At 46.8% G+C, this 1,153,433-nt stretch overlaps 1 protein-coding gene across 4 annotated transcripts; it reads left to right on the top strand.

Annotated features, from left to right (window-relative positions):
* The first annotated feature begins 382,845 nt into the window (after positions 1–382,845).
* On the top strand, positions 382,846–1,061,092 carry HJURP (Holliday junction recognition protein). Of its 4 annotated transcripts, XM_085606808.1 has the most exons (16): positions 382,846–382,967; positions 443,525–443,704; positions 460,262–460,437; positions 476,675–476,763; positions 511,573–511,639; positions 533,953–533,993; positions 615,536–615,598; positions 650,707–650,769; positions 675,610–675,664; positions 723,489–723,565; positions 729,064–729,118; positions 790,708–790,763; positions 871,295–871,399; positions 939,391–939,466; positions 1,028,876–1,030,422; positions 1,060,540–1,061,092. In XM_085606808.1, exons 5-15 carry the CDS (start codon positions 511,618–511,620, stop codon positions 1,030,378–1,030,380), a joined length of 2,118 nt encoding a protein of 705 aa, XP_085462934.1. In that variant the 5' UTR covers positions 382,846–382,967; positions 443,525–443,704; positions 460,262–460,437; positions 476,675–476,763; positions 511,573–511,617; the 3' UTR covers positions 1,030,381–1,030,422; positions 1,060,540–1,061,092. The 4 variants fall into 4 exon arrangements, with proteins under 4 accessions (XP_085462934.1, XP_085462930.1, XP_085462931.1 ...); XM_085606804.1 differs by lacking the exon at positions 476,675–476,763; XM_085606805.1 differs by lacking the exons at positions 443,525–443,704; positions 476,675–476,763 and having other exon boundaries at positions 382,873–382,967.
* The last annotated feature ends 92,341 nt before the right edge of the window (positions 1,061,093–1,153,433 follow it).

Here is a 1,153,433-nt window from a genome sequence, read left to right as displayed (position 1 = left end):
TCAGCCAGGGTTCGGGCGGGACCGCTGATTTCCTCACGATACCCGGTGGAACGGGGCACGAGGCAGGGCTGCTCGCTCTCCCCACTGCTTTTTGCGCTGGCGGTGGAGCCTCTTGCGTTGCATCTCCGGTCGGGAGCCCATTACGCGGGCCTGTGGACCCTGTCGGGCCCGCACTACGTCTCACTATACGCAGACGACCTGTTGCTCTTCCTAGAAGACCCGCTTGCTGCCCTACGTGGAGCTGCGACGGCGCTCACGGAGTTTGGGGAGGTCTCGGGCCTTCGAGTGAATTGGACTAAGACGTGTCTTTTCCCGATTCGCAGGGGCACCCCTACACCTGCCTTGAGTAGGGAGATTAGATGGGAACCCGACTGCTTCAAATATCTAGGGGTGTATGTCTACCACAAACCTTCTGGCCTCCTTGATGGGAACATTGCCCGGGGCATCCGGGCACTGCGAGGCAGTATGGGCTTTTGGGCCACGCTGCCGCTCTCGGTGGCAGGGCGGATCGCTCTGCTTAAAATGGTGGCGCTCCCCCGGCTGTTATATTATTTCCGGACACTACCGATCTGGATCCCACCGACCACGTTTCGACTATTACGGTCCATGATAGTCGGATTCCTTGGGGGCTCGGGCCGCCGGCGGGTGGCCCTCAAGACCCTGATGAGGCCGAAGGAGGAGGGTGGGCTTGCGGCGCCGGACTTCGAAAAATATTACTTAGCGGCGCAGCTCCAGACCTTCACCCAGGAGATCGCTCGGGAGTTCCGGGGCCCCGAGGACAGGAGGGGAACGGGTATGGCCAGGCATGTTCTCTCCTTCATAGTGATGAGGCAACGATTGGCCTTGCAGGACTTGTCCATGGAGGAGCGGACTGTTCGCCTGTGCTGGAACCGGGCTCACGCCCGGGCCCACCAGCGAACACCGTATGCACCCGAAATACCGCTGGGGATGCTAACGGCTTTGCCCCATGGGGGTGATTGGTCGCGGCTGGCGACCTGGGAGGACGCCGGCCTGCAGCTTATCGGTGATCTCTACGAGGACGGGACGCTCTTGCCATTCCAGGAGCTCATTGCTCGCTTCGGGATTCCCCGCGGCGACTTTTTGTTGCACTCGGCCCTTGTTCGAGCGATCCAGGCGCACTGGAGGTCCGGGCAGGCAGAACCCCTTTTATCCCCAGTGTGCCAATACGTGATGATGTCCGCGGGCACGGTAAGGGCGGTCACATGCCTTTACGGTAGACTGCTCCAAGAGGGGCTGGCTCCCCTCACCACCCTGAGAAACCGATGGGAGGAGGACATTGGCAAGGAGATCCCGGAGACGACCTGGGCTCAGCTGGTGCGGCGTGCCTGGAAGGGCACACGCCACGCCCGCTTTCAATTAGTCCACTATTATGTGCTCCATAGAGCATATTTGACCCCGGTGAAAATCAGGCGATATTTTGCGGCGGCCTCAGCGGAGTGCCCCAGGTGCCCGGCCCAGGAGGCGGACCTTCTCCACATGCTGTGGGCCTGCCTGGGATTGTCGGCCTATTGGGAGGAAGTGGGGAAGACCCTGGAGGAAACGACGGGGAGATCTCTTTCGTTGGATGCGGCGGTGGGTCTCCTGCATTGGTTCCCTCATACCCCCAAGAATAAAATATCTAGTAAATTCATCGATTTGGGGCTGCTCCTTGCTAAGCGGGAGGTGACCAGGAATTGGAAGGCACGGACCGGCCCGACAGGGAGCCGGTGGCACAGCGAATTTTTGAAGTGGGCGGCGGGGGAGAGTACGCTTAGATACCAGCTAGCTTGGAGGCAGCGTAACGAGAAGGCCGAGGAGACAGCGCTGGAGTGGGAGATGCTCGTGCAGGCCCTTAGGGAGTATTGCACCCCCGGCGATGCCGAACATGAGGTAGCGGCGCGCCCTGAGTCCCGGTAGACGGTTGCACTTCTTAGCTTTATTGCTTCCCCCATGGGTCCCCAAGAAGATCCGGTTGCGGTTGATGCCGCGCGCTGATGGCGGGGGGGGGGAGGGTTTTTCTAGGTTTGGGGGGTTTTAAGGGTGGGGGGGTGTTTTTGGAGTTATAGGGTTGTTTAGAAAAGCAGATGAAGGACAACGAATCCTCCGGGCCGACCTCGACAACCTCCTGAGCCCCCACGGACTTTCGCCGCGACCCCAGGGTTGTGGGCTGAACGGCTGTGTAAGCAACTTCCGGAGGGGTTCGGAGGGTTGGGTTTCAACGCTCCGGCTTGAGATGTAATGCTGGCCGATTATGTAAAGATTTACTAATTCCTGCAATAAAAATAATTTTAAAAAAAAATGAACAACAGAGGCTTTATCAAGAAAGATCTCAAAACAACACTGTGCCCACAATTTGTCCATGGATAGCTAGTCACAGCTGGAACTGAGCCTAATTGTGGCCCTTAAAAAGCTAAGCACGTATAATACAGTATTGTTTGAAAGTAATTGTAAAAAGATAAAAGTGGGTATAACCTGCCTAAAACTTGCTTTTTTAAGAATAGGAATAATAAAAGACTTTCTTGGTACCTCATAAAAACTACAGAGCATTAAAACATGCATCATATGATGTGGAGACTTCCCGTCGCAGCCACAAGGTGGGAGGTACTGCCCTTTGTGCACCCCAAGAGGGTGGGCCAAAAGGTAGTGAAAGAGGTCCAAACAAAATCTGGTCAATAGAAAACAGTTGTGGGTGCTTTTAGACCATAAAAGATAGGGTTCCATTTAAGGCACCGTTTTCAATAAGGAAGGTGCTCAGGCACTTGGCTTCCTCAGCTCTACTTCTTCTCTATCCCAAATGCGTTTCTAAAAAAGTTCTCTTTCACCCAGTGCAGGTCCCTACTGCAAACTTTCTCGAGGTTCTCAAATAGATCTAACCTTCCCAAGCTGGTTAGAATTTCTCTGATATACTTTAGCCAGCAAATGCGGTCGGAATAATCAAGAGAAAGACAGTCCCTTAAGATATCCTTACTTAGGGCAGTTCCCTTCTTGAGCCAGATTTTCAACCACAACAATAAGGGACGAAAAGCCAACGTGTCTGAGAGGAAGGCCATACCCAATTCTTTGTGGCCTAAAAAGGATGATGTACCCTGTGGTATGCAGAGTAACTGTCTCAAAAAAGTGTTTTGGACAACTTGCAATGCATCATGCTTAATGTAGCCCCAGATCTCACTACAATAAATAACCTTGGAAATACATTTAGCCTTATGAATTTGCAGAAGAGCCCCAATGGGTTTACTGCCCAGTTTAGAGGCAAAATTAAAAACAGCCGTAATTGCCCTTACAAAGTCCCCTTTCTTAGGACTAATCAGTGCCCCCAGTTCAAAGCAGCAATTAAAACTACTCCCAGGTAGGAGAAAAGGTCAGTCCTAGGGATTGTCACAACCTCTCCCAAAAATGTGTAGGGCTTAACTGGGCGGAGGCCCACCTGCATTATGTAAGATTTGCTTTTGTTGACGAGTAAGTCCAAGTCCTCCATAAAACGAACAAAGGAGTCCAGCAAAGATTGTAAACTCCTCACTGTCCTTGCCATAAGGACGGCGTCATCTGCACACAATAGGACGGGTAAGCTTTGCCTTCCCACCTGGTAACAATCAGGTTTTGATTTAAAGAGGGCCTGCTCCAGGTTCTTAATGTACAAGTTAAAAAGAAAAGGGGCCAGGATGCACCCTTGACGGACATCTCTCTGGATAGGGAACTCGCAAGTGACTTTAAGATCTTTAGAATATTGAACTACTGCTTTCGTGTCTCTGTTAAGATGCCTTAAAAACAAGACAATGTCTTTATCGATACCAATGGAAAGCATCCTCTGCCAGAGCTTAGATCTGTTAGTGGGTGAAACACCGACAATAAGTCCATGAAGGCTAGGTAGATAGTGCCAGAACAAGCAACGGTGTACTTATTTACAATCATAAAAAGATTTAAATTCTGGTCCATCGTAGAAAAACCAGGACAAAAACCATATTGGATGTCGACAAGAATCTTGTTATCATTTACCCAGGTCGAAAGCCTGTCTAATATCCCATCACCTTAACCACTGAATGTAAATGGGAGATGAACCTATAACAATGAGCACTGTCCCGATCACCCTTTTTGAAAACAGCGGCAATAGTGGACAGTGCCCAGGAATCCGGGCCGCCTGTCATGACTGCGGCGTTGATAAATGGAAGTGAGGGCATGATTCAAAGTATCCAATTTTGAGATGTAAAGATCTAGAGGAATCCCATCAGGTCCTGGGGCCTTGGTTTAGTCATCCAAGATATATCTGCTCTTACTTCCTGTGCAGTAAACATGATCTCAGATTGACCCTCAACAATATCATGGGCTTCCCTAGGACTAAGGTCCATCTGAAACATACCCTCAAAGTGGCACACCCACTCATCATCTGTGATGTGGGCGTCCAATGGGCTTGCACTGTCTTCTGCCAGGAACGGGCCATTAATAATGCTCGAAAACTTGGAGCTATTCTTTAGGGGGCTGGACTCTATCAAGTCTAACCAGGCCTCCTCTTTCACAGCCCACTGGCACTTTGCCAGGGTGGCTTTGTATTGTCTACGTTATTCCTTGACCGCCACGGGGTCCCTGGGTCTGATACTTAGAGCTTCCTTCAGTCTCCTAGAGGCACATGAACACTCAGAGTCAAACTATCTTGGGCCTATATGAGATAAACTCTTACCCGGGTCTGTAATAGGTTAGCTATGACTCCTGACATACTACGAAAAGCCTCCAGAATAGCTAGTGGTTTCGCTCCACTGTCTAAGAAAGTGGCAAACTCCTTGTGGCACTGAGTAAACAGGAACGCATAAAACTTATCAGGAATGATCTGAGCCCATTTTAGTCTCCTCCTCCCTTCCACAACTATCAAGGACCCCTTAACTCCGACTTGATCCGTTGAACAACCCAGGGCCAGCCAGTCAAAACACATACTGAGCTGTGGTCACTATACACACTCTCCTGAATGGTAAAGTCTCTGAAAGATGAAGTCGATAAAGGACTCGCACTTACTCCTGGTGAATGTGGGAGGGAAATTCTTTTCATCCGGTGGCAATTTATTCATAGCCGAGGTTAAGTCAGACTTGTTCATAATAGCATTAAATAGGCAGCCCTGGTAGGTATGTTCCATGTGCAGACCAAAATGGCGTGCACATCCCTCGTTTTTAATCCCCTCCAGTCTATGGTCCCCACACCGATGGGCCTTAGAATCTCCTGGTATGAGGACATTGGGGTAATTCTGCTTGTCCTGAATCCTGCTTCTCAAAAAAGAACCCAACCGTGAAATGTTACATACTTCAGGCAGGCAGGCAGGCAGGCAGTCAGGCTACTGCATTATAAAAAAATTAAAGCATTAACTTATTTGCTTCTCTCGAAAACAATTTGGCCGGTAGGGTATAGCAGTCTGGTGACAACATGACGGAGCTGCCTTGGACTGTTAAAAAAACAAAACTATCAAGCCCTCCTTAGCTCTTCCTGCGGTAGAAGGGGTGACTGGCACAAAGGTTTTATATCCTTCTCGGCAAAAACAATTTTCTGTAGCCCACATCTCCTGAAAGCAGATCACGCCAAACCTTTGTTTTTTAAAGTACTCATTCTGGATCATTAAACTTGCTTGCCAGGACAGCAATATTCCAGGAGATAAAATTGTACCCCTTCTGATCTAGTTGGACCGATCCCAAGAGCCCGGGAGGGAGCTGTGTTGAAAGAACATTAGGCTCGAAAGGAGCTACGCTCAGTCAATCACAGCACTCTAGTGAACTCAGAGGGGCAAACCTGTTGGATGTGATTAGTCCTGGGAATCCCTCCTGCTGACTCCCCTGACCCAAATCTAGAGGTTGCACCTGAATACCTCTAGATGGAAAAAAATGGGCGAATCTGTGGCCTGTAAAAGAAACCAAGGGGGGAGCCATGATAGCCGAGTTAAAACCTGCAGGATTAAAATAAGAAGCCATATTTAAAACTCTATCCACTTGGGGGCTGTTAAAGTTGTTGGTGACACAATCCTTGTGCCACTTCTTCCCTCTGCCCACCCAAGGTGTCCTGTGTAACATTATAATGTGGCTTTCTACCTAGAGTTCAACCAATGCACAACTTTGTTCTTTAATTGGACATAGTTTTCCTTTGAGCCCGGGGTAAGTCAAGGTACATTTCCTAAAATCACTACAAAGGGGGGTTGAATAAGGTGGCAGATGTAAAGTGCATGGGCTCTGGGTGAGGTTACTGGATGCCCCCGTACGGGTGTCGTCTCTCGCTCCACCCAACATCATGGGGGACCTGCTTGCAACCATTCCTGGGATAGGGGACTTACTTGCTACAGGGCCTGATATCCGGTTCAGCCTGGCCTGAGAAGAAGCACCATCTTTGGACCTTAGTGCCGATGATGGCTTCATGTTTGTGATTATTGACTGTTCCCATACTAACGGGCAAACCGGTTACATCTCTGGGTAGGAGAGCTGGGTTACACCCTCAGGTGTAGGCGTAGAAAAGGAGTAGGGGTAGAAAAGGACTGGGGTGCACCACACTTTGTGCCAAGATCCTGCACGCTATACATTGCACTAGCAAGTGGCGCGTCTGGGCCCTGAGAGGCAACGGGTAATGCTGACGGGTCATCTTGTGAGGGCGATGTCAATTTATTTAAGTCCCTTTCAATAGCTGATAGGCGATGAAGAATAGGATCTAATTTTCAGTCCAGCACAGCTAACAACAATGCTGTGAAGGGGTCAAACAAGGTCACGAGGTCCGGACAGGGGGCAGCTGTAGGATCAGGAGGGCTGGGGTGGAGGCCAGTACTCTTCCTACACTTGGCAAGGTTCCCAATCGAGGGGCGCTACCTCTTTTCTCTAACACCCGACTCCTTTCCAAGGCCCACAATGGGAGCTACTGGCCGATTGGCACCCCCCCCCCTCCAAATAGTGGAGTTCGTAGTGTGGACATATGACCCGCCCTTATTCTGGTCCATGATCACAAGGTCAGGGGTAGGAACTTGTTCGGGGGTAACAGGACATGAAAGCATTTTGGGATGGATGAAGCACAGCGGATCGAGGGACACAACTGGTTGCCAACTCGATTTCCTTGTCCAGGACACCAACAGCACACTGCAAGAAGACGTCCATGGTTGACACAGTGTTCAGCGGTTCCTTGGTAATGGGCCTGCATTTTTCCATTGTGACGAACCAAAAGATTTCCTAAGAGGTATAAACCCAAGTATATCCTACAGACATGACAAGTTTTTCAAGAGAAAATGTTCTAAGGCAGCAGTGCAGGGCAATAACACCACTTAAAGGTCGAAGATGCGTGCAGACAAGGAAGATAGTCAGTGGGAAACACGAGCATAGAAGCCACTGCTAACACTGTTCTTCACAACAGACAAAGGCACATGCTGCTACAAACAAGCCCAAAACCTAGGTTCCAAATGTTTTAAAGAGGAGGCAGGTTGCAGTTCACGGGTCAGTCATGAGGGTGAAAGTAGGTGTTCGACCACCTGCACGAGGGACGCTGGCCAGGTCCGGTATCATTCAGCTGCCGAGTCTGATGCACTTGGGAAGGCTCCTGGTGGGTGATGAGGTAGGCGCCACAAAGTAAAACCTGGCCCCAAGGGTCAGAGACGGGGGGGCAGCCCAGTCTCCTACGGTCTCTGCCGGGTGCGGGCACTGCCTGTGCATGCTCCGCAGGAGGCAGCAGAGAGGCAGGCAAAGCAACAACTTGCCTGTATGGGTGTCCCACGCCGCGTGAGACAGCAGGAACTTTTATGTGCGCAACGCTGGAAACTGTCCCTACCTCCTTAGGCCACAGCACTCCTAAGATATCGAGTACCCACCGAGCACCAGTTTACTAAAAAAAGAAGTGGGGGGAATAACCTAATTAATCAGTATGCAAGAGGCATCACGGCGCGTGACATTGTGGCACGTGACTTCACAGTGCGTGACATCACAGGAAGTGGCATCACAAGAAGTGACATCAGATCTTAAGCTCTCACATATATGTTTAGCAGGTCTACCATGAGTACATTTGAGCAGATTGATTTAGGCAGAAGATTGTATTGTATTGTATTGCAATTGCATTTATATAGCGCTTACTACCCCTGATGAGGTGTTTAAGCGCTTTTTCGGTGAGTAGCACGCTACTCCGGGACCCATAGATGATTAGGGCTGAATTAGTATAGTGAAACATGCAAGTAAATTTTAAGTGGTGAATAGGTTAGTCAGTTATTTGGATTCGGAAGGATAGCAGAAGGATAGAAGAGGGGAAGAAAAAAAAGGTTTGTATTTATATAGCGCTTGTTACCCCTGATGAGGCGTTGAAGCACGCTATTCCGGAAACCCGTAAAGGATTAGTGCTGAATTAGTATGGTGAAATATGAAAGTAATTCGAGTGGTGGGTATTAGTCAGTTGTTTAGAGTGAGAAGGGTAGCAGAGGGATAAAAGGGAAGAAAGGTTTGCATTCATGTAGCACCTGTTACCCCTGATGGGTGTTGAAGCGCTTTTCTGGCGAGTAGGATGCTATCCCAGAACCCATAAACGATTAGTGTTGAAAATTAGTATAGTGAAGTATGAAGTAATTTGAGTGGTGGATATGGTATTCAGTTATTTGGATAGAGAAGGGTAGGTTGCGGGATAGAAGAGGGAAAGAGGTTTGTATTTATATAGCGCTTGCTACCCCTTGATGGGGTTTTGAAGCGCTTTATTGGCGAGTAGCACGCTACTCTGGAACCCGTAAGGATTACTGTTGAATTAGTATGGCAATACATGAAAGTAATTTGAGTAGTGGATATGTTATTCAGTTATTTGGATAGAGAAGGGTTGGGGAAGGGTAGAAAAGGGAAAAGGTTTGCATTTATATAGCGCTGGTAACCCTGATGGGGCGTTGAAACGCTTCATTGGCAAGTAGCATGCTACTTTGGAACCCATAAAGGATTAGTGGTGAATTAGTATAGTGGAATATGGAAATTGAGAAGTGAATGTGTTAGTCTGTTATTTTGATTGAGAAGGATAGTGGAGGGACAGAAGAGTGAGATTTTTCTTAAATTTATTTTGAGGTCATAGCAGTAGGAGGAGGCTTTTGGATGAGTAAAAATGGGTTTTTGAGGGGAAGAGTCAGAGGGGAGAGTTTATAAAGGTTTGTTTTGGGGGATTGGTATAGTAAAAAGAGGTGTCAGATGATGCAAGGACGGTAGAGTAGGAGAGAGTCTAGAAAGGATTATGTTGGGATCATAGTAGTGGTACGTGGTTTGGGATAAATGAGAGTGTGGATGTAGAGGATATGTTGATAGATGTATAGGGTGAGAGATAGGGTAGTGCATTGGAAAGAGTAGTAGAAAAAAGTTTGAGTTGAGTCAGAAGGTTGGGCCAGTGGATATATTGAGAGAAGTATAGGCTTAGAAATAGGGTAGTGCATTTTAAATGCTAAATTAGAAGAAAGTGATAAATATATAGATCCATAAGTACATTAAAATTAGAAGAAAGTGATAAATATAAAGATCCATAAGTACATTGAAAGTATATAGATGCATAAAGGTAAGTATATATAGATTAAAGATACTGATAGAGGTACAGGATAAGAAATAGGGTAGTGCATTGGATATGCTTTTTCAGGAGAAAGGTAACAGACACACAGATCCAAGTACATGGAAGGTACATAGATGCACAATGGAAGTAAGTACATGTAGACCAAAGATGATTTGTATTTATTTATTTACAACAACATAATTATTCTACATGTTTATACAAAGCAATACACAAAGATAGGTGCATATCTATAGTGAAAATAAATGCTTATATATAGAGGAATATGCTGTAAATTTCTGTTTGTGTATGGTGCTCATGTGGGAAAGAGCCAATTCTTGAGTAGTTTTCTAAAGATAAGGTGGTTGTCGGTGGATCTTATGTTCGGGGGTAAAGAGTTCAATAGTTTGGCTGCTTGAACAGAGAAGGATGTGCCGCCCATGCTTTTTTTCTTGTATCTTGGGATTTTGAGGCGTGATGCCCCTTTAGAGCATAGGTTCCTTTGTTGAATGTGTTTGGTGATTTTATTCCTGATGAAGAGCGGTCCCATCCCATGTATTGCTTAGTGGGTGATACAAAGTAGCTTGAACGTGGCTCTTCTGGCAGCCGGTAACCAATGCAGGGCTTTCAAGGCAGGTGAGATGTGGTCTCGCGGTTTGATATGCAAGAGTAGTTTGGCAGCAAAGTTCTGAATCCATTGTAGGCTTTTCATGGTTTTTAAAGGTGATCCGTGGTATTGAGTTTGGACAGAACAAGGGAGATGGTAGCTTGGACCTTGTGTGGAAATCCCAAATGAGGGAAAATTAGTCGCAGCATTTTTATAGTGACAAAGCTTGATTTTGCTAGTTTGTCCACTTGGGCATTCATCGACAGCTTGGAGTCCATGGTTATTCCGAGGTTTCTTACTTCCTTCGATAATTTAGGTGGTGATCCCAGTTCATCAGGCCAGGCGGCAAGCGGGTCGGAATGTTTCCAATCACCACACATGAGTATTTCTGTTTTTGAAGCATTCAATTTGAGATGGCCCCAAGTCATCCACTGATCCACGGCTCTGAGACAACTGAAAATTGGGCATTTTTCAATGTCTTTGGGGCATTCCAGTTGAAGGAGTATTGCGTGTCATCTGCATAGTTATAGCACATGAGGTGAAATTGATTGATCAGTACCGGTAATGACTTCATGTAGATGTTGAAAAGCATGGGCGAGATGATAGAACCTTGAGGGACCCCTGCTTTTGTGGAGTATGGTTTGGACAAGAAAGGTGGGGTATGGATGACATTAGTTCTGTTTCAAAGGGAGGACGCGATCCAGTATAGAGCAGTTCCCTCTATGCCGGCTTCATAGAGTGTCATGGTCAACCGTGTCAAAGGCAGCCGACAGGTCCAAGAGGAGTAGCGCAGCAACCCCACTGCGGTCAACTGTATTCTTCAGGTCATCCCAGATAGCAAGGAGGGCAGATTCAGTGCCTCTTTCCGAACGGAATCCTGTTTGGAAGGCTGAGAGTATGTCATTCTCTTCAATGAATTGTGACATCTGGGCGAACGCTGCTCTTTCTATCAGTTTGCCCAGGAAAGGTCCAGTTGTAATGGGTCTGTAGCTGTCAGGGTTCAGCGGGTCCAAGTGGGTTTTCTTCAGTAAAGGGCGTATCTGTGATTTTTTTGTGTTCTTCTGAAAATATTCTGCTAGTTAAGGAATCGTTGATGGTTCTTCTTACAGAAGTGGCAGCAGAGGTTGTTAAAAGAATTGTCTTGAAAGTTTGTGGTGGGCAGCGGTTAGAAGGGCTGCCGGCAAGCCTGCTTGCTTTGACCAGTTCCATAAATTCATTGTGTGAGATGTGTTGGAAGGAACGGAGAGGCTGGGTTAGAGTATTCTTGGATTGTTGTTTTGTACAGGGGTTAGTGCTACTGCTTTGTTTCTGTTTTAAGTATGAGTCCAATGTGTCTGCTTTGTCTGTGTAATGATTTGCCAGTTTGTCTGTGAAATCTTGAGTAACAGGATGAGTTCCTTCTAGGCAATTTGGTTTGCGAAATTCATTGAGTATTTTATAGAATTCTTTATTTGGACATTTAGCATTTTGAATTCTGTCTGAATAGTACCTTTTCTCAGCTTTTTTGATAGCTGACTTGCATAATCTGTAAATTTTTTGTAGGTGAAGTTTGTCTTGTTTGGCATTTGTTTTGAGCAGGTGTCTAATAAAAATCATCTTGAGCTACTAAAGGCAAAGCAACTTGTGCATTTTTCCCAAACTGCCCCACCCAGCTTCGTTGACTTTAAGCCTAATTTCCATGGAGCCAGATACTATGTTTGATCCAAATACTTAAGAGTTCCCTAGTTAGAAACAATTATGATTTTTGCCAGATTTGTTGTCACCGTGCTTCAGGAACTTTCAATTATCAATGATCACCAAAATAATAATTAAAATTCAGCTCAAATAAAAAACAAATAGGAAAATCAATCTCAACATGGTATTGCATGATGTTCTCTAATGCAGTGTAATCTAGTAGCTTTAGGAAGCAATTCTGAAGAAGTCGCCCACATTTTATCAATTTACTGAGCTGTTTACCAACAATCCTAAGCTTCATATCTGAAGTGACACATTACAGAATTTAATGAGAATAAAGGGCCTAGCAGAGGTTATATTCTGGAATAGACCGTCTATGATTGTCTTTCCCGCCTTAAAGCAGTTTTAAAATTGTCTTAAAATCATGAAAATGTCTTAGTTTGTTGTAAGTATTCTAAGTACCTTTGAGCATAATAATTGTGACTCCCTGTCCTGATTTAGCCTTCTCTAAATTGTTTTTCATATGGGTAACAAAACAAAATGCCTTCCAGGTCTGACATTAATACCCATTCACATTGCAAATGCTTATCACTCAAACGATATGGGACTGTTCATCAACACAATAGTAAAACGATGTTGTGACCCTCATTTGATCTGAAAGCATTACATAGAGAAGTGGAATGCTATGTGTTATTAAACTTAGTGCACGTGTTAGGGAAAGATAATAGGCATTCTTTATTTTGATATTGTTCATAGGATCGTAGCTGAAAGCCTAAAATAGAAAAGTCTAATGCTTTTCGGTGTTATTCTAATAACAGTTAGTGCCCTTGCTATGAAAAGATAAATAAGCATTCTTTTTTTGCCGTGATTCATAGGAAAAAATTAATGCTTATTATCTTTGCATAGCAAGAGCACTAACTTATTAGAATAACACAAAATGACATTACACTTTTCTATTTTAGGCTTTCAGCTAACATTCTATGAAACAAAACAAAATAAATAATGCTTATTATCTTTACTTAGCAAATTCACTAACTGTAATAACTAATTAAGGCATGACTATTACAGAGACCGATATGAAAATCAGCATGCCTCGCCCTGCCTGCTCCACTCATAAATAAAGCTCAAGGGAAATCCAGCTTTTTAAACAACATTTGCTGAAAAAGCAACTGCAGTCCTAATAATGTACCTTGGAATCGCTCGAGGGAAGGCCCATCCTCCTCTCTGGAGTTCGATGGCAGGACTTTGCCAGGAGTCAGGCTGTGTCCTGGGCGTTGCTATCAGACATAGCCCACGTCCCACAGCCATTGCCTCAGGTCAAGACTCCGGTGCTCGGCTACTGCGAGGGAAGGCTTCTTCTTGAATCGCAGAGGCCCTAGAAAAACAGCAAGCCGAAGCAAGTTTGTTCCAACACGGAACAACGGTGTCTCCGAGCATGGTTCCGTGCAGCGTAGGACAGATGGCGCTGCTGGGCTAAAATAAATAACGAAGAGGCCTGGCAACAAAACTAAATGTTCTTCACAATGGAGAGAAAAACGCAAGGTGTTGAAATGTAAAAATAAAAACATCGAACTACGTTTTTCCTCAAAATAATGCTGCGAGCTAATCAAAGGGGGCCGACGAGCTACCAGTAGCTCGCGATCGACTGGTTGGAGACATATGGTTTTGAGCCAGGTATGTTGCAGCTTTCTAATTTGTTGTTTTATGTCTTTTATTTCTAAGTTTCTCCAATGCGCTTTTTTTCTTTTGTGCTGTTGTGTGGTTTTGAGTGGTATCAGGATGTCAAAAGCTTCCTGTAGCCACTCATATTGATTTTGAACCGAAGTTATTGTTTCCAGATTTGTACTTGATGTTAGTTGTGTTTCTAAGTGTTTCAAATTGAGTTTGTTCCATGGCTGATAGGTGGATGGATGTAAGCTAGTTTTAGGTGAGTCCCTTAGTGTTGTTTTATGTTGGAAAGCAAGCAAGTGGTGGTCTAACCATGTGACTGGAGTTATAGTTTGAAAGGTAACTAGTTCAGTATTAGCAAAAATGACATCTAGGATATGTCCAGCGATGTGTGTGGGTTTGTGGACAATCTGATGCAGGTTCAGTGCCTCTAGGCCAGTGAATATTGTTTTTGAATGGGTCATATTGGGTTTGTCAAACCAAATGTTGAGGTCACCCAGAACGAATAAGTTGGAGTGTATTGTTATCAGGTTTGAAACTGTGTCTAGAAGTGCGTCTGGGAATGTTGCCTTGCTAGATGGAGGTCTGTAAAGGAGCAGGAAGTTACAGGAGGAAGACGGTGTAGTATTGCATCTTGTGATTCACACTTTTGTAAGCTTCACATAAACCAAATGTTGCCTTTTGTCAGCGTAAAGATTCCTCTACACATTGTGCTTTAAAAGAAAAAATAGTGATATTTAAATGATTACAACGCCTCCTCAGGGGAAGTATGCGCTATATAAATACTATTTATTTTGAGCAAATACTGGGAAAGATCAACACATCTGACTTCTTACAGTGCATGCATATCTCCTAAACAGAGCCTGAACAAAGTGAAAGCTGCCTCTCCTAAGTATGTGTGACGTGCTACCAAGGTGTGAGCCTTTGTTTCCCCCTCTGCTGCATTTGCTTCTAGGTGTGAGGCTCCTGACTGCTGCCAGCCAGGAGGCTCAGACAAAAGGAGGCCTGATGACCCCTCAAATTTGGCCTTTGTTATGGGGCCAGCAGGAGTCAGAAAAAAGACAGCCCCATCTCTTCCTCGCCTGCACGTTGTTGCAGATCGAAAGCAAATAACGTGCAGGCGCTGCTGAAAGTGTCCCGTTGTTTGGAAATTACACCGGGACGAATTCAGCTTCTTTTTCAGTGGAGCCCAACTTCTTGGCAGGGTGGACGGCGTCCACCCTGTGAAAAAAGTGGGTGGACGCCATCCACCCGCGTGTACCCCCGAGTACCCTGAGTACCCAACGCTCCTCGACGGCAGCAGCGAGTCAAAACAACAAATTGCCAGTATGGGTGTCCACACAGTCAATCCACAGCACTGTTTCTGGGAGACTGTACCTGTCTGTGTGTGGTGCCTCCAATTCAATGATCCCCAGGGGGCACAAGTGGTAGGGGGCTCCGTCCCTGGCCTCAACCGCTGGGGAGATAAGCCCATCGCTCTGCTACCTCCAAGTACAGGGGACAGGCGGGGCAGGCCAGCACCCAGCAGTCATTTTCCCGCTGGTCCTCACTGTTCCCTATGTCTCAGGGCAAGGTCACAGAGGGCAGTCACACTGCTGCTTGTTCCTCAGCACCGCCTACACTTACTTACCTGATCACGCAATAGAACCTATGCCACACCCTGGCTTCAGGGAAACCAGGTCACGGTGATGCAGTCAAATTCCCCCTTCGGCACAAACCAACTACCTCATTCCAATTCACTCACATTCATTCATTCATTGGTGGGGCCCATAACACCAATATACTTACAATCGGTTGACCTGTTTTCTGAGGGAAAATACGTTTCACAACGCTGACATGAGAGGAATACCTTTACTTTACCCTAAACACATTGACATTAAACCTAAGATATCCCTCTCATACGGAGATTGATCATTTAGTTGAATTGGTAATTGATGATTAACTCGTCTACCTTTGCTCTATTACTTTTCTTTAATCTTTTTCTTCAAATAATCGACACAACACATTTGTCAATTAATCAATTATTCTTTATCTAAGTAATATAGAAAGAAAAGTTAAAAATCATCATCAGCATTTCAGAGCATCATATTTACCTATTCTGGCTAAAGTCGTCCTCTAAGTCAGTCAGTCAAAGAGAATTTATACGGCAAAGTTAGGCCGCAATTCAGTCTCTCATAGATTCAGGATAACAGCTGTCCAGCAGTGTCACCGTCCTCTCCGTCAGCATAACGTCAGGAAATCGAGATCGTCAAAGAAGAGCGGGCTCTTTCAGTTCAATTACCTACCTACTTTTATAATGAAAATAATGTCAAAAAGTATCAAGATCGGGGTTTAGAGAGTTCTTATTGGTCAACTTGACTTGCGGGGTACAGTTCTCATGGTGTCGGATAATGAAGTCATCCAACTTGCATATTCCGGCTTTTAAATCAAGCATTGTCCTTTCTTTTGGATGGGTTCCCGGGACGACCTTGGAGGGTACATGTTCTCCCGGGGTCAGGTCCAGGCCACTGTTGCTGGCGCTGACGCATGCGCACTTCACCCAGAACCTTGTGTTGTCAGGGCAGTCACGTTTAACGTCTCGTTCAGCCATCTTGTTTAGGCCGAAATGGTCAACTTAAGCAAAAGAAACACAAAAATGTAATTAAAACATAGAAATGGCTAATAAAATGTTATCCCCTTGCTAATACCCATATGTGTGTGTATTTATCTAGCAGAAGCAACACTCAGAGCGGTTTATACTCACTGAATAAAGCACAAATCACAAATACATCACTTAAAGCAACATATAACATATAATATTCTAATTTTCTACTATTAATATGCGTACACAAGTTAATTCACAATTAATATAGCCATACAAAGTGCAATTCCCACGTGTAATTCTCTTGTCAATATAGTTGGTGAGTTATCACTTCAAACAAATTAATAATATTACAATTAATTGATTATTCGGATTAATATAAACATGCAGAATGGGGGGGGTATACAAAATTTTGTACTACCCCCTCCAGCAGTCAATGAGTGTAAGTATATTGGTGTTATGGGCCCCACCAATGAATGAATGTGAGTGAATTGGAATGAGGTAGTTGGTTTGTGCCGAAGGGGGAATTTGACGTTCAGCGCTGCATCAGTTTTCTGGTAGCAAGACGATGGTTTTTATTGTTTTGGTTTGGTGAATATTGCTTGTAAATAGCTTGTTGATTATTGGTTATTGATATTGGTTTATGTACTAACACTCTATGTTGAGTCGTGTCGAGTTTTATGTTGTTTGCACGGCTTCTGGGATGTAGGAAGTCGGAAGTTTGTAACGGTTCCGTAGTAGAGCAGAGGTAAGCGCTGTTCTCGGGAAAGACGGAATTGTTGTTATCCTGTAGGTACACAGGAGAAACGTGTGACGATTGAAGTTGCACGACGCATTGTCTGGGTTCGATTCGGTGACATCGCCATGTGTTGCCATTAGAGACATTTTTCTGTGTGAGAGAAGTGTGTATGATAGCGAATGTTATCTGTGAAATTCTGGTCTTAGGTACCAGGGATCCAAATGGCATTCCGATAACGCTTATCACTGGAAAGGTAATAGGTATTCTCTGAGATTGCTAGAAGGACAAAGGAGAGGGAAGCGCTGCTTTGTTAACGTATGTCATAATTCTGTATTAGGACAGACTGTTCGCTGTTCTCGGGAAAGACCGGATTCTGTGTGAATGTACTACATTTTCTAGTGCGAAATAGCATTTGGGTTAATTGCGAAAATCTGGGTTTATTTCTCAGGAGCATTGGGTCTCCAACTATGTGTCTTAAATACTAGAGAAACAGTTAGCTAATGCTTGTTAGAAGGGTGAAGTAGAGGGATGTGCTACTTTATCAACGGAAGTAACGATTCTGTAGTAGGGCAGAGGTAAGTGCTGCTCTCGGGAAAGACGGAATTCTCGTGAGAAAGGTCTATTGCTATTCTTTGGTTAGCGAAGCGGACAATGGAGACGTTTTTATGTTCTTACTAACAGATTTGTAGAAATTGAAACAAAAACTTACTGAGCAGATTTGTAAAGGAGGGGTAGACAGGAGCAGGAGCTGCCGCAGCGGCTGCTGACGTCAGAACGACCGCGCTGGGATTGGACAGTCGGTCAGAACTGCAAAACGCTCCGGATTGGTGCGATAGTGTGCGCCGCGCTAGGAGTGGAGAAATACAGGGTGACGTAAAACGTTCCCTATTGGTGCGTTAGTGTGAGTCGCGCTGGGATATGAGAATTGTGACAGTGACGTAGACGTTCCGGATTGGTGCGTTAGTGTGAGTCGCGCTGCGATTGGACAGAATAGCGGTACAGTTGTAGGGAGAAACTAGTGAGACACAAAAAGAAAGGAAAATGTATTACGATACACCAGAGAAGGAGAAAAAGTCATGGTTTGGTAAAATTAAGAAGTGTTTTAAGAAGGACAAACCGATCAAAACTAGGGAAGGACAGTTACTTCCTCCACCGAAAACCCCTGCATCCTTAATGATTGCGAAATATGGATATCACACCTGTATTTGGTTGGACAACTGGGTTAAGTATACGAAGGAGGACGGAGTGTTAGCTTTTCCAGAACATGGTTCATTTAATTTGGCTGTTTTGAGAAATTTGAGAGAGAAAATGATGAATTTAGAACCGAGACCTAGACCGACTCAATTTGAGGCTTTGACGGAATGGGAAGACGAAATGCATGACCGAGAAAGACAGAGAAATGGTAGAGGATATAGGTACTTGTTTGGCAGATCGTACGGACATGAGACGCATGATGATCGAATGAGAAGGTGGCGGAATGCAAGTATGACTGAGGGCTTGTTTCCCGTAAGAAGTGCAGGAGAGAATGAAGGACGAAAGTGTGTAGAAAAGAGGCATAATGTGGAGACAAAAGGGTATGGAGGGAATGAGTCCGAGGATGATGTTCTTGATGATATGTTCTATAAGAATCCACCACCATACCGACCAGAACCAGAAATATTAACTCCAAGTGCCCCAATGAAAGAAACAGTACGAATTATAAAATCGGAACCAGAGTTCCAAGATTTGGAAAGAAACAATACTATTAGAGAGGTAGAAAAGAAGTCTGGAGGAAAATTGGATGATGAAAATTCAGCAGAATTAGCAAAAACAACCCTAGAATTAACAGGGAAAATAAGAGAATTGACTAAGAATCTGGAAGCGGTAACTGTACCAGTAACGATAGGTCCAGTAATGCCTATTTTTGACAAGCAAAAAGACAGAGAACATTGTTTGACAGTCCCTTATAAAAGTAATAAACCGGTTGAACAACCAAGAGTGAGTCAGAGTGAGAATCCATGGAGACAGACTATGAGTATGATTGAACCAAATTTTTCAAACAACGCGTTTGTAGGTCAGAACTGTGCAGAGAAACGTATGACAATGATAGAGACCATGTCAGAAACACAAAAAGATTTTGGACATGGTAATGTAGAGAAGCCAGTAGGACCATCTACCGAGGAGTTGAGTGAATGGTTGAGAAGCTTGCAAAAGAAAGACAAAGAATCTCAGTAAATAGATGTAGCAAAATTACGAATGGTATTGGAAGAATTAATAGTAGGTACTATCCCGACAGAGAAGTTAAAAACTTACCAAGATGAGGAATTGTTATTTCTGGGCAAAAGTGTAACATGGAGAGCGAAAAATCTTCATGAAAGATTAGAAGAAGTGGCAAATGAAATGGGTATTGATATTGAAAAGGTAAAAGCCTTACAGAAACCCTATCGAGTAGATTTCCCTGAAAAAGACATTGAAAACATGAATACCACAGGACGAATAGGTCAGATTAAGGATATAATTATTTTGTTGAGAAAATGAGGAGATGTGGACAAATGAAAAAGCAGATGGTATCGTAAGCGAGATGAAGTTTCAGACAAAACGTTTTCAGCCTATCCTATGAGAGAAAAAGAGAAGGTTGTGACAGAATACCCTATGAGAGAGATTCCAGGAGGAGGATATGTGCATGTCCCATGGCCTAGACAGGATATTTTGTCATTTACGAATGACTTCCCTCGACTGCGTGAAAAGCCCATCGAGTGGTATAGACAGATGGACAGATTTGTGAAATTATCCAAAGTATTTTGGATTGATTTGAATAGCTTGTTTGACATAATCGTACCAGCAGATCTATGGACAGAATGTAAAATAGTAATAGATTGGCCAACACAGGAATACCCAAGGGATCCTAAGAAAGGGGCTCCAGACTCTGAAGTAATGAAGAAATATGAGCAGGTTATGGCATTCTTGAAGAACCAAGTGCCCCCTAAAGAGACAGATTGGGTGAAAATTGACAGAACACATCAAGAAAGCAAAGAATCAGTACGTGCCTATTATGAGAGGTTAATTTTAGCCTTTAAACAATTCGGTGGAGATGAGAATTTGAGTGACAAGGATTTGAGTCATTTTGTATACAGGTTTGTATATGGTCTTCGTCCAGAGATTAGTGAAATGATAAAACAGCATACGGTAGATTGGCAAAACAAGAAAATAGACGAAGTATTGAGATATGCTAAATATTTCAGTGATGAAATTGAAGCAAAACAGCAAAAACTAAAAGAGAAGGCAATGTGGGCACACGTAAAAGTAGCAGAGAGACAGGAAGCACAATTAGTGGAACAAGCTGGGTCAAAACAAAGATTTAATCCTGGGAAAAATAAAGGGAATATTGAGGAAGCTAAAAAGAAATTTCCGTGTCATAATTGCGGTAGGATAGGGCATTGGAAATCCGAGTGTAAGAATCCACCAAGTACTAATGATGAAAATTCATCCTTGAATCCACAGGTGCAGAATGAGGTGAGTGGTCAACAGCAACGACAACAGCAGGGTGCAACACAACAGAATCAGGTGCCAAAACCACCTTTTCCACAGAACTAAAGTTGCCAGAAGTATAGTAAGGAGAATGGATTCTACAACGAAGAACAGGTAAATAAGCCGCAACGCGCTAGCGCTGCTTCGCAGTATTGGCTGCAACGCGATGAAAGCGATTCAGAAGAGGGTTATTGACGTTGCCGAAGGGAGGAAGAAGAGTGTGTACTTGGCGCAACTCTAGAAGTAGACCAGACAGGCCCATTTGTAGATGGGAAAGTTAATAATGAAAATATTACTTTCCTAGTTGATACTGGTGCTACTCGATCAACTGTTAGATCAGTTGATGTTAAGAATCTTCCTCTCTCGGATGAAACGATCCAAGTAGTTGGGGTCTCCAACAGACAGATTAAAACTTACCTTATAGAACCAGTGAAAGTCAGTATAGGGAAATTTTCTGAAATGCACAGATTCGTAGTGTGTGACACTAGTCCTGTGAACTTGTTAGGTAGGGATTTATTGTGCAAGATGAATTGCACTATATTTTGTACTCCAGATGGAATAGCCTTTGAAACACCTGATGATGATTGTTATATAAAATGACATGGGCAAATAAAGAAAAAGAGATAACAGGAACATATGCTGTATTCAATCCTGACGAACTACCAAAAGAATTGAAACAATAAGTAAAAGCAGAAGTTTGGGACTTCACAGGATTAGATGTAGGATTGATGAGGAATGTAGATCCAGTTAAGATAACCGTAAAAGAAGGAGTATGTTACCCAAATGTCCCACAATATAAATTGACCCCTGAAATAATCGAAGGAGTTACTCCTGTGATTGAGAAAATGATAAAACAAGGAATTTTGAGAGAAATAATGAGTAGCCCATGTAATTCACTGATAATGGAACTGAAAAAGCCTAGTGGGAAGTTCAGAATAGTGCAAGATCTGAGAAAGATAAACAAAACTGTTGTACCATGTTGTCCCATTGTACTGAATCCATCTGTGATTTTATATCAGATTCCTCATGACGCAGAACGGTACACAGTGATTGATTTGTACCATGCATTCTTTTCCATCGCATTGCACCATGACAGTCAGCAAATTTTTGCATTTCGTTTCGGCAAGCGTATTTTGGCGTGGTGCCGAATTCCACAGGGGTATACAGAAAGCCCCTCAATATTTAATCAGCTATTGAAAAAGTCTTTGGAGAGTCTAGAAATGCCTGAAAATTCAGTACTAGTCCAATATATTGATGACCTACTGGTGGCATCAAAAACTCGTGAAGCTTGTGAGGTAAACACAGTAGCCTTGCTGAATCATTTGGCAGATGGAGGATTAAAAGTGTCACCATCAAAATGAAAATTTTGTAAAAGAGAAGTCCAATATTTGGGACACAGCATTGAGAAAGGACACAGGAAAATAACCATAGATAGAATCAGGATCATAAAAAGAATGAGTCCACCAATGACCCAAAGAGAAGTGAGAATGTTTCTGGGAATGGTTGGATATTGTCGTCAATGGATAGGAAATTTCTCACTGATTGCAAAACCTTTGGTACGATTGACAAGAAGTGATGTGAGAGATCCAATTGATTTGAACAAAGAGGAGTTGACAGCGTTCAAGAAGTTGAGAGAAGGATTGTGTGAAGCGCCAGCGTTAGGTATGCCTGACTATGATAAGGAGTTCGAGTTGTATTGCAGTGAGAGAAATGGATGTGCACTCTCTGTTCTAGTACAGAAGCATGGAAAACTGAGGAAACCAATTGCATATTTTTCATCCATATTGGACCCAGTAGCTGTAACCCTACCTGGGTGTCTGAAAGCAGTAGCTGCTACATGTCGAAGTTTGGAACAGAGTGAAGGAATTGTGATGGGGTATCCTGTGAAAGTGTTTGTGCCTCATGATGTGGCGATTCTTTTAACAACGAGTCGTACTCAGTATATGACGCACAGCCGACTGACTAAGTATGAAAAGGTCATTTTGGGCGCAACATATGTGAGTCTTGTGAGATGCATGAATGTGAATCCTTCAACATTGTTGCCTGATGTAGAGCATGTGGAGGTAAGAGATGAAGCAGATCATGATTGTTTGGATGTACTTGATTTTTGTACAAAACCAAGGCCTGACATAAAAGATGATCCTTTACCAGAAAGTGATTATGTCATGTTTGTTGATGGATCTTGTTTGAGAACAGATGATGGAGTGCTAAGTGCAGCATATGCAGTATGTACAGTTGCAGCAGTGATGGAAGCATCCTATTTGAAAGGAGTAAGGTCGCCCAAGTAGCTGAACTTATCGCCCTGACCAGAGCATGTAAAATTGGGAAAAGTGTGAGAGTGACTGTGATAACTGGTAGCCAGTATGGCTACGGGGGGTCCATGATTTTGGCCAAATTTGGCTGCAAAGAGTTTTCCTGACCTTAAGTGGGACACCCATTAAGAATGCTGAAGTGGTTGGAAAGTTACTGGAGGCAATACAGCTGCCCAGGCAATTGGCTGTGGTAAAATGTGCTGCTCATAGTCGCAGTGGTGATTATATTGCTACTGGAAATAAGTTTGCCAATGACATGGCACAGTATTGTGCACGAAATCAGAATTCAATCAATCGGGCAAAGGAAAAAGAAACGATTTCTTGTTTCCCAATGTTTACTAACACTGTGGGAACATGGGATGAGGTAAGACAATTGCAGGAAGAAGCAGGAGAGGAAGAAGTAAAACAGTGGGTAAAAGCAGGATGTGCACCAAGAGAGAAAGATCATGTGTGGGTCTATCGAGATGGAAGACCAGTAATGCCTGATAGCATGATGTCTGCCATGGCACGGATGTATCGTGGACAGGGACATATAGGGAGAGACGCCATGATTAGGTCTTTTAAACAGACTTGGTATAATGCCAAGTTTAGGCTTGTGTCGGAAAGTATTTGTCAAAGATGTCTAATTTGTCAACAGTACAATCCAGGAAGAAAGACAGTGGTGAGTCTAGGAACAATAGGTTGAGAGGGAGGACCTTTTACCAGAATGCAAGTAGATTTCATTGAGATGCCTCCATGTAACAGATTGAGGTATGTTTTGGTGATGGCGTGTCTCTTCTCCAGGTGGGTAGAAGCGTTCCCAACAAGAAGAAATGATGGAATGACGGTGGCAAAATTATTGTTGAGGGAATTTATACCTAGGTTTGGATTCCCAGTAACAATTGAATCAGACAAAGGAGGGCATTTCCATAATGAGATCATAAAATTGATTTGTGAAACATTGAATGTACGAAAAAAACTGCATTGTGCCTACCGACCAGAGGCTTCTGGTATAGTAGAACAAATGAATGGTACTATCAAAAACAGAATAGGAAAAATGTGTTAAGCCACAGGTATGAAATGGCCCGATGTCTTGCCTCTGGTACTCATGACTATTAGATCAATACCAAACAGAACTACTGGTTTGAGTCCTCATGAAATCCTCATGGGACGCGCAATGAGGCATGTATTTATACCAGTCAACAAGCTGATGAAAATAACTGATGACATGGTATTGGAATACTGTAAAAGCCTGTCTGACGCAGTTCATTCTGTGTTTCATCAGGTTGGAGTGGATGCCACCACTCTTGAAAAGAAGCCAGCTCATGATCTAAGCCCAGGGGACTGGGTAAGGATTAAAGTACACAGAAGAAGAAACTGTTTGGTTCCCAGGTGGGGAAAACCAAGGCAAGTCATCTTGACTGCAACAACAGCTGTGAAGTGTGCTGGACTGAAGAACTGGATCCATGCAAGTCATACTTTGAGAATTCCAAATCCAGTGGATTGTAAAGAGAAAGAGCATTTTGATGAATCAGAATCCAGTACTGAGTCAGATGACGGAGAGCCAAAGGATAAGGAAGGAGAAAACTCTGAAAGTGGGGAGACAGAGCCAAGGTTAACTTTGGTCCCCAGAAGTAACTCCCTAAGGAAAAGATTGCAGATTTCTGAATCCAGTTCAGACTCAGAGACAGAACAAAGAGCCCATTCATCCAAGAAAGAACAAAGGAAGAACAAAGAAAAGGTCAGTGGAGAGACAATAAAAGAAATCTGTGAGAAGGAAGTACCAGATGAAAGATTGAGAGAAATTCCACCTGAAACAACACCTTTAGATGAACAGGTGCCAGATACAGAGAGAGAGGGAAAGATTATTGTGAAAGAACCCGAGGAGGTGTAGGGAATGCCAACATCCAGTTAGAAGCAGGGACAAGTAGTCAGCAGGAAGATTGCGTAATGGAGATTCAAGGAGGGACAGAAGTAGGGAAAACAAAAGAGGTGGAAAAAGAACTCGTTGAAGGTAAAATGCAAGTTGAAACAGAATCTGAAGAAAGCGAAGATGAAATACCAGAAGGCCGAGTTCTGAGAAAGAGAGCTTGGAGAACTGAAAAGAATGATAAAGGGAGTAAATTGAAAAGAGCGGCCAAAGACGAGGTGTGGCCAAACAAAATAAAGAGACTGAGATATCGGCTGACACGTGTAAATTCGCCAAGAGCTGAACAGGTGAATGAAGTAACGAGTCAGGAAAAATCGAAAGAAGAAGAACAGACAGTAGTCAAAAAAAGTAAAAGAACAAGAAAACCTAACCAGAAGTATAAATCACTGGAATGGACATATGTGGCCCTGCCTGAAGTGAAGGAAGAGGCGGATAGCCAAGGAAATCCAGAGGTGGTTGTACCGGAAGTGGTTGAGGAAGACGAAGAATCGGAAATCCTGAGAGTTATCTTGTCCGATATTGGAGAAGAAGCGGATGTTCAGGACAACCTGTATGTTGAAAACGAAGGGAAGGTGAAAGATGATGAGATGCCAAACTGAATGAGACCAGAAAAATAACTGATGGAAAACAATAAAATACTGAAAAAGACAAAAACTGGTAGTACCACGTAGGTGCTTAGAAGCCTAGGGTTAGAAACTAGTTGTGAAGTAGAAGAGGCTAAGTCAAAATACACGGCTCATTTTAGAAAGATGGCAAACATAGAAAGTAGTAAACGTAGATGTACCTTTCTTAAAAGATGGTGCAAAATGTGTTGTTGTACAGGATTATTAATGCTTCTTTGGAGTATTCTTGCTCTACTAATTTCATTTAAAGTTACTGTAGATACATTAGAAGGACATAGTGATAATATAACTAATATAGGGAAAGTTCAAAAGGTAGTTCCAACTAGAATAGATAAAAACTATTTACATAAAGACAGGTCAATAACAGATTTTTCTAACAATGTGTTTTCAAAGTTGTTGTATGAATATTTAAAAACAATGGACGTAAGGGATTGCTATGTTTGTATGCAATTACCTGCATCTGTATCTGAAGGAGTGACTTATCATCACCTTCCTGTAACATATGGAATAACATGTAGTGTAATAGCTAGTTTGTTTTATCAAACAGGTAAATTAGAGTATTATTTCCCAGATGTAGATACTATATTTTCACAAGTACCAGCAATTAACAAACTAAACAAAGTAAAATCTGCGAAAGTATTAGGTGAATTTTTCTTAGAGACAAATGAACTAACGTTAGAATATATATTCAGAAATAACTTGACTTGCAGTTTAAAGAAAGAGGAGAAGACATTTTTGGATATGGTTTAAGAAAGGAGATTGAAAATGCAAAGGAAGGTTTCAGAAGGGTAAGTGGAGAAAACGGTTTGGGATGTAGAAACGGAGAAACATTTAAGAGGAGAATCGAGTCCAACTATGGCTTTAGATTGGCCTCAGAAAGGGAAATTGTGTATAAGAAGGAATCAGACGGCGTATGACAATTATTTTCTAGGGAATAGTGAGTGCCATGATACATACCGGATCATGGGAGGATGGGGATTAAAAGGTGGAAGAGATCCAGTCTTTCCAGGACTGTATTTCATTTGTGGGAACAGGTCATATTATCGTTTGCCAGACCATTGGTATGGCACATGTTATGTTGGCCTGGTTTTTCCAAAGATTTTTCACATGGATAGAGGAGAAGATGGTGTACATAGTTTAGGTAGTTATTTAGCACGTAGTAAGAGAGAATCTTGGGCTGAAATTTTAGGTGACATTTTTGGAGCACTGATACCCGCAGTGGGAATATCTCTGAATGCGAACAAAATTAGAAAACTTTCAACAGTAGTGGATCGCTTGTCAACAAGCACCGCTGAAGGATTCTTATTGGTAAATACTGAAATGGTTGCCATGAGTGCTATGGTAATGCAAAATCGACTTGCCCTTGATATTTTATTGGCACAAAGAGGGTGGAGTCTGTGGAATGCTGAAAGTTCAACATTGTTGTACTTACATCCCTGATGAAAGTAAAGATTTGAAAATTTATATTAAGAATATTACAGAATTGCATGATGAAATTGTACCACTGGAAGTTGAAGGTGTTTGGGAGAAGATTGGTAAGAAAATAACAGCTATTAAAGACTTTGTAGTAAAACTAGGTAGTACATTTATAGGTAAGATATTATTTCCATTAACTTGTGTGATTTCCTTAGTACTAACAATCAGACTAGGTTGTATTTGTTGTAGAAAGAATAAAAATCATAAAAGAATAAAAAGAGAAAACTTAAGGAGAAGGGATAAGAAACAAGAAAGAGAATTTGAAGAAATAGAACTGAAAGAGTTAAAGAATAGCATGTATAAAACAGCAAAAAGAGAAGAAACAGGGGAAACTGAAATATGAATGAAACAAGAAATCAATTTAAAATTTCCATAAAAGGGTTACAATTTTTTTTATTAGTGTGGTGATATAATCGTATGATAACTTTATTTCAGTCAGAAGACCATAAAAGTGCAAATAGAATACATACATACATACCACATCAAATAAAATAATAAATATAGGTATATCACTTATTAAAAAAGAAGAATTAAACAATGAGTTATCAGACGTATTTCGGTAGTTTAGATTGGTTTAAAACTTATCCTACGCCGCCACATACCATAAAGGAAACGAGAGACAGCAAATATAATAGGCGGCGAGGTATCATATTTAAGAACTCTACATGCCTGCACACAATGTCTAAAACCCAGGTTTCTGCATTTTGGGATAAGCCAAGTTTTGCGTATATTGCTATAAGCTGGACAGAAAAATAAAACATGAATGACATCTTCTCTAATGTAATTACATAGCGGACAAGTTTCATTTTCAGTTTTTGCCCATTTCGAAGTAAATGACCTAATAGGTAGATAGCCATACCTTAATTGAGCATATAGTTTCCTCGCAAGAGGAGGTTCGACTACATCAAAGAATTCCTCCCACCCCATTTCACATTTGACTGAGAGGAACTCAATAGAGAGCCTACCATAGGATGTTGACCGTTGTAGTGCATTTAGATTTTGCTGCCTCACCAGATTTAACAACTGGGCCCTAGATATTCTCGGGCAACTCAACTCAGGGGTCCCCCTTAACTGAGGCAAGCCTATTTTGAAAGAAAGAGCCTTAATATGGGAAAGCCATGGAATATTTTTGTTTTTTATCTGTTCCCAGACCTCCCGAAATTCAGCTCTAAAGGATACCAGCTCAGGTACTGACCAGAGCCTCCTCCAATAGAGCAAGGGTCGCACAGCTGCCAATTTTTCAATAGACTCCAGACCCAAGTCCATTCGCAAGGGGATGAGGGGTGTACTTTTCGGTAGGCCCACCAAATTCCTCATAAAGGCCTGTTCCACCCTCAGAAGACTAAATACGTTCTTATGGCCCCATAGTTCGGCGCCATAGATGGATGCGGTCCGAGCTTGGAGGCCATAGATCTCAAGGGCGGGCGCAACCGGTTTGGAGATCGATGCTCTCTGAAGCTTGCCAATACCCCCTGCTATTTGTGAAAGTCTAAGGGCGGATCTGGTAATCTGATGGCCCCAGCCAAAATCCTCCGTCAAGGTGATCCCAAGATAGACGAAGGTTTTGACTCGTTCCAACGGAACACCATTCAGAAGAGGGTTCGGGCGCGTACGCCTCGGGGATTAAAGATCATAAACTTGGTTTTATCCAAATTGATCTCCAATCTCCTCGAGGCACAAAAGCACACGAAACCGTCCAGGGCGCGCTGGATGCCCGAAGATGTTCGGGATAGCACAGGGTGTCATCCGCGAACATTAATGCGGGCACCCGACCGGTCGTCAACCAGGGAGCATCATTATCCTTTACATCATTTAAGGTGTCGACAAGGCCATTGATAAATAAGCTAAAAAGGGTAGGGGTTAAAACGCACCCCTGCCGGACACCCCTGGAAACAGGGAAGCGGTCCGAGAGATCCCCGTGTCTCCCGCACCTGACCCGTGCATAATTTCCAACATGCAAACAGGTCAGGATATTGAGCAGGTATGGCGGAAGGCCCAGGTCAGCCAATACCTCCCACAATTTTTCCCTAGGGACTAGGTCAAAAGCAGCCCGCAGGTCCACAAAAACAAGGTAGAGGCTGCCACCCTCAGCCCCTGTGGTTTTCCAGAAAAGGACCTGGAGCCGGAAGATTTGGTCCAAGGTTGAGATACCGGATCTAAATCCAGCCTGGAGGGTAGACAATATTTCCCGTTCCTCCATCCAAGCTTGTATCCTGTCCAATATGATTCTACCCATTAGTTTTTGTGTTGTGTCTAACAGGCTAATGGGCCTGTAATTTGAGGGGGTAAGTGGGCATCCCTTCTTGTAAATGGGGACAATCTCAGCCCCCAGCCAGGTGTCCGGTGGATCAGACCCCATAAGAATCGCATTGAACAAGATAACAAGGTATGGCGCCCATATTTTTGGCTGGGATCGGAACAGGTCCCCCGGCAATTTGTCGAGGCCGGGAGCCTTGTTTGGGAGCAACCTAGCTATGGCAGATTCTACCTCCTTCAAGGTGATGCTCTCTAGGGAGTCAGAAGGGTACAAGCTCGGTCCCGACCCTCCACTCGAGGCCCCCGCCAGTCGATACTCATGACGGGGGTCTGGGGCAGGGGGCCAGGCAAGTGTCGCAGCTCCCTCCTGTTGGAGCCCTAGGGCGAGCTTAGGGCCTAGACGAAGTGTGTCATCATACTCCAAACATGCGTATAGTGCCCCGAAATGTGCTTCCCACACTGAGGGTGCAATGTTTGGGAAGATAGCTTGCCCGGCTCCCTTGGAGCCTGTACTAACAATGGCCCAAAATGTCTTTGCGTCCTTAATCAGGAGCGCACTTCTCAGCTCTTCCCACCTATTTTCCTCCCAGTCCCTCTTGGCTCCCTCGATTGCCTTTTTATAGAACAAACGGGATGACCTAATTTCTAAACTGTCCTTAAGTTTAATTGCAGTAAGGAGATCCTTCTTGGCATTCCTACAGGTAGCATTATACCATGGGTGTATCTTAACCCCACCTCGTCTAGACCTACTAAGTGGGCAAAGAACATCCCCGAACGCACTGGCCAACTGCCTATGAATTTTAACAGCATGGCATTTGAGGACAAGTCGGCCATCTCAGCTATCCATGGTATAGCAAGCTGGTATAATTCACCCAGCCTAGACGGGGAATCCTGAAAATGAGGCCATTTGACCCTACGTCGATTGTTCGAAACCATGAGGGGCATGATCATGCTGGTAGGACCAGCTTCAGGGTTAGTCAGCCCAAAGCTCCCTACTTCAATGTTAGGACAAGGGCGTTATGGTCACTATCATATCTCGGTTGCACTCTGAATTCCAAAAACCTATCCCAATGTCTTACTTCCATCATGATGTAATCAATGATGGAAGTTTGTTCTACCCTGTTAAATGTAGGAAGTCCCGGTCGGTCAGGGTCCAGTCTCCCATTACACGCCCGCAGAGACGTTGCAAGTGAGAGTGATTTTATTTGAAGGACCAACCGGGTCCATGTCTTGACAGGAGGGATCTTTGGTTCCGGGATACACCAGAGCAGGTCTTCATCATCCTGCTCATCCAAATCAGGGTTAACCAAGGGCTCAAATCGACAATTAAAGTCCCCACCAACAATTATTGTGACTGAGGGGTCAAGTGTCTGAATAAAGAGATCTAGTGCTTTGATCGTGTCTGACTCCTGCCCGCTCCTAACTGGCCTAGAGTAAATATTTATTATGGCTATTTTTGGTGAGTTCAGGGGTGTCAATAACACACATTGAACATCAGGGGAGTCAGTTGGTATTTGGGTAGCTTGAACGCTCAAGTGGGTGCCTATCCAAATTGATAGGCCACCAGATGGGCGACCTCTGCCACTAGTTACTGCCAAGATGTGAAAAGTTGCGTAACCTGGGCTAGCACTCTCCTCTAAAGCCCATGTTTCCTGAATCAGGCAGATATTGTGTGCTGCCATGAAGGTGCCCCAGTCAGGAATAAGTAATTTGTTTTTTAACCCCGCTACGTTCCACGAAAGAATTTTTATAGTTCCATCATCTACCTTACCAGTATCTTTTGGAATCCCTGTTGCCATAGTGGAAGAGCCATCGCAGGTAAGAGCCTCTGACTGAACTTTCCTTTCCGTTTTATCTATACTAGGAACTTCCCCCCCCCTACAATAGAGACTCCCCGCAGGTGCTTTGCATCCCCCAATTCACTCCTTCCCACCCAATTCAAGGAATTGAATAGTGTACCTTCTGCTGAGGTAAAGGTTTTGATATTTCCCTCCAATACAATTAAAGGGGTGGATGTTTCACTAGTGTTGTTCAGGACTAATTCCTTGTCGAGTGAGCGTCAATCTACCTGATTCAGTACACTAAACCTATTTCTATGCGCAAAGGATGACAAAGGGGGAGTATAAACATAAAAGTCCTCCCAGCTTGTTTGCCCCTGTTGCACTCTAGGTGGACGACCATTTTGGCCCTCATCATAATTAGCACTTTTTCAGTGGGCTGGTCTCAGATGGGGCATAGGATAAAAATAAGACAGGTGGAGGGGGAGGATTTGAGTATTTAATCTAGAGGGAGACATACCACAGATGTAATCAACGGCAGCGGTATCCCTAAAATTTATTACTACACAATTCCCTGTAATAGTTTTGGGTCCCTTCCCAATCCAGTCTATTCGTCTTACAAAGAGTATTTCCCCAGAAATATGAGAGAGGAGAGGTCTGTTAGCATTAAGCCACTGGATGCACTTATTTTTTAAGTCAGTATGACCTTCATTTTTTCCCTGGCTTAGAAGTGGTACCCCCGTTAAGACTAAAACATACGGCAAAGATTCTGGGGGAAGATTAATGGTTTGCAACTCCGGTGAGGTAGCTATAGAAGATGATGGATTTATATTTGTTGGGACCAAAACATCGGTAGACCCCCTTACCAATCTATATCTTTCGCATCCTGTTTTCTCATCACTGGGAGTGACTTTTGTTTTAGGAGAAACCGGGGCAGGGATCCCAATTACCTGGGGGCGATCAGCAACTGAATTTATACATAGAGGGGGGCTAGCAATTTCCAAAGCTGGCTCATTGTTAGTGGGGGCCAATCGTGTTCCTTGGCTCCTAGTAACACTATCAACTACTAAGGCAGTCCTAACTTGAGAAACCATACCGTCAGCCTCACTAGAGGCAGACTTCCCATGTGAGACCGTTAGGGGCGTTTTCCCCAGACCCATATTATTAAGAGTAGAGACTAATCTATCGATCCTAGATGCCAGGGATTTGATGTGTTTGCCAATAGTCTGATCCATGAGAGACTGAAAGTCAGCTACTAAGCTAGTAACCCACAGCGGAGCTCCCACATTTGCTGGGGAAGGGCTGGTAGTAGCTAGTACAGAATCGTACTTAGGCCCTATATTTTTATTTGGCTTTTTTACAGGTCTCCTTTTCTTGCCTCTAGGGCCCGGTTTATTTATTATGATGGTGTTTCGGGGAGATGGGGGTGAACATAGGGATGAATTGCTAGCTTTTGCATCTGTAGGGACCTGGGCACAGGGTAAATCAGCAAATGACGACGTAAGAAACTAGCTTACGTCAGGAGGGTTTGTTACAATTGCTGAATAGTCCCCTGCTTGCTCTATCAAGGGGGCAGCGGGAGTAATTGACAGCCTTCGCTCTGTGTTTTCAATTGCAGTTACCACTACCCCAATGGTTTTTTCAAGCATCTTATCGATAGCCGTTAGCGTAGGGAGGGGTAGTGTCGTGGCCACCTGTTGTCTCGTCACGGGGCGGGAAACTACGACCTTTTGGTTTTTACCTATTATATAGGATGGTTAAAAGAGATAGTCCATTCCTACAAAGCCCTTGCTGAGAAGCCCAGGGAATAATAATAATCAGTGATAACAGTACCTTTGGGTAAATGTCCAGGCTATCAAGGGTGTCCGATAGCAATGTTGGGGGGGTGACCCGTCCCGGCCTCTTCCGGCCCCAGACGGCCTGCCCTTCGCCCAAGCTTCGCCGGGCGCGACCCGCACGCGATCCCGCGACGCGGAGCCTGTCGGGAATTTGTAGCGCCTCCGGGCGCGGGAACAGCGGTGCGGGGAAGCAGAGCAGGCTGGGAGGTGTAGTCTCCCTCCACTCGGCGGCCGCTAAGTGATCAGCTGCGGCAGCGGGAGGGAGATCAATAATCGCAGCAGTACACAGGCAAGTTCCCCCAACGATGGTCAGCATGCACTTACTTCATAACACCAGGAGTAACCTGAATATGCGCAGTCAGAAGCCTGCAGATGCATTTTCTACTTTCCTGCTTTTCAGGCTGTTGCCGCACCATCACCCGCCAGCTGCCTTCGAGCAGTGCTGCCCCGCTGTCTTCGCCCCACTGGTCCTCAGCCTCTGCAATTTGGCACAACAGCACACAGAAAGCAAAACAGCGCTGCCCCACTGTCTTCGCCTTGCCGGTCCTCTGCCTCTGCAATTTGGCACAACAGCACACCAGAGGCCTGCAATACAGCGCTGCCCCGCTGTCTTCACCTTGCCGGTCCTCTGCGTCTGCAGTACTCCGTTCAGGTCTTAATAGAAAAACTCGTCCTGCTCCCTGTTCCGAGCTCCAGGCTCGAGGCTCCTCGTCGATGTTGCTGATACTCTTCACCTGCCGGTTCCTTCACCACGGCTACAGGTGCGTTTCTTGCTTTCGCACTGCTGCCGCACCGTCACCCATCAGAAGCCTTCGAGCAACGCTGTTCCGCTATCCTCGCCCGGCCGGTCCTCCGCCTCTGTAGCCAGCACAGCAGCCCGCCAACACCTCCCCACTGCTCCCCCGCACCCTGCAGCCCGCCAGCAGCACGCCACTCCGATCCTCAGCCTCCAGGAGAAAATAAAGCTAATCCTCAATCACTAACAATAGGCATTCTTGAATGTGGCTTTTTGATGACGTCAGCAGGGTTTTGTAGCGCGATATAATCACCAAAGGGGGGATTGCTGGAGCGGGTAGTACAACATTTTGTATACCCTCCCCATTCTGCATGTTTATATTAATCCGAATAATCAATTAATTGTAATATTATTAATTTGTTTGAAGTGATAACTCACCAACTATATTGACAAGAAAATTACACGTGGGAATTGCACTTTGCATGGCTATATTAATTGTGAATTAACTTGTGTACGCATATTGATAGTAGAAAATTAGAATATTATATGTTATATGTTGCTTTAAGTGATGTATTTGTGATTTGTGCTTTATTCAGTGAGTATAAACCGCTCTGAGTGTTGCTTCTGTTAGATAAATACACACACACATATGGGTATTAGCAAGGGGATAACATTTTATTAGCCATTTCTATGTTTTAATTACGTTTTTGTGTTTCTTTTGCTTAAGTTGACCATTTCGGCCTAAACAAGATGGCTGAACGAGACGTTAAACGTGACTGCCCTGACAACACGAGGTTCTGGGTGAAGTGGTGAAGTGCGCATGTGTCACCACCAGCAACAGTGGCCTGGACCTGACCCCGGGAGAACATGTACCCTCCAAGGTCGTTCCAGGAACCCATCCAAAAGAAAGGACAATGCTTGATTTAAAAGCCGGAATAAGCAAGTTGGATGACTTCATTATCCGACACCCTGAGAACTGTACCCCGCAAGTCAAAGTTGACCAATAAGAACTCTCTAAACCCCGATCTTGATACTTTTTGACATTATTTTCATTATAAAAGTAGGTAGGTAATTGAACTGAAAGAGCCCGCTCTTCTTTGACGAATTCGATTTCCTGACGTTATGCTGACGGAGAGGACGGTGACACTGCTGAACAGCTGTTATCCTGAATCTGAATTGCGGCCTAACTTTGCTGTATAAATTCTCTTTGACTGACTGACTTAGAGGACGACTTTAGCCAGAATAGGTAAATATGATGCTCTGAAATGCGGATGATGATTTTTAACTTTTCTTTCAATATTTCTTAGATAAAGAATAATTGATTTATTGACAAATGTGTTGTGTCGATTATTTGAAGAAAAAGATTAAAGAAAAGTAATAGAGCAAAGGTAGGCGAGTTAATCATCAATTACCAATTCAACTAAATGATCTATCTCCGTATGGGAGGGATATCTTAGGTTTAATGTCAATGTGTTTAGGGTAAAGTAAAGGTATTCCTCTCATGTCAGCGTTGTGAAACGTATTTTCCCTCAGAAAACGGGTCAACCGAGTGTAAGTATATTGGTGTTATGGGCCCCACCAATGAATGAATGTGAGTGAATTGGAATGAGGTAGTTGGTTTGTGCCAAAGGGGGAATTTGACGTTCTGCGCTGCATCAGTTTTCTGGTAGCAAGACAATGGTTTTTTAGGTCTGCCTGACCCAGCGCATGCGCTGGTCTGGCGAGACTTATTGAGAGGGCTCCAAAAAGTGCTACCAGGCCAGCCTAGATCTACAGTGCATGTGCGCGGGCACGCGCTTGACCGCGATTACTTTAACTTTCATGGCCGCTTTGATGTTTGATCGCGATCACTTTCACTTTCGCAGCCGCACGGCCGCTTGGCATAGCCAATAGGTCTCGCTTTTGGGACCTTTATAAGTATTTAGTTATGCAACTGTTGCATGGCTAAACACTTATAAGGTCCCAAAGGCGAGACCTATTGGCTATGCCAATGCTTGTATTGTTTTGGTTTGGTGACGATTGCTTGTAAATAGCTTATTGATTATTGGTTATTGATATTGGTTTATGTACTAACACTCTATGTTGAGTCGTGTCGAGTTTTATGTTGTTTGCACGGCTACTGGGATGTAGGAAGTACATGGCTCCTCACTCGCACCCCAGGTTCTTCAGGAACACAGTATAAACTGCATCGATGGCGGCCGCAGCAGCTACCTGCTGCCTTCCTAGAGGGCAGGGGCCAGACTGTCCACACCTCCCACAGCTCTCTCAGGTCCTCCCGCAGCCCTCCCTCTCAGATGAGCTCCGCTGCAGCCCCGGAGCCACCAACAGAGACGACAGACCTTTTTGACTTGCAGTTACACCACTGATTGCAACTTCCTGATTATTATTATTAAGAAAAACTCTTATTTTTATTAAAAATCACCATATGCACTTACCAGCATGCCAGCACTATGTTTGAACTATCTGCATGGTGCTACTGATTACACAAAACAATTCTAATTTGTAAATACCTTTCCTTTTTAGGTCTCGCGCAGCGAGAGACCTCTTGAGGGGGGTTTGAAAATGTACCTAGGAATCGCACACGCTTGTGCGTGTGCTTTTCCTTTTGTGCCCCGCTATTGGCCTGTGCGTGCAACTTTTTATTAAAGACAGCACGCAATTGGCCAAAGGCAGGCGCATTGCTCCACCCATGGCCTATTGGTGCCTATTACGCGCACCAAAGGCCATGTGGTTTCAATTATCGTACCCAGACACGGGCGCGATAATTGAAACCACATGATTCGCTGTGGCTGGCGCGCGCGCACCACTTGCGGGCATGTTTTTTACATTTTTTTTACAATAGTGATTGCTTTCGCGATCGCTTTCACTGCCGCTTGTTTAACTAGTTTCAGGCACTGCAACTCTTGCAACATTTCTGCAGAAAATAGTAGCCAATTAGGAATCAGACTTTGCACTCCTTGCGCTGGAAACCGCGGGTAACTTTTTGCTTCTTTGACTGGGGAGCGAGGAGGGTGCTGCGCACTAATCCAAGCGTGTGAAAGCTCTATGGATGCATTTGTGGCCGGGAGGGAGGAGGCTCGGAGGGGGTGGCACTGCTCCTCTCTCCTGCCACTTGTCCTAGGCTCCAGACTTAGCTTTATTTTGCAAAATCAAAAGAACACAAAAACTCAACGGGTCCTGCCTTGAGCACCTCCCATTCTGAAAGGTGATACCCCTCGGTGCCCGTGGTGAAGCTGCCCCTGTGAGGAGCCACTACCGGGACAGCCGTGCGCACCCCGAGCGGATGCACAGGGACGCATAAAACACAACGTTAAAAGTTGTTTAATGGATACAAGCGGGGTATGTCATACAAAGCAATGTTTACAAACTGTCCAATGTTTAAAAGGATAAATAGAAGCAATACTCTCGCCTCGAGACGGTGATCTGTCACTCTAATCAGCTACAATTGATACTTTAGAGGAGAACCATCGAAAAATAGCATGGTGTTCACAGGCAGAGGGTTCCCGGGGCTGTTGTATGCCCCACAAATGCCCTGGCAGAGATGGCTCGACTAGAAAGGGGCATGGCGCTGGGCTGATGGTAGCACTAGAAATGACAAGGAACTTCCAATATGCGAAAGAGTTAAACTACTTTTTGCCAAATATTAGTTTGGAACTCAGCAGCAGAGCACTTGTGTGTCGATATCAACAGGGAAGAAGAAATGGCGTGGGTTTACGGCAAGGAGGTGACCTGACACAGATATGCGCGCACACCGTATGGTGGCAGACACCCAACTACTACCCTGGGACTGACTGACTGCTATCAGTCACAGACTAACACTGTTTGTGCTGCAAGAGTCTCCCAGACGCTCAGGGAATCTTCCCGACAAGTAAGGTGTCTCCCCGGTGCTGATACTGACTCGATAATACCAAAATAAATCTATCGGCATCTAAAATCTTTCACAAAGTACAAGGACGTGGCCTAAAAAGCAATTAATAGATCGCGTAATCTATGTCTTGTCATATATGTGAAACCAAGTAGAAGGCTGACACGGTTCTACGCGATAAATTAGGGGATACTTTGTAGTATTCTGTGTCACAAAACTCGAGCCCAGCATGAAATACAATCACAATTAAAAAGAACGTCCAAAGAATTTTATATTTTACAATACATTGAAATATGTAAAAAACCACTAACTTTTATGTCATGTTATATTATATATCTTATAGAGCGCATAGCTGCCCCAGCTAAGGGGCGTCCTAGCACTAGCAACTGTTAAAAGAGACGACTATGAGAAAGAACACCGGGCCTATGATGTCGGGAAGAGATTAGTTTTATTTGGCTTTTACGAAACTCCTGTTCATGAAATTATATCTCCTCCAATGCGTTTTAAACACCCTGTTTAACACGCATTAATTATGATTTCAGATGTTCTTTAAAAAAAATCCCCATGCGGGGGCGTGGCTTGCACGCCGCTGCGAGATGGCGGTTTGTGCTTGAGCTCTGCGCTGGAGCAAGCGCCGACGGAGGTTTGCTGTCGCCTCGGATTGCCCCGGTCATTTGTGAAGGTGGCCTCATGGATATGAAGCTGCCAAGCATGTAATGAGAGACGTTTCCTGATCTTTGAGGCTGCCGGTGACCATATTTCGGGCGTTTTTAGGTGGCGCTCGGTGTTTTTGCGAGCGGCCGCCATTTTGTCTCTCTCAAGAGTGGGATGTTTTCTCTCCTCAGCACGACGCCGTCACTGCTACGGATTTGCCATGAATAAGGACTGACAAGAACTGGTGAAGTTGCTCACATTTCCTACATTTATACTGTTTTTTTATTATTTCCTCCTGCTGCTTTGCTGCCTGTTATGACCATATTGTTTGGTTTCCTACTGTCATATTTCTAGTCAGCGCACCGCCATCGCCCTCTTAGGAGGTCTCGTTGACTGATATTTCCATACTTCGTGGCTGTTTCTGGTTGTTGGAAGGTGCCGTTTTTGATTTCTGTTGGGCATGATATTTTTGTGAGGTGGTTCCTTTCTCTGCCCTGGAAGAAGCCATTATTATCGTTCTCTTGATGTGAGCGCGCTCTCTATTTTTGCTTGTTTCCTTTTTTTTTTTTGCTCCTGCTGAGGTGGTGTGCTCTATGGCTGCGAATATGGGCCCGTCACCAAATGCTAAGGACGCAAAAGACTCTAAAGCGTCTCTTAAAAGGTCCAAACAGTTATCCCCTACACCTGAATCTGCGCAAAAGGACCCTAGCGCCACTCTTGAGTCTATCCTGACGCGCCTTAATGAGGTCTATGAAATTGCGCAATCTACCAAGACTAACACAGATTTACTGCAAGTAGAGGTGCTAGCCATCAGGAATGACTTCAAGGCCCTTTCTCTTCGTGTTTCGGACACAGAAGCACGTATTAGTGGCGCAGAGGACTCCATGCAAAAGCAATCTAGATCTCTCTCACAGTTAGAGCGTTCAATGGCAGCTTTGCGGAAAGACCTTACTGAGCAAGAAGATCGTAACCGCAGGTCTAATCTGCGCATTTTTGGTCTTCCGGAGGATGTTGAGAAAGATGCATCTTCTATGATTGATTTCCTTTATCAATGGATTCCTTCCACACTGCAAATTTCTTTCCAAAGGGATTTTGAACTGGAACGTGCACACCGTGTTCCCACATTTCGTCCTAAGTCTGCTACGCAACCTAGAGCGATCATTTTCAAGCCACTGCGCCATCAACACACTGAGCAAATTCTGGCTCATATGCGGAAGGTTAGAGTTGTCTCTTGGAATGGCCATCGCATTTCAATTTCTCAAGACTTTGCCAGAGACACGGTCATTAGGAGAAAGGGCTTTCTTAATCTCCGGAAGCGTTTAGCCGAGATGAATATTCCCTTCTCTTTTGCTGGCCCTTCAAAATTCCGTATTACTTTCAAAGGGCGCTCCAGAATCTTTGATGAACCTGCTGATTTGGCCTCGTTTCTGGATAATCAGTTGGAATCGCAGATGGAACTTCAAATGGAGGCCTCGCTGGATCCTGGCTCCTCTGGCACCTGATATGACTATACATAATGCAATGAGTTTTTGTCTTTGCCAGGTCTATTAGGTTTACCATCTCTTAGATCTGCGTGGTGGTCCTAATGTCCAATGTTCTGGACGTGCTGTTGTTGTCTTATGTTTTTCATTCCTATCGTTATAATGTAGTGGCCTTTTATTGTCGTCAGTCCTACGGTATGATTCGTCCAATTTTTCGTGGTAGTATTTCTTGATGGTTCTTTTTCACTTATGTTCACTTGTCGTCCTTATTACTCTTCTCATCCCCAATGTGCATTTCTATATTGGTCCGGGTCCGTTTCTTCGCCCATTGTAGGGCTTCTTAATTCTCTTCAAATTTGTGTGTATGATTTGGTCTTCTTTTTTTCGTTTATGGTCTTTCTGTCTGATCTTCGTCTTCGGTTGTCACGTTTATCTGGAGTACGCCATTGTTTATTAGTGTTTTGGTATATTGTCTGGTTATGTATTTGAGTCATAGTATTCTTTTTAGATAAGTATTAATTGCTGTTATTAGAGATAATCTTTCTTTCTGTATAATGAGTGTCTATATATTTCTTATTGTTATATCATTGACTGTTTAAGAATTATTATTAATTGTCTTCTTCCACTAGATTGGAGGTATAGCGTTGTACTGTGTTGGTTGGGCTCATGCTTCTTTATTTTCATGCTCATATATCTACGACATTATCGCCTTTCTTAGTTACATTAGTTGTAACGGATTCTATGTTTCAGTGGTCAGTTATTTACAAGCTTATTTATAGAGTTTACATACTGATATATAATCTCGTTTATCTTAATTATTTGCCATAGAGCTTCATTGACTGTTATACTTATCTTTACTACATTCCGTTCTCTACTATGTTTCACTTTTCTCTTTTTTATCTTCTTTTCATAAAGTACCATATAATATTCTTTGTATTGTATTTCTTTTTCTTTTTTCTTTTCTGCTCTTGATGATGTCTACTCTGGCTTGGTTATAATTATAGTGTTGTTTTGATTCATTTTTCACTAGCTCATATTGAATTGTATTTTTAGTTTATTATTATGAAGTGCTGTTTATCTCCTTTAGATGGTTCCTCTTTTTAATTACACATAATCAGCTATGTATTGGTCTGGGGTTATATATGCTGATGAGTTTTATTCCTCCTGTTGGTTTCCTTGCTCTTTTTCCCATGCTCCCCCTGATATGAATTTGGTCTTTTTCAGACCTTCCTTTTGGGCTCTTATCTCTCCTGCTTTATCTATTTTCTTGCTTTCTTTTTCCTCTTCTTTTTCCTTTTCTTTTCGGATTTCCTCCTTGGATTCTCCTTGTTTCGTGTTGTTGTCTAGTGTCTGGAGGCGTGTCTTTTTGGAAGTTGTACTTCATATATTATATATGCCATATCCTTGTTTCCTGAGGCTAGCTCTATGTCTGGTTTGAATATACTCTCCCTTAATGTTAAAGGATTAAATCACCCAGTCAAGAGGTCAAAAATTTTAGACTACTGCAAATCCCTGTCTTCGGATATTGTCCTTTTTCAAGAGACAAAGGTCTCTGTCAAGGAGGCGTCGTTTCTAAAGAAAGAATGGGTTTCTGATGTTGCGTGTTCAGATGCGTGTGGTAAACGTAATGGGGTAATTACTTTAGTTTCTAAACGATCTGGATTATCTATTGTTTCCTCTGAACAGGATACAGAGGGTCGTTGGCTACTTTCTAAGATATCCGATGGTAAGGCTGTTCTCTTTGTTATGAACATTTATGCCCCTAACAAAGATGATCCGTCTTTTTGGAAAGTAATCTCCAAAAAGCTAAATAATACTCCTCACTCTGGCAATCTTGTTGTAGGGGGAGACTTTAATTTACCAATGGATCCTATTTTGGATAGGAATTCTGCCTTTACCTTTCGTCCCCCTCAAGCACATAAACAACTGATTAATATGTGCTCTCTGACACATCTCCAGGACGTGTGGCGTCTTCATAATCCCACTGGCAGTGATTTCTCCTTTTTTTCGTCTCCTCATTCGTCCTTTTCACGCATTGATTACCTTTTGGTTCACTCCTCGCTTGTTCAATCTGCCTCTTCCCCGCTTATCCATCCCATTTTAGTTTCAGACCATGCTGCGGTGACGTTCACGCTTATGTCTTTTGCCCCCAGAGCAAGGTCTCGATCTTGGAGACTAAATACAGAAATTTTACATGATGACTCCCTGATTCGAGAATTTTCTAATGAGATTGAGACGTTTTTCCTTGAGAATGTTGGATCAGTTAGTTCCCCTGTGGTTCTCTGGGATTCTTTCAAATGCACTTTCCGTGGTCAGGTTATTTGGTGTATGTCAAGGAGGAATGCTGCCATTAAGAAGGAACTCACGGATTTAGCAGATGAGATTAAACGTCAGGAATCTCTTTTTCGCAATTCTAAAGATAAGTCATATTTACAATCTATTAAAAACTTAAAATACACGTACAATACCATAGTTACTAAGAGAGCTCATATTGGCCTTCAGGCTCAAAAATCTAAGAAGTTGTTGTTAAAAAATCGTGCGGGTAAGATTCTTGCCGCTACATTTAAGTTCCAGGAATCTTCTTATAAATCCTCCCAAATCTCTTCTATTACTGACCATCTTGGTACGAAAAAATTCCAGACTGCAGAAATTCTTGAGGTCTTTCGCGACTTCTATAATAATTTATATACGCCCTCTACTCAGGCTTCTTTTGAACGTTGTCAGGAATTCTTGAAGACGGTTCCTTTGAAAGCTGTTTCGGAGGAAGATAATAATTCTTTGAATTGCCCGATTACCTCTGATGAGATCATTTCCGCGATTAAAGCTACTCGTTCTGGTAAGGCTCCGGGCCCTGATGGCTATCCTATTTTGTTTTATAAGACTTTTCTCTCCGTGCTTGTTCCGAAACTTCAACTGGTCTTTGATGCTTTTATTAAGGATGGCTCGGTGTCTGGTTCTGCTGCTGATGCTACTATTGTAGTAATCCCCAAAGAAGGGAAAGATCATTCAGACCCCAAAAATTTTCGCCCTATTTCCCTTCTTAACATGGAAGCTAAGATTTTTGCTAAAATTTTGGCTAAACGCTTAGAATCCTTTATCCCTCAATTGGTTCATCCTTCCCAGACAGGTTTTGTGAAGGGCCATCTTGAGCACGTGATAATATTCGTACTTTCTGTCACATTCTCGGAGCCGCCAAGCGATCTAATCTTCCAGCAGCGGCCTTGGCTCTTGACGCTGAAAAGGCCTTTGATAAGGTTTCGTGGCCTTTTTTACGAGCCGTTTTATGTGCGCACAACCTTGGTGATTCCTTTATCCGTATGGTTATGTCTCTGTATTCCAGGCCTCGAGCTAACATAAGAGTGAATGGAGCTACGTCATCCTTTTTTAACCTCCGCCAGGGTACGAGACAAGGTTGCCCTTTGTCCCCTCTTTTATTTTTGCTGTCCATTGATCCTCTTCTCAGAATGATTGATGTTCATCCAGACATTAGGGGTTTTTCTTTTGGATCTCATCAGATTAAAACAGCTGCTTATGCTGATGACGTTCTCATTTTTTCAGAAGATATTGCACACGCCATCCCTGCTATTTCTGATACAATTTCTATTTTCTCAACGGTTTCAGGGTATACCCTGAACAAGGATAAGACCGAGATGTTCCCATTAAATGCTTATTGTTTCTCCTCTCATATGGGTTCGGCTGGTTTTAAGTGGCAATCTAAGCAATTAAAATATTTGGGTATTTATTTTTGTTCCACTCTTTATGCCACTGTTACATATAATGAATCTCAAACTATTCTTAAGGTACGACATCTTCTAGAAAATTGGTCTCCGAAACATATTTCTTGGTGGGGCCGACTCCAAACTCTTAAAATGATGATAACACCTATTATTAATTTTGTTTCCTCTATGCTTCCAGTTCAGCTCTCTGATGCCTTCTTTCATGAACTTGATTTAATTACTTCCAAATTCTTATGGAATGACAAAAGGGCTAGAATTGCCTATAAATTCTTGAGAAAATCCTATGATATGGGAGGTTGTAACCTTCCTGATTGGGGGAAATATCAGTCTGCTTTTTTGGCCTCCCAGGGGGCGCTCTGGTTTTCCTCTCCCTCTATGCATGTTCCGGCTTGGTTGCTAATAGAACAGGAATTGGCCTCTCCTCTTCCGACTGCCTCTTTCTTAACCACAAATACCCTTTCTGTTCCATTTTCTAGATCTATTATTCTAGACACTATTGCTGCGGTTCGCAAGGTTGATAAGAGAGTGGCGATTCCATTACATAAAACTAGATGGTCATCTATTTGGCGGAATTCCAAAATTAAAATTACTATCGATCCAGACTTGGTGTCTTATTGGTCGGGGAAAGGTATCTCACTTGTTAAACATTTATATGATTCCAACAATGATCCTCTCCCTTTCTCTTCCCTGGCTCAACTTTTCTCTTTATCTAATATAGATTTCTATACCTTCCTTAAGATAAAAGTAGCACTTGCTAAAGTACATCTGCATCCTTCTTCCTCTACGATTACGCTTTTTCAGTTATGGGTTAGATCTGGTCATGTAGCATCTAGGATTTATAAATTTTTATCGTCCTCGACACTTCCCTCTCAAACTGTTACACAGCAAAAATGGCTTCATCATTTTGAACATGATGTTACCGATCATATCTCTTCAGACACTTGGCAGGATATTGGTAGGCTTTCTCTTCGTAATAAAATTGCCCCTTCTTTAATGCAGTCTAAGTTTTTCTCTATTAATCTTCTTCACTGGACTCCCACTCGTTTGTATTCGTTAAATCTTAAGGAAGATAATTTATGTTGGAGTTGTGGTCTTGCACCAGGCGATTTTCAGCATATGTTCTTTGATTGTTCTCTTCTCCAACCCTTTTGGGGTTTAATTCATAAACACCTCATGCTTATCTTTAATATTAAGTTTCAACTTTCATTTCCGTTAGTCCTTTTAGGCCCGCTGGCGGCCTCGGTCCCATTGCCTCTAGACTCCATGGAGGTACAACTGTTGGATCTTTTACTAACCGTTGCAGTCAAAGTAATTCTCATGGAGTTGAAATCTTTTTCTTCAGTCTCTTATCATACTTGGTGGGCATGGGTTTCTTTCCTACGTAGTGCTCATACTTCAGTTGAGCATGCTCATCTTTCTCCGTCTATATCTTCTGGTGTGTGGTTGGCGCTAGATACGTACATGCAATTGGCCTCAGAGGGGTTGGTGGATCAATATCCCTTTGATTTGTCTATTTAATGTTGTCTTGAGTGTTCGGTGAATCCTTTGGAAATCCCTCTCTTTTCTCTCCCTTTGTCTTGTCTCTCCTCTTCTCTATCCTGTCTCTTCTCTATCTTTGCTTTTTTCCTTTCTTTCCTCTTATCCCCAGTTTAATATCTAATGATGATACTTTTGATAATTACTTCTCCCGGTTTTTCATTGCTTCCTCCTCAATTGACCTATGTCTCTGATACTTTCAGAATAATTAATGTTTAGATATATTTTTATTGGTTATTATCAACCTAACATTTTATATATTTTAGCTGTTATCAATTGTATCATTCTTGCCTGTATATTATGTTTGTATCTAATCTTTTAAATATAAACTCTTTTGAAATAAAAAAAAAAAAAAAATCCCCATGCACCCGTTTGTGTCCTTGTCAGCGCGTAGTATTTGTCATTCTTGACTTCATGTGTGTTTGTGTGTGCATCTATGATTATCATGGCTATGTGCCTGTGTTTGTGTGTCCTTGTGGACCCGCAGTATTTGTCATTATTGACATCCCTTGTATTTGTGTGTGCGTCTATGACGATGGGTGACTATGACTGTGTTTGTGTGTTTCCTTGTCGGCGCTCAGTATTTGTTATTATTGACTAATTATTGATTAGTTATTGACTTCATGTGTATTTGTTTGCGCGCTTGTGACTATCGATGGCTGTGACAGGTTTTGTGCTCATCTGTGCCTGTGCCCTTCTGAGCGTGTACTTGTCATTATTGCGTGCATGTGTCTTTACGTGTTCCTGTTTGTCTGTTCCGTGCATCCTCCTGCGGTCATATTTTGCCGTAGGTCTCGCATTTACGCAAGTTTAAGCTATTAGCATTGTAAATGACAATGTCTTTTATTTATATTTTAAAATCCAAAACATAAATAAAAGGCATTGTCATTTACAATGCCAATAGCGCAACTTGCATAAATGCGAGACCTATTGCATTGCAAATGCTTGTTTCTTCGGTTCTCTCTTTGCTTTTCCAGCAGGCATCTATCTCAGGCACTGATATGTCCGAATGAAGATCTCGTTATCTCCATAGGGATCAAAACGCCGTCGATGTCAGCACCTTGAATCTACATTTCTTATATTTCATTGTGAATATGTACAATATGACTCATATTTATGGTATAAATGTTGATTGTCTCCTGACCATACATTATGTTGCCTGAGTTCTAGCCATTATCCCTTCCCCTTTGTGCATACGCACTGTCCCACTTTTTATGGTTTCCTTTTATCTTCTGATGTAAATAAACCACAATTCCTGATTGGGATGCCTAGAACATAGAATCATTGAAATGTTGTGTTTTTCAGTTTGGCATTTTGTAGGGCCTTCTGAGGTGGCGAGCTGATAGCTAGCTCAAGGAAAGATGAAACAAACAAGGCACTAAGGGCCATATGTAGGTTCCTAAATACCGGTCGGTAACGGCCGAAAATCGGTAAATTTCCCGTTACCGAACGGTATTTAGGCAATTGAGATGTAGGAGGCTGGATTTAAGGATTCGGTAATTTACCAAATCGTTATTTTAAGGAATCGGTAAAATACCAAATCGGTAAATTACCGAATCCTTAAATCCTATGTAGGGAGCACTCAAGCGAGTGCATTTTTGTTTTAAGGATTCGTTATTTAGCACCAACTACAGGTTGGTGGTAAATACCGAATACCTTTTAAAAAGCAATTGTGTGCTTTTCTAGAAATGCCATGTGGCAGACATACATGCCCTTAGGGCATGTATGTGCGCCACATGTGCACACATGCACAATTCAGGGTTGCGACAGGGTGTCAATGTGACGAATATGCTTCGGAATTTACCGAACTGGTAATAGTGAATGGCTTCCCATTCAATGACTAGGAAGGTATTCCTTATTACCGATTCGGTAAATACCGAATCGGTAATAACGAATATTACCGAATCGGTAAAATTTACCGATTTTTTACCTACATTCTATTTACCGATTTTTAAATACCGAATCGGTAAAATTCGGTATTTAGGAATCGGTAAATAGAAATTACCTACATATGACCCTAAGTGCACAGGACCTTAGTGTGCAAGAGGGCACCTTAAAAATAACGTTGCAAAGGTCCAAATGGCCTTGGGAAATTCATAGTTTTGCACCCCTTGGGCATCGAAACTTACTGCCCTGTTGCACTGGCCACAGCTTACCCCACAATACGCCCCATGATTGGGGGATACCTGCTAGTGCATGCGGACCTCTCCCCTCTCGCCAGATACCAGTTTGAGAAGGTGATGAAGTCATGTCTAGAACAGTCATGTAACACAGGCAAGCATTATTCTTTACATTCCTTCCGGATAGGGGCAGCCACCGCAGCCTACAAGGTGAGGCTCTCCTCCGATGACATCAGGCAGCTGGGCAGGTGGGACTCAAACTGATACAGGCACTATAATCGACCATGATGGGCAAGAAGGCACAAAGGGTAGGCCAGGGTAACGAAACAGCAAAGATGAAAATATGGAACAAATGTGCAAAATATGTATGTTTTGGTGGTTTAATTTGTGTGTTTTTCATTCAGCATTAAGGTTTGGTGATTATTCCAACCGGCAAGGCGCAATTTCCTGGTGTTGATGTTTATGCTGTGTTGCAAAAAATTAAACTGTGTGTGTAAAATGCACATTTCTTTATTTTTTATTATGGTTCAAGGTGGGGCTGATCGACCACTCATTTATCACTAGCGTGACGAGATGGGCATAGACCAAATCTGGAGGCACGGTTTCACCCTCACGCAAATGGCATGGCTGGGGTTCCTCAGCATGCATTGTTGCAGTTTGATCACAAAGTTGCAGCAAAGACTAGCAGGGGGCGGGTCCCCACCTCATATTTTGGTAATTCACCTTGGGGGCAATGACTTCACCTCCCTGGGGTGCTGCGCGCTAATCATGGCAATGAAGTCCACCATGGGTGAGATCCGCAAACACATGGGGCACTGTGAGTTATGGTGGTCCAAGATAATGCAGTGCAAGGTATTGCATGGAGCCAGGTCTGGGAAGGCCATTAAATATTCCTCCAGAAGGGTAAATAGTGCCATGCGCAAGTTCAGTGAGCAGAGAGGCTTTGGATTCATAAAGTATGGCCTAATCAATGCAAGCACCACTAGATACTTTGACACGGATGGGGTACACCTGTCAGAGGTTGGTATGGACTTGTTCCTCTTGGACCTACAAGTTGCACTGGTAAATTCAGTTGCAAGTAATTGGGGAGCCTGTCTTGGTGGGGAGGCCTGGATGTGACAGTGGCCACATCCAAGACGTATGGTGACTGACATGGCAATCTGGAGGCAGTATAGTACACAAGGGTCCCATCTCAGGGAGTACAGCAGGGGTGCGCTATGCCAAACCCCTAGGAGTTTTTACTGCAGGACATTAGGATATAAGCAACAGCTCCCATTAATCCCTTGGGCGACTGCAAGCCTGAGCTTGCCTGGTGGCACTCCGCCCATAAAAAGGTGTGAGTAATAATCTTGGACTGGTGGTCCACAGAACTTAAGGGAGAAAACTACCCAAATAAAGTTGTAGCACCGAATGAGTTGGCCCACGGTGCTGTTTGGCTTGTATGGCGGGGAGGCAGCTTAAATTACTCATCTCTGCCTGCCCTTTGATCCCTTATAAGTTAACGCACCACGTTGGTAAATTTCATTTATGAAATAATCCTGCAGTGAACTGTTTTCCACCAAACTGTGTGTTGTGCGATTTATTTAATTTCTTGCATGCTAAGTAGCCATTTAACATTGTTTGCAGGGAGGGTTGCCGATATCAGCACTATGTGGTTGCCCGCAGCTCACGCAGTGCACCCTCCTAAGAGGGCGGCCCCTTAGTGCTGAAATTCTGGCACACGCACCATCAGACTACTCTGTAGGACCCCCATGGGAGTCCCTCACTTCTGGAGCTCACCCTGCATCATGTCTAATGCATGGCAGGGTGGGGCCAGGTACTTATACCTGCCCCACAGAGTTGCCACCCTCTTTGTTTCCCCACTGGTCACGCTGTCACCCACCCTATCCCTTACCCTGCGTGCTGGCGGTAGAAGTGGCTTCATGTACTGAGCATATTTCTGGTTTATTTGTGTTGCAGGCGGAGCTACAGGTAGATCCGGAGGCAGTTTGGTACACAAGGATACCATCACAGGGAGCAAAGCAGGCATGTGCCATGCCAAACCCCTAGGAGTCTTAACGGCAGGACTTTGGGATGTAAGCGATGGCGCTCTGTTAGTCCCTCGGGCAGTTGCAAGCCTGTGCAACCGGGGATTGCCTGGTGCCGCTATGCCTCTAAAAAGGCATGAGTAATAATCCTGGACTGGTGATCCAGAAAACTCCCCAAATAAAATTGTAGCCAGTGGCGGCTCCTCCTCTAAGGGGGAGGAGCATCACCCCACTGCTCACTGCGGGATTCAAAACGGAAAAATAAAATGATAATAACTCAACGTTATTATTATTTTATTTAACCTTACTGGCTCAGTTAGTTGGGGTTGTGCGGGGCTGGCTGTTTAAAGCTGGAGGAGGAGAGGTAGGCACTTCCTAAGTGCGTATGACATTTAGGCCAGCCATCTCGGGCCGGCCAAACAGTCATGCACACTTTGCATGTTCTCCACCCAGGCTACATTACAGCCTGGGTGAAGAACATGCACAGCCTCCCAGCCCTTCTGAGCACTGAACCACGACGCTCAGACCAATCACAATGCTGCAGTAAGGCAGTGTTGTGCTTGGGCAGGGGAGTTTGGGCGGCTGTGTGCTTCCTGCTGCCTGGGAGAAGAGAAGAGGATGGAGGAGAGGCAGTGGCCAGTTGGCCACGTCAAGTTAAGTGTTTTATTTTTTAATTCTCTCCCCCCTCCTCTCCCCTCCACTCCCGTTCGGTAGCAGCTGTTACTGATTGTAGCACCAAATGATTTTGTCCACGGTGCCGTTTGGCTCATCAGGTGGCAAGGCAGCTTAGGTTGCTCATCGCTGCCAGCTCTTGCATCACCTGCAAATTAACACACCACGTTGGCATATTTCATTTATGAAATAAACCTGCTGCAAACTTATTTTCACCAAACTGTGTGCTGTGTGATTTATTTAATTCCATGTGTTCCTGATAGCCATTTACCATTGTTTGCAGGGAAGGGTTGCCGATATCTGCATTATGAGTATTTGCATTTTTGATGGGAATATCTGCACCCAGAATTGGTCTGTTGCGTCTGTGTACAAATCGGGTCCGATAAGTAGTGCCTACACATATCTACTACCCAAGATTAACCTGTGTTTATTGATTACGCTCTTCTGGAACAGCACTGATCATACGGGGTGATGCCTTGACATGTACTGTGTTTTTCTTTGCGCCTGAAGATTCTCGCTGGGATTTTGTAGCTGTGTGCATTGGGTGCTATTTATAGGCATATTGTGCAACTGCCGAGGCAAATAATGGTAATGTCAAGCAAATGATGGCTGGGCCTGGGAATTTGAAATTATATTTAGGAATATGATGACTGCAGTTAACCTATGAATGATTTTCCCTGGTCCAAGATGGCTGTACTTCTGACTTTCTGTGGTTTCACACTTGGCATAACATGACAGCAACCCACTCCAGTATATGATTGATAACCAAACTGCCTTTATATGTACTATAGTATCCCTTTTTCATTATCACTTGTTTGTTTTTTAACTACTTCTAGTAATTCCAATACTATCAGACTGGCCCAGCACTGAAGGCCTTCTGCCCTTTTTTCAAACAGGATTCAGACCTGGGGCATCGACGGTGGACAACATAATTGCCCTGTCATATCTAGCCCAACGAGCTGTGACTCATCAAAGCCTGCCACTCTTCGTCTGTTTTATTGACTACTCTGCAGCTTTCGACGGGGTAGACCATACCATCCTCTGGCAGAAGCTGGCAAACTGGAACATCAATCCATCTTTACTACAAGCGATCAGATCACTGTACTCACAAACTTGGGTAAGAATCAAACACTCGAGCGAATTTGCTACAGAGAAAATTGACACGGACCGCGGGCTAAAGCAAGGCTGTGTCCTGGCCCGATGCTTTTTAATCTATACACCGCAGACATGGGCCAAGCCTTGATTGGAGCCACGCTAGCCACACCCAGGATCGGGTGTACCAAGATCCAACTGATGCAATATGCTGACGACCTGGTGCTCCTAGATCACCCCAAAATTGGCTTACAAAAAGCACTCACGGCCCTTGTAACTTACAATGCCAAAAACAAGCTGGTTGCCAACCCAACAAAGTCTAAAATAGTGATTTTTGGGCACTACCCTAAAACAAAACTGGCAAAATGGAGGCTGGGTCAGATGACTTTGGACTGCATACATCATTACAACCACCTGGGGGTTTGGTTCAGTGAAACAGGCCGCCCAGGAGTCCATCTCCACAAAATGCAGACGAAAGGGAAAAGCATTATCTGCGCCCTCTGTAAACTATACGCTACCTTACATAGTCCTACAACAACGGCTATTCAAAGAGTTCTGAGGGCGAAATTAATATCGTCTCTTAATTATGCACAACAGGCATTCCCAGGGAAATTTGCGAAAGATCTAGAAAAAATCCACTGTACAGCTTATAAAAAACTATTTCATCTACCTGCTTGTACTAGGAACAATCTGATTCGGTTGGAATTCAACCTCAACCAACAAAAACTGGAAGAGATGGCCTCTCTGAGCAACTACTTCTACCTAACAACGGCGGCACCGGAGAACACAATGAAGGCCGCTATAAAAAGTATTTTCCTAGAATCCGGCAATCCTTGCTCAGCAGGTCTCGCCTCCGCCAAAGATCTCTTGCAACTTGCAATAGAGAACATGGGACCCCAGGATAGTCAAGTATGCTGATATGATATCAAAAGCACAATAAAAAAATAAGTACGTCTATGCTCTCGTGCCTTGGACATGGAATCCCTGTCAACAAGAGGATTCCATGAGTCCCCAAGCCTCCCCCATACAGAGAACAACCTCAATCTCCATCTCACGCAGACTGTGGGGAGACAATCCCTACACAGGATCTTAGCAGTTAGACTACATCCTCTCCTCTCAAAGAATTATACCCTATCGGGTCAGCAAGACCTGTGATTATGGAGTGCCGGCTTTGTACATATAAACGCGAGTCTTTGGTCCACATCTTACTTTGCTGCCCAGCTCTGCGCTTAGCCCGCAGAATCTACCTCAGGCTCATTTTGCTACAATTGGGCACTCGTACCGCAAAGGAGGCAGTCAATCGACTTTACACATTGGACACAGTGAAGCATATGGCTACGTTTGGCAAATTTGTACAATATACCTGCACAAAGTTGATGGACACTCCCCCCTAAGCAATTAGGCAGACACTCGTGCGGAGGCTGCCTATCATCTCTTATTACCTGACTAGTTTAATTGAAGCATGTAAAACTTTTACCAATTGCCGTGTACATAGATCTATCTCTTTTTAGACCTTGGATTTTAGACCTCTAGATTTTAATTCTACTGTTTTCTTTTAAATGTAGTGCTCTTCTTTTCTATTGTAATGGTTTTGAGTAACCACGCAAATAAAGTTCTTCATTCATTCATTCATTCATTTCAATACGGTCAAAGGTAAAGTGCCATAATTTCATAGTGATGTTCTGAGGTCAAAGGTCATTTGATGTCCCTGCTTGTGGTGTCACCTGAGGGTCAAGGGGCACGTGGTGTAACTTCTGCTACCTTTAGCATTTTGGTGAATCAAGATCCATGCTGCTTGGCAGGTTAGATGTGGTCCACCCTGTGAAACGAGTGGGTAGACAGCGTCTGCCCACATGTACCTTGGACTTGTGCCCTGGATTGGGGTCTGCACAGTGGGAACAAATGCAAGATAGACAAGCTGGAACAAGGAAAGTCATCGATTAAGAAGCAAACAAATGAGTAAGATAAGAAAGCCAACCAGTGGTAGGCACTGGGCAGGCTGTGAATCCCTTCTTGGTAAGCCCACAATAACCTCTACCTAAAAACAACCATAAGCAACATGAAGTACCATTCACTGTTCAGAAAAAACGTCCCTACAAGCAGAACGTTCACTTCCTACAAACCAATGTTCGACCCAGCAAATATTTCAGTGTAAAGTGGAGAGCCAAGTGCGTACAATCAACCCTTTGTGTAGAAGCAGCATAGCTAACTCACGCCAAATAGTTTCCTTTAGTTTGAGAAGCCGAGGGGCCTCCTGCCCATACAACAGGTCTGATACACTATGGTGATTGGTGAATATAATATTGAATGATTCGGATTTGGTGTTCAGTGGTCTCTTTTTGCTGTTTTTTATCGTGCAACGCTGCAAATTCTAACCTCGCGGATTGGCTTGTTACATGGCTGTATTTTTTCTTGCACAACATGAAATGTTGAGGCCCCATGGGTCCGACAGAAGTCCATGCATTCATATACTATTCTGACCTTACGGATATACACAATAAGGAAGAGTGGTCGCAGAAAGAATGTCCATTATCATAACACTGAGTCTGGAGGAGATAAACACCGACCAACAATAAGTGCCGGCTCTAGGGTGGTGCTACCGGTGCCACCGCACCGGGTGCTGGCTTGGGGGAGGGGGGGGGGCGTGTTTGAAAGTTTATTATTGTTTTAAAGCACCTGCTGCCGCGTTCGTTTCCTCCAGCAATTTCCAGGCAATAAAAATGTCAGGGTAAATCCTGAAGAGAGATCGGAATGTTGTTTAATCGGGGTTTTGACTCCCTATAAAGTAGCACAGAGAGTTAATGTGCCTGCTGCAGAAAGCAAGTACCGAGCACATTACAAAGTGCATAGAATGTAAATATGTCAATGGGTTACGCCTTTTAAAAGAGACATAATTTTGTTACTTGCAATTTATACGTTCAAATCCTAATATAGGATTTGAACGTATAAATTGCTAGTAACAAAATGATGTCTCTTTTAAAAACAGTAACCCATTGACATATTTACATTCTATGCACTTTGTAATTGTACTGAACTATTAACTTCTATCAAAGAACTGCATGCACACTGCAAAGTATAGATCTGAGCAAAGATTAATGTTGCAAAAAGGATTCATTTGGGCAGTAATCTATTCTCATCATTAAAGAGAACTATGATGTTCCGTTTTAGGTCTCGCCTGACCCAGCGCATGCGCTGGTCTGGCGAGACTTATTGAGAGGGCTCCAAAAAGTGCTACCAGGCTAGCCTAGAGCTACAGTCCATGTGCGCGGGCGCGCGTGCCGCGCTTTACCGCGATTACTTTCACTTTTGCGGCCGCTTTGATGTTTGATCGCATTGACACTGAATCCCACTTAAAACGTTGTTGCAAGAACAAACAAGCATTGGCATAGCCAATAGGTCTCGCTTTTGGGACCTTATAAGTATTTAGTTATGCAACTGTTGCATGGCTAAACACTTATAAGGTCCCAAAGGCGAGACCTATTGGCTATGCCAATGCTTGTTAAATTCTGAGTTGTGCTTCTCTAGACCAAGCACTATAAAACTATACTGCCTGCGAGTATTGATGATATTTGACTCCTACACCTTGTAGTCCTCTGACTTATGTAACATTTTCTATATGCTGAGTTAAACACATATGATTGTCTCTGTGTAATGTGTGTGTGTGAAGCAAAGTGCTCTGAAACCCTACACTGGTATGAGTGGCGCTATACATGCATCTGAGAGAGAGTGAATATGGAGACGTGGGCACCGTTAAATAGTGGTGGTGAGGGAATCTGTGGTGGAGGTGGTCTTTAGGGGGCGCCAACAAACATTGTCGCACCAGGCGGCACCAGCTCTAAAGCCGGCCCTGAGTGCCAGGGTGTAACATATCCTCCTGCAGGCCCTGCAGGCCCTAACACTGCAGAGGGCCTTTGAGCACTAGGCTAATATTGTGAATCCTGGGACACTAAGGGTTCCTCTTCACATGGGGGGGGGGGGGAATCTTGCATTACGTGTATGCTACCATGTCGCTAAACTATATGGGCGCCGCCACTGACACGTGGGTGAATACACGGATACCACTGATAGTTACAGAAAACTGCAGCTTTGTCTGCTACTGTAAAGAAAGTTATAAGCAGGCTAATTGGAGTTGCAATAAAAGTTATAGCCACACCCCTCTCACGGGACCACAAACACAACTTCGCTGCACAGTTTAATGCAAACATATTAAACGGATTTTATCACTTGAAAATTCGCCAGTAATACCAATACTCACCAGTAAAACGCCTCAGTTGCCCAGGAGCAGTTAACAGGTATGGGTCCCACCCGCTTCACCCTGCACTGTTACTCGGTAAGCACGTGCAATATCACGCCCACATAGATCAGTCAATTAAAAAGAAATTGTAAGAGCGCAAAACACTTTTGTGCGCAAAAAATATATACATAAAAGAACAGTGGGTGTTGGGTGGGTAACAATGGAGAGTAGGAGTGGGCGTAGGGGCACTGGGTATACGAGAGAGATAGCAACACGAGGTCTGGGGGTGAAAGTACACGGGACTAGACAGGATCCTCGGAGGAGAGGGCAAGCAGAGAGCGGGATGGGTGTGGGGAAAGACACAAGAGCTGTAAAACGCAAGCACTCTGATGAAGAGCTATATTAGAAAGAAAAAGGTGGTTCCCTAAAAGAGACCAGTGGAAAAACACAAGTAAAGAGGCTATACCCCACCGAGGGACAAATACAAGATGGACAAGGAAAGCAAATGAAAATTGCAATAAAGCTAATCTACGGTAAGCACTAGGCAAGCTCATGGGGTCAGATGCACGACAGTTTTTTGCGGCCGCAAACAGGAAATCTGTCCATTTGTGCCTGCAAAAAAAGGGGTTGGTATGTACAATCGCTATTTTGTGAGTCGGTGACTCGCACAATAGTATTTGCGAGTTGCTATTAGGAAGGGGCCGGCCAAGGGTGTCCCTTCATAATAGTGAGTCAGAATGGTATGTACCATTGTTTTGCAATTGCATTTGCAGTCGCAAAACACTGGGAGTTTATCACCTACTTCAACTAGGTGGTAAGCCACCCGCAACGGGAAGGGGTTCACAGGTAATTTCTTCCCCTTTGTGAATGGATGCAAAAATATTTTTTAAGAGCTGGCAGTGGTCCGTGGGACCACTGCCTACTCTTGAAAATGAAACAGAAACGTTTTGTTTTTCTTTTGTAAATGCATCCCGGTTTTTTCTTTAATGGGCTGCATTAAAAAAAAAAACCTGCTTAATTGAAAAAGCAGTCACAGACATGGTGGTCTGCTGACCCCAGCAAGCTACCATCCCTGCGAGTGCTGGCCATTCCCAAGGGGTCGCAAATTGCGACCTGCCTCGTGAATATTAATGAGGCAGGTCATTTGCACATTAGGAATCCCAAACTGTCTCAGACACTGTTGTACATTCCATTTTGCGAGTCGCAAATTGTGAGTCGCAAAACGTCTTAATTTGAGACTCGCAAAATGGAAGGGTCGTACATCTGGCCCTAAGTCTCTCTAGGCTCTTGGTAAGCCCACAATAAGTCGTTTGTAACCAGACAGCTTACGCTGTCTGATATGCTTGTCCTAATAACAATGAATAATGAATAAATGCAAAATGGAGACTCACACACATGTTGAGAATGTTTCAACCAAGTATTCATTGTTAAGTATGCAACATTACTAAAGTCATAAGTTATACTGCCATAGCTTTTGAGATTTGCATGTGTATGTGGTAGAGAGAGAGATACAGTGTGTGTATATTTGCGATCCATGTGTTTTCTGTTGGCATAATGTTTTCTAAGGCGGGTAAAAATCTCAATTTCAATGAGAAGTGTATGTTGCTATTTGTATTTCTAGGCTTATTTTTGTTGCAATTTAATAAGAGCTTTATATGAGCACCATTTATATTACTATCAGATTCAGTTTTTTAGGCCTGGCGTCAGCCAAGACCTTTTTCATTCTACTAAACAAATATTTATAATATACTTACTTAAAGTCACTTTCAGCGGCCTCTCTTCATCCATGGTCTGTTGTTGTGTCTTTCCCATTTTTCTTCTGCTCACTACAGCATACAGCATGGGGCAATGGGTCAGCCTACTTAAGCTTCTGGTCAACATCACTTTGAGTGACTGCATCTTGCTCTTTCAGAAGGTGGCCATCCGCTGGCAGGGTAGTTCCATCTATTGCCTGTGTTGCCTGATAAGATAGCACACATTTGAAATAAGCAAGGGCACATTCCAGCCAAATCAGTTCCTGTCTCCTTCCAATGCTGTTGTAAATGGACTGCTGCTATCTTAGGGCATGCCACCATGTGTTCCTGAACTTCGTTTCCCCAATGGTCTTTAATAAACATTATCCTGGAAGGCAAGCACACTTTATTGTGTTTAATTTGCAGCACACTTGTAACAGTTTGATTTGAACATAGCTGAGGTATAAGTTTGGGTTTTATTATACAATGTTTTATACTTCAAACCCCCTTTCTTTCTTTCTTTTTTCTTTCATTCTTCTTTCCCTTTTGCCTTTTTCCTTTTGTCTTTCCTTTTTTTTCCTTCCTTCATTCCTTTTTTATGCTTTGATTCTTTGTTGATTTCACTTTCTTTTTTCCTTCTTTAGTTCTCTTTTGCATTCCTTCCTTCTTTTTTCTTTTTACCTGCTTTCCTTTTTTCTTTCTTTCCTTTTGCATTTGTATTTCTTGCCTTCTCTTCCTTTTCCTTCTTTCTTTTTTTTGTCTTCAGTCTTTCTGACTTTCTTTTTAGCTTCTTTCTTTAGTTTTTTAGCCATTTGATTCTTTTCTCTCATGGTTTCTTTTTGGCTTCTTTCCTTTGTTCTTTCTTTTTTGCCTTCCACCCTAATTTCTTTCATTCTGCCTTTTTTTTGCCTTCTGTCTTTTATTTTGTCCTTCTTCATTTATTTGTTCTTCTTCTTCTTTTGCTTTCTTTCCAGTTTTATTTCCGTCTTCCTTTCTCTTTTGCCTTCTTTCTTTCTTTCCTTATTTCTTCTTTTTGCCTTCATTCTTCCTTTCTTCGATTCTGTACTTCGCTTTTTGCATTCTTTCTTTTTTCTTTCTTTTTTGCACCTTCTCTCTCTCCTTTCTTCTTTCATCTTTCCTTATTTCTTTTTTGTCTTCTTACTTTCCTTCTTTCTTTTCTTCTTTCGTGTTTTTGCCTTCATTCCTTCTTTGCTCTTTTATTCCTTTTTGCCTTCCTTCTTTCCCCTTTACCCCCTCTACCTCCCCTTCCTCCCTTTTTGCCTCCTACCTTCCTTTGTTACCCTTCTTCCTTCTTTTTCTGCCTTTCTGTCTTTTTTCTGTCTACCTTCCTCCTATTTTTTCTTTTTTTCCTTCCTTCCTACTTGCAGGCAATGCAAGACCGATGGCTTTTTAAGTCTGTGTTAGCCAAGACTTTTGATTTTATTAAAAGTATGTATAACATAGTTACTTATAGGGGTGTTCAATCAGACTACATTAATTAGCCTGTCATTCATATTTTTTTCCACCCACTACGCCGGCATGCATCAAGGGGCAATGCTAGCCCACTTCAGCCATTGACTGACTTTACTGTGAGTCAAAGCATGCTGCCCTTTCACAAGGAGCACATACACACACAAGGTAGTTCCTTTCAATGCAGAGTGTACCAGGGTAATGTGTACTTTAAAAAAACAAAAACATATTTTATTGGTTTTGCTGTTGCACAAAGGACACAGCCCGTACGGCTGATCATACAATTAACAATGTAAAAGAAGAATACAAAGAAAGTCAAAACTGTCTGCAAACATGATTCCCCTTAAAACCTTGTTCCCTAATCCATTAACGTTCCAAGACAGTACTAAGTATTTGCCTCGCTCAGGTGTCACCCCTCTGGATAATTTAAATCCTCATTCAACATAGTCTGATCTCGCCCAGTTTTCAAGGTACGCTCTGTGTCAATGTGCCCATCCATGTACTTCCGCTTGTGCTCCATGTGTCTACCTCTGTCCCAACTACCCCCTACCCTTCCCCTCCCCACTCTTCCACTCCTCCCACGTACTTCTCCCTATTCGTCAACATGACAACTGTGTCGCGAGTGGTTCAGAGAGGTCTGTCACCCACCCTTACCTTTAATCTACCCTACTTTCCCCCTTATTTCCTAGCAGCAGCACCTGTAGGAGGAGGAAGCAAATAGAAAACAAACCAACAAGCAAACAAACAAACAGAAACCTATCATTGTTAATACATAGATAGGTGGGCTTACAATTGAATTTTCCAGAAAGCATTTACCTTTTATGTTTTAAATTGTTTTAGGTCTATAGGGGCAGCTTCAGCTGTCTTTCAGATCGTATCAAAACACTACATAATTATGCAGGGAGAGAGAGAAGAAATACGCCTCTTCCTTCCTACAACCAATGCTTGCTTTTAAGTGTCATTCACATTTTTAATTAGCACATTCGACTGCATTTAGGGTCAATATTGACATATGGAGCTCTTACTTTTTAAGGATACAAGACCATTGCCTTCACAGACCAGTAGTATGAACAGTCATAGGCAGCCACAGCCCGTGCAGGTAAGAGTGACGGGACGGTGCGGCCGGGTTGGAGGGGATTTTGACAGATGATGATGATGAAGGAAAATCAAATAATTAATTTTCCCTCGTCATCGTCCGTTGAAATCCCCCCCAACCTGGCCCCACCACTCTTACCTGTACGGGCCACGGCTGTGCATAGGGAGTGTAAAGAAATACCTCTTTTTGCAGGATCACCCACAAAGTTTTCAACTGTGATAGAGCACTGAAATCTGTTAACCAGACCTCAGTGCCACTGCTCTGACCCTTAAAAGTATAGGTTCTATTGGCGTATCCACAATTTGTGTAATTATAATTAGTTATAAGTCCCTAGTATATGGTACCAGGGGTACCCAGGGCCTGTTAAAGTGCCCCACCAGGGCTGCAGCACTTATTGTGCCACCCTGGATGAGACAATGTGAAAACATGTCTCCCAGCCTGCATCTCAACTAATGGCAAAGCCCAGACCTCCCTCTTTAATGTACATAAGTCACCCCAACAGAAGGTCTATTGAGTCCTAAGGCAGGTTGCTGTATAGTTAAAAGTGGGGCATGTAATTTGTTTAATGTTCTAACAGTAAAAACTTCAAATTGTAATGTTTACTGTGGAAAAGCTAGTTACCCATTTGTGAGTACAGGGATACACACTGACAACTCAGCTCTGCTAACTTTTGAATGGCACTACTACATTTTGTACTTTAGGGTATCAAAATAATCATTATATTGAATCCTACTTGATGCCCAAGTTGAATTTAATGTAACTTATAATGAAATGCAACTTTTAGAAAGTTGCAACTCTTTTGCCAAGTTTTCCAGTGGCCATTCGCAGATGCTAGCCACCAGACAGTCTTCTGCCCTCCTGGAGAGAAGTATGAACAGTGGCGGCTCGTCCACCAAGGCGGAGCAGCATCGCCCCACTGCTTTTAAGCAGTGTCACTAAAGGAAAAATAAAATGATATTAACTCTAAGTTATGATCATTTTATTTTTTCCTTGTTGCAGCAGCTTTGGGGGCGGGACGGGGTGGGCCTGCTCTGCTGACAGACCGGGAGAGGGGAGGAGTTGTTTACACTCCATAAAGTGCACATGAATGTTTGGCCGTCCCATGTTCTCCATGCAGGCTGCATTACAGCCTGCTTGGAAAACATGCCCAGCCTCCCATTCTCTGGATGAGTGCTGATCCATGGCGCTCGGACCATTCACAATGCTGCATTGCGTTGTAATTGGCAATCAGTTGTGATTGGCTATCAGGAGGTTGGGAGCCAGGTGCATTCTGCTTCCTGCCCTGGAAGCAGAGAAGAGGACCAAGAGGAGACGGTGGGCGGCAGCGGCAGACAGGTACGTGTTTTGTTTAAATTTAATTCCCTCCTCTCCCCTCCCTCGCGACCTCCCCCACCACCTTCAAATACCAGCTGCCACTGAGTATAAACAACTCCCAGGAGTAGGAACAATGGAGGCCTGCCTTCGGGAGAGGTATCTCCTCTCCCTAGCAGGAAGACACACAGGGTGTGAGCCCAAAAGACGAGCTTTAACCGTTCTTTTCTGTGGGCTTGTAGCCACACCTCTAGGTGGGGCTACAAAGCTCCACACACCAAGAGAAGGGTCTGTCATCTTGGGAGTGGGAGGAATAGTGCACTCTGAGATTGCTAGATGCCACACATTGCAGGACATCGTCATCACACAGGAAAGGTCCTAGGAGCCCATTGCCTAGCAAGCGCTGCTTCCACCAAGGACACTTTCTGGGCATAAATAGGGCCACCCTGGCACCAGGACTACTGAGAGACCTGAAGAAGGACTGCCCTACTTTTCCCTGGACCTGGCAAGAGAGGCTGCACCAACTTCTGGACTGCACATGCTGATTCTTGGGCTAACAAAAAGAGGACTGTGCCTGTGGTGCCTGGCTCATGGAAATGTCACTCCCGAGCACCAGACAGAAGAGGTTAACTCCAAGAGGCAGTAGGCTAAGTAAGCCGATAAATCTCATCCTGATAGTCAGTAGCCACAATTGCCTGATCACCACTGCTTGCCAATATGCAGCCGGGGAGACCAAGTCCCAAGCTCAAAAGTTGCACCCAAGTCTGCAGTACCTGAACGATTCATCAGAGTGCTGTTTGATCACCCAAGATGAACACTAGCCTTCACCAACTGGAACCACTGGTTTCGCTGTAACCAGAGCCCAGTAGTCTTGTGGTAAATGGACTTTTGCTGGACAAGAGAGGAATTTGATGGACATCAATCCCAGTGGCCAAAGTCATGCTACCTGGCCCAAGGATTGAGGAGTAGCCCAGGAAGTCCCCTGTCAACCGCATAGCATCATCAGCTTCTTCAGCATCCTGTATTCCTTGCTTCAGGACCACTTGGTCCAAGTTTATGGGGGTTCACCCAATGAGCATGAAACTGGACTTGAGACTGCTTTGGTGACATGGTAACTGTCCAACAACTCCTTACTAGACCCCTTGACCTTCCTCCTGCTGGAGTTGGTCCCCCAAAGCTGGCCGTAATAGCCAAACACAACTTCATAAAAGTTTTACAAAGTTTCAAAACTTTCTGCTTACCAATGTTTGTTGGAATTTTGTGTCTAGACCAGGATTTATGATGTACTTAAAAATATATATCCACTGAACCCCTTGGCCAAATTTGTTCATTAAGATATATTTTAATAAATAAGTGTTGGTTTTCTTTCATGTTGCATGACATTTTATTATTTCATTGTTTTGATGCTTCTAAATGCTTTGTTTAAGACTGCTCAAAGTCACAGCTACCCAGGGTTGAGCTAAGGTTTAACAAAGGAGCCAAATTAGATCCACGTCAGGATCATCAGTGTATTACACAGTGAGATGCACAACCACACCATATGATACATACACCACATTCCTCACAGAAAGGAGCAGACTTTTTTCTCCATGAGACAAGCAGCCATACCCCATTCACAAAACGTAGTGGATGTGCAGAAGAGAACGGTTTCTGAGGCACAGTCCTGTGCAGTTCAACTCCTGACTTCAGTGAGGCTGCCAAAATGGAGAAGGTCCAGAGTGGAGATAAGAGGACCCCTGCAAATGACCAGCTGTGCCCGCGTATAGCCCTGAAACATTGCTTCACCAAGAAACAGTGCACATAGTCACTTACTGTGCGCTGAATGTGTGCATTGAGTAGGATGTAGCCTTCTTTGAATTCCATTGAGGTGCTGGTATTGCCAAAACCACAAAGAAAAAATAGAAAACATGGTTTGCAATGTAAAGGCCCCCATTTCGAGACCCCTGTTTCTTCTCGGGAGATACCAGGACTGGAATGTATGAATCCTGCTGGGACTCCCCATGAGACAATGGAGATTACAAGTTGATTGCCCTGAAATGGAAAATAGCAGGAGCATATAGGAACTTTGGGCCCAATTACACATGTTTTCTCCTATTACACAGAGGAACAGGCCCAAATCAGCAGCCATTTTCCACTGATCCAGCACGGACCCAATAATTTGAACAGGGACGATCATTTCAATTATTTCATTTACTTTGGCCCATACACATACACCCAAGTCCCTGTTGCGCTGGTGTCAAGTTTGTGAATTCAATACCACTTCATGCTCAGCAGTTCAATAATTTGACAGTTCTCAATTTTCTCAATAAAACCCTATCGTTCAAATTTCCATCTTCTTGGTTGATGGACCAATTAGTTGAAAAATTGAAGGCAACAGTTACTCAAATATAGACAAACTAAAATAACCACAGAAACTTTGTTAAACATTTTATCTAACTCAAATGCAATAATGAAAAAAATACCTCATGAGAGAAAATACACTCTAAACCCTCAGCAAATAATCAGTCTCAAGAAACATAGGTTGCATGGAGGGGATAGATGAAGAGACATCAGACATGCGCATTAATCAATTCTCAATTCGAAGGATAGATGAAGAGACAAAAGTACAAGGATAATAGCTTCAAGTTATCAAGGATACCAACCCAAGGAATAAGAACGAGGAAAACCACCACCCAGGCCTAGGTAGCGGCATGGGTCCCCAGACAGAGAGTCAGGGATCAAAGACTCTAAGATCAGGACAAAGATAGGACTGGAACATCTAGGCCTCTCTGCAACCCGATAATCAGAAGCGCACTCTCTCTCTCTCTTGCTCTCTGCCTAAGACAGCAGCCGCACCTGCCGCCCTCACTTCTCAGGCCCCACTCTTAAATCACCTATTCTTTATACCCTTACCATACATGTCCATCCCACTAAAGTTGCTAAAATCACCCATTCTAGCTATGGGATTGGCTAAAACGAGGGGTGGATGGTCACCCTATCATTAAGTCATACTTCTTTTAACTACACCATTGTTAAGATTTTGTTCCTACATATTCAGTATACGTCCTTGTTTTCTCATGAGGATAAAGTATCAAGTTGAGGACAAATGTTATACATTCAACATCTTGTGGGTTTTTCACACGAAGACACTTCACCGTGCCAAGCTCTTTCAGCTTGTTCAGCATTCCAGCCTCTCAATCACGTGGTTTGTACGTGCTGCAAGTTTCATTCATTTCAGTTCGGCTAACTTAACGCAAAATGGAGATTCGACCATTTACTAAAAGAACAGAAAGCAGACATTTATTAATAATGTGGTAATGATATATTTCACTGTTAACCACCCACCTTTTCTCTAGCCAATGTTAACAGTTAACCTATCATAGCAAAAGCAGGAAAACTGCATTAATTATTATGACAAAGCAACACATGTCATGCTTTTTACTACATATTCATGCAATGTGCCATGTGAAACATTCATAACATGTTCTACACACATTAATATTACACATTTGGTTATTTACGTATTGTTAGGATTAACTCCATGCATATTGCAAAGCAAATTCCCCATGTGTGGTGTGTAACTGCATGTTAATACGATATACTACTTAAAATTAGTGCGTTTTACGGGGGCACGCAATACAAGCGGGTTTCTTTTTGCGAATCCCCGCTCCATCAATTCCCCCCTCTGATGGCTTTTGAAGCCATCATAAATACTCACCATACCGAGTGCCACCTTTCATTTTATCTAGAGTTTAGTATCTTTCTCTCTTTTTATGGCACTCTCATTTAGTCTGTTCATCATATCACAATACTCTTCATTCATCTCTTTGAGTTCTATCTCATCTCTTTTTCTCTTTACTCCTTTTTTTTTTTCTTTTTATCTGATACAATTTTTCTTCCTTTCATGCACTTACAACATTTCTACGCTGTTATTATTACTAAAATTGTTATTGCCATTGAAAGTACTGACATCACTATCTTTCCCAAACGACTTTTCCAAAACGTTGAAAACCAATTTCTCACAGCTGTAATACTCTTACTAACTTTCTCCCAAACACCGTCAACCTCCAGTTGAGTTAAATCTTTATGCAACTTGGTAATATTTCTAATGTATCCTTTTGTCCCTTTACTTTTATCAGGGATATAGGTACATCAGTGTTGAATCTTTAACGTTCCACAGACTGTCATGGGCAAGTCTCTTTTGCAAAACCATTGATCTTATTGCCACCATTTCGGTGTCAATCATTAAAAATCCACCAGCAATACCAGTTGATAAACGATCAACCACTATAGACCGTTTTCGAATTTTATGTGAATTTAGGACTACCCAACTGAGGGTATTAGTGCAGAAAATAAATCACCTACTATTTCAGAAAAACTTGCTCTCTTTCTACGTGTTAATCCTTGCTTTATTTAATTGACATTATGATCTCTTTGGTCTATATGATAGACCTTTGGAAAGACAATCCCAAAGTAACAACTCCCATACCAGTGGGCAGGTAACCTGTAATAGGCTTTCCTACCACACACATAATATATCCCAGGGAAAACTGGATCAGTTCCACCCTTTAATCCTAAAACTCCAGTAATTTGGAAAGTATGCTCACATTCACTAGTGCCAATAAAATAATTGTTGTAGTTAGTCTTTGCTCTCAACAAACATAACTTTCCTTTCTGTGACCAGTCCAGTGACATTGCAGCATAAGTTTCACTCTTTTCATATTTTCCCTCTCTAAATGCTCAAGTTGGTTCTTGTGTTTTTGCTTAGCAGCTTTCTTCTGGAAACTTTCTCTTCTATGTTCTACCATGTCCAAAAACAGTCTTTCTTCATAATGCAATCCGCAAGTCAAATTATTATTATAAGCATATTCTAGGTCTAATGGTTTAGTAATATGGAAAAATTCACCCATATAACATGCATGTTTTCCACTTTCTACCTTGTTTAATTCTCTTATAATTGGGACTTTAGAAAATACTAAGTCTACATCTGTATATTGATACTCCAACTTACCTACCATGCAAAATAGATTACTTAAGACACTACATGAAACAGTATATGTTAAAGACAGATGATGGTAGGTTATACCTTCAGAGACAGAGGATGGTAATTTCATGCAGACATAGCAATCGCTCACATTCATTGTGTTAGTATACTCATACAACAGTTTAGTAAACACATTTAAAGAAAAGTCATTAGTTGATTCATCATGATGGAAAATACTTCCATCTAATTGTTCTTCATTAGTTTACATTATCTGTTTAGCAACATCTTTCATTCTTTCATTAGAGGCATCATTAGTGTTATTTCCGTTGTTATTCACATAAAAAATTGGTATGAAAACAATTAATAGAATCCACAAAACTGTTAGTAGAAAAACATTACATAAACAAAATTTGACACATCTACGTTTTAGTTTAGATTTTGGTTGTGCAGTTACTTTATTTCCTGCCATTTTAGTGCTCTACAAAAATGAAAAATTCTAACAATTACTCTATGTTAGGGCCTACGGAAAATATAAATGAACCCTTATCTACTAAAAAATATATATAAAGGTGGTGTAATCCTACACCCAATGACGTTCGTCTTCACCATCCGTGGCTATTTCCGAGTCCATAGATGACTTGATCTGACAACCTTTTCTCCACCTTAATTTGTAACAGTTCTTATTAAGGTGGTCTTAATTTGTTCTCATCTTCCTTTTCAGTATCACTACTCTTGTGTTCCTCACTTAGGCCTAAAGTTTCAATCTCCTCGAGGATCACCTAGGTCCACTCAGGGGCTTTGTGTTTTCTACAGGGAATTCTTGTTCTTTTCGTTCTTCTTCTTTTGTTTTCCACTAAATCTGCCTGTTCTGCCTGACTTGAAATCGTGTTGCTTTGTTCTGGTCTTCTTCTTAATCTTCTTCTTACTATTCTGTATTTCAATCTTCTTGCCCCACTTGGCCAACAGTCTCTCTTTCTAGGTTTCTTTGCCTGGACTATCTTATCACCTTCTGTGTTCTGTAGGCCATTTCTCTTATTCTGTCTTACTTCTATCTGTTTTTCTTGGCTTTCTTGGTTTTCAGTCTCTGTAGGTTCAGTGCTTGATTCTGTCTCACTAGCTATTTCTCCCTCTTCTAATTCTTTTGAGAGCTCATTTTCTTCTGGAATGGTCTTTGGAACCTCAGCTGGTTCTTATTATGTCTCATCAGCTGTTTCACCCTCTCCTGGTTCAATAGCAGCCTCACCTTGCTCTGACTCAACAGCAGTCTCTTCTGTCCCAGTATCTGGTGCCCATTCTACTTGACTTGTGCTTGCCTGTTCGTTGTCAAAATGTTCATCAGAATCTGTCACTCCAGACTCTTCAGCTTCACACACTTCAGCTACTGGTTGTAGATTTCTGTTTCTCAGTTGCTGCTCTTCGGGTCTTTCGATTGGACTTGGGAGTAGATGGGCATGACTTGCATGTATCCAATTCGTCAAACCAAAACACTTTACTGCTGTGGTCATCACCAATATGATCTGGGAAGGGCCGCTCCAACAGGGTTCTAGGCGCGTTTTCCTCACGTGCTTCTTCACTAGGACCCACTCTCCAGGATTCAGGTTGTGTGCTTGGTCCCATGAGTCGGTGTGGCATCTCCTCCAAACTGGTGAGACATAGAACGTACCAGGTCAGCCATTCCTCTACAATAGACCAGCACACGATCATCAGATAGGTTCATCAATTTATTTGCAGGTATGTATGCTTGTCTCATTGCTCTTCCCATCAGCACCTCGTGGGGACTTAATCCAGTCTTTTTGTCAGGTACACTTCTGAGACTCATCAATACCAGGGGCAAAGCATCAGGCCATTTTAGTGTTGTGGATGCACACACCTTCCCTAATCTGGAATTTATGGTGCCATTAATTCGTACCACAATACCAGATGCCTCTGGTCTGTAGGCACAATACAATTTCTGTTCAATTTGTAAAGCAGCACAGATCATTCAAATTATTTCATTATTAAAATGCAATCCTCTATCTGATTCCAAAGTGACCGGAAAACCAAATCTTGGGATAAATTCTCACAACAACAATTTTGCTACAGTAAGACTGTCATTCCTTCTCATTGGGTAGGCTTCCACCCAGCGAGAAAACAAACAAACAATGACCAAGACCTATTTCAGTCCATTACATGGTGGTAGTTCGATAAAATCAATTTGCAGTCGGGTGAAAGGTCCTCCTGCTCTTCCAATTAAACCCTAACTAACAACTGTCTTTCTTCCTGGATTTTGTTTCTGGCAGATAACACACCTTTGGCACAGACTTTCAGCGATCAGCCTAAACTTGGGATTGTACCAGGACTGCTTGAACATTCTTACCATAGCATCTCGTCCAATGTGCGCATGTCCATAGTACATCCTGGCCATGTGAGAAAGCAATGAATCTGGCAATACTGGTCTTTCATCATAGTAAACCCATATCTCTTCATCGTTTTTCCTGCAACCTGCTCTCTTCCATTCTTCTTTCTCTTTGTCACTAACTTCTTCCTGCATTTGTCTCACCTCATCCCAAGTCTCAAATGTGGTGGTGAACATAAGGTGGCATTCGGCATTTCCTCTTTCTATTGATCTATTTATTGCCAGGGTATTTTGAGTATAGTAGCGCGCTAATTGATCCGCGTATCTGTCACCCTTTGTTACATTATCATCTCCTGATTGATGTGCAGCACATTTTACAACTGCAATTTTTTGGGGTAACTGCAAAGCTTCCAATAATTCCCTTACAGTTTTCTCATTTCGAATCGCAGAGCCAGAGGAGGTCATATAATCCTCCTTGCATCCATAACTGACCGAAGTCATGTACAACTTCAAATCCGTACTGACTGTCAGTGAAAATCGTTACTTTTAGACCTTTTGCCAATTTACAAGCTCTGGTAAGAGCGACCAGCTCTGCAACTTGGGCAGAATGTATGCCTTTTAAACATGATGCTTCCAGGGCTCCAGTCAATGTACAGACAGCATAACCAGCTCACAATTCACCTTTTGCATTCCTCATACATGATCCATCTACAAACAATTCACAATCAGATTCGTCCAACGGTTCATCTGCAATGTCTGGGCGGGGCTTATTGCAAAGCTCCGTCACGTCCAAACAATCAAGTTCTGCTTCTTCTCTCACTTCTTCACATCTTGAATTTGGTAATAATGTGGCAAGGCGGCAGTATTGTCACGTGGGACTCGACCGGAGGGAGGGTCAGGGAGGAGGAGGGAGGGTCAGGGAGGAGGAGGGAGGTGGCGGGTGGCGGAAAACTGGGCTTGGATGTACCTGTATGACAATAGCAATCAATGTCAGAAATTGAATGATATGACAACACATTGTACCGCACAGATCTACCATGTAATGACGACAGGTGTACTTTTGTTCGTTGTTTTAATAAAAATTGTTTTAAAAAAAATAATGTGGCAAGGTTCACAGTAGTGCATCTTACCACTGTCACATTTTCAGCACCTAGGATCACCCTCTCGTATTTAGTCAGCCGACTATTTGTCATATGTTGAGTCCGAGTACCAGTTAAAAGTATCTCAACAGAGTGAGGCACGTAGACCTTCACTGGGTAACCCATCACAATTGATTCACTCTGTTCCAAACTTACACAAGTGGCAGCTACTGCTTTTAAGCAACCAAGTAATGCGGCGGCCACAGAGTCCAAAGTAGCGGAAAAATAAGCTACTGGACGTCTTGCCATTCCATGTTTCTGAGTTAAGACCGCAAGCGCACATCCATCTCTCTCACAACAGTACAATGCAAATTCTTTAGAATAATCTGGCATTCCCAAAGCAGGCGCTTGACAAAGACTGTTTCTCAATTGGTTAAAGACTTCATACTCTCTTCATCCAGTACAATCGGATCTTTCACATCTTTTCGTGTCAACCTTTGCAGAGGTTTTGCAATCAACGAGAAGCCACATATCCACTGTCCGCAATATCCAACCATTCCCAAAAACATCCTCACTTTCTTCTGATTTTGGGGTGGATACATTTTCTTTATTATACTGATTCTCTCTGGGGTCACTTTCCTTAGTCCCTTTTCAATCTTATGACCTAAGTAATGAACTTCTTGTCTACAGTACTGTAACTTTGATGGTGAAACCTTGTGTCCTCCTTCAGCTAAATGATTTAGTAAAGCAATGGAGTCTGTTACACATGCCTCTTGTGTTTTTGATGCCAACAGTAGGTCATCAATGTATTGGACCAAGACAGAGTTTCCAGGCAGTTTTAGAGTTTCCAAACATTTTTTAAAGATCTGATTAAAGATTGATGGACTTTCAGTATACCCTTGAGGAACTCTGCACCATGCCAAAACACGATTTCCGAACCAGAAAGCAAATAAATATTGGCTATTCAGATGCAAGGGGATGGAAAAGAATGCCTGACACAAATCATTAACTGTATACCATTCAGCATCACATGGGATCTGGTATAAAATTACAGCAGGGTTTGGTACTACCGGGCAACATGACACAACAATTGTATTTACCTTTCTCAAATCCTGTACTATTCTATATTTTCTGTTATGCTTTTTGATACCAATAATCAGCTAATTATATGGACTGCTCAATATTTCTTTTAAAATTCCTTCTTCAATCATCTGATCAATTATAGGCGTGACTCCAGCAATTACGTCTGGACTCATTTTATACTGTGGGGTATTGGGATATACTGCTCCCTCCTTCACTATCACCTGAATGGGGTTCACATTTCTCATTAATCCAATCTCTCTTCCTGTGAAATCCCATACATCTGTTCTCACTGTACTTTTTAACTCTTCTGGCAAATCTTCTTCTGTCAGTAGTGAATATAATTCACTCACCTCTGACTCTCGTTAGGCCATCATTATTTTGTATTCAACATCCTCACCCGGTGTCATTGCAACACCATCCAGTGTACAATAAATAGTGCAATTCATTTTGCACAACACATCTCTGCCCAAGAGATTTACCGGACTGGTATCACACACCACAAACCGACGCATGTATTTAAAATTTCCAACGTGAACTTCTATTGGGGTTGTGACAGGAGTTCTAATGTGTTTGCTTGCAACGCCTACAACTTGGATAGTTTCTTCTGAGAGGGATAGGTTTGGGATTTCCACTGCTCTCACAGTGGAATGGGAAGCACCAGTGTCCAATAAAAAGGTGATGTATTTTCCTTCTACCTTTCCATCAATAAATGGACCTGACTGATGTACCGCTAAAGCTGCACCAAGTACGCATTCTTACCCCCCTCTCAGGCACCGTCATTGTGTCGTATCCAACTCACTACAACACACCAAATACTGCGTAACTAAGGAATTCTTACCAAACTGCTTTTCTCCTTGAGATACAGAACTTGCACTGTACATCTGCATGTGAGCATTCATGTTGGGAGGTATAGGCGGTTGTGGCACCTGTAACTGGAGCGTAACTACCTGTTGCTGCCTAGTCACGCCATTCTGCACTTGTGGATTCAAATTTTGATTTTCCCCCGTTACTCTTTTGAACAGATCTACACTAGATCTTCCAATGTCCCAACTTTCCGCAAGCATGACAAGAATATTTCTTCTTAGCCTCTTCCTTACTCATTTTAAACTTCCCTCGAATTTCACTGTTTGCCTGTGAATCCTGACCCTGTTTTTGTGTAACATTATTAGTTTCCTATTGCTGTTCTGCCAATTTCACTTGTGCCCACATCATTTTCTCTTTTAACTTTTTAAGACAAGATTCAATAACGTCGCTACAATATTTGGCATATCTTAGAATCTCGTTGATTGATTTACTTTGCCAGCACAGCATATGCTGCTGTATCATGCCACTAACTTTGTGTCTTAATCCATATACAAATCGATAGCCAAAATGTACCATATCCTTATCTCAATATTCTCAAACCCACTATACTGTTTAAACACCTGTAACAGCCTCTCATAATAGGCGTGAACCGGCTCTTTAGGCTCTTGGGTTGTTCTGTCAATTTTAACCAAATCTGTTTCCTTTGGACTGATTTTTCTCTTCAAAAAGGTAATGACTTGAAGATACTTTTTCATCACCTCCTCTGATGGGGCACCTGCTTTTGCATCCCTAGGATATTCATCCTTTGGCCAATGAACAGTAATCTTACATTCTGACCACAAATCAGCAGGAACCACTATCTCAAAAAGGCCATCTAAATCCTTCAGCAATACCTTTGAAACTTTTAAAAATAAGTCCACTTGCTTATACCACTCAACCGGTTTCTCCCGTAATCTGGGAAAATCATTGGTAAATGACAATATATCTTGTCTAGTCCATGGTACATGGACATATCCTCCACCTGGAACTTCTCTCATGGGACAAACTCTTTCCACCTGCTCAGTTTCCTTTAATGGAAACATGATGTTCCCTTTCCACTGGCTTCTTCCTTCTTTTTCACTCATTTACTTCTCCATTTTTCTATCGTTCCCCATTTCTTCAAGATATTCATCAATTCTTTTATCTGCAGGCTCCTTCCTGACGTATTTAAACTCTTTAAATCTTTGTCAGTAAAAGCCATGCGGTAAGTCTTCTGTAACACCTTTGATTTTTCAATATCGACACCAAATTCACTAGCCACTTCTGACAATTTCTCATGGAAGTTTTTGCTCTCCAAGTAATACTCTTACACAAAAACAACAATTCTTTGTCATTATAAGTGCCCAATCTATCTTGACTTATCGTTCCAATAATCATTTCTTCTAAATCTACTTTTAATTGACTCACATTCACACTTTTAGGCTGTGCGTCTGTTTTAGTTAAGTCTTTTACCCAATTACTGAGCTCTTCTGGGGAGGGACCCGTCGAACTTTCAGCTATTGGAGTGATAATTTGACCTCATTTCCTCGGCTCTAATTGAGTACTTCTCCTTGGGGTTTCAGTCATTAGATCTCCAACCGGTAGATCCAACAAGGCATTATTCACTATGTTACTCCTCACACTACTTCTTGGGACAGCTAAGGTAGGTATTTTCTGTAAATTTTAATTCTCCCCAAATAGTTGGATCATAGGACCAATAGTCACGGGTACTGTTAGGGCTTCTGCATTCAAGTTCAATTGATTCAGTTTCTGTACTTGTTCCATTCTAGCCTTATTTAACAGACTTACTTCATTGTCTCTTATTTATTTAGCTAATTCAGTGACTTGAGGAGTTAATGGGGTTACGTTTACTGTTTGCGGAGCACTTTGGAGTCAACCTCCCTCAATTTTCTTTATAAAGTGGAGGTCTTTTTATCATGATTTCTTCTAATTAATCATCATCACTTTCATCCAAACCCTCTCTAGACGCTTCCCGATTTTTCAATTTTTCCTTACATTTACCTCCTGTTTGACTCTCTACTGTCAAAACTGGGCATAATCCTGCAGTTACTACAGCTTTTCTCCGTCTTTTCATTTGATCCTCTCGCCTCTCAAATGGGTAACCTGTGAAAAATATTCTATTCCTTCTACCTCCTCGATCCTTCTCCCTCTCAAATGCTTCTACTTCCCACTCTTCCAATGCTTCATATTGTGTGAGTCTAGGATTTGGCTCCAAGGAATTAATTTTGTCTCTCAAATTTTGTAGGATCCTTACGTTAAACGTACCAAACTCAGGAAAGGCTAAAGCTCCATCATCCTTTGTATATTTCATCCAGTTTTCTAACCATACCCACATATGATACCCTCGCTCCATCATCATATAGGATGCGGGCGTTTTGGGGGCGGATTAGGAATTCCCTCCCTTGTCACAATCGTCCTGTCCTTTTAAAAAGATTCTTTAGTTTCTTCCACAAACCCATCTTCAGACTATTCTATTAGCAACTTTCTACCCGATCGAAACACCAAAACCTGTCCGTATTTTCCTTTTCCCAGTCCTCAACTTTTATCCTATCCCAGAGCGTCTCACACCAACTAACCAATCTAAATAAACTACGTATTTTCAGTCTTGTCCAATGTCAGTGCGTCTCACACTAGTCACCCAATCAACACTCTGCTCACCCCCGCTGTCTGACCAATTCCAGCACGGCGCTTTGTGACATCAGTATCACTTCTGCTACTGACCCTCCCATTACAAAGGTTTACGGCAATCTTTTTCTGAATATTTCTTAATCAAAATTCTGTTAGTAACAACATAAAATGACAATGCTACTTCATCTGTTCCACTAAATAAAGAGATAGTCTCCACTCTTCAAAATATATTTTCATATTCTGCAAGCAATGGTAACAACCAGCGTTATCCTATTTCTCTGTAAAGCTCTGGATTAACCTATCTAATCCATACATACATACAAAGAGGGTTGTCCTGTTACTGATCTCAGATTCCCTTACCAGAGTTTCAAAAACGGTGACCCTTCACTATTACAAACTTTCTTCTTTCACACAGAAATTTACCTAAACATAATACCGACAGCCCTACCTAGTTTTTCAGTATTATCACAACAGACAAAGTACTACGGCAGTGTGATTTCTTCACCAACCTCTTCCAATTCCTTACCGAGATTCCTCAGGCACCTCTTGTACCTGTATTTCTGAACAACATAGAAACTAAAACACTAGCTCTTTAAGTTAAAACATATAGCGAATATTCAATAACCATTAACTAATTAATCAATAATTAAATCATAACTCTGCTACCAAGAAACTGATTCAGCGCGGACCCAATAATTTGGACAAGGACGATCATTTCAATTATTTCATTTACTTTGGCCCATACACATACACCCAAGTCCCTGTTGCGCTGGTGTCAAGTTTGCAAATTCAATACCACTTCATGCTCAGCAGTTTAATAATTTGACAGTTCTCAATTTTCTCAATAAAACCCTACCGTTCGAATTTCCATCTTCTTGGTCCATGGACCAATTAGTTGAAAAATTGAAAGCAACAGTTAAATTAGTACGTTTTACAGGGGTACTCAATACAAGAGAGTTTCTTTTTGCGAATCCCTGCTCCATCATCGCCATCCTGGACCAGGTGGTAAGTGGCTGGGGCACTTTGTCTTTTGCCTGTTAGAGAACAGAAGGGGACAGGGAGAGTGGAGGGTAGGGCCCTTTTTCTTCAGGAGAGGATGAAGGCAGGCAAGGGCCAGCCACAGCAGCTTTGTGCAGCTCCTGACACTCTGCATTTGCCTCTGGGTCTGGTGTCTCAGGGCCTGGAATAATTGAGTCGAGGTTTTTGGAGCCCGATAATTCCGGGCCAGGAGGTACCGGGAAATAATGAATGGCCCGAAAGGTATACTATATGCTGATATCACTCCAGGTCACTCGTAATGCTGGCCAAAGTAACTTAACTTTTCAATCATACATAAAATACTTGCTGCTACCAATTCTTCTGAAAATTCGTCCATTCACTGTTTTTCCTGGCTGTGAACACCCCATCATATTACCCTTGACACCACACATTGCCATTGCACCATCATCCATTAATGCATTAACCCATTAATCTAGCCATCCATCCATGCACTGAATCACTCACGCTTCCATCTATGCATGCGCATCCTACCATGCAATTATTCTCACCTTTCCTCAGATGCAATAACTGAAAAAGCGTTGTAACTTATAAAAAGCCAGACCCAGGTTGTGTCAGAGCGGGCTATTTTCTAGGGTTCATAATGCCTGTGTTTCTACATTTGTCTTTCATCCCTGCTCATCCAAGCTTTTACTGTTGTTTCCAAAAAGCACAATTTCCCCTACTTATCTCTCTTGCCAGATTTACATCCTGCCCTTTGTTTCTAAGCGTATTGTTCTTTTACTGAAAAACTAGTATTCCGGAATATAAATTTAGGTTTCATGTGGTTAGGAGAATTATTGAGTGATTCACTGGCAGAGAATAGATCACGTGACACTCCATTACTGTCGGGCACTCAGTACATCAGTAAGTAAAGAGAAATGTGCGTTTATCGCTCAGCAGTATTTGTTGATGTACGTATTAGATCGGCATGGGATGAATAAATATTGTTAGTATTTCGTCCGTCTGCATTTATTTATGTGGTTTATTTACATTTACAATGAAAAGTGTGGTGTTCAAAGGCTTAGCAAACTGAGCTAGACAGCACCTGTGTTGAAGCAAACAAATAACCTTAAGAGAAGAGAGCAGTGGAAAGGGGTATCCGACAGGGGCATGTGCAATACTGATATTTTTCCCAGATCGAGGATTAAACACCTGATTCTTGCTCCGAGCACTGGAAGCTTCCCTTCTTTCTTTGTATGATGTATTCACACATGTTTAATAATTAGTTATAAAACGTATTTCATTCGATGCTGTTTGACTGATCTTTAACCGTCAAAAGTGTTACATTGCTTTCTGCTCCAACCCCCTTCACACCTGTCCAGCTGTAATGATGGCCCTTGTTAGTTATTTGTGCCCAGATTTATGAAGATTGTGCGTCAAGTTAGCATAATTTGTTTGGTCCAGCCAGACGCACCAGAGGATACACACTGGACCCCGTCTTCACCACAAGCAACAGCATCAAATAGAAATCCACCACACCACTCTTATGGGCCAACCACTTTACAATAAACTTCCAAATCAACACACCTCAAGTCATCACCCCTACCAGGTTCAGCATTCCAAGCCACAGATGGGGCAAAATCACAGAAGCAGACTGGATCAGTGCCTTCAGCACGATCAACCTAGCCCTACAGACAACCTCAACAAGGACATCAACAACTTCAACAACTGGATGAAGAACTACGCTGACTTCTTCCCACCCAACAAACATAGTTCATCATACAAGCAGGCCAGCTGGTACACAGACATTTTTTAAGGCACCAAGCAACACTTTAAACAGCTAGAAAGGAAATTGAGAGACAGCCACAAAACCACCAACAGAACAACCTAAAAGGCTGCACTGAGAAACTAACACCTGCAAATAAGAGACACCAAGAAGAAAGCACTAGTGAACCGCATCGAAGTAAGCTCTAACAGCTACAAGCTGAGTTTCTAATCACCAACATCACTGCCTCCCAGCAACTCTGTGACAACCTATCAAACTTCTTCCACAGCAAAATCGCAAACATCTACAGCAACTTCCACAGCAACCCAACCTCAGAGAACTAGCTGGTAACCTACCCACGAACAACCAAAATGGCCACCTGACAGAATAGACAACTCTCACCAGAAACGACACACCAGCAATCATGCAGATCATCCACTTAGGGGCCCCATATACAACCTGTGATCATTACCAATCAGCATCGCCCTGACCCATATAATCAACACCTCCATTACGTCCGCCACTTTCCCAGATGAGTGGAAATTTGCAGAAAGCAAGGCTTTCCTCAAGTGGCCCACAGCCAACCTGAATCAACTGAGCAACTAACTTCTAGACAACACTGTCAGGATCACAGCACAGAAACATAACTCATTATGGCAACAGATGGCATTCCAAGCATCCTGGACTGAGGAGAAACAGAGGCCCTCATCCTGCTTGACCTCTCTGCGGTCTTTGACACTGTCTCCTATAACACTCTAATCAGAAGACTCCACGAGACTGGCATACTAGAATCCGCTCTCAAATAGATCTGTTCCTTCCTCGTGGGAAGTACCCAAAGGGTCAGGCTGCCACCCTTCACATCAGGGACCAAGAAAATGATATGTGGAGTCTCACAGGGATTGTTCCTTAGTCCCACCCTTTTCAACATATACATGACACCGCTCTCCAAGATCATCCGATCACAAGACATCACCGTCATCTCCTATGCCGATGACACCCAACTCATCCTCTATCTGAGGGACTAAATACCCATTGCGAGAACCAACTTCACCCAGTTGCGGCGGGTAAGTTTTGGATGGAGGTGGGTGGACGGCACACACACACATACACACGTACACATACACATAACACTCACAACCATGCATTCACACATGTGCGCACACACACACAAACACATTCATTTACAACACTCTTTCCCAAACATCCATACATGCATGCAAGCACCAAACAATTTAAAAACAAAACAAAACACACTTACCTTCAGCCCACTTCGGACTGCGTCAGCGGTTCTAGAAGGCTTGGGACTGCTGCCTTCCCTCATTGGCTGACCTAAGGTCAGCCAATGAGGGAAGGCAGCAGTCCCAACATCATCACTGAGTGGGATGGGGTCAGTGAGACTACTGACCCTACCCCACTCTGTGATGAAGTGTCACTGATTGACCCTCAACCCTGGGCGCTTCAGGGCTTAAAACTGAAGCGCCCAGGTGCGAGGTAATCAGTGACGCTACCCCTTGTCACTGAGGGGAGGGCCTCAGCAACCTTTGCTGAGCTGAGAACGTCACTGCCACTGGAGCTGTGACTTTCTCAGCCCAGCAAAGTTCAGTTCAAGCAGCCAGGAACCAGCACCAAATGCGCATGTCTGGCTCCTGTCTGCTTGAACTGAAAGTGAACAGTATCTGTCAGGTTGACCTTTGTTCAGCCTGACAGACACTGTTCCTATGGGGTAAAAGGTGGAGAGGCGTGGCCCCTCCGCCCAAGTGGACCGGCCGCTCCGGACTTCACCAACTGCATGACCATGGCTGCAGACTGGATGCAAACCAACTGCCTGCAGCACAACTCCTGCGGAAGGACTAGTCTTTGGCAACAAGATCTCCCCATTGGAATTCACCTGGTAGCTATCGGAGTTAGGAGCAACACCCACACCCATAGACCATTCAAGAAATCTAGGGATCATCCTAGATGGCAAACTCAACATTACGGCTCAAGTCAACAAAGTGTGCAACTCCTGCCTCCACATCCTAGGCATGTGGAGAAACATTTTCAAAGGGTTGACTCATAACACCAGAAGGCTAGCACTCATCACCATTAGGCTGGACTATGGCAACACTCTTTATGCCGGAATCTTCAAACAACTCCTACACAGTGTTCAGACCATCCAGAACACTGTTGCAAGACTCAGACTCGACCTTCCATGCCACACCCACATCACACTGCACCTCAGGAAGCTTCACTGGCTCCCCATTCACAAGTGCAGCCAATTCAAACTTCTCACCCACACATCCAAAACCCTGCACAACATAGGATCAGAATACTTTTACTAACCCACCAGACTTCTACACTTTGCCTCACAGTCACTTGCACACATTCCTCACATCCGCAAAAGCAAAACTGGAGGTTGCTCATTCTCCTACATCATAGCAAAGAAATGGAACAACTTCCCTCAAATTCTTAGAGCTTGTTCCTCACTTCTTGAGTTCCACAAGAAACTGAAGACCTGGCTCTTCACATAAGCATCTTGGGGACCGCAGCCCTTCACACCTGTCCAAGTACCTGTATACCCTCTCGGGTGATTAGTGAGCTATACAAATCAATATAACATAACATAATATAGCGTAACCTACAATAGAGACTTAAGGACACTTACTGACAGAAATCTTGCAGCTTGGTCCTGCTACTTCAGAGCACTTACTGAGTTTTTAACTAGGCCGACGAAAATCTAGGTGGCTATTTGATCTAATCCATGCTAAAGTCACTGTGTAGCTAGACATCATGGGCCCATTCCTAGAGATCTGGCCTTTTTTACTCAGTACCTGACTCTTAGGACCTTGGTGATTCAGGCTTCCACTAGCAAGTAAATCCCAACTTTCCTGATACGCTTTCGAATAGAGTGAAAGAGCATTGCCTCATTTGGCAAAAGAGTCTTTCCTCTACCTGTTTCGCCCTGAGGTACCTGAACGGTGTCTGCCTTCTGGGATGCTACACACAGATAGTCTTACCAGCCATCCCTAAAGAATTCTTGAATATCTTAGCACAATTCAAAACAGACAGGGTGCACTCAAATAACTCTTGAGGACAGGCCTGGACATAGCAGACTGTGTGCGCTGTGCCATGAGCATCAGTATTTTGATCAGGCACCATGCCAGGATGCACGCCACAGGATTTTCCGGTGATGTAGTGTCATCCCTTATGGATATGCTATTTCGCTGTTCAAGGCTGTGCGGTGACAAATACAGATTTTGTGCTGGGACGTTTAAGAGTTAGCTGTGCTATGGCACACTCTTTAGATGTGATTTCTCTGCACTCAATTCCATCAACAATTCTGAAAATTCAGAAAATACTCTCAAGGCATCCCCCTATAGCCCCCATAATCCTTACAACAGTCCATAAGTCCCTTTCATTGTTCAATAGGATGTGGTTGTGGCCGAGGCTGTGGGCACCACCAGAGAGAGCAGGTCTTCTTCCGCCTCCCCCACTGCAGCAGCCAAGCAGCTTTGCTTACCCCTCCTTGGTCAAGTATGGCTGGTTAGGGTCAGAATTAGTTTTTCCTCATCCAACTGGCATGCTATAACGTTAGACCAGTTTAAAAAAAAAAAAACAAGAGCAACCTATACCTCCATGCGAACTGGGTATTCCTTTATACCAGGGCTGGCTCTAGGGCGGTGTGACCGGTACCACGGCACCAGGCGGTGACTTCCGAGAGGGGTGCCGTGTCTTCAAATATATCATGAAAGTAAAAGCACCTGCTGCAGCTTCTTTGCCTCCAGCAATTTCCTGGCAATAATAAAACTGTCAAGATAACTCTTTTGATAAATGTACCTGTTGGAGAGAGATGGAGTTTTGTGTAGTAGACATTTTCACTCATCATAAGGTAGCGTAGAGGGTAATATGCCTGCCGCAAAGAACATGAACTATATAGATCACAGCAGTGCATATAATGTAAATAGTTCAGTGGGTTACTGCTTTTGTCACAGAGATCCTTTTGTCACTTGCATTTTATAAGTTAAAATCCTAATATAGAATTGCGACCTATTAATGGTCATCAAAAAGCTGCATGCAGACTGCAAGGTATAGTTTAGAACATTCTGTTTTCTTACACAGTCTTTCATTATCCTAATGTCAAAAAAAGGGTAATCAATTCTTATTTGTATAGACAAACCTCAACCATGGTGTTACATTTTAAATTCGGAGTTTGTACTTCTCCAAACCAAGCAGTATGAATGACATGTGACTCCTACACCTTATAGTCCTCTGCCTTATGTAACATTCCCTATACCCTGAGTCACACAGTGTATGATTCATTGTCTCTGTGTAAAGTGTGTGTGATGTAAAGTGCTCGGACATACATTGGCATGAGTGGTGCTATAAAACAAATGAACTGCATGTGAGACAGAGTAGTTATGGAGACTTGAGGAACACTGTTGAAGGGTGGTACAGAGAGAAGATTGGAGATTGGATAACATCAACTGAGCAGAATTGATTTACCTGCAGAAGTAGAGGATGTTACGTTTGCAGGTGGGTGCTCATCTATGAACTTTCCTTATTTTGGCCACTAAGCGAAGTTTGCGGCCGGATGCAGTGGCCCTCAAGTTGACCCTCTGCAAGATAAACAGAGAGTTGCTTTGTTTTTCTTTCCATTACTGGCCCAGCAATACTTTGCAGTGGCACTGCTAAATGTTATTTGTCACTCTTTTTCCTCTTTCTAAATTTACCTGATTCATCTTTTCAATCTCATTTATTGAAGTCACCAATTATGATGCATTTTCTAATGCTCTCACATACTTGCTTACCGCTATATCCTTCATTATGCTTCAATGGGACCTTAATTGGGTCCTTACATTTCTACTGTGCATGCTGTTCGAGCCCATGCACAGTTCTTCTTTGAGACTGCTGATCATCAAGACAGTATTTCTCATTGCAGTCACTTCTGTGCCACTTGTCAGTGAACTGCTGGTGTCAGAGCAACCTCAGTTCAACAACTTTTTGCCGGATAGATTGGAGTTTCAAGCTTAAACTTCTTATTTGCTGTAAGTGGTATCACCATTACAGGTGGGGCAGTTCATCACTCTCCCTGCTTTTTCGCCCCTCAGCAGCACCTTTAGCAGAAGGAGAAAAGGCTTCACCGACTGGAACCAAAAATACCTCGTTGCTTTTACAGAGGGCATACAAAAGATCACCGGATGGATGATCCTATTTTTATCAACTTGTCAAGTTCCACAAAAGGAAAGGCGGTCCAGAAGCAAATACTGGCCAGGTTATTACCCTGTGCAGAAAGGCATGCTATGCCTTGGCAAAAAATGAGCATCCTGCGAGCCTTCAAGCCTGTTCAACCAGAGTCAACGCCCCAACAATGGGGTTGAGGAGAGAGGTGCTCCGGCGTTGGACATCTGCCATGCTACCACATGAGCGCTGACACACACTTTCACCAGGCATTACAATTGTGACAATTAAGCCCACAGGAAGGGCCATTTGGCCCACTTGCTCCTGCAGGACTTCCTGGTGTAAGTCCTCAGACCCACCCTGTTTTGGGAGGTACTGCTTTGAAATCTAATCAAAACGTGAGACATGTGAGGTTAGAAGTATGCATCAGCAGATCTGCAGTAATGCTCTTTCTCGTGGATACCCTATGTTTCTGCAGATTCCTCACCACTCTCCCTCCTCCACTTTCTGTGGAGTTTACTTTTATGGTTCTAAAAAGGCTCCAAAATAGATGCCACACTATGTCATTCTTTCAGTGTGTCACAGGTGATCCATGATGCCTGAGAGCTGGGAAGAGGCCCAAGATAAACAAACGTGATCACGCTTTTGTCACGGGAAACAGTCGGAACACCGCGGTCTGAACCACGAGTGTTCTGACTATGCAAGCTCTTCCATGTATGCCTTAACCAGGCATATGTGTGGTTAAGGCAGTGTGCGGTCTAGCTTCTGGAAGATGGAAGCAGGAAGACGCTGTGGTGAGGTAAATGGGGCTGTTTTTTTAAGGGAAGGGAGAGGGTCAGGGTACGTTTTAGGGCAGTGGAAGGGGTTGGGGTAGTTTAAGGGACAGTGCAGGGGGCAGGGGAGGCAGGGAAGTGTAAGTTAGAGTGCAGGGTTTTAGGCCTTAGGGCAGTGGGAGGGGAATGGGTAGTTGGATTAGTGTTTAGGGCGGGTAGGGGATCGGAGTAGGTCTTAGGGCAGTGGAAGGGGTTGGGGTAGTTTAAAGGACAATGCAGGGGAGCGGGGGCGCGGTAGTGTAAGTTAGGTGCAAGGTTTTAGCCCTTAGGGCAGTGGGAGAGGAATGGGTAGTTGGGTTCGTTTTTTGGGCAGCGGGTCGGGGCAGATTTTAGGGCAGTGGAAAGGGTTGGGATAGTTTAAGGGACAGCACGGGGATGAGGTAGTGTAGGGTTTTAGGCCTTGGGACAGTGGGAGGGGACTGGGTAGTCAGGGTAGTTTTTAGGGCTGGGAGGGGGTCAGGTAGGTTTTAGGGTGGTGGAAGGGGTTGGGGTAGTTTAAGTGACAGTGCAGGGGTGGGGGGCGGGGTAGTGTAGGGTATTAGGTCCTAGGTCAGTGGGAGGGAAATGGGTAGTTGGGTTAGTTTTTAGGGCAGACGGGGGGTCTGGGTAGGTTTTAGGGCAGTGGAAGGGGTTGGGGTAGTTTAAGGGACAGGGCAGGGTAGTGTAGAGTTTTAGTCATTAGGGCAGTGGGAGGGAAATGGGTAGTTTGGTTAGTTTTTAGTGTTGTGGGTCGTGGTAGGTTTTAGGGCAGTGAAAGGGATTGGGGTAGTTAAAGGGACGAAGGAGGGAGGCGGGGTAGTGGTGACCTTAGACACACATACCCCTTTACCATTCAAGCCTATGAAATTTTGTGGTAAAGGCATGCGTGGTAAAGGAAGGCATGGTTAAGACCCATTCATTGTTAGGCTGAGTGGTAGAGGCACATGTGGTAAAACCATTCGTGCTTCGATCATACAACCTTTTGTCACAGTTCTATACGGCTCTGCGCTATCACTTCCAGAGGTGGAGCAAGGTTGCCACAGTGTCTGATGGAGCAACTTGCAAGCACATGGGAGCAATTGGTATAATAAAGTTCAGATCAAGTCTAGCGCCTGAGAAAATTCAATTGGTGAACAATTTGAGGTTAGATGGAATATCCATCAAAAAGAGGATTACTGAAAGTTAGTCACTTGTTCTTCTCTCCATCCACACTAGCATCTATGTGCCTAAGTGCCATCTCATTCCTTTCGCTTTACTACTCCCCAAGCGGTAATGTCACATAAAGATAGGAACACAACTCTGGTGCTCTTGCAAGACATTGGGAACCTATACAGTCCACATATCAGAAGATCAGAAAACATGGGAGAAAATGGTAAAAGGGGCAGAGGGGTAAAGGAGTGAGGAAGAGGAGTGGTAGGAGAAAGGAGGGGGTATAGAGAGGTATAGAGGTGGGGTTAGGGAGCAAAGGCAAAATAATGGAACAGGGGTACAGGGGAAGAGAGTGAAGCGAAGGTGGTTAAAGAGAGGAGAAGGGAAAGCAAGGAGAATAGAGGAGAGAAGAGTGGTATAAGAAGGGAAATGAGAGAGAAAAAAAGTGTTAACAGGTTAAGGATAGGAGAACATTAGTGGCGATAAAGAATATAGATATAAAAGAGGTTGGAGAAGAGTGTAGACAAGCCTGTTACATGAGAAAAGGGTAACCATGGGCAAAAGTGAGGAAAACCGAGGAAAAATGAAAACAAGAATTAGCAAGCCAATTGTTCTGTCTTGCTCCAGTGAAAGAACAGAGCAAAAACACTTGCTTTCTGTCCACAGTGCATGTGTGGGGAAAGTAATTTAATGTGGGATTATTCAGCACACTTTTGAGATGAAAAATGACCCCTCATGCATTACCTACAAGCAACCTATGGGAGGTGGGATGATACATCAAGCAGGCAATAGCACAAGGCGAGAGATAGGTATTATTCTGGGTGGAATCGGTGACACTATGCATTCATTCAGATGCACAATCAAACCAAATCTAGAAAGAGAGGAGACAAGAAAGAGGCAGTACAAAACTGTTGGGTGCAACACGGAAAATAGCAAGAGAAGGAGAGGAAAAAATTACAGATGGAAGAAACAAAAGCTGACTAAGTAATGGTATAACTGTTGGCAGAGCAGTGGTGACAGTGAGTTGTGTATGCAAAAGGAACATGGGAGAAAAATAAAAACGGTATTTAGCTTTGGTGTCAGTATGCCTTGCAATGCCATATCACATTAAAATACCAAGGGGTAGTTGCTCAGCTTGTGGCCATGCCCTCTCACAGCAGGGTAGTCTCCAGCCTGGAGCACCCACAACAGAGGCACAAAGAGGTGTTAACTATCTGCTCCTGGCGGCGTGGCCGAGCCGAGCTGCAAGATGGCCGCCGTGTAACGGGGCTCTGCCGGCCGAACGCCAAATCCGTCAGCCCATCCGTCTAATACCGACATCCTGTACCGACAAAGCTGAGGCGGAGGGTGCCCGGGCGTAGAGGCATCGATTCCTGCAATCCGGACCGAAATCGGTGGCGGCGATCCGGAGCCCTGTTCCCTTGGAGCCCAGGCGGCGGCTCTCCTGGCTCCCGGCCGAGACTCCCAGCTACGCGGGTCCCGTGTCGCGGGCCGGAACACGACGTGGCACGGCCGCGGCTACCGGAGGGAGGCGAATCCTGCTGTTCCTGGCGCCCCGGACGACCTGGGGGGCCCTAATCTTCGGCGATCACCCCACAACCTGCAGTCCACATGAGCGCCGGCTGGGCGGCCCGGGGAGCTGCCGATGCGGCGCCGATCCTGCTACCCTCGACGGAACCCCGGGTGGTGAAGTGCGCCTTCCTCCTGCCTACGCCGGGTGCACAATAACTGCAGGGATCTCAAGACTACGAAGTGAGTGCCTGCTGGGCGATCCCCCCAACTGCTGGTCGCTAGCTGTGTGCCCATTTGGAGGGTCGGCCCCAGCCGCGGACCCGCGCCTGGGGAGAGCGGCAGGCCTGCTGGGCCCGATTGTGCGTTGGAGTTTCCCGTTGGTGGTGCAGACGGCAGGCGGCCATGGGTGAGAACAGATTGGACATGGTAGACCCGTGAATGTGTCCGGGCCCCCCTTTTCCTCACCCCCTCCCGCTGCGCCTCTGCTGTGGTGACCCCTTCGCTGCGCCATGGGGAAAACGGACGCTAAGCAGAGGAAGCTCCAGTTTGGGAAGCACATGGCTCAGGACACTGAAACTGTCCCAGCTTCCCAGACGGTGGTCCCTGAAACACAGCTGGCGCCGACGCAAGGCGACGATGATGTCAAGAGCATGTTTCGGGAGCTGAAGGGCTGCCTAAAGGAGATTGACGGAAAGCTGGACTCCATGGCCCGGCGACTGGACGGAATATCGCACAAGGTGGATCAACATGAAGAGCGACTGGCGGCGGTAGAGGCGCGGGTTGCCGACTGCGAAGAGAGTACCGGCGATACCCGGGAGAAGCTGCTGCGCATGGACAAGGTCCTGGAGGTGATCAAGGGTCGCAACGAAGATTTGGAAGCCCGCTCTCGCAGAAATAATGTGAGAATTATTGGTATTGCGGAATCCACGAACATTGGCAATATGGAGCACTACGTCGAAGGGATGTTCCGTGACCTGTTTGGTGAGGCCCTGTCGGCCATGTTTCTGATTGAGAGGGCGCATGGCACTTTGGGGCCGCGGCCGGTGCCGGGGGCGCCGCCGCGCCCGATCCTTGCCAGGGTCCTAAACTATCGTGACAGAGACACGATCCTACGGCTGGCACGTGAACGAGGTGAGCTTACATTCCAAAATATGGCCATATCCCTATTCCCCGACTTCACCCAGGCTGTGCAGGCCGCCAGGCGTGAATTCCTACCGGCCAAGCGGATCTTCCAGAAAGTGGGGACAAAATATGCGATGTTATATCCTGCTAAGTTGCGTATCCACCACGGGGGGAAACCGATGGTTTTCACGGCGGCGACGGAAGCACTCAAATTTGCGAGGCAGGCGGAGCGGACGCTGAGAGACAACCGTGCTGGGCAGGGGACACCACCGCACGACCAGCTAAGTGACGTTGAATAACCAGGCCTACATTCAATGTACTAGTGAAACTGGAAAATATAGAGACGCCGGGCAGCTTGGTTGTACCGTATATCACTTGATGCTCTATTATGGGGACTCTGAACTTATAGCATGTTGTGGCTGCCGATGGGAACGGAGAGGCTCAGGGATCGGCGTTGGGTTTACCCCGCCGCAGGCAGATAGTCTATATGTTCGTGGGCGGTAATTTTCGGCCACCCTGTCGCCTTCTGGACAGGGGAGTTTGCCGGTGACCCACGCCCTCACAGGGATGATTCCCATAATTTCACTGATGCAATGCTGTTGTTGGGTTGGGTGGAGGGGGGGAAAAATGTCTCAACCTGATTGGGGGGTTGGAGTGGGTGGTAAGGGGATTTTGTTAATGTTGATTAGTTTTCTTACACTGCACGATTTGTATATACCACTACAGGATGATATGGCCCGGCCGCTGGCCGTTGACATGTTCTTATTATTGGTACACAATCCAGAGCGAGTGCTCTCCCTGCGGACCCAGAGCGCGCTACTACTGCTGACCCCATTGCTGCGTAGGATCCACCACCGCACACATACCTGACCGCGCTGCGCTGTTTCATGTGGAACATTCGTGGTCTGAATGACCATCGCAAGATTAGACTGACCCATACATATCTGACACGACACCAAGTTGACATCTGTTTCCTTCAGGAAACGCACTTGCCCCAAGTAGCCGGGGTGAGACTTCGACATGCTAGATGGGGCGAAATACACACTTCCGGCTACTCCAGTTACTCCCGGGGTGTGGCTATTTTAATACGGCGAGGCCTACCCTGGCAAACATATCGGGTGCATGCCGACACTGAGGGGCGCTACATAATATTACAGGGGAAACTTTTTCATATGCCGGTGACACTAGTTAACATCTATGGCCCAAACTCGGACGACCCTGATTTCTTCCGACATGTCTGGCACAAGACGCAGTCGCTGGGAGAGGGTGCATGCATGTGGGGCGGCGACTTCAATGCTGTGATCTCGCAGGACCTAGACAGAGAGGGAGCGGCTCGCGTACATCACCCACGTGGCCGACCTCCTCCGTGGCCTAATGACGGACTACCAGCTATTGGACTCGTGGCGAGTGCTGCACCCCGAGGTACGGGAGGGCACCTGCTTTACCCCGCATAGGGGAGCTTGGTCCAGGTTAGATTTTTGGCTTTTAACCCTACAGGTACACGCATGGGTTTCAGACGTCGCGCACAGGGCGCGCACCCTTTCTGACCACTCGCCGGTGGAACTGCTGCTACGTGTGCCACAGCCATATGTGACGCCCTTTGCGTGGCGCTTACCGGCGCAAGCCCTGACGCATCCGGTGTTTCGGGACGACATATACCAACGCGTGACGGAATATTTTGAGCAGAACACTGGCTCTGTTGCGTCGGAGGGCACCCTGTGGGACGCTTTCAAGGTGGTAATAAGGGGTCACTGCATCGCGGGTCAGGCCGCGGTGCTGAAGACCATCAGGGGAACACTGAAGCGGCTGGAGGACAGCCTACATACTCTGGAGGTGCAGTACTGTTCGGACCTCTCGGCGGCAACTCTGGCGGAAACGCGCACCAAACTCACCGAATACCAGGCTGAAGCAGATAGGGAGCTTAAGTTTCTGACTAAACAGGCTGTGGCCCGCAGATATGGCGAGGGGGACCGGCCGGGCAGGACGCTGGCTCTGCTGCTGCGCTCGCAGAGGCCATCCCCCTTCATCTCCTCAGTGGCGACACCGGAGGGTGGGCATGCGTATACTCCTCCAACAATTCTAGATACGTTTCGGACGTTTTATAAAGACCTGTACCGTGCCCGGGGTGCTCCGTCGCTGACGGAGCTGTCGGGATACTTTGATACGATCCAGCTCATCTGGTTCAATGCACACCAGAAGGGGTACTTTGATCGGCCCTTTGAGATAGATGACGTTAAAGAGGCGATAGGCGCATTGGCGGCCGGGAAAGCGCCGGGGCCGGATGGGTTACCGGCGCAATTCTACAAGGAATATGCGGACCTGCTGGCCCCCAAACTGCTGGCAGTATATGATGAGGCCGTTGAGGCGGGTGAGCTCCCAGAATCGATGAGGGAGGCGGTCATTATCGCCCTCTTAAAACCGGATAAAGACGCGCAACACTGCGATTCCTATAGGCCGCTGTCCTTAATTAATACGGATGCAAAGATCTTCGCGAAAATGCTAGCATTGCGACTGCAACCGGTACTGCCACTTATGATACGTCCAGACCAGTCGGGCTTTGTGCCGGGCCGCTCTACGTCTCACAATCTTCGAACCTTATTTGGGGTGCTACACTACTTAGCCCCGCATGTGAAGGCCGTGGCGGTGCTGCTGGACGCAACGAAAGCGTTCGATTCCCTGGAATGGGGATTCCTGTTCCCATTGCTGCAGCGAATGGGTATGAGTGAGGCGTTCATTGGCCACATTCGCCTGCTGTATACCAACATCACTGCCCGGGTACGGGTGAACGGACTCGTCTCTGCGCCCTTTGCCATCGGGAGAGGTACGAGACAGGGATGCCCCTTATCGCCCCTGCTATTTGCCATCGCCACAGAACCCTTGGCGGCTCGTATCCGACAGCACCACGCCAACCGGGGCATTAGTTTTTCATCGAGGGCACTGACCGTGTCTCTATACGCGGATGATATTACTTTATATGTAACTGACCCGCAGGAAAACCTTTCGCCCATGACCGGTGAATTGATGGAGTATGGCTTACTATCGGGTGTAACCATTAATTGGGAGAAATCGGTTATTCTACCTTTGACAGCCGGGACGACTCGCTTTTCCCCGAATTGCCCGCTGAAGTGGGCGGACGGACCGGTGAGATACTTGGGGGTTTGGATCAGCACCGATATGCAACAAATATGGTCAGAGAATTGTGGGCGGGCACTGGGCTGGGTCGAGGAGCGGGTGGGCCGCTGGAAGCATTTACCCCTTTCGCTGGCGGGCAGGATTGCAGTGGCCAAGATGGTCATCCTGCCGAAGTTCTTATACCTCTTCGGGAACATTCCGCTGCCCCTGACTGCTAGTTGCAATTGCGCTCGCAGATGGTGGAGCTGGCCTGGGGTGGTGGGCAGCCGAGAGTGGCGTGGGAGACCCTCACTCTCCCGCAGCGGCAGGGAGGCCTGGCGGCGCCGGATTTCTCACTCTATGCCTACTGCGCGCAGGCACAGTTTTTACACCACTGGGTCCACCCAACACCGTTCCAGCCCCATGTGGCGATAGAAACGGATAGAGCGGCGCCGTTGCCACTCGCCGTGGCCCTGTATGTGCCACACAAGAAGAGATGCACCGACATAGACCCGGTGCACGCACTTAGATGGGCCTGGGATGGGCTGCGGCGCAGGGCTGGTCTGGACCTCTTGCATGCCGGATCGATACCGCTGCGCAATAACCCGATGTGGGCCCCGCTGCACAATATGCGCACTGGCGAGCGGGCTGCGTCGCACGGCCTTCGCACGGTGGGTGATTTGTTCCCGGGTGGTTCCTTCATCACGCTGGAGCAGATGTGTGGCGAGGAGGCTCCGACGCTGTTGGACACACTACTCTACTACCAGTTGCGCCACACAGGTCAAAAACTGTTTCCTACGTTTCCGGCTCCTCCGCCAGATCTACCAGCCCTGGAGAACGTGCTAGCGGTGGAGCCAGGACGCAAGCTTATATCCAGATTGTACCAGCGTATGCAATATAGCCATCCAGTAGCGATCCCGGCGGCCCGTGAGCTGTGGTTTACGGAATTGGGTGCCGCCATTTCTGATGAACACTGGGATCTCTGCTGTAGACTCCTGGAGGTCCTATCCCCCAATTACCGACTTCGCCTCATACATTTTAAATATATTCATATGGTGTATCGTACCCCACACCGGCTCCACCGCATGGGCTTGAGAGAGTCCGATGCCTGCTGGCGGTGTCACGCGGCCGGGGCGACCTTCATACATATGGCGTGGAACTGTCCCCCGCTGGCGGCTTTCTGGGTCAAAGTGCTGAATATAGTGGGAACAATCACTGGTCTGCAGCTCCCATGCACCCCGCAAGTTACACTGCTAGGCATATTACATATGGTTAAACCCAAGCACCGGAGGTTGCCGGCGATGCTTCTCCTACTGGCCAAACGCCAAATTGCGATGCATTGGGGGGTGGCCACGGCGCCTAGTATTAGGGACTGGGTTCGAAGCGTAGTATATTGCCAGTCGCAGCTAGCGCTATATTGGGAGCTGATGCCGACGCGATCCAGGCCAAAGGATATCTGGGAGCCCTTTACCCACTGGTTAGCGCAGACCACGCTAGTAATTCCCATGTGCATGTCCTGATATTGCGGGAAGACAGATGTGGGTCGGATTGCATGTAGAGCACACTGGTTTACATAGATGGGTCATGGGACGGGGCGGCGGGGGGAGGTGGGTAGATTGTTGGGTCAAGTGCATGTTGCTCGAACACTTAGCGGGGGAGAGTATCTATGATATTACTAGCAGCGGATTGTTGAGCGGCTGTATCGTCCATAACATGTTATGTGTACTCAGCAGTGAGTTGTGTTGTTTTCTGTTGTTTAAAAATGCAAATAAAAAGATTTATAAAAAAAAAACTATCTGCTCCTGGCTGTGAACACCCACAAAGATAGTGATTATGAAAGAGAGAAAAGGCTGGCATCACCTAAGGGGTATTTCTCACTCTGAACACAAGACTCCAGCCCTCTTCACCCCCGCCATCTATAAAGTAGCAATGCCACAGGAAGGACCTAATCGAATTTCTATAGACAAATTTGTGCAAACTTCACAGTCTAAGTCTCAACCCTCCTGATGCACTTCCAGTGTCTGGGAAAACAACTTCACCCCCAACTTGTGCACATAGACATGCAAAATTGAACCCACAGGCCTTCATCCCTCTACTTCGCTTATACATATAATGGATATACTACAATAGTCACATATACAAGCATGCACAGCATACACTTTGATGGAATTAGGTGACAAATATGATTGCAGATGGGCAAGAGACTCTACACCAGTGCCAAATAACTCATTTTAGTGAATGGGTGAAAAAACCTCCTATTTACACAATAATGAGGGAATATCTTTAAAATAAGCCCTTCTCTTTTTCTGCGCCAACTACCCTTGTGCAGTGTACAGACTCCGTACTAATGTTGAGATACTCCAGACTTTGCTTAAAAGGGCTGCCCTAGGCTTGGGACAAAACGGGCTAGGGCTTTTAATGTTCAAATGAGGTATACACTTGCAGTCACATGTATGAACTGCCTTCCCCCGATATCACTACATATAATGTTTCTCGCTAGCTTACATTCTCCAATTGCTTGCCCACTCAGAAAGTCTTCCCCTACTATATTCATAAACCCTGCATGTAAATTTGACATTGAATTACCCTTGTTTGATCCCTCTACTTTTTTTCTTGAGAATGAGCCTCTTTTTACCTTCCATCCTCTGGATGCCTTCTGTTTCTGAGAAGAGTCTCCCCTTAGTCTCAGACCTGCCTCAATCTTCCTTATTGTAATTCTGCAATTGGCTGATACCTCATCTTATAAATCCCAACCTCATTTCATGAATTATAACCTCTCCTCTTTATAACCCTATCCCTGAAATCTAACATTACCTAATCTCTGTCATCCTATCTATCTCACCAACCATTCACCTGAAATCACTTAGGGGCACATGCATCAAGCCTTTTTCTGTTCGCAAACGGGCCTGTTTGCGAATGGAAAAAGGCCTTTTCAGATGCATGTACCTTTTTCCTTTCGCAATTTAGGTAATCACAATTTTTTGTGATTACCTAAATTGCGAATGCATTTAGGGAATCGCAATTTGCGAATTTCTATTTGCCAATGCATGTAGCCTTTTCTAAATGCGAACTGCGCATTTCTGAAACGCTAATTACGATCAACTTCAAGTTGATGGTAATTTGTGCATGATTTAAAAAATGCACAAAAATGCCATGTAGCGCACACATGCCCTAAGGGCATGTGTGCGCTTCACATATGCACACTTTCCTTTTTTGGGGGGGGGAGTGCTTCAGGGGGGCCTTAAGCCCCCAGGTACCCTTGGATTTGCATTCGCACATGACTAATCACAATAGCCAACAGTAACCACTAGATTAACCCCTAACCCTGGGTTCTGGAGTAGAGTGCTACTTGCCGCAAAGCGCTTCAACGACTCGTCAGGGGTAGTAAGCACTACATAAATCCAATTACAATTACTACTGCCTTTGTGGCTGTACTCTAGAGTTTTTACATCTCTCACCATAAAACGATTCTGGTTGCTCCCACAATGCTCTGCTCGAACGAATTTGCTCACGTGATCCCAACTGTGTCCAGTCCAAGCCTCCATTAAGCATTAGCGACTGCCTAGGGAGGAGTTTAACTATCAACAGTGCAGCACGTGCAGTGACACCGTGACTCAGTGGTCTGAGCGATCACTTGACCACAATAATAGCTCTTTTTTTTTTACTATTAAAGCGGGGTGGGGGAGGGAGAAGCCTATTTTCCTTGCTTGGTTTAGTACCCATGGCACCTTCACTATGCGCCGCCGATAAGGGGGTGGGTGGGAGATTTACGTATATTACTTTTTTAATGGCTTTTAATGTAAACATCCACCAGGCACGCCTGAGTTATTCGTGTCGTGGGGATCTCTGCAACTTCAAGATTTGATTTTCTCAGGGGAAGCCACAAATGAGCTGAAATCTAGGTTAAAAACAATAACAGTGTCTTTAGCTGCCTGTTTATTTTACCCATTGGAGTAGATTTAATGCGGGCTAGTGGGCTGCGCCACCCTCGGGGTATGCATCAGTGGTGATAAATATCCATTAGCGGTACAGTGCCCTCTTTCTAGAATCAGATGTCGTTGCTTCCAATCGCTCTAAATATTTTAGAAGGTGTGACAATGTGACAGACTCCAGCTCAGCGGTTGCTGGAGCAGCCACGCATGTCCTTGAACGCTCATAGGAATTAGCATGCTGCCTCGACACTGATAGAGTAGCCTTTATTTGAGCCCATTCGGTCTGCATTAAACCACGGTGGGGATGCTACTGCTCTGATGATAAGGACATTTGTTATAAATCACTGTGAACAGAGGAATTAGAATGCAACTGTGCGCAGATTGCAATCTACGTAAATGGAGCAGTGGAGAAGAGGGAACTTTTCTGTGCCTTTCTTTGGACATTGAAATAATAATGGCTACCTGCAAGATTGATCTGAAGGACTTTTATCTCTCTCAGTGTTTTTTGAAAACTTTATTTATGAGTTAGACTGAGCAATATGACTGCACTACAGTTAAGCTTTATGTAAGGAGGCCATCATGCACATCCAAACAGAGACGTTTTATGCAAAGGGGGATCTGGCCCAGGGCCCCAGCCTTCGGGGGGGGGGGGGGGGAGGGGGGCTGATAGAGCCAACTCTGTTCTGCAGAGCGTCTTGCCATGATGAGCTTTTATTATTATTTAAAAGATTGTTTTAAATATTGTTTTCCTTAATTTTATTTTTAATGTGGGTGTTACACTTGTCTTTTTCAGCGGGTTTACCCCCAGACTTTGTGCTTTTTGGCCTCCTGGTTTTTACCCTATTTTTTGTTGGTTTTAGAAGTCTGGGCATTTTACCACTGCTATTCAGTGCTAAAGTGCATATGCTCTCGGCATAAATTGTGTTTATGGATTGGTGTTCCATTAATTGGCTTATTTGATTTACCTTTAAGTCCCTAGTACAGTGCACTGTGTGTGCCCAGGGCCTGTAAATCAAATGCTGCTGGTGGACCTGCAGCACTCGTTGTGCCACCCACACAGGCAGCCCTTCAAAGGGTTCTCAGACCTGCCACTGCAGTGTCTGTGTGCAGTTGTGACTGCCATGTCGGCTTGGCAAGCGCACCTACTTGCCAGGCCCTAACCTTCCCTTTCCTTACATGTAAGACACCCCTTAGGTAGGCCTAAGGTGCCCCTGTGGCCAGGGTGCAGTGTATGTGAAAGGTAGGACATGTACTGCTGTGTGAGAGATGTCCTGGTAGTGAAATACAGTGTTTTTCGGTTTCTCACTATTGAAAGGCTATCTGTCTCAAAGGATAGAATGAGTAATAATTTGTAACATCTTACAAGTATAACTTCCCATTGGGACAAGATAGAAATATTGCGTTTAGTATGCCGGAACTCAGAATATAAAAATGCATCTTTTAGTAAAGATGATTTTTATATTGTGTGTATGAAAATACCACTTTTAGAATGTGGCTATTTTCTTGCTTAGCCATCCTGCGTGCCTCTTCTGGTTTGTGGATTGACTGTCTGGCTTTGGAGTGACAGTGGCTGGGATGCGCATTCTCTCAGACAGCAATGGGGAAGTTGATGTGTGTCCTGCCTTTCCTTAATGAGTCAGGGCTGAGCTGAATAGACCTGGGCTGCATTCAGAGTAGTGGGAGGAGTTTCACTAGCACCTGAATAGGCCCTGTCTGCCTTGGACAATGCTGTCCCCTCCTCCTGCCGGGAAGCTGGACCAGAGAGGACAGAACCGGTTTGGGCTGAGCACAGACACTCTCTGCCCAAAACAACAAAGAAAAACTGAGTATAAATATTGGGGCCCAGACCCCCTAACTTTAGATTACTACTGAACTAAGGAACCTGCCAAGAAGAAGAGCTGGAAAAGCTGTCAGGGGAAACTGCCACTTTGCTGTGTGATCTGCTGTGTTGGCCTGCTGCTTGCTGCTTCTGTCTTGGGCAGGTGAAAGGACTGGATTGTACTTTCAACATCCTGCTGTTCGAGTTTTCTCCAAGGGCTTGAAGTAGAGCTTACCTCCTGTTGGAAGTCTCAGGGAGATAAAAGACTTAGAGAACTCTTTTGGGACCAAGAAGACTGCCAAGAAAAAGAGCTGGAGAAGCTGTGAGGAGGAACTACCACTTCGCTGTGTGCTTTGTTGTGTTGGCCTGCAGTGGCTGCTTCTGTCTTGGGCAGTGAAAGGACTGTACTGAACATTTGGCAACTTCTTTGTGTGAATTTCTCCAAGGGCTTGAGGTAGAGCTTACCCCCTGTTCAAGAAGTCTCAGGAACAGCAAAGACTTCAAGTCCATCTGCTACCAGCACTGGGAACTGTGTGTTCTGTGATGCAACAGAAGAAAAAGAAACCCGACGCCGTCAACAACGCCGCTGCCAACTCCGTGTCCTAAAGGCACCGCAGAGGGCACCGCCGTACTCCGCACCACAATCCTGGTCTCACCGCCGATGCCATCCACCACAGAGACACTACTTGCACTGCGACTTGTGGGAACCTCCTTCCACACTACCTTGCTTCACGCTGCCGCCCGCTTCACGCTGCCGCCCTGGTATCACTGACAACGCTGCTCCACGTTGACATCAAAGTCGCTGCTTTCACCGTGGTTCGGGGGCAATGCTCATAAGTTACACAACACACTGCCTTCATCCTGCACCGCAGCCTTGGCCTACTGACACTGGCGTCATGACGCCATTGCTTGCACTGTGACCTACCAGCACTGGAGCAAGCATCGCATCACTTTGCATCGCAGCCCTGGTCTCACTGACGCCGCTGGACCGCTGTCACCGAGTCGCTGCCTGCACTGTGACCTGAGGGCACCACATGCCGCAAAGCTGCACCTGGCACCGCAGCACCGCTGCATGCAGACGCCTGCGCTCCCGACTTCAACCGTGAGGAGTTCGATCTGCAATGTGTGTGACTTCAAGGGCCCGACAACACCTACACTGACTTCCGGAACTGGCGCCTGTCAATGCAGGCTCTTCGGAGCTCAACGAAAGGTCGCCGACACCCTGCATTTCTAAAGGTACTGTTTTGCGGATCTTCCTGACACTGTGGCTGGCCCACGATGCCGCAGTCAGCCAGAACTGTTTGGATTTGTTGTCCACAACACCGTGATAGCCCTGGAGGAGGTATCGGCTTCAAGGAACTGTAATTTAAGTCTATTTTTGTTTATTGATATTGCGAAGAACTGTATGGTGGATTCTTATCATTTGTGGTATTGTTTGCACAGAAAAAATATTGGTTATTTTTCTCAAACTGGTGTGGTGTCCTTTTGTAGTGTTTTCACTGTATTAATGTTGGTTATGTGTAAATGCTTTACACACTGCCTCTGAGATAAGCCTGACTGCTCGTATCAAGCTACCAAGGGGGTAAGCAGGGGTTATTACAGTAGTGTATTCCCCTTATCCTGATTAGAATGAAGGGTGTCTATTTGGACAAAGGTACCAACCATTGCCAACTAGAGACCCCCATTTCTAACAGTGGGTGATGAATGGAAGTCTATAAGAAACATTTTGCAGAGAAAGTTGATGTTTTTCAACACTATCCAACATCCATAAACAAAGTTTATTTGAGATCAAAACCTCACATATGAAAAATGGGTGGGGTCACAAAGATTAGTTGTAATAATAATAGTGAGCGGCTGTTGTATAACAATATTGAAAACACATCCCACTATCCTTAAATATTAGATGTAAACATACTTAGAATTTGGACCACTGTACCTGTGTACTTTCAGTGCCCTGGCCGAAGAGGGCCTGAAAGAGCTGAAATTGCATAATAAATTCAAAGCTGTTCCGTATAGGGCCCCGTAAATCACTTTTGGCCCAGGGCCCCCCAAATCCCTAAGATTTCCCTGCATCCAAACTCACACTTGGAGGTCCCAGCACAATCCATTCATATCACATGTGAGAATTGACATTCATGAGCATAATTATTATTTTACACTTGGCATCTGGTTAAGCATGCAATCTTAGACCTAGTAGGATATGTACATTTAGTTGAGCATGGGCTATAGCTCGCATTTGTGTGCCTTATTGTATCTCTCCAACAGTAGAGCAAAGGTTCCAAGAAGCACCCCTAGTGCAGTTGAAGAGATACAATATTTATGGATCCCATCTGCCTTTAGGTCTGTTTCTGATAGATTGATGAAGCGGTGTCTTGTTGACTACACAAGTAGTGCCAAGAACGATATTTTCATACCCTTTCTATCTTGATTTATAGTTCATCGATGTGAGTAAATTAACAAAAGTTATTGCCGATGAAACATCACTATCAGTAGTGCAATATAGATGAATGCATAGAAACTAGGAAAGACAGGGACCTTCTTTAGAAACAAAAACTGTAATTTACCTGTGTTAAACGATTTACAAGAGCCTACTTCTACTGGGGCTAGTTTTCACTGTGACTTATCTGTGTGCTACCAATATGAACACAACTTTCGGGCATTTGACTCCTTCCCTTCCATCGGTCATCTTTGGCTGCTAATTTGCTCCAGCAAACAAAAAAGCTAGAATGCTGACTGTCCTCTTTGGGTATGATCAAGATTAAAGGTTATGGATGTGGTGAGTAGCACACATATAGTGACAGTTGCTGTGGATTATTTGCTTTGAGCATAATTGGAAGGAGACCAAGGAGCATATGTGCCCTATAAAGCAACCAGAAGCACTAACAGATGATCTGAAATGCCAAAGGGAAAGGACACACCAGGATTCAAGCACTAAGGGACAAGCTGGCAAATCAGTCAGTGTGTTTAACCTATCTGGCTACAGGGAACGGCTGGTTACTTACGGTACTCTTCATTAATCCAAGTGCAACACCTTCCTGTCACAGTCCTTACACAGTGAGTAATGGCTCCTTCCGCAAGAAGAATCACCAAGCTTTGGATATACATGTTTCTCATCCCCCCAACATGGCCTCCTATACATTTTCTGTCACATGGTATAAAAAAGCTCACATTCTGTCATCCCAAGTCACCTAAATCCCAAACTGCCCCCTACCAGATGGGAAACTTGGACTGTGACAGGGAAGAGTTGAACTCGGAGTAATGAATATTACCGGTGAGTAACCGGCCTTTACCTCCTCATCTCTCAACCCTGTCATAATCCTTATACAGTGAGCTGATGTCTAAGTAAATAAAACGGCTTCACAAAGAAAAGACCACGAACTGCAATACAAATACCTATTCCTATTTAAAGGCAACAAAATATGACAGTTTCATTAATGACGTTCTAGTGAACTCAGAACTAAGACACCAAAAGACACTGACCTACTTCCCCCTGCTTTAAAAAATGTTTGAGGAAACTCAAATCGCTGCATTACAATTTTCTTACTTAATAGCCCCTTTGAAGGCTGCCCAGAAGGCTGCTATATCCCAGATGGACCTACCCTGGACCACATCTGGAATGTTCTGACACCGTGATTGATAAGCAGAAATCAGAGCAAAATTCAGCCTTCTATTAAATGCAGCCTCTGAGGATTTCAGACCCTGGCCAGTAAAAGCAAAAGATAAAAACAAGTAATCCGATTTTCAGAAAGACGCAGTGGGGTCTAGATGAATTAAAAAGGCTCTTTTTACATACAAAATATGGAGAGGTCTTTGCTCCTCTGAACTTGGAGAAAGAAACAAAACAAGATGAGGTAAATCTTCAGAACACTGGAAAGGGATACAACTTTAGGAACAAACTGGAGGCTTGAACACAAAATCACCTACCAGGAAGATTCCGAGGATAATAAAACCTCTACATCTCCAACTCTTCTGGCCACGGATAAAGCCACTAAAAACAACACCTTTTAAGCCAGGAATTTTTGTTCTGCCTGATCTATAGGCTCAAAAGGCTGTTTCCCAAAACTTGTAAGACCAAAAGAAAACCCCAAGCTGGTAAGGGACAATGAAGGAAAGGTCTCTCAAGTAAAAAAATGCCTTAGGAGCCTTTCGACCAAAGGAGCCACGTTCTCAAACTCTGGATTCCTGAAAGCTCTCACTGCTGCCCATTGGGCTCCTACAGTAAAGACTGCCAAGCCCATGTCGAACCCCTCTTTAAGGAACTCCATCATCATCACTGGCTCTATCAACAATCCTGGCGACTGGCTTTTACTACACCTTTTGTCAAAGGATTTCCATTGTCGAGAATAGGACTTTAAGATTGATGGCCCCTGGATTGTTGCACTAACAAAGTTACTTCCAGAGAACAGCTCTTCGGTTTAATCTTTCAACAGCCATGCACATAACCAGAGTCACTGAAGAGCTGGGAAGGACAAAAAGGGTATTTCTGCAGGAATGTGGGGTACCAAGGGTGACCGTTCCAACCTAGGACCACCTTAAGAAGCCCCTTGTCCTCTTTCACGTTCTGTAATACCTTCTGGATTAAGGGAGTCAGGAGGAAGGCATATAGAAGTACCTTTGGCATATGAAATCCATTGTGTCGATTATCCACACTCTTTGATATGGTAAAAAAACATGCACAACTTGGGAAGGAATGCATTCTCTTCTGAAGCATACAGATCAATGCCAAACCTCTCCACCATATGATAGAATGTCTACTTCTTCACCAACAATGTTGACATTGAGTCTAAACTCTGATGAGATGATCCTCCACTGCATTTTCGCTTCCTGGAAGATAAATTGACATCAATAATGTCAAATTCTGCTCCACTAAAAGTCATATTTCCTATATTAGAAGATTCGGAGACTGACCTCTGCTCTTTCCCTAATTATTGATGTAACTCATGACAATCTTGTTGTCTGTTCTCACTTGAACTATTTGTTGGTCTGTCATTGGAGTGAAGCAGAGCAGGTCAAAATAAGGTGCCTTCAACTCCCTCCAATTGGAGAAGGCCCTCTTTTCCTTTGATGGCCATTGTCCCTAAACTCCAATCTGCTCCAGGGCAGCCCTCCAAACCACCAAGCTGGCATCTATATTAAATACTTTGGTTGGGCAAATTCAGAAAGGGAACCACATCTGCAAATTCCCCTCCTAAAGCCACCACTGCATCACAAGCGAAACACAAGCACCCATTGGAACAACCTGATCGTAATCCCATGACCTCAGATCTCAATGAGACAGAAGATGAGTGATAAGAAGATACACATATAATGAGGCCCAGGGATAAATCATCATTATGAATGCCATCAATTCCTGAACCCTCAATCACTGTCTGGGTGGAGATGATTGGTTTGATAACAGTTTTGCCAAGCCTAATCTTAGTGTCTGAGCTCTCATCTGAAGAAGGAACACCTTTTTCTCCTTGATATTGAATTGTCCTCCTATCAACTGTAGTGAAGTGTAGGTCATGTGAAGGTTCCATCTGTGCTTTCTCATGATTCTGGAGCAGACCATGTTGCTGTATCACTTTGCACACTTCCTTCACATGTCCTTTAGACTTAGAAAAAGAGGAAAAACAAATGAGCCAATCATCAAGGAATGGTGATAGCTGAATTCCTTTACCACGGATGAATCACACCATGGGAGCCATCACCTTAATAAAGACCCTAGGAGAGGAGGACAATCCAAAAGGAAGTACCTGAAATGGGTATTGATTCTGGCCCATGCAAAAATGCAGGTAGTTTGAGATGCTGGATGTACTGGCATGTAATATATTATGTTATGCAATGCTACGTTATGTTTTGCAGATTTGTAGAGTGTACTATCACCTGGGAGGGTGTCCTGGCGCTGAACAGATATGAATCTAGCCACACATAGGGTCTAGTGAAGCCAGGTCTTCAGATTCTTGTGGAATTCAAGAAGTGATGAACAGGCTCTTAGGTGTAGCAGCAGATCTTTCCACGCTTTAGGAGCAAGATCTAGCTTTGAGTGGGATTTGTGCAATAGGAGTCTGGATGAGCCACGGTGTCTGGAATGTTTGTGAAAACAAATGCGATGTTGAGCATGCTGGGCCAGTGTTATGTAGCACCTTGAAAGTGTGGGTGAGGAGTTTGAATTGTGCTCGTTTATGGATGGGGAGCCACTGGAGCTCCTGCAGGTGTGGTGTTACGTGAGTGCAGCGTGGAAGGTTGGGAGTGAGTCGGCCAAGTTCTGAATCGTTAGCAGCCTTCTGGTATATATTTTGTTGATCTTGGCATTGAGGGTGTTACCGTAGTCCAGCTTGCTTGCTACCAGGGTGTGTGTGACTGTTTTCTGGGTGCTGATTGGGAACCATTTGAAAATCTTCTTCAGCAACTTCAAATTATGGAAGCATGGGTGATGATGTGGGCGGCCATGTCGAATTTGATGCCGATGATGACCCTGAGATTCTTGGCATGAGTGTTGGGGGTGGGTGTCGTCCTAGCTCTGTTGGCCCCCAGGTGGAATCTCATGGTGATATTCCTGAAGATTACGATTTATGTCTAGTTGGTGTTCAGCTTAAGACAGCTGGTCTTCACCTAGTAGGTGATTTCAGTCATGCAGGCACTGAACTTGATCCAGAGACTGCATGCCTCGTCCGTGAGGGAGCGAAGGAGTTGACTGTCATCAGGATCTTTTCAGAACTCCATAGATGAGGTTGCAAGCACCCAAGGTGTACGGTACCAGGCTGAGTGACTGGGTCCTTCCAGTCAGGAAGGAGCAGATCCATCAGAGTGCGTGTCCTTGGATTCCAATGTCATGTAGGCGTTGGATGAGGATGGGGTGGGAGACTGTGTCAAATGGTGCAGAGTGGTCCAAGAGGATCAGGGTCACTGTGTCTCCTCTGTCCAGAGTCATGCAGATGTCATCCGTGGTGGCAATGACAGAAGTTTACATGCTGTGGTTGGGACCAAAAGTGGCATCAAGGAGTTGTTAGTTGTTGAGGTTTTCAGTGAGGTGTCTGTTAATGATTTTGTTTAAGATCTTGGCCAGTAATGATAGCACTGAGATCAGTCTGTAGTTGACAAACGTTGAAGGGTCCACAAAGGGTTTCTTCAGCAATGAGAGGACAGTTGTGTGTTTTTAAGTATCTGGGAAGGTAGCGAAAGAGGTGGAGGCATTCAGGATGGATGTGAGAATGGAGCTGATGCGTTGCAGTCAACTGGAATAGGCGTGGTGGGGGCAGGGGGCAGATGGGGCCCCTTAGTGGATAAACTGCATGGTGGCAGGTTCTTCTGGGATGAAGACTTGCCATGTGGTTAGGTTTGTGTAGCGGGTTGTAGAAACCAGAAGACTGAGTAGAGTCTTCAGACACCTTTATTGCCCAGTTAACAACTTTAAAGTAAAGGTTCTTCCTCTTCTCAGGGAATAGCACTCTTCTTCTCTGGTATTTTCTCCACCAGGGGTATCCAGGATATGCAGGTCAGGATGAAAGAAAAAGAAAAGAAACAAGTTTCACGCCACCAGCTATATCGTTTTCAATGTAGGGAAGGGAGTCGGGGAATGTTTACACCCTTCATGCAGGCCCTCAGGAGTGTGCTGCCGAAGAGACCGTCACCGAGAGATAAAGAAAACAGGCGGGCCTCAATCAAATGCTCTGACGAGCGTTTTAAGGATTCCCCCGTAGGAAAGACCAGGTCTTTTCTTCTACCCGCCTTAAGCTCCCTAGGAATCAGGCATGCACCTGTGTGAGCCATGCTCCTGGAACGTGGCTGGGCGGCTCGTGGGGACTTTAGCCTCCAGGCGTTGCTGTCTGCGGTTTGTGGCTGGAATTCATCTTCAGAGAACCATGCTCGGTGTTCTTCTCCCCTTGGGACTGCTTCACAGCATCTTCTGTTCTTGGTTCGCATTGTCCTTCACTCCGCTCCAACATGAGGATCCTCAGTTCTTCCGTGACGACACGCTTTTCCTCTACCGGCTCTGGTGATCCACACTTCCAGGGGGCGTGGCTTAGGTCCTCGTCAGCATCAGGCAGCCGGGTCTTAAGGGGCCCATAACAGTAAAACTCAGGCTCCTCCGCTGTATACAATACATCACCCGCGGGACCCGGGGGCTGGAAAGAAAGCAGAGGTGCGGGCCAATGAGGCAAAGTCACTTCTTCTTCCTTCTCATCAGGGTCAACAGGGCGCAGAGCCTGACACACCCCACCCCTACAGTCTTCTCGATCGGGCAGTAAGGGATATGAGAGAGGAAGTCAGCATTGGCGTTTTGGGCACCTTTCCTATGTCTAACCTCTAAAGCAAAGGGTTGGAGGGACAGGAACCACCGCAACACCCTGGGATTATAACTTTTGTTTCGACTCATCCATGTTAGCGGGGCATGATCTGTATAGAGGAGGAAGGGTTTTCCTTCTAGGTAATACCAGAGTTTCTCAACTGCCCACCTGATTGCTAAACACTCTTTTTCAATCAACGGGTATTTTTGTTCTCTTGGGAAGAGCTTTCAACTGATAAATAGTATAGGGAGTTCCAGGCCGGCTGTAGACTCTTGGGACAACACTGCCCCGATACCGACATCAGAGACATCGGTTTGCAATATGAAAGGCTTAGCAAAATTAGGAGAAGTCAGGATCGGGCTGCTAGGGATGGATTTTTTAAGGCGTTGGAACAATTCCAGGACTTGATCTGAAGGATTCATGAGGTTGGATTTTGGAACATCATTATTCAGTAGGTCAGTAAGAAGACCGGCTATCCTGAAAAAATCGGGAGATGAACCGCCTATAATAGCCTCAAAGACCTAGGAAAGCTCTCACCTCCTGTATGGTTTTGGGAAGAGGGGTATCTATGATTGCTTTTTTTTCTCTTCCTGGGGTTCGATAACTCTGTTGCCTAATAGATACTCCAGAAAGCGTACTTTTTGGAACCCCATTCTAGACTTCCTGGTGTTTACATGCAGGCCCGCCTTTTGTAGCTCTTGGAATATCTGGCGACAATGCTCGAGATGTGACTCCCAGGATGGACTGAATAAAACAATGTCATCCAGATAAGCCGAAGAGTAAGTTTGATGGTTACGAAGCACAGAACTCATCAATCTCTGAAATGTAGCAGGCGCACCATGTAAGCCGAAGGGAAGAACAGTGAATTCAAAAAGCCCGTCTTGGGTGGAAAATGCTGTCTTTTCTCGATCTCTTTTTTGGAAAGGGACCTGCCAATACCCCTTTGTTAGGTCAAGAGTGGATATATAAACAGCATCTCCTAACTTTTCAATAAGTTTGTCCATTCGCGGTAAGGGGTAGGCGTCGAACTTTGAGATGGGATTTACGGATCTGAAGTCGATGCAAAATCGGACTGATTCGTCCGTTTCAGTACAAGGACGATAGGTGAGGACCAGTTGCTTTGGGAAGGCGTTATACCACCCATCTGCAACATCTCACTGATTCCTAAGGCAATTGCTTTTCTTCGGGTGGCTGGTATTCTGAATGGTCTTTGTTTCACCACCTGCCCGGGAGGGATCTCGATCGAATGTTCTACCAGGGAGGTCTTCCCTGGAAGATCAGAAAACAACATAGAAAAGGGTTTGAGTGTTTTCAACAAACCTGAACGCTGTTCCTTAGTTAGGTCCTCGTTTAGTACCAGATGTTCTAAGGTACAGGGGTCCGTCAGGGCGAGTTGAGTTGTCTGGGGTAACAAACTCAACTATTTCTTCAGGAGGTTAAAGTGATAGTTCTGTTATTTCTTAGGGGTGACTTGGATTCTGTAAGTTGTTCTTCTTATCTTAGCTACCGCTTTATAAGGACCATTCCATTCAGAGCTAACTTTAGGAAGGTTGGCGGGCTGCAGTATGAGGACCCAATCATTAACCTGTAGGGTTCTCCATTTCTTCCTCCTATCATAAAAGGTTCGTTGCTTCTTTTGATTTCTCTCCAGATTGGAATGTGCTAATTCTCTTAGTTTCCCTATCCTAGCCTTGAGTTGTTTGGTGTAGTCGAGGAGCTCACTAGCATCATCCTCTCCTCTTTCCCAGACCTCTTTCGTCATTTCCAATAGGGTTCGGGGCTGTTAGCCATATAACAGCTTGCAAGAGGGACAGACTAGACTGCTTTGGACCTGTCCTCGGATGATGAATAGGGCGAGGGGAAGGAGCTGGTCTCAGTTCTTCACTTCTCCTGTGAGCATCTTTTTCAGGGTTAGTTTCAGAGTCCCGTTATATCTCTCGACTAACCCGTTGGGCTGGGGATGGTAGACAGAGGTTTTGATATGGGTTAAATCTAGCATTCTGCATTCTTGGGACATAAGATTAGAGACAAAGGGAGACCCCTGGTCTGTAAGGATCTGGCATGGGAAACCTACTCGGGAGAAATATTCAATCAACTTATCAGCTATGTTGGTTGTGTTTGTGGTTCGTAAAGGAAAGGCCATAGGGAATCGAGTTGAGTAGTCCACTAGCATTAGTACATACTGATATCCCTTTGCGGATTTGGGTAGAGGACCAATCGAGTCCATGCCAATCCATTCAAATGGTTTGCCTATGATCGGTAAAGACTGGAGTGGTACTGGGGGAGGTCTATAGGTTTTTTTTTCGCTGGCAAACAGGACATTCCTTGCAATGCTTCTTAATGTGTGCATATATGTCTGGCCAATAGAAGTGTCAAAGGATACTTTGCGTGGTCTTTAGAGCCCCTGAGTGCCCCGCTAGGAGATGTGAGTGGGCAAAGAACATTATCTGGTCCCGAAAGACCCGTGGTACAAGTAGCTGCGGGGATTCGTTCACTCCCCCCACCCTGTATAGGGGCCCGTTTGTCTCTAGGAATTGGGGATATACTGGGGGTGTTCGTGGATTCTGACTTCCTGGCCTCTTGCAAAGCATTTTGTAAGGACGGGTCGATGACCTGGGCCAACTTGAAATTCTTGTCTGTCAGCCAAGGCTCCTGAGTGATAAAGGCGCGAGGGATAACAGTGTCGGGTGGTTAGCGTGGGTCCCTTTTTTATATTACTCAGGACCAATGTAAAAAAACTGAGGTTGTCTGTACCTATTATGAGTTCTTCTGGAAGGTTCTGGAGAATACCTACAGTCACTACTATTCGTGGTCCATCTAGGGGTTGTATGGGTATCTGGGCCACTGGGCAGGTCTTAACGTCCCAATGTACACAACGGATCTGCACCTGTTTCCCAGGGAGTATCTGTGCAGCATCAACCAGATCTTTTTGTACCACAGAATGACGACACCCTGAATCCAGGAGGGCAGTTACCTGGGTTTGGTTAACAAGAACACTCACATATAAATAAGCGCCCATTTCTTCTGTGTAGAGCAGAGACCTGGGAACACAGCTGACGTCCTTCGGTTCATCGCTTGGCTTCTTATGGGGACAGTTATTCATTCGGATCCTCTGCACACGCTACGTTTACATGTCAAGTGACATCAAATAAAAACTGGTAGCATCAATAAAGAGTCCAAAGTTCTTGTGCTTCTCTTGTCTTTTCTTTTAATCCAAAGCACGCCCAGCCAACACGTGTTTCGTCGAGTAAGGGGAAAACCCCACGACTTCTTCAGGGCTGTTAGGCTGATCCAATCTACGTTAAGAGACCTCTCTGCTGGTTCTAATTCCGACCCCGCTGGTCAATCTGTCCCTCACGAAATCCACAACAATAATCCTGGTGTCCGGTAATGTGTCCCACCTTCAATGAGGATTTAGTGTATCCTCCTAAGTGTGGCGGTTGAATCACTGCCTGTACCCGTGATTCTGCACTAAGTAGATTTGGTCCATAATCTCTTCTTTTGTTTTTTCTGTTGGTTTCAGCCACTTATCCGCTGCCAGCTTTAGTTTAAAGAACAGCGTCTTGGGGTTGTCACTTGGGGACAGCTTTTCCTTCCTGAATTTAGCTCTGTAGGACTCCGCATCCATACCCAAGTGTTCAAGGATAATGTTTTTTATTTCCTTATAAGGGGTAGTACTTCCGGCGTTAGCAACTTGGTGGCCGCTTGGGCTTCCCCTGTCAGGAGGGGAGCCAAGAAAAACGGCCACTTTCCAACAGGCCATCTTGATGCTTTGGCTGCCCTTTCAAAGTAACGTTAAAGTTAGGTGTGATAAAGAAATCTGTTTTTGTTTATAAAAAAAACATAGAACTCACTGAATAAAACAAAGGTTAAAGTGACGTTATAGTTATGTAAATATGTCAGTGACAACAGTAACATTTAAAAAAAAACACAGAAATTCACCACTTATAGTGAGCAGAACTAACTATAACTTGCGCCCCAGTCATGCAGTGCTTATGATCTCACATATTACATCACTCATGACATGCTTACTGACGTATTCACGTTAACGTCGCGTTAACCTTTTGTTTTTTGGTTCATTTCTAAGGATTTTATTTGAGGTTTTTTTGTTAAACAAAAACAGATTTTTTTATTACACCTAACTGTAATGTTACTTTAACCTTTGTTTTTTTCAATGAATCATAATATATATGTTCTGTGTTTTTATTTGAGTCAAAATCGTGAGAAGCCATAGTAAAGTTGTAGGGGAGAAGATTAGATGTGATTGGATACAAGAGCAGACCAGTGCAACGAATTCAAGTGTTTCTCTGTCACTGTTATAATTGTTCAAAACCAGCTGTACTAGCCTTTCCATGTGGTGAAGATCTTACTACATTCATGTATTGTGGCCTTCGAGCTCAAGGCTACACAATAATGGGCATTTAAGTCCATCAAAAATCGTATTAGAAAGATGGCCCTGGCACATCAGATATCACCAGATCTTTCTGCTAAGTCTGTGCTATTTGCAAATATCTTGGAACTGGTTGAAGAAAGTCACACCTGCTTGGCTCATTTGGGGGTTAGAGAGACATTTCAAGGAGGGATGGAAGGGGAATGCCTTAGAATATTTTTTGTTGTCAAAGTTAAACACATGAATTGGAGAGGAGTATTTGAAAGGGATATGTGCACTTTTTGCATTTTGAGATCAAGAGTAATCATGGTTTGGAAATAGATGCCTTGGGGTGCGTTGTGTGGCAGGAAATATAAGTAAACTGACAATAATTTTCAGGCCTAGGAATCTAGAACACAGTTTAGAAGTCAGGAGTAACCCATCTGTGCATGGGGTTTACCATCTCTTAAGAACCTTTACATTTAAATGGGGTACATAGTTTGGTTGTCACCAGATTTAATTCAGTTAAAATTATATTCAAGTAAGACACATTTAGCTTGATATTCACTGGTACGATCCTTTGATATAGAACTTTTGTAAACTTCATAGGGTATCCACATTTTTCATGCAAAGTGTGTCTGATTTATCTTAAAGGCCATGACTTTTAATATAACTAGTGACTAGTTTCCTTGACCTTTTACCACATCTGTCGGTATTTGGTAATGATGGAAAGGATCAAGTATATTGATGAAATCAGAATCTCTTGATTAACTCAGATTTTAGAAGAAGGAGTTCCCACACATGACATCAGTCTGTGTTTCACTGCATTTGTAATCCATTATTTAATTTTAGTAAGTAGGTTTGTCATCTTTTGAGATTGTTTATGGTGGTTGTGGTTCACTGGATAACACCCCGCTTTCAGTGACTTTATAAGCCTCCTAGACACTGCTTCAAAAAGTTAGTGAATTTATTATTGTTAAAGAGTTCTTTGTTTAATTTCCATGCATGTTAAAAGAATTCTAGATTGCTAAGTAGTGAGAGGTTGAAACACCATCTGCAGGATTTAGAGGTGTCTTGCTTTAAATGAGGAGTGATTGAGTAGTAGCGGCTCGTGGAGGGAGTGCTGCGGGGGGGCAGGGGCAGGGTGGGGGGTCGTAAACTCTGACTCATGGCCGACCGAAGTAATGTAAATAAATAAATAAATAAAACGAATTTCATTGCGCGTGCTGAAACGCCAAGTGGCGATGCAGCGCGCACAATGAAATTCGTTTTATTTATTTATTTACATTACTCCGGTCAGCCGTGAGCCGGAGTTTACAACCCCCTACCCTGCCCCTCCCCCGGCCCACCCCACCGCCCCGCAGCACTCCCTCCACGAGCCGCTACTGTGATTGAGACACATAGGTGAGCAGGTAGTCTAAAGAATTACATTTCCATTTAGTTCAATGTGTTCAAATATATCTATGAGCATAAACGGATAATTTATTGAAATAAATATGTATGATAGCTTTGCTATAGAAGGAATGAGAGACTGATTGATAAATGCCCTTAAAAGCAATTGATGGCAATTAGAGAAGCCAATGAAAGAACCTTTTGTGTCTCATCATGCTTCGGGAGGGATTAGTGTTTTCCATTTTTGGAAAACAGCGTGTGAGAAATGTATTCAGCTCCTTTGGCACGTCAAAAGAAATTATTTTATTCTTGTGTATTATTTGGCACCTACTACAGTGGATGATTCCATGTCTGACATTAAGGAGCCGATTACGATGTTGGTCGAAGTTGCCTCCGTCGTGGTCTCGGGACCGACCGACCTCCGGTCTGCAGTTCTGATCGCCTGATTACGATGCGACCCAATACTGTTCGGTCGTATACTCCCATTTCTCTATGGGAGCTTGTGCTACGGCCGTAAAACTGTCCGTAATGTAGGCTCCCATAAAGAAATGGGGGGTTGTATAAAACCCTGTGGCAGGCACCCACTGGTGCCTGCCACACAGTGCAAGGATTTACAGGGGGCGCGCTAGGTACCCGCATGGCCACCAACTGTAGGTCGCGGAGGCAAGGGGGCCCTGCTAGGGGACCCAAAGTCGCTTCCCGACAGCCTTTCCATGTCCGAAAGACAGGCAAGGAAAAGCTGTCGGAAACCGACATTGTAATCCCGATGGCGGAAACGGCATCCATAGGGGATTGTGGCGTAGGTCCGACCGGCTAGTTTACACTTCAACCGCCGACATCGTAATTTGGCAGTCAGATCGCAAACTGACAGTGTGGGTTGGAAAGCCTCCGACCGCGGTCAGACAGCTTCTGACTAGCGGTCGGAGGCTTTCTGACCGACATTGTAATTGTAATTGGCCCCTAGGTGTCTTAAGCCTGTTTCCATGTCTGACTGCATGTTAAAAAATGTTTTTTACATGGAGTACTCCCTTTCACAAGACTATTGTTAATTTACTGCCTATACAGTTTTAATCTTTGATTTAGCCGCATCAGGTATCATCATTGGCTTGGTTGGGGTCCCAATCTATTTTCATCTGATTATTATATAAGAAATCTAGAATCATGGACAGGAAGCTTTGTTTATATATGCAAATGTCTTCCTTTTCTTGTGTCAGACTATTTGGTCTGATAGTGCTCATTCTTTTCCTATTTTTTATATGTTTCATTTTCTTCTGGGTCCTCTGAATCTGCTAGGGCTAGTAAATATGATATTTATTTTTTTGTATTAGGGGTGGCTCTTTCTAATCGTTTAATCATTATCACCCATCGACTTGCCAATGTTTGACAATATGTCTTCAATAGTATGCCTTGTCATGGTAATCGAGGCAAGGAAACCTTTTACGGTTGTTATCCCGACTAGGATAATGCCTATAATTGGGTTGTCTGGCTTAATAGGGGATAGGGACTCATTTTTAGACTCTTGGGTTAGTATTTAGAGTAGAAGCTAAGTCTTTTTGGCGGATAGTTTAATTGGGCCCAGTCATAACATGAAGTTCGGAGATCCCCTGGTGTAGCCTGAACAACAGTTTTGCCACATGTTAGAAATATATTGGTTGTACTGATCACAAATTGTATACGATGGGTGAATTGAGACTAGCTATACAAACAATGGACCCTTGATAAGGATGAATGCAGGCTGTAGTCACTAAGGTGCCTACACATACGATCACCGGTGGTATTCTAGCTGTTTTATTTTTTTACTCGGTGAAAGGAAAGCACTTATTTAGCCATGTGAAGCAGACATTGGTAAAGTATAAAACTAAGCATTTTGATTGGCTCTTAGCTAATCAATATCTGGCAAGAAACATCAGGGCTAGAAGCTGAGATTAGCCTCGTTACAGACACAGCCTAAATATAACAATGTCTCATTTGTCTAACACCTGTAAATATCACCGCGTCATAAACACATGACCCAACACCTACGAGCCCTCCTCTGGCTCCCTATTGAGAAGAGGTTCACGTTCAAACTCCTCACCCACGCCTACAAATCCCTCAACAACATTGGACCCAAATACCTCAATGAGAGAGTATCCTTCTACGTACCCAAGAGGAACCTCCGCTCTGCTGACCTCGCCCTGGCATAAGTCCCCCGCATCCGCAGAAACAGAACTGGCGGGAGAGATTTCTCCTACATCGCAGCTAAGACCTGGAACGAGTTCCCTGTGAACATCAGACGCTCCCTGACCCTGCACACGTTCAGGAAAGAACTCAAGACCTGGCTCTTCGACTAACACAGAGCCGTTCCTCCCCCCCAGCCCCTGATTGATTGAAAGTTCCAACACGTTTCTGGCATGCTTAATAATGTTGCAGAATGTGCAGTCAATCAGAGCTTTTCTTCTGGACTAAACATCTATAGAATCCTTCATTGTCGTATGCAGCAGTCTCAATATGTAATGATGACTGTTCTTGTCTGTGCAGGTTCAATTTCAAGAATTATGGAGAGGCCTTGAAACATTTCTTATCGTTTCATGTATGTACCATCTGCATTTAACCCCTTAAGTGCTGAGGCTTCCTTCCAGTGCTGAAACCTTTTCTTACATTTGGGGTAGTTCGCACTTAAGACTTTATAACTTTTTTCCACAAAAGATACCCATACCAAATTTGCATATTTCTTTCACACATTAGGATTTCTAAAAGTACCCAGGGTTTGTGGTTTCCATTGGAAGAGTGAAAAATAGCCAAAATATTGTAATATGTTTTTTTAATTGTCTCTGTTAGAGGGCATTGGCTGTGCTAAGGTCACCCTCTTCCATGCCACCAGAAACAAGCAGAGTTGTAAAAACCATATTGAAACAATTTTGAAAGTGGTGGTCAATATTTCCTATTTAGGTGTGGCTGTTTTTTCTTTTTATCCCATTCCCTTTCCCCTGCTTCTACTATTAGTCGTGTATATTACGATGTGTGTGGTTAGTTGTGGTGACAGGAGGAGTAGAAGAGTGCTTTGCTCCCATTGGATCCAGAGTACAAGGACTGCTTTCTGATGCCACCCAGCATTCCCATACTTCTCTTGAAAAAAGTAACCATAAATGTGTGAGTAGACCTATCGTATGTGACAGGAAAGGCCCCAAAATACAATGTGAAAACATTCTTGGGATGTCAAAAGCTGTGGTATTTGGGCCCTGGTTGGTACATTGGTATTATTTTTTGACATAATTCTCAAAAGGAACTACATTCACATTATTTTCAATGGGCGCCAGGGAATGAATAAGTAAGAAACAAAGGAATAGGGTTGAAGGCTGGCCCAACCTGGCATGGGGTTGCCCCATCAATACTTGGCAAAAACAATCTTTCTGCCCACATGGGAGTGATACCTGAAGCATTACCCCCAATCTGCTTACCTCGGGGAAGGGGGTAGGTGGCAGACAGTCCACAACACACCAGGGAAAGATATTCAGAAAAATGTAATGTGGTGGTGGGGGGCATTCCCTTCACTGCATTAGTTGTGCTCTCCATCCCTGGACCAAGAAAGTCTTCACTTTGCACATTAAACTAAGTTTCCTTATTAATATCAACGTGACTATAAGCCCGATAAATTACCATCTCAAACTCATTTGGAGTATCAAACACTGCCCACCCCCGCCCCTCAACCTGAAAATGGTGATACAGGCTACAGCGCTATCAAGATTGGACTATGAGAATGACAATCTTGCCTGGATCAACAAATACACATTGCCCCAATGAAAGCCCCAATTCCTGCTCCTGCTCATCTGGCCTCAGTATCAAACGTATTTGACCGCAGTACCCTGATCTTGTCTTCCTTAAACTGACTGTCTGTTAAAGGGAGATCCATGTTTAAATTTGCCTGTCTAGTACACAAACTCATTCACTATGGTCAACTGCATTACCTAGCCAAGAAACAGAAGCACTGTGGAGAACCACAACAGCTAAGAATCCCAAACACATTCCAACTTGAAATTCCAAGCTTCAGTGAATAAATGTACCTTGAACAAGTTCTTTTCTGGATAGAACTCAAATTCCCTGCAAATTCGAACTCTGTCCTCCCTACCAGTGTTTTAAAGAGAACTCGAAGTCTCTCTCGTCAATAAGTTTCCTATCTAACCACACCCCACCACAAGCAGACCAGTATGTGAGTAAATGTACACTAACAATATAGTTTCCCTTACATTAGACTGGAAACATGAATTCCAAATAACCCCTGCTAAGACAGCACAATATTGACCACATCCAGGGATCAAGGAAAAGGCTGAGGCTAAGGCTGTGCCTACTGCACTTCTGTAGGATGTAGCCATGATATTCTTGTGCATAGCTGGCTTAACTGCATGCATCCTATTACATATAATATTGCAATTTGTACATAGATCTTGGGACTAACCCTCTCTGAAACTATGGGCTTTTATAATGTACTTTATTGCCCTTTGTGAGAAGTTAGGTTGTTGGTTGACTGGGGTGTAATCCCTGGACAAGCAAGAGTCACAATCCCTTGCAGTGTGAATCACAAAACGTCAAAATAGGGCCAATCAAAGACAATTTAAAAAGAGGTCAACTCTGATTTTGAATTGTTTTTCTGGGATTTTTGTGTAACACAATTCACTGTATGGTACTGTACAAACCCTGCTGAATACCAATGTGAAAAATTGGGTTATTGGTTGACTAGGATGTGAGCCCTGATCAAGCTTGAATTTAAGAGCTTGAGAGCCACACCAAAGGTCCAGAACTTGAGACACACCATTTGGGGGGTCAGGAACTTACTGACAATGGGTTCAGAAGATGTTGGGTAGCCTTTTATGTTCCTGAGGCTCAGATCAGGATGCCAGCAAACTAACCCTTTGAGTCACTCTGAGGTCCTGGGTTCAAGATGGGTTGCAGGTCCAGTTCTTCCTCCCCCATCAAGATGGCAGCAGGTCAGCAAAGCAGGGCAGCAGTTCATTCAGGGCAGCAGTCCAGCAGAGTGGCAGTCCTTGTAGCAGCACAGAAGTCCTTCTTCCTGGCAGAGTATCTACAGGTTCAGACGTGTACTGAAGAGATGGGCTGAAGTACTTATTTTTGTACCCTGGTGCCCTTCTCCTGGAAGGTAGAAGAAGCTTCTGGAAGAGGTTCTTTGAAGTGCATAGAAGACTTTCCTGACTCCCCCTCCCTGGCTCCAAGCTGACTGCAGTGACAATACAGGGTTGTTCGTCCCTTTGTATGAAGGCAGGGCACCGATGACTCAGATATAAGTAGGGCTGGGCTCAGCTCCGTCCCCCCATCCCACCATCAGATGCCCTATTTAGGTACACTTAATCCCTCTGTTGTGTGACTGTCTGGGAGGAGTTCACAATGTCTGTCAGCTACACCCAGTCATGTGACCCAAGACATGCTATAGGCACCAAATGACAAGAAAATGTCTACTTTGTAAAAGTGGCATTTTTAAATTTGCAATTTAAAATCTGACTTCACCACAAGTTAGGTTTTTAAATTGTGATTCCACGGATACCAAACATAAACTGGCAATCTCTTCACATTTGCAAATTACACTTATAAAATGTAATAAGGCAACTCCAATGTTATCCTTTGGGATGAGATAGGCCTTGCAGTAGTATAAAACTAATAGAAGAGGTTTTCCCTACCAGGACATGTAAAATTTAAAAGCACATGTCCAACGGTTTAGATACATTGCACTCTGCCCTCTGGGCTGTTCTGGGCCTACCCTAGGCGTCACATATGTATTAAAAAGGAAGGTATCGGCCTGGTTAAAGATTTGTTTTGTCAGGTCAAAATGGCAGTTTAAACTTCACACACAGGCTCTGCAATGACAGGCCTGAGACATGTTTAAAGGGCTACGTAATTGGGTGGCACACTCAGTACTGCAGACCCACTAGTAGTATTTAATTTAAAGGCCCTGGATACAGGTGGTGCCAATTTAACTTGAGACTTAAAAGTAAATTAAATATACCAATTGGTTACAAACCAATGTAACCATGTTTTAGGGAGAAAGCGATAGTCAAAGTACAGCCCGGGCGCAGCATGCAGCCCTCCTGACTTTTTAATGCGGTCCCCTAATCAACAGAAACACTGGGCTACTGTTTACTCACCTCAGCATTAACATTAAAAAGATGTTCAATAAATGGGCAAGCATTTATTTAAAGTTTAACTGATAAAGCCTAAAAGTGTTTTTTATTAACATGCAGAGCCCTTTCACCTTCGTACAACAAATTCTATCAGTGCACAGAATTTTTTTTTTTTTAAAGTGATAGTTTGCAAACATACATTTAGAAACATTAATGCTTTCCCCCAGGACTGGCATCAATGCCAATAATGAACTAAGAGGCAATTCAGTTCTCATGTGCACCCATTGGGTGGCCTGGATTGCTTTTATACTTGAACAATATTATAGTTTATTAAATCAAATACGCGAGAAGGTTCTGTACAGCGCACATCTTGAAGGTATGTATTTTGAGGCCCTATTATAGTGAAGAAAAAGGAGGGATTGTGGAATAAAACAATTGTCTAGGATTACACAATTTGGTCAAGTGGAGAAGCTGGGATGGATCCTAGGTTTTCTGGTTTCTCATTGTGCAATTCAGCCACTAGCTGTACATGCTTCGTTTTCCATACACCCACCTTACATCCCTTCCACCAATCCTCACCCCGGCAGGCATCAATGAAGCTCTGGGTCACAGGACAAACCTTTTGGCCCTTGAGAAAATGTTTGGAAAGCCCATGTTGTAGGGTCTAGTACACGCCATATAAAAAAATGAAATAAATAAATAACACTATATTTTATGCTCCCTGAGGGGACCCTGGTGGGTAAAAGGGTGTGTATAACTAAAAAAAAGAAAATGGTGGGGGCCCCTCCAACCAATGGGCTTCTCTCACCATTCTGAGTTTCAAGACAAGCTTTCTGGCCCCTCTCCCAGATTTACCCACTATCTGTCCCTCCAGGGGGGACAGAAATCCCACTAGACTTAGGGGAAGGGCTTTCAATAAACAGAAGGAAATGGGTGGGTGGCCAGACCATCCCGAAATCCTAGCTGACCCGCACCCTTGACTCAAGACAGTCTTTCTTCCCTTCTGAGGCAGATTGGGGGTTTCATCTCAAGTCTACTCCCTCCAGGAAGGCAGAAATCCCGTTAGGCACAAGGAAATAATAAATAAAAATAAAAAGAATGAGGTGCAGGGTGGCCTTTCTTAATATAGGCCAACTCTCACCACCCCTAGCCCTAGACTGCCTTTCTGCTTCCCTCGAGTAGGCAGATTGGGGCAGGATTAGAAAGTAAGAATGAATGGGGTGGGGAAAGTCCAACCTGTCATCGGACCATCCCACCACACCCCTGGGTGCAAGACAATCTTTCTGGCCCCAGTGGGGCCATATTGAGCATTACTTCCTAAGCGGGCCACCCAGTGGGAGGAGGGGGGATCAGAATGCCCCCTAGACATTGGGGAAAGAAGTTTTAAAAAAGGAATAGTGTTGGAGCCTAAACTGTCCTGGTATCAGCCTGCCCCTGAATCCCTTCTTGTAAATAATCAGTCAGCCCCGTTGGAGCTCAGAGCTTGAATACTGCAGTGATCCTCCATGGCAAATTAGAGAAAATGTGGATTACTTTGGCTGTAGTTTTGACATAGACACTAGTGAATGGTATCCAGAAAAGGAAGAGTGAACCCCTCACCCAAATATTCTTAGCAGCAATCTTTCTATCCCCTGTTGGAGGCAGAATGGGGTGTACCCCTACTGGTCCAACACAAATGGCATATATATCCCTAAAGAAATCCAAATGTCATCTCATTTGATATGGGGGACCTTTTGGATTACTAGAGCTTGGTCCATGATTGGTCATCTCGACGTAAACTGTAATCCCTACATAGCACCATATTCCAATCCAGTTTTTTGCAAGTTCTCCTAGTGGAGTGTCCCGGCAACGATCTTAACACCTACTATTAATAATTCCTTTTATGGCAGGAGTTAAATCCCGTTGTCCTGACTCATGGGAACAACATGAACTTAGCGGCGCAGATCAACATAAAAAACTGGATCACATTGCAGATTTAGTTGTATACCGAGTTGTATACTCATGCGTACAATATACTGGAACTTTCCGATTCTGTCAATTATCACTCTTTACCTTGCCCTCTTGTTCAAATGGGTTCCATGTGTCCTGCTGTGGTATTAGCATCTGCACTTGACAGCATGTAATATATGCCATTTACTGTCTGCACCTGCAGGCAGTACACCACAACTATATCTTTTGTAACCAGACTAGAACCACGGCTTATGTAGGCTCCTTACCTAGCTATATACTCGTGCCTCAACAAGGGTGCATTGTAAGTAAGTTGACCGCACCTCATTGTGAAGGAGAGCACGCAGTGGTTCTCGCAATAATTTTTATACACTTTGCATTATTGGCAATAGAAACACTTAGGCATATTCTCTTCACTTGCAGTAACACAAACACAAAGGGAGGGTTGCCTTCTTTCATCTGAGATGTTTTTAATACACATATGAGTTAACTTGGTCTCCGGTGTTATCATGCTTGTTGCCACAAACATTTTAATCTAGATATGACATTAACTCCGCAACCTTTGTCAAACAGGTTGGAGTCGCATATGCACCTTAAACACTAATGCTAAGGACATCTGGGGCCCTGTGCCTGACTTCTGGAGGTGAGTGCTTCCTTTTTTAGACATCGTCTCACAGTGTCTTATGATCTATTAGGACCTGCGCAACACCGGTTGTGACTGGCCATTTTGTGGGTGTTAGCTGGGATTCTCTTGCCTTTTTAACACAAACTTACGTAATAATCTTTCTTGACAGACTGTGATTTCTCAAAAGTGGCTATTTGGCTAACTTGTCTTAAGCTGGTACCAATCCATAAACTGCTCGGTATGTTGTTTTTGTCCCCTTACAGGTATCACCGGTGAATCCACCATCTTGCTACCCTTGGGTCACTGGCTTTGTATCATATTCAATATACCAGTGTATTTGCCTTGCTATAAACAATTGATTCATAACTTTGAGACATCACTTTCACAGCAGTAGCTCACTTAAGACCCTGAAGAAAGCCAGACACTCTCTAGGTCATTGTCTGAAGCATGTCGGTCTAAGCTAAGTACAATTGGATCTAATGGCTCCTATCGTACCTTCTGTTTTTAATTCTAACACAAGGTTGCCAGAATAAAAGTATGTGGTAAACCTTAGCTAGTTTTAATCCAATTCACCACTCGCACTGCACCCCTCACTACACTTCGTTAGCTCACATTGGGTTTTAGTAATAACCCCTTTCTCACACATAAAACCTCCCTGAGCTCCTCCCTCGCAGTGAGTGGGTTGTAGCCCGCACCATGACTAGACTTCATGGTGGGAGGAGGATACCCAATGATGAAGCATGCCACCTCTGGTTGGTAAGGGAAACCTTCCTTTAAAGGGACGCCTTCTTTATAGTCAGCCTCTTTTGTCTTTTTCTCTCTCTTGATAGACTTGAGGGCTCATGTGTGTTTTGTTATATGGGAAGATGTGCCAATGAGGTGCAAAGAATCACATGCTAATCTTGAGTAAAAGTAGGCTAACAAAATGTTTCAAACGTGTTATGAATCGGTAACATGCCATCAAACATCTCTGGCTGGTTTCTCTGCTCTGCTCTGCTCCCTCTGCCCACAAAGTTACCAATGGAGTAATAACTACATATTTCACAATAGCAGAGCTACCTATACCTCTCTTCCACTTGTTACTCCTCACTGCAGAGTACAAAGCCAGTACAAGCAATCCTCATTCAGTTGATTCTACAATGGCAATAGCCTGTGGATGCCCTGCTTCCCAATAGAACACTTTTTGGCCTCCATTAGGACCATGACAGGGTGGCACTCATGAACATATTATACAGACACCAATACATTACTATTATTTGTTTTCTCTCTGCAACTCGTTCCTCTACTTCAGGGGGAGCTTGTCTCCACCCAGGTTATGCCTATTCCATCCTGCACTGGAATGGTCCTCTTTTCCCTGCCTTCCCCAGTCCAATACAGAAAGTAATGTCCATTTTTTAGCAGATATCCCCAAGGACCTTGTGTCTTTTTGGCATGGCAACTCATCCCTCCTTAGTGAAAAGTGACACTTCTGTGACATTACATCTCCGCCCCCTAGAAGAAAGATAAAGCAACACATGAGGAAAAACCTCTCAGTTTCTTTCGAGTCACCGGTTCTTAATAACTCAGTGTTTGTTGAGTCAGTTTAGCTGCTCTTGTTGCTGGGAGTGTTAACATGTTCATGTTCTTGTGTCGTTTGAGCTGATGTGACATGCTGGGTTGTGGTGTTGGTGGTTACATTGAACTATTAACTTCTGATGGGCTGCTCTTAGAATGGAGGTAATTCTTTGACTATGATTGGTATTTTGGTGGCCGTCTGTAGAGATGTTTTCCTAGCCTTGGTGTAACTATTGATTCAGTTAATTTAGACTGTGTTGAAATGATCTTAGAACCAGACTATGAGGTTTATTTTGATAGTCGTCAATAGAGATGTTTGCTTGGCCTTGGTGTAATTATTGATTCTGTTAATCCAGTGGACTGTGGTGGATGTATTTTGGATCTTACATGTCTTTGGATGGTTTCCTCTGTTAAGCTTCTCCTGTTTCTCTTGTTTGTGGATCAACTGGTGGTTCAGTTGATCTACTAGATTGTGGAGAAATGCTCTTCGAATCAGAAATGTTTTTGGGTGGTATCCTAGTCAATTCAATTCAATTCAATATCAACTTTATTCGGTAGTTTTGAAAAAACACCATAAAAGTTCAAATAGAATAAAAACACAGTTACAATTGTATAAAAAAAAAAAAAAAAAAAAAAAGGTTTAAAAAGATTATTAAAATGTGCATTTTTGGGCACCGCCAGCAATACATGGAAGTAAAAAGTGCATCGCAATTTCATTAGGGCAAATTTTTCCAACATGTGCAAAGGCGTACAGTTTTTCTGTTATCTCAGTCCCTTCGTTAATATGTATAAGCGATGTTGTTCGAGGTTATAAATTTGTGCGGTGGCGTATACAAAATTTAAGGTAAGATACAATCGCTTTCGCATAGTTTTCATTTTCCAGAAATTGTAGTGCCAAATACGCTGGGCGACATTGACGGAAACCCCAGAACTTCAAGATAGGGAGTATCCAACGCTTCCGGGGGTCGCTATAGAATTTGCAGAATAACATTGTGTGTATCGTTGATTGTGGCGATACCAAATCACAAGGGCACATAGAGGTGGTGGAAGTCCTGACATTTTGCTCAGGAAATAGAACTAGTAGATGGAACAAATCAAGTCTGAAGCGGGTAAGCAGCATTCTTTCAAACTGTGTTATTTTAAAATTTAGGTAAGGTTCAGCAGAAAACGCAGTCTGGACTAGCAGGGAATGTTGGACTGATGGCTTGTGGACCTCGGATAATAAACGTAGCTGACGTAAATGAGTTAAACACTCCCTTTTTAAGGTCTTTTTAGGGATTTCCTCTATCAGCGATGGATGGTCAAAGTATTTCCTATATCCAAGATCTGTCAATAACGCTTTGACGTACGACAGCCATTTGATTTTCTTAGCGTGGTCTAGCGTTAAAATATCTTGTATAATCGTCCTGGTCAAGTGGCATTGCTCGGTAACCCATATTCTGCGCCACAGCATTATTGGTTGTAGTTTTATGATGTCAGTGATGTAGTCAATGCCCAGCTCAGAGTGGCAGGCATAGGTGGAGCAGGTTTTGGGCACCGCCAGCAAATATCTAAGGAAAGAGTTCTCTATTGTTTGTATTGAGTCCACGTTTTTAAAACCCCAGATCCCCGCCCCATATGTTGCAGTGCTTACACATTTTGCGTTATATATTTGCACTAGTTCTTTAATTTGTCTCTGCCCCAATCTCTGCGAGAAGGTTTTTAGTGATGATGTCTCTCGGAGGAAAATCAATTTTCTTGTATTAATGGCTGGAGTCCATTTGAATTTTTCGTCAATGACAATCCCTAAATAGGGATAGGTTTTAGTCCTATCCAGGTGTTCGCCCTGCGCCATTAACTTCCTGTGTTTTACGTTTCTTTGCTCCCCTGAGTGCATTGTGTACGTTTTTTTTGCGTTTAGTTTCAGGTTTAAACTTGCCATAAAATCACAATATCTGTTCAGGGCCATTTGTAATTCGTTTGATGTTCTTGCTAGAATAACAGCATCGTCGGCATATAGAAGTGCTGGTATCTGCCGACGAACTGTTGCCGGGAGGTCCTTACTGCCTTGTAGCATGGCAACCTCTAGGCCATTCGTGTATAGGGTGAATAAGAAGGGGGCCAATATGCACCCCTGCCTGACCCCCTTTTCCACTCTGAAGAAGTTAGTGAGCTCGCCCTTTGTCCCAAATCTTACCCTGCCAGTGGTGCCTGTATATAGTTCGCGTAAGAAATCCACAATTGGCGTAGGAACGCCCATTTTCAAGATTGTATTCCACAGCATTGAGTGTGACACGCAATCAAATGCTGCGGAAAGGTCGACATAGGCCATGTGGAATGAGGACCCTTTGGCGTCCAGGTATTTGCTCGCCAGTAGGGACAGGTTTAGAGCCTGGTCAGTTGTTCCTAGTCCCTCCCGGAAGCCATATTGTAGATCGGAAATAATTTTGTGTTCTAAGGCCCACTCCTGGAGGCGGTCAAGTAATATTCGTCCTGCCATTTTGCCTAGGGAGTCCAGGAGGGAGATCGGCCTATAGCATGTTGGACTGTTTCGATCTCCTTTCTTGAAGATAGGTACCAAGATTGATGTTTTCCAAGATTCCAGGATACCTACTTCAGTGGTGGCGTTCAAGACGTTAGTTAGTAGCGGGGTCCAAAGATCTGGAAGGTGTTTAAAAACGTCAACCGGAACGCCGTCCGGGCCTGGTGCTTTGGCTGTTTTTGAAGATTTTAAAGCTTTTTGGACCTCTTCATGGGAGAAGTGAAGATTTAACGGATAGACAATTTGTGGTAGAGGTTCAGGCTGATCTGTGTCTTCGGTCGGGTCTATGGCAAAGACTTTAGTAAAATGGTTCACCCATTCGTGTTGGCTTATAGATACATCAATTGATGGAAGGTTGGATTTCTCTGTTAGGAGTGGGGAACGAACTATCTGCCAGAACAAAGCACTATCGTTAAGTTCCGAGCTTTGAATCAGTTTTGACCATAGTTCAGCTTTTACTTCCTTTTTCCTGTTTTTTAGGGCGGCTGTATACTCTTTTCTAAGTCTGATGATTTCGACTCTGTCCTTATGTTTACTGTTCAGAGCTTCCTTTAGGCGTGTAGATGCTTTAGTACATGCTGTATCAAACCACCCTTTCTTCAGTTGGGGCCTTTGTTTGTGCTTTTTAGTCAATTCTTTTTGTATGGTTGTTGTAATTGATAGAAAGCTTACTATAGTTTCACTAGGGCGGGTAGTGGAATCCAAGCAGTTAATAATATCCGTTTGTTTATTTGTGACAATTTTTTTTGTTGTGGCTTCTTTATCAATATTACCCCACTTCAATGTAAAGCCATTCAAAGAGCCTAGCTCTAGATCGCTTTGATTTAGAGCGGTCAGAATGTCATATGGCTTATTCTTTGTTCTTTCAGCGAGGACCATGGTAATGGGGAAATGGTCACTTAAGGGGTTGTTAAAAACCTTAAAATCTTCTACGATGGATCCTATGGGTGATGAGATCAGTATAAAATCAATTATACTTGTTAAACCTCTTCCGTTGAATGTGGGCTGAAATTGAACAGGTGGATTCTTTGTTTCGTTAGCAAAGTTTAGTTCTAGTTCAGCCATGAGTTCATTCATTTTTTCCCCCCCATTAGAGTGTGTAAAATGCGTGAGGTTTGTATCGGACTCATCACTAATACCACATTTATTATTGTCACTATTACTGCATAGATGTAAGTTGAAATCTCCGCCCCAGATTGTTATGCATGCCTTTTTGATGTGAATAGTTCGTTGCTTTTGTATTATTGCGGAGATCTCTGGGAGTAGCGTGTTCATAGCGGAGTTGGAGAGGTTGTTATAAAAGTTTATAATAAGGTAAAGTCTTTGTTTGGTGACCTTAACTGCTATGATCTGAAAATTTGTATCTAAACTTATGGGAATTATCTCATCCACGGAAAGGGTGTTTTTGATATAAATAACTAAGCCTCCGCTATTTCTGCCAGAAGTTGATTTCGTCGCAGGTGACCAAAAAGTTTTAAAGCCTAGTATATGTATAGGCCTTATGGCCCACGTCTCCTGAAGACAGATACAACCGCTCAAATTGATCTGGGTTAGGAAGGCGGGGTCGATTTTCTTTGCGGAGAGACCTGCGATATTCCAGTAGGTAAAATGAAACTGCAAAGTATCTAAGATAGAGTCAACTGGATTGCCTGCTTTAGCCCTCCGTTCGATGATTTCCTGATTAGTTTGGGTCGGTGTTGCAATTGTAATAACTTCATAATTGATTTTTGAGCACTCAGGTTTAATGAGAGGAAGAGGCAAATGCGTAGGAGTTATTGCAAAGGTGGGATATGAGTTAGATGATGAAGTTGGGTTCGTTTTGGATGATTGTGAGAATTCCCCAATATTGTAAGGGTTGAAAAGTCAATCGTTAAAATCTAAACCAGAAAAGGCATTAAATCTGTTATATATTGGGATGTTAAAGGAAGTAGCTAGCGGGGGAACTGGTTGTCTCCATCGATTATCTCCATTCTCTTGATGGGGAGTATCAGAGAGATAAGGATGGATAGATGGGGGTATGGACGTTTGGCTCTGATGCCACTGGACCGAGCCTGTTGGGTATAGAAACTTAGAGTTCTGGTGAGGGATGGAAGGGTAAGAGGTAATAGGATAAGGTCTTTCTAAAAAAGGATTGGTAGGGGCAGACGGGATGTTGGTGGTTGTATTTAGTAAATGCCTGTAAAAATAACCTAATGGGAGAAGGGTTGTGTTGAATTCCCAAGTAGAGGGTGGTGGTGCTTTGGCTAGTGTCTTTTCGGCCCACTGGGGGTTTCTGAAAGTAATAACTACACAATCCCCCTCGAATTTTTTACGTAAGGGGCCTATCCAACCTACTCTTTGCGTGTGGGAAATTTCCCCTACACATTCTATTGGGAAGTTACAATTCAGGCTTAACCAATGAAGTATCTTATTTTTCAAGGATGTTGTTGTTTCACTCTGTTCTTGCTTAAGTGTTGGAACGTTTACCAATACAAGGGCGTAGGCTCCGCATTCAGGTGGAAGGGTAATGCGTGCCGGTATCTGTCTAGATTTATAAGGTTGTTCGTATGGTATCTTTGGTTGCTGGGATTTTGCATTAAGCTGATTTAGTTGTGTAGGTTTCTGCGCTGGTTTCTGCGAAGCTTTCTGGGATGGTATAGAGGTGCTTACCGTTTGTAAGTTGGCTGTTTGAGTGTTTAAATTAGTGGTAAGTGATGTTATATTGGGCGTGGGAGGTTTGCTTTCGGCAATTATACTGCTACTGTGAGATTTTTGTTTCGGGAGGGTTATTAACGTCGATATGGGTTTCTTGACTGTGACTGTCTTAGAATGGGTGGAAGTCGTGGGAGCCAGAGGAGCTAAGGTGGTAATGGGTGGCATAAGGTGACTAGTGTTGCTGATTAATCTTGCCATCTGTTTTTCGATATTATTTAAGGTTCGCTCTATTGGTGTTAGTTGAGTTTTTATAAGGTCCTTAATTACATCTAGTACTTGTGAGTTAAGCTCAAGATAGTTCGAATTGGTAGCGCCATACCCCCTGTGATCGTCAGGCGGTACGGTTACAACAGAGGGGTCGTCCGCGTTTCCCGATGGTGAATAGCTTATGTTATTCCGGTTATTATTACGGGTCGTCTTTTTGGACCTCAGGCGCCTTGGTGTATTTTTTTGCTTGATCTTGTTCTTGACTACTAGTCTTGTACTATCTTCATTAGAAAAAGGACCCTCCCTTATCTCCTTATCAGTTGTTGTTGGAGGAGCTACTATTAGAAGTGAGGGCTGGGTTAAAAATTGTGGCCCGATCACAGTTGGTAGTTGACTTTGGGTGATTTGGGTGGGACTAATCATCAAAGTTGGTGTTTTTTCGAGATCATCCAAGGTATCTTCTTCAAGTGATAAGCGAGTGACAGATAGATCAACGCTTGTTGGTATGGTATGAAGTTCAGCACGGGTTTCGCGCAGTAATGGGACATTTATTTCCTGCTGGGTGGGTGTTTTAGCTAGGGCCAAAAGGCCCATTGAGGATCTACGTGCTGCTGCGAGGTCCTGGGAGACGCGTCTCTCTAAGAGGACTATCCCCTGATTGATCGCGTCATTAGCTTTACTGATGAATTGATCGATCGGCCCGATTATGGGACCCGCTCCTTGTGCTGTTTTATTCCTCATTGCCCTAGTTGTCATAGTGGCAGCTATAATTATGGTTATTATAATCTTACCGGGGCCACGCTGCAGGATGGATAAAGATGGATTTAGTGAGGATGACAATGGATTAGCCCAGACCAGACTTGCCCAGGCTTGAACAGGCCCGCCCTTGGCCCGGGCGTCGACCCGCGATGCGCGTTGGCAGCCTTGCTTAAGACTGTAAGTGGTGAAAGGGGGCAGGGCACTGGGAGGGGGCGCGGCCCGCGCGGGAAGAGAAAACAGCTGATGGTACTTACGCTGTGACTCGCAGTCCCGGGGCCGCGCCTCGCACCTCCTCTGCGGCCGCGCTGGTTGAACTCCTTCCTCCTTGGGCAGGTAAACAGATTTATTGGTAGGCTACTCCTGTAGCGAGTTGTGGGCAAAGTCCAGAACAAATACACAGACCTCTGTGCAACGACAGTCAAAGATTGCACGAATGACAATAGACTGGGAACTGTAACAGCAACAACTTACTTTTGGAACGTAATATCAAGGGGAGAGCCCAGCCCGGCCTGGTCGGCCACAGACGGCCCGCCCTTTGCCCGGGCTTAGCCCGCGCGCAGTCCCGCGACGCGGGAGACACGGCGATCTTTTGTGCGCCTCCTGGCGCGAAACCAGCAACGCGGCTCCCCTGGCGCTTTGAATGATGGGGAGTGTAGTCCCGTCCCCGCTCCGCGGCCGCAGATGGTGTTAGCGGCGGCGGGGGACGGAAACACTGCAGAAGAAGGCAGTTTGGCAGCGTGGAACGTTTGGATCCCAGGTAGGTCCGCAAGGTCTCAGGAGCAAGAAGAAACCCTAGTATCTAGGTATCCTAGTCATCATACACCAGTTATCCTTGTATGCTCGTCCATGCAAGACCGCTGCTTGGATGCTGGTGAACTACGCTCAGATCTGACTGCGTCATAACCTTCCGCACCTCTGATTAACAACTACTACTGACAGTTCCGATCAAAGAGAGTGACTATACTGACAGGATCCTCAACAGCATTATTTGAAGACACAGGCAGCAATATTGGAGACCATAGAAGGAGCAGAGGGGACAATCGGCCCTTTGATAAAAAGTGCATACATCCCTATATTCAATTTGTCTTCTGAACATATTAGTCTGGAAGATTATCTTCTATCAAAAGGTCTTTCATTTGTCCCTAGCCATAGAATGCTTTTCAACTTAGCAAAGATGTACATGTTTTCAGGAAGATCAGACTAAAGAAACTCAATACATCAAGATAAGGATACTCAAGAAGAGTTCTAAGTTTACACCTATGTTGAATACAGAAGTAGCAGTTTTTGACAGAACAGTACTTAAGGATTTGAAAACAAACCACTTCAACATTTCTTCCTTCTTCCTCCAGTTCCATTTAATTTGGCAGTAGGTGAAAACAATTCTATTAAGTATTACAGGAACATTTTAAAATTATGGCATCCCTGAGTATTATAAAAAAAGTGAATAAGGAAGAACTCACCAAACTAAAGATTAAAATTAATGATTTAACAACCGTGGCCTTGGAAAAAGTCTGGGTATGCAAAAAAGAGTTTGAGTTTCCTAATAAAACAAATCCAGTTACTGCTGCATTTTTGGGGCTCCTAAGACTCATAAAAATGAAAAGGACCCTCCCTGGCAACCCATCATTTCAACTAACAATGCAATGACAGAACCTTTCTCCAAATATTTAGAGTTTTGTATGTCCCTTGGTAAATACATGTAAATCATACATTAAGGACACAGGGGATATGTTTAAAAAGATTGTGAATCTACCTTTTTGTACGGTGCGTAAAATACTAGTGACTTTAGAAATTGAAGAGTTATATACGAATATACCACAGAAGGAAGCTCAGGAGATTATCAAGGAAGTATTGACAAAGACCCCTGGAGAGAGGCCTATGGAATTTGTCTTGGAATGCTTGGAGACTGTACTTTTAAATAATTCATTTGAGATACATGGATACTTATTTCAGCAGATTAAAGGGACGAGCATTGCGGCATCCTGTGCTCTCAACATAGCTAATATCTGTAAGGTAGTGTATAAGGAACAACCCGTCTTCAATGAGGTAGCTCCGTTCCATGAGAATGTTAAAAATTGGGTGCCTTTCACAGACAATATTTTTTTCACCTAGAGAGGCAAGGAGGAAGACGTAGGGGAATTTCTTTTATAGCTCAAATCAGGCATCAGAACCTGAAATTAACAGCACTTCCAAGTGAACGAGAAAGTAGAATTTTGTGCAATTTGGATTAAAGGTTCTAGTGGTCAACTGGAAGTAGATTTGTATAGAAAACCTACAATGAGGAATGGGCTCCTCCATTTTTCTAGTTTTCACCCGAATTGCCAACAAAACTGAGTATCATTTAGATAGTTCCTCAGCCTTGGAAGGAATTGTTCCAGAATGGAGGATTATTTAAGGAATAGGTAAGAATTAATTGGGAAACAGTACCTACAAATGGAGGATTATTTAAGGACTGGGGAACAATTAAAAGTGAAACTGTACCTAAGAAGGTAACCCAAATGTGTAATTAGTAATGCTTTCAAGAGAGCCAAATATTATGACTGTGAAGCCCTCTTTCGAAATAAAGAAAAAGTAAGGGATGAGAGACTGCTGTGTGTTACCAGCCACTTGAATATTAACAATAAGATAAGAAAAATGTATGACACAATTAGAAGATTTTAAATACCAATGAAGTAGATATCCCATTTGAGAAGCCTTTGTATGCGTTCAGGAGAAATGTCATCTTAAGGGACAAGTTAATGCATATTTGGATAAAGCAGAAAATGGGATCAGTACAAAGATATATTGTAGTAGGCACCCCAATGAAAGATAACCACCGATGTGGGACTTGCCATGCTTGTGGGGCGGCCATTATAATTAATAAATGAGAACACAATGGTTATAAGATCGCTTGAGGGAGATGACTAACTGTAAAACTCAGAATATTGTGCATCTCATTTTGTACCCCTGCGGTTTGGGGATATGGGTTGGAAACTGGCAGAGGACTTGGAATAAGATTTGGGAGCATACGTCAGCATTGCGAATAAAGAAGATGCAGCACCATTAGTAGAACACTGTTTAAAAAAAGGTCATCATGAGTCGAAATTGAAATGATTGATCCTCAAAAAGGTGAAATCTCACTTTAGCCAGTCAGAGACAATCAAATGTAAAGAAAGAGAAACATTTTGGATTTTTACTCTCAATACTAACAAATTAGGTCTCAATAAAGAGATTATCTGGACAGGAACCCTAATCCATTTAGCTAAATGGTGTTTGATGTAGTAAGTGTTAATCCTAATGATATGTGAAACTGTATTATTAGCTTTTATTATTTTCATTATTGGTGTTAAAGTATTACTGAGTTTTCATATGTGGCAAGACATTGAAGTATGATTAGAGATATAGGGAGGCTTCTTGTTATCCTTATTTCAGGATTTTTCTTGTCTATATGGAACTAATATAGGCTTTGCTGCATATGGATTTTTGGGGAGATTTGGTGTATTTTACGGGTTCTAGACTTAGGTTGTTTACCGATAAATGTATTATTATAGTGAAGGTTTCCGTGTTTAATCATTATATGATATGGATGTAAGTGTATGGCTCACAGGGAATATATGGGGAACTAGCAAGCAATATTTATGCAGAGGACCTAGAGATTCACTAGATCAAGATGTTGATGCCCTATAGTACAATTTCACATGACTTAAGAAAGAGTAACATCGTAATGTACACATACCACTTTTACTCTATAGTGAGCGAGGAAGAATATATACACATGTATTTGTTGGTTTATTGAATTATTTTATTACTATATTATCATGACATGGGTGTATGGCTCGTTGTCACAAAATAGAGGATGAATACTAGTGATATGTATCTAATAGAGCGAAAAAGGTACTAGATTAAGATGGCAGTGCTTTGCGGCCTGATAGTCATGTGACCAAGGAATAGATCAATCTGAAAGGCATACACTCCTGGTTCCCATTCAGTTGGTGTCTGGAACTATTTATACAAGTACTGGGGATTCCTCTATAATGATCCACTAAATCATCAGGATTACAGTTACTAATGAGGACTGCATAATGAAGGCATGTGGTGTACGTGCGTGATAGTTGCTGTAAGGCTGAAATTTGTTGGTAGAGGTATTCAGTATTGTAGAGTTGCGGTGACAGTTGGGGCATAGCAGAAAGTAATTAGTGCAATGTGACAGTATGAATGTTGACTAGTATGTCATCGCTCCTTGGGATCAGTAAAAGGTCTCCAGCAATGAGAGAGTTAAGGACGCTTATTTCACATTGTTTGTTTTTTGTCTCCTGCTTTCCTAATCGGTATGTCATTTATCTTTGTTTTGTATATGTAAAATGGATCCCTGATTGTTAGAGAACCTAAGAAGTGGAAAGAAAGAGATAATATGGTGTACTGAACTACAGCAGCCATGGATAGCAATATAGGTATATTTTTAATCCTTTTGCTTTATATGTTTAGTTTTAGGTTGTCTTATAAACAACTAAATACATTGCCTATTCCAGTTGTGGTATTTGTAAACAATGTGAGTAAAGTTGAAATGTGCCCTATGAATCTCTGGCGTAGTAAATAGCTTTCTTTGAAAAGACTGTTGAGATCATTTTTTACCCTCTTGAATGTGATTCTATTTTAAGGTTTCTTGTAGGTTTTCCTACTTGCAGAAGGATCTTGTATGTACAAGGCCTTATTTACCCCCATTGTAAAGGAGGGGTGTGAGCACCATTGGCAAAGTTTGAAGACTACGACCAGTTGACAATATATGTTATGCACAGGGACCATAGTGCTTGATAACCTGTAGGTTCTGCATGTTGGAATGGCATGTGTGGTAGATCTGGGCCACTATAATTTAAATGTGGAAAAGCACAAAGGAAATAACCTTTCTTGGGCAATCTTTGGCTGAATATAAAACATGCAGGTGTCTTTGGTGATAGTCTGCTTAGTCACATGATTTTGACTCATGGTAAGTAGTGCACTTATGCTTCGTAGATTTAACAAGCGCTTTCAATCTAGTCAATCATGCAAAACTATGGCAGACCCTGGTCAGGATGAGTACCCCTAGTGACATTATCATTTTTTTTATCACAAATATATAAAGTGCTACCTGCAAGAGTTCGATATGGGCGCAAAGGCGAGTGCACTCCCCGGTTCAGAGTAACACATGAGATTAGGCAAGGTTGTGTCCCCGCCCCACTTTTGTTTTCTTTTTATATCAACGGTGTTGACTAATGCCTACAAAAGCTGAATGCCATTGTTCCCAAAGTCAGCAGTCGCACCACCCCGGTCATGCTATAATACGGACGACGCAGTTGTGTTATCTAGAACTGCAAACGAACTCCTGTGCTTGATTACATGCAAGAAAAGGATTTAACACTTAACTTTAAAAAAAAAATCAAGATGATTTGTAGAAAGGGAAACCAAAAACCAGGATACACCATATCAAGGAGGTGCCCATAGCGGAAACACGTTCATTTTCATAACTGGGCCTAATATTCACGTTTAAGGGACATTGGGAAGCACATATTAAATCATGCAAATCAAATATTTTACAGTCAACAGAGGCCATTTTGGGATTTTAAAAAAAAAATGGGGAATAAGCCAATCAGGGAAATTCTGACTCTTTATAGGAGCAAGTGCTGCGTTATGAGGAACAATTAATCATGCTGCACTCCAGACCCAAGAAATATTTTTCTAAGAAGATTACTAGCAGTCCCCAACTCAACCCTTCATACATTGTACATAAAGAATTAGCAGCTCCCTATATTGATGACTACATTAGTGTAGCAGCTCTAGCTGTTGGGTATGGGATCTGGAGTAACGAGGGAACCATACTCACTCAGAAAATGATTATAGATTGCCTCGCCCTTGAGCATAGTAAAAAAAATCCCATAGTTGTCTTATATCAATAAACTCTTAAATGAGTGTGTTGAGAACGTCGACTTTAATGACCCCGTGCAAATCCTTTGTTATAGCAAAAAGGATTTGAAAACCGGGCTTATAGAAGCAAGAGAACTTCTAAAAGCAACTGACGCAATCTCAAAGCAGACGATCAAGGCATATGGTGAAGGGCCAATTGTTGTAGGCATACAGCAATATTCACTCCCGGTAATGAATTTAAAACATAGATTTTACTTTACAGGGCTGTCTGCTTAGTGGGGGAGAATGGCTGCGGAGAACTACGCCTCCGTGTAGCCACAAGTGACCTACTGCCCCACCCCCAGTAATGGCGGTCTGTATCTGGCTGGCGTTTCGTTGATCTCTGCTGGATGTGATCATTGCAGCTTGTGGGGAAAGAAGATCCCGGACATCATAGACGTCGACCTCCGAGTTAAATCCCCTTTCTTCCCAGAATCTGTGGCGGACGCCGCTGGAGGAGGCGAACGGCGGCATTCGTTTATCCGGCTGCTCTGGCGGCTTTGCTTGGCCGCTGGGTTCGGAGACTCGGAGAGTCGGAGTTGGGAGCCAGGCGGATGTATTCTCCAGGTGAGGCGGAGGCAGAGGCGAGCCACTGCTTCCTGGACAGCGAGGCAATTATTTCACGACCGCTTTTTTGACTCTGCGATAGAAGAGATCTTGCCTGCTTGTGTACTCCTGAGCCCGTAGGTCCTTTGACGGACATTTCTGTACAGATATTTCTGTACTGGAAGAGTGCGCTGGAGGAGAAGAGCGGATGCGGTGTCGATTTGAGGGAGGCTGAGTTGCAGGAGACCTTGTGTAGAGGGCAAAAGAGGGTACGGAGGATGGAAGGGGCGACACTGGGAGACTTTGGGTATTAAAAGGGGCTATTTGGAGCAGAAAGAAGATACGGGGGCAAAAGGGCTCGGAAGAGATACGAATAGAGTTGGAAAAAAAAAGAGGCCACAGGGGGGAAAAAAAAAAAGAAGTTAAGCAAGGGTAAACTCATGAAACATGCCAACGCAGTCGCCAAATCCGACTCTGCAGCCCGCCTTAAGGCCAAAACACGCTTAGCTCAGGCAAAAGAAGTTGCACGACTGACCAATAAGGAAAACAAGGAGAATACCACCAATTCTTATGGCCTTGATAGTACTCTCAAGAGCTCAGAGGAAGAGCTACCCTCCATCACTCCTCCGGAACGGGAGGAATTGGCGACAGACCAGGACAATTCTGTATTAGACGGCCTAAAGGAAAAATTAAATGGGACAAAGCAGTTTCCATTGTTCTTTTAAAAAGCTACCCTACAACCCCCCTCCCTAAGCCCAACTTCAAAAACATCTAAAGGCCCATTAGCGGAACCAGTGTCGCCTGTGGTGCTAATAAACTCAGCTTCTATAGACCCGGAGAGACTCCAATGTAATCTGGAATCCGATCATTTGGTAGTCCCGGAGCTAGATCAAGGTCAGGGTCAAAGTCATGAACCAGGGACCCTATCAGCACCATTAAGCTCAACAGAAACGACCGCTTCTACCACAAATCACTCTCAGTTACTAGAAATAATAGATAAAGGCAGTAAGACAGCTATAAAGATATCTGCAAACCCGACGGTATCTCAATCTAAACCTCAGCCACAATTTAAATCATTGCCGCAGAGTCTAATATTGCCAGAGGGCTTGCCGGCCCAGGAGGACACTATGCTTGGAAAAACATCTATTGATACAGTTGAAGCCCAGAATAACCCTAATCAAAGTACAGAAATATCGGGTGTTTATCAATTAGATATCAGAGACATGCTCAACCTAATACTGGATGAGGTTTGCGAGATGAAAAAGCTCAGAAATTGGAATTTGCTGCTCTGCACCTACGGCTAGGGAAAATTGAAGAAGTAATGACATGCTTCCCTATTAAACTTCAGGAGGCAGAAGCCAGAATTTCAGCATTGGAAGACCAAATGAATACGGTTATGGGGTAAGTGAAAGAGGCTGCAAAAAAAAGAACTATCTGGAGAACAAACTGGAAGACCTAGAGAACCATTCTCGGAGGTCAAACCTCAGTATAGTTGGAGTTCCCGAAGGCATTGAAGGTTCTCAAACTTTACATTGGGTTAACTCTTTCATCAAGCAGAAAGTTCTCCCGGAATTCAAAGGAGATCTTACAATCACTAGGGCACACCGTGACCCAGCTCATCCTTTCCTAAACTCCACAATACCGCGAACAATCTTGTTGAACCTTGCAGACTTTTGAATAAAGGAAAGAATCTTGACAAAGGCGATCGAGCAGAGGCAGTTCTTAGTAAATGAAACTACTAAATGTTGCATATTTTCAGATATGACTGCCGCTGTCACGCGCAGAAAAAAAGAATTTGTCAATCTTCTTTATTTATTTAAAGCCCATGGCGCCCAAGCTTCAATTGCCCAACAGTCAAAATTGAGAGTGTTAGTCAAGGGCAAGTTTTTCATGTTCTCAGATTTGGAAGAAGCTCAGGCGCTATTAAAAGAGATCTCGCATGGATCTTGAGTCTAAAGGAATGGCTTAAATATCAGGATCTGCTATATCTTAACAGAATTAAGGGTCTTCTCTGTTCATGGGTGCTAAAGCACACTCTTTAACAAGTTAATTTTTGATTATTTTGCTTTTTTTCTGGGATCAGTGGGGACAGTGGGGTCACCAGGGGTGTAATTCCATGACACCCAGAAAACTAGAAGGGGAGGGCGAAATGTGGCTAGTGTGGCTAGTGGGGGTTCTTCCACATTTCGATGGATGGGTAATTTTTTGGGGTGGAAAGGGAGGGAAGGGGAAAGGGTCTATTGCAGGAGAAAGAGCAGGAGCAGAAGGTACAGATAGCAAACAATTCAGAAATTCGTTATTGAGTGAACCTGGGGTTTACTCTAGAATTAGTAACTTTAATAGAAACCAGCAAATGCAAGATCCTATCAGTCAATGCCAACAGAATTTTAAATAAACGAAAGTATGGCGCTCTCATAAAATGGTTGGTATCTTTCAACCCCCAAGTTTTGTTTCTCCATGAGACACATTTAAAAACTAATTTCCCTAAATTATTTTTACCAGGGATTTTTTCTAATGCTTTTTTTGCATCTGCTGGTCTTGCCATGAAAGGAGTAGCCATCTATTTTTCTATAAAACTGCCCTGGGAATCTTTCCAAGTTCATAGGGATCCACAGGGGAGATGGATATGGGTGGCAACAAAATTAAATGGGAGGATTTTGAATTTTATAAATTACTATGGCCCTGTTTCGGATGACACCTCCAGTCTGGCCAAAATTAATGAGCCTATGAGGGGCGCCCCTGGACAGTTTATTGTAGGAGGTGATTTTAATTTTATACAGGACTTAACAAAGGACACTTCAAATAAAAATAAAAACCAATTAAAACTAAACACCAAAAAAATGGTGGAGGCCATCAAGCTAGAATATCAACTAATAGATCCTTGGCGAAATAGAAATCCTAATAAAAAAGATAAAACAATTTTTACCTGCTATTCGCATCGTTTTAAAACTGCATCTCGAATTGATTTTTTTAAAATATCTAGATCCCTTCAGATTTGTGATACAGATATCGGGTGTAATCCTTTCTCTGATCATGCATATATTGGGCTTGAACTCAGGCTTGGGGGTGGGAGCAGAGAACGGGCCAGGTGGCAGCTGGACCGTCTTCTCCTCCAAGATCAGGACTGGGTGAAAAGCTTTGGAGAATGGATCTCTGAAGTTTTTTAAGATTAATGAAAATACTTTTCTGTGTGGGGTGGGTTTAAGGCGTCAGCTCGTGGGCATATAATCGCCTACATGACTGCCCAGTTAAATGCTCGGAGGCTCAAAATATCTGAGTTACAAACTGTAGTTGAAAAAGAATATGCCCTTCAGCTCCAGCAACACCACAATCAACTAGAAGTAGCAAGATCAGCTCTGAGGGATTTATTTTATATTGGAAGAGATTCACAGTTCTAGAATGTATCAACAAAAATGTTATGAGGATAGTCAGTTAGTAGGCAAACTTCTGGCTAATTCAACAAGGAAAAAACAAGAAGCAGCTATAATATCTACGGTGCTGGACCCCCAGACTGGTCTTGAAGTTGTCAATGGCGATTTGATCCCACAGATCTTTTTATAACATTTCCAGCAACTTTACTCAACAGAATATTCGGTGGGGGAAGAGCTGATCCAGGATTACTTATCTAATGTGAATTTTCCCAAACTTTCAGAAAGCCGGATCAGTCAATTAGGATCTGATGTAGAATCCGTTGAGATATTGGCATCTATTAAAGCAACAGCTGGGGCAAAAGCATGTGGACAGGATGGTTTCCCCATCGAATTTTATAAAACTTTTTCAAAGGAATTAACTGCACCTTTGAAAAAACGATTTAATTATATTAAAAATGGTGGTTTGGTTCCTGCACTTTTTAAAGAGGCGATAATAGTGTCCTTTGTGAAAAAAGATAAAAATCCTGCGGCTGTTAATTCTTATAGGCCCATTAGTCTTTTAAACTAAAAGAAGAAAAAAAAAAAAGAAAAAAAAAAGGCTGAGAATGGGTACTCTTCACTTTTTAATAGCTTTCCCTATTATGGGCAAATGGAACCGAAATCTCCCAAATCGCATCAGTCAACTCTAAATTTTATCCTTTTTTGTAACTTTTGTAGAGACATTAGGAAGAGCATTATACAACCTTTTTTTCTTAATGGGAAATTGCATTCATATAAATCCGCTTTTGATTTTATCTGTAGCCTAGAAAATGAGAAAGTATGTAATGCAGTGATTGTATATACACAACTGGCAATTAAAAGAAGAAAGATGAATTCACACTCGAGATCTTAGTTTATGAAGGAATATAAGCTATGTATTGATTTGTGTCTCCTAGGAATGTTATACCCTTCTTCAACTTTTTGGAAAGGATCAAAACTTATTTTTACATTAATATTTGTATACCTAAATAGTAATTCTTACAGTCCACAGAATGAAATTACTATTGGAGACTTATGTGTAAACTATCTGATGTATTATGTATTTATGGTATTGAATAATTGATGTATTATGCTGACCTACTTTTATTAGTATTTTAAAGTTTATACCATGTTTTACGTGTTTTAACATATTAACAACTTGATGAATTATGTGGAGATCATTTTTTTAGAATGCTTTTATGGTTTCACTTTTTAACCAAATAAAGCTAAATTGAATTGAATTGAAGTAGAGCACTTAGGACAATCTGGTGTAATCATTGACCCTATTGGTTTTTAGTGAGATGAAGCCATTTTTTTATCATATTCTTACGAACTTATATATATATTTAAAAAAATCTGTTTGTAACAAACCCCATGAGAAGAGGGACATTACATGAGAGGTCCTGAAGAAGGAGGTTATGAGTCATCTATGCCACCGAAACGTTCATTGACCCTCAATTAAACCCCCTGATAAAGACACATCGATTGAAAACTAAAGAAGAGTCTACATATTGTGTTGTTAAGAAGATATCTGGGGGAGAAGGAGAAGTGTTTTGAGAGTGTGTGGTTGTGCATAGTTGGTATGGATGTGAGAATTGCTTGGGGTTTGTCTTGTTCCATTTTATTTTGTGCTGATAAAATGGTTCCGATGAAATATAGTGTTTTTATTGTTTTGATGAAAGAAGTAATGGTGGTGGCTATATAGATTAATGATGATTCTTATAATAAAAACATGAATGTTTCAGAACAATTGTAGTCAATGAAATAAATAAAAACATTTTTGTAGAAATTGCTGGGTTAGTAGTGATTTAAGATTCATTCATAGTAAGAATCAAATAAGCCAGAGGGAATTTTTTTTGTGATGTTTGATGTCGTATGACCCCGGTTCCCAAGCCTTTAAAGTGCACTGGGGTGAAACCTCCTTTGCGAAACAGCAGGAATCAACTGGCTGCTGGCATGCCTAGCTGAAAATGTGGTCCATGTTTTCCTTACAGTTAAACTGTTCACACTGTGCTTCTTTCAGATTTTTTGTAAGTATCAGTCTTTCTAGTAGACAATGTTGTGATTGGGCACTGCCTATCAAGTCTCACCAGATCAGTCAGAAGTTGCAGCTTTTGTTTGTCACATGATTCTATTGCTGCTTCAAGAAAATCATCCAGAGATTCCAACCACCTCTTCCCATGGGGTCCCAAACTCTGGCACTCAACCTCTATGACTGAGAGTGACATTTTGAGGGCGGCAGTCGAGTTTCATGAGACTATCTTCAGGCATGGTGGTCCTGTGTTAGGTACTCTGTTCATGATACAATTGGTTTGACCAGTGTTTAAACTTGCTGCTGAAATGTTGGTTCTTAGGGTGATAGAGGATGCAAACTGTAATATTTCCTTGGAGCTACTTATGTCTTTCTTTCTGTTGTGGCTATTTCGTTCCACATATTTACCAACTATTTCGCTTATGTTTCAATATTTCTCAATTTACAAACCTTGAGGGCATGAACAACTGAGTAAGATTGGTCAGATTACAGACCTTGTGATTGTCAGATTACTGCCCTTCTCAAAGTTAAGCATTTGAATCCAATAACTTTTGTTATTTATTTATTTGTTCTTTATTTATATTTGTATTTTAACTCCGTCTGCATCTATTTATTTACGTTTTTTTCTCTTGTAAACATACCATTTCTGTATTAGACTTATTTTAGTCATGGCTGATTCTCTGCTCAGAATACCGTGGTTATAAAAGTCTTTTGTTTGTATAGAAGCTCCTTTTCTTTTCAAGTCATTTCAGACCAGGACAGCATATCAATGGTTGTTCTTTTGTGGATAAATCTCTCAAGGCCCTAGTGAGATTGCACTGATACAACAGCACTTGCGGTATTTACTCTTGATCCAGTGTACTTTCTTATACCTCAGTGCTCTAGTGTAGTAATCTATCAGATAGCTCCACTGTTCATGTGGACCTTTGATTGCCAAGTGAAAATGTGTAAAAGGAGATCAGAAAAAAAAACAGCGAGGATGGTTTCCAAACCAAATTTAAAGTTACAAATCTCAATCAGTAAATCAGTTTCTCAAATATGCATGTATATAAATTTGATCATGCAATCTGAATTTGTATATCATGAAAAACAAGATGCAAAATATAACAAGATACAAAGCACAGAAAAAGGAATAGATTGGTTCCATAAAGGTACTTCCCTAAAATAAAGCATTGAACGTGGCAAGAGAAGGTGTCAGCATCTGTCGAACCAAGTTAAGGCTCAGAGGAAATAGGCACCGGTGTTCAAGCATGAAGATTAACACCACAAGTAGTGAAATCAGCAGAGTTCAGGAGAGGTCTTTCCTCAGTGACGTGAGGTCGGGATCTGCTGAACTATACTCAGAGACACACATGGTAGAAGGTTCTGGCAGGAAGCCTTGTCCCACTAACTCCCTCTAGTTGCACCAAAAGGGGTACACAGCGTCTCCTCGGAGCAAGTCAATTTCCACATTTCCAGCATGGAACAAAGAAGCATACAGCTGCATGGCCTTGAAAGTAGCAACGTTGTGATCTGCTTGGTACAGGAGGCTCTCTCCGATTCCCACACTCTGCATCCAATTACTGTTCCCTAATCTAACAGTACTCATTAAAAACTAAAGCTTAAGTAGACAGGACACTTGCAATTGAAAGAAACCAGGAGAGCAACTCAAGAAGAATGTTTTATTCTGAATACGAGGAAAAACAAAATACATCTGTTCAGGCTTAAAGCCTAGCCACAGTCAAGCTAACGTTAAGAAAAGAAAATAGCCGTCGAGTGAATACAGTTAGCATAAGCAATACAATCATAATTGGGGCTCCCAGTTTTATGGTATTTATTTTTGGGACATTTCCGTCTGTATTTATCCATATTTATTTTTTGCTAATTTTATCTGCATTTATCCATATTTATTTTGGTCTTTGTGAAAAATCCTAATATGAAATTAGTATAGTTCCACATTTATTTAACCGATAAATATGCACTCATGCTTGAATGCCAGCCAGGTTTCAGTGCTGTGAACACACGCTGAAGTTAAATCAATGCACTTATATGAAATCATGCCAATTTCAATATCAGCCTTGTGTATATCTACTGCTGTTAAAGCCTCTTCACTAAAATCCCTTTCTTTTTTAACCCCCTTTCCTATCAACCCACACAGCAATTGGCTTGGCAGTCATTGCATACAGAATTTAGAATTACCCAAAAAATAACCCAATTTCCATTTTTATCCACATTTAAAAATAAATACAGACACAAAAATAAAGGTTTTCTGTCCGTATTTATCTGTAAAAATCAGTAAAAACAGCAAACATGGAGTCCTAATTATCATTGAATTCTATGAAAGTGTCTTCTGCTACAACAAGATATAAACAGTTGCTAATAAATGTGCACACTGGTCAACATTTTAATACACAGATGAATACTTTGATGCTTAAATGTATGGAGCACTATATTACGCTGCTCCACTATCCTGTTCCATTTTAGACCTTTGTTCATTTGTATTTTTATATAGTGTATAATTATTTGAAAAAGAGGAAAACGGTATTCAATATATTTAGTCCCTTTTCCAAACATATTTTATCTTTGTAATTCATATATTTACTTTATAGCCAATCTTAAGGAAATCTGAGGGGCATAATAAACAAGCCCAATATAGCCACCATGTTTCTCAGGAATTCCACAAGACTTCTCCCCTTGTATGGGCTTCAGCCTGTTTCAACATGACAAATGTTCTGCCTCTGTTATTATTATCCCTGGGCAACACAGTTTGCACCTGAATTTATCCAAATTTTTGTAATGCGCAGTTAGTTTGCCTCGTTTTTCAGGTTACTGCTGGTTTGTTAATTACTCTGAACCTTGCAGTTGTGATTGTGCCTGATTTCTAAAAGGCCACCCATGTGTTATTAATGGGCCCACCTGACCTCAAAATGGGCACCTTGTCTCTCAATATCTCATCTGCCCTCCTTGAGATCTTTAATGCTTCTGCTTCAAATTTGTGAATGACCTGTGTCTCACTTACAAATGTTTTCACCTCAGTCCTGAAATAAGTAGAAGCCTTTGAAAGATGGAGGAGAGAGTTGAACAAGAGATCAGAGACTGTAAAGCTGATGCCGTGACCTTAATTGCTAGTGATTACCACTTAATTGCCAGTTGGAGTTCCCGTGTATGTGGTTGAGAGGCACATAGCAGTATTCAAAGCAAGCGTGCCAATGGTTTTTTTAAAGTGGCCCAAATGCTTACATAACGGCGTGAGTGAGTCACGCGTTGTTGGGCAATTGACATAGAAGAATGTTGGGATTCATTCTCATGGTTTTCCCTGTGTCATTTTGATGTAATAAAGATAGAAAGAAAGTCTATTTGTCAAATGTTATTCATGCAGATATTAATGTTAATTCATGTGGCATATTGCTAGATTGAACTGTCCATTGCGGGAAATCAGCCCGAATGTTTTTCTAATAACGAGAGTGTGTGCATCACGTGTATTAAGGTAACAAACATAGACAACTAGCGGTACATGTACTAGTAGTTTATCATTAGTTTCCAATAGTTTATCATGCATTGTTCTGACTACTAAATCTATAAATAATGCATTTATGTTAAAAGTTGTTCCTGCAATTATTGTATTGTGTCCAACTTTGTATTTTTTTAAAAAAAAAATGTTTCTGATGGCCATACACCGCAGTGGAATACACAGGTGATTGTTGTTTTTCCCAATAATTGTGGTTACCATAATCGTTTATCTTATTTCTTGTATTGTGTCTGACTTTGTATCTTAAAAAAGGTACCAATGTCCATACATCACGGTGGGATATACTCGTCTATGTGGGTTTTTCTGGTTAACTGTTGGTTCCCATAACGCTGTGAACTAGTATCTCTTTTTGGGGGTTGAGGAGACAAAAACCTTAATGGTAATTTTTAAATTAGTCTGGCTAATTGTGAAGTGTCATACCCAGCTTCATAAGTTTGGAGGCAGGCTTGTTTGTTAAAAACTTGTATATATAGTTCTCGGCCTGTTGTTTCTTACAGGGCATGGTTAGTGTGTCCAGTGTGTTGTGCCGCGTCGTCGTCAAGGGATTTTACCCATATGGTGGGTGGTCTGCCCAGGGCAACATGTTCCTCTTGAAAGTGCGCTAAATCTCTTTAAGAGGTGACCTTATCAGCCATTCATAATATCATTTTTGTGTATAAAGGATCCTAAATTGCCCTAAAGTTGTTGGTTTTACAGATAGATATTCAAAGAAAATCTGTTGGTACTTTCTCTTCTGTTCTTAGCTGTGCTTCATTACTTAGGTTGCAGTGTCACTGGATTTATCACAATTTCTCAAGTGTTCATTTGTACACTGCTAGCCAGGAAATATTGTCATTCGGACCTGTTTGGTAGGTCTTGGGCTGATATAGTCATCTTTGCTCTTTTTGGAAGAGCGTCCATTCAGCATCTTTTCAGATTTAATTCAAGGTTTCTAGGACAACACAATTGATTTAATTTTCTGTTTTCTGGATTTCAGTTTGGAAGTGGTGACTCATTTGTGTTGTTAGTCTCTCGCATCGGATGTTACTTCGGTGTACCCCAGTGCAGGTTTTAATCCTTCTACATGTCATTCCTATATGCTTCAGGTGGCATGGGCATGTGATGATATAAATGACATGCGTATTGTTGCAATAAGTGTGTTCTTTAGGACCCATTTGTAGTTTGTGTCAAAATCCAAGTTCTTGGTTATTTTAGTCAAATGGCACACTGAGCATGACCCGCATGGTTAATGGCCTTTTACTGGTTTTAGGCCCCTTGCTGTCTGTACTGTATTTCTCACTTTCTTCTCGGTGGTCGTGTGTGCACTACATATTCTCTTATGTTTTTGCTCCTTTAGTGGGCGAATCTAGGTTGGTTAGTGGGCAAATCTAGGTTTGGGCCAGCTCAAGTGATCTTGATGTCAGTATGCTTCAGTGTTTATGGGTGAGTTTTTTCATGTATTTTGAGGCCATGCAATGTGTCATCACACATGTTATGAAGCCACTTTCACGGTTTCTGTAGGTTGGTTCCAACAAGCTCTCTCTGTTCTGATTCTTGGCTTGTGTGTTACATTTATTAATAATGTGCTTCGAATTCTCTCGGTCTTCAGGTTTTTTAGCTAGATCTCAGACCTGGTCATTAAAATCCTGCTTGTTTCTGCAGCTGCAGTAAATTCTTCAAAACTGAGGATACCCTTCTGAAAGTGATATATTGATGATATTCTCATAATCTGGGATGGAGAAGAACATATGGCCGAAGAGTTTGCAAGTTGGATCAATACACAAGATACCTATCTCAAATTCCCGTGTACAACTCACAGTACACGACTGGATTTCTTGGATGTAACAATATTCTCCGATGGGACCCGGCTGAGCACCAAGACATATTACAAACCCACAGATCAGTACAGCTTGCTCACTTTTACCAGCTTTCACCCTCAACCTCTGACAGTAAATCTACCTTACAGTTAATCTTTGAGAATTTGCTGCAACTGCAGTAACAAGCAGGATTTTAATGACCAGGCCTGAGATCTAGCCAAAAACTTGAAGACCAAGAGTATCTGAAGCACATTATCAGTAAATGTTAAACAAGACAAGAATCAGAACAGAGAGCTTGTTGTTACCAACCTACAGAAATCCCAAAAGTGACGTCATAACATGCAAGACAGCATATTGCACGTCATAAAACCACATCAAAAAGCTAATTAATGGGGGGCGTGGTCTCGCCAGGAATGGAGTGAGACGTGCATTGCTTCGTCTCCGGGCCGCCGCCGCGACAATTTGCCTTCTTAAAGCGGCTCTGCGGCAGCGACGGAGCTCTGATCGACGCCCGTGTGGGGCTGAAGGCGAGGGGCACCCAGTGAGGGGCTCAGAGGTGCTGGCAGTACCAGAGGGCGCGGGACTCGGAGGTGGAGAAGGCCCGGAGATCACTGTCCTGCCCGCCATTTTGCCTGCCGCACACCAACAGCTTATGGCGCCCGATATCTGAGGTGGGGGAGAGGTCGGAGGCCCGGCGGGCCGGGCGAATTGCAGTGAGCGGCCCTGTTGTAGCCTCGGAACTACCTTGTGGTGCAGCGGACCCCATACCGCCTGGGATACAGGTCTCGGGGTCTCCGTGGGCGGAACCGCGGAGTGGCGGTCGCCATCTTCCAACGGACTGGCCTCCCTCCCCGACTGGCAGACGGCTGGTGGCGCGGATTGCAGAGGCGGCGGGCAGTGGCGCGACGGCCGGGCCCGCAGAGACAGCGCATGCAGGGGTGAGACGGGGGCAGGGGCCCGTGAGGAGAGCCGGGCCGTGGACTCCGGAGGGGAGCTGCTCACCCGGAATAGCCAACCGCTGCAGAGGAGGGCTGCCACTTTCTGAGGCGGGAGCGGAGGACGGGGTCGGCCCCTAGGAGAGTCCGGTGAGGTGACGGGCCCGTATCTCCGGGAGCCCCCTGCTGGACCACTGGTGATTCCTGGGACCCTTGAGGCCTCTGGAGCCTTGAACGAAGGTCGGCCGCCTGGCCAGCGCCGCCTCCAGGGATTGATGGTTCGAGGCAGGTCTGAGTGGAGCACCGGGGCCGGGCGCTGGGAACGTCCTCGGGGGCGTGGGTTGAGGCCCTGAGACTCGCTGGGAGCCTGCATCTGCCCCGAGCTGGCTGGGAGCCGTGTCCTGGAGCTCCCGCCTGTGCCCCTGTGATTGCTGGGGGCCCGCTGCGCTCTCGCTGGAGCCCTGGGTCGGCGCTGGGGACCCGAGGAGTGACCGGCGGTTGCTGGTCTGTCCGCGCTGGGCCTCGTGGCTGACTCGAAGGGGGCAGGAGCCCGTGGAAGACCGACGACGGAGCCCTGCAACGACGGCTAGCGCACAGTGAGTTGTTCCAGGGGGTGATTTGAAGACCCCCAGACTGTTGGCCGCCCTGCCGATACCGGGGTGTCCCGCGGGGGGACTCCGCGCCCACGGGGGAGGGGCCTGGACGGCCGGGGGAATCCCTTGACTAGACTTAAACGGGAGCCGGGACACTGGTGCAGACCTCGGGGCTGGGGGGCTGACCACACGCGGCACACTGCGGGGACCCCGCCGCCTAGGAAGTGTGTAGACGGGGCCTGTGGAGGGGCCCCTGGGAGCGAGAGGTTGCCGATCCGGTGTTTCTGGCCCACTTCGGCGCGCCCGGCGGTGTTTGCCTGGGGGCGGCCTGCCAGCCGGGGGACCTGGCCTGCTCGGTGCGGTCTGGCACAGGCCGGTGTACAGCATGACTTGCACGAAGCCTGGGAAGGAGCCCCCGGCGACCTCCAAGGATACCTCAGTCGCCGACTTATGGGGGAAGTCGGGCGCTGCCTCGTCAGGAGGGGGAACCCCTGCGGAACCGGTCACTCAATCCTTCATGGCAACATTCATGCAGGAACTCAAGACTGAGATTGGGTCCCTTCGCACGGAGGTCCAGGCCTGCGTCAAAGACCTTTGGAAGGAGGTAGGGGACCTGGGAGATCGCGTAGATGATATGGAAAAAACTCTGGACGCCCGCACGGAGGATCAGGAACACCTTTGGCAGCGATTGGCGACCCTGGAGGAACAGCATGTCGAGCTCCAGATCAAACAGGAGGATTTGGAAAATAGGGGGCGCCGAAACAACATTCGCATCAGGGGTGTTCCGATTGGGGCCGAAGGGGAGGATATAATGACATTTGTGGCGGACTTGCTTCAGGAGATTCGCGGGGATGACGATGCTTCGCCGCCAGCTCTGGACCGAGCGCATAGGGTATCAGGGCCGCCTGGGAGACCTGGACTCATCCCTGACATTCTGACGAGGGTCCACTTCTTTGTAGAGAAGGAAGCGATACTCAAAGCAGCCAGAGACAAGCCTGAAATCCGCTATAAAGGCGCGCCTGTTCAGCTGTTCCAGGACCTGGCCTCTACGACCCTCAGACGCCGCAGGGACTTTCGGCCCGTTACGGACAAGCTGCGAGAGCTCAATATACGCTACCAGTGGGGCCACCCCTTCGCCCTCATCTTCCAGTGGGAATCCAAGTGCCGAGTGCTCCGCTCCTACCGGGAGGCGGCCCAACTGCTTCAGATCCCGGACTCCCCTTCAGCCAGTCCGGCGTGGCGCAGTGCTGCTGATCGTGGGGCCCCTCGGGGACCGCAGTGGTCCACGGTGCGTCGATCCCGGCGCCCTTCCTCTCCGGCTGGCAGCAGATCATCAAGGGACAAGCAGGACATTATCAAGCACATCAAATCCTTGGAGGGCGGCTCGCCGCTGATGGGCTCACAGGTCTCGCCCCTCAAATGAGATTCCCTGGGGTGCTCAACTCCTGATTGGGCCTGCTCTCCGGCACGACACGATGTCCCTACAGGAGAGGCGGTGGCCCGGAGCGGGCTTTTGGTTCTGTGACCTATTGGCCGGGCGATGACAAACCCCCACGCCTATCCATGGGAGAGTGACATCTCTGGGACAGCTTGTGCCGAGAGGCCTGGCTACTCCTTAGACTGGATTAGGACATGTTGGCCAGGTTGGCCGGTTAAGACTGTATGTGGTTTTCTTTGGTTTCCCCCTTCCCTTCTTTCTCTCTTTGGCTGGATATGCTTATTAAACGGAATTTTCAATTCATATATGGATGTTTTCTTTGTTGCATTGTACTTACCTATATCAATTTTTGATTATATGAATTGTATGTGTGCACAGGACTGGTCTTTTGTTCAGCTTTAGGTCAATTTTATTTGGCCTTTACAATTTGAGGGGTTTAGGGGTCTCCCCTCCCTGTTTTGCACCATACAGATATTGTAACTTACTGTACCAACGTTTATCTGCAGAGCGCCACTACTTCCTAATATTTGAATACCCTGCTCTAAGAATGACGGGCGATGACAAACCCCCACGCCTATCCATGGGAGAGTGACATCTCTGGGACAGCTTGTGCCGAGAGGCCTGGCTACTCCTTAGACTGGATTAGGACATGTTGGCCAGGTTGGCCGGTTAAGACTGTATGTGGTTTTCTTTGGTTTCCCCCTTCCCTTCTTTCTCTCCTTCCTTGGTACCCCTATGGCAGGGGGGGTGAACGGGCGTATGGAGGTATGGGAGGGATATGGCATGCCAGGGGGATCTGGGACTATGACTACTGAGCCGTGCTGGAAGGTCCTCTCCCTTAATGTGAAGGGGCTCAACTCGCCCAATAAGCGTCGCCAAGTGTGGCGTTACCTCTTGCTCCAGAAACCTGACCTCATTTTCTTACAGGACACCCACCTCCTTAAGGCTGATGTGGCCCGTATGGCCCACCCTCGATACCCCCGACAGTTCTGGGCCTCGGCTACTACCAAGACGGCGGGGGTGGCCATCCTCTGCAGGGCGGGAATTAATCCGGGGGGTTCTAAGGTGCTACGGGACAACGAGGGTAGATTCTTGAAGGTTGAGGTCATGAGGGGACACCGCACACTCACCCTATGTAACCTTTATGCTCCCAACCAGGGCCAAGATTCTTTCCTACGCAGGCTGATCAGGGACCATTTACAGCAGGTTGACACTGATCTCATAGTTGGGGGGGACTTCAACTTGGTGTGGGATGCGGAGCTGGATTGCTGCGGGGGAACCTTTCATGGGGTGGGGGCCATGTCTGCGGCAGTGAAGAATTCCCTCAGTGCCCTCAATTTAGTGGATGTTTGGCGCTACCATTCCCCAGGCCTGCGAGACTACACGTACTATTCGCATGCGCATCGCTCCTACTCTCGTATAGACCTGCTGTTGGTCTCGCACTCCCTGCTTAAAGACACCATAACGGCAACGCACTCCAGCATCTCTATCTCTGACCACGCCCACGTGGAACTGAGTCTCCGCGAGCGCTGCACTGATCCCCCGCGTTCGAGTCGGTGGAGGTTTCCAGACCACGTACTCCGGGACCCGGTAGACAGGGAGGAAGTCCAGGCCGCTATCCTAGCTTACTTTGCGGATAACGACCTACCAGGGACTCCCCTTCCCCTCTTGTGGGATGCCTTTAAGGCCACCATAAGGGGCACTCTCACCGCTATTGCGGCCGCGAGAGCACGGGATTCTCGCCTGTACGAGCACAAGCTCGAGAGGGAGGTCAAACTGCTGGAGAAGATGGATCAAGAACGTCCGATGATGACACGCAAACGCCGCCTGGCTATCCTTCGAGGCCAGCTCCGAGCACACAGGACGAACAAGGCGGAGCGCGCCTTATTGGCGCTCAAGCAGCGTTACTATGCGGGCGGGGACAAGGTGGGAGCCGTGCTGGCACGACGCCTACGTACGCGGGCGGCCAAGGCTCACATCGCTAAGTTGCAACGGGTGGACGGCTCCTGGGCCACCACGGAGTCGGCCAAGCTCCAAATGTTCCACGACTTCTACGCGGCACTCTATACGGCTGACACCCCAGCGCCGGATTTGATAGCCTCTGCCATGGGGGACTGTGTCTGGGACTCGTTAAGTGAGCACCAGTCAGGCCTCCTCGAGGCTCCCATCACCTCGGAGGAAATGGCTGGCGCCTTGTGGGATCTCCCGCTGGGTAAAGCCCGGATGGGTTGCCGGTATCCTTCTACCGTGCCTACTGGCCGCAACTTCAACCGTATCTTCTTCGCCTTTTCAACTCGTTTGATGAGACGACGGGCCCGTCGACAGATATGGCAATGGCCGAAATCGCTCTTATCCCGAAACCCGGGAAAGATCATACTCTCTGCTCCTCCTATCGGCCTATTGCATTGTTAAACACCGACCTCAAGTTGTACACTAAACTGTTGGCTAAACGGCTCAGTGTCCACATGCCCAACCTCATCGAGCCGGACCAGGTGGGGTTCATCCAACACCGTCAGGGGGCCGACAATGTGCGCCGCATAGCGCACATCGTCGGGAAAGCCAAACACTGGGGGATACCGGCATGTTTGCTCTCGCTTGACGCGGAGAAAGCGTTCGACCGGGTGGACTGGCTGTTCCTCCGGGAGGTTCTACGGCGAGTGGGCTTGGGCCCGAAGATGGTGGCGCGCATTATGGCCCCCTATCTCTCGCCAGTGGCTAGGGTACGAGTGAACGGTCAGCTTACACAGGCCTTTCCCATCTGAAGGGGTACCCGGCAGGGTTGCCCCCTGTCCCACCTACTATTCGCCTTGGTGGTGGAACCCCTGGCCATCATGATACGCCGGTCCCCCGATATCCATGGTATCTCCCTTCGAGGGATGGAGCATAAGATCGCCCTCTTCGCAGACGACCTCCTTCTCACCCTATCGGATCCGCTGCATTCCCTGCCGGCGGTCCACTTGCTGCTTCAAGAGTTTGAACGGGCGTCCGGGCTCAAAATCAACCATGCGAAATCTTGGGCCCTCAATATCACGATCCCAGATGGGGATCTCTTGGCGCTCCGGTCCTGTGTTCCCTATCAATGGGCGACCCAGTCGGTGCGCTACCTAGGCCTGAATCTGACCCCGGACCTGGCCACTTGGACGCAGGCCAATTGGCAGGAGTATAAATGTTCGGTCCAGACGGACCTGCGTGCGTGGAAAGCCCTGCCGCTATCTTGGCTTGGTAGACTCAACACGGTGAAGATGTCCATCCTCCCAAAGATCTTGTACCTCTTCCAAACGCTACCGACGCCGATCCCAGAACACCAGATTCAAGGGCTCCAACGCGAGCTGGTAGCGTTTATATGGGGTGGGAAGAAACCGCGTTTCTCTAACACGATCTTGATGCTCCCCCGTGACAGGGGTGGCCTCGCGTGCCCGAACCTTCTTGAATACTATTGGGCATCGCATCTTCGTTACGTCTTGGAATGGGGGGCGTGGGAGAGTGAAAAGGTGTGGTTCCACATGGATCGGGCAGTCACCTGCCGCCCTTTGTGGGACCATGCCTGGCTACCGCGAGAGACGCGCCATCGCAGCGCTTATCTGGCTGTCCCCACTCGAACGGTCCTGGAGATATGGGACAAGGTGGCGGTTCGCAGGGGTCTCACCTCCTTCCCATCTCCGCACACCCCAATTGCGCGTAATCCGCGGTTCCCCCCTGCATGCCGTCCACCCTTCTTTGCCAATTGGACGGAGACTGGCTGTAGGACGATCGGTGACCTCTTCACAGGGGGGGGTTTTAAGTCTTTCGCGCAATGCCAGCACGAATTTGGGCTCTCGGAGAACGACAAGTTCCAGTACATCCAGCTTCGACACTGGATTCAGGGCTCCTCCCTGACGCAGGCGGCAACACGATCCTACACACCGTTCGAACAGCTAGCACGGACATTCGGCACATATAAGGGGCTGATCTCGCGTATCTACCAGGTATTGCAACACACACAGAGGCCGGCTCCCCATCTATACCAGTTGAGGTGGCAGACTGTTTCTGGCTCGGGGGCCACCCCCTCTCAATGGGCGAGGCTGTGGAGGGACATCCCTAAAATTCTACGCAGCATCCCTCAGCAGGAGTCAGCCTATAAGGTGATGACTCAATGGTATTACACCCCGGTTCGGCTTCAGAAGATGTTCCCTAAGACGTCTCCTCTCTGTTGGCGCTGTACGCAGGCGCCGGGAGATTTTATACACATCTGGTGGACCTGTCCCCTCCTAGCGATCTTTTGGAAAGAGATCCTCAGTCATATCAAACGGGTGTTGGGGTACCCCCTACCTGCGGATCCGCTGGTGGTTGTTCTGGGCCTCAGGCCAGTGGCTGCGAGAGCTATGACGGGGCGGGATCGGCATCTTAGCCTCCACATGTTGGGCGCCGCCAGGCAGACGGTGGCGCTATACTGGAAAAAGGCCGAGACGCCCTCCATAAACGTTTGGTTTACCCGCTTGTGGCAGGTGGTGGCAATGGAGCTGCTCACAGCCCATCTTCAATCCCGGGAGACTCCATATGGGAAACTCTGGAAGCCCCTGGTAGATCATCTAGGGCGGTTGGAGCATGCTCGGATGCAACCACCGAGGCTGCGGGCCTTGAGGTTTTTTGAGGACGTTGTCTGCCCTGCGGATCCAGGAGGTCTTTGGGGGTTGTCTGAGGACGGAATGGGAGGGCCGGATGCCACCCCTCACCCCAGGGAGAAGGGACCCCGAACCTGCACAACAGGGATCTTGCGGCCACCGCCGATTAGCCTAGTGGTAGCGTTACTGACTCTCTCACCTTCCGCCCTCCCTCGCCCCCCCCTCCGCCTAGTCAGTGCCCTCCCTACCCTCCCACTGTTGTCTCACTTTCCCCCTCAGTTAGTTGACCGCCTTATGGACACTCCTGACATCAGGGACTGCCCCCGGGGCCCCGTGCATCACCTTATTACTGCCACATCTGAAATGCCTGGGGGCTGGCTTTAAATAGACGTGACTTGCCCGATAGCGGTTAAGCCTCTCCGTACCTTTTAGGTCCCTAGTGTCTGATGCTGTGCATTCATGGACCAACACCCCGGTCTTTGCATACCGGCTGTGTGAGCATGGGTTGCTGGATGCGAGGCGGGAATGGTGGGGCACTCGCCCGGGGTTGGACAGCTTGGACAAAACCTTGCTTCAGAGGCCGGGGCCTCGGCGCATTTAATGTCATTATATATGAAACTTAGAAGCCAAGAGGGAGTTCCAGATTTCAACATTCTGCAGGGACCTACCCCCGCTGTAAGGGTTGTTACTGCTGTCGGGTTTTGACTGCGGGAGCGGGGGTCCCTCTACATGATGGAACTGCATGTGTGCTTGTGCTTGAGACATGGCATATATTCTGGATCTTCCGGGCCTTCGCCCTTGGTTGTTTGAAGATGGTTGCTGCCGGCCCTTGTGGTTGTAGGTGAACAAGCTGTGTATTGATGCTGGAGTGTTCCATTACATTTAATAAAACAAAAAGTTGTTTACAAAAAAAAAAGCTCATTAATAAACACTGGAGTATACTGACATCAGAATCCTTGAGCTGGACACACGTGTTGCTACACAGCAAGTTCAGCGCTAAGTTCTCCATCTTGACAAATAATGGGTACACGTTTGAAAGTATGAGCTATTTGATGTGCCACCTGCGACCTGAGCCTCTGATCATGGCTCATTGTTTTATTAGAAGATTATCAGTGACTCGCAAAATCATTACTCACAGCCATCCTAAACCTGCATGCCTCACCCATCACCACAGCCCTAGGCAAACATCTCAGAATAACACTCACAATAGCTTTCCTCACCGCTATTTATTTTAGTCACTCAGCATTAATCAAAACAAACACTTGCAGCACCATCAGCACATCCCAGAATCACTCACTCTCAGCACCACCAGTACCTACCCTCTTACTGCCAGACACAGCAGCAGCCGATGGTGAGGTTGAAAAGAGGTCCTTGGGTTTTTTAAAGTGGCAAGTGTGGCCGCCTTCTTAGGGGGGGATCTTCTGCTTGATAGATAGGAAGAAAGATAAAGGTGATTAAGAGAAGAATTAATTTACCGTGACTCGGTTAGTTCACAGAGAGTCGCAAATTTGGGATGGGAACCTATTCATTGGTTAAAGACATTAACATGGTAATGTTCGGTGAAATGGACAGATTGTTCAAAATATTCAGGTATCGTGTGGTGGGTGTTGTGCCTAAGTCGTTCATTGGAAAAACCTGGTGGAACAGGTAGTCGACAACGCATAGTGGACCTGTTGCACCGATGCAACAAAAAAAACACTGTGTTTGCTCCCACGTCTACAAATTGTAACGAGGATATTTTATTAACTAACAAGGTGGAGCATGGGCTATGAAGGGTTAAACAAAGGTTTTATATAATAGTCCATGAGGGAGATTGAGGACATCTTAAGTCTCTCTGAGTGAACTGATTCTGAAATCCTTAAGCTGCTGTTGTTATTTAGGGTAGAATGAGGGAATACAGCCAGACCTCTAATCTACAGTGAGTAAAAGTAAAGGGTAAGTATCTTGGCATCCAGGCGCGCAACGCCCATTGGTCTCAAAGGGCTTCAGCCCCCCCCCCCCCCCCCCTCGTCGTGTGGCAGCCCGGGATGAGACAGTTTCTTGGGCACACACACAGCCGCACCCGAGCACTACACAGGTCTTTAAAAGGCCTTTTGCTTGTTAATGAGGCTTTGATGGTTTTCACCCCTTCTTAGAGCCCCTGCAGCTCCACACTGCCTTTTGCTTGAAGAAACAGCCCCCCCCCCCCGAAATTTGTTCTTAGCCCCCCCCCCCCCCCCCCCCGTAATTTGACTCTAGTTGCGCCTCTGAATGGCATCAACATAACCTAACCAGTGATGTACGAACACTTCAGCAGGATAATTACAAGCCCCTACTTAGGGAGATGAGGAAATGGCGGTAAATTTGCATCTCTTGCTGAGGAATAAAAATGACCATTCTCCCGAAGCTACTCTATCTCTTCCCATTCCTGTAACTGGAGTACTCCAATAGGAGCTAAAGTAATGTAAGGGGAGGTGAAGCATCAAAGAACTTAAAAAAAATACCTGTAGCACAACGAAAATGGAGGTCCTCGTGCCCAGAAATGGTCAAGTGACCCCAATGTGAAAAATGAAGGAGTGGAGAGGAATATAGTCAAGATGTGACACCCTCCCGCAATAAGAAAATGAGACCCCGCTCTCGTTTGAAGAGTCTTCTTACTTCATTTGTGATGCCGCAGGGCCTGCTGCAGAGTCAGCAGCCTGCAGAGATGTTCCTGAGCAGAACACCAGCTGCCACTCAAACACATAGACACTTACCAGCAGCATGTGTATGTCCATGGCGCAGGTACTCCACAGAACTGCAGCTGTGCTCTCTCTGTTTCAAAGGGGAGGGCGAGGCTATATCTTGTAAAGACAGGGGCTGTAGCCATGAATGAAAAAATAAATAAAATGCCCCTTAACGTGTGTAAAAGGGTATTAAAAGTGGCCTCGCAGTTCTATGACCTTATAAAGAGGAACTCGACAATCCATACGGTCACAGGTGTGCTCGGTGACTTGCAATACCCTCACAAAGAACAGTCCGGGAACTTTAGCTGCATGTTATCATCAACAGGGGATTTCCTGAGGATTTGCAGGACGGGGCTCCACAGATATGGGGATCAGCGTGATGAGAGACAAGCTGACAATGCCCCAGAGACAAGCGCCTGAGAACCAACAGCATTTCAATTAGCCATTTTGACAACTACTTTGGAACAAAGCCATTCATCTTATGTCCAATTTAGTAGGGCTTGAGGGGATGGCTGGCAACCCAGTTTTCTTAGCTCTGGACTTAATGAGTCTGTAGTGACAGGGAGCGATTTGGAAGCGTTTGCATGGGATATATTAAAGCAGGGAATAACAAAAGGAGCTGGGGTCTTAAAGGGGCCGCCTCTTTAGTATGGACGCCGAGTCCTCTCTTCTGTTTGTTCTGACAAACTGCTCATTTAGAAGCATACTAAAAGGCTACGCACTTGCTGACACCTTAAATATTTACAGTTCGCCCCCCACTACATTGCACCTTCCATTACAGCAGCGTGCTGCAGTGTGTTCAATAGTTTGAGATGGATTTAGATGAAATGTGCAGACACATCTTGTAGCCATCCTGGCGACTTGAGGGTGAAAGTGCTGGTCAGACTCTCAGACGCTCCCCACACTGTGCTCGATGCATTCTTGCTAAATAATGGCTTAAAATACCCTTTGCTTTTCGTGAAGTATTCCATACATTGCTGTCCGGCAAGATCGGCGATCATTTTCTGGCCTCGGAAGTACAGGTGGCTGACTGGATTCTGACAGGATTTAGATCTGCTCCTCCCTGGAGATCACACACGTGTGTCGGTAGCCGGCGCTTAACTTACCAAGCTAGTTCGCAATCAGCGGTTGAGTCTCAAAAACGTGAGTGTTTTACATCGTTGTACTTCTACCTCTTAAGAGAGTTTTGGGAAATCACAGCGGTTTCCATGGTTACTTCTCGGAAGCTTTTCGCCAACAGTAGATCTGGATGATTTTCAATGTATGCCCCAACTAGGTGAATGTATTTTGTGTATGTACATTTCTTACTGTATGGGTGTGCGAACAGGTAGGTGAACAGTCCAACTGTATCTTGAAGTGTTTTGTGTTTTTTTCTCCAAGGGCAAAATGTAATATTAAGTTTTAAATATTACGTGTAGCTTCCCCATTTCCATCCTGTATACAGGTTTACTCCTGCTCTTGACAGGTGTAAATCTAGGACCACATCTACAGTGGAAATATGTCTCCAAGCGTTTGGGAATACCCACAACCCCTCAAGTTTATAGGCATTCATCTAACTTGCAGGCCATCCCTATGCTTAAACACAGAGGGACATATTTATGAAGATATCATGCAGCGCAGCAAGCCGCTATGCTGCGCTGCATGATAGGGAAAGGGCTGGAATGCACCGTACTTAACAATATACCTGTCATTTCCCAGCACTGACGCACAAAGTGCTGCCTAGTGCCAATGAAGGCACACTTGCACCAAGGTGCAAGGGTACCTGCGCTGTAAGCAAGTTTGTTCTTGTGCAAAAGGGACACATTCTAGCACAAAAATCAATCCTGTGCGGCATTTCCCTCTGTCTATGTGTGCTGTTGAGTGTGATCCAGCGGTAATTACCTGGTAATTTCCCTATTCAAAACCTCATTACCTATGGTTTACCGCTGTAAAGGGTGAAAATTATGGACCTTTTGATGACCGTGTTTCACCAAACAGGAGACTTTACATAAATATGAAAATTAAATGCAAACATTATTAGAGGCAATAATGAGAGTGGTGAGTTATTTGAAAGGGTTTTATTTTAAGTCAAAAGTTAAGGTTCTCTGACTCTTTATTCATTAGTCAAATATCAATCAGGTTACAGAATTGAAAAATAGGAAAAATAGCATTAATACAGAACATATTACAGTCTGCATATAAGCATCACATATAGGAAGGGAAATGTGGCGCAAATTGTCAGTCAAAACTCTTAAAGAGTTTCTAAGAAAAAGAGTAAGTCTTACAAGGTTAATCAATAATTAATAATGGCAAAAATATCCCATAAAGAGAAATAAATGCAGTTTAGCACCTAAAATCTAAATCTGTTCTGAGCCTTTCAGCTCTTTCCCTCTGCCTCTGCTTCGCTGTGCTAGTCTGTGTCTCTGTCTCAAGCTGCACCATAGCCCCCAGAGAATGCAGCCCTCCCTGTCTCTGTGTCCAGCACAGAAACTGGGCCTGGCCCTCAGAAAAAAATGGAAAAAAGAGGAGGCAAAAAGCACTCCTTCCATTTGTAAGCCATATTTCAAGTAAAAGTTCACGTGCCCCAGTCCTCATAGCGGGTCCAATCAGAACTTCAAGACACATCATCTCCCCATGGGCTGACTGGATACGTCATTAATCAGGCTTGTTCCTGTTCAAATTTCAGTCTTGTGATTTATGAAAAAAAATGTGTTCTCTCCATGTTTAAACAGGCTACACAAATATGCAACATAGTGAAGGTCGAAGGAAATGGAGGCAGGATTTTTTTTAACAGAGCCCTTTCATTGAAAGTTACTAGCAAAGAGGAGTACATTCCATTCTGAGTGTCCATGGGCAAAAAAAAAAACCTACAGAAAACTGAGTCCACTAAAGCAAACTAAAATCACGTGTTTTTCTACACTGTGAAACACAATTCAGCACATTTCTACTCTTGCAAAAATACATGATGCCATTGTGAAAATACAAATACATTTTCTAAATTAATGTGCATTCTATAATGAGATTACATATGGATTAATCACATATAAACATGGCTGTTCAACTAATTAAGCATGTTTTCACATGAAAACACCTCCAAACTGAAGCATTCTGATCAGGCCCTATGTTTTCATCTTGCTTGCGCCACAATCTGCGTGCCATGTTAGAACTCATGTCTGCAGCTTTTTGTCATATAATAATGCATACATTTTATAGGTGAAATCTAAGCTCCATCAAGTGCAAGAGGAAGTAATGAGGGAAAATAAAGATATTTCTCCTCGTTACGCCTCATCTGGGGAGTTGTAGCCTTTTTAACACACTTCCAGGTCTACCACTAATTATATATTTCGGAATGTACCAAAATGCATGGGTGGATGCGTCGAAACACTCCCACTCCACCAATGGAACACCTTCCTGGCGCAGAGCAACACAACATGATGGTTTGCGCTGCGTTGCGTTACTCTGAATTTATCACCCACTCAGGGCCATGCAATGTGGCCTTGTGTGGCTTGATAAAGCCTACTTAGGTGTGGCACAAGTGCGATGTAAAACCTACATAAATATGCCCCTTACTCCCCAATCCTTTGAGTTGGTTTGCTGACACTAAACATTGCATCACCTGTGGTTTGTTTTTGATTGGTTTCATGAAGCATTGGCCTGGCCCCTTGTCTTATTGAAATGTAGTATTTACAAGTCTTGCTCAGTAACCTGAAGTTAGAAATATATCACGTCTGTAGTGAAATGCAACATTATAAATATGTAACCATCAACATAGCAAATTTGCATCTGGAATTAGAATGCTCAGGGTGCTGACCTAAATCAAGGAAACACCATGAACCACACTGAACTAAATGCTGTTCCCCCAATTCTCTCTAGATTAATGTCTTTCATGCATGTATATCTAATGAGGAAGGGGAAAGGCTTATGTTTCTTTGTAGTGTCGGAAATGCCATTTTTACATATTTTCACTAATTCGACTTAGTTTTCTATGACAGCACAAGAGATGGTCTAGTTGATTGATTCCAGCTTTAGCTGACTTGGAGCCTAGCCTGGAGAGAAGCTATGTACAGGGGAATGCACATCAAAGACGGCATGATGGCAGATCTGAAGGATGAATGAGAGGAGGATGACAGTACTGCATCAGGCACAACAATCTAGGGACAATGGGACACTTGACGGAGCAAATCACGGAATGTATCATTGGAACCGACATCCAAATGGACTTGTACAACACTGAATCCTGACGGAGAAGAACTGTCAAACACCAATGTTGCGAATCCGATTTAAACCCATCCATTGCAGCATGAGAGATAGAGGAAGAAACCTATCACTGATTAACATATCATTACTATGCAACCAATGTGTCCACACAGGAATCCACTCGACAACTTAATCTGAGTTTGGGGGGCGCTAGAGGGCGCACAGCGGAATGGCTGCCCTGTGAGACAGCTCCGCCGGACGGACAAGACTAGCGGCGTAAAAGAGTATGTAAGGGGCTAGAAGATCGTTAAAACCTGCTGCACGGACTGTCGGACATGGGCGTCCACGCATGGATGCGGTGTAGAGCGAATTTCTAGGTGCTGTGAGAGCGGGGGCGAGCTGCGGAACTCCGGGCTCCGGACGCGACTCGCAGAGCACAAGATGGCGCCGTTCGGAGGCTCCGGGAGCCGAGGTGGAGAAGCACTGGCGAGATCGGAGGTCCGGTGTGCCCTAGAGCGTGGAAACATGTGTGCAGGCCGTGGACTCTGAGGGCGGAGGCTGCGCTGCGGTCTCTGGCTGCTGACAGGAGAAGCTGGCGTGCATCGGAGGTGAGGCGCGAAATGGCGGCGGAGAATACACTCGGATCCCGCTATGGCAGACAATGACGTGCGAGGAGGACAGACGGGAAACCCGGTGAGCACTACCTGGTATATGCGGGGGGTCCTGCCTGAGTGCGCCACATCACTGCGCTGTCGGGGACCGGAGGGCTGCCTGGAGAGACTGCGCCGGATGAGAGGACGACCCATACGCTGATAGATTCAGCGCCGAGGCGCCGAGGAGGGAGCTGATCCTTTGCGCGGCGCCTGTCGCGCTACCGCCTGAGAACCGGGACTGCGCTGAGGAGGTTGCTGTGCTGGGTGGCCGGCCCTGGAGCGCGTGTGGCGCTAGTGAACACTGACGCTTGATGTGGGCCCCCTGGGATCGTGGCTGTGCCTAACGAGAGCTGAGTGCCTGTCCTGGCCCACCCATACCGCCAGTGCGGACTGCTTCGGGACGTATAGTGACTGTGGGACACCGCCGGTGACTCCTTCGCTGGGGGTATCTGCCCCTCGTCGCTCACATCTCTGGTGGACGCTGTGTACAGACAGGACCATGGGGAAAACCGACAAGAATCAACCTAAACTCCAGTTCGAGTCCAAAAGGCAGACGAAGGGCGCCACGTCGCAAACGGAAACTGCCCTAGGCGTGGAAGAGGTGCTGCACACGGGTATGGAGGGGGTGTTGCAGGCTATCCAGCAGAGCCTGCAGGACATCAACGGCAAGCTGGACACCATTACAATCCGTGTGGATAACATGGCGGCGAAGCTGGATGGCCATGGGGAGCGACTGACGGAGGCGGAGACTCGCATTGGGGTAGTGGAGGATGCCACCCAGGCTGCGACCAAAAAATGTGCGGAAGTGGAACAGCTGCTGGAGGTACTAAGAAACAAGGCGGAGGATTTAGAAGCGCGGTCCCGGCGCAATAATGTACGGATCACGGGAGTTCCGGAGTCCACCAACATTGGGCGTATGGAAACATATGTGGAGGGGATGATCCGTGAGGTCATTGGTGCGGAGCACCTCTCCCCAATGTTCCTAATTGAACGAGCGCACCGATCACTGGCGCCCAGACCGAGGCCTGGGGCCCCTCCACGCCCCATAGTTGCACGGGTCCTAAATTACAGAGACCGAGATGTCATCTTGAGGCTGGCGAGAGAGAAACGGCAAATAACGCATCAGGGCAACGCGCTGGAGTTTTACCCGGACTTCACCGTCGCGGTCCAACTGGCAAGAAGGGAATTCAACCCTGTTAAGAAAAAGTTGCGCGATTTAGGGATCGATTATGCGATGCTATATCCAGCCCGGCTCCGAGTGACGCACGGGGGCCGAGCGACGATTTGCCATACACCTAAGGCGGCGCAGGACCTTGTCAAGCGCATTGGCATTCAGCGTAAGGAGCAACAACGAACGGAGCAGGATCCGGATGCGGACTAGAGGGCAGCAGATGTGCGGACTTCCGAGAGCGGCGAGGCGGGTGGCGTCCAGCTGCCGCGCCTTCAGCGTGTGATAAGATGGTGGAACTGCGCCAGATCCCTGGGCCTCGAGGGGAGTCCATTGTTGACTTACATTGCCTTTGGGACTCTTTTGAACTGCTGTGTGCTGTGAGTACAAGTGGGGCGAACTAGGTTGTCTTCACGAACATCCCACACACTTTATCTGGCCCTATTGCCTCAGGCTCAGGTGGAGGATTGATCAGGGGGCGCTGCACCACACACACAAGATTGAGGTTCTGGTGGGGGCTGATGACTGGCGTATGGCTCTACGGGCCTGTGAATATGGGACACGTTGGCCCTTATTTGGGAGGTCCTGGGTGGCTCACTGGTTGAGAACCGATATCATTTGTGGGGTCCTGGAACTGACTGTGGGGAAATTAGTGGGGTGCTGCTCACCACAGGGCGGTTTTTGTATTGTTCTGGAGAGACTGACCACATTCAGTTCCCTGACAAGTGTGCGCCATGTCCGACGATAGTCAGGTGCCTGTGTAACATGCTGCATTCTGGTCCCAACTCCTAATGTAATCCCGTCCACATCCATTTAGTTGGATGGAGATGTGTGCTCTGGGCGATCCCCCACAGCGGGTGATCCCCAATTTTAGTCATTCTATGTTGATTTATTGTAAGGGGGTATGTCTTTGGCATGGTTGGGGTGCTGAAGTGGGTGGGGGGAGGGGGAATGAAGTTGCAAAGTTGGTTTGTTGGTCACGGTGCATAAGACGCATCGCTGAAATCCGGAAAACTGCGCGAGGGAATCACGAGGTCTGTGGGTGCCCGGATCCCCCTACGTTTGCACTACCTACCTGTTGGTGTTGGACTGGCCTGCACAATGCTGTTGATAAATGGGGGGCGATAGGATAGAAGCTGGCTGCCTCAAATTGTTGACCTGGAATGTACGGGGCCTTAATAACCCCAAAAAAATAAGACAGACACTTGCGTACTTGGATAGACTGCACATCGACATCGCACTCCTACAGGAGACACACTGTGCGCCAACCCGTGGACTTGGCGTGGGGCGGCGGTGGGCTGAATCAGTACATCACTCTGTGTACTCCTCCTATGCTAGAGGGGTGCTCATATTGGTTAGGCGGGGACTGCAACTCAAGGTAGACACCACTGTGACAGATGACATGGGGCGCTTTGTTATTGTTACTGGGTTACTGCGTGGGCAGCGACTGGCAATTGTGAGCACATATGGGCCGAATGTCGACGACCCACAATTTTACAACTCTCTGTGGGGTAGGTTGCGGGATCTGCAGGCCGAACATGTGATATGGGGTGGAGACTTCAATGTAGCACTATCAGACGACCTGGATAGGTCGGGGGCGACGACTGAGCCTCATAGACGAGCACTACATGTCCTACAGGATCTGATGATGGACAGGGGACTTATTGATATCTGGAGGTGTAGGAATCCTGAGGGGAGGGAGGCCACACACGCATCCCCAGCACACAATAGTTGGGCCCGCATCGACTACTGGTTAGTGTCTAGTGACGTTGCCTTATGGACTAGGGAAGTTAAGCACTTACCGCGGACGCTGTCGGATCACAATCCGGTGCTCCTGTCCCTGGAATTTCCATGCTACACTCCTCCCCCTTTCAGCTGGAGGTTTAACGCGAAAGCCCTTTTAGATCCATTGTACGTAGACACGATTGGACAGGCGATAAAGGACTACTTTGACCACAATGCCCCCACTATGAAAGACCCCGGTATCCTGTGGGAGGCCTTTAAGGCGACGATACGCGGCGTCTGCATTAGCACAAATGCTGGTATCCTAAAAGACATACGTCAGCAGTTGACGATGAGAGAAAACAAAATGCGACTGCTAGAAGGGGAATTTGAGCGAACGGGCAATGCCAAACTTCTGGGTGACATCCGACTACTGTTGTCTGAGTACCAAAACTATGCAGAAGACGAACTTAAATACACGTCGAGGAGACAGGTAGCGCGAGCATATGGTGAGGGAGGTAGGTCGGGCAGGCACCTGGCAGCTAAAATATGTGAGGGCCGTGCACCGCAGACCATCCATGTGATACGCAATACCCGAGGGGAGCAAAAATTTGGCGCGCAAGAAATTCTGAGCGAGTTTGTGACTGCGTACGGTGCAACGTACGCCTCCAGACCGACGGCGGGGCCAGCTGCAATAACGGAATATCTAGAAGACGTGGCGAGAGCGTAGCTGTCGGACACGCATAGGGAATATCTGTCTCTGCCAATCACGGTGGAGGAGGTCACGGAAGTGATCAAAACACTGCCCAATGGCAAGGCGCCAGGCCCCGATGGGTTTACCTGCGAATTCTACAAAACTTTTGCGGATCAGCTGGCACCCCGTTTGGTGGAAATGTATGGAAATGCCCATGAACAACAGCGCCTGCCGCCGACTTTACGTGAGGCGATCTTGCTGGCACTGCTCAAGCCGCAGAAAGACCTAGAGCGGTGTGACTCATACAGGCCTTTGTCTCTCATAAATGTTGACAATAAAATACTGGCAAAATTGCTCGCTGCCCGGCTTAACCCTTTGATGCCTAAGCTAATATTGCCCGACCAATCAGGGTTCATCCCCTCGCGTTCCACCGCACACAATACGCGGACTCTCTTTGCGCTGTCGCACTACCTGACACCTACGACTAAAGCCGCGGCGGTCTTCCTGGACGCAGCCAAGGCTTTTGACTCGCTGGAATGGCCATATTTACATACTGTGCTACGGAGGATGGGCTTCCCGCCCATGTTTCTCCGGTGGATACAACTGCTGTATGACGCGCCGGTGGCGCTAGTCCGGGTGAATAAATACATTTCAGAGCCCATCGATATCCGCAGGGGCACCAGACAGGGATGCCCGTTGTCCCCATTGCTGTTTGCTCTAGCGTTGGAGCCGTTAGCATGCAAAATTAGACAGGGGCATCACTACTCGGCTCTGCAGTTTCCGCAACGACCTTTGCACATATCACTGTATGCGGACGATATGTTATTGTATGTGAGGGATCCAGGGGACAATCTGAATCCTCTGTTGCGGGAATATATTAAGTTCGCTCATCACTCGGGTGTAACTATAAACTGGGATAAATCTCTGATTATCCCCCTGACGGACGGCACGCAACCGAACCCCATGGAGTATCCCTTGGAGTGGCAAACCGAGCCGGTGAAGTATCTGGGTGTGTGGTATCACCGTGACCCAGAGATTGTCATCCGGACAAACTACGGGAGGGCTATAGATGCCCTGGAGGGGAAAGTGCGAAGGTGGATACAGCTGCCGTTGTCCCTGGCTGATCGCATTGCCATTGTCAAAATGGTGATCTTGCCTAAACTGCTCTATCTTTTCAACAACATACCCATCCAGCCTCCTAAGGAGGTTTTCCGTCGCATTACCACGCTGGTACTCCAGCTGGTTTGGGCGGGGAAAACAGCAAGAGTTGACTTGCAGACGTTGACATTACCCTACTCCCGGGGGGGGTTCGGAGTTCCCGATTTTCTGCTATACTACCTCTGTGCGCAGGCACAATATGCGCACTTCTGGTACCACAAGGTTCCATACCTCACACATGTGGCGATTGAAGAAGGGGACGCGCGGCCAATCCCACTAGATACGATTATCACGCACAATAGACCTCCCCTGCATAAGAATGACATCAACACGATCGATGCCACTAATAGAGCATGGCACCTGTTGGCTAGGAAGGCAAATAAGCTGCCACTATACGCCCCGGCGCTCCGGCTCCACTGGCACCCAGAGATCTCGGTAACCCAAGAAGAGGTGGGGTTGGGTTTGCTGAGACAAGTCGGTATGGATACCTTGGGAGACCTCTATGAGGACGGTACATTCAAAACGCTTGACAAGCTGACATACATCAGTAATCAGACACTACTGTTTCAATTTAACTACCACAGACTACAGAATGCTATTAAAACACTATTCCCGACGTACCCGGAAGAGCCCCCGGCACTGTCCGCCCTGCAGTGGATAATCACTACACCGAAGGCCAAAAGCCTGGTGTCCACGCTCTACGCCAAACTGCAAAGTGACATTGCCGCACACACACACAAGGCCATGGAGAGGTGGAACAGCTGCCTCGATGCTCCACTGACTGAAGAGGACTGGACGATTACTTGCACACTGACTGGTATGCTGACGCCTAATGGCAACCCACGCATACTCCACTTCAAATACCTACATCAGACCTATTACACACCCGCCAGATTGCACAGATATGGGTTACGCATGGATTCTAGGTGCGGGCGATGTAATCAAGAAGGGGCGGACTTTCTTCATATGGCATGGTCCTGTGGGGCGATAATGGAGTACTGGGTACAGGTGATGCAAGTGCTGGGAGAAATGGTGGGAGGGAAGTTGGGCTGCACGGCTCGTATATGTTTGCTGGGGCTGCTGCCTGGGGTAAAAGCTCAAAAGCGTAAATTCTGTATGATTTCCCTACTGATGGCAAAGCGGAGAATATCGCTCAGCTGGAATGGCAGGAGTGCGCCGAAAGTAAAAGACTGGCTCGCTGATTTAACGTACTGTAAGGACACACTAAAAACGTACGAAGAGGAACTGCCTACTGGGTCGAAACCTCGAGACTACTGGCAGCACCTGACCCAATACCTATTGCAGTCTCAGTTGACATGAAATGTGTTTTGTTAATGGAGTGCTATGTGGGGGGTGCGAAGGGCCTTCGATCATAAATGCATATCGGATGATGGATGTTGTTGCACGGTGACCGCAATGTTCTGGTTGTATTCTTTGTAAAAACTAATAAAAAAAACTTAATCTGAGTTTAGTAAGTTTTCATTATACATTTAGAAATAGGCTAATGTAAATCAATCTCACCATAATCATGTAGCAATACAGGAATATCAGGATAAGTCCAGATCTCCTGAAGAGACGTACTCTATATAGTACAAAGAAAATTACTAACTCTAAAGTGATGATGCAAACGATCAAGAAAAATAATTGTCCATTAAATGTCATCAGACTATGCTCCTTAAGAAGCATGAGCTACCTATCTTTTCCTACACTATCCTAAAGTGACAACCCTAAGCTAAGGAACTTCCAGTAATGGTAAGTCTAAGAAAGAAAGGAATAAAGGTGTCAGCCGTCAAAGTCTTCAGTTGAAGTACTCCAACAATGGGTCTAGTAGCATAAAGCTACTCAAGCAGAAGCATAGGACTGCTCTCTGTGAAAACCTAAGATGGAGTCTCCTCTCCCTCACTAAGTTCAACACATAATAGTAATTGCAGACAAGTAGATATTTCCACATGACTTCTTCTTCTGTAAGTTTCCTTAGCTCTGGCTGGATACTTTCCCAACCTTTCCCACATTCAAAAAGTTGTAACTTCTCTTGTCCTTGGGCCATTCCTCTCCACTCCGATGAGAACTCGCCTCCCTGCTCGTTATTGCGATTCACCTTGCCAAGTCCAGCTTCCCGCACCTGCTATCTAAAGAAAACAACCCCTACTATGCTAGTCTAACGAGGCTTCTTCTTGTCGATACCTGCATTTGGAAACAAAATTCAACAACGTGCATTCCACAATCAAGGTTAAACGTAAATTACATTTAGAATCTTAACGTGAGTTTGTATTGAACTGGTTTCTTCGCAAGGCCTAGTTTTGATAATTTAACATCTGCATGGGTTACAGAATACGTGCACCTTTGTACACATAAAATAAATGCAACTTTTGAATACATGAATTAATGCAAAAAGTTATAAAATCTCATTGAAATGCACCTGCACATGAATAATTCTGGTTACACGTATGAATGTTAAAAATAGTTTTGCACACATCCTGGTAATAATCTCACAATAAGACATTCCATGTTAATTTCTCCTATCACATTATTGTGTCAAATGTCACGTAAGTTCATTAATCACATTCTATGCACAAATATTTCATTGTGGAATACTTAAATATGCAAAGTTCCACTGCAATTAGTACCATTAATTACACTGAATATAATTGAGAGCTGACTACATATGGTTAGGCTAGGGTGGAATATCATAGAGAGGGCTTCGCAACTTTTTATGTCCCTGCTAGCTGGGCTGGAAGAGGACGGCCGTCAGGTGGGCTTGCAATCTGGGTAGCCGCCCACCTGGGCTGTACAGCAGAGATTATGTCTACGCACTCTCCAGACCTCCAGTGTATACTTCTCAAATGGCCAAATGCTTATAAATTGGCCATTGTGAATGTGTATTCTCGCCCAATTGGCTTGAATATGGAATCGCCCACCATAAACGAATTGTCAAATTTCATTAGCTCACTGCCTGGTAACTGTCGCCTTCTTGTGGCGGGAGACGTCAATTGCCAGTTTGAGCCGCTTTTAGGAATGAGAGAGGATGCCCTTATGGGCGAGGATGATTACTGGGGGATCCCACGATGTCAATCACCATGCCCAAAATTGTGGTCTCCTCTGGCGGTTCAGATTATGTCCTTTACATTAAATAATTCTCTTAGGGCCTGCAATGGGCGTACCCAGTCCGATAGCCCTTCAGTGTGTACCTTTAATAGGAAGGGGCAGGAATCGCGTATAGACTACATATTAGTAGAGATGAGCATGTGGTTTAAGGTTCTTGATTTTAGAGTGACTTCAAGGGCCGATAGTGACCACAATGCTCTTTGTCTGGATATGGTGTTCCCGGGCCCCAAGACAATTCCCATCTCAGGAATAGATAATTTGGGGGAAGGGATGTTAGTGTTATCTAATACCAGGCGAAGGGTAAAATGGGGTAAAATAGCAGACTCAGCAGAGAAATTAGCAAAAATGTATGATTTGGTCCACTCACGATTTATAGAGGTAGACAGCCTGATTAGCCAACCCAAGTCTATAGAATTTAATGAGAAACTAGGTTCTATTCATGCAAAATTAGTTACCGGGCTAGGAGACGTCTTCAACCCCTTGGTAGCCACAAGGAAGAATAGGTCTCCTGTATCAGCTTAGTATAACTCTGCATGTAGAAAAGCCAAGACCGAGTTGATCCGTGCAGTTAAATCTGACACTGAGAAAAACAAAATAAATTTTCTCAGACGACGTTATAAAGAAGTTATGGCACATGCAAAGAGAGAATGGGACTGGGATAGGTGGCATAATTTAACACGGGCTCTGGATTTAAGAGATGCACGCTGCTTTTGGTCTTTAATTAATACAGGGTCAGGGGAACCAAAAGTTGCAGTAGAATCAAACATTGATGCCTTAATTTGGGAGTCCCATTTTAAGGCTCTCTACAGCGAAGAACCCTGTGCACAAACTGCTATTGGTTCAATAGATTTAAACGCACAACATGACCCCTTGGAGTTTACTTTGGGTGAAGTGCACAAGGCGATAGGGAGACTTGCGATGGGTAAGGCTCCAGGTTTAGATAGACTTCCTGGGGACTTATTTAAACACAAACCCGAGATTTGGGCTCCTTACCTGCTCATACTTTTTGATGCAATTGTAAAGGGTATGGATGTTCCCTGTACCTGGCTGGGGGCGGAAATAGTCCCAATTTTCAAAAAGGGTTCTCCTCTGCTCCCAGCCAACTACAGGCCAATAAGCCTGATCGATGTCCCCCAAAAACTCTTTGCACGCCTTGTATTAGACCATCTCCTGGACTGGATGGAGGAACATAAGGTTCTAAGTCCTCTCCAAGCAGGGTTCAGAAGGAACACATCTACCATGGACCAGGTCTTTCGCCTTATTCTCCTTTATTGGAAACGGCAAAAATCGAGGGTGGCAGCCTCTACATGGTATTTGTGGACCTCAGGGCCGCATTTGATTTAGTACCAAGGAAGAAATTGTGGGGGGTTCTCCAGGAGTTGGGTGTTCCACCACAAATTCTGCATATATTGATAAGGCTCCATGACGGGAATTTTGCTCAGGTCAGATGCGGAAGGAACGGGGCATTGTCATCTAGGTTCCCAGTTGGCAGGGGGTGAGACAGGGTTGTGTCTTAGCACCAACCCTGTTCTGCCTCTATGTCAACGGTGTAATTTCGCATCTTGACAGTCTCCCCAACAATGATGCAGCAAGGTTGGCGGGCAGGAGGGTACCAGCAATTATGTTTGCTGATGACACCCTCCTGCTCTCCAAATCCCCTATGGGGATACAACGGATATTGGACGGGTTTGGGGACTTTTGCAGATCCAGGGGCCTTGAGATAAATGCCGATAAAACAAAGTATATGATATTCAACCCCTCGGCATCTACACGTTTAAACCCGACCCTGGGGTCTGTAAGGTTGGAAAGGGTCACTACGTTCCAGTATCTCGGGGTAACACTGCATGAAAACCTCTTTTGGGGCCCACAACAAGCAAAATCCCGTTTAAAGCTGTCTCAACTGGTGGGTGGCATTTTGAAGGCTTCAAATTCATCTACATTTAAGCCCGTAAGTCCAGCCATGAAGATTTACAAAACTCAAGCCAGGACTGCAGCACTCTATGGTGGAGAGCTGTGGGGACATTCTGCTAGTCTTGAAATCTCCAAATTGAAATCCAATTTTGTTAGACGGCTGCTGTCACTCCCACAAAGCACCCCACTTTTCCCTTTAAGATTAGATCTGGGACTCCTACCTATAGAAGATGAATTAGCACTGAAATCACTTAGGTTCTGGCACACTGCGGAATTGTCACACTATAGACAGGAGCTGAAGCAGGTATTGAGTCTCTGCAACGCAGATAAAATACCTTGGTTGGCTTTTGTCAAACGCGAATTTCAACGCTTGGGCTTGTTTGACATGTGGAGCGACCCGGAGAGGGGATGCCTCGAGCTATCGCGTAGGACCCTGGCAGGGCTCTACAAAGAGAAGAGCTTGAATTCGGCACTATGCGCCTCTAATATTGGCACCCTTACTGAATCATTCCTGGTTTCCAAAAGTTCTTATAAATTTGAGGATTTTATGGATATTGTTTTTCCAATTTTAGCAAGAAAGCTTTTCATTCAATGGAGATATGGTACTCTCCCTTTTAAAGTGTTTACAAGTAAATGGACAGCTTTAGCAGACAAGACCTGTCCAGGATGCAGTTGTAGTACGGAAGATGAAATGCATGTGCTCTTCTTCTGTCCCGCCTATAGCAAACATAGGAAGCACTGGCTGGTTCCGTTATGTAGAAATTTAGGTTTTAAAAACTGTTTACAATCGTTTAGAATTTTAAAGACTAGTACTTCAAATTCTATTGTGTTTGCAGTAAGCAAGTTCTTGACAGCCATGTGGACGAAAAGGTGTAAATTAATGCTCAGTGAATGCAAATCTGGAAAAATTTTGTGATCATTATTCTTCTAATTGTAAATATGGACACTATTTCCTTTAGTTCTAAATTTGCAACCCAATGGTTTTCAGGCGTGACTATATATTTACTTGTATGCAATGTTAACGGTTTTATTTCTGTATCTTTTATGGCCTATATGGCCGAAATAAAGAATTTTGGATTGGATTGGTTATAACGCACTCCTAAGTTATCTCAGATAATAAAACTACAAAATGAATCAGGAGTTAATCTGAGCGTCATTTTTCATTCGAAGTCTTCATTCATGATTGATAGCTAGTCTTTATCTGGATTTACTTTAAGGGGAGTTGTGCTTGTATACCTGGATAATGTGCATCCTACCTTCCGCTAGTGCATGGGTACTCACAAACTTTCTATTGGGGCCAAAAGTACAGTGTGCTTTGTGGCCGAGGGCTGCACCGGTCAGTGGGAGGGGTCAGTGGGGGGGGGGGGGCAGGGCTAGAGTACTACCATCACACACCCTGGTTCTACTACCCATAGGCACTATCAGTGTAGCTGACTGTTCTGATCATTTTTGCAGGCTCGCTATGGACGGCTTCAGACATCTTTCGCAGCTTTGCATACAATATTACATAGAGTGGGCTTTGGTTCAGCCCCCTGCTCATGATTGCAAGGCTTTTTGTCCATTTCATTCCATTACCAGATTCTGATTTTAATTATTTTCTCTCTATTCTTGTGCTGGTCCTACTCCTAGAGGAATTTGGCTTTACCCTGATTGAATGAATTTTTCCTTGAAATGCTGATATCAGCTAACAACTTTTCTTTTATTTATTTACCATTTGTGTTTACCACTCCAGGGAATTGCATGTTATGGTCTTATCCCTATATTTCTCTCTTTATTTAGCTTTGCCCTTTTCTAGCTCATGCTCTTTCCCTGTCTTCTTCTCCCCTACAGTAATCTTTTGTTGTTTCCTCCCTCTAGCACCAAGTACTGATGTCTCTCTTCCTTTCTCTCTCTCTCTCTCTCTCTCTTTCTCTCTCTCTCTCTCTGTCAGTCTCTCTCTCAGTCAGTCAGTCTCTCTCTCTGTCAGTCTCTCTCTGTCTCAGTCAGTCAGTCTCTCTCTCTCGCAGTCTCTCTCTCTGTCATTCAGTCTCTCTCTCTCTCAGTCTATCAGTCAGTCTCACTGTCAGTGTCTCTCTCTCCCTCAGTCAGTCTCCCTCTCTCTCTCTGTCTGCCAGTCAGTCAGCCTGTCTCTGTCTCTCAGTCAGTTTCTCTCAGTATCTCTCTCTCTCTCTCTCACTCTCTGTCAGTCTCTCTCAGTCAGTCTCTTTCTCTCTCTTAGTCTCTCTCTCTCTCTCTCTCTCTCTCTCTGTCAGTCCCTCTCAGTCAGTCTCTCTCTATCTCTCTCTGTCAGCCAGTCTCTCAGTCAGTCAGTCTCTCTCAGTCAGTATTGCTCTCTGTCAGTCTGCCTCTCTCTCAGTCAGTCCCTCTCAGTCGGTAAGTCTCTCTCTCTCTCTCTTAGTCAGTCTCTCTCTCTCCCAGTCAGTGTCTCTCTCTGTCAGTCAGTCTCTCTCTCTGAGTCAGTCAAGTCAGTCAGTCTCTCTCTGTCTGACAGTCAGTCTCTCTCTAAGTCTCTCTCTCCCATAGTCATTCAGTCTCTCTCTCTGTCAGTCAGTCTCTGTCAGTCAGTCTCTCTCTCTCTCTCTCAGTCAATCTCTCTCTCTCTCCCTGTCAGTCTCTCTCTCTTAGTCAGTCTCTCTCTCAGTCAGTCAGTCTGTCTCTGTCAGTCTCTCTCTTAGTCAGTCAGTCTCTCAGTCAGTCAGTCACTCAGTCAGTCACTCAATCTCTCTCTCCACTCTCTCTCTCTCTCTCTTCACTCTCTCTCTCGCTCTCTCAACTCTGTTTCCCAACTCTCTCTCTCTCTCTCTCAACTCTCTCTCCCCACTCTCTTCACTCTCTTCTGTCACTGGTGATATTGGGTTTACATTTCCTGCAAGGTCCACAGGCCACCAAGGAAGGCCTGCCGGGCTCTGGCGGCCTGCGGGCCGTACTAAAAGTACCACAGCGCTAGTGGATTAGCCCTAGTAAACAGCTCTTAAAAAGAATGATTTACCCTTGGTCACCATCCCTTGCTTGCACTTTCAATCACACTCTCACCTCCTATAGCAATTAATACTTCTTCAGTGGCAACATAGCACGTTTCCCCTGGACCTGGATAGATATACTGGCAACACGTTCAAATGCTAATAAACACATGGACATCTGCCCAGATTGTTTATTGAGTATAGGAGTTTTCCTTTGGTTTCTCCAGCGTTTGAGACAAATATTTCCAAGCCCCGCATTGTAGGGTTTTTTAGGCTTATTTTCAAAAGGAGTTGTGCTTTTATTATATTTTTGATCTAAATAATCTATGTCCGTGTTTGAAGTACCCTCTGATGAAAAAGCAGCAACCCCTCATTAGCACTTACGGTCAGGTTCTCACTTCAAATTCTCTCTGCTAATAACAATTGATTCTCCTTTGGTGGACACAGCTCCTTTCTCCTGGATCCTGATAGACACACTGACTTTATGTGCTCAGAGACTCTAAACAACAAGACCAGTAGGCACACAATCTGTTTGGTACCTCTGTGGTGGCAATGCTTGAAACCTAGTTTATTTGTCCTTTTGTCACTTATTTGTTCTCTGTGTATCTCTATTGCTCTTGGGACATAGAGAAGCACAGAGAGCACTGGAAGCTCAATATCCAACATCTTCCCTTAGAAGAAGGGTTCATTAACACAGATAAAAAGGTTGCACAATGATAATTATGCAAGAGTCTGCGGGGGCGTGAATGGGAAACTAACTAACCCAATCCCAATAGATAGAGGAGTGAGACAGGGATGTGTACTCTCTCCCACCCTATTCTCGCTCTATATCAATGACGTGGTAAACCACCTGCAAAAAACTGTAAATGACCCCCTAAGTTGAACGGAAACCTGGTACCGGCGCTGCTGTTCGCAGATGATACTATCCTAATCTCGCAGACTCCACAAGGCTTACAAAATTTGATGGATGATTTTAATAGATACTACCATGTAAAAGGCCTCGAAATAAACACTAGGAAAACTAAGTACATGGCCATAAATTCACACAAGGGTTTTAGAAATAAGTTTAAGTTGAACAACCGGAAAATAGAACACGCCCCTTATTTTACTTATTTGGGTATACTACTTGATTCTAAACTAGCATGGAAGCAGCAGATAAATCATTTAACATTACGGCTAGCCCAGGGGGCAGGGGCTGTCCTTAAGAAGTACAGCCTGTCCTCAAGCAAACCCGTGACACCAGCCCTGAGCTACATAAAGGTATGGTCCAGGCGGCAGCATTGTATGGATCAGAGCTATGGGGCATTGGTGACAATAAACAATTAACAACTGGGGAAAACAAGTTTGCGAGGAGGCTAATTGGGCTTCCTTCATCTACACCACTTATTCCAATGTTCCATGATCTAAACATGAGACACATAGGGCAAATTGCAACATTATGACCACTGCTTTATTGGATATGCCTGTGGATGACACCAGAACTAGAGGCATATAGAGAAGGTGCAAGAGAACTGTTGGCTATCAACATATGTCTCACCTTCCCTTGGTTAAGATTTGTAAAGAAATGGCTCATAGAGTGAGGCCTCAGTTCATACTGGACAGAGCCGCATAGCCTAACATCTAGTTACAAAGACATACTAAAGAGAACCTATTGGCTACATATTCTGAGTGCACTTCATTGCGACCCAAGATCAGGAAGGTTAACATGTCAATTCCTTATTATTAAACCAAACCTGAGTTTTGAAGAATTTCTTGATAATGTACAACTATACTTAGCAAGAAGTCTGTATCTAAAGTTAAGGTATAATACCTTACAGACTAAGAGCCATACACCAAATTAGGGGGGAAAGGGAGAATGTTCCTGCACATAATGCACTACACGCACTTTAGGATCCACGGAAAATACAGCACATATCCTATTCTTCTGCCCGGCATATGGCAGGGCAAGAAGGAAATGGATTCGACCATTGTGCAACTCACTGGGATTTAAGGAGCACCAAGAGGCATTGAGGGTGCTTACAATTAGCACTGCACCGCATGTAATATTTGCCCTATCCCGATATCTGTTTGTAGTGGGACTAATAAGGAGCAAAATGGGCCTAAAGCTGTGATGTTGTAACGATCAATGTACCCTTAATTGGGAAAGTACTTCAAATTGAGTGAAACAACCTGTAATATGAAGTTTTTAGTCAATTTTAAAAAGTGAAGTCATTGGGGTGGATGTTTTGGAATGTCTAGCGACCGGTTTACATTGTTTTATTCAATGATTGAGGATCATTTTACTGAGAATATTTAGATATACTGCTTGATGCATTTTAGATTGCATTGTGAATGTCCGTACTATTATGAAACTTTTAATGGCTTTGGCAGAAATAAAGTATTTAATAATAATAAAAGGGTTCATTCATTTCTTTGTGTGGTTAGCTGCATTTTTAATGCTCAAATCTACATTCTGCATAACTGTCTCCAGGCAAAGAGAGTCGGGTAATAATTGAACACATTTCTGGTCAGCAAGGAAATTGCCAAGTCCCTTCTCCTGAAAGATGCAACATCAAGACAACATTTTAATGAATGTCTTGTATAGTGATGCCATCCTTTCGCAACAGCCATGCTTTAATAGTCTACTTACTAACATTGCTGTTTTTTTGTGACTGGAGCTTTGAATTCAATTCACTATTAGGAATGGAATATATACTTGCTGTTTCAAGCTGCATTCCAAAGTCCAGCAAATGGAATACCCTGGTGACCGAATATATTGTACATGGTTTCCCCCACCTAGGAAGCACACATTTACACCCATCTATCAAGTAAACACCTACATGCTTTACCACCACTACTGACATCACCATTACCACTACCTAAACCATTATCACAAACATTAGCGCAATTATCGCTATCATCATTAACAGAAAACAAAACTACAACAATCACCGCTGCCAATACCCCCATTACATCCACCACTGCAACCACCTCTATCACCACTACTACCACCAGCACTATCACCACCATCACTAATATTATCGTCACAGTATTATCCCTACTATCCATCATCACTAATACTATTACTACCACTATCACCTCCAGTGTCCACTTCTACATCGCCATCACCACTACTACTACAACTACCATCCCCTCCACTACTAACATCACCACCACTGGGATGAATATAACGACTACCACTACCTCATCACCGCCACAATGACTACCAACCGTAGCACAACCACGAACTATTACCAGCACCACAACATTTTTGAGTATCTGTGTAGGCGACATTGCATGTGTTTGTGCTAGCAGTTGTAAAAAAAAAGTCATACCATTTGGCTTTGCCACTGCTTGTCATATTTCTGTGTCCAGTTTACCGTTACCCTGCTGCATGAAGTGCAGTTTGTTTCCACCCTGTTCCAATAATATATTGCCCCAAAAGTTAAATCATTGCATTTCCTGAAATTCCAAAGATTTAACAACAAATAATAAAGCAACTTCACCCCAAACCAACCTAAGCAAGGCAGTGACGAGGAAGACACATGACTCTGAGAAATGAAGCTGACAGGAAATTAACCCGAGCATTGTCTCCTCCTAAGTCTCCCTCTTCCCAGTCTTTCACCATGTGAGCATATACCCAAACTAAATAAAATTACTTTGGTCCGAAGAAAGGCATGCAAAGATAATTGAATGCAACACGCCCAGGCCTATTTCTTAGGATACAGCAAGAAATGATGTGACTCTAGATAACACCGCTTCTCTTAAAGATGAGAAGACTTCCTCCATTCGGAGTCTACAATGGGAAAGAAGGTTTTAGGAGAAGCTCGAGTTGCAGCTGCACAAATATCCCTCAGAAAAGCACCATTGAAGCAGTCCACGTCGCGGAAAAATGCCCTTTGTGGGTCTGTTTTGCACTGAGGCAGGTAGAGGAACACCTACTCTCACAAAGGTAAGGGTAGGTTGTGGTATTTACCCATCTACTGAATGAGGAGGTATATACTTATATCCTTTACCAAAGATCAACCATATCAAGCAGAGCATCCAATTGTCTGAAAGCAAAAGTAATATTTAGGTCAATATAAAAAACCACATGTATTTAAGTGTGTGCCACAAAATCTCTTACTCGAGGATGGAGAGAGAGATAAAAAAAGCAGAAAGAACCAAAGCTTGGGACAAATGAAAAGAGGGCACCACTTTAGGCACATGAGGTGCGCCCGGCTTCGGAATCCTCTTGTCCTTTAAAAAAATTCATGAAAGATTCATGGGATAGAAATCTCTCCCAACCTCCGCCTGGAGGGGATAGCCACTAAGAAAACAAGCATTTGCAATGCAATAGGTTTCGCATTCACGCGAGTTTGAGCTATTGGCATCGTAAATGACAATGCCTTTTATTTATGTTTTGGGTTTTGAAACATAAATAAAGGTATTGTCATTTACAATACTAATAGCTTAAACTCTTGCAAATGTGAGACCTATTGCATTGCAATAAAGGGACTTCTCGACCACTTGTTATATTGTAAATATCAGAGGAAGAAACTGGCCTGTGATGTCTTCAAAGTAGTGATAAATAGTGCAGTAGTGATAAATAGTGGTGGTGGTATTGGTGGTGGTAGTATTGGTATTGGTGGTGCTATTGGTATTGGAGGTTGTGGTATTGGTGGTGGTGGTGGTGTTGGTGGTATTGGTGGTGGTGGTATTGGTAGTAGTGGTATTGGTGGTGGTGTTATTGGTGGTGGTAGTGGTATTGGTGTTGGCATTGGTGGTGTTGATGGTGGTAGTGGTATTGGTGGTGGTATTGATGGTGGTGATATTGGTGGTGGTGGAAGTGGTGGTATTGATGGTGGTGGTATTGGTGGTGGTGGCATTAGTGGTATTGGTACTGGTGGTATTGTTGGTGATGTTGGTATTGGTGTTGGTGGTACTGGTTTTGGTGGTGGTGGTGGTGGTAGTGGTGTAATATTGGTATTGGTGGTGGTGGTATTGGTGGTCTTGGTGGTATTAGTGCTGGTGCTGGTGGTGGGGCATTAATGGTGGTGGTATTCATGGTATTAGTGGTGGTGGTATTGGTGATAGTATTTGGTGGTATTGGTGGTGGTATTGGTATTAGTGGTGGTATTGTTTGTATTGGTGGTGTGGTGGTATTGGTGGTGGTATTGGTACTGGTGGTATTGGTGGTGGTAGTACTGGTGATGGTATTGGTGGTGATGGTACTGGTGGTGGTGGTATTTGTAGTAGTGGTATTGGTGGTGGTGGTGGTATTGGTGGTGGTGGCAGTGGTATTGGTGGCAGCATTGGTGGTGTTGGTGGTGGTGATATTGGTGATGGTATTGGAGGTGGTGATACTTATAGTGGTGGTACTAATGATGGTGGTGGTATGGTGGTGGTGGTATTGGTGGTAGTGGTATTGGTGGTATTGGTGGTGGTGATGGTAGTGGTGGTAGTGGCGTTGGTGTTATTGGTGGTGTTGGTGGTGGTATTGGTGGTGGTAGCATTTGTGGTGATATTGGTGATGGTATTGATGGTATTAGTGTTGGTATTGGTGGTGGTTGTATTGGTGGTGGCAGTGGTATTGGTGGTGTTGGTCATGGTATTGGTGGTGGTATTGGTATTGGTGGTGGTGGTACTGGTATTGCTTGTGGTGGTAGTGGTGGTAATATTGGTATTGGTGGTGGTGGTATTGGTGGTCTTGGTGGTATTGGTGCTGGTATTGGTGGTGGGGTATTAGTGGTGGTGGTATTTGTGGTATTAGTGGTGGTGGTATTGGTGATAGTATTGGTGGTATTGATATTAGTGGTGGTATTGCTGATATTGGTGGTGTGGTGGTATTGGCGGTGGTATTGGTACTGGTGGTGGTGGTATTGGTGGTGGTGGTATTGGTGGTGGTATTGGTGATACTGTTGGTGATATTGGTGGTATTGGTGGTGGTATTAGTGGTGGTATTGGTGGTGTTGATAGTGGTATTGGTGGTGGCATATGTGGTGTTGGTGGTGGCATTGGTGATATTGGTGGTGCTGGTATTGGTGGCGGTGGTGGGATGTTGTGGTAGTAGAGTTAGTGGTATAGGTGGTGTTGGTATTGATGGTATTGGTGGTGTAGGTGGCATTGGTGGTGATATTGGTGGTGGTGGTATTAGTGGTGGTATTGGTGGTGGTGGTATTGGTGGTGGTATTTGTGGTGGTATTGGTGGTGGTGGTATTGGTTGTGGTGATATTGGTTATGGTGGTATTGGTGGTGGTGGTATTGGTGTGGGAGGTGGTGGTATTGGTGGTGGTATTGGTGGTGTTGGTGGTATTGGTTGTGGTGGTATTGCTGGTGGTATTTGATGTGGTGATATTGGTGATGGTGGTATTGGTATTGGTGGTGGTATTGGTGTGGGAGGTGGTGGTATTGGTGGTGGTATTGCTGGTGGTATTGGTTGTGGTATTGGTGGTGGTAGTGGTATTCATAGTGGTGTTGGTGGTATTGGTGGTGGTGTGGTATTAGTGGTAGTATTGATGGTGGTGGTATTGGTGGTGGTGGTGGTATTATTATTGGTGGTGGTGGTGGTATTGGTGGCGGTGGTATTGGTGGTGGTAGTACTGGTGGTGGTATTGGTGTTGGTATTGGTGGTGGTGGAATAGGTAGTATTGGTGGTGGTGGCAGTGGTATTGGTGGCAGCATTGGTGGTGTTGGTGGTATTGGAGGTGGTGGTACTGATGGTGGTGGTACTATTGGTGGTGGTGGTATTGGTGGTAGTGGTAGTGGTGGTATTGGTGGCGGTGATGGAAGTGGTGATAGTAGCGTTGGTGGTGGTGTTATTGGTGGTGGTTGTATTGGTGGTGTTGGTGGTGGTAGCATTTGTGCTGATATTGGTGATGGTATTGGTGGTGGTATTGGTGGTGGTGGTAGTGGTATTGGTGGTGTTGGTCATGGTATTGGTGGTGGTACTGGTGGTGGTGGTGGGATGTTGTGGTAGTAGAGGTAGTGGTATAGGTGGTGGTGGTGGCATTGATGGTGTTGGTGGTATTCGGTGGTGTTGGTGGCATTGGTGGTGATATTGGTGGTGGTGGTATTAGTGGTGGTATTGGTGGTGGTATTGGTGGTGGTGGTATTTGGGGTGGTATTAGTGGTGGTGGTATTAGTGGTGGTTTTGGTGGTGGTGATATTGGTATTGGCAGTGGTATTGGTGTGGTGGTGGTGGTGGTACTGAAGGTGGTATTGGTGGTGGTGGTGGTATTGGTGGTAGCATTTGTGGTGTTGATGATGGTGGTGGTATTGGTGGCGGTGGTGGTATTGATCGTGGTGGAAGTGGTGGTATTGATGGTGGTGGTATCGTTGGTGGTGGTATTGGTGGTAGTTGTATTGGTGGTTGTGGTAGGGGTGGTTGTGGTGGTATTGGTGGTGGTGGTGTTGGTGGTATAGGTGGTGGTGGTGTCGGTGGTATTGGTAGTGGTGTCGGTGGTATTTGTGGTGGTATTGTTGGTGGTGGTAATATTGGTGGTATTGGTGGTGGTGGTATTGATGGTATTGGTGCTGGTATTGGGTGTGGAATTGGTGGTGGTTGTATTGGTGGTGGTGGTGGTATTGACAGTGATGGTGGTATTGGTGGTGTTGTTATTGGTGGAGGTGGTATTGGTGGTGGTGGTGGTGTTGATGTTTATAAAACAGACTTTTGAAAACAACCCGTCAGGTGGCTATATAGTACAGATGACATGTAACACAGATGTGCTGTTGTCAGCTTTAGCCCTTTAGCACAGGATTATGTGCTACCTGAAATTCACATGACTTAATTCGCTAATCATTTCTGAATCCATTTTACTTGGTGGCTTGAAACAGACACGAGATAATGCCGGGTTAAAGTGACTGAAAACAGGCGCCTGTGTTACAGGGGCGGCCATGCTACTTAAAAAAACACCAGCAGTTTCAGCTGAAGCAGCGCACATCCGGCCTGCAGTAAGAGAAACTCAATAAAGTAAATAGTGCTTATAGACTAAGTAACTGGTCCAGTGTAACAACTGAAGTAAAAGGGCCAGTCGCCATGGGAGGGTACAAATGAAGACACGACCATACTAAGGATAGACTAATAAGCCTATTAACAAATCCAAAGACAGCATTTACGAAAGACAATTACACAAGCCAATGAAAAATATGGGACGAGAGTGGGCGCGGCTTCTCTCCCATACTCTACTACAGCAGCCTCTCAGAGCGAGCAGCGCATGCGAACTGCCGCTAGACTTGACCTACAAAAACTTGTAAGTCAGCAAATTCAAAGGGACTGACTCCGGTGATTTTCCTTAAAAAAATTAAAGCTCAGGGGAAGCTCCAATATGGAAACAGGGGCACAAACTACTGCTTTTCTCCAAGAAAAACCCTTAAAAAGCATTTATAGGATGGCAGATTGACACCACTGATGGCTCTAATAGCTGATCATTTGTTACGGATAGTAAGGGATAGCAAACCCAATTAAAAAACTATTGCTTATGAATTCCAGCGCCAAGTTTCCATTACATTCAGAAGTACATACGTTCCTTGAAATACACCAGGTATTAATGTTCCTCCAGTGTCTTTCATAGACATTTATTGTGCTTTCTCTTCTTGGTTTCTGAATGGAAACCACAATATTGGCAGAGCAGTTCAGTGCCATTAGCCTCTGCCTTTCAATTTCAAATTGGCTTTCACTGTCTCTCACTGATAGTGGGGGAAACCTCAAAGGAGAAGGGGAGTTTGGAAAGACCCGAGCAGGGAGCTCCATCAAACTGGAGAAGATGAGGTTAGGACGACTGACGAGACCACCCTGGGGCTATCAGGATCCCCTTTGTTTGCTCTAATATAATATTTCAAAGGACCCTGACAAGCATAACAAATGGCAGGAAGGCTTAAAGAACTTCCTCAGGCCAGACGATGCTCATGGCACCTAATGCTCATGCTGGAGATGGAAGAAAGGAGCGGAACACCGAAGCTGGTCCTGAACAGGCTGAATTCTCTGGAGAGAAAGAGACATCTCAGTCAAGGAGAGAAATACTAGACAGATTGTCTGCAAGCCCATTCTTGAATCACAGAAGATACACTGCTGACAAAGAGAGGAAATGTCCTGCTGCTTACTTTCCAGTTTCTCCACCAGCAGCGCTAACGATGAGACTCTAGAGCCTCCCAGGTGTTTGACATGTACCCTGGTCACTTGATTGGCTCTTCCCTCCCGTACTGCCAGATTCCATAAGTGAGGAGCAAACGCCATGAGGGCTTTCATCACTGCAGCTGGTTCCCTCTAGTAGAGGAAGCAATGGCCTCTTGCTTCAACCATACTCCATGATTTGAGAGATTACCTAGCATAGGTTCCCAGCCGCAGGTATCTGTAGTTAAAATAAGGAGAGGAGGAGAAGGATGACATAAGACATCCCTTTGAATAAGTTGTCTGGATTCAGCCACTACTGTAGATTCTGTTAATTGGTTTGATCCTCCGGGACCTGAACCTTGTAGTTTCTGGAGAAATGGGTCCCAGTGTGCCAGAAGATGGTTAATTAGCGAATACAAATGAAGATGGGCCCAAGGGACGAGATTAAGAGCTCTTGCCATACCCTTCTTAACAGTCAACCATATTCTCACCATCACCAATTGCTGCTTGGGAAAGGAATGCAGTCAGGCCATCAGTTTCTGCTGCCACAGAGGAGGAAGAAATACTGCCCCAAGATCTGTACAGAGTAGGATTTCTGTGAATTAAAGACTTTGGGTCAGCAGATATGAGACTTTTCTTTGTTCAGTAGAAATCCATGATCTTTTAGTGTTCTGTGTACTTGATTGACTGCCGCCGCAGTGTGGGAAAAGGAAGAGGCCCAAATGAACTAATCATCCAAGTATGGAAAAAGAAACCCAGAGCATGTAAATAACCAACCAGAGGTAGCAAGGTCTTTCCAAATATCCTTGTGGCTGAAGACACCAAAATGATGCTTGGGAGTGTGCATGAATACAAATCTGTAGATAGGTGTTCAATAAGTACAGGGAGGCAAGAAACATATCCAGAAGAATCAGAGGAACAACAGACGGAACAATCACCATGTTAAATCTTTGATAAGGGGCAAATGCAGTAACGTTTTCAGGTCTAGGACAGGACAAAAGCCCCTTGAAAAATTTAGGACCAAAAATTAGGAGGATAGCAGCCCTGACCTTCCTCTCCTTCTGGGACAGGCCTCATTGCAACTTTTGCAAGGAGATCCAGCACCCCTTTAGACAAAGCTTTGCGATAATGGGGATACCAATCCTATATCCCAGGGTAACAATCTGAAGAACCATGGAATCCTTAACTGTTGATTTCCAGACCTCTGAGATGTGAAAAAGTCTCCCTCCAACTTTCTCATGATAGTCTTGATTTCTGTGAGGAATGGGTGGTGGTGTTGACATCAGGCTGGATTGGAGGTTTGTCTGAAGAGCAGCTACCCCAGCTATGACCCCTGCCATGAAAGGACTGATTGGGTCCTACGGAAGCCGTAAAAGCTCAACCAAAGCCTTACCTGTGGAGGATAAATAGAGGCAAGAAGTCTACTGTCCTCTGCCGACTTCTTGGCTAGGCCCTCCAGTTGTGGCCCAACAGCTTGAGCCGTTAAAAGGAAGGTGCATCAGCAAGAATTTCTGAGAGTTGTCAAGTCTCAATTTTTTTGGTGTCTTTGAGGCAACGGTCGACCTAGAAGTAGCACCAGCAGCACACAGTCCTTCAGAGGAAACATCTGAAAGAAACTGACTTACTGTTCCATCACTGAAAGTCTGGAGGTACAATCTTCCCCTTGCTAAAAGTCTTCCGCCTGGGCCTCAAAGTTATGCGGTAGAGATTGACCAGTATAAGTGGTGCAAGACCCAATAATAAAAGTGAAGTTAGAAGTTGTGTATGGCCATTTGATTTCCCGTCTACCTTAATATCCGACACATCAGATGGAAACGTATCCTCAGAGATAATAGTGTCTCCTGATGACAAGCCGCCTTCCATGAAGTCCCCCTTGATCGAAAACATAAATTCGTCCCTAAAACCTTCCAGAATTTATCTCCTCACCAGGAACCAGGGAAATGAAGATTTCTCCGCATTTTCCCTCTACCTGCACAAAACGTTGCTAAACCTTCGTGAATAGGAAAAGAATGTCGATCTTTGTGTGTGTATTCCGCAAACAAAATCCTCATCATCACCCCTGCTGAAAATTTAAGGTAAAATAAATTGGATATAATGTGCTTAATTACTTTTGCAAGGTCTAAGACCTTTACATACCTGCCCATCTGATCCACTTCCTCATCAGAAACATCAGTGTCTGGAGCCTGAGTGGGGGGTATCTTTTGTTCTGCAGAAGGGCCCTCTCTTCCTTTAAAAGCTACCTCCACTGCTTTCTTAATCTCATGCTGAAGGAGTAGCACTGGCTGGAGGAGCATGATAAGAGGACTCTTTGTCAGAGGAGTCCTTCACTGTGTGCTTTCTTTTTTGTGCCTGCTTTCTCTCCATAGTATTCCCAGGAATAGCAGCTAAAAAAGCAACTGTGAGGCAGTACTAAGAGTAAAATGCTCAACTTCCCACTTCACATGGTTGGCAAGCAACCCATCCAATCAGCCATCTTGCACTAACCTTTGCTATCTTAGAGTCAGGCGGAGTGGAATTGAGACACCAGGATTCAAACTCTTAATCTTCAGAGTGAGAGTTCAAGGCCCTAACTATTAGGTCATGAGTGACCTTAATCTTTTGCTCCAATATTTAAGGAAGGCTTAACTTCAGGCATGCTGTAAATCACCCCACATGAAGGAGGCCTGTTAGAAATGGGGTGTCTGGTTGGCTAGGGTATTCACAGTGCGGAGGGAGCAAGGCATGCTGTCCTTGGAAAAAAGGGATGACTACAGAGCCCTTGCAGACCTAAACACACAGGGCTCTGCGGAGGTAAAGCACACAGGAGACCTGTGAGGCCAAACACACAGAGTGGTCTTTAGGCAAGAGTACCTGGAAACTTTGATGTCCCTGAGTTTCCCACAACAGGAGGCCACCACACACAGGCCCTTGGAGAGCCTTCTTCAAGTAGGTTCACAGCAAAGTTTCAGTCTTTGTCCTTTCCTTGGCAGAAACAGCAACTGCAGGCCAACCCCACACAGCACATAGCAAAGGGGCAGTACTTCTACTCACAGCTCTTCAGCTCTTCTCCTTTGCAAAGGTTCCTCTTGAGTCCAGAAGTAATCTAAATTTCTGGGGTTTAATGTCTACTACTTATGCCCCGTTTTGTCTTTGTTCTCTTTGTGTATGGTCTCTGAGCCCAGTTCAAACCAGTTCTGTCCTCACTGGTGCAGTATGACCACAGGGGTGGAGACAGCATTGTGCAAGGGAGACAGGCCCTATTCTGTGAAAATAAATCTCCTCCCACTACACTAAATGCAGCCAAGGTCTGTTCAGCTGAGCTCAGAGTCATCCAGGAAGGGCCAGGCACACCTCAACCCCCCAGTGGCTGTCTACAGTAAATGCACATCCCAAGCCCCTGTCACTCCAAAACTAGGCATTCAATACACAAACAGGCAGAGGCACACTTAATGGTTAGACAAGAAAATGCTTACTTTCTAAAAGTGGCATTTTCAAACACACAATTTAAAAACCATATTTACGAATTCTGAGTTCACAGAGCCTAAACTTTATTTCTCTATCTTGTCGCAATGGAAAGTTATACTCACGTTATTTCCTTTGCGACTCTCACTGTTGGTTAATTTGTACATTTAGTGGTATATATGGGGTCGGTCCCTATCGTTCACAAACTATCTTAAACGGACCATTTTTTAATCAGGTCATTCAACTTGGTATCGGATCTTCTTTCACTTTCAATTATTTTGTTTTTCACCCATTACGGTTAGTTTCTTTGTGGCTAACAGACCATATCAGGACCGCTTATCACCATTTTGTTTTCTATTACAAAACCTTCAACTATTGGGTTTTCAGTTTATTTGCCTAATATTCACATTATTTACGGGGTTGTGATACTCACACCTATCTTTGCATTCTTTAGGACTCCTCCTGACGAAGGGTTTCCCACCCGAAATGCATCGGGGATTCTTTTGGTTTCCTTAAATACAACTTTTGGAATTGTTTAAACAACAATATTGTTTGAATACCCATGACGATAATGGATATTTGAGTATAATAAAACTTCAAGATTACCTTTGTGGAACTTTTTGATTAACTGCGATTCGTCGCAACAATTCAGCTGTGCTATAAGAGGGACACCACTCACCTTTGAGTGGTGCAACCAGTGTCTAGTATAGAAGTGCCACTTCTAGACGCTGGCATAACTGTGAAGTGACTGTCTGGCGTGTGATTGGCTGGTGTGCCTGGCTCCAGGAGTCAGGATGGGTCTGCCCCAATGGTGAGTGGAGAGATCTGCATGTTGATGAGTGGGAGGAGTACACCTGGGACCTGAATAGGGCTGGGCTTTCCCCACACAATGCTGTCTCCGCCCCCTGTGGTGCAACTGATGACCCTGGTCTGTTCTGTGAATAGGGAGAGGGGCTGAGCAAAACAAAGTGCCCAGGAACCAGTTGCATCTGGTTCGCCCCTTCCCTGCACCTAGAAACAAAGGAAACCTGTGTATAAAAAGGGGCTGTGACCCCAAGTAAAATGTTCTCTCTTGCTCCTAATTTGAGGGGGGGCCTGCTGCTGCTGCTGGGTGCCAGGAGGACCGCCACTGGGGACTGCCTCCCTGCCTGGAGGGCCCTGTGAGCTGGTCCCTGGGCCCAGCCCTTGCCCCCCTGCCTTCCTAAAGACTTTCCCTGAACTTTGCCTTGCATTGGGAGAAGCTCTCCACGTGTCCATCCTATGGACTTGGTACTTAGAGCCTGGGGAGCGACATACAATTATTGCCTGTTGAGCGCTCTATTTGGTGGCCCAAAAGGAGATGCGCTCCTGGTTTCCCACTGCCGCACGAAGCTGCAATCGTTTTTGGTAAGGGAATCCCCGGCGTAGGGATTCACCCGCTTTGGCTGCCTCGATCGCGGGTGCCCACCTCGCATTGCGGCATTGAGGAGGATTATATCTGCGGGAGCCTACCCCGCGTTATTGCTGCCATACAGATTCGCTTATCCTAAAGCGGGTGCCCACCCCGCATCACGGTGCTCATTGGCGGGTGCCCACCCCGCATTTGTTTTATCTAAAAACGGGAGCCTACCCCGTATTTCTTGCCACGGCAAACTCACCGCCGCAGCCCCCAAGCCGCCTGACTGGGTGCGGGGCCTCGCAACGGAAGCAGGAAGCCGTCCGGGAGCCTCGCGGGCTCCATTCCCGCCCCCTGCACTCCTGGGTCCGGGAGGAGAACTGCACGAGAGGAAGAGGCCGGTGTCTCCCCCCGGGGCTCCCGAGAGGGAGGAGAGCCCCTTTGTGCAGCGGAGGAGCAGAGAAGGGCTAAAGTGCAGGCGGAGCCCCAGTGTTCGAGGAGAGCACCGCGGAAGGAGTCCCGGTGAGTGGAACGCGCTTGAGAAGGGGTTGGGGGGGGTGTTGGGACACAGTCCCGGGGCCCGTCCTCCTCCTAACAGTACCTACTTCTTTGGGGGCACAGCTGGTGAGCGGACTCGCAGGAGGGCGAGCCGCTCCACCGTTGGGGAGTGATTTTTGTTCACAGAGCCCCCGAGTGGAGCCCCCACCGACCTGTGCCAGCGTTCTTGGGTGCATATTGGTTCTAGAGCCCAGACAGGCTCCAACGAAGGGGGCAGTATTATTCAAGAGCCATGACAGGCTCCAACGAAGTGGGCAGTATTATTCAAGAGCCCTGAAAGGCTACAACGTTTGGGGGCATAGTCATTCCCCGAGCCTAGGTGGCCCCATACGCGCTGCCTATTTGATTTAAAGGCACAGTGGTGCCCAGGCTCATTTTCCCAGCTGCCCAGCACTTAGTGGGCAGCTGCAACGTTTATGTTGTGCCCTGTTGTTTCTGGCGTGCGCAGTCCAGCCCTGACTCTGTGGACAAAGGGCATTTGAGCCCCTGAAAGGCCAAGTTGGCCTGGGGACAGTTTTCTTGTGTTGTGCCCTCTCCTAGGGTACATGATTATTTTTACATATGTACTTTTGTGCCTGTGCATTGCCTGCATGCTTATGTTCTATTACTAACTTTGACCAGTAGTTACTGGTTGTGCGCTACATTTCAGATTGGTTCTACCTTTAATGTGCATTGCCTTGATGCTATTTTTATTTCTAACTGTGCCTATGCGTAGGAGAGGGTTTTTTCCTAGTATAGGTTATGCTAGTGTGTTCATGGTTCCCTGCGTGATATATGCCTAAGGTGTTTAGGATTGCGTAGGGTGTACTTAACTTTTACCAGTGGTTACTGGTTGTACGCTACATTTATTATTTGTTCTACATTTCTACATTTACAATTTGGTGATTTGTGATGATTCTGACAAGTGGTCCATGTGGCCCTGTCTTGTGTAAATAGTTCCCTGTAAATTCCGCCCAGTGCCAGTTGGCAAAGTGTAAATTGTGTGAATATTATCTAATGTGTTTTGGTATAATACAAAGGCTATTTTTATATATAACCTTGTGTGGAGTTTCCTTTGTGGTGGGCCTAGGGTGTTGTTGCTGTGTGTTCGCGCAAACGCTTTACACATTGCTTCCGGGATAAGCCTGACTGCTCGTGCCAAGCTACCAAGGGGGTGAGCAGGGGTTATCATTGGCGTGTAACTCCCCAGCCCTGACTAGAGTGGTGGTTTCTGCCTGGCTTTGGCGCAAGCCCTAGCCAACCAGAAATCCCATTTCTAACATTGGTGATCAGCGGTGGGATTAGGACTTGCGTTTGCGCAGTACCACAGCGACGACTGGCTGGTTTACAAAATTCCAATTTGTAGGGATACGCAATTTGACCTACCTCATTATTATGTATGAAGTAGGTTGTGAATTGTGGGGGGGGGGTTTTAGACGCAAGCTGAGATGGCTCTGCATTGCTGACCCGAGATCCAGAAAACATTACCGTGACCCCGGCCCCCAATGCCCAGTGGACGACTGGGCAGAGTGGCAGCAGCGGCTGCACCTAAAGATGCGCCCTGATTCACTCCAAAAGTAGCCACCTGTGACCCTACGGAGCCCACAAGGGAATGCGACCTACTGGCATAAGGGTCACGCTGGTGGTATGTGTCCCTGTAGCTCGCGCGTCAGCCCAGCCTTGGAGTCGACTAGGGCCCACCCCGGAGCTACCCACCAAGACTGACGCTGCCTGGAGGTGAGGTATCGGCCGGGGGCTGTTCCGCGGAGAGTGGTTGCTGCCGGACCACATTGCTTTTTTGCCTTGGGCGCTGATCTGGGGACGGCGTGTGACACGCCCCCTGGCCTTCCCTTGTTTGGCCTGGAAGTCATAGCCGATACTAGACAGGACCTTGGGAGCAGGGTTGATGCGGTGGTGGTGGAAATGAATCTGTTTCGCGAAGATCAGAGAAAACTTGCTAGCAGAGTTGGTGACATAGAGGCTGTTGTGACAGAACTGTGGCCCAAATTATCTGAACTGCCTGCAAGAGTGAAATCGCTTACTGCCAAGGTGCAGGAATTAGAACACAGAGCATGGGACTCGGAAGGGCGCTCCTGACAAAACAACATCCATATTGTTGGGTTTCCAGAGGGAGCTGAAGGGGCGGACTCAGTACTGTTCATCGAGTCTTGACTGAGCGGAGTGGTTCCACCTGGGGTGCTATCCCCACATTTCCTACTTGAGCGCATTCCTCATGTTCCGGCTAAGCGCCCACCAGCAGGTGCCCCCCCCTTGCCAGGTTCTGGTGCGTGTGCTGAACTATCGAGACAAAGATGCCCTATTACAGTCGATCCGCACAGCCACCCCACACCAATACGAGAATGATTGTATCTACATTTTTCCGGATTACACCTTGGTTGTACAGCGGCAGAGGGCCTCCTTTCTGGGTGTGAAACGCAAGCTCCAACAGGTGGGCCTTAGATATTCCTTACTGTTCCCGGCCAGGCTAAAAGTGACAGCTAATGATAACAGCTACTTCTTCACCAAGCCTTATGATGCGTGGGACTGGGTGTAGCAGCACAGATTTGAAGCAAATGACTCGCTGGCATCGGCAACAGCCGCCCGTGAACAGAGAATGCGACACAAGAGAAGGCAGTGTGAGAGAGACTGCCAGCTGCAGTGAAAGACTGCCACCCCCAAACAAGCCCAGATGTGAGAGGAGCAGTCCCAGGCGCTGTCCACGGCCTCACAGCTACTGGCAGAACCTCTTTCCTCACAGACACAATCCACAGAGGATACCCCTTCAGATGTGGACCCGGGGCCCTCCCATCATAGTACTGCATCGATGTCCCGCCCGGATATCACCTCTCAGACTGCTGACCACATTATTTGATCATTCATGATTCACAGTACTTTGTCTGTACTCGAGGTGAGAGGCATCCATCCGGTACTCCCTTCTGGTTACCACAATGGTTTGTATGTTGCCACTTAGTGGAGGGGCTCCTCATTGATAAGCCTGTATTATTGTGTAGTGTATATGCACCAAATACAGCTCAATAGACTTTTCTGGCACGTTTGTCCCTTGCCCACACTAGGTGGGCCCATATCCCTTGGGTTGTGGGTGGCGAATTCAACTGTGTCCAAGACCCGAGTCTTGATCGTTCATACCCCCACTACCGTCCTCCTCGCTGGTGACGGAGGCAGCATGCCGCACACAATGGGCTGCCCACTGGTCGCTTCAGGACAGCTGGTGGACCCTCTATCTGGGGGCCTGTGAGTACTCCTACTACTCCATAGTACACGACCAACATGTTGGACTGGATTACATTTATTGTCACAACACATTGCAAGAGCAGGTGCTAGATGCTGAATACATGGGGAAGACCTTCTCATACCATAACCCTCTGCAAGTACATATTAGATGGGGGCACCTCATTCCTCATCCCCACCTGCAGGTTGCTGCCAACATTATTAAAGGACCAGGTGTTCCATGAGGAAACAAGGGAATACATCCCCAATAATTTTGCAGATAATTGGGACGCAGCCACCACCAGAACGGTTGAATGGGAGGCGCTGGAAGCAGTGCTGAGGGGTCCCTGCATAGGGGCATTAGTGGGGGCGAGAGCTTCTCTACATGGGGATTTTTTGCAAACTGAGGCTCTATTAGGATCGCAGGAGACCCTTCAGTGGAGAAAAATCCTGTGTTTTCTCCTCTGAGAGCCCCCCTCAGGAGGTCATGGCAGGGGATCAGGTGGTAAGACAGGAGCCTCAGGCCTTCCGATAACTGGGGATCCATATTCACCACACTATGAAAGATCTCATTGAGGGGAACTTTTCCAGGGCTATCGCCTCCCTGAGCCCATAGATGGCCTTCTGGAGCACTCTCCCGGCTCACAGTTCAAGGACGAATATCGCTCTCTAAAATCATAATGCTCCCTCCGTCTTTTGTATTTCTTTAATAATTTGCCAGTGGCCATGCCTTGTACCACCTTCACGGAGCTACATGCCATGCTGGGATGGTTCATTTGGAATAAGGGCAGGAGACGGGTGGCTCTTCGTATACTACAGCTGCCAGTGGAAAGGGGTGGCCTAGGTAAGCCAAATTTTGAACTCATTACTATTTGGCAGCACAGCTGCAATGGCTTGCACAATGGATGGCTGAGTGGCAGTTGGATGAAGTGGGTGTGCTGCCAACACACAGAGCACAAGAAACAGCAGGATCGATGATGCTCCCTGGAGTGTGGCTCCCCGTGGGACAAACGGTTTGGTGAGAGTGGTTTATCAGTCCTACAGGGAAAGCCTAAAGCTTAAGCCGGATATGATCCCATACTCTACGGCCATCAGACTGGGCTTAATGTCGCAGTTCCACACAAGCATTGATTGGGAAAGGTTAGCGGCCTGGAGAGATGTAGGGTTGTCCTAGGTGGAGGACCTGTTTAGAGACGGGGTGTTGATACCCTTTGGTCAGCTGCAGGAAGAATATGAATTACAGGTGGGTCATTTTCTGGCCCATGGAGCATTGTTAGCGGAGAGTCATGGACACCGAACAGGAACAACACCCACTGACCCACCCCTCTTCATGTCATGAGGCCTGGTCGGAAACTTGTAACCTTGTTCGTCAAGGCTTTGGCTCACAGGACAACAGACCCTTTATTACCCATCTGCCATCTCTGGGAAACAGACATAGGTCGAGTCCTAATGCCCAAGGAATGGGTAAAAAACGTACACTACCACGCAGAGTATCTTGTAACGCCAATGTCCAATACATTCAATTTAACATAGTGCACAGGGGATACCTCACTCCGGCCCCCTACATAGATTATTTGGGTCCTCCTCTCTTTGTCCAAGGTGCCACGCACCTAACTTGGATCTGATACATATGTTTTGATTGTGCCCGGAGGCTGTGACTCTGTGGCCTAGAATCACAGATATACTTATCACACTGACTGGTTATGAGGACCTCCACACCCTGGAGGGGGCACTGCTGAGGACATTTAGGTGGCAGAAGGCGCAAAAAGTGACCAACCAGTTCATAGAGTTGGCGATGCTCAATGCTCGCACTGGTGTGCAGCAACACTCAAATGGGGGTTGGCCGAAGCAGTTGCTCTGCATAGAGAGTAAGCCAGGGGCTTCTGTAGGGTTCCAATTGTTGACCTGTGGGAAAACATGCTACAAGACTTACAGGACACGCAGGGTGCCCCCCCTGGATGAGTGATAATGATTGGCGCTTAGGACCCACTGACAACCGTTTAGGAACCCACCTGAGAAGCCGCTGCTTTGGTCTGGCAACGCTACTGCTCTGTTACGATTGATGGTTTGGGAGCATATCATCTCCATTTCTCAAACAGGAAAGGGGGGGAGCACTGGAATTACGCATGGAAGTATGTTGATTGCTGGCTGGGTCCTTCACACAGGATGCCACTGCACTCACCCATGTCTGGACTGTAAGGCATAAAGTATGCTGACTTTACTAATACTACGATGTCTTTGTGATCTGCTATTTTGTGTGGTTTGTATTGACATTGAGTTCTATTGTATTGAACCATGTACTCCTGTCATGGAAAGCTATACATTGTAATGGGCGGCTTGTACGAACGTCCCTCTAGATTGGATGTGTATGCTATTTATATTATGACCAAAACTCAATAAAAATTGGTTTAAAAAAAAGTTGAATATCTAAACCAAGAGGACACAGTTCCTATGGGCGGGTGCAAAAAGTCACCAAGCCCTAAAAAAGAATAAAAGTAAAGCAGAGTGTGAAAATTTCCTAGATTGGAAACCCACTCATGAAACTGGAAGACCACTCTTTGTCCTCTATTGCCCTCACACACCCCGAAGGGTGTCATGCTTCATCATCGGGCGGTTGCTCCTCGTAGGGCCGGCGCTGCAATTCCCTACGGGCCCCACGAAGGGTCTCTTTGTCGGAGATCTTTTGAGGACCGCCGGATGGTGCATGTGGGTGTGTGGGGAGTGGGTTGTTGATGGAGGGTAAATGAAGTGCGTGCTAGTTGGTGTGAAAAATATGTAAAAAAGGGTCATCATGCAGCAAATTTTATTAGATGTACCCTTAGCTATTTTGTGTGGTTTGTATTGACATTGAGTTCTATTGTATTGAACCATGTACTCCTGTCATGGAAAGCTATACATTGTAATGGGCGGCTTGTACGAACGTCCCTCTAGATTGGATGTGTATGCTATTTATATTATGACCAAAACTCAATAAAAATTGGTTTAAAAAAAAGTTGGTCATAAATTGTGACCCACTATGAATCGCTGCCATCAGAGGGATGATGGCCTGCTTAGATCAACAGACCATCATGTCTATGATTGCTTTTAAAAAAAGTAATAATTTTTTAACGCTGCCTTTTTGCCTTAAAGGAAAACTGGATAAGTTTAAAAACAAAAAGTAAAAAAAAACATTTTTGGGGGGGAGTAAGCAGTGGTCCCAGAGACTACTGCTACTCCTAAAAAAGGCGTTTTACAACTTTTACAAATGGGAAGCTTATGAGTGAATGAATGAATAAAATGAGTGGGTTGTCACATCCTTTGAGGTGTTGATAACCTATATATGATTTGTGACCACGATTGCAGTTGCAAACCATTGATACATACCATAAGAAATCACAAATTGGAAGGGATGCCCTAAACACACCCCTTTCAATTTGCAATTCAGTATGTAGTCTCAAAACTATTTTGCAATTCAGTAACGAGTTACAGAATCGCAGCTTGGGTTTTGAACATACCCAAAAGTTATTTTCCGGTCGCAAAGGCTCATATTTTGTGAATCAAAGCCTTTGCGACCACAAAAGAGCTTTGAAGATAAGGCTAATAGTTTGATCTTGGTAAAAACTGGAAAAAGGAATGTATAGCAAATTTTAAGAACAGTACTTGATCCCTTCTTTTGATGCTTCAATGATGGGGTATCAAGAGAGACTGGCTCCCATTGGTATTGGTGGCTAGTTCGTCTGGCAGAAGAGAAGTTAAATGTAAAACATTAGGCTCATTTAGAGTCAGTGACCTGTATAGGTACCAGGAACTGGTTTCACAGGTTTGATTTGTTTAGGCTTAGATTAGGCCTGTTTCACCATAGCCCTGAGGAAGAGTTGTTATTAGGAGTTATAGGTTAATCTCCCAATTCTGATAACTATACACATCATGTGAAAACAATATCCCATACTGAGGCAAAGTAATTAGGCACATGCCTGATCAGGATGGTGGTATATACAATGAAAGTTGATATCGAGGGCAGATGGTAGAGGGATCCCACGTGGCAAAATAGAGGACAAAGGAGTTACAGGTCGACCTGGTAATAGCAATCAGATATGGATGTCCTATAATTTTAAAAGTCTTTTTTTTTTTTAAAAGAGTACGTGTTGCTGTACTGCAGGAAACACCTCACTGGTTCAGAAAGAGAAAAGCTGAAGACAGATGGAGGTGTCAAGTTTATTATATGGCATATTTCACATTTACCAGTAAGTGCTGATTTGGAATAAGCAAGGTGAATCCTCTGTGCTTCATAATAGAATTAAGAGATGAATAAGCTAGATTTGTGCTGCTATTGGAAGGTAGACAATTACTTATGCTCTCTCTTTGTGACACAAAAAATGCACGTTGCGTTTTTGATTAAATATCAACAAATATTGCTTCAGTGGCACACCTACCCATGAATGTAACAGATGGCTTTAAATATATTGTGAATGAGTCCTTAGACCAGTCCACCATTGCTGAATTCTGCTGTCGCTGGTAATTGGCTAGAAGGATGGACCTTTACAGAAATCTGGAGATTAATCCAACAATTTGGAACAAATTATATTACTCATATCTCTAAGACCCGCATACGAGGCGGGATATGTCTTTGTGCTCATCTAGGTTGCAAAGTAATGTCTCACAAAGAAAGTACCTCAGTAAAGCAATTTTGGATCATAACTCTTTTTTGATGTCCTCTTAATTTGGGGAAGACGGCGAGCATGTATTACGGGGTGGCGGGGGTGCAGACAGCAGATCTGCATGATACAGCATTTAGAGGAACTTTGAGAAAATCGATCACTGCTTACTTCAGTACAATGCAGGGTTATTGGCTGATAGGCATGTGGAATGGGAAGCATTTAAAACTGAACACATCTTATGGAGTTAGTATGGTTCTTCACATTTGATGTCGTCACCAGAGTGTTAAGGAATATGCTCACGTATTACATAGGCTTAAGGCATTTGATTAAAGAGAAGACATTACCAAACACCATGTGGAACAGGATAAGACCAGTCGACTTTTGGCAAGATTGTCTAAAACTGATGTACCTCAGTTTAGTTGCCAGGCTGAGATTGACAGATAGAATGTGGCTAACCTCAGAGACAGAAATCAACACAGTCTGCTAATTATTATACTCTGCTGTACACTGAACCACACATATTGAATTATTAATTCTTATTTGATTATTTCAGGACAGCTGACCTCGAAATATTATACACAGATAAAAAGTAATCACTTGAAACACTACAGATACTACAAGAGCTAAAAGAAAACATGAAGTAGTAAGCATGGAGCAGGACTCTAGGAACTGATGGTTTTCTGATAGAATTGTATACCACTCACATGGATATTTAACCCCAAGGCAACATAATATGTTCATGAAAGATATAACCAGGGTACTTTTACCTCACACCACAAGGGAGGCCATCATTGTAGTTTTGGCCAATCTTCACCCTAAGCCAACAGATGCAAGGTCATATTGACTGTTAGCACGGCTTACGTGAGCTCTTAGGTAAACTCCTGGCCAATATGATTGATGATGGTCCTACCTACCATCGTTCATTCTGACCAAAATGGCTTTGTACTTGGCGGGAGTACTTCTCCTAATATCCACAGATTCATTCATGATCTAAATAAAAACCCGCAGAGATGCTTGGCTCTGCAGAGCCTCCATTGATATTCTGAAGGCCTTCGATACACTTGGTTGATATTTTTTGTTTCAAGTATTTCTCTGTGTGGGACTCAGAGAAGATCTTCCTACAGTAATTTGTCTTTTGCATAATTCTCACATGGCAAGGGTTAAAATAGGTGGGATTACTTCCGACTCCTGACTCGGGGGAGGGGTACTCATCAGGGGTGCTGCCTATTATCATTGCAATTTGCATTAGCTATGGAGCCAAAAGCAAATTACATGAAGTATGAAGTGATCTCTGAGGAATGCAGCTTGTCAGAGAGAGAAATCCACATATTTCTTCATACACATGTGATATACTGCTTGAATTACAAGATGTGGGAACCAGTTTGGTCCCTTGGACATAAGTGTGGATGTAAATTAGATGTTGGCTGTGTTTTTGTTTTTTTGGTCTAGTGGTTAATCAGAACAAATCTGTTGTCTTCCCTCTCCATGTACCAGAATCGGTGCCACATCTGCAGATGGATGGGCTGGCGTTCAATTGGACGGTCGTACCTTACAATATTTTACATTTCAAGGGCATCACTCTGATGAGGATGCCATTGAGGGAAATATTGGCAAGGCATTGAGTGGGCTGCATACATCCATTTTGTTATGGAAGCATTTACCATTCTCGGTAATGGGCAGAATGTCTGTAAATAAAATGATGACCCCTCTCAGACGGTTGTACATTTTTGTAAACATACCCATTCTTCAGGATTCTGTGTTGATCATTCGGACATGGGATAATGGCATATAGGGTTAGCCTTAACATATTGCAACACTAGTTAACTGAAGGAGGACCCAGGATGATGAATATATTATTATGTATTTTTCAGATTTCTATAGCTCACGGCCACCGAAGGTATAGATGCGCTTTACAAATTAACAATAAATGTGGCACGGGGTCTTGACATGGCTATAGAAACATTACCTGGCCACTCAGCCACAGTGGACAGTGCTAAAGTTTGCAGACAGGGACACCATTTAAGCTGGTTGTACAAGTTAAACCCTTATAGCGGAATCTGTCCCCAAGGCTTTATTTGGAGCTTGGAAAATTAAAATTTGATTAAGCAAAAGTATTGACATTTGGCAACTACTGTTGGAACAGATGCCTCCCTAAAGCTAACATATCTGGGCCATATTCACCCTAATTAGCATAGTAGTCTTTACCACGCTTTGTAGAATGAGGGAGCACTTAGAGTATCTATACTGGCTGATGGTGACTGTACAGAGTGTAGGGAGGTTACTTAGTGACCAATGTCCAGCTGCAGGGTTTTGCAGATATGAGTTAAGACCGAAACATACCTTCAGCCCAGTTTCTAACACATACTTTAGTAATGCGAGCAGTGCCGTTCATGCATGAGTGTCAAGTCGCTGACCCCTTTAGCCACCCAGTTCTCGAAGCACAGTGAACACTGGCCATGTTAAGGCTGTCAGAGCCCTGAAGCCGGTAGGCCTGAGACACTTAAAAAGGCAGATCTCAGGAAGGGCTTAACTGAAGGGATCTGGATGTAGTGCTATCACATAAATCCTGGGGTACCACAAGAGTTAAGTTACTCCGGATTAATTGTATGCACCGCGCATATGTAACAACCCGACAGCTACTCCCGGTGTACCCGAGTGTGGCGGTCACAAAGGCTTTTTTCACACGGTATGGGGTTTCCCAGCTCTTAACTTGTATTAGATAAGAGTGGCCAAGAGGTTGTTCTCATAAGCACGCTTGGTCTCATGGCGCAGCCAACAACTGATAGATCTACGTGCAGGTTAAGGGTCATATATCTGGCATTGTAGCTAGCAGTGCACTGACATTCTTCCAAGGCCCCCAGCGTCACAACCTGAGAGAATAATATGGGGGGGCAGCCGAAATGGACATGTCAACAGCAACGCACAGGCAGGGTCGAGGCACCGGGTCCCTTTTGGCATGGGAAAACATTTATTAGGAACGAGCTCGAAAATGAGATGACATGCCCCTCTAAACAGTGTACGCTCTTCTGCAAGAAGAGGGCACCCCTTGATCTCAGCAGAATAGTTCGTCATAGAAGGGACGGCGCACCACGCACAGCCTAGATTCTCGCGCTCGAAATAACTCCCTCTTCAATGTGCACCAGGAGCAGACCATCCCAGGGTGCATAAATGTGACCGCTGTTCGATTACTGCCATGCTCGCTACATTCTATAAGAAACGTCCAGGATAGGTATGGTATTTATGTAATGATGCTCTCAATGTGTGGACGCGAAGATGTTCAGATTCACTAAATGGTTTTGTTACTTTATACTCAATATCAGAACGCTACTAAGTGCGTGCAACAGCAACAAACCTGGTACAACTCGCATTATTATATGTTGTTAATTGCGTGCTTGCCACCATCTCACACTCTGAAAAAATACAATAAAGGAATAAAAAAAAGACAACATTCTCCAAATCGCGGTGGATACAAATCAGCTAACTTACAGACACCGTGAAATTCATAAATGTAGCTTTTAGGAATGTAAGTTGATCAAAGTCATGGGGCCAAATTAGCAAAACACTGATTTGTACAAATATTGCTAGATTGTCATCGTATAATTAAACATTGCATTTCATAAACATAGCATTCATCCCCAATAAAATATATCACGCTGAAACAAACGTGACAAGACATGCACTGAACCTAGCTGAAAAATATTAGAAAGTTTCATTCAGTTGAATAATTGTGATCATTTCCTTAAAGGGGCATCCACTGCAGAGAAAAAAACGTATCTCTTAGCCCTGTACTGCATCTTTAACAACCACAAACATTAAGCATTCTAGAATGTTTCTGGTGATCTGAGCTGGGGCTCCAAGATGAACTGTGACATCATTTACTGCATGGCCCCTTTAAATCAGATGCAGTGTGAAGGATATGGTAGCTATGTTTAAGCTGGCAACAAAAGTTGCAAGCCTACAAATTTATGCCACAATTAATTCTGTAAATGCCGAATAGGCATACAGAAGTCAATAACAGCTGCTCAAAACCTATTAAATGGAAACGTAAAAAATCTACGTGTGACACAGTGAAAGAGGCGCATGAAGATTAGACTTGTTTAAGTAAATAAGGCTGTAATAAATCCTTGAAGACAAATTTAAAGTGGATTAAGCTAAAACATGGGTTTGACCATATATCTCTAGACTATCAGCAGTCCAACCTCCACTGGGCATCTATAACTCCATGTATATCCCTATCGCGGGTAGCTCTTGTTGCGGCGAACAGATTCACTTTGGAGACCAACCTGAAGCTTTCTGCCACAATCATCATAAACTGAGGAAAGAAGAGAGAATCTTCAGGTTGATGCTGAAAGTACATTAGCAGTTTTCCTCAAGCCCTTTGCATTATTTAAACCAAAGGAATAAAAGGAAGGAATATGCCCTCTGGAAACAGGTAGCCACATCAAGACACCTGTGGTGCCTAACCTGATATTAATAGGATCTTGTCTACTGCACCTCTAGTATTCACTGTTTCTGCCAGCTGTTTTCCCCTGTTCATGTGTGTTGAGCCTATGATTGGGTTTGTTCGGTATCTATTTCTGCTTATTGGCTATCAGCACCGAAGGTGGAAATGTTCAGAGTGTTTTATAGTGCTGATGCATTGCAATTATAGCGAAACAAAATGGACAAGTTTTTGGTGATTTTGAGCAAACGTTTTTCGCTGTCACCTTATGGGAAAATTGAAAGGAGAGTGCACAACTGTTGTAGAAAAACCCCTCACCCACCTACCTAGTAGGTGGCATGCTTCATCATTGGGGGCCAACTGGATTGCCTAGTACAATCCAGCTGTGCTACGACGCCTGAATTACAGCGGAGCAGGATTTTTGAAGTTGAACAGCAAGTGATGTGCTATGTGAGGTGTAGTTATAGGTTAAAAATGTCTCTGAGGAATGCCCTTTGAAAAAAGTTTTATTAGAAGGGTCCCAGGACAAGTGTTAAAAAATTATACGGGATCTCTAGTTAGGAATCTTATTTTCCTTAGTATCCCTTGTAAATAAGGTCTACTAGTTTCAGCCTACTTGTTGGTTCCGGAGGCTTTCATCAGGACCGAAAAAATGGTGACTGGCCGTAAAAACATGATATAGTCCAGGAGAAGTGTAAATATCAGCACACACCCTAAAGTGTGCCGTGAGTGTAGTGGCGATTTACTCACAGTATCTCCGTATGAGAGTACCTGTAAATAAAAGGTTAGTTAGTAAGAATACATACAACAGTTGTTAACATGCATCTGAATTGAATGCATGCATCTCTGTGCTTGTAGCCGGTGGTCTAATGCCAGTAGCATGGTGGGCATGCACGAACACTAGAAAGAACTTGCGTGGCTACAATGTGCCCCAATAGTGTAGATATACAGGGGGAATCCATGAGTGGGTAGACAAGAGGTGAGGCAATAGCATAATATATTAGGGCACACAGTGCTCATAATCTCTATTGTCTATCCGTGGTGTGTGTGTGTTTGCATTACACACACTATATTGTGTTGTGACAAAAGATAACTCTTGTGATGGCTAGTAACGTATAGTATATTGGCGACATACGCGTGCATATCATTCGACATTGATTAAGTTGTGGCGCGTTGTTTCTTGCTTGGAAATTAGCGTGAAGATTAACACACAGAAAACAACATAAAAGACAAACAACATAGAGGCTGATAAAGCGATCTCACTTGGTATCGAGGTGGTTATGCCTCTGGTATCCGATCGACGTAAAAACTCCCCCTCTTGACCCTAATGGAAAGGTAATGGCGATATATGGATCGGAAGGTTGAGCAGTTTGAGGCTGCGAGGGATTAATTGCAGTGTATTTATCAGCGTCACCAACTATGTGTGGAGCTCGACTGAGCCTCTGTGAAGGGCAAAGGTAACCAGTAGGTCAGCGTGCTTCAGGTGAAGCTTAGTACTCACGTTTGTCAGGGAAAGTAAGGTCCGGAGTACCTAGTACGTCGATCGGGTCCGCTTGGTCAGCCCCGTACTAATGGTAGGAGGGGGCTAAGAAGAAAGCGGAAGAAAAGGCGGGATGTCACGTGGGCGACCCTAAGAGACTAGAGCGTAGTGACTGCAATGGTTGAAAGGTGCAATGGTTGAAAGCTGCGCATGCGTATGCGCAGGGTAAATGAAAGGGAAACATGGTCATGTTGATATTGACTGTGAATAAAAGTATGTTCTGTAATCCCGCTGCGGTGCAGCGGAAAATGTTGCAAAGTATCTCGGGAAGGATGGAGTCATATGTGTGCCATCCTGTGTGTTCCGGGGAGTTGAGAAGAGTAAATAAAGTGGGTACCTTCCTGTTAGCAGTGTGCTCTAATGTCTTAATAAAGTTTTAGAGGATGGCAGAATTGCCGATGATATTGAGTGGTGTGATAGCGTGAAGAGTTAGGACATAAATCAGGAAGGGGAAGTGAACTAAAATCCTGAAATGTAAATTGCGAAGTGTAGTAAGTTAAAATACTGTAATATGTATTTTACTTATGGGCATATCTTAGGAAATAGAAACTCTGCACAGGTGATCTCGGCACAGTAGTCTGAGTGCAGAGGGGCATAGAAGGGAGAGGTCACAGGTGCGAGGCCCTGTGAGTAGGAATTGAGGTACCAATGGCACGGTATCAGACAAACCAGTGTGGTTAGGAGTGAGCATATGTCTAGGATGGTGATTACACTGCGCATATACTCCAGAATATTACGGAACGTGCAGTTGAGACCGTGATTGCTTCTGTAACATAAATTGATTTTCATGAGCGGTGTATGTTATTCCAGGGTACGTTGTCGTTTAGCCCTGAGATGTGGGTTGAGAGTCTGTATACCCAGCGTTGTTCTTTTTCGAACAAACGTTCTTGGATGTTAGTCTGATTAGACTCAAGTTGTTCAATTATGACCCAGGACATGTCGTTGGTGGTATGTCCCTTAGCTAGATAATGTTCTGTGAGTTTTGTCGTGCTGCGTTTGCAACGGATGTTGCTGCGATGTTCGCAGATTCTGATTTTGACTTTTCTGCTGGTCATCCCGACGTACTGTAGTTTGCAAGGGCATGTAATGAGATAGATTACATTTGCCGAATTGCAGTTAGTATGTTTCATGATGGTCCAGGTTTATCCTTGTTCGAGATGTAAGGTTTTTGTTGTTTGAGTAAGATGGCAGATGCTGCAGTTGCCACATGGGTAGTGGCCTGTCACTTCTGGTAGTCCCCATGCATTACGTACTGTGTTGGGGACGTGTGGGACCTTTTTTGGTCTGGTGGACACAAGACTGTCTTTAACGTTGTGAGACCTTTTGTAGGAGAATAAGGGTTTGTCCCATTGCAGTTTACCTGAAGTTACCATTTTCCAATTGCTTTGAATGAGTTTGGCTACTTTGTTTGAGATGGAATTGAAGGTAGTTACGCATGTGAGCGGTATGGATGTCGACGTCTCAACTTTGGGTTCCAAGAGACTATCTCGGTTTTGGTTCCTTGCTCTTTTTTGCGCTCTTTGAATGATTTTGTTAGGGTATCCACGGTTTTGCAGTTTGGTTGTCAATTCTTCTGATTGTCTTTTGAACTCTTTTATTTCACTGCAATTTCGACGCAGTCTAAGGTGCTGGCCAAACGGTAAATTGTCCCTCAGTGGCCTTGGGTGAAAGCTCTGGAAATGTAAAAGGGAATTTTTGGCCGTTGGTTTGAAATGGGTTTTTGTCGAAAGTACCCCGTTTCGTGCTTCAATCTCCAGGTCCAGGAAAGTGATGTTAGTACTGCTTGTTGTGTGAGTGAAACGTAAGTTAGGATCAAGTGTGTTTATCCAGTTTAAAAATTCGCTGAGTCTTTGGCTGTCACTTGTCCATATCAGGAATACATCATCGATGTACCTCTTGTAGAAACTGATGTCCTGGGTATACGGTGATTGATGGTTAAAGATGTGTAGATCTTCAAAATTAGACACATACAGACCCGCTACACTGGGAGCAAAAGTGCTCCCCATAGATGTACCGTACTGTTGGAGAAAGAGGGTACCTTCATATTCAAAGAAGTTGTCTTTAAGAGCTATTTCAGCACATTCCATTACAAAGGATTTAGGAGTATTATAATCCCAAGTAGTTTTGTCGAGGGAGGTACGAATGACCTCAAGGGTGTCGTCTTGAGGTAGGCTGGTATAAAGGCTTTCTATGTCCAGGCTTACAAGGATAGATGTAGTAGGGTTGAACTCGAGATTATTGATTTGGTTCAATAAGTCTTTGGTATCTCTTAGGTAGGCAGGTGTTGATTGAACCAATGGTTGCAAATAGCATTGCAATTATAAACACAGCTCTTGGTGTACACAGTCCAAGGAGTCCAAAAAGGCGATCCACATTCAGCTATACTGTCCCCCGGTACTGAGTTTGTGACAGTGCAGAAGAAACAAAGCAGATAAGTACCCCTGCAGTGTGGTTTACTCATCAGACTGTGTCCCCATACAAGCGTTGCTAATATGCGTTTTTTCAGCTGATGGCAGGACACCAATCACTCTACACGCACATATTAGAACGCAACTATGCCTAAAATAGCCCAAAGCGGCCACTCCCCTTTCCTTCACTGGGACAAGTCAATGTATGTTTTAAGCAGTAATACATTTAAGGAGAAATGGTCACAGGCGAGCCAGGAACCAATAATGCCCATTGTAGTAGAACCATATGTAGTATTACTAGTATCCAATCGTGTGTCTCTCTTTCATTAGGGCAAATGGTCAGGCAATGAATTTACTGTGTTGTGAAGCACTTTAAGCATCACCAGACGATATCACATTAGTTATTTATTTATTATGGCGTCCTGTGTGATTCCTTAATATGCTTTCCTCATGACTGCTGGTTTGCTGCCCCCTGAGCCAATAATAATTTTTTTTTATTTGCAAAAATAAACTTGTTGGTCATTTTACATTTGCACTTATAGATTTTACAGTGTTGCATCCATACACTATCATACAAAAATATCACTTCAAGTGTAATAGTACTCAAGCTGGTATCAGTACAGTATCAACCTCAGCTTTGCCGATATCGCAACCTCTTTGGGGGAGGAAAGTGCCTCTCTCCATTCCTCATCATCAATCTCCAGACCATCAGTCTCCCATTTTCTCCTGAGTGCAAGTAATGGGTCAGGGGTGTGATCTATGAGTTTTTTATATGTTAGGGAGATAGCCCTCTCCGGTAAGTGACCATCAAGCAGTATGTCCCTTATATGGGAGATCCGTATCAAATCCCTATCACAAAATCCTTTGGTGCGACCCAGTGAACCAAGCCTTTCGGAAACCCAAAGCGGGGTTGCCAATGTGAGTTTGTCGGCCCATCCCAGTTTCCGGCACACAATATGCCAAAGTTGGACAGAGTGCTTTATAGGCCCTGTGAGGTGGTACTTGTTAGGTTTTGAGTAAAGCGCTGCCTCAAAGGTCCCCCCGGGGAGGAGCCACCTGTCCATCTCATACCCGGATCATCCCCACTCCTATATGTGCCCTGATTGATAGCTGAGAGGTGTGCTGCCCAGTAGTATTTACGGATGTCCGGAAGCGCTATACTCCGTCGTACCACCCTAGTGTAAGTTTTTGGAGCGATATGCGTGGCGCACCACTCCACAAAAGGTCTCTTTGAGTGGCCTCAATATCCGCAAAATACTTATGTGGGACTAAATCAGGGTAGTTGTGGAGTGCGTACAAAAACCACGGCAGCGCCATCATCTTAAATAGAGCTGCCCGACCCAGCAGTGACAGAGGGAGCTTCTTCCAAATAGCAGTGTCCCTCTGGAACCCTTGCAGAGGTGGCAAGAGGTTCCTTTCGTAGCGCGTCGTCACATCCCTGGAGATTAAAATTCCAAGGTGCTTGAACCCTTCCGTGGCTATCTGGATCGGGCAGTCACGTGAGATGGACGGAGGGGAGCCATGTAAAACGTAAAGTAATTATTTTCCCTAGTTGATGCTGTAACCTGAGTTTTTCCCCAAACTGGTAAAGAAATCTAGGGCCACTCTGAGGGATTAAGAGGGGGAGGCGAGGTACAATAGGATGTCGTCCGCATATAGCGAGATCCGGTCCTCCCATCCATCCGTCCATTTGAGCCCTCGTAATGAGAGGCCCTGTCTTATCCAGGCCGCAAGAGGCTCCAAGCAGAGGGCGAAGAGCAAGGGTGAGAGGGGGAAGCCCTGTCGCGTCCCCCTCTCCAGTGTGAAAATCTCAGAGATCTTGTTGGTCACCACCACCTGGGCTAATGGCTCAGTGTAGAGGAGGCGCACCCACCCGATGAAATTAGGACCAAAGCCCAACCTTTTAAGGACCGCCATCATATAAGGCCATTCAAGTGTGTCAAATGCCATTGCGGCATCTAACGATACTACAACCGCATCTTCCTGAATCATGTGGCAGCGACTCATCACTCCGTGGAGCCGTCGCAGATTGGGCGCTGTGTTACGGTGCGGCATGAATCCCGATTGGTCTGGAAGGATCACTTTGGTGATTATTGGCTTAATCCTATTTGCAAGGAGCTTCGCCAGTATCTTGGGCTCCGCATTTAATAATGATTTTGGCCTGTATGAAGTGCACAGGTCTCTAGGTTTCCCTTCTTTAGGGATAGCCACCAGAGTGGCAACACGTTTGTCCCTCGGTAGCCTCCCCAAAGCTTTACTGTCTTCAAACATATTTTTGAGGTGCAGGCCCAAGCAATCAGGTTTGAGCTTGTACAACTCAGCTGCTTTCAACTGCATTTGATGCTGAGCCTCTAGTGTCCCGTCCACCTGTGCTACCCCTTCCAGGGCGAGAAGATCATGTTCGATGGTAAGCATTTGTGCCTCCCTTTCTTTACGCTGGCCGGCAATTTTGGAGAGGGCCTCACCCCTCAGTACAGTCTTAAATGCTTCCCAGAGGATAGCAGGGGATTCCACTGTCCCAACATTATCTCTGAAATATTGGTCTATCGAGCGAGTGATCTCCCTCTTAATCCCGGGATTGCGTAAGAACCAAGGGTTTATGGGCGCAACACAACCTACTTTTTGTTCCCCAATGGTTAAGTGTGTCCATAAAGGGGAGTGGTCAGATATACCCCATGCCAGGTGTTTAATCTCTTGAACTGTAGTGTCATGCTGCAAAGGATTAAGGATATAGTCTATCCTGGAAAATGTGTGGTAGGGTCCAGAGAAGAATGTGTACTGCTGTAGATTTGGGTGGCGCATACGCCAGAGGTCAACTAGTCCGAATGCCTCCAAAAGATTGGAGAGCCACATGTGCCCCGTCGCAATGTTCCGTGGCGGGTGTCTATCCAGTTCTCCCGATACCACTGCGTTGAAGTCTCCTTCAATTAGACGCTGCCTCTCGGGGAGGGAGAGGAGAAGTTTACTCAGATCCTGTTATTACTGATTTTGGAGACCTGGTGGGATATACACCGTCACTAGATTAAGTGTGCTTCCTTCCCACTTCCCCGTGAGCACCGCGTAGCGGCCCAGCGGGTCCGTCTCTGAGTGTTCAATAACCAGTGGAAAGTTACGGCACACCAAAATGCCCACCCCGCGGGATCCCGAGGTGAAGCCGGCATGTGTAGCCAGTTTAAAACCTCATCTGTTAAGTGCTTGGCACGTGTTATCAATGAGGTGCATTTCTTGCAAGAGGATGATATCTGGGAGGTGCCATTTAAGAAATTGAAGTACTATACTTCTCTTAAGCTTTTCTCCCAACCCATTAACGTTCCACCTAAGGATCTTCAGACTTTTATCCCACCTTGTAGCCATCTCCAAAAGCTATTCCAGTACATTATCCATAGTGCCTGCAACACCGCATCGTCCCACAAAGACGTTCCCTGCATGACCAACTGAGTCCCCGCCGCCCTTTCGAACATCACAAACCACCCATAAATAACAATAGAACTGTCGCCCCCCGCCCTGCTACCCTGCCACATAGGTTTACAACTACCCACATCCCCAACTAGCAGAGCGCCTTTCGCCCCGAACAAAGGAAGGAGAGAAAAATCCCCCCCTTCCCCCTTAAGAACTGTTAGGTGGGGAGTGCGCAAGCACCAACTCCGGCCGCTGAGCGCCGTTCCCCATGTCTGTAGTAACTGTTCAAGCATATGCATGCCCAGTACGAACAGGCTCCAATGTCCCCTGCAGTGCTTACCCGATCCTCTACCGAATGCATCGCTCAATGTCCCATGGCCCGCCGAGCATTCTGCCCCTTTAATGCAAGTACTTAAAGTCAGACGATGTCTCTGGCCCTTCCCATGTAGATTCACCCCCTTACGGGCATGGAGAAAGCAGCCCCCACACTGTTGGTACCATCCCGGGCAAGCCCTCCCCCTAATATCGTAGAAAAGATTATACATTACAGTTCACTTTGCAGCCATCTGGGAGCGTGTGTCGTGTGCCAACCGGGTCTTCTTCGTCCGCCACCAGCACCCAGTCCACACTCCGGCTAGCCAGAAAGGGAGAATAAACGTGCTCTTCTTGGGCCCCCTTCCTCTAAGAGGGCCTTATCAGCTAGATCTTTATGCCGTCAGTAGTGATCTCTTCTGGGTGAGCTCCAGTACCCTCACCACGTCGCAGGCCGCCACACACTCTTTGCCCCCTCCGTACCTGGATCTCCAACGTATGGGCAGTGGAGACCAACCCCCGGCGATGTCGCACTACGGCTTGTTTATGAAGGGGCTTATTTTCCCGCTTTGAGAATGGCCCGTAAGGTCCTTGGCCGCCGGGGCACAGCTAAGGGTGAACGTGGAAGCGGGTTCAGGATGTACTGCAGCATGGCCCACAATCAGTCACCACCACGGCCCTCACGCCACTGCGGCCCTCCGTCCTCACGGGGGCGTGCAGCAAGCCGACAATGCTCCCCACCACCACCTTCAGGGTTCTGCCTCACCGCCCAATCTTTGTGCTGTAATGTCTTGGGGCCGGTTGAGGGCACTGAGGACAGGTCTATCTCCGGTAGTCAGGCACCCCCCCTGGTCGTAGGTTCAGACTGCCCCGCAGGTCTTGTGTTCAGGCTGCCTCACAGGTTGAAAAGATGCGTGCCACCGATCGGCTCCCAGGCTCACCAGGCCGCCGCTTCAATTGTATGCACACCGCATGTACGGCGGCGTCTCCACACCTCCGAACGCCAACCCCGGCATCCGGTTCACACAGGGGCCGCGGCTCGCCACGCAGTCCCTTTCTGCCACTAGGGTTAGTGCGGTGGGGGCGCCGAGCTCCGGCCGCGTCCCCGACGGCAAGCACCACTACAGACCCCAGCGCCGGGGCATTGCGTGCGCAATAAATGGGAGTGCCCGCTGCCCGCCTCTCAGCTGCTTCCGGGCGTCTCTTCCCGCACCAGGCACACCTCGGCAACGGAGGTGTCTCCGAACAGCCAGGTCACAGAATCCGGTACCGCTGACTTTTTACAAGGATCTGCCCACCTCTTCGTCGTGCAGCATTTAGGAGTATTGCCGGATTTCAGGGGAATTAGGGCTTTGCTCCTAAGCGGCCATCTTTGCTAGCGCTAAGCCACGCCCCCCCAATAATAATTTTTATTAAATTGATACCGTCATTTACAGTTTAAAAAGATTTAGCTTAAGGTTTATCTTAAGCAAATCTCTCTCAATGTTTGTACATAATTCTTTAGAGTTTGCCTTACATATATATTTAGTCACTAAAAATGCTACATTAAAAAAGTGAGTTATGGTTCTAAAACACACAAAAACCACTGAAATTCCTCAACAATGGTTATCAATGTTCACAACCACATGCCATACCTCGTGCATCCAACCCATGGCCATTAGCCGAACCCCTGCTGTGCACAGCCTTTGGCTGTGTGCAGTAAGGATTTTGCACAAGGCCTGGCCTGCAGCAAATTCTTGCCCTACCCCTGACATCAGTTAACCCTTGCTGCAAACTGCCTTATGCCAGGCCCTGTGCCCTCCCAACTGCCATCAGCCTACCCTTGTGCGACATGGCCTTCAGGCATGTACAGAAGGGGTTGGTTGGAGGGCTTCTCTTGCAGCAAGGCCCTCTGCCCAACCTTCTGCCATCAGCCAACACTTCCTGGGCACAGCCTTTGTCCGCGAACAGTGTGGATTCGACACAGGGCCTGAGCTCCAGCCCTACCGCCTGCTGTCAGTTAACCCTCGCTGCACATGCTGTGGGGATTTTGCACAGGGCCTGGCCTACAGGCAAGCCCTGCGACCTATTACCTGCTGTCAGCCTACCGCTGTAGTGCATGGCCTTCAGATGTGCACAGCAAGAACTGGGTGGGGGTCATGTCCCCTACTGTAGAAAAGTGGGTTATTAATTGGGGTGGATGTGAGTCCACCGCAAGGCATAACTCCATAACTTGTCAGGGTGAAAGGCATGTTGAATAATTTAAACCTGGGCCCAAGTCCAAGGATATTGTGTAACATTCAAAGCTGTAACAAAATGGTTAAAAAGTCAAAACACAACACAAGAAAGTTCCACATCCAATGTATAAACATAAAGAAAAATGTAATATCCAAAATGACACCAAAAGGACAAAAATCCAACAGAGAGAACAAGATAAATTAACTGTTGAAACTTTAAGGCAAAATCAGTAAGAAAAGTTAAAGCACCAAACAGAATTACCGGTTCTCGGTTGAACAGGATTAAGGTCCGATTTCAGGCCGACCACAATGGAGCTTGGGTAAGATACATCAAGTGGGTCATCCTGGTCAAACATTTTATTTTCTGACTGAGTCTCTGAAATGGAATTCAAAATCCTCCAATGGGGAAACTTTACAGGCTATATCCACCGAAGTCCTCTTGAAGCTGGATAGCCATTGGACGAGGTCTCGCTGAAGCCATTCATTTTGGATAAAAATCTCAATTCAATTTTTGCAGCCGTCCAATCCTCACATCAGGCAGGTACTTTTCAGACAAAGAAGTGCAGTGGTACTAAAAGGTTACTGAGTTACACAGGCAGTGAACAAGATCACTACTGAGGTGGGCATCCGAGGGGCAGATACCAGAAAATGGGCCATATTAAGTCTGAACCACTGATGCCTCAGTACCTAGTACAGGTATGGTTCCAATCAATCAAGCACAACTGTGCTTTCATGTAGGCCAGCCAGTTAATATTTTGAGCTTTTGTTAAATTTAGACAGTCAGTCATTGCCATTTGACTGAGTGCAGCTTTAGGTCTGGACCAAACCGAGAGCCACAATAAAGTTGTGGCTTTCTTTATGAGGTCTCCTAGATGGTGTAGACTCAGTTCCTCATGACATATTAGGGTTGGGGGGGCAGAGCTTGCTCAAACCGATGATGGCTGCTTATTCTGAAAGCTCCGACGAGCCATCTACCAATCGTTCATTGTTCCGAAAACAGTGCCGACCATTTGTCCCGATTTGCATCGCCGTCTGCCCCGGAGCGAGTCGTCGAGAGCGTGATGTGCTGCTTTGGACCCTCCCGGACCATTAGCAAGCATTGAAGCAGGCTTTTAAAGCAGCGCATTCGCCCTGGGCCGTGATCCCCGAGCTGAAGTAGCAGGCAGACGGCGGACCTGAGGGCAGTGTCCGCGTCGTTACAGGGGACGACGCTGCTAATACCAGTGGTGCAGGCGGCGGCCGCGAGGCACACTATCACTGGGAAAGCGGGGGAGCTGCGGTGTGCTGCGGGCCACTGCAGAGATTACTGGAACTTACCGATATCATCGACGCAGTGCTGGAGGGAGCGGCGGGAGTCTTTGCCTGACTGTGCAGGCCCAACGGAGTGGACTGGGGAGTGGGGCCTGCCTACTTTGCACACCAAGGGGATCACACCGGAGAACACGCTGCTGCATTGTCTTGAAGCTTGGACTGCTTTAGCTCCATAGGAGGCGGTGCTGGGAAGCTGTGACTACTTGTTTGCCCAGTGGTTGCGCTGATTGACGGTGGACACTCTACTGCGGTGTCCATCCAGCGCTTCCCGGATTGTGCAGTATGAGTGGGGGCTGGCAGGCGCGGAGGAGAGACCTTGGAGTACACTGACTCCCAGCGCATGCCCGGAGGCCTAATCGGAAGGCGCAAATCCCCTGTGGTCGCAGCTGCTCAGTCGAGATGGGAAGGGTGGACAAAATGCAGCCTAAACTCACCTTCGACCAACGGAAATCTAAAGTGAGGGAGAACACCACAGAGGGAGGCAAAAATGTGCAGGAACAGGCACAAGAGGTGGCGGACGGAGATATTCGCAGCATGCTTGCAGTCATGGAGAAAAGCTTGCAGAACAGCCTATCTATCCTGGTAACTAAACTAGACTCTCTCTCATACCGTATGGACAGAATGACTGAACGAATGGATAAGCAGGTAGAGAGGCTGGATATGGCCGAACTCAGGGTCACGGAGGTGGAAGAAGCCCAGACTGAAATGGACTTAGAGCATAAACCAATGGGATAGGTGCTGCAAGTCCTGCAAGACAAGGCTGAGGACCTTGAAGCGAGGTTCCGACGAAATAACTTGAGAATCACGGGTCTTCCAGAGTCGACTCAGATCGGAAATATGGAATTTTTATTCAAAAATCTTTTGGTGTCTCTGTTGGGGAGCGAAATGTTCTCTCCCATGTTCGTGATAGAGAGGGCGCATCACTCGCTGGGCCCGTGCCCCGTCCCTGGTGCCCCCCCGAAGCCGATAATTGCTAAGCTGTTGAACTACAGGGACAGAGATGCAGCGTTGAGGGTGGCTTGGGAGAAACATTCTCTGCAATATGAGGGCTCCGCTATCTCCTTATACCCAGATTTCACAATTCGAGTGCAGGAGGCACGGAGACAGTTTACACCACTTAAGCGTCAGCTACGGGACCAAAACCTGGACTACGACATGCTGTACCTTGCAAGATTCTATGTCAATCGACAGGGCAAGTTGCACGTTTTTACGGACCCTAAAACGCTGCAGAAGACTCTGAAGGAGTGGTCCAAAGAAAAGCAGCGTAGCCCTGAGCAGGACTCCCCAGACAGTGCCACTGGAGGCGGGCTGGACGACCAGGACTAAAGATTGAACTGCATGATTTACAGATGAGAGGGATGCTTGCGGAGGTGATCGGGAGTGCTGGGAAGATATGTTTGGGGATTTCATAGTAGCGGTTGATTAGAGTTTGTTAAGGACACCTAGGGATTAATGCATAAATAATTGTACAAGGATACCGTACGCAGCGCAGTCTGTCCGTAGTGCAGGTTGTAATATGTTCTTGCCAGGAAAGGCTTAGAGAAGCAGGGGTGCGGGAGTATTATATTCTGACGCACTGAATCTGTTAGATGGAGAACGGAGGGGGAAAGTAGTCCAGTTATGTTCTACTGACCTACTGGGCGAGCAACATCCGCACACGCGTGTGCCATACACTTTGATTTTTCCTTAGTGTTTTTTTGTTGGGTTGATGAATATTTGGATGGCAAATGGGGTATGTTTTGAGGTATTCCGCCATGGCAAAGTTGGGGTATGCTTGGCGTGGGTGGGGGGAGGGGGATATTGAGACTGAAGATGTATGTTGATTTTCAAACTGTATTCATTATATCTGATAGACAAAAACAGCCTATTTGCATATGCTGCAGTAGTCACTACATATGCACTCCACACCCTCATAACAATATCCAGCAAACCCAGTAATCTTATTATTATTATTATTATTTCGAACTTATACAGCGCACTATCACCTTGCAGGCATCCTGGCGCTAAGCATCAAAACTGTTTAATGTGAGCAGAAACAACAGAGCAAACAACATTATTTTAGGAGCTCGGAAATAGCCAGGTCCTTAATCTCCTCCTAAACGGGAGGAGGTCACTCACCATTCTTAACTCCAACGGAAGCGCGTTCCAAACTCTGGCAGCTATCACACTGAAGGCTATACCTCCAGATCTAGATTTCTTAAATCTAGGTACTGTAACCAGTCTGGCAGATTCAGAGCGCAAACATCTCCCTGGAATGTACCAAACAAATTTCCTCTGCAAAGCGACAGGGCCAATCTCGTGCAAGGCCTTGAACACCAGGCAGAGAGATTTGAACTGGATTCTCTGTCTAATAGGGAGCCAATGCAACTCCGACAAGGCCCGGGACGATGATGCATAACTCGGCCAGCCTAGCACCAGCTTGGCTGCTGTAGACTGGATGCGTTGCAATCTGTCTAATAGATAGTTCGAAGAACCCAGTAGCAGCGCATTACAGTAGTCCAGTCTACTTAATATAGTGCCCTGAACTACTAGAACTCGAGCCTGAGAAGGCATTAACGGCAGAATTTTTCACAGAGTACGAATCATAGCGAAACAACTTCCTACCAATTGGTTGACCTGAGCTTCCAGCGTTAACTTGTTGTTAAATATAACGCCCAGATTCCGCACCTTCTCCACTGGACGTAGGGTCTTAGGGAGATCCAAGGGCCAGAAATTCTCCGGCAGCAACTGAGGGGCCTTCCCTGCAGAGAAATAAAGAACCTCAGTTTTTCCAGCGTTAAATTGTAGGGAGTTTAATTTCAACCAATGAGACATCGCCCTCAGACAATCATGAAACGCTTCTAGTGAGGTCGCGTCATCACCCTTCATGGAGAGAATTAGTTGCGTGTCATCAGCATAATTTACAGTCATAATATTATATGCCCTAATGATGGCCATCAAAGGAAGCATATAAATATTAAAAAGGATCGGGCTAATTGCAGAGCCCTGGGGGACACCATGCGTAATCTTAGAGAAGGAGGATTGATAAGGAGGCAGGGCCACTGCTTGACTCCTCCCAGCGAGAAAAGATTGAAACCAGCAGAGGGCACACCCGGTCACCCCAACCTCTTCCAGCCTCCTCAACAAAATCGCATGGTTGACCGTATCGAATGCGGCAGACAGGTCAAGCAGAACAAGAGCTACTGACCGGCCCCTGTCTGCCTGCATTCGAAGCTCATCCAATACGGTCACCAATGCCGTCTCCGTGCCATGCGCTGGTCGAAACCCAAATTGTACCTCCTCCAAGATATTATTCTTCTGAAGATGTTGTGAGAGGTGATTACCCACCACTCTTTCTACAATTTTAGCCGGAAACGGCAAAAGAGAGATGGGTCTGTAGTTACTAGGGCTCGCTGGGTCCAGTGTGGACTTCTTCAGCAGGGGCATCACAAGTGCCTGCTTCCACTGCGAGGGGACCACACCACTGGAAAGAGACTGATTACAAATCAGCCTAAGTATGGAAAAGAGCTCCACTTCAAATTCCTTCCAAACTCTCGGTGGCAGAGGGTCCAGCGGTGAGCCTGACATAACCCCTAAAGTGACCTTACCAAAGTCTTCTAATGAGAGGCTCGGAAATTCGGTTAAAAACTTCCCACAAGGCAGGCTCTCAGGGTGGGAAGGTGTAGTTACACCCCCTACCCATGGTCCACTTTCAGCACTAGAATGTACCGGACTCACTACCACCTGGCAGCAAGGGATTTCCCCCAAATCCGCAATAATCGTATTAATTTTGTCATAAAAATAGCTTGCCAGGCTATCGCATAACTCTTGCGAGGGGGGAATCTGATTCTTGCCACACTCGGGGCTGGTCAGGGAGTTTAAAATTTTAAAAATGCACCTCGGTCGATTCTTAGCCTTTAATATAGTGCTAGAATAGTAGTTAGCTTTAGTCAAATTTATTTCTGTCTTATAGCACCCAATCAACCGTTTCCAACTAATTTTTTCCTTATCATTATAGCTCCTCCTCCACTTCCTCTCCGCCTGCTTACACTCAAGTTTCAATTTTTTTAGATTGTCGTTGAACCAAGGTGCGGACGCTCTTCCTACCTTCTTATGCACTTTAAATGGAGCAGTTGAGTCTAGGACGGAAGAAATCTGTCCACAAAAGGAGGCATAATTCTCCTCCACTTGCCTGCCTCGTAAAAAGCAGTCTTTCAAATCAAAGACCGGGACTTGACCGTTGTTTCTTAGAAGGGTCTTCCAGTCTCTACTAACATAATTAGTAGCAGAACTCCCTGCTTGGGCATTATCACAAGGCATAGTAACCAAACAATTTACCAAGAAGTGATCTGTCCAAACCATTGGCAGAATACTCACAACATTAAGAACTTGGTCCCCAGAAAAAATAAGATCAAGTATATGACCGTCCTTGTGAGTAGCCTCATTCACCCGCTGGTGAAGGCCCAAACCTATACATGACTGAAGGACATTGTTGTAACCGGAGTCCAAAGACCCATTCATCCACAAATTAAAGTCACCTAGCAGCACTACCCTGGCGTGGGTAGCGGGCAAGTTGGTAATGGCCTCCAACAATAACTGCTGCTGCCGCAAACATAATGCTGCTGCCGCAAACATAATCTGGTAGCACGCAGTAGGCTCAGAGCCCTTACTTGGAACGTGCGAGGTATAAACGACTATAGGAAGCTTAGAAAAGTACTGGCGTACTTATCAAGGCACAATATCGTTGTTGCCTTATTACAGGAGACACACCTCCCCCTTAACAGCAGTATGCTACGCAGCAGGGGTCTGCAGGATAACTCTCACGCTGCGGGTGTTACTTCACATGCATGCGGCGTGCTCACTTGGGTAAACCCCAAGTCCAGCCTTAAACTCGACCCACTAGATGCAGACCATGAGGGGCGCTAAGCGATCTCCAGATGCAGAGGGAAAGGCATGGACTTACTCATAGTCAACATATATGGCCCGAACTATGACAATCCCACGTTTTATACAACAGTGCTAGACAGGGTGTGCGGATGTGGGGAGGGACAACAACACTAGGGGAGGTGACTTCAATTTAGTAATGAATCCACGACATGGTAGGTCTGGCTGCCCAGAGAGGCGCACCATGGCGGCAGCACGCACTATAGCGGATGCAGTGATACAATTAGACTTGAGAGACGTTTAGCGTCAGCGATACCCGGATAAGGGAGGGTACACACACTATTCGGCATTTCATGACTTACATACCCGTATAGATTACTGGCTACCTGCTAGGCCCCTACAAGAAAGGATTTGTGTTTGTGAGGTACATCCGCGTACGCTATCGGATCATTCTCTGATACTCCTAGTACTAGATACCCCACAGAAATGTATCTCCCCTTTTACATGCCGATTCCTGCCCTACTCTTTGATAGATAACGTGTTCAAGGCTGCACTGGCGGAAGCAATAGAAACGTTCTTTGCCTGCAATATAGGGTCAGTAGACCACTTCCACGTGGTCTGGGAGACATTTGAAGTATATATCCAAGGTATAACTATAACTAAGCACTCCTGGATCCTCAGAACATTGCGTAAGAGACTTGCAAATTTGGAGAGTTCGCTTGCCAACCTGGAAGGTTGGCTCTTGGCAGGAGCTGATGACAACATTACACAAGAGTTTCAAACACAGATAGGAGAATATCATGAAATAAAGCACATGGGTAAATACGCTACAGCCCGCCAAACGGAGAGGGAGAGTGACCGGGCGCAGTTTTGGCCGGCCTGCTAAAGCAGCAGAGAGAAAAAACGATAGTTGCGGAGATTAAAACAGTTGAGGGAGACAGACTGACTGATGAAGCGGCCATAGCCGATAGGTTTCGACAGTATTATTCAATGCTCTATTCCTCACGTAGTGGTGGCTATGAGGTGGAAATTTTAGATTATGTTATGCATATTAAGCCTCCTTGACTTACGAACGCGCATCGCGAATATCTTATGTGACCTCTAGAAGTAGAGGAAATAACCACGGCACTGGCGGGCATGAAATCGGGTGGTGCGCCAGGAGTGGATGGACTCACAGTTAATTTTTATAAAGAGTTCAAGGATCTCCTAGTGCCGCATGACGAAATGTGCGAAGTAGGTGACATGCCTCCCTCGATGAGAGAGGCGATTATCGTGGCTATGCTGAAGCCGGACAAACCTCCGGATGAGTGCGCATCCTATCGCCCACTTTCGTTGATCAACGTGGACACGAAGATTTTTGCGAAAATTTTGGCGATCTAACTAGCCCCACTAGTTCCGCTGCTGGTGGCACCAGAGCAAGCGGGCTTCGTGCCAAGTAGAAATCTAACATTCAACCTGAGAACGGTGTTCGAAGCGATACAACACACCAGGCCCGAAGTGCGGGCGGTGGCCGTTTTCCTAGACATGGAAAAAGCTTTCGACTCTGTCGAATGGCCATTTATGAGGCAGGTCTTGATGCAGATGGGGCTGGGGTGTGTCTTCCTTCAGATGATGGGATTTTATATAACTCGCCCTCGGCTAGGGTTAAAATTGGTATCCTGGTAACGGACACTATCCACGTATCTAGAGGCACGAGGAAGGGTTGCCCCCTCTCACAGATACTCTATGCATTGGTGATGGAACCTTTGGCTTGCGCACTACGTGAATACCACAGATATATGGGTATACGATTCCCGGGCTACGAGTTGATTGTCTCAACCTACGCCGCTGACACACTACTTTATGTGCGTGACCCTGATCGCAATCTGTCACTTGTATTGAGGGAGGTAATGAAGTTTGGAGCGGTGTCTGGCCTCAGAGTTAACTGGCCAAAATCAATTATATTTCCTCTTACACCAGCTACTGTTCCATTCGAGCCTGACTACCCGCTAAAGTGGTCGACAGCACCGGTGTGGTACTTAGGAATCAAGATCCATACGGACTCTCAGGTGGTGCTTAGGGAAAACTACGGAGTTGCGATTAGTAGATTAGAAGACGAGATTGACAAATGGATCCGTCTACCACTTTCGCTGCTTGACAGAGTATCAATTATGAAAATGGTAATATTGCCCTGTTTTTTGTTTCTCTTCACGAACATCCCACTGCTTCTCACTGGCTCTTTTTTTCGCACTTTTACTGCACTGATGACTAAGTTGGCTTGGGTGGGCAAGCAGGCACGGGTCAGATGGAACGTTCTTACATTACCCTACAGTATGGGAGGTCTGGGCGCCCCTGACCTAGATCTATATTATAGGGCACCTCAAAGGGCACATGCTAACCACTGGATGCATGGTCCCCAGGACACGCCACATATACAAAGAGAGAAGGTGGTAGCGTCCCCTCTCCCGTTGCCAGCTCTGGTGTTTACGGCTGCGGACTGCAGAACTGGGATCCTTGACCCTGTAAATGCAACCAAGCATGCCTGGCAACATCTGCTGAAGCTGCAGGCAGGCGCTATATTTTATTCCCCACTTACACCCTGGAGTGGTGCCAATGGCTACCCCCATGCAGGGAAAAGGGAGTGACCCGAGCTCTGAACTCCATTGGAGTGCAGACGATAGGGGATTTGTTTGAAGGGAACACAGCAAAGAAATGGGATGAGATTGCAGTTGCGGCTCCGGAGGTAACCCTCCTCACTAGATTTCAGTTTCACAGAACACAGCAGGCACTGCTAAATATCCTGGGTAGTGGCTTGTCGGAACCGCTGGATCTGGCTCCCCTCTCTTATGTAATAAAAACTGACTCACCGACACGGATAGTGTCTAATATGTACAAGTTGCCCATGAGATACAGGGAAAATTATTACACTAAAGCCCGCCTGGCTTGGCAGAGGGACCTGGGCAGGGAAATTGATGGAAGTTTGTGGAAATATTGCTGCAACAGCACGAAATTCATATCTTTAAATGGCAGGGACAGATTGATCCACTTTCAGTTTTTAAACAGGTTTACTATACCCCAGAGAGACTATGTAGGTATGGACTGAGAGAGGATGCAGACTTTGAGCGCTGTAGTGCTCAACAGGCAGATTTTTTCCACTTAGCCTGCCGTTGCCCAGGGATATCTAGTTTTTGGGACCTAGTTTTTAAGGAACTGGGACAAGTGACAGATCTGACACTTACACCAGAACCTGCGCTGGCCCTGCTGGGATACTCTAAATTGATACCAAAAGGAGTCAGAAGATTAGTGGACATGGGTTTGCTGCTTGCTAGGCGCAGAGTAGCGATCGGTTGGTCACGTGGCCCGATCCCTTCGCTAGCGCAGTGGTCGAGAGATATGGTGTATTGCAGCACACAAACTGAGAACTACAGTGAGCTCCTCCCACCACATAGCAGACTGAAGAACTTTTGGGCACTGTACATAGCAACCAGGGAAAGCGATACTGGGCAAACTGACGCAGTTGAACAAGCGATGGAGGTGAACAGCCCCAAAGAATAGACTCACGTGGTTTGACTTGGTCATTTTGGCTCGCACCAGAGGACGCGTATTGACACTGAGGTGGAAGAGCTTGCTAAGCTGTATCAGGACCTATCTGCAGTTGCATACAGGACTGGGATGTTGCGGCATGTGCGCGGGGAGGTGTACACTGAGTACAATGACATATGCTATAAACTGCCTGACGTGCTGTAGTAATGTAAAATGTGCTGTATGATTTTCATATGCTATTGCAATTGTTATACGGAAGGAATCGCAGTCTCTGTGTTATTTTGAAAAAGTAAATAAAGTATTAAAAAAAACATATTAGGGTTGGGACAGTTCTTTCTAATGAAAGCAATCTGCACATAAAATTGTTTTTGCTAACTTGCAGCTGCGTGGAATTGCTATACCCCCAGATACCTGCACCATAGGAGGCAATTGAAATATAGCTTCCAGTGGTGTGAACCCCAATGTGGAGCCAAACTTGAACAGAGATTAAATAGTCTGTTCAAGTTGCACAATTCTCACCCTCAAAAGATGTTTCCATACACTCATTTTGTCAAAAGGGATCCCTATGTATGTGACGGTAGGGACACCCTGTAGTTTGGTGCCACCGACATGAATGGAGATGATCTTACTTAAAGGTCGACCACACACCATAGAGAAGGATTTTGTTTAATTTGGTTGACAGACTCAGGTCGTTTATAAATGTAACAAGTCCATCCAGCAACCTCTAGAGGCCCAGCCCTGTTCTTGACATAAGCACGAAATCATCAGCGTACATCAGGACTGGTAGCCTCTTGGTTCCTAACCTAAGTGGGTCAGCCTCTACACCCAGCAAATATGTGTCAAGGCCATTTATATGGAAACTGAAAAGGGAGGGAGCCAGAACAAATCATTGTCTGACACCCCTCCTGACCTTGATTGGCGGAGTACATTCTCCGTTGGGGTCAGATCTAACACAGCCCACAATGTCCTCAATCAGTTGGGAGAGTAAGTGGATGATCTTGGGATCGACTCCCTTTGCTAGCAGCATTCCCCATAACCTGCGTAGAATGACATAATGGAAAGCTGCACTAAGGTCCATGAACGCTAGGTAGAGACACCCCCCTTTAACAAACACATATTTACTTATTAGCAGTTTGAGTTTCAGGCACTGATCTATTGCCCCCAGGCCCTGCCTGAAACCATACTGAGTTGCCGTTAAAATGCTCTTCTCAGTAGCCCAATTCTCCAGCCGGTCTAACAATATGCTACTCAATACTTTAGCCTTGGAATCAACGAGGGATATTGGGCGATAGCATCGGGAGCCACCTCAATCCTCTTTCCTAAATAAAGGTGTAATAATTGTGTTGGACCAGGATTTTGAAGGGCTGAACAAAACATTAACAAGTATTAATGTCCAAAGGTCAAGGTTGCTCTTGAAGAGGTCAATAGGGACCCCATCAGGTCCTGGAGCTTAATTGCTCAGGCATCTCTCCCCTGCTGATGTTATATCATTGAGTGTGATTAGTAACTGGTCATGTTCTCCAGAAATATCTATCATATCCAATATGCTGCTATCCAGGTTTGACAAAGTATGTGAGTCATAAACATAGGTAAAGTGATTAGTCCAAATATGTTGTTGTATGTTCACATCTATACTGGTTCCAGAACTGTTCTCAAAGAATGGTGTGTTCACTGTTTGCCAAAAGTGGAACACATCATTTAAGGCACACACTTTGATTAGCTGCTCCCAAGCCTTCCTTCTGATCATAACTTTCTTTGCCTTAATCATATCTTTATAATGTTTCCTACAAGCCTTAATTTCTTCTCAGGCACTTGGTCACCTTTTAGAGGCCCTAAAAAGGCTACTGTGCTCTTGTGAATAGGATCTGTCAAACCACTTCTTGAGCTTTAACCTACTCCCCCATAACTGTGGTAACTTCATCAGCTCAGTTCCTCCTTTACATATCCTAGCATAAGCCCCCAATGCGTCTCATGGGTCAGGTTGCTAACTCAATCACACCTTAATGGACTCCCTCCATTTATTCCCCAGCTAAGGAGGACAAAAGTTCCCCAGCATCAACATTCCACCATTTGCATCACAAACCTCCATTCCAAGTGTGCCCAACTGGGGGAACCACAAGGTTATGAACTGGGGTCGGCAGCCCTAGAGACAACAGCCCTAGAGACAAATTCAATACTAACAGGTTTTGATCATTCATATAGCTTTGCACAATGGAGAACCTGGAGACCTTCCTTTCCCATACCTTTGATAGTGCAATGTAATCAATCAGACTCCCGTTGCCTCTCCCCGTGAACATTACCTACTTAGTGTCCTCATGCCCAGCCAAGCCCATACTAAAAATGGGATTATGAGCCACGGTCAGCTGATTTGGTATGTCACCACGATGACTGTGATCTAAGTGTGAATGATTGGATGATTCATTATCCCCTGTACCACACACAGGATCATTTGAGACGGGGAGCAATCTAGAATTAAAATCACCTCCCCATACTATGACATAATCTTCTTTTAGACCTTCTAGTAACTTGGTAAGTGCATGATTAGGGACTCTACAATTAAAACATTTTTATTGTCAAAGTTATTGTGATAAAAATGTATGAGCACCACAAGCGGCAACTCAGCAAATGATGCACATATTATCTTGAAATAAGCAGAATTCAAAAATGTCTTTGATATCTTGGCCGTTGTGGTTACATTGATTAAAGTTAACAGTCCATCACTGTGATAATCAGATGTTGATGGAATAGCAGGGGTGGTAACTGGAAAAACCATTCACATGTAGGTTGCTAAAGTACTATATCTCTTTAAGACGCACAATCTGATGGCCAGCAATCATATTTACACAATTAATATTGTTCAGTTTATTAGAGATACCGGCAATGTTCCCAAAAAGGAGATTCAGATTGGGAGTGGCAGATGGATTGCTTACGCCACTGTTGGGTGCCGTTCCTGGATCCATGAATTGAACAGGAGGTTCAAATTCGGTAGTTGATGGGTCAGTAGTGAGTAATATTATGTCACTAACATTGCATTCTGCTACTAATATTTTTCTTTACACTGTATTTTTCCTTAGCTACTGAATACCCTTAAAGGACTACTCACGTGGTGAGGAATCTGTGGGAAAATTATGAGGTGTATTCACAAACTGTATTGTGTAATATGTGTAGTAGTTTCTACAGTAGGAATACTAATGAACTGCAAAATGATATTCACAATATACATGTAGTCTTTGCCTCCTAAGCTTCTCCTTTATTTTCTGTGCAGAGATCTATACCCTGACTGTGGCGATCTCCACGCACATAGGCCTAATGTTTTAGTAGTAAATGTGGGAGGGACAGAGAGGAGTGGCTGGAACAAGTGGAATACTTGCTACCAAAGTGGAGGGTTTAAGGGTGGAGTAAGGAGGGGTTTAGTGAAGGTTAGGGAGGGGGTTGGAAAGGGGGGTCCACCCATCTAAAAAAGTGTAAACCCAGAGCTATTCACAAAGTGCCCTTCTATAAGTACTGCAGCCAAATATTATCCAAAACTATTGTAAATGTACTTCAGCTCAGAGCTGGAGTAAGGGCAGCGCCCTGTATGACCAACCACTGGTACTGCAGCACCCTCCCATTGAAAATAATGGCAGTGGAGACTTACAATAAAATACCATGGAAGTAATGATAAAATAAATTACATTATTTAGGATATTTAAAATCATAACTAAATGTTATCTGATGTAAAAAAATAAAATAATACATAATTATTTTATTTAACAATATTGAATTAACATTTAAATTTAAAAAAATGATGGCAACTTTAGCATTTATTACAAATGGTTACATTAATTATATTTAATTCTATACAGCACTTTTAAAAGGTTAATACATAATTAACCAATATATTTGGTTTTCATTTATGTGTTTTTTTTTTCAATTTAAACTTCAGGAAAATAATTTCAACTTAAGTTAATATATTCAAAATATTACATTTTATATTTTAAAATGAGTTTATTAATGTGACACATTTTACAAAGCAATCTTTAATTTTAATAGATATATACAATCCATTGAAGGCATTTGACAGCGTGGACAGAAAAAACATTTGGAAACTACTCCTTCACCACAGTGTGCCAGGTAAACTTGTAAGAATCATCAGGGACTCTTATGAGGGAATGACCTGCAAGATAGTACATAGAGGACAACTCACTGTAGCATTCCAAGTAAGGACTAGAGTCCACTAGAGTTGTTTGCTCTCGCCATTCCTCTTCCTGCTGGCCACTCTTGCAGATGATACATTGGAGAAGGTTGAGTTTCTTCACCTACCTGGGCAGGCACAGACGCTTACTTCAAGACAAGAATCAGCAAAGCAAGGGCTCACTTCAACCAGTTAAAATGGATCTGGAGCTCCAAGGACTTAAGGCTGCAAACCAAGATCCGACTTTTTAACACCAACATAAAGTTGGTCCTTTTGTAGGGAGCCGAAACTTAAGGGCAACAGTGACCACCACCAACAAGGTCCAGATCTTTATCAACAACTGTTTGAGAAAAATCCTCCAAATCTGCTGGCCAAACACCATCAGCAACAACGCCCTATGGCAGAAGACTTCCCAACTCCCTGGCCATGAAGATCTCATGAAAAGACGCTGGGGCTCGATAGGTCATATCCTCGACAAACATCACCAGGCAAGTCCTAACCTGGAACCCTCTAGAGAACAGGAAAACAGGAAAGCCAAGAAACATCTGATTGCAAGGAGATGGACTACATCTGGAGGCAGATTGAAAGAAAAACCCAAGACAGAGATGACCGGAAGGGCCTAGTTGAGAGGCCAGGAGAGGTATTAGGCATAAGTAAGTAAGTATACAATCCATTGACTTTAATATTTAATGTAAAAATATTTTTTCTATTTTTTCCCCAAGTTTATTAAACTTTATAATTCTCTCAGTATTTAACCATAAGGAGATCTTCTCCCTGGTTGCAGAGGTCTCTGCCAAGTATGCAGAACATCAAATGCAATCATAAAGTCACTACTAGTAGTAACTTTACGGTTATATATTTGATGTTTTTACTGACTCCACCACATATTTCCGTGGGTGGGGGCATGTAAGTTTAACACTTTTGCGTAACTGTAGATTCATAATTGGCGAATAGCCGAAAGTAGTAAAGTTACTCAGAAGTGTCAAAAGTTAATTTACTTGTAGCAAATCTATACATATAGGCTCACCTTATTGAATCGATCTCTGTGTATCCACCAAAAACATCATTATCAAAAGCATGTATGCTTTTCCTATGATCTATGCAACTTCCTGCTGATTACTCAGCTTAATAATGAGCTAAAAACAGGTACTCCTCTGGGAGTTGTAACTGAGTAGTAAATGATTATTGTTTGGGGAGGGGACTTTAATGTTAATCTATGTAAGCATGCTGGGGTGGGCATCTGTGGAATGGAGGTGGAAGAGGATGTATTCCCGATTCCCGATTCACTTTGAGCATACTTATAAGGGTGAATTGTTTAATGAAATCTTGTTTTTATATGATCTTGGGTTCGCCAATTGTTTGTGTACCCCAAATGTGGAGTTTAATTACACTTTTATTGGTAGGGGACTTCGATCGACAATTGACTATATAATTGCTCCTAATCGTCACGCTAATATTATTGCAGAGTATAAAATACATTCTAATGCACTGAGTGATCACCTGCCCCTGAGTATCAACATTTGTTTGCCTATTGACGTTGAATTACATCCAAATAATCAATTGGTATGGACAAAAGACATCTCCCTTGGTAGCTTAAATGGTTACACCTTGCGTTGGTCTAGCCACAACCCTGCTCAGCTAAATAAGCAAATTATAACAAAGGCCTATGATTTAATTTTAACATGTTTGGGGGAAACTACCTCCTATGAAAATATTCTGCGGGCTTTTTCTGAAATCACCGGGGTCATCCAAAACCAATTAACAGTGGAAACAAGTGGTACACGATGTAGTAAAAATGGATGCTTTGACACGCACTGTTCTAAAACGTATACCCGGCTCAAAGAGGCTTTACATAGGTCTGTGAAAGATCAGGCAGAAATCCGAGACTGCAGAAGGAAGTATAATTTGGCTAGAAAATCAAGAAAAAAGGAGCTAAAAGACCTAGCCTGGGATGCCCTTCATGAAGCATCTTTGAGCAAAGACAGCTCATCATTCTGGAGGGCAGTTAATGCTCCTTTCTTTACCAAGACTGATGTTGCGACATTAGCGGGACGAGAAATCTTGGATAGATTTTTTCTCACACGTGTATAAATCACAGGCTAGTGCAGATAGTATTATCGGCACTGCGAATAGTCAGGGAGGAGACCCTCTAATTTTTATGCCAATTGAACTCCATTTCAACCACGAAGAGGTCATTGGGGCAATTAACGCAAATAAGGGCAGCAAGGATCCCGGCCCTGAAGGGGTCCCGATTGATCTTTTTAAATTAACACCTTCTTTATGGTCCCCATTAATAACAAGGGTCCTCCAAGCTTGTTGCCAGAATGGCTTCATTAAAACTTGGTCCGAATCCATAATAGTAACAATTTTTAAAAAAGGGGCAGGGAAAACCCGGCATGTTATCGCTCAATACCTTTACTCGACTCCCTGATGAAGGTAGTGGGAAGAATAGTCTTAGCCACACTGCAGACCTGGGCAGAGGAGAACAACATTTGAAGTGACGTCCAATATGGTTTTAGAGAAGGCCTTGGCACAAATGAGCAGGTTTTAAATCTAACCATTTTAACAGGAAAATATACCCAAGCAAAGGCAGGGAAGTTTTATGTCGCATTTGTAGACCTTACAGCTGCTTTTGACTGTGTTATACACAGCAAATTATGGGAAATTTTGGCGGACCTGAAGGTCGACCAGGTCTTGATCCAGTTTCTGAGGCAATTATATTCTAGGGCCACCGCCAAGGTCCATTATGGCACCAAAGGGGAGTGTACTGCGCCGTTTAAAGTAGAGAGGGGAGTGAGACAAGGCTGTGTCTTGGCACCGTTCCTGTTCACTTTATATACAAACTCTTTGGAACAGGAACTGGCAGGTTAGGCTAGAGACCCGCCATGTGTGAACAAACGTCCGATTGTCTCCCTTCTCTACGCAGACGACGCAGTACTCATGGCCCGCACACAGCTCGGTCTACAGAAGGCCCTTGCTTCGTATTCCAGTTTTATGGACGACCTAGGACTTAAATTAAATGCCCAAAAAACTTTTATTATGTCCTGTGGACGGGGGAGAAAAAAATGTAGCAGTCTACCTTTAGGAGACAGTAGGGTTGCTTCCACTAACATCTTCACGTACCTTGGTGTCGTGTTCGAGCAGTCAGGATCATGGAGGCCAGCAGTGAAGGCAAGCACCCTTCTTTTTATGAAGTCGACTGCGGCCCTGGTAAATCTTTCAAGGAAAATGGGCAAAAGACCTCCGGGGATCCTTTTAAAGATTTACCAAGCTAAGTGCGTGAGTATAGGAGAATTCGGGGTGGGAGTATGGGGCTTTTATGATGTAACTTCTATCCTACGAGTGGAAAATGCTTTTTTAAGGTATATATTAGCGGTACCTGTGAGTTCCCCAGTTTTTAACTGGCATAGTGAGTTGGGGTTCTCTTACATTACAGACGAGATTAAAACACAACCGGTGCTTTTATGGCACAGAGTCTGGACCTCCAGTTTTACTGGCTTAAACAGGGAAATTATCAAGGATTCAATGCATTTGGACCATGCAAGTAAGATCACCTGGTTGAAATATGTTAAGAAGTTTGTTTTTGATCTGGGTCATCAAGAATATTATATTTCTCCAGAGTCAATGAATTCTATATCAAGGAAGGATCTCAAAGCAATTTGCATGTCCCACCTCGAGTCGGTAAGGATGACTGCCGAGATGAACAAATGTATGGTAGTCCAACATCAATTGACCTTGATTACTTATGATATTCAACCATATCTTTTATGTTGTGCTGGGGGTTATGACAGATACCTTTTAACGCGTTTTAGGTTTGGCATTTTTCACCATCTGATCAGTTACCCAAGGATTAATGACTGATCTAGTAACCTCAGCCCATGCCCTTGTGACAAGATTTCTTCTCAAACTACTATCCATGCGATTTTATTCTGTAAACACTACAGTAAGGAAAGATCTAGATGGATTATGCCCTTAATGAAGGAGGGGGGATAGAGACAATGTCGTCCTGCCTTTCTATATTTGCAGTTGCTGGACAGCGTGTATTGTATTGGTGTCATGACTGTTTTTTTTAAAAACATCATGAAAGCAAGGAAAAGGATAAGTAGCTAAAATATATATGTAAATGAATTTGCCCGCATTACTATCTGTTCTTAAATGTTTTAATATGCTCAGCTTTTGCATTGTTTTCTTTTTTATCAAATGAATTGTGGAATTATTGTGTACATTTGTATTTTATCTGCCTGCTTTTATGATTTTTAATGACCAAAATCGAATAAAGCCTATTTTGATTTGATTTGAGTAGTACAGGTTAACTGACAAAATCTTGCAACACAGCTCAGAAAAAAGTACCCTCCACCAGATGCCTGAGATGTGAGGCAGGCATGCTTTGCAATAGTATGTAAGCACAAGGACATAACGGCCTTGTGATGTCAGCAAAATGGAGATTTCTGAAAAGGGAAGTAAAAGAGATCATGGCCCTGGTGGAATAAGCAAGAGACCCCTCCAGAGGACCTTTCTTGGCTGTGTCATAGCTGATTATGCTACAAAATAAGACCCAAAGCAAAACAGTATGCATGGTCATCACCTTGCCATTTTCATTAGCTCCAGCAAAGCTCACTTGACCTGGTAGAAAAGTATTAAGGGTGGAAGCACCAAAAGGGGCAGAAGTTCTCCAACCTTCCGAGTGAAGGTAATTCCTACCTACAAAACCATTTTTAGATTGAGAAGTCAAACTGGGAACTGAACATTGGCTCAAACGTACATGACAAAAAGCAAGTCAAAACAAGGTTCAAACCTCTCTGATGAATGATAAGTGGAGAGGGAAGGAACAAGTAAAGCAAACCTTGCAGAAAATGCATCACTTGTCATGGTAATTTGATCAGGGAGGTCGGACAGGAAGATGCAAATGCAGACAGAGCTGCCAGGTAGCCTTTAACTGTACCTACCAGCAGACCATACTATGCAAGAGACAAGCAAATCACAAGGCTTAGGTCAGGAGAGATCTAAAAAGATCAATGTCTTCAGACTCACATAACGACACACACTTTTTGACAGTTTGTGTAGATACATTTCGTGGCAGGCTTCATGGCTGCCAAGACTTCATTGTTGACATCATGAGGAAGACAAATTAATTTTAGCTGGCGCCACTCAATATCCATGTGGGCAGCAATAGCATCTGGAGACTGGGTTGGAGGAGCTCACCATCCTGCTGCAGGTTTGTTCTGTGGGGCAGGAGAGGGAGTGGTTAAACACTCTGCATCAACAGATAGGCATACCAGATGCTCCTCGTTAAGTTTGGAGCAATTATAATCAGCTGCACTTGATCCTCATGTGCTGTCTGCAGACCTTCGGGCAGAGGCATAAATATATACAGCCAGCCCTAAGCTGAAGGTGAATGCATCCTCTATGAACCATCTGGCAAGAAATATATGGCACACAATCGAAGAAACTACCTAATCTACTCATGGTGAAGAGATCCACAAAGTAAAACAAAAGCACAATGCAAGGAAGATTGCCTCCATATCCCCAGGGTGTACATCCAACACGTGATTATCCCGCAGGAGAAAAATGAGGACATCTGCACTCACACTGAAAGAGCCAGCACGAAGGGTCACAACTGTAAAGAAACACTTTTAATGTGCCAATATCCACAGATTAATTGTGTTACAACACATGGTTCATGACCCCACATGAGCCATATTTGTTGATATAATGAATGGTAGTGGTGTTGGCGGACAGAATCTGGATGTTGGCCCCAGAGATGGAAGGGAGAAAGTCATTCACACCAAAATGGACTTTCAAGCTCAACCAGTTTCATGTTCAGGCCCTGCTCTGACACAGACCAAAGACCACATGCTGCCATGTCAGCCAGAAGGCCACCACACCAGCGAGTGGGCATCAGTGACCTTGGTAGCTTAAAAGCCAGTGGAGGGCTGAATGGGTAATCCTTCAGATGGTTGGAAAGGTCATCAACCACTGCAGATCTGGAGGCATGGACTGGCGGATTTTCACCTGAGCAGAGAGAATTCCTTACTATTGCAGTCACTGCTTCCTCACATGCAACTTGAGGCCTCCTCAGATACCATAGGTAGTGCGAGACTTGCAGGACCGTGATATTAGCTTGAATCAGATACAGGGGGAACCATTGCCTGAATGTCAGTGGGTGATGAAAGGCCTTCATGAGGTTTGTTTCGAGCACCACCCGATAAAGGTAATCCTGTGTGTAAGAGTGAGGTGAGATTTATGGCCATTGAGGATAAAGCCCAGGTCGTGTAGAAGAGTCATAGCATGCTAGAGATGTTCCCGGCCCAGCACCAAGACTCCACCGTTACCAGTCAGTCTGAATACAGAAATACATTGACTCCTGATTGCCGCAGTGAAGCTGCCACCACCTCTAACAACTCATAAAGATTCATGGGGAAGTTACCAATCCAAAGGAAAGAACGGCAGAATGGTAGTACTGGAATCCCACTGTGAACCTGATATAGTGCATGTGGGCTGGAAGAATAAGAAATAGGTGCCCTGGAGGTCCAGGGAGACCAACTAATGCCAGATGAAGAGATCCAGAAGGCAAAAATCCAGAATATGATCCAGTCCTTATTGGGGACCAAGAACAAAAGCCAATAAAAATCTTGTATCTCTGTCTTCCTTAGACAACACCCCTATGGTCCCCTTGTCCACTAAGACAAGGACTTCCGCCTCTAGGATAGAGGTATGAGCAGGTGAGCAGTGTATGAATGAAGGGGGGTGGCATAGAGGGGAGGACAGGAAACGAAGAGCATAGCTTCAGTGGATGAGCTGGATGACCCAGTTGTCCGCTGTGATTTGCTAACAATGGGTATGCTCAGACGTGAGTCCCTTGCTCACTTTGCCACTGGATTCAAGCAAGCCTGGCTGAAGACGGCTGAAATGCCAGAAACCGGTCCTAGGAAGCTTGTTTCCGGTCCAGGGAAGACATGGCTTGGCAGTTCGGGCTGGACTGTTCCCATGAGGCACAGGGTCAGACTGATTTGCATATGGCCATGTCTGAACTGGGGTGGCAGAGTGGGCTAAAGAACGGTGATGGATTAAACCCAGATCAGTTGACTGGGGGTGAGTGCTTGCAATGTTCAACACTCCGTCCATCATTTCCTTTGGTTTTTGCTTTGTTCGCCATAAGTTGGCAGGGTATGCTCAGACGTGAGTCCCTTGCTCACTTTGCCACTGGATTCAAGCAAGCCTGGCTGAAGACGGCTGAAATGCCAGAAACCGGTCCTAAGAAGCTTGTTTCCGGTCCAGGGAAGACATGGCTTGGCAGTTCGGGCTGGACTGTTCCCATGAGGCACAGGGTCAGACTGATTTGCATATGGCCATGTCTGAACTGGGGTGGCAGAGTGGGCTAAAGAACGGTGATGGATTAAACCCAGATCAGTTGACTGGGGGTGAGTGCTTGCAATGTTCAACACTCCGTCCATCATTTCCTTTGGTTTTTGCTTTGCTAACAATGGGTGGCAAAATCGGAGACCCTCCATCCCACCTGAAGGTGATGTCATGGGGGACGAGTGAGAGGGGTTGGAAAGTCGCAGAGCTTGCAAAGGATTGTCAGGACTGAATCTGCTGCTGGCAACACACTTTACATTCACTTTACCTCATAAGGTGCAATATAATTGCTGTGGCATTTGGATGGACTGAGATGGCTGCCATTTTCAAGGCTTCACAGTCCTAGAATAACTACAAAATTATGATATTGGGGGAGCGTAGCCTAGGCAGAAATAGAGTAGGATGTGCTTTTCCTGCTCCCTGCTTACTTGTGGGCCTTCCAGCATCATCGACAGCACCGGAGCCGCCAACGATTCTAGTGGCAGACGACAGAGCATAGAGAAATCCCTCCTGCAACTGTGAGGGGGGCCATCGGGCAATAAGCACATCCACAAGCCAAACCTAGGGGAAAAGGCCGCTTTATTGGACAGGTAAGCAGTTTACATTTAATACAGATATGTAAATAAGGCCTCACTAATACATATTCATATTCTATCACCCCCCCTCCCATAAACAATTCCCCACAACAACTGCCCCGACATTGTTCTAACTAATCCTCCTCCCTAGCCCATATCTCTGTCACCTGCCTACCTCTTGCCTCATTCCTCACTCCCCTATTTCCCTCTGTCCGAAGCTAGTCTGAATGCCCCCAACCCTTCCTGCCTGTCTTGATCTCTTCCAATTCTGCCACCTGTCCAAGCGACCTTATGAACCTAAATCAATGATTTGCACAGAAATAACTACCAGTTAAATGAATCCTCTAAGGGTAAGTCGGCGGGGCCACAAGAATTGGCACCTACCTTACTCACAGGCACCGGCCAACTGCACACTAGAAAATTCGCACTCGACGCTGCTCGCGCCGGTAGCCAGTCAATCAGGACCGCCTACCTGTCCTGGACTGTGCAACCGGCCGAAGCTTCCCGGGGGTGGACATTATATGAATGCACCCCCAGGAGCCCGCATCGGGCAATAAGCACATCCACAGGCCAAACATGGAGTAAAAGGACGCTTTATTGGACAGGTAAGCTGTTTACATTTAATACAGATATGTAAATAGGGCCTCACTAATACATATTCTTATTCTATCACCACCGCCCATAAACAATTCCACACAACAACTGCCCCGACATTGTTCTAACTAATCCTCCTCCCCAGCCCCTATCTCCGTCACCTGCCTACCTCTTGCCTCATTCCTCGCTCCCCTATTTCCCTCTGTCCGAAGCTAGTCTGAATGCCCCCAACCATTCCTGCCTGTCTTGATCTCTTCCAATTCTGCCACCAGGAAAAACCCTGACATAGGTGTTTTTCCTGACCCCCTTTCCGGTTGAAATCTAAACTTTATCCAAAATGTTTTAATTTAGAAAAAACCACTGTCGCTAAACAGGTAAAGAACTTGTTTATTAAATTGGATAAACAAGCCATGTCAAAACATTCTTCTGAATAATGCAGCAAGCATTTCAAAAAGAATTTAATCAAAGCATTGGCTAACGGGTGTAGGAGGGGGGAATGAGTTTTGGCAAAAAAGGGGGGTTGGGAGAGGCTGAGAAAATGGATATATGAAAAATAAGAAGGAAGAAGGCTAGAAAGCTGTCGCCTAACAGCTTTGTAACACCAAGCTTTTAAAACAAGGATTTTTGCAATCACCTCTTTTATATTCAAAATGTAAATCTCATTACCTATGAAAGAAAGGTGCACCCCATCGTGACGAAAAAATTGATAATCCTCTTTCGTAATGTGTGCCACCAATAAATGCCATTAATAGAACAAAAACGGTGTAGATCCCTGTCCACTTCTCCTTGTCTTTATACCGCAGTGAATCTCTCTGCGCCCCTCCAAACTCTTCTCGGCATCAGTGCTGTCATGATAACTTTCGTGTTTGCCCATAACTTCGCTAGCAATTCCAAATCAACCTTTATTTCTATGAGCAAACCCAGCCCCGATAGTTGCACAAGATCATTTTCCCCCAAGTGAATCAATATAACTTCCGGGCGATTCTTTTTTGACAGTTTACTCACCAAAGGCATCAGCTGACTCCATTTCATGCCACTTTTCCCCAACCAAAAAACAGAAACTTAATCCGAACGTAAACCCAAATTTTACTCAAAATGTCTCTTTTCAGCTTGCTTCGCAGCCCACTTAACAAAAGAATGTCCAACTATCCAAACTGCTTTTTGCGGAAGTGAGGAACCCACTGTCACACCTGAAAAGAAATAACAATTAATATGCTTGGAAAATACTTATGCATCTAATTCTCTAATGTATCTTAAGCAACAGTCTGAAGTCCAACGCCCCAATTTTTTCACATCGTTGATAGAGAATCCCGACCTGGCAGCTTCTGATGCTGCTCTGATTCTAAATGAATGGGTACCAAAATTCAGAGGATTTCTACTTAAGTTTTTTAGAATTTTTCTCAAAACTGCCAGCATTTGGGGAGCCGAGAGAGGAGAGTCATCGTGATGCCTAAAAATAAATTGGAAAGCGGCACCTCCTACCTCTACGAATTCCAACCAAGCTTTTATAGGGCATAGGGGACCTCCTAATCTTTGCAAAATTACTTTTGAACCCTTACCAACTTGATCTGTTTTGGAACTTTCAGGAAAGATACCTACTGAATTTTTAAACAGAAAAACATTATTAACTTTAAGATCTTCCTTTTTTGCTTAAACTAGCAATTCAGATTGATTAGAATGCTCCAAAAAATAATCAGATCATGCATAACTTGAATAAACAGCATTCAAATTCAGAAAAACAAACACATTGCAAACTGCCACGGGATTAATCACCTCTGCAATGGTATATGGACCTATATACCGTGGTTTAAACTTGCGAACGCCTTTAATGGGCACGTGGCGTGTTGATAGCCAGACTTTATCCCCTACATTATAAGTGGGGCTTGGGCGGCGATGCGCATCTGCATTCCTCTTATATGCCAATTTGGCCATTTCAAGATTTAATGCTACAGTCTTTTGTACCTCTTTCAATTGTGTAATAAATTCTTTCACTGCAGGGGCCGGTGCAGAAGTGGAAGTATGTGACATGAGAAATCGAGGATGGAACCCATAGGATACAGAAAATGGAGAATAGCCTGTGGAGGACTGTCTACTATTGTTAATAGCAAATTCGGCTGCCCATAAGTACCTGTCCCAATCTACTGGATTCTCTAACAACTGACATCTTAAAAATTGTTCTAGACACTGGTTCATTCTCTCTGTCTGTCCGTCTGTGTGAGGGTGGTGTCCTGAAGAAAACCGCATGTCTATGTGCAAAAGTTTACCCACCCCTTTCCAAAAATTAGACACAAACTGAGGTTCCCCTATCAGAAACCAGAACTGAGGGCAATCCATGTAACCTAATTACATGCTGCACGAACAACCCTGCTAATTCTTGTGAAGTGGGAAGGGATTTCAAAGGCGTGAAGTGGGTTAATTTTGTTAACATGTCAACCACTACCCATATCACTGTATGTCCCTTTGTAGTTTTAGGAAGCTCCGCTATAAAATCCATTGATATAGTATGCCAGGGACTAGGAGGAATAGGCATGGGGATTAAAAAACCGGCTGGAGCTTGTTGAGAACTTTTGCCTTGTGCGCACACACAACATTGTTGGACATAGGACTTAACATCTGCTCCTAAAGAGGGCCACCAAAAATAACGACGTACAAGGTCTGTCGTTTTTTCACATCCCGGATGACCTGCCATAACATGGGTATGACACCATTTCAATGCCTGTTTCTGCAATTCAAGGGTAGCGACTACAAGTTTGTTTTGGATATACAAAAGTCCATCAATTTGACTCCCTTGATATTTCTCGATCCACCTTTTAACTTCTTCTGTTTCTTGCCCCTCTCTCACATTCTGTAGAAAATCTTCTTCTGCGATTAATCCCCCTAGAATGCGGTCTGTGGCTATAATAGGTGGTGGCTCTATTTTTTGCTCCCTCTCCTCATGACCCAATCGTGATAAAGCGTCTGCTTTCCCATGCTTCCTACCAGGCTGATACTGAATCACAAAGTCGTATTCACTAAAAAAAGAGGCCCATCGTAGTTGTCTAGTGGATAGTGCTCTTGCAGACTTCAAAAACAGCAGATTACGATGATCAGTGAGAACAGTTACCTTGTGCAAGGAACCCAACAAATACTGCCTCCACTCCTCAAAGGCCCGTTTCATAGATAGAAGTTCTCGGTCCCCTACGGAGTAATTTTGTTCAGTAGAATTAAGTTTGTGTGAAAAAAAGGCAACTGGATGCAGGTACCCGGTGGAAGAATCCCTCCGAGACAGAATACCCCCAATGGCTGTCTGAGATGCGTCAGTTTCAACTATGAAAGGACGGGTAGGATCTGGGTGTTTTAGGACGGGAGCCTGAGTGAAAGCTTGTTTCAAAATTTCAAACGCCTTTTCCGCTGCAGGAGACCACAAAAACTCTACATTCTTCTTTAACAGTCTAGTAATATCCACATTAAACAACACTGTTCTGTTTGCTAGACTCTTCCCCCAAACTGCCAATGCCACTATCAATGGAACAAATTCCAAAAAGGCAATGCTTTTCTTCTCTTCTACCCAATTAGATGGCCATTGTTCCGCACACCATTTCCCATCCCAAAAAAGACCAAATCCATTTGCACCAGAAGCATCAGAAAATAATTGCATCTGCCAAACAAAATCATCATCTATTGACCAAATTGGGACACCATTAAAAGCTCAGAGGAACATCAGCCAGACTTCAGAATCGGCTCTCATACCTGCAGATATCCTTATCCTGTGATGGGGCAACTTGACACCAGACATGGAAAAACCAAGCCTTCTACAAAAAGTTCTACCTGCCCTCACAACACGACAAGCAAAATTCAGATGACCCAGTAAGCATTGAACTTCAGATAACGCCAACTTGTAAGATCCTCTTGCATGTTCTAACATGTTTGTCATTTCAATTACCTTCTTGCTCGGAAGCCTGGCCTCCATTTTTTCTGTATCTATTTCTATACAGAGATATGTCAGGCAACATTTTGGACCTTCAGTTTTTCCTTCTGCCAATGGCACTCCCGGTTCATCGACTACCAATTCAAAATCTCTTAAGGCTTTTTCACACTGTTGAGGACCAGCCGCTCCCATGAATAAAAAGTTGTCTAAATAATGCGTCACATCCATATGACCTGTTCTAAATGAAAAACACCACTGTAAAAAGGTGCTAAACATCTCAAACAATTTGCAGGAAATTGCGCACCCCATCAGAAGTGCTTTATCGACGAAAAATTGTCCCTCAAAATGCATTCATAGTAATGAAAAATCTGAAGGGTGTACTAGCAATAGCCTAAAAGCCGATTTAATATCAAATTTTGCCAGCTCGGTATTGGCACCCATGTTCTTTATCATGCTGAAGGCTGTATCAATGGAAGCTAACTTGACTATGGTATCTTCTTTAGCAATTAAATCATTAACAGAGAGACTATGAGGCAGTGATAAATGCTGTATCATTCTAAATTCCCCTTCAGTTTTCTTAGGAATTACACTGAGGGAAGAAACAATGAGTTCTTGTAATGGCCATGATTCAAACAGGCCTGTCATCCTCCCTTCTCTGACTTCTGTCATTAATTTCTTTCTTACCAACTGCGGGTATTCATTTACAGACTTAAAATTTCTGGCAAATCTGCGGCATCTAGGCCCTTGATAACCTAGCCTAAAACCTTCTTTGAACCCTCATTCTAATATTGTTGCCTCACTTGTCTCATGGTAAAATGTTAACCAAAAGCACAAGACCTACACGTTAATTGGTGTAAAAGCCCTTGTTCCCAGGTTGAAATGCATACCCTCTCCCTCTGTTCTGGTTAAAACCTCCCCCGCTGGACTGATCTCCGAAGCATTGCAATATTGAATGTTTTCCACCACACCTGGAGCATTCATGTTTATATTTGCATATTTGCACGGGTTCTTCTGGCAGAAGCCCCTGTTAAAATTCCAGCAGGCACCTGACACAAATGATTGAGGTTTGTTCCAGTACCCCCCCCCCCAGGTGGAACTGCCTTGAAAAGGCTGATGAGCAATGGCCAGACCACTTGCAGTATGCATAGAAGGTGGAGGCCTCTGTGGGTACATCCACTAAGCCCAGAGTTCGTTGTCTACCTTCCCCATGGTTTATCTGGTATTAGTACTAATCAGGCTTGCAGCTCCTCATTGTAATGGAGCCAAGCATAACCTCCGAACTCCGTATTAGCTTTTCTTATTGTGTCTAAATATTTAAATATCGCCACTGATCTGTCGGGGAACGTTTCGCAATACACACTAGCGAAAATAAGGAAAGCGGATGTCCATGAATCAATATTAGTAGGTACCCTTGGTCTCTTGGCTAATTCCCAAGCTTCTTCTCTTGAACCTTGTTTTGACTGAATTTCTCTATGGAGTCATTTGAAAACATCTACAAATTCCCCTTTCCAAATTTTTTATTTGGTAGCCTTGTTTAAATGAGAACCTAAAGGCATTGATAACCCCATATAAGGTAAATGTCTTAAACTCAATGAATTTATTTTCTCATTTTCATTTTTGTTAACCTCTTCTGTGATTTCTTCAACGTTAACCTTACCCTCATTAGACTCACCTTCTTTAACCGGCTGATCTGTTAACTTTGAAAAATGCTCATTTTTAGTTTTTTCTTCGGTCCCCACATTTTTGTCAACACACAACTTTATATTAAACCACCTTTTAAAAACCTCACATGTGGGGGCGTGTCTACGCGCGGCAGCGTAATGGCCAGGTACTGAAGGAGCTCTTCTCTCCCTAGCCTTAAAACCCCATCATCCGACACATTTATCTGCTCCCTGAAGTGAGGAAGGGTTGCCTAAGACACTCGTGATCCCCCCGCTCCGTTCCCTGGGCTCCATTGAGCGTGAACGGGCGGTGAAGAGCTGGCGGTGATCTAAGGCCTGCCTGCGGTGCAGACACCGGGCCACGGTAACTCCTCGAGCCGACGAGCGCGCGCCTGAAGGTGGGAGCGCTGCAACGCAACATCGCGGCTTGCGGCCCTGTCTGCGAGTCACGTGAGACGCTGCTCCTTGGTGTTGCATCGGGGGTTGACCTTGCTGCTGGGAGCCATTGACCTCGGGGGCTGCGCATCGGTGTGCTCCTGCTGTGAAGCAAGCACATCCCGCTTCCCCCAGCAGACCGAGTGTATCCTCTTGGAACTGGAGGGCAAAGGCGACTGCACCTATTGGCTTGGGGATGTCTGCCGCCATAGTGGCCTGCTGAGGAGTGTTTGGCGCCCTGAGGAACCCGTACTTGGCCATTGGTGGTGGTGGTCCTGAGTGGGGTAAATTGGAAGACGGTTGGCTCGCCTAACCCCCTGGAAGGATAGCCAGAGAGTGACTTGGTGGGGGCCTGGGGCAATTCGACGGAGGACAACGACGTTGAGACCCCCTGTGGTGGCGGTGATGGCGAGTGGAAGGGGGCCAAAAGTGACACAACAAAGTAAACTTGACAAATACACCTGCCCCAAGGACCCGGTGCTGGAGCACGCAGTTCGGACCAACCACGCCGGCGGACCGGGGGGAGAGACTCCTGAACTGTCGCTCAAGGACGTAATGGAGGCGATTGCGGGGGTGCGCTCCTACATGGAACAACGAACAGATGCCATTACGGTAGAGGTGACGCTGATTAGGGCGGATCTTGCAAAAACCCATGAGAAGGTCAAAAAGCTGGAGATTACCACCAAGAGTCTGGTGGACGATGTCACGCAGCTCCAGACCGAAGTTCAAGCTCTCCACACCTTCAAAAAGTACGCCGAAGACAAGCTGGATGATTATGAGGGGCGCTCCAGAAGGAATAACGTATGGTGTTCCTGAAAAATCAGAAGGCGACGCACCGGACCTCTTTGTCGAAGATCTGATACTCAATCATCTCAAACCGAGGGGCCTCTCGAAGTTCTTCGTGGTAGAGAGGGTGCACCGAGTCCCGGGGGGGGTGCCCGGAGCCAGGGGCCCCCCACATCCTATGCTAGCAAGACTGATCAACTTTAGAGATCAAGATGCAATACTGCAGAACGCCAGGAACTCTCCGCCTCTTAGGTACGAAAACTCAAATGTGACTTTCTTCCCGGACTTCACGCAGGCAGTACAGAGGCAGCAAAGGTCGTTCATGGCCGTCAAGAAGACCTTGAGAGAAAAGGGGGTTAAATATGCTATGCTTTTTCCGGCGAAACTACGAATAGAGTCAAACGGAAAATCTTGGTTCTTCGATCGCCCGGAGGCGGTGGCGGACTGGCTAGAAGGATGGAGGGACGCCAGGGAGCACAACTCCCGTTGAACTGGTAGGACCTAGCTCTAGGACACCCCCGCGCCGCACGGCCACCAGCTGCTGCGTGTGCTCTCCCTCCCTGCCTGACTGCCTCGCTACCGGCGCGTGACCACGCCCCCGGCCCCCGAGCGGCGTGGTCCCTGCTCTCCTATCCTGCCCCTGCTGGTTGCCTTGTCTTTCTGCTTTTGTTTAAGTGAATTGCCTGTTTTTCTTCCCTGTACTGTATTTTTCCTTCCTGTTCGCCGCTGTTCACCCTCCCTCCCCGCTCCCGCCACTGCCGCGAAACCCCGCCCCTTTTGCCTTCTGCTTTTGTTTATGTGAATTGACTGTTTTTTTCCCTGTATTGTATTTTCCCTCCCTCCCCGCTTCCCGCCACCGCCGCGAAACCCCGCCCCTTTTGCCTTCTGTACCCTCCCCGCTCCCGCCTCCCAGCTGCTCCGCCCCCCCGCGCCGCTGTTCACCCTCCCTCCCCGCTCCCACCACCGCCGCGAAACCCCGCCCCTTTTGCCTTCTGCTTTTGTTTATGTGAATTGACTGTTTTTTTCCCTGTATTGTATTTTCCCTCCCTCCCCGCTTCCCGCCACCGCCGCGAAACCCCACCCCTTTTGACTTCTGTACCCTCCCCGCTCCCGCCTCCCAGCTGCTCCGCCCCCCCGCGCACTTGGCCATATATGGCGACCGTGCGACGCAGGTGAGTGTGACCTAGCTCTAGGACACCCCCGCGCCGCACGGCCACCAGCTGCTGCGTGTGCTCTCCCTCCCTGCCTGACTGCCTCGCTACCGGCGCGTGACCACGCCCCCGGCCCCCGAGCGGCGTGGTCCCTGCTCTCCTATCCTGCCCCTGCTGGTTGCCTTGTCTTTCTGCTTTTGTTTAAGTGAATTGCCTGTTTTTCTTCCCTGTACTGTATTTTTCCTTCCTGTTCGCCGCTGTTCACCCTCCCTCCCCGCTCCCGCCACTGCCGCGAAACCCCGCCCCTTTTGCCTTCTGCTTTTGTTTATGTGAATTGACTGTTTTTTTCCCAGTATTGTATTTTCCCTCCCTCCCCGCTTCCCGCCACCGCCGCGAAACCCCGCCCCTTTTGCCTTCTGTACCCTCCCCGCTCCCGCCTCCCAGCTGCTCCGCCCCCGCGCACTTCGCCATATATGGCGACCGTGCGAACGCGCAGCGTGCACGCGCAGCGGGCGCGCCGATTGAGCGCCGAAGGTGCGCCAAAGGTAAGCCCGTCTGCGCCCGTCCGTGCCTGGCCCGCGCCCAGCGCCCGAACCCCTGGCCCCCGTAGACCCCAGCCCACCCGCCAGACGTACGACGCCGCCACCCTCAACGCACTCAACACCGGCCGAACCCCGGGATGCCACCAAGCCACCCCGAGACACACCCACGGACCCTTCAGCTGCCACGCCTGCAAGTTCACCTGCATCCGGACCTGCCTCGCACCAGCACCCGCCAACTCGAACACCAGCAGCACCCTCCTCAAGTGCATCCTGCTTAACACCCGCTCCGTCCACAGACACGCCATCGAACTCTGGAACCTCCTCGACACCACAGCTCCAGACGTTGCCTTCCTCACGGAGACCTGGATGAACGCCTCTTCAGCTCCAGACATCGCCATCGCCATCCCAGACGGCTACAAGATCACCCGGAGGGATCGCACCGCCAACCAGATGGGAGGAGGCATCGCCATCATCCACAGGAACACCATCCGTCTCACGACCAGCACCGACAACACCCTGACCACCGCCGAACACCTGCATTTCCAGATCCACACCGACCCGAAGACCACCCTCAGAGGCACCCTGATCTACCGACCTCCGGGACCACGCACCCAATTCAGCGAGGACATCGCCGACTTCGTCAGCCCGCATGCCCTCCCCTCCACTGACTACATCCTCCTGGGGGACCTCAACTTCCACCTGGAGAACAACAACGACCGCAACACCAGCACCCTGCTCGACAACCTCGCCAATCTTGGACTCAAGCAGCTGGTGTCCACCCCCACCCACCTCGCCGGACACACACTCGACGCAGTCTTCTCATCCAGCACAGACATCGACTTCAGCCACGCCACAGAGCTTCAATGGACGGACCACAGCTGCGTCCACTTCACCTTCAAAAGAACGACGACCCACCACCACCAGCAACAGGCTGCCCGCAGAAGCTGGAACAAGATCACAGCCGACCAGCTAGCCACCTCCCTGAGCCAGCACCCTCCTGCCAGCTCAGCGAACCCCAGCCAGGCCGCCGACAACCTCACGAAGTGGATCAGCATCTGCGCGGACGAGCTCGCCCCGCTGAGGACCCCGCCCAGCAGACCCGGCAGCAAAAAAGCCCCATGGTTCACCGACGAACTCAAGAGCTCCAAGAAGAACTGCCGAGCCCTCGAGAAAGTCTGGAGAAGGGAACCAACACCGGACAACAGGACCACCTTCAAGCTTGCCACCCGGAAGCACCATCAGATGATCCGCGCCGCCAAGAAAACTGCATTCAAGGACCGGCTGGACAACAACGCACACAACTGCAAGGAACTCTTCAACATCGTGAAAGAGCTTTCCAACCTTAGCGCAGGAAGCAACGACATCACCCCATCGCAAGACCTCTGCCACTCCCTCGCCTCATACTTCCACGACAAGATCGCGGACATACACAACAGCTTCAACAACCAACCAACGCACACCACGACCGAACAACCACCCCCCACCACCACCCTCCACGCCTGGACTCCGATCAGCACCGAAGACACCATCCGCCCGATGAACTCCATCCACTCCGGATCGCCGACCGACCCCTGCCCTCACCACATCTTCAACAAGGCCGACGCTGTCATCGCACCCCACCTGCGAGACATCATCAACACATCCTTCGACACCGCCACCTTCCCTGAGAGCTGGAAGCACGCCGAACTCAGCGCTCTACTCAAGAAACCCACAGCGGACCCCACCGAACTCAAGAATTACCGCCCCATCTCGCTCCTCCCGTTTCCAGCCAAAGTCATCGAGAAGATCGTCAACAAGCAGCTGGCCGCCTTCCTTGAGACGAATGGATCCCTCGACCCCTCACAGTCTGGCTTCCGAGCCAACCACAGCACCGAGACCGCCCTCATCGCCGCCACCGATGACATCCGAGCCCTGATGGACAACGGAGAAACAGCGGCCCTCATCCTCCTAGACCTCTCCGCGGCATTCGACAGTCTGCCACCGCACCCTAGTACAGCGCCTCAGCAACGTCGGAATCCAGGAGAAGGCTCTAGAATGGATCATCTCCTTCCTCGACGGAAGAACACAGAGAGTCCGCCTACCACCGTACAAGTCAGAGGCCTCCGAAGTCATCTGCGGCGTCCCGCAAGGATCCTCGCTGAGCCCCACCCTCTTCAACGTCTACATGAGCCCCCTCGCGGCCATCGCACGCCAACGCAACCTCAGCATAATCTCCTACGCCGACGACACCCAGCTGATCCTCTCCCTGACCAACGACCTCGCCGCCGCCAGAGCCAACCTGCACGAAGGGATGAAAGAGGTAGCAGAGTGGATGACGACCAGCCGCCTGAAACTGAACTCAGACAAGACGGAGGTCCTCATCCTGGGCTCTTCACCCTCCGCCTGGGACGACTCCTGGTGGCCTCCCGCCCTGGGCACCGCACCCAAACCGACAGACCACGCACGCAACCTAGGCTTCATCCTAGACTCCTCCCTCTCCATGACCAGGCAAGTCAACAACGTCTCCTCGGCGTGCTTCAACATCCTACGCATGCTACGGAAGATCTTCTGGTGGATCCCCACCGAGACCAGGAAGACCGTCACCCAGGCCCTCGTCACTAGTCGACTGGACTACGGCAACGCCCTCTACGCCGGTACCACCGCCAAGCTCCAGAAGAGACTCCAGCGGATCCAGAACGCCTCAGCCAGACTCATCCTCGACATCCCACGAACCAGCCACATCTCCGGACATCTGAGAGACCTACACTGGCTCCCCGTCAACAAAAGAATCACCTTCCGCCTCCTCACCCACGCACACAAAACCCTACACGACCAAGGCCCGAGCTACCTCAACAACCGAATCAACTTCTATGCTCCCAATCGCCACCTCCGATCAGCCAACCACGCCCTCGCCGCCGTCCCCCGCATACGAAGAGCGACTACAGGAGGAAGGTCCTTCTCCTACCTGGCCGCCAAGACCTGGAACTCCCTCCCGACCAACCTGCGCCTGACCCAAGACCACCTCTCCTTCAGGAAGAAGCTGAAGACCTGGCTGTTCGAGCAGTAGCGGCACCCCCCTCCCCCCAGCGCCTTGAGACCCTACGGGTATGTAGTGCGCTCTATAAATGTCTTTGATTGATTGATTGATTGACACTTGAAATATCGTTTTGTGTCGGACTGGAGGTTTATTGAATAATTTTCGAGGCTAATGTAGACTTTGTCTTCCATGTGCGGGACCCGGTGGGGGGTACCTCACTGTTGATTTGTGCCAGCAGCCGCCGAAGGCTCAATGCCCGAGACTGTTGGATTCTGGCGGCCTCCCACTTCGGGGTCAGTAAAGCGACATATTTCTGTTCTCCTATTTTGGGGAAGGGGTTGGATGGGGAGGGTGGGCCTTTCGCCCCCACTTTTAATTTAATCAGGGGTACAGGGTAGTTGGGAGGGGGGCATTGGCGATTGTCTACAATGGTGACACGACTGATAGGGGCAGGTAAGCAGGCCCGTATTAAACTGCACACACTTACACTACCATACTCACGTGGTGGTTTTACAGTCCCGGACTTTTTGCTTTACTTTTTGTGTGCCCAAGTGCAATTTGCACACTATTGGTATCATACTGTCCCGTATATCACACATGTAGCCATTGAAGAAGGTGACGCGCTCCCTATACCATTATCAGCTATTATTAGTCATCGTAGGCCCCCTCTCCATAATCGTGATATAAACACTATAGACACATAGAATGGGGAAATTAGCACGCAAACTCCCGCTATATGCTCCGGCACTACCACTGTCACACCACCCAGAATTGTCGGTTACTCAAGAAAAGGTGGGCCTGAACTTGCTGAAACAGGTACCTTTACCATAATGGTGTTTTTAGGGCACCGAGCGACCTTACATACATCAGTAATCAAACGCTGTTGTTTCGCATCACGTATTATAGACTGTAAAACATGATCAAAAAACTATATCCCTCTTACCCTGCAGAGCCGTCACAGCTGTCAGCATTACAGTGGATGCTTACTACACCTAGCAATGTACACATGGTATCTAAACTATACGTCAAACTGCAGGAGGACATAGCTGACACAACGGCTAATGCGTTGGGGAAGTGGAATGAGGTTCTAGATGATCCACTTACGGAGGAGGAATGGTCCACGACATGCGCTCTAACTGGCATGCTCATGCCAAACGGAAATTTGCGTATGGTGCATTATAAATACCTACACCAAACGTACTATACACCAGCCAGGTTATGTGCATATGGCCTACGAACAGATGCGAAGTGTAAACGCTGTAAGGCGGATGAGGCTGACTTTATACATCTTGCATGGTATTGCGCAACAGTGAATGAGTACTGGATAAACGTTATGAAGACGTTGGGGAAAATTGTGAACACAAATTTTGAATGTACCATTCGCACCTGCCTGTTGGGCCTTGTTCAAGGGGTACGCGCTACTAAGCGCAAATTCTGTGTAATTGCTTTGTTACTAGCAAAGCGTAGAATTTCGTTGTGCTGGGATAGTAAAGAGACTCCAAAGCTTAAACAGTGGCTTCAGGATCTGACGCACTGTAGAGATGCCCTACAAACATACACGGAGGAGCTGCCCACTGGAGCCAAACCAAGAGACTATTGGTCATACTTGTTTGACTTTTTACAAACGCACCAAATTGATTAGTTGTGCATCGTAGTATATTTGTCGTGTATGTTAATTACTGGTAACATGGAGGTTATGCAATCACTGGATGATGGATGTTGTTGTACTACAGTCTGAGGGTTTATTTCCTCTGTTTGCATATTGTTTAACTTTGAAATGCCAATTAAAAAAAATTATAAAATAAAATAAAAAAAACTCTTCAGATAAATTAGAGCCACAAGAATTGGTGCCTACCTTACTCACAGGCACCGGCTAACTGCGCACTAGAAAATTCGCGCTTGACGCTGCTCACACCGGTAGCCAGACAATCAGGACCACCTACCTGTCCTGGACTGTGCTCTACCCGAAGCTGCCCGGCGGTGGGATTCTATGAATGCCACCCCCAGGAGCCCACATTTGACTTCCCAGCCCGGGCCTTAATGCAGCAGAGGCCTAGTACAGCTGACAGTTGACTCAACCGCCTTCTTACATAGCCCACATCAATCTCTGCAGTAACGGTGGTGAGCCCGGCCCGCATACCTTGGGCGTAATCTGTGCATTCCGTTTATCCAGGGACCTGTGAGACTAACGGCTGGGGAGCCCGACCTTAGCATCTCCTGAAACCTGAAATGGAGTGACAATGCTCCCCAAACTCAGCCGGGATGGCCCGCATCACCCTGACACTGACCCACATGGGCATTGGGGTGCCTCATGGAGGCGACCAAAGGTACTGATAGCGACCGTAGATGACACAGAGTGCCGGTAAGCATCACATGCGGTCGGTGTGGGTTTCCGCTTTTGGGCTCCTGCACAGGAGCATAGGGCGCTGGGCGCCCTGAACTGCTCGTGCGGCACCAGTCGGGGGTGGTCAATCTCAACTGTTCCTCTGCTGTCGGGTGCGGGATGTTGGTGGTGAAGAGTTCCCCCTAGGAGACTGCCCTGCCCGCTCGCTGTGGGGGGGGGGAGCTTATAGTTTCTTTGCCAGAGCAGACCGCAGTGGCGCTGGCTGATGCCTGGCCCAGCTCCTGCACCTTGCAGCTGGGCTCAGGCCCCATCGACTATCCTTGCACATACCTGAACTGATCTTGCTAGCAGAGAGCCATATAGGGGACTGATCGCTGTGCGTTGCTTATTCCGGCTTCAACTTTATCAGCGCTGGTGGGCTGATCTCACCCTACACATTGGGAGCTTTACTAGCAGTGAGTGCGACTTACCTGGAGTGAGCGGGAGCATCCTGAATGACTATCAGGTGAAGTGACAAGGCACAAAGGGGCCCTGGCTTCTGACTCCTGCAGGGAACATCTGGGCGATCATAGCCCCCTCTCTAGACACTACCAGGGCTTATGCCATGGGGCAGGTGCTGTGACATTGCTTCTTTGTCTACGTTGATACTGGTATATGAGTCAGCGGGCTCTTCCGCTGCTGCATCACGAGCTGTCTGACCACATTCTTTTTCCTTAACTCTCCACAGGCCTTGCACTCCCTACTTGGCTTCCCTACGTCTAACACTGACGAAGGAAGATCTGGACTCTGCTCCATTATGGCCATTACTTGGCCCCCTACACAGTAAGGGAGTTGGCTACTGCTGGCCTCTGCTTGGTGAGTGAACTACAGTGTGGTGCGGCCCCCACCATCCTGGTCATGTTCGAGGTCGAGCTTGGTGCTCCTGCTTCTGCAATCTAGCCCAGTGGGAGTGGGACATCTGGACTCTGTTGGGCATCTAACCCTATTGAGTGGCCTCCTTCCACTGATCACTTTTCTCAACCGGATATCGGGGTTGGATTAGGATTAATAATCGGCCGGCCCGGGCACGCTTAAAAAAAAGTGACCCACATTTGCATATTGCCTTTCGCAAACACTGCTTCGGCAAAATTTTATTTAAAAAAAGGGGGGGGGGGGGAAATGCACTGATTAGTTTACACTGCTGAAATACACCTGAAAACAAGTGAGGCCACTTCAGCTCAGGCCCCCTGCCCCCTGCCCCCGCTCAATATGCACACATTATTTGGCCGGCCCAGCAAGTGAAAGGGAGTGACACCTCTGCCCTTTGATAAAAGGGAGGTAATGGACACCCATCTGCCTCCAGAAAGTCCACTCAGGCACCCACTGGCTCACTGGTGCCATCGATCAACGCAGAAACTACCCAAATTGGCCCCCAGACTGCTAAAAAAAGCAGCCCACAGCTGGAACTGGACACTGGCCCCTCGGGCATTGCCCGAGTGCCCACGTTACCAAACCGACTCTGCCGCCTATTGCGCCGTTCCCTGACATACAGTTCATGCTGGGCTGCACTGGCAGTTACACCTCCCGACATTGAACTGCCCATATGACCAGTGGACTGTACAGTGAGGAGATACTTGACAAGCCTGCTATCCTTGTATTGGGCCAGGCATGCTCAGCCACCATGCCACGCCCCATATCTGCAAAAGATAAGCCAATGGCATCAATATGGAATAAAGCCTTCTCTAGAGACTCAGAAACACTGCCTCCCTCCCAGGCACCAGAGATGGAGCCCTCAACTCCGGTCCCCATCACACAGGCCTATATGGATCGCTTTCCATAAGAAATTTGCTCTGACATTGAATTGCTCAAGGCTGAATTAAAATCTTATCTGCATGACAGCAGGAGATATGTCTCTTACATAGGGGGATGAGTGGATGATCTTGAACGCACAGTAGATGCCAGATTTGAGGACCAAGAGATGTTGTGGCGACGTGCGGCAGCTCTGGAAGAACAGCAAACCAAATTACATCCAAACAGGAGAATTTGGAAAATAAGAGTTGCTGCAGCAGCATCCATATAAGAGGAGTGCCTAGGGGTGCAGAGGGCAGCAATATTACGACCTTTATGACAGACTTACTCCAGATGATCCAAGGGGATGATGAGGCTTCGTCACCAGCTCTTGATAGAGCCCACCAAGTGGCCTCTGGCCAAGATGCCCAAATGCGGTGTCAGACACACTCACAAGAGTGCATTAGTTTACGGAGAAAGAAGCTGTTCTAAGGGCATCTAGGACAAGGATAATTTGCTATTCCAGGGGCATGCTATTCAGCTTTACCAAGATCTCTCCCCCATTACTCTGCGAAAGTGACAAGACATTAAGCCTGTCACCGAAAAGCTGCAAGAGCTGAGAATATGTTACCAATGGGGCCATCCCTTTGCTCTTTTGTTCACCTAAGAGGGCAAGCGCCACTCATTACGCTCCCTGACTGAGGCGAAGAATCTGCTGAGACCCACCGTCAACCCTCAGGATCGAGAAACCTTTCCCTCTCTGGAACCCTATAGAGAGTATCCCCAGCCCATCTGGACCAAGGGCAAAGCGCACTGCCCTGACAGGCATCAGACAGCGGCATCTACACAGGAAACTAAACAAGACATAATTCACCACCTCTGTAATAAAGGAAAAGACACCTCTCCGGCTCCCTTCACTGTGGGCTCCCTATGAATGGAGGAAACATACCTCATTCTAGTGTATAAGCCTGCACACAATGACATAGTCCCACCTACCATTCCTTCAGTTGATGGCAGTGTTTGCGCGGGGGGACTCGGGGAGCCTCCCTGCCTAACTACCTCTGGCAGGACTGGAGCACATTGGTGCCAGTCTCCGAAGGAAGTGGAAGTCACTGTTGGACTCAGTTGGCCCATTGTTTTTGGTTGCCTTAACTTGTTTTATTTTTTAAGGTCATTCCAAATCAGTGGCTAGTTTAGCCGATCCTCACCAACAACATTCCCTAACCAAGGAGATATGGGTGAGACATCTGTATCTCCCACATCTCCTTTGGTAGCCCTTTATGACTCTCAGTGCTGTGGGACCAACTTAGCATCTCCTCTGTTCGAAACCCCCTGGATGTGGGGTGGGCTATGGCTGACACTAAATGGAGATCTCTGGATGTGGTGGCCTTAATTCCCCAAACAAACATAGGCAAGTATGGCAATATATAGTGCAACGCAATCCTGATGTCGTCTTTCTACAGGAGACTTATCTGCTGGGGGCGGACAGGCACCGCATGGCCCCTGAAATACCCGATGCGCTCTTGGGCATACACTGACACTAAGACGCTTGGTGGGTATTCTCTGCAAAGCAGGTTTTAGCTCATCTGTTGCTAAGGTAATACGAGACAGAGAAGGTCTGTTCCATCACTTAAGGGGACAGTGGGAGCTTACACTAAGATGCCTACATCTATTGCGTTCTCCGACCAATTGAATGGGTTGGAAGGCTATATAATTGTCTGTGGAGACTTTAAGCTGGTGTGGGACCCAACCCTAGACCAAAGCGTGACTACCTTTCAAAGCACTGGGGCCATATCCCCTCACCTTAAGCGGGACATTGAGGACTTAAGACTGACAGATGTGTGGTGCTACAAGCATCCTGAAGTATGGGACTTCTCATTTTATTCCCACATCATACTCCTGCATAGACTATGTCCTGGTCACCCAATCCCTCCTACACCACCTTGACACAGTTTATATATCTGACATCTCCATCTCTGATCACACCCACATAGAGATGTCCTAGGCTGGCAACACAACGACTCCCAGAAGTCCACCATCCTGACTTCTACCCAAGCACCTCCCCCGAGACCTGGTTGATGTAGCCGAGATCTGTAAAGGGATCACCGACTATTTCACACTTAAGGCTCGGCCAGAAACTCCCCTCCACACGGATATTGTCCGGGGTATATTCACTTCAATTGCCATAGCACTGGTAAGAGAAGCTAGAGCAGTGGACTACAATTTGACAGCAGAAATTAAAGTGTTAGAGCAGAAGGACAAAGCAACACCCACTCGCCAAACTAAAAGGCAGTTAGCCATAGTATACAGCCAGCTACGGGCACATAGACCAAGCAAGGCTGAACACACACTCCAGGCGTTGCAACAATGCTACTATGAAGGAGGTAGCAAAGTGGGCATGCTTTTATCCTGCAGGCTTTGCCAAGCATAGTCCAAAGCACACATTGTGAAGCTATGGATGGGAGATACAGGATGGGCAATTGCCATGATAGACAAACTCAAGGCATTCTATGATTTCTATCAAACATTATATGCCCAGGAAGCCTATTCTCCCAAGCTGATTAAGACATACTTAGATACTTGCAAGTGGGAACCCCTACACTCCCAGCATGTGGACCACCTCGATGAACAGATCACTATTGAGCAGCTATGCCTTGCGGTCTGGGACCTGCAACTGGGCAAAACACTGGGGCATGTAGGCCTCCCGGTCAGCTTTTATCTGCGCTTTTTGCTTCAACTGCAGGAACACCTGCTGCAGTTATTCAACTCTTTTACGCAAGATACTGGCCTTACGTCTACTATGACAGCGGTGGAAATCTTTCTTATACCCCAACCTGGTAAAGACCCGGCCTATTGTTCATCTTATCGCCCCATAGCTCTTCTCAATACAGATGCCAAGCTTTTCACCAAAAAAGTGGGTACTGGACTTGATTGGTACCTCCCAGACCTTATTGACCCAGATCAGATGGGCTTTATCCGACACAGGCAGGGAGCAGATAACAACCGCCGCATAGCACATTTGGTTGAAAAGTCACACTGTTATGAAATCCCAGCATGCCTTCTATTGGTTGATGCAGAGAAGGCCTTTTATAGGATGAACAGGTATTTCCTCTGGGCGGTGCAAAATAGGGCTTTTCCCAAATATGATTTCCGAGATAATGGCTTCATATGTAGCATCCACAGCCACTGTTCGCGTCAATGGGCAAACCACAGGACCAGCAACCATCCTTCGGGGCATGCTTTGGATTACTGCATCATGATAGACTGTGTTGGAGGCAGCTAAGAAATCCACGAGATTTAGGCCTCTTCCTGGGCGGAAACATTTTTGGAAGTAAGAAAGTTTAGAGTTATCTTCAATGAGTTGTGACATCTGGGCTAATGCTGCTCTTTTTATAAGTTTGCCCAGGGATGGTCTGTTTGCAACAGGTCTGTAAGTGTTGGGGGTCTTGAGGGTCCAGGATTATTTTCTTTAACAATGGCCATATTGGGGGAGCTCAAGAGCGCGTCTGGCTCTTGCGACCTGCTAACGAATCACATACGAAGGAGGAATGGGAATGACCAATCCCTTCTTATACTAGCTCACCACTTGCCTTTTGATAATCCATGACTGGTTAAATGGGGGGTGGTCAGACTCAGCTTATCAGCTAGAGTTGGGGTGCTTGGGGTTTGCTCAGACCCAAGCGATGCTTAACGGAACTCAAATCCCTCAGGCCCTGCCAGTGGTCACCCGTACAGCTCTCCTGGCATGGTGATCTGCATTGCGGCACATTCAAGGGGACAATAGGCTCACACATTACAAACGCCTTTATGGCATGGCACTCGGTTGCGGGAGGCTGGGAGCCTGACGGGTTTTCAAACATGGGATCTATTAGGCATCACCTGCCTGGGCGATATGTGGAAGGGAGACCACTTGTCCTCCTTTCAGGAACTACAACAGGCTTATTCTTTACACTCCACACAGTTCTTCAGATACCTCCAACTACGTCATGCCCTAGCCACTCACATTCCTAACAAGGAGACATTCCCGGAGTTCAGTCCACTCGAGGCTAAGGTTCTTATGGAAGATCTGGGAAAGGGAAGGATATCCCAAATATATTAATCCCTGATAAACAATACTCCATCCACTCTAGACCCTCTTAAAACCAGGTGGAAACAATGGGTAGGCCCCCTGGAAGGTGAAGACTGGTGAGATGCTCCTATAGCTCCCAGTACACTCACTATATTGGCCAGACTCCGCCTCATCCAGACATATTATCTTCACTGTGCATATCTTACACCGACGGGGCTACACAAGGCGGGGTTTCTCCCAACCCCACAATGTCCACGTTGCAGGTGCGTACCAGCCAACTTCTTCCATATGGTCTGGTCCTGCACAGTCACATCCAAATACTGGACATCCCTTGTATCTGAACTGAGTGGCATTTTGGGGTGGGAAGTCCCCTGTAATCCTCTGGCTCTTCTCCTGAGGGTAATGGAGGGAATGGTTGGCTCCTGAGCCGACAAGTTGTTCCTGGGAACAGCCATATTGATTGCTAAAAGGGACATTTCAATGGCCTGGAAGGAGTCAAAATCTCCTCCTATTTTAAAATAGCGCAAGGGAGTGGCCTGGTGCTATCCAAGAGAAATCGGTCTACGAAGCAAAAGGTTGCCCGAACAAACATGAAAGACTACGGGGCAAATTGATGGGCTCACTGGAATGATTGTCCATGGTGCAACGGGCAAGCTCCTTTTCATTTATACCATCTAGGGAGGGGGAAATTACTTGTTATTGTAACAAAATGCCTTACATGTCACAGTGGTACAACTGTTACTTTGTTTATCTTGTTATGTAAAAGGCCAATACAATTGGATATAAAAAAAAACCAATGGCCATATTTCTGCCTTTTAAAGTCTTCTTGAGAATCTTTAGTATTTAAGGAGTTGTATGGCAGTGTTCTGACTGGGAAGGTGGTTGAAGTTGTTAAAAGAATGTTTTGAAGATTTGTAGTGGACAAGGTTTAGAGGGACAGCCAGCTAGCCTGCTTGCCTTGAAAAGATCCAGAAATTCAGTTAGTGATAGTTCTTTGAAGGAGTATAAAGGCTGGGTTAACGTACCCCGCAGAGGGGTTTATTTGAAATGGGTTAGTGCTGTTGGTTTTCTTGAGAGTTAAATAAGAATCCAACATGTTGTGTAATGATTTGGAGTTTGTCACAAAAATCTTAAGAAATGGGATAGGTTCCTTCCGTACTTTTCCAAAGTTCAGTATTTTATCAAATTCTTTAATTGGCACATTTTGTTTTGGGGAATCCACTTGAATAGTAGTTTTTGTGGATTTTTTGATTGTTGACGTGTACATTCCCCATATGTCTGTGTAGGCGTATTTTGCCTTGAAGGTTATTTGCCATGAGCCAAGTGTATTGAAGGTTAGCAATTTGTAGTTTTATCTTTTTTAATTTTGCTTTCATCTAAGGGTGTTGTTTTTATTTTGTCATGTTTAGTTGTTTAAGTGGGATGAAGATATCAAAATCTTATAGGAGCCATGTGTTGAGTTTTTGAACTGACTTTATTGTATCCCGGTCTGTGTTCAAGCTAAGTTGGGCTTGCAGTTCCTTCAAAATCAGTTTGTTGCAAGGTTGATATGTAGTTACAGGTAAGGTGAGGTTAGCTTGGGTGAGTTGTAGGCTCTTTTTTCTGTCCGCAGTCACCTCAGGCTCTTAACTGAAAACTTCTAATGTTTTGCCCTCTATAGGCTGGTGATAACAAAGAATTTTAGAACTTTCTTCGAGTTCCACCCGTACGCTGCTGGGTATCAAAGGCAAAAGCAAGAGTGGTGCAATCATCAGACAATTGGATTACTATCACACAGTAACTCTGTATGTTTTCTTCTAAAGATCTCCCAATGGCTATTCAGCTCTATCAAGTTCGCAGAGGTTGGCCAAACTTATATCTCTTGCTAGTCATGTCAATAGAGTACATTTTTAAGAGATATATTACAGAATCAAGCCACTCAGTACAAGTAAATGAGTCCCCCTATATCCACTTCCAACATATTTCTCTCCATGCCAGCAATGCCAAATAGGATACCAGCTTGTCCCTATCATTGCTCAACTTCTCAGGACCCTCCATGCCCCCAAAGATGACTATAAAGAGGCTTACCTTAATGTCCATTCACAAAATGTTTGCCATAATCTTACCCACACCTTCCAAATGCTGCTGAATCCTGGGCATGCCATAATCATATGAATATTGTTCATCGTTTCTAATCCACAGTTCGTACATTCAAGTGTAACCCCTTTCCCCAATTTCAAGATCCTGTAGGGCGTCCAGTACCCTCTGTGAAAGGAAACGAGATAATTTCTCTTTAAACAAGCAGATTTAACAGTGCTTAATGTGCACATCGATACTTGCCATAACCTTTTCATCTGTATTCTCTGCAAGTTTTCTCCCAAAAGCTCCTCTGGTAGTGCAAAGTCACCGTCTGTAATATACAAAAGCGTCCAATAACATGTAGAAGCTTCCTTCTTTCTTGGAATCTCCTTCAGCAAGAGTTCTTCCAGTTGATTGGTGTTCCCAACTTAAACCTGGAAATATTCCATTCAACAGCCTTATATAGTATGTCCTCACAGGAGAAACTTACCCTCCTGTATAAGTTGGCCCAATCTTTGTATACCTGCCACCTTAATAGGGAATGCCAACTTATCCTTGACAAACTCTGGGGGGCCTGGGGATTCCCAAATAGGAGCAAACTTACTGTAGTATTCAAGCTTTGTGGTCCTTCTTATGTGAGCTCATACCAAGACCATCGACTGCAATACTTTCAGCCTTACGTTCTTATATATTTTTGAGTCTCCAAACTTATACAAGAAATGAGTATCACCTACTCTAATATCCTTTAACACCGCCTGAAACCGGATACCAATTTCCAAGCTGTCTGGATCATTAAGTAGCATTCTGCATTTTTTTAACTGGAATGCCCAGGCATAATACTAGATTTTGGGTAGTGTTAAACCCCCCTTATCTCAATTCCTAGGTAGCTTCTTCCAGAAGATCCTTGCACCCTTCAAAGCCCAAATAAAACTATTGACTCGCCGTTATAGTCTGCCTAACCATTCGTTCTTATAATGCAGGGGAATTGTATTAAAAGGGAAAGTAAACTTAGGCAAAATGGCCATTTTGACCAAATTATTTCTACCAAAAATGGTGACCGGGAGGTGAGTCCAGCTCTTCAGAAATTTACTTGTCTCTGCAAGAAACTTTGTGAAATTTGTTTCAGGTATCTTTTCAGGATCCGGTGTGATCTTTAAGCCATGATACTTAATCCCATTCCTGATTAACTTGTTCTCCCCTCAGAAGGTTCCAGACTATAAAATTCGTTTTTGAGGAATTTACTAAATAACCCGCCACCTTTCCGAAATCTGATGTCAACAGGTCAATAGCTGAAAGACCAGTGTTTAAGTTAGTGATGGAGATCATAAGATTGCATACAAGACTTATTTCCCCCAGCCAAGAAAAAGGACAGGCGGAGGTCTCCTTCCTAAATTTACACGCCAGGGGATCGATGTATAAGTTGAACAATAGTGGAGAAAGCGGGCATCCTTGCCCCTTGACATTTTAAAAGGTGAAGTCAGCCTTCAATGTATGTATGTATGTAGCGAATTTATAAAGGGTAGGAAGAGCGAGAGTCATACAGGCACGAGCTACCACAGCTTAGACTTTGAATAATTCCATCTTCAGGAGGTTCCTGAAGCGAACGAGGCTGGGCATTTGCGTAAGTCCTCCAGCAAGGTGTTCCAGTATTTTGGAGCCAGATAGGCCACAGTTTTGCCTCCTGATGGGATTTTCCTAAAGCGAGGGACCACTAGCAGCCCCTTGCCTTACGATCTAAGGCGATGATTCGGGCAGTAAACTTTGAACTTGTCTGCCAGATAGCTTGGACTCGCACCACAAAGAGCTTTATGGGCTAGACAACAAAGCTTAAATTTTATTCTCTGGCGGATAGGGAGCCAGTGGATTAGTTTTAACAATGGCCCTGGGGAGGTGCGAGGTGGTTTCTTGAGGGCCAGGCGTGCAGCCACATTCTGGACTATCTGCAATCTGCTATCTGATTGGTTCATGGCTGCCAATAAAGCATTGCAGTAATCCAGGTGACCAATGATCAAAGCCTGAATTAAGGTTCTGCGTACAGAAAGGGGCAGCCATAGGAACACTCTATGCAGAAACCTCAACGTATGGTAGCAGGTCCCTACAGTGGCGAAGATTTGGTCGTTCATAGATAACTGTGCATCCAGCCAGAGCCCTAGATTTTTTGACACAGAGGTTGGAGAGGGAGCAGGGCCCAGCACTGTTGGCCACCACTCTGGGGACCCAGGGGTTTGTGCAGTGCCAAACAGCAAGATTTCTGTTTTTGTCGCATTTAGCTGTAAGAAATGTTTCTTCATCCATTCTGACATGGCTAACATGCCCTTACCAAAGCGCTGATCAACTGACTGTGTCTTTATCAAATGACAGGAGTAGTTGCGTATCGTCCGCATAGGAGAACAGCAAAAAGCCGTATTCCCGGATGACTTTAGCAAGGGGGGGCCACATAGATGTTAAACAGAGTCGGGCTCAAACAGGAACACTGTGGCACCCCCTTAGGGAGCTTCAAGGTTTGGGATCAAAAAGGGCCCAGGTTGATGGTCTGAGAGCGTTGGTCTAAGAAGCTTACAAACCAGTCAAGAGCTTGTCCCTGCAGACCGGCCTCTCTCAGTCGCAATAACAGTTTCTGATGAGAGACCGTGTCAAAGGCTGCTGTCAGATCCAACAAGACCAACAGCACTGCTTTATTATCATCCAAGGCTAATTTGATATCTACAAGTATTCTAGCGGAGGGATCTTGATTGATGAGTTGGACAGCTCTACAGAATTTTTCTTCCAGATTATAATGTTTTAACATTGTCCTCAAATATATCCAGTTGACCCTAGGAAAGGCTTTAATTACATCCAGCCTCAAAACAGCCAATGGGATCTTAAGGGTGGCGGCAAGGTCAAATTAGCCATTAGGACTGTAAGTTAGCTCATGTAGAAAGCTTCCCCTTAAAAAACCTTTCTGATCCTCATGTTGTTACATGAGGATCAGAAAGGTTTTTTAAGTGGAAGATCTCTACATGAGCAAACTTACGGTCTTAATGGATCAATTGACCTTGCCACCACCCTTAAGATCCCAATGGCCTCACCTAGGGGACGTGCCTTAACCACGTCGGCCGAACTACGTGGTTGGCGTGAGGTGAGGATCCAGGACATGGGAGACTTGCACCGGGAGGGTACCCTAATACCATATGCAACACTAGTTGACGAAGACAGGTTGCACCCAGGCCTATTCCTGCTGCACCGCTTGCTCTTGGCTGCCCTTGCTACTAAATGGGGAGGCATGACCAGCGAGCCCCCAACACATCTCACAATCCAGTTCTTGCATATGATGGGGTAAGGTGGGCATTTCATTTGGTGGTTTGCCACTTCTTTTAGACAGCACACCGCAATCACACTGACAACTGACACCACTGCAACTTCACTGGGAGCGAGACCTCAAGTGAACGTGCACAGAAAACGTGGAAGTGGTGATGAACTACAGCACAGAGGGAGTGGGACCCTTATGTGCAGGAACATGCGAGTCAGGTAAGGGGGCCCTCCAAGGACACAGATGGTGAATGCAACCAACCCAAGAACAGGGTTAAGAGGGTGCTATGACTGCAGGCCACTCACTCGGACTCAGGAAAACTTGAATTATCCTCAAAGGAGGAGAGTGTGCATCCAGCAGCTGCTGAAGTTGTTGCCATGGAACAAGAAGAAAGGGCTGGGCAACAGCCTACACTGACAGACCCACATGATCCAGAACAATTAGAATCATGAACTTGCGCCATTATACCAGCTATGTGAGATCTCCATGCGAATTGAGCACCCCGACACCCCAATCGGAGTTCAACTCAGAGTTGGGCCCTACATAGGTCTTATTAGATCCTTTTGTATGTTTTATGCTGTAAGTGGTTAAGTGATTTGCACTACATAGTATTGGGGGTGGGTGTTTTACGAGAATGTGCTTACGTGCTGTGGGAAGGTCGTGGGGGGTAGGGAGGGATGTTTGTTAGGTGAAGCGGGGTTAATTGTTTTCTTTACAGGGTTGGTCGCACAGGTACCAAGAGGGCTGTTATGCTTGAGACAGCAAGAGAGCCTCATGAGTTTGTCATTTACAGTTGTGATACTGAGCAAGTCCACAACATAACCACATCGATCGCTATAGAGGCCACAGCCTTTACAGCTCTGTCTTGGAATGTCAATGGATTAAGAGATAAGATAAAATGGGCACTGATCACACAATCCATTAAACAACTACACCTGGATATAGTGATGCTTCAGGAGACACATTTACAAGGCACTCAGTGTATATTTCTTGGGAGGGCGGCATTTGTTGTACTAGCTCACACGGCCTACACATCCGGGTCTTGGGGAGTAGTAATATTAATTAAAAAGTCCCCCCTTTTGAAACAACCCGCACATGCACAGATCCTTTGGGACGTTATGTGGGAGTCATGGGAAGATGGAACGGCATAAAGTTATCCTAATATGTGTATACGCTCCCCCTCGACTGCAATCACATGCATTTGCCAAAGTAACAGATATACCTTTGGAGACCCCTACATCTCTTCATGTGATAGGGGGTGACTTCAATGATGTAATGCACACGTCCTTGGATTTTTCCGAGACCCACAGGGCATCGACAAACACCCCATTCCCCCGCCCCGCCCCCGCTGGAAGGTTCTGCGAACACATTCGGTCTGACCGACGTGTGGCGATACTAGCACCCACATGATAGGCAGTACTTCTATTTCTCCGGGGCACATAAAGTCTACTCCAGAGTAAACTATATCTTTGTACCTATGGGCGAACTAGACGAGATAGGCAGGACTGACTATCTAGCAGGGGACTGTCGGATCTCTCTCCACTTCTGGTAAGCTTGGGAACTCTGGTCCGGGGCCCAAACATACAGTGGCAGCTTAATGTTTGGGACCTACAAAAAGGTGGTATCCTGCAAGGTCTTCGGGCAGATACTGAAATCTTCTTCACTGAAAATAAGAATACAGTCTTTTCTGGGGCAACATTATGGGAGGCAAATAAAACGGTGCTGTGTGACGGGGCCCAAAACCATATGGCCTGGGAAATGAAAAAGGGAGTAGGGGGCGTGGCCAGCAGCAGCGGAAGATGGCTCCTCAGTGAGAGAGCTACGCTAGCCACCAGCGTACAAGCCCAATACATTAGCCATTATCCATTGTTTCGATAGCCACCGGAGTCAGGAGGCTGCCGGAATGAGAGGTGGCTATCCTGCAACCTCCAACGGCCACTGAAATCACTGCAGGGCCAAAGGAAATGAGAGATATGTAAGAGTGGCCGGCAGGAGCAAGATGGTGCCGCCCGCATACTGAAGGGAGCGAAGAAACATCGTTGGAAGATCCGATCCATGGAGGAGCCCTGCGGGCGCACTGGGGCTGCGTGACCCAGTTTACAACGCAGAGCGCTCACTGCGGCAACGCTGCTGATTGCCTGAGCCCACAGTAAATGGCTTGATCTGCACCACACCCTGGATCCAGCTGTGGGAGCCTGTCAGGGCCCAAGCCGGTGTTGAGACAGACACCAGGGGCACAAATGCCACAAAGGAAATGGGGGTAGGAGGCCAATCGGCCAGATTGTGGGAGCACAGACTGGGGGCTGGCATTGCGATTTCCTCTCTCCTCCTCTGCGGGCATATAAGGAAAGCCGCCATTGAGTTGGCAGGGCAGGGGCTCGGTCCATCAGTGTCTCGGACCTAGTGATTGGCCTGCATACTGGACTCTAAACACCTGACATACTAAGAACCCCTGCAAGACGGCCTATGTGAGCCACTGGGCCACACGGTGAGGCTCCGGTAGGGGGAGGCTGGGTGAACTCCCCCTTTTTTGGAGTGATTGAGACTGAGAGCCACTTCCAGACTCCGAGGTGACAGCTGTGGAGCGCCTGAGATCCAGGGCTGCGCCTACAGGGATGAGAGACATTGTGCAGACACCCCAGATATTGGCGTGAACACTGCATACCGGAGCCTGCGATGCAATAGAGCATAGAACCTGAACCCGCTGGTGAGACCCTATAAGATCTGGCTATGGGACGCAACAAGGTGGTGGGGCCTGGGCAGGCCAACCACATAAATAAATACACTGTGGCGGTGGGCCAAGAGGGAGGCGCGACGGCAGGTGAAACACCGTCTGGGCAGGATGATCAATCCCCAGATCCCTCCCTGAAAGACATCATGAGGGTGATCACAGAGGGTTACCCCACAAGATTTGCTGGGGAGGCACTGAATTACTCCGTATATTGTGGAGTCATAATAAGGCTGTTGGTGCAAAGGGAATTGTATGTTGGTACGTTCCGGGCAAGTGTCGGATGTTGATTGCACTGTATTTGAGTGATTTTCATGCAAATAAACACATTTAAAAAAAAAAAAATGAGGGTGATCACAGACCTGTCACCAAGCAGGTAAACCTGCTCTGGGTTGACCTCCAGAAAATTTCTGAGAAGGTATCCACGATGGAGGCAGGTATTGGGGGGCCTACAGTCTAAAACCAAATGCCTAGAGGAGCATGTTTCAGCACTTACTAAGAACCAAACCGAAATCTTTGCCAGACTTGAAGACCAGGAGGATATGGAAGGACCATTGACGGACCTTTCTTGGAAGACCTGATCCTCAACAAATTGAAGCCCAAGCGCCTATCCAAATTTTTCCTTGTAGTACTCTCGCACCGGGCACTGGGAGGCAGGCCCAGCCACGGGCGCCCCACCGCCGCACGATCTTCGCCTGGATTTTGAACTTTAGTGACAGAGACGCTATCCTGAGGGTGATCCTGCAGGTGGTGCGCCAGCAAGGGGATCTGCATCATGAAAATGCAGTTATCCATTTCGTCCTGGATTTTAACCTCCATGTCCAGCGCCAGAAGCGGACATTCGATGCAGTCAAGAGCGCCCTCAGAGAGCACAATGTGGAATACATGATGCTATTCCTGGCAAAGCGCAAAATAATCGACGACGGAAAGGCGTATTTCTTTGATTCGCCGGCGGAGGCGAGCGATTGGCTGGAGGGCTGGCGAACTGTGAAACGGAAAGGGGGCAAAAGTCGATCATTGCCCAAGTGTGGTCATACCGCAGAAGGGAGAGAGATGGAGCAGGCGCCACAAAGCCCTGATCAGTGACAATGTACAGATAAGTGACTAAAAGGGATGCTCTCCTCAGTAGTGTAACTCAAGAGTACTCATCTGGGGATATAATAAGAAGGGAGGTGGAACTCTATGCCCGAGGGCCCGGGGACATGGACTAATGTGATACGGGGAGCCCTGGCGGGCTGTGAATATCCTTATTCCTTACGGGGATCAGTGGAGGCTACGGGCAGATAATGTGGCTATTGTAATAGATTTGTAGGGTTTGTAAGTTCACAACAGCAGCATTATTCCTCTTCATGCAGGGGGCTGGCCTATCGCCCCTTTATGTTAGTAAATGCACAGTTGAGGCGACCGGCACTCTGCGTGTTTGGGAGGTTTGTCACTCACCTAGCAGGGTTGCTGGGCGGGGGAGTTGGGTATAATGTTTAGATTTATGTTGTGTGTTTCTATGTGTGCTCAAGACCATGGTAGCTAGACAGTGCAGCAGGATGTCGTAAAATTATCGCGAGGGAGGAGGGGGGACCAGAAGTTATGGGAGACCTAGCTACTATACAGGTGTGGATCTGGAACGTCAATGGGTTGGGAACAAGATTAAGCGCACACTGGACCTTCAAAATATTTAGCGGCACTCCCCTGAAGTCGTACTAATACAGGAATCCACTCTGAAGGGGAGTAAATGTAGGGCTCTGGATTGTTTTGTGTATAAATTAGTGGCCCACTCTGGGTATGCAACCAGGGCGTGGGGAGTGGTATCCTGCTCCGTAACCCGCTGCTCCTGGTAGTGTCTCGCACCTGGGTAGATGAGACGGGGTGCTGCGCAGCAATTGCGGGTAAATGGGAGGGTCGATTGATTGTTCTCTGTTCCATCTACATACCCCCGGGGCTCCACAACATTATTTTCCAGAGGGTCAGCTTGTTCCTGGTAGCACTGCCTTTGAGCACGCTCTTAGTTGGGGAGCCATAAACACTGTGGTGAATCCGGAATTGGACCGGTCTGACACCAGGGTGGGCCAGAAGGAAGAGAGCACGACCTGCCAAGCTTCTTGGAAGCCCTCAGCCTGGTGGATCTATGGCGGCTGTATAACCCATCTTCGCAGCAATACACATCACATTCTACTCTGCGCGACATGGGTCCTTCTCTAGGCTGACCACCTCTTCCCAAGAAACAGCAGGGTGGGAGAGTTATTCAACCCAAGGCATGTGGCAAGGGGAATCTCAGACCTCTCCCCAGTGGGGGTTTCCCTATGGGGCCCGCTCCTGGATAGGGCAGCTTTCCAGAGGATGGACCCCTGGCACCTGCGAGAATCCGGCACTAATGGATAAAATTCCTGAGAGTTCAGAGCTGTATTTTCGGGAAAACGAGGGGACAGTGGACTCACACATAACTTTATGGGAGGCCTACAAGACGGTGCTGAGGGGACAAACACAGGCTTTAATTGGTGCCAAAAAAAGGAAGAGACTATAGAACTGAGATCGTTAGAGCAGGAGATAGTTCAGATGGAGGTAGAGGCGTCATACGACAGCACGGGGGACCTACAGACTGGCACTACGGCAGCAGGACTTACGAGCAATGGCTGAAAATGAAGCGAGAGCATATGCCTTGGCAACTCAGCATCGCCTATACAATGTCGGTGATAAAGCGTCCAGACTCCTAGCGTGGCTGGAAAAGCGCGGCAGAGAACGCTTGTGGGTGACTGAGGTGCGGGACAAAAAGGGGGTACTGAAAACAACAAGTACATAGCGGAAACATTTGTGGCGCATCTGTAGGAGGTTTATGCACCTGTGTGCACTAGGACCGAGGGCGACTGTGAGGAATTACTTAGAGACTTTTCCTTACCCACGCTAACCGAGGAAGCGAGTGAGACCCTTAAGGCTGACCACACGGAAGAGGAATTAAGGGGGGCCCTGGGACTTTCCTTTCAGAGAAGGCGGCAGGTCCGAATGGACTCCCTGTCGAGATCTACAAATGTCAGGCATCCATAATAATACAACCGCTACGAGACATGTTGCTCGAGGCGCGAGAAAGGGGACAGCTGTCGCCAGACCAGCGGGCGGCCACAGTGGTGGTGATACCCAAAGAAGGGAAGCCACCGGACCAGTGTGCCTCCTATCTCCCGATTTCCTTGATCAACACAGAGGCGAAAGTGTTAGCTAAGGCTCTAGCGAACAAGCTGGTGCCGGTCATCGCAGAAATTATACATGTGGATCAATCGGGCTTCATGCCAGGTAGAAGTACGTGCCATAATCTCCGAAGGTTGTATGGAGTGCTCCATATGACACTGGATCCCGCGTGTCAGCAGACGGCATTGATGGCGCTGGACGGGTCAATGGCATTTGATAGTATAAAGTGGCCCTACTTGTTCATGGAACTACGTAGGTTGGGCTTTGGCCCTAACTTTTGTAGTTGGGTGTGGCTTCTATACAGGAGTGCAAGTTAATGGAACACTGTCCAGACCCTTCCGGCGGCGGCGAGGCACTAGACAGGGCTGCCCTTTGTCCCTCCTGTTGCTCGCCCTTGCTCTGGAGCCTCTGGCGCACTGGATTCAGAGAGACCCAATGATTTGGGGTATAGAGGCGCCTGGGGGTGGGAGGAGCAAATTTCGCTTTATACAGATGACATCCTCCTGTACCTAGCAAGACCGTATCACTCCATGGCTAGAGTCCTCCACATTTTTGAGTTGTTCAGGAATTATTCAGGGTATACGATTAATTGGACTAAATCTGTGGTCTTTCCGTTATCTGGCCCTCCGCCGAGAATACCGACACGATGCTCGGCCCCTGTGGTGGATGAGGGATTTAAGTACCTTGGTATACATATCGTGCGAGATCACGGGACGTTCCTGAAGAAGAATCTTGAGCCCCAGATAGACCGGCTGAGCGTTGACGTACACCATTGGCGTACGCTTCCATTGTCTTTAATGGGCAGAACGGCCCTTTTTAAGATGATGGCCCTGCCGCGCCTTTTATACGTCCTCCAAAAATACCCCCTGTCCAGTTCCACCGTCCGTTTTTAAGAAGATAGCACAGGAAGTTAGAACACTTCTGTGGCAGGGTGGCTCTCCCAGAATAGCGCTCCATAAACTACAAAAGGGAGTGTATGATGGAGGCCTAGCAGTCCCTGGTGTTAGACTTTATTATTGGGACTCACAGCTGATTGTCGTAAATGACTTGGTGTATGCAGATGTACACGAGCCGGCCTATTGAGTAGATAGAGCCAGTATGCTCAGTGGAAACTGCGAACCACTTTTGTACGCCCGGAAGGTTTGCCCGGAATGGCCGGCACACACTGGTACTGTGGTGGGGTGCTGGAAAGTAGCAAATAGATTTCTGGGCTGGGCAGAGAAATTGACTAGTCGGACTCCATTGTGGTTCGGGGACACATTGAAAGAAGTAGCGGCCCTCACAGCCTTTAGAGGGTGGAAACTGATTGGAATCGAGTACTTGGGCGATGTGTGGAGGGGAGAGGCTACTATGGCCTTCTAGGATTTACGAAAGGAATATAAACTCAATCAGTCACAGAGATATCACTACCTATGACTGATGCACGCCCTGCGGCGACACATTCAACAGAGTACCCCCATCCCAGATCACTCCCCACTGGAAGATTGGAAGATAGACTATTACTAGACCCCATCCTTGGGAAAGCGACATCCACAAAATATCATAAATTAATAAACAATGTACCAGACACCCCTGGTTACCCTCCGCACATCATGGACTGAGGACCTTGGGAGCATAGATGATGAAGATTGGCTAGAGACCATACAAAGCCAAAGAGAAATTGCAATCCGGACAAGATTTAAACTGGTGCAACTCAAGATCCTTCACCATACCTACTACCCACGCACACTTATATAAGTGGAGTAAAGCACACACAACGCTTTACGTTAGGGGTTGCCAACGAGAGGGGACTTTCTTTTATATCATATGGGAATGCCAGGAGATTTTTCGACTCTGGCAGAGGGTCACAGGGGTAATGTCTAGGGTATCGGGAGTGACGGTCCCAATGGACACTAAATGGTTCCTCCTGACGACTGGCCTAGGCATGTGAGAGTATGGCTTGCCTTAGCAGCGGGGATTGCTAAAAGGAACATTGCGAGGAGGTGGGGTGCATCTTCACCACCATCGCTGAGGGAGTGGAAGATAGATCTGGACTAGTGCTAATGAGTAGAGGATACAGTGTACAAAAATAAGGGTTGTGTTAAAAAGTGGGAGAAAATATGGCAATCATGTCACCAATATAGAGGAATGGCGGGGGAGGAGTAGGACGCATAGGCCATGTTACGATAAAAGGGCAGAGAGAGACTGTCGTATGGGGTATTCCGCCTTTAGCCCTTGGATGTTGTTAGTGGTCAACCTGTGTCTTCAAAGATACTGCAGGCATATGACTCCCTGCCTATCCCTCATGTAACAGTGGCGATGTCAGAGCTGTACCAAGTAAGACTGTATGTGACTAATGTAAAGCATGGTCTTTTTGTTTGAGCAATGTTAATAAAAAGATGTAAAAAAAAAAAAGGGAGTTGAAAATCTAGAACAGCTAGAACAACAGATACTCCATATGGAAATTCCCCGACCACCCGGCAATCTGATGCCCTGAGACTAAATATAGAGACCTTGCACAAGACAATGCCAGAAAACAGAGGCTAGCAACGCTACACAGACTCTATGAGGTCTAAGACAAAGTTGGAAAACTCTTGCCTGGCTGAGCAAGAAAGAGACGGAGGCTAGGTGGGTACGGAGTATTGTAGACGACCTGGGAGTAACACACACTACGGATGAACGAATAATGACAGCTTTCGCTGATTATTACAAGGCATTCTATGGAGCGCACCCACTCAGTAGCTCCTCAGCCATAGACGACTACCTAACGGACATTCAGGCCCCTGTACTGGGTGAGGATGAAATAAGGGGACTAGAGGAGGTCCGGACAACAGAAATGAAGGAGGCTGTTGCCAAATATCGCGAGGGCAAGACACTAGGCACAAATGATATATCAGCTGAACTCTTTAAGCGGTGTACGGACTTACTGAGCCCTCACTTATTATGCCTCTATCAAGACGCATATAAAGACAGCATCCTCCCACTAGATCACTGGACTGCCATGATAACGATTATACACAAGGACACAAACCCAAAGTTGGGTGCAACTTATTCCGCCCCATCTCCTTATTTAATATAGAGGTAAAATTATTAGTGACAATCCTGGCAACACATCTCCTGAGAACACTCACATCCCTTATTCACTATGACCAGTCCAGGCTCATGCCTGGTCGTGCTACCTGGTGGAACCTCCATAGAATACACAACTGGTTGATGGAGGTCAAAGACCGAGAAGCCCCACATGTCTTCCTGTCATTGGATGCAGAAAAGGCATTTAATGCGGTACACCAGCCACTCCTTGACTGCACATTAGCCAAATTTGAGTTTGGGCCAAACTTTCGGAGGTGGTTGGCACTATTATATAATGCACTAGTAGCAGCTGTACGGGTGAATGGTAAACTCTCCCAGAGCTTCCCCACTGGCCGTGGGACTCCACAGGTGTGCCCCCTATCCCCACTCCTGTTCATGTTAAGATTGGAATCTCTAGCATCCGCGATTCAACAACATCCCAGGGTGCTGAGTTCTAGAATTTCTCCCAATTATAGTGTGGAGGAGAAGATCTCTCTTTACGTGGACAAGAGGGAGATGTTGGAACCCCGCACTTATCTACTTTATCTATACAGGGGTAAGGGAACACATGAACACTCCCTGCAACACAGGTCACTCTAGATGTATGGGAAACAGCGACTAGAACCCTGGGATGGGCCCACAGAGTCTCTAGGGCAATGCATTGTGGAAAGGTGAGGTGGCTCATAGAACTGGGTAGGCTACGAGGCATTAGGACCTGGAATCTAATGGATATCTCCACCGTTGGGGACATTGTCAGTAAGGGTGAACTTAAATCTTTATCCACCTTTTGCACTGAGTATAAGCTTCATAGGTCCCAATTCATTAGATATGCTTAACTGCGCCATGCATGGTTAGCAGAAGGAATAGTTGGGGCAGACCTACCAGCATACGCGTCGCTCGAAGGGAGATTGCTGCAAGAAGAGTTCATGAACAAAGCAGTGTCCCTTAAATATAAGACACTAAATAACAACATGCCTGATAAACTTGGTAAACTCTGGGAGAAGTTGGCCAGTGAGGTGGGTGCCATGGAAGGTATAGACTGGGAGGCGGCCCTAATACACCCTAGAGAGGTGGCGATCAAAGCCCGTTTGCGCTGCATCCAATATAAGATTCTCCACAGATTATATTATGATAGAGCTAGACTGCACAAGATGGGATGAGCTGAAACTCCGAACTGTCTTGTCTGCAGGGCCCCCATACACTGTGGGACTGCCCCGTCATACAGACGTACTGGAACGCAATCATTTTGGTACTGAGTGAGGTATTGGGGGTACCCATCCCCGCAGAACCAAAGTTCGTTTTTCTGGGCATTTTCAGAGCGATATTGACATTGCCTGACTCACAACTACTTTTTAGCGCCTTAGGCCTAGTGGTGGCAAAGCGTGATGTAGCCAGACACTGGGGCGCACCAGAAGCTCAAATACTCCAGGATTCGAAAAGGGAGATAGATTTAAATATGGCAGCTGAAAGAGTCACATAAATGTTGTTGCCCAGGAAAATTGCATAAGTTGTGGGGTTGTTGGTTGAATCGCTATGACCTGGACCTCATGGAAGGTGCTCAGCAAATCCCCAATCGCAGGGAAAATGTCCAGTAGCATGTCCCTGAAAACCAATGGTAGATGGGCTGAATGCAAAACATAGAGAATGTGTCATTATTGGTATGCTGGTGGGAAACGTACTGTATTATTCAATTGTTTTTCTGTCTGCATGAAATAATTGAGGCTGCTGTAACTAAGTTTCTCATACTTGCCCTATATGCAACTGTTGTTATAGGTATGATGCATATCAAAAATAAATACAAACATTTATCCCCCCAAAAATTGTCCTGCTGACTCCTAAATCTTCCTGGTGAGCTATCATAATCAGGGTCTTCCTCTGCTTTTCTGGGGGTACAACCAACTCGTGGCACATAACCATCCGATTTACAATAGAACAATCTTTAGAAACCTGTGAGTATACCTTCAAATTACCAGATAAAGTTTCTAATTTCCAGCCGCCCACCAATGCTAAATGTTTTGACCTGAGACAGTTCCTCGTGCAAAAACAACAGTTGATGGACAGAATGCAGAACAATGTCATACATTCACCCCAGTACAGAGATCTGGGCCTAAATCCATCGTTTTTTGCTCACCATGCCGTTCCAGTTTGAACCCAGCCATATGCAAATCAGTCTTGACCCTATGCCTCATGGGAACAGTCCAGCCCGAACTGCCAAGCCAGGTCCTCCCTGGACTGGAAACAAGCATCCTAGGACTGGTTTCGGGGTTTCACCCCTCTTCAGCCAGGATAGCTTGATTCCAGTGGCATGGAGAGCAAGGGACCCACGTCTGGGCATACCCTTCCCACTCGGGGTGACAAATTCAAAAACAACAGTTGATGGACAGAATGCAGAACAATGTCATACATTCACCCCAGTACAGAGATCTGGGCCTAAATCCATCGTTTTTTGCTCACCATGCCGTTCCAGTTTGAACCCAGCCTTATGCAAATCAGTCTTGACCCTATGCCTCATGGGAACAGTCCAGCCCGAACTGCCAAGTCAAGTCCTCCCTGGACTGGAAACAAGCATCCTAGGACTGGTTTCGGGGTTTCACCCCTCTTCAGCCAGGATAGCTTGATTCCAGTGGCATGGAGAGCAAGGGACCCACGTCTGGGCATACCCTTCCCACTCGGGGTGACAAATGCAAAAACAACAGTCGATGGACAGAATGCAGAACAATGTCATACATTCACCCCAGTAAAGAGATCTGGGCCTAAATCCATCGTTTTTTTGCTCACCATGCCGTTCCAGTTTGAACCCAGCCATATGCAAATCAGTCTTGACCCTGTGCCTCATGGGAACAGTCCAGCCGGAACTGCCAAGCCAGGTCCTCCCTGGACTGGAAACAAGCATCCTAGGACCGGCTTTGGGGTTTCACCCCTCTTCAGCCAGGTTAGCTTGATTCCAGTGGCATGGAGAGCAAGGGACCCACGTCTGGACATACCCTTCCCACTCGGGGTGACAAATGCAAAAACAACAGTTGATGGACAGAATGCAGAACAATGTCATACATTCACCCCAGTACAGAGATCTGTGCCTAAATCCATGAGGCACGGGGTCAAGACTGATTTGCATATGACCATGTCTGAACTGGGGTGGCGTGATGAGCAAAATAACGATGGATTAAACCCAGATCTGTGACTGGGGGTGAATGTTTTGCCAATGTGCAACATTCCGTCCATCATCTTGTGTGTTTTGCTGTTCGCCCTATGTGGGAAGGGTATGCCCAGACGTGGATCCCATGCTCACTACGCCACTGGAGTCAAGCTATCCTGGCTGAAGAGGGGTGAAACCCCGAATCCGGTCCTAGGATGCTTGATTCCGGTCCAGGGAAGACATGGCTTGGCATTTCGGGCTGGACTGTTCCCATGAGGCACAGGGTCAAGACTGATTTGCAGATGATCATGTCTGAACTGGGGTGGCGTGGTGAGCAAAATAACGATGAATTAAACCCAGATCTGTGACTAGGGGTGAATGTTTTGCCAATGTGCAACATTCCGTCCATCATCTTGTGTTTTGCTGTTCGCCCTACGTGGGAAGGGTATGCCCAGACGTGTGTCCCGTGCTCACTACGCCACTGGAGTCAAGCTATCCTGGCTGAAGAGGGGTGAAACCCCGAAACCGGTCCTAGGATGCTTGATTCCGGTTCAGGGAAGATATGGTTTGGCATTTCGGGCTGGACTGTTCCCATGAGGCACAGGGTCAAGACTGATTTGCATATGACCATGTCTGAACTGGGGTGGCGTGGTGAGCAAATTAACGATGGATTAAACCCAGATCTGTGACTGGGGGTGGATGTTTTGCCAATGTGCAACATTCCGTCCATCATCTTGTGTGTTTTGCTGAGACAGTTCCTCGTCATCCAAAGAAGCTTTGCCCCAGTCTGCCTCTGTGATCTGTAGACCACATGCATCCACAGTATCTATCACAGTCGCTACACACTACGTGTCAGTGACCAGCTCATCATTCTTCTCATGATCATGCAAAGCCATGCATGACAAGTAATCTGCACAATCATTTTTTTCCTCCAGGCAAATGTTTTACATCAAATTCTGGTTTGGAAATCAAACATACTAGTCTTGCAGATGATTCACATGGTTTACTGCTTTGGAGTAAATGAACAAATGGCTTGTGATCAGTTATATTCTTAAACTTTGAACCCCAAATATGCGATCTGAACTTTTGCACAACCCGTGTGCACGCTACTGCTTCGCATCCAATTGCGCTACTGTGTGTTTCAGCCTGCCTTAACATTCAGGAAGCGAATAGAAAGTCTGTTCCTTACCGCAATATTTTGTGTCAAAACTGCTCAGATTCCTGAAGAGCTGGTATCTACTGCGAGGGTATACTTACACCCTGCACAAAAAGCACTCAATGCTGGAGCTTCCTCTATCTTGTTCTTGATGTTAGTAAATGTTGCATCCAGTACATTAGACCAACCTAAATGTAGCTCCTTTCTGGAGTAAGGCTCTTAAATGTTCTACAGTTTGGTCAAAATCATGCACAACTCGGGCACAATATTCTGTCAACCCAATTCTTGGGTGCCAGATTTGCATTTATCGCACCCCACAGTCATACCAGTTTCGAACAAGGTCGATAAAACCATTCATAAAACAGTATTATGCTTCTCCACATTCTCTGCAAACACTAAAACATCGTCTTGTTACACCTGTACTCCTTGCCAATCCCCAAAAATATTTTCCATCAGCCTTTGAAAAATGTTCACCGCTGATGTGAGTCCAAATTGTAATCTTAGATATTTGTAAACACCAAACGGTGTTACAAATGCTGTTAGTTGTTGTGACTCTTTCTCTAGGAGCACATGGTGGCAATGAGAGCGTAGGTCAATGATCGAAAACACATTTGCTCCCCCTAAATTAGCCAACAAGTCATGTATTTTAGACATTGGATGACTATCAACAATGATGTTCCAATTAACGCAAATCTGCCCAAAGTCTGACCTCGCCTGATTTTTTGCGTGCTATGACTACAGGGGAAACCCACTGGGATGACTCGCAAGGTGTGATATGCCTTCCTTGCATAATTTTGTTTAACACTTGTTTGAGTTTGTCTTTATGAATTAACAGTATAGGTCGAACATTTTGAACAACTGGTTGGGCATGTGGCTTCAAGCGAATCTGGTGTTCAAAACCTTTTATTGAACCTACTTTATCAGAGAACACCACAGAAAATTGTTCCAATATGTCGCCCAGAATTGTCTTCCTGCGCCATGGTTCAACGAAATTCAAAAAAATTAGAAATCTAAAAGTAAATCATTAGAATGGATATGGAGGAGAGACTACGTGCCGGAATCCAGAAATGCTTATAAAAAGGCAAAAAAATATACCACAATCTCTGTAATTCTGCTTGGCCCAGTTTTGTCTCAAAAACCATCTCCGAAGCTGCAAACTGTTCAAAAACACTTTTTGGCTTAGTTAAGGAGCTTGCCGGCTCAGAGACCCTAGCAAACCCTCTGCCTTTAAACAAACGCCAGTGCGAGGATCTTGCCCTCTTTTTCACTCACAAAATTGAGAAAATGTATCTGGATATCGTAAATTTGCATATGAGCAGTCCCCTTCCTTCACAATCCAGAATCACTCCCCAGACAACACCCTCTCCCCACATGACAGTTTCAACCTGCACTGAATCCTACATTGGGTCTGTTATCCCTATCTTCCACTTAGACTCCTGGCCTCTTCTTAATATAGACTCCCTTAAAATCATTAAAGATAATGTAAAATCCGGTTCTCCTAAGGATCCTCTACCAATTTCTATACCCACACAGCTTGACCCTCTCCATTTGTGTGTCATCCTGAATGTCTTTAACACTTCCTTACTTGAATCTACAATCCCTTCACACTGGAAACACGCCATGGTGACCCCTCTCCTAAAAAAGCCCACCGCGGACCCTGACGTACTCTCTAATTACCGACCTATTTCCCTTTTGCCAGCCTTCTCCAAAATTCTTGAGAGACACATCCACTCCCATCTCTCCCAGTTCGTTGAAACCAACAAAATCCTCCACCCATCTCAATCTGGTTTCAGAGCTGGATTCTCCACAGAAACAACATTGTTGGGGGTTGTGGAGAGGCTGCGCCATCATCTGGATGTTGGAGATACTGTTGCGCTCATACTGTTAGACCTAAGTGCGGCGTTTGACACAGTTTCCCATCCTATATTAATCAATACACTGAGGTCTCTGGGCATTCGTGGCTCAGCCTTGGATTGTCTCGTCTCTTTTTTAGATAACCGCACTTTCCAAATTTTCTCTGCCACTGCTAGTTCTGACATTCACTCATCACCCTATGTGGTACCCCAGGGCTCCATCCTTAGCCCGCTGCTTTTTAACTTATACGCCAGGCCTCTAGCTGATATAGCCGAAGAGGCTGGCCTGACCCTCTTTAATTACGCAGATGACTCCCAGATAATTTTTTCTCTCTCTAACACTGATCCCTGCTCAACATCTCTCCTTCAGCTAGGTCTTTGAAAAATTGCAACATGGATGAATCACAACCACCTTAAACTTAATGGTGAAAAATACGAGGCCCTGATCCTTGGTAAGAAGAAAGATCTTTGGGGCCCGCTACATTGGCCTGACGAGATGGGTGCTCTCCCTCGGCCTTCCAGCCATGTCCGTAACTTGGGCGTAACCATTGATGACTCATTGACCATGCACCATCAAGCAGTCAAGGTTACTGCCATTTGTTTCACCATCCTGAAATGGCTTAGGAAGATCATCTGGATGCTGCCAGATGCTACCCAGAAAACAGTGGTTCAAGCCCTTATCACCTCACGGCTTGACTATGGAAACGTCCTATATCTTGGCTCCAACAAGACGGTGACCCGTAGACTGCAGCTGGTACAGAACTCTGCAGCAAGACTACTCTGCAGGGTTCCCAGAGCCACTTCCATTTCCAGCCACCTCCGTGACCTGCATTGGCTCAGGGTGGAGAACCGTATCAAGTTCAAAGCCCTGAGCTATATGTTCAAAATCAAAACAGGCACGGCACCACAGTATCTGCAGTCTCTTGTTTGCCCTTATGCTCCCACTCGCCATCTCCGGTCTGCAACTCACGTAAACTTTACGGTACCCAGGTTCAAACTTTCCGGGATGGGTGGAAGATCTTTTGCCTATCTCGGCCCTTCCCTCTGGAACTCTCTTTCCCTTACTAGTCGCAAAGAAACTATTTACACCCGTTTCCGCAGATCCTTGAAGACCTGGTTATTTAACCAATAATATCAACCCACTGCCGCTCTGTTTTCTCACCCAGTCCGTCCTGGCGCCGGGAAACCCTTTTTGGGTAGCTGTTGCGCCTTATAAATTCAATAAATAAATAAATACCATCCAACCCACATTCCCAAATATGTCACAGGTAACTCCCCTTATACTACTAGTTCTCTGCTCCTGGCTTGAGGTAGAGACCCATCTAAGATAAATCTCTTCAACAAATGATGTCCTCGCCATTGATGGCCACATATACTTTTATGGAAGTATTTCTTTCCAAACACTCATTTTTCGATACAAAGTAGCCTAGCATGTCAATGTCTTTCACCCCCAAATGCCTTTGGATTAACATCCGTAGGCATATGGGGGAAATCGTTGCCCCAATTTTTGTAAAAGGTTGTGCCCCTCAAAATAGTAATGAGGGCCTGATTCCTCCATGACATGTAAGTTCACATGACTAATTATTGCAGTGCACAATGGGCCTTTTACATTTCCTGATAATGAAAAAGAGTCACACTCGATTGATAAGACAATATCACTCAATCCTTTCACACACTCTTCTTCAGCGATATCCTCCTTATTGATTTTTACCACACTTCTCCCACTTTTGCATACAGATTGAAAGTGCCTTACTTTCTTGCAGGATAAACAACGCTTGCCAATGGCAGGGCAGTTTGGGTTACTACTGACATGCATCTTAGACCCACACCTATAAAATGCATAACTTTTTCCCCCCAGATTTGTTGTGTTTGGTGTGAGTGTTCACAAGGTAGACAAAATCATCGAAAACATTAGAATCACTACATCCAACTGCATTAACATTACACTCTGTCCACATAAAGGTGAACAGATAAGGGATGCTTGGGTTAAGCATAGAGGCCAGTGATAGATGATGTGAGGAATGTTTCACATTTGCCGGGGAGGTGCTGTTATTGTGTTCTCCAAGAGAATGTGATTGTCTAATAATTTGTAATTGCGATGGGATACGCATCATGTACTGTAAAACCTGTGTCGCATGGCTATCCTGCATGCCAATTCGGAATGATGGCGAATTGAAGCCTGTATTATGTTCAATAAAAAGATGTTTTAAAAAAAGAACATTAACCTCTGTATGCAATACTTTGGATGACATCACAGATTGTTCAATCCCTTTTGCTAAATGTACAACTTCTAACAATGAGGGATTCCTGGAATTCAAAAGTCTTCCTTGTATCTTTCTGGAATGGCAATTGAAAATAAATTGGTCACAGATATATGTAACCACATTGGCACCAAATTTGCATATTGCAGATAATATTCTTAACTCTGAGATATACTCCTCAATGCCTTCTTCAAAATCTTGTTTGCACTTTAAAAAAAATTCTGACGCCCCAACATGATATTTGGCTCTTTAGAATAATGCTTACATAGTCTTTCAATTGCCTCAATTTACTCATCCAAATTGTTATCTCCTGAATTGCCTTCTGATGCTTGTACTGCTGGTAAATTATCTAAACCTTGTTGTGCTGTCTGACCAAGGCTCCCAAATAATATTGCCAATTTGCGTGGAGGTGGGTATTCTATGGCGTCAATGGCTACCATGTAATTCTTAACCATTGTTTCCATTTTATTTGGGGTTTATCTGATGTTGTAAAAACGGAGGGGGCTGAACTAACTGATGTAATGAAGTTATATTTCACTACAACGCCAATTCAAATGCCAAAACGAAGTTAAAGTAAATTAATAAAACCTGTATGCAATATCAGTTTAAATCCACCCGTGAACCAATTGTTTGGTGCTGCCCACAAAACTGGTTAATTGAACAGACTGCAAATTATAAATCTCAAATTGAACCAAAACATTCCCCAAAAGTTGCAGTATTCCACGTTGTTTTAGCCACTAAGTACTTGAAACCTCAAGAGGATGTTAGAAAATGCCCCAATTGTTGTCGAAATCTGTGTTGTTTTCGCTGCAAAGTACTTGAATCCTCAGAGTAACGGTTGAAAATGCCCCAATTGTTGTTGAAAGCCACATCGTTATACAAATTGCTGAATTAACAAGAAACAGGCCTAATAAAAATCCAAATATTGTTTCTATCCTTTTTTTTTGTTTAAATCTGTTTATTGTTTTTTCAGGTTATTGGCAAGGTTTACAGGTAACAATAAACAATACAGTTAAATTGTCATCACTGTTCTCAGGGACTGCATTGACCTGAGGTACAACAACTTATGTTCAACAAAAATATGCCATGTTGAGAGGTATAGACTACACATCAGTCTGCTAGGGTTTGCCAGAATGCATTACTTGTCACTTCCAGTATTTACACTGGCTTGTTTATTGCTCGAAATTCGGCTATCTTAGCTCTCCCACTGGCACAGAGAAATCTGCTGGATTTTTCAGGTCAGCTGCCGAATCTTAGTCGGTGAGCGAGACCACAGCATACCAGTGTCTCCGACCCTCGCAAATAGTGAGCCTTCAGGATGAAATTGTAGTCTTAAAAGAAGTGACCAGAACTGGACCGACTGCCAGGTGCATCAGAAGAATACTAATGATCTTCAACCGAGTGCCAGCAATCCTCCATTCCAGGTTGTACATCATCCACAGGACACATTACAACAATGGCCCTTGGTGAATGTTTAAAGGTAAACAAAGGCAGCCTGTTGGGCCCTAGGTCATACCAGGCCCTGCAAGGACTAAACAGGAGAGATGAGCTTGTCCTCTACATCCTTAGCCTCAACGGCAGGGCTGAGACTTCCTGGGGGAGGGCTGGGGAAGGCTGGTTGTGATGTTACATGATCCCTCTCAGCCTCTGAGGCTCGCCTGCAAGCCCAATGGTTGTCCAGCAAATGAGTGCACCTGGAGGCGGGGTGCTTTCAGCTTTCTAATCCACCACCTATGTCTGGGAGAGCAGGTAAGAAGAGGGGAATGGAGGAGGAGTAGGGAGGCTGTAAAATGGGTTTTTACACTAGTAAACTTTAGTTAACCGTTGGCAGAACTGCATATAATTAACAAACTTTTATAGTTAACAGAATCACAGTTTGATCCTAGTCAGAGAATTATACAGCTATTGAGATAATTAGCAGACTCGGGTAGTTAGGAGGGGCCTGTAAGAGAAGAGGCAAAGGAACAGAGAGAGCAGAGGGATACACAGACAAAACAGAGGATGTAAAGGGAGAAAGAAGAGAAAAGAAAGGGGAGCAGAGCCAGAAAATGGTGGGGGTGAGGGTTGGAGTGTGGGATCGCACAGGTGGTAAGTGAGGACGAAAGAGGGGTGCAGAGCAGAAGAAAAACAGAAAAAAGAGGCTGCAAAGAGGGAAAGCAGAGCAAAGAAAGGGCAGCAGAGCCTGACAATTGTAGGGCGAGGGCAGAAGTGCAGGATTACACAAGGGGTGAGTGGAGAAGAAAGAGGTTACACAGAGCAGAAGATAAAAAGACAAAGGAGAGGCTGCAAAGAGGAACAGCAGGTCACAGGAAGGGGAGCAGAGCTCAGTGAACCGTGAAAGGTGTGGCTGGGAGTGCAGAATCACACAGGGTGTGAGTGGAGAAGAAAAACGGGGGTGCAAAGTGAAAGATAAACAGACAAAAGAGAGGTTGCAAAGAGGGAAAGGAAGGGGCTTTTACTGGCTTTCAGTGAGCAAAAACTTTTTTTTGTGCAACACGAGAGCCTAAATAACCCATGAGCGTTACCAGAAATCACAAGCCAACATATATTAAGCTATTATATAATTTGTATATATTCAGACCTGGTTTGAGGCAAGATTAAGAGAAGGAGTGAAATACATTTTTACTTAAGAACACTTTCAAAGTGAATAAAGTATTCCAATGGTGGCCCTAGGTCTCTCTAGTGGATGGTTTGCAGAACGCTTGGATTGAAATGTTGTGTTCTTGTATGGGCCGTTGCACAGCAATTCCAGGTATCACCATTTTAAAAACGTATAGTTCTGTCATTTTCAAAAAATGAAAGAGACAAATTCTGCTCACTTTGCACTTCGACAAAAGTATTCCCTCAGATACCTTAGATGTCCTTGGAACTACACTTTGAGGCCTTCATTACACATTGAAACATTGGTGCTCTTTCCCTCTTCAGTAATGTGAGCGCATAGAAGCCCAATTAGGAACAAAACAGCTGTACTCTGACAGTTTCACTGTCAAAATTGCTTCATCAGTCTCATGTCCGTGAACATGGCTAATTTCTCCTTTCACCTCATAATGGAAATATATTAAAGAATAAAAAACGGTTGTCATTTCCATTACATGGCATGTACATAAGCCTACACTAAAATGAATTGCTGGAACTGTAACACGGGAACGTATTACAGATATACCATTAATAACGTCAAGGCATTTTGCAGGAAATCGGTAAAACTGCTCAATAAAACATTACCATTACAAATTACTAAACTCAAACCTTGCTAATGGATTAAATAATGCATTTCAGAGAATGTGCATTTGCTAAAATTTGCAAACATTTGAGCTACAGTAAAGATCATCATTTCTGATGCAGGTTGGTTGTTGAAGTTGATTAACATTGACAGATTGTGGCCTGTGCTTTTAAAATTGTGTGGAATCAAATTGTTTCAAAACAAACTGCTCTTCATGTTTTCGCAGAGCAATATTTTACACAGTTGGGTCCCTCGCAGAGACAGATCGCAGTTCGTGGAATGTAACGGTCACAGATCCACCTCTTTTACTCTTCCCTGTGGGGTACCACAAGGGTCAGCATTGAGTCCCACCCTTTTTAATCTACATGTTACCCCTTTAGCCTCTCTGATCATGGGCCTTGGGTTCTCTGTTGTGTCCTATGCTGACATCACCCAAATTCTAGTGTCAGAGACAGAAAACCCTGACAGCACGGCAGAATGTTTCCTCAACTGCATGTCACAGATTGGCTGTTAGATGTCCAAAAATTGTCTGAAGCTAAATTCAGATAAAACTGAAGTGCTGCTGTTTGGCAATCAGCCATCATTTTGGTCTCCTACCTGGTGGCCTCAAGAAATGGGTGCGCTCTCAACTTCTGTGCCTAAGGTGAAAAATCTGGGAGTCCAATTTGAGGAAAAACTCTTCTTTGTGGGACATGCCAATGCCATCACCTCATCATGTTTCTTTATTTTTGAATCACTTAGGAAAGATTTTCCTTTCATCCCTCAAGACCTACCTAAAGCAGTGATCACTGCTCTGGTCTTATCAAAAATTGACTATTGCAATAGGCTTTTTTTGGCTGCCCACAAGAAAGCTCTAGACAAGCTTCAAATGGTCAAAAATGCAGCGGCCAGATTGCTTTTAGGAATACCAAAATATTAATTGGTCTCCAAGGCTCTCCCCTCACTTCATTGGCTCCCGGTTAGAAAGCGGGTGACGTTCAAATCTTTATGCATAGCCTTTAAAGCCTTTCATCTTGTGGGTCCTGAATCGATCAAACTACTCTTTCAACAATACATCCCTTCTAGGACGTTAAGATCCTCCTCCCAGACTCATTTGGTTGTACCCAATTTCAGAAGAGCTACCTGGCGAGGAAAGAGCTTTGCAATAGCCACTGCCAAACTCTGGAACTCACTGCCTCTGGCAACAAAAAGCACAAAAAATCTGCTTACCTTTCGCAAGGCCCTTAAAACGTGGCTGTTTAACAACTAGCTCAGTACTATCACTTACTTGCGCCATAAACCCAGTTCTGATGTTTTCTTTACATTGGTCCACCCCCTAGAAGTCAGTGCCTAGACACCTACGGATAGTAGTGCGATTTAGAAATCCTAATTTAATTTAATTTCAAATCAGATATTACAAAAGTGCTGTGGGTGCTGCACGTAAAAGTGCACAGATGCCTCTGCTCAGAAACAGAGGTGCCAGCCGGGAAATTTATTTTCTTCTTGTCTCTTCTGCCATATTCGGCTATTGCTGTTATACAGGGTGACCACAGGAGGGGTCAGGGTCACAGGAGATGCAAATAGCTCCAACATAGGGCTCAATCCCTATTAAGCTCTCACTGTGATGTTTGTAGTCTACTTTAACTTTGTAAGTAGAGGCTGAAAATCCTAGCTTTCATACTGTTGCTGCTAAATGGCCAGGGTATGCTGAAGGAGTCACATACCACGGTCACTTCAAAGTTATGGGCCCGATTCAAAAAGGTAAATTTAACACTGTGTATAAGTTTACTATGTTTCTTGGTATTCCAAAACCTCAAGTTAATTTTAGTAATAGTAATTTTATGACTGTGGCGACTCCACAGTTGCTGCTGAGAACTCTGAACATAAAAAGACAGGACAGGCCTACTTTTCTATGCGCAGAGTCTCTGCCAGGAGTCACTTCACAGCAGTATTCGTCATCAGGATCCCTTAATATTTCCCTTCCAACGCTCGACCAAACAGCCTTTGCAGATGTGTGTGATGTCCTGTACTTAGCCATTCTGGAATGTAGGGATGGTTCCTAGGTAGGAGCATGGATCGTGGATTGGAAGTTGTTCTGAGCTTGAAGATGGGTGGGGTCTCTAAAGCTGTATCACTTAATTAAACCTCATTGACCCTCTCCACGGCGAACCTTGGCCATATGGCGAACTTTAATGACTGCCAAGGCTGAAAGGCTGAAAGGCCATGTGCAAAATCTGTGGAAGGATAGGTAATTTCTCCAAGACAGCCAAGAAACATAACAAAGTCAGAGAGGTTGCTCTGTATGAAGAGGACTTAGAGGAAATTAATATTCTTCACATTGAAGAGAATACTGGTGATGGTCCTCATGAGATGATATTGATTAATGATGCACCAGTGAGCATGCTCTTTGACTCTTGGGCCAAAATAACTCTATTCCAAAAAACATATTATGAATGTAATCTGTTAGGCAAAGTGACTCTTCTAAAACTGGACATTAGACGAAAAGGTTATGGTGCGGTGACTATTGATCTGCTGGGCTATTTCTGGGGCACAATTGACTTTAAAGGAAGAATTATTCCTGGATTTTTTTTTGCCTCAATGAAAGGATACTCGCCTATAAGTGGATTTCATCTGCAGGTTTTTCTGGACTCTAATGAAAGCCTGTCTGTTTGTCTAAAATAATTACCACCAGATTGAGTGGTTGGTGAAGGTAGTCAAGATTGGGTCAAAGGATTTCCAGAGGTTTTTGGAAGGAAAATTGGGTTGCCTCAAAAACTACATACACCAGATGAGGATGAAGCCTAATGTCACTCCAAAAGTAGCCAAAGTCAGAAATGTACCTTTATTAATAAGAGAGAGCATGAGAGTTGAATTAGACAAACTCTTGGACAATGGAATTATTCAAGAAGTTGAGGCCACAGAGTGGGTCTCTCCTGTTGTTATGGCTCTTAAAGCCAATGGGGAGGCCAGGCTCTGTATCAATTTCAAGGAACTCAACAAGGCAGTGGTTGTTGTTCATTATGCGCTGCCTAATATAAGTGAGATGTTGTGTTCCCTTGAGGGCGCAGAGCACTTCTCCTCCTTGGGTTTGACCTCGGCCTATCATCAGGTCAGGCTCCACTCGTCGTCCCAGGATCTCACATCCTTCATCACACCATTTGGCACCTTTAGATTCGTAAGAATGCCTTTCAGACTAATTTCTGCTTCCTCTGCATTTCAGAGGGCAATGGAGGGCATTCTTAGGAGTCTTCAGGGTGTCAAGGTGTATCAAGATGATGCACTCATCTTTGGTGTGGATCTTGAGGAGCACAGTAGGAGGGTGAGGTCGAGGAAATTACAAGTTGCGGGTCTCACTCTTAGGGCTTACAAGTGCAAGTTTGATGTTAAAGAAATAGAGTACCTAGGACACTTTGTGTCCGCTTTAGGCATCAAATCCACAGCTAACACAAGGAGATGATGGACGGAGCGCTGAAACGTTTCAGACACTCACCCCCAGTCACAGATCTGGGTTGAATCACTTATCCAAAGCTTCCTTAGTAAATACCATTTGTAATCTCTGCGCTCCCCTAAATAAAGAAGAATTGGTGAAGCTTTTGGGCATGGTTGAGTTCTACAACAAGTTTGTGCAAAACTTTGCAGTAAAAACCTGTTGTTTGATATCTCTTCTCAAAAAGGGAAGTGAATTTACATGGTCCCAAGGCTGTGAGAACGAGTTTGAGTGCATTAAGAATCACCTAAATGAAGCCCCGTGTTTAGGAAGTTTTAATCCCACAAAATGATCTTATCTCATGACTAATGCCAGCTCGAAAGGGTTGGGAGCAGTTCTTTTACAAAACGTGGTTGGCAAGGAGAAGACAATTCTTTTTATCTCTAGACCATTGAGACGGGCTGAATGTAATTATACAGTTGTAGAAGAAGAAGCTCAGAGTGTCTTCTGGGCTGTGCGCAAATTGAGGACATTTTTATGGGGCAAGAAGTTCAATATTCGTACTGGTCACAAACCTTTGATAGAGGTGTTTGCTAAGAAGGGTATTGATTTAGTCTCACATAGAAAACACCAAGTGGGCTGTGGCCCTACAAGAATTTGACTTTGACATTTCCTACTTACCTGGTTCTAGAAATATTTTAGCAAATTGTCTTTCAAGACTCGGTGGAGATGGGTGTGCAGTATCTGAAGAAAGTGAGTGGTTTTGTGGTGAAAAATTAGAGGAGGAAGTCAATGTATGTGTGATTAGTGAAGGGTTGATTTCCGAGAGTGAGTGGTGGGAATGTCTAATCGATGATCTAGTCGTGCATAAGGTTATGTCTTTGCCACATGTGGCTGGTGTGAGAAGAAGGACTGTGAGAAGGATCTTAAAGGCTATTGGCAAGTAAGGGAGGACATAGCTGTGGTAGACGGTCTTCTCATGCGATGCAGTAAGTTGGTTTCTCCACATAAACTGAGAGACAAGTTAATGATGAATGCTCACGCTAGACGAAGGAAAGCATTAGAGAAGTGTATTGGTGGCCTGCTATGGACATGCATGTAGAAATAGCTGTTCGTGAGTGTGCTGAGTGTGCTTGTTGTGATAGAAGTTTGAAAAGCAGAACACAGCCTATGGTCGTGAGGGAGCAGGCCACTGGTACGTGGTCTGACATTGTGGTTGATTTCTTGGGTCCTGTGAGGTTAAAGTCTCAGGATCGGTATGTGATTGTGTGCATTGATATGTTTTCCAGTTGGCCTGATATTAAGATGGTTAACACTGTTGAATCTGAAGTGGTGATTGAATTTTTGGAAGAGCTTTTTGGACGTGAGGGTTTCCCTTTATCGCTTTTGTCAGATAATGGCGTTCAGTTTACATCTAGAGTTGTGGAAGAATTTTTGGGTGCCAGAGAGATTAAGCATAAAAAGGCGGCTCCATTCCATCCACAAAGCAATGGTGTGGTGGAAAGGTTTGCAAGAGTGCTTAAAGAAACACTGCAACAAGCTGTGGTCTCTGGTGAGATTTGGGAGTTAGCCATGAGAAACAAGATTCGTGAGTTTAGGTTCAGATCGCATTCATCAACCAGTTATACTCCTAGTTGTTTATTTAGAGGGAGGATCGCTAACATGGAAGTGACTCCCTTGTGGGTGACGGCTAAGAGAAGTTTGGTGGATGATATGGTGGATAGTACGGAAGGGTGGAGAGAGAGAGAGAAGGAAATAATGGAAAGGAAAATATGGTATGATAAGAGGAAGGTTGTGAAGAGTACTATGGTGAATGTTGGAGATTGGGTTAAGATTAAGTCTCCAAGGAGAGACGGAGGCAAGTCCAAATGTGGTCATCCCTTTAGGGTTATTAAGGTTTTTAAAAATGGGGTGAAGATCAGTGACCATAGGATTTGGAATTTAAATAGGGTGGCGAAGTTTCAAGCTAGAACTGATCTTAATACTGACTCTAATTTGGAGGAACCTGCAGCACAGGAAAAAGGTCACCAGACCACCTTGTTTAAGAAGTATTCCCCATTGTTTGCAAGATTATGTTTGTTAATGCAAGCATTATACCTTTTCTGCATTTGCACTTGATTCCTAATGTACCTCCAGTTAAGTTTCCTTTTCTTCTTCTTTTGCTACAAGAAGAATGTGATATTCTCCTAGATTGCGTTTGTTAATACATGCATTGTATCCTTTGTATATTTGTGCCTAATGTATCTGTAGTTGAGTTTGCTTTATTTCTTCTTGGGTTATAAATGTGTAAAGGGGGAGAAGATGTGATATCCTGTACTTTGGCGTGCTGGAATGTGGGGGTGGTTGCTAGGCTGGAGCATGGATCGTGGATTGGCAATTGGTCTGAGCATGAAGATCGAAGGGGTCTTTAAAGATGTATCACTAAATTAAACCTTGTTTACCCTCTCCATGACGAATTACTGTCTTTCTTCGAGAGGCATACCTCTACAATGTGTTTTAGGTCTGACCTAGGCAGCGCTTGCACTGACTCTTTGAGACATGTTCTATTCAGAATATAGCAATGAAGCTCCGCCGACTTTCCTCCCATCTTGTTAATGGGCTCCTGTCATTGTCCTTTGTAAATGGTGGCTTTTCATTGGTCAACAGGCTTAGTAGTCCCTCCTTTGTACTGCCTTTTCTCTTCTTGTAGCCTTCCATGAGGATACCCCGTTACATGTGTTGTTCACTGTAGGATTTAATTACTGGCCTCTGAGCACTATTTTCTTAAATGCCTTTGTCCTGCCTGCTGTTGCAGACAGGACATGCTCTCCTGTAACCTTTGTTTTGTTTTATGCAACTTCAACAATGGTGGAATAACGTTCCTCGATGGGCGCCTCTTAAAGGTGAGTATTCTACTTTCCACTTACAAGCTTCACTCATCAGTACAAACCTCTGGGAATACGAGGAAAAATCAAAATAAACTTGCTAACATATTCCTGACCTACAGAGCTCTCTCCCTCTTTGCGCACCCCATGTCTGTCAGTGCCGATGTCTTCCCCACGTCCTGTTTCCCTCAGTTCATTGGCACGTACCTCTGTTTTCTACTAAAGCCTCACCCGCTCTTTCTCCCCGGGTAGTGCGGTGCCCACTTTTCTTTCTAAGTCCCCCAAACTGCTCTCTTGTTCTGTTCATTTCCGTCTAGTCTTAAATGAAGAACTCAGACCCACTTCCCCATCCCTAACTCTTGCTCAACTGCCAAACATGTCTGAATTTCCTTTCAAGTGGCTCCTGCTCGTCACCAATAAATAGATGATGTTCAATGCAAGTAAGATATTTATTAATTCAGATGCCACGTGAAATTGTCACCAGTACATCAAGTAGCTCCACACAGCCCAGTCCTTATCTTTCGAGCTGTCTGCCCCAGAATCCTCTCCCCAACAATCCACATTTCACTAACTATGCACGTTAACACTAACAGCTTCCTAATTACCACCCACCTGCGGACGTCCCTTCTGCTCCCCATTTCCTCTGATGGCGCTCTCTGGGGGATTCTAGCCATGCCTTTCCACTCACTCACACCTTCCGTCTGATCCTCCCATTGGGTCCGCTTTCCTTCCAGCCTGTTCTCAAGTCCAGTACAATACATTAACCCTATTTAGAGTCCCTCTTCCTTTCTAGCCCTCTCTGTAACCATGCTCCCTTCGAGACCCCATGTTTCCACTCTCTTCTTAGCCCCATCTAGCTCTCACACCCCATCCCTTTACAATCCCGCTTGTTTACCCTCGTCCCCTCTCCCAGCACCCTACCCATCTCATCCCTGGTTCTCAGCCTCTTCTCCCTATCTTGTTCACTCGATAACCTCCCCACTCCCTACCCTGTCTAGCCCCCGTTCCCGTCACCCCCCACTTCTACTCCTCTTTGGACCTTCTCCTTTCCAGCCCCACGTTCTCCCCTTTTACTACCCCCTCAGAATCCCCTCTACCAATATTACTCCCTATAGTCCCCTCCTTACTCCTGCCCTTTCCCCACCCCTATATATCTCCTGTTACCCATACCTTGGCCTCTTTCCAACCTCCATCTGGGTCCTCTTATTTCCAGCCCTTCTTCTGTCAGGGTCAATTTTCTAACCCCAGCCCAACCACGCCGATGCCCTCCAACCCCCTATCCCGGCCCATGTAATGGACTGACTGTTCTATATTTTACCGCAAACTGGAAATTCAATGGGCATCCATTCAGGGCAGTTTTGTCTCTTTTGGTGCTGCACCCTTATTAGTAGAGAAGCAGGGATTGGATAATGCCCTTAGTAGTCTGATGCAATTGAAAGTCAGAGTACAGAACCAACAAATAAATGCATAAATAAACATTAACTACAATATGTCATGCTATAATCATTGGTACGGTCAGTGGCACAATCGGATGTAAGCCATCACATTCTCCCTCAAAAATATTTGATCAAACGTCATTCTTTTATTGCACCACTTTGTAGGTTACATACTAATATATTGCACCGTTGATAATATAGGTTTAAACCTAACATGGTTGACCAAACACCAATAAACCATATAACATGTGCCTTGAATATGGCGTTCTTTTATGACCATGACGGAATGGGAAGAGGGTGCGTTTCTTTGTTCTCGTTCCTCGTGACAGGGCCATGCAGATTCTTTTTAACCAAAGGGGAAAATGGGGGGCCTGGGGGTAGCATTTAAAGAATGTCCACCCCCGGACTGCTTCGGGCCGATAGAATGGCCCAGAGCGAGCGCGTGCAGGCAAGGTACTCGCTTTAGAACGCCCTTAATCGTTAGTCAGTTGGGGGTCCCCTGAAGCAGGTAGGCAGCAGCGCTTTGCTATTTGTGCCGTTTATGGCGTTTTTGGACTTAGCGCTTTGATTTATTGTTGTTTAAATGATGGCCGAGTCCGCAGCTGACGTTAAGGAAGCCCTGAGAATGCTTTGCCAGGAAGGGAGGGAGGATTTATTGGCCTCAGGGGTGCTGGGTCAAGCCAGGGCTGGTTTGTCGAATAAAAGAAGGGCTTCTTCTGATGGGGCTTCTGCTGCTATTTTAGCTTGTTCTTTATCTGAAAGCTCCCCTGAGTCTGTTTCTTTTAAATTGCGCAGTGGTATTGGTAAGGTTTTAAAAGGAGATTCTTCTCTCACCTCATTTCAGCAGCCTGCTTCCTCAAGTTTGGGGAGAGGGAGGGGCAGGTCTCACACACGCTCAGTCAGAGGCAAATTTCTCAAGAAAGCAACCTCTCTTAAAGGGGACACTTGCAGCAGAGATGATGTGCTTTTGGTTGAAGGTGAGGTGATGGCGCCGCCTAGTGGGGATTTACATATGACTAATTTTGATGTTAATCAGAATACTGCTTGCCTAAGTACCACTGCTAAACGGGATATTCCTATATTTGGTAATGAATTTAATTTGTCAAAAAGTGTGTGTTCTTGGTCTGCTGAGAGGTCTCTCTCGTCTGTGATTTCTTGTGAGAGTGGTGAGTCGGCTTTAAGCTGTGTGGTTTTGTCCACTGGGGACTCATCCAGGGTTGGTGTTAAAATCTATTCTGGTTCAAAATCAGCTATGAGCAGTCAGGTTTTGCCTTCTAATCAGAGTAAAGAGGTTCTCCTTTCAGGCCATGAGGTTGGTAGTGTCAGGGATTTGTCAGATAAGGATAAAAGTGCGCCAAAAGGGCAGGTCAATGGGTGTAGGTTAGTGATGAGGGAAAAAGAGATACTATTTCATCAGAGCTGCCTTTGGGGTCTCCTATGTCTGCAAGTTCCAATGGCTTGCAGGCCAACGATGGGACAAGACTGCAAAAGGACATCAGGTGCAGTGATACACCACTGAACAGGTCTAAAGCGTCCTGTTCTCTTCCTCAGCAACAAATGGAAAATCCTGAGGCGATTTTCCCAGCACCTTTGGCTAACCACAAAATTGCATAGTTCAAAAAAGCGGTGAAATGGAGACATTTTGATGGTGGAATAGGGGATGGGGCTCAGCCAACCTGCAGTGGGGCCTTTCAGGGAGTTCATGATAATGGGGCTGATTAATTTTCTGAGCTGGAAGAGGGTGAAATTGGGGCTGGGGATGAGGATGTCATTACAAGTTTTTTCCAGTCCAGCAGGGGGGGGTTGACTAATAAGATGTCCAAAGCTCATATTTTACAGATGAAGGAATCAGAACGGAGTTGGAAGGACTTCAAGCGATTTACTGGCGGCAGTGAAAGTGTCGGCACAAAGAGGTTTTCAGTGCTGGACAAGCCCTTTCAGTCAGGTGAGATGCAATGTAGTCATCCTTGCCGTAATGCCAATGTCAGAAAACGCAAAGATGATGAGATTTTAGTTAAAGGTAAAAATACAGATGCTAAGGTTTGCTGTCATTGTGAAACACCTTCGGACTTACAACAACCGTTACCTCCTAGTACTGGTAAGGACATGGGCGAACTGCCGGTGTCTGACAAACTCGGTCAGAATGATGCAGCGTCTAAAGTACAAGAGGTTAAAGAAAAAGTATCAGGTTTAAAAAGGCTTCCTTACATGGGTCTATCTATGCCCCTCGGTTCTCATTTAAACAAGAATACCAAGGAAAAAATTTGGAGAGGTGAGTTTGTTGATGTCTTTAAGTTGCTACACAGGGAAACCAATCTAAAGAAGGTTCCAGGGAAGAAGCTTGGGAATTAGCTAAGAAACCTAGAGTTCCTACCAACATAGATTCTTGGATATCAGCAATTCTGATTTTTGCAAGTGTTTATTGCAAGAAATTTCCAGATCGATCGGTATCTATTTTGAAATACTTGGATACAATCAGAAAGGCTCAGTCCGAATTTGGAGGTTTTGCTTGGCTTCATTATGATAATGATTATGATAAGGAATTTAGGGTCCGCCTAGTCCTCGTTCCCGATAAACCCGGGGGGCTTGCTACTACTCACCGGCCTTTTCTTAACAGAACCACCCTGGGAGGGGTGGGTACTTGGGCCAAACCTTAATCACTCATTCCGGGAGCGTGCTGGAATTTTAACTGAGGGTACTTCCAAAAGAATCAATGTAAATACAGATATGAGTGTTCAAAATGCGGTGGTAAGCACGCTATTTTGCAATGTTTCAGCGACCAAGCCCAAGGATATTCTGTCGGTCAGGGTAGAGAGCAGGTTGCTCTATTCCAGCCTAACTACAAGGGCAGTTACCTCAATTGATATTCCCAAGCTATGATATTGGCTTCAGTTCTATCCTCTGCGGGACAAAGCTTTAAAATTGTAATGGGGCTTCAAAGAAGGATTCCGTCTGGGCTACCAAGGTCATAGATGCGGCAGGTTTGCTCTTAATTTGATATCTGCCAATCAATTCCCACACATTGGGCCTCATGTAGGAAGCCCAATACCGGTCGGTAACGGCCGATTTTCGGTAAATATACCGTTACCGACCGGTATTTGGGCTTTTGAGATGTATGGGGCTCATTTCATGATTCGGTATTTACCGAATCGGTAAAATTACCGATTCGGTAATTTTACCGATTCGGTAAATACCGAATCATGAAATGAGATGTAGGGGGAGTGTGTCGTGGGTGTGGGGATTCGTTATTTACCACCAACTAAAGGTTGGTGGTAAATGACGAATAGGTGAAAAAAATGCATTTTTGTGCACGTTTAAGTGTGCAATGTGCACACATGCAGGAATCAGGGGTGCAACAGGGTGTCAATGTGACACCCTGCCACCCTTGAATGTGCTCCCCCCATTACCGAATCGGTATTTACCGATTCGGTAATGAGGCATACCATCCCATTGAGAAATCAATGGGAAGGTATGCCTCATTACCGAATCGGTAAATACCGATTCGGTAATTACCGAATTTTTCCGAATTGGTAATATTTACCGACTTTTTACCTACATTGCATTTACCACTTCATAAATACCGATTCGATATGATTCGGTATTTATGAAGTGGTAAATGTAATTTACCTACATGAGGCCCATTATTTCTAAAAAGTTGCATCCAGAAATTGCTGAGGGTCTTCCCGACCTTATCATTTCTTCCATGGGTGTTGTTCCAAACAAGGCACATGGCGAATTTCGCATGATACAGCATTTGTCATGGCCACAAGGTTCGTCAGTGAATGATTTCATAGCTAAAGAAGATACTGTGGTACAGTTTGCTTCAAAAGATGTGGCTCTCGAACTGGTGAGGAAAGCCGGCTCACATGCGGAGTTGGCAAAATGTGATATTAAATCTGCTTTTAGATTACTCCCTGTATACCCACGTGATTTTGCTTTGCTTGGTATCCATTTTGAAGGGCAATATTTTGTTGATAAAGTGTTGCCTATGGGTTGTGCAGTTTCTTGTCAACTTTTTGAGGATTTTAGTTCATTCCTTCAATGGGATTTCTCTTTTAGATCAGGTCATGTTCAAGTGTCTCATTATCTGGATGACTTTCTGTTTGTTGGCATAACAAAGACTCAGCAGTGTAGCAGAGCGCTTCATTCTTTTCAGGCTATAACAAAGGAATTAGGTGTGCCTCTGGCTGTAGAGTAAACAGAGGGCCCTGCAACATGTTTAATTTTTCTGGGCATTGAAATTGACACAAACAAAATGGAGGCCAGATTGCCATTAGCAAAAGTAAAAGAGATTTTGGATTTGTTGGAACATGCTAGGTTATCTCAAAAACTCACCTTGTTCGAGATGCAACGATTATTGGGTCATTTGAATTTGGCTTGCAAAGTGGTGAAAGCTGGCAGTTCCTTTTGTCGACGGTTAGGTTTTGCTATGTCAGGTCACAGAGTTCGAGTGTCTCTTTCTTTCTTTGGGAGCTGACTTTGAAGTATGGATTATGTTTCAATGGAGTCACCGTTTGGTCTTTAGATGAAAGTTTTTTATGGTCAATTCAGATTTTCTCTGTTGCATCAGGGGCCAATGGCATTGGGCTCTTCTGGGATGGCAAGTGGTGTGCTGAAACCTGGCCAGAGATGTGGATTACAGAAAAGCGTAGTATAGCATTTTTTTAAATTCTTTCCTCTGATTGTAGTGTTGGCCGTTTGGGGCACATGGTTAGCAAACAAAACCGTTCTTTTTCATGTTGACAACAAAACTGTGGTTGACCTGGTCAATGGTCAAAAGGCCAAAGATAGACGTCTGCTAAAATTATTACAGAGATTCATGCTTGGTTGCCTGATGTTCAATGTAACATTTAGAGTTAAACATGTCCCAGGTTTGGATAAAAATATAGCAGATGCGTTATTTCGTTCCAAGTGGCAGAGATTCCGTGGCTTGGCACCCAGAGCAGACCCAATGAAAACTCAGATTCCTCAAGAGGTATGGAAGCTAGCAGATTAAGGATACAGCGATTAGTTGAAAACTCTCTTGCTGACAGTACACGTTTAGCTTACAGAAGAGCTTGGGCTGAATTCCTACATCTGGGCGCTGCTTGTCACAACAGTGATGAAGTAGGTTGCCTAAATCGTAACAATGATATTTTACGGGTCGTTTTGGACAATATTGATAGGAAAATATCAGCCACTACAATTGCTGGAAAACTGTTGGGCGTTTCTTTCTATGGTAAGTGTGTATTTGGGCGTATGATCCATCTTTAGGAGAACTGGGTAGGAGAATTTTACAAGGTTGGTCTAAAATAAAGAAGCGCTGTACTATATCTCTTTCCTTACTGGGCAACATAATAACAATTTAACAAAATATTTGCTATTTCCATTTTGAATTTTTGTTATTCAAACTTTGCATGTTATGGTTACTTTTTGGGGCCTTTAGGATCTCAGCGTTATTGGGTAAGTCAACCTATCAGGGGCTAAAAGCCTCTAATGTTTCAACTACAAAACTGTCTCTACATATTTTATTGGAATCCTCAAAAATGGATCAAAACGGTAAAGGGGCTACTGTGGAACTGCGGAAGCTCAGTGGCCCGCTTTGCCCAATTTCAGCTTGGTCACATTTTAGAGCAGCGGACGACTATTCACGAGAATTTGTCTTTCAGCACCAAGATGGTTCTGTTTTAACAGCTTCCCAAATGTTAGCAGTCTTACAGAAAGCTTTACGTATCTTAGGTCTCAACCCTATGGAATTAGGTACACATTCATTTAGAATAGGCGCGGCCTCAGAACCTGTTAGAGGGGGGTTTTCGCTGCAACAGCTGAAAAGTTTAGGCCGCTGGTCATCTAATTGTTGTTTAAAGTATGTTAGAGATTTAGACGAGTTATAGATCTGTTTTGGCCTTCCTAACATCTTTTTCTTTTTAGGTACCCTGTTGACCCAACCGGCATCCATGGCAAGCATCTGGATCGTCGGACACTCCTTTATTAAGTAGGCAGGCTGAACGAAACCAGTATGGACTTAACCTAGGCTTTAGTTTTGAGGACATCAAGATTGATTGGTGGGGGAAAAGTGTCATGTGTTGGGGTCAATTGTTGCCGTTGTTAAACAAGTTATTTTATTCTAAGCCATGCCCTAACATACTACTTATTGATTTGGGGGAAAACGACTTAGTGCAACTTTCGGTCTGGATCTACTTATTGAGATAAAAGCTGATTTAGAACGAATCTTTACATCTTGGCCTACCACAAAACTGATCTTATCTGCACTGGTACCAAGGAGGGTGTGGAGGGGTGCTGATAAGTTCTCTGCAGTTGACAGAGCCAAGAGAAAGGTCAATAGAGAACTTCATCATTTCTCCATTATTAATGGGATAAGTTGGCTAGCTCATGAGGATATAAGCAAGGATGATTTTCCATTTTTCAGGCCCGACTGGGTTCACCTTTAGTTTATAGCAAACGTATTGTATTTGGTGAATATCAAAGATTAGTTATCTGATATGTTGGGGTTGCAACCTTGGGGTTAAGGGCTGTATTGGCGACAGTCTCTTATTTTATGAATTCTCATTTGTTTTTCCTCTGTTGGAGGCGAGCGACATTGAGGTCAATGTATTTTCATGTTTCTGGCATGTTCATTAAATCTATTTAATTATGGAATTGGTTGAAATGCCGACTTTAATTTGGCTAAAATGGGGAAGTTTGCACTTTGGGGTGGGCAGGAAAAACACCTGTTCAGGGTTTTTTCCTGGTGGCATTTGGATGGGATTTAGGCAGGCAGGAAGGGTTGGGGCAGGCAAACTAGCTTAGGACTGAGGGAAAACATTACCGAGGAATGAGGCAGGGGGTAGGAAGGGGACAAACTTAGGGGTTGGGACCAGTTTCAATATGGGGGAAAATTCATGGGGGATCAATATGGCATCGGGGATCAATATGGGGGAAAATTCATGGGGATCAATATAGGGGAAATTGCATAGGGGATCAAGTAAGGGTGGCGGGGGGTTACATTTCAGTTGTGTTAATCGTGCTTGCATTATTGTAATTGAATTGATTGTTGCTAATAAAGCGACCTTTTACCCCCATTCGGTCTGTGGTGTAATTCATTGCCCGATGGGGGACCTGGGGGTGGTATTAAAAACATGTCCACCCCCAGGCTGCTTCGGGCCGATGGCATGGCCCAGAGCGAGCAAGTGCAGGCAAAGCACCTGCTTTAGAACAAGGCATTTTCAAACACTGCGTTCTAATCGTTAGTCAGTTGGGGGTCCCCTGAGGCAGGTAGGCAGCAGCGCTTTGCTTTTTGTGCCCCTCCCAGCATCCCTTTAGTTCACAAATGTAGGTTTCCCAGGAGCTAGGTTTGGATTTTTGCAGGTTTCAGTGAGGCTTAGTTTTTTCCGGTAGGCAGATTTGGATGGGATTTAGGCAGGCAGGAAGGGTTGGGGCAGGCAGAATAGCTTAGGACAGAGAGAAAACAGATTACAGAGGAATGAGGCAGGAGGTAGGAAGTGGGACAAACTAAGGGGTTGGGGACGAGTTTCAATATGGGGGAAAATTCATGGGGTATCAATATGGAATGGGGATCTATATGGTGGAAAATTCAGGGGGATCAATATGGGGAAAATTGCATGGGGGATCAATTAGGGGTGGCGGGGGGGTTACATTTCAGTTGTGTTAATCTTGCTTGCATTATTGTAATTGAATTGACTGTTGCTAATAAAGCGACCTTTTACCCCCATTCGGTCTGTGATGTAATTCATTGTCCGATGAACAAGTTACAAATGGGATGCAAATGGGAGATAGCAACTGTCAAGTCAACCTGACAGGTAATGAATAAATTGGCCATAACTTCAAAGGTGGTAGTTGTTTTTTGGAAGGCGTGTTTGGACGAGGTGGAGAGGAAATGAACCACCTGCAGCTTTGGCAGAGGCTTTCACCTTCACCCCTGTCTTTAGGCCTCAGACTCGGCTCACTGAAGTGTCTGTGATACACAGGGCGTTCTCTCTACTGCACTCCTCAGAGTCAGTGATTGCATTTGATAGCAGGTCAATGGTGGAAATGGCTTTGGTTTAATTTACTAGTGATTTTGAATACCAGGAATGATTTTAGACAGGTATCACAACCATGTGAGATACATTTGGATCTGTCTATGCAGCATGAAATAATACTGGGGAAATAACTAACGCTGTTAATGCATCTATTGCAGTGATTTCTGTTTAATCTACTGGTTACATATTTGAGAAATACCCCCCTAATCAGCGGACTTCTTTTTATGCCAGCCCCTTGGAGGCTAAATAACAAAAAAGTCTGCTCCCCTCTCCACCGCCATAAAAACCAAACCAGCTAAAACGTTTAAAGGCAGTGCAGGTTGGTGACTTTTCCAAATGATGGGGCGTTTAAGTTGGGGGCGAGTTTTTTGCAGCAAGCAAACAAAACAGACTGACATACAGACTGAAGATGCAGCCTAAATAATTTTACTTGTGCTTTGGAATTTGTGACCGTGCGTTAGAACTGCATAAGTACAAAGTGAACAGAAACATCTGAAATAGTCTACTTTTCGCAGGTTTTCTCTTACTTTCTGGTGCACAAATTGTCCAAAAGCTCTCTGCCTGTCAAAGGTTATGCATTACTACTTATAGGACCAGCCCAGTTAGTGATGTTCCAACACATCACCTCCGTTTTTGAGGAGTTAGCAAGATATCCTGAGAGTATACCAAATTCCTCCAAAAGTATTTCTACTCTGGGGATTACCTCACTGGGGTTATTAGTGTATATCATCAGGTCGTCCGCATAGAGGGCTACCTTGCTACTGTACAAATTAACACTAAAGGGGGTGATTGCCTCATCTAATCTAATGGCTTGAGCTAAAGGCTCTATATACAAGTCGAATAACAGGGGCGATATGGGGCAGCCCTGCCTTGTCCCCCTAGTTATTGCAAAGCTAGATGTTAACTGGCCATTTAGCAGAATTGTAGCAGTGGCACCCTGGTAGCAGTTGATCGGAGTCTGAATAAAGATTGAGCCAAAACCCATTGTACTCAAAAGTTCCCATAGAAAAATCCAACATACGCGGTCAAAGGCTTTAGCAGCATCAACTGCTGCAACGGCCAAGGGCTCCGCCTTTGCCATTGCTAAATCGATACTGCCAATTAACTGCAGAGTCAGGTCTTGGATAAATCTACCAGGGATAAAGCCCTTTTGGTCCCCATTTATCAAGTAGGGAACTACCTTGACCAATCTCCCTGCCAATATACTCATAAAGATCTTATAGTCGGCATTTAGCAGGGAGATTGGCCTATATGAATCAGCTTTACGGGGATCCTTCCCTGGTTTTAGAACAGGGACAATCGTGGCTTCCTTCCAGGAGTTCGGAACTCTACCTCCTTGACTATATATAGAATTAAATAATTCACACATCCCTGGGATTAACTCATTCTGAAGTATTTTATATACTTCACCCGGGAGGGCGTCAGTCCCTGCAGCTTTGTTGTTCTTAACCTTGCTTATATATAATTTTATTTCTGACTCTGTTATGTGAGCATCTAGAGAGAGTCGGCTGCTTTCAGTTAGAACAGGTAATTTTTTAAGCTGCAGCCACTTTTGAATATTCTCTGAGTTTGGTATAGCCTCCTCTCTATATAAATCAGAAAACAGGGAAACTAAACATAAGTAGGGAATTTAGATACTTCGGGATTACTATTGTAAATAATCTAGATGATATCCCGAAGATTAATCTGAAGAAAGTGTCTAAAGAGATTGAGCACTTATTTTTAAGATGGAAGAATTTACCCTTAACTATATATGGAAGGGTAAATTTGGTAAAAATTGTGATCTTGCCAAAATTAACCTATTTATTTAGTACCATCCCTCTTGGTTTTTCAAATAGAGATATCAGGAAAATCCAGGGTAAGATAGGCAGTTTTATCTGGTCCAATAAAACTACAAGGCTCTCATGGAAGAAGCTAAGGCGAAAACTTCTGAAGGGAGGCCTTGCCCTTCCGGACCTGCTATGGTATTCCCTTTCGTTTCAATTTAAAAACACCCGGGTGCTACTCACCTCCCCGGGGGATTCCAATTGGGGGTTGATTTTGAAGGAAATGGCTATTTTCGAAGGTGGAGGAGAGGGTTTCTTATATAAATTTGGAGCTCCAAGGTTTTTTAAAAAGGTCCGCTTGAAGGTATTAAAAACAGCCCTGAATGGGTGGTACAAAATCAGGGGAACATGGGGGATCTGTTATTATTCAGAGTTTGCTCCTATATGGGATTCCCCCGGCTTGCCTGCTTGTCTGGAGGACAGCCTTGCGAAGCCTATAAAAGACGCCGGTATTTTGTTCTGGACAGATCTCATTTCCTCAGAAGGAGTCCATCCATGGGAGGTGCTAAGGTCCCAGATAGGTAGCTCATTTTCAAAATTCAAATACCTCCAATTGGTTTCCTGGTTCGCCGCAGAGAGAGATCATATAGGTGGTAATTGGGAAATAGAGCTCCTTCTTCAAAATACAAATCTTATAAAAAAAGAGGCAGGTCTATGGTATAAAAGGCTTCTGGAAATCGATGTGGCTGAGCTACCCCCACAACAGACGGTTTGGAATATGTCAGCTCTGGATAATGCTGCTGTAGAGCTATATGAACCTTCGCTCCTAATACTATGTAAGTGTGTTAAACCAGCCTCATTAAAAAAGAACCATTTCTATGTTGTTAACAGATTATACTACACCCCCAAGAAAATAGCCAAGTTTGCTCCCCTCACACCCTCAAATTGCCCAAGATGTGAATTCTCCCCTGCTGATGATCTGCATATTTTTTTCGAATGTGGGAGACTAAGAGCTTTTTGGCAGAAAGTGGAATGCGCACTTAATACTATCTTCAAGGTTAAGATTGATTTGGACCTTCCTTTAGCAATTTTTGGCATTAATAATGACTTGATGAACTGGATGTCTGTAGCAGAAAAAGGCTTGATTATGTATCTAATTCTTATTGCCAGAAGGGAGATCTGTAAATTATGGAAGGATCCATCACCCCCCCTTTACGAGAAATGGTTGAGTTCTACATTTAGGGCGGCCCGATTAGATCTTGGACACTTGGATGGTACGGAACTTAGCATTTGGTCACCACTCGTAATTTGGGGTAGAGACTTGAGACTGATTTAGTACCCCCAGGTCCTATGATTACACCTAGCTTCACAAAGAAGTTGGCCTGGGTAGGCCTATAGCTATGGCAAAATGCAGAGGCCTGGGGGAGTTCAGATCCAAAGGACGGCTTACTGCTATTTATTGCAAGTGCTATATGGTGAGATGAGGACAAAAAAAAAAAAAAAGGTTATGCATTACTTTTAGTCAGAAATCCTGGCTCAAATCACAGAGATATTAGGCTACGGCTTACCAGACTCTCCGAAGTTCATGTTGCTGGGCCTGCGGGACCCAACCTTGAAATACCAAACTAAAGCTGACTAAGCCATTATATGGCTCCCCCTAGGAGCAGCTAAAACAGCGATAGCCGCCGCCTGGAAAAAGAAAGAATCCCCAGCCATAACACAATGGAATGCATGACTATGGTAGGCACTCACTATGGAGCGTATGAGTGACATATATAGAGACAAATTAAAAAAACTTTGAATATGCCTGGGGTCCACTGGTCAACTATCTATCCAGCGGTCTCCCATTAACCACCTGCCCCACGAGAGTTAGAGCACTACACCTGTTCCAGTTTTAATCAGAGCCACCAAGAACGTACGGAACCACTTCAAGATTAGATTAGTTGACCCGGATCCCCGAGACCCAGTTCATTCCAGGTTGTTAACTCTACCCTGCTATGATTTATTTTCTCCCTCCTTCCTCATTATAGCTCTGCTTCACATCCCCTTGTCCCCGATTCTCAAAAGAGAGGAATAATGCATCTACATTCCACTGAGAAAGGAACAGGAGAGAGGGGAGGGATAAGGAAGGAGGAATGGACTGCCGTTACAGATGATTTGTCTCTGTTGTTATTCTTTCCATTTGTTGTATCAACCAGTAATGAAGATTTGTAGGTAATACCTGAAGAGATAACTACATGAGATACGAATCGGATCACCTGACAGAATCTGTACACAGTAATAGATGGCTGATAGCGATATCCGAATGCAAAGATAAGATGTATGACCATGCTTGTTAATTGATGTTCTGTAAAACTCAATAAAAACAAGTTAGACAAAAAAAAGTTATGCATTCAAATTGTTTAGTTGTATATTTCTGTAGTCTTCAATATCTAATAGAATACAGCATTTCAAGTACCATAAATACCAGGAGCGTGTGAGCACTGGCAGGAAAAGTAACTTTCTTCTTGGAGGGGACATCTCCATCGCTTTAATCTGGCATAACTCGATGCCCAGTACTAACACTGTGGTGCACTCTATATGTACTTCAATAATTTATGAAGGTTTTATTTCTTAAAAATAATTTGGTGAACAAAAAGCACCATATAGAGTGTTGATCTGAATTAATTTTGGAAGGATATATTCAACCCCTTGTTATGTTGTGCTGACTTAAGTAAATTAATTATCTTTAATGCCCTCTCAAACTCCACATTTGCCACCTCACTATGTCAGGCACACCTTCTCAATGACGAGTTTCGTTTTCATTTAAGGTCTGTTAGTTAATGTTTCTCCGGTTTGGAGCCACTTAGTAGGTGCTTTGTTTGAAGATGCATTTTTTGGTTTCCAGTCACAGTGAGTCATTTGGCGTTTTAGTGCCTACCTGCAAAAAGTGTTTTTTAGATCTCAGCTAATCAGTGCTTGCGCTGTCTCTTTGAGACATGTTGTATTCTCAATAGTATAGCGTGCACTTTTTTCTTTAAATATTAACTCCACTGGAAACAAAAAAACTTTTGTACAACTCTCTACATATCTTTTCTAGTCAGCGACAGTCAGTCCTAGCAGTCTTTAAAAAGGGAATACTTTTGTTTTTGCTCCTCTGTTGCAGCTGTGTGAAAAATATAAATCACCTGCAAAGGCTGCCTGCGTACAGTGCATGCCTGCAGTTCAACTCTGTTGTCCATAAGTGGGCTCTCAGTAGCATTTACCTTGGCTGTGTGTACTTTTCCCAGGTACCCTGTGTTAACTTGGCCATAGCTTTTCTGTACAGTTGCTATAAAACCTTATAATACGGTATAGTGTGCACTTTTTTCTTTAAATAATCACTCCACTGCAAACAAAAAAACATAAATAAAAATCATTGCCATTTACAATGTCAATAGCTCCAACTCCAACAAAAGCAAGACATATTGCATTGGAAATGTTTGTTTTGGATTGCAATTCAATACCAGAGACTGACTGCTTAACACACAGTATCCTTGTTTTCCTTTGATGCTGCCAGGGTTATAGTCACAAGGGGCATTTTAGGGCTGGGTCAGCCCTCAATAATCTTTGGCCCCCCAACAACCAAGGCACTTGGCACAGTATAGAGGTGTGGGAGTTCAGAAGGTGAATGAACAATCAAAATGCCTTTAAAGTGTGTTTTATCTTGTTACATTTGCTGCATGCTCCAAGACAGGTTAAATGTCAGTCTGTCTTCTGACAAATTCCTGCTTATTCTTTTAACATGGAGATGTTGTTTACTTTTCTTCCTTTGTCTGCAAAGTGAGAGGATTAGGTAAAGCGAACAATATGACAATCTCTCTTTGGTATAGACAGGACCACTGGAATTATGTGGCAGGGGAGGCGTAGATTATGCAGCAATATTGGCTAAATTATGTGGCAAAACCCCACAAATTATGTGGCTTAACTCCACACATTTGTTAATAATATCACTTCATTCTTTTGCTGTTGTACACGTTAGCACTGTCTGGGCAAATGTTTCACTTCTTTAGTACCAATTCTATATTCTAATACAGCTGTAAGAAACTGAAAGGTGCAAAAAAACAATTGATGGACAGAATGCTGCACAATGTCAAAAATTCACCCCAGTACAGAGATCTGGGCTTAAATCCATCGTTTATTTGCTCCTCATGGCTTTCTGAACTGAAAGGTTACCAGTCAACATTTGCAAAGGAACTTCGACTGCGCTGCAGCATGTGTTGCAGCATTTTTTTAATTTTTTGATCTCTTTGAGCTAGAAACAATATGTATTTTTTGTTAGAATCTGCAGATTATGCCGAATGTGGTGGATTATGTATGCAAATGTGATAAATTCATAATAACATGGAAAATGCAGCTGCATCGCATAATTCCGTGTCCACAGAATCGCATAATTTGAGTGGCATTGCATACAGAAAGTGCGAAAAGAAATACTGTAGTATGCCAATTTGTTTCTAATTCACAAAAAAATTAAATATCTGTAAATGAACTTGTGGGAGGGCTGGGCGGATAAACAGACATGGAGGCTGAATACATCTCTTAATGGTGATGTGTTTAATGATGTTTTGTAATAAATATGAATTGATGGTCAGGATGGTTCAGTACAAATTCAATCTGAGGTGATGTTCTTCTCTTTTTCTTCAAGGTACTCCCTCTTACGAATGGCACCTCCCGGAGGCTCGGAGAAAGAGAGACAAACAGCGGTAAGTATAATGTAAGTATAATGTTTATCAACTTCAGGGGTCTTTAACCTACGCACCACCATACCACCTTCCAGAGTCCAGAGTAATTGTTTGGTGGATCGGTGGTTGTGGGAAGAGTGAAGGGGGTGAGGTAAGGGATAGGAGTGCTCAAATAAATATAAAAGTTTTTCTTTCACTTTAAAGAAAACTCAAAATAACAACAAAAATTAGGGACAGTAAATTCCCTAATTGCAGGTGGTCTCTAGGTTATTTTCACCTAGAGCTAACCTGATTTTTATAACCTATTTTCTTTTGCAAACCTGCATTCTCCCTAGAGTGCATTTTTTCTAAAAAAGGGTGCTGTGCCTCAATCTGGGAAAAGTGTGTCTTTTTTTTTAATCAGCCCATGCTCTCCGTCTTCCACCATGCCCCTACCTCTCTTCCACCACACTAGATTGCCCACCCATCCCGCACTGACTTACCCGCTCTGCTGCAACGCTCGCAAGTTGTGGCAGCTCTTCAGCGTCCTCCGGTGTGCTCCACCATTACTCGCACCACCTCTCAGGGGCTACCTCCAACTCTGTGCCTTTTTCCACCTTCTCCAACAGCACAGGACTCGTCCAATTAGCTTGTAGGGCTTCGGCACTGTCCTCCAGTTGCTACGGGCTCTCTGCGAGTTCCTCGTTCCTTCTTTCTTCTTCATCCTTCTTCACTTTCCAGCTCTCTCAACTTCCTGGTCTCCGTCCTTCTTCTCCTCCCTCACACCTTTGTGATTGGTTCCCTTCTCTCGGGTCTCCACCTCCCTGTTGCGACACAGGATAGGCTTGGTGTCGGCTATCCACACATTTATGCAGACCATGTGATCGAGACTCACCTCCGTGCCCCACTTCTTTTCCCTTTCCTCAGCCTAGTTGTCAGAGTACTACCTCTCTGTCCCGAACAGCTCATACTGGGTACCGATAATCCTGGGTTTCTATCCCTGTTTTTAGAAAAGGTGGCACAAACCAAGGAGCAGGCTTCCAAAGCTACACAAGCCTTACTCGCCCAAGAACCGTGGGAGACAGATCAGGATTTCAGGTGGGCTCAAACTAACGACCCCAATCTCACTGCTGCGTGGCAACAGGCCCGGAACACAGACGGTAACTCTCAAATAGTGTTTCCCTCTTTTAGACTAAACAACGGGCTATTATACCGCCATGCTGACAACAAAACAGAACCCCAGTTAGTGGTGCCAAAACAGTTTCCGGACCAGATTCTCTTCTTTGCACACTCTCACCTTCTGGCGGGACACCTGGGCCCCCAGAAGACATCCCAAAACATCTTGAGACACTTCTATTGGCCTGGTATACACAGCCAAATCAAAAAGTATTGTTAGGAGTGTCCCATCTGTCAAAAGAAAAACCCATACAAACCTCCTGGGATTCCCTTACATCCTCTACCGATAATAGGAAAACCCTTCGAGAGAGTAGGCATGGACCTTATCGGACCCTTGACTCCTTCTACTAGGGGTTATCAGTACGCCCTCGTACTTGTAGACTATTGTACCCGCTTCCCGGAAGCCTTCCCACTACGAGTCCCTACAACGGCTAACATAGCCGATAAATTGGTTGAATACTTCTCTCGAGTCGGTTTCCCCAAAACCATCCTCACGGATCAGGGTACCCCGTTTGTGTCTAAACTCATGTGGCAGGTCTGCCGGATGTTGGATATAGGACACATAAAAACCTCAGTGTACCATCCTCAGACAGACGGCCTGGTGGAGAGATACAACGGGACCCTGAAACAAACCCTAAAAAATATGTTAACCGCAGAGGGCCGGCAGTGGGACAGGTTGCTTCCCCTGGCGCTGTTTGTCATTAGGGGACAGGTTCAGAGCAGCATGGGGTGTTCCTCTTTTGAGATGTTGTATGGGAGACAACCCCGAACCTTGCTTGAAATGACAAAAGAAGCCTGGGAGAGACACCCTGACACCACCGCTGACCTTCTGGAATATACTCGACATCTGAGAACCCGGTTGGGGAAACTACGGGAGTTGACTCATTCTAACTTAGACAAAGCACGACAACAACAGAAGGCATACTATGACAAAGGAAAGAAAATGAGATCCCTGAAGATAGGAGAGTGGGCATTGGTGCTTTTACCGTCTTCACTGCCCACCCTAAAAAATGAGTGGAAAGGTCCGTACAAAGTGGTTGATACAATTGGGAACACCACTTACCGACTTCAGCTCACACCGCATCGCTGTCAGGTGTTCCACATTAACCTACTAAAAAAAGGTTAGGTCCAGCCCCGTTTCCTCCCACCTTGCCCTTCATGTACAAGCCAGTACCTGCACTCTTGAAACACTAGTCGTCAACGAAACACTATCCAAGAAACAGCAAACAGCCCTCCTGGATTTATTAGTAGAATCTGCCTCCCTCTTCTCTGACCTCCCCGGGAAGACGACACTGGTAGAACACCAGATCAACACACCTCCCGGTACCATCATAAAATTACGCCCTTACAGGATACCGGCAGCCAGACGTAAGGCGGTAGCCGATGAAGTCGCCAACATGTTGCAAATAGGGGTTATAAGCCCCTCTCAAAGTGACTGGTCCTCTCCTATACTCCTTGTCCCCAAACCCGACGGAAGTATCAGGTTTTGCATGGACTTTAGAGCCATCAACACCGTCTCGAAACTGGATGCGTATCCCTTGCCAAGGGTTGATGAACTAATTGAACGCTTAGGTGACGCCAAATACATCTCCACATTAGACCTGACAAAAGGTTATTGGCAGGTTCCCTTACGCAACTCAGACAAACCAAAGACAGCCTTTTCCACCCCAGACGGCCTGTTTGAGTTTAACGTGCTACCCTTTGGGTTACATGGCGCCCCTGCGACTTTTCACAGATTGATGAACAAGGTCCTAGCTCCACATCACGCTTATACCTCAGCATATCTCGATGATATTATCATCTTCAGTCCGACCTGGGAGAAGCACTTAGAACACTGTCAGGCAATACTTCAAGACCTTGGGAAAGCCGGTTTGCACATAAACGCAAAAAAATCCCGAATGGGGTTTTCCAAGGTGAAATACTTGGGATATGTCTTGGGAAACGGTTGTATCGAACCCCAGGAAGAAAAAGTTAAAGCCATTACTGAAGCACCCCTCCCAACCACAAAAAGAGAAGTCAGAGCATTTCTGGGACTTCTGGGATATTACCGTGGGTTTATTCTTCAATACGCTGAATTAGCTGCCACGCTCACCGACCTCTTAAAAAAGGGAACACCAACTAAACTTCTTCAGGTCCCGTCCCTGTCCGTTAGAAATGCCTTTCAGAAACTGAAAACTGCTATAACCCAAAGCCCCGTTCTCCGCTCTCCAGACTATACACAACCCTTTGTCCTACAAACTGACGCTTCTGACATAGGGATTGGGGCCGTGTTGTCTCAAATCGCTGAGGACGGTCCTGTTCATCAGCAGAAAACTGTTTCCCAGAGAACAACACTATCCTGCTCTGGAAAAAGAGTGTCTGGCAATAAAGTGGGCCGTCGATAAACTACGGTACTATCTTGAAGGGACTAGGTTTACTCTATATACCGATCACGCTCCCCTGGTCTGGATGAGTCGCCACAAGGGGAATAATCCTCGGGTCATGCGATGGTTTCTCGACCTACAACCTTTTTTCTTTGAAGTCCGGCACCGTAAGGGGACTCATAACGCCAATGCAGACTTTCTGTCATGTATCATCCCCAATCGGGAAGACTCTAGGGGGGAAACGTGTCGGATATCCCCACATTCATGCAGACCATGTGATCGAGACTCACCTCCGTGCCCCACTTCTTTTCCCTTTCCTCAGCCCCCGGAGGTATACAGGAAGGACGCTTCACAGATGGCAAGCAGTCTGTCCCTGCACTGGCCCTTTAAAGAAGACGAGGACGGTGAAAGGAACGCCCCCTTCAAAGACGCAGGCGGAGAAGCAACGCCTTATAACCCGGAAGCGGACGCAGAGGGATGGAACGTCGGGATCCAGGAAGCAGAGGAGTCGGGGCGGGAGACGAGCAAGGGACGGAGAAGCAACGCGAGAGAGACGATTCAGAGAGCTGCAAGGAGGACGCCGCGCCCCGCCACGGCCACGGAGGGTCGTGGCTCCAACAGGTGCGTTATCGTATTTCTGGGCTGAAACTCGGGGAAGGTTTACGTGCACGCCAGGGGAGGACAGACGCCCACGGGGACAATCTCACCTAGACAGGGTTCCTAACTCGTAGAGATCCCTTCTGTTTCGCTCACTATCCGGTGTTGGGATATACCCCTACCTCACTTGTGGGTGCTACTGTGTACTCTCCCTGCACTCCCTTTCCCTGATCACGAGAAGACCGAGAACACTGTGCCTCATTCCGGTTTCTCTCCTTCTTTCCCCTATGTGATGAGGCCTATCCTGAGAACGGTTTGAAGGACCTACGCCAGAAGGTGAAGTCAGGAAGAGATTCCCCGGACACCACCAGCCCGTAAAGGACCGCCAACAGAGACTTAGGAATACCTCGAGGATTGTGTTCATTAAAAATAAATATCTCCTATCTATCAGAAACACCGTCTAAGCTCAACCTTGTTACCACAATTCCTTACACTTGGGTTACTCTGGGATTGGTACTGTTAATTTTCCTTCTGTTTCTTTTGCTGGAGCAATCCAGGTTCCGGTTGCTGGAAAGCGGATTCAATCTCGCTACTCCAGTTAATTGCAGGGGATCAGGTCCATCTTCCTCACAGATTTGTACAAATATTTCAACATATACCAGCAGTTATGAAAGCACAAATGAAGCACGTTTTGCCATAATTCTGAAGTTAAGTGGAAACATAGATTTTAATGTGCTCAAAACAAATCTTGGTGATGCACAAGTGATAAATATTGTATTGCATTATATTGCATATTTGTATAGTGCTTACTACCCCAATGTGAGGCACTGAAGGGCTAACTTTCACATGGGCAGTCAACTACGCCATATCAAGTGGTGTGTGGTTGGAAGTGTGTTGTCTTTATTCTGTGACACAATGTGGATAGTGTTTAGATGTCGTGCATGATGACCACCCAGGTGCAGTTATCGTGTTATGAGATGCATCTTGTAGCAGTATGGTGAATGATGTTGTGTGAGAGACACAGATGCACAGTTTGCGTTTTTTCAGTAAGTTGGAAACTTTGAACAGTTCTGCGCGTCCCATTATGGTATTTCTTAGGATTCTAGTCTGCTTAGCTGGTTCATGCACTGGGCTGTCAAAACAGAAATGTTAGGGTAGATCTACTTACATTTTACCCAATGCAGCAAGGCAACTTGCTGCCCTGTGGTGTTTAAAAGGCAAAAAAGCTGAAATGCTCCATATTTAAAAAGTTATGACGCATTTTTGCTATCTCCTAGTGCTCGCACACTGTGTGCTGCCTGGCACCAATGTAGGCACCCTTGTGCCATAGTGGAAGGGTGTATGCTTTACAGGCAGGATTGTTTTTGTGCAGGAAGGGACAGCATCCTGCACAAAAACAATCCTGAGAGGCATATCCCCTTTTTTATGGGTCCTCCCCAATGCAGCACTCATAGAATAAGGAAGTAACAATGAGAAATAAAGATACTTCTTCTCGTTACACGTCACTGGGGAAGGGGTAACATTTTGACACATTCCTAGCTTTACCAGCTTCAGTAAATCTGGGAATGCACCAAAATTCATGAGTAAATATATGAGAACTCTCATGCTCCACCATGGAACACCTTCCCAACACAAGGTAATGCAAGGCAGCGATATGCATTGCCTTGTGTAACTTTCTATTTATTAAACTATGCAAAGCCACCCCAGGTGGCTTTGCATGGCTTATTAAATATCAAAAATGAATTTGCATCTGGGCGGTGCCACAAAAGTGTCGCAACCCCGACCCAAAACCTTAGCAAATCTGCCCCACTAATGTATTGTTCTGGGCCAGAGCTGGCATTGTTGGATGGAGAGAGAAGTGTAGAGATCTGCTGGGATGTGCATTGTTACTTCTTGATTATAACAGCCATTATGAGATGTAAAGAAGCAGCCATAGTTTATAGATATTTGGGACCTGCAGTCATGGACTAGATTAAAGTCCTCTGATTGAGCTGCAGAGTGTGACAGAGCTCTTCAGTTATTCCATGCTTGTTCATTTGGTGATGGCTGGTTTATTGACTGCACAGTACTGGTGATAGACAACCCTCTTAGCATATATGCCTTAATTGAATGTAAGTAGTGTAAGCTACAGTTGACTGCCCACCGTGGAGTGTTACGGTATTAGTATTAGTGTGGGCCAGAAATGTTATGTGTGAAGTTACATAACTATATAATACCCTAGCGAAGCATAGGTCAGCTTTCCTTCACGTACCTGTTTATCAAAATTAGTTTGCTGGCTGGGCTCTTTCCAATCTGTGGATTGTAAACTGAAGATTGAGCTTGAGGGTATGACTGACATTCCAGCTTTTGTTGCCAGGATGTGTGGTGGTGTAGTTGTCTCCGAAATAACCATGCATTCAACTGTCTTCTGACGTGTATAGTTTCCTCAATGCTTTAAATGCTGGCTCCTAGTGTGTTCCAGAACTTGGCGGCTTGTACTATGAAAGCAGTGCCACCTACGGATTTCTTATGATAAGATGGTCTGATAAGTGATGCAAGTCTGAAGCAAAGTGTCCTGATTTGTTATTATTACTTGAATTTAGCATGTAGGTATTGCGGTTCTGTTCCTTGGAGGCTCTGTGAACAATGCAAAGTGCCTTGAACATTGCCTTTCTTGCTATAGTTAGCCAGTGGAGTGATTGCAAGACTAGAGTTATATGTTCTCTTGGCTGAAGATAGAAAATAAATCTTGTAGCAGTATTTTGGGTGAGTTGCACTTTGCATATTTTGAATGAGGGTGCTCCAAGGTAGAGGCTGTTGACACAGTCAAGCTTAGACATTACGAGTGTGAGGATAGGTTGCAGCTTCTGTTGGTATCCAAAGTATGGGAGGGTGCAACATAGTGTTGTCATTGAGTAGAAGGCCCTCAGTTTTATGTTGTTAACGTGGTATCAAATATAGGGTTTGGACATCATCTACATAGTTGTAAAAGGTGAGCTTGAATGATTTAATCAGGTTTGGTAAGAAGGTTTAGTAGATGTTGAATGGTAGAGGGGATATTATGGGCACTTATGCAGTGCTAGTGTTGTGTATACAGAGGGAAACCGAAACTGACAGGGTACTACAGTGCCGCGTCGGACGCAACGTTGTGACGCTACACTACGAGGAGGAGCCGCAGCCGGAGCTGGAGCCGCAGTCGCCCGTAGCCCGTACCCGCAGATATCAGTAAACTGCGGAATCCCCCGAAAAACTTTCTGCGCGAGTCACAGAGGCTGAGCTGCTGCCATCGCCATCGCTATCGCCTTCGTTGCCGATGTTACTTCTGGCAGGCCACCCTATATCCCTGAGTGCCGGTTTCCAGAGCGTGGGGTCCGGGGGGCAGTGCGAAGTGTGGTGGGTGCAGTTGGTAGTGGTTGGCATCAGGTGCGGTGTGCATGGGCAAAGAGAACTTTTAATCATTAATTTAATCACCAATCAAGTTAAAAGCGAACTAAGTGAATTAAAGAAGAGAGCAGTCTCGTGAGAGCAGTCTGATGGTGTAGCAGAACTGCAGAGTGAAAGCAGAGCCAAGTCGGAGCCAGTTGGAGGTGGACTGAAGGATTGGACTGAGTGGCCTAAAGTGGAGCAGAGGTGGGTGGCACAGGGGGGCTGACGGGCTCGGAGACATAGGAGAAGCTGTAAAAGCCCTGTTGCCCCCCCCCCCTTGCGGCTTAGCCCAAGTTTTTGCCCTGTTGTTTTTGTTTTTAGCACTCTAAGCATTTTATGAATTTTTAAGTATTTTTTAAACATCTTAAGCCTTCCAAGCTATCTTAAGCCTTTCAAGCCGCCGAGACCTCAAACATCCAGGCTCAGGCCCAGGCCAGCCAATCGCTAAGCTGCCAAGTATTCAAGCCACCGTTAAGATACTGCCACAACCTTGCTAAGTTCTTAAAAAAATCTTCAACTGTAATTTTGTCCTGGTAAAGAGATTTAATGGAGGTCTGCAGGAGCCAGAGGGTACCTGATGTGTACAAATGTACTGTCCTCTAAGCATTGAAGATCATTGTAGATAGAGTGCTGACTACTGGAGACAAGTGTGGTCCCCCTTTCTGCGCTTTCCTGCGCCTCTCTGAAGCTCCAGAGAGCCCCAGAGCCCTGTACCGGCAGCCGTCAATACAATCTCGAGCTTGAGCTCGTGAGACTGTGAAACTGTGTACTGTATGTCAGAGAGTGGAAACTTGCCGCTTAGCACTCGGTGCTCAGTGTAGCGTAAGCGGCGCATCAGAGAATCGGCACATTAGCGCTTTGGAGCCATTGGAGCCATACCTCTCTGGCGGTGCTGGCCAACACGGCTAAGGAACTTGTAATATAATATAAGAACAAAGATATGTCCGCAAAACAATTATGCTCTGGCAGATTGGTGTACACAAGCGCTTGCAAAAAAAACTAGAGCTAATCCTCTAAGGAATAACTCACTGCAAATAAACTTTTTGAAGAATTTCAATACCATCCCCTCCTTCTTTCCAAAAAAAGAAACAAGTTTAAAATCAGTAGGGATGCCAGAGTCTTTTCGAAAAGAATTTGAAGATCATGTAAAGGCTAAGGTAATTCCTGAAAAACCATTACCAGTAGTACCTCCTATACTACCGTCTAATATCAGGGGATCATGGCCCATAGATCATCAACAGTCGGAATCAAAGATGGCTGACTCCTTGCTGGCAAATCTTACCATTCACTCTCTTGTAAATGGAGTCTTTGAACCCGAAGGAGTCTCTCAACCGGTCCAAAAAATGGGAGAACATATAATGGAAGACTTTACGTTACCTGACATTAATTTAGATCATGAATGAAAACAACAAGAGAGAGAGGGTTGAGTCACACTCTTAATCCCCCTCTATCGTAATTACAACAACAAAAGAGTGTGAAAAAAGAAGAAAAAAACAAAAAAGAAGAAAATAATCCCGTTGAAGGGAAAAAATATGTGTTAAAGTGCCACAGACAAATCAATCAGAAATGAATATAGAACCCTCACTCACCAACATAGTTGGTGACATGCTTCATTATAGGGTTCCACCAGGGGTGCCTACTGCACCTCTGGTGTGCTTCAACGCTTCCTTAAAGCGGAGCGCAAATATCAAACTGAAGGGATTCTAGTGTATGATAAGTGCAACAAATAATAGTGAAAAAATGGGAATTTAAAAAGGTCAAGATTCGCCCACAAGCAATTTTAATGGTGACGAAACTGGAACTAACTAAAAACAGTGAAGGATGGTTAATACTGACTTAAATTGGTCAGGTACATCCTATCTAGTGAATGCTGTGTTGGTCGACATGTTTCAGCTTATTGTCGTCATTTACAAAGCTTTCTTCAGGACCTTATGAAAAATGAACACAGCACCTTGGCGGTATAAGCTCACTAAGGCTTACCCTAACCTCAGGTGCAAAAGAACCGGGTACACTCACGGTTTCAGTAAGGGCCTTCGAGAACTTCACAAAGGCCTCAAGGTATCTGTAAAAGAACATATATGTATAATGCACGTATATATTAGTTTATAGATCGTCACTTCATGTAATAGCTTCATTACAGACTGAATGAAAGGTAATCGCCACAAATGAAACTTAACAATGAAGTCATTAAACTAGCATGCACACTGACAATGCTGCACAACTCCCAGTGTTTACTGAGAACTACGAAAGAAGAACCATCATTTTATGTTAATCTTTCAAATCCATCATGCGGAATAAGTAAATCTACTCAATTAAGCCGTTTATCCAGTGAACAGACATAAAAGATTACCACGATGTAAGTGTAATCACGCTAGAGCTTGACGAACAGTTGCAAGAGGGCTAGGAATCAACCCAGAGAGATTCTCTTGCAAAATTTCCCCAAACAAGTGACAGACATTCCTCTCACGTGTGTGACCACTTACAATGTTGCTTCAAATGCCATTTCAAAATCTATTAAAAAACATTGGCGGATACTTGAGAGTAGCAACATCAAATGGGATAAACCATTGTTCTCGTACAAAAAGGCTAAGAGTTTAAAAGACTCTTTGGTTCACACTAGACCTAGGAACATTAAGAGTTCTATTGAAACCTCTGTTCTCAATGCGTGGGGTTTACCACCAATTTCGGGACATTTTCTGTGTGGATCATTCAGTGTTTGCCACTTAACTTCAACCACTAAGACATTGGTTTTGGAAAATGGCAAAATTTGGACACAACGGGGTCATACTAATTGTAACACCACTGATGTGGTTTATTTGATCACTTGTCCGTGTGATCTGAACTATGTTGGGATGACCACACGGAAGGTCAAAGAGCGTATTGGAGAGCATCGGAGCAACATCCGATGTAAAAAAAGCACTACTAAACTGACTGAGCATTTTTTGCGTTTTAATCACACTGTGGATGATCTACACTGGACTATTATTGAGCAAGTTAAATCAGGGCTCAGTCTGCCTAATCTATTGTTCGAAAAAGAACAGCGCTGGATTTATCGCATGTCGACACATCTGGTGGGTCTGAACGAAAATATCCCGTGGGGAACAGTTATGAGACGTAGCAAATAATGTTGTTATACTATTCTGGCAGTTTCCCCTTTCTTTTGTAAAACCTCTAACGGAGCCTGATGGACATTTCTGAACTTTATATGCCAGGTCCTTTTTGAAATTAATGAGGGATATTAATAAATACCCTTTGTGGATTTATATACAACTCACAATGATTCCCTTCTTTATTCACTTTATCGATACACCTTTTAGCTTTAGTTTTACTTGAACTCAGCTATTGGTTATATCGTTATTTCCATTTGGCTTTATTGCGTGTCTATAAATGTATTTCGGTTTGTTACACTTTGCGAATTGTCTGCGCTTGTGTCAGGATATGAGTAAAGTTTTCTTTACACGGAGAGAGAGGTTGACATTCTAGTTCCTCTCTGATAGTAGCGGGTTGGTCCTTTCTCTCTGTTGACGTAAACGTCTTCAGCGCCGGTCACGTGATATGTGGAACGGCTTAGGGGTTGAATGAGACTTCCCGCCATTAAGTCTATTTGCTCTATTTAATCATGAATGCTCCATACTTTTGCTGACTCCGGGCTCGGTGGAAATTTTAGGTTGATTTACCTGGCAGTGGACTTGGATGACATGAGTACAGCTCGATATTTATTAATTTTTTTCATGGCGGTACGTTGTGGGTTATGTATTAGCGGGGATGGTAACTAAGTGTGATTTCCACGTTTTCTTTCCTTTCCCACTATAGTTGTTCTGTAGTCCCGCCACCCCCCTGTATGCCCAAGGAGCAGGTTCATTTTTCCGTACACGTAAGCCTTGTTTTTATTTACTTGTTCTTCTCCTATGTGGTAGCAGACGCCATTTTCTGTTGGTGTTGCTTTCTACATTTTTTTTTAAAAGTGCCAAGCTCTAGCGTGATTACACTTACATCGTGGTAATCTTTTATGTCTGTTCACTGGATAAACGGCTTAATTGAGTAGACTTACTTATTCCGCATGATGGATTTGAAAGATTAACATAAAATTATGGTTCTTCTTTCGTAGTTCTCAGTAAACACTGGGAGTTGTGTAGCATTGTCAGTGTGCATGCGAGTTTAATTACTTCATTTTTAAGTTTAATTTGTGCCTATTACCTTTCATTCAGTCTGTAATGAAGCTATTACATGAAGTAACGATCTATAAACTAATATATACGTGCATTATACATATATGTTCTTTTACAGATATCCCTTGAGGCCTTTGTGTAGTTCTCGAAGGCCCTTACTGAAACCGTGAGTGTACCCGGTTCTTTTGCACCTGAGGTTAGGGTAAGCCTTAGTGAGCTTATACCGCCAAGGTGCTGTGTTCATTTTTCATAAGGTCCTGAAGAAAGTTTTGTAAATGACGAAAATAAGCTGAAACATGTCGAACAACACAGCATTCACTAGATAGGATGTACCTGACCAATTTAAGTCAGTATTACCATCCTTCACTGTTTTTGGTTAGTTCCAGTTTCGTCACCATTAAAATTGCTTGTGGGCGAATCTTGACCTTTTTAAATTCCCATTTTTTCACTATTATTTGTTGCACTTATCATACACTAGAATCCCTTCAGTCTGATATTTGCGCTCCGCTTTAAGGAAGCGTTGAAGCACACCAGCGGTGCAGCAGGCACCCCTGGTGGAACCCTATGATGAAGCATGTCACCAACTATGTTGGTGAGTGAGGGTTCTATATTCATATCTGATTGATTTGTCTGTGGCACTTTAACACGTATATTTTCCCTTCAACTGGATTATTTTCTTCTTTTTTGGTTTTTTCTTCTTTTTTCACACTCTTTTGTTGTTGTAATTATTAATTTAGATCAGTCACATAAGATGTCTCACGCTTATAATCTAGAATCGTCCGGGAATCTTATTTCTACCACTTCACTTTCCTCTAAGGATCAGCCCGTGAAACTGCAACTGTTCAGTAGTACACCCAGCGGAACAAGTTTATTAGACTCTTGGGGTTCATTAACTCCTGAACTATCCCCGAACTTTCCTCCATTAATTATTAATCCAGAGTCAAAAATGTTGATAGCGGAATCGTTACTTTGCTTCAAAAGAGTGCTGGCTTCCATTCTAATCCTAATGGAGAAATCAGTAAGCAACTCTGACTCCATTTTGGACTCTGTCTTGGCCCTGACAAAGTATTTAGCCTCTGAACAAAAACTATTGTCAGGAAAAGCTTGCGTTCTCCCCCTTAGTAAGTCTTATCCAGGGAAGGGATCTACCACTCCCACTCTTACGAAGGAAGACTCCGACAAGTTATACTCTTCTCAAACAGACTCTCTTCCACATGTTAAAAGGCGGGACTTTGGCATCCAGGCTGGTATGCCTTTCTGTCATAGAAATAATAAAATCAAAATGAAAGAAAACGAAGATATACTTGATAAGTTACACTCCTCTACTTTACAGCAGCGCTTCGATTTCGAATCTTTAGCTACAGGGGTTGCCTCTACGTTCCGCCCACAAATTAGATCGGAAAATATAAACTCAAATACAATTTGAAATGTTTTCCCTATCTTCCTAAAAACTGGCGTAAATTCTTCAAAGCAGCCTATAGGGGATGGTCTTAAAGTAGGATGCTCTCCCAATCAGAAAAACCCTATCAATAACAAAAGTAACAACACCCGTAAGAAAAAGAGGAAGGAAAAAAGGGAAAAACGCCGAAGGATGAATAAAAAAAGGTCAAAACAGTTATGCTTTGACCTTAACCCTGTCCAGAATATATCACCAAAGCTGGATTTAAATGTTCTGAAGAAAGAAGATGGACAACCAGAGTATAATCTATCGGGTCCTTGTTCATCCTCTTTGAACTCAAGTGTACCTATTAAATCAACCAAAGATACAGTAACTTTAGACATAAGTGCTCCCCCTATTGTGCACAGTATTTTGAACCCTAATGCTTCTTTATTTGCTTCCTCGCTAGGTAATAATGTCATCTATAGTTCCAATAATAATATTTCTGAGGTATCCAGCTTAGGCAATAACTCCCAGCCTGTCCCTTATAGCTTAGATCTCTCGTTTATTTTTGATCATGAACCATATATGAATAGGACCTTTCTGTTGGGTTGCTTTGCTGACATTTTGGGCCTACAGATGATTGAAAGTAATGACATTGCTCTGGTTGAGGTTCGAAAATATAACAATCTTAGGGGTGCAAGAGTAACATTTGCTTCCAAAGCTATCTCCCACCTGATAATGGCACAGAGCGATAAACTACGTTGTTGTGGCATTGATGTTCTAGTACCAGAAGTGGAGCTATCATTAAAAAAAGCGGCCCAAAATAAGCTGCCTTACATCGAACAAGTATCCCCCGCAAGAGGTATACCTTTTTCGGACAAAGAGAGTACTTTGCAGGTTTTCCTCGGTAAAGTAGGTAGGAGGGTTTTGCTCCATACAGAGAAAAATTATCAGCACGTGCTTCCCGCAGAGGAGGAAGAAAAGAAGTGGAGTTGGGTTGCAGGCGTTCCTAATTCAAATAGACCTTTAGACCTAAAATGCGGGAACTCTTCCTAGCAAGGACATTAATGTGATATCTTGGAACACAGCCGACTTAAGCACTAATAACAACAAACTCTTATTCTTGAAAGAGCAGAAGGCTGATATAATTTGTCTACAAGAGACTTGGATCACAAAGAAGTGGACCACCGAAGATTATATTGTGCTGAGCCGCCCTGCGATCCCTGTGAATAGAGGTCACGCTAAAGGAGGCATTACTATTTTGTTAAGTACAAGCTTCAGTTGTACATATAAAGACTTTTTCATGCCTCTAACCTAATTCAGGCGATTAAGTTGGATCATAAGGACGGCCAGGGTCACTTGGACTCCTTGTTGATCATAAATGCATATTTACCTCCCGATGGATCTTACTCTTATTTATTAAAAGACCTATTCCTTTTTATCTCCTCTACCTTGGAAATTGAAGACTGCAGGTTCTTATTATTAGTTGGGGATTTGAACTCTAAAGTTTCATCTCATAGTATAAGGGTATTCTCTAACACCGAAAAAAACGAATCCCTAAATATCCCCATTGCCCAATTCTCGAATAACAGCAAGACAGACAAAAGAGGAGTTTTATTACCTGAAGGTTTGAGAAGTCTAGATCTTATAATTGCTAATGGGAGGCTAGAAAAAGATATTCCTTCAAATTATACTCACAAGGCGCCAACTGGGAGATCTATTATAGATTATTTAATTGTTTCTGCAGATTTTTTCCGTAAACTTACATATGGAAGTCCTAGGAAATGTTTCCAGTGACTCTATGCTGATTTGTTTTTAATTTGATTTTACTTGGCCTAAGGTAGGTCCCTGGAATTTCAAAGGTGACACAGTAGGTTCAATGTAACAAATGGTAGAATTCACTGGAACCCTCAAGCGACCGCTAAATTAAAAGTGCACTTATCGACACTAATACGAGATCAGCAGCACTTAATAACAGTGGAATGTGACTCCATTCAAACAGATTTACTCGAAGCCTTTTCCTATAATATAGGTCTTCTGGCTAAATCTTGCAAATCAACACATGCCCCTGTTAAGCAGAGATCATATTTTAACCCATTGCTTCCTATAAACAGGGCAATAAATAAATTAGTAAGGGCTCAGTTCCTGAATTTTTCGTGCGAGCAAAGTAATTTAATAAACGTACTAAAGAGGAAGAGACAGAGAAAAAACGCTCCCTAAGACAATTAAAGGAAGATGGAGCATGGATACAGCTAAAAGAGGCAGCCACTAAAAATAACTCCAAAAGGTATTGGGAAATAGTCGCCAACTGCTGTGGCACTAGAGTGAAATCTCTCTCTATACCCATAAAAGAAGAGGATTGGAAATTTCATTTGTTAGAACTGTATTCTGCGAATTTCAACTCTTCCAGATTAAGTATTGAGGCACCCGACCAGTCTAAAACTTCTGTATACAATTACGCACATTCAATCAATGAAGTGGTCGGAGCTATTAAAAAAATGAGATCCTCAGGTGCAATGGGCCCTGATGAAATTCCCAAGATGGTAATTAAAAAGGAGCCACTTCACCTGGTCCGCAGGGGAGTGCAGATCACGTTTCTGCAGGAGACTCACCTCACCAAGAAGGAGGGCATAGCCATACAGCGTAGATGGAGGGGCCAACTGTTTTACACCACGTACTCCGCCTTCGCTAGAGGGGTGTTAATTTGGATACGGGCGGGCACTCCTTTTCAGGTGACCAGACACGTAGTGGACCCGGAGGGGCGGTACGTAGCGGTGGAGGGCAAGCTCAGGGGCAAGCATATAGCTCTAGGAAGCATTTATGCGCCTAATGTGGACCAGGCGTCCTATCTTGCACGGCTCTCTGGTGTGTTGGCTGGCTACCTCGCAGGCCCAGTACTCTTAGGGGGAGACTTCAATTCCATAGCAGACGTCACGCTAGACAGATCTCATCCGCCGCTGCCCGCGTCCCTGGTACACCGGCTAGCGAAAACCAGATCGTAATGGCAGGACAAATGGGCTTTGACTGACGCTTGGCGCGCTCAGCACCCAGCGGAGCGGGACTACTCGTTCTACTCCAGCCTCCATGACCTCCATGTCCGACTGGACACCTTCCTGTGCTCTCCATTAGTCCTTTCAACGGTGGCTCAGTCGGAATATCTGGCGCGTACTATTTCCGACCATAATCCCCTGCTCCTAACGCTAGGCTGGATGAATGAAATCTCACGGATCCCGACGTGGCGACTGAGGCCGGACACATTAGATGACCCACCGTTCCGGGAGTCACTAAGTGAGATGATTGGGCACTACTTCGCAGAGAATGACAGCACCGCGACCTCTAGGGCCGTGGAATGGGATGCCTTTAAGATTGTAGTGAGGGGCCACTGCATAGGGAAATATGCGGGGATACGGAGGACCCTGCTGGACGACTTAGACAGAGCCGAACGCTCGCTGAGAGAGGCTGAGGTGGCGCGCCCCAACCGTCCTGAGCTTCAGGACAGGGTCTGCGAGGCGCGGGAGGCGGTAGCCGTGGAGGTGGAGCGTCTTCGCAGCTTCGACTATAGAACGTACCTGACTAAATCGCATGCCGAGGGGGTTAAAGCTGGGACACTACTGGCCTGGTTGGCAAACCCTACTAGAAACAGTCATCCTATCTTAGCCTTACGGGGCGGGGAGGGCCGTACAGGCACCACGCAACCGTACATTCTGGACGGCTTTAGGTCCTACTACGAGCAATTGTACAAAAGCGCGTTACTGGCGCAGGGAGAGGAAATAGAGGCATTCCTAGATGAGCTGCAACTACCACGGCTGGACCGGGAGCACGCAGATGTCCTAGGTGGCCAAATAGAACTAGTGGAAATTAAAGGAGCTGTGAAACGAATGGCTCGCAATAAAACCCCGGGCTTGGATGGCCTGCCCGTAGAGTTTTATGGGCGATACCTGGAGCAACTGGCTCCCAAGCTCCAAACTGTCTATAATGAAGCCAGGGACAGCGGACGACTCCCGCGCTCTATGCGTGAGGCCATAATGATTCCCTTACTAAAGCCCCGTAGAGAAAGCACTGACCCGGCGTCCTATCGTCCTCTGTCCATGCTAACGACAGATTACAAGATTCTAAGCACAATACTGGCGACCAGGTTGTTGCACCACATGCAAGAACTGATCCATAAGGATCAATCTGGGTTTATACCCACCCGTAACACCGCCCACAACATTCGCCGGTTGATTAGGCTAGTGAATGACCCACCGCCCGAGGCCCGGGCGCCCCTAGTATTGTCGGTTGACATTGAAAAGGCTTTCGATAGCCTGGAATGGGACTATCTGTACAAAGTGATGCAGAGATTCGGCCTGGGTGACAATTACATACACTGGACAAAGGTGCTGTATTCCTCGGCGAGGGCACGAGTGAAAGTGGGCACGCTGGTATCACAGCAGTATGAGGTGTGTCGCGGCACCAGGCAGGGTTGTGCATTGTCCCCCCTGCTGTTTGCACTTGCGGTGGAGCCTCTGGCGGCCATGGCTAGAATGGGCAACCACTACGGGGGTCTGGCTTTCAGAGGGAACCGCCACTTCATCTCGCTGTACGCGGACGACCTCCTCCTCTTTCTGGAGAACTCCGACAGCGCGGTAGAGGGCGCGGAAAGACTCCTGGAGCGCTTCGGCAGGGTATCTGGCCTCAGGGTTAATTGGAGTAAGACCTGTCTGTTCCCCTTGCGGCGAGAGGAGGAGCAGCCCCCCACCTACAAATTGATTAGATGGGAGCCTAGGTGTCTGGACTACCTGGGGGTGCATGTGTACCATGACGCCTCGTGCTTGTTAGAGGGCAACATAGGGCGTTGCATCCGTGCCCTACAAGGTAGCATGTCTTTCTGGGCCACCCTGCCACTGTCAGTAACGGGCCGCATCTCTTCTGAAGATGATTGCCTTGCCCCGATTGTTATATTACTTCAGGACGCTCCCAGTTTGGGTGCCTGGAACGATTTTTAAGCAACTCAAGTCGCTGATAACATCCTTCCTGTGGGGCTCGGGCAGACGCAGAATAGCATTATCGACGCTGACCCGCCCAAAAGACGAAGGGGGCCTGGCGGTCCTGAACTTCGAGCTCTATTATTTAGCAGCACAACTGCAGTCCTTCACGCAGGAGGTAGCGAGAGTATACCGTGGCCCGGAGCGGGAGAGGGACACTGGAACTCCCCGTCATGTGTTGGCTTACATCACCTTCCAACAGAGATTAGCACTCGGGGATCTGACCCAGGAGGAGCGCACGTTCCGCCTGTGCTGGAACAGTTCGCAGAGGCGAGCAGGAGTCAGGCACCCATATGCGCCCGAAATCCCTCTGGGCATGGTGACAGCACTTCCTCACGGGGGTGATTGGTCTAGGCTGCAGCTGTGGGAGGAGGCGGGTCTGCAGATGGTGGGCGACCTGTATGATGACGGCGTGCTGTCCCCGTTCCAGACTCTGCAAGATCGTTACGACCTCCCACGAGGGGATTACTTATTGCACGCGGCGGTAGTGAGGGCCATACAGGCGCATTGGGGGGAGGGTCTGGTTGAGCCCGCGACGACGCAGGCGTGCCAATACACAATGATGTCGGCTGGCACCTTCAAGGCTGTGACGTGTCTTTACTCACGGATGCTAAATGAAACCCTTCAGCCCCTGGCTGCGTTGAAAAACAAGTGGGAGCTGGACCTGCAGGTGGAAATCCCGGACACCACGTGGACGCAGCTGATGCGTAGAGCCAGAAAAAGCACGAGAAATGCGCGATTTCAATTGATTCATTTCTATGTGCTCCACAGAGCATACCTTACCCCTGACAAAATAAGGAAATACTTTGGGGCTGAGGAGGCTGCTTGCCCTAGATGTCACAGGATAGGAGCAGACCTAATCCACATGCTGAGGGCTTGCCCACACCTGCAGGAGTACTGGAGGGAGGTTGGCAGCACGTTGAATGAGGTAGCGGATAGGGACTTACAGTACGGCGCGGCCGTGAGTATACTCCACTGGTTCCCGCACACGCCCAAGAACAAAATATCCAGCAAATTTATAGACATGGGCTTAATACTGGCAAAGAGGGAGGTGACTAGGGGGTGGAAGTCGAAGGTGGGTCCAACACACCGGAGGTGGCTGAACGAATGCCTAAAATGGGCGGCTAGCGAGAGCACACTCAGGTACCAGCTAGCTCACCGCAAACCGGATGAGCGAGCTCAGGCAGCGGCAATGGAGTGGGAAATGTTAGTACAGGCCTTGCGAGACAGCCTAACCAGCGGGGAGGAAGACGTGGACTCTGATGATGCAGCCGCTGTAGTCATGATACCGGCTCCCCTGCCAATCACACACGCTTAGGGATTAATGGATCTTTCCTGCTAACCACCACACACATTAACTCTTCCTGACTAGGCGCTATGGGGGGGGCACGGGGGGGGAGGGCTGAGGGAGGGATTGTAAGCTCAGACCTAATGGAAGTAGAATGTGAGATTCATGGGTGTTTGGGGGAGAAGGAGGATAACATTAAAAGCGGGCAGCGGATCTCCCCACCAGACGATCGTACTGTAACGATGTACCATATGATTAAATGGTGCCGCCCGGCCTCCGGGATGTGGGCAGTACGGCTGTGTATACTGCACGGATCAATGGTTAAGGGGGGGCGGGAAACCTGCATTACTAACATTTGTCCTGAGTGTTCTACGATATATTTGGTCCTGCAATAAAATGGTTTGACAAAAAAAAAATAAAAAGGAGCCACTTTTGTGGGCTACCTATCTAGCTCCACTATTTAATCTTTGCTACTCTCAGGGGAAGACACCACCATCTTGGTCGGGAAGCATTTTAATTCCCCTGTACAAAAGGGCCCTAGAACACACCCAGGTAATTATCGGCAAATAGCTTTACAGGATGAGGGGGGGGGGGGGGAATATTTGCACGTAGTATTCTCGATCACCTTACAGAATGGGCGATAGAAAAGAAAGTCCTCCCCATTGAAGAAGCAGGTTTTAGGAAAAATCATTCCACTCTAGACAATATTTTTATGCTGAAATTAATTGAGGAGAAATACACAATTACTCGTAACTCAAATATATACATGGCTTTCATAGATTTTTCAACAGCCTTCGATAAGGTAGATCGACCGCTATTATGGAGAAAATTGCAAAGAATGGGTTTGCCATCCCCCTGCTATCATTAATTATTGCACTACATTCGCAAACTTGGTGCCAGATATTAATGGGTGGAAATCAAGGTTTTCCAGATGTAATCCCTACAGAAAATGGTTTGAAACAAGGTTGCTTCTTAGCACCGCTGCTATTTTCTCTTTATGTAGCAGATTTACCCGATTGTTTTGCTCAAACTGATGGAGATGCACCAAAGCACCTGTAAATATACATCTCACGCCAATGGATTGCGTATTTTTTACAGAGCTATGGACAGAAGATTTTTTTTTATATCTACTGATGGTCTTTAAGATCAAAATTCCTCCAACTCTGCTCTATGCGATCGAATCAATCCCTATTACGGACTGGAGTTTTTTGGATAGAACTGAAGGTCAGATACTACGTAAAATGTGTAATTTTAACACGTTAGTCCCAACGGCAGCAATTAGATTGGAATTCGGTTTGATAAGCTCCTATATCCAAGGTTTATCCAGGGTAATACACTGGGGGTATCAGCTAAAAAATAGCGAGCCAGATTCACTAAGAAGTTTCATGTGTCATGAAATCTTTGATGTTAAGGTAGATAATCACTTTTTTACAGTGATTTCTCATTGGCACTAAAAACTTTTGGTATACAAGAAGAATCAGTGTTCACACTCCCACCATTAGGATTTAAATCTCTCCTAAAAACCTTGAGTGGCAAACTTAGTTTTAATAGAGACATTACATTTTGCAATTCTAAAGAAAGATTAAAACTAATAACCAGGACAAACACACTGAGAATTGCTCAAAAATACTTATTTTGGAATTTGGAACATGGAATTCGACGTTTGCTTATTTTATGTCGCATGAATCTCCTACCTCTAAATTATTTAACAGCAAATGGGTCCCAGAATATGAATAATGGAAAAAGTGGCAAACTTAGTTATAATAGAGACATTACATTTTGCAATTCTAAAGAAAGATTACAACTAATAACCAGGACAAACACACTGAGAATTGCTCAAAAATACTTATTTTGGAATTTAGAACATGGAATTCGACATTTGCTTATTTTATGTCGCATGAATCTCCTACCTCTAAATTATTCAACAGCAAATTGGTCCCAGAATATGAATAATGGAAAAATGTGTAACTTGTGTAAGCTGAGCACTCAGACCCTGAACCATGTTTTGTTTGTTTGCCCAGCATTGGCATCGAGTTGTTATCGTTGGCTTTGGCCGATGTTTCTTCAAAATTGTGTTAAAAATGTAGTTTCAGCCCGAGATTATCTCTTTTGTCCAAAAAACAAAGCAGTGTACGCAAAACTTTTTAATTATTTTGAGGAGTTTATGTGTATATTTTAAATCAATCCCCTTGTTTGTTATCCTTTTGTGAAATATTAGTATTTTGTCTTTTATCAATTTGTATTTTGCACACTGATTGGTTGCTATTTACCGCTATTTTGCACAATAGGGATATGTTGCGTTCGTTTCCCACTATATTCTAGTTGTTAACTTCAAAACTTAACGGAAGAGGGATCCGGATGTATTTTGCACTTGAACTGGCTGCTACTGAAATGCTATTTGCACAGGTTTGGATATGCTTACTCATTCTTTTTTTCGCTGCTAATTGGAAATTGAATATTGTGGTTGAAGTTGAACTTTGGACTTTGTTCTGCATATGAACTGGTTGATACTTACTGCCCTTCGCACATTTTAGGAGATGCTCTGTTATTTCCTTTTTCTTGCTGCTAATTCTAAATTGATCTTCTAGTTGAAACTGCACTTTGGATTTTATTTTGTATACGATTGTAATGTTCAAAACCTTAAGTATTTTACGTACTGGGATAACTAACAATATTGACTGTTCCTACCTCTAGGAATTCCAGCCTAGCCTTACTCTGGACGTAGAGGCTCTCTACATAAACATTCCTGAACAAAGCACACTGGAGGTAGTGGACTCCATCCTACGAAGCGGGACATGGACTTCAGCCACTCCCATGTCCTTCATCATGGAATGTGCCCAGATTGCCCTGACTGAAAACCTTTTTCAATTCGAGAATAGTCTGTTTCATCAAACCCAGGGTACATCTATGGGTAGTACCTTTTCCCCAAGCCTGGCCTGCCTTTACATGTCAGAGTTTGAGGGCAAACATGTACTCACCAACACTAACCCATTCAAGGACAATGTACAATTGTGGCAACGCTACATAGACGACATCCGGCCTTTTGCATGTCTTTTATATGCTGATGATATAGTAGTAATGGACCTTACCCCTATAGGGTTGAATAGAAAGCTGGAGTCACTACAAAAATATACAGTGGGCCACGTTTTGAAAATAAATGTTTCTAAAAGTAAAATTTTAATTATGAAAAGTATTAAAAGTAAAAAATCTTGTAACTTTAAGTGGCAAATTGGTCATGAAAAGCTGGAGGTGGTAGACTCATACCTTTATTTAGGGAAATTTTTAACAGGCAGTTCAAAGAACAAACCTCATATTGAACATAGCACCTGTAAATATACATCTCACGCCAATGGTTTGCGTATTTTTTACAGAGCTATGGACAGAAGATTTTTTTTATATCTACTGATGGTCTTTAAGATAAAAATTCCTCCAACTCTGCTCTATGCGATCGAATCAATCCCTATTACAGCCTGGAGTTTTTTGGATAGAACTGAAGGTCAGATACTACGTAAAATATGTAATTTTAACACTTTAGTCCCAACGGCAGCAATTAGATTGGAATTCGGTTTGATAAGCTCCTATATCCAGGGTAATACACTGGGGGTATCAGCTAAAAAATAGCGAGCCAGATTCACTAAGAAGTTTCATATGTCATGAAATCTTTGATGTTAAGGTAGATAATCACTTTTTTACAGTGATTTCTCATTGGCACTAAAAACCTTTGGTATACAAGAAGAATCAGTGTTCACACTCCCACCATTAGGATTTAAATCTCTCCTAAAAACCTTGAGTGGCAAACTTAGTTTTAATAGAGACATTACATTTTGCAATTCTAAAGAAAGATTACAACTAATAACCAGGACAAACACACTGAGAATTGCTCAAAAATACTTATTTTGGAATTTAGAACATGGAATTCGACGTTTGCTTATTTTATGTCGCATGAATTTCCTACCTCTAAATTATTTAACAGCAAATTGGTCCCAGAATATGAATAATGGAAAAAGTGGCAAACTTAGTTTTAATAGAGACATTACATTTTGCAATTCTAAAGAAAGATTACAACTAATAACCAGGACAAACACACTGAGAATTGCTCAAAAATACTTATTTTGGAATTTGGAACATGGAATTCGACGTTTGCTTATTTTATGTCGCATGAATTTCCTACCTCTAAATTATTTAACAGCAAATTGGTCCCAGAATATGAATAATGGAAAAATTTGTATTCCTTTTCCCCAAGCCTGGCCTGCCTTTACATGTCAGAGTTTGAGGGCAAACATGTACTCACCAACACTAACCCATTCAAGGACAATGTACAATTGTGGCAACGCTACATAGACGACATCCTCGTGTTTTGGAAAGGCACAAGAGACAACATCTCAGCCTTCCTGACCTGGATTAACAGCCTCCACTCATACCTCAACTTTACAGCAAACAGCTCAGTTTCCGAAATTGCTTTCCTGGACCTACTCATTACACAACAACCAGACAAATTGGTAACCACTACTTATAAAAAACCAACAGACAGTCACTGTCCCCTACTGTTTCCATCCCAAAGCCCTTAGGGAAAACTTGCCCTACGGCCAATTTCTGCGTATCCGCAGAAATTGTAGGAGCATAGACGACTATAAGAGACAGTCATCCGAACTGAGCACAAATTTGGCACGGAGACATTATCCAGTTAACCAAATTAAACAAGCACAAAAAAGAGCCCAAAACACGAATAGACAGATTCTCCTGGATAGCCAAACCAAACAAAAGACTAATCTACTGACTTGCGTCATCACCTACACCCCAGAATCAAACATGATTAAGAGCATGATTAACAAACACTGGAAAATCCTACAAGTAGGGGAACAATCCTTTAACAAACCAAGGTTCGCATTTAAATGCACAGCAAACATGAAGGACCTACTGATCAACACAAGACCCAGGAAACACAACATACCACAGAACACACTCTGGGATCTACCACCCATCACGGGGCACTACCCTTGTGGGCAATGTGTCATATGCCCACTTACAAAAGCAAGCAAAACAATCGCACTAACAGACACATGGTTATGGAAACAATACAAACACACCAATTGCAATACCAGCAATTGTGTGTATTTGATCACATGTCCCTGCCAACGCCAGTATATTGGTATGAATACACGACCAGTGAAAACGAGAATTGGGGAACATAGGAGCAACATCAGGTGTAAAAAAAAACAACACCAAGATGTGTGCTCACTATGCAGAAGCACAACACACACCAAACGACCTGAGTTGGACCATTTTGGAAACATGTAAAAATATCACCAAAGAGGCACTCTTCAGGAAAGAACAACGCTGGGTGTTCAGACTGTCCTCCCACATCGTGAGACTCAACAAAGACATCCCATGGGCAGAACTAAATCGGTAAGATAACCTGACCTATATATGCCCCATCAGCGAAAGAGCCAATGTACCTTGGTACACCCCATGTGGCCGCTATGACCCGATTACGATCATTTATCAGCCCTAGTGATCACACACCCCCTTTTTCAACATCTGCTCAACACAATGTTCAATTAGGCCCCCACACTAGCTACAGTGACACACCGCTAAAGCACCCACCGTACTGGACTAGCCATCTCCTTTTTGAATACAGTTGCATACATTATTAAGGGCCACGCCTACTTCTGAGACAACAGCAGAACCCTCCTCTCCCCCCCTTTCCACTCACGATTACAGCACTGCCACATCCATTGACGGCACCCAATTTACACAATGGGGCCACTAACCCCCCGTCGCATCTTTATGCCACCCACCGTCCAATATATAGGTTTTTTGTTTTTTGTAAATTCTTTTTATTAAACCAATTCGACTGAGATACATCAAGTACATCTTAGCAGGCGACTTCATTCACGGTTTCCGGCAATAAATTCTCATTACAGTATATCGTACAAGCAATATTTCTCTGCGGCTAGGGAGTCACACAAGCCTCGTCCTCCGCTGGCTGGCTGGGTGGGGAACACACATCCCCTCTGTATTTGTTCCAGGCTCCCCACACCCTTTTCCACTTCACGGGACATCCCCTGGCAAAAAACACCAACTTTTCCCTAAACATGCACCAATCTAAATCCTCCTTCCATCTTTCCAGGAGGGGCGGCTGGACTGCACCCCACAATTGCGCAATGTTTCTCTTAGCTATCATGAACGCCAGTGTAGCCCACTGCTTAGTGCATGCGTTGAGGTCAGTCGGCTCCCAAACATTCAGCAAGCACCGTCGCGCCTCTGGCTGCATCTCCACCCCTAATACTGTATGCATGGTATAATGTATATCTCTCCAATACGCCTCTATCCGCTGACAGTTCCACAGTATGTGCATGAAGGTCCCAGTGTCCCCACATCCCCTCCTACACTCTCCACTCTCCGCCTGTCCCATGCGTACCAACCCGGGGCCCGTTGCATAAGTCCTATGCAATATTTTTAGCTGCACTAATCTAAGCCTGGCTGGGGCTGCCACCACCCGCGGGGAGGAGACCGCTTCCTGCCAGTCTTCATCGTCCAATTCCAGGCCTTCACTATTCCACTTGCTCTTAAGCAACTGTAGGGGGTCCTCCATATTATTGATTAACTTCCTATAAATTAGGGAGATAGAATATATAGGTTTTAATGTAGCAATACGTTTGCTAGCAGGAAGGTCCGCTGTGGACATCAATAGCACACTTATGATTGTTGAGCAGTCGTCACTACAATATACAGTCTCAACATGACCTTTACGGCAGACACAACTATATTCCACCCCGATAACACACTTCCTGTGCACATCTCTACCACCAAGATGGCCGCTCAGTTACAGCTCTAGCCTAGCAGACGTGATCATGCTCAAAAGACGCAGACCCGGAAGTCTCAGATACGGGGCTCAGAGCGAGGGTAGGAACACAGCTAGTTGCTGTTTGCCGCGCCGTGAGTATACTACGCCAGAATTCAATTTGGATACCACCGGTAAGCCTTGTCATTGACCGTGTGCTAAACCAGATTACAATTTTTCTTCTTTCCAGCGACAGAGCAACCACGTGCTCTGGTATTGTCCCCGTCAAGCTGTAGACTTCTTTACTAAGGGTGAGTAGCCCTACCGAACAATCCTGCAATTTGTCACAATCGACAGTGAGACAGCCACCCCGGCCGCTCAATTATATAACCCACCTGACTATACTGCTACCTTTTGTAATGTTAAATAACCAACCCGCATACCTTCCCAGCCTCACTCAAGATGACGCACAATACGTGTGCGGTTTATAGATTCGGCGGCACCCCCTTCGATAGCGAGTGTGTACGTGCGACTTACACTTTTGTCGTTCCCGTGGGTTGTGCTACAGCCTCTAAATACTACTGTCATTTGACTGTACCATTCCACGTGCAACCTGTTATGATCAATCATAACCAACACGTCGAGTCCATGGGATAGTGCCCTTGTTCTCACACGACATAATTGCGTTCACCTTTGCACGACGTAGCCTCACTGGTATAACCACAACCATCGTGAAAACTGTATTGCTCCACCGGCAGCCTAATTGGATATTTCTCCCGCATGTATTATCCAACACACCTTATTGGGCTAAACTACCGTACATTGGCTAAAGAGAGTTCCCCCTATCCCACATGAGAACCCGACCTAACCAAGTACGCACTTTGATGGGCACCACATAAACGTGTAACACGTCACTTAAGACAAGTACGGGTCACAAAGGACATGTACGGGCCACTTATGTCCACCACCAACCTTTTATCGCCTCTACGCTATATTCACCGAGCGCACGCACAGACGCAGCACCTCCCAGGGTGTTGCCAGGTCACAGTCATTACAGAGCCACACCGCCTGTATCATTCAGGTTTTTAATCTCCACTGTGTTGCTGTTTTTCCTCTTTCCCCCTTCCCTTTTTCCCCCCACAGGTCTAATGCCACTGCCCAGTATAAGTCTACTAGAGCAGCACTAGAATTGTTGTCTGGTTACCACTCTACCAACCAGGAGCCAGACATCTAGTAGTGCACGATACACTATTACTTAGGTCCTGATGAAGTGCCAATTGACTCGTTAGGAGCAACAGAGGCACGAAACATGTCGACCCTTTTCACAGAGATAGCCCTCTAGGAACATTACATCCACATAGGGCATCCATACACTTTTCACCAAGCTGGAACTACCTTGAACATTAAAATAGTTTTGATTAGGACTGTTCCATACTTATTTTAACTTCCACCTTCCTTGCACTACCCTTGCCCTCTTACCCGCACACACCTTACGGCTGCTTCACTAAAAGATCTCCGAAAAAGAGCCCAGTTTACGGTGAGCCCGTTGGGCATTACAGTGCGGGCCCGACGAGGAGCAAAGCCCAATGATAAAGCATGACATCCCTCGGGGTGTGTGAGGGCATCACGAAGCAAGACCTGTCTTCCCCGTCCCCCTTAGGAACTGTATACCTCTTGTAGCACTTGCCAAAGCAGGTCCCTGATAATTTTATGAAGGTTCGTGAAATGAGCTCTATGTTTTATTATTTTTAATATTATGTACGTATTTTATGTGGATCTCCTAGGAGTTCCAAATCTTTAATAAATATTGAATTGAATTAGTGTTGTGTGTGAGGAGCTGATATGAAAGGTGGTATCAACACTAGTTCACTGTCACAGCTGAGAGGCCAATAACTCAATGGGCATTAGCTGAACTTCATTCTCTTCTCACAGTTCACATATGGTATGTCAAACAAGAATTTGCTGTGTGAATAGATTGCACGCTGCAGAGGATATTGAGTGTAAACAGCCATCACAACTAAAATTTTACAACGAATACCTTTACCCCGCGTTTCAACACAACGCAACTATCAGTACTCCGCACTGCCATTACAATGCATGGCATTACGATGCATATGCATTTACCACGCATGCTTTTACAACGAATTTCGTTGTAAAGGCATGAATGGTAAAGGCATATGTATTTTACATGTAAGGATAAGGTAAGTAAAGGGTTTAGGGTTCTGAGGTGTAAGGGGTATATGTTTTGGGGTGCCAGGGTTAATTTTAAGGTTCAGGGTGGATTTTGTTTTGGGGTGCCCAGGGTAATTTTAGGGTTCAGGGTTTGTTTGGGTTTTGGGATGCCCAATGTAATTTTAGGTATCAGGGTGGTTTGGGGTTTTGGGGTGCAGGGGTATTTTTAGGGTTGAGGGTGGGTTTGGGTTTTGGGGTGCCCAGGGTAATTTTAGGGTTCAGGGTTTGTTTGGGTTTTGGGGTGCCCAGGGTAATTTTAGGGATCAGGGTGGGTTTGGAGTGTAGGGGTATTTTTAGGGTTCAGGGTGAGTTTGGGTTTTGGAGTGCTCAGGGTAATTTTAGGGTTCAGGGTTTGTTTGTGTTTTGGGGTGCAGGGGTATTTTTAGAGTTCAGGGTGGGTTTGGATTTTGGGGTTCCCAGGGTAATTGTATTGGGGACGCGCATCAGAGGCACCGGAGGTTTCACGCATCACCACAAGCCCACCGGCAGGCTGCACTTCAAGTCCTGTGGCCCCCACCCTGATTCTGCCACCTACCAGCAGTAGCGCAGCCGTGAGGGGAACGGCACTCACTCCACAATAACGACAGCCCCCAGAGACCCCTGCGAGGGTGACGCGCCGGTAAACAGCACCTGGAGGCATTTAAATCATCGGAGCGCCTCCCGCAGCGCGGGACGCGCATCAGAGGCACCGGAGGTTTCACGCATCACCACAAGCCCACCGGCAGGCTGCACTTCAAGTCCTGTGGCCCCCACCCTGATTCTGCCACCTACCAGCAGTAGCGCAGCCGTGAGGGGAACGGCACTCGCTCCACAATAACTACAGCCCCCAGAGACCCCTGCGAGGGTGACGCGCCGGTAAACAGCACCTGGAGGCATTTAAATCATCGGAGCGCCTCCCGCAGCGCGGGACGCGCATCAGAGGCACCGGAGGTTTCACGCATCACCACAAGCCCACCGGCAGGCTGCACTTCAAGTCCTGTGGCCCCCACCCTGATTCTGCCACCTACCAGCAGTAGCGCAGCCGTGAGGGGAACGGCACTCGCTCCACAATAACTACAGCCCCCAGAGACCCCTGCGAGGGTGACGCGCCGGTAAACAGCACCTGGAGGTATTTAAATCATCGGAGCGCCTCCCGCAGCGCGGGACGCGCATCAGAGGCACTGGAGGTTTCACGCATCACCACAAGCCCACCGGCAGGCTGCACTTCAAGTCCTGTGGCCCCCACCCTGATTCTGCCACCTACCAGCAGTAGCGCAGCCGTGAGGGGAACGGCACTCGCTCCACAATAACTACAGCCCCCAGAGACCCCTGCGAGGGTGACGCGCCGGTAAACAGCACCTGGAGGCATTTAAATCATCGGAGCGCCTCCCGCAGCGCGGGACGCGCATCAGAGGCACCGGAGGTTTCACGCATCACCACAAGCCCACCGGCAGGCTGCACTTCAAGTCCTGTGGCCCCCACCCTGATTCTGCAACCTACCAGCAGTAGCGCAGCCGTGAGGGGAACGGCACTCGCTCCACAATAACTACAGCCCCCAGAGACCCCTGCGAGGGTGACGCGCCGGTAAACAGCACCTGGAGGCATTTAAATCATCGGAGTGCCTCCCGCAGCGCGGGACGCGCGCGGGCGAAGCCCGGGCCAAGGGCAGGCCCGTCCTTGCCCGTCATAGCCCGGAGTAGGCTGGGCTGGGCCACGTTATTTGGCTGGAGTGTCTTACATGAGTGCCATTGAAGAGATCCAACAATAACTAAAGGTACTGTTTTCACCTGTGCTGGATTGTCAGCCCACATATTGATCATTTTTGTACCCTAAAATTCCGTTGTTTGAAACGTTTGCCCCCTGTGACCAAAATGAACAAAGCCAAGGGTACCTTGGGTAATAGGGTGGTGGGCACCCTGGATGCATTCTTATCAAGGGCTAACTCAGTACTGACTCAAGAGATTCTGGATACAGAACGCAGACTTTCTTTAGAACCCCTTAACTCTACGAACAGGCTATCAGCTACACCAGAACTCCTCTTATTATCAGATTTAGGTGCTACTGAGGGGTCCTCGCCTATTATATCGTTGTCTCATGAGGAGACGGATATACCTGAGGTTGAGGAAGCAGCAACCGTGGATAAAGGGATGATCACCAGGGGAAAACAGGGTAAAAATAAAACAGCCAAGGCACCAAACCCCAGAAAGAAGGGAAAAAGGGAATATAAGCCAGTGGGTGCACATGGAAATGAGGGCGGGGTAACAGGCAATGTAATTACTGACCTTTCCAACAATATCGGGGTGGGACAGGCAACTAAGAAAGTTATTGAGGGTAATCAGATACACGAGGGCTACTCTGAAACTCTAGAAAGGCTACTGCAAAAGCTTTTGGATCCGATCCTAATAAAGCTTATAAGTATAGAGGACAGACTAGCAACCATAGAGAGGAACAGTGGGGGGAAATCTGATAGCAGAGTAGATATTGCTCCAAATACCAGTGCAGAGGTATCTTTAAGTGGCAATTCTAAGGCTCACAAGATTGATTCGGTAGTGAGAAGTGAGGTTCCAACCAACATAGCCGTTCAACCTTCTTCATTGATTGAAGCTAGACCTATTCAGGGACCACAGGAATCTAACAAACACCATAGTACCACTGATAATTTTATGATCAGCCAGGAACGGACACCTCCCGATTATCATCTGCAGGGACCCCATTCGATTGATCTACCATGAGAGTCCGCACCTTATACTGTGATCCTAGGTAATGTCCCCCAGCTGAAGGAAGGGGTCACAGAAGACTTTGATCAACTTAAAAACAAACTGAATCAATGGTTTAGTAACAATATATATAGGGGGCAGGATGTTAATAGATTCATAATTATGGCCCGTAGAATTAAATGGATAGGCAAAAGGACTAAATCTTATGACGGTGATTGTATTGTTGTGAACTTCGGTAACCCACATACCGCTAAAAAAATCCTACAGGAATTTCAAATGGGCTATTCGGGTTCCGGCTCTAACAGAGAGATTTTGTCCCTCAGATACTTCTACCCTCAGGAACCGTGGTCACACAGACTTGATAATAATAGGAAAGATTCTACACAATTAAGGGATATCACAAGACAGAATTTTTTTGGCCAATCAAATAATCGACCTCCACATTTGAGGAACAGGGTTAACCCCCCTCTTCCTCAAGGAATAGAGATAAGGAATAGATTTCAGCCTCTATCAGACATTGAGGAGTGTGACTGACTAACTTCTCAGGCTCCAGGCAAAATAGATTCCCAAATTCCTATACAGGCACAAAGCAGAGAAAATGTAACTGATAATTTTTCGGCCCATAAAAAGAACATTCTATCCTGGAATATTGCTGGGCTGGCCAGAAAGGGTAACGATCCTCGCTGGATTGCGTTTGTTACCCAGTATAGGATCATTAACTTGCAGGAAACATGGGATGTGGATAATAATTACTATCTAGATGGTTATCAGGCCTTTTTTGTATCGGCCTCTCCTTCAGCCAGCGGCAGGCCCAAGGGAGGTCTCGTAACATATGTCTCATTAGACATTAAATGTGAGGTGCGCCTGATTACTCATCCTCATCCCGGAATCCTAGCAATTACTCTAAGGAAGGGACATGCAGAGTGGGGGATAATACATTTTTACAATTCCCCTTCTACAGTAGAAGAAGGAGGCAATATCAAGTCCCTGGCCACATTTATAAGAAAATACATGGCCAATATTCTACATAATCTGATTATCACAGGGGACTTTAATATCCACCCATGTGGGAATCCCTCTATCACTTGTCTAGCAAATTTAGGCTGCCCACTAATATCTGGTTTACACTTTGAGCATACAACACACGGTGATGAATTAAATGACTTGCTGTGCGAATTTGATATGGGGTCAGTTATGTCTCACATGAGCCCGTCCACACTGTATACCACTCCTACCTTTATAGGTAAAGGGACTGGTACTTTTATTGATTACATTTTAATTTCATCTGCCTTAACTCCCCATTTAGGGGATTTTACCATCTTAACTAATGAATTTAGCGACCATAATCCGTTGTCGGTTTACCTTGGTGGTATATTGTTTGATTCTATAGGCTCTAAATCAACCATAGGAGTATTAAGACCCACTGATGGGAAAAGGAGGTTAAAGTGGACCCAAATATTGCCCAGCATTTTTAACGAAAACGTAAAGATCCATTGCCTGGAAGAAATTGACACCTGTAAAACCGTAGGAACAACGGCAAGATCCATCCTTGATGCTTTTGGCAGCCTATCCACAAAAGTATCTGAACTACTGTTAACAAGCTCTGGTCAAAATGGTAATTATGGCCCCAAATGGTTTGATAAAAACTGTTCAAAAGCTGCTAGACTACTAAAAGAAGCACTTACAAAAAAACCCAGAGACCCTGTAGTGGTACGTAATTTGAGGAAGTCGTACAGGGATACCCTAGCTTTACGTAAATCGTCATTAAAAGAAGAGGCCTGGGAAGAATTAATAGATAGCAGCAAATTAAAAGACAGTACAAGATTTTGGAAGATTGTAAATGGTCCCTTATTTCAACAAGTGGGAGGTGATGGACTGGTGGCTCACATTGGAGAAAGTGACTGGATCAATCATTTCAAAACAATGTTTGACTGCTCGATTGATCTTAATGATAGTAGAGTGAGCTGTAGAGCCACGCCCGCCATTACATTCACTGAATCGGAGATTTTGGATGGAATAATGGGCCTGACCAGTAATAAAGCTCCGGGGCCTGATGGGATTCCCCCAGATCTATATAAATCAGATCCCCATTTTTGGGCAACTATCCTTTGCCCGGTATTTAATGCGGCAGCCACAGAAGGCTGTTTAAATAGCTGGGCATTATCCACTATAGTGCCGGTATTTAAAAAAGGGGATAGAAACGACACGAGTTGCTATAGACCAATATCACTTATAGACTCGGTCGTGAAGGTAATGGGGCGTGCCATTCTAACCAGGCTGAAGGATTGGGCGGTTGAAAACAAGATCTTAACAGACTGTCAGTACGGTTTCCACGCAGGACGCTCGACCACTACACAGTGTCTTAACCTGTACCTATTACTCAACAAATACACTGTGGTGAAAACTGGTTCGCTGCATCTCGCCTTCATGGACCTCTCATCAGCTTTTGATTGTGTCAATAGATCAAAGCTTTGGGTGGCCATGGAGGCGAGAGGGGTTGACGTGGGGCTGATCAACTTTTTACGGGATCTGCACTCTTCAACACGAGCAAATGTCAGGTACGGGAAGGATTTAAAAGTTACATCGGACTTTCCCATCAGGAAAGGCGTTAGGCAGGGTTGCATTATGGCTCCATTTTTATTTAACTTCTATATCAACGATCTTGAGAGGACCCTGGTAGAGACTGGTGCAGATTTTCCGCGTGCAGCGGGAAGGGGTATCCCTGTCCTGCTGTACACGGATGATGCTGTACTTTTGTCTAGATTTTAAGCAAACAGTGGTCCTCAATTTGGTTTAAGGAATGGGGGGGATGAATATAGTACAGAATCGAAACTATATTTTTAGGAATGTCCAGCCGGACATCCAATTTAATTCTTCAATGAAAAAAGATAACAATACTCAACAGTAAAACAGAGGTGGGACACAGTCCTGTATCCGTAGGGGGAAGAAAACAAATACAGAGCAAACAAACAATACAGGCAGGACAAGCAGAGCTTAATTACGAAATCCAATGTTTTAAGCTTTTCTTTCTACAAACAGTGCACTTTTTTTCATAATGGACTGATGTGCATGCTGTCTAGATTGGGGTCGACGACGTTTCGATCCTATTACAAGGATACAAGGATCATCATCAGGACGAGACAATGAACAAGCCTGGTGTTTAAAGGAATTGCCAGGAACAGACGGCGTGGTCATGTGCCAGAATAAAATAAACGTCTGGAGGTGCCAAAAGGTCTGGAAATATGCTGGCGTGTGCGGCTGGGACCGCGACAGCCGCTGTTAGAATATGGAGACGGGCAAAAGGGATTTCTAGCTCCGGTCCATGGTCAATGTAAACAGTTCCGGGGTAGGTAGGCAATCATGATAGAATTGCGGGTAAAACGGATCCGTGAAATTACACGTGATCGCGCGGCGTCCTCAGTTGCAATGAACGAGTCGTTTTCTTCCCCCTACGGATACAGGACTGTGTCCCACCTCTGTTTTACTGTTGAGTATTGTTATCTTTTTTCATTGAAGAATTAAATTGGATGTCCGGCTGGACATTCCTAAAAATATAGTTTCGATTCTGTACTATATTCATCCCCCCCATTCCTTAAACCAAATTGAGGACCACTGTTTGCTTAAAATCATCAATTACCCAAGGTCCTCAACTACCTATTGGGTTCCCTTGTTCTGTAAAAATATGTACTTTTGTCTAGAACTGAAATTGGGCTCCAGACCCTACTAAACTCCTTCCATGGGTTTATGACCAAGCTAGACCTGAAAATAAACAGTACAAAGTCTTATATCATGAGCTTGGGCAAACGACCAGGGAGGACCTTTATTTTCAAAACAGGGGGAGATTTAATACCCAATACTAGGGTCTTCTCTTATTTGGGAGTATTATTCGATGGCAAATTAAAGTGGGATGCCGTCATACACAAAAAAAGGGGGGAGATGGTGCGGGCAAATGCAGCAATCTTTAATTTTGCCTCTAAAATAGGGAAGAAACCAACAGGGGCCATGCTTAATGTATATAGAGCAAAAAGCGTTGCCATAGCTACCTATGGTAGCGAGTTATGGGGACGTGCTGAGATAAACCCCATACAGGTCGAGGAAAACAAGTTCTTAAAAAGACTCTTATGTGTTCCATCAAGTACTTCTAACTTGGTGGTCCACGAAGAACTTGGTGTACCTTATATAGCTGACCAGTTAGCAATGAGCCCCATGACCTTTTGGCTTCAATGTTGGCTTAACCAAGACATACCCTTGACCCATGAAATACTTAGGGATTGTCTGGCTCTGGAGAACAAGGCACGGATCCCGTGGTTTTCTTATATCAAACAGGGATTCGAATCAATAGGAAGGGGTTCCTTGTTCTCCAAGCCTGAAGAGATCCACAAAAAAGATATTCAAATGGTTAAATCCCTCTTTTTGAATTATAGGACACAGGGAAGGGAAGAGATTGAGCTTACTAAACCCAGTGTCCGATCACATATAGCCCTAATAACCACCTATACTGCTGAACCCTACCTACTGACTACTCTCACAACCCATGAAAAATTTATATTAACTAGATTTAGATGTAACACATTTCATCTCCTACTGGCTAGACCTAAAATGAGTCACCGGGGACAGATGTCACCGGTATGTGGGTGTGATGGGCAGTCTCCACAAAACTTAACACATTTTATGTTTTTTTGCAACTTCTACTCTGTCCCAAGGAAAACTTACCTGACACCAATGTTGAAGAAAATGAAGTTTACCCAGGTTAAACCTGCTTTAATGTTCTTACAATTATTGCATATGGACTGTATATATTTTATTGTCCGTTTTTTAAAATCTACTATGAAATCAAGAGCGGATATGGATTGCTAAACTGTCAATGGTACTTTACTTCTTTTTAACTGGTCTGTGATTTTTAATTTTGTATGTATGTGACTTTTTATGAATTTATATACTAAATTCGAAATAAAGTATCTCTTGACTTGACTTGACTTGTATGTGCCATCCGTGCAGAGATAGAAAAGGGCAAAGTCTTTTGCCATTTCTACAGTAAAGTCTTTAAGCATAGGACTAGCAAAGTGCTGTTCATGCCGAGCTGTAAAATGAGACTACCCAGACTACCCAGAGTTCTCTGCTTCTTTTTTGCATAATTTATGTGTCACTCTATGCCTGAAAGGGTACTGTTTTGACTTGTACTGGGTTATCCCTTGTATCTGGACAAAGCTATACCTCTCTGAAGAGTTCTAAGTAGAGCGAAACATGTGTCAGGGGTTGCTTTTACTCATTTCAGGTGGGCTTGGTTGGTATTTTACCAATTCAAAGCTGTAATACTGTGCCTGGAGTGATATTTGGCTTTTGTCGTTTTACAGCTCGGCATGAACAGCACTTTGCTAGTCCTATGCTTAAAGACTTTGCTGTAGAAACGGCAAAATACTTTGTCCTTTTCTATCTCAGTATGGATGGCACTGAGTTAATCCTATGCTTAAAGACTTTGATAGAAAAGCAGACATTTGAGGTGAGCAGATCAACAGTGTCGCTGGTGTTTCATAAAGCCCTGAAGAAGTTCTCGTGGCAGTTTGCCATAAGGAACGAAAACGCGTTGGCTGCTTCTTCTTTTTAAAAAAAAATCATGCATAAATTGAATTGACAATAAAGGACTAAAAGAAACTATAAAGAGACGTAAATGCTTTCTGTTCATGTGCACAGCTCTTTGTAAAAAAAAATTAAATGCCCATATGTAGACATAATCCACTGTATAACCATCGAACCAGATGGCTCCCAAGGCCCATTGTGTGTAGGGCTTGCAAAAGTTGGAAAGTCGGGGGTTCCCTCTGGTCCACCAACCAGTGTCAGTGTATGTAATGGGTGATTGCAGAGTGAGTTAAGAACAGTGTGCTCGGGACAGCATTAGTTTGTGTAAATTCATCATGAGACATTAAATTACCGTCCAGGAATAAATCACCCACTGTTTCACCTCCGGCCTCCACTCAATTCCGCAACCTAGTGGTCGATAGTACTCCCCTCTAGGTTGGTAAGCCACACAGCAGGACATTTGGGACATATGGTGTGGGCGTTTTGGTATATTTCAGCGCCAGTTTCCAGTAATGGAGTGCTATATGGAGAAGGAAGAGGCGGTCTTCTACCCCTCCTGCGCCAGGGCATAGTAGCGTCTGTAGTGGACCAAGTTTTAACCGCTCAGGAGAATAACCTATTTCAAATAAGTTATGGCGAGCCAGCCAGTATGCCAACCATTGCAATTGCCCAGCAATGCAGTAAGCCTTAAAATCTGGTGCTCCAATGTCCCCTTCGGTGCTTGCGAATTGCACTTTGGCAAGGGCCAGTCTATGTCGGCCCGGTACCCAGAGCAATGAAGTTAGCAGTGTGTCGAGTGCTTTGTAGATCCATGCTGGAAGGGCTACAGGGAGTGTCAGAAATTGATATAAAAGTCTGGGAAGCACGACCATTTTAGAAACAGCCAGCCGACCAGCTGTCGTCAGTGGCAAGGTGTTCCAAAATGCCACTTGAGATTTTAAGTAATTTAGGGTTCGAACCATATTTCCATTTATGGTGTCCGAGGTGGTCCTGTAAATATGGATGCCCAAATATTTAAAAGTAATTGGTTCTACCCTGAACTGTAGAGGACCAAACCAGAGAGTGGGTGAAAGGTAAGTGACATAAAATGAGTACGCCACTGATTTCGAAGCGTTGAGATAAAGTCCAGTTATTTCCCCAAACTGCGTGAACAACGAGGCTATAGGTATCATGTCCACATGCATGTCTTTAAAGTACAATGAAATATCGTCGGCATAGAGCGACACAGAGTGGTTTACTGAGTCAACTGGGATGCCATATGTTATCATAGCGTGGCATAACTGTTGTTCTAGGAGCTCTAAGGCTAACACGAACAGTAAGGACAAAAGGGGACAGCCTTAACGCGTGCCATGAAAAATATGATATGCGGGAGAAATGTTGGTTCCATTCTTTGCTCGTGCCGTAGGTCTAGAGTTAAGTAACTCCACCCATCTACAAAATTCTGGAGGAATCTCAAATTTGGCTAACGCAGCCAGCATGTATGGCCAACTCAGGGAGTTAAATGCTTGAATATCTAACGAAAGCCAGCCCGCCCGGGGAAAATAGACTTGGGCTGTATGTAAAAGGGCATAAAAATGGCAGATATTTAAAGATGTGCTACTCTTTGGTATGAAACCACATTGGTCTGTGTGAATGAATTTAGGGAATGGGGGAGTAGCCTCGATGCCAGGACTTTACTAAGAATTTTATATTCTGTATTAAGAATCGAGAGGAGCCTGTAGGATGCGAGGTATGTTGGGGGCTTATCGGGTTTCAATAAAGAAGTCACTATCACCTCCCTGGTCGTGGGGGGTTAGGGCTTCCGATGTTAGCGCAGTAGTGTTGTGTTCAGCGGTAATAGTTTGTGGACCAAAGGTACCGCAAAGGTAGAATAAAACTTGACAGGAAGCCCATCTGAGCCTGGAGTTTTGTTACGAGCGAGTCCCTTTATTGCGCCACGGATCTCGGGGCGGACAGCAGAGCTGCCAAATCTTCCATATTTGCATCAGTAACAGTGGGGAGCTTTATGGACCGTAGAAATGTAGAGGTAGCTTCTGATGTGTCGAGGGAGGGAGCGGCATAGAGATTTGCGTAATAGTCATGAAATGTCCTATTAATTTCCACCTGGGTGGTGACCAATATATGGTGACTCTCATGGACCGCCAGAACAGTTGTGGGGAAGGGTTGTGGTCTAATCAGTCGGGCTAAGAATGTGCTGGACCTATCTGCTTCTGCGTGAGTGCGAACTGTATACGAATTCGAATCAATTACTTGCAGTTGTTCTAATAGCTCTGCATATTTTATCCTAGCTTCTTGAAGTTCTGCCACTCCCCCCCCATCCACCTGGGCTGCCACCTCCAGCGTCTGCAGTGCCACCTCCGGCTCCCTAATGCCATGGGCTACTTCCCGCCAGGCCCCCACCAGTGTCCATCATAGAGACCCCCCGGATTGTCACCTTGAAGGCTTCCTACTCTACAGATCTAGTTGTGGCCATGTGCTCATTATCTGCGAAGTATGTAGAGATGGTGTTCGCTAACGCATTCCTAAACACTAGGTTTTCTAGCTGCAAGGGTTGGAGGACCCATGTTGGAATTGGCGTGGGGGTCCGGCCCCAGTTAAGCAACAGCTCCACTGGAGTATGGTCCGAGATAGTTTTCCCTAGATAGGTGCTTTGTGTAACAAACGGGAACAGGTTTGGTGTGCAAATGAAATGGTCAAGGTGGGTGTGCAGTGTGTCATGAACTTGCCTTCCCGCGATCGCGCTCGCTGCAGACGGCCGAGACGCGAGACGCGGAACGACACAGACTACAAATCCCGATAGGCAACGCGAACACGTTGCGCATCGGACGGCGGCGGCGGACCGGAAGCAGGAAATAAAAGCCCTGCAGTCCGGACCGCGGTGCCGATTATTCGACATCTCCCGCGGGGAAGCTGGATGCTTGCCTTGCAGTTAACTTTGGCGGTAAGAGTGTCAAAGGACACACCCTACGACCGCATCCCTTGAGTGTCTTTGACACACTTGTAGAACGACTTCTGTGACTCCCCTGTTGGAGGTGAGAGATTCACCGTGCAGGGGAGCGACCGCGCACTTAGTGGCGCTTGGGTTGCCAGATTGACCCCGTTGGAGAAACCGGTCCCGGTTTCATGCGGGGTGAATACGCGCCCGCGAATGGTATGATTTGCAACGTTGGATGGATGAATGAGTGTGACGATAACCCTCTGGGCATCCCCAAGTTGCGCACATCGTGTTTGTTTGTCCCATGACATTGTCGCAACCAGTTTATACAAAAGTATATCGTGCCTGATAAAGGAACCTTGAATGGATGAATGAGTGTAACCCTACTCCTCTAAGTCTCCTAAGCAGAGTATACTACGTTATTTGTTTCATGACTTTGTTCAAAGCAGTATACCAGAAATCTCTCTCTTTCGGAAAAGGAAGGGAGAAAGTCACCTACCGAGTACCAGCCCCTTCTCCATCTCAGAACTATTCAGGCCTGCATTTTCTTAGCGCTGCAGTGGTAGCATTACAATTCTTTTGTTGCTTTCCTTTCAGGTGTACGTGTGTGCTTCTCTTTTATAGTCCAAGAGACGTACGCCTAAGCCTCAGAGAGCCAGATACGCAAAGCAGCAGCCCCCGCATCTCCTCCTTAACGAGTTGCATCACTCTTATTTCTTTACAGGTAAGAAAGGGTGGATTGAGAGGGGGTGAAGAACAGAGTAAGGGAGAAAGGGGGAATAGAATTGCTTATTGTGTTGCTTGTCTCTCGCCCACAGGTCTCCCTCCCCGCAGTCCCCACCCTTTCCTTCCCCCGCTCAATTGCCCCAAAAGTCTGTGTATATCCATAGCCAGACTTGGGTCGATTCAGAGGTGGGCCCCCATAGAGCATCGGCACAGCCCTGAGGATTCGGACCCGGCAGGCCTGACACAGTGAGTGAGGGTGGGATAAAAGGAGTATACCGACATGTTGCGATCTCCATACCTCCGGCAGGCCCCAATCGTCAGCCCATCTAGTCAAGCTGGTAGCCTGCGCTATAGCAGCTACGTTCAATAAGGGAGGGTGAGAGTGGTCCAAGTGCATGTCGAATGCCGCATTAAAGTCCCCCCCTAACACCCATGGATATTGCGTCCAGACTGCTAGGGCTTGTGACAAGCGGGAGAGAAAGGCATCTTGGTCAGTATTAGGTGAATAAACAGACCCCAACACCACTTGTGTGCCATCTAGCATACCTTGCAACAGTACATACCTACCCTGGTCGTCTATCCTACTCTCAGTTAGAGAAAAAGGAACCAGATCGCCGCCTCCCTCGAGAAGGCGGAGTAAGCAGTAACATACAGCTGGCCCCTCCATCGTCTCTACACTTTAGTAATCTCAGAGGCAAGTAAGTGTGTCTCCTGTAAGTATACTATTTGGGCCTGACGATTATGTAATTGAGCCGCAATCCTATGCCTCTTGTGGATCAAACTCTTCCCCGTATATTCCAGGAGATGATAGTGTATGATTTAGCTACTGACATGGGACAAAGGGTACAGGTGCAACTTCTCACGTCTGCCCTACAACACCATCCGAGTCACTGTGCTCTGAGTCCTTACGGTCCTTTCCTCCGTCTTAATGGAGGATGCTGCAACTTCTGTTACAATGCTTCAGGTCGCGCAGTGCTCATGGTGTCAGGAAAATTCCTGTCCAGCCACTCCCACGCACTTTCCGGTGTGTCAAAAAAGAAGGAGTGTTGGTTGTGGATAAACTTCAGTTTGGCCGGGAATAAGGGGCAAACGTGAGGCCCGCAGGACGGACCCAGGCCTTGACCTCGATAAACGAGAAACGCTTGCGTTGGACTGCTAAGGTGTAATCCAGAAAGATGGAGATTTTTGCATTGTCAAATTGTATGGGGCCGTTGTCTTGGGCTGCTTGCAACACATGATCTCAGTCTCTATAATTCAGAATCCTGGCCAGTATCGGTTGTGGGTTTGCGCCAGGTATAGGTTTTCGCGGGGGCCCAATGGGCCCGCTCCACCGTGAAGAGCGCCGATAGACCTGTGGGGGCGACACTGGTTTTGAGCCATTCCTCGATAAATGTCGTGGGGTGTGGACCCTCTGATCCCTCAGGAAGCCCAACTATTCTACGGTTGTTGCATCGGGCACTTCTTTCCACGTCATCAACACAAGCCTGTAAGGATTCGATTTGTTGGCGCGTGTGCTGGATTTGCAAATCATGTTCTTTCACCTGCGGTACCGTTGCTGTCAGTAACTGCTCAGATGTTTTAACTTTTTCCCCAAGTTTTCTGTGATCGTCTTTAAGCAGGTTAAGCTCTGCTCAGATGGTGCCCAGCTACTGTGCGATTGCAGATCTAGAGTCCGAATTTCCTGCAAAATCATGTCCAGTTTATCAGCGGGAGAGGGATTTGCGGGCCCATCCTAGACCAACCGAAAGCGCACCTCCGAGGGTGCCGAACGAGATCCGGCCCTGCTGGTCCTGCCACTGCCTTTCTCTTTCCTCGCCCATTTTCGCTGGCACTGGAGGATTTTGGTTAGCCTCTTTTCTGTGGTCTCCGCATGAGCCTGTACATCCACGGAAGCGGCACCGGGCAGGCGATGAGCCGCAGGGGAGGCCGTTAGTTGACAATGTAGTGCTGTGTGGGATCCTTAAGTAGCAACTATGTGCAGCCTTTAGGCCGGTTCATGGCAACCAGAGACTTGCGGGGCAGACACTTACAGCCGGGTGGGAAGGGGGGAAAGGTCTTCAATACTTCTTGGGGGTGCCCCCACTCCTGTCCCTGTCCGGCCAGGAGATTGTATTCCAGCCGTTAAGATGCAAGGACCCGCACCCTCGGCGCAGTCTGGCCACGACAATCGCTAACAGTTAATGAAAAGCAGAGGGGGTTCAGGCCACACTCCTAGGCATCACGGGCCCTCCAGCGTGCAGTGCTGGCCCAATACCCCCAACCAGTCAAGACAGGCTGTCATCTGGGGGCCTTGCATGCTGAAACACGTCGCATTAACTAGCCCCGGTCCGGTGAGAGGTTCCAAAGGCTCACTCTGGTGCAGGGCAGCCCAGGGCCCCGGGTCTTCAACAGTGCGAGGGGGGGAGCCTCAGGCCTCGCCAGCACCCCACCTCTGGATCGGTCCAATGCCACCATCCACGGCCAGGAGGGGGAGGGGAGTCCAAAATATCCTTGGGGGGCTGTCCATAAAAAGATTTGTTAAGAATGGTTGCCCACCAATTACATTTTTGCCTAGGTGTTCTGTCCCTTACCAACAAATTTCACCCAAATTTTCATTTTGTTCCACCAGCAAAATTAAAAGAAAAACTGATCCAAGTAGCACGTGAAGGGCATCCAGGCCTATCAGGCACAAAGAAACTGTTGAGAAATTACAATTGGTGGCCGGGCATTGATGGTTAACAGTATGTCAACAAATGACCTGAATGCTTTTTATCTGACAAATGCTGGAAAACTAACATGGTGAAAACTGGAGTAAATCTGTTACTTGTTCGACCATTTAGGACCTTGCAGCAAGAGCAAGATATGAAGTTTGTAATCGTACTAATCAGCTATTACTCTAAATGGGTCTGTTATGATTTTGTGCCCATGTCCACAACTGATATTGTGAATTGTTAGAGAAAATATTTATGGTTGAGGGAATTCCACAGATACCATTGTCCGACAATGGGCCTCATTTCACTTCAAGGAAAATGTTGCCTTTTTAAGTAGACATGGCATAAACATGAGAGGACACCTTTTTATTCAATTCAATTAATGCATGCAGAGACTTAAAAGTTACAGATTTTGTTGAACAGTACAAAATTCGAGCATCATACCAGATGAGGCAAGCGCGCAAATATAAAACTAGTTTCACAGATCCTTTAAGGTACAATGCTAACTAGGTCAGTGCGAAATTGAATTGTACCATTAAATATTCCAACAACTTCAACTGTATAATGCAAAGACCGTAAGATTCTATTTATAATATGCAGTAAATTTTGCCCAAAGGGAACCCTGTGCAAAATACATGCACAGACCTAACAGTGAGAGATTTCATTGTATAGTACCAAATTCATAGCAGTATACAAAATGACGAAAGTGCAAGTGCGCAATTATAATACCAATTTCACAGATCCTTTAAAAGGTTCTACTTAAAATATGAAATGAATTTTCCCCAAGGGATCCCTGTGCAAAATACATGTAGAGGTCTAACAGTTACAGATTTCATTGTACAGTTCAGAATTCATAGCAGCATACAAGATGTCAAAAGTGCAGGTGTGCAAGTATACAACTAATTTCACAAATCCTTTAAAATACCATCCTAACTAGATCAGTGCAAAACAAATTATACCATTAAATACTCTAACAACTTCAACCGTATAAAATAAAGACCCTACAATTCTACTTATAATATGCAATTAATATGCAATTAATTTTGCCCATAAGGGGCCATGTTTAACATACCACAGCTAAACACATATCATTTAGTCCTTCTCTAAAATATATTTAAGAATTGTTTTTAAAAAACTAAAACATTTTAAACACATTAATTCGGAGGGGGAGGTCAAGAGACAGTTTCGGGCCTCCTCGGCTGTAGCGATGTTATATTTTAGATACAGTGGTCTCAAAAAATGGAAAAGGGGACAGACAAATAAAACATGATTTAGGTCCTGCACCCAGTTTCCACATAGGTGACAAAGTCTGTCCTGCCTGGCTAATCCCCCCCACGCGCCTGTTATAATTCGTAAGCGTAGCAAGTTCAACCTTGGCAACAGGATAGTTCTACACACTCCATGGGTAAGGTTTCATACAACATACGGTTGAGGTTGTTTATAAATACTAACCCCCACTATGATATCATTACTGGAATGCCCTGAACACAATACAGTATCTCTTTTACAGCCGACTTAGTAAATAGTTTTTTTGATTAGAGTTTTCAAAACTTGTTTTGGTCGAGAACCTACACCACTATGCCAATTTCAAATAAGTCTGCAGCTTTCACATAATTCCTGAAGACAACGCTTTTCCCCTTGAGGCAGGCAAATATTTCCTGTCTTAATGCTGTTCGTAAAGGGTTCTCAACACTATTAAGTAGGGCATTACTCCATCTTAAGCATGCAGCCATGGTGAACACATAAGTCGAGAGAAGCAAAATTTGAGCTGGATCGCCACTATAGAGGCTGCATGGTTCAACTTACAAATTTGGCACAAAATGCGCACTTCCACCTTCTCAAAATAATCCCACTGCTGTTCAGCCACTGATTCACAAGCCTAACCCAGTACTGGAAGGATTTTAATTTTATACCCTAATAAAAACATGTGCGACGTGTCTTTGCCTGCAACATTTATAAAGTCACCCAATTGCGCAGGTCTGGGATATTGCCTTACTTCTGCACTGGTCAATATGATCACTGCTGGAACATTTACTTGTAAAAAATTCTTCCTAGATACAAATGCAACTTTACTACATCAAGTTTATCTTTCCCCAGAAACCAATGCATATTTTTCCTAACACTGCATCCCCGATGTTTAAAAAACATAATTTTGCTTTTTGAGGTATTTATTTTTGAATTATGATCATCCGAGTAGTGAGCTAATTCATTAAGAAGCCTTTGTAATCCTATCGAAGTTAAGTCCAACTAGATAGCATCATCCGCGTAAAGCGGACATCTCAATTTCATTGATCCTAATTTCGGGGAATCCCTTTTACAGAGCCCCACCCTGCTTTGCAAATCATTGATATAATGAGAGAAAAGAAGAGGAGCTAATAAGTACCCCTGTGTCAACCCATTATGAGTCTCTAATTTACTCGACAGGCCCTGGTTACCACCCATCAAGACCTGGGTCCAAGTTGAGGAATGCAATGCAATTATCAATCTGAGCAAGTGCATGGAGATCCCCGTTGCGGCCAATTTCCTCCACAGTGTCCCCCGGTCAACCCGGTTGAAAGCTGTGGAGAAATCTATAAAGGCAGTGTATAGGGCCATTCCCTTGCCCATTGGATATTTCGCGATCAAGGTTTGCAGGGCAGTAGTATTACCTAATGTGCCACTCTGCTTATGGAACCTGCTTGCTCTGCAGGGACGAGGTCATTTGCAAAAGCCCAACCATGGAGATGGAGGAGTATGCTCTTAGCAAACAGTTTTCCGGTCGCACCCAGCAGTGCAATCTGCCTAAAGCTGGCAGGGGACGTTCTGGGACCCTTTTGTTATAATGGAACCACAATACTTCCTCTCCAAGAGGACAGAATAGTCCCACATGCATAGCAGTAAGAGAATATAGGACAAGGGAATTGAGCCCATGCAGAGCTATCCTGTTTGATTATAGCTATTGGGAGGTCGTCTAGGCCCATCGCACCTGAGTACCTTGCCCTTTTAACAAAGCACTCTATTTGCTTACAGGAAGGGGGGGGCGTATTCATTCCCCACAGGAGACTCCATGGTTACCTCTAAATTGGTCCTGGTCGTAGGATTTAGTGCATATAACTGTGAGATATAGTGGGTCCACTCTGCATCTGATATTAAGATGGCTTTTGCATTAATTCTACTATCACAATATTTGGGTATAAAAGCCCAATATTTACGCGAGTCACCGGACTGTGCAACCTCCCTTAGTTTAATCCAATTGATTTCCCTTTGTTTGGTCAAAGAAGACTGCCTAAATTATTCCCTTAGTAGGGCATTTATCTCCCGGTTTAACTTTTTTGCCTCCCCCTATATAACCACAGGTTGATTAATGCCACCAACCCGCTATTTCCTTTCACATGATCTAAATAAGGCCAGATTCTTCTCAAACCAGGTGATGGGATTTTCCTGTATAGGACCAGAGTTCGCATTTTCAATAAGCTGCCCTAAACATGTAAAGTTTTTATTGGACCAAAAAGTGCGCTCATTTGTTCTATTATACATAATGCTATCGTCTCTGGGATTCCAGGGCTCCAGTGACTTGAATTCCAGGTTAACATCCACTGATAAAATACTGTGGTCACTCAAGTTTGTTCTCAATACCTTGAATTGTGTATATGCACCTCAGATTACCCGCTCTATATCTTTTCTTATTACCAGTGTCAGGTGCTCAATTTCGAATAGTAGCTGCAAAAGGAAACTTCTATTAATTGGGCCCAATTCCCTATCAAACAGTGAAGCAAAAGTCAGGGTATTAGATACTTGTCCTGACCTATGTCCTAGTTTTAGGACACCCCTGCGCCGCACGGCCACCAGCTGCTGCGTGTGCCCCCCCTTCCTTTGTGCCTCGCTGCCCGACTGCCGGCTCGTGACCACGCCCCCTCCTTCGAGCGGCGTGGTCCGTGATCAGCGCTCCTCTCCCTGTGCCCCTGGTTCTCTGTGCAGACTTGTATTTGTGCTTATTTGTGCTTATTGTTGTTTTTCCGCCGTATTGCCTGTAGAATTGTATTTGTGTTCACTGTTGTTTTTTCCGCCGTATTGACTGTCTTTTTCCCGCCTGTTGCCGCCCTCCGTCTTCCCTCCCCGCTCCCCGCCACCACCGCTGACCCCGCCCCTTTTTTCCTTCTGTTCCCTCCCCGCTCCCGCCTCCCAGCTGCTCCGCCCACCCGCGCACTTGGCCATATATGGCGACCGTGCGACGCAGGTGAGTGTGACCTAGTTTTAGGACACCCCCGCGCCGCACGGCCACCAGCTGCTGCGTGTGCCCCCCCTTCCTTTGTGCCTCGCTGCCCGACTGCCGGCTCGTGACCATGCCCCCTCCTTCGAGCGGCATGGTCCGTGATCAGCGCTCCTCTCCCTGTGCCCCTGGTTCTCTGTGCAGACTTGTATTTGTGCTTATTTGTGCTTATTGTTGTTTTTCCGCCGTATTGCCTGTAGAATTGTATTTGTGTTCATTGTTGTTTTTCCCGCCGTATTGACTGTCTTTTTCCCGCCTGTTGCCGCCCTCCGTCTTCCCTCCCCGCTCCCCGCTTCCCGCCACCACCGCTGACCCCGCCCCTTTTTTCCTTCTGTTCCCTCCCCGCTCCCGCCTCCCAGCTGCTCCGCCCACCCACGCACTTCGCCATATATGGCGACCGTGCGAACGCGCAGCGGTCACGCGCAGCGGGCGCGCCGATTGTGCGCCGAAGGCGCGCCAAAGGCAAGCCCGTCTACGCCCGTCCGCGCCTGGACCACGCCCAGTGCCAGGACCCCTGTCCCACGAGGACCCCGGCCAACCCGCCTGACGTACACCGCCGCCACCCTCAGCGCACTCAACACCGGTCGACTCCCAGGATGCTACCAAGCCACCCCACGACGCACCCACGGACCCTTCAGCTGCCATGCCTGCAAGTTCACCTGCATCCAGACCTGCCTCGCCAAGCCGAACACCAGCAGCAACCACCTCAAGTGCATCCTGCTCAACACCCGCTCCGTCCACAGACACGCTATCGAACTCTGGAACCTCCTAGACGCCACAGCCCCTGACGTTGCCTTCATCACGGAGACCTGGATGAACGCCTCCTCAGCGCCCGACATCGCCATCGCCATCCCAGAAGGCTACAAGATCACCCGGAGGGACCGCAACGCCAACCAGGTGGGAGGAGGCATCGCCATCATCCACAAGAACACCATCCGCATCACGACCAGCACCGACAACACCCCACCCTCCGCCGAACACCTGCATTTCCAGATTCACACCGACCCGAAGACCACCCTCAGAGGCACCCTGATCTACCGAGCTCCGGGACCACGCACTCAATTCAGCGAGGACATCGCCGACTTCGTCAGCCCGCACGCCCTCCCCTCCGCTGACTACATCCTCCTGGGGGACTTCAACTTCCACCTGGAGAACAACAACGACTGCAACACCAGCACCCTGCTCGACAACCTCGCCAACCTTGGACTCAAACAGCTGGTGTCCACCCCCACCCACCTCGCCGGACACACACTCGACGCCATCTTCTCATCCAGCAAAGACATCGCCTTCAGCCACGCCACAGAACTCCACTGGACGGACCACAGATGCATCCACTTCACCTTCAGAAGAACGACGATCCACCACCACCAGCAACAGGTTGCCCGAAGAAGCTGGAACAAGATCACAGCCGACCAGCTCGCCGCTTCCCTGAGCCAGCACCCTCCGGCCAGCTCAGCGAACCCTAGCCAGGCCGCCGACAACCTCACGAAGTGGATCAGCAAATGCGCAGACGAACTCGCCCCTCTGAGGACCCCGCCCAGCAGACCCGGCAATAAGAGAGCCCCATGGTTCACCGACGAACTCAAGAGCTCCAAGAAGAACTGCCGAGCCCTCGAGAAAGCCTGGAGAAAGGAACCCACGCCGGACAACAGGACCACCCTCAAGCTCGCCACCCGGAAACACCACCAATTGATCCGCACCGCCAAGAAAACTGCATTCAAGAACCGACTGGACAACAACGCACACAACTGCAAGGAACTCTTCAACATCGTGAAAGAGCTCTCCAACCCCAACGCCGGAAACAACGACATCACCCCATCGCAAGACCTCTGCAACTCCCTCGCCTCCTACTTCCACAACAAGATCGCGGACATACACAACAGCTTCAGCACTCAACCGACGCACGCCACGACCGCAGCAACGCCACCCACCACCACCCTCCGCGCCTGGACCCCGGTCAACACCGAAGACACCGTCCACATGATGAACTCCGTCCACTCCGGATCTCCGACCGACCCCTGCCCTCACCACGTCTTCAACAAAGCCGACGCTGTCATCGCACCCCACCTGCGGGACATCATCAACACCTCATTCGACACCGCCACCTTCCCCGAGAGCTGGAAGCACGCCGAACTCAGCGCTCTACTCAAGAAACCTACAGCAGACCCCACCGAACTCAAGAATTACCGCCCCATCTCTCTACTCCCGTTTCCAGCCAAAGTCATCGAAAAGACCGTCAACAAACAGCTGGCTGCCTTCAAAGTTTGAGATACCCTAAGAAAGTCTCCAGAAACGCACGTTTTAAAAACATCCAATATTACATCCTACACAGGGCCTATCTCACACCTGCACGCCTCCAGCGATTCTACCCTGACACTCAGTTCCTATGCCCCAGATGTCACGAACAAAATGCAGATTTCCGGCATATGTTTTGGAGCTGCTCTGTCATTCAAATCTTCTGGCACCACATTCACACCGCTTTGAGTACCCTCACTGGGCTAACTTGCATGAACACTTGGGAGGCCAGTGCCATAGGCATCTTTCGCGTAAGTAAGCAGCACAAGGTGCAGACTCGCTTCCTCTCCTTAGCGGTGCTCTTGGCCAAACGCAGCATAGCCATGCATTGGCGTTCCCCCACCGGTCCTCCGGTGGCGGCGTGGGTGGGAGCTACGTACAAATGGGCGGCGGCGGAGGAGGAGACATTACGGGAGGAGGAGGTGAAAGGGACCCGCAAGCACCCTATATCAATGGAATGGGCCATGTTATTATACCAGTTTAGGCAGCTCTCCCCGGGGGCGGACCCACCAGACGACGCATCTACACAACTAATCCAGAGTACACAGTCACAGGCCCTACCCACCTGAATCAGTAGACTCCCAACCGCGCGAGGTCTTGACACACCCTAGCTCCAGGCACACTATTACGATTCTCGGTCGTACCGACTAGGATGGGCAAACATGAGTATCAGAGGTACCTCACCATCACGACGCTACATTCCCTCACTAATGTAATTGGATATATTCTTCCATATCCATTCCCTAGTTTATGCCTATGTTAAACCCCAGTTCCTTTGCCATATATGAAACCCGAGATCGTAGGATGTGAACGTCACGATAACTGTATGCATTGTTTATGTTTCCAGGTGACGAATCATCAATCAATACAGTTGTTAAGTATCCTTACAGGATGTATGATCGGACACGACCACTTGAAGAATATGAATGATGTACAATGTATGAAATGTGAAAATGGCAATAAAAATAAGTTTAAAAAAAAAAAAAAACAGCTGGCCGCCTTCCTCGAGACGAACGGATCCCTCGACCCATCGCAGTCCGGATTCCGTGCCAACCACAGCACCGAGACCGCCCTCATCGCCGCCACTGACGACATCCGAGCCCTGATGGACAACGGAGAAACAGCGGCCCTCATCCTCCTAGACCTCTCCGCGGCTTTCGACACGGTCTGCCACCGTACCCTAGTGCAGCGCCTCAGCAACGTCGGAATCCAGGAGAAGGCACTGGAATGGATCGTCTCCTTCCTCGACGGAAGAACACAAAGAGTCCGCCTACCACCGTACAAGTCAGAGGCCACCGAAGTCATCTGCGGCGTCCCTCAAGGATCCTCGCTGAGCCCTACTCTCTTCAACGTCTACATGAGCCCCCTCGCGGCCATCGCACGCCAACACAACCTCAACATAATCTCCTACGCCGACGACACCCAGCTGATCCTCTCCCTGACCAACGACCCCGCCGCCGCCAGAGCCAACCTGCACGAAGGGATGAGAGAGGTAGCCGAGTGGATGACGACGAGCCGCCTGAAACTGAACTCAGATAAGACGGAGGTCCTCATCCTGGGCTCCTCGCCCTCCGCCTGGGACGACTCCTGGTGGCCCCCCGCCCTGGGCACCGCACCCAAACCGACGGACCACGCACGCAACCTGGGTTTCATCCTGGACTCCTCCCTCTCCATGACCAGGCAAGTCAACGCCGTCTCCTCGTCGTGCTTCAACATCCTGCGCATGCTTCGGAAGATCTTCTGGTGGATCCCCACAGAGACCAGGAAGACCGTCACCCAGGCCCTCGTCACCAGCCGACTGGACTACGGCAACGCACTCTACGCCGGAACCACCGCCAAGATCCAGAAGAGACTCCAGCGCATCCAGAACGCCTCAGCCAGACTCATCCTCGACATCCCACGACACAGCCACATCTCCGGACACCTAAGAGACCTGCACTGGCTCCCGGTCAACAAGAGAATCACCTTCCGCCTCCTTACCCACGCACACAAAGCTCTCCACGATCAAGGCCCGAGCTACCTCAACAACCGCATCAACTTCTACGCTCCCGAACGCCACCTCCGATCTGCCAGCCACGCCCTCGCCGCCGTCCCACGCATCCGCAGAGCCACTACAGGAGGAAGGTCCTTCTCCTACCTGGCCGCCAAGACCTGGAACTCCCTCCCGGCCGACCTGCGCCTGACCCAAGACCACCTCTCCTTCAGGAAGAAGCTCAAGACCTGGCTGTTCGAGCAGTAGCGGCACCCCCCCCCCCCCCCCCCCCCCAGCGCCTTGAGACCCTACGGGTAGGTAGTGCGCTCTATAAATGTCTTTGATTGATTGATTGATTGTCCTACACATTCCTTATTACTCTGCCTTAGTTCAGCCCCCGACTCAAGCATTTGCCCTATATGAGAAGTAAAGTCAAGTAAAGTCAGGCCCTCCTTTGAAAAACCTCCCTTGATTAGGATCTATCCATACAGGGAGGGTATCCCTACCAGAAAGGTTTGGGGGAAAATTATCCACAACCTGCCCTACCTTTAACGCAACATCATTTGCCTTTATAACTATACTCTCTGGATCCAGGTCTATCCTTGTTTTATAGAGCTCTGAAACCAGGTCTATCCTTGTATTACGATTCTCCCATTTGGAGCACAACCCCCCCCCCATTATATCCAGTTATCCCCCTTCCTCTTGCCCTAATTCCCCCCATGAAGATTCATCGATTATGATAGGGGGAGGGAGAGGATTTACCTCCGAACACCCTAAATTCTGACCGACATGAGACTCAGCGGACTTCAGCTCATTCCTATTTTGGGGCAAAGAGGAAATGTCAGGTTCCTCTAATACCGTTGGAAATCTCAATTTTTTGGGCTTATGTTTTGTTATACACTGAGTTCTGTTCTTCTTCGCCTTCTGTATTTTTAACCCATCACTTTCTATCTGGGGGCACTCTCCACAGGGGGAGCCACATCTATTTCAATCCTTGGCTGTTTAACAAAGTGAGTGTCAATTGGTGAATCTATATCACAAGGCATACTAGTGTTCCCTTTTTTTAAAAATAGAATAAACCAGCAGTGGGTTCTTAAGTGCTGATGCGTCTACATTTTTACCCTAAAACAGCATGCAGTTGATCCCCGTCACTTGATTTTCAGAGGTAATACGAGAAATATAACATAGGGCTATCTCTGGGCAGTACAATGTTAGAGGTCCCCAGATCTTTCCAGGCATTCACCTGGATTCCCATTTCGTCACCCCTATATTTGTCTGACTTGCCAGAGATTTCACATAATTTCCCATTTCTGCCCCAGAATTGAGCTGCTGCACCCCTATTAAAAATGGAGATAATACATCCAGCACATGATCAGAGTTAGTGGTAGATTTCTCAAGCAAAGTTAAAATTGACAACAATATCCTCTTTAATGCATAAGGTATGTCAAAAGTAGCCCTCCCATCCCCCATTTCCGTTGACACCCTCATTTGATAACTGCCAAATATCTTGTACCCCTTTATTTGGGGACACCTTGAATTTCGATAGTCCCAATGAGCGCAAAAGTAAAACACTAAAAGGAGTGCTACTGTACAAAGCTAGCAAAAGTGGGCAACTAACAGGATAATCCGATGCCAGTCTCAAAGCTGATTCCTGGGCACCCAGCAATTTTAATTTAGCCTCCATTCCTTGATTTTCTTCAATGTGAATGGCAATATCTGGCAGTGTGTAGTCCTTTAAATCCCCAGGATCAAAACTGAAATCATCAATCTGAGACAGCCGGGATCATGGGCTCCAGAGTGACTGCAAGTTCAGACAACAACTTAGCACCAACGTCATTTGTTTCAGATTTAACCTTAACATCCTCCATATTCATGTCCATTTTCCATTTCTTCGGCCGCTATAATTAAAGCACATTCATCAGGGAGCTGCGTTGAGAGAGTTGGTTGCCCTAAGTTCTTGAGGTGACGCAGAGCTGCCAGCTGGGAGAGAACAGTACATATGCCCACATCATCCACATTAACTGCACTTGGAGCCATTCCTGGTTCCTTATTTTTTAGCACTTTGCCCCTCAGTCCCTTCGAGAACATAGACAACACAGATGGGTGGGATTTCAAATAGGAGAAGTGAGCTCGGGCCTCTTCCACCTGATGGTCTTTTGTAATTATGGTGGGCTGGAATATTTGAGGGTAAGTTCAACTAAACCTGGGACAGACCCTGGCGACCCTGCTATAGACCCTGAGGAAGCTATTAAGCGACCAGAATGTAGGCACCTAGAAGGCATATCTTCAGAAAATGTATGGATTCGCCAAGAGTAGAAACATTATTACTAATCCACCGATATCGCCGATCGATATCACTGGTGCTCTCCCCCCTTCACTCTATGATGCTTTCTGTCCCAGGGAGCAACCCCCTCCAAGAGGTACAAGCCGCACCAACCTAATGCTGGCCACTTCCGCACCACCAGGGAGATGGGTTACCTCAAGGTGCAGCTGTTTGCACTCAGAGCCACAAAAACCACTACTCCGGGCTTATAGAAGTCACTCCTCTAGTCCTTGGCTATCTCCAACATCAACAGTTTTTTTTAGCAGGGAGCAGAAAGAGGAGGGATTAAATATGATGGACAAGAATGATGCTCTCATTCAACTCTTTTGGTCCCTCAGGGCCCCGAGGAACCTTGTCGCCCGCAGAGCGTCAAACACGGTCCTCACACAGAGCAAATGAAGGAATCCTCCACTCTCAGGCAGCTAAGTCTCCTTTGCCCATTCCTGCTGGTGCTCTTTCAAATTCACTTAAGGTTTTGTGGCAATGTGCATTTAAAAACTAAGAGGAGCCAAGGGTGGAGCGAGGGAAGAGCGTGGGCAGAGTGTTGAAGAAAAAAAAATAAAAACAGCAAAACTGCCGGCTTGTCGCTCCTCCCCCCTCTGTATCCTTTTACCTCACCGCCTGCCTCACCAACACCTGCAACAATAATAACGGTGTGGTGTGGTGCGGCAGTGCGGGCAGCGATGCAGTTCAATTACCGGCCCAGCCCGCTCCTCCAACGACCTCTTCGGCCACGTTAGGCGGACACTCAATGTCACGGCTCCATGGTTCGCCTAGTCACTTCCGCTTCCTGTGCTTCCTCTTTATTTTCCAGCAGCCACAGGTCTAGTGGAATGCTCTAACAATTTTTTTAAAGAAGGCATACAGATTGCTTTAGCTTCTAAGATTGATGTCAGGAAAGAGTTCAGAGAAAAAGTGTGGAGATATCTAAATACTCCTCACTCTGTTACTTGTCTTTTTCTGTTAAAAGGTAGAGATGCCAGAACTTGTCTAACACCACAGTGGGAAAATGAAAAGTTAAGTGAAAATGGCATTGATAAAAGGTTGCAAGGAAATGCCAGTGTGGATGAGTGTGTAAAAGAACAGTTTGCATGTAAGTACAAACCTACTACTATGAAACCTAATGAATTCCATGGAGAGTGGTGGAGCACGTTTTTTGTAAATAAAATCTACTCAAAGAAAATCCACCCATAAGCGGGGTTTGAAATAAATTACTAATGTGTGTGAAAAACAAAATACTAAACTTAAAATTTTTAGAAGAAACGACAGAAGAATGTGCAAAATGTGCACGTATTTGTTAGCAGAAATAGTGAACTCAGTATAAAGAAAAATGATTAATAATTAATGAGAAAGAAATAATGATTATCCTGTCTGTCTAACTGAAAATGTTTTTATGTTTCCTGAACTGCAGGATTAAACAACTGCAAACACGAAAAATTGCTTATTTCTTTGTGAAAGTTATGTAGGCCTTAGGAGTTATTATTCTCTCTTTTTCCTAAAATAATTTAGGCCTCAGCAAATGTTTGTAAGGGCGTGTGCTACCTGTGCTCCTGTGCTTTCTGCCCTTGAAGAAAAAGTAACTAATACTTCCTTAGAATGTGGAAAACTGTAGAGTTCTTTCCTGTCTAGGCGAGGGTTGTAGGAAGCTTAGAAAGATACTGTTGCAAAACTCTGTATATTTGAAACTGTAGTTTTTCCTCTTCCTCCATAGGAAGTTGTATAACTTTTAGACAAAAGATGTTTATGGAAATTTGTGAAGTCACTGTCATGAGATTCCCCCCCCCCCCCCCGTAGTTCTTGACAAATAGAAAGGCTTGTAGAGGGATAGAAGAGAAATGTTTTAGTTGAAACAAAGTAACAACATTACTATAAAATGAACTGTGAGAAAATGTTCGTCGGCTCGTTCACAAACCTGGTGACCTGCCCTGCGTTCGTGGTATGCTGCATGCCGTGCTGATTTCATTACAAGACCGGAGGCTGACATTATGCATTATCTTTTAATGCAACTTCAAGTACAGCCACTTTAAAGTTACATCATAAGTAAAACTTCTAGAACAAACAAGTGTATCCAGGCAACGGCAGCACAGAGATCAGCCTCTTTTAAATGCGGCTTCAAGACAGATAAGTTGTGCTGTTCATTGCTCTATGTCTTTGTCTTACCTTTTGATTCATTGTTATTGCAGTTTGGCTCTTGTGTATTTCACACTTTGATGTTGTATATTCATTGCCTTGTCTAATGATGCTCTGCCGTTTGACACGTCGATTCTGGCCTTTTGTTTAATTTCTTGTCGTCTTTCCCTTGTGTCACCCCCCACAGCAGTGATGCCTCCCAGACTTGGATCAGTGTTTCTGCTCCTGATTGTGCCCCCAACCCGATCGATTTACGGGTCGTTTTCCCACCCTCATGCCTGGGAACACCTCGGCGCGCTCTGTGTCTAGCGCGGCGCCTTGCCCTTGCCCCGACTTACCATCATCTGCGCTCCTGTGCACTCCTTTGCTTCAGGATCGGCGCTTCGTCCTCCTCGCGTATCGAGGCTCCGGCGCTTCTCTCGCCGACGCCCACACGTTTACAACCATTTGGCCACGTTGTTTTTTTGCCACAGGCATGCTCTTGCCCCTCGGTGCGGCCGATTCTGGCCGCGCAGTTGCCCTTCACCTTAGTTACCGGAATATTGTACAAATAAAAAAAAAAATTTAAAAAGGGAGAAGAACCAGGAAGTAAAGGTTCAGGGCTCTCATTAGAGGAGAGTCCCTTAAGAACCACACTATCAACGCTCCTTTAAGCTCGTCTCTCCCTGTTTCCTTGACAACAACAGTCAACTGCTGTTGTACCTTGTGGATCGACCTGCTCCACGCCCTTTCTCGATATTTTTGGCCACTTTTATGTGAGATTCCTTTACCAAATTAGCTACATCATCCTATAATATATCTTAACACCTGCTAATACTAATTATATATTCTTATTTAAAAAAAAAATTTAAAAAAGAGAGCTTAAATGTCTGATGCGGACTCTGACGATTCGCAAATCCAGGTCCCACCTTCCCTCTCAAATGAGGAAAATATTAAAAAATTATTCATAAGCAGCTACACTCCTGCATGAGAGAAACCATCAACAAAATAGTTGCTGGGAAGAGATCGCACTCAGATCCTACGATCTACCCCTCTCATCATTCCCTAGACTAACCCGAAGGTAAGAGAACTAAAAAATGTAACTACATAGAAAAAATAAGCACTATGGAAGGTCCAAGCACCTCAAATTTATTGGAAGTCTACGCGCCTCAACTATTGAAGGAGGACTAAGCACCTCAAATAATACGGAAGGCCTACGCGCCCCAATTAAATCGGGAGGCCTACGTGCCCCAAATAAACTAATTGTCAACAATGACATACCTTATTTGGACGTCCCAAGCGGCTCAAATCCTTTATGTGCTTCCAATTCTCTCTTACCTGATGACCTAGATTCTAAGGAATCTTTAGACGAATATATTTTGGACCTTGATCAAGTCGATGATGACATCAACTTTGACCTCTCCGATGGCGAAAATCCCTCTAAGGATACTATTTTTGATCCTCTCGGTGGAGAAATGTTTTCCCCTGAAAACTTCCAACACCCTAGGAGCAATCAATGGTGGCCTCAAAAACATGTCTCTGAATTTATCAAAAGGTGGATCAAAAACCCCCTAGAAACCGAGACTAGAAACATTCTGAGAGCAGAATGCCCTCGCCCCATGATTGAAAATAAGCTCTGTTTAACTCCGAAACCTAGACCCAGAACTCATTAAGTTTTTGTTTAAACTGGGCAGGGATCCTCGAAAAGGCATGGAACGCTCTCCTAAAACATGCCAAGACCGCATGCTTGATATGCTGGGACCACTATGTCGCCTAATCGACCTAATTGAGGAATGTTACACTAATGCCTCTCAACCTAACATCGAACTCCTTCGAGGATGGAGCCAAAGAACTCTGGTCCTCCTCGGTAATGCCAACGCAGCTCTGAACACCGAAAGAAGGAAGGTAGTTCTATCTAAAATCGACCCAAAATTATGTGACATGGCAGATAAAGAATCCTCTTCTAACTCTAACCCCAACGGTCTCCTCTTTGGCGAAGATTTGATTAAAAGCCTCGGAAAATATGTTTCCACCTTTACTGCCCTGGACAGAGCTCAATCAAATATCAGAAGAGTCTTTAATCCTAGTGCTTTTGCTAGGGCCGGGAGAAGGGGTCGTTCTTCCGGCCGCTACTTCCAAAGGCCCTTCTTCAGACAGAGAGGCTTCAACCGACAATCCCAATCAAGCAACTCATTTTTCCCTCAACGAGGCCGACCTTCACGCTTCAGAGGCTTTAAGAACAGAGGAGCCAACCCTTCTAACAACTCAAGTAAGTACACTTCCTCCTCCCCCTTCCTCTTCTATACAGAGAGTAGGAGGTCGACTAAAACACTTCCTTCATGTTTGGAAACAAATCACTCACGATCCTTGGGTCCTCGAAACCGTTCAGGGTTTCAAAATAGACTTCTCCCATTTTCTGATTCAGTTCTCAACCCCACAGGTTTTAAACTTACCTCAGGAACAACATTCCATAGTCACAGAGGAGGTAAATTCTATGTAAACCAAAGGCGCGATCATACAAGTCCCCTGGGAACAAAATAAATTTCTGAGCAAAATTTTCCTTGTGCAAAAAAAGGACAAAGGGTGGAGACCCGTAATAAATCTAAGAGAATTAAACCAATATCTCACTTACAATCACTTCAAGATGGAAGGCGTTCACCTCCTCAAAGACATGCTCCTAGAAAAGGATTGGCTAGTGAAACTAGATCTAAAAGACGCATACTTCACCATTCCTATGGCCAAAGAATCCCAATCCTTCCTTCAATTCGTATGGAACAATCAACTTTATCAATTCCAGGCCTTACCCTTCGGCCTATCCTCTGCCCCTTGGTGTTTCACCAAAGTAATGAAGGCAATTACTACGACCCTTCGAGAAAGGGGCGTCCGTCTCATAATATATCCAGACGACATTCTTATCATGTCCCAAGACCATTCTCAAATCCTGAAAGATCTGAATTCAACTATGAATCTGATAGAGAGCTCAGGTTTTATTATAATCAGAGAAAAGTCCATCCTGTTTCCCTCAAGATCCCTAGAATTCCTAGGCTTCACGGTCGACACATTAAAATCAATGCTATTACTTCTCCGAAAGAAGATTACCAAAATCAAGAAGGAAATCCGTCACATACTAAAATCAGATCTCATAACCTTAAGGGAACTAGCCAGACTTTTGGGCCTCCTTTCCTCTTCGATTCAAGCTGTCTTTCCCGGCCCTCTATTCTATTGAGCCCTTCAAAGAATCAAGGGGAAAGCCCTCTGCTCCGGGCTTTGGTACGGAGACACGGTCCAGCTAGACACGAAGGCCAGGGAGGAACTGTCCTGGTGGCTAGAGAATCTAGATGTTTGGAACGGAAAGACCATCTTCAGTTCCTAACCAGATTTGGTTCTGGAATCGGATGCGAGCCTTCATGGCTGGGGTGCCTGCTTTCAGAATCAGAACACAGGGGGTTTATGGTCTTATTCGGAGAGGTTACACCACATAAACTTTCTGGAGCTAACCGCGGGCCTTTATGCCCTAATGAGCTTCAAACACTCTCTTCAAGGGAGATCAGTCCTACTCAAGATGGACAACATGTCAGCCGTCGCCTATATCAATCGCCTAGGCGGCACCAAGTCCCCAGACCTCTCCAACCTTGCCAAGAAACTTTGGCTATTCTGCCTGGAACACCAAATTTCTCTAAGAGCAGAATACCTTCCCGGTCTAAAAAATGTTTATGCGGACTGGAACTCAAGGTTCCTGGTAGATCACACCGATTGGAGGTTAGACACCAACATTTTCAACAATCTTGCTTATTTCCTGGGTCCCATAGAAGTAGATCTATTTGCCAGCAGACTCACTTCAAAACTTCCCAAATACTTCAGCTGGATGCCCGACCCGGGCGCTCTGGCAGTGGACGCCTTTCTCCAAGATTGGAAAAAGATTTGAGGATATGCCTTTCCACCCTTTGCAATGATTCAACGGGTCCTTCAGAAGCTGAGATCAGAACAGTCCTCAATAGTCCTAGTAACTCCCTTTTGGCCGTCCCAAGCGTGGTTCCCGACAACCTTGGAACTATATTACGAAATACCCTTTCTACTTCCAGCTTCACCAGGCCTCCTAAAAGGCACAAACGACTCGGATCACCCACTTCTTATGAACGGGACTTTGAACCTTCTTGCTTGGAAAGTGTCAGGCGATCCAACGAAATCTCTGGCCTTTCGTCACAAGCTTCTTCTCTCCTCCAAGAATCATGGGCCCCCGGCACACACTATAGATACAACGGCATCTGGAAGAGATGGGTTGGTTGGTGCCTGGAAAGGAATCTGGATTCCGTGGAGGCTCCTATCGTCCACATAGCGAATTTCCTTGTGGAACAGTTTGAAAGGGGTCTTTCATATAGCTCAATTAATTGTTATAGATCCGCCATTTCCGCGGGTCATTCACTTCTTAATGGTAGATCTATCGGTAAAAATCCAATCATCTGCAGGATTATGAAGAGTATCAGACTTAAAAGACCTCCAAAACCTAAATATGATTCCCTTTGGGACGTTAAATTACTTCTCGACCTTTTTTCTAAATGGCCCGATAATAACTTGTTGGATAATAAGTCTCTTTCCATCAAATTAGCTTCACTCCTTTGCCTAATATCCTGCCGTAGAGTTTCAGACGTTAAAGCATTAGAGATTTCCAACAGGTACTATGACGCCTTCGGCGTTACCTTCGAAATAATCAAGAGAACTAAAACTATGTCTGATATGATTTTTTACCCTAGGTTTGATGCTTGTAAAAAACTGTGTGTAGTGGAGTGCATGAAGGAATATGACTCCAGGATGGACCCACTTCGCTCGACTGGTGTTAACCAACTCCTTATATCCTTTGTTAGACCCTTCAAACCTGTTTCTTCTACTACTATAGCCAGATGGGTTAAACTATCAATGCAATTGGCTGGCATTGACCTCCATAGATTCCAAGCTCACTCTTTAAGAGGGGCTATGGCCAGTCAATCTTTTTGGAAAGGAGGTAAGTTAAACGACATCCTCAAAGCAGCAGACTGGTCAAACTCATATACCTTTGCTAAACACTACTGCAAACCAGTTGAACACATGTCTGATGTAGTTCATCTTGACTACCAACATGCATAATGGCAGCCTCCGGTCTTGTAATGAAATTGCGATTCTCCTATTACCATGACCAGAGAATCTGGATTTCATTAAAGACACGGAGGCTGACATTATCCCAACCCTCCCTCCCGGGAGTGGATTTTAACATCTGTTTATTTGTCACATGTAATGCTTTGTTTTATTATATTATTACACATTTTGTTCAACAGTTTTGCACTTTTATTACCTAATGTGGATTATATTATCTTTAACCACTGTTTTTTTCTTACCCCTTCATAGGGTGATAAGTACATTTCCTAACTGTTTTTCGCTTTTCAGACAATTCGTCTTGATCCAACTCCTCTTCGTTATCCTGGTAACAGCAGCGGACATCTTTTTCTGTATGATGCCAGCTTCTGGACTTCGCTGCCTCTGACAAACTTCTTATCTTCCTGTGTTCAATGCATTTAAAAGAGGCTGATCTCTGTGCTGCCGTTGCCTGGATACACTTGTTTGTTCTAGAAGTTTTACTTATGATGTAACTTTAAAGTGGCTGTACTTGAAGTTGCATTAAAAGATAATGCATAATGTCAGCCTCCGTGTCTTTAATGAAATCCAGATTCTCTGGTCATGGTAATAGGAGAATCGCAATTCCTGAATACTTTGACTGGTGTATTCAACTGAAATCCCGAGAAAAACTTTCCTGGAGACTTTGCACATAATGGTGGTGCTGCCCATGCTGTATCCTAACGACTTTGTGGTTAGCTTTCCCCATCTAGGTGGGAGAACTGTTTTTGAATGCTTTTTTTCCGTCTCCCTCTTCCTCCTCCATACCTGATTTGTTTTACGAGTTTGAATCATTTATCTTGTAATGTTTGTGGTGATTTAATCTGTAACTGCGAACTAAAAATAATGATTTACAGTTTGTACTTGTGATCGACCATTCATATTTCTTAAAATAACAAAGAGAAAACAATAGAAAGAATAGTATCAGTCTTTATTTAAGGTGTTATGATTTATTCTGATAAATATATGATGAATATTGTTATATAGCTGTTTCTTCATTACAGGTCCTCATGAGGGAATAGCTCTCCAATTTTCATTACTTAGTCCCTTTCAGCTCTAGCAAAGATGTTGGAGGACCTTTGATATTGTTACAAGGAATGATAATGACTTATGGGCCCGTCATTAGAGTTTCCACTAGTATTGCAATGGTTGGTGTGGGACATATGGTAATAAAGGACCCCCACCGCTTTTGCTGCATCCGTTTTTGGTAGCAGAGGATGGTTAGTTTAGACTAAAATATGAGGTGATGAAAAAGGAGATTTTTGGACTGGACAAAATGTATGGTTTAAAGTTATATGTTGAGTTACTACCTTTATGTCACATTGAGGTTTGTTGAATCTTAACGGAAAGAAGTTAGCGAGTCCACCGTAGGCCCAAGACACCCGGGATAAGCCTAAGGGCTGTCTTAGTGTGGCATACACTAAGCTTTATGTGCGTTGTCTGCTGTTGATACGGTACTAGGCAGTCGTCGAACTGAAAGTTACTGCACAGGGAACGATGTTGAATGAAGTAGTGGAGGTTTGTTTGGATCACTTCAGAAGCGCAACTGGGGAAGTCCCAAGAATTTTCCACTTAGAAGAGTGCATAATCGCGCTGGTCGAAATTGTGCTGGACTGTAGTTTTTCTTAGAATACATGAAAATACTTTTGAATTTCTTTTAGTGGAGCAGACAAGCTCTGTTTATGTAGTTTGTTTTGTTTGTTAAAGACGCTGACGTTGATTTTGTAAAGGGAGGGTCAGCAGGAGTGAAACTGACGTAACAGTGAGCCGCGCTGGTATTGGTCAGTTAATGAGAAAAATGTCACTGAGGTACCGCGCTGCTATAGGTTACTTAGTGTGAGTCGCGCTGAGATTGGACAGCGTAAATAATTTTGATTGGAAGTTGAGAACATAATACGGAAGAGAAATTACATGATTTACCTAGACTAGAATTTATATACTGATATTTACTTATAGTTAGTAAAGAATCATGAAGATAATAAAATTGTTCAAAACTTTATTTAGTTAAGATCAGCCAATACCACTCAGAGAAGGAATACCGATGGCTCCTGACGGAACGCCTGCAGCATTCATGGCGTTAGAAAGGGGTTATCATACTTGTACATGATTAGAAAATTGGATGAAGTATACCGAAAATGATGGTAATTTTGCTTTTCCATAGAATGGCACCTTTAATACAATTTTTTTTACACTTTTGGGAGACAAATGGATAATTTGAGTCTAAATCCAAGACCTATGCAGTACGAAGCACTGAAAGACTGGGATTACGAAGCATACAAGAGAGAAAGCAATAGATGCCAGAATAGGTTTAAGAATACAGTGAGTAGATATTCTGAAGCAAAATGGGATGCTCGTAAGAAAATGTGGAGAAGAGATGTTGTTGAAGGTACAAAATGTTCCCAGTTAGAGAAGTGAAAGCAAGTGAAGGGGGAAAATCCAAAGAGAAAAAGAAAAATACAGAATCACAAGAGAAAAGTGTAGACTTAATGGACAATACAGACGAGCTTGATGAAGATTTCCTGAATGAATTAATATTGAATAGCCCTCCACCATATCAGGAAGAGCAGATTAATACAAACACAAATGTTTTGAGTATTTCACCAAGCGCTCTTTTAATTCACATTGAAGAGCAGCCAATGAATAGAATGAATAATGAGGTGAGACAAGTTCAAAATGTGAATAGAGAAGAGTTAGTTGTTAGAATGGAAAAGATGAAAAATCTGGATGTTTTGTCAGTACCAGTGACAATTGGTCCAATAGTTTCATTACACAATGATGGACAAGGGATTTCTCGAGTGCATGCTTTAACAGCTCCAGAGAGGCGTAATGAACTTCCTTATATGATTCATAGAGAAACAGAAATAATGACAGAAGCAATGGAAATAGTAGTACGAATGTGAGTATAGTCACGGAACAAGAGGGACAATTGGTTGATTTTTCAAGGAAAAATGCAACACCAAAACTAGTGGTATATCTTGATCCCAAGAGAATAATTCAAGCTGAGAGGAGAATAAATACACAAACACCTAGTAGAGTGAGAAGTGAGTCAGGTGAAGATGCACAAAGATCATTAGGTCTATCGCTGGAAGAATTCAATAAATGGATTAGAGAAATAGCTCCTGGATGTAGTAGTCAAAGCAAAGTTGATTACATAGATGTGAGTAGACTAAAGGGAGATTTGGAGGAAATAATTGCAGGTAGGATTAGCCCAAAAAGGTTGAGCAAATATAAGGAAGATTAATTATTATTTTTGTGTAAGACTATTACACAAAAAGCGAGGAGTTTACATGAGACTTTTGCGGAAGTTGCACAGATGTGTGGTGTAGATATTGAAAAGTCTAAAACATTACAAAAGACCTATAGATTGGATTTTACTGACAAAGATTTGGAAAATCTGAATGTTTCAGGGAGATGATTGCAAACTAAAGAGTTGATTACTACTTTGAGACGTTGGGGAGAATTGGACAGATGGAAAGGAAGATGGGCTAAAAAGAAGGAAGATGAAAATAATAAAGCAAATGTTGCTTTACCATTGTATCCTTTGAGAGTTGCAGAGAAGGAGGCAGAATCAGTTGAAGTTGTAATGGCATATCCGATGAGAGAAGTACCAGGAGGCGGTCTTGTTCATGTACCATGGTCAAGACAAGATATACTGTCATTTACGAATGATTTCCCAAAATTGAGAGAAAAGCCTGTTGAATGGTATAGACAGGTAGAAAGATTTGTGAAAATGTCAAAAGTTCTGTGGGTTGATTTGGATGGTCTTTTTGATATTGTGGCTCCAGAAGACTTATGGGCTGAGTGTAAAATTGCTGTGGATCGGCCGGAAAAAGAGTATCCAAGAGATCCTAAAATTGGAGCTCCTTCTGAAGAAGTTATGAAAAAATATAATCAGGTAGGTCATTACATATCTGAAAGGGAGAACATTTCTCCAAAAGAAACAGATTGGGTGAAAATTTACAGAACGACTCAGGAATAGAAATAATCAGTGCGTGCATAATATGAGAGACTTCTACAGGTATTTAAACAATTCGGTGATATAGAAAACATCACAGCAAAGGACATGGGACATTTTGTATATAGATTTTTGTATGGATTGAGAGCAGAAATAAGTGCTATGATTCAGCAACATTTAATATGTTGGCAGAGTAAGACAATTGATTAAATACTTCGTTATGCAAAATTTTGTGGAGATGACATGGAAATGAGACATAAAAAGTTGAAAGAGAAATTGATGTTAGCACAAATGAAGGCAGCAAAGAAAGAAGGATATTTAGACACAGATTTAACAGATGACTATCAGAGTAATGGTCATACTACTACTGGTATGAAAGGTGTAGTTTCAAATAGCTATACAGTGGCGCAAATGATTCCAATGGGTCAAGGAAAAGGTAGGGGTAATTTCAGAGACAAAGAAGATTTGAAAAAGAAATTTCCTGGTCATGGTTGCGGTAAATTTGGACATTGGCGATGCAAGTGTAGGATGTTGTTGAATAATGGAGAAGTGGGAACGTGATTCAAATCAAATTCAGATGCAAAATCAGGGTTATCAGGTCAAAATGAATCAGATGCAAAATAAAAATCAACAAGTACAGGTGACAAATAATAAGGGACAGGGTTTACAAATACCGCAAGCTCCAATGCCAAATGAAAATGTGAATGGTCAAATGCAAAGACAAAATGTGAATACTTGTTTCTGTACTAATGGTCAAGCAGGTTCAAATGTGCAAGTGGTTTCACAATATATACTACAAACGGAAGAGAATGATTCGGATTTGTCACAATGACGGTGCTTGAGGGGGAGGAAGAGTGCGTTCTTGGCGCATCTCTAGAGTTTCCACTAGTATTGCAGTGGTTGGTGTGGCACATATGGTAATAAAGGACCCCCACCGCTTTTGCTGCATCCGTTTTTGGTAGCAGAGGATGGTTAGTTTAGACTAAAATATGAGGTGATGAAAAAGGAGATTTTTGGACTGGACAAAATGTATGGTTTAAAGTTATATGTTGAGTTACTACCTTTATGTCACGTTGAGGTTTGTTGAATCTTAACGGAAAGAAGTTAGCGAGTCCACAGTAGGCCCAAGACACCCGGGATAAGCCTAAGGGCTGTCTTAGTGTGGCATACACTAAGCTTTATGTGCGTTGTCTGCTGTTGATACGGTACTAGGCAGTCGTCGAACTGAAAGTTACTGCACAGGGAACGATGTTGAATGAAGTAGTGGAGGTTTGTTTGGATCACTTCAGAAGCGCAACTGGGGAAGTCCCAAGAATTTTCCACTTAGAAGAGTGCATAATCGCGCTGGTCGAAATTGTGCTGGACTGTAGTTTTTCTTAGAATACATGAAAATACTTTTGAATTTCTTTTAGTGGAGCAGACAAGCTCTGTTTATGTAGTTTGTTTTGTTTGTTAAAGACGCTGACGTTGATTTTGTAAAGGGAGGGTCAGCAGGAGTGAAACTGACGTAACAGTGAGCCGCGCTGGTATTGGTCAGTTAATGAGAAAAATGTCACTGAGGTACCGCGCTGCTATAGGTTACTTAGTGTGAGTCGCGCTGAGATTGGACAGCGTAAATAATTTTGATTGGAAGTTGAGAACATAATACGGAAGAGAAATTACATGATTTACCTAGACTAGAATTTATATACTGATATTTACTTATAGTTAGTAAAGAATCATGAAGATAATAAAATTGTTGAAAACTTTATTTAGTAAAGATCAGCCAATACCACTCAGAGAAGGAATACCGATGGCTCCTGACGGAACGCCTGCAGCATTCATGGTGTTAGAAAGGGGTTATCATACTTGTACATGATTAGAAAATTGGATGAAGTATACCGAAAATGATGGTAATTGTGCTTTTCCATAGAATGGCACCTTTAATACAATTTTTTTTACACTTTTGGGAGACGAATGGATAATTTGAGTCTAAATCCAAGACCTATGCAGTACGAAGCTCTGAAAGACTGGGATTACGAAGCATACAAGAGAGAAAGCGATAGATGCCAGAATAGGTTTAAGAATACAGTGAGTAGATATTCTGAAGCAAAATGGGATGCTCATAAGAAAATGTGGAGAAGAGATGTTGTTGAAGGTACAAAATGTTCCCAGTTAGAGAAGTCAAAGCAAGTGAAGGGGGAAAATCCAAAGAGAAAAAGAAAAATACAGAATCACAAGAGAAAAGTGTAGACTTAATGGACAATACAGACGAGCTTGATGAAGATTTCCTGAATGAATTAATATTGAATAGCCCTCCACCATATCAGGAAGAGCAGATTAATACAAACACAAATGTTTTGAGTGTTTCACCAAGAGCTCCTTTAATTCAAATTGAAGAGCAGCCAATGAATAGAATGAATAATGAGGTGAGACAAGTTCAAAATGTGAATAGAGAAGAGTTAGTTGTTAGAATGGAAAAGATTAAAAATCTGGATGTTTTGTCAGTACCAGTGACAATTGGTCCAATAGTTTCATTACACAATGATGGACAAGGGATTTCTCGAGTGCATGCTTTAACAGCTCCAGAGAGGCGTAATGAACTTCCTTATATGATTCATAGAGAAACAGAAATAATGACAGAAGCAATGGAAATAGTAGTACGAATGTGAGTATAGTCACAGAACAAGAGGGACAATTGGTTGATTTTTCAAGGAAAAATGCAACACCAAAATTAGTGGTATATCTTGATCCCAAGAGAATAATTCAAGCTGAGAGGAGAATAAATACACAAACACCTAGTAGAGTGAGAAGTGAGTCAGGTGAAGATGCACAAAGATCATTAGGTCTATCGCTGGATTGAAGAATTCAATAAATGGATTAGAGAAATAGCTCCTGGATGTAGTAGTCAAAGCAAAGTTGATTACATAGATGTGAGTAGACTAAAGGGAGATTTGGAGGAAATAATTGCAGGTACGATTAGCCCAAAAAGGTTGAGCAAATATAAGGAAGATTAATTATTATTTTTGTGTAAATCTATTACACAAAAAGCGAGGAGTTTACATGAGACTTTTGCGGAAGTTGCACAGATGTGTGGTGTAGATATTGAAAAGTCTAAAACATTACAAAAGACCTATAGATTGGATTTTACTGACAAAGATTTGGAAAATCTGAATGTTTCAGGGAGATGATTGCAAATTAAAGAGTTGATTACTACTTTGAGACGTTGGGGAGAATTGGACAGATGGAAAGGAAGATGGGCTAAAAAGAAGGAAGATGAAAATAATAAAGCAAATGTTGCTTTACCATTGTATCCTTTGAGAGTTGCAGAGAAGGAGGCAGAATCAGTTGAAGTTGTAATGGCATATCCGATGAGAGAAGTACCAGGAGGCGGTCTTGTTCATGTACCGTGGTCAAGACAAGATATACTGTCATTTACAAATGATTTCCCAAAATTGAGAGAAAAGCCTGTTGAATGGTATAGACAGGTAGAAAGATTTGTGAAAATGTCAAAAGTTCTGTGGGTTGATTTGGATGGTCTTTTTGATATTGTGGCTCCAGAAGACTTATGGGCTGAGTGTAAAATTGCTGTGGATCGGCCGGAAAAAGAGTATCCAAGAGATCCTAAAATTGGAGCTCCTTCTGAAGAAGTTATGAAAAAATATAATCAGGTAGGTCATTACATATCTGAAAGGGAGAACATTTCTCCAAAAGAAACAGATTGGGTGAAAATTTACAGTACGACTCAGGAATAGAAATAATCAGTGCGTGCATAATATGAGAGACTTCTACAGGTATTTAAACAATTCAGTGATATAGAAAACATCACAGCAAAGGACATGGGACATTTTGTATATAGATTTTTGTATGGATTGAGAGCAGAAATAAGTGCTATGATTCAGCAACATTTAATATGTTGGCAGAGTAAGACAATTGATTAAATACTTCGTTATGTGAAATTTTGTGGAGATGACATGGAAATGAGACATAAAAAGTTGAAAGAGAAATTGATGTTAGCACAAATGAAGGCAGCAAAGAAAGAAGGATATTTAGGCACAGATTTAACAGATGACTATCAGAGTAATGGTCATACTACTACTGGTATGAAAGGTGTAGTTTCAAATAGCTATACAGTGGCGCAAATGATTCCAATGGGTCAAGGAAAAGATAGGGGTAATTTCAGAGACAAAGAAGATTTGAAAAAGAAATTTCCTGGTCATGGTTGTGGTAAATTTGGACATTGGCGATGCAAGTGTAGGATGTTGTTGAATAATGGAGAAGTGGGAACGTGATTCAAATCAAATTCAGATGCAGAATCAGGGTTATCAGGTCAAAATGAATCAGATGCAAAATAAAAATCAACAAGTACAGGTGACAAATAATAAGGGACAGGGTTTACAAATACCGCAAGCTCCAATGCCAAATGAAAATGTGAATGGTCAAATGCAAAGACAAAATGTGAATACTTGTTTCTGTACTAATGATCAAGCAGGTTCAAATGTGCAAGTGGTTTCACAATATATACTACAAACGGAAGAGAATGATTCGGATTCGTCACAATGACGGTGCTTGAGGGGGGAGGAAGAGTGCGTTCTTGGCGCATCTCTAGAGGTAGATCAGTCAGGTCCATACGTGGAGGGCGAGGTTGATGGTAATTCTATTACTTTCCTCGTAGATACTGGTACTACCCGTTCCACTGTGAGAACTGTGGAAATCCCAAAACTACCCCTCTTGGGAGAAAATATCCAAGTTGTAGGACTGTCGAATAAACTAATTAAAACACCAATAACTAAACCAATGAAAGTTCAAATTGGAAATTTGGAATAATTGTACAAATTTTTTGTGTGTGGCTCCAGTCCGGTTATTTTGTTAGGACGGGACTTGTGTAAAATGAACTGTTCCATCTATTGTAACCCAGATGGAATAGAATTTCACACAAAGGATGAAGACATCATATTCAAGTTGTCGAGGCAGGGAACAGAAGTGAATGAATTGTATCCATTGCTTACAGCGAATGATTTGCCAGTTGAATTGAGAACTACGGTGTTGACGGATGTGTGGGATTTTTCAGGGAAAGACATTGGATTGATGAAAGGAGTTGCTCCAATTCAGATTACAGTAAAACTGAATGTAGAATTTCCAAGAACACCACAGTATAAAATGAGTCCTAAAACAATTGCAGGAGTAACACCTGTAATAGAAATGTTTTTTTAAGTCTTTTTATTAACTTTTGCTCAATTGACTATACATATCAATAGTTACAGTATTTGTACACGATTGACGTCTCAACATTACCACATTTGACTCCCAGGCGATACAAGGACACTGGTCATATTCGTTTCAGAAGACCCAACCCATGGCAGTTCATACATACAATCAGCAATTAAATCATTTCAGTAAACAAGGCCCCACCTTCTCTTAACCATGCCTCTCTGGTTGCCAGTCCTCCACTCCCAGCCCCACTCTATACTTATGCCACGTGACCATATTTTCTCCTACTTTTTGATGCACCCCCTGCTTTTATATACTGTTTCTTCAGCCCGTTGGCACCAATCAAGGTCACATTTCCATTCTCCCAAGGAAGGTGGTGAGGGCGCACCCCACCTGTAATAGAAATGTTGATTGAGCAGGGAATTTTGAGAGAAATCCTAGGAAGCCCATGTAATTCACCTATAATGTGAATTCGCAAGCCGAATGGAAAATATAGGATTGCACAGGACCTGAGAAATGTAAACCAGATGGTTATACCTTGTTGTCCAATTGTACCAAATCCAGCAGTGATCCTATATCAAATCCCATGTGACACAGAATGGTTTACAGTGATCGATTTGTGTCAAGCATTTTTCTCGATACCTTTGCATATGGATAGTCAATATTTATTTGCAATCCTGTTCGGAAACCGTGTTTTGGCATGGTGCCGAGTTCCTCCAGGGTATACAGAGAGCCCCTCAATTTTCAATCAGATATTGAACATTTTTTGGAAATCATTGGTAATGCCTAAAGACTCAGTTCTAGTCCAGTATATTGATGACCTGTTGGTGGCATCGAAAACAAAGGAAGGCTGTGTGACAGATACAATTGCTCTACTGAAGCAATTGGCAGTGGGTGGGTATAAAGTGTCACCGGCAAAATTACAGTTTTGTAAAAAAAGAGGTCCTTTATCTCTGTCACATCTATTGAAAAGGAAATTTGGAACATTTTTCAGGATCGGATCAATGCTATTATGCAAATGAATCCGCTAAAAACTCAGAAAGAAGTTCGAATGTTTTTGGGAATGGTTGGATATTGTAAACAATGGATTATGAAATTTTCACTGATCGCCAAGCCGTTACAGAGATTGACACACAAAGATGTGAGAGATCCAATACATCGTGATGAAGAGTGTAGGAGAACATTCCTAGAGTTGCGAGACAGTTTTTGTTGAGCACCAGCATTAGGGATGCCAGACTTTGAAAAGCAATTTGCGGTATTTTTCAATGAACGTCAAGGTTGTGCCTTTTCAGTTCTAACGCAAACACATGGAACAGCATGAAGGCCAGTGACATATTTTTCTGCCCAGTCGCTGCAGCATTGGCAGGATGTCTGAAAGCAGTTGCTGCTACATGTGTGAGTCTTGAACAGAGTGAGTCAATTGTAATGGGACACCCTCTGAGAGTGTATGTGCCACATGCAGTTGAGATTTTGTAAACGTGAACTCGCACACAGCACCTTACAAGCAGTCGCTTAACATAAGAGCAAATAATATTGGGTGCGGGAAATGTGACAGTGGCAAGATGTACGAATTTGAATCCAGCTACTTTACCAACTCCAGATTGTGAAGAAGTTCTGGATGAAGCTGACCATGATTGTTTGGATGTGACTGAGTTGTGTACGAAGCCAAGACCTGATATTAAAGATACCCAGCTGCCTGTATCTGATGTTATGCTGTTTGTAGATGGGTCATATTTGAGCGATTCAGAAGCATGTTTACGATCTGCACATGCAATTTGCACAGTGGCAAATGTAATTGAAGCATCATGGTTGAAAGAAGTGAGTTCTGCACAAGTGGCAAAGTGAAAAGCTCTCACAAAAGCATGTACCATTTCAAGACAAATGAAGGTGACAATTTTCACTGATAGTCAACACGGCTTTGGGGTCTTATATGACTTTGGGCAGTTGTGGTCTCAGCGTGGATACTTAACCTCTTCGGGTTCACCAATCCGAAACAGAAAGCGTGTAAAGGATCTACTGATGGCACTACAATTATCAGAACAAATTAGGGTTGTGAAGAGCTCTGCGAATAGATCTGATTGTCAGTATATCACACTGGGTAACTGCTATGTGGATGAAATTGCAAGATTTTGTGCTCTAAATTCATATTCAATTAATGTGGAACAACAAGAGAATGAACAAATTGAAGAAACAGAATGCAGGTTAATGTTCACATCTATTGAAACTTGCGATGAAGTGAGGGATCTTCAGGAAGAAGCAAGTGATTCAGAGAAAGAAGGGTGGATCAGATCAGGTTAAACACGCAGGTCAGATGATAATGTGTGGGTGTATACAGATGGGAGACCAGTGATGCCAGACAGTCTGCTCTTGCAGATGGCAAGAGTTTATCACGGTTCAACACACATAGGTAGAGATGCCATGATTAGATAATTCCATCATGTGTGGTTTAACCCTAAGTTCAGGGTTATAACAGAAAGTCTCTGTCAAAGATGCATCGTCTGTCAGCAACAAAATGCAGAGAGAAAAACAGTAGTCAGTATGGGATGAATTGGGAAAGCAGCAGGTCCATTTACCCACATGCAGATTGATTTTATTGAGATGCCTCCGTGTCAAGCATTAAAATATGTTCTTGTTTGTCTGTTTTCTCGTTCGGTTAAGGCATATCCAACAAGACGTAATGACTGTCCAACAGTTACTAAATTGATACTTAAAGAGATTATTCCTAGATTCGATTTTCCAGTCTCTTTAGAATCGGATAGAGGAACACATTTTAATAATGAAATAATTCGGATGAATTGTACAGCATTACAAATTGAACAAAAACAGCACTGTGCCTATCGACCTGAGGCTTAATGTGTTATAGAGCAGATGAATGGCACAATAAAATCTAGATTGGCAAAAGTATGCGAGTCCACAACACTGAAATAGCCTGATGCATTGCCATTGGTGTTAATGAGCTTGAGAAGTATTCAAGACAGAAGAACTGGGCTATCCCCACATGAGATAGTGATTGGCAGGGCTGTGAGACAGCCGCCAGTCCCAGAAAATCAACTAATGAACTTTACTGATGATTTAGTACTGGATTATTGCAAAGGATTGGCTGGAGTGGTATGTTCTGTCTCACCAGGTTGAAGAAGTTGCAACAACAAGACAGCAAGAAGAGGGACATGATCTGTGTCCTGGCGAGTGGGTTCTAGTGAAAAAACATGTGAGGAAGTCTTGTTTAGAACCTCGTTGGCATGGTCCCTATTAAATAATAGTGGTGACAACAACAGCTATTAAGTGTGGTGGTTGCCAAACTGGATTCATGCAAGTCACACCAGAAGAGTCCCAGGTCCACTTGAAAGTGAAGAACTTGCTGAAGAAGACGTGAACAAAGAGATGTTCAAGAGCGAGTTGAAAATCAAGTAGAGTGGGCACAAGTTACTGGGACTAATGAGTATAGCAGTGTCATTGTCAATGCCGAGAATAGAGTAATCCCTACAGTCAATAAAGAAAAAAGAAAGAGGGAATCATCAGAAGAAAATATAATGACAGATGTTGAAAATGAAAATGGAAAAAGAGCAAATACAGAAGATAAATGGCCCAAAGGAGTAAAGAAGTTGAAATACACTGTTAATGCAAACATTCCAGACAGTGTTTGAAGTGTTGGGTCAGTCTGAACAAAGTGAACAAAAGAAGTAGAGAATCCAGTACGAAGAACAAAAAGAATAAAGGTGCCAAATAAGAAGCATACAGCCCCAGAGTGGACATATGTGGTTGCTTCACCAACTGTCATGGTGTCAACTAACGACTGGGAAAAAGAATTTCTAAAATTCTGTGCGAAAAGGAACGATTCGTTTGAGCCAGCATAAACGAACTGCTGTGTTGAAAAGGGTGCTCAAAAAGAGAGAGGAGATTTATGAAAATAAATGAATCCTGGAAAATTCAAAAAGTATTTTGAAGCAGAAGAAAGAAAGCCAGAAGTGGAGAAGAGCTCAAGGCTCAGAGATTAGGTCTAATAAGTGTGAAGTGCACAACTTGAAACTAATTTAGCAAAATTTAGTTTATTAATTTTTGATAATATTTTTGATTACATTTTTGATTTTTAGATTTTTCAAAATGACTGAACCCGAGACTGGTAAGCGGAATCAAAGAATGTTTAGGCGAAGATGTCTTAATGTTTATCTTGCATGTGTTACATTAACAATGTTAATATGGTTGGTATTAACATTCGTAGTACCACATTTTATGTTTATTAATGTTGTTAATATTACTAAGAATAATGAGCAGCTTATTAGGGAGGATATTAACACCAATATTTGCTGTTATTGCTGGCATACTAATGATAATTTTGCTTTATAAGTGCTGAAAATGTAAGCCTCAAGTGGAGAAACGTAGGGAAAGGAAAAGAGAGGAAATTGAAATTGAAAATCGAAGGGGTATGTACTATGATGCCTGGAAAGATGTAGAAGGTGTTGGATTGAAACATATGCAGAGACTACTGCATTCTGAAAATGTATCAGATAGTAATCTGATATGGGTTGTTATGATGGTTTGGGATAACATCAGATGGGGGCCTGATGGAGCACTATTTTTGTAAATAAAATCTACTCGAAGAAAATACACCCATATGTGCGCTTTAAAATAAATTGCTGATGTGTGTGAAAAACAAAATACTAAGCTTAAAATTATTAGAAGATACGATAGAAGAATGTGCAAAATGTGCATGTATTTGTTAGCAGAAATATTATAAATAGTGAACTCAGTATAAAAAAAATAATTAATAATTAATGAGAAAGAAATAGTAATTATCCTGTCTGTCTAATTGAAAATGTTTTTATGCTTTCTGAACTGCAGGATTAAACAACTGCAAACACGAGAAAGAGCTTATTTCTTTGTTAAAGTTATGTAGGCCTTAGGAATTATTATCCTCTCTTTTTGCTAAAATAATGTAGGCCTCAGAAAATGTTTGTATGGGGATGTGCTACCGTGCTCCTGTGCTTTCTGCCCTTGAAGAAAAAGTAATTAATACTTCCTTAGAATGTAGAAAACTGTATAGTTCTTTCCTGTCTAGGCGAGGGTTGTAGGAGCCTTAGAAAGATACATTTGCAAAACTCTGTATAATTGAAACTGTAGTTTTTCCTCTTCCTCCCTAGGAAGTTGTATAACTTTTAGACAAAAGATGTTTAGAGAAATTTGTAAAGTCACCGTCATGAGATTTACCTCCCCGTATGTTACTGACCAATAGAAAGGCTTGGTGAGGAATAGAAGAGAAACTTTTTACTTGTGAGCGCGTCCTGGCCTTTTACCATTGCGGACAGTACTGATGGCTGCAGCACCGTCCGCAATGGTAAAACAGCATTTCCCTGCACCACGTGGCAGGCACCACGCGGTGCCTGCCACTTGGTGCAGGGAACTGCAGGGTGTATGGTACCCCCCAGTGCACCCCACCCCCCACTGAGGGCACCTGCAACGGGCCCCCAAAGCCAATACCCGCCATCCTTTCCCGCCATGGAAAGGCCTCTACCACACCCACCATATTAGTGGCCTAGCTCCGCCCGGCAGGCAATAGTAACGATTGCCACCGGCAGAAAAGTGGCGGACGGACTTTGCGTCCGTTGCGATACCCACCTAATATGGTGGTGGGTAATTCTCATTACGATGGCGGAACAATCGCCACCGCCGGCCCGGCGCTCATTCCGCCACAGTAATGAGCCCCTTAGTGCCTTTTAGCTATATCAAAGATCCATTGGAGGACCTTTGATATTGTTACAAGGAATGACAATGACTTATGGGCCTGTTATTAGAGTATTATAAAGGTTGGTTTTGGACATATGGTAATAAAGGACCTCCACTGCTTCCACTGCATCAAGAGGAAATCAGGCAAATAAATGTTGGCGACTGGGTTTTAGTGAAGAAACCTAGGAAAGTTTGCAACGGAGAGAAACATTTTTCTGAATCTGTGCCAGTTGTGAGGGTTACTTGCACTACAGTTTAGTTAGTAGAATTCAGTATTAAACCTTTTCCAAAGGAGTTGATTGAGAACAAAATCATACATGCCAACAGACCCGATTCAGACGGGAGACTCCCGGTTTTTGGCAGCCAGAAATGGCTTTATTTTAGCTGTCTCCAGCCTGAAATCGCCCCTGCTTCCATAGAAGTAAATGGGGAAAACACATTCTCCTGTTTTTTTCCAAATTCTCCCACTTTTGTGGTCTAAAATGTTGGCCTGTATGCAAAATGGGAGTACACAATAGGAAAGTAACTGATTATATTGCTTGGGATTTGAACTCTGATGGCAAAAAAAATTATACTAATACTGATTTGCTGCAAACACAATTTCCTAATGAAATGTCATGCTATATCAGTGATAAAACTCAGATGTGGAAACAAAATGTTCTACTTCTTCGGACTTTGAACCCAGTGTAAAGGTGTCTAACTAATGAAATGACATGTATAATGATTGTGGTGCTAATGTATCTACTTTAGAACCTATCTTCAAGTGTAACACTGTTTTGCCTGGTACGTTCAAAGATTAAGGGCCCTATGTATCAAAAAAGAGTTTTGCGATTCTCAAATTGCGATTTTTTGCGAATCGCAATTAGGGAATCGCAAGATGCAATGTATGTAGGATTTGCTACAAATGTTGCGAATCCTACATATACTGTATTTGTGAATCGCAAATTGAGATTCACAAATAAGGAATACCTTCCCATTCATTCCTATGGGCTAGGAGGCCCATAGGAATGAATGGGAAGACATTTTCAATATGCGATTACCAATTAGAGAATCGCAAATTGAGAATGCAATTTCAAGGTTGCCAAAAGGACACCCTGTTGCACCCCTGAAATATGCATGTGTGCACATTTTGGCACACATACATGCCCTAAGGGCACTTTAAAAAAATCTAAACGTGCTTTTTGAAAGAAAATCGCAAATTACCACAAACTTGAAGTTGGTGGTAATTTGCAATTCCTTAAGGCCAAATAGCAAATTTCTGGTGCTTCCAGAATTGCATTTAAGGAATCAATTCCTTAAATGCATTCGCAAAATAGAGAATCGTAAATTTTGCAATTCTCTATTTTGCGATGGCCTTTTGGGATGATACATCCCAAAAGGCTTTTTCCAATTCGCAAACGGGCCGATTCGGAGAATGGGACCCGGGGGGACCTTGGCGCGAGCCGGGTGTCCCCCTGGGACGATTCGTGCGATGGTACAGACCACGCAGCGAGATACGTAGTTAGGTAGGGGGCGGGGCTTATGAAAGTTCGCACATTAGGAAGGCGGTTGGGCGGGAAACTAGTGGCTGAGGAAACGAGGCGGTTGTTTTTTGTGACGTTTTGCCTCATTTGAGTTATTTAGTCTGTTTTTCACTGGAAAAGTTTGTCATGGCTGACATCCCAGCTGTCCAGAATGCGCTCCGTGTTCTGTATGAGGCAGGCCGTGCGGACTTACTGGCTTCCGGTGTTCCCGCCTTAATGTCATCAGCTGTGAGGCGCCCGAATAGAGTGGCGGCGAAGGGTGTGAGCAACGCTGTGGCGGCTTGTCTTCCTGTCAAGGGGCGTGTCCAGGAGATTGCCACCAGCGGTGAACTCGCTCCTTTTTCGAATAAGGAACAACGCAGCAGGTCTGCTCGTCGGAGCGCCCATTCCCGGCTCCTGACAGCGCGCTGCGCCTCTGCACCATCAGTCACGGTGAGAAAGTCGGGGGCGGTCTCAGTGAGTCGTGTGGGACGAGCTCGTCGTCGCGTCAGCGCCAGGGGTGGCGCTGTTTCAAGAAGCCTGCCTACATCATCACTCAGAGGTATAGGTGGGAAGGGGAGGGGAATGTCTAGTGAGGGTGCCGATATTATATTTATTGAGTCCCCTTCTCCTGCAAAACGGTCTTCTTTGATGGACACAGAGTACTGCTTGAACAGACCCGGTAACATTTCTGGGTATAATATTGACATTGCTCCCCCTGTTTTACCATTTGGACGCTCTGCAGCTTTGGTGGACTATCCGAGCGATAGTGGGGGGGAAGAGGAAGTTTTACAAGAAAGGTCTTCTTTTTCTATCCCTGCTGAGGCTTATGGGGAGCGCCTAGTGAAGGGAGCTTATTTTGGTAAGCGGTTATCAGTTTCTGGGGTGTCCCCTTTACCTAGAGGCCCACCTGGGGCTAAAGGTGGTTTCGCTCATACATCAACAGTTGGCTTGGGGCAGGTTACTCCTTCTTGTTTCCCTTTGGGTGAGGATGTTTCAGAGGCCATGGCTGTAGTTGAACAGAGGTCATTAGAAGACGCTGGGCCTTTGCAAGAAGATACTGTTATTAACCCTTCAGACATTGTCTCCATTTTCCCGGCATCTCGCCCCCCTCCTTGTCACCCGCAGGTGGATTTTGATTCTCCGTTTGGTCCTCAACGTGGTCAATGGGTTTTGGTTGAGAATGCTGTTCCTGACTCGTCGGAGGTGGATGGTTCTAATCATGTCTCTGGTCATGGTAAGTTATCGCATTCTGGCACTAGCGGCGAGGAGGCGGTAAGCTATACAGGCCAGCAGGCAGCTCAAGTTTTTCCTTGTAAAGCATTTCAGAAGCAGGTTTCAGCTTTTGGTAACGGGTCATCTTCATTAAGCGGATCAGGTGCGGATCTTGGTCTAGCGGCCGGGCTCTCTAATCGGAGGCCTGTGACCAATTGGGAGTTTTACGATGGTGGGGCGGGTGATGGCGAAATGCCAAGTACAAGCAAGGATGTATTGGAATTTTCAGAGGTGCATGGTATTCCAGGTCTTGGTTATGAGGATGGTACTGAAGATGGGATTCAAGAAAAGGATCTTGAGGGTAATGGTTTTTGTTCCGAACATGTTCCTTTGTGCCTCCAAAGGGTGCGGGGGCAATCAATTCTTCTAGTGTCTTACAGAAGTCAAGTGCGGATTTCACGTCGGATCAAGAGCGGCGTCGCGATTATCGGCGTCGTGATGATCCTCAGGAATTCCAGAAGCGTGCTGCACAACTAACGTCAGGTAAGCCTCAGTGGTGGGCTGCTTGGCCACAACCTTTGGTAGGCAAACTTACGCCGGGCTCGGTGGGGGTGGACGAGTCAAATGCGTCTAATGTGTTGGGTGTTGGTTTTGGTGGGCATACAAGGGACAAGGTTTTTCGAACCGCTATTTCTGGTAATGCGGATAGATCCAGCAAATTGTCTTTTTTGGGTAGTGGGGTTGCTGAGGTTGGTCCGACTGGTTCAGGACAGGTGAAGGTTACTGCTAAGACTCAGCAGAAGCTTCCTTATATGGGTCTTGCCATGCCATTAGGTATACATCTGTCAGTTACCACCAAGAACAAGATTTGGCTGCATGAATTTGTCGACGTTTTTAAACTCCTTCATAGGGACATCCAAGCCAGAGAAGGGTCCAAGGAAGAGGAATGGGAGCTTTCTAGTCGGCCCAGGGTCCCAAAGTCTATAGAAAATTGGACTGCGGCCTTTTTGATATATGCTAGCGTGTATTGAGAGAGGTATCCGGACAGGGCTATTTCATTGTTTAAATATATGGACACCATTCGTAAGGCACACTTGCAATTTGGGGGCTATGCATGGCTTAATTACGATGAAGAATTTAGAGCTAGGATCAGTATGTTTAAAGATAAACCGTGGGGTGAGGTAGATCAAGAGCTTTGGTTGCAGTGGATGTCCTCTGCTCAACCGCTTGCGTCGATGCATACTGCAAGTGGTCTGCCGATTATATATCGGCACCTTCTGCCTCGCCCCGCTCCAGTTGGGGCGGGGGTTGCAGGTAGGGGACACTTGCCGACGCCAGGTGCCTGCTGGAATTTTAATCGGGGCTCATGCATCAGGCAATTCTGTAGGTTTAAGCACGAGTTCTCTCAATGTGGCGGTAGACATGCCATCACCCACTGCTTCGCTAAATAGCCACAAGGGGGTTCAGGGAGTTTTCCAAGGGGTGGCGGGGGATTCCCTCAACTTATGTCAAAGGGCTCATACCCCAATTAATTATTAAACATAAGGATCCATCTCTTTAGGGAACAAATGGAAATTCAAAAAACCTGGGTTCAAAGAAAAGGGGATAAATGAGTGTAGGTGTCCCACAATGGTTGGACACACACAAAGTTGTTTAAATACCCCTCACACACCAAGAATGACCCATGGTGTCATGCTTCAACATAGGGGTCTTCCCGCCCCGCTGCAGGACGGGGCGTGCTACGACCTAGGAATGCGTGGGAGCACTGATGATAAAGTGCTATGTGTAGTGCAATGGGAGGGTCTGGGGTAAATGTGAATGTGAGATTAAAAAGGACCTGGCCCCTTAGGACAAAAGAACTTTAATAAGTCAAAGGGGGCTGGTACTAGTAAAAAGGTGATGCGGAGACTTCCTACTCAATGTGCAGTTTACTCCTAGTATGTTGTCAACATGTTTCGATGCAAAGCATCTTCATCAGGACAGAGCTGAGATCCCTCCTATGTGAAAAAGGATGTACTTATGAAAATACTATAAACATAAGTGAGAAAATGCAATTAATCATGCGAAAATGTACAGTACCTAATGGTCTGCGTATATGTTCTGTAGGGGAAAAAAATAAATTAAAAAAGAACTCGTTTAGTTGCCCAGGAAATATAATCATTATACCTGCAAACACAAGGAATGTGCCACAAACGTGACAAAAACGTGATAGTTTTAGCCATAACTCTTAATTGTTGCAGAAGAAAGTGCGGTGACCTGCAAGAAAATAGAGACATACAAGACACTACAGACAGAAAACAGAAAACACACACTCTATAAAATGCGTGGAGTATACTCTGAGATAGACCCAGTGGTGTATTGAATACATACTTAAGTGTACGTGAGGTATTGCCTCATGAACCTTAGGACGGATATGAAAAAAACAATAAGGAGCCTCAATGCTGGAAAAAAGAATGGAAAAGAAGAAAAGGCTGTTATCTACTGAATACTCTTTGAGAAATGCCATGTTCGGTATCCTCAAGCGGCTAAGCCGTACTCACGTATCCTTAAACAGCCAATCGCTTAATGTGCATCCATCCCGAGGTTCCATCGATATGTGGAGAAACGCCTAAAGTGCCCAATTTAAGTAAAGCCAGCCATTGTTGAATTACGGGAAAAATCGCTGCACCTGGTGTACTACAAAAACTTCCGGTTCAGGGATAGACGGAAGACTAGACCTGATCGAGTCAAAGGATTTTGTCAACCGGAAGTGAGGACCCGATGTGAGTCTTCGGAATAGTATTTCCTGTGTAAACAACATAGGCATATCCACTCCTTTTTGCAAAGTTACAAATTAGAGGTTTAAACACTAGAAGCATCCCTCGCGTACCACCATCGTAAGAGGGTACGGTGACTGTAATCATTATATACGGGTGGTGAATGCGGGCAATCTTGATAGTGAAAGAAAATAAATGTTTTAAACACTAGAGGCATCTCTCGCATACCACAATAGTAAGAAGGTACGTTAGCTGCAATTGCTATGGGCGGAAGGTGAATGTGGGCAATAATGACAATGAGAGAGAGATCCCAGTGTTGGGGACTAAAAAGTAGGTAGTAATATTAAAAGCCCACAGTGTCCTATACTGGTGTAAAGGTAGAAGAGATCAGGTCCTTTCTGTTGGAGGTTCTTGGCAAGGATAAGATTGAGCTTCTGCAAGTCCAACGGCTCTTGGGCTACCTGAATTTTGCTTGTCATGTTGTTAGGGCCGGTAGGACTTTTTGCAGGAGGTTGGGTTTTGCGATGTCTAGAGCTTACCTTTCCCACCACAGAATTCGTCTTACAAAAGCCATCAAGGAAGATCTTCTGGTGTGGCTAACCTTTTTGTCAGATTTCAATTGCGTTTCTTTATATTTTCTTGGAGACAATACTATTTAGCAGATACAGATTTTTTCGGATGCCTCTGGGGCACATGGTTTTGGACTTTTTTGGGAGGGTCGTTGGTGTGCAGAGACATGGCCACGCCATTGGTTATCACAAGGGCGCAGTATTGCTTTCCTTGAGTTGTTTCCACTAATTGTGGCTATGATGGTTTGGGGTGTGGAATTCAGTAACTGGTGTGTAATATTCCACATTGATATCATGGCTGTGGTTCAGCTCATAAATAATCAGAAGGCCAAAGATCTGCGGGTTTTGAGGCTTTTGCGTTTTTTCATGTTACACAGTCTAAAATGCAATATTGTTTTTCGAGCAAGGCACATTCCAGGTGTCAATAACTCAATTGCAGACGCCTTGTCTCGTTCTAATTGGCAGAAATTCCGCAACTTGGCGCCTGGTGCGGACACCTACAAAACTCCAATCCCGCAAGACATCTGGGTGCTGGGGGAATGAGGATCATCGATTTGGTCAAGAAATCTATAGCCCCTGCTACTAGACGCAGTTATCAACAGGCTTGGTCTGAATTTTTAACTTTTACGAGATTACACTGTTTTGAACGCCCTTTAGTGGATTCCAATTTCTGTATGTTACAGTTTGTTCTATATTTAATCAATAAAGGTTTATCACACACAACCATTTCTGGCAAATTGGCTGGGATTTCTTTTTATGGGCAGTTATGGTGGGGTCAAGATATAGTTGGGGATGTTTTGTTGCGTCGGATGCTAAAAGGTTTGAGCAGGGAGCGAATAAAGTCCGGGCCCTTACGAGAACCTATTACTTTTGGGCTTTTACAGCAGTTACTAGTTCAATTGCCTTTTTGTTGTTATGACCTTTCGCGTTTTCGTCTATGCATGATTTGGTTGTTTTTTGGTGCCTTTCGAGTTTCAGAATTATTGGGGTTGCGAGGTCAAATGGGGATTCGGTTCAGTGAAATTGATTTTCAACGAGGGGTATCAATCAGGTTATTTTTGAAGAAGTCTAAAACTGATCAATTGGGCAAAGGTGTTTGGATTAAGTTGAGTGGTAGTGGTGTTCAAGGATGTTGTCCTATTGGGGAATGGGATTCATTTGTAGGTTCCCCTGATTTCATACATGGGCCCATATTTTTGCATCAAGATGGGACAAAAATTACTGATGCTCATTTATTGGTTGTTTTACGCAAATCCTTGAAGAGGATTGGGAAGGACCCCTTACTTTTTGGGACTCACTCATTTAGGATCGGGGCAGCTACGGAAGCGGCTAAATTGGGCTGGGACTGGGAGGACATTAAGAAGATTGGTAGGTGGAAGTCTGCATGTTGTTCTCGTTATGTCAGACTGTGATAACATATACGTTTGCTATGATGCAGGCTAATTTTTGCTTTTTCTGCCTAGGTCGTGCCATCAATTCTTTCTCCTCAAAAATGCGTACTTGGATCATAGGTCATTCCTTCGTCAAGTGGTCTGCTGTCTTTGCAGAACGGCAGATCTACGGCAGGTCGCTCGGACTTCCTAGCAAGGGCCACGAAGTTCTATGGAAGGGTAAAGGTGGGATGAGGTGGAGCAAGTTGTTTTCTACGCTATCTGAATTATCAGCTGAAAGAGGTTTTCCAGACTTGTTAATAATACATTTAGGTGAGAATGATCTTGTATCTTTATCTGGGCTATCGCTCTTGAAGCAAATGCAATTGGATCTAGCAGTCATCAAGAATAACTGGGTGGGTACGTCTCTGGTGTGGTCCGAATTTATTTATAGACAACAGTGGAGGGGGGCTCGCAATCATTCGGCCATGGAAAAAGCTCGCAAAAAACTAAACCGTGCGATGAAAATGTTTTGCAATGCAATGGGTATTCAGGTTTTGTCTCATGATAACATTACCAGTGTCGAACATCATCTTTTTCAGGAGGATGGGGTTCATTTATCCCAGATAGGCCAAGCCTATTATATGATGGAATTAAGGGATTTGCTGGCGGGTTTTTGGAATGAGTATCTTTGGTGTGACCAACGTTTGAAGTAGAATATGTTTATTTTGAGCAATTTTCTTTTGGTGGGGCCAGGAAAACTTTGGGTTTTCCTGGGTGGCGTTTTTTTGAGGGTTCGGATAGTCTGGAGCGGGCTTATCCTTCCCGCTGGGGCGGGGGGGAGGGTGGAAGAAAAGCTGGACAGGTAAATCAAAATGGTCAAAAAGGAAATGATGCCATTGGGCAGTACATGGGGTATTTTTTGGTAAATTTTGGTGGGGGTATTTTTGGACTTGTTTGTGGCAAAAATGTTGGGAAGCATTTTGATATTATGTATATTGTCTCAATAAGTGTGTTCTTGGTTACCTGTCCTAATAAAGTGACCTTTTTTGCTAAGTCAAAATTGTGTGGTCTGTCTTATTGCGCGATGGGACCCGGGGGGACCTTGGCGCGAGCCGGGTGTCCCCCTGGGACGATTCGCGCGATGGTACAGACCACGCAGCGAGATACGTAGTTAGGGAGGGGGGCGGGGCTTATGAAAATTCGCACGTTAGGAAGGCGGTTGGGCGGGAAACTAGTGGCTGAGGAAACGAGGCGGTTGTTTTCTGTGACCCTCCCTCCCATCCCCTTTTTTCTGCTAATGTATATAAAAATAATTTAAAAAAATATATATAATAATTTGATTTTAAGTCATGATAGGACAGGTGACAGTTTGTTTCATTTCATGTGTGTGTTTTTAGGCGGTTTTTTGAGGGTTCGGATAGTCTGGAGCGGGCTTATCCTTCCCTCTGGGGCGGGTGGAAGAAAAGCTGGACAGGTAAACCAAAATGGTCAAAAAGGAAATGATGCCATTGGGCAGTACATGGGGTATTTTATGGTAAATTTTGGTGGGGGTATTTTTGGACTTGTTTGTGGCAAAAATGTTGGGAAGCATTTTGATATTATGTATATTGTCTCAATAAGTGTGTTGTTGGTTACCTGTCCTAATAAAGTGACCTTTTTTGCTAAGTCAAAATTGTGTGGTCTGTCTTATTGCGCGATCTGCCCGTTGGCAAACGGCAAAAAGACTTGATACATATGGCCCTAAATTCTGTATTAACTTTCTTCATTTTATTATCATTTGTATTTAAAAAATAAAAAAAAGGCAGAAGTTGTATTGTGATGCATTCACGATGGTTTGTTTTCTTTTGAAACTCGTGTCATTGCATTCTTTTCTTTCGGATCCGAATGAGCGAAGCATTCCCTTGTGGATTCCTGACTGGGCAGCAGCACTTCAGACCTTCACTACCTGGGCTTTCGGACGGTTGCTGTAAATTATTCTTCAATAAATTAATCGTTTGAATACGCTACGACTCCTGGCGTTTCATCGACTGTCCCAGTTTCAAAGACACCCAGCATGTGACAGATTGTCCCTGCCTACTCCTCTCACCTCCGCTCCACACCCCCTGAAAAACTTTACTCAGCCCAAACTGGGAAAGTAACGCTAGCACATAATACATTCTGACTTCAACCAATCAGCATTCCGATTGTGTCTGCTGCGCACTAGGATTGGCTGAAGTCGTTGTCAAATGCTCCAATCGCAGGTCACCTTACAGAAACGTATCGCCTTCTTCCAAACGTTCATCGGACTAATCGTTACCCGGAAGTTCTAAAATAACGACAAAACTATAGCTTGACAAGGGACAACAAATAGGAGGCGGTGTTAGACTGGGTTTTAGTCACCTATTCGAGAAAAAAGACACGACTTCAAAGCACTCGTGTGCGTGATTTCGTTTTCTACCTCATGCCCGATCTAATGTGCGCGGTTTAATGCTTTGTATGTCTCTCTAGAGGGAAGCAGCCCTCTAAACGGGTGTGTGGCTGTAACACCAATGCCAATCACTGTCAGCTACGCGCTCGTGGCTCTGCCCTCTTTGTAGACCAGACATATTTGCCAACTAAAAAACCCTCTACATATGGTGGTAGCTCTGCCCACCTTTTTCTGCCATTGTGTAACGTTGGAGCTCCTTGTAATCACAAAGGGCGGGATTCACGGGTTCTGGCGAGAGGGGTGTGGCCGTGCGCGCTCATTGGGTGCTTCTGCTCTGCCTCCCTCCTCCAGTTTCTCACTGGCTGTCCGAAAAGTTTTGAACAGCGGGCTGCAGCACTGAAGGTGAATTATATTTTAAGTGAGCAAGTGTGTGCGCAATAGGTATGAAGCGTGTGTTGCGAGTAATTTCTTTGTCCACCTAAGGACATTGATGCTGGGATTGCGTGAGACATCCCGAGGTCCTCTTCCCTGGGCTGAGCAGATGAATTACTGTTGATCTCATCTGCAGTTTTTCCCCGAATTTTTCATTCTCTGCTTTACTTTACGGGTATCAGATCCCTGCTCGTAAGAGTCAGTCAGTCGTAATACTTTTATTTGGTTTCATTAAAAATCATAAAAGGGTATACAAACCACCATAGTACATTGTAAATTAGGTTAGGAATTTTTGACAATACAAGAAATACGTATGTGACGCAATCAGGTACTTGAACAGTCGTCGATAGTTACATTTAAAAATTATCAGATTATACAATAAAATATTATAAAAATGTACAAACAATCAAAATAAGAGATAGCGGTGCTATTTGAGAATTAGGCAGGCCGTTCAGTTCTGGATTGCTACAGTTTGTTTGTATGTTTTTTGGTCCAGTTCTTTTGCCGCCGTTTTCCAGAAAGTTATAGCTCTACAAGATAGTTGAAGTTACAAGCCTCCGAGACATTGCATGACTGCCCCTCTACATGTCCTTATTTGTGCCTTCCTCAGTAGCTCACGGAGCAGTGATTTTCTGATTTCTAGTAGTGAGGGGCAAATGCATAGAAGGTGTAGCAGTGATTCTTCTCCTTGTCCGCAGAGGTGGCATTCTTTAGTCGGCCAGCTACATTTCCATTTCGGATTTAAGTCTTTCGTAGGGAAAGAGCCCAGCCGCAGCAGTGTCAGGTAGTGCTTTTTGTGCTGTGAAAAGTGTTCGGATAAGTACGCTTGGGGCTTCAGCGACTAATACGACTGTATCACTCCCCATGCGTGACTTTTCCTGGCGAAGGTAGTTTTGTCCTTTAGCAACGACACCTGTTTAATTGCGTTATTCGCTGCAGTTTTAAGTCCGGAGTATGTGGTGATTGTGTGCCATACCTCCTCAAGCTGTAAGGCCAGGAGGGATTCTTTTAGGATGGTAAAAATTTAATTCTGTAGCCTGGCTTGTTTTTCTATCTCTTCCCAACAGAAGTGGGCCAGAGTGTTGTCTTCAGCTTCCCTCATTTGCCAGTAATATTTGGCCATTGCCCCTTGTCTAGTAGGTATCTGATTTTTGTGTCCGTATTCTAGTCGAATTTGAGCCTGAGAGATGTGTTGGGGAATTAAAAAATTTGCTAACATTCGTGACAAGAATTTTCAATTCTATTAAGGACAAGGAGGCGAGGATTATGCTTTCTCATTTCTTTACTAGAAATGCTCAGCAGCCAATAAAAACACAGTATATGAAAAAACTACAATACCCATAAACACCAGGGTATGACGTATAACCATAGAGTCCACAGTATATAAGGTATTATGGCAAGTACAACATCCTCTTTCTTTGGTGAGGAGAGCAGTTCAAATAGAAGGAAACAGATGAAGAGTCACGATGACCAACAGGAGGGACCACCATCAGAAGCCGCAGGAGTCCGTAAGGCAAAACGCACAGCACTGGAAGGCGACAGGACTCTGGTAGCCAAAAGCCATCGGATGCAGATGAAACCAAAAGATGCAGTAAGATTGTCACTTCGGGTCAGAACCTGAAACGAGACAGACTGCCGTAAAATACATCCAATATAATAAAATGTAACAAGGGGGGGAAAAAATATCAGAGAGCAATACAACAGCAGAAGACATATAGTACATATGCAAACATCCGTATAAATGCAAATTAATACTTCAGAAGAAACATAATGGGAGGGATAATCCTCGCCTCCTTGTCCTTAATAGAATTGAAAATTCTTGTCACGAATGTTAGCAAATTTTTTAATTCTATGTCAGGACAGGAGGCTCCGATTATGCTTGTTCAAAGCTTATCCACCACTACTGAGGCAACATGATCAATAGGTTTATAATAAAAAGCCTTAAACATGGAATCAGAAGACCAATCTGCGGCCTTCATAATGTCAGACAAAGTCACACCCAAGGAAAAAGCTTTAGAAGCCATAGCTCCTCGTGCTGAATGAGCACCAAAAATAGACACATCAATGCCGGCTTCCGACATAAGCCAGCGCACCCAACGAGCTAAAGTAGCTGGGGTAACAGGACGAAAGGGTTTCTGCAAAGCAATCGACAGTTGACCCTGTAAATCAGAACGTAAAGAAGCAGTACATACCTCATAATCCTTGACACATTGGACCACACAAAGGTTGGGACGGAGAGGAAAAGAAGGATAGGATATCAATGAAGTATTCGTCTTGGTACGACGAGAAATTCGAAAAGTGACACCCTCAGGAGTAAAACAACGACCAGCCAAATCTAAGGCCCGAACGTCAGAGACCCGTCTGCAAGAGACAAGGCATAGCAACATGGTCAGTTTGGCTGACAACTGCGGGAAAGCAAGGAGTTGGAAGGCCAGGCGTCCAAAAACTTCAAGACAATGGAGACATCCCATAAAGAAGTGTATTTAGGACAAGGGGGAGTCGTCAGGCGAATACCCTTGAGCAATTTAGTAATCAAAGGGTGTTCACCAGCAGGTTTACCTTCAAGAGGAGTATGGCCTGCCGAAATGGCAGAACGGAAGTTGTTAACAGTCCGATAAGCTAAGCCTGAAGAGGCAAGAGAAGCTAAAAAATTAATAATTAGAGAGACATCCGCTGTAGCGGGATCAGCTTCCCGTTGAACACACCAATCACACCATTGTTTCCAAGAACCTGCGTAGCGTTTGTGAGTGTTGGGTGCCCAAGATTCACTGATAAATTTGCAAGCGTCGCTTGAAAGGCCTGGGACCGACCAACGGTCCCCGAAAGTCGCCAAGCCAGAAGACGGAGAGAGCCTGACTGGATTAGGGGATGCGGATTCCCGAGAGGGTCCAGCAACAGATTCCACTTCTGGGGAAGAAGGATCGGCACCGCACAACACATTTCCAGAAGAACTGAGAACCAAGCCTGAGCCCTCCACAGAGGAGCAATCAGAATCAGCTCTGACTGAAATCGCTTTGTGTGAGCCAGGACTCTCGGAATCATCATGAACGGAGGAAAAGCATAGCATAGAAGGGCAGGCCAGGTCTGGAGAAATGCGTCCGTGGCCAGAGCCTCCGGATCCGGTCTCCAACTGAAGAATCTGGGAAGTTGCGCGTTGAGGCGAGAGGCAAAGAGATCGATGTGACTCTGCCCCCAAAACCGACTGAGGGAACGAAAGATGCGAGGATGAAGTCTCCAGTCGCTGAAATCCCGAAGGTGACGTGAATGCCAATCCGCAATCAGATTGTTGCGGCCTGGAAGATATTCTGCAATAACAGTGATCTTCCTTTGCAGACAAAAATGCCAAAAATCTTTGGCGATCTCCGCTAAAAGCTTGGACCTCGTGCCGCCCAACTTGTTGACATAACGAACCGCGGACACATTGTTCATGCGGAGAAGAATGCAACAATTGGCCTGAAGAGGCGTGAAGCAACGAATCGCAAAGGATCCCGCCAGGAGTTCCAGACAATTGATGTGAAGAGACAACTCCTGCGGGGACCAACGACCCCCCGTTGAAATAGGACCGCACCGGGCTCCCCAGCCCCACCGGCTGGCATCTGACTCGATCACTATCTCCGGAGAAGAACCGAACAGGGCTTGTCCATTCCAGGCCTCCATGTGGTCCAGCCACCACTGCATCTCGCATCTCGCCTCGTCTGACAGAGGAATCTGATCTGAATAGCGAAGACCCTGCTGAAGATGACGGATCTTCAACCGTTGTAATGCCCTGTAATGCAGAGGACCTGGAAAAATCGCCTGAATTGAGGACGCTAATAGACCGACTACACGAGCTATAGATCTCAATGACACAATCCGTTTGGAGATAATCGATACCAACTCCCGTTTGATATAACAAATCTTCTGAGAGGGTAACAGAAGTTGACAGGTCAGAGAATTGACCTGGAAACCTAGAAACTCCATCACCTGAGAAGGAAGGAGGACAGATTTCTGCGGGTTCACAAGAAACCCTAAGGATTGGAGAAGATCGATCGTCCAATCGAGATGCAGGATCAATTTGTGAGGACAATCCGCCATGATCAGAATGTCGTCCAGATAGACAATCATGCGGAAACCCCGAGCGCGTAAGTGTTCCACCACTGGCTTCAGAAGTTTCGTGAAGCACCACGGAGCCGACGAGAGGCCGAACGGAAGGACCTGGTATTCGAACCATTTCCCTTGCCACTGGAACTGAAGAAACCGCCGATGTGGCTTGAAGATTGGGACTGACAAATAGGCGTCTTTGAGATCGAGACGAACCATCCAATCTCCCGCTCGGAGAAGATCTCGCAAAAGATGGTTCCCCTCCATCTTGAAATGTCGGTAAACCACTCCGCCGTTGAACTCCTTTAGATTGAGGACCAGGCGGGAACCGCCCCCTCGTTTCGGAACTAGAAACACCGAACTCACAAACCCTCTGGGATGGCGGGTAGTTTGAAGAATAGCCCCTTTCGCAAGAAGGGAGGCGATCTCCGATGAGATGATCTCCCGATCCTGAAGAGAAAAGATCAACGGGGTAGGAAGGAGAGATTGAGGCATGGGCTGATAAAATTCTATTTTGTAGCCCTGAACAGTTTCGAGAATCCAAGCATCGCTGGAGATTAGTTGCCAATTGTGGAGAAAAAACTGGAGCCTTCCCCCCAAAACCACATCGGAAAAAGGAATCAGTCTCACCTGAAGTATTGGAGTCGTGATGACCTCCTTGATGTCCTCCGAAGCGACCCTTCCGGAACTATCCCCTTCCCTTGCGGGAGGGATAGAAGTTTGAACGGGTGGTGAAGCCGGAATCCTGTCCACTGTCACTGTGGGACTGAAATCCTCGTTGAGAATTTTGCTGGGAGCCGCGGCCGAACGAACGTCCCCTAAGACGCCCGGCCTTTGCAAAAACCGGCCAAAACGCCCGCCGCAGCGAGGCCTGGGCTTTGTCAAGGCCACTGAAAGTGGCCACAAAACTGGAAAGTTCTTTGAGGAATGGTTGACCAAATAAGAGCCCCTGAGCCAAGGGACCGGCCTCAGAAGAAGAGAGCTCCGCTAGCCTGGGGTCCAGGCGGAGAAGGATGGAGCGGCGTCTTTCGCATGAAAGCGCACAATTGGCATTACCCAATTGACATATGGCTCTCTGAGCCCATTGAATGAGTTCATCCGGGTTAACAAGGGCCGATGATTCTTTAGCCAGAACACCCAAATCCAACATTTTTGTGAGTGGGCCCAGTAAATCTAATAATTTATCCTGGCAGGAGCGCCAAGATCGATCCAAACCTTTTTTGGGGTCTCTTGCGTACTTCTTCAGGTAGGTGACCATGGTAGGGTCAACCTCCGGAGTGTCGGCTAAATGATCTGCCAGATCAGGACGGGGACATTGAGATCTCATGCGGGCTCGGGCATCCTGAGGAAAAGGTTGGCGAATGTGGGATTGGACATAATCCGCCACCGCTGGTGAAGGTAGCCAAGAAGTGGAATGGGGATGCATAATCTCTGAAGGTTCAAATGTAAGAATGGGAGGAGTGGAAGGAGCGTCAACAAAATGCTCTTTGCGAGCCCTTTTCCAAGGAGGTGGTTCAAATTCAGGCGAGGAGGAATGTGCATCATCAGCATCAGGATCATGGGAGGATGAAAAAGAGGTCCCAGCCGACCCTTTAATAGAGGCCGTGTCCGAAGACAGTGTCTTAGCCAACCGCTGAAAATCAGACTTATGAGGATTGACAGGGGACTTTGACGCACGGGACGGTAACCAACCCTGCTGCTGTGCATAAAGAGACAAATGTCGCTTCAAAGGATTAATTGCGCGCACAAGCGCCTTATTCACGGAGTGCTGCACCCCTTGATCTAGAGCTTCCACCAAGTCATGCTCCAAAGAGCCAGAAGGATCCTCCTCATAATAATAACCATCCTCTTCATAATATTCTTCCATGCTGACACAAAGTGTAACAGTATTCAGTGCCCACAATAAACAATTAAATCAATAGTGGCCAAAGGCACAATGCAGGGGGGAGTGAAAAAACCCCACAGCAAGCCAAAGTGTAGATAAATCTGAACACTTAAGTAAACAAAATTCAAATGTGGAGGGAGGGCTTGCTGTAAACAAAAAACTAGCACTCTAGGCAATGCCTATGCACAATTATACAGCCCAAACGTTGTAAAATAGCAAAATGGGCGTAAAAAGGGGGAAATACTGAGGCAGTGGGCTCTCGGCGCGTAGCGACCGCTCTGACAGGCGAGAAACACCTGTTGCAATCAACAAATATGGCCGCCGCACATGCGCGGTAACGGCCGCCCAGTATTTCGAAAGACTGAGCACTCGCAGCACAAGCGCGAGTCTCCGAGCCCCTGTCTCCTTCTCCACAAACCGAGACGCGGGCGCAAGGCGCCCGGCAACTGGAGGTGAACCACACGCTCCCCACATATTAAAGGACACGCGCGGCGAGCGAAGCGAAAAACAACAGCGCGTGCAGAAAAAACTGCGTAACCATGGCAATAGAACAACAATGCGCGTTACAATACATGAAACCTTGTCAGCGAAGAGCTATAGTATCAAACCTGTACACAATTCACAATAAATGCATTTGAAAAAGAAAATAAGCACTTAACTGGCTGCGGAGCAGCAAAGAAAGAGGATGTTGTACTTGCCATAATACCTTATATACTGTGGACTCTATGGTTATACGTCATACCCTGGTGTTTATGGGTATTGTAGTTTTTTCATATACTGTGTTTTTATTGGCTGCTGAGCATTTCTAGTAAAGAAATGAGAAAGCATAATCGGAGCCTCCTGTCCTGACATAGAATTGAAAACAGTCCCTTGAAAAGACTGGATTGTGCTAGGTTTAGGACAGTGTCATCTTTTGTTTTCAGGATTTCCGACCCGTAGTATATCGAGGGGAGGAATTTAGCAGCGATTACTTTAAGGAGGTGTCCTGTTGAGCAACCTGTTAGCTTCTTCTGAACAGTTTTAAAAGCGAAGAGGAGTTGTTTCGCTTACGTTTTTCCTTGATCCAGTTGTGAGTTAAAATTGAGATAATGATCAAGATGAAACCCCAGGTATATATACGAGTCCACCTGGGATATTGGTTTCGCATCTAACTTGCAGGTAAATTTAAATTTTTTCCTGTTTTTATGATGTTTTGAAAAGCATAGCACCTTTGTTTTTTGATGATTGATTGAAATTTGGCTGAAGTGATGTAGGCACCTAGTTGAGATATTGATCGCTGTAGACCTTTAGGTGTTTGGGCTAGGAGGACTATGTCATCCGCGTATTGGAGACTAGGTATCAATGTTTTGCCCAATTTTGGGGGGTCAGTTTGTGTGAGTTGGAGGCACTTCTCAAGGTCTGCAGTATAGATGTTAAATAAGCAGGGAGCCAGAACGCACCCCTGTTTTAGTCCATTGGATGTTTGAATCTTTTTGGTTATTGTGTGCCCGTCACCTTTCTTAATTTGGAAGCACGTGTGAGAGTACAAGTAGATTATGGCCTCCAATAATTTGGTGGGTGCCCCCCAACTTTGCATTTTGGCACATAACTTTGCCCTCGGAACGTTGTCGAATGCTGCTTTAAGGTCGATAAAGCATGCATACAAGGTGCAGGATTTTGTATAAGCTTGATTGGCTAGAAGATTTACAGTGGAGATGTTTGCAAGTGTGCCCTTTCCTGTCCGAAATCCCGTTTGTGTGTTTGGCATCAAGTTTGTTCGATCAACCCAATCCTCTAGGTCTAGCAACAAATTTGATGCATATATCTTTGCCTCAACATCGATTAGTGCTATCATTCTGTAGTTGGGAGGGTCAGAGCGAGGGCCTGATTTGTATATGGGGTTTATAATGCTTCCTCGCCATGAGTCTGGAATTGAGCCAGTTGCAAGAGCATGTGTAAAGAGCGGGGTGAGAATACCGCTCCAAAACGATGGATCCTGCCGAAATAGGGCGTTTGGCAGACCGTTGGGTCCCGGTGCTCCCTCAGATCTTAGATTTTTTATGGTCTTGTGGACCTGATCTTGCGAGAACTGTCTGAAAGTACCTGTGAGCGTGGCTTGGGTGGATCTGCAGCTGTTCCTGCTTGGAGGTCCCCATTTTCAGGTTGCATCCCATGGATTGTGGGACCTGAGGTGGAGGTTACATTATATGTTTGATCGATATGGGCTCTCCAGGTGTCCTCCATTATATCCGAGTTGAAATGTTGGTTCTGGCCATTTGACAGCTGGTTAATTATACCCCAAAAGAGTCTGGAGTCTCCTTTCTTACTGGCATGGAGGAGTTTCGCCCACATGAGTTCTCTGTGATTGCGCTTGGCCACCTTGATCATTTTGAAGTCCTTTCTAGTTTTTGCTATTAAGGATAAGGCTTCTTGTGTGGATTCTGGACTACAGGTTCTTAGATGTCTTAAATATGTATTCAGTTGTTTTTCTGTTTCCTTAGGCTGTTTGTGAACCATGCTGCCCCAAATGAGCCTCCTACTTTGTTCGCATTGCCCTGTCTTGGGAATTCTTTGTCTAGTTTGAGAGCGAAGGATTCCCAGGCCTCTATACCCGATGATTCATGCTCGAAACTCTCCAAGAGAGTGGTGCATATACCCAATATATCACCAATAGTTTCCTTTTGCCAGGTGAGGCGCTTTAAGTTAAAAAATTGATATTGTGAAGACATCACCTTATTCTTTCCGTATTTATGAATAGTTTGAAAGTTAGTGGTAAGTGATCAATTTTTGCTCTGTCTTGTATTTGAAAATTCGAGATGTATGGTAGAATATCGTAATCCGTAAATGTGTAATCGATGAGTGAGCCTGTTTTTTGTGTGACCCTTGTACAGGCTGGAGTATTGTTGATCAGACCTCTTGTGCTCAGCTCGCACATTGAGAGTTCTTCCAAAAGTCCAGCGCATCTATTGCCGTGTAAATCCTGTCGTTTGATGGTTTGTGGGCGGCCTATTATGCTTTTTTCCCTTCCATGTACTAGGTTCATATTGAAGTCTCCCGACAATATGATATTAGCAAGCGGGTGAGCAAGTTTGAGAGTAGCTAGTGTGGCACGTAATTTCTCAACTCTTGACCTCTTTTGTTTGGATGCGGCGTGGATATAAACGTTCAATATTAAGCTGTAGGAGGGCGACATAACTATTTTGATGCATAACATCCAGGTAGAGTCAAGATCTAGGACGGCAACGTGCCATGGGATGTTGGTTGAAACAAAGGTGGAGAGTCCTCCTTTTGCTCTTCCGTGTTTGGAGGCTCTTTTAGCCGGATTTAGATGTTCTTTGAATCCTACTATTGGTGTGAAATTTGTCTGCCATGTTTCTTGGAGGAGAAGTAGATCGTATTGATTGATGAATTCCATAAAATCAGGGTCTTCAAGTTTTGCACTTAGGCCGTTCACATTCCAGGAGCAGAGATCACAGCCATGGTTCAAATGTGAGGTTTTGGAAGATTTTGTTCATGCCATGGCATTGCTGTTCCCGGCTATATTCATCTTCCTTGTGCCTGAAGACCTGACTACTTCTGGATGGGGAAAGGTGATGGTAATCTTTCTTGCAGTTTGGGCTATACCCTTCGTTGGGCTGTGATGTTCTGGGTCTTTGGCTCCTCTTAGCAAGCCCTCTGTCTGGTTGGGTGGTTGAAGTGGGCTTGGATAGCAATTGAGAGCAGGCTTTTTTTACCTCGATGTCCCATTTGGCGAGTGAGTCCCGTTGCTGCCAAATCTGCTCGATAATGGAGCTGTCAAGGAACGTGACTGTGGTGATCTCTTGACCGATTGGGTTGAAATTTGGTCTGAACTCTATGCTTTCTAAGTTACTGGTGTTAATGTGACTCAAAGGTGGAAGGGCTTTAAATACTTTCAATAGTGCGCTTCTGTTGAGGATGTCATGAGGTCAGCTTGAAACATAATGGGGAATAAAATCCAATTTCTGATCGCGATAGGGGAGGATTGGCCCTCTTTCATTGACCAAGCTCATATTGGATTGCAGATCAGCCATGATTTGCTCTGAGTCTGTTAGAGACAGGATCTGATGATTACTTGTGCGATTTTGTGATAAAATGTCATTACCCGTGATCGGGGATTGCTACACTACTTCCCTGACGGGGAGTGTTTGCTGTTTCTGAGTTAGACCTGTCTTCTCTTTCTGCTAGAACTGATGACCTCCGTCAAGCTGTTTGTTATAGTTTCTTTCGTGTTTTTATTTACATTGAGCTTCTTAGTTTGTGTCGCCTGAGTTATGAGATGCTGTTTTCCCTTCCGCTCAACCGGCTTGAATATTGGGTATACCTTTGTGGGGGGGGGTGCGGGGGGGGTTCCGTTGTGTGTGAATTTTGGGTGCTTCGGGCAATAAATGATTCGGTCGGTGGAGTCAGGTGGACCTCAGTAATTGCGACTTCCCCTAAGATTGAAGTAGTGGTGTCTTCACTTTGAGACCTATCTGGCACAATCGTGGTGCAGATTACCTTTGTTGACTGCCTGAGTTGTTTACGGTTTCTAGCCTTCCTCAGACGTTTTCTCTCCCGCTTGGATAATGGGGTTATTGCTTTTGATTGATTTTGAAGGCTGATTGCTGTTGACCTTGGGTGAAATGGCAGGACGCACGTGGGTCCCGGTCCGTTTGGTTGTTGAGATGTATCTATACTTGCTTGGGTTTGTGCTGTGGTGGATTCTGTTGCTCTATCATTATGGGCCCTCAGAGTGCTGAGGCACTCCTGGACCTCTTCCCTCTTTGATTCTTTTGCTTTCTTGAGTGATGGTACGATCTTCATTGGCGCGCTTCTGACGACCCCCAATATTTCCGTCATTAGGGTTGGAACTGTTGCCAATTGGTTTATTATCTGGGTGCAATGGCATGCTTGGTATGTTGTTTCATGATCTCGCTGGGCCCTCATGATCAGCTCGTTGAGATTTTGCAACTTTTGTTCGACCCCCCCCTGGACATAGTTTTCTAAAATGTTTAGAAGGTCAACTTGAGTGTCCAACTTATCAGCTTGGTAGTTCATCGCTTTACCGATGGTGTACAAGGTGTTTAGTAGGTGCTGCCAGATGGGGGTTGACTGTGTGATCCTTCTAAGGGTGAACTGACACGTTCTTAATAAAATAGCCAATCTAGGGATGGAAAGTCCGGAGTGCCCAAGATCTTGTTGGGCTGAACCTTATTTTGTGACAGTGACGGCATCGGAGATATTTCCGGGTTGTTGAACGTGAATGAGTTATCATCGTGTTGGCTGAGGTTAGGCATTTTCTGCCCAGATAGATGTACATTTTGCAGTGAAATGATTCGAAAACTGGATTTATCTTGTTTGTTGCAGTTGTTGAAAGTTATTTTTGTCAAACCAGAGTCATCTAAAGATTGGAATGCCGACAGTTCATCTGTGTTTGTATTTCCAAGGGAATTTGCTGTGTTTGTACTTTTCTGAGGAATTGGGAATGCCTCCTGGTTACCAGATACATTTTGTTGTTGTTGCTGTAATTGTGTTTTTAAGGTGGACGGGTGTCCGTATATTTGTGCCTCAACTACTTGCAGGTTACTGCGCTGGTCGCAGTGCAAAGGGTTTTGAGGTACGGTTTTTGATGTCTGTAGATCAAGAACTTCTTTCTTTGTAGTAAATTGAGGGTCTGGACGCATGACCACGGTACGTCCTTTTCCTTCTCACCCCTATTGGGGCTGCTTACGTCGGGAGATTTGTATCGGCTCCCTTCTGGGGGTCGATGATGTTCTTACTAGAATTCATAAACTTAGGAAAGTTGAAGAAATGCGGGTCATTACTGTTAATGCGGCCCCTGCTTTGCTCAGTAGATTTGATGGCTTCTTTTAGGAAGTCAGTAATGAGTGCCCATTTGCTGCTGTTTGGACATGAATGATGCCTTAAGGGGTGCTGATGGAGTGACTATCTTGGTGCCTGCTTTTGTAGCCCGTGGGGCGGACTCTGACCATTTTGCTGGTAGCTGCCTTGTCGCTTTCTGCTCCTGTGGTGACCGTTGTTGCTGTAGCTGTTGTTTTGGCTGTAGCTGTGGGTGCGGCCCCCACTTTGGACCGCAGTTCTCTGTTTGCGGACCTTGACCCTACATGGTTCGCCCCTCTGGTGTGATTCCTGTTGTGGTTTCTGGTACTCCTGGCAAGCCACAAGTGTGCTCCGTGATTGGTGCCGGGGAACCCACCTTTTCCGTCGAGTGGAGTGGCGTTTTCTTTCCCTCTTTTTCTCCTCCTCTTGTCCTTCCTGACCTCATTCTGGGATGTTGCCCTGCCACAGGACCTCTGAGGGGGGTTTTATTATTTTTCTTTAGGATGGGATGGGGATGAGCTGTTGGCTGTATACTATTACCACTATTAACAGTTAATCTGTATTCAGGCGTGAAAGCTCGGTGGAGAACGGCAGGACTGCCCAAAACTGGGGTTGCTAGGAGTCGAGAGATTGAGAGCAGGGCACCCCTGGGCACTTCACTCCACTGCCTGCCACTAGGGGGCCACGCTCCCACTCTCTTGCTAACCGGCTTGCCTGCTTACTGTCACCACGTCTCGACGCTTTTCTCTCCTGTTGGCATTGTCCGCTTTTCCCTCCTGTTGGCATTGTAATAATATAATGTTGTCTCGTGAAAAAAGCACTCCGCCTCTCTGGCTCCAGCTCCAACTCACCGTGTATCGATGTGTGTCGACTGCCGTGATCCTGGTGAACTGTCCTGCATGAGTCACAAGTCTGACCCACGCAGAAAGACACTACTAGGCTCCAACTCCGGCTCAATCCACAAAGCCGTTCAGCCGCTCTCCCCCGCAACCTGGTCAGCGGCTGTCCTGGTGCACTGCAAGGGGACCTGCCTGTCCGCACCTGGCCCGACTTGCAGGCGACTCCCGCGATTTGCGGGTGATTTGCGGACCCCTGCTCAAAAAGCAGGAGTGCAGGACCGTGAGCCGAAGGCCGAAAACCGGGGGGGCCGGATGGCAGGACCGGGAAGCAGCGGTTCGGCTTCCTCGCTTTCCTCACTGAACGTACTGCAAAATCTGGAGTGGATCATGTACACCATCAGTAGAGTCAGCCTGCTCGTAAGAAAGGACTCAGTGCTGCGTTCACAATGTTTTTGTTTACAACGAATTAAAAGTGCATAATTTTAATTGGAGCAACTCAAGCGAACAAAAACCTAACCTTCCTCAGTGCATTGAGCTGTTCAGCTATACCAAACCCAACATTCCAGAATGCCTTAGCTTGTTAAATATACCAAAGGAGAGAAGCATTTAGTCCTTGGTGACAGGGGCCTAGTCGGGTAACCTTTGCTTTAGTTTATTTTATTTTTTGCAATTTTATATAGGTCGGCCATGGTCAGAAGGCATCAGGGTGCTGCTTTACAACAGTAGGAGGATACATGGGTTACAGCGAGTTCCAGTTAGTCAGTAAACTCGTACATTTACATCAGTAAATGCGTGTAGGAGTTTACCACATTAAAGAAACAAGTGCAGCAGTTGGTCAAACCTCGTATAGAGTTTAAGCAGCAATTTAGATGGTAGGGTCACAAAACAAAGGTGAGTCAGACCCTGGTGGAGAGAGTACTTAAGTATGGCCGAGGGTGATTATCCAAGGTGTCTGCAAATAGGAGTTGTTTGAGTTTTTTCTGAAGATGACTATGCAGGTGGTTAGGCGGAGGCAGAGCGTTCCAGATTCCATTGGCACTACCAGAGAATGACTGTCTCATATATCGTTCTCGGCTGAAGGTGGGTTCCAGGAGCAGGGATTGGGCATTTCTGGACCCCGTATTTGCTCCAGAGGTTTTCAGTTTCTTGCTTAGATAGGAGGATAAAAAAGAATATAGCGCCCTGTGGGTAATGCAGGTAATTTAGAATTAGTCCCATGCTTCAAGGTGAAGCCATTGGAGGGTTAGCATGGCAGAGGAAAAGTGGTCAAATTTCATAAGACCCAAAATGAAATGCGCTGCTGCATGTAGTGTTCTTCTAAGTGGGCCTAGGTGAACTTTGGGAATGCTTGCAAGAAGGGAAATTCCATAATGTCTGGCGAGAATGCACCACTGTTTTGAAGTCCTGTCCCGGGATCAGTTGTCTGCTGATGCCCCATAGCTGTCCAAGTTGATGTCGAGTACTGATGCCCATGGCTTCGATGTGGCTGTGAAGAATGAAATGCTTGTCAAGCGTGATACCAAGTGATCTGGCACTCTGGCCAGTGGTGGGGCTGTCATTCAGGGTAGGAAATTAAGCCATCCAGTCTTGTACTGGAGTTTTTGCTTTCTGAGGCAAAATCAATCAAAATTCTGTTTTCGTTTGGTTGAGTTTTAAATGGGGATTGAATATCCAGTTTTGAATCTTTAAGAGTGTGTTTGAAAGCAGGGCAATGTCTTCTGGGGATGAGATTTTCATGTATATTGGTGTAGAGGTGGTAGAGAATCCTGGAGTTTCTGAGATTCACACACAGTGGCTCTCGATAGAGTTTGAAGAAGGTTGGGGAGATGATCGTGCCTTGATGTATGCTGACTGGTTTCGAGAATGAGTTACTTATTTCACAATTTGGGAATGGTTGGTTAGGTATGAGGACACTGTGCCTCCACATCCCATTTTCTAGATTGCGAAGGAGATCCAGATGGTTTAGAGTGTCGAATGCAGCGGATAAATCCAGGAGGCAGGAGTTAATGGAGTCGGGGATTCTAAGGGAGTCATCAACTATAGAGAGGATTGTAGTATCTGTAGTGTGGCCCTGATGGAAACCTGATTGTAGAGTGTCTAGGAGGTTGTTAGTTCAAAAGTGTGAAGTGAGTTGGGATGCTACGTTGCTTTTGATGACTTTGCCTAAAAATGGAAGTGTGGAGACTGGGCGGTAGTAGTTTATGTTCTCTGGATCAAGAGTTTTTCAAAAGAGGAGAGACCTGACACACTTTTGGTCAGTCTGGAAATAGGCCCTGTTTGAGATAGGCGTTGACACGGTGGTCTATATGGGGAGTAGGTGTGTGAAAAGAGATTTGATAATTGAAACTGGAATAGCGTCCTGAAGGTGGTTCGAAGAGTTTTTTTGGTTTTTTTTAGATTGTTAGCTGCAGGTCCCCTTTGGAAATTGAGAAGAAAGAGGACCATGATCGCAGCACCTTGCATGGTAGAATCTCAACCATTTTCTAGGGAGGCTCTGGTGGGTAGCAACCTTTGGATGTCTCGGAGTATTAATCAAAATCTTTTTAGCACAATCATGGGCGCTGTTTAGTCTCTCACTGACAATGTATGATAGATATCACTGACCAGGAATAGAGACCAGATCGTTAGAATGACTAGAGAAGGGGGGTGGACCACGCTACTTGGTGACAAGACCTGGCTCCAGAATTCTGGATCCGGGAGGCCCATAACATTGCATGCGAAGTGGGCAAAATTAACGAATCGTTGCGGAATGTTAACTGGTTCAGACACTGACAATTCTGTAATGTCTAAGAAATGAAAAATACACAGTGTCTAATTTATAGACAGAGCAGACGTAAAGGGCACATCTGTAGACCATACCATGTCCTGCCCCATACCTGTCATTTTTTCAAGACCAAAAATGAGGGCGATGATATTGTAGTGCTGTAAACATTACCAATGATGTGGGAATCGAGGACCAGGAGCACAGATCTCCCATCTCGTCACCTATGCGGTTCCTCCCCTCTATATTTTCAACTGCAGTCCTGTCTCTTTACTTCACTATCTTCACTCTTTCTAATTCTGCCAAGCTGTCCTGTGTCAGCCACAGCTCGCCTTTCACAGAGCCAGCTTTTCTCTCCCTCCCCATCTTCAGCTGTCACTTCTGTCTGGGCTTCCTCATTTACTATACCACTCTCCTTTACAGAGCATACGCATGCCTGCACCTCCCTGTTGCCTAAGCACCCCAACGAGTTGGTCATTGAAAGTCACGACACACAATGCAATGGCAACCAGGATAATCAAGTCTGTGGTTGGAAAGGGTAAATAAGTGTATGTACATTTCCTAATGCTGGTGACTTGGTAGCACTAAGTCCCCATTAGGTACAGCTCAGGTTGTGCCCAGTGGTTGCCTGATTGTACCCAGTGCTCAGTAGGCATAGGCTTGCCCAGAAAATACAGTAGGAAGGAGTAACCTGGCTACACAACATGTCTGAAGTGTGTTGTTAAGTTTCCTTCTTTTATAAGCATGGACGGAATCCAAAGTTTGCATTTATGAAGTTTATTTCATAAATCCTGAGAGCGGCTTTCCCGTCCAAGTGACCATTACAGAAGAAAACATTCTTATTCCCATTTAACACTCTGGTTAGTAATGTCGTGTGCAGGACATTACTTACAACATATCCTCCTCTCATAACATAATTAACAGCAAACCAATTATAAAAGAAATAAAACAGTGGAGTGGTGCACTAAAAATGAACAAAAGTTAGCTTTATAATTTCAGTAGAGCAGGTCAGTTTTTTAAAAGAATAAGAACTATTTGCAATCACACGTATGTGATATAATATTGAACATCCTGTAAAGAAGTGTTCTACAATAATTTAACTACTAACACGTTTTAAACATACTCCTTAAATCTCGTAGTTTTTTTCACCATTCCTTTTATTCTCACATCTGTATGCTGATTTTTGCATTCATCAACATCCCCACATTTTCTGTGGACGTGCGATCCCAAGCTACACTTCTACACTTGTTCCATGCAATGTAGCCTTCAACCTTCACATAATTGTGACCTACTATAATTACTCTCAGTAGTTTGGAAACATTGGTATCACCCTTCCAAACATACCTAGGTTGCTCTACATGAACAAATTGTCCGATCTCTACCTTAGTTCATTTAACTCTCATACTTTCATCATAATGCTTTGTGTTTTCATTGTTTCTCTCTTATTCTACCCCCAATAATCTCCCTATTTATCTTGCAAAATAAATAACATCCCGTCCTTGTCCACGCAGTTTTTATTTTCCTAACCCTCACCATTTTAAACAGGATGTGTCCTCTTGCATCATGTACTTTTGTCCTGTATGACCCCACCAATTCTCTTATCAATTCTATAACCGATTTTCTGTTGGAAACTACCATACTAATCGAATCTTTCAGCATTCTGTTGATCTCCTCAACAAAACCACTAACTCTGTTTATAAACAGCAGTCACTGTATAAAATATTATGATCTAACTATTCACACAATCCGTTGAGAGAAGTTGTGAGCAGTTATCAGAAACAAATTCATCTGGATATCCTTCGCTCATGAACCTTTAAAAAAAAATCTTACGTTTGTTTCTGCAGACTCCTCATTCATACATTCTATTTCAAACTATTTGTATTAGTAATCAACATTAACCACTAACCTACTTATTCTGAATACTCAGCGTGTCCATTGGTCCCTAAATATCTAAAGCAATTTTAGCCCTTGGCCTCATGGTAAAATCCACTTCTTGCAAAGGTTGAGCTCTTATCTTATATACTTTATAATTATTTGCGCACATTTCACGGTCCTTCCCCAATTTCTCTACCTCCTTGTCCTTACATGCATACCAAAACACATCTTGGTTTCTGTGTTTTCCTCGAATGCAGCCCAGATGTCCTTGATGTGCCATTATAAATAACTTACTCAAACTTGGCAGAGGAAATAATCCATCTCCTCTCCTTATTCCCCAAACCTCTTCACTTAACTCCTCTCTGATGGCATAGTATTTTTTTTTGTTTAAACATTTTTTTATTATTTTTGTACCAACAACCAATACAATTCCCTCAGGTGCCCCAGCACCCCACCAGAGAGTGTTACATACAACAGTGCGACTATTTATGCATAGGAAAAGTAACTCTTCCCGCTTGGGCTCCCTCCCGCAACCCATGTCAGTGTGCCCCCGTCTTCCTGCCCTCCCCCTGATGCGGCCCCCCCTCCTACTATGACTCGTGTAGAGGTGCTCAGACCCACCCATGTCAGCTTGGGCTTTCCCCCAGGGTTAGCCGTGTCGAGCGTGTCCACCCACCATCATGGCCCCCTTCCTACTCCCCACTGATCGCTTCCTCCTGTCCGTCAGGTATGCTCCCTTCTCCTCTATTGTCCGACCCCAGCCCCTGAAGATCAACCACCATTTCACAAAAGCCGTCCTCCACCTCAGAAAGCTAGGCCCCGCCCTCGACTTCCAATGCATGGTGAGCTCCCTCTTAGCCATAATCAACCCTAGGTCATAGAACTTGCTAGTAACCTTCGTTCGGCGGGTGTGGGGGAACCAAAGCAACAGGCAGGTCCCCATCTCCGAAGTAATTGTGCGATCTATCACGTGATTCAGGCAGTCGATGACGTCGTCCCAGTAACCACCCAGCGCGCGCAGGACCAAAACATATGCCGGAAGTCTGCCCCCTCTTCCCCACAGCGCGGGCACTGAGCATGCGTACCCCCAAAATATTGCAATATCTTAACTGGCGTCAGGTAAGCACTGTGCAGTGTGAAAAACTGAACTAGCTGAAACCGGGCGTTGCGCGTTCCCTTCCAAGCCCGCCGCACCAGCGTTGGCCATGTCGACTCGGGGATGGGCTTCCCAAGGTCCCCTTCCCATTTATCCTTCAACGTGTCTAAGGGCGGCAAGCGCTCCATCGACAGCCTCCGATAGAGGCAGGTAATAGCCTTGGACGTCCCCGTGGCCATAACCACGTATTGGCAACCCACGGTGACCGGCGGCTCCGAAAGCCCCACATTCCAATGCTTCTGGAGGCCCGCTACAAGGGCCGTGTGAAGTAAATAGTCTCCCCGTGGGAGCCCATAAGAGTCCTGCAGGTCTTGGAAGGGCAAAAGCACCCCCTCCCTAAATAAGTCGCCCACCATTTGTATGCCGAGATCCTCCCAGGCGGCTAGTCCCGACCAATCGCCCCCATGCGGGAGCGCCGTGCACATTCCCAGGGGAATCTCCGGGGCATAAGGGTGGACTATGGCGGCCCTCTTCTGGCACCGGTTCCAGCACAGCCGGAGGGTGCGTTCCTCCAGAGTGAGCTGGGCGAGGTCCATCCGCTGTTGGAGGACTATAAAAGCAAGCACATGGCGAGGGATCAACCTGCCCTGCGGGCCCTCTGGGCCTCTATATTCCCTTGCCACCGCCTGTGTGAGCCATTGTAGCTGTGCTGCCAGGTAATACCATTCGAAGTCCGGGGCCGCCAGGCTCCCCTCCGCTCTCGGCCGCCGTAATGTGGTCAAAGCCACCCGCCGCCTACCCAAACCCCAGATGAAGCCCGTGGACAGCGCACGAAGCCGCTCAAAAAACGATGCCGGTATCCATATAGGCAATGTACGAAAAAAGTACAGGAGGCGCGGCAGCGCCACCATCTTAAGCAGCGCTACTCGCCCAGCGCTTGACAGTGGGAGCGTGCTCCAGAAGCCCATGCTGCCACTCAAGCCCCGGATTGCTCTGCCAATGTTCCCTTCCAGCAAATCCGGCTGGGTGTGATAGATATTAACCCCCAAATAACACAGACAGCGGTCCTCCCAACGTATCACTCCCAGCGCCTGGGGGGCCTGTCCATTACGCAACAACGGGAACAAGCATGTCTTGCCCCAATTTACTTTGAGCCCCGACAGGCGACCAAAGATATCCAGCAAGGCGGTCGCTCCGTGTAGTGCGCCATCCGCATCTGCCAAGAACATCAGCAGATCATCCGCATAAAGGGATATATAGTGGGCCTCCCCCCGTAGCCATAACCCAGCATAGGAGCGCCCCAGTCGGGCATGAGCTGCCAATGGCTCAATGACCAAGGTGAACAGCAATGGGGACAGCGAACAGCCCTGCCTCGTCCCTCGTCGCACCTGGTAGGGCGCTGGGATGGTAACCCCCGTCTTCACGCGGGCTGTGGCATCCTTATATAGCAAGGTGGTCCAGCGTACAAAGCCGTCCCCTAGGCCAAATGCCTGCAACACTCTAAATAAATATGGCCACTCTACGCTGTCAAAGGCCTTTTCGATGTCGACCGAAAGCGTTAGGGCCTCTGGGTATTCTTCTCGATCCACCTCCATTACCCGTAGTAGACGTCGAACGGAGGTTGCCGTGTTATGTCGGGGAATAAAGCCCGCTTGATCTGGGTGTATCAGGGCAGTCATGTGGGTCAACAGGCGCGAGGCTAATATTTTACTCAGGACTTTGTAGTCCACCGTCAACATGGAGAGCGGGCGATATGCCGCCCGGGTACTAGCATCTCCTCCGGCTTTCAGCAAGGGCACTACAATCGCCTCTCGGGCGTAGGTGGGCAGGCGCCCCACTCTCCAGGCTTCACTGTAAAGGGCCTACAGCTGCGGGGCCAGCAACTCCATATACGCCGCATAAAACTCGACGGGCAGCCCGTCCGTACCCTGGGTCTTTCTACGCGCCATTTGCTTAATCGCGGCGCGGATCTCGCCCAATGATATCGCGGCCCCCAAATCTTTCCCCAGCTCCGGGTCCAATCTGGGTAGCCGAGCCGCCAATAAAAAGTCGTCCAATTCTCCGGGTACAACCTGCATCGTGCTATCATACAACCCCTCATAGTAACTGAAGAATTGCCTATTAATTTCTGTCTGGAAGTAGACCGGGGTCCCCCCCCGCCACGGCCAGGGAAAGGATTGGGGTGCCTCGAGTTGTTGGAGATGCCAGCCAGGCCAGGAGAGATCCTACCTTATCGCGCTCCGCATGCGCCCGGGTAAGATAGTCTCTATGATCAAAGCAGCGAAGCCTCTCAACTCGCACTGCCACTCCCTCACGTGCCGTAACAACCGCAGCGAACATGTCCTCCCCTGCCTGATGCGCGCGTTCAGCCGTACGCAGTCGGGCCTCCGCTCCCTCTATGTCCTTTAGCAACGTCTTCCGAACCCCAGCGGTGGACGATATGCATGCCCCCCTAACGACCGCCTTGAACGCATCCCATTCCAATGCCCGACTCGACGCTGTTTCCGTGTTAACCGCAAAATACTGCTCTATACAATCGCTGACCTCAGCCCGGAAGACCTGATCCTCCAGTAGCAAGGGGTTTAGACGCCAAGTTGGAATCGCCTGCCGCTGCCTTGTCCATTGTAGCGCCACCAAGCATGGGTTATGGTCTGAAATACTTCTCGCCAGGTACTCACTATGCCGCATCAACGCCTGGGCATCCTGCGAACACAATATGCTATCTAACCTGACATGTAGCTCATGGGGGGCCGAATAGAAAGAATAATCCCTGTCTGTTGGATGGTGGGTCCGCCAAGTGTCAACCAACCCCCAGGTGTCCTGCCAGGCCCGTCTACTGTTAGCCACCCTACGGACAACTGACTGAGCAAGGGGCGGGTGGGACCTATCCAAACCAACGTCAGTCACCGAATTAAAGTCCCCTCCCAACACAACCGTTCCCGTCAAATACGACGCTAGCTTCCCCGATAGTCTGGAAAAGAAGGCGGTCTGTTCTATGTTAGGTGCATATACACTGCATAACGCCACGGCCCTCCCGTCCAGGCGCCCCTGCACTGCTACAAACCGTCCCTCCGATCCACCAGCGTCGTCAATGGTTGGAAAGGGACCCCCGCTCTCACCCAAATCAAGGCCCCCCGGGCAAACTTCGAGAAGGTAGTATAAAACAATTGGCCCCTCCAGCGCCGATGCAATGCCTTCCCTTCCGCTTGATCTAAGTGGGTTTCTTGCAGGAAGGCCACCTGTATCCCCCTCCGCACCAAGTATGCATGGACTTTATATCTCTTCGCCATAGAGGTGAGCCCCCTCACATTCCAAGTTATGAATTTCAATTCAGGTGGGGACCCCATCTAGTAATCGGACCAAAATCCGCCCTTTCCTGACCCTCCTAGGCACACTGACATCACCCACAAACCTTGCATCTACCCAACTCCCCGTACTCCCCCCCCCCCCCTCCCCCAGAACAGGTGCTAAACCGCAGTTACCCATCCAAATACCACCACAATTAACCAAACACTCTGGTAGCCACCAGGGTCTCACAACGTCCGTGAGGTTGAGGTGGCGGCTCTGTGCCTGACGGGCTTGTCTACAGTCCCCCTTTGTGCATCCATGCCCAGTCTCTATGAATCATTCCCCGGTGTCCCTTGCCCCTCAGGCCGCCTGCCCCAGCGTCCAGATCCCCTCAACATACGACACCCGCATTCCTCTGCTATCGGCTTCCAGCACCCCGTTGAACACCGGCCGAAGCCCCCCTCCCCAGACGTCGCCCACCTAGTTCGTGTCCTCCTTACGGTACACAGGCAGAGCCCGGAAGTGTCAAGCGTCCAACATTTCATCCGCCGTCCCTGGAGTAACATCAGGCAGCGACTCTGCATCCCTCTCAGCGCCATCAGAGGGGGAAGTCTCAGATCCCTTCTGGGACCCCGAGTCCTCGGCGAGCTTGGAAACGGCTGCGCCGGAAATGACAGATACTGCCCGCAACGCTGCCTGTCGCTCCAGCGCCGTCTGGGATGACACCGGGGATCTGATCCCCACAGTCCGCTTCCTAGTGCGCCGGCTGTGGCGGGACCCCGCCGAGGTCCCCGACGTCTCCCCCCCCCGTCCGCGTGGGTCGCAGCTCCAGTGCAGTATGCTTCCAACCAACTCCAGGCTGCCTCGGGTTCATTGAAAAAGGATGTTTTGCCGTCCAGCACGACTCGGAGACGGGCCGGGAACAGCAACGAGTACTGCAGGCCCTCGTCTCGCAATGATTTTTTCACCGCTTGAAATGAGGAGCGCCTGCGTTGGACTTCCATGGAATAGTCAGGATAGATAGAGACTGAAACATTCTCAACCTGGTAGGGGCCCATTGTTCTAGCCTTCTGGAGGATAACATCGCGGTCCTTGTAATGTAGAAGGCGTGCCACCACCGGCCGGGGGGGCCGACCCAGGTCCGGCGGGCGAGCCGGGAGCCTATGCGCCCGCTCCAAGGTGTAAAACTGCGTGAGCCTCTCCGGCGCCACCACCTCTCGCAGCCAGGCCTCCAGATAGGCCAGCATGTCCCCCCCCTTCAATCTTCTCGGGCAGTATCACCACTCGGATGTTGTTGCGGCGGTTACGCCCTTCTGCGTCCTCAGCCCTCTTCTCCAGGAGCTGTACTCTCCACAAGAGGTCCGCTGTCAGAGCCTCCGAAGCTTTCTGTGCCGGAGTCACCAGTTCCAGGGTGTCCTCCGCCTGCTTAACCCTGTCTGTCAGATTCCGATGGTCCGCCCGGAGCAGTCCCAAATCTGTGGACACCGGCGCAATGTCGGTCTGCAACGCTGCTCTTGTGTCCGAAATGGCCTGCAGGATTTGATCCAGCTGGCGTTGTTGGAGGCCAGTTGCAGGCTCGCCGCGGGTCCCTCCGTCCCGGCCACCGGTAGGGTCGTCTACGGGGTCCGCCGGGGTCACCCCCAGCTTGGGTCGCGGTTTGCCCATATTTCCAGGCGAAGATACACCCCAGGTGGTCGCAACTCAACTGTCCCTCAGGGCACCCCCTCGGGGGATCCGCTGCTGTGGGACACCAAGGCTCGCCTCACCGCGAACAGGGCCCGACACGCCCTCCGCCACTGGTCCGTGACGGCGCCGGCGCTCCGCCGCCCTCTCACTCCCCGGGGTCCCCAGTCAAGGAGAACCCACGCCTCCTGGCGATGTGAACCCACGGGGCCCAGATGGTGTGGGCGCAAGCAGCCCCGCCTCAGGTAGCCGCCTCCGCGCCGCCGTTGCTGTCGCTGCCCTCCAGACGTCCGTAGGGAGCCGCCGCTCCCCGGCGGGTGGTCCGTCCCAGAGATCCCAGAAGGTGCAGGCCAGTGGGCCGGGTTCCGGCAGAGCCCACGTCCCTCGCGGCCCCGGGCAGGGCGGTCCGTCCCCCCGTCGGCCACAGTCCGGTATTCAGGGGGTCGCAGCCTTCTCAACGCCCCTAGGGCCTCCGCCCGCAGTACCTGTGGCCACACTCTTCCTCCTGGCCAGCAGCGCCTTCCAACCACCCTCCACGCCTCCGGGCGCACAACGGCAGGCTCCGCCCACGACCGGCAGTCCGTGGGGGCACTGTGGCACAGGTCCGCCTGGTTCCCACGGGGGTCCGCGATGTTCCGGCTTCGTTAGCGGGGGGACCGCCGCTTCCAGTTTTCCCTCGCCGGACAGGTCTCTCTTCCGGGCGGCTACTGAGTCACTGCAGGCCGCGGCTGCACTGCGCCACGCAGGCCCCGCAAGATGGCCGGCGCCGACTCAAGCTCGCCCCAGCCCTCGGCCTCGATGCGGGCCCCCTCTGCTCCACGCCGCCCCGCCGCGCCTCCTCTGGGGTCTGTACTGGGCAAGGCTGCCCTCCGGGGTTCCCTGGGACACCGGGGCTTCGTTCAGTCAGGATTTTAGCTGGGCTGGATTCGGAGCTCTTCGCTCACGCGTCCATGCCCGTCGGCTTCCAAGCCACGCCCCCCTCTCTGATGGCATTGTAACTTGCCACCTTATCATTAGATGCATTAAAATTTTAAGTCAACCTTCCCTGACATAGTGCGAAAGACATTTCAGTTCTTCGTCCTCCTCAGCGTCTTTGTTCCAATCTTCTTCCAAAATGGTTTCCTTATTTAAGATACCTACAACAACTACCCAACCTACATTTACATCTCGCATTTTAATGCTATACTTTTACTTATTAACTTTTTATTCCTGTATAGGCCATCAGCAAATTAATTTCTCTCTCCTTCCAAAAACTCTCTACAACAAAATTATATTTCTCCATACAAGATAACCATTGAGTAATTCTTGGTGATCCCAAAACAGTGACATAAGTGGTTAGTACATGTATCAGTGGCTTATGATCAGATCAGACCTTTTACGCTTTCCTCATAAAATGCTAAAATGTCCTAAGATGTCCTAATAGTCCTAAAATGCTTCGCCACCAAGAATACCACTAAAGTTTAATTTTCAGTAATATTCCATCTCTGTCTCATTGAAAGCACACAAACCCTACACCATCACTAGTTCTTCATTGTCGTGCATCTGTCTTAGAGTTGCACCTAGTCCGATAGCACTAGCATTGGTCGTTATGATGGTATTACATTTTGTATCATACGTTTTCAGTGGTGGTACATATTTTATAGCTTCTATACCTTTTTGTAATTGATTTTGACATTCTACAGTGCAATCAAATTCACGGTTTAAAAAAATAAATAAAAAATACCTCATGGATGTAGCTTTTTCAGAAAATGTATTGTCCGAACACCTGTCAGAGGGCTATGTGGCAAGCAGGAGCTACTTGGTCCACAGAGGGGGTGAAGAATTAATTCTCCTGATGTCCTGGGGACAGACTTACTATGGGTCCTGAGCAACTGGGCTAAGTACCCTTTCAGCACTTGTCTCTCAGCAGTAGCTTGGGTCAAGCAGTCCAAGGCTTCTCGGAGGGGTGGAGTTTGATGCAGGGGGAAACACAGGGTCAGAACTCAAAATACGTTTAGTGGCAGCAATAAATGATTGCCCAGTCAAATACTTGCTTTTATGAAAAAATTAGTATTTATAATGAACAGAAAGTAAAATACGGCATATATAAACAATACACACAGTCTCTCTGAGGCAGGTCCCTGAGACCCATTTCCCTCTCACCACTGGTAGCGGTTATTCCCCATTCACTAGACACATTCAGTTTAAGCACCGTTAGTAGTCTGAGTCTCAGGAGTCCCATTCCGACTCTTCCAAAAAGTCAAGTGTTCCAACACCCGAAGTGGTGTGTGGCAGAACAAGTTTCCCTGGTTACTTACGGTTCTGTGATCAGTCTTACCCGGCTCCTGCATGGCTTGCCCTACTGGAGTCCCCATGAGGGTTTCTCTCTTGGAAGTCAAGGAGGACTGCTGTTGATGATGAGTAGCCATTACGGCTTGGCAGGGGCAGCATCTGGGCGTCCACAGCACCTTCTCCGGTGAGACAGTAATTTCTCTGAAACTCCTTGCAGGAATGGGGGGGGGGGGAGGGGGGGGGGTGGTCTCTTGCGTGCAGATTCTCAGTCACCACACCATCCTCTCCTCTTGAGGACGGCTGAACCTGGCAATGTCGCTTGTTCTTCACGGTGGTCCTCTCTGGCATACAGGTTTATCGACCTTACTTTGCAAGTGAGTAACGGCTTGATCGGTACAGCAATAATTCCCACTTCACGGGCCTTCAGTGGCATACGGGTTTGCTGACTTTACTCTGCATGTGGACGACAGCCTAGTTTGGCACAGCACTAATCTTCACGATGGTTCGCTCTATCCTACAGAGTTGCCAACTTCACTTTGCACACGGGCAGCAACCCTATCAGTGCAACCGTGGCTAACTTCATTAACCGTGGCATAAAAGGTTGCTTTTTTCATACCTAATTTCCACACCTTTTGCTGTTAATGCTTGCTATTGCGCTATTTCCAGAGCTTCTATTAAAGTAGGGTTTACCTATACATTGTAAAAAGCTAGCTTCTTTTCTATCTCCTGCTAAACACTTTCCACCTGAAGCTAACATGTATACCTCAAATGCATTCACCAATTATTCCTAAGTTGTTTCTGGATCACATGTGCAGGGTAAAAAAATTGCTGGTGGTGAGATGTGTCATAGTGATCGTTTAAAATGTTAAACACTACTGTACAATAAAGAGCTTTGTTATTAAGTATCTGAAGAGTACTGGCTTCAAAATAAGGTTGTCATCATTCTCTTGTCAAATGATATCTTGAACGAGTTAACAATTTATGTGCTACCCAGTAGTTTCTTTTATATAAGCCTGATGTTAGCACACGTTGCCGAAATAATGCTGGAATTATTGCAGATGTGTAAATGCTTGAGGCAACAACCAGTGGCCAAACATCTGGAAAATGACATGCAGATTCTGCAGCTAAAACAGTGGGTTAAAGGACCCACACACACTGCCAGGCTCACTCTAAATCTTCTATTTTCTAATATAGAATCCAGTCATATTTTAGAGGTCAGGCCCCTTTCCTGGACAGATCACTCGTTAATCTTCTTTACCCTCAGCCTACCGGCAAAACTCACCAACCCCGCTACCTCGTCAGCGGCGGTAAAGAGAGCTTGGAGGCTTGTCACTCCTGACTCATTTCAACACTACTTCTCCCTAAGTGATCTAAATGCCTTAAGGACACTCCCTGTGCAAATGGGAGCAGAACGCCTTCAAACCGAGATCTCCAACATACTGGACCAATGTGCCCCCAGATTAAGAAACCAACCCAACAGGCGGATACCATCTGAGAAATTATACCTGCCTGAACTCAGGATACTAAAAAGAAAGTGTAAAGCGCTAGAACATAAGTGGAGACTGTCTAAACACGACAAGGATAGACTGTCATACAAAGCAGAGATGAGAATTTACAACAATGCCATTAAAAAACGCTAAGGACCTATTTTGCGAAGCACATAATGATAAGTCACTCACCCAAAGAGCTCTACAAAATAGTAAAAGAATTATGCAAACCAGCAAGCATGTCCCAAACCTTGCTCCCCTCAGTAGAATGCTGTGAGAAAATCAGCAACTTCTTCACGGACAAAATCTGTGAGATTTACTCTTCATTTAGAAATCAACCCCCCTCGACTGAGACCGAATGGGAAACCTTGGATTCTCACCCTGCGGCTCAATCTCACCTCGGCAGTTTTACCCCCCTCACAGAGGAACAGGTCGTAAAAGCAATGGTCGAAGTTAAATCTGGGTCCCCACTTGACCGATGCCATCACTTCATATTTTCCCGGATCATATCACCATCATGCCGTCACGTGACTCGTTTATTCAACAAATCCCTGAACACTGCTGTATTCCCAGAGATCTGGGAAAAGGCCATTGTAGTCCCACTACTAAAAAAAGCAGGCACAGACGTCCACAATCCTGCAAACTACCAACCAATTTCCCAGCTCCCATACCTATTTAAAGTAATGGAGAAGTTGGTTAACAAACAACTGTCCAACTATCTTGAAACCAACTAACTCCTGGACCCTTCTCAAACTGGCTTCAGAGCCACCAACAGTACTGAGGCCACCATACCGGCAGTCCTAGATAATTTGATATCCCTAACCGATCAGGGGAAAGCCGACGCCCTGGTCCTATTGGATTTGTCGGCGGCTTTTGACACGGTCTCCCATGGCCTATCAATGAGCATCCTGCATGAAAAGGGTATACAATCGAAAGCCCTTCAGTGGTTCATTTCCTTTTTAAGCAACAGAACACAAACAGTACAAAAGGGCCCTTTCGCCTCCAACCCAAAAACTATGACGTCCCGCATGGAGCCTCCTTGAGCCGCACCCTCTTTAATGCCTGGCTAAAATCAGCAAGAAATGGGGATTCAGTATCTGCTCCCATGCGATAGACACACAACTGCTGATAGCCCTTGAAGAAAGGCACGAGGACACCAGGATTAAACTGAATAACTGTCTCCCAGGAAAGTCGGCTTGGATGTCAGACCATTGTCTGAAATTTAACGCTGATAAGTGGAAGATCCTACTCTTTGGAGGAGGCCACCTAATCTGGTATACAACTTTGGGGCCCCAATAATTCTGGTCTGCACCTGCACCTAAACAGGCCACAAAAAACCTGGGCATTCTTATCGACCATGCACTAATCATGCAGGACCATGTCCATGCACTGTGCGGGAAAAGTTTCGCTACATTTAAACTCCTAAAAAGGCTCTTCTTATGGATCCCCCTGGAATGTAGGAAAACCATCACGCAGGCCTTGCTCATAAGCAAACTGGATTACAGGAATGCCCTCTTTGTGGACATGGCAGACTACCTCTTCTCTCGTCTGCAGGTAATCCAGAATTGCCAAGTTGGTGTGCAACAAAAGCAAGTATAGCTCGGCATCTGAATGCATGAGGGAGCTCTATTGGCTGCCTGTATGCCAAAGGGCTAGATTCAAGCTCCTGGGCCATGCACACAAAGCCGTACACCATCACAGTCCCAGAATTCTACAAGATAAAATCCAATTCTATGCCCCTACACGGAATCTAAGGTCATGCAGCCAGGCACGGGTAAAAACCGAACGCATTAAGAAAGCCAGGGCAAGGGGCCAGTCTTTCTCCCATTTGGTAGCAACTCATTAGAATGAACTTCCTCTAGATCTTCGACGTACCGATGACTACATGTCATTTAGAAAGAAGCTGAAAACCAATCTGTTCCCCAGGGTTTAGTTACTGACACAGAAGCTTCTTAACCCCTTCAGCGCTGCGCGGATTCCCCCGCGGTGCTGAAGGGTTCGAGCGCGGGCGGGGCCATGACGGAACGGTTCCGTCATGAGCACAGCTCAACCGATGCTCATGACGGAACCGTTCCGTCATGAGCATGGAAGGGGTTAACATCACTTCACCCTCACTCTGGTTCTCGCTCATCTAGCGTCGTGATATCCACTTCGGATGAATGCTGCGCTCATAGATAAATAAGTTATCTAAATGCTACTTTATACGTTGCGCGTTTGTAAATGCATGATTCATGCAGTGTCTACTGTTTGATGCAACGTGTTGAAAGTTGGCAGTTGAGTGGTTGGGCCTTTTGATGTTGATGCCATGCAACACGTAGATCACAACCAAAGCAGAGTGAATTTTCACCAAAATGCAAATATTTTAATTTGTGGTCGAAGTTCTCTATAGAAACTCTTGACTTGCAAATTTGTAGCTCTTACTGTGAGCATATAAACAAAGCCGTTCTTGTCTATGCGGTAAATACTGGTTTTGTTCACATTTTTCCAAGAAGTAGCGCTGGTTACTTTTATTAGCATTGGGTCGTACTGTGTAGATGACTGCTAGATTCAATTTGATTTGTTGTGTGTGATATAAAGCACAAGCTGGATGGTTTTATCTGTCCACACTAAGTGCAATCAAGCATGTGCAATGCAATCGGACTCACATTTGTGAAACTTTGAGCTATTGGCGTTGTAAATAGCTAGCGTGTTATAACACTTTATAAAAGACACACAATTGATGGACGGAATGCAGAAAAAAATCAAAACATTCTCCCCCAGTCAAGAGATCTGGGTTAAATCCATCATTCCTTTGCTCACCATGCCACCCCAGTTTAGACCTGGCCATATGCAAATCAGTCTTTACCGTGTGCCTCATGGAAACAGTCCAGCCTGAACGGCCAAGCCAGGTCCTCCCTGGATCGGAAACAAGCATCCGAGGACCGGTTTCAGGGCTTCACCCCTCTTCAGCCAGGATAGCTTGATTCCAGTGGCACAGTGAGCCCAGGACCCACTTTTGCATATGGCTGGGTCCAAACTGGAATGGCATGGTGAGCAAAAAAGCGATGGATTAAGGCCCAGATCTCTGTACTGGGGTGAATGTATGACATTGTTCTGCATTCTGTCCATCAACAGTTCTTTTTGCATTTGTTACCCCAGGTGGGAGGGGTATGCTCAGACGTGAGTCCCATGCTTTCCATGCCACTGGAATCAAGCTATCCTGGCTGAAGAGGGGTGAAACCCCGAAACCGGTCCTAGGATGCTTGTTTCCAGTCCAGGGAGGACCTGGCCTGGCAGTTCGGGCTGGACTGTTCTCATAGGGCACAGGGTCAAGACTGATTTGCATATGGCTGGGTCCAAACTGGAATGGCATGATGAGCAAAAAAAGATGGATTTAGGCCCAGATCTCTGTACTGGGGTGAATGTATGACATTGTTTTACATTCTGTCCATAAACAGTTCTTTTTGCATAACACTTTATAAAAGCGTGATTCTAAATGACTCAAAATTGCCTCTCCCTTTTTTTGCACATTATAAGTGTTATGAAGCTGAAACTGATGCTGTCCGGGCTGTTACAGAGATAGAGGAAAGAAGGCACGAGGGAGATAGCTCGAAAATACATGCACCCTTATGGAGTGGTTAAAAAAGAGAAGTGTAATTTCCAAAAAGTGAGCAAATCAAGGCCACAAGTAAAGAGGCTATGCGTCATAGGAGCGACAAACCCATAAGAGGAAGGGAAACCCACAGAAGGCAACAAAAAAAAAACGCAAGTTAATGAGAGTGACAATAAAGCTGAACAATGGCAAGCAATGGATGGCCTCTAAGCCCACTGTAAATTCACAATAGGTCTTTCACAAGCAGACAGCTTGCACTTTCATATATTCAAGACCTAAAAACGAATACAAAAGCTGTAGCAGTGTTGTGCCTGAGAGTACTTTGTCCTCGACGATTTTATATGAGTGGACACCTGAGCTTTCGGTGTTTTTATTTATAACAGTTCGTTAGGGTGGGAAGCCTGCCATCAGCACACTGTAAGACTTCCCCTGAATATTGTTTTCCACGGCTGTGTGTTGAGTTACTAAAGTGAAGCGACACTGTACGCCTAGGCACAGATACAGGGTGAGAACTAGGGCAGTGTATTGGGAAGAGTAGTAGAATGAGGTTTGAGAAGAGTCAGAGTGGATGTAGGGGATATATTGCCAGAGGTATAGGGTAAGGTATAGGGTAGTGCATTGGAGTTGCTGAATTAGAAGCAAAGTAACAAATATAAAGATACAGAAGTACATGGAAGGCATACATGTATAAGGAAGGTAATGTATGTAGGTTTAAGTTTTATTTAAGAAACTCAGACTTTCAAGTGTTGCTGTACTTTAAGTTAATTTATTTGTTTTTATAAATTCTTTTTGAAGAAAAATTAATGAGTGAAGCAATGCTAGAGAGCTATGATAAAAGATTTACTTATTTATGCTGTCACCTATATAAATGTTAAACATAAAATAATATAACTGTAAGTTAAGCAGAACTAACAAATATCTACATATTTAAACACAATTATGCACATTTATACAAAGCAATACACATATCTAGGTACACATCTATAGTCCAAATAAATGCTTATATACAGAGGGATATGCTGTATATTTATGTTCGAGTATGGTGGTTATGTGGGGAAAAGCCAACTCTTCAATTTGCTTCTGAAGATAATGCATCTGTGGATGTTTGGGGGCAAAGAGTTCCATAGTCTGGCTTGCTTGAACAGAGACGAATGTGCCATCTATAGGTTTTTTCTTGTATGGTGTGAATTTGAGACGAGGTGCCAATCTAGTGCGAAGTTTCCTTTGTTGAATGTATTTTGTGATTTTATTCCTGGGTAAGAGCGGTCCTGTTCCATGTATCGCTTTGTGGGTGATACAAAGCAGTTTGAGAGTGGATCTTCTGGCAACCGGTGACCAATGCAGGGCTTTCAAGGCAGGGGAGATGTGGGCTTGTGGCTTTATGTGTAAGAGTAGTCTTGCAGCAGAGTTCTGAATCTGTTGTAGTATTTTCATAGTTGTTAAGGTGATCTGTGGTAGAGTCTATTGACATAATCAAGTTTAGACAGAACAAGAGAGATAGTAGCCTGGACCTTGTGTGGAAATCCCAGTGGGGTAAAATGCATCACAGTTTGTTTTTATAAATTTAACAAAGCTTGATCTTGCTAGTTTGTCCACTTGGGCATTCATTGATAGCTTGGAGTTCATGTTAATTCTGAGGTTTCTTACTTCCTTTGATACTTTAGGTGGTGTTCCCAGATTATCAGGCGAGTATTTCTGTTTTGGAAGCATTCAGTTTGAGATGGATTCATGTCATCCATTGATCCACAGCTCTGAGACAACTGAACATTTGTGGGATTCCAATGTCTTTGGGTTCTTTGGCTTCCAGTGTAAGGAGTATTTGTGTGTCATCTGCATAGTTATAGCATGTGTGGTGAAATTGATTGATCAGTGCTGGTAATGACTTTGTGTAATTGTTTGAAAGCATGGGCGAGATGATAGAGCCTTGAGGGACCATTGCTTTTGTGAAGTACAGTTTGGACGAGAAAGGGGGTTATGGATGTCATTAGTTCCATTGTGAAGGTAGGATGTGATCCAGTTGAGGGCAGTCCCCTCTATGCCGACTTTCTAGATTCTTTGGATTTGAGGGTCATGGTCAACCGTGTAAGACAGCTGAGAGGTCCAAGAGAAGAAGTGCAGCAACCTGGTTCCGGTCAACTGTGTTTTTAAGGTCACCTCAGATGGCAACAAGGGAAGATTCTGTGCCTCTTTGTGGTGATGTGCTTGTCACTGCTTTCCACATTCCAGGTCTTCTCTCTTGGAATGCAGTGTGAATGGGCTGCTAGAAGGAAAATTCTATTCCTGTCAGTTGCTAAAACTGCAGACTGTGGCCAGTAAACCTTTACGCTTAAGGTTGACACAGCCTGTGTTGTCTTTGTGTCAATGAGCTACAAACTTGGTGACGATTTGGCCACAGTGTAGAAGCTACACATGTTTGTGCCTGGAAGGTCTCCGTCCCTGACAGCCTCATCGAAGTGCTCAAGACGAAAGTTGGGGAATATGTATTTTTACGGAGGATCCTACATTCAGGAAGTGGATGAGCTTAGGTGAGAGTGCCAGTGCTGACTTTTACAGTTTGTGGTTTCGCCATGGGAAGGTGTTTGCCGATGTTTGGAGCGTGCACCTGAAAGACTGTGAGTTGCGGGTCCCGCGGGCCTATCAAAATGGTCAGGCGATCACATCTGTGCTGTAATTATTGCAGCGCATAGCTTGTGCACTCACCATTTCGTCACCCGCTGACAGATCCTCTGTGTTGTTGTTCCGAGTCTGCGCGCTGATCTGTGAGCGCAACTACGTCCTAAGGAGCACCTACACCACGTCGGCGGCCATATCTGTTTGAGGACAGGCCGACCTACGTATTCCATTCGTGAAGGGAAAAGCGTCATCATCACGATGTTTTAACTACAATTTGGCTCTGCAGATTTATTACGACTGTGATGGGCACACGTACACTGGGCATTCCTTTGAAATTGTGTTCTGCGATGTTGTCACAGCCTTCTGGCACGGTGGATCTTTCCGACTGTGATACACACACAAACACTGTGCGTTCCTGTTGACCTCGTCAATCAGCAACTGTGACAGGCACAAGTGTATGCTGTGCATATTCGTTGTGTTATCCCAAGTTTAATGACACACACACACACGTATAAGGGTGCATCTGTGCAGTTTAAACCGTGATTTCAAACTGTAAGTACATTTCTACAGATTGGAGCACAAGTTTCTGTGATGCAGTATTCAGCAACTGTGATGTGCACACATGCGTATTAAATTTTGGCATGTCTTACCCTAAATGTCTGTGATACGCACACACAGCAGAAAGTATGAGAGGATTTAACATTTTCAACCACAATTTTGTCCTGAAGTGTGTTAAGTATCACTGGTATACCTTTGTTTTTTTTTTTGTTTTTTTTTGTTTTTTGGTGTCTAACCATGCTCCTCCTCCTTTTCTCAAATTACCAGGTGATCCACAAATCTCATGGAGAGACTGGTACAGGGCATTTACAAAGTACCTGGGAGCTATAGGGAGAAATAGATATTGCCCAGAATGTAAAAGATTTTTGTTAGAGCATAATTTGGGATTCGAGGGGCAATCCATTTATGAGAATCTTGCATCTTCCACCTTTCGAGTTAGTAGACGATGAAGAAGATGTAGACGAATATCAGTTGGCTGTAAAAAAAAAAAGAAAAGAAAAAAAAATTGAGTAGCAATTTAATGTACAGCCTAGTTTAATTATAAATGGACACAAGATTTTTACTAGAGAGCAACAACAGGATGAGTCGATTGACAGCTATGTGGCAATTTTATGCATGCTTACTGCAGAATGTGAGTTTGAAAATTTTACGTTATGACTTATTTTTGACCAGAGAGTCGTGTGCTGTTGGGGTAAAAAAGTACAGGAGAAATTACAGATTTTTAAAAATCCCACTCTTATCTAAACTATTGACATCGTGAAAAGCATAGTTATCTCGTAAATCTTGTAAAGAATTGAGGCGGGAAGAGCAAAGTGGGGTGTCAGTTGTGACTGAAAATTGGAGCACCAAACAAAAAAAAGCAGAGTAAGAGTTTAAAAAAACAAAAAAAATAGAATAAGGACGTTTTTTTAAATCAGAAAAACATTTGCTTCAAATTTGGCTATCTCAATCATGGTCCCAAAGGTCAATCTTGGCCAGCAAAAAATGTTGAGTGCAGAACATACGGTTAAGTTGGCCATTTTGCCAAGGTTTGTCAATCATCTAAGGATAAAGTCAACGCTGTACCGGATAGGGAGTTGAGTGGCAGATCTGAGGACAAACAGGTTGTGGAAAAGGATTTATTGTTAGTCGTTCAAGAGGGTGAATCCAATTGTGTTGATCCATACGAAGATATTGTTGTTGATGGTAAAGTGTTGAGATTATTAATTGATTCAGATGCAAGAATGACGATGATGACTGAGTTCCATGAGGTATTGGGTGACAGAAAATGACTTCCACCGACAGGAATCCAGTGACGTATGATGGGAGGAAAAAATCAGCTGTCTGGATATTTTGAATGTCGCAGGAATTTTTAAAACTAGAACTATTTTTGGGAAAGTCTGTTTCGAGAAAATGGTTAAACATTCTTGGGTGGTTTCATCAGTGCTTGTTCGGCATGACACTAAGGCCTGGGAGGAAAGTTTAAGTCTCTTTGGTCAAGACGGCTGAGTCAACTGAATAAGTTTCTGGTGATTTAGTTCCCAAAGACAAGTGGACTGGTTTATACAAGTCAGTTTTCAGCAATAGGTTGGGGAGGATTGAATGTTTTAGTCCCGAGAGCAAGGTGCAAAGTGGGGTCACACCTGTCAAGCATAAACGAAGGAACATGCCATTCAGTGTTTGTGATGAGTTAGCAGAAATACTCAAAAAAAAGTGTGAAGATGGTGTCATTGAACCCATCGAATCATCTCTTTGGTTGTCCCCTTTGGTGATAGCAAGGAAGAAAAATCGTCAGCTAAGAGTTTGCATAGACCTTAGTAGTTTGAATCAGGTGATTTTGATAGATTCCTATCCCCTTCCCCTCATAAATGACATCATCAGTTTGTTTGCGGACGCTAAGGTATTTACCAAGATCGACTTAGTGTCCGATTGCCATCAGATTGAACTTGATGACTCCTCTCAACATCTTACGGCCTTTGTTTTGCTGGTCGGTACATTCCAGTTTAGAAGGATGCCTTTTGGATTGGCATCAGCCGCTTCATTTTTTTCAAATGAGTGTTGGAGAATGTACCAAAGGGGTTCAAAGGAGTGGTAACTTTCCAGGACGATATACTGGTGGCTGGTGAAGACTGTTAGTCATTACAGACGTATGCATGAAGGGTTAAAAAAATCAACAACAAAAAGGCAATTTTAGGGGGGAAAAAGTAAGTTTGCAAGGAGAATATTGAATATTAGGGCGATGTTAAATCTGAAAAGGGGTAGAACCTAGGCCTGGGTTCGTCGATGCAATTACAAAAGCCCCTATACCAAAGAATAAGGAACATATGGTAGCTTTCTTAGGTTTATGCAAGATTTACGCAAAATTCATCAAAAACTTTGCTGCTAAAACAGTTCATTTGACGGAACGTTAAAAAAAAGAACAAAACATTTGATTGAAGTGACGTGTGCCAGGTTGAATTTCAAGAAATCAAAGATGACCTTATATCCGCTGTTTTTTTGGCACCATTTGATCAGTCCAGCGAATGTATCATCACCGTGGATGTTAGCAACAATGGGTCGGGTGCCACCATTGCTCAGGAGAACGGAAGTACTGAAATTACTGTGGGCTTTGCATCCAGGTCTTTGAAAGAAAACGAGAAGGTATTTTCAGTCAGAGAAGGAGTTGTTGGCCTGTTGCGGGGTAATGGAACACTTCATATGTTTCATTTGGGACAGGAGGTTTACTCTCAAGACTGACCACAGTCAGTATTCTTTGGGGAACGGTTATGAAAGATCACACCCCAAGGTTGGCCAGGCTGAGTTCAAAACTTTTGCAATACAATTTCAATGTAGAGTACATCCCGGGGGAAAAACACGAGAGCAGACTATTTAACACATTCAGTCAGTCAGTCAGTCAAAATTACTTTATTCGGTTCATAGCAAAAACCATAAAAGTACATTGAACATAAAACAGTACAACCATTTAAAAAAACATTAGACATAAAATTACAATAAATATTTACTCCGACAATAAAAAGATATACACTATAACCATGTGATCTTTTTCCTCAATCTCATTGAAATTACTAAAAAAGTGGCAATATTAAATACTTCCCAAGGAGAACCCAACATCTGAAGATGCATGAGAGCTGGTTTCGCCTGTCTAAAGCCTTTGTTTTTTAAAAGAGGAATGATGTATTTTTTGCGGATTAAAGACAGGTGTTCACAGAAAAAGATAAAGTGCATAGTGTCTTTTATTGAGAATCTGTCGCACGAACAGATCCCCAAATCCTTCTCCTTAGTCCAACCAGGGGAGTCAGTCAATAAGAGATGGAATTTGTTCAATCTGAACTTAATTAATAAAAAACGATGGTCCATCTTATTGACAATACCCAAGTAAGGCTCTAAACTGTTAGATGTAGTGATCAGCTGATGTGCCTTTACAGTGGGTTTGAGTAATTCTCTTTCCTCCCTTGTTAACATAGCCCTCTGTTTATGTGTGTCTTTAGCCCATTTTAGATCCCCCCTTACTATAGTGCTTGGATTCTCAAATAACTCAGGTCGGCCCAAATACCTTGCTAGAGTTTTAATTTGATTCAACCACGGTATAGTTTTGCCATACTCTAAGGATAGGCAATCTTTTAAAATTGCATGGTTCAATTCTAGTTCAGGATTTAGCCAGATCGAGAGCCATTTCAAAAGTGGGGCAATGGCTATACGGTCAGTTAAGTAGTCAATCCCACACTCTTGATGCACTATATAGCTTGATGTAGAACATGGGAGGGATAATAGTGATTTTAGGAATCTATTTTCTACAACTTGTAGATCAGAAATATTTTTAAAACCCCACAGGTCTGCCCCGTATAATGCAATGGAGGTGCATTTTGCTACGTAGACCTTCAACATGGCTTGCATGGGCTTCACCCCCAATTTGCGTCCAAATTCAAGGACAGCAAGTGTGGCCCTAGCAAATGCATTGCGTTTGGCAGCCAATTGTGGGGCCCAAGTAGACTTGTCATCAAAAATGACACCTAAATAAGGGAATCTTGAGACCCGAGATAGAACATGACCTTCACAAGACATGGTTTTAACTCTCTTTGGGATAGAGCCCACAAACATCACATGGGATTTGGAGTAGTTCACTCCAAGATCAAGTGCAATCATAAATTTAGCAAAAGAATCTAAAAGCTTTTGGAGCCCTACAGCCGTACGTGCTAAGAGAGCGGCATCATCAGCATACAATAATGCTGGAATCTCAAATTTGCCTGCCCTAGGAATATCCTTGCATGACTTAATTAGTGTGGGGCCCAATTCATTAATATATAAAGTAAAAAGCAGGGGGGCTAAAATGCATCCTTGCCTAACGCCGTTAGTGATTCCAATTTTATCCGTGGAATTGCCCTGCCGGTCATATCTGACCGTGGCGGTGAGGTCTCTATGCAGGTTTGCTAAAAAATAAACGATGTTAGCATCTATTCCACAGTTTAATAGTAACCCCCACAATTTTGAACGATTCACTCGGTCAAACGCCCAAGACAAGTCCATAAAGGCCAAATACAAGGCCCCTTTTTTAGCAATGGTATACTTGCCTATTAAAAGTTGGAGGTTCAGGCTCTGGTCTATGGTCCCGCGGCCTTTTCGAAACCCATATTGTAGACACGAGAGAGTGGCTGTGTCTTCTAACCAATCAGTTAGTCTGCCCAGGACCACACGCCCCAGAACCTTAACAGCTGAATCAATAAGGGAGATCGGTCGATAGCAACTGGGATCCCCCCTGTTCCCTTTTTTAAAAATGGGTATGATTACTGATTTGGACCAGGTGTCAGGAATCCCAGCAACACATACCCGGTTAAAAACATTGGTTAATACTATGGACCATGTCTCAGGATCAGATTTAAAGAGGTCCGCTGGTACGCCATCAGGGCCAGGGGCCTTATTACTTGTCATCTTGCTGATGGCCTCGACCACCTCTTGCTTAGAGACTAATAAAGTATAAGGGTTCGCAGTGGTGGGAGATATACTCAATTCACCGCTAGATCCCATTTCATAGACTGTTTTAAAATGTGAGTGCCACGATTGTTTCCCGATGCCGCAGTCTAGTTGATAGTTTCCTAAACCCGAAAAAAAGGGTTTATTGACCACAGACCAAAACTTTGCACTATTTCTAATTACGTCCACGCTGGAAAGTTCTTCCCAGGCTTCCTCCCTAATCACCTTTTTCCTGGCATCCAGAGTTTTCTTGTATTCTTTTCTCAGCTCCGCAACCAAAGTCCTATTCACTGGCTTAGATTTCAGGGCGGCCATTAGCTTTCTGTTGGCGGATGAACAGCTTTTGTCAAACCAACCTGGCTCTGCCTTATCTGTGTGTTTCCCGGGACGACTCAAGTCGGCAAGGATCTGACTACAGATGGCTGAGTAAGCCAGAAGGACCTCATTATCCCCTGCTTCGGGGTCCAGGCAGGTTTTTAACTCAGAGCCAACCTTACTATTCAAGTTGTTATAGAAGTCGCCAGGGATTACTTTGCACCATCTGATTCTGCGGGCCTGATCTAATGGGCAAATATCGGATTTATCCACTCTTGTTGGAGGTTTAGCCAGTTTTTCGAAAATGTTACCGAGTATTAGGTTCACAGGGTTATGATCACTTAAATGGGACCAAGTCGTCTCATATTTTTTTAATATTAGCCCCCAAAATAGAACTAACAAAGATGTAATCAATAACCGAGTCTTTCCCAGTTCCTTTAAAAGTGGGAATAATTTCTCCCTCCATAGACGGGAGGAACAGACCGTGGTCTGCCAAGATGGATTCAAGGAGAAGTCCCGCCGCCGAGTGTTCAAAGTGTACAGCACTTGAATCAATCGGTCCCAGAGGATCCGAGGAGAGACAAAGATGTGGACAGCCATGGATGTTAAAATCACCCATCACTATAATAAGGCAATTCTTACTGTTGAGATTATTGGTCTCCATGCGGTCAGCTAAAAAACTATTTAATGCGGCAAGATGGTCGGTCGTGGCAACTCTATCATAAGAGTTATAAAAATTCATAACCAAAAAATCAGGTCCCTCATTCATCTGGATAAAAATAGCCATAAAATTTGGCGAGCCTGTTTCTATTTGAGAGGATGAGCCAGGTATAGATGCTGAAATTAACATTGCCAGCCCTCCCTTCGCCCTCCCTGAGCTAGATGGAGTGGCGGATACAAAAAAACTCTCGTACCCATCCATGTGCAGCGTGTCCTCAGTGTCCCATGTCTCTTGTAGACCAATAATGTAACCTGATCTAATTAGATCTCTCCAGGTGGGATCATCTACTTTACTTCTAAGACCGGCTACATTCCAAGAAATCAATTTAAAAGAAGAACCCAAAGGCTCCTGAATTAAACCTAATGAAATGGAACCGCAAATTGAGGGATTCACAATTGGAAAGACAGGGACTTGTATATCAGGGGAGGTGACTTGATCGCTGGTCTTTAGTCACTCAATGTCATCCAAATTGGAGAAGACCTCAAATCTGTTGGAGACAGGGACAGCAAAATTATTATTGGAGCTAAATCTAGTACTGAGTCCAAATGGTTGAGAGGAAAATGATGAGCCAAAGTGAGATGGAGGATAAAAGAAGCCCAAGGGGAGAATATTCACATAATCTTTATGGATTCTCACAGACATTCACCACTTAATGTTGCTGAGTGTTCTGAGAACGGGATGAAGATGATGAAGTGTTTAATTGCGACAACAGATGTGTTTCAAGACAGTGCCTTCACAGAAGATGAATGGAATAATGAGACCATGAAAGATGATGTACTTGAGAGTGTGAAGAGATTTGTTATGGGGGGATGGCCTAAAGAAAAAGCGTTGCCGGTATGGTTACAAGTCTATTTCAAGGTGGCTGATGAGCTATCTATAGAGGAAAAAGGGATGTTGGTGCATGGTGACAAATTCATACCTCCCACTGGTTTAAGAGATAGAATTATTCTGTGTGGGTATGAAGGACATTTTGGTCAGAAAATCACCAAGAGAAAGATTAGAGACACTTATTGGTGTCCGGGAATGGATGATGAAATCAGTGTTAGTGTATGCACATGTATTATATTTGCTACCAGCGATTAAAGGCTTGAAAACTGAAGCTGTTCTACTCCAGCCCATCAATCTTCCAGAGGGAATATGGTCTAAACTTGCAATAGACTTTATTCGTCCTTTCAGTAGCCTGCCACGCAAGTTTAGATTTGCCATTGTGGTTGTAGATTATTATAGCAAGTGGTAGGAAGTTAACTTCATGGAGGAACCCAATACTTTAGGTGTCATCAAGTTTTTGAAGAACTTGTTCTAGAAGGAGGGTTGTTCGCAGAAAATTATTTCTGACAGCAGGGTGCAATTTGTGTCCAGAGAGATGAAGGAATTCTTGGAAAACAATGCTATAAAATACAAATCATTAGCTTTGTATCACCCCATGACTTTCGACACAGTCTCTCACCGCACCCTAATACGCAGACTCCACGACACAGGGATCCAAGACAAGGCACTCGACTGGATCCGCTCCTTCCTCTCCGGCAGAACGTAGCGGATCAGTCACCCCCCTTTCCTCTCGGACCCTACACTTACCACCTGCGGAGTCCCCCAGGTGTCCTCCCTCAGCCCTACGCTCTTCAGCGTCTACATGGCTCCGCTCGCCCCCATCGTCAGAACCTACGGACTCAACCTTGTGTCATACGCTGACGACACCCAACTCATCCTCTCCCTATCCAACGAACCAGACACCGCCAGATACAACTTTCGAGAAGGCATGGAAGCCGTCGCCAAATGGATGAAAAACAGCTGCTACAACTAAACACCAACAAAACGGAAGTACTCATCATGGGCCCAAATCCCGGCGCCTGGAACGACACCTGGTGGCCCCCCGCCCTCAGATGCCCGCCCACCCCCACGGACAACGCACACAACTTGGGAATCATCCTGGACTCAGAGCTCAAAATGGACCGCCAGATCAACTCCGTCTCGTCCTCCTGCTTCCACACCCTCCGCCTCCTACGTAAGACCTTCAAATGGATCCCCCTCGAACACAGAAGGACCGTCCCTCACGCCCTGGTCACCAGCAGGCTTGACTACGGCAACGTACTCTATGCCGGAATAAACAAAAACCTCACCCACAAGCTACAGAACATCCAAAACGCCGCCGCAAGACTGGTCCTCAACCTGCCAAAACACTGCCACATCTTCCAGCACCTGCGCACACTCCACTGGCTCCCCATTGAAGCTAGAGTCACATTCAAGTTGCTCACCCATGCTCACAAGGCCCTCCACGACACCGGACCAGCATACCTGAACAGCTGACTCAAATTCCACGCACCCCAAAGGACCCTATGATCAGCCCAGCTCTCCTACGCTGTGATTCCCCGCACCAGAAAGACCAGATCAGGCCGCCGCTCCTTCCTCGCGGCCAGAGCCTGGAACGCCCTCCCTCTCCACCTCAGACAGACATCTCTCCCCATCTTCACAAGAAACCTCAAAACCTGGCTCTTTGACAGACCCCCTCCTTGATGGACTGGAACATGTGAAACCCCCCTCCCCCAGCGCCTTGAGACCCTCACAGGTGAGTAGTCGCGATTAAAAAACACCTGATTGATTGATTGACTTGTGGAAAAAATGAACCACACTCTTTTGGAGTGCATTCAGTGGGCTGTTCAAAACAGGGTTGAGTTGTGTGTTGCTGTAGAGAGTATGCTTTGGCCCCATCAGTCCAGTCCAAATGCTGTAACTGGATTATCTCCTTTTGAAATCATGAGGGGGGCGTGTGCCTGCATCAAGGTTATGTCCTGCATGGTTGATGGAGTGTCAACTGAAGTCTGATTGGATGGTTACCGTAGACCAGATTATAAGGCCTAGAGTTGAAACTTTTCAAGTTAAAATGAAAGCAGAGTATGAGACCAGACGCAGAGTCAAAGGAAGTAGACATGACATCAAAGTTGGTGATTGGGTGCGTGTGAAAGATCCCACTCATGTTGCCAAAGGAAAATCTAAATTTAGACTACCTGTCGGAGTGTAGGTTGCGGCCAAAAATGCTGTCCGCACAGAAGGACGTGAATAGTGGAACAAAAGTTGGGTGGTGAAAGTGAGAAAGGATAACTTTTTCTGTGAAAAAGGGGGTGGTGTAGCCTTGCATAGATCTATTGACGGGTGCTAATTTTCTGACAAGTCTGACAAGTTTGTTGATGGAGATTTAAGCCTTAAACCCAGTGTGGGTGATACAGTCACTGAGGTTACTTATCCAGTCACGGATTGCCACTAAGCCTGTTATATACCGTGGTTAGTTATTCTGTTGTGCGAAAAGTATTACATTTTAACGTAAAGAGTCAGTTCTACATGGTATGTTTTACTTATTTATTAGCTCTCTGGGAATTCTTTTGAGTCATGTAATTTGTATGAAGTTCAAGTTTCTATATTTTGTTGTTTGTAAAGAGGGGAGATATTGTGGTGATGTGCTTGTCACTGCATTCCACATTCCAGGTCTTCTCTCCTGGAATGTAGTGTGAAGGGGCTGCTTGAAGGAAAATTCTATTCCTGTCAGTTGTTGCGGAAACTGCAGAGACTGTGGCCAATAAACCTTTACGCTTAAGGTTGACACATCGTGTGTTGCCTCTTTGTGTCAGTGACACTACACTCTTCCTGGACGGAATCCTGTTTCGAAGTCTAAAAGTACAGAATTGTCTTCAAATGAATTGTGACATCTGGGCGAATGCTGCTCTTTCTATCCGTTTGCACAGGAAAGGTCCATTTGTAATCTGTCTTTAGTTGTCAGGGTTCAGAAGGTCTAGGTTTGTTTTCTTTATTAATGTGCGTATGTGTGTTATTCTGGTAGTTAAGCAATTGTTGATGATTCTTCTTACTAGTGTGGCAGCAGAGGTAGTTAGAAGAATTTTCTTGGAGGTTTGTGGGGGACACTGGTCAGAAGGGCTGCCGGCAGGCCTGCTTGCTTTGACCAGGTCCATAAATTAATTGTGTGAAATTTGTTGGAAGGAATGGAGAGGCGGGGTTAGTGTACTCTCGGATTGTTGTTTTGGAAAAGGGCCGATGCTGGTGGTTTTTCTGTTTTAAATAGGAGTCCAACGCATCCGCTTTGGTCATGTAATGATTTGTCAGTTTGTCTGTGAAATCTTGAGTAATGGGATGAGCTTCTTCTAGGCGATTTGGTATACGAAATTCCGCAAGAATGTTATATAATTCTCTATTTGCACATTTAGCATTTTGTCTGAATAGTATCTTTTTTTGTGCTTTTTTGTTGGCTGACTTGTATAATCTGTTAAGTTTCTGTAGGTGAAGTTTGCCTTGATTGGTGTTTGTTTAGAGCCAGGTACATTGTAGCTTTCTATTTTGCTGTTTTATCTCTTTTAGCTCTGTATTTCTTCATGGTGCATGTTTTCCTGTGTTCTGTTTTGTCGTTCTTAGTGGTATTAGGATATCAAAAGCTTCCTGTAGCCACTTGTATAGTTTTGGAACCGAATTTATTGTGTCTAGATCTGTAATAGATGTTAGCTGTGTTTCTAAGTGTTCAAAATCGAGTTTGTTCCACAGTTTATAGGTGGATGCACAAACGTGGTTTTAGGTGTGTTGCTTTGTGGTGTTTTATGTTGGAAAGCAAGCGATGTGTGTTTGTGGATGATCTGATGTAGGTTTAGTGCATCTAGGCTAGTGATGATTGTTTTTGAATGGTGCATTTTGGGTTTGTCAAACCAAATGTTTAGGTCACTGTTAGAAATGGGGGTCTCTAGTTGGCAAGGGTTTGCACCTTTGTCCAAATAGGGACCCTTCTTCCTAGTCAGGATAAGGGAGTTGCACTCCTAAAACAACCCCTGCTCACCCCCTTGGTAGCTTGGCACGAGCAGTCAGGCTTATCTTAGAGGCAGAGTGTAAAGCATTTGCACATAACCAACAGTAATGCAGTGTAAGTACTACAAAAGGACACCACACCAGTTTAGAAAAATATCCAATATTTTTATATACAGTACTTAGAAATCTTCAGTTATCAAAATATGCTTGAAAAACAGTTCCTTGATGTCAATAGCACCATCGTGAACAAACAAATCCAAACAGTTCTGGCTGACCGCGACGTCGCGTGCCAGCTACGGTGTCGGAAGCCCCATGGACAGTACCTTTTAGAAATGCAGAGCGTCAGCGACCTCTCGTTGAGCTTCCGAAAGCATGGCGTCCGCAGGCGTCGGTGCAGGAGGTCGGTGCAGGAGTCTTCGGGGCCCTCGAATTCACACGCGTTGCAGATCGAACTCCTCTCTGTTGAAGTCAGGAGCGCTGGCGTCGGCAGGCGTTAGGTGCTGCGGTGCAGCAGTGCGGCATGCGGTGCCCTCAGGTCGCGGTGTGAGCAGCGGCTCGGTGGCGTCGTCAGATGACGTCGTTGGTGAGACCAGGGTTGTGGTGCGAAGTGAATGCAGTGCTCCTCGCGGTGCTGGCAGGTCACAGTGCAAGCAGCGCCGTTTTTGTTGCTGAAGTGTTGTCGTCGGCTGACGAACTGGAGTCGATGACGCTGGCGTCGGTAGGTCATGGCTGCGGTGTGGTATGAGAGCGGTGCATTGTGTAACTTTACGAGCATTGCCCTTGAACCATGGTACAAGCAGCGGCATTGATTTCGTCCTGGAGCGGCATCAGGGATACAAAGGCGTCGTCGTAAAGTGAGGCGGTGCGGAGTGTGGTGCCCACAGGTCGTGATGCGAGCTGCAGCTCGGTGGCGGCGTCATCAGGCATCGTTGGTGAGACCAGGGTCGCGTTGCGGCGGTGCCTTCAGGACACGGAGTCGGCAGTGGCGTCGTAGATGTTGTCTGGTTGCTTTTCTTCTGTTGCAGCACAAAACACACATTTGAGAGTGCTGCTGGAAGAAGAGCTTTAAGTTTTTGCTGTTCCTGAGACTTCTTGAACAGGGGCAAGATCTACCTCAAGCCCTTGGAGAAACTCAGAAAAGTAGATTGCAGAAAGTTCAGTCCAGTCCTTTCACTGCCCAAGACAGAAGCAGCCACTGCAGGCCAACACAGCAACATGGTAGTTCCTCCTCACAGCTTCCCCAGCTCTTCTTCTTGGCAGTCTTCTTGGTCCAAAAGAGTTCTGACCTTCAGGAGTTTGGGCTCCACTTTTTATAGCCCAAAATCCTTTGTTCTCTCAGGCAGAGAGTGTCTGTGCCCAGCCAGAACCAGTTCTGCCCTCCCTAATGTGGATTCCTGCCATGATGTGGAGACGGCATTGTCAGAGGCAGACCCGGCCCATTCAGGTGCAAGGAAATCTCCTACCCCTACTCTAAATGCAGCTCCGGTCTATTCAGCCCTTTCCTGACCCACCTAGACTATCCAGAGCCACTCCTGCTCCCCAGCGCCTGTCATCCAAAACCCAGACAGTCAATCCACAAACCCAGCAGAAGCCTGCTGGATGGCTGAGCAGGAAAATACCTACTTTCTAAAAGTGGTATTTTCAAACACAGAATGTAAAAATCACCTTCACTAAAGATGCATCTTTAGAATCTGAGTTCAGGCATACTAAACTTTATTTTCCTACCTAGTTCCCAGGGCCAGTTATGTTTATAAGATGTTATAAACAAACTTCCCATTCTGTCCTATAGGGAACAGGTAGTCTTGCAATAGTGAAAAACGAAATTGGCAGTATTTCACTATCAGGACATGCCACACACACCAGGGCATGTCCTACCTTTCACATACACTACACCCTGCCCACATGGGTACTTTGGGCCTACCTTAGGGGTGACTGACATGTAAGAAAAGGGAAGGTTAGGGCTTGGCAAGTGGGTGCACTTGCCAAGTCGACATGGCAGTACCAGACTTCACACAGGCTCTGCAATGGCAGACCAGAGTCACATTTATGGGCTGTTTGTGTGGGTGGCACAATCCAGTACTGCAGCCCACCAACAGCATTTGATTTACAGGCCCTGGCACACGTAGTGCACTTTACTAGGGACTGACACATAAATCAAATAGGCCAATCATGGGAACACCAATCCATAACACATTTTACCACAGGTGCACCTGCACTTTACCACTGATCAGCAGTGAGAAAAGTGCACAGAAACACTACGCCAGCAAAAACAGAGTCAAAACCGGGAGGTCAGAAAGCAAAAACTTAGGGGAAAGAAGCCAAAAGATGCCAAGTCTAGGAGTCACCCAGAATACATAGGTTGGAGTGTAGTGTTATAAGGTTTGAGGCTGTGTCTAGAAGTGTGTCTGGAAATGTTGCAGTGCTAGGTACAGGTCTTTAAATAGCAGGAAATTACAGGAGGAAGATGGTGTAGGGTTGCATCCGGTGAAGAGGGCCTCACAACCTTGTATGGAGACGTTAGTTTTAGTGCTATTTAATGTTTGCTTGAACACAATAGCTAGGCCACCTCCTGTTTTGCCTATACAATTTTGTGTGATAGTTTCATAGTCTAGAGGAACGGCTTCATGCAAGACTGGAGCCATATCATCTTCCAACCATGATTCAGCTATGAAGAGTAAGTCAGGTTGTTTGTCCGTGAGAAGGTCATAGATGTGATACTTGTTTTTTTTTTTTTTTTTTTTTTTGAAACCGTTTATTGCAGTTTATAGAAGTTACAGGTATGGGCCTACAACCACCCGGCCGGCCGCTAGAGCATCAAAAGCATATTACATACATACAGCAAAAAATTTTCTCAGCGGTGCACAGTAGGAAAACAGGAGTGATCAATGGTGCAGGTCTCCAAGCTCCATGCCCACAGTACGGTTCCATTTTCTTAATACAAAACAACATAAACAAACCACAACCGCAAGGCAACCCTCGATCCAAAGTGACAACACGTGCTCCATAAGTGGGGGATCCACACCAGCAGCAAAATTCTGAAGAGGGGGACGGGAGTAGATCAGGGACTGGGGGACCGCGCGCCCGCGGCCAAGGGAGGGGCGCCATCTAGGGAGACGGAGCCGGCGAGGCCGCCGGTAGCAGCGGCGGCTCACAAATACCCCCGCGGTAGGCGTTCCAGGGGCCCCAAAGTTTCATCCACGCCCCAGGCTTACCCCTCGCCACATACACCACCTTTTCACGAAACATACACCAATCCATATGCTCTTTCCAGGCCGACACCGCAGGGGGCCTCTGGGATCCCCACAATTGGGCAATATCACGCTTGGCTATCATGTATCCCAGAGTCACCCACCGCGCCTGCGGGACCGAGTAGTCATTTGGTTCCCAGACATTCAGCAAGCATCTCCTCGCTTCAGGCAGCAGCGTGACACGCGTAACCATTCGTAGAACCTCATGCACACCACGCCAGAATCGCTCCACCTTCGGGCACTCCCACAGTATATGCATGAAAGTCGCCAACGCACCACAGCCACGCTTGGCCCCGTCACGTAGACCCGGTGAAGGATCTTGAGCTGGACGAAACGAAGGCGAGCCGGGATGGCCACCTCTTTCGGAGAGGCCACCGCGGAAATCCAATCCTCGTCGTCCAGCTCCAGCCCGTCGGCAACCCAAGCCTCGCGGAGACTAGTCAGCAGACACGATCTATCGTTAATCAATTTTTTGTATATGAGGGAGATCGTGCTGTCCGGGACATGGCCATCTAGCACTCTGTCCTCCAGGGGGGAAGACTCCGGAATGGATGCAACATCCGGGAAGACGGAGCCCAGCGCATGGCGGACCTGTAGGTACCGAAAGTACTCACTGCCCTGCAGCTGAAACTCCGCCTGCAGCGTCTCAAAAGTTTTGAATCCCCCCCTCGTCCAGAGATCTCCCACCGTGCTGATTCCGATCGTGTCCCACTTCTCGAAGCCCTTCGACGTCCACAGGGAGCCCAGCCTCTCAGATGCATACAGCGGAGACGCTCGGGTCAAACGGTCCTTCCACCCCATAGCTGCATTAGCCGCGTGCCAGACACGCACCATGACACGCGTCGGCCCCGTCAAACGGGAGTCGGGCGCGCCAGAGTAGAGCGCTCGATTATAATCGCCACCGGGCAGAAGCGTCCTGTCCATCTCGAATGCCGGGTTCAAGGCGGGCCCGTAAAGGCCATGATTAATTGCAGCTAGTTGGGAGGCCCAGTAATACCGTTTGATGTCCGGGAGGGCGACCCCTCCGTCGTACCACGGGAGCGTCAATTTAGCCAGAGCAATACGCGGCCTCCCGTCCCAGAACAGGCGCCGCTGGAGGCCCTCCACCTCGCGAAAGTAGCGTGCCGGGACCAAGTCCATGGTATTCTGGAGGGCGTAGAGGAAGCGCGGCAGGGACATCATTTTAAATAAGGCCGCTCGGCCGAGCGGCGAGAGCGGCAGACGCCGCCAGCGCACCACGTCCTCCCTCAGACGCTGGAGGGGGGGCAGCAAGTTCCGCTCATAGCGGGCCTCCGGGTCAAGAGTGATATATATACCCAGGTACCGGAAACCCTGGGAGGCAATCTGGATCGGACAGTCCCGTGGCAGGACCGGGGCCTCCCCGGAGAGCACATAGACACAGGATTTCGCCCAGTTGATGACCAGGCCTGAGTTGCGACCGAAGGAGCGCAAAACATCAACCAGGACGATCAGTGACTTGCGCGGGGAGGCGAGATACAAAAGGATATCGTCAGCATAGAGAGACACGCGGTCCTCATGCTCGGGGGTCCAGCGGAGACCACGGATAGAAGGGTGCCACCGCAGCCACTCCGCCAGGGGCTCCATGGCCAGGGCGAACAGGAGAGGCGACAGGGGACAACCCTGTCGCGTGCCCCGCCCCAGCGCGAATGGGGCAGATACTCGCCCATTCACCACCACCTGCGCCAACGGGCCCGAATATAGCAATTTGACCCAGCTGACGAAACCCGGGCCGAACCCAAACTTCGCCAGCATCGCCCAAATATATGGCCATTCGAGCGTATCAAACGCCATGGTGGCGTCCAAGGACGCCAAGATGGCTGGCTCCCGCACAAATGGGACACGCGCGAGCACCCCGTGCAAGCGCCGCAGATTAAGCGCCGTGTTGCGGTGTGGTATAAAGCCCGATTGGTCTTGGTGGACCAAATCGCCCACCACGCCAACCAACCGGTTGGCCAACACCTTGGCGAGGATTTTGGGCTCCGCGTTCAAGAGCGAAATCGGCCTATAGGATGTGACCCGTTCACGGGGCTTCCCCTCCTTGTGGATCACCACAATTGTAGCCAGACGCTGGTCCGGCGGGAGGGAGCCCGGCGAGTGGGCCGCAAGGAACATCGCGCGCAGGTGGGGCGCCAACACATCCGGGCGCAACTTGTATAGCTCAATGGGAATACCATTGGGGCCCATGGCCTTGCCGGATGCGACCGAGCGAATAGCCGAGGCGATTTCGTCCGAGGTGGGAGGGGCGTCCAGCGAATCCCTGTCCTCCACCGTAAGGGAGGGCAGTGCGATGTCCCGAAGCAAGGCATGGGAATCTTCCTCCGAGCAGGGAGAAACCGGGGAGTAGACTTCGCGGAAATAATCCGCGAAGCAGGAGACAATGGCTTCCGGCTCAGTGACGCACACACCATCCACGCTCTCAATCAAAGGCACCACGCGGCTCGCTCTCTCCCTCTTGTCCAACCACGCAATCAATTTGCCAGCCTTGTCACCCACATCATACAATCGCCCCTGCTGCTCTCTACTGAGGCCCCTGGCCGCCTCCGTGACGAGGGCCCGATAGGCCGCCTGCTTTAAATGCAAAACATGCAACTTGGCGTCTGTTACCCCGCTCCCCAGGTCACCCTCCAGTTCTGCAATCTCGGCCTCAACCCGGGTCACCTCCTCCCGCTCGCGCCGCCGGGCATTGGAAATAAAGGAGAGGGCCTCCCCTCTAAGAACCACCTTGAAAGCCTCCCACAGGGAGATGGCAGACGGGACCGACCCCACATTCTCATCGAAATAGCGCTGTAAGGATTTGATCAAGTCGGCACGAATGGTGGGGTCGCGCAAATACCATGCATTGATCGGGGCCACTCTGCCATCCCCCCTCGGGAAGACATCGAAATGCAACAACAATGGGGAGTGGTCTGAGATACCCCGTGCCAAATGGCGCACCTCCCCCACCCTCCCTGCATGGGCCGCCGGGACAAGGATGTAATCAAGCCGCGAGAGGCTACCATGGGCCCCCGAGTGGAAGGTGTACTGTTGCAATACGGGATGCTTTAAGCGCCAGCAATCCACCAGGCCCAGCGTGTCTAAAAGGCCGGGCAGCCACGCCTGTGCCCGGGGGAGGTCCCTAGGGGGATGGCGATCCATAGACCCAGAGGCAACCGCGTTAAAGTCCCCTCCAACCACCAACAGGCCACCCGGAAGGTCCAGAAGGAGGCGCCCCAGGTCCGCAAATGTAGTGGCTTGTAACCCAGGCGGGACGTACACTGATATAAAGATAAACACTCTACCCTCCATTCGTCCCACCAGAACAGTGTAACGTCCCCTCTCATCATGGCGCACCTCGTCAATCTCCAACGGGAGCGAGTTCTTGACCATAATACCCACCCCCCGCGAGCCCGAAGTGAAGCCGGAGTGGGCCGCCAAACGATATCCCCGCCGATTCATTGCATGAAAGGTGTTACCTATAAGGTGTGTCTCCTGCAGGAAGACAACATCTGGTGAAATACGTTTTAAATACTGCAGGACCACACCACGTTTAATCCTATCCCCCAGGCCGTTAACATTCCATGACAACACAATCAAATCCCTACCCCCCATGATACGTCAAAACAATCGGTCGCCCCCCACCGAGCATCTTAAAAACAACAAAACAGTTGCGGGTTTGCCTTGCGGTGTTAACAAACAACACACCCCCCCCACCCCCCGGTCCCAACAGAACTCCCCCCTCCCTGCACCCCTGCATGGATACTTGTTTTTTTAGAGAATGTACTTTGGTGATAGTGCGACTTTGTTTTGAAGAAGAGTGAGCAGTATTTTGTGGGCTTGTAGCAGGTGTGTTCTCAGTGATGGTATTAGCTGTATGAGGATGGCAATAGTGTAGATGTTCTGTATCGTGTTCTTTGTCCAGCAGGCTAAGAAGGCATTTTGATGGGTCAGGCATGTGTAGGTGGTGGAAATGGTGGTTGAGGGTGATTTAGTGAGCTGTGTTGTTTTTGTAGAGTAGCCTTGTTGTGCACTAGACCTGGAGATGCAAAGTTGTGAAGAGTGGCATGTTGCTTATTCTGTTTGCGTCTGTTTAGGGTGGAAGGTGTATGAGTTTGGGGGGGGTGAAGTATGTGGGCCATGTTGTAAGGTTCTAAATTGTCCAATGGATGAGAGGCAGTTAAGAGAGTTTCTGTTTTGCGGTATATTTCATAGGTGTGGGGGGAAAAGAGAAAGCTTGGCATTGGAGTAGGTTTATGGTGTGTATTATTTGTATAGTTAGGTGAGAGCGGGTGTATGTTTCCAGTTTGTGACGGAAAGTTTTATGAGGTGTTGTGTGTGAGAGATTTTGTTGTGGTGTGTGTGTGTGTGTTATGTTTTGTTTTAGGGGAGTAGAGAACAAAAGATAAGAGGAAAGAGTAAAAAATAAAGTATGCAATTAAAAGCAAATTATAATCAGTAGTCTGTACAACATACAAAAGAACCAGAGCAAAATTAAACACTTATGTCCACAGCCTAACAGAAGAGAAGGGCTATTCATCGCAACCTCTGTAAGACATTCTCCAATCTCTCAATTTTCTAAATGACTGTACGAGACCCCTTAAAACAAAATTAAAAATGAATGAGGCAGACAGGTAGAGACGTTTGGAAGTGCAGAGATTTCATAAAAACAATTTGACAAACTGTCAATGGTTAAAGTTTGTGAAAGCTCTATATAGGAGAAACACACATTTTAAAGTGAGAGAAAATACAATTTTAAAAAGCTAAACACAACCCTACCCCCCCCCCCCCACACCCGAGCAATGTCTGGATTGCATGCTAGAGCTCAAGTTCCAGTTGTTTTAAGTTTAATTTACAGTGACGTTTACAATTCAGAGAGAATACTGTAAAATCTAAATATCAGGAAAACTTAGCTCGAAAAGCCTTCTCGGAGACCTGATCACATTGGCTGTACGCTGGCTTTGGCACCACCATCCGAGACTGAAACTGCAGATTTCTCTACACATTTTCAACTGCTTTTCCAGAACCCGAAAGAGCGCGCAATTACAGATGCAGGCCTCAAAAAATCTACTCACCCACTCGTTATGCTGAGTCCGATTTTATCAAGTCAAGCTATTTTTAGCACCTATTGCGAGTGAATTTAAGCTGGAAGGACCAGGTGTTTTGTTTATTCATAAAGGGAAGGAGCAACAAAGATGTCTTTAAATCTTTTTTTTGTCTTGACACATTTGCTGTCTGTTCAAGGACAGAGGTCAAATGTCAGTTTGTCTTTTTACTAATTGCTGCTTATCCTATCCTGGAAATGGTGATAGTTTAAAAAAAAAAAAAAGATTTGAAAAACATTCCTGCCCCTGCAGTGATGACAATGCGGTTAATAAACGAAGAGGCAAGCCAGCATTCATGTGTATCCTATATGTGGCTAGATTTGTATTATATATAGAACAAAGGGCTAGTCTATTAAATCAACTAGAAATAAACAGCAAAAGGCGCACCACTTCCACAAATGTAAGTAATATCAAATTAGTCCATGTACATAATATGTTTTCTTTTTCAAAAGTTCTTCTTTATTGTTCATTTGTTAAAGTGACATTTAAGAACAGCCAAAGCAGCCGACGCGTTTCGTCCAACTTGGGACTTCTTCAGGGCTGCAAAATGTATATATAAAACAATATATAAATACCACAAATAACCACATCTAATATATACAAACCCAGTAAACATAATTTGTGACATAAGACAAGTTCAAAAGCGTGTTACAAAAAGAAAAAACGTTACTTTTAACAATACACAGAAGACATAAACAAGCTAAAAACAGGATTGTCAATGAATTAACAGTTGTTATAAATTCATATTCGTCATTTTTCAGATAAGAACAACCTATCAACAAATTAACATGATTCTGGTTAAGTAACAGTTTAAGAGCGTATATTTATAGAGTGCAGTTGGTTTCTTAACCCTAGTCTCATTCCTCAGCCAAATTTGCATTGACCGTTTTTGATTTGGTCAAATAAAAAAAAAAGTTATGAGTTTGTAAACATCATCGTGTTGTCACCTTAACTGACGCAATAAAGTTTTAAAAGGAAGGCAACAAGAGAAAGAAGAGACCCAAGGGTGTACCCACCGTAAAAAACAGTAAATCGGTGTATGTTTGTTTTCTGGAAATTTCTAGAGCATCAGTCAACGTCACTAGAGGAAGTCAAAGTGAGAGGGCATTAAGCAGAGGAATTTCCTAATGACTTTAAATATCAAATTAACGTTAATACGTCATTTGTTGTGATAACCTTAGTCCTGACCGGAAGAAGTTAACAAGGAAATAAGCGTAAAAGAAGCGTAAAAAATGGTTTCATAGTACGCATTAGTAAGCGTATTTGGCCTAAGCAGGTATTCCATATATATCCCCCACAAAACGTTTTTATAAAAAAGAAGAGAGAGGAAGAGCTTCCCCTGGGGGTATGTGTACTTACATTCATGAGATAGAGAATATGTCGATTAGGGTACAGGTATATGTCAGACAAATGGCAATCACTGGTCCCGTCTTTTTAATATAGCACCGAGACAAAAGGTTATCCAATGATAAGGATAAAAGTCAAAGTCTTTAACATGCCTAAAAATAAAGACACAACAGTCTAATAATCCAAAATGAATCAAAGTATGTTAAGTTATTTAGACACACTCACTCATTCGTTATGTGTTGGTAAACTCATATTATAAACTAAAAAGAATAGCCTAATAAGTCAAAAGAGATATCTGGTCAACATAGTTACAACCAAACTAACAGTATAAAATGGAATGGTCCCATTATCACCATCCCTAATGTTTAAAATTTGAGGTTATGTATGCAAGTGAGTCCTAGTGCTAACATAGAGATTCTAGGTGATGTCGCTTTGACATCCAGACATATTACTCAAATACCACAAGCCCTTAAGTATTAGCTCAATAAAGGTATAAATTTGTTAAAGTAGAAAAGAAAAGTTAGGTCAGCTCAATTCCAGGGAATAAGACACAAACAAAGTTCTTTCAGAACCTACCCGATTCCGCATGTTCAAAATCCGGGACGGGACCCAATCCGTCAGCGGTCTGTAACAAACAAGAATTGCGCTCGCGTGTTTAAATAGTGTTTGACCCAGGGGTTGTGAACTCAAAACACCTGAGTCGCATGCCTCGCTGCCGGGAATTGACATCATAACATAGTCGGTAAGAAACTGAGGTAAACTCGGTTGCCATGTTGGAAGGGTAAAACGTATGCATTAGTCTTAGGCGAGATCAAGCACACGATTGAATATTTCATTACTAATATACACCAGAGATCAGCGATCGAAGAATAGTGAATGCACTATATATCTAGACAGGTGACAGCCCATTAGTGGTATTTTGGCACAGACATGTCACAACTCTATAATGTGTCAGAAGGCAAGCGACCCCGCGGCCATGTTGGAAAAGGCATAATTGAAAGTATCGGCTTTATGGGTAGACAAATTTGCGAACTGTTATCATAAATCCGACAACAGAATAAAATTTAAATTTGAATCAATAACATGTAATTAGAGCTTTTTCATGGAACGGGCCTCGTATGTCGGCGAAAGTCGAGACTGGCGGCCATGTTGAGAAAGTAAAGAACGCCGTAATAGCGCAAAAGAACTGATCATATGTCTCAAAGAAGGGGAAAAGATGTACATAGGCATAAAATGCCCAACGGATTTAGATGGGAAGCATATTGAGTTTTCTTCATGGCACGGGCATCCTATAACGGCGGAAATAAAAAACATGGCGGCCATATTAGAAAAGTAAAGTTCACCGTATTAGCTCAAAAGAACTAATCATATGTCTCAGATAAGGAAGAAGATGTACATACGGGACGCATTCCAAAGTGTCAACTCATAAATACAGTGTCGTGAGGGGTCGCATTGGAGTATATGCATGTAACAAATCGTGTGAAAGAGCAGATGTTATACATTTGGTTATGGGGATCAAGGAGGGTTATAGCTATCATTAGTGTTAAGTTACTTTGTTGCCGATCACCCATCAGAATTCAACGAGTCCAGTGACATTGCCTGTCGCACCAAGAAGAGACAACATGATTACTGTTATGGACATTAACAGGAGATTAATAAACAATAGCTGTATAACTATCATTAGTGATAAGTTACTTTGTCGCCGATCACCCGTCAGAATTCAACGAGTCCAGTGACATAGCTTGACGTACCAAGAAGAGACAACATGAATACTGTTATGAACATTAGCAAGAGATTGATAAACAATAGCTGTAGTGAATAACAGGTTGCTCTGTTACAAATTCATACCCAGGGACCAAAGGATCCAACAAAGTTGTAAATAAATGACAAAACATTAGCATTACCAAAGTAGCACTCAAGGATAGTGAAGTTAGTAAGCAGTAATGGTGAATGGATACAGGAGGCGTAGCAAATATCAAATTGCTCCGCTACAAGTTCATACACAAGGACCCAAGGATCCAACAAAATTGTACATAATAACAAAACATTAGCATTACCAAGGTAGCAGTCAAAGATAATGAGGTTAATAAGCAGTGATGGTGAGTGGATACAGAGGATTCATATGATGACATACAATAAACCTGGATCAGTCTTTCATAAAGTATATTCTAGAGAAAGTAATGCATTTCGGATTCAGTGTTATGTCCCATTTCCACACATCGAAGCCTACATATCCAGCCTGCCTCATTTCGTCTTAATTCCAGCTCTCTATTTCCACCTCTAGGGGATGGTGGTATATGGTCTATCCCGAAGAACCACAATTCATTGGGCTTGTGCCCTTTGTCCTGAATATGTGTGGTAAGGGGATACTTAGAGTCACCCTTCACTGCCGCTCTCAGGTGTTCCTGTATCCTGACTTTAAGTTCCCTTTTGGTACTGCCTACATAGATGATGTCACACGGACAGCCCAATATGTATGTTACAAAATTGGATTTGCACGTAATGGTGTGTTTGATCTTGTGTGTTTTGTCAGTATTGTATTGGAACGTTCGTGTCCTATTTCTTCCCATTTTACACACATTGCATTTCATGCATGTGAAGAAACCCCCTTGACCCCCTGTCAGCCAATTGGGGGTTTTGGGGGACGTTACAAAACTAGGACATAATAGATTCCTCAAATTGTGGCCTCGTCTGTAGGTGACCCTGGGTGTCCTAGGAATTTCATCCTTTAAGCCTGGTATTTCACAGAGTAATCTCCAGTGTTTTCTAAGGATATTATAAATCCTACCACTGTCTCTATTGTAGGTGGTAACAAGGGCAGTGGTGGATTGCTTCTTGTATCCTATTCGTGGTGTATTTTTCTCCAGGGTGCTTTCTCTCTTCACCTTTAGGGCCCTCTTTTCAATCTTATTCATAAGGGGCACAGGGTAACCTCTATTAATGAATCTCTTCTTGGTTTCTGTCACATTTTGGATAAATCCCTCCTGGGTGCTACAAATCCTCCTCATTCTTATCATTTCCCCAAAGGGGATGTTGTTAACAACATGTCGGGGATGAGCACTGTCATAGCGTAATACACTATTACAGGCGGTGCTCTTGCGGTGAACTGTACTCTGTACTGAGTTATTATGTACAAAAAACTGGATATCCAGGAAGTCAATCCTCTCCTTACTCCAGTTCATCGTAAATTTTATGTTGTACGGATTGTCATTGAGAAAATGGAAATAACTCATCAGTTCAGGGACAGGTCCATTCCAGATGATGATGACATCATCAATGTACCTGCCCCAGAAAAGTACATATTCCATCCATGTGGAGGCATGTCGGCCCCAGGCGTGCACCCGCTCAAACCAGCCCATAAAAAGGCCGGCATAAGCGGGCGCAAACCTGGAACCCATAGCCGTACCCTGTATTTGTTGGAACCATTCGTTGTCGTGGAGAAAGTAGTTTTTGGACAGGATGATGTCCGTCATCTCCATTAGCATCTCATTATGGGACAGATGGACAGCCGACCTTTGTCCCAAAAAGAATTCCATGGCCCTGAAGCCAAATTCCTTTTTGATACTGGTATAGAGGCTGGACACGTCAAGGGTGGTGAACACTAAGGCATCTGTCCATTCCAAACCCTCAAGTTTAGATAAAATGTCCTTACTGTCCCTCACATAAGCAGGTAGGTTTTGTACCAATGGCTGCAGAAAGTTATCCACATATTCCGATAATCTCTCTGTGGGGGAATTAATACCGGAAATGTTTGGTCGACCAGGTGGGAAGGGGGCTCCCTTATGAACTTTGGGCAGAATGTAAATGCACGGGAAGGTGGGTTCCCCGACAGCAAGGTATTCATATTCCTTGCCGTCAAGTAGCCCAATCTCCCGCCATTCAACTAATTTACCATTGATGTATTTACATAATGATTTCATGGGGTTATGAGTCAGCTTCGTATAGCAGGTTGTATCAGCTAATTGCCTTTCAATCTCCCCCATGTAGTCCATTGTATTCATAACCACCACGTTTCCTCCTTTGTCTGCTTCGCGGATAACTAGTGCAGAATTGGATCTTAACTCCCTTAATGCGCGATTTTCGGCTATGGTGAGATTGTGTATCGTGTCATGGTTTCTAATGTGCGTAGCCTGTAGCCTATAAAGATCCTGGCTGACCTTTTCCCAAAAGGTATCAATATTCGGGTGTGTGCCTGTTGGTATGAACTTGGATCTTTCCTTTAAGCCACTATTTATATTCAGATCCTCATCAATGTCCAGTTCCATACGTAAGGAGTTTGTGTCCATTTCGGTTTCAAACTGTATGGACAACATGGATTTGAGAGCGTTAAATTCTGCAACCGTTTGTTGTGAACCCACATGGTCGTGTTGGTTGTTAGTACACATAGGCCAGACTCTTGAGAAATGGTCTTTCAATTTTATTTGCCGCACAAATTTAAACAAGTCAACAAAAATATCAACATCATTGCCTGACTGAGTTGGACAGAAACCTAAACCCTTACTAAGAACAGATATTTCACAGTCTGATAGATCTTTCTGGGATAAGTTCACAATCCTTAGTTCCTCCATTGTAATTTCCTCATTAGAGTCTAGTTCCTGTTCCCTCCCCTCCTGGATCTTGTTGATCTTTCTGAGGTCACATTTGTTGTATTTTTGTTTTTCTCGCTGTTTCTGCCATCGCCTACCGCCCCTTCTTGTCCTTGGTCCTTTGGTGCCATCCTCCCCCCTACTCTCACCTTCTCCATTTCTAATAAAAAAGACGAGGGTTGGGCGGTATTGGTCTGTATGGGTGTTACATCTTCCGGGGGTATTGAACTGACTGAGGGGGAGATTGAGGACACACTACCCGCAAGTGATGAACCCAATGTGTCCTCACGTTGTCTCTTTCCCTCTCCTACAGCCTTGATGTTATCATATTTGCGGGCAAAAGTATACACCCTACCATCCCTGTAGTCCTTATCATCTCTGCGTATTTTCTTCACTTTTTTATCCTTGAGATAGATTTGATAATCTTCAAGGATTTTGTTGAGAATCTCGTAATTTTTTCTAATCGCCTCTTTAGGTTCCAGTGTGGCTATATCCGCCTCTAAGTCACTAATCTCCTGTTGTAACTTCTTCCCTTTTCCTTCAGCATTTTTAATGAGTATCCGCATCATCACAAATGATGCGTCATGTAAGTTCTTCTCCCAGTCCTTGAGATCATCAATCTCCAGGTTTTCGAAGGTGGGAAAAATGAGGATTCTCAGTCCTCTAGGAATCTTATCATTTTCCATATATTTTTCAAGGGTTGTTCCGTCCCACCATCGAGCCATTTCAGCTTTTTTTAGTCTCTCCAACTTTTGAAACTTACTTTTAAGACCCTCAGAGCTGGGGGTTGCTGTAACCAAACCTCCCGTCTTTGAGCCAGTTGTAAACAGATCCTGAGCTAACTCATGTCTTCTATCCTTAAATTGGGCCATCTTGGTCCAGGGAGTAAATTGGAATCAGATGTGTTCCAATTTATACGTTTTATATTAATACCAAATATTTCACCAGATACTGGGGCAAAATGAGAAATTAACAGCTGTTTATTTCTCATTTTGCCCCAGTATCTGGGGAAGTATTGTGTCAGCGGGTACTACTCAAGAGCGCACACACAGGGTGAATTTGAATTATCACCAACTAATTTAATGGGTTAATTGATAATCCGGTGCTGTCCTAGAGGGATACCGCTGGCTTTGCTCCTTCTTGCTTCTAATAAATCAACTAAAAGTGTTTTTTGTACAGCAGACATGTAATCCAAATTTGTAAAAAGTGAATATATCACCCCTTAAGCTTTCAAGGCGCTGCGGGCCATCGGGGAGATTAAGTGAGCTGTTGCCCAGAGTCACATGGTGCTGAGCTGGTGCCGGGGATTGAAGCATGATGCCCTGCGCTCTGGAGTCAGCCGCTCTGGCCGCTGCGCCACATGCTGAACTAGTTGATGTGAAGATGCTTTCATATGTGATAAAGGCAGCTCGGTGAATTAAAATATTTGCCCAGGATCATATAATTTGAAACCAGTTCATGGGTCCAGTTCATTATAATTAAGTTGAGTAGATTATTTAAGTCACAGGACCTGCAGGTCTAGTCACAGTTGTATGATTTTTCGAGGCCTCCCATGGCATGCGGGACACAAGATTGTAAAGTCGTGCTGAATAGTTTAAATGTGTTTTCTGCTTTTACAGAAGCTTACGAAAATCTTGAATGTTCCAGCGACAAGAAGTGGCGAGTGCAGATGTCTCAGAGGAAAGTAAAGCTGTGTGGATGCCTTCGTGTTTAGTGGAGTAATCCGGAAGCAGGATTGGCATTTTAAATGTGATTTCGCTTCACAAAGAGAACATGAGAGTTTGGAGAGCAATAGCCAGGTGAGAGCGTTGTCTGCTGACCGCTCCTGTTGCTTTGGTTTCACACAGTAACAAAAAATATACCTTGGAAAATGTAAGCGCAGCGTCCGTGAAGCAGGCGCTGTGCTGATACACAAGCCCCCAGTTAGTCCCCGACCCCCAAAAAATAATTTAGAAATGAAGGTAAATTAAACAAGCATTGGCATAGCCAATAGGTCTTGCCTTTGGGACCTTATAAGTGTTTAGCTAGAGCTATTGGTTTTGCCAATGTTTGTAATGGTAGCGGGGCATATTAATTTGAAATTAGTATAATATATATAGAAGCGTTGTTATCAGCGATAGAGAACGCAAGTTTGAAGTAAGATGTAAGTATAGGGGGTTAGAAATAAACATGTGAGAGAGAGAGAGATTGAGTTAGTATGAGGGGAGAGTAATTCAATATAAAGAATTATACCCAGAGGAAGCATAAAGAGTTATAGTTTAATAGTAGTAAGAGAGAGAGAATTAATTTGAAATTGTGTATATGTATGTACTTGAGCGAGAGATAGAGGAAGTGAGAGAGAGAATGACAGAATCAGAGGGGGGAATTAATAGTGTGTGTGATGATAATAGCGACTTTAAGGTGAAAGCAGGGGGAGAATAGTGTGCAAACAGAGCTCAACAGGAAAAGGATGGGGGTGAGATGTGGCTTAAGGGCTACAGCTGCAGCTTTTGGAACCAGGGAACCGGGTTGGAGTCCTGGCGTCGGTTCAACACACTGTGATTATGGGCAAGTCACTTAATCTTGTGCCTAAAACAAAATGAATGTGACGTTGGGTAATGCAAGTGTTGCTCTTGTAAAGTGCTCCAATAGCTTCCAGTCAAGTTCAGGCTATATAGACAACTGCGAAACAAATGTGTAGGAGAGGGGTGTACTGTACATATATGGAGTGAGTGGTTTTGCGCAGGGCTCAGAAGATTAGCTGTAGTAGTATGCAGAGCACTACCAATACATCGCAGAGGGGGCTCCTCTCAGGGACCCCTTATTCAATCTATGGCCTAAGGATAACGGTGAGAGATGGCAGTCTGGGGGGCCCTTATGGCACTGTTTTGTGTTAGCCACTGGTATTATGTAGATTGAGCAGGAAGCTGACGAGTGTGGTGTACAGTGAGGGAGTGGCGTGTGCAGTGGCAGAATGAACTGGTGTATAGAGAAAATGGGCTTGAGAGCGGTGTGCAGGGAGATGAGGTGTAGTTTACATGCCGCAGGATAAAGTGGTACAGCGCGTACATGGACCTGGAATAGAAGTGGTGCGGAGGATGGGCCAGGCGGGAGAGATGTGTACGAGTCAGATACTGACCATACGAATATGTATACTGGCAGCACAAGGGGTACCATGCACAGACCTTACAAATACATGCAGCGAGGGCATACAGCCTTGACAAGAGACGTGCCTCCTACACACCATAGAAAGTTTCTTCTCTTGTACGATAGATGCCTCCCTGACACTAAGATAGACGTCTCTAACTGACGTGTGGAACAGTGCTGTACAGTGTAGGAACGTCTGAGGATAAGTGTGGCTGTGGAGCCGCGGGAGTGCTCACAGGAATGATGTAGACACAACAGAGCAGAAAGTGTGTGAATAGACCTATGGCAGTGACCTTGGTGTGACGCAGGGCAATGCTAAGTCTGAGAGAGCCGGGAGGTGGAAATGTTATGAAGGTAAAAAGAACAAGCATTGGCATAGCCAATAGGTCTCGCTTTTGAGACCTTATAAGTATTTAGTTATGCACCACAATATCCTTGGTGCAACAACATCAACTGTTGCATGGCTAAGCACTTATAAGGTCCCAAAGGCGAGACCTGTTGGCTGTGCCAATGCTTGTTACCCTTGGGGTGGAAAAAAAAATCTTAACTCTGCAATAGTACAACCCGCCACTGCCTTTGATGTAACTTCAAAGAGACTCGTTTTTCAGTTTTACAAAGCGCAAACTTGGAGCGCTTTACATGAGCACCAGTTACATCACAGAAGGAAATATTCATTTTTTTTTTTAAATCACAGTACCTCAGGCTCAAACCTGTTGTCTCAGCTCGAAGGTCGGCTGCTCTAGCCTTACGCCACAACCTCACCTACAAGAACGGAAGCATTTTCAATATTATATACAACAGAGTGATAGTTGTTGCTCATTTATCTTATGAAATTTACAACCAATTGACAAAGCCAATAGTCCTGGCTTGTTGGTGTAACGTTACTTGTTGTGTTTTATATCTGGAGGAATGGACAGAAGCTGCAAAATACCAGTCGGGCGGCACACTATGCTAAACACAGATTATTAGCTTCAGTGTTTTAAGCCACATCCTTAATTACAGCGGCCACGCCCCTATGAGAGAACCCCCCCGTTTTTCCATCCTACTTAAAGCCCTGTGAAAGATATGCATAAATGCATGACATAGTTATGCAAATATGCACCTAGAAGTCTAATTTACATACCTTCCAGTCTAGGAGCCGTAATTCAGTGTTCATGTGACGTGGCGAGGTTTGTGCTGTCAATGCCGTCATGGATATTGTGAATCTCTGTGTGTTTGCATGTCTACTGGCACTCACGAGACAACCACGTCACTGTAACCCCCAGCTGGCATGCGTGGAGCAATCAGAGACTACCAGAAGAAGGAAGTGACATGTCTTGCACTGGGGACATTGGCACACACATGCATGATATGTTTAATCCGTCTTGGTGAATATATTGCACTATGTGCAGTCCAATGCACGGGCACTCTTTCAACATTGTGCCCAACATTACTCTGCTGTGCCACACGTGGGTGCCCTGCACCAGGTGCAGCACGGTTAGGTACTGCCAGAGCACTTGGAGCAGCAGTCCATACTGGCCACCCTACGACATGCCACCAATGATGCCATAGCATGAATGACCAGCTGCGCAGAAAGTACCTTGACAGGAGCAGACATGGTGCCGGAGCGGCAGTCGTACTAGTGAGCTCTCTGATGATGCCCCTGGTCACACGGTGAGAGTAAAGCCGTTGCCATCTCATGAGAAGGAGGGTTTACTCTGTAGAACGCAGACCCAGTCCCCAACTCCTTCACGCAGCAAAACAACCACAACGTGTGGAAAACATATACAGTCCGTTACCCGCCACTTCAAGGCTGCGATTCTGCTAGAGACATTGGAGAGGATGTGGCATAATGGCCAGAGCTGCCGAGTTTATAACTGGGGAACCAGGTTAGAGTCTCGGTGTTCTCTCAACAACTTGAGATTCTGGACGAATCACTTGATCTCCCGGTGCCTACCAAACACAAATGCGTCCTTATGTAATGTAACTGGTGCGCGTGTAAAGCGCTCCAATACCTTCGGGTCGAGTTTGCGCTCTTTAAAACTGAAAAGAAAAAAATGATGTGCAGGGCAACAGCTCACCGGTGCAGCAGAGACCGCGCTGCCCCAAACCTCTCGCACAGCCTGTCCATTATGCACCCACACCTAGATATTCTCCCCATTAAGCGTACAGCTGGGTCCCTCAACCATGGTTTCCCCCCCAGGGGCCGGAGCGCTAAAATCAAGAACGGAGAGAGGAAGAACCAAAGTTATCTAAATGCTGGGTGGGGTTTCCATATGGAGTGGGGGGATGGGGGTAGTATACACACTGTACCTACTGTGTTGTCTTATCCCACAGTCACTGGTCAATGTTTGAAATGTGGTGGCCTGGGATAAGCTTCTTCCTATGTGGTAGGAGCAAATGACGACACAGATCCGCTCCAGAGAAGTAAAACATGTTGGTCTAAGGTCCCTCGATGAGATCTGTCTCGTCAGTTTAGCGGCTAAAAACCACAAAGCTGCTATATAAGTATGAAGTGAGTGTATACATTAAGAAACTTTAAAGAGCACACGAATCCTTTTCAAGCCAGTGTTTGCGAATTATGTTAATTTAACGCATGTAGTAGTAGCTAACAGAGAGTATGGACTCGCTTAATCTTCACATTCAAAGTGCTAATGCTTAACAAGCATTGGCCGCGCAACAAGCAAGCCGTGCGGCCGCGACCGGAAGTTGTGTGTGTCCGCGCGCGCGCAAAACGGAAATTAAAAAAAGCACGCGAGTGGTGTGCGGGAAAGTGATCGCGTAAGCCAGATGGCGCCTGTGCGTGTCACCGTGCGCGGAACTGCAAGCTTTAGGCCATGGTAGGATTTCTAAAGCCCACTTAATAAATGTCTCGCCAGACCACCGCATGCGCTGGCTAAGGCGAGACCTAAAAAGGAGCCATGGCATAGAGTTACTTTCTTTAAAAAAACCCCAGTTAACGGCATCAGCGACGTTGGCACTGAAAGCAGAGAACGCGTCCGTATTGAAAAAGTATGACAATTCTAATAGGTTACTTACTGTGCCCCATGAGAAAGCAGGACTGGGTCAGAGTCGCTTGCATGCTAGGTGATCGTGGCTCGACCACCACTGAAATGTTCACGCTCCAAGTCCTCGACAGCACGGGCACGCTCCCGTTAACCTGAGCCGCGGCAGCAGGGTCCCTGCAACTCCTGCTATTCGGGCACTTAGAGCAGTTCAAAGGAAACAAGAGACGGGAGCGGGAGCGAGTGAGCGCGGCAGCGTGGTGAACGTGCTATTTAGAACAAGCTGGAGCTCTGAACCGGAAGCGGGTGCAGTAAACGCTTAGGATGCAAACGAAAGAGCGTTACCAGTCCAGTGGCCATGTTAGATCAGAAAGAACTCGTGGTAGTTTGCGAGTGGTGTGCCCACGCACGCCACAGCGAGACATCTGTTTTCTATTATCGCGCGCACGTTTGGGCACGATAATTGCAAACAGATGTCACAAGTGCGGGTAACCGCAAGCAATAGGCCGTGGGCTGAGCAAAGGCGGACATGCACCCGCTTTTGCCCAATTGCGTGCTGTCTTTCTTATAAAGACGCACGCAAAGGCCAATAGCCTGTGAACAAAAAACACGCACGAGCGTGTGGTCAGCATTTTGAAGCCCCCTTACTAAAAGTCTCGCCAGTCTCGCGCTTGCTCAGGCGAGACCTAAAAAACCTGTAAGACCACTTGTAGCAGGGGCAATCTGCTGGGAAGGTCCGAAACACAAGAAGGCGGGACTAACTAAGCATGCTAACCAATCCAAAGCAGGCATGTATGAAGGACACAAACAAGGGAAAGTGACAAAGTGGTGAGAGACCGCGGGTGAGAATGAGTTTGCGGGAAGTTGAGAATGTGTGTGAGGGAGAGGAGAAAGCATGAGAGAAATGAAGGAAACTGCAATGAATATTAAGATATAGTTAACCAAAGACTGAGAGAAAAGAGGAGAGAGTGTGTGAGAAGAGGACAGAGGTGTGTATGGGAGAGAAAAAAGTTAAGGGGGAGAGAATTGGAGCCAGAGAGAACTATTGTTTAGCGAGTCTGTGAAAGAGAAGTGAGAGAGAACAGAAAGGGAAATGGAACAGAACAGACGTGTGCTAACAAATACAGGGAGAATGTGGGGTGTCTGTGCCTTCCTTCTCATTGTATTATCCGCCTGGCATATCTGGAGATCGGGAGCAGGCAGACTTGTGGCAACAAATGGTGCCACAGGTGAGCTGCTGGTGCGCCCCTGTACATTCTCATTTTCATTGCTTGCACCAATGATATGACTAGTTGGGATACAAGCTTTGTGCCGGTGACGAGCTTATCGCCAGTACCGCTTTTACAATGGAATCAGACTAACATTTGAGTGGGGGTGGTTGATGTTCAAGCGCTAACTCCATTAGTTCAGCGGGATGCAGAGGGCTAATTTTTGACTGAGTAGAAGGGCTTGTGACCATCGTACATTTAAGTGGAGGATGCTGATATGTCCCATGATTGAGCAGGTGGTTATCCATTAAGCAAATTGCTGTTGTCTTGCAAGAGAGTTGGATGGAAGAACTGCCCTTGAATTGAGTTATGATTCTTATACAACGCAGTTCGGGATGTTAACGACGTTAGTGTTTAGTAGAGAGCTGCTTTAATTTCAAAGTAGGGTTTTCTATATTTGAGTTTGGATGGGAGGATTTAGATGCATATGCAATAGGAATTAATAGCATTTGCCTTACAAGTGAGTAGGAGTGGGTCAAAAGATGCAAGCTTATTGACAAGTAAAGTTGTTTCTCTGAACAGAATTCAGGTCAGGCGTAATAAATAGAATCACACCCCAACAACTTATTTTCAGTGTTGTTGAGGGGCAAGCCTTCTGTGATGGCCCAGTCATAGTAACTTCTAAACCTTGAATATCTCAGAGTGCCTCCCTTACTGGCAACGTGGCACCAATGGAATCTCCCATAGTTGTCAAGTAGTCCCATATTATATCTAACATGTTGCGGCTGTAGTTTCAGTTTTACCGTTAGGCCCATACGCTAGGATTAAATGAAAGTAAGTTTGGCCGAGGCAGCGGGAGGTAACTGTACGGGAGACAGTTGTCCTGGGGTGAAGGATTGTGCACTCACATTTGCGTGTGAACGCAGCGGACCCAGTGGAGTGACCCTCGAGAGCGGAGGTGCCTGGTCGTCAGGTGCTGGGCCGGCGGCCAGGAAAGGCAACGCGGCGCACCCAGGAGGTGGGGATTACGGATGACCAGGGCGGCGGTGCGCTGCTTGTTCGGCCGATTCCGAGGCCACAGTGTCACCTGGAGGAGATCCGGGACTTAGCAGGCGACCTGTTGACTCACGGGAGGCTCCCCACTGCAAACACGTAAAATGGAGGCAGTGCGATGAAACGTAGGCGGGACCAGATGCAAGGTTGGTGGAGTGAGGCATCTGAACATGAAACCGTACCTGGGAAACGAGCCACGCCAAGAGAGGAGAGCGGAGGCCACAGAGTGCTGTGACGACGACGGCTCACTGAGAAGTGTGGTAAGGAGCTTGGGAGTCGTATAGGCACCAAATGAGAACAGTAAAACCCCGGGAATCATTCTCATAGAAGGCCTGATTAGAGTAGCTCGTGCCAAGGGCCGGGCACGTCCGTGGCTTTTTAAGGTTACACATCTGGCTAAAGGAGTCAAGTTGCCAGCCGGGAGGACCTGTGTGAAGGTAAAAAGTTCTAATTACCTTTCCTTTAGTTGCGTATTCACAAGACATTCCCCACCATTGTGAAACGGAAAGCCATGCCTGTTACCAAAACCACAGACGCTACCTTAGACGGTTTCCTCCAAAAAGCATTAGGGGCTGTTAATAAGGAAATAGAACTAGCAGAACCAAGACTCTATTAGCCCCACCTCTGGATCTCCCAGTCCAACCAGTACCTGCTATAGGGGATATTAATCCAGTCATTGCTGTAACTGACTCTACACAGGGGCCCCAACCGCCACTTTCACCCACCATTATAATCTTGAGTCAGGGTGATCCAGGCGTCACACATGAACTCAAGGATCCTACCACGCAACCATCCTTGGAAGAAACTGGGCCCCAGAGTGCAACAGGAGGGAAGAGGAAGCGCACAGAACTGGTAGGGACCGACCATCGACTGAAGGGACAATCTCTAAGGGTCAAGAGAACCAAAGAAATCCACTCTTCAGGAAATGCTGGCAGGGTCCGCAATGGGGGTGGAAATATTATTGCTCAGATTGATATGGACACATTGACTGACAATGTCAGTAAAGTAGTGCGATATGCTCTGGAATCCATCTTATCTCGTTTGATTTGTATAGAGGCGCACCTTGACAGTCTTCTGCAGGCTCCAGGTAGAATAGTGGCGCCAAAAAAACAAAATGGTATGATCACTCCACCTATCTGTACAGGCCAAGGGGCAGAGGATGCCCCTCGCGGCGCCGCCAGGGGTGGGGCGGCCACCATAAGTGGGGCATCCACTTTAAATAACCAGGCAATAACCCACAAGCTTCCCCTTACCTCCACCAATTCTGTTACAAACTTGATGGCTCAGCCAGTACGGGCATGTGGATCAGTTGGAATTTCCAATCGGTATAACTGTAGGCAGGGGCAAGGGGTTACAAATCAACGTGTTTCGGCACCCATAGTGGGGGAAGTCAGCCCAAAAAAACACAAATACAAATGACGTTGTGAATGGCTCTCCAACCAGGCGGGGGGCTAATAGCATTCTAAATTTACCCCCGGAGTGTACACACTATTCACTGATATTGACAGGGATTCCTTATCTCCCACACGGCCAACAAGAAAGTTGTCAGAGCCTTATTAATAAGTCAGCTTATTGATGCTGTAGGAAATTTCCGTTGCAGACAAATTGGTCCGAACATATTATCATTACAAGTTGAGTTGGTTGGGTAAAATAGCCTAACACACAGAAGGGGACTGCGTTGTCCTCAATTTTAATAACTCTAGGTGTGTGCATCTTGCATTGGAATATCTCAGAGACTTACCCACTGAACAGATAACGACTTGTCCATTAGGCTTCTTTTATCCCTCCCACCAGGTGGCACTTAAGAGACAACAGCCTTTATGGCCTGCACAGAACAGTCGCCTCCCACACCAGTCTCCTTTATTTAATCACTCTAACCGCTTTGAGGCTCTCTCTGGCTTGACGGGTATAGACTGACTACCAGAGCAATCTGGCAGTTCAGTAAAGCTGAGAAGTGTAAGATCCCAACATGACGACCCCGGGAGAGTCTTAAAGGCAGTTGACGGTGACATTGGAAATAGGCATTTTATAAAATCAATGGGCTCATCTGTCCAAAACATTACTAGCACTGGCAACCACCTAATTGAACCGGAGACCTGTATCCGCCCACCCCCTTCATTCCCTGTTTACAACTCTGGGGGGGGGCCTGACCAGGCAACTAGCCCTGCTAGGCACGTCACAAATTGCACCAGGAACCTATAACATCTCCATTCAAAATGATATCCTGGAATGTCGCAGGTATCCGTCTGAAATTATCAAGCGAGGTATGGCTAGAGTATATTAGGGATTTTTATATCATTTGTGTTCAGCAGACGTGGCATCAGACTGACATTGTGTTGGATGGTTATTGTTCTTTTAATATCCATGCAACTCCATCACCGACAGGGAGGGCAAAAGGAGGGCTATTGACATTGATATCAGTTAAATATGGGTCCATAAAAGCTCGGGTTGTGAACACATCACCATGGTACCAACTTACCTTGATCTCCAATCTGATTCAGGTACAGTTATTACTAGTAAACTGGTATTACAACATTTTTGACCCAAATAGCTCTTATGTTATCGTAGCGCTACAGGCGGATATCAACAAGTTAGCGGGGAAGTGGCAGCCCTTGTGCATTCTTTGGGTGGGGGACTTTAATTGTACTATCTGCTCGTATAGTACCAAACGAGTATGGGGGTTGGTGGACACACAGGGTCAACCCCAGTCACATTCTATTCACACACCACAGGGTGAGGCCCTAAACACCATTATTCTTGAAAACGATCTGTGACTGACCAATAATTTGGTCAGTTGCACCTCATTACAGTGCCCCACTTTTGTCGGTGGAGGCAGGGATCGTTTCATTGATTTTATTTCATATCAAGAAAGTTTGCCCCTCTCGTTGGTCATTTTAAGGTGGAACCGAACACTGCTAGGGACCATCATCACCTCATTGTTTCCCTTAATATAACAGCCCAGGTTGGAAAAGGAGATGGTCGCCCCATTCACTACAACCCCAATAAAATGGTAAGATTAAAATGGGATAAAATAAATCCTATCCAGCTTGAGGAGAATACCATTAAGGCAAACTTAAATCCCATTATGAGATGCCTCCAACATGATTCTTCCCCTGATGAGGTTGTCCAGGATCTTGAATCGATCTGTGTGGATGTGGCAAAAAGTCTTACAAGAACAGTACAGAGTAGGGAAGTTCAGGAGATAAGGTGATTTGACGCTGAGTGTTCCCGAGCCCAAAAGAATCTTAAAAAGGCCCTCCATGCGAACCCACAGGACAAGTTTCATATTAAAAGCGCCAGACAGGCTTACAAAAACACCATTAGCCTAAGGAATGAGGAATTGAGGAAGTTAGCCTGGGAAAATCTGGAGCGGGCCAGTGCTCTCAGAGATGCCAAAAGCTTTTGGGAGCTCATTAATCGCCCGCTATTCTCGGAGGAGGTTAGGCATGCCAATTCTTGATTTTTGGGGGAAGCCTGTAAATCCCACTTCTCGGCCATATTTAATCCCAATTCTATTTTATGCCAGGAGAAAGGAGGGGATTTCCCATCAGATTTAAACTTAGCCTCCCAATTTAGCGCCTCCTTAACAGTGGTTGAGGAAGCCCTAGCAAAGGGTATTTGCCTCAAAGCCTGAGGCTCTGATGGGGTCCCACTAGATTTGTTTAAAAGCAATCCCAGCCTTTGGCACCTCTCCTGACTAATGTTTTCAAAGCAGTGGTGATTGGCCCCATCCCAACAACCTGGAAGGAGGCCATCGTAGTCCCAGTGTTTAAAAAGGGCAATAGGAATGACCCCGCCTGTTACAGGCCAATTTCCCTTATTGACCCAACTGTAAAAGTTCTGTGGAGGGTCATTCTAGCTCGTCTTGAGACCTGGGCGAGCAATACTGGGATCATGTCAAAAATGCGGTATGGCTTTAGGAGGGGGATGGGTACTGTGAGAAAGTGCCATCTTTCTTGCATGGTATGCCCCTACTTTTTGCTGAATTGCTGAATGTACTTTGACTGAGTGTGCCCTGGACTCCTGCCAATCAGGTGCCCAGGGCCTATGTTCCTTCCATAAAAACCTAAAACCCAAATTGGCAAACCCTGGCCACATGTCAGCCCCTGGTAAATGGTACCCTAGGTACCCAGGGCCTTGTGACCAGGGAAGGCCTCTAAGGGCTGCAGCACTTATTGTGCCACCCTTAGAGGCCCTGTACCCTAACACAAACACACTGCCCTTGCAGGCTGAGTGTCTGGGTACAAGACAAAACAGAGTCGACATGGCACACATCCCTGTGTGCCATGCCCACAACCTACACTGCCCTGGCATACATCAGCCACCCCTCTAGCTGGGTGCCCTATGCCAGTGGTGTGGGCACAGGAGCATGAGCCCTGTGCCCCTACAGTACCCAGGTCCATTCCTGGGCCCTGTAAGTGCAGTGCTGCCATTTAAGAGTATATGTTGCTGGGAGCTCGTCAAACATGAACTCCACAGCACCATGATGGCAACACTGAAGTCTGAGAAGTTTAGTATCAAACTTCTCAGCACATTAAACCTGCACTGATGCCAGTGTGGGATTTAATGTACAATGCACTACAGAGGGCATCTTAGAGATGCCCCCTGAAACCTAACCTACAATCCACGTCTTGTCTGAGAGGCTGCCTAGTCTGCCACACAGCAGACATGTTGCTGGACCCCTGGGTGGAGAGCCCCCGCTCTCCTGGGCCTGCAACAATGCACATCCTAGGCGAGGTGCTAGGTCTCCTCCCCCAGGATAGGCAGAGGGAAGCTTCAAAGGCATGCCGCCTTTGTGAGCTTCTCCAGGCCACTTGCTGTACTCAGCAACTGGCCCCCACCGGTTCTAACCCCCACTCTGGCGGGAAGACTGGCTGGAAACTCCAAGTAAGAACAGGGGATGTGTCAGCCCTGCCAACCCCACCCCTCAGATGGGGGAGGCGAGGTGAAGCACATCTCCGGGCCCTCGCCATCTTGAAGATGGGGAGCCCTACCCAATCAGGACTAGGGCACTGCCCCCCTCCCACAGGAGAGTGGCAGGATAGGGGGTGTACCCACCCCAGGACAGGGACCTAGTGGTCCCTGCCCTTTACCTACCTGTAACGCCCCTAAAGTTGGTATTTAGGGGCACCCTGAACCTTCCCTCCTGAGATTCCAGATTCTGAAACAGCAAAGAAGATCAAGAAGAAAGAAGACCTGCCGTGCAGCTGCTAAGAGGAGGAAGACACCAACTGCTTTGGCCCCAGCCCTACCGGCCTGTTTACCCTCGAACCTGCTCCTGCTAAATCCCAGCACCTCCTGTGGCCAGCAACCTCACAAACCCCGGATGACCTGGCTACCTTGGGACTCTGAGCATCTGGGACTCCCACGAGCAGTGGCTCTGCTCAAAGCAAGTACCTAACCCCTGGCACCAGCCAGGAACCGCGAACCCTGCACACTCTGCACCCGCCAAGCCTGACCTGGGCTGGAGTGGACAAAGACCAGAGGACGTCCCCCCGGCGACTGTGACCCCGAATCCGGCACCCAAAGACCCACCTCGGCGCTCCTGATGCCGCCTGCAGCCTCAGAACCAGGGACCCCCCCAACCGCAATCAACAGAGGGTAAGATTTCCCAACACCAAAAGGCGCCCTGCGGCCCCCTGTGCCCGACTCCTGGGTACCTGTCGATCCTCCAACTACCCAACTTACCTCTCGAAGTGGTGGGCACACCTGAAGAATCCTCGCCCCCGAGCTTGCAGCCTTTGTTCGTCCTTGAGCTTTCCCATTGCAATCCATTGAGCGCCCAAAGGCTCAAAAGCACCCTGCACCCAGCCACCGAGTTGCCCTGGCAGTGCAACTTCTACTCCTACTTACTTCTATATTTGCCCTGAGCAAGTGACCAGGAGCCCAGCTCCCACAGCTGTGTGGCCTGCTAGTCAGCAGCCACCAACCAAGGCCCCCCTGCCTCCCATAGGATAACATTAGGCCTAACTCTCTCTGCACCCGGCTGCCCCTGTGCCGCTGAGGGTGTAACAACTGTACTTACCTGACCCTGGGAGACCCCTGAGTCTGTGCCCAGAACCTTAACTCTGCCAGTCGAGTACTTACCCAAAAGCCGATAACTCACTTTTCTTCCATAGGGTAACATTGACTGGCTTCTTCTGAAATTTCTTCTAAGTGTGGAGTTTCTAAACTTAAAAATATTCACCCAAAATCAACCGAGTAACGAAAACGGAAATACTCACCTGCTATTAGGAGAGATCCCAGTGCTGGATCTTGGTGCCCAGCACTGACCCTGAAAAGTACTCCCAACCGTACTTACTACTAACTCAATTGTCTCCCATAGGAAACCATTGACTTTTTCTGTGAAATTTCTTCTAAGTGTCGATTTTTTCCATACTACAAATATTCTTTAAAAATCATACCAACTGTGAAATCGTAATCATCGATAACTTTATTTCAGTTGCAGTGGACCATCAAAGTGCAGAATAAAATACACACAAACACTATATTACAGAGAATAAATAACATGCACCAAATCAAAAACAATCACAATCCTATATATATGCACCTACATTACAGGTTAAAAACCGTCACATATTAAAATCAGATTAAACCGTAGAAAATAGTTATCGGAAGTATATATTAAATTTCCTATCAATATGTAAATCAACAATTTATTTCATTAAAAAAAATTCCTACGTTTAAGCCACATCCCGTTTAAAAAGTGGGAGAGGGCAAAAACGATAGGAGGTTGCGTATCATATTTTAATACCCACAGGGCCTTATGACATTCTCTAAAGCCAAGGATCCTACAGATAGGTTTCACCCAGCGATTGCGTACAGTCTGGTATTTGGGACAAAAAAAAAAGGACATGGATCTCATTTTCGAGATGGTATTTACACGCTGGGCACTCAGTATTTTTATTTAAGTCCCATTTACAAGTAAATGACATGAGCGGCAGACTGCCCATCCTAAATTGCATGTACAATTTCCTTGCCGAAGCTGGGTTTATCAGGTCAAGGAAATCCTATAATTACTTACCTGTTTTAGATAGATGTCACAGTACTGATCCTAGGAGCCCAGAACTGGATTACAAAAGTAACAAGAACATACTTTACCTGTAACTCAAATTTTCTTCCATAGGAAACCATTGACTGTTTTTCTGTGAAATGTCTTCTAAGCGTCGATTTTGCAAACTTATAAATATTCCTTAAAAATCGCCTGTATAACTTAAAGGCAGTTTCTCAACTGCTTACGGGTGGTACACTAGTGCTGGATCCAGGATCCAACACTGACCTAGAAAAGGTAACCATAACCCCACTTACCTGCTAAGTGAATTTCCTTCCATAGGATAACATTGGTAATTTGATCAGAAAAAGTTTCGAAGTGTCAACTTTTAAAATAGCAAAATATTGCTTAAAAATCACAACAGTAACTAAAGTATTTACTCACTTGTTTCCAAAAACTGTCCCAGGGCTGGATCTAGGATCCAGTCCTAGAGTTAGAAAAGTAATCCTGAAAGTAATCAATTACATATAACTTAAAATTCCCATTGAGCTCAATGTATTATTGTGTTTGAAACTGTGTTGCCTATTGCAACAAACTGTAACTATTGCATTCCAAGTCAATTGTCCTTTGCGAAGTATTTAACTAAAGCATCTCATTCTGAGAAAGTATATTTTGATACCTCTTGTTGGTTCTAAAATAAAACAACCATATATTTTTATATACTAACCATTGGCCTAGAGTTCAGTTCTTGAGTGTGTGAGACCATTTGCTGACTGAATGTGTACAACAAATGCTTTACACTGTCCTCTGATACTGCCTTACTGCTCGACCAAGCTACCACTTTAGAGAATAAGGTTATAACTAACTTTAGCCTCTGCCAAACCTCTGGGGACTGTGGACCCTATACACACTGTACTTATTTGGGAACAGTATATATAGAGCCACTTTCCTACAGGTACCACAGAACAGTGCCTCAATTTGTCCCTGATTATGGGCAAGTACATGAAGGCCAGGAGGGGCTCTATCCACCTGGCCATCATGGACTTGTCCAGCGCTTTTGACACTGTCAATCAGGAGAAATTGTGGGGACGAATGGAGAAAATGGGTATTGAAGAAGCGCTTATCTCCCTTTTGCATAGGCTTCACGCTTCCACCACTGTAGCAATACAATATGGCCCTCGTGGGGAGATGACTAGGCCTATTGTTTGTACAGAAGGGGTTCATTTTAGCTCCGTTTCTTTTTTTTATTGTATACCAATAGCATAGTCATTTTTAATAGAGAAGAAACTTGATTTTCCCAGAATAGGAGGCAACCCTGTCCCCCTGTTGTCTTGCGCGAACTATACTGTATTAATTGCCTTGACAGCCAACAGTCTCCAAAAATCATTGGATGCCTTCACAGATTTTATGTTAGCATTGAAACTAAAAGTGAACTTTTATCAAATCATATATCATGGTATGCGGTCCCAGACCAGCAAAAACAAGAACATTTGTAGTAAGGGGCAAGACCGTTGATAAGCTGTCTAATTTTACATATTTGGGAAACCTTTTTAATAACAAAATGAATTGGGATTCTCTCATTATATCAAGGGTACAACACACTAGTCGGGTTGTGGAGGGTTTATTCCGCTTTGCCTGTAAGTTAGGCCATAAGCCGGTGAAAAGATGATCACTCTGTATAAGCGCTAAATGCTTATCTGTCGCATCTTACGGAGCAGGAGTGTGAGGTCATCATAAAAGCAGCCGATTACAAGATGTGGAAAATAATTTTATCAAAAGGCTATTGATGACCCCAAAGAGTGCCCCCACACATTTTTGTCATTCCGATGTGGGGTTGGATTACCTAGAGGATCGAATTTATACTGCCCCTTTATTCCTTTGGGACTTAACTTTTTCAAGGGAAGTTATCAAGGACTGTACTAATCTTGATAGCACCGTGGCGATCCCATAGCTGCGATTTGTCAGAGATAAATTTCATGAGATTAGTTTGGGGCACTACTTTGATGATCCCGCCAGCATTCATATGAATGCGAAAACCATGATAAAAGAGGCTCATAAGTCTGACGTGAATAAGCGTCGGCAACAATTGGTGGGGCTAGGTCACCCAAGTTTGCTCATTACTCAACAGCAATTTTATGTATCTTTTTCTACGAACCTACAGATACGAATTTTTTATGACTAGATTTTGCCTATGCACTTTGCACTTTCTAGCGGCATTTCCCACACAGTCAGGTTGGGCTAATAAACTCATCTCCTGCCCATGTGACAATTTGGCAGCTCAGAGCACCCAGCACTTTATCCTGTTTTGCCCTCTTTATAAAGAACTGGGTGTACAATTTTTTGCCCCACTTTTGTGGGGACTTAGTCCTTGTACCTGCATAGATGGTTTTAACTTTTTGCACTCTTTGCCTACTGTTTCTATTTGCACTGCTGTTTCCAGTTATATTAAAACTGCACTGTCAATGAGAAAACGATACGAGTCACAATAGATAAACAGGCAATTTTGTTTTTTATATTTCTAATATAAGTGTCTTGTAGTAATGAAATTTGACGATTGTCATTACAGCTTGTTTTTCTGGGCATTGGGCATGTGGATTATAACTTTCTGAAAATGGCAAAGTGCATAAATTATATGAAATGGGGGGTTTTAGCGATACTTATTGCACAATCTTGGTATGGAAAAATCTTTTTAAAGTATTATGTACATTCGTTAAGCTTTTATGGTTCTTGGAACCGAATAAAGTAATCTTTGTTTGATTTAAGTTTGGATATGTTTTAGAATGTAGCTTGGCTACATAAAGAATAAAGCTTTGCTTTATTGAGTTTCTCTATGTATGCACTAAGGAAGCACACTCATAGTCTTTGTGGTTTGGAAGTGCATGAATTAGAAATTTGTTTAAAAGTGTTGCCCTAATGCTATATTTGCTCAAATTGTGTGGTACCATGTTGGAATTACATTGGTCTTATTTTTGTCCCTCTTTGTACCTTAAACAGGTCTCAAAATCTGGCAACACTAATAGTTGGCTAAATTCACCGAACATCTCTGTAAGAAGAAAGGTGGTCACCTAAAGTAGCCCGTAGTCATGGAAGACGAGTGGACATTGGAATCGATAACCCCGCAAAAGAATATGGCACGGTTCACAATGAAGATGCTGAATATTTTTAAGAAGGTAAAATTTGGCATTGTTTGGTTGACAAGTGCTACTGGTCATATGGTCAGTTTTTGTCCAGGAGTATTCTTTTCAGAGCCTAGGCTGAGTGTAAGAGAGGTAGAATCATTGTGGCATTTTTCTTAGTGGTAGGCAAGCCAGAAAATGTATAGCCAAGCAGAACCAAAGACAAGCCAGCGTTCTGGTTTGACCCTAAAGAGTCAAAGCACCAGCCAAGCCATCAAAAGATTTGGCTTGTAAATTATACAGCAAATGTCATGTAAAAATATGTACAAAATACTCTTTTAAAAATAGTTTAGTCCTTGAATGATTTTGTTTCGCTTCAGTTCCTTGGATTATATTACTGCATTACCATCTCATCCGACTTCCTCGTTCCAGTCATTGAGGTGAAGCCTTCATCAAGAGACGGGCAGATTACATATCCTGCTTTTTCTCCCTCCCCTGTTTAGGCTATAGCATCATGCCTGCCCTGATCTTTTCCTGTCTCCTGCAGGGAGGTGTTGCTTTGCTCCTTCAAAAGCACTAAAGGACAATAATAGAATGTAACACGGTTCCATTTTAAAGTGATATTAAAGAAATGACCTGTATAGTCTCACCTTATTGGAAATATTGAGACGAGCCCTTTTGTGATTGCTCTACCCCAGTGTGGAAATGAGCCTTTTTAGGGGCCCACCGGTGCAGGGTTTCACCCTTATCTGTCCACTAGTTCTTAAACCAACAAAGAAGAGATTGTCACGGAAGCTGGAATATCAAATAACAAGTTTATTAATCTCTCATGAGTGGGACTACGTCAATACAATACCCTCAGGCCACTGTAGGAGGTAGTCCATAGAATACAGAAACCAAGGGTCTTTTATACCCTATTTACCGCTGAGTAAGCTTGGAGACTCAAATAGGAGGTGCAGGCATATACAGGAATAGTTATTGACTAACATGGGCATACAGAAATTGATTGGTCAACAAATTGGGAGGGGAGATGTACTGCTTACTTCAGTTGGAATAGCCTGACAGTTGCAGTCTAAGACAGGTGCATTCTAGCAGCTACAGGCCTTTCTGAGCATGCACAGTGCTCTGGCTTAGTCCTAAAGGAGTTAACTATAGTTGAAGACTCAAGCAGAATAGAAAAGCAGGCAACAGTAAAGACGGAAGAAGCACATGGCTAACACATGGCTACCGAAAATGGATGCCACAAACAAAATGGCTTCAGCTTATGCTAACGGTAATTTCTGCGATTTCAACAGATGGCCCTTTTAGCATTAGCTGAAGACATCCGCTATGAATTAATAGGAGCGTGGAAGTTATCCTGCACATCCATCCTCATAAATTTATTAATATCCTGATCCATTGCTATCCATTGCTAGGTGGGCATTTACATTCTAAACTTTTCGTTAAGCGAGTATATGTAAGGTATAGGTAGGAGCACAAAGGGAACAGAGCATTGGGCCATAATGAACTCACAGATAGCAGGAGAAAATAATGGCTATTAACACAAACAGAACTGTCAATATTTTCCAGCCCCCAAGCAGAAAGTAAATCCCAAAACCAGCCAGTCCAATTCCAAGTTTCAGGGCTCCAATGTATGTCAGTGACTATCTTATTCAGTTTTAAAATAGCCAATAACACATGTCTGATGCAATGTCTAAATAAAAACATATTGTTGATAGACCTTCCGGTGTTCTTCTTTATGAGGGCTAGAGTACCAATGATATGTTCGGAGGGGGGGGGGGGGGGGGGGGGAGTAGTATTTATCAAAGTGTGCACAAAATATTTTTCTTGCAGAAAAAACAGTATTCCAAATGCAAATATTAAAGCAAATACACATATTGTCACAAAAACAGTCTGTGTTGGGGGACCAGGAGGACCAAACGGGGCCATGGAAATTAGGACTAGGAGCCGCAACGGGCTGCTCCTCCTCAAAAATGGGACGACCAAAGGGTTACATTGCTAACGAAACAAGTACTTGGGGAATTGAAGCCGCTGTACAACCAGCCAGAGGGGAGTATTTTCCCTGTGTCTGTCTGAGCCTCACAGGGAGGCTCTTATCGCTCATCCAGTGTTCACTTCTTCCAAGGTGGAGCTGCACAACTTTCAACCCAGAAAAACAATTACGGCCCAGCCTTAAGGAAAAAGACTTCCTTTCAGGATAGGGCAATCACCCTCCAGGGCAAATACACTCAACGATCCTGTCCAGTGTCTCAGGCAGTGCACCAGTATTCTTCACTCTAATTTACCAGGCACCAAAGACACAGCTACCAAACAAAAAATGGTTCAAAGCCGGAGGGTTCTAGGGACATTTTAAAGACCACACAGGATTTAATCCCCACCAATTAATCACTAAACAGTACGAAATCCTTGGTCTATTACAAAAATCAGAGAGTGTGGCGAGCCACTACTTAGTAATTTATGAGCAAAATCACTACAGAACCAATAACTATACACCACAGAACTAACTGCGGGCACTTCCCTTTTCAGGACGAAATCCCTCACTCACCAGAGGTGACATGCTTCATCATATGGTATTCTCCTCTCAGAGGAAAAACCTAGTTCCTCTGAGGGCTACAACCCCCTCTCTGAGAGGGAGGCGCTCAGGGATGTTTTGAATGGCTGATAGGATAGTCTAAATCCACATATGCAGAGAAAACTGTGAATGAGGGCGCAGCGCAAAGAAACAAAGGATAGTGAAGTTAAAACTAGCTAAGGAGTGTAAAAATTATATTATTTATTCAGATACACCCCCTGCCAGGATTAAAAAACAGTGCACCAGCGGTATGGATGTAAACCGCAACGGTGAGGTGGAAAATAATGGTCAACATGTTTTAGCCATAAACTTGTATGCAGGCGAGGCTTTCATCAGGACCTATGATGCTGCTGCGTGATAAGTGTAAGTGATGCAACAAAAAAGGATACAAAGTGTCACTCCGGAAAATCCACGTCCAACACAGCGACCAAGTCAAAGGATGCAGGAATGGGAATGTTAACGTTGCGGGGAGACGCGAGGTGAGGCAACCGCACGTGACAGCCTGGCAAATGAATTCCCCGGTTTGAAGAAATCCTACAAATTAAAAAAAGGATACAAATTTAATTATTTTTTTAAAAAAATCCTGCTAATTATGCAAATCCACATCAGGGCGGAATATTAGCTCTCGAGATCCACGAAGAGGCAGCAGGATGTGAAGGTACAGCTACAGAAACTGACAATCTCCACAGTGCGGTAATAGTACTCGAAACAGCGAAAATGCACAGGTGACTCCTCCACTCGTCGCCAGATGTAAAGATTAATTAAATGGTAATGAAATACAGAGAGGAAGAAAGTATCTTCAAATAGTTTTATTCTCCAATAGCATCATCCGCTGGAGTGCGTCCTCCTTCGCCAAAGATCCGACTGCATCCCCCGTAGCAGACTCTATCTGATCTCAACGAATGGGACAACTACCACGGACATACAAATCAAGTATCAATATGTTTATATGAACAGTTACATAAGCATATGCATGAACTTCTGGAATGTGAGTCCGGAATACTGACTGTGAGAACACAAAACTAAGAACACTACAGAGACGAAGAAAGGCACTAAACGTTGGTCTAGGCCCGGGGCTGCCACGGCAGTGAGTGTGCCCTACTGGATCGGAGGGAGTGGGTAGGGCCATGAGGTCCATCTGCCTCAAAATGTATTACAGCGGCCAGCACTGGCACTACACGACCAGACCGGCAACGGAGTGGCGCGGGCCAAGTGGGCCCCTTCTCTTGGTTCCTCCTTGCTCCTGCACCACGCTTACTTGGATCGTCTGGCTCTCAGCCCAGAATCGGGCCGTTCCCCATGCAACTAGGCCTGAGGGGGGGGGGGGAGGAGGGAGGAGGAGTGTGGTGCCCAGGTGGACTGCCCGAGCTTGGAGCACACGCGGTTGAGACCAGCCAATATGCCGTGTGGGGTTTGAGCCTAAGGAGATAGACTTCCATATAATGCACTGCACTCTTTTCAGTCTGCCTCCGCAAAGTGGTAGGCTCGGATTGATCCGTTACCATACATACATGCTTCATGGGATCAGATTGCCCCGAGTTCCCTAGACGGAGGTCACACTAGACGACCACAACAAAGAGGCGCCACACCTGAGTCTGAGGGCGCTGTACTGACACAGGCCCTGGACATCGTCTGATGTCTTCTCACGGAGTTCGCGCTAGTGATGTAGCTGTTGCGTGGGGGACCCGCCTTCCTGGATTTTCCCCTGCACCTTCTCCAATCCACCTGTTGCTTCTGCCTGTACAATTAGGTAGTTTGGCTGCACTTGTTTGACCCCCCTCCTCCCACCACACCACCAGCGATCGGACGCGTGAGCGACACACGCTATGATGAAGGACAAACAGCCACAAGCTTCCTTGCACAGTAAAATGGAAAAAATTCACTAAACCTACCACCGTGGCGAGACTCACCCCCCCCCCCCCCCCCCTCCCCTCCATCGGAGATATTTCCCATCCTCCAAGCCATCCATGAACTCCGCTCCTCTGTCAAAGGGGAAGATTGGGGAACTCCATACCAACCTCGCCCTCATCCACACGAACTCCATAACACTGTTGAAAGGATCTCCCCTACTGAAACTAGAATCTCCGAGGCGGGGGACGGGACACCTTGAAGACCTGCTGAGCGGAAGGGAAGACCTTTTGGAATACTGTGGCCCTACTAGTGGCGAGAGCAGAAGTTGCTTAGGGCTGCTCAAGGAGGAACAATGGCAGGGTTGTGGGGGTCCCCCAGGGGCCCAGCGCGCATGCCTTTATCACCGCCTGGTTCTGGTCCTGAATGCTGCCAGACTCCCTCTCATTGTGCTTTATAGTGGAGTGAGCTCATCGATCCCTGAATGAGCAACCCCGTCTCTGGGCTCCCTTGAGACCCATTATTACTCGCATACCGAACTACGCTGATCGTGATGCCATACTGCAAACCTCCCGCACACAGGGCTCCCTACACGGTGAGCCTGCTCGTGTTATAATTTTCCCCAACTATATCCTGAAGGGCCAACAACAACATTGTTCCTTTCAGGGTGTCCCAAAACGTAAATTTTTCCTGCCTGACTCAAATTTCTAATTGAGGGTAAATCCCTGTTCTTTGACACACCTGAGGCGGCTTAGGAGTGGGCAGAGGAGAGGCCCCTACTGCAGAACAGGGTGCTTCAGATCATGGGTCTGCCTTGGTGGGGGCATGATCACGGAAGAGGGGCGCCCACGTAGGATAGGGCCGCTAGAGAGAAGGGACTACTGGTCCTGCGACCATGGAGCTGGATTGGAGGGATAGTCCTCGCTGTCTCCTGACCCTGAGCGTGTCACCCCCCCCCCCCCATTGCTTCCGGTCCAGACCCATCCTGACTTTTGGGATTATTTTGCCTACACCCTTGATTATAAAGGACCTATTGGCTGCGCAGTACTCATGTGTATGATTGTTACATTCACAGTGATTCCTTCTATGTTATTTTTCTGCGGGGATGGCGCCACTAAGTCACCTGTGGGCTTTTGGATCCTGCTCATCACTTCAAGGGTAGGGTTTTAGTTTGGGGAATGTTGGGCAGACATTCTGGGGGAGTATAGAGTCCTGTACGCCAGGTTGACGACTCTGGGACCACTAAAGGCACTTCCAGTTCTAGAATTATAGGGTGGGGGGGGGGGTAGGGGTTTATGTTCCAAACTTTAGACTGTATTGTTCTTTTTATTGTTTGTTTCACCCATGTAACACGTCACATACGTCTTCTGACAATGCTTGCTGGCCCCGCCCCTCATACCCATTGCTCCATGGCCCTGATGACCGCTAAACCCGTCACCGGGGTGGGAACGGGATCTCTGAAACGCCTCACGTGGAACGTTAATGTCTTACTTGACAAGATTGGGGGTGGGGGGTCATCCTGAAGGCTGCTGGCCGGGCAGGCCTTGATAACCTACTTCTCTGGGAAACTCACCTGGTTAGCAACAAATGTCTCTTGGGTTTCACAATGGTGTTTCATTTGGGATTCCATTGGGGGTCTCGGTGAGTAGCAATACTCTTGAAATCGCACATAAAATTTCAACACATTCAGACCTAGCATGACCCTATGGGAAGATATGTAACCATCACTGGCCTTCCTCATGGGAAACCTTTCTCCTGTACCAATGTTTATTCCTCCTACGCCCCCTTTGACCAAGGCATTCACACATGTCCTGAACAGTGTTAGCTTAGAATTCCTGGCACGTCCCTGGATTTTGGGGGGTGACATGAACTATATGGTCTCCACACCAATAAACCGCTCCTCTAGGAGTTCGGGTCGTACAACACAGATACCAGCCCTGGCCCTCTTCAAAGACATTATGGGTTTTGCTAGAAGCTTGCCACTATCGCCATCTTGTGGAGAGGGGGATATACCTTCTTTTCCAGTGTACACAAAACCTTTTCTAGACAGGATTACTTCCTCCTGACCTGGACCCAGGGTCACACACTATGTGCGGCCAACATTCGTGCGAGAGGATTGTCTGATCACTCGCCAGTTGAACTGCTGATAGCCACTGAAGAAGGGGCGCTTGTTTACCTGGACACTAGCAGATGCTGACTCCAAAACGGCTCTCCACAGGGCCACCTGGGAATACTTACACCTTAATATAGACTCTGTGGCCTTCCCGGTAACTCTCTAGGATGCAGTGAATGTCACTTTGTACAGCTTTCTCAATCGCTACCGCACAAGGCACTGCAATTGTGTAGGCGCTCGGTGGCAGAGATGGAGGCACAGCTCCTCTGGCTTAAGGCTCAATACTTGGCCACTTCAGATCGGGCAATCCTTAGAAACTCGCTTCACATGGGATCGGTCTTACTCCTGCTGCCCTTTGGTGTAAGCGTTTGTGAGAGACCTCCAGACCCATTCCCTCTCCGATGAGGATAGATGAGCCTTCAACCTCTATACCACAGTGGACAAGCTTAGAGGGCACTCCAGATGCTCCACCCGGGCAAATCCCCATGCCTGGATGGATTCTCTGCTGAGTTCTACAGAGCCACTTGGGCGTTTACTTGTTCTCATCTGCTGGGGGTATTTTGAGAGGCACTGGGGGCAAGTCTCTACCTTTAAACCTTAGTATGGTGGACATTGTGGTTATACTGAAACCCTGTCAGCCTCTGGACATCTGCGACACATACCTGCCAATTTCCCTTTTGAACATAAAGGTCAAGGTGTGGGCCAAGACTTTGGCCAACCGTTTGCTTGGGTGATCAGCACACTAGTCCATGCAGACCAATCTGGCCTCATGCCAGGGAGGGCTATGCAACATAATATCAGAAGGGTGTGTAATGCAGTTGCTTTGTCCAGACGCTGCCATGCAGATGACACAGTAATGCAGGTAGACTTCACAAGGCTTTTGAGGCGGTCGGGTGGATGTTTATATTCTCCCCTTGGCAACGAAGATGAATTTCGGACCCCCCAATTTATGAGCTCCATGAAGCTCCTCCTTATGGAACTCTTCGCCCAGTTGAGGATGGGTGGAGCAGGGTGCCCCTTCTCGCTGCCACTATTTGCCCTGGCTGTCTGGACCAGAATGGATGCACAACTGCAGGGGTTTGAGTGGGGCCTCGGATAGAATAGGCCTGTACGAAGATGATGTGCTTATTTTCCTGATGAATCGCCCGCACTCGGAACTGTGTGCGCTCCAAAAACTGAAAATCTTTGAAGATTTTGCAGGACGTCAAATACACCCTGGAAAATTCCCAGTGTACATGGTGTGAGAGGGACTATTGGACTTGACTTGGGCCTCCAAACTCGTGGATCTCCATCAGGGATTCAGGTATTTGGAAGTTTATATTACCACTGGTGAGGCCTGAGCATGGTAGCTGAACATGCAACCCCAAATGGACAGGCTGACCGATTTTAAATTTTGGGAGATACTCCCTCTTTACCTTTTGGGTAAGTCATCTATTTTTAAAATGGTGACGCTACTGTGTTTAATATACCAGCTTCAGAACATCTTTCCCATTCCAACATCTCTATTCTCGCACATAGATTACCTACTATCAGGCTTCCTGTGGAACCATGGCCAGCCTCAGATCGTCCTCTCCAAGTGTTGCAAATTGTCCTATGGCAATGGCATTGCCACTCAAGATGTACGTTCTTATTATAGGATGGCCCAGCTGACTGTCCTGAATGACTGGTCGGAGGAGAGGGGTTTAGGGACCCGGCCTAGGCGGCGGAGCGCTGGGGGCGCAGACGCTCCTCCATTTACCATATGGTGGTGAGATCCCCCAGGGGCTTCCGCCCGACTACGGGAGTGGTCCTTGCGCCCTGGAGGGATGCTGAGGCGACCATAGGATGGAAGGGACGGATCACCCGAGCGACCCCCCCCCCCCCTCTTGGGGCTGGCCCGGCCTTGCACCAGGTAGTTGGACTACAGAGGTTTCTGCGCTGGGACTGTCATGTGGTCACATTAGGCCCAAGTAGGAACACCACCATTTTACATGTTTACGTTTAAACTGGACATCTTTTCTTGAAGGTTGACACTTGGTACACTTTTTGCGTGCCTGCTTGTATGTATAATTTTCTGTGAAATAACTTTGCTCAAATTTACACATCTTCGTAGGCACATTATCAGAGCTCTGAGCATTGTGTACGAAAGCTAAAGTTCACTGCGCAGAATGATGTTGTTTGTTATTGTTAGGGCTGCAACATCTTTGTCAGGGTAGAACCAATAATAGCAGCCTGACTGGAACTTCGACATGGCAACATGTGTGATGTTGTAATATACATGACATGACCCTGTTGTTTAGTTAGAGGAGCACTTCGCCGATACCGTTGAGGTCGCCCCATGCCAGATTTAACTTGCCCAGCTGAATTCTGTTTACCTCCTGAGAAGGATGGTGCCCACTCTATACCAAGACGGGCTCCCAGACGAAGCATACCACATATGAAACATACCCACACATAATTGGGGAGTTAGATCACCCTACAGGGATTCTGGCAGATTCACCTACCTTATGCACACTTGCATACGGAGCGCTAGGCAGGAGCACAAATATAATTGTACTTCTGTATAAGCATATTTTCTTTGTAACAGCACAATGGTTGAATTCTTCATCTCCTTAACCATTCTCGTGATGCTGATTACTCGGTTTTGTTTCCTTCTATTGATTATTGCAGCACATGTATTTAACACAAGAATCGTATTGCATCAAATACTGAAATGCCAATTCGAGTATTTCTTGTGTCTCCCTTTGGACATGCATGAGTTTACTAAATGAAAGGGCTCTAGATCTGTTAACACAATTTCCTTGGGGAGTCAGGGTTGTCATGTTCTGAGGTTACACATTCCACCTTTTAGCTTACCCAGTTAAGGGTACAGATGGAGCACTGTGAGTTAGCAGAACTAAGGGCAACATATCCTGATGGTGTGCGTAGAATCAGTCTTGCACAGTTTTGACATTTATGCTGTCCAACAAAGGCACAGGTTTACCCAGAAAGTATGAACTGTATGACAGGACCATATTGGCATCTCCCGACTGGGAGATGTGCTCAAGGGGACTTCATTAAATGATCTTGTCGACCTGCAAGAAGAGTTTCACCTCCACAAGGGTCAGTTTTATAAAGATCTCCAGCTCCGCCATGCTTTCATGCCATACCTCCGTCTGGAGGACATTCCAAAGTTTATCCATCTGGAGAGTAGAACATTACTGACACATATTCCAGACCACAAGATCTTGTCCAAATACCGGTCCCTAATGAATAACGCCCGGACAACTTTGGGACCCTTAGAGAGACATGAACCCATGACTTGTGCCCCATGGAGGATGGAGACTGGAGGGAGGCACTGGCCTCTCTTAGAGAGGTGTCCATCGCTACCCAGTACCGCCTCATTCAGCTGTGGTACCTGCATGGAGTTAACTATACAAGGGAGATGCTCTGGAAGAGGGGGCTGATTGCATCCGCGACATGCTTGCGCTGCCGGATGGACCGGGGAGACTTCTTGCTCACTGTCTGGAGCTGCCCTGTCTGGACGCCCTTTTAAGTGGAAGTTTTTGACTGCTTAAAGGGAGTATTGGAACAGGCATTGCCACAAACCCAAAGATGCGCCTTGCTTCATATTTCCGATGAGACAGATGGAAACAGGTATCTGCGGGCCCTCCTGTGCCTTGGCATGATAATAGCCAATGCAGGCTGTAAAGATACCACTGCTGCTTCCCTTGGGAACATGGAGAGGGGGATTGTATCACTGCCTAGGTCTGGAACTCCCTATTTAAACAGACAAGGTGCTAAAATACAATTGTGTCCTAAGCCATTTCCTATCCTGCACTTCATTGTGACCGTACACCTGTCACTGAGCTGTACTTGTGCCCAGGTATTTTCTTGTAAACCTTTAATTAGTCAAAGATGATTACGCTCTGTTTCATGCTTTAAAAGCTCCTCCTGTCAATTTTGTCAACTGCAGTGCTGTAATGCACAAAACAGCAGTATATACACATGTTTATTTTCTAGCAGTCTGGATGTTAGATGTGTCAGTGCCATGATGATACAGTTACTACGCATTCTAGGCCTAAACCCAATGTGGCTTCAGCGCATAATATTATTTGCAGTAATTAATCAATCAATCAATCAATCATAGCATTTGTAAAGCGCACTACATACCCGTGAGGGTCTCAAGGTGCTGGGGAGAGGGGGGGTGGGGGGGGGAACTCTACTGTTCGAAGAGCCTGGTCTTGAGGAGTCTCCTGAAGGTTAGGAGGTCTTCGGTCTGCCGTAGGCGGATGGGGAGGGTGTTCCACGTCTTGGCGGCGAGTTGGGAGAATGGTCTGCCGCCAGTGGTCACTCTTCGGATGCGGGGGACGGTGGCGAGGACGCGGCGCGGAGCGGAGCTGGCAGGTGGGGGTGTAGAGGCTGAGTCGGCTGTTGAGGTATGCTGGTCCGGTATCGTGGAGTGCCTTGTGTGCGTGGTTGAGGAGTTTGAAGGTAATCCTCTTGTTGATGGGGAGCCAGTGCAGGTCTCTCAGGTGGGGTGTAATGTGGCTGCGGCGGGGGATGTCGAGGATCAGGCGTGCAGAGGCGTTCTGGATGCGTTGGAGCCGTTTCCGGAGTTTGGCCGGGGCTCCTGCGTAGAGTGCGTTGCCGTAGCAGTCTACTGCTGACGAGGGCCTGGGTGACCATCCTTCTAGTTTCGGTGGGGATCCACTTGAAGATTCTGCGAAGCATGCAGAGGATGTTGAAGCAGGAGGAGGAGATGGCGTTGACCTGCTTCGTCATGGAGAGGGTGGAGTCGAGGATGACCCCTAGGGTTTCGTGCGTGGTCGGTGGGTGTAGGGGGTGCTCCTAGTGCCGTCGGCCACCAGGAGTCGTCGAGGGGGTGGAACCGAGGATGAGGACCTCCGTCTTGTCCGAGTTCAGCTTCAGTCGGCTGTTCCTCATCCAGTCGGCGACTGCCTTAATTCCTTCGTGGAGGTTGGTTTTGGCGGTGTGGGGGTCCTTGGTGAGGGAGAGCATCAACTGGGTGTCGTCGGTGTAGGAGATGATGTTGAGGTCGTGCCGTCGGGCGATGTGGGCGAGCGGTGCCATGTAGACGTTAAACAGTGTTGGGCTGAGGGATGAGACTTGGGGCATGCCGCAGATGATCTCGGTGGCTTCGGAGTGGAAGGGGGGGAGGCGGACGATCTGAGTTCTACCGGAGAGGAAGGAGGTGGTCCAGTCCAGGGCCTTCTCTTGGATTCCAGCGTCGTGCTCTTAGTGTGCGGTGGCAGACTGTGTCGAAAGCGGCTGACAGGTCGAGGAGGATGAGGGCCGCGGTTTCTCCGTTGTCGAGCAAGGTCCTGATTTAGTCGGTGGCGGCGATGAGGGCAGTTTCGGTGCTGTGGTTGCTGCGGAACCCGGACTGGGACGGGTCCAGGATGTCTTCTTCGAGGAAGCTGGACAGTTCTTTGTTGGCGGCCTTATCGATGACCTTCACCGAGAACGGGAGCAGGGCGATGGGTAGGAAGTCCTTGGGGTCCGCCTTGGGTTTCTTGAGTAAGGCTTTGATCTCTGCGTGCTTCCAGCTTTCTGGGAAGGTCGCTGTCTCGAAGGAGATGTTGATAGTTTTCCGGAGGTAGGGTGCGATGGTGCTGCTGGCTTTGTTGAAGATGTGGTGTGGGCAGGGGTCTTCCGGGGATCCGGAGTGGACGGTGTTCATGATCTTGATGGTGTCATCGTCGTTGATGTTGGTCCAGGTGAGCAGGCGGTTGGTGCGGGTGGTGGTGGGAGTGGGGGTTTCGGCGGTTGCCTGGGTGGTGACTGCGTCGAAGCTGTCGTGGATGTCTGCGATCTTGCGGTAGAAGAAGGTGGCCAGCGAGTCGCATAGGTCTTGTGACGGTGGGATGTCGTTGGTGTTGGAGCTGGGGTTGGAGAGTTCCTTCACGATGCTGAAGAGCTCTTTGCTGTTGTGTGCGTTGTTGTCTAGGCGGTCTCTGAAGGCGGTCGTTTTGGCGAATCTGATGAGGTGGTGGTGTCGGCGGGGTGGTGATCCTGTGGGCTTTGTAGCTTTCCGGTGTTCTTTCGCGGGTCCAGTTTTTTTCTAGTTTTCGGCAGGTTCGCTTGGAGGCCAGGAGGTCTTCGGTGAACCAGCAGGCTCTCTTGCTGGTGTGGGAGTTGGGGGGCTTCTTGAGCGGGGCGAGGGTGTTGGCGCAGTCGTCGATCCATTGTCTGAGGCTGCCGCATCGGGGTCGGTCGGTTCTGCGGGTGGGCTCTGGGCAAGGGCGGCGGTTAGCTGGTCCTCGGTGATATTGCTCCAGCTGCGGCGGGGCATCTGCTGGGTGTGGTGGCATGTGGTGGGTTTCCGGAAGGTGAAGTGGATGCATTGGTGGTCGGTCCAGTGGAGTTCGGTGGTGTGGTCGAAGAAGACGTGGGAGCTAGCTGAGAAGATGGGGTCAAGCGTGTGGCCGGCGGAGTGGGTGGGTGTTGTGACGAGTTGTCTGAGTCCGAGTTTGTCGATCAGGGTGGAGGAGATGTTGGAGTCATCATACTAGTAAAAAATCTTACCTTTTTCATCTAGGAGGGCAATTAGATAACAATTTGCTTCATCGGATATGTCACATTGTTAGGTTAAAGACTGCCAGGCAGCACAGCTGTCTGGTTGCAAAAACGTAATGGGACATGTCGATAGCTGACCTGGAAAGCATCTCCGCCCATTGCTTTCTGTTGGCTTTTTGTGTTCTCACTCTAGTTTTCTTGCTTTCTTTTCAATGGTTTTATCCTGTCAATCGAGTCTTTGTCCCGCGTGTGGAGCATAGCCTGTTTACCATCTCTGTGATTTGCTTCTTTTATCCTGAAGTGTCTGCTTTATGGGAACTTTTTTTCTCTTTTGAAAAGAACTCTACGAGAGTGCATGTGTTCACCCCATTCTCTGGGTTTTCCCACTTCTCCCAGCACATTTATATTCATATAGTTATAAAAATTGAATTTGCCACAACTTTGGCCTTTGAGACGTTCTCGCGTTCACTTTCACTTTTATACAGCTTCAACCTCCAGGCTGTTCTGCGGTGAGCTTTAACTCCATATTACCCCCCTCCCCCCCACCCTCCATTGGGTGTTTGTTTGCTTCCCTCAGGCAGGCAGCCGCGGCACCCACGCTTTACTTTTAACATTAAAAGTAAAGCGCGGGTGCCGCGATTATACCAAAAGTAGAGAAATAGATGTTTTTTCTATTTCTTTACTTTTGGTATAATCGCGGCACCCGCGCTTTACTTTTAATGTTAAAAGTAAAGCGCGGGTGCAGTGATTATACCCAAAGTTAAGGAAAAACAAGCATTGGGCGCACGCGCGGTGGGAGTTGTGTGCACGCACGGCCAATGCTTTCCAAAAAAACAAGAAAGTCATCGTGATCACGATCGCTGTGAAAGCGAAAGTCATCGCGATGACGCTCTAAAGGCGTTCCTGAGTGCTGCTGGCTGGCCTAGCGCATGGCGGCTGCGCGCTTGCACGCAAGCGCTAGGCCAGCCAGCAGCACTGAAAAAAATCACATACAAAATGTCTCTCCGAGCCAGCGCATGCGCTGGGCTCAGCGAGACCTAAAAATGCGTCTTTTTGTAGGCGTGCATACCTACACAATGACAGCCATCCATGTACGCCTTTAACCCTGTTTATTAGCCATGCTGCATGCACATCATCAGGAATTCTATGCAGTGTGACTTAAACCACTGACAGTCAAAATGTCGCAAAGCCGAGACTTCCTAACTTTGTTAATACTTGTTTAAATATTAGCACAAGCATGCTCTTACACCAAGTTTTGACATTATTCTTGTATCATTTAAAGGCTGGGAGTAATGCTTCTGCTCCAAAATAAATATGAATCTTCAGCACTGCAGCTGGAATCCCGTTTGATCCTTGAAGCCTTCATTTCCTTGGTTGACTTTTTGACTATTCCAGTGAGATATTCTGTTGACCTTGGGGTTAGCTGATTTTGTTTGAGTTCTCCAGACCAATATAATTAAATAGATGTAAATAACATTTTTCGTCACGGATTGTCAGTGTTAGGCTGGAGTAACCATCACCTGCAGCCAGCAAGGACCAAAATCTTCTTAAATCCTTTCTTTTCAGTGTGTACAGTAAGATGCATAATTTGCTCTCCATATAAAATTTTGCCAGTTGTATAACTTTATGATATTATTTATTTAATTCCAACTGATGCTTAATGTTTTTTGCTGCACTAATGAATTGCCTCAGCCTTTGCATAACTTGTGTATACGTTATTTTAACCACATGATTAAACCATAGTTTCAACATTAGATAATTCTACTCTCGCCTAGTTGCTAATACATTCTAAACGTATTCTCCCCATATATATTACCCACTGAAATATAATTTAACGCCCATCTATAAAATGGGTCTAGTATTGACGGATGCTACTTGTTCTTCGTGATTTTAGCACCATTTAGCTAGTGCCTCCACTTTGTTGAGCTCACTGAGCATGACTTTCACGTTTTAGAGACTCTCTGATAACAAGTAATCACAGATCTTCCTCTTCTTATTCCAATAATGTATTCCCATGTTCTCCCTCTTCTCCTTCCTTCCCTTTACCCTCTTTCTTCTTTCAGACTTTAACAGGCATCTGTGTCAGGCACCAATTGTCTTGTCCTGAAGATGATCCCAGTATTGTGTTAAAGGGATTGAAACGTTGTTGACTTCTCGCACTCTGACACAACCTTATTCCCCTCATTACCATGTGCTAGGGTGTTGCAGTGCATTTTCGTTGGCCTAACTGATGAATTGTTTGTGGCCACACTACTCCTAATACCCGAGTGCTCTTTTAATGTTGTACATGTTCCACTTGTATGTTGTTCTTTTAATTTCTTACATTAAAATATAATGTCCAGTTTGACAGATATAGTCATCACTGTATCTCTATATGACATTTTTCTACAACTTGTTACTTTGTTAGGCACCGTTGTTCCTGTAAAATACTTTGCACTAAAGGTCCCTGACTATAAAAATTGTGTTCCCTTGTTTTTATAAAATACGTTTAGCGCAATCGCCAGATTGCAAGGGTTCTAAACCTATCACCAACTCATCTGGAGAATTTTTTTCCTTTTCTTTCTCTTTTTCTGACCCCCTGAACTCCCCTTCTTCCCCTCCTCCTCACACACTATCATGTCCAATCATGCTCCTCTGTATTCAGATCACTATATTAAAAAGATTCTAGAGGGACCCTCTCTGTTCTCTGATACTGCAGAATCATCACAGCCAGCGTGCATATCATTAGTTGAACAACTAGAAAGATATCAAAAGAAAGTGGTCAGACAACAATTAATGATTATTTTGCTCACAGAATACCTCAGGGCAGACATTATCCCAGTAGATCTCCAGTTTAGGAATATCCCTAGTGTCTTTACTGATAACAAAAATATTTAAATAATTTCAGCTACATTGGTTTTACCTGCTCCAGGCACTGGATGGTGCTTGGGATGGATACAGCTGTGGAGCAGGTCCAGAAACTAACTGAAGAAATTAATGATTTGGAAAAACAAATTAAAGACACAAGTTCCATTACGGACTGTAAGAAACTCCTTGATGAAGTCAAGTTTGCTTAATCATTGCAATTTCACACAGTCCATATTGCTAGCAATCCTCTAAGTAACATGGTTCATTGGTGTTAAATTGTAGAGGATTGTTCACCTTAAATCGCTTCTCGTGCTTGCTATTCCTGCAGTTCATAGCGCTTGAACACCACCACCATTTCACTTCTTATACAGATGGGTATTTGATACTCTAATGCCCCTTATTTATCCCCGCAGCGCTTGTTCCATTGCCTGGAGCGCCACTTTCCATACCTGGACCGTGGATCAATTCCTTGACTGGAACCACCTATGACCTTGCCCTAGGGGTATGTACTTTAACCACTGTCCTAAATTGCATGCATGTTTTTCCCCAGCGCCTTTCACTTATCCCCATAGTGCTGGCATTATTCTTTTGAGCACCACTTGTGAGAAAGTGCCATATTTTTGCTGAATTGCTGAATGTACTTTGACTGAGTGTGCCCTGGACTCCTGCCAATCAGGTGCCCAGGGCCTATGTTCCTTCCCTAAATACCTAAAACCCAAATTGGCAAACCCTGGCCACATGTCAGCCCCTGGTAAATGGTACCCTAGGTACCCAGGGCCTTGTGACCAGGGAAGGCCTCTAAAGGCTGCAGCACTCATTGTGCCACCCTTAGAGGCCCTGTACCCTAACACACACACACTGCCCTTGCAGGCTGAGTGTCTGGGTACAGGACAACACAAAGAGTCGACATGGCACACATCCCTGTGTGCCATGCCCACCACCTACACTGCCCTGGCATACATCAGCCACCCTCTAGCTGGGTGACCTATGCCAGTGGTGTGGGCACAGGAGCAGGAGCCCTGTGCCCCTACAGTACCCAGGTCCATTCCTGGGCACTGTAAGTGCTGTGCTGCCATTTAAGAGTACATGGTGCTGAGAGCTCGTCAAACACGAACTCCACAGCACCATAATGGCAACACTGAGGACTGAGAAGTTTGGTATCAAACTTCTCAGCACATTAAACCCGCACTGATGCCAGTGTGGGATTTAATGTACCAAGCACCCCAGAGGGCATCTTAGAGATGCACCCTGAAACCTAACCTACAATCCACGTCTGGTCTCAGAGGCTGCCTAGGCTGCCACACATGTTGCTGGACCCCTGGGCAGGAAGCCCCTGCTCTCCTGGGCCTGCAATAATGCACATCCTGGGCGAGGTGCTAGATCTCCTCCCCCAGGATGGGCAGGGGGAAGCTTCAAAGGCGCGCCGCCTCTGTGAGTTTCCCCAGGCCACTGCAACCCCCCACTCTGGCGGGAAGCTTGGCCGGAAACCCCAAATAAGGACCGGGGATGTGCCAGCCTGCCAACCCCACCCCTCAGGTGGGGAAGGCGAGGTGAAGCACATCTCCGGGCTCTCGCCATCTTGAAGATGGGGAGCCCTGCCCAATCAGGACTAGGGTACTGCCCCCATCTCACAGGAGAGAGTCAGGATAGAGGGTGTACCCACCCCAGGACAGGGACCCATTGGTCCCTGCCCTTCACCTACCTGTAACGCCCCTAAATCTAGTATTTAGGGGCATCCTGAACCTTCCTTCCCCAGATTCCAGATTAAGAAATACAAAGAAGAGCAAGAAGAAAGAAGACCTGCCCTGCAGCTGTTAAGAAGAGGAAGACACCAACTGCTTTGGCCCCATCCCTACCAGCTTGTCGACCCTCGAACCTGCTCCTGCTCCAACCCGGCATCTCTTGTGGCCAGCAACCTCACAAACCCCGGAGGACCTGGCTACCTTTTGGCGCTAAGCCCCTGGGACTCCCATGAGAAGAGGCTCTACTCAAAATCTGCTTCTAATCCCTGGCATAAGCCCGGAACCGCGAACCCTTCACACTCTGCACCCGCCAAGCCTGGCATGTGCCAGAGTGAACAGAGCCCACGAGGACGACCCCACGGCGACTGTGACCCCGAGTCCGGCACCCAAGGACTTCCCTCGACGCTCCTGACGACGCCTGCAGCCTTAGAACCAGGTGCCCCCCCCAACCGCGATCAGCAGAGGGTAAGATTTCCCGACAATAAAAGGCACCCCTGCACCCGGCGTCCCGCGGCCCCTTGTGCCCAACTCCGGGGTACCTACCTATCCTCCAACTACCCAACTGACCTCTCGAAGTGGTGGTGGCACCTGAAGAATCTTCGTCTCCGAGCTTGCAGTCTTTTTCTAAACCGGAGCTTTCCCATTGAAATCAATTGAGCGCCCGAGGGCTCAAAAGCACCCTGCACCCAGCCGCCCGAGTGGCCCTGGCAGTGTAACCTCTACACCTATCTACTTCCCCATTTGCCCTGAGCAAGTGACCAGGACCCCAGCTCCCACAGCCGCGTGGCCGGCTAGTCAGCAGCCACCAACCAAGGCACCCCTGCCTCCCATAGGATAACATTGGGCCTAACTCTCTCTGCACCTGGCTGCCCCTGTGCCGCTGAGGGTATAACAACTGTACCTACCTGACCCTGGGAGACCCCCTGAGTCTATGCCCAGAACCTTAACTCTGCCAGTCGAGTACTTACCTTAAAGCCGATAACTTAATTTTCTCCATAGGGTAACATTGACTGGTTTTTCCTGAAATTTCTTCGAAGTGTGGACTTTTCAAAACATAAAATATTCACCAAAAATCAGCCGAGTAACGAAAACGAAAACACTCACCTGCTATTAGGTGAGCTCCCAGTGCTGGATCTTGGTACCCAGCACTGACTCTGAAAAATATTCACAACCGCACTTACCAGTAACCCAATTTTCTTCCATAGGAAACCATTGACTGTTTTTCTGTGAAATTTCTCCTAAGTGTCGATTTCTGCAAACTTTAAATATTCTTTAAAAATCGTATAAATTGTGAAAAAGTAATTACTTACCTGTTTTGGATAAAGGTCCCAGTACTGAGTCTAGGCACCCAGTACTGGATTACAAAAGTAACGAGAACATACTATACCTGCAACTTGAATTTTCTTCCATAGGGAATCATTGACTGGTTTCTATGAAATATTTTCTAAGTGTCTACTTTTAAGATAGCAAAATATTGTCTAAAAATCATAACAGTAATTAAGTCGACTTTTATCAACTGTTTCTAAGTACTGTCCCAGGACTGAATCTATGATCCAGTCCTGGAATCACAAAAGTAATCCTAAAAGTAATCTATTACAAATAACTTGAAAGTTCAGTTGAACTCAATGCATTATTGTGTTTAAAATTGTGTTGCCTATTGCAACCACTTGTAACTTTCTACAAAAGCCAATTGCATATTGAAAAAGTATTTATATAAAGCATCTCATTCTGAGAAAGTATATTTTAATACCTATTGTTGGTTCTAAAATAAAACAAGGATATATTTTTTATATATAAACCATTGGCCTAGAGTTCAGTTATTGAGTGTGTGAGACCATTTGCTGACTGAGTGTGTACAACAAATGCTTTACACTGTCCTCTGATACGGCCTTACTGCTCGACCAAGCTACCACTTTAAAGAGTAAGGTTATATCTAACTTTAGCCTCTGGCAAACCTCTGGGGACTGTGGACTCTGTACACCCTGTACCTATTTGAGAACAGTATATACAGAGCCACTTTCTCACACCGCTCTTGCCCGTAACGCTGATCAATCCCTTCACTGCAACCGCCTCCCAAGACTGCATCCAGGACACTCCTCCCATCGCTTATGAGACGTGGTCTTCGCCGCCCGCAATGTGGCACTTTTTCCTTGACCGCTACTGCCTCATAGAGGCCCTTGGTATGTAAACTAACTGCTCTTACCAACACACAGCACTGTCTGACCACTACATCTTGCTTGGTCCTACGGGAGCGCCACAATCACGGTGTTGCCACTAATTGTTAGTCACACGATCTGATAATTATGACTCACCACTTCAACTGCCCCTTATCAATGAGTTATAGTGTGAAGTGAGCTATTTTGGCAGTATACGAGAGGAGGAGACGCTGTAGTTGTTCACAAATCTTGGATTCATGTTCAAGAATTGGGACTTGTTTGATATTTCTGGTTAACTGCTTAGCTTTTTTAATAACATCAGGGAGGGGTCTGACTGGGGTATTGATATTGGAAAGAATTGGATGGTGGTCTGACCAGTCAATATGTGAGATGGAGCTTATGGAGATCAGGTAATTGTTTAGTCATAATTGCATCTAGGGTGGAGCCTTTGATGTGTATTTGTTCATTGCAGAGTTGATTTAGGTTGTTAATTTCCAGGAGGTTTGTGATTAGTCAGACTGAGGTGTCTTCTCCATTGTTACAATGAATGTTGAAATCCCCCAGGAACACATTCTTCATGTCAGTTAAGGTGAACTGAGTAATTAGGTCCGATAACTCTTCTGAAAGTAGGGCTCGTTCACCAGGAGGATGGCAGATGGTTTGGAATTTGATAGGATTGGAGGTATTCAAAGGTCGAGTATTCTGCCTTACTTAAAGTGGAGAGTTGTATTCCTATTTTGTTAATTATGGCTAGATCTCCACCAGATCTTTTAGGTCTGGCCTGTGTAATGATAGTGTACCCGGGTGGGGTCAGCAGGTCAAGTAGTGGCGTGTTTATTTAGCCAGGATTCCGTGAGGAAAGGGATATCTATTTCTTCCCTGAGAATAGATTCAGCGATATCAGTAGCGTGCTTTGCTGCTGAGCTACAATTGAGGAGCATGCAAGAGAGGGGGCAGGGCTTTTCCTTAGAGGAAGGAAGAGTTTGAACAGTGGTGAATTGAGCTGGCAGTCTAAGCTCATTGATTGTTATGGGGGATTCTAACTTTGCTCACAATTACTGGAATTGTAGAGGGGGGTTGGGGAGATGTAGTCTGGAGCTTAGAAAGGTAGGCTTCACCGAGCAGCGGCTTTAAGACCAGAAAGGGTGCGTAGAGCACGATGGGGTCTGTAGGCCAGGCGACATAAAGGAGTGAAGGGCCAGGGGATATGTGTAGAGGCTGTGGTAGGAGAGCTAGTGTGTGGGGGTAATTTAAAACTCTCGGGGCGTGATAGCTGGATAGCTTAGCCTGTTTTGAGATGTCAAGTCTTAGGTGAGCTATGTCATTCGCCAGGGAATCAAGTTTCTGTTCCATTTGGGACAAGATCTGTGTGAATGTGTTATTGTCACTTCCAGCAATGCCCGAGGGACGATGCGAGTCAAGTCCTAGGTAGCGAGGAGCAGAGCGTGCTTTGATATGGGTGAGCTCCTTATCATTGGGACTAGGCTTGTGGATATCCCTGGTGGGTTGAATAGGGACAGCAATGGTAGGGAGGGGTCCGTCGGCTGAGAGTGCAGGTGCAGCAGGTCTTGATGAGGTCCGAGAAACTAAGTTTGTGGTGCCCAACGTTGCGATTAGACGGTATGAGAGATCTCCCTGAAGTGTGGGAGGTGTAAAAATGACAGTGTTGATTAAATAAGGAGAGGTGAGGGTCGGTCGCTTGTATAAGAATGTTCCCTGTTTTGAAAATGGATATATCAATTTCACCTCTAAAAGAAGAAGAGGGGGTCAACGTCCGTTTTGTTCCGTAGGGTATCTTGACGGTCTTGGTCACTTGCAGGTGGAGAAGGAAGATGTTTTTCCATTTTGCCGGGCGTTTGGAATAGAAGATGAAATTAGTTTTCCTGGTGTCATTGGACAAATCGTGGTAGGTATCAGCAATTAGAGTTTCCGGGTTTTGTTTCAGTAGTTTGTGTTTGAGATTCTTTTTTCGCATTCTTTGAGACATTAATAGGATAATAGATAGTCCATGAGTTGGACCATATCTGACCAGTGTTGCCGAGAGGTTTATGAGTAAGCATTGTAATAAACATATTTGTGGCTGGTTTCCAGTTGCCTGTGCAATATACAGGAGTGCATCCGAGGTTAGAGACCGGTGAGGTGAAAGAGTAACAAAGAGTGGAGAGCAATTTGAAATGGTAATAGGACAATTGAGCAAAGACAGTATGATTCAGTCTAAAAGAGTAACAAAGAATGGAGAGCAATTTGAAATGGTAATAGGACAATTGAGCAAAGACAGTATGATTCAGTCGCAAGTAAAATGCTGTAGTATTCACATTAGAACCATAAACAAACAGGAAGTGTAGTTCCAATCTCCTCACCAGCATAACTAGGTAGCTTTCAGTTCTTATTCTAGCCACATGATGGAGCTCTAAGCTTAAACTTGAGCCCGCGCCCCTGACTAGGGTGTGGGAAACAACGAAGTGAGTGGTGGCAGAGAGAATGCTGAACTAGATCAAGAATGCACGGACAGGTATTGTGCTAGGTCGTGCTAGGCCCTCGCGCCTCCTCTCTGCTGATCTCAATTTTTTTTCTTCTGACAGGCGTGTGGTTTCCTCAAAAGGCATCTCCTCAGTCCGATCAGCTGAGGAGCTGCCAGACCTCACCCAGTATACCTCAGTCAGCTGTCAGAGACCTCGTTTCCCTCAGTCTGGTACTCTTTTTCCAGTTGGTTAACACAAAAATAGTCTATCTAAAGTAACACAAAGTTTGCGAATTAGGAGTATGACGACTGAGGCAAATCAGTGTGGGTTCAAAACTGACGTGTAGTCAAGCAAAAAAATCAAAGTGTAACAACAGATGGAATGCCTTTAACGTGGTCTGTAATCTTTTAGCACCAGTTTACCATTGTTGTCTGCTTCGTAATCTGTTACCAAGGGTAAGGATCCACATTAGCCGCATTAGTTAATTTGAAACATTCGGTGTATCTAATTCCTACCATCCAGCCAAACTCAGGTTCCGCTAGTGTACCCTTTTGACAAGCTGATGAAAGATTGAGTGCTGAGTAATGGTTTTTCAGTCTGTAATTAGATGACAAAGATTCACAGCAAACGTAAAGAGAAAATAACTTGTAGAGTAGGAACATGAGGTCATTCAATGTAAGTAGCTTAATGTTTGCCTATATTAGAAATAGGTGAAAGAGGATGAAAGAGCTTCAAGCCCTATTTTTTCTCAGAATTGATTTGGTTTTTTTAAAACCAAAAATATAATACAAAAGGTCTCAGCTAGAGCGTGCGGTGAGGTCAGCCCTCTTCCCCTTTGAAAATAAATAATTTGCACATTGCTATATTTTGCACAAAGAGCTGCTTTTATTCCTGCTGGTTTTTAAATAGTGAATACAAGACTTTTTAAAAACGTGAGCACACTGTGGATTTTTGCACATTGCTATATTTTGCACAAAGAGCTGCTTTTATTCCTGCCGGTTTTTAAATTGTGAATACAAGACTTTTAAATACGTGAGCACACTGTGGATTTGTATTTTTTATCTGTCTGCCTACCGGGCACTACGTGAGTTTGTTGGTGGGTCGCGGTCCCCGGTCCGTCACGGCAAACAAGTGCCGATTGAGCGCGACTCCTCCCACTCTCGCCTCTCAGTTCCGGTCACGAGGTACTTTAGGGAGATGAACTGCCGGCCGCGCTACAGTCTCAGCTAGAGCGCGCGGTGAGGTCAGCCCTCTTCCCCATTGAAAATAAATATTTTGCACATTGCTATATTTTGCACAAAGAGCTGTTTTTATTCCTGCTGGTTTTTAAATAGTGAATGCAAGACTTTTTAAAAACGGGAGCACACTGTGGATTTTTGCACATTGCTATATTTTGCACAAAGAGCTGCTTTTAATCCTGCCGGTTTTTAAATTGTGAATACAAGACTTTAAAAAATGTGAGCACACTGTGGATTTGTATTTTTTATCTGTCTGCTTACCGGGCACTACGTGAGTTTGTTGGTGGGTCGCGGTCCCCGGTCCGTCACGGCAAACAAGTGCCGATTGAACGGAGGGACTCAGCGCGACTCCACCCACTCTCGCCTCTCCGTTCCGGTCACGAGGTACTTTAGGGAGATGAACTGCCGGCCGCGCAGCGGACGCGAGCAGCGGGCGCGCCGTCGGCGCGCCAAAGGCAAGCCCGTCTGCGCCCAGACCGCGACCGTCGCCGGCCATACTGCCGCTCATAGGCACGCTCCACCCCGGTGCTTGTCACGCGAGGAGCTGCTAACTTTACGCGGCCCTCTCTGTGCCAGCCCACAGCGGCTTGACTTAACGGTTATCCCGGCTCCTCTGAGCTGCAGCACATGTGGCTATATACCAATGTGTGGCCGTGGCCCGCCGAGGGGAATTAAGACCAACATTAATGCTTGCCTCATCAACTGTAGATCCCTGGTTAAACATGCCTCGGAGATCTGGACTCTTTTAAGTGACGAGTCTTGGGATGCCATGTTTCTCACAGAAACATGGCTTAACCTGGACTCGGTGACTTCCATCGCACTAGCAATACCATCTGGCTTCAAAATGTGCCACGCTAACCGAGAGGGGGTAAAAGGGGGGGTGGAGTGGCCATTATCTTGAGAGATACATGGGATCTGGTGTCCTCTGTCCCATCGCTTGGGCAAGGCATTGAGGGTCTATACTTTTGTATTCACTTCAATCCCTCTTTTTCCCTTGCTGGCCTGCTCATTTACAGACCCCCAGACTGCACTACAATGGCGCTTCAAAATTTATGCTGCCTCATTGCTCAAACATCTGTAAAGTACACTAACTTTATGGTTTTAGGCGATTTCAACTTACATGTGGAGGATGTAGGCTGTTCACAAGCCGATCAACTGGTATCTTCCCTAGCAGGGGCTAACCTTATTCAACTGGTGTCTGCCCCGACGCACTTAGCAGGTCACACTTTAGATCTTGTGTTTACCACCCTTGCTGATGTTGCTATAGCGCCCCCTTCCCCTCTAACTTGGTCAGATCATTATTTGATTCCTCTCGGTTTTACCCTGCCTGCTCATAGACAAAGTGAGGGCCCTCGCTTCATTCATAAGAGAAGCTTGAAAAATCTGAACGAAGCTGGTTTATACGCTGCCATACAGGCTACTTCACCCAGCCTGTCCTCTGACCCTAATGCTGATGCAATCTCCGTGCACAAATGGATCGCAACGGCGATGGACTCTGCCGCTCCGGTCAAAGTAGTAAAATCTGCAAGACTATCCCCCACTGCCCCCTGGTTCTCCTACACCCTCAAAGAGTCCAAGAGCAAATGCAAGAGACTCGAACGCTTGTGGAGAGTGAACTACGATGACCTAGCCAAGACATCGTATAAAAAGGCCCTAAAATATTTTCATAGGGACATCAAAGCTGCTAGGAGAGACTACTTTGTTAACCGCATCATGAATGCTGACCACTCCTGCAGCGAGGTGTTTAAAGTAGTTAAATCATTCTTTAATCCCACGGCAGTAGAGTCCAATATTACACCTACTCATGCCTTATGCGACAAAATCGCACATCACTTTGATAGCAAAATTCTAAAGGTCTATGACTCCTTCGGCCCATCAGTGCCGACTAAAGAAACAGACTCACCCCCATCCAAGTCAATGGCTCCGACATTTAACAATTTCACGCCTATATCTCCTAAGGAAGCGCTAGCGGCCATTCAGAATTGCCCCTCCGGTGCCCCCGATGACCCTTGCCCGCCCAGATTGTGGAATCTATTATCCACCCCCCTAGTGGACACGCTACTCCAGTTATGGAACTCTTCGCTGTCTACTGGCATCTTCTCCGATGCATGGAAACACGCAACACTTCTACCTTTAAAAAAGAAGCCAAATGGAGATCCGGATGATCTTAACAACCTTAGACCCATTTCCCTACTCCCTGCCCCTGGCAAAATGCTCGAGAAACTAGTGCAGCGACAAATGACTACCTTCATCGAGCACAGTGGAGTTTTACATGATACACAATCGGGCTTTAGGGCGGGTTTCAGCACGGAGACCGCACTCCTTGAGGTAGCGGAGTCGATAAGATGGTCACTTGATTCAGGAGCTTCATCTCTATTGGTGCTCCTGGATCTGTCGGCGGCCTTCGACACCGTGGATCACTCCATACTGGTCAAGAGACTACACGGCGCAGGATTTGGAGGAAAGGCTCTGGCATGGTTGTCTTCTTTCTTGAGCGGTCGCACGCAGAGGGTCGCCCTTAAGCCATTTGAGTCCTTCCCACTTCCGCTATGGTGTGGAGTCCCGCAGGCCTCCGCCCTGAGTCCACTATTATTCAACCTCTATCTGGCACCGCTCTTCTCTCTGATTAACAACTGGGGGGTGAAAGCGATTTCTTACGCCGACGACACCCAGCTGTTCTTCTTATTTAAAGAGCAGTCCACCGAGGCTTTCAAGAATTTCAAAGGATGCCTGCGTGACATAGCTATATGGATGAATGCCAACAAACTAAAGCTTAACGCAGGTAAAACCGAAGTCATGTTCTTCGGTTTGGGCCATCCCCCCGACGCGGATCTCTGGTGGCCAGAGGAAATGGGACCATCACCCTCCCCCGCTAGTTACATTTGCAATTTAGGCGTAAGATGGGAGGCTGATCTTTCTCTCCTAGCCCAAATTCAGCAGGTCTCCGCAACCTGTTTCAGAAAATTGAAAAACTTAAGGAAAATTCTGCACCTCCTCCCGGAAGATTGCCGGAAAATAGTAGTCCACGCCACATCCAGGCTGGACTACGCAAATGGCCTTTACCTAGGCCTCCCCAAATATGCCATCCACCGCCTCCAGCTGGTTCAAAATGCGGCTGCGAGACTGGTTCGTCGGATCCCTTTCCGACACCATGTCTCTCCGCACCTCTGGCTGCTGCATTGGCTGCCGGTCGAGAAAATAATTATTTTTAAGGCAATGACCCTGGCCTATAGGGCCTTGAACGGTAATTGCCCACGCTACCTAAAGGACAGATTATGCCCCTAAAAGCAGAATCGGGCATTACGCTCCAACGCCCATAATCTACTACAGTCCTTCCGTTTCAGTAAGTCACGTTTGGGTGGTAGAACCTTCACAGTCACAACTGCGACACTGTGGAACCATCTGCCTAGCCATTTACGGCTGGCAATTTCAGAATCCTGTTTTCGTAAAGCCCTGAAAACATGGCTTTTCGGCTTAGTTTAAGGGTAGAGGAGGCCGGTCTTTTTCACCTGTATGTCAATCTAGCTTCATGCACTGCTATAGCGCCGGGACAGCCCTGTTTGGGGTAGCTGTCACGCTCTACAAGCTTCAGTATTATTATTATTAAAAGGCATATACTGAAAAATGAATTAGGTACAACAAATAAAAATCTACTAAGACACGAAAACAAATTACCAAACTATGCAACGCTAGAGAGCCCGAAGCAAGATGGCTGCACATTAGTGCTGCTCTGCTGGTCGGGGCCTAAATCCGACAACTATCCCGCACTTATCGCCTCCATCCAGCAGAAAAAAAACCACAATATTGAATCCCCTGCATGCAAGGAGTACGGCTCTGTGAGTAGAGCTGCCATTGGTGAGCTTTGAGGCCGTATTTTGTTCACAGCAGGACAGCCACAACATCGCGGCTCCTGCGGACCGTTACCTCATTGTGGCAGCCGCCGGCGAGAGGGCGATGCCGGACACCTGCAGTGCTTACTGAGCGGCGCTCTAAGTACGGACAACTGCGGCAGAACCGCAGGCTTGCTGAGAATATAGCTGGCTGATGAGAAGGTGAGCGGTCCGCAATACTGCGCGTTCGATTGTGCGGAGCCCTGTGAGTGGAGTGCGGACAGCAACATGCTTGATGTCGTGAAATGTGGCAGAGGTGCCGCTAACTGCACTGCCCCCCTGCAGACTTGGGGGGCCTCACTGTTCCGATATTTACAGACCGTGCTGGCGAGGCATTCCCCTACACCCCTGCAAGACTAATTTTGAGGCCCAGACTACTTGGGAGAGCGTGAAGGTGTCCCGCCTGCGGTGGCAGCGCAGCTGCCTGTTTCGCATACTCGTCTTTGGCTGCACCGGCAGGTACTTTGAGAGCACTCATATTGATTGCTATGGTATATCTGAATTGGGAAGCTTGATGTGACGCGATGAAGAGTTGGCAGGTCCGCTGACATCTATCGGGACTGCTGAATTTTCTGCAGCCGCCATTTTGAGCTTCTGCCATCCCATTAACTGGCCTCTGCTGACGTTATCACCGTGCACAAACTGTGCTAGGGAGGCAGGGCAGACTAAGGTACCCTCTACTACTTAACTACAGTGCAAGCATATATCACTGCACAAGACCGACCGTAATATCTAGAAGGCAGAACATACTGAACCAGACGTCATTACCCCCAGAGCCTGAAGACAAGTGCACGCGTCTGGTGGTGGATTGCATAGCTGGTGCGACTCGGGTGGCGTGGGGCTGCAGCGACGGCCTTCTCTCGGACAGGGCTCATGAATGCGTTTATGGCCACCATTGCGTGCACCTACCGGTGCGTTGGCTACGGACAACTAATATACTGGCAGATGGTGGTTAAACTGTGAAGGGCTGCCGCATGGGTACATTGGAGGCACCGACACTGTTTGGGTTATGATTTGACCGCCTTAAAGTGAAATGAGCAAAAGACACACAATTGATGGACGGAATGCAGAACAAATTAAAACATTCACCCCCAGTCAAGAGATCTGGGTTAAATCCATCATTCCTTTGCTCACCATGCCACCCCAGTTTAGACCTGGCCATATGCAAATCAGTCTTGACCCAGATCAGATGACTGGGGGTGAGTGCTCTCAATGTTCAACACTCCGTCCATCATCCCCTTTGGTTTTGCTTTCTTCGCCCTAAGTTGGCATGGTATGCCCAGACGTGGGTCCCTTGCTCACTTTGGCACTTGATTCAAGCTAGCCTGGCTGATGACGTCTGATAAGCCAGAAACTGGTCCCAGGATACTTGTTTCCAGTCCAGGGAAGACATGGCTTGGCAGTTCGGGCTGGACTTTTCCCATGAGGCACGGGGTCAGACTGATTTGCATATGGCCATGTCTGAACTGGGGTGGCGGAGTGAGATAAAGAATGATGATGGATTAAACCCAGATCAGTTGACTGGGGGCGAGTGCTTGCAATGTTCAACACTCCGTCCATCATCCCCATTGGTTTTGCATTTAAAGTGAAATGAAGCGCACGTATCTGACGTAACACGACCAGTAATGCTATCTAGGCACCACGCTCCACATCTGTGGTGCACGAGTACCGGTACTGCACTCGCCTGAGGGCCGTCCAGAGTAGTGCGTTGAAACACAGATGCAGACTTTGATGTGTGGCTGCTGGACGGAGATGAGCGGCTGAAACGAGACATGAGAGACGTGAGCCACAGGTGGTTGCTGGTGACGCTGTGGACCTGTAACAGTCGCCAGCGTAACTCAGGCGCATGACAGTGTGCCCATTCCATTTTTAGTGGCGTCCTCAGCAGCTCCCAGTATACCACTGCACTGCGAAGCGGCAAGCCGTTCAACAAAAGGGCTCTGCTAGCAGGCCCCTGACATCCACCAACAGTGTACATTAAAGATCAGCGAACTGACTGGGAGGTGTCTAACGCTGGGCACTCAACATAAAGTGTTCAGACCTCTATGGCTCCTATTTGCAAGTCTGTTGGGCTCTGGCCGTGAGAGAATGGGTAAAGCAGATAAGCAGCAGCAGTCCAAGCTCTCGTTTGAGTACAAACGATTAACTAAGTCTCAAATGCAGGTTTCGTCAGACACCCAGATGGAACTGGAAGCAGGTGACAGTAGAAATCTGGAACACATGATGCTTGCTATTCAGCAAAGCCTGCAATCAATGGACAGTAAAATAGATACCCTAAACCTTCGAATGGACAATATGGCGGCAAAGCTTGATAAACATGGCTCACGCATAACTGAAGCAGAACACTGCATCTCCACTGCGGAGGACCAGGTTGGGGTCATTAATGAATCTTGTGCTCAAATGGAGAAGGTCTTGGCAGTGATACAGGCAAAAAATGAGGATCTTGAAGCCAGGTCCTGGTGTAATAATTTCTGTATCACAGGAGTGCCTGAATCAACCAACACAGCCAAAATGGAGCTCTATGTTGAGGACATGTTGAAAGAAATACTGGGTGCGGAGCATTTTTCAGCCGCCTTGCTGGTTGTGGAAAGGGCGCATAGATCCCTGGCACCTAAACCAGTGCCAGGTGCTCCGCTGCACCCTATAATTGCCAGACTGCTGAACTATCGTGATAGAGACACTGCGCTCCTCCTGGCTAGGGAAAAAGGAATCACAACCTATCGGGGGTAGAAGTCGCACTGTTTCCTGACTTCGCGACGGCGGTACAACAAGCGAGAAGTGAATTTCATCCAGTGGAAAAAAAAGCTGCAAACACTGAAAATGCAATATGCCATGATGTACCTGGCGCGGCTCCGGATACAGCACAAGGGAGGCAAAGCCAAGCTTTTTACATCACCAAAAGACGCTATGCAGTTTGTGCGACAGGTGGAACGACAAGAGTCCTCGAGAGCAGCGGGCGAAGATGCAGACAATGAAGACTAAGCACTCACCTTGCGCAGCGCGTTGAAGCTGTTAACCGTGGTAAAACTTGGCGGTGGTTGCAAAGATGGGTATTTTTTTACATTCCTTACTGTTTATATGCTTGGCGCCTGAAATTCTGGTGCACGATCTAAGTTGCAGTATACGGAGCATGTAGTATGGGTATTGCACTGTTGTGTTGTCACACTGCATATAAATGTTGGTACTATGATGATGTCTTGGCGTGTGGGGAGGTGCCACGACTGCATGTCAAGCATGACGCAGACATTGAAGACTGATCACATGCACAGCATGGAGCAGGATATCTGAACGCAATGGAAAATATGGGGGCTGATGCATATATGATTTTAGATAGCGGACATTGCTGTTTCTGATCTATGAAGATAATGCTCTTGCTCCACTAAGAATGTTATCGTCATCAGTGCGGTGATAGTTACACTGTACATGTGATAATGAGGTTTGTGTTTTTGCTCTGTGAACTTTGGTATTGCATCTGAGTTCTAACAATGTAAGGGGTCTTTGAGGTCATTTGCGCTCCGGCACCTTCAGATACTGCTGGATGGGGTGGGATTAATATGTATGCCCCGACCCCCACCCCCCCCCCCCCCCCCCCGCAGTAAACTCCGGTATTGCATCTGGGTTCTAACAATGTATGGGGACTTTGAGGTAAATTTGCGCTCCGGCACCTTCAGATACTGCTGGATGGGGGGATTAATATGTATGCCCGACACCCCCCCCCCCCCCTCCCCCCTAGTTGCATCGAGGGGACCCCCCAAGAGGGTACACCCCACATTGGTTAAAGGTTATGGTTGGACACCACGCAAGGTGTTGTTGCTTTCAGCGAGGCAAGCGGTTGCATGCGTATGTTCTTTTAGTTTGTTTGGGAATCCTTAGCATATTTGGGATGCTAAAGTGGGAGGGGGGTTGGTTGGGGTATGTTCTAGGTGTAACAGCATGAAGCATAGGATGCAGTTGGTGATAATGCTACATACAAAGTTAAATGGTACAGATCAGCAACCTGAAACCCGAAATGGAGACAGCAATGACAGGTACTAAAGGTGACATAATAACCTGGGTGACATGGAATGTCAGAGGTCTCAATAGTCCAAAGAAAACTCGGCAAGTGTTGTCCTATTTAGGTCGGCATAATGTTCACGTGGCACTGTTCAAGGAGACTCAGCTCAATAAGCATACAGCGGCAGCAGTGGCAACTAGATGGGCTGGGGTGCGGTTAGAATCCTCTTATGCAAGAGGTGTTATGATATTAATAAAAAGAACTACCCTTTGAACTTTCACATGTAGACAAAGCTGAACAAGGATGCTATATCTTGGTGCAGGGTAAACTATGTGGTTCGCTGATGACTATTGTAAACATCTATGGTTCTAATACGGAGGACCCTGTTTTTTATGAGACGCTATGGGGTAAGGTACATAAATTGCCTCCGGCAGCAAATATTTGTGGGGGTGATTTTAACATTGTATTAGTACCTGAAGTTGCAGAATTCACAGTTAAAAAAAAAAGCTGCACTGTCTGTCAGGGATGGTATGAGAGATTTGAATCTGCTAGATATCTGGAGATTGAGGCACCCTGGGTTTGCAGAACGGTACATGCCATTCTAATGCACATCAATTGTGGTCGCGCCTTGATTTTTGGCTAGCCACGAGTGATGTGAATACCTGGACCACTAACGTCAAACATTTGCATAGAACTTTGTCGGACCACTCCCCAGTTTTACTCAATATGACTATACCCACATACACACACCTCCACAATTTCAATGGCGATTACAATCCTCCTCGTTACTTGACCGGGTACTCCGTGAAGGAGTAAGAGAGACCATAACAGACTATTTTGTCAATAACGTAGGGTCAGTACAGAGTATGGGAACGCTATGGGCAGCGTTTAAGGTAACAAATCGCGGAGTATGAATAGGATTACAAGCAGGAGTGCTCAAATCGTTACGTGGGACCATGAAGCGGCTTGAGCAGGAATTGGGGCGACTTGAAAGGGAATATGAAACCACACCTGACAGGGCAATGCTGGCTAGCATTAGAACAAAGGTCACTGAGTATAATGAGACAGCTGATCAAGAGGTGCTTCATATGTCGTGTAAATGGACTGCCAGATACTATGGGGAAGGCCTGGGAAAGCATTAGCCAATGGAATTGCTGAGCCAAAACCCAAATTGTAAAAGCGATTGCAGAAGATAACACAATTCATTATGACACGCCGGGGATACTCAGCTCATTTGTGCAATACTACCAAACTATGCGCATGCAGGCAAACAGCAGCAGAAGATGAAATTGCACAGTACCTAGAAGATATAGCGTTAGTATGGTTATCACTCGGTGTGAGAAAGTGGCTCTGTATATACTGTTCCCTAATAGGTACAGTGTGTACAGAGTCCACAGTCCCCAGAGGTTTGGTAGAGGCTAAAGTTAGATATAATCTTACTCTCTAAAGTGGTAGCTTGGTCGAGCAGTAAGGCAGTATCAGAGGACAGTGTAAAGCATTTGTTGCACACACTCAGTCAGCAAATGGTCTCACACACTCAATAACTGAACTCTAGGCCAATGGTTTATATATAAAAAAATATATGCTTGCTTTATTTTAGAACCAACAATAAGTATTAAAATATACTTTCTCAGAATGAGATGCTTTATATAAATACTTTTGCAATATGCAATTGGCTTTTGTAGAAAGTTACAAGTGGTTGCAATAGGCAACACAATTTTAAACACAATAATGCATTAAGTTCAATGGAAGTTTCAAGTTATTTGCAATAGATTACTTTTCGGATTACTTTTGGAATTCCAGGACTGGATCCTAGATTCAGTCCTGGGTCAGTACTTAGAAACAAGTGATAAAAGTCGACTTAGTTACTGTTATGATTTTTAGACAATATTTTGCTATTTTAAAAGTTGACAGAAAATATTTCATTGAAAACAGTCAATGATTCCCTATAGAAGAAAATTCAAGTTGCAGGTATAGTATGTTCTCCTTACTTTTGTAATCCAGTACTGGATGCCTAGACTCAGTACTGGGACCTTTATCCAAAACAGGCAAGTAATTACGTTTTCACAATTTATACGATTTTTAAAGAATATTTAGAGTTTGCAGAAATTGACACTTAGAAGAAATTTCACAGAAAAGCAGTCAATGGTTTCCTATGGAAGAAAATTGGGTTACTGGTAAGTACGGTTGTGAATCTTTTTCAGGGTCAGTGCTGGGAACCAAGATCCAGCACTGGGAGCTCACCTAATAGCAGGTGAGTATTTTCGTTTTCGTTACTCTGCTGATTTTTGGTGAATATTTTAAGTTTTGAAAAGTCCACACTTGGAAGACATTTCAGGAAAAACCAGTCAATGTTACCCTATGGAGAAAATTGAGTTATCGGCTTTAAGGTAAGTACTCGACTGGCAAAGTTAAGGTTCTGGGCATAGACTCAGGGGTCTCCCAGGGTCAGGTAGGTGCAGTTGTTTCACTCTCAGCGGCACAGGGGCAACCGGGTGCAGAGAGAGTTAGGCCCAATGTTATCCTATGGGAGGCAGGGGGGCCTTGGTTGGTGGCTGCTGACTAGCAGGCCACGCGGCTGTGGGAGCTGGGCTCCCGGTCACTTGCTCAGGGCAAATGGGGAAGTAGCTAGGTGTAGAGGTTACACTGCCAGGGCCACTCGGTCAGGTGGGTGCAGGGTGCTTTTGAGCCTTCGGGCGCTCAATTGATTTCAATGGGAAAGCTCCGGTTTAGAAAAAGACTGCAAGCTCGGGGACGAAGATTCTTCAGGTGTCACCACCACTTCGAGAGGTAAGTTGGGTAGTTGGAGGATAGGTAGGTACCCCAGGGTTGGGCACAGGGGGCCGCAGGACGCCGGGTGCAGGTGTGCCTTTTGGTGTCTGGAAATCTTACCCTCTGTTGATCTCAGTTTGGGGGCACCTGGTTCTGAGGCTGCAGGCTTCTTCAGGAGTGTCGCGGGAAGTCCTTGGGTGCCAGACTCGGAGTCACAGTCGCCGTGGGGTCGTCCTTGTGGTCTTTGTTCACTCCGGCACAGGCCAGGCTTGGCGGGTGCGGGGTGTGCTGGGTTCGCGGTTCCAGGCTGCTGCCAGGGATTAGAAGTAGATTTTGAGTAGAGCCTCTACTCATGGGAGTCCCAGGGGTTTAGAGTTAAAAGGTAGCCGGGTCCTCCGAGGTTTGTGAGGTTGCTGGCCACAAGAGATGCCGGGTTGGAGCAGGTTCGAGGGTCGACAGGCCGGTAGGGCTGGGGCCAAAGCAGTTGGTGTCTTCCTCTTCTTAGCAGCTGCAGGGCAGGTCTTCTTTTTTCTAGCTCTTTTTCAGGTTTCGGAATCTGGAATCTGGGGAATGAAGGTTCAGGGTGAGGGGGGGGGGCGCTAGAGAGCCCGAGCAAGATGGCCGCCTTTTAGCGCAGCTCTGCTGGCCGAGCTTCTAATCCGCCTAATATCCTTGGTCTTACCTGCCATCCATGAACTCCTTGCTTGGATTTGCCCTCCTCATCGCTCCTGCATCCTGGTGGTCCCATCTGGTGTCTGTCGCTGGCCTGCTGCTGCTGATTTGGCTCCGTCTCGCATCCCGGCCTGGTGATTGATGGCGGCGCCTCGTGTCATGAGGTAGTCCGCTGCCGGGGCTGTTGCTGTTCTCTACGGAGTGCTGGCTGCTGCCGCCTGCCGCTCGCGGTGCCCCGAGGTGTTGTGGGACTGCACCTGACCTGCGCTGGTGCCGACGGACCTGGAGAGAGGCACGCTCGGAGCGAGGGCGGTCCGGCGGTGCAGTGAGTGCCGTACGCCCGCTTCCTGTTGGGCTGTGGGTCCCGTGCTCTCCTGGGACTGTGACTCCGGCGGCGGTGGAGCTTGAGGGCGGCGCCCTGCTGAGGCGAGGAGCAGAGAGCGGCTTCAGAGTGTTGCGGATGGTGGAACCTGCCTGAGGACGCTGCATCGGTCAGGGCTGTGCAGGTGAGGCAGATCCGCGACGCCTGCTTTGCTGCGGCTAGGGACCGGCTTGGTGGCGCTGCGCGGCCGCGTGGTGCCCTGGGCGGTCTGCGGCGTGGCTTGCCGGTCCTGAGTGCCGCATGCACGCGGCTGGGCTCTGCGTAGCCTGGTGCCTGGCTGCCGCCTACCCCCGGTGTCCTTGGGGTGGCGGGCTCCCGGAGCTCCTTGTGTGGGACCCCCTGCCTCGGCGCTGGCATCATACGGCGGAGACTGTGGGGCCTGCTGTCACTTCATGGTCGTCGGGGTTGGTGGCAGAGGGACCAGTGGTGGCCTGCCTGTTCTCCTGGGGCCTCCGATGTTGAAACCCCTACTTTGGCGCCAAGTCATCAGTCTGTTGTCGTGAGGCCTGCTGCAGATACCTCCTTGGACGGGCTGGGGGCGGAAGGACCAGTGGTGGCTTGCTTCCTCTCGTGAGTGCTACGGGACCCCCCTCGCCTGCGCTCTTTCATGTACGTTGGGGACTGTGTTTGGCCCTGGCAGCTCTGAGTTCCCTTGCTTGGCTCCTGACGGGGTACTTACGTGGCTGACCCTCTGGACTTTTGGGGGACACTCTAACTTGCGCATTTCTTCCTTGCACGTGAGGGGATTAGAGTGTTCCGCCATGGGGCGTGCAGACAAGCAGCAAAGTAAGCTCTCCTTCACCGCCAAACCGCCCCCGAAACCCCCATCGCCTGCTGCCTCCGATGCTGAAAGGGGGACTGGGGCCAGGTTAGAGGGCATGTTGATCGCCATGCAGCAGAGCCTACATACTATCGACGCTAAAATTGACAATTTAAATTTGCGAATGGATACTATGGCTTCCAGGCTAGATAAGCACGGCGAGCAGCTGACCGAAGCTGAACAGCGCATTTCTAAGGCTGAGGAAAAAGTGGAGGCAGTCAGTACCTCCTGTGCAAGCATGGCAAAGATTATGGAGGTTATTAGGGCCAAAAATGAGGATATTGAGGCCCGGTCTAGACGGAACAATCTGCGCATTAACGGAATTGCAGAATCAACCAATACAGGGCCTATGGAACTATTCGTTGAGTCCCTACTTACCTCGCTATTTGGGGTGGAACACTTTTCGAAAGTTCTTATTGTAGAACGAGCCCACCGCTCCTTAGCTGCTCGGCCTAACCCTGGGGCGCCTCCCCGTCCCATTATAGCTCGCTTGTTGAATTACCGTGACAGGGACACTGCGTTGCGCCTAGCCCGGGAGAAAGGCAGCTTGAGTTATCAGGGAATGAAGGTGGAGTTATTTCCTGACTTTACGGTTGCGGTGCAGCAGGCGCGTAGAGAGTACCAAGCTGTGAAGAAAAAATTGCAACTGCTTAATATTTCATATGCCATGCTGTACCCGGCGCGCTTACGCATTCATCACGATGGGAAGTTCCGCATCTTCCCTACCCCTAAGGAGGCGCTTCAATTTCTCCGGCAGCTGGAGCGCCGCTCACCGCGGCGAGCGCCGCCACATGGGACAGTGGGAGACTCTGACTCTGATGGTTGACTGGTGATGACTGGTCTCTTCGTATGTATTGCTGTTCATTTCTGCCTTGCCCTTCGGCGAGCTGGATGTCCCCATGCGTCAGCCCTCGCTGTCTCAACTATCCTCCGGCATCATTGATGATGTTTTTTTGCTATCTATTTACGCTTGCCTGATTGCTTTGCTATGTGTTGCCTTTGAGGAATGCACTATATTGTTGGTGTTACTGCTGGATGCGAGGGGAGGGTCGCTATTGTCCTGGTACCGGGGGTGGTCATTTGGCGACCTTTGTGGCCAGATGCGGGTGGCTCCTCTCTTTTTGTCTCGGCCCACCCTGTACATCTCAGGGTGTTAGAGGCCTCTGGTGCTTCCCCAAATGGGAATTCCCAGCCGAGTTGTATTTTCAGTTTTGGCTTATAGCCTGGTTGCATTATTTCCTCACTGGAGATCCTTTATATGTGATTTGCCTACTATGTGACGTGTTTGTGAATGGTTTCTTTTATGCTGTTTACTGGGATGTCACAGCAGGTTTTTTCTGCTGGAGTGGGTGGGGGGGGGATGTTGGGGGTTGCAATGTTTTGAATGGTACACTGACGGTGCATGGTGGGTGTGGTGTGATATGGTTGGGAGCTGATTGTCCATATTATGCTGATATTATGCCTTCTCACACCGCGACATAGCTGCCTCTGCTGACGGGGAGATATCGTGGCTCAGTTGGAATGTACGGGGACTTGATAACCCACGTAAGGTTCGCCAGGTGCTCTCCTATCTTGACCGTCACAATGTTCGCATCGCTCTCCTGCAAGAGACGCATCTTACTAAGCAGGCGGTCTCGACTGTTGCCGCTAGGTGGGCGGGGGTTCGGCTTGCGGCTTGCTATTTCTCCTACGCTCGAGGGGTTATGGTCTTGGTTAAAAAAGGCACCCCCTTTGTTCCGCTTGTTATTGACGAAGATGAGGGTGGGCGATACATCATAGTGCAGGGTACACTCTATAATCGGTCCTTAGTTATAGTTAATGTATATGGGCCCAACGTTGACGACCCTTCCTTTTATGATGACCTGTGGGGGAAACTCTATAAGTTGCCCCCTTGTACTATTATTTGTGATGCGATTTTAATGTGACCCTGACATGGACAGAGTCTCCACTGTGGACAGACCTCTCAAGCGGAAGGCTGCTGCTATGCGAGATGGTATGACGCTGCTGGAGCTGGTAGATGTTTGGCGTCTATGGCACCCTGATGGTCGGGATGGTACCTGTCACTCCTATGCTCGCTCCGTTTGGTCCCGTATAGATATGTGGCTGTTGACCCGGGATGCCAATGATTGGGTGACGCGGGTTGATCACTTGCCTCAGACGCTCTCGGACCAATCCCCGGTACACCTTCGTCTGGCTTTGCCGACCTACGTCCCCCCTCCCTTCCAGTGGCGGCTCCAACCATCCGCCTTGTTAGATACGGTATTTTGTGAGGGTGTTCAGGAGGCCATTGCCGATTACTTTGCGAGAAACACTGGATCGGTGGGGGACGCTCTGGGAAGCCTTTAAGGTGACTATACGTGGGGTCTGCATTGGCCTTCAGGCAGGAGTGCTTCGGTCGCTCAGGGGTACAATGTCTGCGTTGGAACGTGAGTTGACAGGATTGGAGCGGCAGTATGAGAATGAGTCTGACCCCTCTGTTCTTGCGCACATTAGGACTAAAGTGGCAGAATATAACGCTGTGGCAGACCAGGAGATCCGTCATTTATCCCGCAGGTGTACGGCCAGGTATTACGGTGAGGGCGGCAGACCGGGCAGAGCACTGGCGGCCCGTATCATGGACCCTCAAATTCGTACGTATACGATTTACTCGATCGCTGTCGCTGATGGCACCTACTATGACACCCCTAATATTCTGGAGGCCTTTGCTGATTTCTATCAGGGCCTGTACGCTCACCGCCCGGCAGCCAATGAGGCTGAGTTACAGCAGTATTTGGATGATATAGCCTTGGTATGGATCTCTCATAGACAGCAGGAATTTCTGATGCACCCTCTCACCCTTGATGAAATACGGGATGCCATAGGCGCTCTCCCCACTGGTAAATCTGTTGGTGCTGATGGTCTGCCAGCGGAGTTTTATAAAACCTATATCGACATTTTAGCTCCTTGCTTGCTCCAGGTATATGAAGAAGCCTATGAGGCTTAATGCCTGCCCCCTACGCTGCGTGAAGCGCTGATGATTGCCCTTCTTAAACCGGGCAACCCGTCGGACCGGTGCGAATCCTATCAGCCGCTATCTTTAATTAACACCGACGTAAAAATTTTAGCTAAGGTCCTGGCTACCAGATTGCAGCTGCTTCTGCCGGTTATGGTCCTGCCAGACCAGTCTGGTTTCGTGCCTTCCCGTTCAACCTCCCACAATCTTAGAACTCTTTTTGCTGTTATGCATGTCCTTAAGCCCACGTTACCTGCGGTGGCGGTGCTCCTCGACGCCGCAAAGGCCTTTGATTCCATCTCATGGTCTTACATGATCTCGATCTTGCACTGTATGGGGGTGCCCTTCGTGTTCACTAATTGGATCAAGCTGTTATACACCTGCCCGTCAGCCAGAGTGAGGGTTAATGGGCACGTCTCTCGGCCAATCTCCATTCACCGGGGTACGCGCCAGGGCTGCCCGCTCTCGCCGCTGTTGTTCACGCTCATGCTTGAACCTCTGGCTTGTATCCTACGGCAGCGTCACTCCCGGGCGGCGCTGCGGTTTCTCCAGCGCCCTCTGGCTGATTTTCTGGGCTTGGTATAAACTGGTCCAAGTCCTTGATTTTGCCCCTTACAGACAGTACATCTCCGCTTGATTTAGACTTTCCCCTGGTTTGGTGTTCCGATGCAGTGAAATATTTGGGGGTGTGGGTACACCGCGACCCCCAGGAGGTGATACGCGCCAACTATGGAGTCGCTGTCGCGCGCCTTGAGGAGCAGGTGGCCCAATGGATAAAGCTACCCCTCTCTTTTGCAGACCGATTAGCTTTAATAAAAATGGTAATACTCCCCCGATTTTTATATCTATTTTTGAATATACCGACACCTTTGTCACGTCCCTTCTTCGCTTCCCTTCGCTCACTTTTAACCACATTGGCGTTGGGGGGGGGGGGGGGGAAATCTCGCCTCAAATGGGAAACACTTACGCTTCCGTATGCACTGGGGGGCTTTGCGGCACCTGATTTTCTGCTGTACTATTTGTGTGCGCAGGCCCACTTTGCATATCATTGGCAGCATGACTCTGCATATATTCCCCATGTGGCGGTGGAGGCTGGGGCGGTGCATCCTATACCGCTTAAGGCCATGCTTGTTAACACTCATACGGTATTTGAAAGGGGGGAGTTTAACACAGTGCAGACCACGGTTGGGGCATGGCGGGAGTTGGGTAGGCGTGCGCAGAAGCTGCCGCTTTACGCTCCTGACATGCCTCTGCTTCACCATTCTTCTCTCTCGGTCACTAATGAGGTGGGCGCCTTGCGAATACTCAGCGGCATGAATTTGGTGGCCATGAAAGACGTGTACCCGGGTGGCCGATTTGTTGCGGCTGCCTCATTGGCTGGTGATGGCCCTTTAACCGCCATGCAGCTCTTCATATACACTAGGCTGCGGTTGGCCATGCGCGAATTGTATCCGCAATTTCCCGCTGAGCCGCCTGCACTGGAAGCACTGCAACTCCTATACACTACCCCCTCTCGGGTGAAATTGGTCACTAGACTGTATCGTATCTCACAGAGAGAGGCCCCTCCTGTGGTTCAGCCGGCGCGGCTGCGGTGGAACGCTGTTTTGTCCCGCGAATTGACGGATGATGAGTGGGAGGGCTGTTGTAGCCTCACTGGGCGGCTGACATCGAACGGAAATTTGCGCCTGGTGCACTAAAAAATACATAAATCAGATATACTATACGCCTGCCCAGTTACATCGTTATGGTTTGCGTGACTCCGCTGCCTGTAAACGGTGCGGTGCCCCAGATGCTGATTTTTATCATTTGGCATGGGTTTGCCCCAAGGTACACTCATATTGGGAGGCTGTTATACAGATTATACATGACATGGTTGGGCTTCCCCTGGACTGCACCCCGCAGTTTTGTCTCCTTGGTCTTGTTGCTGACGTTAAAGTCTCCTGTAGAAGATTTGTGGCTATTGCGTTGTTGGTGGCTAAGCGGAGGATCTCCATGTGTTGGGAGAGTAGAGTGGGCCCCACCACCAGGCTGTGGCTGCAGGATTTGACCTATTGCCGTGATCAATTGTGCTGCTATGCTGAGGAGCTGCCAATAACATCCCGACCCCGTGATATTTGGTCGCCTCTCACGACCTATTTAATGTCTGTGCCCAGTGTCTAGCGTTTTTACTCTTTTGGACAATGCTATGGACATATCCCTGCATTAGTATGTGTGCCCCGTCTTCCTGTCCTGGCTGCTTGTTCTTTTATGTTTATGCAGACTCCTCAACTGATTCCAATGAACTTTGTACTATTATACCATGTATTGATACCTCACCTGCACTGTCTGATGTACCTCCAAGTATTGTTTTGCTGTTGTATAATGCTTTATAAAACTCAATAAACAAACCAAAAAAAAAAAGGTTCAGGGTGCCCCTAAATACTAGATTTAGGGGCGTTACATGTAGGTGAAGGGCAGGGACCAATGGGTCCCTGTCCAGGGGTGGGTACACCCCCTATTCTGCCTCTCTCCTGTGGGAGGGGGGCAGTAGCCTATTCCTGATTGGGTAGGGCCTCCCATCTTCAAGATGGCGAGTGCCCGGAGATGTGCTTCACCTCGCCTCCCCCACCTGAGGGGTGGGGTTGGCAGGCTGGCACATCCTCTGTCCTTATTTGGGGTTTCCGGCCAGGCTTCCCGCCAGAGTGGGGGTTGCCAGTGGCCTGGGGAAGCTCACAGAGGTAGCATGCCTTTGAAGCTTCCCCCTGCCCATCCTGGGGGAGGAGATTTTGCACCTCGCCCAGGATGTGCATTGTTGCAGGCCCAGGAGAGCAGGGGCTCTCCTACCCAGGGGTCCAGCAACATGTCTGCTGTGTGGCAGACTAGGCAGCCTCCCAGATCAGACGTGGATTGTAGGTTAGGTTTCAGGGGGCATCTCTAAGATGCCCTCTAGGGTGCTTGGTACATTAAATCCCACACTGGCATCAGTGCGGGTTTAATGTGCTGAGAAGTTTGATACCAAACTTCTCAGTCTTCAGTGTTGCCATTATGGTGCTGTGGAGTTCGTGTTTGACGAGCTCTCAGCACCATGTACTCTTAAATGGCAGCACTGCACTTACAGTGCCCAGGAATGGACCTGGGTACTGTAGGGGCACAGGGCTCATGCTCCTGTGACCACACCACTGGCATAGGGCACCCAGCTAGAGGGGTGGCTGATATATGTCAGAGCAGTGTAGGTGGTGGGCATAGCACACAGGGATGTGTGCTATGTCGACTCTTCGTTTTGTCTTGTAACCAGACACTCAGCCTGCAAGAGCAGTTTGTGTGTGTTAGGGTACAGGGCTCGAAGGGTGGCACAATGAGTGCTGCAGCCCTTAGAGGTCTTCCCTGATCACAAGGCCATGGGTACCTAGGGTACCATTTACCAGGGGCTGACATGTGGCCAGGGTTTGCCAAATTGGGTTTTGGCAGTTAGGCAGTTTTTAGGGAAGGAACACGGGTCCTGGGCACCGGATTGGCAGGAGCCCAGGGCACAACAAGGAAAAGTGCATCAGCTATCAGGCAAAAAAGGGGGGCGTTACTGCAACAGAAACCCACTTTCTTACATTCGGGCAGCAGGATTTTTTAATGCATCAAATTACGATAGATGAAATGCAGGATGCCATCTCAGCGTTGCCCAATGGGAAAGCTAGGGGCACGGACGGCTTACCATCAGAATTTTATAAAGAATATACTGACTTGCTGGTACCCTATCTCCATGAGATGTACTTAGAGGCGTATGAGGAACAACGCCTTCCAGACACGCTTCGGGAAGCGTGGATCATAGCACTGTTGAAGCCTGGAAAGGCGCCGGATAGCTGCGAATCATACAGGCCTCTTTCGCCTATAAAGACGGATGTAAAGATTTTGGCAAAGATGCTGGTCACCAGACTGCGTTTGTTGCTCCCTACAATAGTGCTCCCTGACCAATCGGGATTTGTCCCTACTCGATCCACGTCCCACAATCTACGTACGCTATTTGCAGTACTACATATTTTAGAGCCAACATTGCCTGTGGTGGCGGTCTTGCTAGACGCCGCTAAGGCGTTTGATTCTATCTCCTGGAAATATATGTTTGCTGTCCTACATTGCATGAGAGTGCCCTACCTATACACAAATTGGGTCAAACTATTATACACTGATCCTGTAGCGAGAGTGCGTATTAATGGGCAGACGTCTGATGCTTTCCAGATACGGCGTGGCACACGGTAAAGCTGCCCATTATCGCCATTATTATTTGCAGTAGTACTGGAACAGTTAGCATGCATATTACGGCAGAGATATGTGCAGACGGCGTTGCGCTTTTACCAGCAGCCCCTTGCAGTATCCATGTACGCAGATGATATGGTCCTATATGTACGTGACCCCTCAGTATATCTGGAGCAACTGATCAGGGAATATATCCGATTTGAGTGGCACTCAGGGCTCGGAATTAACTGGAATAAGTCAGTTGTAATTCCATTGTCTGAGAGTACACTGCACATAGAACTTGGGTATCCATTAGAACTGGAGCACAGACCCGGTAAAGTACCTGGGAATCTGGATCCATAAGTATCCACAGGTGGTTATACAAACCAATTATGGAAGGGCAATCACACAACTAGAAGAGCAAGTGTACCGATGGATAACATTACCATTATTGTTTGCAGACAGAATAGCGCTAATCAAGATGATTGTACTCCCAAAGTTTTTATATTTATTCATGATTATCCCCATTAGGTTAACACAGCATTTCTTCACTACGCTTCACACTTCCCTAATTACGCTCGCATGTGGGGTAAAAACCAGAGAGTGAAGTGGGAGGTGTTAATACTTCCATACGAAATGGGTGGGTTCACAGCTCCAGATTTACAATTTTTCTATCTCTGTGCTCAGGCACATTACGCCTACTATTGGCAGCAGGCTCCAGCCTTCATCCCACATGTAGCTGTGGAAGCTGGCGCTGTTCATCCAATACCGCTTAAAGCCCCGATTGGAAACACTAGCACTATATTTGAAAAGAGAGAAATAGATACGGTGCAATGCGCGGCCAACACATGGAAGGAGTTTGGGAAGAGAGCGCAAAGGCTCCCTTTATACGTTACAGCTATGCCACTTTTGCACCATACAGGACTCTCTGTAACAAGTGAGGCTGGCGCGCTTAAGGTCCTACATGAAGCAGGAATACACACAATGGTGGATATATTTCATGAAGGGAAATTTATCAGTCTCGCAGTTTGTAAAGGGTGGGGGGCCTCTGCAATGCTGCTGTTCATATACAGCAGATTACGCGCAGCATTACGTGCCCCATACCCATGCTTTCCTGAGGAGCCGCCCACCTTAGGTGCACTGCAGCTAATATACACTGCCCAAACAAGGTCCAAACTAATCACTCATTCATATAGTGTTTCACAAATAGATGCAGTAACCGTTGGGGTGGGTCCACTGGAGAAATGGAATTCTGTTCTATCTGAGCCACTGACTGATGATGAATGGAGAACGTGTTGCAAATTGACAGGGCAGCTGACTGCAAATGGGAACCTTAGAATCATTCATTTTAATTATTTGCATCAAATGTATTATACACCTGCACAGCTTCATAAATATGGTTTAAGAGATTCTGCATGCTGTATACGATGTGGTGCGCAAAACGCAGATTTCCAACATTTGGCATGGGCCTGTCCAAAGATTTATGAATCTGAAAGAAACACGTAGTGATAGATTCCTTACCTTAGAATTACCCCCGGCATCAGACTGGATCCGGAAAGTTTTCGTCAGCAGTACCCCTGCGCGTCAATAGGCGTTGTCGTGCGGCTCCGCGTGTGTTGTTGGCGTCATCGGCGCCGAGATGACGTCGCTGGAGCTACTTAGACGCACCCACGCGAGCTGACGTCAGTTCTTTCTTTTTCCGTGGCAGCAAGCGCAGATCTGGGAAGAGCAAGTACCCCCAGTCACTTTTTGACTGAGTGGTTTCGAGGTCTTTTGTCTCAATTTCTTCAAGTCGATCGATTCCTGGTGTCGTAGGGATGCCCGGCTTTAAGAACTGTGGGGACTGTAACTGCATGATGTCGGTGACGGACCCACACCGCGTGTGTCTCTACTGCCTGGGGTGCGACCACGACTCCAAGTTGTGCCCAGACTGCCGGGACATGGCACCGATGACTTTGCGGGAGCGGTCCTGAAAGTTGCTGGAAGTCCGGCAGTCGGCTCCGCGCCGCACAAGGTCCCGGTCCCGTGGGAGGTCGAGGGACCGGTCGTGGAGCCGTCACCATCGTTTCTCTGGATCTAAGTCTTTGCACTCTGGGTCAGGTAAGTCGAAGCATTCCATAAAGAAGTCGAAGAAGCGTCGTCGCTCCTCGACTTCCCCTCACCCGCCACGGCCGAGGGTGCGGGTGGTGCCACCCCCGCGGCTCCGGTGGAGCCTGCGACGTGGCCGCCGGCCTACCCACCTTTTCTGGGTCCGTCGGCGACACCTCCCGCGATGCAAGAGTTTCTTGCTGCCTTGGCCCGACTCTTTGGGCCGTCTGGCCCCGCCGGTGCGCCTCCGGGCCCGACTGGGGGTCCTGTCCTTCCATCGCCGGTGGCTCTGGCCCCAGCGTCGCTGGTGGCTCCGGCGCCGCAGGTCCCTCCGGGACCAGACCCCGGTCGACACCGGTTGACCTTGTAACACCTCCACCAACGTCGACCCCACCGGCACCACCTCCGACGTCACCCATTCCCCGTGACGACGTCTTCCCCAGTTTCAGCCCTGATATTGTGCCGGATTGGCGCCGTGCGGCACCGATCCCGACTGGGCCATTTTTCCCCTATGTCCGTCCTTATTTTCAGCCTGTTTCACAGACTTCAGAGGAAGGGGAGGACTGGGAGGGGTCTTAGGACCCTCTCACACAGCAGTGTGAGTACGATCCGGACAAGCAGTGGATTTGGGGGATGCCAGTGGTCTGACACTTTACCTGACCTTGGCATGCTGTCTCCTCCTACCGTGGCTACAGAGGAGGGAGCCAGTTACGCGGTAGTAGTATGTAGGGCAGCCGAGGCCCTCCACCTCGAACTCCCTACGGTGGCCGTCAGGACTAACCTCCTAATAGAAGTGCTTCAGCCGGCGGCAACTTGTTCGGAGCCCTTGCTGCCTTTTCATGACGCACTTTCTGATGTCCTTTTGGGCACTTGGTTCAGGCCCAACACAGGGGCTCCTGTGGACATGAACGTGGCCCGCCGCCATTGCCCGGCTCCAGGCGACCCCCTCTTTCTGTCCCAACACCCCACTCCCAAGAGCTTGGTTGTCCAAGCCTCTGCTTCCCAGAGCGCGTTCTCTTCCGCACCTCCGGATAGGGATTCCAAGAAGCTGGAACAGCTTGGCAGGAATCTGTTTTCATCTGCCAGCTTAGGGCTGCGGTCGGTGAACACCGCATGCCACTTGGGCCGCTATTCCCACTCTATGTGGGATACGGTTGCGCAGGTGCTGCGCAACTGTCCGGAGGAGTCACAGACAGTACTCTCCCAAGCTATAACAGCTGGTAGAGACGCAGCAAAGTTCACCATTCATTGTGGGCTTGATTCTTCCGACTTGCTGGGCAGGGGGATTTCCACGACGGTGGCGCTTCCGTGCCACGCCTGGCTGAGAACAACTGGCTTCTCAGGGGATGTCCAGAACACCTTGATGGACATGCCCTTAGATGGCATTCGCCGTTTTGGCAATAAGGCGGATATTGTGCGTTGGAGCGGTTGAAGGACTCATAGGCTACGGCCAAGTCCTTGGGCCTTTCGGCCACTCGCCCTCCTCCGCCTTCCGCTTTTCGCTCCTTTCGTGGCCACGGAAGGGGTGCCCCAACACGTTCGTTCCACAGCCACAGGCCTGCTCAGCAACATTCTCAGCGCGGCCGCGGATGTGGGAACCGTCAAGGCAGTTCGGGGGGCCAGCGGGCAGGTCAGTCCACCTCCACCCCCGCAGCATCCACTGCAAAGCCTTCCTAGTCCCACCTTTCAGGCCCATCAAACACCAGTGGGTGGCAGAATTCGCCATCATCTTCCCCACTGGCGCAACATCACATCAGACAAGTGGATGCTGTAAATTGTCCGATGGGGCTACTCCCTCCACTTCGAGACTCCCCCTCCAGCCATGCCACCTCAATACCACCGCATGTCGGGGGACCATCTTGAGCAGGAAGTCACAGCCCTCTTGGCCAAGAGGGCCATTGAGCGCGTTCCTGGGCCAGAAGTAGGTTGTGGTTGGTATTTCTACTACTTTCTGGTCCCCAAGAAGGACAAGGGTCTGCGTCCTATGTTAGACCTTCGGAATGTCAATTGCTTCCTCCGGAAGGAGAAGTTCAAGATGCTCACACTTGCTCAGCCCTAGACCCGCAAGATTGGATGGTAGCGTTGGACTTGCAGGACGCTCACTTTCATATTCCCGTCCTGGTGGCCCACCGGCGTTACCTGCGGTTCACGGTATGCCACGAGCAGTTTCCGTTCACCGTGCTCCCTTTTGGCCTTACCAGCGCCCCTCGGGTGTTCCCAAAAGTGATGGCGGTGGTCGCAGCTCATCTGTGCAGATCAGGGGTCCCAGTCTTCCCCTATCTCAACGATTGGTTGTTAAAGGCGGGCTCGCCCCAGGCAGTCGTCTCCCACCTCCAGACTATGGCCGACCTCTTGCATTTGCTGGGGTTTTCCATCAACGTGCCGAAGTCGCACCCGATTCCCTCTCAGAAGCTCCTCTTCATCGGAGCGGTTCTGGATTCGGCGCAGTTTCGGATCTATCCTCCCGAGCAGCGAGTCCGGGATATCCAGGCTATGATTCCGATCTTTCAGCCTTTATCACAGGTTTCGTTCAGGATGACCCTCTGGCTACTGAGCCTGATGGCCTCCTGCATCCTGTTGGTGGATCATGCCAGATGGCATATGCGGGGCACAGCATCAGGGCAACCTGTCCGATCACGTCCAGATCTCGGAGGGCACTGCACAACAATTGCAGTGGTGGCTCACGAATCGCGATTGGGTCAATGGCAGATCCCTCTCCCTTCCCCAACCAGAACATACAGTGGTGACGGACACGACCCTTCTGGGATGGTGCTGCCAGATGGGAGAGGCAGAGATCAGAGGACTCTGGTCTCCGTCGGAGTCCCGGCTCCATATCATCCTTCTGGAGCTTCGGGCGATCTGACTTGCACTGAAAGCATTCCTTCCCTCTGTCAAGGGGAGAGTAGTGCAGGTGTTCACGGACAACACCACCGCCATGTGGTACTGCAACAAGCAGGGCGGGGTGGGGTCGTGGACCCTATGTCAGGAGGCTCTGCGTCTCTGGACATGGCTGGAACATCAGGGCATTTTCCTGGTGGTTCAACACCTGGCAGGTTCTCTGAACGCCAGGGCGGACGAACTCAGCCGCCGGTGCATGATAGATCACGAACGGCGTCAGCACTTGGACGTGACGCAAGGTCTCTTTCAGCAGTGGGGAGAGCCTTGGTTAGATCTATTCGCCACTGAAGAGAACACGCAATGTCATCAGTTCTGTGCGCTGGAATTTTCAAGGCGGCACTCGTTAGATGACGCTTTTCGTCACAAGTGGAGTTGCGGTCTACTATACGCCTTTCCGCCTATACCACTTCTACCCACAGTGCTGAAGATCATCAAACGCGACCTGGCCCAAGTCAATCTTGTGGCTCCGGACTGGGCTCGAAGAGTATGGTATCCCGAGCTACTCAGCATGGCTATCGATCCCCCGATTCGACTGCCTCTTTGGGAGGAGCAACAGGGGACGGTCTTCCACCCGAACCTGTCCAGCCTCCACCTCCTTGCGTGGAGATTGAGCGGCGGCAGTTGACGTCTTTTGACCTGCCTCCCGAAGTTTGTGATGTAATCTTGGCAGCCAGGCGTCCCTCCACTAATACGGTATAAGCCTGCAGGTGGAATAAGTTTGTGGCATGGTGCACAGCAAAGGCTGTGGATCCCCTTTCTGCCCCTCTTTCAGAGGTCCTTCTATTCCTTCTTTCTTTGGCCCAGCAGGGCTCTGCTCTGGGCACTATCAAGGGCTATCTCTCGGCCATTTCAGCCTTTTTACGGCTTCCAGATCAGCCTTCCCTTTTCAAGTCCCCTGTTCTAAATAGATTCTTAAATGGCATTACTCATCTTTTCCCTCCTGTTCCTTTCATAATGCCTCAGTGGGACTTGAACCTGGTTCTGACATATCTGATGTGTGCTCCCATTGAGCCACTTCACAACTGTCCTTTTCATCTTCTCACTTTAAAGACAGCTTTCCTGGTGGCCATCTCCTCTGCCAGAAGAGTGAGTGAGCTCCAGGCTCTTTCTTCTAAACCTCAGTTCCTCTCTGTCCATCCGGACAAAGTGGTTCTAATGACTCGTCCATCTTTTCTGCCAAAGGTTGTCACTGCCTTTCACATCGGGCAGACCATCACTTTGCCCACCTTCTTTCCGCCTCCGCATCCCTTAGAAGAGGAAGAGAGGGTCCACCGCCTGGACCCAAAGCATGCGCTCTCATTCTACCTAAACCACACACAACAGTTCCGGGTGGATGACCAGCTCTTTGTTGGCTACGTGGGCGCCAAGAAAGGTCGGGCCGTGCACAAGCGGACCATCTCTCGGTAAGTCATTCTGTGCATAAAAGGCTTGTTAATCTTTTTCTAAAAGAGAGCCTTCGTGGGGCTGCGCGCCCATTCTACCAGGGCGACGGCAGCCACTACTGCTTTGGAACGGGGAGTTCCCTTGCATGACATCTGTCAGGCAGCTACGTGGGCCTTGCTGCACACGTTTACCAAGCACTACTGCCTGGACAGCCAAGTCCGGAGAGACGGCTTCTTTGGCCGTTCTGTTCTCCAGGACTTTCTGGTGTGATCTTGGTTTGCAGACCCACCACAGGGGTTGGTATTGCTGGGGTATCTATTCTAAGGTAAGGAATCTATCACTACGTGTTTCTTTTAGATGCACAATTTACTTACCTTCGGTAACGATATATATGTTAAAAGCATTAGTAGTGATAGATTCCTTACCGCCCCACCCATCCTCCCTGTTCTGCGAACTGATTTCTAGGGTTAAGGTCATCCCTTTCAGGGCCCTAGTTTCATGGCACTAGTGGTCAGCTTCTTGCATGGCTCTGCTTTCCTGGCGTGGAAAGTTGTGTACAGAACTGACATCAGCGCGCGTTGGCGCGTCTAAGTAGCTCCAGCGACGTCATCTCGGCACCGACGACGCACGCGGAGCCGCACAATGAAGCCTACCGACGCACAGGGGTACTGCTGACGAAAACTTTCCGGATCCAGTCTGATGCCTGGGGGTAATTCTAAGGTAAGGAATCTATCACTATTAATGTTTCTGACAGAGGTATCGTTACCGAAGGTAAGTAACTTATGCGTTCTGGTACAGATCACACACACATTGACAAAAATGGTGGGGGAGCTGATAGATTGTGACATTCCCTAATAAACATACTTGCAGAGTACAAAGTTCAAAGTCATTAATTGGAAATTGGTGGCTATAGCTTTATTATTGGCGAAACGAAGAATCTCCATTCATTGGGGTGGCAGACCTGCACCAAAGCATAAGCATTGGATGAAAGATATGGTATATTGTCGGTATTAGCTCACCTGCTGTGCTGAAGAATTACCAAGTGTGTCTAGGCCACGTGAGATATGGGGTTTGTTAACTTCCTATTTGATGACTATGGTTGAGGACTAATGCCATTCCATGTACTGCTCGAGATCTGTTATTGCAATCCAAATCCTGAATGTACTTGAATTTTACCACCAGGTTTTTATTGGAATGTATCAAATCATCAATCTGTGCTCTGTAACTATGTGTAAATGCTGATGAACTTTATGGTTGTTTTATTATGAAAATTCAATAAATAAAATCAAAACTAAAAACTATGCAACGATTAGATGTACATGATCTATAAGGTGACAAAACATGCATAACACAAATCTTACTAGGAAACAGTCTGTGCCGAAGAATACATTTGACAAGTATAATACTTCCGGTTACATGGGAATATTCTATTAAAGACAGTATAAGGCCATATGTTGATTTGGCTAAGGGAGGGGAATTGTGTTCAGAATTTTGAAGCATCGAAGAGTGATACAAAAAAACACTTTCTACATTTATACTGGTGTATTGTGCTATACAAATGAACACAATTAAGATCTATGCTTTATGTTTAATAAGTTTATTTTATCTTTTATCAACAGTATGATAAACCATTTGAGAATTCTGTATTGGTGAATGTAGAGACTATGGCGTATGACACACCAAATGGTAAGGCATGTGCACTTGTGTATGCATATATCATTTTTATTTTTAACTGTCTTACATAGTCATGGATTTCATGTTATCAGTTTTTGCTAAAAGTGACCTGTGTTGAATTGTTAAGTCTATTTTTGTGTATTTGTTTTAAATAAATGTCCATCTCTTTCCTCTCCTACTACTAGGTGGATGTTACCTTAATTGGGAACTCAAGGAAAGACTAGTGATTTAAATGTAACTTCCTTGTGGCACCCCCTTCTATGCATGATATGTCTCCGTAATTGTTGGTTGGCTGTTTATAGTTAACAGTTTTTAGGTCTTGCCTGCCAGACAGCGCAAGCTTTTGGTGATGTATTTTTAGTCTTATTAGGTATAGCCTATCAGACAGCTATGCCATTGGCAGAAAGAACTATTGTCTGTTTACAGTGTGCGTAGATCTCACGCATGGTTTACCATTGACTGGCTTTATTGTCACTCTCATTTACTTGCTTTTTATTCGAAAATTTTTGTGGGCTTTCCTTCCTCTTCGATTTGTCTCTCCCATGGAGCATTGAGAAATGACTTGTGTGCTTCCACACTTTGCTGCTGTTTCATTGGGTTAAGCACTCAATGAAAGCGCATTTGTTTCCACCAATCTCCCTTATGTATATCTCTCCCCTAGCCTCACCTATGCTGCTTTCTGTCGCTCGTGTGCTTCTCCCGTGCTGTCTAAATGTTGTACTCACCCTTGATTACTTCTCTGTTGTGTCGTTTTTTGCTTGTGTGCTTCTCTCCGCCTGCTCCATGCAGCTCTCACTTTCACCATCCCTTCCCTACATGTTACTTCCCTCCACACTCTCCCTACGTGTTGCTCCCCACCACCTGCTCCGCCAGTGTTCTTTCCTCCATCCATTCCGTACGTGCTGTCTCCACCCCCCACTCCCCCCCCCCCCCTGTAAGAAAGTGGCTCTGTATATACTGCACCAAAGTAAGGTTCAGTGTGTGAATAGAGTCCACAGTCCCCAGAGGTATGGCAGAGGCTAAAGTTAGATATAACCCTACTCTCTAAAGTGGTAGCTTGGTCGAGCAGTAAGGCAGTATCAGAAGACAGTGTTAAGCATTTGTTGTACACACTCAGTCAGCAAATAGTTTCACACACTCAAGAACTGAACTCTAGGCCACTTGTTTTGTATATAAAAATATATAGTTGTTTTATTTTAGAACCACAAGTGAGTATCAAAATACTTTCTCAGAATGAAATGCTGTAGTTGTATACTTTCAATAAGCAATATACTTTTAAATGCAATAGTTACAGTTGTTGCAATAGGCAACACAATTCAAACGCAATTATAACATTGAGCTCAATGGGGATTTTTAAGTAAAGGCAATTTCAATTACTTTGCGTGTGATTTTCTTACTCAGGGTTGGATCCTGGATTCAACCCTGGTGCATTTCCTGTAAACAGTTGAAAGAAATCGTTTTTGTTACACAGGCGATTTTTAAGGAATATTTGTATGTTTCTAAAATCGACAGATGAATTTCTGGCAAAAACCAGGCAATGTTATCCTATGGAGGAAAATCAAGTTATCGGTAAGTACTGTTGTAATTACTTTTCAGGGTCAGTGCTGGGCACCAAGTTCCAGCACTGGGATCTCTCCTGATAACAGGTGAGTAATTTCGTTTTCGTTGTTCGGCTGATTTTTAGTGAATATTTTAAAGTTTCAAAACTCGAACTTCCAAGTGAAACCGTCAATGTTACCCTATGGAGAAAATGTAGGTTATCGGCTTTCCGGTAGGTACTCGACTGGCAGAGTTAAGGTGATGGGCATAGACTCAGGGGTCTTCCAGGGTCAGGTAGGTACAGTTGGTACACCCTCAGCGGCACAGGGGCACTCGGGTGCAGAGGGAGTTAGGCCCAATGTTAGCCTATGGCGGGCAGGGGGCCCTTGGTTGGTGGCTGCTAGCAGGCAGGCCACGCGGCTGTGGGAGCTGGGCTCCTGGTCACTCACACGGGGCAAGTGGGGAAGTTAGATAGGATAGAGGTTGCCCTTCAAGGGTCACTCGGGCAGCTGGGTGCTTTTGAGCCGTCGGGCGCTCAATGTATTTCAATGGAGAAGCTGCAAGATGAACAAAGGCTGCAAGGTCGGGACGGAGATTCTTCAGGTGCGACCACCACTTCGAGAGGTAAGTTGGGAAGCTGTAGGTTAGGTAGGCACCCAGGAGCTGGGCACGGGGGGCAGCAGGGCGCCGGGTACAGGTGTATCTTTTCGCGTCGGAAAATCTTACCCTCTGCTGGTCACGGTTGGAGGGGTCCCTGGTTCTGAGGCTGCAGGCGTCGTCAGGAGCGTCGAGGAGGGTCCTTGGGTGCTGGATTCTTGGTCACAGTCGCCGGGGGGACATGCTCGTGGTCTTTGTTCACTCAGGCACAGGCCGGGCTCGGCGGGTGCAGAGTGTGCTGGATTCACGGTTCCTGGCTTGGCACCAGGGGTTGTTGCTTGTTTGAGCAGAACCACTGCTCGTGGGAGTCCCAGTCTTGGTAGATGAGCAAGGCAGTCAGGCCCTCGGGATTTTCGAGGTGCTGACCACTGGAGATGCCGGGTTTTAGCAGGAGCAGGTTTGAGGGTCGACAGGCCTGTAGGGCTGGGGCCAAGTCAGTTGGTGTCGTCCTCTTGTTAGCAGCTGCAAGGCAGGTCTTCTTTCTTCTTGTTCTTCTTTCTTGTTTCGGATTCGGGATCTGAGGAAGGAAGGTTCAGGGTGCCCCTAAATACTACATTTAGGGGCGTTACAGGTAGGTAGAGGTCAGGGACCAATGGGTCCCTTCCCTGGGGTGGGTACACCCCCTAGCCTGCCACTCTCCAATGAGAGGTGGGCATGAGCCTAGTACTGATTGGGCAGGGCTTCCCATCTTCAAGATGGCGAGAGCCCGGAGTTGTGCTTCACCTCGCCTCCCCCACCTGAGGGGTGGGGTTGGCAGAGGCTGGCACACCCCCTTTCCTCACTTTGGTTTTCCTGCCGATCTTCCCGCCAGAGTGGGGGGTCAGAACCGGTGGGGGCCAGTTGCTGAGTACAGCAAGTGGCCTGGAGAAGCTCACAAAGGCGGCATGCCTTTTAAGCTTCCCCTGCCCATCCTGGGGGAGGAGACCTAGCACCTCGCCCAGGACGTGCATTGTTGCAGACCCACGAGAGCGGATGGCTCTCTACCCAGGGGTCCAGCAACATGTCTGCTGGGTGGCAGCCTAGGCAGCCTCTCATCTCTAAGATGCCCTCTGTCGTGCATTTTACGTTAAATCCCACACTGGCATCAGTGTGGGTTTAATGTGCTGAGAAGTTTGATATCAAACTTCTCAGTCTTCAGTGCAGCCATCATGGCGCTCTGGAGTTCGTGATGACGATCTCCCAGCACCATATACTCTTAATGGCAGCATTGCACTTACAGTGCCCAGGAATGGACCTAGGTACTTTAGGGGTACAGGGCTCATGCACCTGTACCCACACCACTGGCATAGAGCACCCAGCTAGAGGGATGACTGAGGTATGCCAGGTCAGTGTGTTTTGTGGGCATGGCACACAGGAACGTGTGCCATGTCGACTCGCTGTTTTAGTCTGCGCCAAGAAACTCAGCCTGCAAAGCCAGTGTGTGTGTGTCAGGGTACAGGGCCTCTAAGGGTGGCACAATAAGTGCTGCAGCCCTTAGGGGCCTTCTCTGGTCACAGGGCCCTGGGTACCTAGGGTACCATTTAACAGGGGCTGACATGTGACCAGAGATGCCGATTGGGTTTAGGCTTCAATGCAGTTTTAGGGAAGGAACACAGGCCCTGGGTACCTGATTGGCAGGAGCCCAGGGCACACTCAGTCAAAGTACATCAGCAATGCAGCAAAAAGTGGGGGGCATACCATGCAAGAAAGATGGCACTTTCTCACACCCCCCACCTGGCATTCTTTGTGATGCATCCCCATGTTTCCTTTGTATTGTTCCCCCACCTGCGCTCTCTGTGATGCTCCACCCATACCTGTGCTTTAATAGGAAAAAAACCTCTTTTGCAATGCTTACTTATTTTAATTACTGATCCAATTTGGTAATTCAAAAACAACATTTGTGCCATTTAGAAGTGTATGCGTATGTGGTGCACGCGCCTACAAAATGATGCAGCCACCGTGTCATAGCTCCTTTTTTTTTTCTTTTCTTATTCATGCTGCAGTGCATTGGGGATGCTGTGCTGCATGGTTTAAAACCATAGGCGAAGCCAATAGCTCACGGAGATACGACCAATTGGCATTGCCAGTGCTTGTTTTAGTTAGTGCATAATGGCTGGATTTAACCATCTTAACCAAAGACTTACTACGACCACATAGTTTGTTTTTCATTTGTGCTTGAGGGTATATTTTTGCTTCAGCCTTTGGTTCACCACAGATTTTCTTCACCTCCTTTTAAACTTCAGATATTAGCATTCAAGTAATCTAGCTGTTGCAGAGCTTACATCTCAATATGTAACCTGTCTACACCTCTTAGGCAGTGTCTTGAGTGTATGTGACCATCGTAACCAGTCTACACTTGTTACAAATGCACCTCTGCCCATGGGAGAAAAATGTTGGCTCCCAAGCAAAATTAGAAGATCATCTTTGCTTCAGGCAGCCCATTTTTCTACAACCTTTACGACAAATGACTAGATTGCCATTTTGGCCAGTGAATGAGATACACCAAAAGCAGTTGTGAGAAAACTTCAACTCCTGGATCACCAATTGCGCAGACAGTATTGTTCCCATCAAGAGCAACAGGCCAGAGAAAAACTTCCAAAAAGGCCAGCTTGTACACCCAAGAACTCAGAACAGCGAAACAAGACAGCAAACAGCTGGAGCCGCGATTGTGCACCAGCAAGGACATCTTAGACAGGGAAGCCTTCAAGACTTCACTCAACCTCTGCCACCGCCTGTTAAGATCAACAAAGAAGACAGCCCTTGCTGCCCGCATTGAAACCAGTGCCAACAATACCAAGGAACATTTCAAAATAGTTAAGGAATTCTCCAACCCGACTGCCAACGAAAACATCATCACACCCTCACAGGATCTGTGCAACATCCTCGCCCACTTCGTCCACGACAAGATTGCAACCATATACAGAAAGTTCGAGGCATGTGGGCTGCTGAATTCATATCTGTGCATAGATCGCCGCCTAGTGTTGGGTCCGGATGTTTGCACGTTGTTGTCCTGGAAGAGTCTTCGAAATATCCTGGGATAGGTGACTCCTCCCCTGGACTACAGTGCGCATGGGCATCCTCTCCATCCTCAGATTGTTTTTTTCCGCCATTGGGTTCGGATGTGCTTATCTTGACTCAAGTTAGGAAAAACTTTTTCCAGGCCAAAAGGCCTTTAGTTCGCGTCGGTACTGTTCCCGATCGGTATCGATAGTATCTTGTTAGTTTACTAACTTCCAGAACCAACTTTTTCGCATTTTACACGACCATCGGCCCGTCATCGACGATGGAATCGAGGACACCATTCAAGCGGTGTCCTGTATGCAATGCGAAATATCCCCATATCGACGTCCATCCGGTGTGCAACAAATGCCTTTCACCGGATCACGACGAATCTACATGTATGGCCTGTGCCCGATTCCGATCCAAGAAGACTCTCCGGAATCGACGAGCAGCGAGACTCGAAGCGCAGCAAGCGGCACCGGCCCCGGCCAACATCTTCAGCGCCGAAGACGAAGATGTCGAAGACGTGGAGAACCTACCCTCCAGCCCCGCTTCCGAACACGACTCCGGATCGGAAGACGTCGAAGAACGACTCTTTTCCAGAGATGAAGCCGACACCGAGGTAGGAGACTACAATGAGGCCTTAGGGGCCGAAGAGAGTAGCTCCGGTGACGAGCAAGGCCTACCCGTACAGACTGAGGATATCCCAGTGCGCCAGTCTATGGCTCCGGTCGAGGGATCGCCTTCGGGCCTTACCCAAGACCTATCCCGCAGTTCTTCGGCCCCGCCCTCTGGCCCGGCCTCGGACATTCAGCGGCAGCCATTACTACCCAAAACGGCTGGTTTCCCTTCACCGAAACCGAAAGCTGTATTGGTTCACCAGAAACCGAAACTGAAAGTGAAGCTGGTCGGATCGAGGCCCACCACACCTTCGACGCCAGCAAAACCCGTCGGCACCGACCGCACCAAACGAGACTTCGGTGCCAAGCTTGCAGCAGCCGACGTCGGCGCCGACACACGGAAAAAGACCTTCGGTGCCACCAAACCTACTCGGCTCCCGGCACCGACACAATCGGCTCCGACCCCAAAGGTCAAACTGCCTGCTGCGTCTCACACCGCTTCGCCAGCACCACCAAAGGCGCACTCATCAGCGACGTCGACAGCCATTACCGCCCCTCGGCTCGATGACTCACCGGCGCCGAAGAAGTCCACGCCCGCCTCTGCGGAACCGGTCGGCGCAAAGGACTCGATGGCGCTCCAGGTGCGGCCCGTTACTGCGCAAGGCACCAAACACAAAGCAGTCCTCCAGGACACGTCAGGCTCCGAGCCGATAAAAGCTCCAACAGCCTCTTCGGCACCGGCCAACATCACTTTTGGCCTGCCGCCATCCACGGCCCCAAAACTGTTCCAAATCAGAACACGAGTCACCCACACTACGTTCACGCCTGCCGAACGCTCTCCTGCGGAGACGTCTCCATCACACATCATCGACGCCGACACCGGCAGGATGATGCTCCACAAGAGGAGAATAACTTCCGAGCCAGCTTTGGACTCCTACCGGATCCCGCTTAAGAAAAAGCTGCCAGTGACTTCGGAACCAGTTCTTTACGAACCTCTCCATTCCTCTTACCAAGATCCACAGTCCTTCTCTCCCACACACTCCGACACAGACGTTTTGGAGGACTACATGGGTGACCACGTCCCCTACCCCGGAGAGATGGACCCTGAAGGCCAACAGGACCCTGACCAAGCTTGGGATGACCCTGTAGACTCGGGTGCACCTATGGATACACAGGACCCGCAACTCTATGGAGCAAAAACATCTCCCACAGAGGACACTGCCGCATTCAACGCCCTAATTGAACGGGCTGCGGCCAATCATGGTGTGCAACTCCACTCTGACACCGTCGAGGATGACTTTCTCATGGATACTTTTGCATCCTCAGAAAGGAATATAAAAACTCTACCCATGTTGAAGGGTGTCCTCAAACCAGCAAAGGACATCTTCAAAGAACCCACCAGGGCAAGAGTAATAAACCCCAGGATCGACAAGAAATACAGGTCGGCGCCTGGGGACCCTACCTACATTAGAGGCCAGTTACCTCTGGATTCCATTGTAGTTGCGAATGCTCGCAAACGGGCACACTCGCAAACAACAGGTGATGCTCCTCCCCCGGACAAAGAGTCCAAGGTGCTAGAGACCTCCGGTAAACGGGTTGCGGCCCAGGCAGCTAACATTTGGCGCATTGCCAATACTCAAGCGCTCCTCGCTCGCTACGATCGAGCACACTACGACACATTAGAACAATTACTCCAACATCTCCCTGACCAATTCAAAGAAGGTGCAGAGATCCTCATCAGGGAGGGACAACTCCTCACAAACGCATCCATTAAGTGTGCACTGGATGCCGCGGACACAGCTGCCAGAGCCATAAACACTAGCGTCCTGTTGCGACGCCACGCCTGGTTGCGAATCTCCGGATTCAAACCGGAGGTACAAAATAACATCCTCAACCAGCCTGTCAACCCCGATTACTTATTCGGGCCGGAGGTTGACACCACCCTAGAGAAAATAAAAAAGGACACAGACACTGCAAAGTCCATGGGGGCTCTCCAAACGCAGTCCTTTCGGAGCTGCTCCTTTCGTCGCCCCGGAAATAGAGGAGCAGGTAGAGGACAGGGGTCACAGCAAACCTACAACAAGGGCAACACACAAAGCACCTACGATAAAAACACCCGGGGTGGATATCGTGGCTCCAGCACAAAGGGCAGAGGACGCGGGTACGGCAACACCAGGTCCTCCCCCAAAAACAAACAGTGACGCCCTCTCCCTTCCTCCCGACCACATAACACCTGTCGGGGGAAGGCTACAAAAGTTCCTGTCCACGTGGAACTCCATCACCACGGACAGGTGGGTCAAAGATATTGTCAAATACGGTTGCTGCCTAGAATTAACCTCAACTCCACCCACAATACCTCCAAAACACCGTCCTATGTCCTCAGAGCACTCAACGCTCTTACAGCAGGAGGTGCTAAGTATGCTACTAAAAGGCGCAATAGAGGTCGTACCCGTCCACGAGCAAGGTACGGGGGTGTACTCCCTGTACTTTTTAATACCAAAAAAGGACGGGTCGCTCAGACCTTTATTAGACCTGAGACCCCTGAACCGCTACATTCTCTCAGAGCATTTTCACATGCTCACTTTACAGCAAGTCCTCCCGCTGCTCAAGCAGGGAGACTTCCTGGCCACGCTGGACCTCAAAGATGCGTATTTCCACATACCCATTCACCCCTCACACAAAAAATACCTCAGGTTCACTGTTCAGGGGCAGCACTACCAATTCAAAGTCCTTCCCTTCGGCGTGACAACAGCACCCAGGGTTTTCACAAAGTGCCTAGCTACTGTGGCGGCACATCTACGGAGGCAGCACATACACGTCTACCCTTACCTGGACGACTGGCTCGTTCAAGCAAAGTCAGCCCAGCAATGTGCCAGCCACATGTCCCGCACCATTCACCTCCTTCACAGTCTGGGGTTCTCACTAAATTACCCAAAATCCCATCTCCAGCCCGCACACGTACAACAGTACCTAGGTGCGACTATAGACACTCTGGCGGCCACAGCTCAGCCAAATTTAGTGAGAATCAACAGCATTCAAATGCTGATTTCCAAGTTCAAACCACAACACTCCCTTCCCGCGCGAGTGTTCATGCAGTTGATAGGCATGATGGCCTCCTGCATTTTCATAGTCCCACACGCGAGACTACATATGCGCCCGCTTCAGGAGTGCTTAGCACGTCAGTGGAATCAGGCTCAAGGACAGTTGAAAGACCTAGTGTTGGTGAGCGGTCGGGCATACAACTCTCTGCATTGGTGGAATCCACAAAACCTTTGCAAGGGCCGACCGTTCCAAGAGCCTGTTCCACAAATAATACTGACAGCGGACGCGTCTCTCCAGGGATGGGGAGCTCATGTACTCAACTACACAGTGCAGGGACTATGGACAACACAACAAAAGAAGATGCACATCAACCTTCTGGAATTGATGGCAATCTTCCTGGCAATGAAAGCATTCAAAGTACACTTGTGCAACAAAGTCGTGTTGATCCGGACGGACAACATGACCGCCATATACTACATACAGAAGCAGGGAGGAACACACTCTCCACAGTTGTCTCATCGGGCTCAGAGCATGTGGAAGTGGGCCATTCAGAGGAACATGTTCCTCATGGCAGAACACCTCCCCGGCAAGGACAACCAGATGGCGGATCTGCTCAGCAGACACAGCCACCAGATGCACGAGTGGGAGTTACACCCATCAGTACTCCAACCGTACTTCCAGCAATGGGGTCATCCAGAGATAGACCTATTCGCCACAAGCGAAAACGCAAAATGCCAAAGCTTTGCCGCCAGGTTCCCACATCCGCAGTCGCAGGGCAATGCGATATGGATGAACTGGTCCGGCAGATTTGCGTACGCTTTTCCCCCAGCACCACTGATACCGCTGGTGGCACGCAAACTCAGACAACACTCACTGACACTCGTCCTGGTTGCTCCAACGTGGGCACGCCAGCCATGGTACACCACCTTTCTCGAACTTTCCGTGGTGCCGCATCAAAGGCTGCGGATCAAACCCGCGCATTTGACGCAGAACCATGGAGAGATTCAGCACCCAGATCCGCAACAGCTGAACCTGGCAGTCTGGCTCCTGAAGTCCTAGAGTTTGGCTACCTAAACCTGCCACCTGACTGTATGGACATCATTAAGGAGGCCAGGAGACCCACTACCAGAGCTTGCTATGCAGCCAAATGGAAAAGGTTCGTCATTTATTGCAATAATAATGACATTAACCCGCTAGACGCATCCATCCAAAACATAATTTGTTACCTCTTACACCTATACCGATGCAATCTGGCGTACACCTCTATACGTGTCCATTTGACCGCAATATCAGCCTATCTGCAGACCAGGCAGCACCTCTCTCTATTCAGAGTGCCTGCCATCAAAGCATTCTTGGAAGGACTCAAACGAGTCATTCCACCAAGCCACCCAATGTGGAACCTCAACTTGGTCCTCACACGCCTGATGGGGCCACCCTTTGAACCTCTACACTCATGCGAGATTCAATTCCTTACCTGGAAAGTAGCTTTCCTAGTAGCGATCACTTCTTTAAGAAGAGTTAGTGAACTCCAGGCACTAACCGTTCAAGAGCCATTTATACAGGTCCACGCCAAGAGGGTCGTACTACGTACCAACCCCAAATTCATGCCCAAAGTGATATCGCAGTTCCACATGAATCAAACTATTGAACTGCCTGTTTTCTTTCAAAACCCACAGACTGTCGCAGAAAGAGCACTCCATACACTAGATGTAAAGAGGGCCCTCATGTACTATATCGACAGGACTAAAGTCTTTAGGAAAACAAAACAGCTTTTCGTTGCCTTTGCCCCACACCACAAAGGTAACGCTATCTCCAAAGCAGGTATAGCCAGATGGATCGTTAAATGTATTCAAATTTGCTATCAAAAGGCTAAACGCACATTAACGATTCCCCCACGAGCCCACTCAACACGTAAGTTAGGGGCCTCCATGGCTTTCCTAGGAAACATACCTTTGCATGATATATGTAGAGCAGCCACCTGGTCCACTACACATACATTTACCAAACACTATTGTGTAGATGTGCAATCAAAACAGCAGGCAGCTGTAGGACAGGCTGTTCTCAAAACTCTTTTTCAGACCGCTGCAGCTGGCACTGGTAGCCGCCGCTAATAGAGGGCACTGCTATGTATTCTATGCACAGATATGAATTCAGCAGCCCACATGCCTCGAACTGATTATGCTACTTACCAGTATGCATCTGTTCTTGGCATGTAGGGCTGCTGACATTCATATCGCCCTCCCTCCTCCCCGGCGCCTGTAGCAGCTGCAGCTCTCAGAATTACTGTAAGCATGGTCATCACTTTCTGTATCTACTCCATCACTGCCACAATGGCGAAAAACAATCTGAGGATGGAGAGGATGCCCATGCGCACTATAGTCCAGGGGAGGAGTCACCTATCCCAGGATACTTCGAAGACTCTTCCAGGACAACAACGTGCAAACATCCGGACCCAACACTAGGCGGCGATCTATGCACAGATATGAATGTCAGCAGCCCTACATGCCAAGAACAGATGCATACTGGTAAGTAGCATAATCATTTCCAACCCCACCGCACACCTACAGACTTCCTCAACAGATATGCCACCACCGTAACCGATACAAACCTCTCGCTGACCATCTGGACCATCCTCTCCACCTCAGACGCCAACTTCACCATTAAATCAATCCACTCGGTAGCTCCCACAGACCCATGCCCGCACCACATCTTCAACCTCGGAAACCAAAGGATTGGCCAGGAACACACCACCCCACTCAACACCTCAATCATCACCCCAGCATTTCCCGATGTCTGGAGACACGCCAAAGTCAGACCACTACTCAAAAACCCCTCAGCCGACCCCTGCGAACTCAAAAACTACCAGTAAATCTCCCTGCTCACATTCCCAGAGAAGGTACTGGAAAAGATCATCAACAATCAACTCATGACACACCTGGAGCAGAACCAGCTACTCGACGCCTCCAAATCCGTCTTTCGCAGCAGTCACACACAAGGAGATGATGGACGGAGCTCTGAAACTTTTCAGACACTCACCCCCAGGCACAGATCTGAATTCATCATCGTTCTTTAGCTCACTTCACCACCCCAGTTCAGACCCAGCCATATGCACATCAGTCCTGACCCTTTTCCTCATGGGAACAGTCCAGACCGAACTGCCAAGCCAGGTCTTCCCTGGACCGTAAACAAGCATCCTGGGACCAGTTTCGGGGTAACACCCCTCATCAGCCAGGCTAACTTGATTCCAGTGGCAAAGTGAGCAAGGGACCCGCGTCTGTGCATACCCTGCCAAACTCGGGTGGCATGGTGAGCAAAAGAACGATGAATTTAACCCAGATCTCTTGACTGCGGGTGAATGTTTGATTAGCTCTGCATTCTGTCCATCATCTGTGTGTCATTTGCTTTCTCGCCCTAAGTGCGCCGGGGATGCCCAGACATAGGTCCTAGGCTCACTGTGCCACTGGAATCAAGCTAGCCTGGCTGATGAGGGGTGGTGCCCTGAAACCAGTCCCAGGATGCTCGTTTCCAGTCCACGGGGGACCTGGCTTGGCAGTTCGGCTGGACTGTTCCTATGAGGCACAGGTTCAAGACTGATTTGCATATGGCTGGGTCTAAACTGGGGTGGCATGTTGAGCAAAAGAGCAATGAATTTAACCCAGCTCTCTTGACTGGGGGTGAATGTTTGATTAGCTCTGCATCTGTGTCTTTTGCTTCCGAAGCACTCACAGTACCGAAACCGACATGAATGCGACCACCAGCGACATCCGAACCCTCCTTGACTGGGGAGAAACAGCAGCTTCAATACTTCTTGACCTCTCGGCAGCCTTCGATACTGTATGCCACCACACGCTGATCGAAAGATTCCACCACATCTTCATCCAAGGGGACGTGCTCAGATGGATCATTTACTTCCTCACCGGAAGAACCCAGAGGTTCCACCTCCCACCTTTCACCTCTGAACCCCAGGAGATCACCTGTAGTGTACTCCAGAGCTCACCCCTCAGCCCCTTGCTCTTCAACGCGTATATGACCTCGCTGGCCAACTTTGTAGATCCCACGGTCTCAACATAATTTCCTCCGCAGACAACATCTAACTCATCTTCTCTCTCACCGACGACCCCAACACCACCAGAACCAACTTCTACAGATGCATGACAAACCTTTGCAGACTGGATGAAGAGCTGCTTGCAGCTGAACACAGACAAGACGAAAGTACTGATTTTTGGCAACAGCAGCAAAACAAGGAATGACTCCTGGTGGCCATCAGACCTAAGACCCGCACCAGCTCCCTCCAACCACGCTAGAAACCACGGAATTCTCATTGACAAGTTCACTATGAAATCACAGATCAACGCAGTCTCCTCCGCCTGCTTCGTCACTCTGCACATGGTACGTAAAAATCGCAGCACACCTTCAGACTATAAAGAGCGCCGCAGCCAGACTCCTCCTCGGCCTTCCCCGATGAACCCACATCACACCACTCCTCAGGCAACTCCACTGGCTCCCCTTACAGAAGAGATGCCAATTGATGCTGCTGATCCATCCACATAAAGTTCTACACAACCAAGGACCTGCCTACATTAACCACCGCCTGAACTTCCACCAACTGTCAAAGATTTTGCTCTGCCTCCCTTTTACTTGCCCATACTCTCCTCATATACTGAATCAGAAGTAGAGGACGCTCCTTCTCCCACATCGCAGCCTGGAACAGCCTCCCCATGCACCTCTGGACCTTCAACTCACTGCCGGAATTCTAAATGGCCCTCAAGACCTAGCTGTTCGTGTAAGCCTTCGGGACTTGCAAGCGCCTGGATACCCTACAGGGTGATTAGTCGCGCTTTATAAATCCTGATTAATTTATCGACTGAGAAGTCAGTCCTTCAATTTGGAAATATTGTGGGAATAGCTTTCTTAGGAATTGCACATTTCATTTTCCATACAGTGAGAGCATTCAGCCTTAGCAGATTTCACTTTTTCACCATCAGAGCCTCTTTGTGTATAGTGAAGGGTTGTCAGCATCTTTGATCCTCTGGATTATCAATTCTACTTACCATAAATAAAACAGACGGGTGATGCACCTGGCGAGGGAAATGGGGTTGGGGTATGGAACAGCGGGAAAGGAGATCTGCAAAAAGAGGGAGTATGATTAGTAACCCTTTTAAAAGGTAAAAGTTTTCTTATGTCTACTAGATCCAAAGGTGCATTTGTCATCACTTGGTATGGAAATGATTTCTGTTCTCCTTGATGAAGAGCTTCTCTACCAAGGATAACTAAGGGTAAGGAGTTGTTTCTATCTGCAAATTCAAATTTCCATGCAAACTTTTGCTGGCTATATTTAGATGCATTTTATATTCAGTTACATTTAGAACAGAAATATAACATACCACAACTTAGAATCTTTCACTCAAAAACCCCAAGGTTGTTTTTCTGGAATCTTTCCAAAGGTTCGATACTAAAAACAGCAAATCATGAACTTTTAGCCTCCAGCTGAGTATTACTTTATCTCTCAAGTCTTTGGACACAGAAGATCAACATCTCTTATTTCAATGAACATCTCTTTTCTTTTACTTAGAGAAACATATCTAATTAATTAGGTAACCCGTTTTGGTGGATGCACCCAGGCAGCAGGTGCTTGTAGTGTGTGCAAACATTTGTATTTATGTATGTTCAGAGACATTAGTTGGAACAAAAGGTCTGGTGCAGTTTGTCTCCTGGTCCAGTGCCTTTGCTTAATTTGGTATCTGTATTCTTTTATTCACAGTTCATCTGATAGACTTATAGCCACAGATTACTTACCTCCTACTTATTATCCCGAGGTGTCAGACTGGATCGTGAACTTTTTCGGACAGTACCTCTATGCACCTGTATGTGGTTTAGTTCGGCTCCATGCTGGAAGTGCCTATATTGATGCCACTTCGGCACGCTGGTGGCAGTTCTTTCACGCCAGATAGTGCAGATCTGTGAAGAGATACCTCACAGTCACTTTTTGACTGACATTTTGTCGACCTTTTTTTTTTTTAAATTCCTTTTCTCCTAGTGTGACAGGATGTCCCCCAAGAAACCCACTGGTTTCAAACCATGCGGTGTCCGTCACAGGCAGATGTCTCTGACAGACCTCCACATGGTCTGTCTATGGTGCCTCTAGAAAGACTGACCCGAAGGCCTGCGATTATTGGTGCGGCCTGCACCCCAAAGCACTGAGGGAGCGCTCTCTCAAGCTCCTCACCACCCTACTTCAGATGACCCCGCAATGATCAAGATCCCAGTCGTGTGGAAGGTCCCGGAACTGCTCACGGAGCCACACCCGCCAGTTTCCAGGTCAAAGTGGCCGTCTGGCAAGTCAGATAAAAGTAAGAAATCTAAGAAGGCAGAGGTTTTTGACTTCTCGTTGGACGAGAAGATGGAGCGTCTTCATTCCAGGCCCCGTGCCTCTGTGGAGCCCCAACCAGCTATGCGCTTTCCTGATTTTGAGTGGCCTGACCCTTCTGAAACATCTTTGGGCCCCATGGGTTCGGCAGGAACCCCTAACAGATTCCTACAGGCAGGTGCGCCCTCGGCACCAGCCGGGCCCCTTGGATCTGGTACTGAATCTGGAGTGGTGCTATTCCCGAGACCAAGACTTTCTCCGGCGTCTGCTGCAGTGCCAACACTCCCAGGACCGTTGAAGCCCATCGACGACGCCATCCCCATTGTACTCCACTCGGACACGCACCAATACTGGCATTGCATAAAACCCTCTGGGTCGGAGTCTGGGCCTTTTGTTTTTGACAGGCCTCGTACAGGGGAGGTATTGGAGAATTATGGTGACCCTGATGAATGTCGCCACTAAATTGATACCGAGGACACCTTGTAGGAGAAGCTGGTGGACTCCAGTGGGTTAGACTCTTCACCTTATATTCGCCTGGCCTCTTTCCTAGCGTGGCTACGAAGGAGCCTCTTTCGCTATGGTGGTGCCTAGTGCGGCTGAGGGTTTGGACCTTTACTTGCCCTCAGTGGCAGTCAAGACTAACGTCTTGACAGAGATTTTTCAGCCAGAAACTACCCCCTCAGAACCCTTGATCTTCTTTAATGAAGCCCTCGCTGACGTCCTTCTCGGGGCCGGGTCCAAGCCATGCACAGGAGCTCCTGTGGAAAGACGATTGCCTGCTGCCACCGCCCCGCTCCAGGGAACCCCAGTTTCCTCACCTAGCATTCCACTCTGAAACGCTTGGTTGTCCAAGCCCCCAATTTCCGAATCAACCCTGGCGTGACCCCTTCCACTCCACTGGATAGGAAATCCAAGAGGCTGGGTACCTTTGAAAAGAAAATGTACTCTTCCTCCAGCCTAGCACGGCAGTCGGTTAACACCTATTGCCTCTTGGGCCATTACTCATACTCATCAGTTGCGCAAGTGCTGCCTACGGTCTCGAGGAGACCCAAGCCATACTCTTTCAGGCAATTGCTGACATGAGAGACACAGCAAAGTTCGCCATTCGTTGTGGTCTGGACACGACTGGCTCGTAGGGCAGAGTGATTTGTCGGTGGCTCTTCAGTGCCACTCCTGGCTGTTGACTATTGGTTTTTCTGGGTATGTCCAAGCATCACTTATAGACATGCTCTTTGATGGCTCTCCGATCTGCGGACAGAGGGCTGACTCCGAGCTAGAGCCAGGGCTAATGCCAGGTCATTGGGCCTCTCTATGGCCCCTCGTCACCCCCAGTTATGGGCCTCTCCTCTGCTAAGGCAGAGGAGCATCACCCCACTGCCTTTCAGCGCTGTAGTAAAGGAAAAATAAAATGATAACGTGAGGCCATTATCATTTTATTTTCAGTGCTGAGGCAGCTTTGTGTGGCTGGGCAGTGCAGAAGGGAGGAGTGATGGTTCTCTCTAAGTGTTCATGACTGTTTGGCAGGTCATCTTGGGCCGGCCAAACAGTTATTCGCACTTTGCATGTTCTTCACCCAGGCTGCATTACCGCCTGCGTGGGGAACATGCCCAGACCCCCAGTTCCTGTCTGATTGTGTTTGGCTTAGGGGAGCCTGGGTGCTTCCTGCTTCCCGTTTGCACAGATGCCAGGAAGAGGAGGAGGAGAGGCGGCAGCCGGCTGGCAGATAAGTTATCTCTCCCCCCTTCCTGCCCCTCTACAGCTTTCCAGAAGCAGCCGCCACTGCCTCCAGTCCACCTTTCGTGGCCCCGGAAGTGGTTTCCAATTGCGTCAATTCCCTCCCAGTCACCACAGCCTGCAAACTTCAATGCCTTTTTCTGGCCGAAGACGTAGTTCCCACAGACCATGTGGCAGAGGTCGCCAGAGGTCTTGTCAGTCCACCACTCCCCCGGCAGCCACAGATTCCAAACCTTTTTAGTTTGCCCTCCTACCAGCTCCGGCATCCGGGGAGCGTGGGGAACACCACCACCTGCTCCACTGGAGGTCAATAACATCATACTGTTGGGTTCTACAAATTGTACTAATGGACTACTCCATCTCCTTTGTAGCTACCCCTACACCCATTACGACCTGGGGACCACTTTTCCTTACTCTGCCAGGAAGTGTCGGCTCTCTTGTCCAAGGGATGGTGCTGGCATCAGAAGAAGGTTGTGGTTGCTATTCCCGATACTTTCTAGTGTCCAAGGACATAAGACTTAGTCCTATTCCCGACCTGCACCTTCTCAATCTCTTCCTCAAACAGGAGAAATTCAAAATGCTCACGCTTCCTTCAGTTCTGTCTGCCCTGCATCTGGGGGACTGAATGGTGGCATTGGACTTGCAGAATGCTTACTTTTAAATCCCCGTCCACAGATGTTACCTGCGGCTCACAGTCGGCCCGTAGCACTTTCAATTCACCATTGGCCTCACCAGCATCCCTCGGGTGTTAACCAATGTGATAGCTGTGGTTGGGGTACACCTGTTGAGGTCTCGGGTTACAGTCTTCCCCTACCTCGACGACTGCTTGTTGAAGAGGTGGGTTCTACAAAGGCAGTCACGTCGCACCTCCAGACTAACGCGAATCTCCTGCAGTCACCTGTGGTTCACGATCAACGTGCAGAAGTCACTCCTGACTTCCTCTCAGAGGCTTCCATTCATCGGAGCTGTTTTGGTCACAGTGCAGTTTCAGGCTTATCCTCCCAAACAGTGTAGTCAGGTTATGATACTGATGTTTCAGTCTCTATCCTGAGTTTCGGTTAAACAGATTCTGAGGCTATTGGGCCTCTTAGCATCCTGCATTCTGCTAGTGAAGCATGCCTGCTGGCATATTCGAGCTATGCAGTGGGACTTAAAGTTCTAATGGGTGAAGCATCAGGGCAGTCTTTCCGACAGGGTCCAGATTTTGGAGGGAACTACAACAGATTTGCAGTGGTGGTTGACAACCACTCCCCCATCCGCAGCCAGAACGGACTATAGCCACAGATGAGTTACTCCTGGGGCAGTGTGACCATCTGACGGAGTCCAGGCTCCACATAAACTTGTTGAAGGCCTTTCTACCCTCCAAGGTAAGGCTAGTGCAGCTGTTCATTGACAACACCACAGACACATAAAACTGCAAAGGGCAGGGTGGAGTCATCGACTCTGTCAGGAGGCTCTACGTTTCTGGACATGGCTGGAACACTAGTGCATCTCAGCCGTCTATGCCTAGAGGATAACGAATGGTGTCTCCATCTGGAGGTGCTGCTCACTCTCTTTCAAGAATGTAGAGAGCCTTGGTTAGATCTGTTCGCTACCACTGAGAACATGCCATATCAGCAGTTCTGTGTGTTAGAGTTTCCAAGGCGACTCTCGCTCAGAGGAGCTTTTCGTCTTGAGTGGCTCACCGGCTCCTGTATGCCTTTCCACCATCTCCTGCCCAGAGTTCTCAAGAAGATCAGGAACGACCTGGCCGAGATTATTCTTGTGATTCCGGATTGGGCACAGAGAGTCTGGTACCCCGAGCTGGTGAGCATGAGCATCGGGGGAAGGTTCTGCACCCGCACTGGAACCTGCACACCCTCTGCTTTCATGCGTAGATGTTGAGTGGCGACAGCTAAGAACCTTCAACCTTCCTCCCGAAGTCTGTAATGTTTTTCTGGCAGCCAGGTGCCCCTCCACCAAGACAGTAAATCTCTAATGCTGGGACTCATTTGTGGCATAGTGTGTTCCCAGAAGCATTGGTCGCCTCTCTGCTCCTCTTTCTCAGGTCTTATTATTTATTCTCTTTTTGACCCAGCAGGGCTTTACTCTGGTTACAGTTAAGGGCTATTTTTCAGCCATCTCTGCGTTTTTTTGGTTGCCGGACTGACCTTCCTGATTTAAGTCCCCTGTTGTGACATCATTTCTCAAAGGTTTGCAACACATGTTTTTCCCCAGGCCATTCATCATGCCCCAGTGAGATTTGAACCTGGTCCTCACTGTCCTGGTGTGTGCACCTTTTGAGCAGTTGCACAACTGCCCTCTTCCATTATTGACCATCAAGACCACTTTTCTCGTGCCCAGTACATCGGCCTGAAGGGACCGCAAGTTGCAGGCACTCCCACTTCATCCTCCATATACTACTTTCTACCCTGGAAAACTGGTACTCTGGCCACTTGCCTCCTTCTTTCCTTTTCACATAGGCCAGACTATCCCCCTAAATTTTTTCCCTGTCTCGTCCATCTAAGGAAGAGGAAAGACTCCACCCAAAAAAAGCATTGTCATTTTAGCTTGACCTCACAAAATACTTCAGTGTATATGACCAACTCTTCGTAGTGTATGTTGAGTCCAAGTAAGGTAAGGCTGTGCAGAAACAAACCATCTCACGATGGATAGTGCTCAACATAAAAAACTGCTACGCATTGGCCAAGAAGCAACCACCTGAGGGTTTTGTGCTCATTTTACCAGGGCCAAAGGTGCAACCACTGCTTTAGCCTCTGGAGTTCTGGTCCTGGACATCTGCCAGGCTGCTACATGGGCTTCCTTGTGCACGTTTACTAAGCACCACTGCCTGGTCAGCCAGGTCCGTATAGATGGGCATTTTGCTCGTTGAGTTCTGCAGAATTTTCTGGTCTAAATTGAGTTTGCAGACCCACCTCTTGGGGGGGTATTGCTTGGGTATCTAATCTAAGGTAAGGAATCTGTAGCTAGAAGTCTCTGTCAGATGAATAAGTTACTTGCTTCGGTAACGCCTTATCTGGTCGAGACTCTAGCCACAGATTCCTTACCTACTCTTCCATCTTCCCTGTTCTACGACCTGAATAAAGGGTGGGGGTTGCCCCTTGAAAATTGTCCTATTAATTCACACCAATGGTCCATATTTATTGTGGCTCAGAGCTCCTGGCGTGGAAAGTTGTGAAATGAATTGACGTCACAGCGCTGAAGTGGCGCCTGCACGGGTAATGTTCGAAAATTTTTCGGATCCAGTCTGATGCTTGGGAATAATGTTAAGTTAAGCGCCACTTCATCCTACATTGTATATAAAGAGCTGGATATGCCATTCAGAAAAGACTAGATCGATCAGAGCTCTTTTATCTGCTGGTACAATATATGGAGTACTGCAGGCTTGAAATTTACAAAAGATGTCATACTTCATTGCTTAAATCTTGATCAGCATCACAAGATTTCCTGGCAAAGCTATGTGAACAGATTGCTTACTCAGTCAATTCAATTTATTGTCTTTATTCGATCTCCCAAAGGCAGATCATCAAAGATACACGCAATAAAAAATCATACTCTATGAAACACATGTGTTAAAAACATCCACAGTTAAAAAGAAAAGATCCTTTATTAGTTACATTTGATAAAGTGACAGTGCATAAAATCTGACTGCAAAAGCATCTAATCAAATATAGCAGTATGATGAATGACTGAGGAATGCGAGGAACAATACTCAATTTACGATGCGGAGCCTACAGTACTTAATAAAGAGATAAAGGATCTTTCTTTCTATCAAAACAGCATGCTTCTTCTTTTAGCTCTTAAGTGTGGCCTAATAGTGAGAATTCCCTGGATGTGGCCACCAGTGAAGGACCTCAAACACGTTACATGAAGGAGGGTGGAACAGGGATTTGCCTGACAACCACTAGAGCGCCGAATTCGAGGGGATTGTGTAGTTGCCTCTGAATGTCACATTCCTTTGCATGTATAGACTTAGAAATAAACAACATATTTTTCTTATAAATGCAAGTATATAACTGGACATTGTTTTATTGTTTGTGAATTTGAGTTATGAGTCGTATTCATTCACCTATATCTACACTCTTCTGCGCTGCCCCCTCCCCCTACTTGCGAGCCTTGACTGCTCGACCACAGCTGACAGTGAGGTTCAAGTGCAGAAAGGGTAATTGGCCCAGTTGAGCAGGATGCATAGTATGTCGGACCAAGGACATCTGAAGTAAAAGGGCTCAAACCACGGTTGGGCCCGGTAGCTCCTGCGTGCCCCGTGGCCCTCTGAAAAGGATTCTATCAGCACGTCTGAACCATTAGCTTGTATAATGAATGGTTCTTCAGGATTGGCAGGGTCAAGCACTTGGTTGCGGTAAAGGCATTTTTCATGTAGGTGAAAGCCTCTGGATTCTGCGCCCTATAAAAGGATTAAATGATTATTCGGAAATAGTTGGCAGACTCTAAGAAGCATTTATGTCTTGCACACTCTTAGGCAGCAACCAAGGCAGCATCACTGACATTTTCCACAGATGTTACTGATTTGCAAGATGGCAACGTAGGCCACCTGACAAGCATTCTACATGAACTGTGTACTTAGTATTGTACTAGAGGTGAAACACAGTTTGCCTAAGAAGTTTTGAGATACCTTTATGCCATGCCTCCGTAGCTGCCCAAGGCTTCTATTTTCCTCCTTTTGTATGTCACACTAGAAAATCCACCCATATCTTGGTAATTGAAGAGAGGGGATCTTGGAGTAAGATAGTTACCTTTGTGCTGACATTGTTCCTCCTAAGCTGTAGTCTCTCTGCTTCATCTATTATTTCATTTACCCCGCTTACCTTGTTTATAGGTAGCACTCCATTAGGCTACTTTACAGAAAAGAGGACTGGCATGGGTGCGTTCCTGAGCAAAGAAAAGGAGCAGCAATGCATATATAGTTTGAAGAAAGCATGGTACTCTTGATTTAAATCACTTTAAAATGGAGTTTACAGGTGGCTCCCCATGTGCCAGGGCACCCCAGCATAAGGATATGTGCCTCGCTATGGCCAAGAGAAATTGAATTGCCATAAAGAGAATATTTTCCTTTAAACCCACATAATGTGTTTTTTAATATGTGTGTATCTGACAACACAGATTTGCTGATGCAACTGTAGTGGAGGAAGTGTATGTATAGATTTGCGACAAAAATAAAAGGTAAATAAAGGATCTTTGTTATAATTTTTTTAGATGTTCAACTTTATTTTTTGTGTAAATTGATTGTGAATATAAGATTTTTAAAGTTCTTGATTATGATTTAAGTTTATGCAAAGAGATTGACCCTTTACTAGCACTGTTCCATGTATGTGTAGTGACTAATGTGTTAACATTTTAAACATTCCAATCTGATTTCTAATTTTCAGGACCGAAACCATGGAGAGGGGAGATAACTTACCCAGTGCTGGTCTGTAATACTCTTGCTTCTTTACGTTAAAGTTTAAGTTTCATGGGTCTCTATTGCATGAATTCCCTGTTATATATAGTTTTTGTTTATAATTAATTCCCATTCCATTAGATTTACAGATTCAATGTCGATTTCACCTGCGCCAAACCCTATACTATCTCAGTGTCCAGCAGTTTGCACAGATTACCTTCCACTCCCACATCATTATGTAAATAAATTGATTGTCTTGTATTCAGGAGGATAGGCAATACTAAACAGGCCTGATGAACGATCGAACTCCTCCCCTTCTCAAAGTCTTCATATTGACCATTTATGGTCTGCAACAAGCATTCCATCGCTAAGATGCTGCAAGTACATTATCAATTGCCCATCTGTTAGACAGGGTTGTTCTGTGTGCTTCCACTGAGTTTCCAAAGCTAATTTTGCTGCTCCCAAGCAGTTACACATTGAATGCTTGTCTGTCTGATTCTCTGTTAAAAGAGAATGAGCCCTAGAGACACCAAGCCTCTAGCTGATGAGACAGGGCAACCAGTGATCTCTTTCATTGCCACCAGAATTCTAGCACAGTTCGTCCTGATATTTGACATAACACCAAATGTGTAAAAAATTCCCTAAGATTCCAAAGCCCTGCCAGGATTAAGTAGTAGTGGAAGGGTATAGTTTATGGAGTTTTGCCTGGTGGAGGTACTTATTCAGAACCATTTTCTCTGAAACCTGGGGGATTATTTTACAAGGCTGTTTCAAAAGTTCTCACATTCAACCTGCTCAATGGGTCTACCAATTATTTTCTCCCATCTATCAATGTAGGCCCTATAGGGGTTTATGGTTGCATCTCTCAGTGTTGATTAGGTGTTGGAAATTACATTCTTTGAGCATATGTGCAAAACTATACACCTTTCCAAAGAAGTGTGATCTCTTAAACTTCAGGATGCATTACCTATTAGCAAAGTTGGTTGTAATGGTATATTTCACCTTAATCTAGCATAAATGCCTGCTTATAGGATTCAATTTACTCATTTAGTCCCAGGCCATAAGAGCCACTTTTTGTGCGAGTGTTCAATTTCACATTGGCCAGTCTATTTCATTTCTGCTTTCTTAGGTGAGCCCCATAGGTAATCTCCTAATGTGGCTAGTACCAGGTAAGGCCAGAACTAGTCAGTGGTTCCGAGAGCCCATTCACCCAAGACCCTTACTTGAACTACTTTATAGTATACAAAGGAGTCAGGATGGGTTACGCCACCCTTCTCTCCTATTAGGATGAGTATTTTATATATACGCCCATGGACAACCACCCTACCGATTGAATTTAAAGAGCGTAGTTTTCAGTTCAAATAAGTTGCATTCTACTGAGGCAGGAAGAACATAAAAAATATTGAAAAAGGAGGAAGAATATTAATGTTAATGATATGTCCGAACTATAAAAAGTGCAACAATACCGATTTACTAAGATCATTGCTAGTGTCTGCAAGTAGTCTTGGATAGTGAGAAATATAGAGCTGTTCCACTGAAAGGGTCAGCAAGGGCCTTCTCCTCAGGGCTTGTATGAAGATCTTGCGGGTTTACCGCCCAGCACCACCAACTGCACTGACTATAATCGCGCAAAGATTTGGGGTAGCTAGGCGCGGGAAAGGGACTTTGAGAATGGAAGCATGACTTTAGTTTACTTTAACCTCCCAGAACCCTGGACCTCATCAATCAAAATGACAATGACGGCACCTGTGAAAGAAAGGTGCATGGGTTCTTATGCTTTAGTTCCGAAAGTGCCTGGATCCTCATGGGTTACAAGTAGCGCTGTATAAATCTACTGATTGTTTGAAAGATATCTTCCGTGCTTTGAGGAATGACTGATAAAACAAGAGTTACACAGTTTGTAAAACATTGCCAGCGTCCACTACGATTCAACCCTCCTTAATACTATGTTTAGCCTTAATAGAAACGTTTATGCCTACCACAATAAACAACTTGGAGTTCTTCTTGTATCTTACCTTTAAATAAATAGTGGTGCCTTGTTCTGTTCATAAGAAAGTCTGTGGAATCGGTAAAGATTTCCTATGTATTTATCAGTTATTTTATCCTGAAACTAGACTCTTCGATTCCACTTTTCCATGTAAATACTACTCCTGTCTTTTGTAGTTAACTGTCACCTGTTAATTTAATTTGTAAGCCTTTAGGTTTAAAGTGCATAGTGTTTGTACTACAACATCACTTTTATCATGTGTTCTTATGTGTCTTTAGAGAAACCTTCTCTAAAGAATACTGTTTAAGACCATGAGTATTGGGAGCAGTTTCTCAAGGATGTAAACAAAGGATTGCCCACATGACACTTAGCAGTGGAGACCCGCTCAATCTCACTGCTTTGATTCAGAAAAGGTGTTGGACTTTCCAAGAGCCTTGACAATCTTTTCTCCTAATTCAGCAGGATAAAGTCCTCTGGACATGGCCAAGTCAAGAAAACACCTCGACCCGGGAAGTCTATCTCAGAATAAGGAACACATGTCATTAGATAGGGATGTGCCCCACCCTGGAGAGCCCCGCACTAAGCATTGTGGAATTTGTAGTTCCCATCTGAAATTTTACCCTTGAACAATGTTGCCCAAAATGGGGGTTTCTGTTTGGCTAGGGTATGCACCTAAGCCAGGCAGACCCCACCACTGTAGTTAGGGCAAGTCAGTTACACACCAAAGATAACCAGTACTCACCCTCTGGTAGCTTGGCACAGAGCAGGCAGGCTTTTAATTAGAGGCAATGCGTAAATCGTTTGTGCAACACTCTCACACAGCAACCCAATGAATACACCACAAAAAAGGCTCCACACAGGATTATGGAAAAATAGATGCTATATTGTACATTAACCAAAACAATGTATATCTTACTATTAGTGCAAGTAATGCAAACTTGTTTAGAGACAAACACATGAATCACAATATATAGCCATAGGGCAGAGAAGCACCTCTGCTCCTACTAGGCTGGTTATGGTAATACTGAAACAATTGCCTTTATGAACAAAATGTAGGGCGCCTATGTGTCTATTAAACATTATACAGTAATCTGGTGCCTCCTTGAACCGTTCAGTACCTAACAGCGGCTCTACGCTGATCTGGGGGTACTCTTCCGAGGTTTCACCCCACCATGCAGGATGGAACCAAGGCTCTCCAGGTCCAAGCCCACCCAGATTACAATTCCTCTTTCTCAAAAACGGAGCCGCCTGCAATGGAGCGTGTTATTACCTCAATCAGCGTAGGACTCCCCCAGGAGGAGTCCTGAGCACGGAACGAGGGTTCTGCGCGGCCCTCCCCTTCAGGACCAGGGAATTGAGGGCCACTCTGCCGCACACTAGTGCACGGGGAGGCAAAGGGGATCACAAAGGTCCAACTCTAGCAAGGACTCCCTGTACCTTACTCTGGGCCAGTGCAGTGTCCACACAGTTCTTTCTCCCGGTCTGGACCAGCAGCCTGTAATGAAGCAATGGAGTCAGGAAGTATATAAAAATACTTGTTTATTTAAGTGCCATAAAAGGACCCACTGGTGCAAGAGCTAAAGCGTCCAGCTAAGGCAAACTCCAACCGCTTCTGCTGGCATTCAAACTAAAGCTCTTGCATCAGCGAATTCCAAATTCTATATTCAGGTTCCATATGATATGCACAATACTGAAGTTACATGGCAAACTCTAAATTCCATAATAAACAAGAAAGAAAGACACAATTACCACATGTATCCTTTAACAAACAAAAATGTAATCCTCAAACTTCTTTGGTACCTTGGTACTTCTCTTTTGCAACACACAATTATCCTCAACAGAGGAGTCGGCACTCTCTTCCACAGTATACTCCAACTGACGTGGATCCGGAATAGTGATACCTCCATCCCCAGTAAAATGTTGAGGAGAAGCACCCCCAGAACAATACTCCTCAAACCACACATCACCATCCACCGCCTTTTTAAAAAAAACATTATTGCCCCGGTTTGAGAACTACAATAGAACTTTTGTTCCACCAACCCTTGTCCTTCAACAAAACAGCAGAATCAGTCACCCTTTCTACTTTGAAGGGAACAGTGAACTTAGATGAACCCTTACGTGTCAATGTGGGTTTGAGAATTCGTACCCAGTTACCAATTTCCACACTCTTACTTTTGGTTTTGTGACAGATGTCAGGATTAGACTTACCACAAATACAAGAATTTGTTATATTCCTTCTAGCTTTGGCAATAGAAGATTCAAAAGTGTTCCCCTCAACATTCTTCTTGAAAAAAGGCATCAACAAAGACTTGACCTGTCTACCTCTCATCAAAAAATATGGAGATACTCCTGTGCATGCATTAGGGATTACGTGATAACTCCAAACCTTTTCTTTTAAGAAATCAAAAACATCAAGATTGCACTCCAATGCAGTATGGATCCCTTCTTTTATAAACCTGTTGGCCCTTTCAACTTGACCATTGGAACGGGGGCAATACAACTGTGTCCTCACAGAACGCACACCAAATTTACTCAATTTATTTTGCGTCTTACTAGAAATGAATTGCACCCCCTTGCCTGACATAAGAGTAACAGGTACACCCTCAATTCTAAAAATATGTTCCAAAAATAATATAACCTCATCAATGACAGGATGTTCCACAAAGGTTTAATACAACCACTTGGAAGACAACAATCAAAAACCTCTTCTCCCTGCCCAAACATTCATACGGACCTGAAAAATCAATAGAAACTTTCTCCCAAGGTCCCATAGGAGCATCCTGAACAGACAAAGGTTCAGTAGAAACTTTCCAATGTATGTCAGATTTAACACATACAGAACAGTTATCCACAAACCGCTCAACACAAGCATCCGTACCTGGCCACCAGTAGTGAACTTTGAGCAATTCTTTTGTTCCAGACACTCCAGGGTGCCCAGAATGAGCTAACTGTATACGTTTATTTCTGACACCCGTTGGTGGCACAAATAAATCATGCCTCAATAAGATGTCATTTTCTATGCTGAGCTCATTGGCAACCTGTGCAAACTTCGAAGAGGAGTTTCTAAATTCTTGCAAGACGGCCAAACATTAGCTACAAAGTGCTTAACTTTGGACAAAATGGTATCAACAGCTACAAAGTAATTCCATTCTTTTTCAGAAATGGCAGAATTACACAAATTAATGGCATCTACCATAGCTACGACACATTCATGCTGGTCAATGACCTCACCCTCACATTCTTCAACCGGCGGTAGTCTAGATAAACAATCCGCAGTGAAATTTTTCCCACCAGGAATATGTTGAATCTCAAAATTAAACTCCTGCAATCTGGCAATGAGTCTTATGAGCCTGGGCGAAGCATTACCACTCTTAACACCATCCATCATGTAAACAAGCGGCTTGTGATCAGTAACTTAGACGAAAGGTCGCCCCCACAATAATTCTTTAAGTTTTTTTACTGCCCATACACAGGCCAAAGCCTGTTTTTCAATGCTACTATAATGTTTCTCTGCACCTCGAATGCCCCTGGAAATGAAAGAAATAACTCTCTCCTTGTAATCCACTATCTGTGTAAACACAGCACCTAGTCCGACAGCACTGGCATCAACAGTAACATAAGATTTGCCCTGAGGGTCAAATGTATTGAGACCAGGAGCTTTAGCTATACGTTTTTTGACATTATTGAAGGCTTCATCATGAATAGCAGTCCAAGTAAATGGAGACCCTTTTTTTTTTAAAGTTGTCTAAAAGGCTCTACAACAAGGGCATAGCCCTTAACAAACCTGGCATAATATTCGCCTAAACCTAGAAAAGAACGCAATTAATCTTTATCCTGAGGTTTACCAGCTTTCTCCAAGGTGTTAATGAGATCTTCCTTGGGAAATATGCCATTAGGAGTGATCCTATATCCCAAATAATCAATCTCATCAACTAGAAATTTGCATTTGTCCTTACTCACAGTCATCCCCTTACTTTCTAAAATCTTTAACACATTATCAAGAATGATGTTGTGTTGATCAGAAGTCTCAGCAAAAATTAAAATGTCATCCTGAAATGACTGCACACCACTCAAACGCTGAAATAAACTCTCAATTAATTTCTGAAATAAGCTGGCCGCTAAGGCCAGCCCGAACGGCATTCTTAAAAATCTGTAAAGACCAAATGGAGTAATAAGTGCAGTTAGATCTTTTGAAGGCTCGTCATGAACCACTTGGTGGTAAGCCGACTTCAGATCAATTACTGAAAAAAATGTTGCACCATTCACAGCTGCTAACAGTTCCTGAATTCTGGACAAGGGGTAAGTATCTACCACAATGTTTTTGTTCAAAGACCTAAGGTCCACACACAATCTCAAATCTTGATTGTTCTTTAGAGCAATAACTATAGCAGAAACCCACTCAGAACTATCGGCGGATTCAATGATGTCCTCAGAACATAAAGCATCCAAATGAGATTTTAACTTTTGGCGTATACCTAGAGGAACCATGCGTACCTTGTGTTGTATAGGCACAGCCCCCTTTTTAAGTTTGATTTTGTGTGTGTAACCTTTTTACTTGTGCAACTTCTTCCCAAAAAACAGTTTGGTGCATATTTAGGATGGCATCCACAGAAGACTTATCAACTGAGACACTCTTGACTACAATGTCCCTTAATTGGATGGGACGATCTGAGCCGGGGCATAAAATAACATCCAGCTTTCCCAAATCATACCATCCTACTATGTTTTTGCCAAAAATTGCAACATAAATCTTGGTAAACACTTTGGGTCCTTCAAATTCTAGAGTATCTTCAAAGAAACCCAGCATACTAATATCAAAATTACCAAACGCCTTAGGATTAACATCTGTTTCCCTAAGTTTGACATCCACCCAATTATCCTTGAAGAAAGTATCAGACAAAATGGTAATGGGCGAGCCTGAATCTGCCATGGCTTCAAAAGCCACATTGCCAATGAGAAAAATACCTAAAGGCGCCTTAAAAGGAACAGCACGATTGTTCACAGAGTTATCAAACGAATCATCATAAACAGTAAGAAGTAAATTCTGCAAATCATGCTCCACATTAGAAATATTATTCACATTAGTGTTAGAAATTTTCTTTGGGGCTCTGCACACCGTCAAAAAGTGGCCAAATTTGCCACACTTGACGCATTTTTTTTTTAAAGCAGGGCAGTCAGGAAAATTTGCCAAATGCATCTTAGAGCCACATCTTTAACAACTAGGCTTACTATCCCTAGCTGTTTTGACATTACTCCTTCTGGATGATTGTATAGCACAAACAGGAGAAGCAGCGCTTTTACTTTCTTCAGCTGTGATGGCTTTGGCAGATTGAATGGACCTTTCAATCCCTTTAGCTAAATCCAAAACTTCAGCCAACGTAGGATTGCGGCAGGCGAGAAGACTTTCTTTTACTTTTTTTGACTCACAATTAAAAACAAACTGATCTCTAATGCAGAAATCAACATTTGCCCCAAACTCACAATTCGCAGCCAATACTCTAAGTGCAGCAACATACTCTTCGATAGAGGGATCTTCCCTCAGCCCTACACTGTTCAACATCTACATGGCCCCGCTCGCACACGTCGCCCGACAGCACGACCACAACATAATCTCCTACGCCGACGACACTCAACTGATCCTCTCCCTCACCAAGGACCCCATCACCGCCAAATCCAACCTCCATGAAGGAATGAAGGCCGTCGCTGACTGGATGAAGATCAGCCGACTGAAGTTGAACACGGACAAGACGGAGGTCCTCATCCTTGGCTCCAACCCTTCAGCCTGGGACGACTCCTGGTGGCCGACGGCACTGGGGGCAGCCCCGACACCCACCGACCACGCACGCAACCTGGGAATCATCCTCGACTCAACGCTCTCCATGACCAAGCAAGTCAACGCCGTCTCCTCCTCCTGCTTCAACACCCTCCTCATGCTCCGCAAGATCTACAGGTGGATCCCGACAGATACAAGAAGAACAGTCACCCAGGCCCTCGTCAGCAGCAGACTCGACTACGGAATCGCCCTCTACGCGGGAGCCCTGACCAAGCTCATCAAACGACTGCAACGCATCCAACACGCACCTGCACGACTGATCCTCGACGTACCTCGCGACAGCCACATCACCCCCACCTGAGAAACCTGCACTGGCTCCCCGTCAACCAGAGGATATCCTTCAAGCTCCTCATCCACGCACACAAGGCACTCCACAAGACTGGCCCAGCCTACCTCAACAGACGACTTTCCTTCTACATTCCCAACCGCCAGCTCCGCTCCGCCGACCTCGCACTCGTCACCGTCCCTTGCATCCGAAGAACAACCACCGGCGGGAGATCCTTCTCCCACCTCGCCGCCAAGACCTGGAACACCCTCCCACTGAGCCTACGACAGACCCAAGACCTGCCGAACTTCAGGAGGCTACTCAAGACCTGGCTGTTTGACCAGTAGCGCCCCCTCCCAGCGCCTTGAGACCCTCGCGTGTCTGTAGTGCGCTCTACAAATGATTGATTGATTGATCTCATCAGCAAGTTGCTTCCTTTTGTGAAAAGAATGTCTTTCAATCAACACATTAGGTTCATCCTCAAATTGTTTCTCTAACCTTGCTACTGCTTCCTTATAAACATTCCATCCATCTCCTTCACTGCTGGGTGGTGCTATAGGTACAAGATTCTTGAAAATTTCTATTGCTGCTGTGCCAAGAAAACTAATTAAGATGGCTTTCTTCCTGTCAGGTGAAAATTTTGTGCTGTCAATAGCTACTATGTAGTTCTCAAATGTTTCAAACCATTTTTTCCATCGCAATTTTGGTTTCCCTGGAATTTGCAAGAAAATAGTAGGCTGATTGCAAATTTGAGAAGCAGCCATGTTAAAATGAAAAACAAAATAAATCAAATAAAAGTACAGATACAGCAAGTAAATTACTAAAAGCGTAATAATATACAATGCACAATACAGTATGAAAGAAGACGCTTTCGAATAAACTAAAAAAAGCAGTATCAGAAATAAGTGTGCATATCACTGTAGAAAAAATATTTGAAGTAAATTTCAAATATGCACGTGGAGAAATAATAGAGTACACTGAATATGCGGATGTACTTCTTAAAAAGTGTGCATATCACCGTTGTAGAGAAATAGATGTAATTCACAATAAAAGTGTGCACATCACTGTGATGCACAAGAATAAAAGTAAACAAAAAAAATAAATACCAATGCAAACGAAGTCTTGAACAACAGTGTGCGAATCACTGAATCCACAAATGAAAGTAAAAACCCCCTGAAGACTGAAGCGATGCACACAGAACTGCAGTACGCCTTGCGATGAAGTAAACAGTTTGTGTGTGAAAATATAGACGAAAGTAGAAGCAATATGGCTGCCACGTAGAATCAAAACATCCACCCAAGATGGCCGTCACTGACGTAGATTGCATTGAAGATGCGTGCAGAAAGTAGCGTAGAAAATCCTGGCAACAGCTGTCGTCAGGCAAGCGGAGACATCACAAGAAGCCAGGAATGCTCGTGTGCAGAGCTCTCGGCGCATGCAAATTCCTCAGCGCGTGCAGGCTCACGAGCGAACAACTGCCACAAGCAAACGGTAAGTATAAATAAAAGTACAGTACCTTGAATTTTGGCATGAAAATGAATAATAAGAGTTGCTGAAGTAATCCAAAATCACAAAGGTGGCCTTGAATAATTTCTCCACACGAGGATTGTCGAAAGGCAGATGAAAGCGAAATGAATCCCCCGAAGAAAAATAAAAATTAAGCAAAAGCACAGTGGGTCAGCACTAAAAACAACTCGCCGCCATTGTAATGAAGCGATGGAGTCAGGAAGTATATAAAAATGCTTGTTTATTTAAGTGCCATAAAAGGACCCACTGGTGCAAGAGCTAAAGCATCTAGCTAAGGCAAACTCCAACCGCTTCTGCTGGCATTCAAACTAAAGCTCTTGCATTAGTGAATTCCAAATTAAATATTCAGGTTCCATATGACATGCACAATACTGAAGTTACATAGCAAACTCTTAATTATATAATAAACAAGAAAGAAAGACACAATTACCACACAGCCTCTCCTGTACCGAGCAAAGCGATCCCACACCGTCGACGGGGGTCAGAATCCAGGCAACTCCTTTTAAGGAGTAGTGGGCGCAGCTGCATCCTGTTGGGTTCTGCAGGCAGAGCAGAGGCAGCGCTGACGTTATCTGGGCCTCCCCATTGCCTAGGCAACGCATCTTTTCTTCTCAAGGCGGCTCAGCGTGCACAGCTTGTACAGCACGAGCCATAAAGGGGACACACCAGTCTCGGGTGCCATACTTCACTCTTCAGAGTGCTTGGGACCTTGGTTACCCAATAGCGCTCCACATGCGCTGTCTGGGCAATAAGCATCGCTCACCACACTCTGGTTTGTGGACTGTAAAGTGAGGAGCATTTGGTCGCAGCTCCTTAATTAGCACTCTGCTGCTCGACTCACAAGAGTCCCGTGGCAGAGCGGCTTAAATGTAATCTTTATGGCTCTGAGATTGGAAGAACAGGGGGCAAGCCAACAAGCCCTTGGAGAACACTTGGGAGCACAAAGGGAAGTGGCAGGAAGCAGACCATCTCATAAAGTCAGGTTGCAGAGTGGCAGTCCTGTTATATGGCCGTTAAAGTCATTGTCAATATTGCTAAGTTAGCATGAGCTCTGCTGCTTTTGCGCACGTTACTACATGACGTTATTTTGCAAGATTCTGTTTCTGCCTTTCACATGAGAACTGTCTGCATTATCTGCCTGTTCCTGGAGTTTAGTCTGAACACGATGTGCAAGGTTGATAAACAATGCCCCTTGTTATTCTGTTCTGGTCAGCCCCTAGCACCTAGACAAAACATGCTAACACAGCTGCGTTGCTGGAAACTCGTGCTTTGATATTATGGGGATGCATGTTGCTCTAAAAAGACACTTCGAGAGGGACCTTTCCAGGGAGAACAGCTATGCTGTGCCTATGATGTAGAAATACAATCTAGGCACTAAAGTATGGGGTCTGCTTACGAAGCCCAGAGATCTTCCTTTATATAATAAAACTTCTTCTTACCTAGGGGAGGGTGGGTAGGCCTTATATTCCTTTTTCCACTGTCTGTATAAGATGACATTCCCCTTTATAATCTATGGAATTGTCACAATGCTAACTGTTTTAGATTAATGCATTATGCTGCTGGTAGTGGCTCTTATGCTGCATTATAGAGAACAATAGTTAAAATAAACATTTTGAACTATAACAGTGACTCTGACAATTCATATTGTGGACAAGTAGGAGTGATTGAGCGAAAGGGTGTCTTGCTACCGCGATTCCTGAGAGAGTCGGGAGTATTGCGTTCTGGGTTGCCTAATCATTTGTAGCTTCATGATTATGCAGGAGAACGAATGAGGCACTATAGCTAGTCGGTTTTGGGATTTCGGGTACTAAGGTGACAGGAAGGTTCAGCCCCTATACACAGAGGTCCTGTTTTCCTGCTTTTAGTTCTGTGTAGGTGCAGAATCCCCGCTACATTCCTTCTTGCATCCCTGCAGTCAGTAGGCCAACACAGCAAAGCAGTTAGTCCAATTGACCGTTTCTCCTGACAGCACAGAAGTCCTCCTGGAAATATGCCGATTGTAGAGCCATCAGCGTCTGGTTATAAGTCCCAGCAAGTGTCTAAAAACATGGGGACGAAGCCCCGGTACTTATACTCAAAAATGTCTTTGAAGGGGTGACTTCAAAGTAACCCTCAGAAGTGTGCAACAATCCCTTTTAGCCCAGCCCTGGCTCCAGGCGATCAGTAGGGGGTAAATTAGCCCTTTATGTGAGGGTAGGACACAACATATACAATTGTTAAGTGTGAACCACCTTCCCCTCTCCCAGCCCAGAAAGGCTATCAGTATGCAGATGTATCCCCCGTCACACCTAGCCCATCCTGTTTTGTGGCTGTCAGGAAAGTATGCACAATGTGTAGCTGTCACTCAGCCCATACTTGTATTTGAGACAAGCTGCAAAACACAAAAAAGTCTTGAGCACAGAGAGATGCCCACTTTCCAAAATTGCAACAAGAACAGTTGATGGACAGAATGCTGCACGATGTCAAACATTCTCCCCAGTACAGAGATCTGGACATAAATCCATTGTTATTTTGCTCCCCATGCCAGTTCAGACACCACCAATATGCAAATCAGTCCCGACCCTGTTCCTCTTGGGAGCAGTCCAGCCTGTACTGCCAGGTCAGGTCCTCCCTGGACTGGGAACAAGCATCCTGTGACCGGTTTCGGGGCATCACCCCTCATCAGCCGGACTAGCTTGACTCCAGTGGCATGGAGAGCACGGGATCCACATCTAAAATAGTAATCTGAAATCCAACTACACTAGTAAGTAGGATTTATCACGACTGTTCTAAACATACCAAACATGGCAAAGCCACTTCATTCTGATCATGAATTATCACCTAAAAGTATATAAGGGATTTCCCAATGCTAGCCTTTGAGATGAGTAGTCCTCACAGCAGTGAAAAACGAAATAAGCTGTTTGTCACTACCAGGACATGCCACACATGAAGGCACATGTCCTACCTTTTACTTACATAGGGCTATCTAGGGCCTACCTTAGGGGTGACCTGTGTGTAATGAAAGGAGAGTTTAAGGCTTGGCAAGTAATTTTAAATGCTAAGTCAAAGGGCAGTAAACTGCGCCTACAGGCCCTGCGGTGGCAGGACCGAGACAAGTTTGAAAGGCTACTTCTGTGAGTAGCATTTAATTTACAGGCCCTGGGTATATGAGACACCGCTTTACAAGGGACTAACAAGTAAATAAAATTTGCCAAACAGGTGTAAACCAATCATACCATGTTTAGAGGGGAGAGCACATGCACTTTAACAGTGATTATCAGTGGTAAAGCGCCCAGAGCCCTAAAGCCAACAAAAAGGTTCAGGAAACAGTCAAAGGAAGGTAAGAAGTTTAGACAAATATTTTCTGCAAACGCTGGGAGTGTTTTATAAAGCCTGCATTAAAAAAAACACTGTTCTGCAGTGTTTGCATTTGTTTATAATGTCCGAATCAGAATAGCCATTATCTGTTATTATTTCACTGGCAATCTCTCAGGGTATTATTCCAACCCATCGTTCTTTTGCTCACCAAGCCACCTCAGTTTGGACCCAGCCACGCGCAAATCAGTCTTGAGCCTACTACAATAGGAACAGTCCAGCCTGAACTACCAGGCCAGGTCCTCCCTGAATCGGAACACAAGAAGCCCAAGACCGGTTTCACCCTGATTAGGCACTTGTCATTCAGGTGTACCTCCAATGGCACAATGAGCCCAGGACCCATGTCTTGGGCATACCCTTGCCACTTAGGCAGTACATCAAACACAAAAAAGGTGATGGGAAGTTGCTTGCAATAAGTGTTCCCACTGGCAATCGCTCAGTGTAGCATTCCAACCCATCATTCTTTAGCCCACCATGCCACCTCAGTTTGTAGTGAGCCAAATGTAAATCAGTCTTGACCCTGCTCTAGTAGGAACAGTCAAGCCTGAGCTGCCGGGCCAGGTCGAACCTGAACACAAGCAACCCAAGAACGATTTCTACCTGATTGTGGCTAGCTTGGTAACCGTGAGCATGTGACCCATGATGATTTGCAGATTGGCACACAAGTTGACTGTTGGACAAATGAACAATAGGTTGGAATGTTTAACCCAAGTGATTGCCAGTGGTTAGACTTAAATATTTCTCTCATCCTGAGCTGACATATGGAATCTAGACCATCCACGCCCCTACCTATGCAAATTTCCAGCTACTTGTGTGAGTTTCGGATTATCCTATTGTGTGCAAGCAGCTGTTTGAACCCTGTTTGCCATTTATTGACCACCTCAATAAGAGGGCCGAGTAGATAAGCTAAAACGTTAAAAGGAAACTATTGGCGCTATGATAAAGTATAATAGTTGAGGCAGTGACTTACTTATATGTACCCCATGTTCCATTTCTCTTTATAATTGCAGGAAAATGAAAAAGAATTAATTACAGGAAACAGTATAGAGGCTAGATAGCTTACCTAGCCATCAAATTGGAATTGTTGCCAGGTGTGGGAAGAGCCGCTCATTCAGCCTCTCTACTTGCAATGCCCAGAGACGCGGCTATTGAAAAGCATAGGAAACAAGATGAGTATGGTAGAGGGAGGACTTCGGAGTTCGAAGGCTACCCATCTGTCCTCTCTGACATGGTCAAAGGCAACACTTTTTTTTGCCCCCAGCTTTATTTATCTTTTACATCAGTACAGCATGAATCACATCATGCTGTAGTTTTCGCATGAAATACTATACATGTTTCGATGGGTAGTGACTCCACATTTCTGCATACATTAATCTGTGATGGTAATCAGACCTTGCACCTTAAGACCCAAACCCAGACTAAGTTGGTTTGTTTATTTTGCTACATATTTTCCATTATATTCAAAACACTACTACTTCTGTGATATCGATACTGCATAGATCATTTAGATAGTGCATCCCACACATTACATCATCTCAAGGCAACACTTTTTTAGGCTCATCAGACATAGCTGACTGATGAGAGGAAGTGAAGACGGGCTTGATCCAAGGCTGCAGGGTCCCCTGGCGCTTGTGATCTTGAAGGGGACTGGACCATTGTCCATCGTCTCCATTTTCCGGCACCATGCAAAAAAATTTGAAGATGCTGATCACTCCGATCCGCACCTGGGACTTACAAGCATCAATGAGCAGGTAATGCGGTACTGTGTCTACACAAACTAAGGGACTGTGCCTTGAAAGTGAGCAGAGGTAAACTGCTGCTGCTAATGCTAACCGTTGGCAGCACATTCTTGTTGGGCCAAAAGACAGAATGACTTATGGGACAATATTTGGGGTAATTACTAGTGGTATGCACCTGTGCCTAATGATTACCTTTGCCTGAGCCACATAACAGAATGAAGAAGTGAGGAAGGAGACACCAGAAGAGATATCTGCATTTTGTTAGATGTTGTAAGGGTTATACAGTGCTGTAACTGAATCACCTCTGGAATGGTAGAATTCATTAATGCTGTGTGATTAAAGTACTGTCTTTTACTTAAAGACTAGCACTGGGTCACATAATATTTGAGTGTGTCTGTTTTGGTGGATTTTTGATTCTGAACTCTTTGGCCCCACAATACCTCCCTGGGAAGCCTGTGACGTTTTGCCCTTGCTACCCTGAGTGTCAAATTCAAAAAAGGTTGTACTTGTCCTGGCTTGCAGACCCACAGTAGGATGAACCCTAGGACCCCAGAGCCAAAGCACCTCATCCACCATTGTTGGGACCCAGCATCCCCGGTCTTTCCTGTTGTCCCCTGAACCAGGTTGGACGTCTTTCCTCAGAAGCTGCTGTCAGTGCTGTTGTTGCCATGGTAGGTCATCATCCAATAAGTGAGGGTTGGCATTAATTTTAAGTTTACTATTTGATGTAGAGGGCTGATGTTTGAGTCTGGTAAGTTATTAAGTAGATGAGCAAATGAGCTGTTTATGACGGTGCTTTGTTTTCTAGGGCTGCAAGTTGTCAGTTGCCAGACTTCCAGATATTTATATATTTTTAGCTTGTTCACTGTCAGTGCCATCTAATTGCCAGCAGCTATTTTTATGGATGTTTCTGCCAAATATTACAATATTGGTTTTATCTTTATTTAGCTTTAGGTTGTTGTTGTTGTTGTCATAGTAATTGCTCAATGCATTCGAGCATGCTGAAGGCCAACAGAAGTTGGCTCCAGTATTACTTTATGGTCAGCATATTGTAGGATTTTCACCTTTTATCCTGCTAGTTTTGAAGGTAATCAATCGGTTGAGGTGGTCAGCATTTTATCTATATCTGCTCTATATATGTTAAAGAGGAGGGGGCTAAAATGCATCCATGCTTTTGTTCCTTGTTAGTATATGTAGGTAATCCACCCTTTCTGCATGGTCACCGTGGATCTTTCAACTCTTGATGGACCCAATATTTTTGCTCTAGTTAGATTTCTGTGCACTTTAACCTTACTAATCAGTGGTAAAGAGCATGTGCTCCTGCTTCGAATATATTCTAATTGGCATATTCCTAATCGATATATTTAACTTGCCTGTAGATCCCTAGTATATGTTGCAAAGTTTGCGTAGTGCCAGTAAATTAAATACCACAAGTGCACTGCAGCTCCTATTGTGCCATCCACTTCAGTGGCAGTGCAAACATGACTTCATGTCTACTCTGTGTAGCCTGACTAGCAGTGTAAACACTGCAGCTCAACCTGTCAAAATAAACCTTTTTTTACTGGTCAAAACCTTAAATTTTTAATATGAATTAGTTACAATTTAGTGTGGTTGGTATTTAAAAGTAGTACAAGTAGAAATGTAAAGTTGACATGCACCCAAAACGTTTTTTTCACTGTGGCAGGCGTGGCTGTTGTATGTAGAAAGCCAGAGTACAGATAAAAAAAATCCTAATACTGTATCTCGGGAATTGTTATTCAAATCCAATTCAATGGTGAAGTCGGATTTTTGTAACTAATATTAAGGAAAAGTAACTTTTGCACAGTGACTTTTTCCCTGCCTGAGCTCCTGGAAGTTAATTTGCATTAGCTTCCAGGAGCAGCCCTCCAGCTCTGATGAGGTGTGAAAACCGCTCCAAGAGCCGAGAACAAAGACCTGGGTGTGGGGAGGTGGTGTTGTTCCCTTGACATTATGATCAGTGAGTTTAGGTCCAGGAACTGGATTAACTTCGAAGAGTCCTTCCCAGTCCCAGGCAAATGTTAGTTTACATCTGGCAGGGCCCTACCTTTGCGCACTCAGCCAGATAATCTCCAATCACAGTGGGCCTCTTTTTGACAGTACTGTGTCCGCTTTGCTTCCTCTTCTGCATTGTTATACCAGGAGGCGGTACTTGCTGTTCAGTCATGTGAAGGGCGGTGGCGAACATTGTTGCATGCGTGGTGTCAGAGTTGAGCGGCCTATCGAGCAGTGCCAGCATTGGTGACAGTCCCGGGGATCATTCTGGCAGCTCCGCTCTGCTGCTATAAATCCCGGCTAAACTCGGCACATCTAAAGAACAACCAGAACAGTCTGGTGTCACGTGATGGATGTCAAGGTGCCGAAAAACTTTATTCTGACTCCTGATGTGCTTCAGCTCGTCCCGCCCACCCTTCCCACCTCGCTGCTGAGAGCAAAGGCCCAGGAGAAGAAGAAAGGACAGGACCCGAGGGTGTTTTACTGGCAGTCGTTGAGTGGTGGGTTTGTCGGAGGGTGAAGTAGGATGAGGCTCTGCTGTTTTGGTTGAGCTCTGAGCCCGCTAAAGCTGCTAGGTCGATATGCGGCTTGCGGTCGGGTCCCTAGTTTGGGAATATAAAGTCACAGGAGCCATCAAGAAAAACTCAAATAGTAAGAATAGTTGTATCCAGTTGCACTCAAAGAACTAACCGCTAACTCCTGAAGTGTGTTGATCTTAAGGCAATCTGGGAGGTCAACCGTGCCTGTGCCCTTTCTATCTTAACCCACCAGGTCCATTCAGCTGTACGTAGGGAGCTGGTGAGAAGGCGGCGGTAGACTGCTCATCAAGGAGCATCAAAATCCAGGTCTAAAATTTTACATTTTACCAAAACAAACCAAGCCGTAAAAGACTAAAATACAAGGCCCAAAGGTACGGCAAACTGAGAAGAGCACTTCTTGTCTCTCCCATAAAGATGAGATCGAGAAAGTCACAGTAACCACCAGTCTACAAACCTGGAAGCTGAGGGACACTAACCAAGAGAGTAAATCAACTAAATCCCTTGACGGAAGTTTGGCCACTGAGTCCCCTCCCAGTCTCAATAGTGACCTACTTTGGGAAAATAAAGTACAATCAACATTTTTCATTTCTACAGGATCCCACGGCTGCAATTTATGCAACACTTTAGGAAACGTCAGGGTTACCATGCCCTTTAATTCCTCAAATATCGGAGAAAGGAATTTAAATTCACTCATTTTGCTTACCAGAGGAATTGGCTTTAATGACGGTACCCCAAGTAAGTTTACTACAACAGTCAATGCATACACCAGCCAGTATCTTGGGAAAGACTCCCACTCTAGTGTTAGATTCTAAACTAAAAGCCTTTCAGGCAGTAACACAAGTCCATGCCTCGAACAGACTGCAATCTACCCCTTGCGTAACCACCGTTGATTCCTCAATTCAAGAAATTGGAAGTTACGCTAGCCATGTATTGTTGATGAAAAAGTTGGGCTGCATGGTTTATGGTCTCGTTCAATTTCATTCTCAAATAATATGGACCACATGCAGGCTCTGGACGTTAGAACACTAAGTCTAGATGACAATTATAGCCAGAGTCCCCCATGCACAGGCACAATAAATAAACCCGGAGTAAAGCAAGAAAAAACGGTATACAAAGAAAGATGCCAAAATACAACTCACTATCTTTTAAAAATATTAACGCAGCAATATTTGTGATTAACATATAGCCCTAAGTCCTGGCCAAAAGAGGCTATTGAAAGCTCATTTAAATTCAAGAATATCCACTCATGCATTTCAAGGTTGCCCTGGAGGCATGGAAAGTGCTACCTCAAATGGATGGCCTAATATCCAGACTCCCCACATCATTTCATCGACAATGGGGAGCGGGGTTCCAACAACCACAGGGGAACAAACACACAGCGCCCCATGCTGAGGGGAATGAACCTCTGTTAAGAACGCTATTGGAATTTTAAACTTCGAGTCAGATAAACTAGACGTGCTGATTGATCTTGAGAACCTGATGGACTCACATACTTCTGGCATTAACTTAAATTGGAAACTCTAACAGCCCTAATCTCAAGGATACAACCACATTTTCGCCATCGCCAACAAATGTACATACGGTCCAATAATAGATAAATTGTCCACCATTCCCAAAGTTTTAGCCAGTATTTTGACAGCAGAAAGAACAGCTTTAAGAAGTGAGCCAGTTATGGCCAGTCAAACCCAAACTAGGTTTAAAAGTGGGGAAGGGCTATAGGTAGAACCTGAACCTCCTGAAGGCCTACGCAATTAGTTAATATACATGAATAATGGTGAACTAAAGAAATCCCAGTCCCAAATTCCAAACCCGATGCAATACCACACAGTGATTAAGAACGTTTTCCCATCCCCTAAACCAACCAAAAGGCAGCGAAAACGAGCAAGGAAGGCGAGCTATAAAAACCATCAGCTGAAGGAAGAGGCGCCTAAAAGAATACCCCATATGCACGATAAATAAAACAGAATGTGCAGGCAGTGTCCCTATCAACGCATCTGTCTGTCAATTGGATGCCATATCAAATTCAGACACTGCTTCACAATATACCCTTGACATAACGCCTCGTTAACTGAAATCTCTAAAAGCCAAGTAAATATGAAGCAAGAAAATCAATTATCACAAGATAATAACCAAAAAATAAATGAATGCAATCTAAGGATCTAAAAACACACATCACCAATACCGGCAAAATGGACAACTGGCTAAGGGAGAGAAATGTAGGGGTAAACTAAATGGAGGACATATAAATCAGGGCAATAAACCAGAAAAGGCTACAATTCTCCATAAACTTGACAACATACCTAATCTGGACGCAGTGCCAAGTAACTTCCATTCAACTGGTTGACTCTGCATAGCTGTCCTCCAAATAAGTGGCAAAGCGAACCCTTTGCCTCTAGACACTGCAAACCCACGTACTGTGAAGCCATATGGAATGTCCACTGAAACCAATGGGTACGATCGAACGATCTTGTTAAAAGCCGCAGTACAGTCAGTGGACAAACTAAACATCTTAAAAGATTGCCACCTTATCGGAAGCACAACAGGTCCGGTAAGTCAAAGTGGGTGGCCAAAAAATTATTCGCTACCAGATCAGTAAAAACATTATCTCGAAATACTATAAAATCCTCTTGTTCTCTGAAAAATTCCTTCTATGAGGAGAGTAGGGACAATAAACTTGTATTCAAGCCAGAGTACATTACCCAAGGGCAACAGGATATCCCCGATAGAGTAAATATTAAAAGTCTGCTTGGAGAGACTCCAGGGTTGAAAGACATGTTTTCTGGCACATGATAATTCTTCATGCCCAGAACTCACTTTAACAACTTCGAGATCCCCAGAAATAGCATCATTGCTCCTAACCTCTTTTAATGTATTTGAAAGCTGGGGTATAACACTTAAAAGTTATCGGCCCTCTGGGTACCCGTTTCCTTTGCAACCCCTGTTCATTCAGTACTGCGAGGTGCAAGCAACGATTCCATCGGCGAAACAGAGGGATTAAGGCAGAAGAACTTGCCTAGCAAGCCAATGGGACCGGATCCCCGCAGTTCTAAACGCCTCATAGTACGCATGAACTCGTCACTCGAATGTACTAGGACCAGATCGTATGGGCCTGCATTTTCTATCTTGGAACATAGCGGGGGGCTAAAACACTGTTCCAAGATGGCTCTTTCCTGCAGAACTGTGCACATTTTGATATATTTGCGCTTCAAGAAATGTGGTCAGTAGAAGGTTTAACTCAACAATAAATCACGGCCTCAAAATCTAAACACTATGGAAGACAGAAAAGGGGCCTAGCTGTCTACTTATCCCTTAATCTAAACATCACTTTGAAGCATTACCCCATGTAGACCCTGGCCTCCAAATAATCAAACTTAGTGATTGGGTCCAAGCCAGGAGACCTCTGGTTCTTTTATTTAACATTTATGTTCACCCAAATTCAGCCAAGAAAAAAGTGCTTCTAGAATAAATAGCATCTACTTTAATTAGCTACAAGCAAGGAAACCCAGCTTGGGACACAATACTTATTGGGAATTTTAACTCGAATCTAATCCATACCTCAGAACGACGACATGCTCAATGTTGATAACACATATTGGAATGTTTCGACTTTAGCAAATTCAACAGCCAAACATCGAGACCTCAAAGGGGAAACATTTGTCATGATCCTGTAATTTCTTGGAATGAGGATCCTGAGTGGAAGATTTGTAGAGGACACTCCTTCAAATTACACCTACTATGGTCCTAACTCTCGATCAGCCATTGATTATATTATTGTCTCTGCTGTTGATTCCACTGGTTTAGCACTTCTCAATAAAATACAAAACGGATAGTGATCATTCATGCCATTTCCTATCGTTAGATCTAATACCACATACATGCGCACCGGCCTCCGTAGAAACTGGTGCGACAAATACAACTAATTTAAAGGGATTGCGATGGTCCAGTGAATCTATAGTAGGCCTTGCATCTCGGGGTAAAGACTTAATGATTCACAGCATCAACACCAGGTAACATCAAACAGAAGCTTTGTTAAGCTTCGCTGCTGCCTTATTGACGCAAGTCTCTTCAGTGATACCAGGCCCACCAGTCTGGCGAAGAAAAGAAACGCAGAGTAACCCTGGGACATTTTGGGAAACCACAAATAGCCTCATCACACAAGGAAAAAATTATGAATAATTCATACATCCTAGAGCAATCATGGGTGGGCCACCTTGGAAATAAATTTGTGATTAAATCAACGTCCTTCCGGAGCTGAACATTCTGAGAGCGCAATCAACTGGGAAAGATGCTAGTAACTAAAATTGCATCTCTAACCAATGATGACAAATCCACCACTCTGGTTCCGGCAGGTAAACTGACAGTGGAACTGCAGCCTGTGGAGACACCTAACTTATACAACAACAAAAAAGTCCTGCTTACTGGCTGCCGTGAAGGTGCGCCAGGGCCAAATGGCTTACCACAGGCCTTGTTTTAAAAAGACGTTGAATTTTGGTCAGTAATATTGGCTATGCTATTTAAGGAAGTTCATCTTAGTGGCTTTGTCCCTGAGAGCTGGTGAGGCTCCATCATAAACCCAGTATTTAAAGGAGGTGATGGGGCAAACCCAGCCAATTATAGCCTTATAGCCCTCTTAGGTTCAGAAGCTAAACACTACGCGTCCTTGCTATTAGCTGACTTAACAGACTGGTCAAATCTAAACAGTGTGATTCCACTGAACCAGACCGGTTTTAGGAAAGACGTAGGCACAACTACAAATATTTTAGCAACTGCCTTTATGATCGACCAGTGTAAGCAGGCAGGAAAAAGTTACACCTCTGCTTCATAGAATTTGAAGCAAACGTTGAGTGTTTAAACAGGGCTTTATTATGTAACAGGCTTAAGAACGGCTTTATCTCACTCATCTATCATATGCAGATGACATTGTGCTTTTCGTCTCAACTAAAGTGGGCCTACAAAGATCAGTTAACGTCCTGGCATTGTACGTTAGAACTAACCATCTGAAGGTGAAGGTGAACGTTAGAGAAACCATGCCCGTCTGCACTCTACCGAAGTAAGGCTGCCTCGATAGTTTTAAATAATATTCATCTGAAGGCAGTAAACAATTATAAATACTTGGGTTTGAAGCCAGATTCCAGAGGAAACTGCTAGCATAAACAATATGTAATGAAAAAGGGGATTGCACTAATCCATGCCTTTACCATTCTTACCAGGCATTCATCTCTGTCATGCTACTTCCAGCTATCTCATATGCTAGTGTGGCCATGAGAGGGCCAGATACAGCAGTATTGTATAAAATGCAGATTAACCTTTTCAGGCGAGCATTTAACCTACCTCAGTGTTCATCGCCAGCACAAATCCGGCCTGAGTTTGGGCTTATTAAGCAAAATCTGGCCAGAAAATTAACAATAAATGCTGATAAAAGATCAGTCGAGATCAAGATACTACACTGAATGGCGCTTTATGGTCAACTCTTCAAAGAGATCAGCGGTTGGATTATTCTAAATATTCAAACGTCTCCACTAAACAATTGAGTTTCACTTAACTATGGGCCTCGAGTTCTCCGTACGACGCCTTTAAAAGGGTGACTAACATGGCTGTGTAGCTTCAGTCTGGTCTAGAAGACAATATCAAATTCAGCTCCTGATCACACACATGGATGAGAATTCAATATTATGACACACTGACACAAGCACCCTATCAGGTATTCCCTTTCATGCACATATAGAGCACAGACCTTTTTTAAATTTATTTTTATTTCAACACTGCACAGTTATCACAGGACATATTCATCATATTATTTTTACAGTCTGCCCACAGGGGCTGTTCATTAAGTTACATCACAGCAGTCTATCTGAGCATCTGTGTTCTCCGCTTCATGGTTTTATCAATGGGCGCATGTGGGCAATGTGGTACTCAAACGTCTTTCACGCCCAGGAGAAATATGTGCAGCCATATTTAGTTGCAACTAAAAAAAATATTAACGTAAAAAAGAACTTGAATACCTTGGCAACGACTAGTGACAGAAATAACGATACATATCTTCTAGAGCAGGCTATCAAATCGCCATCCTTATTAATCCGGTTAAAACAGAGGGACAACCTTTACTACCAGTTCTATGTGTGGAAGCCAGAACTGTTTTCAGTTGCCTTGTTCGGTGTAAAGCACAGACTTATGATCATGCGTTTGGGTGATATACTAGCACCATCAAATCAACCAACTTGGAAATTTCGGTTCCACTTCATGTAGACTCTGCAAAGGAAAAGATTAGGGCTTCATTCATTTGATCTGCAAATGTCCTAAACTGCGTAAGCTTAGCTCACTATTACCAAAGAGAAACTTCAACGATAGAGGCATCAGTAGGTGTAGGGAATCAATATTAGCATGCCTCAATCCAGGGGACCCACTGTTATATTGTAAACTTGCTAGATTTCTGACAATGGCCCCAGTTGAAAAACCCTGGTCCAGTCCTGTATTAACATAACAACTGGTAACGAGCGAAGGGATAGACTCCACAAGAATTAACTGCCCAGGGTTGAACTTTGCCGACTGATCTCTAGTTTACCATGGCTAGTTCATTGAAACAATACTAATTTGCACTAGTTTGGTTGTAAAAATTACATTGTCATTGAACCCCATCTAGGGTTGAATTTGCAGGTTGAACGCAAGTTTTCATTGGTTTGCATACTTGCACAAATACAGCACTATTTAAGCTGCTTATAAGATATGTTGTATTAGTACAAATGTAATTCTTAGGGTAGAATGAATGATTGCACTTTCATTTAAGCACGTTCTTATTTGATGGTGTTATAAATTGTGATACTTTATCGTTTTAACTGTGAAATTGTTATGGTTATAACTTGAACTTGGCATTACAGTGTCAAATCCTGCTTGCCTGTTAAAGCCTGCTTGACAGGTCTGCTGGGTTTACATATAACAGTTGGGAGGGACTTGAAAGGTAGAGAACAGGATGCCTAGACAATTCTTGTGTATATACTGTCTGGTTTCTGAAGCACCCAGCTTTGTCATACCACACTTCTGCTTCTGGGCTAATTGGAGGTATAGTGGCTGTCTCAAATTGGATTTTAGTGTTACATGAGGGAGAACACGAGGATTACTGTAGTACACTTCCTACACACACCTTCATCGTTCAGTACCCAAGGTTAGTGTGGCCAAAGACTTTCATCATCATGAAAAATCCCAAAGTGGATAGAGTTGGCATCAGGTACTTTTATCCCATTGGTTTGGATATGAGTCGTTTCCACCCACTACCTTGTGCCAGGCCTAAATGTGGCATCTCTAGGCATCCACGTCGGAACACTTCTGGATATAAGGAAGAACAGAGGACTTCACCTGCTGTCTGACCTTAGAAGAGCCCTGAAAGAGTGAACCTGCTCCCTCTTGTACCCAGAACGAAGAAGTGGACTCCAAGAGTCATAAAGCTGGCATGTTCAAGCCACAGGAATGCAGCAAACTACAAGAGCTTTTTCTTCATCTGCTAAACTGAGCAGTGGCAACTGGACATGGACTGTACCAGGCTGTTGGCCTCTGTTGATACCCTGTGAGTCTTTAGGTGCATCACATTAGGCCATGGAAAGGCTTTATAAGTGTACTCCTGCAGTAGATTTGTATTTGAAAGACTAAGTCAGAAGGTAACATCATTGACTAGGACAAACCTAATTGGTGTATCTGACATATTTTGTCATGTTTTGTCAAGTGACTTTTCCAGTTTTGGTTTTATGGAGCTAGTTCCCCTTACATTCCATGAGCAAATGGAAATGGGATCATTGGTGTTATCGTGTGGTTTGTCAGGGCTGATGATTTAGGGTGGTTGAGATCAAGGCCTCTTTGAATTGGTTTTACAAATGTTCCTATGTTTGAGTACTTTCTTTGGATTTGGTATCGCTCAGTATCGCATAACTGTATTTTCTAGGTGATATGCTTGCCATAACAGAGCTCGACAAATCCACTCGCCCGCTCGCATTTGCGAGGGAGAATTGATGAGGACGAGCTATTTTTAGGACCTACTTGCCCTTTCTGGTGAGTAGCAAGACAAACTAACTTTTGTCCTCTGTCTTTGAAAACGGAGCAAAAGGGACAAGATAACAAGATTTAAAGGCATTTTTATTGCTCACAAAGGGAATGAGCAATAAAGATGCCTTTAAATCTTGTTCTCTTGTCACTTTTGCTTCGTTTTCAGAGACGGAGGTCAAGTAGGTTGCAGTGAGGTCGAGGGGATTTTCCAAGGGACTAGACCTGCAGGACTAGTACAATTTTTCAGATTTTTCGAGCCCTGCATAAGTGTGGTTTAAGTAGTATTGTTCTAATTCGCCATAAGTCAAACTGCTTTATGCTTTCTTCTAAAAGCCTCCAAATTGTGCTATATGTGAATATCACTTCTGTGGTTTCATTTTGCCTACCAGTTAGTATTTTAGACAATGTTGGAATTGGAAAGTCGTGACCGGTAGGGTGATGTAACCATGGATTTTCCAGTCTGTGGATGGTGTTATGTTATGTAAAGAGTATTTATAGAGCGCACGTACACATACGGTTTCATGGCGCTAAGGTCCAGGGAGTACTGCCACTAATGGTTGTCTTAGCCACGGTAAGAGGTAATTGGTCTAATTTTTCAAGTGCGACATGGCATATTTTGCATCTCGACGTGCCATTACTATCAGTCTTTCCGTCTGGTCATATGCAGAGAACAAATTTGTATTATTTAACGCCACAGCACGTGACCAGAACATAATGTTTGCAAGGTCCAGCTGATCATTACAATGGACCGTCGTCGTGATTGTCCGCGCTGTAAAATAGATATATCATGCTGTATTATGTCAATTGCAGAAGATACTTGTTAGACCTGTCAGCCCTTTGGGTGGTCCCTCCTCATCATTATTTATTTTGTCCCACTTTTGCCTCAAACCCTGTTTGAATTTTTCCTTTTTGGGAACCACCAGACTTTTTCGTGTTGCTACAGATTCAGGGAGCCATTTTAGCTACCCCTGAAACTTCTGTCTGAGGGCCTGAAGCACAAAATGGTGGCCTCCCATGACATCACCAGCATCCACTGGAACCTACCAGCACCTTCCAGAACATTCCAGGAGCTTCCAGAACCCTGTGACCGTTGGAGGCGGTTTAGAATGTTGGGAGGATAAGAGAGGCAGCTGGCAGTTGGAGCTGGCAGTTGGCACCTGACTGGTGAAGAGAGAGGAGCACAACAGTGAAGGAGGAAGGAGTGAAGCAGCAGGGGTGGAAACTTGTGCCTGGAGTGGGGTCCATAAACCCACCCTTGATACTTGTCCCTACTGATGGATCCCAGCCTATAGCCCTGTGTGGGAAGAAGACAGAAGAACACCATCCTAAGGACCTGGACAGCAGGAACAGGCCTTAGAACCAAGAAAGCAGCAAGATTCTGACCTGAGAACTGGTTTCCCTGGAGCCTGGCGTCGAGTAGCCGAAGACCTGGAGCCCGAGGTGGAGAAGCGGCGCTGACTGAGGTAGCAGACGTCGTACCCGGAGCCGCCTGAGGTCGTAAGAGGGCGCCGGCGGAGGTCGAGAGGAATACCAAGGGTCGAGAAGGAGGTGAACCGAGGTCGAGTGAGCGGCGTCATCGGAAGGGTGAAGTCCGCCCTCCGGAGTCGTCGGAGACCGAGGTAGAGGAGCACCGGAGGTCGGGAGTGAGGATCGCACTCCGGAGTCGCCCGGAACCTGAGAGGAGGAGCACCGGAGGTCGGGGGTGAGGATCGCACCCCGGAGTCGCCGGAAGTCGACAGCGAGGCCAGGCCGGCCGACGTCATCGGAGCCGAGAGCGCCATCGGACCGGAGCCGCCCGAAGTCGACATCGTGAAGAGACTGCCCGACGCCATCGAATCGGAGGTCGAGATCGAACCGAGGCCACCGACATCGGACCGGAACCGCCTACCGGCGTCGACAAAGAACTGACACTGTGCCGAGGCCGCCGAGACCGAACCGGAACCGCCTCACGGCGTCGACACGACTCCAGCGGCGTCGGAACATCAGAAAAGGGCAGTAAGTGGAGTAGAGGGCGCCTAAGGCCCTGTGGAGACCTGAGAGACTACTCTAAGGGGCTAGGGAGGTGCTGAAACCCACCTGACTGTGCCTGGGGTGAACTGGGACTAACCTAGAGAGGTTGTGTGGAGAGGAAAGCCAGGGCATTGGAATTCCCCCCTTTGATCTACCTCAGTTTAGGCCTCAGCCTTTGCCTCAGCCAGGGAGTAGAACCCCCCCAAGCCTTCCACACCCTACAAGCTGTGCCTGGGCCAAATCAGCCCTTAAGTATTGAAGTGTCATCTGATTCATGAGTGTCACTGTATACTTCTAATTATTTATTGGGGAAACTGTATTTATTAAGTTCTTATCTATTTAATGCTGCACTGTATTTATAGGTCCACAGGACTTGTTGGTGTACAGTATTTATTGGTACAGTATTTATTGGTACAGTATTTATTACCTCAAAGTATTTAACTGTCTGTATATATTGCACTTGTATTTATGCCCTGTTATTTATGATCACCCCTATTTATTTCAGCAAACAGCAAATATTTATTTGACCTGCTCTATTTAAGAATTTGTATATTGTGATTGTTATTTATTTTCCCAATCAGCAACTGAGAGAAAAAGATAAAGAGAACATATTTTCATAATTTTTACGGTGTAGAGTCGTTTTTGGAACGGATGCACGCATGGTTATTGTATGGGTATATTGTATGCTTAGCACTGCGCCTGTTTCCTGACCACTCGAGCCAAGCTACCCCATTGTGTCGGGAAGGCCCTCCACCACCCTGCGGAGTGGGAGTGGGGCTGTTTCCAACATAAATTGGTGTTCAGTGGTGGGATAGAGCTGTGCCTACATATACTCAACAATAACTGTGGGTAGTCCATAGGCCTACACCGGGAGTTTTCTCACAGCGGCCTTCCAAATTGTGGGTTTTTGTTTTTTCCAAATTTACTCTGGTGGTGGGAGGAGGTATTACTAAAGGTACCCCCCTGCATTGTTACTGCACAAAACCTGTCCTCTAACCTGAGTGGGCAAGATGGAGTTTGTTCTTGAAAATCTAGACACGTACACTGTGGCCCAACTCAGGGAGTTTTGCCAGCGAGAGGGGGTGTACTGTCCCCCAGGAGCAAAGAAGGGTGCACTTCAAACCAGCTTAAGGGCTTGGGGGGAGGCACGCAGGGAAAGCAAGGCTGAGGAAGAAGACAGGGATGGAGAGCCTGACCCCGAGGGGGCTGAGATGTACCAACCTGAGGTGGGGAACCTGTCCGCAGGGCCCAGGACACTTTCTAGGGGGGGCAGCCGTGCCTCTAGCGGGGGCTTGTCTGAAGTGGAGTTAGCAGACCGGAGGGAGAAAAGACAGCTCACATGGGACTTAGCAAAGCTGGAGAAGGAAAAGGAGGAGCAGAGGGTGGCCCATGAATTGCGCCTGAAAGAAATAGATCTTCAGATTTTGCGAATCGGGGCACAACCTGTTCCCAATGGTGGCAGCCAAAACCAAGAGTCCACCAGGGAATCCAAACCTTACCTGCCAAAGGACATTGTAGCGAGCTATGGGGCAGGTGACGACATCGCCAAGTGGCTAGCAGCCTATGAGGTCTCATTGAGGGCCCATGGGGTTCCAGCGAAGTATTGGGGAGGGGGACTGTATAAATACATGCCTCCAGCTGGTAGGGATGCTTTATTGGCCCTCGAAGAGGATGAGCAAACCCACTACCCCACCATGAAACTGGCGCTCATCAGGAAGTTTGGACTTACTCCGGAAAAGTACAGACAGAAGTTCAGGGGTAGTCACAAACTGGGCACACAGAATTGGGTGGACTTCCTGGACTATGCAAAGAAGGCACTGGAAGGTTGGATTCAGGGCAGTGAAGTAAGGAACTACGAGGAGCTGTTTGACCTAGTGTTGAAGGAACACCTACTCGAGAAATGTTTCCCTGAACTGCGGCAACACCTGGTGGATAGCAAGCTGACCAGTCCCCGGAAGCTTGCTGAGGAGGCGGACATTTGGGCTAGTACCCGGGTGTCCACAAGGGGGACTGGAGGGGATACTCAAAAGGCCGGACAGGGCGCCCCCCAGAAGAAAGAAGGAGGGGAAAAGAAAAAGGAGTTCTCCAAAGGCCCCCAAAATAACTTCCAAGGGAAGGGAACAGGATTCACCTCTAAGGCTAACCCACCCAGAAACCCTAATCCTGGCCAGAGTCAGCAGCCAAGGGTTGTCCATTGCTATGAGTGCGGTGGCGTTGGACACTATAAAGGAGATCCGAAGTGTCAGAAACGATCACCCCCTCCCACTGGAGGAAAGCCCCCCGGAGTAGCTAGTGTAGTGCTCGGGGAGGAGATGCCCTTAACTAAGGGAAGGGAGTGGGCGGGTGTCACTTTAGTGTCCCTGGGAGAACGGGAGATGGTTCCTAAGATCCAGGTGCCCGCAAATACTGCAAAGTATGGGCAGTGGATCACCATCAATGGCCAAAGAGGGGAGGCTCTGAGAGACACAGGAGCCAGTATGACTATGGTACGTAGCCAACTGGTGTCTCCAGAGCAAGTCATTCCCGATGTACTCCACCCAGCCGCGATGGCTGACGGCAGAACCGGCCACTATCCCGTGGCTGAGGTTCCCTTTGAATGGGGGGGGGTTGCAGGTTCACTTCGAGTTGCCGTAAGCCCTGCCGTGCCAGTCGATTGTCTGCTGGGCAATGACATGGAGCACAACGCTTGGAAGGAGGTGGAATACCGGACTCACACCGAGATGCTGGGTACACCTGACTGGGCCTGTGTTAGCACAAGGTCCGTGACTACCCGAAGAGGGAGTTCATTTCGGCTGGAGCCTGGAACAAAGGCCCAGCCGGCTGCCAGTCAAGGGAAGAACCGAGGACAGGAGGAGCCTGCCTCGGCGTCTCCACCCCGTAGGACGGATAGGCCACCGGAGGTGGTGGACCAGGAGTCTGCGGAGGGGGACGTTACCAACCTGGAGGACCTACCCATCCCGGCAGAGTGGCACGTGGAGGGAGGCCCGTCCAGGGAGGAATTCTGCCAGGGCCAGAGGGAGTGCCCTACCCTTGAGGGGCTGAGGCGACAGGCCGAAGCCCAGGCAGCAGGGAACGTTGAAGGGAACTACAGTGTTTACTGGGAGGATGGCCTCCTCTACAGTGAACCCAAGGCACCCCTACATGGATCGTCACGAGCCTTGGTAGTCCCTCAACGTTATCGAGCCTTCCTTTTAGAGTTGGCTCACGAGATCCCCTTGGCAGGACACCTGGGGCAAGACAAGACCTTCGCCCGTCTTGTCCCACACTTTTATTGGCCTCAGATGAAAGTGTCGTCCGATACCTACTGCCGGACATGTGTGTCTTGCCAAGCCAGTGGGAAAACAGGGGTGAAGCTGAAAGCTCCCCTGGAACCACTTCCTGTCGTTAGCACCCCCTTTGAAAGGGTGGGCATCGACATTGTGGGTCCATTAGATCCACCAACTACAGCTGGTCACAGGTTTATCCTGGTTCTGGTGGATCATGCCACACGGTACCCAGAGGCAATACCTCTGAGGACCATAACAGCACCTGTTGTGGCTAGGGCCCTGATGGGAATCTTTACCCGAGTGGGTTTTCCCAAGGAAGTTGTGTCCGACAGGGGGACCAACTTCATGTCAGCGTATATGCGGGCAATGTGGAAGGAGTGTGGAGTGACATACCGGTTCACAACTCCTTACCACCCCCAGACCAATGGTATGGTGGAGAGGTTTAACAAAACCTTGAAGGGCATGATCAGAAGTCTGCCTGAAAGCCTGCGGAGGAAATGGGACGTCCTCCTACCCTGTTTACTTTTTTCTTACAGGGAAGTGCCACAGAAGGGAGTGGGCTTCAGCCCCTTCGAGCTTCTGTATGGGCACCCTGTACGTGGACCTCTTAACCTGGTGAGAGACGGATGGGAAAGAACTCCCAGAAAGCTCCCCCAGGATGTGGTGAGCTACATGCTGGCCTTCCGGAGCCAAATGGCTAAGTTGTGGAAGCAAGCTTCTGACAACCTGGAAGCCAGCCAAGCAGTGATGAAGGCGTGGTATGACCACAACGCTCACCCGGTGGAGTTGGAGCCTGGCCAGAAGGTGTGGGTGATCGAACCCGGAGAGCTTAGTGCCCTCCAGGATCGCTGGTCAGGACCCTTTGAGGTGTTGGAGAAGAAGGGTAAGGCTACCTACTTGGTGGACCTGAAGACCCCTCGTCAGCCCCTGCGGGTGCTGCATGCCAACCGCCTCAAACCCCACCACGAGAGGCCCGAAGTCATCTTGATGATGGTGACTGACGGAGGAGAGGACGTGGAAAGCGAGCCTCTCCCTGATCTGTTTGCGTCTCAAGAAAAGGATGGGTCGGTGGAGGGAGTGATTCTCTCCCCATCTCTAACTCCTGAACAGCAGGAGGACTGTCGCCAGGTCCTGGGGCAGTACTCTTCGTTGTTCTCCCTTGTCCCGGGTAGGACTCACCTGTGCGTCCATGACGTGGACACAGGGGACAGCCCACCTGTGAAGTCCAAGATCTACCGGATGTCAGACAAGGTGAAGGCCAGCATTCATAGTGAAGTCACTAAGATGCTGGAGCTAGGAGTGATTGAACCTTCTAGCAGCCCCTGGTCTAGTCCGGTGGTGTTAGTACCGAAAGCTGCACCACCGGGTGCCCAACCAGAACTGAGGTTCTGTGTGGACTACCGGGGACTGAATTCAGTGACAAAAACTGATGCTCATCCGATCCCTAGGGCGGATGAATTGATTGACCGGCTGGGAGCTGCCCAATATCTAAGTACCTTTGACCTTACTTCAGGGTACTGGCAGATCTCGTTGACTGATGGAGCAAGGGAAAGGTCAGCCTTCTCCACGCCCAATGGCCACTACCAGTTCTGTGTGATGCCCTTTGGGCTCAAGAACGCACCTGCCACGTTTCAGCGCCTGGTAAACCAGATCCTCACCGGAATGGAGAGTTTCTCTGCTGCTTATCTGGATGACATAGCCGTCTTCAGTAACAGCTGGGAGGATCACTTGCGTCACCTGCAAGCTGTTCTCCAGGCCCTGAGACAAGCTGGATTGACGATCAAGGCCAGCAAGTGCCAGATCGGGCAGGGGTCGGTAGTGTACCTTGGACACTTGGTGGGTAGGGGAACGGTGCAACCCCTCCAGGCGAAGATCGAGGCCATCATGGCCTGGGAACCCCCCAAGACACAGACTGAGGTCCGAGCATTTTTGGGCCTCACGGGATACTATCGCCGCTTCGTGAAGGGGTACGGTACCATCGTAGCCCCTCTCACGGAGCTCACGTCCAAGAAACAACCTCGACGGGTAGTCTGGACGGAGGCTTGTCAGCAAGCCTTTGAGAAATTGAAGAAAGCCATGTGCGAGGCCCCGGTCTTAAGGGCCCCAGACTTTTCCAAGGAGTTCATTGTCCAGACAGATGCATCAGAACATGGCATTGGGGCAGTGTTATCGCAACTCAACGAAGAGGGTCTGGATCAACCCGTGGTCTTCCTATCCCGGAGACTACTTCCCAGGGAACAGAAGTGGAGTGCAATAGAGCGTGAAGCCTTTGCAGTGGTATGGGCTCTGAAGAAGTTGCGGCCATACCTGTTTGGAACGCACTTCCTAGTTCAGACCGACCACAGACCCCTTCGTTGGCTGATGCAAATGAAGGGGGAGAACCCCAAGTTGTTGAGGTGGTCTATTTCCCTACAGGGGATGGACTTTCAGGTGGAACATCGGCCTGGAGTGGACCACGCCAATGCAGACGGTCTCTCAAGGTATTTCCGCCTTAGTGATGAGAACTCCCAAGGGGTTGGGTAGCTCTCCCCACTTTCAGCTGGGGGGGACGCGTGTTAGACCTGTCAGCCCTTTGGGTGGTCCCTCCTCATCATTATTTATTTTGTCCCACTTTTGCCTCAAACCCTGTTTGAATTTTTCCTTTTTGGGAACCACCAGACTTTTTCGTGTTGCTACAGATTCAGGGAGCCATTTTAGCTACCCCTGAAACTTCTGTCTGAGGGCCTGAAGCACAAAATGGTGGCCTCCCATGACATCACCAGCATCCACTGGAACCTACCAGCACCTTCCAGAACATTCCAGGAGCTTCCAGAACCCTGTGACCGTTGGAGGCGGTTTAGAATGTTGGGAGGATAAGAGAGGCAGCTGGCAGTTGGAGCTGGCAGTTGGCACCTGACTGGTGAAGAGAGAGGAGCACAACAGTGAAGGAGGAAGGAGTGAAGCAGCAGGGGTGGAAACTTGTGCCTGGAGTGGGGTCCATAAACCCACCCTTGATACTTGTCCCTACTGATGGATCCCAGCCTATAGCCCTGTGTGGGAAGAAGACAGAAGAACACCATCCTAAGGACCTGGACAGCAGGAACAGGCCTTAGAACCAAGAAAGCAGCAAGATTCTGACCTGAGAACTGGTTTCCCTGGAGCCTGGCGTCGAGTAGCCGAAGACCTGGAGCCCGAGGTGGAGAAGCGGCGCTGACTGAGGTAGCAGACGTCGTACCCGGAGCCGCCTGAGGTCGTAAGAGGGCGCCGGCGGAGGTCGAGAGGAATACCAAGGGTCGAGAAGGAGGTGAACCGAGGTCGAGTGAGCGGCGTCATCGGAAGGGTGAAGTCCGCCCTCCGGAGTCGTCGGAGACCGAGGTAGAGGAGCACCGGAGGTCGGGAGTGAGGATCGCACTCCGGAGTCGCCCGGAACCTGAGAGGAGGAGCACCGGAGGTCGGGGGTGAGGATCGCACCCCGGAGTCGCCGGAAGTCGACAGCGAGGCCAGGCCGGCCGACGTCATCGGAGCCGAGAGCGCCATCGGACCGGAGCCGCCCGAAGTCGACATCGTGAAGAGACTGCCCGACGCCATCGAATCGGAGGTCGAGATCGAACCGAGGCCACCGACATCGGACCGGAACCGCCTACCGGCGTCGACAAAGAACTGACACTGTGCCGAGGCCGCCGAGACCGAACCGGAACCGCCTCACGGCGTCGACACGACTCCAGCGGCGTCGGAACATCAGAAAAGGGCAGTAAGTGGAGTAGAGGGCGCCTAAGGCCCTGTGGAGACCTGAGAGACTACTCTAAGGGGCTAGGGAGGTGCTGAAACCCACCTGACTGTGCCTGGGGTGAACTGGGACTAACCTAGAGAGGTTGTGTGGAGAGGAAAGCCAGGGCATTGGAATTCCCCCCTTTGATCTACCTCAGTTTAGGCCTCAGCCTTTGCCTCAGCCAGGGAGTAGAACCCCCCCAAGCCTTCCACACCCTACAAGCTGTGCCTGGGCCAAATCAGCCCTTAAGTATTGAAGTGTCATCTGATTCATGAGTGTCACTGTATACTTCTAATTATTTATTGGGGAAACTGTATTTATTAAGTTCTTATCTATTTAATGCTGCACTGTATTTATAGGTCCACAGGACTTGTTGGTGTACAGTATTTATTGGTACAGTATTTATTGGTACAGTATTTATTACCTCAAAGTATTTAACTGTCTGTATATATTGCACTTGTATTTATGCCCTGTTATTTATGATCACCCCTATTTATTTCAGCAAACAGCAAATATTTATTTGACCTGCTCTATTTAAGAATTTGTATATTGTGATTGTTATTTATTTTCCCAATCAGCAACTGAGAGAAAAAGATAAAGAGAACATATTTTCATAATTTTTACGGTGTAGAGTCGTTTTTGGAACGGATGCACGCATGGTTATTGTATGGGTATATTGTATGCTTAGCACTGCGCCTGTTTCCTGACCACTCGAGCCAAGCTACCCCATTGTGTCGGGAAGGCCCTCCACCACCCTGCGGAGTGGGAGTGGGGCTGTTTCCAACAATACTATATTGCCCAGTGAATAAATTCTGGATGATAATGTGATCATAACGTTGTCAGCCAAAGCCTTTTCTAAGTTAACCCTTTCGATCTTGCGCAGTCTCTCAGCAGCTTCCTGTTGGGATTCTTTGAATAAGGCACCAGTTCCCTGAACCTGCCAATCTTTTGTCCCCCAGACAGATTTTGTTTCTATAGAGTCTTTCCAAAAGTTGAAAACCCTGTACAGACTGTTGGTAAATAAAGAAAGCAGAGTATATCAGCTTGGTGTTTGTTAGCATATTTTGCTTTGCAGTTGTAGGTGCAAGCCTATAATAGTAAGAGGATGGGTCTGATGTGTCAAAACCAGAAAAATACACTTTTGGGCAAATGTTTTTGAACTACCTTTTGGCGGTTTTGGACAATGTTCTCATTGAGTGTAATTGTAAACAGCGTGTATAATACTTGCTTTGTGTAAAAAATGGTGACCATAATGTTGATAACAGAATATGTCGCCAAAGTTAGATGTACCATCATATAATTTGTTACTAGAAAAGGCAGCTGATTGCTCTGTAAGCAAATTGTGCACAATTTCAATGTTCCAATCATCAGAGAAAGTACTAGAGGTGACAATATAATTTAAAGAAATTTAAAACAAATATGGAATTTTCAAAAGTTCAGTAGGACCATACATATCATATGATACCCTATCCCATACTATTCCTTCCGGAACTGGAAATGCTTTGATGTTCACCGGGGACAGGTCGCTTAGTTCATGGTTTCGATGAAGCATGCAGTTTAAGAACCAAGTTCACAAGTTGTACTGCAGTGCGTTTTGGGAGATTATGTCCATTTAGAAGCAGGAAAAAGACAGTTATCAAACCAATCCAGAGGACCATGTAAAAGAAATCCAATTGTAATCCAGAGATGTATCCATGGAATAAGAAAGTATGTATTTTTCAGCCAAAGATAGAGGGCATACACTTGTAGCTTGAAAGGGAGAGGCGATGGTGACAGCTCAGGTTCACTGGAATCCGATGAGAAGTCGTCATAATGTACGAAGTAGCCAGACGCCGTCCGGTCTATTTTTGGCAGCTCAGCAGGTTTTGTAGAACTGGGAGATGACTCAGTCTGTGATATATTCACATAGTTGTCGTGAATTTTTCTTATTGAGATTTCTGTACTCGTTGACTGTACAGTTGTAGTTGTTTCAACAGGAAGAAGGAATACTGCATTGTTGTTTATAGCTGCTCTTTGGAGAGGGGAATCTTCTGTAGTTATTAAAGCTTCCATCTGAACTTCCTGAACTGTAGCGAGAGGAGTGCGATGGCTACCCTGGAGCGCACAAGGCCTACTGTTGAGAATTGGCCACATAGTGTGGTTTGATCAGATCAATGGAGACAAACCTTTTGTCTCTGCGACCGGCAAGGGGCGGAAGAAATACAGTTCTAGTACTGAGGTACTGCTGATTTTCATTCTCATGGTAATATAACAAAGAACTTGGCAAAAGAAGCTGAAATATGAAAAAGACATCTTTATTAAACTCAATTGAGTGAGACTACGTCACACAGAAGCCTTAGCAACTGAACGAGGCAGTCTGCAGAACAAAAACCAATCTTCTCTTTTATACAGAATATTACGCTTTGGGCAACACCGCCCCTGTTTTACAAGTGGTCATTCACATGTTTTCGCTTCAAAGAGGGAACAGAGTTATGATGACAATCCCACATTTCAGCTCGTTCAGCCCACTATCATTTAACCCAGCAAGGCTCAGAACCCTCATCAGATATCAGCAGACCCCAATAACACGGGCACCTCCTGCTCGTAAAACAAGCCATAAAGTAGGAAACAGAGTCAGGTGTGAAATAGCTTAGTCAGAGATCGTGTGGGAACAAGGACTTTATGATGTGTGAGCCCTGATGCTAATAACATTAGGCCGCGGGTAATAGGAACTAGCCGGACAGGATTGACCTCGGGCAGCGGAGTCAGTTTGCACAGGTCACAGAGAAGTCACAGAAGGTGTACGTGTCCTTTAGGCCTAGGCATGGCCTCAGAGCGCAGCCTATGTGAGGGCAACCACAAAATGGCTACTATTGTAAAATGGAACCCACGGATACAATATGTAGTATCGTATACACGGTGAATTCATCAGTGAAACATGACGAAAACACTCGTACATACCGCTTTTGTCATTTGCTGTTCGTTGACACCAAAATAGGCATGGTGGGGCCATGCCTCCAATGTGGTTCCGAATTTTACAGTACCACAGACCCTCCTTTTGCCCTTACATAGGCAATAACTATACTCATACTAATCTGATTCCAGGTTTACATTCATCAGATCATCAAGATGTTGCTGATGGAGCAAAATCCTAGTACTTGGTAACTCTCTCTGGACAGGTCTCCTTGAACATGAAGAAGCACAAAAGGCCACATATGGCAGGACAAAATAAGAAATACCTCTATCTGTAGTAGGTGGCATAAGATCACACACCCAACAATTAGTGGTGTTCACTACTAACTGGTGTTGATGCAGGAGCTGTACAAAAGAATTGCTTACGAATTCTGATCTTTCAACCTGCTCATGTTCAGGAAAAGGGTGGAAAGAGTGCAAAGAAACAGTAGTAGGAAAAGACATAGGTTGGGGAAGCGGGTGCAGAAGTCAATTGAATAGAGAAAAACAATCCCACCCATAAATGACTACGTCATGTTTAAAAAGACACTAGAAAACACGTTATTAAGAACATATAGACAACGGGAGAAAGTAGTGACCACTATTACAAATGAAATACTAATTTTTCACAACCCTAAGCAAAAAGCAAATCCCAAAATTATCTAGTAACATTTTTAGGGCTCCTATGCATTTCAGTAATTCTCGTATGTTCAGGTGAAACAGTGGTGACCCTCATCAATGCTCTAAGGTGAAAAGGGGGTACTCTTTCCACAGAAAATGGACTTTATTCTGCTTTTACTAAACAGAATAGTACTTTAAAACAATGCCAGCAAAACAATCAGTCTCCTAACACCTAGTCTATACAATCACACGGAAACCTCTTGTGCAACCAACTATGCCCAGAGTCCGTTCAAAAAGCCTCTCTGGCAGGCTTCTATTGTCCATCAAATCTCTTTTGTTGTTTTCTTTCGCATGGGCCTCTTCATTCAAGCCTTTCATGAGAAAAGTACTGCTTAGTTGGAGTGCCCTCCTGGCAAACACCCACAGCTCACTCGAAAGTCTCACTGTCTCAAGGCAGTGCACCAGTGTCTCTCCTCTGCGGCAGACACTACAAGTAATATGCTCTTCATTGGTCATGGGCACAGATCATCTTGTGCAGACCCGGGACCATTCTCAGGCTCCAACACTCATCATTTGGTGTCAGAGGACGCTCAAGCTGCTCTTTCATGGGCACCAGAATGTAGTGCCTTTTGTCAATCTTGGATCCGCCGGTGCAGTGCACTTCCATTGGAGCAAAGGAAAAAGAGGGGGGTGTGTGGCCAAAAACTCAGGCCAAGGGGCTCAAGGGACTGCACACTGTCAGAGGTTACCAGCACATGACAGGCGCTCTTTTGCACTGAAATTCTGGTTCTGTGGCAAAACCAGCTCCTCCTTCTTTTCTGATGTTGAACGCCTTCTGAGGAAGCAAGTGTGATGCATTAAACAGTTCATTGTTTAACAAGGGGACTGCAAACAGGTGGCCTGCGGTCTTCCAAAGGAGTGGCCACACGCCATGGGACAATTTTGGTCTAGAACACACTGTCATTCTCAAAAAGCAATACAAATATAAAGGCAGTAGGCAAAACAGTGTCTCTAATCTTTTCAATTGGGTTTCCGTGTGAGAGCCTCCATCATCTAAGGGTAGATAACTACTCGAGAATTCTATCTAAATGGATGTCTTCACATATGGTGGCATTGTCTAATGGGGCAAACACATTTTTTTTTTCAATGATTACATCTAGGTGTTCCTAAATTCCTTATCTAGAACATCTCAATAGAGAAATCACATGGTACAGATTATCATGGGCATGTAGAAAACTTTCACATCAGGTGCACTATGCAATACACAGGCTAATAGTCAAATATGCAAACAAAAAGACAAGAACTAGAGGGTCCTGATATTTGCATGATTAGAACACATCTGATCCCACCAAAAATTAAAGCAGCAGGAACAAAAGGGTAAAAACCACATTAAAAAATAGACATTGAAAATTCGTCATGTTCAAACGGGTAAACGTAAGATATCTCCTATTGTTATGGAAAACTTGTCTTACTATAATATTGAGTAAGTTAACCAGTCTATCGCTACCCTGACAGTCAGGCTGGAAAACTTTGAAGCAGGCCTAAGGAAAATTCTTGAAAACCAGTCTGGTCATACAAAAGGGAATTATACATAATATGGGGGTCCCTGGTACATCACTGCAGTCTGGAAGTGTGTATCTGAACAATACACCTACAATAATAAATGGGCTGACTGGTGAAAGGAATACGGAAAAGGGAATTGGAACTAGGACACAACTAAAATCCCCAATAACTAAGCATGATGCGACATCGGACAGGGGAGAAGCAACAAAAGAAAAAAAATCTATAGAAAGAACAAGAATTTACTTGGGTGATAGTCAGGCATGTGACACAACACCAAGAGTACGGGTGATACACAAAAGGCCAAAGTTACACAAATTTTAACTCTACCGCTGGCGACTACACCATATACGGTGATCCTAGGTAATATTCCAGTTCCTTCTTCAGGGAAAAATGAAAACCTAGTTTTCTTTTAAGGAACAAAAGCCATATGCTACTTAGGAAACAGAACATCATTAACTAATGTAATATAGAAATTAGGCCACCTTGAGTCACAGATCTATAATTTCATCCTTAGGTCCAATCAAGGATACATAAATGTAAGGCTGCCTGTTCCTTTAAGGGAAGGGGCAGTAACGTGACTAACTGCAGGTGACACACTTTGATCCTGTATATCTCTTTTATTTTCCTTCAATACCATTATAGCCAAATAGACATGCACTGGTGAAGTGTTGTCTCTCATGTTCACAGCATGAAATATCATTATCTGTGGAATTTAGTAACCAGAACAAGTTCAACCAACTGTTGCGTAGCGATGGGCATCGCCATTTCCATCCCCTCACAACACAGGTAACCTTGTAATAGTATCAAAAGCAGCAACAAAGAGAACAAAAACATGCATAAAAATAAAAAATAAATAATAAAAACGCACAAAACGTCAAGCCATCAGATATACTTGCTGTATATCAAGCACAAAAAGCATAGACAAAACAATAGCATATGTAAATAAGCGGTGACACACAACACCATGTCATGTACTTTTATGCACTGTAAACCTGCAGCCCAAAACCCAATATTTGGGCCTGTTTAATTTGTCCGGTTTAAAATCCTTACCCTCCTTTTGACAGTGGATCACCAGGCAATGGAAATCTGCTGTCAAATATAACTTTACTATCTCTCTTCTAACATACAGGACCAGCAAGAACAATTCATGATAGGACCAAATACACAAAAATACATTTCCATTAATTAACTGTTATCCTCTTGTCAGTTACCTCGCAACATCAAGCCACCGTAGTTTTACCTTTCTCAAAGTAAAAATTGTTACACTGACACTTCATATTAATTTGGCACCTACAATTTCCACTGTGAAAAATAAGTCTTAATTGGCAATTCGTTCACACTTAGGCATGTAGCCTTCAAAATTTTAGAAAAGGGCTGCATCTTATTTTCTGTCTAAGACTTAATGCAACACTTTGTTTCCTGTCAAATAAAAGCAACTAGCAGGCATCATTCTATTTTTTTTAGAGCGAGACACAAATGTATCAGTTCTGCAAAGCATTTAACATAATGTGTGGACTTTCAAAGAAACCCTTTTTCTATATTTTCCCTTTGGAATTAAGTTCTTTAGTTTTATTGATGTTCTTATGGAGAAACCAGAAACCCCATCTTTAGAGGCCCGTGTAGCAAGGTCATTCTGCAGTCCACAGAGACCAGGCCCTAATTTAAAAGGTCATAAATGTCAACGTGGCAGCCTACTTACGGAAAACTAAAGATAGCATCTCTGCAGCGTAACTTGAGCCAGCCTCTGCAGCTCTCCTAGCCCCCAGCTTCTGCCACTCTGAATTTGTCAAAGCCAGAAGGCCTTTCTAATTCCTCCTAACTTGCAATAATTTACTCTATTTTGAAAAATAATTTCTCCTTTTTAGGCGCTAAAAAAAAATGATCTCTATTCCCAGATTATTAAACTACATTTACTGTGAATAATTCACAAAACTTAATAACACACATACCAGTTTTTAGAATAAATGCTTGTTGCAATCCTATGCAATGGTACACATTTTACCAACCTTAAATTAATGAGCTTCTCAGTAGGCCCAGCTGAAGTTAGAACCTCAACCCTGATATTAAAACAAGCCGTTGTACTGGCACATTGACTCATTGAATCATAAGAAGGCACAACCTGTAAATATATATCAAACCTAAATGTATGCATTTACTGAAGCCTGAGACACTGTAAAAAGTACTCTGAATGAAAGAACATGCAGTTTAAACAGTGTTTTACCCAAATTCGACTTTGATATTTTAGGCATTAAAAAACGAATATCCTACAATTTTCTTGCATAATATGCATTACCAGAATGTCTATTACATAACCTATGAGTCAGGCATTGGAAATAATAACTTATACTTTATAAAAATGAGCTTGTTTGCGCCTGCGCCAAGGGAAAATTGTACACACGAGTGCTTGTCATTTTAGTGATGCAACACAACTCAAATCAAATTTTAATGCTAGGAGGTCATAGTATGAGTATTAAGCTTTATAAATATTAAAAAACGATTTTGAAAAGCACTTATTTTTTTTTAAAATAATTTTTCCATGTTAAATAATTTTCTTTAAAAAAAAACAACCACTTATTCGTTTTTGTGATAATTCCACATATAAAATGCAAGCTGCATCCCTTGCCTATCATTTTGGACACATTAACTCACAAGCCTAAGCCCAACTTGAAACGCGTCACATTTTTGCGCCACTTTCATTTAAAAGGACCATTATGCAAAATTCCAACCGTGTTTAACTGGGAAAGTGCTGGCTGAATGAACATTCCTATCAAATATACTGCAGCTGAAAAGTTTGCCTGTGAACATCTAATACAATGGATCTAAGAAAAACGCTGTAAATTTATTTACTTTTGCAAAAATAGATAATTTCGTTTTTGGAGCCTTATTTATATCTATTGAATGTGTTTTCTAATTTTATCCTTTAAGCATTTAACGGCAGTTTGGTATATGTGCACAATTGCTCATTCTATAAACTAAAGAGCAACATATAGCTATTTTAGCACATCACACGGTTCATTTCTGGATTTTTTCTAAGGTTCTACTTGATATTAATTAACCAACATTTTACTTAACAGACTGAAAACATCAGAAGACCCACAAACACATATTGAGCTCATTTTAGACATAAACAGAAAGGACACAATACAGCGCGCTTTAGCCATTTTTCATAAATAGCGCCGTCTTACAGAAGTTGCACTAATGAGAAAACCACATAGACATTTAAACACACAGTTGACTTACAAATCAATACGCAGGACAGAAAGAAAGAACAGCTCACAGACTATACTTGAACCAAACCATTTGCAAATACTAGTTGTAAGTCATAGTTACAAGAAACGCTTCTCAATAGTGTTCCAAAAGATTGCATAAACAGCCCAACAGACTGATGTATCTCCAAGAAGTAGTGAATGCGCTCAATTCACTAGCTTTGGCTAGCAGAACACCAAACAAAATCGTTCTGCATATCTTCATTCATAAAACTGCGCAGAGCAAAGTATCCTTGTTTTGTATTATGTCATATTTTAATTCCCCGGGGATACAAAATCACCAAGGAAGAAATATGTTTTTTTTTAAATCTAACCTATTTAGATATTTCCCACACTATGGTACCTTCCAAAAAAGCAACACATTTTTCCATGTGAGCTTACAAACAGGTATGCCAAAAATACTGCGGAAAATGCAAGTATTATAATCAAAATGGTGCTTAAGGTATTTTTCGTACGTGCACCGTTCAACTAAACCAAATGGAGAAATATCTCCTCATTACCTGCCTACACAAATTGCAATTCGCATATCCAAACCTATACAAACCAAAAGTTGGCCAACACAAATTTCAAAGTTCCAAAGCTACATTTCCAAATTTGCTAAGATCAGGCATCTTGTAGCTCACTAATCTAGCTTCAAACTTCAAGGGGTTATCTCTACCAATACACTCGCAAATATACGAGACCCTTGGCTATGGTAATTGCAATGACCAAATCAGAAACCAAGAAACCAACCCCTCAGCTTTGGTAGTTGCGATAACCAAATCAAAGACCCAAAGAACCAAAGGACTGGGAGCGACCCACTTATACTTAACTCTTACTTTTACTTATCCAAATTCTAACTGTCAAGTTCTACACGACCTAACGGTCTTTTATAATACGCATGCCAAAAAGGGTTCTCAGTCAGGAGTGACATCAAGTGGAGGATCAAAATCAGGAAGATCAGAAATATACTGGGCTGCAGAATCAAAGAATCTCCAAAATCCCTGCGCACAGAGACCTTCTTGGTAGAATCCTGTTCTGCCCTCCTCAGAAGATTTCAGTCTCCTGACAAGATCACTCCCGCACCGCAGAAAGTCACTTCGCTGATGAGCCACTCTGTTGGGCGCCATTTGAGGTACTGCTGATTTTCATTCTCATGGTAATATAACAAAGAACTTGGCAAAAGAAGCTGAAATATGAAAAAGACATCTTTATTAAACTCAATTGAGTGAGACTACGTCACACAGAAGCCTTAGCAACTGAACGAGGCAGTCTGCAGAACAAAAAACAGTCTTCTCTTTTATACAGAATATTACGCTTTGGGCAACACCGCCCCTGTTTTACAAGTGGTCATTCACATGTTTTCGCTTCAAAGAGGGAACAGAGTTATGATGACAATCCCACATTTCAGCTCGTACAGCCCACTATCATTTAACCCAGCAAGGCTCAGAACCCTCATCAGATATCAGCAGACCCCAATAACACGGGCACCTCCTGCTCGTAAAACAAGCCATAAAGTAGGAAACAGAGTCAGGTGTGAAATAGCTTAGTCAGAGATCGTGTGGGAACAAGGACTTTATGATGTGTGAGCCCTGATGCTAATCACATTAGGCCGCGGGTAATAGGAACTGGCCGGACAGGATTGACCCCGGGCAGCGGAGTCAGTTTGCACAGGTCACAGAGCAGTCACAGAAGGTGTACGTGTCCTTTAGGCCTAGGCATGGCCTCAGAGCGCAGCCTATGTGAGGGCAACCACAAAATGGCTACTATTGAAAAATGGAACCCACGGATACAATATGTAGTATCGTATACACGGTGAATTCATCAGTGAAACATGACGAAAACACTCGTACATACCGCATCTGAAAGAAACACGTTAGTTAGATTCCTCACCTTAGAATATCCCCAGGCGTCAGACTGGATCCGGAAGATTTTTCGTCAGCAATACCCCTTGCGCGTCGCTAGGCGTCGTCTGCGGCTCCGCGTCCGTCGTCGGCGTCGTGCGCCGGAATGACGTCGTCGGAGTACTTAGACACCGCCCTCGCGCGCTGACGTCAGTTCTTCTTTTTTCCGTGCCAGTAAGCGCAGATCCGGGAGAGCTACCCCTTTAGTCAATTTTTGACAAACTTTTTGGATCCTTTTTGATCTTGTCTCGACTCCGGTAGGATGCCTGGTTTTAAAGCCTGTGCTGACTGTAGCCGCTTGATGTCGGTTACGGACCATCACCGCCGATGCCTTTACTGTTTGGGCCTCGACCACGACGCGGAGTCGTGCTCGGACTGCAAGGCCCTGACCTCGAAGGCTAGACGGGAGCGGTCCCGTAAGCTTCTCGAGATTCGCCACTCGGCTCCGCGCGCCTCTCGATCCCGGTCCAGGAGGAGGTCCAAGGATCGGTCGCGTCACCATCGGTCGTCGGGATCCAAGTCTTCGGGTAAGTCGAAGCATTCCAAGAAGTCCAAGAGGCGACACCGATCTTCGGACTCCCCTCGCCGGTCGCGCGACTCGGCTGAGGGTCAGGGTGGTTCCACCCCCGCGGCTCCGGCAGAGCCGCAGGCGCCGCGCAAGTCCCCATACCCTCCGGTCCCTGGGACTGACGCGACGCCGGCGGAAGTCAGTGCCTTCCTCTCGGCCATGAGGAGTCTGGCTCCGCCGTCGACGCCCGCTGGCGCGCCTTCGGGCCCCGCGGACCCGACTGGGCTGCCTTGCCTGCCGGTGGCTCCGGCCCCGGCGCCGTTGACGGCTCCGGCCTCGACGCCGCAAGCGCCCGAGGGACCCGTTCCCGAGTCCCCGCCGACGCCGGTCGACCTCGTAACGCCTCCTCTGCCGGCGTCGACACCGGTACCACCCCCGACGCCGACGTCGACTCCACTCGACGTCGAGCCCCAGTTCAGCCCCACTCCGGGCCCGGCGCCGGTACGGCGTCGATGGAAGCCGCGTTCGGCGCCGCTGGAGACACATTATGTCTATCGCCCGGCTCCGTTCCTTCCTCCTGTATACCAGGAATCGGATGATGGGGACAACTGGGAGGGATCCGAGGATCCTATGGCCCTTCAGGCTCAAATGTCACAGGACTGGGCAGATGAACTGGGGGAGGCCAGTGGCCTGGATACCTCTCCAGACACTGGATTCGTCTCTCCTCCGACTGTGGCTTCGGAGGAGGGCGCTGCTTTCTCTGTGGTGCTGCGCAAGGCGGCCGCAGCCCTTGGGCTCGAGCTGCCTGCCGTGGCTGTGAGGACTAACGTCCTTACTGAGGTGCTTCAGTCTGCAGCAAGCTCCACTGAGCCTCTGCTGCAATTCAATGAGGCCCTCATTGACGTTCTGCAGGTCACCTGGTCCAAGCCCTCCACAGTTCCTCCTGTGGACAGGAACGTCGCCAGGCGCCACCGCCCTGCTCCGGGCGACCCCAGTTTTCTGTCCCAACACCCTACCCCTGAGAGCCTGGTTATCCAGGCCTCTACCTCCCAATCCTCCTTCCCGACCGCCCCGCCGGACCGGGATTCCAATAGACTGGAACAGTTTGGCAAGAAGCTGTTCTCCTCCCTTAGTTTGGGCCTGCGGTCTTTGAACACCGCCTGTCTCTTGGACCGTTATTCCCACTCTGTGGGATGCGGTGGAGGACGTGCTGCCCCTGTGTCCGGAGGAGGTCCGGACACGACTTACCCAGGCTCTGGCCGATGGGAGGGATGCAGCGCGACATGTTATCCGATGTGGGCTTGACACTACGGACTCGCTGGGTAGGGCCATTTCTACCACAGTGGCGCTTCGACGTCACGCCTGGCTGCGGTCCACGTCATTTTCGGACGATGTCCAATGCACTCTCATGGACATGCCCTTTGATGGCACTCGCCTCTTTGGCGAGAAAGCGGACAGTGCGCTGAATCGCTTTAAGGACTCCCGGGCTACGGCCAAGTCCTTGGGCCTCTCGGCCCCGCGGTCGCAAACTTCCGCCTTTCGCCCCTTTCGTGGCCAAGGAAGGGGTGCCTCCTCACGTGCGCCTAGCCACCAGCCGCAGAACCAACCTGCGCGCGGTCGCGGACGTGGTTTCCGCCGAGGCGGTTCTGGAGGACAACGAGGTCAGCCCACATCCACCCCGGCAGCATCCGCCTCAAAGCCTTCCTAGTCCGAGCTTTCAGGCCCATTCCACGCCAGTGGGCGGCAGAGTTCGCCATCACCTGCTCCACTGGCGGTCCATCACATCGGACAGGTGGGTGCTGCAAATCGTCCGAAGGGGCTACTCCCTCCCCTTCGAGACGACCCCTCCAGCCATGCCACCGCAGCACCACCGTATCTCGGGGGATCATTTGAATCTTCTCCACGAGGAAGTTTCGGCCCTCTTGGCCAAGGGGGCCGTCGAGCGCGTTCCGAGCCCAGAAGTAGGTCGTGGTTGTTATTCCCACTACTTTCTGGTTCCCAAGAAGGGCAAAGGGGGCCTACACCCTATCTTGGACCTCCGGAACGTCAATGCCTTCCTCCGGAAGGAAAGGTTCAAGATGTTAACTTTGGCTCAGGTTCTAGCTGCCCTAGACCCCGGAGACTGGATGGTAGCATTGGACTTGCAGGACGCATATTTCCACATCCCCGTCCTGCCGGCCCACCGGCGTTACCTGCGGTTCACGGTGGGCCAAGAGCACTTTCAGTTTACCGTGCTCCCCTTCGGCCTCACCAGTGCCCCTCGGGTGTTCACGAAAGTGATGGCGGTGGTCGCAGCTCATCTGCGCAGATCAGGGGTTCCAGTCTTCCCCTATCTCGACGACTGGTTGTTGAAGGCGGGCTCGCCCCAGACAGTCGTCTCCCACCTCCAGACTACGGCGGATCTCCTGCATTTGCTGGGATTTTCCATCAACGTGCCGAAGTCACACCTGAGTCCCTCTCAGAAGCTCCTCTTCATCGGAGCGGTTCTCGATTCGGCGCAGTTCCGGGTCCATCCACCGGAACAGCGGGTCCGGGATATACAGGCCCTGATTCCCATCTTTCGGCCTCTATCCTGGGTTTCGGTCAGGCTAGTGTTGCGGCTTCTGGGGCTGATGGCCTCCTGCATCCTACTAGTGCATCACGCCAGGCGGCGCATGCGGGCTCTGCAGTGGGACCTGAAGTTTCAGTGGGCCCAGCATCACGGCAACCTGTCCGACCATGTCTTGATCTCGGAGGGCACTGCACAGCAGTTGCAGTGGTGGCTCACGGACCGCGATTGGGTCAAGGGCAATAGCCTCTCCCTTCCCCAACCGGAGCATGTCGTAGTGACGGATGCGTCCCTCCTGGGATGGGGTGGCCATATGGGAGAGGCGGAGATCAGAGGCCTCTGGTCTCCGGCGGAGTCTCGTCTCCACATCAACCTGTTGGAGTTGAGAGCGATCCGACTTGCACTGAAAGCCTTCCTTCCTTCTGTCAGGGGAAGTGTCGTGCAGGTGTTCACGGACAACACCACCGCCATGTGGTATTGCAACAAACAGGGCGGGGTGGGGTCGTGGACCCTTTGTCAGGAGGCTCTGCGCCTCTGGACATGGCTGGAACACCAGGGCGTCACCCTAGTGGTTCAACATCTGGCGGGCTCTCTGAACGCCAGAGCAGACGAACTCAGCCGCCGGTGCATGATGGATCACGAATGGCGTCTGAACTCCGAAGTGGCGCAAGGTCTCCTTCAGCAGTGGGGAGAGCCTTGGTTAGATCTATTCGCCACCGAAGAGAACGCGCAATGTCAGCAGTTCTGCTCGTTGGAATTTCCAAGGCGGCACTCGCTCGGCGACGCTTTTCGTCACAAGTGGAGTTGCGGTCTGTTGTACGCCTTTCCGCCTATACCACTTCTGCCCAGAGTGCTGAAGAAGATCAGGCACGACCGGGCCCAAGTCATCTTGGTGCTCCGGATTGGGCACGAAGGTACTGGTATCCCGAGCTACTCAGTATGTTGACCGATCCTCCGATACGTCTGCCCCTTCGGGAGGATCTTCTGTCGCAGCAGCAGGGGACGGTCCTCCACCCGAACCTGTCCAGCCTCCACCTCCATGCGTGGAGATTGAGCGGCGGCAGTTGATGCCATTTGACTTGCCTCCTGAAGTCTGTGATATCATTCTGGCAGCCAGGCGTCCCTCCAAAAAGACGGTATACGCCTGCCGGTGGAACAAATTTGTGGCATGGTGCACAGCAAAGGCTGTGGATCCCCTTTCCGCCCCTCTTTCTGAGGTTCTACTGTTTCTTCTTTCCTTGGCCCGGCAGGGCTCTGCCCTGGGCACCCTGAAAGGTTATCTTGCTGCCATCTCTGCCTTCTTGCGGCTTCCTGATCAACCTCCTCTTTTCAAGTCCCCTGTAGTTACACGCTTTCTAAAGGGCATTACTCACACGTTCCCTCCTGTCCCTTTTGTAATGCCTCAGTGGGACTTGAATCTTGTTCTCACATTTCTAATGTGCGCTCCCTTTGAGCCTCTTCATAATTGTCCTCTTCGTCTGCTGACGCTTAAGACTGCTTTTCTGGTAGCCATCACCTCGGCTAGACGGGTGAGTGAGCTCCAGGCTTTATCTTCAAAGCCTCCTTTTCTCTCTGTTTATCCGGACAAGGTTGTCCTTCGGCCTCGTCCCTCCTTTCTACCGAAAGTGGTGACTCCATTTCATCTTGGGCAGTCTGTCACCTTGCCCACCTTCTTTCCGCCTCCGCTTCCTTCCAAAGAGGAAGAGAGGCTCCACCGTCTGGACCCAAAACGTGCGCTCTCCTTTTATTTGGACCGCACAAAGCAGTTCCGGGTGGACGACCAACTTTTCGTTGGATACGTGGGTGCTAAGAAGGGGAAAGCTGTGCACAAACGGACCATCTCTCGGTGGGTCGTTTTGTGCATCAAAATTTGTTACTCCTTGGCAAAAAAGGACCCTCCTGTTGGGCTGCGCGCCCACTCCACTCGGGCCACAGCGGCTACTACTGCTTTGGGACGGGGTGTCCCTTTGCAGGACATCTGTCAGGCGGCGACGTGGGCTTCGCTACACACGTTTTCCAGGCATTATTGCCTTGACAGCCAAGTCCGGAGGGATGGCTTCTTTGGCCGTTCTGTCCTCCAGGACTTTCTGGTGTGATCTTGGTTCGCAGACCCACCACCGGGGATGGTATTGCTTGGGTATCTATTCTAAGGTGAGGAATCTAACTAACGTGTTTCTTTCAGATGAACAAGTTACTTACCTTCGGTAACGATGTATCTGTAAGAAACATTAGTTAGTTAGATTCCTCACCGACCTACCCATCCTCCCCATTCTGCGAACTGACATCTAGGGTTAAGGTTATCCTTTTCAGGCCCCTAGATTTTCTTTTTGGCACCAGTGTCGGTCTTTGCATGGCTCTGCGTTCCTGGCGCGGAAAGCTATGTACAAGAACTGACGTCAGCGCGCGAGGGCGGCGTCAAAGTACTCTGACGACGTCATTCCGACGCCGGACGCGGAGCCGCAGACGACGCCTAGCGACGCGCAAGGGGTATTGCTGACGAAAAATCTTCGGGATCCAGTCTGACGCCTGGGGATATTCTAAGGTGAGGAATCTAACTAACTAATGTTTCTTACAGATACATCGTTACCGAAGGTAAGTAACTTGTTCTTTTGTCATTTGCGGTTCGTTGACACCAAAATAGGCATGGTGGGGCCATGCCTCCAATGTGGTTCCGAATTTTACAGTACCACAGTACCTTTGACAGCCAGGACAGGTACAGGCGCTCTGTAAGATGACCCAAATTCTTTCTTGTCTACAATTTTTTCTCTGACCAGGTCCCTAATCTTCGGCATCCAAACAGTTCTTTCCGGCACGACCTTCACTTCTCCATGGTGGTGCGATTTACTTGGATGTTGCTTTGAGTACCCCGGAATTCTTGAGTTTCTGTAAAAGAGCCAACTGTTCATTGATGTCAAATGGTGTTTCTTCCGCCACTGCCCTTACATTTTCTAGGTCTGGTACCCACATTCTCACACCAAACAGAAGTTCATAAGGAGTACAACCTCCCCACTCCCCCCAGGAATTTTCTTGGCATGTTATTGAGTGCCTTCTGGACCCCATATAGGGGATTTACCAAACTGCTTTTAAGGATTTTTTAAAGGCACGGTTTTTCCTCTCAACTACCGAATTTCCCTCAGGATGATAGGGAGAGGAGTACCGCAAGGCCACACTGAAACTTCTCATGGATTCTATGTAAGCCCGAGAGCTAAACGCCAGGCTCTGGTCAGAATGTAATCTGCCAATTGTGTATGTCCCAATGAAGACTCACAAATCCTTTATAACAGTTTGAGTGTCAGCCGAGCGCATTGGCCAAACCCACAAGAATCTGGAGCATGAATCCACTGCCACCAAGATGTACTTGTAAGCCCCATCTGAGTGTAAGGGGGTCGCAGTGATCCAAATAAACAACCGCCGAAGGCTTGTCTAAGATTAATAGAGATGTCTGTGGTGGACGTGCTATGGTTGAGCTTGTCATCTGCTGGCAGATGTCACATTTTAGGGCAACATCCTGGCCACCAATAGCGATGCTTCAGTCACGAGACTATAGCAGTAACCCCTGTGTGTGCTGAACGCAGACCCTCATGTGCAGTTAGTATTAGTCCTAATCTGCGATCAGTGTTTGGTATTGCTATATCCCTCACTCCTGGAATCTGAGCATACGAAATGTTTTGTGCATCTAACTTGTAGGAATACTTGAGTGGAAATCCTTTCTGCAGGTGGGTGTTGTTGCGAGCAGCATTGACGTCCATCAGATAAATATCGTCTACATAGGACAATGCCTCCTCATCAAAATTTTTAAGTAACTCTGTTACTCTGGCTGAGAACAGTCCAGGGCAGTTCTTATACTCTTGAGGTAAACGGCAAAATTGACTCTAGCGTTGAAAATGCGGTCAAAAATCTGCTTCCATGCACTATATTCTGGCAGAAAAATCCATTTGAGATATCTAGTGTTCTGTATTTTTTCCACACAACATTATTCATTAGTGCGGCACTATGTGCACTTTGTACTGCAAATGTGCGTGTGTAAGTGTTCTAATGTCTGTAGTCTAAGACTAGATGGTATGACTTGTCCGGTTCCATTACGGGGAAACAAGGGATTATTCATGGACGAGATGCACTTTTCTATTACAACCTGGTATTCAAGATGATATAGAATTTCCCTAACTTGATTTTTGGCTTTATGATTTATTGGGTACTGTCTCTGGGTTTGAGATGGTGATTATAATGGGATTGTGTGATGACGAGAATCATCTTCCCACCCAACATTATTGCAGCAAAGTGCCGGAGATAGCGCTAAGTCCCACTCCTTGGCGTATAAATGTTTAATGGATTCTGGAACGAGGTCAGAGTAAGTAGATAAAATTACTGCTTTTCCTGCTGGGCACTCCATTGCAAATTCAGGTGGACGATCCTTTCCAGCCAAAAGAATATCGTAACCATAGGTTAGGTTCTCCCAAAAGAGAGCCTTGATGTTCCTGGGAATCTCTCCCCTCCATTTGGAGCATTATTTCGTATAAACGATGTGGGACACTTACTCTTGTATCATGTGTTTCCACTGTGATATGTTCATTTAGTGCTACTGCCACCAGATAATCCATTTAGGTTCTGGCAAGCTATTGTGACTTCTGCCGCACTGTCCAGCATCGTCACTGCCCATTCCCCGTTCAGAAGTGGAGTCCTCAGTAGTCTGGGCATGTCTTATTTTAATTCCTGCTACTTTCTTCTTTTTGAATTGAGGTTTTAGAGTCTTTGGTTTATCCTCTATAAGGATGTAGTCTGAAGTGTGATGTGTTTCCCTTTTCGGCTTTATGCGCTCTTATCTGTGCTCTGACCGCCCACCTCTCTATGAACGCATATTGTATGAATCTTGAAAGGAACAAGAGGAACGTATATCAGTATCCTGATACCCATCAGGCTTTCTAATATTATCATGGTTTCTCAAATTTTATTTTTTCTCAGTGGTTCCCTGTTAAGGAGACCCACCCAGTGATTGTGTCTTGTTTTGCTTATTTTATTGTTTATAGTCCCATTTCTACTTGGAAGAATCGGGTGCTTGCTTAGAGTTATCCTTTTTTAGAATTACCCTTAATCTGTGGTTCACAAGGTCTGGATCCCAAATTATCCCTGCCTAGCCTAGCATAGGAAAATTTTAGGCAATTCTGGCTCCTCCGTATTTTGTAGCATGAAAGTCCCTGCTATGGAATAAGCATTCTCGCTTAGCTTTATCTTGGTAGTCAATAAGCTCGTAATTAGTCATCGTGGGGACCATCCAAGCGTGATTCCATGTGTTTAATTTCAATCTCCAGTTTTTTTTGGGCCCCCCGAATGTCCTCCAATAGGTCCCCACCTTTAGCAAAATAAATGCCGCAGATAGTAACTTTAAATGCTTCCCATACGGTAGCCAAAAGCGTGACTTTCCATATTACACTGAAAACTCCTTTATCTACTGTCGCAGTTCTTCTCTGAAGGGAGTGTCCGTTAGAGGAGTAGTGGGGGAGTCTCCAGAGCAAGGAAGGTGAGGAAATGCTCATTGGAACCAACTGCAATAGAACTGGGGAATGGTCCCAATAGGTACGGTTTTCGTGTGTTGCCTGCACCAACCATGTACCGAGACCTCTGGATATGATCCAGTATTCGTCTGGACCAGTTGGAGTGCATGGACGAATAGAACGTGCCCTCCATCTTCGAAGGATACAGGGCTCTCCAGGCGTCCAAAAGCTGGTGTTCATTCATAAGATCTCTACTGTGGCGCTGGGCATTGGTGTAATGATATGCCTGGGGATGGGACCTGTTGAGTCTTGGATCAAGGGTGGTGTTAAAATCGCCTCCCCAAACTATGAGTGGAGCCTATATTAACGACCAGGCCCCACCATTTGTCAAAGAAGTCTGCATCATCTGTATTGGGTCTGTAATAATTTACCAGAGTAATTGATTGTGAGGCTAGCCTGCCGCACATAAGGCAGTATCAACCTAGTAAATCCTGCATGGAACCTACTGTAACATAGGGAGTTTTTTTTGCAGAAAATGATTGTGGTCTCCATAGCATATATATAATAGTAAGAAAAGCATCTGTGAGCAGCCCATCAGGTCGCAAATGTAGCATGGGTAGTGGGGCTCATGTGCGTTTCTTATAGCATGGCAATGTGAATATTGTGCCTGTCTAGATAGGCAAGAATGTGCCTTCACTTACGAGGGTTCCCCAGGCCACTCACATTTCATGTCAGCAAATTATACCCTGGCCGAATTGGGCACTCCGGCATGCTTTTTATCATCAGGTGTATAAGTAGGAACCAAGCCAAGAGTCTCCGTGGGCAATGTTCTGTGCTGTGCATCATAACTATTAAACCCAAACCAATCCCATCCCCTTCCCACAACGGCAGCCCAAACTCCGAAACCAAGAGTAGATATTTAACACAATGACTCATGGTATGAGTATAACAATAGTGTAGGTAGAAGAAACAGTAGTAGAGACGGCGCATAAAGCCGAAAAGGGAAACACATCACACTTCAGACTACATGCTTATAGAGGATAAACCAAAGACTCTAAAACCTCAATTCAAAAAGAAGAAAGTAGCAGGAATTAAAATTCGCCGGCGTGTGGGCGGAGGCGGCAGCGCGGCTCAGCAGGGGCCGACGCGCTACCGCCAGGATCGGCTTCGGGAGCAGCGTGCCCTCCGCTTACTCTCGAGGCCGTGTTTTGGTGCAGCGTTCTCCTTGGCCCAGCGAAAGAAGGGGCAGTGAAGTGGTGGAATCCCTGATGACCCCGATGAGCAAAGGGGGTCGGGTCCTGGTTGGTACAGGAGAGGGCCCTAAGTCTAACAAGCCTCTCTCTATAGAGAGGGACGAAGTCTCCAAAACTGTTGTTTTCTCTATAAATAGATACAATCTAAGAAACAGAGATATTTGGGGAAAGGGCGAAATATCAACAGGGGCCCACATCTTTAAAAAAAAACTCCTCCACTGGCTCCACAGAAGGCTGTAAACAGTAGAACCTCTTGCAGTTCCTCCCAGGTCTCCTTAATCTCCTCTCTAAAAAGTAAGACTCCTTTAGATAAACCTTGATTAAGAGTAGGAGGCCAGCAATTTAAACAAAAGACTGATAGCGTTAAAATTACGCCTTCGCTCCGCTCCTTCTTTAAGGTTAAATCCCAAGGGGTTTTGGTTGTCCCTACTCTCTCAATTACGCCTCTAAATTCTGAAACTAAGGGGTCCTCTAAGGATATGGAGGATAATTTTACCTCTAAAGGTATCTTGCATTTAGAAAACAGATTTAGTCCCCTAGCAGTTGAGGGCAGTATGGGGCTAAATCAGAATGCTACAGGCCCTATGACAGACGAGAGCCAGTCTTGGGCCGAGGTGCACCCCCCTCTGGGCAAACTGATACGTAAAGGCTTCTGTCCACTTTGCTAACTGAGGTCAGGGAAAAATTTGCTGTCTCTGAGTCCAATCAACAGAAAATACATGGGACGTGCGAAGCGTTAGAAGATAAGATAAATAATTTGGTGAAAAGAGTTGGGTCAATAGAGTTTCTGTGGAAGACCTCTCAAAAAGGTTAACATCAATAAAGAGGAGATACAGAAACTGAAAAATTATAACAAAAATCTATGCGACAAATTAGAAGCCCTTGAAAATAGCGCTAGAAGAAATAACATTAGGATCCTGAATATTCCGGAGGGCCTGGGGGGGGGTGGAGACATTACGGGCTTTACCATCAACCTTTTAAAATAATTTAATACGGACGTGGATGAGCGCAGTCTAGAGGACGATATTCAAAGAGTACACTGTGACCCCTTTCTAAGAAGAACTGGTATTCAAGCTACATTTGGAGAATGTGTAGATGACCCCCTTGGTAGATGGGTAATATCCAAGGTTAGGGTTTGGGGTGTTTGGCTGACCTTTGTGGGATATTAACCCTAATTTAGATTACCCTGCCTCTCTTCGCGCCTTACTTCTCCAGCTATTATACATAAATGAACCTATTATACTGGGAGGGGATTTCAGCGTAGTTATAGACACACTCCAAGATACACCATCAAGGAGAGCAGTTGCTATGACACCTAATATGAGAAAGGCTTTGAAACAGTTAATAGCTGATGTGGGCCTCACTGATATCTGGAAGTTTATGGGAGGTAAGGAGAGGGACGGCAGGGGGAAATTTCACTTTTCATAACAAAAAACACGGCGATCGATCTAGAATAGATTTTTTCTTTGTAGACTCAACTATTTGTAAAAATACCATCAGAGTCACTCATGTGCCAGAACACCTATCTGATCACTTTGCAGTCACTTTTGAGATTAACCTTAGAAATAGGCCTGGTTCAAGAAAACACTAAATCGTACACTACTGTTAGACCCTCAGGCTGTAGAAAAATTGAAAGTCGCTACAAAGAAGATTTTTCTTTCCAATTTAAATTCAGCTCCTCTGAATATTGTATGGGACACCTATAAGGCTTTTTAAGAGGTATTTTAATTAGTTTGAGTGCTGCACAAAGTAGGAAGATTAGGGGTGACATTCATAATCTAGAAGCCTCAATAAATACTCTTCAAGAAGCCTTAGAACTGGCCCCCAATAGCTTTAGTATAGTACAACAGGAGCAGGAATTGCAACAGTCTAGAGCTAAGTTAGCCAATTATTTAGAAGCTATAGTTAGGAGAAAATGGGAAGCTAATAGGCTGTTGCACCATGAGTATGGAGAGGGATGCAGCAAACTGCTTGCATGGAAGATCAAGGCTGACCAGACAAGGAATTTGATCACGAATCACAGATGCCAAAATTCTGGCAAAATAATTTCAGGCGATGCTGAAATCGAAAATACTTTGTAATTTTTTTCAAGATCTCTATATCTTCAGGATGTAGAACTTCCTTTTCTTCAGGGTGTTGCAAGAGATGGTTTGAACACTCCTATCAATGCAGAAAATATTAAAAATTTATTAACAAGGATAAAAACACAATTGATACAGAAAACATGAAGTGAGCTGAACGTGAAATCAGAAGATTTCCTTACCTCTGGCATGAAATAAAAAGTGACTTAGTGGTAAGAATAAACAATCAATTAGTCACAATAACAAGGACATCTCATGCTCCGCATAAATTAATAATACATATAGGAGTCAAGATGTGTGTGTCGATGACGTTTCGATCCCCAACAAAGGTTATAGGATCATCATAAGGACTGAACGATCAAGAGATGCCTGAGAGGTTGCCTAAATAAGGCAGGGGTGTGGGGAAGGAGGAGAAGGAGGCAGGGGAAGAGGGAGACAAATGGGGTGGGAGGAGAGAAGGGGGGAGAAGGAAGAGGAGAAAGGGGGGAAAAACAACAAGAATTTGAGTCAGGAAGCTAGCGACTGAATACTACGCTGCGCTCGCAACAATGTGATTCGCATTATGCGATTAATAATGGCGCAGTAAAGGCAGATGGCAAGGCGGCTAAGAGGAGAGCGAGATTGAAACAAGGTTGTGAGCCCTGGACGACTAGTGAGTGAGTGAGTGTATATGATCCCGAGCACAGCTTACTCTGCGCTCTCGACGTGGAGTCGCTATATACCAACATCCCATAGGAGGAGGGCATCAATGTTATTAGTACTGTTCTCAACTCAAGACCCTGTCCCCACGTCTTTTATTGTACATTTATTGAAAATCTGCCTTTCACGTAACTTCTTCCTCTTTGATGTCACGTTCTACCAACAAGTGAAAGGTACGTCCATAGGAGCAAGTTTTTGCGCCCAACTTTGTCATTCTGTACATGGACTGGCTTGAACCTCACAGGATTCTGATTCCCTTTAATCCTTTTGCCTCAAACGTTTTTGACATGGAAAAGGTACATAGATGACATTTTCATGATTTGGGAAGGTAACAATGAGTCTCTTTTTCAATTTCTTGGCTGGCTTAATGCCCATTGTAATGGCCTCAAATTCACCTTGACACATAGCAGAAAGAGGAAGTAGCCTTTCTTGATCTCATGATTATAGCGGACAATGATAGATTGTACACCACCCTTTATCGTAAGCCCACTGAAAGAAACACCTTGTTAGCCTACAATAGCCATCATCCTAGGGCCTTGCGAGATTCTTTACCCTACTTGCAATTCTTGCGGATCAGACACAACTGTTTTCTCAAAACGGACTACTTCAGGGAAGCCAAAAATCTCTCTAAAAACTCACCAGCAGAGGTTATCCCAGAAAACTAGTCATGAACTCACTGAAACGTGCGTAGTATTGTCCCCGTGAAGCAATGCTGTGCCCCAAAAGAAGATAATATTGTATGTGTAACCACATTCTCCCCCATCTCTAACACAGTCAAGAAATGTATTTTAAAACATTGGCAGGTACTCAATGCTGGGGACTTAAAAATTTGAACGACCCTTGTTTGCCTTAAAAAAAAGTAAGAACATAAGAGATCCTTTGGTTAGGGCAGCGCTGAATACCAAGAAAACCACACAGACATTGACTGAGATGTTGGGTCTTCCCCCCACAAAGGGCCACTACAGGTGTGGGAGATGCAATGTGTGTCACCTGACAACTGACACTAAGAAATTTTTCTATACCAATATTGATGTACATTAACCAATTTTTCCAATTGCAACACTCAGAATGTAATATATGCAAATACCTGCTCATGTAATCTTATATATATTGGACAAACCACCCCAAAAATCTGAATCCGGATATGGCAACATCGCAGCCGATTGAGCTGCCACACACCCAATGCGCCACTAGTTGAACACTTCACCGCTCAAGGCCACAATAAGGATGATCTACGTTGGCTAGTAATCAATGTCATCCAACAACCTCCGCGTAATGCTGACATAAGTTGTATTCTCAACAAGGAGGAACTGAAGTGGATTTTCCGTACTGATAGCCTCCACACTGGACTAAATCGCATGGAGGACTGGACCAACTTACTATAAACAGAACTATGATTGATACACATAGGTTCTATGCGACCAGAGCACCATGCCCTCGGACTGTGACCTTTTCTGTGTCTGCCCTGGTTCGAACAGGCTTCCCTCCTAATGTAATTCGCACAGTGGGTGCCTGAACATTCTCTGTACCTACCCCTTGATGCAATGGGGTGTATCTCTCATTGCCTGATATACTATGTAATTCGTTTTGGTACACATGATCATGTTCCATGGAAAGCCCAAATTGTCCTCCGCATCCTATAGCAACTGTTGAGACTTAAAACTAATTTTTCAAATGCACACTGCTAGCTATGCCATTTGCAACGTCAATGTACAGTAATTAGATACACTATTACTTTTGTCCAATTTGTTCCACTTATTTGCACATTGATGTAAATGCCATCTGCAACGTTATGTATTGTAAAACTATGTATTTCTGTCTATTCTTTGTCTTTAGTAACTGGCTTGCTGAATCCACACTTCATTGCACAAATCCTATTCGACAACTCATTCCACCCTGTCCTTCTGCACAACCCTCACCCAAGATGGCGCCCGCAGCCAGCCGGCCACTCACCAGCACTAATTCTTTCACCCACACACATGCACGATTCTCCACCCCACCATACCCACCTCCACCGCCACGTTAGTTCGGTGGCTGTTCCCCAGAGTGCGGTCTTCCGGATCCTTTGTCCCCTGACACCTGTGCCTGGAGAGCTCGTTGTGGGTGAGCACGCCTCCCCTTGCTGATTACCGCAATTGACGGTACTTTATTCATTCCCTTCATTCTATTGATCCCTTTTTCCCAGTCCTTTCCAGACCCCCGCTGCTTCCATTCCTGATACTCCCCGGTTGTATCCAGGAGAATATTGCGCATTGCAGCAGGTGCACCACGACCACTCTGATGTTGCCCCATCCGTACCTCCGTTAATTCATGTGAGGCTCTTTCATTCAGCGGGTGAGTACCCCCCCTATTTCCTTGGCCCTTGAGTCTGCCCACCTCCTACTTCCATCACTTACCTTCCTCCCTCTCTTACAGCCAGTTCACCATATTACTCCGGTTCCACTGCGGATCGTGTGGTTCCGTGACCATGCTCTCCCGCCGGAATTCTCAGGTAAGCATTCCCCTGCCCCTACCCCTCATGCCACTTCCGTGCTCCCAGCAGGTTATTCACCCTTCTGCATTATTACAGGCTTTTCCTGCATCCCAGCCACGGTCACACCAGTTTACTTGGACGGGTCCGTGCATGTCGGTCCGGGACCACTCTTGCTTCACAGCTATCCCGCATCATCTTCTCTCCCCCTCTGCACTGGGACTTCCTTCTCAGTAGCTACTCTTACTATTCACCGTAAGCAATCCCTTCTTATTGCGTATTTCTAAGCGTCACCGCCTCTTTGTAGATCCAGTTCAAACTCACTAGTCGTCCAGGGCTCACGCTCAATCGCGCTCTCCTCTTAGCCGCCTTGCCATCTGCCTTTACTGTGCAATTATTAATCGCATGATGCGAATCACCTTGTTGCGAGCGCAGCGTAGTATTCAATCGCTCGCTTCCTGACTCAAAGTCTTGTTGTTTTTTCCCCGCTTCTCCCTCTTCTCCCCCTCGTCTCTCTTCCCACCCCATTCGTCTCCCTCTTCACATGCCTCCTCCTCCTTCCCCACGCCCCTGCCTTATTTAGGCAACCTCTCAGGCATTTCTTGATCGTTCAGTCCTGATGATGATCCCATAACCTTTGTTGGGGATCGAAACGTCGTCGACACCCACATCTTGACTCCTGTATGTATTATTAATTTATGCGGAGCATAAGATGTCCTTGTTATTGTGACTAATTGATTGTTTATTCTTACCACTAAGTCACTTTTTTTTTCATGCCTCAGATAAGGAAATCTGCTGATTTCCAGCTACCCCGTCACGTTCAGCTCACTTCATGTTTTCTGTTATCAATTGTGTTCTTATCCTTGTTAATACATTTGTAATATTTTCTGCATTGAACACATCTAGACCCAATCCTGACTTCAACATTGTGGCTACACTTTCGTATTAATTTCTGAAAGGGACCACTGTCTCTGATAACTTAAAAGATGAGTTAGCACCTGTTTTGCTACAGCTTTTCAACTCTGCCTTTATACGTAACCAGGACCTTCCGCCTTCTTGGGATGTAGCTACAATAACTATACTTCTTAAACCCAACAAGAACCAGAGGGCTTGTGAATCTTATAGAACCATATCCCTCCTCAATAGCGACTATAAAATATACTCCCAGATATTAACTAAACGGCTATATAAGGTAGCGGGATCTTTGATTCATATTGATCAGGAAGGTTTTATTTAAGGAAGACAATACCATGAGCTGATTCATGAGCAAGTAGGGGCAATCGACCTGGCTAGGGAATATGGGAGTCCCCTAACGATAATGACCTTCGACGCCGCAAAGGCCTTTGATAGCGGTCAGTTGGCCTTTTCTGTATAAAGTGATCCATCGTTTAAATCTGGGAGAAGTCTTTTTTAGCAACAGTTAAGGCCCTATACGAAAACCCCTCAGCTAGGGTTTTGGTAAAGGGTAATCTCACTAAGGCAACTAATATTGGTAGAGGGACTAGACAGCGATGCCCCCTGTCTCTGCTCCCTTTTAATCTCTACTTTGAACCATTAGCGAGTAAACTTAGGGCATGTCGGAATATCTACCCCTTTGTATGTAACAGCTGGGAAAAGAAAATCGGGCTTTATGCAGATGACCTGATGATTTTTACAGGAGATCTGCCAAAGTCGCTCTCGGCAATACAGAAGATTCTTGAGGACTTCGGTAAGGTATCAGGCTATTAACCAACAAAAAAGCGGAGCTGATGCTGTGGAACACACACTATGTGAGAGATCTAGTCAGACAAAAGATAAGATATTTGGGTATCCAAGTAGTGCATAATCTGTAGAAGTTAGCACAAACACATTATGACAATTTAGCTACCAGCAGTAGAAAACAATTAACCTGGGAAGCTCTCCCACTGTCCTTCTTAGGTAGATCCAACCTTTTGAAAATGTCTATCCTCCCCAAGTTTACTTTCTTTTTTAAGTCCATTCCCTTAGACTTTAAAAGGGAGTGGTTTAAAAAAGTACAAGGGGATCTTGTTAGTTTTATCTGGGGAAACAAAAGGTCCAGAATCTCCTGGAAGAGGCTCCGAGAGAAAAAAGAAGCTGGTGGCATTGCTAGTCCGGACCTTTACCAATACTATCGGGCCTTCCATTTGAAAATCTTTCGCCAGCTCCTGATAGGTAGGGCTTGCCTGTCTCCATTTTTTAGAGCCCTTACTGCAGACCCCCTCGACCAAACAGAGTTTGTTTTCTTTAAATTTGGCCACCCTAAGTTTTTCAAAAAAGTTAGGCTAAAGATCTTGTTTGGGTATCTGTAAAATCTGATATCAAGTAAGAACTTCTTTACAAATTCCTTACTCCAGCGAATTAGCTCCAATTTGGGATTTGACCGGGTACCCCAACCTGCCTCCACGACTCATTGGCAATTCCTCTGCGGGAATGTGGCATACATAAGTGGGGACAACTTTTGGAGGACAATCAACTAATCTCGTGGAATGGTTTATCGGAATTCTCTGAGGGTTTGGTATCTAAAATTAAATATTACCAACGAGCAAGCTGGGCAAGTACTTTGGGAAAAGACCAAAAGGGGAACCAACATTGGGAGTCTAGGATATGCTCACGGCCTCTATTTTGGAAAGAAGTCGCAGAATGGTACTGGATGTTGATCCAGGCCACAGAAGAGGCACAGGATCTGCGGACAGAGATCTGGAGGAGGTAACTGCCAGATCAAAATCTTGAGCTGTTATGGCAAGGATCTGTGTCTCATTTATGGTCATTCGTGAAGCCTGCACCTCTTAAGAAGAACCATCTCTTTACTGTCCATAAGGCTTACTGGACTCCTCTGAAACTTTCCAAGATGGGAAGCCGAGGGTTGAAGACATGCCCCAAATGTGAAGAGGCCAACGCAAATGATATCTATATGTTCTGGCGGTGCCCTTCAATCCAGAGCTTCTGACAGAAAGTGGGTAGCACTCTTTCGGGAATCCTGAGTCACGAAGTTAAGGTGAGCCTGGCTTTGGTAATTTTCGGCATAGTGCCCCGAGAGGAGGGTAAGGGGGCCCTTCTCAAAACTCATAATGCACTTATCTTTATACTGATTCTCTGGCACGTAGGGTTGTCCCCCCACAGAGGCAGAATGGTTAAGATCAATCCAAAGAATATCGATCCTTGATCAGGCCACCTCCCAAGCTATGAGAAAAAGTTCTGGGACCTTTGGGATAGTTGGATCAAACTTGAGGTCCTTGACTGAATCCCCTGAACTTTTTTTTCTATTTTTTAAATACAGGTTGCATGGATGGTGGAGCTTTGCCTTCCCTTTTCCTTGAATTGGTCACCTTCTTGCACCTGTAGAAAGGAGTTAGCTTCCTTATCGACTGTGGTACTCTTAGCCCGGGATGTTTTTGACACACCTCCTGTGCAGAGAGTCTGGGCACTGTACGTCAAGGTGGATTAGACTAGCTGACATCCCAAAAAAACAAAATTTACAAATGAGGACTAAAAAAAAATACGTGCGCGCTGCTCCCTTGCCTGGGGTAGGGCAGTGTCTCGGTCATGATAATTTAAAAGCCGAGCAGCGATGGGTCTTGGCGTGGATCACGGAGGTGGTTAGGCCATCAGCGAGCGGTGAGCTCTCTTCACCACCATCTGTGGAGAGAAGGTCGCAGCTCCGAAAGTGGTAGTGAGCACTCGCTCCACTTAATCCTCCATTCGCCCAGTATTGGCTGATTCTATAATTCTAAGAATTCTTGTATTATTTCTGCGCGACCATGCCTTCATATCTTCATTTTATGCAGCTATAACTTTCAGTGTGCGTTCCATGTTAAGTAATTACTCCTCTAGGCGCTTGTCGGGATTTTCCAGTTTTTGGGCAATAAAGTCCATGTGTGTGCACATGGAATCCATTTTGGATTCTATAGTTGTGAGGCTGTGCTTCATCATAATGAGGAGCGATTTCATGTCACTGTCACTGGATTGCCGGTCTGTGCTTGATCCCTCAGCCAAGGTTTGGTCAGTGTCACTGTTGTGGGTCGAGGTAGGTTTGCGGGGCTCAAAGGACAGTTTGATTGTTTACCCTCTGATCTGCTCATTTTTTAAGAATGAGTATCTGATTACTCTTGGTTCAGCAGGCCAGGATCAGCGTGTCTAGTGGAGCCATTTTCTTTAGGTCTGCAATTGGCAGCTTGGGAGATCACCAGTCGGCGACCAGCAGGTCCCGCCTCGCCCTCCCAGACCTCCTGGAGGGGGCATGAGCAGACCCAAGCACTTCAGGTGACTCCTACGTAGGTAATGGGCTTGAGGAGTATTATGCACCAGATATCTTAGTGGTAGAGTCGAGCAGATTCCACCACAGGCAAGTAAAGGGGACATGCCTTTATGGGCCTCAGGTACACAGTCCCGTTATTTAAGGGGCATTAGATCCGGGCAACCCAGTGCTTCACCTTCCAGGGTTCCCGTGACCGACACTTTTCAGGCAGCTTTAATGCCGCATCGATAAACAAGCTCATACTTTGAAACTGAAGTTTGCTGCAAGAGGATATCCACACAGACTCATTCGTGAATCCTTTAAACGGGCTCGTTTTTTTATAGAGATTCACTTTTAAAAAGAAAGACTCCTTCTACATCTAACTCCCTGGTCTGTGTTACAAAACATTCTACCCTAAACGAGAAAGTTAGACAAATCGTCAACTCCAGTTGGCATATTCTCAACAGTGATCCTGAGGAACAACATAAACTTCCCAGGCCGATGTTTGCGCATTGTCGCAACAAAAACATAAAAGACATCGTCACTAGATCTAGATTTTCAGAAGGAACTACTTTTGTTCAAAAAACCATTGATGGACAACTTCCTATTAAGGGTAACTTCAAATGCTCCAACTGTAAGTCTTGTGACAATGTGATCGGGGGCAATACCCTCACCCACAATGGCTATCACATTGTAACTAAAACAAAGTCCAATTGCAAAACTAGAAATGTTGTGTACCTTCTGTTGTGCCCCTGTGGATTAGGCTATGTTGGTGAGACGTCACGTGCTTTTAATGTACGTCACACGGAACATCGCTCAGCCATTAACACAGGTAAAACCAATGCGCCTTTAGTCAATCATTTCTCACAGCATAAACATACAGCTAATAAGATTCGCTGGTTCATTCTGGAAAAAATTGAGGTTGCACCAGGTGATAGGAGCGACTCTATACGCAAGAGGAGTGAAGTGTTCTGGATTTTTGTCTTGGACACATGGAAACGGGGTCTAAACAGTAGAATTCCGTGGGAGAATTCGATTCGATATGATTAAAATGATCTGACACCAGTGTTCTGGTTTTTCTTATTTTACTTTGTCATTTATCTAACCACACAGCCACATCTTGACTGAAATGCATGGGTTATTATACTTATTTCTGACTATTTATGTTAAATCTGAGTTCTATAACTTTTAATGCACGGTTGAGAGGCCCTACATATATTGTCCTCAGTTTGTATCATTGATATTGCTGGTATGCTTACCATCAGTTTTAAATTTCTATGTAACACTGCACAATTGGAGGTGTTACTTTGTAAAAGTATCTAAATACTTTGTGCAGTGTTTACAGATTTATTCATCAGCTCTATCCATGTTTGATTATCTTCCTCTATATATTTATAAGGATTTTGATCTCACGATCTACATTTTTGATTAGCTTCCACTGTCCTCCTACACGGTGGATTGGTCTGTCTCTAGTTTCTATTACGTTGGCCCGCCCCCCGCGCATTACGTGCCGGAAGTTCAAGGAAGTCTTCAGACGGCTTCACACACATATAAGCCATCGTGTTTGTCTGCCGACCCTACCACACAGGAGATGCCATTTGATTTACGGGCCGTTATCTTGACTCTTATCAGGTTAGTGAACCTTCCTCTTTGTTACCGCTTTGTAAGTTTGAGCGTTTAACCATTCGGTTCTCGCACCCGTATTTGATGTAGTAACGATGAGCAAGACATTTAATTTTCACCATTGATACATCCTCCATAATTTTAAATTTCATTTTAGAGGTTAACGTATCAGACAATACGGTACAACCTAAGCTATGCTGTGGCTTCGCTCCCATGTTTATAGTAGTGCCTCACTTGACATACATCGATGGCTTCACCTTTAACCTCTGGGGCTCAGATTACGCTAGATAGCTATATTTTTGGTCTTACGTTTTATTATCTTTCATACCTAGCCTAGGTAACTGTCTGTCCAACTTAGTACTCATACTCTCGTTACGTTACACATCGTGTATAACTAACGAGATGCCCCGCAACATTTAAATCGAGTTTGCTTTTTCTTTGCTTTAGAAAGTTTATCTTTATCTACGGCTTCATCTTTATCGTGATCAGCCGCTTCTTGCAGAGTTTTGGTTTTTCGGAAACCTTAAAGGTAACATTACATTATAGTTATGTTAAGCTTTTCTGCATAGCTAATAAGATGTTTTTCTACCTTTAAACAGATCTCCCTTTTCATTCCCCTTTTTTTGGAAAGTTTATCCCAAGTATAATTATGGCTTTATCGTGATTAGCCATCTTTGAAGCTTTAGATCTTTCTGAAACTTTAAAGGTAACATTTCAGTTTGGCATTTTAGCGCATTTTTTTCTGCCTTAGATTTTGTCATTATACCAATAGCCTAATTAGTAATTTAAAAAAATTCTTTTCACAGAATTTACTTTTTTTCTATTGGATATTACTACCACTGTGGAGTCTCTGTTTTTGATAATTTTTCTTCATTGAAAACCTGTCATCCTCATTCCTGTTCAAGTCTGTTGATATATCCTTCAGAAGTAAGTGCATTCAGGCCACATAGCATTATGGCGTATTTTTTTTATTAAATACTGGTGATGCTGAGGGTCAGACATCAATTTTTCATTTTTCTATTGCACTTTATTTCAGGTAATTGAGTTACCTTTGGACCATTAATTATTTGTGGTCCCTAACACAGACATATCTTAGGTAAGCTGGCACTATTTTCAGCTGCCTCATTCTACTACAATTTCCAGTTGATATTGTTTCAAATCACTTCATTCTGTAATTATTTTTGGCTTTTCAATTCACTCTGCACTTCCTTTACCATTTCTCTTTCACTTGTTCTCTTTTTTTCTCTTTTTCTCATCACTGGAACTTTATATTTATAAAATTTTTAAATCACGTATCTATTTCATCGGTAATTTCTTGGGTTTTATCTCTATACTTTATTTCTCAATTTGGTTTTATTTTGGCTTTACTATAGTTAACTTTTATTGTTTTTCAAGAAAGTTCTGCTGCATGCCATCCTCATACAGAAACACTTGTTGTCATTAATGTTAGTTGCATACATACCTTTTGCAACTTGTATGTATGGTTCATTTCGACTCAGTGTACTTTAGTTTACTGCATGGATGTTATATATTTTGTTTTGCTATGTTTGTTCAGGTTACTGTGGCCATCCTGAAGAAGCCGTTGTTTTGCGCCGAAACACGCGTAGAAACATTATGAACTTGTCTTATGACACATTATCATGAACTTGTCTTAAGATTATCTTTCATACCTAGCCTCGGTAACTGTCTGTCCAACTTAGTATTCATACTCTCATTACGTTACACATCGTGTATAACTAACGAGATGCCCCGCAACTTTTAAATCGAGTTTGCTTTTTCTTTGCTTTAGAAAGTTTATCTTTATCTTCGGCTTCATCTTTATCGTGATCAGCCGCTTCTTGCAGAGTTTTGGTTTTTCGGAAACCTTAAAGGTAACATTACATTATAGTTATGTTAAGCTTTTCTGCATAGCTATTAAGATGTTTTTCTACCTTTAAACAGATCTCCCTTTTCATTCCCCTTTTTTTAGAAAGTTTATCCCAAGTATAATTATGGCTTTATCGTGATTAGCCATCTTTGAAGCTTTAGATCTTTCTGAAACTTTAAAGGTAACATTTTAGTTTGGCATTTTAGCGCATTTTTTTCTGCCTTAGATTTTGTCATTATACCAATAGCCTAATTAGTAATTTCAAAAAAATTCTTTTCACAGAATTTACTTTTTTTCTATTGGATATTACTACCACTGTGAAGTCTCCGTTTTTGATAATTTTTCTTCATTGAAAATCTGTCATCCTCATTCCTGTTGATATATCCTTCAGAAGTAAGTGCATTCAGGCCACATAGCATTATGGCATATTTTTTATTAAATACTGGTGATGCTGAGGGTCAGACATCAAATTTTCATTTTTCTATTGCACTTTATTTCAGGTAATTGAGTTACCTTTGGACCATTAATTATTTGTGGTCCCTAACACAGACATATCTTAGGTAAGCTGGCACTATTTTCAGCTGCCTCATTCTACCTCAATTTCCAGTTGATATTGTTTCAAATCACTTCATTCTGTAATTATTTTTGGCTTTTCAATTCACTCTGCACTTCCTTTACCATTTCTCTTTCACTTGTTCTCTTTCTTTCTCTTTTTCTCATCACTGGAACTTTATATTTATAAAATTTATAAATCACGTATCTATTTCATCGGTAATTTCTTGGGTTTTATCTCTATACTTTTTTATTTCCCAATTTGGTTTTCTTTTGGCTTTACTATAGCTTTTATTGTTTTTCAAGAAAGTTCTGCTGCATGCCATCCTCATACAGAAACACTTGTTGTCATTAATGTTAGTTGCATACATACCTTTTGCAACTTGTATGTATGGTTCATTTCGACTCAATGTACTTTAGTTTACTGCATGGATGTTATATGTTTTGTTTTTCTATGTTTGTTCAGGTTACTGTGGCCATCCTGAAGAAGCCATTGTTTTGCGCCGAAACGCGCGTAGAAACATTATTATGAACTTGTCTTATGACACATTTTTATGAACTTGCCTTAAGATTTAGCCACTCTGAATTCCAACTAGCAACAATTAATTCTTTGTTATCTGTCTTTCTGTTATATGTTTGATATTTATGTATTATACTTTTTGCTTTGTATATAATATATATTTGTGATTATGGTATCACATGTATCATGATTTATCATTCGAAACTTTTCTATCTTTTTATTATGAATTTATATAAAAAATAAAATGTATATTTTAGTCTAAGAACTTCTCGTACACTGAGTATTTTCATATGTTATTAATGTGTTGTTAGGTATTGCTATACCCATTAATTGGCTAGGTTTTTTCTTCGCCTTCAGCTTTAATGCCGCAGCCAGGTGCCAAGGTACAATAAGGAGGGTACAAAAGATAGAGCAGGGATGTACCTGTCAACCAAAGTAAAGAATAGTCGGCTCACTTGCCACTATCAACCCGTATATTGATTGGTCTAGGATGAGCTTCCAAGCTGAAAACTGCACCAGCGCCCCTTCCTCCCAAGTGCTCCTCCACCTATGCCCGACCTCAACATGCTACCACCGGCCCTGACAACAGCTGTATGGCTTCCACAGGGTTGGGAGGGGACAGAGGGGGCACGGAGAATGAGTACACCGGATGCATCCTTGGCGTATTTTACTGTGGGTTTCTTTGGAGTGTCTGACTGCAGACTGTGTCAATTCTCTTGCATTGGGTACCCGTCACACTCACTGGCCATGGCAGCCCACAAAGTGCCGGAGGGCCGAGGCCAAGGGTCCAATGCTCCCAGCACACACTGTATGGTAGAGGGGTGTTGTGAGGTGGTCCTGGCAGGACTCTCAAGTCTGGTCTGGCTGCAATGACCTGTGGCTGTGGGCCTGGACCACGGATTAAACAGCAAACCTGGGTAAGGTGATTGAGTGGGATGATGTGTGGAGGGACGTTCAGTGTGCTCTCAGTGCATCGTATTTCTGTATTAGAATGTTTCAAATGGTACCTAACATCACAATGGTAAAAAAAGTTTTATCCAGGTCTAAAGTTCTAAAAACTCTGGACAGAGAACACTTACTGGCACAAGTATGCACTGTTTCGACACATGTTGGTTGGTTAATGGTGATTAATGGCCACATCCTAGAAGGAACAATAAGTGACAGAGATGGCTTGTTATTAACTCCCCGTTTTTAAAACAAGCAGATAGTCCCTGCATCAAGATTGCTATCACAGAGGCTGAATATTTTTGTAATCTCTATCCAAATCAGGAGGCGAGTGCTACTGCACTTCCCCAATGGTTTCTATGAGCAATTCTGTAACAACGACACTTCCAACTGATCAGATCTATCCTAACTTCACTCTAGATGAGGTTATTTTGGCCTTAAAGATGAGTAAAGGAGGCAAAGCACCAGGTCTAGATGGTATTCCAATTGACTTGTTTAAATCTAATATTGACCTCTTGGGCCCCTTCTAACACTTCTTTTTAGAGCCTGCCGGAGAGTAGGAGTTTTAAGTACTTGGTCAGAATCCCTCATAGTTCCTATATACAAGAAGGGCGACCGTAACATCCCAGTGCTATATAGACCTATTTCCCTGTTGGGTTTCCTAGTTAAGGTGGCTGGTCGTATTCTTTTAGGAAGAATGCAGCACGGGGCTGATTCTAATAACATAATCTCGGATTTGCAGTATGGATTTCGCCCAGGTGTAGTGACAGTTGAGCAGGCTATTAACCTGAACTTATTAATAGGGAAATATGTGCATATCAAAAGAAGCAGCCTGTTTTTAGCATTTGTTGATTTATCTTCTGCTTTTGATTTCGTTGTGCATGATAAACTATGGTCAATAATGCTCACCATGGGCGTAGATATTGCAATTGTGAACCTCCTTAGACATTTGTACGCGTCAAGTAGGGCTAGCGTACGTTACGGTCTAAACAGTGAATGTACCCAGCCATTTAGCATTGAGAGAGGAGTCCGATATGGGGGCGTACTCGCTCCTTTTTTGTTTAATTTATACATTAACAGCTTAGGTAGCACCCTAGCTAGCAAATGTGCTGAGCTTCCCCAAGATGGTCCCCGACCCATCCCAGCCCTCCTCTATGCATACGACGCTGTACTTATGGCCCACACCCCCCCTGGGCTTACAGCGACTACGTGTTGAATTTGCTCAGCTTATGCAGTATTACGATTTGAAAATAATATAAAGAAAACTTTTGTAATGAAACTTGGGAAAAGACCCACAAACTGCCGTGACATCTTTATCGAGAGTTCCAAAATTATGTCCACAACAACATTTTCCTGTCTAGGTATTCTGTTTGATCAAGAGGGGAACTGGAGAAGTGCAGTAAAGTCTAGAAGGATTCATTTTGGTAACAGCATTGCGGCCTTGCTTAACTTTTCTAGGAAGTTGAGTATTAAACATCCAAGAGAAATGATGGCCCTGTACAAGGCTAAATGCAGGCAGATTGCCGTGTATGGGTCAGAGTTGTGGGACTATGCTAATGTTGATTCACTGCAGTTAGCAGAAAATGCCTATTTAAGGAACCTCCTTGCCCTCCCGAAAAGCTTCTCCACCTTTGTTTTTCATTCTGAATTGGGCGTTCCCTATTTAGCAGATTTGATCAAGATTAAGCCTGTTCTGTTCTGGCATAAGATCTGGACATCTGAATACACAGAGCTTTTTCGTTCCATTGTAAAGGATTGCCTGAGATCCGTATCAGCTTTGAAAATTCCTTGGCTTAAATTTGTCCGTGACCTTCTGGTTGATATCGGCCATCTTGAATATTTAGATCATCCAGAGTTTTTGATTAGTATTTATAGAAAATCTCTAAAACTGAAATGTAACTCATTACTTGAGGAAATAAGGTTATCCTCCCAGATTATTAAACCTTCTGTTCTGAAGAACCAACTGATCGTGACGACACCTGGTATGCAACCTAGCAAACGTATACAATCCACACCATAGATTGGCTTTGATACGTTTCCGGTTGGATATCTTTCACCACTTAACCAGTTTTCCTACCACTAACAACTGGCTGCATTATCCAGCAAAATGTCCCTGTGATAAAGTATCCATGCAGAGCACCATGCAGATCCTTTACTTTTTGTAAGTTCTGTTCAGATCTGAGGAATTGTTTTATCAAGCCCCTGTTAAAACTGCTTGGTTTCGAGCAATGTCTACCAGCTTTTATCTATTTGCAATTTCTCCCAAATCTGTATTTATGTGCTGTACTGTCTCGGTTCTTATGGGCTGTCATTAGGCAGAGGAAGCTGCTGTGGATATTTTATCTATTAACAAAATGGGGTGACCCTGTGTCCCTAGGAACCTGGGTATTTGATATATAAAGAACAATGGTTCCCTTGGGTAGAAACAATGCGTATTGCGGTTAGCCGTAGTTACTTCAGCATAACATATGATACATTTCTGAAAGCCAGAACATTTCTTAAGCAAATGGGATAAGGAACAAGAACACAGAAAAAGGGGTTTTCATTAATTTATGTATCAGAATTGATAGCATTCGTTATGCGAACCAAATTACATACAACAAAAATACATTGCAGAATTTTTGCACTTCAAAATTCATACAGTGATACACAATGGTGAGATAGTAGTGCTCAGTGGTGATATAGATACACAGTGCAGTGAGGTGGTAGTGGGGGGATGTGGTTTGTTTTGGAGGGCCAAATTCAAGAAGCAGTGACAAGTACGTTAAACAAATTATATAGTTGATAGCGACTATGTCCTGAAATCTGTGCCAAAATTGATCGTCGACGTTTCAACCCTATGGGCGCTTGGTGGAGTGTCACAAGCGGGTCTTCATCAGGACTGTGGAGGAGGAGAGGCCGCCCTAGGATTTCAAGGGCGGTCAAGGCAATTGATTGAAGGGGTTGGTTTATTCTAGCAACAGGTCAACTGTGATATGAATTGCACAGAAGATCAAATCTTCTGTGCAATTCATATCACAGTTGACCTGTTGCTAGAATGGTAACTCATGCATGCCCAAAGGGAGACACAAGAAATACTCTAATTGGCATTTCAATATTTATTGAAAAATAAGATTCTTGGTTAAAATACATGTGCTGCAATAATCAATAGAAGGAAACGAAACAAAGTAATCCGTATCACAAAAATTGTAAGGAAAAATAACTATTTTACAGTTGTGCTGTTACATTGATGAAATGCTTACATAAAAGTACAATTATATTGGTGCTCCTACCTGGCACTCTGTATCGTAGTGGGTCTAGGGTAGGTGAATCTGCCAGAATCCCTGCAGGGTGATCTAATGCCCCAGTTAGCTGGGGTATGTTTCGTCTGGGAGCCTGTTTTGGTATAGAGCTGGGCACCATCCTTCTCAGGATGTAAATTGGTTTTAGTTGGGCTGGAATTCTGACATGGGGCGACTTCGACAAGGTCAGTGAAATGCTCCTCTAACTCACAAAGGAGTGATGTTGTGTACATAATAAACTTCACCCATGTTGCCATGCCGAAGTTGCAGTTATTATTGATTCTATGGTGACGGAGCTGTCGCCGTAATAATAATATTAAACATTAACATTTTGTGCAGTGAACTTTTGCTTTCATAGATAATGTACAAGGCTCTGATTATATGCCTACAAACACATGTAAATGTAAGCAAAAGTCATTTCAGAGAATATTATCCATACAGGCACACAAGCAGATGTGTGTCAAATGTGAACGCACAAGAAAGATGTCAACTTTAAAACGTAAACTTGTAAAATTGTGGTGTATTCACCCATTCCTAATATGACCACATAAAACCCCCCTCCTTGGACGTAAGGCGATTAAAAAGCTTCCTGAAACTGATACTAAAAATATAGATTTAATATGAAACCTAAAATCATAAAAGCATTGTGCTTCTTTAACAAAAAAAGCATACAGAAAGCCAAATTGTATTTAAAAACGCAATAGAAAAAAGGTTAGTAAAAATACTTATTTTTTTGGGAGTTTTATATAGCGCGAACTACATCCGAAGGTATCGGAGCGTTTTACATGAGCACCCGTTGCGTTACAGACTGACACATTCTTTTTTTTTTTTTTTTAAGGGGAGATTAAGTGATTTACCCAGAATCATAGGATGTTGAGCGTCCCTGCTGCGACTCGAACCCGGTTCTACAGCTCCAAAGTCGATCGCTCTTGCAGTTAGGCCACATTCTCTCCCCTTCATTCTAAAAGCAATTTAGCCAATAAAAGAATAGCAGAATTAAAAAATCTCCACTGCTCGAAACTACCAGATTGTTTAAATGTCCCAAAGAGTAGAGAAAATATTGCTGTTCCCATCTTCCACAGACGATATTCCGGTGGCACCTCACTCGCCAGCTCCAGAGAACAAACTTGTTAAATTTCAACCCCCTCATCAGTCGCTGAAGGAGTGACGGTCAGTAGTGCTCTGCAGAGAATGAGCCGGGATCCAAGTCACCCAGAGCTGAAGCATCCCAGGAAGGCTCATAATATGCATTTTGAATCAACGGCACTCGCACAAGGCATCTGTACACGTGAGTCTTTAGGGTACCCACCATCAGTGCAATGTCCGTAGATTGGACTGGATGCATCCCCAAGCATATATCCAGGGAACATTTGAAAGTGCACAGCTGACAGCGGAATACGGGCTGCAGCTAGGGCGACAGGACAAGGACCAGTTGTCATTTAGTTCTTGAAGCAAGGGTGCGCCAAAGGACTGCATCATTCTCGCACGACACAGTAGCACATGTGGTAGTGCCATCCCCATTTGGTCATGTGGCAGAACATCCATTGCGGAGCAAATAGAATAAAATCAGTGTCCCAACAGATAGGATTAAGACAAGCGGTAAACCTCCAAACATGCTTCCCAGCACAAAGTGTATAAATGATGGATTAGCTTTTAAGAACATCTGGAAGGTACTAACCAACCCGGAGCTAGTTTTTTTTTTGTTTTAAAGTGCGCTATCCCCCTACAGTTGGAAATATCTGCTAGACATCTAGCCGCAGATTCCTTTCCCTTAAATTTCCCAGGCGTCAGCCTTGATCCGAAAGATTTTTCTTCAAGCAATGCTCCTGCATGCCGGTAGGTGGCATTGGTCAGATCCATGAGATGTTATCCGCGCCAGAAACGATGTGTGTCTCACCTATAGGGTCACCACTTCGGCACGCCTATGTAAGTTTTCTTTCCACGACAATCAAGAGCTGATCCATGAAGAGATCTACCCTTTGTTACTTTTTGACAAGAGTTTGTGACTTTTTGTCGACCTCATTTTGGTGTGTAGGAATGTCCTCTAGTAAGACTTTGGGGTTCAATATGTATGGCGCCTTTCATCGTGCCATGTCGGTGACGGATCTCCATTTGGTCTACCTGTGGTGTCTGGAGCGCCACCACAACTCCAAGTCGTTTCCGACTGCTGGGCCATGGCATCGAAGGGTTTGAAGAAATGGTCCCTGAAGCTGCTCGAGGCCCATCAGTCAACACCATACCCGGCTTCTTGGAGGTCAAGGTCCCGGCACCGCTGCAATAGCCCAAAGTCATCTTCGTCCCACTCAAGATCGTTGGGGCATCCAGGTAAGAGGCACAAAAAGCACAAGAAGCTGAAGCGTACTTCGACTTCTCCCTGTCTGTCGGCTGACGCTACAATGGAACCTCGGTATTGTAGGCCTCGTTCTGCGTAACCTGCAACTGGGCCGATTTCGCTCCTCCCCGCTTTTCCAGGAGCCTGAGTGACCCCTCCCCCCCCTTCTCAAATCAAAAATTCTATGAGGCCATGCTCCTCATTTTTGAGTGGCCTGACCACTCCGTCGCACACCTTTGGCATTGCGGGATCGGGGGACATCCGGTTCCACGACGGCGGCTCTAGCGCCGGTGACCCCCCTCTCCCTCCCCAATTCATCCAGAGATGGATCCAGACCACTGTGACTTTCCTCGACGCAAGTCCCAATGCCGATGTTCCCAGCACCACTGGGGCTAGCCCTATTCTGATTCCTGGCGACATGGGGCAGGAACCATGTCGACTGCCGCTGATTCCACCGCCAATAGGACCAATAGGTCCAACGTCATTTCCTGGGCCTTATTCTGAAGGGCTAGGATTGGGAAAAGAATTGGGGGAGGGAAGGGTCAATAGACCCTTTAGAAGATCAGCCATATGAGGTGATGGACTGGTATGAGGAATTCGGTGAAGCCAGCGGACTGGAAACTTCTCAAGATACTGGCATGGCCCACCACTCCTCCACCGTGGCTATGGTGAAAGGAGCTTCTTAGGCAATGATGGTGCGTATTGTGGCTGAAGCAAAAGACACACACTTGATGAACGGAATGCAGAACAAATCAGAACATTCACCCCCAGTCAAGAGATCTGGGTTAAATCCATCATTCTTTTGCTCACCATGTCACCTCAGATTGGACCTGGCCATATGCAAATCAGTCTTGACCCTGTGTCTCATGGCAACAGCCCAGCCCGAACTACCAGGCCAGATCGTCCCTGGACCGGAAACAAGCATCCTAGGACTGACTTCTTGGTTTCACCCCTCATCAGGCAAGATAGCTTGAATCCAGTGGCACAGGGCGCCTGGGACCCATGTCTGGGCATACCCGGCGCACTTAGGGCGAGGAAGCATATGACACATAATTGATGGATGGATTACAGAACATATCAAAACATTTGCCCCAGTCAAGAGATCTTAGTTAAATTCATCATTCTTTTGCTCACCTTGCCACCCCATTTAGGACCTGGCCATTTGCATATCAGCCCTGAGCTTATGGCAACAGTCCAGCCTGAACTGCCAAGCCAGGTCCTCCCTGCAGCTGAGACAAGCATCCTAGGACCGGTTTTGGGGTTTCAGTTACCCTCCGTGGCGGTCAAGACTAACATCTTGACGGAGGTGCTACAGCCGGGAGCAGCTTCTTTGGAATCCCTGCTGCCTTTTAATGAAGCCCTCACGGATGTCCTGCTGGGAACTTGGTCCAAACCTAGCACAGGGGCTCCTGTGAATAGGATGATTGCCCATTGCCTTGCCCCGGGGCAACCCAACCTTCCTCACTACCCATCTCAAGTCGTAGCAGATGGGAGAGATGCAGCAAAGTTCACCATACGTTGTGGCTTAGACGCAACTGACTCGCTAGGCAGAGCGATTTCAACGACTGTAACCGTTAGACACTTGACCCTGTTCACAGGTAGGTCGCTCCCCCAAGCCGCACAGCACCACCTGTGTGCCCGTGTCCCTTTACTCTCTGCCACCGCCGCTGCCGTAAGTTCGAGGCTCCTCTGCCTCAGTTGTGTTTTCACTGCTAAATTGTTGTTGTACCGTTTTTGCTAAATTGTTGTTGTACTGTTTTTGCCCTCTGTGCCCCTTTTTTCCTCTGTGCCCCTTTTTGCCTTTGCCTTTTGTGCCCCTTTGCCTTTTGCCTCTTGTGCCCTTTTGCCTTCTGTGCCCCTGCTTTTCACCCGTTTTCCCTCCGCTGCGTCCCCTGCGGCCCCGCCCCCCTGCTCACCCATTCGTCCCGCTCCTGCCTCCCAGCTGCTCCTCCCTCCCAACACCCCTTATTAGGGCGGCCTCGCGCAGCGGGTGCGCCGCTGGCAAGCCCGTCTGCGCCCGTCCACACCTGGACCGTGCCCAGCGCCAGACCACCTGGTCCCCGCGACCGCCACGATGACCGATGCCACTACGACGCCAGCACCCTCCACGCACTCAACTCCGGACGATCACACACCTGCTTCCTGGCCGCCCGAAGCGCACTCAAGGACCCTTCTCCTGCCGGAGCTGCAGCTACACCAGCCTGCAAGCCGCCAAACAACCCACCGAGTCAGAACGCAACCACCTCAGATGCATACTACTTAACACCTGCTCCGTACGCAAACACGCTGCCGAACTCTGGGACCTGCTCGACACATCCTCCCCGGAAATCGCCTTCCTAACAGAGACCTGGTTGAACGCCTCCTCTGCCCCCGACATCACCATAGCCATCCCGGACGGCTACAAGGTCACCCGCAGAGACCGTACCAACGGAGCTGGAGGAGGAATCGCCATCATTCACAAGAACACCCTCAGGATCTCGACCAGCACCGACGGTACCCTCAGCACCGCCGAACACCTGCACTTCCAGATCCACATCAACGCGAACACCACCCTCAGAGGAACACTCGTCTACAGACCCCCCCGGACCCCGGCCTCAGTTTAGCGACTCCGTCGGCGACCTCATAAGCACGCACACCCTCGCCTCCACAGACTACATCCTCCTCGGAGACCTCAACTTCCATCTCGAGAACAACAACGACCGCAACTCCTCCACCCTGATCGCCAACCTCGGACTCAGACAGCTAGTCACGACACCCACCCACTCCGCCGGACACACGCTGGACCCCATCTTCTCCGCAAGCTACCACATCACCGTCAGCCACACCACCGAACTCCACTGGACCGACCACCGCTGCATCCACTTCACCTTCCAGAAACCCACCAGGCACCACCACACTCACCAGATCCCCGCCGCAGCTGGAGCAAAGTCACCGCTCACCAGCTAATCACCACCCTCGCCCGCCAACGGACCCCACCAACACCTCCACTGCCGCCCGCAACCTCAGACAATGTATCTACGACTGCGCCAACACGCTCGCCCCGATCAAGAAACCCTCCAACAGACGCTCCGACAGAAAGGCCAACTGGTTCACCGCCGAACTCCAGGTCTCCAAGCAGACCTGCCGAAAGCTCGAAAACAAGTGGTGCCGCGACCAGACCCCAGACAACTATGCAGCCCATAAGAGCGCCATCTGCAGACACCATCACCTCATCCGAACCGCCAAAAGGACCTCCTTCAAGGACCGCCTTTACCACAACGCACACGACCGCAAAGAGCTCTTCAACATCGTGAAGGAACTCTCCAACCCCAGCTCAAACACCAACAGCATTCGCCATCACAAGACCTGTGTAACTCTCTAACCATCTTCTTCCATTGAAAGATCACCGACATCCACGACGGCTTCGACAACCAGACCCCCAGACAGCCACCAACACCTCAGAATCACCAGCCACCATCCGCACCAACACACTGCTCACATGGACCCACGTGAACGACGACAACACCATCAAAACCATGAACACCATCCACTCCGGCTCTCCTTCAGACCCATGCCCGCACCACATCTTCAACAAGGCCAGCTCCACCATCGCACCCCATCTCCGCAAGATCATAAACATCTCCTTCGAGACTGCAACCTTCCCGGAGAGCTGGAAGCAAGCAGAGATCAACGCCCTGCTAAAAAAAAACAAGGCGGACGCGAGATACCTCAAGAACTTCCGGCCCATCTCCCTGCTCCCGTTCCCGGCAAAGGTCATCGAGAAGATCATCTACAAGCAATTAACCCACTACCTTGAGGACAACAAAATCCTGGACCCATCCCAGTCATGATTCCGCAAAAACCACAGCACCGAAACTGCCCTCATCGCTGCCACCGACGACATCAGAGCCATCCTGGATAGCGGAGAAACCGCAGCCCTCATCCTCCTGGACCTCTCAGCCGCCTTCAACACCGTCTGCCACCACACCCTACGCACACGTCTCCACGACGCGACAAGGCCCTGGAATGTACCACCTCCTTCCTCTCCGGCAGAACCCAGAGCGTCCGCCTCCCGCCATTCCGATCCCAAGCCTCCCAGATCATCTGCGGCGTACCCCAAGGATCATCCCTCAGCCCGACCCTCTTCAATGTCTATATGGCACCGCTCGCCAACCTCGTCCGCTCACACGACCTCAACATCATCTCCTACGCCGACTACACCCAGCTGATCCTCTCCCTCACCAAGGACCCCTCCACCGCCGGAACCAACCTCCACTAAGGAATGAAAACCATTGCTGAATGGATGAAAAACAGCCGCCTGAAACTGAACTCGGACAAGACGGAGGTCCTCATCCTCTGCTCCACACCCTCCGCCTGGGATGGCTCCTGGTGGCTGACAACACTAGGAACTGCACCAACACCCACCGACCACGCACTCAACCTGGGTTTCATCCTCGACGCATCGCTCTCCAGGTCAACGCCGTCTCATCCTCCTGCTTCAACACCCTCCGCATGCTCTGCAAGATCTACAGATGGATTCCCACCGAGAAGAGAAGGACGGTCACCCAGGCCCTTGTCAGCAGCAGACTGGACTACGGCAACGCCCTCTACGCAGGGGCATCGACCAAACTCCTAAAACGACTACAACGGATACAGAACGCCTCTGCTTGCCTCATCCTCGACACACCCCGCAACAGCCACATCACACCCCACCTGAGAGACCTGCACTGGCTCCCCATCAACAAGAGGATCACCTTCAAGCTCCTCACCCACTCTCACAAGGCACTCCACAACACCGGACCAACATACCTCAACAGACGTCTCACCTTCTGCACCCTAAACCGCCAGCTTCGCTCTGCCAACCTCGCCCTCGCCGCCATCCCCCGCATCCGAAGAACAACCACCGGGGGCAGATTGTTCTCCCACCTCGCCGCCAAGACCCGGAACACCCTCCTCATCCACCTGCGACAGACTCAGGACCGAGTGGCCTTCAGGAAACTTCTCAAGACCTGTTTTTGAGCAATGACAGCACCTACCCCCCCCTAGCGCCTTGAGACCCTCACAGGTATGTAGTGCGCTCTATAAATGTATTGATTGATTGATTAGACACCACGCCAAGTTAACATCTGGCATTTCAGGGGATGTCCAGGCTTCGCTCATGGACATGCTCTTTGATGGCGCCCGTCTCTTCACAGATTAGCGCAGCTTCAGCCTCCAAAGCTTCCTAGTCTGGCCCTTCCAGAACACTGCTGTTCGGTTGGTGGCAGGATCCGCCATCACCTCCACCACTGGCAACACATTACTTCTGACAGGTGGGTCTTCAGATGAGCTACTGAGCTACTCCCTCCTCTTCAAGACCATTCCCCCTCCACACCTCCATCCTTCGACTGGCTGACAGAGGATCATCTAATGTTGCTCCATGGCGAAGTCGTGGCTTTCTTCTAAATATAGTGCTAGGCGTAGTAGTAGAACCCAAAAGTTGACTCCGCACTCTCCCGGCTATCACCCTGTCATGCCTTTTGCGCATGTTAACAAAAAAATATTTTTGGTGTGTGCTGAGGAGATGTTGGATAAAAGAGCCAGGTTGTGATAAAAAGCTGGGATGCCCAGACTTTCAAAGCCCTTTTTGACAGATTTGAGCAGAGGAATGTCTAAGCAATTGTCTAGATTCATGCAATCTAACAGCACTGTTCTACATAATTGGGCTTCTGGATTTTTCCAAATACACTGCCACAATATGACGGGTTGTAATTTGATGTTCTCCTCCAAATAGTTTAGACCTAATTCCTCGTGGCAAATGATGTTGGAGTGGAGTGTGGGGTAGCCAGAAGTCTTTATAAACATACAATCTGGAGGGCTTTACAGTTTACGTGTTCCCAGATACCTGCCCCAAATGTTGCAACTGATAAACATTTACTTTTAAAGATTAATAGCAGCTCACTCGTGGGTTTATGTACCAGCCTTTCTGCAAATCTAAAAACAGCATCAATTGCCCTTTGAAATTATACAACTCTAACATTCAATAAAAACCTCCAGTTAAAATCAGTAGCAATAGGGACGCCCAGGTAAGTGAAGTGGGATTTTTTTCCCACTTCTTCTCCACCAAGCCAAAAACTTTCTGGTCTTTGACATTTTTGGGCTACATTTCATTATAAACAACCTGGTTCGGTTAGTTTTAAGTCCTAGGTTGTCCAAATTGTTAAAAGTATCTAACAAAGATTGGAGACCATTAGCTGTTCGAGGCATTAGGACAGCATTATCTGCCTAAGTTAAGTATGTATCTTCCAAGACTTAGAGCTTTGCAGCTTTTTGACAGTGATTTATAGAGACTGAGATTTTATGTAATGAAGAGCAGGTTCTGAGGGTAGATTGCTTTGAAGTTTACCTGTTTTCCTTGTTTTGACAGTGGAAGCGAGTTCACCATGACAGTTCTTACAGTTGGATTTTTTTTCCTGTTTCTTTTTTATGTTTACTGTGCTTAAGAAAAGCAGATACAAGTTTAATATTTTGTCAGTTTGTTAATAAGTTGTAATGTTCCTTTTTTTTTTAGCTTAAATGTTGTACTGACACAATCCACAGATTTAAATATATTAATGTTTTGTTTTTTCTTTCAAGGATGCAGATGCAGGAAGTGGCCAATCAGATAGGTCAAATGCCTCGCCTCAGTCTGGCGCTATGGTAAGAGCCCATTTCCTCTACCTAGAAAGTCTAACCGTACCAGGGCTCTGAAAGTATTCCTTTTGTAATGTCAGAGCTCTGCAGCAAAATCCATTTACTTACCATTTGATTTCCACCAAACGTGGCCACAAGAAGATAATCTCCTTTTGGTAATCTGATGGAATTGAGAGTTGGACTTGAGTGATATATTTTACAGTACAAAGCCAGTCCCTTCACTGGGCTCCTCAGACGCTCCTCCTCATTGGAGCCATTCTGGACACAGTATGGTTTTTTTCTTTTCTCCCAGAAAGAAGAATCCAGGACATTCAGGCTATGATCCCTATTTTTCAGCCTCCAAACTGGATTTAAGTCAGGCCAACTCTGAAGCTGCTGGGACTGATGACCTCCTGCACACTGATGGTTGTACATGCCAGTTGGCATATGCAGGCTCTGTAGTGGGGTCTGAAGACTCAGTGGCCCGAAAAAGATGGAACCTCTCAGCCCACGTCCAGATTTCAGAGGAGCCTGCAAAAAGCTTGCAATGGTGCTTGTTGGACAGCAATTGCCTGAGTGGCAGACCCCTGTCCCTACCACACACAGAGCTGACAGTGGTGACCAATGTGAGTCTTGGCTCCATTTCAACCTTCTTGAACCGAGGGCCATCTGCTTTGTGTTTGTAGTTTTCCTTCAATCCATCAAAGTAAGGCTGGTACAGGTGCTTATGGACACCACCACTGGCATGTGGTATAGCAAAAAGCATGGACCCTGTGACAGAAGGAACTACACCTCTGAAATTGGCTGGACTATCAAGAAATTTCAGCCTTTGACGCCTAACTATCACGAGTAGCAATTGCACCCTTAGATGTCGGAAGTCCTCTTCAGTGATTGGGGAGATTCTTGGCTCAATCTGTTCGCCACCACCCACAATGCGCAATGTGAACAGTTTTACAAGTTGGAGTTTCCAAGTCATCTCTCACAAGAAGATGTCTTATGCCTACAGTAGAATTTGGCATTCTTGTATGCCCTTCTTCTGATATCTCGCTTGCCCGAATTTTGAAAAAGATCAGGACTGACCAGGCCCAGGTAATTCTAGTGGCCCCAGACTGCATGAAGAGTATGTTATCCAGACCTCTTAGTTATGAACATCTGTCCTGAGATTAGGCTTCCATTCTGGAACCATATGGTATTGCAGCAATAGGGCAGGGTTATGCACCTGGTCTTTCACAATCTTCACTTTCATGGTTGGAGATAGAGTATCGACACCTGAACACCTTGGACATTGGTCTGGAGGCGGTGGATGTCATCTTGGCAGCCAAAAATCCGTCGACAAAGACAATATACACCTGTCTTTAGGACAGGTTTCTGGCTTAGTTTTGCACACAGCAGATTGACCCCCGTCAGACAGTTATCTGACGTTTTGTTGCTTGTTTTGTGTCTTTCTGGCTTTTTGCGGTTGCTGGATTAGCTATCCTTATCTAAATGACCTGTTGTGATGCATTTTTTTGAAAGGCCTACAACATGTATTTTCTCTTTGCTTTTTCCCTTTTCCACTGGGACCTTAACTTGTCACATTTTTGATGTGTACTCCTATTGAGCTGCTTCGCAGCTGTCCTTTGCAGCTTCTTACCATCAAGATGGTATTTCTTGTTGCCATAACATCAGTGTTGCTTTTATGTGACCTTTAAGCTCTCTGTGACAACCCGCCGTACTCTACCTTCTCGTGTTTTACGGGTCAAACTTTCCCAGTAAAACTGTACGTTTGTTGGACAATATAAATGTCAAAACTATGCAAGACTGAGTCAGGCTGTGTTGGCCTGAGTCCTGGCTAGCACACCATCTGTACCCCTAACCTAGCAACGTAACAGGTGGTATGTGCCACTTCAGAACATGACAACCCTGACTCCCCAAGGAAATTGTGGAAACAGATTTAGAACCCTTTCATTTGGTAACTCATGCATGCCCAAAGGTAGACACAAGAAATACTCAAATTGGCATTTCAATATTTATTGAAAAATAAGATTCTTAGGTAAAATACATGTGCTGCAATAATCAATAGAAGGAAACTAAACAAAGTAATCTTTATCACAAGAATTGTAAGGAAAAATAACAATTTTACTCTTGTGCTGTTACATAGATGAAATGCTTAATTAAAAGTACAATTATATTGGTGCTCCTCTGTATCGTAGTGGGCCTAGGGTAGGTGAATCTGCCAGAATCCCTGCAGGGTGATCTAATGCCCCAGTTAGCTGGGGTATGTTTCGTCTGGGAGCCTGTTTTGGTGTTGAGCTGGGCACCATCCTTCTCAGGATGTAAATTGGTTTTAGTTGGGCTGGAATTCTGACATGGGGCGTCTTCGACAAGGTCAGTGAAAAGCTCCTCTAAATCAACAAAGGAGTGATGTCGTGTGCATAATAAACTTCACCCTTGTTGCCATGCCGAAGTTGCAGTCATTATTGATTCTATGGTGACGGAGGTGTCGCCGTAATAATAATATCAAACATTAACATTTTGTGCAGTGAACTTTTGCTTTCATAGAGAATGTACAAGACTCTGATTATATGCCTACAAACACATGTAAATGTAAGCAAAAGTCATTTCAGAGAATATTATACATACAGGCACACAAGCAGATGTGTGTCAAATGTGAACGCACAAGAAAGATGTCAACTTTAAAACGTAAACATGTAAAATGGTGATGTATTCACCCGGGCCTAATATGACCACATAAAACCCCCTCCTTGGACGTAAGGTGACTAAAAAGCTTCCTGAAACTGATACTAAAAACATAGATTTAATATGAAACCTAAAATCATAAAAGCATTGTGCTTCTTTTACAATAAAAGCATACAGCAAGCCAAATTGTATTTAAAAACCCATTAGTAAAAAGGTAAATCAAAATACATATTTTTGGGGGGGAATTTTATATAGCACAAACTAGAACTGAAGGTATCAGAGCGTTTTACATGAGCACCCGTTGCGTTACAGACTGACACATTCTTTGTTTTGTTAGGCACGGGGAGATTAAGTGATTTACCCAGAATCACAGGATGTTGAGCGTCCCTGCTGCAACTCGAACTCGGTTCCACAGCTCCAAAGTCGATCGCTCTAGCCGTTAGGCCACATCCTCTCCCCTTCATTCTAAAAGCAATTTAGCTAATAAAAACATAGCGGAATTAAAAGATCTGCACTGCTTGAAACTACCAGATTGTTTAAATGTGCCAAACAGTAGAGAAAACATTGCTGTTCCCATCTTCCACAGACGATATTCCGGTGGCACCTCACTCGCCAGCTCCAGAGAACAAACATGTTAAATTCCAACCCCCTCATCAGTCGCTGAAGGTGTGACGGTCAGTAGTGCTCTGCAGAGAATGAGTCGGGATCCAAGTCACCCAGAACTGAAGCATCCCAGGAAGGCCCATAATATGCGTTTTGAATCAACGGCACTCGCACAGGGCATCTGTACACGTGAGTCTTTAGGGTACCCACCATCAGTGTAATGTCCATAGATTGGTCTGGTTGCATCCCCAAGCATATATCCAGGGAACATTGGAAAGTGCACAGCTGACAGCGGAATACGGGCTGCAGATAGGGCGAAAGGACAAGGACCAGTTATCATTTAGTTCTTGAAGCAAGGGTGCCCCAAAGGACTGCATCATTTTCGCACGACACAGTAGCACATGTGGTAGTGCCATCCCCATTTGGTCATGTGGCAGAACATCCATTGCGGAGCAAATAGAATAAAATCAGTGTCCCAACAGATAGTAATAAGACAAGCGGTAAACCTGCAAACATGCTTCCCAGCACAAAGTGTATAAAAGATGGATTAGCTTTTAAGAACATCTGGAAGGTACTAACCAACCCGGAGCCATTTTTGTTTTTTTTTAAAGTGCGCTATCCCCCCACATTTGGAAATATCTGATAGACATCTAGCCACAGATTCCTTACCCTTAAATTTCTCAGGCGTCAGCCTTGATCCGAAAGATTTTTCTTCAAGCAATGCCCCTGCATGCCAGTAGGTGGCGTTGGTCAGATCCATGTGATGTTGTCCGAGCCGGAAGTGACGTGTGTGTCACCTATAGGGTCACCCCCTCGGCACGCCTATGTAAGTTTTCTTTTCACGACAGTCAAGAGCTGATCCATGAAGAGAGTTGTCACTTTTTGACAAGATTTTTTGACTTTTTGTCGACCCCATTTTGGTGTGTAGGAATGTCCTCTAGCAAGACTTTGGGGTTCAATCTGTGTGGTGCCTGTCATCGCACCATGTCGGTGACAGATCTCCATTTGGTCTACCTGTGGTGTCTAGAGCGTGACCACAACTCCAAGTCGTTTCCGACTGCTGGGCCATGGCACCGAAGGGTTTGAGGAAGCGGTCCCTGAAGCTGCTCGAGGCCCTCAACACCATACCCGGCTTCTTGAAGGACACGGTCCCGGCACTGCTCAAATAGCCCAAAGTCCTCTTCGTCCCACTTGAGATCGTAGGGACATCCAGGTAAGAGGCACAAGAAGCTGAAGCGTGCTTCGTCTTCTCCCTGTCCGTCGGCTGACGCGACAATGGAACGTTGGTGTTGAAGGCCTTGTTCTGCGGAACCTGCAACTGGGCCCATTTTGTGCCTCTCTGCTTTTCAGGGAGCCTGAGTGACCCCTCCCCCCTTCTCAAATCAAAAATTCTATGAGGCCATGCTCCTCATATTTGAGTGGCCTGACCCCTCCGTCGCGCACCTCTGGGCACTGCGAGATCGGAGGGGGTGGGGCATCCGTTCCATGACAGCGGCTCTAGTGCCGATAACCCCCCCGGTCCCTCCCCCATGCAAACAGAGATGGATCCAGACCGGTGCCGGTGTTACCATTGTGACCTTCCACGACGCAGGTCCCAATGCCGATGTTCCCGGCGCCCCTGGGACTAGCCCTATTCTGATTCCTGACAACATGGGGTAAGTACCATGTCGACCGCCGCTGATTCCGCCCCCAACAGGACCAATAGGTCCTACCTCATTTCCTGGGCCTTATTCTGGAGGGGTAGGATTTGGGAGAAGAATTGAGGGGGGGGGGTCGCTTGACCCTTTAGAAGATCAGCCATATGAGGTGATGGACTGGTATGAGGAATTCGGTAAAGCCAGCGGACTGGAAACCTCTCAAGATACTGGCATGCCCCTCTCCACCGTAGCTACGGAGTAAGGAGCTTCTTAGGCAATGATGGTGCGTATTGTGGCTGAGGCAAAAGACACACACTTGATGGACGGAATGCAGAACAAATCAAAACATTCGCCCCAGTCAATATATCTTAGTTAAATACATCATTCTTTTGCTCACCATGCCACCCCAGTTTGGACCTGGCCATATGCATATCAGCCCTGACCTGCTGCCTCATGGCAACAGTCCAGTCTGAACTGCCAAGCCAGGTCCTCCCTGGACCTGAAACAAGCATCCTAGGACCAATTTTGTGGTTCCAGTTACCCTCTGTGGTGGTCGGGACTAACATCTTGACGGAGGTGCTACAGCCTGGAGCTTCTTCTTCGGAATCCCTGCTGCCTTTTAATGAAGCCCTCACGGATGTCCTTCTGGTAACTTGGTCCAAACCTAGAACAGGGGCTCCTGTGAACAGGATGATTGCCCACTGACTTGCCCCGGGGCAACCCAAATGTCCTCACTACCCACCCCAACGATCTTGGCCATCCTCTCTCAAGCCGTAGCAGATGGGAGAGATGCAGCAAAGTTCACCATACGATGTGGCTTAGACGCAACTGACTCACTGGGCAGAGCGATTTCAATGACTGTAACTGTTAGACACCACACCAAGTTGAGAACATCTGGCATTTCAGGGGATGTCCAGGCTTCGCTCATGGACATTCCCTTTGATGGCACCTGTCTCTTCACAGATTAGCGCAGCTTCAGCCTCTAAACCTTCGTAGTCTGGCCCTTCCAGAACACGGCTGTTCGGTTGGTGGCAGGATCCCCCATCACCTCCACCTCTGGCAACACATTACTTCTGACAAGTGGGTCTCCAGATGAGCTAAAGAGCTACTCCCTCCCCTTCAAGACAATTCCCCCCTAGATGCCTCCATCCTACGACCGGCTGACAGAGGATCATCTAACTTTGCTCCATGAAGAAGTCTTGGCTCTCTTGTAAATAAAGTGCTAGGCGTAGTAGTAGAGCCCAAAAGTTGGCTACGCACTCTCCCGGCTATCACCCTGTCGTGCCTTTTGCGCATGTTGACAAAAAAGTATTTTTTGTGTGTGCTGAGGAGATGTTGGATAAAAGAGCCAGGTTGTGATAAAAAGCTGGGTTGCCCAGAATTTCAAAGTCCTTTTTGATAGATTTGAGCAAAGGAATGTATAAGCAATTGTCTAGATTCATGCAATCTAACAGCACTGTTCTACATAACTGGGTTTCTGGATTTTTCCAAATACGCTGCCACAATAAGAGGGTTGTAATTTGATGTTCTCCTCCAAATAGTTTAGACCTACCTCCTCGTGGCAAAATGATGTTGGAGTGGAGTGTGAAGTCTTTATAAACATACAATCTGGAGGGCTTTACAGTTTACGTGTCCCCAGATACCTGCCCCAAATGTTGCAACTGATAAACATTTACTTTTAAAGATTAATAGCAGCTCACTCGTGGGTTTATGTACCAGCCTTTCTGCAAATCTAAAAACAGCATCAATTGCCCTTTGAAATTGTAAAACTCTAACATTCATAAAAACCTCCAGTTAAAATCAGTATCAATAGGGACGCCCAGGTAAGTGAAATAGGATTTTTTTCCAACTTCTCCACCATGCAAAATCTTTCTGGTCTTTGACATTTTTGGGCTACATTTCATTATAAAAAACCTGGTTCGGTTAGTTTTAAGTCCTAGGTTGTCAATAAAATTGTTAAAAGCATCTAAGAAAGATTGGAGACCATTAGCTGTTCGAGCCATTAGGACAGCATTATCTGCCTAAAGCAGGACAGGGATTTCTCCTGAGTTGATTTTGGGGATATCTTTTCAGGCCTTTACTAAGTGGTCACCAAGTGCAGTGATGTAAATTAAGAAAAGGAATGGGGCCAGGACACAATTCAGCCTAACCCCTGTTGCTGACTGAAAACTTTCTGTGAGATCCACGTTCGTAGTTTAACGCACTCTAGCTGTGGGATGTGCATGAAGCCTATGCAGCAAAGAGATTATTGCCCTATCTGTACCTAAATCTGACATTATTGACCATAATCTGGAGCAAACCACTGTGTCAAAAGCGCGTTAGGTTCATAAAGTCAAGATGGGCACGTCCTTTTTCAGCGTTTGTGTATTTTTGGACTATGAGGGACAGATTTAGAGTCTGCTCTACTGTTCCTAGGCCTGGAGTGAAATTGGTTGGTAGCAGTGTGGCTGGCTTTTATCTCCCTTTTTAAAAATAGGAATAATGGTGGCCTCTTCCCAGGTTTTAACCAGAGGCCTCATGGTTGACTATCTTAGGACATTAGTTATTAGGGGTGCCTAAAACTGAGGTAAGGATTTAAAATTATCTGAGGGAATTTTATTGGGTCCTGGGGTTTTCTCAGAGGGACAATTTTCAATTGCTAAAGTAACATCAGAGATCTCAATCGATCTACTTAGTTCCCTGTTTGAAATTGGATCAATAAGTCATCAAAGTCAACATAATGGCCGGAGGCTGTTTGTACAAGTGTGGGAGGTTTGTGAAACTGTGTAGGCCTGGTAGCTGACTCCAATGGTGCTATGTTATAAACACCATCATTGTCTGCTTGTAGAGCTGTAATCTGTGTAGTTGTATTTGACGATGTACCTAGAAGTTGTGATACCTCAGAGTTAGCTGTCCCCAGCGGGGGTGAAGAAGCTTCATTGATGGTCAAACCTTGTAACGGGACTTCCTGTAAGGTAGTGAGAGGAGGCAGGTAACTACCCAGGAGCTCTCAAGGCCTTCTATGTAGAACGGCCACATGATGTGGTTTGATAAGATAATAAACACAAATTGCTTGTATTTGCTGCCGTTAAGAGGCGGTAAAAGCACAGTTCCTGTACCTTCAATAGCCAGGATTGGCACAGGCGCTGTGTAAGATAGCCTGAATTCTTGTTGATTATTTTCTCCCGCACTAGATCCCCGATCTTTGTAATCCAGCCAGAAGTTGCCAGTGCTTCCTTTTTTCAAAAAAAATCTTTTATTTAGAGATTTTTTCCCAACAAAGACAATCCTATCATCTTGAGATCCACAATTCTACACAATACGTCATTACACTGCATACTGTAACCCTGAGTACATACATGGTAGATCATAGAAAAGAAGAACGAAATATAGCGAGTACAACATCACTGCATTGTGGTGGGCTCTGGGTCAGTTTGCGAGCTCACTGACGTCTGCTCTAACAAGTACAACTTGAATGGCTGCCAAATATCTAGAGGGCGGGAGGCAGGGGGTTGTAGCTGGGCGTATAGTTCAGTGTTAGTGTTACAGTAGGTCATGCTATGCAACCAGCCCTTCACAGTGGGGGTGGGGGTGCCTGTTACCCCAGAACTTGGCTACTTCTCTTTTCACCAGCAGTAGGGCAAGGGCGCAAAAGCTCCTACGTGATTTGGGGAGATCTCCAACATATCCCAACAGGGCCATGAGGGGGAAGGGGGGGGGGGGGGGGGGGGCGGTCCAGTATTGAAGATATAGCCTCAAAATCTTTACCCCAGAACAGGGCCACCTTAGTGCAGGACCAAGCCATGTGTGCAAAATCTGCCATGGGGGTCTTGCAGAGCGGGCAAGCATGGGGCCTGGCGGAGTCCATGCGGTGGACCATACATGGCGTAACGTATGCTCTCCGGAGGAATTTAAAATGTAACAGTTTATGCCTGTAATTAAAAGAAATCTTACGGGTTTGTTCGCAACAAAAAAGCTATTGAGCATTCAATAGGGGTGGGCCCAGGTCGCGCTCCCAGGTCTGCCTCAATTTTAGATCCCTAGGGGGAAGGAGTGTGATAGCTGCTTCATACATTTTAGACATCAAGTGTTCACCACTGACGTCCTTAAGGAGAAGGGACAATGGGGGAAAGTCAGGCGGCTCTATAGGGTAAGTCGGGACAGTGGCCCTTAGTGCACTCAATAACCGACGTACAATAAAATGGTCTAGAAAGGTGGCATCAGAGAAGCGGGCGTCCTCACAGCGTGAGAAAATATGATTGTTCGAGAAGAGATCTCCAAAGGTCTCCAAGTTGAATTTCGATTGTGTGCACTGCACTACGGCCTTCTTGGTGATGGGAATCCTCAGGTTCCTGGCCAAAGGAAAGGATGAAGGAGTAGAGCAGTGCCAGCCAGGTGGCGCGGGCCAGTTATTTCCATGCCCAGCTGGTTGTGGAGAGAGTCTGCAAATCATGTGGGTCACGTGGGACTCCCACAGGTAATAGCGCGGAAATAGGGGAGGGGATGGCAAGGTCAGCTCCTGGAATTCGTGTATCAGCGTGAAACCAGTGGCGCAAAAAACTACACTGTGCAATCCGATAATACGGAAATCAGGTACCCCAAATTCCCCGCGTTCAAAGGGCAAAGTGAAAGCGTCCCAGCAGACTCTGGGCTGGCCACCCCCCCCCCCCTCCCCCCCATACCAGGCGCAGAAGTTGAGAGCGGAAAGTCGCAAAGAAGCTCCGGTACAATGGGATAGGAATATTTTGAAACAAATATAGAAACTGCGGGAGCACGACCATTTTGATGAGGGCCATTCTCCCGGCCATGGAGAGGGGAAGCTTTAACCATCGGTCGATGCTATCATAGAGTTTCGCCAAGGCCGGCCTGTAATTTAATCGAGCAATTTGTGATTGGTCTCTGTGAACGTGTATGCCAAGGTACTTGACAGGGTCGTAACACCACTTAAGTGGGAATTCCGAGGTGCGGTTGCAGCGGGCGTCAGTCAGGGAAAATACCTCTGACTTACCCCAGTTGATTTGCAGCCCTGACAAGGCGCCAAATCGGATGAATTCGCGAAGGATCGGATCTAAATTGTCATCCGGTTGACGAACATAAAGAATGACGTAATCTGCATAAAGGGTAAGCAATAGGGGGCCTGTGTTATATTGAAATCCCCTATGTCGGTGTTTCTCCAAAAGATGTCGGACAAGGGGGTCCATTGCAAGAATGAAGAGACGGGGGGGAAGGAGACAGCCCTGCCGGGTCCCTCTGGACAACTTGAAGGGGGGAGAAAGATCACCGTTCAAACGAATTCTGGCGGTTGAACCGGTGCATAATAACAATATCACAGATATGAACCTTGGAGGAATGCCGTGCCACCCCAGATTATCTCTAAGGAAGGGCCACTCCAGCGAATCAAAGGCTTTCTTTGCGTCCAATAGGACTGCCGTAGCCGGAAGGAAAGGGTTGATACGGCGGAGAGTGGCAAACAAAGTGCGCAAGTTCAGCTCGCTAGACCGACGGGGAATAAAACCCGACTGTGCTGGCGATATCATCATATCGACAATCAGGGAAAGCCTGTTGGCTAGCATTTTGGCTAGAATTTTGTAATCAAAATTCAGCAGCGAGAAGGGCCTGTAAGATTCATACAGCTGTGGGTCTGTGGAGGAGCGCGACAACCGCTTCCTGCAGCGTGGGGGAAGCTCACTGCACTCAATAGTCTCCTGAAACAGATCGATGAGATGCGGGGCATGTTTTTTTTTTAATTCTTTATAGAAACAGCCAGGGATCCCGTCAAGGCCAGGCGCTTTTGAGCTGTCCATGTCTTCAATGGCTTGAAGCACTCCATCAACCGCTCAGCGAGAAAATCTCTGTGCGGCCCGTTTAGTCACACCAGGGCAAACTCATCAAGATAAGCAAACACCTTATCAGTGATACCAGTACAGTCAGTGATCAGTTCGCCCTGAGAACCGGACAGAGCGGTGATGTATGAGGGTATGCGGTTGAGGTGAATCAGCCTGGCTAGTGTGCGCCCAAGGCGCTCTTCCTCCTCGTACCGTTGGGCTATGGCGTACTTCGCAAAAAAGTGAACCTCCCTATCAGCCGCTTCCTAAAATTCGGTCAACAGCGTTGCCATACGTCTAATGTCGGGCACGGAGCGCAAAGTTTCCAGGACCGCGTCCAGGGCTGCCAACTGGGTCTCAATCCCTGCCAAAGTGCGGCGAATGTCCCTTAAAATACCAGCGCTCTTGGAAATACATATCCCCCTAATGTAGGCTTTGAAAGCCTCCCATAGCATGCCTTAGAGTCCACAGTGTTCATATTCAACTCGAAATACTCTTCGACCGCAGTGTGCTACTCTGCTTCAAAAACGGCGTCTCGCAGGGCCATTCTGGGAAATCGCCACTGCCCCATCCTGTCCCCGGCCCCAGGGATCTGCAGCCCCAGCGCCACTGGGGAATTGTCCGATAATGTACGTGGATGGTGGGAGACGGAGCGCAACCAAGTGGCCACACCAGGAGTGAATAACCAATAGTCTAAGTGCATCCAGGTGTTGTGCAGGGCAGAGTAGTGCGTGTAAGCAGGTTTTACTGAGTGCAAGTGACGCCACGCATCAGAGAGGCGATAGGCACAAGTCAGTGTCGAGAGAGTTCTTCTGGCCCTAGGTTTGGAGTCGGGGAAGTGGGAAGTGGCAGTGCTGCCCAGCTGGAGAGTTGGCAGAATATTTAGATCCCCCCCCCCCCGGCGTCTCGCAGGGCCATTCTGGGAAATCGCCACTGCCCCATCCTGTCCCCGGCCCCAGGGATCTGCAGCCCCAGCGCCACTGGGGAATTGTCCGATAATGTACGTGGATGGTGGGAGACGGAGCGCAACCAAGTGGCCACACCAGGAGTGAATAACCAATAGTCTAAGTGCATCCAGGTGTTGTGCAGGGCAGAGTAGTGCGTGTAAGCAGGTTTTACTGAGTGCAAGTGACGCCACGCATCAGAGAGGCGATAGGCACAAGTCAGTGTCGAGAGAGTTCTTCTGGCCCTAGGTTTGGAGTCGGGGAAGTGGGAAGTGGCAGTGCTGCCCAGCTGGAGAGTTGGCAGAATATTTAGATCCCCCCCCCCCCCCCCCCCCCCCCCCCCCCCCAAGGATTATGTGGTCAACCCCCATAGTGTCAATCCGTGAATGGAACTAAGCAAAACAATCTGGACTGTCAACATTGGGTGCATACACGTTAACCAGGAGTAAAGTGTGCCAGAGGAGCCATCCCTTAACCATAATTGTAGGAGAGTAGGATCTGCACTTATGTTGCCCCCACTTTTTTCTGATGTATACACTGGTTTCTGGCTGGGTCCCTGCTAATCAGGGTCCAAGTCTCTCTGTTCTCTCTAAACGACTTGGTGTGCATATTAGATGCACTAGTGATTGGATACTGTGGTACCTTATGAGCCCCTAGTATATGGTACCTTAGGTACCTAGGGCATAGGTACTTCACAGGCCTACGAGGGGCTGCAGCATGTATTATGCCACCCCTGGGAAGCCTTCTCAATCTGACACCACAGGCCTGCTACTGCAGCCTGTGTGAGGTAGTGTTAGCACTCCTCACAGAGATATAGGTTTCTATATCTCACCATACACACACATATAAGCCTATCAGCCACCCCTATGGCAGGCCCTATCAATCCTGAGGGCTGGGTGCGTGGTTTACAATATGAGAGGGTACCTCTGCCTGAGCAGGGCCCCTCTGCAGCTACCAGAGTCTATTCTCTATGGCTGTTTGTGAATACGGTTAAACCATATACTCTTAAGTGCATTAAAATGCTAACTTTGGAATGACTGCATCACAAAATGGATGGCACCAGCACAGACACTGGGCTGCCCTCTTGCTGCTTACTGAAACTCGCAGTGGAGGAGGCCCAACAAAAGGCATCCTGTCACAGGGAGGTGTCACCACCTTCCAGACAGGATTTAGTGTATTGGGGCTGGGTGGGTGCACTCCTAGAGTGCTTTGAAGTCCCGCACTGGGTTAGCAGTAGGCTCCTCTGTGCATATGCCAGCTCAAACCGGTTCAGGGGCTACCTGTCCCTGCTCTGGCGTGAAACTGGACAAAGGGAAGTGGGTGTAACCACCCCCTCCCCTGGCCCTCCTAGAGGAGTGGTCATAGAGCTAGTCCCTCCCCTATCTTCACTATAAGATAGCAAGCTTTGCCATTGCAAATCAGATAACCCTGGACGACACTCTACAAAGAAGAATCCTGGCTCTTCGACGTGCCACTAACTTAGTAAGACAGAAGAATCTCCCTTGGAGTCAAGGAGTGACTCCCCTGCTTGGCAGGCACCAAAAACCTTAATCAACGGTTGCAAACTTTCCCGCTCCCGCCGGAGTTCGAAGTCCCTGCTGCCCCGGAAGTGGATTTCCTGACTTCTCGATGGCCATTGTGAGTCCCCAGCAGAGCTGTGGCGAGTGGACCCCACGAGTGACGAGGAACAGCAATACCCGGGGACCGTGCACTATTGTCGAGTGTAACCCCTTCACGACGTTCAACGTGCATTGGACCATTTGTGGGCCAAGCCTCCAGTAGGCCTTGCAGCGAAAATCAGCGGCCTACCCCGTCCCGAGTGACCGTGGGCTCCTGTGAAGCATTTCCTGAAGAGGCGTCTTCGCGATCCCTTGCCCGTTGGCTTGTGGGTCTCCCGAAGACTTTTCTATCGACTAAAAGGGCTCCCCTGGTTGCTCCAGGCCTGCCCTCACTTACCCTCGCTGGGTGAGTCCCTCAGACCGTGCTGGTCTGCACCATCGACTTTCTTCAGTCTACACGAGACTTGCAGTTGCCAAGGCTTGTTGGCTCCAATCCGGTTGCCGACACCGCCACACACTGCACGCGTCTCCCGTGGGCCTGTTACTTACCTGCTAATACTGCAGTAGTGAAGCCCCAGCGAGGCCCTAGGCCTTGTCATTTTGCAAGTCGACATTCTTATACCATTTTTTTAGTATATGGTCTGGTACGCCCCTAGGGCTCCAGCCATATTTGTGCTTAATTTATTGTGAAACGTTGACATTTGAATGTGTATCTGGCTTCTAATCTCATAAAGAGATTAGTAGAGTGTGTCTAGAGATAAATACATATATATTTGATATATATACCTGTATGGTGTCCTTTCATTTGGTAATTCAAGAGATTATAAGGTAAAACAAGCTGCTTTACATTCCTCTGAGACTTAGTCTGAAGGTTGCTCTCCACAGCTACCACTAGGATAGCTTTCTTTAAAAGGTTGTCTTAAACCTATCTACCATAAGAGTCGAATTGGACTGGTGCAAGGTGGCCACTATAACTAGTGACCAGCATATGCCAGGCCAACTTCTCACAATAATGTACCTGCCATCCTGGTTAGAATAAATCGCCACAGTTCTAAATGGTATCAGCTTGTGCACCAGGATCGAGACCCCCTTGAATAAGTACTGTACCCAGCAAAAATTCTGTTGGGGTCCCAATTAGGGACAAAGGTTGGAGAGGAGTGCGGGGGGGAGGTGCATCTCCTAGAGGAAAGCTACATCAGCCTGATGGCGCTGCAAGTAATGAAGCACCTGCTTGCGTTTGATGGTGCCATTAAGCCCCTGGACGTTCTCAGATACCAGTGTGTTGTACTCAGTATGGCGTGTGCAACCTAACATCAATAAGAGTCTGGGCAAAGCTAAATAGTGGATCATAAGACAATCTAGCAAGTTTAACTAAGTGGTCAAATAAGAAAAAGGGAATCAATACCCCACAACAAGTACATCCCCACCCATCCCCGTACACATTACGTAGGGGAAACCCCAAATCCCAAATGTAAACATGACAACCAATACAATATTCAAACCATCCATTACGAAACAGGTGCACCAAGCACAGGGGGGGAGGCAACGCTCCAAACAATCCCCGAATATACCAAAAAGTCTATTAAGTAAATCGTAAAGGCACATATCCAGTGGCTCCAGAAATATCTGTAAGAGAAGCACAACAGAAAGAAAAACAGAAAGTAAGGACTGATCGTATCCACACATTGAAACAGCGAGGCACTAGCCATGTGCAGAGAACAGCTCAGAACTGGCGCCATAATCAGGAATGCTGTTAGAACGATCCGGCGTGGGTGATCTATTTGGCTGTGAATTATTCGACCGGAGCCTGAGAAGCTCCTTCACCTCGGCCAGGGAATCAAAGATCCTGGATCTCCCATCAAAGTCCACCTTCAAGCGCGCTGGGTAGAGAATTTCATACCAGAGACCGGCTTTACGAAGAGCAACATTGACCGCCCCAAACTTGCGACATGCCTCCTAAACCATTGCAGTAAAGTCCGGATACAAGGAGACAGACGAGCCCTGCCAGTCCAGAGACCCCCGCTCTCAGACAAGGTGCAGTGCGGTGTCCCTGTCCCTGAAGTTGAGGAGACGTACGATGATCATACGAGCAGGGCACCCCGGAGCTGGGCGGGGTCCAAGGGTGCGGTGTGCCCTTTCAACAACAAAGGTGGGGTGAAAGAGTCCTGACCAAACAGATCACTTAACAAGCCCTCAACACACGCATCCAACCGCCCAGTGTTCGCGGACTCGAATGCCCACGATTCGTATATTGTTGCGTCTCCCCCTGGCCTCTAAGTCCTCTTTCTTCATGGCCATGGTCTTGAGCATCCGCTCGAGGCGCTTAGTTGTTTGAGCAGAGCCATCTTCAAGGTCAGAAACTCTACCCTCCACTATGTCCAATCACGCGTCATGCTTGTCAGGCCTAGCCCCCATCGTATCCAGTCTCCTATCCAGGGCATCAAACCTAGTGTCAAGGGCCTTAAAGCCGGCCCGTAGTTCAGCCATCACTGCCTCATTACTATGCACTGTTGGTTGGGGAAACCCTTCAGATGCACCCCCATCCACCATATTGGGGCCAGGGGGGACAGCGCTATTTGCTGCCTTCTCAAAAGGTAGCTTCCTTTGTTTAGAGTCCGCTTTTCCCATGACAGTGTGAGAAGGAAGAGAAAACTGCATGGTGGGACTTGAGATAGCAGGAGAAGGGGTGGCGAAGAGCAGCATGACACAGTGGGTTGAAGCTGGGTTAATAATTCCTGTGTTGTACAATATACAGGGTCCACCTGCGCAGGGGTGCTACCCAAAGAAAGGAGGAATACATACTAGAGTCCATGCCGAGGCCCAGCGTTCAATGTGTGGCTAAACAGAGCGTAATGTGGCTTTGCAGTGGCCCACTGCACAGGTATAAAGGATCCGCAGGCACCCCACCACAGCGAGGGAGGAACCAGGGAGCCGAACAGCAGGCAGACGGGCTGAGCAGTATGATGGGTGCGAGAAGGAGACCCCCTACCACGATCCGGCTGGGTTTGCCGGTCCTCAGACCCACCCTTGGCCACTGGCACCACGGGGCCTCGGGGGGTATCGGGCCAGCCTCTGCGTATCAGGAGAATCGCTCTCACCGCTCCAGGCTCCCATGGCCACCCTAGGGCATGCTGTGCGTATGTCCGATGTGACGTATAGGGGCCAGGCGGGGTCAGAAAGCCTCACGCCAATGGGATTGTAGCTCTGTTGGGCCGATGGGGAAATCGAGGCCCGGCTCCGTCGATCACACTAGGCCTCCCCAGGCAGCTCGTCACCCAAGTCGGTTCCCGGTCATCAGGGAACGAGCGAAAAGGTTCGGCGGCGACTGGAGATGTCACGGAGGTCAAGGTTTCTTATGTTGCACCGATTCTGTTTCTGGAGCTGCCTGGAGGGCCCGCTCTTCCGCCCCCCCCCCCCCCCCCCCCTCCCCTGAAGTAGCCAGTGCTTCCTTCACTTCACCAGTGGCAGAATGTTTCTGTTAGACGTTGCTCTCAGCATCTCCTCAAGTCATTAAGGTCCTGTAAAACATCCAAATGTTCACTGATATCAAAAGGCATTTCCGCTGCCAATGTCTGGAACCCACATCTTAACCACGAACAGGAGTTTATAGGGAGTTCAACCACCCAAGCATGTTCTAGGCAGATTGTTTTGGGCTCTCTGGATCCCATGCGGGTGGTGAACCCAACTGCGACCTGAACCTAGACTCTAGCTGTTAAAGCTGCTTTAAGTCAAGTTTTTTTCCTCTCCACTGCCTCATTTCCCTTGGAATTAAGCGGGTCCGTGGCCTCTGCTGGCGGTGGTGGGTGCCATGAGACCAGCTCTAAAAGTCAGCAAACGTTTGAGCTAAGTCCTGCAGATCTTCTAGCAGATGTCCCGATGAGTCCCTGATCACCGGTACCACCCTGTCGAAGATGCTGTAGGAAGGTAGGATGTGACTGCATGGTTACCCCCACTTTTTGCCTGGTGTTTTGCTGGTTTTTGACTAGTTTGACTGGGATCCTGCTAATCGGGACCCCAGTCTATCTGCTTTCTCCCTAAAATTGCTATGCATGTACTTTGGTACAGTCCAGATTGGTTACTGGGGTGCCCTTATAAGTCCCTAGTATATGGTACACATATACCCAGGGCATAGGTACCCCAGAGTCCTCCCATGGGCTGAAGCATGTATTATGCCACCCATGAGAGGCCATGCAAAATGGAACTACAGGCCTGCTACTACAACCTGTGTAGGATGGTGCTTGCACCACTTACATTAGATATAGGTTCACTAGATCTATAGGTCACTACACTTAAAATGTATAAGTCACCCCTATAGCAGGCCTTATCAATCCTGAAGGGAGGGTGCTGGGTTTTTAGTGAGAGGGTGCTCTTGCATGAGCAGAGCCCCTCTGCAGCCTTCGGAGACCATTCTCCCAGGTTGTCTGTGACTCAGCCGGACATATAGGTAGGGGTGCATTTTAACCTCTCGAAAACGGCTGCATAGAAACATATCGTGTTTGGTATCAAACTCCTTGGAATCATACCTCCACACCGGTATGATTCCACCCTTCAGAAGCGAGCTTCATGGGGTCACTGGTTTATCTAGTGCCAGCCTTCTCGACCCCATTGCTTGGTGAGTCTCGTGGACCTTGCTGGTCCACACCGTAACCTGCTTAACCTTCCTGCGTGGGTTGCTTTTGCCAAGTCTTGTTGGTGATCCAGCCGGACACTACCCCTCAGCACTCGACATCCTTTGTGGGACAGCTCTCATCTGGCTCCTGGTTGTCCTCGACGTCTCATGGTCCTCGTGGCTGCTGAGTCAAGCATCCCTTCTTCGCACCTGAGGCACCCGACATTGGTGGGCATTCGTCTACTGAGCCCCTGGTCACTCTGAAGTGACCCAGACTCTGTCCCCTCTGCTTTCAGGTTCATTCCTTCCAGAATCCAGGCTTTGATTCCTCCGGACCGTCTTCACCTTCACAGCAGCAGTACTACTTCACAGCCCTCCATTAAGAATAACGGCAGTTTCCGACACCACTCCAGACCTATGCACCCGGCTCCTCTGGGATAGGTAACTCGAGTACTACTGTATCCACGGGTGGGGTGGCACTCCAACCTCATAAGTTCCAAAGGGTTTTGCTCAAAGTCCTCCTAGAAGGGTCCTTAAACTTTAAAACTGTAACCGCGACTTTCCCATATAATTGTACAGAGCCCGCGGCGTTGTTGGCACACTGTACCCGTACTCCGTGGGGTCCCTGTCTACTCACCTTGGGTGGTTCCTTGGTGTCCCAGCGATTCTACGTGTTCTAGACTGTGTCTTGACTCAAGTAGTGATTGTTATACCACTATTTTAGTATATGGTTTGGTCTCCCCCTGGAGCCCACTGTATATTGTGCTACTTACAACTGTTCTATTGATCTCGTATTGTGTGCTTTGTGTTCTATCCTCGTGTAGAGGATAGTAGAGAGTGTTATAGTAATAAATACATATTTTTATATAACTACTGTGTGGTTCCACTTCATTTAGTCATTCAGGAGGTGATATTCTGGTAAAACAAGATGCTTTACATTCCTTCAAGATTAAGCCTGAAGAATGCTCTCCACAGCTACCACTAGGATAGCTTTTTAAAAGTTATCTTTGACCGCATACATTATAAGGGTCGTTTGGATTGGTGCAAGGTGCCCACTTTAATTAGTGGACAGCATATACTCGGCCAACTTCTCACAGATGCCGTGGGTTGCCAACCCGATTTGTCTTCCCCCGATTTGTCTCCGGATTCATACACCCTCTGCATGGAGGCCATCCAGCACTGCTTTGCCTCGTCAAGGAAGGTCTGTATCAGTTCGGTGCAGGCCACAGCTAGGAGACGGTGGACTTTGTCAATAGCACAGCGACGCAGGTCAGTCTCCAAGCACAGTATTTGGCCCTCCATGTCATTCAACTGCGCCAGGTGAAGGGCCTCGTCGCGACTCACATATCCCTTGAGGTAGCCCTTCAGGGAAGCCTTGCAGGATGCCCACAACGTCTGGAGTTCTTCTTCCACACAGGTGGTGCACTTCTCATCCTTCAACTGCCAGGCACTGAATCTCCCAGCAGGTAAGTGTATCTGGCCATATCCCCCAGGTCAATAACAAGGGAGCGTGTTTGGAGATGTCATGTGGGAGAGTATGTATAGATTGGACAGAAAGGAGTTCAGCTGTCGGTAACCTCAGGAGGTTGATGCCCGGTGGCATGGGCCGCCAAGTGATGAGTATAGGGGCGTAGAGCGGGATGTGAGGAGCGCCAAACATCACAAAGACCAACAGAGTCAGTCCAGGGCGAAAGACAGATGGACTGGGTGCGCCCAACCGGGTATGGGGCCATGGAAACATCAATCTCGGGGTTGGGAGTATCATTAAAGTCCCCACCGAGCTCAGTGGACCCATGAGGGAGGGTCAGAATAAAGGAGCGTAGTAACTGAAGGGAGGGCTGCTGCAATGGCGGGAGAGATTTAACTTGAGACAAAATTGTAGTGTTTGGCCTCCAGGCGGCCTTCAACTACCAGGTAGCTGCCCTGCTGGTCTGTATGCTGACCAGTCACAGCTATGGGAAAGGACTTATGTAGCAATATGGATCCCACTCTTGAGCCGCATGTGAATCCAGAATGAAAAACCCTGTCATATTCAAATTGGCCTGAAAATGTGCAGCGCGAAACCCAGTTAGTACGTCTCCTGCAATAGAACAACCACTGGCCTGTGCGGCTTAATTTACTGTAGCACTGCAGATTGTTAAAATCTGGGCCAGCAAGCCGTTCATGTTCCAAGGGAGAACTATTAATTTAGTGGGGGTCATGGCCAACCATGCTGGATGCAAGAGGGTTCTGCCAGGTGTAGGAAAGTGGGTTTCTGTTGCAGTAACTCCCCCACTTTTTGCCAGACTACTGATGCACTTTAATTGGTGTGCCCTGGGTCCCTGCCAGTCAGGTTCCCAGGGCCTGTGTTCTTTCCCCCAAATTTACCCAATTGGCATCCCTGGCCACAGGTCAGTCTCTGGTAAATGGTACCACAGGTAACAGGGCACTGTGACCAGAGAAGGCCTCTAAGGGCTGCAGCACTTATTGTGCCATCCTTAAAGGCCCTGTACCACTACGCTCGCACACTGCCTTTGCAGGCTGCATGTTTTGGTGCAAAACAAAGTGAAGAGTCGATATGGCCCACATCTCTGTGTGCCATGCCTACAACCCACTGCCCTGGCATAGATCAGTCACCCCTCCAGCTGGGTGCACTATACCACTGGTGAGGGTACAGGTGCATGAGCCCTGTACCCCTACAGTGTCTAAGGACATTCATAGACATTGTAAGTGCAGTGCTGCCATTAAGAGTATATGGTGCTGGGAGTTGGCATTACGAACTCCACAGCACTATAATGGCTACACTGAAAACTGAGAAGTTTGGTATCAAACTTCTCAGCACATTAAACCCACACTGATGCCAGTGTGGGATTTATTGTAAAATGCATGACAGAGGGCGTCTTAGAGATGCCCCCTGAAACTCAACCAACTTCTAGTGTCCCGACTGAGTGGCTGCTTAGGCTGCCACCAACAGACATAATTCCGGACCCCTGGGTCGAGAGCCTGCTGCTCTCGTTGGCCTGAAACAATGCACATCCTGGGACGAGGTGCCAAGCCCCCTCCCCCAGGATGGGCAGGGTTCACGAAGGGGAAGCTTCAAAGGCACGCTGCCTTTGTGAACCTCCCCAGACCACTTGCTGCTTTCAGCAACTGGCCCCCACTGGTTCTACCCCCACTTTGGGCGGGAGAACCGGCAGAAAAAACAAGTGAGTGAAGGAGTTGTGCCCACCTCTGCTAACTCCACCCCTCATGTGGGGGAGGCGAGGTGAAGCACAACTCTGAGTCACCGCCATCTTGAGGATGGGGGGACCCAGCCAACCAGGGACAGGCTCATGCCCCCCTCCCACTGGAGGGTGGCACAATAGGGGGTGTACCCACCCCAGGGAAGGGCCCCAGGTCCCTGCCCTTTACCTACATGTAACACTCCTAAATCTAGTATTTAGGGGGCACCCTGAAACTTGCTTCCTCAGATCCAGAAACGACAAGAAGGAAGATAAGAAGAAGACCGAAAAGCCGCTCAAAGCTAACAAGAGGACGACGCCCAGTGACTTGGCCCCAGCCCTACAGGCCTGTCTCCCCTCGAACCTGCTCCTGCAAAATCCCGGTGTGTCCTGCAGCCAGCAACCTCAAAAACCCCGGACGACCTGCCTGCCTTCACTTCCAAAGACTGCTTCTCCTGTGAACACCGGATTTGTTCAACTGCAACCTCTGGCTCCGGCCGGATACCTCGAATCCAGCCCACTCTGCACCCACCGAACCCGGCCCGAGCTTGAGTGGAAAAACACCACGAAGAGGTCCCCCCCGGCGATTGTGACCCAAGATCCGGAGATCCCAGACCAGCCTCCATACCCCAGCCGACGCCTGCAGCCTCAATCCAGAGGATCCCCTCTACTGCGACCAAGAGCGGGTAAGACTTTCCGACGCCAAAAGGCACCTCTGCACTCTACGCCCCACGGCCTTATGTGCCTCAACCAACGGTGCCTAACCAGCCCAAGACATCCCAACTCACCCCTCGAAGTGGTGGTCGCACTCAGAAGATCTTCGTCTGCAAGTCTGCAGTGTTTTTCAACCGGAGTCTCCCCATAGCAAACAACAGGGCGCCAGGCGCCAAAACAGCACTCTGAGCCCGGCCGCCCCAGTGCCGCTGAGGTTGCATCTTTTGTGCTGACCTGCAACCCCCAACTGCCCTGAACTAAACCCTAGGAGCTTTGTTCCCACAGCTGTGAGGCCTGCTTGCTAGCAGCCACCAACCGGAGACCCCCAATCCTCCATAGGATAACACTGGGCCTCAACACTCTGCACCCGGCCGCCCTAATGCCGCTGAGGGTGTACCTAGAGTGCATCACTGACCCTGAGGGACCCCTGAGTCTAACCCCAGAACCTTAACTCCCACAGTCGATAACTTACCTTTGAACCGATAACCTGTTTTTTCTCCATAGGATAACATTGACAATTTTTCTCCCAAAAAGTTTCTGAGTGGAGTTTTGAAACCTGAAAATATTCTTTACAAATCCCACGAGTAGCCAAAACATATTTACTTACCTGTTTGCAGGAAATGTCCCAGTGCTGAATCTAGGTATCCAGCACTGAGTTAGAAAAGTAACGTAAAAAGTAACTTACCTGTAATTTACTGAAAAAGCCTATTCATGTCAATGTACTGTATTTGCGAAGTATTGCAACCTACTGCATCCCCTGTAAATCAAACAAAGTACAATTCCTATTGCATTTTCAAACTGTTCTACATTCAGCAACTTATTACTGTAAAGTATTTAATGCTTACCTGTGCCAGGCTTGCTTGGTTCTAAAATAAAACAAAAGTATATTTTTTATACAAAAACCATTGTCCTAGAGTTCCGTTTTTGAGTGTGTGAATTCATTTGCTGACTGAGTGTGTGCATCAAATGCTTAACACTGTCCTCTGATACTGCCTTACTGCTCGACCAAGCTACCACTTTAGAGAGTAAGGTTCTATCTAACTTTAACCTTTGCCTACCTCTGGGGTCACCTGGACTCTATAAACACTATACCTCACTTTGGTGTAGTATATAAAGAGCCAGTTTCCTACACCAGGACCCAGGAGGTGCTTTGACCATCAAATGACGCACATTAGAGAACCACAAAGAAGCACTAACAATATTGTTCGCCGCTAACAACCTGGAAAGAAAAAGCATAATTAGAACATCAAATCAGGCCCAATAGGCCAACAAATTCCCCTCCCTCCCAAGCCCTCTCCTCCCCCTCCCTCCACACTTTACCCCGGAAAGCATCTGTCGCCCTTGAACAACTACCCGTTAACTAGGTATATCGGGAGGGAACACCTAGGGCATATTGACGCCTCGCTGGGAACCTCCATAATAAGAAAGCCATTATAGAGACAACAATCACCATTTTACATTGAGGAAAAGGCCTGTGAAGCAAGTGGGCATCTGACAGATTAGTGTCGTTAAGTTAAGAATCAGGACAGTTCAGAGCACATGGATACATACAATCAGGATGAACGCAAGTCTGATCAAATTACTGGACTGCAGTGGAGATCAGAGTCCCGTCGTGGAGCCGCTGGATCAGTGGACTGCAAAGTCAGATGTCCATCTGTCCTCATCCACCCTGAGGGCAAGACCCAAGGCGGGGCCTGACCGGTGGTGTTGGGTATGTCTGTGGGGACGTGAAGACGAGGCTGATCGAGCTGTTTGTGCCTCCTCTAGGACCGGGTGCGCTGTCTGCGGGGCTTGGACAGAGACTATGAGTCAGAAGCTGCAGCAGGCTCCCGGTGGCTTGAAGAGGAAACATCTGACCCTGCAGTATGGCATCCTCTGTGAGCCACTGCCATGCCGACTCCGGCGTGTAAAAAAATTGATTTATTAAGATGGATAATACAGAGTTGAGCTGGAAAGAGCAGTTGATACGCCTTCGCTGTTGTACCTCATGTGTATAGTCAGGGAAAAGGAGGACCTTGGCCTCTTTGCATCGGAGACCAGACTGCCTTTGGGCTTTCCCGAGGATTGCATCCATGTCCATGTGGTTCAGCATACGACCTATTATCGGCAGGGGTAAGGCACCAGGAGGCGGTCTAGGAGTTAACACCTGATGTTGCGCTGAGAGTGATTTTCTGCATCTTCAGCGCGTCTATGGAGTTCCGACGTGCGGTCGGAGATCTTGGTGTAACCGGGCCACATCAATCCTCACCTCTGCAACCTTTTCCTCCACCGTGGTCTGCAATGTCTGGGTGGCCTGTAGAATGGCAGACATGTCCCTTGAAGAAGGAACGGATTTGTTTCGGTCTGTATGGCGCGGACGGCCATTAATTCATCTGCATCTGTGTGGAGGTACAGCGGGCGGGTTTATTCTTGCCCATGTCCACGAGTCGGTGGGATGGGAGGGATACACAGTAATCTCTGATCAGGTTTCCACCACGGCTAGAATTCTTGGGCTCCACTTCAGAAGGGCCACAGCCAGCCGTGGACCGTGTACTGCTCGGAAAGACGGGGGCAGAGGTCTACACCAGAGGGTCCCAGGATCCAGAGTCGCGAGCCTTCGAACAATCCACAGGCAGTCTCAGCTAGGTCCAGCACACCCCCTCACACATCGCACTCTCCTCAATGGAGCGAGGCGTGAGCCCACAGATGAGTTGGGTGGTCTGCGGTATGGAGACAGGTGAGCTGGTATCCCTCCAGGAAAGCACGGGCTCCTGCCATCCACCAGTGTAGTCTTCACTCTGGCGGCACCGCACCAGGCAGCAAATCACTGTCCATCGGGGCTCCTGTCCCAGTCCAAAGGAGGACGTGCCACTGGGTACAGCGCAGGATCACTGCTGCCCCACGACCCAGCAGACACGATGGCCTCGGGTTGACAGGAATGCAGGGCCGTGGCTTCGCTCTGGCCTTCATTTCCCGTCCCGCCTTAGCCGCCAAAGAGTGGAGAGCCTGCCTGTGGACCCACAGTCCCTGGTTAAGGATGCGGCTGGACGAGAAGGTGCACCAACAGATTAATACTGTTCCCAGGATGTGGGTAGGGGAGCCGGATACCTCACCACAGGTGCCCAGTCCAGCCCGGCAGTGCGGGCCACACCAGTGACAGCCTAATGGGGCCACCCTCTCTGTCAGTTACTCACTTGCCGCCATTTAGATCCCAGGGGGCAGTCGTGGCAAAGGAGCAAGTGCAGGGCCCCCTATTCAGGTACTCCAAGGCAGTTCCAGTGGTCGTAGATCGTCTCAGTCCAGGATCACATTTCTGGTGTCGGGATGGCTATGTCTCCTGCTTGGGACCGCCAACACGCTGATTCGAGGCCCTGGGCAGGCAAGTAGGCCGAAGAGACAGGACCTACCTGCCAGGTCCATCCCGTCTTCCCCGCAACTGTGCCAAGCGGAGGTTTTCCAGCAGTATTCAGTGCCTCCAGTGCTGAAAGTAAAGTGAGGGGGGAGGGGAGGCCCTCTGTGGAAGGAGAGTCCTGCATTGGTCACCACCATCTACCGGCTTCACCCCAGTGGAGGGGACTGAGTGCAACCTCACCACTGCCACAGTTTTCTCCGCAGTCGGCTGTCGCCTGGCAACTAGGGAGTTACTCCGCTGACCATGCCGAGGCACCCAGTGCGGGCGAGGCATGCCAGGCACCCGCTGTCCTCGTCGCCTCACCCCAAGCCTGAAGCTCCCACCAAGCGACACGCGGGTCAGGAAGCATGGACATCTTAAGGATATTGGGGGTCCTGGGCCAAACGAATTTTGGAAAACCACGTTGGGAACTGCTTTGAATTTATGATCCTATTTCAGCTCTTTCATGACCTCTTTGGCCCGGTCACTGCCAGTGGAGAGGCACACTGGTCCATATTCTAAATGTGTTTCATCTAATATTTAGGGATAGTGGGGTGTCTTTTCAATATTATAACAGCAGCAGTTCACTAATATTACTGCAAATAATCTCTGTAACATAGGAATATGTGAGGTCCTGCTTTGATCTGAAAGAAAAAAACATAAACACAGCATTTCTCTGCAAAATGTCTGTTTCAAATACCGTTTTCCTTTCTTTTATTTAGAATATGGGTGATGTGTGAGAGTCCGTTGCAAACTGTGCAAGAATTATTCATTGTCATCTGGGCAAGACTCTGCAGAACCGAGCTGGCTCTATCAGGGGGGCTCCCTGAGAGGCTTGGGCCCTGGGCCAGAGCCCACTTTGCCCATGCCTTAAAACGTCTCTGTCAGAAAGGGCCACACATTGGTGAGAAATGCTTGCTGCAAAGGTAGGATGCGGGGGGAGAGCTGATGCGGGCTGGATTGCGATCGTCTGCCAGGATTTTTGCTGGAAAATCGGGGATTAGAGCGGAACAGCCTCAAGAAGCGCCTACCATGTTGGGCGTGTTGGCTAGGGATTAAACCGCAATCCTGTCGTAATCTGGATGCCAATGGGACTTCGATGACAGCGGCTCGCTCCCTTTCATCCTCGGTGGGTCCTGGCATCTCTCAGACATCTCCGGCACCACATCCTAGTGCTTCTCCCTGCTGCAACAACATTTTCAGTTGCGGCACTAATAAGGACCCTGGGTACTGCTGTTCCACAGAAGCTCAAAAGTGACTACTGGAACAAAAGCACCCTCTTTAATTTCCAGACTTGCAAATTCCAAATGTCAAATATTTATAAAAGTTTAACCTTTTAAAGCACACTCAGAAACGTGTTTAAATGGTCGTAATTCCCCAAAATACTGAACAGATTTACACCAGTCCAACAGAAGAACACTTTACTCATAATTTTCTGCTGAAATTAGAAGTTTGCTCTAAATCTGTTCAGTGATTCAGGCAGTAGGTATGAACTAATTTTCCTACAGAATCCAAAATGGGGAAAATTTTCTATTTTGAGCCCACCCAGAACTTGCCACTCAGACAACCAAAATGATCCTGCAATGAGTGTGATGGTTCGCGCATATACAGAGTCCTGGGCTGTTGCACTACTCTAGTGAATCTGATGGACTACTGAGGATTCCAATAGTTGTGCGGGCCAGTTGGTAATTTGGCTCCCACTACGGTTATGGAAGGGAAGAAGGCCTTACCACTTGAACAATGTAACATCAGATGGCGAGATGCCACTGATCCATCTTTATGAACGTGGACATTGCCTGAGTTGATTTTCAACAGGATGCAACGGAGTCTGAGAGTTGGATACAAAGGAAAAGTGTATTTTATGTCTGTCCTTGAAATGTTTGTAGCAAAGGGAACTGGCACAATTTTTACTGAGATGGCTTCCAGTGACTGCAGATGTTCCTAACATTGATGAAATTGCAATTAAAGCGTGTCCCCACTTTTCAAAGATTAACTTAGTTTGTCTGAGTGCTCTCACAGTAGAATTCAGCAGATCACTTGCAGATTGCCTGACACAATTGACGGTAAAGCCATTGCAGACTAAGATATGCAGAACACTGAGCATGTGGTCACTACCTCTATTACGATGTAGAAGACCCAAAACAATCTCCTTTTTTTACAAATTTGAATAGCTTGTGAGAGGTGATAAAGGGGGGCAATGTGCATCTTGCAGGGATGCAGTGCAAGGATACCCCCGGGTGTAATAAGCTGCACTATACCAATCCTGATTGATTGATTGCCATGCAGTGCTGATGAAGGATTCTAACTGCACCATTGGTTATGAGGGCAATCGAACAGAAGAAGAAATCAAGCACCCTCAGATACACCACGAGATGTTAGTCAACATGTTGTCATTCTCCCTCGTCGAAATGGCTAGGGTGGGAGACCCGTCCACTACTGCAAAAGCATCACAGTTCTGCTGAATGGATTGACATTAGTAACATTGTTGAAATTAAAACATTTTAAGCTGATTGTGCTTGAGTTAAGAGAGACCAGGTTTTGTTTGTTCTTTCAGGCTGGGCTACAGGGTTGCTGAAGGACAGAGAAGGGACAGTGCTGTCTTGGGTGCAGAACAGGAACTTGTTCGATGCTCCTGGAAAACAGCAGTAAACCCCCATTCAACACAAATAAAGAAGCATGCCAGGTGGAACCTCACTACGCTGTCCAAAGGGAAACATATGGTGACAGAGGATGGAGTTAGAGAAAAGATTGAACAGTACATCAGGGCCACATTTGCTGCTTGATCTAGACATGCCCTTGGTGCTAATGTATCGAACATCATTAAAACTACCCAAAAAATATCTTAGAAGAGAATGGATTTCCATAAGCTGGGGTTGGTGGGGAGAGGTTGGAAATGTGACTCAGGAGGTGCAGACGTTTTGTGTGCAACCAATACTGAGATAATTTCATGATATTTATCCTCTGCCTGTAGCGGTTCTCCTTAGAACCCAAAAGCTCAGTATTTTGAAAACTATGTTGACCTTTGGAGGAGTTGGGAAGAAGATGGGGATTATTAGAAGGGGTGATTACGCTTTTGCTCTGGAATGATTTGTGTGTACATGTGAGAAAGGTAGCAAAGGCAGGACATTGTTAGCCAACTTTCCCTGAATGTGACCGGTCGTAACTCACCCGCAAAACGGCAAAAGAGATTCTTAGAAAAACTGTTTAGGAGCAGAGCCCTTACCGTTCAGAACTGTGAGCCTTTAATATCACGATAAAGGCCGAGCTAGGATTACTAGGAAGGCACAATGTACTCATAGGAATGAAGGCAGCTAGGAGGGACCTGAATGGAAGGTACATTTTTAGCATAGGTGACTATTCAGGACGGATCCACGACACTATTTGAGATCTATTTCCCAAACTTGAACATAGAACTTTAGGTAGAGTTGGTGGCAAAGGGTGATCCCGATTAAGGGCCTGATTACAATCTTGGCTGACAAGGTTACTCTGTCACAATCGTGACTAATATCCCATCCGCCAAATTACAATTCCATTATATCATATAGAACTTGTAATACAGTGGATGGAATATCGGTCACATTTGTGACAGAGTATCCCATCTGCCAAGATCTTAATCAGGGCCCTTGGAGTGTGAACCAGCCTTGGCTCTTCGTAAAAATACACACGTTTGTCTTTGGTCTTCTGAACTCCTAAAGATTGAATAATTCCTTGGAAAATTACTTTTTTCTTGCTTGTTCATTTAATGTATACATCAATTCTTTCCTGAGTACTCATTTACCAGGAAGATTACAGAATACAGGCATCTCTAACATCTTCATTTATGACATTGGAGGCCAAGGTTAGGTAGGAGAAACAAGTTGCTAGAAGGACAGCTGACAATGGAGAAATAGAGCCACAGAGAAAAAGAAACAGTTGTGACGCAGACAAGTGACAACGGTTAGGTGGTAGGTAAATGTTCTTCTTTGCTATAATGCTGAGATATTACTACTCCAACAAAATACAGAAAGGGAAACAAAATGGGTAAGCTGTTATCTGTCCACCTGAGAATTTGGAAATCTAAAGTTTGTATATCACAGTTGAGATCCCCGATGGAGTCAGGATGTCAGAAGTGAACACGGCAAACACCATGTCTTTAAAACATACTACAGAGGCTATACTGTAGAGCAATTGAGACTATGGAGAGGTATAGGATTACATGAGGAAGCTGATCAGCCCAGTTCATTGCCTTATCTAATGGCAGAGCTCAACAGACCTATAAAGATATAGAAAGTGAAAGTAGTGAGCAGGCTGTTGATGCTGAAAAAAAATGCTTGGCCCCGAAGGCTGTGTCGCAGGATTTTATGAAGATCACCTGGCCACTTACTTAATAATATTCAAACTTATTTTAGGTGTGGTATTATTATTTTGCAGTTTAAACTAAAGGAAACACCAGGTGTGCACCCACAAAAACAAATGCATTTGGAAAAGAGAACTCCCCCTCCCCCAAATGTCCTACAGCTGTATACTTCTAAAAGTAAAGAAGAAAAAGGGACAATACCAGAATTTAACAGGCAAGTATTAAATTGACACCCTTTGCGTCAGCTGGCACTGGGTTATTGATGCAGCAGTGTATTTTTCAACTTCTTCCACCAACGAGCCCAAGTAATAGTACTTGAGCTAACCGCCCCACACCTTATAAAGTTTTCGATGGTAACCCCTACTAGCGTACGTGACCTTTTCTGCCACCATGTAAATTTCCATGTCCTGTCTCTATTCAGGTACTGTCAGGGTTTCCATGACCAAGCTATATCTCTCTTTACCACTACCAAGCCTAGGCGTCAAAACAGTAATTAGCCCTATGGAAGTTCTACATCATTGGGTATCGTCAAAAGAATGAACTTTGATTTCCAGTGGATTTGACTGTTCCAGAATATTATGAAGTTCTCTAGTAATTGCCAACCAATACTCGTGGATTAATGGGCACCCCCAGAGTGTGTGACGGAAATACCCAGTCTCAACTTTGCACCACATACAAGCCAGGGCATTGCCCTTCCCACGCTATGTGGTCTCCATCTGTCATAATACACTCAGTGTAGAATCTTAAATTTAATCTGTTGTAGCCTTGACTTTATTGCCACTTCCATAATATTATAACTCTTACTCAAGCCATATGGGATCAAAGAGTACACGCAAAAGACTAACATTACATTTATGAATAAACCAGATGAAAACTCGACTGAGCGCAAGCTTTGTAGACCTATTGCATTTATTAACACGAATGACGGGCTGTTTACCAGAGTATAGACTGGAGGAGGTGATGCCATTGTTTATAGATGCTGACCAATGGGTATTTATAACCAGAAGACACTCGTATAGTTATATGCGCAAGTGTTTAAACTCAACGAAGAAGTTAACTAAAAACAAACAAGCATTGAAAATGCAATAGGTCTCGCCTTTGATTAAGTTAAAGCCATTTGCTTTGCCAATGGTATTGTATATCAAAGCAAATAGCTTTAATTAATGAAAGGCGAGACCTATTGCATTTTTAATGCTTGTTTAATATTATATACAAGCCATAGTTGCAGCTTATTTATCTTCTGCAACTAACAAACATTGACTAAGCCAATAGTCCTGACTTGTTGTTGGTATGATGGTACTTGTTGTATCATATATCTGGATGCAATGACAAAAACAGCTTAGGTGTTTTAAGCCACGCCCTTAATTACATTGGCCACGCCCCTTTGAGAAACCTCCCAATGTTTTCATCCCACTTAAAGCCCTGTGTGTAAGTACAGTGGCCACGTGTGCTGCAAACTGCAGTGGCTTCCTGACGGGGCCCCAGCACTTAATCTTCTTTCTTTTTTTCTTTCTTTCTTTCTTTCAAATTAAGCACTCTGCAGTGCATGCCAAGGCTAAAAGTTCCTTCATCTTCTGTAAGTTGCTTCTGCGGCAGCCATCACAGGTGGCTGAACAGAGGCCGTTATTATGTTCCACTGAATAAAAATGAATAAAGCTGCAACTATAGCTGTCTTCTGAACATGCCTTCAGGGCCTAAACAAATATAAAGCACAAAGAAATCCAGACAAAGTCGATAGACTGAATCACCTTTATTCCTCAACTGTAATTAGCTTGAATGAAAACAAAAAACGAGACTGCTCGGGTTTCAAGTACCCGCACAAAATTGCTGCTATTTACTCGTTTTACTGCGCTTTCATCCCCAGGGCCATGGTGTGAGTGCCAAACTGAAAACCGATCTGAAATACGGATTTCTGCCCCCGCTGGCTACACATTAACAACAACACTGAAAATGAAAGATGCTCGGGAAAACATGTCATAATAATTGCCCTTGAAAACATGTTATAATAATTGGACTTAAGAACGTTCGTAATGATTTATGAATCGCACAAAACGACAGCAAAAGCACCCCTAAAACCAAAAGGCGGTGAAGCCCACACGTCGCAGGCCACATTAGATTGCGCGCCGAGAGGTGAACATCATGGCCGAGGGTCCACTCGCAGCAGCTAGATTTCCTCACACAACCAACCACTCAACTGAAGGCATCAACTTTTCGAAAACAAGGATTTGCTATTCTTGTAAAATGTTGTAGCTGCCATCAAATGCAGGCTGCCGCCATCAAATGCAGGCTGCTGCCAAACTATCAACACGCGCGATTTAAAAAACATAAAAGTGGCAGAAAGTACAGGCGTCAGTCTGTGAAATAGCTATAAGGGGCTGCTTGTAACATCTCTATGTCCTCGTGTATCATGTGGGCAAACAAAATAACAAAAAACTTAAATAAGCAGCTGTGTCTCTGAGAGAGACAGAGGGAAGGGTCTGCTCGGGGAGAGAGGCGGAGGGAAGGGGAAACAAATAGTGCTTCCCCAGTAATTAAACCCCATAGTCTAACGCCACCAGTAAAAGATCAAATCCCGGTGGGCGGGGCCAAAAGGGGACAGGGCGGCAACAAGGAGGGACTAAGAAGCCTCCTTTACAATAAGAAGCCTGCGTTTAGCCTAAGCTATGACGCGAGCCAATGGGAAGAGGGGGCGGGGCTTCAAGTCCTCTTCCTCGACCGAATTGATTTCAAGAAGCTCTCGGATGCCGAGAGCAGCGCGCGCTGCTTTCGCCAGCCGAGACCTAAAAACGGATTACAGCCATATGCTCAGCACTCAATGCAGAGAATGCTTTTGGAGGTGAGCGGAAACATTTTGTCCTATTGACTGTCAATGGCAGTGATAAATTGGACACTGGGTAACTATCATGTGCCAGACACAACATTGAGAGTTATTGATGATAAGCTGCAGAGGATCCAGGAGAGAAATTCAAGTAGGGATGCCCCCCCCTCCCAATCTTCCTCACCATGGTTATTGAACTGTAAGTGGCCGTACTCCAGGTATTACCTTCAGCAGTGATACTCATAAAATATTCGTTTTGTGGATGATATTTTATTGATGTTGACATCTCTTAAGGCTTAGTTTCCAGCTTTGCCACATGTGTTAGAGGAATTTGAAGATGAATCATGCGTTTGCAATAACCTAGAGAAGTTTGAAATATTGACAATATTCTTGGACCCTGCTAGGGTGCCACATCTAAAAGCCCATACCTCTTTGCAGATGTCTGAGCATCTGCAAAGATCCTAGGTCTCTTTTTCAACGGCCAGGTGCGATAATATACCTGGTACAGTAGTAGTAGTATGCATCAAACTGTCCTAGACTCAAACATAGCATCCTAGCAGGGCTGGGTAAAAAGATGAGCTAGTTCATCTCCTGGCTCATGCACATCAGTGTTTTAAAGGTTATTGCTCTCTCTAATGTGCCTTGTTGCTCTCTCCGTGTCTATTCCAAAGCAAGTGCTTGCTGATCTTCAGAAACAGTTAATTAAATGTATTTGTGGCGAGCAGGGTACAGTTTCTCCAAATCTTTTCATGTCCTTCAATAGCAAAGGCTGCTTGGCAGCACATGATGTAGTTAAGCGTCATGAGGCAGGCAGTTTGTTTCAATGAGAAAATTGGAAAGGAAATGTCTACAGAGGAACATGGCAATAATGGGCAGTACATAATGTGATGTAGTGGCTGAATGGAGAGGTGAGACCCTGGAACATGTATTTAAGCCAAGGGACCCTGACAACACCAGAAGAATTGGGATCAGGTCTTGCGAAAACTGGGCCTTGCGATCTTCCCTCATGCAAGAGTCCGTTTTCACCAGTGGGTGGGAAGAGGTATTGAGGGCATGGTGACTGCTAGATTCACAAATATGAAGAAGATTGGTGAATGCTGACAGACTTGATCCACAATGGATAGATTCAGTCAAGGAATACAAACAATTCTTTCAAGTTCCAGACCAGGAGAAGTTTTTATTTTTCAATTGAGACACTGAGCTCTATTTTCCCCTACGAGGAAACAGCAACTAGACCACCAGGGCGAGTCAGAAATGTATATTTAGTAACACTGTCAGTAGGCATTATATTCCATATCTATACAATTCTGCCAACCAGAGGACCACTGCTGTAATAGGTATTTCAAAGAGCATGCACTACGGATCTGGGTAAGGCCATGGAGTGGGGTGATGCTTGGAGGGATGTTCACTGTGCTCTCAGTGCATCTTATTCCAAGATTCCAGTTTTAGAATGTTTCAAATGTACCAAGCACCCCAATGGTTAAAGAAGTTTTACCCAGATCTAAAGTTCTAAAAACTCTGGACAGAGGACACTTACTGACATAAGTATGCACTGTTTCAACACGTTGTGGGCAGTAGGAAGTTTAATTGCCACATCGCGGAAGAAACAATCGGTGACAGATTCTGGTGTACAGTAGGAGCTTGAGAAATTAATTCATGATTTACTGCAACCAGAGGAAGTTTTATTTACAGAAGCTGGCTACCATTGAACCCATATTTGTCCATGCTTGGGCACTTAAGCACGTATCTGCCAAGGCTTGAAGCACTGCAGCTTTTTGACAATGATATTTAGCAGCTGAGATTTTATATAATGAAGACCAGGAATTAGAGTATTCTGAGGATAGACCGCTTTACAATTCACCTTTCCCTTGTTTCCGCAGTAGAAGCGAGTGGAAGTGGTTTTGTGGGTAGGGAAAGTCTTGGCTGGTGTTCACAAGACAGTTCTTACACTTGGCTGTTTTTCTCTGTTTCTTCTTTACGTGAAGGGTGCATAAGAAACTCAGATTTCCCTCGAAGGAATAGGATGCGCAGACCTTTTCACTAACCCCTCTAAAATATCTATGCAGGATAAGACACTGGTTAAGGACAGGTTCTCTAAGCACGTCACAACACTCAGGGAAGACAGGGAGCTGACTAAGCCGTCAGTAATAGGACATCTAACTAAAACATCCATGGGCATTGAACCTTATCTGTCCTACTTCCATAATGCCCATGATAGATTAATAATGACACAGTTTAGGTTAAATCTTTTGCACCACGTACTAGCTGACCCGGCAGGATATACACCGTCCACAGAGATGAAGGGTCCATGTGGCTGCGACCAACGGTCTCCACAGATGCCCTTCGCTTTATTTTACTATGTCCTTTTTATTTAAAGCCAGGGAGCCTTTTTTTAAAGAGAATTTTAAAGAAAGCCAGATTTAAACACGCAAGAGCGGCCTTGTTATTTTTAAAATTGTCCTCAGATGCTTTGACTGTATTGCACTGTAAACGTTTTAAGGGTAGCAGTCAGGCTTAGAGCAACTAGGGGAAATGGGGAGAATATAGGCTGACCGGGAAGTCACCCCATGCTCATGGACTCACAAAGGAATTGGTTGAAGGGAAGGGCACCCACTTTTTGATATATCGAATGTGTATTATGGAGAATTTTACATTAATTGGTTTTTAAATCTGATGCATTTTATCTGTACTTTTATGGTATTTTTTTATACCAAATAAAGTTATTTGATTGATTGAACTCAGATACACATTTGTTTGTCATGGTTTTTTATCCAGTTGTTATAGTTTTCTTTTTTAGCTAACATGTTATACTGTCATAATCCACAGATCTAAATATATTAATGTTGTGTTGTTCCCTTCAAGGATGCAGCTGCATGCACTGGCCAAGCAGATATGTCAATCGCTGCGCCTCAGACTGGAGCCATGGTAAGAACCCAGTACTCCTAGCTAAAAAATCTAGCTGTGCCAGTGCTCCAAAAGTATCCCTTGTGTAATGTCACACCTTGCATACTTGCAGATGTTAAAATTGAGGTGAAATCAATTTACTGAACATTTGATTTCCACCAAACGTGGCCACAAGAAGATAATATTTTTATTAATTGTGAGGGATTTTGGCAGATTGATTTATTTTACAGTTCAAAGCCACTTCCTTCACTGGAGTCTGCTTGGCAGATGTTATATAAATTAGTTTAAATCTAGCCACTTACTTGTCCTGCATCCGATTCTGTGATCATTTGACTGTTTGCAGGGATTCCAGTCTTCCAATCATATAGGTTTGAGTGAAATATTTCTTAAAAGGCCTATTTGATCCCTTGACATGTTTCTCATTAGCTTCGTTTCTATGGGCCTGCATGAAAAAAGAGGGAGATGTTAACAATCAATGGGTTTGCAGCTTGAAAATTGTTTGAAGCTTTTTGAGGTCTGACAGTGCAATAACGTATTTTATATTATGAAAAGCCTTGATTGTTTTTAATTTTTTAACTATAGATGAAATTAATTATATTATTGCCTAAAAGGAAAATGAATATTGTAAATAGGCTTTATTTTATCTCATAATTGTATCTTGTACTTTTATGATCATTTTGCATTTGATCGAATAAAGTTTTAGGAGTGAGTGAAAGTGTTTGATCCCAGCAGCTCTGCTTCACCCGTGTGGAAAAACCCAGAAGGAACAGTGTAACAACCTTCCTAACATTTTGGCTCTTGTTCTCCCTTCAAATCTGTTTACAGCTTTTGCAAATATCACATAATTCAAGTTCAAGTTGCACAACTTTTTATCACTTTTACAAACTATAAGCTATAACCCTGAGTGGAGCTTAGCAAATCCTTGAAGGTTTCCACTGTTGGATTTCTATAAAGGACTTGGGCCCGGTCGTGCCTGATCTTCTTCAGCACTCTGGGCAGAAGTGGTATAGGCGGAAAGGCGTACAACAGACCGCAACTCCACTCGCGACGAAAAGCGTCGCCGAGCGAGTGCCGCCTTGGAAATTTCAACGCGCAGAACTGCTGACATTGCGCGTTCTCGTCGGTGGCGAATAGATCTAACCAAGGCTCTCCCCCTTGCTGAAAGAGACCTTGCGCCACTTCGGAGTTCAGACGCCATTCGTGATCCATGCACCGGCGGCTGAGTTCGTCTGCTCTGGCGTTCAGAGAGCCCGCCAGATGTTGAACCACTAGGGTGACGCCCTGGTGTTCCAGCCACGTCCAGAGGTGCAGAGCCTCCTGACAAAGGGTCCACGACCCCACCCCGCCCTGTTTGTTGCAATACCACATGGCGGTGGTGTTGTCCGTGAACACCTGCACGACACTTCCCCTGACAGAGGGAAGGAAGGCTTTCAGTGCAAGTCGGATCGCTCTCAGCTCCAACAAGTTGATGTGGAGACGAGACTCCGCCGGAGACCAGAGGCCTCTGATCTCCGCCTCTCCCATATGGCCACCCCATCCCAGGAGAAATGCGTCCGTCACTACGACATGCTCCGGTAGGGGTAGGGAGAGGCTCTTGCCCGTGACCCAATCGCGGTCCGTGAGCCACCACTGCAACTGCTGTGCAGTGCCCTCCGAGATCAAGACGTGGTCGGACAGGTTGCCGTGATGCTGGGCCCACTGAAACTTCAGGTCCCACTGCAGAGCCCGCATGCGCCGCCTGGCGTGATGCACTAGTAGGATGCAGGAGGCCATCAGCCCCAGAAGCCGCAACACTAGCCTGACCGAAACCCAGGATAGAGGCTGAAAGATGGGAATTAGGGCCTGTATATCCCGGACTCGCTGTTCCGGTGGATAAACCCGGAACTGCGCCAAATCGAGAACCGCTCCGATGAAGAGGAGCTTCTGAGAGGGGCTCAGGTGTGACTTCGGCACGTTGATGGAAACCCCCAGCAAATGCAGGAGATTCGCCGTAGTCTGGAGGTGGGAGATGACTGCCCGGGGCGAGCCCGGCTTCAACAACCAGTCGTCGAGATAGGGGAAGACTGGAACCCCTGATCTGCGCAGATGAGCTGTCACCACCGCCATCACTTTCGTGAACACCCGAGGGGCACTGGTGAGGCCGAAGGGGAGCACGGTGAACTGAAAGTGCTCCTGACCCACCGTGAACCGCAGGTAACGCCGGTGGGCCGGCAGGACGGGGATGTGGAAATATGCGTCCTGCAAGTCCAACGCTACCATCCAGTCTCCAGGGTCGAGGGCAGCTAGAACCTGAGCCAAAGTTAACATTTTGAACCGTTCCTTCCGGAGGAAGGCATTGACGTTCCTGAGGTCCAAGATAGGGCGTAGGCCCCCCTTGCCCTTCTTGGGAACCAGAAAGTAGTGGGAATAACAACCACGACCTACTTCTGGGCTCGGAACGCGCTCGACGGCCTCGTTGACCAAGAGGGCCGAAACTTCCTCTTGCAGGAGATTCAAATGATCCTCCGAGATACGGTGGTGCTGCGGTGGCATGGCTGGAGGGGTCGTCTCGAAGGGGAGGGAGTAGCCCCGAAGGGGAGGGAGTAGCCCCTTCGGACGATTTGCAGCACCCACCTGTCCGAAGTGATGGTACGCCAGTGGAGCAGGTGATGGCGAACCCGGCCTCCCACTGGCGAGGAATGGGCCTGAAAGCTCGGACTAGGAAGGCTTTGAGGCGGATGCTGCCGGGGTGGATGTGGACTGACCGCGTCGTCCTCCATTACCGCCTCGGCGGAAACCACGTCCGCGTGTAGGCTGGTTCTGCGGCCGGTGGCTAGGCGGACGTGAGGAGGAGGAGCCCCTTCCTTGGCCACGAAAGGAGCGAAAAGCGGAAGTTCGTGGCCGCGGGGCCGAGAGGCCCAAGGACTTGGCCGTAGCCCGGGAGTCCTTAAAGCGAGCCAGCGCACTGTCCGCTTTCTCACCAAAAAGGCGAGTGCCATCGAAAGGCATGTCCATGAGAGTGCTCTGGACATCCCCGGAAAATGACGTGGACCGCAGCCAGGCGTGATGTCTAAGCGCCACCGTGGTAGAAATCACCCTACCCAGCGAGTCCGTAGTGTCAAGTCCACATCGGATTGCATGACGTGCCACATCTCTCCCATCGGCCAAAGCTTGGGTGAGTCGTGTCTGGGCCTCCTCCGGACACGGGTAGCACGTCCTCCACCGTATCCCACAGAGAGTGGGAAAAACGGTCCAAGAGACAGGCGGTGTTTAAAGACCGCAAGCCCAAACTGAGCGAGGAGAACAGGTTCTTACCGAACTGTTCCAGTCTCTTGGAATCCCGGTCCGGAGGAGCGGTCGGGAAGGAGGATTGGGAGGTAGAGGCCTGGATAACCAGACTCTCGGGGGTGGGGTGTTGGGACAGAAAACTGGGGTCGCCCGGAGCAGGGCGGTGGCGCCTGGCAACGTTCCTATCCACAGGAGGGACTGTGGAGGGCTTGGACCAGGTGCCCTGCAGAACGTCAATGAGGGCCTCATTGAATTGCAGCAGAGGCTCAGTGGAGCTTGCTGCAGACTGAAGCACCTCGGTGAGGATGTTCGTCCTCACAGCCACGGCAGGCAGCTCGAGCCCAAGGGCTTCCGCCGCCTTGTGCAGCACCACAGAAAAAGCTGCACCCTCCTCCGAAGCCACAGTCGGAGGAGAGATGAATCCAGTGTCCGGTGAGGTATCCAGACCACTGGCCTCCCCCAGTTCATCTGCCCAGTCCTGAGAAAGTTGAACTTGGAGGGTCATAGGGTCATCAGACCCCTCCCAGTCGCCCCCGTCATCCGATTCCTGGTAAACAGGAGGAATGATCGGAGCCGGACGATAGACAAATCGTGTCCCTAGCGGCGCCGGATGTGGCGTCGATGGACGCCGCACCGGCGCCGGGTCCGGACCGGGGCTAAACCGGGGAACGACGTCAACCGGAGTCGGCGTCGGAGGTGGCCCCGGTGTCGACGCCGGCGGAGGAGGCGTGACGAGGTCGACCGGCGTCGACGGGGGCCCAGGCCTGGGCCCCTCGGGGTCCTGCGGCGTCGGGGCCGGAGCCTCCGACGGCGCCAGGGCCGGAGCCGCCGGCGCGCAAGGACGCCCAGTCGAGTCCGCGGGGCCCGAAGGCGCGCCAGCGGGCGTCGACGGCGGAGCCAGGCCCCTCATGGCCGAGAGGAAGGCACTGATCTCCGCCGGCGTCGCGTCAGTCCCAGGGACCGGCGGGTATGGGGACTTGCGCGGCGCCTGCGGCTCCGATGGAGCCGCGGGGCCTCGGCCGAGTCGCGCGACCGGCGAGGGGAGTCCGAAGAGCGATGTTGCCTCTTGGGCTTCTTGGATCGCTTGGACCTACCCGAAGAGCCAGACGATCGATGGTGTCGACTGCGGCTCCGCGACCGATCCTTGGACCTCCTCCTGGACCGGGATCGAGAGGAGCGCGGAGCCGAGTGGCGGATCTCGAGAAGCTTGCGGGACCGCTCCCGCCTAGCTTTCGAGGTCAGGGCCCTGCAGTCGGAACACGACTCCGCGTCGTGGTCGAGGCCCAAACAGTAGAGGCACCGGCGGTGGTGATCGGTCACCGACATCAGTCGATGACAATCGTCGCAAGCCTTGAAACCAGGCATCCTACCGGCACCAGATGTCGAGACAGTGACAAAAGAGTCAAAAATATTTTAGTCAAAAAAGACTAAAAAGGGGTAGCTCTCCCGATCGGCGCTTACGACGCCAACGACGGACGCGGAGCCGCAGACGACGCCTAGCGACGCGCAAGGGGTATTGCTGACGAAAAATCTTCCGGATCCAGTCTGACGCCTGGGGATATTCTAAGGTGAGGAATCTAACTAACGTGTTTCTTTCAGATGCAGTAAGTAAAGTGTAATGCTAACAACAATTAAACATATAGAAAGCATACGCAAATTATAGTAGCTGTTCCCACATAAATAATTAACTGCCAAATAAAGCGTTACTGTATTAATAATAAAAACGGGCTAGTCATTACGGGCAAATTTCTAGCATAAGGCAAACGTTTCCGCCTTTGAAGTTTGCAGAAAGCTGGTTCTAGTCACAGCGCTACACGTAAGCTCAAAATCAGTGTTTACCAAATCGTACCGCACAAGTGACATTTTGCTGCTACTGTTAGTACCGAACATCTAACTAAACTAAAATTACATCTACAAAAAGCCATAACTATTGCCTTTATAAACGTTTATGAGCACACATATATGTGGTAAAAATAAATGCATTGGCCTAAAAGTAAATTAATAGTTACAGTGCTTTGTGTATATGCTAAATGTCGCTGGGCAAAAGACTAAAACAAAATACCAAACTAAAAAAATGTGTAGTGTACCTCAAGTTAATTTACAAATTATTTCCTAGGCGTAGAAAAGCCTAAAGTGTTCCGTCTGAAAACGTGGTTTTGGGGGGCCAAAAGCAGACCGAAAGTCTGCGATAGTGTGATGTTTTTGAGTGAAAATCGACACTTTAGAAAGGAAACAAGGGCAGGCTAATGAAGCGCTAACAAGCAGAGAATGACAGATTAAAATCTACTCCTAGGCAGCATCTGTGGGATGCAAAACAAGCACAGCAAGCTGGTAAAGTTTTGTTCACACCAAAGCACGCCGGAAACAATCTTAAATAAAAACATGTAATATTCAGCTCACAAATGCTAATAATCACCAAACCGCTTTAGCAAAAATGTGTTAATACATTTTTTACAAACGTACTGAGTAAAGATTTTAACTATAAAAAAAACAATATCTATTTGTCACAAATTAAGCTGTAGAATATAATTCAATGCATAAAATCCCCACCTCCCCCAGCACTAACAGCTTGTGGTGTAGTAAGCTGTTAAATATACATAGCGAGCCTTATTGCCACCTATTTTGTTAACAGAAGCCTTGTGTGCACCCAAAAAAACACTAAGGTTTAAACATGTGTAAGGCACATGTAATAAATAAACGGCATAGATTAAAAAAAAATGCTAAAATTTAATGTTCACCATAGTGTACCGTCTGTGTAGCATTTTGCTACTCCTATTAGTGCATACAAACAGTTTAAAGTCATAGCCTAGCTTAAAAAAAAAACGAAACGGTTTGTTTTGTGGAATGTAACTAGTGGGTATGTAAAACAGTGCAATACTTTAGGGCTACGTTAGCGCTATGTACAATCGATAAAATACCATTTTAAATTTAAAAACAAAATGCTGCAAAGGTAATATATATTTATTTATTGACAGTGAAAAATACGAGCCTGATTGGCACCAGTTGCAGCACCTGCTTGGACCCGGTCCACTTCAAACCCTAAGTAAAGTGTAGTACTAATAATATTTCTTCATATACAAAACATAAGCAACTAAAAGAAATGCGCTCAAAACACCAATAACACAAAAAAAATGTATAGCATACTGTGCTGACAAACTAGCATGTTTCTACTCCTGTCACCGCAGCCATATACATAACAAAAATAAAAATAGACCTACAAGCAGCCATGCTATACAAATTGTGAAAACGCTTTAGTTCTTTATGGCATATATGTAGCATAAGACTAATGTTCCCGGCTTTAGAGTTTGTGGGAAGCAGGCTTAAGTCTGAGCGCTGGCTCACCATTCAGAAATTGTGTATGAAGGTATAATCACTGTGGCAACAGAAATAAACATAAACGTTGTTTTTCGAAATATATTACTAAAAATTTAAACATGTGTCAGGCATACGCAAAAAAAAAAAAAGGAAAACAAACAAGACAAGCCCGGCGGAGCGTGGCGGGGGAGCGGACCCTTTGAAGTGCGATGCCAAACGGATTGCATGGCGGCACGATGCGCGTGATTGTGCGTGTGCTCGCCATGCAATCTGCTTTTGGGAACACTTTGAAATGCCCCCTTACAATAGTCTCGCTTTGTGATCGCTTACGCGATAGCAAGGCGAGACCTAAACAGGGAGGCCCCAGCTATTTGTAAATTACTCCGCCCTCCCCAGCCCTTCACTGCCTCAGGGCAGTGGCCTGGCAGGAGAGCGGATAAAGCAAAAAACACAGCTGCTGGGCCATCCATGGGAGTGGGGGGGGAGGCTAAGGTGAAGATGGTGCGAGTTCCCAACATCACCTGGCCCCCACAGCGAGACCCATTCTTCCTCGCCCACTATGCCCTGAATGAGAAGGGCTGTGGGCGAGCTCTTAATGCAAACACTGTTTCTGGGCTGCGTGGGCCCCAGGGGGGGCGAGGTGAAAATGACTCAAAGGCCTGAGCAACACCTGGTCCCAAGGGAGGCTGATTCTGGCACACAATCACCCCTCCCCAGCCCACCATCAGCGTGATTGCTTGGTAGGGCAGGGGGTCAAGGAGAGGCCACAGCTGATCAGCGCTGAACGGCCACCCAGAGAGGCTGCTTTCCTCTCCCTGTCCAGTGCTCTCTGTGGACTGGGAAAGGGGGGGAAAACGGCCCACAGAGGGTACTGAGACACCGGCCCATGCCCGAGTGCCCGCAGTGCCAATACGCCCCTGGGTGAAGGCGATTGCAGGCTGCAGTCAGCACCCCTTCTGCTGAATCTGGGGATGAGCGCTGTTGAATTGGAGATCCCGCTCTGATGTGGGGACGACTGTGGTCCCCGGTGGCGTGCAGAGAGAAGCGCGCGGAGTCCGAGGAGGCGGCTGGTGCCCTGGTGGTCGCACCCCCCATCCGGAGGGGGCTGGGGCTGCTGGACAGTGCACCGAGGGCAGCTGCCCCAGATACCCTGAGGCCCTGTTATTTGCGCCCCAAGAGGCAGTGGAAGTTTGCTGCACCCGGGCGTGGACCAGAGCACCTGGTGGCGTTGTGCCGGCCAGAGCGTTAACTGAGGTGCCGGTAGAGGTGAGACCTGGCCGCAGAGGTGGAGGGGGCAGCTGGAGCTGTTACCTGTCACTCTCTTTCCACACATAGCCTCCCCCGTGCAGACAGTGTACGACTGGAGCAGCTGAGCCACAGATCAGAGAGCGGTGGATGTCCGGAAGCCCCGGGTGGAGTGATTGAGCTCCTTCTGTGTTCTCGTTGGACGTGGCGGGTGCGGCCTGCCGTAAGCGGACAGCTGACAGGCGTCCCCAGTGGCGTGGGACTGGTTCGGCAGAGGACATGCACCTGGAGCACCTAGAGGCAGGATCCATGTGACTGGGAACAGGCTGTAGTTATTATAGTGGGGGGATGTGTGGGGGTGTTTTTCTCTCTGGCCCCTGCTTGGACCTAGGCTTGGAGGGGCGAAGTGAGGACGGCAGATCCACAATAGCTGGCTCCCTGAGTTGAGTCAGCTTGACATGAGTTATAATCTGTGGGGCTTTTGAATACTGACAGCCACTGTAGGAGACCGGGAGGCCTAAGCATAGTGACGCCCATGTGGCCTGGGTGGGCTGTTCACTCTATGGGGGTGGCACGTGAATGCAGAAGACCCTGTACAGCAATGCTGGTAGTGTGACAGCCATGCCATGGCGGGGGGCCACCCGCGAACTTAGTGTGCGAAGAGCGAGACACAAGGGGCCACCTGTAAACAGCGGTGCACTGATGATGATAGGCAGCAACCAGACTTGAAGAGGCACTGCCGGACCCAATGTGGCAGCGGGGAGTCCCTGGCGAGTCGTGCCCCAGTCGGTACTGCTCCTCCACCCCCCGGACAGGTGTATGAAGCCACAGAAAGTAGATTGAATACGACACAAGAAGTGCCTCTCTGACTGAGGCAATCATTGTGGAGGAGAAGGGGGCTGAAGGTGCCCAGGAAGGGGCCCGAACTGGGATCAGACTGGCCCGGCACAGGCTGCACAGCCCAGGGCACATGCACCAAGGGGCATCCTTGGTGCCTACAGGATGGACAAGGACAAAGCAGTGTGCTCCGCTGGGGCCAACACGTTCACACAGTATGCATTGCCATGCCACACTCTGAAGCACATAACAAGGCAGACAGGAGCTGGGGACAATGGAGAAGATGGTGCAAGGGAATAATCAACCCGTTCGGAACTCCTGGCAGCCATACAGGGGTCTTGGAGGGCCCAAATCCCAAATTGAGACAGTGTCCATCGATGCAAACCTGCTGAGAGCGGGCTTGTGTAAAGTAGCAGACAAAGTGTCCACAGCCGAGGGAGACATTGTAGACGCCAGTGAGAGGTGGCAACTCAAAATGCAGGTGGTCCCGATGGCCATGAGGGCCCTCAAAAGACGGACCGAAGATGCGGAAGGATACGTGAGGTGCTGTAATATACGACTCCTGGGTCTCTCCGAGCGTGTGGAGGAAGGCTTGGCAGAGCAATTCCTGGAACAGTGGATATGCACTCATCTACGTCCACTAGGACTGTCAGAACTCTTTGTAGTGGAAAGTGGCACCCACCGCCCCCTCCCCCAGGCCCAGCTCGGGCCATCATAGCCAAAATATTAAATTATCGTGACAGAGACTGTATCCTTTGGGCTGCAAGGGAGAAGCAGAGCATTAGCTACGAAAACAGCAAAATCACAGTATACCTGGACTACACCTAACCGGTTCAGGAACAGCGGAAAATCTTTCTGGCATTTAAACTGAAGCTGCAGGACTTGCAACTGCAGTATATGCTACTGTATCCCGTCAAACTGAAGGTACTGGCGCAGGGCAGGACCCATTTCTTCGAGACACCGAAGGATGTATGGCAATGGTTGGAGATTCGAGGGGAGGCCCAGGAAAGGGATGCAATGTAATGAACACTGACTTGGAACCAGGAGGAGACTCCACTGGTGGAATGAAGAGTCACTGTGGGAGAAGATGGCACCATACATCTTGGGACTGTGGACCTGGGTGACCCCGCTTCACCAGACACGACGTCAGGGCTGGAAACCGAAGACCTGACGGAAACTCTGAGCCTGACTATTGCTGTCCTGGAAACCATGCTGGATGCAGCCCTTGATACGGCTTTCATCTGAAGGGGGACATTCATGAAGAATCCGGTCTGCTGGTTGGTTTTGTGTTACTGTGGAGCGACTGTAGTGGAAGTGTGGTCTGGACTTCGAATGCAGTCGCAGTGGGGACATGGGAGGACGGAGTGCGGACTGAATGGGAATGAAGTGGCACTTGTTGAAGTGGCTGGGGAAGTGACCGTGAATGTTGAACTCAGACCATAATATAAAACCGACTGGCAATGCACTACTATTTCCAATCGCTGGTTATGTAGACAGGTGGGCTTGGCCGGGAGGCTTGTTAGAATGGGAAATTCAATAGCCCCAGTTGGGCTGTAGGGGAAGCTGCACACATCCTGGCACGGGCATTCCTTAAGCAGCATCGTATATCGGTGACCTGCTTACAAAAAAAAAACTCACTTAGATGACGCAGTGAAGTACTGGGTTATTTAGGAACCCAGCGGTGCCAGGGGTAGCACCCTATGACTTCGAGTTCTTCCTGTCTTGGACCACAGAAACACAGAGTCTTGCGGTGGCGTCAAAGATCGTTTTATTATTGACTGCAGCCAGTAACAGCAATCCTAGAAGTACACACGGGTATGTTCTCAGGAGACTGCACAACCTTACAAAACCAGTCTTCTCCTTATATACAAAATATCATGATTCAGGCACACATTCCTCGTTTTACGATATGGTCATTCATATGTATTCATTACAAACGAAAAGGCAGAGTCATGATGACCCTCCCACATTTCAGTTCAGCCAGCCCACAATTATTTACCCAGCGAGGCTCAGATCCCTCATCAGATATCAGCAGGCCCCAATAAACACGGGCACGTCCTGCTCGTAAAACAAGCCATAAAGCAGGAAGGGTCAGGTGTGAAAGAGATTAGCCGGAGGCTTGTGTGGGATGAAAAGGCTTTATGGTGTGTCAAACCCTGATGCTAATCACAGGTGGCCGTAGGAAGGTGAGCTCGTGAGACCGGACTGACCTCGGGCAGTGGAGCCGAATCGCACAGGTCACAGAGAAGTCAAATAGAAGGCACATGTGTTCAGAAGGCCTGTGCATGTCCTTATTGTGCAGCCTATGTGAGGGCAACCATAAGATGGCTACCGTTCTAAAATGGAACCCACGAAGTCAATGTATAATATCGTATACAAAGTGAATTTATCGATGAAACGTTATGCAAAACACTTGTACATACTGCATTGGCCATTCGCGGTTCGCTGATACCGAGATAGGCAGGGTAGGGCCATGCCTCCTACGCGGTCGCAAAATTTAAAGTACCACAGACCCTCCTTTTGCCCTTACATAGGCAATAACTATACTCATTTTAATCCGAGTCCAGGTCTATATTCATAAGGTCATGGAGATGTTGCTGTAGCATCATCCTATTGCTTAGCTCGTCCCTCGATACAGGTTTCCTTATACACGATGTAGCACAGAGGCCACATATCGCAGGAGCGCACTGTATACACAGACAGAACAGGAAAAGAATGGCTAAGATCATTCCAATGATCATCAGAATTTTCCATCCCCAGGCAGATATCAGTTCCCAGAACCACCCCATCAATGACCAATCTCCTTTATCCACATGTATAGATTCGGATATTTTATGCAGTTTGGAGATGGCTTGATAAACTGTTGGAGCGTTATCTGGTATGAAAATGCAACAGCTAGATTGGATGACCTTACATACCCCACCACGGTCTGCAAGTATGACGTCTAGAACCATCCGGTTCTGCAAAGTCATGAGGCGATCCGCTTGGAGCTCAGCTGTCAAATTACCAAGGGCACCAGCCGTTACATTAACAGTGGATTCAACCACACGAGTCAGTTGTCTCAGGTTCCTACTATTGACCATCGGTCCCCAAAACGGCAGGAAACCCAGAAAGAAGTCTCCCGCTTCCTGACCGGCAGTATCCTCCTGACTAACAACGCCTCTCACAACTCTGGTCTTGTGATAATCAGAGGCAGCAGTAAATGTTGGCGGTAGCAAATTTGCAATATAACATGTGCCCGAGAAATCAGGGGGCAACCATGTATATGCTCGGTCATTGCAGACAAAATATGTACCCTTGGCAGCCAAAAACGCATGGGAAAATTTTGATGGAAAAGTGTACGTTTCAGTACAGTCACTTTTCCCCAGTTGAGCCCTTGGATTCTGACCATGACCTTGTAAACAGAACCGACCTATGTGGGGTACGACCCAAATTGGGGATGACATTTTTCGCTGCCTTTCACCCAGACTAATGCTATACTCCGTCGCGTTCCAACCTACATAAGCTCGTAATTCATCCTTGGGAATAGATGAGTATGCGTCGATATCTCTGCTCATATCAGCGACTCCTTTCATTAAGGCCTTATTGTTTGTGCTAGGTCTGATGGAACGCGGTTGTCACGGGGAGTAGGCATCTAATGCAAAAAGAAACATAGTCTGGAATGCCCATGACGATCCATTATAGCTAAACGGCAGCACTAGATACGGGATACCCTTGTTAATGGTATGTGGCATCAAACCACACACCCAGCAATTTGTTGTATTCATAACTAGTTGGTGCTGGTGTAGGAGTTGAATAAATGAATTGTTTACAAACTCAGAACGTCTAGCTTGTTCGTGTTCAGGCAGAGGGTGGAAAGAGTGCAAGGAGACAGTAGGAGGAGGTATAGGCTGTACAGTGGGTGCAAATGGCACTTGAGAGGAGAAGAATACATAACCTACAGTAAACACCATCATACTAAATAGTATAAACAGACATAATAATACAAAACGTTAGCTCTTCATTATATTACATATTTTTGTCGTAAAGTTAATTTCCTCAGCGGGTCTCTCCATCTTGAAAAGCTCCATCCTCTAATCGTGTCGCTCGCGGCGGGTGAGCATCTTCTGCTAAGGAGTACGCCTGTCAGTCCAGGGAACGCCCCAGACCAACCAGAACCGTTGACCTAACGTCTTCGGCCTGTACCCCGAAGTCTTGGCACCGCGACTCTGCAGCTAAACCCGGATGGTGGTTCGAAAAATAAAATCAAAAAGTCCTTCAGATGGGAGAGCTGTAATATCAAAAAATAGTAAGGGAAGGGAATTTTTATTTGTCCCTAGGCCTTGACCTCAAGTTATAGCGAATTCGGCCAGGTACTGTCTGGTCTTGAAACAAGAGTTCAGGCTCTGTGGTGTCTATTCGAATTGACGGTGGCACAGCTTCCTGCAAAATATCGTCGCTTTCTCGTTCTGAAGTCGTTCCCTTTACACATGCATCACTAAATGGCACAAAACGGGGGCAGTGTCAGTTTCAGAATCAGCGATACCCTCCTAGACCCACCGGTCATATGGTAGAGGAAAAGGGATCCGTTTGCAGTGGGCGCCGTGTATCCAATTCTTTTTCCCTCTCACTCGAACCGCTGATCTTGTCGATAGAAGCACGAGGTGAGGGCCGATCCAACGGGGCTCATCATTGTTTTTTCGTTGAAAATCTTTAATAAGCACCCACGAGCCAGGGTCGATAGGGTGTCCTGGAGCTTCAGAGGCCTGGGGCAGAGTATCGTGCACCTGTTGGTGTAAAACACGCAATTTAGCCGTCAATTCATACAGATAGTCAAGCAGTATTGGATGTTCGATTTCACTGAATTTTGTCGGTCTTGGCACACCCCATATGTTGGCTGGCCGGCCAAAAATGATCTCATAGGGACTAAGTCCCACTCGTGAATGCACAGTCATTCTTGTTGATAGGAGTGCTAAAGGCAGAGCGTCAGGCCATTTAAGACCGGAGCTCGCCTGGATTTTGGCCAATTTAAGTTTCAGAGTGCCATTGTAGCACTCTACTAGCCCAGCTGATTGGGGGTGATTTGCAGCGTGGAACTTCTGTTTAATGCCTAGTCCCTCACATACTTCTTTCATCACTCGACCCACAAATTCACTCCCATTATCACTCCAGACCATTCTCGGCATTCCAAACCTAGTGAAAAATTCTTTGACAAGGGCTTTAGCTGTGGACAAGGCAGTATTGTCTTTTAAAGGGTATGCTTCTATCCACTTTGAGAAGGCACAGACAACAACGAGTACATATTTTAAATTGTTGCACCTTTCCATGTGGATGAAATCTAGCTGCAAAACCTCGAACGGATACGTTGGAGGTGCAAAATGACCAGCTGGAGTTGGGGTTCCCCTACCAGGATTGTATTTCAGACACACCATGCAATTCTTGACCACATTCTCTGCACATTTGGGAATTCCAGCATTTTGCCATACTGGGGCCAACAACTTGCAAATCCCTTTTACACTAATATGGGCCATTCCATGAGCCATTGTCACCACTGCAAGCACATATGCATCGGGTAACAACCAACGCTGATGTTCTGACAAATCAACCCAACAACCTTTTTCATCCAATTTACCCGTACTTTCTCTCCATTTGCTCAATTCTTTCTGTGGCTTCAGCTTGAAGGGACTTCACGCTCTCTATCGTGTCTTCACACATTCCAACATCACCAACCCATCTTGCAGGGCCTGCAACATACATTCGATTATTGACGTTCTTCGCTGTTTCTTTCGCAACTTCATCAGCAAATGCATTACCACGACCAACATCATCGGTAACTCTCTTGTGCGCACTGCATTTTACAATCGCAACTTGTAGCGGCAAGGCCAGTGACTCAAGGAGATCATTCACCAACTGACCATTCTGAATTTTGGTTCCATGCGAAGTCAGGAATCCACGTTCTTTCCATAAGCGCCCAAAACTATGGGCCACGCCAAAAGCATACTGACTATCGGTGTATATGTTCACCTTCATACCTTTCGACAACACACATGCTCTCGTAAGTGCAATTAGCTCTGCTGCTTGAGCCGAGTTATGTGGTATACGTGCGGTCTCAACAACCGTGTGCAAAGTCGTGACAGCATATGCAGCAGTTGTATCACCATTCGGAAGCTTGAAGCATGAACCATCCACCCATAAGGTACCATCACACTCAGTCAAGGCAGTATCTTTAAGATCCACTCTCCCTTTCGTTTCCTCTTCTGTTCTAAACAAACAATCATGCTGTTCAATCTCGTCTGTGTCTGCTGCAATCGGCAATAAAGTAGCTGGATTCAATGTGTTGCATCTTTTTATGTGTACATGACTCGCTAATAGTGTCAACTCATAACCTGACAATCGAGCACTAGATAAGTACTGTGTCTTGGTCCTGTTCAACAACGTGTCCACTGCGTGCGGAACCATCACAATTAACGTGTTATTCATTACTAACCCAGCAGACTGTCGAATAGAGACAGCTGCTGCCGCTGTGGCTCTCAAACAACTTGGCAATGCTTTGGCTACCAGATCCAAAGTCGCTGAAAAATACGCGCATGGGCGCTGTTTGTCTCCAAAAGACTGTGTCAACACTGACAATGCACAACCTTCTTTCTCGTGAACATACAATGTAAAAGGCGTGCTGTAGTCGGGAGTGCCCAACACAGGAGCTGAACATAATGCCTCACGCAATTCAGAAAAACTTTTCTGACACTCTTCAGACCATGGGACGAGATTCGGTGTATCTTTACATGTCAATGCTATTAAAGGTTTTGCCAGCAAAGAAAAACTCGGGATCCACTGCCTACAGTAGGAAGTAATACCCAAGAAAGCACGCACTTCTCTCTGTTCTTGGCACGCTCAATTTTGCAATGGCCTGAATTCTTTCTGGGGTCAGTTTCCTTCCCTCCTTCGAAAAGAGATGACCTAAGTAGGTCACTTCTTGTCGACAATATTGCAGTTTTGAGAGAGACACTTTGTGATGGAAGGCAGACAAATGACGCAACAATGACACCGTAGCTTCTTTACAAACCTCCTCAGTATCCGCGGCGATTAGTAAATCGTCAACATACTGGATAAGGGTGGCACCACTAGGTAAAACAATTGCATCAAGCTGTGCTTTTAAAGCCTGGCTGTATATTGATGGGCTTTCACAGTAGCCCTGAGGAGCGCGTTTAAAACGGAAGCTACGACCTCCTAAACTGAAGCCAAAAATGTCCCTGCTTTCCTCTGCAATTGGGATGCTAAAGAAAGCATTCTTTAAATCAATCACTGAGAACCAAGCAGCGGATGCTGGAATCATACTTAACAAAGCAGTTATATCAGGGACAACTGGAAACTGTGGCACAACAATCTTATTTACCTCTCTAAATCGATCACAAATCTGTAAACAGGTGGCTGTGAGGGGTCAGTACGTTTTAAAACAGGCAAAACAGGGCTATTGCAAACGTTACCTCTTGTCTCTTCAATTACATCCTTTTCAATCAGATCATGGATAATCGCTAGCAACGCTTTTTCGCCCTCATTAGAGATCTTGTACTGGGGAATGCGTGGCAATTTAACATTGGCTTTCAAAGTTACCACGTATGGCGGTATTTCCAAAAGGCCCACATCATTAAGACCAGAAGCCCAAAGAGCATCTGGAAGAGATGACAATTCAGCTGGCAGTTCATTCCTTGACAAATACATTGGAGAAATCACTTTCTTACCTAATGTAAGTTGTACTCCTGAGGGAGAACAATATAGCGTTGCATGCAATCTTTTTAGCAAGTCTAATCCTAGCAGATTTTCACCACATCCTGTCGTTAGGATGAGGGGTGCTTTTAGCTCACAAGGTCCAACAGAAAGGGGCATAGGACTAGAGATCGGGTTCCTAACCGGGGCGCCAGAAAAACCTACTGAAACATTCGTGTCGCCAGACAAAGGTGCGCCAGGGAGTTTTGAATGCATAATTGAACTTTTTGCAGCACCAGTATCCAACAGAAAAGGTTTGGTCACACCCGCTGTAGTCACCTTGACATACGGTCCACTCTGATCCACTGGCACTGAAACAACTCCCTCTCTTTGTCTACGGCTATTCTAGTAATCATTACTTTCTACATTTTCATCCTCTGTATAATAGTCATTGTTATAGTACTGAGCTGTCCTACCAGTTGCATTTGCTTGCTGATCAAAACTTTTAATCGTATTTTGAGATGGAAGAGGACGCGCGTTCTGGGGACCACTCCCGCGTCACCTACCCCTAGGAGCTTGTCGACCACCTCTACCTCTGGTGCTAAAAGCGCCATTAGCGCGCTGTAACAGAATAGGACAACTATACTTGAAATGACCCTCTTCCTTGCAATATGAACATTGATTAGGGCCTACAGGAACGCGCGGTTGAGAATACTCGTACCTTTGCACGTTTCTCTGAAACTGTGGCGGTTGCTGATAATTACTCTGGCCACCACGTGGCGGGTAAGCTTGCTGTAACAGAACCTTCGTTTTTAATTCTTTCGTTTTCTTGTCTGCTTTATCTTTCTCATCCTTATCTCTATTTTCATAATACTGTGCAGTAGCCAGTATTTGCGCTGATGAGGAAACAGCCCAAGAACTCTCTGAATCTTTTAACTTCTTACACAACTCGGGAAGCAAATTATGCACAAATTTATCAACAAATAACCGTTGGCCACCTTCAGTACTCATATCTTGACCACTGTGGTCAATAAATGTTTCTTCAAATCTTGTAAAGAAATCAGACACTGTTTCATCTTTCTTTTGTTTGCAAGCCGATAGTTTATCCCAATTCACACGCATCGCGGGCATTAAAGTTTTCATGTAGGTGATAATTCTACCAGGGAGTTCTGCTACTAGGGGCTCAGGTTTCGCACCACCAACTTGTCTAGTGTCTGCAGCAATGATATTAGCCCATGTGTCACCTAGTTCTGCATTGTGATCTACATTACGAATTGATCCCCATAAACGCTGTGGAACAATGTTTCCAAACAACATGTCTATGTCAGCTAGATTCATGACACATGATCCTGCCGTCTGTGACAACTCCTTATAATATCCTGCAGGGTTTTTACGGGGGTCAGGCAATGTCTGTTTAAGCGCTATTACTTCAGATCGTTTCCAAGGGACATGCACCCAAACACGCTGGAAATGAGCTGGAGCAGCAGCAATGCCGCGACCGGCGTCAGCCGCAACGGCTTCCTTCCATACCGGAGGGACTTCTCTCATGGGGTATTGTCGCGCTTTTACCTTTTTCCCTACGGGTAACTCCTGTTCGAACAATGACTGATGACAATCATCATTCCTGAAGGACAGTAAAATCGCAACTGCTTTATCTACATCGGGACCCACAATCGTACCTTTTCCAAAATCAAATCGCACTCGACACAACTCCTGTGAGCTTGGGTCTCTACCATGATCTTCCAATTCCTCACAGAGGAATTCACACATTTTCTCAAACACATACCTCTGTTTTGGGGCTTCCTATTGGTGAAAAACATTAACAACTGACTCCACATCATAGAGTGAAGAAAAAACAATCCACCTACGTGCCATATGGTCTAATACCTCTTTCTCTCCAGAATCAGGCAGCTGACTACGCAACTGCTTACGTTGTGAACCAGGGGTCATACTAGATGACCCAAAGAGAGGCGACATTAAACTAGTGACTACACTAGCTATTCGTTGTCGTGCAGAAGGAGAAGTTGAGGCAAGAATGGGGGAAAAGACAGAGGAAAGAAAAACGGGTGCAGATACAGGTACAGGGGCAGTATCAGGAAGAGCGCCAAGGGAGGCAGCTGATGTACTAGGCAAAGTCGCAGGAAGCGCAGAAGAGACAGGTAGCGAACTTGGCGGTCCTTGAAAGGGCTGCGCTGTAGGGACAGGAGCCAGCTGAGGAGGAGCTGGCGGCTGCGGAAAAGCTTGCGGCAAATTAACTGGAGGCTGTACATTTAGAGGTTGTGGAGGTGCTGTAGCATTCTGCGCATACGGAGGTGGCGAACTCAGCAAATGTGACATTAGGGGATCTTTCTCCTTCTCTTTTAACACAGTCTGTTGAAGGTGCGGTAGAACTGGGTAACATTTATCGATCCCTAGTTTACGCTGTCTATGTAACTGCTCATTCATTTGTTCCTCCTCATTATCCTTAAATTGTGCAGCTGCTTGCATAACTGACATGCCTCTCTCTCTTTTGTTTTTCTTCGCTAACTTGATTTCCTTCTGTTTGGCTTCCTTTCGCCATAGGCGGAAAGAATCAAACATCGCCGGCCGGGCTTTCTTTTTAAATAATTTAACTTCCAAATTGTCTAAGATATCTGTGTCGAAACTACCATTTTGGGGCCATTTTAAAACACTGTCCTTCCTGATGTATCGGATACGAATCCTCTAATTGGGAATCCCTTTTACAACCCAAACAAAACAAGTTTCCAAATATACTAGGACCAGGCATCTTTGCTCACTAGTCTAGTTTCAAACTTCAAAGGATTATCAAAACGCGATAGTCTCGTGAATACACGAGTCCTTCGGCTTTGGCGCTTGCAAGCTCCAAATCAAAGCGATCCTGAAGGGATACCAAAACTAAGAACCAAACTAAGAATTAGGAGACGCTCCACTTATACTTAACTGAGGTATCGATGACGTCACCAGAAGACTCGGTTAATCGTTTCGCTCTACCAAATTATCAAGGGTCCAAAACAGGGCGATAGTCAGGGCAGCAGTCCTTCATAGCCGTCAGCAAGCGGGGAACCTCGCAGCAAAGACTTTCGGACCACGTCGACATGCAGGGGTCGATGAAGTGGCGGCCTTCCTCCAGAATTTCCACACGAAGCTCCTCACGAACCTCTGGCTTGGACCAGTACCGCTGAAATCGCCCCGAGTTGGGCGCCAACTGAAGTACTGGGTTATTTAGGAACCCAGCGGTGCCAGGGGTAGCACCCTATGACTTTGAGTTCTTCCTGTCTTGGACCACAGAAACACAGAGTCTTGCGGTGGCGTCAAAGAACGTTTTATTATTGACTGCAGCCAGTAACAGCAATCCTAGAAGTACACACGGGTATGTTCTCAGGAGACTGCTCAACCTTACAAAACCAGTCTTCTCCTTATATACAAAATATCATGCTTCAGGCACACATTCCTCGTTTTACGATATGGTCATTCATATGTATTCATTACAAACGAAAAGGCAGAGTCATAATGACCATCCCACATTTCAGTTCAGCCAGCCCACAATTATTTACCCAGCGAGGCTCAGATCCCTCATCAGATATCAGCAGGCCCCAATAAACACGGGCACGTCCTGCTCGTAAAACAAGCCATAAAGCAGGAAGAGTCAGGTGTGAAAGAGATTAGCCGGAGGCTTGTGTGGGATGAAAAGGCTTTATGGTGTGTCAAACCCTGATGCTAATCACAGGTGGCCGTAGGAAGGGGAGCTCGTGAGACCGGACTGACCTCGGGCAGTGGAGCCGAATCGCACAGGTCACAGAGAAGTCAAATAGAAGGCACATGTGTTCTGAAGGCCTGTGCATGTCCTTATTGTGCAGCCTATGTGAGGGCAACCATAAGATGGCTACCACTCTAAAATGGAACCCACGAAGTTAATGTGTAATATCGTATACAAAGTGAATTTATCGATGAAACGTTCTGCAAAACACTTGTACATACTGCATTGGCCATTCGCGGTTCGCTGATACCGAGATAGGCAGGGTAGGGCCATGCCTCCTACGCGGTCCCAAAATTTAAAGTACCACAGCAGAGGCCACTAGAAGTGGGGGGGTCAGATATTGCACTCCTTCTATTCTACTTATGCACGAGGCGTGTTTGTGTTGGTGGCTCCTGGTACGCCGTTTGCGTTGATGTATATGGAGGCAGATGTGGATGGCCGCTATATGCTGCTAAGGGGGACCCTTGAAGGCTGTGATCTTGTTATACTAAACACGTACGCCCCAAATGTGGATGATCCTGCATTTTATCAGTCCATGCAGGAACTGCTGGCCCTAGAACTTGACGTGCCTGTCCAGTAGATGGGGGATTTTAATTGTGTGTTGGACCCTAATTTGGACAGGCATCTGCCCATGCAGAGAACTAAGCCACAGATGACCAGAAGGCTTCGTGAGGTGATGCGGGTAATGGGCATACGGGATGCATGGAGGGATGGGCACCCGACACAGAGACTGTATACTTGCTGTTCAACACGCACAACACACATAGCAGACTGGACAGGGTATTGGTGGCAGGAATGAGCGCCTTCAAGGACATCGAGGTGACGTACCTGGCTCATTTCTTGCCGATCACACCCCGGTTATCTGCGTAGTTCACTGAAATGCCCTTGTGCAGGTACCCAGAATGTGAAGAATGTCTGCGGATTTTCTAGAGGACCCGGTTAGGAGGGAGGCCCTATCTCAGGCCCTGACAAACTACATGACACTTAATTGGGAGGGAATGACTAGTAGAGCCACGGAATGGCAGTCAATAAAGGCAGTACTACGGGGAGTCTGCATGGGACTGACATACGGGGTCCGCTGGCAATTACAGCAGGACCTCAGGGTGGAGGAGGAAGCCTTAGCGGTGGCTCAGGCAGAGGATCAGACACACGCGACCGCTGTTGATCGGGAGTGGACAGTGCGTAAACGCATCAGCGACCTATGGGATAGATACACTCTCCGCCAGCATCGACAACCACTATATAGGGAGTGGGACAAATCTGGGCGCTTTTTGGACTAGATTCTATGGAGGAGGCAGACCGCTCCCTTGATCACCGCCTTGCTCACACCGATGCGATGGGAGAGAGGTTACATTCAATGGCTGAAATACTGGAGGTGTTCCAACAACACCTACAGAGAGAGTGTGTACATCGGACCCCGCGGTCTAGGCAGACCGATATGTGCCGTTCCTTTTAAGTGTGGCGCTGAGGCGCCTCTCTCCCTGTGGGATTGAAGAAACTGGATGCCCAGTAGTCCCTGTAGAAAATCCGTAAAGCGCTGCGGATGCTCCCGGGTGCCAAGGTCCCTGGGGAGACGGATTCCCATCTGAATTTTATGAACCATACTCTGCCACAGTAGCACAGGCCCTGCTACAGGTATACAGGGAGTCTTTTGAGTGTGGAATTTTACCCCCCACCATGAGGGAGGGAGAGATATGCATGCTCTTAAAATCGAGAGGGGATAGATAGGCTGGACCCAGCCGCGTACCGCCCACTTACTATAATAAATTCTGACATTGAAATACTTAGTAAAATGTTGGCGACGCGACTAGCCCTGCACCTGCTCCACGAGGACCAGTGCAGTTTTATACCAGGCCGTAATACTGGCATGAATTTAAGACAGTTAACGCACATGCACAAGGTGAAACACAGACTAGGGTCTGGCATTGGTGTTGATAGACCTTGAAAATGCCTTCGACACAGTAGATTGGGGGTACCTGCTGGAGGTGCTAAGGGAAGTGGGAATTGGGCCACAGTTTTGCAGATGGGTTCAAATACTATATACACAGCCGCGTGGGCCCAACTCGATCAGAAGTGTGGTCACTGGAGCGGAGAACACATCCGGGAAGCCCAGTCTCATCTCTGCTCTTTGCTCTTGAACCGCTGGTGGTCTGGGTGCGGAAAGACCTTGAGCAATGGGGCATCCAAATAGGTGAAACACTGCATATAATATCTCTGTACGCAGATGACGCCCTATTTTATATAGCCTCACCTCACGTGGCGTTGTCCAGGCTGCTGCAACTCCTGGAGGATTTTGGGAAATACTCTAGTCTGCGTCTCAACTGGCACAAATCCCTGCTCTTCCCTCTGGCTCGCATGGCCGCCCTGCCCTTGGAGAGTCTCCCTGACCTCTGGAAAAGCTGGGAATGGGTGCATTTTCGCTATCTGGGTGTGCAGGTGGCGCTAGATGATGTCCAGTTGATGCGCTTCAATGTGGACAGGGTCGTGGCGGCACTGTAGCGGTCGGTGACCTTTTGGAATTTGTTGCCACTTTCGCTGAGGGGCAGGCTGGCGGTGTCCGAAATGGTGGTGCTGCTACGTTGCCTGTACATACTATGAAACTCACTATGCCCAGTTCCCAAAAGGATCTTTAAGCAACTAAGGATTGCTGTGGGTGGGATGTCGCAGCAGGATGGCCTTGGGTACCCAGGCCCGTCAGTATGAGGAGGGTGGTCTGGAGGCACCTAGACTGGATCTATATTACTATGTGGCACACTTACAGCACGCGACCCGTTGGCTAGACGAATTGGACAACTGGGAGAAAAGATTGCTGGTGGGACTGGTTTAGCCGAATAAGCTCCCGGTGGCATTAATGGAGGAACTGGGTTCTCGGAGGAAATGTCCTACATAGTGCATCACACTGCGAGTATTTATTTATAACGTTTTTTATTTGGCAGCAGTATGTGAAGACGGTCCTGCGATGTGCCCTGTTTCAACGGGAGCTTCCCATATGGATACTTGCACCAGTGCGGGAAATGATGGTGCCCATGTCATTCCAGATGTGGAGGGAAGGGGGGTGGAAAGTGTTAGCTGCTCTCTACCAGATGGGATGCTGACTTAGCCGAGCCCCTGGGTGACAGGACATGGTCAGCCATGAGTGCGCTTACCCATACAGTATCCTGTAAACGGCGATTTAAACTGGTACATCACAACTTCTTACACCACATCTACATGACACCAGTGAAACTTCAACGAATTAACCCGACCCGCCCAGATGCTTGTCTGCGGTGCGGTGAAGCAGGAGCTGATATTCTACACTAACCATTGAGATGTCCCGGGGTGAGCCAGGTCTGGTCCCATGTGGTGAGGACTGTGCGAGGAAACGCGTGCTTTCACATCGAGGTAGTGTCATTACATTGTTTATTGTGTCACATCAACAAACCTAAGAAGCATAAAATAGGCTACAAGCTGTTGCAGTTAATGTTGGTGCTGGTGAGGCGTAGGGTGGCCATATCATGGATGGGACTATGAGTCAAGGATCTAGACGGATGGAATAGGGATGTACGGGAATGGACTCTGGCCGAAGAACTCCAGATGAAGTTAAGCCGTAGAGGTGACAAACTGCAGGAGGATCTTAGTTAATTGTGCGAGTTGTGTAATGCCGTCTTGAACTCAGAACTGGATTGAGTGACTTGCGTGAGTCTGACACTAGCGGGGGAATGACAAAAGGAGAAGGGGAGTGAAAAACGAAAAATGAGAGCCATATAACCAACTGCATTGTTCTTTACTGCTCCATTGCTATTGAAATGGTACTATCTAGTATCGACGATCACATGCCTTCGACCTCTGTAAAAGCACAATTGCTGTGATTTTTGTTCAAAATAAAAAATAAAGGTAAAAAAACACACTGCCTGTCAGTAAATCGGAATTTAGGATAAGACCATATGTACATATTCTTTCAAACTGTAAAAGAATGGTGTTAGACTATTGATAGTGAAGAACTCTAATGTTTGCTCTGGGTCCATTCCTTACAACACTGCTCAACAAACTAGTCTTCATAAAACTCCTGAAAAATGAACTATTAAAGCAAGGAATTGGATCCCAAGACACTGGGCCTGATTTACATAGGTAAACCTATACTCTTACTTAAGTTTACAATTTTTTTTTGTGGTATTCGCAAACTGCCTGTATAATTTTATTAATTGTAAGTTTACAACTGATGATACTCTGCACATAAAAAGATGTATTTGTATGTGTTGAGGACTCTGCCCCCGACTGTGGAGTCTCAGCAGTTGTAAAATTACTTGTTAAAACCAAAAAAATTGTAAACTTACCGAGAAGAGTAAGTTTGCCTTTGTGAATCATGCCCACAGTGTTGCAGTCAGGACATGGATTTCACCCTATATACTTTTTGGGATTAGCTCGCTGCTACTTACTGATCACTGTCTGCAGCATCTCTACTTCTAATGTGCACATTTTCCACTATCCTCCCTACAACCCCCTTTTCCCCTCATGCACATCTCCAGCAACACTAACACAATGTACTTAAATAAGGCTATCAAAGTCTTCCAGTGGTTTCAAGTCAAAATATTTGTTTCGTACAAAACCCTGAAATAAATTGCAGCAATTTTTGGGGATAATTTATTACAATTATTTTTAATGCAGGTAATGTAGCAAATTTAAATTTGAATCTCTTAATCCATAACATTGCTGTTCTGTTTGCTTGTTGCCATTAGAGGAATATTTTAAGAACTATGTTTCCTGATTAACATTTTTAGGAGATGAAGACATCCACTGCTGTTAATATAAATGAGCAGACGTTTGTTAGAACAAGTAAGATCAAAGCTTTTATTATATTGTTTTTATTATATTGGTTTTGTTGCACTTATGAACATGTCCTGTGGCCTATTCCTGCTTGGAATGTTTCCAGAACATCAGGCCTATGGCCCACATGCTAGACCTGACCTCTCCTAGACGCAGTTACACCAACAGTATCGGAAGTTCTGACAACAGCAGCTGTCTCAGCCTGTCCAGAGACCACAGCAAATATACCTCTTTTCAAGTCAGGGGTGTTGTCTGCAGCAGCTAACCCATCCATATCACTCACAATATCACCTTCTGGGAGGAGTGGGGGTTGGAGGGCCCCCCTGGCCTTCCTGGCAGATGATCAAATCCCCAGCTTTGCAATTTCCTTCTTGTGCTCCCCACCACACCACGTCCCCCTATCACCCCCTTCCTTTAGAGAGTGCTCACCTGCTCTTGCCTGGATACTGGTGGCAAAATGCATTCCCTTGCAGGAAAAAGGAGACATAGAAGTGGTCTGTCAGACGTTAGGGGCACAGACATTAACTCCCTTCTCCTCTTGGTCTCCAGAAGAATGGAGACCTGTTTTCTATCTCGGATTTCTGCCTTCACCTTTTCATTTGGAAGGAAAGTTTAAGATGCTGTCCCTAAGCAGTAAAACCTACCCGAATTTGTTTAAGGCTCCTCAAGTTTTTATGAAGGTTCTTCCAGTCATGGCAGCCTCGCTGCAGAGTTGGTAACAATCCTGAGTTTTACCCTAGATCTCCAGGGGTTGGATTCTTACCCACCAGTGCAAGGACTTTGTTCAGTGCAGCATAATGAGGATCAAATACCCTTTGAACTGCAGCCACAGAGCATTCTGCCAATTGTGCTGTTTTCTAGGTGACTAAAAGTCCCATAAAAGGTTCAGGGACACAGTGGTAATCAAAACCATCTTTCATTAATGAGTTACATGCTCAAGCAAACAAGATGGTCATTTTGACATTTATTTTATAATCATTTTCTTTAAATTCCTGTATCTGGTGCACACAATATTGTATGGTAACATCGTAGAAGATGTAAATTAGAAACAGCTAAACGTTACATGAACAGTGAAAACAGAAAAACTTTGCAACATCATATTACAATTTGTAGCCATAACGCCCTTGTTTGCTGTCACTAGGCAGTATGCTAGTTCTAGCAGAATCAATATATAATATGCCTTTTTTTTAAGTTCAAGAGGAGGTACACATACTTGGAACAACAAGGTTTGTTTTCTGTCTGGAATAGCTAGCCAGCTATTTTGAGGATGAAGACATTGTGTTTGTTCTGGGACAAACCTCTCCTTGGCATCATTCAGTGCAGCCTGAGCCTCAGAGGAGTCTCGCTTTAACATTCTTTGGTAAAGGTTTAATCTAGTGCCACACCTTCTGAATCTGCACCCTGTGGGATGCCTCTCTCCCTTCATGGTCAATTACAGGGGGGGATTTATATTGGGTATTGACCACTAATTCTTATAGAATGAAATGACGATTTCAGAACACTAGATCTACCCAGACTAAAATCTCAATTATGTTAAAAGATCCTAAGCATTTGTGTCATTTTCAGCTCAAGTTTACTTTAAGTGTCTACTTCTAAAACTTCGAGATGTGGATATTGAGAGGATGTACTAGAGTTGTGGTGCCTGATGGTGTAGCTATTCAGGCTAAAAGGTGTTAAGCTATGAATACCACTTTCACAAGTTCTGTAAAAGATGGCAAAAATGCTGACTTTACAATAAGGTGCTGACAAGCCAACTAAAATGGAAACTGTAGCTAATGTGGAACCTATGTTTCATGTGTTTAACAACTTCAGTCTTTCTACTAAAATGAAAATAAGGAAGCGAAGCCTGAAAGTAAGTGATTAAAATAAATTAAATAATAGAATTATGAAGGAGAAGAGTCATAGTGTTTGACATCCCTACAATTACTTCTAAACTAATCCATTACTGATTGTGTTTTTGATAAGCATGATTATCATTCATGGCACATTTTCAGAACAGAAGAATATGCTAGGTGTGTTCATTTGATGGAATCACAGTTCATCTCTTGTTGCATGTTCCATAATACATGTTTTCATTCTGAAACGAATGAGATCTCTCCATTGGAAGACACAGGATCACAACAGAGGTTTAGACTCCAGTTTTTTCTGTAGGGTCCCTATATCCCCACTCCAGTGGATAATGATTCTTCTTCATGATGTGGGCTTAACCATGATCATCCAAAAGTACAGCCTCACTCACACATAGAGGCTGACTGTTTTTGGACAGAGGAATGCAGATTTGTGGGTGATCATTCAGACGTGCCTGACTCAAGGTCTGCTTCCGGTCCTCCAGTTCTTGCACCAGCTAGTCCTTGTGGCCTATTGCATCCTGTTAAAACCTCACTCCAGATGATGGATTGGAGCCCTCCACTGCATTTGAGGTGGCAGTGGCTACACCATCTATAAAGTATCTTGCCTGAGGTGCAGGCATTCTAATCTGTCCACTCAGACTTACCCTGTATGATAGACCTCTCAAATCTAGAGGTAGGTCATCCACTCAGCCATCTGCAAGTGGAGACTGCTGTGGTCACAGATGTCACCTTGCTGGGCTAGGGTGCTCATCTGGACAACATGACACCAGGCAGTCTTTAATCTGCATGAATGTAGAGCCTTCACATACATGTGCTTTAGCTGCAGTTGTCTTTCTGAGAAATACTTTATCCCTTCCATGTAGGGGACAACGTCCAAATTATGTTGGACAACATCACCACGTCCATTATTTCAAAAGACAGGGTGATGTTGGTTTGTGCACCCAGTGTTGGGAATCAGTTCGCCTGTGCAAGTGGATTCAAAGACTGGGAACCTTCCCAGTAGAGACTCACCTGACGGGCTTCCTCAGTGCCCCTGTGAATGCTGCTGATAACCCCTTGTTGAAGGATCAGAAGTGGATATTACACCAAGAACTGATGATCTTCTCCACATATCACCACGACCTACAACAGGAAGTGTCCTCAGTTTTGTGCCCTACACTTCCCTCTGAATAGTTCCTTGGCTGGATGGCTTTGTTTTCAATTAGTCTTAGTGTCTTCTGTATGCATTTCTGCCGATCCCGGTCCTGCAAAATGTACTGCGAAAGATGCGGCAAAAATGAGCACAGTAGATTCTCAAAGCCTTGGACTGTGCAAAAGTTATCTGGTACCGTAATCTGTTAGCCCATAGCATTTGGCCGCCCTTTCTTTCCTGTATAGAAATAAAGTGGACCAGGTATCACAGTAGGATGGTCAGGTCTTCCACCCAATTGTCCAAATTCTGTGGCTACATGCATGGAGATTGATCTTTGCTAATTAGAGTCATTTTGCCTTCCTGGTGATGTCACAGACATCATCTTGGCAACCAGGAAACCTTCTGATAATTCATCTCGGCAGGCCATTGGACTAATTTTTTTCAATAGTTCGAGATGAAAGAAATCAGCCCCTTTGAATCTCACTTTTATGATGTCTTGAGTTGTAACTTGCGCCAAATGCCTAGTGGTGGCCAAAGGCTAACTAGCAGCCCTTCCGTTTTTCGATGACCAGTGGATGTGCATTTGTTTTCTTGTGTTACCCTCCCCCCCCCCCCCCCCCATCCCCTACTGAGATTTGAACCTGGTTTTGATTTTCTTGATGGCATTTCCATGTGTGGCAATGCACACTTACCTTGCTGCACTTCAAACTCTAAACAGATTTCTCTTAGTGGTGAATATTTCTGCTTAGTGGATTGGATGATTCGATGCCCTTTCAGTTCGTCTGTGCTTACCAAATGTCTATCCAGATATGTTGATTATTATAATAATAATCATAATAAAGGGCATTTATAAAGCGCACAGCTACCTCTGCTGAGGTGTCCCGGCGCTAAGGCGGAAATCAACAGAGCAGAGCGAACAAGGAGCTAATCCCTATGCTTGAAAAAGCCAGGTCTTCAATGCCTTTCTGAACATCAGTTCTGAGTTCAGCATGCATAGGTGGAGAGGCAAGTAATTCCAGCCTTGTTTTGGCAAAGCGAGGGACGGCGAGGTAACTTTTTTGGTTGGATCTTAGGGACCTTCCCTGCTGGTAAGGGCGAAGTCTCTTCCTCAGGTAACTAGGGCCCCTGATTTGGTAGGCCCGGAATGTGAACATTAGAACCTTAAATTCAATTCTCTTGGCGACTGGGAGCCAATGGAGTTGTCTGAGGTGAGGTGAGATATGATGCCGGAGTGGAACCTTATGGACCATCCTTGCAGCAGCATTCTGCACTATCTGCAGCCTTCTGATCAAGCAGCTTAGCAAGCCCTGGTAAAGGCCGTTGGCATAGTCGAGGTGCGAGGTTACCAAGGCATGCACAACGGTTCTTCGGCATTCCTCCAGCAGAAAATCAATACATTTTCCAATAGTTTTCATCTTTCCAAAGCAGGCCGCCGACACTTGCCGGACATGGGTCGAGAGAGACAGGCCTTTGTCCCATCGGACACCAAGGTTCTTAACCGTATCCTTAGACACTGGAGGAGCACCGAGTTCTACAGGCCACCAGAGGACTGCGGGGAAGGAGTGGCTTGTTTAAAAAAATAGGACCTCCGTTTTATCAGCATAGAGCTTTAAAAAGTTATTGTTCATCCAAATGGCAATGTTTTTAAGACAGTCCCTGAAAGAGTCAAAGACTGACGATGAGACATCTCTGAAAGAAAACATCAGCTGGGTGTCATCCACGTAGGATATCACCTTGACCCCCATTTTCGCGATGAGATCCACCAATGGCGTCCAATAGATGTTGAAGAGTAGTGGGCTTAAAGCCGAGCCCTGAGGCACTCCCCATCTGAGTGGTTTCACAGCGGAGGTGAAGGGGTGGAGAAAGTATTGTTGGTCTCGGCCGTGGAGGTAGGAAGCAATCCATTCCTGTGCCCTCCCTCGGTTGCCTATTTGCTTAAGACTGTCAAGCAGGATAGGGTGAGACACTGTGTCAAACGCTGCCGACAGATCGAGGAGTACCAGCATGGCCGCAGAGCCTCCATCAACCGCCCATCGGATGGAATCAGCCACTTCAATCAATGCTGATTCCGTACTGTAGCCAGTGCGGAAGCCAGATGGAGAATCATGCAGCATTTGCCATTGTTTCTACCTATGGTGTTATCTGCATTTCATCTATACCATTCTATTACATTTCCATCTTCCTTCCCTCCTGCAACTATAGAGGAGAAGCAATAGGATAAATTGGACCTCAGGCGTGCAGTGTCTTATTACATGAACTGCACTCATCAGGTCAACTCTTTACAGGCTTTGCTAGACCTAAAAAAGAGCAAAGCAGTGTCCAAGCAAACCATATCATGCTGTTTCATTCTCTGTATACAAACCTGCTTAACCTGTGCTAAGACAGACGTTCTTGTCCATTCCACTCGATCCATTTCTTCTACAGCTATTTCCAGAAGTGTCACAGTTGCTGTGATCTGCTGAGCAGCTACTTTGTCACCCTTGCATCCTTTTGCAAACTATTGCTGCCTTATGTCTCAGGCATGCATTGACGTGTCCTTTGCCACTGCTGTGTAGCATGGTTACCTTTGTTTAGAGACCCTACTTAATGCCACCTCCCATGGAGGTACAGCTATGGGACTCATTCATAAGGGTAGGAATCTGCGGGAAGATCTATCCAAAAGAAAAAAACTTGGCTTACTTTTGGTAATCAGTAAGAACTATGCCGATCATAGATTATATTTGGGACCAAGACATGAAGATTATGCGCAATCCGGCTACAGTACCACCAGTGTTACCCAGGCTAGTTAAAAAAAAAAGGCCCTGATGATGCACCTGCCTGCCTCACGGGTCACCCAAAACCAGACTCGTTTTTTCGCAAGTGGCGCAGCAAAGATCTAAGAATCTTTCTGCATCTCTTTCAGCACCCCCAGACAAGGAGAGTAGGAGGCTCGATAATATCAGCGAACGCTTCTCGACTGTGTCAGCGCTCACAGTCAGAGCAATAAATTCCCTGACGTTATTAGGCCGATATAATAACCAAATGTGGTCAGATATTGCTACGTATCTCGACAAACTTCCTGAAGAGGTCAAAGATAAGGCAAAGAAAATATTGTTAGAACAAGAGTGCTCTTTCTTAGAAGTAATAGACTGTGCAAAGGATATTGCGTCCACCGGATTTAGACAGCTAGCTGGCGCATCAGTTTTGAGGAATCCTGGCCGGCTCAAGGCAACTTTATCCAGACCAGAAGTTAAGACCAAAATACTAGGCTTACCTTACGATGGGGAAGCTTTATTTGGAAAAGTGGATGAAGCTCTCCAAACAATAAAGGCAGATACAGCCAAATCCCTGGGGACTTTACAATATAAGGAAATTACTTTTCGTGGCGCTTGAGGAGAGGGGCACCCATCGTACAGAGCGGGATACCGTCAGTATCGTTATCCGACATACACAGTCGCCTACACATGCGTCCGCTTCAGGATGCCTTAGATGTCCAGTGGGCGCACGCCAAGGGAACATTCGACAATATAATTAAAGTCACTCCACCCATGATTTCATCACTCATTTGGTGGACGCAAATTTGTCATCTGTCATTGGGCCTACCATTCCTACCTCAAGCCTCTCCTTTAGTGAGAACAACAAATGCTTCCTTGGATGGCTGGGAGCTTACCTCCAGGAACTCGAGGTCAGCGGCAGATGGCCCTATCCCATCGGAGCCTTCTCATCAACCTTCTCGAATTAAGAGTGGTATTTCTTGCTCTGCAAGCCTTCCTACCCAGAATTCCGAACTCTTCAGTGCTTGAACAAAGAGGCAATACTATGACAGTGCACTACGTAAACAAGCAGGGAGGCACCCGATCCCGCCTTCCATCCCAGAAAGCTCAACGTATCTGGAAATGGACAATATGTCACAAGGTATCACTAACAGAATTTGTACCAGGAAACCAGAACACCATAGCGGGCACCTTAAGCAGACTAAAAACAGCCTGCCACGAGTGGGAATTGGATCAACACACACTCAACAGCATCCCCCCCTCCAGTTGGGCAAGCCAAACATAGACCTCTTCGCAATTCCTCACAACACCAAATGCGGGTACGTCGTAAGGCGGCATCCCCAGAGGTCCCCAGACCCCCACTGCCTTTGGGACATGATTAGATCTGAAAAACTGTTTTGGATGCCTCACCCTCAGCCCCTGCACCGAAAATGTATTCCAAAGTTAAGTCTTCTGCATCGACTTCTTCGGACCAAGGCCATGCTTCAGGATCGACCCAACGTTCGTTACCGACCCAGTAACCAACGCCATCTACCTCGGTTCCAAGCAATCAACATAATTCTAAGTTGAAATTATCCATACTGAAATCTTCGGAGCCGAAAGACTCCAGACCTTCATCTGCTTCTATCTTTCCTGCCGAACCCATTCTGGAAAAGATGGACATTCACCAGAGAGATTCAAATTCAAGAAGGAGCTGGTCGGATTCTTTCTTCTCCGCCATCAAAGAGGAAATTAATATTTGAGGAGGCACTAGACATTCCTCTTCCTCCCAAAAAGAAGACAAAGGTTAAAGCTACCAGTCCTAATCACCATCCTCCATCGCAACCTCCATCACAACCACCTCCCTCTCCACTCTCCAACCATGACCCACTTGATGCATCACCTCAAGGGTCACCACATTCAGACCATGGGCGTTTAGGAGGGCCATTAGCAGATCCTAACCCTTAGGATATTAGTAACACTGATCCCACTACTCCCAACGATCCAGATTTATATCCAGCTTGTCCCTCCTATCCTGAAGATGCAATTTCCTTTCATCTGGTTGTCGCTAGGGTAGCAACTTTTCATAGTGTTGAGGTGCATAAAGAACCCCTAGAGCACGATTTTCTATTTGACACCCTCTCTTCCATTCACAAGGACACCCAGTATTTGCCCATGGTTTCTTGCATGATGAGACATGTCGAGGACATGTTCAAAGACCCAGACGGTGCCTGGGTCATCACCCCGAGGGTGGACAAAAAATACAATACACCTTCCTCTAACCCCCTCTTTATCCAGAGTTAGATTGCTACCTGACTCCATTGTTGCAACTACTGCCTGTAAAAGGGCAAACAGGCTGCTTGGGACACTCCAGCTCCTGAGAAGGAAAGCAAGTACGTAGATTTGGCTGGTAAAAGATTTGCAGCACAAGCAGCCAATGATTGGCATATTACTAATTCACAAGCCCTTCTAGCCCAATATCAGAGAGCCCATTGGGATGAAATGGAAGGCCTCTTGCAGTACCTCCCAGAGGAATACTGCAAAAGAGGCCAACAAATTGTCAAAGAAGGGCTGGCAATTACCAACAATTCCATCCGCTGCACCCTAGACGCAGCATATACAGCAGCCAGAGGTATTAATACCAGTGTGTTTCTTAGAAGACGCGCATGGCTTAGATGTTCTGGATTAAAGCCAAAGGTCCAGCAGGCAGTCTTAAATATGTCTTTTGATAAGGAGCACCTTTTTGGACCACAGGTAGATACGACCCTTGACAAAATGAAAAATGACACAGACACATCTAAAGCCATGGAGGTGTTACAAACTGCCACTCCTAGAGGCTCCTTTGGTCTCTCATGCTACAGAGGTGCAAATAAATCCACCCATACAGACACATGCACTTCCAAACAAAAACAAACCCAGTAGCCCGCAGTAAGGGTTCATTCGGAGTCTCCTTTTGAGCAGGGAACAACAAGGGAAGGGGCCTGGATGCCTCCTCACGTGGAGCAACATCCACTGCAAAGCAGTTACCACCCAGTCTTCCTCCCTGACTACACAACACTTGTTGGGGGCAGGCTAATCTTCTTCTACCCCGTCTGGGAATCCATCACTACAGACAAGTGGGTACTAGCCATCATCCAACATGGCTATTGTCTGGAACTCATTACAACATGCCCAACATTCCACCTCGTTATCACGGGAACATCTAACACTTCTCAAACAAGAGCTCCAAGCCCTTCTTCTCAAGGGGGCCATGGAACCGTTCCCTCTTCAACAACAAGTATCAAGGGTATATTCTCTGTACTTTTTGATTCCCCCAAAAGGACGGATCTCTAAGACAAATCTTAGATCTCAGACCTCTGAACCACTGCATCCTATCAGAACACTTCCATATGGTCACTCTACAGGATGTTATTCCACTTCTCCAACAGGGCGACTTTATGGCAACTCTAGACCTAAAGAGCGCCTACCTAAAGAACGCCTAATTTGCTCACCGCCAATACCTCAGAATTGTATAGCAGGCAAGCACTACCAATTCAAAGTACTTCTGTTTGGGGTGACTACTGCGCCTCGGGTGTTAACCAAATGCTTGACAGTGGTTGTAGCACATCTGCGATGACAAAATATCATTGCAGATGTGCTACAACCACATATTTCCATACCTGGACCATTAGCTCATCAAGCCCAGCTTTCACATACAATGCCAACAGCAGACTCGGTTGACAGTGGATCTACTTCACAGGCTAGGGTTTACTATCGATATCCCCAAGTCTCACCTTCAACCTCTACAAGTTCAACCTTACTTGAGAGCAATCCTAAACACACAGTTAGTATTAGCCTACCCTAATCCTGCTCGAATTCAGAACTTTCGGGTAACTCGACCCCAGTTCCAACCAAACAAAAAACTCACAATAAGGACGGTCATGCATCTGCTAGGAATGATGACTTATTGCATTGCCATAGTTCCCCACACAAGGTTACACATGCACCCTCTCCAGCAATGTCTAGCTCAACAGTGGTCTCAAACACAGGGTCACCTTGACGATCTAGAGTTGCTAGCCTGCCAAACACACCGTTCTCTGCAATGGTGGAACACCAACAATCTGGTAAAGGGGCAGCCTTTTCTGGACCCTTTTCCTCACATCACTCTCACCCGCAGACTCATCAAACACCGGTTAGGGTGCCTATCTGCAAGACTTGACAGTACAAGGTCTTTGGGATGCCAAACGTCAATCTCTACACATCAACTACCTGGAGCTTCAGGCAGTATATCAAGCACTGAAAGCTTTCCTTCTCTCGTAGGTGATTTCCAAAATAGTCATATGCGTAGAATATTCCCGACTGCATGCGAGGTCACTGAAGCACTTTTTCCAATATGTTTTTTTAAGTGCTGAAGTTTGCCTTTCTTCGGGAAGGACTTGAATAGTCCCTTAAGAAAGTCAATATGCAGCCTAACAGGCTACAGTGGTCAACATCTTTCATCTTGATGTAACAAAAGGGAGATAATCCAAAGAAACATGCAGAAATGCATGTGAATTTTGAAGAATAACAGAAAAAATCTTTTGCAAACCCCTTTTGTAATGTGAGGGAGGTATGAAGAAGTGTAGGCCATAGGCTGCCATTATAAAAAAAAAGGAGACTGCTCCTTTAGGAATCCTGAAACATCCAGTATCCCCTCATGCTCAGCCAAAGGCAGTTACCTCAGTTCTTTCCGGCTCCTGCTGACAGGACCCTTGGAGCATTGAACTCTACCTTTTTTAGGTTTTTCTTCACAAAAGTATTTAGGTATTAACTGTTTCACTTGATGTCTTTTGTCTTTCTCTGTCAGTTTGTAATTTTGTCCTTCTCTTTTTGATAAACACCTTGTTGTGGTAGGAAAAAGGCCAGAACAGACCCCCACAAGATCTGTATCATCTGCCTACCGTCTTCTCATCTGCCTGCCTCCTGTGACATCTGCCAAACATTTTCCAGGCGTACCCTGCGTGACAGGGAGATTTGCCTGCAAGGTAATGAGAAGAGACAGGGCCAGCAAGAAGCCAGTGGGACCTCTGAGCGAGGTGAAGGTCTTAGAGGCGTTTTTCAGTTAAAAAACGCTATCGGGCCTGGTCCACTTCGAAGAGATCAACGTCGAGAAGTGCAACGGCGCCTGCATACTCGCTGTCACAGACTGGCTTGATGTTGCGTAAGCATCGTCGCTCGACATCAAGACCTACAAGAGCACTTTCGAGATCTACTGTGGCTCGCTGCCCGACGTCGGGAAGTTCATCAGTGTCGATGGATTCGAACTCGCCGTCACCAAGACGGCATCAACCAACGTTGAGACCCAAACGTTGACGGGACATGTGGACGTCGAGAAGCCGATCAATGTTGAGGTCTAGACAGAGGAGTTGGAGATCGATGTTGAAGAGTTCCTCGTCATCAAGAAGATCTCAGAAAGCCTCTAAAAGAAGGCGGATTTATTCATCATTGGAACGCTCCAGATCTTCTTCTCTGATAGAGCTGCCTTTGTCTCCCATACCTCATTCTCCACTGGCCCAGACACTGCCTTTGGATCCTCTGCTGCCTTTGGATCCTCCGCTGCCTTTGACAGCTCCTCCACCTCCAGTGGCACCAATGCCTCCAGTGTTGCCGGCACAGCCAGCCCCACCAGCACCTGTCATTCCACCTCCTTCAGTGCCTGCATCGCCAGCTCTCAGACCACATTTACGGTCAAGGTCAAGCCATCGCCCACGTCATGGCCATCATGCATCTGGTCGTTCTTCCACCAGATTGAGGCATTCGTTCAAGGCATAGGTCACGCCATAGACCATGATCACACCGTCATCGTGGGGATACGTCATCTTCTACCAGGGACTATTTTCCCACTTTGTCAGACTCTCCGTATCCTCTCACCTAACTGATTGATGACATCAATACCTTTCAAGAGGTTCCGGTGTGATGTGCAGCCAAACTGAACATTTCCATGGCAGTTCCAACGCTCCACCAGCGTACGGCCTCCCAACCATTACCTCTCGTGCCTGGGCTACTAGAGCCGCCATGGATTTGCTTCTGACTCCGGCAGTGACAAAATCAGCTCCCTTCAGTCTTCTGAAGAATTATCGTCCCCGGATTAGGAACTGTTATTTCTACAAGCAGATCCACCACCTGATTCGGTCGTTATTCAGGATGCCCAAAAATTTCACACCAGTTCACCTTTTGCCACATCTTCCCCTGATAAGGAGAGCAGAAGACTGGATTCGTCAGGTCACAAGGTCTGCAACACTGTGGCTACGTCCATGAAGGCGGCCAGTGCAACTGCCCTCTCGGACAGATATGACATGGCATTATGGGACTCCATTCTTCATTTCTCAGATCACCTTCCAAGAGGTCAGCAATAAGATTTTTTTTAGAGATCATCCAAGAAGAGGCCATGGTCTCCAACTAAATCATCAGTGCGGCTGAGCACTCCTCTCTTTTAGTAGCGCACAGTTACTTCCATGGAATGTCCTTACGCAGACATGCCTGGCTCTGGCTGACATCAATAAAGCCAGACGCGCAGCTGCGTATCCAAATCCTGCCATTCTCTGTTTCCACACTGCTCGGCTCTCATGCCATGGATGGAAATGGAAATGGACACCCTGAAAGCTGTAGAGCTTGAAAAAACGAAGGAACAACACAGATCGTTTCGACCCTACTGCCGTTTTTCATCTCATAGTGTTCTAACCCATCAGTGGCAGACTGGGAGACCTCACCAACAATACCAGAGGCTCTACCAACCCCAACGCAAATAACAGAGGGGATGTTCGGCTCAACAGCCCAACCAAGGAGGCCAACAGCCACCATTTTGAAGATTCTGAACTCTCTGGCTATTGTCTCAAGTTTTCTTCCCCACCACTGTCCATTCCATCAAAGGCATCCGCTTCCCACCTCTATTTGTTAAAGAAGAAAGTCACCATCTTATGCCAGAAGAAGCCGGTTGAACCTGTTCCCCCTCAGTCAACAGGGAAAGGACATTTTCTCCTGGTAATTTCTAGTGCCAAAGAAAGACAAACAGGAGTTCACGCCCATTCTCGACGTCCGGCTCATCAACAAATGGATTCACAAGGAAACTTTCAGGATGCTGCCTTCACACCAAATATGCCCGCAACTTCACCAGGGAGACTGGCTGTGCTCCATCGACCTGCACGATGCATACTTTTATGTTACCATTCTCAAGAACGCATCAGAAATTCCTAAGATTTATCTTGGAGCGGGCCACTACCAATACACCATCCTACCCTTTGGTCTCAAGTCAGCACCCAGAACTTTCTCCAAGTGCATGGGTGTGGTGGCAGCACATCTTTGAAAGCACCAAATCTTTGTCTACCCTTACCTGGACGACTAGTTCATCAAGGCCTTGTCCTTTCTAGAACCCTAAATGAATTTCAAATAAACATCCGTGCTCCTTCTTTGCTTGGGCCTTCAGATCAATTTTGGGAAGTTCAGGTCAACTCCAGTCCAGAAGTTGCACTACTTAAGAGCTACTATCTACACAGTTCACAGTAAGGTGCATCCTTTGGAGGAACAACGCTTATCCATTCTCCAGAAGTGTCAGTCTTCGGACAAAGTGCCATCCAACAGGGCACACAGTCTCGTCACTTCTCGGCTCGATGGTCTCCTGCAGTTTTCTCATTTCCAACGCTCGCCTCCACATGCATCCTATCCAAGAGTGTCCAGAGGACCAGTAGGACCAACTGTCAGGAAACTGGGAGGACAGGATCACTCTGTCCCTACATGCCTTCAGATCACTCAAGTGGTGGTGCTCACTGACCAATCTCCTGCAGGGCATGCCATTTCACAACAAGATCCCACTCAGACCATCGTGACGGATGCTTCCCTGCTCGGGTGGGGTGCCCACATGGGTCACCTGCAGGTACAAGACTCATGGTCTCCGAAGGAGAGGACATAACACATCATCCTCCTTTAACTCTGCGCAGTTCATCTAGTGCTCAAAGCTTTTCACCTGTCTTTCACCACCGACACCTTGCTTGCTCAGACGGACAATACAGCCACCATGTACAACCTGAACAAGCAGGGGGAACAAGGTCCAGAGCCCCTGTCATAAGAGGCCCAGTCGATCTGGCACTGGCTCCTTGCCAGGAATCTGAAGATAACAGCCATGCATCTTCCATGCATCCAGAATGTCCAAGCAGATGCACTCAGCAGGGTTCTTGCCAAGAATCATGAGTGGGTGTTGAACGAAGCTGTTGTTCAAGATAGCTTCCGCATGTGGGGCACACCTAGCCACAATTTTGCCACAGCAGAAAACTAAAAATGCCACAACTTTGCCACCAACCTTTCAGGAGTCGTTGGGGAATGCTCTGTGGATCAACTAGTCAACAAATTTCTTTATGCCTTTCTACCAATTCCCCTGATCCAGGCAGTCCTGCTCGAACTCTTATCCACGACAGCCAAGATGATCCTCATCGCTCCAGAGTGGCCGTAACAATTGTAATTCCCCGAAGCTACTTCCCTGGTCGCTTCATCCACATCTCAGGCTGCCTGCAGGCCAGACCTCTGTCAGAGGAAAAATCTTACACCCCAACCTCTCCTCCTTGAATTTGGCAGCATGGTTTCTGAACTAGTGCAATATGACTACCTGAATCTTCTTCAGGACTGCATGGAAACTCTGAAAGAGGCGTGCTGGCCCTCCACAAGGGCTGCATATGCATTTAAGTGGAGGAGATTTTGCCTTTGGGATGCATCCAAACAGACCCTACATCTTGTCAGGAAGATTTTATTCTTCCTTATTAATTGCATCTTACTAAATCTGGCTTGCAATTTTCCTCCATTAGAGTCTACCTTGCGGCTCTCACTGGATACAGGAAAAGTCCTTCACAAACTTCTTTCTTTCCGATTCCTATCATTAAAGATTAATTGGAAGGGTTAAAGAAGGAATTTCCCACTGTTAGACGTCCTTCTCCACCATGGGAACTCGACATGGTTCTTTCACGTCTCATTTGTGAAAGATTTTTCCTGTTATTCTTCAAAATTCACATGCATTTTCTTTGGACTATCTCTCCTTTGTTACATCAAGATGAAGAATTTTGACCACTATAGCCTATCTGTTAGGCGGCATATTGACTTTCTAAAGTGACTATTCAAGGCCTTCCTCAAGAAAGGTGAACTTCAGCACTTAAGATGACATATTAGAAAAAGTGCTCTGGCTTCCCCCGCCGGCATACGGGAATATTCTACTCTTATGACTATTATGGAAATACCCCAACGAGAGAACTGGAGTTACAGGTAAGAAACTATACCTTCCTCACCTGTCAAGCAAGGTTGTCCACGTCCGGACGGGCAATATGACAGCCATGTATTATCTACAAAAACAGGGGGGGGGGGACACGGTCCTCACAACTATCACACCGGTCTCAGACCAAATTGGACTGGGCTCTTCACCAGAACATTTACCTGTTGGAGCAAATATCTGCTGGGGACAGACCATTTTGCAGACCTGCTCAGCAGGATGCAGCAGACCCACGAGTGCGAGCAACACCAACAAGTCCTCCTTCCCTACTTTCAAAGGTGGGGATTTCCTCAGATTTACCTTTTTGCCACAGCAGAAAACATAAAATGCCGAAACTTCGCCTCCAGGTACCCACACCTACTATCCAAGGGCAACGCACGGTGGATGAGTTGCTCATGGATATTTGCTCATGCTTTTCCACCTCTGTCTCTCATTCCATTTCTAGTTCCGAAACTCAGGCAAACCTCTCTCACCATGATCTTTGTAGCTCCTTGGGTCCGTCAGTGAAGGATCACAACACTTCTAGATCTCTCAGTAGTTCCACACGAGAATCTCCCCAAATTGCCGGACATTCTCACTCTGAAAAAAGAACAAATCAGACACCCAGACTCCAAAACGCTCAACCTAGCAATTTGGCTCCCGAGGTCATACAGTTTGGCTAACTTAACTTATAACCAGAATCTTTTGACATTCTCAAAGAAGGGCGCTGACCCACAACTAGAACCTGTTATGCTGCAAAATGGAAACATTTTGTTTGATACTGTGTGTCCATACAAATTGATCCTATAAAATCCATAGTACAAGACATTATCTGCTACCTACTTCATTTGCAAAAGACAAATTTAGCCTACACTTCCATGCCGGTTGCACATTGCTGCTTTGGCTGCCTATCTGCAAAGAAGGCAGCAATTCTCATTATTCAAAATGCCAGTCATCAAGGCATTCATTGAAGGATTCAAGCGAGTTATTCCGCCTAGGGCTCCTCCAGTACCCTCTTGAAACCTTTTCATTGTTCTCACTAGACTCATGGGTCCTCCTTTTGAGCCACTTCACTTGTGCCCCCTTCAATTTTCTTTCTCAGAAATTGGCATTCTAAGTTGTTGTTATCTCACTTAGACGTGTTAGTGAGCTCCAGGCTCTAACCTTAGATGAACCATTCTTCCAAATAAATAGACACAATCTGGTTCTTTGTACCAATCCTAAACTCCTACCTAAGACAATCTCTCAATTTCACCTCAATCAATCAATCAAGCTCCCATTTTTTCCCCTCACCTTGCTTCCGTTGCAGAAAGAGCTCTTCATACCCTAGATATTCTACATAGATAAAACTAACATTTTCAGGAAAACAAAGCAACTCTTTTAGCTTTTTCTCCACCTCATAAAGGCACCCACTATCCAAATTGGGCATAGCCAGATGGATAGTCAAATATATTCACATTTGCTACATTAAGAACAAAAGAGCACGTTCCAATGGTAAAAAGGAAGCCACTATGGCCTATCTCAGAAATATTCTCATATCTGACATTTGTAAGGCAGCTACATGGTCTACACCACACACATGTACCAAACACTATTGTGTGGATGTTTTAGCTCACCAACAAGCCAGTGTAGGTTAGGCAGTGCTACATACTCTTTTTCAAACTATTGCAACTCCCAAAGGGTAGCCACTGCCTTTTAGGAGGGACTGCTTTACAATCTGTGCAGAGCATGTGCATCTGTTACCACATATGCCATCAAAGAGATTGTTACTTACCCTCTAAGCATCTGTTTGTGGCATATAGTGCTGTAGATTCACATGGACCCTCCTTCCTCCATGGACGACTGTGGCAGTTGTTGTTACATTATATAGTTATATGATATGCCTACATTTAGCATGGATGTCCCTTTTCTTACACATACCTTACACTCCTTTCTTACCCGCCTGTGGGAAAACAATTTAACAAAGTAGTCGATACCCATGCATAATGTCATCGGGAGGAGGAGTGATTCAAAAGACTTCTACGTACAAAAACAACTTCACAACTCCTGACCCAACACTAGATGGCAGAAGTATGCAGAGCATGCGAATCCACAGCACTAAATGCCAAGAACAGATGCTTACAGGGCTAGTAACATAGTCCTTTTGCATGATCACCTCTAAAGCTTTGGACTGATGCTACTGGTTTTTTGACTCGGTGAGTGCCTTGAGACCTGCTAACCAGAGCTCTGATCCTTGAAAGTATGTTTGATTATCTTATACGCAGTTGCTATAACTTTACTCATTTATAAATCCATAGTATTTGGTACAAGTGGCACCCAGGGCCTGTAAGTCAAAGTGTTCCACCAGGGCTGCAGTACTTATTGTGCCACCCTGTATGTGACAATGTGAAAATGTCTTCCAATACACTGCAGACAGACAGCGGTTTTAAACTGCTCACTCAACTTTGCCATTTATACTAATGGCAAAGCCAAACCTCTCTTTCTAATCCATGTGTCAGCCCTACAGTATGCCTATCTAGTCCTAAAGCAGAGTGATGTATATTAAAAAGTAGGACATGTTTTTTTTAACCAGGCCTAACAGTAGAAACCCCACATTGTTGTTTTGACTGTGGAAAAGCTAGTAGCCCCATTGGCGAGTACAGAGTTACACGCTGACAACACAGCTGTGCGAAATTCTGAATGGGACTACTGCAGTTGGTTCTTCAAAGTATTAAAATAAACATCACCTCAAACCTGACTTGATACCCAAGTCAAATTTAATGTAACTTTTAAGTAAATGTAATGTTTAGAAAGCTGCCACCCCATTGCCCACGTATTCCGTTGCCCTTCGCAGATTTTGGACAGCCTTCTTCCCTCCTGGGGAGAAGTGTGAACGACTTCCAAGAGCAGGAACAATAGAGGCCTGCTGTTGGAAGAGGTGTTACCTCTCTTTGACAGGAAGCCTAACTGGGTGTGAGCCCGAAAGGCGATCTTCTAAGGGAAAGCTGCCTTTGAAGCGCAAATGGTGGACACACACGAGAGGTGCTGCTCTTTTGTTCATGGGTTGGTGTCGGGAAGGAAAGGGAAGACCAGTTGATGTTTTCTCTGTGGGTATATAGCCCTTTGGTAACCACACCACTAGGTCGGTCTAGCAAGCTTCACACCCAGTGAGAAGGGTTCAGACTTCTTGAAAGTGTGCAGAATCATGCACTCTGGGATACCTAGATGACTGACATTGCAGGAATTCGTCATCAGGCCGTTGGAGATCTAGTAGCTCATTGGCCAGTAACCAACACATTCCCCGAGGTACATTCTAGGCATAAATTTGGCACCCCTTGCACCCAGACCTGCAATCATGTCTGGGCTGCAGAGAGGGCAGAAGGAGGACTGCCCTACTTCTCCCTGGACCTGGCAGGGGAGGCTTTACCAACCGCAGGACAGCAGTTGCTCCTTGGGCTAGCTGAGAGAGGACTGTGCCTGTGGTACCTGGCTCGTGGAAAAGTCAATCCTGAGCCCCAGACAGAAAAGGTGAACTCTCAGTTGGCTGACCTCCTGTTACAGCACCATGACAACAAAAGCTGAAGAAGTCAGTCCTGGCCAGTCAGTGGCCACAATCACTTGACCGCCTCTGACCACTAACTTTCAGCTCAGACGACCAAGTCCTGACACTCAAAAGTTGCACCTGAGTCTGCTGGACCTGGGAGAGTCATCCGAGTGCAGTTTGGTCACCCAAGACAGACACTAGCCTTCACCAAACGGAACTGCTGGTTTTGCTGTGACTGGAGACCAGTAGTCCAGTGGCAAGTGAACTTTGGTAGACTAAAGGACTTTGAGGGAGATCGATCACTGTGGCCAGAGTCACTCTACGTGGACCGAGGAATAGCCCAAGGAAGCTCCCTGTTGATCGCACAGCATCCTCAGCATCTTCAACATCTTGTATCCCTTGCATCAAGACCTCACCATTAAAGTCTATGGTAGTTCTCTCATAGGGACTGGAACTGGAATTGAGACCACTTTGGTGACAAGGTGACTGCCCTACTACTCCTCACTAGCCCCACTCACCACCCCCTGTTGGAGTTGGTCACCCAGTGCGGCCCGGAGTAGCCGAACACAACTCTTTAAAAGTTTTACGAAGTATGCAAACTTTGCAATTACCAATGCTTTTTTGGAATTTTGTGGTAATTTGTGATTTACTTAAAAATCTATATCTCCAGAACCCTCTGGTAGAAATTGTGTGTTGTGGTGTCTAAAAATTTATTAAAATAAGGTCTACTTTTATAATTAGTTTTGGATTATTTTTATGTGACTTATTTATCCCCATTTATTTGCTACTGCTAAATGCTTTACTCTTGTTCATTTGTTAAAGCCTTGCTGCTCAAAGCCACAGCTACTCAGGGGTGAGCTAGAGGTTTTGCATATGAGCCTGACTGAATTGACTGAACTGAGTGCATTACACGGTGAGGTCTCATAGCCACACCATAAAAAGCACACCATATTTCCTCACACCAAGTATGTAGTGTGTGCTGGCTTGGACGCAAATTGAATACATAAAGCTATTGGAACCAGTGCTGTGATCGGTAGAAGCATCTGGATGACAACAGCTACCTTTTCTTGAGCCATGTAACCGTCCATAATGGGTATGCCTTTTGATTGATCCAGGTTGTTTATAGAGAAAGCTGATTTGGCACAGGAACGTTTTAAAGAAAGTCACACCAGAGCTCAGTCTTTTAAATTTACTGTCTCCAGCCAAGCACTTTCACCAGCACCACAGAAAGTTCTGTAGCTGTTCTAAGGGGCTAGCTTATAGCCAATGCCAGCCCTCCGAACCTGTGCTGCAGGAGCTGACCCAGCCATTTCTTGGCAGAGGACTTACAAGAATCAGAGACCGTTAGCGCCAGCAATGCTGCAGCTGTTTCTGAGCCTCTTTAGTTTGCCAAGCAAGCACATCATAGCTGGTAGTCAGTAGGTGGCAGGATATGAGATTTCCAAAATGGATAGAGGTCCATCACATCAGACGGATAGGTCTTATAAATCATTCTGAGGGGCTGCACTTTGCCTTTCGTTCCCTCCCCACCCATGTTTTACCTAGTATTGAGAGATTGTCAGAGGATTACAATGGAGTCCTAATGCAGTAAGTTAACAAGCAGGAACTACACTTGAAGAGCAGCGAGGGGTGCTGCTTGTGCTGCTTTCCCATACAAAAAAGGATGATGAACTAAGACCTCTGTCATTGAATGCCTTTCTGAGGAAAGAAAGATTAAAAATGCTGACTCTGCTGGGTTCTTTCTGCTGTGGACACGGGAGACTAGATGGTGTCCAGAGGCTTGCAGTACATGCATTTTCGTTTACCCAGCCCTGCAGTCCCACAGGCTTTACCTCAATCAATCAGAGCATTTATAGAGCGGGCTACTCACCCGTGAGGGTCTCAAGGCGCTGAAGGGAGGGGGGTGCTGCTACTGTTCGAATAGCCAGGTCTTGAGGTGTTTCCTGAAGGTGAGATGGTCCTGGATCAGTCGTAGGTGTGCGGGGAGGGAGTTCCATGTCTTGGCTGCCAGGTAGGAGAACGATCTTCCTCCGGTGGTGGTTCTGCGAATCCGTGGGACGGTGGACAGGGCGAGGCTGGCGGAGCGGAGCTGGCGGGTGGGGTGTAGAACGAGAGGCGGCCGTTCAGGTATTCGGGGCCCATGTCGTGGAGTGCTTTGTGTGCGTGGGTGAGGAGCCTGAACGTGATCCTGTTGCTGACGGGGAGCCAGTGCAGGTTTCTCAGGTGGGCGGATATGTGGCTGTGGCGAGGGATGTCGCGGATGAGTCGTGCGGAGGCATTCTGTATGCGTTGAAGTTGTTTCTGAAGTTTGGCGGTGGTTTCTGCGTAAAGGGCGTTTCCATAGTCCAGTCGGCTGGTGACGAGGGCCTGGGTGACGGTTTTTCTGGTTTCGGTGGGTGTCCACCTGAAGATTTTTCGGAGTATGCGCAGGGTGTTAAAGTAGGAGGACGAGACAGCGTTGACTTGCTTTGTCATCGTGAGGGAGGAGTCCAGGATGAATCCCAAGTTGCGTGCGTGGTCCGAGGGTGTCGGCGCGGAACCCAGCGCTGTGGGCCACCAGGAGTCGTCCCAGGCGGATGGGGATTGTCCGAGGATGAGGACCTCTGTTTTGTCTGAGTTCAACTTCAGGCGACTGAGCTGCGGTTTGCAATTAGTTAGGGAAACTTTCAATTGCCAGTGCTCTCCTTATGCCTTACTCAGGCCCTTTGGGTGTTCATGAAAGTAATGGCTGTGGTCGTTGACTACCTTTGTAGGTTAGTGATACATGTGTTTCCAGTACCTCAATGACTGGCTGCTCAAGGAGCACTTGTTGAAACAGTAATAGATCGTCTCCAGATGATGGGTGAACTCCTTACATCCTTGGACATTTCCATCCCACCTGAGCCCCAAATAGAGGATTCCCTCCATTGGCGCCATCCTGGACTAGGTGTCGTTCAAGGCCTTTCAGCTACTGCATCAAGTCCAAGACAATTAGCATATGATCCTGACATTTCTGACTCCATCCTGGCTCGCCATGAGGATGGTTCAGAGGCAGCATGAAATCTTGGCCTCATGCATCCTCCTCATTCCACATGACATAAGAGTGTATTTTGATAGACAAGGGAATCCAAGTATGTGTCAGGGACCATGGGTTCGATTATTTGTAGAGGAACAGGCGGTCCCTTCCAACAAAATATTATACAAAAATAAACATAGAAGTCAAATAGTTTCTATGACAACACTAATCAAATGAAGTAATAACACAATTTAACTAATGTTGAAAAAAAGGTAAAAGAGAAAGAGACACAAATATAGTGTGAAACATATGAGACACCATATGATTTGGCTAACACAACTCAGACATTGACAGAGTAACTACATAAAAATAAACAATTAGTGTCACGTCTATTAAGGTGATCCAGCGCAAAGCCAGGGATGAACACCTCACAAACAACTGAGAAATTCAATGGGCCCATATACAACAATCCGATTATCCTGGCTGTTTCGCTGGGGGTCAAGTTTTTTAATTCACTTTGTTCTTGATTAGTTAACTCATGGGAATTCAATTTACTCCTGATGAATCTTTATTCAATGTTTAACTAAACTTACAGATCCTAGTGAAATAAACCACAGACTCCGGGCAAGATTCAATACGTTTATCTAAATCGCAGTCATAAGTGTACGCTCATTAATACAAATTCACAGTGCAAACTCCATAAAATTTCCATTGGAGTAAAAAAATCATTTAACAATGTACATTCAATTCACAGACTCATTCAACAAATCAATGCATTAAGAGTGGATAGATGAAGAGACAGAAGGCATATTAAATCATACATTAGCAAAAGGTATGCAAATTTGAGACAGAATAATAATTACCCAAAGGTGATTATTGAAACCCAACTCTCTGTCCAAAAAGGGCTGGTGGTGATCTCCTGATTAAGACTCAGGAGACAAAGGCTATAGGACAGGCTCAGGACAAGGTAATAATTACTAAACTTCTCTATAGACCCGACGCATGAGGACGCATCCCTCACTTACACTCTCTCCCTCCTCGATATTCTTCCAGAACCTCCGATCTAATCAAGTATCTTTCAGAGGTGAATCTTCTCAGTCTGTTCTCTCTTTCCTCAGCAACAGTAGTTCTTGCCTCTCTCTCTCTTGCACTCGTGTTTGCCTTTCCTTGCTTGCATGCATGCATGACATGACAATTCTTAAAAATTAAGTCACTCAGTCTTCATTTCTGCATGTCCCACCCTTAAAAGTTACAAATCTTGATGAATTACGAACTCTGATTGGACAGGGGAGTTATCATCACCTCCTCACGCTGACATGTTTAAATTTAATAACTCTTTTGTCTCTCAAAACCCATCCCCTTTAGCTCATTTAATATTCGGTCTCATTTCCGCTCCCATGCATTTAATATTACTATTCAAAATGCATTCAATACAGATCTACAGTCAAGAAGAATTTTCACACTGCAGGTGTCCTTGGCTCTTGGCAGCCTTTCAGTGACTCGGTCATCAGGTCACATCACTATTACACTGCGCATGTCTAGCTCGCATCCATTTTCAACGCCATCTTTTTCTTTTGTGTGTCACATGAGGCCCAAACATACACTATTAATAAAAGAATTATAAACAAATGTTAATTTTTCAAATAAGTGATTTTCACTGTTCACCACCCACTTCTACTCTAGCCCATGTTATTTTCTTCTTTGTTAGGCAAAGCATTAGCAGCTATAGCTCTCTTTAAATTCAGGCAAGCATATGCCAGGCCTCAAGACCCAATGTTAGTAGTTTCTGCGCATGCGTGAGAGTTTTCCCCCTCAAAACGGGTTTATCACGTTACTATCTACGTAGTTCTAATTTGCTCATGCGCAAAAGCTTTTTCCAGTTTAAAGCGGATTTTAGTTGCGTTGCATTCTATTTTCATTAGTTAGGCATGCGTAAAGCTCTCATTCCCATATGTAAATGTTGTGCATGCATATTCATTTCATTTTCTTTTCTATTTCTAATAATTAATACTGTTAATGAGGAATTGCTTGAATCCTTGCTTCATCAATCCCCCATCAATCAATCAAGCCATCATAAAATACCCATCATTACCATGTGCCAACTTTATCTATTCTTTGCGTCTACATTAGATTCTATACATTCTCAATTGTTCTCCTTTATATTCATTTCTTTCATTTTTCCATATAGACTTTCATTTCTTCTATGTCTATCTCATCTCTTTTTCTCTTTCTTCCCATCCTTTTATTCTTTGCTTCATTCAATAATATCGTTCTTAATTTTCCTTTGCAAAATTTATATGTCATTATTATCATCAAGAGGACTAATGCTATTGATATACAGGTATTAATATTTTCCCTAATAAGCTACTCACAAAAGTGGAAATCAGCTACCTATAGTGGAAATACTTTTACTGAGTCTTTCCCAGACACCGTCAACCTCCAGTTGGGTCAAATGTTTATGAATCTTTACAATATTCTTGATATATCCCTCAGTACCTTTACTTTTGTCTGGGATATATGTACAGCAGTGTTGAACTTTCATCATGCTGCACACTCCACCCTCTTTCGCCAATATAATATCAAGGGCAAGTCTGATTTGCAAAACCATAGATCTCATTGCAACCATTTCAGTATTAATCATTAAGAATCCTCCAGCTGTATCCGTTGAGAAACGATCAACTACTGTGGACAATTGACGTATCTTATGTGAGTTCAATACGACTCCAACTGACGGTATCAGTGCACCAAAAATGTTGCCTACTATTTCTGAAAAACGTGCTCTTTTACTTTTTGTTAGTCCCTTACTTATTAAATCTATTTAATTGTTCTTAATTATGTGATCTTTGAGAAGGCAATACCAAGGTAGCAACTTCCGTACCATCGTGCATGTAGCCTATAATAGGCATTTTTACCGCACATGTAATAAATACCGGGGAAAGCAGGATCAGTTTCCCCTTTTAGTCCCCATTCCCCCATAATTAGGAAGGTATGTTCACATTCGCTAGTACCAATGAAAATACTATTATACTCTGTTTTTAGTCTATGTAGACAGAATTTCCCCATTTTTGTCAAGTCTAGGGACATTGCAGCATGAGTCTCGCCTTTCTCATAGTCTCCCTCCAAAGTAGCCCATGGCAGTACATGTGACTTCTGCTCAACAGCTTTCTTTTGGTAATCCTGTCTTTTTTTTCTATTAAATTGAGAACATCTTTTTCTTAATCACGCAAAAGACATGTTAGATTATTTCTATGAGCATGTGTTATATCTATGGAATTCGTTATTAGGAAAAATGCTCCCATGAATTCTGCATTTTTACCACAAAGTACCGGATTCATATTTCTTCTAATAGGGATTTCTGAAAACACTAAATCCATATTAGAATGAAAATATTGAAACTTACCAGTAACATAGAACAAACTAGTTATAACACTACAGGTCATACCATAAGTTAATGGAAGATGGTGATATGTCACACCTTCTGAGACAGAAGTAGGTAATTTCATGCAGACATATGTCACTCACATCCATCGTGTGAACATATTGATACAAAAGTTTAGTAAATACATTTAATAACGAATTACTATTTGATTTTTCATGATAATATATGCTCTTATCCATTTGTTCGAAATCTTTGGTAGTAGTTTTCTTAGTAACTGCATTCATTCTTTCACTAGTATTCGTGTTATTATTATTATTACTCACCATTAGAACAGGTATTACTACAGTTAGTACACATCAACATTAGTATTGTAATACTACATAAACAACACTGAATACATCTTTGTTTTAAACTAGATTTCGGATGTTCAGTCATTTTTACTTCTGCCAATTTTAGTATCTAAGATTATTTCTAAATCTATTTTCTTTCAAAAATAGATATATGTGAAAATGTAAAATCTTTGTGTGATCCCACACTTGTAAAGCTTTCAGCTTTGTTTAGCCTTTTTCTTCAGATCCTTTCTTGTTTTTGCTTGATAATCCTTTTGATAAAAACCACTCTTTCTGCAAAAGTCATTCTTTAAGGTGGTCTCAATTCCCTTTCATTTGACCCTCCAACTGTGCCACTATTTGGTTCTTCATTTAGATCAAGATTTTCAAAATCCTCAAGGATAACGTAAGTCCACTCTGGAGCCTTATATTGTCTGTGTGGAACCCTCACTCTTTTTGACAACGTTAATGATCTTCTTCTTGTTAGTTCTTGCTCACCCTGACTTGACACCTCATTTACTTGCTCTAGTTCTTTCCCTGTTTTTCTTCTTAGGAAATATCTCAGTCTTTTTACTCCACTCGACCAGTGTTCTCCCTTTCTCACCCTTTTTGTCTGTACTGCCATTTCACCTTCTTCACCTATTGCAAGTGTCCTTTTATTTTCTCTTTCCTTTTGTTGGACATGATCTGAATTTTCTGTATTTCTGTTCTACGGTTTGTTTTTGCTCTGGACCCTCCGGTCTTTCATTTTCTTCTTTTGCTTGAGCTTGATCTGAATTTTTTATAGAAAATTCTTCTATTCTTTGTTCATTTTGTTCTGGTCTATAAATCTCTGGCTCTTCCTCAGTTTCTACAGCAGTATCTTCAGTCCCAGTAACTGGTGCCCACTCTACTTGACTTGTACTTGGTTGTTCTTCGTCAATTCGTTCTTCATAGTCTGTTTCTCTGATTTCTTAGACTTCAAAACTCTCGGCTTCTGGCTCTTTTCTTTGTTCTACCAGTTGCTGCTCTTGTCGTTCAGGTAGACTTGGGACTTTTTAGGTATGACTGGCATGGATCCAATTTTGTAAGCCAGCACACTTCACTGCTGTTGTCGTGACCAGTATGATTTGATGAGGTCCTTTCCACCTGGGTTCCAAACACGATTTCCTTGTGTGCTTCTTTACCACGACCCAGCCACCAGGACACAAATCATGAGCTTGATTCGGCTGTGCTGTGGTTGTTTCTTCTCCAACCGGTGAGACACAGAACCTACCAGATCAGCTAGTCCTTTACAATAGTCCAACACTAAATCATCAGTTATATTTATTAAGTTGTTTCCAGGTACAGATGCTTGTCTCATTACTCCTCCCATGAGGATCTCATGTGGACTCAATACTGTTCTTCGGTCAGGAATGCTTTAAGGCTCATAAATACAAGTGGCAAAGCATCAGGCCATTCCAGTGAAATGGATGCACACACCTTTCCTAATCTGGATTTTATTGTACCATTGAGCTGCTTAACCACTCCAGAGGCTTCTGGTCGATAGGCACAATGTAATTTCTGCTCAATTTTAAAAGCTGTACAAATTAGTTTGATTATCTCATTATTAAAATGAGGCCCTCTATCTGATTCCAAAGTGACTGGAAATCTGAATCTGGGTATGAGCTCTCTCAACAGTAGTTTGGCAACTGTGAGACTGTCATTTCTTGTTGTGGGATTGGCTTCTACCCATGGAGAAAATAGACATACAAGGACATACTTCAAACCGTTGTACGGTGGCAACTCATTGAAGTCAAGTTGCAATCTGGTGAATGGTCCCTCTGCTCTTCCAATTTTTCCCCAACTGACAACAGTCTTTCTACCTGGGTTTTGCTGTTTGCAGGTCAAACACCTCTGGCAGAGACTCTCTGCAACTACCCTAATCTTGGGATTATACCATGTCTGTCTGAAACGTCTAATCATGGTGTCCCTACCAATGTGTGTAGTTCCATGATATACCCCAGCCATTTGTGACAACAAGCTATCCGGCATTATTGGCCTACCATCTGGACACACCCACACTTCATTATCTGCTCTTCTTGTGCAACCTGATTTGATCCAGTGTTCCTTTTCTTTTGCGTCTGCCTCATCCTGTAAATGTCTAACTTCGTCCCATGTTTCAAAAACAGGGAAAAACATTAGTTGGCGATTGGTAACTTCTTTTTCCAACCCTCTGTTTGAAGACATTGTATCTAGAGCACACAATTGTGCAATTTGGTCAGTGTACCGATTGCCAGTGTCACATAATCATTTCCTGACTTATGTGCTGCACATTTGACCACTGCAATTTCCTTTGGCAATTGCAATGATTCCAATAGTTCTTTGACATTTTTCCCATTTCTGATGGGGGATCCTGAAGAAGTCAGAAATCCCCTCTGTAGCCATAATTGGCCAAAGGCATGCACAATCCCAAAACCATATTGACTATCCGTAAAAATGGTTACTCTCAATTTCCTCCCAATTTTACATGTTTTGGATAAAGCGAACAATTTGGCTATTTGTGCAAACTTGACTCCTCTTAAATAGGAAGCTTCTAGAGTACCTGACACAGTACACACAGCATAGGCAGAGCTCAATTCTCCATTCTCCCTTCTCAAGCATGACTCATCAACAAACATTACATAGTCTGACTCTTCTAAGGGGACATCAAGGATGTCGGGCCTGGGCTTTGTATACATTTCTGTCACATCCAGACAATCATCATCCACTTCCTCTCTCACTTCTTCACAGTATGAATCAGGTAACAAAGTCAGGGGATTCATCATGGTGCATCTTGTTACACTTACATTTTCAGCACCCAATATTACTCTTTCATACTTAGTCAGCCGACTAGGGGTCAAATGCTTAGTGCGAGTCCTTGTTAAAAGGATCTCGACCGAATGTGGCACATACACCTTGACAGTATGTCCCATCACAATCGATTCACTCTGTTGCAGACTCAAACAAGTAGCAGCTACTGCTTTTAAGCAGCCAGGTAATGCCGCAGCCAGGTAATGCCACAGCCACTGGATCCGGAGTAGCAGAGAAGTATGCTACTGGACGTCAGGACAATCCGTGTCTTTGTGGTAACACTGAAAGTGCACAACCTTCTCTTTCACAGCAGAACAAAGCATACTCTTTTGTATAATCTGACATTCCCAATGCTGGCGCTTGACAAATGTTTCTTCACTTTCATCATCCCATTCAATCGGATTCATCACATCTTTTTGTGTCAACCTTATCAAAGATTTAGCAAGCAGCGAAAATCCACTGATCCATTGACGACAATATCCAACCACTCCTAAAACATTCGCACTTCTTTCTTTGTCTTAGGCAGGCTCATTTGTCAAATCACTTTTATTCTTTCTGATGTTACTTTCCCGAATCCTCTTTCTCTCTTGTGCCCTAAATATTGGACTTCTTGTCGACAAAACTGTAATTTTTCTGGCGACACCTTGTGTCCTCCTTCTGCTGAGTGGTTCAGGAAAGCTATAGTGTCAATGACACAAGCTTCGCGTGTCTTTGATGCCACCAGTAGGTCATCAGTATACTGAACCATGACTGAATTTCCTGGCATACCCAAGGTTCCCTGAACATTTTTTCAGAAGCTGATTAAAAATCGAGGGACTCTGTGTACCCTTGAGGAACTCGGCACCATACCAAGACACAGTCTCCCAACCGGAATGCAAAAATATTGGCTATCTGGATGCAATGGAATTGAAAAGAATGCTTGGCACAAATCAATCACAGTCTACCAATGGGCATCCCATGGTATCTGATAAAGAAGCACTGCTGGATTTGGTACTACTGGACAACAAGGTACTAATATTTTATTGATTTTCCACAAATCTTGCACTATTCTATATTTTCCACTAGGCTTTTTAAGTCCCATGATTGGCGAATTACAAGGACTGCTCAATATTTATTTTAGAATACCTAGCTTAATCATTTGATCAACCACCGGGGCAACTCCTGCTTTCACTTCAGGACTCATTCTGTATTGGGGTGTGTTTGGATATATCGCACCTTCTTTCACCACAATTTTGATTGGGTCTACTTTTGCCATTAGACCAATTTCTTTCCCTGTAAAATCCCACACATCTGACCTCACTGTAGTTTTCAATTCATCAGGCAAATCATTTTCATTAAGAAGTAAAAACCTCTCATCCACTTTTGTCCCCTGTTTCGCTAGCATCATCTTAAAGGCAACGTCTTCATCAGGTGTTTGGGAAGCAACACCATCAGGCTTACAGAAAATGGTGCAATTCATCTTGTACAACAAGTCCCTATATAACAAATTTACTGGACTTGAATCACATACCACAAATCGATGCATGTATCTGAAATTACCAATATTTACTTCTATTGGTTTTGTGACTGGGGTTCTTATTTGTTTATTTGAGACTTCTAAGCTTGGATAGCTTCTCCCGAGAGGGTTAGGTTTGGAATTTCTGCTGATCTCACAGTAGTACGGGTAGCTCCAGTATCCACTAGAAAGGTTATGTGTTGTTTCCTTCAACCTTTCCATCAACAAAAGGACCTGACTGATCTACCGCCAAGGATGCTCCGAGCACGCACTCTTCATCCCCCCTCAGGCACCGTCATTGGGACATTTTCGACCCACTGTCATCACTTTGCATCCAATATTGTTGAACCGTCTGTGTAGTCTTTCCACTTTCTCCACAAAAATCCGGTTTTCACACTGTACCTCTGCACCTGAGCGTTCACATGGTTGGGCATAAGGGCTTGTGGCACCTGCAACTGAGGAGTAACTACCTACTGCTGCTGTTGTTGATTCACAACCACCTCATTCTGCATCTGTGGATTTAAAATTTTATTTACCCCATTATTCTGTTGAATATTTCTACACTCGTTCTTCCAATGCCCAAGGTTTCCACATCCATGACTAGGATATTTCTTTTTCGCTTCTTCTCTACTAATTCGTATTTTACCTTGCTTCCATTCGACACTTGACTATTCTGATTCTTCCCATTCATCTGGTTATCATTTTGAGAACCAGAAGTTGCTTCTTGGTGTTCTGCTGTCTTCCCTTGTGCCCACATCATTTTCTCTTTTAACTTTTTATGCTTTGCATCAATGTCATCACTACAATACTTTGCTTATTTTAAAATGTCATCAATCGGTTTGCTCTGCCAGCAAAGCATGTGCTGCTGAATCATCTGACTAATTTCTGACCTTAATCCATACACAAACCTATATACAAAATGTCCCATATCTTTATCACCAATGTTTTAAAATCCACTAAACTACTTAAACGCCTGCAGTAACCTTTCATAGTATGCATGCGCTAACTCCTTTGGTTCTTGAGTTGTTCTATCTATTTTAACCCAATCTGTTTCTTTAGGTGGAATGTTCCCTTTCAGAAAAGTAATCACTTGATTATATTTCTTCATCACATCTACTGAAGGCGCGCCTGTTTTTGCGTCTCTAGGATATTCTTCAGTTGGTCAATCAACTGTAATTTTACACACTGTCCACAAATCAGTTGGTACCACTGTATCAAACAAGCCGTCTAAATCTTTCAACAAAACCTTTACAAATCTCTCTACCTGCTTGTACCATTCAATTGGTTTTTCTCTCAATCCAGGGAAGTCATTCGTAAAGGACAAAATATCCTGTCTACTCTATGGAACATGAACATAACCACCACCAGGAACTTCTCTCATCGGACACATCCTTTCAACCTTTTCTATTTCTCTCAACGAAAATGCAGATGCTTCTTTTGTTGCGGCTTCATCCCTTTTTATGTCCATCTACTTCTCCATCGATCTACATGTCCCCATTTCTTTAAAATGTGCATTAATTCCTTTATTTGTAACCTCCTTCCTGATGCACTCAAACTCTCCAAATCCATCTCAGTAAATTCTGATCTATAAGGTTTCTGTAATATTTTTGATTTCTCCACATCTATTCCAAATTCTAAAGCAGCTTTCACTATCTTCTCATGCAGATTATTTGTTCTCCAGGTTATACTCGTACACAAAAATAACAATTCTTCATCTCCATATGAACCTAATCTGTCTGAACTTATTGTACCAATAATCATTTCTTCCAAATCCACTCTTAACCTACTTACATCTAAAATGTTTTGTTGTGGTTTCTTCTTTTCTAATCCTTTTGCCCATTCCTCTAAGTCTTCTGGTGAAACCACCTAGAATTTCCTGCAACTGGAGTGTTAGTTGGTGTTTTTCTTCCTGTATTTATGGGTGTAATTCTCTTCGGGGTTTCAGTTACTGTCTCAAAGTATTGGAGATCTAACAATGAAACATTCAAATCACTCTCACTAACTTGATCATCTATTGTCACTACCTCTTTTCTAGCATTGTTCCGTTGGACTGCCACTGTCTGGAGTTTTTGGGTATCTCGTTTATCACCATGCAATGGAATAACAGGACCAATTGTTACTGGTACTGTCAATGCTTCTGCATTCAAACATAACTGATTTATTTTCTGAACTATTTCTTCCTTTGTTTTATCCAGTGTATTCCTTTCCTCTCCTTGTAATGCTCTGGTAACTGTTGGGTCATTTAAAACCTGTGGAACTAACGGGGTTTCTAACATTGGTGCACTTGGAGTGATATTTCAAGGACTCTTGGTATGGCGGAGGTCTTTTAACTAAAATGTCTTCCAATAAATCATCATCAGATTCATCACATCCTGCTCCTGACACATCCATGTGTTTTCTTTTTTCTTTACATTTACTTACTATTTGATCTTCAGCCATCAAAACTGGATATAAACCTTCAATTACCACTGCTCTTCTTCATCTTTTCATCTGATCTCCTCTACTATCAAATGGGTATCTAGGCAAAAATCCTCTATTAATCCTTCTACCTCTTCTGTATTTTTCTAGTTCAAATGCCTCAACTTCCCATTCCTCCAAAGCTTCATATTGTGTTAATCTAGGATTTGGTTTTAATGAATTCATTTGATTTCTCAAATTCTGGAGAATCCTCACATTGAACGAACCATGTTCTGGAAACGCTAAAATACCATCACCCTTCGTATACTCAACCCAATTTTCCAACCACACACAAGTATGATATCCTCGTTTCATCATAATAAAAAAAGCAGGCGTATTTGGAGGTGGCGTAATAATTCCCTCCCTAGTCACTATACGCTTAGCCTTTCTAAAGAAATTTTTAATAATATTAATCAACTTCATTTTCCCGACTCCTGTGACTAATTAATTCAATGAACAAAATTCAGTAACTCTTCCGTATTTTCACATATTCTATTTACTAAAGCTCATCCTATACCAGTGCGACTCACACCAACAATCCAGTCAGAGCTGTCTACGTATCTTCTCTTTCAACGAATGCTAGCGCTGCTTTTGCTTACTGTCCAATCAGAGCTTAGCACACACCTACTGATCTGACCAATGCTAGTGCGGCTATTTGTGACGTCCGTATCTGCGCCTACTACTGACCCTCCCTTTACAATCTGCTCTTATTACACGCCCGCTGCTTCAACCAATACCAGCGTGGCTCTCTGTGACGTCAGTATGCTACTGACCCTCCTTTCACAAGGTAATTCCACAATGCATTTTCTAAATTTTCTAAAATTTCAGTTAATAACGTAAAAACAACGCTACTCTGTCTGTTCCGCTAATCCAAAGATAGTTTCTTCACTCTCTGCAAAGAAAAAATTCTTCCTTTCACTATGAGTAAAACCCACTGTTAACCCTTCCCTTAAGCTTGGGGAGGACCTTTTACTCCTCTAGGGATACTCCTCTTTTGGGTAAGGCCAAAGTTTCACAGGCGGGCCCTCTGGTGTCATTCACACTCCTCTTTTATATGATGTAATCCCTAATATAACACCTACAACCCTGCGTAACTTTTAGATGATATGACCAGTAACCTTCTGCAGTGTGATTCCCTTACCACACACTTCTAAATTCCGTTCTTTGGATTCCCGGGTATCTCTGTACCTGTACTTCCAGAGAACACAGAACACAACACTAACACTTGGTGTTAAACATATAGTTAATATTCAGAAATCATTCTTCAATAATCACCAAACTAATCAATAATAACCATCGCTCTGCTACCAGAAAAACAGATCCAGCGGAAAGCCAGGGACTAACACCTCACAAACAACTGAGAAATTCCATCGGCCCATATACAACAATCAGATTTTCCTGGCTTTTTCGCTGGGGGTCAAGTTTTATAATTCACTTTGATCTTGATTAGTTAACTCACTGAGGATTCAATTTACTCCTAATAAATCTTTATTCAATGTCTAACTAATCTTCACAGATCAACACTCTTCCTTTGGTCGATGGACCATTAGTTGAGGAGTTGATGGTGATATGAACAATCTAGCTAACTAAACTTGCAGATCCTAGTGGAATAAACCACAGACTCTGTGCAAGATTCAATAAGTTTATCTAAATCTCAGTCATAAATGAACGCTCATTAATACAAATTCACAGTGCAAACTCCTTAAAATTTTCATGGGAGGAAAAAAATCATTTAACAATGTACATTCAATTCACAAGACTCATTCAACAAATCAATGCATTAAGAGTGGATAGATGAAGAGACAGAAGGCAAAATAAATCATAGATTTGCAAAAGGTATGCAAATTTGAGACAGAATAATAATTACCCAGAGGTGATTATAGAAACCCAACTCTCTGGCCAAAAATGGCTGGTGGTGATCTCCTGGGAAAACGCTGTCCACCCTGCACCTCACACTACCGCTACGATCAACGCTGACGGATTACACGTGACGAACACGTAACACTCTGGACAAGCACGAGCGGCAAAGCGAAAGACGTGGGGGAATTGAGTCGCGAGGGCTCTAAAGTGATTCATATATCTTCAAGGGGCTCTGTGTCCGAGTAGTGCGGATTATGGATTGGAGATCCGTAAGCACGGAAGAAACTGCCCTCGGGGTCCAACGGTGGAGAACTGGGAATTCCCCACTTTACCTGGCCCCCGTTTGGATGCTCCCACACAAGCCTCCAGGCGGCAAATTGGTGATAAATTGGCAGGAGAGCAGCTTGCTAGCAGGCTTTAGCTGGGTCTAAGCCTGCGTTTTCCCAAGTTGATATCCAGGGAGCCTCCAATATAGTACTGGCACAGCAGGTCCACAACAGTGGATTGGTAGCAGTGGGAGTACGGCAGAGAAGCGGGAGTACTGCAGTGGTGTAGTGGCGGTGGGGAGAGTGTACGGCCATGGAACAGAGGTAAGTGGAATCAAGTTCTCTGAGTTACAGAGAGTAGGTAAAGCTTTTATAAAAGAGGAGGTAAAATAGTCACAGACCCCAAGATGAGCTGTTGGAGCTGGCGATAAAGAGTATCAAGGGCGAATAAGGAAATTTGGCGAAAAAGGACATTTGGTTTCGCCTGTATCTGAAGAAAGGAACTCTAGGGCAGTGGGTGCTGTGGCAGAGGAGAAAAAAGAAAAAAGCGATAGCCTTAAGGAAAGCTAAAACCCGGAAAACCCTAACAAACACCAAAAGATCTTAAAATAAAAGTCTTGGGGCGGAGGATATGGCTAAAACGCAGAAAGAAAAGGAAGAGATGAATGGAGGTATGGCAGTACCTACTGGAAGTAGAAAACCAGCGCAGAGAAACACATAATCACTGAACTTGACCCCACAGACTGTAAAGACAGGGGGTGTAAAAGGAGGATCATCAGTCTCTAAGTCGATCAAGGACTTTTTGGGGAAACACTTCAAAGGTTTTGATACGTCTGAAAAGGAGCTGAGCGTTGTAGAGCTTCATCCAACTCCCGTGGACTCGGTAACCCTAATTTTGGATTCCCCAAATCAAATACATTTTAACATCTCCGGGATCTTCCTTCATCCACGTTTATCCTCTTCTCCAAGGTTATTCCAGCCCTCGTTTGACCATGAAATTGAGGCAGAGGTGGAGGAGAAAGATGAAGTCTCATTTAGTAAGATACAGAGTAAAGAGGACAATAATTACATGAAAGACTATCCCAATGAGAAAGAAAGACTGGAAAGCTCTTATGTTATTGGAACTGATTTAATGGGCCCATAGTTTGGAGGTCACGGGAACCTCTAGTGCCTCTATTCTGGAGGTTATGTTGATTCTGCAAAAAACCTTGCAAGGTTTATTAAAGGTCTCAGTCCTGAACAATGAAATCTTAAAAACAAAAAGTGTACAGTTTAAAATTATGATTGGGGAACTGATACAAATCAAAGGTCTAATGCCTACTTTAGTCAGGCCAGTCGGAATCCCTCAGGAAATGAATGTTGGTAGGGAGGAAGTAGTGGTAAGGGATATCCAACCACAGAAGGAGGAACCAAGCGTATATGTATCACAACGCCTGATGATCATAAAAAGACGTGGGGAAAGGAGGAATTACAAGCAATACATCATGCAGCCAAGTAAGGGGAGAAACTGCCGAAGTAAAGGCCAAACCCTAAGGCGGCGAGGTAGTGGGAAGGGAGTAACGACAGAACTTATGTCTACTGGTAGGAAAGTGCCCCCAGAATCGAAAAAGATAAGTAGTTGAGATAAAAGAAACAAATGCCTGTAGTCTTGAACAGCAGACAAGGCGGACAAAAGGTAAAGGAACCACAAAGAGTACTAAAGATACTTCTAGGAAACCCTTGGGGGAAGAAAAATTGGGTGTTGAGGCAAGAGGGTCGGGTAAGCTTATAGGCGCAGGACCTAGTAACCACAATATTAGTAGGGGCCTTAGGAAGAGAGGCATTGAAGAGGAATACAGCAGAAGAAGGGAGGATGTAATTGACGGGGGCCCACCGGTAACACAGCTAGAACGATACCAGGACCTGTGGCTCTTTCTGGAGCCAACAGGGCAGGGAAAAGGTGGGAAAAAAGCTAGAAAACTAAACCCCCTAATCGCTCTCAATTCCTCGTCTCATTTTCAAAATGTGCAAGCCTACGTAATGTTAGCTCAGAGGACCTTAAAGAAGTAGGGTTTATGGTAAACAACAAAGGGGGTGAAGTAACTAAGGTTCTCCTTCACTCAGCATTAGTAAAAGCAGCATTGGAAAACACAGAATATGAGCTGCTAAAGGAAGACATTAGATTGATAAAAAGGGAGGAAATGCTGATTGATAAGCAGGGGAAATCATTTCATAGGAATCATGCCGGGCTGGGAGTACGGCAAATAAGAATGATTAATTCCTGTTGGGGTAAAAAGGAAGAACTTGAAATTACTATAACCCCTAAGGAAATTGGGAGGGATGATGTAGACGTGTTAGTCGAGAATAGATATAGAGCCCTAGCATACTCGGAGCACGAGGAAGATGGGAGCCTGAGTGAAATTGACTAGGAGCTTGGGTCGTCACACACCCTGTCCATACTACCTTGGAATATAAAAGGATAGAAAAGAATAGTGTTCCAAGAAGGTTTTAACAATATCCTTAAGACCAATGACATCCTGTGTTTGCAAGAGACTTGGCTGTGTGACGAAACCCTAGACACCGAAGGGTTTGCCCACCACCTGAAAGCAGCAAGGAAGAACACTTTTGGTAGACCCTCAGGAGGACAATTGACGTTGGTATCCACAAAAATTGCCACGAAAATAGAATACCTCGAATTAAAATGTAAGTGGGTGCTAGGTAGTAGAGTGCTGACACTGAATGATGACCCATGATACAAAGGTATATGTATTGTTAATGTATATATCCAGAAGGGAAAGGAAGATGATTACAAGGTGGACCTGGAAAATTTAAAAAAAGAAATGGAGACTATATGTGATACCTACCCGAAGGATATGTTTCTGTTGTGGGGCGACTTTAACCATAGAATAGACCCCCGAAGAATAGATCCATGGTTTAGAGATTTCTTAAGCGCCTACAATATAGAGACCGCTAAATTCCTCAAGGATGACATTTCGCCTCAAGATTTGGCTCTTGGACAATTGCTGGGTTCTATGGGCTTGATATGTGTAAATGGAAGAATGTAACTGACCGGCCGGCCAGGCGCACATTTACAATAGGTCAGCAACCGTGTCGATAGACTACGTGTTTACACATGCTTGTAGCTTTGAGCTAATTAAGCACTTTGAAGTAGTAAGGGTGGAAGGTAGTGATCATTACCCTTGGTTGACTAAACTATATGTCAAAAGGGGTAGTCCGAGAGAAACAGTTCTTCAAGTACATGTAGATTACCCAAAGCGGCTCACAATCCATATTTCAGAAGAGCATATTACAAAATTAAGTGATGTTCAACAGACTCTCCCATTACAAAAATCGCTATCTGAAGACGATAACGCCTGGTATGTAAACACAATAAATTAATTGGTAGAATGCCTAAGGGTAAAAATTAAATGCGGTAAACCCGGGGCAGTCGGCAATAAAAGACCCCATATTAATAACAGACCATGGTTCGATGAGGAATGCCGCAAAGCAAAAGCTTGTATCAGGAAAAAGGAAAGAAGACTTAGAGGAAGGCAGAACGATGAACTGTTATCTAACCTCCAGAAACTAAGGATAAAATATAAAACAATCATTAGGAATAAAAAAAGAACTTATAAAGACAGATGTTGGGCAAATTTACTAGAGGTAATTGAAGACAAAAATGTGAAAGGTGTCTGAAAGCTGGTCCAAGAAAGCTCCGGTAAAGCATTAGGGTCTCTGCAGTGTTCTGTCCCCGAGGATAAATGGGTGGATTATCTGGGGGAAATCTATGGGAAGTGGCCAATGTTAGATTAAGTAAATACAATAGCATGGCCAGGTTTGAGGGAAGAGATAAAAGAACACTTTATCCCCAGCCACATTAGGAAGATAATATCTAGTCTAAACTTAACCCATGTAGCTGGCCCAGATAATTTGCCAGCAGTAATTATAAAAACTAAGCCTGAGTGGTGGTCAGAGTTTTTCACAAATATGTTCCAGGGGATCCTTAATACAGGGATTGTGCCAGAAAATTGGAGAGGAGCCATCGTAAGACCAATCCACAAAAAAGGTGACGTAAACGCCCCAAAAAACTACAGATTAATAAACCTTCTAGACATAGGTGAAAAAGTATTCGCCAAATTAATTTTAGGATTACTTAAGGACTGGGCAGAAGAAAAACAGATTGTGCCCCCAGAACAGGGAGGGTTTAAAGAGGGACACTCAACGGTAGACCACTGTTTTGCTCTCTGGTCCATTGCGCGGAAGTCAATTGAGCAGAGGGGTAGTCTGTTCTGCTGCTTCGTGGACTTCCGTGCAGCATTTGATTTGGTGGACAGGGAGCAGCTGTGGTCAACCATGATAGGATACAACATCCCAGGCGATATATTGGGCCTGATTCGAGCCCTGCATACTGAAAATTGGGCCCAGATAATCTTGGATGTTGAGGGGAGTTTATCTCGGAAAATCCGGATTGGTAATGGGCTGAGGCAGGGGTGCGTACTTGCCCCTCTGCTTTTTTCCTTTTTATTGCAGACTTGCCCCTAAACCTAGGTAACGCAATAGGAGCAAGCCCAAAGCAAGATGGGAAACATATCTCATGTTTACTCTACATGGATGACCTGGTAATCGTGGACCAGACGGAGATTGGTTTACAAAGAAAATTTAACAAGTTTAAAGAATACTGCCATGTCAAAAAACGTGTTGTTAATATGGAGAAGACTAAGATCTTATGTTTTGGTAGAAGTAAAACGCGGTTCTCTTGGTACCGAGAAGTTGGAAAAAGTATCAGAATACAGATACCTGGGGATGTGGTTCGAGAGAAGCCTGCAATGGCACACCCATTTTGATGCACTAAAATTGAGGGCTTCGGCATCAGTGAAGGGATTAAAAAGATTTAATAATGTGTATGGTGAAATGTCCGATAGACCGGCCCTAAATGCTTACTCAGCAATGGTTCCACCCCAATTTTTGTATGGCGCAGAGGTACTTTATTTGAGTGGCAAAAATGGGTGGGACGCCGAGGAGGGAAACATTCAGAAAAATCTATTCTCTCTGCCTAAATCTTCAATGGTACAGGCAGCGAGACTAGAATTGGGAATCACCTCATGGGGTATTATAGCTTGCACAGCACTATTAAGCTTCTGGCAGTGTTTGAGATCGGGTGATAATCATAAAATCTCACAAAGGTGCAGGAACAAAATTGTAAATAGTGAGCTAACCTGGGCAAAAGGGATCAGAGCAACCATCAATAAAGCGTGTTGTATGTTAAAGCTTAAGCTGTTCCCCCAGTCCCTTCAACTTAAGATCGATTAGAGGGAACTTAGGATCCTGGGAAAAGAAACCTCTCGAGCTCAGGACCAAGATTACCTCTTGAGGAAAAGCTCAGTTCTCCATATGGCCTCAGCGTGGCAAAAGGAACTACACTATCCCTACATCGACAGGCTACGTAGTTGCCCGTTAAGGTGAGAAGTGTTGAGGTTAGGAATCACGGTAAACCCATACTATGCGAATAAAGGGGTAAAATGTTCTATGATAAACAACAAAGGAAAATGCACCTGCACTTTAGGAACAACAGCCAGAAGGTTTTAGAAATTCGAAGAGAGTTTTTATGTCCGATTTTTAAAAAGTATGATATTAAAAACTGGGATGCAAGCAGTAAACCTTTTAGTGGAAATGATTAATTTAGACTTAGCTTGAGCCATGGGGAAATATATAAAGAAAAAGTTAAAGAGTTCCTTAAATGTAATAAGTTTTGAGATGACTAGGATTTTAAGCTTACGTGGAGAACGAGCCATGAAAGGGTCAAAGTAATGCGGTGAGAAATATTCACATTTTTATGAGAATAAAAATGAAATTGTGTGTTTTTAGAAGTTTTTTAAATAATTTTTAAAGTCTTGAGGATTACTGGCTTTAAGAATGTGTATAGATTATTTTATTCTTATCTACTTATTTTATTGAATGGTATGTTGCCTATTTGTATACTTTTATGGTTGTAAAAGACCGAATAAAGTTTCTACTGAACTGAAAAACTACTGAACTGAATGATCTCCTGATTAAGACTCAGAAGACAAAGGCTACAGGACAGGCTTAGGACAAGGTGATACTTACTAAACCTCTCTATAGACCCAAAGCACTGGGACGCATCCCTCACTTACACTCTCTCCCTCCTCGATATTCTTCCGGAATCTTCGATCTAATAAAGTATCTTTCAGAGGTGAACCTTCCCAGTCTGTTCTCTCTTTCCTCAGCAGCAGTATTTCTTGCCTCTCTCTCTCTCTCTCTTGCACTCGTGCTTGCCTCTCCTCGCTTGCATGCATGACATGTCAATTCTTAAAAATGAAGTCACTCTAGTTATAGTCTTCATTTCCGCATGTCCTACCCTCAAAAGTTACAAATCTTGATGAAATACGAACTCTGATTGTACAGGGACAGGGGAGTTATCATCACCTCACACTGACATGTTTACATTTTTAATAACTCTTTTGTCTCTCAAAACCCACCCCCTTTAGCTCATTTAGGGCCTCATGTAGGTAGCCAAATACCGGTCGGTAACGGCCGATTTTCGGTAATTATACCGTTACCGACCGGTATTTTGGCTTTTGGTATGTAGGGGGCTCATTTTTGTATTCGGTAATTTACCGAATCGGTAAAATTACCGAATCGGTAATTTTACCGATTCGGTAAATTCCGAATACAAAAATGAGATGTAGGGGGAGTGTGTGGGTGTTTTTAGGAGTCGGTATTTACCACCAACTAATAGTTGGTGGTAAATAATTAATGAATGTGTTTACGCATTTTGAAGCGCTTAGAAGTGTGCAATGTGGCAGACATACATGCCCTTAGGGCATGTATGTGTGCCACATGTGCACACGTGGCCGAATCAGGGGTGCAACAGGGTGTCAATGTGACACCCTGCCACCCTTGCATGTGTTCCCCTAATTACCGAATCGGTATTTACCGATTCGGTAATGAGGCATACCTTCCCATCAATGGGAAGGTATGCCTCATTACCGAATCGGTAAATACCGATTCGGTAATTACCGACTTTTACCGAATCGGTAAATATTACCGACTCATTACCTACATATCATTTACCACTTCATAAATACCGAATCGGTAAAATTCGGTATTTATGAAGTGGTAAATGGGTCCCTACCTACATATGGCCCTTAATATTCTCTCATTTCAGCTCCCATGCATTTAATATTACTATTCAAAATGCATTCAATACGGATCTACAGTTGAGAAGAATTTTCACACGGTGGGTGTCCTTGGCTCTTGGCAGCCTTTCAGTGACTCGGTCATCAGGTCACATCACCATTACACTGCGCATTTCTAGCTCGCATCCATTTTCAACGCCATCTTTTTCTTTTGTGTGTCACATGAGGCCCAAATGTACACTATTAATAAAGGAATCATAAACAAATGTTAATTTCTCAAATAAGTGATTTTCACTGTTCACCACCCACTTCTACTCTATCCCATGTTATTTTCTTCTTTATTAAGCAAAGCATTAGCAGCGATAGCTCTCTTTAAATTCAGGAAAGCATATGCCAGGCACGCGGTACCTCAAGACCCAATGTTAGTAGTTTCTGCGCATGCATGAGAGTTTTCCCTGTCAAAACGGGTTAGTCACGTTACAAAGTAGTTCTAAATTGCAAATGCGCAAAAGCGTTTTCCAGTTTAAAGCGGGTTTTAGTTGCGCTGCATTCTATTTTCATTAATAAGCATGCGTAAAGCTCTCCTTCCCATATGTAAATGTTGTGCGTGCATATTAATTTCATTTTCTTTTCTATTTCTAATAATTAATACTGTTAATGAGGAATTGCTCCGAGCAAGTTTTGTTTTCTTGAATCCTTGCTCCATCAAAGCTATTGTTATTAAAATTAAGAAGGCATTGCAATAGTCATGGTACTACAGGTTGACAACTTTTCGATCCTATTTGAAAATCTAGGTATCATCAGGGCTAACTAATATATGCCGGAGACAAGAAATGGCTGTGTAGGAGAGCTCACTACACAAAATTTGACAATAATAATGCCCGATGTGAATGCTAATAGAATGGAGTGCTCGTCCTGGCGTGTACAGAATGACACAACCAGTGGCGAATTGTGCCAATTCAGTGTTAAAGGAACCCAGGGCGGAATATTAAACACCAGGAGTTAATAACTGGCTTGATTGCATTGAGCGGCTGATACCGAAGAAAGGAGGACAGTGGACACGCGCCCGGTCACAATGTTACGAAAAAAAGGTTGCCCAATGGTAGGTAGGCATGCTCCATCGCTACTGCCTGGGCGTAAGGAGAGAGGCAGTGAACTGTGACTCTCTGCTGAAGTGCTCACCGAAGCGATGCCGCCTTGAATCGAATAACGCGTTATAACAGGGCCTACAGTAGTAGAACCTCAGATACAAGTGGGCCAGACATCAGGCGCACCTCCACTCAGATCTCGCTGAAGATGGCTGTATATCTGCAGAAATCCAAGAACCAGCCTGACATGCAGCAGGCCTCTCTCCCTTCCTCACCTAAATTGTACGGTTCTGGCAGATATGTCACTGCTGTGTTGAGGCAGTCTACTTGGGGAAGTGGAGATCAGGGGTCTCTGATCTCCACTGGAGAGCCATCTCCACATACATATTCTGGAGCTTTGGGCGATCGTTCTGGCTCTGAAAGCCTTCACTATTACAAAACAATGGGGTGACCCAAAATTAACCTGAAGGACCTGGGTAACTCGGGATACAGACAGCAGTGGTCCGATCGAAAAAGAACAGAAAGATTACTATAAATCATGTTGGGATATATTATTCAATATCTTCAAACAATGTATGCACAAACCCCTTCGAAATCAATCACCAGATATGGGGTCAAGGCAGGAAAACAGAATAAATCAAAGAAATTTGGACACACACAAGCATATTATAGTCCAAAGAATTTTTTGTTACATTTTTGTAATCACAGTAATCATACAATTTTCATCAAAATATTAACTCTTAGCGCCCAAAAAGATGTAGTGATAGAACGGGTGCTCAAAGGAGGTGCTTGAGATTTAAATCTAGCCTTAATATGTCTCATGTGCTCGTCATTTAAGCCAATGCACAGCTCCTCATTGCGACTCTTGATGCTCAAGATTGTCTTCCTTATTGCTATGACCTCAGTGCAACTGCTCTATACCACCCTCTGCCCGAGCAATTGGTGCTTAGGACCTTGAGTGGTTTTTTTTAGCAAACAGAGAGTCTTCTTTTCATATGGGCCAAGCCACTCTTCTAGTGTTTCTGTTCCACCACATCAATCGCCTTAACCCTAAAATGGTAAAATGGTGCTGAGTTTCTACATTGAGCAGACTATTGTGTGGGAGACTATTGTAGGGGTTTCTTGAGTAACAAAAGGAAAGGTGGTGCTGCATAGGGCCCTGTAAGCTTCGTTAGTCCTCTGCCACAAAATCTGCTCTGTAGTGGCCAAGAAACAACCCCCTTATGGCCTGTGGGCCTATTTCACCAGAGCCAAGGTTGCTGCTACAGCACTGGTGTGACGAGCATCGGTTCTGTGCACCTGGCAGGCTGCAACGCGGGCATCGGTGCACATGTTCACAAAGCACTACTGCCTTGACAGTCAGAGCCACTTTGCCCACACAGTTCTGCATGACGGTCTGGTCTGAGTACACTTGCCAGACCCATCACCTTTGGTAGGTACTGCTATGGTAGCTATTCTGTATGTAAATAATCACCGCACCGTCCTGGAAACCGTTTCCTCCACGGCACACCTGACACCTAACTTCCTTATAACAGGCGACCTAAACATCCATCTCGAGGATCCCCTTGACACTGGGGCAACCGACTTTATTGACGACCTAGCGGCCTTGGGTCTGCTTCTCGCCAACTCTGAACCTACTCACACGAAAGGGCACCTTCTCGACCCGGTGTTTTCCAACATCCCTTCCCTCCTTTTCATTAACTCCCAACCCCTCCCGTGGACGGACCACTTTCTAGTCACGACCCATCTCCCTGGAGCTTTCAAAAAGCCTCAAAAACCCCCCACCTTCACCAGAGACAGAGCGTGGGCCAGACTCTCGGTGGAGGATTGGTCCACAGCCCTGGACGCTTCAACCCCCAGTCTTTCTGAGGACCCCTCCACCGCCGACTCCCAAGTCAGAGACTGGATATCCTCCACTCTCGATAATCTTATCCCCATAAAAAATCGGGAGATCAAAAACAGGATAAAAGGCCAGGCCCCCTGGTATACTCCTGACCTCAGGGATCTACGCAAAGAGTGCAAAAAGGCCGAGAGGCAGTGGAGAAAGGACTGGCTCCACAGTAACAAAGACCTCTACAATAGTGCAGTTAGACGCTACAAATCAGCTCTCAAACTTGCTAAGGCAGGATTCTATGACAACAGAATACAAAACGCCACCAATTCCACAAAAGAAGCGTACCTGATTGTCAAAGAACTCCTCAACATTCCATCAGCACCCACCGTTTCCCATGCCCCCCCAGACAGAAGTAATGACTTTGCCTCCTTCTTCGACTCTAAAATCTCGCGAATATTGGACTCTCTCCCCAGCATCACCCCCCACATCTCCACTGATATTGAGGTCTGTATCAACAGCCCGCGGCTGTCCTCCTTTAGAGCAACCTCCCTCATTGAGGTCTCCGCCACGTTAGCCAAAATGAAAAGCGGCTCTCCTCTTGACCCAGCCCCGGCCAGACTATTAAAAGCTGCCGCCCCCAGTATAGCCTCCACCATCAGGGATCTCATTAACATCTCCTTGCGCCAAGGCACAGTGCCGCCCAACTGGAAAAATGTGGTTGTCAAAGCCCTGCTAAAGAAACCCCATCTGAATCCTGACGATATGTCTAATTATAGACCCATATCACTCCTTCCCTGCATCAGCAAGATGGCGGAGAAGCTAGTTAATTCCCAACTCTCCCAATTCCTTGAGACCAACAAAATCCTGCGCCCATCTCAAACTGGCTTTAGGCCCGGCCAGGGCACGGACACAGCCCTCCTCTCCGTCATTGAGGAATCAAGGCGCATTCTGGATTCAGGAGGATCAGTGGCAGTGATCCTCCTGGACCTCAGTGCCGCCTTTGACACGGTGGATCACCGTGTCCTTCTACATCGCCTGGCCAGGGCAGGAATTGTGGGCTCAGCACACGCCTGGATTAACTCCTTCCTATCAGGCCGTTCATTTCAGGTGTGGGACGGCAACTCTCGCTCAGACCCCCTTCCACTGACTTGTGGAGTCCCGCAGGGGTCCTCGCTTAGTCCCACCCTGTTTAATGTTTACATGGCCCCCCTGGAAGACGTCGTGACCCCCTATGGGATCAAAATTGTCAACTACGCTGACGACACCCAACTTGTCGTCTCCCTCTCCCAGCTGGACAAACACCCAGACAGCCTGCGGAACTGCCTCCAAGACATCTACTCCTGGATGTGCGAATCTTCCCTAAAATTGAACGGTTCTAAAACCGAAATTATGCTCCTGGGCAACAAATGGTCATCAATCCCCGCTTCGGTGTGGCCAGACACCTTTGGTGAGATACCCACTCCAAAGTCAGAAGTCAAAACGCTAGGCGTTTGGCTGGAACCAAGCCTCACCATGAAGACCCAGGCAACCAAGACCGCTGGATCATGCTTTGGCCTCCTGCGGTCAACCCGGAAAATTCTCCCTCTCCTTCCTCCAATATCCAGGAAACTGCTGGTTCAAGGGCTCATCCTAGCCAGACTCGACTATAGCAACGCCGTCTACCTCGGTGCACCGGAGTTTACCTTAGCCAAACTCCAACGGGCACAAAACGCCGCGGCAAGGATTATAATGGACCTCCCCCCCAGAGCCTCGGCCAAATCAGCCCTCAAGGCCCTGCACTGGCTCCCTGTCCGCCAACGAGTTGAGTTTAAGGCAATGTGCACCAGCCACAAACTCATTAATGGTGCCGGCCCTGCCGCCCTGAAAGACCTTGTCGCCCCCTACAAAGCCCCTAGGGCACTGCGCTCGGACGACGAGCATTTGGCCATCGTCCCTAAATTTAAGAAGGCTCGGACCGGTGGCCGTCGCTTTTCGGTCAAAGCCTCCTCAGGCTGGAACGCACTGCCTCGCCACTTGCGTCTGGAACCCTGCCACGCCCTCTTCCGGAAAAAACTAAAAACTTTCTTATTCCCCAAATAATCCTCCGGTCCCCCCTCCTCTTGGGATATCACAGCTCTATAGCGCGGGGATGCCTCCGGGTCACCAGGCGCTTTATAAATTTATAAATAATAATAATAATAATAATTATTTATAACCTTATTAATGTTCCTGGTTAGAGATAAGGAGACTGTTTTCAATTATTTGGTTGGAGTGCTCTGTATCTGTGGAAGTGGGGAGAGAAAGATTACAAATATGTTAGTGCTCCAGGGTGGCTCTTATATGTGCCCCTGCTGTGTCACTTCCGGAGGGGTACCGAGTCACCATAGAGGTACACAGCACCATCTACTGACACACAACACCATTATCTGAAAATGTGCCTGGATCTAGTTTGATGCCTTACAGGCACATGCATCAAAGCTTTTTGCGATCGCAAACGGAGTGATTCGCAAAAATAGCATTTGCGATGCATGAAACAACTTGCCACTCGCAATTTAAGAAATCGCAAATTTTTGTGATTTCTTAAATTGCAATTGCATTTAAGGAATCGCAAATTGCGATTCCTTAACTGCAATGCAAGATGCCTTTAAAAATAGCGATTTCGCTATTTGGGCCCGCTATTTACCTTGGAATCATACCACATGGTAAATTGCGGAAACTTTGAAAAATGCACTAAAGTGCATTTTTCAAAGTCGTGGGTTCCACACACACATGTCCTAGGGACATGTGTGTGCGCAACATTTGTGCACAGATCGATTTCAGGGGTGCAACGGGGTGTCGTCTTGACACCCTTGCACCCTTGAAATTGCATTCTCAATTTGCGATTCTTCAATTGAGAATCGCAAATTGAGAATGTCTTCCCATTGATTCCTATGGGCCTCTTGGCCCATAGGAATGAATGGGGAGGTATTCCTTAGTTGCGACTCGCAATTTGTGAGTCGCAATTACGGAATGTTTAGAAATCGCTATTTTTCAAGCGATTTCTACATGCATAGGCTTTTGCGATTCCTTAATTGCGATTCCCCTAAAAATCGCAATTAAGGAATCGCAACAGCCAATATTGATGCATGTGCCAGTTAGAGTTTTATCAAGTTGAGGAATCTGTTTAGATAAAGTACCCACTAGAAGGAGCTTTACTGAAGGTATCTTGTTCTTTTAGTTCCCCTGCACCATTCCCACCCACATCTTTTTTTTTTGTTTAACTTTCATTTTACAGTGGAGTAGAGGGGTCTTGCGAGTTCCCAGCCTCCAGCTTGACGTACTCGCCTGTGGACTGTCATGCTAACCTTTATAGTACTGTGCAAAATTGATGTAGGATAGAATTGCTTTCACGTAATGGAAAATGAAGCGTTTACTGGTAGTCTTTCATGAGTAGTGCAGCATAGCCAGTGCTTTATTTATTTCTGTGGGTAACTGGTGTTGAGTCTGAGTTGTATATCAAAATGTTTTGTTTAAAATAGTTTTTCTTGAATATAAATGGAATTCTCAGGTAAAATGATAATGTGACACCTGTTGTTAAAAATGTGTACCAGATAGATGTCTAGTTAGCTTGGGGAACTTGAATTTGGCGGACTCTACACCAAATTATGGAAAGGGAACAAACAATATGTTCTGTTTACTATTACTTGCAAGGAAATAAACACAATATGTTTTATGATATTGTAGATCAACCTGATGAACAAGATGACCCTGAAGAACAAGAGGTCCACGCAACATCTACCAGTCCGAAAACGGATGCCCATGTAAGTTTTATTTTTAGGCACCAGTGAAAATGCTTAAAGTATGAATAATAGAAAGTATGTTTTTGTCTTGCTAGAGGATCACAAAATTGAGCGGCATGGTAAAGATAACATAGGACGCCCTCATCACTGAAGGAAATGTAACTGAAATGTGAAACAGCCAATGAAGTGTCAGATATTTTGTAGTTGGGTGCATGTTACATTCAATCTTCCATCACATCACCTGATCATACTGCGAACCCTTTTCCCAAATCTGGAATCACCAGCAGAAAGTTCACTCTGTACACTTGACATTAAAAACTTTCTAAAATTCTACTTGCATTGTTCTAAACGGCTTAGAAAAACTGATCATCTGTTTCTGTCTTATGCACAAACTCGACAGGGTGCTTCAGTCACAAATGCAACCATCTCAAGGTGGCTTTCCGCCACTATCCGGTATTGCCACTTCAAAGCTGGCAAACCACTCACAGCCAAGGTAAGGGCTCATTCAACAATGGCAGTGTCCACTTTGGCTGCCCTGTTTGTCTGCATTCTGCTGGAGTAAATAAGTTGTGCTGCAAAGTGGAAAAGCACCCATATCTTTACGCAGCACTACTGCCTAGAATTGGCACAGCATAGTGATGCAGCCTTTCAACAGACAGCGTTAATGACATCTGTTCCAATGAGGCGAGCCTCTGTAAAGGTATGTACATATTTATGATTATTTACAGGTACATCTTATATACATAGCTGCATATAATGTTGTCATATATAGCATGTTTATTCTATCACATATAGTGTTATTATGTTTATATGTTAGACTGTTACCCACCATCCTCAACAGGTACTTACTTTACAAAAGGTTTAACTGCAGTAACTGCTTTCTATTCTAATTCAAGTGTGTGAATCTATGAACAATCCAATACTGGAGATGAAAATGAGTTACCTGTAACTGCTGTTCTCCAGAATTGATATATTTTATAGATTCACATGTGACCCACCCTCCCCTGAGAGGGTACCCTTATAGCTCAGCAGTATTTTATTCCCACTTGTGCTTGGAAATCTGAGGGACTCTGACTTTCTTGGGCGTGCTCTAGAGGGTGCTATCACCTGAATGGTTAAGGTTTGAAGTTTGGTCATTTTTTTTAAAAAGGACATAGATAGTCTGTTAAGTGATTGTTCATTCCCATTATAGCCTATGATAGTGATACACACTGCTTTATTATTGTACCAAGGGACTCCCACTTTGACGATGGGGAATGATTTAAGCATGGGAATCTCTGAAAGATACCAATACTGGAGAACTGAAGTTACAGGTAAGTAACTCATTTTCCTTTCCATTGTCGGAGACCAAGCCTTAAGAACCCACTTCTATGTTTCCATTTTTTAGTGACTGTCCTAATAAAGTACTCAAAGTCTGAAAAGTGTATAGAGCAGGCCAACATCAATGTTTACTGCAGCGAATCGAAGTGGGTCTCAAAATTGCGACCTACCTCATTACAATTCATGAGGTAGATCTATTTGTGACCCAGTATGAATCGCTATTTAGGGAATAGGGACTGAATACTAGATTTGTACATTAGTAATAGTGATTCGCAAAAAATCTCTATTTGGTAATCGCTATTATTATTGTTCGTACATCCGTCCCTAAACTCTAGTAACTGACACCAGTGTGCCATTCACCGCTTTATATTGCATGATGTTTTTATTTCAAGGGCTAGTGAAACTGCAGAGGAAGTCCAGTGGCGTCACCTGGTGGCCCAGAATAGCTTCTGTAGGCAAAAAGGTACCTGGAGTATATTCATACGATCTGGAATCTGAGGGATAATGTAGTTTCCACCAGATATATTATTAACAAAGGCAAGTATTTGTTTTATTTGCATGGCGACCCCTAACAGTTTTATTTTGATGGTTTACAATCAAATGAATTGTCTTTAGAATTATACTGTCATTTCTTCAATGTCCGTTGGAGAACCCCTTAGCGTCTTTCTTAGACTCTTGTAACAAAAACATCATGTTCATATATCCGTGTTTTAGCAGATGTATTAAAAAACTGGTTTCTCTAGCAGGAAAAGGTGAGCAATAATAAATATATCGTTCATGGATGGTATGCATAAGATACAGAGGAGGGGGATGCTCCAACAGCTAAACACTTAGTGTTATTTTGCTTAAACCAAGTTAGTGGCAGGAGATCAAGCCAATTCTGGTTATGCTGCATACAGAAATAATGGGGTATTGGCCACCTGCCTACTTGTTTCTGTCTGATTGATCATTGTTCTGATGATAAGCAGATGAATAACATAACTGGATTCCTAAGAGTGTGTCGACCTCTCTCCAGAATCAAGAGAGGAATTGGCGTCCGTGGTCTAACATGGTTTTGTCTTGTAGTCCATGTTCAAAGATGTCCTAAACCAGGTGACCCCAAAAGTAGCTTGTAAACCCCAGCAGCTCTTCTGCTACATGTGAGTAGCTCTCCTGTGTGCAGCCCAGCCTACTAATATATAGAGGCTTTTGCTTGGTTAAATTATTATGTGGATGAAAACATTAAAAAGCATTAATTCAAAACAAAAATGTGTGTATTTTCAGGACTCATACGCTGATGTTTGGATTAAAATGGTTGACTTGTCAAAACGCATTTGTGTTGGAGGAATTTATTACTCATTACATACCTTGGCTCCAGAGGGATTGCAGCAATCGCTCTCATGTATTACCCATGCAAAGGTATTCCAAATTGAATATTTTTTGCTTTACTGCTGGCAACCCTACCCAGTGCACTGATTGATCAATGCTGATCATCTTGGATGAGGTGGTCACTAGCATATCACTGATATTAGTTAGTTGGGATGATTTTTATTGAACCTACGTTGCTATTATAACAGAAAAAGGTTGGAGGCCACTGTGTTAAACAAAACACAGAGAGTATGCTTCCAGTATGGAGGATCCTCAAAGATATAAATTCGTCCATCTTAATGTAGAGATCTACCACAGTCTGGTTGTGGATATATCCTTCTTGCGATTGAAAGAATGTGGTAGGCAATTGAGCATGTGTGCTCATTGATGTTGTAGTATTGATAATGAAATGCTTTTGGTCTTTGGAATCTATTATTGAGCTGGGTACAATCTATCCAACTCCTCATGTTGCCCATTACTTCTCATGTCATGCTGATCCGGTGTCATGAAACATTTCCTTCAAGAAATGTTGAAAGAAGGTAGGGGCTTTACATAGCCTTAAAGGCATCACCATTTCTTCAGTATGTCCAGAATGAGCATGGAACAGTGTATCCACTCATCTCCTTGTACTTTTCTGATTAGATATTAGGCTAGTTTAAGTATAGCTTGTGGAATATCATTTCAATATTTATCTGGCCTGGAAAGACCTGCATTATTTGTAAATGGTGTCAGTTTTTTATGCCTTTTTCTGATTGCTTTAAGCTGCTGATAATCGACACTCATCCTTAATTCTGGCTCTTTTCTTATTGATATGTAGACAATGGGTGTACCAGACAGAACTGTGGAATGCTGGTTTACCCCTTGTCCAAATTATCATATTTACATTTGAACTTGATTAGATTCTCCTACTTCTTGAGTGTATATGTTCTCCCATGGAGAATACATTTTACTGGAATCTATTTTACTTGTTGTCCCTAAGGAAAGATAATGTGTGTGCTTGTCTGGTGTCAAATACCTTGAGGTATGAGAAATACTAGTTAGAACAACTTGTATAAAGCAACTTTAAGATAACTGAATCACAGACGTACTTAGGATCTCTTGATTCGAAATGGGATATCCTAAGAAGTTTGATTTTTAGATAATTAGTATATTTTACTGCTAGTCTGTGTTTGTTCATTCACACTACTCCTAGTTTCACATTAAATTTAGGAGCGTCCCCAAGTGAGCGTCAGTCCTTATGGTTCCCAGTACATGGCATGCTGTTCTTGTGTTTGGCGAGATATGAAAGAGGATGTTAAGGTGAAGCCTTCCATTTATTGGATGACTTCTGGTCAGATTTAAGGGTGTGGCTAAATATGGTGCTGGCCCCCAAAACTTTTTTCAGTAAAGTTATTGGTGGACACACAGTTCTCTAAAGCAGTTCTTCTTAACTTGAGGTCCGGGGACCCATAGTGGTCCTTGAGGTCTACTCAGGGGGTCCGCGATTGCTTAGAAAATTAAATAAAATTAACAGATTAATAAAGTGTATATCAATAAAGAAGTAATTTTTTAAATAATTGAATCCTTTTGTAAATATGAAGGAAATTGGAGGCTAAAATATATGTTGGTATTCTTAGATTGATTCATGGGAACAGTGAAAGTGCATCAAATAGTGTATAGTTTGGACGATGAGTGACCTCAATTGAATTAAGAAAATCTCCAACCTTCCCATTAAAATTTAAATTGTGTGTTTTTTTATATTTGTGAATTAAATTAAATATTTCATAATTTGTGTATTTATTGATGGATGCTTGTTTCCCTATTTTTGTGTATTGTTTTATGTCTTAAATCATCAAAGTTGCTTAGACCCGGGGTCCCTGGAGTCCAATAATGACTGTGAGGTTCCCCAGAGTCCCACATGGCTAAGTAGGCCCCCCTACTAAAGTAGAACTGGGGTGAAACAGTTGCTGCCAGTGCTCTGCGTGGAAGGGTTTGAAGTCCTACTCAAGGACCTATGATGAGTGTAACATGCTGGGGTCAAGGTAGAAGGTCTAGCCTATACCTTACATCTCTGCCAGTCTTGTAAGCGGCCTTCTGGTATCCACTCTCACTTTTCAGAGTCCTGTTCTATCTGAACTGGCTCCTTCTTCACCCAACCTCAATATATAGCAAATTAAATGCCAGATGAGGCTACTCTTGAGCCTTCTCTTCGATACCCCCATTCCCACAGACATTTATTGAAACACTTTAGGCAGTACAAGACACATCCCCTCTCTTCGTATCCTAGAATATACGCTGATATGTCTCAGCAAAAGCATTACAATTCTCAAAAAGTGGATATTTAGACATCTCCTTTATGGCATTTTTCAGTGTCCGTTCACTGAAATTGAGTCCTTCATAAAGCCTGGGCCAAACTTTTTCTTCCTGCATTAGCGACCTTCCTCACAATCCAACATTGAGTCCTTCCCTAAGGAGTCTCTACCTTATGCTTGGACCCCTATGTTGTACAACTACAAGCTTTGTATTGTATTGAAACTAGGAAAACAAAACTGATGTGCTTTGTTGTCACTAGTGGATTTCATTTATCACCAGTCTTGTTTACCACCTTTATGGGTTTTGCTAACAAGGAGAATCTGTTGAATACATTCACATGCAAAATAGTGTGACAGGTGCGTAACTTTTGTGGCTTTTTTTCTTTAAACTGTAATCTGCATTAATCATTTTCCATATTGACAACTGCTTTTACGTTATCACCATAAGTAAATGAATATGCAAATAACTCATTCATCATTTATTTTTAAAATGTCATCATTTCTTTACAGTGTATTCTGATGTTATTGTTAATTACGATTTATTTTTATTTATTTTTTTAGGAGTCAACTCTACTTCCTGCTTCAGCTAAAAATAATGAGACTTTTATTTTATCAAGTAAGAACAATACAAGTGGTACTATTTCTGAGAGCTTTCTTGTTAACATTTATTATTTTTGATACCAAAATTGCTTAGAATATAGTCCGCTTATAAAGTGATGAGAGAATACAGCTCTTTACACCTATAATACTGTGCTGCTCTATTTTAAATTGTCCTTTGTGGCAGCTTTAGTGGAAGGCTATTATGATTAGTTGTGTGGCGGTAACAGGCCCAGCTCCAGGAATTTTTAGTAGGGTGGGCCAAGGGTGCATTTGGGTGGGCCACTGCGGGCCCAATTTGTCGCTTCTTGTGGTAGCCTACAAGCCCTAGATTACTTCATATCTACTTGCAGTCACCATGATGCAACAGATCAATTATGTGTGTATACAGAGCATGTGGAGAGTTATTTGAAAGTAAGAGCCATGTCTGGACCTAAGTGCAAACGCTCAAATTCCAACAGGCCAGGTTTCAACACAAGTACTTCCAGGCCCGATTATCCACTTTTCTACCATCCCTCTCCGGTGCACCTTATCTCACAGCTGACCTTGGGCCACAGCCCCATATCAGCCCCATCCAGCTCTACTTTCATTATTCCCGTAAAAAACATAGTTAAAATCATCTTCAAACTTAAAAAATTGTATATAGCAGTAAATATAATTAGCACGCTCTTTAAAATATGTTCCACGTTTGCTCTAATGACCTGACTGCTAATTAAATAAAAACAGAAAGGCAATGACAGGGCCGGTTTTAGTGCTAGTGCGAAAGTCTTCTTTGGCGCCCCATCAATGACCTCTTTCTCCACAGATACCATTACTACCAACCTCCAACAGTGCCCCTCATCTCTCTGTAGCCACTCTCTCATATGCATTTCATTTGTTGTATAGCGCTACCCATAGCAGTGTAGGGTGTCACAGTACTTTACATCACACACACATTATACAGAGACAATGAATCATACAAGTATGTAATTCAGTCTATAGGGAATGTCACATGGACCAGTGAGGATTACAAGGTGTAAGAATTACATGTCATGCATACTGGTGGGCAGTATATTTTAAGAGGGCTTGGGCTGGGGAAGCACAAACTCAGGATTTTAAAGCATACCGCAGTGGTTGGGGGTTGGCTTTACTAATACAAATGCATATCGGCCCAAAATCTTTTTAGCAACATTAAAATAATGAAAGACTGGGGAATTTCTGACTATATAGTAACCCAAAAAAGTGAAGTTCTAACTATACCATTCATGTTTGTATGCAGCTCTTTGATGACATTTCATAGGTCACTGTCCTATGTTAGGATTGTAACTTCTGAACTGCAAGTAACACAAGAATCTCTGTGACAAAGGCTGTAACCCACTGAGCTATCCAAATAAAATACAGCTTATCTGCATTTCAAAACTACCAACAGGCAAAGGATTGCTCTACAGCAGGATCATTAATCACCAGTTATGTTGACATTTTTATTGTTGTCTTGCATCCATAGCCATGATATTGATAAAAACTATGTAAATGAAGCATACACAAAGTATGTGCCTTGCTGGGCCTGTGCAGATTTTTAAAATAAAAACAAATAGTAACACATTCTCTTACCTATTCCTTGTGTCACAACCTGATCTGATAAGCAGCTGCAGGAGTCAGGAAAGGTGAATCAGAATAAACAAACTTCTTTTCTCAAATGCTGAACAGAAATGGAAAAAGCCACGCAGCAAAGGACTGTAGGCAAAAGTTACTTGGTGTCAAATAAAGAATTTGTTCCCTTCGCCATACCCCTATTGTAGTTGCATGACACAGCCCACCTGAGCCCAGGCCCAATAACGCATCTCCCAGTTTTAAATCAAAGTGCCCATTTTCTATTGGCCTTCATGTCCTCACTGCGAGGGCCAAGGCTCATGTTTGGGTGGGCCTGGCCCACCTGGCCCACCCTCTAGAACCGGGCCTGGGCGGTAATCTATAATATGGTTGTACCAGGGTACTTTTTTAGGCTTGGACATCCTTAGTTCAATAAGGTCGGCCTGAAGTAAATCAGTATGTACAGATATTTGGTATTGTATTGAAAATGTACTGAATATTCCTGAACTGAATTCCTTGTTCCCACTTTGGTCTTCAAACTACTTTAAATCACAGTTATAGTTGAATATGATACATCAATTGGCATATGATACCACGAGTACATGGTAAACCCTTAGAGTACCACTGTCTTCAACGTAGGCCTACCTGTGCAAATAGCTTGCAGTCTGACCTCTGCCTCTTAAAGCAGGCTGCTGCTCTACCACAACAGACCAAAGGGTCAGTCTTAATTTTATTATGTCTTGACCTTGCAAACAAAATGTAATTGTAGCACATAAAAATATCTTCTGGCCAGCACGGTCTGTCTGTGACTTTCATGAAAGAATTTGTCTTAGGGCATGTATATTAAAGCAATGGGATAGTATAGTGCAAGCATTTTCATTATGCAATTCAAGTTATATCAGCTAAGGTATTCTAACTAAATATCTTAAAGCATTATTTTAAGCATCATGATAGATAATTTCACGCTGTGAGGAAATGGGGTGTATTATATGGTGTGGTTGTGCCACCTCACCGTGAAATACACTTACCAACCCTTTTAGGACCCATGGGTTTTGTTTGTCAAACCTTCAGCTCAACCCTGAGTAGCTGTGGCTCTGAGCATCAAGGCTTACACGAAGGAACAACTGTAAAGCTTTAAAGCAGCACCAAAACAACTGAAGAAGAAACCGACTCGACACTCGAGAAATCTAACACCAATTTATAAAAATACAGACATTAGACTCATAAACATCCACCAGAGGGTTCCAGAGATAGAGTTTACAAGAAATATGAAATCAGTGCAATTTCACTGAAACTCAAACAAGCCTTGGCAAAGTCAACTAATTGGACAGACATTTTTTTCTAAGGAAACTTAGGTAAGTGTCAATGCGGTTGGTTAGAAGTACTTGGGGCAACCAACTCTGCCAGGAAGCTAGTCAGAGGGACAAGCACGGTCAGCAAGAACAGTTAACTTCATAGCAGAAGCAGTCCTTCAACAGTTCAGGCACTTTATCTGTGTTGCAATGGATTCCTATGGATTGTTCCTGATGCAATAAATGAAGGATGCTGAAGATGCTCTAGGGATTCTGTGGATGCGACATGGTCGACGGGGGTCGTCCATCAGGGAATCCTCGGTCCACGAAGACTGTGAGAGGGTCCTGGTTGCAGGGTCGTCATCCCCCAAAGTCCTCTCCGGTTTGGCCAAAGTCCAGTTGCCACTGGATTACCAGTTGCCCATTGTCCTGGTCACAGGCCAATCCTTTACTGAGTCAATAACTCGATTTCTGAGGGTCCCAGAAACTCTCCAACAGTACTCACAGGTTCAGCAAACTCGGGTGCAACTCTATGTGTCAGGTCTTAGTGCTCGGTGATGCACAGCAGCGGTGGTAGCGACTTGAAGACTTTTGGCTAGCAATTGGCCCCAGCGGGCTTCTTCAACTGTTGTGTCCCTGTGCTGCCAACTGGAAGCCAGACAGCTAGCCCTTGGAGTTCTCTAGGTTTGACTGGGCTCTGCATTTTGCTTCTTCCTGAGCAGGACACAGCAGGCAAAGCCCTTCTCATCGCTTGTCACCAGGTGCGGCCATCGTCGATACAGCCTCTCTTTGCTTGTCCTTCGGTGTAGCAAGGTCTTTCTTCTGCCCTTCCAAGTCGGTTAAGATCCGAGTTCTGGGTGTCAGGAGTGTCCTATTTATCATCAGAAAATGCCCTTAGGGTAGGATGCAGCTGGTAGACAATGGGCTACCAAGTGTTTCCTCTCTCTTGATGACCACTTCCTGGGAAGTGTGGCATCAGGCGATCCCAGGATGCAAAATTCTGCCGACTCCCAAGATGGCGACACCCCTCTCAGCACTCTGAGCTCCCTAGCCCACCCCAAAGGTGTGGATACCAACTACATCCTGCTGGAAAAAACGGTTTTGCAACTGGCTTCTCCTCTCCCGTCCCAGTGTCAGCCTTTCTGCCTAAACAATAGAGCAGCCCCTCTGACAAGTAATACCCATTTTTCCTTCAAAGGAGACTTCCCCTTTGAGGCTCGCTTTTTGAACTAACACCTGTGTGGCCTCCTGCAGGAGGGAGGTAACACCTCTCTCCCATACAGGCCCCTTGTTTGTCCTTTCCGCAGGTTGTTTGCACATCCCCCCAGGAGGGCAGAAAGCTGGCTGCAGGACATGTCCAGTGTAAAACAGTAAACAGGCACTGAAAACCATTGGCAAATAAAGGGGCATCTTCTAAAGATGCACTTTGCCCACCGGTGACATTAAAATTCGATGTAAAATTAAATCGGATTAAATGCACTGATTCTTTTGTTACCAAACAGTACCAACTATAGTAATCCCATTCAAAGGGTAGCAGGGCAGGGGTGCCAGCCAGTAACTCTGTTCTTGCCAATGGGGCTACTAGCCTTTCCAAAGGAAAAACAACAATTTAGGGTTTTACTCCTGGAACATGTAAAAGTACATGTTCTACTTTTAAACATACCACACCCTGCTTTAGGGCTCATTTGGCCTGCCATAGGGGTGACTTACGTATATTAAAAATGGTGGTTTGGGATTTCCTATACTTTAAATGACATATTAAAGTTAGTAGTTTAAAACTGCCCTTCCAGTCTGCAGTGGCAGACTGGGAACCATGTTTTACCTTGTCCCATTCTGGGTGGCACATCAAGTGCTGCAGTCCCTGGGAGGACACTCTAACTTACAGGCCCTGGGTACCCCTGGAACCATATACTAAGGACTTACAATTAAGTTACCCTATGCCAATTAAGCATGCACCATTTTAAGGATCAGAGCATATGCACGGAGTCCTGTTTAGCAGGGCTTAGGACATTTCAGAGCTATTACACCAGTACCTAGCAGTCAAAATGGGGGCAAAAGTCAGGTTAAAATGCCTGTTTCCTTACACTTTCCCCCCCAGCTTTTGGTAAGTCTACTCAACTATTTAGCGACCAATGATGTAGGGTAACTGGCTGACCATTGCACGGCCTACTATACCCTACATGCTTCTGCCATGGTCATTCCCACTGGTGAGCTGACCTACCTCAACTATGGCAGACCCCAAACTAAATTTAGCCTTGGCTAGGACTGTGTATCAAATAACCTTTTCTGTACTCCCCACCTGGGACTGTGAGGTACCTACCTTAGCAAGGGCAACACCTAGGTGACCCAAAGAGGTCACCCAACGTTTGAGTAACCCCAACATGACCAGTAGGGTCAGGGGGCCTACCTTACTTCCTATCATGTGGTCTGCCCCATGCCAAGGATAGTGTTGCCACAAAGTCAAGCACCCAACAGAGCTTAATGACGTCTATCAGTGCCCAGAACCACGCCCTTTGCACTACACTACTGGTGGATGGGCTACTCTGGGTTCTTGGAGCTTCTCTAACTTTTCAGACTGGGGTGCTACCACTCAGGTGGTAGACATCCTCCTTCCACCTTTTTCTCTTGTCTGTTCGGGGGGACTCCCTGACTGTCCAGGACTTCTTCATTGGTGTCAGGAGGGTCTTCACCAGGAATAGTCTTGTGGCCTTCCCTTACTTGGGTTGGTTGTCCTAACAAAGACTGGCCTTTGTTTCCTATCCTTACCTCTTTTCTGGGGCCTACATCTCCTAGCTCTATGGACACGACAGGGCGTGGCCAGGCAGCCGACCGCGATGGCCGCGCTGCACTGAAGCTCCGCCAGTTGCAACCAGCAAAACGCTCTCTGTCGCATCCATAATGACTGCGGTTGTGTCCTGAACAAGATCCTGCGATCTAAGACGGTGGAGAAGGCTCATGGAGGTTGATGCCTCTGAGAAACGCCAGGAATCATCCTTTTTTCATGCCCGGTTCCAGCTTGGGGCAGGGTCACACTTGATTGCCCGGCGCAGCCTCATACACGGCCTTCGTGTGAGATCCTGAGGCCGAGAAGACTGCAGCCACGGGACTCCCACTTTACCCGTAATCCCGGTGAGTGAGGCGCTTGGCGATACCCCCCTCCCTCCCCAGTCCCACCCGCTGATACACCCTCGGCACGCCTCGGATCCCTGCTGGGTCCAGTGCGCGCGCACAAGACCGTTATCACTCTCGGAGGCCCCGTGGTGACAGGGACTGCAGGAGAGCCAGGGAGGCAGCCACCCGGCTGCTTGCACACCACTACCGGGGGGGACGTGGCACCCTGAGGCCCACCACCGGCAGACTCTAAGGTGCATTGTGGGAACCAGAGCACGGTGCAGCCAACGGATGACCCCTGGGTTGCCTGTTAAGAGCGTGCAGCACGACCGCCATTTTATGTGAGCCGGACAACACAAGAGTACCACTGGCTTTTCCTCCCCTTGATTACCCCTGCAATCAACACCTGCTGCCCAGTTTGGCGTGATCCCCCTGCGCACAATACGATAGAGGCGTCCGACACTACCGCTGCTTACTGCGGTTGCTCCCTCGCCTGCTGTGCACTACCATCATTCCCAGATTTTGCTCTTGACAAACCAGTTTCCACTAGATTCACCACTTACTCAGCCTCACGTACCAGTCGCTGACAGAGCCCCTTCTGGTCCAGCTACACCACCGACTTCTCTGTGCACACCAGTGTTGACTCCCCCTTACCCGCGTGCAGGGAGGAATGAGCCGTAAGCACCCTAAGCAAAGACTGCTCACATTTGATAAGCCTGTGGAGAGAGAAAGCAAGCTTGACATCAATATGGCGGAGGGTCAAGACACGGTCCCCACAACCGGTCCGGATTCCACTCAGTCTTTCCTTTTGACAGAATGAAGAGCCGGATTCCGAGCCTTGGATCGCAGGTTCAACACGCTCTAAAAGCGACTAGATACCTTGGGGGCCAAAATTGAAGTCCATGACCGTCGACTAGACACAGCTGAGGGGAGGGTGTCCGATCTTGAAGATGGAGCCGCGCAATCCACTAAACGCTTGGAACGCATGGAAAAAATCCTAAAGGACATAGCCATCAAGAACGAGGATCTTGAATTGCATAGTAGACGCAGTAATCTACGCATTCTCAGGGTACCTAAATCCACAAACACTGGCCACATGGACCTTTTTGTGGAAACGCTGCTCACCGACCTCTTTCGAAAAGATCCTTTTACACCTGGGTTTGTTGTAGAGCATGCTCACCACTCCTTAGGCCCGCGCCCCAATCCTGGCTGCCCGCCGAGACCCATTATTGCTAGAATCATGAACTTCAGAGACAGGGACACGGCTCTCCGTCTAGCACGGGAACGAGGTGCGACCATCTGGCAGGGCTCAACAGTTGGGCTGTACCCTGATTTCACAGCGATGGTGCAAGAAGCACGGCGAATATACAATGGTGTAAAGGCTACCCTTCACAACTTAGGACTTCGATATGGTCTTTTATACCCAGCCCGCTTACGGATCAACGTCAATGGCCATTCCCGCATCTTAGAGTACCCCGCCGCGGTGCAGGTATTCTGTAAGATGTCAAGAACAGCAACAGCCAGCAGAAAGGGGCCAGGCCTGGCTCTTCTCCCCCACATAGTGGCTCAATCACCAGTGTCGATCTCTTTTCCACAGAATAGTTTGTTCTACTTGTTCAGGACTGCAGTCTCTTCAGACTGGAACTTTTCATTGATGTTTGACAGATTACGTAACGTTGATCATTACTTTACAACGCTGGGGGCTGTCGGGGCGTTACCTCCTCCCTGAGTGTTTCTAATGTTGCTTTGTTTCCTGAAAGTAATGCATCGTACTGTACAATGTCGTTGACAACTAGAATGTCTATTGGATGCATTTGATTATAGTTTGATGGGGTTGGTTCTTGACGTCTATGGACGTGAGGTTGGGTGAGGGAGGGGGAAGGGAAATATTCATAGATTTGTTTCTCCTGTTCTAATTCACACAAAGCTTGTTGCTATATTGTGCTACATGTCTCCACTACTGTCATATTGCTCTTTCACAGCACACATGGTAGTGACAACGTCACCTGACATGGCCGACCACACCTGCCTTTCCTTAATCACCTGGAATGTTAGGGGCCTCATTAGCAACAAAAAAATGAAGCATGTTCTCCAATACCTACCTAAGGCATCACATAGACGTGGCGTTCTTGTAGGAAGCCCACCCCCCAAAATCTACAAACTTTCCTTTTGCTGCTAGCTGGGGCCCACACCGCTATTTTTCCAATTATAGCTCATATGCTCGTGGCACAGCGATATTGATACATAAGCGACTCCCCTTCCATTTACACAACATCCACTGCGATGCAGACGGTCGCCACACCATAGTGACAGTAATACTGATGGGCCACACCGTCACGTTGGTGTGCTTATATGCCCCCCAACACTGACAGTCCCGAATATTTTCATGAACTCCATTCTCTAGTACTCCGCCCGGGGCTCTGATCTCATATTGATGGGTGGAGATTATAATCTACTATTGCATCCTGTACTAGACCGCTCTTCTGCCGCCCCAGACACCAAGCATCGCGCTCGACGCGCCCTCATAGTCATTTGCGATTCATTGAACTGGTTTGACATTTGGAGACGCCGCAATCCCACAGCTAGCTCCTACACGCAATACTCGGCACAACATAATGCATGGACCAGGTTGGACTATTGGTTATGCTCTCCCGGCTTAGCCACGTGGTATGCTTCAACCACGACGCTCCCCAGAACATATTCTGATCATTCCCCTGTGGTGCTACAGGCTCGAGTCCCCAGGCCCGAAGGACACGAGAGACAGTGGCGGTCCCCAATAGGGCCTTGAATGATGACCTGTTTTTCACCGAGATTAGAGAGGCAATAATTGAATATTTCGAATTAAACACTGGGTCGGTAGACACTTGGGCAGTACTTTGGGAGGCCTTTAAGGCTTTCATCAGGGGAGTTAGCATTGCCAGACACGCAGGAGTGTTAAAAGACCTTAGAGGGACTCTAGACCGCCTTGAGCAGCAATTGGATGCCATAGACCCAGCACAACACTCTCCTTAGCCGGACAGTACCAAGCGACGCCTGGCACTCCTCACAGAATTTTGTGAGGCTGCCGATAGGGAAATTCACTTCCTGAGCAAATACGCTACCGCCTGCTGTTATCGCGAGGGGAGAGGCCAGGACGCACTCTGGCACGTCTTTTGTGACCCCCTTATGGAAAACCCTACATCACAGAACTCGACTCCCTATCGGGACAACTCCTCATGATACTGCTGATATCAGGGATGAATTCCTGACATATTACAGCACACTGTATACTTCCAAAACCACCCACAATCGGGCCGAGCAGGAAGAATATTTCTCAAAGATAGCTCTGGTGTACCTAGAAAAATACATGCAAGACTTTTTGGCTGAGCCGTTCTCCTCTGATGAGATTATAAGCGCGATCGAAGCACTAAATGGATCCACTGCACCAAGCCTTGACGGTTTCACTGGCGACTTTTACAAATCCTACAAAGATCTACTGGCTCCCAGACTACTGGAAGTTTACAATGAGGCATTGGAGCAGAATGAGCTACCGCCCACTCTCCGAGAGGCTGTGATAGTTTTACTCCTTAAAACAGGAAAGGATCCTCTGCTCTGTGGATCCTACAGGCCGCTATCATTATTAAACTTAGATTATAAAATCCTAGCGAAGATGATAGTGCTGCGGCTCTCTTTGCTGCTGGACAGAATCATCTCTCCCACTCAATCGGGGGTTGAGCCTCATCGGTCCACCTCCCTAAATTTAAGGACGCTATTTGCAGTACTGCACAGAATTAATCCTGAGATCCCAGTCGCGGCAATCCTTCTAGACTCCGAGAAGGCTTTTGGTTCCTTGGAATGGCCGTTTTTTCTTTGTATAATGCGCAGGATGGGTATGCCCAAGGGATTCATCAATCTCACTGCTCTCTTATATCGGGGCCCGACGGCCAGGATCCGTCTCAATGGCACTGTGTCTCGCTCCTCCAGGCAAGGCTGTCCGTTTATCACTGCTTTTGTTCAGTTTGCCAATGGACCCCCTGGTCCGACATTTTCAGGAGCGACATCTGCAGAGAGGAATCCAGTTTCACATGGGCCGTCTGCTGGTCTCCCTATATGCGGACGATGTCATCTTGTATGTTTGGGACCCACAGGCGAACCTCAAACCTTTGATTAGGGAAATCATTAGGTTTGGGCGCTTCTCGGGTCTGGGAATAAATTGGCACAAGTCAGTTATTTGTCCTTACTTCACAATGGAATTGCGAGTTTCCCCTGGAATGGTGCGATGATTCGACAAAATATCTTGCAACATATATATACATCTGGATACTGACCAAATAATCCGACTGAATTACAGCCAGGCGATGCATAAACTAGAGGAACAGGTTGAAAAATGTCTGTGACTCCCCCTGTCGATTGCCGGCCGAGTCGCTTTAATTAAAATGGTCATCCTTCCGAAATTTCTCTATCTGTTTAATAACATCCCAATATCGCTTCCCAATAGTTTCTTCTTGACATTAAGCATTCACCTTATTAGGCTTACCTGGGGTGGCAAGAGACCCAGAGCCCGTTGGAGGTTATGACGCTTCCTTATGGTAGAGGCGGATTTGGGGCACCCAATCTTCAGCTATATAATTTGGTCGCCCAGTGCAGCTACGCACACTCCTGGTTTCATCCTGATGCCAGAATCCCGTACCTACGTCCGGAGGCTGATTTTGTCCTCCCAGGCTCTTTAAACACGGTGCTCCCTCAAGGCTTACCCTGTGACCCCAAGGACATACAAACTGTTTCAACCACCGGCTGGGCCTGGAAAAAAACGGATCAGCATTCTGATAATTAATACGAATTGGATCCCAATCACCGGCGAATTACTGGTGCAGAAAACGCTCTCCAAATACGACATTGGTAAAGCCGGAGGTTTGTTTACTGGCGGGCAATTTTTCTCTATGTCTGAAGAGGAGAAATTCAAGGAGGCAACGTTAGTGGACAAGTTTATTCTTAACCGGGTACGTTCAGCGATGGGACCGCTGCTGCCAAATTTCCCACTTGAGCCAGACCCATTTGTGCCACTCTCCACAGTTATTGAGTGTAAGGGGGGAGAACATCTCACTTCCAAACTATACCAAGCTTGTGCTGACCTCATCCCACTTGATGACACCAAAGTTCGGGAGAAATGGGAGGTTGATCTGGGACATCCAATCCTAGACGACCAATGGACTGCATGCTGTATGCAGACTAAAGGAAATTTCCTTGAACGGCCGCCATAAACTAATCCATTCAATTTTTTTACGTAGGCTGCATGTCACTCAAGAGAAACTTCATAAGATAGACCCGACTAGATCCCACTTTTGTTTGAAATGCGGGGCCCCGCATGCAGATTTTTCACATCTCACTTGGAACTACGGCAAAATTAAAGCATACTGGGAAGAAATATTTAGAGTCTTGGGAAACATGGTAGAAATGGATATTACACCCACGCCAGAGGTCGCATTAATGGGGTATGTGGTCAACTTTCCGAAGGACTTCCGAAAATTCATTGCCTTGGGGTTATTGTTGACAAAGATCGCGCTGATGTGGGGGACAAAGGTAGCTCCTGCGTTGCAGACTTGATTAGGCAGTCTTACATACTGCAATACCAACAGTGAACTGTTTTGCAGTACCTTACCTAGAGCTTCCCGTCCAAAAGATATTTGGGGTCCCCTCAAAAACTATGCAGACACACCGCAGTCCTTAAACACTTCACAACAGGAACAAGGGGATTGTCCCAGTGGGTGTGGGCTGAACAAGACCACGCACGGGGTTAGAATAATCCAGACATCTGTGTTCATAGACGCTACCTTGCAGGTTTTTTCGCGGAGTTTGAGACGGGCTTGAGGGAGAGGGCAGGTGGGTTGGAGAATAACGGCTGATATGCTATCGCAGTTTGGAATAGTTGTCAAATGTGACGGACGGTGGGGATATACTTCCTTTGAGTCCAGATTTCACATTGTGTAATGCAAATAAGCAATGTTTTATTAATATATTCAATGTTGTACTTGAGAAACTGGTAAATAAAGTTAAAAAAAAAACTCTATGTACAGGACCTCCCGGATCTTAAGGACTGGCAGCGCCCTGGGCGGCTGCCACCTCTGGGCTCAGACCAACCTTTAGAGACCATCTAGGGGGAGGTTAGAACTGAATACCACCCTATGCCTGCAAAGGGTACCCACTAGCTCTAGGGGCACTAAGGCCACAGCGTGGTCTGTGACCTCCACTAAGGGTAACCCAACTCTCTTTACATCTCCTGGCACATGCAGATCTAGGACACTAACCTGCCCACCCCTATGTTGTTACTGGCACCTGTGTGTCTTAGTGCAGTGGTTGGGATCCCATTCACCTTGAGGTGATGGAAGTGACTACTCCCACCCTCCCCAATGATCACTAGCTCACCATCTGGACCCTTCTCCCAGTTGAAATCTAGTAGAACCTCCTCATCTGACGTGTCCTCCACAAAGGCTACACTAGCCACCCCGGTGACCTTTCTCTTGGGACACACTGCATCTCTTTCGTTGTGCCCTGGCGTCTTGCAGTCAAAACACAACCTGTTGTCTAAGACTTTCTTTAGACGTGGGTCCCCACTACTCTGCTTGCTAGAGGTTGGCTAGGTTTTGACCCCTCCTTAGGGTTCTGGGGCTCTGAGGGAACCTTTTTGGTAAGTTTACTACCTTCATTCTTTCCCTTCTGTGGGCCTAACCCCCTTCTTTGGATCACCCCTTTGAGTCTTCTTGGGTACTCTTGTCCTAACACACTCATCAGCTATCTTGCCCAGCTCTCTGGGGCTAATTAACTTAGAGTCTTCTAGATGTTGGTTTAACTTTCCAGAAGTGCGATTTGTGAGGATGTGCTCCTTCACCATCACATTATAGAACCCTTCAAAGATACTTACCTGGTTACCTTTTACCCCAACCATCCAGTGCCTTTACTGATGTATCTTCAAAGTCAGCTCAGGATTGTGTTGCCCCCTTGTGTGATGCCCTACATTTTTGTCTTTACTCCTCAAGAGTGAGACCAAACAACTCGACAAGTGCTACCTTCATCGTCAAGTGTAAGCAGTTTATCCCTACCAACTACTTGAACCAACTCCCATAGTAGTGTTCCCTAGTCTTGTGTACTCACCTTCCTCATTTTGAGAGCTCTTTCATATGAGGCCAGACAGTTGTCTGTCATCCCCTGGTACAAAGCTAGGGACTATACCTTTGGACAATCTGGCTTGAGCCCCCTCTGTCAGTTACTTCACTCTCTGTTGCTGCCACCATTCTCTTTGGGCTTCATGTCCAGCTTGGCTGTTCTTTCTTCAAGGGCCAGCTTCCATTCTTCCAGGGCCAGGGCTCTCTTCCCCAGCTTCAGGCTTGTCACTTCTTCTTGAACGGATCTCCTGCTACTGTGTGAGGTGAGCTCCCCACACTGCTGCTGAAGAGTGTGCTCTTGGCCTGGTGTTGAGGTGGAGGGCATCCTCCTCCACTCCTTTTTAGTCTTCCCCACTCTACCGTTGGTTATCTCCTTTTCCAGTGCTGGTGGGGCTCTATAGGCTTCCTCCCAAGTCTGGAGGGCCTTCACCAGATCCTCTCTCTCTGACTTAGTTCCCACAGTGATCCTTCTGTCCTTACTCAACTCCATCAGATCCTTCCTTTTGAGGGTGGACAGATTGGCCATGTCAAGCTCCATGTTTCCCCTGCACACTGTGACGTTCAGAACTTTTTCAAAAACCTGACTCTTTCAAAATTTTTGAAACTTTATGTCAACTTTTAAAACTCGTTTAAATGTTCAGCAACACCTGGGAAACAATGTCTGCAGACTATGGAACTCCCCAACTACTTGGAAAACACAAGGACTTCTTTCCTAGGTGTGTACCCATGTGGCTTCTCAGATGTTTTACCTTCAACAGTCGTATGGTACTGCTAAACATAAGTTCTGGATCCCACCTCTAGGTACAGTGTGAGGAAATGGGGTGTATATATGGTATACTTGTGCGACCTCAGCTTGTAAAACACTTACCAACCCCTTTAGGACCAGTCGGTTATGTCTGTAAAACTTAGAGTTCACCCATGGATAGCTGTGGCACTTACCAGCAAGACTTACACAGAGGAACACGTGTTAAGCATTTAAACCACCAAATCAATTGACGAAGGAATTGACATGACACTTAAGAAATCCCACACCAATTTATAAAAATAGGTTGTATTTTTGTAAGAATTTAGATGCTAAAATGAAAAAGATCTACAGGAGAGTTCTGGAGATGTAGCTTTTACTAGAAATAATAAATCAGTGCAATTTCACTCAACCACAAACAAGACTTGGCAAAGTCAACAAATTGGACACTAAAATACTTTTTCCAAGAATACTTAGGTAAGTGTCAATGTGGTTGGTTAGAAGTACATGTGGCAACCAGCTGAGATTGCCCTTATTGGTGGTGGTGGAAGAGTCCAAAAAGAGAATTAATCTAGGGGCATTGGTGGTTATCGTACTCCTGGATCTCAGGGCAACCTTCGACACTGTTGACCACCCCATATTTCCGGATAGGGTTGGTAATGCTGGTGTCACAAGAAAAGCCCTGGACTGGGTCACTTCCTTTCTGAAGGGGCGCACATTTCAGGTCTTTGACAACGACTGCGCATCAAATATCTTGCATGTCACTTGTGGGGTCCCACTGAGGTCCTCACTCAGCCCCACATTATTTAACATCTACCAGCAACCATTGGTGGACATTGTAGCTCCTTTTGGGATGTCTAAAGTTTCCTACTCGGATGACACCCAGTTAGTGTTGTCACTTACGCCTGGTTCCAATCTGCCCCCAGTCAATCTTGGACTTTGCTGGGAGCGGATTGCCAGCTGTATGAATCAATCCAGTCTTCAACTCAATGGAGCTAAAACCAAATGAGTAATTCTCTGGAATTTGTCCCCAACCCAATATGATTTGGACTGGCCTACCCTCCTGGGTCCGCCCCGGCTCATAAGTACATTATAAAAGGTCTGGGAATGTAGATTGATGACACACTGACGATCTTGTTTTAATATTGGGGTGGCACTCACCTGTTATTGATAATTGGGGGACTGCTCATGCGTCTTTTGCACACACACAGTGTTCTTTGCACATCTCAGTTAGGGATCGTCACTACACTTCCGGTCTGCCGCGGATTTTTTACTGCCGTTTGAGCAGAGAAGTTTAGTCCTTCCCTCTCGAGGCCACTCCCACTTCCGGCAGCTTGCCGGGCTAGTGGCGGGAGCCTCGAGGGTATTTAAACCCGATGCTACTCCGGACGCGCAGTGGGTGCGCGCAGCGCGCCAGAGGCAAGCCCGTCTACCCCCGAACGGGCCCAGGGGCAATGAACCTTGGCTCTTTAACGCCATCTCTTTCATACTGAAGAAAAAGGCTTCTGCACTTGGCAGATAGAGGAGGGGAAAAAATGGGCTGCGTAAAAGCATCCCCTGCTGAGCTGGAAGGCCCATATTCATGCCTTCACTGCAAATGGGGAAGTCCGGATGCCTCTGACCATTACTCAGAGAAAAACTCAGACCCTAATACTAATACCTTGTCACTGAACTGTATTTACTTTAACTCCAGATCACTTCCCAAACACAGTACTGAGATTTGGGAACTGCTTGATGAGTGAAACCCAGACTTGGCTTTTGTTACCGAAACGTGGCTAGACGACAGTAATACTCCTGACATCGTCTCTGCCCCACCACTTGGGTATAAAATACTAAAATTAGACAGAAAGAGAAAGAAAGGTGATGGTACAGCTATTCTATTTAAAGATTACCTCACCTGCATCCCTATGACAGTTACTCAAATAGGTACACATGAGATCTTAGCATTCTCAGTGACCAAAGAAGAATACAAATTATTTGAAGGGGCTGTCATCTATAATCCTCCTGGCCACCATTCTGATTTTAGTGCTAAGCTACTGTCACAACTTTTCCCCCTCTGCCTAAAACACAACCATTTCTTGGTTATAGGCGACTTCAATATTCATTATGAAAACTCTACTAACCTAGGGGCCAAACATCTCAAACGATATGGCCATAATGCAACTAACCCAACAGATCACAAAACCAACCCATGTGGCCGGTCATACGCTTGATTTGCTATTCTCAATATAAACACCATTAATGTTTAAGAGATTAAACCATTGCCTTGGACTGAACGATCATTTCTTAATCCCTTTCCATATCAGTTTATTGGACAAATCACCTAAGGCACAAATAGTGCATCAACCGGAAAAAAGTGCCTGGAAGCAAATCTACCTGGAGTCATTCTCCTCACACTTTTCCTATTACGTCCCGGCTCCACCTTACTCCAACTCTGTTCATACAATAGTCGAACATCTACAACAGGAGAGTGAGAGAACATTAAATAAATGTGCCCCCATACTCAATAGTAAACCTGCTAAGAAAACCCAATCTGAAAAATGGTATTCACCGGAACTTAAACTAATGAAACGAAAGTGTTGAATCCTGGAACATAAACGGAGACTGTCAAACGACAGCAAAGATAGATTAAACTATCTAGCCGAACAAAAGAGCTATCACTGTGCTCTAAAAAATGCTAAATCAAAATTATTACACAAAAAGGATTGGAGACAATGTTTACTCATCTAAAGAACTTTACAAAGTAATCCGAGAACTTTGCAAGCCCGCTAGTCTGTTCCAAACCATGGCACCCACAACTGAGAACTGTGAATTACTCAATAAAGTTTTCACAGACAAAGTGACCAAAATCTATGCATCCTTCAACAATCTTCCAGAGGATGATTTAAAAGATTGGGAAAATATGGCTCCCCATCCCTTAGCTCAGGTCCACCTGGCCTCTCTGACCCCTTTTTCAGAAGAACAAGTAGCCAAACATATGATTGAGGTCAGGGCAGGCTCCCCACTCGATCCCTGTCCACATTTGATCTTTTCCCAACTAGGGTCAGTTTTATGTTCCCACGTTACCAAAGCTTTAAATCAATCCCTAGAGCTAGCCACCTTCCCGGACACTTGGAAGGAAACAGTGGTCTTCCCTCTATTAAACAAATCAGGTCTCCAAATTCATGACCCAGCAAACTACAGACCGATTTCCCAACTTCCATACTTATCCAAGGTTCTGGAGTGCCTGGTCAATACACAGCTCACCACTTTCCTGGAAGCTAACAAATTACTGGACCCCTCACAGACAGGCTTTAGGGCTAATAACAGCACTGAGGCCACCTTGCTTGCTGTATGTGATGATATCAGATCCCCAGTCGATCAAGGCAGAGCCATAGCTCTGATCCTTCTGGATCTCACTGCAGCTTTTGACACCGTATCTCATAATAAATTAAGAATCCTCCACGAAAAAGGAATATGTTCAAAAGCCTTGTCGTGATTCGCATCTTTTCTTGAAAATCAAACCCAAAAAATTCAAATGGGATCTTGTTCTTCCTCTTCTAAAAGCATTAAATATGGAGTTCCACAGGGAGCCTCACTGAGCCCTACCCTGTTTAAAGCGTATGTCTCTTCCCTGGCAAACAGTAGGAAATGGGGTTTTGATATCTGCTCATACGCGGATGACACGCAATTGATGATCACCCTGACGGATAATTTGACCAATATCGATACCAAGAGCAATTTAATTAACTGCCTCTCTGAAATCTCTGGCTGGATGACTGAACATTGCTTAAAATTAAATGCCGGTAAGTCGGAGATTCTGCTCTTTGGGGGCGCCCACACAATTTGGGACAACAGCTGGTGGCCCCAAGCGCTAGGCACCGCCCCAGAACCTAAGCATGCCGCAAAAATTCTGGGCATCATTTTTGACGATACCCTATCCATGCTAGATCAGGTCCGCACGCTGTGTGGTAACGGTTTCGCCACCCTGAAACTTTTCAGGAGACTTTTCTCCAAAATTCTACTGAACTGCCGAAAAACGGTGACACAGCCTCTCTTTCTGAGCCGGTTAGACTACGTAAATGCACTTTACGTTGGTATGGACGATTACCTTTTCTCTTGACTACAGGCAGTCCTGAATGCGGCCGCTGAATTGATTTGTAACAAAAACAAATATAGCTCAGCATCCTACTGTATGCAGGAGCTACACTGGCTGCCGGTACGTCAAAGAGTCAAATTTAAGCTCCTCAGCTACGCACACAGAACTTTATATAAGACAGGTCCATACAGCAACAGTAGGATTTTTTAAAAGAGAGATCGTTCCTGTCCCTGCAATTATAGACCTATTAGTCTAATCGACTCTCTTAAAAAAATAGTGGCTAGGACCATATTAGGTAGGGTTAATGAATGGATCGATGAGTTTCAGGTATTATCTATCTATCAAGCTGGCTTTCGGTCACATGTAAGCACAATTGACCTGGTATTTAGGTTCATAATGATTTATTGGAGAACGGTTATTTTATCGGTGGGGACTTTGTTTGCAACTTTTGTAGATTTAAAATCTGCTTTTGATTTAGTCCCCCGTAGCAAGTTGTGGGATTCTCTTAAGGAGGCAGGTATGCCTCTGGCGCTCCTATCCCTTATTGTTAAACTCCATACTTCTAACTATGCACAAGTTAGATGGGGACAACAGGGTGAGCTAACTGACAAGTTCCCTGTAAATAGGGGCGTAAGGCAGGGGTGCGTTTTAGCACCGACACTGTACTCCTTGTTTATAAACAGGGTTATTTCCTACTTTGCAAATTATCCAACCGATGCTCCTTCATTAGATGGCTCTACGGTCCCACTTCTTAGGTTTGCAGACGATACGCTTATATTGTCCAAAACACAATCAGGTCTGCAGCGGGCCTTAGATAGATTTATGGTCTTTTGTAATAATTACGATCTGGCTATTAATGTTGACAAGACTAAGTATATGGTGATGCATAAAAACAAAATAATTAAGAGTAAGTGTCAATGAATGATATCCCACTAGAACAAACTGACACATTTACATATTTGGGGATCACCATGGGCAGAAGGTTGACCTGGAAGCCACATTTAGATTTACTTGTACTCAAACACAACTAACTAGCTGGCGCCTTATTGAAAGAACATAGAGCTTCCTATACAAAATCGGTCAGGCCTGCCATTGCCCTGTATAAAGGGAAAGTAAAAGCATCAATTATATACGGGGCGGAGATATGGGGCTTTGACAATTTATCGTCTTTAGTTAAAGCCCAAAACAAATTTTTGCGCTCATTGACCGCCCTTCCCCAGTCAACACCCATTCAGCCTTTATTGCTAGACTTGGGTTGTAGGGCGTTCGACGTTGACGCTGGATTTAGACCTCTCTCCTACTGGAGAAGACTGTGGACTACACCTGAGCTACTATCTTATGCCAACGCAATCTGGTATATTAAGGACCTAGACAAACACAGGAGAATAGTCTGGCTTCAATATATTAAAAGTGGGTTGTTTGATATGGGGCTGGGCCACCTATGGTTAGATCCTAGGGGCAATCAATTTCCTAGCAAATTAGATTTCAAAGCGCTATACTGGGAATCCAGGTTTAGGAAACTATGGTCAGTGACAAACAGCAGTTCACTATGTGGCCTTTTTATGGACCACAAGCATATAAGCAGCTTTGAACCTTACTGGAATTTCATTTCCAGACCAGATGACCGCAAACTATATCATCAATTTAGAGTGGGGTCTCTCCCTCTCAATTCTTATAGGTACAAGTGGAAGGGTGGTCACGACAGATATTGTCCCATTTGTATAACACAGGAAGAGTCAACCACTCACGTTTTGTTTGTGTGTCCTGCCTTTGCTCATCCTAGGCATAAATGGCTTAAGCCGATTTGTTCTAATTTAGGTACTAAATTGCATAAAACAGCCATGCGTATCTTGAGAACCAACACTCGAGAGGACATAGTTATCGCAATGGCCAAATTTCTTAGCTGGTCCTGGGCCATACGCAGATTTATTGAGAATAGGATTATTCCTCCAGATCGCCCTACTCTAGATATTTAATTGTATAAGTCGCCCTGCTATTTCTAGTTTTCATCATTTTTTATTAAGTTAGGAAAGATCGCTATGTTGGTTATTCATGTTTTTGTAGTGATCTCTTGGGCTGGACCCATTTAGAGACATTTTAATATTTACAAGGATTTCCGACTCTGTGTCTGTTCTATTTTAACCTGTATTTTCTTTTATTTCTTTTTTTTTCTTTTTTGTTGTTGTAGTGTATCTTTCATGATGTAACAATCGTATAAAGATTTATGATGATGATGCTGACAGGTCCATACATACTACGAGATAAAATAGAATTCCACGTCCCACTACGCAACCTGAGATCGCGCCATCAGGCCCTTGCAAGGATCAAACGAACGACCAAAGTCAGGATGGGTGACCAATCCTTTTCTAAATCAGCTGAGGTTCTTTGGAACATCCTCCCACTTGACTTGCGCCTGACAGATGACGATATGCTTTTCAGAAAGAAGCAAAAAACTTTCCTGTTCCCCAGATATTGACCTCATAACTGTTTTAACTTGGAATAACCTGCTCCTCCCCTCACTACATTGCCTTCTGTCCTAGCACCGTGATGACCCTTGGGATGAATGTTGCGCTCTACAAATACTGTAAAATACAAATAGCTGAGGCCATTAAAATATCAGTGAGCTGTTTTGGTCTGTTGCGGATGCTACGCAAGATATTGCCTCTGCTCCCCCATACTTTGAGGCGGGTGGTAGCCCAGGCATTAATTCTCTCTCGCCTGGACAATGGTGACTCTTTGTACCTGGCTTCCCCCAAAGGTTGCCATTCAGAAACTTCAAGTGGTACAAAATGTGGCTGCATATATACTTCTGGACATTCCCAGGTCCCAGTCAGGTCGGCAGGGGTTGAGGGATCAGTATTGGCTCCCAATTGCTCAAAGAATTGAATAGAAGTCCCTGTTCATTGCCCATAGAGCCCTTCATGGGAAAGGCCCTCCCTTCCTTCAACAGCTTGTTACCCATTATGTCCCCAATAGGGCACTCCGCTTCTCCAACCTGCATTTGGTCACTGTTCCATTAGTTAAGGACGCTCCTTTAGCTTTAATGTTGCAAAGCTCTGGAATTCTCTTTCCTTGGCCATTAGGAATTTGGACTTTTAGCTTTGCTTTCGTAAAGCCATCAAAACCTGGCTCTTTCAGTCTTGACCTCTCAGACGAATTATCTTACTGATATCTGTCTTGCTGTACAGTCTCTCCCTCCTAGCACTGGGATGCCTTCGGGTTACCATGCGATCTATAAATCCCATAGCATAATGAGGGAACGCTTCTTTCCCATGAAGGCCCCTATTGTGTCCTTTCTTGGGAGTCATTCGCATGTCTCCCCAGGAGGGCAGAAAGCTGTCTGCAGAACAAATCCAGTGTACATCAGTAAATGGGCAGTGGAAACCTTGAGCAACTAAAGTGGTAACTTCTAAAGTTGAACTTAGCCCACCAGTAATAATAAATTCGATTTAACCATTAAATCAGATTTAATGCACTGATTCTTTTGATACCAACCAGTGTCAACCTTAGTAATTCCTTTCAGAAGTTAGCAGATCTGGTGTGCCAGCCTTTGACTCTGTACTTTCCAATGGGGCTACTAGCCTTTCCACAGTAAAAATGACAATTAAGGATTTTTACCGTTGGAATATGTAAAAGTACACGTTCAATTGTTTTTGGGCTCAAAATCGGTTTATTAATTTCTTTCAAAAACATTACAACACTTATGCAGTTGAAAAAGCAATCCGCAAGTATTGGCATAGTATTAGCAACTGACGAAAGAAAATATGCTAGTAATGCACTGAAGCTGTCCAAACCCCTGGAAAATTGTTGCCCATGGTTTACTGAATGTATTCCTGGTGAAGAAACCAGGAGAGACAGAGGGAAAGAGGACAGGGCGTGCTGCTTTGATATCGGTGCATGCCTGGTTGAAGAATAAAAATAACAAACAAACTTGGACCGGTGGGGAGGGTGCATCAGGGAAGGTCAGGGGGTCTCTAGCTTATCTCCCTACCGTGCAGAATCGCAAAAGGGTAGGGGGTAGCACATTTCTGTATCATTTCACACTACTAGGCCCCAAAGGGGAGGCAGGAGGGAACTCTCCTTTGTCCTGGTGTGTTTCACATGTGACGAGTATGCAGTGTGGGGGGGTTGGAAGCATGAGTATTCGAAGCAGGACATGTAGTCAATAAGAGGCGTCCAGAGGCGCAGGAACCTTTTATCTGTGTGAGACAGTTGGTGTGTGATCTGCTTCATATCAATTATGTGCCAGAGTTGTGTAAACCATGATTCTGTTGCAGGGGCTAAGGGAGACCTCCAAGCTCGAGCTATAAGCTGCATAGCTGCAACCGTCATATGAAGTATGAGATACCAGTCCCTGTGAGTCATAGCGGCCAGTGATGTGGGGCGGATACCCAAAATGATTGTGTGATAATATGCTGTTGAAGGATAGCCCAAGGTGCCCTGGATGTGACTCAAGATCTCCTTCAAAAAAAGGTTAGAGAAGGGCATACCCTCCATATGTGGTGATAGTCCCCCTTCTGTTCTCCACATCGCCAACTCATGGAGTAGCTCACAGGGAACATGGAGTGGAAACAGGCTGGGGTGCAGTGCCATTGGAGCGTTACCTTATAGGCTGCCTCTTGCTGAGAGATGCTTCTATGTGTACGCAGAATCTCTTTCCAGAGCAGCTCCCACTGTTTCTGAGTGATGTCAGGAGCGTTGTCCGGGGCCTATTTCCAAAAGTATGGATAGTGGGAGAGAAGGCGGGATTGTTGAAGAACATTGTATGTCTTGGACACCAGACTGCGGGTTCCCTCAAAACTGCGCACTGGCTGTTCGAAGGGGGTGGAACACAGCCTCTGCATTGGTAGAGTGGAGGTGAAATTCTTTCTTACACAGGTCGAATGGCTTGACTGGCAGGCCCTGAAATAGGTCCTGTAGGAGTCTGTCCTCACCCTGGACCACGGGGAAGGAATCCTGGGGAAGGGCGGGAGTGAAGTTGGGGTTCCGCGCCGTTGGAGTGTTCGGGGACGGGAAAGTAGTTGGGCTCTTTCCACTAGCCAATTTGTCCCAAATCTCCAGTACTGAATGTGTTGGGGTAGCAATATAGGCACTGCGCTGGTGATGTTGCTTTGGAAGCCAGGAGAGGTCTCAAAGCAATCAACAAGTGAAAGCTCAGTTCATGTGTACCAGTGTTTCTCGCTCTCTCCTACCACCCATTCAGAGATGTAGCGCAGGGGGTGGCCCAATAATGATCCTGGAGATTTGGGCAGCCAAGCGTAGCCTGGCTCCTCAGGAGCTCAAGGAGTGCAGTGGAAACAAGGGAGTGTCTCCCCTTCCAGATGAACGAGCAAAGGTCCCCCTGCAGTCCAGTGATATTGTCAGTGGGGATGGGTGGGCAAGACTGGAATATATATAGGAGCCGGGGGAAGACGTTCATTTTTACCACATTGATGCGACCTTCCCAAGATATGTGGAGCGGTCTCCTGCTCTGAAGGTCTTCAAGTATCGCTTATGTTAGCGTGGCCAGTTAGCCTGTGTCCAAGTGGCCATAGAGTTCGTTATTGTAAGGCCTAAGTATCGAATAGAGTGAGAGGACCACTGGAATGGGGGTGAACGCCTGTAGACGGTGGAGTCGCTCTTCGGAAGAGTGAGGTTGAGTGCCTGTGACTTTGCCAGGTTAATCTTGTACCCAGATACATACATATTCATAGGTCTGTAGCGCCTTCGCTACAGCAGGAAGGGAAGTGTCTAGTTCTGTCAGGGCTCGAAGAAACTCATCTGTGTACAGCAGTACATTGTGGTCTTGTCCCCCAAAAGGGATACCCCTTATGTCGGTTGATCAATGTAGATGGATAGCAAGTGGCTTCACCGTGAGGTCAAACAACATGGGGGACAGGGGGAAATCCTACTGGGTGCCCCGTAACAGATGGAAGGAGCGAGTTGTCTGGCCATCAATTCGAATGGAGGCGGTGGATGTCGATTATGAGGCCATGATCTTTCTGACCATGACTGAGCCTAGTCCTGTTTTCGGGAGGACTGCTCGCAGGAAGGCCCAACTCACCCAGTCAAAAGCCTTCTTGGCATCAATGGAGAGGAAAAGGGCAGGGATAGCATGCCGTTGGGCCTTTTTGACTAGGTGAGCGAGGCGTCGTACATTTTCCATTCCCTGCCAGTGCCGTATGAACCTGACCTGGTCGGGATCTATGAACCCGGGTAGGAGGGTTTCTAGGCGGTTGGCCAACATCTTAGTGTAAAGCTTTGCACCAGTATTAAAAAGGGAAATTGGGCGATATGATGACAAGAGTGAAGGGTCCTTGCTTGGCTTGGGAACAAGTGTAATTTTGTCATTAGACATAGTAGGTGTGAGGACTCTGGCATGAGTGAATGAGTTTAAGAGCGTGAGCAGGTGCTCTTGAAGTTGTGGCAAGAAGAAAATGTAGAAGGCCAGGGTAAGGCCGTCTGGGACAGGGTTTTTTGCCCTTGGGAAGTTCTTGGAGGGCTCTGCGGAGCTCGGCAACCGAGAAGAGTTCTTCCAGGTCTCGGGTCATAAAGCGGTGTATTGATTGCCGAGGACAGTTCTGAAGGTACTCTATCTTAGTTGTATCCTCTCCCCCAGAGTAATAAGGAGGTTGGTAGAAGGCCTAAAAAGCCTCTTGCTTGTCCGCTGCCCTTATAGCCCAAGTAGACTCCCCTGGTGTAGATTTTGGCAGTGTGGGACCTAGCATTTTTGTAGCTCAACCTTTGTGCCAGTAGAGAACTTACCTTGTCCCCATCCTCATAATATTTTTGTTTTAGGGCGAGGAGGGAGCGCTCCACCTAGTTGACCTGATGTGCCCGAGGCTGGCCCCTTAGAATAGCCAGTTGTCGCTTTGCTCTCAGTGTTGGACGCTGCTCATCCATGTGCTCTAGGGAGAGGATGTCATCTTTGAGCTTTGCTTCAGATAGGCGCGCCTCTCGAGCCCTGGCTATGGAGATGGAGGACATCACTCCGCGAATAGTGGCTTTAAACCCATTCTAAGTGCGTGGAGGGTAGTGTCGATCAATGAATTAGGCACAAACTATTCAGTGGTAGCATCTTTTATAGCTGCCCTGTCAACAGGGTCTCTGGAGCGGAGGGGGGGAGGCGCCATTGCGGGGGAAACGCTAGTAGATCCAACCCGCAGTGTCCATGTACACTCAACATGCGTGTGTTCTGAAATGGAAATATCAGAAATGTATGCAGGTGCAAGGTCATTCAGTAGGGAAGAGGTGACAAACTCTCAATGCGGGAGTACGATAAGTGTACATGTGAGTAAAAGGTGTAATCCTTTGTTGCGGGGTGTAAGTATCACCAAGCATCAACCAAACCTGCATCCTGAAGCTCTTTCCTGACTATCCATATCGCCTCTAACAAGCCGTAGTTGTTCTGAGAGGGTCTGTTGTATGAATGCATCCTGCGCCTGGTTCCAGGGCATAGAAATTAAGGAACGTTAATGTGTCCCTGCCTCTTTCCACTGTTAAAGTGAGGAAACGCCCGCCTGGGTCCCTAGTGAATTTAACAGCTTTGGTGTAAAATCCCCTCTTACAAAGAATAGTGACACCTAGGTCTTTGAATCGGTTCACACCCAGAGTTGGAGCGGGTATCTAGGGTGAGCCAGGCAGTGGCAGTCGATTCAAAGCTGGTGCAAAGAATAACATCGGGGTTGTGTTGTATGGGAGAGCGCCAAACCTGGCGCTGTTTGCTAGGGGATTTGAGAACCCAGACATTAAGGAAGAGCAGTTTCAGATCATGTGTGGTACCCATGTAATGGGTGGGACTATCAGTGCACTTCTAGGGAGGCGGGCAATCCTCTTGTACATGTCATTTGATCGAGGGCCACCCTCTCTCTGCACTGCCAAAATACAGTAAAGGCCGCAGAAGTAATGTAGATACCGAACAGAGAGGGCATAGTTGTGGGAATGTGCAGGGGGTAACTAAAGGGGCCAACAGGGCCCAATCTTGCAAAGCTCTCCATTACGGGTCAGGGGAAGATATCCAGACCCTAACGAGGTGTCACTCTCAATGGAGGAAAGCACAGTGTAGGGGGCGGGAGGCCAGGAGCAACTTAAGAGATCAAACTCTGTGGCAAGTCAAACCTGTAATGGAAAAGAAGGCAAGTGGGATTTTTTTTAAAAGTATTTTGAGCCCGAACTCTGAGCCCTGCCAAGTAGGCTGATATTTGGTGGGCCAGTGAGTGCCAAAAGCAGTTCATATGTGAGACATGGACATAAGCTGCTTATTGATTATATCAGTTTTCCTCAGCCGAGGAGTGAGAGTGCTCCATTTTCATCTTTTATAGATGCACAGTAATGTCTGCCTTCCTAGGGTGTGAGTCTTGCGCAGCCTTGTTTTTGCGGTTGCGCCTTTGTCGCTAGACTGTATACCATTCGGTCGCCAGGAGCCCAGATGTGTAGAAGGTGAGAGTGAGGTCTCTCTGCTAGGGGAGGCCCCTGGGAGGTCGAGGACCATAATTTGCTTTCATGGAGAAAAGCAAACTGAATGGATGGGTACATTGATATTTGATCCCCTGATTGTGCAAGTGCTCAGTCACTGGCTTAATGTCCCGTCGCTTCTTCAGAGTCAGCGGGGAGAGATTCTGGGAGATCTGCACAGTGTGGCTGCGAAGCACAATATCCGCGCGGGATTCCTCTGTTGCGCAGGTTGTTGCGTCGTCCCCCATTCTCCAGGTCTTCCTGCCTGGCCTACAGTTTGATATGTTGTGCTTCCAACGCATTGACCCTTTTCCAGAGGTCTTCCTGATCCTTTGCCCGGGAGTCGACGGTGTGTTCCATGTCATCCACCTGATCCCCCACTGTTGATATGTCCCTTCGCAAATCGTTGATGGAGCTATTAAACTCTCTCTTTAAAGAGCCAATCTCCTGACGGATGTCTGCTAGCGACTTATCTAAGCATTCCTGCGTGATGGAGAAGGTGGGTGGGCCACAGGGGGCTGTGTGGACGGGTCCTTCTTGCCGCTCATTTTGGAGGAAGTTGTTTTAGCCCAAAGGGAGGCCACAGAACTGTCCCTGGTGGACTTTCCTCTGGGCATAGTTGTCCAGACTGCGCTGCCCTCTAGGGTGCTGAACTAAAGACCACAAGGCGGTAATGCCAGTCGAGTTCGAGTAGTTGGCAAATGGAGCCGGGGAGGGATGCCCACTTAGGGTAGAGGTCAGCGACCCCGGAGGGTATAAAAATGTGGCAGTGGCAGATGGGTCCTTAGTAAGCGCTGCCAGTCCATTTGCCTCAAGGTCACTGGTGTGGGAGGCAGATGTACTCACCAAAGGCCTATGATCAGGTAGTGCAGTCTTGGGTTTCCGACCCCCTTCATGGGAGACCCCTTGGATACTTATGCATTGGGTACTTTCGTACCATATACTAGGGATGTATACGGTTACAACAGTAGCCAATTGTGGAGTACTTGCCAATGCCATTTTGGTAGAGAGAGCACAGATGCTGGGGTCCTGATTAGCAGGATCCCAGCAAACTACAATCATAACACACTGACACCAGGTAAAAAGTGGGCTTAACCATAAAAAAATATCCTACTTTCCTACACATTGTAAGCTTGTGATCGAGGTATCTGACAGTCATTTGACAAACGTCAGCAACATATTTCATTTCTTGGATACTTTAGGGTTCCAAGGATAGTAGGGTCAGCACATGGTTGCTGGGTCTTACCATGGACCCATGCCAACCACACTTTTCCTTTTGCTCTTTCCGTGGCTCCCTTAAGGGCCACCAGACATGTCCTTTTCCACCCATCCACCACGGCCAGCAGACTACCTTGTCCTTTTGTGGCCGCTGTTCCCTCCCACAAGTCATGTTGCACCCAAGGCCGGATATCTGCTCAGTCTGCTACCCCCAGAAGTTGCAGCCTCCAAATCTTTGTAATATGCCCTCGCAGCAACACAGCAACCTGTTTATGGCAGGATCAGGCACCACATGCACCAAAGACGAGCCATAACTTCCAACAAGTGGGTGCTCCTAATTGTTTGGTGTGATTATGCGCTCCCATTCACAGAAACCCCACCGTTCCTGCCACCGTTCTCAGATTGGCAGACTGAGGACAACCTCTCCTTGTTGCACCAGCAAGTGCAGGCTCTTTTGGACAAAGGAGCCATTAAAAGGGTGCCAAATGGTTCATGATTGCTATTGTTGCTACATTCTGGTGCCCAAGATGGACAGAGGCCTCTGCCCAATTTTAGATCTGCGCCCTCTCAACACCTTTGTGAGGAAGGAAAAATTCAAGACGTTAACACTTGAGCAGGTCCTGTCTGCATTGAACCTTGGAGTCTGGATGGTACGAGACCTGCAGTTCTTTGTGGGCCAGGAACATTTTTAGTATGCTGTGCTGCCCTATGGTCTCCCCATTGCCCTTCTGCTGTTCACGAAAGTGATGGCGGTGGTTACAGATCATCTGCAGAGGTCAGGGGTCCCGGGTTTTCCCTACCTCGATGACCTGTTGCTAAGGGCGTGTTCGCCCCAGGCAGTGGTCACCCACCTCCAGACTAAGACTTCCTCCTGCATTTGCTGGGGTTTACTATAAACATGTCAAAGTCTCACCTGACTCCTTTCCAGACTCTCCCTTTCATCTGAGTCATTCTGGACCTGGTGCAATTCCACACATAGCCTCCAGGGAGGAGAGTCCAGGGCATTCAGATTTGATCCCGATGTTTTAACCTCAGTCTTGAATGTCGATGAGACTGACTCTGAGACTTCTGGGTCTGATGGCATCCTACTTGTGAAATGCGCTTGATGGCATATGCAAACTCTGCAGTGGGATCTGAAGTAACAGTGGGCACAGCATCAGGTGAATCTCTCTGACCTGCTGCAAATTTCGAGGAAGGCTGCAAATTATTTGTAGTGGTGGTTACAGGACTGCAGTTGGGTCAATGGCAGACCCCTCTCCCTTCCCCACCCACAGCTGAAGGTAGTGACCGATGCATCACGCCTTGGCTGGTGTGCCCTCTGGGAGTAGTGGAAATCAGAGTCCTCTGGTCTCTGACAAAGACTCCGTTCCACATCAGTCTTCTTGAGCTGAGTGCCATTTGCTTCCTATTGAAAACTTTCCTTCCTTCCATCAAAGGGAAGCTGGTGCAGGTGTTCACATACAATACTATTGCTATGTGGTATTACAACAAGGAGTGCAGTATGAGGTTGTGAACCCTCTGGCAGGAGGCGGTGTGCTTCTGGACATAGCTGGAATGTCAGGATGTTTTCCTGGTCGTACAGCACCTGGCGGATCTCTAAATGCCAGGGCGGGCGAACTCAGACGTCAATGCCTAGCAGACCTTGAATGGCGTCTGCATCCGGTGCTGGCTAAAGGCCTCTTTCTGGACTGGAAAGAACCTTAGCTAGATCTATTCGCCACCGCACAGAACACGCATTGTCAGCACTTCTGCATGCTGGAGTTTTCAAAGCGACTCATGGATATGCATTCCAACTAGGCTGGATATGGGACTGCTATATGGCTTCTGTCTATACCTCTCCTCCCCTTAGTTCTGAAAAAACCTAGAAACATATGTGCCCAAATCATCCTGGTGACTCCTTATTGGGCGAGGAGATTATGCTATCCAGAACTCCTGAGCTTATGCAACTGTCCTCTGATAAGGCTGCCCTTTCAGGAGGCTTTACTTTCTCAACAACAGAGGAGGGTTCTTCACCCAAACCTATGCACACTCCACCTTCATGCGTGGGTATTGAGCGGTGACTGTTGAGGGTCTTTGATCTTCCTCCCGAAGTCTGTGACATCATCCTGACAGCCTGGCATCCTTCAGCAAAACAATATACGCCTGCTGTTGCGACAAGTTTGTGTTTTGGTGTTCTGGGAACATGTTGACTCACTTTCTGCACTACTGTCCGAAGTGGTGTTGTTTGCTTTGTCTTCAGCCCGGTAAGGACTTGCTGTGGGCACTGGTAAGTGGTATCTTTCGGCCATCTTGCCTTTTTTGCGGTTGGCAGACCAACTGTCCCTTTTTAATTCGCCTGTTGTGACACTCTTTTTTTTCAGCATATGTTCCCTCCCAGTCTTTTCATTCTGACCCCAATGGGACCATAATTTGGTTTTGACCTACCTGATGTGTTCCTCTTTAAACCCATGAATAGTTGTTCTCCCAGACTCCTGACACTCAAGACAGTTTTTATTGGTGGCCAACACATTGGCCAGGCAGATCAGCGAGCTACAGGCTCTTTCTGTTCAACCTTCATACATTAGCTTTTTCCTGGACAAGCTGGTCTCCAAACACGTGCCTCTTTTATGCCAAAGGTTTTGACACTCTTTCATGTCGGCAAAAATATCATGTTGCCGACTTTGCTGCACCTCATACCTTCAAGCAGGAAGAGAGAATCCACCACCTGGACCCTAAGAGGCTGTATCCTTTTTAGGTCTCAGCTAGCGAAGGCTGCGCTTGCGCAGTCACACTCGCGAGATTTAATGTTTTTAGGTATGGGGCTTGAACCCGCCCCTCTTCTCCATTGGCTGGCTTCCTAAACGGAGGCCAGCCATTGGAGGAGAGGGGCGTCTGTCCATTTAAGCCCCGTCTTTTTCGGATTCCGGGCGTGTTTTTTACTTTCTTTCTCTCCTCTGGAATGTAAACATTCCAGCCAATGGCAAGAGGAGAGAAAGAAAAACACGCCCCCGAATCTGAAAATGACGCTACGTTTCTCCGAGGCATTTCTGCTTGACCTCGGAGAAACATGGCGCCTTGGAATGCGCCGCCGTCATCCGCCACACGTAATGGCAACAATATGCTGGGTGATCCAGGCACCTTCCACGCGGCATCCGTAGGTGGTAATGTTTTATTGCGTGTCTGCCCTTACCTCGTATTCCCTTTTCATTTTCAGTTAAGGAGTGAGCGGTGAAGCATTGCTAATCCGTCTTCTTCTCTGACCAGTACATGACCCGGCAGCCATTTCCTGTCTCTAACTGAGGTTGCGACCCAGGTCTTGGAGTGCAAAACAAAGATAATTTTAGCAACCGCTTAACCTATTATTGAAAACTGGGATCAGCGGAAGTGCGGGCCCAGGCTGCAGCGGTTACTGCACACCATACCCTGGCAGAATTAAAACCGAGACAGGGGCAGATACGATGGCTCCGACTCCTCTTGTGCTGCACTCCTGCTACTTACTAACACATGTTCTTTTGCTCCGCTGTGTTAACTCCTTGGGCATGGCCCGCGCTAAAGGACCCTAATGGGCAATAAAAGTGAAATCGATTGAATGGAATATTAACTAAGCGTGTTATAATTTAATTTTGTTGTATTTTAAAAGCAATGGCACCCACAGTTTGTAGGTAATTCTTAGATTAAAAAAATCTCAGATTTCACTGTATAAAAAAATGCCCCCCGCCCCCACCCCCCCTCCGAAAATATGTCACAATCAACCTAAACAAATCGATTGCTGCTCGGCTGTGGTAAATGAAGGGTTTTCTAGTGGCTGGTGGTGTTCAATGCCTTCACTTCCCCTCTTAGGTCCCGAGGCCCACCAGACAGCACGCCATGAGAAGCAAGCAGCTCAGCGGCTGCTCCAGCGGGGCCGGGTGCTCTTCAGAGAACTCATCCTAATGGTCATAGGCTCTGACAGCTCGGTTGCTTCTCACAGCATTTGTTTTGTAATTGCGTGAATGCTCGCAATGTGGGTAATTTGTCTTGGTTGTCGGCCCAGTCTCTTTTTATTTCTTTCTGATGTTGGCATTTAACTCCTTCGTTTCTCGTGCCTTAAACACTGTTAAATGATGATTTATTGCTAATCTCGTCACAGGTGCTGGAAGGTTTGTGGAAGCCACTGTGTGTGTATGTGGCTCTGTGTATGTATGTGTGGCTCTGTGTGTGTGGCTGTGTGTGTGGATGTGTGTGTGTGTCTCTGTATGTGTGTGGGTGGCTCTGTGTGTGTGTGGGAGGCTCTGTGTGTGTGTGTGTGTGTAGGTGGCTCTGTGGGTGGCTCTATTTGTGTGTGGATTGCTCTATGTGAGTGGCTCTGTGTGTGTGGGTGGATTTGTGTGTGTGGCTCTGTGTGTGGGTGCAAATGCAATAGGTCTCGCATTGGAGAGTGATTAAGCTATTGACATTGTAAATAACAATGCCGTTTCTTTAAATGTTTTAAAAACATAAACAAGAATAATGTCATGAGCAATGCCAACAGCTCCAAGTTTAACAATGCCGAGACCATTGCATTGTAAATGCTTGTTTATAGATCATACCAAAGAGCATCAAGTGGACGACCAACTCTTTGTAGTGTTCTTGAACGAAGAAAGGGAAGGCATTGTAGACACTAGACCATCTCCAGATGGACAGTACTCTGCATTAGGATCTGCTACTCTTTGGCCAGCAAGCAACACCTGCGTACTCACTCCACCCAAGGCAATGTTGTGCATACTGCTTTAGCTTGCGGAGTCCCTGACTTGGATATCTGTCAGGCTTCTACGTGATCATCCCTGCACACGTTTACAAAACACTACCGCCTGACTTATCAGTTGCCCATTCGGTCCTCCAGGCCTTTTTGGTTTAAGCCAGTTCGCAGTCTCACCTCTGGGAAGGTATTACTTATCTATTCTGAGGGAAAGAATCTGCACCTAGAAGCTTCTATCAGAAAAACAAGTTACTTACTTAATAAACACCTTAACTGTAAGGAATTGTATCTGGTCGTAGATTTCTTACCGATCCTCCCCATTCTTTGAACTGACGTTCCCCACCTAAAAAGGTGTTAGTTGGCCCTAATAATCTCCATTCTGGTCATCATCCTTCTGTCATGGCTCCATACTTCTGGGGTGGAAAAAGTCACAAACTGAAGTCTGCGTGCAGTGTTGGCGCCTATCTAGGCCCGACGCACGTCATATCCGGTGCAGAACGCACCTATGATGCAGTACCATTTGACGCACCTACCAGCATGCAGGAGTAGTGCTCAAGATTTTCCAGATCCAGTCTGATGCCTGGACAATGTTGAAATGTAAGGAATTCGTGGCTATAGAGTCTCTACCATATAAGGCATTATCAAAGGTAAGTAACTTGTTATTTGCGATCTCATAAATACTTTGTCACAACAAAATCATGTATTTCTCTGTTCCATTTTGCTCATTACCCTCAGCCCAACCTTCCCCATCATTTGAATCACCCTACTTTGTGTCAATTTTGGACTAAAATCTTTTATTGAAAATAGATGAACCTGTTCTGCCTTTACTAACTGTATATCCTCACTCATTTATAGTCCTCTCTGCTTTATCGTTCTGGTCGTTCCTTCTTGTGATGGACTTGCAAACACTCTGAGCTCAAAGCCACATCAGCTCACCGGGCACCAACTACCTGGCTGGGAGCCTGCCTTCAGATGTATTTTTTAGGCTCGGATTTGTGGCTGGACTAGCCTGCTGAACACTCTACGGAACACTTTCCAAAAATCAGTTATGATGGCATGTAGTCACACTTACACTGTAGTTCTCAAACTGCACTTTAATGCCTGATGTGGGGGTTGTGAGAAGTTGGCCTGATATGTAGTGCTCACTATTCTAGTGATCACTGTGTATCATTCCAAACGACCCTTATTGATGATTGGTTGTAAGTCAACCTTATAGACCAGCTATCCTAGTAGCGTGGACAAGAGCAGTCTTTAGGCTAAACTCTAGAGGGCGTGTTAAGCCAGCTGTTTTACCACCACATTTACCCTTTGAACACCACGTGAAAGGACACCACACAAGTTGTTATGAAAATAAAGGATATTTATTTATAACAAGACTACCCTGGCTCTTTATGAGTCAGGGAGCTAAGCACACTACAAAACTCTTATGAAAATACTTCAAGTTGCACAATTTACACAAATGCCCGAGTGGCACGAAGAACCATATACACTAAAAGTGGAATGTGAATGGTTAGAGAGTCTACAGTTACTGATTCCGGAGAAATCCGATCAGTGGGACTAAACGAAAAAAGGAGCTGGACACTTGTAGAGCGAACCTGCGATGGAGCACCGAAATGCTCGAGTTACCTAGCCCAGAGGCTGCGGCTGCGTGGGTTCAGCAAGATGTCGGGAGTCCTCGTTGTAGTCTCAGGAGCCTGAAAGAAGAAGTTGCTGGCAGGCGACCAGTGTCGATATTCGGAGGGATCCAAGCCTGGATCGATGATGGAGATGACCTGAAAGCAGAGGGGACTCAGTTCGTAATCACTAGCCAGTGATTGAGTTGGCACCAGGATGGCACCGGACGTAGTCACCGCGATCAGGTGAGTGGGTGACGCTGGACTCTGCTGTCCCTCGGTGCAGGAGGCGTTGTCGGCGACCAGGCAGAAGGGGCGAGCTGTCCCACGAAGGTGTCTGCTGTCGGCGATGCTGGACCCAGAACTGGGGCAACAACCCTTGGCAAAGGCAAGCCCACGCGGTGGAGTCAAGATGGCGTCTGGAGTGGACCAGGAGGGTCCGGGGTGCTCCTCTGTTGGAGGGGAGCTAGGGCCAGTCTGGAGCAACCAGACCAGCGGCGGAAATGTCGTGGTGCGTCGTTAGGAGGGCCACTAGCCAACGGCAAGTGACCGAACAACGCGGTGAGCGGCAAAGAGCGGAAGGGCCCCCACGCAGATCTCGGGGATGCTGGGAGGCTGGTCTTCGGTGCTGGAGCTGCTCAGGGTTGGGGCTTCTCAAACCCCAGGAGCACGCACTCGAGGGTCCCTCGGTGGTTGTGCTAGGCAAGCGTCGTGCAGGTTCTGATGATGGCCGGTCCCGCAGGTCTCGTCACACCCACGTATCTCAGCTGGGCTGATGATGCAGGTAGAGGTCAGAGATGGCAGGGAACCCGGGTCTCGTCGAGCTGTTCAGTCTGGATCCGGAGGATGGACGTGCAGCAAACCGCAAGCGCTTAGGTGGTGCCTGCTGGTGCAGGGTGGCTACTCCTTAGCCACAAGGGAGAGTCTTCAGAAAAAGTCAAGAGTTCCTTTCGTGGAAAGTAGTTCAAGATTCAGAATTATCCAATTTGGGAAGGGGGCCCGCTCCTACCTTTATTCTAAGAAAAGGGGCTGGCCCGTGACTAGGTCCTGCCTATGGGTGGGGCCGGGGGGGGTGGTTATACCCCTCTCCTTTGTCCGGTCTCTCCCCAGCTCGGAGGCTGGGGTGCCCCTGGAACTGGTTCGAGCCGGCCTATGCACAGTGAGCACCGGGGTGCCACTTGCAGTCACCTTCCTCTCAGCCTTGCCTACCTGGGATACACAAAACCCTGTCTGGGATGGCGCGGGCACCGCCCCCGACAGGAAACCCTTTGTCCAAGCTCTCCCCGCTGGAAGGACTCCCAGCAGCAGGAGGTCAGACTTGTGTCTGTGGTGGCAGCATCCATTTTGTGATGCTGAGGCTCGAGTCAACTTTAACCGGGGTTCACAGTTACATGCATGTCGTGTCCCTCTAGAAGGGTGGAATGCTAACCCCGTCGCCGGAATCGGCGAGGGGTTAGTATCCCAATTCGTATGACACCTTACTCGACATGCTTTGATAATGCGATACCAGAGTTAGCAAATAACCGCGAGGATTATACTGCACTTTAAGAGCATATGGTACGCGTTATCCTGGAACAGCTATTAGGACTTGGTTCCGCAAGCTGCAGACGGCTCGGCTCATGCCAGAGCACCATCTCACATAATTCCAAGCACTCTGCCTTCAGGATTGATAAGGCCTGCCATAGGAGTGACTGATAGGAATACATGTGTCCAGTTTAGGGTTAGATATAGGAATACTATATCTACAGCAAAGGGTGATTACACCACCTTGCCCCAGCCGTCGTGCGGCCAGTTGTGTCAGATTTGGGTGGCCAGCCAGGGGTGGCATAATACATGCTGCAGCCCCTGGTAGGCCCTGGGTACACCTAGGCCCTGGATACCTAAGGTATGCTGATACAGGGACTGATAAGGTGGCCCAGTTCCAATTAGTAAATGCACCTAAGGTACATGTGTCACTTTAGAGAGAGAACAGCTAGGCTGTGGGTCTGATTAGCAGGCCCACAGCCAGGAAAAGTCGTAAACCAATGAAGCAAAAAGCAAAAATCTGGGGTGATCATAGGATTGCAGACCCTACTCTCCTACATGACCCCCCCCAAAACTTTGGGACAATAAGCTAACCTTGACCAGGTGAGTCTTCTTGCTCTAAGTGGAAATACCTGGAGAGCCCATCTGCATTGCCATGATCAGTGCCAGGTCTATGCTCCACTGTGAAGTCCATCCCCTGTAGGGAAATGGACCACCTAAGTAGTTTGGGGTTTTCACCCTTCATCTGATTTAGCCACAAGAGGGGCTTATGGTCGGTCTGAATCTTGAAGTGAGTGCCAAACAAGTATGGCCTCAACTTCTTCAGGGCCCAAACCACAGCAAAGGCCTCCCTCTCAATAGCTGACCAAGTCTTCTCTCTGGGGGTCAGCCTTCTGCTAATAAAAGCAATGGGCTGGTCATGACCATCAAAATTCAGCTGAGATAGCACCGCTCCCACACCCAACTCAGAAGCATCTGTTTGGACAATGAATGTTTTGGAGTAGTCTGGACTCTTTAGGATAGGTGCTGTGCACATGGCCTGCTTTAGGTCATCGAATGCCTTTTGACAGCTTGCTGTCCACTGAACTTTCCTTGGCATTTTCTTACTTGTCAGGTCATTAAGCGGGGTCACAATGGATCCATAATTTCTGACAAATTTCCTGTAATATCCAGTCAGGCCCAAGAAAGCTCGAACCTGAGTCTGGGTGGTTGGAGGAGCCCAGTCCTGGATGGCCTGTATCTTGCTCTCCAATGGCTGAACCTGGCCTCCACCTACAAGGTGGCCCAGGTATACAACCTGTGTCTGCCCTATCTGGCACTTAGTGGCCTTGATAGTGAGACCTGCCTTCTGCAGCGCCTCTAACACTTTCCTCAGGTGGACCAGGTGATCCTCCCAGGTGGAGCTAAAGACAGCTATATCGTCAAGGTATGCTGCACAGAAGTCGTCCAACCCAGTGAGAACTTGATTCACCAGCCTTTGGAAGGTGGCAGGTGCATTCTTCAAACCAAAGGGCATTACCACAAACTGATAATGCCCACCAGGGGTAGAAAATGCTGTTTTGGGCTTGGCGTCCTCAGCTAACCTGATTTGCCAATACCCAGCTGTCAGGTCAAATGTACTTAAGTAATTGGCAGAAGCCAACCTGTCGATAAGTTCATCTGCTCTTGGTATTGGGTGGGCATCAGTCTTAGTGACTGCATTGAGGCCTCTGTAGTCCACGCAAAACCTCATCTCTCTCTTACCGCCCTGGGTGTGAGGTTTTGGCACGAGAACCACGGGACTAGCCCAGGGGCTGTCCGAGGGCTCAATGACTCCCAGCTCCAACATTTTCTGCACCTCTGTCTTGATGCAGTCTCTGACATGATCAGGCTGTCGATAGATTTTACTCTTTACGGGCAGACTGTCCCCAGTGTCGACCTCATGGGTACACCAATTGGTCTGACTGGGTGTCAGAGAGAACATATGTCGGAAGGATTGAAGAACCTGTTTACAATCCTTTTGTTGGTGTCCAGAGAGGCTGCCACAAAAGACAACACCATCTACGGACCCATCGTCAGGGTTCTGAGAGAGCAGGTCCGGGAGAGGGTCACTCTCCTCCTCCTGTCCCTCATCTGTGGCCATGAGCAAGCCCATGCCCTCCCTGTCGACATATGCCTTGAGCCTGTTTACATGGAGCACCCTGTGGGGGCTCCGGGGAGTTCCCAGGTCAACCAAGTAGGTGACCTCTCCCTTTTGCTCAATGATCGTGTGGGGCCCAGACCATTTGTCTTTGAGTGCTGCTGGGGCCACTGGCTCCAGCACCCACACCTTCTGTCCAGGCTGATACACAGTCAGGACAGCCTTTTGGTCGTGCCAAGCTTTTTGTAATTCTTGGCTCGCCTCAAGGTTTTTAGATGCCTTTTCCATGTACTCAGCCATCCGCGAGCGGAGACCGAGCACATAGTCCACAACGTTTGATGCCGGTTTTCTGAGAGGTCTCTCCCATCCTTCCTTTACCAAACAAAGGGGTCCCCTTACAGGATGCCCGAACAGAAGCTCAAAAGGGCTGTAGCCAACCCCCTTCTGCGGGACCTCTCTGTAGGCGAACAAGAGGCAGGGTATCAGGACATCCCATCTCCGCCGAAGCTTTTCAGGTAGTCCATGAATCATCCCTTTTAGGGTCCTGTTGAATCTCTCAACAAGCCCATTGCATTGTGGGTGATAGGGTGTGGTGAACTTGTAGTTGACACCACACTCCTTCCACATTGCAGTCAGATATCCCGACATAAAGTTTGCACCTCTGTCAGAGACAACCTCCTTAGGGAAGCCCACTCTGGAGAACACTCCAACTAGGGCTCGTGCCACTACAGGTGCTGTAGTGGTCCTAAGGGGAATAGCTTCAGGATACCTGGTGGCGTGGTCCACCACCACCAGTATAAACTTGTGCCCTGATGCTGTCTGGGGTTCCATTGGTCCGACAATGTCGATCCCCACTCGTTCAAAGGGTACCCCCACCACCGGCAGTGGTATGAGGGGGGCCTTTGTCATGCCACCTGACTTACCACTGGCTTGGCAAGTGACACAGGAGCGGCAAAACTCCTTCGTATCTTCGAACATGTGGGGCCAGTGAAAGTGTGGAACAATTCTGTCCCAAGTCTTATTCTGGCCTAAGTGACCTGCAAGGGGAATCTCGTGGGCCAAGGTAAGAAGGAAACCTCTCAGAGACAAGGGGACGACCAGCCTCCTGGTCGCGCCAGGCTTGGGGTCTCTTGCCTCGGAGTACAGGAGTCCATCGTCCCAGTACACTTTGTGGGTACCTGTGGCGTTCCCTGCAGCCTCAGCAGCCGCCTGCTGTCTGAGGGGTTCAAGTGAGGGGCAGTCTAACTGTGCCTTCCCCAGGTCTTCCCTGGAGGGTCCCCCTGAGCCCAGAAACTCAACCTGACCAGGTTCAAGCTCTTTCGGGTCAGTGTCCCTCAGTTCTTTATGGTCAGCCTCCTCAGAGACTTGATCCATGACCTGGGGCAAGGGGGAAGGCGAGGCCTTACCCTTACTGCTCCTTTTCTTGGAAGGTGTCTGGTCCGTTCTTCCAGGATCCAGCACCTGTTCTGTGGGGCATCTTTTGGCCTGTGACCTGGTCACAGCAAGGACATGTGCTGGCAAGCCTAACATTTCCATGTGAGTCCTCTGCTCCACTTCTGACCATTGTGACGTTTCCAAATCATTGCCCAACAGACATTCTACGGGGAGGTCGGAACTAACCACAACTTTCTTTGGGCCACTTACCCCTCCCCAGGAGAAATCAACAACTGCCATACTGTGATTGGTAGTGACATTGCTGGCATTGGTCACTAGGTAATCAGTACCTAGCATGATCTGTCCAGGGTCCACAAAGTTAGGTGTCACCATTGTGACACTGGCACAAGTGTCCCTGTAGGCCTGAGCCACTTTTCCATTAATCAAAGGCGTCTGCCTGTATTTGCCCAAAGTATTGGGACTGACATCAGGGGACATATCCATATCCCCTGTACAGACAAGGACGGCCTGAGTGAGCGTGCCGACTAAGTCGTCACCCCCCTCGGTTCCCAAGGTTAACCCAACTAATGCCTTGGGAGGCGCACTACCACTGCTGACTGTACTAGGGGGTGCAGGTGCCTTAGGGGCTGCAGTGGCAGGAGTTTGCCCTCCTTTCTTGGTGCACTCACTAAACCAGTGAGTCTTACTTTTACAGTATTGGCACCACCTTTTTGACTGGCCTTCTTGAGTCTTCTTCTTCTGTGAAGCCTGACCCCCACCCTTTTTGGTTTGTTGGGGACCTGTCGAAGACTTCTGGTCATTTTGTTTGTTCTTGTTACTACCCTTTTGGTCTGTTTTCTTCTGACCACCCTGGTTCTGAGTCTGGTTCTGCTTGACCCTTGTTCTGACCCATCTGTCTGCCTTCTTTCCCAATTCTTGGGAAGAGGTCAGATCCGAGTCGACAAGGTGCTGATGCAACAATTGGTTCTGACAGTTGTTTAAAATCTGTTCTCTCATGATAAGATTGTACAATCCTGTGTAATCAGTAACCTTGCTACCCAGCAACCAGCCTTCCAAAGCCTTAGTGGCACAATCGACAAAGTCAGCCCAATCCTGAGACTGAACCTTCTGGGTGTCCCTGAACAGCAACCTGTACTGCTCAGTTGTTAAGCCAAACCCATCAATCAGTGTATTCTTCAGGACTTGGTAGTTGTTAGCATCCTCAGCTCTAGTAGTGAGGAGCTTGTCTCGCCCTTTACCTTCAAAGGAGAGCCACAGTATAGCTGCCCACTGACTTGGGGGGACGCACTGGACAGTGCAGGCCCTCTCCAAAGCAGTTATCCACTTGTGGATGTCGTCCCCTTGTTTAAAGGGGGGCACTATTTTACTCAGGTGTCTAGTGTCTATACCCCTGTCTTTCTCTCTAATGATAATGCTGCCACCAGTGGGGTCTGACCCACTCAATTTCTGCTCTCGGGCAAAGGCAAGTCTTTCTTTGGCGAGGGCAAGTTCTTCCCGCTCGATCCTCAGATTGACTTCCCTCATCTTCGCTTCATGCTCCCTTCTCTGAGGGGACGTCATTCCTCTCTGAGAAGATGCCTGAGAGACATGTGTTCGAACAGATCTGTTAGAGCCTCTGGAGAGAGACCTAGCCCGTCCGTTCTCAAGGTTAAGCCTGCTTGAGCGTGGGCCCGGGGCTCCCCCAGTTCCATTCTCATGCCTGCTTAAGTTGGTCCTCGTGAGCCTGCCGACTACTACTGGACCTTTGTTTGCCTCGTCTCCTGATAATTCCTCCTCTTCTTCCTCCTCTGTATGGAGGCCGAGGTCTGGGTCACCAAGGGTTCCCTGTAAGGGGGGCATGTTCCCATCATGATCGGGGGGGCCTGTGTTAGAGGCCCTCCTCGCATCATAAGTCTCTAAGAGACCTATCAGGAATGTGATGGTAGGGTTAGAACCCTGGTTTAGCTTCCTGGAGGCACACAGTTGTCTCATCTCCGTGAAGCTAAGAGCCGCATATCTTGACGTGACCTGTGGAGGGTCAACGACCACTAGGGGAGTCTCTGAAGACTCTCCGTGGTTAGACATGCTTTCTAGTGAGGTGTAAGTGATGCACCTACCTACACTATGTGTTTACCTACTGATCCCTTGCTAAGAGCTGTAGTCAGGGTGTGCTAATCCCTGTTATACTACAACAGCTGGTTCAGTAGAACTCAGAGTATTCTAAGTTAAGTTATATGTACCTGGGTACTTATGTGATCTTTCAACCGATGTTCTTAGAATACGTGGGTGGTAAAACACAGCAAGCTCAACTCCCAACCGCTGCTCACCAATGTGAGAAGTTGGCCTGATATGTAGTGCTCACTATTCTAGTGATCCCTGTGTATCATTCCAAACGACCCTTATTGATGATTGGTTGTAAGTCAACCTTATAGACCAGCTACCCTAGTAGCGTGGACAAGAGCAGTCTTTAGGCTAAACTCTAGAGGGTGTGTTAAGCCAGCTGTTTTACCACCACATTTACCCTTTGAACACCACGTGAAAGGACACCACACAAGTTGTTATGAAAATAAAGGATATTTATTTATAACAAGACTACCCTGGCTCTTTATGAGTCAGGGAGCTAAGCACACTACAAAACTCTTATGAAAATACTTCAAGTTGCACAATTTACACAAATGCCCGAGGGGCACGAAGAACCATATACACTAAAAGTGCAATGTGAATGGTTAGAGAGTCTACAGTTACTGATTCCGGAGAAATCCGATCAGTGGGACTAAACGAAAAAAGGAGCTGGACACTTGTAGAGCGAACCTGCGATGGAGCACCGAAATGCTCGAGTTACCTAGCCCAGAGGCTGCGGCTGCGTGGGTTCAGCAAGATGTCGGGAGTCCTCGTTGTAGTCTCAGGAGCCTGAAAGAAGAAGTTGCTGGCAGGCGGCCAGTGTCGATATTCGGAGGGATCCAAGCCTGGATCGATGATGGAGATGACCTGAAAGCAGAGGGGACTCAGTTCGTAATCACTAGCCAGTGATTGAGTTGGCACCAGGATGGCACCGAACGTAGTCACCGCGATCAGGTGAGTGGGTGACGCTGGACTCTGCTGTCCCTCGGTGCAGGAGGCGTTGTCGGCGACCAGGCAGAAGGGACGAGCTGTCCCACGAAGGTGTCTGCTGTCGGCGATGCTGGACCCAGAACTGGGGCAACAACCTTTGGCAAAGGCAAGCCCACGCGGTGGAGTCAAGATGGCGTCCGGGGTGCTCCTCTGTTGGAGGGGAGCTAGGGCCAGTCTGGAGCAACCAGACCAGCGGCGGAAATGTCGTGGTGCGTCGTTAGGAGGGCCACTAGCCAACGGCAAGTGACCGAACAACGCGGTGAGCGGCAAAGAGCGGAAGGGCCCCCACGCAGATCTCGGGGATGCTGGGAGGCTGGTCTTCGGTGCTGGAGCTGCTCAGGGTTGGGGCTTCTCAAACCCCAGGAGCACGCACTCGAGGGTCCCTCGGTGGTTGTGCTAGGCAAGCGTCGTGCAGGTTCTGATGATGGCCGGTCCCGCAGGTCTCGTCACACCCACATATCTCAGCTGGGCTGATGATGCAGGTAGAGGTCAGAGATGGCAGGGTACCCGGGTCTCGTCGAGCTGTTCAGTCTGGATCCGGAGGATGGACGTGCAGCAAACCGCAAGCGCTTAGGTGGTGCCTGCTGGTGCAGGGTGGCTACTCCTTAGCCACAAGGGAGAGTCTTCAGAAAAAGTCAAGAGTTCCTTTCGTGGAAAGTAGTTCAAGATTCAGAATTATCCAATTTGGGAAGGGGGCCCGCTCCTAACTTTATTCTAAGAAAAGGGGCTGGCCCGTGACTAGGTCCTGCCTATGGGTGGGACCAGGGGGGGGGTGGTTACACCCCTCTCCTTTGTCCGGTCTCTCCCCAGCTCGGAGGCTGGGGTGCCCCTGGAACTGGTTCGAGCCGGCCTATGCACAGTGAGCACCGGGGTGCCACTTGCAGTCACCTTCCTCTCAGCCTTGCCTACCTGGGATACACAAAACCCTGTCTGGGATGGCGCGGGCACCGCCCCCGACAGGAAACCCTTTGTCCAAGCTCTCCCCGCTGGAAGGACTCCCAGCAGCAGGAGGTCAGACTTGTGTCTGTGGTGGCAGCATCCATTTTGTGATGCTGAGGCTCGAGTCAACTTTAACCGGGGTTCACAGTTACATGCATGTCGTGTCCCTCTAGAAGGGTGGCATGCTAACCCCGTCGCCGGAATCGGCGAGGGGTTAGTATCCCAATTCGTATGACACCTTACTCGACATGCTTTGATAATGCGATACCAGAGTTAGCAAATAACCGCGAGGATTATACTGCACTTTAAGAGCATATGGTACGCGTTATCCTGGAACAGCTATTAGGACTTGGTTCCGCAAGCTGCAGACGGCTCGGCTCATGCCAGAGCACCATCTCACATAATTCCAAGCACTCTGCCTTCAGGATTGATAAGGCCTGCCATAGGAGTGACTGATAGGAATACATGTGTCCAGTTTAGGGTTAGATATAGGAATACTATATCTACAGCAAAGGGTGATTACACCACCTTGCCCCAGCCGTCGTGTGGCCAGTTGTGTCAGATTTGGGTGGCCAGCCAGGGGTGGCATAATACATGCTGCAGCCCCTGGTAGGCCCTGGGTACACCTAGGCCCTGGATACCTAAGGTATGCTGATACAGGGACTGATAAGGTGGCCCAGTTCCAATTAGTAAATGCACCTAAGGTACATGTGTCACTTTAGAGAGAGAACAGCTAGGCTGTGGGTCTGATTACCAGGCCCACAGCCAGGAAAAGTCGTAAACCAATGAAGCAAAAAGCAAAAATCTGGGGTGATCATAGGATTGCAGACCCTACTCTCCTACAGGGGTGATCACCAATTTGTTCCCTACCATATACAGGTTCATTTCGCATTCAGTTTTTAACTGGCACCTATGGCAATATCCCTACAGTAAACTTGTGTCAGCCTCCTAGATGGATGATTGCTTCTGTCTGACAGAATAAAGCTCGGATTTGTATATCCTGGCTTGCGTTGATTTTCCAATTACTGGGGCTACCGGTGTCATTCTCTGATTTTAGTACTGGTACATAAGGTCCTCAGTAGCATCCGTCTCCATGAAGAACATACCTACATTACATGTCTCTAGCACAACTTTAGGATGATACAATATTTAGCAAACTGTTGTGATAAAAATAGTTTCTCCATTATTTTTGTTTTCTATGGCCTTTGCCCGTAATGAAGTGTCGCTGGACAGGGATGGGACCTTATAAAGAATGGCGTGTGGTTGTGTTTGCACAGTGGGAGATTTGGCTAGAGGTGTCTGTAATGTTGTGACATGTGCTGGGCGCTAGGACCAGCACATGAGAAGAGGATATGGGAGGAGAGCGAGGGGCAGCGGAAGAGGAGGAGCGATGAAAGGGCAGAGGGGAGTAGGGTCAGGGAGACGAAGGAAGCGGGGAAATAAAGATCCTCAACGGAACATAGTGTCTGCGTCATCTATAATACAAGGGCGACACTACAGTGTCAGGCTTACACTCAATTTCCTGTGACTGCGGTGTTTGAAATCAGAAGTACATTCAGCTACCGGAAACCCAGCGTTTGTAAGGAGAGATGATAAACCACAAACCCTAGAATGAAGTGTGCTGTGCGATAATGAGCAAGTACTTTGGTCATATGATCATTATGTGCACAGCTATCCACCGGAACCCCTGGCTCTCATATCGGGTGGAGGTATGGGCCTTCGCTGGCAGGAGTGGCTAGAAGACTTCGAAGACTTCATGAAGTTGTCTTGTGTAACCGAGGAAGAGCAACAACTGATTGCGTTACGCAATTTAATAGGGAAAGACGTTGGTCAGATTATAAAGGAGCTACCGGCTGCGGATGCTTCGTCCTATGTCAATGTGCGCGACGCACTAAACAGAAAATTTCTTCACAAACGGAATGTTGACTATGAAAGGTATACATTCAATTTGGCTTCGCAAGAAAAAGATGAACCCATGAACACTTTCATTACGCGACTCCGACGTTTGGCCCGCTACTGTGAATTTGATTCTTTCTTGACGGAAGACGCACTTCGCCTGCGAATCGTAGAAAGATGTCAGTCTGAGTCGTTACGTAGACGTCTGCTAAAGAAGAGCTACACGATGAGATCGAGGAAATGACGCGAGTACATGATCAGGCAGAAGAACATGCCAAGAAAATGGAGGCTGGAAGAGGCGAAAAACGTGAGCAAGCATTTCGGCTCCAATCCTGTACCACCAACCGGTCCTCCCCTACGAAGCAAATCGCCGGCGTCGCAGTTCGAGCCGGACTGATAAGCGACAGGCGCGCCAACTTAAATGTTATCGCTGTGGATATGACTTCCCTCACACGGAGACATGCCCTGCCTTAGGCCAAAAATGCAGGAAGTGTGGTCGGGATAACCACTTTGAAAATGTTTGCGGAACATCTCGCAAAGATACCCACAGAGACAATTACAGACAATCCAGACAGCCTTACACTCACCATCATGCAAAAGCAGTGTGGGACTACAGAAATTCCTCCACTGGGTCTTCACAGTCCAGTCGTCAGTCTCATGGGACATATCGATCTCGTTGATCGCCATCTCGTGAGTCAAGGTCACTGTCACCAATATCTCAGGACAGTGATGAGTACGTCTGCATGGTGGCGGACCCGGACCGGCTAAAGAAATATCCGCGACTAGATATTAAAATGGACACACACTGGGCTAAGTTTGTTCTGGATAGTGGAGCGTCTCTCAACTACATTTCAGTTGCAGAATACAAGAAAATGAATCCATCACCACATTTGCATAAAGCCAACGTGCGAGTGTACACTTGGATGTCGAAGAAACCTCTTCCATGTTTAGGACAATTCCCGACTTATCTTACCTACAAGGACAGAACTATTCCGGCTCACATACATGTAATTGATGGTCCAGAAGCAGATTGTCTTCTCAGTTTGCTGACGGCAGAACGACTTCTCCTAGTGGACATTTTGTATAAAGTAGATGATGAACCGGACATAGTCCACAAGTTTCCAAAGTTATTCACCGGCCTTGGAAAGATGGCTCACTGCCAAGTTCGACTGCACATAAACGAACGAGTGACTCACATAGCGCAACACCACCGGAAAATTCCATTTCATTTGCAACAGTCCGTGGAGGAGGAACTACAGGATCTTCTCCAAGCTGACATTATTGAGAGAACGTCAGGACCCACGCCCTGGGTCTCTCCGGTGGTCGTCGTGCCTAAGAAGGGCTCTCCTGGCAAAGTGCGCCTCTGTGTTGATATGAGGGTACCCAACACCGCCATCGAACGAGAAAGACACCCGGGACCCCATATCAGCGACATGATTGCGTCACTCAATGGTGCGCGAATATTTTCAAAATTAGATCTCAACAAGGGCTATCATCAATTGGAACTTCATGAAAAATCGAGATATATTACCACCTTCTCGACGCACCAAGGTCTATTTAGATACAAAAGGCTCCGCTTCGGGGTCTCCTCGGCCGCTGAGATATTCGAGGAGGCCATCAGAAAGGTAATCCATCACATTCCCAACACCCTAAATTACAGTGACGACATCCTGGTATATGGTGCAACCATGCAAGAACACGACACAGCGCTGGACCGAGTTTGCCATGCTCTACTGGAGGCCAATCTGACTTTAAACAAGGACAAATGTGAATTCCATAAGTCCACTTTGAAATTCTTTGGACATATCTTCTCAGGCGCAGGGATGAAACCAGTTCCAGAAAAAATCGCCGCGCTAAATGACACTCCCAGGCCACGAGATGCGGGGGATGTACGTTCCTTCCTAGGCATGGCAAGCTACTGTGCACGATATGTCAAGGACTATGCCACCATTAGTTACCCTCTGAGAAAGATGACCAAACAAGGGCACCCATTTCAATGGACCACAAGATGTGATCAAGCATTTTGTATAATCAAAACTGCGGTTGAATCTGCTAACAATCTGGCATATTTCAATCCGAGAAGAAAAACCGAAATCACGGTAGATGCAAGTCCCGTAGGATTAGGGGCGATATTAGCTCAATATGACAATGAGAGTGATCAACGGTATATTGTCGCATATGCCAGTATGAGCCTCACGGACACAGAGAGAGCCTACTCCCAGCCAGAAAAGGAAAGCCTGGCTGTAGTCTGGGCCTGCGAGCACTTCCACATTTTAATCTATGGGAAGCAATTCACTCTTACCACAGGTCACCAGGCCCTGATAACCATCTTCGGAAATCCCCGAGCCAAAATGCCACCCAGAATAGAGCGCTGGGGCATCCACCTTCAGGAATACACGTATACCATAATCCACAAGCCAGGAAAAGCTGCAAACCCTGCTGACTACATGTTACGACATCCTAAGGCAATGTCCAAATCCAATCCATCACTGGCTGAGGAGTACATTCACTTTGTAGTGGCTCAAGCCAAATTGCCTGCAGTTCCCTTAGAAGCCATACTGGAAGCTACAATTGAAGATGTTACACTTCAAGATGTAAAACATCGCATTCGGGCAAACAGCTGGAGGCATTTGGAAGAAGTAGGGCAGAGTGGGCGGATCGACAAGCAGGAACTGGCTTCTTTCAAACACGTGAGGGAGGAACTGTCCATCACCGCTGACGGCCTCATACTAAGGGAGAAGCAGATTATCATTCCGAAACAGCTGCGTCAAGGAGTCGTCAACCTAGCACATGAAGGACACAGAGGCATCGTAGCCACGAAGCGAGCGCTGCGGGAACGGGTCTGGTTCCCTATGCTGGATCAAATGGTGGAACTTATACTGAAGGACTGTCCACAATGTCAGCTAGTAAGCCAAGACGATCTCCCTGCGCCGCTTCAGATGTCCGAACTGCCGGATGGTGTGTGGCATCATGTCGCAGTGGATTTCTTTGGACCGCTACAATCCAGCAAGTATGTCCTAGTCATCATGGACGAATACTCACGCTTCCCTATTGCGCATCTCATAGCGTCCACCAAAGCGGCCACTGTTATACCGGTACTTGATGAGGTATTCGCAGCATGGGGCATACCGAAGGTCGTAAAAACAGATAACGGCCCTCCCTTCAATGGACAAGACTTCGCTGAATTTGCCAGACATTTCAACTTCAAACACAGGAAGATCACGCCTCTGTGGCCCCAGGCCAACGGAATGGTAGAAAGATTTATGGCCACTTTAAAGAAGACAATACAGCAGGCAGAACTCTCAAAGCGTGAGGTACAAGTAGCTCTAAATGAAGTATTACGCTCCTACCGAACCACACCGCACATGACCACAGGCAAGTGTCCAGCAACCTTAATGTTGGGTCGCACTGTGCCCACCAGAATACCAACTTGGGAAGATGCAACTAGTGATTTGTCTCAAGACTCTGAGCACGAAGAATTAGCAGCCACAGACAAACTGAAAAAGGAGAAGATGAAGGAATATGCAGACCGACGGAGAAAAGCTGCACAGCGGTCTATCCAGGAAGGGGACTGGGTATTGGTGAAACAAGAACAACAGAGAAAAGCGGACTGTCGATATCAAGCCTGCCCACTCCTGGTGACAAAACAAAAGGGAACCATGATTATGCCTGAGGCGGAGAACAAGAGGGTCACGAGGAACGTGACGCATTTTCAGAAATGCACGCCCAATGTCCGAGAAGCGTTGACTGCGCCTATCAGTGTAGAACCAGGAAAGGCATCTGGGTCAGTAAGTGATCATCTAACGTCCATGCCTCCTGACGAAAGAGAACAGGTGTATCGGAATGGTCATCTCCGGCCACAACGAACTCATAGAAGACCAGCTCGTCTAATTGAAGAACTGTAACTATATTAGTCCATATTACATTGTACCTCTGACATGCATGGATACAGGTAACACAGTGTTCTGCTTGGGTTTTCGGATCAGATAGAACCCGCTCATCAGAGCCTCACTAACCCAGCCAGAACGTTACCCCCTCCCTAGGACCTATTTACAATAGGTAACCACATATATCTACCACCTAAGGACAGGGAATTCCTACTCATACATACCAAGACCTCTTATAATCGGCGGCCTCGCGATCCCATACGGATCCAGACCTCTCTGCCCATACGACAGTATCAGCACAATCGGCGGCCTCGCGATCTCATACGGATCCAGACCTCTCTGCCCATACGACAGTATCAGCACAATCGGCGGCCTCGCGATCCCATACGGATCCAGACCTCTCTGCCCATACGACAGTATCAGCACAATCGGCGGCCTCGCGATCCCATACGGATCCAGACCTCTCTGCCCATACGACAGTATCAGCACAATCGGCGGCCTCGCGATCCCATACGAATCCAGACCTCTCTACCCAGACGGCAGTCTCAGCACAAGTGGCGGCCTCGCGATCCCATACGAATCCAGACCTCTCTACCCAGACGGCAGTCTCAGCACAAGTGGCGGCCTCGCGATCCCATACGAATCCAGACCTCTCTACCCAGACGGCAGTCTCAGCACAATCGGCGCCCTCGCGATCCCATACGAATCCAGACCTCTCTACCCAGACGGCAGTCTCAGCACAAGTGGCGGCCTCGCGATCCCATACGAATCCAGACCTCTCTACCCAGACGGCAGTCTCAGCACAATCGGCGGCCTCGCGATCCCATACGGATCCAGACCTCTCTGCCCATACGACAGTATCAGCACAATCGGCGGCCTCGCGATCCCATACGAATCCAGACCTCTCTACCCAGACGGCAGTCTCAGCACAAGTTCATCCTATGATCACCATAACATACAGAAAGGGAATCAGTCTCACTATTCATCAGATCACACAAGGACTGCCAGTTCGAGCATAGCCTGTTCCCCGGTTCGAGGGGCTCCTCTCTCCCTTATTCAGTTACCACTTACCTGATCAGGGTTAACATCTGTTCACGTAGCCGCAGCTGACTAGAAAAATAGGCTACCCTCTCATACAAGAACACGCAGCATCTGTTGGTTCACTACAAACTGGGTACTTTATTACTCATTACATACGCAATCACATAACATTACAATATAACACATAACCTGCAAAGAAAAGTGAAAGATTAAGTTGTACACTCTAATAAGAAAGGGTCGACATCACCTTAGTAGTGTGTAGCCTGCACTCAGTGGTCATCTAGGTTCCCTTCTCGTCTGTGCCTCGGCTCGCCTGGAAGTCACACCTCCGCAATCACGGATCTGTTCCCTTCACCCTTCTCCGAGTCACTGGGACCTCTTCCTTATCGGCTACTCTCTCCTCTCTGGCTATTCTGCTAGGAGAGTATCTGTCTCTCGGTTTTTCTCCGCCTTCAAGATGGTGTCTGTCTTCCCTGGAATAAGTAGTAGCTTTACTGCTAACGGCTAGATGCCGCCTACGGACTGAACATGTAACTGCCTCAGACTTTCACTAATATAGAGGTGCATTTCCTCATGGAAAATTCCGGCCCGTAACCTGCCGCCCACCAAATTCTTGTACCTCCCCGTACCAAGGACACTTTCCCAGCCGGCCGGCCTGATGTAGTGTCTTCGGCATGAAGAAAAATACAATCCTTCGATAAGGGCCGGCCTGAACCGGTTCTCTCCAGGCGAATAACACCTCATAACTAAAACATTACATTTGACCTAGAAGCATCCCAAGCTGCCGGAGCAGAAAGAAAGATGGAGTCTCTCCCGTTTGAGGCCTACCAGGCCTGAATTCAGCACGGCTCCATGAAATACCCTCACTACAGGACAGGTTATCCCTAATACTAACGAATCTATCCCCTAGGCTATGTGTACAAGCCCTGATCTATGGGGAAGAGCACAGGAGCATGTCGAAGTGCCTAGTAAATAGGCTCCATTCACTACTCTAACCCTTAGACTTGAATGGTAAGAGACTGAAGTCACATACAATCACCTCTCCTCACAAGAAGGCCGGAAAAATCGAGCAGAACATTTCACCCTTGACTTCAGTCTATTATACATTCATTAAACAGAACTAACATCTGTGGAAGAATAATATGAAACCAAACTAACTGATCTATGTCTAGTACCAGGTGTGCAGAATTGAAGTAGTGAAGGAATACACTGAATAAAGCAACAGATAGAAATCAAAATGCCGATAGTAACCAGAATACCTCCTACTATCTGACGTAACATATGCAAATCAGGTAACCAATTAAAGAGCCAGTCAAACCAGCCCTGGTCAATGTGTTTTCTAACTTCTTCTGTCAAGTCATGTAGTTTATCAATGTGAGCTTGAATGGATTTTGTATGATCAGACAAGTTAAAACAACAAAGACCCTCAAAATCAGAACAATCGTGTCCATGTTTAAGCAAAAGATAATCAATGGCCGCTCGATTTTGCAAGATAGCTCTACGTTCACCCTGGGCGTCTAATAACATGTCAGACAGGACTGTAGAAGTATGATTAATGGATTTTACCATCCAGCAGGCCATTTTCCCAATAGATTTGGCATTATAAACTGCCAAAGCAGGAACACCAATAATTGAAATAGCCAGGCTAAGGTATTCAGACTTGGAATATAAATGCAAAGATGAGTCACAATCCTCCTGTAACCTCACTGTATCTCGAATCACACGAGAGTTGGCATTCGGATGTGATGAAAACATTAACAAGCTCAGTCTAGTAATAGCACAAGGGCCTCCAGAAATATTTGCGGGGACTGGGGGTAACTACCAAACTCTTGCAAGTCATGTTATTCTGAACAGAAGTACATGTTTTCGGTAAGTGGCACCTTTCAATCTTAAACGCATACATTCAGAAAAAAACACAAATCACCCTGTGTGATATTATAGGTAACTATTTGGGACTGGATGGGAGGTATCGGGTCTGACAGTACAGTACACAAGGGGCAATACTCATGGGTAGCAAAATCGCCCAGAAGAACATTGGGGCGAGCATTCGATATATCGAAAATATGAGTCAAAGTCTCCAATGAAGCAGGGACAGCAACTAAACAAGTCGCTAGAATATCAGTCACCGATCTCATCGGTGTCAAGCAGAAATGAGGGGCTTTAGTCACCCGTTTGGCTAACATAGTCCAAAAGTTCGATGACGAATCCCACGCAGCGAAGGAACGCGACACTCGGGTTCTCAACTCAACCCGGGTTGATGGGATCCCTCCTCTCTCGTCGTACCAGCCCAAAAGGAGTCCAACGCCGACACATCCTGCAGCAACAGTCCAAAGAATGATCTGAAAGAGAATCAAATACAGGCATTATTCATTCTCGTAAGTAACATTTGTCAGCCGGGACTGCTTCCCAGCTATCTTTCCCTGGTCTCATAACTAAAATGGTGTTGTCTTGACCGGTTGCAATAACCTCTGCTTGTTCAGGGGGATTCTTAGGCGACTGCACCCAAACTCTGGCCCCAGGATTATCTGTGGAGCCAAAACCTTTCTGGCCTCGTACAGTTAGCAACGTTGGGGCAGTGCCTTTTGTGATCTCACCACTGAAAACAGGCATTATTAGCAATTGAGCCACTCGGTCAGTTTGATGTATCAGTAAGTCAACCTCACTGCTATTCAGCAGGAGCACCTTAATCTCTCCCTGATAATCACTGTCAATGATTCCTCCAAGCACCTGAACGCCTTTTACAGCCAGCCCCGATCTAGGGGCGATTAATCCGAAATTCCCAGTTGGTATATGAACACCAACACCAGTTTCAATGATGACTCGATCCTTGCTTTTTATAACGGTGTCATCCATGGCATGCAAGTCTAAACCTGCCGTCCCTGGGGTCGCTCTACATGGAGCCAAAGCTCCGGGAGTAATTTCCCAGTACATCACAGTCTCTCTGATTTCATTGGGCTTAGCATCAACATTCGGAGGAAACAAACGCATAAGTGGGGATTCAGCATTTAGAAAAGGACGGTTATTCAAAATCAATAGCGCTTGAGGCAAAAAGTCTCGCCAATTCTTATACTTGTCATCTGTTAATTTACGTAACTGATCTTTCAACAGGCCATTCAACCTCTCCACAAGACCCGAGGCCTGTGGATAATATGGTATATGAAACACCCATTCAATATTGTTTTCCACACAGAATTCCTGTACCAATCTTCCACGAAAATGGGATGCATTATCAGATTGAATTTGAGATGGCACACCATAATACATCATAATCAATTCCAATGTTTTAATAGTATTCAATTGGGTAGCTTGCTTACAGGGAAGGGCCACCAGCAGGCCACTGTATGTATCAACAATAGTGCAAACATATTGACAATTCCTACTCATAGGAAGTGGACCGATGTAATCAATCTGCCAAATTTGAGCGGGCAATTTCCCGCGATGTAAATGACCTTTAACAATTTGGGGCACTTTGCGCTGCCTGATATGTTGACAAATGGGACAATGTAGAATAACATTTTTGATTAAATCTAGGGGAATATAAATTCCTCGATCAGCGGCCCACCTGCTAGTGGCTTTCTCTCCAAAGTGTCCTGCTTTCTGGTGGGCCCATTTCGCCAATCCCGCAATATCAGAATCTTGCCTGTCCACCACTGCCTCAGCAATTTTAGATTTCTCATCTGCAATGTTATGAAAGAATTTGTCAAGAGAGTCTATCGGGGTATGAGCATCCACATGGAAGATTGTAACAGTACTCTGTGGGAGCATTTCCCAAATCTCCTGCCATAATTCTTTTCCCCACAGTTCTTTTGAATGCAATTTCCAACTATGGGAATGCCAAGTCGGTAACCAAACTGCCAGTCCATTGGCAGTAGACCAAGAATCGGTGAAAATATGACATGTGCCAGGTAACTCTTGTTTCAGAACTTGATAAACAGCATAGAGTTCAGCAAATTGACTGCTCTTACCCTCACCAGTTGTACTCAGCAATTTTTGTGTGATCGGATTATAGGACACCGCCTTCCAATGCCGTTTCGTCCCTATGAACCTTGCTGAACCATCCGTAAACCAGACATGGTTTCTGTCCTCAGCGGACAAATCATCAAAAGGTCTACCCCACTTAACAGGAGACTCCTGTACTAAATGTACGGAACATTCACTCTCAGTCTCAGTCGATGGCGCCCGCGCCACCTGCTCATGCAAAGATGCAACTCCTTTTTGTCCCACACGTGCCCTGTCTTGTATATACCATTTCCATTTAATCACACTCGCCTCTTGAGCGTGTCCAATTCGGTGAGTTTTCGGCTAACTCATAACCCACTGCATGATAGGAATTTCAGGTCGCAAAACTATATCATGTCCCAAAGTCAATTGCTCGGTATCCACCAGAGCCCAATAACATGCAAGTAACTGTTTCTCAAAAGGTGTATAACGCTCACCAGCATCAGGTAACTTTTTGGTCCAGAAACCTAACGGTACTCTACTCTTGCCTTGTTTCTGCCACAAACTCCAATTCGCATAAAGACCTTGTACAGACACATTCAAATCCACATCACCATCACGTACAGGCCATAAATCCAGAGCATGCTGAATTGCTTCTTTTGCCAGACTGAACGCATCTTGCTGTGGTTTATCCCATTCAAATGCATTCTTTTTACGCGTGACACGGTACAAAGGGGCCAATATTTGACTCAAATGAGGAATATGCTGGCGCCAAAAACCAAACAAACCAATGAAGCTTTGGGCTTCTTTCCTATTCCTCGGAACTGCAAAATCAAGAATTTTCTGTTTAACCTGAGGGATCACTTCTCGGTGCCCCTCATGCCAATTAATACCCAAAAATTTCACAGCCTGGGACGGACCTTGTAATTTATCCGGGTTGATTTCCCAACCTTTCTCACGCAGGCACTCAATGACTCTGTCCAATTGGGTCTGAACTTCCTCTTGTGTTTCGCCTTGGATCAAAATATCATCAATATAGTGACATATCTGAATTTGCGGATGAACCGGTACCTCAGCCAAATGCTCTGCCACCAGCCGGTGGCATATCGTAGGACTATGCACATAGCCCTGAGGAAGACTTCTAAACGTCATCCGACGCCCGTTCCACGTAAAACTGAATTGTTCCTGACACTCAGGGGCAATCGGAATCGAAAAGAAAGCATTAGCAATATCAATGGACGCATACCATGTACCTGGATATTTTTGGATTCTTTCAATTAGGGTAATAACATCCGGTACTGCAACAGTCAAAGAGGGTGTGTGTCTATTCAATTCTCGATAATCAACAGTCATGCGCCAAGAATTATCACTCTTACGTACAGGCCAAACAGGATTATTCCAAGCAGAAGTAACTGGGGTTATAACTCCTGCATCCACCAACTCCTGAATAGTGGTACTAATCTCTTAATGACCACCTGGAATACGATACTGCTTCTGACAAACCACTTTTGTCGCCTGGGGAACTTTTATGGGGGGCATTCTTAAACGACCAACCCGTACAGGCCTGGACGATATATAATGTTTAGTTCCAAATTGGTAACATCCATCCTCTAAGTGCAAAGTCATTCCTTTCAAAATATCAATTCCAATTATGAATTCTAAGAGTGGCACCACTAATACAGAGTATTCTTTTCTAGGAATTCTACCTATTCTCATTTCAAGTAAAGTTTGAACTGCGGGAGTTTCCTTTCCACCTAATCCGGTAATTGTAAAAGGCTGACCTTTAAACTTCTTTGATTTTCCATGAATAAGAGTGGTCTCCGCTCCTGTATCTACCAATGCTCGGGCCCTTTGGATATTACGATGTCTCCAATAAATATCAATATCTACATAGGGTCTATTATCTCTGTGAGCCCATCTGTGTACTGGAGCTTGACCTATTTCCTAGTCATTTTTACTGCATTCTGTGTACCAGGATAAATCAGGATAAAGACTCTCACGTTTCTTAGGTATCGATACCTCCTGTTCATATCCATCTCCATTACGAAATGGATTCCTGTCCTCTGCATTGTACTGCGGGTTTCGATCGGCCAATCTGTGTCGGTCCTCTCTCCTTCTCAACTCAGGGGATTGATCCCTATCATCTCTACGTCTGCTGTTAACATAATCATCTCTCCCCCTTTCTCTTTCCCCCTCTCTCTCTCTGTCTCTCACACGACGGGGGGACAAATCACGTACATAACGTCGATCATCACGACGATCAGGGCGCCCACGGCGGTCGTCATCACCGCTACCGTCAGAAAAACCACGATCACATTCAGTCGTCCGAACACGCCGGGCACCCTCCTTTCGATCCAAGCCACGTTTGCGAAACATTTCCCACAAACGAGCAGTAGTCTCACCGTCAATGTCCTCCTTCCGCACACCATCGGCCACAAGACCAAAAAAGATATCACGTCTAGTAAGTTTATTGTCACCAGGAGTACGAGTGTCAGGCCGAGACTGCCGTTCAGGTTTAAACCACTCACCCATCTCACCGAGTTGGCGTACCGATTCCAGCACCGTAGATAACACGTTACCAGTCTGATTAATCAATAAAGTCATCATGACCTGCTTATAGGCAACAGGGGAAGAACGAATAATACGATTCCGCACAGAAGATGTCAACAAACCATCAAGCAACCTGTCAGCAGTACCCAGAAAAATTGCCGTTTTCATCACCTCCTCTTTGAGACGTTGTGCAGCGTCGCGCAAAGTATACCACGGTTTGTCATTCACAGGCCAGTCAGACTCAGTAGGATATTTTTGATTACAACCCTCAGTCGCCAATTGAAGCAAAGAAATTTGACCACCACCATTAAAGTTACGAAAATGATCTTGTACAGTAGAATCCGAACACAAGGAACAAAACTTCAAACAATCGCCAGTATCCAACATAATGCCAGCAGCGCCCAGTTCATAAAGGCGCACCATCCATGTGAGTAAGGTCTCACCAGCTCGCTGCCGAAATCGCTGCAAAATATCACTAATTTCTTGTTGAGTAAAATCCTCCAAAGAGTCTAAAGAAATACCATTCGGAGCATTGGGAGCCTGCTGCAACTTCCGTCGAAAAACTGGATGCACCGAGACCGCGGGACGAGCATCACAAGGAGCTCGATCAGTACACGTAGAGGAACAATCAGTGCAAGAAGCATTGACCCCACTCGAAGGACGAGCGCAATCACGGGGTGCACCATCAGAGGCGCAAGAAGCAGACTTACAACCACGGCCGGAGCGAGAGGACTCGCGCTTGGCAGACTCCTCACCCGAGGAACAAGAATCACTCGAGTTCCAGATATTACCATCCCATTCATCAGGATTCCAATCTAGTCCGGCTTTCGCCACGACCAGACGCACCTTTCGCGTCGAAACCCGACCACGCCGATTCTTGTATTTATAACGAGCAATTCGCACAGCCGCCCTCTCGGCAATAGTTTGGCAAGTCTCAAGTTTGTCAGCAGGCAACTTATTTTGACACCGCAACAAAGTATGAGCATTCTGAATCTCAACAAAGTTCGCTTCCACATCCTTATGTGATTTCTGTAACTTCAACAACCTCTCATGCAGAATCCTGTACGCAGACAGAACAATCCAACCTCTGCGCCCCAAAACGGGAAGCTCATCACCCTTAGATACCGGCGCCTTCTGTAAACAAGTAATCACATTAGCCGGCTCCGCCAGCTCCAAAAAAGAATTCCAATTCTCACTCAAACCAGTAGAATCAGCCCACTCACGGGCTAAGGCTTCATAAGGCGTTGAATCCCAGCCGGGAATATCAACGGGCAACTTAAAAGTAGATTTCGACTTTCTAGAAAACATCTCGGAAAAGAAAGAAGAAAAAGAAGAAAAAGAAAGAAGAAGAAAAACTATACACACAATTATACCACAAATAATACACAAACAAAACCACGCACGCGCCGAAAGCAAACACGATACAACCACAACGCACACAGGTTTCGTAAACGGTTCGTGACGCCAAATGTTCTGCTTGGGTTTTCGGATCAGATAGAACCTGCTCATCAGAGCCTCACTAACCCAGCCAGAACGTTACCCCCTCCCTAGGACCTATTTACAATAGGTAACCACATATATCTACCACCTAAGGACAGGGAATTCCTACTCATACATACCAAGACCTCTTATAATCGGCGGCCTCGCGATCCCATACGGATCCAGACCTCTCTGCCCATACGACAGTATCAGCACAATCGGCGGCCTCGCGATCCCATACGGATCCAGACCTCTCTGCCCATACGACAGTATCAGCACAATCGGCGGCCTCGCGATCCCATACGGATCCAGACCTCTCTGCCCATACGACAGTATCAGCACAATCGGCGGCCTCGCGATCCCATACGGATCCAGACCTCTCTGCCCATACGACAGTATCAGCACAATCGGCGGCCTCGCGATCCCATACGAATCCAGACCTCTCTACCCAGACGGCAGTCTCAGCACAAGTGGCGGCCTCGCGATCCCATACGAATCCAGACCTCTCTACCCAGACGGCAGTCTCAGCACAAGTGGCGGCCTCGCGATCCCATACGAATCCAGACCTCTCTACCCAGACGGCAGTCTCAGCACAATCGGCGGCCTTGCGATCCCATACGAATCCAGACCTCTCTACCCAGACGGCAGTCTCAGCACAAGTGGCGGCCTCGCGATCCCATACGAATCCAGACCTCTCTACCCAGACGGCAGTCTCAGCACAATCGGCGGCCTCGCGATCCCATACGGATCCAGACCTCTCTGCCCATACGACAGTATCAGCACAATCGGCGGCCTCGCGATCCCATACGAATCCAGACCTCTCTACCCAGACGGCAGTCTCAGCACAAGTTCATCCTATGATCACCATAACATACAGAAAGGGAATCAGTCTCACTATTCATCAGATCACACAAGGACTGCCAGTTTGAGCATAGCCTGTTCCCCGGTTCGAGGGGCTCCTCTCTCCCTTATTCAGTTACCACTTACCTGATCAGGGTTAACATCTGTTCACGTAGCCGAAGCTGACTAGAAAAATAGGCTACCCTCTCATACAAGAACACGCAGCATCTGTTGGTTCACTACAAACTGGGTACTTTATTACTCATTACATACGCAATCACATAACATTACAATATAACACATAACCTGCAAAGAAAAGTGAAAGATTAAGTTGTACACTCTAATAAGAAAGGGTCGACATCACCTTAGTAGTGTGTAGCCTGCACTCAGTGGTCATCTAGGTTCCCTTCTCGTCTGTGCCTCGGCTCGCCTGGAAGTCACACCTCCGCAATCACGGATCTGTTCCCTTCACCCTTCTCCGAGTCACTGGGACCTCTTCCTTATCGGCTACTCTCTCCTCTCTGGCTATTCTGCTAGGAGAGTATCTGTCTCTCGGTTTTTCTCCGCCTTCAAGATGGTGTCTGTCTTCCCTGGAATAAGTAGTAGCTTTACTGCTAACGGCTAGATGCCGCCTACGGACTGAACATGTAACTGCCTCAGACTTTCACTAATATAGAGGTGCATTTCCTCATGGAAAATTCCGGCCCGTAACCTGCCGCCCACCAAATTCTTGTACCTCCCCGTACCAAGGACACTTTCCCAGCCGGCCGGCCTGATGTAGTGTCTTCGGCATGAAGAAAAATACAATCCTTCGATAAGGGCCGGCCTGAACCGGTTCTCTCCAGGCGAATAACACCTCATAACTAAAACATTACATTTGACCTAGAAGCATCCCAAGCTGCCGGAGCAGAAAGAAAGATGGAGTCTCTCCCGTTTGAGGCCTACCAGGCCTGAATTCAGCACGGCTCCATGAAATACCCTCACTACAGGACAGGTTATCCCTAATACTAACGAATCTATCCCCTAGGCTATGTGTGCAAGCCCTGATCTATGGGGAAGAGCACAGGAGCATGTCGAAGTGCCTAGTAAATAGGCTCCATTCACTACTCTAACCCTTAGACTTGAATGGTAAGAGACTGAAGTCACATACAATCACCTCTCCTCACAAAAAGGCCGGGAAAATCGAGCAGAACACACAGTTAAAAGTGTTTAAGAAGGGGGGAGATTTAATGTTGTGACATGTGCTGGGCGCTAGGACCAGCACATGAGAAGAGGATATGGGAGGAGAGCGAGGGGCGGCGGAAGAGGAGGAGCGACGAAAGGGCAGAGGGGAGTAGGGTCAGGGAGACGAAGGAAGCAGGGAAATAAAGATCCTCAACGGAACATAGTGTCTGCGTCATCTATAATACAAGGGCGACACTACAGTGTCAGGCTTACACTCAATTTCCTGTGACTGCGGTGTTTGATATCGGAAGTACATTCAGCTACCGGAAACCCAGCGTTTGTAAGGAGAGATGATAAACCACAAACCCTAGAATGAAGTGTGCTGTGCGATAATGAGCAAGTACTTTGGTCATATGATCATTATGTGCACAGCTATCTAGGGTAATCCCTGTCTGAAATTGCTCTGCTCCTTTCTGCCTTTCTCGTGCTCTTGTCCTAAGTTATGAATTTGGTTGTTTGCCACTATATATTCCCCGTTGACACGAATCAGTGAGCTTGAACTTGGATTCTGTAGTCAAAAACGTTCTTTCTAATTCCTCCAACTTGCACAATAAACCCAAAATCTCACAGCGGACACCCCAAAGTTTTTTTTAAATTTCAGGTGGTCCAATGTGGTGGGTCCTGGTGTCCCTTCATAGCTTTGCTAGAAACTGTGTTTCGAATAGTAGGCAGGCTATGGTGGCAAACTGCAGTAATTACTATCACTTAAATATGAACTTTGCAGATCTATTTGGTAATGCAATAATGTGTCCCAAAACTTTAGATGGACAGTTAATGGAAATGCGCTCACTTTGATATCAAGAAACGTATTTTACTTGTTGGTAGATAAACTCAAATCCCCAAAACACACTTTTTGTTCTTATATAACAGCTTTTCAGTTTTAATAAACATATATTTGGTGTCCAAATATCATCCTGGCATGTTCATTAAGTACACACCTACATTATCATCAGTCGTGGATAGTTTCTGCTTGGAATGCTGCCCATGTATCAGGGTCTCATGCCAGGGATGCCCATCATATGTCAAGAATTACCACTATTACTCCAGGGCCCACATTATACCAGGTGTAGGCCCCATCATTGCCATTAGAATCATAATCTTCCAGTTATTACCACCGTTATGTCAGGACCACCATTATACCAGGGGATAGCCACAATATGCCAAGCATATCGCCTCTGTGCCGTGCCAGCATTATACTAGGACGGGGATCATCACTGCATGGATGCCCACAATACGCCTAGAATTATACGGTTATGCCGTGACCACCTATTATAACACGTTTTGCGATGTAGGCATGCCTCCGGCCTTTGAGTGCCTACATACAGTGTTTTTCCAGAAAGCGAAGGGTTACGGTGTAAGGCTTGAGCATTGAACACTGGCCCATAATACATGAACAATATGTTTTCACCTGTCACTCCAGGGGCTGGAGCTGTGCATCGCCAACTCTAAAGTAGCATTGAAGAGCTCCACACCCTGCAAGTGACAGCAAATCATTTGTGTTGGGGGTACATAGACGAACTGCAGGATTCCACCATAGCAACATCCTCTGGTTCGTTGTGCACTCTGCCTTGCCTTCTCAGGGACACTCTGCATTATGTTAGCTGGCCCACTTTAAAGGGTTGCACAGCTTCCAGATGATCTAAACTCAGAGAAACTTAGCCATCTCTCCTATTGTCTATCTTTTGTAGATTGTATATTGCATTCTTTCAAGAACTCTGTGTGTAAACGTAACTTCAGTAAGTGCTGCTTTGCATAGAGAGACAATTCACAATCTATGTTTTTATGACACTGTAGATGACAAGTGCCCACGCGATTTTAAACTCATCCTTTCGCCGATGACTGACAAGCGGGTAAGTGTAGCTAGTGAGCCACATGTGAAGATTCATGTAATATTTCGTTGTTTAGTGTGTGTAATACCAAGTCAAACGCTGAAATTGTCCGTCTAAAAGTAAATGAGTAACTTGAGGTGATATTAAACTTTACACATCAGAAAAATGATCTGCCTATGTTCAGAGATGACCAGTGTCAAGGCAGAAGCTTTCAAAGTGACATTTTTTACACTTCCATAACACTATAGACAAAAGACTACAGACAGGTATCAAGAAATCATGTGGCCAGTGTCGAACGGCCCTATTTCTTTTCCCTTCTGAATAAGGTGTTTTAGCGTTTTCGAAAAGATGAAAATAATATTTAGAAGATTTAAGTTGTTGCAAGGAACTGAAATGGTAAATGTGTTGCTAGTCTTTGAAAATGGTACACTGAGCTTTTTGATGTCTGTTAACAAGTACATATATGGATCATAGAAGATTTGGCAGAAAACCAGTTTCATCATTAATATTATGCGCAAATATTAAGGCTATGTGAACGCTAATTTCCTATAGTTTCAGTAAATTTTAACCTCTGAAAATGGGTATGCTTTGAAATGATCTTGAAATGTGTATGCACACTTCCTACTACATATACTATTGTAAGTTGTGTAGGATAACCTACCTGCAAAAAACACTATTAAATAATAAAACAACTAAAACTAGCAGAAATACTCTTAGTCGAGTGCAGAAATGAAATCAAGTTCAGTCTTGTACTCGACACTCCACTACCTGCTTTTCCCATTCCAATCTAAAAGCAGAAGTCAACAAACTCTATCGCAGGCTAACCAAGACTCTATTAGATTGCTACCTCTCCAGGACCCCTCAAACCCTAACCATAGAAAAAAAATCCTTTGGCTAAGCGGAAAGATCAAAGAAACTGCTCTAGCCACAGTTCAAACACTATACCTCATTTTCTGCACTAAGCATAGGATGAGCACAGATTCTTGTTTAATTTTAAGAGATTGCAGAACATATATATCATGTATTCAGGTTTTTCATCGCCATGACCACTATGACCATAAAGTTTGGCCTGGGCATGCATCAGCAGTCAAACTCAAGTCCTCTGATCCAGAAAAAGCAGTTACTCACCCCTTTCAAGAACTTACTTGATCTCTTGATGGAAGAGGTTCTCCAGCGGTTTAAGACACACAAGGTTGCAGTTAAATACTTAATCCCATCCAAACAGTAACACAAAGACCTCTTAACTGTTTCCAGTTGGTTAAGGCTACTTTTTCATTCTTTCAAAGCTAGAGTCCTTTTGCTCCAAGAAACCAGTCGGAGAATCCTCTATCCCAGAGAGATGCTGGCAAAGAAAAGCTGCTTCAAGCGGGAAGGACAAACCCTTTCCACAGCCTCAACCAAGGCTAAGATGTCCCAAAGACTTCCCCTTAGACCAGTAGTCCTCACTTGCAGCACATCAGAAGGTCCACTCTACTCCGAGGGAAAGGACTGCTCTCCCTCCACTGCTCCCACTGAACCAGGTCACAAAAGACTCTTGGATCCTTTCAGGTATGAATGTGGCATGTGTGCTACAGCTGCTATAGCCATGTCTGTGTCTGTGAAGTGCAGGGGGCTATGGTCCATCTCGGATCTATATGATCTAAACCAATTTATCCAGCTGCAGAATTTCAAAATTCAGAATTCAGCTTAGTTTGAGAGCTGCTGACCTTGACTGTTCTTCTTAGATCTTCAGAATGCATTCTGAAGAAACAGAAGAACTTCGGATTTATATGTGGGAAACCATCAGTACTAGTATAGGGAGCAAGTCTTACTGAGATCCTGGTACCAGAGACAGTCTTTTGGTGACAGCTGAAAGCAAGCAGGTTTCCATATCTAGGTAACAGTCTCATCTGAGTGGCTTTAAGAGAGAATGCAGAGTGTAGTGTAGTTTAGGTGATCAAGATACTCGACAAGCTTAGGTTTTCGTTCGGCTGCCACAAATCTGCCTTGATTCTTCTGTTCATATAAATTCAGTTAGGAATTGTGAGTCGGGACTCTGGTCTGGAAAAAGCCTTTCTTTACCAAGAGAGAATAAAGGTCATTAGCCAAGCAATGGGTCACTTCTCAATGGTTGGGAAGGTGCCACTAAATTGTTTTGTGTGTGTAGGAAGGTAGGATCCTTCTAGAGTGTTTACCCCCACTTTTTGCCTGGTGTCAGTGTGTGTTTGACCTAGTCTGACTGGGATCTTCCTAATCTTGACCCCAGTCACTGTGATTTCTCCCTGTCAGATATCGGTGACAGACCCGCATCTTGTATGCCTTTGGTGCTTCGAGTGTGACCATGACCCAAAGGCCTGTGCAGTCTATGGTGCCATGCACCCAAAGGCGCTGAGAGAGAGCGATCCCTCATGGTCCTGGCAGCCCAACTTGCGACGCCTTGACAATCTAATTTCTGGTTGAGAGGAAAGTACCGTGAGCGGTCTCGGACCCTAAGATATTTGTTGCACTCAAAGTCGTTGGGTCACTCTGGTAAGTCCCACAAGAAAAAGAAAGGTACGAAGTCGTAGAGGTCTTCGACTTCGCCCCATCCGTCTAAGTCTTCAGGTGAGATGAGTGAGCATTGTTACTTTAAGCCTGGCTCTGCGATTCAGCCAGCCCTTGGGTTGGCTCTGCGCATCCCTGAGTTTCCGGGAGCCAGAGAAACCCCCGCTCAAGTCAGAGTTTTATGAGGCCATGCACTTCATATTTCAGCGCTCTATGCCCGCTGGTGTCCCTTCAGGCCCTGCGGGTTCGGGAGGAGCTCCTACTGAAACCACTCTGGCGGCTCTGCCCCAGCATTAGTTTGGACCCCTTGAATCCACAGATGGATCTAGACCGGCGCTGGTCATGCCACCTCGAACTTACCCGACGCTGGTCCTGATCCATATTCTGATCCCCCTCACTCTTACACGGAGCCGGAGGGTAGTCGTCCAATGATTTGTGCTTCGACTGGAGCATGCCTTCCAGGCCGGAGCCTGAGCCCTATTCTTATGGGCTAAGAATACAAAAACAAATCCAAGAATAACAGTGGAACCTTCTCACTGCCAGCACCTAACCAGATGTTACTCCCAAATTCATATCCCTTTTATGCTTTCGAGGGTATGTGTGCACACCGAACAGCACCCACCGTCACAATCCTTGTTCCCACAGGAACTCAATAATTTAAAACAAAAGCACAGGTGCACCACGTCACAACAAACAAGTTAGTTGGAACAGTTGTAAAGTCCAAATCCAGTCAATAAACGGATGAAAGTTCCTTGATTCTATCTCTTTATTCCATTCTTGTAATGTGGACATAGAAATACAACACAGCCGACGCGTTTCGTCCTGTTACAGAACTTCTTCAGGGCTGTTAAGAACACATGAACATACACGTATAAGAATACATACAACAATTAAAAGAAATCAAACATGAACTAGCACAAGAAACAAGTTTCAAACAGAATTTTTTTTTTTGACATAACATTAAATCTTGATAATTACAAACTTATTGTTTTGTACATCACATAAACAGAGACCTACAGACAGAATGAACACTTCTAATGTTTATAATTTCAATATATAATGTGTTTCAAAAATCTCTTAAACCATGTTATAATTTTTTTTTAATATTAAATATTTCACGAGGGCCAATGATCCCTTCGGGACCACAGAGAAACATGATCTTTTGTATTATTCTTTTTATTTGTCACTTTATTTGATCAAAAGGTGACTACCCAGTTTTAAATCTAATATGCCTAACATGGATAAACATTTCAATAAAGTTGTACTTTGGTTAAATCATAATCATTTCAAACAGTGAGAATTACAGCTATCAGAGAGACAAGAGAAAGAAGAAAATATATATACAGAAAGGATACAAAGAAGTGGCAAGGAGGAACGACTGAAACTGAGATTCAAAACATGGCTATCTCCTGGAGTTGGCTACCCTAAAGCATAAGGCATATTTGAGAGCTATTAGGGCCATATATAAGTTCCGATTTAATCGAGGCAATCAGGCTAATTAAAAGAGGGTCTTATAGTTAGAGGGTATTTTAATTAGGTCCATCCAAGGCATATTCCCACTACATCAGACACATATCTTTACTCAGTATAAAGCAAGTTGGTAAATTCTGTACCTTCCACTGCATGTAACAATTAAAGTGTCTTCAAGAGTAGAGGAGTACAAAGAGGAATGATAATCTCAATGTCATAATCCCATTTAGAAGAGTCTACAATATAAACAACAACATGTGCATTCCGTTACCTTCATGGTTATTTGCCGATATAACAGGGCAAAACATACTTATATAGCATAGATCCATTTGTCTACACATTTACTACTAGGCAAAAATTACGAAGCCATCCAGTTGTGGGTCACAAATAATTCTAAATTCTACCTTCTCAACCCGCATATATTACCTCTAAGTCCTCCACCATGGTTATTGGGGAGAAAATGCAATCAAGTCTACAGATAGAATTTGGACATCCATTAGGAAAAATCCAATCAAATGTACATTAGTCTGTGTATAGATCATAAGATGCTGTCCCAATAGTTACAACCAATCAAAATTCTGTTACAAACAGACCACGCAAGCCGAACTTTATAAGAGGTGCAACATACCTTTATGAAGTCAAGTGCACATAAGATCTTATTAGATTCATCAAATTCGTAAGGTGAGTTTCTAAATTGTTAAGAACATTATTACTGGACCTGAAATGAAAGGAGGACGATTCAAATTCAGGTTATACGCGTTCAATCACCAATATAGATTTCATGTATAGATTATAGAGTCCATATAATGGATCCCTGGTATTCCAAAACCTTATCTTCAAGAAATTCTAGAAAGATCCCCGGGGATCTATGTTAGTTATGTCTTCTTTTCTACAATATACGAACAAATAAATAATAATAAATAATAAAGATAACAATTATTTCCAATAAGTCAAATGAGATAAAAGAACTGAGTTCGATTCATAAACTTTATTCGATTCAAAGAGAAAGAATCATAAAAGTATACAGAACACCACTAGAAAATCATTCTACAATTTGTACATTAAAAGAATAAAAAGAAAAATGTGTACAATTTTACATCATTTATCAGAAAGCAATGGGAACCATTAAAGGTTTTCAGACCAAACTAGCTATACCGTTTCCTGATCTGGAGAGACAATCTTATAAAACTTAACATAGCACAACATACTCCAGGAGATGATAATGATAACAAGTAGTCATAGCCTTCTTTATAATTACATGGTTGCTGTTCTTTTAGAATAGGCTTAATAAACCTACTCCTTGGTTCCTTATATAAAGGACAAAAAAGAACAATATGGATAGTACTTTGACTAACTTTGTTAATACAAGGACAAGGGGGCAGCCTCTCACACCATCCCCCTTGTTTTGGAAAGGCAAAAAGAAAATGAAGTGTGTTTAGTCTAAACCTTGTCAGGTAAAAACGCCATTGCACATGAGTGGTAAATGTTAGATAAAATTGGTGCTGTAGTTTGCCCAAACAGTTTGACTGATCTAGACATGACATGCTTAAACTTTTACGATAACTTGTTTTAATTAGAGTTTTTATGTCTCCCTGTATTTTTTCGGTGTTATCATAAAAGTGGCCCAGACCTATTCTGTGCAAAGTATCACTAACGTATGAAAGCCATGGGATCTGCATTGCATGGTCAAGATTTTTGCAGTCTTGGAGGATATCTTTAGAGAGCTGAAGGTCTTCTGATAGCCATATTTTACCCAATAATAATAAGGGCGAAATGCGAATGATGTCAGTCACATATTCCATTCCCATCTCAGTGTGACAGAAGCTGTTAGATGAACCTGATGGGATTGATTTCTACAATATACGAACAAATAAATAATAATAAATAATAAAGATAACAATTATTCCCAATAAGTCAAATGAGATAAAAGAACTGAGATCTAAAAAAGATAAATTTATACTATAAATATATACACAAGTTCCCCAAATCAAAATATCCAACATCCACCATAGCCATTTTATAAATGCCTCTCCAATCTATTCCTCTCCATTTGATACGGAATATAAAACAATCTCAAAAAACACCCCAAAGTATATGCATTGAGACTTGTATTTCTTAAAATATAATATAGTTCCATGATAGATATATGGCTTTACACAATAAGTAAAAGGCAGAACAAGAGATTCTATCACGCCTAGCAAGGGGTGGTGACCTTCAACAATCCCAAGATCCAGCACCTTAAAATCACACCTACCGTGATATGCTAGTCACGGTCGACGAGAAAATACAGCAGCAAAACTTCCTCCGGTACGGCATCACTACGGTTGTTGTAGTTCCGTTTAAATAGAGCGAGACGGCTACTCAAGTCGAGATACCTGTGCCGGGCAGATACAATACGCCCACTTATGGTCACATGATTATTCCTGGACAGCTAGCGGCCATCTTGTAGTGTATATATTTAAGTCTGATTTAATTATAATTAGAAAAAGACTAAAACTGAGCGAACAAGCAGAAAAACTTGAATATAAATGAAAAGTAAGACAAAATCAAAAACAGCATATCGCGTATAAATGAATCCCTTATTTCAATCATCGAATATAGACTCAGTGCTCAATCGATCTTCTCAATGGTCCCAATCTGGTATTACCTATACTTCCTCCTAATCCATATAGGAATGATAACAATATACTAAAAATTTTAAAGCGACATGACAGGGTCATTATAAAGTATACCCCATATGTTGCAGTAGTGTCCTATCATTCATAAGTAAATGGCGGCCATCTTGGAATGGTCTACCTATCAGTCCTAGATGTAAATAACTTGAGATTCGATGAAACGAAAAAATGCTGTCTGTGAGAAGGTAAAACATGTAGAACTACCATGTTTACCAAAAAAACAATATAAATCCAATATGTAACATGTATACAATTCATTTAGCGATCATACCTGGTACTCGGAAATCCCACGATGTCTGAATCAAAAAAACAACAACCCTCCTTGCCTAATCAAAACAACCCCTGAGATACATGTCACTCATGTGGCCACAAGGCACCACGGGGAAAGCAGACATGCCCATACAATCTCCAGGGCTAAATATTAAAAACATATTTGTCAAATAGATGCAGTCCCAGTCCAAGGTTATTTCAAGGACGAGATATGATCATATATTCTGATTATCTCTTTAGTCTCAGGATCTCTTGTCTCGATAGTCAGATTATCTATATATTACATAAGCCAAAAAAAAAAAAGAGTGTTTACTCTATTAAAAGATCTAATTGACTGAGAAGAACAAAAAGAAGAAAGGTAAGACCAGGGCGAGAAAACAAACGATTAATCATAGGTGTAAAATATCTGATGCTAAGTTCTGATTGTCAAACAGGATGCGCAGTATCATACTTCAATATTAATTCACAATTTATGACACATATGCCATGGAGAAATTCATTAGTTGAAGGAAAGGGGATGGAGGAATATAATGAATATGAGCCCATATTTGTTAACATTAAAAACAAATAGCAGATTTTTAAACATTAAACATGAGTCAATCATTATGAGGAACATATGACATGAGCATCAATTTATTTGTTTCCGACCATTGTCCCTCTGAGATGTCATGTACAGCAATAGATTGCAGCCTGTAGATAATTCCGAGAGAAGAAAAAATAGATAGAGGCAGACAGGATTGAACATTCAAATATGATCCCATATTTGTTTCACTAAAATGACAGTCCTCATTATTGCTGTGATATTCATGTTCACCAAATTTCTAAGGTGCCTTCTGCACTAAGGAGTATCTGTTTATAGGTGATACCATGAGAAGAAGTTAGTGAATAATAATTATAAGGAACAGGCAACATACACATGACCATTAACCCAAATATGGGGATGGTGACACAATTGATATGAAAGCAGAGTCAACCGCTAGTAACAGGGTCAGCTTTTTACAGAAAATAGTGCATCTCATCATCACTATTATGGCCCATTTCCACGCTTCGTAATCTGCATATCCAGCCTGCTTCCTTCTTTCTCAAAGCCAATTCCCTATTTCCACCCCTTGGGTGAGCTGGGACATGGTCTATCCCTATAAACCAGAGGTCCTCCTCACTTGTATGGTTTTCCTGCATATGGAAAGTGAGAGGATATCTAAGGTCCCCATTACGACATGCTTGTACATGCTCCTGTATTCTTATCTTCAGGGATCTCTTGGTGCTGCCCACATAGATCTTATCTAACGGGCAGCCTAGTATATAAACTATGTATTTGGAATTGACAATTTATTAGATGTTCTATCATGTATTTGCGTTTGGTATTAAAGCAAAAGTCTTTAGTCTTATTTCTGCCTATTTTACAGACATTGCACTCCCTGCATGTATAGAACCTTTTCACGGTAGAAGTAAGCCGGGTTTGTTTTTTGGGTGTTGTGACATAGCTAGGACATAGCATATCACGTAAATGTTGTCCTCTTCTATATATCACCTTCGGTTTCCTGTCCAGGAGGTCCAGTAGGCTAGGTACCTCTACCAGTAGGTGCCAGTGTTTTCTAAGAACATTGTACACCCTACTACTTCGATCATTGAATTGTGTACTGAAAGAAATAGGAGCTTTTTTTGTACTTGTACTTGCTTTTAATTGTTGTATGTATTCTTATACATGTATATTCATGTGTTCTTAACAGCCCTGAAGAAGTCCTGTAACAGGACGAAACGCGTCGGCTGTGTTGTGTTTCTATGTCCACATTACAAGAATGTAATAAAGAGATAGAATCAAGGAACTTTCATCCGTTTATTGACTGGATTTGGACTTTTCAACTGTTCCAACTAACTTGTTTGTTGTGGCGTGGTGCACCTGTGCTTTTGTTTTATCTTATGGGCTAAGACTTGAGGAGGAATGAGAGGGGTCACTGGACCCTGAAGAATACCAACCCATTTACACTAACATGGACTGGTGTGAGGATTTGGCAGAGGCCAGTGGGTTAGACATGCTTTCACCCCCTACCATGGCTATGAAGAAGGGAGCGTTTTTCGCAATGATTATGAGAAGGACTTCTGAGGTCCTGGACCTTAGTCTACCCTTAGTGGCAGTCAAGACTAATGACTTGACAGAGGTGCTTCAACCGGGAATGATCCACTCTGAACCACTTCTCCCCTTTAATGAAGCAGTTACATATGTCCTGCTTTGGGTTTGGTCCAATCCCAGCACAGGGGCTCCTAGGAACAGGACAATTGCCCACTGCCTCAACCCAGAGAACCCCAATTTCCTCACCCAATACCCTACCCCGAGAGCTTGGTAGTCCAAGCCTTGACTTACCATGTAAATTCCCTACCACTCCCCCGGATAGAGAATCCAAGGGGTAAATTCCATTTGTGCAGGTGCTGCTCATTATTCCAGAGGAGGTCAGGATCATACTCTCCTAGACTGTTGCTGACGGGAGTGATGCAGCTACATTTATGATTAGATGTGGACTGAATACTACTGACTTGCTCGGCAGAGTGGTTTCATTGACAGTGGCCTTACTGCGCCACACCTGCTGAGAGCATCTGGCTTTTCAGAGGATGTCCAAGCGCCGCTTATGGACATGCCTCTTTTGATGGCTCCCTTCTCTTCTGAGACAAGGCGCACTCAGCACTGGTGCGCTTCAAGGACAGCAGAGGCTGGACACTTTGGGGAAGATGTTTTCTTTCACCAGCCTGGCACCGCGGCTTGTGAACACTGTCTGCCTTTTGGGCATTAGTCTCATGCTCTATGGGATTTGGTTGAAGTGCTGCCCATGGCTCCGGAGGAGGCCCGGACGATCTCGGTGGGAACTGCAAAAGATCTACAGTGGTGGGTAACAAACCGCAGTTGGATAGGCAGCAGACCCCTCTCCCTTCCCCATCCATATCTTTTTTTTTTTGTTTGTTTTTTTAATTTTTATTTAGTTTTGAAAAACATAACAATGTGAAAATATCGGCTGTGCAGACATTTAAGAGCAAGTGCGGAGATACAACATTACACTCCCCCCTCATATACAAACAGCAGTTCAACATCAGGGCAGCAGACCATAGAAAGACCCCCCATCTAGAGCCCACCCTTCTCATCCGCCCGTGCCCACTAAAGGGGTATGACGCAGTCAGGACACACCAGCCATGCTCAGCGGACACCCCCATCTTCGGCTCAGCTCCCCCAAGGCAGCCCGCCTCGAGAGCGCACAGCCCCCCAATACCCAACAGGGAGGAATACCAGAGCTACCCTACTCCCGTAGGCACTATTCCGGAACTGGCTCGCGGTGGGGAAGAGCTCGGGAGGTTAGCAATATAGGTCTTGTAGGGGCCCCAGATATCTTTGGGACGCGCAACTGCAGGGAGGAGACTGGCGTAGATCTCGCTATTTGTGCTGCAATAAGCCATAGACGTGAGCCATGTCCCAGCCGTGGGGGCCGTCCTACCGCCCCAATGTTTTGCCACCACCCGCTTGGCGAGTAGCAGGCCCAGGGAGGCAAGCCTGCGGACATTCTTTGGGAAATTTACTGTGTAGCCCAATAAAGCAACCTCCGGAGTGGGAACCAGCGTGAGCTCCAACATAACGCCAAGGATCTCATGTATCTGCGTCCAGTATGATTGCAGTCTGGGGCATGTCCATGTGGTGCAGCGCATTTCCAACATGTGTGTGGGCGCGCGGGGTCAATGGTGTGGAGCCTAGCAGGGGTCATGTAGCAGCGGCGAAGAAATTTATAATGGAGGAGCTTATGTCGACTGTTGAGTGATATCGCGTTAGTGACTTTGCAACAAGCGGTCCATTGGTCATCTGTGATCGGCCTACCCAAATCTGCCTCCCAGGCCGCTCTCAAACGGCCATCCTCACATGGAACCAGCGCTGCGCATGCCTTATAAAGCTTAGAAACCATATGGGCACCCGAGTCCTTGTCAATGAGGAGAGTTAGGGGCTCGAAGGATGCTGGCTCGAGAGGGAATCCCGCAATGTCTGAACGAGCCGCACAATAAAGCCGGCGCAGGACAAATTTGTCCATGAACGTGGCCTCACTGAAGCGCTCCTCCTCCGAGACAGAAAATATGTGGCCCCGGGGTAGAGGTCTCCGATCTTAGTAAGGTGAAACTTAGTCAAAGTTCGCTGAACCAGCGCCTCCCCCGTGCCAGACAGCAATCCGGGGTTGGGAAGTGGAAGAGAAGAGGAGTAGAGGAGAGGCTGGGCTAGATAGCGAGTAAGACGATGCCACGCCCAGCTGGTGGTGGACACCGTTTGAATATCAACTGGGTCCCGAGCCACCCCCTTTGGCAACACAGCCGCCAAACGGCCCGGGAGAACGAAATCTGCCTCGGGACGCAGGAACGGAATACGAGCGTCAGGGTGGTACCAGGCATAGGCGTGCGCACATTGCGCAACCAGATAGTACAAATACAGATCCGGTACCCCGAGGCCGCCCCTATCATGAGGGAGCGTGAGGGTCTTCCAACCGATCCGGGGGTGCTTCCCGCCCCATACCAGCCTGATCAGCTGGGATCGCAGCGTGGAGAAAAAAGCCCGGGTGAGAGGGACAGGGATATTATTGAAGAGGTATAAAAATCTAGGGAGAACTATCATTTTTATGATTGCAATTCTGGCCGACATGGACAGCGGGAGCCTCAACCATCCCTCCACCTGCGTCTCCAGCCTGTCCAAAGCGCAGCCATAGTTGAGGCGGATGAGTTCGTCCGTGTTTAGATGGATCTGTATGCCCAGGTACCGAACCGAGTCAGAGCACCACTCCAACGGGTACTCGCAATGCCATGGGGAGGTGCTGCTGGTTAATGGGAAGATTACGGACTTATGCCAGTTGATTCCTAGCCCGGAGTGTGCGCCGAAACGAAGGATCTCCCGTATCAGGGGGGCTAGGTTGACCTGCGGTTCTCTTACATACAGTATAGTGTCATCTGCGTAGAGGGAAGCAAGCAAGGGACCCGTCCGGAACTGGAGACCCCTGTGGAGATGGCGCTCCTGGAAATGTCGGATCAAGGGGTCCATGGCCAAAATGAACAGTAGCGGTGAGAGTGGACAGCCCTGCCGCGTACCACGCGTTAAAGAGAAGGGACAAGACAGCGTGCCATTGATACGCAATCGGGCCGTGGGGCGGCTATACAAAAGCCGCGTGGTAGCAAGGAAGTTCTCCGGCATGCCCATACGTTGCATGACGGAGAGAAAGAAAGGCCATTCTAGGGTGTCGAAGGCCTTCTCGGTATCCAGGAGGACCGCCGCCGCAGGCGTGGCTGGGTTAATTCTATGTAGGACCATGAAAAGCGTCCGCAAATTTAAAGACGTAGAGCGGCGCGGGACGAAGCCCGATTGGACGGGCGAAATGATAAATTCCATCAATTGAGAGAGCCTGTTGGCCACTATCTTTGCCAGGATCTTGTAGTCAAAGTTTAAAAGGGAGAGGGGCCGATAGGAGCTACACAACGTCGGGTCCTTGTTTGGTTTTGGAAGTAGAACTATTACCGCCTCGCTGAGGGTAGCCGGAAGGGAGCCGCGCTCCAGCGCCTCCGCATATACCTCTATCAGTTGTGGCGCCAGCAGGTCAGAAAAGGCCTTATAAAAATCCCCGGAGAAGCCATCGAGGCCGGGGGCTGTGGACCCGCGAAGCACCTTAATCGCCCCGCGCACCTCCGCCACAGTTATAGGCTCCGCCATGAACTCCTGCATGCCCTTATCCAGGAACACAAGCGCGATTTCCGACAAGTAGGCCGCACGAGAGGCTGGGGATTCCCCCAGCTTGGTCTTGTATAGTTCGGAGAAGTAGGTCAGGAATTCGTCCCTGATCTCTGTGGGAGTTGTGCGGAGTGAGCCATCCACGCCCCGCACCTCAACTATTAAGGACTTACCATACGGGGGCCTCAAAGCCTGAGCCAGTGTGCGTCCCGGCCTGTCTCCCTCACCATATCTACGCGCCGTCTGGTACTTCCCAAGATACAGAATCTCCCTGTCCGCAGCCTCCCGGAAGTCAGTCAGGAGGCGAAGCCGCCTAGCGGACACGTCCCCAGCCGGCTCACGCTGCGCTTCAGCATCAATCGACTCTAGCTGTGCCTCCAGTTGCTTAATGGTGGCGCGCAGCGCCTTCAGGACCCCAGCGTGCTTGGCTATGCAAATCCCCCCTGATGTAGGCCTTAAACCCCTCCCAGAGAACGGCCTGAGAGTCTACAGATCCTGCATTAATCGTGAAATAGTCCTCTATCGCCTCGGAAATCTCGTGGACAAATAAATCGTCCAGCAGTGCTCTCCCATGGAATCGCCACTGTCGCTCAAAACCCTCGGGCGCGGGACATCCAAGCAGAGCGACACTGGGGAGTGGTCTGAGTACGTTCTAGGGAGAGTAAGTAGCCCACTAAACCATGGGGACAGGCCCGGGGACAGCAGCCAATAGTCAATTCTGGTCCAAGTGTTGTGTTGCCCCGAGAAATGTGTGTAGTCAGTGGTGTTCGGGTTGCGCCTGCGCCAAATATCGACTAGGGAGAACTGGTGACAAAGGTCCAAAAGTGCGCGCCGTGCCCTAGGCTTGGAAGGAGCAGCCCCAGACGTGCTATCCAAACCAGCATCTAGCAATAAGTTAAAGTCGCCGCCAAGCATGAGGCCCGCTGGGTCAAGCGTCGCAAGCTGGGCAGCCAGCGCATGAAAAAATTCCGGGGGATCAGTGTTAGGGGCATACACACATACCAGGATGACCGCATGACCCATCAACACCCCTCGTACTATGCAGCAGCGGCCCTCCGGATCCCCCCGGAACAGCTGGCAGTGAAACGGGACTCTCTTGTGAATCAGCACCGCGGTGCCTCGGGCGTAATTGCTAAAATTGGAGAAGTATCTATGGGCGCCCCAGGAAGCTGCAAAGCGTGCGGGAACAGAGGTGTGTAAATGCGTTTCTTGTAGAAAGGCAATGTCGACCCTGTGTCGATTCAGATAGTGTAGTACCTGCTTGCATTTTCGTTGATTGTTCAGGCCTCTGACATTCCAAGACATGAGAGAAAGGCCAAGGGGGGCTTCATGTAAGCCTATGTGTACCGTTGCTGCCATACCACTAGCAATGAGAGCAGGAAAGCAGAAGCGTCTCCGTGTATCCGCAAAGTTACAATCTGACCAGCCATGTCAAGAATATCAAAACTCCCCATCCCGTCCCCCCACCCCCCACCCAGCCACATCACGCAAACGTGAGGCAAACCCCAACCTGTGGAAGAAAAACGAAGCTTCAAATAGCAATACCAATGATATACAATTAAACAAAAAATAGGCATTGTAAGCCAAAAGTGCTCCCGGCGGTGTCAACCAAAGGGGAATGGCAACGACCCGCCGCCGACCCAGCACCACAGAAAAAGCAAGGACATAGCAAAGTGTCTCGAACTTCCCCATTGCAAACAGACAGAAAAAGAAGTCTAAAGCTGTGTTGCGGGCACTGACTCAGCCAGGCCCAGAGCCAGAGAACAGGTCCTGGCTAATCGCAGAACCACTGCGCGGAGGAGAGTGTCCATCCTCATCGCCCCCCGAAGGGCCCCTGCGTGGTTTATATGTTCGGCAGAACTCCTGTACCGCAGTAGGATTGTCAAATATCCGCGGTCGGCCATCGATGTCAACCCTCAGCCGGGCCGGGTACAGCATACCATACTTGAGGCCTAGGTTGCGGAGCGCCGCTTTCGCCCCAACATATTTACGCCTAGCCTCCTGTACCATGGCGGTAAAATCCGGGTAGAACGAGAGTCTCGAGCCCTGCCAGGTGATCTCGCCCTTCTCCCTGGCCAGCCGCAGGGCCGTGTCCCGGTCTCGGAAGTTCATGATCCGGGCGATCAGAGGGCGAGGCGGGAGCCCCGGGTTAGGTCGCGGCCCAAGTGAGCGGTGCGCCCTCTCTACCACAAAGCCTGGTGTAAAGTAGTCTCTCCCAAAAATGTCCGACAATAGTTGCTCAACAAAAACATCCAGCCTGCCGGTAGCCGTGGAATCCGGGACCCCAGTGATTCGGACATTATTGCGCCGACTGCGCGATTCCAAGTCCTCGTTCTTGATGGCCACTTCCTTTAGTATGCGCTCCAGCCGATCTAAGCGCTTGGTGTCCTGCACAGCGCCATCTTCCACAACAGATATTCGAGCCTCAGCCTCCCCCAAACGCTTATCGTGGGCCTGGATCTTCGCCCCCATCGTTTCTAGCGTTTTGTTCAGGGCATCAAAGCGTCCATCGAGGGCCCTGAATCCAGCACGCATCTCTTGAAGCCAGTCTGGGGATGGAGCAACAGCCGCCGGGCCAGAGGACTGGCCCCCAGCGGGGTCCGGCATGTCCGGGCGATGGTCCGCCGGCTGATCGTGGAGCCTCTCAAAGGGCAGAGTCTTTTGCTTGGGGTCCTTTCGTCCCATGCCCCCACCCGGACAGACTGCGAGTCGCGGGTAGGGGGCCAAAAGGCGGCTTCAAGGCACTGTGACGACGACCCAGGAGGAGGAACGGCTCCGCCACTTCTTCGGCCCGCAGCGCGGGCGATGCAGCGGTCCCTCGCAGTCTCCGGCCACGTGGCACACCAGACCCGGGCCCCAGCACCGGCCGCACCGCTACAAGGCGACTTCTCCGCGCCAAAGACCAGGGGGCGCCTCTCTGGGGGTCCGAGTCCCGGACCAAGCAGCGCGGGCGGCCAGTGGGGCGGCAGCAGACGCGGCCAGGCGACTCAGGGCCGGGGAGAGGGAGCCCGGACGGCACAAGCCGCTAACCCCAGGAGCAGCCGAGCAAGGTCCCAGGGAAGGGGGGCAGAGGCGGCCCGGGCGCTAGGGTCAGCGCGGATCCCCCCCAGCCCACCCCCACCGCCAGTCAGCCGTGCCGTCGCCCCCCCCCAGATCCCCAGGCCGCTACAGCGCGGGGAACCCGAGAGGGGTCAGCGAGGGAGGACGCGGCCGCGGCGCCGAGCAACGGCCCCACGCCCGGACCGCTCCAGGCCAACGGCGGCGAAGGGGGCGAAGCGGACCCACACCAGACCGCGCCCCAGCGCTCAAATCCCCCCCCCCCCCAGTTCCCCCCCGGCCACCCGCATCACACTCGGCCGCCGCCGCCGCACTAACCTCCCCGGCCGCCGAGTCAGGCCGCCATCTTGGGCATCAGGTCCGCTCGGTCCTGGCGTTCTTCGCTCGCTTCGGGCGCGGTCGGGGCCAGATCGCCACTCCGGGTCGCTGCAGGAGAACAGGGGAGTCAGCGCCGGGTCCGGGCAGCCTTCGCCCGCATCAGGAGGTCGGGAAAGACAGGTTTGGCGCTGAGTCGGCCACGGAGCTTCAACACCGCGCGGCCATCTCAGCACGCGGCTTGGCCACGCCCCTTCCCCATCCATATCTCACAGTGATACTCCTGGGATGGGGTGGCAATCTGGAAGAGGTAGAGATTAGAGACCTCTGGCAGAGTGCAGACTCCACATCAACATTCTGGAGCTCTGGGCAATCTGGCTGGCATTGAAAGCCTGTCTTCCCTCCATCAAGTGAAGGCTGTACAGTTGTTCATGGACAAAACCACTGCCATGTGGTAGTGCAACAAACAGGGCAAGGTAGGTGTAGTGGGCTAGCCCCACGTGTGCAGGATGTGCAAGTAGACGCTGTAGACGTGGCCAGGTAGGAGTAGATGAAGTTTATTGCGATCTTAGGTGTATAAGTAGTAAACACAGAACAGGCCCCAGATCAGGCTCCACAACAGGCCCCACCAGGAGCAGCATCTTAGCTGCTCAGCCCATCTTCCCAACTGTCCAGACCCACACAGGCATCCAAACATTCCACCCACACTAACATTCTACGCGGAACACTGACACTGGCTGAGCAGCTAGGTACAGAATGAAAGGGAACATATTAACATGACCTGAGGATACTACACATCCTCTCCCTTTACACTGAAAATTAAATAGACTTAAACTAAACCCAAACTACAATGAAAACAATAAATACAGAAATGTACAAAAGATATAAAGAGTCCATAAACCCAGGGATGCATAAAGAAATACACCACGAGAGGGAAAACAGACACACTAAGGAGAAAGGAAAGATGCAAGCATAGATCAACACACTAACACCATCCCCCTCCCTTAATACTGAACAAAGTTTAAAAAAAAAATTAAGAAGTGAAATATGAGCTCACATACTACAAGTGAATATAATACCCAGAGTAGAATCCTAAGGGTATAATTCCTATGAGTAGAACAACACCCATGGAAGTAGTTCTCATGTGAGAAGCCTGTGGCGACAACCCAAAACGCCACCCCTCATTTGAGGGACACTATGGGACTAAAATGTAAATAATACGTCACATGGGACTAAAACCCACTGACTTGTGCAGCATGTAAAACCGACACGCAGCACAGTGTGGCATCAAAAGATGGCTACCCACACACAAGACAGCGAATACGTAAATGAAGGGACTGATACCCAACACATTCGTAACAAAGGTGGGACTAAAACTCCCTTTAAACTAAGTAAAGCGGACTGACACCCCTTACTAATAACATAGGTGTGACTCTAACCCCCTATAACAGAGTAAATGGGACTGACACCCAAACTCAAAATAACAAAGGTGGGACTAAAACCCATTCCCATAAAAATTACTGTGAACATGGGGTGATGGGACTTAAAACCCACTCCCATCCCTAATCCGGGATAAAAACATTTTAAACATGGGGACATGGGACTAAAAAAAACCACTCCCCTCCCTAGACAGGGATAAAATATTTGAAACATGGGGTCATGGGACTGAATACCCACTCCCATTCCTAATCCGGGATAAAAACATACAATTAAAGGAAATGGGACTAAAACCCACTCCTATAGGGTCATGGGACTAAAAACCCACTCCCATCCCTCAGGTAGGGATACAAAATTTTAACATGGGGACATGGGACTAAAAACCCACTCCCATCCCTAGGAAGGGATAATATATCTTAAATAAGGGGACCCACCAGGAGCAGCCTGCTAGCTGCTCAGCCCATCCTCCCAACTGTCTCACACAAACACCCAACATTCCAGTCACGTCAACATTCCACATGGAACTCTCACACTGGCTGAGCAGCTAGTTACAAGATAAAGTAGAACAGTAATAACCTTATATGAAGATACTACAGTAGGGTTGTGGTCAAAGGTCCTGCGTCTCTGGATATGGCAGGAACATTGGAGCATATCCCTGGTGGTTCAACACCTGGCGGGTTCTTTGAGTGGCAGGGCGGACAAATCAGCCAAAGATGCCTAGCTGATCACGAATGGCGTCTCCATCCGGAGGTAGTGCAAGGTCTCTTTCAGCAGTGGGGAGAGCCTTGGTTAGACCGGTGTCCACCGCCAAGAACACGCAATGTCAGCAGTTCTGTGCACTGGAGTTTCCAAGACAGCTCTTGCTTGCAGGTGCATTTCTTCTTGAGTGGAGCACAGGCCTTCGGCATGCCTTTTCACCCATACCACTCCTACCTAGAGTTCTCATGAAGCTCAGGAACAGCCTGGCTCAAGTCCTCTGGACTGAGCTTGGAGGGTTTGGTATCCTGAGCTGTTGAGCATGGCCATCGGTCCTCCAGTCAGGCTGCCCCTTCAGGAGCATCTGCTGTCTCAGCAGCGGGGGGGTTCTCCACCTGAACCTGTCAAAGCTCCGCCTTCTTGTGTGGAGATTGAGCGCTGGCAGTTGACAGCTTTAACCTTCTTTCCAAAGTCTGCAACGTTATCTTGGCACCCAAGATTCCCGTCCACTAAAACTCTATATGCCTGCCATAGGGGCAAGTGTGTGGCATGGTGTGCTGAGAAGCAGGTTGACCCTATTTCTGCTCCCCTCTCTCAGGTCCTTCTTTTTATCCATTTCCCTGCCACAGGGCTTACCTCTGGACACCTTAAAGGGCTACCTTTCTGCAGTTGCCTGACCAACCATCCCTCTTCAAATCCCCTATTGTACATAGGTTCTTGAAAGTTTTGCAACATATGGTTTCCCCTTCACCCTTCATCATTCCTCACTGCAACCTTAATCTAGTCCTGACGTTCCTAATTTGCGCTCCCTTTGAGCCCTTGCACAACTGTCCTCTCAGGCTCCTTACCATCAAGACAGCCTTCCTGGTGGCAGTAACATCTGCCCGAAGGGTCAGTGAGCTTAAGGCTTTGTCATCCAAGCCTCCATACATGAACATCTCTTTGCACTAGAGCTTTGTTTCTGTTGAAAGTGGGTACTCCTTTTCATGTAGACCAATCCATCACCCTGCCTACTTTTTATGCTCTACCACAACCCTCTATAGAAGAGGAGCGACTTCACCGACTGGACCCAGGAATAGGGTTGTCGTTCTACCTTGAGCGCACAAGAGATTCCAAGAGGATGACTAACTATTCTTGGGGCATGTCGGAGCAAAGAAGGGACTGGCAGTGCTGAAGCAGACCATCTCCCGATGGATCGTGCTCTGTATTACGATCTGCTACGCATTGGGCAAGAAATGACTCCCTGAGAGTTTGCATGCTCATTCCACCAGAGCGAAGACTGCGACCATTGTGTTAGCACTCACAGTTCCGGTACTGGATATCTGCCAGGCAGTAACATGGGCTTCTCTACACACATCAACAAAACACTACTCCGTGGACATTCAGGGCCCTCAGGATGGGCACTTTGCTCTTTCGGTCCTGCAGGACTTTCTAGTATGAATCAGTTATGCCGTCCCAACTCCGGGAAGGTATTGCTTCGGTATCTATTCTAAGGTAAGAAATCTGCGACTAGAAGTCTCTATCAGATGAACAAGTTACTTATCTTCAGTAGCGCCTTATGTAGTGGAGAGTCTATCTAGCTGCAGAATCCTTACTCACCGACCGACCCATCCTCCCTGTGCTGTGAATAGATTTCTAGGGGCAGGGCTATTCCCCTTTCAGGGTCCTAGTCTTCCACATCAGTGGAGAGTGTTTTTTGTGGCTTCCCGCTCCTGGCGCGGAAAGTCCTGAAAAGAAACTGACATCAGTGAAGTGGTGTGGTGAATATCTAGGCACCGCTCATGTTAATCCCAGAGCGGACGACACCATGCGAAGCTGAACATCTGCACCTACTTGCACCCGGGGGCATGGCTGACTAAAGGTTTCCGGATTCAGTCTGACGCCTGTGGATAATTCTATGGTAAGGAATCTGCGGCTAGTCTCTACTAGATAAGGCATTACGGAAGGTGAATAACTTGTTCTTTTCTCCTCTTTCCCTTCTTTTTGAAAGTTGTTCATTAAAACAGCAAGGCAATAAAAGTAGGGTAAAGGTACTTCTATGGTGACTGTCAACTTTTCATCAGTAGGCATTTTACCATTATCACTGCTCTCCCGCTGACTCCTCAGCCTCTGTCAGTACAAAACACAGCAGCTGCCCCCTGTTTTTTAATGGAACGGAATTAATGAATACATGAATAAGTGGAGGGATTGAAATGAACTGCATATGATGTATACAGCACTACAATGAGCAATATTCCGTATCAGCAGTTTCTAGACCTGATACTAATGGTGTCGATACCCATTTGTTAATAATGGGAAATAACCTTCTGTCTAAAAGTGCCAGTCACCGTAAAGGCACCTTGATGCATGTTCAAGTACTCAATTGATGTCAGTTTGGTTTTAGTTGAAATCCCTTCTGCCTATGTAGAAGGAAATTTCAGAGTTAATCAGGAAGCAGTCCCTTACTTCTTTGTCTACCCAGTTTTTCCGTATATTAGCTCTCATTTAAAACATAATGGTTTACCAGGGTGCTTTATTGCATCACCCGGAAAATATTATTTCTTACATTCTTTGTAAAAAGTTAGACAAATCAGGAAATGTCTCCCCAATTTGGAAGTGGCTTGTGCAGACTTTCATTCTTTTTATTATTTTCGATGTGCTTCTTCAGGCAGGGTTTCCTTTCCAGCATTTCTCTGCTTTGTTTAATGGGGTTAACCATTCTATCCTTGTTGGCCATCTCTTGTTTGTGGGAATTCACTGAGCCTGCCCTAGAGTTGTTCAGATCCTTCCTTCTTGACTAGGTTCTCATGAAGTCTAATCTAAATATTGGCTTCAGTTTGATGGTAAAATACACAGTCAAGCCAATCCTGTATAAACTGGTGAAATTGTAATTAGATGCTGCCTTTGTTTCGAGCACCTGTAGCTACATCTCTCTCTACTCAAATGGGATAATGACATTTGACTGGCTTCTAAAATGTGCCACATTAATCTTGATTGCTGCAGACAGAGACAAATAATGTAATCCTATTAACAATTTGTCATAAAATGATTTTGAAATATTTGTATTTCAATCATATTGTTTCCTAACTTAAAGAAATATATGGAAATATGAGTTGTTAGTGTGGATTGATCAGATCTAGAAATTTTAAAGTACCTTGATGACGTGGTAATCGGCGTCTGTGGTCATATATGCTTTGAGTTCTTTTGCTTCTAGCTCATTAGTAACAAATCATTGGAGGTAAAATATTCGAAAGTTTTTGCTTGAAGCTTGTCGATGTGGAATTTGCTATCAGGGCATCAAACTAGAACATAGTATGTAATAATCGAACCACCTAGTCTTAATAAGCTTTTATTAGCAATTCACTAGTTAAGCTATCTTATTTGCTATTAAGTTGGTGTAAGACATTACTGCATTTCATAAAATGCCTTTCTTGCTGACAACAGCCTTCTTGCCAGCTCAGTTGTTCAGGCACTGATTAAGATATTTGTAGCTTTGTCCCCTGTGGAGTTTCACCCCTATCAATGTATAAATGTTACTTTTGATTAATTTTACCAAAGCAGTTGATCCATGGTTTTTCATGTATAGAACGTAGTACTGTTGCTGTCTTGTCAAACAAAATAACATCTGCATGGCTGATATTGCATATTTTCTGAAAACCTTCCGCAATAGGATAATAACTGATACAGTTGTAATGTAAGTTTACCCACACACTTTCTCTCTCTCTCTCTCTTTCACTCCCCTGCTCGCCTCTTTACCAACTGATTCTTGTAAGAAATCTGGGGTATTAGTTGGTGGGGGAAGGAGTGAGAACCCACTTCAGATGTTAATCACAATGCATGTCATGTTGAACTACAAAAGTCACTAAATACACCTGTGCTTAACCCTCTCGGAGCTTGGCCCAAAAGCAGTCAGGCTTAACTTAGAGGTAATGTGTAAAGGATTTATGCAGCACTCAAACAGTAATAAAGTGAAAACACAACACAAGGAAAATCCCAAATCTATTTAAAGAATATAGCATAAAATGTATTTAATAAAACGTTACCAAAACAGCAAAAATCCAATCAGTAAAACCGGAGTAATAAAGTTTGAAAGTTTTAGGTAAAAAAGCATCTAGTGCCAACTGCGGATATCTGATCATGTCCGACTGGGAGAAAGTCACAAGTTCAGGCCGCCCGCAAAGCAGCAAGCTTCCAATATAGGACCAGGCTTGTCCTGCTGTAACTGTTACCTTCTGACTTAGAAGTGAGGGGTCGGGAGATGATCTGCTTTGGAGGATTCTGCATCACTTGGCGCAGGACCCAGTGAGGCCTTTGGTGAGGAACGTGGTGGTACTGCTCTACGAGTATTTGCGTCACACTATGTTGGATCCAGTAAGATTTCCAGTCGGGACCAGAGCTACATGGCTTTGCTGGACTCTGCTTCGGTCGACATCGAATCCAGTGAAGCCTTCAGTTAGGAGCTACTCGGCTCTGCGTCGGATCCAGGAAACCTTCAGTTAGGCAGAAAGAATTGCACTTGGACTTTAGCTAAGGGTCCACTACTTAGAGGTCAGAACGTAGGGGCCAGGATTCACTCCCACAGAGGTCAGCAGAGGGGACCAGGTCAGATGATGTTCAGGATGGTCAGCTGGGAAGCCAAAAAGGCATCAGGAGAGTTTGTCCCTGTAGTTCACATAGGAGGTAAATCAAATGACCATGGAGCCACTCCTGTGGTCCTGGTTCAAGTAACGGAGGCCCTGTCTTCCTCCAGGCTTCAGACAGCAATGCAGTCCTTCTAAGTCTTTCCAGGTCCAGATGTGTTCTGATTTCAGGTTCTGAGGATGCAACTTTTATATCCAGTGACAAACTGTGGGTAGGGGATGCCCCTTTGTCTAACCCTAAAACTGGTTCTGGTCAGTTCTTGCTTTTCCTCTGGCAATGTCTCCTGCCTGGCTAGCGATACAAAGGGCAGGCAGGCCCAGGTGTGAGATGCATCTGCCAGTGACAGGGTAGGCTTCTTCTGAAGTCAGGAAAGGCTTGGTACACCCCCCAGACTACCCTCTGAAGTGGAATCGAGGCATGGGCACAGCTCCTCCCATCCATCCTCTTAATAAGACCCTCTCATCTCACACCCAGACTCTTTGTCCACTGTCTGGAAGGAATACAGATCACACCACTGGGTAGTTAACTGCCAGGTGACTGTGGACAATAGCAGAAGGGTACATTTGGTTAGGCAGGAAAATGCCAACTTCCTAAAAGTAAACACAAGGAGATGATGGACGGAGCACTGAAATGTTTCATACACTCACCCTCCAGTCACTGTTAGATCTGGGTTAAATCCATCATAGTTCTTTAGCTTACTTCGCCACCCTAGTTCAGACCGAGCCTAATGCAAATCAGTCTTGACCCTGTTCCTCATGGGAACAGTCCAGCCCGAACTGCCAAGCCAGGTCTTCCCTGGACGGAAACAGGCATCCTGGTACTGGTTTCGGGGGTTACACCCCTTATCAGCCAGGCTAGCTTGGATCCAGTAGCAATGTGAGCAAGGGACCCGCGTCTGTGCATACACTACCAACTTAAGGCGAACAAAGCAAACGCAGGTAAATGATGGACGGAGCACTGAATCTTTTCAGACACTCACCCCCAGTCACTATTCGATCTGGGTTAAATCCATGATCACTCTTTAGCTCACTTTGCCACCTCAGTTCAGAACCAGCCATATGCAAATCAGAACCAGCCATATGCAAATCAGTCTTTACCCTGTTCCTCATGGAAACAGTCCAGCCTGAACTGCCAAGCCATGTCTTCCCTGGGTCGGAAACAAGCATGCTGGAACCGTTTTTGAGGTTTCACCCGTCATCAGCCATGCCACTGGAGTCAAATCTTTGCCAGCCAATGTTGGTGGAAGCAAAGCTCTTTGGTATTAGGCAAAGAAACACCGAATAACACTCTATACAGAACACTTCTCGGAATTTGTCAACAAGTAGGAGGAAGCCTTAAACATGGTGTACAGCGTTTCTCAAAGGTGGGAGTTGAATCGGGGCCTGGAGAACATGACCTTTCACCAATGGGATTATCCGGTAAGAAATCAAGACCTCATTGAACAGAAAATGCTGGTTCTTTGCCAGCTGGCAGTAGCATAGGGGATTGATGGTGTATGAATTTTCCATATTACATTGCATGATTGTACAGCCTTTTCACCACTTTCCTTTGTTTTGAAAGTCCGCCGCAAAGCCAAGAGAGAATATTGTTGGCTAATCCTCATAGCCCATGTGTGGGCCTGCCAATATTGGTCACGGATCATCTCCACCTCTCCGATGTTTGGCCCATACAAGTAGGAGCTCACAGCACGACCTAATCTCCATACAGGATAACCAGATTCTCCACATGACAGGCCTAACTTAGCTTGTATGCTTGGCTCCTAAACACTTGATTACTGTGCCTTTGGATATTCCTTGAGACTTCCATCACATTGTTGCAAACCAAACTTTCTCTTCAAGTAGAGCTTATCAGGCAAAAGAAAAACGTTTCTCTATTTGATGCCAGCATAATAGTTTCCGTCCAATATTGATTCATCCACATCAGATATTGCTCTATCTCTATCACATGCTGACAGATGTTTCTAAATGCAGATAACTCACCTTGTGAAAATTCCCCAGGTGTCGGACTGGATCCAGAAGCTTTTAGAGGAGCAGTCCAGCATTCCATTCTAGAAGTGAGAGTCGGAGCCATATATAAGCAACACCCTTGTACGCTGACATCAGTTCCTTCAGACATAGATCAATTCCTTGGTCTTTTCAAGAACCTTTTCTCAAAAACTTTCTAGTGTGCAATGGAAAATGTTGCCTCTTAAGACAAGAGGGTTCAAGCTGTGTAGTGAGTTTTGCAAACAGATGTCTGTCACAGAACATCATGAAATATGTCTGTGGTTCCTGGGGTCGGAGTAATTACAGGGCCTGTAATGACTGCGGCCAAATGAATCCAAACATCATATAGGGCCACAAAGCAAAACTGTATATCACCAAGCATCAGAGGATTCCACGCTGTGATCGCTCAAATTCAAAAGGAAGTCCTTGTTCGAGGCTAATGTGGCCGTAGATACAAATAATTAGCATAAACTTTCCATCAAGTGTTAACCTCGGATGTGTGCAAGTTGTTTTTCTTCGAAGTAAGTCTTTTGATTCACAAGGCAGTGTGACTCCTCCTCTTGTTGGTAATGCTCATGGTTATCGACTCCATTGTTAGATTATCTTTCTTCATCCGGTTTGGACGCATGCTCTTCTGCTCTGGTTCGACAGTCATGTTGCACTTCCTCAGTTCATAACTGTTTCCGTCGTATTGTTATCAATCGCGGTCCTCTCTCTTTCATCTGTTCCGTTTGAATACTCTAATAGCATCAGGGCAACCCTCATTGACCGTGGCCCTGATTGGCCTTCGGCCCTCGGGGCCTTTACTTCAATCCTTCGACGTTCCTCCTACGCCATGCTAATCAGTGATGGAACGGGTGCCCTTTCGGTTTTGACCTCGGTGTCTCGCTAAGCATCCGTGTACTGATTTACACCTGGTGACCAATCTGTGCCCTTCCCCGAACATGACGAGACCAGCTGCAAGGCTCGTCACTCCTTCTGGTCGAAGAAAACTTTATGCGGCGGTCGGGACCGGCGTCTTCAAATGTTTCAAAGGAGCGCAGGCAATACACCAGAGCTTCCCCCCGCCCCCCTCCTCCAGAAGAACATAACGCACAGGCATCGGCTGCAGATGAAGGGACCTTCTCCCCCAGCGATTGATCCGACTCCAAACTTTAGACACAAGATCTACCTCCGGCTCAACCAGCCATGAGTACTGGGCCCTCAGCATCAACCCCAGCAGAACACCACAAAGGGTCGACCTCCTGGTCAAGACCGATCTAAACGGGTTGCTGGATAACCACTGCCTTCAAGCCTTGGTTGCCACTGACTGTCATTTTCGGACATGCCCAGCCCTAGCTCTGCGCCGAAGAAGCCATCAAAGCCACATGCTTCAGAGCCTACCACTCTCGCATTGGAGCCAAAAACTTTGACACCGAAACACTGACACGCTTTTGACACTGAAGCTTATCTCATCGGAGACGAAATCTTCAGAGCTGAAAACATCGGCGTCGGAGATGAGAACTTCGGCGTCCAGCAAAGCTAGCCATGCATCGGGTCCGTCCAACCCCTGCTTCAGAGACTGCAAGAGGCAATAGACACTCTGCAAAAGCATATCATGATCCATTCAGATAGAGGCTGGATAATAACTCGACCGCCTCATACTATTGCTCAACCCTCCAAAAAGCAGCCCACATTTAAAGAGGTTTATACTTTTCACCTCCACCAAAGCAGAGAAAGAAAACAGACACTGCCACAAGTCCTCTATGCATAAACCCACTACTTATACGTCTGGCATACCGTTCATCCTCACCAACGGCTTTACCAGCTGCCCCATCACCATATTCACCAGAAGGGTGAATACATTCATTTATAGGGGTGGGCAGATAATGGGGACACTTTTTATATCCCACCACAAGATGACCCATGGAATATATATGACACGGATCCAGAAGATAATATAGACCCTGATCTGTCCCCATCAAAACCATCACCACCAAATGACACTTCCATACTATGACTTAATTGGTATGGATCCTACCTTTCATAAGGTACAACTCCGTACAGAGCCCTTAGAGGATGACTGCTTATTTGATACGTTTTCCTCCACACAGCGTTCTATGCAATATTTACCTATGCTTTAGGGTATGCTCCGTCACACCTCTGACATATTTAATGACCCTATGCGATCTAGAGTCATGACGCAAAGATGATAGATAAGAAGTATGAGGTGTCCCGTAATGAACCCATATATTTTAAAGCCCAACTTCTACCAGACTCTTTAGTAGTGCCAACTGCACATAAAAGAGCACATTCCCAAACATCTGGTGAATCCCCTCCACCACATAAGGAAAGTAAAAAGATTGACGCAGCTAGGAAGAGGATGCCAGCCCTTTCCGCCAATCACTGGTTTTTTGTACTAACTTTGTCAGCCTCCTCTCTAGATGTGGTAGAGCATACTGGGACGAGAAGGCGGAACTTCTCCAAAATCTCCCAGGAGAGCATAAAAAACAAGCCTATCAAATAGCCTCTGAGGGGAAGTTAATATCTAACACAACTATATGTTGTGCTCTCGATACTGCAGCAAGAGGAATACACTCTAATGTATTACTATACAGACCTGCCTGGCTTCGGGTCTCAAGGTTTAAACCTGAAGTACAGCAAAATATCCTGACAAAAATCTATTCGATTGAGAACATCTATTCGCCCTCAGATATATACCCTCCTAGATAGGATAAAGATAAAGACACAGCTAAAGCCATGGGAGTACATCAGACTCCTCCCCACCGTGGTACAGTGGAGAGTCTAAGAACATCTCTCCTGAAATCTCCACCTCCTACCAGCAGCAACAAGCTCAAACCCCGAAACCGGTCCTAGGATGCTTGTTTCCAGTCCAGGGAGGACCTGGCCTGGCAGTTCGGGCTGGACTGTTCCCATTGGGCACAGGGTCAAGACTGATTTGCATATGGCTGGGTCCAAACTGGAATGGCATGGTGAGCAAAAAAATGATGGATTTAGGCCCAGATCTCTGTACTGGGGTGAATGTATGACATTGTTCTGCATTCTGTCCATCAATAGTTCTTTTTGCATTTGTCACCTTCCTCTCCAGACACCTGTGTCCGTTACAGTTAATTTTACAAACTCCTGTAGACTAAGCTTTTCTAAACAAGTCATCCTCACCCACCATCTGGGAAAACAATCTAATGGAGTTGTTGGCCATTTTTTGACAACAAGAGGAGGAGTCGCACTACCTCGTGACTCAAAAGACTTTCTTTGAAGAGCAACAACTTGCACAGATTCTAGCCCTACACTAGATGGCAGAATTATGCTAAGTTTGTGAATCTACAGCACTACATGCCACAAACAGATGGTTACTGGGCAAGTAACATTTTCCTTCCTGCAGTAGATTGTCGTCGCAGTTAAAAAGCTCGAGGGAATCCATGAAAAAGCCTAAGAAATCGAAGAAGGAATCTGTCCCTTTCCGCTATCCTCGAACTCCAGAAAGGAGGTCAGTGTACCACCAGGTCTTTCTCCCAATCTACAACAGAGCCGATGCTCTGCCTTTTTAGCTCTTTACAGCTTCCATCTGGTGTGTCTTTGTGCCCCAAGCATCTGTGGATGCCTCCATGCCTCCAATGCCAGGAGGCTTAAGAAAACTGCTCCTTGGTTTAGCCAAGAATTGCAGGCCATGAAAACGGCCTGTAAGAAACTTGAGAGAGCTTGGCGCCAGAATCTCTGTGCAGATATTAAAATACAATATAAAACAGCACAGAGAGCATATTATAAATCCGTTCGTCTGGCCAAAGCAGAGCATTATCATACCCGTATTATGGAAGCAGGCAATTCCTCCAAGGAACTGTTTCTGATATACAAAGAGATATCCATAGTGGACGTGACCTCCCCCGCTCACAATGATTCTGTGGAAGCGTGCAATAATATTGCACAGTATTTTGCAGGCAAAATCCATAAAATCTATACTAGTTTCTCTAACCAGACAGATTCGGCCACGGACTTCATAGAAAATGACAAACTTGTAAGTACACCTGCATGTTTAAACTCTTTTGTAGTCCCTTCTTATGTAATCTTGTCCAAAATGTGCAACAAAATCAAATCGGGATCTCCTAGAGACCCGGCACCCCCGAAAATTTTAGCTGAAGCCTTCCCTGTATTAGAACCTCATTTTAGGCATTTATTACACACCTCCTTTACTACCTCCTGCCTTCCGGAGGAATGGAAACAGGCAATAGTATTACCCATTAAGAAAAAATCAAACATCAGCATGGACATAATGGACAACCTGCGACCTATATCCCTGCTACCTTATGTGGCCAAGTTAGCAGAGAAAATCGCTAACAGTCAACTTATGGAACATCTTGAGACCTATAATGTTCTCCATAAATCTCAGTCGGGTTTTAGAACTGGCTTCTCTACGGAGACAGCTCTCCTGAGGGCCACTGAAACCTTACGTGAGGGAGCAGATAAGGGAAAGACAATGGCCCTCATCATGCTTGATCTCAGTGCCGCTTTTGACACTGTAGCACACTCCATCCTGCTACAGTGTCTAAATAAAGCGGGAGTTACCAACAAGGCACTGGGGTGGCTGAGGTCTTTCTTGATTAACAGGACCTTCCAAGTCCAAAGAGGAACTTTCCTCTCTGACAGGGTGATGCTGGAACAGGGGGTTCCTCAGGGCTCCGCCCTGAGTCCCACCCTGTTCAATCTCTACATGGCCCCTCTGGCAGAAGTGGTGCAGTCGTTCGGCGTGGAGCTTGTCTCCTACGCCGACGACACGCAACTCCTCATATCGCTGACCCATGCTCCTTCTAAGGAAGCTGATAACTTCAACGCCTGTATGTCCAAACTGGCTATGTGGATGAATGAACACTGTCTGAAACTTAATGGGACAAAAACAGAGGTCCTCATTATGGGAGGCAATGAGGTTAAATGGACGACAGAGTGGTGGCCCAGCTGTCTGGGTCCTCTGCCCTCGCCTACACGAGAGGCGAAGAACTTAGGTGTATGGGTGGACAATAAACTGTCCTTTGACAGCCACGTAAAGAAGACTGTTGGCAAGTGTTTTGGGGTGATGAAAACCCTCAACCGCACCCTCGACCTGTTACCCATTAACTCCAGGCGTACCATGACGCAGGCATTAATAACGTCCCGTATTGATTACGGCAATGTACTACTCATGGGGACATCAGTGAAAAACATAAAAAAGCTACAGGTTCTACAAAACTCGGCAGCTCGCCTGGTGCTTAGGCTTCCCCGTCGAGCTCCTTCACGTCCCACTCTAGCAGCCCTCCACTGGCTACCGATCAGTAAGAGGATTGTTTTTAAAGCTATGCTCTGGTGCCATAAAATAATTCATCACAGAGCTCCGGCATATATGTCTGATTTGGTGTCTGTGTACGAACCTAACAGATCTCTTAGATCCAAAGGAATGGGTCTACTTAAAACTACCTGCCCCAAAAAAGCTAAAATGGGTGGCAGATCATTCCGCACCTTAGCTGCCAAGCAATGGAACCTCCTGCCTCTAGATATCAGGCTGGAGAGTAATGAAATCGTATTCAGGAAGAAACTGAAAACTTGCCTCTTTGCTGTGTGAACTGGTTCCTTCCTCTTTTTTCCGCTACTGCTGCATTCTCTCTCCATAGCGCGGGGACACACCGGGAGGTGTTACCAAGCGCTCTACAAACTCCTTTAAACTAAACTAAACTAAACATTTGGACTCCTCTCTTGGCATCGCCTGGGTCCGTTGAGCCCATTTCAGGTTCAGCACTGGCTCCGGTGCCGACTTCAGTTCTAGTGCCACCCAATATGCTGATTTCCTTCTCATCAACACTGGAGCAGAGAACGTAAATGCTAGAGGAGGATTCGCAGCCCATTGTGCTTTCCGACTCTGAGCAGAATTCCCCCTGACATTAATAGAGGCTGCACCCTTATCCCAAGGCAGAGCATCCTACTGGCAACCCTTCTAATTCTGATACCTTGCCCCTATCATGCGGAAGGGCCCAGCCTTTGCCCAATGTTTTTGCCATTGTTTCTGACAGTGACAGTTTTGAGGAAGGGGGTGATTTTGTCCCCCACTGTGATGAGGAAAACTGATATGAGGAACCTCAAGAAGCCTATGGCCTGGATGCTTCTCCGATACTTGCCTTGTTTCGCATCCTTACCCTACGTCTGAAGAAAGTGCCTCCATCCCTGTTATTCGGAGGGCAGCAGATGTATTAGACCTATGACTCCCTTCTGTGGAGGTGAAGACTAATGTTTTGCCAGAGGTACTCCGTCCTGGCCAAGTGCCAACAGAGCCTCAGATCATGTACTGCCATTTAACGAGGCCCTCACGGAGACTCTCTTGACCATGTTCGGGCTTAGCAGTTAATCGGCATGCTGCTCAGCACCATCAAACAGCACCAACTGACACTGACATTTTACAACATCCTAAGCCTTGAGAGGTTGGTGATCCACTAGCAAGGTAACTCTGAACGTGTCATCCACCACCCTACCTGATCGTGAGTCTAAGGAAATGGAGAGATTTGGCAAGTGCACCTTTTCTTCCACAAGTTTTGTTCTGCTATCAGTAAATGCCTCCCTGCGACTCCCATTCCCTGTGGGATACGGTGGCCCAAGTATTACCGGCAGTTCTCAGACCTCTGGCAGTCCCTGACCTAATCTATCCAGGATGGCTCACCTCCTTCCTCACCGGAATAACGCAGAAATTCCCCCTGCCACCATTCACCTCCGGACCCATAGAAATAATCTGTGCAGTACTCCAAGGATCATCTCTCAGCTCCACCTTCTTCTACACCTACATGACCCAACTGGTCAATATCATCAGATCACACAGGCTCAACATCATCTCATATGCCAACAACACGCAACTCATCCTCTAATTATAGCTAGTTCTGCGTTTCCATAGACTGAGCGTTTTTTGCTTTGCTTCAATATGCTCACAGTCCTCGCAGACTACGAAGATTTCTCACAACCAATTGAGTCACACAAGTGATAAGCACACAGGGAGGTCAAATTTGAATGACTGCAAGGGAAACCAGGCTGCCACTACCAGAGAAGGCTCTAAGAACAGAAACACAGTGGATGCATCAAACACAGTAGGGTTGGTCGTATACCCAACACCGGTGCCGATAAATTTCCAGATTAATGAAGAACTACAAGCCACAGGGGCTAATCACAGTAGCTACCGACAGGAGGAATTTAACATAAATCTGTTCATTCCGGATTACAAATCAAAAGGCAGAGGTGACATCCTGAACAGAGGTAACATCCAGCGATTATTAACCTCCATCAGTAACTTGTGGACTCACACGATCTGGAGTCCATAGAATTTGAAGTCCTTAAGTATCCTTCAGAGCAAGAGATAACAAAAACAACTTGGGCCACACAGGAAACAGCTGAGAAAATAATGGAGGAAAGACAACTAATGCCTGGGGGATTCAACTAAAATGCCATTAAAAAATCGGTTATTGGGAGCCTCTCCTACGAGATCCTCAACAATCAGAAGGGTGTAGGCCGAGAAATATAAACAACGCAGGGAAAACCCAATCGGTGCTTAAAGGGGCTCGCAGCACAGAGTCTAACAGTTGGAGCCCTAGGCAAGCAGGTGACAGCAACATGTCAAACAACTGGTCCTGGATAGCAAGAACCATTAACACCCGAGCCAAGAGTCCATGACAGGGTATGAAACGACATAAAAAAGGCTTCTATTTAAGACTCTGTTCTTGGAACATAAATGGACTAGGATCAAAAGCCATGGATAAAGAGCTTCTGCTGTACTTTCAATAATTTGGCCTTATATTACTGCAAGAAACCTGGTCAGTCAAACCGTTTCAATTACAAGGATTCAAGTCATATCTTCTTCCGCCATGTAGAAGCGCTAAATTTGGACACTTAAAAGGAGGTCTTTCAATTTACACCTCAATTAAGAGCATAAACATAGCTAAGGAACTGGCCATCAAAACAACAGCAACAAACAGCATAAAAGCAATTAAGATGAACTTAGCAGGCCTCAACAACAATTGACAATTAATACTTGTAAGTACCTATCTCCACCCATCCGATAAAAAAGCTGGCATAAAACTGCTGGTCACTGAGCTGACGAAAGATGTAACTCCGAACATCACAGTCTTAGGCGACTTCACCATGAACCTATCAGGGCCATACAACAGAGATGAATCAGTGGAAGACCAGGAAGTCAGCAGGTGTGGTAAACAAACCAGCCACAGAGCTTCTTAAGCATTTAGAAAGTTTCAGCTTGGTCTCATTAAATGACCGTTTCCCGGGAGATCGCCGTCCAGCGGCAACTTTCCACAATGCCCTAGCAAACACATCAATAGCTCACACCTTTAGATCAATATCTTTGTTCAACAAGATAGCAGACTTTGGGATAGGTACATCAGACTACAGTGATCACTTACCACAAGAGCTTATATTGGATGCACACAGGAAAGCACCTACCCAGCAAGTAGGGGACCCATGCACGGTGTAAACTGTCAACTGCAAAAGAATTAAATGTAAAATACGTAATCTGGAAAAATTCCTGGCCGAGGCAAAAATCCTGTGGGAGGAAAACAAGCTGCAGAATAAGGACATCTTGAAATGCTGGGCAGATTTCACTGAAAGTCTCGGGCAGTTCACTCAAAAGAAGAAGGGACAGGAGTTTCTGCAGGATTAAACTCTCAAAGGAGGATACACACCACGCCATCCTGCACGCAAAGAAACCATCTCTCAATATCACAAAGGATCCAACTAAGGCAAATAAAGAGAGAAAGAAATAAAACAGTATGAAACCTTCGTCTAATGGGGCCAGATGTTAACTTTCAAAAGGAACTAAGACTGCTATAAGTGAGCAAGAAGAAACTAATTTGGTCAGCAAATCGTAAAATTGCAGAAGCTACTTAGGGCCAAACTTCTACATGACGCAAAAGTCAACAAAAGCGCCAGGTTTTGGTGCGCAGTGAATAGCTTGGGTAGTCCAAGGACCCTCGGAATTAACGCTCACCTGTCCGAAGAAGACTGGGCTAATTATAGCACCATTTCAACAGGGGACAAAACAACACTATACTTGAAGCACAGGGGAGCAGAACATCCTGGCTAGACCAAGAAAAGCAAGCTGGGGAGATCAAGGATTCCTTCTTGATTAAACAGATTATGAATAGAATCTCGAAAGGCAGAGCAGAGGGCGCGCCAGGCCCCAACGGCATCCCTCCTATCTTATACAAGCAAGACCTGGGTTATTGGGCAGCAGCATTACTGCCACTTTTCACTCATATAATGGAAGCAGAAACAATACCAGACTCCTGGAAGGGATCAATTGTATCCCCCGATACACAAGAAAGGCAGCAAAAACAACGAAGAAAATTATAGGCTCAATGCATTAATAGATAACGAGGCCAAATAATACGCAGGCCTTTTACTGGAAGAACTTACAGACTGGGCATCAAAAACAGCGTTAATTCCAATTAATCAAACAGGCTTTTAAAAACGTATGGGGACTTCAACAACCATACTTGCCCTATCGCTTTTAATCGATGCCGTCAAAAACATCAATAAACAGCTTTTATGTTTGCTTCATAGACTATACATCTGCCTTCAACAACATCGACAGGGAGAAAATCTGGTCAAAACTTTCTAAATTGAAAATTAATACAAGACTCCTGTCTCAGCTGATTGTACTCTATACCAATACATGGGTACAAATAAAGTTGGGAGCTGGCTATTGCTTATCGAGGAGAAAATCAGCAACCAAGGGGTTGAAGCATGGTTGCGATTTGGCGCCGACTCTGTTTAATCTATTCATGGCAAATCTCTCGCCAGAACTTGATAATTGCAACCACCATGCCCTGAATCTTGGAGGTTTCACCCTCTTGAATCTGCTGTATGCCGACGACCCTGAACTAATCAGTCGTATACCGATTGGCTTGCAACATTTGATAAACACCATGAGCAACTTCTCCACCAAGAACGGAATAAGTATAAACTGAGGCTAAACAAAAGTTATGGTAATAAGCCAGAGTAAGAAAACACACCAGTTCCGATGGGAGTTTGGGGTCTGAGACTCGACATTGTAGAAGAATTTAACTACATGGACATAATACTGGATAGTGGAGGCATGTTCCAACAACAAAAAGTAGCCATAACAGGAAGAGGAACTGCCTGAGCGGTCGCTTTAAAAAACATTAAAGACAAAATAATTGGCCCCAGCCTCACCTCTTTATTACAGGTGATTTGAGCGAGACTCCTCCCCACTATCACCTATGGAAGCAAGTGCCTAAGAGGAAGAGATGCCGGCATTCTAGACAAGACTGTGTCAAGGTCAATGAGAATAATATTCAATCTCCCTCAGTACACTTTGCCGGCACAAATAAGATTAGAATTTGGTCTACAAAAGCAACAAATAGCACACAAGGGTGCATATGTTAAATGCTGGCACAAAATAAAGGGAGCGGATCCTGGGACATTGAATGTATACCTTTGGAACGAGCTAAACTAGAAAAAAGATAGCACAGCCAAGATTTACTTACAAGGTTCAATAGACTGCTTTGCCCTAAATGTCCCTTGGGCTACCGGCTACCATTGGGTCCTATAAAAGCTTTAAAGTGCTGGTAAACAATACGGTAAAAATGCTGTCCCTCTTTAAGGACAAAGCTGCATTAAATGAAAGGGCACACGGATGGTTCGTTATACAGAGCTACTCTAGATGCTCCCCACAACCATACTTAGGCGCTGGTTTTAATAAAGTAAAAAAGGAAAAATACCTGCACCTGAGGCTGGGCTGCCATCAATGCTGCATCTGCCCCATGGAAACGGACACAGTCATATACATTGAGCAGATTATGCAGCGAGGCAAAAAAGGACGTTCTAAATCTACTGTGCATTTGTAAGGGCTTAGATAGGGAACGAAGAATCATACTAAAACCTGCCCTGAAAAGAAAACCAATAAGAACATGCAGACAAGCAGTAAAAGCTTGCTTTTAAGGAGGGGGTATCCAGCTAGCTTGCTGCCTGCGTCGATTCATGGGCGCAGCAGGAACAAAGCTAAATATCAGCACTTAGCCGCCATTCTGGGCACAAATCCTTGGTCTCTGATCCAGAAAAAAAGGAATTACAATAACCGGATCATGATTAAAGGTCGCAATACAGATGCCCAACATGATTTAAAGCATGCAATCCATGGCCTATGGCGATAGGCCTTAATATAGTCAATTCTTCCTTTCAACGGTTTTACACACAATGACCTCAAACTATCGTTTTATGAACTTATGGACAAAGCAAGATGGCCTCTTCTCTGACCTGTCTGACCAGCATCAAGCTGCCTTGTGGACATAAAACCTTGCTCTCTGCTCTTGCCAAAATGAACTACTTAGCAGCTTTTAATGGGTAATTTGGTCATTGCAGACTCATATAAGCAATTAATACAGCGATCTGAACCCTCCAGCTCACGTCTAAGGATTTTAGATAATTTGTATTCTGCCATTTCGATACAACAGGGCTTCATTTAAGGTCAAATTATGATTTTATGAATTTGAAGAGGTTTTAATATGGTTCTACTATGCCTTAGCGTCGTCATGCGATCTCCGGCGCCGTGTTGATGATTCCGCCGGAGAAGGAGACCGGTGTCATGAGGGGACAGTTCGCGACATCCGCGTAGACAGCAGTTTCATGCAGCGTTCCCGCAGGGCTTTGGGCCACAGCAGTTGGCAAGCGTCGCATTCCACGGAGTAGTGGTGCTCGCCCAAGCACCACATACAGATTTCGTGTGGGTCCGTTGCCGACATCTGGTGCGAGCAGGACCGGCACGGCTTGAAGCCAGCAGGCATCGAACACACTCACACAAAAAGGGCGTCGAGAAGGCCTGAAAATACAAAAACAGGCCAGAGGTATTACTCTCCCGGATCCGCGTTAGGACGCGGAAAAGAAAAAAACTGACGTCAGCGCGCCGTGGGCGGCTTATATGGTTCCGTTGACATCACTTCCGTGGGCGACGTCAGGACGGAGCCGAGCGGTGCCGCCTCCCGGCGTGCAGAGGTATTGCTGGGAAAAAGGAATTTCCGGATCCAATCTGATGCCTGGGGATATTCTAAGTTAAGGAATCTGCAGCTAGACTGTGTCCCTACCAGATATATTGTTACCGAAGGTAAGTAACTCTTCCATTAACCATCTACAAAATATATAATTGGGAAAATGTACAGATCAAGCAGTCAATAATAGTGTCTCAGTGCTTCAATAAAAAAAGTTCAGAAAATCATTCCATATTACTCCAGTATTGGAACTTTCATAAGTTCACGTTTGAATCATTCCCAGTTGTTGAGATGGAAGTCCCACGCTACATTCTACTACAAAGACTGAACCGGCCTTACTCCCCTTAGTTTTGTAACATATCATAGTAATGGTTAAAAAAGAGACTAAACATAGGTTTTAACCAATAAGGTTGTCCTGCCCCCTAGAACACTCCTATGAGAAGCTCCAGTCCCTCAGATTTTTCTACTGCAGGTCGTGCTAGGGAGTCTCCACTGAGCTCTGCTCAGTTACTTTATTCCAAAGCTTGGTTTAGCATTGGAGCGCCTTTTTCCCTTGATAATATATAGTTACAGACTGCTAATCTCTACATCTTGAGGCTGTATTTGTTCTTTGCTCAGTCATGTCAGACAGGGAGAGGAAGATCCTATACAGGGCCTGTGGTACCTGTTCTAAGAAGCAGCTCCACACTGATGACCCTCACAAAGACTGCACCTATTGCCTTTATCCTGATCATAAGGCCAAAGAATGCAAGGTATATCACACTTCCTGTAATAAGACTTTGAAAGACCATACTCTTATGGTTGTAAAAGCATAAAGCAAGGAAGAACCCAGCATCCAGTGATGGCAGTGAGGAGGTCCTCCAAAAGGTCTCCTAAGAGAGAGAGATCTCATTCTTGCTCTTCCCTTGAGCGACCTCGAAAAGCATAAAAAAATACCTCTCAAGGGTCTTACAGGTGTAGCCTTTCAAAATCTGCTCACAGAGAGCAAAAGGAGATAAAATAGAGACATAGTGATACAAGCACACCACAGAAAACCAGGTCTGAACCGGCTAAACCACCTCCTCAGTTGAGGCATTAGTTTTAGAAGCCCTCTTCAGTTCCGCCTCCTGACAGACCATCAACGAGAGACTTACTATTGACAAAGAAATCCACACTGTCATCGATGCTTTGCTGCTGTTGGCGCTCCTCCCATGCCAGATTCCATGAGCTCCTAGTCGATGAAACATCTAACTCAACAGTCAACGCCAAATGTGGTGTTAGTATCATAGTCAAAAGTACTGGCTCCATCGCCAACTCTACTTCTGACAACGTCGTTGACTTCAAAGTCTCCTCCATTGATTACCACCATGGTTTCAACGACGTTGTTCCCATCTCCATCAACGGCTCTGCCATCAACAGTCCTGTTGATGAGGGAAAAAGCTGAAATTTTTTAAAAACAGGACAGAGTGAGGCATTTGACCCCTGAGCACACCTCTCCCGGTAAGGTGTCACCAATGCTTTCCTCGTAGCTGTTGGAAGAACAGGACTCTGATGATGATGAACCTTCTGAATATGTGCACAGCCCATCTGAGCAGCACGTAAAGTGCCAAGATGATTATGATAAGGGGGAGTATGAAGGTCAGAGCTACTAAGTCCCTCATGACAATATCAACTTCAGTATCAGTAGGAAAATAGTTTGCATGCCCTCCTCACTACTCACTGACTTGTAATTTTTGTTGTCAGACTATAGGAAGAGTTTTCCTCTATCTTATGCTCCCACAGTGCCAGCCACTCCACCAGCGCCAACGGCGTCCATCCCTCCATCTACTACACAGCAAAATTCACACTTTCTGACCACTTCTGTACGCCATTCACAGCAGGCTGCTTTGCTTTAAGGTCCTGCGACTTCTGCTGACGATCATGTGGAGGGTGCGATCCATGACTCACACCAAGAATGGGATGATGATCTCATTCCCACACCATCACCTCCCTCTCCAATTCCGGTTTTGATTCTCCACCCGAGGATATTGGTGGGTTCCACAATTTACTAGAGCAAGCAGCAAAGCGGTTCGACTTAACTATGCCTTTTACGCAAACAGACTGCTGCCTTTACAATTTTAAGCAACCATTTAGGAAAACCGTAAGAACTATGCCCATTGTAAGTCACATCTGGGAGGAGGGCTAGAAAGTCATGAAGACTCCGGCCACAGTAACTGCAGTCCTTTTATCACCGGGAGAAAAGTACGAGGCTCCAGAAGATGCTCTTTCTTGTCTGACCGATCACCGGAAGCCTGACTCTGTCATCTCTCAGGCAGCACAACGCAGGTTGAAGAACCCGTTGGCACCAATCACAACACCTCCAGACAAAGGAGGCAGGCTCCCTGACCGTGTTGGGAAACGGTTCCCTTCCATGTCAGCGCTCACTGTTAGGGCAGCGAATTCTCTCGCAATTCTTGGGAGATATGACTGCCAGGTGCGGTCCGATCATGCCCCATTTCTGGATCAACTATCCAATGAGAGTAAATCAGAGGTCAAATAGATTCTCTGGGAAGGAGACCGCATGTCATCGGAAGTGATCGACTGTGAAATGGACATTGTCACAAATGCTTCAGACTGCTGGCAGGTGCAGACGTTTTACACTGGGGGTTGCCAGCAATATTGGTACCCCGCTTACTCCTCTTCATTTCACCCCTATTGTCACCAGTATGCCTAGCGGCAGCCCCCGACTGTGACTTACAACCGGTCTACTGCAAGAGGTAGAGCAGGACGTCAGACCATTGATTCAGTTCGAGGGACCACCTATAAACTCCGGCTGTTCCACGTTCTTCACTAATCAAGTTAGGGGGCAAAATATCTGCATACCTTTATCGTTGGCAGGCCATAACTATGGACCTATGGGTACTTAACCTTATTCAATTTGGCCATACGCTAGAATTTCTTCAAATTCCACCTCCCACTCCACCTCTACAATCTGTTCCAAAACCTCCACACCGTCTCGGTTTAGAGGTTCTTACCATGCTGGAGAAAGTCGCAATAGAACCAGTTCCTGCTTTACAAAGTGGGAGGGAATTCTATTCCAGTTTTTTGGTCCGCAAAAAGTTCAGGAAATGGTGACCTATTCTTGTCTTGCGAAACCTTTCTCATGGTCTCCTTGCAGGAGATTATGTTGCTCTTGATCCCAGAGGATTACTTGTCCACCCTTCGGCCTGCTGGACCCGTATTACCAAGCCATTATCAATTCAGGGTCCTCTCTTTTGGCCTCAAATCTGCCCTTCGGATATTCACAAAGTGCTTGGCTCTTGTGGTAGCATTTCTCAAAAAACAAAGACACCAAGTGTTCCTGTATTTAGACTGTTGGTTGGTCAGGGCACCGTCCGTGTGAGCAACTCAGGCCACCACAGCAGCCTGCACAACATTCTTCAGGGAATTAGGCCTTACCCTGAATCCAGAAAAATCAGTCTTGCATCCTTCAAAGACTATTACCTTCCTAGGAACAACGCTCGGCACAGCGCTCAACAGAGCATTTCCATCTGTCGAGAGGCAGTTAAAACTAATCTCTCTAGCAGAACCCACACAAAGAAGGTCTCTTTCAGTTCACCATTGCAAATCCTTCCAGGGAATGATGTCCTCTTGTATCCCTCTAGTTCCATTTTGCTGAATAAGGATGTGTTCTCTCCAAGAGGAACTAGATAAGCAGTGGCTACAAGCAGAGGAATCCTTCAACAATCTACTCACCATCACACCGACCATGGTCAAAGCCATCTCATGGTGGACACAACGAAAGGATATTTTAGTCTGTTACTCCTTTCTAATCCCACCATCTCGTTTGGTCATCACTACCGCACCCTTCCTTGATGGATGGAGATCTGTCCTTCAAGACTTTCAAGTCAGTGGCAAGTAGCAAAAGCCACATAACCACCTTCACATCAACTTGTTGGAGCTCACGGCGGTCCATCTGGCTTTACAGGCTTTCCTTCCAAGAATAAAGAACTCAGCTGTGCTCTTTCGGATGAACAAAATCACCACAAATCACTACATCAACAAGCAGGGCGACACAAGATCACGCCACCTCTCCCAAGAGGTGTTGGGAATGAGCAATTTCCAACCAAGTGTCCCTAAGGGCAGAACATCTTCCCGGCAACCAGAACACCACAGCAGACACACTAAGCAAATTAGCGTCATTGTGTCACTGAACAACATCATCTTCTAGTGGTGCAATCCGCGTTTCGGTCTTTTTGCGATCCCACAAAGCAAGAAATGCCAATTCTTGGCAATCTGGCATCGCTTTTGGGTATAATGGGGGAATGCATTTTTAATGGCATAGTCAGGCATCTTTGCCTACGCCTTTCCTCCAATTCATCTCCTACCAAGGCTGCTCATGGAGATGAAAGCCAAGCCCTGCAGGATGATCATTTTAGCTCCTCCCTGGCCGTGCCAACATTGGATTACGGAACTCCTACGCTCAGAGAAACACCAGATTCTCTTGAAAACGATTTCATCTCTCAAAGCAGTGTCCCAGTACCAAGTGCTGCATCCGGATCCCAAATCTCTTCTTTTTTCGGCTTGGCTCCTGAGCACAATGATTTTGCCCATTTGAACCCGTCGTCTAAATTAAGGGAAATACTGTCCAGCGCTCATCCGAACAGTACTAACAAGACCTATTGGCTGAAGTGGAAGTGTTTTTGCATTTGGTGCCAACAGGCTAACATGTATCCTTTCTCTTCTTCACCTCAAGAGATTCTCCCTTATTTCCTGCACTTAGAGAAATCAGGGTTGGCTCATACCTCCATCAAGGTCCACTTAGCGGCTATCTCCCACTTAAGGAGATCCTTTACCTTACCTTCATTATGGTCATCCAGAATCGTTAAGCAATTCCTCAAAGGACTATTTAGGGTCTTTCCACCAGTCAGACCGCCTCCACTGCTCTGTCAGCTCAGTATTCTCCTCTCAAAGCTCATGAAGCACCCATTTACAGAGCAGATCTGAAATTTGGTAGGTAGCTCTACTCATAGCATTGACATCTGCCAGGCGAGTGAGCAAAATTCAAGCTCTAACCATTCAGGAACCTTTCCTGCAATCTAGGAACGATATAGTGGTGTTCTGGACAAACCCTAAGTTGATTTATAAAGTACCTTCATCTATTCGTTTAAATTAACCTCTCATCCTCAAGAGATTCTTTCCATATCCTGCGACTCCATTGGAGGGACCCCTGCATTCGTTGGATGTCCAGAGATGCTTGAAGGTCTATTTGTAAAAGACTAGAGGCTTTCGCAAGTCTAATAAACTCTTTGTGCCCTACAGTGCTCCACAAAAGGGTTGTCATCTTTCCAATCAGAGTATTGCTCGTTGGATTTCCAGCACCATTCACTGTTACCATCAAGCAGCAAGGAAGCTGTTTCAAACATCTGTATACGCTCACTCCAGCAGAACCATTTCATCATCAACAGTGCTGTTTGCTGGTGTGCCAATCCAGGACTCTGCTGTGCAGCTACTTGAAAGAATGCACTCACCTTTACAAAACATTACTGCTTGGATTTTGCAGTTTGCAACGAAACAGCAGTGGGCAATGCGGTACTGCAACATCTTTTCCTATGAGGGTGAGCTTTCTTCTTCACTCCTCCATCCTTTTTTCTGCTATACACATTTTTTTCTACTTTTTTCCTATTACATGTATTTGTATATTTATAGAGTTATAGGTATATAAATGTGTATCTATTTTATGGATATAGTGTATCTACGGCTTCATGCTTTACATTTAAAAAAACAAAAGTAACAGAAACAATGTGCTTCTTAACTTTTTTTTAAATCTGATTCAAGCATGTGAATCTATGAAAGTTCCAATACTGGAGTAAGAAAATAAGTTATTTACCTGTAACTGTCGTTCTTCAGTATTGGAATCTTTCATGAATTGATATGCGACCCACCCTCCTCCCCTGCGAAGCTCACTTCTCTCTCTCTTTCTCTGGGTGTAGCTCGTACACTCGTGGTATGAAAATCTGAGGGACTGGAGCTTCTCACATGAGTGTTCTAGAGGGCAGGACAACCTGATAAGTTGAAACCTATGTTTAATCTCTTTTATAACAATGACTGATATGTTACCAAACTAAGGGGTTTACGGCCTTTTTAGTCTGTGTGACATTGCATTACTATTATAATATACCGAGGGACTCACATCTCGACAATGGGGAATGATTCAAGCATGAATTTATGAAAGATTTCAATACTAGAAACTACAGTTACAGATAGGTAACTTTTCACCTCTTCACAGTTTAAAAAAGGGTACTACATTATATGTTCTTGTTTGATCTCCTTTGTTTTACTACTAAAAGGTTGGTCCAAACTTAAAATCACATATTCTAGAACAGTTATATTCCTGCCCAGTTCTCTTTGACCCAGCTAAATAATCATACAATGGTGACAGATAGCTCATCATACAGTAGAAATACAATACTTCAATAAAAAACGTTTACATTTTTTTAAAACATGGGTTAATGGTCAATATACCGTTAAAATGTAAACATTCAAGCGACATAGTGCTCTTATTTCCCCACAATCCTCCTACATTTGACAGCAGAGGAAATGTATCTATGTACTGTAACCTTCTAAGTCGGTCTAGAGCAATAGTAGGTAGGCCAAAGCCTCTTTACACCTCCTTATATTTAAAGTTCTCAAAAGGAGTAGAAGAAACTCAGCTCTTTGAACATATGTAGTTGTGATTGCAAGGTAATTGAGTTGCATGGGCAAGGTATCAAATCTTTCACAACAAAGACTTGAGAGGGGTAAGATACCAAAAGGTGGGCCAGGCCCAATCTAAATCTTGGCAAATGTTATCGCTTGTGGCGTGGGACTTTACGGAAGTATGGCTCAATATGGGGTGTTGTACGTTGGGGGGGAGTAGGCGGCCACATATCCTTTGTTGAATCACCCTCCCATCTCATTCCAATTATCTGATTTTGTAGTTCTCTGGTAAAAGGAGGTCTGGTCCGAGTTTCTGTAGACTTCGGACTGAGACACACATCTGCTTTATCAATGGCATCGAGTTCTTTTTTAACAAACATAAGCCAAATATTCTTATGTGCCCCTGTTATATTCAGACAGTTGGAAATCACCATTTGTTTCAATGCGGCTTCTGGCCTGGACCAGATTGATAGCCAGAGTAAGGTTGATGCCATCCTTACTACATCACCTATAAAGTTTAAACCTAGCTCCTCATGCACTATGTAGCATGTATGCTGGGAGGGAATGACATAAACCTTCGCAAAAACTTGTCACTTTTTTTCTGCAATGGTAAAAGGTCAGTATGGCCCCAAACCCCAGCCTCCTAGGTAGAATTTGATATGGGTCTGGCTTTGTAGATGATGATTGCTGCGTCTAAGGGCATAGACCCTAGCTTGGAAGCAAATTTGCATAGGGATGCTGTTGCTTGTTCAAATTACGTCACCCCCAGGTCTTCCTACTATCTAATTGTACTCACAGATAGGAGATTGTGAAAACACATTTGAGGGCTATTCCATCAATGTGAAAGGGAGTTAGCCTGCTTCGCGGTTGCCCACAGACCATTGCATATGATTTCGTTTTATTGGTAGAAAGTCACAGATCAGACATAAATGTATTGAGGAGTCTCTGGAGATCTCTCCCTGTTCACACCATAAGAGTGCAATCATCTGCTTACATAAGTGTGGGTAGGTGTGTCCCTATCCTAGAAGGGTTAGCTGCAGCTTCAATCAGATAGGCCTCAGGGCCATTGATACGGAAATAAAAGAAAGGGTGCCAGCATTCAACTTTGCCTGACACCCTTTCTAATCATTAAGTAAGTAGTACATTCCCCACTTGGCCTGTACCTGGTCCTGCCTTCTACATCTGTATGCAACAATTTTGGAATTGGCACCCTTGCTTAGCAGCATAGTCCACAGTTTTCCCCTTATGATGTTATCAAATACTGCACTTAAGTCCATAAATGTCAGGAATAGGCAACCCTCTTTGACGACCACATACGTGCTCATTATTAATTGCAGGTTCAGGCATTGATGTGCCATACCTAGTCCCTTCCTAAAGTCATATTGTGCCGGTGTTGGAATGGCTTTTTCATTAGCCCAATTTTCTAATTGGTCAGGCAGGACTCTACCTAGAATCTCAGCTGTGGCATCTTTTAGGAATATTGACCAATAGCATTGTGGGTCTCCTGTTTTTTTAAATTGGGACAATTGTTGCTCCTGATCACGTCTTAAGAGGCAATGCATTGATCGCACTCCTTAGTACGTGCACCAAGACTGAGGCTCAAAATGCCAAGTTATCTTAAAAAAGATCTACAGGGTCCAGGAGCTTTGTGACTTGGGCATCTGCTTACAGCTCAGATAACCTCCCCAAGTGTTATTGTCAACTCCTCTATGCATGCTGGGCTGGATGATCCCACTATATCACCAGGTTCAGTGACTGTCTGGTCATTAAAATCATACAACTTAGTAAAATGGTTGACCCAATAATACTCGAGTATCGTTACCTCTATGCCAGTACTAGGGCTACCGGAGAAAAAATGGGGCATTAACTATCTTCCCTAACTGTGCCCGAACATTCCTTGTTGAGGCACTGACAAACTGCTCCCAAGCCTCCGCCCTTATTTCTTTTCTTTGCCTAATAACTTCTTTGTAGAGAATCCTACAATGCCGTATATCTGATGGAACCCTAGGGGAGCTTTTGATGACTTTTAAAAGGTTATAATGGGCTTGCAAGCATGTTTTATCAAACTACTGATTAAGCGTTGGGAAATAGGTGCCATTGGTTGGTTGCTTCCTTGCCTTCGTGTAGATGTCACAAAAAGTACCTAGAGCTGCCCTTCAGCTTAGGTTTGTTGCTAAGACAGCTCAAACAGAGCCCTGCAATTGACCACGAGTTGGGCTACGAAGTCCCTTACATCAACATCCCTCCACTTCTGTTGTATCCACCCAATCCTGGTGTATTTGATTGGGCAATCCATCCTATCTAGGGCACTGGTTATAGTTACTTGAGATAACTATAACTGTGGTTTTTGGAATTCAAACTGTTACGTTGTTACTGAACATTTCACCTAGCTATAACATTGCTTTCACCTTTGCTTTTTCCAGTGAATATGTATGGGATTTCGGCCCCGGAGACCCTAACCCCTGGAGCCTGGCGTTAATATTAAGGGGTGGGGGCCAAGCAGCCCCATCCCCTGGTGCCTGGCGTTAATAATAGGTGAACGGGGGCATGCAGCCCAACCTGCCCATTCCCATTTTGGCCCTGGGGACACCCTCCTCTGGGGCCAGCAGAATAAATGGTGGGTGACCTGGTGCCATATCCTTGATGGTGAAGCCCCAAGACCCCCACAGCCCCAGTTGGCTCCGTGCATCTAGCGGGAGCTGGAAATGCTCCCACCCACAGGGAACATCTAATAATGCTGCTCCCTGCAGCCGGGAGCAATATCTAGATTGGTTTCCCTGCCCGCATCACTGCAGGTATGGAAACAGATCTAAAGCCAGTTCCCAGCGGGTGGGAGCATTTATGAAGCTCCCGTCAACTGGGAGCGGATTTTGCGTTTGCACCCACTTGGTGGGAGATTTGAAATTGCTCCTGCCAAGTGAGAGCAAACACAGGTTTCCCTGCCTGCCCCAATGCAAGTAGGAAAACCTCTATGTCCTGGGATTGGCTCTCTGGGACATAGCCTATGGCTATGAGCCAGCCCTGTGGCTCCTGGCCAGGCTTTGGATTTATTCCTACAATGTCCCCTTGTGTCTTTTTTTTTTTTTTTTTAAATCTTTTTTTCCTCTATATAGGGCCTAGTCAAGAGTCCTTAGATGGCTGCCACCCCTTCTTGTTGAGGTGGTGTCAGCCAATCGGATCTCAGTTTTAGATCTGTCTGATTCCGCTGACCCTCTGCGTCCCTAGATATACAACGTTTTTGAGCACTAAGTGCTTAAAAACTACTGAATGGATATACACCAATAAACAAGCATTCTTTCTAGACCTAGATCTTGCTTTCTGCCAAATTTGGTTTAGGCTGTAGCTGTGTCTAAAGTTCCTGTGGCGAAATGAATGGGAAAACACATTTTGGTACTTTGCCCATCCTGCATAGGTTTTGTAAATGTACAAGAACATAGTTTAAAGAGCAAAGGTTGATTGAGTGTTAGAGAGATTTGCACTGAGAAGAGAGATTTGTTTTTCTTTTATTTATACACGCACACACCACACTCTTCATCCCCTTACTGCAATCAATATGTTCTTTATTCCTTAAAGCCTACTTAACAGTTCGAGTGATAAATGTGGTGTAATCACAGACCATGCACAAGTGGGAAATTGGCATGGAAAGGAGGACCTATTTACAGGGTGAGAGGTACTTTGAAATATCAATAGATGTAGCTAACAGGGCCAAATTACCACAGAGTATTGGGGAATACTTTTTGGAAAATTTTCCACAGCACAACTCTCTTTTTTTTTTTTTTTTAATTTTTTTTTTTAAAAACCTTTATTTGTGCATATGAAAAGAACAAATACGGGCCTACAACCGTCAGGCCGGCCACGGTACGGTTAAGCACTGGTACAAACATTACATCCCCTGCGCATCCACGGTCAAGATTAGCAACGAGTCATGAGGTATACACTGGAGAGATCCTTGACACCAGGGGAAGGAGAAGTGAAGGTTAATTTTAAGGTTTTTCAAAATAATTTTATCAGGGAAAAAATCAGTACAGAATAAGAACCAAGGAGATTCGAGTCCGCAAGATAGCTTCACCACACGGGAGAGCAGCAACATCATTAAAACGGTCATGGAAGGAAAATCTCAGGCAGTGAGGCGATGCAATTATATAACAGGATAGTCACATAAGTAAATATGCACCCCTCCAGAGCCGCCCCCACTCAATCCACCCCACACCCGGACCCCGAATCGAAACAAGTATAGCGCAGAAACATAAAAGAAAAAGGCCCATAGAACTAAGTAGAAACAATGAATTACCCCCCCACCCTACACCAATGCGGAGGCTACGGCCTGCCCCCCCCCCAGCATAGTGCCTGTCGCCCAATGAACCCGAAATATAGACAAGAGAGAAAGTAGGAATAGAGTAAAGAAAAATAAGAGAACAGAGAGGTAAGTGGGGAGGAGCCTACGTTACCCCAGAGCGCCCGAAACCATCGGCCAGCTATGGCCTCCACACACTGAGAACCCACTACGCCAAAAGCGGTCGTGTGAAGATAACGTGTCACAACAATTTAAATGAAGGCGGACAAACCGCGACGAGTGCGCACAACATATGCAAACAGTTCCAGTCCCAGTCCAGCCCATCCGCGAAACCATGGCGATATAAACCAGTTCAGCCCTGGCCCGATCGCGGGCTTAAGATTACACCAGCCCCTACATGAAGGCCCCGCACCCCGTGCAGACAAAGACAATATGGCCGCTTGGGAGAAGATGGTGAAGTAGAGTCACAAAATGGCCGCCGACCATCTATTGAGGTCCCCTTGTGCACCACATAAAGTCCAGACCTGGCATGTAAAGTACAGGAGTTCCACAGAAAAGAAGCAGTAGGCCACCATGAACGGTTCCTCGAGGACGTCAGGTGTCGCTCCGCTGGATACCCTTGCGGGCACGGTGAGGCAGGCAACAACGAAGCAGGCAGCAATGAACGGGGAGACAAAGTATCCGCAATTGAGCTGGAGAGCGATTGATCCTGGGTGCCGGTAAAGCCAGTTGCAGGCACCAGTGTAGCACGATCATAAACAGCCATTGCGTCCCCGCAAGAGGACAAAAGCACTGGCAGACCCACGCCTTGTTGATGACAAACGGGGCGCTCACGACCCGCAGCCGACAGTATGGAGTCAAACCGCTCACTCAGCGCTTGCAAGCCAAGACACATTTGTAGACGAAAGTCCCGCAGGGCAGCCAGAACGGAGCCGCATGTCAGCGGAGGCTGCGCCCCCACATCGGTAGCAATCCGGGACGGCACTGTGGAGCTGGTGTCTGGTAGAGGGAGGGCGAAGCGGGCAGCGGGCGAGACCGGAGTAGCATCCCCCAGCCGCGAGCAGGCAATCAACGCCATGTTCTACCGCAGAACGGTACAGTGGCCAGGGGGGGGGGGGTCGTAACAAGGAGGCAATTCCCCTCAGGTCTGCGCCGCAACAGGGAAAAGCCAACAGTCGCTGCCCTTCCCTCGGGTTCTCTTTGCAGCCGACTAGGCAATAGAAGAAGGGGGTCTGCAGCCTCCCACAGCGCGGTCCACAGAACGGGGCAGGAGACCCGCCGCACCGGGGCTTACCCTATAGCTCCAGCCCATCAGGTGCGGGGTGCAGGAGGTGTCCGGGCGTCCCTCCCCCGGCTCATCCGGCGACAGTCCGTGGTGTGAGGTGGGACCGGGACCGCGGGGCTCAGGTTTACGCTAGCGGGTCCGGTAACTGCGGAGCTTCCAGGGGGCCGGCCAAGGCCACAATAGAGCAGGGGTCCAGTGCGGAGAACAAAAGCACCAAGAACTCCGGCGTCCGGGCGGGCTAAGACTCCGGGAAAGCGGCGGCGCGGTCAGCGCGTCGTCGCACACGTTGCACCTCGAAAATCGGCGAGGATAGGAGTCAGGATGATAGTCCGAGGCCAAGGGCCGACGGAGCCGGGCGCTCAAGCGTCTGCTCCGGTCGCCATCTTGGCTCCTCCCCAGCACAACTCTCTTAATAATAATTGCAGTGCATTAAGGTCACATTTATGAGGAAGCCATCTCCATGATGGTAAGACTACAAAGAGAGGAAGACCTCCTTGAAAAAACTTGTGCAAGGGTTAGATCCAATTGAATGAGAGTGAAAATGCCTCTTTTTGATAGAGACTATTAAAAGCAGATTCTTCACCCTAGGACTTTTCCCAGGCACCAGACTGAATTCAGAAACGTAATATCAATTTCCTTGTGCGTCGTTAGGTAGCATCGTGCGGCTCGGCGATGGCCCTACCAAACCTCAGTTGTAACGTCAGTGCACCTAGGTATACACCACCTCCATGAGCTGACATTCAGTTCCTTTCTTTCTGTGCCTTCAGATACAAATCTGGAGCTAGCATTGCTGTATTTTGACCAGCTCTTTTCCTCAGGCAAATATTTTATCCCTCAAAATGGTCCTATATTGTGCTGATATGGGCCCTAAGACAATAATAATAATAATAATAATACTTTATTGCGGGATTAAAAAACCATTGCAATTACAAAATTAAAATATCAAGAAAGATTCATTTAAAATAAGACTAATTTAGTCCAGTAAACTTAGGGATATCTAGTTGTGCCTGCCAAGACGTTATGCCGACGGAGGATTGCTGACTGGGGATCGCTCACAGAGTTTTTTTTCTGCGTAAGCCATGAACCTTACCAGGGCACAGTTTCATTTGGTGTTCTTGGGGTCAAAGCAAGCCAAAACTGCTTCTCTACAAGTTCTGATCTTTTTTGTGTTCCAGTAATGTTTGAGAAGGGCCCGTCTTTTGGTCAGTAATTTTGGGCATAGACACGTATGTTTGGCTTGCTTTGACCCCAAGAACACCAAATGAAACTGTCTTAATGTCTTCTTTTTGGTCCCCACAAAGTCGGCAGAGAACTCGTCCACATTCTCTTTTCCATTTTGGCAAGTGAACCAAAAAGTTAATGACTCCCAGTCTCAATTTTAGGAAACTTAGTTTTGTTCGTACAGAAAAGGGTACGATTAGGTACTGCTGTGAGGTCGGCAAGGCGTAAGATTGCAGCGTCAGCCACCCGTGACTTCTTTTAGCTAGGCGAGCCTTGTCTTCCACTATTGAAAGATGTTTTGTACTTTTTTTCGCTAGCCGTTTGAATTCCTTCTGGCTTATGTGCATGCTCCAGAGATCGTTTAGACCTAAAATGGTTAGGCCTTTTGCCAAATAGTTGTGTCCTGCTCGCCATTTGTTTGTGTCAAGACTGGCCCACAAGTGGATGCCTAGACTTCCCTCCTTAGATGACCTTAGCTTGTGGCAGCACACGAGAAAAGTCATAGCTCTGGCAAGTGATTGCTGGCAGATTCCAAGTTCCAACCTGATTTGTGCCGGTGATGTTTGAGTTGGTAACTTGAACACCGATCTGTAAATCTTTGAAATTATTTCTTTCCAATTGGCAGCTGTCTAGTCCTTTAAGGACTTCACTGCCATAGGTTAGGGTAGGGATGATTTTCGCCTGGGCGACCTGTAGAGTAGGTGCAAGAGTTGGACCTTGTAGTTTCTTTTGAATTGAGACAATTTCAAAAGCAAGTGCAGCACCCTTCCTTTTTTGTTCTTCTAAGTGAGATTTATATTTGTCGTTATTGTTGTATATGACTCCAAGGTACTTATGGCAGTTGGATTCGACGATGCTTTCCTTATTCAGGGTCCAGGACAATGTCTTGGCTTTCCCTGGACGAACCACCAGAATTTTGGTCTTCTTGTTGTTGATCACAAGTTCGTTCTTGTTTGAATATTCAAGAGTGGCGTCCAGGAGCCTTTGCATTCCGATCTTTGTTTTACTCAGCAGGACCACGTCGTCGGCGTATAAAAGGTTTGACAACAAGAGGCCAGTTACTTGGGAGCGTGGGAATTGACCTTATTTAGGGCTTCTGGAAGGTCGGATAAAAATAAGTTGAAGAGTGTCGGGGCCAGGACACAGCCCTGTTTTAATCCTTTTCCCGTTGGAATTGGGCGGGATAATTTTGAGCCGTCCCCGACCTTAATCCTGACCCATGTATCCTGATGTAAACGTTGTAAAGCTCTTAGGAGGTCGGCTGGAATGTTGAGGCTGGACAACTTCTTCCAGAGCTTTGATCTGTTCACATTATCGAAGGCCGCTTGGAAGTCAATGAATTCCATATAAAGTGGGCAGGAGCTGGACTTAGCTTGGTCAATCAGACAGGAGAGGGTCATAAGGTTGACAGATGTGCTTGTATTTTTTGTGAACCCAGTCTGATTCGGGGGAATAACAAAATTGTCATCCGCCCATTCCCTAAGTGAGTTAAGCAAAACTCCAGCAAAGTACTTAGCTTCATTATCGATGAGGGCGATGAGGCGGTAATTCCTCGGTGATTGTTTTTCCCCACCCTTGAAGATTGGTACAAGAATGGATCCCCGCCAAGAAGGCGGTATGATGTTATTCTGCCAAATTGAGTTGAATAAAGTGCTTAGCTTCCCAGCCCAAAAAGATGCATCGTCCTTGAACAAGGCTTGAGGGATTCCTCCTGGGCCTGGAGCCCCGTCCTTCCGTCCCTTTTTAATCAGTTTTTCAATATCTGCCTTCTGGATTATTATAGTTTCAATACCGCTTTGAGGCGGAGGGCTCTCTTTTATTATTTTCATTTTGGATTCATCGTTCCAGCATTCTTTCATAGGCGAATTTGTGATGTTCGAAACAAGTGCCCAGTCGGCTTCTTCATGTGCCGCTTTGTGTTCGACTTGGGGCCTCTGATTTTGGATGTTTGCATCCTGATTGTTGAAGTGGAGATGGAGGAATGCCGCCCATTCTGATTCCAAAATGCCTGATGAAGCAACTTTCGATGCACGCCCAGAAGCACTGTTGATTGTCCTCCAAAACCTTGCAGAGTTATTCGTTTTAATGTCATGCTGCAATTTCGCCCAGAACGAGTTCCATTGATTTCTACTTAGCTCTCTTTTGGCTTTCTTTTTTTTTTTTTTTTTTTTTTTTGAAGACCTTTATTGATAGAGAAAGGGCAAATACAAGTCAACAAGGAGCCCGGGGGGGCTCACACATACGGTACATTACAACTTACTGAAAACACAGAGGATACATTACAGAAGGACTGAGGTCTAGTTTTAAAAGTTTTCCTTGTAGGATAGACATGAGCAGGATATCGTAGCACAACAAGTCAATACTGGTGTTAAACAATCAGGATAGATAATCTTATAGCAGTAGAAAACACCAGAGTCGCTGCGTGGCACCCAGAAAGGAACGTCTGAACCCCAGGGAAGGAAAAAGGACAAAGAATAGAAGGCCCATAGAACAAAAAGGAAAAACAAAAAAGAAAGCAACCCCACCCCCCAAGTGCCCCCCACCCTGCACCCCTGCAGCTGGCTACGGCCTTTCCCCCCCTAGCAGTGTGCCTGTCGCCCAAGAAAAGGAGTCCCGAAATATAGAAAGTAAGAAAAAGAGAGAATCCGAAAACTCTCATAAAATTAAGAAAGGTGGGGAGGAGCCCACTATTCGTCCCCCAGCTCCGCCATCTCGCACCCATAATAGCAACAGTAGTCTAACACCCAATAGTAATAACATGCCCGGTATGACGAGAGAACTGGGGTCACAGCAGCAGCGCGCAGGGTAAGTAAGGCAGCAACACCCAACCGAAACATCCAAAATATCAACAAGGAATCTTCAAGCCATGATTGATAAGCGTAAGCCCCCGCAATAGTCTCCTAGCACCACCGATACATGTCCCGGTCACTCAGAGAAAACTAGTTCCCCGGCTGCCCCACCCACAAGAACGGTGCAAAACATTTATCAACGGAGGAGGGCCAACCCAAGAGAACAAAAGAAAAAAATCAACAGAAGTGTATCCGGCCATCACCTCCCGGACCCCCATGCAAACCATACCCAAAGTCCAGCGTTCTCGTCAGTCCAGCACAGTCCCAGGAATGTAGTTACCGGTATCAGGGCAAGAAAAAGACAAACTCAACCCTGACCCCTACGTGCCAGTGCGCCAGCATAATGCAGTTGCGGCGTAGCCCCGTAGAGTAGGAAGAGCATCCGATGTGAACACCCAGAGAGATGGCAACAGCCAGTAATCGCCATCCAAAGCAGGACAGTGTTATCCCCAAGAGTGCAGTACGGGTAGGCGTACAGTGATAGTCCACCAAAATTGGGCAACTCACTCCCGGGCAACATGTTCAAAGTAAGCAGAGCGATCTTGTCAGCAATACCCGTTGGCGGTGGTAGTCCTGGCATCCGACGGCGAACCTCTAGGTTCCGTCCAAATATAGAATGCACTGTGTCCTCCATAGTTGCGACAGTCCGAGCGGCGGTGATGTTAAGTTCACTCACAATCAGTTCCTCTACGTCTCCCCGGAGAGGCTGCACACGACTGCCGAGTCCTGGGCTCGGCAATCCGCTCCGCGCACAGCCGCCCGTCCGGTCAGCCAAGGAGAGAACGGGCACAGCGTCGTCCAGCCGGCGCTCCAGGTCACGGGCGTTGGAACAAAAAGCAGCTCGCATAGCAGCCAAAGCTTCCAGGACGTCGCCGATACTCACGGGCATAGCGTGAGAGGAAGAGATGCCAGCTCCCTGTCCCCGGAATCCGCAAGCGTGTGGCGACCCTCGAGCCCAGTCTTTAGCATACATGTCCAGGCGTCGTTTAGTAGGTCAGCTCCCAGAGAGGCAGCGCCAAACCACAGGGACAGGGCAGCAACCTCCAGCCCAGCGCCGCGCACAGGGACAGCACAGTGACGGTCCAACCAGGCGCCGTGTATAAGCGCCGATCACTCAATACAGATGGCCCCTTCCATTACACTTCGTAGCGAGAGATCAAAGAGGAACTTCCAACAGGGGGGATACATTTGTTGCATCGGTGGTGGTAAAGCAGCGTAGCGGCGAGACTCCAAAAGAAACTGTTGCGCTACTTCTGGGGATCTCGGTGGCCTGTCGCGTCTCGCCGGCGGTTTCAGATTCTCCTGTAATGGCCGCTGTTGTTGCCCTCCAGCCGGACGCCGCCGAGAACAAAGGACCGGACCCACTCCGTAGGCGTCTGCGGGAATTCAGGGCGTTTCTTCACCCCCGGTGCAGGAGGGACGACGGGGAGCCCACCATCGGATGCAGCGTCGCCTCCCCGACCCGTTACCGCACAACAGGCACGATTCAGCAATCAGGAGAGGAAGCGGTACGGGAGGGAAGCGGACGAGTCGGCGGAGCCGAGGGCTCAGGCGGCCATCTCTGTTGCCGGCTAGGCTCCTCCTCTCTTTTGGCTTTCTTAAGGTAGCTGCGGGCCGCTCTCAATTTTGTTATTTTTGTGGGGTCCGTTGGATCACTTTTTAGCGCCCGCCAAATCTGGTTCATGGATCTTGTTGCAGCTTGTATTTCACGATTCGAGTTGGGCGTCTGCTTCAGCCCAATCTGGATCGCGTGCTTTACTGGTTGCGCATATTTATCGGAGAGGTCAGTTGCAAATGTTGACCAGTTGGAGATTGTGTCGTCCGGGCGTCTACTGTGGTGCTCGATAAGTCCTTTGGCCTCTATTGCTACTTGTTGAAGATTATTGAAGAACCATTTGATTCGTTTTAGGTTGATTGTGAAACTCTCGGATGGCAATGCCCTTCCTTCGTCAAGTTGCATGACACTAGTCCTCAACGATATTACTTGGGGACAGTGGTCACTTTCAGTTCTGCTCCCTAAACTGAAGTCTGTTATTTGTTGGAAAAGAGAGAGGCTGGCGAATGTATAATCTATTAGTGAGGTGCCTTTTTTCGATATGTAGGAGAAGCGAGGAGGCTTGTCTGAGGGAAAACGTCCATTAAGGGCTCTGAGGCCCAAATTTTCAAGATAGCCTTGAAGGGATCGTCCCTTTGGATTGTTCTTGTGCCCTCCTGGATGGACCAACGGTGGTATCTCCCAAATGCTGTCATGTGATTTGGTGACCTAATTTTTCTTTAAATCTGACATTAGCCACATATTAAAGTCACCGGTTAGTAAGATTTCTGGATCAAAGGGTCCTGTTTTCACTCTCACTACTGTCGCAATCACTTCTTCTATGAAGGATTGCCTTGATGCTGTGGTTGGACGGACGTAGGCGTTCATTAAGATCAAGATCCAGCGTTGACCATTTCTAGGGATATAAGAAATTCCCACACATTGGAGACAGTGTGATGAGCCCAGAAGATCCCAAGAGGTAACTGTGTTTTTAGTTGATATGTAGATTGCAAGGCCGCCGCTTCCTCTTCCCAGCCGATTCAATTTATGGGCTGAAATGTGGTGAGTTTTGAAACCTTCTATGTGCTGCGGTTCAAAAAGCCATGTCTCTTGTAGTAATAGTATGTCGAATTCCTGAAAGTAGGAAATTGTGGCATTATCCTCAAGTTTGCTTGTTAGACCATTGATGTTCCATGAACAAATTCCTAGGCGAGGCGTTTCGTGGCGGTATTCCCTGTTGGACTGTCATCGTAAAAGTCGAGTTGTGTTCAGGGCACCTGCCAACCATGACCATGATACGGCCTCTTCCGGATCCCTGAGTGGTGTAGTGCCGTCATCTCTCTGTTCCCTCTGTTTGTGAGCAAGAGTGGGAGTTTTGTTACGAGCACCCCTGAGGACCGAATATACTGCGCCCTTCCCTGGTCGTGTGTGTTCCTCGCCGTGGCTTGCCTGCAGGATGTGTGGATAACCCGTTACCCTGCCCGGTTTATCAGTATACCCCATTGCTTGAAGGTGTCGATTTGCCCTAGGATGTTGTTCATTACCTCGGCTGAGCTCCAGGTGACCTTTGTTGTTTCGTTTGTTTGGCCCGGACTCGATGCAATAAATTCTATCGATGTTATGTCTTGTGTGGTTATTTGATTTGACAGACCTGATGCTTGGATCAGCTTCATGATGTTGCCACGATTTAGAACGTCATGGCTGCCTTTTGACTGGTATTCAGGGTAGAAGTAAGTAAAGCAGGCATCCCCACTCGCTGCTGTACTTAGCGTCCTTGGGGTTGCCTCTATGCTTTGTGCACTAGACGTGTGATCTGCTTTAAGCAGAGGGCCCGTGGCTTGGTCTTAATTTGGCGCTTCCACAACCTTTTCTTTTAGCCATTGTCCAACAGACCCTTTGCTACTAGCTGGAATTGCGCCCTGTTGGTTGTTGGCGTGGCTGATTGTAAATGCCTGGTTCGAGGTCATGGTGCGACCTGGAAGATTTGTCGTAGGGCAGGCTATTTGGCTCTGGTTCGTGATGTTCTGCTTAATAGGTATGTTTGGGGGAGCCAGGTGGGTACTTGTGGTTAGCTCTTCTGTCCCACTGTACACCCTTTTACCTGAGGGATCCTTTTCCGTTGACGGTGGACCGGAGCCCCTCTTCCATTTTTTGCTATCTTGCGTAGTTGTTTGTTCTTCCCTTATGATTTGTGACGTGGCGGAGTGTTTTGGATTGTCAACCCCTGTGGCAGCCGGACGTCTAAGAGAGTTAAACATCGGGTAGAGGCTTAGGTCTTGTTTTCCCCTTCTCATTTTATTTCGTCCTTTCCGCTTCCTTTGTCTTTTCCCCTTCCCCGATGGTTCTCCCTGCTCTTGTTCTGTTGAAGTGAGGCAGGAAGAATTTGCTTTGCTATTAACCGGAGATGATTGCTGTGCACTCTTGCGGCTCACGAGCCCAGAGAAATCTTGGGGTTGAGGGAAATTGGTCCGTTCAGCCCCACTTACTCTTGAGTTAGGAGCTGTTGTTACTTGAGGATCTTCGCATAGGTCTCCTAAGTCAGCATCACTGCCTTTTCTGGGAATGGGTTTGACTTTTATTATTTCTTTAAGATCTACCACTAGCTTTTCCATTATCCCTGGGAGTGAACTGAGTTTCTCTACTATTGGTGTACAGTCACATCCTTGTTGCGGGCGGTCTGCCGCTTCTTGGGCTCGTCTGATCAGGCTGTTTAAGTTTGAGATCCTGTCGTCAATTTTGACTATGTACACGGCTAGTGTGTTTAGCAGGCTGATTTGGATGTCCATTTTGTTCGCCTGATAAGTCATAGCGTCGGCTGACTTTTGAAGAATGTCAAGGGCGGTGGCCCATGCCTTTTCTTGTGAAGGGCCCGCACTTTTGTCCTGCCTTGGTGATACTGGTGGCAGCGGGTGTCCAAAGGTGGTATTCCCATATGAATGCAGCATATTTTCCCAAGACAATAGGTTTCAAGCCATGTCAGGACTGTAACTGACAGATGTCGGTTACGGATGCCCACAAATACCTGCCAATGGTGCCTCACTCAACATGCAGTCATGTTCTTGTTGCACCAGAATAAACAGCAAAGACATCCGCAGATGCAATGTGAAACTCGCCATCTCCAAAGTGCATAGGAAGTCATGGAAGATGTTCCAGTTGATTTGAGGGCGCAGAAGTGTCCCCGTTAAGCTTGTGAAGCTCATTTAAATCCTGAAACTATCTTATAAAATACATGTGAAGCACACAGAAGACTCATCGACAGTCGCCTGATGCCCCAGGTACATCCAGGACAGGGAGCCTCCACCAAGCGGACTTTTTAAGGGCATCTGCTTGACCTTTTACCTCAGTGGATAGGCACAGTGGATGAATTACATAAAAATCTTCTGTACCCTGCTGAATCCCCCTGGGGGGATCTTCCCCTAAGTAGACTGTGCCACTCAACCTCTAACAGAGGTATATCCTTCCCTCAAGCACTGTGCTGTCTGCTTCTGTCCCGGTTCAACATCTGCTACTGTTTGCAGCACTGAGACCAACGCCACCGGCCTGACCCTTGATGCCGATACCAAAGTGTCATTCGCCGGACCCAGATCGGATGTTTTCATCAGATTTTAAAGCTCAACTAATAACAGTTTGACTAATCCATTATATTTTTTCAGACCATGAAACTCAGTTTTATGATCATGGTGAGGAGGATTTTTATCATGAGAACAAAATGAGGATCTACTAGATGCCAGTGGGTTGGGCACCTCCCCTGACCCTGGCTTAAATTCTCCAAACCCTATGGTTACTAAAGAATCTGCCTCGTTCGCCATTTTAATTAGGAAGGCATTGTGAGTTCTAGACCTACATTTCCTATGCAGGACATCAAGACCAATGTGCTTACAGAGATCCTTAACTCAGCAGTACTCACCAAGAACCTTTGCTATCTTTTCATTGAGCTCTTATAGATACACTAGTGAGCAACTGGGAAAAACCAGGATCTTTCCCATCACTTAACATGCAGGTGGCAAGATTGCAGCAGACCCGCTCACATGCTCCAACATATCAACCCAGAGAGCTTGGTGATACAGGCATCATCCAGCCGCCTGAACCCCTATTCATTCCCTATTACCCCGCGCAGCAGGGAATCCAAGAGGATGGCAACATTTTGCGAAACGCGTATTTTCTAGTACCAGCCTTGCCTTGCAGTCTGTTAAAACCTCACGCTTCCTGGGATGATATTTGCAAAACTTGTGGGGTAGAGTGGAGAAAATCTTGCCAACTTTCCCGGAGGAAATCAGACAAAACCTGCAACGTCTGACCCTCTACAGTCAAGATTGTGTGAAATACACAATCCGTTCCGGCCTGCACACAACTCGCTTCCTGGTTAGGTCAGTGGGTACCAGAGTGCTGCTTAGGCACCACATCTGGATTTGCTCCATTGGCTTTTTGTTGGATGTGCAGCAGTTCCTCATGTACATACCTTTTGATCATTTTGAACTGTTCAGAGTGAAGTCAATCTTGTCCCTCGAGAATTTGAAGGGAGCAAGGAAGGCCTCAATTCACTTTCTGGGCCTACCTTAGCTTGTTCAGCAGTTTCCCCAACAACAGGGCCTCTTTTGAGGCTTCAGGACGGGATGTCAGCAGAGGCAACACCAATATGGACCTCTGCAGCAACATGCCTTCAAGCCTTTTCAAGGGCGATTCCGGAAGCTGGCTGACAGCGTTGAGTTCCCCAGGGGCAATGCACTAATTTGTCCTTGGCACCACACGATTGCCGGTAGGTGTTTGAGTCACCTTTTTAACTCCCCAGAGGATGGGACATTACTTCAGACCAATGAGTGCCCCAGATCGTGTACCACAAATATTCCCAGCCCATACTGTCACATCTCATGGACATGCGACCCACACCACACACCTCCTGGAAGATCACTTGTCCATTCCAAGCAGAGATGCTCAGTCTCTCCTGGCCAAGGGAGCAGCAGTAGAGAGGGTGCCTGCATCAGAGTTCAGGACTTCTTGCTAGTACTATTACTTTCTGATGCCAAAAAAGGAGGCAGGCCTTCCTCCTGTCCTAGATCTTTGCCTTCAGAACTTCTTTGTCCGGAAGGACAAGTTCAAAATCCTCACCCGACCCAAATCATCTCTGCCCTAGACGTAGGACACTGGATGTTAATGCTGGACTTGCAGGACACGTACTTCCATATTCCTGTCCTGCAGTCCCATAGAGGTCAACTGTGGTTTCAGGTGGGCTACCAGCACTCTGTTCTCTGTGTTCCCCTTTGGCCTTAACAGCGCACCTCGGGTGTTTACAAAGGTGATGGTGGTGTTTGCAGCCCATCTGCAGAGTTTAAGGAATACCAGTCTACCCACACGTGTACGACTGGCTATTAAAGGTGTGCTCGCCCCAAACATTTGTAAGTGACATCCAGAAGATTCTGACCTGTTAACATTCTTGGGTTTCTCCATCAACCTGCTAAAGTCACACCTTACTTTTTCACAAAGGCTCCCCTTCATCAGAGCCATCTTGGATTTGGTTATTTTCCGAGCCATTCCTCTTTCTCAGTGAGTCCAAGACATGTGGGCTGAGATCCCGATGTTTCAACCTTTGACTAGGGTCTCTGTAAGGCAGCTCTGAAGCTTCTGGGGTCCTGGTTTCCTGCATCCTGTTTGTAGGCCATGCCAGATAGCACATGCAGACTCTGCAGTCTGATCTGAAGTCTCAGTGGGCTTAGCACCAAGGCAACATCTCAGACTCCATCCAGGTGCCGAAGGAGACTGAAAACGTTGATGGCTGCTTTACCATATTTGGACCGGTGGCAGATCGATCTCACTACCCCAGCCAGAGCTAATGGTTGTGACGGATGCATTGTTACTCGGTTGGGGAGGTCATCTTAGAGAGTTAGAGATCAGAGGACTCTAGTCTTCTATGGAGTCTCCCCTCCACATCAACTTGCTGGAGTTGCAAGCTATTCGCTTGGCATTCAGAGGTGGCAAAGGATATCGTCCAACTATAAGGGGAGCTCAGACTCTATCTGTTTGGCACTGCCTACAACACCAAGTCTCCAGACTTATGTGCGCTGGAGTTCCCAAGGCGGTCCTCCCTTTGAAGGCGCCTTTCCCCAGAAGTGGGGGTTGTGACTCCTGTATAACTTTTTTTCCCCTCCCTCTCATGCTCACAGTGCTGGTACTCGGAACCCCTGGCCATGAGCCTCAAATTATGCTGCTTCTCAGGGGGTGGGGGGTGTACTGGGGGAAGACCTCCTGTTGCAGAAACAGTGCGGAGTCTTGCACCAAGCCCACACAATCTAAACCTCCATGCGTGGAAATTAAGTGGTGATACTTGATGACTTCGGCACTTAGCTTCTGTATGGACTTAACCAAGTCCACTAACAGGATTACCAACTTTTCGTCGTTTTTTTCTGGGTCTAAGAGAGGCAAAACAGTGCAAAAGAGGACCATCTCAGGATGGATTGTGCTTTCCATGCCACTGGAATCAAGCTATCCTGGCTGAAGAGGGGTGAAACCCCGAAACCGGTCCTAGGATGCTTGTTTCCAGTCCAGGGAGGACCTGGCTTGGCAGTTCGGGCTGGACTGTTCCCATGAGGCACAGGGTCAAGACTGATTTGCATATGGCTGGGTTCAAACTGGAATGGCATGGTGAGCAAAAAAACGATGGATTTAGGCTCAGATCTCTGTACTGGGGTGAATGTATGACATTGTTCTGCATTCTGTCCATCAACTGTTGTTTTTGCTTTCATCAGATCAGCAGCTCTCACGAGGTGTGTCCGCTTATTCCACCAGATATAAGGCTGCTACCACTGCACTGGAGTGGCTGGAGGAGTCATGGACATTTGCTATGCTGCTACTTAACCAACTCTCCATACTTTTAGTAACACCCTTTCTGGTAGAGACTATCTAACCACAGATTTCTCCAACCCACCCTCCTCTCCTTTTTGTGGAATGGAGTCGCATACCTTTAATAAGATGCAAAATGTAAAAGATCTGCACGCTGCCCAATCTGATTTCTATCGCTATGCATCCAATGACATGGACTGTGATCAGAAAGAAACTGACGTCAGCGTGCAGTACTGACCCATATATTAGGGCCTGGTGTCACATTTGAGGCGAGACAAACCTGACACCAGAAAACTTCTTTACAGTTTCTGTATCGTGTCTGGTGCCTGGGGAAACACTTATGGTGAGCAGTCTACGGTTAGATAACCTTTACCAGAAAAGGTGTTTCCTTAGATAAGAAACTTGTCCTTTTGCCTGATCACGCTCATTTCTTTTGGACTAATGCTTCTGTTTTTTTTACTGAGACACTTCTACCCAGGTCTGAATGCATGTGCTGTGACCCCTATAACATATTGAAATTGGCTATACTCCTAATTGACTTATTTAACTTAACTTTAAGGCCCAAGTATATGGTGCAAAATGTACCCAGTGCCTGTTAATTAGATGTCACTAGTGGATTGCAGTGCAAATTATGCCACCACTAAAGTGACAAGATGACTGCAGGCCTGCACCAGAAACCTGGCTTTGCAGGTTTAAACTGCACATTCGACCTGTCAAAATAACCGCTTTTTACAGGCCTAAACCCTCTCTTTAAATATTAATAAGTTACCCCTAATTAGACCTTAAAAACCAATAAGTCAGGGTGCATGATATTGAAAAGTAGGACATGTAAAAGTTGATTTAAAAAAGCGATAAGGCCCCAATAACTAATTTTACTGTAGCAGGTTAGCTCTTTCATAGGAAAGGAATAGATGTTAAAATTAAGTAAAGATATTTTCACCTAGGAACCAGTGAATAAAGTTGCAAATATATTACAAATGTTTTACAATTACAATAAAATATATGTATTACAAAGCCAGTTAATTGGTAAAGTCGGATTTGTACCAAAAGGTACTTTTAAAAAGTCACCTCTCACCTACCTGAAGCCTCTAGAAGCCTATTTGCATCAGCTTCCAGCTGTCACCCAGGAGCTGAATGGCTCCTTGACGAGGGGTGATCCGGCTCCGAAATCGAAGACAGAGTCTTTGGGTGTGGGGATAGCTTCGCCTTTCCTTGGCAGGATGACCTGGGAGCAGTGCCTAGCCCCTTTCATATTTTCAACGGATGCCTACAAATGTAGCTCACACCTGGGCCTGTCTCCCTTTTGTCTTTCTAGTCAGGCTGGGTCCAAATCCAGTGAGAACTGCATCAGTACTGCTTTAAAGTGATCTGAGGGAGGCTTTGCCCATTTTTGTAGCCACAGTGGGCACATAAGCGCTGCACAGGGCTGAAAGGCTTTACCATGTTGGGTTTGGGTAGAGAAGTGTCGGTGGGATTGTTTGTTGCCAGGCAGACATGAACTGCCGCAAAGGTGCATAGGGTTGCCTTTGAATGTTTTCCCTATTGATAAGGGAGGAGCCAGGAGTCAATCCGACCCACAAGCTAGTGCCAGGTATAAAATATGGCACGCCTGGGTACCTTCTTCAGAACACTACTGGACCTTTGGAGGACAGAGGAAGGACTGCAGCTGCTCTTGAGGTCTGTGAGAAGAGCTCTAAGGGCCTGGCCTGTTACCATTTGTACCCAGTGCAATGAAGTGTACTCCAAGTGTCAGTTGGCTGACCTCCTGTTAAGCTACAGGGACACAGAATCTGCAAGAAGCCCACCTTCCTGGAAGAGGCCAGCTAACCAGTTTCAATTGTACCTGACTTGGATCCTGCTGGTGGCTTCTGTTGGAGTGAGTCCTGATCCTCCCAGTGCTGTTTCTGAGATCAGGAATCCTTGGCTGTTATCAGAGTGTACTCCTCCTGCCTAACCCTAAAAGCTAGGACTTAGAAACTTTTTGCTGAATTTCTGCCTTATGAACTTCCGTGGGATCAGGACAAACCTGACATACGATCGACCTTGTGTGCATTGGCAGTGGTCCTGACTGGAAATGGAAATGGAAATGGATGTGCATTTATAGAGCTATATTGCTGCCCAGGGGCGTCCAAGCGCTAGAGGATATTAGAAGGAACCTAATAAGGTGGCTGGGAAAGACTAGTAGGAAAGGTTGAAAAGGAAGGTTTTTAGCTTTTTACGGAAAGACGAGAGGTTGGAGTTAGCTCTGAGATGCAAAGGAAGAGCATTCCAGAACTTAACAGCGTTATATGTGAACGACCTGCCGCCTGACCTGGTCTTTTTTATTCTAAAGGGTGTCGCCAGAAAGGTTTGACTGGAGCGGAGGTTTCTGGTGGGTATGTAGTGGGTAACTAGATCGCGAGTGATCATTGGGCCTGTGTCCCAGATGAGCAATGCACATGGCTTTAAAATGAATTCTTTGCCGAATTGGCAGCCAGTGCAGTTTGACCAGACCGGCCCTCACAGGATGACTGCGAGGGAGTTCAAGTAGTAGACGGGCCGCGCAGTTCTGCACTATATGAAGTCTGCGTAGGGTGTAATCTGGGGCGCCAAGGTATAACACATTGTTAAAATCCAGGCGGGACTGTATCAGACCCTGAATGACTACCTGTTTGGCTTCTATTGGGAGGAGAGGCAGGATTTTTTTAAGCATTTTGAGGAGGCCAAAACAAGTTGCCGAGAGCTTGGTGGCTTGGGTCTTAAATGAAAGGGAACTGTACAACCAAGGCTTTTGATGTTGTCTTTAGGTGTTGGAGGGGGGCCTAGGTCGGAGGGCCACAGGCAATTGAAAAGAAGGGGGTCGGAGGGGCCCAGGAGCATCAGCTCCGTTTTGTCCCCATTCAGTTTAAGGGAAGATGAGGACATCCAGTTTTTTACTTCAGTTAGGCAATCTCTAAGTCCGCCTGACACCGGGGGATTGACTCCCTGTGCCAGTGAGACCACCAGCTGTGTGTCGTCCGCGTAGGAGATGATCTTAATCCCAAATGGGCGGACGACATCAGCCAGTGGCCTCATGTAGATGTTGAAAAGGGCGGGACTTAGGGAGGAGCCCTGAGGGACTCCACACCCCAGAGGTCTGCTGGTAGAGACGGCCTCGCCGTCAAAGACTCGGAAGGATCTGTCCTCCAGAAAGGATTTGAACCAAAGCCAGGCTTTGTTCTTAATTCCGACGCTGGACAGACGATGTAACAAGGTGTCATGGCTGACCGTGTCGAAGGCTGCACTGAGGTCGAGGAGGATCACTGCCACTGATCCTCCGGTCCAGGATTTTTCTGGATTCCTCCGTGACCATGAGGAGGGTGGTCTCAGTCCCATGTTTAGGTCTGAAGCCCGTCTGGGTGGCGTCTAACAATTGGGCATTTTCCCAAAAATTTACCAAGTGACAGTTGACGTGTTTTTCTAAGATTTTGCTCACCCACAGGAGCAGGGAGATGGGCCGATAATTGCTGAGATCTGACGGATCGAGATTAGGCTTTTTTAAAAGTGCACGAACCATGGCTTGTTTCCATGCCAGGGGAACTACGCCAGATGTGATCGAAGCGTTCAGTACATCTCTGATGATTGGCAGTGTGATTGAAGATGCAGACATGAGGATGTCTGGAGGGGCTGCATCTTCTGGGTAACCAGTTTTTACTTTCCGGGCTATGGCTTCCAGAGTGAGAAGATCCAGGAGAGGGAAGTGATCCAAAATAAAATGAGGCTGAGGGAGGGAAATGGTTAAGACTGCTTTAGACTGAGTTGGGGAGGGGATATTACTGGGAAGAAAAGTGGAATAGATGTTATTGATTTTTTGATGAAAGAACTAGGCTACATCATTACAGTGGGTTGAAGATTGTGTATCATGCAGACTAGAAGGGGGTTTGGTTAGTATTTTTACAATCTGGAAGATTTCTCTGGGTTTGGATTTGGCTAAGAGGATTTTATTGGAGAAATAAGTGGCCTGGGCGAGTTTGACTTCCGCTTTGTATTCGTTGATTGACTCTCGATAACTGATTTTGCTACCTGATGAATAGTCTAAACGCCAGCGTCTTGTGAAGGGCACCAAAAAGTGATCTGTCCAGGGGAGCGGGGAGGGTAGGTCGACTGTGAGGTTTAAGCAGTTGCTAAAGACCGGGTCCAATAGGTGACCCTTGACGTGGTGAAGTACTGGGTATTCTAGACCCAGCGGTGCAGGGGCACACACCCTATGACTTCGGGGTTTCACCCTGTTCCGGACCTACAGAAACACAGAGTCTTCTGGGTGAAGTCAAAGAATCGTTTATTGGCTGCAGACCAATGACAGATATCCTAGAAGTACAACAGCGTGTATGTTCTCAGGAGACTGCTGAAAATCATAGGAACGGACTTCTCCTTAAGTACAAAATATCATGCTCCAGGCATACATTCCTTGGTTTATGATATGGTCATATAAAGGCATACATTACAAACGAAAAAGCAGAGTCATGATGACCATCCCACATTCCAGTTCGGCCAGCCCACAATGATTTACACCGGAAGGTTCAGATCCCATGTTTGAAGTAAATAGACCCCCCAATAAACATGAGCATCTCCTGTTTTGGGAAACAAGTAATAAAGCAAGAACATGCAGGTGTAGAAGAGATTAGCCGGGGGATTGTGTAGAATGAAAGGGTTTTATGACGGGTCAAGCCCTGATACGAATCACAGGTGGACGGAGGAAGGGGAGCTCGTGAGACCGGTTTGACCCGGGGCAGCAGAGCCAGCTGCCCAGGTCACGGAGAAGTCAGAGGGAAAGCCCATGTACTGTGAGGCCCGTATTAACTCCATCATAGCCTATGTGAGGGCAATGACAAGATGGCCACTGCTTCCAAAATGGAACCCGCGTAGTTGAGCAGAATACGTGTACACAGTGCGTTCGTAACTAGAACGACACGCAAAGCACTCGTACGTGCCGCATTTACCATTTGCGGTTCGCTAATACCAAGATAGACAGGGGTAGGGCCCTGTCCCCTACGCGGTTCCCGAATATCAAAGTACGACAGACCCTCCTTTTGCCCTTACATAGGCAATCACTATACTCATTTTAATCCGAGTCTAGGTCAATGTCCGCAAAGTCATGGAGATGTTGCTGTAGCATCATCCTATTACTTAGTTCGTCCCTCGATACAGGTTTCCTTACCCATAAGGTAGTACAGAGGCCACATATCGCAGGAGCACACTGTATACATAGACAGAACAGGAAAAGAATGGCTAGGATCATTCCAATGACCATCAGAACTTTCCAACCCCAGGCAGATATCAATTCCCAGAACCACCCCACCAGTGACCAATCTCCCTTATCCACGTGTATGGCTTCAGATATTTTATGGAGTTTGGAGATGGCTTGATACACTGTTGGAGCATTATCTGGTATGAAAATGCAGCAACTGGATTGGATGACCTTGCATACCCCACCGCGGTCTGCAAGAATAACGTCTAGGACCATGCGGTTCTGCAAAGTCATAAGGCGATCCGCTTGGAGCTCAGCTGTCAAATTACTAAGGGCACCAGCCGTTACATTGACGGTGGATTCAACCACACGAGTCAGCTGTCTCAGGTTCCTACTATTGACCATAGGTCCCCAAAACGGCAGGAAACCCAAGAAGAAGTCTCCTGCTTCCTGACCGGCAGTGTCCTCCTTACTGAACACACCTCTCACAACTCTGGTCTTGTGATAATCAGAGGCGGCAGTAAATGTCGGCGGTAGCAAGTTCGCAATATAACATGTGCCCGAGAAATCAGGGGGCAACCATGTATATGCTCGATCATGACAGATGAAGTATGTGCCCTTAGCAGCCAAAAACGCAGGGGAAAACTGTGACGGGAAAGTGTACGTTTCAGTACAGTCACTTCTTCCCAGTTGAGCCCTAGGGTTCTGACCATTACCCTGTAAGCAGAACCGACCCATGTGGGGTACGACCCAGATTGGAGATGAGATTTTCCGCTGTCTTTCACCCAGACTAATACTATACCCCGTCGCGTTCCATCCCATATAAGGTCTCAGCTCTTCTTTGGGAATGGATGAGTAGGCATTAATATCTCTACTCATATCGGCAACTCCTTTCATCAAAGCCTTATTATTGGTGATGGGTCTGATGGAACGCGGTGGGCGAGGGGAGTATGTATCTAGAGCATAGAGGAACATGGTTTGGAATGCCCATGACGATCCATTGTAACTGTACGGTAGTACCAGGTAGGGAATACCCTTGTTAATGGTATGTGGCATTAACCCACAGACCCAGCAATTGGTCGTATTCATTACCAGTTGGTGCTGGTGCAAGAGTTGGATAAACGAGTTATTTACGAACTCTGATCGTCGGGTCTGTTCGTGCTCAGGCAAAGGGTGAAAAGAGTGAGAGGAGGCAGTAGAGAGAAGTATAGGCTGTTGAGTGGGTGCAATGGGTTTTGGAGCAGAGAAAAACACAGATCCTACAATAAACATCATGATGCTACACAGTGTAAAAAGGCACAAAAAGACAAAACATTTACTTTTTACAATTCTACACATCCTGGCTTGAAAGTTCATTTCTTCAATCGGTCTCTCCATCTTACAAAACTCCATCCTCTACTCGGGCCGCTCGCGGTGGATGAGTTTCTTCTGCTAAGGAGTACGCCTGTCAGTCCAGGGAAACGCCCTAGACCAACCAGAACCGTCGACCTAGCGTCTTCGGCCTGTACCCCAAAGTCTTGGCACCGCGACCCTGCGGCAGAACCCGGATGGTGGTTCGAAAAACAAAAATCAAGAAAGTCCTTCAGATGGGAGAGCAAAAAATGTCAAAAGGGAAATAATGAGGGAATCTTTATTTGTCCATGGGTCTAGGTCTCAAATTATAGCGGAGACGGCCAGGTGTTGTTTGGTCTTGAAAAAGAAGTTCAGGCTCAGTGGTGTCCAGTCGATTTGATGGCGGCACAGCTTCCTGCAGAATATTGTCACTCTCTTGGACTGAAGCTGTGTCTTTTAGGCGTGCGTCACTGAATGGTACAAAGCGAGGCACAATGTTTGTCTCTGAGTCGGCGATACCCTCGTTGACCCACTGGTCATATGGCAGAGGCAAGGGAACTACCTTGCAGTGAGTACCATGGATCCAGTGCTTCTTCCCTTTCACTCGCACTGCTGATCTTGTCGAAAGAAGAACAAGATGAGGGCCGATCCAACGAGGCTCGTCGTTGCCCTTACGCTGGAAATTCCGCACTAGGACCCACGAACCAGGGTTGATGGGGTGTCCAGGAGGTTCAGAGGCTTGGGGAAGAGTATCATGTACCTGTTGGTGCAAAACACGCAGTTTAACAGTCAAATCATACAGGTAATCGAGCAGCACTGGATGCTCTATCTCGCTAAATTTAGTGGGCCTTGGCACACCCCATACATTAGCCGGGCGGCCAAAGACCACCTCGTAGGGACTAAGTCCCACTCGTGAGTGTATCGTCATTCTGGTGGACAAGAGTGCTAGAGGCAGGGCATCAGGCCATTTAAGACCAGTGCTCGCCTGAATTTTGGCCAACTTGAGCTTTAAGGCTCCATTGTAGCGTTCAACCAGTCCAGCTGATTGGGGGTGATTTGCAGCGTGAAATTTCTGCCTTATGCCTAAACCTTCACATACACTCTTCATCACTTTACCCACAAACTCACTCCCGTTATCACACCACACCATTCTCGGCATCCCAAACCTGGGGAAAAACTCCTTCACAAGGGCTTTGGCTGTGGATAGGGCAGTGTTATCTTTCAGAGGATAAGCCTCTACCCATTTGGAAAAAGCACAAACAACCACCAATACATATTTCAGGTTGTTGCATCTTTCCATGTGAATAAAGTCCAGCTGCAAAACTTCGAATGGACATGATGGGGGTGCAAAGTGACCAGCCGGAGTTGGGGTTCCCCTACCAGGGTTGTACTTCAAGCATACCATACAATTCTTGACCACATTCTCTGCACACTTGGGAATCCCAACATTCTGCCATACTGGAGCCAACAACTTACAGATACCTTTTGTACTGATATGCGCCATTCCATGCGCCATAGTAACCACTGGAAGCACATATGCATCAGGCAACAACCATCGCCTATGTTCTGTCAGGTCAATCCAACAACCATTCTCATCCAACTTACCCATACTCTCTCTCCACTTGCTTAACTCTTCTTCTGTAGCTTCAGCCTGAAGCGACTTCACACTCTCTATTGTGTTCTCACATATTCCCACATCATTAACCCATCTTGCGGGGCCTGCAACATACATTCTAGTCTTCACATTCTGTGCGGTTTCTCTCGCGGTCTCATCAGCAAACGCATTCCCACGTCCAACATCATCTGTGACTTTCTTGTGCGCACTGCATTTCATGATCGCAACTTGCAAAGGTAGGGTCAGTGACTCAAGGAGATCATTCACCAACTTGCCATTCTGAATTTTAGCTCCATGCGACGTCAGGAACCCACGCTCCTTCCACAAACGCCCAAAATTATGAGCCACGCCAAAGGCGTATTGGCTATCTGTGTATATGTTCACTCTCATTCCTTCAGACAACACGCATGCTCTCGTGAGGGCAATTAATTCTGCTGCTTGGGCCGAATTATGTGGCACTCGTGCAGTTTCCACGACCGTATGTAAAGTCGTGATAGCATATGCAGCAGTCGTGTCACCATTAGGGAGCTTGAAACAGGACCCATCTACCCATAAAGTGCCATCACATTCAGTCAGGGGAGTATCTTTGAGATCTACTCTCCCTTTCGTCTCTTCTTCTGTTCTGAACAGACAGTCATGTTGCTCAATCTCATCTGAGTCTGCTGGAATAGGCAATAATGTGGCTGGATTCAGCGTATTGCATCTTTTTATGTGTATGTGATTCGCTAACAGTGTTAGCTCGTAGCCCGATAAGCGTGCACTAGTCAAGTGTTGTGTCTTGGTTCTATTCAATAATGTGTCTACAGCGTGTGGAACCATGACAATCAGTGTGTTGTCCATTACCAGACCAGCAGATTGTCGGATAGACATCGCTGCAGCAGCTGTCGCTCTCAGACAGCTTGGCAATGCCCTCGCTACAGGGTCCAAGGTGGATGAAAAATATGCGCATGGGCGCGGTCTGTCGCCAAAAGGCTGTGTTAACACTGACAACGCACATCCATCTTTCTCGTGAACATACAATGTAAAAGGCTTACTGTAGTCGGGAGTACCCAACACAGGAGCTGAACACAACGCATTGCGCAATTCCACAAAACTTTTCTGGCACTCTTCAGACCATGGGATAGGATTTGGTGTGTCTTTACATGTTAAGGCTAACAAAGGTTTTGCCAACAAAGAAAAACTAGGGATCCAATGCCTACAGTATGAGGTAATGCCCAAGAAAGCACGCACTTCTCTCTGTGTCTTTGGCACACTCAACTGTGCAATGGCTTGAATTCTCTCTGGGGTCAGTTTCCTTCCCTCCTTCGATAAGAGATGACCTAAGTAGGTCACCTCTTGTCGACAATATTGCAGCTTAGAGAGAGACACCTTGTGATGAAAAGCAGATAAGTGACGCAACAGTGACAATGTGGCCTCTTTGCAGATCTTTTCAGTATCCGCAGCGATCAGTAAATCGTCCACGTACTGGATCAGGATAGCGCCACTAGGTAAAACAAGTGCATCAAGCTGCGCTTTCAGAGCTTGACTATATATGGATGGACTCTCGCAGTAGCCTTGGGGAGCGCGTTTGAAGCGGAAGCTTCGGCCACCCAGACTAAAACCAAAAATGTCTCTGCTCTCTTCTGCAATTGGGATACTAAAGAAAGCATTCTTTAAATCGATCACTGAAAACCATGCAGCAGAGGCTGGAATCATTGTTAACAAGGCAGTTATATCGGGGACAACCGGAAACTGAGGCACGACAATCTTATTAACCTCTCTAAGATCAATCACAAATCTGTAAACAGGTGGCTGTGAAGGGTCAGTTCGCTTTAAGACAGGTAAAATCGGGCTATTACAAACGTTGCCTCTTGTCTCTTCAATCACACCCTTATTAATCAAATCGCTGACAATGTCCAACAATGCTTTCTGCCCTTCATTAGAGATCTTGTACTGGGGAATACGTGGCAGTCTGACATTAGCCTTTAGAGTCACCACATATGGTGGTATTTCCAAGAGGCCCACATCATTGGGACCAGTAGCCCAAAGGGCATCCGGAAGGGATGACAATTCAGGTGGCATCGTGTTTTTAGACAAGTACATTGGGGAAACCACTGTCTTGCCTAATGTAAGTTGTACTCCTGAAGGAGAACAATACAGTGTAGCGTGCAATCTTTTCAACAAATCTAATCCCAGCAAATTCTCACCACAACCTGTTGTCAGGATCAGGGGCGCTTTCAGCTCGCAAGGTCCAACAGAAAGTGACATGGGACTGGAAATCGGGTTCCCAACTGGGGCGCCAGAAAAACCTACTGAAACATTTATATCGCCAGACAAAGGTGCGCCAGGGAGTTTGGAATGCATGATTGAACTCTTTGCAGCACCAGTGTCTAGCAGAAAAGGCTCCGTTACATTTGCTGTAGTCACCTCAACATACGGTCCACTCTGATCCACTGGCACTGAAACAACTCCCTCTCTCTGTCTATGGCTGTCCTAGTAACCATTACTCTCTGCATCACCGTCCTCTGCATAATAATCATTATTGTAATACTGTGCCGTATTACCAGTCACGTTAGCTTGCTGATCAAAACTATTAATTGCGCTTTGGGGCGGAAGAGGACGCGCATTTTGGGGAACACTTCCACGCCCTCTGCCTCTAGGAGCTTGCTGACCACCTCTACCTCTTGCGCCATACGTATTACCATTCCGTTGCATTAATTTAGGACAACTATATTTAAAATGACCTTCCTCTTTGCAGTATGAACATTGGTTGGGACCTACAGGGACACGTGGTTGATAATACCCATTCATTTGCTGGTTTGTCTGAAATTGTTGGGGTTGGTGATAGACACCTTGGGGTTGTCTATAATTATTACCACCGCCACGTGGTGGATAGGCCTGCTGTAGAAGGACCTTCGTTTTTAGTTCCTTCGTTTTCTTCTCCGTCCTATCTTTCTCGTCTTTATCTCTGTTTTCATAATACTGTGCAGTAGCCAGTATTTGCGCTGAAGAGGAAACGGCCCAAGAACTCTCTGAATCTTTCAACTTTTTACACAGGTCAGGGAGTAAATTCTGCACAAACTTGTCCACAAACAACCGTTGTCCACCCTCAGTACTCATATCTTGCCCACTGTGGTCAATAAACGTTTCTTCAAACCTAGTAAAGAAGTCTGACACTGTTTCATCTTTCTTTTGCTTGCATGCAGATAACTTGTCCCAATTTACGCGCATCGCAGGCATTATTGTCTTCATATACGTAATGATTCTACCAGGCAATTCAGCTACTAAAGGCTCTGGTTTCGCACCACCCGTTTGTCTAGCATCAGCAGCAACAATGTTAGCCCATGTATCCCCTAGTTCTGCATTGTGATCTACATTACGAATTGATCCCCATAGAGGCTGTGGAACAACATTACCAAACAACATGTCTATGTCGGCCAGATTCATGACGCATGACCCTGCCGTCTGTGACAACTCTTTATAATAACCTGCTGGGTTTTTACGGGGATCAGGCAATGTCTGCTTAAGTGCTAACACCTCAGAGCGCTTCCATGGAACATGCACCCAAACACGCTGGAAATGCGCTGGCACAGCGGGGTTACCACCGGCAGCTGCAACCGCTTCCTTCCATACCGGGGGAACTTCTCTCATAGGGTATTGTCGCGCTTTTGCCTTACTCCCCACAAGGACCTCTTGTTCAAACAATGACTGTTGGCAGTCGTCATTCCTTAAGGACAGTACAATCGCAACTGCTTTATCTACTTCGCGGTCCACAATTATACCAGTTCCAAAATCGCACCTCACTCTACACAATTCCTGCGGATTCGGATTTCTACCACTATCCTCCAATTCTTCACAGAGAATTTCGCACATTTTCTCAAATACGTATCTCTGTTTCGGGGCATCCCATTGATGGAAAGTGTTAACAACCGATTCCACATCATACAGTGAAGGAAAAACGATCCATCTGCGCGCCATGTGATCTATTACCTTTTTCTCATCGGGGTTAGGCAATTGGCTGCGCAACTGCTTACGCTGTACACCAGGAGTTGCACCAGATGACCCAAAGAGAGGCGACATTAATGTAGTAACCACATTAGCCAAACGCTGTCGCGCTGAAGGAGAAGCTGAAGCGAGAACAGGGGGAAAAACAGAGGGAAGAAAAGAGGATGTAGAGACAGGTACTGGAGTGGTAGAAGGAAGAGTATTAGGGGAGGCAGTTACTGGATCAAGCAAAGTCGCAGGAAGTGCGGGGGTAGTTGGAAGCACTACTAGAGGCGCTTGAGAGGACTGCGCTACAGGAATAGGAACTGGTTGCAAAGCAACTGGCGGTTGCGGCAAGGCTTGCAGTATATGCGCTGGAGGCGGCATATTTACAAGCTGGGGAGGCGCCGTGGCAGTTTGAGCATACGGGGGTGGCGAACTCAACAAATGTGACATCAAGGGATCTTTCTCCTTCTCTTCTGACTCATCCTGCTTAGAATATGGCAAAGCCGGGTAACATTTGTCAATCCCTAACTTACGCTGCCTGTGCAATTGCTCATTCATTTGCTCCTCTTCATTGTCTTTAAATTGTACAGCTGCTTGCATTACTGACATACCTCTCTCTCTCTTATTCTTTTTCGCTAACTTAATTTCCTTCTGTTTGGCTTCTTTTCGCCATAAGCGGAAAGAGTCAAACATCGCCGGCCGGGCTTTCTTCTTAAACAATTTAATTTCCAGATTATCTAGAATATCGGTATCGAAACTACCATTTTGGGGCCATTTTAAAACACCGTCTTTCCTGGTGTAGTGGATCCACACTTCGTTATATGCAATGGGGCCTACGCCATGTTTCACATAGAGCTCATAAGTTGGAGTTCCAACCGGAGGAACCGGACATGATTCTTCCAGCTGGAAACCTTTTCCACAACCCAAACAGAATAACTTACCAAATAGTCTAGAACCAGGCATCTTCGCTCACTAGTCTAGATCCAAACGTCAAAGGATTATCGATTACGATATTCTCGTGAATACACGAATCCTCTGGCTTTGGGGTTTGCAAACACCAAATCACCAATTACCAAACCAAACGATCCCGAGGGATACCAAAACAAATGGGAGACGCTCCACTTATACTTAACTGAATATTGCTGATCGATGACGTCACCAGAAGACTCTCTCGATTGTTTCGCTCTCTCAAACTCGTCAAGGGTCCAAAACAGGTCGATTAATCAGGGCAGCAGTCCTTCGTAGCCGTCGGGACGCGGAGAACCTCGCAGAAAAGACTTTCGGACCACGTCGACATGCAGGGGTCGATGAAGTGGCGGCCTTCCTCCGGAATTTCCACACGAAGCTCCTCACGAACCTCTGGCTTGGACTGGTACCGCTGAAATCGGCCCGAGTTGGGCGCCAAACTGAAGTACTGGGTATTCTAGACCCAGCGGTGCAGGGGCACACACCCTATGACTTCGGGGTTTCACCCTGTTCCGGACCTACAGAAACACAGAGTCTTCTGGGTGAAGTCAAAGAATCGTTTATTGGCTGCAGACCAATGACAGATATCCTAGAAGTACAACAGCGTGTATGTTCTCAGGAGACTGCTGAAAATCATAGGAACGGACTTCTCCTTAAGTACAAAATATCATGCTCCAGGCATACATTCCTTGGTTTATGATATGGTCATATAAAGGCATACATTACAAACGAAAAAGCAGAGTCATGATGACCATCCCACATTCCAGTTCGGCCAGCCCACAATGATTTACACCGGAAGGTTCAGATCCCATGTTTGAAGTAAATAGACCCCCCAATAAACATGAGCATCTCCTGTTTTGGGAAACAAGTAATAAAGCAAGAACATGCAGGTGTAGAAGAGATTAGCCGGGGGATTGTGTAGAATGAAAGGGTTTTATGACGGGTCAAGCCCTGATACGAATCACAGGTGGACGGAGGAAGGGGAGCTCGTGAGACCGGTTTGACCCGGGGCAGCAGAGCCAGCTGCCCAGGTCACGGAGAAGTCAGAGGGAAAGCCCATGTACTGTGAGGCCCGTATTAACTCCATCATAGCCTATGTGAGGGCAATGACAAGATGGCCACTGCTTCCAAAATGGAACCCGCGTAGTTGAGCAGAATACGTGTACACAGTGCGTTCGTAACTAGAACGACACGCAAAGCACTCGTACGTGCCGCATTTACCATTTGCGGTTCGCTAATACCAAGATAGACAGGGGTAGGGCCCTGTCCCCTACGCGGTTCCCGAATATCAAAGTACGACAGTGGGTGTGGGTTTTGACGTGTTGGGTAAGTTGTATCGCGGCTAGGTCGTCTACCAATGTGGTGACTACCTGATCTGATACAGAGTCAAAGTGAAGGTTAAGGTCACCTAGCAAGATGAAGTTGGACGAGGTACTAACGCGATCTGCAACAGTCTGAGGGAGACGCAGGTGAAAGTTGTTAAGGGGACCTGGGGGACGGTAGATGAGAGTACCAGAGAGGCAGTTGTTCGGGGAAAAATTAATACTAAAAGCGAGACTCTCACAGTCGGGAATGATTTCCGGGATGGTACGGCATTGATACTGTTCTTTATGGATAATAGCTAGGCCTCCACCTCTCCCATCAGGGCGGTCCTGCCGAATAATTTGGAAGCCAGGAGGGAGAGCACTAACTAAAGCAGAATCGGAGTCTGTGGTAAGCCATGTTTCAGTCAGGAAAACTACATCCGGAATGAGTTCATCTAATAACAGGAAGATTTCTGTCCTGTGTTTCGGCAGAGATCTGCAATTTAACAGGAGCATATGGTAATCCTGGATTAAATCGGCTTTGGGCTTAGGTTTAAGAAGTGAATTACACTTGGGACAGGTTTGGGGGATGTCATCAGCTGAGAGGAGGTGCCGCGAGCAGTTCGTGGCAGGAGGACGTAGACTGTGTAACATTTCAGCGTTGTAGTGCCTGAGTTCTGGTGTCTGGGGGGTAGGGGGAACGGCCCTGTGCCCGGACTCGGCACGGACGAGCGCAGACGAGCTTGCCTTAAGCGCGCCTTCGGCGCGCAATCGTCGCGCCCGCTGCGCTCGTCCGCTGCGCGTCCGGAAACTACACATTTATATAGTGTAGGAGAAGTACGAGGGGCGTGGCCTCAGAGTGGGCGTGTCACTGTCTGGGCGTGAGGGAAGGCGGATGGAGTGGGACGGCGATTTCCCTTGCCAGCGTTCGTACCGCTGAGCTGGGGGATACCTGCACACCAAGATCGTGTGGCAAGGAGAGGGGTGAGTGAATATTAAAAACAATTCCACAAGTTTTAAAAAGAAGCGACCAAGCGCTGACTGCTGCCTACTCCCGGCTGTGCCTCAGGAGGTTCCAAAGTAATCTACCGCGCTCGTAATTCAGCGTGCTTTTGTGCTGGTTGCAAGGGGCGTGTCCTCAGAGTGGGCGTGTCACTGGGCGTGAGGGAAGGCGGATGGAGTGGGACGGCGGTTTCCCGTGCCAGCGTTCGTACCGCTGTGCTGGGGGATACCTGCACACCAAGATCGTGTGGCAAGGAGAGGGGTGAGTGAATATTAAAAACAATTCCACAAGTTTTAAAAAGAAGCGACCAAGCGCTGACTGCTGCCTACTCCCGGCTGTGCCTCAGGAGGTTCCAAAGTAATCTACCGCGCTCGTAATTCAGCACGCTTTGTGCTGGTTGCAAGGGGCGTGGCCTTCACTGCAGCTCCTTCTACTTACTTCGCAGCAGCAGCAAATACTATTAAGCAGGCCACACGCATCCAACACCGTCGAACTCTCTTCCGCTGCAGTGTTACCCCCGCTGAGGAATCCGACTTCCAGAAAACAGTACAAGTCCGAAGGTAGAAATCTTTACAGAGTCCAATGCTAAGCAGCATCCAATCAATGTTGATGGCATCCTTGGCACGAACTCCAGACTTTTTACTCTTTCGTCATCTGCTTCACTGAAACCTTGTCCTTCGTCAGCCTCTCATCTACGAAACAGTCTTCAGATCCAGCCTGCAGCCTTGCTCCGCTGAGGACGCTACCTTCTTGAAAATTTTTAAAGTCCAGAGGTTACTCTTTGATAGGAATCAACGTGGTTCTCGCATCCGAGCCGCGCTCCATCGCAGTCCGCTTTAATTATTACCCTTGTCCTGGTCTAGCATGACCAGTTGCCCGCGGTTGGTGCTTTGTGCTTTGTGCTGCTATTTCTTTTTTAACTTATGAATTCATATCCCCAGTCTCCCCTTGTTGGATTTGTGTTGTTTTGGTGTCATTTTGTTCATTAAAATATTTTCTATTTTGATAGATTTTATATTGTTGTGTTTTATTTTATTTGTTAGCTGCTTTGAGTACTTCTAAATGCTTCACGCATTTTTCTTGAATTAAGCCTGTCTCCTTTGTGCCATAGCTATCAGGGGTTGAGCTCAGGTTTAAATTACTGAAACCTTTACTGGGCATAACAAGAATAGTGTCATTATTTCTTGTAGACTACCATCCACCCCAACTAATAATCCACGTTCTCACAGATAGCTTAAATGTGCACCTAATAACATTTGTGAGAGATAAATTAAATGATTGTGGAGCCAACTGTGAGTCGTAAGGACCAATAAAGAACACAAAGCTGCTGTGCTTAAAAGCGCTTCTTTACAAAAATGGCAGCAAAGCATATAAGTTATTCGCAAATAGATGAATAGTCCAGAGGATGGGGGAACATATAGGTAGATTGGGGAGTCTAGAGGAAGAAGAGATAATTGACGAGAAGGGGAAGATAGTTCTGTTCTTAAAACTTTACCTGACTGCAAGCCGTCAAATCTGCATCGAAAGAGAGCCAGGATCCAGATGGTCTCACATTATACTATTACAGACACTTTGCGTCCCTCCTTCTGGAGTTCTCTACTAAAATAACTCATTTAGAGAGGATGTTGAATCTCCTCAACTTTGAGCGAGGCAGAGGTGATTATAATTCCCAAACAAGGCAAACGGACAAATGCAGGTCGTATAAGCCAATTGTCCTGCTCACGTGCAATTATAACATTTTTCACCAAGATTCTTGCTGCCAGGTTGGATAAGGTGCTATTGATATTGGTAGAGCCTGATCAAATTAGCTTTGTCCAAGGCAGACATGGCTCTGAGATCATCAAGAAGGTGGCCCACTTACTTCAGAAATCTAGAAAGAAGGGAGTCCCAGGTCTCCTAAAGTCACTAAATGCTGAGAAAGTGTTTGACACAGTATTCCTTAAGGCAGTATTAGATAAGATAGACCCAGGCCCCACCATGAAAACAGTGGATATTGGCGAGCAACATACAACTGGAGGTTGGAATTAAAGTAAATGGAAATTAGTTCTGCCAAATTTCGGCTCCAGAGGGGAGCACACCAGGGCTGCCCCCATTAACCATTCTTTGTCCTCACAGTGGAACAAAAAGCAGCTCTTATACGAGCAAATTACAATTATTAGAGGGCTAAGATTTGGAGCAGAGGAGCACAAAATAAGCCCTATCCAACTCGAAAAGCCATGCCATTCTAACTCTCTTCGTTAGGGTGAATTATTGCAGTGAAAATTAATATTATCCCCCCAAAGTATATCGGTTTCTACCTAAATTGTATCCCACTAATCTCATTGTTGCAGTGTTGTGAAGTTGTGCTTCTAATACCCTTAAGTTTGCACTGTGGTTAAAGAACTTGGTGAACCAGTTCCATGAAAGGGGGCTCCTTCTGTGTCCGTTTACCAGTGTTTTTGTGTCTCAGACCATTGTATGCATTCCTGTCTTTGAGCTGGCGTTCACATAGGTACAATTACGCCCTTGGCTGTATGTATGGGTTTTCAAAGTCAAGCTCAGATACATTTAATCTCCCGAAGCAACTGCCTAAAATATTCATTTTTCCTTCTATAAGAGATATCATCTGACTGACAGCTGATGCTTAATTTGATCCATCACATTAGCAATCTCCAATGGCTAATTTCGTGTTGGCTTGCACAGCTCTCATCCCCATCAATGTTTTTGTGCTAGGAAGTCTTATGTATTGAAAAGGAAGGGAGCCGACTGGACCTAAAAATGTGAAATTGTTAAAGGTCCCAGTACTAGTATTATAGTTACCAGATGATATTAATATCCAGTGAAATTATAGATCTCAGAAAGGGGCAATAATATGCCTTACCCACAATTACTTCTCAGTTTTCTGAATGTTCCCTGTGTTACAAGCCATTTTCTGCTCTCAAATTTCAGCTGCTCGGAGCAAATAGAATTTCTATCTGGAAAAGCAAATGGTGATATTGGGTTTGGATTACCAGTTATAGTAATACCACCGGTTTATGCCATTCCACTTACAATAGTGCCTGTATTCGTGTGAAGTGATTTTATGCTGAAAACCATGTGACAACATTACTCTCAACTACATGTATTGAGAGCCTATCACAAGCCCAGGTTTCTTCACAACAGGTTCCTTGAAATGGCATGCGCTCTTTCCCAGATATGTGAAGTGGCATTCCCGCATAGAAAAGGAAATCCGTGTGTGGGTTTGAGTGCCTGTGAGGAGTGGAGCACAGCACAGTACTCACGGCCGTACTGGCCTATAGGTCAATTCGGCGATGCCCAATTGGCTAGTCTGACAGATTCGTGTGTGGGGCGTTTTTGTTTAGCAGTTGTGGGCTGCTTTTATGGCCAGGAGGGCCGGTTTTTACTATTAATTTTCAACATATTTTCACGTTTTAGCAATCTGTTTTGCTAATGGGGGCCACTTTTATTTTGGTGCCTGGGTCTATTTTCTATGTTCCATTCCGACCGTGGCAGTGCTTAACCTTATATGCTCTGGGAACTTATTTCCAGGTAAAGTATGTGGTCTACTCTTGTACATCAAGAATGTTGTTGTATATCCCACACGTTGTCAAGGGAGAAGGACGGAGGGCTGCTTTTTGAGGTAACATTATTTATGATTGCTTTTGCATTCTTTATTCTGACAGTCCTTGTTTCCCTTTGAAATAGGTCTCTGTTGCATTAAGAAGCATGTCCTATATAGACATTGATCAAACATATTCAGTGAACCTCGATTGTCTCATTGAAGATGCTTTCCTGCCTAAGTCGTATGAGGTAATCCCGTTTAACAGTTTTTCTTCCCTAGCATTATAAAATAATTTCTAATAAATAAAAGCAGTTGGTGTTTATTGAATTTCATAATGTCTCCTCATTGTTAGAGTGTAAAATTAATATTTAGGGTCAGTTTCACAAAGTATATTAATGTATGCAATTACGTCATATTCCTGATATGTTTATTATACTCATTGTTTGTTGAAACTCATTCTTTTTGCAAAATGAACCCATTTCTTTCAGACGTTACCTTGCCGGGCCGTTTAGGCTGGAGTGTCCATAGAATTGTCCCTATAGGAACAGGACCAAGACTGGTTTGCATATGGTTGGTACCGCTCGGAGGTGGCATATTGGGCAACAAAATGATGAAATGAAGCTGTCCTACAATTCTCGCTAGAGAACTACACCAGAGGAGAAGAAAGGGCAATTTAGAGGGGAAAGACCACGTCCAATATGTATACATTCAAAGGAATAGCGTAGGCAGATTACACTAGCAGGTTTATTCACTCTTAAATGGAGTCAGTCCATGGTTAGGATAAGGTTTAAAATTTGTGTTCTGATTAAAATCATTTTAGTGTATATCTTTCTTGAAAAATAAAATCTGCCGCCCCCCTCACCTAAAACCCCCCCACCCCCAATGTGGCGCGCAGGCTTGGGGCTTTTGCATGTAACCAACTCAGTGAAAGATTTTTAAAAAATAATTAAACAAACCAAAATACACAATACATTTATCAAATTAATTCAAAACAACAGGAAAAGACAAAACATAAACGAATAAAAAAAACAAGCAAGTTAACATTCTGTTTATTGTATCATCTTCATATATGTACTAATAATTGGTAAGGTGTACACTGCAAGCTGTGCCACAGTAGCCATATGCACTCAGTGTAAGTGTAAAATAGAGAAAATTTATTGACGTGTAGTAGTGCTCAAAACAGATTTTTATTGGGGGAAAATGGTGCCCGTGTTTGTGTGGATAATGCTGACATGTGAGAGGCATGCTAAGATTGAGGTAAGTAGTGTTCCAATGACCTTTAGTTTCTAAACCAAACCCTACCATAAAACAGCTATCGAGGTGTGTATGTGGTTAATTCATACCTAAGGGAGTTTCAGTAAATCTTCATGGTGAAATTGATGGCTAGTCATGAGGGGTAATACTACTATTGGTTTCAGGCACGTCTGGCATTAGGGCATGAATCCCTCCATCAAAAGTATGTTGAGCGAGTGCTGTTAAAAAAAACACAAGGTACAGAGAAAAAATGCAAAGTTGGATGCTATGTTTAATTAGAGATGGCAAGGTGGAAAAATAAAAGAAATAAAAGGCGGCTGAGGTGGCAACATACTTATCCTACCTTTTTTCGTAATTACATCTGTGAATCAGCAATAATCTATTGCTGAGAGTCTAAGCCCGTTTGCCCCCCTTCCTTATTAAAACAAATGCCCCAGGCCCACCCACGGACTGATAATTAACGAAGCGGGTGAGCCCACGCTTTGTTTTTGTGAACATTTTCAGTGGAATCCGCATACCCCACCAAACCCCTGACCTGACCCCCCCCAGAGGACTAGGGGGTCAGGGACTTCTACCTCCCCCCCCCCCCTTTTTTTTAAAATCTTTTTTCTGGGACACCACTCAAGCCGAGTCCCAATAATGCTGCCAACACTTCCTGGTTTGAAATTTAGTCAGCCAATCAGATCTCAGCACGAGATCGGGAGGGGTTGTGGATCCTCTCCACCCCAATCAATCAATCAATCAGTAGTTTGTAGAGCAAGGCTACTCACCCGTGAGGGTCTCAAGGCGCTGGGCGGGGGGGGGTAGGGTTGCTAATCCGTCTGGACATGGAGGTTCAGTTGAAGAACCAGGTCTTGAGATCCTTCTTGAATTGGATCGGCGACAGGGATTTCCTGAGCTAGAGGGGCATGGTGTTCCAGGTCTTGGCGAGGCAGGAAGAGGATCTTCCTCCGGTTTTGGTCTTGTTATTCAGTGGGACTGTGGCAAGGGCAAGTTAGGCGGAGCGAAGTTGTCTGGCGGATATGTGAAATGAGAGGCAGTGGTTCAGATATGCTGGTCCTGCACCGTGAAGAGCTTTGTAGGCATGTGTGAGGAGCTTGAAGGTGATTCTTTTGTTGACTGGGACGTCTTGTGATTAGGGTGTGATGGTAAACTGTTGAAAGTGGCGGAGAGGTCCAGTAGGATGAGGGCTGCGGTATCACCCTGGTCAAGGAGGGATTTACACCAGATCACAAAAAGACACTTCATTGAACCAACATCTACATTTCTGCCAAATTTGGTGTGATTCCGTTAAGCAGGTTGGACTGTTGCTGTGTCTAAAGGTCCTATCAAAATGAACATCGGAAAAGCATATTTTTTTGCTTCCCATCGCCCCCTTTTCTTGCCCCCACTGGACGGATCACCCTGAAATTTCCATGGTCAACAAGATTCTCCTGGGCTCTTTATTCAAAAAATTTGGTGAAGATTCGTCAATCGACACCAAAGAGATAGGCAAGTCAAAAACCGCTTTTCATATGGAAACTTCATTCGAACTATAACTACCTATTGGCGACCACCAGTAGGTAGTATATGTATATATTTCCATGGAATAAAACCAAGGTTACAAGGACGTTATAGTTAGGGAATAGAATGTAAAAAAACCTTAAAAATTAATTGAAAAACCACAAGGTTATAGGAACATTATAGTTAGGTTCAGATTTTACACACACAAAACCAAAGAAATTCAGCATTTTTTCAATTTTATTTCCTTATTTATCATTTTGCGAACACAGTACAGTCAGATGCAATTAGCACCATTTACAATGTGAACATAAAACAAACATTTACGTGTGGTGATAGAGTTTACGCTCGTTCCCATGGCGTCGCCAACTAGTAGCCATGGGAGATCAAAGTTAGGGCTACAGCTTCAGCCATCTAATATATGTCTCGCTGTTATACCAGGTACTTAACACTGTCATTACACAACATTGTCATTCAAACAATCAAACAAGGAGGGTGAATCTTCTGGCCTTAGTAGATACATGACTAGTCTGCTGCGTCTGAGTGGATCACACAAACCCCCTCACCCAGCATCCTGGTCTCTCCCATCACACACCTGACCCGTTGTTCGCTGAGCATTCTCATCATTCTCAGCTTCTGCTTTACTGTGCAAGTATACCTAAAATGCCCCCCATATGTCACATGGTCTGCTGCGGGCCGACATCAAAGCATTGAATGTGTCAGCTTGGGTATTACAATAGATCATATCTGCATGTCATTCCGACATCGTCTGCACTAGGCCTCTCATCAAGCGCCACCAACCGTCTGTTTTTTAGGCATGTCGCAGTCAAAGCCCAGTAATGCGAACATTGGCTAATCTGGGAGTGGCTGCCCCACCATTTCCTGAAGATCATTTGCTACTTTTGCCCAGAATTTGTTAATGCTGGGACAGGACCAAGCCAGATGAACAAACCCAGCTCCCTCAGTGCAGCATCTTGTGCATTTATCATCGCTACGCAATCCATATTCAAATAGGCATGCTGGGGTGTAATATACTCTGTTAAGGTCTTTAAAGTGTACCAATCGGTGTTTACCATTTTGCGATATATTTTTAGTGATTGAGCAGTAATACGTCCACTGTTTGCCCGTTATTATTGTGCCCAAGTATTCCAGCCATTCCTGCCATGCCTTTGTGTTTGATGGGGTAGTCGTATGCCACATAAGTTTATATAGCCTTAAAATCCCTTGGCGGGGGGAGTTTGCCTGGAGTAAGTATATCAGAGGGGTTATTTCAAGTGGTTCTGCCGTATCTGCCCCAGCAGTGCACGCAGCTACTGATGTGCCCTGTGGTAGTTATAGCTGCTGACCACTGTTACCTCAGGTAGTGACTCTTGAGATCTGAAAGAAACAGTTAGTTATAGATTCCTTACCTTAGAATTAGCCCCAGATGTCAGACTGGATCTGGAAAGTTTTTCATCAGCAGTACCCCTGCGCGTTGGAAGGTGGCGTCGGTTGGCTCCGCATCCGCCGTTGGCGTCGTGGTCGCTGGGATGACGTTGCACTAGCTACTTAGACGCCACCCTCGCGCGCTGACGTCAGTTCAGCCAGTGCAGATCTGGAGAGTGCAGTACCTTCAGTCACTTTTTGTCAGGTAAGTCGAAGCACAAGAAGAGGTCGAAGAAGCATCTTCGCTCTTCGACTTCTCCCCGTCGGTCGGCTGACACGACTAGCGATGTGAGCGGTGCCCCTTCAGCGGCTCCGCATGCGGAGCCTGAAGAGCCGACTTCGAGTTTCCCTCCCTTCCCGGGACCCGGAGCGAATTCTGCCCAGCTTCGTAAGTTTTTTCGAGGCAATGCACGCCATCTTTGGGCAGCCCAAACCCGCCGGCGCGCCTTCGGGCCCTGCAAACTCACTTGAGGGGCCTAGGCCTTCTCCACCGGCGGCTCCGGCACGGCAGGCCCCCCATGGATCCAAGCCTGGATCCGGATCGGCGCCAGTTGACCTCATTACACCTCCACCGACGCTGCTTCCTCTGGCACCACACCCGCATTCGACGCCTGTCGTGCCCCCGGCTGCGTCGATCCCGGCCTCCATCCTGATGTGGACTAGTAGCCGTACCGACGTCGTCGGATCTGGCGACGAGGGGGGTATTTGTGCCCCTGTTAACTCCTGGGGTCCCTTTTAGGCCAGAATGGCACCCAGAGGACGAGGAGGAGGACTGGTAGGGGTCAGGTGACCCTCTGACCGACCAGTTAGAGTATGACCTGAACTGAAGAGAGAACCTGGGGGATGCCAGTGGTCTTGATACCTCTCCTTACCTTGGCATGTTATCTCCTCCTACCGTGGCTACGGAGGATGGAGCGTCATACGCAGTGGTGTTACGTAGGGCGGCCAAGGCTCTCAACCTTGAGCTCCCTACAGTGGTGGTCAGGACTAACCTCCTGACAGAGGTGCTTCAACCGCAAGCGACCTCTTCGGAGCCCCTGCTGCCATTCAATGAAACCCTCACCGACATCCTTTTGGGCACCTGGTCCAGGCCCAATACGGGGGCTCCAGTGGATAGGATGATTGCCCGATGCCACCGCCCGGCCCTGGGCGCCCCCACTTTCCTATCCCAACACCCCACCCCTGAGAGCTTGATGGTCCAAGCCTCTACTTCCAAGAGCGCATTCCCAAACGCTCCACCAGATAGGGAATCCAAGAAGCTGGATCATCTTGGAAAGAAGATTTTTTCTTCTGCCTGCTTGGGACTGCGGTCGGTAAACACTGCATGTCTATTCGGCCGTTATTCCCACTCTGTGTGGGACATGGTTGCGCAAGTGCTGCCTCAGTGTCCGGAGAAGGCCCCGACAGTACTCTCCCATGCTGTTGCCGCCGGGAGGGACGCAGCAAAGTTTACCATCCGTTGTGGGCTGGATACCACCGACTCTCTAGGCAGGACGATTTCCACGGCGGTAGCCCTTCGACGCTACGCCTGGATGAGATTGACTGGCTTTTCTAGGGTTGTCCAGAATACCCTCATGGACATGCCCTTTGATGGCCGTCGCCTTTTTGGTGAACCAGCCGACAAAGCTCCAGAGCATTTCAAGGACTCATGAGTTACAGCCAAGTCCTTGGGCCTCTCCAGCCGCCCTACGCAGTCTGCTTTTCGCCCCTTTCGTGGCTACGGAAGGGGTGCCCCACTACGTTCCGCCCAGAGCCACCGCCCAGCGCAAGTTCCCCAACCTTTGCATGGCTGATGACGTGGGAACCACCGCTGTGGTTCAGGGGCCTTCCTAGTCCGACATTACAGGCCCATCAAACAGGATGCAGGATCCGCCATCACCATCACGTCGGACAGGTGGGTTTTGCAGATAGTCCGAAGAGGCTACTTCCTCCCCTTCAAGGCTACCCCACCAGCCATGCCACCTCAGTGCCATCGTATGTCGGAGGAGTATCTGGGCCTTCTCCAACAGGAAGTCACAGCTCTCTTGGCCAAGGGAGCCATGGAGCGTGTTCCTGCCCCAGTAGTAGGTCGTGGTTGTTACTCCCACTACTTTATGGTACCCAAGAAAGACAAGGGCCTGCATCCTATCTTGGATCTCAGGAACGTCAACCGCTTCCTCTGGAAGGAGAAGTTCAAGATGTTGACGCTCGCTCAGGTCTTGTCTGCCCTCGACCCTGGACCGGTGGTCGCAGCTCATCTGCGCAGATCAGGGTTTCCAGTCTTTCCCTATCTCGACGACTGTTGAAGACGGGCTCGGCCCAGGCTGTCGTTTCCCACCTCCAGACTTCGGCCGACCTCCTGCATTCGCTGGAGTTCTCCATCAACATGCCGAAGTCACACCTGATCCCCTCTTAGAAGCTCCTCTTCATCTGAGGGGTTCTGGACACAGCACAGTTTTGGGTTTATCCTCCCAAACAGTGAGTCAGAGATATTCGGACTATGATTCCGATCTTTCAGCCTCTATCCTGGGTTTCGGTCTGGATGACCCTGAGGCTGCTGGGCCTCATGGCCTCCTGCATCCTGCTGGCCGATCATGTCAGGTGGCATATGCAGGCTTTGCAGTGGGACCTGAAGTTCCAGTGGGCACAGCATCAGGGGAATCTGTCCGATTTACGTCCTGTTCTCGAAGGGCACTGCACAACAATTGCAGTGGTGGCTCACAAACCAGGATTGGGTCAACGGCAGGTCCCTCTGTCTTCCCCAACCAGAATACACAGTGGTGACCTGGCAGAGGCGGATATCAGAGGCCTCTGGTCTCCAGCGGAGTACGGGCTCTACATCAACCTTCTGGAGCTGCGGGCGATCCGGCTTGCACTGAAAGCATTCCTTCCCTCTGTCCGGGGAAGAGTAGTGCACGTGTTCACGGACAACACCACTGCCATGTGGTACTGCAACAACCAAGGCGGGGTGGGGTCGTGGACGCTATGTCAAGAGGCCCTCCGCCTCTGGACATGGCTGGAACATCAGGGCACATCCCTGGTGGTTCATCACCTTGCAGGTTCCCTGAACGCCAGGGCGGACAAACTCAGCCGCAGGTACATGATGGATCACGAATGGCGTCTTCACTCGGAGGTGGTGCAAGGTCTCTTTCAACATTTGGGAGAGCCTTGGTTAGATCTTTTCGCCACCGAAGAGAACGCGCAATGTCAGCAATTCTGCGTGTTGGAATTTCCAAGGCGGCCCTCGCTAGGCGACGCTTTTCGTTGCGGTCTGTTGTACCCCTTTCCTCCTATACCACTTCTGCCCAAAGTGCTGAAGAAGATCAAGCTTGACGGGGCCCAAGTCATTCTTGTGGCTCCGGATTGGGCACGAAGAGTCTGGAATCCCGAGCTGCTCAGCATGACCATCAATTCTCCGATCCAACTGCCTCTTCGGGAGGATCTTCTGTTGCAGCAGCAGCGGACGATCCGCCACCCGAACCTGTCCAGCCTCCACCTCCTTGCATGAAGATTGAGCGCGGCAGTTGACGTCATTTGACCTGCCTCTCGAAGTTTGTGACGTATTCTTGGCAGCAAGGGGTCCCTCCACTAAGACAGTATACGCCTTCAGATAGAACAAATTTGTGGCATGGTGCACAGCAAAGGTTGTGGATCCCCTTACTGTCCCTCTTTCTGAGGTTCTCTTGTTCCTTATTCCTTTAGCCCAGCAGGGCTCTGCTCTGGGCTGTATCAAGGGCTATCTTTCGGCTGTTTCTGCCTTTCTTTGGCTTCCTGATCAGCCTTCTCTTTTCAAGTCCCCGGTTGTTAATCTTTTCTTAAAAGGCATAACTCATCTCTTTCCTCCTATTCCCTTCAGTGGGACTTGAATCTGGTCTTGACCTATTTGATGTGTGCTCCCTTTGAGCCGCTTCACAACTGTCCTTTAAGACTTTTAACTCTTAAGACTGCATTCCTGGTGGCCATCAAATCTGCCAGAAGAGTGAGTAAGCTCCAGGCTCTTTCATTCAAACCTCCTTTTCTGGCTGTACATCCGGACAAGGTTGTCCTTAGGACTCGTCCATCCTTTATTCCCAAGGTGGTCTCCTCCTTTCACATCAGGCAAACCATCACTTTGCCCATCTCCTCATCCTTCTGAAGAGGAAGAGAGGCTCCACTGTCTGGACCCAAAACATGTGCTTTCTTTCTATCTGTACCGCACAAAACAGTTCCAGGTGGATGACCAACTCTTTGTTGGCTACGTGGGCGCAAAGAAGTTCGGGCTGTACACAAGCGGACCATTTCTAGATGGGCCATTTTGTGTATTAAAGCCTGCTTTTCTCTGGCTACAAAGGAGCCTCCAGTGGGGCTACGCGCCCATTGCACCAGGGCGACAGCAGCCACTACTGCTTTGGGACAAGGAGTTCCTCTACATGACATCTGTCAGGCAGCTACGTGGGCATCACTGCACACATTCCCTAAACACTACTGCCTGGACAGTCAAGTCCGGAGAGACAGCTTCTTTGGCCGTTCTGTTCTCCAGGACTTTCTGGTGTGAACTTGGTTCGCAGACCCACCTCCGGGGCTGGTATTGCTGGGGTATCTATTCTAAGGTAAGGAATCTATAACTAACTGTTTCTTTCAGATGAACAAGTTACGTACCTTCGGTAATGATATATCTGTAAGAAACATAGGTTACTTATAGATTCCTTATCGCCCCACCCATCCTCCCCGTTCTGCAAACTGATTTCTAGGGTTAAGGACATCTTTTCAGGGCCCTAGTTTTGTGCACCAGTGGTCAGTATCTTGCATGGCTCTGCATTTCTGGCGCGGAAAGTCATGTACAGAACTGACGTCACCGTGCTAGGGCGGCGCCTAAGTAGCTACCCCAAGGTCATCCTGGCGACCACAACGCCAACGACGGATGCGGAGCCAACTGACGCCACCTTCCGATGCGCAGAGGTACTGCTGACAAAAAACTTTCCGCATCCCGCCTGGGGCTAATTCTAATGTAAGGAATCTATAACTAACCTATATTTCTTACAGATATATTGTTATCGAAGGTAAGTAACTTGTTCTTCTCTCCCAAGTAGTAAGAGTCCCATCTGTGAAAAAGTCTCCCACGTTGTATATTTTCAGCCTGTGCAATGTCTGTGTTATTACCTTGTCTGCGCTTAGAGGGAACCATGCGCACCACTCTATTGGCAATTTCGGCGAATATAGTAATGGGATCAGCATTACATCTGCTGTGTTTTTTTAATGGGAGTATCGTCTGGTGCCTATTGGGTCAATTGTGTGAAGTGTACGCCGAGCTGTACTTAACATGTATCGTGGGAGCGTCAAAGGGTCAGCAGCCTCTCTCTCAAGGTACAAGTGAGGGAGGTCTGACGGCCTGTGAATCCAATGGTATGCATGGATGATTTGCGCTGTTCTATAGTATATTTCGAAGACTGGTGCATCTAGTCCACCTATCGTGTAGATTAGTCATTGTGGACCATCCAAACCATGGTTGCTTACCGGCCCAAGCCAAGCGAGGCAATAGGGTGTGCAAAGTGAGAAACATTGCTTTTGATAGTAAGATCAGTATATTGGCAAACAGGAATAGGAATCTTGGAAGGACAATCATTTTCATGAGAGCTATAGAGCCCATCAATAAGAGGGGCAGTCGTATCCATTTCTCTATTGCTTCTGTTAAACGTTGTATCGCTCTCCTGTAGTTTAAACATTTTACTACCTCAGGGTCAGTATAAATCTGAATCCCTAGGTATTGCACCGGTTCCATGGTCCACACCAGAGGGAGCTCCGTTCGTGTGGGAGTGGTGTGTGCTGTGAGCGGAAATATCAGTGATTTTTTTTGCCCAGTTTACACTCAATCCTGAGTGGCCGCCAAATCTCACCATCTCCTGCAGCACCTGAGATAGATTCTGTTCAGTGTTTCGCACATACAATAATGTATCATCTGCATATGCTGAGATGATTAAATTATAGTTTGGGAATCTTATTTCCCGGTGTGTGGTATTCATGTAAAGCGCAGGCCAGAGGCTCCGCGACCAATGCATATAGCAGCAGCGAGAGGGGGCATCCTTGCCGTGTACTTCGTGTAATTGATATAGAAGCAGATATTGTCCCATTCATGTGTACTCATGCCATGGGGTTCAAATACATAACTTGAATTAGTTTTATAAAGATGTCCACCACTCCCACCCGTTGCAGCACTGCTAGCATGAAATGCCATTCTACAGAATCAACCGCTTTTTCGGTGTCTAAAAACACAGCTGCGGCTTGGACTCCGGGATCTATTCATGCAATGGTGCCAAAGAGAGTGCAGAGGTTACTATGCGGTGATCTCCCGGGAACAAATCCAGATTGTTCAGGCCCTATGATGCAGAGGAATAAAGGGGCAAGCCTGTTGGCTATGTTCTTGGCAAACAGTATTTTGTCCGTATTAAACAAAGATAATGGTCTATAAGAGGAGCATTGCTTCGCGTGTTTTTCTGGTTTTAGTATTGCTATTAGCATTGCTTCCCACATGGTTGGGGACATAGTGCCCTCACGGGCCATTTCTTTGAAGAGATTCACCATATGGGGGGTATAAGCTTATCCTTATAGAAAGCCATAGTGCGGCCATCTGTTCCAGATGCCTTCTCGCTGGGCATTTCTTTGGGTGCAGTTATTATTTCTGTTGGGTGAAGTGGGGCCATTAGCTTTTCCCTATCTGCATTAGTTAGCCACCTTATAGCTATGTGGGATAGATCGTCAATGGTAGATTTGTCTGTTTGTGTAGGGCGCAATGTGTATAGCTCGATATAGTATGTGCGGAACCTATCTACTGCCTGTGTTGCTCCACGTTTAGGCTCTCCTGCATCGCCATGCACCATTGGCACATCATTTGCGGCTCTATTTGGTCGGGTCAAGGCCGATAGTGTAGCACTCGGTCTTTCTCCCTCCCCATATATTCTAGCCGTAGCATACTTCCCTAGGTGTGGGAGCTTGTTATGGGCTAATTCGTTATGTTCTCCCAATGTAGTTTTAATCTGCAGGAGGAGCCCCGAGTTAGGCCTCGCAATTGATGCCTGTTCCTGCACTTCTTCCAGTTTCTGTAGCCGATTTTGAATGGACGCAATACCCCCACATGCTTTGGGATTGTAATACCACGAATATACACTTTGAAGGCTTCCCAAAGTGTAGCTATTTTGAGGACACTGCCCATGTTAGTATTGAAATATTCATCAATAGCCTGTGCAAAGTCTTCGCGGAACACTGCATCTAGGAGCGAGTATTACGGGAAGTGCCATATAAAAGCTTTTGGTTGCATATCTTTAACTTACAGAGTGAGTTACACTGGAGGTCGGAATAGGTTCTGGGCAAGTGTTCACAGCGGTCCATGTATGGCAAGAGGCAGCGGATATCAGCCAATAGTCTCTACATGTATGGATATCATGTACAGGAGTGTAGTGCATGTACTCTCTGCCAACCGGGTTGCTATGCTGCCAGGTATCTGCCATCCCTCTAGTTTCCGCTATTGCGGTGATAGCGCAGGCTGATGTCGAAGGTTTCCGCAGCGGTCCTCTAGATCTGTCTCTTTCAGGGGATAGGACACAATTATAGCCCCCCCCATATTTGCATTATGTGGCTATACTTGATTATTTTGTTATGCAGCGTGTGGTAGAATTGCGGATCATCGTAGTTAGGGCCGTAGGTGCCTATCAGTAGTGCCTTAAAGTGACCCTCGCTACAGTGAGCATATATCTACCCTCCTTATCAAGATATACTTCTTTGAGTTTAATGCCTGAGACTCGACGAGCCCACACTAAGAACCCGCATGCATGTGATATAAACCTGGCTGCTAGGCATTCTCCTTTCATCCTGTGCTGAGACAAACCGGCTCGGGAGGGCCAAATGTGTCTCCTGCAGTATGGCCACATCTATGTTGTGTCTTTGTAAATATAGTACCAACTTACTTATTTTAGGGTGATCATTTAATCCCCTTATGTTCCAGGTAAGGAATCATAGTGTAGCCCTCTGTGCAGATATAGAATTAGCAGTTCCGGATATATCTCTCCTTTCTTAGTTCGATGTTTGCAAATCAAGGCATGCACTCCGCCAACCACACTGGAGGTACCAACAGTTATGGTGCAACAATGTAGAAAAACAACACAATCCCCCCGTACCCACCACGCCATTTCTCTTGAAAGAAGAAATAGCTTGTACGTACCCTCCCACTTTAACCCCCGTAAGATGGCAAAAGAAGAAAGAAAAGAGAAGTAGAGAGAGAGAAAATCTCTTAAAAAAAAAAAAAAACCAAACAAGCATTGTGTGTAACACATGAGGGCAAAGAGTTCCATGCCATTACTACATGGGCGAACTATGTAATTGTGCCGTCGTATTATTATCTTATCGCTACTGTAACAAAATTGTGAATGTTATATATGAAACTTTACTTAACGATCAGGTGACTTCGACCAAAGTTCTCTATTAGCAGTCTACATTGTTTAAAGTCAGTTGTACTGGTCATAATGCTAATTCAGCAATCCAATAGGCAAAGTAAGTGTACTAACTTAACTCCTTTTAGTATTCACGTTTGTCTCCCATCATTGGAGCCTGGTGTCTTAAGACGTCATTGACTGATCTTAATCGCCATTTTCACCAGGCTGCCCACAAGCACCAACAGAGTTATGTTCAACTGGCGACTTTATAATTGAATGTTGTGACCCCTTATTACATATGCCAGTTAATCCTTTTGATCTAGATCACTGGTGGATGCTCAACACTCTGCCGTGGACCCAGCGGCCCGTTCGTTTTCCTCTGCAGCTTCCACCTTCTTGAATGCTTATTGGAGACTCTTGGGGTCAGTGAAGATTTTGTGTTTCCCTTCCACCAGCACCTGCACCGGGTAGAGCATAGCATATTTCAGTTTAAGCTAGCGAAGTTTCCGTTTCGCTGTGGCAAATTGTAGTTGTGCCTCTTGAACTTGTTGAGTGAAGTCCAGATACAAGGAGAGGTCAGAGCCCTCATAGCAAAGCGCTTTAAGTTCCCTGGTGCGGCATAGAGCAGCGTCTCTGTCCCGGTAATTGAGCAGTCGTGCTATAATGGGACGAGGCAGCGCCCCCAGCATTTGACGCGGGGCTAACAAATGATGAGCACGCTCAACTATAAAAACTGCTGAGAAAGTGTCGTGGTCTAACAATGTTATCAGTAGATTCTCAACTACTGTTCCCATTGGGCGTCGATTCCACAAGGCCCACTATGCACAGATTGTTCCTTTGTGAGTGCGCTTCCAAATCTTCTGCCTTGCTTTGCAATGAGGTTATCAGTATTTCCGGTTTCTTATTTACCTCCAATGTTTTAGTTTGTGAATCTTCTGTGTCAGAGACACGTCTTTTAACTATGTCTAATCTCTTTGAGTGCTTGTCAATTCTTTCTGATTTACGGTCCATATGTTGGGAGAGTCAATCTTTCCGTCTATAGTGGACAGACTTCGTTGCATGGTCACCAGCATTTGTTTTATATCATCTCCGAACTCCACCCCCTGTTGCTTCATCATCCTGCTCTTGTGATATTGTGGTTTCTTTGCAAGCTCTTGCGGACGTGCGTTAGTCAAAATTTTGTTTGGTCTAGTTCCTGTCCGGTTTCCCCATCGTAGCAAGCTTATGTGCTTATAGGCAGCCTTACACAGTGCCAGCTAGTGTACTCCGTTAGACCATTGTTCAGAGTCTGCGATCCTCACTCAGCGCAGACCTTGCCTCCAGAATTCAACTAATGCTGTATTGCAGCTACATTTCTACGCTCTTGTCGCGAAGCGTATTATATTGCTAGGTGTGCCAGGCTGTCCGTAGTGGTCTCAGTTTACAGATGTTTCTGTACCACATTCTGGCCCCCGAGGTAAGGCCGGGTTCACCAGTCTCGCACTGCAAAGCCCCCCACAAAACCTCAAGCTTCATCTGTGCTTTGTCTTTGAAGGCGCAGCAGCATCACGGGCTGTAATAGATCCAGGCCTGCACCAGTATTGTTGGAGCTTATCCTCTGCACGTCAGGCGTCCTGCTCGACCAAGCGATACCCCGTTGGCGCCCACTCTCCTGCAGCGTTCGTGCTTCGTCGTGAGCATGCACTCACCAGGTCCACAGGCAGCGCAGCAGCTCCACGCAGCTCTCGTTGTTGCCGCACCAGCCAGCCCACCGCAGCCGCTCCGCCCACCAGCAACAGCAGTCAGCACGGACCCCAGAAGGGAGGGCCACACATCAGCAGGCCAGGAAACGACCATCCAGGTAGCTCACCACATGGCGTCCGCGGGTCAACTAGGCCGCGCCCGCCGGCGACCACAATTCAGGCACCGCAGGGCTTAGGAGCGGCAATCAGGGACCGGAGTTGGCGTCATCTTGGGCTCCAAGTTCTTAGTGCACCCCGTCTGGCATATCTGGTGTCAGCCAGCAGCTATAATAGGAGGATATGCAGGATCTGTAGCGACAGCACCGTGAGCTTGCCTAAGGCGTAGCCATCTTAGGGCCAGGCAAGCTCTGCCCCTGAAATTCAGCAGTTATTGTTAGTTATCTCAAGTAACCATGACTCCTGCCCCCAATATGCACAGTTTCTTATCAAACTTTTAGTCTGGAGTTATAGTTACTTGAGATAACTCTAACTGCTGAATTTCTATGGTTTTGTGTGTGTGAAATCCGATCCTAACTTTAACGTCCGTTTAAACTTTGTGTTTTTTCAGTGGATTTCAATAAAAAAAAAAATCTATTGCCTAACTATAAGATCACTGTAACCTTCATTTTTTCCAGTGAATTTCTGGATTTTTAAAAATATTTAATTACCTTACATTAATCTTTCGACCGTGTGTCTCCTGTTACCAACAGCCCGCATGCAGCCAACCCCACACCATGCACAGCTTTCGGCCATGTGCCGCCGAAGGATTGACCACAAGGCCTAGCCTGAGGCCAGGCCCCGTGACCAACACCCCTAAAGGCTACCAAGTTGAAGGTAATATTACCTACTGGTGGTCCCCAGTAGGTATTTATAGTTAGGACCTAGTTTCCAAGGCAATTCTTTTTTGTTTTGCTAATAACTTTGCCGCTTTTTGACAAATATTCACAAACTTTTTTAAACCAATTTGTCACTCACTTCAGCTGCTGTCTGGAAAGTTTGAGTGATTTTTCATGTGGAGGTCAAGAAAAACGGTGCTCCCAAAACGTGTTTTCCCTATGCAATTTTCCATAGGGATTTTAGACACGACTGCAGCCTGAACCGCTGAATGGAGTTATACCAAATTTGGCCGAAAGCTAGATCTTCGCCCAGAAAGAGTTTTTTTTGTAATATGCTTTAAATCTGTTCAGTAGTTTTGGAGTTAGTAAGGAAAAAAGGTTTATGTATATCTAGAGACACTGATCCACCAAGTGTAAATGGTCTATAATGGGGTCAGGTTAGAGGTAGCCTGACCCCATGAGACTAATGGAGGGGTCTGTGAGGGACCCCACATGGGCAGAAAATTGCCTGAAACCTGTTTTTTAGGGCACGTTCAAATCTGTAGCTCCGCTGCAGCACTCAGCGTGCCCTTGTGTGAATCTGCAACAGATTTACAGATCCCAATTTTTAAAAAAGTACTCCCACTTACAGAACCAGTCACTCACACAACCACTCACACATACCCAGAGACACAGCACACCACTCACACACCCACTCAGAGACCCAGAGTACCATTTACACACCCACACAAGGCACTCTTACACCCACATATCCATACAGCCACTCGCAGACCCACTCAGAGACCCAGAACACCACTCACACACCCGTTCAAAGACCCACAAAACCACTCAATCACAGACCAGCACAGCCAATCACACTCACCCACGCAACCACTTACACACCCACTTACCCATACAGCCACTCACACACCCACTCAGAGACCCAGACAACCACACACTTACACACTCATACATCCACTCACACACCAACTCAGAGACCCTCAAAACTACTGAGACCCACAGAGGCACTCACACACCCATGTACACACCCATACTGCCACTCACCCCGGTTACAGGGACGTTCTATTTAGGAAATAGCATTAAAAAATCTTTACAATTATTTGAGAAAAACAAAGTTACACTGGTCTTGTAGTTAGGAAATAGAATTATAAAAAAAACTTACAAATTCACTAAAAAAATAAAGGTTGCAGGGACGTTCTAGTTAGGTTCAGATTTTACACACACAAAAAAATAGAAATTCAGCAGTCAAGTTATCTCAAGTATCTATAACTCGTGCCCTAAGGTAACGGTAAATTGTGCCCTCGCTATGCCTTGCTAATTACCCCACTTATTACATCACATCTTCTATGACATCACTGGTAAAGTTATATTTACCTAACAGCAAGATTATTTTTTTAAAATAGCTTTTAAACCCTGGTGGGTTCATTGTGGGATCCCATCTCACCACCACCACCACCATATCTGGAGGGTAAGGATATTCCTACCCTGATCCCTTTTCTTTATTTTTTACTTTTTTTCTGGGACTCAGCTTCATTTCGAGGCCCAAGATGGCTGCCAACACTTCCTGGTTGAAGTGTTGGCACGCAATCAAATTTTAGTAGGATTTGCAATACCATTGCAAAGACTTACGTCCCAGGTATCTCTGTTTTTTAAAGATAGATATCTCAAAAACTACTGAATGGATTAACACCAAATCACAAAAAGCATGCTTTCTGCCAAACTTAGTGTAATTCCATTCAGCAGTTTGGGCTGTAGTTGTGTTAAAGAAATGAAAAAACAAATAGACTTAAGAAGGGGAAAATGTGTTTGGGACCCCCATTTTTTCTCCAGTCATTAGAAAATCAGCTAATGACTTGTAATCGCTATGTACCATGGTAGTACAGCAAAATACCCCCATATTTCACTACTATACCACACCAAAAGGTCTCACTAAGTTTAAATACCTTAAAACATATAAATTATTTATGCTACTTACCTGCACTACCCAAAATAATCATCTACGCATCATAATATGTAACCCTCCAAAATTTTAACAAAATCTATACGATGGTTTTCACGATACGTAAACTTCAATTGTGTAGGAGAGTAGGGTCTGCTATCCTATGGTCACCCCAAATTTTTGCTTTTTGCTTCACTGGTTTTTGACATTTTGAGGCTGTGGGCCTGCCAATCAGACCCCCAGCCTGCTGTTCTCTCTACTAAATTAAAACTATGCACCCTAGGTGCATAACCAATTGGAAGTGGATCACCCTGTCAGCCCCTGTACCAGTGTACACTAGGTACCCAGGGCATTGGTGTACCCAAGGCCTGCCAGGGGCTGAAGCATGTATTATGCCACCCCAGGCTTGGCCTAACAAATTTGACACAACTGGCTGATCACTCAGCTGGGGTAAGTTGGTGTAACCACCTCTTACTTAGGTGTAGTATACCTATACCTAACCTTAAATGGGACACCTGGTAACCTATAAGTCACTCCTATGGCAGGCCTTAACAATCCTGAAGGCAGAGTGCTTGGTTCCATGTGAGATGGTGCTCTGGCATGAGCTGAGCCTGTCTGCAGTGGTCGGAACAACTTCCTTCTACTGCTTCCAGATATCGTCATACCATATACTCTTAAGTGCATTATGAACCTCGCGGTTAAATGCTATCTTTGGTTTGGCTTTATCAAAACATGTCGAGTAAGGTGTCATACGAATTGGAATACTAACCCCTCGCCAATTCTGGCGACGGGGTTAGCATTCCACCCTTCATGGGACACGACATGTACAGTACCTGAAACCCGGGTAAAATCAGACATAGCCTCAGCTCCACAAAATGGATGCTGCCACCACAGACACAAGTCTGCCCTCCTGCTGCTGGGAGTCCTTCCAGCTTGGGAGGTGTGGACAAAGGGTTTCCTGCCAGGGGAGGTGCGTGCACCACCCCAGACAGGATTTTGTGTATTGGTCAGGTAGGGCTTGAAAGAAACCAGACATGCCTGAGGCTCACAAGGAGCCTCGGTGCATATGCCAGTCCAAACCGGTCCTGGGGCACACCAGTCCCGGGCCTGGGGCGAGCTGGACAAAGGATTGGGGGTGTAACCACCCCCCTTCCTGGCCCCACCCTTAGGGAGGGACCTAGCAGGTAGTCCGGCCCCTAGAATCCGCTTAAAGGTAGGAGCTGTGTCCTAAGACTTCAGACATCCTGGAATCAACTTGAAACTAAGAAGAAGACGGGAACTTCGACGCTCTGCCGCACAGAGGACTGAAGCCAATCTCCCCTGTGGTCAGGGAGTGACCACCTTGCTAATGCAAGCACCATCCAGCGAATCAACGTCTGCTTTGCCGCCGCCTCCCGCCGGAGCCCGAGCCCAGAGACTGACAAGACCTGGACCTCCAGACCTCTCACCGCCCGATCCACAGTCCCTGAAAAGAGGAGACCCGTGGAGGCACCGAGACACGTGGAGCCAGCCATCTTGAAACGACCACGACAAGCTGACAAGTGCACCAACCGAGGCTCCCTCCAAGTTGTGCTTTGGGATCTGAGAAGCCCAACCCTCGAGCAGCATCTGCACCAAAGGGGAGCCCTCCAGCATCTCCACGATCTGCGTGGGGCCCTTCTGCATTTTGCCACTCGACGCGCCTAACCGGTTGCTGGCCCGCTGGCTAGTGGCCATCTTGGCGACGAACTTCACGAAATACACCGCTGGTCTGGTTGCTCCAGACTGGCCCTTGCTCCCCTCCAAAGGAGCAATCCCTCTGATCTTGCTGGTCAGAACCATCAGCTTATTTCATCTCCTACAACAATTGCTTTTGCCAAGGCTTGTTTGCTTCGATCAAGTCGCCGACACCGCCGACAGCGAGAGCCTGCGTGGGACAGCTCGTGACTCGACTCCTGGACGTCGTCGACCTTCAGGGACCACGTGGCTGCAGAGACAAGCTACACCTTTCTTCCTGTTTGCACCCGACATCGCCTGGTACCCACCTGGTGCCACGCTGGTCACTGGCTAGTGACTGTGAACACTGTCCCCTCTGCTTACAGGTCTTCAACATCACCGATCCACTCTTGGATCCACCGCATCTCCTCCGGGGCGACCGCCTGCAGCATCTTTATCTACAGGCTCCATTGAACAGATAGAAGAAACCCGACGCACTTCGGCGCCTATGCACCCGCTTCCTGTGGGTGAGGTAAAGCTGGCACTCCGGTGCCCAAGTGTAGAGAATCATCTCTAGTATCTGTGTTTCCAATCTTAAGTTCCTAGCCCATCCGGAAGAGTCCTTTTGCAGTAACTTTGTACTTTTTACGCACCCATTTAAAACCTATGGGAGCACGCGTGTGACTATTTGCTCTGCACACGCAACCCGTGGACCTCCTGGTCACTAACTGAAGTTAGCTCCTTGTAGGCCCAGCGATTCTAGAGGCCCTAGGCCTTTTCCCTTTTCTGTTCGTGGTACTTATACCACTATTTTAGTATATGGTTTGAGCGGCCACCAGGGCCTATCCATATAAAGTGCAACTTCTGTGTATTCTACTGTAATCTTGTTTGACGATTTGTGCTCCTGTGCTCATAAAGAGACTAGGGGTTACTTTGAGAAATAAATACATATATATTTTGAATATATATCTGTGTGGTGTCCTTTCATTGGTATAAAAGGGGGTTGCATTTGGTGAAACAGCTGGCTTAACACGCTTCACGAGTTTAGCCTCAAAGACTGCTTAGCCTACGCTACCACTAGGGCAGCTAGTCCGAAAAGGTTGACTTACAACCACACCATAAGGGTTGCTTGGCATGGTACAAGGTGGTCACTTTAACTAGTGAACATCATATACCAGGCCAACTTCTCACATTGGTGGCAGCGGTGGGATTTGAGCTTGCTGTGTTTTACCATTGTAATCTCTTGGTTACCAATTGAAAGATCACATAGGTACCTGTAGGTACATATAAAACAAGATTAGATATACATAAGTTCTACTGAACTTAGTTGTTGTAGAGCAAAGGGAGTAGCACACCCTGACTACAACTACTAGATAGGTTTAGTAGGTAAACCCAAGTGTAGGTAGATTGCAACACATCCACCCACACTTAAGAGCAATGGCTGGGGCAGAGGGGTCCACTGTACACATCTCTGTTGAGAGTGACCCCCAGAGGGCACCATCCATCTTTGCTACCCTTAATCAGAATGAGCTCAGGCATTTGGCAACTCTTAGAGGCCTTAAACAGCCCAAGAACCCTACCTCTGCAGAGCTCAGAGAACTCTTACAGAATGATGAAAATCAAAGAGAGCTCAAGAAAGCTTCCCAGTTAGCCCCCTTAGGGACAGGAACAGGAGGCCCCCCTTCTGAAGATGCCACTGAGGTACCCCTTTCCAATAGCCATCCCTTAGATGAACAACATACTACAGAGGAGGAAAGTGAGGGGGATACAGATGTGAGTGAGGATGAAGGGAGAACTAGCCCAGTGCCAAGTGTTATACTTGGCCCAGCTAAACTAAGGCTATTGGGGACTGACAGTGGGTTTACCCCATTGGATCTCCCCAGTGGACTTAACACAGGGCTTGGGAGGCAAAGGAATCGCTCAGGCGAATCCAATGCTTCTCATGGCTCTAGAGGCTCTCAAGGTCACTCCAGGAAAAGGATGACCACCCCTCAGAGGAGGGAACATGAGGCCAGAATGCAGGAAGCCCAGTTGAGGATCAGGAAGCAGGAGCTAGAAGTAGCCCTGATGGAAGAAAAACTGAACACGGCTAGGCAACCTAGAGAGAGTGGGTCTATACCCACTGGTGGCAGCATTGTCCCTAAGGACAAAGATAGGGTCTTTGATAATAGGAACCTGTCTAAGGTTGTGCCCCCCTACAAGAGTGGGGATGACATCCACAAATGGATAACTGCTCTTGAGAGAGCCTGCAAAGTACAGCAGGTTCCTGAAGACCAGTGGGCAGCAATCCTCTGGCTCTCCTTTGAAGGAAGAGGCAGAGACAGACTCCTCACTGTTAGAGAAGAGGATGTCAGAAACTACAGAGTCCTGAAGAGTGTCCTAGTTGATGGGTTAGGCTTAACCACTGAACAGTACAGGTTAATGTTCAGAGACACCCAAAAGACACAGACTCAGGACTGGTCTGAATACATTGAATGTGCCACTAAGGCTTTGGAGGGTTGGTTGCTGGGAAGTAAGGTATCTGATTTTACAGGATTGTATAATTTGATGATGAGAGAACAGATTTTAAATAACTGTCAAAACCAGCAACTGCATCAACACTTGGTTGACTCTGATCTGACCTCTCCCCAAGAATTGGGAAAGAAGGCAGACAAATGGGTCAGAACCAGGGTTAAGCAAAAGAACCAGAACCAGGGCCAAGGGGGTGATCAGAAGAAAACAGACCAAAAGGGTGGAGATCAGAAACCTAAAGACCAGAAGTCTTCAACAGGGCCCCAAACTACTGCTAAGGAGGGTGGGTCCCAACAGTCCAAAAAGAAGAAAGAAGGTCAAAAGAAACCCTGGTGCAATCATTGCAAGAATACAACTCACTGGACTAGTGATTGCAAAAAGGGTGGAGCCCCCAACGCTGTTGCCCCTAAGGCACCTGCTCCCAGTACTACTGTTAGCAGTGTTGGTCCCCAGACAAAGGGTGTAGTGGGAATCACTATGGGAACTGAAGGAGATTCTGACTTAGACAGAACCCTGACACAGGCAGTCCTGATCTGTGATGGGGACATTGATTTGTCCCTGACTGTGAGCCCCAGTAACCTGGGCAAGTACAGACAGACTCCTTTAATTAACGAAAAAGTGGCTCAAGCCTACAGGGACACATGTGCCAGTGTCACTATGGTGACACCAGGCTTTGTGGACCCTGGACAGTACATACCAGGTGAGAACTACCTGGTGACCAATGCCAGCAATGCCACTACTTCACATAGTGTGGCAGTTGTTAACTTCTCATGGGGAGGGGTAACTGGCCTCAAAAGGGTTGTGGTTAGTGCAGACCTCCCAGTAGAATGTTTGTTGGGCAATGACCTAGAGAGTTCTCTATGGTCAGAAGTGGAGTACAGGACTCATGCAGAGATGTTAGGTATATCATCACATGTCCTTGCTGTGACCAGGTCACAGGCCAAAAAGTGCCTCACTGAACCTCAGGTCTTGGATCCTGGAACAATGGACCAAGCACCTACCAAGAAGAAGAACAGGAGGGTCAAGGCTGTGCCTTCCCCCCTGCCTCAGAGTGATGATCAGCCTTCCCAGGAAGCTGATCTAGAGGACCCTGAAGGAACTGTCCCTGAAGAGCTTGAACCTGATCAGGTTGAGTTTCTGGGGACAGGGGGACCTTCAAGGGCTGACTTGAGGCAGGCTCAATTATCCTGTCCCTCTCTTGAACCCCTCAGACAGCTGGCTGCTGCTGAGGCTGCTGGGAATGCTCAAGGTACCCATAAAGTGTATTGGGATGAAGGGCTCCTTTATTCAGAGGCTAGAGACCCCAAGCCTGGTGCAACCAGGAGGTTGGTTATACCTCTGCAATTTAGGGGCTTCCTTCTTACCTTGGCCCATGATATTCCTTTAGCAGGACACTTAGGCCAGAACAAGACCTGGGACAGACTTGTCCCTTACTTTCACTGGCCTCATATGAATGAAGATACAAAGGAGTTTTGTCGCTCCTGTGTGACCTGCCAAGCCAGTGGCAAATCAGGTGGCACAACAAAGACCCCCCTAATACCACTACCTGTGGTGGGGGTCCCCTTTGAAAGAGTGGGAATAGACATAGTGGGTCCCATGGATCCTCCCACTGCATCTGGGCACAGATTTATACTGGTGGTAGTGGATCATGCCACCAGGTATCCAGAGGCAATTCCCCTTAGGACCACTACAGCACCTGTTGTGGCCAGGGCCCTGCTGGGAGTATTCTCCAGAGTGGGGTTTCCTAAGGAGGTGGTATCTGACAGAGGTACCAACTTTATGTCAGGATACTTGACAGCTATGTGGAAGGAATGTGGTGTCAACTACAAGTTCACCACCCCTTATCACCCACAATGCAATGGGCTTGTTGAGAGATTCAACAAGACCCTAAAGGGTATGATCAAAGGATTACCTGAAAAGCTCAGGCGAAGACGGGACATCCTTCTACCCTGCCTTCTGTTTGCTTACAGAGAGGTCCCACAAAAGGGGGTTGGCTACAGCCCCTTTGAATTGTTGTTTGGGCACCCTGTAAGAGGCCCACTGTGTTTAGTGAAGGAAGGATGGGAGTTACCTCTCAAAAAGCCTAAACAAGACATAGTGGACTATGTACTTGGTCTCCGCTCCAGGATGGCTGAGTATATGGAGAAGGCATCCAAAAACCTTGAGGCAAGCCAGGCCTTACAGAAATCTTGGCATGACCAAAAGGCTGTCTTGGTTGAGTTTCAGCCAGGACAGAAGGTATGGGTGTTGGAGCCAGTGGCCCCAGCAGCACTCCAAGACAAATGGTCTGGACCCCATACAATCCTGGAAAAGAAGGGAGAGGTCACCTACTTGGTAGACCTAGGAACTCCCAGGAGTCCCCACAGGGTACTCCATGTTAACAGGCTTAAAGCATATGTTGACAGGGCAGACATGGGCTTGCTCATGGCTACAGATGAGGGACAGGAGGAAGAGAGTGACCCTCTCCCAGACCTATTGTCTCAGAACCCTGAAGATGGCTCAGTTGAAGGAGTGACCCTTGGAGGCAACCTCACTGCCCATCAGCAGACTGAATGTAGACAGGTTCTACAATCATTTTCACATATGTTTTCCTTGATACCTAGTCAAGCTGACTGGTGTACCCATGTGGTGGACACCGGTGACAGTCTGCCTGTAAAGAACAAGCTTTACAGACAACCTGACCACGTCAGGGACTGTATAAAGGCTGAGGTACATAAAATGCTGGAATTAGGTGTCATTGAACCCTCAGAGAGCCCCTGGGCTAGCCCAGTGGTTCTGGTCCCCAAACCTCACACCAAAGATGGCAAGAGAGAGATGAGGTTCTGTGTGGACTACAGGGGTCTCAATGCTGTCACCAGGACAGATGCACACCCTATTCCAAGGGCAGATGAGCTCATAGACAAACTAGCTTCTGCAAAGTTTTTGAGCACATTTGACTTAACAGCTGGCTATTGGCAAATCAGATTAGCTGAGGAGTCCAAGGCCAAAACAGCATTCTCAACCCCAGGTGGGCATTATCAGTTTGTGGTGATGCCTTTTGGTCTGAAGAATGCACCTGCCACCTTCCAAAGGCTGGTGAACCAAGTCCTTACTGGGTTGGATGACTTTTGTGCAGCATATCTTGATGACATTGCTGTCTTTAGCTCCACCTGGGAGGATCACCTGATCCACCTGAAGAAGGCTCTTGAGGCCCTGCAGAGGGCAGACCTCACTATCAAGGCTACTAAGTGCCAGATAGGGCAGAGTAAGGTTGTATATTTGGGCCACCTTGTAGGTGGAGGCCAAGTTCAACCACTGGAGAGTAAGATACAATCCATCAAGGACTGGTCCCCTCCAACCACCCAGACTCAAGTTCGAGCTTTCTTGGGCTTGACTGGGTACTACAGGAAGTTTGTTAAGAACTATGGGTCCATTGTGACTCCTCTTAATGATCTGACATCCAAGAAGATGCCCAAAAAGGTTCAGTGGACAGTAAGCTGTCAAAAGGCATTTGATGACCTGAAGGAGGCCATGTGCTCTGCACCTATCCTGAAAAGTCCTGACTACTCCAAAGAGTTTATTGTCCAAACAGATGCTTCTGAGTTGGGTGTGGGAGCTGTGCTGTCACAACTTAATGTAGATGGTCAAGACCAACCCATTGCTTTTATTAGCAGAAGGTTGACCCCCAGAGAGAAGAATTGGTCAGCTATTGAGAGGGAGGCCTTTGCTGTGGTGTGGGCCCTGAAGAAGCTGAGGCCATACTTGTTTGGCACTCACTTCAAGATTCAGACCGACCATAAGCCCCTCTTGTGGCTAAATCAGATGAAGGGTGAAAACCCCAAACTGCTTAGGTGGTCCATTTCCCTACAGGGTATGGACTTTACAGTGGAGCACCGGCCAGGTACTGACCATGGGAATGCAGATGGTCTCTCCAGGTACTTCCACTTAGGACATGAAGACGAGACTGGTCAAGGCTAGTTTAATGTCCCAGCGTTTGGGGGGGGGTTGTGTAGGAGAGTAGGGTCTTCTATCCTATGGTCACCCCAAATTTTTGCTTTTTGCTTCACTGGTTTTTGACATATTGAGGCTGTGGGCCTGCCAATCAGACCCCCAGCCTGCTGTTCTCTCTACTAAATTAAAACTATGCACCCTAGGTGCATAACCAATTGGAAGTGGATCACCCTGTCAGCCCCTGTACCAGTGTACACTAGGTACCCAGGGCATTGGTGTACCCAAGGCCTGCCAGGGGCTGAAGCATGTATTATGCCACCCCAGGCTTGGCCTAACAAATTTGACACAACTGGCTGATCACTCAGCTGGGGTAAGTTGGTGTAACCACCTCTTACTTAGGTGTAGTATACCTATACCTAACCTTAAATGGGACACCTGGTAACCTATAAGTCACTCCTATGGCAGGCCTTAACAATCCTGAAGGCAGAGTGCTTGGTTCCATGTGAGATGGTGCTCTGGCATGAGCTGAGCCTGTCTGCAGTGGTCGGAACAACTTCCTTCTACTGCTTCCAGATATCGTCATACCATATACTCTTAAGTGCATTATGAACCTCGCGGTTAAATGCTATCTTTGGTTTGGCTTTATCAAAACATGTCGAGTAAGGTGTCATACGAATTGGAATACTAACCCCTCGCCAATTCTGGCGACGGGGTTAGCATTCCACCCTTCTAGAGGGACACGACATGTACAGTACCTGAAACCCGGGTAAAATCAGACATAGCCTCAGCTCCACAAAATGGATGCTGCCACCACAGACACAAGTCTGCCCTCCTGCTGCTGGGAGTCCTTCCAGCTTGGGAGGTGTGGACAAAGGGTTTCCTGCCAGGGGAGGTGCGTGCACCACCCCAGACAGGATTTTGTGTATTGGTCAGGTAGGGCTTGAAAGAAACCAGACATGCCTGAGGCTCACAAGGAGCCTCGGTGCATATGCCAGTCCAAACCGGTCCTGGGGCACACCAGTCCCGGGCCTGGGGCGAGCTGGACAAAGGATTGGGGGTGTAACCACCCCCCTTCCTGGTCCCACCCTTAGGGAGGGACCTAGCAGGTAGTCCGGCCCCTAGAATCCGCTTAAAGGTAGGAGCTGTGTCCTAAGACTTCAGACATCCTGGAATCAACTTGAAACTAAGAAGAAGACGGGAACTTCGACGCTCTGCCGCACAGAGGACTGAAGCCAATCTCCCCTGTGGTCAGGGAGTGACCACCTTGCTAACGCAAGCACCATCCAGCGAATCAACGTCTGCTTTGCCGCCGCCTCACGCCCAGAGACTGACAAGACCTGGACCTCCAGACCTCTCACCGCCCGATCCACAGTCCCTGAAAAGAGGAGACCCGTGGAGGCACCGAGACACGTGGAGCCAGCCATCTTGAAACGACCACGACAAGCTGACAAGTGCAACAACCGAGGCTCCCTCCAAGTTGTGCTTTGGGATCTGAGAAGCCCAACCCTCGAGCAGCATCTGCACCAAAGGTGAGCCCTCCAGCATCTCCACGATCTGCGTGGGGCCCTTCTGCATTTTGCCACTCGACGCGCCTAACCGGTTGCTGGCCCGCTGGCTAGTGGCCATCTTGGCGACGAACTTCACGAAATACACCACTGGTCTGGTTGCTCCAGACTGGCCCTTGCTCCCCTCCAAAGGAGCAATCCCTCTGACCTTGCTGGTCAGAACCATCAGCTTATTTCATCTCCTACAACAATTGCTTTTGCCAAGGCTTGTTTGCTTCGATCAAGTCGCCGACACCGCCGACAGCGAGAGCCTGCGTGGGACAGCTCGTGACTCGACTCCTGGACGTCGTCGACCTTCAGGGACCACGTGGCTGCAGAGACAAGCTACACCTTTCTTCCTGTTTGCACCCGACATCGCCTGGTACCCACCTGGTGCCACGCTGGTCACTGGCTAGTGACTGTGAACACTGTCCCCTCTGCTTACAGGTCTTCAACATCACCGATCCACTCTTGGATCCACCGCATCTCCTCCGGGGCGACCGCCTGCAGCATCTTTATCTACAGGCTCCATTGAACAGATAGAAGAAACCCGACGCACTTCGGCGCCTATGCAACCGCTTCCTGTGGGTGAGGTAAAGCTGGCACTCCGGTGCCCAAGTGTAGAGAATCATCTCTAGTATCTGTGTTTCCAATCTTAAGTTCCTAGCCCATCCGGAAGAGTCCTTTTGCAGTAACTTTGTACTTTTTACGCACCCATTGAAAACCTATGGGAGCACGCGTGTGACTATTTGCTCTGCACACGCAACCCGTGGACCTCCTGGTCACTAACTGAAGTTAGCTCCTTGTAGGCCCAGCGATTCTAGAGGCCCTAGGCCTTTTCCCTTTTCTGTTCGTGGTACTTATACCACTATTTTAGTATATGGTTTGAGCGGCCACCAGGGCCTATCCATATAAAGTGCAACTTCTGTGTATTCTACTGTAATCTTGTTTGACGATTTGTGCTCCTGTGCTCATAAAGAGACTAGGGGTTACTTTGAGAAATAAATACATATATATTTTGAATATATATCTGTGTGGTGTCCTTTCATTGGTATAAAAGGGGGTTGCATTTGGTGAAACAGCTGGCTTAACACGCTTCACGAGTTTAGCCTCAAAGACTGCTTAGCCTACGCTACCACTAGGGCAGCTAGTCCGAAAAGGTTGACTTACAACCACACCATAAGGGTTGCTTGGCATGGTACAAGGTGGTCACTTTAACTAGTGAACATCATATACCAGGCCAACTTCTCACAAATAGTGATAGTAAAATACATTGGATTTAAACACGTTTTGGGACCCCGCTGTTTTTATTTGCACCCCCTTCACCAAACGCCCACATAACTTTTACTCCTCTGATAGTGATGTGGGTGCAACAGGTCTTTATAATTTAACAGACATTCATGAAAGGGGTGCAAAGTAAGGGACAACATTTATGAAAAATACCTATATCGATAATATATACACATTTATAAACAAAAGCGTTAACCTATTATCACTTAAATAAAGTAGTTATAGGTTGTTAACAACAATAAAGCCTTATACTTAACTACATGTATGACCCTAATTGAGAATGCTGCGAAATGCTGAATGTTCAATAATACAAAATTGTGATGATAAACTACATGGCTGATTTTTACATTTGGTAAACACAGCCATCAACTAAACACATAACCAGTTCTCAGCACCACGTACCGTGGTATACTGTGAACTTAACACGGTATACCATAGCGCTAAATATATAATATATATTAGCAGTCTTTATTTTCATTTTACAGGAAACAGACAATCTTGTGTTGTTGCCCATCCTATTACTTTACTGATACAACACAGTTTTTGCCCCCTATCCAGCCGACATGTGTTACTCCAGATTGTACCCTGAGAGGCAGGAAGGGTAGTATGATGCTCCCAGCATTCCCATCTTCCTGAGGGGACCCAGCACCCTCAGCAGGGGGCTCCTGTTGGGTGACTCCGCTGTCTCTACGCACTCTCTCCAGTTGCTCAACCATCTCTCCCCATATATCCGGGTTTCGTTCCACATTCTCGTCAGTCCCGTCGTGGGGCGAGGGGGTGCCCAGTAGGCTTTGAGTTTGCTGCATCCCAAGGTTACATGAAGAAAATTAGCTGGGGTCTACCTACACCTGGAGCATCTGGCTGCATGGTCTGGGAATATTCTGTACAAATGCTGCGGTGTTAGATATGTTCGTTGCAGATAATAGAACTGTTTGAGCTTGAAACACGCATTACTAGCGGTGGCTTTCACTTGGGTACATGCGTGTTTCCAATCGCCATCTGTAGTCCGTTCATTCAGGTCAGCAGTTTAGGCAGTACGCATAGACTTCATGTCTGTGTCTTTATTTTCATTTTACAGGAAACCACATCGCCACCTGTAGTCTGTTCACTCAGGTCAGCGGTCCAGCCAGTACGCATAGACGCCATTTCCATGTGTCTGTCCTCCTTTAGTGCCACATATAATCTGGATATGAGACCCCTGCTAGAGCCCAGGTTCAGTATGACCCTCATAGTGTGGAACTCCTTCGGCTCTGCCAGGAATGTCATCCATACCTTCCGGGGTGTACAAGAAAGTTTAGCGTATTGTAGGAGTTGTCCCAGATCCACCTGTAATAGTGGCCCGACCTCTTCTCTAGTCCCAAAGGAGCTGTTCTTGTATAGATCCCCCCACATTCTAACAGCCACCTGCCATCCAGTAGGACATATCTATCAATAAATTAATGCGCAGAAAGGGCTGCAGCCACCCCAGAGTAAGCAGCCCAGCATTCAGGGCCTTACCCCAAAACTTGAGTGACCTCTTGTTCCCCCACACTTGCTGCACTATATAAGGTTGGTCCTTCAGCACCCCATTGCTACGCATCAATATTATCTGAAAGAAACAGTTAGTTATAGATTCCTTACCTTAGAATTACCCCCAGGCGTCAGACTGGATCCGGAAAGTTTTTCGTCAGCAATACCCCTGCGTGTCAGAAGGTGGCGTTGGTCGACTCTGCATCCGTTGTTGGCGTCATGGTCTCTGGGATGACGTCACGGTAGCTACATAGACACCTCCCTCACGCGCTGACATCAGTTCTTTCTTTTTCCTTGCTAGCAAGCGCAGAGTCTGAGAGAGCGGTACCCCCAGCCATGTTATGACTGAGCTTTTCCTCGACTTTTGTCGACTTTGTTGTTTTTTTAGTCTTTACGACTCCTGGTGCACGAAGGATGCCCGACTTTAAGTCTTGCGGTTCCTGTAACCGGCTGATGTTGGTGACAGATCCGCACCGCGTGTGCCTCTACTGCCTGGAGCGCGACCACGACCCCAAGTCGTGCTCCGACTGCCGGACCATGGCCCGAAGTCTTTGTGGGAGCGGTCCTGAAAGCTACTCGAGGCCCAGCAGTCGGTTCTGCGTCGTTTGAGGTTGTAGAGGAGGTCAAAGGACCGGTCGCGGAGCCAACACCATTCTTCCTCTAAGTCTTCGCACTTGGAGTCAGGTAAGTCGAAGAAGCATCGTCGCTCTTCGACTTCTCCCTGGCTGACGCGACGAGGGTTGTGGGTGGTGCCCCTCCCGCAACTCCACGTGCGGAGCCCGTAGGGTCGGCTCCGGATTTCCTCCCCTTCCCGGGACCAGGAGCGACCCCTGCCCAGCTTCGTCAGTTCTACAAAGCGATGCACGCCATCTTTGGGCAGCCTGACTCTGCCGGCACGCCTTTGGGCCCCGCGGACTCGGCTGGGGGCCCTGGGCCTTCGGCGGCTTTGGCACTGCAGGGTCCCCTTGGATCCAGGCCTGGATCCGGATCAGCGCCGGTTGACCTTGTTATACCTCCACCGGCACCACGTCCGCCACTGGTGTCGGCTGTGTCCCTAGCCGACGTCGACCCCGGCCTCCACCTTGAGGTAGACACGGAGTTGGACCGGCATCGACCGACGCCGGCCGGTACTTTTGTGCCACTGTTCTACCCTGGCTCTTTGAGACCAGATTGGCAGCCAGAGGAGGGTGAGGAGGGCTGGAAGGGGTCTGGGGACCCTTTAACCAACCAGTTGGTGTACAAACAAGACTGGTGAGAGGAACTGGGGGAAGCCAGTGGTCTGAACACTTCACCAGAGCTTGCCATGTTGTCTCCTCCTACTGTGGCTACGGAGGAGGGAGCGTCGTAAGCAGTGGTGTTGCATAGGGCGGCCGAGGCTCTTCACCTCTAACTACCTACGGTGGCAGTCAGGACTAACCTCCTGACAGAGGTCCTTCAACCGGCAGCGAGCTCTTCGGAGCCCCTGCTGCCGTTTAGTAAAGCCCTCACTGCATCCTTTTGGGCACGTGGTCCAGGCCCAACACAGGGGCTCCTGTGGACAGGATGATTGCCCGACACCACCGCCCGGCCCCGGGCGACCCCACTTTCCTCTCCCAACAACCCACCCCTGAGAGCTTGGTGGTCCAAGCCTCCACTTCTAAAGGCATCTTCCCTGCCGCGCCACCGGATAGGGAATCCAAAAAGCTGGCCCACCTTGGGAAGAAAATGTTTTCTTCCGCCAGCTTGGGACTGGGGTCGGTATCAACCGCATGTCTGTTGGGCTGTTACACCCACTCTGTGTGGGACACAGTGGCGCAGGTGCTGCCTCAGTGCCCGGAGCAGGCCCGGGACGTACTCTCCCATGCAGTTGCCGAGGGTGAGAGACACAGGAAAGTTTACCATCCTATGTGGGCTGGATACTGCCAACGCACTTGGCAGGACGATTTCCACATCAGTAGCCCTTCGACCGTACGCATGGTTGCGTTGGACTTGTTTTTCCGGGGATGTCCAATCCACCCTTATGGACATGCCCTTTGATGGCCGTCGCCTTGTCGGCGGCAAAGCAGACAACGCGCTAGTGCGCTTTAAGGACTCCCAGGCTACGGCCAGGTCCTTGGTCCTCTCCACCACCCGCCCTGCGCAGTCTACCTTTCGTGGCTACGGAAGGGGTGCCCGGCTACGTCCTGCCCAGAGCCACAGGTCGGCGCAAGCTGTTTAGCCCCAGCGAGGCCAGGGACGTGGGAACCACCGCCGTGGTTCTGGGGGCCAGAGGGCAGGTCAGTCCACCACAGCCCCCTCTGCAGAAGCCTCCCAACCCTCCTAGTCTGGCCTCTTAGTGCCACCAAACACCAGTGGGCGTTGGGATCCGCCATCACCTCCCCCACTGATGCACCATCACGTCGGACAGGTGGGTTTTTCAAAGAGTCCGAAGGAGCAACTCCCTCTCCTTCGAGACTACCTCTTCCTCCATGCCACCACAGTACCATCACATGGCCCTTCTCCAACAGGAAGTTTGTGCACTATAGGCCAAGGGGGCCACTGAGCGCGTTCCTGCCCCAGAAGTAGGTCGTGGTTGCTATTCCCACTACTTTCTGGTACCCAAGAAGGACAAAGGCCTGCGTCTTGTCTTGGATCTCAGGAATGTCAACCGCTTCCTCCGGAAGGAAAAGTTCAAAATGCTCAGGTCTTGTCTGCCCTTGAGACTGGATGGTAGCGTTGGACTTGCAGGAAGCTTACTTTCACATCCCCGTCCTGCCGGCCCACCGGTGTTACCTGCGGTTCACAGTAGGCCACGAGCACTTTCAGTTTACCATGCACCCCTTTGGCCTTACCAGCGCCCCTCAGGTGTTCACAAAAGTGATGGCCGCATTTCATCTGCGCAGATCAGGGGTTGCAGTCTTCCCCTATCTCGACGACTGGCTGTTGAAGGCGGGCTCTCCCCAGGCTGCCATCTCCCACCTCCAGACTACGGCCGACCTCCTGCATTCGCTGGGGTTCTCCATCAACATGCCAAAGTCACACCTGACCCCCTCTCAGAAGCTCCTCTTCATCGGAGCAGTTCTGGACACGACACAGTTTCGGGTTTATCCTCCCTAACAGCGAGTCCGGGATATTCAGGCAATGATTCCGATCTTTCAGCCTCTATCCTGGGTTTCGGTCAGCATGACCCTCAGGCTGTTGGGTCTGGTGGCCTCCTGCATCCTGCTGGTGGACCATGCCAGATGGCATATGCAGGCTCTGCATTGGGCCCTGAAGTTCCAGTGGGCGCAACATCAAGGGTGGCTCACGAACCAGGATTGGGTCGGCGGAAGATCCCTCTCCCTTCCCCAACCAGAGTTCACAGTGGTGCATCACTTCTGGGATGGGGCGGTCAAATGGGGGAGGCGGAGATACGAGTCCTCGGGTCTCCGGCTGAGTCCGGGCTCCATATCAGCCTTCTGGAGCTTCGAGCGATTTGTCTTGCACTCAAAGCATTCCTTCCCTCTGTCCGGGGAAGAGTAGTGCAGGTGTTCGTGTTCACGGACAACACTACCGCCATGTAGTGCAACAAACAAGGCGGGGCGGGGTCGTGGACCCTATGTCAAGAGGCCCTCCGCCTCTGGACATGACTGGAACATCAGGGCATATCCCTGGTGGTTCAACACCTGGCACTTTCCCTGAACTCAGCCGCAGGTGCATAATGGATCACGAAGGGCGTCTTCACTCGGAGGTGGTGCAAGGTCTCTTTCAGCAGTGGGGAGGGCCTTGGTTAGATCTATTCACCACCAAAGAGAACGCGCAATGTCAGCAGTTCTGCGTGTTGGAATTTTCAAGGCGGCACAAGCTAGGCGACTCTTTTTGTCGCCAGTGGAGTTGCGGTCTTCTATGCGCCTGTCCACCTATACCACTTCTGCCCAAAGTGCTGAAGAAGATCGAGCACGACCGGGCCGAAGTCATTCTTGTGGCTCCGGATTGGGCACAAAGAGTCTGGTTTCCCGAGCTGCTCAACATGGCCATCGATCCTCCCATCCAACTGCCTCTTCTGGAGGATCTTCTGTCGCAGCAGTAGGGGACGGTCCTCCACCCAAACCTGTCCAGCCTCCACCTCCTTGCGTGGAGATTGAGCGACAGCAGTTGACGTCATTTGACCTGCCTCCCGGAGTTTGTGACGTAATCTTGGCAGCCAGGCGTCCCTCCACTAAGACAGTTGTGGCAAGGTGCACAGCAAAGGTTGTGGATCCCCTTTCGGCCCCTCTTTCTAAAGGTCCTCTTGTTCCTCCTTTTTCTGTCCCAGGAGGGCTCTGCTCTGGGCACTCTAAAGAGCTACTTCTCGGCCATCTCAGCCTTCTTAGGCTTCCTGATCAGCCTTCTCTTTTCAAGTACTCTTTTGTAAATAGATTCCTTATGGTCATTACTCATCTTTTTCCTCCTGTTCTCTTCGTAATGCCCCAGTGGGACTTGAGCTTGGTTCTTACCAATCTTATGTGCACTCCCTTTGAGCCACTACATAACTGTCCTCTCAGGCTTCTCACTTTGAAAACTGCCTTTCTGGTGGCCATCACCTCTGCTCGCAGGGTGAGTAAGCTCCAAGCTCTTTCTTCCAAGCCTCTCTTTCTGGCTGTTCATCCGGACAAGGTCGTCCTCGGAACTAGACCTTCCTTTCTTCCCAGGATGGTTACTTCTTTCCACATTGGCAAAACCATCACTTTGCCCACCTTCTTTCCGCATCCTTCAAAAGAGGAATAGAGGCTCCACCGTCTGGATCCAAAATGTGCGCTTTCCTTCTACTTGGATCGCACAAAACAATTCCGGGTGGACGACCAGCTCTTTGTGGGTTACGTGGGCGCTAAGAAAGGTCGGGCCATGCACAAACGGACCATTTCTAGGTGGGTTGTTCTGTGCATCAAAGCCTGCTATTCTTTGGCAAAGAAGGAGCCTCTAGTGGGAGAGGGCGCCCATTCCACCAGGGCGAAGGCAGCCACTACTGCTTTGGGGCGTGTAGTCCCCCTCAGTGACATCTGCCAGGCAGTCACGTGGGCATCACTGCACACATTCACTAAGCATTAGAGCCTGGATAGTCAAGTCCGGAGAGACGGCTTCTATGGCCGTTCAGTTCTCCAGGACTTTCTGGTGTGAACTTGGTTCGCAGACCCACCTCCGGGGTTGGTATTGCTGGGTTATCTATTCTAAGGTAAGGAATCTATAGCTAGTCTCTTTCAGATGAACAAGTTACTTACCTTCGGTAACGATATATCTGTAAGAGACATATATTAGTTTTAGATTCCTTACCACCCTATCCTCCCCATTCTGCGAATTGACTTCTAGGGTTAAGGTCATCCTTTCAGGGCCCTAGTTTTGTGCACTAGTGGTCAGTGTCTTGCATGGCTCTGCGCTTCTGGCGTGGAAAGTCATGTATAGAACTGACGTCAGCGCGAGGGCGGCGTCTATGTAGCTACCGCGACGTCATCCCAGTGACCAGAACACCGACGACTAAAGCGGAGTCGACCGACGACACCTGATGCGCATGGGTAGTGCTGAAGAAAAACTTTCCGGATCCAGTCTGACGCCTGGGGGTAATTCTAAGGTAAGGAATCTATACCTAACCTATGTTTCTTACAGATATATCGTTACCGAAGGTAAGTAACTTATTCTTTGGGAGTTCATTTTCCTCCACCCCTCCTGCCAAGAGACTCTTCTCCCAATTATTGCCATCTATGATCATCGCCCACCAGGTGCACCACCAAGCACCACAGTCTCATTGACAGCACCTTCAACAGTATCTTGGTACCACATTCATCATGGACAATGGCCTGTAAGACCCCAGGTCTCTCAGGTCCCTGTATGGATTAAGGAGCCGAGTAATCGGTGCGTCCCGCATAGGCAGTTGTAAGGTACCGCAACGCCTGGCCTCCAATAACGCCTCCAGGAGCTTGGGTATCAGTAAATCGGGGTAAGCCTGAAAGTACTTCACCAGGAGGCCATCTGGCCCAGACATTTCTCATGGGCCTTGTTGCATGCGGCTGTTAGTATTTCCTCTGAACGGAGCTCCCTGTCCAGTTCCTCTCTCTGGGCCTCTGTGAGCCGCCGTACATCTACTCACTCTAGGAAAGTCCACACCCCATTGTCTGTGTCCCCAGTAAGCACCCCATACACTCCTGCAAGTTGGTCACGCAAGAACGTGCTTATTCCAATCTGGCCTGCTACGAAAGTTCCCTCTGCTCGGGTCAATGAGAAAATCAGTGGAGGGGGGTCACTCTCATAAGCAACCACACCAGTAGTCGCCTCAACTTGTCTTCCTCTGTATCAATCAATTAATCAGGGGAATTGTACGTGCGCTACTCACCCTTGAGGGTCTCAAGGGGGTGGGGGGGGGGCAAGGGGGAGGGAGCTGTTTCCTATCAGTCGAAAAGGCAGGTCTCTTGCGTTTTCTGAAGATGTTCAGGGAGGGGGCGCGTCTGATGTTGAGCGGGAGCTCGTTCCAGGTCACTGCCTATAATCTTTCCTCTTGTAGTAGTCCTATCTGCCCCAAAGGTCTGCTACCTTATGCTGCGCCATTGGCAGTCCCCGTCTGCCGGTCGGTCACCTGGTGCAGGATTCCGGTCAACATCTCCTTCCCTCCACCAGGTCTTTTTCTTGTGTCCACCTGGCGCCATATACCTTGGAGAGGCTCTCTCCCTTCACCACCACCTTCAGGGCTCCTCACTCCGTTCCCCTCATAGACGTCAAGTTCCAATTGGTCTCAAAATATTTCTGTAGGGTTGACCAAATGTCTTCCTTATAGAGGGGGTCACCCAGTGCCTCCGGCCTGAGATGCCACATGTAATTTTAGTGCAGTGTCTCCCCAACTCATAGGGGAACAATAAAGGCGCGTGGTCTGACAGAAATCATACCAAATATCGCCCCCCCTACACATAGCTCACCATCGTCTCACACTAGAAACCTAGCCAAATGGCTGTATGCTCTGTGTGCAAGGGTACAACAGGGGAACTCTACAACATTCGGGTGGAGCTCCTTCCATATATCTTTACAGTTCAGGCTGTCCATTGTCTCCTTAAGCTTTGCAGTCATATTGGGTTTAGTCTCAGGTCTTGGGGGAGATGGTGGAGGGAATCTATCCAGTAGGCTGTCAAGCACACAGTTGAAGTCGCCATCCCAAATAATGGGCTTCCCCAGCCACAGGCTCAATTCCCTCTCCAGCGTATAGAAGAAATCCCCATTAGGACCCTCCCCCCTCCAAACCACCCTCCCAGCATAACTGTAACATGTGCAGAAGTAGAACTGTCCCCTCCATTTATTTTGCAAATTCTAAGCCTCCCCCTGTCTGAGATGCTTTTCCTGAATCATTGCAATATGTACAGCCAACCTTTGCAAATATGCATTCATGTTGTTTCACTTAACAATGGTGTTCAGTCTTCTCACATTCCAAGTGACCATACGCATGTGTTCCCCCATTCCCACCGCCCCATACTGGCCTCCACCCTACTGCCAGCTCCAGCACCCATAGCAACTGCATCGCCCTTGCGTGCCCCGACGACTACGCGGTACATAATTAAGCTGCATAAACCAAACTCTAACTCATCGAGTAAACACTTACTAACCAGAACTATCTCTCCCCACCCATACCAGACTCCTGCACCCTCCCTCAACTTGTTAAACGAAATGTGCGTGACTCCTAAACAGTGCGGCTGAACAAAGTCTCTACACCCTCTAACTAAGTTGTATCGTGGGGGGAGCTATACCTCAGGCTCAACCTATTAGTGATTGGCTCGAGACACATTCTGGCCCCTAACCTCCCTGCTTCTATAATCACTGCACTCAGCTTCCAGGACACACCACCTCACGTGCAGATAGGTGGGGGAATAGAAAAAAAGTGAGAACTGAACATTTAGTATGGCAAAAATAAGGGGGGGTGGGGGGAAGGAAAAAGGGTGATGCAGGGGAACTTGTTTGTTTTCACCTTACCACTTGTTGCTGCTCCAGGCAATGCACAGTATCTCAAAAGGAACACATTTACCCAACAGGCACAGCATGTATGTCCTGGCAAGAGTCTCCATGACCCCCCACTCCCCGCCTGGGGCTGCCTCATCTGCATCGTCCATTACCGCTGCATCTAGCCAGACTGCTCCGCTCCTACTGCGCCTTCCAATACTACAGCAACCCAGTGGCAATAGCGGGTACTAGCTGTCCACCTCAGCACCTGCATGGCAACAAGTTTCGGCATTTCCTCCACCATGTCTGAGCCCCTCTCAGCAGAGGTCGCAAACATGATTGCCAACCCCAGTGCTCTACCCTTCTCCCTCTCCAATCGCTGTAGTTACACATCAAAGGAACCGTCTTGTCGCACCACCTTCCGGGTTCCCAAACTTGCTTCCCTTGTGTGGTGCCGCCCCGCCGATTGGGTTCGCCGTGCTTTCTGGGACCTTGAATGGGACTGGTCGGGGTCAGACGCAGGGAGATGGCTATCCCCTTTGACCTCCAGCCAGTCCCCTACCTCTTCAGGCTTGGTGAAAAAATGGGCCCCCACTTGTAGTACTTTCAGTTTTGTTGGGTATAGTAACACATATTTGAGTCCCATGCCTTCAGCTTCTGTTTCACTCCACCAGTCATTTTTCGCAGCTGTTGCACACTTTGTGTATAGTCACGGTAGACCTGAATGACCCTATTTTTGAAGGTGGGAGCTTCCGGCTGTCTGACTGCCTAAAGGACAGCATCTCTATCCCTATAGTTGAGGGTCTGCAGTGCCCCTCAAGTGGTAGTGGTGCCAAAGTTCTCTGAGCCTGCTCCACCACAAACAGAGACAACAAGTCAGACCCCAGCAGCATTGATCTAATCCATTATTCTTAAAAGAGTTCCGGATTAGCGCCCTCCACTACTTCGGGGAACCCCACGAAACATAAATTACACTTTCTGCAGCGCCCATTCGCATCTTCAGCGTGCATTTCAAGCTTCTGTGTCGTGAGGATGGCAACTGTTGTCTTAAGGGCATGCAGTTCCTCTTGCATCTTGTTAACTTGCTATTCCATTGCCAAGGAGCGCACTGCAGCCTGACGTAAGTCCACCCACAGCAAGTTCACTTCCAAGGAAACCAAGTTGATCTTTGCCTGCATGCTTGCACTGGAGGCCTTAATCGCTGCCAGGATCTGCGCCCCTGTCGGTCCTCTAGCCCCCCTCTGCTCGCAAGACCACCCCTTGTTCTGAGGCCGTATATTGGTCTTTTTTCATCTGTTGTGTGCCCTGAGTCATTCTGTCTTTGCGCATGGTCAAGTCATGGGACAATCACCCACGCAAGGCACAGTAGCTTATGCGGTCAGAGACACACTCAGACCCGCCGGGCCGCAGCGTGTCCTTTCCCTCTGCCGCAACCAGGTGAGCACAGGGGGCAGGGGCCAGCCTCCCTTGTCTTGCTTCAGCTGGGATCTTCTGTGATTCCACCTACTGGGAGCACCCGTGTCCACTGCTCCAGCAAAGTGCAGCTCACCAGGGGGTGAGGGAGGAGGCCATTCACCTTCCTTTTACTTCTCGCCATCAGCACAAGTCGCACAGACTTAAGAAGGTTTATCCAGGCAATCTACCTTTTCGGATTGGTTTCAGTGGATGGTTGTCCACCAATCAGCTTCAGGCACCTCCACTGCGGGGCCTCAGGCAGATGACCCCTTCAAGCCGCAGTAACACTATATATACAAGACTCTGCTGCCTAGTGGCATCACTGCATGTTTCAAGTCACGCAAGGCCCCGCGCCAATACAACCCCAGGGAAGCTCCTTGGAGGCGCCACAACTGACCCTTTTGCTCTTGCGGCCGCGATGGAGCCTCCAGAACTCTTGTGTAGAGGGGAGTGGGCGGGTACCAGTATATCTTGCGGGCACGTCCCTCTGGTCCCACCGCGTCTCAGGCTCTTCTGGGCTCCAGCTCTTCTGCCGCGCCCCACCTCTCCTCTCTGCCGCGGTGAATCGTACATCCAGGGCCAGCACCGCACCAGTCTGTGTGAAGCGGTTCCGTTTTCCTCCTCACGCAGGTGTCACCTTACTCCATTCCCATCTTACTCATGGGGCAGGGAGAGGGATGGCAGATCCTCCCCAAGCGCCACTCACCCATCTGCTTTCAGGGCTTCTGCGCCCACGTCACTCAGAACTTGGCTAGGGCCTACTGTATGACACCATTTTGGGCCAACCTGGCATTGCAGGTCTTGCTCAGAGGTGCCACTCCATCCCAGGCATCTTAGTGCATATGGTAGCCCAAGAGGACTTTAAATGTGCTATGAAATCATCTGAGGCCAGACGTGTGCAGGATGCGTACCCCCTGTATGCAATTCCATTTTACACTGTTCCACTATGCCCCACATTATGGTAAACTACTAAAGTGTATGCTATTCCAGTGTACGTTTCTCCACTCTACTGCACACCATTGGACTGAAATGCAGTATATGCCAGAAGACTGTACCACAATACACTGTATGCTGTTTCACTTTACAAAGCTACTTTCTGCGCCACTCCACTGAACAACACTTCACTATACGTCATTAGAGTCTACACTTCTATAATTAACCCTATTGAATTATATGGCACTCTACTGTATGCTACTCCACTTAATAACACTCCACTTCACTAGACTAAACTGTACGAATATTACAAATGTGTTACTAACATTATAAAAGCCATGAAATTCACAAAAGAACCAAAGGTTATACTTGTGCACCAGCTTTAAATGCATATTACTCCTGCACCTCTGTACAATCTTGTCACCTCTCTCTCCGCACTACATTAACTATAACTCGCCACAGTACCATGCACTGTGTTCTGGCAATTAATATAATTTCAGATGCCATAAGTGTTTTAATTAATGCATTGATTTCACATACTTTAACTTATGTAATATCCAATGGTATAGCTAGTGCATGTAGAAGAGGCGAATAACAGTTAATGTTGTGTGACGAGTGATGTGAAAAGACTGTGTACGTAGGTGCGCGAGTGATATTAATTTAAAGGTGGTGCATAAGTATGAGCTATAAGTATGACATAGTAATTTGAAAGTGATGCGTAAATAATAAATTTAGCACATAACTATAACTTTTTAATTTCTTATGATTGAGTAGTTTAAGTGGTGTTTGTCATAAATAAGAAATAAATGCGTGTGTAAGTGGTGCGTAAATCATAAATTTAAGCGATAACTATAACTTTAGAATTTCTAATGTTTGTGTGGTTTAAGTGGGGTTTGCATACCAAGTATAAATAACGTTTTCCTAACTATAACTAATGTTTGACCTTTGTTTTTTTGTGTGAATCTATGTATATAAATCTTTCAAGTTTATGGGCTAATGAGTAACTGGCTGAGCTAAATCTCAGTAAGGGGCATATCTTGCAGGGCAAACGAACAGTCACTGCGACCCGATGCGAAAGAAGAGTTCTCAAAACGGTGCTGTCAGAATCTATTAATAGGTTGTGAGGCTGGTGTTCTATTAATATGAAAGTAGCTTAAGGTGAAGGGTAACCGAGTCATGCATCTGCCCTTCCTCAGCACTGGGAAGGGCGTAGGCAGTCTTGTAGTAGGGATTGTGTTGGATAGGGTATCTTCAACAGAGTTCTGTTGTAGGTTGTGATCAATTTGAGGATGAGTTTAAAGGGAAAAGTTTCAAGGAAAGGTTTGTGTATGGAAGTCTTCATATAATGCAATGACATGCCTATGTATCAGAGCTCGAAATAGAATACAGTCAGGACTTCGTGAAAAAATGCATGCTAACTCTTTGCTAATGATAATCTCAACAGCCATTTTGTAACAGGATCTCGGTATTTGGGACAAATGTGTAAGTATAAGAGGGGAATACATTGGTTAGATATTAATGTGCCATAGCGAGATAGTATGTCTGTAATGTTAGGGAAAATGTAAAGGAATAAAAGGTATAAAGGACCCAAACTTTTCAGAGAGGAAAAGTAAGTATTAAGTCTGTGTGTTAAGCTGTTGAAGCTACTGGGGTGTATGATGGCAATCTTACAGCCCAATGGAATTTATAAAGTATAGAGGTCTGGATGCATGTTGTTGTTAATAACATGTTGTCCTTGAGTCCACTCTTGATCCTATTTCGAAGCGGTGAACTTACATTTTTCTTTATATAGCTCTGAACTTGTGTTTGTTTTCATTTGGACATAATGCATTAAATAGTTGTTGTAGCCTTGGAGTACATAATTTACAGTGTTTTTAACAGAATTATAATACAAGGGAATGCATCTTTACAATACTAAAAAGTCAATTGTTACATTTAATTCGTATGTTTATATTACAACTTTCTTACACAAGTGAGCAAAATATTGAACACATAGTAGTAAGTTCTAAACGATAAATCAACTGTTTCTCATGTGTCATCCAACCAGTAATGCATTTCTGCATCTTTGTTGAGACGATTCTTAGATGAGTCCATTCTCATGATCAGTTCATTCTCTCGATCTGTTCCAATTCCCTCTTCTCGTTCAGGCTTTGATTTGTTCCAAACAAAAGAGTTTGAAAGTCTTGTTGTGTGGGTGTTCTTGTTCAAAGTGTTCTGTCAATGGTGGACGTACCTCGGCTTTGTTGATGTCCCTCCCCCCTACTGACAACCTGACAGGCGGCCGGACCCAGTCGGGAGAGGAGCTAAAAAGAAAGGCCATTTTGCTATGGGCAACCCACATGCCCTGACAGCCCTCTCAAAATGCAGCAGGAAGAAATCCGGATCCTCCCCGGGAATGTATTTCTGCAGGGCAATGTTTGGTACCCCTGTATTCGGTTATGGGCTCTGTATGCGGGTGGTGAGTTGGACCTGGTCCTCCGCAACCTTGTGGATGCATTGTACTTATTGGGCTATCGTATCCTTGAACATGTCTCTGTCCCCCTGTGCCGAGGACATCCATCTCTCCAGAGCCCATTCTAATTTTTTTTGTCGCTTTATTCGTTGTTGGATCAGGTTTTCCATTATTGTCTCCTAATGATGTTCTGCCCGCATTCTCCCCCACTTGTGGGCAATTGACATAAATAACGAGGAGTATCTGGGTTTGTTCACTATTCTATTTCATAGTCATTCTTAACAGTGCATATTTACAGAGTCTCATCTGTCTGCTCCTTTTCACTGAGGTTGTGCGAGTCGTCACCTGGAATCTTCCACGTGGCGGCAGTACCTCAGGAAAAAGAGAGACCTGGGTGAAGGGCCTCTTCGTTGGCCTTGGGGTCGGTGGGTGCGTAGTGATGGGAGGGCTATACACCTTAGTAATCCTTCACCAGTGCCAGGGCTCTTTTCCGTCCGAACTCGTAACTCATATCTCTCTCCTCCCGCTCTAGTTAGGCTTTACGTCGCGTGAGAAGCCTGCCTCCACCTTAAATTCTATAAGCGGTCCCGTGCCTGTCTGAGCCACGCTCCTCCTGGAACGTGGCTGGCTTCTGCGTGGGGTCTTGAGTCTGTCTCCCTCTTCTCGTACACCTCAGTGGCTTCCACCGTAGTCTCCTCCTGGACTGAGTCTAGCCTGCTCCACCTAGTGTCCCTCTGACTGGAGCCGTCTTTCTGGAGATGATCCCAGGATTCGGCTGGGATGTCGGTTTCCTTCCACGCGACTGGCAGCGTCTTTACCGATACTCGCAGTCTCCCTACTCTGTACGAACTTCCGGGATTTGAACATCCCGTCCCTTCTTCATTGGCTCCTATTGGCAGGAACGCTGAGGCCACATCATCTTTGTGGGCTGAAGGCAAATCCAGGAAACACTCCCCCTTAAAGAAACCGCTGTAGCTCGTCCCGTGTGCAGCAGCAACAGTCTGCAACATAAGAAAAGGCAGAGCATGAGCCAGTAAGAGGTCGGTCTCGACATCCTCAGGGTCATCATTCATGGGGCGATTAGGGACCTCGTGACAATGCATCAGATCCATTCCAGAGTGACTTTTGAACGAAGAGGGAGTGGTATGATATAGTGTTTGTCGCAGAAAACTGCAGACAGGCAAATTGAATGCTGAACAAAATAAGAACATGGTGAAAGACCGAGACTTCAAGTAGTCAAGCTTAACAGTAGAGATATCTACAGATACATCGCAAATGGCGTGGGGTGCTCACATGGTGCATTTGAAATCATCTGAGAAAGGACACATGAGGAGGCAGTCAAGTATATGAATGTGATTGAACTGAAGGCCTTGTTCCTGATACTGAAGGCATTCCACACAGAAGTAGTAGACAAGGTAGTACGATGTTATACCTTAAGAAGAAATTTGGGCCCAAGATCACATGGGCTTCCAGAGATGGGCCAGATAGTGAAAACCATTGATGGTAGCACCTACCTGGAGAAAAAGAGCTTAGTGGCACAAGACTTATTAGATAACACCATAGTAATGAATCAAGTTTCACAGAACCTTCTAATGTTTCAAGGGGGAGCCGTATGCCATCCAGATTCATCCATTTTCAGCTTGTCTGCTGAAAAGTTCAATTTGGACTTTTGGGTTTACCAAGTGGCTGTGTGGAAGTAATTAAGGAGGCCAGAAAACTTATCAGTATGCAGATATTATGCAGCTAAATGGACGAGTTTTGTAGAGGTACAAAAGGAAAACGTTGCAAGGCGACTTTATAAGGAACGCTACAATCATATAATACCTGATGTACTTAGTGAATTGTAAACTGTCATACACTTTCTATGGGTACACTTATCAGCAATAATAGTCTATACAAGAGGTGTAAAGGGAAAGAAATGTTCTTAACACCAGTGATGAAACGATTCTGAAAGGGACAAACAATACACCGACAAAATTCTGCTGGTACACCCATGATGGTTCTAACCCTAATACTAGCCCATCTTTACCGACACGGTTTCAAACCAATGTATAAAGCAGATCTTAAACAGCGAACATTAAAGACTGCCTTTGGTGACAGATTTATAGGCTTTAACAATCCAGGAATCTTACCTTCAGATAGACCAGAACAAATGGTTATGAAGATGCTCCCCGACCCTGTACATGTTCAGGAAGACCTGGCTCTTTGCCTTATCCAGAGCTGACCCCCCCCCCCCCCCACCCCCCCTTCACTCCCCCCCCCGCGCCTTGAGACCCTCACGGGTGAGTAGCACGCTATACAAACCCCGGATTGATTGATTGATTGAACCCAAACTTCATTCAAAAAATAGCTTCACACTTCCATTTGACTCAGTCTGATCAGCTATTTATATTTTCCCAGCAGAACAAAACATGCAGGAGACAACATCATTAAGAATGAGAATAGTTCCAGGAGTGTGGAATTTAATAAAAACATCGACTTATCCATGGGACAAGTTACTTCATAAATATACATGTTCAGTAACTTGTCTCTTTGGTGCCATGGAATGTGGTGACAAATTATGGCAGCAATCTCATTATATAAGAGCTCTCCTACTAGTCTCTCAGATTATGCATGGTATTAAACGATAGTAGAGTGTAAATACTAGCAATTCCCTTATTTTGCCACCGTTCGACAGATCTACATAATGGGGCTGGAGGTAGCTGTAAAGAATAGTTCCAAGGTTGGAATGGCCCTTTGAATCTCTGCAAACCTACTAATGTGTATGTTTTGGGGGGTTTCACCAACTCTTGTCTAATATTTTCCCAGAATGAGAGAGGTTGGAAATTTACTCCTGACAAGGGTAGAAGTAAAACTTCTTCCAGGGTTATGAAAAAGGTTGTTGTGGGAGAAGTCAACCTGTAAACCCTCAACAGATTTTTACGTGAGCCAATCTACACATGCATATTTGCTCATGCTAAAAATACAGTTGAGAAATATTTTCTAAGAGTAAGATTTCCTCGTCTACTTATGGAAATTCTTGTGAATTCATGAAGACCGTAAATCTGCAGAAATGCAAGGACATATACCATGAGTGCACTTTCGTGACTTTAAGAATTGGGACCTTAATTAGATCTGGGCTTTACCCAAGACATTTTGTTTTTATTAAAAATCTAACTCTCTATCTATCGGCTGTCTTCACTGTGAGTAATAGGTCGTAAAGAAACTAGGGGACCCTGTGATTCTGAAGGGACTGGGGTAGATAGTATATTGTGAGAAACAATGGCCCCTATCACGTAAGTATAGGCAATGTTTTACAGAACAACATAATGATCTGTGCAATTTTGCATTCAAAAAGATAATTATTTATTCAAACAAACAATCAAAACGACAATTCATTCAACGAAGTGCAGTGGGTTAAAAACAGGGTTGGAAATCACCAGATTTCCAGACCTCCGGCATTAAATTACTAATGGAGTGACTTGACAACATTTACTTATTTACTGTAGTCACATTGTAAAAGACATCTTGTGCACCACATAAATCAAGGCAAAAGCAATTGGACGTGTGCTACCCCTTAGCCTTTTGAGGTTGTTTCCTCCTGATGTGGCAGGAACGTCTGTGGTGCCTTGAGCGCAACCATGGCCCAAAGGCCTGCTCCGATTGCCACGCCATGCACCCGAAGGTCTTGAGGGAGCTATGCTTCAAGCACCTGGTGGCTCAACGTGGGTCGATCCAGATCCTTGTCAAGTGCAAGGCAACGGGAGCAGTCGCTGAATCTGAAATGCTTATTGCACTCAGTCTGGTTCGGGTAAGTCCCGCCACAAGAAGTGGAGTTCCTCCGTTGGCCGATGGGACCAGGGAGCACAACTCAAGGCCTGGCTCTGCAGTTGATACAGCGACTGGGCAGAGTCCGCGCCTCCCCGAGTTTCCGGAGTGAACCTCACTCAGCTCCACGAGCTTCATGAGGCTATGCGCCTCCTATTTGTGCGGCCCGCTCCCATTGGCATGCCTTAGGGCTCCACGGGTTTGAGAGGGGCCCCTATTGGATCCACAACTGCGGCTCTGAATCCTGTGCCAGTCTTGCCCCAAGGATCCACATATTGATTTGGATCAGTGCAGGTCTTGCTATGTCAACCTTTCCTGGCGCTGGTCCCAAGACGGACACTCTCAGTGCCTCCGGAGATGCCATCCCCATTCTGATTTCCAACTCCGCCACAGAGCTAGATGGGCGTTGAACGATGCCAACTGCGGCACCGACAGGAGCCATGCCTTCCAGGCCAGAGTCTGAGACCTATTCTTGCGGGCGAGTATTTGGGGAGGAATGGGAGGGGTTGCTGGATTCTGAAGAATACCAGGCATATGATGCCAACATGGACTGGTGTGAGCACTTGGCGGAAGCCAGTGGACTGGATATTTCTCCATATTCTGACATGCTTTCTCCCCCTAACATGGCTACGAAGAAGGAGGCTTAATTCGCAATGGTGATGAATGGGGCAGCTAAGGTCCTGGACCTTAACTTGCCCTCGTGAGCTATCAAGATTAACGTCTTGACGGAAGTTCTTCAGCCAAGAGTATCCTCTTCAGAACAGCTTCTCCCATTTAATGAAGCACTTACTGATGTCCTGCTTGGGACCTGGTCCCACCCCAACACAGGGCTCCTGTGAACAAGACAATATCCCTCCGCCATTGCCCCGCTCCAGGGGACCCCAAGTTCCTTGCGGATCATCCTACACCAGACAGCTTGGTGATCCAAACCTCCACTTCCTGAGTAAATTGTGGCGCATTCCCACCCACACCCCCAGATCAGTAATCCAAGAGACTGGACAACTTAGGCAAATGTTGTAGGAGGCTTGCTTAGTATATGGCCCGACGTATCTTATTATTATGCCAACATAACGGTGAACAGAAATGAGAAGGATTCAATCTAAACTTTCATTCAGCACGTTATACTGTACACGGAGTAATAACACAGAGAGAAGGACCAAAGACAACATTTTTGATTGAAAAAAATCGTTGTTTTATATAATCTATATCAATGTCATATTCAATAAGTCATTATTACAGTAGAAGGTTGTCAGGAGAAACGTGAAAAGAAAGTGCTCATGTGCAATTATGAACGAGAAGAGATGAGAGAGAAATCAAGAAAAATGTGAAACACAAATACCCTAATTTGCATATAAAACACTGATTGGGATGAGTGATAAATTAACCTAACTAATGTTAGGCCTGTACATAGTCAAAATGTTCCATCTCATTGCTCAAATGACCAATTTTGAAAAAATGGTGTCACATATTTGGAAATATATCATTCTAGGCGTTTTACACAGGCCAATGAGTTGTATTCCAGTCCATAAAAGGGGGAATGTGTTGACTTTTCGACCCGTCTTGTGCGAAGAGGGTAACTTCTACCTCCGCATGCAGGTCTTCATCAGGACAAAAAGACAACCGTAGGGTTAGCCAGGACAGTCCATACAGATTATGTTGTCCAAGAAATGAGGCATTAATCAAAATTGCAAAACCCCTACCGAAGGAGTAAAGCGGGGCCCCCAAATGGACTTCAATAATAAATTCCAAGTTTCAAAGAAGAAAGCGACCTCCAGACTGTATCTAGTCGCAAGGCATTGCCAGAAACACCTTATTGTAAATCCATGTAAAAAAGGGCCTTAATCACCGCCAGTATCAAGAGGAACCCAATCCTCACTGCCGGGGGTAAAATACCCATCTCCGTTTGAGTCTTGCCAATGCCGAGCGTGCAATTGGAAGGTAACCTGTCAGTGCGGGAGAGAAGGAGGAAAATAGCTTGTCGGCCCTCACGGAATACAACTCATTAGCCCTTGCAATGCTCCTAGAATTATGTATTTCTGAATATGTGACACCATTCTTCAAAATAGATAATTTTGAGCTATGAGATGGAACATTTAGACTGTATACAGACCCAATATTGGTTAGGTTAATTAATGACTCATCCCAACCAGTGTTTTATATGAAAATTAGAGTATTTTTGTCTCACATTTTTCCTTGATTTCTCTCTTATCTCTTTTCGTTCACAATTGCACATGAGCAATTTCTTCTCACATTTCTCCTGGCAACCATCTACTGTCAATAATGACTTATTCAATAGGACATATTGATATGGATTATATAAATCAAAGATTTTTTTCTATCAAAAAATGTTGTGTTTGGTCCTTCTATCTGTGTTATTACTCCATGTACAGTATAACTTGCTGAATTAATGTTTGGATTGAATCCTTCTAATTTCTTTTCACCGTTATGTTGGTATAATAATAAGATACGTCGGGAACAATTGTTGCTTTATTTCCAGGTCCTGTGACGCCTTCTGGGAATACCCCTTTAGTTTGTAATGGGGCTTAGTATATGGTGCACACTTATTTAAGTGACGCATCCTGCACTAATCCAGGAAACCCTATTGGTGGTTTTAGTGCTCTTTGATAACCATAGAAAGCTCTCAAAGTGGTAGCCGTGCATAGCAGCCGTCAGGCTTATCTTGAGGTAGTGTTAAGCAGCTTGTTTTACCAGTTTAATCAGGTAGTGTAGGTTAAACGATAAAGAACCACACAGTGTGTATATATAAAAAGAACCACACAGTGTGTATATATAAAAATAGGTCTGTTTATTACACAACACTCACTAACACATTGGTATATCTCCTACCCGGAGATATCAACACAAATACACAATAATACTTCAATTGCAAATAGGTAAGTAAACAGAAAATATTGTGGTCCCCTGGGAGACCAAACCATATACTAAAAAAGTGGAATGTGAACTGCGAAGTCTGGACTTGCACCAGGAGACTGAAGGAGCTGGAGACACAAGGAACCACCCAAGGTAACTAGCCAGGAACCCCACGGAGACTGTGTGCAGGGTGGAAACACAGCTGCATGTCCAATAGAAGTCAACGGGGAAGTCAATGGGCCCTGAAGAAATCCAGTGGAAGACAGCAGGTTGGAAAATCTCCCCAACTGTGGAGACCCCAGGGAAACCAGGTGTGTAGGTGCGAAGTGATGTTGGAAACCACTATAGACCACAATGGAGGACTTCGAAGAAGATGCCGCTGGTGAAAACTGTAAAAGAGTCTGGTTGAATCCAAGGGTGGATTCTTGAAGGGAAGAATCTGTTAGCCGAGGGGATTGTGTCTATGCCACTCAGAGGTGACCAGGAGGCACAGAAGAGCAACGCCCACTTATGTCAGACAGTTCAGAAGTGTTGATGGTGACCTTGTCGCTGCAGCTGTAAGGACCAGACGATGCTGAGGAAGACCAGGAGTCTTGCACGAGCTGTCCCACGTCAAAAGTCAAGAACAAGATGGTCGGTGTCCAGCAGGAGCACCAACAAGCCTTGGCAGCTGCAACTGGTGTGGAGAACGAAGAAGGAGCAACGTTCGGACCAGCAGGGTCCAAGCGAGTTGCCACAAGCAGGAGAGTCAGACGAGGCCTCAAGCAAGCAGGTGAGCCCACTGGAGCAGAAGAAGACCCCCAAGAGGACCCACAGGCTAAAGGCACAGGAGTTGTAAGGGGACCTCGAGTATGTCACTAAGATGGAAGGCACACAGTGCAGAAGATGCGGTGAGGATGCTAATGTTGGCAGGAAGAGATGCTGGAGGCTGGAGCTTTTTGTAGCCCCAAGAACTCTTGAGTGCAGAGCAAACAAGCCTTGGCAACGGCAAGTAGACGCAGTGCACAGGGGCACAGTCCCAGCGGTTCCTACGAGGGATAGCGATCTCAAAATTGCAGAGAGATCAGATAAGGCCTCAAGGAAGTTGCAGAACTACCTCCTGTATTACTGAGTCTTTCGAAGTCCGTGGGATTTCAGGAGCAGCAGACTGGTCAGCTTTGTTGTGGTGCCTGCAGATGCATGAGAGTGACTCCTTCACTCCAAGGGAGATTACTTTGGGTGGCCTTGATGCCCACAAGTCTGCTGAAGATCCTGGAAGAAACACAGACAACAAAGAAGACTTGCAGAACAGCTAGACCAGGAGCAGCAGGAGTCTTCCTTGATGCAGTCTCGGTTCCCAGCAAAGTTCAAGTGTCCAGACGGTTGAAGAGTATCATGATTTCAGTCTTGAATCTTGCCTAACGATGAGTCTGAGGACCCACCCACAGGTAAGTCCTTAAGTAACGTACGGTAAGGGAAGGGTTTGAACAACTCAAGGGTCCCTCTCCGAGGAGGGGCTGGGCAGAGGGGAGGATACTCCCATGTCCTTTGTCGAGTTTCGCGCCAGAGCGGGAGCCAAAGGCTCCCCTGAACTAGTTCAATTTGGAGTATGCAAGGAAGGCACCAAATGTGCCCTTCAAAGCAGTCTGGTGGTGCTGTCAAGCGCCCCATCCCCAGCCCAATACACGAAGTCCTGTCTGTAACAGGAAACTTATTGTTCTACCTTCCCCTGCCCGAGTTTAGCTCAGCAGGAGGAAGGAAACATCATGTCTGTGGTCGGCAGCAGCACTAGCTTGCTGTCAGACCCTGCAAGGCTGTAACCGGGAGTACAGGTGGGTACTTGGGATCATACTTCCAACACTAGAATCAGTGTTGGGGTATGATTCTAACATGTTTGATACCAAACATGACCGGGTTCAGTGCAGCCGAGAGAGAGAGAGAGAGAGATGTATATATATATATATATGTAAAAAAATTTTTACAGAGTTTCATATAGCGAGAACTTGTCCCGAATTGGGTATCAGAGCGCTTTACATAACACCAGTTGCATTACATGAGGACACATTTATTTTTTTTCTGTTAGGCACAGGGAGATTAAGTGATTTGCCCAGAATCACAGGATGTTCAGCGTCATTGCCGAGACTCGAACCCAGTTGCCCAGACTCGAGGTCGACCGCCCTAGCCGTTAGGCCAACTCCTCTCCCCAGTTAGACTTTTTGTAATGACTGATGTCAACTATATGTATCAAAATGGCTGACCACACTTACTAGCCCTGGCAAATCTATTCTTGGGTTTGTAGGGGTGTCCTGCTTATGCAGGGGCACCCTTACACTTGTAACCAAGCACCCTGCCTTCCGGACTGCAGAGCCTGCCACAGGGGTGACTTATAGATTTTAAGTGTAGTGACCTCAGATATAAGGAAAAAAATCTGTCATGAGAGGTTCAAGAACGAACTCACTCAGGCTGCAATGGCACGCCTGTAGTCACAGCTTGTGTGTGATCCCATTGGTGGCACAATACATGCAGCTGCCCAGGGGAGACCCCTAGTGCTGCCCAGGGGAATCTCCTGGTTTACCTATGCCCTGGGTACCTTAGTACCGTATACTAGGGACTTACAAAGGTACACCAGCAACCAATTGTGGATGTACAACACTACTTACCATGGTCAAATTTAGGGAAGAAGCACAGTGATTAATGCGTGATTAGCAGGATCCCAGTAAGACTAATCAAAAACATACTGATACCAAGCAAAAAGTGGGGGTAACCAGGAAAGCAGATCCTACCTTCCTACAGTTGGTTAGATCGGTTCGCCTCCAAAGAGAACTCGCAGTGTCAGCAGTATTGCGAGTTGGGAGTTTCCAAGGCGGTGCTCGCTCGTCAAGGCTTTTCGTTTTGAGTGGAGCAAGGCCTCCTGTACACCGTTCCACCCATACCACTCCTGTCCAGAGTGCTCAAGAAGATCAGGAGCGATTTGGCCCAAGTCATCCTTGTGGCTCCGACAGGGCACAGAGTTTGGTTTCCCCAGCTTCTGCAGATGAGCTTCGATCCTCTGATCAGGCTGTCCCTTCGGCAGGATCTTCTGTTGCAGCAGTAGGTGGAGGGTCTTCCATCCGAACTTGTCCACCCTCCCCCTCCTTGCATGGAGAGTGAGCGGTGACAGTTGACAGCTTTTGATCTTCCTCCTAAAGTCTGCAAAGTTATTCTGGCAGCCAGATGCCCCTCCACCAAGTGTGTATACATCTGCCAATGGCAAATAAATTATAAATATTGTACGGAACAGTCTGTTGACCCCACGCCTGTCTCCCTCTCTGACATTCTTCTTTTGATTCTTTCTTTGGGCCAGCAGGGCTCTGCTTTGGGCACACTGAAGGGTTACCTTTCAGCCCTTTCTGCTTTTCTACGGTTGCCAGATCAATCGTCACTTTTTAAATCTTCTATTATACTTAGATTGTTGAAGGGGCTTACACAATTTTTTTCTCCCTCACCATTTATCATGCACCAGTGGGACCTTAACTTGGTTCTCACCTATTGGATGTGTGCACCTTTCGAGCCACTGCACAATTTCCCTGTCTGGCTGCTTACTATCAAAATAGCCTTCTTAGTGGCAATAACTTCTGCCTGGAGGGTGAGCAAGTTGCAGGCTCTATCTTCTCAGCCTCTGTACCCGACTGTCTTTCTAGACAAAGTAGTGTTCCACACTAGGGCTTCTGTTTTTTGCCTAAGGTGGTGACACATTTCCATCTAGGGCAATCTGCCACCGTGCCCACCTTCTGTGCTCCTTCGCATCCTTCTAAAGAAGAAGAGCGTCTCTGCCGTCTGAACCCAAAAAGAGCATTATTGTTCTACCTTTATCGCACTAAAGAGCTCCGGGTGGATGACCAACTGTTTGTAGGGCACATTGGAGCTAAGAAGTGTCATGCAGAGCAGAAGAGAACCATCTTTTATTGGTTTTCTGTAGGAGGCTGGCTTAGTATATGGTGCTCACTTATGTAAGTGTAGCACCCTGCACTAATCCAGAAAACCCCTATGGTGATTTTAGTGGTCTTAGACAACCTTAGAAAGCTCTCTAAGTGGTAGCTGTGGAGCGCAGCCTTCAGGCTTAGTCCAGAAGGAGTGTAAAGCAGCTTGTTTTACCAGATGTTAATCCTATCGGTATAGGTTAAGTGAAAAAGAATCACACAGTGTATTTATAAAAATAGGTATTTATTATACAACACTCACTAACGCACAATGATATCTCCCACCCGGAGATATAACACAATGCACACAATACTTTGCAATAAAAACAGGTAAGTAGCTCTAATACACAGTGGTCGCCTAGGGAAGACCAAACCATATATTAAAATAGAGGGATGTGAATCGCAGCTCGAGTGTTGGGGACCCAAGGAGGCACCCGAGCTAAGTACCCAGGAACCCCACGGAGGCCGTTTGTCGTGTGGGAACACAGCCGCATACTCAATTCAAGTCAATGGGTGAGTCGTAGTTGTAATTTTAAAGAAGGACCCTTCCGAGTGGACCCTGAAGAAACCCCGTGGAAAACAAAAGATTGGAGAGCCACCCCACCCGTGGATACCCTAGGAACCAGGATACCTACACCAGGAAAGCCGTGTGCATAGATGGAAAGTGGCGTCGGAAAACGCCGTCTAACTCAATGGAGGACTTCAGGAAGATGCCGCTGTTGAAGAAGGTGAAAGTGTTCGGTGGAATCCAAAGGTGGATTCAAGTTGAGAAGGACCTGCAAGCAGAAGGGACTGAGTCTATACCACTCAGGAGTGACAGGAGGCACAGAAGACAAATGCCCACTGATGTTGGGTGATGCAGGAGGGTTGACTATGACCTTGGAGCTGCAGCTGTGTGGACCAGGCGACGCTGTGGAAGACCAGGAGCCTTTCACGAGCAGTCCCACGCCAGATGACGAGAGCTGAAGGGTCGGGGGCACCAACAAGCCTTGGCATCTGCAAACAACGTGACAAGCATAAAAGGTGCAGAGTTAGGACCAGCAATGTCCAAATGACTCACCCCAAATTGTCCAAAGGGGTAACTCCCTCCCCTTCGAGACAACCCCCCCAGCCATGCCACCACAGTATCACCGCATGTCGGGGGATCACTTGGCGCTTCTCCAGCAGGAAGTTACGGCCCTCTTGGCCAAGGGGGCCATCAAGCTCGTTTCGATGCCAGAAGTAGGTTATGGTTGTTACTCTCACTACTTCTTAGTTCCAAAGAAGGACAAAGGCCTGCGTCCCATCTTGGACCTTCGGAACGTCAATCACTTCCTCCGGAAGAAGTTAAAGATGCTCACACTTGCTCAGGTCTTGTCTGCCCTCGACCTGCAAGACTGCATGGTAGCGTTGAACCTGCAGGACGCGTATTTTCATATCCCCGTCTTGCCGGCCCACCGGCGTTATGTATGATTCACTGTAGGGCAGGAGCATTTTCAGTTCACTGTGCTCCCCTTTGGCCTTACCAGCGCCTCTCGGGTGTTCACCTAAGTGATGGCGGTGGTCGCAGCTCATCTACGCAGATCAGGGGTTTCAGTCTTCCCCTATCTCGACGACTGGTTGTTGAAGGCGGGCTCGCCTCACACAGTCGTCTCCCACCTCCAGACTACGGCCGACCTCCTGCATTTGTTGGGGTTCTCCATCAACGTGCCGAAGTCGCACGTGATTCCCTCTCAGAAGCTCCTGTTCATCGGAGCGGTTCTGGACATGGCACAGTTTCGGGTTTATCCTCCCGAACAGCGAGTCCTGGACTTTCGGGCTATGATTCCGATATTTCAGCCCTTGTCCTGGGTTTCGTCAGGATGACCTTGAGGCTGCTGGGCCTCATGGCCTACTGCATCCTGCTAACCAACCATGCCAGATGGCATATGCAGGCTCTGCAGTGGGACCTGAAGTTTCAGTGGGCGCAGCATATGGGGAATCTGTCCGACTACGTCCAGATCTCGGAGGGCACTGCACAACAATTGCAGTGGTGGCTCAAGAATCAGCATTGGGTCAGCGGCAGATCCCTCTCCCTTCCCCAACCGGAGCACACAGTGGTGACGGATGCATCTCTCCTGGGATGGGGTGGCCACATGGGAGAGGCCGAGATCAGAGGCTTCTGGTCTCCGGCGGAGTCCCGGCTCCATATCAATCTTCTGGAGCTTCGGGCGATCCATCTTGCACTGAAAGCATTCCTTCCCTCTGTCAAGGGGAGGGTGGTGCAGGTGTTCACAGACAACACCACCGCCATGTGGTATTGCAACAAACAAGGCGGGGTGGGGTCGTGGACCCTATGTCAGGAGGATCTGCGCCTCTGGACATGGCTGGAACGTCAAGGCATTTCCTTGACGGTTCAACACCTGGCAGGTTCTTTGAACGCCAGGGCGGACAAACTCAGCCACCGGTGCCTGATGGATCACGAATGGCATTGTCACTCGGAGGTGGCTCAAGGTCTCTTTCAACAGTGGGGAGAGCCTTGGTTAGATCTATTTGCCGCAGAAGAGAACGTGCAATGTCACCACTTCTGCACGTTGGAGTTTCCAAGGCGGCACTCGCTCGACGACGCTTTTCGTCACGAGTGGAGCTGCGGACTATTGTACGCCCTTCCGCCTATGCCACTTCTACCCAGAGTGCTGAAGAAGATCAGGCGCGACCGGGCCCAAGTCATTCTTGTGGCCCTGGACTGGGCTCGAAGAGTTTGGTATCCCGATCTTCTCAGTATGAGCATAGATTCCCCGATCTGACTGCCTCTTCGGGAGGATCTTCTGTCGCAGCAACAGGGGACAGTCCTCCACCCGAACCTGTCCAGCCTCCACCTACATGCGTGGAGATTGAGCAGCAACTGTTGATTCCGTTTGACTTGCCTCCTGAAGTGTGTAATGTAATTCTGGCAGCCAGACGTCCCTCCACTAAATCGGTATACGCCTGCTGGTGTGTACAGATTTGTGGCATGGTGCACAGCAAAGGCTGTGGATCTCCTGTCTGTCCCTCTTTCGGAGGTCCTTTTGTTCCTTCTTTCTCTGGCTCGACAGGGCTCTGCTCTGGGCACTATTAAGGGCTACCTTTCTGCAATCTCGACCTTTCTCAGGATTCCTGATCAGCCCTCTCTTTTCAAGTCCCCTGTTGTAAATAGTTTTCTCAAAAGCATTACTCACCTTTTACCTCCTATTCTTTTTGTGATGCCGCAGAGGGACTTGAATCTGGTTCTTACCTATTTGATGAGCGCTACCTTTGAGCCGCTGCACAATTGTCCCCTTCGTTTATTGACTTTGAAGACAGCTCTCCTGGTTACCATCACCTCCGCTAGGCGCGTGAGTGAGCTCCAGGCTCTTTCCTGTAACCTCCTTTTTAGTCGGTTCATCCGGACAAGGTTTTGCTTCTCACTCGTTCTTCCTTCTTGCCAAAGGTTGTCACTGCCTTCCACATTTTGCAAAGTATCACCTTGCCCACTTTCTTTCCACCTCCGCACCCTTCCAGAGAGGGAGAGGCTCCACTGCCTGGACTCAAAATGTGCGCTTTCATTTTATTTGAATCGCAAACAACGTGACAAGCATAAAAGGTGCAGAGTTAGGACCAGCAATGTCCAAATGACTCACCCCAATCAGGGGAGTCTGAGTAGGCCTCGAGCAATCAGGGGAGCCCACTGGAGTCAAAAAAGACCCTGGAGAGGACCCACAGGCCGGAAGCATAGGAGTCACAAGAGAACCTTGAGCAGCTCACTAAAGATGCAGGCCCACAGTGCAAGAGATGCAGTGAGGACGGTGATCTTGGTTGTAGGAGATGCTTGATTGTTAGGCCTGCCTTAGGGGTGACTGATAGGTATCTGAACGAGACACGTTAGTGATAGATTCCTTACCTAGAATATCCCCAGGCGTCAGACTGGATCCGGAAAGCTTTCATCAGCAGTACTCCTGTGCGTCGGTAGGCGTTGTCGTACGGCTCCGCGTACGTCATTGGTGTCGTAGTCGCCGAGATGACATCGCTGGAGCTACTTAGACGCGCCCACGTGCGTTGACGTCAGTTCTTTCTTTTTCCGTACCAGGAAGCACAGATCCGGAGAGAGCGGTACCCCCAGTCATTTTTTGATTTCGTTTTTTGGGACTTTTGTCTCTGTTTTTTGACTACTTACACTCCAGGTGCATAGGGATGCCCGGTTTCAAGTCTTGCGCGGCCTGTCCCCGCACGACGTCAGTGACGGATCCGCACCGTGAGTCTCTACTGCCTGGGACGCGACCACGACTCAGAGTCGTGCTCCCACTGCCGGGCCATGGCTCCGAAAACTTTGCGGGAGCGGTCCCGAAAGTGGCTAGAGGCCCGGGAGTCGGCTCCACGCCGTTCCAGGTCCCGGTCCCGTGGAAGGTCGGGGAACCGGACGTGGAGCCATCACCACCATTCGAAGTCTTCACACTTGAAGTCAGGTAAGGCGAAGCAAAAGAAGTTGAAGAAGCGCCGTCACTCTTCACCTTCCCATAGCCTGTCGCGTGACGAGGCTGAGGGCTCCAGCGGAGCCTCCGCAGTTGCCGATGGCCTACCCGCCCTTTCCGGGTCCATCGGCGACTCCGGCCCAGCTGCAGGAGTTCCTATCAGCCATGGCACGTGTCTTTGGACTGTCCGGCCCCGCAGGTGCGCCTTCTGGCCCCGCAGGCCCGACTGGGGGTCCCCGTTCTTCGCCGGCTCCGGCCCGACGTCATCGACGACTTCGGTCTCGACGCCGAGAGACCCCCATGGATCCATGCATGGATCTCCGTCCATGTTCGTTGGCCCAGTACGATCGACAGCGCCACCGTCCCTGGCCTCCTCCCCGATGTGGAGATGGCGCCAGAGGGGTGTCGACCGATGCCGATTCCGACGCCGTTTGGGAATTTCTTTCCCTTTCTTCACCCACCTCCTTCTGTCTCACCTGTTCGGCAGGCTGTGGAGGACGGGGAGGACTGGGAGGGGTCTGAGGACCCTCTCACAGCACAGTTCGAGTTAGACCCGGACTGGGATGAGGATCTGGGGGATGCAGGTGACCAGGACTATGCTCCTGAACCTGGCACACTGTCTCCTTCTACCGTGGCTACAGAGGAGGGTGGTTCCTACTCTAGGGTGTTCCGTAGGGTGGCCGAAGCTCTCGACCTCGAGCTTCCTACCGTGTCTGTCAGGACTAACCTCCTTACAGAGGGGCTTCGGCTGGCGTCGTCTTCTACTGAGCCGCTGCTGCCCTTTAATGATGCACTCTTGGACGTTCTTTTGGGCACCTGGTCCAGGCCCAACACAGGGGCTCCCGTGGATAAGAACGTGGCCTGACGCCATCGCCCTGCCCAGTGCGACCCCATTTTCCTCCCCCAACACCCTACCCCTGAGAGCTTGGTGGTCCAAGCCTCTGCATCCCCGAGCGCGTTTCCCTTCCACACCACCGAACAGGGAATCCAAGAAACCTCCGCCAGTTTAGGGCTGCGGTCTGTGAACACCACATGTCTCTTGGACCGTTATTCTCATTCTGTGTGGGATACGGTTCCGCAAGTGCTGCCTCAGTGTCCGGTGGAGGCTCGGACAGTACTCTTCCCAAGCTATTGCTGAGGGGAGAGACGCAGCCAAGTTCACAATCCGTTTCGGTCTTGACACTGCTGACTCGCTGGGCAGGGCGATTTCCACGACAGTGGCGCTACGCCGCCACGCCTGGCTGAGAACGACTGGCTTTTCTGGGTATGTCCAGAACACATTGATGGACATGCCCTTTGATGGCACTTGCCTGTTTGGCGGTGAGGCGGATTGCGCGTTGGAGCTTTTTAAGGACTTGCGGGCTACAGCCAAGTCCATAGGCCTTTCGGCTACACACACTCCTACCGCTTCTGCTTTACGCTCTTTTCGTTGTCAAGGAAGGGGCGCCCAAGCACATTTGTTTCAGAGCCACAAGCCTGCGCAGCAACAGTCTCAGCGCAGCCGCGGATGTGGGACCCGCAGAGGCGGGTAGTGGGGCCAGCGTGCGGGTCAGTCCACCACCCCCCCTGCTGAAACTGTCTCCAAATAGTCTTAGTCCGGTGTTTCAGGCCCACCAGACGCCAGTAGGTGGCAGGATTCGCCATCAACGCCACCACTGGCGCACCATCACATCGGACGGGTGGGTTCTGCAAATTGTCCAAAGGGGTTACTCCCTCCCCTTCGAGACAACCACCCCAGCCATGCCACCACAGTATCACCGCATGTCGGGGGATCACTTGGCGCTTCTCCAGCAGGAAGTTACGGCCCTCTTGGCCAAGGGGTCCATCAAGCTCGTTCCGATGCCATAAGTAGGTTATGGTTGTTACTCTAATTACTTCTTAGTTCCAAAGAAGGACAAAGGCCTGCGTCCCATCTTGGACCTTCGGAACGTCAATCACTTCCTCCGGAAGGAGAAGTTAAAGATGCTCACACTTGCTCAGGTCTTGTCTGCCCTCGACCTGCAAGAATGCATGGTAGCGTTGGACCTGCAGGACGCGTATTTTCATATCCCCGTTCTGCCGGCCCACCGGGGTTATGTATGATTCACTGTAGGGCAGGAGCATTTTCAGTTCATCGTGCTCCCCTTTGGCCTTACCAGCGCCTCTCGGGTGTTCACCTAAGTGATGGCGGTGGTTGCAGCTCATCTACGCAGATCAGGGGTTTCAGTCTTCCCCTATCTCGACGACTGGTTGTTGAAGGCGGGCTCGCCCCAAACAGTCGTCTCCCACCTCCAGACTACGGCCGACCTCCTGCATTTGTTGGGGTTCTCCATCAACGTGCCGAAGTCACACGTGATTCCCTCTCAGAAGCTGCTGTTCATCGGAGCGGTTCTGGACATGGCGCAGTTTCGGGTTTATCCTCCCGAACAGCGAGTCTGGGACTTTCGGGCTATGATTCCGAAATTTCAGCCCGTGTCCTGGGTTTCGTCAGGATGACCTTGAGGCTGCTGGGCCTCATGGCCTACTGCATCCTGCTAACCAACCATGTCAGATGGCATATGCAGGCTCTGCAGTGGGACCTGAAGTTTCAGTGGGCGCAGCATTAGGGGAATCTGTCCGACTACGTCCAGATCTCGGAGGGCACTGCACAACAATTGCAGTGGTGGCTCACGAATCAGCATTGGGTCAGCGGCAGATCCCTCTCCCTTCCCCAACCGGAGCACACAGTGGTGATGGATGCATCTCTCCTGGGATGGGGTGGCCACATGGGAGAGGCCGAGATCAGAGGCTTCTGATCTACGGCGGAGTCCCGGCTTCATATCAATCTTCTGGAGCTTCGGGCGATCCCTCTTGCACTGAAAGCATTCCTTCCCTCTGTCAAGGGGAGGGTGGTGCAGGTGTTCACAGACAACACCACCGCCATGTGGTATTGCAACAAACAAGGCGAGGTGGGGTCGTGGACCCTATGTCAGGAGGCTCTGCGCCTCTGGACATGGCTGGAACGTCAAGGCATTTCCTTGACGGTTCAACACCTGGCAGGTTCTTTGAACGCCAGGGCGGACAAACTCAGCCACCGGTGCCTGATGGATCACGAATGGCGTCGTCACTCGGAGGTGGCTCAAGGTCTCGTTCAACAGTGGGGAGAGCCTTGGTTAGATCTATTTGCCGCCGAAGAGAACGTGCAATGTCATCACTTCTGCACGTTGGAGTTCCCAAGGCGGCACTCGCTCGGCAACGCTTTTTGTAACAAGTGGAGCTGCGGTCTATTGTACGCCCTTCCGCCTATACCACTTCTACCCAGAGTGCTGAACAAGATCAGGCGCGACCGGGCCCAAGTCATTCTTGTGGCCCTGGACTGGGCTTGAAGAGTTTGGTATCCCGATCTACTCAGTATGAGCATAGATTCCCCGATCTGACTGCCTCTTCGGGAGGATCTTCTGTCGCAGCAACAGGGGACAGTCCTCCACCCGAACCTGTCCAGCCTCCACCTACATGCGTGGAGAGTGAGCAGCAACTGTTGATTCCGTTTGACTTGCCTCCTGAAGTGTGTGATTTAATTCTGGCAGCCAGACGTCCCTCCACTAAATCGGTATACGCCTGCAGGTGGAACAGATTTGTTGCATGGTGCACAGCAAAGGCTGTGGATCTTCTGTCTGTCCCTCTTTCGGAGGTCCTTTTGTTCCTTCTTTCTCTGGCTCGACAGGGCTCTGCTCTGGGCACTATTAAGGGCTACCTTTCTGCAATCTCGACCTTTCTCAGGCTCCCTGATCAGCCCTCTCTTTTCAAGTCCCCTGTTGTAAATAGATTTCTCAAAGGCATTACTCACCTTTTCCCTCCTATTCTTTTTGTGATGCCGCAGTGGGACTTGAATCTGGTTCTTACCTATTTGATGAGCGCTACCTTTGAGCCGCTGCACAATTGTCCCCTTCGTTTATTGACTTTGAAGACAGCTTTCCTGGTTACCATCACCTCCGCTAGGCACGTGAGTGAGCTCCAGGCTCTTTCCTGTAACCTCCTTTTCAGTCGGTTTATCCGGACAAGGTTTTGCTTCTCACTCGTCCTTCCTTCTTGCCAGAGGTTGTCACTGCCTTCCACATTGGGCAAAGTATCACCTTGCCCACTTTCTTTCCACCTCCGCACCCTTCCAGAGAGGGAGAGGCTCCACTTCCTGGACTCAAAATGTGCGCTTTCATTTTATTTGAATCGCACACAACTGTTCCGGGTGAATGACAAAATCATTGTTGGCTACGTAGGCGCCAAGAAAGGCCGGGCTGTACACAAGAGGACTATCTCCCGCTGGGTCGTCTTGTGTATCAAAGCCTGTTATTCTCTGGCTAAAAAGGAACCCCCGGTGGGGTTGCGCGCCCATTGTACCAGGGCGACAGCAGCTACTACTGCATTGGGACGTGGTGTCCCCCTGCAAGACATCTGTCAGGCAGCCACGTGGGCCTCGCTGCACACTTTTACTAAGCATTATTGGCTTGACAGTCAAGTCCAGAGAGACGGCTTCTTTGGCTGTTCTGTTCTCCGTGACTTTCTGGTGTGATCTTGGTTCGCAGACCCTCCACCGAGGTTGGTATTGCTGGGGTATCTATTCTAAGGTAAGGAATCTATCACTAACGTGTCTCTTTCAGATGCACAGGTTACTTACTTGTGTAACAATATATCTGTAAGAGACATTAGTTAGTGATAGATTCCTTACCGCCCCACCCATCCTCCCCTTTCTGCTAACTGATTTCTAGGGTTAAGGCCATCCCTTTCAGGGCCCTAGTTTCAATGCACCAGTGGTCAGTATCTTGCATGGTTCTGCGTTCCTGGCGCGGAAAGCCGCGTACAGAACTGACGTCAGCGCGTCTAAGTAGCTCCAGCAACGTCATCTCGATGCCTACCGACGCGCAGGGGAACTGCTGACAAAAACTTTCCAGATCCAGTCTGACACCTGGGGATATTCTAAGGTAAGGAATCTATCACTAACTAATGTCTCTTACAGATATATCGTTACACAAGTAAGTAACTTGTGTTTTAAGTGTAGTGACCTCAGACATAGGGAAACCTATATCTGTCTAAAGTGGTGCTAGCACCAGCTTACACAGGCTGCACTGGCAGGCCTGTAGTCACAATTTGAGTGGTCACGCATGGGTGGCATAATTCATGCTTTAGTCCATGGTAGACCTTTGATGTACCTATACCCTGGGTACCATATACTCAGGACTTATAAAGGTACACCAATAACCAATCTGGGGGTACCTAAGTACTCACCATAGCCAATTTAGGGGAGAAAGCACAGAGATTGGGGTCCTGATTAGCAGGATCCCTGCCAGACTAGTATGAAACAGCATAACACCAGGCAAAAAGTGTGGGGTGGGGGCCGTACAAGCAGATCCTTCTTTCTACGTTTACCTCCTGCATAAAAATCTATTACACTTTGGTAAAGAAATAGCCTCATGAAGGCCTTAGAGCTCACCCACCAGAGCTAAGGCAGCCACCACAGCTCTCCAGCATGTTGTTCCAGTCCTCAACATCTACCAAGTGACTACATGTCTCTATCAGATGTTACTTACCTTCGGTAATGCCTTATCTGGTAGAGACATGATCTAGCTGCAGATTCCTGCCCACCCATCCTCCCCACACTGCAGATCAGTTTTTATTGTCAAGGCTGTTCCCCTTCAGGGCGCTAGTTCTTTTTCTAACACTCCATGGTCAGTTCACTTCCTGGCTGAAAGTCATGAAAAGTAGTGATGTCAGCGCGCCGAGGTGGCATGTATATAGACGACACGGATGTCACAATGATGAACCCGACGCCTACGATGTCACGCAAAGTCGACCCAGCGTGCAGGGGTACGACTATCAAAAATGTTCCGGATCCAGCCTAACACCTGGAAGTTCTGAAGTAAGGAATCTGCAGCTAGATCATGTGTCTACCAGTTAAGGCATTACCGGAGATAAGTAACTTGTCCATCTGGTAGAGACTCTATTTAGCCGCAGATTCCTTACCGACCCACCCATCCTCCCCGCTCTGCAAATGGATTGCTAGGGACAGGGCTTTCCCCTTTTAGGGACCTAATTTTCCTCACCAGTGGTCAGGGTGCTTCATAGCTCCACGCTCCTGGCATGGAACATAACGAAAAGTATCTGATGTTTGTTCTTTAGGGCGTCTCCTTTATAGACACTGTGAGTGCCACCTCCTGTGCGGACGACACCACTTACTGGCACGCTAGGGTACATCTCAAGAAATATTTTCCAAATACAGTCTAATGCCTAAGGATAATTCTATGGTAATGAATCTACAGCTAGATATAGTCTCTACCAGATAAGGTGTTACTGAAGGTAAGTAACTTGTTGTTCCGTCCTGGACATTTGTCAAGCAGTTACGTGGGTGTCCCGCCATACATTCATGAAGCATTACTGCCTGGACCACCAGGTTCACCAAGAGGGGCATTTGCCTGCTTAGTCTTACAGGACTTTTTGGTTTCAATTCATCCACAGTCCCACAACCTATTATGTACTGTGTTGGTATCCATTCATAAGGTGAGAAATCTTCGGTTAGATGTCTCTATGAGAAGAAGAAGTTACTTAACTTCAGTAATGCTCTTTCTGGTAGAGACTCTATCTAACCACATATTCCTCACTGACCCTCCAGTGATCTCTGTTCTGTGAGATGTACTCTAACCTTTAATAAGATGCCAAGTCAAGGAATTGGCACACTAATCATGATGAACTTGCTGTTGGGGATCTGTGCCTGGGGCGTGGACAGTCGCAAAAGCAACTGAAGTTAACGTGTGGGAATGGCACCTGTAAAGGTCCTGCACATCCTTACCTGGAGCGGCGTGAGTGGGAAGCTGCACGACGCCACCTAGTAGTGCGAAGAGGTACAGCTGAAAAGTTTACGGATCCAGTCTGTCACCTGGAGGGTAATTAGGAGGTGAAGAATCTGCAGTTAGATGGTGTCTACCAGAAAGAGTGTTACCGAAGGTAAGTAACTAACTTGTTCGTCCATCACCCCACTTTCAAGTCTCTTCCTCAAAGTTGATTTTTCAAACCAGAGCTGCTCATCTGCTAAAGATGTTGACCTTTCTCCACCTAGATCAGTCCATTGGTCTACACTTCTCTGATCCTCCACCACATCCTACCATGGAGGAAGAGAGGCTGCATAGGCTGAGTTCCAGAAGAGCGTTCTGCTTTTACGTTGACCGTGCGTCTGACTTTTAGTACAGACAGTTTATAAGCTGCACAGACAGCAGGAAGAGCAAAGCAGTTAAAAAAAGGAGAATGTTAAAATTGATTATCTTGTGTAACATGATATAATATGCCCTTGCAGATAAGGAACTGCCAGAGGGCATAAGTGTATATTCCATCATTGCTGATGTGTCAACTTAGGCCTTGGCAAGGGGAGTCGCTATAGCTGAAATCTGGAAGGCAGCAGTATGAGTATCCTGCCATATATTACTGCTTGGATTCAGAAATAAAAAAGGGGCCATTTTGCACTCTGTCTTGTCTGAACATTCTTTCAAAACCTTCTACTGGATTGGCCACTGTTTGAGAAACTGCTCAAAGGATAATAAATTCTGCAGGTAGATATATCCTTCAGAATAAAAAGTTACTTACGTTAAATAGAGATTATTCCTTTAGACTCTCACTAACAGATAACGCACAAATCCTCCCCCCCCCCCCCCCCCACCCCCAATAGAAGTATGGTCATTTAATAATAATTACTTCCAAGTTATCTTGTTGTACTTCGTATCAGATTTAACATCACAGTCATCCTGCTTGCCTCGTTGGTGTAAACACAAAGATACTAATTTGATCGTAAGTTGACATCTGCACTCTAGGATGGGTGCTTTATTGCTGCAGTGATGTTACTGTGGCATAGTTTACGGTGCTGACGCAGCCAGCACCTGTCATTGGCGTAGAACACCTTTTGGAAACTCTTAAAAATGGGAGTTTTGTTTGAGTAGGGTTTGCACCTAAGCCAAGCAGAATCCACAACTCTTGTCAGGATAAGGTGATTACAAGTTTATAATAACCCCTGCTCACTCCCTTGGTAGCTTGGCACGGGCAGTCAGGTGTTCACAGAGGCAATGTGTAAAGCATTAGCAGATAACAAACAGTAATACAGTTAAAACCCTACAAAATGACACCACACCAGTTTTTTTAAAAAATCTAATATTTTTGGAGTGAAAGAAGACCAAAACAACAAAAATCCACCATACAGTAATCCACAATAGCAACAATAGACTTTATATACTAATAATAATAATAATAATATAGAAAATAATAATAGACTTTATATACTGTTCCTTAACCCCTTCGATGCTGCGCAGATTCCGCCGCTGTGCTGACGGAATCTTGCGCGGGTGTGGTCATGACGGAATGGTTCCGTCATGAGCACAGCTCAACCGTGGGTCATGACGGAACCATTCCGTCATGAGCACCGAAGGGGTTAAAGTCAGTAGCTCCGTCCAGGGATATCAAGGCATTGTGGGCAAACACATCCAACAGTTCTGGCCAGCTACGGTGTTGGGTAGACCTGTAAAACAGTACCTTTGGAGATGCAGGGCGTCAGATCTTGCAGTGAGCTTCGGGGTAGCGGCTTTGGATTTCGTGAGTCGGTGCAGGAGTCGTGGGGCCCTTGAAGTTTCACACGTTGCAGGTCGAACTCTGTGAGTTTGATGTCAGGACAGTCGGGTATGCGTTGTGAGCAGAGTGGTGTGACGTGTGGTGCCCTCAAGTCACAGTTCAGGCAGCGGCTCGGTGATGGTCGTCCAGCGCCGTCGGTGAGACCAGGGCTGTGATGGGGAGCAGGGGGGTGCTCATTGCGGTGCTGACAAGTCATGGTGCAAGCAGTGGCGCCGGTGGGAAGGGGCAATGCAGGGTGCGGAGCCACAGGTTGCGGTGCAGGCAGCAGCTTCGGTTCACGATCTGGAGTCAATGGCATTGATGGGCCAAGGCTGCGGTGTGGGGCAGGAAGGTGCGTCGAGTAACCTACAAGCGTTGCCCCCAAATCACGGTGCAGGCAACAGCGTCGATGTCAGCTTGGAGCAGTGGTGTCGGTGAGACCAGGGCTGCGGTGCGAAGCAGGTTGGTGCTTCAGGTTCTCAACATCGGTGACGGTGTTGCGGCATCTTCTGGGATACCCAGGCGGTGGTGTGAAGTGAGGCGGTGCAAAGTGCGGTGCCCACAGGTCACAGTGAAAGCAGTGACTCGGTGGTGGCATCGGATGGCGGCGTCGTTGAGACCAGGGTTGAGGTGCGAAGTGCTGCTGTGCCCTCTGCTGTCCCTTCAGGTCACAGAGCCGGCTGCGGAGTCGTTGACGCCGCCATTGTACCCTTTTCCTCTGTGGCAGCTGAAAAATCCAGTTCCAGAAGCCGGTACCCAGAAGATGTTGAAGTCTTTGATTTCCCCTGAGACTTCCAACAGAAAACAAGCTCTACGTCAAGCGCCTGGACATACTTAGAATGCAGAAAGAAAAGTCCAGTCCTTTCCCTGCCCATGACAGACGCAGCAACTGCAGGCCAACCCAACAAAGCACACAACAAAGTGGTAGTCTCTTCTCACAGCTCTTCTTACTGGCAGGTTCCTTAGTCCAGCAGTAATCTAAAGTTCAGTTGTCTGGGCCCCAATATTTATACCACATTTCCCTTTGAAGTTGGCACAAAAAAAGCTCAACTGGCATACATAATCCAGGTCTGTCTGGCTCAGACCAGGCTCACTCCAGGGGGTGGAGACAGCATTGTGGAAGACAGACATAGTCCATTCAGGTGCAAGCAACAACAACTACCACTACTCTAAATGCAGCCCGGTCTATTCTGCCTGGCTTTGAGTCACCCAGTAAAGGCATGACACACCTCAACCACCCACCACCCCCCTGATGTCTGTCTAGTGTGAATGCACAAACCAGCCCCTGTCGGTCTAAAACCCAGAGAGAGAATACACAACAGGCAGAGGCACATAGATGGTTCGACAAGAAAATACCCATTTCTAAAAGTGCTATTTTCAAACACAGAATATAAAAATCATCTTTGCTGAAAGATGTATTTTAAAATCCTGAGTACAGGAACCCAAAACTCAATTTCTCTATTGTGTCCCAACAGAAAGTTAAGCTTGTAAGATGTTACAAAGGAACTCCCACATCAGCCTATGGGACGGGTATCATTGCAGTAGTGAAATACTAAATACACATTCTTTCACTATCAGAACATATAACACACATCAGTACATGTCATACCTTTCACATACACTGCACACTACCCATGGGGGCACCTTGGGGCTACCTCAAGGGTGCCTTACATGTAAGAAAAGGGAAGGTTTGGGCCTGGCAAGTGGTTGCACTTGCCAGGTCGACTTTGCAGTAAAAACTGGAGTTGCAGGTCTGAGACCCCTTTGAAAGGCTGCCTGTGTGAGTGGTACAATCTGTGCTGCAGGCCCACTGGCAGCATTTGATTTACAGGCCCTGGGCACACACAATGCACTGTACTAGGGACTTAGTAGTAAATGAAATAATCCAATCATGGAAACACCAATCCATGAACACAATTTACATTGAGAGCATGTGCAATTTAGCACTGAATAGCAGTGGTACAATGCCCACAGTCCTAAAACCAACAGAAACTAGGTCAAAAACAGGAGACCAAAAAGTCTAACAGAAAGTTTCCTGATCCAGTCTGATGCCTGCTATGTTCAAAAGATGAAGTATTTGACCGTCAGTACAATCTATCAGAAAGATTGTTACCGAAGCTAGGTAATCTTTTATTTGTGCACTCCTATAGTTTAACTCTTTTGTTTAAAAGTGATCTAAATAGTCACTTGCTAGTACTGGCCTTTTCTCGATACGTTTAATCTAGGGGATGCTCCTATAATATGTTTTCACAAAGTATATAACTCTTCAGATTTTTAGGAGTTTTTACTTAATTTTTCTTTATGATTTTGTCTCACATTAGCTGAAAGTTACTCAACATGATCTTTACAAGTTTTTGCAGAAGACGAAAAAATCCTGCTGGAAAGATGTGTCTTGTGGTAAGTATGTTGAACTTTATACATTGGTATACAAAATGTTCACTGAAGAAATGCATAGGTCATAAACTGTTGGTGTACCATGCAATGTTTCTAATGTCTTTAACTATATTGAATAAATTGTGCCTCATTTATTACAGCAAAACTCCCAGAGTAGTGCAAGACGCAACAGTTTTGCTGTTTGTATCCTCTTTTTTTTCTCACATTTATGCTGCACACTACACTGTTGTTTTTCGATATTCTCTGAGTTTGATACTTTTCAGGTTTCTTTGGACATTGTGAACACGATTCAGTCTGTCAAAGCCCCCTGACTGATAACTCTCCACATGTTTGGGTACATCATCCAGCTGCTCCTCCAGTGTACTATTCCACACCCCAGACCAGTTACATTCAAGCCAGCATTTTACAACTAGTAAGTGGAAGAGTTTAGAAAAACTGGGAAGATGCATATCCCCATTGACATAAATTGAAACAGGCAATTTCAGGCAGGAGACAGGTAAAATAAAATTATTTTTGCTTCAGAAATTGGAATTCTCCCACTCAAATTTGGTCTGTTGGCATGTATTCGGGTATCTTATGCAAATGTTGATAAACTCAACATATCTTGTATTTTTTAAACATTAAATTCCCTGAAGTTGATGCAGAGCCCCAAACCGTTCAGTTAGACTTTCATAATTGTTGCCATGCCACTGAAATTTCTTGTGTTACTATGTTACATTACTGAGTATTTGCATAAATGAGCATTTTCCAAATTCTTGGCCAGGGTGGTGGGATTTGGAGGGTGTGAGAAGGGGTTAAAACCGTCCCCCGGCATGAGTGAGTGCATGTGATGTGGTTTTGAATGATGGAAATTATTACAACAGTGGTGTTCCCTAGGTCTGTGGGTTGTACCACTTTCAAACCTAACCCATCAGAAAGGCAAATAAAACTGGACATGGTGGTGCTTTAGATTCCTCTTTTCTCAGGTATTGTATTTCTGGTATAGGTGCAGTTAGTTTCCACATATTGTTCCATACTACTTTTATTCTGGATTTACATGCCCTGTTTCTAGGTTTTTAATCCAAATCTAGTGCTTTAGTGTTTGTGAAGTTGCAACATGCTTTCTTTCTAATAAAATCCTTTTGTCAATGGTTCTCTTGATTCCCAGCCTAAATTTCCTCTGATTTAATGATTTCTATACCTGGCGTCAGGGCTCTACTTCTTTGATGCCATCTTTTTTACCTCCCTTTTTGATTGTATTAATCTTGGTATTCCCCCGTTTAGATACCGTGTCTGTAGTAGAATAGTATGCAATAGTCCTTCTGAGAAGAGTGACTGCTCTAGAAGGGAAGGCAGAACAGATGTGGAAGAGGAAATTATATAATAGATATTATAACCACTACAGTTGTAGCATGGAAGACAGCAATGTTGTAGATATGGTGTGTGAATGGGTGAGATTGAAATGGAAGCAGTCCAGAAGTCTGCAATGTGCAGACAGAGAGTGCGTGAGCTCAGAAGTTGTGGCAAATGTAAGAAAGAGAGAGGAAAATTAAAGCGGTTAGGTCGAAGTGGTGGGTGAATTTAGGAAATGGGAAAGTGGGAAGAGGCAAGAAGAGTTCAAGAAGGTGGAGACGCGGATGTAAAAAGGGTTTCAGAGGAAAGTGGGGAGGGTGAGAGAGGGTTGTGGGACATAGAAGAGCAAACAAAAGGGTGAAGAAAGGAGAGATGTTGTAGCAGGTAGTATTGAAGGGCATGAGATTTAATAAGAGAGTGTGGCATGCCCCCGATGGGTAGGGGTGTGTGTGATCGTGCGCAAGTGCACCCGACAGGAATTTTGAAGTGTGGGTGCGTAACATGGCTTGTAATGGGACAGAGCTGTGCATAGTAAAACTCTTAAGTGATAGGGTGTAAAGAACGGTTGCGATGCAATTAGATTAGTGGTTCCCAAACATTTTAGAACCACAACCCAAGTTTTAAATCAACAAACTTTTGTCAGCCACCTAGCTTCAATGGACTTGAGGCATGAGCGATTTATCATTTTTTTGGGGGGGGGGGGGAACGTCACAGCCTTGGCTATGCCAGTCCATATCTGAATTTGGCCAAGATATTGACCTGCCCGTAAGAGTGGCAGATGGTGAACTTCACAGGAATCTGGAGCTGGAACACTTTGCAGCATGGAGCGCAGGCATGTGGAATCCGTTCAAGAAAACCACAAGGCTTCTAAAAATTCTTGGTGTTGATACCAGTGGTTTTACTGCTGAAATTTGTTGTGGCAGATATATAGCAGCTTTGGATTGTCTGCGCCTCTTTTGATGATTTATCATTACAGAGCAAGCCAGCTCCATGTGGCCAATGCCCCCTTCAGTTTGGTGCACGGCTGTACTCCGCTACACAGAACAGGATTTTCATTTATAAAACCAAGTGGCTGTCCCCACTGGGCAGTTATAGTTAGAACTACCTTTCCATTAGGAAAGCATTTTTTGTTTTGCTTATAGCTATGGCGCAATTTGACAAATCTTTACAAAGCTTAAAACAAGCAAAAATGTAACCACCTCTGCTTCTTCCTGGAATGTCTTGTTGCTGGGGCCGACAAAAAAGGGATCCAAAAACATGTTCGCCCCATGCAATTTTGCATTGGAAAATTAAACAGCGATTATGCAAAAAAGCAGAATTAAACCACATTTGGCAGAAAGTTCGCTCTTGCTCTAGAAAGCATGCTTTTGTTATTTGTTGTAAATCCATTCAGTAGTTTTTGAGAAATGTAAGGTTCAAATTGTGTGTATATATGATGCCGCAGAGGATCTGCTGATCCAACAGATCAAAAGGGTAAAATTTGATTGCTTGCCATCCAATCAACAAAGATATGGCAGCAGCCATTGTAGGACTACAGTAGTCAGTCCCCTGTCTTGTAAAAAGATGAAAAAAACGTATAGGGGCAGTCTCTTCTCCCCTATACCTGGTGGGTGCTTTCTTTCTCTTTTTTGTTGAACAGGTCCGCGGGACCCACCTTTTAAAAAAATATGTCCACCAGGCTGGGCTAGAGCCCAGACCCAGTGGGTTGGTGCAGTGATGGTTTGTTTGGGAGGAAATGCAGCATTACCCCTCCCAGACACTGTACAAGGCCCCGGGGCCAACGTTGATATGTAAGTGAGGGATGCTTGAAACACTCCCCCCCCCCCCCCCCCCCCACCTCCCTCGAGCTGTTCACCATCCCCTGGGGCTCCATTGACCCTGGACTAGAGCAAAGCAGTGTTCCGGGGACCCCATCCCCAGGATACTACTCTTCCCTGCTCAGGAGAGTGCAGGTGAAGAATATAACTTTAATTCCCTGCTTGCATTGTCCTAGGCAGGGAATACAACTTGGCCTCAGCCCAGTGGGAGCACCGAATATGCTCTCCCCCTGCAAACCCCAACATTTGAACATACTGTGGGTACTGGGGCACCCACTGTTTAAAAAAAAAACTGCCTTCAGAGGCACCCAGTACACCCAGTTTAAGTGAGTAGCTTGGGGCTCCCTGTGCATCTCCAACATTTGGCATGTTGTGGGAGCACCCTAAAAAAACAAAAATCATTCATTTGTTTGTGGTCTGTGTAGCAGTAGATACACATGTGCATACTCTTGCCATCTAGTGTTGAGCTCAGACGTGTGCAACATGTTTTCTTCACAGAATTCTTCAAGTCACGAGGTATGGTGACTCCACCTATTACTGGCAATGCACATGGGCATTGGCTCAATTGTTTGTTTGGAAGTCCAGCCTGCAAGCTCTCAGTTGATGCCCTCTGCTGTTAGGCATTGGTACCGCTCAGGTCTTCCACCCGAGCCGCATAAATAATCTTCTGCTTAATCATATCTGTCAACTTCGACATCAGAGTTCCTTCCACCACCCCTTTTGGGGCACTTGCCCCTAAGCCATACCTTCTACTAATATTGCAGACTCTGTAATGTAAATAACTCCTTTACAATACTCTCCACAATGCCATTCGAAATACCAGTGGGCGGATCACCATCGGGTCCTTAACTCACATCTTTTGCCAGAACATGACGAGGCATCCTACACTGCCTGCCTCGCTTTCCGATCCAAAAAGACGCTCCGGTACCATGGAGATTGGAGCCTAGCTCCACATACACGGCGTACCACTAGGCCCTCTGCTTCAGGCGTGACCCGAGCTCTCACTCTGACTTTGAGGCAGAGGAATTGCCTCTTGACCAACAGAAGATGTCGACTGTGAGTACGACACCCACCTTCACACAAGCACCAACAGGCTGAGCTCTGCCTTAGTGAGGCTCGGACATAGAGCCCTGAAGTCTGCGCTGCCTGAAGGGCATGGCCGGAAACCAAACCAATGCCTTGAAGCCAAGTCCAAGGTAACGGCCGGCACAGAAACAGCCCCTCCTGCATTGGCCATATGTACCGACAATGCCTTCGAAGCCAGCTTCAGCTCTCAAGATGCCTTCAGGTCTGAAAACTCAATCGAAATACAAAAACCTGCGTCGGCGTTGCAAGCGTTGGGCGCCCAAAGTCCTCTTGGCTTTGGAGGACCAAGAGCAGCCCATCCTGATGTGGCTCCAGGAGGAGCAGGACACCAAAACGTGCTGCTTCGCCATCCATCCTTAGACAGGGAGGATTGTAACGAAGCCACTGCCATGGGAAGCAAGACTTTTTATCCCGAAAATGGAAGCTGACTTTTGAAGAGGAGCTTGCCTCTCTTCTAACTGAGATGAGAAAACACTGTGACAGGGGCACTAATCCCGCACCAGGCACCACCTCCTCCTCCCCCACTTCCTCCACCACTGCTTCCTCTAACACACTCACCAAAGGGATCACCACAATCCTCTTGTAGGAAGGTGGAATCTGACTAATGGTTGCCCCCAACTTTTTGCCTGGTATTTGAGTGGTTTTTGACTAGCCTGGCTGGGATCCTGCTATCCAGGACCCCAGCCTATCTGCTTTCTCCCTAAAACTAATGTGAAGTACCCTAGGTACAAACCAATTGGATGCTGAGGATGCCCTGACAGTCCCTTGTAGATGGTACCCTAGGTACCCAGGGCATGGGTCCCTCAGTAGGCCTACCAGGGCTGCAGCACTTATTGTGCCACCCTGGGACAGCCATACAAACTGACACCACCAGACCACTACTGTAGTCTGGGTAAGGTGGTGCTAACACCCCTTACAGGGATATAGGTACCCTATATCCCACCCCAATACAACACATATACTCTCATGGGTCACCCCTATGGCAGGCCTTGCTAATCCTACAAGGCAGGGTGCTGAAGTATGTGTGAGGGGGGACCCCTACATGAGTAGGGCCTCCCTGCAACCTTCGTAAAATCATTGCTGGGTTGTTTGTAGTGTAGCCATACCATATACTCTTAACCGCATTATAAGTCTATCGCGATAAAGGGATAACTTGTGAATGGCTACACAGAACCATATCGTGTTTGGTGTCAAACATGTAGGAATCACACCCCCAGTCCAGCCATGGGCATGAGGGTACGATTCCCCCCTGCTAGAGGGGCGATATGGGAAAAGCGGCAGAATTGAGACACCAATTTAAAAGTGCACATGTAGTACAAAATGGCTACTACCCGCCACCCACACGACTCTGGCTGGCTGTTGCTGGGGAAAACCCCAGCCTCGCCAGCTGGACAATAGGGCTCCTGTGGCAGGGAGGTGCTAGCATCTCCCCAGACAGGAAAATGTGGATTGGAACAGAGTGGGTGCACGAAATGTCCTTTCAGAGTTGCACGTAGGCAGCTGCAGAGCCTTCATTCTGCATACACCGCTTGGAACCGGTTCAGGGGCATCCTGCCCCTCGCCCAGGCGGGAAACGCACAAAGGGGAGAGGGTGTAGCCACCCTTTCCCGCCTCACCACTCATTGGTGGACACTACTCTGGACACTCCCATAATCTTGGGGATAAAGGAGAATAACGTGGCCCCAGAGCCTCAGATTAATCTTGAACTTTACAGTCTTGACCTTCGACTTGCTGCTGCCCAGCTGACGGAAGAAATCTCCCTTGGGATAAAGGAGTTATCCCCCTGTTTGGCAGGCACCTGAAACACTGGAAGTGACCCGGTTGGAACCTCGCTGCTCCTACGGACTTCGACCACTTCCAGCACCCTTGAGGTGGGTTTCCAGCGCATCCCAGAGGCCAGTGAGTGTGCTCAACGAGTTTGGGCACCGTGGACCGCATGGGTGCCGAGATCCCCAATACCCCAGGACACCGGCCACCTCTTGCGTAGCACACAACCCTGACCAGTGGGGAAGTTGTGCTTTGGCCCGTTTACGAGCCAACCACTCTACAGCAATTGTGCCAAAGACCAGCGCCCTAGCCCCCTCCGGTGGCCCGTGAGTGCCCTTTTACGCACTCCAAACTGCTGCCTCCCGCGGTCCCTTGTCTCTCGACTTGTGGGCCCCAGCGGAGGTCTATTTCAACAATCAAGAGTTCCCCTGGTTGCTCCAGGCCTGCTCAACAGTCTCTCCAAAGGAGACCTCTCCCAGACCTCGTGGGTCTGTACTGTAGCAGATTTGTTCATCTTGCGTGGGTTGCGGTTGCCAATGCTTAGTGGATCCAATCCGGACACTAACACCGCAGCGACCCTCATCCGACGTGGGACAGTCGCCCTCCAGAAGCTGGCCTTCCTTGAAGCCTCCTGGAGCCCGTGGCTGCAGATCCAAACTACACCACTTTCCACCTGAAGCACCCGACATCGAAGGGCTCTTTGCTTTGAGCCTCCTGGTCACTTTCCCGTGACCCAGACTCTGTCCCCTCTGCTTTCAGGTTCTTCTCTACAATCTTCACATCTTTGATCTTCACGGCATCATCAACGCTTTTGGCTAGCAGCACTTTTGAACATTTTCCTATAGAAAATCAGCCCGCGACCCGACATCGAAAACGACCTATGCACCCGGCTTCCCTGGGGCAGGTAACAGTGGTACCTCGGTACTCTCATGGTAGTGGGCTCCTCAAAAGCTTAAGTCTAAAGTTTTAACTTTGTACTCCTGCTAGAAGTGACTTTAATCTGTGTAATTTCAACCGCGACATTCTCCATAGACTATAATAGAGATCCCGATAGCAGCTATTTCCACTGCACGCGCCTCCCGTGGGTCCCCTTCCTCATAAACTGGGGTGGATTCTTAAGGGGCCAGCGATCCTAAATGCCCTAGGCATTGTCTGTAGAATTGTCGTGGTTCTTATACCACTTTTTTAATATATGGTTTGGTCCCCCCCTGGGGCCCTGTGATTCCTGTGCTATTTATTGTGTTTATAAATGCTTGTTTGAATTGTAACTTTGCCACAGCTTCATAAAGAGACTGTGGGATTCTGTCTAGAATAAATACATATATTTTATATATATACCTGTGTGGGCTACTCTTTCATTTGGTCATTCAAGAGGTTATCTATTGTAAAACAATAACCTTAACACTCCTTCAAGACTTAGCCTGAAGGCTGCTCTCCACAGCTACCACTAGGATAGCTTTCTTTAAAGGTTGTCTTAAACCTATCATCAATAAGAGTTGAATTGGACCGGTGCAAGGTGTCCCTATAACTAGGAGACAGCATATGCCAGGCCAACTTCTCACACCTCTTATGGGGGAGGAGACTCTTGTACCCCGCTGATCATACAAGGCATCGTTCGACCCGAGGACTGGAGGTGACTGAGGGGACAATTATACCATTGACCCACCTGTAGACAAAGACCTAGACCTCTACCCCATTAACCCATCTTCTTCCTACAATACCCTCTCATATAATGAGATTATAAGCAGGACCGAAGCCTTACACTAAGTAGAGCTTCAAATGGATCAGGAGGATGAGGACTTCCTTGTAGAGATTCTCTCCTCGACCCCAAGGTCAGTGCAGTATGTCTCAGTGCTTAAAGGCAGGCTAAGAACTTTGTCTGAAACCTATAAAAACAAGGCATCACCCTCTGAAACCCAACGTACATGAGGTGCCAATTTACACCTGATTTCCTGATGGTACATACAGTGCTAAAGCTCGCTAATGCACAGAGCACTGGTGTTGTTCCTCCGCTGAATAAAGAAAATGTAAATATCAATGCGGCGTGCAAACTAATGGGGAATTGGAAACTCCATCGGGCTCCTTAGACGTTATGACCGTGCTTACTAGGATGCGAATGAAGGGCTCCGGCAGCATCTACCAAATGAGTGCAGAAAGTGGGGGGCACTAGCTTGTCTCGTAGGCAAGCTACTTTCTAATAGCAACATCCACTGTACCCTAGGCGCAGCTAACACCACAGCACGGGGCATTAACTATAGTGTCCTGATTCGACAACAAGCCTTGCGGCATGTCTCTGGTTTTATATCAGAGGTACAACAGAATCTCCTTAACCTGCCTTTCGAAGGTGAGCTCCTCTTCTGACTGCGGGTTGATGAGATGCCGGAAAAAAATCAGAAAGGACACGGGCACCGCATAGGTGATGGGAGCCCTTTAAATGCCTTTTACACAGTGGTCCTTTTGAAGGTCCAACTATAGAGCGGACTCTAAAACAACCTCCCCTAAGGCATCTACATCCTACCAGAGGCATCAGCACCAACAGACACCATCACTGGGCTACTTACTGGTAGGTTATGGAGGCAGTAATTCTAGGCAGAGGTGCCACAGGTAACTCAGCCGACACCACTAATTAGTGACTCCCTCTACAGGGATTTCTGGCCTGTTGGATGTGGATCACCTCCAATCAGTCGGTTATTTCCATCACCAAGCAGGGATACTGCTATAGAACTTGCCTCAACCCCACCAAGAAATAAGTTACTTACCTGTAACTGTAGTTCTCCCTGTAATTCTCCAGTATTGGAAGCTTTCATAAATTCACATGCTTGAATCATTCCCCGTCATCATGATGGGAGTACCCAGCACTTAAAATAGTAGTAGTAGACTTAAATAGTCCTAATATGCTATTAGGTATAGGCTAAAGACGGACTAGGCCGCTTAGTTTAATAACCTATCATAGTCCTTATAAAGAAAAGGACCAAAATATAGCCCCAACCAGTCAGCATCAATCACTCTCTAGAACACTCCTGAGGGAAGCTCAGAGCCTCAGCTTTTCGAGCACAAGTGCTGTATACCATCTGTTGAGACATATAAGGTGAGCTTCCCCCTTTGGGAGGAGGGTGGGTCGCATGTGAATCTATGCAAGCTTCCAATACTGGAGAACTACAGTTACAGGTAAGTAAGTTATTTCTTACTCCAGTATTGGAACTTTCATGGATTCACATGCTTGAATCAGATTAGCAAGCAGTTTGGTAGCACATTTACCATAGTTTTGAAGCTTAACAGGAATCTGAGCAGTGTAGCCTGCAGGCAATCATCAAACAGTATAAAAGACATAACCATACCAGTAATAGTAAAGGAAAAAACTTCCATAAGCGTTAAAGACAATAACCAACTTACTATATTGTGACGGAGTGTCAGGGACAGGCGGGACACAACGTTGTTTTAAAGGGGGTTTTATTGCCAAGTAATGCTTTCTAGATACACGGTCAGCCAGTGTTCGAGATGATTTTACAGTTCTTTAGGCTCTCGATGTTACTCTCTCTTCTCTCCTCTTCTTTCCTATTCCGTCCAGACACCAGGCGGTACGTGGGCAGGATCTCCCCGGAGCAAGGCGATCTCCCAGCCGGAAGGAAACAAAGAGACAAAAGGCTATGTCAGGGGACCGTGTTGCTAGGTTCGTTCCCTAACTCCGGGACCGGGTGTGAGGAAAGACTACCACCAGTGCTTTGACCCCTTTTCCCCTCACGCTGTGCCTATTCAAGTGCTGACTAAGGGAAGGGAACACGGGAAACACCTCTCCTACACCGGCGGTCTGCCTTCTTTACCTAACCAGCCCGCTACTCGGTGACGTACCTGACCGAGCCACGCTCCTCCCCTGGGAACGTGGCTGGGCGAAGCGCGGTGTCCTGGGCCTCCTGGCCGTCCGAAGTTCGTCTCGCTTCCTCTTTCTTCGCTCCGCTCCTCTCCTGGTCCTTGTTCGCTCCGCTCCTGTCCTCGTCCTCGTTCACTCCGCTCCGCTCCAACACTCCTCCTGGAAACGCCGTCCGACTCACTGTGCGGTTCTTCCTGTTTTGGCTGCTCCCACTCGGTGACGTCATAGGAGGGCGGGTACAGCGTCTCGTAGCCTTCGCTCCACTTAAAGGGACCTGCACCTTCTGGTCTCGATCCTTGCTGTTGGTCCATGAAGGGGAAGCAGTCCTCCTGCTGTGGGGTTACAAGAGGAGGTGAGACCGGTCTGGGAGTCCACCACTCCTTATCGTTATAGTCCTCCTCATGTCCCGCACTGTCACATACCTCCCCCCCTGGATTCTCCCGTTCGGGGAGATACACAGAGCGCGACAGAAAGTCCGCATTCCCATTGTCTCTGCCCTTCCGGTGGCACACCGTAAAGGAGAATGGTTGGAGGGACAGAAACCAACGTAGAATCCTGGGATTCTGGCTCTTATTCCTGTACATCCACCGGAGGGGGGCGTGGTCCGTGTACAGGAGGAAGGGTTTGCCTTCCAGGTAATAATGTAGCTTCTCAATCGCCCACTTAATAGCCAAACATTCACGCTCTATTGTGGGGTATTTACGCTCCCTGGGGAACAATTTCCTACTCACATACAATAAGGGATGTTCCGCCCCGTCCTCCCCTAGCTGAGACAAAACCGCCCCAATCCCTGTGTCTGAGGCGTCTGTGGCTACAATAAATGGTTTGGTGAAATCAGGGGAAACCAATACAGGGGAGGTGGTTATGGAGGTTTTTAGCTGCTGAAAGGCCCGTAACGCCTCTTCGCTGGTGTGACTTAACCATTTGCTGGGGCTCTTCTTTTTTTGGAGGTCCGTTAGGGGTGAGGCCGTTTCGGCGAATCGGTGTAGGAACCTTCTGTAATACCCTATTAGGCCCAAGAAGCCTCTTAGTTGTTTCTTTGTAGAGGGAAACGGGGTTTCAGTTATAGCCTTGATTTTCTCGACCTGGGGGGCTATGACTCCGTCGCCGAGGACATACCCCAGATACCTGACCCGTTGGAAACCTACCCGGGACTTTTTGGCGTTCACATGGAGGCCGGCCTGTTGTAAGGTTTTCAGGATGATGGACACGTGGTGTAAATGCTCGGTCCAGGATGAGCTGAAAACGACAATGTCATCCAGATAAGCCGAACTAAAGGTGGGATACGGCTTAAGGAGGGTGTTCATCAATCGCTGAAAAGTCGTGGGAGCCCCATGTAAACCGAAGGGTAAGACCGTGAATTCAAACAATCCTTGCTCCGTAGAGAAAGCGGTCTTCTTCCGGTCGGCTTCTCTCAAAGGTACCTGCCAGTAGCCTTTGGTCAAGTCAAAGGTCGTGATATATCGGGCATCTCCTATCCTCTCTATGAGTTCGTCCACCCTCGGAATAGGATATGCATCGAAGGTGGATATCTCGTTCAAGGCGCGGAAATCCATACAAAATCGTGTGGATCCATCGGGTTTTGGAATCATCACGATAGGTGACATCCAGTCGCTGGAGGACGGTCTTATCACCCCTAGCCGTAACATCTCGTGGACTTCTTTTTGGATGGCCTGTCTTCTAGCCGCCGGAATCCTATATGGTTTCTGTCGGATGATTCGGCCTGGTAGGGTCTCGATCCCATGCTCTATCACGTCAGTCCGTCCCGGGGCATTGGAGAACATGGCTGCAAACGGCGCCAAGGTATCCGTCAAGTCTTTCTTCTGCTCTTGGGTGAGCTCGGGATTTACCACTAATTCGTCTAGGGTTGTTTGAGACTTGTTGTTGGTGGGTACTAAAAAATGGGCAGCCCGGGGAGGCGGGCCGATCCACTTTTTTAACAGGTTTATATGGTAGCTTTGAATTTTCTTTGGAGAAACTTGTATGCCGTAAGTGGTGTCCCCGATTTTATGTCTTACCGGAAAGGGACCCTGCCACTCCTTTCTGAATTTACTGCTAGAGGTGGGTAGGAGGATTAACGCCCAGTCTCCCGGCTGTAGCCTCCGTAGTTTTGTCCCCTTGTCATAATACTTCTTCTGTTTTTCTTGACTTCTTTCCAAGTTCAGGAAAGCCAGATCCCGTAGCTTGCCTATTTTGGACTTTAGCTGACTGGTATATTCCAATAGGGTTTGATGATCTTGTTTATCTTCGGTCTCCCATGCGTCTTTGGTCATTTCCAAGAGGGATCTTGGTTGACGGCCGTACAGTAGTTCGAAAGCCGAACAACCTAGGCTGCTTTGCACTTGGGACCGGATGACGTACAACGCTAATGGAAGCATTTTGTCCCACTCCTTCCCCTCCACGGTTAACATTTTCTTCAGTGTGTTTTTCAATGTTCGGTTATATCGCTCCACGAGTTCGTCGGTCTGTGGGTGATAGACTGAGGTGCGCAGTTGACCGATCTCGAGGGTGCGACAGACTTCCTTCATCAATCTTGACGTAAAGGGCGTTCCCTGATCTGTAACCACCTCTTTTGGGAATCCAACTCTGGCGAACAGTTCCACCAGTTTGTCCGCAATGGCTTTCGTATTCGGTGTTTGCAGCGGGAAGGCCTCCACGAACCTCGTGGCATAGTCCACTATTACGAGGGCGTGGATGTGTCCCTTACGGGTACGCGGAAGGGGGCCTATCAGGTCCATACCAACTCTTTCGAACGGAGTCCCTATTATGGGCATGGGCTTCAGGGGTGCCGGGGGCGGGTGGTAGTCACTTCTCTTCTGGCAGGTTTCGCAGGTGTTGCAATATCTCTCTACATCTCTATAAATCCCCGGCCAATAGAAGTGCCGTAGAACAGTAGAGGTGGCCTTTTCCTTTCCTACGTGGCCGGCGGTCAGGTGGCTATGTGAAAAGAACAGGACTTGGTCCCTGAAGGGCTGGGGCACCAATAGCTGGGGCGGTTCCCCTTCTTTTCCTTCCCTATATAATAAGTCATTGCGGATGATAAACCGGGGAAACCGGTCTTCTTCCTGGGTTTGGTTCTGGTGGGCCTGTTCCCATGCATTAAAAAGGGTTCGATCGTTGGACTGCGCAAACCGAAAACTCCGGTCCGTAATCCATGGATCGGGACTAATCATAGCCGAAGCTGGGGGGTTGACCTCTTTCTTTCCCTGGATTTCTTCTCTAAAGAGGGCCAAGAACCCCGGGTTGTCTACCCCTAGTATAACCTCCTCAGGTAATGTTTCTACTACCCCCACCTTTACCTTTTGAGTGGGATGTCTCAGGGGCGTTATCGGGACCAAAGCCAGGGGGTATGGTTTCACGTCCCCATGGATACAGCGGACGTGGACGGTCTTATGTGCTAGATATTGGTGGGGACGTACTAGAGTTTTCCTTACCACTGACTGTCTACAGCCTGAATCTAACAGGGCTCGTACCCAGGTCCCATTTATTGTTACCCGTACATGAAAGGAGGTCCCCAACTCCGCCGAGTACATCACGGCCTTAGGCAAGTACCCAACCTCCATGGGTTCCTCTGTGCGTCTCTTGGGGCATAGACGTGCTATGTGGCCCCATTCTCCACAGTCATAACATTGCGGTCCCTGGAACACAGGCGGGTCCAGGCGAGCGGGTTTGGGTCGCCCCCCCTCAATCGCACGTTGGTTTTTTCGCTCTGCCCGAGGCAGAGGACCTCCTTTGGGGGGTTTTTCAGTGTCCCCAGGAAAGTATCTGGGTTGGGCTCGCCCGAACTGTGTGGCCATCTCGATGGTCTGGGCCACGGACAGGTTCGAATGTTGTCTGAGCCACCTCTGTGTCCCGTAAGGCAAAGTGTCCAAGAACTGTTCTAAGTAGATTCGGGTCATAATATCTTCCTTGGAACTGGATTCGGGTTGTAGCCACTTATCCGCAGCCATCTTTAATCTAAAGTATAGTGTCTTTGGATTTTCTCCTACTCGGCCCTTTTCTCTTCTGAACCGCAGACGATAGGCCTCGGCGTCAAGCCCTAGATGCTCCAGAATGATGTCTTTGATAACCGCATAGGGAGTCGCTCCTGTGGGATTGGCGACTTGATATGCCGCTTGTGCTTCTGCGGATAACAGGGGAGCGAGAAAGAAAGGCCATTTGTCTTCGGTCCAGCCACAGGCCCTGGCTACCCTTTCGAAATTTGTTAAGAAGGCATCCGGATCTTCCCCTGGCACGTACTTTTGTAAGGAGATACCGGTTGGATGGGGCCCATGTGGTCGTAGTTCCGAGGTCATTGCTCTCCCGGGCTCGGGAGAGGGTTTTTTTAAGGCTTCTAGCTGTGCCGCTACGGTGTTCTGAAACACTTCCCTGTCCGCCTGGGCCGACGTCATCTGGCGCTCCACGGCCCATCCAAGCTTTTCTTGTCCCTGCACCAAGTGCTGTATGAGGGCCTCCATCGTGTTGCTGACGGAGTATGATGGAATATCCCACTTCTGACACCAGTGTGACGGAGTGTCAGGGACAGGCGGGACACAACGTTGTTTTAAAGGGGGTTTTATTGCCAAGTAATGCTTTCTAGATACACGGTCAGCCAGTGTTCGAGATGATTTTACAGTTCTTTAGGCTCTCGATGTTGTTACTCTCTCTTCTCTCCTCTTCTTTCCTATTCCGTCCAGACACCAGGCGGTACATGGGCAGGATCTCCCCGGAGCAAGGCGATCTCCCAGCCGGAAGGAAACAAAGAGACAAAAGGCTATGTCAGGGGACCGTGTTGCTAGGTTCGTTCCCTAACTCCGGGACCGGGTGTGAGGAAAGACTACCACCAGTGCTTTGACCCCTTTTCCCCTCACGCTGTGCCTATTCAAGTGCTGACTAAGGGAAGGGAACACGGGAAACACCTCTCCTACACCGGCGGTCTGCCTTCTTTACCTAACCAGCCCGCTACTCGGTCACGTACCTGACCGAGCCACGCTCCTCCCCTGGGAACGTGGCTGGGCGAAGCGCGGTGTCCTGGGCCTCCTGGCCGTCCGAAGTTCGTCTCGCTTCCTCTTTCTTCGCTCCGCTCCTCTCCTGGTCCTTGTTCGCTCCGCTCCTCTCCTCGTCCTCGTTCACTCCGCTCCGCTCCAACACTCCTCCTGGAAACGCCGTCCGACTCACTGTGCGGTTCTTCCTGTTTTGGCTGCTCCCACTCGGTGACGTCATAGGAGGGCGGGTACAGCGTCTCGTAGCCTTCGCTCCACTTAAAGGGACCTGCACCTTCTGGTCTCGATCCTTGCTGTTGGTCCATGAAGGGGAACCAGTCCTCCTGCTGTGGGGTTACAAGAGGAGGTGAGACCGGTCTGGGAGTCCACCACTCCTTATCGTTATAGTCCTCCTCATGTCCCGCACTGTCACATATATGGAAATGTGATACAGTTGAAAATAGGTAGGAGGGTAGAAGGGAGTGGCTCACCTTAATGAAACAGATGCCAAAGTACTGACTGACCCACTGCTGTGTCATTGAGAACTGATGAATCCAAACAGTAGTGTCGGGTGAAAACGTGTCCATTCTTCAACGTTGCAGCCTGGCAAATTTCCAGAAGTGACACTTCTGTAAATAAAGCTGTAGATGTTGCCACTGACATTGTGAAATGGGCTCGGACACTTGCAGACAGAGGTATGCCTGCCTTTTGATGAAAAAATTGTATTGCATTTGCAGTCCACCTGGAAATACTCTGTTTGAGAGCAGGAAACCTTTCCTTGGTGCACTGTATGCCACAAATAGTTGAGAGGTCTTACGGAAAGATTTTGTCCTAGCTAAATAAAACTTCAGGCAACGTTTTACGTCCATTGAATGTAAAGTTCTCTCTGCTGTTGTTGTAGGATTCGGAAAGAGAGTTTTAAGTGCCACTGGTTTGTTCAGGTGGAAATCAGATGGCACCTTGGGAATGAACTTCGGATTTGTTCGTAGCAGAACTCCATCTGACCTAAACTGCAAGAAAGGTTCCTTTATTACAAAAGCCTTTATTTCACTGACCCGTCTGGCTCAGGTCAAAGCAAGTAGTAAAGCCAACTTCCATTATAGGAATTTAATTTGATTTCTGCACTGTGAATCGGTTCAAAAGGAGATTTCATTGATTGTGAGAGAACCGTGTTCAGTTGCCAGGCTGGTGGTGGAGGTCTTACAGGTGGGAACACTTGAAAGAGTTCTTTGAGAAACTCTTTAATTACTCTAGGCGACTATAGAGGTGAAGATGACGATCTTCTGTAACGAGAAATGGCCGCTAAGTGATTTTTTATTGAACTGTGTGCCAAACCTGATTTTGCAAAAAGCAGAAGGGTAAGGTAGGATTTGTTCTGGAGAGGAAGACCATGGATGTAAACTCTCCCGATGGCATCAGATGCAAAAACGCTTCCACTTGAGGCAGTACGTCTTGTTGGTACAGTCCACCCGAAGCTTTGGCCAGGATATTGCAGCATTCACTAGAAATGCTTAAGTGTCTCAACTCATTGTATTCAGTAGCCAAGCTGACAAATGCAGGCTCTTGAAGTCCGGTGTAGTATCTGTCCCTGGTTCACGGTCAGGAGATCAGGAATAACTGGAAGTTTGAAATGAGGGACCTGTGATAGGGGAAGCAGTTCCGTATATAGTCTTGGTGTGGCCACGCCGGAGTGATTAGGATCAAATTGCATGGGTTGATCTTCATCTTTCTCAGAACTTTTGGAAGAAGAGGAATAGGAGGAAAAGCGTAAGCAAAGATGCCGGACCATGCAATTAAAAAGGCATTCCCCATGACCCTTGTTGGGGATGCCAACTTGCATAGTACCGGCGTTGGCAGGTCTGGGGAGTTGCTAACAAGTCCAAGTCTGGTGGGCCCCAGCGCAGGAATATGTTCCTCAGGATTTGATGGGGCAGCTCCCATTCGTGACACGATGATGTCAGTCTTCCTAGCGTGTCCGCAATCTTGTTTTCTCGTCCTGGAACATGCTCTGCTCACGGCAGATTGTGAGCTATGGCCCATTCCCACAACTTTTGAGCTTCCTTGGAGAGATGGAGAGATTTCGTGCCACTTTGCTTGTTTATATAGGGCATTGTCGTGGTATTATCAGTTCGGACTAGCACTGATGAATTCTGTATCCTGGGAAGAAAAGCCTGGAGAGCTAGATGCAAAACCTTCAGTCCAGCACATTTATGTGAGATTGAGTTTGAGCTTGATGCCAATTTCCGCTTACTTGGAGCACTTGAAGGTAAGCTCCCCATCCCTCTAAGGACGCATCTGTTGTGATCACTAATGGTGCGGCTTCCTAATGCAAGGACATTCCTACAGATAAATGGTCTCTGTCTAACCACCACTGTAGGGCCTTCACCATACGTGGAGTTACTCTGATAATGTCGTCGAAGGAGGCTACTGACTGTACCCACTGTTTGTCGAGCGCCCCCCGAGAATAGGCCCATCCTGAGACGACAAAACGGGATCAGTGGTATGCATGACGGCATCATCAATAAAAGAAATTTGAAAAGTCGAACCGAAAGAGACTTTCTTCTTTTGTTGGAATTTGCCAGAACAAGAATTCACCGCTGACGTTCCTCTCCCGGATATGCTTTTAAGCAGACCGGGTCCAATTGCACTCCTAGGAAGACAGTTTTTTATGACGGATTCTGATTGGATTTTTAATGATTTATAGTCAGACCCAAACTTTTGAAGTGAGTTGTGCAGGCTTTGTGGACGCTCCCGCTTCTCACTCGGACGAGCCTTGATGAGCCAGTTGTCCAGATACGGGAAGACTTGATGTTTCCGCTGTCTGTGAAATACTGCAGTCGGAGCGAGAAACTTCGTAAAAATTCTGGGCGCAGACTTGTGGCCAAATGGGAGCACTCTGAACTGGCATCCGGCTACCACAAATCTCAGGTATTTTCTGTGTTTTGGGTGAATAGGTATATGGAAATTGGGCGTCTTGGAGGTCTAATGTTGTCATGTAATCTTGTTGGTTCAGGAGCTTCAGTACCTCTTGCAACGTTATCATTCTGAAAGATTGTTTTTTCAGATACAGATTGAGATTTCGAAGATCCAGAATCTGTTTTCACTACCTTAACTTCTTTTTGATTAAGAAGAAACGGGAGTAAAAACCTGTGTCCCTGCTTGAGAATGGTACTTTCTCTATTACCCCTTTGTTCAGCATGCTTTGTACCTTTTGTTGAAGAGCACTGAGATGTTTGTGGTGGGAGGCTTGAGGAGGGTTTGTAGACCGTTTTAGGGTGAATTCTAGAGTGTGTCCAAATTGAAACAGGCGCAGAACCGACTGGTCCGTAGTAATGGTTTGCCACTGGTGGAGGAAGTGTGAAATGTTGCCTCCCAGGCGGGTAGGATGAGATTGAAAAGATTGGCTTGCTGAACTGAGAGTTGGAGCCGGAGCCAGAAGTATATCATTGGCGGCGGTTAGGGTCCTTGCCGGCCCGTGATGTCTTTCCTCTATATGCTATGACATAGGATATCTGAGGCGGTTGTCGTTGTTGGTACAGAGACCTGTATGACTGTGACGTAGAAGAATATGCCGGATAACTGTACTGCTGGTATCCTCCTCTATAGGAAGGTTGACCTCTACCCTTTGACCCCCGAAAGGGAGCTTTTCTGAACTGCAGCATCCCCAACGACTTGGCAGTGTATGTGTCTGCCTTGATGGTTTTAAGGGCTTCCTCTACATGGCTGTCAAAAAGAGCCTCTCCATCATATGGAAGGTCCAATATTTTGTTTTGAACCTCAGGACGAAAAGAGGTGGCTTTAAGCCAGCCCTATCTTCGTAGAACTGCTGCTCCAGCTAGCTATCTAAAAACTGTTACAGCAACATCCATCGATGAATCTATTATTGCGTTTGATGTTCTCTCTCCTTCATGCAATATCTTTTTGCCTCCCCTTTAACATTTTCCTGCAGTTGATCAATATAAGAAGCAATGTCAGACCACATTTGGCGATCATAGCGCCCTAAGATTGTCAAGAAGTTTGCTGCCTTTACCGTTAGAGCTGACATTTACGAGAATCTTTTTTTCAATAGAAGCTAGACGTCTGCCCTCTCTGTCCAAGGGTGCAGAAAGAGGCACCGTAGGATTCTTTGAGCGGCGTTGAGCAGCTTGCATCATTACTGAGTCTGGTTTTGGGTGCCCTGTGAGGCACGCTGGGGCATCATCAGTTGTCGTATATTTTTTATCCAGACGTGGAAGCACCACTGGCACAGAGGCTGCGTTCTTCATTATTCTAACACCTTCCTCCCAGATATAAACAATTATGGGAATAGCTCTAACTGACTTACTAAATGTTTCTTTAAAGTTGTATAAAAAGCAGTCCGCTTGCTTGTGAGGCATTGGTATGGCAAACCTTTTTGCTGCACGCTCCAACAAATTGTGAATTCCCCCAATATCTTCAGGTGGGGAATCTACCGGAGGAGGTACTGATGAGGCTGGTGAGGCTGGTGAAAACATCCTATAGTTATTCCATTCAGAAGCTGTATCATGGAGTTCCCCTTCCTCATCTGAAGGGGCTGGTTCCTGGAGGGGAACAGATTGTGGAGTATTCAGCACTGAGAGCACCATAGGAACATTAACTCTTGCTGGCGATGTCACCAGAGGAGGAGAAGGCGGTATATTAGACAGATCCGAAGGTGGGAAGCGATGTCTATAATCCTTCAGCATAAACTGCAAATCTGCTAGTAATGCAGATGGTATTGTGACCATTTCTTCATGGTACTGTTGATGTTGTTCAGGCAGGGTAAAATAGACTTGACCATAGTATCGCTGGTCATCCTCATCATCATCATCATTTGGCTGGCACTTGACGTGTAATTCTGACGGGCTATATACATCCCCCAAAGAGGCCTTCTTCTTCTCCCTCTTCTTCAGAAACTCCATCTTTTTCTGAAACACCCTCCTCTAAAAGGTGAGTGTGTAAAAGAGGAGTCATTTTACTGGATGAGGTGTGTTAAGGCGGGATTTCTGATGCCAGAATCTTTTTTGGCCTAGTCAGCTTTACAGAAATAGCTTTTGTCGACGGATGCGTCAACGGCGGTGGGTTTTCTTCCACAGGTTTTAATGTACGTGCCGTAGGTGATGTCGACGAGGATGATTTTGTCGACGGAGGGGACTTCGTCGACACCTGTGGAGTTGTCGATGGTAGAGACTTCGTCAACGAAGGTGACTTTATCTTCATCAACGGCAACCTTTCCATCGACGGTGGTGCACTCGACGGCGGTGATGACCTCTCCGACCGCTGCTGCGTCGTTGACCTTATTTCTGTTGGCAGTGGTGATGTCAAGGATGACCTCGTCTATGGTATTTTCTTTGATGACGTAGTCTGCTTCAGCGTCGAGGACGAGTGCTTCATTGGCGATGTGTCAACCTACTTGTGAGATATTAAGGAAATGGCCGATGAAACTGGACTTCACATTGACGAAGTCAAGGTAGTCATCCATGATGAGAGAGCCATAGAACATGTCGTCGATGTGCCAGAAATACATCCTCATGTCGTAGACAGAACTAGAATAGTTTTCTTCACTGACTGAGAACTCCCTGACGGAACATCAGAAGTAGGTTTTCTAAAAGTCAGTTTAAGTTCCGTAGAAGGTGTTTTTGGTTCTGAAACAGCCTTTGATTGTTGTTCTTTTTTTATGAGAGCCTTTGCTCTCAGAGAACGATTCAAAAGAGGACTTCTTGGCGCATTTCTTAGCAGGCTCCTTATCAATCAATCAATCAATCAAGGGTTAGTGAAGCGTGCTACTCACCCGTGAGGGTCTCAAGGCGCTGGGAGGAGGGGGGTTTTCAGCTCCGGATCAGTCGAAGAGCCAGGTCTTGAGGTCTTTCCTGAACGTGTGCAGGCTCGGCGCGTGCCTGATGTTCACGGGGAGCTCGTTCCAGGTATTGGCTGTGATGTAGGAGAAGGCTGTCCCGCCTGTTCTGTTTCTGCATATGCAGGGGACCTCTGCCAGGGCGAGGTCGGCGGAGCGGAGGTTCCTTTTGGGTAGGATGGATACTCTCTCGTTGAGGTATTTGGGTCCGATGATGTTGAGGGATTTGTAGTCGTGGGTGAGGAGTTTGAAGGTGACCCTCTTCTCGACGGGGAGCCAGTGGAGGTCTCTTAGGTGTTGGGTCATGTGCTCCTGGCGTGGTGTTCCTAGGGCGAGTCTGGCTGCGACGTTCTAGATGGTTTGGAGTTTGTGAAGTAGAGCTTTGTTGATTCCGGCATATAGGGCGTTGCCGTAGTCCAGTCTGCTTGTTATGAGCACGTGGGTGACAGTCTTTCTGCAGTCTGGGGGATCCATTTAAAGGTCTTGCGGAGGATGCGCAGGCAGTTGAAACTGGTGGAGGCGACGGCGTTGATCTGGCGGTTCATGGAGAGGGATGAATCTTTTTCCCTTTTTACAGATGTTTTTGTAGAGGTATACTGGTCACTCTCGGAGTCTGACACAGGGTCTGATCTACTTTTCAATTTCTGAAACCAGATGAGAAGACGTCCTTCCCTGTCTCGAAGGGTCTTATTTGAAAAAGTATGACAGATCTTGCATTCTGAAGCCTTATGTAATGGATATAGGCAGTAAATGAAATTTTTGGGAGGATCATCGACAAGAACTCTTTTCTTCAGGCAAGTGACACATTCTCTGAAGAGAGCCTTCTTAGCCTTGTCAGACATAGTCCAGATACAATGAAGATCCACCAAAAGTAGGAAAACAGGAAGATGATGTTTTAGAAAAGATCATAAAATTGTACTTTCCTGTAGAAAAAGTCCAAAATCCTTTATCAGATTTGAGAAAGCTGAGCAGAGCTCAGAGGAGACTCCCTAGCACAACGTGTGGTAGAAAATCTGAGGCTCTGAGCTTCCCTCAGGAGTGTTCTAGAGGGCGTTTGATGTTGATTGGTTGGGGCAAAAATGTGGTCCTTTTCTTTATGAGGACTTTGATAGGCTATTAAACTAAGAGGCCTAGAACTTTAGTCTATACCTATTAGTATATTATGACCATTTAAGTCTACTACTACTACTATTTTAAGTACCGGGGACTCCCATCATGACGACGGGGAATGATTCAAGCATGTGAATCTTGGAAAGTTCCAATTCTGGAGTAAATATCCCTACCCGCAGACACACACTCTCCTGGGAGCACCAGCGTCTCCTTCAGAAGGAAGTAGAGGCACTCATTTGCTAAGGAGCTATAGAACAAGTGCTGCTCCACCACCATGTTGAGTGTGCTCCTGGTACTTTCTCATCCCCAAATAGGACAGGTGCCTCAGGTCCCTCAACAAATGCAGTACCAAAGTTAAGTCTAGGATTAGCAAAGTGCCATCCATGGCGAGCTAGAAAGGGACTAGTCCTTTTGTCAATTTTACAGCAGAGCCTTTAAGCATTGCTAGAAAAAGAGACATTTGAGGTGGGTAGATTCAGAGTGTCAGTGGCGTTGTAGGGTGCTCCATATAGAGGAGCTGCTCTCCACCTAAACTTGGGAACAACCCACGGTTCCCTCCTTCGTTCTTTACTCACACACACCCACACCCTTCCTCCTAATGCCTACGCTAAGTCATCTAGATGATGATCTTGTAAAGAGCTGCAAAAATTTACAACAGAATGCTTATTCAAATTAATGAGAATTCCCATTATACATGCTTTAAGAAAATTAGAAAAAGCGGTCACAAACATTCATTAATTAGAACTAGAACTGGAGAAGCATAAAACCAAGAATTAAAATAAGTGCTGCAACAAATGGAAAAGAAAGTCCATATGAGAAATAAAAATGAGAAAAGCTAGAAAGTTCAATAAAGACCGATTAAATTCCATGATTGAGAAAATCTCTACATTCGCAAGAAAGTATGATACCATGAGAAGCATGGAAGCAATGGACATGACTCTTGGCCATAAAGAGATACCGGAAACTGTTGATAGCTCGGAAGTCAGCTCTGCAGATGAATATCCTACCACTGGCAATCTAGATTTTTCTGGAAAGATTAGATTAATCCATATGTGTCCAAGACAAAAGGGGCAAGGAAGTGCCCGCCTCAGGTATATCGCCAGTGGCTCCATCACCATTGCAAACAGGAGTTGCGACAACAGGCACTCCTGCTGTGTACCCCTTCCAATTCTAAATGACTGATACTTCAGCACCCAAATGCACTCTTGCAGTGAGTGAGCTATACAACAGTTGGACCCACAACAGGAACACAGTCCCCACTCCCATATGACGTTAAACTTCCCAGAGGTATGACCAGGAGAGGGTGTCGAAAACCTTTTCTACGTCCAATGCCACCAGGGCAGCTGGAAATTCGGACACCTGAATTTTATGCATTACATGTGAGAGTCATCCTAGGTTCATGTGGGAGCCCCTCCTTGGCACAAAACGACACTGATTCTCATGTATCAGGTGCAACACAACTCGACCCAACCGATGAGCCATGACCGTTGCAAGCAGCTTAACATCAACATTCAGCAAAGAAAGTGGTCTGTATGAGCTCGGGTCAACAAAGTCCTTACCTGGTTTCGGAAGCATAAGTATAACCGCCTCCCTTGTGTGCATTGGGCGTTTTCCTAGTCTGTGTGCCTCCAAAAGAGTCTCCAACAGAGCCGGGAGCAGTGTAGTTGAATGGGCCTGATAATAATCAATTGAAAGTCACTCAGGGCCCGGACATTTTCCCCTTACCATGTCCCAGAGCGCTTCCCTCAGTTCCTTCAGATTTATGACTTCACCGTGTCCTTCCACCTGGGACTACATCAGGCCAAGGGACAATCACCCAATCCAGGAACTCTTCTACCCCAGTGTGCTCACCGAGGTCGGGTCAGTATATACCCCAATCAGATGATGAGCAGGAGCTGGGTAATAGCTGTTTGATCCATGATCAGTGCTCCATTTGGTCCCCGCAAGGTAAAAATTGCGGGTGGGGGTGTTGTCTCTTAAGTAGCCAAGCCAATATTGGTCTCTATGGAAACTTAGCTGGTAGTCTTTCTGGACGTGACAATTCAGTCTATCACAGACATCTGTCAGAGCCATTTAAGCCTCAGTCAGCAATATCTCTTCTCCCCCGCCCCTGCACCCGAACGTGCAGTTCTACCAGTTGTTTTTACTTGTCCCCCATCTCCTGTTCTAGCTCTTTTCTAATACCATACATCTTACCAAGGCTCGGCCCTTTAATGTTCACTTTTAATGCCTCCCATTCCAGGCCTTGAGAACATGTGGAGGTCCAGTTCGTGCTAAAGTAGCCCTGGAGTGTGTCCTGTATATCAATAGCGTATTCTGGGTCCCCCAGGGCCTCGGGTTGGAACCTCCACAGGGGAATACTGGATCAGTAACTTCTCACGCCACAGCCTAGAATCAGGGGAGCATGATCGGAAAGGAATCGTACTTGATAGGATGCTTTCACAACATCAAGAACCCCGTCTTTAGCTAGGAGAAAGCGGTCTAGTCTACTATAAGTACCATGTGTGGGAAAGTAACATGAATATTTCTGTGCTGCGAGGTGAAGTTCCCGCCACATTTCCACAAACTTAAGCCAAACCATAACCTCCTGAAACCCTGCCGTCATGTGAGGCTTCATGCCCAGTCCGGGTGGGTTTCCTATCTAGTTGCCCATCCAGAATTCAATTAAAGTCTCCCGACTCAAACAGTTGACAAGCCAGTATAAGGAATCAGCTCAGCTTCTAGTTGCCCAAAGAATTCTCCATAATCAATATTAGGAGCATTGGCGTTTAGCAAGCATAGCTCTTGATCATTCAGTATACCATGCAACAATATAGAACGTCCCTCTACATCCGCCACCTGCCCCAGGAGATGGGGAAAAAAAGGAACTCCTGAAGCCACCCAAATAGATTCCCCTTGGGTATAGGAGGAATAAGTAGAGGAGTAAAGTTGTCCTCACCCTTTTTTTAATCAATTTCGTTTTTATTGATTTTTTCCACAGCAACATTATCAGTGCACATTGATAACCATACAATAACTATCATCTACAGGGTGTCCCCGGCCGTAAATGTCCATATGCTGCTCCATAAGTGGTACAGATGCTCCATGACCAGCCACTGGAAATCACCCCCCCCTCCAAAAACCCCACCCCTCCCCCCAAGCCCCCAACCGCCCCCTCCCACCCCCCCCCCCGTGGCAGCTGCAACGCATCTGTATAGGTAAGTGTTGGTCTGGGGTAGCGCAGGGCCCCCCGGAAGCCCCCTCCTGTGAGCCGTGGAGCCCTATCCCTCCCCATGCCCGTTCCCTGTCAGGACTGGAAGAGACGCAAAGCTCTCAAAGTAGGCGGATAGACTGCCGCAGGTAGGCCCTTTGACAGGTAAGACAACAGTGCACCCCAAGACTCTTCAAAGGCTGAGGGATCATCCCGGAAACACAGTGCCAGGCGCTCCAACCAAAGCAGGCGCCACAGTCGGGCGTGCCACAGCGATAAAGCGGGAGCGCCCTGTTTTTTCCACGCCGCCGCTACTGTGAGCTTAGCCGCCCCCACGCAGAGCCACCAAATAGCCTTGTCAGCCCTGGACACTCCGTCCCAATCCTCACCCCGAAGCCCTAGTATCAGGTGTTCGATCCTTCCGGGGGTTGTGAAGCCTAAAATATCTTTAATCTGCGCCAAGATTTCTTCCCAGAAAGGGCGAATGCTGGGGCAATCCCACCATATATGTTTGAAATCCCCCAGAAGGCCGCATCCCCGCCAGCAGAGTGCAGAGGTCCCCGGGAAGATCCTGTCCAATTTCGTGGGGTATAAATACCAATCAAATATTGTTTTGTAGTGTGCCTCCCTCAAGCCCACCGATAAGTTATGCCTAGGTATGTCTCGCCACAGTCCCCTCCACTCCGCGTCAGCGATCTCTCTCCCCAAGAGGAGCTCCCAGAACCCCATGTACCTGGCCTTGGGCGTGTGTAGTGTAGTCAATAACATTCGATAGAGAGTCGAAATGGCCCCCTTCATAGAGCCCGCCTTAGTCAGTACCAGTTTCTCCATGTCGGTGAGATCTCGACATCCCGCCTCCCTCATCAGTGGCTGCGAGGCCCAGTGTTTTAGTTGTAGATAGTGGTAGTGCTCGCTCTCGGGAACCCCAAATTCTCCCCTACAATTCTGAAAGGTGCGGAACGCCCCGTTTGCAAACAGGTCCGCTAACTTCAGGCATCCCCCGTCACGCCACTGGTCGAAAGGACCCTCGTCTCTAGCGGGTGGAAAGGCCGGATTAAAATGTATCGGGGTGTAAGGCGAAGGGAATGCCGTCCACCCCTCTCTCCGCGTGACCCTATCCCATACCTCCAAAGTGGTGCGTGTAGGCGTGCTAAGGTAGGCATTCGGCGGCCTGTCTCTCCGTGGCTTCCACAACAGATCCCAGATAGACCTGCCCGCGATCGCGCGATCCATATGAAGCCAATGCTTCTCTGATTCGCGAGCCGTCCACTCCAATGTGACCCGCAATTGGGCCGCTTGGTAGTAGAGCTCGAAGTCCGGTAAGCCCATTCCTCCCTCCGCCCTCTGTTTCCGAAGCACCGTAAAAGGGAGCCGCGCCCTCCTCCACAAACCGCGTAATCATTGATTTCAGCTGCGGATGGAACGCTTTTTCCAGCGGGATCGGTAGCGCTTGAAACAGATATAGGACCTGGGGCAGTACCATCATCTTTACCGCATTGATTCCCCCCATCTAAGAGATATACAGAGGTTTCCACCGCCTTAGCTCCTGTCGCAATTGCGGCAAGACTTTGGTGTAGTTGGCGCCTTACAGCCCCGAAATCTTCGGCGTAAGCTGAACCCCCAGATACTGTAGAGAGTGTCTTGCCCAGGAAAGCGGCGTCTGGGTTTTCAGCAACGCCATTTCCGCATTCGAGAGTGTGAGATTCAATATATAGGACTTGGTCATATTCACCTTGAAGCCCGCTACTCTCTCAAAGTCCTGTAGCTCCCCCTGGACTGCGGGGAGAGAGAGACTGGGCCCCCCCAAGGTCAGCAGGACATCATCAGCGAAGAGGGAGAGTTTGTGGTCCTCCCCGCCAAACCGTATCCCTTTAACGAGTGCATTCGCACGTACGCGAAGTGCGAGGGGCTCTATGCTGAGGGCAAAGAGTAGGGGGGACAGCGGGCACCCCTGTCTAGTACCCCTAGTCAGTCGGAAGGGCTCGGACGCCATCCCGTTAACCATCACTCTCGCGGAAGGATGGCAATAGTTAGCTCGTACCATGCCTATGAACGGGTCCCCAAACCCAAATTTCCGCAAGGTCAGGAATAGAAAGGGCCAATCCACGCGGTCGAACGCTTTTTCGGCGTCTAATCCGACCAACACAGCTGGGATTTTGAATCTAACAGTTTTTTCAATGATGTGGATCGTTCGCCGTATATTATCGTGCGTCTGGCGCCCTTTAATGAAGCCAGATTGATCCGGGTGGATCAACCGGGGCATCAGGTCGTCCAGGCGGCTAGCTAAGATCATGGAGTAGAGCTTGGCGTCCAAGTTCAGGAGGGCTATGGGATGATAGGACGCACACGACTGCGGGTCCTTGCCTGGTTTGGGCAACACCGTAATCATCGCTTCCGCCATTGAATTGGAAACCCGTGCTTCTTTCGCCACTACTCGAAACAGGGCTGTCAGCTGTGGGACCAGTTCATCTGCGAAGTGCTTGTAAAACTGGGCGGTAAAGCCGTCCGGGCCAGGCGCCTTATGGAGTTTGAGACGCTTTATGGCAGCCCGCACCTCCTCCCCCGATATGGGCTCTTCCAGCCTCTCCCTTTCTGGCGACGACAGTCGGGGGCATTCCACCCCATCTAAATACGCCGTTTGGTGGTCGCGCGCCAGCGCGTCCCCATTGTATAAAGCGCCATAGAAATCCCGAAAGGCTCTGTCTGGTCTTGGCATTTTCCGCATGCGTGACCTGGTCAGGCCTTATCTGAATGCCTCCCACATACGTTTTTGCCCGTTGGACTCTAAGTTTACGCGCCAGCTGCGATCCCACTTTGTCCCCCTGTTCGTATCCCGCGCGGCGGAGCCGCAGCAGGGTATATTCCGCCCTGGCGTTGTAAATCGCCCGTAATTTACCCCTCACCGCTGTAAGTTGTCTCAGCAAATCGCGAGAGGGCGCAGCCTTGTGTCTACCCTCTAACCCCTGGAGCTCCTCCTCCAGCGCTTCCCGTTCCAGCGCCTGCTGTCGCCGCAGTGACGCCTGCAATTGAATGCACTTGCCCCTCAATACCGCCTTGAACGCGTCCCACGTATTTTGATATGAGGTGTCCTCAGGAAGGTTGCCCTGAAAATATGTCTCTATGGCCTCCGTCAACTCCGCCCTCCGCACCTGGTCCCTCAAAATGGCCCCAGGGAAGTACCATCTGCCATATCCGTGTCCCCTCCCTCCCCATTGTGACTCCAAAAGAACCATCCCATGGTCCGAGACCGACATGGGGAGAATTTGCGCTCCTGTCACCTTCCCCACTAACTCCTGACTTATGAAAATATAATCTACCCGAGTGTAGGTCCGGTGGACATGGGAATAGAAAGTATAGTCTTTCGCTGACCTGTGGAGAGCCCGCCACCCATCCTGGAGACCAAGGGAGTCGAAGCGCTCTTTGACTCGTGCAGGAAACACGGGCGTCCTAGCCCCTGTAGTGCGTGAGCCATCTAGGTGTCCATCCCACAGGAAATTAAAGTCCCCCATCAGGATGATGGAGCCCTCTGCAAATCTGCCGAGGGAATCCAACATGCGCGTTGTGAACGCCGCCTGGTCAGGGTTCGGGGCGTAGACTACCGCAATTGTGCAGAGTTGGTCCTGCAGCCTCCCCTTGAGCATGAGCCACCTCCCGTCCTTATCTCTATTCGCGTCTACTACTTGAAAGGGCGTGGAGGTGTGGAACATTACCGCCACCCCATTATGTTTTGTGTTGGCAGCCGAGTGAAAAATCTGTGGGTATGCCCTATGTTTGAGCCGACCTGTGTCCTCCTTTTTGAGGTGTGTTTCCTGCAGGGCGACTACCTTAATCTGCCTGTCCATAATATATTTTAAAATCTTCTGGCGCTTCTGGGGTGCATTTAACCCTTTCACATTCCATGTAGCCCACGTCACCATCTTAAAAGGTTATCCCCTCCCTACGCCGCCCATGTAGAGTCGGAAACCTCCACCTCGTCGTATGTTGTGAGTCCAGCCGTCCCAGACCGCAATGCCTCTCTGCCTCTGCCTCCCCCTGCCCCCCCTTGATGTCCCACCACCCCTCAGATTGCCCCCTCCGTGTTGTCGTTGCCGCCTGCCACTTTTATCCCCCCCCCCCAAGCCCATCCCCCCCACCGCCCCCCCCCCCCCACCAACCCCCCCAAGCAAAGAAACCCGACCATGGAACACCTCAGACCTTGGGTAGTTCCAGGGAAGGTAACCAAGACCCAGCCCCCACGGACTCCCAGCCCAACCAATTCGCTCTGCAACCGGCGGAAACCTCAACATGCGTGCTAGATAGAGGGCACCTGATAAAACAAAAACCTCAGTGTCCATATAGAGACAGCCGCTCTTCTCACTGGACCTGCCGCAGCCTTGTCGCTGTTCTCCTGGAACCGCCGCGAGGGGACCAGAACCCTCCTGTCGGGAGGCCCCCGAGGGTGCGCCCTTCCGTCATTCCGTTGAAACCCGCAGCACAGCATCTCGGCCACTACTCACGGGTGGGCCCTCCTCGCTGGCGCTGAGCCCGGTGACATTGCTCCCCCTGTAGTCCGGCTGCCGCGGCACCGGACGTCCCCGGGACCCCAGCGTCGTCCGCCCCCGCGGGGAGGCCCAAGATGCGCAAACCTTCCTTCAGTTCCGTGATATGATGCCTTTTATTGTGCCGTTCAAAGCTGAGCCCGAAAGGATAGGTAGCGCACGTTTTCCTCCCGAAGCTGCTGCCGGCGCACCAGAGTGGCTTGCGATAAGTCCTGATACAGGGAACAGCTGTAGCCCTGGAACGAGACCTCCTTTTTCTTTCTGGCCGTGTCCAAGATGGCCTCCTTGACCGGAAAGGCATGCAACTTCGCCAGGATGTCCCTTGGTCTCCTGCGCTCTCCGTTAACCGGTGGTCCGACCCTGTGTACCCGGTCCAGCTTTATTTTCAAGTCAGGCCGGTTCACCACCTCCCCAAAGAGGCCGACAATAAACGCCTCCAGGTCCGGACCCTCCGCGCCTTCCTCCAAGTCTCTCACCCGTATGTTCTCCCTCCGGGTACGGTTCTCCATGTCCTCCAGCTTCAGGGCGGACTGCGCCAGCTGTGTGCGAAGCTCTGTACACTCCGCCCGGGAGGCCAAGGAGGCCCTATCCAAGGCTTGCATCTTCTCCTCTACCTCCAGGACCCTGGACCCCACCGCGTCCACATCCCGGCGCAAATCCCCGAGCTTCTCCGTCAGGTCCCCACGCAGCTGGTCCAAGCTAGCGTGAAGATCCCGTTTGAGTTCTCCACAGAGATCTTTTTTGAAGTCCCGGAGCGTGGCCACCAGGTCATCCTTGGTCAGGGCCATCCCATCACCCCCGCCCGGCCCTCCCTCGTCGGTGGCGCAGGACAGTGTCTGGAAGTACTTCGCCACGCGGTTTTCCTGTGGCTCTGCTATTTTCTTAGTCGGAAGCGTGCGGGACGTCCTCCCCATCAGAGCGTCCACCTCGTGCCACAGTATTTCTTCCCCACCGGCTGTAGAAACTCACTGCGACCAAACACCTCCGCTCGATCACCTGGATCCTGGGCTCGGAGTCGGGAGCCCTCTCGTCGGTGCCGGCAGACCCTGCCGATAGTCGTTCAGCAGTCCACACGGGGGCCGCCGGCCACCGGTCCTCACCACCGCCAGCTGACTCCTCCCCCTCCGCCTGTCCTCCTAGCCAAGCGCGCTATGGGGCCAGCAGTATGGTGTCACCCTCAGTCTCGTTCGGCCGCCATCTTAAGGTCAGGCATCAATCGGTGGAAGCGCCAGCGGCGAGTGCCTTTCGTGTCGCCGTCCCCGCTAACCTGCAGTCATCGCCTTCATGCGGAACGGACCGCGTCCCGGTGGCACGTCTCCTCCTCTTGCGGGCTCCGTCGCGGAGGCGGACGCCGCCACCCCGTGTGGGTCCGCCGGTGTCGGTGCTCGGCACTTGATCCCCGCTCGTCTCATCCGACATGCCCAAACCTCGTCATGCTGCAGGGCCACCACCGCTCATCGCTCCGCTCGATATGCCTCCGGTCACTCTCCCGTTTATGTGAGGAGCCCTGCACGGCGATCAGCCGTGGCTCGCAGCCGCCATTTTGGCCGCCCTCGGCTCCGGAGTCCACCGCTTGCTTTCCCCCGGTCCCGGGGACACCACAGCCTCACCGCCGCGACATTTGCCTCCACATGCGGTCCGCGATCGTCCCGCAGGGTCTCCGCCGGTCCAGAGCCCCCGCGAAGCCGCTTTCGAGAGTCCGTGGGGCCGGAGCTGACTCGGTGCACTACCTGTCAGCCATCTTACTTGGCCACACCCCCTCACCCTTTTTTTAACCTAGTTTCTGAGCTTCAGCCTCAAGAAGGTGACTCTCCTGTAAGAATTCAATATAGACCCTCAGCCGCCTGAGATATGTGTGTGCCCTTTATCTTTTTACAAAAGAGGTGAGCCCCTGAACGTTCCATGTTAACATCATTATAGTGTCAGCCATGACTCTCCGGCTAATGATAGGCTCATCATCCAGACACCCCGCCCCCTCCCCGATCACCCCCACGCTTCATGATGCACAATGACTGCTGCACAGAACGAAAGAATCTGAAATGTAATATCCTAACTTTGCATTTCTGCCCAACCTGGGTAAACACCCCCATTTTCGACTAGTGTCTGCCCATACATCACAACTAACCGTCCCCGCCTCCCACCCCAACAGCACAACCATGCCAAATGAATTTTGATATATATATTTCTTATAATGATCATATAAAATCAAACATCCTGTGCATTGAAGAGATGTGACATATATATATATACACGTAATGCACATCGTTTCAAGCACTAGCACTCTCGAATACAAAAGAAACTGAATCTCAGTACATTTACATAAATGCCTTTGGCATTAGTCCCTCGCACATTTAGCACTATGCATGTACCTCCTAAGCAGTTCATTGATAGAACTGAAAAGTAATAAAAAGTTCATACGAATGCATAAACAAGCTTGCATATATCACCATCTTATTTTATACTGTCTGCCACTGATAAAGATCATGATAAAATTGTCCTATAATTGTAATCAACAAAGTGTTAATGTGAAGAAAAAACAAACAGAATGAAATGTACTCAACAATAATTAGTGTAGTAGTTTACTGAGCAGGTTGATGTAAACACTTGTTGAAAATTAAGTGAACAAAATGGTGGTATGAACTTGACTGTTTTTGTGAAAAGACCATGAATGCTCTAGTTGCCTTTAATGAAAAGTGGTGATGGACTAGCACATAATATCACTTTAAATAGACTGTTTATGCGTATGGATTCTATCGTCCAGTTGAAGGCAAAATGCGTCGGCCGCCTGTTGCCAAATTTTTCACTGTTGGAAATGATATCCGAAATAAATTCCAAGAAACCCTACTTAGATCGCGGTGACACTTTCTTCCATTGCCGCCGTGAAAGGATCTGGGTAGTCTTTCTGGATTATATGTATTTGGCAAAATACTTTGTCTCTTTCTGTCTCGGCGTGAATGGCAATGTGCTAATCCTATGCTTAAAAACTTTGATACAAAAGCAGACATTTGAGGTCAGCAAATTTAGAGTGTCGATGGTGTTGTAGGGTGCTCTGTACAGGAGCTGCTCTCCACCTAAACTTGGGAAGTACCCAGAGTTCTCTGCTCCTTTTTTGCGCATATATATGTGTGTGTGTGTATATATATATATATATATATATATACATATATATATATATATATATATATACATATATATATATATATATATATATATTCACTTAAAAAACCATAGGTTTCACACAGGTTATAGTTAGGTGGACATTTCACTCGTAAAAAACCAATGAAATTCCCCCGTTATAGTTAGTTCAGATAACTATAACTCGCGTGCCCGCAATCCACTGCTCATGACGTCACATATTACATCACTCATGACATGGTCAGTGGCATCACTCATCACATCACTGATGACATCATCCTTGTGATAGAGTGGCGGTCGCGCGAGTTATAGTTATCTGTACTAACTATAACGGGGGAATTTCATTGGTTTTTTATCAGTAAAATTTCCGCTAACTATAACATGTGTGAAACCTATGGTTTTTTCAGTGAATTTGCAAGGTTTTTTAAATGCTAATTCCTAACTATAACGTGTGTGAAACCTATGGTTTTTTCAGTGAATATATATATATATATATATATATATATATTTTTTTTTTTAAAGATGAGCACCAGATTACGTTAGCTCTTCAAGATCACAAAGATAGTCAGTGTGCAACATACAACACCTCTATTATGGACAAGCAAGGCGCAGACTACTCACAACAGAGGAAGCAGGGAGCATGCTTGGCCGAACACTTGGATGTCTTGAACAGACCAGTACCAACATGTGAAGCAGACATACAAGAAGCAGAGACAGACTTAGATTTGAACACTGCCCCACCACCACCAAATTTAAACAGCGCTCCCCACAAAAGGAAGAGATCGTCACTGCCATCCGATCTCTTAGAAACAGAAAAGCTCCTGGCCAAAACAGCCTGAATGCAGAAATGTTCAAGGCAGACCCTGAAATATCAGCCAAGATCCTTCAATCCCTGTTCGTATCGATTTGGGGGGGAAAGAAAGTACCAGATGACTGGAGCCACAACATCATTGTCAAGATTCCAAAGAAGGCAACATTACCCAATTGTAGCTACTGGCCTGGAATCACCCGCCTCTCAATCTCGAAGAAAATCTTGAAGAAAATCACTAAACAGCACATTTCTGATGCTGTTGTCAGGCAGTTAGGAGAAAAACAGTCTGGGTTCCGCTAGGACAGGAGGTGTGTTGATCAGATCCATACTCTACAATTCATAGAGCAGTGTGAAGAGTGGCAGAGACAACTATACATCAACCCTAATTGATTTTGAGAAAGCTTTTGACCGTATCCTGAAAACCTATGGCATACAGCAGAAGATAGTTCTCCTCATTAAGAGCTTCTATGATAATTTTACATGCAAGATGATGGATAGTGAATATAGTTTCGAAGTCAAGCTAGGGTGAGACAAGGATGCGTGAGGTCAGCGTTGCTCTTCAGCTTAGTCATCAACTGGGTAATTCGATGCATAACTGAAAACCAAGTCAGAGGCATCAGATGGACCTTATTCTCTACACTGGAGAACTTGACTATGCAAATGACCTAGCCTTGCTCTCTCACACGCCAGTTTATGCAGGAAAAGACGTCTCACCTTCACATCTATGCACTGCAAGCGGGTCTGAAGATTAACACGAAACAATCAGAAGTCTTGACGTTCAACATACCAAACCGTTCACTAATGAAGGCGTATCTACAGGGTCTAGCTAGGACTGAAGAGCTTTCGGACCTATCAGACAGGATAGAGGGCAGGCAGTGACAACAAAAGTTGATTGAACAAGACTAGGAATGCCTTCAAGATGTTGAACAATGTGTGATGGCCATTTCAGTAAAGCACCAACACGAGGCTTGACCAGAGCTGTGTACTGTCCACAGTCTTGTATGTATCATAATGTGGGTGAAAGACAAAAAGCAACATCGCCAAACTGCCTTCCATACCAGCAACCTGATAAGAATCTTGCTCATTTTGTGGCTGCAACTCATCTCCAACAACGAACTACTCACCAGATGCATGCAAGAGAGCATGGACACCATTGTTTGAGAAAAAGATGGATATGGAAAGGAAACACCATCAATAGAGCGCAAGATTCCATCAGAAGAAAAGATCTGCTCTGGACCCCAGAAGGCAATCGGAAGAGAGGCAGGCCAAAGAATTCCTGGAAATGAACTGTGGAAACAGAAATGAAGACACTGAACCACAGCTGGGGCACCGTACAGAAATTTACCCTAGACCGAAGCGGATGGCCTTTGTTGCTGCCCTACATGCCAGTCTGCATAATGGGCAATAAGTAAAGTAAGATTACATTACACAAGGTCAGATACATTTGAGTATAAAAATAGGAGATTAATTGGTTTGCCCAGTATCAAAAGATGTTGAGCCAATGCTGGGAGTCAAACCTGGTTCCTCAGATCCAGAGTTGGCAGCTCTGGTTGTAAAACCTCATCCATATGACGTAATTTGTGTGAAAGCCGCTCACAAGTAGGATATGTGTGCATGATCAAATATAATAAGCCCATTCTCTGCTGCAATGGCTTTGTGAAGTAACAAAAAATCAGCAACAGATATTGGGAGGTTCACAAGTAGTTGTAATTGGGAACACTGGCAATGGTTTATTTTGAAAGTGGACTTGGGCACCTTTGCACTGCTGCACAAACCGAGCTAATCTTTTAAAATATTGAATACCTATAGACCAGGACTTTTGCGACTCACTTTTGGAAATGCTGCTTTAGCTGTAATTCGCTGCTTAATTTTTTTTTTTTATTACATTTTTTTATTAGGGTTTTGCATGCATTTTGATACATTGTACTTTCACAGGTAAAAACGTCAATCAATTAATTTCATCATCATGAACCTTTGTGCGATTGATAGTGGGTGGGTGCTGTAGTCCGTTAGTTGCCGAGGTCTTCTGTCATGGCCGACAAGACGTGTCCCCCATTAGTGTGCTCTGCCCGGTCCCCGCCTATGTCGGCCTAGCCATGTCTACAGCTTCCGTCTCCATCAGGGTCAGCTCTGCCTCCCCAACTTTTTTTATGCAGCGTTCCCTGTTTACCCAGATGTACTGTCAGGTCATGTAATGAGGACCACGCTGTGTGAGCCGTCAACTAGGGCAACTGCCACCTACGGGGCGGCTTGAAAAGGGGGCCCTAAGGAAGGGGGGGGAACCCCCAAACCGGGAAAAAGAAGGGGGGAGGGGAGGTGGAGGTGGAGGGAGGGCGTAGAACGTGATGTATGAGAGGCGGGTAAAGGTGCGGGGGCTGGCGAATGTAATGTTCTCGTGGCAGATGGTGTACGAATCGGCGGCGGGCGCGTGCGGTGTGTCCTAGGGCTCACCCGAGGGGAGGGGGGGGTCAGGTCTGTCAGTTGTCGCTTGTCGCGGCGCAGGGGGGACGGGTCCGTACTTGTTCCCGCATCTAGATGTGCTACCTGCCCACTGGGCCGTCTGCGTCCTCCACCGGTTCGGTGCGGCCAGGGGAAGCAAGAGAGGCGCGAGGGGTGGGCTGTGTCGCGTCCGGGACCTCCCCCAACGCGTATTTTTGCTTGAAAAGGATGAGACGTTGTGCCCATTCCATAGATATCGGGTGTTTACGGGCGCCCTTCGCCTCCTCCTCCCTCAACAGCTCCTCTTCTGCTGCTCCCCACTTGAGCACTGCTCCCGCCCATGCCGGTCTAGACGGGCCCTCTGGGGCCCTCCAATGCATCGCAATGTTCCTCTTCGCGAGGAGCATGGCCAAGGACATAAACTTCCATTGTACCTTCGCGGTTTTCTTCTTCGGGGATATCCCCAGCGCACATTCCTCCCATGTGGTGGCTGTTGGGATTTCGGTTGTAGCTCGAACAGTTTGGTACACTTCTCCCCAGAAAAGTTGTATGGATGGACAGGCCCAGAACATGTGCTTGAAATCGGCGTCTACCAGGTGGCAGCGGGGGCATTCAAATCGTGTATCAGGGTAAAACCGGCTGAGTTTGTCCGGAGTAAGATACGCCCGGTGGAGGATATTGAATTGAATATTTTTGAATCGTGCGTTCCTGGACACCTTTTTGGGGGACTCCAGGGCTTTACGCCACTCCGCATCGTTGAATACTCTGCCTGCATCGTCTTCCCACTGTTCCCGGAGTTTGTCCAGGGAGATGTCCGTCAGCTCCCGGATCGCTTTATAGTGCCAGGTGATTAGGTGACTGCCCGCTCCCATACGCAGCACTGTGTGTAACACCGGATGCGTCGGGGGTTCTCCATTGTGTGGGTTCCAGAAGCGGCCACTACTTTCCAGTATTTGCCTGTGCCTCAGGAATTGTCCCTGGGGGAGGTCATACCACTCCACCAGTTGTGCGTATGTCCTCAACTGCCCCTCTTGGAACAGTGCCTCCATCTCTGCGACGCCGTGGTCCGTCCACACTTGGAGGGCTCTCGCGGTATAGTACCCGTTCCGCTGGGGGAAACCCACCAGGGGGAGTAGGGGGGAATACAATGGCCGGCCCTTTGACATGCGGTGTATCCGCATCATGCATCGGCGTGCTACGGTGACCTGAAGCGGATGCGTGCGCACTGGTTTGGAACCCGGCAAGAGCATTCGTCGGATCACGGGCAGAGGCACCCTGCCTTCTCCTGTGATCGTCTCCTCCACGTGTCGCTCCGCCGTCCACTGGGACAGCCACTGGAGTTGTGCCGCGAGAAAGTACGACTCGAAGGACTGTGCTCCCAGGCCTTCGGCCGTCGTGGGCAGGTACAGTGTGCGCAACGCTACTCGGTGCCGGCCGCCTCCCCATATCAAGGCTGCTAACAGCGTGTCCAGCTCCCGAAAGAACGCACGTGGTGGGATTATAGGAAGGTTTGCGAAGTAGTAGAGCATTCGCGATACCATAATCATCTTTGCAATTGCGACGCGCCCTATAGGTGCTAACGGCAGTGTCTTCCAGAACCCCACTGCTGAGCGCAGGCTAGTCAGCGCCTTTTGGTGGTTTCCCTCAAAGAGGTCTCTGGGGGAGTGGTATAGGCGCACCCCCAAATATCTGGGGGGCGTCCCCTCCCATTTCAATGTCTGAGCGCCGAGCGTTATCGTCAGAGGTCCTACATGAGCACTCAGAGGAAAGATGGACGATTTTTCCCAGTTAACCCTGAGACCCGAGGTGTCCTCGTATTCTTGCAGCGTCGTCCAAATTGACGTGAGGTCAATCGATAGATCACGGACGTAGATCAGGAGATCGTCCGCATACAACGACACACAATGAGTGACACCCCCTATGGGAATCCCCCATGCCTCCCCCTCCCGCCGCAACCTTATGGCCAGGGGTTCCATCGCCAGGGCGAAGAGGAGAGGAGAGAGGGGGCATCCCTGCCTGGTTCCGCTGGTCACCGAGAATGGAGCCGACACAAGTTTGCCGAGTCTCACTCGGGAGGTGAGGCCCCCGTACAGTAGCTGGGTGTAGGCTAGCAGCGCGGCCCCGACACCTACATGACGCAAGACCTCGAATAGGTAAGGCCACAGCAGGGTATCAAACGCCTTCTCCAGGTCCAGGACCAGGCACGCAGCCCGGGGTTATCGTTCTTTCATCTGATCCTGGACGTGAAAGAGGCGGCGTAGATTATGGGAGGTGTTACGTCGGGGAACGAACCGACACTGGTCTGGATGCACCAGCGCTGGGAGGACCTGACTGTATCGTTCCGCCAAGATTCTCCCTAGGATCTTGCAGTCCGTGTTCAGGAGTGTTATCGGTCGATAGGACGCCGGGAGCACAGGGTCCCTATGAGGCTTCAGGAAGGTCACCAGAATCGACGTTCGCATCGAGTCTGGGAGCATTTTACGGGTTACCGCCTCCTCGTATATGGAGACCAGTCGCGGCGCCAACAGCGTCGCGAACGCGTGGTAGAACTCGATCGGGAATCCGTCTGTACCCGGTGCCTTTCCGCGAGCGAGGGCCTTAATCGCTTGTTTCACATCGACCGGTTTAATCTGCTTGTCTAGTTCCTTTGCGATTGCGGGGGGAATCCTGGGCAGGAGCGACCCGTGTAATTCGCTGCTTAATAGCATTGACTTTTTAACATCATTCTAGGGGTCTGGTTACGAACCTGCACTATTTTCTGGACCTGTAGACTTGTTTGAGATTTTTCAGTGGTTCTCCTTGTTTGTTGACTATAAGATCTTAATTCTTTTATTTAGTTTCTTTAATTTTATCTTCAGTGTCTATCCTTTCAATGGGGGTGGGGAATTTCACAGGGAACAAACCACAGCCCTCAGTTTACTTTTATGTGATCTGAGATCTGAACTTCCACCTTCTACTTTGTAATCCCTATTTTAGTTCCACATATTAGCTTTCCTCAATGATTTCCTACTACTTTATTCAATTTCAGTGTCAGAGATGGCAATATCCACCGTCCTTCCTTATTCTTGTCTTTTCTCCTCTCCTTCAAGTTTCCTTTTAACTTGCATATTCAATCAGTGGGAGGTGTGCTCCATTCCACTATGGCTTCGATTTTAGTCACCCAGCCTCTCTGCTCCACTTCTACATTCAGTATAGAATCGATGGATATAAGCTTTGAGTACAGGGATGGGGGTAGCCCTAAATCTGATAGAGACTACTAGCCGCAGATTCCTTAACGTAGAATTATCCCCAGGCGTGAGACTGGATCTGGAAAATTTTGCCACAGCATCCCTGCGCGCCGGGGGCGATACCATGTGACCCCACCCTGACGTCGTTCGCGGACGTGACGTCAGCGAGGTCACATAAGTCCCACCCCGCGCGCTGATGTCAGTTTCATTCTTTTCCGCGTGCAACGCGGATCCGGCGTGTGTTCCTTGGCCTGTTTTCGGGCCTCTTTAGCCCTTGAGTTAGGAACAGTGTACCATGCCTTCGGGCTTCAAGACGTGCACTTCTTGTGCACGTCAGATGTCGGCGACGGACCCTCACACTATTTGTATGTGTTGCTTGGGCGAGCACCCTGACTCTACGGACTGTGAGACTTGTCAGCATCTCAAGCCGAAGTCCCGGTGGGAGCGCCGGATGAAGTTGCTGTCGGCCAGGTTGTCCAGGTCGGGGTCGTCGCAGTGTCCGTCTCCTACCTCGGACGGGTCCAGGGGCCGCCGTTTTCGGCTGCAGCATCGTCCTTCGCCGAGGTCCCATGGGCATCGTTCGCCCATCGGTATGTCTTGCAGTTTGCCGCCGAGGCCCCGTCCTCCTTCGGCAGAGAGCGCCGGTCCCTCCCGGGATGTGCACCCTCGTCTGTCGCCACCCTATCCGCTGTTTCCTGGCGTGGGGGCAACGAGGGACCAGATGAAAGCCTATGCTGCAGCTCTGCAGGCTTCCTTGGACCCTCCACCACCTCCTCTTCCTACGCTGTCCGTAGATTCCTCGCCCCGCGCGGGGTCCTCTGCGGAATCGCCGGCAGCTTCGCCCCCAGCGCTGACGAGTTCGGCTTCAGGATTTGGTGGTGTGGTGCCGTCGAGGTGCGGCCCTTCGGGGTTCCCCTCCTCGGCCCATGGCGTCCTGGCCTCGCCGCACAGCCCCGTGGGGTTCCCTGCGGTGTCGCAAGTGGTTGCCGGGACTCAGGGCTCGCCCCCAAGTACCCCTTTGTCCTCTGGGCAGGCGGCTGTCTTCCCGGAGGCCGAGTCAATGCCTCTCCTGCATAAGCGGCTTTCCTCCCCGGCGGCGGCGGCGGCGCCGCGGGTGGAGGTCAGGCACCGGGGCGCTTCCCCGGGCCCCTCTCGGTCCTCGGCGCAGGCGGGTGCCGAGCCAGCGCCTTTTCAGCATTGTTCATTGGCCGCTTCGGCTCCGACCCCGCCCTCCTCTCCAATGCGGCACGTGGTGGGGGAGGTCGACCCGGCGCCGCAGGTGGGCGCTTCGGTGCTGGTCAAGGATCCATCGGTGTGTGTGGCCGGCTTGTGGATTCTTCCCCGGATGTCCCTTCCTGTATGGAGGGTTGTCGTCTCCTCTTCACCGGAGACTGGGCGCCGCGTCGCAGCTTTTTCCCCGGCAGATTCCAGAGCGGATTCTACGCCGTCTCCATGTCCTTAGCCCCCAGACCCGCTCTTCCGTTCTCTACAGTTGTCGGTCACGCAGGTTTCTCCGCCCTCTCCAGAGACCCCTCAGGTTCCCCACTCATCCGTGGGTTTCCCATCCTACATGAGCTGGTCTGTTCTTCCTCCAGCGGGGCATGGGGACGGGCGTCTTAGTCTGCAGCCCTCACCCACGGAGGAGTTGCTTTCCCCCCCCCCCCCCACGATGCCCTACGGAGGCAAGAGTGGCTTTTGTCCGGGCCATTTCCACGGCCACTGGCATTCTGCAGATGGTCAATCCGGTTGCCCCTCTCCCTACAGACCACTTGTTAGAGGTTCTCCACCAGGGCTCTGGTGGAGGGGAGCCGCTTCTCCCTTTTGAGGCGTCGCTCCATAACTCCCTTCTGGGGGCGCCCTGCCACGGGGGATCTGGTGCCTCAACTGCTGCTTCACCGCCACCGTCTTGCTCCACATGATCTGGTTTGCCTTTTTTCCCACCCCTCGGCCCAGGGCCCTGTCCTACGGGCTGCTTTTCCTTCTTTACCTTCAGTGCTGCTTCCACCGTCGCAGGAGGCTCGATGGCTGGACTCCTGGGGGCGTAACATTTTCGCCTCCACTAGCGCTGCTCTGCGTGCACTCAACACTCTTTGTGTGCTGGCCAGTGCCACTTCTGATCTGTGGGATTCCGCGGAGTCCCTTCTATCTCGCGCCTCCCAGGAGGGTGCCGGCGCTGATCTGCGGCACCATGTGTGGGATGGCCGGGAGTTAGCTACCATCATTCTCCGTTCGGCCTTGGACGTCTCCGATTCCCTTGGCCGTGCTATGGCAAGTTCTGTGGCCCTCCGCTGCCATGCTTGGCAGCGGGATGGTGTCTTTCCAGAAAATGTTCGGGAGCGTCTTGTGGATTTACCTTTTGATTGCACTCTGTTGTTTCACACCCATGCGGACTCAGCTATTCAGAGACTCTATGCGAGGCTCTGTCCCCCGCCCCCTCCGTAAGCTCGACCTTCCGGCGCTTAATGGAGGTGTTATCCCTCTTTTTGGGGCCTTAGGTTTTCGTTGGCCCGTTGTATGCTGTGTGCGGCTTTGAATGCCTTCAGGGTCTTTCAGTGGACCCCTCTATTCTTTTGGGCTGCTGGTTCAGCCCTTCTGCTTGTGGTGTTTGTTTTTTGCTGTTAAGTGCAGCTGCATTGGTCCTCGGGTTGGACCTTTGTGTCTTTTTTGGCTGATTTGTAAGCCATCTGTGGTGTTCTCCACAGGTCTTTTGGGTTCTTGGCCTCTGCTGCGGATTTCCCTAAGAGGTGTTTGGCTGCTTGGTCAGCCGTCTGTGGTGTTCCCACAGGTCTTTTATGTTTTTGTCCTCTGCTGCGGGTTTCCCTAAGAGGTGTTTCCCTGTTTTTGTTCAGGGACGATTCCTACCCTAGGTGGGGTATTTGTTGGCTATTGTATAGCCCTGTTTTAAGCTGGCGTCACAGTATACCGCTTGGTGCGGTCTCTCTCGCTCTCTCTCTTTGATGTTTCTATCCCTCTTCGCCACTGGATCATCGGACCGGCCTTTGTCATGCTAATTGCAGCGTCGTGTCTTGGTGTTACCACGTGGTTCTCTGCTGTTTTGGCTGGAGCCTGTCTGTCTTCGTCTTGCGCTCGCCTTGTTCTGAGCCGCTGCTTCATAGTCTTGCCAGCTGTTTGCTGAGCGCACCTGGTAGTTTGGTCCCCCTCCGTGGGCCTTGTCATGTCAGCGTGTGCTCCTGTCCCTTGTTTGTTGGAGCTTTGCCCGTCTGTCTTCTTTCTCACGTCTGCGCTTCTCGACTGTGGAACTGTTCCGCCTTGTTCCCTGCTTCGGGATAGACTCCCATTCGGCTGTGCCCTTCACTGTGTGTGTTCTCCTGGGGCAGGCTCTGCCCTCCTTCTCTTTTCCCTGGCCTTGAGGGTAGTTATTTTCTTCTTCTGGTACTCGCGGGGTGCCTTCTGCCCCTTCGGGTTTTCTGGTGGACGCCCTTTGCTCCTCGGTTAGGGGTGTGATATCCTGGCCTTCCCTTCTCCTTGTTCTTGCTTAATTCTGCTTGGTGGGGGCTGGGCCGCCCGTCCTGTCCCCATGACACATCTCCTGTTGGGGCCCTGTGTTCTTCCAAGCTGGTGAGGTTCTCTCGCAGACCCTCCTCCCCTCTGGGTATGGCTAGGGTATCTATTCTATGTTAAGGAATCTGCGGCTAGTAGTCTCTATCAGATGTGCAAGTTACTTACCTCCGGTAACGATGTATCTGGTAGAGACGATTCTAGCCGCAGATTCCTTCACGACCCACCCTTCCTCCCCGTTCTGCGAGGACCCCTCAGCTTGGTCTTCTGCACTCGCCTTCCTTTGGGTGGCATTTGTCTTCTGTGGATTCTTCCTTTCTCTTCCTCCCTGGCGGGATGCTTCGTTCACTTATTTGTTCCACTCATTCTTTTCTGGTGGTTGGACGGTAAGTTCATATGTCCTGTTGCATCCCTGCACCCTGGTTCTTCCAGTGTGGGGCCTACTCATAATTTTCTCCCTTTCTTCTTACATTGCTTGGGGTTTTCTGACTCCTCTGAACCCCTTTAGTTGGGGTCTCTTGGCTGTGCCTCAGTTATTAGCTTTTTACAGAGGATATGACACTCCTTGCTGGTGTTGTCTTGGGGTGATTTGTCACTCCTCATCCGTTCTGGACTTGTCGCCCTTCCCTGTTCTTGATTGTGGTTGCTGCCTTTCTGTCGTCTGCCCTGACATCCTTCACATGTTTTTCTGTCTCCAGGGGGGATGTCGCTTTGCCTTACGGGGTTGATTCTAGGAGCGGTGCCTTTGCTCCTTCCTTTCTATGAATTTCAGTACTGCAGTGCTTGGCACTGTCCCTAATGGTGCTGTTCCTCGCCATTCGCTTCTTCCCTTTTATTTCACTGGTTTTTCATACACTGTTCCCATACTCTTAGTTTTGTTTCTGATGGCTCCGCGTTGTGGGGTGGAAAAGTTCTCCGAAGAAAACTGACATTAGCGCGCTGGGGTGGGACTTATGTGACCTTGCTGACGTCACGTACGCGGACGACGTCGGGGCGGGGTCGCGTGCTACCGCCCCCAGCACGCAGGGATGCTGTGGCAACATTTTCCAGATCCAGTCTCACTCCTGGCGATAATTCTACATTAAGGAATCTACGGATAGAATCATCTCTACCAGATGCATTGTTATTGAAGGTAAGTAACTTGTTCTTCAGGAAGCTGGCTCTCTATATAGTGCGCTAAAAAGAACTACACTGGGTAGAGAGTCTAGTGGATCCCCCAATTGTCTTACAGAGGCTAAAGTAGATAATTCTTATGCTCTCTTTTGTGGTAGTGTGGGCGAGCAGTTAGGCTTATCAGAGGGTAGTGCTAAGCATTTGTTGTACTCACAGAGGTAATAAATGAGTCACACACAAAAAATAAATCCAAGACCAAACTAGAAAAATAACACTTCTTTTTATATATGTTTTATAACCAAGAATTTTGTTCAAAGGTAAGTACTGTTTTTGTTAGAAATTCACACAGGTAAGTAAAGTGTTCCAACCTGTGTGCTTTTAGGCACACAGAGGAAATGTCAGGGATGCAAAAAAGGTAGGTACAGTCGGTTTCAAGGGCTCACCTTCAGGATTTGGAGTTGTAGTGTGGCAAAGTCCAAAGTACAACTAGCAGTTCTTTGGGAACTTGACGGTTTTCACCAGGAGCGGGGTGCTGGTTAGGTTGTAGCTGGGCGTGCTACGATGAAGGGGGCACCTAGATATAGGCTGCACAGGGGAAACAAGTCCAAAAGCTCCCAAACAGTGGCTTAGCCGCAAGGGGGCACAGCCGGTTCTTCGGTACCCGGGACAGGCAGCTCAGATGCAGAGTGGTTAGGGCAGCAGGGCTGGTGCGCAGAGATGTTCCTTGTAGTTCAAGGCATACCGCTGGCAGGAGCAAAATCGGGACAGCCGGGCCTCTCACAAAATGGGTCTCAGTGGTTCCGACGTCTCTTGACGGCTGCTCGGTCGTGGTGCAGTCGGAATCTGGACTGGATTTACTGTTGGTGTTTGATGCAGGGTGTCCGGTACCATGGGGGTTCGTGCTGCACGGCTCAGGTTGGTCCTGGCGTCTTCACACTCAGTGTGAGACAGATCTCACTTTCCAGAGCACAAGTAGCTTCTCCTGGTGGTCTGCGGCGATGGTCGGGCTGGGGAGCTCCAAGGTGGTGGACCAGACTCTGGTGTCTGTGCCTGCAGAATGCAGGGGAGTAGCTCTTTACTACAAGGGAGACTGTATACGATTTTCGACGTGCTGGCAGACTACCCAAGACTTTTGGTAGCTCTCCAACCTGCAGGATGAGTGACTCTGTCGTGATTGTCGAGAGAGTTGCGAGCAGGCAGGGTTGTGCGCCAAAAGGTCTCCACTTTTCTCACCAGGCAGTGACTCTTCTTCGTCCGTCTTCTCTTGATCTGTTGAATCGGAGTTCTTGGATTTAGGGGTGTCCCCTAAATACTCAATTTAGAGGAATTAAAGGGAATGACAGTTAGTAGCCAATGGGCTACCTACCTTGAGGGTGTATACACTAACTATATGACCACTTCTGTTGGAAGTGGGCTTTACCCTGACCCTAAAAAACGAAACCCGCCCAAATCAAGATGGGGAAATCTGAAAAGTGGGGTTCACATCAGCTGGTCTACCTTATGATTGGTGCCAGCTGAAGATGGGCACACCTCCTGATCAAACTAAATTTCCCACCTGTCTTTCTGCCAGAAAGGGGTGGGGTTAGGACAGGGAGGGTGGGCATCTCCACTATCTGAAGAGACCTGGATCACATAACAAATGCGGCAGGCCCTTTGAAGCTTCCTGCCCTTGAATGCAGTTTCTGCTTGGAGAAGGTGTGGACACCTCCACCCAGAGCAAGCGTTATTCCTTACCTCCGAGAGCGAAGGCTCTCACCTCAGTTGGTCAGAAACCTGTCTAGGGTGGCTGGCTGGTCGCGAACACAGTAGGGGTTATCAGGGGGCACCTCTAAGGTGCCCTCTGGGTGCATTTTTTAATAAATCCAGCACTGGCTTCAGTGTGGGTTTATTAAGACGTGGTGTTTGTTACCAAACACCTTGGGCTACAGTCAAGCCATCGTGTAGCTGAGAAATTTGTAATGCCCAGTAACCCGTCCATGCACTCAGTATGGCTTCCCTGCGTACTTGTGGTATCTGAGGTTGAACTTAGATATCACAGGGACCCATCCAGTCCTGCAGATATGCCCACACATGTATATAGTGCAACCTGTCTAAAGGCTGAACGGCTTGATGTAGGGGTGACTTACCTATACCACGTGCAGTGTTTTGCAGTCATGACACACAGGAATGTGTGCCATGTTGAATCTTCATTTTTCTCTGCACCAAGACGCGCAAGCTTCAATGGCAGTTTACATGAGCTTGATGAGGGGCCCCTTAGAGTGGCACAATTTGTGCTACAGCCCTTAGGGACTCTCTGTAGTTACAAGGACCTAGGTACCAGAGGTACCACATACTACGCACTTACAGGGATCATAAAGGAGTGGCAACTGTGGAACAATAGTACAGTTTAGGTAAAGAACATTGGTACTGGTGACCTGATTGGCAGGCACCCAGTGCAACTTGCCAGAGTTGCACAAAAGTAGTAAGGGGGGGGGGGCTGCAACAAAAACCCAGTTTCCTACAACTAAGTTCTCTAAACATGAAAGTTTGTGCCATATACTCAAACATTTGGAACACATCTTATAAAGCATGTTTCTTGTTTAGTGTATCTGTGTACCAAGCATACAAATGGTTTTGAATGTTTGATAAGAAGGAAGGAGGAAGTAGAACTGGATGAGCTTTTCTCTTGTCTTATTTTGTTGGAGATCATCCTAGTATGTTGCCATTGGTGCAGGCCATCACAATAGTTAAGATCACACCAATATCACGGATATACACGCAGCACCAGGTTGAAGCTTGATCAGCCTAGTCTGAATTTCTCTATTCTTGCTTTAGCAGTCTATGTGGGATAGTGCTTCAGCCAGAACCATTTACAGCGGTAATTATGAGTAATTAGGTAAAACGTTCCTTTTTAGGTTTATCCTAATGTGATTGGTTATGTATATTTCGCATAAATATATTTATGAAGGATACTACTAACCGCACATTCCTCACTTTTAGAATATAACCAGGCGCCAGACTGATCCTTTGCCTTCCTTCAAAGGCTCCCACTGATAATTTGTTGGGCACTTGTTCAAAGCCCTATTTCTGAATTACCATGAATAAAACAGGTTCCCGGGAATTGCTTACCGGCTCCTGGTGATGTAATTTTCTCAAGAAACATACTACTCAAGAGAACCTGGTGGTTCAGGCTTCAACTAGTAAGGTTAACCCTGATTCTTTCCCCATGTCTCCTCCGGTTAGCAAGTCCAAGGGGATTGAGGCATTAAGGAAATAATTGTTCTCTTCATGCAGCCTGGCTCTGAGATTGTTCAGTGCAGTCTGTGTGCAGGATCTAAAAGAAACACGTTAGGTATAGATTCCTTACCTTAGAATTACCCCCAGGTGTCAGACTGGATCCGGAAAGTTTTTTCGTCAGCAGTACCTTTGTGCGTCAGTAGGGGGCGTCGGTCGGCTCCGTGTCTGGCATTGGCGTCGTGGTCGCCAGGTTGACGTGGCTGCAGCTACTTAGACGCCCCACCTCCCCCCGCGCGCTTTTTTTTCTTTTTCCACGTCATCCAGCAGTACCTCAGTAATTTTTTTGCTAACTTTTTCTCGACTTTTGTCGACTTTTTTTTTTTGAGTCTCCGACTCCGAAAAGGTGCACAAGGGATGCCCGGTTTCAAGACCTGCAACAGTCCCAAAAGCTGCTTGAACACCGGCAGTCAGCTCCGCACCGTTCAGGGTTCCGTTCAAGGTTCCGTTCGAGGGACCGGTCCGATCCGATTCGAAATCATTTAAGTCTTTGCACTCAGGTCGGGTAAGTCGAAGCATAAGAAGAAGTCGAAGAAGCATCGTCGCTCTTCGACTTCTCCTCATCGGTCGGCCGATCCGACGAAGCATGCGGGTGCTGCCCCTCCCACGTGACTCGGCGCTCGGAGCCCGAAGGGTCTACTCAGTTTCCCTCCCTTTCCGGGACCCGGAGCGACTCCTGTCCAACTTCGTACGTTCTACGAGGTGATGCATGCCATCTTTTTTGCGAATAGTACAGCGTTATGCATACAACATCGATCACCATTGGGAATCATATTCAGCATGTAGGGCACCATGTTTATAAATAATAGATTTACAGTTCGTATCCTGGGCAGCGTGCAAAGTTATCGAGGGCAAGGTTTACAGGTAGTCTGGCATCAGTACATTAAGAACCAGGCGCACGAAGAAAAGATGGATAATGCAAGTACATACAGTGAAACCCTCTGCGTTCTGCACATTGAGAGTCCTCTGAAGCATGAGCTTCGGCGATCGACTATTGCCGCACACATCTCCATGGATTGTCCCATAGCTCTCGTCGGAATGCTGGCATTCATTAGCAATTGGGTGCCAGTAATAGATTCGCCGTTAGTAGAAACTAAGAACTGTGCATATAACAGAGGAGGGGGAAAGAAAGAAAAGGGGGATGCACAACAAATGCTTCTGACAGCACCACCACCGCGTTAGACGCCGGTCGTCCCACCAGCCGGCGCCGACCCCGGCACCCATCCCGACGTGGGCACGGAGCCGGACCGGCATCGGGTGGGGTTTTTATACCCCTGTTCACTCCAGGGGTCCCTTATTAACCACAGTGGCACCCAGAGGATGATGATGAGGAGGACTGGGAGGGTTCAGGTGACCCTTTAACTGACCAGTTGGACAGTGAACAGGACTGGAGAGAGGAACTGGGGGATGCCAGTGGTTTGGACACCTCCCCTGACCTTGGCATGTTGTCTCCTCCTACCGTGGCTACTGAGGAGGGAGCGTCATACACAGTGGTGTTGCATAGGACGGCCGAGGCTCTCAAACTCGAGCTTCCTACGGGGGCGGTCAGGACTAACCTTCTGACTGAGGTGCTTCAACCGGCTGCGAGCTCTTCGGAGCCCCTGCTGCCGTTTAATGAGGCCCTCACAGACTTCCTTTCGGGCACGTGATCCAGGCCCAACACGGGGGCTCCCGTTGACAGGATGATTGCCCAACGCTACAGCCCGGCTCCGGGCGACCCCACTTTCCTCTCCCAACATCCCACCCCGGAGAGCTTGGTGGTCCAAGAAGCTGGACCACCTTGGCAAGAAAATGTTCTCTTCCGCCAGCTTTGGACTACGGTTGGTAAACACCGCATGTCTCTTGGGCCGTTATCCCACTCAGTGTGGGATGCAGTGGCGCAAGTGCTGCCTCAGTGTCTGGAGGAGGCCTGGGCAGTGCTCTCCCAGGCTGTTGCCGCCGGGAGGGATGCAGCAAAGTTTACGATATGTTGTGGGCTGGACACCGCCGACTCTCTGGGCAGGACCATTTGAACGTCTGTAGCACTTATTCGCTACGCTTGGATGAGATCCACTGGCTTTTCTGGGGATGTCCAGAGCACCTTGATGGACATGTCCTTTGATGGCCGTCGCCTTTTTGGTGACAATGCAGACAACGCCCTTGAGCGCTTCTAGGACTCACGGGCTACGGCCAAGTCCTTGGGCCTCTCGACCCGTCGGCGCAGTCTGCTTTTTGCCCCTTTCGTGACAACGGAAGGGGTGCACCACTGCGTCCCACCCAGAGCCACAGGCCACAATAAGTTACCCAACCTCCGCGCGGCCGGGTAGTGGAAACAACCATCATGGTTCTGTGGGCCAGCAGGCAGGCCTGTCCACCTACCCCTCCTCTGCAGCAGCCTCCAAACCCTCCTAGCCTGACCTTTCAGGCCCATCAAACACCAGTGAGCAGCAGGATTCGCCATCACCTCCCCCACTGGCGCATCATCACATTGGACAGGTGGGTTTTGCAAATAGTCTGAAGGGGCTACTCCCTCCCCTTCGAGACTACCCCTCCAGCCATGCCACCGGATCATCTAGCCCTTCTCCAGCAGGAAGTTAGGGCTCTCTGGCCAAGGGAGCTATCGAGCGCGTTCCTGTCCCAGAAATAGGTCTTGGTTGTTACTCCCACTACTTTCTGTGCCCCAAGAAGGACAAGGGCCTGCATCCTATCTTGGACCTCAGGGACGTCAATCACTTCCTCCGGAAGGAGAAGTTCAAGATGTTGACGCTTGCTCAGGTCTTGTCTGCCCTCGACCCGGAAGACTGGATGGTAGCGTTGGACTTGCAGGATGATTATTTTCACATCCCCGTTCTGCGGCCCACCGGCGTTACCTATAGTTCACGGTAGGCCACGAGTACTTTCAGTTTACCGTGCTCCCCTTTGGCCTTACCAGCACCCTTCGGGTGTTCACGAAAGTGATGGCGGTGGTCACAGCTCATCTGCGCAGATCAGGGGTTTCAGTCTTCCCCTATCTCGACGACTGGCTGTTGTAGGCGGGCCTGCCCCAGGCAGTCGTCTCCCACCTCCAGACCACGGCAGATCTCCTGCATTCGCTGGGGTTCTCCATCAATGTGCCGAAGTCGCACCTGATTACCTCTCGGAAGCTCCTCTTCATCGGAGCGGTTCTGAACACGTCTCGGTTTCGGGTCTATCCTCCCGAACAGCGAGTCCGGGATATTCTTGCTGTGATTCCAATCTTTCAGCCTCTATCCCAGGTTTTGGTCAGAATGACCCTGAGGCTGTTGGGCCTCATGGCCTCCTGCATCCTGCTGGTCGATCATGCCAGGTGGCATATGCGGGCTCTGCAGTGGGACCTGAAGTTCCAGTGGGCGCAGCATCAGGGGAATCTGTCGGATTACGTCCAGATCTCGGAGGGCACTGCACAACAACTGCAGTGGTGGCTCACGAACCAGGATTGGGTCAATGGTAGATTCCTCTCCCTTCCCCAACCACACCACACTGGGGTGACAGATGCATCTCTTCTGCGATGGGGCGGCCACATGGGAGAGGTGGAGATCAAAGGCCTCTGGTCTCCGGCTGAGTCCAGGCTACACATCAATCTTCTGGAGCTCGGGCGATTCGTCTTGCACTGTAAGCATTCCTTCCCTCTGTCTGGGGAAGAGTAGTGCTGGTGTTCACAGACAACACCACCGCCATGTGGTACTGCATCAAACCAGGCGGGGTGGCGTTGTGGACCCTATGTCAGTTGGCCCTCCGCCTCTGGACATGGCTGGAACCTCAGGGCATATCCCTGGTGGTTCAACACCTGGCAGGTTCTCTGAACGCCATGGCGGACAAACTCAGCCGCAGGTGCATGATGGATCACGAATGGCGTCTTCACTCAGAGGTGGTGCAAGGTCTCTTTCGACAGTGGGGAGAGTCTTGGTTAGATCTATTCGCCACCGAAGAGAACGCGCAATGTCAGCAATTCTGCGCGTTGGCACTCGCTAGGCGACTCTTTTTGTTGCGGTCTGTTGTACGCCTTTCCGCCTATACCACTTATGCCCAGAGCGCTGAAGAAGATCAGGCGCGACCGGGCCCAAGTAATTCTTGTGGCTCCATATTGGGCACGAAGAGTCTGGTATCCCGAGCTGCTCAACATGGCCATCGATCCTCCGATCAGACTGCCTCTTCTGTAGGATCTTCTGTCGCAGCAGCAGGGGACGGTCCTCCACCTGAACCTGTCCAGTCTCCACCTCCTTGCGTGGAGATTGAGCGGCGGCAGTTGACGTCTTTCGACCTGCCTCCCGAAGTCTGTGATGTAATCTTGGCAGCCAGGCGTCCCTCCACTAAGACGGTATACGCCTGTCGGTGAAACAAATTTGTGGCATGGTTCACAGCAAAGGCTGTGGATCCCCTTTCTGCCCCTCTTTCTGGAGTACTCTTGTTTTTTCTCTCTTTAGCTCAGCAGGGCTCTGCTCTGGGCACTATCAAGGGCTATCTTTCAGCCATCTCAGCCTTACTTCGGCTGCCAGACCAGCCTTCTCTTTTCAAGTCCCCGGTGGTTAACCGTTTCTAAAAAGGCTTAACACATCTTTTTTCTCCAGTCCCCTTTGTTATGCCTCAGTGGGACTTGAATCTTGTACTAACTTATTTAATGTGCTCTCCCTTTGAGCCGCTTCATAACTGTCCCTTACGTCTCTTGACTCTTAAGACTTACTTTCCTGGTAGCCATCACTTCTGCTAGAAGGGAGAGTGAGTCCAGGCTCTTTCTTCAAAGCCTCCTTTCCTGTCTGTTCATCCGGACAAGATGGTTCTCCGAACCCATCCATCTTTCCTTCCTTAGGTGGTCACTGCCTTACACATCGGACGGACCATTACTTTGCCCACCTTCTTTCCGCCTCGGCATCCTTCGAAGTAGGAAAAGAGGCTCCACCGTCTGGACCCAAAACGCGCGCTCTCCTTCTATCTGGATCGCACATACAGTTCCGAGTGGATGATCAACTTTTTGTTGGCTACGTGAGCGCAAAGAAGGGTCAGGCCGTACACAAACGCACCATTTCTCGATGGGTCGTGTTGTCTATTAAGGCTTGTTATTCTCTGGCTAAAAAGGAGCCTCCAGTTGGGCTACGCACCCATTCCACAAGGGCGACGGCAGCCACTACTGCCTTGTGAAGAGGAGTTCCTCTGACTGACATCTGTCAGGTGGTGGGCATCGCTGCACATGTTCACCAAACACTACTGCCTGGACAGCAAAGTCTGGAGAGACTGCTTCTTTGGCCGTTCTGTTCTCCAGGACTTTCTGGTGTGATCTTGTTTCGCAGACCCACCACCAGTGTTGGTATTGCTGGGGTATCTATTCTAAGGTAAGGAATCTATAACTAAAGTGTTTCTTTCAGATGCACAAGTTACTTACCTTCGGTAATGAGATATCTGTAAGAAACATTAGTTAGTTATAGATTCCGTACCACCCCACCCATCCTCCCCGTTCTGCGAACTGATTTCTAGGGTTGAGGACATCCTTTCAGGGCCCTTGTTTTGTGCACTAGTGGTCAGTGTTTTGCATGGCTCTGCATATCTGGCGCGGAAAGACTGACGTCAGCGCGTGAGGGCGGCGTCTAAGCAGCTGGCGCAACATCATCCCGGCGACCACAACACCAACGACGGACGCAGAGCCGACCGACGCCACCTTCCGACGTGCAGAGGTACACTGCTGATGAAAAAACTTTCCGGATCCAGTCTGGGGGAAATTCTAAGGTAAGGAATCTATAACTAACTAATGTTTCTTACAGATATATCGTTACCGAAGGTAAGTAACTTGTGCGTCACTGTGCGCATGCCCCCTAGAACATGCCCGGTGAGATCTTGCTGCCGGTCCTAAAAGACCTCAGAGCCTCTCTGATTCAGACAATTCTTTATGGACAGGATGCAGCCAAATACATAATTTTTGCTGGTCTGATAATCATGACTGCCTAGGTAGGGAAGTTGACACCAGCGTTGTACTCTGCTGTTGCACATAGATGTGTATAACAGGGTTTTCTGTAGATGTGCAAGCCTCTTTTACTGACATTCCCTTTAATGGCTTCTGCCTTTTAGGTGAACAAAATTATTCTGACCTGGAGCGTTTTAAGGTCTGTAGAGCCATTGCACGCTTCCTTTTCGCTCTGCCTTGTGCCAACCAGCCTCCACATCAGTATAGTAAATTCTGGGGTTACATCATGGGGCTGACGTGCATACAGCGTCAATCTTCCCATCCACTGCAGCAGTCACTTGAGTCCTGTCGAAGCTGAGCATGGTGATCTGGCAGGCTTTGTGGAGGCCAACAAAGTGACCAGCTCCCCCTTCCGTGTGACAACGGTCTCTAATCCGCTTTAGTGTGCCATTAGCGGCACAAGCCCATTATGTCCGGGATAGTATTCTTGCATTCTCTCCCAGGATGGTGATCCATCACGTCAGACAGATGGCTCATACAGACCTTTCAGCATGGTTATGCCCATCCTTTTCTGTTTGCTCAACCACATCTTCCCCCAACATCTGATCTGCTTTTGGTAGACCACCTCTACATTCTACTGCCGGAGGTGCATGTGTTGCTCTCCAAAAATGCTGTTGAGAGTATTTTGGACTCTCTCTCTAAGAACAAACTAAATGCTCACTTTGGCCCAGATCTTGGCCACTCCAGACCTAAAAGACTGGATGCTGTCCTTGGACCACGCTTATTTTCATACACCACTTCTGCATTCCCACTCTTCCCTGCAGTTGGCCAGGAGCATTTCCATTCTGCAGTGCTCCCCTTTGGCCTGACCAGTTTTCCTGGGCTGTTCATAAAAGTGATGGCGGTGATTGTGGCACAACTTTGGAGTTTGGGGATACCACGTTTCACACATCTCGAGACTAACTTCTGAAGGTGAGCTTGGCACAGTCAGTCTTAGACAACCTCCAGAAGATGGTGAACATCTCCATATTTGTGGAGCTCACTTTCAATTAATTGAAGTTGCACCTGAGCCCTTCAAAGAGTTAGCCTTTTATTGGGATCATAATGGACACAGTGCAATTGAAGGTCTTCTCTTCACCCCAGCACTACCAGGACATTTAGACTATGATCCTGATGTTTCTTCATTGGTCCTGGATGTCGGTGAGAGCACCTCTGAGGCCTCTTGGCCTCTTCGCCTCCTACATCTCTGGAGCTGGTCAGTAGTTGCTGCCCTGCAGACCCACTGACCCTTGTTAGCTAGTGAATTCGAGGCCCTCCTCCACCTGCAGGCTCCCTCCTGCGCCTCATCCCTGGTGGTCCAGTGGTAGAGCGTCTCTGCTATACTTCTGTTCTGCCCTCTCTCCCTCTTTTTTGGACTCCTTTCCCTTCTCCTTCCACCTTTTTTTTTGCTGTTCTTTTCTTTTTGCCACTTTTCTCTCTTTACTCTTCACTTTTCCCACTTTCACCTCTCCCTTTATCGTGCCGTTGTGGACCCCCACGGCCCGCCCCTTTCCCACGCAGCGTTTACGTTCCCCACCTTCCAGCTGTCTCACCCTCCCCTCCCCTCACACTACTTAATGGTGGCCGCTGCGTGGCCGTGCTGCTGTCGCGTCAAATATATCTGATAGAGACTACTAGCTGCAGATTCCTTAACGTAGAATTATCCCCAGGCATGAGACTGGATCCGGAAAACATTTTTTGCCACAGCACCTCTGCGCGCCAGGGGGGGGCAGCACCACACGACTCAGTGACGTCAGCGAGGTCACATAAGTCCCACCCCGGCGCGCTGACGTCTGTTTCGTTCTTTTCCGCATGCAACGCGGATCCGGAGTGAGTTCCCTTGGCCTGTTTTCAGGCCTCTTTTAATGCCTTTGCTTTGGGAACAGTGTGCAATGCCTTCGGGTTTCAAGACGTGTGCTTCTTTTACACGTCGGATGTCGTCGACGGACCCTCACCCTATTTGTACGTGGTGTTTGGGTGAGCACCATGATTCTACGGACTACAACACTTGTCAGCATCTCAAGCTGAAGTCTCGGCGGGAGCGCCGGATAAAATTGCATTCAGCCCGCTTGTCCCAATCGGTCTCGTCACAGCATCCGTCCCCTACCTCAGAAGGATCCGGAGGCCGCCGATTCCAGCTGTGGCATCGTCCTTCACGGAGGCCCCATGGGCGTCGCTCGCCTGCCGGTAAGTCCTGCAGCTTGCCACCGAGGCCCTGTCCTCATTCTGCAGAGGGCGCGGGTTCCTCTCGGGACGTGCGCCCTCGCCAGTCACCACCCTATCCGCCGTTTATTGGCATTGGGCCGACAAGGGCCCTAATGAAGGCCTATGCTGCGGCTCTGCAGGCTTCTTTGCCCCCCTCCCCCTCCTCTCCCTGAGACGTCCGCGGCTCCCTCACCATGCGCGGCGCCTTCTGCGGATTCGCCGGTGGCTTCACCCCCGGCGCCGACGAGTTCGGCTTCAGGTTTTGGAGGTGTGGTATCTTTGAGGTGCGGCCCTACAGAGTTCTCTCTTCGACCCAAGGCGTCCCTGCCTCGCCGCAAAACCCCACGGGGTTCCCTGTGGTGTCGCAGGAGGTCGCCGGGACTCACGGCTCGTCCCCGAGTCCCCCTCGGTCCTCTGGGCAGGCGGCTGTCTTACTGGAGGCCGAGTCGACGCCTTTCCGGGGCCGACGGCTTTCCTCCCCGGCCCTGGCGGCGCCGCGGGTGGAGGCCGGGACCCGGGGCGCCTCCCCGAGTTCCTCTCGGTCCTCTGCGCAGGCGGCTGCCTCGTCGGAGGTCGGGCCGGCGCCTTTTTTGCGCCGTTCATTGGCTGCTTCGGCTCTGACCCCGCCCCTTTCTCCTATGAAGCACGTAATGGTGGTGGAGGTCGACTCGGCACCCCTGGTGGACACTTCAGCGACGATCGAGGACACGCCGGCGCCCATGGTGGTCTCCCCGGCGCCGTCCCGTTGTTGGATCGTCGACTCGTCTCCGGATGTCCCTTCCTCTCCGGAGGATTGTCATCTCCTTGTCTTCTCTTCACCGTAGACTGGACGCCGCATCGTTGCCTTTTCCCTGGCGGCTTCCAGGGTGGGTTCTACGCCGTCTCTGCATCCCCCGGACCCGCTCTTCCACACCTTGCAGTTGATTGCCCCGCCGGCTTCTCCGCCTTCTCCGGAGACCCCTCAGGCCCCTCACTCGTCCATGGGTCTTCCATCCTACAGGGGCTGGCCATTTCTTCCTCCAGCAGGGCACGGGGACGGGTGGCTTAGTTTGCAGCATTTCGCCCACGGAAGAGTTGCTCTCTCCCCCACGACGCCCTACGGAGGCGAGTGTAGCCATCTCCACGGCCATCTGCATTTTGCAAATGGGCAACCCGGTCGCAACACTCCCAACGGACCACTTTTTGGAGGTTCTCCATCAGAGCTCTGGTGGAGGGGAGCCGCTGCTTCCATTTGAAGCTTCGCTCCACAACTCTCTTCTGGGGGCGTCCTGCTACGGGGGATCCGGTACCTCAGCCGCTCCTCCACCGCCACCGTCCTGCCCCGCAAGATCCAGTCTGCCTTTTTTCCCACCCATCTGCCCACGGCCCTGTCCTGCAGACTGCTTTTCCTTCTTTGCCTTCAGTGTTGCTCCCTCCGTCACGGGAGGCCCGGTGGTTGGACTCCTGGGGGCATAACATTTTCGCTTCCACTAGTGCTGCTCTGCGCGCTCTCAACACACTTTGTGTATTGGGCAGGGCTACCTCCGACCTATGGGATTCCACGGAGTCCCTTCTGTCTCGCACCTCCCACGACGGTGCCCGCTCTAATCTGCGGCGCCATGCGCTGGATGGTCGGGAGTTAGCTGCATTTATTCTCCGTTGGGCCTTGATTTCTCTGATTCTCTCGCCCGCGCTATGGCGAGTTCTGTGGCCCTCCGCCGCCATGCTTGGTTGCAGGATAGCGTCTTTCCGGAGAATATTCGGGAGCGTCATGTTGACCTGCCCTTTGATGGGATTCTTTTATTTAATACTCACGTGGACTCCGCTATTCAACGACTCCTTGTGGGGCTCCGTCCTCCTCCCCCTCCGTAAGCTTCGGCTTGTCGGTCCTCAGGTGTCTTATGGGAGGCGTTTCTCCCACCTTTCTCTTTGGGCCTAGTGTTTCGGTTGGCCTGTCTGTGTGCTGTGTGTGGCTTGGAATGCCTTCAGGGTCCTTACGTTGTCCCCTCTGTACTTTTGGCTGCTGGTACAGCCCTTCAACTTTTGTGGTGTGTGATTTTTGGCTGTTAGTGAACCCGTATAGGTCCTCAGGTTGGACCATCTGTGTTTTTTTTGGCTGATTGGTAAGCCGCCTGTAGTGATACCTACAGGTCTTTTATGTTCTTGACCTCTGCTGCGGGTTTCCCTAAGAGGTGTTCCCCTTTTTTGTTTTGGGGACGTGTCATACCTTAGGTGGGGTACTTGTAGGCTATTGTATAGCTCTGTCCTAAGCTGGGCGGGTGTGGATACCTTCTCGGGTTCCTCCCATTTCTTGGTGTCACTGTATACTGCTTGGTACGGTCTCTTTTCTTCTTTCGCCTTAGCGCAGCTTGCACTGCTCCAGGTTCTGTCCTGCTCAGTATCCGATGGTGTTTCTATCCGTCTTCTACAGGGTTTGCGTGTCGTACATTTTGCCCTTTGTTCCTGCAGGATATCTGCTTCTGTGCGTTTTGCCTTCCCTCTTCAGCCTCTGGATCGCCAGACCGACTTTTGTCATGCCGTCTACGGCGTCGTGTCTTGGTGTTTCCACCTTATTATCCAACGTTTCGGCCTGGTCCTCTGCCTTGTGTACCAGCGGGGCTAGGATATTCCTGGTGTTCTCCTGTGTTCTGGTTGACGGCTTTGGGCCTGTACTACATATTTCTCGCTTTCCGGGGGTCGCTTCATCCCCTCCCCCCCCCAGCTGCTTCTTGGGGGTTCTTCTTCTTCTTCTCCTCTTTATCTTCTGGCTGGTCCCACTTCTCTTCGTGGGCCGAGTTCTGCCACTGGAACGGTCCTTCCCTGGGGCTTGTTCTGGGGTTCCCTTGTCTCTGTCTTCGTCTTGCGCTCGGATTGTTCTGGGCACACTACTTCATAGTTCTTGCCAGCTGCTTGCTGCGCACGCCTGGTAGTTATGGTCCACCTCCGTGGGCTCGGCGTGTGCTCCTGTCCCTTGCTTTGCTGGAGCTTTGCGCGACTGTGTCTTTCTTCTCACGTATGCACATATCGGCTGTGGGGCCGTTCCTGCCTTGTCTCCTGCCTCGGGGCTGATACCCGTTCAGCTGTCCCCTTCGCTGTGTGTGTGTTCTCCTGAGGTGGACTCTGCCTCCGTTCCACCTCTTTTCCTCCTTTGGTTCTCGCTTGGTGCTGTCTGTCCCTCCGGGTTTCTGGCGGACGCCCTTTGCAGCTCGGGTAGACTTGTGGTATCCTGGCCTTCCCTTCTCCTTGTTCTTGCTTACTTTTGTTTGGTGGGGGCTGGGCCGTCCTTTCTGTCCCCATGACACATCCCCCATTGGGGCCCTGTGTTCTTGCAAGCTGATGGGATTCTCTCGCTGACCCTCCTCCCCCTCTGGGTATGGCTCGGTTATCTATTCTACGTTAAGGAATCTGCGGCTAGTAGTCTCTATCAGATGTACAAGTTACTTACCTTCGGTAACGATGTATCTGGTAGAGACGATTCTAGCCGCAGATTCCTTCACGCCCGCCCTTCCTCCCAGTTCTGCGAGGACCTTTCAGCTTGGTCTTCTGCACTCGCCTCCCTCCAGGTGGCTTTGTCTTCTGCTGGTGCCCTTTTTCACTTCCTCCCTGGCAGGATGCTTTGTTCTGTTTATTTGTCCCATTATTTGTCCCATTCTAACTTTCCTGGTAATTGGACGGTAGGTTCATGTGTACTTCTGCGTCCCTACACCCTGGTTATTCCAGTGTGGGGCCTACTTATCATCTTCTCCCTTTTTTCTTTGCTTGGGGTTTCTTAGTCCTCTGGGTTGGGGTCTCTTGGCTGTGCCTCAGCCCATAGCTCTTTACAGGGGATACAACACTCCTTGATGGAGTTGTCTTGGGGTGATTTGTCATTTCTCCTCTGTTCCAGACTTGTTGCCCTGTTATAGATTGTGGTTGCAGACTTTCTGTCGCCTGTCCCGACATATTTCACATGTTTTTCTGTCTCCAGGGAGGATATTGCCTTCGCTTGGCAGGGTTGCTTCTCAGAGCAGTGCTCCGCTTTTTTCCCTTCCATGACTTTCAGTACCACAGTGCTTAGCACTGTCCCTCATGGTGCTGTTCTTCACCATTCGCTTCTTCCCTTTCTGTTTCATTGCTTTTTTCGCACACTGTTCCCAAACTCTCACAGTTTTGTTTCTGATGGCTCTGCGTTGTGGCGCGGAAAAGCTCCCTGAAGAAAACTCACGTCAGCGTGCCGGGGTGGGACTTATGTGACCTTGCTGACGTCATGTCCGCGGACAACGTCAGGGCGGAGTCGCGTGGTGCCGCCCCCCGGCGCGTAGAGATGTTGTGGCAAAAAAAAAATCGGGATCCAGTCTCACGCCTGGGGATAATTCTACGTTAAGGAATCTGCGGCTAGAATCGTCTCTACCAGATACGTCGTTAATGAAGGTAAGTAACTTGTATGTTTGGAAGACAAGGGAACCTCAAAATACTATGACCAGGGGTAGTAATATGGTTTAGGAAAACAGTAGTCTTGGTGGGGCCTAAAGGGGTCCTCGGGTAATAAAGGCTACTGCTTACTAGACTGTCACTCAAGCGCAAATAAGAAAAACTGAATCCAGATTGGACTCATTAAGCAATATATGTGTGGACACAAGGTTTCTTCGTATGACATCACATTTTATTAACATCATAAAAAGGAATATCATCCAATTTTTTCAAATAGTTCTGGTGCTCACACATAAACACGTGCAGGTGCGTGAAGTGAAAGTGCTTACTGACAGTGAAACTTTACATCGCATTGAAAACAATATTCAATGACTCCTAATTAGTTAAATGTAGTAATGGAGCATTGATTGTAAGGTCGACGGTGTTTCGATCTTTATGACATTAAGATTATCATCAAGACATTAAGTGTGAGCACTTTGAATTGAGTGAGCGCCTCAGGCGCGAAACCGGCTGGACGGTTTTCCAAATGAAAGGACCTTGAGAGTAATTTGCAAGATCCAACGTATTATAGGGCAGACGGATGGACTGTGTTCCACTTGAAGATATGTTGCAAGATTCACCTAATTATGCAGCGGGGTTAGTCCTGCTTGCTAGGAGAATCAATCAGAAGGACGGTGCTGCTTGCAATGGTCCGAGTCGCGTCAAAGGCAAGCCTGTCTGTGCCTGTCCACACCCAGCACCAAGGACCCTGGTCCTCGTACTCAGCCCCGCTACGACTCCAGCACCCTCCACACACACAACCTCGGACGCAACACCGCCTGCCAGTTCTTGTCGCCGAACGACACCCACGGGCTCTTAACTTGCCACCGCTGCCACTACGCCTTCACCCGCCTCTGCACTCCACCTGCCCGATTGACCCTCACAGCACCCAACTGCCTCAACTGCATCCTCCTCAACGCTCCATCCCTGCACAGACACACCATAGAGATCTGGGACCTCCTCGACTCCGCCTCTCCCGATGTCGCCTTCCTTATGGAAACCCCAGCTTTGCGCCAGACATCGCCACCGCCATACTCCATGGCTACAAGATCATCCGGAAGGACTGTGCCAACCGACTAGGGGGCAGCATCGCCATTGTCCACAAAAACACCTTTTGCCTGACCAACCACTCAGACGACCCAACGACCTTCATGGAGCACCTTCACTTCCTGATCCAGACCAACCCAAACACCACCCTCCGTGGCACCCTCGTATAGATCACCCGGCCCCTGGGCTCCCTTCACCAACACCATCATTGACTTCATCGCACCCCAGGCTCCTGCATCCACCAATCCACCAATTACACCCTACTCAGCGACCTCAACTTCCACCTGGAAAACCCCAATGACCAGAACACCTCATCCCTCCTAGAGAAACTCGCTTATGTGGACTCAAGCAGCTAGTTACCTTGTCTACACACACAGCAGGACACACACTCTGCTCGTCTTTACCTCCAGCGACAGCATTATTTTCAGCCACACCACCAAACTCCTCTGCACCGACCATAACTGCATTCATTTACCCTTCACCAAACCCACTGTACACCACCATGCCCACTGCTTCCCCCGCAGGAGCAGGAACAAAGTCTCCAGGGAACATCTCTCCTGCCTCATCAGAGCCCTGCCACCGGCTTCCACAGATACCAACACCGCAGCAGGCAACCTCCATCAATTGTTTGCCAACTGCCCTGGCTCCCCTCAAGAACCCCCCAGAAAACAACACGTCAAGAAAGCAAGCTGGTTCACCCCGCCCTCAAGAGTTCAGAGCACCTGTAGATGGCTAGAGAAGAGATGGAGGAGCAACAAAACCCCGGAAGCCTACACCGCCTTCAAATCAGCCACCACCATATACCACCACCTCATCAAAACCACAAAGTAAATGTCCCTCCAAGACAGAGTCAACGCCACTACCACAACAGCAAAGAACTCTTTGCCATTATTAAAGAGTTTTCCAAGCTCAACAGCGACCACAGACTTCCCACCCTCCCAAGACCTCTGCAACAAACTCCGCACCTTCTTCCACCACAATATCTACCTGATCTATTACAGCTTCGATGCCCAAGACCATCCCACTGCCGCAGCCACAACCAATACCCCCACTCCCTTGCAGATTCTGCTCAACTGGACGCTTCTCACCACGGGTGACACCCTCAAGCCATGAAGAGCATTCTCTCCAAAGCTCATCAGATCCCTGTCTGCATCACATTTTCCATAGAGCCGCCATCGCACCCGAGCTACACTGCACCATCAACTGCTTCATTGAAACCGCCACCTTCCCCGATGACTGGAAACACGCCGCTGAAGAAGCCTTTGGCGGACCCGACGGACCTCAAGAATTTCAGGCCCATCTCACTGCCCCCCGTCTAAGCCAAGGTCATCGAAAAAGCCATCAATGTCCAGCTTGCCGAGTTCATCGAAGCCAACCACTTTCTGTACATCTCCCAATCCGGTTTCCAAAGCAACCACAGCACCAAGACTGCCCTCCTCACCACCACCGACGACATCCTCTCCCTCCTTGACCAGTGCAAAACCATGGACCTCACCCTCCTGGACCTCTCGGCAGCCTTCCACACAATCTCCCACCAAACCCTAAGCACAAGACCCCATGATGCTGGCATGTGCGACAAAGCCCTGGTCTAGATCCACTCCTTCCTCACCGGCCGAACAGAGCGATTCAGACTACCACCATACCTCTCAGAACCTACAGAGACCAGCTGCGGAGTGCCCCAGGGCTCCTTCCTGAGCCACACCCTCTTCAACGTCTACATGGCCCCACTCGCAACCATCATCGGAAACCATAGACTCAACATCGTCTCCTACGCTGACGACTCCCAGCTTTTCCATTCCCTCACCAACAAACCTACAGTCAACAAGAACAACTTCCACAGGATGAAAGACGTCGCAACCTGGATGAGAGACAGCTGCCACAAGTTTTACTCAGATGAGACAGAGGTCCTCATCCTGGGATCCACCCCCTCCACTTAGAACGACTCCTGGTGGCCCGCTAATCTGGGAACACCTCCCAATCCCACGGACCACGCACCCAACCTCTGCATCATACTGGACTCCTCTCTTACTATGAACCGCCAGATCAACGCTGTCTCCTCGTCATGTTTCAATACGCTCGCCTGCTCCAAAAGACCTTCAGATGAATCCCCACTGAATCCAGAAAGACGGTCACCCACGTCCTTATCAGCAGCAGACTAGACTACGGCATTGCCCTCTACACTAGCATCACCCAGAAACTCCTCCAGAACATTCAAATTGCTGCAGCCACCGCACACAACACCCGAGTGAACTCCGCTGGCTCCCAGTCGACAAAAGAATAACCTTTAAGCACCTCACCCACACATACAAGTCCCTCCACAACGCAAGACCAGCATACCTGAAACACGCACCCAACAGACCCTACCGCTCCGACCAACTGTCACTGGCCACCGTCCCACGGATCTGCAGGACCAGAACTGAAGGAAGATCCTTCTCAAACCTTGCCGCCAAGACCTGGAACAGCATGCCCCTCCTCAGGCAATCCCCATCGCTGTCCCAATTCAGGAAGGACCTGAAGACTTGACTCTTCGAATGCACCCAGTGCCAAGGCAAATCTGTAGCCTCCCTTATGCCTTGAAACCGTAACGGGTGAGTAGCACACTTTACAAACCCTGAATGATTGATCTTGCCGGTCGACTACACCATGTGCTACATGACAAAACTTGTAGTTCTATTTGGCCCAACAACAAGGAACTCAAACAGATGGCGTCCAGATTTCTTAGGAGACGGCTTTTGACCTGCAGTGGTGGCTGTTTGAACACAGTTGGTCAAGCAGCAGGCCTCGCTCCCTTCCCAAGCTGAAAATGATGATGGGTGCATCACTGCTGGGTTGGGGAGGGCATCTCTGAGACATAGAGACGAGGCAACACTGTTGTTCTCCAGTGGAAGTCTGGCACCATGTCAATCATTTGAAGTTGCAGACCATTTGTCGGCCATTAAATTCCTTCCTGCTGTTCATCAAAGTGATGATGGTGCAGTTTCTAATGGACAACACCGCCGTGTGGTCCTGCAACAAGCATGACGAAGTTGGGTCCTATGCCAGGAAGCTTTGCATCTCTGGAGTTTTTTGCAGCATCAGGACAAGTCTATGGTCTCCAGCCATTTGGCAGGATCCTTGAATGGCAGGGTAGACAAGCTCAGCAGGTGGCCTCTGGTGGATCACAAATGGTATCTACACTCAAGATGACACAGTGCATCTTTCAATAGTGGGGAGAACCCTGCCTAAATCTTTTTGCCACCTCCAAGAATGCACAGTGCTCAAGGTCTTACTTGTTGGAGTTTCTTTCAACACACTTGCTAGGAAATGCATTTCTACTGGAATGGAACATGGGACTCCAGGATGCCTTTCTGTCCCAAGTCCTGAAAAAGATGGAATGGTCGGACCGCATCCATTCTAGTGGCTCTTGACTGAGCCAAGAGATTGTGGTATTCAGTGCTTTTGGGTTTAAACATCTGCCCTCCGATCAGGCTACCACTTTAGGAGGATCTCATGTCTTGGCAGCAGGGCAGGGTCTTTCACCTGAGGCTCCTCAATCCACACCTTTAAGTGTGGAGATTGAGCGTCGGCAGTTAATTGAATTTGATCTACTGCCAGAAGTGATGGATGTCATCCTCCTTGAAAGACGCTCTTCCACAAAGTCCATTTATGCTGGGTGCTGGGACAAGTTTGTTTCTTGATGTGACGTTCATAAGACAGATCCCTTAAAAGACAGACTATTGAATGTTCTCTTGTTCGTTTTATATTTGGCCATTCTATGTTTGCCGGACCAAACTCCTTTGTTTAAATCTGCTCTTGTGATATGGTTTATTAAAGGCTTTATACACGTTTCCTCTCAAACCATTTGTGATGCTGCGGTGGAAACTTAACTTGATCTTGAGGTTTCTCGTGTGCATGCCCTATGAACCAATATACAGCTGTTAGTTGTATCTGATTACGCTAAAGATTGTCTTCATCTATGTGATCAATTCAGCTTGTCATGTGAGTAACCTCCAGGCACTGTTGGTACATCTGCCCCATACCACCTTTTCCAGACAGATTTGTGCTGAGGACTTGAGCGTCCTTCTTGCCTAAAGTTGTGACTTCCTTTCACATTAGGGAGTTCATCACCCTGCTAGAGTTCTTTGCTCCTGCTCACCCCTCAAAAGAGGTGAAGAAGCTTAATCCGCTAGGCCCCTAAAGGGCCCTAACTTGTACATTGATCGCACCCAGGAACACCATGTGGATGATCAGCGTTTTGTGGGATTCTCCTGGGCAAAGAAAGAGAAAGCTATGCAGAAAAAGTCCCTGTCAAGGTAGGTAGTTTCAGTCATTAAGATCTGTAATACACTGGCCAAGAAGCAGCCCCCGTAAGATCCGATGGCTTATTCCAGCAGTACCAAGCCTGCTACCACTGTGTTGACATGCAGAGTACCTGTCCTTGATATCTGTAAGGCTGTGATGTGGACATTGACGCACACATTCACAAAGCATCAATGCTTTGACAGGCAGGTCAGCTGAGAAGCACATTTCGCCTATTCGGTCCTACAGGACTTTTCAGATGATAAATGAAATGTAAGTAATCTACAGTTAGAATTATCCTTCAGAAGGACAAGTTACTTAACTTTAGTAATGCTCTTTCTGATAGCTACTCAGTCTGACCACACATTCCTCACTGCCCTACCCCCTGCCTGTTCTATGGAATTGATTCTTTAAAATCTTCATAAGTTCTCAGGTTAGAAATCTGCATGCTGTCAGCAACAATTTGTTTGAAGTGTTCTGTATCAAAGGGTGCAGAACATGATTAAGAAACTGATGCCAGTGCTTAAGCGTGACGTTTACATGCGGCTCCATGATGTTACTTCCAAAGCGGTACATAGTCACCATGGAGCCTTGTGGTAGCCTTCCCTGATCTAGTCTGACTCTTGGGAGCATGGTAAAGGTGAGGAATGTGCAATAAGGTAGTGTCCACCAGAAAGAGCTTTATTATAGGTAACGTGTTCTTTTACTCCCCTGAATGAGTCCCTCACCCTTAGCACCACACCCCCCTATTTTGTTAACTTGCCTTTTACTGTTCTGACTTGCAAGCCTCAGTGCCTCAACCTGTGGATAAACCTTATAGGTCAGCCCCCTGAGCAGTGAATTTCCTGACTAAGGGCCTGGTTTATATCTTGGGTGAGAGGGACCCTCCCCACTAAGGCTATGCCTGCCCAATTTAAATTCGGGCAGACAATAGTTTACTGATCAAGAGGGGTGCATTGTTTTGCTTGTTGTCCTCAAAAACAAAATCCTTCTTTGGGATTTTTTTCTCTAAAATGACCAAATAATTCAACTTTGACATACACCCCGTCATGTTTGATAAAGCCGTCTGGCAAACTTACTATGCATCGGCAGGAACTGCCTTGACAGCGGTTCCTGTCAATGCTTGTATTGTCCGCTGAGCCAACAGAGATTTCATAATTTGGCAGGCGGAACCTTTGTCAGGGCGATGAAGTAGTTTACTCCGTAGTGTTGGGTTGAAAAGCTACCTCAAGCGATTGGCAGTGGTTAGACCATTTGGAAATATTACTCTCCTCATCTTTTGTGTGTTTTCTGCTTAGATGACAGGCCCGGATGGGATCATCTGGGTTTTCAGGAGACTTGCAAGTGTCTTTTAATAATGGAAATGTGCTTTGGGGAAAGCTAAACTTTCAGACATTCTTTTGTTTGCTGTTTCTTTACAACCGCAAGGCCTTGCAACGGGCACTGTGAAATTTTGCTTGTCATTCCTTTCGGTCTTTGTGTATTTGCTGGGCTAGTAGACCCAGTTTAAACAGCAGTTGAGATGATGTTCATTACAGGTTCGACATATTTTATTCCTAAACCGTTTGCGATGCCACTGTGGGACCATAATTGGGCTTGGTAATACTTATGCATACAGCCGTCAAACCTTTGCATATTTGCTCAATACATCTCTTGAGCCTGAAAATTGTCTTCTCATTGTGATTACATGAGTGAACTGCTGGCACTTTAGGTGCAACCACCCTACACCACCTTCTTTCGAGACATATTGGTGCTGAGCACTTGAGTAGCCTTCTTACCAAAGGCTGTGACTCCCTTCCACTTTGGGTAATCGATCATTCTGCCAGCGTGCTTTGCTCACGATCGAATCCGAACTGGAGGCTGTATCGGCTAGACATTAAAAGGTCTTTGAGATATTCCATTGATCATACCAAGGCCCATCAAGTGGCCAATCAACTATTTAGTAAGGTTTTCTGGAGCAAAGAAAGGGAAGCCTGGGAAGAAGAGTGCCCTTTCGATCTGGATAATCCTCTGCATCAAGATCTGCTACACAGTGGCCAAGAAGCACCCCCCTGAGGGTCTGGGTGCCCATTTTACCTTGGCGAAGGCCTCTACAGTAGTGTGGCGATTAGGGATCCCTGTACCTAATAGCTGCGAGCTGCAACATGGGCAACCTTATTTAGGTATATATGTTCACAAAGCAATACTAGCTTAACAAACAGACATGGTGGTAAGATTCCTTTAACAGTTAGTTCTGCTGAAAGTAACGATTTGAGCTTTGGGAGGCACTATTTTAGTATTTATTCTAAAGGTGAGGAATCTGCTGTTAGAATTATCCATCAGAAGAACAAGTTACTTTCCTTTGGTAAGAACACTGCACCCAAAATGGTTTTATGCTGCGTGTCTGAGGGCACAGAAAGGACAAGACTCAAAATAGGTGTCATCATGCAGGGGTGACGCTTTTATAATGCTCTGCATTATCACTTCAGGAGTATATTGAGTCACTGATGAGCCATGGGACCCCACCCAATTGTGCGTAGGAACACTGCGGAAAAATTCTCCAGTTCCATTCTGGTGCCAGTGGATGATCTGAAGGTGTGGAATCTGCAGTTAGAGGACCCACCAGAAATATTGTTACTAAGGGTAAGTAACTTGGTCATTGATGTCTTTAGGAAGAGGTTTTTCATTTCCAGCCAGTCTAGCTCTTGGATCCATCAATGCAATTTACTTACTAGGCCATTACATACATGCCTTATGGTACAGGGCTAATGATTTTTAGCCACGGTCTCAGAGGATCTTAGGGCATCATTATCCCAGACTATTCATGATGCCCAGGATGCTGCAAAGAATGTGCTCTTTGCCGGTCTAGATGCAACTGACTATATTTGGAGGGTATTGGCAGTATTATAATGCTTAGAAGATATTCTTAAATTAGGCCAATTTCATTATCTGGTGACCTGCAAATGTCTCTCAGTTATACGCTCTCTGATTGCTCTAGCCTGTTCAGGGAGAAGGCTAATTCAACACTGAAACAATTCACAGACCACTGCGCAACTGCATAATCCCTTGGTTTGTTCACACAAGTGAAACAATATCCGCACCTTTTTAGGAAATTGAGGCTACTCCAGGGGCTAGCTTATCAACAGCATCAACCCTCACAGCCTGTTATACAGAAGCCATCTCACTCTGTCCAAGGTCGTGAGCTTTGGCTGGCTGAATATGTGTGACTTAGTAGGGACAGCATTCTTCCAACACATCCTCCCCTGCTAAAGCGGCTTCCAAGCATCTTTAGTTTGACCTCAGTAACCCATGCTGTACCGATAAGAGGCAGAATCCAATATTTTCTTCCCTGCTAGAGAGTCTGCATGTCAGATAGATGAGTCTTTCAAATCATTCAAAAGTGACTGATTGAGGACCATCTATCCGTCTTACAGCAGGAAGCGCAAGCCCTTTTGGCCAAACGGGCTGTCAGGAGGGTGCCAGTACCAGAAGTAGGTTGTGGTTGTTATTCCTGGTGCTAAAGAAGGATTGAGGACCTCCTACTATTTTAGATCTGCCCCCTCTCAATACCTTCCTCCGGAAGGAAAAGTTTAAGATGCCCACATTGGCCCAGGTCTGGGCTGCCCTTGAACCTGGATGTTGGATTGTGATGTTATACCTACAGGATGCCCGTTCCCATACACCAGTCCAACAGACCCAAGGAGCACTTTCAGTTCATTGTGCTCCCCTTAAGTCTCACCAACGCACCTTAGGTGTGCACAAAAGTGATACCGGTGGTTGCAGCACACCTTTGGAGGTTCCATTCTCCTACCTCCATGACTGGCTGCAGAAGGCATGCTCGCCCCCGGTAGTTGTAAACCACTCCCATACTATGATGAGCCTCCTGTCATCTTTTGGGTTCACTATCAACATGCCGAAGTCACACCTCCCACCTTCTCAGACTCTCCCTTTCATCTGAGCCATTGTGTGTACAGTCCTGTTTTGTGCCTTTCTCCCTGAAAGGTGATTCCAGGACATTCAGGCTATGAATCCCGATCTTTTAACCTCTCCTGGATTTCAGTGAGGTCAACTCTGAGGCTACTGGGATTGATGGTCTCCTGCATCTTACTGTTTAAGCACGCCAGGTGGCATATGTGGGCTCTGCAGTGAAATCTGAAGGCTCAATGGGCCCAACATCAAGGGGGTCTTCTCGACCACATCCCGATCTTGGAGGAGATTGCAAAAGATCTGTGGTGGTGGTTACTGGAACCCAATTGGGTCAGTAGCACACATCTCTCCCTAAGCCTCCCAGAGTTGACAGTGGTCATCGATGCATCTCTTCTAGGTTGGGGCGGCCATCTGGGAGAGGGGAGATCAAATATCTAGCGGATCACGGTTTTCAGTTACTCCTGGAAGTTGTTCAAAGTCTCTTCTGTGAATGGGAAGAACCTTGACTTGATCTGTGCCCCACCGCAGCAAATACTCGATGTCAGCAGTTCTGCTTGTTAGAGTTTCAAAGGTGTCTTTCGCTAGGAGATGCATTCTGCTTAGAGTGGAACTCGGGACTCCTGTATGCATCGATGCCAAAACACCGTCTGCCCCAGGTTCTGAAGAATATCAATACCAACCAGGCCGAAGTCATCCTAGTGACCCCGAATTTGACACAGAGAGGAAGGTATCCAGAGCTCCTGGGCTTGAGCATCTGTCCTCTGATAAGGTTGCCCCTCCAGGAAAACCTATTGTAGCAACGGGGCACAATTTTACACCTGGGCCTTCGCAATATCCCCTTTCATGCAAGCAGAATGAGCAGCAGCTTTTACCTTTCTCCTGATGTCATCTTGGTAGCCAGGTGTCCCTCCAAAATAACTGGTTAGGCCTGTAGTTTGGACAAATTTGTGGGTTGGTGCAGGACATGCCAGATTGACTCCCTCTGGTCCAAGTTAATCTGACTTTCTGTTGTTTGCAAAGCTTTGCTTGGGCACAGTTAAAGGATAACAGTAAGCTCTTTTGACCCGTTTGCAGTCGCGGATGAGCCCTCATTGCTTGACTCGCCAGTAGTCTCCCAACTCTTCTTCCCTCTCTTTCCTTTTGCCATTCCCCAGTGGAACCTTAACTTGAACCTCACACATTTGATGTGTATTCCTTATGAGTTGTTCGTATAAGGGCCCCACACTTCATTTCCAGAGCAGAACGGCGTCAGTGCGGAGCCTCATGGCTCCACATACTGGTGTGCATAAGTACTGCTAAAAATGTTTACTGATCCAGTTTGACTCCTGGGTAAATATTCACAAGGTAGGGAATTTGCTGGTAGATTGTCACTACTAAAGAGAATGTTACCAAAAGAAAAAAAAATGTTGTTCCTATTACAGATACTGATTTAGTAATTCAATTCTAATTGCTTATCTTCCAGTTTCTAGATATATAAAATGTAATCCATGAGCACAACTAAGAAAGAATATGTTCAAAGATCGTGTATTTTCTTATAAATAAATTTCTCCTCTAAAGACTCCATGTACATGTTCACCAAACTTGAGGCACAAGTAGCTCGCATTCTTAGGCCCTTAAGTTAACCATTGAGCAAAAAATAATTATTCAATAGAATAATATCCAAGTATTCCGAAATGATGTATGTGAACAGTTTTGAGGAACTTAAGATAGCATATCCCTTATGATGTCTATTGCTTCTCTCTGGGGAATATTTGAATGTAAATCTTCCATGTCAAGCATGGCCAATATTTCATAGTTGAAAGGATCATGTTTGTGTTTTTAATTACATTTCAATGTCCTAAATATAGATTTGAATGAACTTACTAAAGCGTTTAACAAATTGACAACAACGGTTCAGTGCTGGCATTTATCCTTGAAACTATGGACATTAAGGGCAGCTCCTTTTTATCTTTATGGGTTTTTAGGAGGCCATAACATTTAGCTACTTTTTAATAGGTATTTTTGACAGTTGAATTTCTGTTGGCTGATTTCTCCTCTTTATAGAGTATCTGAGTTACTTCAGATCTTCATTTGAAGGTTTTTCGAAGTGTCAAATTTAAGTTCCTCATTTTCGTTGACTGATAATATTTCTTCCACTTATTCATTGTATTCAACTGATTAAAACTCTTGCTTCCTGTATCACACATTTCAAGGGTTGTTTTTCTCCTTTAGATAAATTAGAATAAACACGTTGTGTAAATCTATCGAAACTTTTCAAAGTAATTTTTTTTAAACGGAAACGCCTGTGCCTAAAATATCTAGCAAAGGCATAAACAAGGAAACCAGTGTCCAGTAAGCCTTGCTGTCATCGTGATATAATATAACCTATCTCCTCCTAAAGTTCTAATGAAATAGTTAATTAGTCTCATCTCCCTGAAAAATGCATGTATGTCTCTGTGTCATTCAATGTATCCAATCTCCATGAGAATACAAATTAAAACCTTTTCATTAGGTCATTAAATTCATCATTATGTAAAATTTTGGGAAGATAAATTGAAAATGGGTGGTGCTGATGGATACAGCTAACCGCATATTCTCTAACCGTCACCTGGTTTAGTCCATAGCTGACCAAGACTAAAACAAAATTGCAAAGCGTAGAGCCAAGTGGTACAGGCATTATGGTATAGAAGCAGAAGAGAAATTTAAATTGGAGTTTTGAAGGTAAGAAACAAGTTTATTTAGAAAATTGTCCATAAAACATTCTAAAAAAAATAACTCAATTAACAATTAAGAATGTTTTAAAAGAACCCCCTCCAAGCTTCCCGACACCCCCTACCCACCACATTTCATCATTAAAATTCTGTTTAACAGATCGTAAAAACCGAGCAATTCCAACTGCCACATCTAGATAGCACATTTCTGACAATAGCTCCACAGCTTTCCTTCTATGGAGAGCATCGTATTTAAAAAACAGAGGCCTTAAAAACTGAATTCGATTTGCAAGATAAAAGAGACAATCCATAAGAATATGCATGAGGAAGCATTTAACTTTCAAGGGGCAGGGACAAAGACCACTATTATTCTGCACCCTGGGTTGTGTCTGGGCGGGAGGAATAGATTGGATTGCATCCCACCCTAACTCTTAATATTTAATTCCTCAATCCTGGGTCTGGTAACTGCGATAAATAAGAGAAAAAAAATCCTGGCGCAGTGTAGAGATTGAGAAGCTGATGGATGATTTCTTCCTTAGATACTGTAGATCAATTGATTCAGACACCATAGCAACAGATTCTCTCGATGCACATTTGCCTGGAAAGGGGAACCAAGATGTAATTGTACCACTGTTTGAATGGAGGTTCCTAAGTGCAGTTAGTCTGGTTCTTACGGCCTTTTCCCACATCTTTTCGCTACTTCGGATCTCTTCCCAACACAATTTGGAGACTTTAACCACCTCATCATCCTCCAACAGTGTGTTAAAGTATCGTAGAGCCCGAGTAGAAGCCGCCATATTCCAAGACACCAAGTTGCACTTTCTCCTTATGGCCCGAACCATAGTGCCTTGGGGGAGTAATAGGAGTCTTTTAAGCACTACCCTTTCTAATCTGTCCCAATCATAGGTGGTATCAAAAGAAAAAACCTCTCCTCCATAATGACCTAACGGAGGTATCTTTCCTTCATATTCCCTTAATAATGGAATATAGGATAGCCCCCCAAATCTACTATTAAATCTTGACAGACAACTAGCCTGCAAAAGGGCCTTCTGCTTGGTGCCATCCCAGTGCGTACCCCAATTTAAATTCCTCCTAAAGGTCAAGCCCAAATATATATATTGGTCAACATGCTCCTCCTCCCCGTGTATCTAAATGCCAAGTAAAACTTTTCACTTTTTTCCCAAAGATTAAGATCTTGGTCTTTTCCAAATTAAAACGAAGCTGGTTCTGCTTGCTGTAAGTTGCCATTTAGCTTCCTCTGCAGACCAATAGGGGTATAATCCAGTAATACCAGATCATCTGCATAGAGCAGACAGACAATGTGCTGGTTCCCATTTTTTGGGGGGAAAAGACTTAGATTGGGAAATAAAGGTGGGAACGTCGGCCAAAAATAGACTAAAAAGCAGGGGTGATAAAACGCACCCCTGACGCAGGCCGTTGTCAATAGGAATTCTTTGCGATAATCGACCTGACTTCTCTAACTCCACCTGAGCCCAATTACCTGAATGCAACAATTGAAGTGCCCCAAGAAAGTTTAGTGGGAGGTCCCAAGCGACAAGTTTCCCCCACAAGATATTCCTGTCCACAGAATCAAAGGCTGTCCTGAAGTCTACAAAAGAACAGCACAGCCTTTGATTTTACTCCATGGCCTTTCGAATAATTGCCCATAAAACAAAACAGTTGTCTATTGTGGAGTGACCCTCACGAAACCCCCCCTGTCCTAATGGAATTCTTAGTTTCTGTGGCCCAATCCTCAAGGTTAGCTAAAATAATCTTGGTAAAGAATTTTAGTGAGCTATCCAGGAAGCTAATAAGCCTATGGTGTATAGGGTCTGTACCACTCCCTTTTTTTAAGATAGATTTCACTATGGACACTTTCAGAAGATGGGTAAATTCAGGATGTAGCAATCCAGTTAAACAAGTAGGAGTAAACCATAGCCCACCAGACACTATTCGGGAGAGTTTTACTATTACTTCCGTTACTTACATTAATTGGAGATTGGCTGTTACATACATGAAGTGGTTAATGCTAAGATGGCCTTCTCTACTGACAGGGTGAAAAATGCCCCTAATAAACAAAGATTTTAAAACAGTAGATTAATTTACTTGATGGACAGTATAGCTGTTGGGCAATCCCCTAATCCATTATTTTGCAATCAGCTGAATGACGGTTTCATTGACAAAATTGTTAAAATCAAGAAAGAAATTTCCTTACGCACTTTTCCATCTGTACACAGGAAAGATACAGGTAATGGGAGATATTTAATTTCATTTCTCCAACGAGACTTGGCATCTTTATCCAAGATTGCAAGCAATAGCTCATCTGGCTCTGTTTGGTACCGGCCCTCTTCTATTCTGCTCCGACTTTGGCCGGCATTAAGCAAATCTTTACAGGCATCAGTTAATGTTTCCTTGGCTGAAGGTCTAGTGCTGCAGCTCCTCAAGAGGGTAGTAGGACTACCCTTATTGAAGAAACCTAATAATATCCCAGTCTTTTTTTAAAAAGAATAGACCTATTTCTTTAATCACACATTGTAGCAAATTCACTAAGCAATTTTCTACAAGAAGCTCATTTTTCTTGATTTGTTTTTAGCAGGTTTTCGTCCACAGCATAATACATTATCAGCTTGCTGTCTGTATTAGGTGACCCCAGACAAGTCTGCAATGCCCAACACCCTTCTGCCTTTGTTTTACTTGATCTTTCAGTCGCCTTTGACACGGTTACTGCAGATGTTTACTTAATCATGTCATGAAAGGCAGAGGCCTGGTGGTACAGTAGTTGCGGTGGTTTTTGACTGACTGCTTCCAAGCAGTGCAGGTGGCCTCCTTTATGAGAGAATGATGTCCTGTGACTTGTGGAGTTCCCTAGGGATCTTCCTCGTACTCTCATATTTTTGTTCAACTTTTTGCAAAGGACATTTCAACCTTGGGCTTCAAACTATTCATTTGCGCCAATGACTTGCAGATAACAGTGAAATTAGAAAGTCAACTGTCTTTCCAAATTACTTTTAAAACATAACGGATGAGTGTCAATGTCCTAAACCTTTATGCAGAAAAAACTGAGGTCATGGTCTTGAACAATAATATAGACTTAAGCTCTAACAAGTACTGTTATATGGTGCTAGGAATGCGACATCTGTGAAATCCTTCTATAAAGATCCCAGAAATGACCTTTTAGGGGAAGTTTTCTGTGCACACACAAATCTCCTCTGTGGTCTCCAAAAGCATCTTTTCGCCTAGACAGATCACGATAATTGCATTGTATCACCCACAGATAACCTAAATCAGCAAATGTGGCGTTAATATGATCAAGACTGGACTATGCTAACTAATTATATCTAGGCCTCCCAGCCAAAGAACTAAGACGGCTACAGACATTACAGAACACTGAAACACAACTGATTACCAATGGTCATAGAATAGCCCATGCCTCTTCTTTATTGAAACAACTTCATTGGTTATCCATAAGGTATAGGATTTAGTTTAAGGTACTGTGCCTAGCATTTAAAGCTGTGCATGAGCTAGCTCCTACTTCAGTCTCGTGCAAAATCAGCAGATACAAACCTTTGTGTGTCCTGTTTTTGCTCATCTTCTTGAAATACCTAGATTTGCTAAAATGACATTAGCTGGTCCAAGTTTCTCTTCGCTTGTACCTTCTTCGTGAAACTCTCTCCCACTTTATTTGAGAACAAACAGGCCAAGAAACCAGTGGTTAATGTGCATTACAACATGAAGCAATAACATGTCTAGTTCTGAATGGACAGCATGACAAGAATGTGGTACTGCAACAAGTAGGGTGGTGTGGGGTCCCATACTCTCCACCCGGAGTCTCTCAGGCTAATGGTCAGCCACCTTGCAGGTGGACTGGATGCCAGGGTGGATAAGCTCAAAAAGTGTCATCATCCCAGTCACAAGTGGTATCTGAAACCACAAGTTGCAAAGGGTGTCTTGGCCCAGTTGGTTGTGCCCTTGGTAGATCAGTTTGCCACCTCTCAGAGCATGCAAGGCCAGTCTTTGGTGCCCTAGAGTTTCCTCCTAGAGGTTAGCTGAAATACTTGTTCCATCTTTCATGGGACTCCGGCCTCCTGCATGCATTTCTGCCTCTGCCGCTAATTCCTTGGGTCCTAAAGGAGGTCTGGAAGGACCAAGTGCACCTCATTCTCATAGCCCCGGACGTGGTTCAGAGAGCCTCCACTTAGTCTGTCTTGTTAGGAGCATATGCCTTTCCAGCAGCAGCACAGAGTGATGCATTCAAACAAACATCTCCTTGATTTTAGTCAAAGGTGATGGATGTTATTTTAGTTGTTCACCACTTAGCCACAAAGACCATTTATGCTGGCAGTTGGTCTAAGTGATTCTTTTAGTGTGAAGATAACAACGTTGATGCTCTGCAGGCTAAGTTATTTCCATTTCCATTTCAACAGCTTTATTCGACAGATTAAGTCATAAAAGCATTTACAAAAGTACAGATAGAATTGATTAGATAAAACAGCTGCCAAAGGAAAAACATGTAGATTTGATAATTGTTTATAAAATATATATATATATATGTGTGTGTACGCACTTGTTATTGTAATTGTATTTGTAAAAATCACTTGTATAGCGCATGGCTACCCGTAGGCATCCCAGCGCTTTTGGCAAAAAGTGAGCCCAGGGCTAGTTCGCATTACATTATTTTAACACACTAAATTCTGGGGAATAAAAAGGTTTTAAGTTTCTTCCTAAACTGAAGGAAGGTATGTTCCTGCCTCAAATAACCCGGGAGGGTATTCCATTCTCTTGCTGCTTGCAAAGAGAAGAGTCGGCCGCCCGAGCGGGCTAGTTTTATCCTAGGGATAATTGCCAGGTTATGTTCCCTCGAGCGGAGATTGCGTTGGGGCCTATAAGAACTTATCAAATTTTCCAATATGGAAGGACCTTCTCCATGTAAGATCTTGTGTGTGATGCATAGAGATTTAAATCGCACCCGCTCCTTCACCGGAAGCCAATGGAGCGATCTTAAGGCTGGCTTCGCCGACGTATAACGACTAGTGCCCGTTAAAATCCTGGCGGCATAGTTCTGGGCCACTTGCAAAGTTTTAAAAGTGGAAGTTGGGGCTCCAAGATATATAGCATTCCCGTAGTCAATTCGTGATAGAACCAACGACTGAACTACGGTCTTCCTTGCTTTTTCTGGAAGTTGGGGCAGGATTTTGCACAGGGATTTCAATATCCCATGGCAAACTGCAGACGTCTTTCTGGCTTGAGTCTCAAAGGATAAGACGTTATCAAGCCAAAAGCCTAGGCTCTATATTTCCGTCTTGGGCGATGGTATGGCACCCATACTGGTAGGCCAGGCAAGATGATCGGGAATATCCTGTCTGCCTAAGAGCATCAGTTCCGTTTTTCCTCCGTTGAGTCTCAATTGAGACAGATTCATCCAGTTTACTACCATCTCCAAACAATTAGCCAGGTTGTTCGGCGGGGAATCTATTTGTTGCAGAGAAAACACCAGCTGGGTGTCATCTGCATAATTTATTAACTGGATGCCAAACGGAGCAACCAGTTCCGCCAACGGGGCCATGTAAACATTAAACAGTGTGGGGCTAAGGGACGAACCCTGTGGTACCCCACACTGTAACGCTAACAAGCGGGAATAGCTATTGCCCTCAAACACCTGGAAGTATCTTTCCTCCAGAAAGGATCTAAGCCACTTCAAGGCTTTTCCGGTTATCCCGATGTTCCAGAGTCGAGTCAGCAACAGATGGTGGTTAACTGTGTCGAAGGCGGCGCTGAGGTCCAGAAGGATAATGGCAGCGCTGCCACCTGCGTCCAAAATCCTTCTGGCCTCTTCCACCACCTTCAACAATGCTGTTTCAGTGCCTTGTCCCTTTCTGAATCCTGTCTGGGATGGATGGAGGAGATTATACTTCTCCAGAAATGCAGCCAATTGGATATTTGTCAATTTCTCGATTAACTTCCCCATCCCAGGTAACAAAGATACCGGGCGATAGTTAGCCGGGTCTTCAGGGTCGAGGTTCGGCTTTTTAATCAAAGATCTGACCATGGCCACTTTCCATGCCTTAGGAACCGTAGCCGATTCCAAAGAGGTGTTAACCATCTTAGTTACCGGTTCACTGATGGCAGGGAGTGCCTGGTTAAGAATTTTCATAGGGGCTGGGTCTCGTGGCGATCCACTTTTAATACTCCTCATCAGAGAGGGAAGAAGCTCTTCCGTGAGGAGGGCAAACTCCGAGAGTGTTGGACGTTCCCTTCTTTCCTCCCAAGGAGACACCCTGTGGTGTGCAGTCAAATCTACTACCGGGATCGTCTCCAGAATTTTATGTATTTTGGTCTGAAAGTAGTTCGCCATATCCTCGCATCTTGTATTCAGCTCATCTGCTATTACGGGGGGATCCGGGATTTTATTAAGGAGCTTCACGATCTTAAACATTTCCCTGGGGGCATTGACGGCGGATTCGATCTTGTTCGCAAAAAAAGCAGTTTTAGTGGTAATAAGAGCATTTTTGTATTTCTTTAGTAAGATTTTATAACTGATCTTCCTATCAGCACTAAAATCCTTCCGCCAGTAACGTTCTGCCCTTTTACATGCTTGTTTCAGCAGCCTTAATTCTGAGGTAAACCATGGGTGTTTCAGCTCTCCCTTCCTAATTGTTGAGGGTTTTTTAGGTATAAGTTTGTCCAGGGATTGGGTGATCCATTGATTAAAGTTGTTAACAGCCACGTCCACATTGGAATTATCCAAAGGCTTGCTGCTTTCTAACAGTCCCCTCCAGTTGTCCACATCAAGTTTTGTCCAAGGTCTTATTAACGCTCTATCTGAGGAAGTAGAAGTACTTGTTCTGGATATTTTCCAGTAAAAAGGAATCACCGAGTGATCCGACCAAGGGACACGATAAGGCTCCGTGACTGTTATGGTCTCAACGTTAGTAAAAATGGGATCAAGAGTGTTTCCTGACTTGTGCGTGGAACTCCGAACCTTCAGATTAAGGTTATAACTCTCTAGGTCATTTTCTAGATCTTTCGCTGTCCTATCTCCTAGCTTGTTAAAGTGGCCATCTTTTAAAAAAAAAATGTATTCTATTTATTGATGTTTCACAGCACCATAGAAGCATTCTGCCACGTCAAGCAGCATAAACCAAAACAATAATAACAAACGCATTAGAGGTACATAATGTGATCAGATGTTACAATACATGTGACCGTACGGTTCCATCACAATAAGGCATTCTATGCAGTCCTAGTGGTACGAGAACACAACAGCACAGATAGCCAATCAGGTCACACAGTTTCATTATGGGTCTGTAGCAATAAATAGTCTCTTAACGGTGCCCAAATGTCTTTAGGTCTGGATGTCACAGGCAGTTACTCGGCATACAACTCCAACTGTTCACGGCAGTACACTAGATCTTTAAGCCAGTCATCAATTTTTGGAGTAAGTTTGCTTTCCCAAGTGAACATGATCCGCCTTTTGGCCAGCAAGAGGACCACCCTAACAAACCTGCCCAGAGTGGCCTTCAGCTGGGGGACATAGCCAAGGAGGCACTCCAAAGGTGTACATGGTAGTGTGATTCCTGTCATGGAGTGTATGCGTGCAACCACACCTTCCCAATATTTAAACACGAGTGCACACTGCCATGCCAGGTGGATAAAATCAGCATTTGGTAGCCCACAGCGCTTGCATTGGTCAGAGTCTCTGAGGCCCATTTTGTACAGTTTAACAGGGGTATGATATATTTGATGAATACATTTAAAATGTATGATACGCAGATTGCCGTTAGGCGTGAGACGACCAGTTAATGTGCAAATCTGTTCCCACTCCTGTGGGAGGATCCGGGGAGTCAATATAGAGTTCCAACGCTCCACACTGTTGTCTGGCCCACATACCGTTTCCGCTTGTACCGCCTTGTATAATTTAGTAATCAGTTTCTTCCTGGTAGGGGCAACTAATAGTAATTGAAGCTATTGAAGAGTAGTGGGCTCAGCAGGGAAGTCGGGGTAGTGATCCTTGAGCGCACGTTTTAGGCCATAAAAGGAGTACTGGAAAAGTAGAGTGGGATTCTGAATGTAATCCAGGTCATCCCCTGTGAGGTAACTGCCCCCAGGAAAGAGGTCGCTCATGTGGGTGATGTCAGCCTCCTTCAGCACTTTTATGGGCCCTTGTTCCTGAGTGACAGATAGGGCCGCATGACCAGCTAGGGGTAGAGCAGGTGCATAGAGAGGGAGTTTGTGTGCACGTTTGCCAGTCGCCTGCCAAGCTGCAATAGTCGTGTCAGTGGTATTAATCTCATGTCTAGGCGTGTGTCTGAGTGTACGTGAGGACGCTCGCAAGCGGAACAGGGTGTGCATCCCCGTCCTCCACCGCAATGTGTGGTTGTTATGGCCATCTTTAAGGTCTCGTAATCATATAACTAAATGATAGGGCATGCAATCCTAGCCTTTACAAATTTAGGTGAATAAGCTTAATAAATACACATAAAAAAGACATAATAAAAAGATGTAAAATATGTACAATTCACATCACAATTTTAGATAAGTAAAACACTTTTGTTCTTGTTTGTATAATCTCTATCCCAGCAAAGCCTTGCTGTAGGAAGTGTTGAAAGTTTCTTATAGTCCCTTTTGGCATTTCTTTACCTGATCACTCCTTTTATTCATGACACCTGTTGTATCCCCTCGTTCCTCTCTACATCACATCCCTTTAAGGAAGAGGGGAAGTTCCACCAGTTGGTTCCTAAGTGGCTCTTAGTTCCTACATTGATGGAACTAAAGAACAATAAGCACCAGGTAGTCTATCAACTCTGTTGGATTCACTGGTGGGAAGAAATGGCAGGCAATCTTGAAACTGACTTTATCACGGTGGATTGTCCTGTGTATCAATCCTCAGAGACTTCATGCTCATTCCACAGAGGAAAGGCTGCTACCATGACTTCAGCAAACGGCTTGTTTGGATATCTGGGAAGTTGTAATGCTGGTGCCTGTCCATCCCTTCACCAGGTATTAGTGTATTGATTCGAATGTCTGTAGCGAGTGCTCTTTTGCCTGCTCAGACCTGCGAGATTTCCTGTTGTAAAGACCACTTCTTAGACACACTACCTTTGTGGGGGTGCTGGTTTGGTATCAATGCAAGCGGTGTGGAATCTGCAGCTAAAAGTATTTATCAGAGGAACAAGTTACTTACTTTCGGTAACATTCTTCCCTGTCAGTACGGAGTCAAACTGCAGATTTCTCACTGCCTGTCCTTCTCCCCATTTCAAAAAGTAAACCTTTTGTAGGGATTAAGGTTGGACACTATATTTTCCGCACTGATCATTTCCTCAGTGTGTTAGCCATTCCAAATATGAGAGTGGTGAAAATGTCAAGAAAAAATTGGCGTGAGCACACGTGAGATACCTTTATGCTGTCACATGTCGACATGGCCATTAACAGGACGGAATTGTGAAAGAAGCCCGTGGTGCCACCTTCTTGTGTGTGCAATTTATTGTAGTTTTCCAGCTCCAACCTGACCAGATTCAAAAGGTGAAAAATGTGCAATTAACTTGAGAATTCTGCTGGACAAGCCAACGAAAGGTAAGTAACTTGTTCTGTAGATAGTTCCGTAGTCTTCAGTAATGCTGCCTCCTTGTTTTCAAATAGTCTTAAGGAGGTTTCTTCTCCACACTCCTCTGTAATATTTCAAAAGGAGAGGAGAGTAATGGTATATATTTTTTAATCTGAAAGAGACTATTATTTATAGATTCCTTACCTTAGAATTACCCCCAGACATTAGACTGGATCCGGAGAATTTTTCTTCAGTAATACCCCTGCGCGTCGGTAGGTGGCGTTGGTAGACTCCACGTCCTTTGTCGTGGTCACCGGGATGACGTTGAGGTGCGTACTTAGATGCCACCCCTGCGCGCTGACGTCGGTTCTCTCTGTTTCTGCGCCAGCATAGATCCGGAGAGAGTTTGTCCCTTAGTCACTTTTGACTAACATTTTTTTACTTATGTCGACGTCTTTTTTCGAGTCTAAGAAAGACTCCTGGTGCGCGAGGGATGTCCCATCGTCGGACCAGATTCAAGCCTTGTGACTCCTGTCGCATGCTGATGTCTGTCACGGATCCGGACCTCATGTGCTTCTGGTGCCTGGAGGGTGACCACTGTGAGAAGTTGGCCTGATGTATGATGTCACTAGTTCTAGTGTACACCTTATATCAGTCCAAACAACCCTTATGGTGATTGGTTGTAAAGTCCACCTTATAGAGCAGCTATCCTAGTGGTAGCATGGACAAGAGCAGTCTTAGGCTGAACTCTGAATGGCATGTGAAGCCAGCTGTGATACCATATATTATCCCTTGAATACCAAATGAAAGGACACCACAACAGATATATATATAAAATAAAGTGTATTTAGTCTAGTCAAACCCTCAGCACTCTTTATGAGATTCGAGGTAAGTACAACACAGTCTTATTCAAGCATACATTAAGTCACACAGGTAAGTAATACAGTTAGGCCCTAGGGGCCACGCAAACCATATACTAAAGAAATGGTATAAGGACCACTGTCACGGAAATAGAATAGGCCTGGGCCTAGGGTATCGCTGGGACTACACTACACTACCAACAGTTAGGAAGTGGGAGGCCCACGGGATTCAGGTGCAGAGTGGAAACACTCACGCGTAATGCGTAAAAGTCGATAGAATCACTAGCAGTTAGAAATAAGCAGTTTTAGGACACTTCTGGTATAGCTAGAAAGTCGAGACTCGGAAACTAGACCGTAGGATAGTCACTACCCTTGTGAGCACCGAAGTACCCAAGTTACCTAGCCCACGGGCTGCGTGTGCATAGGTGTGAACTTGCGTCGGGTTTCGTCGTGGACTTCTATGGATGCCTAAAGGAAAGTTGCTGACAGGCAGTCAGTGCAGAGTGTCCGGTGGATCCCAAGACCGGGATCAAGAAGGAAGGGCACCTGCAAGCAGAAGGGACAGAGTCAAGGTCACTAGCCAGTGACCACGTGGAACCAGGAAGGAACCAGGCGATGTCGTGAAGATTGCAGGCGAAGAGGTGAAGCTTGTCGCAGCAGCCACGGGTACCAGGAGATGTCGAGGACGACCAAGACCAGGAGGCGAGCTGTCCCACGAAGGCTCTTGCTGTCGGCGGCGTCGAAGTCGAACTAGGACTCACCAAGCCTTGGCAAGCGGAACCCACGAAGAATGGAGGACTTGCTTCTGGTGCAGACCAGGAAGGTCTGGGGTGCTTCTCTTTTGCGGAGGAGCGGGAGCCAGTCTGGAGGAGCCAAACCAGCAGTGAAGATTCAAAGGTGTGTCGTCGCAAAGGCCGCTAGCCAACGGGCACGCAACCGGACAGACGCGGCAAGCAGGAAAATGCAGAAGGGCCCCACGCAGGACTCGTGGAGTGTGGGGGGCTGATCTTCGGTGCAGATGATGCTTGGGGTTGGGGCTTCTCAATCCCCGGTGCACAACTTCGAGGGTACCTCAGAAGCTGCGCTGGAAGATACTCGCCACTTTTCCCAGGTAGCCGGTCCCACGTCTCTCGTCGCCTCCACGGATCTCAGCTCGGCTGTGGATGTGGATCAGGGTCGGAGAAGTCTGGAAGTCAAGGCTCTGGTCGGGCTCTGCAGTCGGTCCCTCGTAGAACTTCAGCAAAGCAAAGGGTAAGTCTCTTGATGGTGCCTGTTTCCACAGGGTAGCCACTCCTTGGCCACAAGGGAGATTCTTCAGTCTTCTTCTTTCGTCGAATGTCGAAGGTCCAGAGTTTCTGTTCAAGTTGTAGGTTCAGGATAATCTAATCTCCTGGGGCCCAGCTACCACACTTATACTAATCGGGGGGGCTGGGTTGCCTGCTAGGTCACGCCTTATGGGTGGGACCTGGGAGGGGGGTGGTTACACCCCCTTCCCTTTGTCCAGTTTCGCGCCAGGACTGGGGCTGGAGTGCCCCAGCACCGGTTTGAACTGGACTATGCATGGGACACCTTGTGTGCCCCAGGCATGTCTCATTCCTTTCAGCCCTCCCTGCCCCAATACACTAAAGTCTGTCTGGGGAGGTGCTAGCACCTCCCCAAGCAGGAAACCTATTGTCCAAGCCTCCCTTGCCGGGATCACTCCCAGCAGCAGGAGGTCAGCCTCGTGTCTGTGGCAGCAGCATCCATTTTGTGATGCTGAGGCTTTGGTTAGAGTTAAACAGCAAAGTAGGATTTTAACATGTCTCTCCCTCTAGAAGGGGGGAATAATATCCTCATCACCAGAAATGGTATGGGGGTATTATTCCAAAGTGTTAGACACCTTACACGACATGTTTTGATAAAGCCAAACCATAGTTACCATAACCATTTAAGATTATAAGGCACTTTAAGAGTATATGGTAGGCTATATCATAGAACAGCTATTAGGACATGGTTCCGAAAGCTGCAGACAGGCTCAGCTCATGCTAGAGCACTATCTCACATGTTACCAAGCACTCTGCCTCCAGGATTGTTAAGGCCTGACGTAGGAGTGGCTGATAGGTACACATGTGTCTATATATAAGGTAGGTATAGGAATACTACACCTAAGCAAGGGGTGATTACACGACCTTGCCCCAGCTGAGTGATCAGCCAGTTGTGTCATAATGGAAGGCCAGGCCAGGGGTGGCATAATACATGCTGCAGCCCCTGGTAGGCCTAGGGTACACCTATGCCCTGGGTACCTAGGGTACACTGTACAGGGTCCAATAAGGTGATCCTTACCAATTGGGTATGTACCTAGGGTACATGGAGTCCATTTTAAAGAGAGAGCAGACAGCCTGAGACCCTGAATGGCAGGATCTCAGGCCAACTAAGTCGAAAAACCAGCTAGACACTAGGCAAAAAGTTAGGGGTAACCATAGTCAGATATCCACCTTCCTACAACCACGACCCAAAGTTGTGCTCTGACTGTCGGGCCATGAATCCGAAGTCTTTGCATGAGCGGTCCTGAAAGCTTTTGGAGGCCCGGCAGTTGGCTCTGCGTCGCTCCCAGTTTCGCTCGAGAGAAAGGTCTCAAAACTGGTCGCAAAGCCACCACACCTCGTCAGTCTTCTCACTCATTGGGTAGGTCGAAGACCAAGAAGAAGGCAAAGAAACACCGCCACACTTCGCCTTCTCCCCCTCAGACAGCCAACGCGATGCGGGAACCGGAGCGTCGTCGCTCTAAGGCACCGTCTCCAGTGCCTGATTCAGAGATGACTCAGCACCTCCCTCCGTTTCCGGGAGTCTGGGCGCCCCCTGCCCAGATTTGTGCATTTTACGAAGCTCTCCACTCCAGTTTTTAGCAGCCCGACTCCTGTGGTGTGCCTTCGGGCCCCGCGGAGCCGGTTGGGGGCCCTGGGCTTTTGATGCCAGCAGCTGCGGCCCCAGCACCGCAGGGCCCCCATGGATCCAGGCCGGTCGACCATACTCAATCTTCCCCGGCGCCGATCCTGGCGACGACGTCTATGGCGTCGGCCGTTCCCCCGACAACTGACATCCCCATCCTCATCCCGAGATGGAGCCGGATCGATGTCTTCCGATGCCGGAGGGTACTTTTGTTCCCTTGTTCATCCCAGATGTTCCCTATCGCCCTGAGGGTGTTGATGAGGACTTGGAGGGGTCGCTGGACCCTTTAACAGACAAGCTGGAACAGCCAGACTGGAGAGAGGAATTGGGTAACGCCAGTGGTATGTATACTTCCCCAGACCCTTTGCATGCTTTCTCCCCCTACCATGGCTACGGATGAGGGAGCGTCCTATACAGTGGCGGTGCTTAGGTCAGCCAAGGCATTGGGCCTGGAGCTCCCTACAGTGGCAGTCAGGACTAACTTCCTGACAGAGGTGCTTCAACCGGTGGCAACTTCCTCTGAATCCCTCTTGCCCTTTAATGACGCCCTCCAGGATGTCCTTCAGGTCCAGGCCCAGCACAGGGGCTCCTGTGGAACGGACGATTCCCCTCCGCCACCGCCCAGCTCCGGGCGGTTCCATTTTCCTCTCCCAACACCCTTCCCCCAAGAACTTGGTGGTTCAAGCCTCTTCTTCCAAGGGCGCATTCCCTTCCGCACCCTGGATAGGGATTCCAAGAAGCTGGATCACCTTGAGAAGCATATGTTCTCTTCCTCCAGCTTGGCGCTGCTGTTCATGAATACCGCGTGCCTCTTGGGCCGCTATACCCATACAGTCTGGCATACTGTTGCGCAGATGCTGCCTCAGTGTCCAGAGGAGGCCCGGGCCATTCTCTCCCAGGCAGTGGCAGATGGGAGAGACGCCGCAAAATTCACAATCCGCTGTGGACTGGACACCAGCAACTCTCTGGGCAGAATGATTGCCATGTTGGTAGCCCTTCGGCGCTACGCCTGGCTGAGGACATCTGGCTTTTCGGGAGATGTCCAGGCAGCCTTGCTGGACATGCCCTTCGATGGCTGTTGCCTTTTTGGTAACAAGGTGGACTCGGCGCTCTAACGTTTTTTAGGATTCTTGGGCTGCGGACAGATCCTAAGACCTTGCTGCATCTTTCCGTCCCCCACAGTCTGCCTTTCATCCCTTTCGTGGCTACGGCTGGGGCACCCCACCATGTCTGACCCAGTCCAGACCTCAGCCCGCGCAATCAGCCCAGCCTCTGCATGGCCGCAGACATGGGGCCCAGCGATCCAGGAACCAGCGTGCTGGCCAGTCCACCCTTTTCCCCCTGCAGAAGCCTCCGAACCCTCCTAGTCTGACCATTCATTCAGGGCCATCAGCAGCCAGTGGGTGGCAGGATTCGCCATCACCTCCCCCACTGGCAATCCATCCCGTCAGACTGGTAGGTTTTGCAGATAGTCCAAAGTGGCTACTCCCTCCCCTTTGCGACTACCCCTCCCTCCATGCCACCGTCTCATGATCGCATGTCAAAGGATCATTTGGCGCTTCTCCGCCAGGAAATTTCTGCTCTCTTGGCCAAGGGAGCTATTGAGAGGGTACCTGCCCCAGCAGTAGGACGTGGTTGCTATTCCCGCTACTTTCTGGTGCCCAAAAAGGACATAGGCCTGTGTCCTATCTTGTACCTCCGGGCCCTCAACCACTTCCTCCTGAAGGAGAAGTTCAAAATGCTAACCTTGGCTCAGGTCCTGTCTGCCCTCGACCCTGGAGACTGGATCGTAGCGTTGGACTTGCAGGACGCTAATTTTCACATCCCCAACCTGCCAGCCCACAGGCGTTACCTACAGTTCACGGTAGGCCACAAGCATTTTCAGTTCACCGTGCTCCCCTTCGGCCTTACCAGTGCCTCTCAGGTGTTCACGAAAGTGATGGCTGTGGTCGCAGCTCTTCTGCGCCGATCGGGGGTTCCAGTCTTCCCCTATCTCGACTACTGGCTCTTGAAGGCGGGCTCGTCCCAGGCTTTCGTCTCCCACCTCCAGACTATGGCAAACCTCCTGCATTCACTGGGTCACTATCAACATGCCGCAGTCACACCTGACTCTCCCTCAGTCGCTCCTTTTCATCAGAGCTGTTCTGGACACAGTGCCGTTTCGGGCTTATTCTCCCGAGCAGTGAGTACGGGCTATTCGGGCTATGATACTGATGTTTCAGCCTCTATCCCGCATTTCTTCGGTGACATTCAAGCATCGGTTATGACCATACCTTTTGATATTTTTGGGGAAGAGGGCAGCTCTACTTTGCAGCATTTCAATACCTTGACCAGCGTGTCCGATCAGGCTCTAAAGGCCTTCCTCTCATCCATCAAAGGCAAACCAGATCAGTTCCTACCGGACAGCATGACCACCTTATGGTACTGCACTAACAAGAGCTGTGAGTCTAGGACTTAAAGTCAGGAAGCATTGCGCTTTTGGAAATGGCTGAACTGTCAGGAGGTTTCCCTATAAACCAATCATTTTGCTGGTTTGTGCAAAACCACAACCGCAAATGGTGGACCCTCAATAGTGTCTGCACTCAGAGGTGGTTCAAGACATCTGAGCTTAGCGGGGCATGCCTTTATTATTATTTTTTTTGCCACTGCCAAAAGGTGCAGTGTCACAATAACCTTGCACTAGTGGTTCCACCTGGAGGCTCATTAGATAACTCATTCCTTCTACAGTGAGGCACTGGTCTTGTACACCTTTCTACCTCTACGTCTCCTACGTCCTGAAGCGGATCAGGATCGACTGGGCTGAGATCATTTTGATAGTTCCACACTGGGGCAGGAGAGTGTGGTATGTGATACCCGATCTGTTAAGCCTGAGGATTTACCCTCTTATCATTCTTCCTCTTTAAGAGGACCTTCTGTCTGAGCAATAAGACACAGTCATGTACCCGAATGTCCATAAGTTACACCTTCATGTTGCGCCCATCTAGCAAATTTATATAGTCAATATTTTGTCAAAATTTGTGGCATTTTGCGTGGACCATCTAGGTGATCCAGTGCAAAATAAGTTATCTGAGGCCTTGCAGTGGGCGCCTTTAAAGATTGTATCTCTGCCCTTTTGGCCTCTTTATGTTTGCCTGACCAACCTCCGTTATTCAAGTAATCAGTTGTGATGCAATTTCTGAAAGGACTTGGGTATATGTTCCCGCAGGTCAAGACCGGTCAAGGTTTATCTGCATCTGAGGGTGCGTAAAAATACAAGACAAACTGATGACATCACGCACGGGTGGCACCACACGTGACTAAGTGCCATCTCTTCCTGAGGTGGTGCGAGGTCTCTCCAGAGCCACCTGCTGCCACATAGGACCAATTGCTCCAAAGACTTCCAGGTTCAGTATGTCGTTTCCAAAGATATGTCATTTGTTTGTCTCACACCTCTGGTAAGCACCGAGCGATACATTCCAGGGCTTTGTTTCATGACTTTCTTGGTTAACCAGCACTAATTAGTCCCACCTTCTGGATCCTATTGCTTGGGATTCATTTTCCAGGTGGGGAAACAGCTGGAAGAGGCATCTATTTAAAAAAATGTGACTTAGCTTCGTAACCATATTTCTGGAGGAGACTTGATATTTCAGCAGTTACGTCACTAGCCTTCCTCTACATTGATGAATTACTGACTGGTATAATAAGATCTCAATGTGTGCAAATGCATTTATACTGCTTTGTCCCTGTTGTGAAAGCGCATTCTTGCCTCTCCGCGCACCTCGATGCCCTGCAGCAAAAAATGCAATGAGCTGACTCCAGGGGGTGCCATATGTAACCTGATGCATGAAGATATAGCATCCACCGGAAATCTTTTTACTGAAAGTAAGTAATGTTTTCTTTTGGGCAAAAATAAATCCTAAACCTACTGTCTCAGTTGTATCACAAACTATTAGTGCCCCTTGACCGGAACTTTCTACTGTTCAATTTTGAGATTGTAATCAAAATAGGATCTCTGCTCGTAGTGGCTTTTCGGAGATGTCCTAGTCAATGAATTCCACAGGAGATATTAATAATTTCCTTGTCGTTTTGTCAATTTTATAGTCTGAGGCTAAGCTTGTTTTTAAAGTCTAGGGGGCCAGTCAGACTTTTTATTTCCAAATACTTCCAATTAGTGTTGCTATTGCTGAATAATAAATGTTTTCCTACTGTTAGTTAATTGCACAAATTAGTATGACTATCCAGGATTCATTTCAGTCCTAAAGTTCTTTTTTTTTCTTTATTGGTTCTTTAACATATCATGCCATACAAATGCAAACAAATAGTAGTTTAGCTCAGGTACCAAGGCGCGTACCTCCCAGATGGAAAGGATTCATGCAACAGCCCGCAGCAACTGTCTCATGGTCACTTGTCGGTGCGCAGTGCAGAGCATACAGAGATGAATTTCTTTAGCCTCCGTCAGTAGCCTGAGCTGATTCACATGTCCTAGAGTGGTCAATTCACGTGGTACTATGCGGCATAACAGACACGTTGTTAGTAAACACTCCCAAAAAATAAGAGCTAATTGCCTGTTTTGTTTCTTTGCAGGTTATCAGCATGAGAAGTTAAACAAAATGGAATCTTTAAGGAATAACAGAACATTCATGGTTATGGATTCACCTAATCGTAATCAAAAGGGACATCTCAGCGATCAAAGTGAAATACATTCCCAAACGACTGGTTGTTGTGGATCTGTGGAAAGTATAGATAAGCCGAATGTTGAGGAAATTGAAAGCTCCTCTTTTGAGGCAGCTCATGAAGAACTGAACACATCCTCAAAGAGCACTTCCTCACTCGGGGATGTATACTCGGGATTAGTGAAGCGCATCGCCAGGTCCATGCTAAGACCCATTTCAAGGCCATCATTCTGCACTAGAAGAAACTCCTATAGGAGTAAATATGCCAAATCCATCATATGCAAACGCAAGGCAACGGACTCCACTATTTTGAAGTCGAGCGTTAAGACAGCCAGTGAATGTGGCATCTTGGCCGCAACGCACAATAAGACCAGGGCGCAGAGCCTTGAATATTCACCAGTTTATTTATGTAAAAAGTATTTTCCTCCCACTAGCACCTTGGTTGCAAAACCTGATGAGATTGCGTGTTCTGAGTCTTCTCGTGAAAAGTCTGTTGTTACCCTAGATGCAGGATCAAGGACTTCTTTGGTTTCCGATGGTAGATCTTCAACAACCAGGGCAATTCTTCTGCCAGAGGGGCTTTTAAAAAATAGAAGGGAAATGACGAATCCTCCACCTCTGGAAACAGATCACCAGTGTGAGGCAGATTTGTGTGGGCCACACGCCGTCAGTAGGAAGACTGTAGATGATAGGGCACAGTATAATGATGTTCGTTGGCCAACAATTCAAGCAAGCGCTTGCGAACATTCTCTTGCAGCGGGTCTTACTTCAAAGGCGGATAATCACCAGGCACATGAAACCTGTTGCAGTGAAAGCGCAGGGTGTCTTTGTTGTAAGCATTCACAGCATTTGATGCAAAGTGCGACTCACACATTTGTAAACATTCCAGTTGTGTCTCAAAAAACGAATTTACCAGGAAATGAAGACAACATTCAGGCTGGCTTGCCAATAGCAAAGCACACCTCATGTAAGCAGTATTGCTCACCAAGTCCTGATGGAGAAATTCAGCGTGAAAAATTTGATATCTCACAAAAGTCATCAGTGTATTTCAGCAGTAAGAAAAACAGCTCTTTAAAGGATGGAAAAGAGGAAATCAACTTTGATAAGATTTATAGAAAGTTGTGTTTAGAAAGTCATTCACCATTGCCTGTTTTGAAAAAAGCGTCTTCCAGCACGAAAACTCTGGTTTCGTCGGAAAAGTCAAACCAACTGATAAACTCACCCTTCTATAAGAAAGTGAAAAGAAACTCAGATGTTCAAGGTGATGATCCCATAGTACCAAATGGGAAAAGATTAAAAAGCAGAAATGTAAACTTCAGTTCCAGTGAAATAGTTAACTACTTATACGGTGGGGTAAACTCGCCTAACATAGAAAAGAGCCCAGCGTATCTACATTCTAATGCTAAGTGGCTCTAAGAATACTGCCCTGACCGTCATCCCAATACACCGCACCCAACTGTAAGTACAAGATAATATACCTAAGTAATCTAGAAATCATTGTTGATGAAGTAATTTAAATGCAACTCATACAGCCCTGCAATTCAAAGTATTAAGTAAGTGTGCACTAGAGGGTCATGTTAATACTTTATATAAATGCTTGCGATGTTCATTTCACGTTCTTTTAAAAATGTGAAAAGCCTGAAACGTATTTTAGCGTCTCATAACATGCAGCAGCACTGAAGACATATTGCCTTATTGACTCCCAATGATAAAGAGGTAAATAGAGGATACGTAATGGACAGCTGTGTAATGTGGTCCAGTATTGCCATTGGGGGTTTCTGGTGACATAATATACCATGAGACATATAACCAGTTATTTTATTTTCACATTTATTTAAGGGTAGTTAGCTTGAAAATGCTGTTTTCTTCAAAGTGCAGCTAGCAATGTGCACTGACTTGTGACAGAATGTTTGTTTTGTTTGCCTTTCTTGAATAAACTGTTGATAATTCAGTGGGCAATGATAAGCGTTACGGAATTTAGGTGATACCATGGCATCAGCATTTACAGCATAGTTATAGATCTAACATATGTGCCACATAATTTTCTATTTTTGCTGATCGCACCAAAAAGGTTTCTAGCTCAAATGGATGGGAATGAAAATGTGCGACGTAATTTGGTCCTCCATCCAGCATAATCTTACAAGTCATGACAAGGTTAAAGCTCTGCAGAGTGGTTTGGGGGCTGTCGTTATGATGATGAACTCCGTATGTCAGAGGTGGTCTTAAAATAGTTTCCATATTTCGCGGTTCCCAGTGACATGATTGCTTCTGCAATGTGTTCACCACACACGCACAGACACACATTTGTGCACTGAAAAACCCAAAAGTTAGTCATGTTATAGTTAAATGTTGGAAACCAAAAAACCTCTGAAATTCACCAGTTATTGTTTGCTGAGCTTAACTGTAACTTGTGCTCCTGCCATGCACTGCTTATGACTTCACATATTACATCACTTATGGCATGTTAAATGCCATTAATGATGAAATCATACAATCCTTTTGGTACAGTCCTATAGGATTTTGTGGACTTGAAGTAATTCAACACACTGCACCTGTGGACAATTTTCTATTCACCTTAATGAAATTACACTGTTCATAATCACCATGGTCTTTATTTGGTTTTCACAATGTAAAACCATAAAAAACAATAAAAATGTAAAAACATCAATCATACAATAAAAGTTTCCTTTGTCGGACTGCTCTTGTTTACAAAAAAACAAGCCAGATGAAAACAGATGTGCACATCAGACAAGAGCTGTAAATAAAACAAAGCAGGTCGAACGTGTTTGAAATGCTTGCCACCCAGCAAAGGGAAATCAAAAGACTTCCGAAGTTTTTTTTATAAAAGGGACAAAGCATGTTGAAGTGCAAAGTGTAGTGGGTGGAAACATGATCACATCTACATGGAACAAAATCGGGGTCAAACGAGCTTCCCCGTGAATGGCCAGCTGGTGATGAGCTAAATTGTCTAAATCAGGTCAGTAGAAATCGATGATGGTTTGTCATATCAAAGGTTAGATCAGTTTTAATTGCAAACGTCAATTGTAATGGTACCTAAGCTCTAATGGAGCGTTTTGCCATTTCAATATATTCTCTCTCCTTTACTTTCCAAGACTAAAGTGTTTCCGTTTGTAACGCAACTGGTGCTCATGTAAAGCACTCTGATACCTTCGTGTCAAGTTTGCGCTATATAAAACTCGATGGGGAAAAAAGTTTATGCCTTAGTCCATGACACATCACCACCCACTATGGAATCTGGATTGTTAAAAATTTCAGGCTGTTCCAAATTGCTAAAACACGCTTTAATGTAATTTAACCAAGTTATACCAGACCCTTGATCAAGGGCCAAGCAATCCTTTAATGTAGCTTTATAGCCTGCCGTAGCTGACTATACCCGCCATTATGGTCCGCTTCAGCGTTTAAGGCAGTTACCTTTAACAAGGGAGCAGCCCTTTAATGGGCGGTTCAGCCCAGCTACTGCGAGCTATAAAGCTTTTAAAACCTTATCAAGTCAGAATGTTCTAATTAGTTAAACAAAGGTGAAATCCCCTTGGGCTCCGTGAGGCCTTTGTCCACAACTGTCACTGTGAATGTTCTACAGCTAACAGCTGTGCACAGGGCCACGGCTGTTACCTTTTGAACATTCACAGCAAGAGCTGTGAAAAGGGGCTGAAGTGAGCCTGTGGTTCCCCCTTGCTTGGCCTGAGCTGCTTTTTGTAGTTCAGCCAAGAAAGGTGCCGAGCAGCATTCCCCCTCACTCCTTCCGATGCTCAAGTGACTCTGAGCAAGTGAGGGTGAAGGCTCTGCCTTTCACTTTCCCCTGCCCACTCCATGTATTTTGGAGAGGCAGGGAAAGAGAAAGACAGAGGCTGTTTATTAGAACTTTGAAATGTTGAGTGCAGCAGGCCTTTACCAGTACATATAGGCTTCTGCTCCTCCATTGTCTTCAATGGTGCTCTCAGCATTCCAGTGTTCTAATATAAGGCAGGTATGACTCTTTTCAGGTCCCAACTAAACGGATAGCCAAAGTAACAAAGGACGCATCTGCAGGATATAGGTCACAAACCCAGGTTTCTCATGAATAATATAGGAAGAGGAGCTTTGAGGGAGACATTAAAAGCCTTATTAGGAATTTGATTGCAGTTACATTTAACACTGAGAGATTGGCAAAGCCCACAATATCGCTTCCATAGCTGCAATAGAAACACATCTGGCTTTGTAGATGTCCAGCATGACCTTATCAAAGGCAGAAATAATACTCCTAGCAAGCCTATTACGTTTTGTAGGAAACAAGGCGGATCAGGTCATCGATGAATCAAACCAAAACTCCTAAGTAGGAAGTGATGACGACACAACCGATATTATTGCCTTTAACCTGAAAAGTTCTGGTGTTTCGTAAGTCAAGGACCAATCACTATGATATGGGACTTAGCTAAATTTATGCTCAGGTCAAGGCAGTTCATAAAGTGCACAAAATAATTAAGCAAGAGCTCGAACCCCAGCGCTGTCCTAGAAATAAGGACATCGGCATAAAGCAACGCTTGAATCCAGTGATGACCAATATTAGGCATATCTGTATCACCCTCAGCAAGAACCTTCTTCTCATGATTTATATATATATAGGAGAATAAAAACGGTGCCAAAATGCAGCCCCGGCAGACTCTTCTGATTCAATGTAAAGTACTCAGTGCATTACCCAATAAGCCAATAAGGAACTGAAGAAGACAAGTTAAAATGCAGATCACGCAGCAGAGTAACTATATTGATATCCACACCAAGTCCCAGTATAATACTCATAATTGTTTGCTATAGACCCTGTCAAAGGAGGAGCTCAAATCCATAAAGGCCAAATGTATGGCACCTTGCTTGGCAACTTTATATATATATTTTTTTGTTTATTAAGATTTTAACAGTTGTTACATAACAATAGTAGCAAGCAGTATCAAGCATGTTGGGTGGAATGCAAGAAGCAATTGTACACAACGCATCATATGACAATAATCAGCATATCAACTATACAGCATATCAATATTCCAATGATCGATCAACTGCACTTATTATGTATCAGGTTTAAATAGGTCAGGGTGTTCACGCAAATAAATAGTAGGAGGTTCTCAAAAGTTTGAAGGCTTGGTGGCTGTGGTTAATTCCTCGGCATATATAAGGAAATTGTCTCTACAATAGATGGGGGGGGGTCCATTACCCAGCGGGCCACAGTGGTCATTTGTTTACTGTCCCAGTGCATCGCCACTCTTTGTTTCGCCAAGTGTAGTGCTATGGCAGCTAATTTTTTCTTAGCAGATTTCAGATGTATGAGGTGGCCTAGTAGACATAACTGTGGCTTGCAGTCTTTTTTGCAATTCAGGATTTCTCCCAAGAGACGTACTACGTGCTCCCAATACAGTGTCACCTTACTGCAATACCATGCCAGGTGTCCAAAATCAGCCTGATCAGGCCCACATCGCTTACATTGGGCATCTTCACGCAAACCAAATTTGTGTAACTTAAGTGGGGCATGATAGGCCTGGTGCAAGTATTTATAGTATATGATACAGAGATTCCAGTTGGGTATTAGCAATTCGGTAAGTACACAACAAGATTGCCAGTCTTCTACACTCAGCGGCGTCTCCAGTAGTGCATTCCATTTGTCGTGGGCCTTTTGTGCCAATTTCCGTCTGTAGAGCCTTGTAGAGTCTCGCTACTATATGAGTATTGTCTGGGGTGGTGATTAGTAACTGCAGCGATTCTAGTGTGGGAGGTTCATTCGGGTAGGTGGGGTATAACACTTTAATGGCTGCTCGTAGTCTATGATAAGTCAATTTGAATAACATTGACTTATTACTCACATATGACAGGTCATCAGGCGTGATGAATGTGCCATTAGTGTATAGGTCGCCCATCTTTGTGATGCCTACTTGTTCTAGTTACTCCATACTGCCTTTGTCTTGTGTGACTGATAGAGCGGGATGTTGAGCCAGAGGCATATTTGGGGCGTATAGTGGAGCTTTTCCAGTTAAGTGGCTAATACGCTTCCATGCCATTGAAGTGTTTCGTACCGTGTTGAATTTTTGTTTGGACAGATGAGGTCGTTGATGTGGTAGTATATTTGCTAGGTCAATAGAGTTGGCATCGCCATCCTCCACCGCAAGGTGTGGCATATAGCATACCGAGTGGTACCAGTAGTACGCGTATTGCCCTTGAGCACATAAATAATATAAATACAGATCAGGAACTGTGAATCCGCCAGAGGTGTACGGCAATGTCAATGTGTGAAGGCTTATGCGTGCCTGCTTACCAGCCCATATTAATTTAGTGAGGTTCGCACGTAGCTGTTTAAAGATTGGTGGAGGTATTGGGATGCTGGTGAAGAGATAAAGTAATTTAGGTAGGACCACCATTTTTATAAGTGATATCCTGTTGGCTAGGGATAGGGAAAGAGTGATCCATCTGGCTATTTCTGTTTCTATTTTGTCAATTGCAGTGCCATAATTAACTCGGAGCACTAAATCAGAGTCGCAATTAATCCAAATTCCTAACTATTTAATAACTCTACCTGCCAAACAAGGGGAACTTCGTTTGTGGTGATTTCGTACTTTTATTTAGCGGTATTACCGCCGATTTACTCCAGTTTATCTGGAGATCTGACTTTTGGCCAAATGTTATAGCTTTTTTGAGTATTGGTGATAGGTCCGTATCTAATGTACAGCACCATATCATCCGCATACATTGATATGCCAATAGGTCGTAGTTTAAAACGTAATGCCGTATGTGCATGCTGTTGGCGTATTTTACAGGCCAAGGGTTCCAGTGCAATAGCAAATAGCAGGGGGGATAGTGGGCATCCTTGCCGTGTACCTCTTTGTATTCGTATAACCTCTGAAATGTACCCGTTTACCTTGCTGCGTGCAGTGGGTTTAGTGTAAAGACGTTTAATCCAGTTTAGTAACATAGGTGGCAGCCCAATCCGCTGCAGAATTGTAAAAAAATAGGTCCATTCAACAGAGTCAAAAGCCTTCGCTGCGTCAAGTAGCACAGCCACGGCTTCCAGATCGGGATTTAGTTGATGTAGAAGGGCAAATATAGTACGAATGTTGTGTGCGGTGGAGCGGAATGGTTTGAACCCAGATTTATCCAGTAAGACTATAGCTGTCATAAACGGCTGCATTCTTGTTGCAATAATCTTAGCTAATATCTTAGGATCCGTATTTATTAAAGATAGCGGTCTGTAGGATTCAACCTTCTCCGTATTTTTGTCCGGCTTTAGCAATGCCACTATAAGCGCTTCACGCAATGTTGGGGGGAGAATTTGACTGTTATATGCTTCATCGTACATTTCAAGTAGGTAGGGACTAAGCAATTCAGAATTTTCCTTGTAAAATTCCCCTGTGTAGCCATCAGGTCCGGGAGACTTACCATTAGGTAGTGTTTTTTATGGCTAATTGTATTTCTTCTATGGTAAGAGGCTGTGCTAAGAATTCTCGTTGACCGTCTGAAAGCCATCCTAGTGCTATATCCTCAACATAATTTATAATCTCTTGCGTGTGGGCAGTATCTCGCGTTTTATATAATGTGCCATAGGTATCCATGAATGTACGTAAAATGCCAATCTGATAGAGACATCTAGCCGCAGATTCCTTAACTTCGAATATCCCCAGGTGTCAGACTGGATCCGGAAATGTTTTGCAGCAGCACCTCTGCGTGCCGGGGGGACGGCGCCACATGACCCCGTCCTGACGTCCTCCGCGTACGTGATGTCAGCAAGGTCATACAAGTTCCTCCCAGCACGCTGACCTCAGTTTCCTTCTTTTCTGCGTACAACGTGGATCCAGAGTGAGCGGTTCCTCTGGCCTCAATTCAGACCTCCTTGTCGACGCTTCTCGTCAGGAACAGTGTGCGATGCCTTCGGGCTTTAAAACTTGTAATTCCTGTTCGCGACAGATGTCCGCGACGGACCCGCATCTTATCTGTATGTGGTGTCTGGGCGAGCACCATGTCTCCACGGACTGCAAAGCCTGCCAACACCTGAAGCCGAAGTCTCGGCAGGAGCGCCGTATGAAGCTTCTCTTGGCACGACTGTCCCGGTCGGAGTCGCCTCGCCCCCCCCCCCCCCCCGGCCTCTTCATCAACGGCAGGTTCTTCTACTGTCCGGTTCCGCCGTCGTTTGCCCTCTGGGTTCCGGGGTCGTCGTTCGCCACTTGGTAAGTCGAGGCGCTTGTCGCTGAGGTCTTCGACCTCCTCATCTTCTGTTGTCAGGGGCACTGGTTCCCGGAACATTCCGGACATGCGCTCCTGACAGTCGCCCCCCTCTATCCTCCCTTTCCGGGTGTGGGGGGACTCGGGCCCAAATGGAGGCATATGCCGTGGCACCGCTGGTCTCCCTTGGGTCCTCTCCCGATCCTCGGGCGTCCTCGGGGCCTCCGCTTCTTGTGGGATCTCCGACGGACTCGCCAGCGGGTTCGCCCCCGGCGCCAATTGAGCCTTTGCCCCCCGGGAACATCGGAGATGTGGTGCCGTTAGGGCGCGGCCCTGTTGGGTCCCCCTCTACGATCCACGTGGAGTCGTTAGGGCGCGGCCCACCTGGATCCCCCTCTACGACCCACGGAGCCTGTGCCGCGCTGCATAGCCCCGCTGGGCTCCCTATGGCGCCGCAGGTGGTTGCCGGTGCTAATTTCCCTGCCTTGAGCACACCCCGGGTCGCCTCCGCCTCTGCTTCTTTCTCTGGAGTCGGAGCCTGTCATGGATGAGGTGGAGTCGGCACCGGAGCTGCGCCGAAAGCTTGCCTCGCCGGCTCCCACGCCTTCTCCTTCTTCGGAAGGGGAGCTTGCCATAGTTTCAGCGCCGGACGGCGCCGACATGACGCCGGATGCAGCCGAGTCGGCGACTGACGAGGCACGGCCGGCGCTGACACGCGTCGTTTTGGCGCCGTGTCGACGCCGAGTTATGGACTCTTCTCTAGAGGCCTCTGGAGAGAGTTTGGCACCACCCTCTCGCCCGGCGTCACCAGAAGTATTGTTGCCAGTGTCCCCCTTGGAATTTGTTGAGTCTCCTTAGGTGCTTCCAGATCCGGCAGGCTCTTCGCCTCCCCAGGAACCCCGTCAGGATCCTCATCCTTTTTTTTTTTTTTATTATTATTTTTTTATTAGAAACCGTTGGTACACAATAAAATACAGACAAGGGCCTACAACCACGAAGGCCGGCCGCTATAGAGCCCGAGGGGCCGCAATGCAACGCCACACATTCAAATGAACCAGAGGCAAAGCTCCCGGCAGTTCGTGAGCACATGTAACAGGCTGTGGCCATAGGCCAGGAGCAATCGGAAAAAACAGTTTCATTTTCTATTAAATATAAAACACACTCAAGGCAATGAGAGTCCGAAATAGCAGCGTGCTCTTCCCAGGACGGGGAACAACGTACAGTGTCCAAAGCAGTTCTTGTCTGGAAGCGGGAGAGGGGGGCAACGGGAAAGCAAAGCATGGAACACACCTCACACCATCCCGCAGAATGTGTGTCTAGGGGGACAAAGCAATATCGACCTCTAACGGCAGAGGCGGTGTGCAGATACGTCCACGATATAAATTCCATGGACCCCATACCTTAGTCCATTTCCCGGGTTTGCCTCTCGCCACATACACCGTCTTTTCCCGAAACATACACCAGTCCATATTCTCCTTCCATACCTCGATCGTGGGCGGCCTCGGGGAGCCCCACAGCTGTGCAATGTTACGCTTAGCCACCATGTACCCCAAGGTCACCCACTGCGTCTGTGCCGCATTACAATCATTCGGTTCCCAGACATTCAACAAACACCTCCTAGCCTCTGGCAAAAGGGCAACGTGCGTGACCTCCTCCATTACGGTGTGGATACCGTTCCAAAATCGCGCAACCTCCAAACATTCCCATAAGATATGAAGAAAGGTACCCGGCAGGCCACATCCACGCTTACACAATCCATCCATCGAGTAACCCATACGCAGCAAACTGGGCCCCGTGACATACACTCTATGAAGGATCTTCAGCTGTACGAATCGTAAGCGGGCCGGGATCGCCACCTCCGTCGGGGAGGCCACCGCCGATACCTAGTCCTCATCGTCCAGTTCCAGGCCAACGCCCGTCCATGCCTCCCGCAGACGGAGCAGCAAGTCCGCGCGGTCATTAATGAGTTTCTTATAAATCAGAGAAATAGTGCTGTCGGGCACGTAGCCATCCAACACTCTATCCTCCAGTGGGGAATGCTCGGGGATAGCAGCAACGTCCGGAAAAACCGAACACAGCGCATGGTAGACTTGAGCATACCGGAAGTACTCTCTATCGTTTAATTTATATTCAGCTTTAAGCGTTTCAAACGTTTTGAAAGACCCCTTCGCCCAAAGATCACCCACCTTACATATACCAATCATATCCCATTTCTCAAAGCCTTTCAATCTCCACAAACAACCCAATCTCCCAGAGGCATACAACGGCGTCGCCCGAGTCAAGCGATCTCTCCACCCCATCGCAGCATTCGCCGCGTGCCACACACGTACCGCAACCTGCGTGGGACCTGTCAACCGCGTGTCCGGGATCACCGAGTACAGCGCCCTATTATAGTCCCCACCCGGGAGCAGAAATTTATCCATCTCGAAGACCGGATTCAAGGCAGGACCGTATATCCCGTGATTCACCGCCGCCAACTGAGACGCCCAATAGTATCGTTTAATATCGGGGAGGGCGACCCCCCCACCGTACCAAGGGAGTGTCAACTTGGCGAGAGCAATCCGCGGCCGCCCGTCCCAAAACAGTTCGCGCTGAAGACCCTCCACCTCCCGGAAATAACGGGCTGGCACGACATCTAGAGTATTTTGCAAAGCGTACAAGAAGCGAGGTAGCGACATCATTTTAAACAATGCCGCCCGTCCGAGCGGTGAGAGCGGAAGTCGTCGCCACCTCGCGACGTCGGCCTTCAATCGCTGGAGGGGAGGGAGAAGGTTTCGCTCATAGCGAACCGCGGGATCCAGTGAGATAAAGATTCCCAAGTATTTGAACCCCAGGGTAGCAATCTGGATAGGGCAATTCCGTGGCAAGAGGGGGGCCTCACCCGCGAGGATGTAAACACACGACTTGGCCCAGTTGATGACCAGGCCGGAGTTACGACCAAAGGAATTCAGTACGTCCACCAATACAATTAGCGACTGTCGGGGGGAGGTGAGATACAGAAGGATGTCATCCGCGTAAAGGGAGACACGGTCTTCAAACTCCGGCATCCATCTAATGCCTCGCAACGACGGCTCCCAACGCAACCAGGCGGCGAGAGGCTCCAAAGAGAGTGCAAAGAGAAGGAGTGATAACGGGCATCCCTGCCGCGTACCTCTCCCCAGTGCGAAGGGAGCCGACACCGTACCATTCACCACCACCTGAGCCAGTGGGTCAGCATAGAGTAATTTTACCCAACCAATAAACTCAGGGCCGAACCCAAATTTCGCCAACATGGCCCAAATATATGGCCACTCCAGAGTGTCGAACGCCATAGTGGCATCTAAAGATGCCAAGATGGCCGGCTCACGTATAGATTCCGCTCTAGCAAGCACGCCGTGCAACCGCCTCAGATTTAGAGCGGTATTCCGATGGGGTATAAAACCGGACTGATCCTGATGAATCAAGTCGCCCACGACCCGAACCAGTCGATTAGCCAATACCTTAGCCAGAATTTTGGGTTCTGCGTTCAACAGCGAAATGGGCCTATAGGATGCGCAGCGATCTCGCGGCTTCCCCTCTTTGTGTATCCCCCCTGACCAACGCGAGGCGTTGGTCAGGGGGGAGGAAGCCCACCGCACGTGCCGCGCAAAACATGTCCCGAAGATACGGCGCTATCTTATCGGGACGCAACTTATATAGTTTGATGGGAAGACCATTAGGACCCACAGCTTTACCCGATGCGATCGAGCGAGTGGCCAGAGCGATCTCATCTGACGACAACTTCGCCTCCATCAATACTGCCTCAGCCTCCGATAGGGTTGGCAATGCAATGTCTCTAAGCAACAGATGGGAGTCATCCTCCGAACGCACAGAAACTGGAGAGTATACCCCGCGGAAATGAGCCGCGAAGCAGTCAACGATCTCCACCGGATCAGTCACACGCACTCCATCCAGTCTCTCCACAACGGGCACCACCCTGCTCGCTCTCTCCTTCTTATCCAACCAGGCAATCAACTTTCCGGCCTTATCCCCCACATCATACAGTCGTCCTTGCTGCTCTCTACTCATCCCTTTAGCGGCTTCCGTGACTAGCGCTCTATAATCTGATTGTTTGAGGCTGAGAACATGCAATTTCTCATCAGTAACTCCCCGCTCCAAGTCCTCCTCCTTTTCAGCTATTTCGGTTTCCAGGCGAACCACCTCTGCTCTCTCGCAACTCTTAGCATGGGAGATAAGGGACAAGGCCTGCCCCCTGATCACCACTTTATAAGCCTCCCATAGGGAGACGGCCGACGGCACCGACCCCACATTATCATTGAAGTAGTGATCAGTGGACTTGACCAGTCCCGCGCGGATCTTAGGGTTACGTAGATACCAGGGGCTGATGGGTGCCACTCTCCCCTCCGCCCCAGGGACAACCCTCAGTTGCAACCATATAGGGGAATGATCAGAAATACCTCGGGCTAAATGACGCACCTCCCCAATCATCCCAGCTTGGATCGCCGGCATAAGCATGTAGTCAAGTCTCGAGAGACTCCCATGGGCCCCCGAGTGAAAGGTATATTGCGCCTGTCCCGGGTGCATCAATCTCCAGCAATCTACAAGTCCCAAAGTGTCCAAAAAGCCACCCAACCAGGCCTGAGCCCTGGGAAGATCCCTGGGGGGGTGATGATCCTCCAACCCGGAGACAACGGCATTAAAATCACCCCCCAACACCAGAATCCCCCCAGGGAGTCCCAGGACCAAACGCCCCAAATCAGCAAATGAAGCCGTCTGTAACCCCGGAGGCACATACACAGCCACGAGCGAAATAGTCCTACCCTCCCATCTCCCCACTAGTGCCACATAGCGCCCCCTATCATCTTGAAGCACCTCGTCCACTTCCAATGGGAGAGAGGCCCTAACCAGAATGCCCATTCCCCTAGAGCCAGAAGTGAAACCAGAGTGAGCGGCAAGGCGATAGCCCCTCCTATTTAGGGCATGGAAGGAGTTCCCAATCAAATGCGTCTCCTGCAAGAAAACAATGTTGGGCGAAATCCGCTTCAGAAACTGCAACACCACCCCGCGCTTGATCCTGTCCCCCCAGTCCATTCACATTCCACGAAAGGATTCTCAATCCCCTACCCCCCATCCCACTCCCGTGCATGATACCCACATCCCGGAAAGCACAACCCGGATAAGTCAGCAGAGAACTTCACATTGCCTTGCGAAACAAACAAACAATCCCCAACAACCCCCCTCCCCCACAATCCCAAAACCACAACTACCCCCTCCCTGCACCCCTGCTTGAGCCCAAACAGCCCCCCCAACTCGCAGTGTGCCTGTCGCCCTAGCATATACCACAAAAAGAACCCTAGAAGGAGGAAAGGACCCCAATAAGCTCCCCACAACCCCCAAGCATTTGGAGGGCATATTGTGCCAAACTAGGGTCCAGTTGAGCCAAGGTACAAAACGTCACCAGTCCAGTTCATCACCAGGAACCAAGTTCTAGTCCTGCTCCACCAAATCCCGTCCGCTCTCCGCCATCCGACTGTCTCGATCCTGTCCCTGAGGCAGGGCATCCAACCAGTCTCCAACCGCGTCCGGCCGGTCGAAAAAGTGGGAACGACCCCGGAACTCAACCCGCAGCCTCGCCGGGAACAACATCACATATTTCAGCTCCATGTCCCTCAAGCGCCGTTTGACGCCCAAAAATCCCAGCCGTTGTTTCTGGACCGCTTGTGTGAAGTCCGGGTAAAAGCTGACATTGGAGTTCTCAAACTTCAGCGGCCCGGCCACCCTCGACGCCTGAAGGATAGCATCCCTATCCCGAAAGTTAAAGAGTCGAGCGATGATAGGCCGCGGGGGAGCACCCACCTTGGGCGCACCACCCGGAATCCTGTGGGCCCGCTCCACCGCAAAGAACTTGCTCAGTCCCTTGGCCGCGAGACGATTGGTCACCAGATCCTCAACAAAAAGATCCGCAGCAGATTCCTCCGATCTTTCCGGCACTCCAATGATACGGACATTGTTCCGTCTAGCCCTGCTTTTGGAGTCCTCAAGTCGACGGTCCGTCAGATCACTGGCTAGCCGCAACCTACGGACCTCCGTCTGCAGGGCAGCCACGTCCACAGTTAGGCTCGACGCCGCTTGACTTAAGGAGTCGACCCGCTCGTTAGTTTTGGACAGGTCTGCCCTGACCAGATTCACATCGATCAGGACCGCATCCAGTTTATGAGCCAGGGTATCAAACTGCTGACCCACGGCGGTCTTCATCTCCTCAATGGCGCCCATGACGTCCAGCAGGGTCAATTCCGACGATGGGCCTGAGACCTCCTTAGACCTTTCAGGCGATTTATGCGAGCCACCAGGGGATCCCTTTGCCTGCGCATATCGATCCATGTTATTGACCTGGGTATAGGCACCCCTCCGGGTTGACTTGGGTTTCGACTTGTCTCCGTCTAGTCTCGCCGCCATGGTCCGGAGGCCACCAAGGCCAGCACCCGCCCGCACCAGGGAAAAAGGGACCAGGTAGCTAATTCAATGAAACACAGCCGTCGTCGACAGGCATCCCATGTATAGTCCGAGAGTCAGGCCAGACACTTCGCCGTCCGCGCCCCTCTGAAACACCAAAGTCTCTCAGCCGATATCAGAGAACACGCTTGAAAACGAAAGTGAAAGTGCGGGGTCCGTGGCAGGTCAAGCCCAGCCAGCCGCTGTTGTTCACTTCGTACCCGGGCATTTCACCAGCTCGAGATCGGGACCAAGGCAAGAGCAGGCCGCAAACTTCGGAGTGCAACTATTCCGGTTCCCGGCGTCCGATCCGAGTTTGGAAAACGGGTGGCACCTCAGCGCAAGTTCATCTGCAAAAGCCCGTCGAAGAAATCAGGATGAAGTCAGGATAGACATGGGAGGTTGCGGAGGCCCTCGAGAGCCGTAAGCCTACGCGGCCATCTTGGTTGCGCGCTAGGCTCCTCCTCTTAGGATCCTCATTCTTCAATGGGGCTCCCTTCTGTCGGGCATTGGTTGCACCCTCAGTGTCTTGGGAGGGTCAGCTTACAACCCTCCCCCACTGACGAGTTGTTGTCCCCTCCGCGGAGGGCTACGGAGGCTGGTGCGGCTTTTTTGAGGGTGGTCTCATTGGCCACCCGCATTTTAAACATGCAACCCCCTTCTGCCCTCTTGTCTGTGGACCCCTTGCTTGAGGTCCTTCATCAGGGGTCCGGGAATGTGGAGCCACTTCTGCCCTTTGAGGCTTCCCTTTATGATACACTTTTGGGTACCTGGGTGTTAGCGGGTCAATGGGAACAGGCACGACTCTTTGTGGTTATAAGGAGGATTTATTCACACGATGCAAGTGTCTCTCTTGATGTCAGTACAAATACACGGAATCAACACCAAGGGATCAGTCCTAGGCTCCCGCTGTCCTCGGCTCCCGCTGTCCTCTTCCCCTCTCACGAAGTCATCTGGGCGTCCCTCGCGGCCCTCATGGGTCCCGGTCTTGGTTCACAACAGATGGTGACTCGAGTTGTCAGAATAAGCTTTATTCGATTATTAAAAAAGAATCACAAAAGCACAAAGCAGCAAATATAAAACTTTCTATGTAATTAAACCGGAAAACAATTTGAAGGAATCGCAAAGTTATATGCAGAAAACAAAAGGAAAGGCAGCGGGTGAGTCTCTAGGTCAGTGAAAAAATGAGGTGGGGTGGGGTAGTGAAGGAGCACCTCCAAACGAGTGATGTCACCTCAAAAACGGGGTAGTGATAGTGCAGGGAGGGGATAGTGACTAGTGCAGGACTCAGGCGAGAGTGCATTTCTCCTTAGGGCGTCCGGTCTCTCCCGCCTCCCCACCCAGCCCAGGAACAGCTTGCGTACCTGGGTTAGCCACGCTCCTCCGGGAACGTGGCTGGGCGAAGCACGGTCCTGGCCGCTCCTTGGCTCTCCTGACGCCTTCGGACTCCCGACGTCTTCTCCACCAGCTGGTATTCGCGCTCCTCCTCGCTCTCCTGTTCCTCCTGGCTCGATTCGGCTTCCACTCTCCTCGCTTCCTCGCTCTCCTCTCTTCCTCCGGTGTAGAGACACACCCTCTTCCGGGGTTCGCTGTCTCTTGTTGGAACGAAGCCTGCCACGTCACGGTTGGGGGCGTAGTCGGATACCACTTCGTCCCAGTTAAAGGTGCAGTACTCAGGGGTAGCGGGACTCTCGCTATCGTCATGTGACGCTGCTAGATAGTCATCCTGCTGTGTAGAAAAGAGAAGTGTATCAGGTTGCGCCTCCCACCAGTCCACCGTTCTGGGTAGTACCTCCCCGGGCATTCCGACCCCGTAACACACCTCCTCCCCTGGATTCTCCCATTTTGTGAGAGGGAAGACTCTAGAGAGGAAATCTGCACTGTTGTTCTCTGTACCCTTACGGTGCTTCACAGTAAATTTAAAGGGTTAGAGAGAAAGGAACCACCGGAGGATGCAGGGGTTCTGAGCGTGATTACGGCTCATCCACTGGGTGGACGCATGGTCGGTGTACAGGGTGAATAGGTGACCCTCTAGGTAAAAGCGTAGTTTATCTATGACCCACTTAACCGCTAGACATTCCCTCTCTATGGTATGGTACTTTCTCTCCCTGGGGAATAGTTTTCTGCTGATGTATACAATAGGGTGATCTGCTCCATCAGCAGAGAGTTGGGACAGTACGGCCCCTATCCCATGATCGGAGGCGTCGGTGTGCAGGACAAGGGGCTTTGAAAAGTCAGGGGAGATCAAGACAGGAGAGGTGGTTATGGCTCTTTTAAGGGCGTGGAAAGCTTCCAACATCGGGACTGAGGGGTGCAATAGGACTTGGGTCTTTACGTCCCTACGAAGGTTGTCCATCAGAGGGGCTGCTTTATCGAAGAACTGGGGTATAAACCGTCTATAGTACCCTATTAGTCCCAGGAAGGCCCTCATTTCTCGTTTGGTGGAGGGAGACGGTGTCTTGCGAATGGTCCTAACCTTTTCTGTTTGGGGTGCAATAACGCCGTGTCCCAGGATGTACCCCAGATACATCACACTTCGGTATCCTGCTCGAGATTTCTTGGCATTTACATGCAAACCAGCTTCTTGTAGGGCCTGGAGGATTGTCTGTAGGTGTTGAAGGTGGGTTTTCCAGTCAGGGCTAAAGACTACAATATCATCCAGGTAGGCCGATGAGAAGCTGTTAAAGTCCTGCTAAACCGTGTTCATTAGTCTCTGGAAAGTCGCTGGTGCTCCGTGCAGTCCATATGGGAGCACCGTGAATTCATAGAGCCCGTCCGGGGTTGAGAAGGCCGTTTTCTTTTGGTCTTCCTTGCGTAACGGCACCTGCCAGTATCCTTTGGTTAGGTCGAGTGTGGTGATATAACTGGCGTCCCCCAGTTTCTCAATCAATTCGTCGATGCGTGGGATGGGATAGGCATCAAAAGACGAAATTTCGTTGAGGCTCCTGAAATCCATGCGAAAACGAGTGCTTCCATCTGGTTTGGGCACCATCACGATTGGTGAGGACCATTCACTCCTCGAGGGTTGGATGACTCCTAGTTGTAGCATGTCTTGCACTTCCTTCTGTATGGCGATCCGTCTGGCTGCAGGGATCCGATAGGGACGTTGTTTGATTATCCGGCCAGTCGGGGTGTCGATCCGGTGTTCTGCCAGGTGGGTCTTCCTTGGTTTGTTGGAAAATATAGCCGCGAACGGGGTGAGCGCCATTCTAAGGGAAGCTGTCTCTTAGGAGCTAAGTTTGTCGTTTATCACTAGTTGTTCCAAGGTGTGGTGGACTTCTGCCCTAGTTGGTAATGTAAGATGGGCCGCGGTGGGCAAAGGCCCAATCTATTTTTTTAGCATATTTATATGGAAGGTCTGACTTCGGCTGGGGGATAGCTGTAGCCTGTAGGTGGTATTTCCTATCACTTTGGTGACTTTGTAGGGTCCCTTCCACTCTGACAAAAATTTCTTGGTAGATGATGGTAACAACACCAAAGCCCAATCACCAAGACACAGTTTCCTCCATCTCTTTCCTTTTTCGTATACTGCTTTTTGTCGTTTTTGTTTCTCCTCTAAGTGGGAATATGCCAGGTCCCGGAGTTTTCCTATTTTGGCTCTCAACTGTTGGGTGTATTCCAACATGTCTCTGGTTTCCACATTCTCTTCTTTCTCCCAGGCATCCTTTGTCATTTCAAGTAGGGTCCGTGGCTGTCGACCATAAAGCAGCTCGAAGGGTGAGCACCCCATAGAACTCTGTACCTGTTCTCTAATGACATAAAGGGCTAAGGGTAACAGCTGGTCCCATTCCTTCCCATTCGCACTCAACGTTTTCCTCAAAGTGGTCTTCAAAGTGCCGTTATACCGTTCAAGGAGCCCGTCGGTTTGGGGGTGGTATACCGACTTCTTGATGTGTCGCAGGTCCAGGGTCTGGCAGACCTCTCTCATCATACGCGAGACGAATGGTGTACCTTGGTCTGTCAGGATTTCTTTGGGGAAACCCACCCGTGAAAACAGTTCCAAGAATTTTTCTGAGATGACGCAGCTTGTGGGAGCCCGTATCGGAAAGGCCTCGGGATAACGGGTGGCATAATCCACTATTACCAGGGCGTACATATTCCCTCTTTTTGTGCGCGGAGGGGGTCCGATTAAGTCCATTCCTACCCTCTCAAATGGGGGTACCGATGATGGGCATAGGTTGTAAGGACACCGCCGGAGGTCTATGGGTATTCCTTTTTTGGCATATCTCGCAGGACTGACTCTTTAATGTCTCTGTACACCCCGGGCCAATAAAAGTGCCTCAGTAGGTTCTGAGTCGTTTCCTCTGCCCCAATGTGCCCTGCTGTGAGATGGGAATGTGAAAAAAACAACAGCTGGTCCCTAAAGGATAGTGTAACTAGCAGCTGATGGAAGTCAGTGGGGTAGCCCTGTCTGTATAGGAGGCCGTCCTGTATAAGGAACCTTGGATATGTGGGTATACCCCTGTCCTATGATGCGTGTGCCTGTTCCCAGGCATTGAACAATGTTGCGTCGTTGGCCTGGGCAAATTTGAAGCTCCTGTCATGTAACCATGGTTCCGGGGTGGTCAAGGCTGATAAACGATTATCTGGGATTTCCCCTGTACCACTCTTCAAGTCATGTTCCTTCATTACTCTCTGGAACAGTTCAAGGAACTTGGGGTTATCTGTTACTATTATGACTTCCTCTGGGAGGCTTTCCAGGACCCCTACCTTAACGCTTCATGTGACCCCGCTACTAGGTGTCAGGTCTATCGTTGCCAGGGGATATGGCTTGACGTCCCCATGCACACACCTGATATGTACAGTGGTGTCTGGTATAATCTGACTAGGGTGTATAAGGCGTCTTTGAATCACTGATTGTCTGCACCCTTAATCTAACCGGACTTTTACTTTTCTCCCATTCACCCTGGCACTTACATGGAAGGCGCTCCCCATCTCCGCAGTGTACATGATGGACTTGGGGATATACCCCACCTCCATTGGTTCTTCCGTCTGTCTCTTCCTAGGGCAGAGGCGGGCTATGTGGCCCCAATCACCACAATCATAGAATTGTGGTCTCTTGAAACCTGGTACGTCTTGTCTTGGAGGTTTAGGCCTCACAACGTCTGGGGTGGTTTTAGGCCTTTTGTCATACGGCAGGGCGGGTCGTCTATTCGTTTTCTCCTTTTCCCAGGATAGCGGTTTAGGCTGTGCGCGGGAATATGTGGTGGCCATGTCTATGGCCTGTTCCATAGTGAGGTGAGTATGCTGACTCAACCACTTCTGGGTGCTAAAGGGGAGGGCTTCCAGATATTGTTCTAAGTAGATCTTTTCCATGATCTCTTCCTTGGTACTAACGGCAGGGGTTAGCCACTTGTCGGCTGCCATTTTTAATCGGAAAATCAAGGTTTTGGTGTTTTCCCCCGGAGCCTCCTTCTCCCTCCTAAAACGCACCATGTAGGCCTCAGCATCGAGACCCAAATGATCCAAGATTATGTTCTTGATGTCTATGTATGGTGTATCCCCTCTGGCGTTTGCGACTTGGTAGGCGGCTTGCGCCTCCCCAGTCAACAGGGGTGCCAAAAAGAACGGCCATTTATCCACAGGCCAGCCACACGCCCTTGCCGCCCTCTCGAAGTTCAAAAGGAAGGCATCAGGATCCTCCCCAGCCACATTCTTCTGTAGGGAAATACCCGATGGGGAATGTGTGGTAACTCGAGTGGGGACTGACGGAAGATTCTCTGTTACCATTTTCTGCAGTCCCTCCATTTGTGCCGCGATGGTGTCTTTAAAGATGTCCCGGTCAGCCTGCGCTGACGTCATCTGGCATTCTACGGCCCATTCTAGTTTTTCTTGCCCCTTTACGAGGTGCTGTATTAGGCTCTCCATCTTGGTTTGCAGATGGTAGTCCTATCCCCGTATTCTCCTACAGTGTTAGCGGGTCAATGGGAACAGGCACGGCTCTTTGTGGTTATAAGGAGGATTTATTCACACGATACAAGTGTCTCTCTTGATGTCAGTACAAATACACGGAATCAACAACACCAAGGGATCAGTCCTAGGCTCCCGCTGTCCTCTTCCCCTCTCACGAAGTCGTCTGGGCGTCCCTCGCGGCCCTCAGGGGTCCCGGTCTTGGCTCACAACAGATGGTGACTCGAGTTATATGCAGAAAACAAAAGGAAAGGCAGCGGGTGAGTCTCTAGGTCAGTGAAAAAACGAGGTGGGGTGGGGTAGTGAAGACACCTCCAAACGTGTGACGTCACCTCAAAAACAGGGTAGTGATAGTGCGGGGAGGGGGTAGTGACTAGTGCAGGACTCAGGCGAGAGTGCGTTTCACCTAGGCGTCCGGTCTCTCCCGCCTCCCCACCCAGCCCAGGAACTGCTTGCGTACCTGGGTTAGCCACGCTCCTCCGGGATCATGGCTGGGTGAAGCACGGTCCTGGCTGCTCCTCGGCTCTCCTGACGCCAACTGGTATTAGCGCTCCTCCTCGCTCTCCCGTTCCTCCTGGCTCGATTCGGCTTCCACTCTCCTCGTTCCTCGCTCTCCTCTCTTCCTCCGGTGTAGAGACACACCCTCTTCCGGGGTTTGCTGTCTCTGAACGAAGCCTGCCACGTCACGGTTGGGGGCGTAGTCGGATACCACTTCATCCCAGTTAAAGGTGCAGTACTCAGGGGTAGCGGGACTCTCACTATCGTCATGTGACGCTGCTAGCCAGTCATCCTGCTGTGTAGAAAAGAGAAGTGTCTTATCAGGTTGCGCCTCCCACCAGTCCACTGTTCTGGGTAATACCTCCCCGGGCATTCCGACCCCGTGACACTGGGTCTGGCCTGCTTCATGTGACCCGGTGGCTCGTTCAGTTTTGCACCGCCACCGTCTAGCTCCGCATGATCCTGTTTGTCTCTTTGTGCACCCTGGTGTGCAGGGATTTTGTGTTGCAGACTGCCTTTCCTTCCCTGCCCCGTCTAACGCTTCCTCCCTCTCGGGAGTCCAGATGGCTTGAGTAATGGGGTAGGAATATCTTTGCATCCACTAGTGGGGCCTACGGTCCTTAAATACGGTGTGTGTTTTGGCTCGGGCTACCTCTGCCCTGTGGGACTCTGCAGAGTATTTGCTTTCTACCACCTCTGAAAGGTGCTCGCGTTGATCTCCTTCGCCTCCTCCGGGAAGGCTGCGACCTTGCCGAATTCACAATCCGCTCAGCCTTAGATACTGCGGATTCTTTGGGCCGAGCTATGGCGGGCTCTGTTGCCTTAAGGCGTCACGCTTGGTTGCGAGATAGTGTCTTCCCTGAAAATATCCAGGAGCGACTAGTTGACTTACCCTTTGATGGTGTTTTGCTGTTTGATGCTCACTCCGAGTCTGCGGTTCACTGGCTCCTTCCAGGCTGTCGCCCTCCCACTAAGGTCTTCTTAGGTCTATCTTCCGTGGTGGTACTTTTTCATTTTGCATCCTTTAGATGTGCTCGCTGCAGGCCGCACACCGGGTCGTCCTCTGCCTTCGGCTGCCACTTGGGTCACCGAGCGTAGGCTCCCACAGTGATTTGCAATGACACCAACGTGTCACACGGTGTGCGGGTGGTCGGTAGGCAAGCAACGGCTGCAATGCGCGTCTGCTGCTACACACGTTCCACTCCCGGTCAGCTGCAGTAGAGGCTCCAGTGAGTTTATTGCTGGTCTTTCATTATTGTAGTGGGACATTGGGGGCAGCGTTTTAATTTGTTTGATGCTGAGCGGGGGCGCAATCCGCAAAGTTTTAATTGTCCTGAGTGCAACCCGCCTCAGCCACCAGTCACCTCCCTCGGGTGCAGACCGTGCGTCGGGCTACACTCACCTTCCGCCACTGCAGGGCTCGCCAAGATCGGGTGATCCACACTTTCGCAGAGCCCGGGGTCGATAGTCAGCAGGCCTTCACAGCAATCGGCATTGGCTCTGATGTCTTTTTTACTAGCAGGTAGTGGGCCGATGCAAAGTAGTTGGTACGCCCCTGCAGATTAGCGCATTCCGTCGGGCTACACTCACCTTCCGCCACTGCAGGGCTCGCCAAGATCGGGTGATCCACACTTTCGCAGAGCCCGGGGTCGATAGTCAGCAGGCCTTCACAGCAATCGGCATTGGCTCTGATGTCTTTTTTACTAGCAGGTAGTGGGCCGATGCAAAGTAGTTGGTACGCCCCTGCAGATTAGCGCATTCCGTGTCCCATCCAGTCACAGGGCAGGGCCATCAGCACACACGGGCTAGCGCTCTCTAGGCCGCACCTTGGCAGTATTTCCACAATCTTATTTTCTCCGGATCTGGGTCACTATAGGTCGCGAAGATTGGTGCACTATTCCGATGCTTTATATTTGCATATTTAACGCATCAGCAGGTTCAGGGGTAGGATAGATGTAGGATATTGGAGCGACCGAAGGAGCTCGCTCAGAAAGCAGCCATCTCAGGCGTGGCTAGCTCCGCCTGGCAACTTTATATTTATTGATAATAAGATACAGGTTAAGACCTTGATCAATCGTCCGAAGGCCGTGCCGAAAGCTGTACTGGACATCAGATAAAACTTGACAGTCAGCCCAGGCCAATAACCTGTCCAACAACAAGCACCCTACATTTGTAACCACAGAACTAATCAAAGAAATTGGGCGAAAATAACTGCGATCAACATGATTCCCCTTCTTGAAAACAGGCACTGTCAGAGAGGTAGGCCAAGTTTTAAGCAAAGACTGTTTAACAACAGTATTAATATGTAAAGTAATCAGGCCTTATTCAAAGGAAGCTTTTGGATAGCATTATAAACCTCATAAGTAAAATTAATACGTACAGTAGCACCTTCATACGCCGGGGGTAGAAATGAGCCAGAAGCAGAGATGGGCACATCATATGTTATGAGCCCCAAAGTACCCCGATATAGGCCTAGGTAGCTGCACAACCTATCTGAAAGAAACAGTTATTTATAGATTCCTTATCTTAGAATTACCCCAGGCGTCAGACTGGATCCGGAAAGTTTTTTCATCAGCAGTACCCCTGCGCGTCGGAAGGTGGCGTCGGTCGACTCCGCGTTCGTCGGGATGGTGTCGCAGTAGCTACTTAGACGCCGCCCTTGCGTGCTGAGGTCAGTTCTTTTTCTGCACCAGCAAGCGCAGATCCGGAGAGAGCGGTACCTCCAGTCCCTTCTTGACTGACTTTTTGCTCGACTTTTGTCGACTTCGTTTTTTGAGTCCATCGACTCCTGGTGCATGAGGGGTGCCCGGCTTCAAGGCTTGCCATCACCATTCTTCATCCAAGTCTTCGCACTCGGGGTCAGGTAAGTGGAAGCACAAGAAGAAGTCGAAGAAGCATAGTCGCTCTTCGACTTCTCCCCATCAGTCGGCCGATGGGACGAGGTATGCGGGTGGTGCCCCACGCACGGCTCCACGTGCAGAGCCTGTAGGGTCGGCTCTGGGTCCCCCCCCCCCTTCCCGGGACCGGGAGTGTCCCCTGCCCAGCTTCGTCAGTTTTACGAAGCGATGCATGCCATCTTTGGGCAGCCCGACTCCACCGGCGTGCCGTCGGGACTTCACTGGGGGCTACAGCGCCACAGGGTCCCCTTGGATCCAGGCCTGGATCCAGATCGGAGCTGGTCGACCTTATTACGCCTCCCTCTGCGTTGATTCCAACGGCACCACGTCCGCAGCCGGCGTCTGCTGTGTCTCCAGCCGACGTCGACCCCGGCCTCCACCTCGAGGTAGACACGGAGCCGTACCGACGTCGACCAACATTGGATCTGGCTCCGATGGGTATGTTTGTGCCCCTGTTCTACCCTGGCTCTTTGAGACCAGATTTGGAGCCAGAAGAGTGTGAGGAGGACTGGGAGGGGCCTAGGGACCCTTTAACCAACCAGTTAGGTTATGAACCGGACTGGAAAAAGGAACTGGGGGAAGCCAGTGGTATGGATACCTCCCCTGACCTTGGCATGTTGTCTCATCCTACCGTGGCTACAGAGGAGGGTGTTGCGTAGGGCGGCTGAGGCTCTCCACCTCGAGCTACCTACGGTGGCAGTCATCACTAACCTCCTGACAGAGGTGCTTCAACCGGCAGCGAGCGCTTCGGAGCCCCTGCTGCCGTTTAATGAAGCCCTCACGGACATTCTTTTGGGCACATGGTCCAGGCTCAACACAGGGGCTCCTGTGGACAGGATGATTGCCCGAAGCCACCGCCCGGCTCCAGGCGACCCCACTTTCCACTCCCAACACCCCACCCCTGAGAGCTTGGTGGTCCAAGCCTCCACCTTCAAAGGCGCATTCCCTAATGCACCACCCGATAGGGAATTCAAAAAGCTGGACCACCTTGGAAAGAAAATGTTTTCTTCCTCCAGCTTGGGACTGCGGTCGGTAAACACCGCATTTCTGTTGGTCCGTTACATCCACTCCGTGTGGGATACGGTAGCGCAGGTGCTGCCCCAGTGCCCGGAGGGGACCCCGGCTGTGCTCTCCCGTGCAGTTGCCGAGGGGAGAGACGCATGGAAGTTTACCATCCGCTGTGGGCTGGATACGGCCGACTCACTAGGCAGGACGATTTCCACGTCGGTGGCCTTTCGACACTATGCCTGGTTGAGGTCGACTGGTTTTTTGGGGGATGTCCAATCCACTCTTATGGACATGCCCTTTGATGGCCATCGCCTTTTCGGTGACAAGGCAGACAACGCGCTAGAGCGCTTTAAGGCCTCTCGAGCTATGGCCAGGTCCTTGAGCCTCTCCACCAACCGCCCTGCGCAGTCTACCTTTCTACTCTTTTGTGGCTATGAAAGGGGTGCCTCGCCACGTCCCGCCCAGGGCCACAGGCCGGCGCAAACTGTTCAGCTTCTGCGTGCCGGGGACGTGGGAACCAGCGCCGTGGTTCTGGGGGCCAGCGGGCGGGCCAGTCTACCAAAGCCCCCTCCGCAGCAGCCTCCAAATCCTCCTAGTCTGACCTTTCAGAGCCACCAAACGCCAGTGGGCGGCAGGATTCGCCATCAACTTCCCCAAGTCAAGTCAAGTCAAGTACACTTGTAAAGTGCGCGGCTACCTCCAACGGAGGTGTCCCGGTGCTGAGAGCGGAACTGCAGAAGAAGGAGAGAGAAGAACTGCATGTTAGAGGCAGGCAAAAAGCCAGGTCATCAGCGCTTTCTGAAATGCTTGTTCAGTCTCTATCTTCCGAAGGTGGACTGGCAAAGAGTTATACAAGGATGCGGTTCTCACTGAAAATGCTCTGCCCCCAATCCTGGTTTTAGAGAAGCAAGGGATCCAAAGAAGTTGCTGAAGATTAGACCTGAGGGTCCTTGCTTGTTGGTATTTCCGGAGTCTCTGACACAGGTTTCCGGGCCCTTATCCCTGGTTGCTCTAAAGGCGATGGTAAGTGCCTTAAACTCTATCCTTTTAAGGACAGGCAGCCAATGAAGGCTCCTCAGGTGGGGGAGGATGTGGTGACGAAACAACAAATTTCTAATTAGTCTGGTTGCCGCATTTTGTACAACCTGCAGTCTATGGGTCAAATAGGCAGGAAAACCCAGGTACAGGCTATGAGCGTAGTCTAACCTTGATGTCACCATGGCATGGACTACAGTCTTCCGACAATCCATGGGGAGGAAGTGTAGAAATTTCCGCAGGGCTTTTAATTTCCAAAAGCAAGCCGAGGAGACTTGGTAGATCTGAGCTTTACCGGAAAGGTGAGTATCGAATTTAAAGCCAAGATTTGTAGCCACGTCAACTGGGGTAGGAGGGGGATTCAACTCCAAAGGCCACCAGAGATCAGAGGAGATGGTTGATTGAAAAACAACACCTCTGTTTTTTCAGTATTTAATTTGAGGCAGCATTCCGTTATCCAGGTCGAAATATTGACCAGACAGTTCTTAAAGTTACTGAATGCTGCATCTGAATGCTCTTTGAAAGTAAACGCCAGCTGAGTATCATCAGCATAGGAGACCACTTTCACTCTCCATTGCTCAACAAGGGAGGCCAGCGGGCCAGTTAAACATTGAAAAGGGTGGGACTCAGGGCAGGATCCTGGGCACCCTGCACACCAGGGGTTTAGGAGTGGAGACGTGAGGGTGCAGATAAACTTGCTGAGAACGACCCTTTAAAAATGAGCGAAACCAAGCTAGCACAGTGCCTGTCACTCCCAGGTGCTCAAGTCTCTCCAATAGAATTTGGTGAGACACAGTGTTGAATGCTGCGGAGAGATCCAACAGCACAAGCATGACGAGCTTCCCTGATCTAATGCTTCACAAACTGTTTCTGTTACTTCCAAAAGGGCAGTCTCTGTGCCATATCCCTATCTAAAGCCAGATTGGGAGTCCTGCAAGCAGTTGTTGGATTCAAGGAAGTTAGGTAATTGCTTCTGAACTTCCTTCTCAAGGATCTTAGCCGGGACAGGCAGAAGGGACATAGGCCTAAAGTTCTTGAGGTCCAAGTGATCGACGTCTGCTTTTTTTAAGATTGGCAAAACGTAGGCCGCTTTCCAGATGGCGGGGTAGATACCTGTCCTCAGAGCTCTGTTCCAAATATGGTTCAAGTGCCGGTTAAACCCATCAGCCAGCTGTTTAAAATATGTAGCCATGCAGGGGTCGCCAGGAGAACCGGATCTGCATTTACCCAGTTCCAGCAGAGATACAGCAACGCTGAACGGGCTGAACTCCGACCATCTGTCAGGGAGGTCAAGAGTAGGTTTAGGAATCTTAAGTGTTTCAGCTGGGGATAAAGAGGCGTAGATGGATTGCACTTTCTTCTGAAAAAAAAGAGATAGGTCCTCACAGAGGGAAGCTGAGGGAACAATAGTGCTATCCAGCGCCGTCGTTGTAATAAAGCTCTGAACAATCTTGAAAAATTCTTTGAGTGAATTGTCAGAGGACTTAATTTGGCAGGCCATATAATCTCTAATGGCATTATGTTTAAGTTTATGATTTTTTTTTTTTTAGAGCAGTACGGTAGGCACACTTGGCCACAGGATTGTACGCTTTGCGCCATGCGTGCTCCAGCTTCTTACAAGAGCTTTTCTCCAGCCGGAGAGCAGCCATAAACCAGGCGGCAGAGGGTTTCCTCCTGGCCTGTTTCAATTTCTGAATTGGGGCAACTTTGTCCAAGGCAGACGTAACCTAAGAATTGAAAGAGCGTGCATCCCTACAGGGGTCATCCGACAGCTTGAATAGGTCAGCCTGTAGCATAGATTCCATTATCTCAGGGGAGATCTTTCTCCAATCTCTCCTCTCTTCATACAAGGACCTACCTTTATTTAACCATGTATGGGTAGTCCAGCTAAAAGGAACTAATCGAGGGTCTGACCAAGTAAGAGGGAGCAGAGCCTCCACCGTCAGAGTGGGATCGCTAGTAAAAATGAGATCCAGCGTGTGTCCATCTGTATGGGTGGGAGCGCACACTTTCTGAGCTAGATTCATGCCACTAAGAGTATCTGTCAACTGAGAGGCCAAGGAGCAGTTACTGTTGTCCAGATGGACATTGAAGTCTCAGAGGACAACAACGTTGGGACGCCTAAGTGACAGGTCTGCAATAGTACCATACAGCTCAAGCAGGTGGCTGGACAGAGTATCTGGAGGTCTATAAACCAGCAACCCTGCTAAGGACGATTCAGGGGAAGTTTTAATGCAGAAAGACTGAAGCTCAATCATCCCAAAGCCATCTATTCTCTTGCTTGAGATTTCGCATTCGTCTCTCAGAATTACAGCGAGTCTGCCCCCCCCCCACGCCCCCCCAACCCCCAACGCCCCCTGCTCTGTTTCCCGCCCGGTTGGAGGAAACCACCCGAAAACCCCCAGGAATAGCCAGGAAAATATCGGGATAAGAGCTATCTTTTAACTATGTTTCTGTTAAGAACATGAGGTCCCAAGAGTTTGACTTTAGTGCAAGCCAACCCTCATCAGCATGTTTTGATAAGGATCTACAATTTAGCAGACAGGCCTTGAATACATGGTTTGTGGTCATATGATGTATTGAGGGAGACTTTAGGTGGGGGGTACATCTATTATTCCACTCTTTTTTGTTCCTCAAAGAAAAGGAGCAGGTGCTACATTGATGCACTTGACCTAGGATGTCCTAGCCGTCCAAACTGGTGTTGAGAGCGATACAAGGAAGGCCCGGGTATCTTGTTGTACTCTGATTTAAGAGCTGCTTCCTAGTCCAAGTTAATCTAGGAGCTGGGGCAAAAGATGCAGCGTGGCTGACGCTGGCCGCGATCCGGACGTGGACTGAAGCAGACGGGCTTGCCTTAGGCGCGTGTCCCACTGGCGCACCATCACGTCGAACAGGTGGGTTTTGCAGATAGTCCGAAGGAGCTACTCCCTCCCCTTTGAGACTGCCCCTCCATCCATGCCACCACAGTAACAACGCATGTCGGAGGATCATCTGGCCATTCTCCAACAGGAAGTTTTGGCACTCTTGGCCAAGAGCGTGTTCCTGTCCCAGAAGTAGGTCGTGGTTGCTATTCCCACTTCTTTATGGTGCCCAAGAAGGTCAAAGGCCTGCGTCCTATCGTGGATATCAGGAACGTCAACCACTTCTTCCGGAAGGAGAAGTTCAAAATATTGACGCTCTCTCAAATCCTGTCTGCCCCCGACCCTGGAGACTGGATGGTAACGTTGGACTTGCGGGAAGCTTACTTTCACATCCCCGTCCTGCTGGCCCACCGGTGCTACCTGCGGTTCACGGTAGGCCACTAGCATTGTCAGTTTACCTTGCTCTCCTTTGGCCTTACCAGCACCCCTCGGGTGTTCACGAAAGTGATGGCGGTGGTCGCAGCTCATCTGCTCAGATCAGGGTTTCCAGTCTTCCCCTATATCGACGACCAGCTGTTGAAGGCGGGCTCGCCGCAGGCTGTTGTCTCCCACCGACCAGACTACGGCCGACCTCCTGCATTTGCTGGGGTTTCCATCAACATGCCGAAGCCACACCTGATTCCCTCTCAGAAGCTCCTCTTCATCGGAGCGGTTCTGGCCACAACACAGTTTCGTTTCTATCCTCCCAAATAACGAGTCTGGGATATTCGGGCTATGATTCTGATCTTTCAGCCTCTATCCCGGGTTTTGGTTAGGATGACCCTCAGACTACTGGGTCTGATGGCCTCCTGCATCCTGCTGGTGAACCATGCCAGATGGCATATGCAGGCTCTGCAGTGAACCTGAAGTTCCAGTGGGCCTAACATCAGGGGAACCTGTCCCATTGCGTCCAGATCTCGGAGGGCACTGCACACCAGTTGCAGTGGTGGCTAACGAACCAGGGTTAGGTCGACGGCAGATCCCTCTACCTTCCTCAACCAGAGTTCACAGTGGTGACCGATGCATCACTTCTGGGATGGGGCGGCCACATGGGGGAGGCGGAGCTCAGAGGCCTCTGGTCTCTGGCGGAGTCCGGGCTCCATATCAACCTTCTTGAGCTTTGGGCGACTCGTCTAGCACTCAAAGGATTCCTTCCCTCTGTTCAGCAAAGAGTAGTGCAGGTGTTCACGGACAGCACCACCGCCATGTGGAACTGCAACAAACAGGGGGGGTGGGGTCATGGACCCTATGTCAGGAGGCCCTCCGCCTCTGGACATGACTGGAATGTCAGGGCATATCCCTGGTGGTTCAACACATGACAGGTTCCCTGAACGCCAGGATGGACTAATTCAGCCTCAGGTGCATGATGGATCACGATTGGCGTCTACACTCGGAGGTGGTGCAAGGTCTTTCTGCAGTGAGGAGAGCCTTGGTTAGATCTATTCACCACCGAAGAGAACGCGCAATGTCAGCAGTTCTGCGCATTGGAATTCACAAGGCAGCACTCGCTAGACTACGCTTTTTGTCATGAGTGGATGGAGTTGCGGTATTCTATACGCCTTTCCGCCTATACCACTTCTGCCCAGAGTGCTGAAAAAGATCAAGCGCGACCGGGCCCAAGTCATTCTTGTGTCTCCAGATTGGGCACGAAGAGTCTGGTATTCCACGGTGCTCAACATGGCCATTGATTCTCCAATCCGACTGCCTCTTCGAGAGGAGCTTCTGTCGCAGGAGCAGGGGACGGTCCTCCACCTGAACCTGTCCAGCCTCCACCTCCTTGTGTGGAGATTTAGCGGTGGCAGCCCCACTGGGGCTGCTGCCACGTGACCTACCATCGTGTGACCTGCCTCCCGAAGTCTGTGATGTTATCTTGGCAGCCAGGCGTCCCTCCGCTAAGACGGTAAACGCCTGTAGATGGAACAAATTTGTGGCATGGTGCACAGCAAAGGCTGTGGATCTCCTTTTTGCCCCCTCTTTTTGAGGTATCTTAAACGTAATCTTCACCAGTAAGAAACTATGTAAAGCAAAGAGTAATATTTCCAGGTTATTCAAACTTTGATATGGACAGTACCGTTTTACAAGACGACTAATAAGGGATTATACATGTTATGTCATCTTGTAGTATCTAAGACTTCGATTACTCCGGTAGGATCACGGATATTTTAAGGACCTGAGTATCATTGTACATCCTTATGACCTCCTTTAGGGACTCTCTACAGGTCCTATAGTTTAAGAGAACTATGCCCTCCTCTCTCCTCTTCTTTACAGAACCGGGGATATAACTGAGTTAAACCCGGTAGAGGGAAGTATTAGTTTCATATTCTATTTCTTTTAAAACGCTCTAGCGCAAGGAGTATTTGACGCTGCTCAACAACACATCCTTAATTTTTGGTGAGTGTAGTCCTCTTATAATTAGATGCCACCGATTGAAACTGGTGTAGTAGAGTTGAATGTTTGTGTATGAAAGTAGCGAATGTTTGAAAATACCAGGATCTCGCAGTAATCCACCACATCTAATAAATGAACTGACAGATGTCTTAGATGTGGTTGCCATGTCTGCTCGGCTGGAGTGTTTTATAACTTTTGGATAAGGGTTGGGCTATAGATGGGCCACATAATTGCAATTGTATCTTTATACTTCTCTTCTCTTCTTCTCTTTTTAGATCTATCCATTTGTACTCCTTCTCAAAGGGAGGTTTTTAACCCTATAAAATGTCTTGGTCCTGAGGAAGGTGGGGGTGTATAGTGCCAAGACCACCGAAACGCGTTGACGCTGTGTAAACTACTGAATCCAACCACAAGAGAGAATGTTGCGAAAACAATGATGGACAGCAACAAAAACATATACTCTACGCAATCAGTTGGATCAGGCTTTGTAGCAGCTGTTCTTGTGCTGTACAATAGGGTCTCCCTATAAGGTTTTCATTATCTTTTTTAGGAACAGTATTTTTCTGCTATTGTATATTTTTGTTTCATGTTACTTTTTAACCGACAACTTGTTTTGAGGGAATAAATTGGTGTCACAACATGATGAAATAATTGGTCCCAAATGTATTTTAGATATCCTGCATTGAACATGTTATGTGTTTATTGTTTGTTAGAATCACAGTTTTTTAGAATTGTAAGACAATCCTATTTTTTAATGAACATTGTGATACCCATTATGGAAATATGTTTTTAAAAAGATTTTTTATAAATAAAGACTCTGTTACTATATTCTTGGACGAGGTGGTATTTCAGCTGAGTGCTCTTTAGCATATGTGCACCCCCCTGTTTGAGGTTTGGTAAGTGTGGTTGATGGTTGTTTGAGTGTGTATTCAGGTTTGTTTCCTTCTCCGAGGGATATATACAATTTTTCTCTCTAGATCTATTCACCACCGAAGAGAAGGCGCAATGTCAGCAGTTCTGCGCACTGGAATTCCCAAGGCGGCACTCGCTAGGCGACCCTTATGACGGAGGCCTCCGGACGGACCTCAGCTCCACGGATTCAGCAGAGCTCCTAATCAATTAAGGGGTCTGCTCACCCATCTTGTTGTGCAGATGTGAATCTGTTCAGGGAATGGTCCTTGTCCTTCGGCAGCAGTCAAGTCTGATAAACCAATCTTTCCTATCTGGCTTGCCAAAATGTTGCTCAGATAGGAATTTACCTTAAAAAATAAAAAGACAAGAGGCGTTTGGCGAAACAGGAACATGTTGGTTTAATTAAACACAGTTGCTGGAAGAGTCTTTCTTCAGACGCTCTTCTGTCGATACTCTCCCAGCCACTGCTTTTAATTAAACCAACTTGATCCTGTTTTGCCAAATGCCACTTGTCTTAATTTGTTACGGTAAATTCATATCTTTGCAACATCATCTTGTTTTTGGTGAAATTAGGAACTCTGGGTCAGGTTTATGCCCATTCTCCACAGGAAGTGGTCATATAGAAGGGTGTAGTCACCCCAGGGGTAAGTAGCCCATTGGCTACTTACTTACAGCCCCCACATTCAATATTTTGGTGGCCTCCTAACACCAGGAACTCCGATTCGTCTACCTGGGAACAGAAGAGCCAACAACTGAAGAACTGTGGACCAGCAACAAAATTGGTGCCAAACCATGCCTGGCTGCTGCTCTCCCAACATTTGCCTGAGCGTACCCGTTGTGCCGCTGACCAACCTCCCCAAACCCTTGGAGGTCGTTCCAGTACTTTGCCAACCCAGCAGAATCTCATTTGGGTTGGAGGAGCCATCCCCATGCATCTTCAGGCACTGACCACATCTACCCAGTTCACTCTCTTGCCAACTGAGGTAGCAACTTGCCAGGAGGAGGTCACCATGAGTCGAGGTGGTCAGCCCATCGCTTTCCCAAGTCTCGAGAACCTGAGCTTTCCTGGAGCCTATCTGCATTAATTCCTGGGGTACCTGAGCCCTTGCAAGCACCCAGGCTTGTTGAGTATCCAGCCCGGACACCACCGACGGCAACACCAACCTGCCAACAGGAATGTCAGGATCTCCAAGGTCATCACAGAGGTTGGCCCTTCAGTCTTGTTTTCTCTCCCTCTTCAGGTCACAGTAACCAAGTGAGAACCTCTGACTCAAGCAACTCGCCAGTCAAAACACCTCTACACTCGAGCCAACCAGCCTGGGTTCATGTAAACCAACTGTGTCTTCGTGCTCCAGAGACCCTCAAAAGCTGAGCCCTCCTTAGGGTTCTGCTTGGACTGGTCCCCCAGTCCCCACTTGCAGCCTTTCTTTTTGCAGGTACTTTTCAATTGACTGCACTGCTTGGTGCTCGAGGCTAGCCAACATGACCAGCACCTCTGCACCCGGACACACCAGGGCAGGGAAAACGGAACTACTGGTGGTTTCTTGGACCTTGGCCCCTAAGTCCAGGAGACGAACCCTGTAAGTCGTTTGCAAGTATTTCTATGTAGTGAATGTTTCTCCTATAGAATAACATTACAGCCTTTGAGGTTTATACTTCAAAAATCGTTATTCATCTGTATTTTGTATTTTTGCAAATATTCCTATCTCCGAAAGTACATACCTGATTCCAATGATTTTGGTGTCTAAAATTATATAAAAATCTGTTTATTTTTCTAAATTGGTCTCGGATTTCTTCTTGAGTGTGTGTGAGAAGCTGGCTTGGTATATGATGCACACTTATGTAAGTGGGCATCCTGCACCAATCCAGACAAACCTTATGGTGATTTTAATGGTCTTAGACAACCTTATAAAGCTCTCTAAGTTGTAGCTGTGGAGAGCAGCCTTCAAGCCTAGTCCAGAAGGAGTGTAAAGCAACTTTTTTTTACCAGAACATAATTTTATAGGTATAGATTAAGTGGGAAAAAAACACAGTGTAATTATAGAAGTATGTATTTATTATAAGAAACTAACTAACACGTACAGATCTCTCCTAGATGGAGATACACACAATGCACACAATACTTTTCAATAGAAACAGGTAAGTAGCTCGAAAAACACAGGGGCTCCAGGGGGAGACCAAACCACATACTAAAATTAGGGGTATGTGAACCACAACTGGAGTCAGAACTGTACCCAGAAGACGTAGAAGTTCTGGGGAGCCAAAGGACCACCCAAGGTAAGTAACCAGAATTCCCACGGAGGTAGTGTGCAGAGTGGGAACACACCGCGGGCTCAATACAAGTCAATAGGTAAGTTGCTTTGCAATTTTAAAGAAGAAAGACCCTTCCCAGTGGACCCTGAAGAAATCCTGTGGAAGATATAAGGTTGGGGAGCCACCCCACCTGTAGATACCCTAGGAACCAGGATACCTACACCAGGGAAGCCAGGTGCATAGGTGGGAAGTGGCGTCCGTAACTGCCATCAAACTCATTGGGAGACTTCAGGAAGATGGCGCTGCTGGAGAAGGTGAAGTGTCCGTTGGGACCCAATGGTGGATTCAAGATGAGAAGTACCTGCAAGCAGAGGGGACAGAGTCTATGACACCAGGAGGCACGGAAGACGAATGCCCACCGATGTAGAGTGTTGCAGGAGAGATGACTGTGACCTTGGAGCTGTAGCTGTGCGGACCAGGCCACGCTGTGGAAAACCAGGATCTGTTCAAGAGCTGTCCCACGTTGGGTATCGAGAGTTGAGTGGTCGGTGTCCATCAAGAACACCAACAAGCCTTGGCAACTGCAAACAATGTGGAAAGCGAAGAAGGTGCAGTGTCGGGACCAGCAAGGTCCAGGTGACTCACCACAAGCAGGGGAGTCAGGCCAGGCCCCGAGCAATCAGGGGAGCCTGCAGAAATCAAAGAAGACCCTCAAGAGGACCCACAGGTCATAGGCACTAGAGTCGCAAGAGGACCTCGAGCAGCTCACCAAAGATGCAGGTCCACAGTGTAAGTGAGGCGGTGAAGACTAAGATCTTGGTCACAGGAGATGATTGAGGTTGGAGCTACTTGGAGGACGAAGATTTTGATGGAAGGAAGCCAACAAGCCTTTGCAACAGCAAGTCGACGCAGTGCACAGGGGTTTGGTTCCTGCGGCTCCAATTAGGGATACTGGCCTCAAACTTGATGAAAGGACAGGGCAGGCCTCGAGGGATGTGAAGAACCACCAATAGTGTTGCTGAGCCTTTCAGAGTCCGTGAGAGCCCAGGAGCAGCAGAAAGGCCAGCTAAGTTGTGGTGCCTGCAGATGCAGGGAAGTGACTCCTTCACTTCAAGGGAGATTCCTTCTAGTGTCTTGGATGCCCACAGCCCTTGGGAGGGTCCTGTATGGAGCACAGGCATGGACATTGCAGCAGACGAGCATGGCGACGAGATCAGGAGCAGCAGGAGTCTTCCCAGTTGTGTTCTTGATGCCCAGAGTGCAGAATGCCCAGACGGTCGAAGAAGTGGTGTCTTGAAATGAATCTTGTCCCATGACGAATCTAGGGACCCACCCTCAGCTAAGCCCTAAAGTACCCTAAGCAAAGGATTGGGACGATTCAGGGTTCCCTCCCAGGGGAGGGGTTGGACAGTGGGAAGGATACTCCCATGTCCTTTGTCCAGTTTCGCGCCAAAGTGGGAGTCAATGGCTCCCTGAGCTGGTTTGAACTAGTCTATGCAAGGAGGGCACCAAATGTGCCCTTCAAGCAAACCAAGTGGCACTGGCATGTGCTCCTACTGGGCCCCAATACACTAAACCCTGTCTGGAAGGTGGTCACACCTCCCTGTGGCAGGATACCTATTGTTCTGGCTTCCCCTGCTCGAGCTTGGCTCGGCAGCAGGAGGGCAGAATTGTGTCTCCGGTCGGCAGCATCCATGTTGTGCTGTCTGGGTCTAGAAGACTGGTGCCGGGAGCACTGAGGGCCTCCCAGAGGAGCTTTACAGTGCATGGAATCATACCTCCCACACCCTTTACGGTGTGGGGGTATGATTCCAACATGTTTGATACCAAACATGATATTGTTCGTTACAGCCAGTTTAGAGATGGTAATCGCGTAATGACGCATGGCCACTCTATATATCATAATGGGTGATACACTTACAGCCCAGGAAATGGACTCCTAAGACTATAGGGGTGTCCTGCTCATGCAGGGGCACCCTCACACTTAGAACCGAGCACCCTGCCTTCAGGATTGAAAGGCCTGCTTTAGGGGTGACTTATAGGTTTTAAGTGCAGTGACCTTAGATATAGGGACAACTTTATCTTTCGTAAGTGGTGCTAGCACCTGCTTACACAGTCTGCAATGGCAGGCCGGTAGTTACAGTTTGAGTGGTCCCTCATGGGTGGCATACTACATGCTTCAACCCATGGGGGACCCCTGGTGTACCTGTTACCTGGGTGCCTCAGAACCATATACTGGTGACTGACAAGGGTACCCCAGTGTCCCATCTAGGATGTACCTAAGTACTTACCATACCAATTTAGGGGTGAATGCACAGAGACTGGAGTCCTGATTAGCAGAATCGTAGTCAGAAACAGCATAGCACCAGATAAAAAGTTGGGGTAACCATCAAAGCATTAATTGACTGTGCAACAAATGCTCAACCTACCCCATTGATAAGCCAAAGCTGCTCACCCACACTGCCACAAATAGCGCACTTGGGATTTTTAAAGAAAGCCCCTGTAAACCAATAAGGGTCATCTGGACTATTTGCATGTCTTACCCCTATATTAGTACACTGCATAAATTGCCAGCTTGCTACAACATCCCTGGGTGGCGGTTCGGTTTTGGCAGTGATGGTGTCCGGACTGGTTACTGAGCAAGTCTTGGTTACTGCAAGTGCTCCAGTACCTAGTGTATTGGTACAGGGGAACTCCTGGATGGTCTAGCGTCTCAAACTCATTGGAGAGACGGGGCTGACCTCTTGGAACCATGGTTACCTCCTCCTGATGAGATACTCCCTATGTGGGCCCGATGGCAGCAAAACGAAGTGCTAGATAAGTGCGGTCTGTGTCTGCAGATGCAGGAGGATGGCTCCTACACCCCAAGGGAGATTCAAAGTGGTTGTTGAAGCGCTGTACAGTCCTACAAGGGTTTTGGTAGAATGTTCAGCTTCTGGATGAGTCGGCCCTTCAATTGTTGAGGTTACTAGCAGCCAGGCAGGATTTGGGCTTATTACAGAGCAGGTCCTCTGGTCTTGTGGTGCCAGCTCTTCTTTGTCTTTCTGTTCCCAGGTAAACAAATCTGAATCTCTGGTGTTGGGCGGATGCCTAAATATTGAATTTAGGGGTGTTTAGGGGAGTGTAGCGTAGTAGCCAATGGGCTACTTCCCCTTGGGGTGTCTGCACCCTCTATATGACTCCAAAAATGGGGAAAGCCGTGGGTGCATCTCATAGGCGGTAGAGGCTTTGACACCTCTGGCCTTGAGATGCTAATCTCTAAGCCATCCTGCTGGAGGAGGTGTGATCACCTTCTACTGGACAGGCATTGTTCCTGGCTTCTGAGAGCGCAGATTGTCACCCGCAGGGGGTCAGAAACTCATCTGTGGTGGCAGGCTGGACAATACCAGTCTGCCAGCACGCATGTGACTAGTAGGGTTTCAGGTGGCACCTCTAAGGTGCCCTCTGGATGCATGTTACAATAAATCTGATACTGGCACCAGTACGGAATTAATGAGACAAGAAAACATCAGTGTTTTCAGTGAAGCCATTATGTAGCTGGTGTAGGCGGCGGGCTTAGTATATGGTTCACACTTATTTAAATAAAGCACTTTGCACTAATCCAGGAAACCCTTATGGTGATTTTAGTGGTCTTAGACAACCTTAGCTCTCTAAGTGGTAGCTGTGGAGAGCAGCCTTCAGACTGATCTTGAAGGCATGTTAAGCAGTTTGTTTTACCCGATCTAATCATGTAGTGTAGGTTAAACGAAAAAGAACCACACAACACAACACTTACTAACACATTGGTATATCTCCTATCCGTAGATATAAATACAAATACACAACAATACTTCGATTGCAATACATATGTCAGCACAAAATACAGTGGTCTCCAGGGGGAGACCAAACCATATATTAAGAAAGTGAAATACGAACTGCAACCGAAGTCAGGACTTGGACCAGGAGACTCAAAGGAGCTGGGGACACAATCACCCAAGCAATCCCACAAAGGCTGTGTTAAGAGGGGAAACACAGCTGTGTCTCCTATACAAGTCAACAGGGAAGTTGCGGTTGCAGTTTAGAAGAAGGACCCTTGCCAGTGGACCCTAAAGAAACCCTGTGGAAGACAGAAGGTTGGAGAGTCACCCCCGTGGATACCCCAAGAACCAGGATACCTAAACCATAGGTGCGAAGTGACGTCGGCAATCGCCGTAGACTACAATGGAGGACTTCAGGAAAGATGCCGCTGGAGAAGACTGCAAGAGTCCGGTAGAATCCAAGGGTGAATTCTTGAAAGGAGAACCTGTAAGCAGAGGGGACAGTGTCTATGCCACTTGGAGGTGACCAGGAGGCACGGATGAGCAATGCCCACCAATGACGGACAGTTCAAAAGAGTTGATGGTGACCTTGGCATTGCAGCTGTGAGGACCAGGTGATGTTGAGGAAGACCAGGAGCCATGCATGAGCTGTCCCACGTCAGAAGTCAAGAACTAGGAGATCGGTGTCCGGTGGGAGCACCAACAAGCCTTTGCAGCTGCAACAGGCGTGGATAGCGAAGATAGAGCAATATTGGGACCAGCAAGGTCCAAGGGACTCACCACAAGCAGGAGAGTCAGAGCATGCCCCAAGCAAGCGGGGGAGTCCACTGAAGCAGGAGAGGACCCTCAAGAGGACTCACAGGTCGAGGGCTCAGGATTCGCAAGAGGACCACGAGCAGTTCACCAAGAAGGAGGGCCCACAGTGCAGAGGAAGCTCTGAAGATGCTGTACTTGGCAGGAAGAGATGCTGGAGCTTCTTGTAGCCCAAAGATCTCTGGAGGGCAGAGCCAACTAGCCTTGGCAACGGCAAGTCGACGCGGTGTGCAGGGGTTTGGTCCCAGCTGTTCCAACGAGGGATACTGGCCTCAACATTGCAGAGAGGACAGGTCAGGCCTTGAGGGAGTTGCAGGACGACCACCTGTGGTGCTGATCCTTTCGAAGTCCGTGGGTCGTCAGGGGCAGCAGATCGGTCAGCTTTGTTGTGGTGCCTGCAGATGCAGGAGAGTGACTCCTTCACTCCAGTGGTGATTACTTCGGGTGTTGTTGATGCCCAGAGGTCTAGTGAAGATCGTGGAAGAAGCACAGACACAGACAATGAAGAAGACTTACAGAACAGCAAGGCCAGGAGCAGTAGGAGTCTTCCTTTAATCAGTCTTGGTTCCAGGCGAAGTCCAAGTGTCCAGACGGTCGAAGAGTGACATGGGTTCAGCCATGAGTCTTGTCCCACAACGAATCTGAGGACTCACTCACAGGTAAGCCCTTAAATACCCTAGGAAAGGGGTGTGGTCGACTCGGGGGTCCCTCCCAGAGGAGGGGCTGGACAGAGGGGAGGATACTCCCATGTCCTTTGTCCAGTATGGCACCAGAGCGGCAGCCAAGGGCTCCCTGAACTGGTTCAAACTGCAGTATGCATGGCGGGCACCAAATGTGCCATCAAAGCAGTCTGGTGGCGCTGGCAAGCGCCCCCACCCCAGCCCAATACACTGTCTGGGGAGGTGGTCAGCCCACCCTTTGACAGGAAACCTATTGTTCTACCTTCCCTGCTCAAGCTTGGCTCAGCAGCAGGAGGTCAGAATTGGGTCTGTGGTCGGCAGCAGCACTAGCTTGCTCTCAGACCCTGAAAGGTTGTAACCGGGAGTAGAGGGGGGGTACCCCAAGGGAGCCCCTCCAGTTTATGGGATTATACTTCCAACACTGGAATCGGTGTTGGGGGTATGATTCCAACATGTTTGATACCAAAAATGACTGGGTTCGGTGCAGCCACTGTATTGTTAGACATCTTGTAATGACTGATGTCCACTATATGTATTAAAATAGTTGACCGCACTTAGAAAGCCTGAGAATCGACTCTGGGTTTGTAGGGGTGTCCTGCTCATGCAGGGACACCCTTACACTTATAACCAAGCACCCTGCCTTCAGGACTGAAAGGCCTGCCAGAGGGGTTACTTATAGGTGTTAAGTGTAGTGACCTCAGATATAAGGTAAGCAGCACTTACCATGGTCAAATTTAGGGAGAAAACACAGCGACTGGAGTCCTAATTAGCAGGATCCCAGTCAGAATAATCAACAACACACTGACACCAGGCAAAAAGTGGGGGGTAACCATGCTAGAAGGATCCTACCTTCCTACAGCTGGGTAACGCATAATGTCCAGTGTCAATACATACCTTTAAGATGGCTTCCTGACCACTTGCAATGCCTAGTAATGGAACTAGGCATTGCAGGGGCACATCTGCTAATACAGATATGCCCTCACATGTAATATAATGCAACCTGCCTTAGGGCTCTAAGGCCTTCTGTAGAGGTAATTTACATATAGTACATACAGTGTACAGCGGCATGGCACACAGTGATCGTGCTATGTTGTGTTTTCAGAATTGTTTGCACCGTTTCATGCATCCTGCAGTCTGCATGCAGTTTGTGTGTGAGTCTCTTAGGGTGGCACAATACATTCTGCAGCCCTTAGGGACCCTCTTTAGTACCCATGCCCTGGATACCAGGGGTACGATTTAAAAGGTACGTACAGGGGTGCTAAAGTCATTGCCAATTGGGTTACAATTGAACAGTTTGTCTTGTTTTAAGGGAAAGAGCACTGGCACTGGACCCTGGTTAGCAGGTACCCAGTGCACTTCCAATCAGCAACATCATTACCGGTGAGCAAAAAATGAAGGTGACCATGTCAAAAAGTTGCACTTTGCTACAGTATAAGCCTGCTGCTGGAAAAAAATCCTTGGCATGGTGAAAAACATATTGATCTTTTTTCTGTCCCTCTTTCTGAAGTCCTGCTATTCATTGTTTCCCTTGCCCAGCATGACTGCTCTGAGCACTCTTAAGGGCTGTCTGCTATTTCTCTCTTCTTGCGGCTGCCTGAACAACCCTCATTGTTTAAGTCTCCTATTGTACATAGATTTTTAAAGGGTCTTGTTCATATTTTTTTTCTACCTCACCTTTTATCATGCCTCAATGGGACCTTAATCTGGTCTTAACATTCTTAATGTGTGGTCCTTTCAAGCCTCTCCACAATTGTCCCTTTAGGATTCTCAAATTAAAAACAACCTCACTTGTGGCGTTTACATCTGCCCACAGAGTGAGTGAGCTGCAGGCCTGATCATCTAAGCCGCCTTACCTCTCTGTCCATCCTGACAAACTGGTGCTTCGCACAAGGGCCTCCTTTCTACCGAAAGTGGTCTCTCCATTTCATGTAGGCCATTCTATCACCCTGCCTACTTTTTACGCTCCTCCACATCCCTCTAAAGAAGGTGAATGACTCGCCTGGACCCAAAAAGAGCATTGTCATTCTACTTCGACCATACATGAGCGTACCGGGTGAAAGACCAACTCTTCGTGGGTTATGTTGGTGTGAAGAAAGGTTGGGCGCTGCAGAAGCAAACCATCTCTAGATGGGATGTGCTGTGCATCAAAATCTGCTATGCAACCCCCTAAAGGCATGTGAGCTCATTCCACCAGAGGAAATGATGTGACCACTGCGTTAGCGCGCAGAGCTCTGGTACTGGATATCGGCCAGGCAGCAACGTGGGCATCTCTGCACACGTTTACCAAACATTACTGTCTCGACAGTCAGGTCCGCAGAGATGAGGACTTCACCTGTTTGGTCCTGCAGGACTTCCTAGCCTGAAATTGGTCAGCAGACCTACCTCTGGGGAGGTATTGCTTGGTTATCTATTCAAAGGTAAGGAATCTGCAACTAGAAATCTGTATCAGATGAACAAGTTATTCACCTTCGGTAAAGCCTTATCTGGTAGAGACTATATCTAGCAGCAGATTCCTTACAGCACAACTCATCCTCCCCTCTCCGCGAACAGATTTCCATTGATAGGGCTGCACCCTTTCAGGGCCCTAGTTTTACACATTAAATGGTCAGTGATCTTAATGGCTCAACACTTCTGGCGCGGAAAGTCGTGAAAAGTAACTGACGTCAGCACTCCTGGGTGGCGCCTATAGGTACCACAATGTCATATCCGGCACTGATGACGCACGCAGTCCTGATTGAGGCCACCTACCGGCACACAGGGGTACTACTCCCGAAAATCTTCCGGGTCCAGTCTGACGCCTGGGAGAATACAAAGGTAAGGAATCTGCGGCTAAAAATAGTCTCTACCAGATAAGCGTTACAGAAGGTAAGTAACTTGTTCATCCAGCCCAAACTGTCAAGCCAGGTCCTCCCTGAACTGGAACACAAGTAACCCAAGACTTGTTTCGCCCTAGTTATGGGCTTATCAGCCGGGTACAGCTTGGTTTTAAGTGACACAGTGGGCACAGGACCCCCGTCTGGGCATACCCATCCCACTTGGGGGGAGACACTAAAGTATACAAATAAGCAATGGATGGAATGCTTGAATTAATCTCAGCCACTGGTAATTACTCAGGCCGCATCCCAATCGATCATTAACTAAGGTGGCATGGTGGGCTAAAAAACAATGGGTTGGGATGCAGCCCAAACGATTGCCAGTGGCTGAGATAAATTCAAGCATTCCATCCAACACCTTGTTGTTTTAGCATTTGATGCCTTAAGTGCGCTGAGGATGCCCAGACGTGCGTCCCAGGCTCACTGTGCCACAGGAACCAAGCTATACTTGACTGACGAACCATAACTAGGGCGAAACCAGTACAAGGTTGCTTATGTTCCTGTTCAGGGAGGACTTGGCCTGGCAGCTCGAGCTGGACTGTTTCCATGTGGTGCAGTATCAAGACTGATTTGCATATGGCAGGGTCCACACTGAGTTGGCAGGGGAGGGGGAGGGGGGGCGAAAAACGATGCATTGGGATGCAGCCCAAGCGATTGCCAGTGACTGAGAATAACTCAAGCATTCCATCCATCACCTTGTTGTTTTTGCATTTGATGCCCTAAATGTGCCAGGGATGCCCAGATGTGGGTTCCTGGTTCACTGTATGTAGGAAGCTGGCTCTGTATATACTATAACAAAGTATGGTATAGTGTGCACAGAGTCCAATGAGTCCCCAGAGGCTTACTGAAGCTCAGGTAGATAATACTAAAAGCTCTATTTCTGGTAGTGTAGTCCATCAGTTAGGCTTATCAGAGGGTAGTGTTAAGCATTTATTGTACACTCTCAGGCAAGGAATGATAGCACACACTCAAAGACTGAATCAAGACCAAATATTTTGTATAAAAAGTTATTACTTTGTTATTTTATTTCTAGAACCAAGAGGAACTCAGTTGCAAGTAACAGTTTTAGAAGCAATAATACTTTTCAAGTACAGTAAGAATGGCTTTGCAAGACAGTAGAAAATGCTTTACAGGATTAGAATTACTTTTGTAGAATCAGATTAGAACAGTAGAACTTTGCAATAGAAGTAGATAGACTTTTGTATGCAATGGGTTTTGTCAATGCAATGCAATCCTATGGGAGGAAAACAATTTTATGCATTAGCAGGAAAGTATTCGACTGTCAATCTCAGTCCTCAGGGATTTTGACCAACACTGGGCAAGGGTCAGTTTCAGGTAGGTACTGCACCACCAGTAGACTGGGGCACCCGGTTGCTGACATCACAGGGCCCAATGGAAATCAATGGAGGCTGGGGGCACCTCGAAGAGGCATGGTTTGCAGGTAAGTACCCGGTTAATATCCGCATCGGAGGGGCCACAAAGCAGCACCAAAGCTACACATCCAGCCGCCTGGGGGCGGCTGGGTGCAGGGTGCAAACTTTGCGTTGGTCGCCCAATGCGTTTTAATGGAGGTATTCGGTTGTACAAAGAGGCTGCAGGTTCAGACCAGGAGGCTGGCTGAAGGTGATCACACGCTGAGCAGGTAAGTTGGAGGGCTGGGGGAGGTTGAGGCACTGTCAGTTCAACTACTTAAGGCCGGAGGGCTGAGGATGCAGAGGTACCTTTTGGTGTCGAATCTTCTGGGTTGGAGCCAGTCACGGTCAGGGGGACCCTTCATGTAGAGGCTGCACGTAACGTGGTGGGGTCCAGGAGAAGTCAGCCACCGATGGAGACGAGGTCCGGATCGCCGGCGAGACTTCACTGGACAGGTGAGCCACTCGGGCCATGGGCGTCGCGTGCAGAGTGGGCAGGTGTTGTGGATCTGTCTGGTTCTGGAATCCTTGGTGTTGGAGGTTTTCTGGACAGGGCCGCCATCCTCGGGAGATCTGTTTTTTATTGAAGAGTGGTAGTCAAAACAGTGAAAACAAGTGTGTGCTTCTGTGGGTGTGTATGTTGTCCATCCTACACATGCTTAACTGTTAATACTGCCAAAGATGTTGAATCTTTTGACCCCACGAGCACCGCGAAAGAATATGTTACAAAATAAATGACAAAACATTAATCTCCTTTATGAATTTTTTTTTCAAAATCTCTAATCATGAGACAAGTAATATTTTCTGCTTTTATAAGAAGACCAGTCCTGTAGTCTACAGCTTTATGTCTAATAACATCTGATTCCTGGATGTCATATAGCTGCATACAATATATCATATATTTTGTAATTACAATAGTTACAAAATTGAATTGCCCAATGCATTTCAGGATGCACTCCCTTCTTCAGGGGTCGAAGATTGTAACTAAAATAAAACAAACATAAACAAACAAATAGCAAGTAGGTCCACTGCCTACGTAACAAGCAGCTGCTGGGCGTTTCAGTTCTTTGTTTACATAAATGTTATATATCATAGAGAAAATGAGTTGCAGTCAAGAAGTCAAAAAAAGAGAGAGAGATTCCGAGACATGCAATAAATGATTGGATTTCATGTTAAAGATAAGCCAAATCCCACTGTGTTCATGCATCTTCGAGGAAAACCAGGAAAAATCCGCCTTCTTACATGTCGCTCCACTGTCCTCTATAGGGCTAGAATGAAGCAAAGAAAAATATTGGAAAAGGTGCATAACAAACAGTGCCCTAACTGATAACCCTGCAAGCATGTCCTGTTCACACCCAGTGATTCGTGATAACCACGCAATGTTGTAGATTTACGCTTACCAATTACTTAAATCCTGCAAGCACTCTATACTGTCGGTGCCTGCACGAAACAAAGACCCTGCGATAAGCATTAAAATGTCTCACCATGATAACGCTGTTATCTGATAGAGAATACTAGCCGCAGATTCCTTAATGTTGAATTATCCACAGGCGTGAGACAGGACCCGGGAACCTTTCTTGCCCAGCATCTCTGCGTGCCGGGGGGTGGCACCACGCGACTCCGCCCGACGTCCTCCGTGACCGCCAGCCAGGTCACATAAGCCCCACCCCGGCGCGCTGACGTCAGTTTTCTTCTTTTCCGCATGCAACGTGGATCCGGATCCTGTTCCTTGCCTGTTTTCAGGCCTTCTTTTTACGCTTTGCATTTTCTTGAGGGCAGTGTGTGAATGCCTTCGGGCTTTAAAACGTGCTCGCCTTGTGCCCGACAGATGTCGGCGACGGACCCTCACCCCATCTGTATGTGGTGTTTGGGGGAACGCACGACTCCACGGACTACGAAACTTGTCAGCAGATGAAGCCAAAGTCCCTGTGGGAGCGCCGGATGAAACTCCTCTCGGCCCGCATATCCAGGTCGGCGTCGTCGCCGCGTCCGTCCCCCGCGGAAGGCTTCAAGAACCGCCGGTGGGGGGCGTGGGTTCTCCGCGGGTTGTGCTACCCCGCGTGTCACCACCCTACCTGCCGTTTCCCGGCACAGGGGCGACCAGAGCCCAGATGGAGGCCTATGCGGCGGCTTTGCAGGCCTCGTTGGGTCTTCCATCTTCTCCTCTTCCTGGGACGTCTGCGGATCCCTTGCCATGTGTGGGGACTTCTGCGGCGGCTCCGGCACCGACAGATCTGGCTCCAGGTTCTGGGGATGTGGTGCCGTCGGGGTGCGGTCCTCCGGGGTTCCCTCCTTCAGACCACGGCGCCTCTGCCTCGCCGCAAACCCCCGTGGGGGTCCCTGTGGTGTCGCGGGAGGTTGCCAGGGCTCGAGGCTCGTCCTCGAGTCTCCCTCGGTCCTCTCGGCAGGTGGCGGCCTTGTCCTAGGCCAAGCTGATGCCGCTTAGGCGCCAGCGGCTGCGGGCCCTGGCGGCACCGCAGGGGCTGTCTAGGGGCCAGGGCGTGTCCCCAGGCCCCCCCTCGTCTCTCCACGCAGGTGGCTGCCTCGTCGGAGGTCGAGTCGACGACTTTTCGGTGCCGTTCCTTGGCCGCCCCGGCTCCAACCCTGCCCCGTTCTCCCACTGTGCGAGTCGTGCCAGAGGTCGTCTCGTCGTCCCCTTAGGCGCTGGTCGACGTTGAACTGCCGCCAGTGGCTGACTCCACGGCGCCGTGCCGACGACAGGTCGTTGATTCGTCTTCGGACGCCCCCTCTTCTCCAGAGGTTTGGCAACTGTTTGTTTCTTCTTCTCCAGAGATGGGACGCCGCGTCGTGGCCTTTTCTCCGTCGTCTTCCAAGGACGGCTCTTCACTGTCCCCGCGCCAGCAGTCTTCCCCGGAGGCGCCTCAGGTTCCCCACTCATCGGTCAACCTTCCCCCGTTCCGGGCTTGGCCATTCCTTCCTCCGGTCTGGCTGGGGGACGGCTGGCTTAGCTTACAGCCGTCGCCCACGGAGGAATTGCTCTCTCCACCGCGTTGCCCTACGGAGGCGAGTGCTGCCTTCGCCTGGGCTGTCTCCACGGCTGCGGGGATTTTGCGCATGGGCGACCTGGCTGCCCATCTCCCCGCGGATAATTTCCTGGAGGTTCTCCATCAGGGCTCTGGTGGTCGGGAGCTGCTTCTTCCCTTCGAGGCTTCGCTCCATAATTCTCTCTTGGGGGCCTAGGGGCGTCCTGCCACGGGGGACCCGGTGCCCCAGCCGCTGCTGTACCGCCACTGTTCTGCTCCGCATGATCCTGTCTGCCTTTCCTTCCACCCTTCTACCAGGGGCCCTCTTTTACAGACTGCCTTTCCCTCCTTGCCATCGGTGTTGTCTCCCCCGTCACGGGAGGCCCGGTGGTTAGATTCATGGGGGCGCAACATCTTCACCTCCTCCAGTGCTGCCTTGCGGGCGCTTAACACGCTTTGTGTGTTGGCCAGAGCCACTTCTTGCTTGTGGGATTCGGCGGAGTCCCTTCTGTCTTCCGCTTCTCAGAAGGGTGCCTGAGCTGATATGCGGCACCATGTGTTGGATGGCCGGGAGCTGGCGGCGTTTATTCTGCGCTCGGCTCTGGACGTTTCTGAGGTGCTTGGTCGCACCATGGCTTCTTCAGTGGCCCTTCATCGTCATGCTTGGCTGAGGGATAGTGTTTTCCCTGAGAGCGTTAGAGAACGGCTGGTTGACCTTCCCTTTGATGACACTCTTTTGTTCCACGCCCCTGCAAATTCTGCCATTCGGAGGTTCTTTGCGGGGCTTCGTCCTCCTCCTCCCCCTCCTCCTCAGTGACCTGGATGTCGGTCTGTGTTCTGGGAGGTGTTCTCCCGTTGTTTTCTGGGGCCTAGTAATGAGTAGCCCCGGTTGTGTGTTCTGTGTGGTTAGTGTGCCTTTAGGGTCCTTTTGTTGGCCCTTTGGTGCTGTTGGCTGCTGGTCCGGCCCTTTTTTGACTTGTGATTTTGGCTGTAGGTCCAGAGATTAGGCCTTCTGTGTCTTCTTTATTGGCTGATTGGTAAGCCGTCTGCGGTTTTCTCCGCAGGTCTTTCTGTTTGTCCTCTGTTGCGGCAAAGATTTTTCCTAAGAGGTGTTCCCATGTTTCTTGGGACGTTACATACCCTATGTGGGGTAATTGTAGCTATTACATAGCTCTGTCATGTGCTGGGGTGGTGAGGTCGCCCTTTTCGGGCTCCTTTCTGTCTGTGGCGTCACGGTATGTCGCAGGTGCGATCTTCTTGCCGGCTGTCTTGCATCAGCTTACGTTGCGCCAGGTTCCTCCTCCTTGTTCACTACGTCGCTAGGCCAGTCTGGCCTGCTGTCTGCGGCATTGTGTTGTGGCGGTTCCGCACTTCTGTCCGATGTTTTGGCTTGGTCCTCTGTCTCCTGTTCCGGAGGGCTGGCTTTCCTTGGCTTCTGTGTTCGGTGGAAGGCTTGGTCTGTCCTCCGTCTCTCTCTCTCTCTCCTTCTTTTTTCTGCCTGGTTCCACTTCTTCGTGGGTCTGTGTGTGTGTGTGTGTGTGTGTGTGTGTGTGTGTGTGTGTGTGTGTGTGTGTGTGTGTGTGTGTGTGTGTTTCTGGACCGGCCCCTCTTTTGGGTTATGTCCTGGCCTCTGCCTTCGGCTGGCGTCTGGCTTGTCCTGAGTGCCCCATTCCGTGGTGTTGCCTGCTGCTGGCTGCGCATACCCATGCAGGCCTGTTTGTTCTAATCCACCGTTGTGGCCCTTGATGTATTGCCTTGTGCCCCTGCCTCTGGTTCCACTGGGGCTTTGTGCAACTGGGCCTTTCTTTGCATCTGCGCTTGGCGGTGGAGTGGTTCCTGCCTTGTCCGCTGCTTGCGGCTAAGGGTGCTTAGCTTTTTCTGTCACTGTGTCTGAGTTTCTTACGGTTGGCCCTGCCTCCGGTTCTTCCTCTTCTCCCTAAGGTTTGAGGTGGTCCTTGTCTTCCTTGGGGCTTTCGGGCGCTGTCTGCCCCTGCGGGGTGTTGTGCAGTTCTCCCTTGGTTGGGCTTAGGTTATCCTGGCCTTCCCCTTCTTGTCCCTGTGACAGGTCCCCTGCTGGGGCCCTGTCTCTCTCCTGGTGTGGAGGCTCTCTCGCAGGCCCTCCTCCCTTCTGGGTATGTCTAGGGTATCTATTCTACGTTAAGGAATCTGCGGCTAGTGGTCTCTATCAGATGTACAAATTACTTACATTCGGTAACGATGTATCTGGTTGAGACAATTCTAGCCGCAGATTCCTTCACGACCCGCCCTTCCTCCCTATTCTGCGAGGACCCTCTGTTTGGGTTTCTGCAGTAGCCTCCCTCTGGGTGGTTTGTCTTCTGTGGGTGTCCTCTTTGTTTTCTTCCGGTCAGGCATCCCTCCAGCTGGTTTCTCTCCAGCGTGAGGGCCTACTTTTGCTCTTTCCCTTTGTTGTTAGAGGTTCTGATCCCCACGCGGTCTTCTTCATTGGGGGCTCTTTCCCTGTCCTTTGCCCTCCCTTCCCCTTTCAGGGGTTATGGCCGTCCTTGGCAGTGTAGTCTGCGGATGGTTTACCTGTCCTTTGACCTCCTACTCCTTTCAGGAGGTATGGCCACCTTTGGCAGTGTAATCTGGGGATGGGTTGCTGTTGCTCCTCTGCTCCGGGCTTGTGGCCCTCCCCTTTGTGGTTGTGGTTGCAGACCCTCTCTCTTTTTGTCACGGTGCTTTCACATGCTTGTGCCTCCAGGATGGCTCTCGCCTTGGCTTGCAAGGTGGTTCCACGGAGTGGTGCTTTGCGCTTTTCTTGCTGTGGCTTCACTGCTCTGGCCTTATGGTGCTTTGCTGCCACCTGGTGCTTTCGCTTTGGTTTGCACAGTTGTTGCTCAGAGTGGTGCTCTGCTCCTTTCCTGCTCTGGCCTGCTGTTGTCGCCTTCTGGTGCCTTGGTGCCACCTGGTGATATCTCTCACCTTTTGTTTCTCTCTATTTAGTTTTTCTGGTTTTTTCGCACACTGTTCCTATGCTCTCCTCAGTTTTGTTGTGATGGCTCCGCGTTGTGGCGTGGAAAAAGTTCTCCGAAGCAAACTGACGTCAGCACGCCGGGGTGGGGCTTATGTGACCTCGCTGACGTCACGCCTGTGGAGGACGTTGGGCGGTGTCGTGTGGGGCTGCCCCCCGGCACGCAGAGATGCTGGGCAAGAAAGTTTTCTGGGTCCAGTCTCACGCCTGGGGATTATTCTACATTAAGAAATCTGCGGCTAGAATCGTCTCTACCAGATACATCGTTACCGAAGGTAAGTAACTTGTACGTTAAGACTGTCTAGCGTTGCTTCTGTAATATAGCCTACACGTTCGAGGTTAGACTCAAAATCCACTGGTTCCTGGGACCCACTAACTGATTAATGTTCTCAATGCTCGTCATGGAATACGCTCACCCTAATATGCAACTAAAGAATACTCCATAAGCACCATGACTACTTCCGTGAATGAAGCCGTAAATTTCATGCTCTTATGTTCCGTGATACAAATTTTCACTTACAGGAAGGTGTCCATCAGATAGTCAGCACAAAGGGCCTTAATAGCAATTTCACAAATACTAACTCACAATATCACATGGACATCTTTCATTAGTGAATGGTAAACTGTGGAAAGTCAGTATAATGCGTCCTCACATGATAGTTAATGTTGTTACATACTTATTATGGTATTTAGCTGACAGTAAAGGTCAGGGCGTAGAGGAAAACTTATAGTTACACAGGGATTATGGCAGCGACAGAGTTAACTGGAAACCATATAATTTCGTTAAGTACGGTCTGTTTGATAAATGATCCACATATTGGAAGTATTGTCCATTTCAATATGGTTGCCATACAAGTTAAAAAATGATCTTGTATTAGGTCAGTTTGAGTTCTATTTTTATGTTCACGTTAAGGTTGTTTAAACGGAGGTGCGTCACGATGCGGTAAGATTCTCCGACACGGAAGAGTTTTTTGTTTTTGGAAGGACTCCATCAGAGCAGAGGTATTTATGGAATGGGCATCTTATATTTCAACTTAGAAATTTACATTTCATTCATGGAAGTAGTCATGGTGCTCATGCAGTATTCTTTTGTAGCATATTAGGGTGAGCATATTCCATGACGAGCATTGAGAACATTAATTGAAAGAAACACGTTAGTTATAGATTCCTTACCTTAGAATTACCCCCAGGTGTCTGACTGGATCCGAAAAGTTTTTTCGTCAGCAGTACCTCTGCGAGTCGGAAGGTGTCGTCGGTCGGCTCCGCGTTCGTCGTTGGCGTCGTGGTTGCCGGGATGACGTTGCGGTAGCTACTTAGACGCCGCCCTCACGCGCTGACGTCGGTTCTTTCTTTTTCCGCGCCAGCCAGCGCAGATCCGGAGAGAGCGGTACCTCCAGTCACTTTTTTACTGACTTTTTTTTTTTGAGACTTTTGTTGACGTCTTTTTTCGTGTCTACGACTCCTGGTGCATGAGGGATGCCTGGTTTCATGGCATGAGGTTCCTGTCCCCGACCGATGTCGGTTACGGATCCGCATCGCGTGTGCCTCTTTTGCCTGTTGCGCGACCCCAAGTCGTGCTTCGAATGCCGGTCGATAGCGCAGTCCCGAAAGCTGCTTGAGCGCCGGCGGTCAGCTCCGAGCCGTTCGAGGTCCCGGTCGCAAGGGAGGTCGAGGGACTGGTCGCAGAGCCATCACCACTCGTCCAAGTCATCGAAGTCTTCGCACTCGGGGTCGGGTAAGTGGAAGCACAAAAAAACGTCGGAGAAGCATCGTCGACTTCTCCCCGTCAGTCGGCTGACGCGACGGGGGATGCAGGTGGTGACTCTCCCGCGGCTCTGCGCGCGTAGCTCGAAGAGTCAACTCCAGGCTTGACTCCCACCCAACTTCGTAAGTCATCTTTGGGCAGTCAGAACCCGCCGGTGTGCCTTCGGGCCCTGCAGACTCGGTTCGGGGGGCCAGGCCTTTCTCCGCCGTCGACTCCGGCCACGATGCCGCAGGCCCCCCTTGGATCCAGGCTTTGATCCGGAACGGTGCCGGTTTACCTTATTACACCTCCACTGGCGCCGCTTCCTCCGGCACGGCAGGCGCCACCGACACCGGTCGTGTCCTCGGCCCGGCGTCTACCCCGGCCTCGACCCCGGCCTCCATCCCGATGTGGAACCGGAGCCGGACCGGCGTCGCCCAATGCCAGATCTGGCGCTCAGAGGGGTTTTTGTACCCCTGTTCACTCCTGGGGTCCCTTTTCGGCCAGATTGGCAACCTGAAGACGAGGAGGAGGACTGGGAGGGGTCAGGTGACCCTCTAACTGATCAGATGGGATCTGAGCAGGACTGGAGAGAGGAACTGGGGGATGCCAGTGGTGTTGAAACCTCCCCTGACCGTGGCATGTTGTCTGCTCTTACCTTGGCTACGGAGGAGGGAGCGTCATACACAGTGGTGTTGCGTAGGGCAGCTGAGGCCCTCAACCTCGAGCTTCCCACGGTGGCAGTTAGGATTAACCTCCTGACAGAGGTGCTTCAGCCGGCAGCGAGCTCTTCGGAACCCCAGCTGCCGTTCAATGAGGCCCTTACTGACGTCCTTTTAGGCACATGGTCCAGGCCCAACACGGGGGCTTGACGCCACCGCCCGGTTCCAGGAGACCCCACTTTCCTCTCCCAACACCCCATCCCAGAGAGCTTGGTGGTCCACTTCCTAGAGCGCATTCCCTACCGCTCCACCGGAAAAGGAATCGAAGAGGCTGGACCATCTTGGGAAGAAAATGTTCTCTTCCCCCAGCTTGGGACTGCGGTCTGTAAACACCGCATGTCTATTGGGCCTTTATTCCCACTCTGTGTGGGATACGGTTGCACAGGTGCTGCCTTAGAGTCCGGAGGAGGCCAGGATAGTGCTCTCCCAGGCTGTCGCCACCGGGAGGGATGTGGCTAAGTTTACCATCCATTGTGGGCTGGATACCACCGACTCGCTAGGCAGGACAATTTCCACGTCTGTAGTCTTTCGGCGCTACGCCTGGATGAGATCGACTGGCTTTTCGGAGATGACCAGAACACCTTGATGGACATGCCCTTTGATGGCCATAGCCTTTTTGGCATCAAAGTGGACAACGCTATAGAGCATTTCAAGGACTCAGGGGCTACGGCCAAGTTCTTGGGCCTCTCCAGCCGCCCAGCGCAGTCTGCTTTTGGCCCCTTTCGAGCAATGGAAGGGGTGCCCCACTACGTCCTGCCCAGAGCCACAGGTCGCAGTAAGTTTCCCAACCTTTGCGCGGCCGGGGACGTGGGAACCAATGCCGTGGTTCAGGGAGCCAGAGGGCCGGCCGGTCCATCAACACCCCCTCTGCACCAGCCTCCTAGTCCGACCTTTCAGGCCCATCAAACGCCAGTGGCAGCAGTATTCGCCAACACCTCCCCCACTGGCGCACCATCACGTCGGACAGGTGGGTTTTGCAAATAGTCCGAAGGGGCTACTCCCTCTCCTTCAAAGCTACCCCTACAGCTATGCCACCACAATACCACCGCATGTCGGAGGATCACCTGGCACTTCTCTAATAGGAAGTTTTGGCTCTCTTGGCCAAGAGTGCCATCAAGCGCATTCCTGCCCCACAAGTCGGTCGTGGTTGCTATTCCCATTACTTTATGGTACCCAAGAAAGACAAGGGCCTGCGTCCTATCTTGGATCTCAGGAACGTCAACCGCTTCCTCCGGAAGGAGAAGTTCAAGATGTTGACGCTCGGTCAGGTCTTGTCTGCCCTCAACCCTGGAGACTGGATGGTAGCATTGAACTTGCAGGACGCTTATTTTCACATCCCCTTCCTGCCGGCCGACCGGCATTACCTGCGGTTCACGGTAGGCCACAAGCATTTTCAGTTTACCGTGCTCCCCTTTGGCCTTACCAGTGCCCCTCGGTGTTCACGAAAGTGATGTCGGTGGTCGCAGCTCATCTGCGGAGATCAGGGATTCCAGTCTTCCGCCTATCTCGACAACTGGCTGTTGAAGGCAGACTCGCCCCAGGCAGTCGTTTCCCACCTCCAGACTACGGCCGACCTCCTGCATTCGCTGGGGTTCTCCATCAATGTGCCGAAGTCACACCTGATTCCCTCTCAGAAGCTCCTCTTCATCGGAGCGGTTCTGGATACGACGCATTTTCGTGCATATCCTCCCGAACAGCGAGTCTGGGATATTCAGGCTATGATTCCGATCTTTCAGCCTCTACCCCGGATTTCGGTCAGGATGACCCTGAGTCTGCTGGGCCTCATGGCCTCCTGCATCCTGCTGGTCAATCATGCCAGGTGGCATATGCGGGCTCTGCAGTGGGACCTGAAGTTCCAGTGGGCGCAGCATCAGGGGAATCTGTCAGATTGCGTCCAGATCTCGGAGAGCACTGCTCGACAGTTGCAGTGGTGGCTCACAAACGAGGATTGGGTCAACGGCAGATCCCTGTCCCTTCCCCAACCAGAGAACACGGTGGTGACGGACGCGTCCCTTCTGGGATGGGACGGCCACATGGGAGAGGTGGAGATCAGAGGCCTCGGGTCTCCAGCGTAGTCCGGGCTCCACATCAACCTTCTGGAGCTTCGGGCGATTTGTCTTGCACTCAAGGCATTCCTTCCCTCTGTCCGGGGAAGGGTAGTGCAGGTGTTCACGGACAACACCACCGCCATGTGGTACTGCAACAAACAGGGCAGGGTGGGGTCATGGACCCTATGTCAGGAGGCTCTCCGCCTCTGGACATGGCTGGAACATCAGGGCATATCCCTGGTGGTTCAACACCTGGCAGGTTCCCTGAACGCCATGGCGGATGAACTCAGCCGCAGGTGCATGATGGAACACGAATGGCATCTCCACTCGGAGGTGGTGCAAGGTATCTTTTGACAGTGGGGATAGCCTTGGTTAGATCTATTCGCCACCTAAGAGAACGTGCAATGTCAGCAATTCTGCGCATTGGAATTTCTAAGGTGGCACTTGCTAGGCGACGCTTTTCGTCGCAAGTGGAGTTGCGGTCTGTTGTACACCTTTCTGCCTATACCACTTCTGCCCAGAGTGCTGAAGATCAGGCGCGACCGAGCCCAAGTCATTCTTGTGGCTCCGGATTGGGCACGAAGAGTCTGGTATCCCGAGCTGCCCAACATGGCCCTCGATCCTCCGATCAGACTGCCTCTTCAGGAGGATCTTCTGTCGCAGCAGCAGGGGGCGCTCCTCCACCCGAACCTGTCCAGCCTCCACCTCCTTGCGTGGAGATTGAGCGGCGGCAGTTGATGTATTTCGACCTGCCTCCCGAAGTTTGCGATGTAATCTTGGCAGCCAGGTGTCCCTCCACTAAGACGGTATACTCCTGCCGGTGGAACAAGTTTGTGGCATGGTGCACAGCAAAGGCTGTGGATCCCCTTTCTGCCCCTCTTTCTGAAGTTCTCTTGTTCCTTCTTTCTTTAGCCCAGCAGGGTTCTGCTCTGGGCACTATCAAAGGCTATCTTTCGGCCATTCCTGCCTTCCTTTGGCTTCCCGATCAGCCTTCTCTTTTCAAGTCCCTGGTTGTTAATCGTTTCTTGAAAGGCATAACTCATCTCTTTCCTCCTATTCCCTTGGTTATACCTCAGTGGGACTTGAATCTCGTTTTAACCTATTTAATGTGCGCTCCCTCTGAGCTGCTTCACTACTGTCCTTTGAGACTTTTAACTCTTAAGACTGCATTCCTGGTGGCCATCACTTCTGCCAGAAGAGTGAGTGAGCTCTTTCCTCCAAACCTCCTTTCCTGTCTGTCCCTCCGGACAAGGTGGTTCTTAGGACCCGTCCATCCTTCCTTCCTAAGGTTGTCACTGCCTTTTACATCGGGCAGAAAATCACATTGCCCACCTTCTTTCCGCCTCCGCATTCTTCGAAAGAGGAAGAGAGGCTCTACCGTCTGGACCCAAAACATGTGCTTTCTTTCTATCTGGATCGCACAAAACCGTTCCGGGTGGATGACCAACTCTTTGTTGGCTACGTGGGTGCCAAGAAAGGTCAAGCCATACACAAGCGAACCATTTCTCGATGGGTCGTTTTGTGTATTAAAGCATGCTATTCTCTGGCCAAAATGGAGCCTCCAGTGGGGCTACGCACCCATTCCACCAGGGCGACGGCAGTCACTACTGCCTTGGGAAGAGGAGTTCCTCTACATGACATCTGTCAGGCAGCTACTTGGGCATCGCTGCACACGTTTACCAAACACTACTGTCTGGACCACCAAGTCCAGAGAGACGGCTTCTTTGGCCGTTCTGTTCTTCAGGACTTTCTGGTGAGATCTTGGTTCGCAGACCCACCACTGGGGTTGGTATTGCTGGGGTATCTATTCTAAGGTAAGGAATCTATAACTAACGTTTTTCTTTCAGATTAAAAAGTTACTTACCTTCGGTAACGATATATCTGTAAGAAACATTAGTTAGTTATAGATTCCTTACCGCCCCACCCATCCTCCCCATTCCGCGAACTGATTTCTAGGGTTAAAGATATCCTTTCAGGGCCCTAGTTTTGTGCACCAGTGGTCAGTGTCTTGCATGGCCCTGCATTTCTGGCTCAGAAAGTTGTGTACAAGAACTGACGTCAGCGCACGAGGGCAGCGTCTAAGTAGCTACCGCGATGTCATCCCGGTAACCACAACGCCAACTATGGACGCGGAGACGACCGACACCGCCTTCCGACACGCAGAGGTACTCCTGACGAAAAAACTTTCCGAATCCAGTCTGACGCCTGGGGGTAATTCTAAGGTAAGGAATCTATAACTAACTAATCAGACCCTCCAGGATTTCGCGATTTCGCGGTTTGCCTCGAAATCGGCACTTTTGTAAAAATGCCGCAATTTTTACAAAAGTGCCTGCGGAATCGGCAATGTACAACCCCTGGACCTAATCCCATAGTTGATGATGTTCTGCCCCCACAAGCAGAGGCGCAACTAGAGCCAATTGTCAAACATAGTTCTTTATGAGGATGACAGAATGAAATATACATTTTTATAGAAAATGCTTTTGTGAAGCTCAGACTGTAGTAGCTGGTTTTCGGGTTGCCAGCTCGCTTACTAATTCTTATTTAAGGTCCCTCTCAACTTTGATCTGTGACTGGCAGCTCTCCAAACACAAACTAATAAATGGTACTGAAATGGAATCCTATGAGAAAGTTCTGGGAAGAGGACAGTAGAGTTGCATCAGTGCTTATCAGAGTGAAGAGAAAAAGAGAAATTACGAGAATTTCAAAGAGAAAAGATGTGAGAGCTGCAACTGGAAAGAGAACTTGGAAGGAAAGAGATTAAATTAAAGGGGGATAATGTAAGAAAAGATGGAAGAGAGGAAGGAAAGAAGGAAATGAGAACAAATGGAAGGAATGATGGAAGGAAAGATGGCTGGAGAGGTAAAATAATGGAAGAATAGGAGGAAAGATAGAAGAATAGAAGGAAATATGGAAGATAGGAAAGAACAATGAAAGGAAATAAGAAAGGTTAGATCTAGAATAAACAGAACAATGCAAAGAATGACGGAAGGAAAGGAGGAAGATGAAATGGAAGAAGAATGAATGGTGGAAGGAAAGATGCGAGGGCAGATGGAGCACTGGAGTAATGAAGGAAAGATAAGAGGAATTACTGAACAATGGAAAGATGAACAGAAAATGAGTGGATGGACGAGAAGATGTAAGTAGGGACGCAGTGATGAACAAATAATGGAAAGAAGGGACGAAGGATGAAGTGACAAGGAAGGATAAAAAATTTGAAGGATAGAATTCTGGATAGATGGGTTTAGGGAAAGATGAAACAATGGAATGATGAAAGAAAGATGGAGGAGGGGAGGAAAGATGACAGGTGTATATTAAACTAAACAGGAAATGAAAAGAAGAGGAAATAAAAGGAGACAAACAGCAAAGAAAATAGTGGATAAATGAAGACCTAGGAGAGAGAAAGAGAAAGAAAGACAATGAGGGAAGCCTGAAGATGAAAAGAACGAGAAGGACTTAAGGATCAAAGAAAGATGAAGGTGGGAGGAAAGAAAGTGAAAGTATGAATCTAAGAAAAAGAAGGAAAAATGAATAGCAATAGGCAGAGTGGAGCTGCAGGGGCTCTTAGAAGGGGTGAAACAACAGCGAGGCCTCATTAACATGCAAATGGTCTTTGAAAGACCTGTGAAGTGCTAGGATGCGGCTGTGTGCGTGTCGGGGAAGCTGTCCGGGCTGCCACACATGACGGGGGGGCTGAAGCCCTTTGCGTCCAATGGGTATTGCGCGCCTGCCCACAGGGGTATCGAAAACAACTCCCCATTAAACTCTTCTCCCCTCAATCAGGTCACCTGCTGTCCATACACTTCTGTGAGGTGGAGGCAGCATCTGATCTACTCAAGACATCTGATGGCCCAGCAAACCGGGAGCGCTTTCTACTCTGCAGGATCCTGATCCAATATAAATAAAGGACCTGATCCAAAAGGCCTTGAAGACATGTAAAGCACAAGGGCAAAGAACAACTCTGTGTGGTGCAGACCTGTGGGCTATCGCCAGCGACTCTGACCTATCGCGGAGACCCTGATTAATCCCATTTAAAATATTAGGAGTGCCCCCATACCTACTCATTTCCCGTTTCCTTGACATGATGTTAAAATTATAATCTTAATTTATTTATATAACATTAATTTAGTGGTTGATTTTTAAGTGCCATTTATTTAGGTCTAGCATGTGTGTTTTATTTTTGTTTATTTTACTGATATGGTTTTATAGGTTTTGTCCCAAAACAAACCATATTTGATTGATTGAGAATATATTTTTACGTGCCAAACATTTTCAAGGCTTGGCTCATGCATGGACTCTTCGAGCCAAGACTGACCCTTAGCTCGGCTTGTGGTTAATTTATTGGCTCACTCACCTCTGCTTAATAGAAATATCGATCCTGGGCAGAGATAACGTGTCTTTAATTATTCTGCAGTAAAACTAGGGTTTACCAGGGATTGTGTGCTAAATTCTGTATATTAGCTGGTTACAAATTGAGGCAAACGTGAGAGGATTATTTACAAATATTCTTCCCTTCTGCAAATCAGGAAGTTAGCTTTAGGATGTGGGAAGATGAAACCAGAATCACTTCGAGCTTTAAAATAAATGGGCAGTGGTAGGATTTCAGTGGACCTTCTCGGACCTGCTCAACAGGCCATGGCCTGTCCACGAAAGCGGTGTCCAGCCGCCCTCAGACTTTCAGGCGAGAAAAGTGTTAAGGATGTGCCAAACACCGGTCCCGCAATGTGTCAAAAGGTGTGATAACTGCTACCAACCTATACTAAAGCAAATGGAGAATTGCATTTCCAAAGGATAACAGCCTTCACCTGTGAGCTGCTTCCTCTGTTCCATATTCCAGGTTGCCTATTCAAAGTGGAATACTCTGCTAAAAGAGTTTCCATTGATTTAAGGCTGAAAATGAATGATTATGAGTGAAATAAAATGCCGCTAAATTTCCATATTTGTGCCGCTAAATTTACATATTTGTGCCGCTAAATTTGCGAATCCATGCCGCTATATCCTGGGGGGTCTGACTAATGTTTCCTACAGATATATCGTTACCGAAGGAAAGTAACTTGTTCATCAGTTAACGGGTCCCAGGAACCAGTGGATTTTGAGTCTAACCTCAAATGGGTAGATTATATTACAGTATCAGTGCTAGACAGTTTTAACTGCGTTATCATGGTGAGACGTTTTTTTTTTGTCCTCATCTCACCAAAGACTTCCACAGATTTGACAAGCCAACATTTATTTCTCTTTCCTGGGGGCCTCTTTGGCTCACTGTTTCCGTCTAGGCCCCACAGCCTTCCTCACGTATTTGAGGACTGGTGTAATCATGGGACCTTGGAGGGTGGAGCGCTTTTAGATCTTACTTCATTAATAAATCAAATCAAATGTCTCTGTCGTGCCCATTCTATCAGGGGTTGCCAGGTAGTAGGTTGACTATACCCTCTGGTATCTTGAGATAATAATGCCATTTTACAGGCAGCTCTCAGCCATTCTTCCTTGCCCTGGGGAATGTTATCCTTCCACTTGATAAAGATTTCTCTCCTAGCCAAAATGATTAGATATAGTACAAGGGCCATGTGTTCCTAGAGAGCACGCCACTGATTGAGTCGTTCTTACCAAAAAACACAAGGGATAGATCTACTACTATATCTACTTCTAGTATGGATATTAGTACATCGCCCACTCCTTTCCAATATGTAGTTAATTCCGGACATTGAAAGAAAATGTGTATGTCATTGGCATTAATAAGACTACATCTTGGGCAGCTTGGAGGCGGGATAAGTGCAAATTTTGCAATTTTAGCTGGAGTAAAATATAACCTATTTATTACAAAAAAGTGAGTTTTCTTCAGGGAAGCAGGCTTAATATATTTGTATAATATCCTTAGTGATGGTTTAAATAGTTCCTCAATTTGGATGGCCAGAGGTGATTCATTCCAAACTGAAATTGGAGGAGGGATCATGGCTTCCTCTGCTTCCTGAATTCGAGCATACCATAGGGCTATTTCCTTCTTCCTCGAGCACGGGTCTTGTAGTAGTTGCTCTAATTCCCAGTTTCCAACAATATCACATTTTTCTGACTCATACCAACTTTTTAGTTGAAGATATTTAAACCTTGAAAAAAGGGGGCCTATTTTGGCTGATAGTACTCCCCAAGGAAGAATGCCCTCTGAGTCTACCAAGTCTGACCATCTCTACATACCTGAGTTTTTGATCGGTGTCGCCAAACTATCACACATGCAAGGTGGAGTCCCGGGAGAGTCACAAATTGGAGCAAAATCCGAGAAATATCCAATACCCCATATCCTCCTCATTTTATACCAATTTAATAGTGCTGATTTCAAAACCTTTAGCCGAACCTTTTTAAAAAACCTTGGTGCACCGAATTTATACAAAACCCCACTTTGACAGCTGCCACCCTCGACTAACACCATTTCCCCTAGTACTCTTCCCCAAGCAGTTAATTCAGGATAGGTTAATAACATTCTTACCCCTTTAAACTGAAAGGCCATCATATACCAGTTTATGTCGGGTAAGGCTAATCCTCCTTTAAGTAGCTTCCTCCTAAGCTTTTTCCACGACATCCTGGCATTTTTTTGACCCCATATGAAACTTCCTATTTTGCCCTGTATCTTACCTATAATCTTGCCAGGGAAGATTAACGGAATTGCATTGAAAATATATGTCAATTTGGGGAGCACAGACATTTTAATCAAATTGACCCTCCCATGGATGGTCAGGGGGAGGTTCTTCCATTTAGCAAATAAATAATCTGTCTTTTTCGATTTTCCCAAGATTTATTGATGGAATTTTGTTTAAATCTTTGACTATTTTAATTCCAAGGTATCTAAACTCATTGCTTGCAGGGCCTCCCTTATATGTAGTGTTCCAACACATTATTTCAGTTTTATCTGGGTTGAAACGATACCCTGAGACCTTACCAAATTCCCTCAACGTGAGATCCAATTGAGGGATTGCATACTCTGGATCACTGGTATATACTATCACGTCATCGGCATAAAGTGCCAGTTTACATTCATAACTTAATGATTTAAATGGAATGATAGCATTATCCAGTCTGATTGTTTGAGCTAGAGGCTCTATATAAAAATTAAATAAAAGGGGAGACAGGGGGCATCCCTGCCTAGTCCCTCTCTGAATTGGAAAACTAGGGGTGAGTGAGCCATTCAAAAGGATTTTGGCCGAGGCACCTGAATAACAATGCTTAATAGTCCGCACGAATACTGGACCAATTTCCATGACCTATAACACACCCCAAAGATACCTCCAACACACACGATCAAATGCTTTGGCGGCATCAATTGCCACCACTGCCAAAGGGTCTATTCTTGCCTCTGCTAGGTCAATATTGCCGATCAGTAATTGGGTTTGTTCTTGTATTACCCTCCCCGGGATAAAACCCTTCTGGTCGGGGTTGATTAGTTTAGGTGCCACTTTCGCCAGTCTTCCTGCTAATATGCCCATGAAGATTTTGTAATCTGCGTTAAGCAGGGAGATTGGACGATAGGAGTCTGCCGCTAGAGGATCCTTCCCTGGTTTTAGGATTAACATTAACGTAGCCTCACTCCATGATCTAGGCATCACCCCGTTGGAGCAATAGATTGAATTAAATAGCCTATGGAGGACTGGTAGGAGGTCGTCTTGAAGGAGTTTATATATTTCGTTAGGGAGAGCATCAAGCCCTGCAGCTTTTTTGTTTTTTGCTCGCTTTATTTGGGTCAATATCTCCTCTATTGTAATGGGAGCATCCAGAGCTTCCTTAGAGGCCTCCGTTAGGCTTGGAAGAGATTTATCATTTAGCCAGTGAGATATCTGGGCTTGAGTAGGTTCAAGATCTTCCTTATATAAATCTGAAAATAGAGTTAACAAGGCCAACTGTATTTCCTCCGGATTACTAGATTTAGTTCCGTTGCTATCAATAATTAGTTCATTGATGTCATTCTTTGCCCTATTTAACCTAGCCTTCCAAGCCAGGATTGCCCCTGCTTTCTCTCCATATTCGAAGATCTCCATATTTCTAGCCCTGCCATTGTGCCTTACATTTCTGATCTAAAAAAAACCTGACATTTTTTCTAGCCTCCTCCAATTTACTATCTATCCGGTCTAGTTCCCCAATGTCTCCTGTTATAGCCTCCCTCCTTTCAATCTCCAGGATACCAATCTTCCCCTCCAGAGCATGTAGCTCCTGGGTCTTTATTTGATTTTTTAAACTTATTTGTGCATGTAACAGGCCTCTCAAATTAGCCTTGTAGGCATCCCATACTTGGTCGATAGAAGTTGATCCCAAGTTAAAGGAAAAGAATTCTAAAGAAGATCTACTTATAGATTGAATTATCTCTGTGTCCGTTAGCATTACTCTATTCAGTGTCCATCTTGATTGAGGACGATTGTCACTAATTACATAAACTGCTAATAAGGGTGCATGGTCTGATAAGTGAGTTGGCATAACCGTAATGCTAATAAAACTTTTTTCTTTATTCACTGTAGTAGGTAAATCCCTGAGTATTGCTTTCCTTAAATCTCCATAAATGGGCTAGGTTTAAGTTTAAGATTAAGTTTTTCATGACCCTTCGTGATTTTGAAGTTGCTATGGTATGGCTTAAATGGGAACTGTCTTTTACTGGGTCGAGTTTTACATTGAAGTCCCCTCCTACTATCAGGGGGGGATTTGCTGACATTAAACTTCCTTGTAGTTTAACTAAATAGGAGGGGTCATATGAGTTCGGCCCATAGTAAGATGAACATGTCATCTCAGCTCCCCCGAAATCTAGGAGGGCAATTACCCATCTGCCAGATTGATCCGTTTGGACAGACTTAATCCTACATGAAAGACCCTTTTTTACAACAATTGCTACCCCACGGGTATTCGTTACTTGTTGTGAAGCACAAAAACACTGTACCCAAGGAATCTTTGAAAAGACCGCATGAAATTCAACCAGATTTAAGTGAGTCTCCTGCAGTAGGCATATCTGTACTGGTGCAAGCTCTAAATATTTTAAAGTCCATCTTCGTCTACGCTCACACCTCAAACCATTTAGGTTCCAAGAAATATAATGGATTTTACGGCCATCTTTTGCCCTACCGGTTGTTGCCATGGGTTTCCTTATAATAGAAATGTTTCCTTGTTACTTTCTTATTGAAGAAATATATATCTTGGTGTGAAGAGGCATTTTTTTCCCTACCCTGCTCCCCACCCAGTGTCAACCCCCCTCCTGGTCCTAAACCCTTAAGCCTCCCTAAGTGCCCCATTACCCCACCCTCACCCCCCATCCATTGAGGAACCCACCCTTCAATTAGGCTAAGCCTCTTCGGGTATTGCTCCCTCGTACTCTCCCCTGTCTAGAAAAAACTATAATATCGCTTGTGGACAAAGAGGAACAGACCCTCAAGATTGACACCTATATCCCACTCCTGTTACCCACCCTTTTTCTCTTGTTGGATTTTAGCGATAAATGTATCTACCTCTTCCAAAGACCGTAACATGTGCATGTGGTTCTTCCACATTACCCGAAGGGTGGCTGGAAACCTTAATTGTGCTTTTGCCCCTAGGCTATTTATCTCTTCCAGTCTCTTCCCCATCTCCCACTGTCTTGTGGCCGTTATGTGGGAGATGTCTGATCTAATAGTAAAAGAAAAAGTAGGTTTATCAGTAGGTGGCGAAGATATAATCCCTTTTTTTAGTGCTGCTGTAAGGATTAGCTCCTTAACAGAATATGATAGAAACTTCACCAATATCTTGCGTGGTTTTTGTTTCCCAGACTTTCTTTTGAAGGGGTCTCTATGAATCCTTTGAATCTCGTAGTTGAGATCAATATTCGGCTGGCTCTTGAGGATTGTGGCCTTTAACAGGGTAATCAAAAAACCCTTTAAGTCATCTCCTTCAAGTGCCTCTGGGACATTTAGAATTTTTAAGTTGTTTCGCCTTGAATGATTCTCTAAGCGTTCCAAGTCATCCTTCAGTTCTTTATTCTGAACGGAAAGAGAATCTAGCCTTGCTCTGGTAGTCTCTAGAGAATCTTTCAATTTTGGCATCTCCTCCTCGAGTGACCCGGTTCTTGTCGTGATCTCTTCCAATTTCTTGGCTAAAACCTCGCAGGATGTTCAGATAGCTACCTGGTTTGCCTTTGAGACTGTGAATCACGTAGCCATCTCCGCCTGGTTTGTTTCTGAGATAGTGAACCGCAATGTCATTTCTTCCTTCATGGCTAGCAACAAGTCAGCTAATGAGCATGGATTTAATATTGGAGTAGCTGAAATGAGTCGGCTTAAATCTCCCTGATTAATTCCTTGCCCTATTTCTTCACCCCCTTGTTCATGATCCATATTTTGAACTTTATTTTGAACCGCCTCCTCTTGATCCTCTAACACTGAGAACCTATTGGAGAGGTCTATCCCTGGATGGATATCCTGTTGTAACGGCTTTACAGGGGCAATAGTTGCAGGTTGTACGTTTTGCTCTTGGACTAGACATTCTTGGTCGCTTCTCTTAGGCGTCTTGACCGTCTTACTCTTTGCTGACCTCCCTAACTTCTCTTTAGGCGTTGAGTTAGAGGACAGATGGGGGGGTGAAGAAGGTATATCCAGCTTATCTGTTGAAGAGGGAACTGACCCTTCCCCCTGCGTGGGGCTGGGCATGATGTTATTTAGCGGTTGGGGCGATTTGGCTGAGGATATAAGCGAAATGACCTGGTAAAAAGTTTTCAATGATGGGGTAACTTTGGTTTTATTTGCAGGTTTTTTCCTCCTCCTTTCCTGCAGTCTTGGATTCCCTTGCGACTGTTTAGCGCAGGTTGACTCCCCTGGCAGTTCTTGTACTTCTAGTGCCTGCTTACGGTGCCCAAAAGTTATCTGGAGGTCTTTCCTTGCCTCTGGGACTGTTGCCAGAGGCGGTGAAACCCTCTCAGAAAAATGTATAATGTCTCTATTGGCGGCTAGGTGTGCTGCTCTAGCTCGTAGTGTATATCTGTTTGGCTTGGGGGAGAAATGCCCTCTTGACTATTGACACTTTTCTCCATACAGTCTAAAGAACGTGCAGCCCCACTTGACAGCAGCCCCCTCTATGCACACCCTGGCCTCGGGGGCTCACTTCACCAAGCTTTCTGCTAATCCCGGTCTTACCAATGAGGGGGAGGGGAAATCAGCCTCCCGGCATCCCAGCACTATAGAGAAGTCAAACTCGGAGGCCTCGGTCTGGATTTTACACACAGACCGGGCCCCCCCTACCTTTAATGACGCCAGGTAGTTGGCCTCTGGACGCTGTGCGGGACTTCCCTACAGTGATCGCCAAAGCAGTGAGTGCAAAGCACCGCTTCCACGCACCGCTGCCGCCGCCTCCCACTTCCAGCGCGGACCCTCGAAGATTGCTCCGCCCTTGTTTCGAGGATCGAGCACGTTCGCCTCAGCCGCGGGAGGACGGGGCAACCGGCACCTCCAGAGCTCCCCTCTCATCACCGACAAAGCAGGATCCGACGCTTAAACGCCGCTCAGACGCCACCGGTGGGTAACCACATTTACCCCCCGATTACCAGCCCAAACCCAGGGGAGACCGAGGGAGCACTCCCGCGACCGATCACATTACGGCCGCCATGTTCCTCATGGTGAGACATTTTAATGGTTATCGCTGGGTCTTTGTTTCGTACAGGCACCCAACAGTATAGAGTGCTTGGGTAATCTCTCTCTTTCTTCTATTGTCTTGACAGCAACTCATTTTCTCTATCATTTTCTCTATGAAATATAATATTTATGTAAACAAAGAACTAAAACACCCCGCAGATGATTGTTACGTAGGCAGTGGACCTACTTGCTATTTTATGTTTGTTTATGTTTGTTTTATTCCAGTTACGATCATCGGGCCCTGAAGAAGGGAGTGCATCCTGAAATGCATTGGGCAATTACATTTTGTAACAATTGTAATTACAACAATATATGATATATTGTATCAAGCAATATGACATATCAAGCAATCAGATGTTATTAGAAGTAAAGTTGTAGACTACATTAGTGGTCTTTGTACTAGAGCAGAAAATATTACTTGTCTCATGATTAGAGATTTTGAAAAAAATAATTCATAAAGGAGATTAATGTTTTGTAATTATTTTTTGATATATTCTTTTGTGGTGTCCAAAGAATCAACATCTTTGGCAGTATTAACACACAGGGGTGTGTGCCACGTCGACTTTTAAGTTTTGTCTGCACCAAAGCACACAGTCTGCAATGGCAGTGTGCATGTGTTTGGTGATGGGCTTCTGAGGGTGGCACAATACATTCTGAAGCCCTAAGAGATCCTCTCTGGTCGCAATGCCCTTGGTACCACTGGTACCTTTTACAAGGGACTTGCATGTGAGCCGAAGGTGTGCCAATAGTGAAAATAAATGTACAGTTTTGGGAAAGAATACAGTCCCTGGGAACCTGATTGGCAGAGACCAAGGGCACACTCAGTCAAAGTGCATCGGGTATCAAGCAAAAAGTGGGGGGTAACCATGCAAAAAGGGGCACTTTCCTACAATTTGTCACTGGAGCCAAGCTATACCTGGCTGAAGAGCCATAACTAGGGCAAAACCAATCTTAGGTTGCTTCTGTTCCCGAAAGCCTTGAGGGAACGATCCCTCAAGTTTATGGCAGCTCAACATGCGATGCAGCAATGTTCATGGTCCTGGTCGAGAGGAAGGTCTCAGGAGTGGTTGCGGATCCAAAGGTTGTCGTCTCATTCAAAGTTATCGAGCCATTTGGGTAAGTCCAAGTCCCACAAAAAAAGTTGGAGTGTCATCTCTCGAGGCCTTGCTCCGCAGTTGAGCCAGCATCTGGGTTGGCTCCGCGTCTCCCCGAGTTTTGGGGAGCCACACCCAATTCTGAGAATTTTTTGATGGCATTTACATCATTTTTGGGATCCTGTTCCATCCGATGCACCTTTAGGCCCTGCAGGTTTAGGGGGGGGGGCCCTACTGGCTACATGCCACCAGCGCTAGTCATACCCCAGAGTCCCACAAATGTATCCGGATCGGCACCGAGAGTGTCATCTCGACCTTGCCGAGGCTCATGGCAGCACCATGCCCATTCTTATCCCCGACTCCGACACACAGAGCTGGAGGGGCATCATCTGGTGCTAACCAGACCCCTTTTCTTATGTGCTAGGACCCGGGAAGGATTAGGTGGTGTCTCTGAACCTTGTAGAATACCAGCCTGTTAGACCTGGCACCATTGGCATGAGTCTCCCTTCCATTTTTTTCGCTGTGCCTCCTCTGTTTTTCTGGTGATAGACGCTCTGGGCGCTGCGCCACTGCCATTCAGTGCCGCAGCGCGGATGCTCCCTGTAAAAGATGACATATGAATTGGTGTATCCCTGATTGGCTTATTTGGTCTACCTGTTAGTCCCGAGTAATGTGGCCTGTGTGTGCCCAGGGCTGGTAAACCAAATGCTGCTGGTGGGCCTGCAGCGCTGATTTGTGCCACCAACAGTGCTTCTGTTGGTGGCGTAAAGTGTCTCAGACCTGCCACTGCAGTGTCTGTGTGCAGTCTAGAACTGCCATCTTGGCTGTGAAGTGCACCCACTTCCCAGCCCCTGAACCTTCCCTTGGCATCATGTAAGCCACTCCTATGGTAGGGTGCATTGTATGTGTAAGGTAGGACATGCTCTGATGTGTGTAGCATGTCCTGGTAGTGAATTACACCCAATTTCGTTTTTCACTACTGTAAGGCTACCTGTTCTCCATAGGCCAGAATGGGAGGTTTGGCTATTACATTCTATAGTCCTAACTGACCGATAGAACATGGTAGAAAAACGAATTTAGTATGCCTGAGCTCAGAATATTAAAATACATCTTTTAGTGAAGTTTATTTTTATATTCTGTGTTTGAAAATACCACTTTTAGAAAGTAGGTATTTTCCTGCCTAAGCCTTCCAGTGTGCTCTGCTGTTATGTGTATTGGCTGTCTGGTTTTGGAGGGACAGGGCAGGCTGAGTCAGACCTGGGTTGAATAGAGAGATCTGCCTTGGAGTGAGGGGAGGGGTAGCTCCTGCACTTGAATAGGGCTGTGCCTGGCAAGGTGAATGCTGGCTCCACCTCCCACTGTGCGTCTGAGGGCAAACCCCCTCTTTCTGAAAGGAAGGATGCAGCCTGGTAAACAAAGTGCTCCAGGGCTGGGCAGAACTGGTTCTGGCTGGGTTCAGTGACTTGTAGCTTCTGAGAACAAAGACTTTTGTGGTTTAAATATCCGTTCTAAAAACCCTCCTGTGCGCCACCCCGCCAGATGGCTAGTGTAGCTTTGGAAGGAGAAGAGATGGATGCCCAAGAGGGGTGGGACCCTGTACAGTTAACCCTTGTCTCCCTAGGAGACTGTGAGATGGTCCCTAAACCTGCACTGCCTGACAACACTAAGAAATACAGGCAGTGGGTGACCATCAATGGCCATAAAGTGGAGGCTCTCATGGGACACAGGAGCCAGTATAACTGCTGTCAGCTCCCGGTTGGTGTCCCAGGAACAGATCATTCACAATGCATTCTGCCCAGTAGTATCAGCCGATAACTCAGAGAGCCAATGTGAGGTGGCTCAGGTTCCCTTCGAGTGGGGGGGGGGGTCTCAGGAACTCTTCAGGTAGCTGTGAGGCCCGCCATGCCTGTAGACTGTCTGTTGGGCAACGATTTGGAGAACTCCCCGTGGGCTATGGTGGAGAGGAGTTCTAACTTGGAAATGCTGGGTCTGCCAGAATGGGCATGTGCCACCACTCGGTCCATGGCAGCCAAAGAGGGTGTTGAGAAAAGACTGGAGCCTGAAAGTATGGCCCAGATCCCTGCCTTAGAGAGAAGGAGCAGGGGGCGCGGGAAACCAACCCCCCTAGTTCCCACGGCCCAGGATGGAGCAGCCCTTCACGGGGATGCCCTGGAGCCTATTGGGGAGCAAGCACCGACTTGTGGGGCCTGCCTGAGCTGACCCATTGGCAGCAAGAGGGGGGGCCCACCAGGGAGGACTTTTGTGAGCAGCAGAAAGTTTGCCCTTCTCTTGAGGGTATGCGGCGTCAGGCTGCAGCCCAGGCAGCAGGTGATATGTCTGGTTCGCATCTGATCTATAGTGAGCCAAAGGCTGCTGCGCCGGGGTCGGCCCGTGTGCTGGTGGTACCCGAGTGCTTCAGAGCCTTCCTACTGGAGTTGGCTCATGACATTTTGTTGGCAGGACATCTGGGGCAGACCAAGAACTTTGAGAGGCTGGTCACCCACTTCTATTGGCCCCAGATGCGCAAAAGTACAGATACTTATTGTAGGACCTGTGAGACTTGCCAGGCAAGTGAGAAGAGTGGGGGGATGATCAAGGCCCCACTCCAGCCCTTCACCGTTGTGAGTACCCCATTCGAGCGAGTGGGAATTGATATTGTGGGGCCTCTGGACCCCAAGACAGCCATGGGCAACAGGTACATCCTGGTCTTGGTGGACCATGCCACCCGGTACCCTGAAGCCATCCCGCTCAGGACAGTGACGGCCCCCGTGGTGGGACGTGCACTGATGGGGATCTTCTCCCGTGTGGGGTTCCCCAGAGAGGTGGTGCCTGACAGGGGGACCAACTTCATCTCCCAGTACATGAAGTCTCTGTGGGAGGAGTGTAGGGTAACTTATAAGTTTACCACTCCTTACCACCCACAAGGAAATGGTCTAGTTGAAAGGTTCAACCGGACCTTGAAAGGTATGATTACGGGCCTAGAGGAGCCCCTGAGGCGTAAGTGGGACGTCCTCTTGCCATGCCTGTTGTTTGCCTACCGTGAGGTGCCCCAGAAGTCCTTAGTGTTCAGCCCCTTTGAACTACTCTACGGTCACCCGGTCAGAGGGCCTCTGAGTCTGGTCAGGGAAGGCTGGGAGCAATCTCCCAGGAAACCTCCCCAAGACGTATTTAGCTACATCTTGGCCTTCAGGAACCAGACTTGGCGTTTCAGAAAGATTGCTGAGGCAAATCTGGAAGCCAACCAGGAGGAGATGAAACGTTGGCACGACCAGAATGCCACTCTGGTCGAGTTTCAACCTGGCCAGAAGGTTTGGGTACTGGCCCCAGTGGAGCCCTGCGCACGCCAAGATAAGTGGACCGGTCCATTTGAGGTGGTGGACCGCAAAAGTCAAGTTACCTACTTGGTGGACTTTCAGTCGCCCCGGAACCCCCTGCGGGTCCTGCATGTGAACCGCCTGAAGCCCCACTTTGCGAGGTCTGAAGTGGGCATGTTGCTTGCCACAGATGCTGGAATGGAGGAGGAGAGTGAGCCTCTTCCTGACCTCCTGTGCGCAGAAGAGAAGGATGGGTCAGTGGAGGGTGTAGTCCTCTCCAACACACTGACCCCTGAGCAGCAGAGAGATTGTCACCAGCTGTCGGGACAGTTCTCAGATTTGTTTTCCCTAGTGCCCGGCGTCACTGACTGGTGCGTCCATGAGGTAGACACTGGGGACAGCCCCCCTGTTAAGCATAAGGCTTACCGGGTGTCTGACAGGGTCAGGGCCTGCATTAAGAAGGAGGTCTCCAAAATGTTTGCTCTAGAGGTGATTGAGTCCTCTAGCAGCCCTTGGTCCAGCCCAGTGGTCTTGGTACCGAAGGTTGCCGGGCCTGGTGAGGCCCCTGAACTAAGGTTCTGTGTGGACTACCGAGGTCTCAATTCGGTCACAAGGACCGACGCGCACCCCATCCCCAGAGCAGATGAGCTCATTGACCGGCGAGGGGCTGCCCGGTACCTCAGCACGTTTGATCTAACGTCTGGGTACTGGCAGATCGCCCTGACTGGTTGGGCAAAGAAGAGGTCTGCATTCTCCACACCCGAAGGGCACTACCAGTTCCGTGTGCTGCCCTTTGGGATGAAGAATGCCCCTGCCACCTTTCAGAGGTTGGTCACCCAGGTGTTGGCTGGACTGGAGGATTTCAGTGCCGCCTACCTGGACGACATTGCAGTGTTCAGTTCCTCCTGGGAGGATCACTTGCGCCACCTCTGGGAAGTGTTGATGGCGCTGCGCATAGCAGGCCTCACAATCAAGGCCAGTAAGTGCCAGATTGGGCAGGGTTCTGTGGTGTACCTAGGAAACCAAGTGGAGAGTGGCCAGGTGGCACCCCTGCAGCCCAAGATTGAGACCATCCTGACTTGGGAGCCCCCAAGGACCCAGACGCAGGTGAGGGCCTTCTTAGGACTCACGGGGTACTACAGGAGGTTTGTCAAGGGGTATGGCAACATTGTTGCACCCTTGACTGAGCTGACTTCCAAGAAGCAGCCAAAGATTGTGAACTGGACTGACACCTGCCAAAAAGCTTTTGATGCCCTCAAGACTGCCATGTGTACAGCGCCTGTACTCCAGGCACCCAACTTTGCTAAAGAATTTATTGTCCAGACAGATGCTTCAGAGCATAGGGTGGGGGCTGTTCTGTCACAGATCAATGAGGAGGGACTAGACCAACCTGTAGCCTTCATCAGTAGGAGGCTACTGCCACGGGAACAGAGGTGGAGTGCAATTGAGCGGGAAGCATTTGCTGTGGTCTGGGCGTTGAAGAAGCTGAGACCATACCTATTTGGGACTCACTTTCGGGTTCAGACAGACCACAGGCCCCTCAGATGGTTGATGCAAATGAGGGGTGAGATTCCCAAGTTGTTGAGGTGGTCCATTTCCCTACAGGGGATGCACTTTACGGTGGAACAATGCCCTGGTACAGAGCACGCCAATGCTGACGGTCTGTCCAGATTTTTCCGCCTTAGTGATGAGAACTTCCCAGGGGATGGGTAGTTCTCCCCACATTTCAGCTGGGGGGACACGTGTTAGACTTGGCACCATTGGCGTGAGTCTCCCTTCCATTTTTTTCACTGTGCCTCCTCTGTTTTTCTGGTGATAGACGCTCTGGGCGCTGCACCACTGCCATTCAGTGCCGCAGCGCGGATGCTCCCTGTATAAAGATGACATATGAATTGGTGTATCCCTGATTGGCTTATTTGGTCTACCTGTTTGTCCCTAGTAATGTGGCCTATGTGTGCCCAGGGCTGGTAAACCAAATGCTGCTGGTGGGCCTGCAGCGCTGATTTCCACCACCCACAGAAGCAGCTTGTAAAGTGTGCCTCAGACCTGCCACTGCAGTGTCTGTGTGCAGTCTAGAACTGCCATCTTGGCTGTGAAGTGCACCCACTTCCCAGCCCCTGAACCTTCCCTTGGCATCATGTAAGCCACCCCTATTGTAGGGTGCATTGTATGTGTAAGGTAGGACATGCTCTGATGTGTGTAGCATGTCCTGGTAGTGAATTACGCCCAATTTCATTTTTCACTACTGTAAGGCTACCTGTTCTCCATAGGCCAGAATGGGAGGTTTGGCTATTACATTCTATAGTCCTAACTGTCCCATAGAACATGGTAGAAAAACGAATTTAGTATGCCTGAGCTCAGAATATTAAAATACATCTTTTAGTGAAGTTTATGTTTATATTCTGTGTTTGAAAATACCACTTTTAGAAAGTAGGTATTTCCTTGCCTAAGCCTTCCAGCGTGCTCTGCTGTTATGTGTATTGGCTGTCTGGTTTTGGAGGGACAGGGCAGGCTGAGTCAGACCTGGGTTGAATAGAGAGATCTGCCTTGGAGTGAGGGGAGGGGTAGCTCCTGCACTTGAATAGGGCTATGCCTGGCAAGGTGAATGCTGGCTTCACCTCCCACTGTGCGTCTGAGTGCAGACCCCCTCTTTCTGAAAGGAAGGATGCAGCCTGGTAAACAAAGTGCTCCAGAGCTGGGCAGAACTGGTTCTGGCTGGGTTCAGTGACTTGTAGCTTCTGAGAACAAAGACTTTTGGGGTATAAATATCCGTTCTGAAACCCCTACAATTTGTATTGCCCCTGGATCTCAAGACCAACCTCTGTCCGTGGAACTGAAGAAAGCTACAGGAGAGGACTGTCCTGGTGTTGTGTGCTGTTCCCTGGATTGGCCTGCAGTAGTTTTCATTGGACTGGAAAAAGGAGCTGTAAGAGAACTTTTTAATCTTGAACTTGCAATCACCCAAGGGCTAGAGAGAGAACTAGCCCCCTGACTGAAGTCTCAGGACCAGTAGACTTCATTTTCGTCGCTAAGGCCTGTTAGCGAGCCGCCGCAGCTGAGGAGCGTCAAGAAAATCATCGCATCGCTGCCGCTGAGAGCTCGCTGGCCTGATCATCTCCCCGCACGTTTGCGGGCCTAAAAAGTATCGCTACAGCTACGGAGCGTCAAGAAAATCACCGCATCGCTGCCGCTGAGGGCTCGCTGGCCTGATCATCGCCCTGCACGTTTGCGGCCCGAAAATCATCGCTACAGCCGCAGAGAGTCAGGAAAATCATCGCCTCGCGGCCGCTGAGGGCTCACTGGCCTGATCATCGCCCTGCCCGGTTGCGGGCCCCAAAATTGTCGCTAACCCCCGTTAGCGAGCGGCCGCGACCAAGAGCGTGAGGAAAAACATCGCTAACCCGCCGGAGCGGCATTTTTTGTGGATTATTTGACATCTCAGAACTGTGAGTGAAAAGGGTTGCAGAGACCATTGCCCTGAACTGAGCTTTGCATTCCCCATTGGAACTATTTTTGCAGCATCCAGAGAGAATTATTTTTGTACAGTATTGTGGTTTCCTCGTTATTTGGTCTTGTGATAAGCCTCTATATAAAGATAACTATTTTTTGATACCTACCTGTGTTGTGTCCCTTTGTAGTGTTCCTCACTGTATTACTGTGTATGGTCATAAACGCTTAACACACTGCCTCTGAGATTAGCCTAACTGCTCATGCTACGTTACCACAGGGTGGGGCAGGGGTTGTCAAAGGGGTGCAGCCCTTCACTCTGACTTATAAAGAAGGGTCCCTGCTTGGACAGTGGCTATCCACTGCCAACCAGAGACCCCCATTTCTAACACATCCTTATGAGGAACAAATGGAATGGGCTGAGGATATGTGTGAAGCCAGTGGACTAGATACTTACCCGGATACTGGCATGCTTTCTCCTCCTCCCATGTCTACGGAAGAAGGAACTTCCTTCGGAATGGTGGTTTGGAGGGCAGTTGAGGTCCTGAACTTTAGCTTTCCGTCTGTGGCAGTCAAGACTAATGTCTTGACGGATATACTTCAGCAGGGAGTGTCCTCTTCAGAACCGCTACTCTCTTTCAATGAGGCACTTACTGACATCCTGCTTTGGACTTGGTCTAAGCCCAACATGGGCTCCTGTGAACAGGACAGTTGCCTGCCGCCACTGCCCCACTACAGGGGACTCCCATTTCCTCAACCTACCCTGGAGAGCTTGGTGGTCCAAGCCTCCACGCCCCACCCATATCCTGGCGCATTCCCCTACTGCACCCCGGACAGCGAATCCAAAAGGCTGGACAGTCTTGGAAAAAAAGAGGTTATTTTCCGCCAGCCTGGCACCACTCTCTGTGAATATTGCATTCCTTTTGGGCCGCTATTTCCATGCGCTGTGGGATGTGGTTGCGCAGGTGCTGCCAACGGTCCCGGAGGAGGCCCGGACCGGGCTCTCACAGGCTGTTGCAGATGGGAGAGAGAGAATGAGTCACTTGTCCTGTCATGGACCAGGGTCTTAGGGATCTATCCGTCTGATAATAACCTTCATTCACGTATAAAACTGTTAGTGTGGTATATCTTGATTGTCCGCAAATCTTATAACGTGGCAAGCATCATCATCGGGTCATTTTTGCTATGCTTTCCTCCACCTGGAGGGAGACCAACTGGTATTCACAGTAGTGATCGGTGATTGTGAAGGGGAAAGTGAGGTGAACTTAAAAATACCTCCTTCATTCCTACAGAATGTCTTTTAATATGTTTATGATGGGGTATGATTAAAAGATAGGTCGGTGCATCAATAGAAGGGTCAGTGTTCTATTGCACCTATTAAAAGGTGTGGTTGGTCGACATGTTTCAGCCCTCTGGTGCCTGGGTGGGTCGTTAGGCTTTCTTCAGGACCATGTGGAGGCACACTTAATTGTGGTATGCCCGAGTAAGTAATTCACTTACCCTCGTTCTTGCATGAGTTATACCTGTAACAGCCATGCCAGTTGGAGTAAGCACAAGTTGCATGCCAGACATCTCGAGTCGAGACAGTCACATCCAACCCGTCCGTGACGGAGCTTCTTTCCATTATAAAATAAGTTACAGGTATAACTCACCTTTAACAGTGCTAATCAGCACATGCAAGAAGAAGGGTAAGTGAATTACTTGCTCAGGCACTCAGGGACGTGAAGCAAAGCTTTAAATTGCTGAGCACAAGAAACTTCTTGAGGTTCAATCCCATTTATCATCCAGTCACCATCCCGTTGTAAGTTCAAGATGAAATCAAAAGACAAGTGTCTACCCAAGCAAAAGAAGGCAATGCTAGATTTGAACCTGTTCAACCTCTTCAGAGAGAAGTTGTGCAGTCAGCACTTGAAAGAGCTGATTCCAACGATCGTAGCTGATGCGCCTCAATTTTCTCCAGGCCATTGTTGACGCTACAGTAAATGGAGGCCATTAAGTAGGTGATAATGTACGTGTTTTGTGTTCCTCTGGTGTACTTTAGGCCCCATGGATCCGTCTTTGCATCCATTTAGCCTTTTGCTAGTGGGCCTTTTCCTGGCTCCAACTCACTTCTTTTGGCCGTAGCCTTGTCCTCCCCAGTTGTCTGCCTGAATCCCATACACCATTGCTGCAAACCCCACCTGTTTGACACTGGTTTGTTTGTTGGATCCAGAACTGACTCCTGATATATCTCTATCTAAAAGAGACTGTAGTTATAGATTCCTTACCTTAGAATTACCCCCAGGCGTCAGACTTGATCCGTAGATTTTTTTCGGAGCAGTACCCCTTCGCGTTGGTAGGTGGCGTCAGTCGACTCCACTTCGTCGTCAGCGTTGTGGTCGCCGGAATGACGTCAGTTCTTTATTTTTCCACGCCAGCCAGCGCAGATCCAGAGAGAGCGTGCCTACTTTTTGACTAGCCCTTTTTTGACTTTTGTCGACATCTTTTTGAGTCTTAGACTCCAGGTGCACGAGGGATGTCCAGCCGTCGGCCCGGTTTCAAGCCCTGTGAATCCTGCCACAAGTTGATGTCGGTCACCGATCCACAGCTCATGTATCTCTGGTGCCTGGAGCGGACTGCGACCCGAAGTCGTGCTCCGACTGACAGGCCCTGACCCGAAGTCTTCACGGGAGCAGTCCCGAAAGCTTTTGGAGGCCCGGCAGTCTGCTCCGCGCCGTTCACTGCTCTCCGGCTCCTTTCTCGGAGCCTGCTGGGACGGCTCCGCTCTTCCCTCATTTTCTTGGAGCCGGAGCGTCTCCTGCCCAGCTTCCTGCATTTTACGAAGTGCTTCACACCAGCTTTGGGCAGCCAGACTCCGCTGGCACGCCTTTGTGCCCCACAAACTTGGCTGGGGGCCCTGGGCCTTCGATGCCGGCAGCTCCGACCTTGGTGCCGCAGGGTCCCCAAGGATCCAGGCCTGGATCCGGATCGGTGCCGGTCGACCTCACTGTACCTTCCCCGAAACCGATTCCAGTGACGACGCCCTGACGTCGGTTGCGCCCCCAACCGGCGTCGACCCCAGCCTCAGTCCCGATTTGAACACGGCGCCAGACCGATATCGGTACCGCTGTTCATCCCTGGCATTCCCTACTGCCCTGAGTGGCAGCCAGAGGAGGGTGAGGAGGACTGAGAGGGGTCGGTTGACCCTCTAGCAGACCAACTTGAGGTGCCAGACTGGCGACAGGAGTTGGGTAATGCCGATGGCTTGGATACCTCCCCAGACCTTGGTAGGCTTTCTCCCCCTACCATGGCTACGGAGGAGGGAGGTTCCTACGCAGCGGTGTTGCGTAGGGTGGCTGAGCCCTTGGGCCTTGAGCTTCCAATGGTGGCTGTCAGGACTAACCTCCTGACTGAAGTGCTTCACCCGGCGGCAGCCTCTTCGAAGCCCCTGCTGCCTTTTAATGAGGCTCTCATTTATATCATTCTGGGCCATTGGTCCAAGCCCAGCACAGGTGTTACTGTGGAATGGATGATTGCCCAACACCCAGCCCGGGCGACCCACTTTTCCCCTCCCAACACCCTACCCCTGAGAGCTTGGTGATCCAAGCCTCATCCTGAAAAGGCGCATTCCCTACTTCTCCACAGATAGGAATCCAAGAAGCTGGACCATCTTGGGAAGAAGATGTTTTCTTCCGCAGCTTAGGACAGCCGTTGGTGAACACCGCATGTCTCTTGAGCCGTTATACACACACGGCGTGGGATACATTCACACAAGTGCTGCCACAGTACCCAAGGGAGGCCCAGGCCGTGCTCACCCACGCTGTTGCTGAGGGACAAGACATAGCTAACTTCACCATCTGGTGTGGGCTGGATACCGCCGACTCGCTGGGTAGGACGGTTTCCACGTCGGTAGTCCTAAGGCGCTACGCCTGGCTGAGAACGTCTGGCTTCTCTGGGGATATCCAATCCACACTTTTGGACATGCCCTTGATGGTCGTCGCCTGTTTGGCGACAAAGCGTACAACGCGCTTGAGCGCTTCAAGGACTCTAGGGCCACGGCCAGGTCCTTGGGCTTCACAGCAACTTCTCAACCCATGCAGTCTGTCTTTCACCCTTTCCGTGGCTACGGAAGGGGTGCCCCACCATGTTCCACCCAGAGCCACAGGGCTGCGCAGGCTACCCAGCCTTTGCGTGGCCGGGGATGTGGGACCCAGCGTCACGGGTCTGGGAGCCAGCGGGTAGGCCAGTCCACCAATGCCCCCCCCTGCAGCAGCCTCCAAACCTTTTTAGTCCAACTTTTCAGGACCACCAGTTGCCAGTAGGAGGCAGGATCCCCTATCACCTCTCCCACTGGCACAAAATCACGTCAGACAGGTGGGTTTTGCAGATAGTCCGAAGGGGCTACTCCCTACCCTTCGAGACTACCCCTCCCTCCATGCCACCAACATTCCATTGCATGTCAGAGGATCACATGGCCCTTCTCCGCCAGGAAGTTACGGCTCTCTTGGCCAGGAGAGCTATCGAACGAGTCCCTGTGCCGCAAGTAGGTCGTGGTTCTTACCCCCCCTACTTCCTGGTACCCAAGAGGGACAAAGGCCTGCGTCCTATCTTAGATCTCAGGGACGTCAACCGTTTCATGGGAATGAGAAGTTCAGAATGTTGACCCTGGCTCAGGTCCTGTCTGCCCTCGACCCCGGAGACTGTATGGTTGCCTTGGACTTGCAGGACGCTTATTTTCACATCCCCGTCTTGCCTGTCCACCGGCGTTACCTACGGTTCACGGTGGGCCAGGAGCACTTTCAGTTTGCCATGCTTCCCTTTGTCCTTACCAGCGCCCCTTGGGTGTTCACGGGAGTGATGGTGGTGGTTGCAGCTTATCTGCGCAGATCAGGGGTTCCAGTCTTCCCCAATCTCCAGGCTTTGGCGGACCTCCTGCATTCGCTGAGGTTCACTGTCAACGTGCCAAAGTCACACCTGATTCCCTCTCAAAAGCTCCGTTTTATCGGAGCAGTTCTGGATACAGCACCGTTTCAGGCTTTTCCTCCTGAGCAGGGAGTCAGGGATATTCGGGCTATGATAGCGATGTTTCAGGCTCTATCCCAGATTTTAGTGAGAATTACTCTGAGGCTGTTGGGCCTCATGGCCTCCTGCATCCTGCTGGTAGATCATGCCAGATGGCATATGTAGGCTTTGCAGTGGGACCTGAAGTTCCAGTGGGCGCAGCATCAGGCCAATCTTTCCAATGTCGTCCAGATCTCGGAAGAGACTGCAAGTCCATTGTAGTGGTGGCTCACGAACAAAGATTGGGTCAGCGGCAGATCCCTCTCCCTTTCCCAACCAGAGTTCACCATGGGGACGGATGTGTCACACCTGAGATGGGGCAGCCACATGGGAGAGGGAGAGATGAGAGGTCTCTGTTCTCCGACAGAGTCTGGGCTCCACATCAATCTTCTGGAGCTTCGGGCGATCCGTCTTGCACTGAAAGCATTCCTTCCTTCTGTCAAAGGAAGAGCAGTGCAGGCGTTCACTGACAACACCACTGCCATGTGGTACTGCAAGAAACAGGGCGGGTGGGGTAGTGGACCCTATGTCAAGAGGCTCTTCGCCTTTGGACATGGCTGGAACATCAGTGCATATCCTTGGTGGTTCAACATCTGGCGGGTTCCCTGAACGCCAGGGTGGACGAACACAGTCGCCGGTGCATGATGGATCACGAATGACGTGTTCACTCGGAGGTGGTGCAAGGTCTCTTTCAGCAGTGGGGAGAGCCTTGGTTAAATCTATTTGCCACCGAAGAGAACGCGCAATGTCAGTTCTGCGCGTTGGAGTTTCCAAGGCGGCACTCGCTAGTCGACGCCTTTCGTTGCAAGTGAAATTGCTGCCTTCTGTATGCCTTTCTGCCTGTACTACATCTACCCAGAGTGCTGAAGAAGATCAAGCGTGACCGGGCCAAAAGTCATTCTTGTGGCTCCAGAGTGGGCATGAAGAGTCTGGTACCCCGAGCTCTTGAGCATGGCCATCGATCCTCCGATCAGACTGCCTCTTCGGGAGGATCTTCTGTCGTAGCAGCAGGGGACAGTTCTCCACCGGGACCTGTCCAGCCTTCACCTCCTTGCATGGGGATTGAGCGGCGACAGTTGACAACCTTCAACCTTCCTCTTGAAGTCTGTAACCTCATCTTGGCAGCCAGGTGTCTTTCCACTAAAACGGTATACGCCTGTAGATAGAACAAATGTGTGGCATGGTGCACAGCAAAGGCTGTGGGTCCCCTTTCTGCCCCTCTTTTTGAGGTTCTCCCCTTCAGTCTTTCTTTGGCCCAGCAGGGCTCTGCTCTTGGCACCATTAAAGATTATCTTTCGGCCTTTCTTCGCCTTCCTGATCAGTCTTCTCTTTTCAAGTCCCCTATTGTTAACAGATTTCTGAAGGGCATTACTCATCTCTGATGTAGCGCCTAAAAGTATTGAAAATTGTAGGGGTGCATCATATTCACTGTTAGTTGGCACTCGCATATAATGAACGTATCTTTAGTTGTGCTATGCGAAATGTATTAAGAAATGTATCAGCTATGTTGCAATGTAGAAGCATTAGGAGATGCGGAAAACATATAATGGATGTATTTAAGAAAATGTAAAACGATAAGTTTCTGTTTAATGCAATGTACTCAACTAAATGTGTAATTCGATTGGATTAATTCATGTATGGCGTTTATTCATGTATGTGAAAGTAAAAGTACTAACGTTAGAATGTAATTTAATAGTGTATTTAACCTAGTAGAGGCCCGAAGTCACATATATCGTGGACGAGAAAGGCCTGGTATTTCTTATGTTGGCTGTATGCGGTAGGCCGCAAGTGATTTATTTTAGCAGAGGTTTTAGGCTGCAGTAAATTGTAGAAGTAAAGGATGCAAAGTATTTCTTCACTCTGTGATCTCACCGGTGCAAGGACAGTTGGTTCGTTAGTAAAAAGGTCTTTGTCTAACAGTTGAATTATGGAGAAAGCCAGACATGGGAGTGCATTGGAATGTGCCAATCGTAACTCCTAGTGCCGACGGTGTCTGGGACTCAAGGCCAAGCTGATGGACGAGGGAAGATGGACGGAGCTGAATGGAAAATTACTGGAAGAAGACCCGGTTGAGGAGGTCTGCCAGAAGGCGTGTTTTGTGTTTTTGGGGTTTCGTATTAGGGACAGCACCCCGAGGGTTGAGCAGAGAAGAGAGTAGCCCAGAGCAGAGAGGAAGTAGGCGAGGAGCTAGAAGGAGCGTTTAGATCGAGCTCTCCAAGTGAAGACTTCTTAGGAAGTTCACTTCTGACACCTTTTCAAGAGTTCCTGGGTCTCAAGGGAATGGTACGTAGGGACGTCATCTAGCATAGAGTAGAGACAGAAATGCTTTGGTTTAATGATTCCTAACATCGACATTAGCTTGGTAGTTATCTACCTCATGCTTTTAGAAGCTGTGCTTTTGTTCATATTCAGTCGTATGCGGATTCTTCGTAGAGTGGCATTTGTATTAGTACCCATTTACTTGTTGAACCTTGTGCTAAGGTGCTTGTATCTGCAGATGTTTTTTCTGAAAATAAAATTCCGAAAGGAATAGAAATTGACCTCCGAGTCTTCAATTATGTCAAATTGCGGAAGGTATTCTTTGATAATTGTGTTTGCTCCCTCCACGCTATTGGGCAAGTAAAAAGGTTCATTCGACCAGAGTGGGTTCTTGAGATAAATTGCTTCAAGAAAATTGGGCCCCAGCAGTTGGTAGCAGAGGATGGTTACTTCCGTGTAGCGATCACCCATAAGACAAGGCCTCGCTACACACCCATGCCCGGTTTTCGCCACTTTCACAGTTCATGCCCCAAAGACTACGATTCCCAGCAGGCCATGGGGCGCATCTCCACGCCTGCAATACATAAGCACCGCCGCCGGGAGGGTAAGGTGCTTGACAACAAGAAGCATATCAGGATTGTAATGGCGGATGGTGCTCCCCGCCGGAATTCAGCTTGAAGCATTTCTGCATATAGTCCAGTGTCGGGCCGTGTTCCGTCTCCTTAGAGAACCTCGAACAGTACGAGAAAGAAGAATCCGAGTCCCGTCTCCTCACAGGAAGCGTGAGAGAAGTGGGAGAGCCTTCGAAAACCGGAGTCAGGTAACACGGAGATTGCTCCGTAACATTTCCTGCTTCTCCGAGTTCATTCCCCGTGATTGCAGCGATCTGCGGCTTTGAGTGCCTTCCGTGTACAAACATTGAGTGCAGGAGGAACGAGAAGTCCAGTTCATATTTCCCCGTGCGCGCTGAGATAGAGTGCATATTTTCGAGACTGTTCCCGGTTGGTGATTATTTCATTTCCTGGAGTTAGAAAGGGCCAGATAGAAACATAGGGATTCACTCGCATGCTTGGCAGCAAGACTATGGACAGAAGTTTGTTTTATGTGGAGTTTGGCATGAAGTGGCTTCTATCCAGCTGCCATTTTACAATGTTCTAGGGTACCCTCGTGTTGGTTCTTTCACTCCGCAATTTCACTTGTTCTGTTTTCTTTCCTGTACAGTTTGTCTTGGCCCTGGTCTTAGTGAGAAGTCATCACTGTCCCCGCTAGACGAACAAAGACTATTTACAGGAATCCTTGCGGTGTCAAGGACCTTCGCCATTCCGGCTCATCCAGAAACAAGCATAGGATTGCACCCCTTCCTTGAGTTTCCCCTTCCCTGCATCCCCCAGATAGCGTCTCACGCAGGAGGGTTTTTCTATTCCTCTGTTGGGGGCGCTGTTCAAGGGAGTCAGGGAACAATTCATCGTCCCTGCTAGAGCCCTGGAATTACGGTTAGTGGCGTTATTTGAAATACCGTGTGCTACTGACAACCTGACAATCCTGACAGTTTGTCAAGCCCACGAAAAGACGCACAGCCCGGACGATGGATACCAATACGGTATTGGCTTCCTTGTTGGAGAGTCTGACGGCTCTGCAGCAGGAGGTGCAGACCTCCAGAGTAGAGGTACAGACCTCCAGAGCAGAGAATTACAATTTGCATAAAGAAGTAAGCTCGTTACGAAGGGAAGTAGCGGGTATTTCACGTAGAGGCCCGGGGGAGGGTTCATACATCCGACCCGCTACTATGCCCCCTCCTGTATCGTCTATACACACTCCCAACCCTGGCAGTTCAGGAGCGGGGTTTTTTACCCCAAATCCGCATCCACCCTCCACGTCGGATACGGTACCTACAGTACACATAGTACAAAACACTAGCATCCCCTTGGCACCCCCGGAAAGGTTTTATGGGGATCCGAAGAAGTTCGACACCTTCCTGAATCAATGTCGACTTCATTTCCTCTGCAAACCCGCCGTGTTCCAGGACGAGGAATCGAAGACGGCCTTTATGATGTCGTATATGGGCGGAAACGCCGCCAGTTGGACTATTCCTCATATGGAAAGAAACGATCCAATCCTCCATGACTTCCAAGGCTTTTGCCAAGAACTAAGGAAACTGTTTGATCGGAAGAATCATATGATGACCTTGGACCGCGAACTACTCACCTTACGGCAAGGATCTCAAGATCTCCTATCCTACATCACATCATTTAATCGGTTGGTGGTTGAAACGGAATGGCCCCCGGAGAAAAGAATCACTCTGTTTTACCAGGGGTTGAGAGGGGAACTTAAGGACGTCCTCGCTCAGTTTGTACAACTGCCTCATACCTGGGAAGAGCTCATCGACCTGACGGTGCAGTTAGATCATCGCTTGCTGGAACGCAAAGGGGACAAGACTAAGAGTGAAACAAGAGCACCTTATCTACGTCCGAGAGCAGTGCTGGACGACCAGTCCAAAGCCCTGGAGGGACCCGAACCAATGCAGTTGGGAGGAATTCGAGGCCCTCTAACCCAGGAAGAGAGAGACAAACGGAGGAGATTAAAACTATGCCTCTATTGCGGTAAAGGGGGCCACTTCATAAGGGAATGCCGAGCCCGAACCTCAGGAGACAGCAGAAACACTAGTCCGCGAGGGCCATCTGCTCCCAGACGAGAAGAGCCGACGGAAAACTGAGGAGCCCAAGTCAGGATGAGGTCTCTGGCTTGAGCATGTCACCTAACATGATCTCGTCGGTGTTAGCAAACACACAACAATCCGCCGTGGCACACCTCCATATTGCCGTGGCCTTATGGATTTCCGCCTCAGACAAAGTTCAAGTGGACGCTCTGCTGGACTCAGGCGCCACCGGTAATTACATCGACCAGGAATATGCACTCAGAATGGGAATCCCATGTGTAAAGAAGGACTTCCCAGAACTGGTGAAATCTGTGGACGGAACACCGCTTTCTTCGGGTATGGTACGATTCCGTACCCCGACCCTCCGCATGGCCATAGGTGCGGACCATTATGAAGACATCCACTTTGATTTGATAGACGCACCACAGTTCAGGTTGATTTTAGGAATGCCTTGGCTGACCTTGCATGATCCTGTAATCAGTTGGACCGCTCGAACGATCGCCATGTCATCAATGTACTGCCAAGAAAATTGCAAACCAGTTGACGTTTATCCTACAGACTACGAGAGTACACCAGCGACATACCTTGCTACCGCCTGCACTCCAGAGAAATACTGTTGTTCTACGGTTCTGCCAGACGAGTATCGGGTGTACTATACTCTGTTTAACAAACAACAAGCAACACGGTTGCCACCTCATCGACCCTATGATTGTCGTATCGATCTGATACCAGGAGCGGCCATTCCGTGCAGCCGAGTGTACGCCTTAACGGAACCCGAAACGCAGTATTTGAAGACCTATCTGGACGATAATTTGGCCTCTGGGTTCATCAGGCATTCCTCGTCTCCCGCATCCTCTCCACTTTTTTTTATACCGAAGAAGGATTGCGAGGAGTTGCGAACGTGCATTGACTACCGTGCACTCAACAGGGTGACTATTAAGAATCGCTACCCCCTGCCCTTAATCCCGGTGCTTCTGGATCAATTAAAGGGGGCACGATATTTCACGAAGCTCGACCTCAGAGGAGCCTATCACCTCGTGAGGGTTCAGAAGGGGGATGAGTGGAAGACTGCCTTCAGAACCAAGTTTGGGCTCTATGAGTATCAGGTGATGCCCTTTGGGCTCTGCAACGCCCCCGCGGCTTTTCAGTTTTTTATGGACGAGGTGTTGCGAGGGTACTTAGACACGTTTTGCGTTGTCTACATCGATGACATTTTAATCTACTCCTCTACCCTCACGGAACACATCACTCAAGTGAAAAAGGTGTTGGAGAGACTCCAGCAACATTCCTTGTATGCCAAACTGGAGAAATGTCTCTTTCACGTTACGGAAGTGGCATTTTTAGGTTATATCATCTCCTCTCAGGGTTTTCGCATGGATCCAAGAAAGGTGGAAGCGATCACCCAATGGCAAACCCCTCAGAACGTAAAAGCAGTGCAGAGTTTTCTCGGTTTCGCCAATTTCTACCGGCGATTCATAAGGGATTTCTCTGCAGTGATTCATCCCATCTCCAGCCTACTAAGAAAGCATGTTCCGTTTGTTTGGGGGAAAGAGGCAGCACACTCATTTCAAATACTGAAGAACAAATTCACGCAGGCCCCCGTCTTGCGCCATCCGGATCCACAACTCCCTTTTATTCTGGAAACAGACGCTTCCCAACATGCCTTAGGAGGTGTACTCTCCCAGCGACACCCCGAAAGCGGCCAACTTCACCCAGTGGCATTCTACTCTAAATAACTCTCTCCCAGTGAGATCAATTACACCATCTCCGACAAAGAATTGCTAGCGATCAAAAGAGCATGTGAAGAATGGAGACATTATCTACTGGGTGCCCTTCACACCATTGAGATTTACACTGATCACAGGAATTTATTGTTTTTGAAAACGGCAAAGGCCTTGACCCCTCGTCAGTTAAGGTGGACCCTGTTCTTTTCGGACTATGATTTTGTGATCAAATACCGACCGGGACCTCAGAACGGGAAAGCGGATGCGCTCTCCCGTATCGGGGAATCAGGAGACACAATGGCTCACAACCCGATGCCACAACCGCTCATACTCACCGAAGTCGAAAATCCTCAACGATCCCTGGCACTGCTAACTTCCCCGGATTTCCTTGAGGACGTGAAAATCTCCTTGACGGATGTAGACATCCCTGCTTGGATCCAGGAGGAACCGGAACACAGATCGGAAAGGGATGAATTGGTCTATCACTACCATGCTTTATACATCCCTCACAAGACACAACAACACCAAGTATTGGAATGGGCGCATGATTCGGTACTGGGAGGGCATCTAGGGATCTACAAAACCATTGCCTGTGTGGAACGCTCCTTTTGGTGGATGGGGCTACGCCAGGATGTCAAAGACTATGTCAAGAATTGTGTGGTGTGTGTACAGGGAAAAGCTACCCACAACAAACCAACGGGATTACTCCGTTCCTTGTCGATTCCCCCGTCTCCCTGGCACACCCTCTCCATGGACTTCATTGTTGAAATGCCCCCCAGTGAAGGGAAAACAGTAATCCTGGTGGTAGTCGATCATCTTACCAAGATGGGTCATTTCATCGCCCTCAAGGGGTTACCCACGTCATCTGAACTGGCTTTGATATTTCTCCAACATGTGGTCAGAGCACACGGACTTCCAAATGTGCTTATAACTGATAGGGGAACGCAGTTTACTTCTCGCTTTTGGAAATCCCTCTGCAGAATCTTGAATATGGAAGCACGACTGTCCTCTAGTTACCACCCCCAAACTGATGGCAAAACAGAACGCCTAAACCAGACATTAGAGCAATATCTCCGCTGTTTTACCATGCAAAACACCTTACATTGGCCCACATTGTTATGGTTGGCAGAGTTCGCCTACAATAACGCAACACATTCCACATTGGGTTGTTCTCCTTTTTTTTGTGTTTATGGTCATCACCCCAATATGCTCCCTTTTGAATGGCCAGCTCAGTCCCCGGTACCCAGCATACACGAACACCATGCACATCTCCGAGCGATCTTGATAGAAGCCAAACAGAACATAGCCAGTGCTCAGGAGGCCCAAAAGACCCAAGCCGATAAGAAAAGATCAAAGGAACCCGAGTACCAAGTGGGGGACAAGGTTTGGCTTTCAACAAAGAACTTACATTTAAGGGGTATAAATAAACTCAAACCCAAATACATAGGGCCGTATGGTATTGAGGAATGTATCAACCCGGTAGCCATGCGATTGTCTCTACCTCACTCATGGAAAATCCATCTGGTTTTCCATGTGTCCCTTCTTCAACCCTGCTTACCCGGTATGAGGTTACCCCGGAAGCCATTACCCGTCGATATCGATGGGCAAGAGGAATACGAGGTAGAGGAGATCCTAGATTCCCGTTTGGTACGCGGGCGAATACACTACCTGGTGGACTGGAAAGGCTATGGGGTGGAGGACAGAACTTGGGAACCGGAAGACAATTTGCATTGCCCAGAATTGCTGAAACGCTTTCATGAGGCTTATCCGGGCAAACCAGGCCAACCGCCGAGTCGTCGGTCCTTGAGAAGGGGTACTGTAGCGATCACCCATAAGACAAGGCCTCGCTACACACCCATGCCCGGTTTTCGCCACTTTCACAGTTCATGCCCCAAAGACTACGATTCCCAGCAGGCCATGGGGCGCATCTCCACGCCTGCAATACATAAGCACCGCCGCCGGGAGGGTAAGGTGCTTGACAACAAGAAGCATATCAGGATTGTAATGGCGGATGGTGCTCCCCGCCGGAATTCAGCTTGAAGCATTTCCGCATATAGTCCAGTGTCGGGCCGTGTCCCGTCTCCTTAGAGAACCTCGAACAGTACGAGAAAGAAGAATCCGAGTCCCGTCTCCTCACAGGAAGCGTGAGAGAAGTGGGAGAGCCTTCGAAAACCGGAGTCAGGTAACACGGAGATTGCTCCGTAACATTTCCTGCTTCTCCGAGTTCCTTCCCCGTGATTGCAGCGATCTGTGGCTTTGAGTGCCTTCCGTGTACAAACATTGAGTGCAGGAGGAACGAGAAGTCCAGTTCATATTTCCCCGTGCGCGCTGAGATAGAGTGCATATTTTCGAGACTGTTCCCGGTTGGTGATTATTTCATTTCCTGGAGTTAGAAAGGGCCAGATAGAAACATAGGGATTCACTCGCATGCTTGGCAGCAAGACTATGGACAGAAGTTCGTTTTATGTGGAGTTTGGCATGAAGTGGCTTCTATCCAGCTGCCATTTTACTATGTTCTAGGGTACCCTCGTGTTGATTCTTTCACTCCGCAATTTCACTTGTTCTGTTTTCTTTCCTGTACAGTTTGTCTTGGCCCTGGTCTTAGTGAGAAGTCATCACTGTCCCCGCTAGACGAACAAAGACTATTTACAGGAATCCTTGCGGTGTCAAGGACCTTCGCCATTCCGGCTCATTCAGAAACAAGCATAGGATTGCACCCCTTCCTTGAGTTTCCCCTTCCCTGCATCCCCCAGATAGCGTCTCACGCAGGAGGGTTTTCTATTCCTCTGTTGGGGGCGCTGTTCAAGGGAGTCAGGGAACAATTCATCGTCCCTGCTGGAGCCCTGGAATTACGGTTAGTGGCGTTATTTGAAATACCGTGTGCTGCTGACAACCTGACAATCCTGACAGTTTGTCAAGCCCACGAAAAGACGCACAGCCCGGACGATGGATACCAATACGGTATTGGCTTCCTTGTTGGAGAGTCTGACGGCTCTGCAGCAGGAGCTGCAGACCTCCAGAGTAGAGGTACAGACCTCCAGAGCAGAGAATTACAATTTGCATAAAGAAGTAAGCTCGTTACGAAGGGAAGTAGCGGGTATTTCACGTAGAGGCCCGGGGGAGGGTTCATACATCCGACCCGCTACTCTGCCCCCTCCTGTATCGTCTATACACACTCCCAACCCTGGCAGTTCAGGAGCGGGGTTTTTTACCCCAAATCCGCATCCACCCTCCACGTCGGATACGGTACCTACAGTACACATAGTACAAAACACTAGCATCCCCTTGGCACCCCCGGAAAGGTTTTATGGGGATCCGAAGAAGTTCGACACCTTCCTGAATTAATGTCGACTTCATTTCCTCTGCAAACCCGCCGTTTTCCAGGACGAGGAATCGAAGACGGCCTTTATGATGTCGTATATGGGCGGAAACGCCGCCAGTTGGACTATTCCTCATATGGAAAGAAACGATCCAATCCTCCATGACTTCCAAGGCTTTTGCCAAGAACTAAGGAAAATGTTTGATCTGAAGAATCATATGATGACCTTGGACCGCGAACTACTCACCTTACGGCAAGGATCTCAAGATCTCCTATCCTACATCACATCATTTAATCGGTTGGTGGTTGAAACGGAATGGCCCCCGGAGAAAAGAATCACTCTGTTTTACCAGGGGTTGAGAGGGGAACTTAAGGACGTCCTCGCTCAGGTTGTACAACTGCCTCAAACCTGCGAAGAGCTCATCGACCTGACGGTGCAGTTAGATCATCGCTTGCTGGAACGCAAAGGGGACAAGACTAAGAGTGAAACAAGAGCACCTTATCTACGTCCGAGAGCAGTGCTGGACGACCAGTCCAAAGCCCTGGAGGGACCCGAACCAATGCAGTTGGGAGGAATTCGAGGCCCTCTAACCCAGGAAGAGAGAGACAAACGGAGGAGATTAAAACTATGCCTCTATTGCGGTAAAGGGGGCCACTTCATAAGGGAATGCCGAGCCCGAACCTCAGGAGACAGCAGAAACACTAGTCCGCGAGGGCCATCTGCTCCCAGACGAGAAGAGCCGACGGAAAACTGAGGAGCCCAAGTCAGGATGAGGTCTCTGGCTTGAGCATGTCACCTAACATGATCTCGTCGGTGTTAGCAAACACACAACAATCCGCCGTGGCACACCTCCATATTGCCGTGGCCTTATGGATTTCCGCCTCAGACAAAGTTCAAGTGGACGCTCTGCTGGACTCAGGCGCCACCGGTAATTACATCGACCAGGAATATGCACTCAGAATGGGAATCCCATGTGTAAAGAAGGACTTCCCAGAACTGGTGAAATCTGTGGACGGAACACCGCTTTCTTCGGGTATGGTACGATTCCGTACCCCGACCCTCCGCATGGCCATAGGTGCGGACCATTATGAAGACATCCACTTTGATTTGATAGACGCACCACAGTTCGGGTTGATTTTAGGAATGCCTTGGCTGACCTTGCATGATCCTGTAATCAGTTGGACCGCTCGAACGATCGCCATGTCATCAATGTACTGCCAAGAAAATTGCAAACCAGTTGACGTTTATCCTACAGACTACGAGAGTACACCAGCGACATACCTTGCTACCGCCTGCACTCCAGAGAAATACTGTTGTTCTACGGTTCTGCCAGACGAGTATCGGGTGTACCATACTCTGTTTAACAAACAACAAGCAACACGGTTGCCACCTCATCGACCCTATGATTGTCGTATCGATCTGATACCAGGAGCGGCCATTCCGTGCAGCCGAGTGTACGCCTTAACGGAACCCGAAACGCAGTATTTGAAGACCTATCTGGACGATAATTTGGCCTCTGGGTTCATCAGGCATTCCTCGTCTCCCGCATCCTCTCCACTTTTTTTTATACCGAAGAAGGATTGCGAGGAGTTGCGAACGTGCATTGACTACCGTGCACTCAACAGGGTGACTATTAAGAATCGCTACCCCCTGCCCTTAATCCCGGTGCTTCTGGATCAATTAAAGGGGGCACGATATTTCACGAAGCTCGACCTCAGAGGAGCCTATCACCTCGTGAGGGTTCAGAAGGGGGATGAGTGGAAGACTGCCTTCAGAACCAAGTTTGGGCTCTATGAGTATCAGGTGATGCCCTTTGGGCTCTGCAACGCCCCCGCGGCTTTTCAGTTTTTTATGGACGAGGTGTTGCGAGGGTACTTAGACACGTTTTGCGTTGTCTACATCGATGACATTTTAATCTACTCCTCTACCCTCACGGAACACATCACTCAAGTGAAAAAGGTGTTGGAGAGACTCCAGCAACATTCCTTGTATGCCAAACTGGAGAAATGTCTCTTTCACGTTACGGAAGTGGCATTTTTAGGTTATATCATCTCCTCTCAGGGTTTTCGCATGGATCCAAGAAAGGTGGAAGCGATCACCCAATGGCAAACCCCTCAGAACGTAAAAGCAGTGCAGAGTTTTCTCGGTTTCGCCAATTTCTACCGGCGATTCATAAGGGATTTCTCTGCAGTGATTCATCCCATCTCCAGCCTACTAAGAAAGCTTGTTCCGTTTGTTTGGGGGAAAGAGGCAGCACACTCATTTCAAATACTGAAGAACAAATTCACGCAGGCCCCCGTCTTGCGCCATCCGGATCCACAACTCCCTTTTATTCTGGAAACAGACGCTTCCCAACATGCCTTAGGAGGTGTACTCTTCCAGCGACACCCCGAAAGCGGCCAACTTCACTCAGTGGCATTCTACTCTAAAAAACTCTCTCCCAGTGAGATCAATTACACCATCTCCGACAAAGAATTGCTAGCGATCAAAAGAGCATGTGAAGAATGGAGACATTATCTACTGGGTGCCCTTCACACCATTGAGATTTACACTGATCACAGGAATTTATTGTTTTTGAAAACGGCAAAGGCCTTGACCCCTCGTCAGTTAAGGTGGACCCTGTTCTTTTCGGACTATGATTTTGTGATCAAATACCGACCGGGACCTCAGAACGGGAAAGCGGATGCGCTCTCCCGTATCGGGGAATCAGGAGACACAATGGCTCACAACCCGATGCCACAACCGCTCATACTCACCGAAGTCGAAAATCCTCAACGATCCCTGGCACTGCTAACTTCCCCGGATTTCCTTGAGGACGTGAAAATCTCCTTGACGGATGTAGACATCCCTGCTTGGATCCAGGAGGAACCGGAACACAGATCGGAAAGGGATGAATTGGTCTATCACTACCATGCTTTATACATCCCTCACAAGACACAACAACACCAAGTATTGGAATGGGCGCATGATTCGGTACTGGGAGGGCATCTAGGGATCTACAAAACCATTGCCTGTGTGGAACGCTCCTTTTGGTGGATGGGGCTACGCCAGGATGTCAAAGACTATGTCAAGAATAGTGTGGTGTGTGTACAGGGAAAAGCTACCCACAACAAACCAACGGGATTACTCCGTTCCTTGTCGATTCCCCCGTCTCCCTGGCACACCCTCTCCATGGACTTCATTGTTGAAATGCCCCCCAATGAAGGGAAAACAGTAATCCTGGTGGTAGTCGATCATCTTACCAAGATGGGTCATTTCATCGCCCTCAAGGGGTTACCCACGTCATCTGAACTGGCTTTGATATTTCTCCAACATGTGGTCAGAGCACACGGACTTCCAAATGTGCTTATAACTGATAGGGGAACGCAGTTTACTTCTCGCTTTTGGAAATCCCTCTGCAGAATCTTGAATATGGAAGCACGACTGTCCTCTAGTTACCACCCCCAAACTGATGGCAAAACAGAACGCCTAAACCAGACATTAGAGCAATATCTCCGCTGTTTTACCATGCAAAACACCTTACATTGGCCCACATTGTTATGGTTGGCAGAGTTCGCCTACAATAACGCAACACATTCCACATTGGGTTGTTCTCCTTTTTTTTGTGTTTATGGTCATCACCCCAATATGCTCCCTTTTGAATGGCCAGCTCAGTCCCCGGTACCCAGTATACACGAACACCATGCACATCTCCGAGCGATCTTGATAGAAGCCAAACAGAACATAGCCAGTGCTCAGGAGGCCCAAAAGACCCAAGCCGATAAGAAAAGATCAAAGGAACCCGAGTACCAAGTGGGGGACAAGGTTTGGCTTTCAACAAAGAACTTACATTTAAGGGGTATAAATAAACTCAAACCCAAATACATAGGGCCGTATGGTATTGAGGAATGTATCAACCCGGTAGCCATGCGATTGTCTCTACCTCACTCATGGAAAATCCATCTGGTTTTCCATGTGTCCCTTCTTCAACCCTGCTTACCCGGTATGAGGTTACCCCGGAAGCCATTACCCGTCGATATCGATGGGCAAGAGGAATACGAGGTAGAGGAGATCCTAGATTCCCGTTTGGTACGCGGGCGAATACACTACCTGGTGGACTGGAAAGGCTATGGGGTGGAGGACAGAACTTGGGAACCGGAAGACAATTTGCATTGCCCAGAATTGCTGAAACGCTTTCATGAGGCTTATCCGGGCAAACCAGGCCAACCGCCGAGTCGTCGGTCCTTGAGAAGGGGTACTGTAGCGATCACCCATAAGACAAGGCCTCGCTACACACCCATGCCCGGTTTTCGCCACTTTCACAGTTCATGCCCCAAAGACTACGATTCCCAGCAGGCCATGGGGCGCATCTCCACGCCTGCAATACATAAGCACCGCCGCCGGGAGGGTAAGGTGCTTGACAACAAGAAGCATATCAGGATTGTAATGGCTGATGGTGCTCCCCGCCGGAATTCAGCTTGAAGCATTTCCGCATATAGTCCAGTGTCGGGCCGTGTCCCGTCTCCTTAGAGAACCTCGAACAGTACGAGAAAGAAGAATCCGAGTCCCGTCTCCTCACAGGAAGCGTGAGAGAAGTGGGAGAGCCTTCGAAAACCGGAGTCAGGTAACACGGAGATTGCTCCGTAACATTTCCTGCTTCTCCGAGTTCCTTCCCCGTGATTGCAGCGATCTGTGGCTTTGAGTGCCTTCCGTGTACAAACATTGAGTGCAGGAGGAACGAGAAGTCCAGTTCATATTTCCCCGTGCGCGCTGAGATAGAGTGCATATTTTCGAGACTGTTCCCGGTTGGTGATTATTTCATTTCCTGGAGTTAGAAAGGGCCAGATAGAAACATAGGGATTCACTCGCATGCTTGGCAGCAAGACTATGGACAGAAGTTCGTTTTATGTGGAGTTTGGCATGAAGTGGCTTCTATCCAGCTGCCATTTTACTATGTTCTAGGGTACCCTCGTGTTGATTCTTTCACTCCGCAATTTCACTTGTTCTGTTTTCTTTCCTGTACAGTTTGTCTTGGCCCTGGTCTTAGTGAGAAGTCATCACTGTCCCCGCTAGACGAACAAAGACTATTTACAGGAATCCTTGCGGTGTCAAGGACCTTCGCCATTCCGGCTCATTCAGAAACAAGCATAGGATTGCACCCCTTCCTTGAGTTTCCCCTTCCCTGCATCCCCCAGATAGCGTCTCACGCACGAGGGTTTTCTATTCCTCTGTTGGGGGCGCTGTTCAAGGGAGTCAGGGAACAATTCATCGTCCCTGCTGGAGCCCTGGAATTACGGTTAGTGACGTTATTTGAAATACCGTGCAAACTCAATTGTACGATCTACTGTACCCCGAAAGGAGTGGAGGTACAGACGAGAGACGATGATGCGACCTTTGAGGTTGCAAATCAGAGCGCGTGCGTGGAAATGTACCCAGCCTTAACGGTGGAGGAACTTCCACCCGATCTGAGAGATTCGGTGTCTATTGATGTATGGGATCTTAGTGGGGAGGAAATTGGTCTAGTAAAGGGAGCAGATCCGGTGAAGATCCAGATTAAGCCAAACGCAGAATTCCCGAGGACACCCCAGTATAAGTTATCCCCGGAAACAGTCGCAGGGATTAAACCTGTGATTGAGTCCATGATTAGGCAGGGAATACTGATGGAGATTATGGGTAGCCCATGTAATTCGCCCATTATGGGGCTACAGAAACCAAGCGGGAAATTTAGGATTGTGCAAGACTTGCGAAAAATAAACGAAATAGTTGTTCCATGTTGTCCAGTGGTACCGAATCCATCTGTGATCCTATTTCAGATCCCATGTGAAGCTGAATGGTTCACAGTGATTGACTTGTGTCAAGCATTTTTCTCGATCCCTCTGCATGAGGAGAGCCGATTTCTTTTTGCATTTAGGCTGGAGAATCGCGTGTTAACGTGGTGTTGTATCCCACAGGGGTACACGGAGAGCCCATCTATCTTTAATCAGATCTTAAAGAAGAATCTCGAAGGGCTTGTGTTGCCCCAAAACTCTGTTTTAGTGCAATACATCGATGATCTGCTTGTTGCGTCAGAGACGGAAGACGCCTGCAGAATTGACACAGTTGCTTTGTTGAATTACTTGGGAGAAAATGGTCACAAGGTGTCTCCAAACAAACTGCAATACTGTTTGAGAGAAGTACAGTATTTGGGGCACCGGATTGAGAAGGGAAAGAGGAAGGTGTCTCCAGATCGCATTGATGCGATCTTGAGGATGCCAGTTCCTTTGACTCAGAGGGAGGTCAGAATGTTTTTGGGAATGGTGGGCTATTGCCGCCAGTGGATCCCAAACTTTTCCTTTGAAGCGAAGCCCTTACAGCGGCTGACGCGAAAGGATGTGAGTGATCCGGTACCATGGGACGAAGACTGTTTAAAGTCGTTCTTGAGACTGAGAGAAGCTTTGTGCACCGCTCCAGCTTTGGGGATGCCAGACTATAACAAGGCACTTGCCTTATTTTGGTGCGAAAAGGAAGGTTGTGCATTAGCAGTGTTGACTCAGAGTCACGGAGGAGTCCGTAGACCAGTTGCCTTTTTTTCAGCTACTTTAGATCCAGTAGCTTCTGCGTTGCCCGGATGTCTCAGATCTGTTGCTGCAACAGGTGTCAGTATCGAAAGATGTGAGAGCATTGTGATGGGGCATCCGCTTACTGTTCATGTACCACATTCTGTTGAATTGTTGATGACTAGGACTAAAACACAGCACCTCACGAATAATAGACTGACTCGTTATGAACAAGTTATCCTTGCTGCAGATAATGTAACGTTGAAGAGGTGTTCTGTTTTAAATCCTGCTACCCTGTTGCCTATTCCAAATGTAAATGATGATGAAGATTGTGAAGACCATGATTGTCTCGATGTGACGGAACTATGCACCAAACCGAGGCCGGACATTGTCGATAAACCGCTCCCAGTTTCAGATGAGATTTTCTTTGTAGACGGTTCATGCTTAAGAGACAGTGTCGGTCGACTGAGAGCAGCGTTTGCTGTGTGTACCATCACAGGGGTGGTGGAAGCCGCCTGTTTAAAAGGAGTACACTCCGCACAGGTGGCTGAGCTTATTGCGCTGACCCGTGCCTGTTTGGCCGCTGAGAAGATCCGTGTAACGATTTACACAGATAGCCAATATGGGTTTGGTGTAGTTCACGACTTCGGACAGCTATGGTCCCAGAGAGGGTTTATGACATCTTCTGGTTCACCCATTAGGAATGGGGATTATGTACGACGACTGTTGGAAGCTTTGCAAAGCCCAGATGAAATTGCTGTTGTTAAATGTTCTGCACACACTAAGGGAACTGATTTTGTGTCATTGGGTAATAATTACGCAGTTGAGGTTGCTCGATTTTGTGCAGAGCAGGGATGTAATTATACTGACAATCACGTTGTAGAAAGCGAAGAAAAAACGGATTACACTGTGATGTTAGCTATGGCAGACTCATGGGAGGAACTGAAGCAGTTGCAAGATGGGGTCACCGACCAAGAGCGGGACAGTTGGATACGAGCGGGATGTGAGAAAGGAGAGGTGGATATATGGGTTTCGAGTGATGGACGTGCTGTGTTACCGGAATGTTTGTTGAGTCCCATGGCGAGACTGATACATGGTGCTGTGCATCTTGGCAGGGATGCAATGATGCGAGTGTTTCGCCAAACATGGTATAATCCGAAGTTTCGAACAGTAGCTGAGGCTGTGTGTCAGAGGTGTGTTACCTGTCAGCAAATGAATGTGGGAAAAAGAACCGCTGTGATGTTGAGTCACATAGGTAGGTCAGGTGGACCTTTTAATAGGATGCAGCTGGATTTTGTTGAAATGCCGAAGTGTAATGGGTTGAGGTACATATTAGTTATAGTTTGTGTCTTTTCCAGGTGGGTGGAAGCTTACCCAACACGTAGGTGTGACACACTCACCATAGCTAAGTTGCTATTGAGGGAGTTAATCCCGAGGTACGGGTTCCCGACCTCTTTTGAATCAGATAGAGGGACTCATTTCCATAGTGAAATCATGAAGCTGCTTTGTGCTGCCTTAAATGTAGACCCATGATTGCACTGCAGCTACCGACCAGAGGCTTCAGGGATTGTGGAGCAAGTTAATGGAACTTTGAAGGCCCGAATGGCGAAGGTATGCTCCTCGACATCCTTGAAATGGCCGGATGCATTACCTTTAGTTCTCATGAGTCTCCGGAGCGTACCCGATAGGAAGACTGGATTGTCACCCCATGAGATAATAATGGGGAGGGCGATGCGCTTGCCAGCAATACCTGCTACTGCTTTGATTAACATCACAGATGACATGATTTTGGACTATTGTAAAGGCCTGGCTGACGTGGTCCGTTCTGTGTCTCAGCAGGTGCAGACAGCAACGGTTCCCGCCGCAAGCGACCTGTGCCACGACCTGTGCCCAGGCGACTGGGTATTGGTGCTCAAACACGTGAGGAAGAGTTGTCTGGATGCTCGCTGGCGCGGGCCATACCAGTTAATCTTGATAACGAATACAGCAGTGAAGTGTGGGGGACTGCCGAACTGGATACACGCCTCCCATACCCGTAGAGTTCCAGCACCCTTGGAAGAAACAGCCCCTCTTGAGAACGAAAACCCAGTTGAGGTGGCAGAGCCATCAGAGAGGGCAAGTCAAGCTGTAGGGGTTGCTGACGCAGCTGGTTGTGCACTGAACCAAGGACTTGAAAATAACGCTGAAAGAGACTCGGAAGAAGAAGAAAGAGCTGCAGTGGGCAGTACTGAGTCGGATTCGGCCGAGGAAGAAAACAGTGCACAGGGTACCAGAAGGGAGCGCGGAGGTGCCACAGAAGCAGGAAAAGTTTGGCCCGCGAGACAGAGGCGGGAAAACTTGAAACCAGCACCCCGAACTGATCTTGCCCCAGTCTCTGAAGAATCTGAAGCAGAGCAAGAGGACGTAGATCGACCCCAAGGTGCTCTGAGAAGATCGAAGCGAACCAGAGTGCCGAGTCAAAAGTACGCCTCACCAGAGTGGGCATACACAGTGACTGATGCCAAGCTTACCGAACACGGGTATGATTGAGATCGATCACACTGGTCAACAGTCTCCCGTTTCCGAGAGTGGAAGTGTTGATGAAGATTCCAGGCTTGGAGATCGAAGCAGTACTGACCATCAACATTCCGAGTCCTCCATTCTTGAGTATCATTCGTGGTCTGATTTTGGAAACGCTAGACTTCCCAACCTTTGCAGTTATACCCGCACCCCAAGAACTGACAACCCTTAAGCTTGAAATACTGCAGGCGGTCCTAGAACTGTTGGGACCGGCAGTCATTCTGGACTGATTGTAAAGTTGTCGTACATTAAAGTTGAAAAGAAGATAACCTAGGCCCGAGTGGAAGAAGAATAAATTTAGGGACTTTCTGTAGAAGGACAAAGAAGAGTTAGAGAAGCCTTGTTGATCAGAAGAAACGAGAAATTGGACTTTGCTAGAAGTTCCCCGGTTGAAGAGAGCAGTTGGATTGAACTTCTTGGATGAGAAAGAGACTTGTGTCCGCAGAGACTGTACTGAACATTGAGAACATTTCAGAGATGGCGGAACCTGGGAATGCACATCGTAGAGCTAAAGTAGTGATAGGCACACTGTTAGGAGTAGTGATAGCGGTCATATTTGCAGTAGTAGTGACTTCGTACATGGTGGCCCATAGACAGGAGGGGGAGGTTCAGGGAGCACCCACACCTACCACTCCAAGACAGGGAGGGGTCACTGACAGGGATCAGAGAGTCCAGACGCTCGAGGAGAATCGTATGTTCCACATAGATTTGTCCAGAGCCGACTTCAAACTCAATGCTTATGCAAAACTGTTGTACGAATATGTGGATGCGATGGATGCGAAAGATTGTTATGTGTGCATGCAGTTGCCTGCTTCGGTAGATGAGGGTATTAGGTACCACCATCTCCCACTGACATATGGGATCTCTTGCAGCCTATTGCTTAGTTTGTTTTATGAAAGGAAACAGTTTGAGTATTTCTTCTCAAATTATGACACAGTACTTCCCGAAGTTCCGGCATACAAGCATTTGAATAAATATGACTATTATAAAACAGAGGATAGGCTTTGAAAGTATTTTAGGCCGACTGCGAAGCTAGATACAACTTATGCTCATAGACATAATTTGACATGCTGGTTGTCCGAAACGGAAAAGAAGTTTATAGGCCAGATAGAGGATAGGTATAGAAAATTGACTCAGACACGAGAGACAGGAGATAGTCCAGTGGATTGGACGGATGAGGAGAGATGGCATAAATCCAAGGGAAGTTCTGGACCAATTGCATTGGATGAAGTACAGAGGGGAAAGTTGTGTGTTGCCCGGCCTCAAACTCCTAAGGAGAAGGTTTTAGTGGGGCATAGTACGTGTGAACATACTTTTACCGTGGAGGACTCAGCTAAAGATTTTTTGCAGAAGTCTATACAGGTGATTCTGACTGTGTATTATGTGTGTGGAAGAAATGCATGTGTGACATTGCCTGCGAATTGGTATGGTACGTGTTACTTGGCCATTATATTCCCAAAGATTTACCATACGGAAGATTTGAAATTGTTAGAGACGGGAAGGCACTCCAAGGTGCGGAGAGCTGTGAATGTAGGAATGGTGATTGGGGACATATACGGAGTGACAATACCTAGTTTGGGTGTGGTCCTGAATGATGTGAAGATAAGAAAGTTGGCGACTGTGGTGGATGAATTGTCGATGAATTCGGCGAGGTCATTGTTGTTGGTGAATGGAGAAATGTTGTCGATACGGAATATGGTTTTACAGAATCGACTTGCGTTAGATGTATTATTGGCAAAAGAGGGCGGAGTCTGTAAATTGTTGAAGGTCCAAGAATGTTGCACGTATATTCCAGACAACAGTAAGGACCTGGCGAAGTATATCGTCAACATCACCACGATCCATAAGGAAATAGAAGATTTGACGGAAGAGAATGTGTGGGAAAATATTAGCCAAGGATTTGGTCGAGTGGGGACTTGGTTTGCGAACTTAGGAATGGGATTCCTGGGTTCTGTGTTGAAGCCGATTATAATTGCCGTGGTATGTGTGATCTGTTTGTGGGGACTCTTAAGGGCCTGGAAGTGGTATAGAGGGAATAAGGCCGAAAGAGCCCTCAGAGCAAATGAGCAGAGAATGGAGAGATTGCAGGATCGTCAGTATCAGAATCTTAAAAGAATGGAAGGGATTCGACATGGTGGGATAGTAGCAACTGCAGTTTATGTCAGCTATATTCCAGGAGGAATGAGAATGATGGTGTGATGACAGTTGTCATCATAGGGGGGAACTGATGTAGCTCCTAAAAGTATTGAAAATTGTAGGGGTGCATCATATTCACTGTTAGTTGGCACTCGCATATAATAAACGTATCTTTAGTTGTGCTATGCGAAATGTATTAAGAAATGTATCAGCTATGTTGCAATGTAGAAGCATTAGGAGATGCGGAAAACATATAATGGATGTATTTAAGAAAATGTAAAACGATAAGTTTCTGTTTAATGCAATGTACTCGACAAAATGTGTAATTCGATTGGATTAATTCATGTATGGCGTTTATTCATGTATGTGAAAGTAAAAGTACTAACGTTAGAATGTAATTTAATAGTGTATTTAACCTAGTAGAGGCCCGAAGTCACATATATCGTGGACGAGAAAGGCCTGGTATTTCTTATGTTGGCTGTATGTGGTAGGCCGCAAGTGATTTATTTTAGCAGAGGTTTTAGGCTGCAGTAAATTGTAGAAGTAAAGGATGCAAAGTATTTCTTCACTCTGTGATCTCACCGCAGGTGCAAGGACAGTTGGTTCGTTAGTAAAAAGGTCTTTGTCTAACAGTTGAATTATGGAGAAAGCCAGACCTGGGAGTGCATTGGAATGTGCCAATCGTAACTCCTAGTGCCGACGGTGTCTGGGACTCAAGGCCAAGCTGATGGACGAGGGAAGATGGACGGAGCTGAATGGAAAATTACTGGAAGAAGACCCGGTTGAGGAGGTGTGCCAGAAGGCGTGTTTTGTGTTTTTGGGGTTTCGTATTAGGGACAGCACCCCGAGGGTTGAGCAGAGAAGAGAGTAGCCCAGAGCAGAGAGGAAGTAGGCGAGGAGCTAGAAGGAGCGTTTAGATCGAGCTCTCCAAGTGAAGACTTCTTAGGAAGTTCACTTCTGGCACCTTTTCAAAAGTTCCTGGGTCTCAAGGGAATGGTACGTAGGGACGTCATCTAGCATAGAGTAGGGACAGAAATGCTTTGGTTTAAAGATTCCTAACATCGACATTAGCTTGGTAGTTATCTACCTCATGCTTTTAGAAGCTCTGCTTTTGTTCATATTCAGTCGTATGCGGATTCTTCGTAGAGTGGCATTTGTATTAGTATCCATTTACTTGTTGAACCTTGTGCTAAGGTGCTTGTATCTGCAGATGTTAATAAAATTCCGAAAGGAGTAGAAATTGACCTCCGAGTCTTCAATTATGTCAAATTGCGGAAGGTATTCTTTGATAATTGTGTTTGCTCCCTCCACGCTATTGGGCAAGTAAAAAGGTTCATTCGACCAGAGTGGGTTCTTGAGATAAATTGCTTCAAGAAAATTGGGCCCCAGCATCTCTTTCCTCCTTCTCCTTCCGTAATGCCCCAGTGGGACTTGAATCTTGTCCTCACTTATCTTGTGTGCTCCCTTTTAGCCACTACATAATTGTCCTCTTCGTCTTCTTACTTTGAAAACTGCTTTCCTGCTTGCCATCACATCTGCTTGCAGGGTGAGTAAGCTTCAGGCTCTTTCTTCATCCGAACAAAGTGGTCCTTCGTACTAGGTCTTCTTTTCTGCCCAAAGTGGTTACCTCTTTCCACATAGGCCAGACCATCACATTGCCCACCTTCTTCCCACCTCCGCACCCTTCCCAACAGGAGGAAAGACTTCACCGTCTGGACCCAAAACGTGCGCTGTCCTTCTACTTAAACCATACTAAAGACTTCCGGGTAGACAATCAACTCTTCATGGGTTATGTGGGCGCTAAGAAAGGTCGGGCAGTGCACAAACGTACCATCTCTCGAGTTGTCTTATGTATTAAGATCTGCTATTCCTTGGCAAAAAAGGAACCTCCAGTAGGACTACGCGCCCACTCTACCCGGGCGACTGCCCTGGGACGTGGAGTTCCGTTGATTGATATCTGCCAGGCGACCACGTGCGGATCCTTGCACATGTTCGCAAAGCATTACTGCCTGGACAGCCAAGTCCGGAGAGACGGCTTTTTGAGCCGTTCTGTTCTCCAGGACTGTCTGCTGTGAACTTAGTTCGCAGATCCACCACAGCGGTTGGGATTTGTGGAGTATCTATTCTAAGGTAAGGAATCTATAACTACAGTCTCTTTCAGATGAACAAGTTACTTATCTTCGGTAATGATGTATCTGTAAGAGACATATTTAGTCATAGATTCCTTACCGCCCCACCCATCCTCCCCGTTCTGCAAACTGACTTCTAGGTATAGGGACTCCCTTTCAGGGCCCTAGTTGTGTGCACCAGTGGTCAGTGTCTTGCATGGCTCTGCGCTTCTGGCATGGAAAGTCGTGTCGGAACTGACGTCTGCCTGCAGGGGCGGCGTCTAAGTAGGCACCTCAACGTCATCCCGGTGACCAGGACGCCAGCAATGAACGCGGAGTCGACCAACGCCACCTACCGACACACATGAGTACTGCTACGGAGAAAAAAAATCCAAATCCAGTCTGATGTCTGGGCGTAATTCTAAGTTAAGGAATCTATAACTACATATGTCTCTTACAGATACATTGTTACTGAAGGTAAGTAACTTGTTCGCCTTTGTCATGCTATGAAATAACTACAATGTAGCCTGTGGCTTGGCAATGTTCCCTCGCATCAGTGCCAGTACTATCGGAGGTTGAAAGCCATTCCAGGAGGACAAATAGGTTCCTTATAATAAAGACGAAGACATGGATATTTACCCTACTGATATTTCGGATGCCGGTTGTCATCTTGACCTTCAGAATGCCAGTGGTTTGGAAACTTTGCCTGAAATAGACTTACATTTACTCTTTGACCCCACTACTGAAGAGAAGAGAGTGCAACCTTTGCAGTGGTGATATGGAGGGTAGCAGAGGTCTTGAATTTACAGTTGTCCATAGTGGAGACCAAGGCAAACTTGCTGATTGAGACTTTGACCGCTGAGCTCTTGCTGCAATTTAACAGAACCCTGACTAAGGCTCTTGTGACTTCCCAGATCAAACCTTGTTCTGCGCCACGTGTATGGCGCATGATTGCTTGGTGGAGAGTCTCCTCCTCTTAGGTATCCTTAGTTTCTGAAACAATATCTGAATCTGTTGAGTCATATAGTACAGGTGTCAGTGGGAAGGAGAACCCTAATGCTTTTCCTACTCTTCCTCCCGGTATAAAGTTCCAAAGATTACCACCCTATGCTAATGGGGTTTCTCTAACACTAGTTATAAGCCTATGGTCATTGGAGTTTCAAAGATTATCACCCTAGGCAAATGGGCTTTCTCTAGCAGTAGATTTAACCCTATGGTCATTGGTCGCTGTATACCTCCTGGGCCATTAAGCAACTGTGCTTTGAAGAAACATGGTGAGTTAGATCCCGTCCTCTCACCCTGAAGTATTTTGGCCTCCCTTTGTCCAAACCCTATATGAGTGCCAATATGTGGTTAAATACATTCTGAGGGTGGGTCGGGATACTACTGATTGCATTGGCCATGCCATGGGTACTAGCACAGTCATCAGGTGGCATTCTTCAGTGCATGCTACCTGGTTCTCTGAGAATTTCCAAACATTCATGACTTCAGACAGAGTTATAAGGTGGGTTTTACTCTAGAGGACTTTAGAAGTTGCTGTGCTTGGCTTGCTCTCCAGGATTATTTTTCCCCACTTGGATGGGTCTTGCCTGCAGGAAGCGGCAGCCCACATAGCATGTCCAACTTTTTCATGTCTGCAACCAAAGAAAGTGGTGGTGGCAGGGTCCACGGTCACATGCAGATGCAGCAGTCCTGTTCCTCACCTGCGTTAGACGCCACAAAGCTGCTTTAGTTTCCCCATACATTGTCATATGGGACTTATTGGGGGCAGGATTCGATGTTGCCTATCTGGCTGGTGTGCAGTTTCGTCCAACCTCTGGGTAAGTCAGATTGATTTTCTGTCCACCCCTTCCGTTTTCCTTCAGTTTGTGGCCGTGTGTGGGCAGACCATGCCACCATTTAACATAACTACATAGAGACCAGGCTGCCAACACTATAAACTAGATCCTAATACCAGTATAGTTTAATGGGAAACTTGCCATGGATAAGTAAGACGGCTCTCACCCAACCGATGGGTTGCATGCTTCATCATAGGCATCTCTCCTAAGGAGTAGGTACAAGCTACTACTCTTCAAAGTATAGGGAAGCTTAGGGGGATAGTATGTAGTTGGCAAGCTATGCTACTCATCTAATCTGGGAAGGTGTGAGTATGTGCTATGGGGAAAGTGTCTGCGAGGAAAAAATTAATAAAGCTACATACTAGGTGGAAAAGCACAATTTAATGAGTCCCCTTGTGGCAAAATAAAATTAGTGGGGAATAATTTTACCTGCGCAATAAGGTCAATATGTTTCTGCCCATGTCGACCCTAAAAGAAGGTATCTGAAAGAGACTGTTTGTTATAGATTCCTTACCTTAGAATTACCCCCAGGCATCAGACTGGGAAAAAAATTTCTTAGCAGAACCTCTGTGTGTCGGAGGGTGGCATTGGTCGACTCCGTATTTGGCATCGTGGTCGCCGGGATGACGTCGCAGTGTCTACTTAGACGCTGCCCCTGCGCGCTGATGTCAGTTCTTTATTTTTCCGCGCCAACCTAGCGCAGATCTGGAGAGAGCTACCCCTTAAGTCACTTTTTGACTAAACTTTTTCGACGTTTTGGCAACTGTGTTTTTTGAGTCCTCCACTCCCGGTGCGCGAGGGATGTCCCACCGTCGGACCGTGTTCAAGACTTGCGAGGCCTGTCACAGACGGACCTCGGTGACGGACCCGCACCTTGTGTGCCTTTGGTGTCTGGAGCCTGACCACAACCTGAAGTCGTGCTCCTACTGCCGGTCCATAAATCCAGAGTCTTTGCGGGAGCGGTTCCGAAAGCTCTGGGAGGCCCGACAGTCTGCTCCGTGTCGAGTCCGGTCTCGTTCGAGGGGAAGGTCTCAAGAGCACTCTTTTAGCCCCCATACCTCTTCACACTCAAAGCCCAAAGAGTAAGTTGAAGCACAAGAAGAAGGCAAAGAATCACTGGCGCTCGTCACCTTCCCTCTCCTGACGCGACGCGGGACCCAGAGCGTCGTCGCTCTAAGGCTCCATCTCCAGTGCCTCCTTCAGTTATGACTCCATGCCTCCCCCTATTTCCTGGAGCTGGGCGTCCCGTGCCCAACTCCTTAAGAACTACGAGGCCATCCACATCGACTTTGGGCAACCCGACTTCGCCGGCATGCCTTAGGGCCCCGTAGAGCCTGGTTGGGTGTCCTGGGCCTTCAATGCCGGAGGGCCCCCGCAGATCCAGGCCTGGATCCGGATCGACGTCAGTTGATCTTACCCGACCTTCTCCAGCGTCGATCCCGGCGACAAAGCCCCCAGTGACGACGTGCCCGTGATCAATGCCATCCCCATCTTCACCCCTGAGATGGACCCGGAGCCGGACCAACATCAAATCCGACGCCGGAGGGTACGTTTGTTGCCCTGTTCATCCCTAGTGTTCCCTATCACCCAGAAGGTGGTGTTAAGGACTGGGAGGGGTCACTGGACCCTTTGGCAGACTAGTTAGAAGAACCGGACTGGAGAGAGGAACTGGGTGATGCCAGTGGCCTGGACACTTCCCCAGTTCTTGGCATGCTTTCTCCCTCTACTATTGCTACGGAGGAGGGAGCGTCTTATGCTGTGGTGGTGTGAAGGGTGGCCGAGGTCTTGGACCTCGAGCTCCCTTCAGTGGCAGTCAGGACTAACCTTCTGACAGAGGTGCTTCAACCTGCGGCTTCCTCTTCGGAACCCATCCTGCCTTTCAATTAAACCCTCACTGATGTCCTTCTGGAAACCTGGTCCAGGCCCAGCACAGGGGCTCCTGTGGGAAGGTTGATTGCCTGCTGCCACCGCGCGGCCCCGTGCAACCCAGTTTTCCTCACCCAACATCCTTCCTCTGAGAGGTTGGTAGTCCATGCCTCGCCTTCAAAGGGCGCATTCCCTTCTGCTCCCCCAGATAGGGAGTCCAAGAAGCTGGATCACCTTGGAAAGCGTATGTTCTCTTCCTCCAGCTTGGCGCTGCGGTCTGTGAATACCGCATGCCTCTTGGGCTGATACTCCCTTTACTATCTGGGATATGGTCGCGCAGGTGCTGCCTCAGTGCCCGAAGGAGGCCCGGGCCATTCTCTTCCAGGCAGTGGCGGATGGGAGAGATTCAGCCAAATTCACGAAACGATGTGGACTGGATACCGCCAACTCACTAGGCAGAACGATTGCCACGTCGGTAATCCTTAGGCGATATGCCTGGTTGAGGACATCTGTTTTTTCGGGGGATGTCCAGTCAACACTCATGGACATGCCCTTCGATGGCCGTTGCCTTTTTGGCGACAAAGCAGACATGACGCTGGAGCGCTTTAATGATTCATGGGGTTCGGCAAGCTCATTGGCCCTCACTGCGTCTTCCCAACCATCCCGGTCTGCTTTATGCCCCTTTTGTGGCTACAGAGGGGGCGGCTAACCACGTCCAGCCCAGTCTAGTCACCGGTTCACGCACGCTGTCCAGCCTCTGCATGGCTGCGGACGCAGGACCCAGCGACCTCGCTGGTCCGGGTACCAGTGAGCGGGCCATACCACCATGTCCCCCCCCATTGCAGCCTCCAAACCCTCCTAATCTGATATTTCAGACCCATCAACAGCCAGTGGGCAGCAGGATTCGCCATCACCTCCCCCACTGGCACTCCATCACGTCAGAAAGTTGGGTTTTGTAAATAGTCCGAAGAGGCTACTCCCTCCCCATCGAGACTATCCCTCCCTCCATGCCACCGTCTTTCGCCCGTATGTCGGAGGATCATTTGGCGCTTCTCTGCCAGGAAGTCTCCGCTCTTTTGGCCAAAGGAGCAATAGAGAGGGTACCAACGCCAGAAGTAGGTTGTGGTTACTACTCCCACTACTTTTTGGTGCCCATGAAGGACAAAGGCCTTCATCCTATCTTAGATTTCCGGGCCCTCAACCGCTTCCTCCAGAAGGAGAAGTTCAAAATGCTCATGTTGGCTCAGGTCCTGTCTGCCCCTGGAGACTGGACGGGTGTTCACGAAAGTGATGGCGGTCGTCAGGGGTTCCAGTCTTCCCCTATCTCGACGACTGGCTGTTGGCTGTTGAAGGCAGGCTCACCCCAGGCTGTTGTCTCCCACCTTCAGACTATGGTAGACCTCCTGCACTCAGTGGGGTTCACTATAAACGTGCAGAAGTCACACCTGACTCCCTCTCACATGCTCCCTCTCATCGGAGCTGTTCTGGACACAGTGCAGTTTCAGGCCTATCCTCCAGAGCAGCGACTCCGGGATATTTGGGCTATGATACTGTTGTTTCAGCCTCTATCCTCGATTTTGGTGAGAATTACCCTGAGGCTGCTGGGCCTTTTGGCCTCCTGCATTCTGCTGGTGAATCATGCCAGATGGCATATGCGGGCTTTGCAGTGGGACCTGAAGTTCCAGTGGGCACAGCATCAGGGGAATCTCCCTGATTACTTTCAGATCTCGGAGGGGACTGCACATCAATTGCTGTGGTGGCTAACAAACCAAGATTGGGTCAGTGGCAGATCCCTCCTCCTTCCCCAACCAGATTTGACAGTGGTAACAGATGCATCACTTCTGGGATGGGGCGGCGACCTGGGTGAGGTGGAGATCAGAGGTGTCTGGTCTCCAACGGAGTCCGGGCTCCATATCAACCTGTTGGAGCTCCGGGCGATCCGCTTGGCACTGAAAGCGTTCCTTCCCTCTCTCAGAGGGGAAAGTGCTGCAGGTGTTTATCGACAACACCACCGCCATGTGGTACTGCAACAAGCAGGGCAGTGTGGGGTCGTGGACCCGGTGTCAGGAGGCCCTGCGCCTCTGGACGTGGCTGGAACACCAGGACGTGAGCCTGGTGGTTCAACACCTGGCAGGCTCTCTAAATGCCAGGGCGGATGAACTCAGCCGCCGGTGTCTGGTGGATCACGAGTGGCGTCTTCACTCAGAGGTAGTACAAGGTCTCTTTAAGCTGTGGGGAGAGCCTTGGTTAGATATGTACGCCAATGAAGAGAATGCGCAATGTCAGTAGTTCTGCGCGTTGGAGTTTCCAAGGTGGTCCTCACTCGTCGACGCTTTTCTTTACGAGTGGAGTTGCGGTCTCCTGTACGCCTTTCCACATGTACCACTTCTACCCAGAGTGCTGAAGAAGATCAAGTGTGACGGGTCTCAAGTTTTTCTTGTGGCCCCGGACTGGGCACGAAGAGTATGGCACCCCTAGCTTCTGAGCATGTCCATCGATCCTCCGATGAGACTGTCTCTTCGGGAGGATCTTATGTCAACTTGGCAGCCAGGCGCCCCTTCACTAAAACGGTATAGGCCTGTAGATGGAAAACGTTTGTGGCATGGGGCACAGCAAAGGCTGTGGATCCTCTTTCTGCCCCTCTTTCGGAGGTTCTCTTATATATATTTTCTTTGATCCAGAAGGGCTCTGACCTGAGCAGTCTTAAAGGTTATCTTGCAGTTATTTCTGCTTTCCTTTGGCTGCCAGATCAGCCTTCCTTATTCAAGTCCCCTATTGAACAAAGATTCTTTAAGGGCATTATTTATCGCTTTCCACCATCTCCTTTCATAATGCCCCAGTCGGACTTGAACCTTGTCTTAACTTACCTTATGTGTGCTCCCTTTATACCTCTTCACAACTGTCCTCTCAGGCTCCGCACTCTGAAAACTCACCTATACTCACAGGGTGAGTGAGCTGCAAGCCCTCTCTTCCAAGCCCCCTTTCTTCTCGGTGCATCCGTACAAAGTGGTGCTTCGGACGAGTCCCTCGTTTTTTCCTAAAGTGGTTACACCTTTTACATAGGACAAACAATCACTTTGCCTACCATCTTCCCACCTCAGCAGCCTTCCTAAGAAGAGGAGCTCCACCGTCTGGACCCTGATCGTGCGCTGTCCTTCTATCTTGACCGCACAAAAGATTTCTGGGTGGATGACCAACTCTTCGTTTACTATGTCGATGCCAAGAAAGATCGAGCCGTTCATAAACATACCATTTCTCGATGGGTTGTCCTTTGTATTAAAATTTGTTACGCTTAAGCGAAAAAGGAACTCCCAGTGGGGCTGCATGCTCACTCCACTAGGTCTACGGCAGCAACTACTGCTTTGGCACGTCGTGGAGTCCCACTTCTTGAGATCTGTAAGGCGGCCATGTGGGCATCCTTACACACGTTCACCCGACACTACTGCCTGGACAGCCAAGTCCGGAGGGACGGCTATTTTGGCCGTTCAGTCCTCCAGAACTTTCTAGTGTGAACTTTGTTCGCAGACCCTCCTCCAGGGTTGGTATTGTTGGGGTATCTATTTTATGGTAAGGAATCTATAACTAACAGTCTCTTTCAGATGAATGAGTTACTTACCTTCGGTAACGATGTATCTGTAAGAGACACATGTTAGTTATGGATTCCTTACAGCCCCATCCATCCTCCCCGCTCTGCGAACTAACTTCTAGGGATAGGGACTCCCTTGCAGGGCCATAGTTGTTGCGCACCAGTGGTCAGTCTTTCATGGCTCTGCAAGTTCTGGCATGGAAAATCGTGTCAGAACCGACGTCAGCGCGCAGGGGCGTTGTCTAAGTAGACACTGCGACGTCATCCCGGTGACCACGACAGCAGACGCAGAGTCAACCGACGCCACCCACTGACGCGCAAGAGTACTGCTAAAAAAAATCTCCTGATCCAGTCTGACGCCTGGGGGTAATTCTAAGGTAAGGAATCTATAACTAACATGTCTCTTACAGCTACATTGTTACCGAGGTAAGTAACTTGTTCATTAGTTGCATTTATCAAGACTCAAGTTGCCCTCTCTGCTTGTGTGATATATGTGTAAAATGCAATAAAAAGGAATACTAACCGCATCTGAAGAATGTATCGGGTGCCTGGCATCCACCTCAGTAATGATAACTGTAGGCCAATGCTAATGCTCATTTTGGCTTCTTCCTCGAAGCAGGAGAGTATATCGCTCGTACCTGCCGTGTATCGGCCAAAGCGAACTCGTGTCTCTTAACTGCTCACTGTGGTTTTCCTTCGACAGTTCCTGTTGTCACTTCTGTTTGTGATTCTTCTAGCATGTCTATAAGTTTTCCAAAATGTATGGGCACATGCCGGGCTATCAAGGCTGGGAGGCTAATCTATTCATGGCATGAGCCTGGGATGAGCACCGAAGTAAACAGTGCCTTTCCACAGCCTTGACTTACCTTCAATGTACAAATCATCGAGGCGGGCATCTTCCAGTTATGGAGAGAGTTTGCTCTAGCAGAGACACAAAGGGCACAGGAAGAACTGTTCGCCTGAATAATGGTGTTTCCACGTCAGGGGTCGGTCTCCTATTCAGCAGCTCTATTCCATATTCTCCTATTCCCAGGCTCTGCGCTAAACATCTACTTTAGAGCTGGACTTGGTAGCGGTCGTGGTGTCAGATTCTGCCCTGCCATTAGATTTAGATGGGAAGCCTTCCGATCCATATACCACTTTTCCAGCCTATGGCACTCACCCTGTTCAGATAGCAGCTTTCACCCTGGCAATGCTGGCTTCTTTCAAAGAAAATCCACTTAGGCTGCCTTTGGTGTACCTAGGTGGCTGTGGCGGGGTGGTGGGAACAGACTCTACAACCAAACCAGTGCGTTGTAACGAGGGTTTTATTTTAGTCAATAGTGTCCTTTGACGTGTTATCCGTCGTCTCGTATTCGACGCCAGGGGAAGGCTTCTGCGATGGGGCTCCAGATTGAGTGTAGTCCTCCCTTCGTAGCTACGGGACTTGCTTCCGTCTTCTGGGTAAGCTCCGGGGTGTTCGGCCCAATGCAGCAATACAAGACAAGAAGAGACCAGGTATTAGGACACCGAGCCGTTCTGTTATCAAACGGGGCCGGGAGTGAGGGAAACCAAGTGCTCTAGTGCTCGTGGTACCGCAACTAGGTGAGTTCGTGCTCAGTGAGGGGAGGGGGGGTGTAGAGCTCACTAGTACGGTGGTAATTACTTTCAAGGCGGTGGCTGCGTCTTCCTTCCCACCCAGCCCGCTACTTTCCCCCGTACCTGCTCAAGCCACGCTCCTCCCGTGGGAACGTGGCGGGGCGCCTCGTAGGATCGTTGGCCTCCTGGCTTGTCGCGGTCGTCTCCACTCCGCTCGGCTCTCTGGTCTTCGGTCTCTTCTCCACGTCGCTCCTCTTCCCAGCTCCTCGTCTTCCTCCACTGCAACACTCCGTCCGCCTCCAGGGAATCGCCGTCCGTCGTCTTCCGGGTTTCCTCTGTTTTTATCCCGCCCTCTGCCAAGACGTCATCAGGGGGCGTGGTTTCGTCCGTGAAGTAGGTCGTTTTAAAGGAGCCCGGTCCCGACTCCGTTGTCCAGTCCTGGGATGGGTAGGGACACCACGCGTCCTCTGTTGAACGGTCCAGCGGCTGCTGTAGGGGAAGAGAGGGCGGTGAATCCCACCAGTTCCAGTCTGTCGAGGCGGCGCTCTCGTCCCCGCCACAGTGGCCTAAGAAGTCTTCAGGCCCTTGACCAAGTGCCAACCTGTGGCTCCTATCTCTACGCCAGTCAATAACTCTGGGATGCCCATGGTGTTCCTGCGCCAGCCATACCTATCCCTCTTCCAAGTGTTTTGCTGATTGTAGTGTGAGCAACCTCAGCACCGCCTTTGAATCTGTTCAACACAGACAAATTTACCTAACACTAATGCCATTTTCTTGGCCAGGTCCAGAGGCAGGGCACCACATTATTGGAGGAGGCTTCTTACAGGCAAATACGACAAAAATTTTGGGTAGCTTTTGGATTCGAACTTGTATCATATTCAAATGCCAAATATCACCAGTCATGAAGACAGTGGTGAAGTGAGCCATCCTCTTCAAGCACTGATGCTGGTGACCTGGACACCTCTCTAAAGTTGGACCTGGAGTACCCCTCACAGCCTCCCACCCCTCCCCTCCAATGAGGAAGTTGCTTCCTTCATTGTGTTCTTGCTCAAGTGTGGTGGTCCTCGAGTTGCCATTACCCATGGAAGAGAAAAAGGCCAGCTTGCTCACCAGTACTTTGCAATCTACCTCCTCTATAGTCAAGCTGTTACTTCTTTCAGTGAGGCATTAATGGACCCTATCATAATGGCAGGGACAAGCCTGCATCTGCCCTGGTGGAAACCTGCCAAAGCTGCCTGACACCAGCATACGGCACCTAGGGATCCAAAGTTTCTGATGGCTGACTCTTTTCAAGAGAGCCTTGTGGTTCAGGTGTCTTCTTTCACAAAATACAACCCCAGTTCCTTTCCTAATTCATATCCAATAGGAAATTTAATCAAATTGAAGCTATGTGGAAGAAGATATTTTCTTCAGGGAGTGTCTTGTCCTATAATCTGGAAATGATACTTACATTCTAGCCCATGCACTTTGTGAAATGGTGCAGTTACAACCATCTTTGTCACCATTTATGCAGAGGTCGTGAGACATATGCAGGATGCTGCAAAAACAAATACTGCAGTATTGATTAGATACAGTGGACTCAGTACTGTAGTCCGTACTCCCTTCCATTAACATCCTCCATCGAGCTTGGATGTGCATCAGTGGATTTCAGGTGGTGTTCAAGTGAATCTTATGTTCATGCCCTTCAACCATGTCTGCTTTTTCGGCAAGGCAGACTCAGCAGTGGAAAAATTCAAGCAGGGATGGGTGCACTCCAAACCTTGAGGCTAACTTACCCCACACACCAGTTGCACCTGCAGTACTGCAAATTCAAGGGTTATTCCCACGGTCTGCTGCTTTGAAAGCATCAACCCTCGTAGCATGCGCTGGAGCCCAACAAGCTCTTTCTGAGTTACTGCGGGCGTGGTTTGGAGTTTTCTCAGCAGCAACAGTTCCTTTCCTCACCCACTCCATGCTGACCTCTTTAGTCGATCGTTGAAGGTATACTGTGGCCTATGGGGGTATGGGTGTGCCATCACTTGTCACACTGGTAGTTCATCACATTAGACTGCTGGGTTCAGCAAATTTTGGGCAAGGCTATGTCTATTGTTTCCAGGATATGCCCTCTCCCTTTCCCCTTGTTACTTCAGCCACCTTAGACATCCTTTGCAGCAGCCATTACAAACTAATGGGGTCACCCAAATGGCCAAAGGACCTGGGTACAGTTTGATACATAACAGAATGGTCCTAAATGGCATACAAATATACAGGGAACCACAGGATCTCCTGGATCGGATGGCAATTTGGGCCGTGCAATCAAGGCGTTAAAAACACAAATTGTTTTCTGGAATTCCTTACCGCTTTCAGTGGCAAGAAGAGTGGCCATATCTAAAACGTTTTTGCTCCCTAGATTACTTTACTAACATTCCGATAATATGTCCAGCACATATATTCAAAACACTAAACACGATGCTGACTGAATTGATTTGGTGTAAGGGACGCAGGAGAATAGGATTTTCTAGATTGCAACTTAACATGGACCGGGGAGGCCTAGGTGTCCCAGACTTCCAGGCATATTGTTGCGCCAGCCAGCTCCAGTGGCTCTCATACTGGACAGCGGGGCGCCATTTGTAAGAAATAGGTATGTCACAGAGAGAATGGGAGAGGGGTACACTGCATACTTTACTATTGCCTAACAGTATACCTCTGACATCAGCCCCACCATTGTTAAAAGTGTCCATTCACTATTTGGAAGAAAGCTATTCATTACACCAAAGGATTAAAGCCCTATGCCCCTAACATCCCAATGTTAAGGATCCCCACAATGTCCAGAATAATATCCACGGGATGTCTAACCAAGTGGTCAGAAGAGGGAGTCACTATGGTCAGAATGTTGTTTATGGACAATATGCTTATGGACCATGACACCTTTGTCAGAGAGCAGGGGGTACCCAATTCTCTATATATCCTCCACACCAGCATCAGTAGGTACATTAGACGCACCTGGTCGCCCGACGGTATGGAACCCCACACGCAGGAACTTATGCATATGTTGTATTTAATGGGCAATGGGAGCCATTAAACCAGATGGCTATGTCGTAGTATCCGCTCACAGGCGGCAATTCCGCTGCAGACATTTAGGGAGAAATGGTCCGGAGACATAGGTCGTGAATTGTCGGATAAAGAATGTTGGAATATCTCAAGAAAATATCCCGAAACCCCAAGTTTAAACCTACCCTACACATGCTGTTACACAGAGCATATCTGACTCCACACAGACTGAGTATAATGTTCCCAGGTGTAGCCAATGCATGCCCTCGATGTCACACACAACCAGCTGAACTTATACACATGTTATGGGCATGCCCACGATTAACACCTTTCCGGGCGAATGTCCTCGAATTTATCAGAAAGATAGCACCTGGGACGGGGCACAATACAATGGAATAATGCTTGATGGGAGTCAGTATGAAGCATATGTCACAGGGAACGCAGACCAGATACGCAAATCTACTGTTAATATTGGCAAAGCGATCAATTACAATGTGGTGGAAGTCTGCACAACCACCGACGGCACTGGCATGAAGAAGTGGTCCGTTGGGGGAGGGCAAAAGTATGTAGATCAGAAGAGAAGAAAATAGAGGAATGAGGAAGAACCCAATTTCTCTGGAATGGGATATGGTGTTGGAATCGTTTATTTCTGCTGCACCATTATTGCACTGAAATATTATATTGTATTGAACCCTTGTACCGTTATCATGGCCATATCAGATAACAGCCCCCATACAAACCCCACATGAGTATTATATGTAAGCCTGTAAGTTATGTACTCAACACCTTAGACAATACCGTAACTAGTTTGCCTCCGCTGAGTTATGCAGATACAATCGTGAGTCTGGAAATTGGGTGGGCTAATAACTAATTGTTGTGGGGGGGATTTAATTTGGGTTCCAGAACTTTATCTGTTGAAAAGTGGAAGTAATGTTGTTATTCACCTGATAATGATGTGTCGTAATTGTGCAACAATGTCACAGCATCAATACTGCCATAATAAGCGAAAATGAACTTTGAATTGTGGACTAGGAGCCTTGAGCCCTTATACGTATAGACTACTATTGGATTCCGTACCAAGTCTTATCTTATTCCCCCCCTTTTCCTTTCCATCCTGATGAAGACCCACATATAAGGTCTTGATTCACCTCAAGTAAAAGTTCAACATACGTTTGTAAGTCTAGATTGAATATTCTGATCCATATGGAGGGTGTGCATTGATTTATCGGCCATCTATCTTTAACATGGACATATCTTGAATATTAGAAAGTACTCTCAAACCGGCTTATCGCAATGGCCTGAGAACGCTGCGGTCTCTATTGTTTTTTTTTAAAAAATATTTTAATTCAATATTCCATCCTCTTACGTATTACTTTACACATGAGCACCTCTATGAGCACTTTTTTCTTGCACTATATGGAGCATCCATGCTAACATTCAATAAATGGATGCATTACTGATTGATAAAATATCAATTGAATTTATTTCGCAAATTGTATTTGTGGTTGGTCTATTTTCTCTCACAATGATCAATTTGTGTTTTTTTTTTTTCTTTTTAAGTACTCATTTCACAATGACTGCTGCATTCTGAACCGTTTCGGTGTACCCTCGATCCGTCTATGGTCCATGCAGATTGAGACTCCGGGCCACCCTAGCCCGCATCTTGGAGGAGGGGAACGGAAACTGAGGCAAACCTCCACTGAGCCCATGGCATGATGTAATCATTGGACCTTGTTTCCGAAATTGTAGCCAGCCCCACCTTCTTTTGAAGCTGCCTATTTTGACCATGTCAGGTAATCCTTCTACAACTCATTTGGGGGACTAGAGTTACCTTTAGTGTCTAGTTCGCATGTCCATTTTATTGAATTTAACCATGTTATTGGATGTGGGGGCTCCAAGTCTAACCATCTTTTACAAATCTCTCTTCTCGCCAAAAGTAGCAAATAAAATAGTAGTCCCCTTTGCATGTTATTTAATATCTGTCGAGATGCATTGTTTACCCCTAGCAACACCAGCGTTTCTGTCAGGACAATGTTTTTAATGAAGATGGCCCTTAAAATGTTTTCAACATTCTTCCAAAGACCTTGGATTCCTCAACAGGTAAAGAAAACATGAACATCACTGGCTCTTAAGAGCTTACACCGCTAACAGCTGGGAACAGGTTGCAATACAAACTTGGCTAATCTCTCAGGAGTCCAATAGATCCTATGAATAACAAAAAAATGATGACGTTTGAGGTTGGCAGGTGAAACAAAAGCATATAAAGTTTTTAAAGATTCCGAGTATCGGGCATCAAGCAGCCAATATTAATAGAATCAATCCGAGTAACACAGAAATTTGTAGCAATACTGGAAAGGTAAGGGGGAGTGAAACTGGGCCAGAACATGGGACTGAGTTAGTTTTTCAGGTTCCCATCCAAAATAAATACAGTGTGCTGTCGACACAGGATGCCGGGGGCCTATTAGAAACACAATTGGAACAATCGGAACAAGAGTTTGCTTTAGCTCTAGTAAATCCACCACAATTGGAGCATACACCTGCAATGCGACTCAATTCAGATAAACCAGAGATACCACTGGCTTCAATACTCATGAGTCTCCGAAATGAACTAGAAACTCGATTTGAAAAATCAGAGGCTAATCAGGCGGATATTCAGACTTCTTGCTCGGCTCTAGCACAAAAATTAGATGATGTGATTACCCGGACTGGGCAATTGGAAGTGGAAGTTAATTTGATGCGTAATGACATAACTAAAAATTCAAAAGGCGTAGACATTGACCAAAGAGAATGCTGCCCTCAGGGAGGAGATGGAACGAATTGAGAACCACTCGCGTAGAAATAATATGCGAATTATAAATGTTCCGGAAGCGGCGGAAGGGTCCAATATCAAAGCCTTCTTGATAAAATTACTAAAGGAGACAGCCTTAAAAGAAAGACCGGATATAGATCTCGAATTGGAGATCCAGCGGGTCCACAGGGATCCATTTAAGAGAAACATGCAACGCCAAAAACCAAGGAAGATATTGGTAAATTTCCTATACTATTCTGTCAAAGAGACTATTTTGCTGGCTGCCTTAAGAAATGGACAATACACATTTCAGGAACTGTCAAATAATATTAGGTCAGATGTCTGCCATGCCACAGACCAAAAGCAGTGGGAGTTAGGGAAAAGAATGGGGGAATTGAACGCTATAGGCGCAAAGGCGCAGCAAAAATTTCCAGCCATGCTTCGTGTAATGTGGCAGAACCAAATGCAAAACATAAGATCAGTTGAAGAGGCAGACTGCCTAATAGAGGCAATAAAGAAGGGGGAGAAAGCTTGAATATAAAAGATTGCCGATTGACTATCTGAAGCACTAAGGGGGCCAATTACTGCTTGGACAACGGCTTGGATCACCGCCCCAAAAAGGATATAATCCACTGCGAGTTCATTGTAATTAAATGGAAGGAAAAAAAAACATATATATCGAAAACAGATATGAAACACTAAAATATGTATATATGGTGATAGCGGAAATAAAATTGTTAATAAAAATGGTTGAGCGGGTGGGGAGGGAGGGGAGGGGGAGTCTCCTATTTACTATAGTGTCTTTGAATAAGCCCCAGCCTCTCTGGCAGTCCCAACAGGCTTATGCCTGACAGTAAAGGGAGGGTTCCCAAGGGGGGGTGGGGGGGTAAGGGGTGGATCACTGGGTGGGGAGCAGTGGGGAAAAAAAACTCAGTCCTCATTTCATATCCTATTATGCATTACTGCTCAGCAATGCATTTTTCTTTTCTGAGAAGTATAAGGTAAAGACTCAAGGTCTCAAAGTACTAGATAATACAAATATCGATGCCAGGGAAAGATGAAGACATTCTAATAACAACTTGGAATGTTAATGGGTTAAGAACAAAAAGTCAACAGGGCCTGGTATTGAGGTATTTAGAAGAGTCACAAGCACATATAAATATTATCCAAGAAACCCACCTAACGGCGATAGAAAGTAGAGCACTTTACAGTAAACAAAATTGGATAGGGAGTTTTGTCGCCACCGATCAGATGGAATATTCTAAAGGAGTGGCAATAATAATAAGGAAAGGTGTAGGAATTGAGCCGATCTCTTCCAAAACCGACAGTTCTGGCAGATGGGTGATGGCCACCTTGAGAGGCTCAGATTATGAAATCATCTGTATAGGGTTTTATGGTCCTAATATCGACGATCCTCAGCATATAATAGACCTACAATTTTTGGCAGCAGAAACAACAGCTCCAGTAATAATAGGGGGAGACTTTAATACGCTGTTAGATCCAGCATTGGACAGGTCTACGAGTCGGAGTGGAGCTATCCCCCAAGGGATAAAGACGAGACAAGCCCTAAAACATATGCTAGCCGAATTGGGCCTGGTTGACTCTTGGAGGCTTTTAAAGGCAGGTAAAAGAGCATATACCTATCACAGTAAGAAATACCGACATTTCTCACGATTGAATTATTTATTTGTGGATAGAGAATTGGTAGGGAGTCTCAAAAAAGTATGTATACTCCCAGGACATATTTCCGACTATGCAATGGTCAGCATCCTATTGAAGGGACTTAAGAAACAGAATAATCCTAGATGGACGCTTGAAAGGTCCATATTGTCAGATTTAGAGGTCTCTGCTTGTTCGAAAGAAGCCACCCTCTAATTTTTCCAGATTAATAGCCAATCGGCCCGATAGGTGCCATATGGGATGCTTTTAAAGTGTTCCTTAGGGGAGTGTTACAAAGTGTGGCTTCTTATAAGAATAAGACAGAAAGGGCCGAATTGAAAAAAACTGGAAGAGGAGATTGGGAAATTAGAAGGAAGAGCACAGCAAGATACATACTATATACAGTTAAAAGAAGAGATTCTGAAGAACCTTGAGGAGGCCAGGACTAGTTTTAGGATTAAATTAGACCTGAAGTGTAGGGCTAGATGTGCCAATGCTCGCATGCAACACTGCAAGTACGAGGAAAAAGCGGGTGCACTTCTTGCTTGGAAATCTAAAGCTGAGAGAACTAGAAACCACATCAATGAGCTGTTAATCAATCTGGGGGTAAAGATTACCAATAAAGAAGAAGAAATACAGGAGACTTTTGTTTCCTTCTTCTCTGAGCTATATTCGGAAGCTAGGCGACCGGACGAGGAAGTATTAAAAAGTTGGTTGAGAAACCTAGACCTTCCAGCCCTTACAGATGAAGGTAGGAATAAATTGGATGTCCCGATTACCGAAAGGGAAATTATAGAGCAGCTTAAGCGTATGAAAAATGGTAAGGCTGCAGACCCAGATTCCATACCAGTTGAAATATATAAATTGTTAGTAGGCGAAATTGTGCCAGAGATGAAGGCTCTCTTCAATGCAGCCTATAGAGAGGAAGGTACCACCCCGAGGTCCTGGAGTGAGGCTATAATAACCTTGATTTTAAAACCCACAAAAGATCCAAAGAGAACCGATTTTTACCGTCCAATCGCTTTACTCAATACTGATCATACAGTATACACATGAAGTTTAGCATGCCGCCTGGCCATGGTCGCCCCCCAATTAATCCATACGGACCAGAAAGGTTCTGTTCCAAAGCTACAAATACAGGACCTTACACTGTCCCTGATTGGAACAATAGACTTGGCAGTTGCACGCTCGATTCCGTTGGCAGTAATAACAATAGACGCTGCCAAGGCATTCGATCGAGTTAGCTGGGGATTCCTATGGGAGGTGCTGAATACTATGGGTTTTAGTAATGGTTTTATAAGGGCTATGCAAAAGTTATATGGGCATCCAACGGCCAATATTTTTATCAATGGCAAGTTGACCAAAAGTTTTGAGATACATAGAGGGACAAGGCAGGGTTGTCCTCTATCCCCACTCCTCTTTGATCTCTATATAGAGCCGCTTGCATATTTGCTGAGAGCAGATGAACAAATTATACCTATACACCAACTTCCGTCTCATAGTACATTCGCGCTTTACGCAGACGATCTAATAATATACACTTCTGATCCAACCCCTACACTAACAAGAATGGAACAACTGACAAGTGAATAAGGGACTTTTTCAGGGTATGCTATAAATCCATCTAAGACGGGAGTGATTATGCTGGAATATTGAGGGGTGGGGAGGCACAAGATGCAAGGAAATGAGATATCTGGGGTTAGATACTATTGAAAAAATAGAGGAGATTCCCTCCTACAATCTGAAGCGAGTCATGAGGGAGGTAGAGAAACAACTAACCAGATGGAAGAAACTGCCACTCTCCATATATGGGAGAGTGAATCTGGTTAAAATGTCTGTCTTGCCAAAGCTAACTTACCTTTTTAATGGAATTCCTCTTACTTTTCCAACAGAAGAAATTAATAACATTCAGGGGAAAATAACGAGCTTCATCTGGGCATCCAGAGGTGTCCGTTTATCATGGAGAAAATGATGGTGTAGCCTCAAAAAGGGGGGCTAGCTTTGCCAGATCTTAAATTGTACTGTATGGCTTTTCAATTTAAAAATATACGCATGCTGCTGGGGGAACCTTTGATCAACACATGGGGGGTCTATATTGGGGGAAATGGTTAAGGACTTAAGCTCGAAGGCTTTTTTGTATACATTTGTAGCTCAAAAGTTCTTTTAAAAAGTTAGGTTAAAAGTCTTAAAATCAGCACTAAAACTATGGCTAACAGTGAGTTGACTTTTAAAGATTGGTTACTTCTCAGATTTCGCCCCCATTTGAGAATCCCCGGGAACACCAGACTGTTTGGAGGATGCATGGAGTTTACCATTAAAACAAGCTGGAATAAATTACTGGGGGGATCTCCTGTCCGTAGAAGGCTTGATCTCATGGGATGTTTTGAATAACAGGTATGGGAACAAGCTATCGATAAGTTTAAATATTTTCAGCTTACTTCATGGTCTTCAACTATTACAGAGGAGGTGGGGGGAAATTAGGACTTTGAAGCTGCGTTACAGGATATAAATCCAGGTGTCAAAGAGGTGGCGAAATGGTACGGTCAATTCCTGGAGGCTGTAGAGGATAGAATGAAGGCTTTATCAGATGTCTGGGTAAGCACTTTGCAAGAATATTGTTTACAATCTCTGCGGACTGAATCTTTAAAAACTTTATATGCTTTTGTTTCACCTGCCAACCTCAAACGTCATCATTTTTTTGTTATTCATAGGATCTAAATGATCAATTTGTGTTGATTAAGATACGTGAATTAATATTGTATTTTCCTTTTCGGTTCTGCTATTGGAACCATTTTGTTATATATCATCCTTTGCAGCAGCAGCAGTAGGTTCAGGCTCTTCTAAACAAGGGGTCTGTTCATTTGGTTCCAGAGAACAACATAGGGCTGAGATTATATTCTAGATAGTCCCATAAAAGAAGGGGATCTTCAGCCCCCTCTGGGCCTTTGCTTACTGAAGGCATTCTCCCGAAATAAGAAGTTCAAAATGCTGTCTGTCGTACAGATTCTCTTGGCTTTGGAGCTGAAAGATTCAATGGTGTCCCTGAACTTGTATGACACGTACCGATCATGGATTCACACAGGAGTTGCCTGTGCTTTGTGTTTGCTTCTGCCCACTATCAGTTCACGGTCCAACCATTTGGATCAATATCTGCACCTAGAGCCTTCTCAAAAGTGATGGGTTTGGGGATCTAGGTAATCCTGTATCCTGAGGACCGCTTTCTGATGGTAGGATCACTGTAATTGGTGTCGAACCACCTGTTGACCATGATCTCCCTGCTTTGTCTTCATCAGGCCTTCCATCCTCCCCACAGATTTGAGATATTCAGTCTGTGTACCTGAAGTTTCAGAAGGGCATGCTTTTTCAGGCCTTGATAGTCCTGCTTCACTTCTCTTTCTAATACCTCATGCTTGGTGGCACATGTATGCACTCCAGTGGTATCTGTACTTCCAGGGGGAGTCCTCATAGACAACATCTGGATTTAGTTGGCAGTGAGTAGGTATCTGTAGTGTTGACTGGTGATGGATCACATCACATGAACTGTTTTGGCCTCCACCAGCAGTCAATGTGGTGACTGGTGGCTCCTTCCTTAGTAAGAGTGGTCATCTTCATGTGCTGGAGATCAGAGGCCTTTGATTCCCTTGGTAAGTCAAGTCTCATCTCAACTTGCTGGCGCTTTATGTGGTCTGCCTGGGCCTTAAGGAGATCTGGACAAACTCATGATATCTGTTTAGTTGTGAACCATCAGACGAGCTCCCTGAACTTGCTGGCAGACAATCTCAGCTGGCAACCTCTTGGTGACCATGAGAAGCATCTTTATACAGAGGTGGTCCTATCCTTTCCCCTCTGCGGCACGCAAGTCATTTTTTTTTTTTTGCCACTCACGAAAACAGGCAGTGCTTGCTGTTCTGTGCCCAGCAGTATCTGGGTTCATGACAACAGCTGTATGAAATGTAATTTCCTCCGCCATTTAGCCTACTACTGACGGTACTGGCCGGCAGAGGATCATCGACTGAATAATGCCTGCACTATAATGTCTGTTGCATAACGATGAAAGAAAAATTAGCTGGGCAGTGGAAAAATAGCCTTCCAGTGAAAGCCTTTAATAAATGTAAGTATCTGCAAAGTCAGTTAGAGGCACTTGAAAGAATAGTAGCAAAGAAATGAATGTGTGTCCTCATGTAACATAACTGATGCTATGTAAAGCGCTCTGATACCCGATTGGATTCGGGTCAAGTTCGCGCTATATAAAACTCGGCAAAAAAAAAAAAAAGACAGTTTCAGTTTGAAGCTACTTTCAGAATGAAAAACAGAAGGCTGATAAAGAAATGCTGCAACTGCCTTGAAAAGAACACATCTGTGCTTGATTGAAGTTTGAGCTAATGATGAAAAAGCAAAGATAGAAGATTGCCCGTGATTATCAGCTGAAGGAATCACAGGTTAATTTCCTGGTCATGCAGATCACCTCGCTCAAGGAGGTGGAGGGAATGAAGAAGTACATTATGTTTCCTGTCCACTTGAAAACTGTAATCAGTCTTTGATGGCTGTAGCTATGGCACTAGGAGGAACATCCTAGAAAAGATTTATTGCATCATTTATGCCAACAAAATACCAACTGACACCAAATTTGAAGAAGTACAGGAGAAATGCAGCTGAGAAGTTAAAGAATGAAAGAAGCTGGCATCTGAACTGAAAAGCTTGTAGGCTAAGAAATAATCCCTTGCAAGTCCACAATATATATGAGTCTTCAAGAGGTTGCTTGAACTCCGGAATCTTCATCCGTGTTCTCCTGACATCAGTAGCAGATTTCAAGCTGTCTTTTGGTGTGCCGAGGTGACAGTTGACCCCATTATTGTTGGGATGCATTGCCTTATGCACTTTCCTTTGCCCTGCAAGTCTTTGTTGTGGGCTATTTGAGCCTCTTTTTTGTTTTTACTTTTTTACTAAATCAGGCATCATTGCTCAACTCTTCTATAATGGTACATTTTCTGAAGGTGTTGATCCATGTGTTCCCCACGTATCCCTTTGTTGTGCCTCAGTGAGACTTTAACTGGGTGTGCATGTTCTTTCTGATGGATACATCTGCCTGTGGATTCCTCACCTTAGAATATCCCCTGTGCCAGCATTCCCCGGAAACTTTTTTCCTAGCTCTCCATGCCGACGGGGTCGACACAATGCTATGGCTCCGCACGCGGCTCCACGTGACGTCACTGGAGCTATAAGAGGACCACATCGGCGTGATGACGGCAGTTCCTTTTTTTCCGCACTGTCGACGCTAACGTTTTTTTCTGGGACTCTCCATACTTTTGTCTGGCTACATTGTAATTTTTGATTGTATCTCTCTCTGTTTTGGCATGTCTGCCCCGAGGAAGTCGGGTTTTAAGCCCTGTAAAGAATGCGGGGGTCATATGTCGATAACTGACCCTCATGAGGACTGTCTTTGGTGCTTGTCATCTGACCACGATGTCGAGGGATGTTCTTCTTGCAGGAAGGTGAATCCAAAGGCTCTGAAGGAACGGGAGGCCAAGTTGTATATGGCTAAGGCAAGAAAAGAAAAAAGGGGTCGTAAAAGATCGAAGTCTAGATCTGCGACGTCACATGACTCTAAGAGAAAGCATAAGAAAAAGAAGAGGCATGCATCTCGGCGCCGATCGTCGAAGGCTGGGCTTCGAGGTTGTCTTCTCCAGCCCATCGACGTTGAGTAAAGGACTTTGTCTCTCCTTCTCCTTCAGTGTCTCCTCAGGTGACTCCTGTTCATTCTCAATCTTACAAGGGGACTCCGGAGCAGTCACCAACGCCGAGAT

Source organism: Triturus cristatus, chromosome 5_2, assembly GCF_964204655.1.
Source record: "Triturus cristatus chromosome 5_2, aTriCri1.1, whole genome shotgun sequence".
Classification (NCBI taxonomy): Eukaryota; Metazoa; Chordata; class Amphibia; order Caudata; family Salamandridae; genus Triturus; species Triturus cristatus.
This window is presented reverse-complemented; position numbering and strand designations above follow the sequence as displayed.

Excerpts from the sequence above, each read along its gene's own strand:
- HJURP (XM_085606804.1), top strand. The coding sequence starts at position 460,351 with ATGGAAGACGAGTGGACATTGGAATCGATAACCCCGCAAAAGAATATG. Across the intron at positions 790,764-871,294 it reads CGCCGATGACTGACAAGCGG|GTCTCTGTTGCATTAAGAAG; the intron begins GTAAGTGTAGCT and ends CCTTTGAAATAG. Across the intron at positions 871,400-939,390 it reads TCCTGCCTAAGTCGTATGAG|CTGAAAGTTACTCAACATGA; the intron begins GTAATCCCGTTT and ends GTCTCACATTAG.